General features: G+C 32.9%; 57 protein-coding genes, 5 non-coding genes and 7 pseudogenes across 71 annotated transcripts in view; 40 read left to right on the top strand and 29 right to left on the bottom strand.

Annotated features, from left to right (window-relative positions):
- Nucleotides 1-24,698: 24,698 nt before the first annotated feature.
- On the top strand, nucleotides 24,699-25,804 carry LOC125833852 (protein SET DOMAIN GROUP 41-like). Its single transcript, XM_049513012.1, has one exon. It carries the CDS (start codon nucleotides 24,699-24,701, stop codon nucleotides 25,662-25,664), a length of 966 nt encoding a protein of 321 aa, XP_049368969.1. The 3' UTR covers nucleotides 25,665-25,804.
- Nucleotides 25,805-26,836: 1,032 nt separating this feature from the next.
- On the top strand, nucleotides 26,837-27,494 carry LOC125833992 (abscisic stress-ripening protein 2). The gene is made up of 2 exons (XM_049513166.1): nucleotides 26,837-27,027; nucleotides 27,144-27,494. The coding sequence occupies exons 1-2, from the start codon at nucleotides 26,875-26,877 to the stop codon at nucleotides 27,315-27,317; spliced, it is 327 nt and encodes a 108-aa protein (XP_049369123.1). The 5' UTR covers nucleotides 26,837-26,874; the 3' UTR covers nucleotides 27,318-27,494.
- Nucleotides 27,495-31,796: 4,302 nt separating this feature from the next.
- Nucleotides 31,797-32,853, top strand: LOC125833993 (abscisic stress-ripening protein 3). Its single transcript, XM_049513167.1, has 2 exons — nucleotides 31,797-32,054; nucleotides 32,545-32,853. Exons 1-2 carry the CDS (start codon nucleotides 31,902-31,904, stop codon nucleotides 32,716-32,718), a joined length of 327 nt encoding a protein of 108 aa, XP_049369124.1. The 5' UTR covers nucleotides 31,797-31,901; the 3' UTR covers nucleotides 32,719-32,853.
- A 4,527-nt stretch (nucleotides 32,854-37,380) lies between these two features.
- LOC125833850 (uncharacterized) lies at nucleotides 37,381-37,959 on the top strand. The gene has a single exon (XM_049513011.1). It carries the CDS (start codon nucleotides 37,381-37,383, stop codon nucleotides 37,957-37,959), a length of 579 nt encoding a protein of 192 aa, XP_049368968.1.
- A 4,052-nt stretch (nucleotides 37,960-42,011) lies between these two features.
- On the top strand, nucleotides 42,012-43,652 carry LOC125833991 (abscisic stress-ripening protein 1). The gene is made up of 2 exons (XM_049513165.1): nucleotides 42,012-42,222; nucleotides 43,154-43,652. The coding sequence occupies exons 1-2, from the start codon at nucleotides 42,073-42,075 to the stop codon at nucleotides 43,331-43,333; spliced, it is 330 nt and encodes a 109-aa protein (XP_049369122.1). The 5' UTR covers nucleotides 42,012-42,072; the 3' UTR covers nucleotides 43,334-43,652.
- Nucleotides 43,653-49,664: 6,012 nt separating this feature from the next.
- Nucleotides 49,665-51,012, top strand: LOC125833977 (stress protein DDR48-like). The gene is made up of 2 exons (XM_049513152.1): nucleotides 49,665-50,344; nucleotides 50,611-51,012. Exons 1-2 carry the CDS (start codon nucleotides 49,682-49,684, stop codon nucleotides 50,794-50,796), a joined length of 849 nt encoding a protein of 282 aa, XP_049369109.1. The 5' UTR covers nucleotides 49,665-49,681; the 3' UTR covers nucleotides 50,797-51,012.
- A 6,222-nt stretch (nucleotides 51,013-57,234) lies between these two features.
- On the bottom strand, nucleotides 57,235-63,206 carry LOC125834003 (uncharacterized protein At4g08330, chloroplastic-like). The gene is made up of 2 exons (XM_049513179.1): nucleotides 62,869-63,206; nucleotides 57,235-57,935 (listed from the first exon to the last, which is right to left on the bottom strand). Exons 1-2 carry the CDS (start codon nucleotides 62,943-62,945, stop codon nucleotides 57,539-57,541), a joined length of 474 nt encoding a protein of 157 aa, XP_049369136.1. The 5' UTR covers nucleotides 62,946-63,206; the 3' UTR covers nucleotides 57,235-57,538.
- Nucleotides 63,207-65,255: 2,049 nt separating this feature from the next.
- Nucleotides 65,256-65,648, bottom strand: LOC125834137 (egg cell-secreted protein 1.2-like). Its single transcript, XM_049513324.1, has one exon. The coding sequence runs from the start codon at nucleotides 65,646-65,648 to the stop codon at nucleotides 65,256-65,258; it is 393 nt and encodes a 130-aa protein (XP_049369281.1).
- A 5,031-nt stretch (nucleotides 65,649-70,679) lies between these two features.
- On the top strand, nucleotides 70,680-70,771 carry TRNAY-GUA (transfer RNA tyrosine (anticodon GUA)). The gene is given in 2 exon segments: nucleotides 70,680-70,716; nucleotides 70,736-70,771. It is a non-coding gene; the product is annotated as a tRNA-Tyr (tRNA).
- Nucleotides 70,772-87,540: 16,769 nt separating this feature from the next.
- On the top strand, nucleotides 87,541-91,053 carry LOC125834087 (uncharacterized; annotated as a pseudogene).
- A 518-nt stretch (nucleotides 91,054-91,571) lies between these two features.
- Nucleotides 91,572-92,589, bottom strand: LOC125833849 (uncharacterized; annotated as a pseudogene).
- An 11,496-nt stretch (nucleotides 92,590-104,085) lies between these two features.
- Nucleotides 104,086-111,098, top strand: LOC125834149 (cellulose synthase A catalytic subunit 2 [UDP-forming]-like). The gene is made up of 13 exons (XM_049513341.1): nucleotides 104,086-104,413; nucleotides 104,931-105,344; nucleotides 105,419-105,521; nucleotides 105,615-105,795; nucleotides 107,088-107,354; nucleotides 107,480-107,825; nucleotides 107,929-108,066; nucleotides 108,165-108,290; nucleotides 108,394-108,606; nucleotides 108,742-109,018; nucleotides 109,311-109,507; nucleotides 109,591-109,941; nucleotides 110,089-111,098. Exons 1-13 carry the CDS (start codon nucleotides 104,333-104,335, stop codon nucleotides 110,668-110,670), a joined length of 3,276 nt encoding a protein of 1,091 aa, XP_049369298.1. The 5' UTR covers nucleotides 104,086-104,332; the 3' UTR covers nucleotides 110,671-111,098.
- A 91,984-nt stretch (nucleotides 111,099-203,082) lies between these two features.
- LOC125833848 (uncharacterized) lies at nucleotides 203,083-205,636 on the top strand. Its single transcript, XM_049513010.1, has 3 exons — nucleotides 203,083-203,536; nucleotides 204,849-204,973; nucleotides 205,349-205,636. Exons 1-3 carry the CDS (start codon nucleotides 203,083-203,085, stop codon nucleotides 205,634-205,636), a joined length of 867 nt encoding a protein of 288 aa, XP_049368967.1.
- A 67,125-nt stretch (nucleotides 205,637-272,761) lies between these two features.
- On the bottom strand, nucleotides 272,762-282,842 carry LOC125834035 (uncharacterized). Its single transcript, XM_049513214.1, has 15 exons — nucleotides 282,701-282,842; nucleotides 282,502-282,617; nucleotides 280,071-282,414; nucleotides 279,602-279,994; nucleotides 278,451-279,524; nucleotides 278,306-278,383; nucleotides 278,118-278,234; nucleotides 277,949-278,020; nucleotides 277,735-277,863; nucleotides 277,276-277,455; nucleotides 276,976-277,122; nucleotides 275,086-275,757; nucleotides 274,182-274,451; nucleotides 273,366-273,926; nucleotides 272,762-273,275 (listed from the first exon to the last, which is right to left on the bottom strand). The coding sequence occupies exons 2-15, from the start codon at nucleotides 282,613-282,615 to the stop codon at nucleotides 272,986-272,988; spliced, it is 6,441 nt and encodes a 2,146-aa protein (XP_049369171.1). The 5' UTR covers nucleotides 282,616-282,617; nucleotides 282,701-282,842; the 3' UTR covers nucleotides 272,762-272,985.
- An 11,455-nt stretch (nucleotides 282,843-294,297) lies between these two features.
- LOC125833847 (MDIS1-interacting receptor like kinase 2-like) lies at nucleotides 294,298-296,809 on the bottom strand. Its single transcript, XM_049513009.1, has 2 exons — nucleotides 294,820-296,809; nucleotides 294,298-294,674 (listed from the first exon to the last, which is right to left on the bottom strand). The coding sequence occupies exons 1-2, from the start codon at nucleotides 296,807-296,809 to the stop codon at nucleotides 294,298-294,300; spliced, it is 2,367 nt and encodes a 788-aa protein (XP_049368966.1).
- Nucleotides 296,810-298,260: 1,451 nt separating this feature from the next.
- Nucleotides 298,261-301,223, bottom strand: LOC125834030 (uncharacterized). The gene is made up of 7 exons (XM_049513208.1): nucleotides 300,971-301,223; nucleotides 300,208-300,288; nucleotides 299,984-300,072; nucleotides 299,829-299,903; nucleotides 299,095-299,156; nucleotides 298,521-298,673; nucleotides 298,261-298,390 (listed from the first exon to the last, which is right to left on the bottom strand). Exons 1-7 carry the CDS (start codon nucleotides 301,094-301,096, stop codon nucleotides 298,284-298,286), a joined length of 693 nt encoding a protein of 230 aa, XP_049369165.1. The 5' UTR covers nucleotides 301,097-301,223; the 3' UTR covers nucleotides 298,261-298,283.
- A 3,137-nt stretch (nucleotides 301,224-304,360) lies between these two features.
- On the top strand, nucleotides 304,361-307,247 carry LOC125834022 (5-formyltetrahydrofolate cyclo-ligase-like protein COG0212). The gene is made up of 6 exons (XM_049513200.1): nucleotides 304,361-304,859; nucleotides 304,959-305,049; nucleotides 305,321-305,547; nucleotides 306,338-306,413; nucleotides 306,634-306,759; nucleotides 306,991-307,247. The coding sequence occupies exons 1-6, from the start codon at nucleotides 304,455-304,457 to the stop codon at nucleotides 307,137-307,139; spliced, it is 1,074 nt and encodes a 357-aa protein (XP_049369157.1). The 5' UTR covers nucleotides 304,361-304,454; the 3' UTR covers nucleotides 307,140-307,247.
- A 98-nt stretch (nucleotides 307,248-307,345) lies between these two features.
- TRNAN-GUU (transfer RNA asparagine (anticodon GUU)) lies at nucleotides 307,346-307,419 on the bottom strand. The gene has a single exon. It is a non-coding gene; the product is annotated as a tRNA-Asn (tRNA).
- A 468-nt stretch (nucleotides 307,420-307,887) lies between these two features.
- On the bottom strand, nucleotides 307,888-315,237 carry LOC125834029 (protein LIKE COV 2-like). The gene is made up of 7 exons (XM_049513207.1): nucleotides 315,059-315,237; nucleotides 312,776-312,828; nucleotides 312,418-312,527; nucleotides 312,066-312,233; nucleotides 310,971-311,068; nucleotides 309,430-309,556; nucleotides 307,888-308,306 (listed from the first exon to the last, which is right to left on the bottom strand). The coding sequence occupies exons 1-7, from the start codon at nucleotides 315,176-315,178 to the stop codon at nucleotides 308,203-308,205; spliced, it is 780 nt and encodes a 259-aa protein (XP_049369164.1). The 5' UTR covers nucleotides 315,179-315,237; the 3' UTR covers nucleotides 307,888-308,202.
- Nucleotides 315,238-316,545: 1,308 nt separating this feature from the next.
- On the top strand, nucleotides 316,546-323,418 carry LOC125834025 (syntaxin-81-like). Of its 2 annotated transcripts, none has more exons than XM_049513202.1 (8): nucleotides 316,546-317,048; nucleotides 317,980-318,163; nucleotides 318,581-318,664; nucleotides 318,789-318,893; nucleotides 320,976-321,119; nucleotides 321,974-322,240; nucleotides 322,354-322,485; nucleotides 323,056-323,418. In XM_049513202.1, the coding sequence occupies exons 2-8, from the start codon at nucleotides 318,086-318,088 to the stop codon at nucleotides 323,197-323,199; spliced, it is 954 nt and encodes a 317-aa protein (XP_049369159.1). In that variant the 5' UTR covers nucleotides 316,546-317,048; nucleotides 317,980-318,085; the 3' UTR covers nucleotides 323,200-323,418. The 2 variants fall into 2 exon arrangements, with proteins under 2 accessions (XP_049369159.1, XP_049369160.1); XM_049513203.1 differs by having other exon boundaries at nucleotides 316,728-317,048; nucleotides 318,084-318,163.
- Nucleotides 323,419-326,404: 2,986 nt separating this feature from the next.
- Nucleotides 326,405-361,512, top strand: LOC125833846 (dihydroflavonol 4-reductase-like; annotated as a pseudogene).
- Nucleotides 361,513-363,601: 2,089 nt separating this feature from the next.
- On the top strand, nucleotides 363,602-367,632 carry LOC125834017 (tubby-like F-box protein 5). Of its 2 annotated transcripts, none has more exons than XM_049513194.1 (5): nucleotides 363,602-363,972; nucleotides 365,381-365,760; nucleotides 365,864-365,951; nucleotides 366,617-366,746; nucleotides 366,873-367,632. In XM_049513194.1, exons 2-5 carry the CDS (start codon nucleotides 365,410-365,412, stop codon nucleotides 367,507-367,509), a joined length of 1,206 nt encoding a protein of 401 aa, XP_049369151.1. In that variant the 5' UTR covers nucleotides 363,602-363,972; nucleotides 365,381-365,409; the 3' UTR covers nucleotides 367,510-367,632. The 2 variants fall into 2 exon arrangements, with proteins under 2 accessions (XP_049369151.1, XP_049369152.1); XM_049513195.1 differs by lacking the exon at nucleotides 363,602-363,972 and adding an exon at nucleotides 364,303-364,422.
- Nucleotides 367,633-369,431: 1,799 nt separating this feature from the next.
- On the top strand, nucleotides 369,432-372,033 carry LOC125834028 (protein LIKE COV 3-like). The gene is made up of 6 exons (XM_049513206.1): nucleotides 369,432-369,578; nucleotides 370,197-370,249; nucleotides 370,516-370,625; nucleotides 371,221-371,388; nucleotides 371,489-371,713; nucleotides 371,927-372,033. Exons 1-6 carry the CDS (start codon nucleotides 369,432-369,434, stop codon nucleotides 372,031-372,033), a joined length of 810 nt encoding a protein of 269 aa, XP_049369163.1.
- Nucleotides 369,548-879,448, bottom strand: LOC125834031 (uncharacterized). Of its 3 annotated transcripts, none has more exons than XM_049513210.1 (4): nucleotides 879,236-879,437; nucleotides 876,951-877,580; nucleotides 874,736-874,828; nucleotides 369,548-369,558 (listed from the first exon to the last, which is right to left on the bottom strand). In XM_049513210.1, exons 2-3 carry the CDS (start codon nucleotides 877,502-877,504, stop codon nucleotides 874,759-874,761), a joined length of 624 nt encoding a protein of 207 aa, XP_049369167.1. In that variant the 5' UTR covers nucleotides 877,505-877,580; nucleotides 879,236-879,437; the 3' UTR covers nucleotides 369,548-369,558; nucleotides 874,736-874,758. The 3 variants fall into 3 exon arrangements, with proteins under 3 accessions (XP_049369167.1, XP_049369168.1, XP_049369166.1); XM_049513211.1 differs by lacking the exon at nucleotides 369,548-369,558 and adding an exon at nucleotides 650,303-650,313; XM_049513209.1 differs by lacking the exon at nucleotides 369,548-369,558 and having other exon boundaries at nucleotides 874,466-874,828; nucleotides 879,236-879,448.
- LOC125833845 (ARS-binding protein 1-like) lies at nucleotides 378,134-381,135 on the bottom strand (annotated as a pseudogene).
- On the top strand, nucleotides 398,850-400,831 carry LOC125834015 (ethylene-responsive transcription factor ABR1-like). The gene is made up of 2 exons (XM_049513192.1): nucleotides 398,850-399,566; nucleotides 399,900-400,831. Exons 1-2 carry the CDS (start codon nucleotides 399,056-399,058, stop codon nucleotides 400,745-400,747), a joined length of 1,359 nt encoding a protein of 452 aa, XP_049369149.1. The 5' UTR covers nucleotides 398,850-399,055; the 3' UTR covers nucleotides 400,748-400,831.
- LOC125833844 (uncharacterized) lies at nucleotides 458,336-459,202 on the top strand. The gene is made up of 2 exons (XM_049513008.1): nucleotides 458,336-458,791; nucleotides 458,840-459,202. Exons 1-2 carry the CDS (start codon nucleotides 458,336-458,338, stop codon nucleotides 459,200-459,202), a joined length of 819 nt encoding a protein of 272 aa, XP_049368965.1.
- On the top strand, nucleotides 463,921-465,613 carry LOC125834013 (trimethyltridecatetraene synthase-like). Its single transcript, XM_049513190.1, has 2 exons — nucleotides 463,921-464,818; nucleotides 464,900-465,613. Exons 1-2 carry the CDS (start codon nucleotides 463,922-463,924, stop codon nucleotides 465,521-465,523), a joined length of 1,521 nt encoding a protein of 506 aa, XP_049369147.1. The 5' UTR covers nucleotide 463,921; the 3' UTR covers nucleotides 465,524-465,613.
- On the top strand, nucleotides 484,694-486,338 carry LOC125834011 (trimethyltridecatetraene synthase-like). The gene is made up of 2 exons (XM_049513187.1): nucleotides 484,694-485,602; nucleotides 485,715-486,338. Exons 1-2 carry the CDS (start codon nucleotides 484,694-484,696, stop codon nucleotides 486,336-486,338), a joined length of 1,533 nt encoding a protein of 510 aa, XP_049369144.1.
- LOC125834012 (trimethyltridecatetraene synthase-like) lies at nucleotides 547,494-549,114 on the top strand. Its single transcript, XM_049513189.1, has 2 exons — nucleotides 547,494-548,399; nucleotides 548,491-549,114. The coding sequence occupies exons 1-2, from the start codon at nucleotides 547,494-547,496 to the stop codon at nucleotides 549,112-549,114; spliced, it is 1,530 nt and encodes a 509-aa protein (XP_049369146.1).
- On the top strand, nucleotides 549,445-578,336 carry LOC125833843 (cytochrome P450 71A1-like; annotated as a pseudogene).
- Nucleotides 606,935-611,006, top strand: LOC125833842 (uncharacterized). Its single transcript, XM_049513006.1, has 2 exons — nucleotides 606,935-607,097; nucleotides 610,741-611,006. Exons 1-2 carry the CDS (start codon nucleotides 606,935-606,937, stop codon nucleotides 611,004-611,006), a joined length of 429 nt encoding a protein of 142 aa, XP_049368963.1.
- Nucleotides 618,377-633,047, bottom strand: LOC125833840 (uncharacterized; annotated as a pseudogene).
- Nucleotides 641,705-643,325, top strand: LOC125834014 (trimethyltridecatetraene synthase-like). The gene is made up of 2 exons (XM_049513191.1): nucleotides 641,705-642,610; nucleotides 642,702-643,325. Exons 1-2 carry the CDS (start codon nucleotides 641,705-641,707, stop codon nucleotides 643,323-643,325), a joined length of 1,530 nt encoding a protein of 509 aa, XP_049369148.1.
- LOC125834036 (cytochrome P450 71A1-like) lies at nucleotides 664,503-666,125 on the top strand. The gene is made up of 2 exons (XM_049513215.1): nucleotides 664,503-665,411; nucleotides 665,502-666,125. The coding sequence occupies exons 1-2, from the start codon at nucleotides 664,503-664,505 to the stop codon at nucleotides 666,123-666,125; spliced, it is 1,533 nt and encodes a 510-aa protein (XP_049369172.1).
- LOC125833839 (uncharacterized) lies at nucleotides 697,600-698,223 on the bottom strand. Its single transcript, XM_049513005.1, has one exon. The coding sequence runs from the start codon at nucleotides 698,221-698,223 to the stop codon at nucleotides 697,600-697,602; it is 624 nt and encodes a 207-aa protein (XP_049368962.1).
- Nucleotides 715,655-731,465, bottom strand: LOC125834016 (protein S-acyltransferase 8-like). Its single transcript, XM_049513193.1, has 5 exons — nucleotides 731,077-731,465; nucleotides 721,058-721,243; nucleotides 717,589-717,891; nucleotides 717,261-717,494; nucleotides 715,655-716,408 (listed from the first exon to the last, which is right to left on the bottom strand). The coding sequence occupies exons 1-5, from the start codon at nucleotides 731,113-731,115 to the stop codon at nucleotides 715,902-715,904; spliced, it is 1,269 nt and encodes a 422-aa protein (XP_049369150.1). The 5' UTR covers nucleotides 731,116-731,465; the 3' UTR covers nucleotides 715,655-715,901.
- Nucleotides 748,949-750,546, top strand: LOC125834019 (leucine-rich repeat receptor protein kinase EMS1). The gene has a single exon (XM_049513196.1). It carries the CDS (start codon nucleotides 749,147-749,149, stop codon nucleotides 750,290-750,292), a length of 1,146 nt encoding a protein of 381 aa, XP_049369153.1. The 5' UTR covers nucleotides 748,949-749,146; the 3' UTR covers nucleotides 750,293-750,546.
- On the top strand, nucleotides 754,377-764,374 carry LOC125834010 (pyrophosphate-energized membrane proton pump 3). Of its 2 annotated transcripts, XM_049513185.1 has the most exons (15): nucleotides 754,377-754,523; nucleotides 755,117-755,409; nucleotides 756,855-757,058; nucleotides 757,831-757,982; nucleotides 758,069-758,216; nucleotides 758,308-758,440; nucleotides 758,555-758,727; nucleotides 759,268-759,388; nucleotides 760,460-760,647; nucleotides 760,764-761,201; nucleotides 761,301-761,465; nucleotides 761,560-761,715; nucleotides 761,808-761,919; nucleotides 763,552-763,771; nucleotides 764,071-764,374. In XM_049513185.1, the coding sequence occupies exons 2-15, from the start codon at nucleotides 755,317-755,319 to the stop codon at nucleotides 764,168-764,170; spliced, it is 2,403 nt and encodes an 800-aa protein (XP_049369142.1). In that variant the 5' UTR covers nucleotides 754,377-754,523; nucleotides 755,117-755,316; the 3' UTR covers nucleotides 764,171-764,374. The 2 variants fall into 2 exon arrangements, with proteins under 2 accessions (XP_049369142.1, XP_049369143.1); XM_049513186.1 differs by lacking the exons at nucleotides 754,377-754,523; nucleotides 755,117-755,409 and having other exon boundaries at nucleotides 757,838-757,982.
- Nucleotides 769,574-771,807, top strand: LOC125834023 (peroxidase 12-like; annotated as a pseudogene).
- LOC125834024 (peroxidase 12-like) lies at nucleotides 778,328-780,324 on the top strand. Its single transcript, XM_049513201.1, has 3 exons — nucleotides 778,328-778,585; nucleotides 778,764-778,958; nucleotides 779,385-780,324. Exons 1-3 carry the CDS (start codon nucleotides 778,358-778,360, stop codon nucleotides 780,006-780,008), a joined length of 1,047 nt encoding a protein of 348 aa, XP_049369158.1. The 5' UTR covers nucleotides 778,328-778,357; the 3' UTR covers nucleotides 780,009-780,324.
- LOC125834021 (peroxidase 12-like) lies at nucleotides 792,552-795,620 on the top strand. 2 transcript variants are annotated; one of them, XM_049513199.1, is made up of 4 exons: nucleotides 792,566-792,830; nucleotides 793,592-793,786; nucleotides 794,807-795,383; nucleotides 795,414-795,620. In XM_049513199.1, exons 1-4 carry the CDS (start codon nucleotides 792,576-792,578, stop codon nucleotides 795,434-795,436), a joined length of 1,050 nt encoding a protein of 349 aa, XP_049369156.1. In that variant the 5' UTR covers nucleotides 792,566-792,575; the 3' UTR covers nucleotides 795,437-795,620. The 2 variants fall into 2 exon arrangements, with proteins under 2 accessions (XP_049369155.1, XP_049369156.1); XM_049513198.1 differs by having other exon boundaries at nucleotides 792,552-792,830; nucleotides 794,807-795,620.
- LOC125833838 (probable serine/threonine-protein kinase At1g54610) lies at nucleotides 813,671-817,150 on the bottom strand. Its single transcript, XM_049513004.1, has 7 exons — nucleotides 816,740-817,150; nucleotides 815,820-816,104; nucleotides 815,414-815,731; nucleotides 814,849-815,070; nucleotides 814,632-814,726; nucleotides 814,089-814,185; nucleotides 813,671-814,015 (listed from the first exon to the last, which is right to left on the bottom strand). Exons 1-7 carry the CDS (start codon nucleotides 817,148-817,150, stop codon nucleotides 813,671-813,673), a joined length of 1,773 nt encoding a protein of 590 aa, XP_049368961.1.
- On the bottom strand, nucleotides 820,020-822,167 carry LOC125834032 (light-harvesting complex-like protein OHP2, chloroplastic). The gene is made up of 2 exons (XM_049513212.1): nucleotides 821,693-822,167; nucleotides 820,020-820,222 (listed from the first exon to the last, which is right to left on the bottom strand). The coding sequence occupies exons 1-2, from the start codon at nucleotides 822,061-822,063 to the stop codon at nucleotides 820,108-820,110; spliced, it is 486 nt and encodes a 161-aa protein (XP_049369169.1). The 5' UTR covers nucleotides 822,064-822,167; the 3' UTR covers nucleotides 820,020-820,107.
- Nucleotides 822,973-828,967, bottom strand: LOC125834027 (xanthoxin dehydrogenase). Its single transcript, XM_049513205.1, has 2 exons — nucleotides 828,871-828,967; nucleotides 822,973-824,104 (listed from the first exon to the last, which is right to left on the bottom strand). Exons 1-2 carry the CDS (start codon nucleotides 828,897-828,899, stop codon nucleotides 823,306-823,308), a joined length of 828 nt encoding a protein of 275 aa, XP_049369162.1. The 5' UTR covers nucleotides 828,900-828,967; the 3' UTR covers nucleotides 822,973-823,305.
- Nucleotides 846,032-850,869, top strand: LOC125834020 (uncharacterized). The gene is made up of 2 exons (XM_049513197.1): nucleotides 846,032-846,735; nucleotides 849,965-850,869. The coding sequence occupies exons 1-2, from the start codon at nucleotides 846,293-846,295 to the stop codon at nucleotides 850,608-850,610; spliced, it is 1,089 nt and encodes a 362-aa protein (XP_049369154.1). The 5' UTR covers nucleotides 846,032-846,292; the 3' UTR covers nucleotides 850,611-850,869.
- LOC125834034 (alanine--tRNA ligase-like) lies at nucleotides 852,054-853,308 on the bottom strand. The gene is made up of 4 exons (XM_049513213.1): nucleotides 853,180-853,308; nucleotides 852,918-853,100; nucleotides 852,644-852,823; nucleotides 852,054-852,416 (listed from the first exon to the last, which is right to left on the bottom strand). The coding sequence occupies exons 1-4, from the start codon at nucleotides 853,216-853,218 to the stop codon at nucleotides 852,345-852,347; spliced, it is 474 nt and encodes a 157-aa protein (XP_049369170.1). The 5' UTR covers nucleotides 853,219-853,308; the 3' UTR covers nucleotides 852,054-852,344.
- LOC125834026 (xanthoxin dehydrogenase-like) lies at nucleotides 869,888-872,087 on the bottom strand. The gene is made up of 2 exons (XM_049513204.1): nucleotides 871,997-872,087; nucleotides 869,888-870,811 (listed from the first exon to the last, which is right to left on the bottom strand). The coding sequence occupies exons 1-2, from the start codon at nucleotides 872,038-872,040 to the stop codon at nucleotides 870,013-870,015; spliced, it is 843 nt and encodes a 280-aa protein (XP_049369161.1). The 5' UTR covers nucleotides 872,041-872,087; the 3' UTR covers nucleotides 869,888-870,012.
- Nucleotides 879,449-893,649: 14,201 nt separating the features above from the next.
- On the bottom strand, nucleotides 893,650-900,011 carry LOC125834144 (uncharacterized). Its single transcript, XM_049513336.1, has 3 exons — nucleotides 899,680-900,011; nucleotides 896,097-896,177; nucleotides 893,650-894,399 (listed from the first exon to the last, which is right to left on the bottom strand). The coding sequence occupies exons 1-3, from the start codon at nucleotides 899,836-899,838 to the stop codon at nucleotides 894,004-894,006; spliced, it is 636 nt and encodes a 211-aa protein (XP_049369293.1). The 5' UTR covers nucleotides 899,839-900,011; the 3' UTR covers nucleotides 893,650-894,003.
- Nucleotides 900,012-906,525: 6,514 nt separating this feature from the next.
- On the bottom strand, nucleotides 906,526-946,674 carry LOC125834154 (protein GIGANTEA-like). Of its 2 annotated transcripts, XM_049513349.1 has the most exons (15): nucleotides 946,542-946,674; nucleotides 944,688-945,032; nucleotides 930,186-930,257; nucleotides 930,011-930,065; nucleotides 929,744-929,886; nucleotides 929,345-929,616; nucleotides 924,285-924,340; nucleotides 916,704-916,944; nucleotides 916,478-916,628; nucleotides 912,579-912,788; nucleotides 910,921-912,453; nucleotides 908,103-908,171; nucleotides 907,486-907,704; nucleotides 907,206-907,298; nucleotides 906,526-907,109 (listed from the first exon to the last, which is right to left on the bottom strand). In XM_049513349.1, exons 2-15 carry the CDS (start codon nucleotides 944,772-944,774, stop codon nucleotides 906,810-906,812), a joined length of 3,501 nt encoding a protein of 1,166 aa, XP_049369306.1. In that variant the 5' UTR covers nucleotides 944,775-945,032; nucleotides 946,542-946,674; the 3' UTR covers nucleotides 906,526-906,809. The 2 variants fall into 2 exon arrangements, with proteins under 2 accessions (XP_049369306.1, XP_049369305.1); XM_049513348.1 differs by lacking the exon at nucleotides 946,542-946,674 and having other exon boundaries at nucleotides 944,688-945,075.
- Nucleotides 946,675-960,003: 13,329 nt separating this feature from the next.
- LOC125834145 (endochitinase EP3) lies at nucleotides 960,004-961,674 on the bottom strand. The gene is made up of 2 exons (XM_049513337.1): nucleotides 961,248-961,674; nucleotides 960,004-960,512 (listed from the first exon to the last, which is right to left on the bottom strand). Exons 1-2 carry the CDS (start codon nucleotides 961,663-961,665, stop codon nucleotides 960,100-960,102), a joined length of 831 nt encoding a protein of 276 aa, XP_049369294.1. The 5' UTR covers nucleotides 961,666-961,674; the 3' UTR covers nucleotides 960,004-960,099.
- Nucleotides 961,675-966,417: 4,743 nt separating this feature from the next.
- Nucleotides 966,418-989,319, top strand: LOC125834109 (carboxypeptidase SOL1). The gene is made up of 15 exons (XM_049513291.1): nucleotides 966,418-966,650; nucleotides 966,884-966,974; nucleotides 967,065-967,160; nucleotides 969,016-969,046; nucleotides 969,166-969,222; nucleotides 970,869-970,964; nucleotides 973,615-973,737; nucleotides 984,244-984,348; nucleotides 984,995-985,041; nucleotides 985,253-985,378; nucleotides 985,512-985,614; nucleotides 986,206-986,268; nucleotides 987,150-987,233; nucleotides 987,829-987,892; nucleotides 988,943-989,319. The coding sequence occupies exons 1-15, from the start codon at nucleotides 966,554-966,556 to the stop codon at nucleotides 989,218-989,220; spliced, it is 1,461 nt and encodes a 486-aa protein (XP_049369248.1). The 5' UTR covers nucleotides 966,418-966,553; the 3' UTR covers nucleotides 989,221-989,319.
- A 7,563-nt stretch (nucleotides 989,320-996,882) lies between these two features.
- LOC125834120 (probable choline kinase 1) lies at nucleotides 996,883-1,000,464 on the top strand. The gene is made up of 8 exons (XM_049513307.1): nucleotides 996,883-996,978; nucleotides 997,457-997,838; nucleotides 998,424-998,545; nucleotides 998,625-998,820; nucleotides 999,178-999,295; nucleotides 999,419-999,466; nucleotides 999,938-1,000,038; nucleotides 1,000,129-1,000,464. The coding sequence occupies exons 2-8, from the start codon at nucleotides 997,491-997,493 to the stop codon at nucleotides 1,000,279-1,000,281; spliced, it is 1,086 nt and encodes a 361-aa protein (XP_049369264.1). The 5' UTR covers nucleotides 996,883-996,978; nucleotides 997,457-997,490; the 3' UTR covers nucleotides 1,000,282-1,000,464.
- A 2,200-nt stretch (nucleotides 1,000,465-1,002,664) lies between these two features.
- TRNAG-GCC (transfer RNA glycine (anticodon GCC)) lies at nucleotides 1,002,665-1,002,735 on the bottom strand. The gene has a single exon. It is a non-coding gene; the product is annotated as a tRNA-Gly (tRNA).
- A 4,231-nt stretch (nucleotides 1,002,736-1,006,966) lies between these two features.
- Nucleotides 1,006,967-1,009,259, top strand: LOC125834114 (dynamin-related protein 4C-like). Its single transcript, XM_049513299.1, has one exon. The coding sequence runs from the start codon at nucleotides 1,007,032-1,007,034 to the stop codon at nucleotides 1,009,057-1,009,059; it is 2,028 nt and encodes a 675-aa protein (XP_049369256.1). The 5' UTR covers nucleotides 1,006,967-1,007,031; the 3' UTR covers nucleotides 1,009,060-1,009,259.
- Nucleotides 1,009,260-1,009,807: 548 nt separating this feature from the next.
- LOC125834122 (NAC domain-containing protein 78-like) lies at nucleotides 1,009,808-1,010,581 on the bottom strand. The gene has a single exon (XM_049513310.1). The coding sequence runs from the start codon at nucleotides 1,010,579-1,010,581 to the stop codon at nucleotides 1,009,808-1,009,810; it is 774 nt and encodes a 257-aa protein (XP_049369267.1).
- A 3,317-nt stretch (nucleotides 1,010,582-1,013,898) lies between these two features.
- LOC125834123 (NAC domain-containing protein 78-like) lies at nucleotides 1,013,899-1,014,666 on the bottom strand. The gene has a single exon (XM_049513311.1). The coding sequence runs from the start codon at nucleotides 1,014,664-1,014,666 to the stop codon at nucleotides 1,013,899-1,013,901; it is 768 nt and encodes a 255-aa protein (XP_049369268.1).
- A 38,724-nt stretch (nucleotides 1,014,667-1,053,390) lies between these two features.
- Nucleotides 1,053,391-1,057,276, top strand: LOC125834129 (signal peptidase complex subunit 2). Its single transcript, XM_049513317.1, has 5 exons — nucleotides 1,053,391-1,053,607; nucleotides 1,053,696-1,053,847; nucleotides 1,054,514-1,054,595; nucleotides 1,056,792-1,056,934; nucleotides 1,057,041-1,057,276. The coding sequence occupies exons 1-5, from the start codon at nucleotides 1,053,506-1,053,508 to the stop codon at nucleotides 1,057,135-1,057,137; spliced, it is 576 nt and encodes a 191-aa protein (XP_049369274.1). The 5' UTR covers nucleotides 1,053,391-1,053,505; the 3' UTR covers nucleotides 1,057,138-1,057,276.
- A 1,403-nt stretch (nucleotides 1,057,277-1,058,679) lies between these two features.
- Nucleotides 1,058,680-1,060,710, bottom strand: LOC125833837 (dynamin-related protein 4C-like). The gene has a single exon (XM_049513003.1). It carries the CDS (start codon nucleotides 1,060,708-1,060,710, stop codon nucleotides 1,058,683-1,058,685), a length of 2,028 nt encoding a protein of 675 aa, XP_049368960.1. The 3' UTR covers nucleotides 1,058,680-1,058,682.
- A 496-nt stretch (nucleotides 1,060,711-1,061,206) lies between these two features.
- On the top strand, nucleotides 1,061,207-1,067,018 carry LOC125833836 (protein FAR1-RELATED SEQUENCE 4-like). The gene is made up of 3 exons (XM_049513002.1): nucleotides 1,061,207-1,061,426; nucleotides 1,061,479-1,062,333; nucleotides 1,065,733-1,067,018. The coding sequence occupies exons 1-3, from the start codon at nucleotides 1,061,207-1,061,209 to the stop codon at nucleotides 1,067,016-1,067,018; spliced, it is 2,361 nt and encodes a 786-aa protein (XP_049368959.1).
- A 10,595-nt stretch (nucleotides 1,067,019-1,077,613) lies between these two features.
- On the top strand, nucleotides 1,077,614-1,077,684 carry TRNAG-GCC (transfer RNA glycine (anticodon GCC)). Its single transcript has one exon. It is a non-coding gene; the product is annotated as a tRNA-Gly (tRNA).
- A 455-nt stretch (nucleotides 1,077,685-1,078,139) lies between these two features.
- The window catches only part of LOC125834121 (uncharacterized), a 209,438-nt gene continuing 134,144 nt past the window's right edge, over nucleotides 1,078,140-1,153,433 (bottom strand). For both annotated transcript variants that reach the window (XM_049513308.1, XM_049513309.1), the window contains exons 2-11: nucleotides 1,082,727-1,082,748; nucleotides 1,082,588-1,082,649; nucleotides 1,081,244-1,081,363; nucleotides 1,081,029-1,081,128; nucleotides 1,080,862-1,080,942; nucleotides 1,080,699-1,080,748; nucleotides 1,080,447-1,080,597; nucleotides 1,080,316-1,080,372; nucleotides 1,078,562-1,078,683; nucleotides 1,078,140-1,078,489 (exon numbers count right to left, since the gene is read on the bottom strand). In XM_049513308.1, the coding sequence (XP_049369265.1) occupies nucleotides 1,078,285-1,078,489; nucleotides 1,078,562-1,078,683; nucleotides 1,080,316-1,080,372; nucleotides 1,080,447-1,080,597; nucleotides 1,080,699-1,080,748; nucleotides 1,080,862-1,080,942; nucleotides 1,081,029-1,081,128; nucleotides 1,081,244-1,081,363; nucleotides 1,082,588-1,082,649; nucleotides 1,082,727-1,082,741 (963 nt within the window). In that variant the 5' untranslated portion in view covers nucleotides 1,082,742-1,082,748 and the 3' untranslated portion in view covers nucleotides 1,078,140-1,078,284. The remainder of the gene's footprint in view (nucleotides 1,078,490-1,078,561; nucleotides 1,078,684-1,080,315; nucleotides 1,080,373-1,080,446; nucleotides 1,080,598-1,080,698; nucleotides 1,080,749-1,080,861; nucleotides 1,080,943-1,081,028; nucleotides 1,081,129-1,081,243; nucleotides 1,081,364-1,082,587; nucleotides 1,082,650-1,082,726; nucleotides 1,082,749-1,153,433) is intronic.
- On the top strand, nucleotides 1,083,945-1,084,015 carry TRNAG-GCC (transfer RNA glycine (anticodon GCC)). Its single transcript has one exon. It is a non-coding gene; the product is annotated as a tRNA-Gly (tRNA).
- On the bottom strand, nucleotides 1,085,876-1,095,402 carry LOC125834115 (type IV inositol polyphosphate 5-phosphatase 3). Of its 2 annotated transcripts, none has more exons than XM_049513301.1 (11): nucleotides 1,095,220-1,095,402; nucleotides 1,094,976-1,095,093; nucleotides 1,094,681-1,094,746; nucleotides 1,093,991-1,094,063; nucleotides 1,093,776-1,093,880; nucleotides 1,092,405-1,093,269; nucleotides 1,090,775-1,090,959; nucleotides 1,089,696-1,089,804; nucleotides 1,088,928-1,089,070; nucleotides 1,087,246-1,087,480; nucleotides 1,085,876-1,086,213 (listed from the first exon to the last, which is right to left on the bottom strand). In XM_049513301.1, the coding sequence occupies exons 1-11, from the start codon at nucleotides 1,095,253-1,095,255 to the stop codon at nucleotides 1,086,190-1,086,192; spliced, it is 1,959 nt and encodes a 652-aa protein (XP_049369258.1). In that variant the 5' UTR covers nucleotides 1,095,256-1,095,402; the 3' UTR covers nucleotides 1,085,876-1,086,189. The 2 variants fall into 2 exon arrangements, with proteins under 2 accessions (XP_049369258.1, XP_049369257.1); XM_049513300.1 differs by having other exon boundaries at nucleotides 1,094,976-1,095,138; nucleotides 1,095,220-1,095,400.
- Nucleotides 1,117,715-1,124,617, top strand: LOC125834116 (protein PIGMENT DEFECTIVE 338, chloroplastic). Its single transcript, XM_049513302.1, has 8 exons — nucleotides 1,117,715-1,118,641; nucleotides 1,119,830-1,119,904; nucleotides 1,119,986-1,120,057; nucleotides 1,120,574-1,120,654; nucleotides 1,120,885-1,120,982; nucleotides 1,122,164-1,122,289; nucleotides 1,124,106-1,124,154; nucleotides 1,124,312-1,124,617. The coding sequence occupies exons 1-8, from the start codon at nucleotides 1,117,781-1,117,783 to the stop codon at nucleotides 1,124,489-1,124,491; spliced, it is 1,542 nt and encodes a 513-aa protein (XP_049369259.1). The 5' UTR covers nucleotides 1,117,715-1,117,780; the 3' UTR covers nucleotides 1,124,492-1,124,617.
- Nucleotides 1,139,528-1,143,101, top strand: LOC125833835 (LRR receptor-like serine/threonine-protein kinase RGI5). The gene is made up of 2 exons (XM_049513000.1): nucleotides 1,139,528-1,142,408; nucleotides 1,142,549-1,143,101. The coding sequence occupies exons 1-2, from the start codon at nucleotides 1,139,528-1,139,530 to the stop codon at nucleotides 1,142,932-1,142,934; spliced, it is 3,267 nt and encodes a 1,088-aa protein (XP_049368957.1). The 3' UTR covers nucleotides 1,142,935-1,143,101.
- LOC125834131 (embryogenesis-like protein) lies at nucleotides 1,146,174-1,148,954 on the bottom strand. The gene is made up of 2 exons (XM_049513319.1): nucleotides 1,148,379-1,148,954; nucleotides 1,146,174-1,146,456 (listed from the first exon to the last, which is right to left on the bottom strand). Exon 1 carries the CDS (start codon nucleotides 1,148,857-1,148,859, stop codon nucleotides 1,148,386-1,148,388), a length of 474 nt encoding a protein of 157 aa, XP_049369276.1. The 5' UTR covers nucleotides 1,148,860-1,148,954; the 3' UTR covers nucleotides 1,146,174-1,146,456; nucleotides 1,148,379-1,148,385.
- On the top strand, nucleotides 1,151,198-1,151,593 carry LOC125833834 (uncharacterized). Its single transcript, XM_049512999.1, has one exon. It carries the CDS (start codon nucleotides 1,151,198-1,151,200, stop codon nucleotides 1,151,591-1,151,593), a length of 396 nt encoding a protein of 131 aa, XP_049368956.1.
- LOC125834128 (uncharacterized) overlaps nucleotides 1,152,199-1,153,433 on the bottom strand; it is a 2,852-nt gene continuing 1,617 nt past the window's right edge. Inside the window, exons 2-3 of the mRNA XM_049513316.1 lie at nucleotides 1,153,379-1,153,433; nucleotides 1,152,199-1,152,395 (exon numbers count right to left, since the gene is read on the bottom strand). The exon at nucleotides 1,153,379-1,153,433 is cut by the window's right edge and continues 110 nt beyond it. Of these exons, the coding sequence (XP_049369273.1) occupies nucleotides 1,152,297-1,152,395; nucleotides 1,153,379-1,153,433 (154 nt within the window). The 3' untranslated portion in view covers nucleotides 1,152,199-1,152,296. The remainder of the gene's footprint in view (nucleotides 1,152,396-1,153,378) is intronic.

The raw sequence follows: 1,153,433 nt of genomic DNA, 5'->3' as shown, positions 1-1,153,433 counted from the left end.
TTTAGTTTCTAATATTTCTAGATATAAACTTAAACCCTCTTTAATCTTAAGCCAGTCAGCTTTAGTCTGTAATTCTCTATATAGATACCAATAATATATATATATAGATTAAAACTATAATCTCGTTAACACTTATTCTAGCAAAATCACTAATCACATCCATTATTAATGATTGATCATCCATTATTAATGATTGATCATTAAGGCGTATTACAATATTTATATATCGATAGGTGTGACAATAGGGAGTGATTTGGATTCTTCATTCCCATATGGATTAACAAGCTTTTTATATATTATCAAATCCTTTTATAAAAACATTTTACTCTAACAGTTAAGTTTTCTTTGAAAGCGATCAACCTGATTTGATATATTACATACTTTTTGTAAGCGAAAATTACAAAAATAATGAAATAAGTTGCGAACTAACGAACTAGGAAAAACAATCTTCAAGGATCGTTTGATACATTGGATATGTTAATATCTTAAATCAAACATGAATAGAGTTAATCATCAATTTAATGTTGAAACTATTATCCTTATGTCATGTACCAGACGACAAAGTCGAGATTGCTTAATTGAAGAATTGAAAGATGTTAAATAAGGAAAAAGTTGACGTTGACAAAGCAGTATGTGAGTGGTAACCAAACATATACTAATCGATGACTTGACTGGGCCAACCTACCACGTTAGTCTTAGCCAATTTGAAAGAAATGGTCAAGTCCATCATTCAATGGTAGTTGGGACCATCATGCTTCAATTCAATCAACTTGTTCTTTCATTATTCAATTTTTGGCTATCAACTTGCTTGTTTTCCGGATTTTGCTTTTGGAATCTACAAGCAAGTGTTACATATATATATATATATAAACATGATTTTTAACTTGATCTTAACTAAAGTCGTTTATGTTAATCTCTAACTTTTGAGAGTGTACAAGTAGACACTTAAATTTGTATAAAGTTGAATAAGTAGAAACACGTGTCTTACGTGATTATTTGCGTGAGATCCACTAGAACTAATTTGTAATATGTCACGTAAGACTAGTGGTGTAGCCACAGCCACCCAAGGGTGTCCAATTGGACACCCTTCGTCGGAAAATTACATTGTGTATATATATATATGTCAAATTCTACATTTAAATGATATATTTTTAAAATTGGACACCCTTAACAAAAGTTATGCTTTTCGCGCAATAGTAATGGGTGTCCATTTGAATAAAAGAATTTCGGATTTAAACTCAAAATATCACAATATTTTTTTATTTTTTTTGACAACCACACACCCTCTTTCTTGGACACATGTATCCTGAATGTCATGATTCTAATTCACCCATGAACTTTAATGCTATATTGATGTGCCAAAAAATGAACTTTGATGCTATACCATTGGTGACAACAATAACAGTAACGACATTTCAGTGCAATATCTCACAAGTTGAGTTTGTTAAAAGTAAGTTATATACAGATTTTATTTTTCCCTCACAAAGGCAGAAAGACTATCAACAATGCTAAGACCATCTCCAATTTAACACCAAATTTTATGCCAATTTCTAAATTTGATGTAAAATTTGGTGTTTTGAGCTCCAACTCACGCCAATTTTTACACCAAGTTTGGTGTGTGAATAATGTTACACTAAATTTGGTGTAATACTATTCATCACACCAATTCACTTTTTGAATATTTTAATATTATTTCATCATACAATTTTTTAATTAAACATTATATAAATTGTATGTTTTAATTAAATCTCTTGTATATTTAATTATTTTGTATGTAATATTTTTACAATGTTAATTTTAGATATAAAATTTAGCTTTTTTATAAATTAATTTTTCTATATATGACTTTTTTTTAAAATTAAATTTATGTTAATTCTACTATAAATTATAATTGGATATAACTACAATTAACCTTCACAAAAATTAAAAATGCAAACATATAAATTTTTAAACAAATAATACAATGTACTTAAAAATAACCGAAAATAATAAACATCCAACAAAGTAGTAATTGACATTCTCCATGAATTATATATGGTGAATGTTTTAGAAAGAATTTGTTTTATGAAATAAGAAAATATAAATGAAATAAGAAATAATAATATAATAATGAAGAGAGAGAGAAATATTTTTTTTGGTATAAAATTTAATGCAGTGGGTTGAAGTTGATTACACAAAATTTAGTGTTGACACCAAAAATATGTCAAATTTTTGGTGTAAAATTTGGTGTTTGGGTTGGAGATGCCCTAACGTGCAGGAGCGGATCTATGGGTACCTGGGAGGTGCTACGGCACCCACTGATCTCGGAAAAAACTTTGTATATATATATGTATATATGTATAAAAAAATTAATATATATTTCTTTGCCATCCACTAAAAAATATGGTTAACAGTCCAATTGGCAAACCAGACAATTTGCCCCGCGGGGGAGCGGCGCAGGTTCGTACCTCGTTTGTAGCATTAATTTTTGAAAGGTTTTTTTTTTCCCTTCCATTAATTCTTATTTATTTACTAATATTTTTTATTAATTCAAATGAATCATATTCACCATAATTAATTCTTAAGTTCTTTTACTTCTCTTTCACTAATTATTAATCTCTTGATATGAGTATCGCGTGTTTATTCTTTATCAATTAATGAGTACTGAATTATGAGCGTGACATAAATATTTTAAAATATATTTAAATAATAGTTTTAAAAAAATAAGAGTTTAAAAAATGATGAATATTATTATTAGAGATCTTTTAATTTGAAGGTTCTTTCGATCTTCACCAACATTCTTGCTAAGTAGGATGACTAGATTGAAACTAAAATTTGTATTCTCTTGTTATACATTTGCAACAACACATAAAGTTAATGGAATATAAATCTGTTAAGTTAACACTAATAGATAGTTTATACAAGCTCAAATTTTAGTGTGAAAAAACTCTTTTTTTCCTCAGAGTTTCAGCGATTAAGGCCATTAATTCCTTAAAAAAATAAAATTTGAATTGTTTAGTTAGCTCTAATCTCATAATATCCAAAAGAAAATATTCCTAGCATGAATGTTTAATCGGTTGTTTATAAAAATTGAAAAAGATAAATAACTCGATTGTAACCCAAAGTTAAAGCAACCGATTCGCTTTTCTTACTTGAACAATGCAGCACAGGACTTCCAAATCCTAGATCCGCCTCTGATCTAGACCTAAGTTATAGTTTGTAATTAATACCAAGAAATGTGTTGTAATGGATCGGAGCCATGAGAACGATAAATAGGCCCTTCCTATACTAGGAAAATTCAAATTAATCGAGACAATAAATTTCGTAACTCAAAGGATTACGTAAAAATAAGGTTTCAGTGGGAACATAGGTTCGTGACCATTGTCATTATAAGGCCATATTTATGGCCCTTTAAAAATTAGCATTGTCGCCACCTGCAGATTTATTAATTAGATTGATTTTATCCAATTAAGTACAAAAGGCTAATGTTGGTAAATAAAGAAAATAATATATATTCTTCATTCAAGAAAAAATATTAATATTTTTATAAAAAAAAGTACTAATATTTTTATTCAACTAGTATTAGTTAATCACATACTAGTAGTATATTTGGATTATATGCTGACCTTTTAGGGGTGTGTACTATTCGGATTAAACCGAATAATCAAACCGAATTTTTATTTGGATTGATTTTTTGATTTTTCGGATTGATTTTGGATTAATAAATTACTTTGTTTGGTTTTTTTTGGTTTAGTTTCGTATTTTAAAAAATAAAAACCGAAAAAACCGAATTATATAAATATAATGTTTAGGTTTAGAATTAAGTTGGAGTTAACCACTTTTGTCCCTTTTTGGTTATTGTCTTTCATGATGATTACATTTATATTTTATGTTTGAATTACATCTATAATAGGTATACTTATAATTATTGTGTTTTAAGTTTTACTTATGATTTATATTAGAAAGAATATTTAAGGGATTAAATATTATTACTTTGGTTATATATGTTATTAATTATTGACATGCATAACCGAATAACCAAACCGAAAAAAGCCGAACCGAATAGAGGAAAACCAAACCAAATTTATTTTGGATCGGATTGAATTACACTTTTACAAAACCAAAAACCAAAAATTCATACCGAATAACGTAAAACCAAACCAAAAAATCGAATGCACACCCCTACTTACCTTCACTACAAAAACGTCCCCTAATGAAAATCCGAAATCTCTAGACCGCTTAATCCAAAAATTAGTGTGAAAATTTTTAGATTGTTCAGTAATGATATAGTCTTAACCTTAATAAGACACTTAACATCAGCCAAATTTTAATTAATTAACTACTGTTGATTCAATTAGCATAATACTTTCTAATTACTTTCAATTAGAGGTTTTTTTTAATTAATACTACCAGCTTACAAGTACTACACACATATTTCTTTTTAAGGGAAAAACAAGGTACGGATTAGAGGTAATAAAAAACATGACAACTGAGAACATGATTAATTAATTAATTAATGAAAAGTTGATCTAATTAAAAGGGATTATTTTTTACTAAAAGAATTAGAAAAGGCCTACCAACTATTTTGAAATTTTACAACTACGGCCAAAATGTATTGAGACTTTTTTTCTGAGGGTGTATTTTTTTAAGAAAATAAACAATTTAAAAATAATTTAGTAATTATTTTGTACTGGTAATATGGCAATTAATTTCCCAGACATTTATGCATATAAAAAACCTGACAAGGTAAACCCCCTATCATTTTTTGTGCAGACACAAACGTGATCAAATAGTCAGAGAAAGATAGCTATTTCGTTCGTTTTATATTAGTTATTCACTTTTTTTATTATATGCTTTTTAAAAAAAATTTAAAAAAAAAGAAGAAGATAATTTTATTAGTTATCTCTTAAGAAACTTTTGGAAATTATATAATTTTGTTTGCATTTTAAAAGAAAAGAAAGAATTGTAAGGGTAAAATAAAAAAATATTTAATTAATTCTCTATTGTTTTTGTAAATTGACATGTAATTGCAAACAAATATTTATAGTAAGGTGGACAATTAATGTGGAATGAAGAAATTTAAAATTCAGAAGAAAAAGAAAAGAGTTGATAAATACTAATTATGTTTCATATTACTTGTCCACTTTTTTTCTTTTAGACGCTCTGTAAAAATATTATAAATAAAAAGGATAAGTATTTAATTTATCCTTTAATCTCTTTTAATTCACATTTGCTAAAAATGGATATTGGAACATCTTTTAATTTCCAAGAAAAATTATTCAGTTTCAAATCATTTCAATAAGCAAAACTTTTTGAATCATAGCTTTAAGATAGAGTGGGCAAATCTATTCATGGTTACGTCTGGTAAAAATAGCAATTATATTGACTTGTTATACCAAATTAAACTAGGTTAATTATGCAATGCATTTTTTTTGTACTATCCATATATATATATGTAACTTTTTTTTCCTTTTTGTAATTATAATTTTTCTGATGTTAATTTACTTATTTTACCCTTGATAGATGGACAGAACTTCAATACTTGGGGATACTATAGACTACATGAAGGAGCTACCAGAGAAAAATCAATAATTTGCAAGAAGAAATGGAACTTGGACCAAATCAACTAAGCTTGATGAGCATTTTCAAAGATGTAAAACCAAATGAAATGCTTGTGAGAAATTCACCTAAGGTGAGTGACAACAACAATATTTATTCATTATTTAAAAAATTGCAACAATTAAAGGTCGACTATATAGATTTTCACTATCAGTATCAATATCAATATAGCTCTATTTAAATCCGTCTCGATCTAATTATTTTAATATTTTTTTTGGCAGTTTGATGTGGAAAGGAGATGCGTATACAAAAGTTGAGATATGTTGTGCAGGGAAGCCTGGTCTATTATTATCAACAGTGACCACACTAGAGAGGCTTTAGGCCTAGAGATTCAACAGTGTCTAAGTAGGTGCTTCAGGTGTCGTTTGTAGAGTATATTAGAAAATATAATGTATGCATGTATTACGTGCGTGTATTAATAATACCTTGTTTGATACACTTTTTCTTGTCATGTATAACTAATGTTTGCATTAATAGACTTTATGGCCTTTTAAGTATTTTTTTTGTTAAAAAAGAATCTAATTTCAACATAATTTAATAATTTTTTTTACTATTGTGGTGATAAATCTGATGAAAAAATGCTTTGCCAACTATTCATAAAAATATTTTGACTCAAATAGTACAACTATTTAACATTATTTTTGAAAAAAGAAGAAGAAGAGGAGTTAATGATGTTTAGAAAAGATTCAACGGTGTGTAATAAGCTCATTTATATTAATTAGTGATTTTGCAATGCAAGATTCTTGTTATGAGGTACAAAATTCAATGCACTTATTTATTTTTTTTAAAATTGAGTCAGGAGCGTTGCTACCGTATTAGATATGTTTAGTTCATGTATTTGTATTGAATAATTCATTAAATACGTATAAATATATTATTGTGAACTGAATAACTAAAATGAATTATGAGTTGAATGACAAATTCGTTTATGCTCAGTAAAGCGAGGGGTAGACTTGCATTTATGGTAATGTGTTATACATCGATCGAACCAATGTTAACCTTGAAAAGAAGTATGTATACATTTGTTATATTCCCAATTCTCAATATAATCTATTTAATGAGATATGTTAAATAGATTATGGGTTATGAATTTGTAAGTTAAAATGATGCAAAATTGGTAAATAAATTGTAAATTACTACGATTTTTTTTAATAGGTTAATAAAGTAAAATGGATTTCCTACACATGAGTTTTTGAGAAGTCCATGGAATTAAAGGTGTGACTTTTTTTTCTTTGTACAAAAATAAAACAATTGGGGCGGGAAAAAAATGGAAATGAGATTTCACAAATACTCAATAGATAAGATCCACCGATGGAAGAATTCAATAAATAAATGAATTAGGATGTCATATAAAACAAGTGTCTAAGAATTCTTACTCCTAAACATACTAAGCATCATTCTTTTGTCCCTATAAATAAATATCCCATCACCTTCCACTTTATTTTTCTGATAACCACAATAATATACTACTACTTACCAAAATATGAAGAATTTTTCTACAACTGCAGGCCTACTCTTCTTAGTGCTTCTTCTCTCAACAAATGGTATGCTATAGCTATAGCAATTTTATTAAAGTCAAATCTTTATTTGTTATAATGATAATAATATTTATCTGAAATTTTTATAATTATTATAATGAAATATTGTTATATATATGTATTGATGTTTTGATCTTATTAAGCTTTACCAGTACTATTATATATAGTGAAAGTGTTCTTATATATATCTCATTTAACTTTATGCTTATTAAAGTGAAGTGTTGTTACGTTACTTTTTTTTTTTTTTTTAAATATATATATTTTCCACCCAAAATTTTGAAATTTCCAATTTACCGCTGAAACAATCTAAGTATATTTCACACTTTATTGAATTTGCCGCCTAAAAATTCAAAATTTCAATTTTCAATCCACAATTTAAATTTTCAAATTGCCGTCATAACTATCAATATATTTCATACTTTATTCCAATTCATGCCTAATTCAATTTTACACCCAAAATTTCAAAATTGCTTCTTCTCTCAACAAATGGTATGCTATAGCTATATCAATTTTATTAAAGTCAAATCTTTATTCGTTATAATGAAAATAATATTTATCTGAAAAATTTATAATTATTATAATGAAATATTGTTATATATATGTATTGATGTTTTGATCTTATCCAAGCTTTACCAATACTATTAGGGCCCGTTTGGCCATAGATTTTCCAAATAATATTTGGGGGAAAATTTGGCAAATAGTGTTTGTCCATACAATTTGCCATTATTTGGCAAATATCTCAAATTTCCAAATACTAGTTTTTTCTAGTATTTGGGAAAAATCTCATTATTTGGGATCTGTTCAAAATTGAAATTTTATACCAAACTTTTATCTTTTACAAAAACACCCTCTATAGTAGTTGTTTGCGTTGTATTACATAATTTTTTACGTAAACACCAAAGTAGTGATGAAATATTTAGTGAATATGAAAGTGATGATATGGTTGTTGATGAAAATGATGAACAATCGGCTCAGGGTAACAAAATCATGTGCTTTGTCTACTTTACGATGTATGGAATGATGCTTGTTGCACTCGCTTCAAACTACCACATTGCTCTAGTGTCATGGAACTACTTGTTATTTGTTGCAACAAAGATCCAATTGACTTGTAATACAAATTTATGGTTAATTTTGATAGTTTTTAAAACTTATGGGTATAAATCATATTTTTCTAAAAAAGTGAAATATATTTCCTAAATACTATGGCTAAACACATGGTGAAATTTCACCCAAATTTTCATCCAAATAATATTTGCCAAGAATATTTGGAAATCTATCGTCAAACGCTAGCTATATATAGTGGAAGTGTTCTTACATATATCACATTTAACTTTATGCTTATTAAAGTGAGAGAAAAGACGTAAATTCACCACTAAAGTTGTCCTGTATTTGCATAAAGATACCTTAACTTTGGAAGTGTCCTATCATCCCACAAAACTATTTAATATCTTTGTAAATGGGTCATTTTGACCCATTTCCTCGTCTTGGTTGTTACCACGCACATGAGGCGCGTGACCCAATCTTTTCACTGCCATTAACCAGTTTTAAAGTTCCATGCGTTGTTTTATTTCTTTATTATTAATTATTTAATTAATTTACATCATCTTTCCCATTATCTTCTTCACCCAAATTCAAAATCCAACTATCTTTTCTTCATCTTCTTCAACTTAGAAGGTCATTTACTTCATCCATTTTTATCACTTTTTTTCTTGTCTCTTGCTTTTCTTTGTTTCTTTTTCTTCTTTTATCCTCTTTATTTTTTTAAAAAGAAAAAAATAAATGTGAACTCAATTGATTAGAGAGTACTATGAAACTCCATTTTTTTTTGTCTCATTACCTTGCTTTAGTAACTTGAGAGTTGAATTGATTTTTTTTAGTGATGTTTTAGTGGCAGAAATAGTGTTGTAACAGGGAGGCATCATGGAGGCTACGTTGAAGGCGACAATGGTTGCTACTTTTGAAGGATTTACAACAAAGAACAAAGGATTTGAGTTATGAAGATTTAAGAAGAAAGAGGGAAAAAATAAAAATGAAAATGAAACTAAAAATTAAAAGAATTTAATACGTGTCAAACAACAACAGGTGTGTGATTGCATCTATTTTCATGCAATTGAGGTTGGGTGAAAAGTGAGATATTTATAACACTCTTAAATTGTTCAATGGGGAAATAGGACACCACAAAGTTAAAGTGTCTTTTTGAAAATTCGAGACAACTTTAGTGGTGACTTTATGTCTTTTCTCTTAAAGTGAAGTGTTGTTAGGTTACTTTTTTTTAAAAAAAAAAATAAATATATTACACCCAATTTTTTGAAATTTCCAATTTATCGCCGAAACAATCTAAGTATTAGAGCCGTCAATATGGGCTAGGCCTGTTGGGCCAGCCTGGCTTAACCTGGGATTTAATAGGACTGAGCTAAGATTTTTGGAGCCCATTTAAGAAAAGGGCTTTTTAGCCCAACCTGAATAAGTCTGCTGATTTGTGGAGCTTGAGAAATATAGGTAGGGCCGGCTCGTGGGCTAAATAAAAATAATTAAAAAATAATAATATAATATTAAAATTTAAAATTAAAGAGAATCCAAACTCAAAATCTATTTAATATTTAACTAATTGAAACCGCATATAAATTGCAGATGAAAATGAAGATGTTAAGACAACATTGCCACAAGCTGATTCAGATATGCTTGATGAAGATGATCATGAAGTGTTGGATACGTCATAGATTTCATGATGTGTTAGATACGCCATAAGTTTCATGATTTTTTTAAGGAGTTTATTTTTAACTTTTTTATGGTTGGAATATTGTCACATTTTTTGTGTTTTAATGTGACAAAACAATTATGTTAATATTTTTATTTATATATTTATACTTTTATTTGAAAAATCCTTAATATATATTATAAAGATAATTTTATTTGTGGATTTGATTAACAAGTAGTAACATTAACATGATGTAATATTGTTTTGTCGATATTTATAATAATATTTTTAAATTATAATTTATAATTTATTTTAATAATTATTAAAAAAATATAATTTTTAAAAAAGTGGGCTGGCCCGGCAAGCCTGTAGCCCACATACATGTGGGTTGGGCCGACCGTTTTCTTGCCCACACCAAAAATGGGCTAGCCCGGCCTGACCCGTAAAATGTCAAAGCATGTATTGGGTTAGCCCGGATGGGGTGGGCTAGCCCAAATTGACAACTCTACTAAGTATACTTCATATTTTATTGAATTGACGCTTAAAATTCAAATTTTCAACTTTCAAATTGCCGCCAAAACTATCAATAGATTTCAAAATTTATTCCAATTCCCACCCAATTCAGTTTACACCCAAAATTTCAAATTGCCACCAAAACGATCAATATATTTCAAAATATATTCTAGTTCCTGCCCAGTTCAGCTTATACCCAAAGTTTCAAATTGCCGTCAAAACAATCAATATATTTCAAAATTTATTTCAATTCCCGCCCAATTCAGTTTACGCCCAAAATTTCAAATTGCCGTCAAAACTATTAATATATTTCAAAATTTATTTCAATTCCTGCCCAATTCTGTTACACCCAAAATTTCAAATTGCCGTCAAAACTATTAATATATTTCAAAATTTATTTCAATTCCTGCCCAATTCTGTTACACCCAAAATTTCAAATTGCTGTCAAAATTATTAATATATTTCAAAATTTATTTCAAATCCTACCCAATTCTATTTAAACCCAAATTTTCAAATTGCCGCCAAAACTATCAATATATTTCAAGCTTTATTCCAATTTCCGCCCAATTCAATTTACGCCCAAAATTTCAAATTGCCGTCAAAACTATTAATATATTTCAAAATTTATTTCAATTTCTGCCCAATTCTGTTACACCCAAAATTTCAAATTGCCGTCAAAAATATTAATATATTTCAAAATTTATTTCAATTCCTGCCCAATTCTGTTACACCCAAAATTTCAAATTATCGTCAAAACTATCAATATATTTCAAAATTTATTCTAATTCCCGCCCAATTCAGTTTACACCCAAAATTTCAAATTGCCGCCAAAACTATCAATATATTTCAAATTCTGCCCAATTCAGTTTACACCCGAAATTTTAAATTGCCGTCAAAACTATCAATATATTTCAAAATTTATTCCAATTTCCGCCCAATTCAATTTACACCGAAAATTTCAAATTGCCACAAAAACTATCAATATATTTCAAAATTTATTCCAATTTCCGTCAATTCTGTTTACACCCAAAAATTCAAAATTATAAAGTTGCACTCGTAACAATCTACATCCCTCTATATATATATGTATCCTTCTCTCTTTGTTGATTCAGATTCAAATATTTTTTGATGGCGAGCAATACGGTTATGAAGCGTTGTTATGCAAAGTTAAGGAGATATCTGGAGTTGAATGCTGAACTTGTGGAGTTGAAGACAGAATTTGAGGGCTTTGTGGAAGATCCAAACCTTAGGAGATTTGTTAAGCTAAAAGATACAAGCTTATGTAATTATAGTTAGTTAACTATAGTAAGGTAGTTAGGAAAGTGGTTAGAAGTTAGTTAGACTGTTGATGTGGCAGAAAAGATCTAGAAGGATACAATGTCAATAGATCAATCTTATAAATATCTCATGTATTAGACCTGTAATGTAACTGTGACTGTGATGAAATAATAAAATTATGTTTTCTTTTTCTTTTTAGCTAAACGTTCTTCTCTTCACGTTGTTTCTAATTGCTCTAGCTATGGAGTTTAACAAAATTGAAGCGAGGACTGAGGAGATACATGTGGAGATGAACATAATTGAAGATGTGATTTTGGATAGAAAGAAAGTTTTTGTTAGTCATATAGTAGACATAGATGCTCTGATACTAATATCAAAGAAGATGTATTCTTATGATGGTACTGTGATTGCACGTCCAGTTAATCCCCTGGCAAAAACACACATCCGTTGGAAAATCATTGAAAAATGTTTCAAATTTGATACCAACAATTAAGTCCAAAAGATTCGCATACCACAATTTATACGAAATTTCATTATGTTTACATTGTAATTCATTTCTGAATTTTTGTTGTTTAAGCTAGTAATGAATAGAGGATGAATGACTTTCTCTACTAAGTATTGTTTTGATGTTTAGTAATTCAGTTTCTGATTTGTAGTTGCTTTTGAGCTAGTAATAAATAGAGGACGGTCTCTACTAGGTATTGTTCTGATGCTTAGTAGTTCAATTTCGGATTTGTAGTTACTTTTAAGCTAGTAATGAAAATAAGATGCAAGACTGTTTCTACTAGGTATTGTTATGATATTTTTTGTGGATGAAATTTTTGCATTTGGAGCGAGTGTCCTTAGCTTTTTTGCATTATTATTTCTTTTTGTTGCTTACATGCTTTCATTTATCATTCTTTCATTTTTCGTTGATGAATTTGATCGAGCATACAATAAAGAATGGAACATGGAAAAGGGACACCGTTAATAAACGATGAGACTACCAGCTGTTGACACCCAATTTTGATTCTCTCTGATAATAATTAATTTCTGAACTTCTTAAGTTTCCAACGATTTGAAATCATTGACTTTATCAAAATTTAAAATATTTTCCAAATCATTTTAAAGTAATTCCGTCATTTTTATGATCTTTTAAACTAATGTATATATTTTTACAATTATGTGTATAATTAAGTCATCTTGCGAATATTCGAGAATCATCTCAAAAGATTTTATTTTTAATTAAATATTTTACTTGAATTAGTTTGGTTTAAATTATAATTTTTATTTTGAGTCATTTAAGTTTAATTGAGTTTATTATTTTATTTCGTTGCAATAGCGAAGATTGTTAGTTGATTATATTAATTCGTCTTATTTAAATTTTAGCCAAATTCACAAGTTAAACTTAATTTGGTAATAAGTTGGCTAATTTTGTAATTCATTTGACCGATTCTTAATTCTAAATCTAGCATTTTATTATTTACCTTCACTTTTAAACCCACCTAAAAGACCAAATTTTGGGCCCTTCTTCTGAAATTTCAGCAGCCCAAACTTTCAGCCCAACACCATATTCGTATAAATACAACACAATACGCACAACAACAATTCAAAAAGAAACCCACCAGCTATACACCAATAACACATATGCCAATCCATTTCTAAATAAAACAACAGCAAATGCATACACGCATAACAGTACCATCGACCCCATTCCTTTCTTCTTCCTTTTCACGCAGCAACCCATAGATGCAACCCAACACTTAAGTTTTTCTTTTCTTCAATCAATCCCGTGACCCAGCAGCCTACTCCAAATACCCGACCCATTTTCCTCTCTTTCCAACGCTAAAAAGAAACCCAGAACTCCAGTGTATAGGTCCCAGCAACGTGACAAAACAACATCAACCAAATGGCGATACACGACAAGATCAAGCGGTGTCAACACTGTGAGTAGTACGCTGTGTTTTTCTGGTCCTCATCCTCGATGTTCCTTTCAGCTTGTACAAATCACAGCAGGCAGCAGACACGCGTTTTCACCCCTTTCCTCTTCCGGAATGGGTTGAAATCGCAAGGCAAATGTGTCTCCCCCAAATGGTGAAAGGAATTTTGAAGTTTGAATTATTGGGCCCTTGATTCCTATTTATTTTTTACGCTATTTCCCCCCAAAATTTGCCCTAGAAATTCTCTATTTAAGTCTTCTTCTCCCTCACTTTTGGGTCTGGTGGGCATTTGCTTATGTCTGAGTTTATGCATATTTGAATGACCAATCTCTCATTTAACTTACTGTTCTCCTTCTAAAGGGTGTTAATACAAGATATACTTGTGTATTGCATATGTTGTTAATTGTTAGTCTTCTATGATTTGAAATGTTCTCCGGTATAGACTTTGCTTGAATTGATGAAGGTTCATATTTCTTTGGAATCTACTGTTGGTTATTATTATTGAATATATAATCTCATCTTATTGTCTATGGTTTATGGTTTAGTCTGAAATTCTAAATTTAGCTCTTTAAAACGACTTTGTTGTTCTTAAATTTCTTGTGCTTTGATTACTTTATTAGCACCTTAATTGACTCAAAGAGTTGAATATGGTAGTTGACTGTTTTACTCTTGTATTTATTGGCTACTGACTGAAATCTTTTGTCTTAGTTAAAATTACTATTTGCCTTTTTCTGGTCATTCTAGGTTGTTCAATTTAAAATCTCGTGATCATAATTATAATCTCTTCCCACCCCTCAAGTCCTGTTTGTTTTGATTCAAAATGAATGAATTTTTTATTTATTTATTTATTTATTTATTTATTATAGTCGTTATCTTTGAGTGTAGCCAACATTGATGTTTATTTGTTGATGTTTGTTGTCTTTTGAATGAGCTTTGTTCTCATTCTTTATAAATGATATCATTGCCTACATTATTTGTTCCTTGTCATAATTAAGAGTTGGCTGAGAATTTCTTACTGTTCTAGTACTCTATCAAATTTAGGCGGCATCATAAGCACATTTTATGTCATTGTTCTTTGTTTATATAAACTCTCATCCCCCTTGCATTTCAGGAGCTAATACATGATTGTATACACTAGGTGGAAAATGGGCCAAAAGACCCCAAATTCAATTTTATATTTTGTTATTTTGGCCATAAGTCCCTCACATTTTAATTATTAATGTCTTGTTAGTTTAGGACAAGTGGCAAGAAATGCCCAAGACGAAAATAGGCTCGAATATTGGTCCAAGCGGACAGGAAAACCCGATTTGGGCCCAAGTATCTTTTCCTCTTTGTTATATTGTGTTTATTTACTTGTCAATATGTGTTATTTAACCTTAAAGTTTTTAAAAATTTAAATCCACGAAAGACACCAATTTCAAATTAATCACTTAACTAAATTTGTCATTCTTTACTTGGCTTAAAAATAAATAAATAAATAAATTTACAAAATATTTCAGTTAAATAATATTTCAATACTTTTCTCTTTTAAAATGGTCCTAACTACAAAAATCGTTCAATTCAAATTAACTAAAAAAAATTAGTCAAATAATTAATTGCCGGATAATCACATTGTAGCGGGCATTTTGAGTGCTTTCAAATCTTTCCTAAAATGCTAATAAGAACCCCGAACCCCTTAATATTTTTCAATTGATTTTTTATTTTAATTTTTTGAAAAAGTGATTTTCTAAAGTGACGACTCTGCTGGGGAGGAAGTAGTTCTAATCTTAAGATTAATTATTTGGCTATGTGTTTAACCGTTAAATAGTTTGCGATAGAAAAAAAGGTGGTTACTTGATTTATCACGACTGTCTTTCAGAAAAAAACAGAAGTTGAATTCTTTGGAAGTGATAAACGAATAGTTGACTTGTGGTCATTCAACGTCGTTTATTAAACTTCACTTCGTTATTTTCTGACTCTGGTAACTGTCATTTCTAAATCAATTCTAGTTAACCTAGAGTAGAGCGAAATCAAATCCATATCTAAGCATTAGCCTAAGATGACTTAATACCAATGCGTATTAAGTCTATTAGTAAAATCACCAAAAATCATGTCCAAGGTCCACGACCTAACGATAGATCAGAGTATTTGACATTTGAAAGATGTATGTGTGGAACCTGATTGTTACTTATTTGGGAGGGGGTGGGCGAATCTTAATCGGGTTTTATTTTGTTGGTATGGATCGATTTCTCAAATTCGACATGGTAGTGGAAGCCCAGTTCTGCTCAAGTTGTGGTATAACGACCTCAGTATGATTTACAAAAGGGCCCTCAACAAATATGTGGAGGCCTAACAGAACTCTTCAATATGGTCGGGTGGCCCGAGTTGATTGAAGTTCTCACAGGTTATTGGGATAACGTGAAAATGGTGTTCTGATTTGGAGCCATGGAAATCACCCCAATAATTGAGGAAATTCGTGATCGAATAGACATAGTCGACATAGGCTTGAAAGAAGGGCGAGAAAACAGGAAATCATCCTAATCTGTAACAAGCCTACCCTCGAGGATATTATAAACTGGCTCAGATTAAAAAATAATTGCGCCTACTGGGCCGAAGTTTCTAGCGTTTTTTTTGGGATCTCTATGTCACATTCGGGCATGCGAGCTTTTATGCGAATTACAACCAATTGTTCAGGGTCACTTTCAGAGAATGGAACGGGATCAAACCTTTGACATTTAATATTGCACTATTAGGCACCATGGCTTTCCCACACGCCCCGAGCCTCGGTATCAACACCCAGGTGGTAATGCTGGCGCACACTCTGTTCCACGGGCGTCTGAACCAAGGGCAAATGAAGTATTACCCTATCGCGCCTGTCATCCTTTCCGACATGTACCGTGCTCTCGGTAGGTGTAAGGAAGCACATCGTTACTTTCAAGGCTGTAATCTCCTCTTCCAATGGTGGATAATGAGTCACTTGGTGAAGAGACACGAAATTCAAAAACTTCATAGCCTCGATGAGCATAATGCTCTTAAGAGTTTGAATGACATATTGTTCTGGGCAGACTTATAAAAAAGGAGAACCAGAGAAAGATTGGCTCAAATTTTGTCTGAGTCGAGAGAAGAAGATATCCAGTGGATGTTCGACCATTTCATCTAGAAAGATGTCTTAGTATGGGGCAACATGCAACTTGTGCTTCCTCTACCAGGTATCCGAGGTATCCTCTCATATGCTCTCATCCGGGTCCTGAAGCAATTCGAAAGAAGACATACTACACCTCCAAACACACACTACCGTATCTATGTGTTCGACATCGGGGATGATAGAGTGCATGAGGCTTCAGAGATGCTGAGAGAATGGAAGAAAGCAGTGCGAATGAAAGAAGGCACCAACCTCGCGGGCCGATTTAATGCTGGGTACGATGAAACCTATAAAACTTGGTTAAAAGAGAATATACAATGTATCTCCTTATCAGTTCCGAACATTTACCGCAGTGTGGAGGACAAAGAGTCCAACGCTTTGATAAAACTAGGAAAGTTAAGAAGAGAAGCCCATGATATGCACGAGGTATATCTTCGAAAGCAATAGGAGGATAAGTACGCCTTCGAGAGCGTAACTCAAGAATTAGAATGCTTGAGAAGCAATTTGGGAGAGCTCAACTTATGGATTGGAGATAAGAAAAGCGGAATGTGTCTCGAAGACTGGGAAGAGAAAGGCCACTGGAGCTAAGAATACTTGTTAATGATTCAATATAGGCTTCAGCATCTCATGACACAAAACAAGATAAGCAGATCAGAGGTGGGGCCATCGGGAACATCTTAGCTGATTTCACCCATGCGTGGGTTTTTCTATGTGTATTTATTGTTGTTTGCCCCTGCGTGGGCTTGCCTTTCTTGTATTTTGGTACTTTTTTCAAATGACCCCTGCGTGGGCCTTTTTTTTGTGTTTCTCGTTTAGTCCCGACTTCCCCTGCTTATTTTTGCTTTTTCGAAAATAATTTTATATGCGAAATTTGCTTTATGGGTAACAAAATGGTTCAATTCTACACATACATTTTTCAAATACGCTAGGTCTACCCTTGGCACAAAAGGACCCCTTACTTGTTTAGGACGTACGATATATGCTTGTGTGCTTTAAACTGTTTATGTGATATGTTGCTTTGAATGAGGACATTTTTAGCCCACTCATTTTCGAAAATTCTCTAAAAATCTCCACAATGCGAAATACAAGTCACTACCAAAATGTCCGACCAAATTCCAGGAGTCTTGAGTTTCTCAATTAGAAATAAAATCCTACTACCAAATCCTAAAACATTACTTTATCATCTCAGGAAAGGTAAAATTGCTGCTAAGATGGAAAAAGGCAAGAATGTCGAGGTGGAGACGACTCAGGAGAATTTAAGGATGAAACTGCACTGATTCAAATAAGAGATTTGAAAGATGGGAGAAAAAAGAATAGAAGTAGAGCTAGCCACCGCAGCTGCACGAGCCAAAAGTGCAACACTAGATGCAAAGTTAGTAGCTAGGATGACAAGATATGCTATCATGAACGAGGAGACGGTTGCTATGTGAAAGGAACATGATGTCTTCAACAATGATATAACTATGAGGCTTCAGAAGATAAGCAGAAAATGCTTTTATTTCAATCAAGAAGCCAATAGTGGTCCGGAAGACACTCACCCTGGGGCTACTGAAGAAGATACCGATGAGGAAATCATCTATATGCCTCTCTTTCTAGGACGTATGAAAGGAGGAGATAAAACGATCACTCTCTCAGCTTATGAACGGACACATAATGTGGGGGTAAGAGTCGTACCATGTGCTCTCATTTACGAGCACCTTAAGGCTTGACGCATGCTGAGGCCTCTTAAAGGAACCACTTTTGGGTTTGGGCATGAAAACTCTCAAAAGACATGTGCCTACCACCCGAACCAAAGAGGACACACTATAGAAGAATGTGTGGAGCTTAAGGCAGCAATCCACAACCTGATCAACGTTGGGGAGATTTCGTATATATGGGGAGAGAACACCGTCCTTACCTTTGACCAACCGAAGCCTAGTATGCCAGTTACTGAGCACACTTTGTTCTATTGTCACTACTTCACGCCTTTTAAGAAAACATTATTGGATATCTACAGTCAGTTGGTTCAAAAAGGGGTATTGGCCTTTATCAGAACGGATGGCGAATCAATCAATCTCATTGGAATTGAATTCTGGAAACCCTGCCCTTATCATGACGCTATAGATCACAACATTGGAAGGTGCCTCAGGTTTCGCTATGACATGGAATCCCTCATGAACATGAGAAAGATTCAAGTTGAGTATACTCCCTGTGATTAATGCAGCAGTCAAAAGAAAAAACTTTGATGAAGAGCACCATCTATCTTTTGGGAGCTTTATTGCATGTTTTTTTACTTTCCTTGTAATCGCCAGTAATGAATGAATGAAAATGAAAATTTCCTTTGTATTCGAACTATGTAGGGGCTGAATTCTTCTTGGGAGATATGTAAGCAGCCTTTCAAGGCCTGTCCCCTATCTTTTTAAAATTTTCTTTTCCCCCTTTCATTCTACAAGGAAACATTGAATTCACATCAACAATTGTGGACAGATATAGCAAAAAGACCTTAGCTCAACGCAATTTAACCTTTCTGAGTCACTAGCCTCAAAATAAAACAAGCAAATTCTTGCTTATATGTCCTCTATGTGATATTTTGCATTATTTGTCCTGAATCAGTCCCTATTAGTCGTGGGTTAACATGTTCTCAAACGAAGCAACTCTTATTTATTTATATGCCCTCTATGTGATATTTTGCATTATTTGTCCTGAATCAAAACTAACAGATTTGCCTTTGAGTTGTTTTCTTCTACGGGTAGTTAGAATTGATATGTATTGATAAGCTGGCAGAACACCCCTATTTTACAAAATCAAAAGGCCCTACAGATTCCTTCCCAAGTCAAAGTTCTTGAAAGGGAAAAACAGCAATGAGTGATAACAATGAAGAGATTGGCCTTACCGATGTTGTCGTGGCTCAGTCCGTCATTGATGATGAGAACGAACTAATTATGCAGTTAATGCAACAGATCACCGAGATGAGGGTCGAAATGCAGAGAAGACAAGATTTGCCTAATCCGAGTTTTACTTTCAATGCTCCAGCAGACGGAAGACCTCCATTTCACTTTTCTCTTTCAAAAGCAGAACGGGCTCAAAACCCACCCTCCGGCCCTTCTCAGAATCCTTCAATCATCGACTTAACCAACGAAAATCCCCATTATGCCTCCGCCTCTTACCAAACACCACCCCCTAAAAAATGTCAACATCCAAGTGCCACTTCCTCCCTAAAATGCCAACCTCCAAACTGGTCCACCCCCTCAAAACCAAAACGTTAACCACCCGTACACTTCCCTCCATCACCAAAATAAGTACACCAGCCCCCAGACTTTCCCTCAAAACTATCAAACCCCTCAAAATGCCCAGAGTCCCTTAATTGCTCCATCCCTACGTCAAAAAGCCACTTTCCAAATCCCGGTCCCTAATGAGCATGACGCCAATGGTTCTGAGCTTGACCACTATGAAGAGCGAGAGAGAAAGAGAGTGGAGGTCAAAGGAAGAGGCCGTCAAACTGGATATGAAAGAAGAGATCTGAAGGGCCATGAAAGAGTTGCAGTGTATTCCTGAAGTTGACGATTTGAGTTATGAAGATCTATGCATTCATCCGAATTTGGACCTCTTGGAAGGATTTAAGGTGCCATAATTTGACGTTTTCGAAGGAATAGAGAACCCCTTAGCGCACCTGAAGGCCTACTGTGACCATCTCATGGGAGTTGGATGATATGAAACTTTATTAATTCAGCTTTTTAATCGAAGTTTGAGTGGAGAGGTTCTGGAATGGTTTACATCTCATGAAACCAGACAATAGCCTAGCTGGAATGCTCTAGCCAAGGACTTTATTGAGTGATTCGCCTACAATGTGGAGATCATTCTTGATCGCTATTCCTTGGAAAAAATGAAGCAAAAATCAAATGAAAGTTATCGAGAATTTGCATATAGGTGGAGAAAGGAGGCAGCTCGTTGGAGCAAAGTTTGTTGAGATAGTCAAAGTAGGTGAGACTATCGAAAATGGATTAAGAACCGAGAAGATTTCCCGTGTTGCTGCCTCACCCGGATCCTCGGGTTTGTTGAAGAAGAAAAGAGAAGATGTGTGTTCTATCTCTTATGAGGGGAAGAAGACCCCAATGAAAGTTTCATCATACCAAGGTCGTTCTCGACCTTCACAGAGTTCGTACCTGGCTTGCTATGCATAGGCTGATTACCAAAATACCCCTCATCCGAGTTATCAAAACACTACCCCTCCAGTTTACCAAACTCCACCTCATCACTATCGAAATGTCGTCCCCAACTGTGCGAACGTTCAAGCAAACTATCAAACTCCTTCCCCAATGTACCAAACCCCAGCTCCACTTTACCAAAATACCCCCTCGAACTACCTAGCTCCACATCCGAATTACCAAACCAACTCGTATCCCAGATATCAATCCCTTCGTTCAAACGACCCAAATTATCGTCAAATGCCTCCTCCGCAACAAGGCAATTACGATCCCCCCCGTCCTAGATTTGAGAAAAAGCCTACCATAAATTTTACTTCGTTCATCGAAAGCCGAACAAAGCTATTCGAGCGATTAACTACGACATGATATATTTATTCAGTGGGGCTCAAGCCAATTGACACTAGCTCAAAGTCTTATAGACCTAATTAGAGGTGCATATATCACTCTAATAGTGTTAGACATGATACCGAGGACTGTATCAACCCGAAACATAAGATCCAAGACCTGATTGACTAGAACGTGGTCTCTCTTCAGACAGCCGCGCCCAAAATCAATAGTAATCCTTTGCCAAATCATGGAAACGTCACTATCAATATGATAGAGGCAAATGATGATTGGTGTGTGACAAAGTCAATAGTTTCGATCGCTCCTAATGAACTGGAAAGAGATGTAGCTTTGTTGAGCATTAGAGAGAAGAAGGAGTTTGTGATTCTGACACCCAAAGAGGTTGTTGCTTTGGTGCCACGAGAAACTCTTACCCGACCAAAGTTTGTGATTGAAATGGATGTTACCCATAGTATGACCAGATCTGGCAGGTGCTACACGTCAGAAAAGTAGACCCAGGTTGTGCAGATGAAGGACCAAACAAAAGGTCGATCAGTGAAGCCGAGGCCGATGAGTTCTGGAGAAAAATGCAACCGAAAGATTATTCAGTTGTGAAGCATTTGGAGAAGACGTCGGCTCAGATCTCTGTGTGGTCTTTATTGATGAGTTCGATGTTGCATAGGTAGGCTCTAATGAAGGCTTTAGATGATACTTATATGTCTGTGGGTATTAACAGTGATAATCTAGCAACCATGATAAACCATGTCATCCGAGGACACTGAAACAGTTTTTGTGACGAAGAGTTGCCCTTTGAAGGCATGATGCACAACAAAGCTCTGCACGTCACCACTATGTGTCGAGATAAGATAATAAATTGCGTCTTGGTCGATAACGGATCGTATCTTAATGTTTGCCCACTTGCGAATTTGAGGCAACTGAAATTTGACCTGGGAAAGCTTCACCAGAACCAAGTCAATGTGAGGGCTTTTGATGGAGTGCAAAGAAACACATTGGGTGTAGTAAACTTGGATATTCAGGTGGGTCCTGCGTAATTCAACGTGGAGTTCCAGGTGTCGGATATCAACACCAGTTACAATTTACTTCTTGGACGACCAATTATTCCATGGCTGGGGCTGTGCCTTCTACCCTTCACCAACTAATGAAATTTGTTTGGAAGGACAAAAAATTGGTCATTTATGGTGAAGGGAGTCATTTCAATGGGTATTCACCGATCGTTGATGATATCTCTCAAGGTTGTGATTTCTACACGGTGGAGCTGGTAAATGCCACCGGTGATGACTTGGCTCCACAGCCTTATATGCCTTATGTGTACAAGATGATTGCTATTGTTATGCTCCAGAACGGCTTCGAACTAGGTTTCGGATTGGGGAAACACTTTGAAAGAATTGTCGAGCCTGTCCAAATTTCTGCCAAATGAGTAAAGTTTGGTTTGGGTATCTCCCAATAGATGGCGAAACAGAGATGAAGAACAAGAGTATTGATCAAGCATTGGCCAGACCAATTCCTCATCAGTACCAGTCATTCCCGGTGCGGGGACATGTCAATGATGTTATTTTTGGGGAAGGAATTTGGGGCCTTTTTTAGGAGATTGATGCGGTCATTGAGTGTACCAGAATTTGAGTTGTTGCTTAGATTGTTTACCAGAATTGTTGTTCATTTTCAAATCCAGTATATATTGATGATGACAGCTACGTTCTGCAAGTTATTTTTAATGATGTCCTATGTTAAACAAGTTAAATTTCAAAAGAAAAAAAAAGTTCTAACTCAATCAGTTCCAGTTCATGTGAAATCTAATTCCTTTCTCATGTAACTTAACTTGTCTTCCAGGTGATGGGGCAATCAGAGTTGGGGTCGAAGTACGGGTTCAGTTGCTGCTGTAAACGATGTAGAGCAATGCCTACGACTTATATAGATCATCGTCTGCAGGTAACAGCATATGGGTTGAGAACATTGGTTAGAAGGTATGCATAAGTGATGTACAGTCAAATTGTAAAACCATCATGTTCGTCCAACTGTAGGCTCTTACTTAAAATGATTCCAATTTCACCCCTTTGATTATTTATACCTTATAAATTTTATGTTCAGTAATTACAGCATATTCCTTTTAATTCGAGTTGTAGTGGGTAATCTAGTAATTGGAGCATTTTTTCTTTTATTATGATCTATTTTTGGTAATTGACAATGAAATAGTTGTAATTTGGAGGTTTATTTCATTCATTACTTTGACTTTACTGCCATTGCTGTTTCAGCATATTGTCTTTTAATCTCCTTAAATTTGGTCTGACATCAAATTGTGATGGCAATCAGAATGCAGTTAGATTGTGAAAGGATTAGCCCACAGTTGATAGACAGATGAAAGTTTGATGATCATGCAGATGAGAGGTGACTTATAAATGTTGTTTCAAAGAAACTAAGGTGTTAAACCCTGGTAGGTCGAGACTTGAATGGAGTAACTGTTGAAATAACTTGCAAAAACAGCAATTTATATTCAGCTCTAAAATTTGTTAAGGTTTTTAAAATTCCCAATATCTGCTAAGACATGAAGATACATCTAGGATTGGACCAACCGACTAAGAACCTATCAAGGTGTTTATCATCAATAGCAACAACAACATACCTGGTGTAATCCCATAGGTGGGTTCTGGAGAGGGTAAAGTGTATGCATACCTTTACCCTACCTCGTGGAGGTAGAGACACTGTTTCTGAAAGACCCTCGACTCGAGAAACGCACATCAAAGCAGTCAAAAAAAGAAAAAAATACAGAAGTAATAGGACATATCAAATAATAGGAAAAATATTACAAAGTTTCAGAAAACAAGGAGCAATAACAATAGAAGAATGTGATAACCGAAGCACAAAAAATAGCAGGACCACAACATATCCAGTGTAATCCCATTAGTGGGGTCTGGTCACAAGAAATAACAAGGAGTAACAGAAATAGTAGGACAAGAGACTGCGAGAAAAAAAATCCTACTTTCTGGTGCAACCTCATCACGACTGGGAAATGCTCCGAATCTCCCCCCATTGTCCTTACTCAGGTCTTGTCTGTATCGTACATGTCCTTAATCTCCCTAGCGTATGCCATAGGAACACCTCTATCCACCAAGCATCTCCATAGAACCTCCCCTGGAACTTTGTCATATGCCTTATGCCTTTTCTAGGTCAATGAACATTATGTATATCATCAATTTCAATAGCAATAAGAAAATTAAAAATAGCCCAAAAACTTCCAGGCTGATGTTTAACAATCTGCTAAGAAATCTGGTTTATATATTTTCTCTTGTAATTTTCCATCATATTGTTCATTTGTTCTTTTATTTTTTGGGAGTTTTTGTGTTCTTTTATGCCGAATACTGTTTTGAACTAATCAAGCTGAGTTAAGATCATTGTTCTTCTTGTTTCTTCTCCTAAGAATTATGGCGTATCTAAGTCTTAAGATCATTAACATCTATTGTGAATGTTCTTGTGTAGGAAACCTTAATTTTAAATTTTGATTGTTCAAATATGGCTTCTGGTGACGACTTTTATGAGGACCATGTAATGGAGAAGCTGATGGATTGCTTGAATGACGCTATAGATGTCTTCCTGTCATGTAATGACCCCAAGAGTTGTTGTGAAAAACTCGAGATCCTGCTTACTCTAGATCATGTTTACGTATTTCTAATGCCTAATGGAGAAAAATTACATCAGCTCTTCAGATTACACCCTCTTCACCATGTCTCTTTGCATGCCTACATGACACTTGTTTCTGCATATAAAGTCTCTGTAAGTGAACTGCTGGCCCTAGACCCCGAAGGTGATGAACATCAAACTGAAGCTTTTAATATGAGTAGAGCGAGTGCAGCATATGCCTTGTTGCTTGCAGGTGCCACCCAGCATTTATTAGAATCTGAGTCTTCTCTCATTGTGCCTGTGTCAAATTTTTGGACGACTGCTGGTGAGACTCTACTAAGTCTTGTCAGAAGCTCCGTGTGGAAGTTACTTTCAATGGGAAGACACATTGAGGAATTTTCATTTTCGTCGTATCAAATTTGTGGCAAATGCTCACTGCTTGATAGGTTTAGATATAAATTTGCAGATTGTCATGATGAAAATGCAGAATTTGTTGATGTAACTAGCCAATTTTTGAGTTGTGTTACCGATACAACACCAAAAATCTGGTATTTCCTCACAGAGGAAGGTGGTTACTTGAAAGTAGTTGAAGATCCCATTAACTTTAGATGGCTTGGGAGTAGGATGCCATCTTTTAGTCACTTTGCAACTCATGCAACAAGTCCTAGTGCAGACAAAACAGATTCTGGATTGGAAGCAGAAGATAATCACAACGAGATACGGGTAAAATTGTTCCTGCTTTGTATTCACTGCTTAATCTATGGAGCTTTTCTGTCAAATGTATGTTTTGGTCCTAATTCGCCACTCATGTCTAAAGTTGAAAGTCTTCTTAGTGTCGAAGGTATTCTAAACAGTTAACTTAAGCCATTGGTTGCCTACAAATCCCAATTGTGTGTCTAACAGTCTTTAAGTTGTTGGCTACATGATAAATAGAATGAAATCTAAACTCATTTTCTGGGCATTCCATGCCACTTAACTTTGCATAGTAGTACCTTTTTTGACATATTGAACTGAATAAATGCAATGACACAATTCATTTTTGGCCATTGATTTGAGATGCCAGGGGTTCATTCTGTCATTTAATAGGTTAAGTGGAATTTAATCTTTAATTAGATGAGAAGATTAGTCCCTGCTAAATAAATCAGTTATGAGTGTGATCACAAATGTTAATTCTATTTTTAGTAGTAGTTTAGTGAAGAACGCAAATCCCCAATGCTTAACAATGAAGTAAAGTCAAGAACTCACGTTTATCTAGGGTATGTTGGGTTAGGTCTAAGTATTAATTTTTATTAAAGAAAACGTATGTCATGTCAAGATATTAATTGTAGAGAGGGATAGAGAGCATAGCGAGAAAGGGAGAGGGAAAGAGAGACGAGCGATCAAAGGAAGAGAGAGGAAAAATTTGCTATAAAATCCTAAGTATAGCTATGTTAGACAATTTTTTAAAAGTATGTCAGATTATATATGTATATTTACATTGTAGCTATGTTTATGTTTGCTTAGTTACCTAGTTTTTCTTAATTTTTTTCTTTTATCATATATGTTTATATTAGGCGTTAGTCATTAGAAAATGCACTTTTCTTTTCCTTTTTCCCTTATTTTTTTTCTTTCTAAATTCCAGCTCTTCTTCTACACGTACACAAAAAAAAAAAAATTTGAAAAAGAAATGCCGAACCACATGTTATCTGTTTTCTGATTTAGGTAAACGCAAGGAAATTTTCAAACTAACATTTAACAGATATAACATCCACCAGTCAAAACCTCACTTAGTTCGAAATAAACTATTAATAATTGTTTGAAATTTCTAACGCTCACACAAGTAAGTAATTAATTAATAATATTTACATCCAGATGAAATCAAACTATACTATAAAAAAATATCATAATTGAAGGCTCCACCTAATATATAGAAATCCCTTTCACAACATTTTCTCATCACTCACGTTAGCTAATATTTTTGGACATTGTCTATACAACTAATCAGCTATAAATAATGGACATTTTGGTGATCAAAATATCAATTATCAACCATTTGTAAATTGACATTAATTTAGAGAAGCAATATAATATGGCTGAAGAGAAACACCATCACCATTTGTTCCACCACAAGAACAAGGAGGAAGAGGGTGGACCAGTTGATTATGAAAAAGAAGTGAAGCACCACAGCCATCTCGAGAAAATCGGTGAACTTGGTGCTGTTGCTGCTGGTGCTTTCGCCTTGGTACGAAAATAATAACATATATTCTATAGTCAATATACTATGATATTTTTTTTATACGTTACAAGTCTTGTTTAATTTCTTACTCTGTTTGTGGTTGAATAAATATATATATATAGCATGAGAAGCACAAGGCAAAGAAGGACCCAGAGAATGCACACAAACACAAGATAGAGGAAGAGATTGCAGCAGTAGCTGCAGTTGGTGCTGGTGGATTTGCATTCCATGAACATCATCAGAAAAAAGATTCCAAGAAAGAGAAAAAAGAAGCTGAGGGAGGACACCACTACTAATCAAATTTAACTATTTTAGGCACCCATGGACTCCATGTTGTCTAATATAAATAAAAGATATTACTATGTGTATTTGTTTCCCTTCAGAGTGTTTGATTTTGTGTTTCTATGTTAATCTCACCATGTAATACTTCGTCTATGGATTAATTTGCTTTTTGAGTGTAAATTTTTATATTTCGTCTGGTGTATTATTTTATTACGTTTCTTTTTTTGTTATTATTTGTTGATTCTTATACTTTCATTACTGTTTTTTGTTTTTTATTGAGTCAAGGTCTATCAGATCAACATCTTTACCTCTGAGGTATGGATATAATCTGCATACATTTTATTGTCTTCAAATTTTACTTTTTTGGATTACATTGAATATATTATTATTATTCATTTGTTCAATATTTATATTGACATTTTGGCTAATTCGAATTCATACGCGCAGTGGCGAATCTAAAGGTAAAAATAAGGGCATCGGAACCCTTGGCCTCTTCGTTAAACTAATATTTTATGTATATATTTTCTAAAATTTGTATATTATTATATTTTGACACCCGTACTATAAGAAGTCTATCTGATCCACATGGTTAAATGTTGGGCTTTTGACCTTGAAGATTAAGAATCAATTCTCACTCAATACATTTTTTTTGGTGCATCCATATTTGGATTAATTCCAACTTAATACATTTTCCTGGATGTACCCATATTTGAAAAAAATCCTAAATTCGCCTATGATAAGATTGATTTGAATGACAGTTACGTATACATGACATTTTCATCTTGTAGTAGGGTCATTATGTTTGTTTTTCTCTTTTGCCACGTGCTGTTAGCCTTAATAGCTAAGTAATTCCATATTTTGGTGGATGATTAACAATTTTTGCCATCTAATTATGTAGCTCCCACTTAATAGAGGAAAAATGCGATGGTGATTGAAAACTGGATAAGAAAATCATTTTTTTAATAACCCCAAATTAACTTATTGATGATATACGCGTGTATAACGAATTTATCATAAATTTATGGTAAAATATATATTAATGTGTGACAGTTTGTGATGATATGACAATTCTATTCTCCTGTTACAAAATTTTACGATGATCAAATTTGTAACGAAATGATGACATATCTTCAGTTCAAATCTAATTTCTAAAGTGATATTTGAAGAAAACAAATGTCCAAAAACATTGGGTTGGAGAGCAACCACAAACCAAAGGCCAAAGTCACAACTATTGTCAATGGGCCTTTTTAAAGATAAGAACTTTAACCAATAAGACGATTATGGTAGGATAGTAAGTAATTTTTTTAAGGAAAAACTACAGAATATGGCAAACATCAATATATATTTAAAACAAATAGCTATAGTTTATTATATTTATGTTATATGGATATAACTATACAATAAATAGCAAAGTTAATTATATACAAATAATCAGGAAAGTTATTAAATATTAAATAGGAAAATTATTATCACAAGGATAATTAATTATGTCTAGGCACATTTTATGTGGTCAGTTTTTCAATTTTATCCTCATTAATACTTTCTCTTTCATCAATATTCCTATATCACATATTCTCAATATTTTCCTCCCATATTCCTTCCAATTTAAGATCTTTTTGATGATTCTAGGAGCAATTTTTGTGATTTGAATTCATCGAGTATCTTTTAATTGATTTTTTTTCTCTTTTTTATGAAGATTGAATTGGTATCCATCTATATTTTCATCTATTTTTATAGGGGTTCAATTGAAGAATTATTTTATTTTCTCCATTGCAATGGTTATAGTTATAAAAAAAAAGTAGTAAAGGAATAACATGAGCAAAAAGAGATTGAGGTTTGTGTGATTGTGATTTGAATTTTCATCAAGTATCTTTTAATTGATTTTTTCTCTTTTTTTTATGAAGATTATATTTGTATCCATCTATATTTTCATCTATTTTTATATATAGGGGTTCGATTGAAGAATTGTTTTGCTTTCTCCATTACAATAGCTATAGTTATACAAAAAAAATAGTAAAGGAAGAACACGAGCAAAAAGAAATTGGGATTTGTGTGATTGTCAAATTTGTATATAGTAGAATACTTATATACATAGATACTTGTATTGTAATATTAACACAAGTTGAAATGGTGATTTGTACATACAAGTATATCTGGATACATAAGTAATCTATCCAATTTAAAAGATTGATTAGGCAATACAAGTATAATTGAATACATTAATTCTATATTTTTTATAAACAAATACATGAGTTAACACCAAATCTCAAGTATTACAGAAAAAACTTGACCAAAAAGAGATTGACGTTTGTTGGATTTATCAATTTTTTTATACAAGCGAATACTTACACACTTTGATACCTACACATTTTATTATTTTCCATTTTTCTTGTTTCTATGTTGTCCATTGTATCCATCTTTTATTCAACAACAATGTATTCATATATATATATATATATATACTATATTGTATTCATTTTTTTAATAACAACAATGTATTCATTTTTCAAATTGTCATGTTCATATGTTAATTGTCATACTTTACCTTGTTTGATCTATTAATACATTAAGTTTTTATAAATACTTGTATCCTTGATATATTAATACTTTAAGTCTTATAAATAGAGATATCAATTTGAATTCAAAGTATTCATATGCTACACAATTAATACATGTTCCTTATTTAGTTCATTGTAATTAAAACTGTATTAGCGTATAAATAGAAAAATAAAAATATATAAAGAAATACAGCTAGAAAAAGATATAAATTGTAGTCATTTTTTATAAATAACATACTTATAGCTATTGAACTTCAATAATTTTTAATTCTTAATTAGAGATTTTAAATTTAAATTTTAATAATAGATTAATCTTTAATAGGAAATGCTAGTTTTACTCCTCCAAAGTGGAATTTCCTGCGCAAATTCGAATTAATATCATGTTTGTAATTATCCTTTTAAGTGATAATAATCTGTTGGTGAATATATTATAATTACCGTTGAAAATAAAATGAACAAAAATGAATAAATAAATATTTCCACTGAGCCGCAGATATCTCACAATCTTTAAGGAAATTCAAATTCACTGCAGTATAATTTTCACCGATCTAGCAGTATAACTTTTTACTTGTCCCCTTTAAAATATAATAACTCAATTCGGACAAGCTCATTCTCATAGAAAGCGATCAACTTTTACAGTCATATCAGTGAAATTTGACAATGATGCTCCTATAATTTTGACACTCCACTCATACAATATATAAATTTCATCACGAATTTTTAAACTCAACCTTCATAGATCATTACAGGATAAATACACTCACATCAGAGGAAGAGAATAATAAAAGTCCATACATAACTAGTTATCATATAAGTCATTTTCCATTAAAGGTAATTATAGGATCTCTAGAACCCAGATTGAGTTTCTTCATATATGACTCAAAAAAAATTGAGTTTTAAATTTATCCCCCTCGATGTGGTTTAAACTCTTTATCTTCTTATGAACTTAGTTAGTGAATCTGTAAGATTATCACAAGATTTGACATAATTAAAATTAATGATATCACATGTCAAATATGATCTCACAATGTTATTTTTCCCTCATAGATCTTAATTCACTATTATAATAACAGTTTTAAGCCATACCAATAACACTAGTGATATCACAATAAATCAAAATTAAAGAAAGTAATTTTTCGCTTGCACCACTTGTAAAAAATGATTATTGTTATTGAATCGGTGAAGATTATATTACAATATATCAAAATATCTACGTCTCAGAAGAACTTTTACTTTTTCTTCATTTATTTTTCAATAGTACTTGTATTTAGAGTAAATAGCTTTAACTTTAAAAATTATTACTTTGATAATCTATAGTAATACAAATGTCTAAGACTTGTTCTAAAATTTAGATCACAAATTTCAAAAAAAATCTTTCTTTCTTTCATTTAACACCTAGTTAATCAATATCACATGATTAATTAAAACGAAGAAAATGATAAAAATATTATTACTTTCTTTAAAAGAAATGTCGATCGATGAATATTCTGCCCAGAAATGTCGATCGATGAATATTCTGCCCCACACGCAGACAGAAAAAAAAAAGTTTGGAAAGGGAAATGCCCAACCATGTACGCGTTATCTGTTTTCTTAGTTTAATAAACAACAAAAGGAAATTTTCAAACTAATATTTTCCTTTGATAATTATATCCACTTGTTTGATTAGGTCCTAAAATCTCAGAAGCACCTATCTTAATAATAATAGCATCCACCAGTCAAAATTAAGCCCCCACTTAGTTCGAAATAATTCTTCAAATTTTTAACGTTCACACAAGTAATTAATTAATTAATAATAGTGTATACTTCCAGAAGAAGTCAAATTTAATTTTCTATGACAAGATGATATATAAAAAATTAAATTGAACGCGTGCCACCTAATTCATGGACGAATTTTTACATCCTTCATGCCAACTACGTAATATTTTTGGACATTACAATTCATCAGCCTATAAATAATGGACTAGCTAGAAAAACAAAATATCAAAGCACAAATTGTCTATCGACGTTTTATCAACAATTAATTTAGTGAAGCAATATAATATGGCTGAAGAGAAACAACATCACCGTTTGTTCCACCACAAGAACAAGGAGGAAGAAAGTGGTCCAGTTGATCATGAAAAAAAAGTGAAGCACCATAGCCATCTCCAGAAAATTGGTGAACTTGGTGCTGTTGCTGCCGGTGCTTACGCCTTGGTACGTAAATATATGTTCATCGATATACAATATTTCATTAACATGTCATAAGTTTTCTTTAATTTCTTAAATTATGTGTCCAGTTATTTAAAATAGGATATGTAGGGGGTACTATTATATGTGGGATATATATGCTTGGACTAATGATTTTGCTCCAAGTCTAAAGTGATCATATAACTTTTTTAATGTCATATACTCCCTTTGTTTTAAATAATCGTTACTTTTTCTTTTCAAGTTTGAATCTCGAAAAGTAGTAAAAAAATGACAGATAATTTGAGGCGGAGACGTACGTATATATGTTAGTAAAAATGCATGTACAATACCTTGGATGACACTGCACTTTATATATATATATATATATATATATATATATATATATATATATATATATATATATATATATATATATATAAATAAGAAGTGTATTTTATCTCTTTTATTTTTCTTCAATTTTTAACTCATTTGTTGTTGAATAAATATAAATATATAGCATGAGAAGCACAAGGCAAAGAAAGACCCAGAGAATGCACACAAACACAAGATAAAACAAGAAATAGCAGCAGTAACTGCAGTTGGGGCAGGTGGATTTGCATTCCATGAACATCATCAGAAAAAAGATGCCAAGAAAGAAAAAAAGGCTGCTGAGGGAGGACACCACCACTAATTAAATTTATCTACTATTTTAGGTAGCTATCTTTCTATGGACTGCCTAAAATAAATAAAAGTTACTACTATGTGTTTTTGTATTCAGTTTTAAATTTTTTCCAGTGTGGATGTTTCTATGTTAATCTCACCTTGTAATACTTTTTCTATAATTCTATTGATTAATTTGGTTTTTGAGTGTTAATCTTTTTTTCTTCCTTGTTTTTTTTTTTTTTATAAAATGTAAATTTTATGCTTTTGATGGTGTAAACCTTTTATTTAATCTAAGATATATATACATAGAAAACAAATAGAGGGAGACGATAGCCTAAACCTCCGGAAATATAATAAGGTGTTTTAAAATTTATGTTCCATACGTGCTTAAGTGATCTAATTTACAATTGTCTATAAAAGGAAAGTCCAACTAACATCAATCTAATTTATTTATGGATAATTAGTCACACAATTTGGCAACTTCGCATTTATGCATGTTCTCATTTTGTGGATTATTTAGGGTGAAAATTTCATATATGACATATATTAGACTAATATTTTCAAGTTATAGCAGTAGAATTAAATTTTCAAGTTGTAACAATAAAATATTTCAGGTTGTAACAGTTTCTTAAAAAAAAGCTTTTTTTAAATAATTGTAAAATAAAAAATTTGAAAAAAATAAAAAGATAAAAAAATAAAATAATTCGTTTCTGAAAAAAAAAAGTAAAAAAACGGAAATAAATGTGTTAATTAAATTTGAATTGATTGAAGATAATTACTAATTAGCATAAATTAAGGAAATTCAAACTAATTAAGAATATTTAGTTTCCTTATTTCACTCTAATTTGTTAAAATTAATTAAAAATTCTGATTTCATCCATTTTCTTTCAGTTTCTCTCTCTTCGATTTTTTCTAGAAATCTTGTCACTCTCATCTAATTCATATTCGTTTTTATTCAATAATCTTTATTTTCTGAACGGCATCTTATTAGTATTAATAAAACATAGTGGTAGATGGGATCCTTCAGGTTAGTGTTTCTTTGCGGTTTTTTATTTGTATTGTAATACAAATCAAACGTTCAAAAAAAATATGAACAGTGATTCTGGAAAAAAAATTATTCAGATTTTGTTTGTGAATAATAGTTTTAATTATGGCATTTTTGGTATGAATATTCACTTTTGAAATTACATAAAATTTGTTTGAAATTGGTATAGATTTTTATTTGAACATTCATTTTTTATATGTTTCTGGTTAAAAAATTACATAAAATTTATTTGAATTTGGTATATTGGTTATACCAAGTTGGTACGATTTTAGAATTATATTTGAATGAATTTCGTATACTATTTGTCTAATAAATGACAATTAATAGTTAAAAGTGGTATTATTTTGGTATTATAGTGGCATGATTCTGCTGTGAAAAAGTGACGACTTATTTAATGAAATAGGTATAGTTTTGGCATGAAATAGGTATGAAAAATGTGCATAATAATTATATGAAATTTGTATACTGATTTCAGATTTTTTGTTGTGTATAATAATTTGAATTATGGCGTTTTTTTAAAAATGTATAATGTTATATTTTGGTATGAACATTGAATTTGTTCATTATTTGTCTGACGCATTTTTTTTTTGGTATATTTTATGGTTAAAAAAATAGATAATTTTTTCTTTGGAATTTGTATACTTATACTACCAAGCATGTATGACAATCGATAATGTTTTCGTACGATTTTTGGTTTGATTGGATTTTTTTTTGGCATTATATTGTAATGAATATTGAGAATAATAATGTAATGAATTTGGTATACTGTTTATTAAAGAAATGAAAATTAATATTTCTAAGTTGGAATTATTTTGGTATTCTAGTGGCATGATCCTAATATGAATAATTGATAACGTTTGGCATGAAATATGTAAGAAATGTGTGAATAAGAATTGTATGAAATTTGTATACTGATATAACATATGTGTTTTTACTTTTGTATTCTGTAATAACACATGAAATTGTTTTAAAATAACATATGTATTTTTAAGTTTTGTATGAATTTTGTAAGCATAAAAATGGGATGAAATTTGTATATTGATATAACATATGTATAAAAGTTATTTGTACTTTTGTATGATATAATATTGACACAATAATTTATGATGAAACAGAAAAATATGCAATTCAAAAAGTGTCGGAGCAGAAATTATTGTCGCATGGTTCAAAAAGAACTATACGGAGATCACAACTTGTAAATGATTTGCTGATGTGAAATTCAAGAGGTTTAAGATTACGAGCAGTATATGTCGTCGGGAGGAACACAATAGGAAGACATGTTCAAATTACCCTTCTGAAAAAAAGACATAATTTATTTTTATTTTTATTTGGTTGTTTTATGGTGGCAAACTCATGTTTTGATTTATTTTGTCTTTTAAGTTAATGAATTATAATTTCAGAATATTTATTATGTGTGGTAGTTAATCATTTGTGTATTCAGTGTTTCTCAAATGTATACTCAAAAAATAGGTAATGTTTGTATGCGATTGATATTGACTGAAAAAATTAAGTCAAATCTTAGTATGAAATTGGTATACATTTGGTATCCAACTAACGTCACCAGTGGTAAAATTGAAAAAAAAAACATGTAATTGAGATTTCAACTGAAATAGGCAACGTAAAACTAGTTAATATTGTATCCAATTTGTATAAATTTAGTATTGAATTGATATCCCATTGGAAAATTGAAAAATCAACTTGTGGTTCAGATTTCAATCAAATTAGATAACCTAAACAAGTTAATGTTGTATTCAATTGGTATCCAACAAATATCCCAATTGAAAATGAAAAAAACAAAATGTAACTGATATTTCAATCAAATTAGACAATCTAAAACAAGTTAATATTTTATCCAATTTATATACACTTGGTATCCAACTTAAAATTTTAGAACAAAGACAAAATATAAAAATGTATAAAATTAGTATCCAACGGGTATAAATTCGGGAAGAATAAATCTGATTGTAAAACAATGCATATTATATATTGTTGTCAAAAATTGTAGCAAAAGAAATATACATCACCCAAAAATCAAAACATGTAATTAAAAGTCTAAACTGCAATAATTAATACCAGTTCTATATTTTCCTCTCTCTTCAATTTATATTCCGTATTCAAGTGTGTTTTTTTAAAATCATATTTAAGCTAAACTTAAGAAATCCTTATTAAAGATTTTATGATCTCATATTATCCATATATATCAACAAATTTCAGAATTGAATATACTTATTTCACCAACAAAACAATATTTTAGATATAGAAAAACACACCAAAAACAAGTTCAAAATTTACGTAAAACGGTTTTTTTCTCAAGAAATCAAGTTTTAGATTAATTAAAATAAAAAACGAAATCAAATTTTCAAAATATAGAATTCTTCAAATTCTAAAAAATCAGATTAAAAAAAAAACAATATCAAAATTTAAAATAAAATAAAAATCAAGAAAAGCAAAAAGATAAGATTAAAGAGAGAGAAAATTACATGTTAAAATATACGGTCATAAATTTATTTATTTTTTTAAAATTAAAGGCCCCAATAGTCATTAATAAATAAAAGTTATTTGAATAAGTTAAAAAATTCCTTAAAAGGTGTAATAGATAATTACAAATTGATTCTCTCTCATTAATATTATTTCTCTCACCTATTAATTATATAAAAGGAACTGCAATCAATATAATTAAATAATTAATAATATAAAATATAAAAAGATTAATCATTTAATAAAGTAAATTTTAATTGATTTTTAAATAAAGTTAAATTTAATTGATATGTTATAACCCGTAATTAAACTGTTATAAGTAAGAATTTTTTAAGAGTAGGTTTAAAACTCGTAATATTGTCTCTTAAATGTGTATATGGTGTGATTTTTCCTTATTTAGGACTCTTCATCTTGACTAATTCCATATTGTTCTACTTTTTAAAAATAATATAATTCACTATTTAATTGATCGAACTAAATATAAACTTATAAGATATAATAGGTTATTACTCTGTTTTATTTTTCTACGGTGTTCGATATTTACATAAGCACTCTAATCATTTCGGATTTGTATTGTGTAAGCCTATTTGAGAGGGAAACATTCTCTAATATAATTAATTTACGTTTCAGAACTTGAACCCGAGACATCTGATCAAGGATGGAGAGATTTTTTTGTAAAAAAATATAAAAAACATTTGTATATTGTTGTATATCAAAGCTATGTTATTGTATACCGGATTGAACTTTGGGCCAAAGATTTGTAATGTAAAAGTTTTGGACTAGCAAGTTAAGTTATGTTATTGTATATCAAGATGCTATTGTTGTGAAAATTCTAAAATAGAAGACACTGCTCATGTATTCCTACACTCCCCCATAGCTCAAATGGTATGGGAGCACTTCTGTGGGCCAGTGGGAATTAACATGAAGAACATGCAGCTATCCCAAATTATTAATCGATGGTGGGAGATCGATGCACATCACCAGATTAAGTATATATTTCAGGCTGTCCCTTCTATCATAGTGTGGGAATTGTGGAAAAGGAGAAACACACTAAAAAATGGGAAGAAAATCTCCAGTAACAAGGTGATCTATCAAATTATGCATACATTGATTCTATTCATGAAAACTAGGAGGAGAAATTGCACGTACATCCCATACAAATGGACAATGGTGGTAGAGGCTATTCACAACTATAATCCAACAGTAAAGGTAACTAAAGTTATTTGGGGACCACCAAATACTAGTTGGGTTAAAGTCAACACTGATGGAGCATCAAAAGGAAATCCAGGAAGAAGTTCCTGGGGTTTTTGTGTGAGAAATAATAAAGGGGATGTCATACAAGCTCAGGCTAAGGAGATTGATGAACCTTTAATTACTAATACACAGGCAGAAACAATGGCACTCTTACATGCTTTGAAGTACATAGATACAACACAACTAGACAAGGTGATTATAGAAACTGATTCTCTATTACTTAAAAACATTGTGGAAAGAGTGTGGAAAGTACCATGGAAGGTAGTGAATATTCTGGAGGAAATATGGAGGCTAATGCAAGGAAAAACAGTGGTTATATCACACATTTTCAGAGAAGGGAACAAACTAGCCGATTACCTAGCTAACCTAGCTCTAGAGAAAGGGACTGTTCAGGTGAATTGTTTTCAAGAATTAGAATCTCAAGGCAAGAGAATAGTGAACAGTGATAAACTAGTGGTACCATATCTAAGAATCCGACAATGCAGAAAATAAACACATATCAGAAGCAGGAGGAGGTGCATCAAAGGAAATTTGTTCCTCAGTTTCAAATCCTCAGAGAGGCAAATTATGAGGAACTGATTTTTTCTAATAATTGGCTCAATTTTGCAGTACCAAGGAAAAATAATAATATGAAAATGGGCAAAAGCACAACAATAAGATAGGGGCATACACACAAGTACAAACAGTGAGCCACAGTGGTAAACACAAAAAGCAAGCAACTCAAATAGAAGTGGTGGTTCATGCTACTACTGAAAAATCAATGAAACACAGGAAAACCCCAACAGACAGAGCTCATCCAATAGTCACAGGATCTCGACATAAAGTATCCAATGAATATGGATCACTGATCGTACCAAACGATGGATCCCAACATCAATCTTGCAATTAACACACAAAAATGGAAAATGAGAATCACAACAAAAAGAAGAAGAGAAAGAAGGGGACTGAACAAAGAGGCAAACATTCACTCAAAAGAGAAATGGTCCTTACCAGGACAAAAATCGAAAAGGAAATGGCTGACCATGGAGTTCTGGAGAGTTCCAAGAGTCATTTCAATTTTCACTTTAGTGCTTTTAGATATAGAATTTATTTGCTTTGTTTTTATTTTATTTATGTTGGGTCAATTTTGGTCCATCTTTTGAACATAGCCCAATGGGCATTTCTTTAATAAAAATGGCCTGATGGCCAAAAAGTGTTTAAAAAAAAAAAAAAAGTCCCTCCGTTCGCTTTCATTTATGCACTATACTAAAAATAATTTCTCATTTTTACTTGTTCACTTTATTAGATCAAATAAGAAAAAAATAATTTCTTCTCATGCAAAAATGTATGTTCTTGATTGATGCAATGATGAATAGGTTCACTTATTCGACATCCAATTTGCTGACTTATGCTCCAAGGGTTCATCTGATTAAGTCTTTATGTTTGTCGGTGTTTTAATGTCATTTCTCTTACAAGAGAGTTCTGCTCTTCCCGTAGGGGCTTTGAGTTTGAGCTCTACTTCCCTGAGTGGAGTGTCTGTTGAAATTTTTTTTTGAGAACCTTACAAGGAGTTTCTTGCGCTCTATTCAAACTTTTGGGCTCAAAATCTTGTTTTGCCAAAGAAACTTCTTAAAGCTATTGAGTCCATCGGTAGAACTTGTTCAAATTCCAGTTTTAAAACTTCTAAAATATTTTTCAAGTTTATTAAAGACTAAACATCAACCAATATGTGTATAATGATAAAAATGTGTACTTCATTTATTACTTATTAACAGTGATGCTCAAGTTCATTAGTGGCCTAAAGCCAAAAATAAATCAGTCATAACTTTTAAATTTTTATAATTTTTTATTTTTGAAATGCAAAGTTATTTTTGGAAAAAAAAATTATATTTTATGGTCTTAACGTAAAGATATGTGTGTGTGTATATATATATATATATATATAATATAATATACCAAATATTTTTTAATCTTGTGATCTTAAGCATGTCATGTGTCAATTAAACTTAAAAATTGACAAAAAAAAAAAAAAACAATCTTTAATTTCCTAAATGAATTAAAAGAAAGACACAATATAATTCTTTTTGTTAAAAAAAAAAACATAATAATTTTATTATTACTAAAAAATGGGGCCCTCAAATTTGGGACCTAAGACGGATGCCTCATTTTTAAAGGCATTAAGTCACTCCAACTTCTTAAATGCGTGCAATTATAAATAAGTAAAAATGAACAGAAAGATAAAACTGTGGGAGTACTAAGAATCGTATACGTATATATATTTTTTGTATATCATTTAACTTAGTGGTACAAGCTGTCTGTACATTTTTGGTGCACATAATTCCGCCCATTATATAGAATGAGTAAGCGCCATTTGTTGCAAGATATCTTTATTATAACAAAATATAAGTCCATTTTCAGATTGAAAAGATAATTAAGAAGTTTTTGAAATGGGAGTTACATAAATCTCATTATTTTAGAAGTCAATTACTTAGATACAATTTAATTTACGATATTACGCATCTTACCAAACTTTGGTGTCTCCAGATAAGTCCAAATACATGTATCTGATGCATGAGGTCAAATTTAGGTGTAATTTGTTCTAAATACATTATATTCAAGTGTATTAATTAACATATATATAGAATACATAGCAAATCTCGCTCGCCACTCTCTCATGTATCTGATATCCCAAATACATGCGAATCATTCCAGATACACATGTATCTAGTGTGATTCACATGTATTTAGGATACATATAAATATCGCTCGCTTCTCTTCCTATTTTTGTGTATCTGGTAACAAAAATATATGTATCTAAGTGTAAGATACGTAGAAAATTCTTAATAAGTGGTAAGATATATAATATTTTAAAAATATAGATAATAATAGTATATATGGTAGTGAAATATGTTTAATTAGGTAGTTTTTCCTTTTTTTGAAAACTGAAATGAGAAAAGCAAAACATAAAATTGACTTGAATGACAGCTACATGACATCTCCATCTTGTAGTAGGGACATCGTGTTTGTTTTTCTCCTATGCCACATGTGTTCTGTTATTCTTAATCTCTAAGTAATCCCATATTTTGGTTGATGATTCACAATCTAATCTATCTAATTATGCACCTCCTCCTACTTAAGGAGGAAAAACGTGATGGCGATTGGCAATTGGGAAAGATAATTAATATCGAATTAATGAAAAGGAAAAATATAGTTTAAAGGTAACTAAGCAATTAAAATCTGTTGAGTACTCTTTCATCTGCAATGGCATTCAGCCAATGGAACAATAGTGAAAGAGTTGTTAAAAAAATTATTTACACTTAAAATGAACTTTGGACCTAACTCAACCCTAAAAATTAGATTATAGAAAAAAGATTGTTCAAGATCACGTAAGGGCCCAAGTTACTTCATCCACCTCTGATGTGAGATTCTTTCTATATTCATCACGCTCCCCATCCCCCACCCCCAAGACATTGTACTCCATGACGTGGATAAATTATAACATCAGTAGTCTGACTCTAATATCATACTAAATAATTGAACTTAATTTAATTCTAAAAGTTAGCTCAATAATTTAATAATTTCACTCATTTTTTATATTGTTGTCTTGTCATTATCTTTAGGTAATAATGTTAGTGAAAAATTACAAAATAATAAAATTACAAGATTACAATTGAAAAATAAAATAAGAAACAAAAATCTCTTCAGGTTGAGGCGTGGATATCTCGCTCTCTTTAAGGAGATTCAAGCCCACTGTAGCAAATGTTTTTCACTGGTCCAGCAATAGTCCTCTTTGACTTGTCCCCTCTAGGATACAACAACATTCACAAAGTATAACTCAACAACTCTGGACAAGAGTTGAGTCCAAAGCTCTACAAAAAAGAACATCTTCCTTCAACTAATAAAAACTCTCTTTTTGACAAACTTTATGCACTCTATATTTTTCTCTTGTATGTTGTGTATCCCAAACCAAATGAAGACCACCACGATTTATACTAGAAGAAGTCTTCCTAGCAATGAATAAGAAGATAAATGGTGTAGTAAATAGTGAAGATAATGGTCTTAAAAGTTACATAGGTTACAAGGTATAATAATGGATGATAATGGAGATTGAATGAAAAAGAATTAGTGGTCATGGTTGACCACCTTCTGCCACTAACAGTAACTTCCAACATTTTGTAACCATCAAATAAAGGGTAATAGTGCCTAAGGGAATTGATTCACAAGTGAGTAATTAGGCAGTAATACCTAAGGTTGCAGCAATCAAAAGGGATAGTCCTCCAACGGCAACAATTGTAATGCCACAACTCCCATTTCCTCTAATGAATATTTACTGTGGCAGAATGGCTATTAAGCCTATGGCAAAATTATGAGACAATTTTAATAATAAAAAAATATTAAAATGCTCAAAAAACCAACAAATAATAGTGTAAAAAATATTTTACACGATTAAACTATATAAATTATACAATAGTTGATATGACTACCAAAGTGCCACCTCATGGCACAATAATTTATTTTGGACTATGAGTGAATGAATGAGTTTTAATTATAAATAGAGCACTTGACAAGATCATATTTGTATCAAACACCATACACTTTCTCTTCATAGTGATAAGAATCGATCTGATGGAGGAGGAGAAACACCACCACCACCTGTTCCACCACAAGGACAAGGCGGAGGAGGGCCCCGTCGACTACGAAAAAGAAACTAAACACCATAAACATCTTGAGCAAATCGGTAAACTTGGCACTGTTGCTGCCGGTGCCTACGCCTTGGTACGTTTATATAATCTTACCTTATATATAAACGTTATTATCGATTATTTATAAAATCATTTTCTTCTATTCAAATTACGATCAGATACATTTGTTTCCTCTAGAGTTTTTCTACCGGGAACCTAGTAGATTGGTCACCATCATGTGCTTAATTATGATCTAAAGAACAATAATTATACCTCACTAATATTTATTTATTTTATTTTATTGGTGTTCATTAGTCAGGATTTTCATCGGGAAGTGGAATAAATCAATCCCTACTAAAATTACTTTATTTCCTCGATTTGATCCAAAAATCGATAATTAAGAACGGAAGAGTAGCTACTCCACCACAAGTTTACATGGTCTAACGTACGTTTGTTGCTTTTATTCCCAAATGATCTTGTCAAAAGTTGTTGGATTACCGGAATAGGAGGATTTTTACTGGCTAATTATTTATTTACTCTAGTACAAAAGAAAAAAAGTCACAAGTAACATATAATTCTAATTCTTTTTTCTGTTTTACATTTTCAGTTTAATTTCTTGATATATGTAATTAAGAAAGGGGTGTGAGAAAATTAAAGAAGATAAACAGAGAAGAGATGATTTTATTTGTGAGTAAAAGAGTTTATTTTCTATTTAAACACTTATACTCTAATTTCACATTAAGTTCACCTAATTACAGTAGCTCTCTATCATCTTTATAAATTGTGTAATAATAAAAATTATTCTACAACTTCAACTCTTTATAAAAAAAAAAAAATTAAAAAAAGAGAATATAGATGTTGAAATTACTTAGTACTCCATTCGTTTCAAAATAAATGTCATTATTTTTATGACCAACTAAAACTGAAAGTACGTCACATGAATTTGAATAGAGGGAGTAATTAGTGTTTGTTATTAATTACTTTTTCCCTCTTTTGTTGGTGATAATAAACATGAATGAAATTAGCATGAGAAACATGAGGCAAAGAAAGATCCAGAACATGCACACAAACACAAGATAGAGGAAGAGATTGCAGCAGCTGCTGCAGTTGGGGCAGGTGGATTTGCATTCCATGAACATCATGAGAAAAAAGATGCCAAGAAAGAACAAAAAAAAGCTGAGGGGGGTCACCACCACCTCTTCTAAATTGTTATTTTAATAAGATTTTAAATACTTGTTGAATTTTCATTTTCTGAGCGTTGTCGTGTTTTTTTATCGTACCGTGTATAATAACAATAAGTTCAGTGTGATATTATAAGTGGATCGAGTTGAAAAAAGTGCGAGGTCTAAACATATTTTATCCTATCTTGTGTGATGTAAGAGGTTATTCTCGCTTGAGTAGATGTATTGTGATTTCCAAAATAATCATGTGTGTTTTTGACTTTCCTCGCAATTTTCTGTTGAATTACCTTGTATAATATTGCCTTTTTAAGTGGTGTAATAAATAAATGACTTTTCTTGTGAATGGATTTGTGTGATTTCCTAAATAATGATGCTTTTTTCTTATTTCCTCGCAATTTTCTATTGAAAAATTGCCATACTATTTCTATATAATTTAATTTACTACAGTGAGTCGATTGCTTTATTTTTTAAATAATTAATTTAATTATTATTTTTAAATTTTTAATTAGTTTCACTTATTATGACAGATACTTAAAATTATATGAAATGATTTGACAGTGTAATATCATCCTACTCATAGTAAAGAAGTTAGATTGAGCCAGTGTCACTTGGTCAGGAAAAAGTATCTCGAAAGTATGATGATGTGATTATATATGAGGATTAAATTATGTAACAAATATACTTTTAAAATTAAATGTAGGATGACATGAATCTTTTTGTAATATATATATATATATATATATATATATATATATATATATATATATTATTTTGATCATCAAGAGCGCCGAGCAATATTTCGCTTTGATTAAGAAAAGAATTCTAAAACTATAATTTTTAAAATTTCAAAAATTGTCATATGATTTTGAAAAAACTATTTCACCTATTTTTTCCCTATCAATCCAACTGAGATCCACCTAACAAAAAAATTTATCCCTTTTTATTTAGATTCGATCCAAACTCATTTTATGATTGAGTAGAAGAGAAATTGAGTTTATTTTTGTGAGTTGGATTTTGAAGGTGTAAAAAAAATGGGTGAGGTAATTTTTTAAACTCAAGTGACAAATTTCAGTAAATAAGTATTTGTTAACGAAAAGAATAAATATAAATTATTTGTTAGATTATGAATTAATATGCACCACTTCATTAAATGAGGATTGTGATCCACTCTAAATTAAATTGGAGGTATATTTATGCCCTTTCCCTTAAGAATATATAATTATTGAAAAGATTCACAGCTAATTAACTTTGAACTTCTAATTCAGATATTTGGGATAGTTGAAATTCAGAAATGCCTACTATATATTTAATTCATCTACCAATAATGACTTGTTCAAAAGAATCACCCAACAACTAATTAACTTCTTCTTTTTTCTTAAAAAGAGACGAATTCAAAGTTATTGATATAGAACGAATTAAGCTAATTAAATTCATTATGGATTTGAGAATTCATTTTCAAGATTATGTCTAAATCATTCAGATTCAGACATCCAATAAATGAAAACAAACAAGGACTAAATAATGATCAAAGGGTCATGTGAGATATTAAACAAAATGACCAGTGGATAATAATTTTCTTAATTATTCTAGATTACTAAGGTTGAGATTAGTTAAGATATTAAGTATGGTGCCATGTATATAATTCATCTACTCTAAACTAAAAACTATTTTTTGTCATTTATTGTTCCAACTTGCCATATGGTGTGCCAAATTCTTCTTAACCAAGATTTTGAATTCAAATATTGAATATATAAAAAAATCAAGATATGAAATAGTTCCCTCTTTGATAGATTTTATATCATATAAATTTAAATTAATTAAATTCCGAGAAAATTAAATTCAGAAGATCACACAAAGAAACTTGATAAATTAAGTCAACTTTGCAATTCAATGAGTTATTTAGCTTGTGTGATGAGAAGAAGTAAATTATGTGGCTTAATCACACGACTTAATGGAAAAGTATTACCCCCTGCCTTTCAATTGTTTCTCTGATTTTGATTCGATATGGAGTTTAAAAAAATAAAAAAGATTGATTGATTTCAAATTACGATATGTTGAATGTAGCAAAATGTCTTTTAGTCTTGTGGTCTTAAACAAGTCACGTAGAAATTACAATTAAAATGTCATCAAAATAAAAAAGTGTTTTTATGTTTTTTTTATAAATGAACTAAAAACTAATGAAAAGTGAAGACAAACAAATTGAAATGAAGTTTAGCCTTTCTCGGTGTGTTTGGTACGGAGAAAAATATTTGTCAATTTTTCCATGTTTGGTTGATTTTTCTAGGAAAACAAACTTCTTAAAAAATAGGAAAATAACTTCCCTAATAAAAGTAAAAAAAAAAACAAGTTACATAAGTGATATTATATATCGTAATTTTTATCGTAATTTCTATTTTTTTTTAAAAAACCTTGCCGACACGTCCTAATATTAATGGGGCCATGATGACAAAAGGTTCAATTAATAATTCAAAAGGATTATTTGACTCATATGCTAAAGAAGTGAATTATTATATTCATATGAGATTCTTGTGATCCATTTCACATCAAAATCCCCACCTCACTAATTGTCGACACCCATAGCTAAAATATCTCCATCCAATTAAACTACTCTTTATGCGGATTCCACACGGGATATTCTTACACTTCTTTATCGTAACAAATATTTTTTCCCCTTAATCTTCGTTTTATATTAGTTGATCATTTTTTAAAATTAATAATTATTTCATATTAGTTGTCTACTTTACTAAATCAAGAAAATATTAATTAATTATTTCCTATATTATCCTTGTAATTAATTCCTTTTAAAAGTGTTCATATTTGTATTGTAAAATTCCCAAAAAGTTTTTTTAAGTGATTAATTAGTAAAATTATCTTCTTATTTATGATAATATGCGTGTAAAAAGGAAAAAGGAGGAAGTAATACATTATTATTATTTTTTGTCTCAAATTATATGATATGATATTTGATACAGAGCTTAAAAAATATGCTTTTTGAAATTTATAATCTAAAATAAGTCATAAATATTTAAAATAATTATAAATTATTTTATTAAATGTAAAATAAATATTTTTAAATTAGTTATTATAAAAGATAAAAATATATCATGTATCTATCACTTTCTCCCGACACCACATATACATGTGCGACTCCGCGACTTGATAATAAATTAATGGTTAATCTACTTAAAATATCATACAAGTTTTTTCTTATATATTGAAAATCGACCTAAAAAAATCTTCTTTTTTAAAGCTTCTTTACTTCCTCTTCCTTTTTCTTTTTCTTTTTTCCTTTTTGTTGTTTTTTGTAAAAGCATGTTTCGAGATTTTATGCATGTAAAAAAAAAAGAGAGATTTTACATGAAATCACTTGTCAAAAAAAGTGTTTTATTTTGACATAAATCCCGTCTGGATTATTTTCTACACCCTAAATATTAAATTCCTTGTTCATTTAAGAAAAAAAAGTATTAAAAAAAAACAAAAGAAAACGCATACGTGTAGAAATCACTACATTAAATAAAGAATTTTTATTTGCGGCAATGCATTAGCGATAATAATATAATTGATATTATATTATATTTAGTGGTAATAATATAATATGAGTATTTAACTATTTATAATCAACAATCTATATAAATATCGTTAGAGACTTTAATAAATTTAAATGCAATGACATATGACACTAACTTAGTTATCATTAAATATTTTTAATAAATATTCACTAAAAAAATTATTGCCATTAAATGTCTCTTTTGTCGCGGTGAAAGGATTATTAGGTAGGTTCCTCTTTTATCTAATTTAGGAAAATGCTATAAAGATATATCACTAAATGACAAGAGACTTGGAGATCGATAGCGAGATACAGTTGGGTCAATTTGGTGTGATGTGATAATTCATGAGTTGTTTTTAGCAAACATTTTCTTCATCGAATCTTACTTCGTGAAATTCTATAAGAAAAAATACACAATCTTGTTAATTTTTGCATGTATGTCTATTTAACAGTTGAAAGTATCATAGAATAGCAAAAGAAAAGTATAATTGAGAAATCTTCTGCTTACCCAAGATTGTTAATTAAGATTAGAAGACTCAATTAAAGAAGAGGAAGCTATGAAAAGAAAAGGATGATATTGGATAGGAGAACTTTGTTGTGGAAGAAGACTCTTTGATTTAGGTTGTTCTTGGGTTACATACAAATAACAATGGTCACCCCTATTCCCTATTTATACTTGTGTAGGGATGCTTCTAGAAATTATTCTAGATACATCTACAAGAAAAATCTCGATATCCTTATCTTCCAACTATCTAACAAGAATCTAGATATTTCTATAATTCACTATAAATATCCACTTCTCTAGAATATCTAAACAATTCTTAGATACATCAAGTACTTAAGGTATATATTACTTTACATATCTCTAGAATGTTCTACTAATTAATAACTAGAATTATTTGTGCCTCCAAAATATCATCTTTAATTTTCACAAGTACAACACGTAGGTCGAAATACATTTTCTCTTTCCATGAACGTTATTCTAAACTTATTAGTTTTTTCATGCCATTTATTGAATTTAGTTTTACTTTTAATTAGAAATTTTGTGTTCAAACTATCAAAATATGCCTAATATTAAAGTGTTTAATTATTTTATTTTTATTTTTTTGGGATAGGGGGGCTAGCTTTGGTTTATCAATATGGATTATGGTGAGATGATTGAGATTCTTCCATCCTTAATTAAAGGTCTCTGGTTGACCTTTAGGTATGAAATAAACCCTATTAAAAGTGTCGCCCCAAAAAATGAGCCTTGAAAATATACAAATTTAAATTAGCCAAATTCCAATATAAATATCAGACATCGAACGAAATTTTTTTTAAAATTTGGATGGGGAGGAGGAGGGGAGGCTAGGGCTTTTCCCTTTAGAATGGCAGTTAGACGGACAAAGACAATAAACCAACAAATTAAAGACTAGCATACAAATAAACTATTCGACGAAAAAGCTTTTGCCGACACTCCTCAAAATAATCATAATGCCGACGCTATCAATACATTAATGAGCCATCTGGCTTGGAGTATAGGATAAAATAATTTTAGGGATAAAATATAAGATTATTTAATTTTGTATTTGGTTGGAGATATTAGACAGTTCTAAAATTGTTTATTTCATCATTTATACTTTAGTATTAAACGATAGGATAAGTTAATCTCATATACATGGTGAAGTAACTTATCTAGAAATAATTAATTTGACATAACTTATTTCCAACCAATCGATCACAATTTCTTTGTATAGTTAAAAGAAATTACTATATATCAAGCATTTCATGTGGGGAGGGGTTGGGGATTAATTAGGTTCAAAATATTCAACATGTCCAAGTGTGATATCCAACTTTTTCTTGTGCTTTTAATAGGATCTTAAATATACAGATAACGTGACATTGTTGAAAGATTAACAAATTCTATAAAAACGAGTTATGGTTCTCTTTTTTTTTTCTTTTAGTAACAGTAATGTTTAATTAACGTTATGACAAAGACTATCTGAAATCTGAATAAAAAAAGTAACTAATAAACTCACAGTTGATCAAAGCGTATAGCAAACGCGTATTGATCTGATAATTTGCGGCCAAACATCTCGTTGTCATCCTCAAAATATCTTGTGATTTTAAAATAAGGAGGTTTGTCTTTCAGTTGAATCTCGATACATTAGTCAGAAAAATTTGAATTTTTTAGGAATTTCAAAAAAATAATTATTTTTTATTTCAAATTATTCACAAAAATTCAAAAATTACTCTAAAATCATTTTCCACTCTGAAACAATACTCACAATTTTATAACCTGGCACACAATTTAAGAAATAAATAATCAAGACTTTTGAAATTTTTAGTTTATAACACTCATTGAATCAATGGTTTTATTCAACAAGTAATAATTGAACAAATAATTTTTTAAAACAGATTAAAGAACTAATGAAACAAACAAATTAAAATGAACAGGCACATCATAATATATACGTAGTTAGAGACGTTAATTACGGGGAAAAAACAAAAGTAAAGTTTTTTCCCCCATAAACAAACAAAATGAATAAAGCAAGTTATACATCATATCAGCTGCGCTGATTTTAACAATAGAATTAAGCTTACTTCAATTATTTTCTCCACTTGGATTGAAAAAATCCACGTAACAAACTTCCATCATAAAAATAAATCATGAATATTGGATAAGAACTTGTACACGTTCATTGGACAAACTAATTAATTAGCCCCCACTTCACCTCCACTTATAAATACCACTTAATATTAACAAGAAAAAAACATCCCAAAGTATATATTTTGTTCTACTAATACTACATTTTTTTCATATAAAATTATCACCAAAAAACATCATGGCTGAAGAGAAGAAACACCACTTTGGTGGTCTCTTCCACCACCACAAGAACGAGGAGGAAGACACCCCCGTTGAGAAAACTACATATGAAGAAACAACCTATGGAGAGAGTGAAAAAACTAGCACCTATGGTGAGAAAACTACCACATTCGGAGATGACAACAAATATGGTGAGAAAACTAGTTATGGTGATGATACATATGGTGAAAAACCTACCTCCTACGGAGGAGATAATACATATGGTGAGAAAACAAGTTATGGTAAGGGAGATGACAACAAGTATGGAGAGAAAACTAGTTATGGTGAGGGAGATGACAACAAGTATGGAGAGAAAACTAGTTATGGAGATAGCGGATACGGAGAGAAACCTAGTTATGGTGGGGAAGATGACAACAAATATGGAGAGAAAACTAGTTATGGAGATAGCGGATACGGAGAGAAACCTAGTTATGGTGGGGGAGATGACAACAAATATGGTGAGAAAACAAGTTATGGTAATGAGGAAGGTGGCTATGGTGGAGGAGTTGGTGAGACTACTAATTTTGAAGAGAATGAAAGTGAGACCAAAACTTCTGAAGATTATAAGGAAGAGAAGAAACACCACAAGCATCTTGAAGAAATTGGGGGACTCGGAGCTGTTGCTGCTGGTGCCTTTGCTTTGGTAAATATTTTTCATACAGACTCTTTAATTCTAACTTTCCACGTAACATGTTTAAGACTACAAGATTAAAGGACATTTTGGTACATCCTGCGTATCTTTAGTTTAAGATAAAACATTCAAATGTCTTCTCTTTACTTTTTGAAATTCCGTGTCAAGTGATTAAAACCAGACAAACAAATTGAAACAAAGGGAGCAACTACGTACGCTGCTCCATTTTTATGATAATTTCTTCTTCCATTAATTATTTTATGGTATGAAAATTTCAGCATGAGAAGCACAAGGCAGAGAAAGACCCAGAGAATGCACACAAGCACAAGATAGAGGAAGGAATAGCAGCAGCTGCTGCAATTGGTGCTGGTGGATTTGCATTCCATGAACATCATGAGAAGAAGGAAGCAAAAGAAGAAGAGGAGGAAGCTGAGGGAAAGAAGAAGCATCATTTCTTCAATTAATTCTCCTATCATAATATATTTACCTCTCTTTGTTGTGTGCTGATCGATCTATCCTTTAATTAATACTCAGCACCTAAATAATTTGTATGTGTGTTACAGTACTCTTGTGTTTGATGTAAGCGTTACTTGGTCAATTTGGCGTTTTAAGTCACCTACATGTTGTAGTACTTTGCATGAGTGTGAATAATACTATTACGTATATTGTTTTTCTTAAAATTATTTCAATTAGCATACTAGTTGACTCTCAAGTATATGTCCGTTCGGTACAAAAGGAAAATATTAGATTTTTTTCTTTGTGTTCTATATTTAAGCGAAAATATTATCTTAAAAAAATTTGTATATATTTAATCTAAATAAATATTATGAAAGGTTGTGGTGGGGAATGGGGATAGGGATGGGCGCTACAGCCTACATGGGGTAGGGATGACGTGTGTTGGAGGGTAGAGAGGGTACGATCAATATGGAATGTCACTAGTAAAACTTGTTTTCCTATTCCAATGCGAAATCATTTTCCTCATTTTCAAAAATCTTAACCAATGAAATAAATATGAAAAAATTAGAAGAAAATGTTTTCCTCCCTACCTAACACTCTCAGTTTCTCAGTCAACAGAATATAAGACCAAGAAAAAGGGGAAGAGATTTAAAAGAAGAAATGTTTTCCTCTCTACCTAACACTCTCAGTGTCTCAGTCAACAGAATATAAGACCAAGAAAAAGGGCAAGAGATTTAAAAGAAGAAATTGTTGGACCTGAAAGCAAGAGTGGCAAATATGAAATATATCTATAATTACTAAAATATAATTAGTAGATTGAAGGTAGATTCAAAAAAATTAATCAATTTTTACTAATATTTGAATAGCTTATTAATGAAATTATGAAAACCTATTGTTTGAAATGAAGTATGCGAGTTTAACTATTAAATGAACAGAATTATCAAAAGACAAAGGATTTTGTTATATAATCAAAATATAAGCAATTACGGGAATTTTCTCCATCATTAATTAAATATTCCGAGTTTGAGTCTTAAACATAAAATATATATAATAAAATCTCACTAAATTAATATGGGTGGGATCATAAAATATTATTAATTTATAGAGGTATCATTTAATCGATAAATTAATATTTATTAACTTCAAAGAGTGTTTCGATATCGCAAAATTCGTTCGGGATGAAATCTCAAAGATTTTAAATGAACCCACTTGTGAAAAAATCATTCATGAACTTGATGTCATGATTAATAATCTCAGCTATAGCAATAAAATGGATGTTAATAACTCGTTGGATGGGTGAAAATGATACATGTTTAGGGGTTCAAAATTTAGAAAAAATTGTGGATACTATTGAAAAAAAAATGTTGATGATAAAGTTGAAGATGATGCAATACATTCGGAATTAACCAATTACGCGTAAGGAAGCACTTATCACATTTACAACTCTTCATAATTTTATGGTGCAGTTTGAAAAGACAGCACCAAAACCTTTTGATGCAATTAGAAAAGTTAGAGATGAGTTTCAACTAAATTTAAATTTTAACAAAAAACAGACCACAATAGAATCATATTTCACTAAATTTTCTTAGATATATTTGTACTTTTAAGGAATTATTAATTTATCATATTAATGAGACCATATATTTATATAGGGGTCTTCTGAAAATATATTATTTTATCGAAATGAGTGCTTTTTTTCATTGGCTCAAGTTGGGACCGGAAAAAAATATTATCTTAGAGAAGTTATTAATTAACTAAGTATTAATTTAGTGAGTTTAATATATATATATATATATATATAGTGGAGAACCTTCCCTCGGTAAGGGAATCAATATGAATTAGTTGGAACTTCAAAATTGATATCAAATATTGTGTGGAAAATTAATCCAACAAGTACTCTCTTGATTTGGGCAAGAAATGAATAATATCCAAATCTTTGTGGTTGTGAAATTTCCATGGCTTTCCAAATAGTGAATTTGAATATAATGTACATGAAAACTAAGTCATATCAATTAATGTAAAGTGGAAAATTGTGTGTGCCACCAGTGATGGAGATTGAAATTAATCCCAAGTGCCCCATATTAAAAATCTACTTTAACATTATTGCACTACTGACCACCACATATCTTTTACTTGAAAGAAATCTTGATAATTGTCATGAGTTGTCCATTTATCGCAATATATGGTTCTAGTACAACTAATTAGATGGTTCTAGTGCAAGTGTACAATTATAGTTTATAAATGATCTTAGAAATTATTAATTTATAATTACGAGTTTATATATTATTACTTACAACTTGAACCTCTTCTTTGTTCTCTTAGTTAAGGATTTTTTTTTTTTACTTTTTTGTTATTATAGTACTGTTTGAATTTGAAGCTCGATGGGTGGATTTTACAGTCAAGCTCCCTTCTATCACTGCATTCAATTTTCCGTCCAGCCCCGATACAAGTTTTATGATAGCATCCAACTTTCAATTTGATATGATTTATCATTCATGAACGTTCATAAAATCCATCTATTTAGCAACATGTTTATTGATAGCGCCTTGACACTGCAAGCAACACAACATGTAGCAAGAAATCCAATTTAAAGAAAGAACCAAATATAAATTTGATGTCAATTGTTGATTTGTTAATTTTAAACCTTTTAAAAGCCTTAATATTTTAATTTCCTGCCTTCTTAGTATCAATATAATTAGCTACTAATAATTTTACAAAAAATTTACCCAGAAACAAGCATGGTAAGACAAGCATGGTTGTCGTCAGCTCATATCATAAGGTGTTGGATTAAGTCCCACAAAGAGCACAACTCAGCTATTGCCTCACTAACTAGCTAATCAGACGCGAGCCCCTCCTTCAACGGATTACTCCTTCAGAAAAAATATGCGATATTTTATTTTGTAGCTTTGTTCTTTTCATGTAAATTGATCAATTAGCTTAGTTAGTTAAGAGTTAGTTAGGTGGTTGAGATGTTTTTCTTAATGAGTACACGTGTTTTACACAATTGTGTTGAAGGTATTTAAGCTGATATATAACAATGACACTTTACATTGTGTGTGACTTGTGTGTCTTTTATCTCCTATTTCTTTTGGGATTCTTATATCAAAATCATCAAAATAATAATCAATAAATAAGAAAATAATATATATATATATATATATATCTTTTGTATATTAATTAACGATTGTAATTATTTTTGACAAATGGTCAAATTTTAACAATTCCTTTTTTTGTAGTTTTTCTATTAGTTCCGTGTGTGCAAAAATTTGAGTCTGCCGACAGGCAACTTAGTCGATGAGGCAAATTGATAAATCAAAGTCAAGATCAAGTCATGTGTTTGATTATGATTAATTTTACACATTTGTCACCATTAATCATTCAACACCTATAGTTTGTTCTTCTCATTTTAGACGGTAAATAGAGATAAAGATTTTTAAAATTAATTATTGGCACTTTAAACATCATTATATCGAAATCGTGATCTTGATGATTGTGACCCAGATATCGAGTTAATTGTATGAGTGACAGTTTTGTTAATTGTACACCTAAGTATATCAACATATATAGAAGAGTAAATAAGCAATATTAATTAGTATATATATCTTTTGTTCTAAATATAATTGATTGTTTTGACAAAATGAAATTATTATTATTTTTAAAAAAAATATGAAGTCAATTTTTTTTTCATGTCTAATCATATAGCTCCAATTAGTGTATTAATTGGGCGAGACATTTAAGGAAAGAGATTAAAAAATGATTTCTTAAATAAGTATTCTTTTTTATGTATCAACAATGTATCGTTCTTAAAGAGTATACAAAATCTTTATAATGATAGATAATATACTCTTCTCGTTCTTTAATCAAGTGTTTATTTTTAGGGAAAATTGTATATAATAGCAAACTATTAATTCAAATTAAATGATATAAACATAGTTTGATTTAATTGTACTCCATAGCAAACTGTTGCTATTTCGCCTCTCTCCTAGTGAATCTCACTTGCCACTCTCGTTCTCTCCCTCGCCTCTCTCGCTTTTATACAAACGCAAATGTATAAAATGTGTTTGTGTTTGTATAAAGCGAGAGAAAATTGTATATATACATATATTTTCGTTCCCCTCTCCCAAATCTCGCTCGCCACTCTCCCAGATCTCGCTCGCCAGTCTCTCCCTCGCCTCTCCCGCTTATACAAACAGAAATATATAAATTGTGTTTCTATTTGTATAAAGCGAGAGAAAATTGTATATACACATGCAATACATATATCTTCATCCTATACACTTATAATTATACAATACAAATATTCCTGCCCAGTTCTCTTTTGCCTTTCTCTCTTTCTCGCTTTATACAAACACGGATTATACAATTGATCTTTTGTATATGTATACCGAAACAGAAACAGATTATATACAACTACTTTCTTTTGTATATGTATAGCGAAATATACATATTTATGTTTGCTATGGAGCGCAATTATGCAAACTATAGCTATAGCATACATATATGATTTTTGTGTCTGCTATATGTGAAAGTTGTTCTTTCTAAAAATACAATTTATTCTTATAACTTGAGCTAAAGCGGATAATTATTTTTAATAAACGGGACACGTAAACGAAAGGGAGAAAGCATTATGTATGATGAACTATGAAGAACCAAATACTAGCTAGTCACCATGCACGTCCAAATTAAAGCTGTCAAAATCAAAGTTCTTTTTAAGTGAAGTTTAATTTTTCTTCCTACTAGAATATGCTTGAGCTTAAAATATGTGTAATCAAATGCACTATTGCAAAGTGCCTTCTTCCAATTGGCAATATGGCATTAAATGGAACTAGCTAGCTAAGGGTCCTTTCAACATCAATAGGTATTAAGAAGATGAACCACTTTGCCACCTACTTTGTTTCAATTTTTCTACACCTAATTTCTGTGGTAAAGGAGGGGGCCCCTTGTCAAGCAAATTGATAACCACTTACCTGCGCTACAAGACATTTAGTGGCAATAATTTTTCGCAAATATATTTAGCGTTATCGATATTTATATAGAATGTTGATTATAAATTATTCTCAAAGTTTGTGATCAAACAATCTAACATGGAGAATGGACCTACATGGGTTTGATTGTAGTGTAATAATTGTGAATTGTGATCACTCCATGGAGAAAGGACCAACATCAAATTCAAACCTATGAGAATGAAAAAAATTGTTGAGACTTGAGAGTGTCGCCTCTAAAAATGAGCTCTGTGATGCTTAAATTTAAATTTAATCAAACTCCAATACAGATATCGAATATTGGATATGGGAAATTTGAAAGAAAAAAAAAATATGGAGAAGGGAGCTCTATTTCTCCTTTATGGATCGATTTTAGAACTTACTATGGGAAAGTCTCAATTGTACGAGTCACATATTGAAGCAGTCTATATAGTATATAGTATTAACCAGCATTGACTAAATGGTAAAACTAATAAATGTTGCTTGAAATAATTGAACCATATTGATTGTTCTTTGTTGATTGAATGATGTCCATTGTAGTATATAATAGTGCAAATTGTACAATAGACGGGGTCAAACAATTATGTGAACACTAAAATAACAACATACTAACGTAATCCCACAAATAAATTATGAAGGTAGAAAAGTGATTTTCAATAGACTCTCGACTCAAAACTATCTGAATGAACTCCAAATTTCATGCTAGAATTTGTGTACGATCTTGTTGCACTATTTGTAGGGTGTGGACTGGGCTTTTATGGTCCATAATGGCTGAAAAGTCCAATTAGTAGTCTTTTCTTGGGTACCTATGAATACTAATATTTTAAAAGGATGACTTGAGAAAGGAAAACTAAAGGAGCTATAAGGTAACAAGAACAGCTTATATGAATTTTTATATGATCAACTTATGTAAGAGATAAATACTGATAAATGTGTGTGCACAATAAGTATTAGTAGCACAAACAAGTTAAACATCAGACACCAACGAGAAGAGGGAGGTACAGTTTCACTTGTTTTGTAATCTCTTTCTCGATCAGAATCCAAAGCTTGTAAGGATGTTTAGCACGGTTGGGGGAAGAGAGACTACTCGTACAGTTCATAGAAGGATGTGTACTGAAGAGGAACATGCATTCATGAACCAGAACATCTAATGTTCTCTTATTTGCTTCCACCATCCCCCAAACCCGATTATGTTCTATTGATTGTTGTCAAGACCTATTTCTTCAACTACAAGATCTCTCACAGCCAACGATCAACTAAATTTTCAATTAGAATGTGTTGACAAATAAGACACAAACTAGAAAAGCCCGTAAAATACACAAGAGTAACAGCTAAGACCACCCTCCTCTGTGTGTGTGTGCGAGAGAGAGAGAGAGCACTGATCCAAGCAGCCATGAATTTATAGACGTAAGTTGTGACAGCTTGAAGATTGACTGATAGGTATTCAAAACACACAATCAAAAATGACAAATGCTAAACTTAGCTGCTTCAAATCCACACCTCATTGACAGTCCTGTTTCTTATGTACAAAATACAAACTACATCCCCCAAAAGAGCGCTTGCCCACCTCTTGAGAGATGGATAGCAAGAAAATTATACATATCCTCCAACCAAGCCTGTAATCTGATCAGTCTTATTTACTTGATAAGTAATATAACGGGAAACTAAAAAGCACCTCGAATTTTAAAATTTCAGCAAAGTGCTATTGCATGATCATAAATACATGCCAAACTTTCCTCACAGAAGAATTATTCACAGGCATTATATATCACTCAGGGAGAGGAGTACCCGATGCTGACGAAGACGGTTGCAACGAGCGGATTTTGATATTGTATTTCCTATGAGTGGTTATTTCACTACCAGAGGCTGTATCTGATGCATCGGCTACAAGTGGGTAAGAAGAAGCACTATCATCATAAGCAATTCCAATATCGTTACCACATTTTCTGCACTGAAGTTTTGTTCGCCGCTGGAACAAGCCCCAAGAACGTTTGGAGAAAAAGAACGGTACACACTTGAATTCATCAACCTGGGTAAATCTGCTCTCATCAATGGACAAGAAGGAGATCATCCCTTTCTTAATGGACTTCCCATACTTGGATCCAATGGAAGCAGTATTGCGACTTGATGAGTTAAGGTTTAACTCATACCCACAACTGCCACAGCTGCATCAAAAACAAATCAGATAGATGATTGTGTTGCTAAAGAAGCAGTTAGACATAATAAGTAAAGACAATATCTACGAAGGTAAAAGAAAGAATGGCACAATCCACGGTAGAACCAATACGTTAATCCAAATAACTGGATTAAATGATTTATTTTTTTTTCACTTTTCGCTCACATACCATTTCTCTATGTTTGGGACAGTTAGCAAATACACACCTCATATATTTACAAAGCATACAACATTAGAATGACCCATGTCCATTAGAGGTTCATTCTGATTCACACACAGGCATCATTCTCTTTAATAAAACTAAGCAGACAAGAGGAACTCTATGTATGCCAACCTGCCCCTACCAGCACACTAGCCGGGGAGCACTTTGTGACTGGTTAACGCCTCTTTAAGAAGACGGAGTTAGTAAAAAATCAAAAAAGCACCCGCATTTCTCAGAAGTGTAGACTAAAAACTGTATCTCAATTTTCTTTATGATTTAGATGCTTCAGGTTCCTAGTGGCTAGTTCTGCACAAAATGTGAAGCTTACCTCAGAATTACTTTACCTTTATATAATAGGAAGTAGTTATGCTACTAATCAGCCTTAAATAGGAATTCAAAACAACAGATACATCTTAAGTTCTCAGACATTCTAGCGTAAACCATAAGTAGGTATAAATATAGTCTCTGCTAAGTTTCATATAGAACCATAACCAGGGAGATGAGTTTTTGTTTGGCATCAAATCAACTTTTGCTAAGCCATGACTGGTGTCCATTCCCTTTTTCCTTTTTTTGCTACTTGGTGCAAATTCAATTTTACTTTTACTTTTTTGGAGTTCAAAAAAACATTATGAAAAGCACAAACTCCAAAATGATGGTTTTCGCAGATCTAATTGACAAAAAAAGGTAATGACAGTTATTTAACTGAAAATCCAAAAGAACAATAGTAATCATGATGGCTTTTTCCTCTAAAACCCAAGCTTTAAATGTGCTTTGTGCTTCAACCTCAAACCGACTTTAGTGCCTTTTTGCACTGTTCGCTTTTGACTAGGTAAAATTTTTTAGCTCACTGAAAGAAATTATATCAGACATTGTTGCCCTCTCTTCCAAGAAAAATAAAGAAAGAAAAAGAACCCCTAACGTGTTCTATCAGTGACAAAATCTACGGCAGATACTTTTGCCCAAAATACAGTGCTGGTTGAGTAATTAGATTTACTAGAAAACACTTTCCAGAAAATGGCTAAATCCTAAGCAACACCATCAAATCTTCAAAGTCAATATGGAGCCATTTCTTTGCACTATAAGATACTGAGACTAATATCCAACATGTAGAATCACACCCATGAGCCCTAAAGTTCAAGATCTTCAATGATTCAGCGATAGCCAAACTTTTCATCCAACATTGACAAATGTGAATAACTTCATCATTCCCGATAATAGAGCACTACATTGTGAAAGGCTAATATCAATTCATCTATTCACTACTTTTCAAAACTACCTTATATTACTGACAACCTGTTATTAGAAGTAGTACAGTATATGGAACTATTTAGAGATAATTGGTGTACTTATCAATAATCGAAACCTAAAATATGAACCTCACGATTCAATGAGAACAAAATTGTCAATATATTAATCTATAACCAAAATATCCCCTCGATAAGCAGTTCATATAACATCATTCTAATTGCAAACCATAGCCTCATCTTCAATGGTGAAATCTGAACAAGTGGCTATAACATCTCCAACTAAGATGAAGTGATGAACCACAAAGGTACCAACTTTCATCCATGAAACAGATGTTTCAAGTCAATAACTCAATTAGATGTAAACCGAATGAACAATACATGCATTAAACCCCTTGACCAACATGCCAAAGATACAGCAAGAAACGAAAACCATGCTGGGATGTAAAGAAGGAAAATTCAGAAGGCAGGAGAAAATGAGAGAAGAGAAAACTTAATTCGTTGGTGATATTTTATTTAAGAGACAATTCCTTTGTCACCTTCCTCGCTCTTCTTGTCCATTTTCATATGTGAAAAATCAAACTGCAATTTTCAACCCATAGACAGAGAAGCTTCTAAAGGATTTCTATTTGATTATTAAAGCTCAAACATGTCCACAAAACCCCTTGTTTTCTTTACAGATTTAATAGGTTTCTCAATTTTAAGGCCTTACTTATGGTCGTGTGAACATTAGTTTGAACTTAAGAATTTAGCTGTCCAGTATCTATCAAAAGTGGTCGGAGCCCTCATTTCCCCCCCTTTATTTTAGCTGTGATCTTCACAAGACCAAGAAAATGACTTGAATGTAAGACATATTACAACTTTAGGGTGATTGTCAAGGATTGAGAATGCAATGTCGATAACCGAATCAGATTTTAGTCAAACTTTAAACTTTAAGAAATTATCTGTCCACTATCTATACATGGTGTTTATTTACCTTGAGAAAGCATACGATAGAGCATCACAAGAAGTCTTTTGGTGGTTGTTGGAGAAAAAATCAATTCATATTAACATATACATGTCATAAAGGACATGTAGGAAGGAGCTAACACTAGTGTAAGATAGTGGTAGTAAAAATAAATGAGTTTTCCATAATCGGGGGTCTATACCACAGATCAGCATTCAGGCTGTACTTGTTTATCCTAATTATAGATGAACTAATTAAGCATATGTCACATGGTAGTATGCTCTTTATAAGCGATATTGTGTTAATTGACGAATCTAGCAAAGACGTCAACCAAAAGCTCGAACCATGGAGAAATACTCTATAGGTGAAAAAACCACAGTGATTTAAGGAGTTAAAAGCGATCAGATGGAAAAAAAATCATATGGAATGAAGTATCAAAATACCTAGAAGTAATTATACCACAGATCAGCATTCAGGCTGTACTTGTTTATTCTAATTATAGATGAACTAACTAAACATATGTCACATGGTAGTATGCTCTTTATAAGCGGTATTGTGTTAATTGACGAATCTAGCAAAGACGTCAACCAAATGCTCGAACCATGGAGAAATACTCTATAGGTGAAAAAACCACAGTGATTTAAGGAGTTAATAGCGATGAGATAGAATGAAAAAAATCATATGGAATGAAGTATCAAAATACCTAGAATCTCTTGGAGCCCATGAGACCCAGTGAAATAGGACACAATAGAATAAAAGAAATAATATCGGGGATACCAATTAGTTGGATTAAGTTTTTTCATCAAAACAACAAGTTGGATAAACCATAAAGTTTAATCATGTTGATAAATTTACTATAAGTCTTTTTTAGATAGGATTTTTTTAGCCTTGTTAAAGATTTGTATATCAATAGAAAAAGTAAAAAATTTACTAGTGTTAAAGAAACTAAATTTTTAAATATTGAATCGAGATAGCTTTAAATGAGGCGACATGAACAATGAGGATTCATATAGCTAACAGTCAAGTGTCAACTAGTTTAAGAATGAGACATAGTTGTTGCCTAAATGCTGTATCTAAAATTTCATTTTAAAGGAATAAAGGAACAAGACATGGTTTACCTTTTCTCTCTCTTCTTTTTTTATGAATTAAAAAGGAACGATACAATGAGATCTTTAACCAAAGCAGAATGAAAAGATTCTAGAAAACTTCGTAACTTGAAATAAGTAGAAGATCAAAAGATAGCAGTGTAGCACCAAATGAAATGCAAACAAGTAGCTGAAATCCTTCAAGAGAAAGAGTGAGACTACAACATTGTAACAGGTACAGTTTGTCTCATATCAAATATGAATTCCTATAAAAGATATAATATTTACCTTATAATTCAGTTAAATTTCTTATAGTATAATCTCTCTCTTTTTTTGCAACAAAAATAAGGACAATATAATCTAATCTTTTTAGCTAAAGAAACTTGACTCCTCAACTAAGTAAGAAAAAACAACAAGTTCTTGTCCAATGTGCTCAAACTCTCGCTTCTCCATATCCGAGCAGCAATGCCAACAATAGGGAGGTAGATTAAAATGCATGTACACTTAACTTCACTCACTTCATTACCTAATACAACACTAATTCTTTTTTCCCCAAGAACAGCAAAAGTGCAGGTATTAACACTCTATAAATAAACATCTAAATTACACAACATGTGTTCTCACTAACATGGAAATTAAACTTAAAACAGAGGAACTCAATTAGTATTTTCATACTTTCATGAATCTTCTGATCGAATTAATTGCTATTCCAAACGACCAAGTCATAATGAGATCAAAACCGATGCTTCCTTGGCCGTGTGGAATATGGATTAGCATTATGTCATGATGACATACTCAATATTTCTATCATCTATGCACGAACTTAGAGATCAAATATAATATGTTTCTTTCCATTCCTCGTGAGTCATTTATTTCTCCGAAACCAAACAAGAGATTGAAGTCATCTTCCTCCTCTTTCCTAAAAAGTCGACAATGTAACACCATTGAGATACTTCGAATAAACTTGAGTCCGATTTGACCTAAATAATTGCAGCTCAAGATGAGCATATTATTTCCCCCTAAAATTGATATGATTATTCCAACAGCAAAATCCAACCAACCCACACAGCAAATGATTCCACAAAAATTAATTAGTGCACCTACCAAAACATGGCCAGACTCAATACTTACCACCCACAAATTCCAATTCCCAATGACAATTTTTCCCTTTTGGATATTAAAGTATGTGTTATTACTTAAGAAATTAAAAATGGAACCACAAAACAGAAACCTAGTTCTAAAAATAAAAAGTTCAAGTCACCATCATAAGATTCCTCTTAAATTAATACTTTGAGAACCATGAAACACCAATTATAGCACCTAATAGCACACTTAAACTCAAAATCAAAGACTTCAAATAGAAACTCTAATTTGAATCACAATTATTTTAATCAGATATTAAATTAAGACTCTTCACTTCAAAAAAGGTGCAGAAGTAAGCGAACCTGTAATAGACATCTCTTCTAGAAGAACCAAAAGAGGAATTTTGATGATAATTCAGATACCCACTTGAAGTTTCCATTAATGCACCGAAAAAATACAAGCGATTAGCAATGGCGGAGAAACTAAGAAAGGTGGTGTTGGTGCTTATTCACTACTCAACGGCTAAGTGTTTTCGAGTTAATTAAAGTAAAGTCGGACGTCACGCCGGAGTTAGAGCCTTCCGCCGGAAGTTTAGCCGGAGAAAAGAGGAGGAGGGACGGAGAAAATGATGGGAAAATAGGAGAGGAGAAGGGTTTAAGCGTTAGAGTAATTTGATTGAATCCGACATCATGTTGTTGAACATGGGGAGGTGGGGGGTGGCTCCCACAAATTAATAATTTATACTTAGCTATGTTGAATTACTGGCAAATTAAAAAAAAAAAAATTGAGGAAATTTTTTTGTATTATTTCTTTCTTTTATAATATGACCATTTGATATTTTGAATTCACCTGCTCGACTAATAAGATTTGTATCGCATAGAATTGAAATTGAATAAATAACATATGATCCTTATTTCCAAGTAATTAGTCAGCGTCTTTGTATATATATTATTCGAATTTCTTGACTCACAATATTAGATATTTACACTTTAAATTTCATAACTAAATTGTGATATCGCTGCCTTTGATGATATTATCTTTTCTAATTTCTTATTCACTTGTGTTAGTGACAAAGAGGTTGGTGTCTGTGTTCTGGCTTTGGGAGCACGTGTTTTGTTTGCCTTTGTCAATTATAGCATACTCAGTTAGCTCTGGGAGCACGTGTTTTGATCCGGGGCAATTTGCAAGATATGTTTCATTTTTTCCTTTTATATTGATTTAAGATCATTACATTTGAATTAATTTTCAAACTTGTAATAGAAAAATGTTTTTTACCAAAAATACCTCCATTTTAAAGTTCAAATTCATAAATTGAGACATTTAACTAAAGGTACGAAAATTTTAGTTGTCCTACTCGCTTTTGGAGGTGAATACTTCAAAAATAAAGAAGAAAGATCAATCTCTTCTCTTTTATTTTTTCAAAAAAGAAAAAGAAGCAAGATTGTAAAATATAAAGAAAATAAATATGGTGAATACTTATCTGGTTATCTGAATACCTACATCAAATTAATTTAAATTAATATGAATGTATGATTAAGATGCTAAGTAATTAATAAGTGAAAAAGTATATATTAACTAGATATAATTAAGTAATTACTATTAAACATGCAGCATTTATATTAATAATTTAATATAAATATCATATGCATATAAGCTTTTATGAATGAAAGTTATGAATAAAAGGAAAATAATTAATAGTTAATGGTCATGACTTGGTCAGAACTCAGAACTCATTCTCAAGATTTTACTCTCTACATATATATATTTAGTGTTGGTTGTCAATTTGATTTGGTATAGTATGTCGTATTAGTTCTAGAAAACAAATAAAGTAGTCTTTTATTGAATTATTCTTTTTAGTTTATAGTGAAAAGCAAATATAGAAGAATAGTCTTATAGGTCGATGTCAACGTATATAATACGATTACAAGTTAGAAGAGGAAAAAAGTCTTTTTTTTCTCCAATAATTATTTTTCAGCTGTTACAACTTTTTATATTCATATTTTGCTTGCAAGTTTTATGGTTAACAATCATTAGATGCATTAGTAGGTCTGATTATAATAAATTAATACTTATTTATATTGAGGGATCATTATACTATACTCTATTAATATAAGACATGCATCTTTCACATAAAAGTTTATAACTTAATTATGATTAAGTAATAGTACATATTCTTGGTATCCATTTTAAATCACGAGTAATTTAATTTCGTATTAGAAAATTTCCTTTTTAAGGATAAAAATGTTTACTACAAAGACAATTTCTTTGCCTTTTGCGAGATGAATGTCTTGTAAGGGTAATGCAAACACGTAATTAAATACACACAAAAAATCATAAATATGAAATATATATTTTATCAATCCATCACAATCTCTCTGATGATAAGTATATCTATTGTATCACTTATACTATATATTATAATTAAGTCCTCACAAGCTATAATTGGTGTGTGATTTATGATTGCTCAAATATTTACATATATTCCTTTTTCTGATTTTGCTCATTATATATCCCCCACCATAAAATCATCATAACTTTCTCTTATATAACATCATCATGCAAAACTTTAATGAAGAATATTCGGGTGAAAAAAAAAAGTGATAAAAGACAAATATCATTGGAATCCAATAAAAGCTAGCGCTGTTCATCATATATATTATAACCAAATTTAGCACATTCCAAAATTATTACTATTAAATCCAAAAGTACTTTCGAAATCCTAATTTCACCTTTGCAAAAATTATCTTAATTAGACATTAAACTCTACAGCAGATTCAGGTGAAGGGGTGCCACAATAACCACGAAGAATATCAACTTCTTCAGCAGTAAAACCAACGGAACTTAGCATAGAAGGCCAACAATTATAAGTTATAGTTCTTATAGCTCTACAACAATCTTTCCCTAAATAAGATTCACCATTGAAGAAGAAGAGTATGATCTCATTCGTGCACGATTTCAACTCAAATAACGCGTTCCAACATACTGGCATGCTAGCTTCTCCTCCTCCGTCTTCGCCTTCTAGTACTTGAAGTCTAGCAGCAATACCTTGGCCAGGTTTAATTTTGGACATGTTGGTTGCTATAGCAGTAGTTGTTAGAAGCCATGAAACAAGTAGTATTAGTGAAAGTTTGAAAGGTACCATATTGAAATGGGAAATATGAAAATATAGTATATAGTACGTGGAATATAATGGAAAATATGATTTTTTGGGGGATGGTTATTTATAGGTGTACATAGAGTAGTCATAGAGACTAACGTAACGGATGTAAAAGTTGAAGAGGCAGAATATTAATTAAGATCAATTAATTTGGTAAATTAACTTTAATCATAGTAATTAGTTTAAAGTTTATGATTTCAGTTAATAATATATGTGTATGGAATGTGAAAAGTTGTAAACCTAATCAAAGTATTTTATTTTTATTTCGTTTGGTAGAAATATTAATTAATTAAGGATGGATTACTTTGTAAAGGAATCGGCTTAATCATACAACTATGACGAAAAATATTTATGAATTTTTCATCACCTATAAAAGCTACCTAATCAAATACCTAACGTACTTATTTTAGACTGATGAATATCTCCGATTATATATATAATTAGAATACACGGAACCTAACGAGTTAATGTTTCGATAAAATTTAATAATTTTAACTTCATTTTTTGTATTTCTTGTTTTTAAAAGGATATTATTAATATAACAAAATAATTTAATTGTGAAACCAGTCGTTATATTATCTTGAAATTCAGAATCATAAATCAAGAAACTATAAAACCATTTGGTGCATTTATTGAAATTTATTTCAATTCATGGCCTATGTGTTATTTGATTCTTTTCACCTTTCCCTCGCTATATTACTTCACTAATCGATCAACCATAAGTATTTAGCCTTGCTTTGTGCTCTTTATATCCAACCTGAGTATTTAGTTAATTTGAATCAACAATATGCGCTATAACAAAAATATTTTTTAACGGTAATAAATAAGTACATTAACAAAGAGTGTTAAAGTCTTTACCGACATTACTTAATTGTCATTAGATCCAATATCGTTATAGGCTTTAGTAGCATTTATAAAGATAGCTAAAAATATACTATTTGTGTCACTAAATAAACGTATTTAGCGGCAATTAAATTATTACGTTAATTAATTATCACTAAAGATCATTTTTGGTGTAATGATGTCTTGAATTGGCCCAATGTGTAGATTGGATTTTGATCGTTAAGGCCCAATAAAGCATCAAGACCAATGCCACAATGCCAAAGAAACCAATAGAATCTGTAATAACTAAAAGGGAGTTAGGTTTGACTTTTGTTGATAAACCACATGAAAGAAGGTGGATTTACAATTTCTTAACTATATATATAGTGATGATATAGATAATTTGGGATTAAATCTTAATCATGTTAGTATATATGTTAAGGTTCAACATTTATTTACAAGTCTTTAGTCACGCAGAGCCAATCGAAAATGTATAGAACTTCTAGTGTTAGAAAAAATTAGTTTAAATTGAGCGACATGAATACAGTCGATAAGGACCCGATAGTGTATTTGTGGACCCAAAAGATGAGCCTAAAACCCAACTCATAGTAGAGGAGCCCAGCCCACACCTTTGTCTGGTCATATAGAACCCACCTACCTAGGTTATGTACAGTTAGTACAAGAATGGAGCATGTGGGCCTAAAACTTAATTCCATTTCTAAATGTGGGCTCAAATGCCCTACCTAGTTCCTACTTCATAAGTTAGCCCAACTAATGAATATCCCATTTGTCTGACACACCAAACGACCCATTAATTAAGGTGCATTCTTTTCTTGGTAAAGGTGTATATGGCTTGAAAGAAAGAACGAAGGTTAGATAGGTGGAAAAGAATTGATGGTGGGGGAAGGGGAAGGGGAAATCGGGGAGGAGATTACAATGTAGGGAATCGAATTCTCACCAACAAAATGAAAGTTTAAATATTTAACTAACTAAGCTACTTAGTTTCCTCAAGACTTGCTCTCGTTTTGATTTTTTCACTCGTTTCTTTGCTAAAAAAAAATCCAAATATTTTAAAGGAAGAATTTAAGGAGGTGAATTATATCCTGGCTGAATCTCGAAATATTAATTCCTAAATAGTCTTTGTAGAATTGAAAAGGCGTAAAAAGGGGTGAATTCAAAAACATAGTATTATTTGTCTTCACTAAGCTACAAAAAAAAGAACTTTTTTCTCATAAAAAAGTAAAAGAATTCACTATTTTATTTGTCCCCAATAAATATGACGTACTTAGGTTCGATTCATGGCGTCAAGTAAAAACTTGCAATCATTCGACATGTAAAAATGAAAACATCTTGTACAATAAAAATATACTATTAATCAACTCAGATCACCTTTATAAATCTATATAATTAGAGTAAGGAGTGCAACAAAATCGAGTAAAGCACATTAACTAGTTGTTATTTCTTTTTCTCCGTGGTCCATATATAGAGACAAGATAGTGCCTACAATTTCATCACGAAACTTAAGACCTTTTTTGGGTCGAGATCACCAACTAGTATGATACAATAGTTTAGTACATAACAAATACTACTATTAAAAGTACATTTTTTTTCATTGTGATCCTAACAAACAAGAAATGAATGTGATTGAAACTCAAGTTGAAAGCTAGAGTTGATTAGGTCATATTGAGAAGTTATTTACACCTTCTCGTTCTTGGTATCGAGCTAATTCAATTAATTTCGCTACAAGAAATTACATCCAAAATTATTATTATTTTAAAATAGAATTTAGCTATGATCAATGGGCTATTGCTTCTCGGAGCATCTATCCGTCGCTAATTTGCTCGTAGCTAAAAAAAATATCATCGTCAATCACGAAATAGAATTAGCGACAAATTTTAATATTTAGCTACAAAATTATCTATCGCTAAATAACCATGTTTTTTAATAGTGCAATTCTTTTGACCTCTGGTTGCCTCGTGGAAAACCTTCAAGGTGAAATGCAAAACATGTTAACAAATGAGGTTAAAAGTTTAAGATCACACACTACCAACGTCATATGTCGCTCTTATGCTAGTACTCAAGATTTATTATTTGAGCAAAAAAACATAAATTCAATTAGTTTAGGACCTAATTACGTGCCTTTACTTTACTTTTTGAAATTAGCTTCTATATTATTTCTCCAAATATTTAGATACATGAATCTTGGATATATAGGGGTCAAATCAAGTGTAATTTTTTTAAAATACATTGTATCAAGCGTGATTCACATGTATCTAGGATACACCAACTTTCTCACTCGCCTCTATCCTATCTCGCTCTCTCCTCTCCTTATGTACACAAAATGTATCTAGTATCAAAGATACATGTATCTAGCAAGTATCGTTGATATATATACCTGATTTGAAATCTGATACAAAGTTATTAATTAGTGAGACAATAAATAAACACTATATAGAATAGATTAATATTTTTAATATAAATATTTGTGTAATTAGACAGTTATATATTCCTTATTACTCCATTTAGCTTGTATGAAAAGGAAAAAGTTGTTCATGAATCAATTTAAGCCCAAAGATAGTGTTTACAAAGTTAAGAAGCCCATTAAGCACCTCAATAACAATGTTTTCTTTTGAGAGAAAAGAGGTTAATTATATTAGGATTAGGAATAGGAATAGAAACAAAAAAGTAGCTCCACTTGGAGAAGCAGGATAGATATTGTAAGGTTTGTGTTGATTTGGAGGAAAAACAAAGAATGATAGGAGTAGATCAAAATAAACATGACATGTGATATAAAGGACAGGCAAAGAGTTGCTGGCATAAGAGGACACAACAACATTTACTAATAACTCAACCATTCTCTTGGAATTCGAGACATCGGTGCAAAGAAACCCTGCTTATCAAAATGCCTCACAAGCATATATATCCTTGACCAAAACAAATAATTAGTAAAATATAGGATGTGTATCCGATATTTTTTTCAATTTTTTCATGTTTGATTGTTATTGAAAAATATGAATTTCTTGAGAATGAATGAAAATGATATTAATAGTAAAAGTATAAAAAATAAGTTCTTACAAATGACGTTCTAGCGCACCTTATTTTCATGCATACTTCACCCCACTTCTTATAGTATTTGTTCTCATCAAAACACACTTTAATTTGCAAATGTTATTACTATTAATTTTGACTATATATTTTTTAAAGAAAATAATTTTCACCCACCAATCAAAGCTTTGGGAAATACTCTTCTTGAATAATGTAATATTCATTCATTATAAATTATTTTTATGTATAAAATCAATACCGTCATCTACATCCATATTCTCCAGTGACATTGTTCAGCTTTTTCAGTAAAAATTCTTTGGTTGTATTAGAGGAATAAATGGAGACTAAAATCGAGAATTTTGGTAATGGAATATTACCTAATTAAACAGATGGCCATCAACCGTCTATTATAAATTTATATAAATAATCAATTACATTTATGCCTTCTTATAATTGTTTATTTGTTAAAGAGGATACATACTATATAAAAAAAAATAGCGGTAATTAATTAACTAATAAAAGCTTAATTATGATAAAATTTGTATTTTTAGGGCAACTAACACTTTTTGTAAATGTCCTTAAAATCTATAGTGACATTGAATCAAATGACAATTATTTAATGCTGGTAAAAGTTTTAGCACTCTTTGTTAATAAATATATTTATTGCCTCTAAAAGATGTTATCGTACTATTAAAATGTGTTCTTTGCCTTGATAGAGTATCTTTTTCTTCTTTTTTATTCTTTTTTTAAAAGGGGATCTTTCTCAAGTTGAAGCAACCAAAAATAATCATTGGAACATAACATTTACCAAGAAAACTAAGTTACCTTGATTTCTACAAAATTTACCATAATATTTCTTAAAGGATACTCATCATCATCACTAGTGTAGTTACCTTGATTTCTACAAAGTGTTAAAAAGGCTACATATACCAAATATCATACTTCTAGCCCTATGAGTATTTTATTAGCCTTAGTCATGTTGTTGTTTAGGTTGATCTCAATCCTCTACAATACCAGTCTTTTGATGATTACCACATAAAACCTTTTTTTCTATTTGTATTGGAACTTGTGGACACTCATTAATAAAGGGTGCATCTTATGTGAACCACAATTATATAGTTATTTATTTATGCAAGAAATAAATATCATCCGACCTTAGCTCAGTTGGTAGAGCGGAGGACTGTAGTGGGAAAATCCCTCAGATAATCCTTAGGTCACTGGTTCGAATCCGGTAGGTCGGATTTTTTAATTAATTTATTTTTACTCTTTTAAAATTCGTTTTCTGGTCTTCACAGACTTCCTTCATTCACTTTTACTTATCGATTTTATATTTTACACGCTTCTTATGATACAATAATAAAGTAAAAGTGAACCGAGGGAATAGAACTAACCCATAAATATCTCAACATCAAGAGGTTATGTCTTGGTTTTGAGTTATAATTAATGAGATATCATTTGCACACATAAATTATTTTCATGTTACAGTATAAAAAAAAAACTTTTTGGCAAAAATAGTTTGCTTCTTAGAAATCGAACATGAACCCTAGCATATCATCAAAAGTTTAGATAAACGAGTAAAAACTTATATTATAATAATTTATTAATTTGGTGTACTGATTGTGGGGCTATTAGTATTTTTAGGTGGCCAACCAAAATCTTACATTAACTTTTAGATTTTATAATTAATAATAAATTATACTAATACAATGAATCAAAGGACTTTTGATTTTTAATCAGATGACAGATGGAAATGAAGAAATTGGAAAGTGATAAAGTTTGATGAGAAAAGTAACAAATGAGCTGTTTTTTACTAGTACTAGTAGTATTGTAGTACCCCTTTGGCTTGAAGGTGACCCTATGCCAACTGTCGGTGGCACATAATATAATACAAATACATTTAATAACAATTATATTATTTATAGAGAAAAAAAAATGCACATTGTCCACATGACTCACCTGGAGTGTCGGCAGATTCCTACTAATACTAATCAGTATTTCCTCCGTTTAAATTTATTTTTTTCGTTTTAATTTTATACATAGCTTAAAGGCTAGAGACTTTTTTTTAACCGAATAAAAAGAAAAGTAAGACAAATAAATTAAAACGAGGGAGGAGCGAGACATATTTACTATTACCACAAAATAGGTTCCCCCACCAAATATATCTTTCATTTTTGCAAAGAAAGATTCACAATCTTGTTTTCCATATTTTTCATTTCTAATCTTAGAAACTATCATCATCAAGTAAGACAATTTGTTATTACTTTGAATGAGATCTTCTAAATTTCTCTCCACACATAAGATTATCGTACAAAAACAAGAGGCCAAGAACAGAATATAAAAGTCTTTGTAGCAAAAAAAGGATAAAGAAAAAAAGAAAAATAAGAAAATGACTTGGAAATTAAACTAATGTCTTGTACTCTTGTATCATTCAATTGATAGTCAATTAATGTCTGCATCAACTTTTTTTTGTTTTAGTTATTTTGTAGTCAGAAATTACTTGATACTAAAGAAATAAACGTTTTCTATCCAAAAGTTTTTTATAGAGCTTGAACTATATATGCGATTTATAATAAAAGTTAGAGGATCTCAATTATTTTGTCACAATTTATGTTAGCATATGCATTAATTTGGTACTTCAATATTTGCATGTATGATATATGTCATCATATTTTTTTATTTTATTAATTATTATTCCTTCGATCTCATTTTACTTGACTCTTATATTCAAAATATTTTCTTTCTTTATTCATTTTAACAAATAAAGAGGTTTTATATATTATTATTTTTCATACTAACTTTAATATTAAGTAACTATGTTGTCAAATTTAGAATTCCATAAACATCATTGATAAGATTAGTTTAATAAAGTACATCCTTATAAAAGCTTCATAAAGAACAACATTAAGTTAATATGGATCGAATAAAATAAAACGAAGGGAGTGTGCAAAGAAATTTCTCACTTTTTTTTTTTTTTAAATAGTGTATATGTAGTGCCTATTCGTACAAAGAAAATATGATTAGGTATCTGAGAACATCTCACTTTGATATAAGTTTTTTTTTTTGTTTTATTAAAGTTGTCCCATCTTCAGCTAGCTTTCTGCTCTTTTATTATTTACGGACTCCTAAATAAATGTACCAATTGATGGTGTAACAAACTTCTTACTTGAAAAACCAATGGACTTAATATATTAGAAAAATTGAATATGTCATCTACATTTTTTTGGAATTAATATAATTGATTTGTTATTTGTACCTTTCATGAAAACCAAGAGTAGTTGTGAAGTGATCAGTGGTCAAAAATAATTGATTCAAGCTAATTAAATTTCAAAAATAAATAACGAAATCTGGCCCTCACAAAGATTTATCATTTATGTTAAGATCGTTTAATTCTTGGACGGTACTGTATTTAGTGGAATTTAATTTGATACCCTTGAGAAATAATTTTCCTTATACGTATTGAAATTAGAAAGCAACATTTAATTATCAGTTTTTAGTAATTTTTAATATTCTTTGGTCGTTTAGTTAATTTGCTTATTAATTGTTGTGGTTGAAGGACATTATAGTAACTCCAGGCCAACTAACTTGTTCTTCTCTCTTGAATGCGTTTGTACCATGCACTTGCTTTTTTTCTTTAATCAATTGATACGTGTAATTGTTATATGAAAATAAAAATTATGTTTTGCATTGATTAACGAGTAGAATCTATAACAGAAATATTAACTATAGAATTAATGTCTTTTAATTTGTAATCAAAACTTTATGTTCGAGTTTCTATTATTATGGATTATAAGAATTATATCAAATTATCTTGAACATTCTTCTTTTGAAGTGTTTCCTTAATTTGGAAATAAAAATTTGAAAAGCTTGGAGATAAATATATTTCTAAGACATCTGTGTAGTAGTGGTTTTTGGATAGTGAGTAATTTTCATGAAATTGGAATAACTAAAAGTTGAAAATGCAGCACTTTAGATTTTTAATTCTCCCAAAGAGAATCTTTTTAAAGTAGAAACTCAACTTATTTCTTTAAACAATCTTTCAGTAACCATTTAATAGCATTTTCAATTTTAAAAAAATAATTGAAAAAAGCTTCTCTGTTAGTGTTTGTTTTAAAAAATGTTTTTGATTATTTTAGCTAAAGAAAAACTAACCGACAATTTATCATTTTGTATCTTTTTTACTCTAGTTATCAAATACTATTTATTCCCCAACATTTAGATAACAAGAGTAAAAAATATATTGTTAAAAAAAAAAAAATTCTTTTTTTTTGAAAGCGTATTAGTAAAAATAAACGAAGGTGAGATAATTTTTAACGTGTCTTGTTACCATCTTCTCTACTTTTCAAATTTCTCAAAATTGTATAAGTAGCCGCCAATATTTTCCCGCTATTCATTCAAGTCTAACAACTTTCTTTGACCTCGTCATTCTAACACACTTGTGTGTTTCATGGTAAAAAGCAACCAAAAATAATGTAAATTATTATATTAGTTCACATAAGTACATTACTCTAAAGTAGGGGTGTGCATTATTCGGATTAAACCGAATTTTTATTCGGATTGGTTTTTTTATTTTTTGGATTGGTTTTGGATTAATAAATTATTTTATTTGGTTTTTTGGTTTGGTTTCGGATTTTAAAAAATAAAAAATCGAAAAACAAAAAAAATTTGAATTATATATATATATATATATACTAGATAATGGTGCCCGTGCTATGCACGAGCCCAATAATATAAATGGTATGTTTTGGGGTTAATAACGGAGTTTTTGAAGCGATTGTTTGCGTGGATAAAGGAATAAGTTTTTTTTATCACAAACATGTACTTTCTTTGACACTATTTAAGGCATAATAAGACTACCCACATACAACATTTTTGAAATATTTTATGTTGTCAATTATTATAATTTATAGTATTTTTATGATAGATTCACTTCAAGAATGAGTGGAATTTTTTGTATTTTTTTCAAAACATATTTTATGTTGTCAATTATCATGATTTATGGTATTTTTACGCAATTTTTAAAAATAAAAAAACACAAAAAAAAATAAGACAAATAAATTAAAATGGACCCAATATATGTTATTTTTGTTGTCTCAATTTATGTGACACAAATAAAATTTGGAGAGTCATCCAAATTTTCATATTTTTTTTAAAAATGTTTTAAGTTATTAATTATTGTGATTTATAATATTTTATGTAACTTTCAAATAACCTACATTACTGGTCACTTTGTCCTAATTTATGTGATATGGATAAAATTATAAAATTAACCCTTTTAAAATTTCTTTTAGATATTTTAAGTTGTTAATTATTATTATTTATAATACTTTTTTGATAATTTTAAAATGATGTGTTGTTTTTTATGTCCCAATATATGTGAGTCTGATAGAATTTTGAGAGTGAACCTATTTTATTATATAGCTTTTAAATATTTTAATTTGGTAATTATTGTAATTTTTAATGCTTTATAAGTCATTTGTAAATGATATATGTTGTTTCCTTTGTCCCATTTTATATAGTATAAATAAAATTTCCAAAACCAACTCAATTTTTAATAATTTTTTAAAAATATTTTAAATTATTAATTATTGCGATTTATAATATTAAAAAAAAATAGAAAATGTACAAAATTTGTATCAGCCAAAAAAATGACCACGATAATTCAAATCCTACAGAAAGCAATAAGGTTGTACGTAAATTTAAAACTTAATATATATTACTCCGTTTGTCTCAATGTATGTAGCATATATAAAATTTCAAGAGTCAATCAAATGTTGTTAATTGTTAAGATTTACAATACATTTTACGTAGTTTTCAATAATTTCACATTAAATAATACATATTACTACTTTTGTCTCATTTTATGTGACATTGATAGATTAATTTTAAGAATCAGTCAATTTCTTTTTTTGTGTTTTTTTAATAAATATTTTAAGTTGTCAATTATCACGATTTATTATATTTTATACATAATTTGTAACGATAGATTAATTTCAAGAATCAATAGAATTTTTTTATATGTATTTATATTTGAAATATTTTATGTTGTCAATTATCATGATTTATAGTATTTTTATGATAGATTCACTTCAAGAATCAGTGGAATTTTTTGTATTTTTTTCAAAACATATTTTATGTTGTCAATTATCATGATTTATAGTATTTGTACGCAATTTTTAAATATAAAAAACACAAAAAAAAGACAAATAAATTAAAATGGACCCAATATATGTTATTTTTGTTGTCTCAATTTATGTGACACAAATAAAATTTGGAGAGTCATCCAAATTTTCATATTTTTTTTAAAAAATGTTTTAAGTTATTAATTATTGTGATTAATGGTGTTAAATTGTCCAATATTATAAATTTTAAAGGTACAACCATAAAAGAAGAATGTACAACACTATCTAAGCACATGTAACACTTGTCATGTGCTAAGTAGTAGATATTCCACTTATTATATATAGTAATTTATGTTGTCAATTATCATGATTTATAGTATTTATACGCAATTTTTAAATATAAAAAACACAAAAAAAAGACAAATAAATTAAAATGGACCCAATATATGTTATTGTTGTTGTCTCAATTTATGTGACACAAATAAAATTTGGAGAGTCATCCAAATTTTCATATTTAAAAAAATAATGTTTTAACTTATTAATTATTGTGATTAATGGTGTTAAATTGTCCAATAATATAAATTTTAAAGGTACAACCATAAAAGAAGAATGTACAACACTATCTAAGCACATGTAACACTTGTCATGTGCTAAGTAGTAGATATTCCCACTTATTATATATAGTAATATATGTTTAGGTTTAGAATTAAATTACAGTTAACCACTTTTTGTCCCTTTTTAGTTATTGCCTTTCATGATGATTACGTCTATATTTTATGTTTGAACATCTTTAATAGGTATACTTATACGTATTGTGTTTTAAGTTTTACTTATGATTTATATTAGAAAATATATTTAAGGGATTCAATATTGTTACTTTGGTTATGTTATTAATTATTGACATAACCGAATAATCAAATAAAAAAAAATCGAATCAAATAGAGGAAAATCAAACCAAACCAAATTTATTTTGGATCGAATTGGGTTATACTTTTACAAAACCAAAACCGAAAAACCGAATGCACACCCCTACTCTAAAAAAGGCAAAAATAAAAATCAGTGAAATCCCAAAATTCCATCTTTATGACGTCATAATTAAAAAACCGGGCCCCATAAAAGGACAAATTTAGCAGCTGTTTTTGCTTCACAGCTAATGAAAACGACACACCAACATCACTCAAAAAGGTTTATGGGACCCACAAGATATGACACGTGGAGCTCTACAAACCGTCAGATCATTCTGTCGGCGATGTGGAGTGGGTGGACGGTATATTCGGACTCCATGTTCATGGGCTGCCACTTGTGGGACCTACACTATGACCCTTTTTTTATTATTTATCTATTTTCTTACCTTCCACCGACAAAAAATATACACGTAGGATTATGCCAGCTGTCCAAGTTTACGTGGACCTACTTTGCAAAAAAAAAACTCGTGTATCTTAATATTTGAGTAATTTACACGTGGTTAGATATGATTGGTTTGTTTAATATTATTGTCCTAATCTAGTGTCTTAATCATTCTCTAAATGTGTCTTACTTTTGCTTAATTAATTACTCAAATCATGATTATTTTTTTGCTTTTAATCTTTAATCAGAGCTGGGTTTTCCACTTTACTAACTCATTTATCTACTTTATTTTTCTTTTCTGTTTGTCGTTTTCGAAATTATCAGGGTCTACTTTGATAAGCTTTCAATTATGAAATTTAATCAAAAGAACTTGTAGAGTACTTACCTTTTAACAAGTACGACTATTTATTATGTAGCCTCTTTATTTTGATTCAAGCTTATTTAGCAATAATTAATGAATAAAATTGGAGTTTTACTTTTTACTTAGTAGCTGATTATTTTTAAGAAAAAGATAAAAATAAGTGGGTACTTAGTGAGCTAGCCGACTAGGTGACAATTTGAACAAGTCAAAATAAATTGAAATAATAAAGAAATATATGAATCATTTATCTGTCTGAATATTACTTGAGTTAGATGAATTTAATTGAAATAAGCTAATAAAATAGGTTATTGCTATATCCGCTTTATTAAGTTTTGAATTCTTTATTTGTTCTTTTATATATTTTTAGTATTTAATAATTTTTAATTATTATGACTATATATAACTTAATATAACATATCAAATAAAAATACATTTTTCTCTTTCATCAATTTGGACAATAAAACTACTCATTTTATGAGATGAAATAGACATAATAACTAATAAATGAATGATAGTCAATAACTAAATCAAACTTAAGCGAGTTGGACTAGTCATATTTATGCGCTAATTTTACCAGCATACAATTTTAGGACCAAGACAAAATACGTCCAAACCAATTTTGATTATGAAACATACGAATACAAAATTAATGCAAGCTATGGTGCTACATTCGAATTAATATAACAATACATCACATGTATATCTATGAAATACATGTGGACAATAATGTTTTACAACTAGGATATCGTTTTGCACGATGTAAACTACAAAAAGAAGTTCATGAAAATATGCCTGACATGGCTCTATTTAGAGTAGCTAATGGTTACAATTAGTTTTGTGGCCCTCTACAATATGATTTTTAGTTTTATATTTTTTTTACACATAAAATACTAAATTAATATATGAAATGTTACTATATGATTTAAATTGTAAGAGGTTAAGCTGACCCATATATATAGAGAAAAAAGTTTATGATGTTGAAAAATAATTTATCAAACAAGAGTTTTATTGAAAAATAATTTATGGTAGATTAAATAATCCAAAAATGACATTTATTTTTTCTCTGGCCTTTATTCTTGTTGAAAAGGCAAAATTTGTTTCATATTTTTTTTAAATTTAAAACTTGAACCATAATTTTAAATTTTGCAAAATACAATCCATATTATTGCAAAACTAATGACCCAAGCCTACTTTGTCTTAAAAAAAAAAAAACCTAACTCCTTCTCTAAACTGATGCACATGTTCAATCCAATCAAAATGAGTTCTTTTATTGCTCTAAACCAGCTATATGACTCAGATAACTTGTCTTTAAAACCTCCACGCATCAAGAAAAAAATTAGGGGTGGGATGTGCAAAGAAGTAGTTTTAGAAAAAGACTAATTAAGTAGTAAATGCTAATTGTAATTAATTAAGTTTACAAATATAAATATATAATACTTTATAAACATTCATGATTACTTTGCTACACGTGACACACAAGGAATCTTCGATTAAGTTATACGTATTATTTATATGATTTTTCTAACTAATTATATAACATTTTCGTAGTGTTGATCATTAGGTCTAATTAAGTGGACAATTTAATTTTCCCTGTGAAATTACGTTGAGCCAATGAGTAAAGACAAATGTAAAACAATGAATGGGCAATTAATAGATTATCACACTCTAATTAGGTAATGATTATTGTCAACAATCATTGAGAAAATTAAAGCATCCAATATTGTACAAGTGAAAAAAGGAAACTATATATTATTATAGGTATAGAGTATCTAATTTCCTTGGGAGTTGGCAATCAATTTTGACTTCCTAGTAACTTCTATAATTAAGTGGTAACATATTAAAAAGGGAAAACTATATATACTTATGAGTTGCCAAGAGATAAATCATTCCTTTCTATTTGTGTTTAGAATCAAATAGAGATTAATTTTGGACAAAAAAAATTCCGGTTTCACATCCGGTGTTTGGTACCTATATTGGAGCTCGACTAAATTTGTAGTCACGCCAAAAAAATTCATATTGGGGTAAAACGCTTCCTTACAAAGACGACTCCATACCCAAAGAAACTCAAACCCAAAACCTCTTAGTTAAGGATGAAGAAATACTTACCACTCCACTATTGGTATTATGGACATCAAACTAGAGATGCCTTCCATAGTTATTTTCTTGCAATAATGTACATTTACAAAGCATACGTTAATTAACTTGGGTTATGAATGATGTTTTAAAACTTATTTTCTTATCAATAATAATACATATTCAGCGTGATTTTATAAATGAACTCTGTAAAGGATAATTGTACACAAACTTTATTCCTATTTATGTTCTTTTATCAAAGCTCAATTACCTTCTACTACTATACTAAGGAAAATGTACTGTTTTCATCAAATCATTTGAGATAATACCAAATGATTACACAGATGAATAAATTGCACAAATTATTTGTCTTGGTAATCTTACTCTTATGTTTCCCTTTAATAATTTCCTAACAGATTGTGTCGTCTTAAACGGATTATGACTATCTTAATAATTAAATAATACACTTAAACAGTTTTAAGAATATATTTATACGATTAAGTTATTTATAAAATATCTACAGATAAATCTAGAGATATGATAAATACAAATTAACAACTTATTAGGAATTCCAACTAATACGTTATCACATGTTAAATTAACTTGATAATATATAATTCTTTACGCTATCCATGTATATAATTTGAACCCATAAAATATGAAAATGATGAATTCCAGCAGGTAGACCAGTGATTACCACCTGGTTCTTCTAAATCTTCTCCATGTGCCATAAAAAAAATTGTGTTTAGTTAATTAAGTAATTAATTCCTTTACATATGGTCCCCACATTTCTCTACTGACTTCATTAATAGGAAAAATTACTTGTTCCTGGGAGACCATAATTTTAATTACTTATGTCAGTTAGTTTTATTTAGTGTTGCATGCAAATGCACCCATACATAATTGAGTATTTTTTTTTTCCTATTAGCAATGTTTACAGTGTGGTTAGAACGTGCTTTCGATGTCACATTCTAGATTATCTGAAAGTTTCGACGATAATTAAATTTCACCGTATTGTAAAATTTGTCATTACTTTAACTAGTTCGTCTCAAAATAAATGTGAAAATTGTCAATTTTAATAATATACTTTTTCAAAACAAAAAATAGTATGCTTTTTTCAACTATATTCTAGATTCCATTTTTTTTTTATCATATTCAATTCTCAAGAAACATTTATTTAACAGGAATAATTTAGTAAACTACATATTATATTTATTTATTTTTTAATGAGAGTAATTTTCACTAAGATAACATTTTATTAATTATGAGATGGAATAGTATTGAATTAATCATGACATGAGATCGAGATGACATATTGTTTTTTTAAAACCTGGAATTTTGTTTTTAAAACTCAAGAAAATTTTTGCTTGCTATGTTTATTTTTATTGTTCTTCACTGAAATGCAACATATTTAATATTTAAATTTTTTGTATCAATTAATTATTATTTTTTACAGTTTATTTTTTATCTTATGAAAAGATAGACCTAGCTAGTGGGTTGTTTGGTGGGAAGAAATTAAAGAAGAAATTGGATGCTAGTGACATGTGAAAGAATAATTTTCCATTGGGAAAGAGGAAACAAAACCCATTAATTTGTTCTGTTGATTTGCTTTCTTAAATTGTTTTTTTTTCTTTCAGTATGATTTCCACTATTACCATTGTTTAATATGAGTCAACTACAAATAAATATCATATTCTAAAATTTAAGACCTGACACAGTAAAAAAGTCAGGATTTTATTATCAAAGAGATTATATTACCTAACCCTCAGGGTAGCTCAGCTGGTAAAGGCCTGGGACAAAGTCCTTCAGGTCGTCGGTTCGAGCCCCAGCAGGGCCACTGGAGGCATTACAAACCGGCCGCGTCTCCAGGGCCCCGTGGAACTAACCGTGGTGGACCCGCCTTGAAACAGCGGGACCCGGTGGGTACAGCTAGTCGGGTTCGCAAAGCGACGCCCGGAAACCACGGTAAAAAAAAAAAAAAAGAGATTATATTACCTCGCAAAAGTGATTGTATTTTACGAAATTTTTTAATATGGTTGAGGTCCAACCAACAATAGTTGTGTGAGGCTCCATTCAATTTTTGACACTTGGATTTGTGGGCCCCATTTTAACACCACACACTCTCTCACCTTCATTTTTTCAAATTCCTCCCTTTTCCTCATAATAAGTATTTTACATCTTCTTTTTTTTAAGGTATAACTTACATAAATCCCATAGTGTAAGATCTAAAATACATCATATCTCTACTTTTCTAATTTACAAAAATCCCTTAAAGAATCATCCATCCGGATACATAAGATTTATCCGGATACATCACCCATGATACATTACAAACCTAGTCAGTTGCACTTAATATGAACCTAAACGTAAAATTAATTCTAATCCCCAAAATCACGCTACAGATTGATATCAATCTATTCAAACTGTAACAACTTCAAAGAATTGAAACTTCAAACTTTCATCTCCTTCATTTATCAAGAATCGTAATAGAACCAAAGTATTCGACCAAAGTGGTTGATACCAGATTTTTATCTCCTCCATCTATTAGAAATCGTAACAGATCCAAATTATTCGATCAAAGTGACTGATACAAGATTTTCATCTTCTTCATCTATCAGAAATCGTAATAGATCTAAAGTGTTCGACCAAATTGATTGATACAAGATTTTCATCTCCTCCATCTATTAGAAATCGTAACAGATCCAAAATATTCGATCAAAGTGGCTAACACAAGATGAATATATCGATTTTGTTAAGACATTCAAGAATTTGAGTAGCGAAGTGAGTTATGAAGGATACAAAACTGATGGAATTGTTGTTGGACAAACGATTTTATTTGTGAATATTTCAGTTCATCGAAGATTCTTTCAATTTTGATTCAAAATTGTTGAAAATTTTGAGATTCAAAATTCTTCTCTTAGTTCAATGAAGATACTTTCATTTTTTATTCAAAATTATCAAAAAAATTGAGAAGATGTATCATGAATATCTTCGTTAGTCTTGTTATTATCCTTTGTTAGGGGTTTGAAGAAGTTCCAAGTATTGTAATCCTATTTGATACATTAAAGTAAAGGTTGTCCATAAGGTTTTGGTGTTAGATCGATACATTACTGTGTGGTAGTAATTAACTATTAAGTATCAAATACTTGTAGTTAATTTAATTTTTATTTGTGTTTTTGAGATGACTATATCAATCGTGATACATTAGTATTTATAAATCTTGTATAAATTGATAAGTATTGTATTCCTATTAATTAGATACATTAAATAAGTAAATTTTGCACGTAAAGTGTTTGCTTAGAGTTTGACACATTACTGTGTGATAATTATTATATATCATATACATGTAGTATTAATTTAAATTATTATATCATGACCAAATGTCTAGCATGATACATTACTATTTTTGTATCTTGTTGTGTTTGTGAAATACTATACTTTATAGAGGATACATTATACATTTAATTTGTTATAAAAGCATCAAAATGTTCAAGAATGAGGGTATGTATCAGATTATATTTATATTTTGTATCTTATATTAAGTATAAGTTGTTTGATTGTTTGTGATTGATACATAGAAATATAATTATAAGAAGCATCAGAAAACAGAGGAAAATATTAGACGGTATGAAACTTTGGTAAAATTGAAACTAATATTATTATGAGACAATGAAAAAATTAAATAATAATACAAAAATCCTATTCAGTTTCAATGAGGAATTAGTTGTTAGAGTCCATAACCAACTCAAATTATGAAAAATTTACAAAAAGTATTATCAAATTTTTATTTTTATTTTAACAATGGACAAAATCTTTGTAACTCAAGAAAACATCCTTTTATGATACGACATTACCAAAATCAAACTTGTGAGTTATTACCAAATAATAATTACTACTATAACATTTTTTTCTAATATATGTTGTAGTGTATAAATTTGGAAGTTCACTTATTTTATTTAATTGTAAATTTTGGAATATTTTTAAAAACATGTAAAAGACTCATAAATATTTTTATTTTTATTTTTTTGTGTAAAAATATCCTTAATCTAGTTGAAAAGAGACTGATTTTGAATTTCAAACGTGAATGAGAAACAAACTACTAAGATTGTGTGACTAAAAGTAAGGAGAGATTTATGGAGTGAAATAAGGAAGGAATAACGTTGATTTTGGGAGTTAGAATTAATGTATCCAACTTTTGGAGGTTTGGGAATAAAATAAGGGATTTTGGAGAATTTTAGAACTAATAGGAAATAATGGGAATTATGGAAACAAAAGGTGTGTATATAGGTAATTTATCCTTTTTTTAATAGTCTTAAATTTTTATTTTCCAAAAGTCAAATAGAAATATGTAAATTAATATCAATTCAAGTTTTAGCCTTTTTCCCCGTGATTGCTAATATGATTAAAAAATTGAACTCCATTATAATTATAGTCTTCTTTTCTTGATTTATATATTTTTTTGGTTATTTTTTTTTAGACTTTTAACTTAAATTTCAATAATAAGTGCAACACCAAGTACAAAATATTTCTAAAAAAAATTGAAGAACGAGTTATTTTAGAATACTTATAGGTATGCTTTCACTTACTCATTGGTGAACTTTTTTTCGGTATAATTTTTTTAAAATTTTTTAGTTCTGATTGATGACAGTTGAATTAACTAATAATGAATAATTAAAGGACTTAAAACAAGTGATTTTGAACATAAAATCAATTTTTAAAATCATCATAATAAATTACAAATCAAACTAGAGAGTGAAAAAATAGAATTAAATTTATAAAAATGTAACTAGATTACAAATAAAAAGAGTAAATATATATATATATATATATATATATATAAAGAGGGAGATATTTTTATAATCAGTTTGGTGGTTTTTTGATTTATTTTTACTTTGAAATCAAAACTGATTATGTCAAATTTTTTAAAAATAAAAAGAAAATAAATCGAAGTAAAAGAAATATTCAATTTGACTAAATTTTTATTTAGTTCGATTTTTGATATTCAGTGAATACTTCTTAATACAAATATAAAGTGTGTGTGAATTTCTCATTCAAAATTTATCTTTTAAAGGCATCCGAGAAATTTGATTCAATTTTTTGAGATGTAAAATAAAATTTTTAAAAGATTGTTTTTCCTAAGGCTACGAGGAATAATTATATTTTAGTTGAATTGGTTGAGAGGTGGCAATTTTTTAAATTGATTTAGTTGAGGGACATAAATGATTAATGGGAAAGAAAGAGCTAATCAAGTTACTAATTAATAAAGAGCACAAAGAATTAAAAAAAAAACTGTGAAAAAGAGAGGAATATTGAACAAGGAGCTGAAATATTTTGAACGGAAAAGGGGGAATTTGGGAAAAAATAAGGTGAGAGAGTGTGCGGTGTTAAAATGAGGCCCACAAATCCAAGTGTCAAAAATTGAATGGATCCTCACACAACTATTATTAGTTGGGCCTCAACCATATTAAATTTTGGAAAAATTACATAAGTGAAGGTCTTTTATTTAATAATTACCACTTTTAAGTATACTTTTAATTTATTACCATTTTTGTCAACTTTTAGCAATAGTTACTAAAAACAATTTAAAAACAAATTTGTTCCTTTTCATGTAATTTTTAAACTAAGCAAAAAAGTGTTGCCCATTCGCTCATATCCTCTCTCTCTTTTCTTTATACTCTTCTGTCCGAAAATTTTAGGGTATTGTTGTTCTTTCTTCCCCATTTTTCAGCACAAAATTCTAATGAAAGAAGGTAAACATAAATTGCCTAGAAGAAGTCCGCAGATACTTAGTGATGTTGGTACTTCGAATCAGAAAGTTTATAGAAGAAGTCGAATGAGGGGTCAAGTTTCATCTCCTACTGCTACGGATGAAGTTAATGACGGTCCCAATTTTCGTTTGGGAATCTCACAAGTATCGGGTGAGCAGAACAAGGAGGAGCAGAACAAGAAGCAGAATAAAGGTATAAAATGAGTTAAAGAGGTGAACAATATGAAGAAATCAAAAAAAAGATGTGTTGATTTGGTATCTACGTCGAAGAAAATTGTGGACTGTGATGACGATTTTGAGGATTTACCTCCTCAATTTTAGTCAAAAAAATTGAAAAATAAAGATGGATTGGAGAAGAAGAAGCCAGTGAAGGATGCAAAAACATGAAATTGATTGCCCAAAAATGTCATTCTACCAGAGAGTAGATATCCGATGTGTGGTAGTATTTTGAATCTATTTCTATGTGTTTTTCTTAGTTAGTTGTTGTTTAGGAATGATTGTATACTGATTACTGCCTTGTTTTTGAGACATAGTATGTGGAATTCATCTTTAATTCAACTTTAGTATGTAGTAATACAATTTTTTTTAAACACTCAAATATGAATGTGAGATATCAAATTAGGAAGCATAGTGTTACAATGCTAGCTAGTTTGAGATTTCGTCATGGTGTCTTGAATCTATTAGTAGCTTTATATCTTAGGCTTAAGGATTGTCCTCTGAAGAAATGACAGGAAGTGAATAGAGCAGGTTTTGCATTTGTTTGATTAATAGGGTCACCCAAATAAAGGGGAGGGATAAGTAGGATTCCGAGTGCTGACCCTAACTAGTTTGGGATTGAGTGTCATAGCGTCTTGAATATATTAGGAGGTTATATATCGGGCTCATAATGTTCTTCTTAAAAAGTGGCAGGAAGCAATATGAGCAAATGTTTCGTCATATAGTTGAAGGAGGCGGGGTGTGTGGGAATCATGTACATGACTATTTCAATACTTTTCCAATGAAGAGCAGTGCTATAGCAGGAAGTAACAGTCACTTTGAATTTGACATTTCTGTTTTACTTAATTGCAAAATATCTCCGCTTTGTCCATTGTTTTGTCTAGAATTAGTGGGAGCTTGTCAAATAGCTGGTAACACTTGTTTGTGTTAATTTGGAGAACAGATGAAAAAGTTGTGTAAATGAGAGGACACGTCATATATTTGGAGTAACATTGTTCCATGTTCTATCTGATCTTTTCTCCCGCACTCGAATGTTTTGTTCCAATGGATAAAGTGGAAATGTAGGTTTAAATTACTTTGGAAGTTGGTTTTTCGATAGAAAATAGAGTTTTAAGTGTATGATGACTAGACCATTGTTTAGGCTGCTTGTGTTGAAGTTGATAAGTTTTGGGTCTGGATTTGGAACCAGAAGTGGTCATTGGTGTAATTCATCTTTAATTCAACTGATTACTACCTTGCTTAGATACATAGTATGTGAAATTCATCTTTAATTCAACTTTAGTATGTAGTAACACATTTTTAATTCTTGTTTAATACATATGCAGGATCGTAAATTCCGAAAACATCCGAATGTTGTGTATATTGCGAGTAGGTGGTCATCTTACACTAATCATAGTGTCATCGACCAAATCAAACTATCTTTATCTGATAAATAACTTGAGTTGTTCAGGAATACATGTTTTGGTTACTTTCTTGACCTTCCAAAAGTGAGCACACAACTACAAGTTATTCATTGCCTTATAAATAGAGAGTTAAAACACACACCGGATGATGTGTTTGCTATTGAAATAAATAACAAAAAGTTGTTTTTTGATCTTAGAGAATTTGGAATAGTTATCGGCTTATTGTGTTAGTGATGACACTCCTATAAATGTTCCCGATTCTAAATGTAGTTTGTTGAGTAGTTATTTTTCGAAAAAAATCACTATACCAAAGAGTCATCTACGTGCGTTGTTTCTAGCTAAAAAATTCATAGATGATGACTCAGCTGTTTCATTGGTTGTTCTCTTCTTCATTAATGATTTTTTATTTTCATATGAGGACAACGAATACCAAATTAGTAATAGAGATTTTTACCTTGTGGAAAGTGGACAATTCAATTCATATCCGTGGGGTTTAGATGTCTACAAAAAGTTGTCTGATTCTGTGAGACATGAGCTTAAGTCAACCCATAAATACTATAGATTGGGTGGCTTGCCTCTTGCTCTTCAAATTTGGATATTTGAGTGTTGTTCAAAAGTTGATGAAGATATAGCTATTCGGGTTGCTGACTCAATTTCAAGAATCTTGAATTGGAAGACAATTGCTGAAAGTCTATGGCAAAAATATATTGAGAAATGTCTCTTCATGCCTACAAAAAATAAGGTATTTGTACAAAGTTAATACATTTTATGACATTGTTTAGTTCAACTCAAGTTACTATATCTATTTTTATTTTGTTTATTTGGTTTTTCAGTTTGAGAACATAATGGCTAGTGAAGATGAAGTATCTAAATTCAGGCTTTCTGAACCTCGTGATTACAATGCTGAAATTTTGAAATTGGAGCCTAAAGGATCAAGTCATGGCCTAGACATGTTGACTAATGAAGTTATAGAATTGAGAAAAGAACTTGTAAAGGTATATACAAACTTGACTTTTGGCTTTTTTTTTTCAAAACTTTTATATTTTAATTTTTGTGTTATGGTTTAATATCTACTAGGTGAATGAAAATAACAAAGCACCTGAAGAGAAGATTGATTTAGGATTTAATCAAATCAAAGAATTTGTGGTGAATTCTAACAAACAATTATTGGAGGATATTTCTTTGTTGTTTGTTAAGAGTGGTGGTAGCAGCTCTGTTATCCGAGAAGTCAGGGAACCATCTAAGAAGCAGGCTGGCGAGACATTTTCGGGTGGATTAGATTTCAATGGAGGTTTGTTTATATATTCAATACATTTCTGTTATAGTCATAATATACTTTTAATAAATAGTGTATTATATTCTTGTTTTCTTGTCTAGTAACTTCTTCCAGTTCATGAAGAAGTGATAGGAACTCGATATTTCATTTTCTAGTTTATCTTTCTAATCTCTCGGTGGATTACAAAATTGATGTCATGTCACAATTTTAATATGTTTTTCTTATAATGTGTTAATTACATATACAACATTCTCTCCCTATGTTAATGCATCTGTAAATGAATCAAGAGGGCACGATGCTCATGTTATGAGATCAAATCAAAATGAAGAATCTCAAGTGCTTAAATCTTCAGTTAGATTTGCTGACGTTGAAAATTTTGAAAAAGTATCAAGTAAAATAGGTAATGAAGGGTTTTATACAAATATATTACATATTTCATATATTTTAATTCAACTCTCTTATTTTAAATGTTTTTGTTATGTACAAAGGAAAATGTTGCAGGAATTGCTATTGAAAAAGTTTTGTCAGAGGTTGTTGCTGATATAAATGGTATTAATTTTCTTAATTCAAATAAACTTCTTTCATTTTATTTTAATAACATTATTAAAATATTTATTTTGCTTACAGTCCAAGAGGTTGCTGATGTGAATACAGTTGGGGCGCAACCTGATGGTAATGTAGTCAACATAGTCAACATAAATAAGTGTTGCATCTGTTGATTGTAAATTAATCAATATGTCTATTGTATGCAGATGCAACAGAGGATTGTCAAAAACCTTTGCATACTCTTGATGATTTTATTTTTCTTGATGAAGATCTTTCTCAGATCAATAGGACTGAAGAATCTTATATAAAGAAAAGATCCCATGTTGATCAAAACAAAAAGAAAGTGACACCGAAGAAACGTGGCAGAAAGAAAAATCCAGGAAAGTTAATAACATCTCCCTACACACAACATTTCGAATGTGGAGGAACTTTATGTGTAACATGTTAGTTTTTTTGAGACAAAACATCCCTTTTCATATGCAACTGGAGGAGATAATGAATCGGATTTGATCGATTCATTCACTAAGTGGCTTTATATGGGTACAAAGAAGAGGTAATTCATTTTGAAGTTTGTTGGTTAATTTGTTACTATTGAATAACTTACATAATTCATAATAGATACAAGTTTCTTAATTCACTCTTCTTTAGTTTCCTTAGTTACCTCTTTTTTATTTGTTGTTGTCCCGTTTCCAAGTATTTATGTTTTAATTTTTTTATGTTTTGATAGGGGAAAGAAACCTTATACAGATGCTCTTAATGTTATCAGTACAACATTTAAATTAGGTATATGTAATGTAGCAGAAAGACACTGGTTCAAATTGGCACATTCTGGACAAGAATGATGTGATGAGGTTAGTTGTATAAAGTTTAGTTGGACGTCAATATTTGTTATTCATAACACTTGCCATTCTAGGAGTCATACTACCTCTGCTGTTGAATTTCCTGAATGATTTGTCTAGTGAGCACCTTTGTGTTCCTTTCCTTGAGTTGAAAAATTCTGTAATTTCTCTCTTGCCATATGAAGTAGATTATTGTTACTGCTTGTGTCATTTTATACACTTAAGTTTCTATTGCTTTACTTGTAGCATGCATTGTAACCCACTCCAGCTCTTCAGTTCATCATGTGCTAGCTGCTCCTATTGATGGATAACTAGTTCAATAATTTATGCCAAATCACATTAGACTGAATAGGTGCTGATGTGTTTCAGATTCTGTATTGCATAGTGAGCAAATTGAATCACTATGAATTCCCCATTGTTCCGACCTGTCCTTGTTTTCCAACACTTCTTTAGGTAATTAAGAGAAATATTTGTGACCAGAATGCTTGGATAGAGGTTATAACACATTACACCAACTGTAGTCTCCTTACTGTCCATGTATTTATCGTTCCCAACATTTTATCTATAAGTGGTTGACACTGACTGACTGACAACTTCTTGGAGACTAAAGTAACTCCAAGATACTTGAATGGTAGTGACACTTTTATGAATCTTATGTGTTGCAATATCACCTACTGAGTTTCTTGAGGTTAATTGAATGTTTGTTTCTTGAGACTATTTCTTTTTTACATTTGAATTCTAATTTTTTGCAGCATATTGATGTCATTTTCTATTATCTAAGAAAGAAAGGAAAATATGAAGCCAACAGTAATATTCAATTTACGACTATTGATTGTGTGTTCAAGACAAAGATTACTACTTCTTTCTTTCAACTTTGTGATGCTCATGAGAATAGGAAAAACTATAAAGTAAAAGATTCTAATGATATTGCCCGGTATATATATGGACGTCGTTTGTTGGCAAGTACTTCGTGGGATAAAGTGAATTATATTATTTTTCCACTAAACATTAAGGGGGTTGTCATTGGATTTTTGTTGTGTTTGATATTGGGCAAAGGTCTTTGGAGGTATATGATTCATTTTCGACAAGGGATGGAGTGAATTTTGAGGTTAAAAATATTGTTGAGATGCTTTCAATTGTTTTACCATATTACTTGAGCGTGGTCAAGTTCTATGATAAGCGTCCTGAATTGAAGGCAACACCGAAATACAGTGGGATAGATCAGCTCGAGAAAATTGAGTTTCATTTCATAACTAAAGGTGTTCCCAGACAACAAGATGACTCGTTGTAAGTATTTCAAATAGGTATTCTTTTTGTATTAAGTAGATATTTTGATAATAATTTTATATTGAATTTTTTAGGGACTGTGGAGTTTTCGTTGCTGCATTTGCAGAGTTTGTAAGTAATGGCCAACATATTCTAAATCAACAAGTAAAGGCAGACATTCTCCGAAAGAGATTTAGAGCTATATTATGGGAATATGCAAGAAGGAAGCAAGCGAGTGACCTTCAAAGTGAAGACGAAAGACCGGATAGATAAATAAATATAGTTATATTAGTTAGTATGACTATGAAAACTATATGGTGTAAAAACAGTTTGTAGTTAGTACGGCTATGAAAAACTATATTGGTCTATTCTTAACTTTTTGATTAATTAGCTTTCATTGAGCAAATGTGTGCTGGCATGCGATGGTACTTGCTTGCACGAAAGATGTTTCTTTTTTTCGTATTTGGATATTTGCAGATCTAGTAATTAGGTGTAGATTGTACCCATTCGTATTTGGGTGTTTCAACAAAGATTCAACAACAATAAGAAAACTAAGCATTGAGGTAATCAATAGTTAAAATAAGAGATGCAGTTCCAACTAAACATTCAATGGAAATTTTAAACAATTACTAAGTTGCATTTTATCGAATATCATTTCAACTATATCATATCACATCTAACTACAAACATGGAAAAATTCGACTAAACTGAATAACACGAGATTGCGGAACTAAGGGAATCAACCATATAAACAGACATGATCCAAATTCGTATAGTAAACCAAGGAGCTTCTAAAACAAAATGCTAAAACAAATTTATTTCTTATTCTTATTCTTGATCATAAGGCCTAACTTTGCAAGTCTTCCTGTTGTGATCTTGTTGTCCAAAGTTGTTGCATATAATTTTCACCTTCTTAAATCCATCCTCTCTCGGTGATCTTTTATTTTTTGGCCTTCCCGGAGGTCTCTTTCCATGAGATGGAAGTACAACCTCTTCAAGAACATGTGTTGGTGTGTTCCATGTGCTTTCATCTGGCAAGGGATCCATTTGAAACTGATATATCAGCAATAAATTTTTTCTTGTATAGTAATCAGAGCAATATTTCTCATAACCAGTGTGTTTATTATTAAAACAACCAAAGCATGCGGACATGGCAACTCATCCAATTGAAATCTCCCACATGTGCATGTACGTTGGTGAAGACATACTGTGAATTGTGTAATACCATTAAGTACCGTATACACATATTTATTTGTCTCTACAACCTATGAAAAGAAAAAAATATAATCAAATTAGAAGAAAAAATATTAGCAAAAATAATTTACAGATCAAGCATACCCTTAATTTATGTGATGTAGTTTTATTGTGCCGCAATATATTTTCATACTTTTTCCTAAGGTGAAAAACCTGAAAATGTCGCCTTTGATCGGTTATTGTTATTCCATTTCTGGACAAGCTGTCTCATGAATTCCAAGAGGTGCAAGACTGTAAGAACTTTGGCATGTCTTGTTCTTGAATTGACTGATTCTGCTATATTTGATGTTATCATCCAAGTTCTGTTTACTTCAGTATGCACACGCGACCATTTGTTGTATTCAATGTTCAGCAAGTAATCTTTGATCCTCTTATCTATCTTCTCAACTATTGTCATACATTAATTAAATTCTGTCATGGTGTATGTTTTTGTCATAGAGTAGAACAACTCAGTTACCCTTTGCTGACTTTTCCTGAAGTTTTTCATTATGTTTTGAAGTAAGTGCCACATATACGCAAAATGAGGTACTTCATCATAGACTCTCGAAGTTGCCTTAATAATGCTTGCATGCCTATCGAAAACGATACACATCTCTAATCTTTTACCGAATGTGTCTCTGAATTGCTCAAATGGCATAAGCAAGTGGCAGTATACTCCCTGCACCATGTACAATTTGTTTAATACAATTTTAATACATTTTTACTGCAATTATAATTCATTTTTAATTCATAGTTCAGAAATTCATTATAGAAAATACTAGTATCATATTCGAAAGTCTCACCTGCTGTATCTAAGGTATTATCAGTTAGTAGTGTCCCTTTGTATGCTCCTTTTAAGAAAGTTCCATCAACAACTACAATTGGTCTACAATATTCCCATCCTTTTATCGAGGTGAAGAAAGCTACAAACGCATATAGAAAATGGTCATCCTCTGATTTGTGCAATCTTATATGAGAACCAGGGTAAGTTGCTATGTGAAAGTAGCTTGGCAACTTTGCATATGATTGAATTGGATCACCCCAGACTAATTCAAGAGCTGCTTCTTTAGCTCTCCAAGTTTGCATATATGTGAGTCGCACACCATATTCAGCTAACATGTCACGTAGTATATCTTTTGGTGTGTAAATAACATCTGGTTCAGCACCCACAATAATACTCCCAACAACACACTTAGTTGCTTGCCTTTTCGCTAAAGAATTATGTAGCAACAAACATGTGTGTTCGCTTTCAAATTCTCTAATCTTGAACATTTGAGATTTGTTCAAGCTTGAAGCTTGTAAACTCCAACTACAGTTTTCTCCTAGGCACTGTATCGAATAGTTGTTGAAAAAAATTAATATACAATCAATAATTTGAAGTGACTTGAATTTAGGTCTTACCTGATTGAGCTTGATCTTGTTGTCTTGAATTGAAAATGCTCAAGAATGGAATGTCTTTTTAGTGCCCTGGTGAGGACATATTTATTCTTATACACTTGATCTTTCTCAAATAAAGAGTGATTGAGATTAACAATGATGCATGGTGCTAATTCTTCTAGCTCATCAACTTCCTCACATGATCTAAAGCCAATTAACCCTATTGCTTCACCAATACCATTAAATGTATTAGAGAAGTATGCATTGTGTATAACCCTTATATCTTCTGAAGTGTCTGAACATAATAGTGGAATAAGTGCAGAATTAGTCTCCAAGTTGACTGGTTCAGTTGTTGTGACACACAAAGGGTATCTTGTCATATCTCGATGTTCCTTTTTGGTTTCAACATATACTTTTACCCCCATATCATTATGAATTTGAATTGGAGGAGATCTTTCATCAATTTTATATCTGATTTCAACTTTACTTGTTGATGTGTCTATTGACAATTGAGTAGCAATTATAGAAACGAGGGTGGCAAATGTTGATTCCGTATTTATCAACACATCATCTGCCAAGTAATTAATATATTTGTTGCTAGGATCCCATCATTCGTTGAAGTAAAGCAGCACAACCAGATTAGTCATATTTTTTTTTCTTCACATTATTAAAAAGTGTATTACACAACACTAAAGTTGAATTAGTAAAAAGAGAATTAAGCATGAATTAAACAAGTAATTACTTGAAAAGACTAGTGTATATACATCCTTCCAACACACAAAACTCAAACTGGTGTGATAAACAAAAAGAAAATGGAAGCCACAAAGATGAGCAACAAGAAAACAAAAGATAGATGCGCATTTTTATTGGGGTGTGAAAAGATCTAGAACTGAGGAAGTACATACCAGATAGCCATACCCATAAGAGTCCTTACCAGTTGGATCATTGCAAAACATAAGCATTTGGATTAAAAGCTAAAAATACACTTGTGGAATGAGTTATCGTAGTTGAAAACATCCATGTAACAACACTTTTGACAACAAAGTAAGGGACTCTTTCTATCCAGGGGAGAAAACTGAATCGAAGAGCTAGATACTAATACAAAGCCTGAGCTAAGAAACTTCAACACTACGACAAACAAGGCTACTCCATGAAAGGGAGACTTCACTGATCTTGAAAGACCCAACAACAACAAGCACACAAAGAAGTTAATAGTTAAAGTGCCAGAAGCCAAACCCATACCACATAGAACAGATGACTAGAGATGCCAAACTCAACAACTCCCCTGCCAGTGCCTGGTGATATCCAAATTGCAGTGCAAGCACAAATACCAAACTGGCAAAAGAATAGTGTGCACAAAGGAAGGACGAGAGAGTGTTGTATAGATTGAATTAAACTTGGATCTATTATGAATTAAGCAAGTAAATCAATCAGAAGAGTGAATTAAGAAAGAATTTAAACAAGTAATCAAATCATACAAATCAGCCAACAAACTGCAAAAATGAATTAAACTTGTATTAAAAGTGTATTACACTGTATTAAGGTTGAATTAGAAGAGTGAATTAAGAAAGAATTTAAACAAATAACTAAGGAAATGACGAGAGAGTGTTGTATAGATTGAATTAAACTTGAATCTATTATGAATTAAGCAAGTAAATCAATCAGAAGAGTGAATTAAGAAAGAATTTAAACAAGTCATCAAATCATAACAAATCAACTAACAAACTGCAAAAATGAATTAAACTTGTATTAAAAGTGTATTACACTGTATTAAAGTTGAATTAGAAGAGTGAATTAAGAAAAAATTTAAACAAATATCTAAGGAAATGACAAGAGAGTGTTCTATCGATTGAATTAAACTTGAATCTATTATGAATTAAGCAAGAAAATCAATCAGAAGAGTGAATTAAGAAAGAATTTAAACAAATCATCAAATCATTAAAAATCAACCAACAACAACAGAGTACTTGACCTCACACACCTATAATCAGAACTCTTCTCCAAAACCTCCTCGTTCATAAATTCAACATATCTTATCAAACACTCCCACAACTTCTCCACAAAAGATCTAGCACACTCAAAAATGAATTTAACTTGTATTAAAAGTGTGTTACACTATATTAAAATTGAATCAGAAAATTGAATTAAAGTTGTATTACACAAATACTAACAAGTGAATTAAACTTGTATCTATTGTGAATTAAGCAAGTAATTCAATACACATCATTGCTCGAAATTCATTCATCTTGAAATTGATCACGTATAGTCGAAAAGAGAATTAAGCTTGAACTAAGCAAGTAACTAATGACATGCAATCGAATTTAAAACTTCTAACCTTTCAAACTTCAAAAAACTTCAAAGTCAACTCTCTGCCCGAACTTGATTCATCTCGAAATTGATCACTGAATACACATCGCTGAAGGTGAGTATAGCCGATAAAGAGAATTAAACTTGAATTAAGCAAGTAACTAATGACATGCAATCGAATTTAAACCTTCTAACCTTTCAAACTTCAAAAAACTTCAAACTCAACTCTCTGCCCGAACTTGATTCATCTCGAAATTGATCACTGAATACACATCACTGAAGGTTAGTATAGCCGAGATAGAGAATTAAGCATGAATTAAACAAGTAACTAAGACATGCAATCAAAATTAAAGCTTCTAACCTTTCAAACTTCAAAAAACTTCAAACTCAACTCTCTGCTCGACTTGATTCGTCTCAAAACTGATCACTGAATACACATCTCTGAAGGTAGTATAGCCGTATTTGTGAAGAAAATTGTGAGTAAGAAGTGACGAGAGAAAATTGCAGCGGCGAGAGAAAATTAGGAGCGAAAGATGGAAAGGATGAAATGAATTTAATTTAATTTAGCCAAATTGTCATATATGGTTAAAAAAATAATATTGAAAAATATAGTAAATATTTTTTAAAAAATATACGCGTAAGTGATTTTCCCTTAAATTTTTTCGTATTTTACTACATAATTGTTTAGTGCTCATCACAAAATCACATACAATGGCTGATAGGGGTGGATCTACGTGGACTTTAGGGTTCATTCAAATTCCTTAAATAAAAAAATTATATGGGATAATAGAACTTTAGTTTAATTAAGTTATGTCTATGATATTTTGATCGTGGTCTAGGGAGTACTTGTGCCTTATCCCCTCGAAATCTAGTACTCAACACTATTTAGCATATTTTTTTGAACATCCTCAACAGAAATCCTAGCTTCATCACTGATGACAAATAATTTAAAGTACATGTGTAAGTAGTTTGTGAGCTAGCTTTATGTGTTATGTTAGACCCAAAATCCTTGAAAAGTCGTTGTTTTGTGAGTAACTCGTGAGCTAGATTTTAGAGTTGAGTTAAACCTAAAATTCCTCAAAAGTCATTATGTAAGTAGCTAATGAGCTAACTTTTAGAGTTGAGTTAAACTAAAACTCCTCGACTATCATTGTTGTGTCAAAATGGCTGGGCGGAACCCTAGTGTTAATTACGGATTCCAATAATGTAACTCTAGCTCTTTTTTTTATCTCTCCCCGAAACTCCCATTCTTTGTGCTCTCTCAATAATTTGAACTCATAACTTTAGGATTGGAGGATTACTATCATCTGATTGGCTCCCTCTAGGGCATCTCCAACCCCTTCCTGTATTTTACTCTTCAAATATAGAGTTCTCTATTTTTCTAGACAACCAACTCCAATCCAATTCTTTATTTTACTCCCTAAAAAAGAATATTTTTCTCTCTCCTCAATATTATATTATTATTTCTATTTCATTTTTACTTTCTTATTTCATAATATAAATCATTTCTTCTTTTTGCAAATAATCACTCTATAATCTTTATGTAATACAAAATTTTATTTTTTTCAAATTCTTCATTTAAATATAAAATTATATTTTAATCCAAATTTCTAAATAACATAAATTGCAATAAATATTATATATAATACATATTAACGAACAATTCAAATAAAAGTGAAAACATCATAAATATTGTATCATCGTCAAGTTTATTTTAAATTTTACATAAATACTCAACTTTCAAGACTATTACGTTACTCTCATAAATGTTCTATTAATGTATTACAGAGTTCAAAATGAGCATTTTTTGTCCTTATTTTATTTTAGGTGTAGCTAAAAATTGTTTAAATTAACAATTTCATCTTGTATCCAATTATTTCGTACTAATTTACTTCCCCTATTCTATTTGAACTATAACATCAAATATTTTCATGCTCAATAAAAAATGTAGTTTAATAATTTATCACTATAACATAAAAGTAGATTGTTTGAATTATCATGTAAATTTTGTGCGTACTTCATAATGAAAAATAATTATAATTTAAAAAATTACATATTTTAAATGACAAAAATAAAATTAAACATTAAATTAGAAAAATTGTTAATTCGGGATAGAAATAGTATGCTTATCAATAGTATGTTTTAGATGTTATATTACTTAGAAAATAATTATAAATATTAGAGACTTAATTAATAATCTTATATAATATAAATAATATTAAAATAAATTTAAATTGCATATTTAAAGTGACAATTTTTTTTTAAAAATAAAATAAAAAAATATTAATTTGGGTGGAAGTAGTAACTTGTTAATAATATATTTTTAGATGTTATATTACATTAGAAAATAATAACAAATGATAAAGACTTAATTAGTAACATAATATAAATAATATTAGTAAAATAGAGAGGTGAATAATTTGGAGAACTACTATTCACCTCTCTATAATTGAAGAATAGAGAGTGAAATAGAGAGTGCTTGGAGAACCATTCTCTATTTTACTCTCCAAATATAGAAAATAGAGAGTAAAATAGAGATGGGTTGGAGATGGTCTCAATTTAACTTAACCCCAAATTTTATATTTGAGTTAATTTTTTAAATATATATAAATAATTTATTCAAAATCTAGTGGATACAAAAATAACTTTTAGACAATCTTAGATAAAAGTTCATAGTTAAGTCGTGACTTTCTGAGAAAAAAGTTCAAAATTGAGTGACCATATGAGATATTATCTTTATAAACTAAAAATTCACGCGATAACAAAAATAATTTTTAGCGACAATTAATATATACATTAATAAAGAGTCCTAAAGTCTTTACCGACATTAGTTAATTGTCATTGGATTCAAAGTTGCTATAGGTTTTAAGGACATTTACAAACAGTGTTAATATATTGTTGTTAAAAATACATTTTTAATGATGATTAAGCTATTATTGTTGATTAAATACCGTTAAAGATCACTTTCGATGCACGGATCGTGCGTAGCACATGTGTAGTGTAAATTTTACCGTCATTTTCCAAATAACTGATCAGAGAAAGAATACATCATCTTTCTTTGCTTCCAAAGCAAACAATATATGAACTTTTGGGTCACTCCCCTTTTCCCACTCACACATAATTACTCTGAATCCTCCAACAAGAAGCAAACTTAGGGGTTCTGTCAGAACTCAAAAATTCATATTATACAAATTTTTTATCCTCAAATTTTCATGACATTCAAAACAGAGTTATTACACACTCATGTGGAACCAATTAAATATCATTACACATTTGAGCTTCAAAGACTTCAATTTTTAATTTTGTATACATCACCAATTAATTTTACGTGACATGTGTTCGTAACACATGTTTGGATTAATCGAATTTTAACGTGGATAGCGGATGATGAAAATAAAAAATGAAAGACTTAAATATAGGTCACAGTCGTCAGATAGGACAGGGAACATTAAATACGGTGTAATGTAAAGTTTTAGAAAGGGGCCAAACCTGTTGTAGAAGCATCCATATGGTCCACTTTTTTGCAGAATGTGATTTTATGAGTTTTTTTGAGTAAATAAAAGCAAAGTAAGAATAGTTGTTCCACATGGTTACTCTTACAATATCTTTTCTTTAATATTTGCCTTTGAGATTCTCATATCCTTTGTTTTTTCTACTGATATTCCATCACTCAATTCAATTATTTTTTTATGTATATTAACTATATTAGGAATGTTCAAGTGGTCTACTAGTAATATGCCTACTCCCCTTTCCTCTTTCAAGTGGGTTAGACTTTTTGTTAGATAAAGAGCAAAGTGTATGCCACAATCCTCATTGCATATTTCAAGGCTGTGCAAAGTGTTATATGTAACCATTCGTAGTAGCATTTTGGTTATATGCACGATATAATTTCCAATGAAGGGTGTTCAGGTTACCCATAACCCCTCGCCTTCGCGATGCATATACTGTCAAGGATTCTTAATACATTATCCTTGTTTAGGTTATTATATTTTTTATTTTTGAATCATCCTTGATCAAATTGATTCTTTCTTAGCTTTTGAGGATTTAATTTTTCAATGAGTAGGATCATATCCTCGATGGATTTGTTTCCCTTCATTACTAACCGTTCATAGCTTGTCATTAGTTATTAAATTGCAAACTGCTTGTCTTGAATTCACCAAAAACAACGTTCAATTTAAAATTACAAACTCGATAACCTACTAAGAGACTAAATTCTTGCTGAATACTAATTTATCTCATAAAATATCTCACAATAATGCTTTTGAAATAATCGAGTAAGATTTTAGTTCAAAACACCTATTAATAATGGAAGTAGGAACTCACTCACTATAGCTTTTCATAAATTAATCTTCAATTATGTGACTCTACTTTACATTGATTATTAAGATCCACCAAGCTAAGATTTTATATTATTTGCGTAGTAGCTAGGTTATATAACACGTAAGAATTAATAAAATATCTCACACCAAAATTACTCCTACATCCCTAGAATTAGGTGCTAAACATTCTAAAGAATATCACACATATATTTATATCAAGATCGATAGTCAATCAATAATAATAATCCCAATATCGTGTCACATTTATTACTCATCGTAATTCAACACATATAATGAAGTATTGTAATCTCTATATGTTTTTTTATAAACTAAACTATCAATTATCATAATTTGGCTTGAAAAGATAAAGTGGACAATCAAACTCACAATTGATAGCTTGATACACCATATTAGTTGTAATCTCTATTTTAATGAAAACTTTGTAACATAAATTATATAAAATCTCCTATTTAAAAATAAAATAAAATATTAATTGTTCTTCATTTTGATTTTTGAGCTCATTAATTTCAATTTCAATTACTTGTGTTGGTAGTTCTTTTCCCCCTACCAATTGTACAAAATTTGTCCTCGGTAGAGAAATAATGTCATAGATGAATAATTGGTAATATAGACAAAAAAAAGTCACTTTTCTTTAGTCTTTTCTACCAATTAAATCACGGTTTATAAAATAAGCATATTATTCATGAAATTGGCTGTCGGTGATGCATGATATAGACAATGTGGGGACTTTTTACAAGAAAAAAAGAAGGAATAATTTATAAAAAATAATAAAAAAAATGGTTGAATCCTTTTGCTTTCTCCAATTATTGAAGTCACTTGCACTATTTGTTGCTCTTCCTTTTTTGGCCGAAATAACTCATATATCATATATCATTCCTCCTCCTTAATTTATACTGCATATAGGAGAAGTTACACGTTTGACTATTCAATCAAAAATATTTATATTAATTAGTCAATATATATAATATATATCTATATTATAAAAATTACTATATATTTTGTCGGTTATTGTTTTGCCTCTACCAATAACAGTAACAATAATAATAATAGTGTCAATGGTAACTTAAAATAAATAAATTATTTTCCACTTTTGATTTACTTTTTGGTTTTTTAAGGCATGTTTAGAAAACCATGTGAAAATTAAATTTGAGTGTAATTTGATATAATTATATAATTTGACTTGTTTATTTGATCAAAGGTTTGTCTGAAGAGTCACATATGACTTAGTTTTGAAAGTAATTTGGTGTAATTACACAGTTTGATTTGTTTATTTGACCAATAATTTATTTGAAAAATCATATGTATAATGAATAATTTAATATAATTACATAATTATACTTATTTACATCCAAATTTAATTAGCACATGACTTTCCAAGCATGTTAGTGAATGGGTCGAAGTGCTTTTAGGATTAAAGAATGGGTAATCTATAGTTTTATTGTTGTTAATTTAACTACTTTTTATTAGCTATTAATTAGAGAAGGGTCATAAAATATGTAACAATAATAATAATATATAGGGAAAAATGTTTGAAATATATTCGAACTTTGACCAAAATTGATGTAACAATACCGAACTTTGGAAATGACCTTTTACCCCTGTACTATTTAATAGTGTATTTTAAAGATATATATGTGCCCACGTGGACATCATAAATATTGCATCATTATAAATAACGTGTCCACGTGGACACATATATACCTTTAAAATACACTATTAAATAGTGTAGGGTAAAAGGTCATCTATAAAGTTTGGTATCGTAACAACAATTTCAAACAAAATTAAAGTATTTTTCAAACCATTTTTCCTAATATATATATAACAGTAACTTTCCAGACATGTGAGCAAACATAAAACCTCTTCTTTTCTTTTATGTGTCGGCAAATTGATGTGATATCAATCAAATAAAATTGTGAAATGCTAGATATTTATTATGCAAAAACTCTATAGCCACCAGTTTTTTTTTGCTGGCCCTTATTGTACCAAAAAATAAACTTATAACAATTAATATACTAGCAAATAATTGTAAAGAAAACAAAGTTATTGCGTCTTCTATCTAATATCATTGTCAATTTACTATTCTCTCCTTATTGAATCCTAGAAAAAGATTGATATTCTTAAACAAAATAAAAAAGATCGATATCGCTTGGAAATGGGGTTGAAGACAAAAGAATGAATTACAAATAGAAATAATATATTTAGTGTACTTTTACGAGTAAATCTCACTATATTTTGTTGTAATAGTATAAATTGAGAGTGAAATTTAGACTCTGAAATATTCACTAGTTAAAAAAAAAAAGAAGAGTGATCTCCACGTTTCTTTTTTCGTTTCACCCATTAATTCACAACTTTTCCACTTTAATAATTAAAGTTCTAATTACCACAATTGAAACTTCATAAATTATATTAATTTCATTTGCCCACACGTTGTTAATTATATCAATATTTAGTTAAGAAGCACGTCAGTGACTAAGTAGAGTCAATTTTAATAAATTGATTTTTGACTAATTAAATTTCTTAATCATGACAAGCTATACGTTAACTAACGATTAGCATGCAACAAGATAACGAAAGTTTAACCTTTGTGAAAATTTTAATAAATTTTGATATTTGGTACAACAACTAACAGAAACAATTTGAAAATTCATTTATTTTTCATGTGAGGTTTGCATGGTTGAAAATAGGGTATTTCCTTGATTATTTAACATGGATCATAAATCATAAACGGGTGACTTTTAATAACCATTAATTACCATATATTATAAAACATATTCATATTGGGTATTTATTTTATTTCCATGCGAGGTTTAATTTGCATGGTTAAATATTTGGTGTTGTAGTATATGCTAGTATACCATATATAAAAAAATTGGAACTTTATAATTAAAGCGACATTTATTGCATATATTTTTCTTATTTATATAAATAAACTATGTATGAGCTATATATTTTTCACGAATTCATATAAACTTTATCTAATTAGTTCACAATAAATTAAAGCAAGCCTTGACACTTTATAAAATTGTTGTGTTTACTAGGTTTTACCTTAATTATTCTACGTATTTAAAATTCCTAAATAGTGTGTACATTAACAAAGTTTTTACTTTACGTAAATTGCACTTTGTCCGGTGGAATATAAATTAGTATTAATAATAAATAAAAACTTTGGATCAACCCTCACATGAAGAGCATTTGACTCAACTATTTCCTCACTTTCCTTTTAATCAAGAATGAATAGTTTGACCAAAAAAATTGAATGAATAGTTACTAGTACTAATACATGTAATTATAACAATGTATACAAACATGTATTTATAATATTACTATAACCCATCATTTTCTCTTTCATTTGACTCTTTTAACCCTAACCAACCTATGTACAACTGTAATAGACAGCCATAAAGAGGAAAAAAAAACCACTAGCTACTTCAACTATAACTAACAATTAAGAGACTGTTTAGATTGATTTTAGATTTATTTTTGTTCGTTTTATTTGAAATTGAGTGCTTATGAGAATTTTTAAAATTTTGCTCAAATATTAAAAAAATAATAATCCAAACAAACTAATTAACGACTCATTAACCCTAAAAGCACCAATTAACTATTCAATTTACTAATATACCCCTCAACCCCACCACCAAGTACACCCCCTTGGTGGGGCCACTTCAACCACTACCAATTGGACCCCACTGTTCTCACAGCCCATTTCTTTTGATCATCAAATCAAACAAAAAATCTGTTGTACCTTGTGCTTTACTGGTTGTACTTTCCAGTAGGTGGATCCCTTCTTCTTTCATTTATATTCTCTGCTCCACAGCTCAGCAAATAAGAAACAAAAAATTACCAAGAAAAGAGAGTGAAGCCCAATTATTACATGGGGTTTCTCATAAGTAACAAGAAAAGAATCCAAAAAACTTTTCTTCACATTACCCATTATTCTTTTTTAAAAATTAAATAATAAAAATCAAAACTTTTTACATTTTCCAGTTGTATTATTATAATAATATAGCCAACCCCACACACAAAATTTCATACACCTAATTTTCATTACTATAATACTGATGTGTTTGTTTGTGTATGTTTATACATCATTTTCATTCATTATTATTTATTTCTCTAATTGAGGGAAGAGGGGGTTGTTGTTACTTGTAATGGGTGTTTAAAAGCAGTGTCCTAAAGAGAGGAGGAGAAGGAGAGTTAAATGGTAGTGCTTTTCTTTAATGTGTTATGGTTTGAGGGGATTTCACTTTGAGTGGTCTCTAATGTGCTGAAAGTGAAGAGGGTTTGTTTTACTTCTCCATTCTTGATTGTTTTGAGTTGGGTTGACTCAAAATGGATACTAAAGGGAGGCTTATTGCTGGTTCACATAATAGAAATGAATTTGTTCTCATCAATGCTGATGAAGTTGGAAGAGTAAGTGCTTTCAAAATCTTATCTTTTTGCTCTTTTCTTGCTCCATTTGAGTAAATTTCAAGAAAAATTCAGTCTTTCTAAAGTTTGCCTCCTTTGTTTTTGGTGTCGGTGGGGGTGTTAATTGACCATATTTTGCTCTTTCTGAAGTTACCATCTGCTCATTTCCAGTTTCTGTGCTAAAAAGGTGCCAGTTTGGAGGATAAAGTTTCAAACTTTTTCTTCCGTTTTGAGGGATTCTAAGATTTTTACTCGCACAGATTTGGGGGGTGTTGTCTTCTAGTTCTTCAATTCAGGAGTAAAGAACATCCCTAATTCATTGCTTTTGTTTGTGAAATATCTAGATTTAATAACTTGCCAAAATTGGCTCTTTCTGCCTACCACTTTTAAGCTCAATTGATTCCTTATCTCTTGCATTCTTTTTAGGCAAGTTTGTTACTTACATGTCCAAGTGTGAATTAGTGTTGAGGAGGATTCCAATTCTTGATCTAAGGAGGTTTTAATTGTTTATTGGTTACAGGTAACTTCTGTGAAAGAATTAAGTGGACAGATTTGCCAGATTTGTGGAGATGAGATTGAAGTTACAGTAGATGGGGAGACATTTGTTGCTTGCAATGAGTGTGCATTTCCTGTTTGCAGACCTTGTTATGAGTATGAAAGGAGAGAAGGGAATCAAGCTTGCCCTCAATGTAAAACTAGGTACAAGCGTATTAAAGGGAGCCAAAGAGTTGATGGAGATGATGAAGAAGATGAATTTGATGATTTAGATCATGAATTTGATTATGATGGTACACCTAGACATCTTTCTGAGGCTGCACTTGCTGCTCGCCTTAGCCGCGGTACCAATTATAATGCTTCTGGGCTTAATACACCAGCAGAAGTAGATCCTGCTGCCCTTAACTCAGAGATCCCTCTTCTTACTTATGGTCAAGAGGTATGCCTCAAGATTGTCATGTTTTTTGTTCTCACTATGTTGAATTTTAGCTAAAAAGTTGTAATTTTGCGTAGGATGATACAATTTCAGCTGATAAACATGCACTTATCATACCACCTTTTATGGGTCGTGGGAAGAAAATTCATCATGTGCCTTATACTGATTCATCCATGTCTTGTAAGTTAATCTGGTTGATGCAAATTTTTAATTCTTTGACCAAATTTCTAGTGGTAGAGGGCTTAATGTGTTTGATATGCTTGATCTTTGCAGTGCCGCCTCGCCCCATGGATCCTAAGAAAGATTTGGCAGTTTATGGATATGGTACTGTTGCATGGAAGGAAAGAATGGAGGACTGGAAGAAAAAGCAGAATGATAAACTACAGGTGGTTAAGCATGGAGGCAAAGGTGGTGATAACGATGGAGATGAGCTGGATGATCCCGATCTCCCCAAGTAGGTGTATGCATTCATTTGTTTTTTTTCTTTCTAAATTTAACCCAAGACTGATCTGTGATGTGATTTGCACTTTACTTGTGGGATGGTGACTTGCAGTTGTTGCAAGCTGTATATATTATGGATACTGAACTACGTGCTGAATAAAAGTACTGTGCTTTTCTTACTGTAGTACAAGGCCTGGAAAGTTGGTCATGTCACATGTGTTTTGAGTTTTTGTGAGGTCCTTTTAGTTGAGACTGCGTTCAGAAGGTTGACGATACCAGACGGCAGCTTAGTGTAGTGCTGGTTACTGTACCTTTCAGAAACTAATATCGGTTATCACTTTGTTTCAATAAGCATGTTAAAGAAAAATCTTCATAATGGAAATAGTATCTACACCAAGCCGTTAGTCAAAAGGGATACATTTTAAAATTAACCATAGATAGATACATACATCCCCTTTTTGCTGCAGCAGCCGGCCAGCTGCATTGACATAGTTTTGGGGCCTGGGATAGATTTGTTTGTGACTTGGATGTACTTGCTTATTGATCAAACTTGAGTATCTGCACTGTCTAATTGGCTTTGCAATTATTCTCCTTCTGGAAAAATCTTAACAATAAGGAACCTCTTCAATGAGATAACTTGCTTTTATTTCTTAATCAAGAATAAAACAAATGTAAGTTGTATTTTCCTAAAAAAGAAACGAAAACAACTGGGAGATGTGTTGCAGATTAGTCACTTGAACTAAGACATTTTTTTTGCAGCATATCCATCTCTTTGGACAAATTATGGTTCTGGAGTCTTTTGTTCAACTTTATTCACTAGTCAGATTACCCAAATAAACAAAGAAGAAATAGTAAACAATTGTATTGGTATAATGCTGATTCTACAACTTATTGTACATGCATAGCTTAGTATTGTGTTTTCTTTTTTCTGTTGAAGTTCCCTTTTGGACAGCTCAGATGTGGGATGGGGGAAGGTTTGCAACTGGAAGAGTGAGAAGGGTTCAGGGATTGATTTTACCCTCTGGACTCTGTCAATATATATTGACTGAGGAGTTAGGGTGTTCCGATTGCCACAATTTCTTCATCTCGTTAGCATGATTATAAATTCACTACATGCTCTTTTATTAGAGCAATTTGGAATGTGCAAATGTTATGCTTTATGTGCTCGATTTCCACTTCTCTCTTTTGTTGATGTGGATATAACATGTTGCATGCATTAGAGGACCTTCCTAAACTGCAATCATTTTGTTTGAACATTCTCTGGATCAGTAAGATTTATCGTTCTTACTATATTTCTGTTTGCAGGATGGATGAAGGAAGACAACCACTTTCGAGAAAGATGCCTATTGCCTCTAGCAGGCTAAGCCCATACAGACTATCCATTTTAGTTCGTCTTGCTGTTGTTGGGCTCTTTTTCCACTATCGAATAACGCACCCTGTCAATGATGCATATGTATTATGGCTGCTATCTATTATATGTGAAATATGGTTTGCTGTGTCATGGATATTTGATCAGTTCCCTAAATGGTGTCCAATTCGTCGAGAGACATACTTGGATAGGCTATCTCTGAGGTATGCATAAACAATGCATTTGTATATAATAATGTTTGTGTACATTGGTTGTTACCCTTATTAAAAAATCTGTGTACATGCCTCTCTGGTCATGTCCTTACCTTTTAGTTTAATGTTTTTCTCAGGTATGAGAAAGAAGGGAAGCCTTCTGGGTTAGCCCCTGTAGATATATTTGTTAGTACGGTGGATCCCCTAAAAGAACCTCCACTTATTACTGCAAATACTGTTCTCTCCATTCTCGCTTGTGACTATCCAGTGGACAAGGTTTCGTGCTATGTCTCTGATGATGGTGCTGCCATGCTTACTTTTGAGGCTCTCTCTGAAACATCTGAGTTCGCAAGGAAATGGGTCCCATTCTGCAAAAAGTTCAACATAGAGCCTCGAGCGCCGGAGTGGTATTTTTCTCTGAAGGTTGATTATCTGAAAAATAAAGTACACCCATCATTTGTGAGGGAACGTCGTGCTATGAAGGTGTGCAAATTATCAAATTTATGTTCTTCTCGACATTTCCTTTGATGGTATGACTATAAAGACCTGTTGCTAAGACAACTTGGGACTATTCTTTTTTGTGCAGAGAGATTATGAAGAATTCAAGGTTCGGATAAATGGGCTGGTTGCCACAGCACAAAAGGTTCCTGAAGATGGCTGGACCATGCAAGATGGAACGCCTTGGCCAGGAAATCTTGTCAGGGATCATCCTGGAATGATTCAGGTATAAGTCTGATCTCTTTTATATCCCAACTTTAATGGTGATATTTTAAGATTTAACTATTGTGAACTAACCAGATTTTCATTCTTGTAATTGAAAAGGTCTTCCTGGGTAATGATGGTGTCCGTGATAGTGAAGGGAATGTATTGCCTCGCCTTATCTATGTTTCTCGTGAAAAACGTCCTGGATTTGACCACCACAAGAAGGCTGGTGCCATGAATGCTTTGGTAAGTTGTCTTCCATTTCTCCTCATTCTTCCTCCCCCCTTCCTTCCTTTTAAAAAAAATTGCACTGGATAGGCTTTTGACCCTTTATAAAATGTGATTCTAGATGCGTGTATCAGCAGTCATATCAAATGCTCCTTACATGCTCAATGTGGATTGTGATCACTATATAAATAACAGTAAGGCACTGAGAGAAGCTATGTGCTTTATGATGGACCCCACTTCAGGAAAGAAAATATGCTACGTACAATTTCCTCAAAGATTTGATGGTATTGACAGGCATGACAGATACTCCAACCGCAATGTGGTCTTCTTTGATGTACGTAAAATGCCTTCTTCTGGGGTTTTTGTTATGGAATGTTGCACCTACGCACTGTTTATGTTATTGCATAAGTTTACGATATGCACCATTTTGCCTGACAGTAAGCTAATTTTATTCCATTGGTGGTAACAGATCAATATGAAAGGACTTGATGGGATCCAGGGTCCAATTTATGTGGGCACTGGATGTGTCTTCAGGAGGCAAGCCCTTTATGGTTATGATGCTCCAAAGAAGACAAAACCTCCAGGAAAAACATGCAACTGCTGGCCGAAATGGTGTTGCTGTTGTTTCGGTTCTCGAAAGAAGCATAAGAAAGCGAAAACAACCAAGGATAACAAAAAAAAGCCAAAGAGCAAAGAGGCTTCACCACAAATTCATGCCCTTGAAAATATTGAGGAAGGAATTGAAGGTATGCAAAGGAACTTTGAGAAGCCACTCCTAATGGCTAATTTGTAGACTCAAGTCTTTAGATTAATAAATTTGGATGCCTTTTCAACTTGCCTCTTTTGCAAGGAAACATCCTAATGGAACTACTTTCGAAGTTCCTCTATCCCAACTCTTTTATGTTTTATTTTTTTGTCATCCCTCTTTTTTGATTAAATCAGATTTACAATCTCTAGAGCATGTTCTTCCTCCCTTACTCATAGTGAAACTTCAGATTACTGTATGCATAATTGTTGTTAACTTGCCTTTTTCTGCAGGAATTGATAGTGAAAAAGCAGCCCTCATGCCTCAGATAAAACTTGAGAAGAAATTTGGCCAATCACCGGTATTTGTTGCTTCAACACTTCTAGAAGATGGTGGCATTCCTCCAGGAGCAACATCAGCATCTCTCTTGAAAGAAGCAATACATGTTATTAGTTGTGGTTATGAAGACAAAACAGAATGGGGCAAAGAGGTAAAAAAATGCTGAAATTCTATAACCTATTTGAATTTTCTGGAATGCACTCTGCATTTGGTCTAACTTGTCATATGCACCAGATTGGATGGATTTATGGATCTGTTACTGAGGATATCCTTACTGGATTTAAGATGCACTGCCATGGTTGGAGATCCGTCTACTGCATGCCCAATAGGCCTGCATTTAAAGGGTCAGCTCCTATCAATCTTTCAGATCGTCTTCACCAGGTTCTGCGATGGGCTTTGGGATCTGTTGAAATTTTCTTCAGTAGACATTGTCCAATTTGGTATGGATATGGGTGTGGTCTGAAGCCTCTGGAGCGGTTTTCATACATAAACTCAGTGGTCTACCCATTGACTTCTATTCCTTTGATCATATATTGTACATTGCCGGCCGTCTGTTTGCTTACAGGGAAATTTATTGTTCCAGAGGTAAGTCTGCCCATTCAGCATTCCTTGCTTCGAGGTTTTTGTTATTTGCTCATATTACATGCACTCTATATCTTCAGTTCTGAGGCATGGAGGCCTTTGTTGAATCACTGCTTTCAACTAATCACATGATATTTTACTGAAATGCAGATTAGCAACTATGCTAGCATTCTTTTCATGGGACTTTTCATAATGATTGCTGTGACGAGTGTTATTGAGATGCAATGGGGAGGTGTTTCTATTGATGACTGGTGGAGAAACGAGCAGTTTTGGGTGATTGGTGGTGCCTCATCTCACCTATTTGCTCTTGTCCAAGGTCTTCTTAAAGTTTTGGCTGGTGTCAACACTAGCTTCACTGTTACTTCCAAAGCAGCAGACGATGGGGATTTTTCTGAGCTTTATCTGTTCAAGTGGACATCTTTGTTGATTCCTCCTATGACTTTGTTAATTCTTAACATCATTGGAGTTGTAGTCGGTGTCTCAGATGCAATCAACAATGGTTATGATTCTTGGGGTCCTCTATTCGGTAGACTTTTCTTCGCCTTATGGGTCATTGTTCATCTGTATCCCTTCCTGAAGGGTTGCATGGGTAGACAAAACAACGTTCCAACCATCATTATTGTCTGGTCCATCCTTCTCGCATCTATCTGCTCCTTATTGTGGGTCCGACTCAACCCATTCACCGCCAAAGGTGGACTCAGTTTAGAGGTATGTGGCTTGGACTGTGATTAAGTAAGCAGCATTGTAGAACATGTTGTATGATATCAAAATAGAGCTCAAACTCAGGGAGAAGGAACAAGGGGTATGTTTTTTATCTCCCGACAATTTGGTCATCGACGAAAAGTTTTGAGTTGGACAAGCAGAGAATGAGCTCTGTTGATTGTTGTATAAAGGGCAGAATAGCAGATACATTGATATTTGTTTTGCAAAGTTTTTTCTTGATTCTTTTGATAAATTTTGGGATTTGTTGCTTGGAGTGCAGTGGAGTTCCCATTATTTGTAATATAACCAAACATAAAAATTGTTTGTGTTAAGCCACAACACCCCCTCCCCTTCTTAATAAGGGACTTCACACAGAAAAATGTTGTCAAAAATTTCATCAGTAATTATGAACTATATTACACTGTTGTAATTTCAAGAAAGTGAAACTCCAAGACTTTTTATTTTTATTTTTATTCTGGTATTCTTTGCAGTAAATTAGTTTTATTGAAATTTTCATCAGTAATTAAGAAGTTTATTCAATGGTTGTACTAGTATTTGCATAGTACAGTACATACTGCTTCAATGCTATTAGCTTGTTGGACATTATTGAAAGGAAGTCTCTGGTTTATTCTTTTATTTGCTTCGGTTATTGTACTATTGGTTGTTGCTAATATTCTTTTCCTCATTATTTTCTATATGGTTCTTCACTACCGTATCTCCTTTTTATTGATTTTGTTATGCTTGATTTGAGTCAAGAGTCTATTGGAAATAGCCCTTTTACAACACTATCCTTCCTAAACCCTATTTGTGGGAGTACACTAAATATGTTATTATTATTGTTGTTGGTTTATTCTGAACTGTCAACCTTTGTCAATTCCTCTTTTGCATTTTTCTTAAATTTTCTCTCCTAATTCACAATATAAGCATATGGTGTCCTGGTAATTTGATTATTTTCATGAAGCTATTGTGCATTTATTTGAGTTGAAATTCTTTTATTAATTCTTAAAAATACTTAATACGAAGTATAACTGAATAAAAACAATCTAATGAAAAAATAATACTAGGCTTATAAAGATGAGGCTTATTGTGGGGTCATGACAAGTGACGTTTCACTTGCTTACCTTATAAAACTGGACCAACTTACTACATGATTAATATGTAAGGTCTCCTTTCATTCTATCTAGAAAAATTCAGTAAGATATTTTAATTGGAATATACCTCTGATTATTTAGATATTGTCTTTAAACTTTGAACATTATATAATCAGTGGCGTAGCCAGAAAATTTCACGAAGGGTGTCCAGGAATTGTACACAAATACATTTTTTCTTTTAGATGAATGAGTGCACTAGAAATTTTAAAAATTAAACTACGTAATATACATGAAAAATTTTGGAAAAAAGAGGAAAAAGATAAAAGAGTGCACTAGAAAATTGAAAATTAAACTACGTAATATACATGAATTTTTTGGAAAAAAGAACGTAATATACATGAAAAAATAATGAAAAAAGGCATAAAGCTGCTACTAGCGAGAATTGAACTCACAAACGCTTAAAGACTTGGCTCTTTCAAGGCAGCTTAAACCACTAGGCTACAACACCTTGATGTGTTAAGAGTGTCTGAAATACGTTATGTAACATCTCGCAACTAGAAAGAACTAGAAGGAAGTTTAAAATCTGGAAAAAGTTAATTTTGGAAAGTATAAGGAAAATTGGAAAATTTTAAGTAAGATAAAGTGAGTTTTTGGTCAACTTCAAACTACCATAACTCCTAGCTCAGGATGAGTTAGGTGTAGTTCCAGACATGGTTGGAAAACTGTTGGAATGATCTTTCCAACGCCGCTAAGTTTGCGCGATCATATGAATGAGTTATGCCTTTGGAAGTTGGGCTGTTGGATTAAGGAAATGTCCAATCCAGATTTTTGAAGGGTAGTTTGGTCTTTTCCTTACCCGATTAATTAAATCCGTTTTTAGTAAATTAAGTGGGGTCAAAACTGAGTTAGTTCAGTTTACAATTTTGAGAAATAGAGTTAGGGCTTTTGGAGAAAGAACGCAAGAGAATGGAGAAGAGGAAAAACAAGATTCGCCAAGAACGATCGATTTTGGTTGTGGATTCGCCAAGGAATTGATCCTACAAGGTATGTGAGTCTTTCATAGCATCGGGTTTATTCACCCACGCGCCAAACATGTTTCGTTCAGCAGAATTCGTTCTTAAAGAGTTTGAAAGTTGATGTTCTTGACATAAATTCTTGAATTTGAATGTTGTTCTTGAATTGGGTTGAATTGAGGAATTTCTGAGATCGTTACGTTGAGTTTTAGAGTTGTTTGAGTTAGGTTCTTGAGTACTTATGCTGGGTATCGGGATCTAAAATGAATTTGAGATAAATAGTCGAGCTTAGGCGAATTGGGGTTGGAAAACGAAGAAGGAAAAAGTCGAGGGGGTTTTGGCACGCAAGTCCGCATCGCGGAGTTGCTCCCTCTATGTACAAAAAGTTTCTCCGCGTCGCGGTTAAGACGCGGACTCCTCTGTCTCAAAATTTAATTTCGCGAGTAATTATTTAAAACACCTCCGCGTCATGGACTTGTTCCAAGACGGTGATTTCATTTTTCTCATGTTTAGCTATTTAAGATTATTCCTAAACATCATATGATCCTTCCTATCACAAATCAAAATCCTTGAATCCATAATTCAATTCAAGGACTAGTTAAGAGTCAAGTCAAGAGTAGTTAGGATCAAAGTCAAGAGAAGTTAAGAGTCAAGTCTAGAAGTTAAGAAATAAGTCAAGCAAAGTTTTTTCTTAAAAAGTTTTCAAAAGTCTTTAACAAACATTTTAACTTTGTAAAGAGTTAAGTTTCAAGTTAAGCAAAGAGTAAAGAGTTGAGTTCATTTCTCAAAAAGCTATTAGGGAACTAAGTATTCCCAAAGACTTTATAAATGTTTTCGCATTTGAGCAAGAAAAGGGAACATCGATTCCAAGAGAGCTTTCATGCTAAGTTTTGAGTAATTATCTCAAACCAAAGAAAGAAGTTATTTTAAAACATATGAGCTAAGTATATTTTTGGGAGTAGTATTAAGCACCGATATGTGGATGCGAGTTCATATTAACTCAAGTCTCCATAAACGATGTAGCCATCATGGGTTTTAATGGGTCATACTTTTTAGATGATCACATAAGTTAAGCTAGTGGATCCACTAAGTTAAGCGTTCTAAGTGAAGGCAAAGTATATGATAGTTCTGGCAGTGTGGGCAAGACGCTGTATCACCACTTAGGCTCATAGTGGTGGTTGTCGGTTAGAGAATCTCCTACAGAAAACCATATTATTTTCTTATATGAGTAAAGTTGAGTTTGTTATTGCTTATCTTTAACGAACTAAGTTGGTTGCAATTGTTTTATAAGCTTTATATATATTGCATGTGTTTCATTTCCTTATATTTGAGTTAAGTTATTCATAAGTTGAGAATAGCCAGGTAAGTGTTTCCTTTCAGAATCCTTTCAAACCTATATCTTGTTTTAGCATTCCAACTCGCACACTTGTACATTCAATGTACTGATGCCAGTTGGCCTTCATCATTTTATGATGCAGACGTAATCAGCATCCAGCGCCTCGTTGATCCAACTTGAGCATTCAGAGTCTATTGGTGAGCCTCCCTGCATTCCGGAGAACTCCTTTATTTGCTTTCTAGTTTTTCAAATGTTAGGATGATCGGGGGTCCTGTCCCGACATCCCTATTTGTTTTAGAGGCTTCATAGACAATTAGTAGTTCAGTAGTCTTTGCATTATCATTCTTATGTTAAAGACTTGGGTTGCCACTTTTGGCCAAGTTGAATGTTTAATCTTTAAAACATTCTAAGTTATTTTATTATTCAGTTCAGTTAAGTTCATTGATCACTATAGATATGAATATTGTCTTCCGCTGAGTTAAGTAAGCCAGGCCAAGGGTTCGCTTGGGGCCAACAATGGTCTTCAAATGCCAGTCCCGCCCAGGGTGTAGGCACGAGACGTGACAAACTTGGTATCAGAGACCAGAGTTCAAGAGTCCTAGAGAGTCTATGAAGTCGTGTCTGTAGAGTCCTAGTTGTCGGTGTGAAACGCTCCATATCTATAATTAGGAGGCTGCAACATTTAGGAACTATCTCACTTCTTCACACTCATTTCGTGCGTTAAAGTTTATCTCTAAAAAGTTTCCTTCTAATTTGTGCTTGTGCGTGTTTTCAGATAATCATGCCTCCACGAAGAACTGTCAGAGGTCGTCCTGCTAGACGCAATGTTGAGGAACAAGAGTTACAAAATTCATTTGAAGTGCAACCTCAAGGAAAAGTTACCAATGCTGAATTCAGGGAAGCAATCAGGATGCTAAGTCAGGCTGTGACTAACCAGGTTGGGCAGCAAGGAGGAGCTAGACATAATAAGGCTGACACTTCAAAGATTCGTGAGTTCTTGAGGATGAATCCTCCAAGTTTCACTGGTTCAAGCACTACTGAGGATCCAAAGAACTTTATTGAGGAACTGAAAAAGGTATTCGATGTGATGCATGTTGCTGATACTGGAGAGTTGAGCTAGTTGCATATCAATTGAAGAATGTTTGTAGGACTTGGTTTGATCAGTGGAAAGAGGGTAGAGCTAAGGATGCACCACCTATGAGCTAGGCCTGTTTTGAGAAAGCTTTCTTGGGACATTTCTTTCCCCGAGAATTAAAAGAGGCTAAGGTACGAGAATTTCTTACACTTAAGCATGATTCTCTAAGTGTGCATGAGTATGGGTTGAAGTTCACCCAACTATCTCGTTATGCTCCGAAAATGGTTAAGGACATGAGGAGTATAATGAGTTTGTTTGTTGCTGGGTTGGCCCATCTATCAAGCAAAGAGGCAGGGTAGCGATGCTGATAGGTGACATGGACATATCAAGGTTGATAGTTTATGTGCAGCAGGTTGAGGAAGAGAAAGAGAGGGACAGGGAAGAGTTCAGAAGTAAAAAAGCGAAGACAAAGAATGAGTCTGGGCAGCAGAGAGGTAATGTGAACCGTTTGTCTTTTCAGCAAAAGTAAAAGGGACCTGCTCCATCATCTGCTAGTGCACCTACACCCCAAAGGTGAGTATAGTGGACAAAACTCGCAGAACTTCAGAGCTAGACCTTTACAGTCTCAAGGTAGTGTGGCACAATGAGGTAACTGGGCTCCTGCATGTACCAACTGTGGTAGGATCCACCCAGGTAAGTGTCATGATGGCCAGACAAGTTGTTTCAAGTGTGGGCAAGCAAAAGGGTCATTTCCTGAAGGAGCGTCCTAAAAATAGGCAAGGTGGTGGAAATTAGGGAAATAGAGCCCAATCTTCATCAGTTGCCCCACCAGACAGGGCTGCACCTAGAGGAGCTACTTCTGGTACTGGCGGAGGAGCAAACCGCCTCTATGCGATCACGAGTCACCAAGAGCAAGGGAACTCTCTAGATGTTGTCACTGGTATGATCAAAGTCTTTACTTTTGATGTTTATTCTTTTCTAGACCCGGGATCAAGTTTATCTTTTGTAACCCCTTATGTTGCAAATAAGTTTGATGTTCTTCCTGAGAAACTTTGTGAACCCTTCTGTGTTTCTACACCTGTTGGGGAGTCTATTCTAGCGGAAATAGTCTATCATGATTGTCCCATTTCCATCAATCATAAGAGCACCATGGCCGATTTAGTTGAGTTAGACATGGCGGATTTCGATGTCATCTAGGTATGGACTGGCTCCATGCCTGTTATGCATCAATAGATTGTAGAACTCGAGTTGTCAAGTTTCAGATTCCTAATGAGCCAGTCATAGAGTGGAGTAGTAGTTCAACAATGGCTAAGGGTCGTTTCATTTTGTACCTTAAGGCGAGAAAGTTAGTTTCGAAGGGTTGTATCTATCATTTAGTCCGAGTTAATGACTCAAGTGTTGAGGTACCAACCATTCAATCAGTTCCTATAGTAAAAGAGTTTCCAGAAGTTTTTTCTGATGACCTACCCGGAGTCCCTCCTGAGAGAGAAATAAACTTCGGTATAGACATCATTCCAGATACTCGTCCTATCTCTATTCCGCCATACAGAATGGCACCAACAGAGTTGAAAGAGTTGAAAGAGCAGTTAAAGGATCTATTAGATAATGGCTTCATTCGACCAAGTGTATCACCTTGGGGAGCTCTGGTCTTGTTTGTGAGAAAGAAAGATGGTTCCCTTAGGATGTGTATAGATTGCCGTCAGTTGAACAAGGTTACCATCAAGAATAAGTATTCTCTACCAAGAATTGATGATCTTTTCGATCAATTTCAGGGTGCTTCTTGTTTCTCGAAAATTGACCTTAGATCAAGCTATCATCAATTAAGGGTAAGGGAATGTGATATTCCAAAGACAACTTTCAGAACCAGATATGGTCATTATGAGTTTTTGGTCATGTTCTTTGGTTTGACCAATGCACCAGCAATGTTCATGGATCTTATGAATAAAGTCTTCAAACCTTATTTAGATATGTTTGTTATCATCTTCATTGATGACATATTAATCTATTCAAGGAATGAAGAAGATCATGCTAGTCATCTCAGAATAGTTCTTCAGACTTTGAAAGATAGAGAGTTGTATGCCAAGTTCTCTAAGTGTGAGTTTTGGCTTGAATCTGTGGCATTCTTAGGCCACATTGTGTCTGGAGAGGAAATTAAAGTTGATACTCAGAAAATTGAGGCAGTGCAGAATTGGCCTAGACACACATCTCCAATTGATATTAAGAGTTTCTTGGGTTTGGCTGGCTATTATATAAGGTTTGTAGAAGGTTTTCATCCATTTCGCCCCCTTTGATGAAGTTGACTCAGAAAATAGTGAAGTTTCAATGGTCTGAAGCTTGTGAGAAAAACTTTCAGGAATTGAAGAAAAAGTTGACTACTGCCTTAGTTTTAACTTCATCGGAAGGTACTCAAGGTTTTTTGGTGTATTGTAATGCATTTAGAGTTGGCTTGGGTTGTGTTTTAATGCAGAATGGAAAAGTTATAGCTTATGCCTCCAGACAGTTGAAAGTTCATGAGAAGAACTACCCAACCCATGACTTAGAATTGGTTGCTGTAGTATTTGCTTTGAAGATATGTCGTCATTATTTGTATGGTGTTCATGTTGATATATTCACTGATTATAAGAGCCTTCAGTATGTGTTCACCCAGAAAAAGCTTAATCTCAGACAGAGGTGGTGGTTATAATTACTCAAGGATTATGACTTGAGTATTCTTCACCACCCAGGTAAGGCTAATGTTGTTGCTGATGCTTTAAGCGGGTTGTCTATGGGTAGTACCGCCCATGTTGAGGAAGAAAAGAGAGAGTTAGCAAAAGATGTGCATAGACTTGCACGGCTGGGAGTATGACTCATGGATTCCACAGAAGGAGGAATAGTAGTGATGAATGGGGCTGAATCATCATTAGTGCCAGAAGTAAAAGGCAAGCAAAACCAAGACCCTATTTTGCTTGAATTGAAGGCAAATGTTCATAAGAAAAAAAGTATTAGCTTTTGAACAAGGGGGTGATGGTGTACTGAGATATCAATGTATATTATGTGTACCAATGGTGGATGGACTCCAAGAGAGGATCATGGAAGAGGCTTATAGCTCCAGGTATTCCATTCATCCGGGTTCCACAAAGATGTATCGTGATTTGAAAAAAGTGTATTGGTGGAATAGTATGAAGAAGAGCATTGCAGAATTTGTTGCTAAGTGTCCAAATTGCCAACAGGTTAAAGTAGAGCACCAAAGGCTCGATGGTTTGGCGCATAATATATAACTTCCGAAATGGAAGTGGGAGATGATTAATATGGATTTCATCACAGGCTTGCCAAGGTCTCGCAGACAACATGATTCTATTTGGGTGATCGTCGAAAGAATGACAAAATTAGCCCATTTTCTGTCGGTAAAGACTACCCATTCAACATAATATTATGCCAGGTTATATATTCAGGAGGTGGTAAGACTTCATGGAGTTCCAGTCTCCATTATTTCAGATAGAGGTGCACAATTTAAGGCACAATTTTGGAAATCTTTTCAGAAAGGTTTGGGTTCAAAGGTGAACTTAAGTACTGCCTTTCATTCTCAGATTGTCGGGCAAGCAGAGTGCACTATTCAGACATTATAAGATATGTTGAGGGCTTGTGTGATTGATTTCAAAGGGAATTGGGATGATCACCTACCTCTCATCGAGTTTGCTTACAACAACAGTTATCACTCGAGCATCCAAATGGCTCCTTATGAAGCTCTTTATGGGTGAAGATACAAATCTCCTATTGGATGGTTTGAAGTTAGTGAAGCAGGGTTGATATGACCAGATTTAGTTCACCAAGTTATGGAGAAGGTGAAAGTAATTCAAGAGAGATTGAAAACAACACAGAGTCGTCAGAAATCCTACATTGATGTTAGGAGAAGGGCATTAAAGTTCGAGGTAGATGATTGGGTATATTTAAAAGTTTCACCCATGAAAGGGGTTATTAGGTTTGGTAAGAAGGGGAATCTTCGTCCCCGGTATATTGGACCTTATAGAATTGCCAATAGGATTGGCGATGTAGCTTATGAGTTGGAGCTACCATAGGAATTAGCAGCGGTTCATCCAGTGTTTCACATCTCTATGTTGAAGAAGTGCATATGAGATCCTTCATTGATCATATCAACCGAAAATATTGAGATCAATGATAGCTTATCTTATGAGGAGATTCCAGTTCAGATTCTAGATCGCCAAGTTCGCAAGTTGAGAACAAAGGAGGTTGTGTCAGTCAAAGTCCTTTGAGGGAACCAATTTGTTGAAGAAGCTACTTGGGAAGCTGAAGAGGATATGATGAAGAGATATCCACATCTCTTTGAAACCGAAGAAAATGCAGACCAAGGTACTAATTTTCTTCTTAGTACTATCTAAATTATGAGTGAGCATGTTCTTTGTTTGAAATTGCTTTTGGGATGTTTGAACTTGATGTTAACCTTAGCTTAGTAAGAGTAAATCTCATTTGAGGAAGAATGTTCCCAAGGGGGAGATATTGTAACATCTCGCAACTAGAAAGAACTAGAAGGAAGTTTAAAATCTGGAAATAGTTAATTTTGGAAAGTATAAGGAAATCTGGAAAATTTTAAGTAAGATAAAGTGTGTTTTTGGTCAACTTCAAACTACCATAACTCCTAGATCAGTATGAGTTAGATGTAGTTCCAGATATGGTTGGAAAGCTGTTGGAATGATCTTTCCAACGCCGCTAAGTTTGCGTGATTCGGATTTCATATGAGTGAGTTATGCCTTTGGAAGTTGGGCTGTTGGATTAAGGAAATGTCCAAGCCAGATTTTTGAAGGGTAGTTTGGTGTAACATCTCGCAATTTGAAATAGCTAGGAAGAAGCTAAGAATTGGAAATAGTGATTTTTGGAAAGAATTGAAATCTGGAAATTTGTTTAAGTTAAAAGTGAGTTTTGGGTCAAATTCAAACGGCCATAACTCCTAGCTCACTATGAGTTAGGTGTACTTACAGATATGGTTGGAAATCTCTTGGAATGATCTTTCCAACGCCGCTGAGTTTGCGTGATTCCGAGTTTGTATGAGTGAGTTATACTCTTTGGAAGTTGGGCTGTTCGAATAAGGAGAGTCTAAAACCGGATTTTTGGAAGGGTGAACTAGTCATTTCTCTAATTAATTTCCTAATTTTTAAGAGTTGATTGGGGTAAAAATCAGATTTTATTCAGTTTAGAAAAAAAGAAGATGTTGAGTTCACGCTAGGGCTTGGAGAAAAGAGAAAAGAGAAAAGAGAAAAGAGAAAAGAGAAGGAAGTTCAAGATTCGTCAAGAACGTTCAAGAATTGCTTGTGAATTTCGTTGGGGGTGATCCCTACAAGGTATGTGAGATATTTTAGTGATGGGTTAGTTCACCCACACACCAACTTGTTTCAATTCAGCGATTTTGAGTTGTTTACATGTTAAGAAGTGAAGTTCTTGAAGAACATTGTTGAATTCTTGTTGGTTGGTTGATTGTTGATTGCCTAGTGTTGATTTGATTCGTGTTTCCGGGTTGTTTTTCAAGTTGAATCTATTGGGTATTGAGGGTACTAATGATCCTAAGTTTTTGGGGAAAGAACCATAAAATTTTAGAGATGAAAAATGAATGAGAAAAGTCGGAGTTTGCTGGGCAAGGGGTTGGGGAGCCGCGCCTCTCAGAGCGCCCCACTTCAGAGTCTAAAGTTTGGCCTCTGGGGCGACGCACCAGCCAGAGCGCCACAACTTCATCTCTGAAGTTTGTGCTCTGGCACCCCACACCTCTCAGAGCGCCAAGGACGCCAATTTACCCCATTCTTCCCCCATCTTTTCGTACTAGTTTCTAAGTGATGTACCAATGTTTCCTAGTCAATTCCAACACTCTAAAGTATATCTAAACATCATGAAATCATCCATAAACATGAGATCATGAAACTTGAATCCATAATTCAATTCAGGGAAAGTTAAGATCAAAGTCAAAGAAGTTAATAGTCAAGTCAAGAAGTTAAGAAGCAAGTCAAAGCAAAGTTTCTTAAAGTTTTCAAAAGTCTTTAACAAACGTTTTAACTTTGTAAAGAGTTAAGTTTCAAGTTAAGCAAAGAGTAAAGAGTTGAGTTCAGTTCTCAAAAAGCTATTAGGGAACTAAGTATTCCCAAAGAGTTTGTAAATGTTTTCACATTTGAGCAAGAAAAGGGAACATCGATTCCAAGAGAGCTTTCATGCTAAGTTTTGAGTAATTATCTCAAACCAAAGAAATAAGTTGTTTTAAAACATATGAGTTAAGTATATTTTTGGGAGTAGTATTGAGCACCGATACGGGGATGCGAGTTCATATTAACTCAAGTCTCCATAAACCATGTACCCATCATTGGTAGTAAATGATCATACTTTTTAGATGACTCCTTAAAATGCTTTTAGCATAGACCAGTGGATCCACTAAGTTAAGTAGTTCTATATGACGGCAAAGTATAGGACAGTCTGGCAGCATGATGGTAAAAATGCTGTATCACCACTTAGGCTCATAGTGGTGGTTGTCGGTTAGAGAAACTCCCACAGTAGTAATTGCATGGTTCCTCAAGGGGTTCTGCTTAGTATGAATGGGGGTATGGGACTTCATTCATGCATTGCACAAATAAACTTTGAGAGGGAGCATGGTATGCCTTTTATGATATTATGATTTTGAGTTGACATAATGTTTTAAACAGTTTTCCGTTTTCTTTATATTGCACTTGTTTTAAACTGCTTTATAATGAAATGAGTTCAGTTAAGTTTATTCATGAATTGAGAAGAGCCAAGGTAAGTGTTTCTTTCAGAATCTTTTCAAGCCTATGTTATGTTTAGCATTCCAACTCGCATACTCGTGCATTCAATGTACAGATGCTAGTTGGCCTGCATCGTATTATGATGCAGACACAGGTAACCAGGATCAACATCCAACGCCTCTTGATCAGGTTCAGCACTCTGAGTCAGTTGGTGAGCCTCCTTGCATTCTGGAGGACTCTTTTATCATTTGCTTTCTAGTTTTCAGTTGTTAGGATGATCGGGGGTCCTGTCCCGACATCGCTCTTGTTTTAGAGGCTTCATAGACAGATAATATTAGTTCTTTAATCTTATTCATTTCAGTTGTACACGTTTAAGACTTGAGATGCCATTTTTGGCTAAGTTATTATCTTTTAAGTTATTGCATGAGCTATATCTCTTATGTTTAAGTCTTCCGCTGAGTAAGTAAGCCAGGCCAAGGGTTCGCTTAGGGCCAACAATGGTTCTCGAGTGCCAGTCCCGCCCAGGGTGTAGGCTCGGGGAATGACATTTGGTCTTTTCCTTACCCGATTAATTAAATCCATTTTTAGTAAATTAAGTGGGGTCAAAACTGAGTTAGTTCAGTTTATTCTTTTGAGAAATAGAGTTAGGGCTTTTGGAGAAAGAACGCAAGAGAAAGGAGAAGAGGAAAAACAAGATTCGCTAAGAACGATCGATTTTGGTTGTGGATTTTCCAAGGAATTGATCCTACAAGGTATGTGATTCTTTCATAGCGTTGGGTTCATTCACCCACGCGCCAAACATGTTTCGTTCAGCAGAATTCGTTCTTATAGAGTTTGAAAGTTGATGTTCTTGATATAAATTCTTGAATTTGAATGTTGTTCTTGAATTGGGTTGAATTGAGGAATTTTTGAGATCGTTACGTTGAGTTTTAGAGTTGTTTGAGTTAGGTTCTTGACTACTTATGTTAGGTACCAGGATCTAAAATGAATTTGAGATAAATAGTAGAGCTTAGGCGAATTGGGGCTGGAAAACGATGAAGGAAAATGTCGAGGGTGTTTTGGCATGCAAGTCCGCGTCGCGGACTTGCTCCCTCTGTGTACAAAATGTTTCTCCACATCGCGGTTATGACACAGATTCCTCTGTCTCAAAATTTAATTTCGCGAGTAATTATTGAAAACACCTCCGCGTCGCGGACTTGTTCCAAGACGGTGATTTCATTTTTCTCATGTTTAGCTATTTAAGATCATTCCTAAACATCATGTGATCCTTCCTATCATAAATCAAAATCCTTAAATCTATAATTCAATTCAAGGATCAGTTAAGAGTCAAGTCAAGAGCAGTTAGGATCAAAGTCAAGAGAAGTTAAAAGTCAGGTCTAGAAGTTAAGAAACAAGTCAAGCAAAGTTTTTTTTTTTTTTTTTTAAATTTTCAAAAGTCTTTAACAAACGTTTTAACTTTGTAAAGAGTTAAGTTTCAAGTTAAGCAAAGAGTAAAGAGTTGAGTTCAGTTCTCAAAAAGCTATTAGGGAACTAAGTATTCCCAAAGAGTTTGTAAATGTTTTCACATTTGAGCAAGAAAAGGGAACATCGATTCCAAGAGAGCTTTCATGCTAAGTTTTGAGTAATTATCTCAAACCAAAGAAAGAAGTTGTTTTAAAACATATGAGCTAAGTATATTTTTGGGAGTAGTATTGAGCACCGATACGGGGATGCGAGTTCATATTAACTCAAGTCTCCATAAAACATGTAACCATCATGGAGTTTAATGGGTCATACTTTTTAGATGATCACATAAGTTAAACTAGTGAATCCACTAAGTTAAGCGTTTTATGTGAAGGCAAAGTATATGATAGTTCTGGCAGCATGGGCAAGACGCTGTGTCACCACTTAGGCTCATAGTGGTGGTTGTCGGTTAGAGAATCTCCTACAGAAAACCATATTATTTTCTTATATGACTAAAGTTGAGTTTGTTATTGCTTATTTTTAACGAACTAAGTTGGTTACAACTGTTTTATAAGCTTTATATAAATTTCACGTGTTTCGTTTCTTTATATTTGAGTTAAGTTATTTAGAAGTTGAGAAGAGCCAGGTAAGTGTTTCCTTTCAGAATCCTTTCAAGCCTATATCTTGTTTTAGCATTCCAATTCGCATACTCGTACATTCAATGTACTGATGCCAGTTGGCCTGCATCGTTTTATGATGCAGATGCAGGTAACAAGGATCAACATCCAACGCTTCGTTGATCCAACTTGAGCATTCAAAAGTCTATTGGTGAGCGTCCTTGCATTCTGGAGGACTCCTTTATTTGCTTTGTAGTCTTTCAAATGTTAGGATGATCGGGGGTCCTGTCCCGACATCCCTCTTTGTTTTAGAGACTTCATAGACAGGTAGTAGTTCAGTAGTCTTTGCATTATCATTCTTAAGTTAAAGACTTGGGTTGCCACTTTTGGCCAAGTTGAATGTTTAATCTTTAAAACATTCTTAGTTATTACATTTATTCAGTTCAGGTAAGTTCATTAATCACTATAGAAATGAATATTGTCTTCCGTTGAGTTAAGTAAGCCAGACCAAGGGTTTGCTTGGGGCCAACAATGGTCTTTGAGTGCCAGTCCCGCCCAGGGTGTAGGCTCGGGGTGTACACGTTATTTATTCACTTTTTTTTATATTATTTTACTTGTATATACAGAATAATTTCACGATGAAGGGTGTCCAATTGGACACCGTAAAGAGTATGTAGCAACGCCCATGTATATAACCATTTCTTTTCTATATCTGAGTATGTATAATTATATTTATCTTGATAGAATATACCAAGCTAAATATTTTTAGAATTATTACTCAGTGAAGTAGGAGATGTTGGGATCGAAAGATTAAGGGCGCCATGCGGAAGTTTACAATTGCAAATTATTGAGGTGGTAAAACAGATGAAAAAGAAAAGCATATTAAAAACATATTATTAATCAAGTTTTTGACCATTTGGCTTATGTATGAAAAACTAATATAACAGAAAATATTGAAACGGGTTAGAGAAAATCTCCCCCTATACAAAACTCTTAAACGACTACTATGTGGATGCTCTTGTGTTGGTATGAGAAGAGAGGTTTTCAATATATAGAGTTCCAAACTTTTCCTCCCAGGAAAGAATAACCAAATATGAAAAAGAATTTTATTTTTCTTTCAGTAAAAGTAAAAACAATTATAATTATACTTTATCTTTCCTTCAAGAGAAAGGTAAATTAGGGCATAACCCTAACAAGCGACAACTGCTATTAGGGTCTATCTTAAGACATCAACTAAATAAACATCAAATTCAAGTCTAACACTAATTAAACATTATATTAGCAAAAAACCAAAGAATCTTAATTTTATATGGTATTATAATAACTGCTCACCTTTTGCAAAATATCAAAGAATTTTAATTGTAGAGTATTTATATTCTAAAGCATGCATGGTCACCGGGATCATCTCAACAAGTGGCCTACAACAAAATTTCATAAATAGATCTTATTTTTTTTAGTTGTCATATATAAATTAAATAAATATAACATATTCAATGTAATCCTACAAGTGGAGTCTCGAGAAGGTAGCATGTACGCAGACATTATGAAGTAAAAATGTAAATAATTAAAATTTTCATTTAAAAAATATAATATAAAGTTAGAATAATAAAGTCTGTAGTAATGTGGGTTCATTATAATCGCCATGATATAAATAAGTCAACAAAATAGGTAGCTACCTAAGAAAGGATGCTGCAACTAACTAAACACTATTCCATTTCTCTATTATTACAACGACCTCCACATTAAATAAAGTAAACAAGATGGTTTGGTAGACTTTAGAATATTCAATAATAAGAGAATAAAAATACAAAAAGGATCGAATAAAAAGGTAAATGTATAAATAGTAATGTGGGTTCATGATAATCGCCAAGATATAAATAAGTCAACAAAGTAAGTAGATACGTAAGAAAGGATGCTATAATTAACTAAACACTATTTTATTTCTCAATTATTATAACGATTTTCACATTAAATAAAGTAAACGTTACGATCATATTTTCTACCCAAAAAAAATATTTTCAAATATATATATATATATATATATATATATATATATATATATATATATATATATATATATATAAAGAAGCTTAAAAAATGAAGCCCATTTTTTTGAAATCCCACTATAGTAATGCCAATAAAAATCGAAAATGAGATACCCAAAGTAATGAGAAAATGAGTTGTAACTGTGAAGCTAGGAGCCCTAAAATATCACCAACATAATTGGGTAAAGAGAGTAAGGGATGTTCTTAAAATGATAAACATTTTGATTGTCACTTAGTTTTGTTAGATATAAGTTTTTATATATTTAATTTAGTAAATATATGCCTGTTAATAAAAAGAGTAAACATACATCATTTGCTAGACGACGAGCTATATATATGCATCACTTTTTAAACGAGGGTATAACTACTTTAACACAAAGTAGAGGGATATATTTCCCCATTTTTCCTGGTTCAAAAAGGGATTTTTTTTGGGGTGTATATGTGTGTTTAAGAGTATTTCTTATTTTTTTTTGTCAAAGAGAACAAATGGACTCATTCAACAAGCTAAAAAGTTTGCTGTTTTATGTGACGTTGAAGTTGGTCTAATTTTGTTTACTCCAACATTACAAAATTCTTTGAATTTACCTTCAACAGATTACTTATTGAAAATTAATAATTAATCTGTTGTTGATAAATTTATAGAGTTTCCGTTGTGGAGAATATAATGAGTAAACTTCAGCATCACATAAGATAGCAAGTTTTTTAGCCTCTAATCATATAAAAAAACAGAATGGATGAAGCTTTTACTATATTTTGTACAAAGAGATGTCTCTTTTGTGTGTGTTTAGAATGCTTCTTATTAATACAGTATATATAGTACTTATTCATTAAGAACATATCAAATATAAATTTTTGTTTCAATCTTGAATTCTAAAGAGTGAGTCAAACAAAATATTTTATTTATGGAAAGTTGGTTAATGAGTCAAAGAAGATCTTTTATTTAAGAAAAATTGGTCAATGTAAAATGTCTTTGGTATAAATAATCTACCTTATATAGAGATTTACTATCATATTCGTGTGAATAATATCCTGAATACATCCACCTACATATGTCATTTATGACTTAGACTAATATTTTCTATGCAAATATTATAATTACTATTCAAGATGTTAAGGTGTGTTTGATATGAAAGAAAATGTTTTTCACAAAAAAAAAAACTTATAAGTGGAAAATTATATGAAGATTTTCTTAGTTGATAAAATATCTTATTATTTTGATGTCATATAGTCAGACATTTTGATTGCTTCACAATATTGTATAATGTAAAAATAATAGGACCTAATATATTTTAGCGTTGATCGTTGAACGTATAAAGTTCTCCTTTTCTCCTAATTGTCATGCCATATTATCACATTGAACTTTAAGAATTTTCAAACTCATTTAACTCGACTCATGCCTTCTATGCGTTTAAAAAAAGTTCTCATATGTCTAGATTTTAATTTTAATATTTTTTAACTATAATTTTTTTTTATATATAAAAAAGGTTGCACACCATACTTCAACTGTTGAAGCAACACGGTAGTATAACAAAATTATTCCTTAATTAGGCAGTACTTAATCGTAGATTATATATACCTTGTACAAAACGTCACACATTTGTAATTAAATAAATAAATAAATAATCGTGACAGGGCGGAGCCAAAATATTATTAGGTCCACGAAATATATTATTATTTGTATATGGTTAAAATGATTTTTTATGTATATATAGTAGATGTTGAAATCTTTCGGCTAGTTCATGTATTTACTTTTTCAGATTTTGAACCCCTCATTGAATATCCTAACTCCGTCAGCGGTGACAAGACCCTCTTCATTGAAGTTTTCATATGTTCAGATTAATGCTTCCCTAAATCATAAATTTATATCTTTCATTATTGGTTTTCTGCTCATACATTTTTTATTATTTTTCTAAAAGGACTTATTATGAAATTTATGATGATATAATGTTGTTGATAGGATTGTTATTTTCTTTGCAGTAACTATTGATAATTAAGAGTTGTAAGTTAAATTTTGTAATTAATAAATTAAATGATAACTAACTTGTTATACTATGCTAAACTGTATAAAGAGTTAAGAGAGAATACATAAATAAGAAATTTTAATCTTTAGAGATAAAATCTTATGAATAATTGGATTACATTCTTATTTCATTAGAATTATGCAATCGAATCCTAAATGAGTTTTTATAAGTTAAATAATACACTTATAAATAATAGAGTTTTAATATGACATGACATGCCATAGGAAGTAGAGAAGGAGTGTCTTTTGATGTTTAATATATTGTGAGGAAAATGACAGTAGTTGAATAATATTCTAGTCCAAACAGAAATAAAAGATATTTAAACTTGAGTAATCATTTCGAAAATTAACTCTAAATTTCGTCAAATCTATCTGCATATTTGTTCAATCCAAGTTCAAGATTTTGCATGGGTAGTAAAAATGATATTATTGTGTTGAAATGAATACTTCTCCATCTTAAATTATTTATCGTATTTTTTTTACACACTTCTTAATAAAACATTTATTGGGAGAAACATCAAATTCAAGTAAACTAAAACTAATTAAACATTATATTAACAAAATATCAAAGAATCTTAATTTTATATGGTATTGTAATAACTGCTCACCTTTGCAAAATATCAAAGAATCTAAATTGTAGAGTATTTATATTCTAAAGTATGCGCGGTCACTAGGTCGTCTCAATAAGTTTGGGGCCTAAAGCTAAATTTCATAAAGAGGTCTTATCTCTTTTAGTTGTTAGATATAAATTAAACAACCATAACATATTCAATGTAATCCTACAAGAGAAGGTAGGATTTACGCAAACCTTATGTAAAAATGTAAACAATGAAATTTTTCAATAAAAAACTATAATATAAAGTTAGAATAATCAAGTTTGTAGTAATGTGTGTTTATTATAATCGCCAAGATATAAATAAGTCAACATAATAGGTAGCTATGTAAGAAAGGATGTTACAACTAACTAAACACTATTCCATTTCTTAATTATTACAACGACCTCCACATTAAATAAAGTGAACAAGATATTTTGGTAGAATTAAGAATATTCAATAATTAGTGAATAAAAATAGAAAAAGGATTGAATAATAAAGGTAAATGTAAGCATAGTAATGTGGGTTCATGATAATCACAAGATATAAATAAGTCAACAAAGTAAGTAGCTACGTAAGAAAGCATGCTATAATTAACTAAACACTATTTTATTTCTCAATTATTATAATTTATAACAATCTCCACATTAAATAAATAAACAGTTCCTATTATATTTTCTACAAAAAATATATTTTCAAATACATATATATATGTAACAACCTGTTTCCGTCGTTATAGAAAAATCAATGAGGAAAGAATTTGGGCTAGAAAACATCTGAGTAGCGACTTGGAAATTTCTAGCCTAGGCCAGACTTGGACGAAATGTGAGTCAGGTAAGGTCTAGAGAAATCTAGTAATGAATGGGAGATTTAATTATGAGATTGATCACATGAGTGGATAGCCAAGACGTTAAGGAGCCTGTACGGCTTTACAAAATTGAATTAGGGCCAATAGAACTCCCGAAACTGATCTTGGCGTGAAGGGTAGTTTTAGAATGTCCAAGTTTGAAGGTGTGTTGTGAAATGGGAGATTGAAACTCAAATTTTGAGTTTCTGTCTCCGTGCAAGCTGCCGGCGTGAGATTAATCCTGCCAAGTTGGGGCCGTTGTGGCAGGATGGGTTCCGCCGTGGTGGGCCAGTCGCGACTTAGGTTGTGAAAAACCCCAATTTTGTTATTTTCTGCAAAACTTCGTTCTTAAGAGCTAAGGGACAACCCATGGCATTTTCTTGCCAGATTTCCACAAGTTCTAGTGCTAAAGGTAAGGAAATTACTCCCTTGATCCGTATTTCAATTCTTAGAGCTTAGAATCTTGTGTAATTATCGTTGGGGCAGGGTTTTGGCTTGATGTTAATGGTGAAAAAAGCCCTAGTTGAACATTAGAATCATGGGTTAATAAGTTTGTTATTATCCGGGTAAATTAGACCTTGTTTAGTGATCCTTGCATTAATTGTTTGTTTTAGATCAAGAACGAGCTGAAAGACTTCGGAAAGGGAAGACTCACGTGTCTTAGGAGTATTCAGGCTTGATTTCGAGGTAGGTGATGGTTCGGTTTCCAGTTGTGTTATATATGCCGGTTAATTGCTTCATTGTATGCATGCGTGTGAATAGGGAAATGTGAATCAATCTAATGAATGGATTATGTGTGAACAATTACATGCCATGAATATATTACTTTATTGTATGACTATGAGCACTGTTCTTTATGGGTGTGATTGTGATTATGGTTGTGCTAATTGGATCGAATGTCACGTTCCGACACATATAATGGATCGGGTGTCACGTCCGGACATATATATTGGATCGGGTGTCACGTCCTGACATATATATTGGATCGGGTGACACGTTTCAACACACGTATATTGGATCGAGTGTCACATTCCTACACACTAACATTTTGGATGTAGTTTCCATGAGAGGACCACATGTGATGATTATGTTCATATCTAGTTGTCATTGAAATTGGGAAATTGTATGTTGCTCCTAAAATGATAACTGAATTATGCATTATGTATAAGTGTGCTTACTGTGTTGTAATTGCTTGCGTATATTGTTTTACGGGAATAGCCATGTTATCCTACCAGTACATCGTGGGTTGTGTACTGATACTACACTTTCTCTTTCTTTGTTGAGTACATGACATCTTCAGGCGGCTCTTGACAGACTTCAATTAGGAGATCATTGACCGAGATCAAATTCAAGGGTGAGCCAGTTCTTTCAGGCTGCCATGGATTCTTCATTTGTTTAGTCCATTCTTTTCGGACTCAGACTATATATTTAAACTTTGTTGATGTTTAGTTTCCGTATCTTTAAATGATGTAGTTTCTTAAAATTGCTTAGTTGGGTTGTATTAGTGGTTCTCCCACCGGAGGATTGGTGTGGGTGTCAATCACGGTGGTCTGGGTCGTGACGATATATATATACTAGTTTTAACGCGGGTGCGTTGCACGTGAATATAAAATCATGTACTACACAATGTTTAAAAATAATTTGAATATTATTAAATAAAAAAATTAAGTAAACAATTATAAAATGAATGATACAGTATAAGTTCCTATTAATAGTGGATACAAATTTTCTTATGATTACTATTGAAAGTTAGTCACTCTTAAAATCACTTAGCTACACCTTTTAAATGTAACATCTCGCAATTTGAAATAGCTAGGAAGAAACTAAGAACTGAAAATAGTCATTTTTGAAAGAAGGAAAATCTGGAAATTTACTTAAGTTAGGAAATAGTCAGTTTTTGGTCAATTTGAAATGGAGATAACTCCTAGCTCAGGATGAGTTAGGTGTACTTCTAGGTATGGTTAGAAATATCTTGGAACGATCTTTCCAGCGCCGCCAAGATTATGCGAATCCAAGTTCGTATGAGTGAGATACTCCCATTTGAAGTTGGGCTGTTCAAATAAGGAAATGTCGAATTTGGATTTTTGAAGGGTATTTCAGTCTTCTCCTTATTCAATTAATTAAATTCGTTTTAGTGAATTAATTAAGGGTCTAAACTGAACTAGGTTAGTTTTACGCATTTGGAAAAGATTTCGGGTTTTAGAGAAGGGGAAAGAAGAGGAGAAAAGAGAAGGAGGAGCAAGGAAATCGTCAAGTTGAGCTTGTAAAAATTTGGGGGTGATCCCTACAAGATATGTGAGATCGCATAGCGTTGGGTTAGTTCACCCACGCGCCAATCATGATTAAATTTCAGCGAAGTTATTAGATTTGAAATTAAATCCTTGAGTTCTTCATAAATTTCGTTTGAATTCTTTTGGGGTGTGTTGATTGGAGTTTCTTGAGATTGATTCACGTTTTTAGTCGTGTTTTCTAGCGGAATCTGATGTACTTTGAACATATAATAGATTCTAAGTGCTTGGGGAAAGAACCTATGGAGTTTAGAGGGTTTAGAGCTGTAAAACGAAGAAGAAATTTTGTTGGACGAAATCTGGTAATGGTGGCGCATCGTGGAGCTTGAAATGACCCCAAAAAAATGCCCAAAAATGTGCTTCGAAAACACCTATAATTGTAATTTTCATATATCTCAAAATCCGTGCATGATTTTGGAAATTCGACTTCATATTCTTATTCAGGGGATCAAATTGAGTGGGAAATGGGTCTAACCCGAATTTTAGAGCAACCGTATCAAAATTCGAAAATCGCAAAAAATTCGATTTGGAAGGTCAACTTTAAAGGGTCATATATCTTAGCACACAATGAACTGGAAGGGCCACAACCTATTAAATTAAATCCCTTTGAGTTAGCTTTCCAACGCACCTGGTTTCACCTCATTCCGAGTTAGGATGAGGGAGTTATGACCATTTTCGTAAAACCTGTCTGTGCAGATTTGCAATTTCCAGTAAGCTGTTTTTTTTTTAAGCCTCATTTTTGAGGCTAAGTGTTGGGGCGTTTTTTTTTATAAAAAGGGGATAGGTCCCATACTTAGTCATATTTTTTTTCTAACTTCAAAGCACTCAAAAACACTCTCTAAGCCCTCTCCAAAATTCCACCAAGATCTTCAACCAAATTCAAAGATCTCAAACTCTAATTCCGGCTTCAAGACTCAATCTCAAGCTTCAATTCTCCATTCCAATCTTCATCAAGGATTCTCCAAAGTTGAGGTATGTGGGTTTGATTGTGGAAACCTTCCTTTCCACAAGTCCAACCATTTATCCTCTATTTTTACTTCAAGTTTATGGGTCCTTATGGTTATTTATGAACTCTTGAAGTATGAAATTACTACTACACACCCCATTATGGTCTATTTTGCATATTATCATGAAATGGAATTATTATGTGATGTTTATGGTTTTCATGCTTCCATGATCAAATTATGAAGGTTGATATATATATATATATATATATATATATATATATATATATATATATATATGTTGTTGGTGGGCTGATTTATATGGATTTTGGAATTGGTTGGACTTAGTACTCTTGAAATGCATGATTTTATTTACATGAACAATAGCCCACCATGTGTTTGATAAAATGCCCACTTATAGAATTCTTAGGAAATGGAAGGTCCAATGTACGTCCTATGAGTCGGATGGTCATATAATCATTGAAATGATGATGAAATTGATACATGTATATGATTTTCTCTATATAAGTGTTGTGAGTCGACCAAGCCTAGCTCGGGGGGTTGTAGGCCCGGGTAACAGTATCGAGGGGTTGGTACCTTGGTTGCCTAGTACGGGGGGTAGTAGGCCCGTATAACCACATCGAGGGGTTTGTACCTTGGTCCCTAGCTCGGGGGGTGGTAGGCCCGGGTAACCACATTGAGGGGTTTGTACCTCTTTCGCCTCTCCAAGGGGGTGGTAGGCCTTGGAAATACTATATTGATGGTCACTCGCCACACATGTACTACGTCCCACTAAATATGATTTTTATGTAAGCATCATTATACATATTATCTCATCAATATGCTATCTATCGGGTATGATTATGCATTTTGCCTATGATGTCCATCTATTATTGCATTGCATTGCATCCCATATACTTGGTACATTCAAACGTACTAATGCATACTTTATGCCTACATGATGTCACCATGTAGGGACCGGAGCACCGCGTGACCATCCTCCCCCGCGTGGCTAATACGATTTTCTATCGAGGTTATTGGTGAGTCCTCCATTCCGGGGACGTTGCTTATGATCTTTTGCTATGTATAAGACGTTTCCTTTTTAGTTATGTTTTGACTATGAGGGTGAGCCCGGTAGTTTGTCTTGGCCCCCGCTAAGTACCCATGTTTAGAGGTGGTGTTGGACAAGTTGTGTATTATGCTTGAGCTTGATTCATCTATGGTATTTATGTATCATTTCTTTTTTTCTCTTGTTCCCTTAGTCCCGATTTCCCCCTTGATTATGCTTATCGCTTATGGTCATTTTAATTGCTTCCGCGACCAAGGATGTGTAATGATACGCTATGAGGCTTGTTTGGGGTTCCTTCGGGTTTCCCATTCGCCGGTCACGTCTAGGCCCTAGGCTTGGGTCGTGACATAGCTAGTCCCTAGAACTGGGAAAATTCGTTTCACATAGCGGAACTGTCATGGAACGTTCTACCTTAAAAGTCATTTTTGAAATCAAAAATTAAATACCCCTCCGCATCGCGGACCCACCTTCAAATATTTATTTTTCGGTCTTTTCTCATGTTTAGCTATCTAAAATCATTCCTAAACATCATGAGATCTTTACTATCATAAATCTCAATCCTTGAATCCATAATTCAATTCAAGGATCAGTTAAGAGTCAAGTCAAGATTAGTTAAGAGTCAAGTCAAGATCAGTAAAGAGTCAAGTAAAGAGAAGTTAAGAGTCAAGTCAAGAGAAGTGCATAAAGTTTTCAAAAGTCTTTTACAAATGTTTTAACTTTGTTGTAAGGCTTGAGTTTTGAGTTCAGTAAAGAGTAAAGTTGAAGTTCATTTCTTCAAAAGTATATGGGGACTCTTTATTCCCAGAGAGTTTAAATTGTTTTCACATTTAAACAAGAAAGGAAACCTCGATTTTCAAAGAGTCTTGGGGCTAGTTTTCAGAAAAGAGTAACTGCTTTCATAATTAAGCAAGATGGGAAAATTTGATTTCCAAGATAGCCTTTAAGCTATGTTTTTGAGCAATTCTCTCAAATCACAGAAAGAAATATGTTTTTAAACATAAAGAGCTAGTATCATATTTTGGGAGTAGTATTGAGCACCAATATGGGGAGCATTCAGAAAACCCACAGCCCCCATAAACCATGTAGCCATCATGGGTAGAAAAGGGTCATACTTTTTAGATGAATCCTTTAATGCTTTTTAGCATAGACTAGTGGATCCACTTAGTGAGTTAGGTCCTATACCCCCGGCAAGGTATAGAATGGTCCTTAGCAGCGTGAGGTAAAGTGTTGTATCATCACTATAGTTATTAAGTGATGGTTGTCGGTTAGAGAAACTCCCACAGCAGTATTTTGTATTTTTATATACATCAGAAATCATGTATCTTTGCATACACACAGAGTTGACATCATGTTTTAAATAATTTTTCTTTATATTGCACTTGTTTTTAAACTGCTTTATATTAAATGAGTTCAGTTATGTTGAGTTGAGTTGAGCCAGATAAGTTCTTCAGTTCCTTTTAGACTATTTTCAAGCTTAAGTTGTGTTTAGCATTCCAACTCGCATACTCGTACATTCAATATACTGATGCCAGTTAGCCTGCCTCGTCTTATGATGCAGACGCAGGTAACCAGGATCAGCATCCAGCGCATCATTGATCCAGTTGAGCTTCAAAGTTGTTGGTGAGCCTCCTTGCTTCCGGAGGATTCCCCTTTTTCATTACTTTATCATTTTTGTTCATTAGGATGTCGTGGGGCTGTCCCGACATCCATCTCAGTTGTATTAGAGGCTTCATAGATAGTCAGTCAGATGTTAGTTCATTCGTCATCATTTTGTTATTGGCTTATGTTCAGATTTGAGTTGCCATTTTGGCTGAGTTATATGTTTATTTTAAAAACATTATGAGTTCAGTTTGAGACAGTTGAGTTATTTATCATATGAATCCTTTTCTTAATGCTTAAAGTCTTCTGCTGAGTAAGTAATCCAGACCAAGGGTTCGCTTGGGGCCAACAATGGTTCTCGAGTTCCAGTTTCGCCCAGGGTGAAGGCTCAGGGCGTGACATTAACTATTGTCACGCCCCGAGCCTACACCCTGGGCGGGACTGGCACTCGGAGACCATTTCTGGCCCCAAGCAAACCCTTGGCTTGACTTACTTAACTCAGCGGAAGACTTAACTCAATGAGACAGTTTCAAATAATAACTTAAAAAATAATAAGTTGGCCAAAATGACACTTAAGTCTTAAAACAACATCTGAAAGATAAAGAAAGACATCTGAACTAATAACTATCTGACTGTCTATGAAGCCTCTAAAATACTGAGATGGATGTTGGGACAAACCCCAGAACATCCTAATAAATGAAAGACTGAAAGCGAATAAAAGAGTCCTCAAGAATGCAAAGAGTCTCACCACTGGCTCTAAGCTGCTCGACTGGATCAACGAGGTGCTGGATGCTGATCCTGGTTACCTGCGTCTGCATCATAATAAGATGCATGCCAACTGACATCAGTACATTGAATGTACGAGTATGCGAGTTGGAATGCTAAACCACACATAGGCTAGAAGGAATCTGAAAGAAACTGAATAACTTACCTGACTCACTCAACTCAACCTGACTGACTCATTTCAATATAAAGCAATTTAAAGCAAGTGCACTATAAAGAAAAGGCTGTTTAAAACATGCTATAAACTCTGTGTGTATGCAAAGATACAATAAATTTGAGATGTATGTAGAAATACAAATGAACAGATGTATATAGAAATACAATAACTGTTATGGGAGTTTCTCTAACCGACAACCATTACATAAGAGCTATAGTGATGATACATCGATCAACCTCACGCTGCCAGAGCATTCTATACCCGACCAAAGGTACATAATCTGAACTGCCTAATGGATCCACTAGTCTAATTTGAAAAGGATTCATCTAAAAAGTATGAACTTCTTCTACCCATGATGGCTACATGGTTCTATGGGGGCTGTGGGTTCTTTGAACGCTCCCCCAATTCGGTGCTCAATACTACTCCCAAAAATGTACTGGCTCTTATGTTTTTAAAACATATTTCCTCTATGATTTGAGATTAGTGCTCAAAAGAACTTAGCTCAAAGGCTATCTTGGAAATCAAAGTTTCCCTTCTTGCTTCATTTAGAAAGCGATTACTCTTTTCTAAAAACTAGTTCGAAGGCTCTTTGGAAATCTCAGTTTCTGTTCTTATTTAAATGTGAAAACATTTTAAATATCTTTGGGAATACTTAGTCCCCATATACTTTTGAAGAAATGAACTTCAAACTTTACTCTTTACTCTTTACTCAACTTGAACTTTAAGTCTTAAAACAAAGTTAAAACATTTGGAAAAGACTTTTGGAAAACTCTAAGGACTCATCTTGACTTGACTCTTACTTCTCTTGACTTTGATCTTAACTTTTCTTGAATTGGATTATGGATTCAAGGTTCATGATCTCATGTTTATGGATGATTTCATGATGTTTAGATGTTTTTTTGAATGTTAGAATCGACTAGGAAACATAGGTACATCACTTAGGAACATGTACGAGAAGGTGGGGAACGAATGGGGAGAACTGGTGTCCCTGGCGCTCTGAGAGGCGTGGGGCGCCAGGCCCCAAACTTCAGAGAAGTCTGTGGGGCGCTCTGGCTGGCGTGGCGCCCCAAGGCCAAAACTTCAGAGGATGCTTTGGGGCGTGCTGGCTGGCGCGACGCCCCAGCCCCGTTGCCCAGATTTTCTCGATTTTTCTTCTCTGTTTTTCATCTCTAAACCCTCCAACCTTCCCTAGTTCTTTCCCCAAACACTTAGGATCATTAGTGCCCTCAATACCCAATAGATTTAAATCGATAAACAACCGAGAAACACGAATTAAATCAACACTGGGCATTCAACAATCAACCAACAAGAATTCAACAATGTTCTTCAAGAACTTGACTTCTTAACATGTAAACAACTCCAAATCGCTGAAATGAAACAAATTGGTGTGTGGGTGAACTAGCCCATCACTAAAAGATCTCACATACCTTAATAGGGATCACCCCCGACGAATTCCACTTCAAACGCTTGACGTTCTTGGCGAAATCTTGACTTTTCTCCTTTCTTTCTTCTTTTCTCTTTTCTCCAAGCCCTAAGCGTATTCTAATTTTTAAAAACTGAATTAAGTTATGTTTTTACCCCAATAAATCCCTAAAAACGAATTAGGAAATTAATTAGAGAAAAGACTACTTTGCCCTTCCCTAAATCCGGATTGGGACTTTCCTCAATCCAACAACCCAACTTCCGAAAGGCATATCTCACTCCTACGATGTCGAAATTGCGCAAACTTGGTGGCGTTGGAAAGATCTCTCCAAGGGCTTTCCAACTATATCAACAACTGCTCCTAAATCATCCTGAACTAGAAGTTATGGCCATTTGAAAATGGCCAAAATTCACTTTCTTAACTCAGACAAAATTTCCAGATTTCCTTATTCTTTCCAAAAATCATTATTTTCAGATTTTAAACTCTTTCTAGTCGTTTCTAGGTGCGAGATGTTACAAATATACTTTCTCCTCCCTCCCCATGTTCATTACTTAGTTATTACTGTATTATTGGAGCTCTTACATTTAATATATTATAATATAAATAATTATTGATGCAAAATATAGAAGATATATGAAATAAGATGTTTTTAGTTGGAGTATTATTTTAATTTCAGTCATGTTAGGGAGTGTTCAAATTTTAGTGAACTTTGACATTGTCAACGTTTGTAAATCAAACTTGAGATTTTAAGAAGAGAAGAATAGAAAACATTAGAAAATCGTTGTTTTAAATTGTGAGGAAACCCCTCCATTTATAGTAATCAAAGGGTAGGATGAGCATGTGCATATTAGTTATCATAAAAGGCACAACCCTTCGGAAAGGTAAAAGATCATCGGAAAAGGGATAACTTTTTGAAATAGTCGTAACCATTCAATGTGAAAAGGTGTCATCTTTAAATTTAAGTGTCTTAAGAAGAAGAAGAAGAAGAAGAATCATAAACTTTAAAAAATTGTAGTTTAAAAATTTGAAGAAACTTCTCTTTTTATAACCAACTAAGGGTAGTGTATGAAAAAATATTTATTGTGCCTTATAAAAAAAAGTCACAACCTTTCAAAAAGGTCACAACTCATCAGAAAAGTCATAACTCTTTAAAAAAATAACAACCCTTTGGAAAATTTGTAACCATGTAGAAAAGACACAACCCTTCGTAAAGGTTACAACTCATCAAATTTAGTTGGAGTATTATTTTAATTTCAGTCATGTTAGGGAGTGTTCAAATTTTAGTGAACTTTGAGATTGTCAACGTTTGTAAATCAAACTTGAGATTTTAAGAAGAGAAGAATAGAAAACATAATAAAATCGTTGTTTTAAATTGTGAGGAAACCCCTCCATTTATAGTAATCAAAGGGTAGTATGAGCATGTGCATATTAGTTATCATAAAAGGCACAACCCTTCGGGAAGGTAAAAAATCATCGGAAAAGTGATAACTTTTTGAAATAGTTGTAATCATTCAATGTCAAAAGGTGTCATCTTTAAATATAACTACAACAAATTCGATTATCAGGGACAAATAATTTCGTCATTTATAAATCATATTTCGTCACTAAAATTCTTGTGAGACGAAAAATAATTTGTCACTCAGTCGTCACTAAATGTGTGTCTCTAAAAGTATACAAAGACGATTTTGTGCTTCGTCGCTAAAAGTATTATATTAACTACAAAAAGAAAAATCATCCCCAAATGCTTAAACATTAGTGACAAATTCATTTGTCGTAAAAAGTATATTTTTGTAGATAATAGTATGTTTTGTCACTAAAAAGGTTATTACTACCGACAAAATTATATCATCCGCTAATGACTATATTTTATATACCAAAAATTATTTTGTTATTAAATGTATTAATTAGGGACAATTTTATTATTATAAAAAAGATTAATTTTCTTATTATCCTCCCCCCACCCATCTCAAATTTATTTTAAACTCCTCCCTAGGAGCTCCCACATCATGCTTTCTTGGGGATTCGAACTCACAACCTTAAGGTTGGAAGTGAGGAGTGCTTACCATCAGATCAACTCTCCCTTGTCTCTCATTTTTAAGTTATTTTCTACTTCATTCACTTCTTTCAAATTTAACTTTTGTAGATATAATATATTATATGATTATTTATACACATACACAAGTGCATGAAATTTACCACCCACAATTCATTCAAATGTAGATTATATTTTAATTAAACTGTATATTTTTTAACATATCTTTAAATATATTCAGTACGATTCTGTTATTTTATTCAGTTATTTTTATAAATTTTAAAAATTATATAGTATAATTATAAATTTAAATAAAGTTAAACTTTCGATTTTATTTAAAAAATTGAATAATCGGTTCAATTCGGTTAGTAAATCAATTGTTTTGTAAAAAAAATAATCGATACCCATAACTATAGTACTTCATCATAATATATTTAAAATCCTAGGTTGTTCGTTTCTTTCATTTGTGCTTTCATTTTTTTAGTTTATTTCGATTTTCATACTGATGGAAAAGTTGATAGAAATTCATGAAATATTTCGCACCTTTGCAAAGTCTAAGTTTGTAAGTCGATGTTATCTCTGTATAGTTGATCTACATGCATTTGTGAAATTACTATTAAATAACTACATATTTTTAGACAAAAGCAAATAGATCGACTTAGTCTATGCAGTTTAACAATCACAAATCAATAGACACGCACAAAAATTAGCACCAAGACTTGAGAAATTATTTTTCTATCGTGTTTATCGATGAAAGTGTATCAAATAAAAAAAAAAGTGTTAAACCAACAAATATTAGTGATCTAGTGGCAGAATCGTACCCCACTCACGATACTTATAACCTGGATTGTATTTTTGAAATGATGCATAATTGTGTAATTTAAGAAAATTCATGAATTGAGCTTTTTCATTTTTACAAAATGGACCGAATTCGTTGGTTTTAATATTTTTCCTCGCCAATTAACGAAATGACTCTGTCTATTTCTTATGACGCACTTATATTATTCTTTTTGTAGGTTGTCACTTGTAATTATGAACAATTGTAGCAAAGAAAATTGTATTTAGCTATGAATTTTTTCGTAGCAAATAGTTGAATTATTCACTACAAATTTTAAGTCGTCGCTATTTAACACCTTACATATTTCATGACAATTTTTTATTGTCACTGAATCACAGATTGTTTAGAGACAATAAAATCTTTGTCACCAATTATTTATACTATTAGCGACGAAAATAAATATCATAATTAAAGTTAAATTCTTATAGCTAAAACTTATAATATTTAACTACGAATTCTAATTTGTCGATATTGTAACAACATATTTTTTTAGATGAAATTTTTTTGGGTAAAAAAATCAATAAATTTTAAGACAAAAAATAATTTGTCATGAATTAGATACATTATTAGTGACGAAATAATGTGTCGCCGATAACTTTAAATTCGTGACTAACACTACTTAACAAATGGCGCCAATTAATTTTTTGGTGGGAAGCTTTAGTTGACGAAACTTTGCTACGGTTTTTTTATTTCGTCACTAAAAGTATGTGTCTCATATATTTAAGCACGAAAAGTAAATTTTGTCACTAAAAGCGAACAATTAGTGACGAATTTGATGTCGTAGCTATATATCATAATTGTTGTAGTATAAGAAGAAGAAGAAGAAGAATCAAAAACTTCAAAAAATTGTAGTTTAAAAATTTGAAGAAACTTCTCTTTTTATAACTAACAAAGGGTAGTGTATGAAAAAATATTTATTGTGCCTTATAAAATATAAGTCACAACCCTTCAAAAAGGTCACAACTCATCGGAAAAGTCATAACTCTTTAAAAAAGTAACAACTCTTTGGAAAATTGGTAACCATGTAGAAAAGTCACAACCCTTCGTAAAGGTTACAACTCATCAAAAAAGTTATAACTCTTTGGAAATGTCACAACCATTCAAAGTGAAAAGGTGTCTGCTTTTATATAATATAATATAAATAAATAAATATAATACAATATTAAATTTGGTGTTTTAAGTTGGGGTGTTATAATAATTTAACATTTAAGGTAGGTATTTCATTATTTTAAGGTAGTATAGATTAAAAACAAAGATATAGATTTGTCTAATTTTAATTTTATATGAATTTTTTTAAAAATACAGAAGACTTTTAATTTAAGGATATGTAGAATATATAAAAATGTATTTTAACTTTGTGGTCTTAAAGATGATCCCCCACCACCTTGAAAAAAGAACATTTTATATTAAACTGAATAAAAATAAAAGTATAGCAAATAAATTGGAAACGGAGGTGTACTTATTACTTATAGTTTGGACTCTTCAAAAATGTTTTTGATCAAATCCTTTTTCGCCAACAATTTCAGACTATTCATAGTTTGAACACCAAGTTGTAGTTTGTGCAACAGAAAATCATTGAACTTCTTGTCATGTAGAACTTCCTGCAAAAGTATATTTTTGGCAATGAAAATGAGTACATTTTAATTAACTAGATAGTCTCCTCATTTGAAGTTGAGTTATTCAATTCTCCTTGTTGAATCAATTTTTGTTGATCTATCTAATTTACTCACAACAAATATTGTAATTGCATAATTGAACAACTCTCACAATCTTCCCATTTATGAAAAGAAGAATACAAAACTTACAAAATTTGTAGTTTAAAAGTGTGGGTAAAACCCTTCTATTTATAGAAAATAAATGATAGTATGAAGAAGGTTCTTATTGTACCTTATCGGATAAGTCGCAACCAATCAAAAAAAAATAGGACTTTTAGAAAATATCATAACTCATTGAAAAAGTCACAACTGTGTAAAAAAATCACTACTCAACAATGTGAAAAGGTGTCAGCTTTTAATATAATTTAGAACAAATAAATAAATATATTATAAAATATAGAATATATACTAAATTGGGTGTTTTAAGTTGGGGGTATTATATTAATTTAACATTCAAGTTAGGGAGTTTATGCTTTTAATGTAGTATATATATATATATATATATAGTGAGGACATTAAAAAATTTAAGGTCCCAAGCTATTGCTTTAGTAACCTTATGGTCGAGACGACAGTCCTAATGATCACCAACACAACTGGGTAAATAGAGTAAGGGATGCATTCTTAGAAACATTTTGATTGTCATTTAGGTTCGTTAGATATAAGTTTTAAAAACTTTTGTTTTTCTCTAAAATAAATTTTATATATATATATATATATATATATATATATATATAATTTTTAATTTAGTAAATATATGTCCGTTAACAAAAAGAGTAAACATGCATCATTTGCTAGACGATAAACTATATATATATACACCACTTTTTAAACGAGGGTATATCTACTTTAGCACAAAGTAGAGTGACATATTTACCCATTTTTCCTTGTTTAAAAAGGGAATTTTTTTAGTGTATATGTGTGTTTAAGAGTGTTTCTTATTTTCTGTCAAAGAGAAGAAATGGACTCCTTCAAAAAGCTAAAAAGTTAGCAATCTTATGTGACGTTGAAGTTGGGCTAAATTTTTCTTACTCTAACAGTACAAACTCTATGAATTTACGTGCAACCGATTCCTTATTGGAAATTAATAATTAATCTATTGCTGGCAAATTCATAGAGTTACTGTTGTGGAGAATATATCAGTTCAATTTTAGCATCACATAAGATAGCATGTTTTTTTAGCCTTTACTCATATTTTTTTAAAAAAAAATAGAATGGTTGAAGCTTTAGCTATATTTTGTATAAGGAGAAGTGTTTTTTTTGTGTGTTTAGAATGCTTCTTATTATTACAATTACCTAATTCATTAAGAACTTACTAAATATAAACTATTTATTTTAATCTTGAATTATGAAGAGTGAGTCAAAGAAAATCTTTTATTTATAGAAAGTTGGTTAATGAGTCAAAGAAGACCTTTCATTTATGAAAAGTTGGTCAATGTAAAATATCTTTGGTATAAATAATCTACCTTATATAAAGATTTACTATCATATTCTTGTGAATAATATCCTGAATACATCCACCTGCATATATCATTTATGACTCAGATTTATATCTTCTATGTAAATATTATAATTAGTATTGAAGATGTTAATGTGTGTTCGATATGAAAGAAAATGTTTTTCACAAAACATATTTATAAGTTGAAAATTATATGAAAATTTTCTTAGTTGATGAAATATCTTATAATTATGGTGCCATATAGTAAGACATTTTGATTGCTTCTCAATATTGTATAATGTAAAATTAATATGACCTAATATCTTTTAGCATGGATCGTTGAATGTATAAATTTTTTATTTTCTCCTAATTGTCATGTCATATCACATTAAAATTTTAATTTTAATTTAATAATAAATTTGTCAAACTCATTTAACTCGACTCATGCAATAAAAAAAACGTTCTCATATATTTAGATTTTAATTTGTTATTTTTAACTATAATCTTTTTTATATATAAAAAAAGTTGCACAGCCTACTTCACTGTTGAAGCAACACGGTAGTATAACAGAATTATTCCTTACTTAATTAGGCAGTACTTATTAGTCGTAGATTATATATAACTTGAATAGATAAAATCTTATGAATAATTGGATTACATTCTTATTTCATTAGAAAAATGCAATCAAATCCTAAATGAGTTTTTATAAGTTAAATAAATAATTATAAAAAATAGAGTTTGAATATGACATGGCATGTCACAGAAGATAAGAAGTGTTTTGTCAAATCTCATTGTTCGTAGTATAGAAATGAATACTTTTCCACCTTAAATTATTTATCGTATTCTTCTTTTACATGTCTCTTAATGAAATACTAATTAGGAAGAATTTATTATTATTTATCCTTATTTATGTTTTAAGATATGATAATAGTTACTCTATTTATGTGTCATAATTGAAATGATTATAGTCTATAAAATATGATAATAGTTACTCTATTTATGACTACTATTAGGGTCTGACTTTAGTCATTGGCTAAATAAACATCAAATTCAAGCAAACTAACACTAATTAAAAATTATATCAACAAAATATCAAAGAATCTTGATTTTATATGATATTGTAATAATTGCTCACCTTTTGCAAAATATCAAAGAATCTTAATTGTAGAGTATTTATATTCTAAAGCATGCATGGTCATCTGGGTTGTCTCAACAAGTTTGGGGACTAAAGTAAAATTTCATAAAAAAGGTCTTGTCTTTTTTAGTTGTTATATATAAACTAAACAACTATAACATATTCAATATATATGAAGTCTCGAGAAGGTAGGAAGTACGCAGACCTAATAAAGTAAAAATGTAAACAATGAAATTTCTCAATAAAAAAATATAATATAAAGTTAGAATAATAAAGTCTATAGTAATTTGGGTTCATTATAATCGCTAACATATAAATAAGTCAACAAAATAGCTATGTAAGAAAGGATGCTACAACTAACAAATATTCCATTTTTCAATTATTACAACAACCTCCACACTAAATAAAGTAAACAAGATCGTTCGGTAGAATTTAGAATATTCAATAATGAGAGAATAAAAATAGAAAGTGAATCGACTAAAAAAAAGGTAAATGTATAAATAGTAATGTGAGTTCATGATATTTGCCAAGATATAAATAAGTCAACATAGTAAGTAGCTACGTAAGAAGGAATGTTATAATTAACTAAACACTATTTATTTCTCAATTATTATCACGATCTCCACATTAAATAAAGTAAACATTACGATTACATTTTCTACCCAAAAAAAGTGGGGGCCTAAAAAAATTGGGATCTCTAGTGATTGCTTTAATGATGTTATGGTCGAGACGGGCCTCGGTCACCAACACAATTGGGTAAAGAGAGTAAGGGATGTATTCTTAAAAACATTTTGATTGTTATTTAGTTTTGTTAGATATAAGTTTAAAAAACTTTTATTTTTCTCTAACATAAATTTTATAGAAATTAACTTGACTCATGTCTTATACCAGGTTAAACAATGTTCACATTTATATATTTTTTAATTTAGTAAATATATGTATGTTAACAAAAAGATTAAACATGCATCATTTGCTAGACGACGAGCTATATATATGCATCACTTTTTAAACAAGGATATATCTACTTTAACACAAAGTAGAGGGATATATTTGCCCATTTTTCCTTGTTCAAAAAGGGATTTTCTTTTTTGGGGTGTATATGTGTGTTTAAGAGTGTTTCTTATTTTCTTTTTTTGTCAAAGAGAAGAAATGGACTCATTCAAAAAGCTAAAAAGTTTGCTGTTTTATGTGATGTTGAAGTTGGTCTAATTTTTTTCATTCCAATATTAAAAAACTCTATGAATTTACCTGAAACAGATTACTTATTGGAAATTAATAATTAATCCGTTGTTGACAAATTCATAGAGTTTATGTTGTGGAGAATATAATGAGTCCAACTTCAGCATCACATACGATAGCAAGTTTTTTAGCCTCTAATCATATAAAAAAAAACAGAATGGTTGAAACTTTAGCTATATTTTGTTCAAAGAGAAGTCTTTTTTTGTGTGTTTAGAATGCTTCTTATTATTACAATATATATAGTACTTATTCATTAAGAACTTATCAAATATAAATTTTTATTTCAATCTTGAATTTTAAACGGTGAGTCAAACAAAATCTTTTATTTATGGAAAGTTGATTAATGAGTCAAAGAAAATCTTTTATTTATGAAAAAATGGTCAATGTAAAATGTCTTTGGTATAAATAATCTACCTTATATAGAGATTTACTATCATATTCTCGTGAATAATATCCTGAATACATCCACCTACATAAGTCATTTATGACTCGGACTAATATTTTCTATGCAAATATTATAATTACTATTCAAGATGTTAAGGTGCGTTTGATATGAAAGAAAATGTTTTTCACAAAAAAAAATACTTATAAGTGAAAAATTATATGAAAATTTTCTTATTTGAATTATCTTATAATTTTGATGTCATATAGTTAGACATTTTGATTGCTTCACAATATTGTATAATGTAAAAATAATACGACATAATATCTTGTAGCATTGATCGTTGAATGTATAAAATTCTACTTTTCTCCTAATTGTCATGCCATATTATCACATTGAACTTTTAGATTTTCCAAACTCATTTAACTCGACTCATGCCTTTTACGCGATTAAAAAATGTTCTCATGATATGTCTAGAGTTTAATTTTAATATTTTTTAACTATAAATTGTTGTGTTAAGCCATTATTTGTAATATCAACCAAACATAAAAATTGTTGTGTTAAGCCACAACACCCCCTCCCCTTCTTAATAAGGGACTTCACACAGAAAAATGTTGTCAAAAATTTCATCAGTAATTATGAACTATATTACACTGTTGTAATTTCAAGAAAGTGAAACTCCAAGACTTTTTATTTTTATTTTTATTCTGGTATTCTTTGCAGTAAATTAGTTTTATTGAAATTTTCATCAGTAATTATGAAGTTTATTCAATGGTTGTACTAGTATTTGCATAGTACAGTACATACTGCTTCAATGCTATTAGCTTGTTGGACATTATTGAAAGGAAATCTCTGGTTTATTTATTTATTTGCTTCGGTTATTGTACTATTGGTTGTTGCTAATGTTCTTTTCCTCGTTATTTTCTATATGGTTCTTCACTACTGTATTTTCTATTATGCTTCATTTTATTATGCTTGATTTGAGTCGAGAGTCTATCGAAAATAACCCTTTTACACACTGTCCTTCCTAATCCCTACTTGTGGGAGTACATTGAATATGTTATTATTATTGTTGGTTTATTCTCAACTGTCAACCATTGTCAATTCCTCTTTTGCATTTTGCTTAAATTTAGGAGACCTGGTAATTTGATTATTTTCATGAAGCTATATGTGCATATATTTGAGTTGAAATTCTTTTATTAAGTTCTTAAAAATACTTAATACGAAGTATAAGTCAATAAAAATAATCTAATGAAAAAATAATACTAGGATTATAAAGATGAGGCTTATTGTGGGGTCATGACAATTGACGTTTCACTTGCTTACCTTATAAACTGGACCAACTTACTACATGATTAATATGTAAGGTCTCCTTTCATTTTATCTAGAAAAATTCAGTAAGATATTTTAATTGGAATATACCTCTTATTGTTTAGATATTTTCTTTAAATTTTGAACATTATATAACCAGTGGCGTAGCCAGAAATTTCATGAAGGTTGTTCAGGAATTGAACACGAGTACATTTTTCTTTTTGATGAATGAGTGCACTAGAAATTTTAAAAACTAAACTACGTAATATACATGAAAAAATTTGAAAAAAAGAGGAAAGAGATAAAAGAGTGCACTAGAAATTTTAAAAATTAAACTACGTAATATACATGATTTTTTTTTTGGAAAAAAGAACGCAATTTACATGAAAAAAGGCTTAAAAGCTGCTGCTAGCGAGAATTGAACTCACAAACGCTTAAAGACTTGGCTCTTTCAAGGCAGCTTAAATCACTAGGCTACAACACCTTGTTGTGTTAAGGGTGTCCAGAATACGTTATTTAACCACTTTTTATATTATTTTACTTGTATATACGGAATAATTTCACGATGAAGGGTGTCCAATGAGAATGTAGCTGCGCCCATGTATATAACCATTTCTTTTCAATATCTGAGTATGTATAATTATATTTCTCTTGATAGAATATACCAAGCTAAATCTTTTTAGAATTATAACTCAGTGAAGTAGGAGATGTTGGGATCGAAAGATTAAGGGCATCATGTTGAAGCTTACAATTGCAAATTATAGAGGTGGTAAACCACATGAAAAGGAAAAGCATATTAAAAACATATTATTAATCAGGGTTTTGACCAATTAGCCTACGTATGAAAAACTAATATAAAAGAAAATATTGAAACTAGTTGGAAAAAATCTGTCCCTAAACAAAACTCTTAAACGACTACTATGTGGATGCTCTTGTGTTGGTATGAGAAGAGGGGTTTTCAATTTATAGAGTTCCAAACTTTTCCTCCTAGGAAAGAATAACCAAATATGAAAGATAACTTTATTTTTCTTTCCGTAAAAGTAAAAACAATTATAATAATACTTTAACTTTCCTCAAGAGAAAGGTAAATCAGGACATAACCCTAACAAGTGACAACTGCTATTAGGGTCTGTCTTAAGGCACCAGCTAAATAAACATCAAATTCAAGTCTAACACTAATTAAACATTATATTAGCAAAAAATCAAAGAATCTTAATTTTATATGGTATTACAATAACTGCTCACCTTTTGCAAAATATCAAAGAATCTTAATTGTAGAGTATTTATATTCTAAAGCATGCATGGTCACCAAGGATCATCTCAACAAGTTTGGAGGCCTAAAGCAAAATTTCATAAATAGATCTTATCTTTTTTAGTTGTCATATATAAATTAAATAACTATACCATATTCAATGTAATCCTACAAGTGGAGTCTCGAGAAGGTAGCATGTCGCAGACCTTATGCAGTAAAAATGTAAATAATGAAAATTTTCAATAAAAAAATATAATATAAAGTTAGAATAATAAAGTTGTAGTAATGTGGGTTCATTATAATCTCCATGATATAAATAAGTCAACAAAATAGGTAGCTACATAAGAAAGGATGCTACAACTTATAACTAAACACTATTCCATTTCTCAATTATTACAACGACCTCCACATTAAATAAAGTAAACATGATGGTTTAGTAGACTTTAGAATATTCAATAATGAGAGAATAAAAATAGAAAAAGGATCGAATAAAAAGGTAAATGTATAAATAGTAATGTGGGTTCACGGTAATCGCCAAGATATAAATAAGTCAACAAAGTAAGTAGCTACGTAAGAAAGGATGCTATAATTAACTAAACACTATTTTATTTCTCAATTATTATAACGATATCCACATTAATTAATTAAAGTAAACGTTACGATCATATTTTCTACCCAAAAAAAATATTTTAATTTAAAAGCGACGGACAGTGTGGCTAATGGCGTCGCTTTTTGGAGCGACGCCGTCCATCGCTTTTACTTCCGTCGTTTTTTAACAGTTTTTTAGTAGTGTGTGTTGGTATGAGAAGAGAGGTTTTCAATTTATAGAGTTCCAAACTTTTCCTCCCAGGAAAGAATAACCAAGTATGAAAGAGAACTTTGTTTTTCTTTCCGTAAAAGTAAAAATAATTATAATAATACTTTAACTTTCCTTCGAGAGAAAGGTAAATCGAGGCATAACCCTAACAATCAACAACTGCTATTAGGGTTTGTCTTAAGGCATCGGCTATATAAACATCAAATTCAAGTCTAACACTAATTAAACATTATATTAGCAAAAAATCAAAGAATCTTAATTTTATATGGTATTACAATAATTGCTCACCTTTTGCAAAGTATCAAAGAATCTTAATCGTAGGGTATTTATATTCTAAAACATGCATGGTCATGAGGATCGTCTCAACAAGTTTGGAGACCTAAACAAAAATTTCATAAACAAATCTTATCTTTTTTAGTTGTCATATATAAATTAAATAACTATAACATATTCAATGTAATCCTACAAGTGGAGTCTCGAGAAGGTAGCATGTCGCAGACCTTATGAAGTAAAAATGTAAATAATGAAATTTTTTAATAAAAAAATATAATATAAAATTAGAATAATAAAGTCGTAGTAATGTGGGTTCATTATAATCGTCATGATATAAATAAGTCAACAAAATAGGTAGCTACATAAGAAAGGATGCTACAACTTATAACTAAACACTATTCCATTTCTCAATTATTACAACGACCTCCACATTAAATAAAGTAAACAAGATGGTTTGGTAGACTTTAGAATATTCAATAATGAGAGAATAAAAATAGAAAAAGGATCGAATTAAAAAGTAAATGTATAAATAGTAATGTGGGTTCATGATAATCGCCAAGATATAAATAAGTCAACAAAGTAAGTAGCTACGTAAGAAAGGATGCTATAATTAACTAAACACTATATTACTTCTCAATTATTATAACGATATCCACATTAAATAATTAAAGTAAACGTTATGATCATATTTTCTACCAAATTTTTTTTTTTTCAAATTTATCAATATATATATATAGAGTGGGAGCTCTAAAAAATTTGAAATCTCAAGTGATTGCTTTAATGACCTTATGATCGAGACGGCCCACAATCACCAACATAATTTGGTAAAGAGAGTAAGGGATGTTTTTAAAATGTTAAACATTTTGATTGTCACTTAGTTTTGTTAGATATAAGTTTTTATATATTTAATTCAGTAAATATATGCCTATTAATAAAAAGAGTAAACATACATCATTTGCTAGACGACGAGCTATATAAATGCATCACTTTTTAAACGAGGGTATATCTACTTTAATACAAAGTAGAGGGATATATTTCCCCATTTTTCCTGGTTCAAAAAGGGATTTTTTTTGGGGTGTATATGTGTGTTTTAAGAGTATTTCTTATTTTTTTTTGTCAAAGAGAAGAAATGGATTCATTCAAAAAGCTAAAAAGTTTGCTGTTTTATGTGATGTTGAAGTTGGTCTAATTTTTTTTACTCCAACATTACAAAACTCTATGAATTTACCTGCAACAGATTTCTTATTGGAAATTAATAATTAATCTGTTGTTGACAAATTTATAGAATTTCCGTTGTGGAGAATATAATGAGTAAACTTCAGCATCACATAAGATAGCAAGTTTTTTAGCCTCTAATCATATAAAAAAACAGAATGGCCGAAGCTTTGACTATATTTTGTACAAAGAGAAGTCTCTTTTGTGTGTGTGTTTAGAATGCTTCTTATTATTACAGTATATATAGTACTTATTCATTAAGAACTTATCAAATCTAAATTTTTATTTCAATCTTGAATTTTAAAGAGTGAGTCAAACAAAATATTTTATTTATGGAAAGTTGGTTAATGAGTCAAAGAAGATCTTTTATTTAAGAAAAATTGGTCAATGTAAAATGTCTTTGGTATAAATAATCTACCTTATAGAGAAATTTACTATCATATTCTTGTGAATAATATCCTGAATACATCCACCTACATATGTCATTTATGACTCAGACTAATATTTTCTATGCAAATATTATAATAATTACTATTCAAGATGTTATGGTGTGTTTGATATGAAAGAAAATGTTTTTCACAAAAAAAAATACTTATAAGTGGAAAATTATTTGAAAATTTTCTTAGTTGATGCAATATCTTATAATTTTGATGTCATATGGTTAGACATTTTGATTGCTTCACAATATTGTATAATGTCAAAATAACACGATCTAATATATTTTAGCGTTGATCGTTGAACGTATAAAATTCTCCTTTTCTCTTAATTGTCATGCCATATTATCTCATTGAACTTTTAGATTTTTCAAACTCATTTAACTCGACTCATGCCTTCTACACGATTAAAAAACGTTCTCATATGTCTAGATTTTAATTTTAATATTTTTTAACTATATTTTTTTATATATATAAAAAAGGTTGCACACCATACTTCAACTGTTGAAGCAACACGGTAGTATAACAAAATTATTCGTTAATTAGGCAGTACTTTATCGTAGATTATATATAACTTGTACAAAACACGTCACACATTTGTAAATAAATAATCGTGACAGGGCGGAGCCAACATATTGTTAGGTCCACGAAATATATTATTATTTATATATGATTAAAATGATTTTTTATGTATATATAGTAGATGTTGAAATCCTTCGGCTAGTTCATATATTTACTTCTTCAGATTTTGAACCCCTTATTGAAAATCCTAACTCCGTCAGCGGTGATAAGACCCTCTTCATTGAAGTTTTCATATGTTCAGATTAATGCTTCCCTAAATCATAAATTTATATCTTTCATTATTGGTTTTCTGCTCATACATTTTTTATTATTTTTCTAAAAGGACTTATTATGAAATTTATGATGATATAATGTAGTCGATAGGGTTGTTATTTTCTTTGCAGTAACCATTGATAATTAAGAGTTGTAAGTTAAATTTTGTAATTAATAAATTAAATGATAACTAACTTGTTATACTATATGCTAAACTGTATAAAGAGTTAAGAGAGAATATATAAATAAGAAATTTTAATCTTTATAGATAAAATCTTATGAATAATTGGATTACATTCTTATTTCATTAGAAAAATGCAATCAAATCCTTAATGAGTTTTTATAAGTTAAATAAATCACTTATAAATAATAGAGTTTTAATATGACATGACATGCCATAGGAAATAGAGAAGGAGTGTCTTTTGATGTTTAATATATTGTGAGGAAAATGACGGTAGTTGAATAATATTTTAGTCCAAACAGAAATAAAAGTTATTTAAACTTGAGTAATCATTTCGAAAATTAACCCTAAATTTCGTCAAATCTATCTGCATATTTGTTCAATCTGTTGGGTTAAGAAGGGTGATTGGGCGTCATGCAGAAATTTATAATTTGCAAATCATATGGTTGACAAATCAGACGACAAATAAAAACATACTAAAGATATATTATTAATATGGTTTGGTCAAACGACCTACATATTATAAAACTAATATAATATTGAAAAAAAACATAAATATGTTTAAGAGAAAATCTCCCCATAAACAAGACTCTGAACTGACTACATTGTGGATTCTCTTGTGTTTTTGATATGAGAAGAGGGGTCTTCAATTTATAGAGTTCCAAACTTTTCTTCCAAGGAAAGAATAACTCAAATATGGAAGAATATTATATTTTCCTTTTAAGAAAAGTAAAAACATTTATGGTTAGTAAAAATGTCATTATTGTGTTGAAATGAATACTTTTCCATCTTAAATTATTTATCGCATTTTTTTACACACTTCTTAATAAAACATTTATTGGGAGAAACATCAAATTCAAGTAAACTAAAACTAATTAAACATTATATTAACAAAATATCAAAGAATTTTAATTTTATATGGTATTGTAATAACTGCTCACCTTTGCAAAATATCAAAGAATCTTAATTGTAGAGTATCTATATTCTAAAGCATGCGTGATCACCAGGTTGTCTCAATAAGTTTGGGGCCTAAAGCTAAATTTCATAAAGATGTCTTATCTCTTTTAGTTTTTATATATAAATTAAACAGCCATAACATATTCAATGTAATCCTACAAGTGAAGTCTCGAGAAGGTAGGATTTACGCAAACCTTGTGAAGTAAAAATGTAAACAATGAAATTTTTCAATAAAAAACTATAATATAAAGTTAGAATAATCAAGTTTGTAGTAATGTGTGTTTATTATAATCGCCAAGATATAAATAAGTCAACATAATAGGTAGCTATGTAAGAAAGGATGTTACAACTAACTAAAGACTATTCCATTTCTCAATTATTACAACGACCTCCACATTAAATAAAGTGAACAAGATCTTTTGGTAGAATTAAGAATATTCAATAATTAGTGAATAAAAATAGAAAAAGGATCGAATAATAAAGGTAAATGTAAGAATAGTAATGTGGGTTCATGATAATCAACAAGATATAAATAAGTCAACAAAGTAAGTAGCTACGTAAGAAAGGATGCTATAATTAACTAAACACTATTTCATTTCTCAATTATTATAATTTATAACAATCTCCACATTAAATAAAATAAACCGTTCCTATTATATTTTCTACCAAAAACATATTCTCAAATATATATATATATATATATATATATATATTTAACGACCTGTTTCAGTCGTTATAGAAAAATCAATGAGGAAATAATTTGGGCCAGAAAACATCTGAGTAGCGACTTGGAAATTTCTAGCCTAGGCCAGACTTGGACGAAATCTGAGTCAGGTGAGGTCTAGAGAAATCTGGTAATGAATGAGGGATTTAATTATGAAATTGATCACATGAGTGGATAGCCAAGACGTTAAGGAGCCAATACGGGTTGACGAAATCGAATTAGGGCTAGTAGAACTCACGAAACTGATCTTGGAGTGAAATGGTAGTTTTAGAACGTCCAAGTTTGAAGGTGTGTAGTGAAATTGGAGCTTGGAACTCAAATTTTGAGCTTTTGTCTCCGTGCAAGTTGCCGGCGTGGGATTAATCCCGCTAGGTTGGGGGGGCCGTTGTGGCGGGATAGGGTCCACCGTGGCGGGCCAGTCGCGACTTAAGTTGTGAAAAACCCCAAATTTGTTATTTTCTGTAAAACTTCGTTCTTAAGAGCTAAGGGACGACCCAAGGCATTATTTTGCCAGATTTCCACAAGTTCTAGTGCTAAAGGTAAGGAAATTACTCCATTGATCCGTATTTCGATTCTTAGAGCTTAGAATCTTGGGTAATTAACGTTGGGGGGAGGGTTTTGGCCTGATGTTAATGGTAGAAAAAGCCCTAGTTGAACATTAGGATCATGGGTTAATAAGTTTTTTATTATCCGAGTAAATTAGACCTTGTTTAGTGATCCTTACATTAATTGCTTGTTTTAGATTAAGAACGAGCTGAAAGACTCCGGAAAGGGAAGACTCACGTGTCTTAGGAGTATTCAGGCTTGATTTCGAGGTAGGCGATGGTTCAATTTCCTGTTGTGTGATATATGACGGTTAATTGCTTCATTGTATGCATGCATGTGTGTGAATAGGGAAATGTGAATCAATCTAATGAATGGATTGTGTGTGAAAAATTACATGCCATGAACATATTACTTGATTGTATGACTATGAGCACTGTTCATTATGGGTGTGATTGTGATTGTGGTTGTGCTATCTGGATCAGATATCACGTTTCGACACATGTAATGGATCATGTGTCATGTACCGACACATATATTGGACTGGGTTATACGTTTTAACACATATATATTGGATCAGGTGTCACGTTCTGACACACTAACATTTTGGATGTAGTTTCCATGAGAGGACCACTTGTGATGATTACGTTCATATCTAGTTGTCATTGAAATTGGGAAATTGTATGTTGCTCCTAAAATGATAATTGAATTATGCATTATGTATATGTGTGCTTACTGTGTTGTAATTGCTTGCGTATATTGTGCTTACATGAGTAGCCGTGTGATCCTACCAGTACACCATGGGTTGTGTACTGATACTGGACTTGCTCTTTCTTTGTTGAGTACAGGGCATCTTCAGGAGGCTCTTGACAAACCTCAGTTAGGAGATCATTGACCGAGACCAGATTCAAGGGTGAACCAGTTCTTTCAGGCTGCCATGGATTGTTCATTTGTTTAGTCCATTCTTTTCGGACTCAGACTATATGTTTAAACTTTGTTGATGTTTAGTTTTCGGGGTCGCACCCCCATTTTCTTAGACTTGTTGATTAGTAGAGTTTTGGTACAATGACTTTCAATTCTGGGGGTTGAACTTCCGCGATGATTATGTTAATTGTTTTGTTCAAACCTTTGGAGTTTATGGTAACTCCATTTTTAGTTAGTCATTTAAACCCGCTTTTGTATCTTTAAATGATGTAGTTTCTTAAAATTGCTTAGTTGGGTTGTATTAGTGGTTCTCCCACCAGAGGATTGGTGTGGGTGCCAATCACGGTGGTCTGGGTCTTGATAATATATATACTAGTTTTAATGCAGGTGTGTTGCACGTGAATATAAAATCATGTACTACACAATGTTTAAAAATAATGTGAATATTATTAAATTAAAAAATTAAGTAAACAATTATAAAATGAATGACAAAGTATAACTTCCTATTAATAGTGGATACAAATTTTCTTATGATTACTATTGAAAGTCAGTCACTCTTAAAATCTCTTAGTTACACCTTTTAAATGTAACATCTCGCAATTTGAAATAGCTAGGAAGAAGCTAAGAACTGGAAATAGTCATTTTTGAAAGAAGGAAAATCTGGAAATTTACTTAAGTTAGGAAATAGTGAGTTTTTGGTCAACTTCAAATGGACATAACTCCTAGCTCAGGATGAGTTAGGTGTACTTCTAGGTATGGTTGGAAAGCTCTTGGAACGATCTTTCTAGCGCTGCCAAGATTGTGCAAATCTGACTTTGTATGAGTGAGATAAACCCATTGGAAGTTGTGCTGTTCAAATAGGGAAATGTCCATTCCGGATTTTTGAAGGGTATTTCAGTCTTTTCCTTATCCAATTAATGAAATTCATTTTAGTGAATTAATTAAGGGTCTAAACTGAACTTGGTCAATTTTATGCTTTTGGAAAAGATTTAGGGTTTTAGAGAAGAGGAAAGAAGAGGAGAAAAGAGAAGGAGGAGCAAGGAAATCGTCAAGTTCGTCGGGTTTAGCTTGTGGATTTCGTCGGGGGTGATCCCTACAAGGTATGTGAGATCACATAGAGTTGGGTTAGTTCACCCACACGCCAATCATGATTAAATTTCAGCGAAGTTATTAGATTTGAAAGTAAATCCTTGAGTTCTTTATAAATTTCGTTTGAATTCTTGTGGGTTGTGTTGATTTGGAGTTTCTTGAGATTTATTCACGTTTTTAGTCGTGTTTTCGAGTAGAATCTGATGTACATTGAACATATAATCAATTTTAAGTGTTTGGGGAAAGAGCCTATGGAGTTTAGAGGGTTTAGAGCTGTAAAACGAAGAAGAAATTTCGTCGGACGAAATCTGGTAGTGGTGGCGCGTCGCGGCGCTAGTCCCCAGAACTGGGAAAATTCATTTCGCGTCGCGGAACTGTCACAGACCGTTCTTCCTTAAAAGTCATTTTCAAAACCAAAAATTAAATACCCTTCCGCGTCGCGGACCCACCCTCAACCATTGATTTTTCGGTCTTTTCTCATGTTTAGCTATCTCAAATCATTCCTAAACATCATGAGATCTTTCCTATCATAAATCTCAATCCTTGAATCCATAATTCAATTCAAGGATCAGTTAAGAGTCAAGTCAAGATCAGTTAAGAGTCAAGTCAAGATCAGTAAAGAGTCAAGTCAAGAGAAGTGCATAAAGTTTTCAAAAGTCTTTTACAAATATTTTAACTTTCTTGTAAGGCTTGATTTTTGAGTTCAGTAAAGAGTAAAGTTGAAGTTTATTTCTTCAAAAGTATATGGGTGCTTGTATTCCAGAGAGTTTAAAATGTTTTCACATTTAAATAAGAAAGGAAACCTCGATTTCCAAATCTCTTGTCATGCCCCGAGCCTACACCCTGGGCGGGACTAGCACTCAAAGACCATTGCTGGCCTCAAGCGAACCCTTGGCCTGGCTTACTGACTCAGTGGAAGACTCTAAACATGCTTACTATGATCAAAGTGAACTTACTCAAATAATTTTAATGAAATAACTCAGAATGTTTAATAGTCAACATTCAACTTGGCCAAAATGGCAACTCAAGTCTCAACATATGAAATAATAATGTGAAGACATCTAACTACTAACTGACTATGAAGCCTCTAAAACAAAGAGGGATGTCAGGACAGGACCCCCGATCATCGTAACATCTGAAAGACTAGAAAGCAAATAAAGGAGTCCTTTGAAATGCAAGGAGGCTCACCAACAGACTCTAAGTGCTCAAGCTGGATCAACGAGGAACTCGATGCTGATCCTGGTTACCTGCGTCTGCTTCATAAAATGATGCAGGTCAATTGGCATCAATACATTGAGTGTACGAGTATGCGGGTTGTAATGCTAAAACAAGATATAGTCTTGAAAGGATTCTGAAAGGAAACACTTACCTAGCTCTTCTCAACTTTTGAATAACTTAACTCAACTATTAAGAAATGAAACACATGCAATATATGTAAAGCTTATAAAACAGTTGCAACCAACTTAGTTCGTTAGAGATAAGCAATAATAAACTCAACTTTACTCATATAAGAAAATAATATGGTTTTCTGTGGGAGATTCTCTAACCTACAACCACCACTATAAGCCTAAGTGGTGATGCAACGTCTTGCCCACGCTGCCAGAACTGTCCTATACCTTGCCGTCATATAGAACACTTAACTTAGTGGATCCACTAGCTTAACTTATGTGATCATCTAAAAATTATGACCCATTAAAACCCATGATGGCTACATGGTTTATGGAGACTTGAGTTAATATGAACTCGCATCCCCATATCGGTGCTCAATACTACTCCCAAAAATATACTTAGCTCATATGTTTTAAAACAACTTCTTTCTTTGGTTTGAAATAATTACTCAAAACTTAGCTTGAAATCTCTCTTGGAATTGATGTTCCCTTTTTCGCTCAAATGTGAAAACATTTATAAACTCTTTGGGAATACTTAGTTTCCTAATAGCTTTTTGAGAAATGAACTCAACTCTTTACTCTTCGCTTAACTTGAAACTTAAGTCTTAAAACAAAGTTAAAACGTTTGTTAAAGACTTTTGAAAACTTTTAAAAAAAAACTTTGCTTGACTTGCTTCTTAACTTCTAGACTTGACTCTTAACTTCTCTTGACTTTGATCCTAATTGCTCTTGACTTGACTCTTAACTGGTCCTTGAATTGAATTATGGATTCAAGGATTTTGATTTATGATAGGAAGGATCACATGATGCTTAGGAATGATCCTAAATAGCTAAACATGAGTAAAGTCATGAAATCACCGTTTGGGAACAAGTTTGCAATGCGAAGATTTTTAAATAATTACTCGCGAAATTAAATTTGAGACAGAGGAGTCCGCGTCTTAACCGTGACGCGGAGAAATTTTTTGTACACAGAGGGAACAAATCCGCGACGCGGACTTGCGTGCCAAAACGCCCTCGACTTTTTCCTTCTTTGTTTTCCATCCCCAATTCGCCTAAGCTCGACTATTGATCTTAAATTCATTTTAGATCTCGATACCCAGCAAAAGTACTCAAGAACCTAACTCAAACAACTCTAAAACTCAACGTAACGATCTCAAAAATTCCTCAATTCAACCCAATTCAAGAACAACATTCAAATTCAAGAATTTATGTCAAGAACATCAACTTTCAAACTCTTTAAGAACGAATTCTGCTGAACGAAACATATTTGGCGCGTGGGTGAATGAACCCAATGCTATGAAAGACTCACAATACCTTGTAGGATCAATTCCTTGGTGAATCAACAACCAAAATCAATCGTTCTTGGCGAATCTTGCTTTTCCTCTTCTCATTTCTCTTGCATTCTTTCTCTAAAAGCCCTAACTCTATTTCTCAAAAGCGTAAACGGAACTAATTCAGTTTTGACCCCACTTAATTTATTCAAAACGGATTTTAATTAATTGGATAAGGAAAAGACTAAACTACCCTTCAAAAATCCGGATTGGACATTTCCTTAATCCAACTGCCCAACTTCCAAAGAGCATAACTCACTCATATGAAATCGGAATCGTGCAAACTTAACGGCGTTGGAAAGATCATTCCAAGATTTTTCCAACCATATCTGGAAATTCACCTAACTCATCCTGATCTAGGAATTATGATCGTTTGAAGTTGACCAAAAACTCACTTTAACTTACTTAAACAAATTGCCAGATTGGCCACTATTTCCAAAAATGACTATTTCAAATTCTTAGCTTCTTCCTAGCTATTTCAAATTGTGAGATGTTACATCTCCTTTGGTCTAGTTTTCAGAAAAGAGTAAATGCTTTCTTAATTAATCAAGAGGGGAAACTTTGATTTCCAAGATAGCTTTTGAGCTAAGTTTTTGAGCAATTATCTCAAATCACAGAAAGAAATATGTTTTTAAACATAAAGAGCTAGTATCATATTTTGGGAGTAGTATTGAGCACCGATATAGGGGAGCGTTCAGAGAACCCACAACCCCCATAAACCATGTAGCCATCTTGGGTAGAAAAGGGTCATACTTTTTAGATGAATCATTTAATGCTTTTAAGCATAGACTAGTGAATCCACTTAGTGAGTTAGGTCCTACACCCTCGGCAAGGTATAGGATGGCCCTTGGCAGTGTGAGGTAACGTGTTGTATCATCACTATAGCTCTTAAGTGATGGTTGTCGCTTAGAGAAACTCCCACAACAGTATTTTGTATTTTTATATACATTAGAAATATTTGTATTTATACATACATCTCAGAGTTATATGTATCTTTGCATACACACAGAGTTGACATCTTATTTTAAACAATTTTTCTTTATATTGCACTTGTTTTTAAACTGCTTTATATTGAAATAAGTTCAGTTATGTTGAGTTGAGTTGAGCCAGGTAAGTTCTTCAGTTCCTTTCAGATTCTTTTCAAGCTTAAGTTGTGTTTAGCATTCCAACTCGCATATTCGTACATTCAATGTACTGATGTCAGTTGGCCTGCATCGTCTTATGATGCAGACGCAAGTAACCAGGATCAACATCCAGTGCATCGTTGATCCAGTTGAGCTTCAGAGTTGTTGGTGAGCCTCCTTGTTTCCGGAGGATTCCCCTTTTTCATTACTTTATCATTTTACTTCATTAGGATGTTGTGGGGCTGTCCCAACATCCATCTCAGTTGTTTTAGAGGCATCATAGATAGTCAGTCAGATGCTAGTTCATTCGTCATCATTTTGTTATTGGCTTATGTTCAAATTTGAGTTGCCATTTTGGCTGAGTTAAATGTTTATTTTTAAAATATTATGAGTTCAGTTTGAGACAGTTGAGCTATTTAACATATGAATCCTTTTCTTAATGCTTAAAGTCTTTCGCTGAGTAAGTATGCCAGGCAAAGGGTTCGCTTGGGGACAATAATGGTTCTCGAGTGTCAGTCTCGCCCAGGGTGAAGGCTCGGGGCGTGACATTAAATATACTTTCTCCTCCCTCCCCATGTTCATTACTTAGTTATTACTGTATTGTTGGAGCTCTTACATTTAATATAATATAATATAAATAAATATTGATGTAAAATATAGAAGATATATGAAATAAGATGTTTTTAGTTGGAGTATTATTTTAATTTCAATCATGTTAGGGAGTGTTCAAATTTTAGTGACCTTTGAGATTGACAACGTTTGTAAATCAAACTTGAGATTTTAAGAAGAGAAGAATAGAAAACATAAGAAAATCATTGTTTTAAATTGTGAGGAAACCCCTCCATTTATAGTAATCAAAGGGTAGTATGAGCATGTGCATATTAGTTATAATAAAAGGCACAACCCTTCGGTAAGGTAAAAAATCATCGGAAAAGTGATAACTTTTTGAAATAGTCGTAACCATTCAATGTGAAAAGGTGTCATCTTTAAATATAAGTGTCTTAAGAAGAAGAAGAAGAACAATCAAAAACTTTTAAAAATTGTAGTTTAAAAATTTGAAGAAACTTCTCTTTTTATAACCAACAAAGGGTAGTGTATGAAAAAATGTTTATTGTGCCTTATCAAAAAAAGTCACAACCCTTCAAAAAGGTCACAACTCATCAGAAAAGTCATAACTCTTTAAAAAAGTAACAACTCTTCGGAAAATTTGTAACCATGTAGAAAAGTCACAACCCTTCGTAAAGGTTACAACTCATCAAAAAAGTTATAACTCTTTAGAAATGTCACAACCCTTCAAAGTGAAAAGGTGTCTGCTTTTATATAATATAATATAAATAAATAAATATAATACAATATTAAATTTGGTGTTTTAAGTTGGGGTGTTATAATAATTTAACATTTAAGGTAGGTATTTCATTCTTTTAAGGTAATATAGATCAAAAAGAAAGATATAGATTTGTCTAATTTAAATTTGATATGAAATTTTTAAAAAATACAAAAGACTTTTAATTTAAGGATATGTAGAATATAAAAATTTCTTTTAACTTTGTGGTGTTAAGGATGATCCCCCACCCCCTTGAAAAAAGAACATTTTATATTAAACTGAACAAAAATAAAAGTATAGCAAATAAAGTGAAAACGGAGGAGTACTTATTACTTCTAGTTTGGACTCTTCAAAAATGTTTTTGATCAAATCCTTTTTCGCCAACAATTTCAGACTTTTCATAGTTTGAACACCAAGTTGTAGTTTGTGCAACAGAAAATTATTGAACTTCTTTTCATGTAGAACTTCCTACAAAAGTATATTTTTGGCTATGAAAATGAGTACATATTAATTAACTAGATAGTCTCCTCATTTGAAGTTGAGTTATTCAATTCTCCTTGTTGAATCAATTTTTGTTGATCTATCTAATTTACTCACAACAAATATTGTAATTGCATAATTGAACAACTCTCACAATCTTCCCATTTACGAAAAGAAGAATACAAACCTTACAAAATTTGTAGTTTAAAAGTGTGAGTAAAACCCTTCTACTTATAGAAAACAAATGATAGTATGAAAAAGGTTCTTATTGTACCTTATCGGATAAGTCGCAACCATTAAAAAAAAATTAGGACTTTTCGAAAATGTCATAACTCATTGAAAAAGTCACTACTCATCAAGTGTCAGCTTTTAATATAATTTAGAATAAATAAATAAATATATTATAAAATATAAAATATAGAATATATGCTAAATTGGGTGTTTTAAGTTGGGGGTATTATAGTAATTTAACATTCAAGTTAGGGAGGTCATGCTTTTAATATATATATAGTGAGGACGTTAAAAAATTTAGGGTCCCAAGCAATTGTTTTAGTAACCTTATGATCGAGACAGTCCTAATGATCACCAACACAACTGGGTAAATAGAGTAAGGGATGCATTCTTAGAAACATTTTGATTGTCATTTAGGTTCGTTAGATATAAGTTTTAAAAACTTTTGTTTTTCTCTAAAATAAATTGTATAGAAATTAAAATTGACTCATGTATTATACCAGGTTAACAAATGTTTTCATATATATATATAAAAATTTTAATTTAGTAAATATATGTCCGTTAACAAAAAGAGTAAACATGCATCATTTGCTAGACGATAAACTATATCTATACACTACTTTTTAAACGAGGGTATATCTTCTTTAACACAAAGTAGAGTGACATATTTGTTGGGTTCTGAAGGTTATTAGGGTGTCATGCGGATGCTTACAATTGCAAATTATAGAGACGGTAAATCAGATGACAAACAAAACTATTCTAAAAGATATAATATTACTATATGATATGACCAATTGACCTACATAATTAAAAACTAATAAAAAGAAAATACTGTTGAGAGAAAAATCTCTCGATAAACAAAACTCTCTAAACGACTACATTGTGGATTATGTTGTGTTATGATATGAGAATAGGAATCTTCAATTTATAGATTTCCAAACTTTTCCTCTAAGGAAAAAATAAACCAAATATGGAAGAAAATTATATTTTCCTTTAAGAAAAAGTTCAAGCATTTATGGTAATACTTTGACTTTTCTTTAAGGAAAAAATATACTTCAATTAAGGTAAGAAAATCAGGGAAAAACCCTAACAAATCTCCCCTTTTGGCTGAATTTTTTTGACAAAACTTGATCCGTCTTCTTCAAATGCATGATAATCTTCGTTCTTCACATAGTCTTCATTACTGTTGTTTGTCATGGTTAATAATAAAGTTTAAAATATATGGTTAAAAATGGTTTTAAAATATTTTATTTTTCTTTTCAAAGATGCAGCAATAGGAATGTTGAAAATATGGGTTTAATCTCTTATACACATGTAGTTGGACAATAATCTTCTTTATCATCAAATTGGTTGCAAATTGATTTGAAACCGCCTTGAACCTGTCTTCAACCTCAATGAACCTGGGTTATTGAACCATTGGATCATTGAACCATGTGCTCTGATACCACTTTTTGGGTTATGAAGGGTGATTAGGGTGTCATGTGAAAGCTTACAATTGCAAATTATAGAGACGGTAAATCAGATGACAAACAAAACTATTCTAAAAGATATACTATTATTATATGATATGACCAATTGGCATACATAATTAAAAACTAATAAAAAGAAAATATTAATACTGTTGAGAGAAAAATCTCCCCATAAACAAAACTCTCTAAACGACTACATTGTGGATTTTCTATTGTGTTATGCTATGAGAATAGGGATCTTCAATTTATATATCTCCAAACTTTTCCTCTAAAGAAAGAATAAGCCAAATATGGAAAAAAAAAATATTTTCCTTTCAGAAAAAGTTCAAGCATTTATAGTAATACTTTGACTTTTCTTTAAGGAAAAAATATAAACTTCAAATAAGGTAAGAAAATCAGGAGAAAACCCTAACAATATTTACCCATTTTTCCTTGTTTAAAAAGGAATTTTTTTTTGAGTGTATATGTGTGTTTAAGAGTGTTTCTTATTTTCTGACAAAGAGAAGAAATGGACTCCTTCAAAAAGCTAAAAAGTTTGCTGTTTTATGTCACATTGAAGTTGGATTAATTTTTTCTTACTCCAACAGTACAAACTCTATGAATTTACGTGCAACCGATTACTTATTGGAAATTAATAATTAATCTATTGTTGGCAAATTCATAGAGTTCCTGTTGTGGAGAATATATTCAGTTCAATTTTAGCATCACATAAGATAACAAGTTTTTTAGCCTTTAATCAGATTAAAAAAAAACCAGAATGGTTGAAGCTTTAGCTATATTTTGTATAAAGAGAAGTGTTTTTTTTTTTGTGTTTAGAATGCTTCTTATTATTACAATTACCCAATTCATTAAGAACTTACTAAATATAAACTTTTATTTTAATCTTGAATTTTGAAGAGTGAGTCAAAGAAAATCTTTTATTTATGGAAAGTTGGTTAATGAGTCAAAGAAGTCCTTTCATTTATGAAAAGTTGGTCAATGTAAAATATCTTTGGTATAAATAATCTACCTTATATAGAGATTTACTATCATATTCTTGAGAATAATATCCTGAATACATCCACCTACATATATCATTTATGACTCAAATTTATATTGTCTATGCAAATATTATAATTAGTAATCAAGATGTTAATGTGTGTTTTATATGAAAGAAAATGTTTTTCACAAAAAATATTTATAAGTTGAAAATTATATGAAAATTTTCTTAGTTGATGAAATATCTTATAATTATGGTACCATATAGTAAGACATTTTTGAATGATTCTCAATATTGTATAATGTAAAAGTAATACGACCTAATATATTTTAGCATGGATCGTTGAACGTATAAAATTCTCATTTTCTCCTAATTGTCATGTCATATCACATTAAAATTTTAATTTTTATTTAATAATAAATTTATCAAACTCATTTAACTCGACTCATGCAATAAAAAAAGCGTTCTAATATATTTTGATTTTAATTTGTTTTTCTTTTAACTATAATCTTTTTTATATATATAAAAAAAGTTGCACAGCATACTTCACTGTTGAAGCAACACGGTAGTATAACATAATTATTCCTTACTTAATTAGGCAGTACTTATTAGTCGTAGATGATATATAACTTGAATAGATAAAATCTTATGAATAATTGGATTACATTCTTATTTCACTAGAAAAATGCAATCAAATCCTAAATGAGTTTTTATAAGTTAAATAAATAATTATAAAAAATAAAGTTTTAATATGACATGGCATGTCACAGAAGATAAGAAGTGTTTTGTCAAATCTCATTGTTTGTAGTACAGAAATGAATACTTCTCCACCTTAAATTATTTATCGTATTCTTCTTTTACACGTCTCTTAATGAAATACTAATTAGGAGGAATTTATTATTATTTATCCTTATTTATGTTTTAAGATATGATAATAGTTACCATATTTATGTGTCATAACTGAAATGTTTATAGTCTTTAAGAAATGATAATAGTTACTCTATTTATGACTACTATTAGGGTCTGACTTGAGTCATTGGCTAAATAAACATCAAATTCAAGCAAACTAACACTAATTAAACATTATATCAACAAAATATCAAAGAATCTTAATTTTATATGGTATTGTAATAACTGCTCACCTTTTGCAAAATATCAAAGAATCTTAATTAATTGTAGAGTATTTATATTCTAAAGCATGCATGGTCATCTGGGTTGTCTCAACAAGTTTGGGGACTAAAGTAAAATTTCATAAAAAAGGTCTTGTCTTTTTTAGTTGTTATATATAAACTAAACAACTATAACATATTCAATATATATGAAGTCTCGAGAAGGTAGGAGGTACGCAGACCTAATAAAGTAAAAATGTAAACAATGAAATTTCTCAATAATTAAATATAATATAAAGTTAGAATAATAAAGTTGTAGTAATGTGGGTTCATTATAATCTCCATGATATAAATAAGTCAACAAAATAGGTAGCTACATAAGAAAGGATGCTACAACTTATAACTAAACACTATTCCATTTCTCAATTATTACAACGACCTCCACATTAAATAAAGTAAACATGATGGTTTAGTAGACTTTAGAATATTCAATAATGAGAGAATAAAAATAGAAAAAGGATCGAATAAAAAGGTAAATGTATAAATAGTTATGTGAGTTCATGATATTCACCAAGATATAAATAAGTCAACTGTCACGCCCCGAGCCTACACCCTGGGAGGGACTGACACTCGAAGACCATTGCTGGCCCCAAGCGAACCCTTGGCCTGGCTTATTTAACTTAGCGGAAGACAATATTCGTATCTATAATTATCAATGAACTTAACTGAGCTGAATAATAAAATAACTGAGAATGTTTTAAAGGCTAAACATTCAACTTGGCAAAAGTGGCAACCCAAGTCTTAACAATAAAAAAATGATAATGAAAAGACTCAAAAGACTAACATATGACTGTCTATAAATTCTCTAAAACAACTGAGATGGATGTTGGGACAAACATCACAACATCCTAATGAACTAACTAGAAAGCAATGAAAATAGATCCTCCGAAATGCAATGAGGTTCACCGACTGACTCTGAACTGCTCACTGGGTCAACGGTGCGCTGGAATGCCGATCCTAATTTCATGTGTCTGCATCATAAGACGATGCAGGCCAACTGGCATCAGTACACTGAATGTACGAATATGCGAGTTGGAATGCTAAAACAACATAGGCTAGAAAGAATCTGAGAGAAACTGAAGAACTTACCTGGCTTAACTCAATTCAACATGACTGAACTCATTTCAATATAAAGCAGTTTAAAACAAGTGTAATATAAAGAAAAGTTGTTTAAAAACATTATATTAACTCTGTGTGTATGCAAAGATACAATTAACTCTGAGATATATGTAAAAATACAAATAAACTGATATATATAAAAAATACAATACTTATGTGGAAGTTTTTCTAACCGACAACCATCACATAAAAGTTATAGTGATGATACAACGATCTACCTCACGCTGCCAGCGCATCCTATACCCGACCAAAGGTATAGGACCTGAACTGCCTAATGGATCCACTAGTCTATTTAGAAAAGGATTCATCTAAAAAGTGTGACCCTTTTCTACCCATGGTGGCTATATGTTTTTATGGTGACGTAAGTTATCTGAACTCATGCTCGTCCCCAATTCGGTGCTCAATACTATTCCCAAAATATACTAGCTCTTATGTTTTAAAAACATACTTTTTCTCTGATTTGAGATTAGTGCTCAAAAACATAGCCCAAAGGCTATCTTGGAAATCAAAGTTTCCCCTCTTGCTTCATTTAGAAAGCGAATACTCTTTTCTGAAAACTAGCCCGAAGGCTCCTTGGAAATCTCGGTTTCCGTTTTTTATTTAAATGTGAAAACATTTTAAATATCTTTGGGAATACTTAGTCCCCATTTACTTTTGAAGAAATGAACTTCAACTTTACTCTTTGCTAAACTCAAAACTTAAGTCTTAAAACAAAGTTAAAACATTTGCGAAAGACTTTTGGAAAACTCTAAGAACTTCTCTTGACTTGACCCTTCTTTTTCTTGACTTGACTCTTAACTTTCCTTGAATTGGATTATGGATTCAAGGTTCATGATCTCATATTTATGGATGATTTCATGATGTTTAGCTATCACAACCCGAGCCTACACCCTGGACGTGACCGACACTCGAGAACCATTGCTGGTCCTCAAGCGAACCCTCATCCTGGCGAACTACAAGATGAAAACTGATTCAAGCATACAAAGCTTAAAAACTGAATCAAATTCATGAAACTGAAATACAAAACTTTAACTCAAATGAAAAACTCTGACTATAAAAATAATATTCAACTCGCCATAAAATAGGCAACTTAAGTCTTTAAAACATTTAATAAAATGAATAATACAGACATCTCAACTATATTGACTATCTATGAAGCCTCTAACTGATAAAGATGGAAGTCGGGACAAGACCCACGGCATCCTAACAACTGATATATATGAAAGGTAAATGAAATCCTCTGAAAGCAAGAAGGCTCACCATAGCTAACTCGAACTCTCGGATATATCAACGAAGCTCCTGTTGATGATCCTGAATACCTGTGTCTGCATCATGAGAAGATGCATGCCAAATGGCTCAGTACGTGGAATGTACGAGCATGCAAGAGGAATTCTAAAACATAAACATAAGCTTGAAACTTGATAAAAAGGAAACATACTTACCTCTTCTCAAACTTACTCAACTCAAGGAATACTCAAGGATACTCAAAACTACTTAAACTTACTCAACTCAGAAGTACTCAAAGATAAGATACTCAACTCAAAGATATTAATTCGACTTTGGGTACTCAACTCAATATGACTGAACTCATTTGAATATACTGTTTAAAAACATGTTGAAAACTCTATGTGTATGCAAGGATACATCATAACTCTGAAATGTATGTAAAAATACAATAAACTGATATACATAAAAATACAATAACTTATGTCGGAGTTTCTCTAACCGACAACCATCACATAAGAGCTATAGCGATGATACAATGATCTACCTCATGCTGCCAGCGCATCCTATATTCGGCCAAAGGTATAGGACTTGAACTACAAAGTGGATCCAATAGTCTATGCGAAAATGATTCATCTAAAAAGTATGACTGTTTTCTACCCATGATGGCTACATGGTTTATGGGGGCTGTGAGTTATCTGAACTCTCCCCCATATTGGTGCTCAATAATACTCCCAAAATATACTAGCTCTTTATACTTTAAAAACATACTTCTTTCTGTGATTTGAGATTAGTGCTAAAAAAACTTAGCTCAAAAGCTATCTTGGAAATCTCAGTTTCCTCTCTTGCTTCATTTAGAAAACGATTATTCTTTTCTGAAAACTAACTCGAAGGCTCTTTGGAAATCTCAGTTTCCGTTCTTATTTAAATGTGAAAACATTTTAAATTTCTTTGGGAATACTTAGTCCCCATATACTTTTGAAGAAACGAACTTCAACTCTTTACCCTTTACTCTTTACTCTTTGCTTAACTCAAAACTTAAGTCTTAAAAGAAAGTTAAAACATTTGTAAAAGACATCTTAAAATATGGTTCATGCCGAATTATGGACATGAACGACTCAATGCAAGGTTTTCAATAACCATAGATGGTCCTCAAATACTTGGAACTCCATAACTTCAATGATACTAATCATTTCAAGAATGCTCAACTCAGAGTTCATCTGGAATTATGAGAATGAACTACTCAACTCAAGGACCCAAAGATACTTCTCATCTCAAAATTGTTCGACTTATAATGTTCATGCGAAATTATGGGCATGAAATATTGAACTCAAGGACTCAAAGATATTTCTCAAAAGGGATTAGGAACTCAACACTTAAAGGCTTAGAACTTGGAGATATTACTCCTCTCATAGATACTCAACTTCGAGAGATCATGCGGAATTTATTGGCATGAACGACTTGACTCGCAGGTCTACATAACATTATGGAACTTATGATACAACTCTTCTCATTCTCGTACTTACTTCCTCAAAATTTAGTTCAAATCAATAGTTGATATCAAAGGATTCATTATTGAACTCAAAGACTTTCTTTAACTCTACTCTTAACTCTTTATTGAATGTGAATTATGAATTCAAGAGTTATGTTTCATGATTTGAAGGATTTCGTGATGACAAAGTAGACTCATGAATACATTTTCACCATTCTCATACTCACTTGCTCGAGTCTTGAAACAAGTTACTAGAAGTTGTAGAAGACTCCACAAAAAAACTCAAAGGGACTTTCTTAGAATGTTGGAAAGAATTCTCAAAACTTAACTCTTAACTTTACCTTTAATTTAAATTATAAATTCAAGGTTATGATCATGTTAGGAATGAATTTAGGTGTTTAGAAGTAGTAGTTTAAATTGTTTAGAATCAAAGGGGAGTAAAGGTACCCTTTGAAAGAACTCAAACGGATGAAACGATGAACAACGGTTGGGGGCAGGCGACCCTGGCGCTCTGAGTGGCATGGGGAGCCAGCCTTTAAAGTTCAGAGAGGTGGTTGGGGAGCTCTGGCTGGCGTGACACGCCAGTCCCCAACCCAGAAAACTTCGACGACTTTCTTTACTCGTTTTCTCACCCTAACTCGCCTAAAATCAAACGGTTTCTTCCCCAATCACTTGGATTCGATTACCTAACATTATTACACTCTCATATACTCAAAACAAAACTCAAATTACTAAATTTCATCTGAAGAAATCATCAAAACCCCAACACAACAAGATTTAGAATGAACTTCAAGAACACCTATCAAGAACTCATCAAGAACTCTAATCTTTCAACTTTAAGAATGAAATTGCGCTGAAAATAACATGATTGGCGTGTGGGTGAACTAACCCAACACTATGGAAGCTTACATACCTCTTAGGGATCAAACCCACGGTGAAAATCTGCTACAACACGCAAGAATCTCGACGAACGCTTGATCCTCTCCTCTTTTCTCCTCTTCTCTCTTCTTTTCTCTTATTGAACTCTCAACTAAAACCCTAGGCTAATTTTAGGATTATAAAACTGAACCTAATAGGATTAGACCCTTAAAATACTACTAAAAACGAATTAAATCTGATTGGATAAGGAAAAGACCAAAATACCCCTCTCTATTTTCGGCTAACTTTCCTTAACTGGGCAGCCTATCTTCAAAAGGTCATATCTCACTCATTGGACCTCGAAACTTAGCAAACTCGGTGGCGTTGGAAAGATAATTCAATTATCTTTCCTACGGTATCTAGTAGAACACCTAAATCATCTTGATCTAGGAGTTATGATCATTTGAAGTCGACCCAAAACTCATACTTAGCTTAATTTGCAAAATTTCAGATTTTGCTATTTCCAATTTAATTCTTTTTGATACTCAAGGTGCTACATCTAGTGACCTTAACACTTAAGGAAATTTAATTCCTTGGTAAAATTCTATTCACAACGAAGGATGGTTCAAGTCTTAGTTCGAAAATTTTCTGGGGTATTACAATATCTCCCCCTTGGGATCATTCGTCCTCGAATGACGACTTGACTGGGTATGGAACGGGTTACTCTTACTAAGGTCTGCGTCTAATGGTACAATCTCACTATATTCAAGCTTAACCCAAATTCTTAGGTTCAGGTTCTATACCTCTGTAATGACCCTAAAGGTCATTTTTGGAAATTTTCATAAAATGACCGTTTTACCCCTCCCGATAGTTGCCCCGATTCCTAATTGTTGTATTTTCGAAGTTGGTTTGAAGGAAAATTGATGAAAAGTTGAGTTTTTAAGAGTTAAAGTTTGGTTAAAAGTGCTATTTCTAGTCATTTGGAGTTTCGAGACTCGAATCGGATTTCCGTCGATTCCAGCAGTTTTAGAATGTCGAAACGGGTCTATGAGAATTTACGGAGTCGAATTTGGAGTTAAAACGAAGATTTGAGGTCCTAAGTTGCAAAAATTGTGAAATTTTGATCAAGAGTTGACTTTGGTCAACAAACGAGGTTCCGGTGCTCGAAATGGAATTCTGAGGGCACCGTTGGATTCAGGGGGTGATTCTAAGTCTAGAATGAGTCTTGGTTGAATTTTTAGAGGCCCCGAGTGCGTTTCGAGTTTTTGAGCCTAAAGTTAGTTTCTTGACGCCTTATCGGATACCGGGACAAGGAGACCTCGAATTCAAATTCCGACTATTTCATTGAGTCCGAAATGTCATTTTCAAGCTAGTAGCATATTTGGTTTGTGTTCGGGAAGTGCCAAATGAGTTTTGGGTGAGCTTTTAAGCTTCTTGGATGCTTTGACACTATTTCAGCAAATTGTGGCAACTAAAGGGTTCATTATTAGTTTTAAAGGTCGAAAAAATTTTCCGAAGGTTCTGAAATTTTGAGCATGAATTATAAGACTTATCTGCAAATTTTGGTGCATTTTCGCTAACCCGAGATTGGACTTTTATCGCAAATAAGAAATAATTGTTTACCGAGTAAAAATGATATTTAACTGGGCAAACGAGCATGAAATTGAGCTCCGATTGAATGAGTAGGTCCGTATCATTATTTAAGACATTTACAAAAAAGAATCGGGTCATTTCACTATCGTATGAGGAAATTACGGCCTTTTTAGTGAAAGATTAACTGCTGTTTTTCTGGTGCATAACAGCCATGTACTGTTATAAAAATCTCAATCTGTGTTCATTTGGTATTTTGAGCATATCGGGAGTTCTAGAGATCAGAATGGAGTAATTCTTACGGGTTTCTTCTTGAATTAATATGAGGGTTAGTATTCAATCTTCAATTCGACATTTTCTCATAATTTCTTTATCTGGTTTTTTTTCCTATCCGTAAATCTCTTGGGAAAAATTGGGGTTTTATCAATTTGGACTCCCTTTTTGATGAAAAAGGTATATTTACGATCCTTATGTTATGGGTAAACTAATTTTAACATAAAATTATTGAGCATCGATTATTTTCATCATATTAACCGCGTACAATTTGGACTTTCCCGGTAAAGTTAAAGTTTGATAAATTGAGAATTTCAAGGTCGATCTTAACTCCGTTTTTGATGAAATTTCATATTTGAACTTATCTAAGCATGGGTAAGATGTTTTTCCAGAGATATTTCATTTTCGAGTCGGGGTTTCGGATCCAAAAATTTTAGGCTTCTTCAAGAACGTGAATTTTCCTTTAAATTGAGTTTGTGAATTGATTTCAACTTCGTTTTCAAATTGGTTTTCACCATTAGCTTCCAAATACTTTTAGGATCATTTTACATCAAAAATTTCCAGATTTGGGTATCATTTTCCGGTATGAGACTTTTGGACCCTTTTTCCCTAAATTTCTTGATTTTGGTGTCATTGGACTCGAATTGTGATTGTGAATAATTGTTTGAATAGATTATCGTGATCCGGATTATACTCGGAAAGGAAAGGCTCTAGTCAAGTAACTTTTGGAGTTCGTTTTAAGGCAAGTGGCTTCCAAACTTTGTAAAACTCTTAGACTACGCTTGACTACTTTCCTAATTGTGTTGGGGAGTAATGGGGATTGAGGATGAGTTTTATTTGTTGATTGAAATTGTTGTAAATGAAAGATGGGGAATAAAACGAGTTAAATGTGTTATATGTGACTTGAATTTGTTGAATAAGTCATGTGATAACTGATATTGAGGGGATAGAAGAGCATGAGTAGGTTATGATTGATACATACATTGATGTTGAGACAGATGATGTGTAATACTATGATGTGGTCGTGATATGGTTGTGATTGAGACATGTGATGTGTAATACTATGATGTGGTCGTGATATGGCTGTGATTGAGACAGATGATGTGTAATACTATGATGTGGTCGTGATATGGTTGTGATTGAGACAAATAATGTGTAATACTATGATGTGATCGTGATATGATTGTGATTGATGACATGTGCATATTCATTATTCATCACATGTGTGAACTATCTGTTGCATGAGTTCTGAGACACTGATATGAGGATGGATGGATATGAGACACAGTTGAGACTAGCTCCGGCTAGAGATATATGAGATGGACTAGCTCCGGCTAGCGATTTGGATGCCGATGGGATCTGGTTCCGGCGGTGATACATGGTCCATGTGTGGCCCCCATGGGTTCTGATTTGAGTATTCAGCGCGGACTGATTACGTCAACAGATGTGTATCATAGGACAGACATGCATCACGACTACATGACATCATTATTGCATTTTGCATCGCATTTGGCTTATCTTTGTCTGTGATGTGTGGATTGTATCGGTTTACCCTTCTTATGTGGAATTTGATCTACTTGCTCTTATTTGTTGATCTGAGGTTGATGAGGATATACTGTTGGTTTTGGCTGTTGAATATGATCTGTTTAGTGTAGGTTGGTTGATTTGCTGCTAGATTGAAGTTTCGGTAGTTCGGTTGGGATTGAAAGGAGTTGTTTGTAGCTGCTAGTTTTGCTTAGTTTAGACTTACTTGCGAGTACCTGTGGTTTTCAGTACTCACCCTTGCTTCTACACAATTGTGTAGGTTGACAACTCTCTCTCAGATTCGGCTTAGTAGTTTCTTTAGCAGATTGAGCTTCGGGACATACTGAGAGGTAGCGGTTCATTCCAGACGTGCCCTTGAGTTATCTTTACTTTCAGTTTTGTTCTATTCGAGAACTATACTCTGAGACTTGTATATTTTTATTCGAATTCTGTATTTAGAGGTTTGTACATGTGACAACCAAATTCTGGGTAGTGTTGAGTCTTAATTAAAGTCTTCCGCTTATTTATTATCTTTTATTCTCGTATTTCTACTTCTCTATCGTTGTGGTTGGGTTAGGCTGACGTGTCCGGTGGGAAATGGACACATGCCATCACATCCGGATTTGGGGTGTGACAACCTTTCTCTAGGGAATCTCATCCCAAGACCATTACTCCTTACCACCACATTCAAACTTAGTAGTCTAACAACTCTATGAACTCCTACTAACCAACTCCTTCATATCCAACTAAGGGCTCTCATTTAACTATTTCTCTTAGTAAAACCTCATTCTAATCTTCCTCCTTATTTACAACCTTAGATGGAACTATCACACCATCACTAGCACAATAAGAACATCAACCTTCTCTTTTTAACATCATTCCAATACTAAAAGGACCTCTAAAAAGATATCCCCCAAACTCTTTGAATTCATTACCATCTTAATCTCACACACTTGACTCAATTTCTCATCTTGTCATCTCCCTCTTAGGTCTAAAGCTAACACTTGAAAGCTATGGAAATATTTCATCATCTCTAAATGGTCTACCTTTTCTTTTAATCTAACACTTGGGAGAAGTTTATCTCATGCCTACCAAAATCTCTATAAGCGGTTCTAAGACCTCTTTCTAAGGTGCTCCTCTTAACATCTTCTGATTACATACCCTCTCGGTACACTTCTTAATGCTCTTGTGACTTAGCCACACTTCACTGCCCTTATCTAAAGGTTAGGGTCTCTCACTTGTACCACTCATATCTATTGCAGCTAATCACCTCGATTTCTTCAAGTCTTCTAGATCAAATCTTAAGACTAACATTATCACCCTCATGTTGTCATTCTTTTGATCATGACACTCATCTCGAATTCAAGCTTAATATTTATTACCAAACCCGAATATCAATATGATTGCCCGCTTACTTTACTAACTTACAACTACTTAATCAGTTCTATAACCTTATGATCATCACGACTCTCTCAAACAAATCATAAGCCTAGTTTATATCTATCCCGTCATGAATACTCTGTGCTTCTATTCAACACATACACTTGGTCATTACCTACACAATGACACTTTATCACAAACTCCTTTCTAGCTAAAACACACTCTACCTTCTATGATGCAATCTTCACAACTCATCACTTCTTAGTCTACCCATAAGGGAAAACTCTTCATTAATAACTTACTAGGTGCATGACTATAATAACATAGCTTGCCTCATCACTATCTCCCTTTCTAGGATATTAAACCTCTGCATATTTGCCTCTAACTCTGGGCTCTTTCACTACTACTGTTCATGATCTCGTAACTCATGTTACCTTTTCGGGGGAAGATATTACCCAAGCTCTAATCATATTTCTTAAAAAGGATCTCAGTTGAAACAAGGCTTAAGGAAAAGAGTACCAACTCACGTTTAGCTCAAATGCACGATTCATATGAATATAAGGGCATTACTCTGAAACTGAACACTTAACTTACTCTTGGACTTCTCTTAAGCCCCTGTGGAGTCTCATGACTTCCTCAAAACTCTTGCTAAGAACAACTCATCGATAAAGAACTGACTCTGCTTTTCAACCACCTCTAGTATGACGGGTAGTCGAATGAATCTGAGAAATGCACGAGTAAGAATAAGTCTCTATGACATAGCTCTATTGCACGATTTAGAGTATGAATGAAGGGAAGCTTTTCTTAAATGTCTGTAGTCCCTCGTTTATAGAAGTGGGGCCCTCACAACCATAAACAAGACCTACTTGACACGGCTTTATAACCACCCTAGGACTCTTGAACTCTGTGCTCTGATACAAGGTTTATCACGACCCGAGCCTACACCCTGGACGTGGCCGACACTCGAGAACCATTGCTGGTCCCCAAGCGAACCCTCATCCTGGCTGACTACAAGAGGAAAACTGATTCAAGCATACAAAGCTTAAAAACTAAATAAAATTCATGAAACTAAAATACAAAACTTTAACTCAAATGAAAAACTTTGAATATAAAAATAATATTCAACTCGCCATAAAATAGGCAACTTAAGTCTTTAAAACATTTAATAAAATGAATAATACAGACATCTCAACTATACTGACTATCTGTGAAGCCTCTAACTGATAAAGATGGAAGTCGCGACAAGACCCACGACATCCTAACAACTGATATAACTGAAAGGTAAATGAAATCCTCTGAAAGCAAGGAGGCTCACCATAGCTAACTCGAACTCTCGGATGTATCAACGAAACTCCTGTTGATGATCCTGAATACATGTGTCTGCATCATGAGAAGATGCATGCCAAATAGCTCAGTACGTGGAATATACAAGCATGCAAGAGGAATTCTAAAACATAAACATAAGCTTAAAACTTGATAAAAAGGAAACATACTAAACTAACTCAACTCAAGGAATACTCAAGGATACTCAAAACTACTCAAACTTACTCAACTCAGAAGTACTCAAAGATAAGATACTGAACTCAAAGATATATTATACGACTCTGGGTACTCAACTCAATATGAAGTCATTTCAATATAAAGCAATTTAAAATAAGTGCAATATAAAGAAACAAACTATTTAAAAACATGTTGAAAACTCTGTGTGTATGCAAAGATACAATATAACTCTGAAATGTATGTAAAAATACAATAAACTGATGTATATAAAAATACAATGACTTCTGTGGGAGTTTCTCTAACCGACAACCATCACATAAGAGTTATAGCGATGATACAACGATCTACCTCATGCTGCCAGCGTATCCTATATCCGGCCAAAGGTATAGGACTTGAACTACTAAGTAGATCCACTAGTCTATGCGAAAAGGATTCATCAAAAAAGTATGACCGTTTTCTACCCATGATGGCTACATGGTTTATGGGGTCTGTGAGTTATCTGAACTCTCCCCCATATCGGTGCTCAATAATACTCCCAAAATATACTAGCTCTTTATATTTTAAAAACATACTTCTTTCTGTGATTTGAGATTAGTGCTAAAAAAACTTAGCTCAAAAGCTATCTTGGAAATCTCAGTTTCCTCTCTTGCTTCATTTAGAAAACGATTATTCTTTTCTGAAAACTAACCCGAAGGCTCTTTGGAAATCTCAGTTTCCGTTCTTATTTAAATGTGAAAACATTTTAAATCACTTTGGGAATACTTAGTCCCCATATACTTTTGAAGAAATGAACTTCAACTCTTTACTCTTTACTCTTTACTCTTTGCTTAACTCAAAACGTAAGTCTTAAAACAAAGTTAAAACATTTGTAAAAGACTTCTTAAAATATGGTTCATGCCAAATTATGCATATGAATGACTCAATGCAAGGTTTTCAATAACCATAGATAGACCTCAAATACTTGGATCTCCATAACTTCAATGATACTACTCATTTCAAGAATGCTCAACTCAGAGTTCATCTGGAATTATAAGCATGAACTACTCAATTCAAGGACCCAAAGATACTTCTCATCTCAAGATTGTTCGACTTATAATGTTCATGCGAAATTATGAGCATGAAATATTGAACTCAAGGAGTCAAAGATATTTCTCAAAAGGGATTAGGAACTCAACACTTAAAAGCTTAGAACTTGGAGATATTACTCCTCTCATAGATACTCAACTTCTAGAGTTCATGCGGAATTTAATGGCATGAACGACTTGACTCGTAGGTCTACATAATATTATGGAACTCATGATACAACTCTTCTCATTCTCATACTTACTTCCTCAATACTTAGTTCAAATCAATAGTTGATCTCAAAGGATTCACAATTGAACTTAAAGACTTTCTTTAACTCTACTCTTAACTTTCTCTTGAATGTGTATTATGAATTATGAATTCAAGAGTTATGTTTCATGATTTGAAGGATTTCGTGATGACAAAATAGACTCATGAATACATTCTCATCATTCTCATACTAACTTGCTCGAGTCTTGAAACAAGTTACTAGAAGTTGTAGAAGACTCCACAAAAAAACTCAAAGGGACTTTCTTAGAATGTTCGAAAGAATTCTCAAAACTTAACTCTTAACTTTACCTTGAATTTGAATTATTAATTCAAGGTTATGATCATGTTAGGACTGATTTTAGGTGTTTAGAAGTAGTTTAAAGTGTTTAGAATCAAAGGGGAGTAAAGGTACCCTTTGAAAGAACTCAAACGGACGAAACGATAAACAACGGGTGGGGGCAGGGACCCTGGCACTCTGAGTGGCATGGGGCGCCAGCCCCTAAAGTTCAGAGAGGTGGTTGCGGAGCTCTGGCTGGCGTGACACGCCAGGCCCCAACCCAGAAAACTTCGACGACTTTCGTTGCTTGTTTTCTCACCCTAACTCACCTAAAATCGAACGGTTTCTTCCTTAATCACTTGGATTTGATTACTTAACATTAATACACTCTCATATACTTAAAACAACACTCAAATTACTAAATTTCATTTGAAGAAATCATCAAAACCCCAACACAACAAGATTTAGAATGAACTTCAAGAACACCTATCAAGAACTCTAATCTTTCAACTTTAAGAATGAAATTGCGCTGAAAATAACATGATTGGCATTTGGGTGATTTAACCCAACACTATGGAAGCTTACATACCTCTTAGGGATCAAACCCATGGCGAAAATCCGCTACAACACGCAAGAATCTCGACGAACGCTTGATCCTCTCCTCTTTTCTCCTCTTCTCTCTTCTTTGCTCTTCTTGAACTCTCAACTAAAACCCTAGGCTAATTTTAGGATTATAAAACTGAACCTAATAAAATTAGACCCTTAAAATACTACTAAAATGAATTAAATCTGATTGGATAAGGAAAAGACCAAAATACCTCTCTCTATTTTCGGCTAACTTTCCTTAACTCGACAGTCTATCTTCAAGAGGTCATATCTCACTCATCCGACCTCGAAACTTAGCAAACTTGGCGGCGTTGGAAAGATAATTCAAAGACCTTTCCTATGGTATCTGGTAGAACATCTAACTCATTATGATCTAAGAGTTATGATCGTTTGAAGTCGACCCAAAACTCATACTTAGCTTAACTTGAAATTTTGCTATTTCCAATTCAATTATTTTTGGAACTCAAGGTGCTACATCTAGTGACCTTAACACTTAAGAAATTTTAATTCCTCGGTAAAATCCTACTCACAAATTTTAATTCAAGTCTTAGTTCGAAAAAATTTCTGGGGTATTACATTAGGTGTACCTTAGAGTGTTGGAATCAACTAGAAAACATAGGTACATTGCTAAGGAACAAGTATGAAAAGGTGGGGAATGAATGGGGAGAATTGGCGTCCCTGACACTCTGAGAGGCGGGGCGCCTCCAGCCCTCAAACTTCAGAGGACCTTCTGGGGCGGCTGGCTGGAGCGTCACCCCAAGGGGTAAACTTCAGAGCCCCTTTTGGGGCTCGCAGGCTGGCGCGACGCCCCACCCCCTCCCCAGGTGTTTTGACGACTTTTCTTCTCCGTTTTTCAACTCTAAACCCTCTTAACTTCAATGGTTATTTTCCCAAACACTTAGGATCATTTATATTCTAAATATATGATAGATTCAAACCGAAACTTCACACAGAAACACGAATCAAATTGCAAGAACCATCAACAATGCAACCCACAAGAATTCAAACGAAACTTCAACAATGTTCATCAAGAACTCAATTTCTAAACTTTCAAAGACTTTGATTCGCTGAATTAAATTATGGTTGGCGCGTGGGTGAACTGACCCAACGCTATGTGATCTCACATACCTTGTAGGGATCACCCCCGATGAAATCCACACGCAAAGCTCGAACGTTTCTTGGCGATTCTTGATTTCTCTTCTCTTTTCTCCTCCTTTCTCTTTTCTCCAAGCCCTAGCGTGAACTCTAACTTTTCTAAACTGACTAAAAATCTTGTTTTACCCCAATTAACTCCTAAAAATGAATTAGAATAATTAGATATGGAAAAGACTAATTTACCCTTCCAAAACCCGGATTGGACATTTCCTTAATCAAACAACCCAACTTCCAAAGGGCATAACTCACTCATCTAAACTCAGAATCACGCAAACTTGGTGGCGTTGGAAAGATCATTCCAAGAGCTTTCCAACCATATCTGAAACTACTCCTAACTCATATTGAGCTAGGAGTTCTGGTCATTTGAAGCTGACCAAAAACTCACTTTAACTTAACATTTTCCAGATTTCCTTATGCTTTCCAAAAATGACTATTTCCAGATTTAAAACTTCCTTCTAGTTCTTTCTAGTTGCGAGATGTTACATCAACAGAGTAAGTAGCTACGTAAGAAAGAATGTTATAATTAACTAAACACTATTTTATTTCTCAATTATTATCACTATCTCCACATTAAATAAAGTAAACGTTACTATTATATTTTCTACCCAAAAAAAGTGGGGGCCTAAAAAAATTGGGATCTCAAGTGATTGCTTTAATGATGTAATGGTCGAGACGGGCCTCGGTCACCAACACAATTGGGTAAAGAGAGTAAGGGATGTATTCTTAAAAACATTTTAATTGTCATTTAGTTTTGTTAGGTATAAGTTTAAAAAACTTTTGTTTTTCTCTAACATAAATTCTATAGAAATTAACTTGATTCATGTCTTATACCAGGTTAAAAAAATGTTCACATACATATATTTTTTAATTTAGTATATATATGTATGTTAACAAAAAGAGTAAACATGCATCTTTTGCTAGACGATATATGTGCATCACTTTTTAAACGAGGATATATCTACTTTAACACAAAATAGAGGGATATATTTGCCCATTTTTCCTTGTTCAAAAAGGGATTTTCTTTTTTGGGGTGTATATGTGTGTTTAAGAGTGTTTCTTATTTTCTTTTTTTTGTCAAAGAGAAGAAATGGACTCATTCAAAAAGCTAAAAAGTTTGTTGTTTTATGTGATGTTGAAGTTGATCTAATTTTTTTTTACTCCAATATTACGTACGAAACTCTATGAATTTACCTGCAACAGATTACTTATTGGAAATTAATAATTAATCCGTTGTTGACAAATTTATAGAGTTTCTGTTGTGGAGAATATAATGAGTCCAACCTCAGCATCACATAAGATAGCAAGTTTTTTAGCCTCTAATCATATAAAAAAAACAGAATGGTTGAAACTTTAGCTATATTTTGTACAAAGAGAAGTCTTTTTTTGTGTGTGTTTAGAATGCTTCTTATTATTACAATATATATAGTACTTATTCATTAAGAACTTATCAAATATAAATTTTTATTTCAATCTTGAATTTTAAACGGTGAGTCAAACAAAATCTTTTATTTATGGAAAGTTGATTAATGAGTCAAAGAAGATCTTTTATTTATGAAAAATTGGTCAATGTAAAATGTCTTTGGTATAGATAATCTACCTTATATAGAGATTTACTATCATATTCTTGTGAATAATATCATGAATACATCCACCTACATATGTCATTTATGACTCAGACTAATATTTTCTATGCAAATATTATAATTCCTATTCAAGATGTTAAGGTGTGTTTGATATGAAAGAAAATGTTTTTCCCAAAAAAAAAATACTTATAAGTGGAAAATTATATGAAAATTTTCTTATTTGATGAATTATCTTATAATTTTGATGTCATATTTGATGTCATATAGTTAGACATTTTGATTGCTTCACAATATTGTATAATGTAAAAATAATACGACCTAATATCTTTTAGCGTTGATTGTTGAATTTATAAATTTCTACTTTTCTCCTAATTGTCATGCCATATTATCACATTGAACTTTTAGATTTTTCAAACTCATTTAACTCGACTCATGCCTTTTATGTGATTAAAAAAATGTTCTCATATGTCTAGATTTTAATTTTAATATTTTCTAACTATAAATTGTTGTGTTAAGACATTATTTGTAATATCAACCAAACATAAAAAATGTTGTGTTAAGCCACAACACCCCCTCCCCTTCTTAATAAGGGACTTCACACAGAAAATGTTGTCAAAAATTTTACCAGTAATTATGAACTATATTACACTGTTGTAATTTCAAGAAAGTGAAACTCCAAGACTTTCCCTGTCTCAGACTTTTTTTTATTTATTATTCTGGTATTCTTTGCAGTAAATTAGTTTTATTGAAATTTTCATCAGTAATTAAGAAGTTTATTCAATGGTTGTACTAGTATTTAAATAGTACAGTACATACCGCGTCAATGCTATTAGCTTGTTGGACATTATTGAAAGGAAATCTCTGGTTTATTCTTTTATTTGCTTCGGTTATTGTACTATTGGTTGTTGCTAATGTTTTTTTCCTCGTTATTTTCTATATGGTTCTTCACTACCGTATCTCTTTTTTATTGATTTTGTTATGCTTGATTTGAGTCGAGAGTCTATTGGAAATAACCCTTTTACACACTGTCCTTCCTAATCCCTACTTGTGGGAGTACAGTGAATATGTTATTATTATTGTTGTTGGTTTATTCTCAACTGTCAACCTTTGTCAATTCCTCTTTTGCATTTTTCTTAAATTTTCTCTCCTAATTCACAATATAAGCATATGGTGTCCTGGTAATTTGATTATTTTCATGAAGCTATATGTGCATATATTTGAGTTGAAATTCTTTTATTAATTCTTAAAAATACTTAATACGAAGTAGAAGTCAATAAAAATGATCTAATGAAAAAATAATACTAGGCTTATAAAGATGAGGCTTATTGTGGGGTCATGACAATTGACGTTTCACTTGCTTACCTTATAAACTGGACCAACTTACTACATGATTAATATGTAAGGTCTCCTTTCATTCTATGTAGAAAAATTCAGTAACATATTTTAATTGGAATATACCTCTGATTGTTTAGATATTGTCTTTGAACTTTGAACATTATATAACCAGTGGCGTAACCAGAAATTTCACGACGGGTGTCCATGAATTGTATACGAGTACATTTTTTCTTTTTGATGAATGAGTGCACTAGAAATTTTAAAAACTAAACTACGTAATATACATGAAAAAATTTGAAAAAAAAAAGAGGAAAGAGATAAAAGAGTGCACTAGAAATTTTAAAACTTAAACTACGTAATATACATGATTTTTTTTTTTTGGAAAAAAGAACGTAATATACCTGAAAAAAATTGAATTTTTTTTTTGGAAAAGAGAACGTAATATACATGAAAATATTTGAATTTTTTTGAAAAAAGGGCTTAAGGTTGCTGCTAGCGAGAATTGAACTCACAAACGCTTAAACCACTAGGCTAGAACACCTTGTTGTGTAAAGGGTGTCCAGAATACGTTATTTAACCACTTTTTATATTATTTTACTTCTATATACGGAATAATTTCACGATGAAGGGTGTCCAATTGGACACCCTAAAGAGTATGTAGCTACGCCCATGTATATAACAATTTCTTTTCAATATCTGAGTATGCATAATTATATTTCTCTTGATAGAATATACCAAGCTAAATCTTTTTAGAATTATAACTCAGTGAAGTAGGAGATGTTGGGATCGAAAGATTAAGGGCGCCATGTTGAAGCTTACAATTGCAAATTATAGAGGTGGTAAAACAAATGAAAAAGAAAATCATATTAAAAACATATTATTAATCAGGTTTTTGACCAATTAGCCTACGTATGAAAAACTAATATAAAAGAAAATATTGAAACGGGTTGGAGAAAATCTCCTCCTAAACAAAACTCTTAAACGACTACTATGTTGATGCTCTTGTCACTACTAAAAAAATGTCAAAAAACGACGGCCAAAAGCGACGGACTGCGTCGTTTTTTTGGTCAAAATCGACGGAAAAGCGACGCACCCACCTCTGTCGCTTTTTAGCCCGACGCTTTTCAAAAAGCGACGGACTGCGTCGCTAATTTATTTTAACAAAAGCGACGGACTCTGTCGCTTTTCTAGAAATTTTATTTTTGAAAATCCCATAAATGCGACGGATAAATGGACCCTGTCCGTCGCTTTTCTGGAAATTTTATTTTTGAAAATCCCTGAAAAGCGACGGACAAAACCACACTGTCCGTCGCTTTTCTGAGATTTTAAAAAAAATAAAACCCAGAAAAGCGACGGATAAAACCACGCTGTCCGTCGCTTTTCTGGGATTTAAAAAAAAATAAAACCTAGAAAAGCGACGGACAATACCACGCTGTCCGTCGCTTTTCCTGCAATATTTTTGAAAGCAGAAACTAGCAGTTTTTGCTGCCCACCTGCAAATGCAATTCAATTCAATTCTACACTATTCAGCCCAATCAAACACACAATTATAAACAATCTAAACAAAACATAAAACAACAAACTTAAAACAACATTAAAAAGTATTTAAATCACAAATTAAAGACTTATAAAGTCTTTCAAAATTCGTTTCAAAATTACAAAAAGTTTATAAATGTCTAGAGATCTAAACTAGGGAGTGGGTTCTACATAATCATCATCATCACTCTCGTCATCGGTGTCATCAAGGGCCGAAGTAGTAGGTCGACGAGCGAGGTTCATCACTTGTTCTTTGATTTGCTGAACGGTCTCACTCATGCTTTCTTGTTCAGCTACTCTTCTCCGCTCCGACTCTGCCAGTGCCGCTGTAAGTTTAGTTATTTGAGCCGACATAGCAGCAATTTGAACACCGTCAAGTACCTCGGCTTAACGTGACGATCCAATTCCTTCTAAGCCTGACTGGAGTCATCTTACATCGTTTCGAGAGCCTAGACCATAGACTCAACCCTTGTGTGTCCCCCCTACCACCTTTTCTTTTCAAATCTGAGTGGAAAGTTCAGGTGTTAATTGGACCGAACTATCTAGATTCTCAGCGACGTACTAATGAAAGCCATTCTGCATATTAAATATAAAAATTGACATCATTATATATACATATCATAAATATATTCACTATTAATATATATTATTCATATTAAATAACTTACAAAAGTTCGTTCGGCCCTTTCCTCCACCCAGACATCCGGATCCGACTCATTTTCTTTCTTCCTGACATGAGTCTTCTTGAAAACCTCTGGTTCAATGGGAGTGCATCCCAATTATTTTTCCTATAAATAAAAACTAAAATTTATAATGATATATATGAATCAACTAATTATTTATTTAAAAGTTTGAATAAGATCTTACCACCAACTAAACCACATTATTTATTTTAACTTATTTAAAAACTTAACAACTTTTTAACTTGAACTAGTTTAGTTTTGAATTAATTCCAACAACCAGATCCATCAACAAAACCACATTATTTAATTTAACTTATTTAAACAACTTAACAACTTTATAACTTTAACTAGTTTAGTATTGACTTAATTCCAACAACTAAATCACATTATTTATTTTAAACTTATTTAAACAACATAACAACTTTAACTAGTTTAGTTTTGACTTAATACAACAACTAAATCCACCAACAAAATCACATTATTTATTTTAACTTATTTAAACAACTTAACAACTTTTTAACTTGAACTAGTTTAGTTTTGAATTAATTCCAACAACTAAATCCATCAACAAAACCACATTATTTAATTTAACTTATTTAAACGACTTAACAACTTTATAACTTTAACTAGTTTAGTATTGACTTAATTCCAACAACTAAATCACATTATTTATTTTAACTTATTTAAACAACATAACAACTTTAACTAGTCTAGGTTTGACTTAATACAACAACTAAATCCACCAACAAAATCACATTATTTATTTTAACTTATTTAAACAACTTAACAACTTTTTAACTTGAACTAGTTTAGTTTTGAATTAATTCCAACAACTAAATCCATCAACAAAACCACATTATTTAATTTAACTTATTTAAACAACTTAACAACTTTATAACTTTAACTAGTTTAGTATTGACTTAATTCCAACAACTAAATCCACCAACTAAATCACATTATTTATTTTAACTTATTTAAACAACATAACAACATAACAACTTTAACTAGTTTAGTTTTGACTTAATACAACAACTAAATCCACCAACTAAACCACATTATTTATTTTAACTTATTTAAACAACTTTTTAACTTGAACTAGTTTAGTTTTGAATTAATTCCAACAACTAAATCCATCAACAAAACCACATTGTTTAATTTAACTTATTTAAACAACTTAACAACTTTATAACTTTAACAACTTAACAACTTTTTAAAGCTAAGTGTCAACACTAGATGGACACAAATCGATCTTGCAAGAAAATCAATTTTGTCATTAATAGGATCAACTAGTGTTGGTACTTATGCTTAACAAATATATTATTTCTAAATTTAAAGCTAAGTGTCAACACTAGATGTACACAAATCGAGCTTGCAAGAAAATCAATTTTGTCATCAATAGGATCAACTAGTGTTGGTACTTATGCTTAACAAACACTTTATTCCTAAATTAAAGCTTAATATCAACACTAGATGGACACAAATCGATATTGCAAGAAAATCAATTTTGTCATCAATAGGATCAAATAGTGTTGGTACTTATGCTTAACAAATATATTATTTCTAAATTTAAAGCTAAGTGTCAACACTAAATGGACACAAATTGATCTTGCAAGAAAATCAATTTTATCATCAATAGGATCAACTAGTGTTGATACTTATGCTTGACAAACACTCGATGGACACAAAAAAAATTTCACAAAATTAAAGCGAAGTATTAATACTAGATGGACACAAACACATCATTGAAAACAATTGTACTTGAACTTAAGAAATTTAGAAGCACCAACCTTATTTCCAACTTTGATGAAAGAAACAATATAGTCTTGTATCAACTTTTTTAGATGTTGAGCTTCCTCAGTTGCCTAGCACGAAAAGTTCTTAAATTAGTTAAATATAAACTTCAAATCCAAGAATATTAGTTTTATATATATATTCAAGTTTCAATTCAAGTTCATATCTAATTTCTAAACTTAATGAGTTATATATGCAAGCTAATTAGTTCCAAGTTCAAGTTCTAATTTCAAGTTCATATTCCTAATTAAGTTCAATTTATAGTAAATTCAAGTTATAATTAATTATAAGTTCATATAAGTTGTAATTCAAATCCCTAAAATTCCAAATTGAAACAAGCTAGCTAGTGTCCAAAATTCAAACTATTAATTAGTCCTAAAATATCAAATATAATTCAAACTATTAGTCCTAAATTTTAAATTCAAACTAGTCTTAAAATCACAAATTGAAAGTACTCCTAGAATTCAAAAATCAAACTATAGTGCTAAAATTCCAATTTCAAACTATTAATAGTCCTAAAATCTTAATAATAATTCAAACTAGTCTTAAAATCACAAATTCAAACTACTCCTAAAATCCCAAAATCTAACTAGTGCTAAAATCCTAAATTCAAACAACTCCTTAAATACCCTAATTCAACACACCACACGTAGAGGATTATTGGAACATCATTTAAACAAAACAAAGGATCGAATATGCAATAATGATGAAACGAGATCAAACAGAACATAAAGCTCAAATTCTCAAAATATTCATCTCATAATTGCCAGAGATGTAATGAAAAGCTAAAAATAACTTTTAGATTAAAACTTACTAGGATGGATCTGTTGAGATCCGTCTTTGAACTAAAATTTCGTCAGAGATGAGAGGAATGGAGATGTGAGGATCTCGTTGGTTCGTTGTTGTCGTTGCTGTTGTTTCGCCGGTAGCTCATCGGAGTTGGCTCTCGCGCTGGTTGCTGTTCGCCGGAGATGTTGTTGCTCTCCTCACCGACTGCTGATGTTGATTGCTTGGAGCTCGCTAGTCGGATAAGTTGAGGGAGAGAGAGAGCAACGAGCTTTCGCTGATTGGAGAGACGAGAGGGAGGCGGCGATTTGTCTCGCCATTCTCGCTGGAGTGAAGAGACGGGAGGGAGCAAGGAGAGAATAGATGAGAAGAGGAAAGCGAAGGGAGGAAGGCAACGGGAGGAGCGAGAGGGAGAGCTCACCGGCATTAGTGGACCTCTCGTCGGTTCTCACTAATGGAGGGGGTTGCGGCACTGCTAGAGAGAAGAAAAGAATGAGTTTTCAAAAAAGGGTTTGGTCTCTTTTTAGGTCAAAAAATAGGAAGGTTAGGTAGATTTAATCTGAGCCATTGGATTAGTTAAGATGAGCGTCTAGGATTTGATCTAGGATTCACTTAAAGGATAGACGGTTCGGATTTAAACTAATGTTTCAAGATTTGGACAAAAAGGGTTATAATTGCAAGGAATGAATGGCTAAAATTGCAACTAAAATTGATATAAGAGGCTATAATTGAAAAACGAAATTGGATTGAGGTGACTAGAATTGCAATGAATTGGATAAGGAAAAAGCTAGAATTGAAAGGAATTAGATCAGAATGGGCTAAAAATTAAATGATTTCGAGAAAAATTAAAGAAATGCTATCCAATTAAAATACTACAAATATTATAACATTTTATATAATAAAAATCACTTAAATTTTAAAACATTTGAATAAAATAATTATTTCGAGTTTTACTTATAATTTTAAAAATATTTACGATAATTTTATAAAGCATGCATACTAAAATATATAATTTTTAGACAAAATCAATTAAAAATTTAAACTCAGAATATTTTTTAAAAAATACGTATTTAACCGAATAGCACTTCCGAAAGGGTTATAGGTCGGTAAAAATTGAGTGTCAACATACCGACATCGTGAAGTCGATATTATTTAAATAAAACAATTATTTAAATATACCAACCTCTTTAGGTCGGTATTTATTAATTTATTTTAATATAAACTCACCTCTTGAGGTTGATTTTATTAATTAAAATTAGATACATACATACATATATATATATATATAATTTAACTACACATCAACGGAAGTTTAATTTAATAAATTTAATTTATCGATCAAGTTAATTTTATAAATTTAAATTATATACCTTCTAATTATATAAATTTAATTTTATTTATCAACAAAAGTTTATCAATATCAAATTTAATATATAAATCTCCTTGAATTGATCATCGGTATTTCTTTAATTGATAATGTATTTCATATCTGAAGCACTAGCATATAAGACTTCATATCCGATGAAGTATCCTTTACATGTCATCATAATTAGGAGGTGATCACTACACGTGACATTCATTCAAGATCAAACGTATATAATAATACTATCTCGCATTTCATACTCGAATGGATTATATGTTAGCTCTTCACCTTTACTACATCATGACATGAGATATTAAGTTCATGATTAGACGACAGACTGATAGAATTTGTACATTACTCTATAAATATAAGTATAATTATCTCCTAATTCATATCAACGTAGTTTCATACTCAAAATATGGATTATAGATATTTTTTTATTTATTCCACGAATTCTAACTTTGTATTTATAAAAGTATACAAAATTGTTACACTTATTGAACAATTAATTGTAGATGTAAAATGAAATTTTAATATTATGCACAATAGCAAAATTATGATTAATAGGAATATTTCAAACAAATCGATCTCCGGATGTCGCTTTTATTAAAAGTAATTAGATATAATAAAAAATAAATACCGACCTCATGAGGTCGGTATCACATTAAATTTTAAGATAAATAAAAAGTAATCATATTAATTAAATAATATTGACATCGGGAGGTCAGTATTTTATATTAAATTATTTTTAACTTATATAAAACCGTCATTCGGAGGATGATTTATTTAAAGTTAATTGAAAATATTAATTTATTACATACTATTTAATTTTACCGACATCCGGAAGACGATTTAAATAAATTAAATCAAAATATTTCTCAATTTTGTTTTTATATGGAGAAATTGGGAAAATCGCTTCTGCTAGTGCAGATATTTTAAAAAAAGCGACGGACAAAGTCTCTATGTCCGTCGCTTTTTAAAAAAAATGTTTGACCAACATTTTGACCAAAAAGTGACGGACTAAGAGACATTGTCTGTCGCTTTCTTAAAATATTTGACCAGATAATTTGACCAAGAAGCGACGGACATAAAGATGATGTTCGTCGCTAATTTAAAAAATAATTAAACAATTAAAATTAATAAAAAGCAACGGACGGCATGGATTTTTTTTAATTAATAAATAATTATTTTTAATTAAAAGCAAAAGCGACGAACTGCGTCGCTATCTATATAAAATAATTAATTAGCGAAAATCCGCGAAAAAAAAGCGACGGACTAAGAGATGCCGTCCGTTACTTTTTAAAAAATAATATTTTAATTAAAAAGCGAAGGACAGTGTGGCTAATGTCGTCATTTTTTGGAGCGACGCCGTCCATCGCTTTTACTTCCGTCGTTTTTTAGCAATTTTTTAGTAGTGTGTGTTGGTATGAGAAGATGGGTTTTCAATTTATAGAGTTCCAAATTTTTCCTCCCAGGAAAGAATAACCAAATATGAAAGAGAACTTTATTTTTCTTTCCGTAAAAGTAAAAACAATTATAATAATACTTTAACTTTCGTTCGAGAGAAAGATAAATCAAGGCATAACCCTAACAAGCAACAACTGCTATTAGGGTCTGTCTTAAGGCATTGGCTAAATAAACATCAAATTCAAGTCTAACACTAATTAAACATTATATTAGCAAAAGATCAAAGAATCTTAATTTTATATGGTATTACAATAACTGCTCACCTTTTGCAAAATATCAAAGTATCTTAATTGTAGAGTATTTATATTCTAAAGCATGCATGGTCACCAGGATCATCTCAACAAGTTTGGAGGCCTAAAGCAAAATTTCATAAATAGATCTTATCTTTTTTAGTTGTCATATATAAATTAAACAACTATAACATATTCAATGTAATCCTACAAGTGGAGTCTCGAGAAGGTAGCATGTCGTAGACCTTATGAAGTAAAAGTGTAAATAATGAAATTTTTTAATAAAAAAATATAATATAAAGTTAGAATAATAAAGTCGTAGTAATGTGGGTTCATTATAATCGTCATGATATAAATAAGTCAACAAAATAGGTAGGTACATAAGAAAAGATGCTACAACTAACTAAACACTATTCCATTTCTCAATTATTACAACGACCTCCACATTAAATAAAGTAAACAAGATGGTTTGGTAGACTTTAGAATATTCAATAATGAGAGAATAAAAATAGAAAAAGGATCGAATAAAAAGGTAAATGTATAAATAGTAATGTGGGTTCATGATAATCGCCAAGATATAAATGCAACACCCCGTATCCGAAACAGACCAAAAATGCAGATTTTGAGAAGTTGCAGGTGCAACCCACGGTTGCCATCCACGGACCGTAGGTCAAACCATGGCCTGTGCTGGTGGTCCGCGGTTCACCACTGCAACCCCTCCTCAAACCAGCTCAGAAAATTGGCTAAGTCCCGACTCACGGACAGACCCACGGTTCGTAGATCAGACCACGGACACGGTCCGTGGTCTGTGTCCGTGGATCGAGACTCCCTTACCCAGCCTCTGACACAAACTACGGTCAACCAGCACGGACCGTCATTCGATGCACGGTCCATAGGTCTGACCGTAGATGAGGGTCAGCAACCAGTTAGCTGAAAATTGTTAATGGATCAACTTCAGATGGTCATAAATTTTAGCACAAAAGGAATTACGTGTCCCATGACCTATGATATGATAGATAATTGAATCCTCTTTCCAACGCTACTAAGTTTGCTAAAATCCGACATCCGTGTAAAATGTTATGCTTGTTTTAGTGAATCCCTGTCGGGCAGACTCGACCGACGACTCCAATCGACGGACCGTCGATTGACCTACGGCCCGTCAATCCAATCCGTCGGTCACTCCGACAGCAGTTAAGTCAGGGGTCTTTTGGTCTTTTCCTATTTCGTTTAACCCCTAAGATACGTCGTTTAAACCATAAATCATGAGGTTTTAGTCAGTTTAAGCCTAGAAACATAACTAGAACTTATCCAAGTCAAATCATTAATCAAAACTTAGAAAATTAGAAGCAAGAGAGGAGAAAAAGGTCAAGAGCCCTAGTTCAAGAACGCAGCAAGTTTTCTTCAGTTCCAGCCCTGAAATCAAAGGATTTCTCCGTGAAATTCGTCATCAGGTATGTGGGATTTCACTAGTGGTTTCCTTTCGCCCATTGGGTCCCTAGAATTCAGTCAGTTTCTTGATTCCCTTATTATGAACAGACCTAAGGTTTCTAAAATTTCAACAGATCATCATGAATTATTTATTTAAATGTTCCAAATCAGATTATCATGTTATTACTTCGTCTCGCATGAATTTCAGAACCCTAGCTATGTATTTCTTTAGTTCTTGAATTACACATGCTAGGTCAGATATCTCAGTTATTCAGTTATACATGCATCATTATCAGATTAATTGTTGCATTCTCAGTTTGCATGTTCAGTTTCGAGCTATCCAGTATTTATAGAAATTCAGTCATAACCAGTTAACCACTTAATTTATTAGGAGTAGCATAATACCGAGTTGGACTAGGGTTCAGCGTACCCATATATTCCCAGAACTACGAGCCACGTAGGTGTAAGTCCCATATGTGGGCAACATCAGTTTAGTCATCACGCCAGCATGCCTCTATACCTCTGGCAAGGTATATTGGGTCCTCTCGATTGGGCGTATACATCGGACTCCACATTTAGCTCATGTGGTTTTATGTCGGTTATTAGTAGCTCCCACAGTTCAGTCAGACTCTATTGCATTGACCATATTTCAGTACAGTCAATATTCAGTCTCAGCATGTTATAAATTTGGTCATTGCATTAGTTAGCTCAGTATTCAGTATTTTCAGTATCTATATCATGTTCAGATTATATCATTGCCTATTTGCTTTGTTCAGTTATATATTAATTTCAGCTTTACTCTATCCTGCATGCTCAGTACCTTTCAAGTACTGACGCATACGTGCGCTACATCTTCTCATGGTGTAGGTTCAGGTTCTCATCATCCAGGTCACGCTTAGATCGATTCCCGATCTCCAGTTCAGCAGAATCAGTGGTGAGTCCTCATTCTCCGAGAACAATAGTCATGAGTTTCTTTTCAGTATTTTTAGTCTTTAGTTTCAGATTTTCTAGACTTAGCTGGGGCATGTCCCAGCACTTCTAGTCAGTTTAGAGGCTTATTTCAAACATAGTTAGATTCAGCTTAGAATTGAGTTAATATCTTCTTTGTATTAAACTCATCAGTTTTCATATATCTCAGTTATAGTATATATATATATATATATATATATATATATATATAGTGGGAGCCCTAAAAAATTTGAAATCTCAATTGATTGCTTTAATGACCTTATGATCGAGACGGCCCACAATCACCAACATAATTGGGTAAAGAGAGTAAGGGATGTTCTTAAAATGTTAAACATTTTGATTGTCACTTAGTTTTGTTAGATATAAGTTTTTATATATTTAATTTAGTAAATATATGCCTATTAATAAAAAGAGTAAACATACATCATTTGCTTGACGACGAGCTATATATATGCATCACTTTTTAAACGAGGGTATATCTACTTTTACACAAAGTAGAGGGATATATTTGCCCATTTTTCCTCGTTCAAAAAGAGATTTTTTTTGGGGTGTATATGTGTGTTTAAGAGTATTTTTTTTATTTTATTTTTTTTGTCAAAGAGAAGAAATGGATTCATTCAAAAAGCTAAAAAGTTTGCTGTTTTATGTGATGTTGAAGTTAGTCTAATTTTTTTTACTCCAACATTACAAAACTCTATGAATTTACCTGCAACAGATTATATATTGGAAATTAATAATTAATCTGTTGTTGACAAATTTATAGAATTTCCGTTGTGGAGAATATAATGAGTAAACTTCAGCATCACATAAGATAGCAAGTTTTTTAGCCTCTAATCATATAAAAAAATAGAATGGTTGAAGCTTTGACTAAATTTTGTACAAAGAGAAGTCTCTTTTGTGTGTGTGTTTAGAATGCTTCTTATTATTACAGTATATATAGTACTTATTCATTAAAAACTTATCAAATATAATTTTTTATTTCAATCTTGAATTTTAAAGAGTGAGTCAAACAAAATATTTTATTTATGGAAAGTTGGTTAATGAGTCAAAGAAGATCCTTTATTTATGAAAAATTGGTCAATATAAAATGTCTTTGGTATAAATAATCTACCTTATATAGAGATTTACTATCATATTCTTGTGAATAATATCCTGAATACATCCACCTACATATGTCATTTATGACTCAGACTAATATTTTCTATGCAAATATTATAATTACTATTCAAGATGTTAAGGTGTGTTTGATATGAAAGAAAATGCTTTTCACAAAAAAAAATACTTATAAGTGGAAAATTATTTGAAAATTTTCTTAGTTGATGAAATATCTTATAATTTTGATGTCATATAGTTAGACATTTTGATTGCTTCACAATATTGTTTCATGTAAAAATAATATGACCTAATATCTTTTAGTGTTGATCGTTGAATGTACAAAATTCTCCTTTTCTCCTAATTGTCATGCCATATTATCACATTGAACTTTTAGATTTTTCAAACTCATTTAACTCGACTCATGCCTTTTACGCGATTAAAAAACGTTCTCATATATCTAGATTTTAATTTTAATATATTTTCACTATAAATTGTTGTGTTAAGCCATTATTTGTAATATCAACCTAACATAAAAATTGTTGTGTTAAGCCACAACACCCCCTCCCCTTCTTAATAAGGGACTTCACACAGAAAAATGTTGTCAAAAATTTTATCAGTAATTATGAACTATATTACACTGTTGTAATTTCAAGAAAGTGAAACTCCAAGATTTCCCCTGTCTCAGACTTTTGTTTTGTATTTTTTATGTTGGTATTCTTTGCAGTAAATTAGTTTTATTGAAATTTTATTTATCAATAATTAAGAAGTTTATTCCATGGCTGCCAATTGAAGAAAGTGATAGTATTTGCATAGTACAGTACATACTGCTGCAATGCTATTAGCTTGTTGGGCATTGTTAAAAGAAAGTCCCTGGTTTATATATTCTTTTCTTTACTTCGGTTATTGTATTATTGGTTGTTGCTACTATTCTTTTCCTCGTTATTATCTATATGGTTCTTCACGATTGTATCTCCTTTTCTTATGGATTTTGTTATGCTTGATTTGAGTCAAGGGTCTATCGGAAATAGCCTTTCTACACACGCTATCCTTCCTAGACCCTACTTGTGAGAGTACACTGAATATCATGTTATTATTATTGTTGTTGGTTTATTCTCAACTGTTAACCTTTGTCAATTCCATTTTTGCATTTTTCTTAAATTCTCACTCCTATTCACAATATGCTTGTATTGTGAATTAGGATCTTGGTAATTTGATTGTTTTCATGAAGGTATATGTGCTACATTTGAGTTGAAATTCTTTAAAATAGTTAATACAAAGTATAAGTTGATAAAAACAATCTGACGTATATAAACTCAAAAAAAATAATACTGATCAAATAGAATAAGCTTATAAAGATGAGGCTTATTGTGGGGTCATAACAATTGACGTTTCACTTGCTTACCTTATAAACTGGACCAACTCACTACATGATTAATATGTAAGGTCTCCATTCATTCGAGTAAGATATTTTAATTGGAATATACCTCTGATTGTTAGATATTGTCTTTAAACTTTGAACATTATATAACCATTTTTTTTCAATATCTGAATATGTATAACTATATTTCTCTTGACAGAATATACCAAGTTAAATCTTTTTTTTAGGATCATAACTCAGTGAAGTAGGCGATGTTGGGATCGAAAGATTAAGGGCGTCATGCAGAAGCTTACAATTGCAAATTATAGAGGTGGTAAAGCAGATGAAAAAGAAAAGCATATTAAAAACATATTATTATTGACCAATTTTATTTTATTTTTTACACCCTCCCCCTAGGAGCTCCCACCCCTTTTGCTACCTGGGTGACTCGAACTCGCAACCTACGGGTTGGAAGTGAGGGATGCTTACCATCCGAGCAACTCCCTCTCGTCATTGACCAATTGACCTACATATGAAAAACTAATATAAAATAAAATATTGAAATATGTTGGAGAAAATCTCCCCCTAAATAAAACTCTTAAACGACTACAATATGGACGCTCTTGTGTTGTAGGTGTGAGAAGAGGGACTTTCAATTTATAGAGTTTCAAACTTTCCTTCTCAAAAAAGTATAACCAAATATGAAAAAGAACTTTATTTTCTTTCAGCAAAAGTAAAAACAATTATAATACTGCTTTAACTTCCCTTCCAGAGAAAGGTAAATCAGGGCATAACCTAACAGGCAACAACGACTATAAGGGTCTATCTTAAGGCATTGGCTAAATAAACATCAAATTCAAGTAAACTAACACTAATTAAACATTATATTAACAAAATATCAAAGAATCTTAATTTTATATGGTATTGTAATAACTTGTCATGACCCAAAACAAGTCATGAGTGACACCCACACTTAACCTCCTAGGTGGGAGAACCAAGGAATCCAAACCCCAACATACATTAATTGTTAAATTACGAAATACAAACCATAATGCGGAAGCTCAATCTTATTAATGTAAGAAACGCAAACCCACTAAAGTCTACTATATGTCATTCCCAAAACTTGAAAGTCATCACATCAAGGACATCTAACCTCCAAATACTAAGTCTAAGAGTATCAAATACACCAAAATAAAAGAATAAAGTAGTCTGTGTCCAAAAACTTAGGACATCATGCCCTGGCCGAGAGAATCCAACACGTGCTAGAATGAATAGCTCACCCTGGAACTTGAGGTGCTGAAGATTGGCTAGAGTTGAGGGCTAGTCGAACTCGTTGGTACACGCTACACTCCACAAAAGGAAAATAAAGAAAAAAACACAAGTAGAGCTCAATACAAGGCAACATGTATTGAGTAGATATCATCGGCCGACTCAAAATAGTAACTAATATGCATAAAGTAATAGTATGAAATCAACTATAGCACTTAGCTGGTGGTAAGCAACAACAACATGAACAAGTGACAACCACACTAAAACAAATATGAAGTCAATCAATAATATCAAAACACACATGAGGACTAAGGCCTCCACACCACGCTCTTTTGGGAAATAGGTTCCTTGAGATTGAGTACATTAAGTTACTTTAATATGTTTTCCTTTAATGTTACTGTGTCGGAACGTGACACTCATCCAATAATATCGTGTCGGAACTGACACCCGATCCAATAATATTGTGTCGAAACGTGACATCCGATCCAATAATACCGTGTCGGAACGTGACACTCGATCCAATAATACCATGTCGGAACGTGACACTCGATCCAATAATATTATGTCGGAACGTGACACCCAATCCAATAATACTGTATCGAAACGTGACACTCGATCCAATAATATCATATCGGAACGTGACATCCAATCCAATAATATCGTGTCGAAACGTGACACTCGATCCAATAATACCATGTCGAAACGTGACACTCGATCCAATAATAAAATGTCGGAACGTGACACCCGATCCAATAATACCGTGTCGGAACGTGATACAAGATCCAATGATACCGTTAATCTATCATTTTTATCACCACTTTTCACTTTATTAACAATATTTCATCAAGCCTTCTTTATTCAAGGCATCACTTCAATAGAAAAGGTTCAAGATTATAAATTTCATAGTCTTAGGATTTCATACCAATCACAAACAACAATTAAATTATTCAGACCACACAATCAAGTACATAGAGAAATTCACAATATCACTCAATGACTATCAATCACTAATAAGAGTAGAAGGTTCAAGATTATGATTTTACGGTCTCGGGATTTCACACCAATCACAAACAACAAATAGATTATCCAGACCACACAATCAAGTACATAGAGAAATTCACAATATCACTCAATGACTATCAATCACTATTAGAGTCTATCTATCACATAAAATAAACCATAACACACCTCCACTGAAGAACCGAAGTCAAGCAAGCTAACTCCCCAATGTTTTTCCTTCCATCAATGCCTTAGAACATTTTCAATCTATCAAATATGCATAATTCACAAGTAAACAAGTCTATAGACACCCATATTACTATACGTCTAGCCTAGACCCAAAAATTCACCCAAATCTATAGTCAATTTCCTAAATTTCAAGCTTAGGTTTAAGTCCTCATTTCTCCAAATACTCCCATACATATACCTAATATAAATAAATAAATTTAGACCATCAAAACAATTTTAAACCTCATTCAACGTTATAAGAAAAAAAAGAATTGCCGAACTAGTGACTTTGAAAGTTAAAAATTATAAAATATGCACAACCCATAATTTCTCCAATTCCCTGCCTATGATGATAACGACTTTAAGGGAAAGATAATACAATATCCCAATTAAAATAAGGCATAAATTTACTGACGGAATGAGAAAATTAAAGTACAAATCAAACTTCCAATTTTCCCATTAAGAATACCACCCCTAATGATTTAGCAATCATTATCTACGATAGGGTGTTCACGGTTTGGATAAAAATTGATCCAAACCGAAAAACTGAATCAAACCAATTAAATGAACCGATTTTATTTAGGGTTTGGTTTGGTTTGGTTTCAGATTTTAAAAAAACCGATAGTATTTGGTTTGGTTATGATTTTGTTCGAAAAAAATCGAAGAAATAACCGAACCAAACCGATAAATAATATACATCAATTTTATTATTATACATACATAATATACTATTTTATAAACAATTTTAAAAATCTTATATATGTATTCATCAAAATTTTATTTATAATTTACTTATGAAAGTAAAAATGACCAAGGTAAGAACATTTATCTTATTGGTTTCATGTATATGAATATCTATGACAATTCTTTGTGGGACTGAAAATGTCAATGTCTCTTCCTTCTAGGGCAAAAGTAGTGAACTTTGAAGCTTTATTCATAGTAAATTCAATAATCGAAAGTTTCATAATGTCAGTCATTCTAACTATTTTTCGTTTTGAATGGATTATTGTCACTTTTTTTTCACGTTTTGAATGAATTATTTCTTTTAATTTTATGTATATGGTTAATAACCGAAGAACCAAACCAAACCGAACCGAAACCGATAAATGTATATTAGGTTTGATTTGGTTTGGTTTTGATAATTTTAAAACCGATTAAGTTGGTTTGGTTTTGATTTTGACCAATAACCGACCCAAACCAACCCGTGAACACCCCTATCTACGATGATTGGCTAATCATCGAATTTGTACCCATTAATACACCACTATTGATGGCTAAATAATGAGAATATATAGCTATTTGGTACCTGAAACACTCGTCGACCCTCTCTGGTAATCGGCCACCCAGGTAAGTCTTCTCACCTAATCTGTTTTCCCTAAATTAATTATGTACCAAAATTGCTAAATTTTATTAATTTTATTTCTAACTATGGACCAAGTGACCTAGGGTATTAAATAAATTTCAGACTTGACCCATTTACACTCAACTAAAACTAATTATTTAATAAATACCCACCAATTAAATAACCATTGTTAAATAACTAGTTCACAATTATCATTTAAAATATACAGAAAGAGTCAATATAGTTCTAGTACTCAAAACGACCTAACGGGTCGTTACATAACTGCTCACCTTTTTGCAAAATATCAAAGAATCTTAATTGTAGAGTATTTATATTCTAAAGTATGCATGGTCATGACCGGGGTCGTCTCAACAAGTTTGGAGGACTGAAGCAAAATTTCATAAAGAGGTCTTATCTTTTTTTAGTTGTCATATATAAATTAAACAGCTATAACATATTCAGTATAATCCTACAAGTGAAGTCTCGAGAAGGTAGGATTATGAAGTAAAAATATAAACAATGAAAATTTTCAATAAAAAAATATAATATAAAGTTAGAATAATAAAGTCTGTAGTAATGTGAGTTCATTATAATCGTCATGATATAAATAAGTCAACAAAATAGGTAGCTACGTACGAAAGGATGCTACAACTAACTAAACACTATTCCATTTCTCAATTACTACAACGACCTCCACATTAAATAAAGTAAACAAGATCGTTTGGTAAAATTTAGAATATTCAATAATGAGAGAATAAAAATAGAAAAAAGATCGAATAAAAAAGGTAAATGTATGAATAGTAATGTGGGTTTCGTTGGGTTTAGCAAGGTGTGAATGGGAAATAAAAAAGAGAAAATGGAAAGAGGAAGAACCAATGAAAGTGGGGGAACCAATTTTGGAGGGAAAATGAAAAGTCATTGCAAAGTGCAAATGAAAAGTCATTTTTACCATATTGGTAGAAGAAAGGAAATTGTTGTCCTTATATTAGGAAACACTTCCTTTAGTTCTTAAAGGGTTAAGAAAAAGGTGCCCCCTCGCACCGTCGTCATCGCTTGCTCGGCCTCAGATTTGGATTTGGATTTGGCAAATGATTTGATTGATAATATTTTTGGACAAAATTTATTTAATCAATCTTGTTAATTCATTTCTTTTCTCTTATTAATTAATTCATAATGTTAGTTAAATAACAGAATTAATTTGGCGCAACAGAATTTATTTGAAATTCATATGCAACGGTAATAACGTAGAGATGGTCTGAACAGATGCATTCCTTGCTGTAAATGGCTATAAATAGAGATGTTTTTTCCGGTTTTAAACACTGAAAATTTTTCCTCTCTGCATACATTTTCTTACATAAACAAAATTGTTGATCGACTGAGTCTGTGTGTGCTCTTGTTGCTGTTCTTGCATTTGCTGAAGTTATTGAAGTTTGAGGTACCGCTACTTCTTTAACAGGTTAATCCATTTTATCTTGGAAGGAATTAATCTGCAACCTCGGGTACAATGATGGGATTAAATTTCTTAAAGAAACACAGTGGTTTCTGTGGACTCGGATTAAAATCATTCTGTCTATTTCATCTACTTTTTGTTTCTGTATTTTTGGACTAACCTGAATACAGGAGATAACAATCTTAAGAAATTTATATAGTTTCTGTATTTGAGGTTTCTGGAGATTAAAATCTTTATGGTTTTCTACTCTGTTTGAATTTTTAAAATTCATTCGATTAACAATTAAAAGATTATAACAACTTTATCGTTAAATTAGAAACAGTTTGTGTAAGGATTTATTCTTTACTGGTAGTATTTCACATACTAAATTGTCTGTCATTTGTGATAGAAAAATGACTAATTCAAGTCAAGTAAATACTGGAACTGTTAGTGCTGCAACAACATCGGTTGCACACAATCGTTCAAATGCTGCCCTAGCACCAGTTGAGAAACCTGCAAAGTTTTCTGGAGTACGACTTCAAGAGATGGCAGCAAAAGATGTTCTTCTATCTGACTACGTTGAGTCTGCAGAGGTTCATTAATGAGAACGTTCCTGTTATGTCGGATGAAACTCCGCCTGAAGAATGATTCTTGGTAACAGAAGCATGGACACATTTTGATTTTTTGTGTAAAATTTATATTCTAAGTGGCCTGCAGGATGATCTGTACAATGTGTACAGTAATGTGAAAACCTCAAAAGAACTTTGGGATGCTTTAGAAAAGAAGTACAAAACAGAAGATGCCGAAATGAAGAAGTTTATTGTATCAAAGTTTCTGGACTATAAGATGATAGACAGTAAGACCGTCGTCACCCAAGTTCAAGAATTGCAGGTCATAATCCATGATCTCTTTGCTGAAGGTATAAATTTACTTAATAACTATGTTGGAAATATTAAGTTTATTCTCAATACTCACATAATCTTTAATGTAGGATTGGTTGTGAATGATGCTTTTCAAGTGGCTGCAATTATTGAGAAGTTACCTCCATTGTGGAAGGACTTCAAAAACTACTTGAAACATAAACGCATGGAGATTAATGTTGAAGCTCTCATGGTAAGGTTGAAAATCGAAGAGGACAACAAGGCCGCAGAAAAGAGGTCACGTGGTAATTCAGCAATATCTTGAGTAAATATTGTTGAAGAAGATTCCACAAAATCAAAGAAAAGAAAGAAAGCATCTGGTCCAAAGAGCAATCCTCCTAAGAAGAAATTCAATGGAAGCTGCTTCAACTGTGGCAAATGTGGTCATAAGGCTATTGAATGTAGGGGTCCCAAGAAGGACAAGAAGAAGGATCAAACAAATTTGGCTGAATCCAAAGGAGAGATGGACGATTTTTGTATAATGCTTTCAGAATGCAACTTGGTTGGAAATCCAAAAGAATGGTGGATAGATTCTGGTGCCTCATGTCATGTTTGTGCCAACAAAGAATTATTTTCATCATATACTCCAGCACCTACAGACGAGAAGTTGTTTATGGCAAATTCCGTTGTTGCAAAGGTGGAAGGAACTAGCAAGATCCTCCTAAAGATGACATCAGGCAAGGTGGTGACTTTGAACAGGGTCTCGTATGTTCCGGAATTGCGAAAGAACCTAGTTTCTATACCAGTTCTGACTAAGAATGGATTCAAATATGTATTTGTTTCTGATAAAGTTGTAGTAAGTAAGAATGAGATGTATGTAGGAAAAGGTTACCTCACTGAGGGCCTTTTTAAACTCAGTGTAATTGCAGTTGATATGAATAAAGATTTTGCTTCTTCTTACTTGCTTGAGTCTAAATGTTTATGGCATGAACGTTTGGGACACGTTAATAACAAAACCTTGCGAAAACTGATTAACTTAAATGTTTTGCCTAAATTTGAGTGCAATAAATCAAAATGTCAAGTTTACGTTGAATCTAAGTATGCTAAGCATCCTTATAAATCTGTTGCAAGGAATTCATATCCCTTAGAATTGATTCACACTGACATTTGTGACATGAAGTCAACACCAACACGTGGTGGGAAAAAGTATTTCATAACTTTTATTGACGATTGCACTAGATATTGTTATGTCTATTTGCTAAATGGTAAGGATGAAGCAATTGGTGCATTTAGGCAATATAAAACTGAAGTTAAAAATCAGTTGGATAGAAAGATCAAAATGATTAGAAGTGATAGAGGTGGAGAATATGAATCTCCATTTGTAGAAATATGTTTGGAAAATGGAATAATCCATTAAACTACTGTTCCTTACTCTCCACAATCTAATGGAATTGCAGAAAGAAAAAACCGAACTTTAAAGGAAATGATGAATGCCTTACTTATAAGTTCAGGTTTACCACAAAACTTGTGGGAGGAGGCTATCCTTACAGCAAATCGAATACTCAATAGAGTGCCTCATACGAAGACATGTGTTATTCCATATGAGAAATGGAAAGGTAGAAAACCCAACTTGAAATATTTCAAAGTGTGGGGGTGTCTTGCTAAGGTCAAGGTTCCTATACCTAAGAGGGTGAAAATAGGGCCTAAGACTGTGGATTGTGTATTCATTGGATATGCCACAAATAGTAAGGCATGTCAATTTTTGGTTCATAAGTCCGAACATCTGGATATTCATGATAATATGGTAATGGAATCAGATAATGCTGAATTTTTTGAACATATCTATCTGTATAAAACTAGACTTGAGTCATCTAGTGGGGGGTCTAAACAACCTCGAGAAGAACCAAAAGAGAATGAAACCAATGAAGAGAGTCCAAGGCGCAGTAAACGTCAAAGCACAGCTACTTCATTTGGATATGATTTTGTAACATCCCTTCATTCAAGGAAGCGATGTTGTCTAGCAACTCAACCTCTTGGAAGGAGGCTGTCAATAGTGAGGTTGAATCAATCTTAACAATCATACTTGGGAGTTGGTTGATCTTCCTCCAGGGAACAAACCCTTGGGTTCAAAATGGATCTTCAAAAAGAAGATGAAAGATGATGGAACTATTGACAAATATAAAGCAAGACTTGTTGTCAAAGGCTTGAGACAGAAAGAAGGTCTTGATTATTTTGACACATACTCGCCAGTGACTAGGATTACATCAATTCGGATGTTAATTGCCCTAGTTGCAGTATACGGTCTTGAAATCCATCAAATGGATGTGAAAACCGCCTTCTTAAATGGAGAGCTGGAGGAAGAGATCTACATGGAACAGCCTGAGGGCTTCGTAGTTCCCGACAAACAAAAGAAAGTATGCAAACTTGTTAAGTCACTTTATGGACTAAAACAAGCACCGAAACAATGGCATGCAAAGTTTGATCAAACCATGTTGTCAAATGGATTTAAGATCAATAAGTGTGATAAATGTGTTTACATTAAAGACACTACGGATCAGGAAGTCATTGTATGCCTATATGTGGATGGCATGCTGATAATGAGCAAGGACATTTCCAATATAAAAGCTACTAAGCGTATGCTTGCTAGTAAATTTAATATGAAAGATCTAAGAGTAGCCGATTTGATATTGGGAATAAAGATTCACAAAACTCCTAACGGTCTAGCATTGTCTCAATCTCATTATATTCAAAAGGTACTTGAAAAGTTGAAGTATTTGAATTTGAAAAAGGCAAAGACCCCAATTGATGTGAACCTTAATCTTGCTAAGAATAAAGGTGAAAGTCAGTCTCAATTGGCTTATGCCAGAGTATTGGGAAGTTTGATGTATGTCATGAATTGTACACGACCAGACATAGCCTGCGCTATAAGCAAACTGAGTCGATACACAAGTAATCCCAATCAAAATCATTGGTTGGCAATGAAGAGAGTTTTGGGGTACTTAAAAAGCACTCAAAACTATGATTTGCATTACAACAAATATCCAGCAGTTCTTAAAGGATATAGTGATGCAAATTGAATTACTAGGTCAACTGAAACGAAATCCACAAGTGGATATGTTTTCACTATTGGTGGAGGAGCTATATCTTGGAAATCATCCAAATAAACATGTATAACTCACTCTACAATAGAGTCAGAATTCATCGTCGTAGACAAGGCAGGTGAAGAAGCTGAATGGCTCCGAAATTTCTTAGAAAATATTCTGTATTGGCCCAAACCAATGGCCCCTATATGCATACATTGTGATAGCCAAGCTGCAATAGAAAGGGCTGGAAGCGTTATGTATAACGAGAAGTCTCGTCACATAAGACGAAGACATAACTGACAACTACTCTCTAGTGGAATTATCACAATTGACTATGTAAAGTCAAAGGATAATGTGTCGGATCCACTTACAAAAGGCCTAACTAGAGAGGGAGTTGAGAGATCATTGACGGGAATAGGACTATGGCCGAGAACAAGTCATCGTGGCGGTAACTCTACCTAGAAGACTGGAGATCCCAAGATCTAGATTCAAGGAGATCAAACAAAGTCATAGATGACGGTTCAACATTGTCAAAACATATTTGATGGTCCATTCTCATGATGAGACAATGTTCAGTAACCAGGATAAAGGCATAAAGACTTTTTAATGGTTTCTATGTTTGATACAGGGTATAACAAATGGTGTATCTACGGGATAACACAGTTAGAAACCACCTGATGAATTTTATCACTACTAAAGCCAGAAGAACAACCTACGACACGAGCACTAAAAGAAGGATTTATTTCAGCAGAATTATTAACCAGCTATTGCAAGCTAATTGGTCATAAATACCCGGACCATATATGTTCAAAGTGCAACGGAGAAGATAATATAATTCCAGACGTCCAGCTGGAATAATCAACGAGGAAGAAAACAAAAAGGAGAAAGAGATATGAACGGAAAAAGTTAATAATGTAAATGTAAAAGTCATAATAGTTGTCATAAAGTAGGTATGGGTCTTTTGTACAAAATATGAAAAAGACCAAATACAAATACAAAAGGTAAAATTATTATGTAAAAACTTACCTAAACTATACTTTCCAGATGAAAACAAAAAATTTACTTATATAATAGAATCAGATGCGAGTGAAAAAAGTTATGGAGGAATATTTAAATACAGGTATGATGACACTACGATAGAACATCATTGCAGGTATTATTCAGGAACATTTAATAATACAGAAATAAAATGGGAAATAAATAGAAAAGAATTATATTCAGTATATAAGTGTTTATTATCATTTGAACCATATATTGTATATAACAAATTTATTATAAGAACAGATAATACACAAGTAAAATGGTGGCTAACAAGAAAAATACAAGATTCGGTAACAACAAAAGAAATAAGGAGATTGGTATTAAATATATTAAATTTTACATTTACAATTGAAGTAATAAAAACTGATAAGAATGTTATTGCAGATTACCTATCACGACAAAACTACTCAGACTGAGACTGAGGAAGAAGATACAATCGAAAAATACTCAAAGCTATTACTACACTTTGTACAAAAGTGGATAGTATGGACAACGAGATACAAAAGCTAAAGACTAATGAAGATAATCTGAAGTCTAAAGCTAGTCAGCAGCATGACTATAAAAATGCGGAGCTACGTCGAGCAAAAGACGAAAAAAACCCAGAGCTAAAAGGAGACGATGGGAAACTCCTTAAAACCCATAATGTTTGTTTAAATACAGCTGCAGATACAAGCAAACAAGTTAGCGATAAACAACATAAAAATGTGAACTTAAACCAGCTATTTGCAAAACCATTTAACCAAAGGACACCTAGACATGTGTCCATAGAACCACAAACATCTACATTCGCAGATAGTTTGCAAAACCAAAATGAGAAAAAGACATATAACTACATTACACGAACCTATATTGAAAATATCCACAAAATCCAAACCTATTTAAACCACAACCCCAGATCAACTACAAAAGAACCAAACCAAGATTATTTGACACAAAAGTTACAAGGATATAACAAGTTAATTGCACAACCAAAAACTAACGCTAATTTAGTAAGAACATGTTACAACTACGGACTGTTAAATACCGTATACACATATGACGGAGAAGAAGTTAGTGGAATACCAGAACTACACAAAGCATTCATCACATACAAAAGAGTTACGAAAGGAAATTTATTTTATATAAAATTCTATACAGCACCAGCAGAGATATTAATCGAGGAAATAAAACCTCCAATACAGGTTATCAAGATAGGATTAACTAAATATATGATTATACCCGAGGATATCGGACAACAAGAAGAGATATGCAAAATAGAGATACCAAGTTTTTATGCCAACAAAAGGATAATTGGTATATCAATAATTATACAAGAGTTAGCAAATAATTATTTAAACGGAAACGCTATATGGAGCTACTATGCAAGAGACCAGCTAATGATTTATTCCAATTCAAGGGAGCTAAGGAAAGCAGCTATGGATGAAGTCCAAAGATGGATTTTATCACTACTAAAGCCAGAAGAACGACCTACGACACGAGCACTAAAAGAAGGATTTATTTCAGCAGAATTATTAACCAGATATTGCAAGCTAATTGGTCATAAATACCCGGACCATATATGTTCAAAGTGCAACGGAGAAGATAATATAATTCCAGACGTCCAGCTGGAATAATCAACGAGGAAGAAAATAAGAAGGAGAAAGAGATATGAACGGAAAAAGTTAATAATGTAAATGTAAAAGTCATAATAGTTGTCATAAAGTAGGTATGGGTCTTTTGTACAAAATATGACAAGTGTATGTGGTAGATAGTGTACACTATTAATATGTGCAAATAAGTCGTAAAGAGGATAGTGGTAGACAAAATAAGAACTATTCATGAATAGTAGTCATGAATAGTAGTAAATAGTAGTGGACATGTGTAAAAAATGTGTTAGGATAAGTATTTAGAATAGTAAATTTGTATGTCTATATATAGACTTAGTAGTAAACATTGTAAAGGCATGCAACGCCTAAATAAAAACTCTCTTCTCAAAAAACTCTCTTAAGATACTAATTACTTAAAAATTAATGGATAAATCTGAAATCCAGTCAGATATTTCAGATAGCATGGCTAAGCAAGAGGCAAAGGTATATTGTTCAAAAAATATGCGGAACTAATTTCATATATTCCTGAATATCATATATATGATTGAATAAATTTATGTTAGTTATTATGTATTAGAATTATTTGAATCATGATTTCTATTTTATTAGCACACTGGAAACAGGGAGAAAACTTCTATACTATGCCATCTTAATGTTGAAACCGGTAGGCGAGGAAGCCGTTTAGGGGAGTAAACAAGGTTGAGGCGCTGATAAGAAGGAAGTATCCGCTAAAGTACGATACTAGTAGTGACAGGAAAACATGATAAAGATAATCTAGTTTATAATGATCTAATATGAATTTAATCAATTATGAATATGATAGGAAGGAATAATTTGAAATAAAAAATCTGCATAATAAAGAACATGACTACATACATGCATGATAAAATGATAAAAAACTACGAAACTTTAATCTTATATGTACTTAAAAATATAGAAATAATCGAATTAAGAAGAATAATATGGGAAAAAATATTTAATGATTACGAATCAGAAGATATATTAAATCAAGAATGGTATGAAATAGACCTACATGATTTAGACTTCGAAAGAATAGAATGGTATGACTTAGAAATAAATTCAGATTAAAATGAACTACGAATATTTACAATATTGGATAAAATCTATGGAAGATATAAAACTATTAGAACAAATAATGGAGGAAAATTTATATATGTACCAAAGAACCGAAGATATGTTATATCTAGAATATATCATAAATAATATTAAAGAAATATTCAGATTAAAACAACTATCGGAAGAATATTACGATAAATCTTATTACATATTACCATGAATTTAGCACTACCAAAAAATAATATTAAAGAGATATCAAGATTAAGACACTTAGTAAAAAGATATTATAAGAAAATCTTAAAAATAAGTTAATCACCTACCACACTACCATCTACCACACTACCACTTTCATGAATCTCCCAACAACCAGTTCCGCTACGAAAAATGGTACCAATTGACCGAGTATATCCGATATATGTTCACTATGGAAAGTTTAAATGGAAACCTACTTATCCAGATGCGATTAACTCTTACTTACAAGACACACAAGTTTTTCATGCATATGTTTTAACTATAGTCATTCCCCATTCATGTGGGGGATTGTTGGGTTTAGCAAGGTGCGAATGGGAAATAAAAAAGAGAAAATGGAAAGAGGAAGAACCAATGAAAGTGGGGGAACCAATTTTGGAGGAAAAATGAAAAGTCATTGCAAAGTGCAAATGAAAATTCATTTTTACCATATTGGTAGAAGAAAGGAAATTGTTGTCTTTATATTAGGAAACACTTCCTTTATTTCTTAAAGGGTTAAGAAGAAGGTGCCCCCTTGCGTCGTCGTCGTCGCTCGCTGGGCCTCGGATTTGGATTTGGAAGCAAATGATTTGATTGATAATATTTTTGGACAAAATTTATTTAATCAATCTTGTTAATTCATTTATTTTCTCTTATAAATTAATTCAGAATGTTAGTTAAATAACATAATTAATTGGGCGCAATGGAATTTATTTGAAATTCATATGCAACGATAATAACGTTCCGAAAAGTCGTTATTTTTCCCAAAAGACACAACCTTTTGGAAAAAACGGGTCTGAACAGAATTGTCTGAACAGACTCATTCCTTACTGTAAATGGCTATAAATAGAGATGTTTTTTCCGGTTTTAAACACTGAAAATTTTTCCTCTCTGCATACATTTTCTTACATAAACAAAATTGTCGATCGGCTGAGTCTGTGTGTGCTCTTGTTGTTGTTCTTGCATTCGCTGAAGTTATTGAAGTTTGAGGTACCGCTACTTCTTTAACAGGTTAATCCGTTTTATCTTGGGAGGAATAAATCTGCAACCTCGGGTACGGTGAAGGGATTAAATTTCTTAAGGAAACACAGTGATTTATGTGGACTCGGATTAAAATCATTCTGTCTATTTCATCTACTTTATGTTTCTGTATTTTTGGACTAACCAGAATACAAGAGATAACAAGTCCATGATAATCGCCAAATACAAATAAGTCAACAAAGTAAGTATCTACATAAGAAAGGATTCTATAATTAACTAAACACTATTTTATTTCTCAATTATTATAACGATCTCCACATTAAATAAAGTATACAGTAACTATTATATTTTCTATCCAAATAAATCTTTATATATATATATATATATATATATATATGTGTGTGTGTGTGTGTGGGAGGGAGGGGGGAGGTAATTTGAGGTTCCAAGTGATTGCTTTAATGACCTTATTATCGAGATGGCCGATGGTCACCAACACAATTGGGTAAAGCGAGTAAGAGATAGGTAATTTGAGGTTCCAAGTGATTGCTTTAATGACCTTATAATCGAGATGGTCGATGGTCACCAACACAATTGGGTAAATCGAGTAAGAGATGTATTCTTAAAAACATTTTGATTGTCATTTAGTTTTGTTAGATATAAGTTTTAAAAACTTTTGTTTTTCTCTAACATAAATTCTATAGAAATTAACTTGACTCATGTCTTATACCAGGTTAAAAAATGTCCATATATATATATATATATATATATATATATATATATATATATATATATATATATATTATTTTTTTTAATTTAGTAAATATATGCATGTTAACGAAAAGAGTAAACATACATCATTTGCTAGACGACGAATAGAGCAAACATGCATCATTTACGAGACGATGAACTATATATATGCATCACTTTTGAAACGGAGAGTATATCTACTTTAACACAAAGTAGAGGGATATATTTGCCCATTTTTCCTTGTTTAAAAAAGGATTTTTTTTTTTGGGGGGGGGGGGGTGTATATGTGTGTTCAAGAGTGTTTCTTATTTTCCCTTTTTGTCAAAGAGAAGAAATGAATTCCTTCAAAAAGCTAAAAAGTTTGTTATTTTATGTGATGTTGAAGTTGGACTAATTTTTTTTTACTCCAACATTACAAAACTCTATGAATTTACATGTGGCAGATTACTTATTGAAAATTACTAATAATGAATCTGTCGTTGGCAAATTTATAGAGTTTATGTTGTGGAGAATATAACGAGTGATGAGTCCAACTTTAGCATCACATAAGATAGCAAGTTTTTAAGCCTCTAATCATTTTTTTTTAAAAGACAAAATGTTAGAAAAAACAAAATGGTTGAAGCTTTAGTTATATTTTGTATAAAGAAAAGTCTTTTTTGTGTGTGTTTAGAATGCTTCTTATTATTACACTTTATATAGTACCTAATTTATTAAGAGCTTACTAAATATAAACTTTTATTTCAATCTTGAATTTTGAAGAGTGAGTCAAAGAAAATCTTTTATTCATGGAAAGTTGATTAATGAGTCAAAGAAGATTTTTTATTTATGAAACATTGGTCAATGTAGAATGTCTTTGGTATAAATAATCTACCTTATATAGAGATTTACTATCATATTCTTGTGAATATTATCCTGAATACATCCACCTACATATGTCATTTATGACTCAGACTGATATTTTCTACGCAAATATTATAATTAATATTCAAGATGTTAAGGTGTGTTTGATATGAAAGAAAATGTTAATATTTATAAGTAGAAAATTATATGAAAATTTTCTTAGTTGATGAAATTATCTTATAATTATGGTGTCATATAGTTAGACATTTTGATTGCTTCACAATATTGTATAATGTAAAAATAATACGACCTAATATCTTTTAGCATGGATCGTTGAATGTATAAAATTCTCCTTTTCTCCTAATTGTCATGTCATTTAACTTGACTCATGCCTTATACGCAATTAAAAAAAACGTCCTCATATGTTTAGATTTTAATTTATTTTTTAAATATAACTTTTTATATACATATATAAAAAAAGTTGCATACCATACTTCAACTGTTGAAGCAACACGGTAGTATAACAAAATTATTCCTTAATTAGGTAGTACTTAGTCGTAGATTATATCTAACTTGGTTAGATATAATCTTATGAATAATTGGATTACATTCTTATTTCATTAGAAAAATGCAATCAAATCCTAAATGAGTTTTTATAAGTTAAACAAATAATTATAAAACTAGAATTTTAATATTACATGGCATGCCATAGAAGAGAAGGTGTTTTGTGATGTTTAATGAAATTGTGAGGAAAATGACGGTGGTTGAATAATATTCTAGTCTAAATAGAAATAAAAGTGATTTAAACTTGAGTGATTATTTCGGAAATTAACTCTAAATTTCGTCAAACCTACCTACATATTTGTTCAAATCAGATTTTATAGGTTCAAGATTTTGCATGGGTATCGAATAAAAATCTCATTGTTTGTAGTGTAGAAATAAATATTTCTTCACCTTAAATTATTTATCGTACTAGTGTACTTGTCCGCACTTCGCGTGGTTGTTGTCACACTCCAAGCCTACACCCTGGACGTGGCCGGCACTCGAGAACCATTGCTGGCCCCAAGCGAATCCTTGGCCTGGCTTACTTACTCAGCGGAAGACTTTAATCAAGATAAAATGTACTTTTTTATAACAAGTAAATTGAACTTCTCAAAACATAACTTAGAATGCTTTATAAATAACATTCACTGCCAAAGTGGCAACTCAAGTCTCAACTTAACTGAAAAGGGAAAGTAAAGACTCATGAACTAACATCACTAACTCTGTCTATGAAGCCTCTAAACAACTGAGATGGACGTCGGGACAAGACCCACGACATCCTAATGAACTAAAATACTGAAAGCAATAAAAAAGATCCTCGGGAAAGCTAGGAGGCTCACCAACTGACTCTGAGTGCTCAACTGGATCAACGAGGCGCTAGATGTTGATCCTGATTACCTGCGTCTGCATCATAAGACAATGCAGGCCAACTGACATCAGTACATTGAATGTACGAGTATGCGAGTTGGAATGCTAAACATAACTTAAGCTTGAAAAGAATCTGGAAGAAACACTTACCTTGGCTTTACTCAACTCTTGAATAACTCAACTCAAAATGCAGTGTAAAACAACAATAATAGTGCAATTTATACAAAGCATTTAAAACAGTAGAAAACAACTTAGTTCGTTAAAGAAAATGCAATAACAAACTCAACTTTCATATAATAAAGTAATATAGTTTATGTGGGAGTTTCTCTAACCGACAACCATCACTCTGAGCCTAAGTGGTGATACAACGTCTTGCCCACGCTGCCAGAACTGTCCTATACTTTGCCGTCATATAGAACGCTTAACTAAGTGGATCCACTAGTCTATGCTAAAAAGCACACTTAAGGATTCATCTAAAAAGTATGATCCTTTACTACCCATGATGACTACATGGTTTATGGGGCCGTGAGTTATCTGAACTCTCCCCCATATCGGTGCTCAATACTACTTCCAAAATATACTAGCTCATATGTTTAAAAATATAACTTATTTCTTTGGTTTGAGATAATTACTCAAAACTTAGCTTAAAAGCTCTCTTGGAAATCTCAATTTCCTTTCTTGCTCAAATGTGAAAACATTTACTCTTTAACTGAAAACTATAGCTCAAAGGCTCTTTTGGAAATCAAAGTTTCCTTTCTTCTTTAAATATGAAAACATTTACTCTTTAACTGAAAACTAGCTCAAAGACTCTTTTGGAAATCTCAGTTTCCTTTCTTGTTCAAATGTGAAAACATTTTTAAACTCTGGGGGAAAACATAGTCCCCATTTACTCTTTTGAAGACATGAACTTCAAACCTTGCTCTTTACTCTTTACTCTTTACTCAACTCAAAACTCAAGTCTTAAAACAAAGTTAAAACGTTTGTAAAAGACTTTTGGAAAACTTTATGAACTTCTCTTAACTTGACTCTTGACTTATCTTGACTTGACTCTTAACTTCTCTTGACTTGACTCTTAAATTCTCTAGTCTTGACTCTTAACTTTCCTTGAATTGAATTATAGATTCAAGGATTATGATTTGTGATAGGAAAGATCTGATGTTTAGGAATGATTTTAGATAGCTAAACATGAGAAAATATCAAAAACTCACTGTTTGAGGATGGGTCCACGACGCGGAGGTGTATTTAAATTTTGGTCACGAAAATAATTTTTGAGGCAGAGAGGTCCGTGTCCTCTCCGCGACGTGAAGGGAAAAATTTCACTTCTGAGGAATAGGTCCGCGACGCGGACCTAGTACCCATTTTCTGCCCGACTTGTTCCTTCTTTGTTTTCTAACCCCAATTCGCCTAAACTCAGTTCCTTTTCTTAAATTCCTTTTAGATTCAGATACCCAGTATGTTTACACAAGAATCTAACTCAAACAACTCAATTAAACAACATTTTAAGCTCAAGGAATTCCTCAATCTCAACCAAACTCAAGAACGAAGGCCAATTTAAAGAACACCATTCAAGATTCATCAACTCTCAACTTTCTAGAACAAACTTCACTGAAATAAACATGCTTGGCACGTGGGTGAACGAACCCAACGCTATGAAAGACTCACATACCTCTTTAGGGATCAACCCTTGTCGAAATCCACAAGCTAAACCTTCAAGAACGACGAACTTTGCTCTTTCTCCTCTTTTCTCCTCTTGTGTTCTTTCTCCAAAAACCCTAGCGTAAATTTTCCAATTGTCTAAACTGAACCAATTCAGTTTAGACCCCAATTTAATTGTTAAAAACGAATTAACTTAATTGGGTGGTGAAAAGACCATAATGCCCTTCAAAAATTCGGATTGGACTTTCCTTATTTGAACAGCCCACTTCCAATGGGAATAACACACTCATACGAACTCGGAATCACGCAAACTCAATGGCGTTGGAAAGATTATTCCAAGATCTTTCCTACGATATCTGAAAACGCACCTAACTCATCCTGAGCTAGGAGTAATGGTCGTTTGAAGTTGACCAAAAGCTCAACTTAACACACTTAACAAATTTTCTAGATTTTATATTTTTTCCAAAAATGACTATTTCCAAATTTTAACTTCTTTCTAGTTCTTTCAATTTGCGAGATGTTACAGTTATAATAAAAACTTAAATATATTTTTAAATAATTAATTTACTATTTGATAAATGTTTTAATAAATAATATAATAAAAGAGAGAAATACAAATTAAAATACGACTTTAATATTACTTATTCAGAAAAAATTGCTAAAAAGAAATTTTCATACTAATAAAAAAGTTAAAAATTTAAACATTGATATGAAAAACTTCAGCTAATTGACAATCTAATTATTATAGTTTCATACTAAATTCAATGATTCTTATAGCTATATTATTGGTTCAATCAACAATATTAAATCTATTCGATCATATATTATGTGACTTTCTTTTTGTATAAATGACACAATAATAAAAATAAATAAATAAATAAAGATACATTTGTGGTAAATCATGGTGAGAAAGAAATACTTGTATTATATTCTAACATAGTTATGCACGAAATTCAGAAGTTAGAGATATATAGTTTTTTTGATATTCGATGTTCGTACCGACACTCATCTAATGCAAATTGTGTCTCATAAAATCTATTAATATTAATTTTTTTTGTATGTTAACTCTCATTCTTGTAGAGGCATTGCGAGAAGAGAGAATTAAGTTGCGATATTGCAACATTACAGTTGAGATTATATTTTTACAATAAAATATAAAAAAATTAAACACATAACGTAAAATGAGATATAAAAGATAAATCATGATATCATTTAGTGACTTGGTGTGCTTACCTAATCCAATTGTATAGAGATTATCAAAGAGCGACAAAGAGATGATTTTTTTAAAATAATATGTATATGCAAATGTTGAAGATAGGACAATAAAAAGTTTGACAACGTAGATACAATTATTTTTATTATTAAAACATTATTGTGGTAGTTATTATAAATAAATTGGAGTAATAACTATCCAAATGATAACTCCTTCTTTAATGTAGAAAAAATAAAAGAAACTTTTATTTGCTTTCAATAATAATAAATTTAATACACATTAATCATATATTCACATTTATTATGGTAAAAAGAAAAAAAATATGACTCTTATTATCCTTATTTACACTCCATTTATGTTGTTAAGAAGAAAGTTAAATGATGAAATTTAAAGTTTTTCAAAAAAAAAAAAAAGAGAGCTAATGGAAATTATTTTTTAGTGTATATATATCCTAATTTTACTATACATATAAATTTGATCATTTTTAATAAAAAAAAAATTATAATGCCGTTATTTATAGGACAATAATATGATAGGTCAAATGATATTATGATAATCTTAAAAACTTGAAAACTTCTAATATTGATAATAATAAAAAAACTAAAAATATGAAGACTACAAAGTTTCATCTCAATAAATATCTTTTTATAAATTATACAATATTTTAAAAAATTATGAATTAACTTTACATTCTCATGTTCTATCATAATAGTTATTAAAAGTTGATTTACATGACTACAAAAGTGTAACAACATGTTCCCGTCATTATAGAAAAGCCAATGGGGGAACATTGGAGGCCGAAAACTTTTTCGTAGTATTTGGATTTTTCCTAACCTAGTCCAGATTTGGATGAAAACGGAGTCTTTAAGGTGTAGAGAAATCTGGTAATAATCGGGTGAAGTATTTATGTTTTTGTCGAAGGCGAACTCTAGAGCCAGCATCTCTTTCTCAGTCATTGTGTAATTAGCTTGTGTAGAGTCAAGGGTCTTTCTTGCATAATAGATCGACTGGAACACTTTATTCTTTCTTTGTCCCAACACTGCACCCACTGCTACGTCACTTGCATCACACATGAGTTCAAATGGTAATTCTCAATCAGGAGCAATTAAGATGGGAGCTTCAATTAAGTTCCTCTTCAACATCTCAAAAGCTTTGAAGCTGTCACGACCCGAGAGTACCCCCTAGTCGTAACATGGCGTATTCGACCCCGAAGGGGTCTTATACGAGCCACATAGTCATTCATTGCATTCAATAATGAAAATAGTGCGGAATAATAAAAAAAAACTTATTTACATCCACACATTTAAACTTCATTAAAACAACTTTAAAAACACACAGCGGAAGTCTAAGTCTCACATGGCCATCTTAGACACAGTCACAAAACATAAGTAGGGATACGGCCCTTTACAATCAAAAGAAGTCTATTAAGTCTATTACATGAACAAAAGAACTTAAAAGTCTTATCCTCGAATCCATGAGGACATACCAAGTCTTGGAGGAAAGCAATCCAACACTTCAAACTAGCTAGGAGGGATCACTTGCCGGAACCTACACTTATAGTAAAAATATGAAGAATATGGGTTAGTACACAAAATGTACTAAGTATGATGACCATGCAAGACATGCTTTAAAAGGGACATTTTGGTTAGAAACCATGCATTATGCCACTTTTTGAAGTACCATGAATAGTTGCATAAAAGACATACAATACAAGCATAAACATCAAGTAAGTCATAATATTACCTTTAAACAATTTCAACATGAAAACCTTTACCTTGGACCTTCACCTCAAGAAACTCTTATGTTATACCTCGTGCAATGTATGGATGGCGTCCCATACCACCATCCATACTAAGGCACCACATTAAGGTCACTTAAGGTAACTTATCATTCCTTTCTTTCACCTTTGCACAATATTCATACATAAGAGGTATATCATCACTTAAGACATGACAAGGGAAAATAACTCGTAATATAACCCAAGTATAGCATGCATCTCATATTAAGCATTTGAGAGCCAACATTCTTTAATAACCTCATTTAGGCCACAATTGTATCACATACATTAGGATTTAGAGAAACTCACTATGACCCTCTCCAAGCCTACTCGTGCAATGTATAGGTAGCATCTCATACTACTACCTACACTTTGTAGAACCTATCAAGAAACCATAATGAAATCTCGCATGATGGGAAGTAAGCGTTTAACCGACATAGGCCATGAGAGCTTGTCATGGAATCCGGTGTCATAAGTCCCCACACCGTAAAGAGGTGGTCTACTTGCCTAAGGAAGACCGGTATATAGCTTAATGGATCCACTAGCTACCTATGCGGGCACATAGTTTATGGGATAAGGTAGACGATCATTGAAACTCATGCCTAACCATTGGGGGAGTTTCCATCTAACCAAATCCACTCGGTGCTTAGCCTACATTCCCATAGAATAGTTCGTTACCTTGACATTATCACATATGAGAGGTGTCATTGGCCTTCCAACTCCAAATTACATTCATTAACACGTGAAAGGGTGTTTTAAACCTACCGTTTCAAGGTTCATTTAGGAAAGCTCATTAACTCCTCTTGAAAGGGTGCCATGGGCCTACCGGTTCAAGTCTCATCATTAACCTTCATGGAAAGGTGCCATAGGCCTACCGACTCCAAGGTTTATTACTATCATTAATGGAAGGGTGCGATAAGCCTACCGATTCCAAGGTTCATTATTATCATGAGTGGAAGGGTGCTACTAGCCTACCGATCCGAGGATTCAACAACCAATAATATAATCATTTAAACAAGAAAATGATGCACAAGCTCTACCAATTCGAGATATGCAATAAATTGGAGAATCCTTCATATTCTATCATCAACATTCATGAGTGTCAAATTGAGAAAAATCCTTTCAATAATAACACATTTACGTTCATAACATGATCACATTAGCTCCATTGAATGTCCATTCATAAAAATGTCATGTAACACTTATATTTCTCATACTATGCCTTCAAGGCCATGGTGACAATACATTCCATAATTAAACACCTCCACCATAAGTGGATCAAACCAACCAAGAACAATTTTTTTATCCATAATATGAGATTAAGCCAACTTACCATCCTCCAAAGCCATAATCAACAACACTCAAGTCCCAACCATTTTTCTTACCACAAGAGAATTCTTCCATAACTTGCCCATAAGGCCACAATCCTCAATTATCCATATACCAACAATTCATCATAAATAGGTCTAGAAAACCATATAAATCAACAATACAATTCAATCTAAACACAATTTCATCAACATTAAATCATAGGCATTAAACCCACTTCATTAGCAAATTCTCGGCTTTTAATGAAAACATGGGTTCTTGAAGAAGTTTCATATAAAAATCATCTTAAAATCATAAATAGAACTTCAATTCACCAATATAATGACTTTGAAAACATTTTACCCATGAACCCATACCTAGAATAGAAAATAGAAGTTTTGTTCTTTGAAGACTTTTGAAACCCTTTTTAATGGACTCCTTGAAGGAAAGATAATCAAGGATCAAGGGTCACCATACCTTTGCTATGATCTCCCACGAAATTTGATGAAGAAAGCCTTGAATCCAAAGCCCTAGCTCCCATTTCTTCTTCTTCTTAATGGAGGATTGTAGAGAGGGAAATGTTTTAGGGATGGGAATTGAACTAATGGTATCTAGGAAATAATATATGTCCTTTGGAAGAATGGTCCAACACTTAGAAAAAAAATGAGGCGGGTGAACAGTAACCACGCCTACTGGAAATTGCCTTTTCCTGCCGAACAGATTTTACGAAAATGGGCATAACTTCTTCGTCCGAACTCCGAATGAGATGAAACGAAGTGCGTTAGGTAGCTAACTCAAAGGGCTTTCCATGGATATATTATTGGCCACCCAAATAATTTGTGTGCTAGGAGATATGACCCTCCAAAGTAGACCCTCGAAAAAGGCTTCACTTGAAAATTTCGGATTTTGATACGGTTGCTCTAAAATTTGGGTTAGACCCATTTCCCACTCAATTTGACCCCCTAAACAAGAATATGAAGTCGGATTTTCGAAAAACAAAACGGATCTTTTTATATACAGCTAAACAAGTTTCCGGTAACTTCCGAAGCACATTTTTAAGAACTTTTTTTGGGTCAAATTCAAATATAATCATTTCATTAAGTTCTCGACTCCAAACTCACATGTGAGGCTCTAGTTTCACTCTATCATTTTTCGGGTCGTTACAGAAGCACATCTCAGCAAAGTCAAACTTCACCTATTTCTCTAAGAGACTGCACATAGGTCTTGCAATCTTGGAAAAATCCTTGATGAATCGCCTGTAAAAACCTGCATGACCCAGAAAACTACTCACACCTTTTACAGAAATGGGAGGGGGCAATTTCTCAATAACTTCTACCTTAGCCTTATCAACCTCCAAATCAGATTTCGACACCTTGTGTCCCAATACTATCCCCTCTCTTACCAAAAAATGACACTTTTCCAAGTTTAGAACTAAGTTAGTGTCCTCACATCTAGCAAGTACTTTATCAAGATTCCGGAGACATGCCTCAAAAGACATCCCAAAGACGGAAAAATCGTCCATGAACACCTCTACAAAGTCTTCCACCATATCATGAAAAATGGCCATCATACACCTTTGAAAAGTTGCTGGTGCATTGCAAAGTCCGAATGGCATGTGTTTGAAAGCATAGGTACCATAAGGATAAGTGAACATGGTATTTTCTTGATCCTCGGGTGCAATCAAGATCTGGTTGTAACCGGAATATCCATCTAAGAAACAATAGTACTTCTGCCCTGCTAGTCGGTCAAGCATTTGATAAATGAAGGGAACAGGGTAATGATCTTTTCAGGTAGCATCATTTAGTTTCCGGTAATCCATGCAAATTCTCCACCCGGTCACTGTTCTAGTAGGAATCAACTCATTCTTTTCGTTCCTTACCACTGTCATACCTCTTTTCTTGGGAACACATTGTACCGGACTTACCCACTTACTATCAGAGATTGGGTACACAATTCCAGCATCTAGCCACTTTATTACCTATTTTCTCACCACTTCTTTCATCAAAGGATTTAGTCGACGTTGATGTTGTGCACTTGGTTTGTGATCCTCTTTCATGTAGATTCTGTGCATATATAACGCTGGACTAATCCCATAGAAGTCAGCCATCTGCCATCCAATAGCTTTCTTTCTCCGCTTTAGAATCCGCAATGTTGCTCCAATCTGAATTTCAGACAACTCTGCAGAAAATATAACAGACAGTTTCATTAGTACCCAAAAATGCATACCTGAGGTGAGCCGGCAGTGTTTTCAGTTCCAGCTTTGGGGCTTCCTCAATTGAGGGTTTGGGTGGTGGCCCTAACTCACGCTCTAATGGTTCCACTCTCCGCTTGTGAGGCTCCACAAGTGCCAGATTCAGACATGTTTCTAACTCATGAGCCTCAATATTTTCATCTCTCTTATGACCTATTAACACTCTTTCTAAGGGGTCTTCGAGCACAACTAAATGTGACTCTACTATACGATCAACCACAGTAATAGCACATAACTCTTCATAAATAGAAGGCAATTTTAGAGCGCGGTAAACATCAAATACCTCTACCTTATCATGTGCCCTCATGGTTAATTGACCAACTGCTACATCAATCAATGCCCTACCAGTGGCCAAAAAAGGATGTCCCAAAATGAATGGAACTTCAGGGTCGGGTTCAAAGTCTAAGACCATAAAATCTACCGGAAAAATCAATGAACCTACTTGCACTAACACATCTTCTACCACCCCATCTGGCCTAGAAATGGATATATCAGCAAGTTGAAGAATAACAGTGGTTCGTTTTGGACTACCCAACCCAAGCTTTAGATACAAAGATGAAGGCATCAAATTTATACTTGCCCCCAAATAACACAACCCCCGGGCATGAACAGCCCAATTGTAATCTGCACAGTAAAACTACCCGGATCTTTTAACTTTTTAGGCAGTCTGTTTTGAATCTGTGAGCTACACTCCTCAGTAAGTGCCATAGTTTCATATTTTGTGAGCCTCATCTTGCTAGCCACAATGTCCTTCACGTATTTAGCATACTTCGGGATACCCTGCAAAATGTCAACCAGAGGTAGGTTAATGTGAACCTGTTTAAAGACAGAGAGAAACTTACCGAAGCATTCATCCTCATTCTTCTTTTTGAGCCTTTGTGGAAATGGAAGTGGTAATTTCTTTTAAGGAACGGGTACCTCAACATTAGAGCTTTTTACTACCTCTTTTCCACCTTCTTTTCATTGTTACTTACCTCAGTATCTCTCTTCTAATTCTTCTAATTACAGCCCACTTCTAGTACTTACCGCATGCAATTGCTTTGGATTGGGCTCAGTATCACCGGGCAGCCCACCTTGGGGGCGTAAGTTCAAAGAATTAGCCATTTGCGCAACTTGTTTCTCTAAACTCATTTGGGACATCTGGATGTTTCTGATGTTCTCATCTTGCTTATCTATTCTAGCATTTAATTTGGTCCATATTTCAGTCATGAGCTTTTGGAGTAGCTCTTCATTGGTCATCCCCCCTTTTGGTGCACTAGAATTTGAGCTTTGGTTAGGATTGTAGTATTGTTGCCCAGCCCTTTGAGAACGGTATTGGTTAACCCCTTGTGCCTGATTTTGGTTTTGGTTCCCACCCCATGAGAAGTTAGGATGGTTCTTCCAACTAGGGTTGTAAGTATTACCATAATTTTGTTGCACTCCGCCCTTTTGCGCATTACCCACATAGTTTACAGAATCCGGGTTTGCCTCACATTGCTCGGTTTCATGAGTTCCACTACCACATACCTCACTTGTTGCTCCCCAGTATACACGCAAGTGTACGTGGTCACGCAAGTAATATAGATTCTTTAAAAAACGAGTTATCGTTCCCAAGGGACTTATGATCAATTTATATTTAACACTTAATTCTCCAAATAAAAGTAAAAGTAACCTTTTCAAAAATTGATGATTTATTGTTGATTACTACTAATTATGAACTAAATGAAAGTAACTAATTGTGAACACCTTTAATATTATGTTTCAAGCAAGTTAAAAGCAATTCCAGGGCTGCAACATATACTGAATATCATGTATCTTATTATTGACCTAGAACTACTTTCAGTTGTTAAGTTACTAGTTTATAGGGTTAATTCTATGAGTCGGGCTATACACCTCTCGTCGCCTACCCCAATTAGCTACCTAACTACATCATTGAGCGAGGATAAATAGACTAATTGGCGAGCATTTATATTTCATCTTATTTTGTAACCAAGCGAGTTGTTCGTCCGGGCATCACTCCTGAACACAAATCACCTCGACTTAACGAGTCGATCAAGCTCTCTATATCCTCTGGTCTATTTGACCTCTCCTCTCCCGATTTTAAGGTTAAACAATAGATTTATCTCTAGATGGCCAGTCGAGAAATACTAAAACAAGAATATAAAAGTAACTTATAATGACAACCAAGAATTAATTCATAAAGCCTTAAATAATCAACAATTTATTCGTAGCTACAGCCCCAGAACTAGGGCGTTTAGCTACTCATGCTATTAGAAAACAAGAAAATACAACAGTTAATGCAATTTCCAGAAATTAGAAGAGTTAAAGGATTAAAACCTATTACAAACTTGAATTCTTTCTCTTGCACACTAAATCAAAAGTCGAACGCTTACTTAGGGGTGTTCACGGTTTGGTTTAGGTCAGTTATTGGTCAAAACCAAAACCAAATCAACTTAATCGGTTTTAAAATTATCAAAACCAAACCAAATCAAATATAATATACATTTATCGGTTTGGTTGTTTTCAGTTTTGGTTCGGTTTGGTTCGGTTTTCAGTTATTAACCATACATAAAAATAAAAGAAACAATTCATTCAAAACGTGAAAAAAGTGACAACAATCCATTCAAACAAAAAAATAGTTAGAATGACTGGCATTACAGAACTTTCGATCATTGAATTTACTGAATAAAACTTCAAAATTCACTATTTTGGCATAGAAGGAAGAGACACTGACACTTTCAGTCCCACAAAGAATTTCCATAGACACTCATATACATGAAACCAATAAGAAAAATGTTCTCACCTTAGACATTTTTTCTTTCATAAGTAAATTATAAATAAATTTTGATGAAACATATATAAAATCTTTAAAATTGTTTATGAATATAATATATTATGTATGTATAATAATAAAATATATGTATATAACTAGTTGGTTCGGTTCGGTTATTTCTTCGATTTTTTTCGAACAAAACCATAACCAAACCAAATACTATCGGTTCTTAACAATCTAAAACCAAACCAAACCAAAACCCAAATTAAATCGGTTCATTTAATCGGTTTGGGTTGGTTTTTCGGTTTGGATCGGTTTTTATCCAAACCATGAACACCCCTACGCTTACTAATGAACCCTATGGGTCTATTTATAATAATTAGAAAAACTAAAATTCAATCCTCAACCAACAAGGAGTCCTATTTAGTTGTATTTTCGCGGGAAAAGTCGGCATCATGGTGGGGCGCCGCGCCTAGCATCGCGCCTGAAACTGGCCTCTGACATTTCCTCCTTGGCGCGCCGCGCCTCTCAACACGCCTGAGAGACGTCTCTGAATGTTGGCCCTTGGCGCCTCGCGCCTAGCAGTGCGCCTGGCCCTGGGGTCTTCATCCTTGGCCGCTTTTCATGCTCTTTTACATCTCTTGTCTTCAAGTTGACTCTAATTCCCTTGAGAGTTCCTGAAACAACTAATCATGTGTGTAAGTGTACAATCATTCCAATTTATACCAAAAATTAAGCTAATGACTAGAGATCATCTTTCAATCTAATTGACTTATGGGCAATTATTGACAACTTAGGCATATAAATATGCCTAAGATCAACATGAAAACAAAATAAGTTAATTAACCATACAACAATAACAACAAAATATAAAAATGAAGTTAACTAATCAAATAAAAACTTTATAGAATATTTAATTATGAGTTAAAGACAAATGAATGATCTTATCATCAACATAACATTAATCTAATGATCCAAAAACTATAAAAATAAGAAAAAGAATTCCTTGTTTAAAAAAGGATTATTTTTATATGGCTGTAGATGTGTGTTTAAGAGTGGTTCTTATTTTATTTTTTTTATTTTGTCAAAAGAGAAGAAATGGACAACTTCAAAAAGCTAAAAAGTTTGCAATCTTATGTGATGTGAAAGTTGGACTAATTTTTTTTTACTCCAACATTACAGAACTCTATGAATTTACTTGCAACAGATTACATATTGGAAATTTATAGAATTTCCATTGTGGAAAATATAAGTCCAACTTTAACATCACATAAGATAGCAAGTTTTTTAGCCTCTAATCATATAAAAAAAAGACAAATAAAATGCTAGAAAAAACAGAATGGTTGAAGCTTTAGCTATATTTTGTATAAAGAAAAGGTTTATTTGTGTGTGTTTAGAATGCTTCTTATTATTACAATATATATAATACCTAATTCATTAAGAACTTACTAAATATAAACTTTTATTTCAAAGTTGAATTTTACCGAGTGAGTCAAAGAAAATCTTTTATTTATGGAAAGTTGGTTAAAGAGTCAGTCAAAGAAGATCTTTTATTTATGAAAAAAATGGTCAATGTAAAATGTCTTTGGTATAAATAATCTACCTTACATAGAGATTTGCTATCATATTCTTGTGAATAATATCTTGAATACATCCACCTACATATATCATTTATGACTCAGACGGATATTTTCTATACAAATATTATAATTAGTAGTCAATATGTTAAGGTGTGTTTGATATGAAAGAAAATGTTTTTTCACAAAAAATATTTATAATTAGAAAATCATATGAAAATTTTCTTAGTTGATGAAATGTCTTATAATTATGGTGTCATATAGTAAGACATTTTGATTGCTTCACAACATTGTATAATGTAAAAATAATACGACCTAATATCTTTTAGAGAAAATACATAAAATCTCCCATGAACTTGGCTGTAAAATTTACTTTAACATTTTAACTTTACGGGTAATTATTTACCTTCTTAATCTCTTTTCAAGTGAATTAAAATACACCCTAATATGATACTACCAGTCTCACAATGGTAAGTGCATTCCACACGCGGCATATCATTGATACGTCAGCGCCACATTAAGCATTATTTAAATTTTGATTTTAATTCTTTTTTGTTTCTTTTTATTTATTCACAATTTCAGAATGTAAAAAAAAACTCAAAAAATAAGAATTAATCCATGATTATAAGAAAAATAATCTCAATAAGAACAAATTTTCAGTTGAAAGAGATTCAAAATCTCAAAATCATTCTCTCAAAAACACATTCAATTTTTAAGACACATAATCAAAACAAATAACTAATAACAACTAAAAATTTAATTTGAGATGAAAAATTTGTAGGTTTTCGTTAAAAAGAGCTTCAAGTTCATCACATTTAAACCTTGCCATAAATACTAATTTTAATTTGAAGCAATGAGGGTAGGATGAAGGAGCCTTGTAGAAGAAGAAGAAGAAAAGTGTGAGGCGCCGAGGTTCGAAGAGAAAGAAAGAGTGTAACGACTCGCTAGGTCGTTTTGAGAACTAGGACTATTTTGACTCTTCCCAAAAAAAAATTAAAGGGATATTTTAAATTATTTGGTAACTGCGAGTATCTAGTTGATGAATTTTTATTTAATGAGTATTACAGTTATTAATTAGTGGGCCAAGTCCATAATTCATTTAAGGTTTAATACCCAAGTAATTTGGCCCATGTAAATAGATGAATTAAGAATAATTGAGGGTTAATAATTCTTTGTCACCCCACAACCCACTAAAACTTCTATCTACACATGACGAGGAGAATCATTGCATAACCAAAACCATCACGAAATCTACTAGGTAAAAGAAAAATAAATAATTTAAGCTGATATTGTCGTGTGTGTATGTGTTGTCTGGGTAGGAATTTTATTTGGTTTAATGGGTTAGAAATGTGTTGTAAGTTATTGCTGCCAACGAATCAGTGCTAGCAAGATTTCGGTTAGAATTTGTCGTTAATGGATATAGAATTGTGTTGATAAGATTTCGGCTGGAACATAAATAATAAATAAATTTAAGGAAAGCAAACTTTTGAAACTTGACACTATACCGTAGGATGGTTTTATTGGTAGGATAAATTAATTGTTAATTAGGAGAGAGTGATCATTACGGTACTGATTGACTCATGATTTTAAGTGGTAATTCCTTTAAAAAGGAACTGAAGTATAGTAATTATGAAGGCTTGGAGCTTTTGTTAAATTTTTGTTAGTTTCTATTGCTACTTTTGTCACTATTAATTATTAAGCATAATGGATATATATGAACACTATTAAAGTATGTTATTTAGTGGAATCAAGATGTAACACCCCGTATCCGAAAAAAGACCAGATTGCAGATTTTTGGTGTTGTAGGTGGCACTCACGGTACCATCCACGGACCGTAGGAGGACCTACGGTCCGTCCTACAGCTCCGTGGTTCGTGTCAGCAAAGTCCCCCAGAACTCAGCCAGAAATTCGGCCAAGTGTCGACCCACGGCCGGACCTACGGTCCATAGGTCAGGTCACGAACCGTGGTTCGTGTCCGTGGATCGATGCCCCTAATGCCCAGCTTCAGTCCCAATTGACGGTTGACCAGCACGGATGCTTATTCGATGCATGGTCCATAGGTCTGACCGTAGGTGAGGGTAGCAGCTAGTTAGATAAAAATTGTGATTGGGTCAACTTTAGATGGTTATAACTCTTAACACAAAAGGAATTATGTGTCCCACGACCTATGATCAGATAGATAATTGAATCCTCTTTCCAGTGCCACCGAGTTTGCTAAAATCTGACCTCCGAGTATAAAGTTATGCACATTTTAGTGAAGCCCTGTCAGGCATACTCGACTGACGACTCCAATCGACGGACCGTCGATTGACCTACGGCCCGTCAGTCCCGTCCGTTGGTCACTTCAACAGCAATTAAGTCAGGGGTCTTTTGGTCTTTTCCTATTTCGTTGGACCCCTAATATACGTCGTTTAGACCCTAAATCATGAGGTTTTAGTCAGATTAAGCCTAGAAACATAACTAGAACTTACCTAAGTCAAATCATTAATCAAAACTTAGAAAAATTAGAGCGTAAGAGGAGAAGAGAAGTCAAGAACCCTAGTTCAAGAACGTAGCAAGTTTTCTTCAGTTCCAGTCCAGATATCAAAGGATTACTTCGTGGAATTCATCACAAGGTATGTGGGATTTCACTTGTGGTTCCTTTCGCCCATTAGGTCCCTAGAATTCAGTCAGATTCTTGATTCCATGATTATGAACAGACCTAGGATTTCTAGAATTTCAACAGATCATCATGAATTAGTTATTTAAATGTTCCAAATTAGATTATCATGTTATTTCTCAGTTTATTGCATGAATTTCAGAACCCTAGCTATGTATTTCTTTAGTTCTTGAATTACACATGTTAGGTCAAATATTTCAGTCATTCAGTTATACATGCCTCAGTTATTAATGCATCAATATCAGATTAATTGTTGCATTCTCAGTTTGCATGTTCAGTCTTAAGCTATCCAGTATTTACAAAAATTCAGTCATAACCAATTAACCACTTAATTCATTGGGAGTAGCATAATATCGAGTTGGACTAGGATTCAGCGTACCCATATAGTCCCAGAACTACGAGCCACGTAGGTGTAAGTCCCCTCGGTGGGCAACATCAATTCAGTGATCACGCCAGCATGCCTCTATACCTTTGGTCGGGTATATCGGGTCCTCTCGATGGGGCGTATACATCGGACTCCATATTTAGCTCATGTGGTTTTATTGTCGGTTATTAGTAGCTTCCACAGTTCAGTCAGACTCTATTGCATTGACCACATTTGCAGTTCATTCAGTATTCAGTCAGCATGTTATAAATTGGTCATTGCATTCAATTAGCTCAGTATTCAGTATCTATATCATGTTCGGATTATTTCATTGCTTTATTGTTTTGTTCAGTTATATGTTCTTTCAGCTTTACTCTATCTTGCATGCTCAATACCTTTCAAGTACTGACGCATACGTGCACTACATATTCTCGTGATTTAAGTTCAGGTTCTCAGCATTCAGATCACGCTAAGATCAGTTCCCGATCTCCAGTTCAGCAGAATCAGTGGTGAGTCCTCATTCTCCGATGACAATAGTCATGAGTTTCTTTTCAGTATTTTTAGTCTTTTAATTCAGTTTTGCTAGACCTAGTTGGGGCATGTCCCAACATCTCTAGTCAGTTTAGAGGCTTATTTCAGACATAGATAGATTCAGTTTAGTATTAAGTTAATATCTTCCTTGTATTAAACTCATTAGTTTTCATTTATCTCAGTTATAGTATATGGGTATTCCTCATTTTTTCATCTTATTTATGATTCAGCTTCCGCACAATTTCTATTATTCAGATTATATTTAGTATGCTCATGATCATGCCAGCAGGGTTTGCTTGGGATCACTTGTGGTCCTAGGTCTCGTGTCCGCGTCTCAGGGGTAGCTCGGGGCGTGACAAAGTTGGTATCAGAGCATTAGGATTAAGTGTCCTAGGATGTCTGAAAAGCCGCACTAGGTAGAGTCCTTTTCATTTATGTGTAGTGCACACAACATCTAATGAGGGGGAGGCTACAAAGTGTTTAAGGAAATCTTCATCTTCTTGTTACTTTTATCGTGCGTAAGGTATGATCTAAATTCCATTCTAACTCGACGTTCTACGTTTCAATGATCATGCCTCATTGTAGAGCTTATGCCAGGAATGTGAATGCTTGGAACGCAAACGCAGCTCCTCCAGTTCCAGATCAGGAAGTCTCAAATGCTGAATTCAGGAATGTCATTCAGATGTTGGCTCAGAGTGTCGCTAACCAGAACAATCAGCGGGTTCAAGCTCCTGTGAATGCAAATGGTGGATTAGCAGCAGCAAGGGTCCGTGACTTTGTTAGGATTAATCCGCCTGAGTTCATAGGATCGCAGACTGGTGAAGATCCCCAGAATTTCTTGGATGAGATCAAGAAGATCTTTGAGGTGATGTAGGTCACTGGGAATGATCGGGTTGAGTTAGCATCTTACCAACTGAAAGATGTAGCTCATATCTGGTATACTCAGTAGAAAGAGAACAGGGGTACAGATGCAGCTCCTATTACGTGGGATTGTTTCAGCAAAACCTTTCTGGACAGGTTTTTCCCCATAGGGTTGAGAGAAGCAAGGGCCCAGGAATTTATGAACTTAAGGCAGGGTAACATGACTGTCCAAGAGTATGGGCTCAAGTTTAACCAACTCCCCAGGTATGCTCCTCACATAGTTGCTGATTCCAGTGCTCAGATGAATAAGTTTCTATGTGGAGTGTCAGACTTAGTGAAAACAGAGTGCAGGAATGCTATGTTGTTGGGAGACATGAACATCTCTAGGCTCATGACTCATGCTCAACAGGTTGAGGGTGATAAGCTTAGGGAATAGGCTAAGGAGACTAAGAAAGCAAGAACAGGTAACTACGAGTATTCCCAACAGAAATCGGGTGGTCGAAATCGCTTGCAGTTTTAGCAGAAGTCTTCGATCCAGCACCTTCATCAGCTAGTGTTCCATCCCCCAGGTTTCGTAATGATCAGAAAAGTAGGGCGTCAAGCTCTAAGTCTCAAGGTAGTGTTTCAGGCACCAAAACTTACCCAACTTGCCCGAATGTAGTAAGAACCATTCGGGCGAGTGCCTTGCAGGTAAGGAAAGATGTTTTAGGTGTGGTCAGTCTGGTCATAGATTGAAGGATTGTCCTTCTAAAATGGGTCAAAGAGAAAATAATGGTAGAGCTCAGTCTACAACTTCAGCAGCACCAACAGGTCGCCCAACTCAGCAGGGTAACTCTTCTGGTACAGGTGGTGGACAGCGCCAAAATAGGCTCTATGCTCTTCACAGTCTATCTCTATTCCTCCTTACAGAATGGCTCCAGCTGAGCTTAAGGAATTAAAAGAGTTGTTGAAAGACCTTCTAGATAAGGGTTTCATCAGACCTAGTATTTCGCCATGGGGTGCACCAGTGTTGTTCCTGATGAAGAAAGATGCTTCTCTCAGAACGTGCATTGACTATAGGCAGTTGAACAAGGTCACAATCAAGAATAAGTACCTTATCCCTAAGATTAATGACTTGTTCGACCAACTTCAGGGTGCTAGTCATTTCTCAAAGATAGACCTCAGATCAGGTTATCATCAGCTTAGAGTCAGAGATAGTGACATTTTGAAGACAGCCTTCAAAACTCGGTATGGTCATTACGAATTTGTAGTTATGTCATTTGGACTAACCAATACTCTTGCAGCTTTCATGGATTTGATGAACAGAGTGTTCAAGCAGTACTTAGACTTATTCGTTATTGTCTTTATTGATGATATCCTCATTTACTCTAGAAATGAGGAAAAACATGTGAGTCATTTGAGAGTTGTTCCGCAAACTCTCAAAGATCGCCAGTTATTTGAAAATTTTAACAAGTACGAGTTTTGGTTACAATCAGTTGCCTTCATTGGGCATATTGTGTCTAGTGAAGGAATTCGAGTAGATTCCCAGAAGATAGAACCAGTGAAACAATTACCCAGACCTACCTCTGCTACAGATATCAGAAGTTTCTTGGGTTTAGCGCGCTATTACAGACGGTTTGTGGAAGGATTTTCATCCATAGCCTCACCATTGACTAGGTTGACTCAAAAAAAGGCTAAGTTCTAGTGGTCAGATGATTGTGAGAAAAGCTTCGTAGAATTGAAAACTAGGTTGACTACAGCTCATGTCTTGACTCTACCAGAGGGTTCAGATGGTTATGTGATCTATTGTGATGCATCCAGGGCCGGCCTAGGTTGTGTGTTGATGCAGTGAGGTAAGGTTATAGCTTATACTTCTAGACAGCTTAAGGTGCATGAGAAGAATTATCTGACTCATGACCTCGAGCTTGCAGCAATGGTGTTTCCACTCAAGATTTGGAGACACTACTTGTATGGTGTTCATGTAGATGTGTTCACAGACCATAAGAGCCTCTGGTATGTATTCACCCAGAAAGAGTATCTTCGCCAGAGAAGGTGGTTTGAGTTCCTCAAAGATTATGATATGAGCGTGCATTACCATCCGGGTAAGGTGAATGTAATAGCAGATGCTCTTAGCAGATTATCTATGGGTAGTGTAGCACATGTTGAGGAAGAAAGGAAAGAGCTAGCAAAGGATGTTCACAGACTTGCTCGCCTAGGAGTTCGTCTTATGAGCATATCAGATGGTGGTATAACGGTTCAGAATGGGGCAGAATCTTCTTTGGTAGTAGAGGTTAAGGAAAAGCAAGACAGTGATCCAATCTTGCTTGAACTTAAGGGTGCAGTCCACAATCAGAGAGTGGAGGTTTTCTCCCAAGGGGAAGATGGTGTACTTCGCTATCAGGGTATATTGTGTGTTCCTGATGTGGGTGAATTGAGACAGCATATTCTCGCAGAAGCCCACAATTCCAGATATTCTATTCATCCAGGTGCCACTAAGATGTACCGCGATCTGCGGGAAGTCTATTGGTGGAATGGTATGAAAAGAGATATAGCAGATTTTGTGGCTAAGTGCCCCAATTGCCAGCAAGTCAAGGTAGAACATCAGAAACTAGGAGGTATGACTCAAGAGATTGACACTCCTACTTGGAAGTGGGAAGTGATCAACATGGACTTCATCACAGGTTTACCTCGTACTCACAAACAGCATGACTCTATTTGGGTGATTGTTGATAGGGTTACTAAGTCTTCTCGCTTTTAGGCGGTCAAGACTACAGATTCGGCGGAGGATTACACCAAGCCTTACATTAATGAGATTGTGAGGCTGCATGGGGTTCCTTTGTCTATCATCTCAAATAGAGGTCCTAAGTTTACCTCTCATTTCTGGAAGTCATTTCAGAAAGGTCTTGGTACTCAGGTTAATCTTAGCACATCATTTCATCCCCAGACGGATGGTCAGGCAGAGCGTACCATTCATACCTTAGAGGACATGTTGAGAGCTTGTGTGATCGACTTCAAGGGTAGTTGGGATGATCACCTTCTTTTTATTGAGTTCGCCTACAACGATAGTTACCATTCCAGCATTCAGATGGCCCCTTATGAGGCATTGTATAGGCGTAGATGTAGATCTCCAGTTGGTTGGTTTAAAGTAGGTGAAGCAGCCTTGATAAGACCAGATTCAGTCCTTGATGCTATGGAGAAAGTGCAACTCATTAGAGATAGACTTAAGAGTGCCCAGAGTCACCAGAAATCTGATACAGATGAGAGAAGAAGGGAACTAGAATTCCAAGTTGATGATTGGGTTTTCCTAAAAGTGTCACCTATGAAGGGGTGATGAGATTTGGCAAGAAAGGGAAGCTCAGTCCCATATATGTAGGCCCTTACCGGATCTTGAAAAGGATTGGTAAAGTGGCTTATGAGTTAGAGTTGCAAGCAGACCTAGCAGCAGTGCATCCAGTCTTTCACTTTTCTCTTGTGAAGAAGTGTGTGGGTGATCCAGCATCCATAGTGCCATTAGAGAGTGTGGTCGTGAAAGATAGTCTTTTATATGAGGATGTACCAGTTGAGATTCTCGATCGTCAGGTTAGAACGTTAAGAAATAAAGAAGTCGCTTCAGTCAAGGTTTTGTGGAAGAGTCAGTCCGTAGAGGGAGCTACTTGGGAAGCAGAAGCAGCCATGAAGTCCAAGTATCCTTACCTCTATCCTTCCGATTCCATTCCAACTTGAGGTAATAGTTCCTCATCAGTTTTTCAGTCATTCATGCATAAATTCAGTCTTAGAATCATGTTCCTTCAGTTTGCACTTGCATTTTCAGCATATTTGCATATCCTTGGAACTTAGTTCAGTCAGAAGTTCAATTATCAGTGTTTAGTGGTAGGGATTTCAGCCCTCTCCCTCCATTTCAGCTAGTTTAGTCTTCATTCGAGGATGAATGGTCCTAAGTGGGAGATAATGTAACACCCCGTATCCAAAAATAGACCAGACAATAGATTTTTGGTGTTGTAGGTAGCACTCACGGAACCATCCATGGACCGTAGGAAGACCCACGGTCCGTCCTGCAGGTCCATGGTTTGTGTCAGAAAACTCCCCTAGAACTCAGCCAGAAATTCGTCCAAGTGTCGACCCACGGCCGGACCTATGGTCCGTAGCTCGTGTCCATGGATCGATGCCCCTAAAGCCCAGCTTCAGTCCCGATTGATGGTTGACCAGCACGGACCGTCATTCGATGCACGGTCCGTAGGTCTAACCGTAGGTGAGGGTAGTAGCCAGTTAGATGAAAATTGTGATTGGTCAACTTCAGATGGTCATAACTCTTAGAACAAAAAAAATTATGTGTTCCATGACATATTATATGATAGATAATTGAATCATCTTTCCAACGCCACCAAGTTTGCTAAAATCTGACCTCCGAGTAAAAAGTTATGCTCATTTTAGTGAAGCCTTGTCAGGCATACTCGACCGACGACTCCAATCGACGGATCGTCGATTGACCTACGGCCCGTCAGTCCCGTCCGTCGGTCACTCCGATAGCAATTAAGTCAGGGGTCTTTTGGTCTTTTCCTATTTCGTTGGACCCCTAAGATACGTCGTTTAGACCCTAAATCATGAGGTTTTAGTCAGTTTAAGCCTAGAAACATAACTAGAATTTACCTAAGTCAAATCATTAATCAAAACTTAGAAAAATTAGAGCGTAAGAGGAGAAGAGAAGTCAAGAACCCTAGTTCAAGAACGCAATAAGGTTTCTTCAGTTCCAACCCAGAAATCAAAGGATTTCTCCGTGGAACACCAGGTATGTGGGATTTCACTTGTGGGTTTCTTTCGCCCATAAGGTCCCTAGAATTCAGTCAAATTCTTGATTCCATGATTATGAACAGACCTAGGGTTTCTAGAATTTCAACAGATCATCATGAATTAATTATTTAAATGTTCCATTTCAGATTATCATGTTATTTCTCAGTTTATTGCATGAATTCCAGAACCCTAGCTATGTATTTCTTTAGTTCTTGAATTACACATGCTAGGTCAGATATTTCAGTCATTCAGTTATACATGCCTCAGTTATTAATGCATCAATATCAGATTAATTGTTGCATTCTCAGTATGCATGTTCAGTCTTAAGCTATCCAGTATTTACAAAAATTCAGTCATAACTAGTTAACCACTTAATTCATCGGGAGTAGCATAATATCAAGTTGGACTAGGGTTCAGCTTACCCATATAGTCCCAGAACTACGAGCCACGTAGGTGTAAGTCCCCTCTATGGGTAACATCAGTTCAGTGATCACGCCAGCATGCCTCTATACCTCTGGCTGGGTATATTGGGTCCTCTCAATGCGGCATATACATCAGACTCCACATTTAGATCATGTGGTTTTATTGTCAGTTATTAGTAGCTTCCACAGTTCAATCAGACTATGTTGCATTGACCACATTTACAGTTCATTCAGTATTCAGTCAGCATGTTATAAATTGGTCATTGCATTCAGTTAGCTCAGTATTCAGTATCTATATCATGTTCAGATTATTTCATTGCTTTATTGCTATGTTCAGTTATATGTTCTTTCAGTTTTACTCTATCTTGCATGCTCAGTACCTTTCAAGTACTGACGCATACGTGCGCTACATCTTCTCGTGATGTAGGTTCAGGTTCTCAGCATCCAGATCACGCTTAGATCGGTTCCCGATCTCTAGTTCAGCAGAATCAGTGGTCAATCCTCATTCTCCGAGGACAATAGTCATGAGTTTCTTTTCAGTATTTTTAGTCTTTACATTCAGTTTTGCTAGACCTAGTTGGGGCATGTCCCAACATCTCTAGTCAGTTTAGAGGCTTATTTTAGACATAGATAGATTCAGCTTAGTATTGAGTTAATATCTTCCTTGTATTAAACTCATCAATTTTCATTTATCTCAATTATAGTATATGGGTATTCCCCATCTGTTCATCTTATTTATGATTTAGCTTCCGCACAGTTTCTATTATTCAGATTATATTTAGTATGCTCATGATCATGCCAGTAGGGTTATCTTGGGATCACTTGTGGTCCTAGGTCCCGTGTCCTCATCTCGGGGGTAGCTCGGGGCGTGACATCATTTAACTCTAGGCTTAAAATTTAGGAATATGAGACTTGACATATTAGATGGCACCAAAATTTGGGAATTTCATTATATATCATGGGTGTTAGTATGGTGTCATTAGGTTGGATGAGATTTATATATCATTTTGAATTAATGATAGATTAGTGGATGTAAGGTGTTGCGTAGTGGATAGTACAAATGTTGTTTGTTGCTTTGGTTCAGGATCACTGTATCACTTAGTTAAATTCGTAGCATATTTTATGTCTTGAAATATTCTGGCAGTGTTCACAATTGTTTACCAATAGTGGTTAATTGGTCCAAGAGTGGCCATCACAGTTAAGTTGATAATATATTTAAAAAGTGCAAAATTTAAAGGGGAATAAGATGGTAACATTCGTGAAGTTTGAATGAGTTTTGGGGTTCGGGATAGAGGTATAACTCGACGGATGTCTATAGATTCGTTTACTTAAGAACATTGCATAATTGGTGGATTGGGTACGTTCTAAAGCTTTACGAAAGGGAAAGGCGAAATCTTGAGGATTCGTGGCACGTGTTCGGCACTCAAGGTATGTTAAGACTTTCAGACTTCTTGGAAGGATGTTTTTCTAATTAAAAGACTAAAAAATGAAATAGACCATGGGTAAGGGCGAAAGATGGGGGTCTCGTACCAATGGTGTGACGGGCATTGATACGAGTACCGGTGTTTTAAAGAGAAAGTTTAATACTATAGTAGGCGGATTGTAATCCGAGAATGCCAAAGAATATGGGCATTAGTTGATATATTATTGACTTAAATTTGTGTGTGATTGTGTTTCATTATTGAACCCGTATATTTGTGATAGTTGAGGTGGTTATGTATTACGCTGATATTTGAGTGGTTGAGATACATCATCGTCCCCTTTATTTGAAATTATATTGTACACATGCATTGTCATTAGATTGAGTATAAGTTGGGCGCATGGAGATTGTCCGTGTTGGGGATGGTGAGATGTTAAGATTATAATTTGGGCACGTGGAGATCGTCCGTGCGGAAATTATTTGATTTTATGATAGTGCGTTGAGATCGTCCGCACAGACACGTGGAGATCGTCTATGTCGGTATATGGACCTCGCGAGTCCCCATGGGTCATGAACTCTCGATGTATTTCCAAGGAGTATCATGTATATACAGTTGAGAGAGTACTTGGCATCTAAGGCATATCATTTATGGTGTCGCATTGCATTGCATCTCATTACATCCCTCATTCTAATTGATATGTGTGTTATTGGTGGTTTAACAGTTCGTGACATTTAATTATCTCTATTGATGAAAACTTGGTTGATAAGTATAATGTGGACTTGTAAAAAATTAAAGGATTATTTTCTTATATACTCCTATCACTACTTCTTCGTTGTCGGTCTATGAGATATACTGGGTACACGTGGTTTTGTACTCATACTACACTTGTTGCACCCTTTTGTGGTGCAGATTGTATTTCAAATTCGAGCATATTTCTTGGAGCTTGAGTCTGAGTTTGGTTTATCTTGGAGTTGTGGTGAGTTGCTTGGACGTTCTGCGGCCCATACCTTTATCTATCTCTATTAAGTTGTTTTGGTATTCTGATAGGATATTTCTTATGTTTAGACTTGTTATATAATTAGAGACTTGTATTGACTTTTAGAAGCTCTTGTACTTATGACACTAAAATTTTGGGGTGGCATTTCAGTTTTCCGCATTATATTTAGAAGACTTAGAATTTAAGATATTCACTTGCTACTTACTTTCCATATTTTAAGTGGAATTGGTTAACTTATTGGGTTGGCTTACCTATCGGTTGGGAACATAGGTGCCATCACGACTTGTGATTTTGGATCGTGACAAAGAGGGTGGGAGTGGGAGTTCGAAGAAGAAGAAAGGGGTGATGCAAGTGGTGGTCGATGGCGGGACGGGTGGATTGGGTGTGAGAAAGATGAAGGGGACGGAGGTTGGGCTGGGGTTGGTGGTACTAAGGGATGGGGGTGGTAGAGTATGAAGAAGATGAAGAAAAGAAAGATTATTGGCTGAAAAGAAAATAATTGGGGCCCACTTATTTTTCTCTTTAACTTTTTACATAAATGCGTTGTTACTTTTTTGACTTGCCACGTCAGCGATTTGGGTGTATTTTAATACACTTGAAAAAAAAATTAGGCGGGTAAATAATTATCCATAAAATTAAAGTGCCAAAGTAAGTTTTGTTGCCAAGTTCAGGGGGGAGTTTATGTATTTTCTCTATCTTTTAGCAGGGATCGTTGAATGTATAAAATTCTCATTTTCTCCTAATTGATGTCATATCACATTAAAATTTTTATTTTTATTTAACAATAAATTTGTCAAACTCATTTAACTCGACTCATGCAGTCAAAAAAGACGTTCTCATATGTTTAGATTTTAATTTGCTTTTTTTAACTATAATCGTTTTTATATATAAAACAAGTTGCACACCATACTTCCCTGTTGAAGCAACACGGTAGTATAACAAAATTATTCCTAACTTAATTAGGCAGTACTTATTAGTCGTAGATTTTATATAACTTGAATAGATAAAATCTTATGAATAATTGAATTACTTTCTTATTTCATTAGAAAAATGCAATCATATCCTAAATGAGCTTTTATAAGTTAAATAAATAATTATAAAAAATAGAGTTTTAATATGACATGGCATGTCACAGAAGAGAAGTGTTTTGTCAAATCTCATTGTTCGTAGTATAGATATGAATACTTCTCCACCTTAAATTATTTATCGTATTCTTTTTTGCACGCCTCTTAATGAACTACTAATTAGAAGGAATTTATTTTTATTTATCCTTATTTATGTTTTAAGATATGATAATAGTTACTCTATTTATGTGTCATAATTGAAAGGCTTATAGTCTTTAAGATATGATAATAGTTGCTCTATGTATGACTACTATTAGGGTCTGACTTGAGGCATTGGCTAAATAAATATCAAATTCAAGCAAACTAACACTAATTAAACATTATCTTAACAAAATATCAAAGAATCTTAATTTTATATGGTATTGTAATAACTGCTCAACTTTGCAAAATATCAAAGAATCTTAATTGTAGAGTATTTATATTCTAAAGCATGCATGGTCATCTGGGTTGTCTCGACAAGTTTGGGGCCTACAGTAAAATTCCATAAAAAGGTCTTATCTTTTTTAGTTGTCATATATAAACTAAACAACTATAACATATTCAATATATATGAAGTCTCGAGAAGGTAGGATGTACGCAGACCTAATGAAGTAAAATTGTAAACATGAAATTTCTCAATAAAAAAATATAATATAAAGTTAGAATAATAAAGTCTATAGTAATTTGGGTTCATTATAATCACTAAGATATAAATAAGTCAACAAAATAGGTAGCTACGTAAGAAAGGATGCTACAACAAACTAAACACTATTCCATTTTTCAATTATTACAACAACCTCCACACTAAATAAAGTAAACAAGATCGTTCGGTAGAATTTAGAAATAAAAATATAAAGTGAATAGACTAAAAAAAGGTAAATGCATAAATAGTGATGTGAGTTCATGATATTCTCCTAGATATAAATAAGTAAACAGAGTAAGTAGCTACATAAGAAAGAATGTTATAATTAACTAAACACTATTTTATATCTCAATTATTATAACGATCTCCACATTAAAGAAAGTAAACAGTTACGATTACATTTTCCACCCCAAAAAAAAAGTGGGGGCCTAAAAAATTTGAGAACTCAAGTGATTGCTTTAATGATGTTATGGTCGAGACGGGCCACGGTCACCAACACAATTGGGTTAAGAGAGTAATGGATGTATTCTTAAAAACATTTTGATTGTCATTTAGTTTTGTTAGATATAAGTTTAAAAAACATTTGTTTTTCTTTAACATAAATTCTATAGAACCTTTACCTTCACTTAAGCCTTCACCTCAAGTAACCCTCAAGCTATACCTTGTGCAATGTATGGGTAGCGTCACATACCACCACCCACACTAAGGTACAACCTTAAGGTCACCAAGAGTGAACTTACCATTCATCCTTTCCGTCTTTACACAACAAAGCATATAAGAAGCATAAACATCACATAAGTCACATCATCACATTAAGACCAACATCTAAGACAACTCTAAGTCATACTTGTGCAATGTCCAAGTAGCAAACAATACTACTACTCAAGCTAAGTACTCCTTTGAAGTTACCCTAGACAAGGCACATACATATACCATAAGCCATGACAAAGAAGTAACTCATAATACAATCCAAGTATAGCATACATCATTTACATTTAAGCATATAAGCATTTAAGAGTCAACATTCTTCAATAACTTCATTTAGGATACATTCATTCAATAGACACTAGATCATCATTCTCATTAACTTTATCTTAAGAGGACATTCATACACTAACCATTAAGGCTTAAAGAACTCACTATGACCCTCTCAAAGCCTACTCGTGCAATGCATGGATAGCATCTCATACTATCACCCACACTTCATAGAACTCATCCAGAAACCATAATGCACATCTCACATAATGGGAATAAGCGTTTAACCGACATAGACCATGCATGCTAAACATGGAATTCGGTGTCATATAGCCCCACACCGTAAAGAGGTGTTCTACTTGCCTAAGGTAGAGCGATAACATTAGCTTGGATGGAATCCGCTAGCTAATATCCTATGTGGGGACATAGTTATGGGATAGGAAGATGTTCCTTGGAACTCTAGCCTAACATTGGGAGAGTTTTCATCTTACCATATCCACTCGGTGCTTAGCCTCCATTCCCATAGAGTAGTTCATTCACACTAATATCATTGTACATGAGAGGGCTACCAACACTAGGTCTACCGACCCAAAGTACATTACACAAGAAAGGACCACCAACACTAGGTCTACCGATTCAAGGTACATAAGGGATAGCTCATTGACTTTCCAAGAAGGGTGCCATAAACATTGGGTCTACCGATACGAGGTCATCATTTCACACATGAAAGGGCTACCAACACTAGGCCTACCGATTCAAGGTTCATCACTTTAGTTCCTAGACTCATCATGAAGGGCTACCAACACTAGATCTACCGGTTCATGTTATAGCCTAGAATACTTCATCATTCATTTCCGAAAAAAATGTCATCGGCCTATTGATTCATATTCATCGAGTCAAGACACATTCATTAGTCATTTATGAAAGGAATGTCATAAGCTTATCGATTCATATTCATCATACAAGAGAGGATGCCTAAGCCTACCAACACAAGGTTCAACAATCAACTATACTTTCAGTCATTCAAGAAGATGATGCATGAGCCTACCAATTCAAGATACCTTATCACATTACTTTCATCTATACAAGAAAAGAATGCATAAGCCTACCAATTCAAGATATACAATACATTATAGGAACCCTTCACATTCTATCTTCATCATTCATGAGTGTCAAATTGACAAATAGCCTTTCAATAATAACACATTTACATTCACAACATGATTACCTTAACTTCATTTAGATTCTCATTCATATTCTTAGTAAGTAAACACCTCCACCTTTCAAGTGGATTAATAGGTCAGCACAATTCTACTTCAATATGAAATTAAGTCATATCTTGCCTTCAAGGCCATGAATCTCAAATCATCACCACACCAAAATATTACCATAATAAAGGCATAGATAATGATACAATTCAATAACCCAAAGCAATTTAGACATATTACCATCATAAGCTTTCATAATTAACAAACTCACTTCATAAAGGTACAATTTATGAACGGAGAGAAATCATGGGTTCATAGAGTATTTCATCATAAATCATCAATTAAACACTAATACAATCATAATTTGTCATTAAAAACCATTTTAAAACGTTTGATTAAAGAACCTATGAGATTAAGTAAAACCCTAGATTTTCATGATTTGAAATCACCTTTGAATTGGCTCCTTGAATGGAAAATTAGACAAGGATAAAGATCACCATACCTTTACTAAGAATCCCCAAGCAATTTGAGGAAGAATCACCTTGGAATCATCAAACCCTAGCTTCAAAGGCTCCCTTTTTCTTCTTCTCTAATGGAGGATTTCTAGGGAGAGAAATATTTGAGAGGAGGTGGGTCTTCTTTTAATTCTATTTGGAATGACTAAATTGAAGGGATTCAAGTCTAAAAAAGGGTTATATAACTGCTAGTAAAGGAATAGAATAAGGAGGACTCAACTTTGGAAAAGAACTAAGGACCTTTAAAGTTGTAACTTAAAATTTCCCCTCCTTCACGACTTACCTCGCCCATCAATATGAATGCGTAATCATAGGAGAAAACATCAACTCCACATCAATAAGCTCAATGCAACATAAGTAAGTAGGAACTACATCTACGAACTCATTAAGCATCATAACCTCAACACTTCTCATTTCATTGGAGGAACTTCCTTCTCCAAATCACATCATGCTCATCATAACATCATTAGACACATTACGCAATTCTTCATAAAAGCACATTTAGGCATGTTCAATATTTAACCTCATGAAGCATGTAAGTAACTCATACTAAATGTACATTAACATGAGGAACATAATTCATGAAAACACATTTTCTCATTCAAACAAGAATTCAACTAGAACTAGCATAACATAAGAAAACCATAGAAACACAATATCACACATGACTCCACAATATGAACAAGCCAAAAAAGAAACTCTTTGTCTTAGGCTTGAATAGGCACATGAAGAAAGAGGTAAGGATATCGGAATTCTCAACAACCTTACTACTCAACATACCATCCCCCACTTAAGAGAAGACCCAACTAAGGCTTATCATGAACCAAAAAAGGGAACCTTAACAAGACATTCACAACCATAAGGAACTATCAACAAACCCGTGTTTTTAAACTAGGAAGGTCCTCATTAAACAGCTCTGCTCACAAACAACCTTACTAACATCACTCAAGGTCTCATATGAGTCTACCACATCGGGTCTAAACTCCTCAAGCTCACTACACCTCATAAGGTGAGAACATCAAGCAAGCCTAACTCATGCACATCAAGGACACTCAAAGACCTTACCATCTAGGCACATTATCCCCCACTTGGGAGAAAGCTTATACTAGCTTTCTAAAGTCGAAGTAAAACATCACTAAACCTTCATACTCATCACATCTAGGCATTTCTAAAACACCTCATTTCATCAACTCTTTCAATATACCTCAAAACGCATCTTGACTAAGTCAAATTCCACCAACAACACACATAACCAATAAGCAACCTATTCATACAAAAGTCATACCATAAACTATCATCTCAACTCTATCAAGTCACATAGCCATAGTTGGCATCACAACCAATATTTCCTCTCCCTCAACCCTTGTAACATAAACCTTTCAAGGGGTCATACTCTAAAGACCATCACATGAGGAATAAGGGAAAGACATTAAATAGCTAAAATTTATGGCACGACTTGAAGAATGAAGAAGTGAAACTTTCTTAACACCCAATAGCCTCATATTCATAATGTGTAGTGCTTCACATTATGAACAAGGCTCTATTAGACGTGATTTGAGACATCCTAAGACCATTCCAAAATCTTGTGCTCTTATACCATATTTGTCATGACCCGGGGGTACACCCCGGATGCAACACAGCGTACTCGACTCCGAAGGGGTCTAATACAAGTCTCATATCATTCTTGAACATAAGAACATAAGAAAATAGAGAAGAATTAAAACTTTGTTTTATAATCGAAAACATCTTTCATTAAAAGCAAGCTGAAGACTTTCTAGACTTTGTATACTATGTCTCAAACCATCTAATACTTTGAATACAACATAGGGACTTAGCCCACACAAAAGCTTTAACATAACTAAAAGACATAAAGGAACAAAGTGGGTATTGTCCTTGAAACTATGAGGACTCACCAAGTCTTCATCTTCAAGCACCTTAGAAACCTACTCCTCAAGCATAGGACACCAATATCTCCAAACCCACTTTGGTAAAAAGGGAGAAGAAATATGGGTTAACACATTAGATGTACTAAGTATGGAAGTCATGCAAAAACATGCTTAAAATGGACATTTATTTGGAAGTCATGCCATATGCCATTTTTGGTAAAACTTCATGAACATTGATAAAAGAGGCATAATATAAGTCACAACCAACATTTAAGTCATATTTTACATTAGAATATAATCCACATATTAACCTTTACCTTCACTTAAGCCTTCACCTCAAGTAACCCTCAAGCTATACCTTGTGCAATGTATGGGTAGTGTCCCATACCACCACTCACACTAAGGTACCACCTTAAGGTCACCAAGAGTGAACTTACCATTCATCATTTCTGCCTTTACACAACAAAGCATATAAGAAGCATAAACATTACATAAGTCACATCATCACATTAAGACAAACATCTAAGACAACTCTAAGTCATACTTGTGCAATGTGCAAGTAGCATCTCATACTACTACTCAGACTAAGTACTCCTTTGAAGTTACCCTAGACAAGGCACATACATATACCAAAATCCATGACAACGAAGTAACTCATAATACAATCCAAGTATAGCATGCATCATTTACATTTAAGCATATAAGCATTTAAGAGTCAACATTCTTCAATAACTTCATTTAGGATACATTCATTCAATAGACACTAGATCATCATTCTCATTAACTTTATCTTAAGTGGGCATTCATACATTAGCCATTAAGGCTTAGAGAACTCATTATGACCCTCTCAAAGCCTACTCGTGCAATGCATGGATAGCATCTCATACTATCACCCACACTTCATAGAACTCATCCAGAAACCATAATGCACATCTCACATAATGGGAATAAGCGTTTAACCGACATAGACCATGCATGCTAAACATGGAATTCGGTGTCATATAGCCCCACACCGTAAAGAGGTGTTCTACTTGCCTAAGGTAGAATGGTAATATTAGCTCGGATGGAATCCGCTAGTTAATATCCTATGTGGGCACATAGTTATGGGATAGGAAGATGTTCCTTGGAACTCTAGCCTAACATTGGGAGAGTTTCCATCTTACCATATCCACTCGGTGCTTAGCCTCTATTCCCATAGAGTAGTTCATTCACATTAACATCATTATACTTGAAAGGGCTACCAACACTAGGTCTACCGACCCAAAGTACATTACACAAGTAGGGGCTACCAACACTAGGTTTACCGATTCAAGGTACATAATGTCACGACCCAAGTCCACACCCTGGACTTGACCGGCACTCAAGAACCATTGATGGTCCCCAAGCGAACCCTCATCTTGGCTTACTACAAGCGGAAGACTAACTTAAGCATGCAAAAGCTTAAAACCGAATAAAATTCAATAAACTCAACTTTTCAAAATTTAACTCAAATGGACAACTTAGAATAAAAATAATATATTCAACTCGCCATAAAATAGGCAACTTAAGTCTTTAAAAAATTTAATAAAATAAATGAATAATACAGACGTCTCAACTATACTGACTATCTATGAATCCTCTAACTGATAAAGATGGAAGTCGGGACAAGACCCATGACATCCTGACCAAACTGAAAAGTAAATGAAATCCTCCGGAAACAAGGAGGCTCACCATAGCTAACTCGAACTCCCGAATTTATTAACGAATATCTTGTTGATGATCCCAAATACATGTGTCTGCATCATGAAAAGATGCAGGCCAAATGGCTTAGTACGTGGAATGTACAAGCATGTACGGGGAATTCTAAAACATAAACATAAGCTTGCAACTTGATAAAAAGGGAAACATACTTACCTCTTTTCAAACTTACTCAACTCAAGGAATACTCAAAAATACTCAAACTTACTCAACTTAGAAGATTAGGTACTCAACTCAAAGATATGATATTCGACTCTGGGTACTCAACTCTGGATAATCAACTCAATATAAAGAAACAATACACATGCAATATATGGAAAGCTTTATAAAACAGTAAAAGCAACTTAGTTCGTTAAAGAAAATGCAATAACAAACTCAACTTTACTTATACAATAAAGTAATATAGTTTATGTGGGAGTTTCTCTAACCGACAACCATCACTATGAGCCTAAGTGGTGATACAACGTCTTGCACACACTGCCAGAACTATCATATACTTTGCCATCATATAGAACGCTTAACTTATGTGATCATCTAAAAAGTATGACCCATTAATACCCATGATAGCTACATGGTTTATGGAGACTTGAGTTAATATGAACTCGCATCCCTATATCGATGCTCAATACTACTCCTAAAAATATACCTAGCTCATATGTTTTAATATAACTTCTTTCTATGGTTTGAGATAATTACTCAAAGCTTAGCTTACAAGCTCTCTTGGAATCGATGCTCCCTTTCTTGCTCAAAACTCTTTTGAAAATCTCAGTTTCCTCTCATCTTAAATGTGAAAACATTTACTCTTGGGAATACTTAGTTCCCATATATCATTTTAAAGAAAATGAACTTTACTCTTACTCTTTACTCAACTTCAAAGCTTAAGTCTTAAAACAAAGTTTAAACATTTGTAAAAGACTTCTTAAAATATGGTTCACGCCGAATTATGGACTTGAACGACTCAATGCAAGGTTTTCAATAACCATAGATAGAACTCAAATACTTGGAACTCAATAACTTCAATGATGCTACTAATTTCAAGAATTCTCAACTTAGAGGGTTCATACGGAATTATGAGCATAAACTACTCAACTCATGGACTCAAACTTCTCATCTCAAGATTGTTCGACTTATAATGTTCATGCGGAATTATGGGCATGAACAACTCAACTCAATGACTTCATGGTTAATAGGTAATGGTCTCATGATTAGGAATATAAGCTCAAAAGGGATTAGGAACTCAATACTCAAGATTTAGAACATGAAGATACTACTCATTTCAAAGATACTAAACTGATGGAGTTCATGCGGAAGTTATGAGCATGAACGACTTCACTCAAGGGTCAAAATACCAATATGGAACTCGCGTATACGACTTTTCTCATTCTCTTACTTTCTCAAAACTTAGTTCAATTTGATAGTTGGTCTCAAAGGATTCACAATTGAACTCAAAGGCTTTCTTGAACTCTATTCTTAACTCTCTCTTGAATGTGAATTATGAATTCAAGAGTTATGCTTCATGGTATTAAGGATCTTGTAATGATAAAGTAGACTCATGAATACATTCTCCTCACTCGTACTCACTTGCTCGAGTCTTGAAACATGTTATTAGAAATTGTAGAAGACTCATCAAAAGGACTTAAAGGACTTTTTCAGAATGTTCAAAAGAACTCTTAAGACTTAACTTTTAACTCTACCTTGAAGTTGAATTACGGATTCAAGAGTTGTGATTTGTGATAGGAAATATCTCATTATGTTTAGGATTTATTTTAGATAGCTAAACATGATAAAAGATCAAAAATTCACTGCTTGGAAGCTAGTCTCTGACGCAGAGACGCATTAAAATATTTGGTTGTGAAATAACTTTTGAGGCAGAGAGATCTGTGACTTCTCCGCGACGCGAAGACAAACTTTATGAAATTGAGAGGCAGGTCCGCGATGCGGAGCCAAGTGCCAAATTTTCCTAACTTTTCTCTTCTTCATTTTCTAACCCCAAATCGCCTAAATTCGATTCTTTTGCTCAACTTTTCTTTAGATTCAGATAACCATCACATGTACATATAAATCGAAACAATAATCTAAAGAACTCCTAAATCTCAGCCCAATTCAAGTATGAAAACAAATTCAAGAACACAAATCAATAACCAGATTTTCAACTTTCTAGAATGAACTTAACACTGAAATTTACATGATTGGCGTGTGGGTGAACAAACCCAACACTATGGAAGCTTACATACCTGAAGGAGCCATCTTCTTGAAGCAACTTGAAGGAAAAATCTTGAAAGATGAACCCTAGCCTTAGCGTTTCTTGAATTTCTTGAGCGTAGAATCTTTGGAGTGGATGAGAGGGTTTAGATTTAAGAAAACTGATCTTCTACACATTTAGGGCAATTTAGATGACCTCCTAAAGGTTTTTAGGACTAAAATACCCCTAAAGAGATAAATAAAACGACCTAGGAGTTGGAATGATTTTCACCAGGCAGTGAGGTCCGTATTGGCTCCAAGTCGCGAAACTGTTGCCAGGTTTGCACGACATTAGTAAATCAGTCATAATTTTTTACTCAGAGCTCAGAATTGAGCAAACTCGGTGGCGTTGGAAAGAGGAATCGAAGGAATTTAATTTTCTATATTGTAGCTCACCTAAATTATCCTGTACTAGGAGTTATAGTTGTTTGAAGTTGACCTAAAAGTTAAGGAAAACTAGGAATGACTTGAATGCTTTTCTCTTAAGTTCTTCTTGAAACTTAAGGTGCTACCTCTAGTGACCTTAATACTCAAGAACTTTTAAATTCCTTGTAAAAATCTCTCTCACTACAAAGAACGGTTCAAGTCTTAGCTCAAAAAATTTCTAGGGTGTTACACATAAGGGATAGCTCATTGACTTTTCAAGAAGGGTGCAATAAACATTGGGTCCACCGATACAAGGTCATCATTTCACACATGAAAGGGCTACCAACACTAGGCCTACCAATTCAAGGTTCATCACTTTAGTTCTTAGACTCATCATGAAGGGCTACCAACACTAGGTCCACCGGTTCATGTTATAGCCTAGAATATTTCATCATTCATTTATGAAAGGAATGTCATCGGCCTATCGATACAAATTCATCGAGTCAAGACACATTCATTAGTCATTTATGAAAGGAATGCCATAAGCCTATCTGTCACGACCCGATTTCTCAAATCATGATGGCACCTATTATACCCTACCAGTAGGTAAGCCAACCCGAAACCCTAAACATCAAGCAATGAGTGTAATAGTAGAAACTAGCGGAAACAATAAACTAAACAAGGACAACAAGGCGGAAGCAAACCAAAATAAATATATACAGAAATCCCTCCCAGAACCTGGAAGTCACTAGTACAGAGTTATCTAATAAAGAGTACAAGTCCCAAAAGTGGACCACAACAGAGCGTGTCTCAAAAGCAACAAGAGTAGCTAAACCAAAAGAATGAGGCAGAACAAACCCAAAATGCCAAGTGCTCGCCCTCGTCTCCGAGTCACAACAGCAAAAGAAGGCTGGAACTACTCACCGCTGATAATTGGTACTGGGACCTGTATCACGAAATAGATGCAGAGCGTAGAATGAGTACCAACACAACAGGTACTCAGTAGGCATCATAGGCCGACTGAGCAAAAAGGGTAAAAACAATATGAAAGGATAGAATCTAGACACAGAGAGGTCAAAGCGGATACGAAAAGAAAGCACACGAGCATACCAGAAATAAACTAAGTACAACTAAACTAAACCTAATTGGACCCCATAAGCCCAGAAGGTACACTCATGCGCAAGTTCAAATAAAACCTGAACGGACCCCCATAAGCCCGACAGGTACACAGAAAAGCTAAGTCTACTGAGAAAGAAGAAAACTGGGCTCCCAGCCCAAAGTAACTAAGATAATCCATCAGACTCCTACCAGCCAGCAGTGCACTCCCAGCCCAGCTAGATAGAGTGACCCCATGGGGCACCCAACCAAACAGTCCACTCTCAGCCCAGCTAGAAAGAGTGACACGTGAGTGAGGTAGATATCGCGAGTCGTCCTACCATGCAGTCAGCTCCCAGCCTAGCTAGAAAGAACGACCCGGGGACACCCAGCTAGCAGCACACTCCCAGCCCTGCTAGAAAGAGAGGCCTAGGGGAAATCACTAATATCACCGAGTCTACCCAGCTAGTGATACGCCCCCAGCCCAGCTAGAAAGAACGACCTCGGGGGTGATGGTATCTCCAATAGGATCCAATCCAACAACAACCACCATGGAACACCGTCTACTCTAATAATCACATAAAAGGCTCCAAGCCTAAACTATCTCAATCTCGCGCCTCTAGTGATGCACCGGACCTTCGAGAATGCGTCGTAACCGCAGAATGAGAGGGAGAAGATACATAAGTACAACAAACAGTGATAACGCCTAATCTAAGGCTCAAACTATAAGACTCAAGTATGCTACTCCAGTCTACAAGGAGCTAAGTCATCCGAACGACATCGGCAGAAAGTCAAGGTTATCCAGCCCACACGAGTCTTAAGTCTAAGGCAATGCTAGCCTAACCTAGACTAAGGACACCATGCTTACAGATAAGGATGAACAAGGCATGCAACACATAGCATACAAGCATACAATAGCATTTAGCACATAAGCATGCAACTCTACTAAACCGGTTAACATTAAAATACACCCGAATATGGCCAATCGATCCTAACATGAGGTATCTAATAAAAGTAAGGTAGGAAACTGGTACCCACCCCCAATTCACTCTAATCGACATGTTTTTACACAATTAAGCTCAATCTAAAAGAAAGGAAGTTGTAGCCTACCTTAAAGCTGACCGCTCGCGCTCCAAATCATTTTACCAGAGCTTTTCCTTCCCGAACGACCCTTGAACACTGTCACTCTATCAAATATAGGATCACAATGTTAGTACGGCTGTTTAGACACCAAAATCACAACAAACGGAGACACGTCAATTTTGGAGTCACAATGGAAATCGTGGGACCCGCACCGAACTGTCTGAAATTCACTTCGTAAAGAGACCCTAAACAGCACCCCGAACTTGCGTTCCAAAATGGAACACAATTCAAGGCTCAAAACACAGCAAAAACTAACAAGGATGAAAACCACACTTTAATCAACTTAAAAGAAAACAACAGCAGTCTAAACTCGAAATTAACAAAAATCAAAAAGTTCCCAGCACTCCTAGAACACTCTACGAGGTAGCCACAATAAGTCCCAACATGTAGGACTTCGAATCACCCAAACCCGAGCTAAAATGAGTGAGATATCACCAAAACAAGAATGCCAAAAATAAAGGCTCGAAAAAGGGTACAGCAGTCAGGTGAATCACGAAATTACCTCAAACTACGTGCACTCGACAACTTCCGAACACTTTACAGCGAATCCATCAATAATACGACGTTCCCGCACTTCGAATCACCAAAATCGGTTGAGAGATGAGAGAGAGATGAGGGTTTTAAGTTCGGAAAAGTTCGCTGATATATCTGCATTTATAGCAGATATTTCCGCAAAAAAATTTCCAAAACATAAAATCTCCGACGGGGTGCTCTCCAAACTCGTTCGGAACCCCGTGCACGCAAACGAGATATGCAACCATACCAAATTCTATATTCTGGACTCAATGGCGCAGTCGAAATTTCCATACGAGGTCATCTTGACAAAAAGTGGGTCACACACCCAAATGTCATGTTAAGTCAAAAACCACAAAAGGGATCGGAAAAATATCGAAAAACTCTGAACACAAAAGAAGGGTCAATCTAGACCAAACTTGACATTCTGGAGCTAACCGCACGATGAAATTCTCATCCGAGCGCGTTTACTCAGAATGTTGACTGAAGTCAAACTTAGGCTTAAACTTAAAGTTAAAACGCCTAATCGCACCGACTCACACTGAAAACCTCGGGAGTCATGCCGACCATGCTACTAGCCTAAAATGACCCTTTCGGAGCTGATAGACTCGTCAGAATTGGATTCTGATGTCATCTTCTTAAACTTTTGATCGAAAATGATCGTTCAAGGTTCATAAGCACCAAAAACACTAAAACTCGCACAAAAGCCAAACGAACGACCAGGTGACCGAACTGTCAGTCCCAGGAAGTCATAAATGACTTGGGGTCGCTAGAGGAACGCTCTAAATGACACACAGAAGCCAAAACACAGAAATGACCAGAAGGGTCATTACACTATCGATTCATATTCATCACACAAGAGAGGATGCCTAAGCCTACCAACTCAAGGTTCAACAATCAACTATACTTTCATTCATTCAAGAAGAGGATGCATGAGCCTACCAATTCAAGAGACCTTATCACATTACTTTCATCTATACAAGAAAAGGATGCATAAACCTACTAATTCAAGATATACAATACATTATAGAATCTTCATCATTCATGAGTATCAAATTGAGAAATAGCCTTTCAATAATAACACATTTACATTCACAACATGATTACCTTAACTTCATTTACATTCTCATTGATATAATTAGTAAGTAAACACTTTCACCTTTCAAGTGGATCAATAGGTCAAGCACAATTCTACTTCAACATGAAATTAAACCATATCTTGCCTTCAAGGCCAAGAATCTCAAATCATCAACACACCAAAATTTACCATAATTAAGGCATAGATAATAATACAATTCAATAACCCAAAGCAATTTAGACATTACCATCATAAGCTTTCATAATTAACAAACCCACTTCATAAAGGTACAATTTAAGAATTGAGAGAAATCATGGGTTCATAGAGTATTTTCATCATAAATCATCAATTACTAATACAATCATAATTTGTCATTAAAAAGCATTTGAAAATGTTTGATGAAAGAACCCATGATATTGAGTAAAACCCTAGATTTTCATGATTTGAAATCACCTTTGAATTGGCTCTTTGAATGGAAAATTAGACAAGGATGAAGACCACCACACCGTTACTAAGAATCCCCAAGCAATTTGAGGAAGAACCACCTTGGAATCACCAAACCCTAGCTTCAAAGGCTTCCATCTTCTTCTTCTCTAATGGAGGATTTCTAGTGAGAGAAATATTTGAGAGGAGGTGGGTCTTCTTTTAATTCTATTTGGAATGACTAAATTGAAGGGATTCAAGTCTAAAAAAGGGTTATATAGTTGCTAGGAAAGGAATAGAATAAGGAGGACTCAACTTTGGAAAAGGACTAAGGACCTTAAAGTTGTAACTTAAAATTTCCCCCTCCTTCACGACGTACCTCACCTATTTTCCCCTCTTGGCTCTCCAAGGGCACTAGGCGACTCGCCAAGTGCACCCTTGGCTCGCCCAATTTTCCAGTGAGCTCCCAAATTGGGTAGTCCACTAGGCGATCTAGAGGGGGAAAAGAGCGACACGCCTAACAAGTTGGCAAGCTAGGAGTTTTCTCGCCCTTTGGTCCAACACCTAGGCCAATGGGGCAACCTAGTTCGCGACCACGAGAGCCCAAGGGTGACTCGCCCAACCCTTTGGGAGATTAAGTACTCCCATCGCCAAACAGCCCCTCAAAGAACAAGGTTTCTTTCACTCAATCTGGCTAATCTAGGCCCTTTCTTGCACCCTAGGCTTCCTACCTTACTCAATTAAGTCTAGAACAACCTAGACATCAACTTACAGTCACACTAACCCAAATGTTAAGGCTCTAGTTCAACCTATCATTTTCCGAGTGGTTACACCTTTAACCAAGTTGACTCAAAAAACAGTGAAGTTTCAATGGTCTGAAGCTTGTAAGAAAAGCTTTCAGGAATTGAAAATGAGGTGGACTACTGCCTCAATTTTGACCTTACCAGAAGTTACACAAGGTTTTGTGGTGTATTGTGATGCATCTAGAGTTGGTTTGGGTGTGTATTAATGCAGAATGGCAAAGTTATAGCTTATGCCACCAGACAGTTGAAAGTTCATGAGAAGAATTACCCAACTCATGACTTAGAGATGTCTGTTGTGGTATTTGCTTTGAAAATATGGCGTCATTATCTTTATGGTGTTCATGTGGATGTGTTCACTGATCACAAAAGTCTCCAATATGTGTTCACTCAGAAAGAGCATAATCTTAGACAAAGGAGGTGGCTAGAATTACTCAAGGATTATGACATGAGTATTCTTTACCACCCAGGTAAGGCTAATGTTGTTGCCGATGTCTTGAACAGGTTTTTTATGGGTAGTACCGCCCATGTTGAGGAAGAAAAGAGAGAGCTAGCGAAAGATGTGCATAGGCTTACATGATTGGGAGTTCGACTAATGGATTCCACAGAAGGAGGAGTAATAGTGATGAATGGGGCTGAATCATCATTTCTGTCAGAAGTGAAAGAAAAGCAAGACCATGATCCTTTATTGCTTGAATTAAAGGCAAGTGTCCATAAGCAAAAAATGATGGCTTTTGAACAAGGGGGAGATAGTGTTTTGAGGTATCAAGGTGGATTGTGTGATTGATTTCAAGGGTCATTGAGATGATCACCTACCTCCCATTGTGTTGCTTACAACAATAGTTACCATTCTAGCACCCAGATGGCTCCTTACGAAGCTCTCTATAGGAGAAGATGCAGATCCCATATTGGATAGTTTAAAGTTGGTGAAACTGGGTTAATAGGACCAGGCTTAGTTCGTCAAGCTATGGAGAAAGTAAAATTTATTCAAGAGAGGTTGAAAACAGCGCAGAGTCGTAAGACATCCTACACTGATGTTAGGAGAAAGGAGTTAGAGTTTAAAGTAAATGATTGGGTATATCTAAAAGTTTCACCCATGAAGGGTGTTATGAGATTTGGTAAGAAGGGGAAACATAGTCCCCGGTATATTGGACCTTATCGAATATCTAAGTGGATTGGCAATGTAGCTTATGAGATGGAGCAACCACAAGAGTTAGCTGTGGTTCATCCGGTGTTTCACTTCTCCATGTTGAAGAAGTGCATGGGCAATCCTTCATTCATCATACCAACTAAAAATATTGAGATCAAGGATAGTTTATCTTATGAAGAGTTTCCGGTTCAAAATCTAGATCGCCAAGTTTGCAAGTTGAGAACAAAAGAGGTAGCATCAGTCAAAGTCCTTTGGAGGAACCAATTTGTTAAAGAAGTGACTTGGGAAGCTGAGGAGGATATGAAGAATATATATCCATATCTCTTTGAATCCGGAGAAGTTCCGAATTAAGGTACTAATCCTTTCTTAGTATTTATCTATAACTTGGCATGTTGTTTTGCATTTGCTTGTGGGTACTTGAACTAAATGTTAAATGTTACACCCTTAGCCTAATAAGAGTAATCTCATTCGAGGACAAACGTTCCCAAGGGGGAGATATTGTAACATCTCACAATTTGAAATAACTAGGAAGAAGCTAATAATTGGAAAGAGTCATTTTCAAAAAGAATGAAAATGTGGAAATTTTGTTAAGTTAGAATAAGTTGAGTTTTAGCCAACTTCAAACGGACATAACTTCTAGTTCAGGATGAATTAGAGGTACTTCCAGATATGGTAGGAAATCTCTTGGAATGATCTTTCCAAAGCCGCTAAGTTTGCGCGATTCCAAGTTTGTATGAGTGAGTTATGCCCTTTGGAAGTTGGGTTGTTGAAATAAGAAAAGTCCAATCCGGATTTTGAAAGGGTAGTTTGGTCTTTTCCTTGACCAATTATTTTATTTCGTTTTTGGTAATTAAGTTAGGGTCTAATCAGAATTAGATAAGTTTAAGATTTTACCAAAATACGGTAAGGCTTGGAGAAAAGAGAAAAGAAGAGGAGAAAAGAGAAAAGAAGAGGACAAAGGAGAAGAGAAACAAGGTTCGTCAAGATCGTCGAAGTTAGCTTGTGGATTTCGTCGGGGGTGATCCCTACAAGGAATGTGAGATCACATAGCATTGGGTTAGTTCACCCACGCGCCCAACTTGATTCAATTTCAGCAAAGTATATTGATTTGAAAGTAAATCCCTTGAATTCTTGATGAAGTTCGTTTGAATCCTTGTGGATTGTGTTGTTGGAGTTATCTTGAGATTGATTCACGTTTTTAGTTGTGTTTTCGAGTAGAATCTGATGTTATTTGAGGGTATAAATGATTCTAAGTGTTTGGGGAAAGAACCAATGGAGTTTAGAGGGTTAGAGATGGAAAACGAAGAAGGAATTTTCGTCGGGCAAATCTGGGCAGTGCCTCCGCGTCGCGGACCTACTCCCCAGATTTGGGAAAAAACGTTTCGCGTTGGGGAGCGTCACGGACCGTTCTGCCTCAAAAGTCATTTTCGAACCAAAATTTTAAATACTTCTCCGCGTCGCGGACCCACCCTCAGACAATGATTTCTTGATTATTTTTTTTTCTCATGTTTAGCTATCTAATATCATTCCTAAACATCATGAGATCTTTCCTATCACAAATCACAATCCTTGAATCCATAATTCAATTCAAGGAAAGTTAAGAGTCAAGTCAAGAGAAGTTAAGAGTCAAGTCAAGAAAAGTTATGAGTCAAGTCAAGAGAAGTCAAGAGTAAAGTTAAGAGAAGTTCATAAAGTTTTCCAAAAGTCTTATACAAATGTTTTAACATTGTTTTAAGACTTGAGTTTTGAGTTGAGTAAAGAGTAAGGTTTGAAGTGCATTTCTTCAAAAGAGTATATCGGGACTATGTATTCTCAAAGAGTAAATGTTTTCACATTTAAACAAGAAAGGAAACCGAAATTTCCAAAAGAGCCTTTGAGCTAGTTTTCAGTAAAGAGTAAAAGTAAAGTTCATTCTTCAAAGATTATTCGGGAACTAAGTATTCCCAAGAGTTAAAATGTTTTTCACATTTGAGCAAGAAAGGGAACATCGATTCCAAAAGAGCTTTTAAGCTAAGTTTTGAGTAATTATTTCAAATCAAAGAAATAAGTCTGTTTAAAAACTTATGAGCTAAGTATATTTTGGGAGTAGTATTAATCACCGATATGGGGATGCGAGTTCATATTAACTCAAGTCTCCATAAACCATGTAGCCATCATGGGTAGTAAAGGATCATACTTTTTATATTACTCCTTACGATGTTTTTAGCATAAGCTAGTGGATCCACTAAGTTAAGCGTTCTATATGACGGCAAAGTATAGGACAATTCTGGCAGCGTGGGCAAGACATTGTATCACAACTTAGGCTCATAGTGGTGGTTGTCGGTTAGAGAAACTCTAACAGAAACTATAGTACTTTATCATATGAGTAAAGTTGAGTTTGTTATTGCATTTTCTTTAACAAACTATGAAATCGCTTTGATTGAAAAGCAAGTCGATGATGCCATAAGTCAAACTAAGTTGTTTTTACTGTTTTATAAAGTTTTTCATATATTGCATGTGTTTCATTGCTTTATATTGAGTTAAGTTATCCAGGAGTTGAGTAAAGCCAAGGTAAATGTTTCTTTCAGATTTTTTTCAAGCTTAAGTTATGTTTAGCATTCCAACTCGCATACTCGTACATTCAATGTATTGATGTCAGTTAGCCTGCATCTTATTATGATGCAGACACAGGTAACCAGGATCAGCATCCAGCGCATCGTTGATCCAGTTGAGCACTCAGAGTCAGCTGGTGAGCCTCCTTGTTTTCCGAAGGATCCCTTTGGTTATGTTTTGTTTTATTGCTTGCTTATTTCAGTTGTTAGGATGATCGGGGGTCTTGTCCCGACATCCCTCAGAGTTTAGAGGCTTCATAGACAGAGTTGGTGATGTTACTTCCTGAGTCTTTACTTTTCCTTTTCAGTTAAGTTGAGACTTGAGTTGTCATTTTGGCCAAGTTGAATGTTGACTTATAATACATTCTAAGTTATATTTTGAGCAGTTCAGTTTACTTGTTTTAAAAGTATTTATCTTGAGTAAAGTATTCCACTGAGTAAGTAAGTCAGGCCAAGGGTTCGCTTAGAGCCAGCAATGGTTCTCGAGTGTCAGCCACCTCCAAGATGTAGACTCGGAGCGTGACTATGAGCATAAAAGATAAGTCATGATATCATTTAGTGACTTGGTGTGATACTTACCTAATCCAATTGTATAGAGATTATCAAAGAGCGACCAAGAAATGATTTTTAAAAAAGTAATATGTATATGCAACGTTGAAGATAGGACAATAAAAAGTTTGCCAACATAATACAATTATTTTTATCATTAAAATATTGTCGTGGTAGTTATTATAAATAAATTGGAGTAATAACTCTCCAAAGGGTAACTCCTTCTTTTAATGTAGAAAAAACAAAATAAACTTTAATTTGGTTTCAATAATAATAATAATAAATTTAATACACATTAATCATATATTCACATTTATTATGGTAAAAAGAAGAAAGAAAAAAATATGACTCTTATTATCCTTCTTTACATTCCATTTATGTTGTTAAGAAGAAAATTAATTTATATATATGATATTTTTTTAACACTTTTAACATAAATTTGTTATTAAGAAAATTAAATGATGGAATTTAAAGTTTTTCTCAAAAAAAAAAGATAGTTAAAGGAAATTATTTTTAAGTTTATATATATAATTCCTAATTTTACAATACATATAAATTTGATCATCATTTTTAATAAATTTGTTTTTATAATGCCTCTATTTATAGGACAATAATATGAAATATCAAATGATATCATGAATATATCAAATGATATCATGAACATGACTATTAATACAACTTAGGAGTTATGATCATCAAAAGTCATTAAAGTACGGAAAGTAAAAATACTTAAATTTTTTTATTAAACAATATGAATCAATGAAGGAGAAGTAATTGATACATTCATTTTTGTACAATAATAAGAAATAAATAAACAGAAAAATTGTCAAAATAATGAGAAAATAAAAAGATAAATAAGATTCTTGGGCAAAGAGATGTGCTACACCACATTCTTGTTATCTCTTGAATTCAGATTAGCAAACCAAAAATAATAAAAGATGAAAAGAAAAACAAAAGAACTATCCGAGTCCACAGAACCCACTGTGTTTCCTTAAGAAATTTAATCAACTCAAGTACCCGAGGTTGCAAATTAATTCCTCCCAAGATAAAACGGATTAACCATTAAAGAAGTAGCGGTACCTCAAACTTTGATAATTTCAACAAACTCAAAATGACAGCAACGAATCACACACAAACACGATCGATCGATTTTGTTTTGTAAGAAATGCATGCAAGAGAAGGAAAGAATTTGATGCAGAAAAATAAGAGAAAGGCACTCTATTTATAGCCAACAAAGGGTAAAGGTCACAACTTTTTGGAAAAAAGACAACCTTCCAGAAAGGTCATAACCCTTTGGAAAAGGCATAACCTTTCAAACGATCACAACCTTTTAGAAAAGACACAACTTTCCATAAAGGTCACAACTCTTCGACAAAGTCACAACCCTTCATTATCTGTTCACACCTTTAAAACCCAACATTTCTTTTATCTAGATAATTCATATGTTGGTAAAGAAAGTAGATTCAGAGATAAATAACTTTACTAAATCATTTTTATCCTAAACAAATACTTTGTATTTCAATTTCTGACCAAACAGATTGTAATAGTGATCTTTGAAAATCATAAAAATTGAGAACTTCTAATATTAATAATAAAAAAAAACTAAAAATACGAAAACTACGAAGTTCCATATCAATAAACATCTTTTTATAAATTATACAATATTTTAAAATTTATGAATTAACTTTACATTCTCATGTTCTATCATAATAGTTATTAAAAGTTGATTTACATGACTACAAAATGATATATACATGTTTATTGAGTAGCATATATGTATGTGTTGGCTTTCTTTTCAGCTTCTATTTTCAAAAATATACAGACATGAAAACAAAAAAAGTCAATTAACCACACAACAACAAAATATATATATATAAAAATGAAGTTAACTAATCAAATAAAAACTTTAAAGAACATTTAATTATGAGTTAAAGATAAATAAAGGATTTTGTTATCAACAAGAAATAATCTAATGCTTCAAAAACTACAAAAGGAAGAAAAGAAACTCCTTATTTAAAAAGGGAAGTTTTTATTTTTATTTTTATTTTTATTTTTATTTTTATTTTTTTTTGGGGGGGGAGGGGGAGGGGGGTAAATGTGTGTTTAAGAGTGTTTCTTATTTTCTCTTTTTGTCAAAGAGGAGAAATGGACTTCTTCAAAAAGCTAAAAAGTTTGCTATTTTATGTGATGTGGAAGTTGGACCAATTTTTTTTAACTCCAACATTACAACAACTCTGAATTTACCTGCAATAGATTACTTATTGGAAATTAATAATTAATCTGTTGCTGGCAAATTTATTGAGTTTCTGTTGAGGAGAATATAAGTCCAACTTTAACATCACATAAGATAAGCAAACTTTTTAGCCTCTAATCATATAAAAAAAAGACGAATAAAATGTTAGAAAAAACATAATGGTTAAAGCTTTAGCTATATTTTGTAAAAAGAGAAGTCCTTTGTGTGTATGTGTTTAGAATGCTTCTTATTATTACAATATATATATATAGTACCTAATTCATTAAGAACTTACTAAATATAAACTTTTATTTCAATCTTGAATTTTAAAGAGTGCGTCAAAGAGAATCTTTTATTTATGGAAAGTTGGTTAATGAGTCAAAGAAGATCTTTTATTTATGAAAAATTGGTCAACGTAAAATGCCTTTGTATAAATAATCTACCTTATATCTGGATTTACTATTACATTCTTATGAATAATATCCAGAATACATGCACCTACATATATCATTTATGACTCAGACTGATATTTTCTATGCAAATATTAAAATTAATATTCAAGATGTTAAGGTGTGTTTGATATGAAAGAAAATGTTTTTCTCACAACCCAACCCACCGGATCGTGCGGGCACCCACTCTAACCCTAAGTAGGAGAACCCTCACATCCCAATAGTAAAAACAGGCAAAAATTTAAAGAAAATAGAAATAAATATAATACTTATGATTTTATAAATAATACCCTAAGACACACTTTTTGGTTTAACTTGTAAGTAATTTAAACAACTCCCATGAATCTAGTCTAAACAGGTACAAGAGCTACTAAGAGTACATCTCGACAAGATAAATAAAGACACAGCTCCCACCATGCGGAAAGAAGAATAGAAGCTGCTGGAGAGTTCTTCGTCTTCACCTAATGAAACGTCACCAATCTTGCATCCAGACTATGTCAAAAGACATAGCAAGAGTAGTATCGTACAAAACACGCGTACTGGTAGGCATCATCGGTCAACCCGACGCCCACCACATAATATAAGAAATCAACTGATAAGATCATGAAATAAACACTTGCCTCTCCACCTTTACCCCCTTTCTTGAAATACCTCCCATATACACTAGTACTCTTACCATCCTTCTCCATCAACCCACCAACCAGGTACAAGATCATAGCCTAACCATTTTAACATGTAGAGAAGTTCCCCAAAGCACAACCACCAAAATTTCAACTAACCGTTCACGTCATACCCCTACTTCCTCGTCACATTTCCCCACCATAGTCACATAATACATTACATCAAGCTCCTTACACTAAGCCCAATCTCTCTTCCCAACGGGGAATCCACTAAACATACTTCATCACCCACGCTACTTTTACTTCTCATCATTACAACACCCGAACATCCTTACTATCCATTACTCGCCCCTCAGACACTTAACCCCTCCACCATACCCAGCAAGTCCAACATGTATAAGTCAATAAACGATATAATCACATGTAGAACGAACATATACAATATCATCAATATTTACAAACAACGATCAGTTTCACTTTCATATCTCATCAATAAGCCACATCATTGGTCCTCTCATGGAACCCAATTCAATACAGTTAGTTATGCCGGAACGTGGCAGCCGATCCAAGTTAGTTATATCGGAACGTGGCAATCGATCCCATAGTTATGCCGAAACATGGCAACCGATCCAAGTTAGTTATGTCGAAACGTGGCAACCGATCCATTCAGCACATCACAATCACAAGTACATTCTCAAGATCATACATTCAAGTCATGATTTCATGTCAAAGATAATTCACCCATCTTATTCACAACAAGTGTGATCAACCATGCAACATTATCAACATATGTAATTTTGTCATACCTAGCCCTAGTTCATCATCTAAGGCTTCTTTCTAGGATTTAATCACAATTCATATTATTCTTCAATCAATCACCCCAATTTAAGGTCTAGCATACGCTCATAAATCTAGTTTCATTTATGATTCCATATCCTTATTCTTGACACAATTCTCTATCCAAGATAGCAATTTTAAAAACCCTAACAAGTCATCAGTTTCTCTTCTCAAGGCATAACCCAATTACTTGATTTCTAGGAATTACCCCTGAAATTCCCTCGGTGCACGAAGGTCTACACATTAACCCTACCATTGATTTACATATATTACGTGGGAAGTACAGATTTAAACTACTCCATTCATAAAACCTAGCCTACCTGAGTGCCAAGCAGTTGCACGGAGTTTTGACTTCAATTCGAGTTTCTCAGGCTTCGTGATAGTGGATTTGTCCAAGAATCCACAAGATTTCACCATCCTCACGCTAGAAGTCTCATTCCCCTTCCTTTCTAAGCTTAGAGCAACTTTTCTAAGGTTTTTAGGGTGTTTTACGACTTATTTAGGTATTTTAGGAAGATGGGAAAATAGGATTTCTCGTAATTTATGTGTTACCTCACCTATCCCACCTTAGCGCCAGCTTGTCCTGATGTGGGGCCGCCGCCCTAGTGGCACCTGGACCGTTCTGGCAAAACAAGGCCTACAAGTTTCACGGAGTTTTGCCTCTCCTAATTAACGACGATTCGGGTCGTTACAAGAGATATTAATTTACCCATCATTCATCCCCGAACGACTAGTGCACGAACATCATACGCCCTAATTTGATTCATTACTAAATCAAATGATTAGTCCACTACGGAGTCACGACGAATGGCGACCTTCTAACTAATTGATACAAGTAAAGTACTATACCCAAACACCAATAGAAATTTGAGGCAGTACCTGAAGAAATGAAGAATTTTAAACTACACAGTCTGGCCCGATAGGGCCGGATCCCCACCACCCCCACCCGCCGATGTGGCGAAGATCTTCTACTGAAGCGGCAGATCGGGAACCAGAAATAGGGGAAAAGATAACATTTTTCCCTATTTCTCCCTAACTTCAAAACTCTCCCATGAATCCTCTCAATTCCCCAGTTCCGAACCTTGAAGTTAAGGTAAACTCTTTTTCCATTACACTCTTTACTTTAATAATTACTAGCATCGATTGCATGTTGATTAATTGATCGAAAAAGACTATTTTCTGGGTAGTTATTTTGAATTTTAACTAGGTTGCTAGACTAATATAATAAATGAAGCATGGGTACTTCCCTTACGTCCCCAACATTTCCACAACGTCCTGGGCGTAATGATTTCGCAAAATTACGAGAAAATTGGTACAAAACGGGCGAGAGAAGTTTGAAGGGTTTCTTGGTGTAAAACTTCAACTTAGACCTTATTTAGGAGTTATTTTGTTGAAATAGTTCCTTTATTTGTGCTCTAGGATAGTTATAATACTCTGATCTGCTGGAATTCTGTCGAAAACGGGACTTTTGGGACAAAGAGACGCCATAACTGCGTCTGTTGTTTGTCCCAGATAAATGCCTTCATCCCGCTAAGGCGGTATTATGGCCGTTGTGGCGGGATGCGTCAGGCAGTGACCTTACCCTTAATACAAAAAATTCTCTTTTCTTAATTCTCAACTTTTAGCCTTTCGCTGATTATACTTTCGCATTCTAACTTATATTCTGCTTATTGTAGGCTTTCTAAATGGCAGGACAAAATGCCGAACACTTACCTTTCATCCAATTTCCCGATGCTGCGAGTCGAGAGAGACATCACGATAACCGCAACACGGGGTTTGTGTTGCACAAGTTAGGGGAGAAGGAGCCTACCTTATATGTTCGTCTAGTAGAGTTCAGGTGCATTCCACTGACTGAGGCTCCCCCAGATGCACACTCTACTTGGGTGAGGGAGTTCTACGCCATCCTGCCTACTATGCGATGGGACGACCCTCACCCTGTCATCCGCATCAGGGGAGTTGACATTCTTTTGAACGTCATTGCTATCAATGAGGCCCTAGAGGTATCAGAGGTCCTGAACCATGAGTACGAGACCAAGCTGAGGGAGCTAGATCTGGGGTGGCTGAGGGATACTCTTGTAGAGCTTACGCGCCGTGATCAGGTTCATTGGGCTACTGCTGAGGGTATTACTAGCACAGATTGGTCACCTGATTCTAAGAGGTGGTTACACTTGGTAACTAGGAGGATCCGTCGGTCAGGCAACCGCACCGACGTGACCTTTCCACGGGCTTTGGTGGTGGCTTGCGTCATACAGGGTATGTTGCGAACGTGGGGGCGCAGATTATCTCAGAATGGAAGATATTCTATTGAGATAACAAGAAGGCATTTTTTCTCCCTAGCCTTATCACTACCCTGTGCAAGCGGGCAGGACTGCCTCTATTTGATGTTGACGAGGTATTTCCCATGGATCCCCCTCTTCACCCTCTTTTGGTTAGGACAGGTTCTACTTCTAGGAGCAAGAGGAGAAGGACGGGCAGGGCTAGTAGCAGTAAAGCAGCCATGGATTCGGACGACGAGGACCCACTCTCAGGTGCACAGGTTGAAGAGGATCTGGAGGCTATCCTAAAGAAGATGGGGAGTGCCTATGCCGACTTCACTCCGATTCCACCCAGCACTGCCCTAGAGGTCTAGATGCTCTGTCGCCAGCTGCACTGGAGAGGCAGAAGGGTCTAGAGAAGGACCGTCTGATGGCTTGAATGTCAAAGACTATTAAGGCCATCTTTTCTTGTGTTGCCCCTGACAGGTAGATCCCCCGACTTGATCCAGAGGACTACAAGGAGTTCCCTATGCTGAATGAAGCTTGGGCCGGCGAGAAGCCCTCAGAGGACCTCGCATATGACACTGACACTTCTCATTCTCAGGGTTCTTGATCTGACTTTTTATTTCGCCTTTTTTGGCTTGTAAATTTATAGACGTGTTGTTTTTATCTTCCAGCTCTCTTAAGTTTTGTAACCACATGGATGCTTGATTTCCTGTTTTTCCGCAGTAAATGGTGAATTTCTAAGTTTTAAATTTATTCTTTGATTTGCTGAAAACTGAAAGAGTTGCAGGGAATTGTTCAGATCCCATTGGGGTTGGAATTTGAAGTTAGGGAAAACAGGGGAGGCTGGGTTGAGGTTCTGCCTCTCCCGGTCCAGCTCTGGCGAAAAAATTTCGCTCTGGCGGTGTCGTTATGGCGAGAATAATCTCTCCCCAGCGGCTCACATGGGACCAGGACCCAGGCTAATAATTTCTGGGTTCTTTTCATTTTTCTAAGGTTTCCCCAAGGTTTACAGCTTAACCAAAGAATCTAAGATAAATCTCCAAGCTAGGAACATCATTAACTAATTTGAATCAACCTTAACGACACGGAACCCCACTAGTTCTCATTAATTCAACGTTACACCCACATATCCCCAGGAAACACCCAGACATTCAAACGATTATTAATTGGTTGTAACGCATGTCCAGATTCCTTTCTACGAATCACCTCGTAAATTAGCTAGACCCTCGCACCAGCTAAGTTCTGGCTTTCTTTTTCTCAACGGTTTTTACGTTACACGAGTAGTTGTACTTAATAATTTCCACAACTCAGCAAACACTTCGCACATATTAAGGTTTAAACACACACATTTATAGCACACAGATTCACCTCATAACATTCAAGCAATTACAACTTCATAACTGCAGTTAATTCAAACAACAAAAATCACACAGTCCCAGTTATATCAGGCAACAAAAAGCACACATTCACAGTTTCTAAAATACAATGCACAGGCGATTTCAATTTATTAGTTAGTTCGTTCCATAGATGATCATTACTGGTCATCGATGCTCGTTATAGCCCCTAAGGCTAGATACCAATTAGAACTTTCCCAATTCCAATTACCTTGTTTGTGCTCCTTCAGTCGTGACCACAATTTTCGATTCACTTTGTTGCGATACCAATTGGAATCGGATGATACCAATTGGACTCAACTCATACCATAAGCAACAGTTCGCACGAAAGGAGAGAATGAGTGGAACAATTTCCTAGAATACTTTCTAGCTTCATTAAGATTAGATGTGGACATTAACACACCAATCCGCATGAGTCTAGTCTATATTTTGCTCTTTTACGGGGAGACCGGTAACCTAGGCTCTGATACCAATTTGTCACAATCCAACCCACCGAATTGTGCGGGCACCCACTCTAACCCTAAGTAGGAGAACCCTCATATCCCAATAGTAAAAACAAGTAGAAATTTAAAGAAAATAGAAATAAATATAATACTTATGATTTTATAAATAATACCCTAAGACACACTTTTTGGTTTAACTTGTAAGTAATTTAAACAACTCCCATGAATCCAGTCTAAACAGGTACAAGAGCTACTAAGAGTACATCTCGACAAGATAAATAAAGACACAGCTCCCACAATGCGGAAGGAAGAATAGAAGCTGCTGGAGAGTTCTTCGTCTTCACCTAATGAAACATCACCAATCCTTCATTCAAACTATGTCAAAAGACATAGCAAGAGTAGTATCAGTACAAAACACGCGTACTGGTAGGCACCATCGGTCAACCCGACGCCCACCACATAATATAAAAAATCAACTGATAAGATCATGAAATAAACACTGACTTCTCCACCTTTACCCTCTTTCTTGAAATACCTCCCATATACACTAGTACTCTGACTCTTAACATCCTTCTCCATCAACCCACCTACCAGGTACTAGATCATAGCCTAACCATTCTAACACGTAGAGAAATTCCCCAAGCATAACCACCAAAATTTCAACTAACCGCTCACGTCATACCCTTACTTCCTCGTCACATTTCCCCACCATAGTCATATAATACATTGCATCAAGCTCCATTACTCTAAGCCCAATCTTTCTTCCCAACGGGGAATCCACTAAACATACTTCATCACCCACGCTACTTTTACTTCTCATTATTACAACACCCAAACAACCTTACTATCCATTACTCGCCCCTCAAACACTTAACCCATTCACCATACCCAGCAAGTCCTATATGTATAAGTCAATAAATGATATAATCACATGTACAACGAACATATACAATATCATCAATATTTACAAACAACAATCAGTTTCGCTTTCATATCTCATCAATAAGCTACATCATTGGTCCTCTCATGGAACCCAATTCAATACAGTTAGTTATGCCAAAACGTGGCAACCGATCTCATAGTTATGCCGAAACGTGGCAACTGATCCAAGTTAGTTATGCCAGAACGTGGCAACCAATTCATTCAGCACATCACAATCACAAGTACATTCTCAAGATCATACATTTAAGTCATGATTTCATGTCAAAGATAATCCACCCATCTTATTCACAACAAGTGTGATCAACCATGCAACATTATCAACATACGTTATTTTGTCATACCTAGCCCTAGTTCATCATCTAAGGCTTCTTTCTAGGATTTAATCACAATTCATATTATTCTTCAATCAATCACCCCAATTTATGGTGTAGCATACGCTCATAAATCTAGTTCCATTTATGATTCCATATTCTTATTCTTGACACAATTATATCCAACATATCAATTCTAGAAACCCTAACAAGTCATCAGTTTCTCTTCTCAAGGCATAACCCAATTACTTGATTTCTAGGAATTACCCCTGGAATTCCCTCGGTGCACGAACGTCTACACATCAACCCTACCATTGATTTACATATATTATGTGGGAAGCACAAATTTAATCTAGTCGATTCATAAAACCTAGCCTACCTAGGCGCCAAGCAGTTGCACAGAGTTTTGACTTCGATTCGTGTTTCCCGTGCTTCGTGACGGTGCATTTATCCAAGAATCCGCAAAATTTCACCATCCTCACGCTAGAAGTCTCCTTCCCCTTCCTTTCCAAGCTTAGACCAGCTTTTCTGAGGTTTTTAGGGTGTTTTACGACTTATTTAGGTATTTTAAGAAGATTGGGAAAATAGGGTTTCTCGTAATTTACGTGCTGCCTCGCCTATCCCGCCCTAGCACTAGCTTACCCCGTTGTGGCGCTGCCGCCCTAGAGGCACCTGGACCGCTCTGGCGGTACAAGGCCCAACAGTTTCCCAAATTTTTGCCTCTCCTAATTAACGACGGTTTTGATCGTTACAGTTTTTCTCAAAAAGTATTTATTAGTATAAAATTATATAAAAAGTTTCTTAGTTGATGAAATATCTTATAATTATGATGTCATAAAGTAAGACATTTTGATTGCTTCACAATATTGTCTAATGTAAAAATAATACGACCTAATATCTTTCAGCATGAATCGTTGAATGTATAAAATTCTCATTTGCTCCTAATTGTCATGTCATATCACATTAAAATTTTGATTTCTTTCAATAATAAATTTGTCAAACTCATTACTCGACTCATGCCTTAAACATAGTTTTAAAAAAATGTTGTCATATGAATAATTGGATTACATTCTTATTTCATTAGAAAAATGAAATCAAATCCTAAATGAGTTTTTATAAGTTAAATAAATAATTATAAAAAATAGAGTTTTAATATGACATGGCATGCCATAGAAGAGGAGCAGTGTTTTATCAAATCTCATTGTTTGTAGGGTAGAAATGAATACATCTTCACCTGAAATTATTTATCGTACTAATTAACCAAATTGTGCTTCGCGCGGCCATATTTTTCTATATTTAGTTGATTTAAAAGAAATTAAAAAAATTTAATATCAAAATATCTCTCTCTCTCTCTCTCTATATATATATATATATATATATATATAACAAAAACCATAAAATTAAATTAGTTTCCAGATAAAAAAAGAGAATTATAATTTTGCCTTGAAGCAATACAAAGATATATTTTCATGCCAATTTTAAATACGTCGGTATCTCATTTTTTGGTGTTTTAAATTATTTATGCGATTGTACTAATAATTTCTTTATATAATATTATTTACGCTTATAAATTTATTTAACTATGTAAATTTAGATTTCCTGATTTCTCTTACTTGTAATTTAACTTTTTCACAATTATTACTTTAAAATATGAGCATATCAATTAGTGCAATTAATAAAATTAATAGCTTAAACTTTTTAATATATCCACACAAACCTTTCATATGAAAAGTATAGAAAGTAATTTTAAATTTAAGAAAGGAAGTAGAAGTTATATTCAATTCACACATCTACTAATTAATTAATATTTCATAAAAAAATTACATTAAAAGTAATAAATACACAAGAAAGCTAAAATATCAATTTTATATAGAAACTAAATAAATTTTGTAACCCAAACACTACATGAATATGAAGAAGTTAAAAGTGAATACCAATACAAAACACTATTCTATTAGGTCACGAACTCGTTCCCCATTCTATCTCATAAATCAATATGTGGATGAGTTTTGATTTTTAGTAAAGAATATGAAAATTTAGGATAATAAATGATAATAATTGTGACTTTTATTCTTATAAACTGATAAAATAAAAGGAAAATAGGGGGAAAAAGTTGGAAAAAAAATGTTTTTTCTCGCTAGTGCAATATTTTCTTATTTCTAACTTTAATCATGGTTCATCATGAAATGTAATAAATATAAATGAATATTGAGAATTCTTTCTGGAGAGTTACAACTTATCTTATTTTTTAATTGACTAATTATGTAAATATTTTTTAGATTTATAAAAATTAAGATAAAAAGAGAAATCTCATAATCAAGAGAGTTAAAGGGGTGGGTTTTTTTAAGCTATTTGAAAAGATATTCCATTAGACTACTCTAATTTAATAATTTCATTCTTTTGGGAGAAAATGAAAGATTTGAGTGATAAATATTTATGTCTTTATATTTACAATAAAGAATAGAAATATGTGGAGTAGTAAAGTTTGAATTCTTACAATAAATAATAGAAATTAATGAAGGGGTATAATTGACACATATTTTAATAGTAATAATAAATAGAAATATAGTGAAAATCATAACAACAACAAAAATGAGAAAAAATAAATAAATAGGATCCTTGGCCAAAGAAGGTATCAAATCACTTTTTAATATCTTGCTTTATATATATATTAGTTTTTCATTCTTTATGGAGAAATGAAAGGTTGGAGTGATATATATTTAGGTCTTTAAATTTACAACAAAGAATAAGAATATGTCGAATAATAAATTTTGAGACATTTAAGTTTTTACAATAAATAATATAAATGAATGGAGAGAGTAATAATTGACACTTTAAATAATATTAATAAATTAAAATATAGTGAAATTTAGAGAAAAAAATAAATAAGATATTTGGTAAAGAGAGGTGCAAATGATAAGTTATTAATAGTGATATTGAGGAACTAATTCTTATATTTTTTCCATTTTTTCTTAATTAATTCTTACGTGCATTGGTTACATAGAAATAGGGAGAAACCAAAAAAAGAGGAGGAAACGAAAAAGATAAGTTAAATATTGCATTAAATGTGAGAGTAAATAAAAAATTCTAAAATTTAAAAAGATGTATTCTAATATAAAGTTAAAAGAGGTGTTGTTTCATTCAAGTTTTATATAAACATAAATTTATGACCTTTATATTGTCTTTTTTCTTTTTTGAAAATGAAAGTATTGATATAATGTTTTTAGTTTCTTTAGTTTTTCTTAAGAATTATATAAATGCTCTAGTTTGTTGTCATTTTTTTAAAATTCATTGTTTGGATAACACTTTTTTAACAAGTTATCAAATTTTCCCTCTTTAAAATACTTCTAATTGTAATATCGAATTTAGGAATGTACTTCAGCATGCAAATAAACAGTAACTTCAAGTATATAATGTTCGTTTTAGGAGGCTGCAAAAAGTTATCATAATAAAATTTCACAAGAACTAATCATAATTTTGCCTAATGAATTATGTATGTACAACGATAGTCATTAAAAAAAAGATTGCTTTATCAAGTTCTCTTTCTCAGTCATCTGATTTGCTTTACTTATCATTTTATTCTCTTCCCTTTACGTTTTTAAAATACAACTTTAAGAAAAAAGAGAAGGTAAGGAACTACAATTAAAAGAATTATAAAATATATTTTAAGTTTTTCAATAAAGTACATAAATGGAAAATAGAGAAGAGGAAAGAAAAATTAAAGAGATAAAATTACTATAACAATAATTTTATTGTAAGACTCTACATCATCTTCTTCTAAAATTCACAATTTTCTCTACTTTCGTATCTTCCTTGGCTTTCTTCTTCATCCCTATAAGTGCAAATTAAGAATATACTTATATGAAATTGTTAGTTACTCCGTGAACTTAGTCAATTTAGTTTCAAAGATTAGTTAAATTGACTTAAAATAAATAAATAAATAATATCACATAAATTAAAGTAAAAAACGTATAATTTAAAAACTTAATAGAAGCATTTTTACTCATAATTTCTTTATGACTTTGTTGAAAGCAACCATATGATGTGATTATTAACATTTTCTTCCTCACCCTAATGTATGATATGATGATGGAGAAGTGAAAGAATAACTTTGAATGAAAATTTTCTTGATACAAAATATGAATTTATATAGACAAAGAGGAGGAATACCATAAGACATAAACTTACAAATTAAATTTTGAGGGTTATGAAGATTAAAGAAAAAAAGAGTTATGAATATTATTAAGAGTATAAGTTGAGGATGTGTGAGTTATTAGTAGTTATTTTTTATTTTATTAAAGATATTAAATATATACTATAGTGATCGCTGAAAAGTTGAGTAATTGAATGTGAAAACCTTTTAAGATATTAAAATAAAATAAATAAATAATGAAGGAAAAATAGTCAACAAAAAATGAGAAAATAGATAAATATAAATAGAGGTCATAGAGAAGTGTCACATCATCTTCTCTATGTTTCTCCTATATATATAGAGAGAGAGAGATTCTTCTTTTACACGTTTCTTTTTTTATATGTCTCTTAATAGAATATTAATTAGGAGGAATTTATTATTATTTATCCTTATTTATGTTTTAAGATATGATAATAGTTACTCTATTTATGTGTCATAATTGAGATGTTTATAGTCTTCATAACAAATAAATACAAATTATAAATTGAGAAAACATAATTAATTTGTATTAAGCTTAAAAAATTACAAATTAATTTGAGCAAACTATTTTTAAAAATCACAACAAATAATTTGATGGAAGACGTCACATTATAACCCATTGGCATTTCAAGACAAGATACCTTTGCTTCATAGCATTTCAAGTTGACATAGTTTTAAACTTAGCCTATGAAGGTACTCCCTCTGTCCCAATTTATGAAACTTACTTTTCTTTTTAGTTAGTCCCAAAAAAAATGACACATTTCTATATTAAGTAACAATTTCACTATAAAATATCTATTTTACCATTAATGAAATAATTTATAACCACACAAATTTCTATTATTCATTTTGGACCACAAGTTTTAAAAGTCTTCCTTTCTTTCTTAAACTCCATGCCGAGTCAAACTACCTCACATAAATGGGACGGAGGGAGTAATTGTTCCAAACTGAAGCTGGGAAATCTGGAAATTATCTGTGAGATTTGGGTAATAAAATCCTTACATTCTTGTCAATCAATCTTTTACCAAAAAAATCAGGACAGTTACAATGTCAATCCCATGGAATAACATAAAAATGACATAATTACACAACCTATTTGTTCTCATGTAACAGAAGTATAGGCCATGAGATATGCAGCAATCATCAAACCAGGACAATCAAAACAGAAAAAAACTCACAAGATTTACACACATGTTTCTTCTATTTCCTTGGGAGGTCTTTCAAAGCAGTTCGTTTATCAGGCCTTAACGCAGTTAAAGTGCCGATATCTCCTTTAACATTTGGAGCATTTTCTTTCATGTCAGCTATCTGAGTTAGTTTGTTAGGGGTTCCATGTATCAGAATGCTTCTGGCATTCTTCTTTTTCACAGTGGAGTTCAAGTGCTTGGCAAAAGATGTTTTAGCCACACCTGCTGCTGGGGTTAAAGCTACTTTCTTTTCAGCCAACTCATCCTTTTTCTCAAATATCAATGTACCTTCACCAGCAATGCCTAAATGACATGACAAATGCATATTAGTATAGTCAAACCTAAATGTTCGAAATATATCAGATAAATCCAGCAGGTATCAGCCCTGTTTACCTTCCTCAATAAAGCTAATGCTTTCATGAGATCTAGAAGAAGGTGATAACACTGCTCCGGTTGATTCATGCTCCTTTTTATCAAAAGAATCCTCATCTTGTTGCTTAGCTGCACTTGACTTCTCTTGATCACTTACACGCTGAGGCTCTTCTGTGAATATTCCAGGCATGTCCATTTGTGTGGTGAGACCTGAATTGTTAACAATCGTAGGCGTGCTCTCATTTGATTCAAATATAACAAGTATGTCCCCCTCAGCAGCAAGATCATCTTCCTTAGTAACATGTTGACATTCATTTGTGAAAGCAGTAAACCCCTCAGTGCTCGAAGCATTTTCTATCGCATAATGTTCTATAAAATGGATCTGCTCATCAGCAGGCAAAACTGTTGAATTGTTTTTTGCATATTCATCATCATTGGGAATATTCTCTAGGAAAGCATTACTGATATTGCTCACTTCTAATCTTTGCACTTCCTCTCCCTTAGTCTCTTCTACTGTGATGATAATCGGTTCCTGACTTCTTAATGCAGTGGATTCAGCATCAAATTCAAGAATTCCACTTTCTGAAATTCATTACTAAGTAAGCAGTTTTAAATTTTGGAGAAAAATATTAATAAAACAAAATAATTCAAGATAATTGAAAGTTAAAGATCACAAAATCTTCATAAAGTTGCCTCTTAGGTTAAGAAATGGATACCCTGAGGTTACTAACCTCTATGTACAAATTTCATGCACAAAGAAAAATATTAATAAAACAAAACAATTCAAGATAACCTGAGGTTGCCACATTGTTGCTCATACAGACTTATTGAACTCACCAGCACTAACGGAAAAGCCATCGGTCTTCCTTGTGCTCTCCTGAGTTATGTTCTCAGTTTTGATGTCAGTTAAAAGAATGTTAGGTTGTTGGCAAACTGCATCACTTACAGCACCACTTTTTGCTGATTCATCAGTGTTAATTAATTCGTCTTCAATAGATTCTTGATATGGTACAGGATGATTGTCTTCCTTGCCCTTAGCCAGAGCATCATCTTCTGTGACTTCCCCTTCCTCATGCAAGGGCTCGAACAGCCAGGCAGAATCAATTTCTGCATCATTGGCAGTCCAAATATCAGGCTTATGCATCTATTTAGGGACCTTGCAAAATAGAAAATGAGAAAAGTGTACTAGTAAAATCTATATTTCCTCAATACTTTTAGGATTAGGAGCCAATCATTCTTAAGAACTACCTGATAATATCCGGTACTTCATTTGGTAATAATAATCCCGATAGCACTGCCACATTTCTTAACCATCAAAACCATATATCAGCAGATAAAGAGGGTGTTTTGATAAGCTTATAAGCCGGTCAAATTGGAATATAAGCAATTTTTGGCTTATCTACGTGCTTGGTAAACATAAATGTGTTTATAAGCCTTGTGCAGTTGTGCTTCTAAACCATAAGCTATTTATCCCCCAGCTTATAAGTTTCATCTTACAAGCACTTTCATTTGATCAAATTTTTTAATATGTTATCCTTAATATTTTTTAATTTCCTCTATATAGTGTTCCAAGAAAACTGATTTCAAATGTTTCAAGCATCTGAAGGCATAGTTTCTTATTCTTCCACCTGCACTTCATTTAACCAATCCAAATTCATAATTGTACCATTCAAGAATTCATTATATTATATACTCAGACTTGCAAATTAATCACACACACAACATCGAAAATGATTATTACCTTTCTGTGTCTCCAGTTCTGTCTGTCTGGGAACATTGTCATCGTTTGTTTGAAACCAATGAAGTGTAGCTTCACCTGTATCATCAGTTATTTCATTTGAAAATTGACGATCTCCGTGCTGTTCAAAATTTTGTTCCCGAGTGTTAAGGAGCTTAACACCATCTAGATACTTGAAGATATCTTCCTCACAACCAGGACTTTCCTCAAACTGTAGTGGACGTGTACCTTTTGATGGTGTAGGAAACAGAGGCCCTCCTTCAAATTGTTCAATCTCTTTGGAGAAATGAGATCTTTTTGTTCTATCAGAACCTCCACTAATAATCTCTACAGTAAGTGGTTCTCCAGAAAATTCAAACCCTTGCTTAGGCTGCTTACCAGCCATTTCAGAAGTCATTGCAATCATTGCTGTCTTCAATTGACAACTAGAAGCTTCACCCAATCTGGAAGGATTTGCTTCTTTGATTGGGGTGGCAAACTGCAGTCTCAAGTGATCTTCAGTACCATCATTAAAAGCATCAGATGTGTTAATGTTCCCGAGACTGCTCTTATCGATCTCTGTCAACATTTGTTGTTCAGAAAATCCAATATCATCATATGTAGGCTCTGAAATAGGAGAAGCACTTTCGTTTGGACTGCTCTGATTGATCTCCGGCACCATTTGCTGTTCAGAAAATCCAATATCATTGCATGTAGGCTCTGAAATAACAGGAGAAGTACTTTCATTTGCAATTCCAACATAAATATCTTCTTCAAGACCTCTAGAGACATCTCCTCTTAGCAACAAATTCCTGTCAGCCACTGTTTCCTCAATTTTGTGTTCCTCTATGTCAACAATTTCATGAAAAGAGATTTCATGTATTGCATTCACCTCTGTGTCTCTAACCATTTCTCCTGACATTGCAACATCTGCTGTCTTAGGTTCTTGAGGAGAAAATAACAACAAATCCCTGTCAGCCACTGTTTCCTCGATTTTTTGTTCCTCTATGTCAACAATTTCCTGAACACAGCTTTCATGTCTTGTAGTCATCTCTGTGTCTCCAACCATTTCTCCTGACATTGCAACATCTGCTGTCTTAGTGTCTTGAGAGAAAAACTCATTATTCCGCAATGGAGTCATGTTTTTAGCTGACATTCCAGACAACATATTACACTGACCTTCATTGTTCTCTTCTTCAAGAGTACTGGATTCTTTCATGCACTCAGCAGTTTCTTTAATCCTAGGTTTTTTAGAAGAAAGCTCATCCTTGCGAAATGGAGTCATGCTTTTAGCTGATGTTGCAGAGAGCATATTACCCTGACCGTCATTGTTCTCTTCTTCAACAGCACTGGATTCTTTCATCCACTCAACAGTTTCTTTGATCTTCTCAACTTTATTCTGTTCTTCAGAATGTTTAGAATCTATGCTCTCAGGCTCTTCCAGATCCATAGCACTTGGATGTGCAACTGGAAAGACTTTGTTACGAGAGAGACCTTGAACATTGCCAGACATAAAAAGTTTCTTGTTTTCTGCCATCCTTGGAATTCCATCCATTTGATCCGTAGACTGGGTAATGTTGGCTGAAGCAAAAGGCATTATCAATTGATCTTCTGCGCATCAGGAAATAACACTATTAATGCACAATAAAGCAGCAAATAGAAGATGAAGTCAGTCAAATTTAGTTTATACAGTCTGGGAGATCGTTCTGGACTAACCTTGTTCATTTTCATCACCAAAGTAGAAAGCAGTGATATGTGAAGTCTCAGGAGCTACAAGAAATAAGGCTTTGATGTTAGTACAAGAAGCTTAAACAGAAACAAACTAATTTCATGTGTGAACACTCAGCTTGTGTAAATCCATTATGGCTAAAATGGATAATTTACTACCTTGGTCGACTCCAATAGACCCGGCTTCAGATTCACTGAGATCTCTTTCCACTCCACTGCAAATATAAGATTGCATTTCATGACTTGGGCTACACTTTCCTTTGGTAGAAGTAGTCTCTTGGTTAGTGCATTTCACAGAGACTGGTGAGGCAAATGAAGTCCTTACTTGTTCCACTGTTACAATAGACATCCCTTAGCAAATCTTAGAAGCCGAAAAGAAAAGAGAGCGGGAAAGAAGAACGAAAGGAACAACTGAAAATCCAGCAGGAAGGCAGAAACTGGTTATTCAAAAGAGACCTTGTCAAAAAAAGGAATTTCAGAACCAACCTTGCTTGTTCTCAATCAAACTCCTGACAGATTCAGTTAAATTTTCTTTTCCGCTTGAGCCAAGTCTTCTAGAGGTCATTGCTTCTCCACTCAATTGATTTTGAAAAAGGTAGTGCAGGTCTCCAACAGATTGTGAAACAACAGAGGGCGTAGCAAACAAACCTTTAAGATCTTCCCCCACTGCATCAAGTTGAAGAGTTGGACATGTTTATTGAGTTTTACAAAACAATTACCATTACCAGCAGATGATGCAGCTGTATGTCAAAAGATACTTACGAAGTGATAAGTGAATATGGTCAAAGTAAGAGAAAATTGATGGTTTAAAACGAAAAAGAGGCAAAAGAGATCTACTGGCTTGTTAATGAACAACCTAAATTTTGAAATCCTACAGCTTCAACTAAGAATATAAACTAAGCAATAAAATGCCTCGGAAATCATAATTAAGGAAGAAAGACTAACTGTTCTCATTTTCATGGAAACTGTGTTGGTATTGACTGCTTGTCTCATTAATCGCAATACTAGTTGCTATATCTACCTTGCTGCTTTTACCACCAAATGGTGTGGCAAACAATCTTTTCAGATACTCTCCTGTAACATAGCACAACAAGCTGTAAGTAACATATACTCTTCGGGGAAGAAGAAGAAGAAGAAGAAGAAGAAGTCTAGAACTAACCTTGGCCATGTTCACCACAATCACGGACAGAATTTTGGAGACTTGATGTATCATTACCACTAATTGGAGAAACTGCAAAAAACACAAGGCAAAATGCCGAACAAAAAATTGATTTACAGCAATAAATTACAAAAAGTAAAAATGTAACATGAAGCACTTTGCAGCTAACCTTGCCCCTCTCTGTTGAGACCCTCGTCCCTTGAATCACCATCCAAAGAAGCTTTCTTTTCTTCTTTAGAATGTGAAACATAACCAGGAGTGGCAAACAAAATTTTTAACTCTTCGCCTGTTGCATCATAAAGGGTATAGAAATGAGCAAAATGCAAAGAACAGGAGGTAAGAAAACCTCAAAACTACCTTGCTTCTCTTCATCACTGTCCTCTAATGGAGTTACATGTAATGTGATGCCATCACCAAGAATACCAGGTTCTGCAACTAAAAGAGATGGTCAATGTATTATGAAATTCATAGGAACGGTAAGTAATGAAAAAACATTGCTTACCTTGAAGATCTAGAACTGCTTTTATGGGACTTGAAACGGTTTTCTCGGAAGCAGCCACCTCCAAGTTTCCACATTCTTCTGCATGAATTTCACCTTGACTTGTGAAGGTGGGTGCATCTAGATCATAATTAGCTTCCACTAGATCAGATTCAGCTTCTGCTTCAGAAATTTTGCCTTCCATCTCATTGCTATGATTGAAAGAACCTAGATTATCCAACAAAACATTACTAGACAACCCCGCATCCAACTCTTTTGCATAGTCCGTTGCAGTTAGCTCTTGTGCACCATAATTCACACCAACAGAAACAATACATCGAGTCTCTGATGGTTCTTTAAAACCAGAATCAAGCTTCTCTTCCATATTATCACTCTGGTTTACTGAACAGTTGTCAAGAACTTCCTTGGATGATCCTGAGTCAAATTCTTCTGCGGTATCTGCTGCAATTGCACCATGCTCCAGTTTGTCAGAAGTTATGTCATTTTGAACTGCATCATCAGCCAAAACAGAACTAGGACATAGGCCTTTGCTTTCAGGCTCCTGTTCACCATAAGTTACCCCCTCCATAACAATACATCCAGTCACTGATTGTTCTTTCAAGCCAGCATCAAAGTGCTGTTCCATATTATCAAGAACTTCATTAAATGAACCCGTGTCAACTTCTTCGGCATTATCTGCCTCAACTGTTTCATGCTCCTGTTTGTTAGAAATTATGTCATTTGGAACTGCATCATCAGCCAAAGAAGAACCAGGACATAGGACTTTGCTTGCAGGCTCCTGTTCACCATGACTTACTCCTTCAGTAACAACACATCCAGTCTCCGATTGTTCTTTAAAGCCAGAATCAAGGTTTTCTTCCATATTTTCACTCTGGATTGGTGAACAATTATCAAGAACTTCATCAGACAATCCTTCTGCATTATGTGCTGCTATTGAACCATGCTCCTGTTTGTCAGAAGTTATTTCATTTGGAACAGCATCATCAGCCAAAATTGGACTAGGACATAGATCTTTGCCTGCAGGCGCCTCATGATCACACTGCAAAAGTTCCTCAACTAGGTTCTCCTTGGGTGTAGCTGCAAATGTGAAATACTGAATTAGCACTCTTCCCAAAAAAAAGGCAAAATGTTAACTTATTACTAGATAGACTAACCATTGGAGTTGAATGAATCACTGAATGGTTCAGATATGGAATTATTTTCAGATGGGGAAGCATTTGCATCAACAAGTGGTCCTTCCTCAATCAATTTGTCAGCTTGGGGGCTTGACTCAGCAGCTGCATCATCCTTAGTTCCAGAATCAAAGATCTCTCCCATATTATTACTCTGGCTTAGTGAACAATTATCAAAAACGTCATTAGATAATCCTGTGACAAATTCTTCTACATTATCTACTACTGTTGCACCAGGCTCCTGTTTGTCAAAAGTTAGGTCATTTGGAACTGCATCATCAGCCAAAACAGAACTAGGACATAGGCCTTTGCTTGCAGGCTGCTCCTCGTGGTCAACCTGCAAAAGGTCCTCAACTAGGTTTTCCTCAGGTCTAGCTGAAAATACGAAATAATGAATTAGCACTCTTCACAAAACAATGCATAATATTAACCTGAGTCCAGATACACTAACCGTCAGAGTTGAATGGATCACTGAATGGAAGAGATTTCGATGCGGATTTATTTGCAGATGGAGAAGAATTTGCATCTACAAGTGGTCCTTCTTCAGTTAATTTGTCAGCTAGGATGCTCGACTCAGCAGTTGCGTCATCCTTGGTGCCAGCGAGAACTATATTGACATCATCTGGGACAGCATCTAGCTCATTCAGAGATGATCTTGAGAAGCTCATTGTACCTCCTGACCCTGAGATATTACAATCTTTATTGTCAGGTTCTCTGACTATTTCCATGTCCTCAGGCATGAGTACTTCTACTTCCACATTTGATCTTTTAAGTCGACCCTGCTGCTTCTTCCCTGCAGTACTTGTCTTTTTAACAACTGATGCCCTGACACTTGCCTTTGAACTACTTATGGACTGTTTCGCCGAGTCTAAATCTTGAAGGGTGAACTTGTTGGTAGAATCTTTATCTTGAACAGTGCAATTTCTCTTTGTCAGCTTATTCCCACCCTTTTCCTTCTTATCATCTGAAACTGCTGCAAGTGTATGTCTAGAAGCACTCCTTCCAGAACGTCTCCTCTCTTCTTTTACCACAGAAGTTTCTTCTTGCACTGATCTGTCCAATATCTTGGTGTCTAGATTTGCATTAGCAACATTCCTTCTTGACAATCTCCTCTCTTCTAATTTATTTTCAGCAATATCATGTTTAGCAAGTACAGGATCTTCCATTTGATTAGTAAGCCTTTTAGACCGCTTTGAAATCTTCTGGGGTTCTTCCTTTGTCCTTTTACTTCCAATCTCACCATCATTAGCATTTAAGGTTTTTTTCTCCTTTACAACCACAACTTCATCACTTCTTACTTTCTCCAAAGAAGGAACAACAGATTTGCGCCTATTACTTCTGATAGGAACTTCTCCAGTTTGAAGAACCACTTCAAGAGTCCCTTGAGATTCAGTTGGTCTATCTATTTTATTTTCAGCAATGTCATCTTTGGCCAATACTGAATCTTCCACTTGTGTAGCAAGCCTTTTTGACCGCTTCAATGCCTTCTGGGGTTCTTCTGGTTCTTCTTCTGTGACTTTTTGCCTTACCTCATCATCATTAGCATTTAAGAAATTTCTTTTCTCCTTCTTGGCCGCAACTTCATCACCTCTCAATTTCTCCAAAGGCAAAACAGATTTGCGCCTATCACATCTTCTAGGAGGAACTTCTACAGGTTCTTCAAGTTGAAGAACCACTTCATGTTTCCCCTTCGATTCAACAATTTTGGTTCCACTTTCCGATGTTGAAGCTACTACAGTCGAGCTAAACTGATTTCTTGTCCTACCCCTAGTAACCATCTTTTCTTTAGTAATATCATCACTCAACCTTGAACCCTTATCCTTATTAGCTATCCTTCCAGACCTCTTCAAAGCCTTTTCGGGTGCCTCCACAACACTATTCTGCCGAGACCCTCTTGTGATTACTCTAACTTCATCTTTGACAGCTTCAACTGAAGATTCAACAAATTCAGTACAAAGCAATTCCTCACTTGTCTCAATGGCTTTCTTACCCCTAGTCCGGTTCCTTTTGTTACTGACATTATCCTCAACTGGTTTCAAGTTCCGAGACCTTGTAACCCGAGCTGGCTTCTCCGCAACCTCCTCCCTTACTTCAGCATCAACCTCAATTTGAACAGGCAAGGTCTGATTATGAGCCATAGATTTTCTTCTCGTTACTCTTTTCAGCTCCTTGGCTTTTGTTTCAGACTTTGTGCACTCATCCATGTGACCACCACTAACGAATGTCACTTTCTTGTCCCTCTTCTCTTCCCTATCAATTACCTTTTCACTTCCATCCATCTTCGGCTCCTCTTGAGAATCCTCTACACTCTCTTTAGCATTTTTTCGACTTCTTACTCTTCTACTAATCCGTACACCATCATTCGTTCCCTCATTTTCTTCCCTCTTTTCCTGTATAATAACTACTTCCTTGTTCTTCAATGTTCTTTTTGTGGTCACTCCAACTTCATCCTTACTCTTATTCACTGAAATTGCACTATCTTTCACCTGCCTTGTCCTTCCCTTTTTCTCAGTAACACCATCTTCTATATTCACTCCCTGCGACCTAGTAACCCTAACTGGACTATCCAAAATGCCTACTTTTAACCCATCACTCCTAACATCCAAATTGTTCTTGTACAACATTATCTTCCGCCTCCCTCCCCTTTTCACTTGAGCCGATCTCGTAAACTCAATAACTTCATTATCAGGACTAAACTTCACTTTCTTTACCTTCCTATTAACAACATCAGACTCATTCACATCCAACATCTTTAAACATGATCGCCCTCGAGTTAAGGGTTTTTCATCATTTACCTAAACATTAACGACAAATTTAACCAAAAAGACAGAAAATTTCTTGAAACTCAGATAATAAATAAAGAAATTAAGATTACCCATTACCTTAAGAAGTGAAGAAAGCTTGTCGGCCATTTCCAAATTGGTTAAATTTGCAGGAATTCCATGTTCTTTGCATAATGCTTGTAGTTGTTTCCTTTTCATATTTTCCAAATCCATCTCTGCAATTTTTCATTCAACAATCAGAAAAAATGGAAAAGAAAGAATCAAAAGTAAAAAGAAAAAATTGGCAGGAAGATCATACCTGAGATAGAGAATTTTGGTTTTCGTTGTGAAAAATTTGAAATTTGGAGCACTGTTTGAATTTAATTGAAGGGATAAGGGTTTGAAATTTGAATTTGAGGGATTTCCCGCTTCTTAACGAACCCGACCCGATCACGTGCAGGAAAGCGTGTTTGGGAATTTTCCGATGGAGCGTACAAAATAAAGGAGCTTTCTTTTATATTTTTAATTTTACTTTTACGTTTTGTTTGGATAGTTGTTACTCGTTGCATTTTATTGTATTGTTAATTTAAATACAATATTTGTTTTGATTGTTACTAGTTTTATTGTGTTAAATTGTTTAAATTCATTGTTAGGTAATGACAAAAAAGATGCACTTTATGTTACGGATTGATTTGGTGTGATCGCGTCTTTACCTTAATATTTTCTTCTCATTTTATCTTTATTTATTATTTAATTATAATTATATTTCATCTTTTACATTACATTTTCATAGTAGCTCTATCACATACCCTATATTTTTTTTAGATTTATCATTAAAATTATGAATGTGTGATATTTTATAATAATGAAAAATGATACAATCTATCCAAATATTATAATTATTAAAAGGCGAAATGGTCGAATGGACCCTCCTACTTGTACGCGTTTGTATTATGAATCTTTTTACTTAACTCTCTATCAACTGAACTCTTAGACTCAATTCAAATAAGATTTTTAAACCCCTCTTATCATATGTGTAGTTCACTCTCCCTTAAATTGATGACATGTCAAATTCATATCACCTATATCAATGACATGTCATAATTATCTTTATTAACTATTTAAAATTTATTAACCAAAATTATTTAATAAAAAGTAAAACAATAAAATTTAAATTTATTCCTTAAAATAAAATTTCGAAACTCCTACATCTTCTCCCCCATTCTCACCTTAACATAGACAAAATCTACCGGAGAAACTCTTGTCGGCGAGACTGCCTATACTCTTTTCCTCACCCGTCTTTCTTCTCCGCCGTACACCCTCGCTATTTTACTTTTCTCCTCCTTCAACCATCACAAAACTACCAACTAAGCAGCCGTTGCTACCGCACCACCAAATCTGGCTGAAATCTCTACGTTGTCATAACTAGATCCTCCAACCCTCACCGTCTCTCTCACTCTACTGCGAACCAATTTTCTCTGACGAGCACCACCACCGTCGACCTCTCCCTCTAGCGGTGAATCAATGGACTCAAGGAGGTTTCAATGCCAAGATCTCTTAAAGATGATGACAAGAGTATGGAAAGAAAAAAAAGGGTCGGGCATATTGGAGATGGCTGCAATTGAAGGTGGAGTGAGTGAAGAAGATGGAGACTTTTTAATTAATTTTATAATTTTTGTATTATTTTATTCTTTTACTAATATTTTTAAAACTGAAATATAGTACTCACTCGCCTTAAGGAGCGTGAAGTCACACACTTTCGTCAACTCAGCCATCTTAAAGACACATAAGCGTGGTCAATGATTAGAGGGGTTGATAAATTGTGTTTTATTGAGTTTAAGGGTCCAAATGACAAAGGGGCAAGTGGAAGGGTTCAAAATATAAACTGATGCAAGTACAAGGGTCCACTAAACTATTTTACCTTATTAAAATAATATAATACAATAAAATACATTATGAGACAATACGTAATAACTATCTAAACGAATACAAACAGACTTGTAGAGTAAAGTTCAGGTTGGTGTGCATTTAATTAAATTTTATAAATTTGGGGATCCAAAGCATTCTTTTCATGACGATCCGAACCTTATGTCTCTTATCCAATCTCATCCGTCTAACTTTCTTTAATCCAACCGCCATACAGTGCTCTAAGCATACGTTACACATTTATTTTGATTTATCACTTAAATTTTATTGCATCGTAATGTTTAAAGTCATTGTTAAATAATAACAAGGACTCATTTTATGTAATGACCTATTTGATGCGAATGCTTCGCTACTTTAATATTTTTTTTCATTTTGTCTTTATTTATTATATTTAATACTCCATTTGTTTAATAATAGTTGTGCATTATTGATTTGACACATTCGTTACTCACTCTTATTAAAAGTAACTCATTTGAAAAATAAAGTATTTAATAGTAAGGATAAAATAGACACAAAATGGTAAATTACTCTTTGATTTTATAAACAGGAAAAGTATTGTTGGACATCCTAAAATAGTATAGTGAATAACTATTGTTGAACAAAGGAAATAATCATATTTCATTTTTTATCCTACTTTTTCATAGTAGTTCTACCATGTACCTTACTTTTCTTGTAGGTTTATCATTCAAATTATAGATATGTGACATTATGTAACGATGGAGAACGATACAATCTATCCAACATTATACTCAATAAAATAATACAATTTAATAAATTGTGAAACAAAATATAATATATATATATCTAACGATACCAAGGCCAAAATATTAGTTGCATCAGCTGAATGATTAAAACAAAAACATTAAAAAAAAAAAAAACTAATGTGAACTTTGAGAGACTCCTTAAAAAAAATCTTCATAAGATGAAAGTTGTGAAAAATGATGATTTTTGAACTAGATGTGTGGTCATACTTAATAGGAGAGATAAAATTAGATATATTTAAAATAAGGTGAGTTAGGTTGAAATAATTTGGATATATGAAAAGGAATGCATAGATAAATCAACTTGGAGATGTGAAAAATTATCCGTAGTGAATTTAAGTAGAAGTAAAAGTAAATTAGAGAAATATTGGGAAGAGGTAATTAAATAAAACAAGGCGTATCTTTTCAATTTACTGATGACATGATATTAGATATGAGGTTATGAAACATATAAATCAAAATAGAAAATTAGCACTAGATAATTAAAAGTTGTCTCTTAGTTTTCGGTACTAGTAATAGTATTCCTTTAGTTTCTTTAGGTAGAAAAAAAAAAGGCAACTAAGTCTGTTATAGATTTTGGCCATGTCCAGTTGATTTTGATGTCTCTGATAATCTCCTAAATTAGTTGAACATTGTTTCGCTATGTTTTTGCCTTTTAACAAAACTTGTTTGAGAAGTTGATATTGGAAGAGGTAGTATCTCAATCAATCTTTCATGCATTACACTAGCCAGTAGCCAAGATATTGTATTAAAATTGTTTAAATTTATCGGCCACATATCAACTTATGAGTATTTTTTTTCCTCTCTACGAAACTTAACATTTCGTACTAAATGTACTCTAAGTATCATACTATTAGGGGAGTGTCCGTGCAAGGATTTAGACCACTATAAAAAAAATGGTAACATAGACCGTAATAGCATAATCAATGTAAGGAAGTATCTGGTTTTTCACTTTGTTTGACACAGAAACGACCAAATTTGATAAAATTGCGAAGACAAGCGTAGGGAAAAAAAAATACTTTCATCAAAATAAGTGTGAGTTAATCGGATGAACCCAAGAAATAGACAGACACAACAAGTGAAGAGAAACAACAGGACGTCATTTTTGCACAAGTAGAGGAACGATTTGTAGATCCACGAGAGGAAAAACGAAGACGCAACTTAGTCGTTCTCACAAGCAACAAGGTCGGGCACAACAAAAGTACTGTGGGTCTTGCATATTAGGGCACGAAGGAAGGGGATTTTTTCCAAGGAACATTAAAGCAACAATCTATTTACGTGGATGTCAAAATACATAGGGAGTAACTAGGGGAATAAAAAGACAGACCTATGGTCAAATATTGTTAGGTCAGTAGAAAAGGTAAATGACGACAAAGAGCTACTCACACTTATTTAATTAGATGGGTGTGATTAAAAATAGCCAAACTATTAACTATTGTATTCAAACATTTAGGAGTATATATAAATTTGACATGATTCAACATGCTTAAATTTTTTTAAATATCGTTACGCATCACTTCTATCTCTCATGAACTAATCACTCATTGCCAAATTATATCAACAAATTTTTTTTGCATCAATTAGAATCTTCACTCTATTACATCCATTGTTGATGGCATATCCAACAACTTTTCTAATAGTAATAATTGATTTGGTCATTTGGCTGTCACAACTATTTTAACATATTGAATTGGAGAACCATGGACATGACAGAGTTTACCAAAGCTATTCAAAGCCACAATATTGATACTTGTACTTCTATCTCATTCAACAATCCTTCATGTGTCAATTATAAAATTCATCATCTTGTAAATTTATTAGTTTAATCACATGATGATTTCTCAACATATGAATTGACAATATCTTGTTTAGGTATTAGTTCTAGTTAAAGGTTGACCCACTCTTAGGGTGTGGGTGCACGTGCACCCGTTCACTTTGAATTTTTGTTATTGTGTATATGTGTGTATATTCGTAAACAAGGATTATATAATTAAATGTGCACCCTAAAACACATAAGTTGAGTTGGTATAGTGGTCCAACACCTCGCCGTTGAGCATCTTAGCAACTTGAGTGTCCCGAGTTCGATTCTTATTGTTTTATTTTCTTTTAGTCAATTTTAATTGTTTTTACAAAAAAGGCCTAATAAAAACCTGAAGCGAGATTCTAATTGACAATCTCAAAGTGTACACTAAGGGTCAAAACCATCAAAAAATAGATTGAATTATGCTAAATTTTGTTTAATTTATATTTATGTATTGCTTCACTAACTCACATTCACTTTTAGCAGTGCCCCGTCGTCTTCTAATCCTGGATTCGCCTTTGGTTCTAATGTCCTTCCACGTTGTTAAGAGACCCATTTGATATGTATGAAAATAATGTTTGAATATTTGTATAATTAATTAAACTGTGATTATTTCTCACATCTCTCATCCCCACCATCCCTCTTATGGGTATGCATTCAATTTTTCAATTTGATTTTATACTATTCGATTTAAATTTTTTGATTTTTGAGTTTGAAAAAGTGTAACCCAAACTGATTCAAAATAAAATTAGTTTAGTTTGATTTTCCTCTATTGGGTTCGGCTTTTTTCAATTTGATTATTCGGTTATATCAATAATTACTATATATATATATAATTTGATTTTTATTTTTTAAAATTCAAAACCAAACTAAAAAACTAAACAAAGTAAATTATAAATTCAAAATCAAACCTAAAAACCAATTCAAATAAAAAAATAATTTAATATGATTTTTCGATTTAATCCAAATAGTGCACAACCCTAATCCCTCTATCTCCTTGCTTTGACCTTTCATAGTAATTCTTTTTTATACGACAAAAGAACAAATAAAATTCACTTAACAAAAGATTATGGTGGAGTGATACTCTTCATACTTTAACCAAAAGATATGAAGTCGGATGCACTTTACCTAATATGAGACATTCTGGCACGAACCCAGAGCTAATCCAATGTGGATACCGGATACCTGCTCGGAATCCAAAAAAATCACTTATTTTCCTTAAAGACCCAAAAAGTAGTCTACTTTTCATCCAAACTTGGAAGATTTCTTAAGAAATCAGTTGTTTCTTTTCATACAACTGAGATATGTAAATGTTGTGATAACATGTTAATATGTTTTGTTTATCTAAATTTTGTTTTGAGCATAATTTGTGGCTTCACCCAAAATCCACCATTAAAATGGAGAACTTTTGTTCCAGTTCCAAACTTAACAGCAAAGCTAAATGTTTCTTTTAATTCGTGTCATTAAAACATTCATAAAAAGTAGTGAGAATGTTAGAAATCACTATTTTCTTGAAGGAAAAAGAAGAAGTGGGAGTCAGAAATCTCGTGTGGAAAGTGCCGCTCACTGCATCGCCTTATTAGGCGATGCTGCGTTTGCACATATGCAAAGATCTCATCATTCTCCACAGTGCAAAATCACATTCACTAACAATTAGAAGAAAAAATATGTAACAGAACTATCTTCTCAGAACCCAAATAAATAAATAAATAAAAACAAATAGGAAAAAAAGAAGAGAGTTTTCCCCATTCAGATGGGTGAAAACTTACTAGCAGCTGCTATGAGAAGCAAGAGGTGAAGAGTTAGGGATTTAATAGAAGACTCTGACGGCGATGCTTTATAATATTTTGCCCTAATGCAACTCATAATTTTCTGCTTTGCGTCTCCACCTAATCTAACTGCATCCCCCTAATTTACGGCTGATATCATCTGTACTATTTTTTGACATGCCATATGATTTTAATAATATAATATCTCAAATGATCACTCAACTATGGATATCTTTTTTAGAAAGTTACTCAACTATTGATAGTTTTTTCAAAAAGTCACTTAACTTTATTTTGTAACTCAAAAGTCACTCTACTATGTGTGTTATCTTAGAAAATCTCTCAACTAAAAATAGTTATCTTAGAAAGTCACTTAATCAATCTAAAAAAAAAAAAAATTCATTAATTTTGTTGACTTGAGATTTTTATTTTATACTAAATTTTTTTTTAAAAAAAAGTATCAATTTTAATCATTTTATTGATTCACCCCACTAAAATTATAGAGAAATATATATTTATCAAGACTTCATTTTGGATGCGTTTAAAATAATATTTAAAGCAATCACTCAATTATGACTACATAATTTGCTACTCCAATTTTTCTCACATAATTAGAAACATTGGAGTCTTCGTTATTTTCTAACTACTGTTCAAACGTTGACATAATCAACTGATTATCCAATTATAAGTTAATTTTCTTATATAAAATACGTAACTGAGTTGTTTATTTTTGTATTTATAATTTATATTGGTACTTTAGTTATAATTTTGTTTTACTAATTATACTATTAAATTTTGTTGTATTATATATATTACTTAATTTTAGTGGGATACGTCAATAAAAAGATTAAAATGAACCTTTTTATTTCTTAAATTTAGCTTAAAGTAAAATTTTCAAGTCACCAAAATTTAATGAAAAAATTATTTAAATTGGTTTGGTGACATTCTATGTGAAATATCAATAGCTGAGTGACTTTCTAAGATAATTATTCCTAGTTGAGTGATTTTCTAAGATAACTACACATAGTTGAGTTACTTTTGATTTACAAAATAAAGTCAAGTGACTTTCTGAGAAAACTATCAATAGTTGAGTGACTTTTTGAGAAAGATATTCATAGTTGAGTGGTCATTTGAGATATTATCTTTGATTTTAATTGACATTTGGATATGTGATTTGAAATAAGTATGATTTTGATTTTATTTATTTTTAAATGTTAAATTTGATCCATAAGTTTTATCTGGTACTCCCTCTATTTCATATTAATTGAATTATTGAGATATTTTTCATTTTTCAAATCAATTTAATTGTTAATTTTCAAGACTACTTTTAGGGCCCGTTTGGCCATGCGATATGGTATCATGATATGGAATCATGATATGATATTATAATATGAAATTATGAGATGAAATTGAAGTTTTGTTTGAACATGCGATATGAAGTTTTTGTGTTGTATATTTCTCATAAACATAGGAATCACACAAGTTGTAAAACTATCAAAATAGATTTTATTCAATCTTACCAAATAAACAAAAATTTATAAAATCGCATAATAAATTATTACAAAGTTATTTGTTCTCCACTTAAGTAACTGTTTCATCTAACTTTAATTCAATAAAAAAAAATGAACATAAATTGTAGTGTACTAGTCTTTAATATAATTCTTCCACATAGTACGAACAATTTCCTCACGTTGAACTTGCATTTCTCGATCATGTGACCGAGAAGTCAAACCAACATTGTTACTTTGAGTTGTAATAAATATAAAACGGCAGAAGTAATAAATTAGGTGTTGGAGTAAATGAAGAGAACAAATTTATTACTCAACAATCGGTTGGTGTGAGTTAAAGTGACTATATGTTGGTGAGAAAAATAAATTTTATGTCGGTGAGAATAATAAATTTTAAAAAGTAATGATGTGATTATAAATTTGATTTACATATGAAATAAATGGCTAGTAGATATGAATGTGAGGTTGTTTTAACAAAATATAAACTTGTGGATCAATTTTTGAATAAAAAATATCTCAAATCATGATATGGAATTCCCATATCATGGTTTTTTGGAGAATATGGAATCACATCTCATGTTATGGAATCAGCGTAAAATTGCATGTCCAAACGCTAATTCCATCTCACGATTCCATATTGTGATATGGTATCGCATGGCCAAACGCCTACTTAGAATGTTTTTCCAATTTTACCCTTCATTAGTTAGTGTTGAAATTAGTTATTAATTAATGTTTAGTTATTTTAATCATAATTTTGATAATAATTAATAAGGGTAAAAATGGAAAGTTAAGCCTAATTTATGTCTTAATCTTCTTTTCTTAAAGGGTGTGAAACACCTCAACAATTCAATTAATATGAAATGGAGGGGGTAAGAAACAGACCTATTATTTCAAATTTTACAAAAAAAATAATAATTTATATTTGGCGTGAGAAGATTATTTGTACGATGTGAAAGAATTTAAAACTAGCTAGCTAGTTACTATTAAATATTAATGTTTACTAGTGAGTCTTTATATGCATACACAAATATTTATTTATAAAAAGAACATAAATATTTATGATTTATCAGTACGATACCTACAAATATTCTAATATCTTATTTATGAACTATAATATATTATTTTTATAAGATTATGTATTCCTTTGTAAGATTGTCTACTCTCAATTATATATGATGAGCATATTTTCTCCTACTCCTTCTGCTACTATATATTAGGATTAAAATCATTTTATTCATATCAATTGCAATTATATTGAGTTTGTGTAACATCTCGCAATTTGAAATAGCTAGGAAGAAGCTAAGAACTGGAAATAGTCATTTTGGAAATAATGAAAATCTGGAAATTTGTTTAAGTTAGGAAAAGTTGAGTTTTGGCCAACTTCAAACGGCCATAACTTCTAGCTTAGGATGAGTTAGAGGTACTTCCAGATATGGTAGGGAAGATCTTGGAATGATCTTTCCAACGCCGCTAAGTTTGCACGATTCTGAGTTCGTATGAGTGAGTTATTATAACCTTTTGGAAGTTGGGCTGTTGGAATTAGGAAAGTCCAAATCCGAATTTTGAAAGGGTAATTTAGTCTTTTCCCTACCTAATTTTTCTAATTCATTTTAGGAGTTTAATTGGGGTAAAGTCTGATTTTAGTCAATTTTAGAAAAGTGAATTTCACGCTAGGGCTTGGAGAAAGGAGAAAAGAGGAGAAAGGAGAAGAACGTTCAAGATTCGTCGAGATTAGCTTGTGGATTTCGTCGGGGGTGATCCCTACAAGGTATGTGAGATCACATAGCGTTGGGTTAGTTCACCCACGCGCCAATCATGATTTATTTCAGCAAATTAAAGTTCTTGAAAGCTTAGAAATTGAGTTCTTCATGGGTTTGTTGAAGTTCTATTAAATTCTTGATTCGTTGAAATCGTTGAGGAGTTGTTTAATCCGAATCCGTGATTTTAGGTTTGATTTTGAGTAGAATCTGATGTACTTTGAGCATATAATTGATTCTAAGTGTTTGGGAAAAGAACCCATGGAGTTTAGAGGGTTTAGAGCTGGAAAAAGAAGAAGAAATTTTGTTGATCGAAATTTGGCAATGCCCCCGCGTCGCGGAGCTAGTCCCTAGTTTTGGGAAGAGTCGTTTCGCGTCGCGGAGCGGTTACAGACCATTCTGTCTCAAAAGTTATTTTCGAAACCAAAAATTAAATGCTTCTCTGCGTCGCGGACCTACCCTCAAAAAGTGAATTCTTAATTTTTCTCATGTTTAGCTATCTAAAATCATTTCTAAACATGAGATCTTTCCAATCACAAATCACAAACCTTGAATCTATAATTCAATTCAAAGACCAGTTAAGAGTCAAGTCAAGGGCAGTTAAGAGTCAAGTCAAGAGAAGTTCATAGAGTCTTCCAAAAGTCTTTTACAAATGATTTAACCTTGTTTTAAGACTTGAGTTTTGAGTTGAGTAAAGAGTAAAGTTGAAGTTCATTTCTTCAAAGTATATGGGGACTATGTATTCCCAAAGAGTTAAAACGTTTTCACATTTAAACAAGAAAAGGAAACTTTGATTTCCAAAGAGTCTTTGAGGTAGTTTTTCAGTAAAGAGCCTTTGAGCTAGTTTTTCAGTAAAGAGCCTTTGGGCGAGTTTTCAGTCAAAGAGTAAATGCTTTCACAATAAAGTAATAGATGAAACTTTGATTTCCAAGATATCCTTTGAGCTAAGTTTTTGAGCAATTATCTCAAATCATAGAAAAAAGTATATTTTGTTTTTAAACATAAGATCTAGTATCATATTTTGGGAGTAGTATTGAGCACCGATATGGGGGAGAGTTCAGACAACTCACAGCCCCCATAAACCATGTAGCCACCATGGGTAGAAAAGGGTCATACTTTTTAGATGATTTCTTTAGTGCTTTTTAGCATAGACTAGTGGATCCACTTAGTAGTTCAGGTTCTATACTCATGCCAAGGTATAGGACGGCCCTGACAGCGTGAGGCAAAACGATGTATCATCACGATAGCTCTTAAGTGATGATTGTCAATTCGAGAAATTCCCACAGCAGTACTTTGTATTTTTATATACATCAGAAATATTTGTATTTTCATATACAAACAGAGTGCATATTGTATCTTTGCATACATACAGAGTTATTATTGTATTTCTAAATACACAGAGTTGAAACCATGTTTTAAAGCTTTTCTTTATACTACATTTATATATACTGCTTTATATTGAAATTAGTTAAGTTGAGTTGAGCAGGTAAGTTCTTCAGTTCCTTTCAAGCTTATGTCTTGTTTTAGATTTCCCCTCGCATACTCGTACATTCAATGTACTGATGCCATTTGACCTGCATTTTATTATTACGGAGACGTAGGTAACCAAGATCAGCATTCAGCGCATCATTGATCCAGTTGAGCACTTAGAGTCAGTTGGTGAGCCTCCTTGCTTTCTGGTGCTTTCCGGAGGATCCCTTTGGTTATGTTTTGTTTTATTGCTTGCTTATTTCAGTTGTTAGGATGATCGGGGGGCTTGTCCTGACATCCCTCAGAGTTTAGAGGCTTCATAGACAGAGTTAGTTGATGTTAGTTCATGAGTCTTTACTTTTCCATTTCAGTTAAGTTGAGACTTGAGCTGCCACTTTGGCAGTGAATGTTATTATCATACATTCTAAGTTATATTTTGAGTAGTTCAGTTTACTTGTTTTAAAAGTATTTATCTTGAGTAAAGTCTTCCGCTGAGTAAGTAAGTCAGGCCAAGGGTTCGCTTGGGGCTAGCAATGGTTCTCGAGTGCCGGCCACGTCTAGGGTGTAGGCTCGGGGTTTGACAGTTTGAAAAGTCTCTCAATACATATTATTTTTGCTAATTACAGTCTTATTATAAACAAAAACATATTTGATGTGGATATCAAATTCTTTTCCATTTCAGGAACATTGTTGAGAGTCACAATCATACCTTCACTAAGTAGATCATGAATAATGACTTGTAGTTCTTGATCTTGATACATGACAATCTATGTTATTGTCAACTATTTTAAATTCTAAAAATTTGTTCAGAAATTTCTTCAATCGAACATCCTCAATCCTGTATTTCTTGTCAAAAATGTTTCACAACACTTCAAATTCATATACTAACAAATACAGTAATGTAAAGGTATGCAAAAAAAATAAAAATCAACATCTTAGTAGTGTTGGTTCAAGCAACTGGCCTAATGTAACAGTGGAGAACAAGCCTTTTGAAGGCCAATTTTCTTTTGATAAAGATGCACAAACTTGCTTCATACTTGGCCGAGCTAGAGGACTCTGATGAAGACACGCGAATGCTAGTTTTGTGATCTTGATCAATTCTTCTGCTTCTTGTTTTCCAGGAGCTAGTGTCCGTTTGTCAATCAATTCCTTTAACAGTGTTCCATTCGCTCCTGATGCTGGCGAAAATGATGATATGGCTTGAGTAATATCACCTGGATGATGACCTATAATAACTTCTAGCGATATCACCCCGAAGCTGTAAACATCACTCTTCTCATTTACCTTCATTGTGTAAGCAAGCTCTGCAAACAAATTAGAAAATTTGTGTGAAAGGGTGAAAGATTTTGAAGTAATGAATTCCTAGTTAAAATATACTCCATTTGTTTCAATTTGTTTGTCTGATTTTGACTTAACACGAAGTTTAAGAAAGTAAAGAAGACTAAATACCTGGAGCTACATAGCCAAGAGTTCCAGCAAACGATGTCCAATTGGTGGAGTTAGGCCTTAAGAGTTTAGCAGTACCAAAATCAGAAACATGGGGATTGCCTTCATCATCTAAGAGAACATTGTTACTTGATATATCTCTATGAACTATAGGAGGTGAACACGCGTGATGCAAGTAACACAATGCGTTTGCTATCCCCTTGACAATATCAACCCTCTTGAGCCAATTTAAATCTCTTGCTCTACCCTCATTGCTAAGGTTTTGTGACAAGTTTCCTCCTTCCAACAACTCATAAACCAAGAATGAATGGCGCGCGTGTGAACAGAACCCATAAAGCTTCACAATATTCCGATGGCGGATGTTTACTAGAGCTTGTATCTCTTTTGAAAAGCTTTTGATCAAGTTGTCATCAGATTCTTCATCTTCTAAAGCATGAACTTTTTTCACTGCAACAACTTGACCACATGGTAACTCAACCTTATAGACACTTCCATGTCCTCCCTTCCCAATGCAATATTTGCTATCAAAGTTTTCTGTTGCTGCAATTATGTTTTCATGTGCTATTTTCCCATCAAAGCCCCTAACTGAAAAAGAATTGCTGGATGGTTCTCTAGGCTGAATACTTCTATTTCTTTTCCTTTTCATTCGAAAAAGTATACAAGTAATCACAAGTAGAAGCAAGGCAACCAAAGTTAGAGACAGAGTTAAGGTCAGTATAAGCTTTCTACTTGTTCTCTCTTTTTTCCTCAATGAAGAGCAAGGTCTCATACCAGTATGATCATTGCTGCATAAATCCTTGTTATCTCTTAATTCTTCACGTGATGCATTTTGAAATGCCACGATCTTGGGAAGGGGACCAACCAATTGATTGCAAGATATATCAATTGACCTCAAACTAACGCGTTCATTGAAACTAGGAGGGATTGAACCAGACAAGTTATTACGCGAAAGATTCATTCTTTCCAAACTTCTCAAACTCCCTATGTGCCACGGTATCTCACCACTGAGCATGTTATAACTGAGATCAAGATACGCTAGAGAGTGCAAGTTACCTAAATTAGAAGGAATAGTTGTGTTCAGCATGTTCTTGCTTAAATTCAAGTACCAAAGCTGCCTACAATCTCCTATTTCTCCTGGAATCGTTCCACTCATATTATTCGCACCTAAGTTAAGTCTTGTAAGTTTAGACAACTTCCCCACTTCTATAGGTATTTTTCCTGAAATTCTATTCTCATGTATATCAAGTACCAGCAAGAGAGTTAGCCTCTCTAAACTTTTAGGAATTTCGCCGGTCAAGTGATTTGAAGAGAGATCAAGCATTTCTAGTTTGATCAAATTTCCTATTTCGACTGGTATGGCACCAAACAAGTTGTTCTTGGAGATCTTCAAACTTGTTAGATTATGAGAAAATCCCCATTGTGACGATAACTCGCCATATAGTTTATTGTGACTCAAATCCATGTAAACTAGACTTGGATAGACACCAAAAGCTTCTGATATATTGCTAGACAATTGGTTACCATCAAGCCTAACTCTTGATAGCGTAGAGCAATTTTTCAAGGTTTTAGGGACATGACCAATAAATTTATTGTCATATGCTATGAATTTAGCAAGTGATCCACCAAGGCACACATTTTGTGGCAAATGACCAGAAAAATTGTTCTCTGCTACTTGAAAAGTTTGCATATGTGTAAGATTTTCAAACTCTTTTGGAAGTGATCCATTGAGTTTATTTCTAAGCAAACACAAATGCACAAGGGATTTTAAGTTACCAAAACTTGAAGGGACAGGGCCATAGAGTTCATTAACTGATAAAAATAACAACTCAAGTTTAATCAAGTTACCAATAGATGAAGGGATAAAGCCAATAAAGCGATTTATCGACAAGTCTAAGTGCTTGAGATTCTTCAATAGCCCTATTTCATGTGGAATCACTCCATCAAAATGATTGTAACTCAAATATAGGAAACTTAATCTTGAAAGATTGAACATGTTTTTTGGAAGTGTACCATTGAGTGAGTTATTAGAAAAATTAATCAATTGGAGATGGGGAAAAGAAGTGAAATTTAGATGGTGAAGGTTACCTCTAATCCCATAATTTGCAAGATACATTTGATTAACTCTTCCAATAGTATCACAAGAAATGCCACACCAATTATGACAAGGATTAGTACTATTGCTAGTAATTAACCAAGAGGAAAGGAGTGTTTGGCTTGTATTTTCAAGACTTGCTTTCCATTTTAAGAGAGAAAATGCTTCAAGTGAAATTGAATGTCTTTCAGAAGCATTTAGATAAGATTTAGCAAGAACATGTTGATCAAAACAAATAGTTATAAAGATCAAAAAATGAGTAATGAAAATTGTGTTGGATAATGAGGATCTCATTTTTTTTTCTTGAAAAAAAAAAACACCAAAGGCCTAATTTTTTTAATTTTTTTTGGCTTTGTTGAAATGCTGGACAGTGGACATAATGATTTATGGGCTGGTATTTATAAAAGAAAAAAAGAGCCTCATGTTTCCAAGTGGGAAACCAAGCCAAAATTAACAGCTCTTGTTTAGTACTACTATTATTATATATTTGCTTTTGGTTTGGGTTAATTAAAATATAAATAACTTATTTCTTAATAGCTATTGCTAGAATATGTAACTTATTTCTTAATAGCTACCGCTAGATTTGGATTTCTTCTTTAATTTAATCCTCATGGAAAGTAAATTATAGAAAAAAGGCTTCAAGTCAACTTAAAAATATTTTAATCAGTAGAGTTGAAATAGTGAAGTACTTTTAGTTTTAGCCATATAGTAGCATGTAAAAGCTTATTTAATTAAAAAAGTGGTATTAGTTTTTCCTCTTTCAGTTTAATTTTTGCCGACCTCGTGGTTTATGCAGCACAACAACTAAGACTAACGTAACATATAATTTATTTTCTTGGAGGTGATAATGTAAAATAATTTTGAGTAGCAGAAAATATTTCTACTGGGAAGAAATTGAATAAAGCTAAAGAAAAACAAAATGTATAATAGCTTATCTCTTATCACATCCAGATAAAAGAAATTTATTAAACTAATTTATGTACTTCTTTTTCTCTAAGTTTAGTTTAATCACTTCACGTGGTATTTTAAAACTAATAAAAATGATATTGCTAGAAATTAAAATAAATGATAGGCTCATAAATTAAATTTCCTAAAAATTGTAAAAGTATATATGTTTCAATTTGTAAAACGACATACAAAGACATATCAAATCCATAAGGAGAGAAGTAGGGGTGTCAAAATCAACTCATTGGAAAAAAAACATGACTAGCTTAACCTGTTCATTTATTAGCTTAGATCATTTTGATCGTTTGCACGATCACAAGTCATATCTTATCCTAAAAGAATGAGAGTATTGGACTTGAGTTTCTGTTAGATTTTGAAGAACACAAGCATGGACACATTGTAAAAACAGCAAGTGAATTGTCCTAAACTTTCAGACATAAGCAACTGATGCCCGAACAGGATCATTTGATTTAGTACCCTGAGCACGACCTCTACCTCGTCCCTGTACTTGTCCCTGTCCTTGGCCTTGGCCCCGACCTGGAAGAGATCCGATCTCATGTTAAAAGATAAGACGTTGGTGTCATATATATAGCAGAATCAATATGTTTTACACGAAAAGTTAGTAGTACTATATATGTATCTTAGGTGAAAAAGGATTGTAGCATACCCTGGCCTTGAATGGGCATTGAACCAGCTACTCCACCATAGTTGTTACCACGTCCACGATTACCACGACCTCTTCCTCCAGTTCGGCCTCTACCATTATATCCACGTCCTCCTTTCCATCCACCATTTCCAGGCACACCGTCATTAAAACACCCTGTACACAGTAAACCAAGATGTGTAGGGAAAGAAACAGACAAAAAAAGGAAGTCAGTGCATTAATTAAGCTCCCACTATGTGCATAGTCCAGGGAAAGGTGGGACCACAAGAGTCTATTGTACGCAGCCTTACCCTGCATTTTTGCAAGAGGCTATTTCCACAGCTCAAACGTAACCTGTGACCTCTTATCACAAGGCAACAACTGTACCAGTTACTCTAAGGCTCCTAGGAAAAGAAGGAGATTCGTAACATAATCACAAAATAAGGGGCTACATATAGATAGAGATAAAATAACCAAAATAAACATTATGTTCAAGCCTCACCAGTCACCACCTTCTTCATGAGAAAATTCAAGAATTTTAAAAAGACAATGAAACAAAAAAACATGGTCCCTAATGAAAAACCAATGTATGGTGTACCTCCTCCATAATCATATTCGGTCAGTGGTCTGACTTGATCTGCTGGAATAGGTGGTTGATACCTGCAAATTTCAACTGCTTATGAGACAATTTATCTGTCTTGAAACCAAAACCTGAAAGAAAGGGGCATAACAAGAAATGCGAGCACAAAGCCATAGTTACATTATCTGCAACTTCATGATATATCCATAGTTGCTACAAGTACCAACCGGGATGTTGAGAAAATTGATTTAAATTATATACACTGACAATGTAAATCATCAACGTATTTTAAGCTGTTGTGGCAAGTAATTTGCCTTATTTTCCAGGTTACCAATTCCACTTTTCATGGACAGAGTTACTTGTAGTTGCCTTTTTGGATAATCAGATAGTGTAAAATTAGTATATACAAGTACTAGATGTTAAAAAAGAAACAGTAGTAGTATCTTATACTAATGAGTCAATATTACTAACACATACTCTAGTACTTCTTATCCAAAGAAGGATTAGAAGTGCATCGTTAGAGGTATTGTTTTGAACTATTAAACCAGATCGCCAAATCTAATAGTATTAATCATCATAAGTAATAATGCCAATTTTACCATATATAGTCCAGATTCTACTAGTATGATATTGAGGTATATATAGTTGATTGACTTATCGCACATTTACTAAACGGTGGTCATGACCAATTGAAGAAAAGGAAGAGCACGAAATGCAGTGTTGATAAACTACTATAAATCATGATTACTAACCCGGCTGATGAGGTATCTAACTCCTCCTTTGAAAGGATAATTGTTATGACTGACACATGACGAGTAGTCTCGAGCCTGCATTTGTTAATAAATAAAGAAACTTATTGAGCAAACATCCCAGACCAGAAAAAAGTTACTTGATGGACTAATCTTACGGAAGAAGTCCTTCTTCTAAAGGTTCCCACGTATCAGTGATATCAGTTGAACCAATCGTTGTGATCTGATGAAGGCCAACCATCTTTCTCTGATGCATAAAGATTACATGCTTTATCGATCGAGTAATTGGAAACAGAAACTAGATACTACATCCTATTGAAAAAAATACTTTCAAAGAGAATTCAGTAAGTGGACATAAATCACATAGATCCGCTACACACACCTTTATTAATTCAGCTATCATTACTGTTTTGCTAATGGCTCTGCCCATAGACTTAAGAGCAATTTCTTTACATCCTTTCTCCTGCAAATCAACAAAATTGTCAAGACGCTAAACTCGCACAAACATGAAAGCTTAAATCCATCACTTTCTATATATGAGTTAACTCACAAACAGAGGGGATATAGCAAACAAATTGTGGCATTGTAGTGTTACTCAAACTAAGGTGCAATTTCATCAGTATTTAAGATCCATTGATATCAATCTGATTCAATTAGAATGCTTGTTACTTCACAATTACACAAATAAACTACTCCTTTCATCCCAATTTTGTGTCCTACTGTCCTTTTTAATCTGTCGCAAAAAAATGTCAATATCCCTTAATTAGTCTGCATTCGCACTACACCTCCCAAACCCCACCTGTGGAAATACAGTGAGTGAGTGAGTATGTTGTTGTTGGAAACAATAAACTTCTTATTTCACTCTTTAACTTGATTATTATTCATAGTCTTGATTTAGGTCACGTGTTTCTAAAGATTTTCGTTCTATCTCAAATTTCGTGTCTGATCAAATGCTTATCACATAAATTGAGACAGAGTGAGTATCAAGCATATAGCACAATCGTGGCAAGGGCACTATACTAGCAAGCAACACAATTTATTGTAGAATTTTTTGCTATTAATTATTAAACATGCAAATTAGAAATGTGGTGCAAAACATTTACAAAAATAGGCAAATTAGTAGAATGAAAAAAGGTATGAGGGACCTGAAGAAGAAGATTAGTAGCATAAGTAATGTAATTCCTTAATCTTCCTTGTGTTGTTATTCTAATCTCATTCTCCTTAATAGGATTATCAATTCTTGGCTTCTGCACTTTCTCATACCTATCCATAACTTCTTTAAAAACACAATTTTCCTTCTATCAATTCCTAAATATTGAAAAAAATTAAGCACTTGTAATTAAAAATCAAATCTTACACTAATGTTAGTTCTTTTGATAGTGTTTCTTTTTTACTTATTTTTTTTTCTTTTGGTCAAAACAGTATTTAGAAAAATACGGTTAATTTGTGGCTAATATAACCGGCTTAATTTTCTCATCTCAGTTTATGACTCTGATTCATGAAATAACCACGTGTTTAAGATTCTTAATTGTAACCCTAAAAGGATGAAGCTATAAATTTTATTTTTTAATGTTTATTTTTAATAGTTGAGATGTGTTGATTAATTTTATTTTTTTTAAGAAATACGTAAATGTTTTTGAGTGGCTGTAGAAATTATTTTTCAGAAGTTATTTTTTTTGTGTCAAGTTAAAATTAGATTAAAAAATATCTCTGTGTTAAGTCAAAATCCACATTAATTACTAAAAATATATATGTTAAATTACTTGTCAATTTATAAAATTAAAATAAAATAAATTATTTTTTTTCATTTTCTCCTTAAAATTAATTCTCTTTGAAGGTATTGTAAAGTTCCACAAAAGTTCCTAACCTTGATATAAATGGATGAGGCATTTAAATAGGTTGTATTAAAAAAATTATAGGATGATTGTGGAGAGAGATTAATATGGTGAAAAATATAATAGTATTAACTAAGATCATAGAATAAATATTAATGATAATAATTTAATAAAATTACTCTTTAGACAAAAATTTCTTAAGGTATGTCTAAGAAAATGTGATAAACTATATGGATCAGAAAAGTAATACGCAATTGCGAAAAAGGAAAGTGAGAAACAGTTTCTTTTATTGAGTGATTGCCATATTCATTGTTTGAATGGCTGCTTTTCGTTCGTTTGGTAGAGTGTATAGTTATATTTGTATTAGTTATGCATAAATTATTTGTTATGCATTGTTTGGTTTGGTGTATTAAAAATAGTATGCATTATATAAAAATATTTATTTACAAAAGTATCATTCACAATTATATATCCATAGCCATCATTTCAATGCTTGCCTTTTCTTTTCCATGCGCAAAACTTGCATTTGTAAAAACAACAATCTCATCTGGTGTAATACTAATATTAGAAAATTACGCAGTTAAACAAACTTATACTACTTAATTAGTCATTACAGTTATAGTTTGCTATAGTTACCACTCGCAAGTAATATTAACCATTAATTGTGTGGGCTAACTTCAAGTATGTATAATTAGTCACGTTTGTATAATTCGCCACATTTGTATAATTCGCAACTAACAATTCTTCGTTTGATTTGTATTTGTATACGATGGTTTGTATTTGTATATGACAATGATTTCCTTTGGTTTTTCAGTTTTATCACCATGCACGTTCAATCTTTTTTTGTATAACTTTTAAAAGTTTGTATAAACGTGTAGTTTTCGGATTTTGTATGATAAAATTTATATAATATAATTTGTATAACTGCTTAAAGTTCATATATTTATGTTTGTATCAATTTGCTATTTCGAGTTTTATCATATTTGTATAATTCCAAATTTTGTATTACTCAATTATACAAAAGCACGCAAATTATACAAAAGTACCTGTAAATTATACAAACGAAATGTGAATTATATAATTTTTACCCTCTCTCGCTCGCCTGTCTCCTCCCTCTCCCAATCTCGCTCGCCTCTCTTCTCCCTTAGTTCTACTAGGCATATCAATCAAAACTGATGGAGTTAGCGCAAAGCATCATTTATTGGTTCAATATATGTATATATTTTGGATGAAAAATCGAAAACAAGACCCAAAGTGTGTGTTTAGAATTTTTTTTTTTTTTTTTAGGAAAGTAAGTCCTGAGTTTCGTAGGCAGGGACGTTTCAACCATAAGGCCACTAAAGCAATCGTTTGGGGCCCTAACTTTTTTGAGGCCCCCATTTTCTCCCAAAGATGTATATATATATTGTTAAAAAAGTTTCATGTATTGATAAATTTGAAAACACATTTTTGTATAGAAAATATAATTGAGAAATTGAATATTGTTTAGTTGATTGTAGTATCTTTTTTAGATTCTCATGTGGCTAGTTAATTGTAGTATCCTATCTAGTTTCGCATGTGACTATCTATTTTGTTGTCTAGCTCATTTATATTTTGACGATTATCATGAACCAACAATATTGTGTTGTTATACTTACTTTTCTTTATTCTCTTTTCACTATTTTTTATTCTTTCATTATTGAATATTCTTAAGTCTCTCAAACGTTCAAACAATCTACATTATGCAATAACTATTGTTGTGTGTTTATAAAAAGATCAAATTTGTTTTTGGTGTCTTATTCAAATTTCAAGCACTAAAACTAATCAACACTATTTTAATATTATTTATTAACTTATCAAATTCATTGCTACACTATTTTAATATCATCATATTTTTAAAATTTTTGAGTCATGTTTTATTTTTCCAACTTTATATTATATAATTTTCATTGAAAATTTACATTATTTGCATTCTTATTTCATAATGTCTACATATATCCTGCCTCTCCAGACCTCATTTGTAGAATTACACTGAGTATATTACAATTATTCAATTTATATTTATCAACTAAAAAAAATAAGGCCTCTTTATAATGTTTGGCTTTAGGCCCCTAAACTTGTTGAGACGGCGTTCGTAGGTAAGCAATTTTTTTTATATATATATTATATAATTTAGATAGATAGTATGGGAAGATGAAGTATATTGAATGATGTGGAAGAAACAACGTAGCAAGTAGAACTTATTTTTCCTACTTTCATAATTACATGGTTAAACAAACATATATTAGTTAATTTGTCATCATAACTACAGTTTTAGTTAATTACCACTCGCGATCAACATTCAGTGATAATTACGTGGCTGGAGTGTTGGATTTGTATAATTCAAAATTTGTAATATAAATTTCGTATAACTTTTGTATAATTGTTTAAAGTTCAGATGTTTATGTTTGTATAAATTTGTTATTTCGAGTTTATACAAAAATAACTCAATTATACGAACGTACCCATGAATTATACAAACTTACCCGCGAATTATACAACGAAACAACCTAAATTGTAGCTATGCCCGAAAATATGCAAACTATATAACTATGAAGCATAGTTAAATTTATTATAGTGGCTATTTACAAAAATTCAAAAAATTATTTTTACTCATAGTTAAGAATGTTGTTTTCTTAAAAAAAAATTATTTCAAAATATTTGATCAATTGAACCTGAAAAAATTGAAATTATATGGTGTCGAACACACCCTTTTATAAAAGAAACAAGGGAAAATCCAAATAGCTGTGAAGAAGTTGTAGAGAGAGCTACTTTCATGGAAGTACACGTAATCCGAATTTCCTCTGCATTTCCATTCGCTTCCATAGCCAAACACAGCCTTAATCCCTCCAAATCCAACTTCGCCATTTCTCTTTCTTCTCTCAATTTTTCTGATAGTCCCAAATTTTCATTTAAAGTGGAATCCCAGAAGAGAAACGACGTCGTTTTTGACGACGCCGCATACGAGGCCGAACGTCACAGACTCGACGCCGAGGCTCGAAAATCCATGGCTGAAACCTCTGAAATGGAGACCCAAAACCAACAAGACCCGAAAGCTTGGAAATGGGTTATTAGAAAACGGGTTTGGGACTTGATGGAAGCCAAAAATATAGCCCAATTTCCAAGACCCGTTCATCATCGGATACCCAATTTTGTTGGAGCTTCACTTGCTGCTGATAAGGTTCAAAGATTACATCTTTATTATTATGTGTTAAGTAAAATAAAGAAAGGTTCATTTAATTATTTTTCTGGGATTTTTTGTTATTGTTGTTATGTTCAGTTGAGTGAACTGGAGGAGTTTAAAATGGCCAAATGTGTGAAGGTGAATCCAGATACACCACAAAAGCAAGTGAGATTTCTCACACTTAATGGTTAGTTTTCATGAACTTATTTTGTTTAAAATTTGAAGTTTGTAGAGCAAGACTTCGGTATTGTAGTAATTATTTTTGGAAAATAGGAAAGAGACATTTTTTTTTGAAGTGGACTAAAAAGGAAAGTAAGACAACAAATTGCAACAGCGTGAGTATGAAATAGGAGGTCGATAAGTGAAAGTTCTTACTGTTTAAAATGATAGTATAATGTTTCCTCTTTGTCCTATAATATGACATGACTTACTCATTTCTCGACCCTATTGTTTTGCAGGAAGGAAGCAGCTATTGACACCACAGCCTCGTCTTAGGACAGGTTTTTTCTCTGTACTTGAAGATAGTATGTTATCTGCTGGTACCATTAAGGAGGCCTGCACTTCTGCTGGAGTTGCTAAGTATGGAAGACCAATTGGATTGGAGGAGAAAATAAAGGTGGACTTGATTGTTCTTGGATCAGTTGCTGTTAACCCAATGACGGGTGCTAGACTCGGCAAGGGAGAGGTAAGCATGTGTGTCAATCTTTGCCTCTCTACTTTTTTATACTGCTAGAAGCTAGCTCTGGGAATTGGGTTGTGTGTGATCAAAAGAAATGAGTGTAAACAATCTCCCTGTAGGCATGGTGACAGATATGTTACACGAGTAGACTGTTCCCGTCATAGATGATGCAGCTAAATTTTATCCATTTTTGTATGATCTGGTACTTTTCCATTGCAATATAATGTCTGATCTTAACTCTTTGTGCTGATGGCTCTGCTTTTGTATTCTATAGAATTTTACATTGAATATTATTGTCTTTAAGCGTATATATCATGCGCCACTAAAACAATTGTATGCACAGGAAGGCTCATATTACTATTAAAAATCATCTATAAGAAGCATTATCTAAGTAGTGTCACTGATGAATTTACTAGTTTCAAATTTTAGAATCTCCATATACTTTTGGATCAACCTTTGCTATGTTTCTTCTCTTTTTTCCCAGTAGTTATTTGGCAAACTTGTTTTGTTGATTTACATGTTCACTTCTGTTGTGTACAAGAGTGTTTCAAGTTTTCCCTTTTAATCTGGCTGGTGATGTCTTTAAAAGCTAAAGTTCAGATGATTGTGTTTGGGGTGGATTGATGAATTTTATGCACGTTCTGTCGTAAATTGTGTGAAAAGTTTCAAGGTGTCTAATAAAATAAATTATGATTATCTTGATTTCATTTACTTGTTCCCATTATGTTACTTTGGTATGCTGCGGACCAAGTGTTATTTGGAAATTTATCTTGAATTCACTGCTCATTGTGTGTAGGGATTTGCTGAACTTGAATATGCCATGCTAAGATACATGGGGGCCATAGATGACTCAACACCAGTTGTCACATCTGGTACGTTCCTTTAAAGTCATCCCCTCTTCATCAAATTTAAGCTTTCACACTCTTAAAATGTAAATCTTGCTTGTTGGTTGATCCAAACCAAGCTTTTCTTTTCCCTGTTACTGTGGACGGAAAAAGAACTAATTTTGCTAGTCAAAACTATGGAAGGATTGTTTCAACAATTCTCACATTTGCTAAATTGATCTTCATTCTCTATGGATGGCTTCCTCAGTGCATGACGAGCAGCTGGTAGATGACATTCCTATTGACAAACTATTGATCCATGATGTGCCGGTTGACATAATATGCACTCCAACTCGGGTCATATTTACAAACACTTCCATCCCAAAGCCTCAAGGTTAGTGTACTCCATATGTATAATCACCATCATCAGTTCCTAAAGTCTCTTCTTGTATGCGTGTGTCCTTGTCCGTTCTTTTTTCTGTTTTTGTTTCTCGTCTTTGCAACTTTTCACTTTCACTTGATCAGCTGGTAACTTGAAAGTAAGAGACTAAGAGGATCCATCAGAGTAGCTCACTCAATACAGTGATCCAGTTGGCTAACCTTTCTTATGATCGATCCGTTGCAGGGATATATTGGGAGAAGCTCTCTCCTGAAAAGCTTAGTCAAATTCGAATACTCAGACAGCTGAAAAGTAAAATTGAACAAGAGACTGGACAAAAGCTTCCAACTGGTCCTTCTGAGAAACTACCACCAACCGCCCAGCGCCGACACTGATATATTTAGCTTCAAATATATGAAGTTTGAGTAAATTATTATGTAGCCTTGTGTAGTAAGAATACAGCAAACTGTAAAGTCATCTAATAGCTAATATTGACATACGTTAAATGGTGATGTAAAAGAAGGTTTATGTAAAGACAAACTTTTATTTTCATATACCAAACCAATTATTAAGGCAAGGGGAAAAGATGAAAAAAATTTAGCGCTAGAAGAAGGGGTTGAACCTTCGACCTTGTGGTTAACAGCCACACGCTCTAACCAACTGAGCTATTCCAGCTGTTTGCTCTTTGAGATTAATTAGAAGTTGTCAATTCTATTTTTTTACTATTCAATAATTTCACGTAGTTAGATGATAACCAGACAAACTGCATTACTTATTGGAACATCCATAGCTCATAGCCCATAGGTACATTTTTGGTTTTAATCCGAGTGTTTGGTATCTGCATTGGAACTCGATTAAATTTGTTTGAGGCAACACTCCTAACGTGATCTTTTCCAATCTCAGAAACTAGAGACCTCTAGTTAAAGAGCAAAAAGACCCGAGTCATCCCATCAAAACTTATATTAGTATAACCAATAGAGGTATACATTACACAAACACAAAAAAACTTTCTTTAGGTGAAACATCTCTCACTATAATTTAATTATTTTTAAATAAGGGAAGAACAGTCTTCCATTTATCCAACGATAAGAAACCACACCATGTCTGTAAAAAAAAAACACAAAACTGGATGACTGAATTGACCGCTTCTTTATAAATACAAAAACTAGAACTCATAAGTTACAATGATATATACGGACCACGATGAATTGTTTAATTAGAGTAAACCAATAACAGCCAAACAATGCCTCCCTACCTATTTGTTTCAAACAAGCAGTATCTCCTCCTCCTAATTCTAAAGAATAAACATACAACAAAGTCACTAATAACTTCAGTTCAGATATGCTGAACCATCGATCAAACACAGAAGACGACGAAAATAATGTGAGACTTCACTCAAAAGTGAAACTGTGGTAGCTTAGTGCAAGCAAATCATAAGCACGGGATAGAGGATTCTGTTTACTTTAACATTCTGTTTAGAGGGATCCGGTCGTTCTGTCTTGTGATCTTTTCTATAGGAGAAATCACCTGTGGCATTGACATTCCCACAGAGACAATGATCTCTGAAAACAAAGGAAGAAAAGTGTGTTACAACTTACAATTCAGGATTCTATCAAGTGCAACGAAGCAAGAAAATAGAAACTTCATGTTGTAGTAAAACACGAGTATAATGTATGCTGTTATAAGTGAAGAGATTGATTCATATTTCTGAGCCAACAAGGATTTTAGCTGGATTACAACGTATGCAGCAGCAAAATGTTAAACAAGTTTGCATTCTTATATGGATTTCTGTTTTGGTTCTCTACTGTTCTCATATCATTCATGCGGTGAATGGATTGGTTTGGAGAATCTAAACACAATATCTTATGTGGTGTCAAATAACCGATAAGCTCGTCCAACCGACGACCAACACATGGACAAAGCAATAGACAATGTAAAGAACTTCAGTCAAGATAATTCTTGTTGTAGGGCCTGCAAAGAAATGGGACCTGAGGTACCTGAGGTAACTTACTCTCAAAACTCAAAAGCTAGCTCATCAGGTGAGTATTGCCCAACCATACAAGGAGACAACCTCATTCTCTCAACCATCGTGGGACAGTCAACCGAGAGAATGTTATCCACAAGACAAGGCATCTCAATAAAGAAACCCTCTTTATATTCCAAACAGATAATTTTACTTTAAAAAATCGCAACCAACAAATTTCAGCAAGTAGATTGAAATGGAAAATAAAACTAGCAACTCCCTCCGTCCCAGTTTATGTGATGGTGTAAGACTGGACATGGAGTTTAAGAAAGAAAGGAAGACTTTTGAAACTTATGATTTAAAACAAGTTATAGATATTTGTGTGGCTATAAATCATCTCATTAAGTGTAAAATGGGGAGTTTATAGTAACATTGTTACCAAGTATAGAAAGATGTCATTCTTTTTGGACTGACCGTAAAGGGAAGGGTCACCTAAAGAGAGTAAAATATAGGAACCAGGCTTGACTGGACACAATTGGTCAATTTGATTGGTGAAATACAAAAATTGCGGAAAAGAGAGTAAACACTGCTCAAAATGACTAAACATCTCAATTGACAACAAAAATAGAAACAATGATATTGATGCCAAGTAAGTGGAACATCTGAACTGCAAAATGTAAATATTCATGATAACAATCACTGAATTGCAATTAGAAAAATACCTATGCCTTCTCGCACGGACAAATTTGGCCTGATGATATCATTGGAATTAACCAAAAATACATCCCCTATATACAAATGATTTGTAGGGACAAAAATGCTGCACAACTCTTCATCCCCGTCATCTCTCTGCAACAAATCAATAGCTTAAGAACATCCTTGAATGATCAGAGAAACAAGAAAAGCAGGGACACTAGAGAGAAGTAAGTAAGAAGGATTACAAAAATAGGACTATGGTAGAGTATCTCCAAGATAAATCCAAATCTAGTCTCCTTTGCTTTCTTTCTCCCCCAGAGAAATGGAATGCTGGGGAGGGAGTGGGTAAGTAGAAATTGTAGTCAAATTGTCTTAATTCAACATATATGATCTATATGTATCTTACACGGTAAGAAATACATTTGAAATCAGTAGGACAATTGACATTCATATGAATCTCTAGCTTAAAGTCCAGACTTTTGTCCCCCATAGCAATTGAAATCAAATCAATGTGATAAGAGCTTCGTCCTTGTAATTCTTAAATGCAATGCACTCCACTATGTTAGTAAAACAGGAGGAAATGCAAAGGGGAATGGAACCTAATTGAAATAATTCCTTTAAACACTCTTTATCATACAACTTATGTTGGTTGGCACGTTTGGAACTGAAGTAAACAAGATATACTTCCTCTTTCTTTGACCAACTGGAAAGGATTGATATAAGCATCCCCTCCCTTTCTTCTCTGTCTTTGAGTTCATAAACCTATGATGGAAAGACCCATACACAGTTCCTATCCTTCGTACCAATCCAACATAATGAACCGTAACAGACATTATCAAATAATTTTAAGTCGAACTATAACTTTGTTGTAGTACGCATCTTGTTTTCCCCTTTTTGTAGTGAAAACATTTAAATGGACAATGATAAACAGTCAAACTCAAACAGGACTAATGACATTTGAAGAACAACTATCAATTCTTTTACTAGAAAAACATGGAAGAGTATATAAAGCTAAATACGAGTGTGTGTAACACTTAGCAAAAAGATAGAACTAAAAGAAAATTGAAACAAAAAATGAAACAATAAGTAAAGGAAAACAAGAAGCTACACATGACAGCACAAGTCTTCCATGAACTCCAGACACCCTGCAATATTTGTATTGCCCCCCATAACGCACTCAGCTAATTTCCCCGTCCCCCAGACCAAAACACAGAACGGGGAGGACCCACATTTTCCCTCCAGATTACCATCTCTATATGAAAAATTGATGATGTTACTTGTATTAACTTTATATAGAACATATCCGGTATTTAATTTTGCTACAAATATTCCAACAACAGGTATTGCACATACTATAAGGTTCAAAAGTGTCAGAAATGGACATGGAACCTAAAAAGGGAAGTTTTTGTGCAACATAGGACTAACGGTTTTTTTTTTGAAACTGGTAACTTTAACATAGGACTAACGTTTTACAAAACAATAGGTTGAGATTATTTAAGTAAAAATAGATACATTTAGCATAGTATGATGGAGGTTATTTTAATATAGGATACTATGATGGAACTACCTGGAGAACAACTGAAGATGTTATGAAACCAATCGCATATTCACCAATTCGGGGATGACGAATTATAGCAACTTCTTTGAAAGCATTGGTATTCTGGTCTGTAGTAAAAAACAGGCAAAGAAATCAAATAAGTCCTATTAACCCAGAGCAAGATACAGACATCTATTAGAACTACATCAATCCAGCAGAATTTCATCTTCACTTATCACACATATAGCCGGACATGGGTAACTTAAGAACTTAGACACCAATCAAATCAAGCTGCATAAATTGTTGCGAGATAAATCAGAAGTCCAAATAAAACCCCATTATCAAAAAGTCCAAAATAAAACCCATGAATAATATGTCCCTAAGAATAGGCTTTGTGATTTGATCCTGATGTGCTTCCATATTCTAATGCATTAAACAATAGTGATGTCATAAGGTGCTTCCATTGTTATTGCAAACATCAATATAAAATGAAAGAACGAACAGCCATGTGCTTCAAACATATTTATGCTTCTATCATTGCCAGTTAAAGTAGCTCACTTGGAATAGTTGGTTGAAACAAAATACTCTATCTATGTCTTGATCTTTTTTTTTTTTTTTTTTTTTTTTGATAACCGAGAAATCCGTCTGTGACCCGCCCTTTGGACCAATCACAACCTTCTAAACTCGGTGGATAATGGGCCCGCCCCTCTACCCTTCTCCACTTAAATACTGGGCTTCGCTTTGCATGGTGTGGGGCTTGAACTTGCGACCTAAGCCACACATCCTCCACCTTTTGCCAATTGAGATAGGCCTTGGGGGCAATCTATGTCTTGATCTTAAAAGGTAAATCAGATTAAAAATGAATCTCAGCTGTTACTTAAGTATACCACCAGTAAAGAATCTTTTCCCCAATCATAGCTAATATGGAAAAAACAATCAATGAACCGAAAACACTACCATTCTTTCATACAAGCATTTTGCCCGAAGGAAGCATTCTGTCATGATGATTGAAAAGGGATTTCAAAGATTATTTTATCAAAGCTAAATCTGCACTCGACATATCTATATCTCATTAATACTCCATCATTAAAAAAATAAAAGTTGCAACCAAACAACAATGATTACCTGGTGAAATAGCGGAACTAATTTGCTTTGATGCAGAGTATAAATGCTTCACAAAGGGCATTCTCTTTATAAACCACTCCCCTAACCAGAAAACTGTTGAACCCAGCCATGATGAAGCAAAAATGCCGACAAAGAATATGAAGGTTATCGATGTGACAAATCCAAGGCCTGTAAGTACAAGGGAAGCACTTATAAATTTACCAGCTACACAGGCTTTTATTGAAGACACAGCTCATGATGATGCTAATAATTTTACCAGAAATATCACAACTACCAACATGATCAATGCATCAAAGATTACTACAGCAAGCAAAATGGGAAATAAAATCCTGCAATGCCAAAAGTAACTTACCAAAAATGTCAATACCAAGTCTTTCATATATGGGGCTGAAGAAACCATCAACAAATTGAATAAACCACCATGTGATGAAAAATGTAACAGCCACAGGAAAGAGGACCACACTGTGAATAAGCAATATCCACCAAAAGTTAGTATGTAGAGATTCACATAAGATAAAGGCATCCAATGAATGGAGATACTGATAGAAAGTAAGGACGGAGGATCATGCATGGCACTTCTCGGTCCTGTCTCCAAGGGACATGACACTGAGAAAGCAAGAGTATCCCACAAGCCAATAAAAGTACATTTTCTTTTCTTATGTAGTTGATAAGGAAAAATCAAAGACTAGGGATTTTGATAAGCTCCCCACCATCCAGTCATGAACTTCTTTGACACCCAACTTTGAAGAACAGCATAGCAAGCCTGATGAAATAAATGTCAGAATTAGTACGATCAATATGTAGATATGGAAATTGAGTTTTTGCACAGTGGAAGAAATAGGAAGGAACAAACATGGTATTTGTTCACAAAACCTCAGAGTTAGTGAATTAATATTTACAGGTACATTTCCAGCAAGAACTATTACTTTTAGAATTCTAAATCACAATTCTTCAACACTTCTCTTTGTGATGCCAAGTCAATTTCCTTGCTTAACACAGCTCTCTCAGTTATCATTTGCTAGAAGATCTAAACAAAGAATATCTCAGTAATTGTGTGTCGTTGTCAAACCAATTAGTTCAACTCTCTCTTGTGATACCTTATCCAATGAAAAAAAGGAACAAAAATTACCTTTTCAATGAAAAATGATCAGTAATTTTAGTTATGAAGAGCTGGCATGAAATTGAAACAAAAATACTTTTGGTCAAACTTTGAAGATCTATGAAGTCACAAAATATAATACTAGAGATTTTGTTGAGTAAGCCACACTAGCCCGTCAATTTGGGATCCAAATTCGAGATGTTCCTTGGAATGGAATAAGCTCTATCGAACTAGTGTTCTTTCCATTGACAGGAAATTAGTTGATTACAGTACCAAAGAACTTTTTTTTTTCTTCATAAGACTGATTTTATTAACTGAGCAGCAACAACAAGATAATGCTGGAGGAGTTACAGCCAAAAGAGGGAGGCCATTAGAAGTCATGTATTGAGCTACAGATATCAATAATGACACCACTATCATTTGATTAAAGTACCAGCAATTTTGACAGTCAAAAACTTGTTAACTTTGAAATTTCCAAGCAATATCCTCCTACTAACTTTGATTTACTGGGTCCTGGATTCATTGGTTTAGTAATTTTGTGTGGATGAACTTTCAAAATCAATCAACTATGCCTCAATCCCAAATCAACCTGAGTTAGCTATATAAGTCCTCTATATCCTTTCCTCTCTAATGAAGTTCATTTTGTTGATAACTAACTAAAGAGTTCTCTATTCTCACACAGCCACTCTCATCTTTGCAGGTATAATCAGTTTAATTTCAACTAACTGGTTGCTTAGCTTCCACTATACTCTGTTCTTCGCTAAATTGCTTGATCCAAGACTTTGACAATTGAGAAAAACTTCCTTCAATCTGATTTTTGGTCTACCAGGTCCACCGAGATTGGACTTTTGATATTCCCCCAAATTTAGAAAGTCATTCGACAGCTACAAGTCCAAGAAAATAGCTCAAAGAATCTGTAACAAAACCAAGGGTGGGGTGCGTACAGTACATGTTTTCAAATTTTTCCGTGTTCGATTGGTCAAACTTATTGAAAAAACATTTACTATAAGAAAACAAGTTCCTTAAAAAATAAGGAAAATGACTTCCCTGGTGAAAGTAGGAAAAACAGGTTCCACAAGTGGCATTTCACATTGATTATGTCCTCCTCCCACCTCCTATTCACCCCCACACTTGTAGCCCCCATCCCCGCCACTCCACACCCCTACCCCCTACACCTCTCATACTATTTGTATCAATAACATACAAATAATTTAGGATAATATTTCTTACTTACGTACCACACAAAACGATAAGTAAGAACCCACTTATTTTCCCATAAAACATTTTCCTTCGTACCAAACATACAACAATTCTGAATTTTCATCATTGATATATCTATAGCTTAGTCGTTAAAACCCATAATTTAGTTCTCATGATTTCAACTCTCAGCTTAAATCATATAAAATAGCTTCTTTTTCTCCCACTGCCTTTTAAGTTAGTGAACATCCTCTATCCTACACCACTAGACACCCCGCCAGCCATAGTTCACTAACATAATAAGAAAATAACCATACCACTCCAAACTTTACTACGATTTTATTTAGCTTAACCAAATGAAAAAGGCAGCCAAAAATATTGAGATTCATATTATTATTTTTTAAATGATCGCATTTCACCTAGTAAATCTCAGTCAGATACATTTCAAAAATTCCTTTCAAGTGGCCTTCAAATAACATTACATTAAATGTACGTATTTTCCTCATTTATCACTAAGAATTTCCATGGCAACCACGCGAGATTTGAGAGTCGATCAATATTAACCTTTTATTCAAATCGACCTACAATATAGTACTGTTTAGAGCAAGTCCGATCTGTTACTGGTGAAATTATACTGTACGTCACAGGTATAACTTTATACAAATTAGAGTATATTTATTTGGGAGGAGGAACGAACCTTGCGAGTAGAGGAATTTGGGGAAGAAGGAGGAGATTTGACGAAATCTTCGGGATCTTCATGGAGGCTTTCGTTTCGAAGCGGCGAACTTGACGTTGACTCTTTCTTATCGTCCGCCATTTTCAAAGTAAAAAAAGGAGAGAATGAGAGATTTTTTCTCAAATATTGGGGTTTGTTGCAAATTTATTGCTTTTACAGGGTGGTGTCGGGGATTCCAAAAAACAAAATTTTAAATTATAAAAATCGCCATCTATATAATCGTCAAAGTAGTTTATTAGTTAGTGTTATATATATATATATATATATATATATATATTGGTTATGAAAAATTTATGTATATTTTATGCATGCCTGATTTAATTATTTGGGTATTATTTATTTATATATTCACCGTTGGAGTAAGAACTTTTATTAAAAGGATTAAAATATAAAGCAAATTAACAAAAAATCCAAGGAGTGTCAATTTTCTAACGGAGGGGTGTCCCCTCAACAACATGTGGCTCCGCGACTGCCTAACATATAAGTTATAACTAAATGCAATAGTTTTAGGTACAATTACGTTCATTGATACAAATCATCCATATCAATTGTATTTATGATACAACAAATATAATATGCATTCAACTTTTGTCTCGCCTCACTCCCAGAGGCAGACCCACCTTTATCAGTGAGGGTGCATGTGCACCTGTCAACTTCGAAAAAAATCATGTGTATATGCGTATAACTATCTTGAGAAACTAGGATATAATTAACAGTGCACTCATGATAAGCATATGAATATTCTTGTGTTGTTGGTACAAGGCTAAGGAGCCACTCGAGAGATTAGAGTTCAAATCTAGCTAGAACACTATTTCATTATTTTTATTTTAAATTTAGCTTAGAGATCATATCTGGTGCACCCGAAGTCTTTAAATCCTGATTTGCATCTACTCACTCCCTTCTCTCTTAGATTTCGCTTGTCTCTCTCCTCCCTTTTCTAGTCTCACTCGCCTCTCTCTTTCCCTAAACATGTAACTATAATTTGTAATTAAACAAACTATAACTATAAATCTCTAATTAAACCCAAGTTATACCCTCTTTCCACAAACATGTAGCTATAAATCATAATTAAATAAACTATAGCTATAAATCTCTAATTAAACCCAAATTATAGTTATTTTTGAAAGTTCCTCTTTTTTAATTTTTTTTTTTTTTTGAGTATCTAGGGTAGCTTTTTGTGTTGTATATTTTAAATCTTAATGCAACTATTTTGAATGTTTTATGATATTTTATTTTTTTATAGCCTCCATCAAATTTAATATGAAAAATATTTTGTCAGAAATTAAAAGAGTTAAATTTTGACAAATTTAAGAAACCAAAACTGTGAAGTGCATAATCAAGGGACCAGTTTTACTGACTGATGGTAAACTTTAGGAATCAAAACTATCAACTGCATACTTAAAGAGACTATCTTGTAATACTTCAAACATAAGGGGACCATTTTTGCCATTTTCTTCATAAAATTACAGGGCTGAGGGGAACAGGATCTGCACAGAAACTTCACACCACCACGAACGTAATCTCGCCACCGATGCCGCCGTGAACCACCAGTTCTTCGCCGGCAAATCAGTTCCGCTCCACCTCTGTTTTAACTCACTTCATCACCACCATTTTCGCCACCTGACACCCTGCCATCACCGCTGAAACACCCAAAACAGCCGCTAAACCCACCACTTGATTCCACCCCCTCACGGACCTGAATTATACGAAAACTACCGTTCCTTCCCATCTCTTCTGTGGAAGCTCCATTGAGATCAGCCGAAAAGAATCCTAATGACCCGCACGTTCTTCCCATTTTTGCAATTCCGGTGTTGTCTTCTATATCGTTAACTTTCCGGGTTTGGGTTGCAGGTCGCGGTTCAATTCTGCCGGCAAGGATTTTCGGTCTGTTTTCAGTTGTTCCGGGCTTGTTGGTCTAAATTCGGAATCTGAAGGATTGTTCTAATTTGAGGTCCATTCTCACTCTCCTTCTCAATTTTTTTTTCTTTTACTCTTGTTTCATCTGATAACTAATGACGGTACTTTGCTTATATGTTCATTTTAGCTTGTGTGTGCTTATAAGTATATCATTTTCGTTTCATGCGTATTTGTGAATTGATTTTGATTGGAATTTTATGTTAGTTAATCATGAAAGGATAACAAGTGAACTAGGATTTGGATTTGGTAAAAGAGAATGGATGAACCTTGGCTTGATTATCACTGAATGAATCAAAGGAATTGGGTTTGAGATAGGATCAACTGCTGTTATTTCAGTCGTTTGGGCTGGTAATGGCATGATTAGGCCGTCAATGTAATAGGCAAAATCTTAGACTTCTTTGGTTGATTATGTGTTTACTACTTTCAAGAATAATTACGTATTTTCCTGGAAATTCCCTGAATATCAAGGAGAATACCCTGAGATGTCGAGTGAAGCTTAATTTAGGATAGTATAGGTAGTGTAGGTTTACTATCAGTACTCTTTTTTATTTTGGACTGTAATAACTTTGGACACTGTTTTACACACTGTGTGTGTGATTGTTATTCAGTGAGTTTGTCCAATTGAGTTTCATTTGAGTCGATACAAGTCAATGAAGTGACCATGCTAGAACAACGGGATCGAGGGGTGCCTCGCACCTTTTCCTCGGTTAACAGAATTCCTTAACAAGAATTGCTGTTGCAAATTGGTTTTGGAGCCAAATGTATTTTTTTAAAGGGATCTTTGTTTTAAACGGTGAGTTGGCACACCAGATTTCGATGCCAACTCCATTTTTATGAATCCATTTGAAAAATTCAATCTTAAAAATCCTTTGATCTTTTAACTACAAATATTTGGTGGAAAAAAGGAGTGTAATATCTCCAAGTATTGGTATGAATTGATAGTTGCTAATATGATTTTCTTGTAGATTTGTGAGCGGGAGGAAGGATATCTTAGGTTTTCTGCTGGGATATACCATACTGCATCATTTGATTGGGAGAAATCTTCTTATTTTTCTTCTGGAATTTGAAGGAATGTCAAAAGTTAGAGACAGAACGGAAGATTTTAAAGATGTTGCACATCGATCAGCATTGTCTTTGGGATATGATGAGGTACATTAACTTATTCAGTTCATTACTTTTCTCTATCCTTTGTCAATAGGATTATGTAGCATGTCGTGAAATGTCTTGAAGAATCTTCATGCTCATATGACCCCTACAGTCCTTTGTCTATTACATTGAGTGTGATTGTGCATATAGCTTCAGGAATTTTCTTATGTATCAATTGTTCATATCGGCCTGTATTAAATGCTCGGTTTTATAATTAAACTGATCAAGAGTTTTTGTGGTTGCAAATTTCTGGCAATTTTGTTTTTCATCGCAGATGATTTATAACTCTCTTGTTAGCTGAGAACTATTCCATATAATTAAACTTCAACATTCTCTTTCCCGCTCCTTATTTTTAGTCTATGTCATATTACCATCAGATCTTAGTTTATATGTCCTCTGAACTTAGATCTTTGCTGACAGTCTAAGACTGCTGCTTTATTGGCATCTTTTATTATGCATAAACCTCGGCAAAGGTCAGGATTCACCAGAGCTGCGCTTAAAACGGTATAATTGTCTACACCTAATGCTTATTTTCTTTTGTTGTGTTGTTTGTGCTTTAGATTTTGTATCCTTAAGTTCATAAATAATCACAAACCAAAAATCCTATTCATAATTTTTCATTTGTCAGCTAGAGAGTATTGGGACTCTGGAACAATTTTTAATGAAACACAAGAAGGATTATGTTGATCTGCACCGTACAACTGAACAAGAGAGGGATAGCATTGAGCATGAAGTAAGCTTGCATATTTTGATATCGGTTTTCTTTCTTTCCTTGCTGTACCTTTTTAAAATTTTTTTTTTTGTGGATTTCAGAACAGGACAGTTATAGCTAGACTATCTTCTTCTTGCTTCTATGGTTGCTGTACATAGAAATATTTATTCTTGGTGCATGATGCTCTCTTATCATGATGAAAACAAAAGGGGTGTTTCAGTTTGCAAATAGGATTAGGCCATATCACAAGGGTGAGGTTGGAATTGCGATTACATATTTGAGAGTTGAGATAGTTTTATTGTTTTACCTCTATTAGGTGGTGATTTGCAATTTTTAAATTTAGGAAAATATCAATCATCTTTCAATTTTAAACTAGTTGGGACGGCTATATGAATCTCTTATATCTATTGGGATATCCCGCTATATTTGGATCCATTTTATTTTAATACTTAAAAGAAATATCCTTTCAAGGCAAATTATCGTCCATATGGTTCCTTCTCTTCCATTGCATTATATGCTAACCTCATGATTCTAAGTGTACCACTTACCTTTTAGAACTTTTAATCACCAGAGTATCACATCTTTGAAGTAGTGCTTTCAGAGGTTTATGCATGCCCTAATCATCTCAAATAATGTTCTCTTAGGTTATCTTCTATGTATTCTACTTACTCTTTCTAAAAATAGAAGAGAAAAGTCATATAAAGTTATATACAAATCACTACCCCTTTTTTTGCATTTCCTAATAGAGTCATTCAGTAACTTTCACAACAATCGGAATTTGACCTCATGTGCCTTTGCTACTTGCTCTTTCTATCTGATGTGGTAAATTATAATCTTATCTAATTGTGTATGGCATGCATCAATCTTAACATCTATATTCATACAACACTCATCTTGTGGACATATTGGCGTTTGGACCCAACAAATACTCCAATATAATGTTATTGGTTTCAATTCGTTCTATAGCACTTACCTTTCTCTTTGTTAATTATCACCTGTATAGACCTCTTGTAGCATTCCTCTATTTCAACCATCAATTTTTCTTTTATGTGATACATTTTCATCTAGATGTCATTTTTTAGAAAACTGGGTCTGTATATCTGAATTGTATGCATTCGGGTACCACAGTTGTGTCCAATCTCACTTCACATGCGTTTTTCTTATGGGGGCTAATGTTGCAGTGCTTGATTTCTCTAAGAATTATTCAAAGCAGTCAATTGGTATGAGAGACAATCTTATGAGAAGGGGCTTCTTTTCCCTTAGTTTTAGGTATGGGTCTGGTAAAAGAGAAAATTTAACATAATAACACTCGAAGAAAGATTTTTTCTGTTTTTGGTCTGGTTGGCAGGGATGACCAAGGGTAGTGGATTGGGAAAGTGAGTCCTGATCTTCAGTTCCCGTTTCATGGAATCATTATCCCAAACTCCTTCTCCTGGACCTTGAATAAGTGTTCAGTAGCTCATTGCTGCTTTAGGGTTAGCCCACATTTGTAATTGTTAAAACCATGAGAGAACTGGGTGAATGATGGAATAAATTAGTCCTGATATACATCTTGAACATTTTTCTGAAGATTGATCTTGTATATAGTAAATGATCTTGTTTTTTTTTTTTTTTTTTTCAGTTTTCATATAGCTTAACTAATATTTAATATTGTATTAAACAATATTAAGTTCAGTCCATGCAATAATGTAAATCCTGGGAAATTGCTCAGAATATTATGGATGAAAGCCAATAGACATTAATTGGTGGTTACAGTACTCTTAACTCCAAGTTTGACTATAAATTATGACCTACGAAATTGGCACTTCTGCACCAAGGTGCTGTGTTTGATTTATTTTCCTGCTGTTTGCTATAATCAATTTTTTATGAAAAGTTGAAAACTACGTCTTTGTTTAATTACCCTTGAAATGTTTGATAAAATTGCGTCTTGTTTTCCTTCTTTGTCAAGTTTGATGTCCTTATTAACTTTTAAGTCTGGAGAAAGAGATCCTTGTCCACCTTTGTGGTTGACTTCTTCTTGTGCAGCTTTGTTTTGAATGCTAATGCACTTAATTGAGATTGTAAAGTTAAGAGTTCAAAAAACTTACTAACAACTTTCTGCAGGTTACTATTTTTGTAAAATCATGCAAAGAGCAGATAGATGTTCTCAGAAATAGTATAAACGAGGAAGATGCAAATTCAAAGGGATGGCTTGGTTTGAAGGGTGACAATCTGAATGCTGATACTATAGCACACAAGCATGGAGTGGTATGGTTGCTACTTGCAATATAGTGATCAAATATTCTCATAATTTGATTAGGACTGCTTCCTGATACATCCCTTCCCACTTTCCGCTGGTATTTGGAATTTTTGAAGTAACTTTATTGGTACTGTTGAATTAAAGATATTTTAGTGCAATTTTCTACAATCAGCAGAACACTGTCGTAATTGTCATATCATAGTTATTTTGTCTCCAGTTTTCTACTGGGGTTTCATACTCTCTACGAATAACCTCTTTTGAAATAGAGAAATTATGTAAATATCTCTGATGTTAGTAGCAGCATTACTTCAAAATTGTTGTCTTCATTATGATTCAATTTGGAAAGTATCCATGTTCCTATTTAAATTTGGATCTCTTACCGCCACAGATTTTCTTCCCAGAATTTTGCTTCTTAGAAAGTGTTTGTGTTGTGTGGTTGTTCTGTGATTTGCATAACATATCACTGAGTCGTATTGCCATACTCCTGCAACTGCATATGGAGTAACAGAAGTCACCAGATCGTTGTGATTGTTAATACCTGTTGATGACATAAATATAGTTTTTCAACCTAAGCTATGGTCTGTAATCAGATGAAAGTAGGTCTAAAGCTGTTTCTTTTACTTGTTTTCAAATTGCCTCTTGCGTACGCTAAGAGTGAGGCTGAGGATGTAAAAGGAAAAAAAAAGAAGATCTTTTGGAATAGAGTGCCAAGGCATTTGAAAGCATATTTCTTCTGGTTTATCATGAGATCCACAGTAGGTGAAAATCCTTTAGTAGTATACACCTAATGGTGCACTGCTGTGCTTTTCATTCTTGGAGTGTGGATGCATACCCATATTCATTGTTTGCTTTTATACTGCAGGTTTTAATTTTAAGTGAAAAGCTTCACTCTGTCACATCACAGTTTGACCAATTGCGGGCAATACGGTTTCAAGATGCTATTAACCGAGTGACACCAAGAAGGAAACGTAAGAACACTACCAAATCAAATGCTGCAGAGACCTCTGCTTCTAGTAGTTTGGACCCCAACATGAAAAGGGACTCTGAGGGTCTCGGGGACCCCGATACACAAGCAGCGCCTATAAGAGTCCAAGAACAACTTTTGGACGATGAAACACGTGCCCTACAGGTAAGTGGGAAGTTTGCTGATAGAGGATTTAATTCTGGCAAACAAGCATTCTTAAAGCTAAAATCACATATACTCTGTTCCTGTAACCTACTATGATCACTTGAATGGTGCAGGTAGAGCTGAACAGTCTCCTGGATTCTGTTCAAGAAACAGAAACAAAGATGGTGGAAATGTCTGCGTTAAACCATCTTATGTCTACTCATGTTTTGCAACAGGCCCAACAGATAGAGCTTTTATATGAGCAGGTTAGTGGTATTGTTGCCTTTTTACTTTCTAGTTGGATAGAGCTTTTATCTTGTTAAACATGCCAAGAAAATCATTTTCTCTCACATTGTTTAACTAATTCACACAATCTCTGCATTTTCTCTATTAACTTTGCCATTTGTAACCATTTACTAGTTAGAACTAACAAACATCACAATTTACAGATCTTTTTTTATTCCATGTCTAATCTTTATACTGTTAATACTTTAATTTGTTCATTAAGCATTCTAAATCCCCTTTTGCCAACTGAGCTTAACAATTGTCAGCAATAGAAATACATGCATGATAAGAAAAGAAGAAAGAAAGATTAGAAAATAATGAAACAATGGAATACATGTTTGTAGATGATCAACCAGGCTACATGATTCTTTGAAGTGCACTGAACAGAGCAGATTTTGTCATTATAAATTGTATCCTGGTCTATTAACAAATTATTCCTCTAGTATGGGTTTTTATAACTGTATACTTTTCGAAAGTTCTGGATGAAGTCTATGCCTTTGGTTATTACTTTCGAGTTTCAGTTGGTGTGAATTTATGGTTTTTCATTTCAGGCAGTTGAAGCTACCCAAAATGTGGAACTTGGTAACAAAGAACTGTCACAAGCCATTCAACGGAACAGCAGCAGCAGAACTTTTCTTTTGCTCTTTCTATTTGTACTTACATTTTCAATCCTCTTCCTAGATTGGTACAGTTAATAATGGGGATTTTCGCGCTATTTTTTGTTTTACAAGTAAGAGTATAGAGAGCATATATTGTCCTACTAAAGTTGCGTAACTTTACTAGAAATTTGGAGGCAATTATCTGTTGTATTTGCTGCTTTATTATTTGTACTGCTATTATTGTTACTTGCCCATGCCACCAAATACCAATATTGAACTAAACTTTGATTCGGCATGGCTTTGGTGTAGTTTTGAAGGGATCTTTTCAACTTGGACCACTATAATAACATAATTTTCAAATAATATAAATTTCAATTGCATATATTATAATTCAAAGAACTATGAAGTAAGATATTATTACTTTTGAGTTTACGTTGTGTGTAAAGAATTTGACCAGGCATTAAGATCTTTTGTCTACTTTTAGAAAAATGAATAGAATAAGATGATTTTTTCAACTTATAAGCTTTGAATTTAACTTTGCAAATATCTACTAATAAAGTTGAAAGACTCATTGAGCCTTTTAAAATTCTTTTCAAATTTGTTTCCACATCAGAAGTTCCATTTTAATTTCATACAATAATACAAATTAAATTTTAAAAAGAACGGCCAGAGACTGTGGTCGGGTCAACCTAATCCCGGATAACTCCCTAACTGGGTAAGGGGCCTTGATCAGAAACTCCTTTCACACTCTCAACCCGCCCCTCTAAGAGAGGCTCGACTAGGTCCAGATCAATACATGGAGGGGCAGGTTGGGACTGACCCGATCCAACCCACTTATCAAACTTAGATTGTGTACATTTTTGTGGTGATTGAAGAGTCAAAATCACACATCCATAGTATGTGTATAAAATCACTCGTTGATTGTATCGGTATACTAATTGAGTATTCATTTTTACCTAATACTAATGCATTTACACATATCTAAGTAGTTAGCAAAACAATAATGATTATATTTTTGCTACTATTTCAGTATAGTGTAAGTAGTACTGCTGGTAACAAATAACCAACACCAGATGAATAAAATTGTGACTAGCTAGTGCCTGTCTTCATTTTATTCCAAAAATGGTTGTACACTTGTACTATTTTGCTTCATGAAACCAAAAATAAAATGCTTTTGGACTTGAGATTTATCTAATATTAATGTAGTTTCTTGTTATTTGAAAATTGAAATGTAAAAACTCTAAATTGTTGTATTACGGTAATAATTGAACTTTGATATGTATACTCAAGTATAAATTTTCCTATTAGCAAAAAAAAATCATCTTATTTTAACATTTAATAGAGGAGTATTTGCGATGAAACAAATAATCAATTAATTAAGATTAAGGGAGCTAGAGTAATGCTAACTAACATATCAAAAAGTATTTCTCCGAATTCGATATGAACGTAAAATATTTTATGCATCAAACTACCATAAACTTTGTCTCTTACGAGTTACCATATACATAAATTTTGTAAAATTAAGTTTAAGGCATAACTCGTTATATCATATAGGTTATAAACATAACGTATGGTATATATTGATACACAAATATGAAACTTTCTCTGATAAAATTATTTGTAATTTCAATATCGATGATTTTTTATACCTATGTTGGAATCCTAAATTGATTATAATTAGGATTTGTTCTTTATGGTATTTACTTATTTATGTTTAATTAGTATTTGTTAGTTAGAGTGGTATCTAATCCTAGTTTAATTTATAGGGACGTTATTAGTTATTTTCAATAGGGGAAAAGGACACATATACCCCGAACTATCGTAAATGGTATACAAATACCCTCCGTCATACTTTTCATTCATTAGTGCCCCTGCCGTCCAAAAAGCAATGCACATTTACCCCTCCCCCCAAAAAAAAATTAAGTTTATTTTTTAAAAATATTTTCAATTTCAATTCAAAATTTATTTTCTACTCTCTAGTAAAAATAAAAGATATTTTCTCAAAAAATACTTTTCATTCATAAATCAAACACTAGAAAATCTTTTTCGAATTTTTTTTTTCTACTCATCAACCAAACACGAGAAAATAAGTAAAAAATCTACTTGTTTTCTAGAAAAACATTTTCTAGGAAAACATTTTCCTTCCTACCAAACACACCCTAAGTGTTACGTATTTTCACTTTAATCCTTAACTACACATATTAGATTATATATTTAGTACTTCCTTCACCTTTACGTGTCCACCTAAGCATATTAAGAGAAAACTCAATCTTTTTATTTTATTTTATCCTTATCATTAACTATCAATTTCTCAAATTATTTCTTAAGATTTTTTGAAATGCTAATACATGGAATCATGGATGTTATAATCAAATATACCCTTCATTTATTATTTTCTTAAAGAAAGTGCAAAATTAATCGTGAACAAATAGAAATGAATAAAAGCACTAAATTTTTTTACCATGCACTTACCTATTAACGCGTTTACCAACTAATTTTGTCATCACCAATATATTTTTACCTTACTTGCACTGAAAATATTGCAAGTAAGAAGACTTGCACTGAAAATATTGCAATTAAAAAAGAGTTATTTTAAAAGAATTATTTATGAAGTTATTTTAAAAATCTTTAAATTATGTTATTAAGAAGCTAAGATGACAAGTGGAAAAATATGTGTCAATTTGCATGAATGGTTAGTGACACATGTCCTTAATACTTTAATGTTTTAAGACATACCCTTCCTCAATAATTACAGTAGCGAAGTCAGAAATTTAATAAAAGATATGTAATTTTTCTTCCTAATTATGTTAAGAGTGAGCAAATTAACTATACACTTATAATATTGAATATTTAACCTACATCCGCCATGTAAGTTTTCAAGATAAGATATGCACCGGATCACCATTCGCCTAAAATGGCTCGTCCATGTCTATAAATACTCTCACTTCTCCATTAGAAATTATGATAGAGAACAACATTCAGCCTTCTTTCACATTCTCACGTTTCCCTCTTTCTTTTCTTGTGATTAATGTTTATTTTAATTATCTTTTATTTCATCCTGGAGAAATATTTTATATGGTTGAAATAGTTTTTTAGGATAGTGTCCAACACGATTTAAGTATCAATTGTGTATTATTTTAAAATATTATAATAGTAATATTCATCTTATTTTCAGTACTACTATTTACTAAATAAATAGTTATATTATTCATCTTATTTTCAGTACTACTATTTACTAAATAAATAGCTATATTATTATTGTGATATTTTTATTATTCTCCAACAAATATAAGCATATTAAATGGCAAATAATACTAGTGCGTCAACAGTCTGTGTAACTGGAGCTGCTGGATTTATTGGTTCTTGGCTTGTCATGAGACTTCTTGAACGTGGCTATAATGTTCATGCTACTGTTCGTAATCTTGGTACACCAAATTTTCCCTTTGTGTAATAAGAAAATTGTGGCTTATACAGTGGGCGGGGAGGAGACAATTAATTTAGAATATCGTCTATGAAACTTATTATTTTTAACTTTCATTAGAAAAGTCATTTTCATCAATATTCGTAAGGAACGTGTTCTAGAAAAAATATTTTTCAAAATATTTTGACCAACCAAACATAGAAAAAAACATAGAAAAATCATAAACTACTTCCTGAAAAATGTTTTCCTCCATTACCAAACACATCCTTTTATACTGATATTTTATAATAAATTTTGAATTGTCAATTAGTAATTAACCTTAAAAATAATTATACATACTTGTTTATAAAAAGTGAGATTAATAACGTGAGGAAACATGCACATTAAGATGCACTATTAGTGTATAAATTACTTGCATTGTGAATATAGGGGAAATGGTGTTTTTAGTCCTTGTGTTATTGCCTAATTCCACTTTTAATCCTTGTGATGTTTGACTGTGCACATTTAACCTTGAATTAATTAGACTGAGCGATTTTGATCTAATTACTACGAAATGTTAACTTGGTTAACAGATTGCTTATTAACGGAAAGGGCAATTCTGGTACTATAAAGTATTAGCTATTTTACTTTATTTATTGTATAATAAAATAATTCTTTTATCATTTAAATTTACTCTGATTCATGTGCTAGCATACTGTCAGAATTACCATGACATACATTGCATTTGTTTACATCCCTACTCTATTCGAATAGGGCGAAACGTCGCGGTGACTCAAAAAATAATCAATTGATTCAATTTTAAAAGAATTTCAAGAAAATAAGAATTTTAAAGGAGTCGCCACCTAATTTTAGGAAAACTAGGAAACCATTAAGTGATCTACGAAACCATTAGATTCTAAGTAAGGGGTTCAAGTTATTTCCAAGGGAAGGGGTTAGGCATCCTTCGAAATCCACAAATGTGGATCCCGATTGAATTCATTTTTTTCAAATTGAGGAGTAGGATAAAATATTGTACCAGTATAATAAACATGCAATATACACAAGTAATATGATAAAACAATAATATAAGAATCGACCTAAATTTGCCTATCGTCAATAATATACAATAATGAATAAGAGTATAATTTGAACCTAGTTCGAATAGCTTCAACGAAAAGCATCTCCGGGATACCTGTAAACACACTTAGTAAAAGTGTTAATAGTAAATAAATATAAATATAAATAAATAAAATAAATAACAACTTAAAATAAAAATCCGTCTTACTAACATGGAAGACCTTGGAAATCGACGATAATTTCTTTATCGGCCATTTTAACTTACAAAAAATATAAACTTAAACTAAATTTCCGTCTTTTATAATGTGGAGGCCTCCAAAATCGACGGAGAGGTTTTTTTCATTGGCCAATTTTTGACAAATAGAATATATAAACCTAAACTAAATTTCCGTCTTTTAAAATGGGAAGGCCTCCAAAACCGACGGAGAGATTTCTTCATTGGCCATTTTAACTTACAAAAAATATAAACTTAAACTAAATTTCCGTCTTTTATAATGTGGAGGCCTCCAAAACCGACGGAGAGGTTTTTTTCATTGGTCAATTTTAACAAATAGAATATATAAACCTAAACTAAATTTCCGTCTTTTAAAATGGAAAGACCTCCAAAACCGACGGAGAGATTTCTTCATTGGCCATTTTAACTTGTTTATAAACATAATTATATGAACTTAACAATAATGAAAAAAAATAATTGGTAAATAACTAAATGATAACAACAACAAAACAATAATAATAACCAAGTATAACAACATGACTGAATTTTAAAATAATATCAATGGAACTGACAACATTTTAGAAAGCATAAAAAAAATCAACAACAATATGACAACAAAAATAACAAAAGGATTAAAAGGGTAACACGATTTACTAGAAATGCATACAATCAATTTCTATAAATTAAAAATAAAAGCAGCCAGATATGAACAATTATAAAACAACAATAGGTAAATAAATAAAACACATAATAATAGTAGAATTAAAAAATAGACGTCAACTTAGAAATGACAACATTAAGTAAAACTAAATAAACTTCACAGAAATAACATATTCAAAAGTTAAAATGCAAAAATAACAATAACAGTTAAAGTTAATAGCAAAACGACAATTATACTAATCAACATTTAAAATAAAATTAATCCAAATAAAACTATCAATTACCAACCCATTGCAAATTATTAATAAAAAATTATAACAAACAAAGAATAAAAGAAGGTAATAATAACATTTAAAACCATAACAATAAATAATTAATTAAACAGAAGAGTCACCGTAACAGAGACAAACACACCCAGAAGATCGGTGAACAACAATAATACCAATATAATGGCATAAAATAGAAATAAGGAGAAGAGAGATTTGTGTTACTAGTCGAGTTTTGGAGTTCGTGTTGTTGTTCGTTGGAGCTGGTTGGATCTGGCGTCCGCTCGGAGTTGTTGGGTCTTGGTGGTTCGCTGGTTGTGGCTTGATGTTCGCCGGAACTCGGGACTGCCAGTGACCTGCAAAAGTATAAGAGAAATGGTGAAGGGGGAAGGGTCTGGTTCGATCTCCAGAAATGAGCTGGTGGAGCTTGTTTGGTCGTGTGAGTTAGGCGCTCGCGTAGGTTTTGCGTTTTCGCCGGAGCCATGGATGGAGCTTTTGTGCTCGTATGAGCTTGAGCTGCTGGTTTATCGGAGAAGCCGAGAAGAGTGTGAGGGGTTTTGGGTCTTTTCGTAGGTGAGTTTGATGGTTTCAGGTGGTTATTGGAGTGGTTGTTGTATTGTGGGTCGCTGGAGAAGAAAGGGTAGCGGCGGCTGGTGGTTTGTTCACTGTAGCAGCGAGAAGTAAAGGGTCTTGGGGTGGTGGAGGCTAAGGGAGAAAAAATGGAAGAGGAAAAAATCAGGGTTTTTACACATTTTGAATTCTTCCTTCCTAAAAATTAATTCACCCCCCCTTGACCTAATAGACAAACTATTCTTTATATAGGGAGTTGGAAACTATAATATCATTATTTTAAAATCGTGGATCAAAATTATCGATCAACAAAATATCTGTGTATGAAATATTATCTGTATTTGAATAAATTTTTAGGTTGTGCAAAATATCAAAATGAATATTAACGAATGTAACAAATAAAATGAATATATATTAAAAAAATATAATGAACGTAACTAATGACATGTAAAAAATGTAATTTTAAAATTAATTGATAAAAAATCTTAAATTTTGATAAATAAGGATAGTTATCAATAAACTTATTTAAAATTATAAAAAATCTTAAAAGTTATGAATTTTGAAAATATTAGGCCAAAATTGGGTGTTAACAGCTGTCCCTTTCGTTGGATATGATTGATGAAAAGAGATCGTGGACAACGAAAATTGACAAACCCATTTTGGCCGAACACATGACCTTTATATAAAAGTGTGGCTGGAATGCGGTGGGAGTCGATACTCAACTTGCTTCCAAAAGGTTCCACGTTGTATTGCCTCCTTGTTGAAGTAGTCTGAACCTGTGGCTTAATTGAGAATGCATCTTCTTGGATGTTCTCGAAAAAAAAAACAAAGATAAAACTCATTAGTAAAGACAGAATGAAAGAAAAAAGTATAAACTCTTACGATACGACGAATAAAGATGGTCTATCGGTATGATATAAATACATGTCCATAAGTAGGACAAATGAAGATGATCCATCGATAGGATATTAATACATGTCCAACGGTAGGACGAATGAAAATGATCCATCGACAGGATGTGAATGTATGCCCATCGGTAGGACAAATAAAAGATCCATCGGTAGGATATGGAGATGATCTATCGGTAGGATTTTGAATGTATGTCCATCGATAGGACGAATGAAAATGATGATCCATCGGTAGGATTTTGAATGTATGTCCATTGGTAGGACGAATGAAAAAAAGATGATCTATCGGTAGGATTTTGAATGTATGTCCATCGGTAGGACGAATGTAAAAGATGATCCATCGGTAAGATTTTGAATGTGTGTCCATCGGTAGGATGAATGAAAAGAAATGATCCATCGGTAGGATTTTGAATGTATATCCATCGATAGGACGAATGAAAATTCTTTCAACGCAAGGCTCCTCCGACTTGAACGTGGAATAGATAGGGTGCACATCTTTCACCTCCAAATAGATGCGACTTAAATGCAAATATCTTTCAACGCAAGTTTTCACTGACTTGAACGTTAAAAAGATAGGGTGCACATCCTTCACCTCCGAATAGATGCGACTTAAATGCAAATATCTTTCAACGCAAGTTTTCACTGACTTGAACGTTTAAAAGATAAGGTGCACATCCTTCACCTCCGAATAGATGCGACTTAAATGCAAATATCCTTCAACGCAAGTTTTCACTAACTTGAACGTTGAAAAAATAGGGTGCACATCCTTCACCTCCGAATAGATGCGACTTAAATGTAAATATCCTTCAACGCAAGTTTTCTTCGACTTGAACGTTGAATAGATATGGTGCGCATCTTTCACCTCCGAATAGATGCGACTTAAATGCAAATATCTTTCAACGCAAGTTTTCACTGACTTGAATGTTTAAAAGATAAGGTGCACATCCTTCACCTCCGAATAGATGCGACTTAAATGCAAATATCCTTCAACGCAAGTTTTCACTGACTTGAACGTTGAAAAGATAGGGTGCACATCCTTCACCTCCGAATAGATGCGACTTAAATGTAAATATCCTTCAACGCAAGTTTTCTTCAACTTGAACGTTGAATAGATATGGTGTGCATCCTTCACCTCCGAATAGATGCGACTTAAATGCAATGGCCTTCTCGGCGAATGAAAATGCAATGACCCTCTTGGCAAAAATGAAAATGCAATGACCCTCTTGGCAAATGAAAATGCAATGGCCCTCTTGGTGAATGAAAATGCAATGACCCTCTTGGCAAAATGAAAATGCGATGACCCTATCGGTAAATGAAAAATGCAATGGCCCTCTCGACAAAATGAAAATGCGATGACCCTCTTGGCAAATGAAAAATGCAATGACCCTCTCGACAAATGAAAAATGCAATGACCCTCTCGGCAAATGAAAATGCAATGGCCCTCTTGGCAAATGAAAATGCAATGGCCCTCTCGGCAAAATGAAAATGCAATGGTCCTCTCGGCAAATGAAAAATGCAATGTCCCTCTCGACAAATGAAAAATGCAATGGCCCTCTCGGCAAATGAAAATGCAATGACCTTCTTGACAAATGAAAAATGCAATGGCCCTCTCGGCAAATGAAAAATGCAATGGCCCTCTCGGCAAATGAAAATGCAATGACCCTCTTGGCAAAATGAAAATGCAATGGCCCTCTTGGCAAAATGAAAATGCAATGGCCCTCTCGGCAAATGAAAAAAACAATGACCTTCTCGACGAATGAAAATGCAATGGCCCTCTTGGCAAAAGTGAAAATGCAATGGCCCTCTTGGCAAATGAAAAATGCAATGGCCCTCTTGACAAATGAAAATGCAATGGCCCTCTTGGCAAAATGAAAATGCAATGACCCTCTCTGCAAATGAAAAATGCAATGGCCCTCTCGGCAAATGAAAAATGCAATGACCCTCTCGGCAAATGAAAAATGCAATGGCCCTCTCGGCAAATGAAAAGTGCAATGGCCCTCTTGGCAAAATGAAAATGCAATGGCCCTTATGGCAAAATGTAAATGCAATGGCCTTTTTGGCAAAATGAAAATGTAATGACCTTCTTGACAAATTAAAAATGCAATGGCCCTCTCAGCAACTAAAAATACTATGAAAAATGCAAATGATAGATGACCCAATGATTTTCCACTGTAACGAGGTGGATGATGGCTCGATGATTGTCCACTGTAACGAGGTGGATGACTCAATGATTGTCCAACTATAACGAGGTGAATGACTCGATGATTTTTCTTGAAAGTGTCATCGCTTCAATGCTTTTACCTGTTCCTGTACTTGGGAAGGAAAAATTAGTAGACATAATGTCGTCTTAGCTAACGACTTAGTCAAGAAACCTTGAGAAAAAAGTTTTTTAAAAGAGAATGTGTACAAAATGTCTGATCACTTTGACACATGTGAGCAACCAACATTTTTACTCTTAACCATTTTGTGTTTATTGTGACTCATGTCTTATTGGAGATTTGTACGAGGCATTGCTGGCTCGTCATGACAATGCTGAAGATTTGCAAGTTGACTTTGAACTTCAAGCGATGATGAATCATTTGAAGTTGACTATCAAGTTTCTGACAGTACTTGTTGGAATTTTTGAGGTCTTTCTCAAAAATTCTGTCCCAGTTAGAACTTTTGGCAAAATCTCAAAATGATCTTCAATATTGACTTGCTGGAGATAGAACCTTTATTGTGAATTTTTGAGATATTCTCAAAAATTCTGTCCCAGTTTTTATTACAAGGAGAAAAGAACATGACACTGGGTATATGACCGAGCCGTCGTGGTGCCTACATATCCTGTTGAGCCCGGAATCAGGTCAAATATAGTTTCAATCATGTAGATGATGAATGATGCAAAGAATCTGAGACAAGATCATCAGTAGAAACTGTACAATATAAACATGATGAAATAGGAAAATAATATTCCCCGCGATATTCAAAGCCTAAAGACAAGATATATCACATTTTTGGGACGGACAACCTAATGAAGTAAAATAGACATCTCACACTGACAGGATTAACCTAATGACACTTTTTACAATAAACAACTTAAAAAGAAAAGGCAAAATCTCTCCTTTTTTTTTTAATGAAAAGGAATAAAAAAAATGTTTTGGAAAATATTAAAGAGTGGGTGCTTGCCCTTTTTTTTTTTTGTTTTGAAGAATAAAGTATGTGAAGAAAACGTCAAGTCTTAACTACAATTGGTACCAGGAGTAATGATCACATGTAAATCTCTTTTTTTTTTCTTTTTCTAACTAAGACTGAACTTAAGGTAACTCTTACAGCTTCAAGTGATACCTCAAACATACTTAAGTATTAACAAGATTTGTTCATCTTACTTCGAACAAGGTTTTGAATTGTACCAATCCTCATGTTCCAAGTGCTCTCACAACAAAGACAGGTCCGATTTCACTCGTATTTGAAGTGTATTATTTGAGGACATATTTCAAAGTGCACTTACACTCGCGAGAATGTTCAACGCATACAACTGTGATACTATATGCTTGGCCTTTATGTAAATCTCCACTAATGTGAGAATATTTGGAATGAGATCATGTAGGGCTTGTCATTGGCTTGTAACGTAGGCTTAGGGACGGGTAGGATATATATTTAGGATAAGAGTGACTTAATTCCTCCTTGAGTGTCACACTGAATTTGTACTTTTGACGATTGATACGCCTTTGGCGTCAGATCCTCTTCAATGTCCTCCCTTTTTTCGACTTCTTTTGAATACTCATTTATTGGAGTTTTTCCTTTTTTCACTCCTTTGTTTCGACTTCTTTTGAGTCCTTATTTCTAGGAGCTTTCTTTTATTTCACCCCTTTCTTTTGAGTTTTTTCTCCTCTTTTGTTGGAGTATTTTCCTTCTCTTCTTTCACTGACCTTGTAGGGGTATTTTTGTCTTTCTTGTTTTCTTTCCACCTTTTTAAAAAAAAAGTCATTTTCTGCTTCCTCGACTTCGGGATACTTTGTATCTTTTGTCTTTGACAACTTCAAACATGGATCTTCTTTTATAATTTGCACACTCTTCGTGTACTCAAAAAGGTTGGGTATAAGAGAAATGGTGAAGGGGGAAGGGTCTGGTTCGATCTCCAGAAATGAGCTGGTGGAGCTTGTTTGGTCGTGTGAGTTAGGCGCTCGCGTAGGTTTTGCGTTTTCGCCGGAGCCATGGATGAAGCTTTTGTGCTCGTATGAGCTTGAGCTGCTGGTTTATCGGAGAAGCCGAGAAGAGTGTGAGGGGTTTTGGGTCTTTTCGTAGGTGAGTTTGATGGTTTCAGGTGGTTATTGGAGTGGTTGTTATATTGTGGGTCGCTGGAGAAGAAAGGGTAGCGGTGGCTTGTGGTTTGTTCACTGTAGCAGCGAGAAGTAAAGGGTCTTGGGGTGGTGGAGGCTAAGGGAGAAAAAATGGAAGAGGAAAAAATTAGGGTTTTTACACATTTGAATTCTTCCTTCCTAAAAATTAATTCACCCCCCTCCCCTTGACCTAATAGACAAACTATTCTTTATATAGGGAGTTGGAAACTATAATATCATTATTTTAAAATCGTGGATCAAAATTATCGATCAACAAAATATCTGTGTATGAAATATTATCTGTATTTGAATAAATTTTTAGGTTGTGCAAAATATCAAAATGATTATTAACGAATGTAACAAATAAAATGAATATATATTAAAAGAGTATAATGAACGTAATTAATGACATGTAAAAAATGTAATTTTAAAATTAATTGATAAAAAATCTTAAATTTTGATAAATAAGGATAGTTATCTATAAACTTATTTAAAATTATAAAAAATCTTAAAAGTTACGAATTTTGAAAATATTAGGCCAAAATTGGGTGTCAACAGCATTTACTTTTACTTTCTCCTTCATTTTAATTCTTTATTTCTTTTTTCTCTTTTAGAATCACATGAAAATATATCTGTGTTCTTGTCTCCTATCTTATCTCTTTCTCTCTCTTAAGAAATCAATGTAGAGCTCCCCAAATATTGACTTAATACTAAAGGAAAATATACGATAGAGCTCATATTGGAGTGATTTTTGTTTCAATTGAATCAATTTTTGAGATTTCTTCTCAGTTCTTCTTCAACTCGAGATATGAGGTAAGTCTTTTTGATTTAGCCTTATCGATTCGGTCAAGCGATTTTGGTTCTTCAACTCTACATTTTCACTGATATTAGCTTAAGCTTTCAAATTCAGGTAATTATACTTACATACTTGAAGGTTTTATTCTCTTTGAAAGTATAAATGGTGTGTGCATGACAACTCTAGTTTAGTTGGTGTGATGAGTATGGTTGTGATGAATTACTTTTTGGGAAATCACTTTTTCTTTTGCCTAAATCTATTTGTATCCCTTTTAAAATTGCAGTTACCCCTTTTGAAGGTGCTGTAAATGAAAGGTCTGAGCCTGCAGGTTTAATAATTGCTTTACCTCTCGGATTTCGACGGAATCCTTGTTGTTTGCGAAGGTATCTTTCACTTTTGTAGCATTGCAGATTGATTAATAGTGAAACTAATAGTTATCAACATTCAAATGTCCTATCTCACTAAAAATAAGTAAAATGTGGTTATTAATTGTGAAGTTTGCACTGTTTTTGTAGTGATCGAGTGAAATTATTTATCTTGATTGTGAAGAGACAATATGCATTTCAAAGTGTTGGTATTATATATTTGACTTGTAAATTGTGATAGTGAAAAAACTGATGTTAGATATTAACTTATTGGATTGTTTGATGTAAGATTGTTATATCGGTTTTGCATTATCTTGAATGGTGTGTAGATGCGGGAAAATAAATTAGGAGATAGAAGGGCCGAGTTTTAGGCTGTGAATCTCCCTTCGGTGCTCTTTCAATACAATTTTTGGATATGTAGAAACATAACAATCTTTTTATTGTAAAAACTGTGGATTGATGGATGTGATCTTACTATAGTCATCTACAAAAAGTTAAAATCAAGAACAAAATCAAATTGTTTAAGTTGCATCTAGTTTTAAGAGGAAACAAAAACGTGTCACCAAAGCATAAACTTCAAAGTCAATAGGAAAGAGAATAATCTAAACTCATGCACCCATTATCATGAGAAAATATTTGGCTTGTATTTAAGGAAAATTTTTCTTCTTAGCATATGCTCTATTTTCGACTCTCTTGCTCGTTTGAGAAAGCGCCTCATATAAGCTTGACAATGGGACATATTGTTTTCCCATTCTCTGGATGAAATATGGCCTTGTACCTTCTCTAGAATGTTCATTAATTTCTTCTAAAATGAATGTAGAACTCCTCAGTGGGATTTGAGGTTGTGCCCTTGGCTGGTTAAGTTGACTGGCCTACAATACATAATAAAATAAAGTAAGTTAGTAAAGTTCAATACAGACAACATAAATAGACAATACGAAAGGTAATTACGATATGTTTAGTCACAAATGAAGAGTTGGATTGTATTGATGCCACACTCTCAGTAAGAATGCTTGAAACCTACATTGAAATAACATATTTAGTATTGCTACTCTTATTAAATATTAAAGGGAATCAACTTATTTTGAAAACTTACTTCCGTTTCATTATTAAGTGTAGATGAACCTTCTTTGATGACTTCCTGGTGAACTTGTTGCTGTTGAACCTCAGATTGATTGGTTCTTATAAGCATAGGACATTTTCTACTATTATGTCCTGTTTTTCCACACAATCCGCATTTCTTTTTTTTTCCCTTTCTTGATGCTTTTAAAATGGTACCATTTCCAGAATCTGATTCTTTTTTAGTTGTCTCATCATTTCCTCTCTTTCTTAGTTTTCTTGGTCTAGTTGGTTGAGCTTTATAGATGGGTGGCAGTGGTGGTTCTACCCCAGTCTTAGACCATTACTCAGAGCTATTAATTGGCAAAATAGATGGATAATAACTCTTCATACACTGCTCAACCGTGTAACATTCATGAACATACTTTTCAGGTTCATCCTTCTTAACCTATATAGTTGCAATAGCATGATTACAAGGTATCCATGTTAAGTCCCATCTCTTACAAGAACATGCCATCTCCTTAAGATCAACAGAGAATAATCTTAGATGAATGTCCTCAATTTGGTAATGAAATTCATCAGATTTAATGGCAATACACTCAGTAGCATTATCCTTATTTTTCTCTAGCTTTAATAAGATCTGTGGGCAGATTATGTGGCTATGATTAATCATTTTATCTCTATTCTTCTGAAGTCTTGACATCATATAGATCCTTATTGATTCAAGCATCGTCAGAATATGTTGGTCTCTTGCTGGTAGAAGTACGCTATTAAATGACTCACACATATTATTCAATAACATGTCACACTTTGTGAATGAAGAGAAAAAATCTCTTGACCAGTGAATGAGAGGCTTATTCATGAACCACTTAGGGGAATCTATATCTATCTTTGACATTTCTTCCATATGCTTGGAAAATTCAGGTTCTGTAGTTGCCCTGGCAGCTTTCCATAGGATTTCTTTCAATGCTTGTCCTCCAAAATCTTCAGTTTTAAAATTATTGTGCAGATGTCTCACGCAAAATCTGTGTGCGACATCTGAAATTATCTCATCAAATGCTGGAATTAAACCTTTTTGTTTATCAGAAATGAACGTCTAAGCAAAAGAATTTTGGGAAATTCCTAGATCCTCGTCAAGAAGTGTACATTTCTGGATATTCATCTATTATCAGAAAAAAGAAAAGATATTTAGTATTGATATAACAAATATCACCAATATAGGAAATACAAAAAGAAACATATAAATCCAACAACAAAATGTAACCAGTCCTTGCAAGTTCAAATATTTGTTGAATTGAATAATTAAGTAATTGTGCAACTGAAGTCCATAAAGAAGGAATTCTCAACTTGTCATTTTTTTTATTACTATACAATTTTTGAAAGTTCTTTTTATATACTTTTTCAGAAAACATGAAGGTGGGACAGTCTTAGGAGTGAGATTAGGCCTTAACCCTTACTTGTGTATTTCATAAAAAAATAACATCACTTGAATATTGACATATATTTTAGCCTCCAATACGAGGGGTGAAATGAATGTTGTAACTATGTAGCAAAAGTTAAGATCAAAATGAGAGAGTTAATAGGACTCCTCTTCCTTTACAAGTTGATCACTGGACATTGTCCAAAGTAACCAGAAGACCAAAAAGAATACGTTCCTACCATAATCTAAAGTAAACTTTTTTGTTTGTGCTTTGAAACACAGAAATATTTTCTAAAAAGTTATAATGCATATTTATCTAGTATGTTATTTATGCTTTGATTTGCCACATCAATATTTAATCTTTTTCTTGATCAATCAATATCAAAGTTATAGTCTAATTAACTAGATAGAGTACTTACATGTTGGTGTGAATTGTAGTCCATTCTTATAATGCAATTTCATTGTCATTCTTTTTTTTTACAGGAGGTATAGTGAGCAAACTTTGAATGCCCTAGAATTGTTCTCACACGAGAAAAACAACTAAAGAGAAGTTATCATCAAGATATACAAGTCTCTCAGTTATTCATGATCAAACCATTAATTTGCATCAAAGTGGAAGAAGAGATGAAGACAACATATGGTTATGAGGCAAAAATGCGACATAAATACTTCTAAATTTTTGTACAATTAGGTTTTTTCAAGTATTTTAGCTAATAGTACCAGAATTGCCCTTTCCGTTAATAAGTGATTTGTTAACAAAGTTAACATTTCTTAGTGATTAGATCAAAATCGCTCAGTCTAGTTAATTCAAGGTTAAATGTGCACAGTCAAATATCACATGGACTAAAAGTGGAATTAGGCAATAGCACAGGGACTAAAAATGCCATTTCCCCGGGAATATATATATATATATATATATATAGGTTAAAATGATTTAAGTTATATATAACATGTAAAAAAAAAATTAAACCTATCTTAATTAACCCATGAATTAATTGTTTGTCAATTGTAGAGAATAATAAGAAGGTGCAACATCTTTTGGAGTTACCAAAATCTGATACAAATTTAACTCTATGGAAAGCAGACTTAAGGGAAGAAGGAAGCTTTGATGAAGCCATAAAAGGGTGTGAAGGAGTATTTCATGTGGCCACTCCTATGGAATTTGAATCCAATTCCCGAGGTACTGAATTCGTCTGATCATCTCATCTAAAAAGTAAAATTTACTTTTTAATTAACGAGATTAATATATAGAAGTAATTAAACCAACGGTGAGGGGAATATTAAGCATCATATAATCATGCGTTAAAGCAAAAACAGTGAAGAGGCTAATATTCACTTCATCTGCTCGAACTGTGGATATTCAACAACAAAAAAAACTTATCTATGATGACAACAATTGGAGTGACTTGGATTTTATATATGCTAACAAGATGATTGGATGGGTAATTTCCTTTTACCTTTTAAGTTATATACATTGATAATATATGTCATGTGCAATTTAACATGTTGCTAAATATTATCAATTAATACTAGTCTGTCTTTTTATTTTATGTGATACTATTATTATTTGGAGAGTCAAATAATTTTTTTATCATATGTTTTTTCAAATATTTTTTTAAACCTTTTTTTTCCCTTTTTCTTTTCCACTATTATTATTTGGAGAGTCAAATAATTTTTTTATCATATGTTTTTTCAAATATTTTTTTAAACCTTTTTTTTCCCTTTTTCTTTTCCACTTTCCATAGAGGCTTTAATTTTTCTGTTCCTTTATTAACTCGAACCCATAATTTTAAGATTGGATGCGAAAGGTGATTACACCCTAAGCAACCCCCTCTTATAAAACATTTTTCTTGAGCCGTCTATCAAAATAACCTCTCTATATCCATAGAGTTAGGGTAAAGTTAGCGCACATCTCACTCTCCCGAACGCTATTTGTAGGATCACACTTATACATGCATGTTGTTATTGTATTTTGAGTTATTTACTATGGTCTATGGTGACTTGTATGATTTTTCTATATAGTTTCTTAATATGTTAAAGAAATAAAAAATAAAAACTGTAGATTCTATATTCAAATTAACACAAAAAAAATAATCAATTATACCCTCGTACATATAGGGGAATGGAAAGGAGGATTATGTAATTACACTTTTAAATAACATGATTTTAATTTACAAATAATTATTTTTACACAAAATATTTTATCTAATAACTATTTTATTTATACTTTGATTGTTCATGTACATCAATTAATGGCTTAAGTCATCGACGACCTCTTAAAGTTGTCTGCATAATTCATTTAGACACCTCAACCAACACTAGTACTTATTGAACACCTAAAATATGAGAAAACGGTCAAATGCCTCCTTATCTTATAGTCGAATTCTCAACTACACACTTATATTTTACGGGTGTCCTATTACCCCCTTGAACTATTTTAAAGCAGAATAAATGCACCCTTAAGTGTTGACATGGCGCAGAGAGCGTGTTCACTCTCTTAAAGGCATGTGAGAGATAAAAAAACTGATCAAAAAAATATTTTAACTTTTTGTTAAATACATTTTCCAACTTTTGCCTTTAATTTTATTTTCTTTACTTTTTTCATTTCTTTTTCCTTTATCATTTTTCCTCCTATCTCTCTCTCATCACTCAACACCCTCCCTACCTATACATCTCCATCACCATTGTTGAACCACTATGCAGCCCCATCTCCTCACCCATCTTCTAATACATTTTCATAATTTGTCTCACAATTACTCACAACCATTAACCATCAAAATCACCAAATAATCATTAAAACTATTATTTATGTAGTAAAAAAAATAAATTAAAGTCATTAATTTTCTTGCTCAGACAAAATTTATCAAGCTTCAAATCTTATTTTTTGTCTTTATTAACATCCGATACGTCCGATGAAGAATCTAAACTACACACAGTAAGAATTTCACGAAGTTGAGCAGCAACAATCAATTGATTCTACTCAATCCCGATAATTCAGTGATTTCTTCTAGTGTAGAAAGCCTAAATCCTCCACTATTTAAAAAGAAATAAAAGGGCGTATTCATCCTCAATCATAAGACGAGTAGCGAGAACTTCAAGCTTAAGATTGGTATTACAATTGTGGAATTTGAGTGGGAGAGGTGAAAATGAAGGTTTAAATAATTAATAAAGTAGTTGTTGTGGTGTTGCTGATGAATATTGATACTTAATTTGTGAGTTATAGAAGGATGTAGTGGGGGTGAGGAGTGATTAGAGAGGAATGGGGCAGAGAGAGATAAAGGTTTTGGGGAGTTACAGGTAAAGAAATTGACATGACTTAGAAAAAGTGAAGAGAGGAGAAAATGAAGAAGAAGAAGAAATATAATTACTCTTTTTATTTTTTTATTTTATTATAAGTGTGATATTTGACAAGTGGCAACGCGTGGTGCACACTACATGGAAAGAATGTGGTTGTGTAGTTTTAGAGTGGTTTATATTCCGCTTTAAAATAGTTTAAGAGGGTAATAGGACCTCCGTAAAATATAAGTGTGTAGTTGAGAATTCAACTATAGGTTAGGGGGTCATTTGGCCATTTTCTCCCTAAAATATACAAAATGTTTACCTATTAAACACAAAATGTGGATGTGGCAATAAATGTGGATCTCACGTATGTTAAGCGCGTGAATAGATCCAAATAATATATTTTTTATTAAAAAACTTGGACCTTTTTCTTTTATTGACACTTGGTAATAATGACTAATTTTTTTAAATTTAAAAATGATTTCTTAATCAGCAAAAGAAAGTAATAGTCTTGTTCTCCATTTTCTTTTTTGGTCAAACTTCTGCACTCCTTTCCTCCATCTTCTTCCTCCATTTTCCGTTCTCAAACTTCTGTATTTATTTTCATTCTTTATATTAAGAAAAACTGAATCTACGGATTAACTTTTTAAGAAGAAAGAAGATTTTGATATTTGAGTTTAAAAAGTTTGCCAACGTCCGTCTGTTTCCTATTTCTGGTCATTTTAAGCAAACATCACCACTAAAATTAAAATATAAACCCATTAAATTTATTAAAGTGATATTAGAGAATTCTACAAAAATAACTTGAGTACTCTCGATTTCTCTTCGCCGTCGTTCACTATGTTAATTTATTTTCCACAAACGTCACTCCGATAAGCTACACATACGTCATAATATTTCACTATTTATATTATGTTTAATCCCATAGTTTCTAATAAGAAGAAAAAAATGGATCTTGCTGGAGGAGTTGAGAATGGGGTGACAGTGGTGAGCCGGGGAAAGAAGAAAGACCAAAGGGTTAGCTGAGCTAATTGAGGTGAAGGTGACAAAAAAGTCTTAAAATTAAAATTGGTGACAAAAAAAAATTGACCAAGTCAAACCTCTTCTTAATTAGTGAATAAGATAATTAGGGATTAAAGTGTAATATTTAAAACTTTTAAACTTTTAAAAATATTCAAACAAACCCATTCCAATTGTCTTTCTTTTTCTTTCTTGCAACAACAGCTTGAAGCCCATTTCCAATTGTATTTATTTTTCTTCCTTGCAACAGCTTGTAGCAGAGAGAGAGACGACATTGTTGCGAAAATATTGTTGGTGACTTCCAATACCTTCGTCTTGGTCTTGTTCGTCATAGCCGTCTTCTACCTCAAGGTAACACTCTTTTCTTTTCTTTCATTGTTAGGGTTTTGAGATGGTAAAGATTGAAATTTCATTGGGTTTTATTAGGCCTTCTTTGTTTTTAGCATATGGAAGTTTGTGGGTTTAACGATTTTGCTTGGTAGGGTTTTCTTGGGGAAAAAATGTGGGTCTTTTACACAAGATTTGTGTGCTTTCATTGATCCTTCTATTGTTTTTTTTTGTTATCTATGTGGGGTTGTTCTTATCTTCTTCTATGTGGTGATTGATGGCTCTTTAATGTTTGCATTTTAATGTTTTGCCCTATTTTAGGTTCTTGTTTCCTGTAGGAAAAAAAGAATTTGGTTGCTTTTGAGGTAAATGTTTGAGACATTAGAGGTGTCTTTCTTGGACCTTTAATTGTTGCTCATCTTATGGAGAATGTTGTTCTTAGAGATCATTTATTTTTATTAGTCTTAAGTTAGTTTGATCATTGGTAGTTAAGCACTGCTATTAGTTGTTATCTTCCAATATTATGATGTTCGTTAACTCTTGGGGGGGGGGGGGGGGGGGGTGTTTCACATAATGTATTATAGTTACTAGTAACATATTCATTTTTTTCAAGCCTATGGTTTTGTTCATGATTTAAGAGGAGAAGTGTAGTATGGTTTTGTCACTTCCTGATGTTGTTGTTACCTTATTTTATAGTATGCTTTGTATACAACAACAATAATTATTATACCTCAATCCCAAACAAAATGGCATATAGATGATTTGCATATATACTTCAAATAACATACATGCATCCAGCCAAATTTTGATGATATATTTATAATTGTTTACCCTATTTCTTTATGTGGTTTTGAAACTAACTTTCAAAATTATCTAAATGATAATGAATTGTCTTTTTTTATTATTACATTTTGATTTTATTGTTTTTATATATAGATTGTGCATCCATGATTCCAAGGAAAAAACGAACAACCACTACAACAAAGATGATATATAGCTACAAAATTATTAGCTACGACATAAAATTTGTCACTAAATGTTCATTTTTAGTGACAAAAATTACTTTCTGTGGTTAAATATATGAGACAAATAGATTTAGTGACGAAACATAAAAGTTCGTAGCAAAGTTTTATCCACTAAAATTTCCCACCAAAAAATAAACTGGCGCCATTTATTGAGTACTATTAGTCACAAATTTAAAGTTACCAATGACACATTATTTAGTCACTAATGATGTATCTAATTCGTGACAAATTATCTTTTGTCTTAAAATAAATTAATTTTTGGGCACAAAATAACTTCGTCTCAAAAATATGTTGTTACAATAGCGACAAATTAGAGTTTGTAGTTAAATATTAAAAGTTTTAGCTATAAAAATTTAGACTTAATTGTTACATTTATTTTCGTCACTAATAATATAAATAATTGGTGACAATCATTTTATTGTCTCTAATATACCTTCGATTTAGTGACAACATAAATTGTGACAAAATCTGTAAGGTGTTAAATAGGGACAAATCAAAATTTGTAGATGAATAATTCAATTATTTGCTACAAAAAAGTTCATAGCTAAATACAAAATTTTCTTTGGCTAGATTGTTCATAATTAGAGGAAATGTCATAAATGATCCCTGAACTATTGAAATGTGTCTAAAATAGTCTCTTAACTATACATTTATCAGATTTAGTCCTTTAACTATTTTAAATGTTATCAAGTTTAGTCTCTTAATTATAAACTAACAACTTTTAATCCCATAACTGTACACTTACTAGTTTTAGTCCTTTAAGTATTCAAATATTTATCACTTTTGGTCTTTGACTATTTTTTTTATTCAAATAGTTTGGTTTATATTAATAAAACTCATGTATCTGTGAAATTAAATCTTTTAACCATTTTCCAGGTGTTTCTCTTTCCCCGCTAACTTTTCTTCAAATTACTCTTAAGAAAAGAACCTTACCTTAACGATTCAAAATAAAATTCACGGAAAAGAAATAAGAAGCCTTGACTTTTATTCAATGGAAGATGAAATGAAATATTATTGTTGTTAATGACTTTATAATATTAAAATTTATTATAAAAAGAAAAATTTATTACCCGTAAGATGTAGAGAGAGATTTATTTTTATATATTTAAAAGAAAAGAATTTCTTGCAATTCGAATAAAATTAATAGTTCTTTACTCACATATTTTGATTCCAAATTTTCTAATCCAACAATTTTATTGAAGGAGATTTGTTTAATTTTTTTAAAGTTGAAACTTATAAAATGGTAGATTTACCGTTATTTAAGATTTGTTTTATTTTGAAATAGATCGATTTTATTATGTTGTTGTAGAGAAATTTGAATAATAAGATCAAATCTTTTATTTATTTTGTATGAATTTTTTTTATAAAAAATCACGATTATTATGCACCGTTAACAACTAAAGAAGGGAACGTTTTATTTTGAATTCTTGTGGTTAAAATTCTTTTCGTAACAACAATTTGAAGAAAAAGTAGCGGGGAGATAGAAACAATTGAAAAGATGGGTTAAACATTTAATTTCATAAAGGCATGAGTTTCGTTGATATAAATATAGGCTATGTGTATAAAAATAATAGACAGAGACCAAATCTGATAAATTTTTAAATACTTAAAAAGTACTAAAATCGGTAAGTGTATAGTTAAGTGACCATACTTGATAACATTTAGGATAATTAAAGGACAAAATCTGGTAAATGTATAGTTAAAAGACTGTTTTAGACCTACTACAATAGTTCAGGGACCATTTATGACATTTTCTCTCCATAATTACAAGTGACAACTGTAAAAAAGAATAATACAAGTGCTTCACAAAAAATAGACAAAGTTTATTCGTTAATTGGCGAGGGGAAAAATTAATACAAACAAATTTGATAGATTTTGTAAAAATATCAAAAATCAATTCATCAATTATATTTTCTTAAATTACGAAATTATAAAATGCATCTTTTGAAAAATACAATTCAGATTATAAGTACCGTGAGTGGGTACTGTTCTACTATCACATCACAAATATTTGTAGGTTTAATACATTTTATTTTTTATTTGATACACTTTCATCGATAAAGACGATAGAAAAAATAATTTATCAAGTCTTGGTGCTAATTTTTGTGCGTGTCTATTGATTTTGTGGTTTGTAAACTGTACAAACTAAGTCGATCTATTTGGTTCTATCTAAAAATGCGTAGTTAGTAGTGATTTCACATATGTAGAGGACCTATACACAGATAATATCGATTTACAAACTTAGATTTTGTAAAGATGTAAAATATTACATGAATTTCTATTAACCTTTTCCATCTGTGTGAAATTTGAAATAATCAAAAAAAAAAATGATAGCACAAATAAAATAAATTAACCAACTAAGATTTCACATATATTATGATAAATTACTATAGTGATGGGTTTCAATATGTTTTTTAAATCGATTTACTGATTGAATCAAACCTATTATTACTTTTCTTTTAATAAAAGTGAAAGTTTAATTTTATATAAATTTATAATTGTACTGAATAATTTTAAAATAAAAAATAATAGAACTGTACTGAATATATTTAGAGATATTTTCAAAAGTATACAATTTAATAAAATAACTACATCTACATAGCCCATATTTTTAAAACTACATTTGTATTGTCTTTTCCACAAGAGATCGTATACAACATTATACTTGTACAAATGTATAGAGTTGCACATTATAACTGTGCACAAATGTATACACTTGTATATACATGTATAATACTGTATAAAAGGTGTTTATATACAATTTTATATTATTATACATAATTAATATTTCTATTATTCATTATTTCCTATTGTGTATGTAAGCATGTAAATTTTTACCGAACTTCAGGTTTTACACCATTTTTAGTGTTTAAATATTTTGATTTTTTTATTAAGTTTATTTTAAATGATGTGAAAGCCACAAAAATTGAATCACATTTAAAGATAAGTTTTATTTTCAATTGTTTAAAAAAGAAATGAAAGGTTACAATATATATATATATATTCTTTTGAATTAAGATTAATAATAAGGTAATATTTCTTAATTATAATTTTAGATCACCTATTTAATTACTTTTTTATTTGTATTAGTTCAAAACAATTAGCTAATATTTTTATTATTATATTTTTTAATTATATTTAATTAAAAATAAAAATAACCTAAACACACTACCTAATTAAATCACCCCCCACTAACCTAAAGCTACCCCACAACTTCCTCATCCTAACTATCTGCTGCCCACAACATAAACCCCCTCACACACACACGACACAACACACCCTTATATCTACAAAGACAAAGCATTTGACATTCCTTTTAAACAATAACATTGCAACATATATACACTTATATATCTACAAAAAGCAGCCCTACAAAAAAAAACCTACACTCCAAAAACAAAGAAAATAGGATCGAAGTCTTGAGGTTTTTGTTCATGATTTTTGTTCGTGGTATTACAAGTAGTGGCAAGGCGCACACTATGCAGGTAAGTTACTCATTTTGAATATCTCCTACTTCTTTTATGAATTTGAGAGAAACATTGTTTATTTTTCTTTAAGTTACTCATATAGAGGAAATACATATGACTATAAATAACACTAATTTATAAAGCAATGTAGTTACATTTACAATGAAAAAATAATGAAACTTTTATGTGTAAGATGCTTGAAAGAAGAGACAACCAATGAAATTATTATTAGATCTATTTTGGTGCTCTTAAGTAGTGAAATGTGTGATTTTAAATCTTGTTAAAATCTATTGTCATGAGTTTCCTACTGTTGTTGGCTTGCATTTGTTAATGATTCTATATTACTTGTTATTATCAACTTCCTACAAATAGGTAATTTAATATATTGTTCATATTTGAAGAATTGAGTTGATTAGTAAATGTATATTCTTTAAATAAATATTAGATATATATAGTTGCTACTATAGGAAGAAAAAGAAGCAACCATTAAATGTCCCCAATTTCTTTAAACTGACAATCGCATAATAGATTAACATGTTACTGCCCTTTTTTATTCTAATTGAAAGTTAGACATGTACAAATGACTGTTTGTGACTTTTTGGATAGATGAAAATAATTTAGTTATTTTGAAGTAGAAATCAAATGGAAAATTAATGAAACCCAACTAAAACTACAAAGTGTTACATCTTAAAGTGAAAAATTTATTGTGTTTTGCTTATATGATGTTTGTATACAAAGAACTAAAAATATCTTCTTTAAATGTCTGAGTTAGACCCTTGAAAAAATGAATGAGAATTACATTGTTGATAACATGCACCTAATTTATATGTCGACTTCAATAAAAAAAAACCCTTTTGGCTACTTCATTTGTGTCATTTCTTAGTCAGATAAATTTGTTTTACAACTTGATGGCTTGTTTCTATTATGTTCTAAAAATTTACTTGAATTTTGTTTTCTAGAACTCTCATCCTTTTTTTTCTTTGCAACGAAATGAATGAGGCTATAAATTATAGTTATATGTAGTTTCTCCTTTAATTCACGTCATGTTTGATTCTAATGTGAGAATTCCTACATAGATTACATTTTATTTTAATATTTAGTAGTTTTCATGAATGATGGAGTTTATGTTGCCATGTAGAGTAGTTTGTGATGATATACTCCGTAAACTTTCACTTATGTTAAACTTATAATGATAAAATTTATACTATAAATTGAAAATTACCAATATATATATATATATATACACGGAATTGTAATACCAAGGACAATCTATCCAATAAGTCTTATAAAACTGGACATTACAACCTATGAAAGACACTCATGGTACATATTTTACTTTTGACTCTAGTATGAACATCTCAATTTAAATCTTACATTTATTTTTTGTCTTTTTTTGTTACAGGTATAAAAGGTGAAAATTGAATCAAGATTGATTGCAAGCTAAGTGTCAGCACATTATTGATACTTTGGAAGGAACTTTTACTTTTATGTCTTTGTTTATGAGTAATATTTAGTATATTTTAGTTAGATTTTTTTTGTTATTGGACATATTTTACTTTTATTTAAGGAGTTTGTAATGAGAATTATCTTAGTATAATTTTAGTTGTTTTATTATATGATCATAGGTGAATTTTATCATTATATAGCATATTTTACTATTTAATTTTCAATATGCAACTCTAATTTAATAAATAATGTCAATATAAAATAATCAAATGTCATCAATTATTAGTGATTAGTGACAAAATATTTTATCATCAAAGGTAACTTGTAGCAACGATAAAAATAATTTTTTTAAGATAAATATTTTGTCATGAAAAAATTATTTCATCACAAGTTGACTACATTTAGTGACAAAAGTATATTGTCCTAGTACCTTTTTTTATGGAATATGAATTATTTTATTATTTTGTGACAATATCATGATAATATTTAATGACAATATATGTTGTCGGTAAAAGCAATCCTTTTAGTGACAAAATGATAGATTTAACCACAAAATTATTAACCTTTTTTATAATAATAAAATTGTACCTAATTTATATATTTTAGGACAAAATATTTTTTGTGTATAAAAAATAGTCATTAGCGACGATATTAGATTTGTTCAACTACGAAATATATATAACTTTAGAGACAATTATTGTCGTCACTGATTGAACTAAATAATTAGCGACGATATAATTTTGTCAGTAGTAATATCCCTTTTAGTGACAAAACATACTATTAACTACAAAAAAGTTACACTTTTTATGACAAATAAATTTGTCACAAATATTTATGCATTTGGAGGCGATTTTTATTTTTGTAGTTAATATAATATTTTTAGCGACGAAACACTAAATCGTCTTTGTATACTTTTAGCGACACACATTTAGTGACGACTGATTGACGAATTTTTTTTTGTCACACAAAATTTTTAGTGACGAAATATGATTTATAGATGACGAAATTATTTGTCCTTGATAATCAAATTTGTTGTAGTGAACTCCTACTAAAACGTATGAAAGGCGAATTAGAACACAAAGACAAAGAGAAGAAGAACTAGAAAACACAAATTTGAAAAAATCTATAGAAGAAGAAGGAGAACATGAAATAGATGTTTCTTCTACAAATGTAGAAAGAGATGATAGAGCAGTTGAGGAGGAACAAAATGATATAGCCATTCCAGAAAAAGGGACATCTCCTATTGTTGAATTATCTCCGCTCAGTCCTTCACCCGATAACTTCATTGTGAAGTCGATTAGGTATGCAAATTACAATTTGGAGTCAATGATTGATAGGTATCCAAACTTAAGAGGTTCTTTAACTGTTAAGTCGGAGTTACGTAAGTTTTCTAAATTTAGAACGATTTTAGAAGAACAAAAATTGGTAAAGTTCTTTCGATCTTCTATTTTCGGAAATTACTTACAACTTGAAGGTACTCGTATAAGATTTCAAATGAGTTTAGTCAATCAACTTCTTCGACGTCAAATTTATAGCCATCGAAAAGAAGAAATTTGGATAAATTATAGTGGCATGCCCATTTGTTTTGGAATGAAGGAGTTTGCTATCATCACCGGCTTAAATTGCCATAATGAAGATGTGTATGATGTTGAAAATATGTCAACTAAGACAAAAATGAGACGAAAAGAAATTCTTGAGGTTGTGGGAAGGAGTTGCAAGAGAAATGAGTTGATTGAACATCTCCAAACCAAAAATCTTAGTAAAGATGTAAAAAAATCATTGTGTTTACTTTATTTTCTTCATAGCTTTCTTTGCCCAAAAGATGTGAATACAAATATTCCAAAGAAGTGGATTTTGCTCTCGGCCGATAGAAAAGCATTTTCTGCTTATCCATGGGGTCGTATTAGCTATGATATTACAATTAAGCATCTATTGAAAGCGGTGAAGACTATTGATGGGAAGACTACCAATCTTTATGGCTTTCCATGGGCCTTTATGGTAAATTTTATTTTAGTTTAGTTCATATATATATTTATTTCATTATTTTTTGGTGCTTCCAATATTTTGATCTCCTTTTGTGATTATTTTATGTAGTGTTGGGCATTTGAGGTTGTTCCTTTCCTCCAAAAGAAATATAAGGTGTTTTCGAAACAAGTGTCTTCACCGAGGATTTTTCGATGGCTTTAGGCGACTAATAACGAATTAGTTGACATTAATGAGTTGTTTGATCCCCCTCAAGACTCGGTAAGCATTATTCTTTAAACATTTTTAGTTAAAGTGAAATTGTTGTTGCTTTTCTGATTTTGCTGTAGCCTTTTCAACAAGTGTTTTCTTTGTTTAATTAGTTGATGTCAATTGTTGAAGTTATTACAACAATTGCTGGAACAATTAGAACAACTGGTATATAATAATCTTTAAATGCAACAATTGCTTTATCACATTTTAATTATTATTATTTTTACATGTAGAACCAAGGATGATAAGATTGAAAAGCTTGAGATAGATTTGAATGGTGTTGTGGCTATAAAAAGAGACATCATAATTGATGAGCATAATCTTGATGTAGGAGGTGGAGGAGCATCTTCTCCAATTTTTGAGGGAGTTTTTAGTGGTGTTGGTGATGGAGGAGGAGGAGAATTTACTCCAAATGTTGATAGATGTACTGATGGTGTTGATTTCGAAAGAGGAGGAGACTTCGGTGATATTAGTGGTGGTTTTGGAGTAGGAACATCTTCTCCGATCGATGAGAATGTTCTTTGTCTTCAAGAAACTCCATCCACTAAGGAGACGATAGATTTATTGAATGTCAGGGTAGAGTCTTTAGAGAAAACTATCGTTACCATGAATGCTAAGATTGAGTCTTTAGAGAAAGCTATCGTCACCATGAAGTCTAAGAGAGGTATTAGGCCATCATCAAAGATTTCTCATCCATATACTCCCGACTATGTTAAAAGAACAAAGAGACAAATTTCGAAGGCATTGTCAAGTGCTAGAAAAAAGAAAAAGGGAAAAGTGAATGAGACCATTATCGAAAAAGAATTGGTGTTCGGAGATAGTAAAGGTAAAATTATATTCTAATCATCTTTCTAAGATTTGCCTTGTGTTATATATATTTCATTTTTACATGTGAAATTCATTTTTTTAATATTACAGATGAAGGGGCTGATATTGCAGATGAAGAGGCTGATTCGAATTCAAAAAGAAGTAAGAAAGAGTGATGAAGAAGGGGCTGCTTGTGAATGTGCATTTTTACCACTATTTTGCTACACTTTTAATTCACTTTTGTTGTACATTAGTGAATATGGTATTTTGAATTTAATGAAGAAGGGGTTGCTTGTGAATATGCATTTTTATCACTATTTTGCTACACTTTTAATTCACTTTTGTTGTACATTAGTGAATATGGTATTTTGAATTTGATGAAGGAGCTGCTTGAGAATATGCATTTTTACCACTATTTTGCTACACTTTTAATGCACTTTTGTTGTACATTAGTGAATATGGTATTTTGAATTTGATGAATTGAAGGGGCTGCTTGTGGGTATGCATTTTTACCACAATTTTGCTACACTTTTTAATTCACTTTTGTTGTACATTAGTAAATATGGTATTTTGAAATTGATGAATTCAAAAAGGAGTTGAAAGAGTGATGAAGAATGGGCTGCTTGTGAAAATGCATTGTTACCACTATTTTGCTACACTTTTAATTCACTTTTGTTGTACATTAGTGAATATGATATTTTGAAATTGATGAATTGAAGGGGCTGCTTGTGGGTATGCATTTTTACCACTATTTTGCTACCCTTTTTAATTCACTTTTGTTGTACATTAGTAAATATGGTATTTTGAAATTGATGAATTGAAGGGGCAGCTTGTGGATATGCATTTTTACCACTATTTTGCTACACTTTTAATTCACTTTTGTTGTACATTAGTGAATGTGGTATTTTAAATTTGATGAATTGATATTTTAATCGGAAAAAAAAATTGTGATGTTAGTGAACTAGTAGAAGGTGAGGATTTGACTCATCCAATTGTTGAAATTCTCTACAGCAATTAAATAAGTTGTTGTATTTTTTACAGCAATTGCTGAAATTCTCTACAACAATTAAGCAAATTGTTGTACTTTTCATAGCAATTGCTGAACTTTTCTATAGCAAGTAAGAAAATTGTTGTACTTTATATAACAATTGCTAAAATTTTATTTAACAAGTAAGCAAATTAATTGGCTAATTGATTGTTTATTGGTTGTAACACTCATATTTAATGATAAATAAAGTAGTGTTGATTTAATTTTAAAATAAAATTTATATTAGATAGTGATCTTGTATAATGAGATAGTTATTTGAGATACCAGACGATCAATTCCATTACAATTTCACATGTTATCGATTTATAATGAGCAATTGATTGTTTATTGGTTGTAACACTCATATTTAATGATAAATAGAATAGTGTTGATTAAATTTAAAAATAAAATTTATATTAGATAGTGATCTTGTATAATAAGATAGTTATCTGAGATACCAGACGATCAATTAAGTAATTTCACATGTAATCAACTTAAATTGATAAATTGATTGTTAATTAGTTATATTAATCATATTCCATGATAAATAGGATAGTATTGACTAATTTTAAAAGAAAATCTAGAATAGGTAGTAATTTTATTTGAATATGCTATAACAAATAAGTAAATTGTTGTACTTTTCATAACAATTGCTACAATTCTTTATAGCAATTAAACGAGTTGTTGTATTGTTTTACAACAATTGCTTAAATTTCTACAATAAGCATGAAAATTATTGTACTTTTCATAGCAATTGTTGAACTTTTCTACAACAAGTAAGAAAGTTGTTGTACTTTATATAACAATTGCTAAAATTTTCTTTAACAAGTAAGCAAATTAATTGGCTAATTGATTGTTTATTGGTTGTAACACTCATATTTAATGATAAATAAAGTAGTGTTGATTTAATTTTAAAATAAAATTTATATTAGATAGTGATCTTGTATAATGAGATAGTTATTTGAATATGCTATAACAAATAAGTAAATTGTTGTACTTTTCAAAGCAATTGCTACAATTCTCTACAACAATTAAACGAGTTGTTATATTGTTTTACAACAATTGTTTAAACTTCTACAACAAGCATGAAAATTATTGTACTTTTCATAGTAGTTGCTGAACTTTTCTACGGAAAAGTAAGAAAGTTGTTGTACTTTATATAGCAATTGCTAAAATTCTCTACAACAACTAATAAAGTAATAATAAGAATAACAATAAAATAAAATATGCTCTTACAATCAAAATAACAACAATTAATACCAAAATAAATAAGATCAAATGTGTTCACAAATAATAACAACAAAAACAACAATTAGTACCAAAAAAGATAAGATCAAATGTGTTCACAAATAATAACAACAAAAACAACAATTAGTACCAAAAAAGATAAGATCAAATATGTTCACAAAAAACAAGAAGAACAAATGTATTTTTATGCAACATTTCGCTCGGAGCATGTAGTTCTCTTGTGACCAATTCTTTTGCATAAAGAACATTTATTTTTCTTCGTTGAAAATGATTCCCCGATTCCTTTATGTCTTTTTGAGGACCTTCTTCCAACCTTGCCTGGCTCAACAAATGGAGAAGATATTTTACTCTCTAAAATCTCAATAGGAACTTCCCAAGTTTCTTCAGATGGCACCGGTTTAATTTCCTCCACATATGCAATAAGGTATACCTCTACATTGTAATACGAAGAGGAGTACTCATAAATGCGTCTCCCATAGTCATCACCATATTGGCATCGAAGCGCTGTCATAGCATGTGGACAAGGTATTTTGTCAATGTCAAAGACTTTACAAGTACAAGATTTGGCTAGCAAATCAACTGTTGCAACTTCATCTTGACCGGTGACAATATACTTGTAGTTGGCAGTTTAATGGACCAATAGCTTGTTCCCCAAATTAATATTTTTTGCAATGTCTTTTTCTATCGAAGGGACGAAGATGGTTGGTGCATTAATGAATTTCATACGTCTCTCATGAAATTTTTCTGCAAATCGCCTGTTTATTGCATCAAATAGAGCAGTAATGGGATATTCTCTTTCATCAAGAAACATTGAGTTAACCGACTCAACAATATTTGTCGTCATAATATTGTACCTGTAACATATAAGTGTCCAATAATATATTATAAGTATGTGTTTATAACTGTTGTACAGTTTTTATAACAATTGTTGCATATTTCTCAGCAGGTGCTGAAATAAGTGCAGCAGTTACTATAAAAAAATTGCAGCAGTAGCTATAAAAAATTGCAGTAGTTATACCAACTATCAATAATAACTATAATAAATTTTACCTATTTCAGGGAAAGAATGCCCTGCTCCATCGGTGAAATCCAACGCGTTCAAGATGTGTGACAGCCTGTGGAACCAAATCTCTTATCCGATTAAAATGATCATTGAACACATCAATATTATATGCTTTTGCCGCCTTATAAAAGTGGTAGACAACACTCGCATTGTGAAAATTATTTCGAATATTTTCTCCTAAGTGCCTCATGCAACAACCATAATGAGCTAAAGGAAATACAATTGAAACCATTTTTCTAATACTTTGATGTCTATCAGAGATTATGCACAATTCAGGAGTATCAAGTACAAAACTTTTCAATTGCTCGAAAAAGTATCGGTAGGAAGCATCACATTTAGAGTCTACTACGCAAAATGCCACCGGAAAAATATGATTCTCCGCATCCTGTGCAACAGTAGACAACAACACACCACCATATTTACTTCTCAAAAATGTCCCATCAACAACTATGACTTTTCTCATTTGTGCGAAACCAAGAATCCAAGCTCCATATGCCACAAAAAAGTACTTGAACCTGCCATTTTCATCAATCTTCAACGTCGTTTTACTTCCCGGATTAGATGTCCTAAGCATATGACTATACGCATCAATCACTCCATATCCATGTTCATGTGTCCCTCTTACCAAAGACTTTGCAATCTCGCTACCCATCCAAACTTTCCAATAACTAACCTTGCATCCCAATTCAATACGGATAGAGTTTTTTAAATCTTTTGTAGATGGACCTTTACCTTCGGGATATCTATCTTTGAAGTATGCTCCAATGACTTTTGTTGTGGCATGTGGATTATGACTCGTAAGATGTTCCGAGCCACATGTATGCATCTTTTCATACTTTTTAATATAAAATCTATCAGAATTTTCAACTTTCACCGCTCTTAGCCACCACTTGCACTCAAGATGCTCACATTTGACACAATACACTGAACACGAATTAATTACCTTCTTCAATCTAAAATCTTTTTTGACACAAGCAATTTTCAATGCAATATCTAATTCTTGTTTATTCTTAAACGACATATCTTTGCAAAAACCTGTTCCATCATCTTGAGCATGACAGCATTAAGTTAATTAATTATCAGCTAAAGCAAAAATTAATTAAGTGTACAAAGAGGATGAACTTTTAGAAATAAGTAAATTTATGAGTTCATAGTACTTGCCTATCATCAACTTCACCAATAATGGGCAATCTATTCCGAACTTCAGAAGAAAGAATATGTTGACCTTCACGCTCTTCATTCGGAATATTCATATTCATTCTACCACATTCATCGTTCAACACTTGTTGGTCATCACATAAATTATGATTCTCCACCAATTTTTCAACCATGTAGATCCTTAAAACACCTCTAGGCTCATCTTCCAAATAAGTACTTAAACTAAGTTGATCATTTATCTTAAAAGGAGCCGTCTTATGCTTCTCACCACAACTATGCAGGTAAGTGATGACAATATCTTCCAACTCACAATTTAATTTACAACAAGTAATGATTTTATTCGGAAAATCATCATATGCAATATCTCGATGCACAATCATCGCAATTGTCGCGGCCAATTCTTTACTCTTCCCACGCCAAATATAACGATTGTTGGACTCGACCCATTCACCATTACAATCAACTGGTACTACTATTCTATCTCCCATTAATGATGTTGAAGATACCTGAAAATATTGTAACTTAGAACTAAAAAATTGATCATAAAAAAAATTATATTAAAATATCACAATTGTTGTAAGTTATTAGCAGCTGCTGAAATAGATATAGCAGTTGCAACAATTTATTCAACAACAACATTCAGCAATTGTTGTAAATTACTGAAATAGTCATATTAGTTGCTGAAAATTATGATACATCAGTGGCAAGAACAATAATACAAAAATCAAATTTTTAAATGAATAATACACACAAACAATACTATTTACTTGTTAAAATGATTAAAAATCATCAGTTAAGAAGTAATTTCTAAAGCTTAGACCTTTTCAAATCACATGTTAAATTAAAATTTGAAATTCTCCCTTCTCAAATTCTTCAAATAAGAAATCTACAATAACCTGCAACACCAATAGAAGAAGAAGAAGAAGAAGTTGGGATGTTGGGAGAGAACAAAAAAAAAACTGATTTGGGGTTTTCCTATTTTAGAAATTAGGGTTTTACTTAAATGTGGGTGAAAGTGTAAAAACAAAAACTTGAAGACTTATTTAATTATTTTTAAAAATTGATTAAAAATTTGTCACCTACACTTAATAATGAAGAAGAAGAAGAAGAGCGGGATGTTGGGAGAGAACAAAAAAAAAACTGATTTGGGGTTTTCCTATTTTAGAAATTAGGGTTTTACTTAAATGTGGGTGAAAGTGTAAAAACAAAAACTTGAGGACTTATTTAATTATTTTTAAAAATTGATTAAAAATTTGTCACCTACACTTAATAATTAAAACTAGAGTCACTCTTTTTACATTTCAACACTTTTTTGTCACCTATAATTCATTCTCCCGGGTTAGCTGGGTTGGGGGACAATTTTTCTTTTTCTTCTTTTAGTTGATTAACATTTTGAATTATTAATGGTTGAAATTGTTTTTTATTTCTTAAAATTGAAAATTCATTTTTTATGATTAGATTGGACCCCCCTATGCCACATGTGATAGTTTTATTTGTGACTTTTTTAAGACACAACGTGTGAATCACACGCACATTATCTTTAAAGTTAGTTTCCATTTTGTATTCAATAGATATATATTTATTAATATTAAAGTGTCTAATAGGTACTAGTCCTAGTTAAGGTGTCTAAATGAATAATGCGGATAACTTTAAGTGGTCGTAGATGACTTAAGCCTAAGTTAATTAATTTCCTGCAGATGTATTTTGCTGCTAAAATACTGGCGGAAAAGGCAGGATGGGAAGCAACAAATAAAAAATCAAAGAATAATATAGATTTCATTATCATTATACCAACACTAGTCGTTGGTCCCTTCATCACCCCAACATTCCCGCCAAGCTTCATTACTGCACTTTCGATAATTACCGGTACGATTTAAGTTATATATATTAATCGTAATGTAACAATTTTTTTGCCCTATTCATATATTTAATTTGTTATCTTTAACTATTAACACAAAGATTCTTTAAGTATTGGTAAAATTAAACGGGACAGATTACAAATTAACAAAAGGGCAAGTTACATACACATTTATAAGTTGGTTGATTAAAAATATTAGACTTACTGGCTATTATTTTGATGAGCGACTATATACAGGGAATGAAGCACACTACTCAATTATAAAACAAGGTAAATATGTGCATTTGGATGATCTTTGTGAGGCTCACATATTCTTATATGAGCATCCAAAGGCACAAGGAAGATACATTTGCTCTTCTCATCATGCTACCATACATGTTGCTAACATGATCAGACAGAAATGGCCAAACTACTATGTTCCTTCTGAGTAAGATCCTCTCACTTTTATAGACTGATATATAGTATAAATTATTTTTTTATTGAAATAATGATATACGCTTGTTGATGTGTTCGACACTTGGACTGACTCTTTTTCATAAATGAAGCACATGATTTTTTCCCCTCATAATGGATAGTGGTTAGACTCTAATCCATAACTTTATCATCTCATGTACATATTAAAGTGTGTAACAATCTCACTTAGAATAACCTCAAAAATGTATAAGGCATATTACCTGTTTAACAAGATAAGATTCATTGATATTATTGAAGTGTATAGTATGACCATCTCATTAATTTAAAATTTTAAGCTTTCATTAAATTTGATGTTCATTTATTCAATATGGTATTAGACGATCCAAAAAATACTGGGATTGAGTCTCACCACCATCCATAATAATAATAAAAATCTCTACATGCTTGGCTCATTACAAAAATCGTGCCTAAGTGCACGTCATGGGCGTAAATTGAGGCACTAAGTAAAAAAATGTACTCTTTCTAACAAGTACTTTTAGATGAGATGCTTCTTAATTACTTCAATAGATATTATAAAAATTCTTTATATTATAAATGTACTAAGCTCAATCCTATATATGTAAACAGGGGCGGACCTACAGTGGTTCAAGTGGGTTCATATGAACCCACTTCATTGAAAAATAACACTGTATATATATATGTATATTTAATCAGTTTTTAAAATTTTATATGTATATATTAAATTTTGAACCCACTAACACAAGTCTGAAGCTTAGCTGAGTGGTTGAGGGGGTTCAATTTTCCCAGCCAACCCGGGATCGAATCCCTATAGCCACATTTTAGTTTTAATTCGTTTTTTTTTATATATAAACTTTCACACACGTTTTGTCCTCTATATAGGTGTAACTTTTGTCCTTTTAGTTATTTAGAAACTATAAAAAGTAGAACAACTTTTTACTTTTACATTTAAAAGTCCAATAGTCAACAACTTTTGTCCTTTTTGTTTTTAGTTTTTTTTTTTTTAAAAAAAAAAAACTCAACAAAAAAGGCACTAATCCCTATTATTCTCAATAAATAAAAAAAAACTAAAAACAAAAAAGGCACTAATCCCTATTATTCTCAATTCTAAAAACTCTTTTATCTTCTTCTTTGTTGAAATCTTCTTGAACCTCTCTTACTTTTCCCCCCAAAATTTTGAGTACTATATTTTTTTGTTGAAGGAAAAAAACTCTCCTCGTCTCTCAAATCTCGCACAAGTATGTTTTTTGCTCTTGATTCTAGTCTTTATATATACATATATGATTATTGTGGTTATTTTTTATTTCTTCAACTAAAAAATCCCTTATCATTCTAAAATCAACAAAAAATTACAAATAGTATTAGGTATATTTCTATGTATTCGATTCTGAAATTAAGGTTATAATTATTTTGTTTAATATTTTGTTTTTATTTGTTAAATGTTGAATGAGGAGAAATCATTCATAATATTCTTTTATCTTCTTAGTTTATATTGAAGCCTAGTTTTTCATCCATCTTGTTATTTACCGTCTCATTCATAAGTCAATGTAATTTTTTTTCGAATGTATTAACATTGTTTAGTATAGTTAGATATGTATGATGTTAGCCTCATAAAAGGGCATTGTCTAAATTGTAGTCTTTTGTTTTATTGATCTAACTTGAGGAGAATGCTTTCGACATAGTAATGTCAAGTTAATAAGATGCTATGGCAATTTATTAAAGTTAAGCAATGCAAATTGCAAGATCATTTAATTGAAATTCCATTTATTTAACAATGCTTTGTTTAGTTACTTTCTAATTAGAATTTTAATTTGGTAATAAAAGTTGAATATCAAATGAAGAGATTTTTCTTTCCTATATCCTCCAAGTTGCCACAATCAAGTTCATCTGCTCAAAATGCTCCTCGGGTGGAAGAAAACTTGAACCAATTAGAAGAAACTCATCATTCCGCTAAAAGATTGAAACAAGGGGTAGATTGCCACAATGATCGTTTTAATGAGGTTAGAACAGATTTGCTTATTGGAGTTGCTTGCTTAAATCCTGTTGACTCATTTTCTAGTTTTGACATCAAGAACATATTGAGAATGACTGAATTATATCCTGATGATTTTGGTGAAAATGTAATGGTTACTCTTAGGAATCAGCTAGAGACTTATATAGTTGATGTCCGTGATGTTGATAAAAGGTTCTCCAACTTAAAATGGCTTGGTGATCTTTCTGAAATGCTAGTTAAGGTAAAGAAGCATTTAAATTATCCTCTTGTGTTTCGCCTTATAAAATTTGCGTTGCTCCTGCCGGTTGCTACTGCTACAGTTGAAAGAGCTTTCTCGGCAATGAAGTTGATCAAGAGTGAATTGCGAAATCGAATGGATGGTGATTTTCTGAGTAGTTGTATGGTGCCTTATGTAGAGAAAAGAATATTTAATACTATTTCTGATGAGAGTATTATGAATAGGTTTCAAGAAATGAAAACTCGTAGAATAGAATTGTAATGATATATTTTAATTAATCAAAATTTGTTTTGTTTGCATTTTTGCTTATTTATTTTTTATGTCTTGAACCCACTTCGTGAAAATCCTGGGTCCGCCACTGTATGTAAACATGTCATGGGAACTTAGTTGAAATCTTTATACAAATACCTAGTCAGATCAATATTATTTATTTTTTGTAATCAATATATATATATATATTAGATTTTTTGTTTTAAGTAATTGGGTAAGTGATTATTTAGATTAAATTTTCAACTTAAATATTTTTGGATAATTGACAGGTTTAAGGGGATTGACAAGGAGTTGGACGTGGCTAGTTTTTCATCAAAGAAACTGATAGATATGGGGTTTAAATTCAAGTACAATTTGGAGGACATGTATAGAGGGGCCATTGAGACTTGCAAACTAAAGGGATTTCTTCCTAATTCTACCCAAAATCCAGCTGATAAAGGAAATATAAATGAGAATTCATAATTCAATAACTAAAAGTTACATGTATAAAAAAGTAGAGGATAAAAAAATTAAGCTACCTACAAATTTATTGTGTATGTTTGGGACCATAAATACATTTAGCCTTTAAATATCCCCTAAGCATTTTGTTCGTTAAAGCTTTTCTTTGGTCACTCAATACCTTATATAAGTTCCTTTTTCTCTCCCTATAGATTCATTATTGGTGATAGACCCACCCCTCCCATCCTTTTCACCACTATCCTTAATTTCAGAAACTTTCATAGTATGACAGACGAATATTACTCCCTCTGTCCCTATTTAATTGTTCACTTTAGAAATGATACACAGATTAAGGCAACAATGATTAGCACAGTGAAATTATAATTTTATCATTATAGTACAATTTACAATTCCAAAATAAATTAACTCAAGATAACTAATCAATGTTGGGAAGTTCATAAGTTTATTTACTTTATTTATGACTACTTTATTTAAATAAGGGTATAATAGGAAAAAAATTGTTGTCCTTTCTTGATTTGTCAAAATGGACAACTAAATAGGGACAACTAAAAGAGGAAATATGGACAACTAAATAGGGACGGAGGGAGTATCATTTTAATACTTTTTATAATATTAGCAGCTTAGATACTTCCTCTGTCTCTAATTACTTGTCCACTTTTTCTTTTATTGTTGTCCCTAATTACTTGTCCATTTTGACAAATCAAGAAATGACAAAATAATTTTACCTATTATACCCTCAATTAATTACATTAAAAAATGTACAATTTCTTGAAAATCTTAAATTTTAATCCATCTACTTCATAATTAGTAGGAGTAAACGATAAATTCACTATGTCAATAATTGTTTTCTTAATATGTGTGTCAATTCAAAAGTGGACAAGTAATTAGGGACATAGGGAGTATCTTTTACTCCATCTGTCCCATTTTATATGTCACTTTTTTACTTTGCACTTGCATTAAGAAATTATGTAACTTTACCCTTCTACCCTTATTTAATATTTTTTTAAGTCAACTTTATTAATAAATGACAAGATTAATTAACTATTCTATCAAGGGTATAATAGGCAAAATATAGTAATTTATGCATAAATTTTATAAAATGACAAGTATTGTGGTCCAGCTATTTATAAAAAAGGATACATATAAAATGGGACGGAGGGAGTATTAGTTATCGAATAAAATTATGTTAAACCTAAATACATGTCATCATTCGACCATGTTAAATTGTTTTAATACTAATCATTATTGTCATCTTTTTGAAATATCATAATCTAATTAATTATCATTGTGCCTTTTCCAGCGTATTTTCCATTTTCATTCCCATATTTGAAATTTCTTTATTGCTTAAACAAATTGACCCACCACCCACGCGGGAAGAAATAAAAAATAATAATACAAAGATGAATAAATAAATAAATAAATAAAATAACATCCTTTATTAGGACCCACTAACTAACAAGATTGACCATTGCCATCCATGATGCTAGGAAAAGTCATGCCTAATATATATTTTTATTATTATCACTTTAATTTATACGACATTTTTTCTACTCTAAAAATATTTAACATTATTTTGCATTCATATAAATATTATGTGTTTTTTTAAAACAATTTTAATTTGTTAAAGTATTCACAGTTAAACCTTGATACTATGTTTCCCCTCTTTTTAACCATTGTTTAAATATTCTCTTCCGTCATTAACTAATACAATTATGTTTTATTAAGTTTAATCTAATTTATATATATTATATTAGAGATAAGTGAAGAAATATCATTGTAATAGTAATTAAAAATTAGTTAGATAGATAAGCATCTCATGAAAATTAATTTTTAAAAATAATCTGAATGTCAAAAGAGCTGTATAAAAGTAATTTTACTACTTTCATAAAAGAAATGTATATTACAGAAATTAAAATGAAAGAAGTAATAGCATCAATGGAAAAAAAGTTTAAAATATTTTTAAATCATGTGAAATTGAATAAAAATAATCTCTATTAATAGCAATATTTTCGAATAAATATTTTTGAGTGCATCAACATCCACATTAAATTTTCCTAAATATTAATAATAAATTAAATTAAAGAAAATAATAGTGAGGGAGTTCCTACTCCCAAGGTCCAAAATCTAGTAAGCTTTGCGTAAACGTGAAGGGAAAAAACATTTGGTGGAAAGACAACTAATTAAAAAAATAAAAATTGGTTGAAGGAACTTGCAATACATTGAAAATCTGATTTTTTTTTTCTCTCTCTTCAACTTGGTGGTGGCGGCGGCGAAGGATACGGCGGAGTTGGTGGTGCTACTGGTGGTTGCCGGTTATGTAGCAACTCTTTATAAAGGGAAAAATCTAATGTTTACCCACCAGATTTTCTCCGGAGAAGATGGCCGGAGCTAGCTGTGTTGATCTGATCTGATTCTACCGATTTTTTGAAGCAAATATTGTATTTGTTCATACCCAATTTGCAGGTTTATTTCTTCTCTTTCATCTATTTTTGACCCATTTTTTAGTTTTTATTTTTGGGTTTTTCCTGTTTTCTCTATGATTTTTTTCCTAAAGATTTAGAAGTTCCCATTTCTAGCAAACATTAATGTTTAGCTTTGTTTTCTTCACACCCACCCTTAATTTATTCTAATTTTGAACCAATCTATTTTGGGGTTTTCTTGTTTTCCAGATTTAGAAATTCTTATTTTTTTTCCCCGTCAATTTTCTTTTCATATCAAAATCCGAGCTCTATCTTTCTATTCCTTTTTTTGGTCTTAATTTACCTTTTTCTGAAACGGGTATGTTAATTGCGGGTGTATTTTTGTTGCTCAATTTTGGAGCTGACAATTGATTTCTAATAAAGTTATGTTTTTTAAAAATAAATTCTTGAGCTGTGCTAGAAATTGTGCAAATATCAATAGGTCTTTATGAAGGTGGGTATTCTAAGTTGTGGATGTATTATTGTTGCTTAAATTTTGAAATGGGAATAGTGGATTCCTAATAAAGTTTTCATTTTGCAAATATCTATGTTTAGTTTCATCTTTAATGTAATGATTTGGACTCAAATAGCGCGAAATGGTTGCAGAGGATTCATATAGCCGGCCTTGACTTTGTTTGGAATTAAGGCGTAATGGATGATGGCGTGACACAATATAACACATCTCTAGCTTACGAGGGCATGACTCTAAATAGGAAGATTTGGAGGTCGAGTATTAGGATAGGAAGGTAATAGGTAGCCGAGCATTGTAGTATTAGTTAGTATATGTGTACTATCTTATTCTCCTAATCTTCACTAACATTTGTGTTGGGACCGCACGTACCACCACCCTAGCTCCACATTAGTATGATATTGTCCGCTTTGGGTCAAGCCCTCACGGATTTGTTTTTGGGCACATCCCAAAAGGCCTCATACTAATGGAGTTGGGTGAGCACTTATATATTGGTACATTTCTTCTTCTCCATCCAATGTGGGATAGGTTTGTTACCCAACAATCTGTTGTTTTGTTTGTTTGTTTATCTTGCTATTTTGCTGCCGATTTATTTTTCTTTCTGTCATGCCTTGATTACAATATTTTGAGCCGAGGTCTATCGGAAACAACCTCTCTACCCCACAGAGATAGGGGTAAGGTTTGTGTATATCCTAGCCTCCCTAGACCTACTTTGTGGGATTACAGTGGATATGTTGTTGTTTGCTATTGATGATTGCTTGACACAGACTAAACTATGTAGTGTTAGAGCTGCTTGTTAAAAACAGTGTATGTAGTCACCAAAAATGGAAAATTCTTGAAAGTTCTTTTTCATAGACAGAAATTTGATCTTTGAACTATGGCTCTTCGTATTTACTTTCAAATGTCTTTTAATTCTTCTAAATTCCTTGCCATCTCATTGTAGGAAAGGTCTTGTTGATGTGATCAATAGAGATGTCATTCAAGAGCATTGTCCGCGAGCTGAAGGAAATGAAAAATGGGATAGGGAGTATATCAAGGAGAAGAGAAGTAGAAGGAAGGCATTGGCGAAACAGAACTCGGTCACATATAGCTCCTGATGTGGTTCCTTTTGATTCCAATCAACAAGGGCAATGGGCAAATATACCACCAGAACTGCTTTTGGATATTATCCACAGGGTTGAAGAGAGTGAGACATCATTTCCTGCTCGGACAGCGGTAGTCTATTGTGCATCTGTTTGCAAGTCGTGGAGGGAAGTTACGAAAGAGATTGTCAAAACTCCTGAAGAATGTGGTAGGCTTACATTCCCTATTTCACTAAAACAGGTATTCTCCTTTATCTGTTTGATTATTATCTTATACTTCGTTATCACCAATAAAGAAGAAAAAACTGAGAGACCATTGTTTTTTCCTTTGTGCTTTGGACCAGCCGGGTCCCCGTGAATCCCCAATTCATTGCTTTATCAAACGGGACAGAGCTAATTCAGTTTTCCGCCTCTACTTTGGTTTGACTCCATGTAAGTCACACTTTGCTGCTGAGCTTGCTCTTTTTCTTCTCGATACTTGAATTGTTTCATATAAAATTGTTGTGCACCTTGGAATCAGCTTTAAGATGTATATTACATATTTGATCATGGGTGAAGTTCATTTTCTAAATTTATACGGTTGTTCTTTTCATTGTTTGACACTTCAATTATAGAATGGAGATGATTTTACACAATTTTGTTTCGTTTGGTATCAACTTCAAGATCTACCTTGTTTGTTTGGTCGGATGCCGCACCCATGTCAAATTCTCCAAAAAACACACTACTTTTGGAGAATTTGACATGCACCTGCATCAGAGCAACATAGCTTCAAGTTATATATACTGGACCACACCAGAACTGCAAAACTTTGTATTGCTTCTTAGTGTTGTGGTTTAGAAGGGGAGTCTTGGCGATGTTGGCGTAACTGGTGAAGTTTCTTCCATGTGATCAGGAGGTCACTAGTTCGAGCTGTGGAAACAGTCTCTTGCAAAAACGCAGGGTAAGACTGCGTATAATAGACCATTGTGGTTCGGCCCTTCACCGGACCTCACACATAGCGATAGCTTAGTGCACCGGGCTGCCCCTTTTTCTTAAGGTGTTGTAGTTTAATTTTTTGTCACTGAAAAGTACAAATCTGATTTGCTACCTCATGACAGCTGAGGATGTGAGTGATAAACTATTGCTGGCTGCCAAAAGGATCAGAAGGGCAACAAGCACAGACTTCGTAATTTCATTGGTTTCAGATGATTTTTCTCGAGCTAGCAGTACATATGTCGGCAAACTGAGGCAAGTTCCCGCGAACTACTTATTTTTCTATAGCTAAACCATCATCAATGTCCTTCGTGATGTCAAAAAATGGAAAGGTTCTATTACCTTACATTCTGTTTCAATAACTTTATAAACTTTGATCAGATCCAACTTTCTTGGAACCAAGTTCACTATATATGATAGCCAACCTCCAAGTGATGCAGCGATTCAACATCGTGGTAGACTTAGTCGACGATTCAGTGCTAAGCAAGTATCCCCAACAGTATCTGCATGCAACTACAGTATAGCCACCGTTTCCTATGAACTCAATGTTCTCCGTACAAGGGGACCTCGGAGAATGCATTGTGCCATGCATTCCATCCCTTTCTCCTCTATCCAAGAGGGAGGCAGTGCTCCAACGCCTACATCATTCCCACAATCTTTCGATGAGAGGCCTTCAAAAGCAAAAGAGCCAGCTGTAAATATCAGCTCATCGGTGTCAGTGCCCTCTCGAGAGCCACTTGTGCTTAAAAACAAGGCCCCTCGATGGCATGAACAATTGCAGTGCTGGTGCCTAAATTTCAAAGGCCGCGTTACTGTGGCATCCGTGAAAAACTTTCAACTAGCGGCAGCAGTTGATCCATCTCACAATATACCCGCTGCAGTACAAGAAACAACAATTTTGCAATTTGGGAAAATTGGAAAAGATATCTTCACCATGGATTACTGCTACCCGCTCTCCGCCTTCCAAGCTTTTGCAATCTGCTTGAGCAGCTTCGACACGAAACCAGCGTGTGAATGATTTCGTGCTCAGATTGTAAATCATGATGTTATGAATTAATGTTTAGTCGAAGTTCTAAATGCAAGGCAATATTTATCAATGAGAATATCAGTATGTAACTAATATTAACTGCTGCTAAGATAGAAGCATCTGTTTTATAAGTTCTATGATTCAATACTAAATATCTATTTAGATGGGAAATGATCTAAATTCAGGTCAAACCACTCAACATCGATTGGGTTGACCCAGGAAGTGATCCGAATAAACCACAGAATAGAAGTTGACCATAAGGACATAAATTTTTTTCTAAATGATAGATGCACTATTCTGTTGTATAAATCACCCTAGAGAAAGTCAAAAGCTATACGATGATAAATTAAAAATACTGAAAAGAGACAAAGTTAAATAGTGCGGCAATACATATAAACGGTAAGAATTTTTTCAATATGACTTCTCCATTAGAAAAATATCAGATACATAAAACTCTCTTAATATATAGATTTAAACAAAATAACAACTCCGCCCCCCAAAAAACCCATACGCTTATTGCGTGAAAATTTCATACTATTTCACTACTAGACTGTAAGTCTTGATGATTATTGAGCGTCTCCATTATATCATCGATTCGAGCATATGGCAATGGCGATTCGCGAACACTCGAACGACACATGGGACATGTATTATTTTCCTTTAACCAAGGCCTAACACAAGCATAATGAAACCTATGGCAACAAACAGGAAGAATCAAAACCATCTCCCCATGTTTAATTTCTTCTATACAAATAGAACAATCACTATTTTTTCCTTTAATTGCTGGAGTCGTTATTGCTTCCTCTGAAATATCGATCACTACTTCAATAATTGTTTCTCCTTTTGTTGTCACTACTTCTGGCACCAATTCCTCAACATTATGCAAACGTTGTTGTTGTGTTACTCTATAACACAACAACATTTTCGTCCATTTGTAGAAAAATATCAAAAGAAAAAATATGAGTATTGCAATCAGTACGTAATTATTAGTAGTCTTTGAGGAAAACAACATTTTTTTTTGTGTGTGTTGGTGATGACTTGAAGGTTATAGATCAATGAGTTTATTAAAGGCAATCACATGTTTAGATGTATTTATAATAATATAAGTTGTGTGATTTAGAATCCATATAGGAATCAGTGATTAATTATGGAAACCTTATAGGAGTATAATTAACCTATTATGGAAATAATCCATGTCCTAATTAATTAAATCCTAAATCATTTCGGAATAAACTACCTATTATTTTCTTTTGATTTAAGTAATTACTAAATTAGGTATACGTGAAGAATCCGAAAATTTGATCAAGACCGCCATTATTACCAATCACCGGGTTTTTTTAATTACTAATTATTAATCCCTTCATTCCAAAATAAATAAATTTTTAGGAGTGTGACGTACTTTTTAAGATCATTAGTTAATGATATTAATTACTAAAAGATAATTTATCAACATTACCCTTTTGTTTTTTTTCCCAAACTTCTATTAAAACTAGACAGCATATTCCATTAAAAGAGAAGGACAATTTTGGAAAAAAATTAATTAACATATTTTTGGACTTCAAAATTTTCATTTATTTTGGAACATAAAAAAAGTTGGGAAAAATATTTTTCTAGTCCCTTTATTACACGTAAAAAATCTAAAAATATCATTTCATATATTCAAATGGTGTGTTGACAAAAAATCTCATTTCTTCGGAAAAAAAAATGTCAAAAATTCATTTATTTTGCACATCACATTAAAGTTGAAATTTTTCCAATTTCCCATATGGGATGGAGTATAAGATAATTAGTACTATTTATTTTCTTTATTTTTTCATTAGGAGGAAATATTCAATAACTGCATTTTGCTTATGATCAGCATTTGTATTACCAGTTCTAATTAATTAATTACTGTTCATTAGAGGTGATCAGAGATGGGAAGATCAGATAAGGATAGAGATCTGGAACGTCTGATGCCGGTGGGAACCTTAGCCGTTGATGTAACGAAGATCAACGGCTCCAAATCTTCAGATCAATCTCCCTCGCCTTCTTCGCCTTCCTCTCATCACTCCGCCAAAGAGGTCTTTTCTCTATATGACGGATTTAAGATTGAAATTCTATGGATTCAAATATATTACCTATTGCAATTTTAATAAGCTTTTACGCAAATTTAAATTCTTCATCGAAAGTACCCAGTTTAAATATGTAACTCTAGCTACATCCATCCTATCTATCGCATTATACACGTGGCATGTGGGAAGCTTAGGTTGCATGAGAAATTATAGGGTTCAAAGGTGAATTCAATATTTAAATATTAGTAAAAAAAAGTTGGTTCAATTTTGTGCTCTTTAGCACTAAATTGATTGTATAATTTAGATTATGGATTCAGAATTTAATATGAAATTTTAGTAGTAATTTTTCACATATAGACTTATATTACAAGAACAAAAATTATTTATACCTTATCTAACATGTTAAAATATTGAATTCAGTTGAACCTGTAGTTAAAGCTATCACTATAGAGCTTGAGATTTGGGAAGAATAAAAAAAAGGAGCACTTGAATTAACACATCATGATAAATAGGATTTAACTTATAGACAGTCGTAGTTTAACCTGTTATAATTTTCTTGTTTTACAGGCTACTAATTTCAGTTAAAGTGAGTTCAGCTAATTTTTTGTTTAGTTTTCACCTTTATAGGCATTTGGCAAACATATTCATAGCTGGCTTTCAAAAAAATTTGTGAGCGGATGGTTAGTTTCCTTCTTATCTATATTCTTTTTTAAAATTTTATAATCTGTTGTATTAAACTGTGTTCAAGTAAATAAGACAATAGAAATAAACTGAAAAACAGAAATAGAAATTTTTATTAAGAAAAGTATCTAAGCCCACAGAATTCATAATGTATTTTTAAATTTAATCCCCTTAAGAGATGATTTACTCTATCTTATGATTTTATTTTACTCAAAGAGAAAGAAAACATCTTTGTTATTGATGTGATTCTTACATTGTTTTGCAGTGTCATATTATTTCCCATAGCCATAACTTTCTACCTCACTTGGAAACTCATTAATTTTGTGGATGGCTTCTTTTCTCCAATCTATAATCATCTTGGGATCGATGTATTTGGTCAGTATATTAATTTCCTATTTTTTGATACTTTACTTCATTCAAATTTATGTCACCTAGTTTGATTTAACATGAACTTTTAAGTAAAAATTAGGAAGTCCTTTTGAAATGTGTAGTCTTAATTAATCTTGTCATAATATTTGTGTGGCTATAAAAACTTCACAAGTATAAAATGAGGAGTTTAAAGTTAAATTTCTTTGGAATATAACTTTTTTCCCTGTACTAATAATCATAAGAAAATAACGACACATAGCACCCCAAGGTGTGACCTAGTGGTCAATGAATTAGTGATCAATTAAGAACCATGAGGTCTCTGGTTCAGCTCCTCATTGAGACAACAACACTAGGTGATTTCTTCCCATCTATCCTAATATTGGTAGACTAAATTATCGGATATATGTTGTTGGTGGAAGGTGACAGATATCTCGTTGATTAGTTAATGTGCTACTTGGTGCCTATTGGTGGGAGGTGAGATGACAATTATTTTATGGAACTGCTTGTTTTGAGGAGAGAGAAAGTTATGTTAATAGTTTTGTTTATGTTTTTATGAACAAGTATTTGTGTCACTCATAACTATATCTCTAACAATTCACAGGTCTTGGATTTGTGACATCCTTAATTTTCATATTCTTGGTTGGGGTGTCCATGTCCTCATGGTTAGGTGCTTCTCTTCTTAGTTTAGGAGAATGGATCATCAAAAAAATGCCCCTCATGAGTTATATCTATACTGCCTCCAAACAAATTAGTAGTGCAATTTCACCAGGTAACAAATTACACCTTTTCTATAATTCAAAATTGATTCTCATCATTACAACACACAGTCTTGACCTCCTATCGAGCTACGTTATTATTATTTTTTTCAGATGAGGATTCACATGCCTTTAAAGAAGTGGCAATTATTAGGCATCCACGCCTTGGTGAATACGCGTTTGGTTTCATTACTTCAACCATTATTCTTCGTAAAAGCACAGGTGCCGAGGAACTCTGCTGTGTTTATGTGCCTACTAATCATCTTTACCTTGGAGATGTTTTCCTTATCAATTCTAAGGACATTATGAGGCCCAATCTCTCTGTTAGAGAAGGAATAGGTAAGAGTTTAAACTTCAACTTCCACACGTATATATTTGCGTTTGTTTGAAGTATGGACATACCTTTATGAAAGAAGAAAAAACATATGTTAAATATTAATAATAATAATATTATAGAAAATGACTTCAATCGTACCAAAACAATTATGATTTTCTCTTCTCGCGAGGATGATATAGTTATAAAGTGTCTGATTTTTCGTCTAAATGTTGCAGAAATTGTCATCTCAGGAGGCATGTCTGTACCCCAAATATTGACTATAGTAGATAAGCAATCTATTCTATCTCCTAGAGTTGGAAAATTTGCTGTTCCTAAGGTTTAATGATCATAATTTTTTATCTTCATTATTCATTTCAAATATTGGAATTGGGGAAAATGCACTTTACTGTTAATATTAGGGGAAGACAGAATTTGAAGTTTGTCACTTCGTATTTTTATTTCATTTACGTTATTGGGTTCTAAATCAATAATTTGTACATATTAACTCAATGGATTACGTAAGGCAATACAAGGTTTGAATCAAAGTTACTGTGTTCGCGGATTTGCTACCGAGTGGATAATTCTTGTAGCTCTGCTTTCCTTGACACCCTTGTGAACAATGGTAAATGTGGGAGAAAAAAAATATTTTGTAATACTAACTAGCCTATTGAATGAGTTAGAAATTTAACAACTGGTTAGGATTTTAGTTTGCTAAATCTTGTCCCTTTCTTCAAATTAATATATAATTATATTCCTTTAATAATATTTAACGGTACTGAGTCTGTGACGGGCTTAAACATAGTGTATTGAACAATGATGATTCATATAGTCGGTTTTAATTTATACTTGGATTGACGAAAGTCTGAAAATCAAACCCATCGAACAAACATGTTCTATTCATGACTTCGACTCGACCAATCCTATCTCATCGCGATTGAAATAGTAGAACGTCGTATGAAAGCTAATAATTACGAATTATGATAATGATATATAAATCAGACGAAAAAGAAAATGAAGGGGTCAGTCATTTCACATACATTTTTCTGACCCCAAAAAATTATGAACTTTTTTGGACCATGTTAATTATATGCTTTAATTATACGCTCCTATCTCGAGTGCAACAAGAGCTATATCCTTGGAATATTTGAAATTTGGAAGCTAAGGGATATATATAAATCTTCAAACTTGAAATCATATCTCCCAAGTTGATTTAGATTTGACATGGAAAGGCCCCTTTTGGGCCAAAATTTTCCACTATTTTTTACTTTGTATTTTCTTGACATTCCTTTGGATACTTCCCCACAGGATCCATATGATCATTGGATGGCATAAATCTTTATCCAAAATTAAAGATGTGATATTTCCTCCCAAGTTGATCAATATGCTTGTTTTTCTTTTCTCTTCATATTACTATATAATGAGTGTACACTATCTAATTAATCTTTAAACATCGTCAATAATTTTGTCTTCTCCACATTACTATAGTGAATATACGATACAATATCTAAGTCATTTTTAAATATCATCGTATAATTATGTCTTCTCCATATATATTATTACTACAGTGTAATATACATTATCTTATTGTGGAATTGGCAATCAAGATATAATTGACTGCTCCCCCACCCCACCCACACACAAATTATATTCTCACAAATTGCTGGAACACGGTTTGTGTGTGGACGAAATGTGTAAATACAGAATATTGTGCTGATTGTTGAGGACAAAAAATAATTATATTGAGCTAGTAATTAGATTTGTAGACCCACTCACTAATATCTCATGGAGTTTCATTTGTCACACCACCAATTTAAGTTCTTCAACTTTATAATCTATGTGAAAACAAAATAAAATTGTGGCGATTAGAGTTTAAGCTATATATATCATCAACAAAAATAAATATAATTTTTTGGCTTAGATTTATTTGAATTCATAATTTTTTTATATGAAATTTATATATAAGTAAATATTTTAAGAAATATTATCTATTTAGCTTTGAACTCATAATTTTAATATTAGAGCGAATTCAATACTGAAAATCTTAAAAGTTTGAACTCATTCTGCTTAGATCATTAGTATGATTTTTCTTACACCATATATCAAGGCATCTTGTACTTGTCATTGTAGGTAAGTTGTCTATTTGCAAGATTATAAATCTATTGTTTTAAAAAGACTGGCTTGTAAATATTTTTTAAATAATTTGATAATATTTTTTTTATTATATACTGATAAGTGATAACATATACTATAATTTAAGTTCGACCACACTTTTATTGGCATCTAATATGATGAAAAGATTTCATTTCACATCATTGAATAATTTTTTTTCCAATGAAAACGTATAATAAAAATCACTAATATTGCATCATTTGCATGCCTGAATATTTTTCGATGTTACTTCATTGGTTTTGCCTCTCTTTTTATGGGCCTTTTATTAGTTCTTAAATTAGAAATTGAGTGAATATAGTGCTACCAACACTGCTGGTCTAGTTTTAGGTAGTTTCAACCTAAGTTGTTTTGATTCTTTATTTTTGGTGACGCATCCTGTTGATGGCTGTGGTATGAGATTCGTATAGAACTTGGTCAATTGGAATTTAAATACTTGATCATAATCGACAGAGACATTCGGAAATAATACAATGATTTTTGTAATTAAAAATAAAAGTTAAGGTCAAATTCCTCATGATATTTTATCCTTACAAATTTGAAGATTTAATTTGAGGATCACCCCAAAGTAGGTTCATCTAAAGGAAAACTAAATGCTATCTCGATTTGCTCAGATAAAAAGAAGATAATAAGGATTGGACTTTTTATCCTAAGTTTCCATAGAAAAAGTATTAGTACAAGCTTTATTCAAAATACAAGTGGCTAGCTCTATAGATAAGATCGAATATAGAGTATGTTATCTTGTGTATTGTCAAGGTAGCCTTATAAGGCAATATATAACAAAGTTCATATGATACGTGTGTTTTTAAATTCAATGATGATGTAGCTCAAAAATAAATATGTGAGGTCTATTAAGCCAAAACAGATAATACGTACGTATTATAATGAACTTGGATCATGATCATACAAAGTACAAATCAAATAAGACAAGTAGGTCTTATTTATTTGAGCAACTTTCACATATAGCAATCATAAAAATCATATTTGTATGTTATAGCTATAGTTTGCATAATTGCACTCCATAACAAATTTTCTATTTGCTATGGAGTTTTTGATTTGTATAATTCGCTACAAACATCCAATTTTATACAAATTGTTCAATTTTGTATAAATTCATTTATACATTGTAATTTGTATAATAAGTTATGTATTTGTATAATTATAAGTGTATAAGACGAAAATATATGTATTTGTATTTGTATAAACACTTTTCTCTCGCTTTATACAAACAAAAATGCATTTTATACCGAAATGTATAAAATCGTTAATTGTTTACTGAAAATGACTAATTGTATATCAAATCAGATAGCAAAAGAAGGGGATGTTTGCTGCGAATTACAATTAAAATAAACTATGGTTATAGCATTTAATTTGAATTACTAGTTTGCTATTTCATACAATTTTCCCTATTTTATTTAGTTTGATATATTAGATGTAATAATCATGATATAAATATGGTCTATCTAGTTTTAAATTTTTATTATTTTGAATAATGCATAGCTAATTCTAGTATAATTAATTTAGTATGTAATTGATGTGTTATTTTATACCTAATATAACATGAAATAACAACACATTAATACAAGAATTAAATACCAAAAAACAAAACAATTTATTATATTTTCCCCAAATTCATCATCACCACCCTTTTAATTTTATTAATATTGAAATTAATGTGAATATAGAATATGCTGATTGTGATAGTAGGAGGCAAAAAAGTTTCAAGCCGTAATTAGATATTTTAGACCCACCACTAACATCTTTTCTCGAAGTACTTAATTAAGACACTCGAAGTGAAAAGCAAAACAAAAATGTACGACGATTAGTAGGAAACTAAACTTTATGTGAAGAATAATGATTATTATATCTCCCTTTTCCTTTTTAATTCGAAACAAAAAGAATAAAGTTTCAGATATTCTTGTGTGAAGTCAGAATTTTCATTAAGAATTTAAAAAATCTGAAGAAAATATACTAAGAAGTCAAAGTGATTCAACGTCAATAAATTAAAAAAATAATTTTAGTCTTATACATATACGTAACTACAATTTTTCATATCGAGCAACATCAGATAAATCCCCTCGCACACACTCGGCTACACCTCTACCGATTTCTCTCCACTTTTTTTTTATGGAATCTAGCATCCATGATGTCAATATTTCAATTAACATCATTGAATTCATTGAATCAATCCACGATCGTAAAAACATTAAATTGCTTTCGACTAATGCATGCTTAATTATTTTTAATGTCATTTCATTGCTTTTGCCTTTAATTTTCTTTATTCCTTAATTTGAGTTTGAGTCTATAACTATATTCTCAGATTACTGCTACTTTAGGTTAATTGTCTTCTTTATCGAAAGAATCTAATTCTACTAATGAAAACACCCCTAATATATAGAGTTTTAGTGAGAACAATTTTAATCATATTTTATCACTCTATTAGAAAGTAAAACAAGAAATTGTTTCCACAGCAAATTAATAAAAAAAAATTGTATTGTAAAATATAAATTTTTTTCATTTATTTTTTATCGAATAAGCTCACTAAAAAAACATTTGCGGAAGACAAATTCTCTCTTAAATATTGAAAAACTTTCTTGTTTTTCATGCAAAAATATTAAGTACTTCCTCGGTTCCTATTTATATGTCAGCAATTGAGATTTCACGTCGCTTAAGAAATTAGGTAAGTTTACTATTGTACTCTTATTTAGTGTTCTCTTGAAGTCAACTTTTCAATAAATGAATATAAATTAATTTATTTTGATTAATTAAATTAACTAAACATAAATTGATCATTTTGTTTACTATGTTGGTCAAATTCATACTTTCAAGGTTAATAATTTTCAAGGGTAAAATATGAAGAATAATATTATTTATGTATTGATTTTGTGAAATGACAAGTATTAATGATCATCTATTTTTAATAAAGACGATATATATTTGGAACGGAGGGGTAATATTTTTTCAATAAATTTTTTCATGAAATGCATAAACCTTCTAAAATTATCATTAATTAATACACAATATTCTTCCTTTGTCATGATTCTCTTTTAACTTGCATTAGTGTGCAGAGCATGTTGCCTTTTTTTACTTTAATCACTTCCAAGCCAATCAATTAAACTTTAGAACCCATAAATCAAAGACGGCATGATTATTATAACATCGCTTAATTAAATCATTACTGTGGCCTCAATTATTTATTATTGATATATATATATATATATATATATATATATATATATACACGTTCATTACTTCATTCTGTTCATCTTTATTATTTACGGCTTCTAGAAGGCATACAAAATTAAGATGGTTAATTATTATAAAATTTCTACGGCTTAAGTTAAATCTTCATATTGATTAATCATTTACTTTATACTAATTGTTTAATTTGTCTATTATATGAGCTTCATGTCTGCTCATTAGATTTCGAAAAGTCTTGGGTCATTCATTTTTGGGTGGTATTAATTTTTGTTCAATGTATTTTAAATAAATAATTAAAAATATCTCTGGTATTTTAAAAAAACAAATAATTTTATTCGGTAAATTTTTATATTTGTGTTTTAATGTACAACAAGTTATGTCTTATAATACAGAGTGAGTTATGCCTTGACTTATTGATTCCTACAAAATTTATTTAATTTCAAAAGAGAAAAGACATAAAGTCATCACGAAAATTATCTCGTATTTTTATAAAAATATCTTAACTTTGGAAGTGTCTCGTCACCCCACAAAACTTTTTAATATCTTTGTAAATGAGTCATTTTGACCCATTTCCTCCCCTGGGTTGTGACCACGCACATGAGGCGCGTGATGCAGTGTTTTCACTGTCATTAACCAGTTTAAAATTGTCATGTGTTGCTTTATTTCTTTATTATATTAATTATTTAATTAATTTACATCATCTTCCCCAAATTTAAACTCAAAATAGCCATTGGTAGCCCTCTCTTCATGATTTCATCTTTTTTTTTTCCAAAGCAAAATCAACGTTGGTACTCTCTTTTTTACAAATACATCATCTTCCCCAAACACAATAAGGTAGGAATTCATTTTCTCTTTTAATTTTCAGTAGAAAGGTTTTTTATTTGTGTATCACTAAAAGCATCAGATTCGATATCATTACCAAAAACAATGAAGGATAAAAGTCAAAGAGTCTTCTCAAACAATGCTAAACTGAAAATACACCACTCAGGAGGACAATGTAACTAAGAAAAAAGTCGAGATTAAGACGATTTATCGATCTTCAATAAAATTGTACTTCGAAATAACTATATCCCAATTCAATTCTTGATTGGAGCGAGTTGAGGCCCAAGCTTCTCCTTAGCAGCTTTCTGAGCCTTAACTTTAAGTTTTGCCAACTGCTTTCTCCTCTCGTATGCTACCTGCGCTCTCTCCTTGCTCTTGTTCTCGAGTTCCTTGACAGAGAGACAAGAAAATGTGAAGAATTTGGAAAGTTGAGAAATAACAAAGAAAAAAAGACTTTTCTACTTTAGTAAATAATCGGGTCGGGCTAAACGGGTTGAAAAGAGTGAGCATCACGCGCGACAATCCAAACGAGGGAGTGAGTCAAAATGGCCCATTTACAAAGATATGAAAAAGTTTTGTGGGGTGATAGGACACTTTCAAAGTTCAGGTGTCTTTATGAAAATATGAGACAACTTTAGTGGTGACTTTATGTCTATTCTCAATTTCAAAATCCACAAGTTATATCTTAATATTCATAACTTAATTCCTACAAAATTTATAACGTAAGAGATTAATATTTAATTTCAGAATCCATAAATTATCAAGAAGCATAACTTAATTCCTACCAAAAAAAAAAAAATCAAGCAAATTAGGTAACAGAAATAGTGCACAACTAAGACAAACTATATATTTTGGCGTCAGGGCACACTTTTGATAGCACTTAACTTCATTTTGCTTCATTTTTAATTCGTTTTGTGTGATTTTCCGCCTAACACATTAAAATTTAGAAAAATCATTAGAAGACATTATTATCGTTTAAAAGCATCAAATGTACCATTTAATGTCGGCACATCACTAATCTACTTGTCAATACAGTAAAACCTCTATAAATTAATAATCTCTCTAAAATAATATTTTTCTCCGGTTCCAACTTGAATCAATGGAAAAAATCACCAATTTCGATAAGATAATAAGATAATATATTTTTAGAAGGCCCTTATATAAATATATGGTCCCATTAATATCATAAATTAATAATTCTTTAAAAGTACAAATATATCTAAGACAATTTAGTAAAATATGATTCTATAATTCTATTGTGTTCTGTTTTTTCTTAAAATTTGAATCTAGTTGAAGCTCATCTCTAGTTTTTCTTATTGCATCCAAGAGCTCCGGTGTTGTCTTTTCGAACTGCACCGTAAAATTGTGAAGAGTTCTAGATGCGATAAGTGTTTTCTTACGCGTAACTGATTCCAAAGGTATAGTATCATCTTCAACTTCATCATCAACGTTGCTTTTTCCGATCGTATCCACAATTTCTTCTAAGCTCTGGACCTCTGAACATGTATCACTTTCACCCGGATAATCCAACAAGTTATTGACATCCATTTTATTGTGGTAACCGAGATCATTAATTATGAACTCAAGTTCATGCATGACATTTTCACAAGTGGGTTCATTCAAATTCTCTGAGATTGCAATCCCCCAAACGAATTTTGTAGTGTCGAAAATAATTAGCTATTGTCTCTTGCTGAAGATTTGTTGTCCAAGCAGGGATTGCAAAATTGATAGCATCCAAAACATTAATCTTTGTTGGATCAGTTTATCCCACTTCATAGCCTTCTAATATCCTATGATAAAATCTGTTACGATAATACATCTTGAAAGCTCTTATTATCCCAGCATCACAAGGTTGAATTTTGGATGTCATGTTAGGTGGCAATAAAAACAATTCAACATTTTGTAGTCGTTCAATATTTCTATTATTGGGCTGGACAATTATCTACCATAAGCAAAACTAGTCTACCATGCATTTTGTGGTCAAACCAACAAACATATTCATCAAAAAACACATTTGTCATCCATGCTCTTTTGTTTGCAGGATAGTGACTATTCAAGTTGTTCATGTTGACATTTTTGAAGCAACGCGACTTTGCATATTTTTCAATAATCCATAAAGAATTTTTTTTCAGATCCATTTTCATTGCAACAAATAACAATTGTGAGTCTTTCTTTGTCTTGCTTTCTTCCTTCAAGTTGTTTCGTAGCAAGAGAATGACCAGCTTGTAACCTGTAAAATAAACCAGTTTCATCCATATTAATTTGTGTTCAAAATCTTGCTGAGGATATAAAAGTTTCATTGCATCTATTGTCTTCTCCAAAATTAACTCTCTTGTTATATTCACACGGTCTTGATATTGGAGAAACCACTCATAAACAACCTTCTCCATGTCTGTATATTTTGCTGGCTTGTGTCGCTTGATATCCTTTCTTTTTTCTAAGTCAGCCGAAAGATATTTAGCTGATCGTTTGAGTGTGTTTGATATTGTACTTTGACTAACTTTCAAATGAAAGTTTTCATTAAGCCACAACTGTAGTGGAATGATCTCTTTCGTACTCACATAATGATTTACGCATTTGATCTGTCATTGTTGATTTTGTGACACCTTTTAAATGAGAAGCCAATTTTGGATATGGTTTAAAGAAATTTCCTATGTTGCTTATATAGTTTTTTTCTCACCATCATACATCGAATGTTTTTAATAAAAAATACAATGAATAATAATTGATTATTAAGAAACAATGAATATTACGTATAATTTTACAATGAATGACTGAATTCTTGAATTTCTTTACAATGAATCATTTAACAAAAAAATATATTACAATGAATCATACACATACACTATACTTTATGTATGATAAATTTAATATTTATATGAAATCAATAAATATGATACATAAATTAGTAAGATACAATGATTTTGATGTATTCATTGTACTTTATGTATAATATTTTTTTTTATGTGAAATCAATAAATATGATGCATAAATTAGTAAGATACAATGATTTTGATATAATAAAAAATAACCTTCATTAAATCTCAAACCATTCTTTAAATTAATAAATATTAATTTATCGATTAAATAGTATCTCTATAAAATAATAAAATTTCATGATCCCACCTATATTAATTTATAGAGATTTTACTGTAGTGTGAAAAATATTAACAAAAAAGAAAAATATAATTTAGGTTTCCGAAATTTAGTATTTACTGATACGATTAATTTTAATCTCTATCAGCATTTTCACCATTCCTAATACTCAGATTCTAGTCTCTCTTTATTTAATGTCAAATAACTCATCCACTCCATCACATCCTTAATTATTATATTTAGATTTGCGCAGCAAGCCACTATTATAAATTATAATAATAGTAGTTGGATAATGACAAGTCCTCATACTTCTTTTTTAGTTTGTTCTTCTTTGAAATGACGTAAAGTGGAGTTTTAGAGTAAAATAATTTGAAATATAAAAGGACTAAATGAGACAAACTTCATAGATTAAATAAAAACAAAATACATAAATATGACCCTTAATTTAGATTCAGTTGGTAACTATGACCTTTAACTTTGGGTATACACAAGTAGACACTTAATCTTATATAAAATTGAACAAATAAACATATTCATCCTACATGATACTCTACATGTCAATTTTGTGTCCTACGTGGCGTCCTACATGTATTATGCCACGTAGGACATGTGTGTCTACTTGTTCAATTTTATATAAGTTTAGGTGCATATTTGTGCACTCCCAAAGTTGGAGGGCATAATTGTCCGTTGAAACCAAGTTAAAGATCATATTTATGTATTATGCCTTAAATAAATGACAGTTCGATGCCACAAAATAATTTGTGTTCTCATAGGATTCGGAGAGATATCACACCTCAAGGAATATGATAAGATAAATACTTTTTGATTTAAATGTACATAATCAAAGAGATATCACATCTTAAGAGATATGATAAGACAAATGATTTTTGATCTGTTAATTGATATCACTGTAGCTCCCTTAATTTTAATTGATTATTTGTTTGGTCACAATTACTCCTATATTGAATTTTAAAATAAGATAATTTATTTTCTAATAGGGAAATTTATACATTAATATACCTATCGAAGTTCAATTATCTCAAGTCCAAAAGCATTTTGTTTTTAATTTCATGAAGCAAAATAGTACAAACCATTTTGGAATTAAATGAACTCTTCAAAGACTTCATTAATATTTTAAAATGCAATGTAATAAAGACCTCAAGTAGAAACTTAGATCAACAAACTGACAAAGGTTATTGGTTGTTAACTAACATTTTCAACATTTTTGTTTGTTTGAAAGTTCCCTTGTAGGATTGTAGAATTATTTTAAAGATTCATGTGGACCAGTACCACGAAGCAACTTGGTCTTTTAATGAAAATAATTGTCACATGATTATAGCAGCTTGTTCACTATATTTATTGTTGATTTTGGCCAAGTTGAGATGAGAGTCACACTGAACTACTCCAACTATGGATTGTTGTGACATTGAGATCTATCCAAGCTAATTTATTTGGAAATCTTTGATCGAGTCTTAAAAAATGAAAAAAATATTATGTGTGTTACTCTTAAAAATGAGTTACACACCGTGTGAATTCAAATTAATCAAACTTAGTATGAATATCAAACTGAGAGATAGAAAAAAGGTTGTCAAACTTAGTATTAATTCATTGAGTATATTTACTAGCACTACTACTTACATTGTACTGAAATAGTGGCAAAAATATAATCATTTATAGCGCGTTTTGGTAACTACTTAGATAAGTGAAAATTGGTATACACTCCCTCCATTTCATATTAATTGAATTGTTTAGATATTTTTCATTTTTCAAATTAACTTAATTGTTCAATTTTCAAGACTACTTTTAAAATGTTTTTTCCAATTTTACACTTCATTAGTTAGTATTAGAATTAGTTATTAATTAATGTTTAGTTATTTTAATCATAATTTTGATAATAATTAATAAGGGTAAAAATGGAAAGTTAAGCCTAATTTATGTCTTGATCTTTTTTTTAAAAGGATGTGAAACACCTCAACAATTCAATTAATATGAAATGGAGGGAGTAGTAGTTATGCAATTATGATAGAGTCCCAATATTTTAAAATCTTTTTTCTTATTAAATATTTTAAATTAAGAGTTTACTTAAAAATCAATATACTTTAATTAACCCCTCATAGTTCTTATATGAAGAATCTCATGCTTGTCTTCATTTCACATTACTTTCTAGACTAGAAAACGTGGCATAGCAAAGTCCCTTCAAACAAAAAAGTTCAAAAAGAAAATAGATATTTACTAAGTCAAATTCAAAGCTTACAAATTACAATAAGATCTTTTAAATTTCATAAGCTTAAAATAGAGAGAGAAAATATCAACTTTACAAGTCTATAAACTTTAAAGGTCGTCAACTATTTTCGTTGATTCATCCACGGAGGCGGACAAACATGTATAGGCGGGTGCATGTATAGGCGACTATACGTGTACCCATTAACTTTGAAAAAAATTATGTATATATACATATATATCTCAAGAAACTAATAGGAATAGAGAATATAATAAAGAGTGCACCCATAAAAAAGCATAAAATTGCTTTGGTCTGCTAATAGAAGCAACCTGGGTTCGATCCTGGTCAATATCCTATTTTTTACTCTTTTTATTATAAACTTAAGTGTTTATTTATAACACCGAATTGCTAAATAGGGGGATTTTGAACTCATGATCATCCAATAGCTATTAATGACTAATCAAATACGACATTATTCATTAATCGTCATTAAATTTTTTGAAAAATTCACTAATGCTTAAATTAAGATATTATTGGTGCACCCAGACTCTTCAAATCCTGGATTCGCTTCTGTTCATCCATATTGACGTTAGTAGGAATTGACTCAAAATTTTCATAATTCCTATTCTAAAATTTGGAGTGGATTATCTAGATGCAACTCTAAGTGACGTTATCTCATCAAAATTTTGGTTTTTTGGGCGATTTTCTACTACTCCACTTTGATATAATCCAATATCTCAAATAAACTTTGTTTCGTTTTATTACGTACTTTGTTTCGTATTTGTTATTTAAGATCAAACAACGTATAGAACTAAATAATTTTAAGTGAAGTTGACACACCTTATGTAGGGGTGTACAAAATCGAACCGAAAATCGAATCAAACCGCAAACCGAGTCAACCCGGTAAAAAACCCGACTAGTGGTTTAGTTTGACTTGGTTTGGTATTGGAAAAAAAACCCCCGACTATATTTGGGTTGGTTTCGTTTTAACTAAAAAAAACCAACCCGAGACCAAACCAACCCAACATTATATATGTAATTTTAAATTTTATTTTACACATAAAAATATTTACTTTGATATAATTTTAAAATATTTCTTTTACTATTTCATAGTTTTTATCTTTTAATATATTATTTCAAGTTTAAAACTTAGAATTCGGAATGGTCCAATAAAGATTATAGTTCATAGATGTTGATAATTATAATAAAACTTAAATCAAAATCAAATTAATACTAATGCAAAAAGAAAATCAATTCACCACTAAGAATGACAATAATATTGAATATTTGTTCTTTAGTTTTACATTGGTTTAGACAATTAAAATACATAATCTAATTTTAATTTTCCTTAAATATTTAGTAATGTAACTAATACTTATTAAACTTATTTTAGCATGATTTAGTAGTTTTAAATTATGATCATTTTCATTATGACTTTGCAATATTTATTTTATATGATGATTTCATTATTATTTTTTATTGAATATTTTTGTGTCATCAGTACTAATATCATATTTTGTGTTATTTTTTTAGAAACACCTTAGATAATTGTATTTTGGTTGGACTAAAGAAATATTTGGAGCACAAGTTAATTATATGTTTGTATGCAAACTTTACCGAAAAAATCCAAAAATCTGAAAAAATCTGAGGTTTATTAGTTTGGTTTGATTTATAAATTTAAAAATTCAACACAATGGTTTGGTTTGGTATTTGAAAAATCCAAACCAACCCGAGGTTGAAAAACCCGAAAAAATTCGAATTTTATTAGTTTGGTTTATAAATTTAATTTTTTTACACAAATGGTTTAGTTTAATATTTAAAAAATTCAAACCAACCCGGTTATGTACACCCCTAACCTTATGCATGTCGCGGTTTAGAAGAAGAAATTATTCATTAGAAGTACTACATGACAAGAGTTTGTGTAGCACTATCAAATATACATAATATAAATTATAATTAGGGGCGGACAAGCTTCCGGGTGCACGAGCACCCATTAATCATATATGGAAATATATATATATATATATATATATATACAAAATCTAATAGAAAAAATTGATAAAAAGGTAAGTCAAAAATACATAAATAAGAAATGCCCAAAGAAACATCCTTTAGGGTATCAGTCTCATAGAAATAACCTTCTATGACACCAAATTAACAACCTGTTGTCAAATTGACAATGAATCAGAAGCTAGTTTAGCAAAATCTTTTTTACTAAAAGACTGGGATACCAACAAATATAACATATCAATGATTGGTATTACAGGTAACAAAGAACGACTATCACAATCAAAAGAAAAGAGGAGGAACAGTGGGGAAGTAGTTGTGAGACTGCGGTCGTGAAGGCGAAAAATTGTTCATAGCCTGAAGGAGAACTATTGTGGTAGTGATAAGGACTATTCTCCGAACAAAAAGGAGGAAGGCATACACGCAAAACTCTGTATTTCATAGTTATTATTTTCAAAGACAAATTATATTCATATTTTATGATATCCTCAGACATAAAAAGAATATTTAGTACCTATAGGAAAATCAAAATAATTGATTAATCTCAAGAGTAACATGTTTAAACAGTACCTATTTTATCACATGCTTATAGCATAAAAGTGTATATATATATATAACGAATGATATAAAACTAAACAGTGAGCACCCAGACAACAATTAGTTGATTGGTGCCGTGGTTGTTTGTGGGTGCTCAAAGTTATATATTACATCTGCCGTGTCGAGGTTTGATATCCAATATGAAATTTTTAAAAATTTAAAAGACTAACTCTTCTTGGAGCACACACAAACTTAAAAATCTGAATTCGCCACAGATTATAATAACGATTATATATTGTTGCATGGAATCATTTATTTTACACATTTTCATGCGCTTAAAGTATAGATGGTTAATTCATTCTTTCAATTCTAAAGAGGTATACAAAATGAGGGTGAATTCTTGTGCATAACTTAATTTAATACAAGGATTTAACATAACATCATTTAGATAAATATGAGGGATGATTAAAAAAAAAACTCCTTGCATTTCAGTAACATCAGCTGTGTAACCTTCATTACTCTTATATTGTTAAAGAAAAAAAAATATCAGTTATATAAGCTAAAACATTAAAAAAAAAAAAAAACTAGAATAATAATCATATGTTTAATTTTATTCAATTCTAAGCTCAATAAAATTAAGACCATCTTTAACGATTAAATTACATATATAAGCATGCACATTTGACATGTAAATTAAGACCATCTTGTGTTCGTGGTTTATTTCAAAATCTTCAGTAACAAAAAAATTCATACTAATTTTATTTAGGAATGTCAAAATGGCAAACAATTCGAAGTATTAAAAGTTATACTTCAAGGAATTTAATTTGATATCTAGCTTGTAGCTTACAACTCAATTCTTCACACAGTGGGAGATTTATTATATGAAACTAAATCATGTGCATTTATTATCGATTTAAATATTTTAAACTTGTTTGAAACTATCTTTCCCATCTCGAAAACATACAATCATTCAAACGTACATATAAGACGGACAGTTTGAAATAGAGATATATTTAAGACGCACAATGTTGACGAGTTTGACATTTCAATTTTATTTTAAGTCCATTCACGTTGTTATTTCTTGGAGGAGGGGATTTACAAGGTCTATAAGTCGTAATATTTGAACTGCCTCAATTAATATTATTTTAATCATTATTTCTTCCGTCTCATTTTATGTGACACTGTTTGACTTAGCACAATATTTTTAAAAAATGAAGATTTTTGAAAATTATGGTCTAAAACATCCTTATATATTTGAATTGTTGTAAATCATTTCATTGAGGGTACAGAGAAAATTTTGAAGTTAAATCTTTCTAGTTATAGTAATGTGACATTCTTTTTGAGACGGACTAAAAAAGAAAAGATGTCTCATAAAATGTGACGGAAAACGTATTTTACATATCATAGAGTACATATACATAAATTCTTTTTGTCTGTCAAAATTTCACCGTATATATCGTGATTTTTTCCAAAAATAGATGAAATAGTCAAAATAATCTAAACATAATTCTCATTTCGTCCATTCTTTTGTTCGATATTAATTTGACACATTTCCTAAGAAATAATAATCAAAATATTGAGTTTACTATATCATTTTTGGATATAATAAATTTGATATTTTGAAAAGATACTTTTAATTAATAATAAAAGTAAACTAAGAACTATTAATTTTTCAAATTACTAAATAAATGAAAATAGATGTTTTTAATATAACGAGCAAATAAAAATTGACGTAGGAATTAATTTTATTCTAACTCATACTTACTATTTAAGGACTTTAGTGATGACATTTGGTTTTTGCCACGACATTCCCTTTTGGCCCTATATATTATTTTCTATAGATAGAAGTCTTTATTTTTGCTTCTTATATGCGACTTTGAATTTAATTTTTGTTTCTGTCATTTAGTGCAGACACATCTTACAAGTAAAATTCATGTTACCTTTTTCTTAAGCAATTATATTTTAAAATATTTAAATTGTCAAAATGTTTGTTCTATATGCTTCACTATTTCATTACAAACCTCCTATGTAAAATAATATAATTGAACGAACCATTCAAATGGTCAACTAAAAGTTCTACTTTCACATGAGATTACAAGTTACAACACTAATTAATTTAATTAAATGGTGGAAGTATAATAGAGTTAAATTCCTTCTTTTCGACTAATAGGTGTTGTTAGAGATAATAATTAACATTTTTTATTCCGCAGTTATTAATAAATTTTACTTTCAATTTAAATTATTTTTGAAGTAATACAAATTTTTATATAATATATGATTAATTAAGTGATGAAACAATTAATAATTTATTTATTTTTATAGATATTCACAAGCAAATGAGATCAAAAATGCAATTTCAAGTAATTAATGGTTAAAAACATATATATAATAAACTATTAAAATTTATCAATAATTAAGGGACTAAACTGATTGTAGGGGAAGGGGTGGATCCCGTGGATGATAGATATTTTCTCATCGTTTATTAGTTACTTTTGCTACATTATTTACGAATGTAGTACGTATTTTATAATTTCTTTTATTGATTTAAGTATTTTGAATATGCAAATTTAATTTCTAGATGAAAGTAAAATTTGCGAACAAATTTATAAAGCCGCTTATAATTTTAGCCTTTTATATTTATATTGCATGACGAAGAGAATTTGGAAACGATCGAAAACATTAAGAAGAGAGGTGTCTCACTATATGCATACATAAAGACATATACACGTCACATCTCTTCAAATAAAATGGATTTATATGCCCTATACATAGTATCATCATTTTATTTTTTATAAAATAAATAGTTCACATTTTCTGCCTAATATGGTACGTGAGGGAATGCATCTTCCTCTATATGATAGTGAAGTTTAATAAACTTCATCACAAAGAAAATCCTTAGAACTATAGTAATATTTTTTATTGATTTGCATTGTCTTTATATTATTGTTGTCGTACCATTGACAATTTTTTATTATTTTATTTCATCTAGGTGACCAAAAAACACATGACACGCCAAGGAGAAAGATTCAAAGGAATACATCATGTGGTTCTTAGCATATACTAGAATCTTATTGTATGTTTTTTATTACTTAATTAATGATTAATCAAAGTAATTAGCTTCATTAATTAGCATGCTGCAGTTACAGGCTTACAGCTCACGCATGACACAGTAGTTCAATACCAATTCAATCGATTTTAAAATTATTAAAATAAAATATAATACACATTTATTGATTTGATTATTAATCATACACCAAAAAAAAAATGATCCATTCAAAAAGTAAGATAGTTCGAACTGATGGCGTTACAAAACTTTCGATTACTGAATTCACTGTGAATAAAGCTTTAAAACTCACCACTTTGGCCTAGACAAAGAAGAGACAGTGACATTTATAGTCCCACCAAAAACTATGATAGACACTCATATATATGAAACAAGTAAGATAAATGTTCTCGTCTTGGACGTCTTTGCTTTCATAAATAAATTGTAAATAAATTTTAATGAAAATACCTATAAGATATTTAAAATTGTTCTTAAAAATAATATATAGTATATATGAATATAATTTGTCAATTTAGTTGAGTTATTTCTTCGCTTTTCTTGAAAATAACAAAACCAAATAAAATATAATTGATTTTTAAAAACGTAAAATCAAACAAAACTCAAATAAAACCGATTTATTTAATGGACAAACTACATGAGTAGACATGCTCCATTACCATATATATATATATTATTTATGCTTTCAAAAATATTACGTATATTACCACTAATTAAGAGTTTCATATCATATATTGAGGAAGATACACCTAGATGCATGTACTTTTGCTACCAGATACACTAAAATAGGGAGAGAGGCGAGCGAAATTTGTTATGTATCACAAATATATGTGTGAATCACACTAGATACATGTCCAGGAGAGTGACGATTATGTATCTCAAATACATGTGAATTCACTTGGATACAATGTATCTAGAATAAATTATACCTAATTTTGACTATGTATCTTGAAATACATGTATTTGAACGTATCGGAACGAACTAAAATATGATAAAATTCGTAATTTTGCAAACTAAAATGTACTAAGTAATTAGCTTCTAAACTAATGAAATTTATGTAAATCTCCCTTATTTGTTCATTTTTTTTGTTTGAATCAATTTTTATTTGAACCGTGAACACCAGTACCAATACATTAATGAATGTAATTAGCTTCATTGACTGGTATTCTGCAGTTATAGCTCACGCACTATCCATCACAGTAGTTGAACATTTAATGTGAGTAGTTCAATGCCATATGTGTCTTTTTACTTGTTACGTTTGTTTTTCGCCGCGTATTCATTACGAAAAGGAAAAAACTTACCGCATCGGGGTTTACATCAAGCCAATGCAATTTTTATTATTACGTGATTTAAAGAAGTAAAATGAACTATAAAATTAAACACATGGCATGCATGTATTGGCTTGGTGTAAACACCCGATGCCGGTAAATTTTAGCCAGAAAAGGAAAAAACTTGATCAAAAGAATAATTTGATTTCGACTCAATTTGCTTTTTGAGATTAAATTAGGAAAATTTTGATTAATATTTGCATTTTTTTATATTAATATGAGAAGAATTGTATTTATCTTAATTCTTATACTTTATTCCTTCTAAATTAATTGTCATGTTTCATTTTTTTAAAATCAAACTGCTTAAGTTGTCCTGTTTCAATTTTCAAGAGTTAAACTATGCAAATTTGAGGAATATTTTGATAGTTATTCTTTTTCATCAAATTGATATGATAAAAATTGTAACTTATAGTACTTCTATGATTTTTATATATTTAAATTCTAATTATGATTAGATATTGAGTGAATCTAATCTAGCTTAATTTCAAATACTAGTCAAATTGATCTCAAAAATAAAACATGACAATTTCGAAGAAGTAATACTTTTCACTTAGTTCTAAAAATTCTAAACGTAAATTTTATAATATTTAGTCATTCTTGGATACAAATATTAGATACTAATTATTTTTAAAAAAAAAGTGTGTTGTGGTGGGTGGGGCGTGGTTGGGTTGGTACTTGGTCATAAGGTATGACCAAGAAAGTAGATACATACACAAAGGATAAAAGAAGTTCAGTATAGAAGTGCTCAATTTTGGTTGAGAAGATAAGGCATGCTATTGCTATTCACACTACACCTTGTGGAAAACATGTGATCATATTACCTTTCTTTTCTTTTTTCTTTGGATTTTCTTTCAATTAATTAATAGTACATCTTATTTGTCTTTGTCAGAAAATCCTTTGAGATCTATAAAATGTTAAACTATGTCACACATGCTACAATTCCTTTTTGTGTATTTGCAATTTCAACCTCATTACAATGTAATAGCGCAATTAGGATTTAAAAATCGAATTTGTTATTAGGTTATTGAGTTAAAGGATTTTTAATGGTTTTTTTTTTAAAAAAAATATCGGGTTATCGATTTGATATTGGTTTTTAATATTGGTTATTGAGCAAACCGATAATCCATTAAAACTAGTAATTTACTACTTTTACTCGTACATAAAAAATATATATTAATCTCAATACTTTACTAGTTACTGTCTTTGTCCTTTAACCTTCAATTCACACTTCACATTGACTTTGAGTTCACAACTTGACATTATACTAAGTGTCAAAATCTAAGTAAGAACCTTATTCCTCTTAATTTCTCTTTGTGTAACACTTGCATAGATCTATTCATGTTTGTTATTATTGTTTCTATTGTATGAACATTTGTAAAGTTACATTATTGTGTTGTCGTATCAAATTTATTAGAGAAGTCATATATTTATTTTATAAGTATTTTCTTATTGGTTAAACGAAAAATCGAACCATTAAGACAAAAATCGATAAATCAAAAACAATAAAAATATTTTATTGGCTTTGTTATTGTTTTGACGTATTTAAAAACTGAAAATTGATAAATCACGAATATCGATAAATCAAACTAATAATACATAAAATTGAACCAAGTCAAACCAACCGATGCACCTTAAGCCCAAATGCATGAATAATGAGAAAAATTAGTTATTTTTAATCTATAACTTTAATTAAACATGATCATGTGAACCACTTTACTTCTCTAGGAAGAAAAGGTAACCGTTTAGGCTTTGTGTTCTTTTACCAAAAGGAAGAAAATTGACAGTAAAAGAGAAAAAGGGCAATATCAAAAGGCTTTTGCATTAATATCCACGTCTTTTGTAGTATAATTTTGAAAATATAAAAAAGTTTCAGATTCTTTATAATTTTGTAAATTGATACATATATAATTTTATTTTGGCTAGGCAATTACTATGTAAAAAGTCTCATTTCAAAATGGAGGAAATAATATAGGTACTATTCTGTCAACCATTAATTCCTTTTACATACTTTTTCCCCTTCCTTTTACATACTGTAGTACTCCTTTTCTCAATTTATTTGACTTTTTTTTTATGTTAATTAAAGTGATATTTAACTATATTATTATAATTAAAAATAATTTAAATTTAAAATTCTATTTTTACTTTTAGTGAAATAATTTTCAGTCATATAAATATTGGAAATTTATTTGAGATCACGAATTTCAAAACTTTCTTTCTTCAACTTCTTCTTCTGATGTAATAGGTATATTTTCTTTCTTAAAATTTTGGGTGTGTTTTTTGGTATAAAGGAAAATATTTTCTAAAAAATGTGTTTCAATTTTTCCTTATGTTGAGTAAAATATTTGAAAAACATTTTCTAAAATATAAGTTTCTAAAAATTATAAAAAATTAAATGACTTCCGTAATAGAAACGTGAAAAACAAGTTATATTATAAGTTAATTGTCTCCACCCTACCAATTCATTTCCCCCCACCCCGCCTTGACTATTCTCCACCTCATTCCGCTTTCATAATGTTTTACTAAATAACTTATTTCTTCATATCAGATATATCTTTTATGTCAAATTAAATAGTGCCACGAAAATTGAAACGAAATAAATAAAAGTTATTTTCTTGATTTTATAATGGGTTATGGGTGTGAAGAGGGAATAAATTAAGAAAGAGTGGGCTATATTTGGTCCTACCTAAACAAGTAAAACGACATAGTATTGGAACCCACCTAAGTTTACCTACTAAGCCCACGTGTGGCATTGACTCGAGTCCACGTGGACATTAAATTATCGTTCTTATCACTTTATCCATTATATTTTTGAGTTAATCCAATTCTTCAATTTCCTATTCGACCTTAATCAACCATATTTTAACTTTTAAAATTTAAAAATAGAGATAAAGACTAGTTCAAATTCAACTAAAATTGGGTTAAAAGTAGAACTAAGTTAGGCTAAATATTTCTAGTTACTCCAAACTAGTTTTTTTTTTTTTTTTTAGTTAATAAATGTGACACGACGCACATTCGTCTTTTGGACGTGTTCAATTTGAAATAAAAATAGTAATCACATTTTATGCAAGAGACGTGCTTTGACTCAATCCTTAACAAGACTACAAAATACAAAAGATGAAACAATTTTGCATCGAGGATGTTTCGAGCTATGTTCGTGCGAAATATATATATTAATAAATTGTATTATGCTATGCATGACATTTACTCGAATTTTGATAAAGAAAAATATTTTAATTTTATTTAAATTTAAAAAGTTAGTTGATGATTTGATAATTATTCGGAATCATGTAGAAAGATAACATGTTATTTGTCAAATTAACATATTAATAATCAACAAAGATGGCTCAACGAGGTTAGCGGTCTAATAATAATACATTGAAAGATTCTTAAGCTAATTTTGTAAAATTAATTATACAATTATGAGACAAAAGAAGCTTCTAGTGCTTTGATCTTCTGGTAAAATTGCATCGAATGATGTGTGCAAAATATTATATTTAGGTGAAGAAAAATATAATGAATTTATCGCGTCTTGAACTTTAGGCCACTTAGGTATCTCAGCCTTAGGAATTTCTCAATTGAAAAGGATAAGACATATGCAAACTTGCTTTCTGATGCAGACGTGACCAAAAAAAATTCTAATGCAGAAAGATTAAATTGCAATTTAAAAGTGACTTATTTTAGAAATATGAACAAGAAATGAGTATACATACAAAAGAAAGAAAAACTAGAAGTTAATTAATGAGAAGGTATTAAATATAGCAGTATTTAGTTTAAAGAGAGAGGAAAATATAAGTTATTTACTCACTATTTACAATCTCACCAAAAAAAAGTTATTAAAATTTAAATCTCTATCAATAAATAATAATTACATAGATTATATGTTACTATATTATATAAGAATAATAATAATATATGACATTATTATTATTATTCTTATATAATATAGCCTTGATAACATTACGTGAGATGTAACACTGAATAACATAAAAACACGACTAACTTAGTAACTTCAAATACTATACGATGAAAAATGAATATTTTGTTTAACTTAACGTTAAAAATCAATTCATTAGATATCAGATTATTCAATATCATATATGGAGATAACAACTCGATCTCGTAATCAATATTGGCAATGTAATAATCCTTTTTTTTTCTTTCTTCTTATACAAAAGGTGGTTATTAACTTATTACCATGTTAAGATATTTTCCTACCAATAAAGATGAGTCAACCAACTTTAACAATCCCACAGCACGAATAAGTTTTTTTTCCTTTTTTCTTAAAGATATATAAATAGGGGCAGGTAAAATCTTTTATCAGTATAGTGAAAATTCACATAGCTAATCAATTGATCTATTAAAATTACTCGACCCATACGTTACTACCAAGAAGTGATGTATTTCTCAATTTACAAAATGCAAGTAGAAGACTTCGACGAAAACATGGAGGAGAAGAGTTTATTATCGATTAAAATTATTTTAGATATACATTTTCAAAATTATAAGATTTGCTGGTTATATCGCCTTGTAATTGTGTATAACTAGTATAGTAAATCCTCAAATATTCATTAACCAATACTTATGAAATTCTTTATAATTAGTAACTTTTTATCTTAACGTTCCACCTAACATATTAATTAAAATCACAAAAATTTTAAAATAATTAACACATTATACATATTTTTTTACTCAAAATCACAAAATTAAAAAATCTTTTTAATTTTCTTAGATTTCATGTCGGATAGAACTAAATACATAAATTGAAATTGAGGAAAATAATAAATTACATTATGAATAAAAGATTTATATAAGATAGACATTTAGATATATATCGAATTAAATAGTCTAATCATTTGGTGTAAGAAAAGTCTTTATCATTTTTATTGCCACACACTCATCATAAATCGTATAAAATCCAAAAAAAAAAATGCATCTAAATTCTAATCCTCAAAAATATAGATTTGCTATTGAATTTTACTGTGATATTTAAGTCACTATATATACCAAAATAGAGGATAACCGTGGAGAAATATTATTCTCAACGTCTACATCATTAAAATATACTATCTTCTAATCATATATATCTCCTTTTAATTTATTTTGTCTTTTTCCTAGAAAATTATGAGATATAGCTTCAATTTGTTACTCAAAAGTGTTTGTTGAAGTACAGTTCCAAAATACAAACTAAAGAATCAAGCATTTAAATAACTACCAATTATTTGATTTGACTGGAGATAATTATCTTTTGTTTTAGGGATAAGGGTCTGAAAAATATTCAACTTTGATCGAATTTGTTGTTGCGATACTAAACTTTCATGAAGACCTATTACCTCCTTAAGACTATTTAATACCTATTTTTTACCCCCTAAACTATTTAATAATGTATTTTAAAGGTATCTATATGCCCACATGGACACATTACTATTTATAATTTTGCATTATTTTTTATGTCCATGTGGGCAAATATATATGTTTGTTTAAACTACGATATTAAATAGTCTAGGGAGATAATAGGTCCTCATGAAAGTTTAGTATCGCAACAACAAATTCGACCAAAGTTAGGATATTTTTCAGACCCTTATCCCTTTGTTTTATTGCTAACAATAACAATATTTAATTTGTAATTTTTGCAAACCTAATATTTATTCAATTTTTTAACAATATAAAGAATAATTGATGTATTATTTTTTCAAGATCGAACTTGGACCCAAAGCTGAAGTCAAAGCAAACAATGCTAATTATCAATGATGTAGGGACTAGGGAAACTATAGTTATTTAGTTCAATTCATATTTTCAAAAAAAAAATCAATAAATATTATATTTGGAACACAATTTTCAAAAGTGTAAAGATTCGTACTTGTATCCACTTATCGGGTTTGGATGGTTTGGTTTGAAAATAAGTTATAATCTTATGTAGAAATTAATTATTTTGAGATTAACTATTGCGATTATTTAACTTATTAGTTATTATTTAAAAATCGCATGTTATATAATTTTTAGGTAGAAGTTATTTATTATAAAAATCTCCGCGGTATTCTAATATAGAAAAGGAGAGCTTAGGGATATTTTTGTCATCTTTATTATTTTATATTGAGATAGCTAATTTAATACTATTATTTCTCCTTGTATTATGACAAGTACAAGTGCTACAATAGAGAATAAGACATTACTACTGCTTGGACATAATTCCAAATAATGATTAAAAATTAAGTTGAGCTAAAGTTGAAATTTTATTTGGATCTGTAATTTGAATTTTTTAAATTGTACTTATTTTAAGAAACCTTATAATTTGAAAAAATTATCGAATTTCACAACTATTACTCGATTTTACCAAATGAGTAAATTGTAGATCATAAATAGGATATCGAAATATCGTAAAATGTCAAATTAATAAATCACATATTTCTATATATATTTTTATAAAATAGCATTTGTGATTATATTTTATTACAGATTTCGAATACATATAATTTTATAAAAACTCACTAGTTGTACAACTTAACAATTGTAGTAACTAGATATTCTATAATATAAATATTCCCCGTCATATGGACGATCTCTTTATATCAAGCATGAGTCTTTTTCTTTAGTAAGATATAAAATTATGAATTTACTTTTTTGTAAAATATAAACTTATGCGTCAAGTTTTATATTTAAAAGGAATTGAAACCACAATTTATATTTCCAAATCCCACCTTTTGAAGATTTTTTAGATTTAAAATCTTAATATGAAATTGAAATATTATACAAATTTCATAAAACAAATACTGATTTAAAATCATGTTCCTAATTTCTATAATCAAACATCAATCAAATTTTCATCTCAAGTCTATATAGACTTGTCCAACATACCAAACAACCACTAGATATCTATGAATTATATATGTATAATCTCATTTCAAATTATGTGTATGGATAAAGAATAATTCGAGCTATCGAATATTAATTTGAAAGATTTTGTATAAAAGGAATTTTCTTTATTATTTATTTTCCATTTAGTGTCCAAAGTTTGTATTGGAACTTCGATTAAATCTGAATAGTTCAGTGTAGGATCCATTTATTCATGATGCTTCAAACAAAAAATTTTCTAAACAGAAAATTCAAATCGAAACATTTAGTTAAGAATGAAATAATTTCATCAGTATACTATTGCCATGTTAATAGTATAAAAGAAATTCAATGAACCTAATTAATATTGGGTAAGAAGCACCAAATAAATAATGAAAAGGAAAAGAAGTAAAGTCGAAGATAAACTCTTACTATAAACCGACAATTCGAAAGATGCATATAATGTCACCATTATTATCAGTCAAACTGTGTGAACATAACTTCATGCTAGCCTACTCCATGTTTTTCTTTCTGAGCAAGCATCAAAATATTTTTTAAAATTATTTATGGTGTACTTTTAAAATAGATTTAAAATGGAATAAATGAATACTCTTTTCTTTTCAATGGGAAATATAAAATAATAAATTTGGTCCCTCATTTATTCACAATTTGTAATTTATGGGTATTATGGTCCTTTTAAAATGTGTTATATTTAGATATTTAAAGAACAATTACATTCTTGTTAAAAAATTATGAAGTAAACAGTAAAATTTTAATGTAATTTATCGATAATTAAATAAAGAAATAATAAATTTAAAATGTTCTAAATAAGAGCTTATCAATAGTTGAGGAAGTAGTGCTGTTAATTACATTTAATTTATATGCCTTAATTTTTGTATTAATCTACTTTTAAAAAATAAAAAGAGATCATATTTATATAGAATTTTATCTTTATCGTAGCATATTACTTGTTTAAAATTATTTTAAAAAATTAATATTTTTAATCTAAAATTCAAAAGTCTCACTGACACTACATAAAACTTAGTACCCAAGACTCATCAAATAAAATGGAGGATATGTATTTATGCATGTTCTTAGTTACTATTCTATTCATTTTAACTTATCATTATTATACTTTATCCATTTTAAAAAGATTTTTTGTAATTCTTTAATTTTAATTTTAATTTTAATTTTTTACGATGACATATTTAAAAAGTTTAAAAACATCTAATACATTCTATATAGTTTAAAATTAAAATCACATAATTCATTTTTTTTCTTTTTTTTAGTTTAGTTGAATCGAAATGAGATAAAAAAAAAAATTTTAAAAAAGAGAAGTACTTCCTCTATTTCATCTTATTTGAAGCATGTAGATCTACATCTTTAATTTTTTTTACTTAGAAGTTTATTTTACTAAATTATCAAAAAAAAATTAAATTAAATTTATATTATTTTATAAAATAATTTAATATTAAAACAAACAAGTACTCCTTCTGTCTTTATTAATTGATAATTATATTAAAAATAGTTATACCTTATATTTTTTATATTACTCTTGCAATTAATTTTTTTTAAAGTATTCATATTTGTTTGTAAAATTGTCAAAAGATATTTTAAAGGTAAATTAATAAATGGTCATTTTATTTATATTTTCTTAGATATGATGCAAAATAAAAAGTGATCACCTAATATAGAAGGAAGTAAATGAAATGTAAATTGGGAAGTGATTAACATTAAAAATTTGTGCAAATCTATAAGAAGAAAAGTAACTCGAAAATTAGATACTCCATCAACTGTAGTTCTGACGGCTGTTCAAGTATAAACTTTCCTCCTCCTTATAAATCCCCCGTCTCTGTATTGTCAGCTGGAAAGTGAAATTTTTGTCCGATCACAAGATCTTCTCTTTAACACACATCTTGAGAAATAGCTGATGAATTGAGTACTCAATTAATTAACCTATCAATTCACTAAGATTTTCAAAGTCGGTGATTTTGGATTCGTTATTATTATAAAGTGTTTTTCATTTTCTTTTTCAATGAAAAGGTGAAAAGGGTGTCCATATTTCTTGAAAAAATTGAGGTGTGTTAGTAGTAGTATATGTGGTTATTAAAGGTGGCGAATCAAGGAGATTCCGGCGAGCATGACAGAATTCTGTCGACAGCAGGTGATTCAGAAACTACAACCAATGAAGGAATTCCTCAACCGTATGAACAATCGCAATCTTTTGAAGAAATGTTACAGCAACAAATACAGCAAGAAACAGAGTATTTGATGTCGGAATCGGCTAATCCGATGTATACAGGGTATAGTCAGTCGAGGGATATGTCGGCAATGGTGACAGCGTTAACACACGTGGTTTCGGGTCGGAGAGAGGGAGAGTGGGGTTACAGGCCGGATATTAGCGGTGTTACGACTTCGTTTGTTGGTGGTGGTGGTTCGGGGAGTATTTATTCGGCTAATTCACCGTCTTCTTCGAGTTCAGGATCATGGGCTGGACAGAAAAGAAGACGCGATCAAGAAGAAAGTGTTACTGGAGAACAAGCTCAAAGGGGTTATGGAGGTATTAGAGAATTTAAAAATGGAGAACCATCTTCCTCTGTTAAGCTCGGTTCGTATCAATACTTTCCACTTATTAAACTCTCTTCCATTCTTTTTTGTTGGAAATATTGGGAAATCACGGGAACGCTTGAGGCGTGCCTATGACACCGTTTTCACCCGATATAAGTGTATCCAACGAGCTAATATTTTGGGTTCATTTCAAGAATCTTTCTCTTTTTTTTTTCTCTCAAATTTCAAATTGTTTTCTAGTTCGGTTTGTTGTTCTCTGTTTTGGACCCATAGAAGGGATTTATGCCCTGCTTTCTTTATTTTGTATTTGATTGATTTTGAATCTGTAAAACTTGATTTTGATTCAATATCATCTTCTAATTGTTGCTTCCAGAAGAAGATACAAGCCTGGCAGCACCACAAACGAGCAGCGTATCAACCACTGCAGCGCAGACACCAGCGGAAGTAACAGGTGAAGAAACAGGGGAGAGGAAGAGGAGATACAGAGGAGTAAGACAGAGACCATGGGGGAAATGGGCAGCAGAGATAAGAGATCCACACAAAGCAGCAAGAGTTTGGTTAGGCACATTTGATACAGCAGAAGCAGCCGCTAAAGCTTATGATGACGCCGCTCTTAGATTCAGAGGAAACAAAGCTAAACTCAATTTCCCTGAAAACGTCCGATTATTACCACAACAACAACAACAGCCCACAACAAGATTAGCCATTTCAACCTCATCATCAACCGCAGCACCAGCACCAGCACCAGCACCAGCAGCTTCGCGGTTCCAATTAATGTCTGCAGCATCAATGCGATCACCATCACCATTTTTTCAATCATATAATCAACCTCCGCATCAACCTCAGCAGCAACAGCTTTTTCAGAGCTCAGATATGGCTAGAGATTATTGGGAATACTCACAATTACTTCAAAATCCAATAGATTTCCATGGAGGACAACAATCATCATCTTTGTTAGAACAAATGTTATTAGCTTCATCATTGGGAGTGTTGCATTCACATACATTTCCTTCTTCATCATCTTCTTCATTAGCAACTTCTGCAGCTTCTTCCACTACTTCCCCTGCATATCCCCTGTTTTACTCTGCTCAACAATCACGCTTCTATCAGCCACAAACTCATCAAAATCAAGGCAATAACAGTAGCAATAGCAGCAGCAGCTCCAATTTTCCTCCACCTTTTTGGACTAGCTCCGGCCACTACCCACCTTCTTCTAGCTAATTTTCATACTTCTTCCCTTTTTTACTTTTGTTTTTTATTTTACATATTTTTTTGAAAAAAATTAAAGAAGAATCGTATTATTTTTTGTTTTCTTTTCTTTTTGGGATTTTGGTTTTTGATTTTCTTGTATTTTTTGCATTTAGAAGAGATAAGATGGATATGATTTCTTTATCCTTAATCATAATTAGAAATTTCAGGTTTGAGTTTTGAATATAGAATATTTTGTTAGAAAGTAGGTATTAATACATAAACATATTATTTAACTTGGCCTTAACTGATATTTATGTCATTCAACTTTGGGTGTGCATAGGTTACACTTAAATTTGTATATTATCATTATCAAACGAGTAGACATATGTGTTTTATGTGGCGTTTATGTCACATAGATGGTGTGTGTTTATTTATTTAATTTTATGCTAAATTTAAATGTGTATTATGTACGTTGAATTGAAGGATATAGATATCATAGAGGTTAAATTAAATGATATGCTTGTGTATTATGAAGGGAAAAAAAAAAGGAGGACATATGCATAGGTTTTGTCCTGAAGGATAAATGGTTTATTTTCATTATTCATGGTTTGATACCCTACAAATCAGAAATGTTTTTGTCATTTTTTTGATTACATACAAAAGAATATTGTAGAAATCATCCAACTTGTGGTGTTGTCTATTCTTCTTTATTTTTTAGCTTTGCAAGTTACCATCACATTCAATTACCTCTGACAATTTTAATAGTGTTGATTATCTTTGTGACTCTTAACTACTTTTATTTTTTGTGAATACTTGTTCCTTTATGTGGACCAATGCTTTTATCTTATAGTGAATCCATCTGTTACGTTATCCTAGTAGATCCAAAATGGTCAACTTTTGTTGTATTAATAATTTTAAAAAATGAAGTTTTGGTTTAAATTAATAGAGAATTGTGTTAGTCTTAATCCTAACATAGTTTAGGTTTTATCCACATTTTGGTGGATTATAAGTGTACGTGATGGTTTGATATGTTGGACAGACATAGATAGTTTTGAAATAAAAATTAATATTGTCCTATTTCTTGTTTGACTACTAATTTGAGATAAATTATGTTATGATTAGAAATTTGTATTGGAATTAATTAGTTCTATCAAAAGGTGAAACAATAATATTGAGATAATACAATGAAATGATAAAAATATTTCTTTTTTTAATTAATAGAAGTGTCTCTAAAGTCTCTCAAATTTCTTTTTTGCTAAATAAGTTAGAGAGTATTTTTATAAATGATCTTCTTTTAAGAAATTATTATGTTTTAATATAATAAACTAAACCATTAATGAAAAATAATATCAGCATAGCTAATCTCGATATATTTAATCCCAACAAATCAAATGACTCCTTAGCTAATGTATTTGATTAGATAGAGTTGAGATGACGTAAACATCCCTTAGGTTGCTGCTATCTATTGATGTTTACTAGTACCTCGTAAACAAAGCGTGAAAGGATGAGATTCTTGTGTCACCATTAATTATCATCTCAATCTTCTATTATTTTGTATTCATTCTTTTTGTATCTTTGTGTTTCTTTTTTGGATGACCTAATCACATGATAATTGAAGTTAATTACGCTTGCATATATTGCTAATCAAGACTCCAAATGACATCTTGTCACATAGTTCTTGGATAGGAACTCGGGGGTGGTCTTCCAACGTTTCTTGTGATTTGTGAATACCCGTAAAAAAAAGGTATTTTGGTGCATTAAAGCTTCCGATGTGCATAGGGTTCGGGGAGGGGTCCAACCACAAGGGCCTATTCTAGATATCCTTATCTTATATTTTAGCAAGAGACTGTTTCCAAGACTTGAACTCGTGATTTTTTGGTCACATGACAACAACTTTTGAATGCACGTAGGAATGTCAAAATCAGCTCATAAAATTATAATATGTTCAATTTGTTTTGTTCGAGCTAGGGCTGTCCATGGTTATGGTTAAAATGCCAAACCGAACCGCAATTCGAACCAAACAAATTAAAAAAATCGATATTTGATTGGGTTTGGTTTTAAATTCTGAAAATCGATATTATTTGGTTTGGTTTTTGGTTTACTAAAAAAAACCGCAAAAATAATCAAACCGAACCGATAAATTAGATATATAACTTTTATAATTATTTATTTATTATTCACAAATAAAATATAAATATTTTATTAAATTTTAATTAACTTAAGTTTTTAACTTTACAATTTTTCTCAAGCCCAACTATAACAATCCTAAGTCCAAGTCCATTAAAATTCATTTTAGTCTTTACCTACCCTACTTCACATAAAATAATCACACTTTCTCTTAATTGAAACACTTTGTTCGTGTAATGATAACTCTAGTATTGCTTAATTGCTTAATAACCGACAATAGCTTTTCTGTGGATTGTTCATGTGCTAGATGTTTGTGTCTACCAACTTAAGTCCTCAAAAAAATTACTATTATTTTCAAACCGGATAACCAGAAAAATTAAACCAAACCGACGATTATTTTTTTCATTTGGTTTGATTTTAAAAATTGACTAAATTGATTTGATGTTGATTTTAATCAGTAACCGATCCAAATCGAACCACGAACACCACTAATTCAAGGGAGTTAATAATTCACTTATTTTTATATTGAGCTTATTTTTATCTGCTTAGTTTAGTCCATTTTAAAATTGGACTGATATGTCGTTCAGATTGACAGATGAAAAAAATTTGTCTAAATATTTTAAAGAAACTTTTTATTATTTGATATGTTTTTAGTCATAATACAAGGAAAAATGTTCTATTAGGTAGTCAAACAAACTTTGAATAAAAACTTAGTAAAAATTGACCAGGTTAGGAACTTATGACTCAAATTTTAGCTCATTTCAATTTGATCTGCTTTAGACCAATTAACATTTTAAGTCGGTCAGTGACCCACTCATTTATTAACTCAATTCATTTTGACATTCTCAAATTCAGCTCATTTCATTCATTTGATACTCTAAATATATGTATTATTGTTTTCTTTTCTCTAACTATACGGGGTGCGATAAACTATTGCTCTTGACTCATTCAAATTCGCGTGATAAAATATCTATTGTGAGAAATTTTAGCATTTCTTACCAATGAAAACGTCATTTCCATTGACAAGAAGAGGATAAAATATCTATTATAAGAAATTTTAGCACTTCTTACTAATGAAAACGTCATTTCTAAAGACAAGAACAAGTTGTTCATGTGATATATAAACTTCTTCCACCTTTGTTAAAACAAAATTGTGCTAAAAACAATCACGATACGCATTCTAATTTATATTCATCACTTGAATATGATTGATCAGTACGTATTCTTACCTTGATTGATCACTTAATCCTAATAAATTAACATGATTTAGACATATTATACAGGTTCAGATAATTAATTTTTTAGTCCTGCAGTACGTCACACACATATTAGAAGATTACTAACACAGAATTGACACAATTTTTACTTTTTTGATAATGCCCAATGTTATTTTAGCTATCCAGAGAAATATTAGTGCTTATGTATTGTAGGGTGTGTTTGGTATGACTTAATTCTTTTTATCTATTTATTTTTTGCTCATCTCATCTTTAATTTGTTCTGAGTTTTTTCATCAAGCAGTAAATATTGTCAACGATAATACTCAAATTAATTTATTAGCAAGTACCAAGATTTACTGTTAATTAATATAAGTCACCTATTTTAATTTCATACTTAAGCAACAAAAAATTATTTAAAATATTATTTTTAAATAGCAAAATAATTTGGACAAAAGATTTTTCTCACACAAAACTTATATATAAATCATACTTGCTTTCCATTAATATATTGTAACTTGTAACTGTATTTCTCTGTGTCAATATTATTATTATTGATCATATTTACTCTCTTTCTTTTTGTGCTTGTTTCAAATTGGAAGTAATTATACTAGTGTTAAGTTATGCACTAAACAATGTATTTATTTTGTACACTATTGGTTACTTAAGTATTAAGTAATACTAGGTAATTCAACAACAGTAATTAGTCTCTATAAAAATAATAGGTTAAATATATGCAGACACAATTTTTATTCAGACACCTAAATTTAAGGGTGTTTCTAACATACTAGAAACAAAGTCTTTTTCCAACACGAATAGATGAGAAGTTTATGTTATATATGAAAAAAAAAAATCATCCTATTTTCATCCAATCAATTCAGTAAGAAAAATTATGGTGGAAATTAAAATAAATTCTCACTAAAATGTTGAAAGACTTCCTTTTTTTTTTTTGTGGGAAACTAGTATTTTTATTTTTCAATAATTCAATTAAAATATTATGAGAAAAACGAACATTTTTTCCGAAAAAGTTCAATGAAAAAAATAAGTAATTTTTTAGTAGTGCTATTAAGCACTTACACTATTCGAAAGTTGTAGTACAAATTAGGTTGACCTTTGGAGACGTGTGATAAAATTAGAATTATATGTACTATATATCTACGTTTAATATTAGACAGACACCTAGCCTTAATAATTACATCTATTTACATCAATATAACTTTATGAGACATCCGTATAATGATTTTGGTACTCTAAAAAAAATGATCACATAGATGCACTGGCTTTTACACCTAATTAGATGGTGAATTTATCTATGTTATTTATTGAAATGTCTATATACATTTTAAATTATGAAGCTAAACAAAAATTCATCACACGTCATTTTCTTTCCACTTTTGAAGTAAGGTACACACGATTAATTCAAGTCTTGAAGGAGTGTATCAATACCTAAAATTAAAAAGTGACAAAATTGATAGTGAAATGCGAAAATTTAGCCAAGATATTTGGAGAGTTGATTACTTGAAGAAATGGTTCCATTGTTGCCATCACAAAATCTCTTTTTTATCCTTCAAAAGTTAAAATTTATGAATTCTTATAATAATTTTAAGTTAATATAAAATAATAAATAGGTGGACAGTCAAATATTTATTACTCTCTGTTTCAATTTATGTGATGTTTTTTATTTTTCGAGAGTCAAACAGTTTAAGTTTGATCGAAAATTTGCGCATGTAATTTTTTTGAAATGAAATTTATATATTTGTAAAGTACGTAAAACGTACTATAAGTCTCAATAATTGATAATTCAAAATGTTTAAAAGATCTATGAAAAATTTACGATAAAAAATAGACTTATTTGAATCTTGAAATCCGAAAAGTGTCACATAAAATGAGACGGAAAGAGTAATATTTAATTAATATTTTGATGCATATATAAGATCTGGATAAAAATTATTGAATTCAGATTAATTCGTACGCTACACTCTTGATCCGCTCCTATGCTTAGTACAATTCCAAGTGTCGCACATTCGTGTAATTAATTAATTAATTATTTTTAAAAAAAAATTATAGAATAAAAAATATAATAAAGTCATCTTTAATGTACGACATGTTTCTCTAGAAACTAGTAGTAATAGTTTTTTTTTTTTTTAAAAAAAACGTGTTAAGAGCTCAATTAATAACTGTTTTATTCTCTCTATTTAGCCGTTCAAATAAATATTTTTAATTATAACACAATAGTGGGTAAGCACTCCAAATCTAAAGTTAATTAATTCAATACTTTATATTTCTTTTTAATTTTTGCTTTTATGATTTTTTTAAAATAAAGTTAATTTTCATTCTGATGATTATTCTCTTTTGGTCTCCAATCTTCATCACATAAAAGTGAAAAAAGCAATGCATTGTAATCCTCTTGCACTTTTATGTAACTTACTTTTTTCCTTTTTTTTTTTTTTTTTTGTAATGCTTTGAATGTGATATTTTGTTCATATTACTTGACCTTATTTTTGCTTGACAAGTACAATAATTACAATTTCCTTGAACTTGATTATCTTAACATTAATTGATCTTTGGAGAACCTTATAAATATTTATTATAGATTATTCCTGTATATATTCATTTGTATAAAAAAAGTTTTTAAAATGGATTTGATAATTCACGGGAGAAAATTATATAAATATGAACAATTTTTAACAAAAAATATTATCAGGAATTAAGAGAATAAAATGAGTATACATTTTGATTTTTTTTTCTTTTCTGATGTATACATTTTGATGTATTCGATTTTTTCTTTTTCGAACTAAAATTCAGGCAAGGGACCGATGCAACATTGCAGTAGTACTCCTTAGTTCATCTGTATATAGTACTTTCGATACAAAATATAAGTTTATCGGAAAAAGTTTACTAAAATCATAATTAATAATAAGATAAATTTGATATATAATTTTTAAAATATGATAAATATCTATACAGATGCCACAATAAAGAGGTGTGAGAGATTAATTGGCTATGGTAAATTTTAGGAGAGGTAGAGGTATGTCGAAAAAATATTGAAGAGTGATGATTAGGTATGATATGACACACACATATACTTTATTAAGGACAAAATCCTAGACAGGAGGAGATGTAGATCGAGAATTAGGGTAGAAGGTTAGTAGGTAGTCGAGCGTTCTTTAGTTTTCCTTTTCAGTAGTATTATTAGTTTATATCTTACTATCGTATTGTTTGATTTTACTATCATTTGTTGGTTGTTTCCTTCGTTTATTATACTTGTTATTGTTTTTTTCTTCATTATTTAATTTTATATGTTTCACTTGTATTGAGGGTCTATTAGAAAATAATCTTCGACCTTCATCCTAGCTTTCCAGACTTTACTTATAATAAAATTTTATTAGATATATTATTATTATTATTATTATATAACTACTACTATTACGTTGCAAAAATTTAAATTTTGAACTCTATCTCTATGCTACTTGAGATAGAAGGTTACGCCTGAAACAAGTATTTGCTTGTCACTTTCTCCCCCCTGCTAGAATGTTTTTTCATTCTTAAAGGGGAAAACTTTTCCCTTTTTTTCTTCTTTTTTGTTCCTTTTTATTTTAATATTTCTATTTGTATATACCTATATTGTTAAATTTGATGATTTAAGCACCCACGCGTAGAACACGTGACCTATATTGGATGGGTATGCTGTTAAATTTAATGCTAACCTAACCACCACATATGGTATAGGGTGTGTTTTCGTTTTTTTGGTTTGGTTTTATATTATTCGGTTTGAGTTTTTCGATTTTTGGTTTTGACGAAGTGTAACCCAATTTGAATCAAAATAAATTTGGTTTGGTTTGGTTTTTCTCTTTTTGGTTTGGATTTTTTCGGTTCAGTTAACCGGTTATGTCAATAATTAGAAACATATATATTGAATTTCTTAAATATACTTTTTAATATAAATCACAAGTAAAACATAAAACACAATACTTAAAAGTATACTAATTATAGATGTCCAAACATAAAAAATAAACTAAACTATAATGAAAATAACTAAAAAGGACAAAAGTGGTTAACTCCAACTTAATTCTAAACACACATATATATAAAATTCAATTTTTTCGATTTTTTGGTTTTCATTTGTCTAAATCCGAAACCAAACCAAATAAAATAAATTATAAATTCAATATCAAACCAAAAATCCAAAAAATCAATTAAAATTAAAATTTAATTTGATTTGATTTAATTTTTTGATTTAATCCAAATAGTGTAGTATAGTGCAAGTGCAATGAATGTTAATTCAAAAAAGAACCTTATATTTGTCCCACACATATGCATATAATAAAAATATTTTTTTTTTCTTTTCATGCCCCTATTCTAAAGACACATTGACGTGTATAGGTTGGTGACAATGAACTACTAGGGGAAAAAACAAATTGGCAAGAATTTTCCACGTGGTTTTAAACCATATAATATAAAAGGAAAAAGGTTACTTAAATAATGAAATAAAATAATGAGGGTATTTCTCTGTGAGTTGGTTGTTTACCTACCTATTTTGGGAAGGATGAGAGTAGGAACTATCAACTTGTTCATGTCTAAAGAAACGTTCTACTCGATATTTATTCGTGATCAATATTTATATCAAATAATTTAATTTTAATAGTTTAAAATTAAAGGTAGGAATACATGACATTTAATAATGAATATGTGTATGATAAAAATAGTTATAATTATTTATTGAGATATAAACCTTAAATGTGAATAAATTATCATGATACGTATCCATTTTCATGTGGAACATTAATTTGTTGAGATAATGTTGGAATACTAGAAGAAAATGTAGAAGAGGCTAGTATTTTGGTGAAGGACAACGGGAGATATGATTGAAATGCCTTCATCTTTGATTAAAGATTTTGATATTTAATTAAGAAAATAGAAAATTCCTTGATAAGAAGTAATTTTATTTCATCTAGAAAAGTTCATTGTGCTTAAATCTCGATTAGTTAAACAAGTAGATTATGTAGAAAACCTAAAGCAAAAACAGAAATGACAGCATTTTAAATATTTCTTTGAGTATCCAATAAGTTATTCCATTTCGGACTTTGGAATATCACATACTTTAGGTATAAAAATAAATCTAACAAAAAAAGTCAAAAAAGTACTTGCTTAGAGCCCTACTAGATATGAGATATGAAATTGTGATTTGAAATTAGATTAATTTGAAATTGAAGTTTGTGTAATTTGGATTTGTAAACTTATATTTTCATAAATAAGCTACAAGAATATCCTAAGACGTTGCATCGATAAATCACATATCTGCATGTTCCTTTTATAAATAAATATTTGTAATTACAAACTTTCAATTACACATAATTTTATAAAGATTCACTTGTCAACAATAGTAAAAACAAACTATTCTTTAATATAATCCTTTTACATATTACAGACAATCTCTTCACGTCGAAAATGAATTTTTTTGTTAAATCTAAAATGACGAGTCTTTTTTTACCAAATATACACTTATGAATCAAAGTTTATGTTCTTTAAAAATAATTAAATCATGATTTGAAATCCTAAAATGCATGTTCAAACGTTAATTTAAAATCAAACTTTATATCATATATCTATATTCAAGCTTTAGTATATTTTCTAATACTTTATGTTAAAGAGATTGTACATGCATGCATCATATTTTAGTATAATGAAAGAAAATTTTTGGGAAAGAAATGCATATCGACTTGCTACTTTTCACCAAATTATAATGCTTGTAACTTGTCACGGATTTTGCTAATAAGGTGATAAAAACTCATATCAATTATCATGGAATTATTCAATGAACTTGAATGAAAAATATCTTTACTCGAAATGACTTGCACCAAGCTTGACAAATAATGTTGTATCATATTAATTGGATTCGATCCACCCTAGCCGCTAATTACATCCTATACTAATTTTTTTTCTAAATTATAATAATTTCGGATCTTTCAAAACTTGCGGATATATTGCTCTTTCACCCTAGAGTCTAGACATAGCAAAGGATACATAAGTTATGTCTCAGATATATAAGTTATGTATCAGATGCAACTATAAACCAGATTCATACTGATTTATGTTTGAAATAATTGGGGTTATGTATCAATAATAACATTTGTATAGATACATTGTATACAAACAAAGTTATAATGTATTTGATAGAGGTGAAGTGATGTATCCGAATGTTAAGAGAGAGAAAAGAAAAAGGAAATTTTTGTAATTCTTTCAAATGATAGAGATTTTAGAGATTATGTTATCTTAAATTACATAATTTTCCTGTCTAGAAAATCTGGCACACTAATGTATCAATTATGTGTCCAATTTGGCAGGTTGTAGCCCAATATTCAGAAGTTGGCAACAAATAGTATATTTTAGCTTTTGGGCCAAAATGAGTAGTCCATTAACATTGTCTCTCTCTCTTTCTGAAAAATATATTTCAATTTATTCTTTTCTTTTCTTAAAATATATCTGTATTGTTATAAATATATTTGTGTTTTAGTGAATGTGGATTCCTTTGGAGAAAAATTAGGAATCCTAGGGACCAATACAGTTTTCCTTATAAATAAATCAGTTTTTCCTTCATTGTAATTAATCTATGAATATCCCTCAATCTCTAATCTTTCGGGAGAAATACAATGACTTCTCTCTGCTTTATTCTTCTTATTGTTTTATATAGTTTCATAACAGGTATAGGTTATATAAAATCTAAAATTATGTTGCCATATAGAATAATTTGAGATTAAATTTTATTGTGTTTATTAAGTTAAAATCTATTATTTTATTACGAGGACCAATATCGAAGACCGTTTATAACATTAGACATGAGAAATATGTGTTTTAATTTTCAAATGTAGGTCTCATAAATTAGAAGCAGAATATATGATAAAGGTTAGGGTTCCATGTTAGCCGGTTCGGCTCGAATTTAAAGCTTATCGACTTGACTTATTATTTATCATTTTGTAGATATGTTAAATTGTAAGATATTGGCATATCAGTTATCGGTCTATCAATTATTGATCGTTATTGGTTTAACGTAAAATTTGTCACAAAAAAATATTGAATGACATCACTTAGAAATAAGGTGAAAAACCAAATGAACCATATACATGAGTTGACATATTATTTCTCGTTCTAAAGCAAACACCTTCCCTATTAGAATAACCAAGAGTTTGAGACAGTTAGAAATAAATGTATGAAACTAAACCCTAAGTCAAGAACTTTATATAACGAATGATATAAGTATATTTTATTATCCGATTATGGATTGATTTGTTAATTAAAAACCTCAAACCACTAAGAACCAATAATCCGAAAAGTAAAAAATCCAAATCGTTACCCAAATCGCTAAATCAATAACTTATTATCAATATATTAATAACTTTTTTTTATTTGAATTATTGATCTTGATTCGATTTTTAAACATCCCTAATAAAAGGTCGACATAATACACCATGTAACATAGTCCACCTTACAACAAAAGATGACTTTTTCACACCATGATTTGTAGGAGTGGACATGGATCGGGTTTGTACAAATTCTATAAATAACAAATCAAATTATTTATGTCGCATTTTTAAATTTATAAACCAAGCTTAATCAATAAAAGTTGATTTTTCAACGTCATTATTTTTGATAAATTCGTCATACAAACACATACATAATAAAAGATTTTGATTTTTTAATTAAACATTATAGATTTGCCCAATCATTACTAATTATAAAGATCAAGAGGAGGTTAAGTTACTGAACTTGTTAGTGAAATGAAGAGAAGAAGAAGAATCAGAAAGAGAGAGTTCTCATTGATTATTCTTCAAAGTGTGTATCTACTAGTTTGTGTACAGAAGTATATATAATGAGAGCTAACAAGGAATCTTAGTGTAACTAACTTCTTGATTGGAAGTTATAACTAACTTAACCACTAAGATGACTAACTAACTAGTTTAGTGTTGTTACTATTTTGTCCTTCAACACTCCCCTTCAAGCTAGGTAGTGAGAAAATGTTACAAGTCCCTAGCTTGGAATTAAGATATAAATGTTGCACAATATTGAGGCCGTTGGTAAGAAAATCAGCTGGTTGATCCCTCGTTGATATGTACCTTGTTGCCACCAATCCTTTGTCTATTTTTTCCCTTATAAAGTGACAATCTATTTCAACGTGTTTGGTTCTTTCGTTAAAGATTGGATTAGCTGCAATTTGTATAACAACCTTTCTATCTGAGTAGATATTTGCAGGTAGTTTCAAGTTCACTCTCAACTCTTTTAGCATACCTATAAGCCATATTAACTCTGACACCGTGGTAGCCGTACTCCTGTATTCTACTTTTGGAGAGCTCCTTGATATTGTAGTTTGTTTCTTAGACTTCCAAGCTATCATAGATTCACCAAACTTGACGATGTAGCCTGTTACTGACCTTCTAGTATATGGACATGAAGCCCAATCTAAATCACAGTAAGTTGTTAGTGTAGTGTTCTTGTTGTTGGACATTAGAATGCGCTGGTTCTTCACATACCTCACAATCCTTAGACCAGCAACCATGTGGGACATTTTTGGTTGTTGAAGAAACTGACTTAAAGTATTGACCCCAAATGCTATATCAGGTCTTGTCAGATACAACAATTTCCCTATCAGTCTTTGGTATGCTCCTTGATCTACTAGTGGATCATTTGTGTTGGAATTTTCTGAGCTTCCTGATCTGATTCAATTATCAAACTGCTTGGTTGTTAACTTGACATTCGTATCCAATGGGGTTGAAGCTGGTTTGGAACTGCTGAGTCCTGCCTCTGATATAAGTTCCAATGTATACTTCCTCTGATGTATAAGTATACCTTGGTCAGACCTGACAAACTCAATGCCTAAGAAGTACCTCAGTTCTCTAAGGTCTTTCATTTTGAAAGCCTGTTTTAACTTTCCTTTTGTTTCTTCCACAACTTTTAGACTATCTCCTATAACTAGCATGTCATCCACATATACAAGAATAATCACTATTCTAGATTCATCTTTCTTGATGAACATAGACTGATCATAATCACTTTGTCTAAACTTTAGCTGCAATAGTGCCTCAGAAAATTTAATATTCCACTGCTTAGGGGCTTGTTTCAACCCATATAGTGACTTCACAAGTCTGTATACTTTCTTCTCCCCATGGCTTGTGAATCCCTGTGGCATTTCCATACATATTTAATTAAACAAGTCCCCTTGAAAGAATGCATTAAATACATCCATTTGATGCACATGCCAGTGATTTTGTGCAGCTAATGCCAACACACACCTAACAATCTTCATCTTTACTACAGGAGAAAATGTCTCATGATAGTCAATTCCTTCTTGTTGGCTGTAACCTTTAGCCACCAACCTGGCTTTAAACCTTTCTATCTCTCCTATTGATTTATATTTTACTTTGAATATCCACTTGCACCCTATTGGAGTTTTTACTTCAGGAAGAGTTACTATGTCCCAAGTATGATTGCTTTGCAATGCTTCAATTCCAGACTTCATAGCTTCTATCCATCTTGGATCTTTTGCAACTTCTGCATAAGATCTTGGTTCTACATTGTTTGAAAATGCAGCTATGTAGGCACTATACTTGTTTGCTATGTTATCATAACTCATGTAGTTTTGAATACCATAGCCTGAACCCTTATGAATGTTGAGAGATACAAAATTTTTCATCCAAATAGGTGGTTTACTGCTTTTTGCAGATTTTCTATTTGGTTGATTGTCATCAGTAGTGTCATGACCTAAGGGTATACCCTAAGTGTAACATGGTGTACTTGACCCCGAAGGGGTCTCATACAAGCCCTTAGCATAATTATAACATAAGATAATAGAAAAGTATGGAAAATTTAAGACTTCTTTAAATTCATACAATTGAAACCATTTTCATAAGCAAGCGAAAGTCTTTACTATGACTTTGTCTCAAACCATCTATTAAACTCTTGAATAAAAGACGTGGGACGCAACCCATACAATGTCTAAAACATAAAGAAATGACATAAAGGAATAATGGGTTTGTCCTGGAAGCTATGGGGACTCACTAAATCTTCAATTTTCTTCTTGCTTCTTAGAAACCTTGCCTTCAAAGGAACTCAATCTCCAATACCCTACATTTGATTAAAATGTAGGCAAAGTATGCGTTAGTACAAAATGTATCAAGTATGAAAGCTAGCACAACATCATAAGAGCATATCGAAATGGTTAGTCAACATAAGACATAAGCATAAGAGACAATAACATAATCATAGCATAATCTCCAACATTAGCATCATATAATCACAAGTCAACATAAGACATAGTTAATGAGCATAGGAGATAAACCATATTCATGGCATAGTCTTTACTTAAACCTTCATATTTACATACTTCAACCTTTAGCCTTTCATATTACAAGAGAACTACTTCACAAGCCACCTCAAAGAATACTTGTGCGAGGCAAGAATAGCATCCCATAATACCATCCAAGCTAAGTACCTCTTTTTGGTCACTCTTGGGCATAGTCCACATTCATAAGCAACCTCAAGACCTAGGTTTTCATGTCATAAGAACACTACACTCCTAAGAAATCTCAAGGCACACTTGTGCAATGCATGAATGACATCCCATAATACTACTCACACTAAGCGTATCTTGACATCACCCTATTCATGCTTACTAGTCATAGGTGTCATTCTTGACCTACTTCATAAAGACAAGGAACTATCATATTAAGTCAATAATATCATGAAAGGCAACTATAACAACAATCCAAGCTAAGCATACATCACATAAGAGAACACTTCATAAGTAGCTTCAAGTCATACTTGTACCATGTATGAATGACATCCCATACTACCACTCACACTAAGTACTTCTTTAGGCTAGGTTACTCAATGCTTACAATTTATCATTTTAGACTACCAAAGAATAGCACACTACAAGGCTAGACCTAACTACCATGGAAAAACACACTAATATGTAAACCAAACTATACAAGGAAGAATACAAGTATTCCAACCTAGATACCATGCAAACATTCAATATTATGCATGCTATCCTTAGGGGAGGATGAATACTCAACCCTAGGCAATCCTTAAGAGAGTATGAATCCTCAATCCTAAGCTACCATGAAATGGTCTTGGCTTAACCAAGTCATGCTACCATGAAGGCATTCTTACAATGGTAGTTCAAGCTACCCATATGAGAGTTTAGGTCCTCAATCCTAGGCTACCATGCCTATACTAATGCCAGCTACCATGAAGAACATCCCACAAATGCTCATTCAAGCTACCATGAAGAGCATCCCACAAATGTTAATTCAAGCTTACCTTAGGTGTATGGTTCCTCAATCCCAAGCTACCATGAGACCTTCTAGCCCATGCTACTAAGTCAACTATACATGAAGGGATCACATGTCACACTTCAAGCTATTCTATTCTAATATGCTTTGATTCATTTTAGGTGATTAACCTTTCAATCTAGAATCATTCTATGTGAGAAGACCTTTCACATTCTACATAAAACCATTCATATAGTTCTAAGTAGGTCATGTGGGTAAAAGCCTTCCACCATAACTCTATCTACTTGTGTACCAATTCATGCAAGCTATCTCATAATATTAGACTTACTCTATAACCCTTGTTATAAACATTATGACTTCAAGCCCTACTATAAAGCTTTACTCCACAAACATCATACTAGACTAGATCACAAGACATATTAGTTACAAGCCTTAGTCATAGGCAATTCTAAGCATAATTCATCATAAGTCCCAATTCCAACCACTACAATTCATGGTCTATCATACATTCATAGATCTAGTTCAATTAATGATTTCATATTTGTATTCTTGACTAAGTTCTATACATGATAACAATTCTAGAGAATCTATCAAGAATCGTCAATTTCACTTCACAAGACATAACTCCACATACTTTGATTTCTAGGGTTAATCATGGAGTTCACATAGATTCATCATAATATCATGAATCAACACTAAATTAATCATATATAAGTATTATCCAACCAATTGGAATCATACCCATCTAAAACCCATACATTGGAAGTAATCCTAGCTTAGATTGGGGTTCTTCTTCACAAATTAGGGAAAATTCTAGTGGACTTTATGGGTGGAAGAACCCATTTATGAAAAGTTAAGCATACCTTAATCAAAGCCCTAGCACAAGCCTTTAGCAATGGAGCCTTTGTTCTTGACCTTAGCTTCAACCTCTAGCTTCTTCAATGGAGGTTTCTAGAGAGAAATATTTGAGAGGGGAGAACTTTTGGGATCTTTTGGTGTTTTGATTCTAAATGACTTAGTTGGAGTGGGTAATGACTTAAAATACTTTATATAGGTGAATAAAACCAATATAAAATGACCCCCACCTAATACTAATTAAAAACAAATTTACTAATTTAACCCTCATTTGGCTGCCCTTTGCCAGGGGGCACGCCCCTCTTCACGAGCTGCCAAGGGTCACCACGGCCCATGGTGGTGCTCGTGGTCCCTTGACCAGTGGCTCCCCTCAACTTTCCAAGCTCCCAAATGTCAAGGCTTGACCAAGGGCCTTCCCACGAGCCGTGGTCATGACCACATGTCGTGAAGTGGCTCGTGGTCCCTAGGCAGTAGCTAGGCCTTAAGGCTGGACTTCCCACAAGACGAAGGGGTCTTCATGGACCCCTTCACGGACTGTAGTCATGACCACTGGTCGTGAACCCTAGGCAGTACATGGCTAATATTGGGCAGCCTTGGCCTTTTGCTTAGGCTTTGCCCCATTGCCTTGGCACTTGCCCTTGTTACCCTTACCCAAACCTTAGGTGGTGTTCCATAATCTGAGGTCTAACACGTACCTTGACGTTTAACCTCTAAACCTCTTATTCTAAGTGTGAAAAGTCTCATCTACGACTATATTCCTTATATACCAAACTCTAGAACCCTAGCTTGAGGCTCTAGTTTGGTCTACTAGTTTCTGGGGTGTTACAAGTAGGTGGTTGTAAAGATACCTGCAATGGATCTTTATTCAACCCAACCCTTAGCTCATGCAATGGCTCTTCATTCAACCCAACCCTTAACTCACCATCATGTTGATCTTCTTCTCTAGTTCCATCATTTGTTGTCCTTGACCTTCCTTCAACACTTGTACATTGTTTAGACTGGTGAGTATGTTTCACAATAGGAATGCTGGACCATTGAGTTGAATGATCTAAAGTTAAATGAGTGTTTTGAACACATGATCTGATATCTTTTCTTTGATAAATGGAAATACTATTTCATTGAATATTATATCCCTGTTAACAAAAAATACTTTATCAGTTAAATCATATAGAATATAGCTTTACTGTACCTATGAATATCCCATATGTACAAAAATTCTAGATCTTGATACAAGTTTAGCATGTTGATTTGGCACTCTAGCAAAGCATAGACACCCTAATACTTTTAGATGAGAAAATGAAGGTTCTTTGTCATAGAGTTTGCCAAAAGGTGTTTTACCTTTTAACACTTAATTAGGTAGCTTGTTTGTTAAATATGCTGCAGCCAGAACACAATGTCCCCAAAATTTTATAGGTATATTAGCCTGCAACCTGATGACCCTAGTTACTTTCAAGATATGTCTATGTTTCCTCTCAGCCACTCTATTCTGTTGGGATGTGTACACACATGTAGTTTGATGAATAATTACTAGTTGCTTAAACAAATGATCACATATTAAGTTAATGAAATCAGTTCTAACTATCTTTACTGTTTTATCAAACTAATTTCTAGTATAATTCATAAAGTATTGAAGTGACACACAAACATCAGGCTTATGTCTCAAAAGAAACAACTATGTATATCTTGAGTAATCATCTAAAATTGTTAAGAAATATTTGTGTCCATCATATGTATTTGTTTTGTAAGGACCCCAAAGGTCTACATGAATCAATTCAAAACAACTATTACTTTTTCTATTACTAGTTTGGAATGGTAATCTACACTACTTAGCACATGAACAAACTACACAATCTCCTATTTGACTTCTAATAGTAGTAAGATCAATAGCAAACAATTTGTGTAATATTGAAGTAGATGTGTGTCCTAGTATTTTGTGCCAAAGACTCATATCTACTTTGATATTTGATACACCATTAGACTCTTGAGCAGCTAAGCTGATAGGTCTTCTTGCATCTTTACTCAGTAGCCAATATAACCCATTATCTTCTTTACCAATCTCTTTTACCTTCCCAGTGAAGAGATCCTGCAAGACAAAAAAGTTAGGAAAGAAAGAAGCAAAACATTGTAGCTCTCTTGTTAGTTTTGAAACTGAAAGCAAATTGAACTTAAACTGTGGTACATACAACACATTAGAAACAATACTCTCATTAGATATAACACTTAATTAACCCAGTGTGTGTAACTTGTTTTTCATCCCCATTAGGGAGTTGTACAGTTCTATGATTGCCTATTTTATTAATTGACAATTTACTTAACAACTCTAAGTTTGAAGTCATATGATTAGTTGCTCCTGTATCTATAATCCAAGTAGGATTGTGGGATACTGTCATAGCCATTGAGTCAGCCATAATACCTGCAGTATTTGCAGTTGTGCTAGATACAAGATCATTTCTGACTTGAGGACTGTGTTGAGTTAGCAATTGCACTATGTGATTATATTGCTCTTGTGTGAAATGACTAGCATCAACATGACTTAGCTTGGACTGAATTTGATCCATGCTACCTGCACTTTGACTTTGACTATGCACATTTGTATTGGTACCATATGTGAACCATGGTTGTGACTTATATGTACCTTCAACATGTGTTACATCATTTCTTGGGCTCTCTTTTGCAATCACATTGTAAACTGTACTCCCACCTTCAGAAGGTTTTTTCTTCTTATACTTGAACTCTATTGGATATCCCACTATTTTCCAACATTTTTCCTTGTTCTGTCCTCTTATTTCACACACCTCACAATATAGATGAGAGTACCTTGTGAATCTTTGACCTCCACCTGTCCTGCTGTACATGGAAACTTCATAGTTGCTCTAGTGTGCCATTGGGTTTGGACCCAACACTCCAGCTGTAACTGACACAAACCTCTGGGTTTCATCACCCACTACCATGGCATAAGCCTGATTGATTGAGGGTAATGAAGTCATGAGCAAAATTTGACTGCTTGCTTGATTATAAGAGTCATTTATCTCCATCAAGAACTGAAACAGTTTCAACTTTTGTAGGTGTATTATGAATTCTTTCGACTTCTCACAGTCATGGCCTGATGGTGGTACCAAGGCCTCAAAATCCTCCCAAAGTGTCTTGAGTTTGGAGAAAGAGACAGATACAAAATTAGTGCCTTGAGTTAGTGTGACTATTTCCTTATGCAAATTAAAAGTTCTTGAACCATCTATCTTGGTGAACCTTTCTTGTAGATCTTGCCACACTGCTCTTGCAGTGGAAGCATACATTATGCCCCCAAGTAAATTCTTAGAAACAGAGTTCATCAACCAAGATTGCACAATGGCATCAAATCGTTCCCAATGATTCCTCAGATTTTCACTATACACTTCTTTATTACACGAACCATCTATCATTCCCAGTTTATTTCTACCTAACAGAGCAATACACATAGATCAAAACCAGATTGCATAATTCTCCATACCTGTCAGCTGGAAGGAAATGATTTGATTTCTACTAACATCTTTGGTGATAGGAACAATGGGTGATTGTAGTCAATTCTTGAATGGGAACAACTCGATTTCCATTCATTATTGGTTCATCTTGAACTCTATCGTCTCCAACCATTTTTCCAGAGATTTACTTAATTCTTTTACTTCTACACTTGAATGAATCAACACTTGATTAACGGAAGCAATTAGTACTAACTTTGAATTGAAATTAGCCTTCAGCAGAGTAAGATCTTCTGCTCTGATACCATGAACTTGTTAGTGAAATGAAGAGAAGAAGAAGAAGAAAGCGAGAATTCTCATTGATTATCATTCAAGTGTGTATCAAGTAGTTTGTGTACAAAAGTATATACAATGAGAGCTTAAAGGGAATCTTAGTGTAACTAACTTCTTGATTGAAAGTTATAACTAACCTAACACTAAGATGACTTACGAACTAGCTTAGTGCTGTTATTATTTGTCCTTCAACAGTTACAAGTTCATCGATAGCCTTGTTAGAAGATTGACAAATATTTCTAATATTATCATTACTTATTGAAACTTTATCATCTAATTTGATACCTACTGATCGACAAATCTCTTGAAATTTATTAGCTGTATAAACATCATTTATGACATTTTTTATTTTTTTTTCCTTAACATCTGATATAGATTTGTTAAATGATTTGTCTGATTTGATTTGGGATGACAAAAACAAGAAAAAGTGACCAAACTTGAAATGTTTTTTAAAAGTCATTTTTGTTGACGATTTCAAGAATGTGACTCTATATATAGGCACTTTTGTTACAAGAGGTTGACTGGTTGAGGCTTTGCATTTATAATAATATCTGTCATTTAATTTAATGTTCAATAAGTATATTAGGCCTGTTTATGAAAAAGAAAAAATAAACCAATAATATTATGGGTAAACAACACAAATCCACTCGTTTTGAAACAAATTATCTCTTTTCCCATGAGTTTACAATATTACTGATTCTATCATATTTTGCACCGTGGATACATGTATATGGTGTATTTAGATATATATATCTCGGATACATATTAATTAAATATATATAATTAGTGTATTTGAAAGAATGTAACTGAAAGACATTAATTAAAGAAAAAATATGTGTTTATAAACTTTAGAAAATTTCAAAAAATTAATTTTTTGTGTATCTGATATGTTTATACTACGTATCTGAATTGTTCTTCCATATATTTAATGTATAACTTTAGTGATTAGATGTATCTAATTTGTTCATTCTATGTATCCAAACTCTTCTTCTATGAATCTGATATAATTTCTTTTACGTGTCTCATACTTCGTACTTTTTTGCTTTTGTTCACAATCGAGTGTTGGATCGAACGATGAGAAAATAGCCAAATACCCCCTTAATCTATTACCAAATTACCAACTACACACTTATCGTTCACGAGAAATCTATTACCTTCCTGGACTATTTTAAAATATAATTATTTGCTCCTTGAATGCTGAGGTGGCCAAAGAAGGTGTAGTTAGAGAGTGAGAGGCAACAAAAATAATTAAAAGTATTTATAAGTATTTCTTTTATTTCATATTTTTTTTTGAATTTTTATGTTTACTTTTATTCTTATTTATTTTTCCATTTTTACCTTCTTCCTCTTCTTTCTTTTCCTCTTTAACAGGGCAATATCAGCTCACCTCCACCACCAAGCCCGCATCATCCATTTATCACTAAGCCAACTCTCATCTTTAAATCACATTTTTGTCACCGTAGCTTCACTTCTCACCGATTTGAAAATTTGACGGTAACTCAAAATTAAAATCGAAAGTCAAGAGGATTGAACTATTGTGTAAAAATGGAGAAGAATTCATTGATAACAAACCCATTAACTTAGAAGAATTTAATTACAAAATCATTGGGTAACAATCTAATTAATGGAGAAAACCCATTTATTGAAATGGTTGCAAGAATCCATCAAACTTCTTAGGTTAACATTGTTAAATTGAAATCAATAGTAGTCTCTTCGCTAGGCAACACCGATATCGTCATTTCAGCTAACTAGTGTTGCTTACTAGTAATTTTTCAAAGCATTGTTTTAAGTTCAATACTAGTAGTGGAAGAAGAAGTGATTCCGACGATGTAGTTTCCCATTCTCCTAAAGCTTCAATAAAGATCATCGAGATTTTGTTGATATCAGGCCTCCTCTAAAGGTCTAAGCATATGTAGTAGTCATGGAATGTATCCTATCTAAAAACGCATTTTTTAAGGGAAAATGCATAAGTACCGCCCCAACCTATGCCGGAAATCTCAGAGACACACTTATATTATACTAAGGTACTATTACCCCCTGAACTTATTTTATAAATAATTTTCTACCCTTTTTCGGCCTACGTGGCACTATCTTCTGGGCTCAACGCGTGTTGATAATTTTTTCAAGCTATCTGGTTGATAGTGCCAGCCGGCCAGATAGGCCGAAAAGGGGTAGAAAATTATTAATAAAATAAGTTTGGGGGGGGGGTTAATAGGACCTTAGTATAGTATAAGCGTGTCTTTGGGATTTCGGGCACAGGTTGGGGGAGTAGTTATGCATTTTCCCTTTTTTTTAAAAATAATCTGAAAAGCATTGTTGAAGACAAAGAAAAAGAGGAATGGAAAATGAAAAGAAAAATAGAAAAGGAAAAAGCATAATAGAGAATATAATTATTTGTTTATATAAAAAAATGTAATATTACGTGGCAAGGCGCATACATATCACTACTTAGTGCGTATCTGGGTGTTCGATTTTAAGGGGATATATATTTCATTTTGAAAATGTCCAGGGGTAATAAGGCCCATGTAAAGTATAGGTGTGTAGTTGGTAATCTGGTTATAAGTTGAGGGGTGATTTGACTATTTTCTCATCGAAAGATCACTCAACCGCATCATCATGGTAGTGATGGATATCGATTTGTACTTAACGATTAAATGTATCTGATCTATTCATTATGTGTATCTAAACTATTTTCTATGTATCTGATTTGTTTATTATGTGTATCTAAACTGTTTTTCTATGTATCTGATATCTAATCACAAAAATATCTACGTTTAGTGGCTATGAAATGACTTCCTTCTTCAGCTCCTCGGTGCTACTGTCACCTTAGTATTCTCTTATATGAGACTTGCTTAAGTTTTATGTGATGTATACATTAATTAGTTGGTTATATTTTACACAATTTCATTTGGTTCCAACATTGTTTGGAGCCTCAAAATCAACTTTAGAAAATGTCAAATCTTGTTGGATAAAGTGGACAGTATTGAGAATTTGATACAAATGCTCAATTTCACAATTTCAAAATTGATGTTCTCTCTACCAGTTTTCTCAGTTTTAGATATACCTTAATCATGGGTAAATTGAGAACCCTCCCTTAACTTTTCTCCAATATTGCTAGCTTTTTTGCTCGTACGACCATTGAAATCGGTGACGCCGCTAGCCTTTTTGCTCGTGGAGGACGTGAGGGTGGGGGGAGGAGAGATCTTGTTGCCTTAGGTGATTGACAGATGGGACTGTTGATGAGAGAGAAAGAAACTGATGTAAATGGATAGATAATTAATTAATCCTAATTTTAATGGATATGTGTTTCTAATTGTATTTTTAAAATATATGATATAAAATATTAAAAGTGGTAATATATGTAATTGTTTAAAAGTAGAGGTAATATTAGGATATATGATAGTAATGTATGTCTAGTTAGGTAGTTTTTCCTAATATTAATTAAAAGAGCATAATTTTAGGAAAAGTAAATCAGTCCAGATACACTATTTTTCATTACTACTAGATAAAATAAAATAATCTTAACAAAAAAGTTAAAATATAAAATTATAAACGTGAAGGAAAATCAATAAAACGAAGCAATTCATAAGAGAAGATCACTGAAATTCCCACTTCTTTTTAACATGATGACATTTGGAGTGATTTTCAACCTATAAATATGGTTGTTGTTTCACCATTGTATCACATTGGAAGACATTTGAATAAGATTATCCATACATTCTACTCTCCATATCTCTTGTCTATATATCTTGTAGTAGATTATTCATATTTTACAACACATTATCAATACGAGACTCTAACCAATAGAGATTGAGTCTTAGTTTTTCTTCAGCTCATGTTTTGGTTGATCTCGTTGTGAGAATCAAGAAGGGAAAATGCTAACTATTGCAATCAAGAATATTCTATGCATAAAATCATGTATATATTTTCTAGAATTTTTTTATAATTTAGAAATTAATTTCAATCTAACATTGATCAGGATTCAAAGGCATATATACTTCTAATAGTTGAAATTCTCTCCGCTCCACAAAATTTCTTCAACGGAAGAAAGATATAAAATTTTGGTAGTATGAGTTTGAGTATTATTTTGATTACGCTAATGTTGAGGGTAAGACGGTGTATTCAAGACCTATCCAACCAAAAGGGTAAGACAAAAGGTTGAAGTCCAGATGCACCGTAATAAAAAATGTTTGAAGGTTAGACGGTATAATCAAGTTCGATCACACCAAGAGGACAAGACATCAAGAGTTCGAGTCCCATAGAATTAAGGCCTAACGTGCCTTATATGAGTAAGACATTGAGTTTGAGTCTCAATGCACCATAATAATAATAAAATGATGACTAAGGCAAAAATAACATATTTTTGATGAAAAGTCATGAAATTCGTCTCATTGAATTTGCTCCATTCCCTAAAGTGAATGTGGTACCAGTACATGATAAGTTTGAAATCTGCTCAATTGCTTCATTCTATCGTATCAGAACCCGTTTGGATTGGCTTGAAAAATAGCTTTTAAGTCAAAAATAAAAAGTCAAACTAAAATAAATTTTAAGTCAAAAAAAAAAAGTAGGGGAAGACCTACTTTTGATTTTTGACTTATTTTAAGTCATTTTTTACTTTGCCAAACACTTCCTAACTTATTTTAAGTAATTTTTTCTACTTATTTTAAGTTATTTTTTATATTTGCCAAACACCTCCAAAAGTCAAAAACTGACTTAAAAGTAGGTTTGACCAACTTTTAAGTCAATCCAAACACTCTCAGAATGTGGGAATAATAAGTCTAAAAGAAAACAAGTGATTGAATCTATGAATAAGGGCATGGAGGGACAAAATTAAAATAAACATAATTGTGGTAATTAGTAAAGGAAGAACTCCTTGAGTTCTCCAAATAGTCCTTCAAAAATGTGAAGATAATTTTTATCATCAAAATGGTAAGAAAGGTCATTGGACACGAGGTTGTCGTGCGATCTAATTTAATAAGTTTGTAAATTCTTCATCGAAAGAAAGGAAGATAAAGTGGTGGTACACTTAGAACTTTCAAAGTGATGTTAAGGTGTGTCATGGTTCATGTGATAGTACACAAAATTAACTGTGAGCTCCGAAAGAGTTATTGTGTTATTATAGGAGGAATAATATTCGGGTTGTTGTAAGTCTCAAAAAAAACTTTTTTAATTTCAGAGAAATTGAAAAGAAAAATTATTATATTGAGACTATACAGTATGAGAAAATTTAATATCTTCAGGTTACAACAACCAAAGCTGGTTATAAATACTTATATAAAAGATTCCCCGCCTTTTATCTTGTTTGTTGTATTCAAACATGGACATGATGATAGAGTCACATGCAAAAGTAAACTAAAAGTTTACTGAAAAAAAGATCAGGTCGCATGCCTGAGTGGCCATTTTGATTCAAATGTAATGCAAAAGTAATTGAGAATTCATGTGGCTATATGTTGAAGAAATAAAAGATTCTTCAAAAATTCTCTTGTGTTGCTTGTTCTCATTATAAAATAATCATTGTAGCGACTAAGATTGAGATTGTATTCCCTGAAATTTAAGAACGTATAAAAAGGTGAATATGGACCCTTTCACCTGCCTTGTGGACCGTTTGCTATTATATGACAGTTACATTAATTATGGGATGGTCACATGTGTTTTTGTTGTCAACTTACAAATTGATTTATTGGTTATGCTAATGTTAGAAGATTATTACATAACGAAAGTTATGAGCTCGATTGAAGGTGATACACCAAAGGAGACCAGACAAAATATATTTCAGCAAATTTCATTCTAACACATGATCTTTCACAAAATAGTAAGATTGAAATTCAAAAGATCTGTTCAAGTGATAATCTTACAGTGACAATCAGTGAGGCATTGCCAACATCATTTAAGAAGTTAAGATATAAGATTGAAATTCATTGTCTCCGAGATATTAAGTAAAGCTTTCATTAGGGGGAGTGAATTAAAGATTTAGTAGCCTACTCCTAGTGTGAATCTAACTTAATAATAGTGAACACATCGGTTGCACATGTTCCTTGGACTTGTTCCTATTATCAATTTCCTTCATCCTGAACAAACTACACGCAATACTCTTTTCTTAACCATGGTTTTGTCCCAATTGGATTTTGCTGATAAACTTTTTAATGAAGCAACACATTATCTATGGACATTCAAGAGGGAATGTTATAAATCCATTAAATTAATTGATTGTCCATTTACTTAACACATGAACTTCTTACATTCATGTATGTATATTACCTAGGTTCTATGAATCATTTTGGATAAAAATGTATCTATTTATTATGACATTTAACATGATAACCTTTGCAGTGATTTATCAACCAAGAAATAGGATTGTTCTTTCACCATTGTATGACACTGAAATACATTTGAGTAAGATAATCTCTACATTCTTACTCTCCATATCTCTTGTCTATATTTCTTCTAGTATATTACTCATATTTTATAACAAATTATATAAATATTTTTAATTTTACTTCACTAGTTTGTCGGGAGAGATTTGAGATTCCTAAGTACTCAATGATGCTTGTTGACACCCAATTTTTTCCATTCACTATTAAATTAATTTTCAAGCTTCTTAAATTTCAAACAATTTGAAGTAATTATTTTGAAAAATCAAAAATGCTTTTTGAAATCATTTTCAATGCAATTTTCCATTTTTTAATATAAAATATATCTCTATATACTTAGAATATATAGATTTATATAATTTTCAATTTTTGAATAAATATTTGGAAAATCATTTTTACCAAAAAATAGAGTTTTAATTAAGTATGCATCTTAGTTTCTATAAAACTGATTAGTTCACAATTTAACTTATAAGATCTTTCTTTTCGAAATAATTATTTTGTGTTGTTAAAAGTTAAGAAGCTTAGTAGTTAATTAAATACGTAATTTATTTCGCTTACGATTTATTTAGGATATGGTCAAAGGACCAAGTCCTTCGACTTTCAATTGAGTAATCAATTAGCTCAAATTTTGGCCCAAAGCCTCAAGCAAGCCAACCTTTAATCCGAAGACCCGACCCATTTTCATCTTAAAGTTCCCATACCTTTATCGTTCTCCTTCATTCCAGCAGCACACACAACTCCAGCAACATTCACCCAGAAATTAAAGAACGAACCATTCCCAAATTTCCTGCCTCAAATTTCCCCTTTTCTACTTTAATTCGTACAATACGCGTGCTTAGCACGAGCCTAAAGACACACGTCCATTCCAATTTCCTTTTTCTTTTCAATTTCGTTGCAAATTCGTACACTCTCCAGCTCATACACTTTATTCACTTTGAAAATTGGAGATTTCGCTCTCTCCCACATCGTTTCTCAAACTATTTTCAATTTGCAACAATGCCACATCGATATTTTGTCCATTTTTGGGATTTTTGGGTTTCTATATAAACCCAGCTCATTCACTGTTCAGGGGGACGATTTTTGCGACCTGAGAGCACCCCTAAAAGGTTTGGGAATTCTCAGTTTAATAGTTTAAAATTTTGTGGTTGTTTGAATTGAAGAGGTAGAATTGGCTCTGTCAAACTCGTTGTTCGGTTCGCTGCCCGGAAGAGGTAAATTCTCTCTTAGTTTTGTTTAATTCCCATCTCTTCTATGTTTTCTATTTATAAGTGCTTAACTTTGTTTTAGTTTTCATGTGTTGGAATTTGGTTGATATTAAGTAGCTAATAATGTTTCTTTCGTTCTTGTTGTTAATATTTTTATAGTCATAAATCTCCTTATCTTCTTTGGCGTTCTATTCATGTTTGTCATCTGAATCTATTCGTAGAGATTACTGTCTATCTTGATGTTAGTCGTTACATTTGTTTCTGTCGTTATAAATTGTCTTACTCGAAAAATAAAAAAGAAAGGGACTTGTTTTGAAAAATTGACTTATGACTTGAAGAAAAATCAATTTTCCAAAATAGAATCGCAACTTAATTTTTTTAGAAATTAAGAAAACTTACGGTTTTCAAAAGTTTTAAACAGACAAGATCAATTGAAAATAAAAGGGTTGGAGTTCAATGTACATTCCGAAAAGGTGTTAGGCCCTTGAAATGCCTTCTAACTTGCGGTTGATCGACGATTTGACTAAAATGACTTTTCAACTAACTTATTTTAAAAAATAATAATAATTAAGTTTAAAAATAAAGATAGTTTTAAATTGCTACTTTTAAAGGAAAGACTTGGCATAATTTCTAATAGGACAAAATAATCATGCATAATTAAATATATAAATAAGTAAAATAATAGACACAAAAATAAAAATGGTTATCTTTGGGAACTTAATTAAATTAAACCATAGATCAAACAAAGTTAGTTAATCAACAACAAGTAAATTTAAGAGAAGGAAAATCAAATTTGGGCCTTTGGTCCCATTTGCTGCATGGACCTGTTGAACATTTCCTTGGGCTTTAGGCCCATTTTCATTCTTATTTGTCATGATATACACGAAGTGTATATTTGATGTATACACAATGTATACCGATGATTCCTGAACTCCCAAACCTGTAATTTTATTTTAACTCTGTATTTCTGCATTTTCCACCTGTATTTATACGCTTTGAGGAGGATGTGGTGTCTGGTAGGAGACAGAGGCATAATGGAGATTTTGCGTTGTTAGGTCGATGGTTGAGGGATTCTGAGCAGAACTGGAGGGTGGTTTTTAAGCCTGTTCTGTGTTTGAATGAGGAAAGTATAATGGAGGTCTTCCATCTCTTGGAGTGTTGAAAGCGAAAGTCGGATTAGGCAAATCTTGCCTTCTCTGCATTTCGACCCTCATTTTGGCGATCTGCTGCATCAACTGCATAATTAATTCATTCTGATCAGCGACAACGGGTTGAGCCATGACAACATCAGTTAGGCCAACATTATCACTGTTATCGCCTATTGTTGACTTTCCTTTCTGAGAATTCTGACCGGGGAAGGATTCTTTGAGAGCTTTCGATCTTTAAAATAAGGATGATCATCAACCTTATCGATACAGATCAGTTCTAAGTACCTGACAAAGAAAAATAACTCAAAAGTTAAACGTGTTCGTCCGTGTAAATGATAAAAAATACAAAACATCACACATATGACCACAAACACATAAGAGTTGCTCCACTTGAAGATAAACTATCCCACGTATATAGAGAAATGACTAAGTAAATAGGAATTTGTCTATTTAATTTTGGGATTAGTGAATCAAAGAAGTCGACTTTCGTGGAGCCAAGGTCCTTTTCATACTTCTGATTTTCGATTGATATGAAACTCTAGTCTCTTTGCAAGAGTTGGAAAAGAAAAAAAATTCTCAAAAATGAGGACCAAGCCTTGAAAGGCTCCCTACGTATCTCACGAAGGAGAATTCAAGTCCTACATCGTTCGACCTGTTTGAATCTCTTTTTGAGTTGAGATAGAGGGTTAGCTTTTTTCTTAGATGAGAAAGTAATGATTTAAAAGATGAAGTTCAAATTTTTCAGGGAAACTAAAGACTCGAAGGGTATTTGGCCGCACTTTCGATAGTGACTCGATATTTGCTTAGGGGTTCTAAAAACAATTTGAAGAGGAGTGAGCTAGAATATCTCCAAATAAAACATCATATTCACACAAGCAGTTGTAACACATAAACAAGTATTGCGCGTTCTAAACATATATGTGACCTTTTTGTGCTAAGGGTAGGCCTAACGATTTTAAGAATGTATAACGTCATTTGAAAAATTCTATTGCCCCAAAACCCAAATTTAGACAAGTTTTACGAATAAATTGAATGGGGATACACAAAAGGGGAAATTGGATACAAAATATTCAGTTCCGCGCATGGGTACAGTCCTGAATTAAGCTTCCATGAAAGGTCCTTCATACTTGGTTTCTTATCATCTCCGGATGTCCACGTGTTTGGATGCAATGGTAACTTGATCCTTTTTCGACTCGAACAAACTATTAAACGCCTAACCCCAAGAGACAATGTTTTGCCAAATGACGTATACATCCTTCACCTCTAAACACATAAGCATGATTGTCTTTTATTGACCAATGAGCCAAATAGGCACAAGGTGAACTTCTAATAGGCCCAACACGCCTTTGGTGTTGAGTCAACTTAGTTCAAATGTGCTAAATTTGGGATTTAGTTTCGCTCTACACTAGTTGACTAAGAGTGGCTTTTGAAAGACCAGAAACCCAAGCAGATAACTTAGGCTGGTACTTACGACAACCATTGGACGCATGACTAACTAATAAATTGCCGTTGATTTCGAAAAATGATTGAGTATAAAAAATCTCGACTGCGGTTTCGTCTTTAATATACTATACTTACAAAGAAGATGTCATGAATGTAATGACAGTAATAACAATTTAAACACATTAAGCGCAGATAAACAATTCAACAATTAATAGGAATTAGTCAAATAGTCAAATCTTATAGTTCTAACTTAATTAAATCTCCAGCGGAGTCGTAATTTTTGTTTAAGTCGAAAAATAAAAAAAGAAATGGACTTGTTTTGAAAAATTGACTTATGACTTGAAGAAAAATAAATTTTCCAAAATATAGTCGCCACTTAATTTTTTTAAAGAAATTAAGAAAACTTAAGGTTTTTCAAAAGATTTAAACAGATAAAATCAATTGAAAATAAAAGGGTTCGAGTTCAATGTACATTCCGAGAAGATGTTAGACTCTCGAAATGCCCGCTAACTTGTGGTTGACCAACGATTGACCAAAATGACTTTTCAACCAACTTTTTTTAAAAAAAAAATAATAATTAAGTTTAGAAATAAAGATAGTTTTAAATTTCTACTTTTAAAGGAATGACTTGGTATAATTTCTATCAGGACAAAATAATCATGCGTAATTAAATATATTAATAAGTAAAATAATAGACACAAAAATAAAAATGGTTATCTCTGGAAACTTAATTAAATTAAACATAGATCAAACAAAGTTAGTTAATCAATAACAAATAAATATAAGAGAGAACAAAAATCAAATTTGGGTCTTTGGGCCCATTTGCTGCTTGGAGCTATTGAACATTTTCTTGGGCTTTTGACCCATTTTCATCCTTATTTGTCATGATATACACCAAGTGTATATTTGATGTATACACCATGTATACCGCTGATTCCTGAGCTCCCAGACATGTAATTTTATTTTAGCTCTATATTTCTGCCTTTTCTACCTATATTTCTATGCTTTGAACCTGTATACTGTATTTTCTGACTGTATACTAGTGTATACAACATGTATATCAGCCCCTTTTCGGGCTTTCTAGACTTGAAAATTCAAATTCCAACCCCTGTATTGCTCTCAGCCCTGTATGTTTGATAATCTGTCTATGAAGAAGAATCGAGCCTTTATGGCTCTACCCGAGCATGCAAGAAAGAAGTCCACAGGGGACTTGGATGCAATTCACATGCCATAGAAACAAGAACAAAGAAGAGTTAATAAATAGAGCAACTAACTTAAAATAAAGGGAAAGTTTAGACAAAATGCACTAGCTAGCAGACTTCATTTATAAGTCATGAGGAAATTACCATGTTTGATTAACATTTTGATAAGATGGATGCAGATTCTATGTCATGTTAATTAGCCCTCTATGGTATATAAAAATGGTGTCAATCTTATGCTATCATTAAAGGAGAAAACTAAACCTATTCATAATAAGAACTCATGCAAACATAATAAGAAATGCTAACAGAAAATAACAAATTTGCATCTCATTTACCAATTAAACATTAATCAATACTAGAACACAAGCCCAATCATAGAAGATCAGAAACACGGAAATCTGAAAATAGAAATAGGCAGCAAAACGGAACGAAATTGAGATGATAATCGGCCTCATAATACTAAAAAAAATAATCTTGGAAAAGACTCTTTCACGCTCACTTGAGCCATTCAAACAACCTAGATAACTGAACTCAAGAGGAGTACTGTGTAAAAATTTAAGACGAGATAAACATATGCAAATCAATTCTTAAGTAGACATAAAGTTTTACTAAACCGGATATACACTGCAAATAAGAACATATTGTCATGTCCCGCCACTAACTGGGCTAAATTCTGCAGCCAAATAGGCGTGGAGGTTTCTAGAGTCCAAGAGAGAACTCTAGAATGCCTTAGATATTTCAAGAAGGCCTTGGAGAATTCTAGACTATGTAGAATTCTCTAGAAAGGGGGCCAAGGTGTAAATATCTTAGGGACTTCTGATGTAAATATTAATTGCACTTTAGTCCTTAAGAAGTAGTATAAATAGAGGTGCCACTCATTTGCAAAGGCATCACTCAAGTGTAAAGCATTCTCCAAAGCAATACAAAAAGCCTTCTTCCAAAACTCTCTCTTTGTTCTTTCTAAGTCTCTCCTTAAAGCATTCTCTTAGCGATCTAAGTCTTAAAGACTTCCTTGAGTTTACAAGATCTTGAAAGAGTAGTGAGTAAATGCTAGCAAACAAATTATTGACAAAGTATAAACATGCTTTATTTTGACAAAATAGATCAAACTATCAAGTGAAAGGGATCAAAACGAGCAGTAAAGATAATGAATAAAATCGAAATTTTGTGTCACGCCCCGAGCCTACACCCTGGGCGGGACTAGCACTCGGAGACCATTTCTGACCCTAAGCGAACCCTTGGCCTGACTTACTTAACTCAGCGGAAGACTTAACTCAATGAAACAATCTCAAATAATAACTTAAAGAATATTAAGTTGGCCAAAATGGCACTTAAGTCTTAAACAACATCTGAAAGATAAAAAAAGACATCTGAACTAATAACTATCTGACTGTCTATAAAGCCTCTAAAATACTGAAATGGATGTTGGGACAAACCTCACAACATCCTAATAAATGAAAGACTGAAAGCGAATAAAACAGTCATCCGGAATGTAATGAGGCTCACCTCTGACTCTGGGCTGCTCAACTGGATCAACGAGGTGCTGGATGCTGATCCTGGTTACCTGCGTCTGCATCATAATAAGATGCAGGCCAACTGGCATCAGTGCATTGAATGTACGAGCATGCGAGTTGGAATGCTAAACCACACATAGGCTAGAAGGAATCTGAAAGAAGCTGAATAACTTACCTGGCTCAACTCAACTCAACCTGACTGACTCATTTCAATATAAAGTAATTTAAAGTAAGTGCAAATAAAGAAGAGTTGTTTAAAACATGGTATAAACTCTGTGTGTATGTAAAGATACAATAAATCTGAGATGTATGTAGAAATACAAATGAACTGATGTATATAAAAATACAGTAATTATTGTGGAGTTTCTCTAACCGACAACCATCACACAAGAGCTATAGTGATGATATATCGATTGACTTCACGCTGCCAGAGCATTCTATACCCGGCCAAAGGTACAGAACCTGAACTGCCTAATGGATCCACTAGTCTAATTTGAAAAGGATTCATCTAAAGAGGATGAACCTCTTCTATCCATGATGGCTACATGCTTCTATGGGGATTGTGGGTTCTTTGAACACTCCCCCAATTCGGTGCTCAATACTACTCCCAAAAATGTACTTACTCTTATGTTTTTAAAACATATTTCCTCTGTGATTTGAGATTAGTGCTCAAAAGAACTTAGCTTAAAGGCTATCTCGGAAATCAAAGTTTCCCTTCTTGCTTCATTTAGAAAGCGATTACTCTTTTCTAAAAACTAGCTCGAAGGCTCTTTGGAAATCTCAGTTTCCGTTCTTATTTAAATGTAAAAACATTTTAAATCTCTTTGGGAATACTTAGTCCTATATACTTTTGAAGAAATGAACTTCAAACTTTACTCTTTACTCAACTTGAACTTTAAGTCTTAAAACAAAGTTAAAGCATTTGGAAAAGACTTTTGGAAAACTCTAAGGACTCATCTTGACTTGACTCTTACTTCTCTTGACTTTGATCTTAACTTTCCTTGAATTGGATTATGGATTCAAGGTTGATGATCTCATGTTTATGGATGATTTCATGATATTTAGATGTATTTTAGAATGTTAGAATCGACTAGGAAACATAGGTACATCACTTAGGAACATGTACGAGAAGGTGGGGAACGAATGGGGAGAACTCGCGTCCCTAGCGCTCTGAGAGGCGTGGGGCGCCAGGCCCCAAACCTCAGAGAGCTAGGTGGGGCACTCTGGTTGGGGCGACGCGCCAGAGGCCAAACCTCAGGGAACATTTTGGGGCGCGCTGAGAGGCGCGACGCCCCAACCCCTGTACCCAGGTGTTCTTGACTTTTCTCCTTCGTGTTTCATCTCTAAACCCTCCAAACTTCCATGGTAATTTCCCGAAACCCCTAGGATCAATTGTACCCTCAATATACAACCAATATAACTCGCAAAACAACCCGGAAACATGAATCAATTCATCCCCCCAAGCATCAACAATTCAACCAACAAGAATTCTACAATTTGTTCTTCAAGAACCTCACTTTTCAATATGTAAACAACCCCAAACCAAAGGATTGAAACAAGTTGGTGTGTGGGTGAACTAACCCAACACAAAAATATCTCACATACCTTAATAGGGATCACTCCCGACGAATTCCACTCGCAAAACTTGAATGTTCTTGGCGATTTCTTGATTTTTCTCCTCTTTTCTCTTTTGTCTTCTCCTCTCCAAGCCCTAGCGTAAATTCTAATTTATTTTAAACTGAATAAAGTCTTGTTTTACCCCAATTAATTCCTAAAATCAAATTAGGAAATTAATTAGAGAAAAGACTACTTTGCCCTTCCTTAAATCCGGATTGGGACTTTCCTCAATCCAACAACCCAACTTCCGCAAGTCATATCTCACTCATACGATGTCGAAATCGTGCAATCTTGGCGGCGTTGGAAAGATCTCTCCAAGGGATTTCCAAAAATATCAAGAGCTGCTCCGAAGTCCCCCTGAGCTAGGAGTTATGGTTGTTTGAAAATGGCCAAAACTCACTTTCTTAACTAAGACAAAATTTCCAGATTTCCTTATTCTTTCCAAAAATCAATATTTTCATATTTTAAACTCTTTATAGTCGTTTCTTGGTGCGAGATGTTACATTTTGACGTCTTGACTCATTCATCCAACTAGAGGTGGAAGAAGGAAGAATATTGTTTTATTGGAAAAATATAATTTGACTGGTTTTAAGAGTCGCCATTTAATTTTTAAGAAAAATCAAGAAAACTACTTTTCAAAAGATCAAAACAGAAATCAATTGAAAAATATTTAAAGGGGGTTTGGGGTTCTTATTAGCATTTCGGGAAGAGTTTGAAAGCACCCGAAATGCCCGCTAAAATGCGGTTATACGGCAATTAATTATTTGGCTAAATATAATCTTAACTAGCTTGAATTGCAAAATTGAACTATTTTTAGTTAGGACCATTTTAAGGGAAAAATGTTGAAATATATCTAAGTGAAATATTTTGTAAACTTATTTATTTGTTTATTTTTTTATTATTTTTTAAGTCGAGTAAAAGATGAATAATTTAGTTAAGTAATTAATTCAAAATGAGTGTCTTTCGGGGATTTGGATTTTTAAAACCTTAAGGTTAAATAATAGATATTGACAAGTAAACAAACACAATAAAACAAAGAGGGAAAGAGACTTGGGCCCAAATCTGGTTTTTTTGTTCGCCTGGGCCATTATTTGGGCTCATTTTCATTTTGGGCCTTTGGCCCATTCGAGTCACCTGCACATGTCCTAAACTAACATAAAAGAAAATTATATTTTTAAACTTTGGACCTTAGGCCCAATTATTTCACCTGTCCTAAACTTCTAACAGAAATAATAATAATGACTAAATGGGCTTAAACCCAATAAATAACAAAATACAAAGCTGAATTTGGGGGCTTTAGGCCCATTCTCCATCTTCGTATACACTAGGTGTATATTAGTGTATACAATCTTGTATTAGCTCCAAACACCTGTACGCTAACGTCAAGGACATGTTCTTTGATTTTCAAGGTTGGACGACTCGAAAAGAAGGAATTGGAGCCTTCATGGCTTTCTCGAAATGCAAGGTAAATGTGGTAGGAGTTCTTGTAGAACTTGGACAGAATTCACATGCAAGAAAAATGAAATATTAACACATAATTCAGCCAAAATGAACAGAGGAAATGAACGATAATACAAAAAAGAAGAAAAGCAAATACACATGTAACGATTCCCACAAATGAGCATACAATTCAAAATAGAGGATATTATAAAGATTTAAAAGGATCCACAGGAAATCCCACAGATTATCACTAATAAGCATAAACTAGACAAGACTATGTAATACATAAAAAAAAGAAAACCAATGATACACAGTAACTGATTCCTAGATATTATTGAAAAGTAGGAATAATAAAACAAAGGTAGAGGGACCAAGGAGATGCTGCCAGTGAGCATATGTAAAATACGAATTGACCCAATGTTAAACGATGATTCTCAATCCATGGGGCTAAAATAAAGATACAAAGGTGAAATAGTATATTTTCTAATGAATCTCAAACTAACAACTTCTTAACAGAAAGCAACCAAACCAAGGTGAAATTTTTTTAGAGATAAATCCACACTTAAGTCACAAACACACACACATTTGCAAAGAATTTAACTTGCATACACTGACAAATTTTTTTATAGATAACATGGATTAGTTGATCATTAAGTAATATGTAACTACATGTGGTTCCAAATTTTAAATAGTAGGTGGGGGATTTTATACTACCCACTAATCATGTATGATAATGTGTACTTACCAGCGGAACAATGTATACAAAAACATAAAATTTGAAATTGGAATGTAAATAACAGTAAAACAAAATATTTGAAATGAATTGCTTAAAAAATATATAATAGATAGGAAGGAATATTAGCATGACCAGCTGTGAAAGCCATAAGTCATAAACACACATGCATGAACACTACTGTAGACACATCGAAAGCAAATATACGATGCACATTAATTAGTTCTAAGACTCCGACTTTATTAATTTTTTTTGAAAAGGAAATGACATTCACAGCAGTAAGGAAAAGGAACTTCATATACCAATAGACAGTGAGGGCATAAATATGAGTATTCGAGCAAATGGACTCGAGATGAAGGATAGCGAAATTACTTTAAGATAAGCACATAGAAACAGTGAAGTCATACATGAGACGAGCAATAGCATCACAGACAGACATGCTAGAAATTTCATCAACCTTGAACCCAAATGAGTTTTAGACTATCCTAGGCCGACCAAGACATAAAATTAGCTATTGTCAGAACAAGATAGAATCACATCGTAGACAAGGATATTATTCCAACAATGTTTCACTATTTAACATACGGCAGCCCACCATTCTCTATTCGAAAGAGACGAGGAAAGAGAGAAATAATAAAGGAGAATGTACCTCTTTTGAAGCAGCGAACTTGGACGGGACGAGCTAGGACGAGCAACGACTTTCTCCACACAAACACAAACAACGAACAACAGATTCAAGCAAAATCTCGACCCAGCTAAACTTAGAGGAAGCGCTGGTGACGAAAGAATAGAGGAACTTAGACTAGAATCAACTATCCTTCCTCCTTTCTTAGTCTATTTAGTATGTATTTGTTATCGTTCATTACTGTGCTATCCTCTTTTTCGGATAATTTCCCAACTAAAAAATCTCCCTCCCCCTCCCCCAACAGTGAACAAGAACAAATATATATAGAAGGGAATCATTAGGGTTCCGAGTTTGGGAAGGAAGAGGCTGAAATTCGGATAGCAACAAGGACCAATTCAAAACTCAAACACCATAAATTCTTTTACCAATTTAGGGAAACACCTTTTTATGAGGTTTTCTCCCCATTCCAAAAGAGGAAACAAGAGAAAATGCGTGCCTGTTGCAGGTACGAATTGGAAAGAGACGTCGAGGAAGAGGACAAGGAAGAGCAGAGTAATCTGCATTTTTCGCTGCTTTTCCATCTATCTCCGTGTATTTTGACGGAATCTCAAGGTTGTGACAACGCTGTGAATGACTTGTTGTCGTTTTGCTACTGTCGTTTTGATATGGTGTAAATAAGCGTGGCAACGGGACCGGAACCGGAACGGAACTGGCCACCATGGGCCGAAATTGTATCGGAACCGGTAATTCCGGGAAAAAATATCAAGACCCGTCTCGGACCGGTAATGGACCGGACCGGAGACCGGCTCCCAACGGCTATATTTAATTTTTTTTAATTAAAATTAAAATATAAGGAACATTACTCAAAATGGGCGAAATTAGGAGAGTTGATGCCTAACAAGAGTGCCCAAGAAGTTCTAAAAGCGGCCGAAGTTCTACATGGCGAAAGGAACGATTAAAACTTTTATAATTTTAAAGTTAAAAATTTATACTTTTAAAGTTTTAAAAACAAACTTTCAAACTTTAAAAGTATAAAATTTGAAATTTTACACTTTAAAAGTTTGAAAATTTAAATTCAAGCTTTAAAACTATAAAACTATAAAAGTTTAAATTTCACACTTAAAACTTTGAAAATTTAAATTCAAACTTTAAAATTATAAAACTATAGAAGTTTAAATTTCACACTTAAAAGTTTGAAAAGTTAAATTCAAACTTTAAAACTATAAAAGTTTTAATTTCACCCTTTAAAAGTTTGAAAATTTAAAATTCAAACTTTAAAACTATAAAAGTCTTTTTCACCCTTTAAAAGTTTGAAAATTTAAATTCAAACTTTAAAACTATAAAAGTTTAAATTTCACCATTTAAAAGTTTGAAAATTTAAATAATTAAATTCAAATTTTAAAATTTAAAAGTTTGAAAATTTAAATTCAAACTTGAAAACTATAAAACTATAAAAGTTTAAATTTCACCATTTAAAAGTTTGAAAATTTAAATAATTAAATTCAAATTTTAAAATTTAAAAGTTTGAAAATTTAAATTCAAACTTGAAAACTATAAAACTATAAAAGTTTAAATTTTTCACTTTAAAACTTTGAAATTTTAAATTCAAGACAATAATAAAAAAAATTAAGGCGAATAGCCTATACTTTTATTAATATTAATTAAATAGTACAAGTTGAATTACAAAATATTAGTAGAGTATTAAAAATCTAATCTACACAGCCACCATTTAGGAAGGGTTCTGCTTGAATTAGACCTCGAATTATTATACTCATACTAATAGACATTTAAATTTAATAGTTCATGCTACCTAGGAAATCTTTTTTTAAATCATTTAACATTTCTCTAGTAACATGATCTGGAATTGGTTGATTAGCTAGTTCCTCCATTGCATCAATGCCGTCGTCACTAAAATCTTGCATTATTTCATCAACGTCATTTTCAAATTTGGTCGGTAAAGGTGGACGACCATAACTCCTTCTCTCGCCATTAATCCAATCTCTAAATAGTACCGATATCTCCAAGCTATCTGCTGATAATGAATATCTATGCCCTCCAATTTGAAATTTTGCTGCACTAAAAGCGCCTTCCGAAGCTACTGAAGATGCTTGATTATCTAACATATCTCGAGCAACCAGTTGAAGTTTTGGAAATCCTGGCAGCGATTGCTCCACCATTCTAGAAGATCAATAGTAGTAGCTTCTGTATTTTGATTAATATATGCATCAAAATCATTTCTATCATTATGAGAAAGTTCAATATAAGAATCTATCATATCATCAATATCATCTTCATTATTATATCTACTCCTAGAACTTTGAGGCTCTTCATTACGTACTACATTCATTATATTAGAATTATATAAGTCATACAATTTTCTAGCTTCAATTTTTATACTATCTTTAACATCTTGACAACTAGGTGTTTCATCATCTTCACTATCAATACACAAGATAAAATATATTTTATCAACCATTCGTGATGCACCTTCATCTTTGTAATGTGGGTTTAACAAACAAGCGGTCAAATAAATTTGAGGGATAGGAATAAAATATTTTAAAATTTTTTCAATCATTTTCTTAACAGATTCTTCAAATATTGGTTTATTTTTGAATTTATAAAATTTACTAGACATAACACAAATATTAGGTAAAACAGAGAAAATAGTTGGATAATAAAGTGCAGATATTTTTTTTGTAGTTAAATAAAAAACTTTTAAGAATTCTATAAATTCTTTTATGTCATTCCAATCATTATCATTAAATCTATATGTCATATTTGAATTATGAGCATTCCAAACCATTTGTAAAGGTTTCCTATATTTATAAGCGACTTCAAGAATTTCATATAAAGAATTACATCTAGTACACACTGATTTGGAATTTTTCTAGGTGGAAGATTAAATTTACGACAACGATTTTCAAAATCTCTACGTCTAGACTTAGCTTGACATTTAAAAATAAAATGACATGCAGTTTCAACTTTTATGCAACCATCATTATACATTGATATACCATCTCTAACAATCAAATTATATATGTGTGCAACACACCTAATATGAAAATCATCAATATAAATAGGGCAAAGAGACGGTTTTAGTATTTCAACAACAGTTCTATTATTAGAAGCATTATCTAATGTGACACTACTTATTTTATCACAAATTCCATAGTTTTGTAAAATATCTATAATTATTTGAGCTATATAACTACCGGTTTATGCATTTCACAACATTTATAACCTAAAATTCTTTCTTGCAAAGTCTAATTTTTATCAATCCAATGCGCAGTAATGGTGAAATAATCATTACCATTTACACTACGGCCCATATTACAAGTAATAGCTATTTTACAATTATTATAATAAAATAAACAATGAAGATATTGAAAATGTTGAGCTTGATAATCAAAGATAGCCTTTTTAATTGCATTTCTAGTAAAACCTTTAAAATGTGAATTATACACAATTTGAATATAATGATTAAGATCGAAATTTTCAACAAAACTAAATGGCAAACCCATAACAACAATCATTTTAGCTAATTCTTCAAGATCTTTTTCTCTACTATATGACCGTTGTATATTAGAAATAGAAACATTAGAAGGATTTAATTGTGTTTGGACCATATTAGAGCCCTCTACTCCTCCATTTTCAGGAACGGTGGTACCTTTTTTTTTTAGCTTCGGCTATAACTTTAGCATGCAAAAATTCATTTTTACAACATGACATTAAATGATTACTCAAATGTCCCGTCCCACCCTGTTTTCCTACAGTTTTATGATTCATTCTATGTTTACATTTATTACAAATCACTTGTGTTTTATCTTCATTTTGAGTCATAAATTGTCACACAACTGATTTTTTAGCGCGTTGTACCTTAGTCCTAGGATGCACGGGGGGAATGGGAGCAGGACAATGAAAGGGAGCGAGAGCCGGGGAAGAGGGATTGGGAGTGAAACTAGTAGCCGACGGTGGCTCAGTTTCATCATCATCATATTCATCAACATTATTATCAAAACTATCAACATAAGCATTAACATCATCATGTTCATCATCTTCAGGTAATTCCTCACCAAAATTATCAAACCTTCTGTGTAAATGTTCATGATAAGGATCTAATACTATTACTATCAATATTAAAAACAATTTCATCAACATGCGTATAATCATCCGTATTTATTCTTAATTGAGAAGTTTTTTTAGTTTTAGATTGAGAAGTACTACCAGTTTTTTTTATTTTTCTTGGATTTTGAGCTCCATAAATTAGTGCTCGAATCAACTATGGTTATTTTACCCTTGTCACCATTGTTTTTACCGGAATTCATATTCAAATATAAAAAAGTGAGTAAATTATATATAATACAAAAATGTAATGCAAAGTTTTAAACAAATAAATAACTAAATAAGTAGAGACTAGAGACTAGAGACTAGAGACTAATTACTCACAAAATAAATAATTAATGCAAACAAATAAATAACTTAATGAAAAGTGAGTTGGAACGAATGGACCAAACGTCTATTTAAAAAAGTAGACATGTATGACCGTAAGCTGAAAATTGAAAGTTGAATTTTGAAGCTGCAATTTCCAAAGACCAAATTCGTAATTTAAACGAGAATAAAAGATTAGAGAGTAGAGAGAGTAGAAGATAATATTTTTGTGGCTTGTGAGTGAAAAAAATGAAAGATTGAGGGTATTTATAATTTAAAAAAAAGGATGAAAATGTATTTTTTAGAAGGTTGGGGTATTAAAAAAGTTTGGGGGGTAGGGAAGTGTAAAAGGGGAGTTATCGGGGTGAAAGAGTCGTTGGTGGGGAACCCAAAATTCGTTGCCCAACGGCTCTCAACGACTATAATTTTAATTAAGATTTAAAAAAGAATAAAAAAATTTAACGAACCGGACCGGGACTAACCGGTAAATCCCGGTTTTCGTCCTGTTACCCCTCCTGAACCCGCTACGTTCCGAACCAAACCGAGACGGAACCAGTAACGGACCGGGACGGACCGGAACTGGAATCGGCACCTTCCAGTTCCGTTGCTAGGCTTAGGTGTGAACGATCTGCTTCTGTGATGCTATTGTGAAGACAACGATGAAGGCTGCTGGACATCGCTGTCGTTTCTGGGTCTCTATGTGGACTGGGAATGGGTCAGGTCGGAGGGGAAATTAAGAGGTGGGCTGGGAAATTTAGAGATAGGTTGGCTGCTGGACAAAGGAAATGCGTTGGAAAATTGAGTGGGCTGCTGCTGTTAAGGGAACGTAATGTGTAGAATGTGCTAGAAATTTGCTTTGGATCAAACTTTCTCTTGAAAATTAATCCAAGAAATGGACAAAGGGTGGCTATATTTGAATTAGAATAATAACCAAATGAATTGCAAATTTAGTTCATTTAACTTTAAAATTTAGCCAATTTCACTCCATTAGTGAATCCGACTAAAGATTAAATACAACGAATTAATATTAATTAATTAACGAGCTTCTTAATTTTAACGAAATAAAATAATTAACTTAATTATAAAATAATTAAACTAATTGTCTTAAGAGTATAACTATAATTAAGACTAAATTATATTAATAAAATATTCAACTCATAAACATAAAAAATATTTTTGTGATGCATCTCAACTACAAAAAAAAAAAACTAATTGAATATATGTACCTATATAAAGCACATTAATTATTTTAAAAATCACATAAATAAGTAAAAATCATTTTAAAGCTTGAGAAATATTTTGAGTTATTTCACAAAACCAATTATTTCAAATTGTTTGAAAATTAAGAAAGCTCGAAAATTGATTCCTATCGTGGTGGATCAAAATTGGATGTCAACAAATATGACGTCGAATACTAAGCAATAACATAGATTCATGACAAATGAAAATAGACTAAGACGAGCAAAACAGTTTGAAAACTAAATAAAATGCAGCCATGAAAACTTTAAAAAAATAAACGAGAAGAGAACCAATATTTTAAGTTAGAAAATAGTTTCGAATTACTCATTAACCACACATACATATTTAGATCATATTCTCAAATAACTAGTTCTAAAAGATTACAACATGACCATACTCGAAATACTTCATGAACAAACCCAACAGTAAACAAATAACATTTTAACCTCGTAAAACAAAATCAACAAATGCATTGATCCACTCACAATCTCCATAAAAATGTTTAAAGACGATTATCTCACATAAAGGACGTACTTTATACATTAATCAACTAAGATGTCTCCATTCGAAACCAAACAAGCTTTTATCAAACTATCAGTAGTAAATCAAGAAGAACAAAGACAATCGAAAAAGAAGAAGAAAACAACAGTCCACTTCACTTCGCAAAACGAAAACACCGATCAAAATGATTTAAAAATTAGAAAGGAGTTTCACCTTTTTCAGGGCAGCAAACGGGACTCAACGAGCAGAGATGAAACTTCTTCCAACCACATAAGAGAGAGACTCCAACGGAAAACTTGAATAGCCCAAGCGAACAAACCATAATTTTATCTGAACACTATCGTCCTAAACGTAAAATAACAACTCTTTCTTTAGTTTCTTTCTCACTGTTGCTCCGTTCAATCTTTCCAACTTTTTTCTCCCCCAACCCTAACAATGGAGAAAGAGGAGTTAAGATTCATAAAAAACCCTACCGATTCTGCCTATCTTTTTCGGTGGCATGACTGCCATGCCTGCCGGACAGCCTACAGTGGGGAGGTTGCACCACAAAATGCCAACCTTTCCAAGCCAAATACTTCGCTAAATTTTCTTGGGGCCTTGCGCCCGGATATGATAAGTACTGCGCCAGCAATCCATTTAACCCTTAAACCTGTTACTCCCTTCGTCCCATTTCATGTGGCAATATTTGACCGGGCATGTAGTTTAAGAAATAAATGAAGACTTTGAATTGTTTACCAAATTGTCCTTTAAAAAGTAGACTCATTTTTCTCTCTCCTCATAAATGTATTGGAGTATTATTTTAAGATTAAGTGGGACCAACAAGGGTAAAAAAGAATTATACCTTTAAATACTTACCATATAAGGAAATGTGACATTCTTTTTGGGACTGACCAAAAAGGAAATAGTGCCACATAAAATGGGACGGAGGAAGTACTTATTTGCATGGAGAACCAAGAGTGATTTGGGAGGAGGAGGAAGTGGATCAAATGATTATTAAGGAAAACCTGCAATACGCCATACTTGGAAAATTTTCCTATGGATGGCCGGAGATTCAAGAACTCAGAACGTTAATCCCCAAACAATGTGACTTGAAAGGAGAGTGTAATATTGGTTTGCTGCGAAATCGATATGTGCTTATAAGAACTTCTTTAATGGAGGACTATGTTAATCTACTGTCAAAGCCAGTTTTCTACATTACTCATAAATGGTGGTCTTACCCAATGAGAACACTCAAGTGGGACCCACTTTTTGATCCGGAGGAAGAAACTACAACAGCTATAGCATAGATTTCATTACCAGAGTTACCCCCAAATTTTTTAGGCAAAGAAGCAGTTTTCTCATTGGTATCAGCTGTGGGTAAACCTCTACAGATAGATATGGCCACTAAGAACCAATCAAGACCTAGTTGTGCAAGAGTGAAGGTAAAGTGGATTTACTAGGTGAATTTCCTAAGCGGATTAAAATAGGGGTCAGGAAACAAAGTACATGAGAAGTAGTTGAAAAATGGATTAGAATGAAATATGATTACGTTCCTAAATATTGTAAAACATGCAAGTTACAAGGACATGATGAAAAAGCATGTTATGTAATGCACCTAAAATTATATCCCAAAGAGGAGAAGGAGAAGGAGAAGGAGAAGGAGAAGGAGAAGAAGAACACAATTGAGGTGGGGGAGGTAAAGAAGCAAGACCAGTTGGTCGCCAAAAAAGATACCAAGGGAGAGAACCAGCAAGTTGATAAACATATATTTCAGGAACAAAGGCAGAAAAATGGGTTTGGTAGAGGACAACAACATAAAAGAGTGTGGGTAACCCAACAGTGGAATAAAAGAGTGATGCCACAAGAAGAAGGTGGAGTGAAGACTTTGAAAAAATTCAATGCACTAGAGTGGGATGAGGGACAACCAGAATCAAGGCCACATGGAGAAAAGGTTGAAGTTAATACAAGTTTAACACAAGGAACATGGGAGAAAGAGGAGAAGCAACAAGACATGCAAACACATGCTGAAGTACATGGTACCAATAATGATACACCACAACAGAATCAGGATGCACATATGAGCTCACTAGAGAGAAGTCCAGGGCATCTAAGCAGCAAGAGCAATGGGAAGCAATTTTACAAACACACTGAACAAGAAGTAGGGGAAAGTGTACAGAGCAATAATAAAACAGGGAATTTCCAAGAACTGGTGGAGGTGTAGGAAAATATAAACATAATCTCAATTCTGTCCAAAGGTGTTCACTCAGAGGCAGCCTCAGATGATATGATAGAAGATACCAGTGGGGTGGACATTAATGAAATTAGGAACAAGGAAGAGGACGAAGAAATGGAGGAGAATATTAAAAGCATTGGCAAAGAGGGTGATTTATCACCTAGACAAATAGACAGACTGAGAAATGGTCTAAGCAAGGCTAAAACAGGGACTGCAGTACCGTTACAGGTGCAAACAAGGAGTAGGAGGGAGAGGCAAACAACAGGTGATCTATGATAGACAACATCATTTTTTGGAATATAAGATCAGTTAATACTCATAATGCTTTTGAGAGATTACTGGATCTTAACAGAAGATATCACTTTCCATATATTGCTCTTTTTGAGCCATTTTAAAATCCATCAGAATTAGACAAATTCAAGAGTAGATTAGGGTTGAAAAATGCAGCAGTTAATTGTTCTTCAAAAACATGGATATTTTGGCATGAAGAATGGGATGGATACATCATTTCTAACACTATGCAACAACTCACGATAAGATTCACACATACGGGCAGTCAAAAACAGATGTTAATGACTCCAGTTTATGCCAGGTGCAATACATTAGAAAGACTTGAGTTATGAGATGATTTGGAGAATGTTGCTGAAGACAATCAGTTGCCTTGGGTGGTGGGTGGAGATTTTAATGTGATTAGAAATGAGGAAGAAAAGCTTGGAGGACTACCAGTGTCAAATTCAGAGACTATTGATTTTGAACAGTGTCTTAACAGTTGTGCCTTGGATGAGATAAAATTCACGGGAAGTAAATATACATGGTGGAATGGAAGAATAGGGGAAGATTGCATTTTTAAAAGATTGGACAAAATTGTGGGCAATCAGAAGTTTTTTGAGTTACTTCCAGCTTCAGAAGTAACACACATGCTGAGACAAGGTTCAGATCATGCCCATTTACTTGTTAAATGCAGCACAGACAATGAACCAGTGATCAAACCTTTCAAATTCTTGAACTTCTGGACAATGCATAAAGATTTCAAGAAAACAGTAGAGGATAACTGGCAGATTGATTTTGTTGGGTCTCCATTTATAGAGGTACAAACAAAGATGAAAAAAGTAAAAGCTGCTCTGGCAGAATGGAGTAAGAAGGAATATAGTAATATTTTCCAACATATTGCCACATTAGAGAATACCATTAAGGCCAAAGAGGCTCAAATGGAAATTAGGCCTGATGAAATAGCAAGGACAGAACTAAAGAAGGCAGAGGCAAAGCTGATTTAATTCCTCAAACTTGAGGAAGAATACTGGAAACAGAAGTCAGGTATGAGCTGGTTCAAGGAGGGGGATAGAAATACAAAATTCTTCCACTCTTATGTGAAAGGGAGAAGGAAGAGGATGAGTATTGATGAGATTCAGAACAATCACGGAGATAGAATAAGTGGTACACTAAACATTGGGGAAAAAGCAATCAATGTTTTTAAAGAGCAATTCAATGAAGAAATGGTAGATAGAGATTACAGAATGCTGGAGGTGATCCGCTCTTTGATCACACATGATGATAATGACAGAATTAGTAAGCCACCAACAGAAGATGAAGTGAAGGTAGTGGTCTTTGGTTTAAATGGAGATAGCACAAGTGGACCTGATGGCTTTTCAGGGTTGTTCTTCCAGAAAAGTTGGGACATTATAGGGAAGGACATCACTAGAATGGTGCAAGCCTTCTTTGCTGGACAAGACCTACCAAGGTACATTACTCACACTAATTTGGTTCTTATTCCCAAAAAAGAAAAAGTTGTGACTTTTTTAGATTTGAGACCAATCAGCTTAAGTACGTTTTCTAATAAAATAATCTCTAGAATGATCCATGAAAGAATGGTCTCAGGCTGGCTTTGTGAAAGGAAGAAGTATCACTGAGAATGTGTTGTTAGCTCAGGAGATCATAAGGGACATTAACAGAAGAAACAAATTGCATAATGTTGTGGTACAGTTAGATATGACTAAGGCATATGATAGGGTGTCATGGGTGTTTCTAACAAAAGTTTTGAGGAAATTTGGATTTGGAGAGAGATTGATTGATATGGTATGGAGGCTAATATCTAATAATTGGTATTCTATACTGATTAATGGGCATAAACAAGGTTTTTTCAAATCATCCAGGGGATTGAAACAAGGAGACCCTTTGTCCCCTACTCTATTCATAATTGTTGTTGAAGTCCTATCAAGGGGTTTAAATAGATTGCATGAGGATCACAATTACAGGGGATATGGTATGCCCAAGTAGAGCCAAGATATAAATCATTTGTCATATGCAGATGACACAATTTTATTTTGTTCTGGACATCAGAGTTCTATAAAGAAGAGGTGCTAAGAGAATATGAAATTGTTTCTGGGCAACTAATCAATCTATCTAAGAGTTTCCTGTATCTTCATGAGAAGGTTCCTAGTGCAGATTGCTCAAGAATAAGAAAAGTTGCAGGCATTGGTCAAAGATCTTTTCCTTTCACTTATTTGGGATGTCCTCTCTTCTTCTATGGGAGAAGAAGAAAAGATCATTTTGAGGAGCTATTAAAGAAAGTGAGAAAGAGAATCTTAATGTGGCAGAATAAACTTCTATCTTCTGGGGGAAGATACATCTTGATAGCTCATGTGCTCCAATCTATGCCTGTATATATGTTAACTACAATGAATCCACCAAAATGGATTACTAAACAGTTACATATGATATTTGCAAAGTTTTTTGGAGCAACACTGCAGGTACAAGGCGTAAGCATTGGGTAGCATGGGAGGATTTATGTTATCCCAAAGAAGAAGGTGGCTTGGGCTTCAGATCACTACAGGAATTATCCAATGCACTTTTTGCAAAGCTATGGTGGAAGTTCAGGGTTTCAACAGACTCACTATGGAGTGCATTCATGTGGAACAAATATTGTAAGAAAATCCATCCTGTGACAGCCAAAAGCTTAGGGGGATCTCATATTTGGAGGAAAATGGTGCAGATTAGGGAGGAGGTTGAACATAATATTTGGTGGCAAACCAAGGATGGATCCTCAAGTTTTTGGTATGATAATTGGACAAAGCAAGAGGCCTTATACTATATAGAGGGGGACAATGCTGAGGAAGAAGAAATTGAGGTCAAAAAGTTCATTAACAATGGAGAGTGGGATAAACAGATGTTGTTGTATCACTTATCAGAGGAAATGACAGAATGTATAATAGAAAATGTCTCACCAAAGCTAACAGATGGGATGAATGATAAAGCTTGGTGGATGTTGGAAAATAATGGTGAATTCAGTGTTAAATCTGCCTGGGAGGGTTTAAGGAAGAAAAAGCAGAAAAGAAGAGACTTTGAGCTTATTTGGGAACATAAAATGCCTTTTAAATTATGTTTCTTTTTGTGGAGGGTTTGGAAGAGAAGAATAGCAACAGATGATAACTTGAAAAGGATGAACATTCAGATAGTCTCAAGATGTTGGTGCTGTAATGACAGCAAACAAGAGACTATGACTCACCTTTTTCTAACAGCTTCTATAGCCAATAGGTTATGGAAACAATTTGCTTCTTGTGCAGGTATAAATATTGAAGGCATGCACCTGCAACAACTAATAACCAAATGGTGGACCAAAGAGGCTAACACAAAACTAATGGGAATTCAGAGAGCAATTCCAACAATGATAATGTGGGCTCTGTGGAAGAGGAGGAATACATTCAAGCATGGATGAAGTTGCAGTTTTAATCAGATGAAGAAGCACATAAGCATTCAGATACATCAATTGATTCAAGTTAAATATCCTTGGATAAAAAGAATTCCTAGAGATTTGGAAAATATAATCAGGTCTCTAAATGAGTACAAACCCAAGCTGCATGTCAAAAGCATAACATGGATACCACCACCAAGAAATAAGGTTAAAGTTAACACAGATGGAGCATGTAAAGGGAACCCTGGACAAAGTTCTTATGGATTTTGTATTAGGGAGGAAACAGGGAATCTGATATATGCACAAGGAGAGGATATTAGTATAAGAACTAATATGGAAGCAGAAATCATTGCAATGTTGGAGGCACTAAGATACTGTAAGAGGGTTGGATTAGAGGACATTTGGCTGGAGTCTGACTCACTCAGTCTTGTTAAATATCTAACAAACTCTTGGAAAGTTCCATGGGACATAATAGAGCTGGTGGAAGAATGTAGAAGCTTAATGGTGATCACCAAAGCAAAGATTCAACATACATTAAGGGAGGGGAACAAATTAACAGATTTCATAGCAAACACAGTATTAGGATCAGAGGGAGTGGTTCATTTCGACACATTCTCAAATCTGCCTAATAAAGGAAAATGCATTATCAATTTGGACAAGGTGCAAATACCGACATTGAGAATCCGAACCAGGCCAATCAAGAATCAGTTAACACAACATATAGAGTGATACATGACATAAAATTACTGTATAGTTGCAACAACATCTAAAGGAACGGAAGACAAGATACATGACATGGTGGAGTACAACAAAATAAAGAATTACCTGATTGCAGAGATCTTAGCTGGATCTGCTGGAGTTGTTGGTACGCCGGACAATCGAGTCAAAGAGGAGAATACTCCATTACAAAGAGAGGAACCAATGAGGGAGCTCCTGCTGCAAGCTTGTGGAGATGACAAAAATGGAGGAAGCTAAAGTAGAGGAGAGGAAGTGTAAGCAGAGGTTTCCTAAAATCATCATAGTGGTAGATTTGGACCGACACATTTGGGGAAGGTTCATTTGTATTTTCTTTTATTTTGGATGGTGACAGTCACATTTGTGGCTGGGAATAAATAAAGGGTCCACAGGACCACAATTCTTATAAAAAAATGGAGAAAGATGAGGCATATAGAAGAAAACTAGGGTTCGGAATTTTGGGGGGAAACAGATGAAATCGGATAAGACAATGGACCAATTTGAAATTCAAACTCCCAATTTCTTTCGCAATTCAGGGGATACACCCTTTTTTTTGAAATTTCAACCCATTTCGGAAGAGGAAATGGGAGATGGACATCTCAGATCGGTTCAATTGTCCTTAGGCGCAACGTGGAGCGATCTCACTTCCCCAAGGACGATCCAGCGCTGCTACATCAGATGATTTTTGCCGAAAATCACGGCTGGAACAGTACTATCGGAGAGGTACGCGAAGAAGATGACAATAAAATTGGTACCAAGCACGCGTCTTGCTCACACCGTGTATTTGCCATGTGGTTTTCGTCCCCTTACGAACGTTAGCGTCGTTTGGAATTGTCGTTTGGTTGCTACTATTTCCGCATTTTGCTAGGCGTTGTTGATGTCTCCTCGTATCGTGAAGATGGCGTGATATCGCTGTCCAACGTTTGGAATCGTCGTTTTCTGGGTCTCTTTTGTGAAGGAAAAAAAAGTGGACGGGTCAGGTCGGTTGATGGAGTTGGGTCGCGAAATTTGGAGTGGGCTGCGCTGAATTGGAAAAGGGAATAAGAGTTGGGAGAAATGGGCTACTGAAAGAAGTGAATGAGGATTGGGCCTGCTGAATTTGGTCAAATAAGCCCAAAATCCTATCTTTGATGGGTTGAATGAAATTGATTAGGTTTTGAATTGAGGATTTGGCCAATGGATTGCAATTTTGGCCAATTAAATTTTATTACTTAGCCAAATTGAGTTAGTTAGCAAATTCGGCTACAATTCAAATAATGTGAATTAATTTACGAGCTTCTTAATTTTAACGGAATAAAATAATTAACTTAGGTATAAATTAATAACTCAAAATATAAGTATTAATTAAGTAAACCATTTAACCAACTATTTAAGTGAAATTAAAATCTTTTTGAGGCAATTTTAGAATATTCATAGAATATACTAATTATATTCATAATTACATAAAACATATATATTATTTAGAAATTATAAAAAAAAAAGTGACAACTATTTAAAATAACTCAAAAAAAATTAATTTGGATTTTATAAAGTCAATTATTTCAAATCGTTTGGAATTTAAGAAACTCGAAAATTAATCAATCGGGAAGGGTCAAAATTGGGTGTCAACATAGATAAGAAGCATTTGAGTTATGTTTATGCATCTGATTTGCGAGAATATCAATTGGATTACTCAAGTATGTTATTGATTCGATTTCTTTATTTAAGGACGGCAAATTTCTTGTCGTTGTCGTTCTTCTCCTTCAAACTGCTTAGTTGAAAGATTTTTGAATCTGTTTTGTTCATTTTTCTGCCTTCACTTATAATGTTGTTTCAAGTTTGAGATATAGCAGCTCACCCTTTAGTTGGTTGCCGCTCGTTTTAAATATGATTCATATCTTGAGCATTCTATTGCCCTAGCAAGGTGTAAGCAAGCTAAATGATTCTTTAAGAGTTGTCAATTCTTTTTATGTTGTAGCTAGTATTAGTTCTTTGTAAACTGTCAAAATATTACTTCTCTGTTTTCAGTTAATTATGGTGTTAATATTGTAGTAGCCTTCTCTTTAAGCTCATCAGTGATTTTTTTTAAAAATTATTGTGAATATATGTATCCATATGGCTGGTCTCTTCTAGGCATTAGCTTATTGTCACTTGATTTTGTTTCCCTTAAGTGATAAATTGTTTTTCGATAGCGTCTCTTAGTATTTTTTTTATGCATGTTTGTCTACTTAATAGAATGAGGCATTCACTGTAATATTAGCCACCTATCTTGTTTTTCCTAAATCAGTTAAATGTCAAAGTTTTGGGGTTTATAGTCTTTCTAAGTGATAAACCATTAAAATGATATTTGTTTGTTTATTTATTTGTCTTGTGTAAGTTAAGCTTAATTCCTTTTCTTGGTTAAAATATTCAGTAGTTAAGCTTGACCATATATTAGTATATAATTAAGTTCTCCTTTCCGATTTACATTTATTGTATTTTGAGAGGAGGTTTCTCTTTTTGAACTTTTAATCTATTTTATTCCTTTTATCATATGCTACCAAAGTGCTGATTGTTGTTTAAATGGTCCTTATGACGGGATTGGATACTATGATTTCTTTATCCACTATGAGAAGTGCATCTTGGTTGTTAAATATTTTTAATTCTCATTGGCTTTTAGTTATAATTTTATTTTTCTTATGATTAATTCCAACATGTTAAGGCAGTAACTCTTTGGCAATAATGGGTTTGTTGGTTAAATTGTGGTGAAGGACAATTTGTTGAATTGATTATTCTTGAGCTTTATATCTTAGTTTATTAAAGAATTTGTTCGTTTACTAATCCTTTTTTTCCTCATTTCCTTTGCATGAACTCACCCGTTTGAGTTCATTCGGACTTTTCATTCCCTTGCATTCTCTTATTTTCGAGTCAAACCTCCGCCAAGTTACTAAAGAGAAGCTGATATATTGGGTTGAGACCCAAAAAACCAGCAGCAGCAGTAGCTCCAAAGAGCTAAAATGAGGAGCAAAAATTGGGTTAAAACCCATAATTAACGAAGCAGCAACAGTAGCCTTGAAAAGGCCGAAAATTGATAATTTTTGGACTCTCAAAGGTCCAATTGAAACAGCAGCAGCAACATCAACCAGAAAGGCGAAATAAATTTCAGCAGCCCCCTCGTTTTCCTTATTTCCCTTATTTTTGCCTTATCATTGCTATATTTTCTTTATTATATTTGATTGTGAAAGCTAACAACTTTAAGATCCTTTTCTTAACCTAGATGAATCCTTTGGCGGTTTTTTAATGGCTCTTCTATTTCGTCATTTGTTTATTTAAGTATTTTAATTTTCAAAACCTCTTTTAAGTTAGACAATCTAAACTTCAAGACTAACTTGAGAATTATTCATATTCTTTCATAGTTAGTATTTAGCTTTCAAATCCATGCCTAAGCGATTATGTTGATTATTCGACTCAAAAACTTGATTCGGATAAATTGTTAAGTTAAAATTTTATTTTGGCACTTTAACATTTGAATTATTTCTTTATTTGGGCTAATACGAATGCACAAGTATCTTAGCGGATTCTCTAAGATGCCTAAACCTTCCTTAGAGAATTATTTGAACCCTTACCCGACTCTGGTTTTATTTAAAATGTTCTCTTAAAAAATTTCCTTTCTAAACAATTTCTTAATTTTTCCTAAAAATTAAGTGACGACTTTCAAATTGTAATTTTTCCAAAAATCAACAATAAATTTGTCAAAGTTGCGAAAATGGTTTCGAAACCTTAGTTTTCGAAATTGGGTCGTAACAATGCTTTCTTAAAAAGGCTTGGAAGAAGAAAATTGATCATCTTTCATACTAGTTCTTATTCCAGCATGGAAATTTCATTTGATTATTGAATAGAAATGATGATACAGTTAATTATTTGGGAATTCAAAGTTTTATATTAAGCTTTCTGGGAGGTTTAAGCCCCTCAAGAATGGTGTCTGCAGCTCCTACAGCCATCTGCGCATTGTTTAATCCTTTTTCTATTTCAAGATCTTGAATTTGTGCGTTGCACAACTTGTGGCATTGTCGAGAGTCACCTTAAGATCATAATCTGATGTATCACTAGCATAGCCTTTATCCTTTTTAATAACCTTAAGATTCCCTTCCAATCCACTAGCCACTGCAAAGAGCATAAGCCTCAGTAGCTTGTTGTGGACTGAGTTTTCCTCTCTTGTGTTTCGATAGATATGTATGTGTATTTTTTGATTGGTCCACTGCTGACTGAAGAATGACAAGTGCAAATTCTAAGGGTTTTGATGTTGCTGCAGCTGCCATTACCTTAGGATTGCTTTTGAGGTAATTTATGCATGACGATTTGTCTTTCATGTCTGAGCAAACTTTGTTAACAAGTGCTATCGCATTATTGGGTTTTGAAAGTGGAGCAGCAGTTGAATATAGAGGAGATACTAAGAGGACAGAGCAGAACAGGGGAAATTGAAATTGGATCAATTTGTGCAAAGAAGCCATATTTGTAGCTAGATGCTTTGAGTCTTAACCATTTACTGTTTTCTTTTTATAGACGCCCCAACTAACAAGTCACCTCAAGAATCAACAAATTAAATTGAAATGTATATATGATTTAACCCTGGTTAAATCTTAAAAAGTCTATATTGTTTTTAATTAGAGACCTTGGTTTCTAATTTTGGACATGAGTCATTTCTATTAGAGAGTATTTTGTTCGGTTTGAGTAACGTGTGAATTGGAAAAATGAGAATTTCTAAGTGAAGGGAAAATGAAAAGTCATTTCTCCTCATTGGTAAATTAAAGAAAGCAAAATTTTTGTCCTTATATTAGGGAACACTTTATTTACCTCTTAAGGAATTAAGTAGAGTATGCCCCTCGCACTGTTGTCGTTGCTCGGCTTTGGCTTTGACAAATGATTTGCTTAACGTTCGGAATAGAGAGCAACCCAAGACTTGACTTTGACTTTGGCAAATGATTTGATTGACGTTCAGAATAGAGAGCAAACGTACCCAAGGTCTTGAGCGTCATTCACACCTCAAAAATTAGTTCAAAGAGAAAAATATTATCAAACCGTATAGGAAGACCACCCATCTCATTTACTACTAATATGAGACTCTCTTCTTTTTTTTTTCATTTTTCAATAAAGATATGTTTAGATCCTATGAATAGTGCTTATATAAATACAATGAATCCCAATTTAATTACCTAACTCTACCTTATTTCTTACATTCATGTGTGGTGTCTGATTTTATCTTGTAACATTCATGCGTTGTGTATTATTTATCATCCTTCTATTTTAAATGATTACGATGGCTTAATATTTGATGGTAATAATATCACGCTTGTGTTTCATGGTTGAATGATAATTTATATGTTTTTGTTAGGATTTTAAGGTGAGAATGAGAATTGAGAAAATGAATCTAAATTGCATTTTTCCATCTTGCTCTTTTATTGTCTATAAATTTATAGGCCTTGCCTTGGAATTGAGACACCGGAACACTAAAATCGAATTCTTTCTCTCCTCTCAACTGTTCTTTGCATTTGTTTTCAAAACAAAATATCATAGAGTCGTGTGATTTGCTCCGCTATTTAAGTTTACGAATATCCTCTATAATTTTTTTGATGCCTTTTGAACTCTTTAATCAATTGGTTGTAGGAGTGATTCAACAAGTGTAACTTGATTTAGCCAAAGTGCTTATCAAGGCGAGTTGATTGCCTTATTGGTCACTCAATTTGTGGTAATTGACCATCAAGAATGACTTTATTTTGTCTTTCAAAATTATCTTACTTCTCTAACTCAGAGCCGGTTTGACATTGCTGTTGGAAGTCAAATTTTTTTTTTTTTTTGAAAAATCAGGTGTGTGGCAAACCATCAAAAGTGCTATAGGAGCAGAAAGAATTTTTCTATTGTTGGGATGAAGCGAAAAATTTATGCTTCTTAAAAAAAGCAGAAAATTATTTTTTTGAAGACTGAAATATCTCACATATTTACATATTTACTAATATATTTCTTATTAATTAATTAACATATTTCATAAGTTTTGTTAAGTTTCATTCAAGAATTTTATTTTTTATTTTTATATGATAAATTTTTTATTTTATTTATGTTTATATATTATTATTTATATTTTATGTATTATTTTACGTATTATTAGAAATAAGCAATAATAATAATTTTAAATTTAATTTGCTTGATATTTTTAATTATATTTAATTCTTCATGTTAACATTATATTGATATTTTATTTATTTAATTATCTATGTATAATATTGATTAATAATTTGAATATGTACATTTTAATTTAATTAAAATAAAAATTTAATTAAAGATATGTATTAGATATTTAAAATAGTTTTTCTCTATAAAATAATCTTAAAAGCACATTGATACTTGTCCTTTTTCGTAATTTAACTCTTAAACATACTTTTTTTATAAAAATTGTCAAACACCAATTGCTTATCAAAAATATTTTAAAAATGAATTAGCCAAACACACACTATTTGTTTTTAAAGAAAAACCACTTTTCAGAAAAACTATTTTTAAAAAGTATTTCTAGAAATGAGCAGTTTTTAGCAGGCTCTCAATTCAATGATAAGCTGATTTTTTTATTTTTCAAAGAGAAGTGACAAATCTGATTTAAGAAAATAATCAAAAATACTAATTTAGAACATAGAATCATATTAAGAACACATCATCCCACTGATCAATATATTTTTTATTCCAAAATTAAAAGAAGCTCAAGCGTTCAAATCATTCCATTTTAACAGGATGAATCTTAAAATTAGAGTATTTATTAATTGTCGGTTAGAAAAAGTTATTTTTAGGTGCTTGTCAGGACTTATTGAACTCTTCAAGAAATTGATTATAGGAAGATTTTAGCAAATAACTTAATCTAGCCACAGTTTTTCTTCCGTTAATGACCACTCAGACTTTATCTTATAATTTACTTTAGAGGTAATCTTAATTAGCGGAATTTTGTATTTTTCAAAAAGAACTATTGAGGTGACGAAGTTTAATTTTTTAAAAATGGTCCAAATACTATTTTAGAACATGGATCAAATATAAACACAAGCCACCCTAAATTTGATGCACCGACCCATTCATCTTTTTTTTTTTCACTTTATTGATCAATTTAGCAGGATTTTGTATTTTTTGTAAAGATTATTAATGAAAAATGTCATTTTAAAAAAAAAAAAGTAAAACGTCAATCTAAAATCTGAATCAAATTAAAACATAAGTCACCCTATTATCGATACACCGATCCATTTTTAAGAGGATAAGTCTTGAAATTAAATTAGAGTGTTTATTGCTTGTCTGCAAGTAAAAGTTTTTTTTTAATTACTTGTCGGGACTTGTTAACTCTTTAAGCAATTGATTATAAGAGAAAGTTAACAAATAATTTAGGCAAATCTAGCCAAAGTTTTTTTCTCCTATTGCTTGTCAAGGTGAGTTTTGCCTTAATAGTCATTCAATTAGTAGCAATTGACCATCAAGGATAACTTTAATTATTTTATTTTTAAAAAGTTTTATTTGACTTTTCTTAATTCATTTTAATTATCACCTTAGGTGAATTTTCTACTTTTCAAAGTGAATTAATAATGTGGCAAATTTGATTTCAAATTCTCTTTATTTTACAATTTAAAGCAAATACTATTCAAACCCCTGCTAGAAGCATGAAGTGGTAAGATGCTAAGCTAACATCTCTCATGATTTATTAACAATTTAATTATGCATTGTAATTAGTTGTAATTAGTATTAATTACCGTTAGCTAGTCAATTAGTTAGATTGTTAGTTAGGCTGTCACATCAAGTTGGTTAGGGAATCAGAAAGTTAGTTAGGATATTTTCTTATCTTCTACTTTTGCTTAGTTGGATACAGCTGTCAACATTACATTCTTGTGTATAAATACTTGTATCGATCAATACACAAAGTGTGAGTTCACATTTTCTCAAATCTCAGATTCTGCAAACTGCTTCTCTCAATTGCCAATTATGGCTTCTCTGTTGTTCTTTGATTAGATGCTCACCATTGTTGTGTAGTTTGATATGGTATCAGAGCCTAGCTTGCTCTCGTCTCTTTCGACCTGAATTTTTCGTTCATCTTCCTAGTTGATCCTTTACCATGACAAGTGCTGAAAATATTCCTTCAACAGAGGGAACTTCTACTGGTGGTGATGCGAGCAGTGCTCTCTATGTGTATCCCTCCGATAGCCCTGGAATGGTACTAGTTCCAGTTCAATTCGATGGCACAGGATATTGATCCTGGAGAAGAGGAGTCATGCGAGCTTTGTCAGTGAAGAACAAGCTCGGGTTCATCAATGGTAGCTGTGTTAAACCAACTGTGAATTCACCTCAGTCACGTCAATGGCAACTATGTGATGATATGGTAACTTCCTGGATCTTAAATTCCCTCACTAAGGAGATTTCAGATAGTGTGGAATATGTTAATGATTCAGTGGAACTTTGGAAAGAACTTGAAGATAGGTATGATCAGACTAATGGAGCAAAGTTATATCAGATACAGAGGGAAATTAATGATCTCACACAAGGTAATTTGGACATCACTGTCTATTACACTAGAATCAAAAAGCTTTGGGAAGAATTGAATACTCTGAATATGAGAAATCAGTGCTCTTGCACTTACACTTGTGGAGCCAAGGATGGGCTACACAGAGCAGAACATGATAGACGTTTGGTACAGTTTTTGATGGGGATGAATGAGGCATACACTGTGGTAAGAGGAAACATTCTTATGATGAATCCTCTTCCATCCATGGCGTAGGCTTTCTCTTTACTGATCCAAGAGGAGAAACAGAGAGAATTTAGACCTTCTAGTCTAATTCCTATGGAGTCAGCTTCTTTGAGTGTAAATACTTCCAATTGTAATGAAAAGGGACCAGCAGGAAGGAACTACAAGACATCATTCTCCAACAACAACTATTCTGGAAGTAACAGTACCTCAGGAAATAACAATAACTATGGAGGATCCAATTATTACTCAGGCAGCAGTAGTAATAGGAATGCTATGTTTTGTGATTTCTGCAAAAAGACGGGATATATCAGGGAGAAATGCTACAAGTTAAATGGATATCCACAAGGACACAACAACCAGGCTAACAGGAACAATGGATTTCATGCTAGATAGAACAACAATCATGAATATAAGGGAAAAAGAGTTGTGGCTAATGTGCATGGATCTCCTGATGACATGATGCCTACTCAGGGAGAAGACTGTCCACAGGGCAATCACAATCAAAATGCCACACTTACTAAGGATCAATATGCTCATATCATGAATCTTCTGCAGCATTTTCGAGTCGAGGGAGAGGACTCAACTAACTCGAATACAGCTGCTGGTTCTGTGAACTTTGCAGGTATTGTAGTATGTTCTTCCTCTGTAGATTTTGGCAAATCTTCATGTGAATGTTTTAAATCAAGTGCTGACTTGTGGATCATTGACTCGGGGGCATCAAACCATATAACCTTTAACAGATCCTCAAACCAACATCCAAACCATGCCTTACCCTATGCTTGTTTCTTTGCCTAATGGATATAAAGTTAGATTGACAGAATTTGGTGATGCAGTGATCACATCTGAAATTTCAGATTGTTTTACACAAAGTATTATATGTGCCTTCTTTTAAATACAATCTAATTTCAGTTCATTCCTTGACTTTTTTCATGAATTGCATAGTTTTGTTCACTAGTGCATCTTGTTTGTTACAGGCCTCTTCAGTGAAGAGGCCTCAGGTGCTTGGTAATAGCAGAGAAGGGCTTTATTTCCTTTGTTCAGGATGTTTGAATAACAATGTTAAATCCTCCACCTGTTGCTATATACCCCACAACAGCCACAGTCCTTCTTTTTCTAGTCTTAGTAGTAAAGTTTCAAATGATAAGAACATTTCTGTTGAATGTTATCCTTGCTTTGCAAATAAATGTACTGATACTTTTATATGTTCTTCCACTTCTGATAATGATCAAAATGTGTTTAAAGACAATAACTCTTCCACTACTTCTACTAAACATACTGTAGACTTGTTGTGGCACAATAGACTTGGCCATATGCCTTTTGCAAAGATGAAAAACATACTTACAATTCCAGCTAGTTTTTCTGCTAAACAGCCCTTTATGTGTACCATTTGCCCCATGGCAAGACAAGAAAGACTACCTTTTAGTCAAAGTACCACACATTCTAATACCATTTTTGAACTTCTCCATGTTGACCTCTGGGGTCCTTACCACATACCCACACATGACAATTACAAATATTTCATCACCATGGTAGATGACTATAGTAGGTCTACTTGGACTCACTTATTGAGCACCAAAAGTAATGCCTTACAGGTTCCTAAAAACTTTGTAAGTATGGCAGAAAATCAGTTCCAAACCACAATTAAAAGTGTCAGGACAGACAATGGGCTGGAGTTTAATAACACTGAAACAATTTTTTTTTTCAAACCAAAGGTATAATACATCAAAGGAGTTGTCCCTATACACCCCAGCAAAATAACATAGTGGAAAGGAAGCATAAGTACTTGCTGGAAACAGCAAGAGCTCTCCTATTTCAATCAAAACTTCCCATGAAATACTGGGGTGAATGCATACTTACATCAACACATCTCATAAACAGACTCCCTTCAACCTACCTAAAAAATAAATGCCCTTATGAAGTCCTATATAAGAAAAAGGCAACATACAGTCAGCTACGATCATTTGGGTGTTTATGCTATCCCACATTACCCAAAGTTCAGAGGGACAAACTTCAACCCAGAACCACTCCTCACATATTTGTAGGTTACCCCTTCTGAACAAAAGGATATAACGTGATGAATCTTTCAATAAAAAGAATACATGTGTCTAGGGATGTAGTATTTCATGAGAATATATTTCCTTTTACTTTGACTTTAGAAAAATGCATTTTTCCTTTCGTTCTTAGAACAATTTCTTCAACTGATTTCTCTGATTGTATTGAATCAATACCTGATAATACTTTGTTAAATCAACACACAGATATGATTACTACTAACTCAAATGTGTCACACCATCCTCATTCCCCCTCTCACAATCAGCCTACTCCCACACTGCCCTCTCCTCCTGCAGTACTGCAGAGGAGATCACAAAGAGAGAATAAGCTCCCTTCACACTTGAAGGATTACATTTTTTCTATCCCTACTTTAAAGACCCCTGCTCCCACACAATCTCTTTCCAGTGCTCTTTCTCTCACTAACTTGTTCACTAAACACCACCACATTCCTCCTAATGTCATTGCCTCCACTAGTCAAGCAGTGGTTGAAAACATTTGTCATGATAGTGAACCTTCATCTTATGAGGAGGCAACATTAAGTCCTGCTTGGAAAAAGGCCATGATACAAGAATTTGATGCACTCTATGCGAATAATACTTGGGATCTTGTGAGATTACCTGCAGGAAAGCAAGCAATTGATTGTAGGTGGGTGTACAAAGTGAAGCACAAATCCGATGGCAGTATTGAAAGGGTTAAGGCCAGACTAGTGGTTAAGGGGTACACTCAACAAGCTGGTGTAGATTACACAGAAACTTACTCCCCAGTAGTCAAGATGACCACTGTGAGGACTCTGATTGCATGTGCTGTCAAGAAAGGTTGGGATATGTTTCAACTTGATATGAATAATGCATTCCTTCATGGTGATCTCCATGAAGAAGTCTACATGAAACTACCACAAGGGCTTGCTGTAGATGACTTAGGGTTGGTATGCAAGCTCAATAAGTCTCTTTATGGACTTAAACAAGCTAGTCGATAGTGGTATGCCAAGTTGACTGAAGCTTTATCACTCAGAGGATATGTCCATTCACATCATGATTATTCTTTTTTCTGCAAAAAGTCTGGTTCCTTAGTAGTTTTTGTTGCAGTCTATGTTGATGATGTTATCTTCATTGGTACAGACATCACTGAAATCACACATCTCAAGGCCTACTTGGACAGTACATTTAAAATCAAAGATCTTGGTCGATTACATTACTTTCTGGGGTTAGAAATACTTGACATACCAGGAGGGGTTCTTGTCTCTCAAAGGAAATTTGTGTTGGATCTATTAAAGGAATATGACTGTTTCAATTATAGCTCACTTTCTTCTCCTCTTGATCCAACTGTCAAGCTCAGAGCCAAAGAGGGAACTCCACTCCCTGATCCCACATATTATAGAAAACTAGTGGGAAAATTGAATTTTCTTACCAACACTAGATTGGACATAGCCTTTAGTGTTCAACACTTGAGCCAATTCATGCAGGACCCCAGAACTCCACACCTTCAAGCAATTTTTCATCTTCTTAGATACTTGAAACAAGATCCAACCTTGGGTCTTCATCTATCCAGAGATCCTGATTGCTCAATTAAGGCATACTGTGACTCAGACTGGGCATCCTGCCCAGATTCAAGAAGATCAGTCAGTGGCTACTTGGTTCTACTTGGAAATAGCCCAATCAGCTGGAAATCAAAGAAACAAGAAACCATCTCTCTATCCTTTGTAGAAGCAGAATACAAATCACTCAAAAAAGTTGTAGGTGAATTGGTTTGGCTTCACAGGTTGATTACTGAGTTGACTATATCTGATCCTTCTCCAATCCCTGTCTTTTGTGATAGCCAGTCTGCTATTCATATAGCTCACAACCCTGTCTTTCATGAAAGGACCAAACACATCGAAGTTGATTGTCATTTTGTACGCAATAAACTTCAGGAGGGGCTCATCTCCCTTCATCACATTTCCACTACTGAGCAGCTAGCAGACATCCTTACAAAGGCACTTACTGGTGTCAAACATTCAGCAGTCCTTGGCAAGTTGGCTGTGAGATCATCACTACCAACTTGAGGAGGGGTATTAACAATCTAATTATGCATTGTAATTAGTTGTAATTAGTGTTAATTACCGTTAGCTAGTCAATTAGTTAGATTGTTAGTTAGGCTTTCACATCAAGTTGGTTAGGGAATCAGAAAGTTAGTTAGGATATTTTCTTTTCTTATCTTCTACTTTTGCTTAGTTGGATACAGCTGTCAACATTACATTCTTGTGTATAAATACTTGTATCGATCAATACACAAAGTGTGAGTTCACATTTTCTCAAATCTCAGATTCTGCAAACTGCTTCTCTCAATTGCCAATTATGGCTTCTCTGTTGTTCTTTGATTAGATGCTCACCATTGTTGTGTAGTTTGATAATTTTTATATCAATATTTTAATTTATCAGATTTATTCTTCCATTTTCATATCAGAATATTAATTTAATTATATTTTATGAATATATATTGAGTTGTTTATGTTTTATTACCAAAATGGCGGAGAAAGTGATTTATTATTTGATACAACTAATCATTTTTGTTTTGGATCGTTTTAAAGGCTATTCTAGTTTGATGCACCACAACACGTCTCGTGGATGCTTACCTATGCTACGAAACATGTGGCCCCGCTTCCATGGAAAAGTTTAAAGGTGACTTATTAAATTCATAGAGATAAGATTAAGCATTGGTGCTTATCTTACAATTGAAAGCAAGGCAAAACAAAATTGAATTTGTAATCGTCCAAATATTATCTTCCACAAAGAAAAAAGGGACTTACTATTTAGGACTATCAATTCCAAAATGGCAAAAACAAAAAAAAAGAATCATAATTCATGAAAACTATCAATTTTTCTCCAATTCATATCATTTCTTCTCTAATGAGCAACTCATAGTTAATAGTACTTATTAGCCTTTAGAAAAAAAATTTACTTTTCAAAGTGACTTAAAAGAGTTTTACACAATGTAAACTCTTTATTTTTATATAATACTTAATTAATATATAGTGGTAGGCTGCCCTATAAATATTTCTCTAGTGTTCTTGAATTATCAGATATGGAGATCTCTTGGGTTTTCATAGTGTTTGGGTCATGGCTACTGGCATTAGCTTTTGTCTTAAAAATATTCAACCATCCGAAAAGGAAAGTACCACCAGGTCCAAACCCATGGCCAATTATTGGCAATTTGAACCTCCTTGGTTCACTCCCACATGTGTCTTTTCACCATCTTTCTCAAAAATATGGAGATTTAATGCTACTAAAATTCGGTTCGAAGCCTATTTTGGTAGCATCATCTCCAGAAATGGCTAAAGAGATATTGAAAACACATGATGCTATATTTGCATCTCGTCCTGAATTAGCTGCTGGTAAATACACTAGTTATAACTACTCAGACATGACATGGGCACCTTACGGTGCATATTGGCGTCAAGCTAGAAAAATTTACCTAACCGAGATATTTAGTCCCAAGAGGCTTGATTCATTTGAATATATCCGTGTTGAGGAAGGGCGAACTTTAATTTCTCGTCTTTTTCCTCTCTCAGGAAAATCAGTTTTGCTTAAAGACCATTTACCTCGATTTACACTTCGCACTATAAGTAGGTTGGTTATGAGTGACAAATATTATAGTAGTGATGCTTCATCAATAATAACACTTGAAACATTACAACAGATGCTCGATGAGTGGTTTATTCTTGGTGGGGTGATTAATATTGGGGATTGGATACCTTGGCTTAGTTGGTTCGACTTGCAAGGATACGTAAAGCAAATGAAGACTTTAGGGAAAAATTTCAAAGAATTTTTCAAATATGTAATTGAAGATCACAAGGCAATAAAGAGACAAATAGAAGAGGATTATGTTCCTAAGGACATGTTTGATACTTTGTTGCACCTTGCTGATGACCCTAATCTTGAAGTTAAGCTTACATCTGATAGGCTAATGGGATTAATACATGTAAGTTTAATTATTTTCTTTACAACTACAATAACATTACATGACCATAAGTTGATTTTTTTTTTTTGCTATCAATGTTAGGATTTGATAGCTGGTGGAACAGATACTTCAGCAGCAACAATAGAATGGGCATTTCAAGAACTTTTGAGGCGACCAAACATCATGGACAAGGCACACCAAGAACTTGACAGAGCCATTGGAAAAGAACGATGGGTAGAAGAAGAGGACTTCTCTAAGCTACCTTATATAGATGCCATAATTAAAGAGACATTTAGACTTCACCCTTTATGTGCATTGCTTCCTCCTCATTACTCCATTGAGGATTGTAATGTTGCTGGTTATGACATACCAAAAGGGACAATTGTTTATGTAAACGCGTGGTCTTTAGGAAGAAATTCAAAGTATTGGGACAGGGCAGAAGAGTTCATTCCAGAAAGATTCATAGAAAATAACATAGACATAAAAGGACAAAATTTCGCATTGTTGCCATTTGGTTCAGGAAGGAGAAAGTGCCCGGGGTATAGCCTTGGTATGAAGGTTGTTCGAACAACAATGGCTAACTTGTTACATGGATTCAATTGGAAATTAGCAGGAGATATGAGGCCAGTAGATATAAGCATGGAGGAGATTTATGGATTAACTACACACCCAAATAAGCCTATATCTGTGATTATGGAACCTAGACTTCCCTTCCATCTTTATTAGAACTAGCTATAGTACTTTGTTTTGGTCTTGCCAATATAAGTTTTATGTTAGCATTAAGTTAAAATAAAATTCCACTTTTTGACGAAGCAACACTTCTTGTTCCATCCTAGAAAAATCTACTACATGCATAATAATCCCTTTTTGCAACCAAGGCAAGAAAATAATAGAAAAAAGGAAAAAATATTTATTTTATTTTCTTAAAAAAGTAATATTACATAACAGGGCATGTACACATCACTTTTTTGATACAAATCCGATTGCTTGTCAAGGCGAGTTGATTGTTTTAAGGGAAAATTGTATATAATAGTAAACTATTAATTCAAATTAAATACTATAAATATAGTTTGATTTAATTGTACCTCATAGCAAATTGTTGCTATTTCACCTCTCTCCTGGTGAATCTCGCTCGCCACTCTCGTTCTCTCCCTCGCCTCTCTCGTTTTTTTTACAAACGCAAGTGTATAAAGTGTGTTTGTGTTTGTATAAAGCGAGAGAAAATTGTATATATACATATATTTTTGTTCCCCTCTCTCAGATCTCGCTCGCCACTCTCCCAGATCTCGCTCTCTCACTTGTCTCTCTCACTTTATACAAAAAACGCAAAATGTATAAAATGCGTTTGTGTTTGTATAAAGCAAGAGAAAATTGTATATATACATATATTTTCGTTCCCCTCTCCCAGATCTCGCTCGCCACTCTCCCAAATCTCGCTCTCTCAGTCGTCTCTCTCACTTTATACAAAATCGCAAATGTATAAAATGCGTGAAAATTGTATATATGCATATATTTTCGTTCCCCTCTCAACCCTCTCCCAAATCTCGCTCGCCACTCTCCCAGATCTCGCTCGCTCACTTTATACAATTGATCTTTTTGTATATGTATACCAAAGCAGATTATACAACTGTTTTTTTTTGTATATGTATATTGAATTATACATATATATGTTTGCTATGGAGCGCAGTTATGCAAACTTTGCTATAGCATACAAATATGAATTTTGTGTTTGCTATATGTGAAAGTTGCTCTTGTTTTAATGGTCACTTTCTTTCTTCTTTTATTGTTTTTTTTAATTGAAAAATGGGGATGAGGAAAAGAAAAAGGGAAAATCACTTGCGTGTACACTTTTAAAAAAATATTTACGACATATGTCAACATTATTCTTTTAACCATATATAACAATTTAGCTGAATGACAGTATTGCTAAAAGTTGCGAATGACAACACTTTTTGCTAAGTTTAAAGGAACAAAATTGTTTTAAATCAGTATTGCTAAAAGTTGACAAAAATGGTAATAAATTAAGAGAATACTTAAAAGTGGTAATTATTAAATAAAAGACCTTCACTTATGTAATTTCTCCAAAGAAGGGAAAAACGTGAGAGAGAATACAAAGTGAAAAAGCCTTCGTTCCATTCGATTTTAAAAGGATGAGTCATGAAATTAGAATATTTAAAGATAGTCGGATGCTGGATAATAATTATTAAATAATTCTTTAAGCAATTGATTGTTAGGAGAGATTTGGGAAGAGTAATGCTAAATGGTCAAAAAATTTAAAAAAGTCTATAATATTTTTTAAATTTTAAATTAACTAATCTTTTTTTCATTTTTTAATTAAAAGGTATTAAAGTTAAAAGAGTAAAAATGTTCAAAAAGGTAAAATAACACAGTGCGAATTATGTTAGTTTACCATTTTCGCCAAATTCTAACAAAATTTAAAATAAATGTTATAACCATAGTTTCATTTAATTCTAATTCGTAGCAAACACTTTGTCATTCGCCTCTCTCCCCAGAAATCTCGCTCGCCACTCTCCAGACATCTCGCTCGCTACTCTCCCTCGCCTCTCTCACTTTATACAAACTCAAATGTATAAATTGCGTTTGTGTTTGTATAAAGTGAGACAAAAATGAATATACAAATACAAATACATATCTCTTCGTCCTATACACTTATAATTATACAATACAAATTTTCCCCTTCCCAGTTCTCTATTGCCTTTCTCTCTTTCTCGCTTTATACAAACACAAATTATACAAAATACAATGTATCTATCTGTATACAAAAATACAGTTACATATACATATATAAATTTATATTTAAATACATATAATACACATATACATATACGATTGAAAATCACAACAAAAAGAATATACTTATACAACTTATAGCCAAATCACTTTTTTTTTTTGTATAATTTGTGTTTGTATAAAGCGATAGAGAGATTTGTATATATAAATCTATTTTTATACAAAATACAGTTACATATACATATTTATATTCAAATACATATAATACACATATGCATATACGACTGAAAATCACAACAAAATACATATACTTATACAATTTACAGCCAAGTCAGCTCCTTATTTGTATACAAATTCCAAATATATACTTATACAACTGGAATGAATATCAAAATATACAGATTAATAGGTCCATAACAAACATAAAATTTGTTATGGAGCGCAATTATACAAACTATACCTATAACATACAAATATGTTTTTTATCTTTGCTAAACCTATAATTTACTTAAAATTATTTGGGACACAAAACAAATACCCCATAAAAGCAAAATAATTACAACATATATCCCTTTACATTCATACCGCACTAAATAATTACACTATATACCCCTACTAATTTCGCTTAACCGATACTAAATTAGTATCATATACTGTATTGGTATCATTAAGTTTGATAATTTTGCTTAATTAATACTAAATCAATATCATATATTGTATTAGTATCATTAAGACTAATAATTTTGCTTAACTGATACTAAATCAATATATATATACTGCATTTGTATCATTAAAATTTCTTGTTAAAAAATTACTCATTAGTCAATGATACTATAAGAGTTTATATATATACTCTTATAGTATCATTGACTAATGAGTAATTTCTGAACAAGAAACCTTAACGATACCACAACAATATACATATACTCTCTTATAGTATCATTGACTAATGAGTAATTTCTGAACAAGAAACCTTAATGATACAAGCACAGTATATATATACTGATTTAGTATCAAGTTAAGCGAAATTATCAGCCTTAATGATATCAATACAATATATGATACTGATTTAGTATCAGTTAAGCGAAAATTATCAGCCTTAATGATACCAATACAGTATATGATACTGATTTAGTATCAGTTAAGCGAAAATTACCAGCGTTAATGAATGGGGGGTATGGGCTTTAATTATTTATGAAAAAATAAGTATTTCAGGAATTATTTTAAATTTGAGTATAAACTTGTACTCCCTCCGTTTCACAAAGAATGACCTCATTTCCTTTTTAGTCAGTTTAAAAAAAAATGACCTCTTTCCTTTTTTGGTAACATTTTACTTTTAGCTTTCCACGTGGCATGTTTAAGACCACAAGATTAAGGGCATTTTTGTACATTTGACATAACTTTAATTTAGGACCACAAGATTCAAAAGTCTTCTTTAATTTCTTAAACTCCGTGCCAAGTCAAACCAGACCATTCTTTTTGAAACGGAGGGAGTAATTATTTTAAATTTTATGACCCATTTATGTAGTTTCCCCAAATTATTTTTGGGTGCTTATTGAACTCTTTAATCAATTGGCTGTAGGTAGGGGTGTACAAGTCAAACCGAAAAGTCAAACCAAATCAAATAAAAAAAAACGATTTGTGATTTAGTTTGGTTGGTTTGACGGTTGAAAAAAAAAACCGACCACTCTTGATTTGGTTTGGTATTAAAAGAAAAAACGTCAAATCGAACCCAAACTAAACCGACATAATATATATATATATATATATATAATATTTTATTTATAGATAAAAAATATTATTTATAATCTACTATGTTAATATATTTTTAGTTAGTTTATAGGTTTCAATGTTTATATATTTTATTTTAAATTTGGGTTGTAAAATTTGTAAATATTTTATTTTGTATTTAGATCCGAAATTACAATTATATTGTTATAGTTTTTCAAATTCAAAGTTAACAATTTACTTTGTAAATATTTTGTTTTGTATTCAGTTTTCATGTAGCCTTTAATCTTATTAATTTAACATAATGAGTGTTGATATTTCAAAAAAAAATATTTTGTACTCATGTGAATTTTACCGTCTTTTCAAAAATTTCTATTCATTTAACATTTTTTAAGTTTAGCTTATCACACAAGTAAGTGAAACTATATTTGATCTCTTTTTCAAACACCGTATAGTTATAAAACACCAAAAAAATCAAAAAACCGAAAAAACCGACTAAAGCCGAAATCGAAAAACCGACTTTATGTGGTTTGATTTGGTTTTTAAATTTAATAAATCGACATAATTAATTTAGATTTTTTTAAATGAAAAATCAAACCAAACTGACTTATGTACATCCCTAGCTGTAGGAGTGATTCAACAAGTAACTTGATTTAGCTAAAGTTATAATCTGGTGCTTGTCAAGGCGAGTTGATTGCCTCAGTGGTACTCACTCTTTGTGGTAATTGACCATCAAGAATAATTTTATTTTATCTTTTAAAGTTATCTTACTTAGGGTGTGCATCGGTCTGTTTGGTTCGATTTTATGTATTATTAATTTGATTTCTCGACTTTTGGTTTCTAAATATGCTAACCCAATAACAAATCAATAATATATTTTTATCAATTTTCGGTTATCGATTTTTTATCTTTATCGGTTCGATTTACCCAATAAGAAAATGTCCATAAAATAATATACGCCTTCTCACTTCTCTAAATGCTTTGATATAGTGAAACAAGAAAGATAATGAAAAATTGCATCCATAAGAACATATGTAGTACGAAAGCTACAATTACATGTCACCCGTCACCGCCAAAACATAGTATGAAATTTCTAATGTTAATCAAATTACAGACCTTTACAAACTTGCAAAAGCTATTACCTACTATTACAAACTAAAACTAAAATCAAATGGTCCAACAAGACTAAAACTAAAACTAAAATCAAATAGCTACAATTGCAAATCATTACTTTAGTCTTTAGGTTTTGAGTCAACAGTAAAGACCAAAGCGGCCTAGTGTGAAGTGAATAGAATACTAATAATTTGATTAGTTATAGTGTCTAGTTATATATATTAAATTATTAATATTTAATATTTAGAAAGGGTAAAGTAGCAAAATTATTACCATCTTATTGGGTAAAAATCGAAACTGAACCAATAACCTAATAACTTTTTTTATAAACTCATTAAAAACCCAATAATCCAATAACTATAACCCAATAACATGTTTTCAATTCGATTTATTGGTCGATTCAGTTTTTGCACACTCCTAAATCTTACTTATCTTACTCAATTTAATGATAGATTGAATTTTGTATTCTTCAAGAGAAGGGACAGGTAATCTGATTATAGAAAATAGTCAAAAAATTAATAATAAAAAATTTAGAACATGGAATCAAATAAGAACACGACACCCTAAATTAACGCACCGATCAATACTTTTTTTTATTCAAAAACTAAAAGAAGTCTAGCATTCAAATCACTTCATTTTAAGAGGATGAGTCTTAAAATTAGAGTATTTATTTTTAAGGTGCTTGCCAGGACTTGTTGAACTCTTTAAGAAATTGATTGTAGAAAGATTTAGCAAGTAATTTAAACTAGCCTAAGTTTTTCTACCATTACATATCACGACAATCTGATTACTTTAATGACCTCTCATACTTTCTCTATTTACTTTAGAGGTGATCTTAATTAGCTAAGTTTTGTATTTTTCAAAAAGTAGTAGTGATGTGACAAATTTTAATTTTTAAAAATAGTATAAATACTATTTTAGAACTTGGATCAAATTAAAACACAAGCCACCCTAAATTTGATGCACCTACCCATTAATCTTTTTATTCCAAAAACTAAAGAATGTTAAGCGTTCATACCATTCCATTTTAAGAGGATAAGCTTGAAATCGAGAATTGACCTATTCATAGAGTGATCCTATGATCGATACAGGATATAGACTATCTCATTCTTTATTCTATTCTATTTCTGATTTTTTTTAGAGTATTTGTAGTTCTGTTGTCTAAGTAAAAAAATATGTTTGATGCTTGTCGGATATTGTTGAACTCTATAAGCAAACAGAGAAAATGATCAAAATGGTTCTTAGTGTATGGATAATGCTTTATTTTGATCCTTAATGTATTTTATTTGATTGAAATAGTTCTTAGTGTATAACAAATGTGTTCATTTTAATCCTTAATATATTTCACTTTGATTGAAATAGTTCTTAATGTATGACCAAAAGTGTTCATTTTGGTCTTTTTCCAAAAACCTAACAATTCTTTTTAAAAAAAGTGTTAAATTTCGCTATAGATCCTACGTGGCAAACAAAATTTACCATCGTCGTCTTTTTGTTAGCTTCAAAGAAAGAACTCCATAAAATTTAACACAATTTCTCTAGTTTCTCCAACAAAATTTACTATTTTTTCTTTTCTAAAATATTATTCTACTGAGTAATACCCATTTCTAATTTAATCAAAAGAAAATAATAAATTTTGTTAGAGAAAGTAAAGAAAATAGTGTTAGATTTCATGGAATTTTTCTTTGGAGCTAACAAAGAAGACATCAAAGGTGAATTTTGTTAGCCACGTGGATCCATAATTAAATTTAATATTTTTTTTGATAAATCTGTAAAGTTTAGGATAAAGGACCAAAATTGGCACCTTTTGTTATACAGTAATGATCATTTCAATCAAGTGAAATATATTAAGAACCAAAATGATCACATTTATTATATATTAAGGATCATTTCAATCAAGTGAAATATATTAAAGACCAAAATAAAGCATTACCCATATATTAAAGACTATTTTGATCATTTTCTAAAAAAATTAGCAAGTAACTTAATCTAGCCAAAGTTGTTATCCCATGCTTGTTAAAGCGAATTGATTGTCTTAATGGTCACTCAATTTGTGGTAATAATTGGCCACGAAAATGACTTTATTATTTTTTTCCAAAAAATTAAGATATCTTACTCTATCTAAAATCCAACTACACAACTTAACAAAAACCAAAACATTTAAAGATATGGAGGCATGTTTAAATGTCTAAGAAATATAGGGTTTCTATAAACTCCAAAAGTTAAACAAAAATACTACCAAACATTTGCGGAAAACAACTCCTAGAACCTTAAAGTCAATGTACCAAAACTCTACTAAAGACAAGTCAAAGAATAAGGGGTACAGCCCCGAAAACTAAAACATAACACCCTAATAGATAGTCTGAGTCCGAAAGAATGGACTAAACAAAAGAGAACCCATGACAGCCTGGAAAAAGTGACTCACCCTTGAATTCAGCCTCGATCAGTGATCTCCTAAATGAGGTCTGTCAGTAGCCGCCTGAAGATGCCCTGTACTCAATAAAGAAAGAGCAAATGCAGTATCAATACACAACCACAGTGTACTAGTAGGATCACGAGTTTACTCACATAAGCACAATATACAACAATCAATCACAACATAGTAAGCACACATATACAAAATACAGTTCAGTTATCAATTCAGAGAAACATACAATCTTCCATTATCAATGACAAGTAGACATAAGTATAAGAATCACAATAGTTCTCTCAAACTGTTAGTGTGTCGGAACGTGACACCCGATCCAATGCATGTGTCGGAACGTGACACCTGATTCAATATGTTTGTCAAAATGTGACACCCGATCCAATATATGTGTCGGAACGTGACACCTGATCCAGTCAGCAAAACCACAAGCACAATCACACCCATAATGAACAATGCTCATAGTCATACAATCAAGAAATGGTTTCATGGCATGTAATTATACACATACATATACTCATTTGCATTAGATTCAATTTACATTCCTTATTCTCATACATGCATGCATACAACGAAGCAATTAACTGGCATATACCACACAAACAAGAAATCAAACCATCACCTACCTTGAAATCAAGCTTGAATCCTCCTAAGACACTTAAGCCTTCCCTTTCTAAATTCTTTTCGCTTGTTCTAGGTTTACAAACGATTAATACAACGCAAGGATCAATAATTAAGATCTAATTTACTCGGATTATAACAAACCCAATAACCCAAGACCAAACCCATGATCCTAAAGTGAAGCTAAGGCTTTTCCCACCATTACCTTCAGGCCAAAACCTTCTCCCAATGATAATTACCTAAGAATCTAAGTTCTACAGATCAAAAAATGGATAAGGGGAGTAAAATCCTTACCTTTAGCCCCAAAAGTAATGGAAAACTGTCAAGAAATCACCCTGGGTCATCTCCTAACTCTTAAGAATGAAGTTTGCAGAAAAATAACGAAATTGGGGTTTTTCCCGACTTAGGTCGCGACTGGCCCGCTATGGAAGCCCCCAACTCACCACAGCGACCTCGCCCTGGCGGCTTACACGGAGACAGAAGATTGAAATTTGAGTTCCAAGCCCCCATTTCACCATACACCTTCAACCCTTAATGCTCAGAAACTACCCTTTCACGCCAAGATCAGTTTCGGGAGTTCTACTCGCCCGAATTCAATTCTGAAAAATCGTACGGGCTCCTTAACGTCTTAGCTATCTACTCATGTGATCAAAATTAAAATTATATCCCCGTTCATTACCTTATTTCTCTAGATCATACCTGACTCAAATTTCATCCAAATTTGGGCTATGCTATAATTTTCCAAGTACTACAATAAAAAATAATTCTGGCCCAAATTTCTTCCCCATTGGCTATTCCATAATGACTGAAATAGGTCGTTACAATAGATACCAATTTACCCATCACTCGTCCCCGAGTGATAAACTAGGAAAAATGGGCTAAAGTAAGATTCGAGTAGTACCTGAATCGTCAAACAACTGGGATACTTGTCCGCATATCCTTCTCAATTTTCCAAGTAGCTTCCTCAACCGAACGATGCTTTCATTGAACTTTCACGGACATAATCTTCTTAGTCCTCAGCTTCCGGATATCATGATCAAAAATTGCAATCGGTTCCTCCTTATACTTAAGGTCCTTATATAACAACACCGAGTCCCATTTTATGATGTAATCTCTGTCCCCATGATACTTCTTCAACATGGACAAATGAAACACTGGATGAACTCCATATAAGCTATGGGGTAAGGCCAATATATAAGCCACTGGCCCTACACAGTTAAAAATCTCAAATGGTCCAATGTATCGAGGACTAAGCTTGCCCGTCTTACCGAATCTCACTACCCCCTTTATGGGTGAAACCTTTAAAAGAACTTGTTCACCAGCCTAAAATGACATGTCTCTTACCTTATGGTCCGCATATTGTTTCTCTCTACTTTGGGTTACTAGAAGTTTAGCTTGAAGCCTCTTACCTTATCCTGAACATCTTTCACCAAATCAACCCCTAAAAGTTTTATATCTCTAGCCTCAAGCCATCCTATGGGTGATCTATATCCCCTCCCATAAAGTGCCTCGAACGGTGCCATGTCAATACTGGAGTGGTAACTATTATTACAGGAGAACTCACACAACGGTAGGAACTTATCCCAATGGCCTCCAAAGTCAATCACACATTCCCTCAACATGTCCTCTAACACCTGAATAGTCCTCTTTGACTGCCCATCCGTTTGTGGATGGAAAGTTATACTAAAAGTGAGTTGAGTACCCAACTCATCATGCAATTTTATCCAACACTTGGATATGAATTGGGTACCACGGTCAGAGATGATAGAACTGGGAACCCCGTGCAACCTGATGAGTCCACAAATTGAACTCATTTAGGGCTATATTTTGATGAAATTAGTGTCTTCAAATGCATGTTTTATCCCGATATCTAATGAAAGCCTTTAAGTTTCAGGTATTTGAAGTTTGAGGCAAAGCATGGACACTATTTGGCAAAAAGAAGCCGAAAGAATGAAGAAACGAAGGTCTGCGAATCGTCAAACACATTCGGCAAATCGCCAACAAATCGCATATTTGTCTTTTGTTCCAGTGTGTTGTGCCCTGAAGAAAAGGAGAAAATCAGCGATAAAAATGAGCAGTCGGTGTATCGCCGAACGACTCCGCGAAGCAATGCTACACCGCCCAATTACCCAGGATACAAAGATGCTGAAGGCAACTGACGAAAGGAGACGAAGTAGACTAAATGGTGGGTCGCCAAATGCATCGACGATTCTCACTAACGTCACTGAAAGAGCCCTCAGAGCACATTTTCCGAAAAATATAAATACTAGTTCCATTTTTATTTTTAGTAGCGATTGTTACATCATTTTACCTAGTTTTTAGATTGAAAAGTTGAGAGAGAGTTTTGCAAATATTCTCTAAGTTTTGGAGAGGGTTTTGAAACTTGAAGAAGAAGAGAGTTTCATCTTCAATTTGGAAGCGGGTCTCTTGGATTCTTCACTCTTTGCCTAAATTGAGACTTAAATCTTCATACTCATTTGATTTCGACATCATTAAAGGTATAAATTTCTATTTCTTGATGTGTGGCTAAAACACCCCCACTCTTAGGGTGTGATTTAGTAAATATGTGTTGAGATTATTGTTGGGTTTTCTTGCTGATATGTTAGATCTATTTTAATGGTGATTTCACCTAGCGGTTGTGGTTTAATTTAATGGGTTTGTAGTTGCAAATACAAAACCACCCATGTGTTTTCGGCTTGCTCGAGAGAGAGGTCGCGAAACCAAGATCGCTAGGTTAATGGCCTAAGGAGTGGGTCAACATGAGGTTCAGCCCGAGAGGGTGAGCCCTAGTCCCATATCCTAACACTCAGCTTGAGAGAGTGAGTGGGGTAAGACATATGCTGGTCTTCATGCGGCAAATAGATGTCTGAGAGGAACCCATTTGAAACGGGGTAAGTTGTCCGAGATGGAACTTATTTCCATCTAAAGTTTAGCCTAGTCACTATTATCTTGCAAATTTCTTATCGAAAGCATGTACCCAACGATTTATACGAATATATATTGCGGTCACATCCCAAGAATCCCCTCTCATTCATAGATTTCTTTGTTATTTATGCTACTTTTGCTATAACTGTGACAAAACCCCCATTGTTTATTGACACTCTTGTGTCCCCCTTTAATTTGCTATGTATTCACTCGTAAATATCTTTAGCTACGATTAGCTTTAGCACATTTGCGCTTAACCACTAATTTTCACGCTCACTCCCTTGGGACTCAACCCATTGTCTTATTTTGGTTATTATACTGTTGCATGATCGTAGACACTTGCATCGGAAGTTGTGTCGTTGATTACACAAACATCAAAAGGGCGCCGCTGTCGGGAAGTGGTGTTACGTGAAAAATTTAAGTCAAATTTTGCTTTTAATAATCGTAGTTTACTAACCTTATTTTTAGTTTTGTTTTTCTTTAAATTTGTTGGTGTAGGTAGGTTCCTTGAGTATGGCTGAGGGAAATGGTGGCAACTCGGTTGAGATGAAGCAAAAAGTCGAAAGGGACTTCACATTACCCGCACGGGTAACTCAACTGCACGAGTTGGCCACCAAAATAACAGAGGTGGAAAACCAGTGCAAGAGTCAATGGAGGTACATACCTCCTCACGAGAGAAATCAGTCTAGAGGCAGGGAGAACAACCGTGTCGAGGACACACTCCAAATCATTCTCCAAAAGATTACCGATCAAGATCAAATGTTGGAAGAGATGAATGAGAGTATTGAAGTGTTGAATCAAATGGTTGGCTTTCATTCTAGATTGATCCAGCTGATCAGGACACTTCTGAATTATGCGGTGCCTTCTCTTCACTCAAATGAACTATTGGGGTTGCCTAGTAACACTAGGGCCAACCCAACCAATGGGGAGTGAGTAAGGACTCGCGTCGAGCCACGACGTTAAATAAGGCGCTTCTTGGGAGGCAACCCAAGGTTTTAATTGCTTAAATTTGCTTTTATAAATAATAGTGTGTTAGTGGTGCATGTTTGAATGAGGAAAGTGGTGAAAAATACAAATTGGTGAGCAAATGGTCAGTCGGTATACCACCGAACAGGTCGGCGTGCTCGACCTGATTCGCCGTTTGTCTTAACTCAAGTTTAAATTAGAGCCTGTAAAACTCGGCGACCTTGAGAAGCAGTTTGGCGCATCGCCAACTTGGTCATCGATCTCGACTTAGACCACCATCTTGATCCCAAGAAATTGACAAGTCTGTAACAATCGGCGGTATAAGTGACCACTCGGCGATTCGCCGAGTGGATCGGTGATTGCAACTAACGTCGCCGAACGAGCGTAAACTGGATGATTTATAAAGGCCAAAAGATTAAAAACTTCAACTTCTTCACTTTCCCTCGCTCATAAATCTCCTAAACTCGCACTAAAGTAGCATATTCTTCAATTTAGCATTACTCTAGCATTTTAGTTTGGGACTTGTGCTCGGAATTGGAACCCTTTGCTGCCTAGCTTTTCAAATCGATTTAATAGACATTGAAGGTTAGTTTTCTTTTCTCATATTTACATTCGAAAGTTTTGTACTCATTTGCAATAATTGTCTTTTAGTGATGTGTTCTGGGCCTTTCTACTAGGATTAAAATGCCTATTTCAATTTGAAAACATGCCCGTAATGTTTTGATCTTCAGATGCTCGTATTTGTTGTGATGGTAATTGAATGAAATCTCGTTGGGTTGTGCTTGCATATTGTTTTGATTGTTTGGGTGAAGTCTGAGTAGCCCACGTTTGTGCTAAAGGTCGAAAACTTGCTCAATGATAGAGAGGGTGACACCGCTCTTAAGAGTAAATATCGTCAAATGGCCAAATGCGGCAAGTCCATGAGAAATCTGAGTGTTTCGGAGTGATGGGTAGTATGGGTCTTGCTCAAATTTCGTTAGTGCATGCTTTGATTTTGCTTTCGGGGTTTGCGAGATTGAATTCAAAATGATGGATTGAAAATGGGCACGTTGAACCATTTGGCGAGCTAGGTCGAGCTCGCCAAATTGTTCGATGGGTCGCCCAATTTCTCTGTCTCGCCCTTAGTAGCCGGTCAAATTGGATGAGACTGTAACTTTTGATTAGAAGCCATGGTTTGCCGAGCTCACTCGGCGACACGCCAAAAGTACTCTTGACCGCCCTCCGTATGCTATGCATTGTAACTTTCAGCGGATAAACCTTTGTTCGCCAAAAGTAATCGGTGATTCATCGAAAGGACTCTCTTATCGCCAACTTGCCTTAATTGTTTAGCCAACCCATCGGCGAGCCCGATTTAGTTCGCCGAATTGGTTTGGCGACTCGTCGACTTGATCGGCCTGTCTATCTGCAGAGAGAGTCACTGTGCCTGATGTTAAGTTGTTTTCTTATCCTTTCTCGATCTTTTGCAGATATGGACGCACCAATTTAACCGAGCAACCACAGAAAAAGGCTAAAGGTATTACGATCAATGAATGAGGATTAAACTCTCCAAAGAGAAAAATGGATGACCTTCAACTGGGAGATAAAGGCAAACGAGAAAGCACATAGCTAGGAAGGGCACAAATGTTGAACCAGCTTTTTCTGAGCCGGAGGATGAGCAACCTTTGATAAATCGAAGGAATGAACTCAGGGCTAGAGCTTAACTGCCACTACCACGACTACTGAATCAGTGCCAACTCTAGCACCACCTCCAGTGGCCCCTACATTTCCTGTAGCTCCACCTCTACCCAGATTGCTGAACAGGTTAAAAGGCGATGGTTTATGAACCATTCTAGAAAAAAAGTTACTATCTGTGGAGGGTTTGGAAGACAAACACGCTGAGGTGCTTGACACGCTCAGATATCATAAGCTGGAATAGTTCACTAGGCCACGGGGAAATTACATTCCTTCCTAGGTCCGGGAATTCTACCTAGCCTGTGGAGAGTTGGTCCTAAAGAATAAGAAGAAGGCTAGTGAGTTTCGACCGGTGAAGTCGGTTATGGTTAGAGGTAAAGATGTGAAGTGTCATAGCGATCATATTAATGTTGTATTGGGTCGACCGTTGCACTCGGTATTGCCCTACTAGGGTTTGCCTATTGTTCCATCCCTAGATGATTTGAAGGGTTGGCTAGCTCCGATAATCTCTAACACCACCCCGAGGTGGATGGATGCAGGAGCTCTGATTGAGAAGAAGGATATGAATATTGCCTCCCGGTATTGGTTTGGTTTCATCAACAACACTATCATGCCATCCCAGAACGAATCCATTTTGCGTCATCCTAAGACGGCTTGCCTTGGGTCTATCATGGCTAGGAGGTGGATCGACTTGGAACTTCTGGTTTCACAGGAGATGGCTATGAGAGCCAAAACAGACGCATACGTCTCTGCCTTTTCCTATTCTGATCACCGAGTTATGCCGTCATGCCGGAGTACCCCGGGATCCTGCTAGCGATATAGAGGTCACTCCGTCTTCCTCCATCAATATCCGGTGTATAGAGGCCGAGGTCACGCGAGATGAGGTTGACATGAGGAAAACAACTCCAGCATATACTTCTCCAGAGGTCGATGTTGACTCATTACCAGCAGAGGCACCTCTGTCTACTCCGACTTCGGAGCCTTCTGGTATACCCGCTCCTTCTTCTTCTTCACAGAATCCAGGTGCCTCATCTTCCTCCCAGCCTACCAGGATCACTCATGTCATGATCCTGAAGATGGGGCAGCTGGCCTATTCAACAAATGTGAGGGCGACGCGATTAGAGAGATTCATCCCAGGGATAATTGACAGTGCCATCTTGACTGCACTGACCCCCTTAGGACCACTGTTGATGATCTGACTGCCAGAGTCACTGCTTGTGAGAGCAGACATGGGGAAACACCCAAGGTTTCAACATTAAAAGCTGAAATAGCAGGGTTGAAAAAGGACGTAGCCTATTTGAAGGCTACTGACTTCACCACACTAATGCAGGGATCAAATGACGAGGATGCTCTTGAGACCTCGGGGGTTCCTCCGGCTACTACCAAAGATGTGCAAAGGGATGATGCAGGGCATTTAGAGTCAGAGACAGAGATCGATGAGGAGCGGATAGCAATGCGCGATGGGGTATTGAGCGAGAGCCAAGATGACAACATATTCAGAGACTTGGCGAATCTTGTGGAGATGGTTGTGCGGTCGGCAACTCAGACAGTGCCGACTGAGACGTCCACAACAACTCCTAGTGGATCTGGCATTGTTAGTTCGTTTGAGGCTAATTCGGGTACTAAGATCCATGTTTAGATAGATGCACCGAGCACTGATGCTCATATTCAGACCCCGATAGATAGAGAGACTGCATACACAAGACTTCTTTTTACCTCTCTCTCTGCCTTATTTACTTTAATTTTAGACACTTTTATTTGCATTTGAGGACAAACGCTTTTTATTGTGGTGAGGTGAGGCCCACACCTTTTGTGTTGATAGTTACGTTCTGTGTATATATTTGGGTTGTGCTACTTTAAAATTGTGTTTTATCTGTTTCGATGGATGATTGAGTTTACGGCTCCTTTTGACCCCTTCCGAAATTTTTTGAATTTTTCGCACATTTTCGCCACCCCTTATATGCTCTTGAATGTGGCTGTTCTTTGCAAAATTTAAGTCTCGGTTCCGATCAATATCGATGACTTGAATAGTGCTCTCAATCGAACGAACATGAATGCGTGGCTATGACGAGGCCAAATGAAGTTGCATAGACAATATGTGAACTCTTTGCATCTCGTTGTGATTATTCATTTATCAAATCGAGTCTCTTGTAATGACCGTCGCACACTAGCGAAAATGTGGAGTCTTGTTTGACTTTAGTGTCAATGCCTTGTGTGATGAGCTTACTTTGAACCATGCATGATAGATCCTAGAATTTGCCCCATTGGTCTGGTCATCTAAGTGATGCTATCTCTTGATATTATCTTAGGCAACTTCTAAGAGTGTGAACCAATTTGACATATACCTCTTTTGTGACCTACCCCGTGAGCGTGTGAAGCTCTTTTGAACACCCCTTAAGCCTTACCTTTCTTTGGAAGAAACTTAATGAACCCTAGACCTTACTTGATCCACTACCTATAATCCTCTTGATTTGTGGTTTAGTGAATAGCCAACTAAAAACCTAAGTTGGGGGTGTGGTGAAAAGGAAATGGAGAAGACAAGAAGTGCAAGAAAAAGTCTCTTTAACCCATGGTATTGCAAAACAAAATGGAAACCCTCCAAAAAAAAATTGTGGAATAAAAAGTGCAAAAGGAATTGGGTTTCCAAACAATACATGGAGAGTAAATTAAAGGATGACTTATGAGCATTAAAGAGAATGATGAAGGAAAAGGAAAGGAGTGTTGTAAGCACCACATTTCATGAGGATGGAAGTCACTGAGCCTAAATGACAATACCTTTGCACTCAGCCCCATTACAAGCCTTAAAAAGACCTTTTTGATCTTGAGTGAGCTGAAACAAATGTTGATCGAAAAATATGGGCAAACCTATGGATGAAAGCATGCATTGTGTTCTTCCTTGTGAAAGTGAGCGTTGCATCTGATTCTGAAGCTTTTAACTGTGAGCCATTGTGTGAATATGGAATCATTCTTTCTGTGAGGGCGTTTGAACACTATAATTGAGCTTGAACTTGCATTTGAAGCAAGTATTGTGAACATGAGACTCTTTGATATTGGTGAGTCACAACTTGAATCTTTAAGTGCACATTTGATCTTTGCATAAGTAAATTGAATCTTGTTGTGTGCATTCATGATTGAGTCTTATGTAGCACTGTTTGAGACACCATTTTTGAACAGTTAAACTTGATCAGGTTGCTTGAGGACAAACAACAGTTTAAGTTGGGGGTGTTGATGAGTCCACAAATTGGACTCATTTAGGGCTATATTTTGATGAAATTAGTGTCCTCAAATGCATGTTTTATCCCGATATCTGATGAAAACCTTTAAGTTTCAGGTATTTGAAGTTTGAGGCAAAGCATGGACACTACTTGGCAAAAAAGAAGAAACAGAAGCCGAAAGAATGAAGAAACGAAGGTTTGCGAATTGCTGAACACATTCGGTGAATCGCCAACAGATTGCATATTCGCCTTTTGTTCCAGTGTGTTGAGCCCCGAAGAAAAGGAGAAAATCGACGATGAAAAGGAGCAGTCGGCGTATCGCCGAATGACTCTATGAAGCAGTGCTACACCGCCCAATTACCCAGGATACAAAGATGCTGAAGGCAACTGACGAAAGGAGACGAAGTAGATCAAAGGGCGGATCGCCGAATGCATTGGCAATTCTCACTAACGTCGCCTAAAGAGCACTCAGAGCATATTTTCTGAAAACTATAAATACTAATTCAGTTTTTATTTTTAGTAGAGATTGTTACATCATTTTACCTAGTTTTTAGATTGAAAAGTTGAGAGAGAGTTTTGCAAATATTCTCTAAGTTTTGGAGAGGGTTTTGAAACTTGAAGAAGAAGAGAGTTTCATCTTCAATTTGGAAGTGGGTCTCTTGGATTCTTCACTCTTTGCCTAAATTGAGACTTAAATCTTCATACCCATTTGATTTCAACATCATTGAAGGTATAAATTTCTATTTCTTGATGTGTGGCTAAAAAAACCCCATTCTTGTGGTGTGATTTAGCAAATATGTGTTGAGATTATTGTTGGGTATTGCTTGCTGATAGGTTAGATCTATTTTAATGGTGATTTCACCTAGCGATTGTGGTTTAATTTAATGGATTTGTAGTTGCAAATACAAAATCACCCATGTGTTTTCGGCTTGCGAGAGAGAGAGGTCGCGAAACCAAGATCGCTAGACTGATGGCCTAAGGAGTGGGTCGACATGAGATTCAGCCCGAAAGGGTGAGCCCTAGTCCCATATTCATAGTAGTATTGACATTTAATTATTCTTCAGATTTATTCTATATAAATAAACATAAATTAAAGGTCACAAATCATAGAGATAAGATTACGCATTGAAAGTAAGGCAAGCCAAAGTTGGAAGTGTAATCGTCCAAAAATTATTTTCCGCAAGGAAAAAAGGGACTGGCAAAAATAAAATAAAATCATAATATATGAAAACCATCAAAAATTTCTTCAATTCTTAAATAGTCTTTTCTCTAATGAGTAAATCATAGTTAACACTTAATAGCCTAAACACATGCTTACTTTCCAAAGTGACATAAAAGAGTTGTGCACAAATTAAACTCTACATTGACAAATTAATTTCTTAGCTCTTTTCTCAAAATGAATTTGTGAATCAATGCACATTTATTGAGAAAAATATTTAAGGACATAATTTAAGTCATATTTTTTATTATTGCTCTTTCTGAAATCATAAATATAACGTTGTAAGTAGTGCAATTTATCTCCTAAAAAAATACTCTCCCCATCTCAAATTAGTTGATAATTTTCCTTTTTATACACGCATATTCAGAAATCATAAATAAGAAGATAATTTTACTAATTCACCCCTTAAAAAACTCATTGAAAATTTTACAAACAAATTTGAACACTTTTAAAAAGAATTAGTTGTAAAAGACAACTATTTTTAGTAAGATGATCAACTAATATAAGACATATGAAATATAAATTGAGTTTATATGCAATAGAGGGAGTAATAATATGTGGTGGCAGAATTGTCCTATAAATATTTCTGAAGCATTCTTGAATTATTACATCTATTCAACTTCAGTCACTTATTATCAAAGATGGAGATCTCTTGGGTTTTCATAGTGTTTGGCTCATGGCTACTGGCATTAGCTTTTTTCTTAAAAATATTCAACCATCCGAAAAGGAAACTACCACCAGGTCCAAAGCCATGGCCAATTATTGGCAATTTGAACCTCCTTGGTTCACTCCCACATGAGTCTCGTGAATGCTTACCTATGCTACGAAACATGTGGCCCCGCTTCCATGGAAAAGTTTAAAGGTGACTTATTAAATTCATAGAGATAAGATTAAGCATTGGTGCTTATCTTACAATTGAAAGCAAGGCAAAACAAAATTGAATTTGTAATCGTCCAAATATTATCTTCCACAAAGAAAAAAGGGACTTACTATTTAGGACTATCAATTCCAAAATGGCAAAAAGAAAAAAAAGAATCATAATTCATGAAAACTATCAATTTTTTCTCCAATTCATATCATTTCTTCTCTAATGAGCAACTCATAGTTAATAGTACTTATTAGCCTTTAGAAAAAAAATTTACTTTCCAAAGTGACTTAAAAGAGTTTTACACAATTTAAACTCTTTATTTTTATATTATACTTAATTAATATATAGTGGTAGGCTACCCTATAAATATTTCTCTAGTGTTCTTGAATTATCAGATATGGAGATCTCTTGGGTTTTCATAGTGTTTGGGTCATGGCTACTGGCATTAGCTTTTGTCTTAAAAATATTCAACCATCCGAAAAGGAAACTACCACCAGGTCCAAAGCCATGGCCAATTATTGGCAATTTGAACCTCCTTGGTTCACTCCCACATGTGTCTTTTCACCATCTTTCTCAAAAATATGGAGATTTAATGCTACTAAAATTCGGTTCGAAGCCTGTTTTGGTAGCATCATCTCCAGAAATGGCTAAAGAGATATTGAAAACACATGATGCTATCTTTGCATCTCGTCCCGCATTAGCTGCTGGTAAGTACACTAGTTTTAACAACTCAGACATGACATGGGCACCTTACGGTGCACACTGGCGTCAGGCTAGAAAAATCTTCATGACCCACATATTTAGTCCCAGGAGGCTTGATTCATTTGAGTATATTCGTGTTGAGGAAGGGCGAACTTTAATTTCTCGTCTTTTTCCTCTCTCAGGAAAACCAATTTTGCTTAGAGACCATTTACGTCGATTTACACTTCGCACTATAAGTAGGTTGGTTATGAGTGACAAATATTATAGTGACGATCAGTCAAACTCAGATGCTTTAATAATAACACTTGAAACGTTACAACGGATGCTTGATGAGTGGTTTCTTTTTGGTGGGGTGATTAATATTGGGGATTGGGTACCTTGGCTTAGTTGGTTCGACTTGCAAGGATACGTAAAGCGAATGAAGGCGTTAGGAAAGAATATGACGGAATTTTACAAATATGTAATTGAAGATCACAAGGCAATAAAGAGCCAAATAGAGAAGGAATATGTTCCTAAGGACATGGTTGATACTTTGTTGCACCTTGCTGATGACCCTAATCTTAAAGTTAAGCTTACTTCCGATAGTCTGATGGGATTAATACATGTAAGTTTACTTAATTTCTCTACAACTAGCTAGAACAACTTTTCATGAACAAAATAGGCATATTCATCCTTGTAGTTGATACTTGAATTTTTTTTCTACCAATATATACCAGGATTTGATAGCTGGTGGAACAGATACTTCAGCAACAACAATAGAATGGGCATTTCAAGAACTTTTGAGGAGACCAAACATCATGGACAAGGCACACCAAGAACTTGACAGAGCCATTGGAAAAGAACGATGGGTAGAAGAAGAAGACTTCTCTAAGCTACCTTATATAGATGCCATAATCAAAGAGACATTAAGACTTCACCCTTTAGGTGCATTGCTTCCTCCTCGTTACTCCATTGAGGATTGTAATGTTGCTGGTTATGACATACCAAAAGGGACAAATGTTTTTGTAAACGCATGGTCTTTAGGAAGAAATTCAAAGTATTGGGATAGGGCAGAAGAGTTCATTCCTGAAAGATTCATAGAAAATAACATAGACATAAAAGGACAAAATTTCGCATTGTTGCCATTTGGTTCAGGAAGGAGGAGGTGCCCGGGGTATAGCCTTGGTATGAGGCTTGTTCGAACAACAATGGCTAACTTGTTGCATGGATTCAATTGGAAATTAACAGGAGATATGAGGCCAGAAGATATAAGCATGGAGGAGATTTATGGATTAACTACACACCCAAAAAAGCCTATATCTGTGATTATGGAACCTAAACTTCCCCTCCATCTTTATTAAGACTAGTTCTTTGTTTTAGTGTTATCAATAAAAGTTTATTGCTAGCATTAAGTTAAAATAAAAATCTGCTGCATGTATAATATAATCTCTTTTTGAAAGCAAGTCAAGAAAATAAAAGAAAAAAGGAATTTTTTTTTTAATTTTCTTAAAAAAGTAATAGTAGTTGTTTTTAATGCTGGCTAATAACGTGACAAGTTTCATTTTTAAAAATAATTAAGCACTATCTTAGAATGCGGATCAATTAAAATTGACTAACAGGCCCATTCCTTTTTTAATTTCGAAAAAAAAAAAGAAACTCAAGAGCGTCCATATCAGTCCATTTTAAGAGGACTCTTTAATCAGTTGGTTGTAACTTGATTTAACCAAAGTTATACTCTGGTGCTTGTCAAGGCGAGTTGATTGCCTCAGTGGTACTCACTCAGTTTGTGGTAATTGACCATCATGAATAATTTTATTTTATCTTTCAAACTTATCTTACTCAATTTAATGATAAACTGAATTTTGTATTCTCGAAGAAGTGACAAGTAATCTGATTTAAGAAAATAGTCACACAAAAAAAAGTTATACTAAGTTAGAACATGGCATCAAATCAAGAACACGACACCCTAAATTAACACTACTAAAAAACGACGGAAGAAAAAGCGACGGATAGCGTCGCTCCAAAAAAGCGATAGACTAAGAGATGCCGTCCGTTGCTTTTTAATTAAAATATTTATTTTTAAAATTATTTTACAAAAAGCGACGGACTGCATCTCTTAGTCCGTCGCTTTTTATCAAAAATAATTATTTATAAATTAAACAATAACCACGCTGTCCGTCGTTTTAATTTATTTTATTTTATTAATTAGTTTTAAAAAAAAGCGACGGATGGCATCTCTTAGTCCATCGCTTTTTGGTCAAAATATCTAGTCAAACATTTTAAAAAAGCGACGGACAGCGTCTCTTAGTCCGCCGCTTTTTAATTAATTTTTTTTTTTTAATTTTTGTTAAAAGCGACGGACAGCATCGCTTAGTCCGTCGCTTTTTTCGCGTGTTTTTGCTAATTAATTATTTTATATAGATAGTGACGCAATTCGTCGCTTTTTATTAAAAATAATTATTTATTATTTTAAAAAAAGTCACGCCGTCCGTCGCTTTTTATTAATTTTAATTGTTTAATTATTTTTTAAATTAGTGACGGACAACATCTTTATGTCCATCGCTTCTTGGTCAAAATATCTGGTCAAATATTTTAAGAAAGCGACGGACAATGTCTCTTAGTCTGTCGCTTTTTGGTCAAAATGTTGGCCAAACATTTTTTTTTATAAAGCAACGGACATAGAGACGTTGTCCGTCGCTTTTTTAAAAATATCTACACTAGCAGACGCGATTTTCCCCATTTCTCCTTATAAAAAAACAAAATTGAGAAATATTTTGATTTAATTTTATTTAAATCGTCTTCCGGAGAATGGTTTTGTGTAAAATAAAAAACAAAAAAAATTATAATACCGACTTTCAGATGTCGGTAAAATTAAATAGCATGTAATAAATTAATATTAACTTTAAATAAATCGTCCTCCGAATGACGGTTTTATATAAGTTAAAAAATAATTTAATATAAAATACGGACCTCCCGATGTCAATATTATTTAATTAACATGATTACTTTTTATTTATCTTAAAATTTAATGTGATACCGACCTCATGAGGTCGGTATTTTTTATTATATCTAATTACTTTTAATAAAAGCGACATCCGGAGGTCGGTATGTTTAAAATATTTCTATTAATCACAATTTTGCTATTGTGCATAATATTAAAATTTCATTTTACACCTACGATTAATTGTTCAAAAAGTGTAACAATTTTGTATACTTTTACAAATAAAATGTTAGAATTCGTGAAATAAAAAAAAAATATCTATAATTCATATTTAGAGTATGAAACTACGTTGATATGAATTAGGAGATAATTATACTTATATTTATAGAGTAATGTACAAATCCTATCAGTCCTTCGTCTAATCATAAACTTAATATCTCATGTCATGATGTAGTCCGTCATCTAATCATAAACCTAACATATAATCCATTCCAGTATGAAATGCGAGATAGTATTATTATATACGTTCGATCTTGAATGGATGTCAAGTGTAGTGATCACCTCCTAATTATGATGACATGTAAAGGATACTTCATCGGAGTATGAAATACGTTGATTAATTATATATATATATATTCCTCGAGTAGTTTAACAAATCAAGTCTTATATACTAGTGGTTCAGATATGAAATACATTATCAATTATATATTAAATTTGATATTGATAAACTTTTGTTGATCAATAAAATTAAATTTATATAATTAGAAGGTATATAATTTAAATTTATAAAATTAACTTGATCGATATATATATATAATTTAACTACACATCAACAAAAGTTTAATTTAATAAATTTAATTTATCGATCAAGTTAATTTTATAAATTTAAATTATATACCTTCTAATTATATATATGGCCAAACACATATACAACCCCTCTAACTTGTCCACATTTTTCATTTTGGCACTTTATCTTAGTCTTGTTCCATTTTAACCCTTGAACTCCATTTTTTATGTTCCATTTTAACACGAAATACTATTTTTATGATTTATTTATTTTTATATATATTCTTCAATTGCAACTTCTTATTTTAAATCGACATGTGTCATTTAATTTTAGTTATAAAATTAAAAATTAACAAAAAATAATTCTTTTTAAAAAATAATAATTTCTTTTTAAGAGTGTTATGTACTTCTGTGTGAAAAATAACCGACGAAATTGTGTTGGTTTTCTATCTTTAAAATCACTGACAACCTTATAACAAAGTCAGTCGAGTTGTAACATTGTTTTGTAGTGTTATTAGCAATGAACAAGAGTCTTTTTTTAGTAGTGTTATTAACTAAGTCAGTCGAGTCTTTTTGAAGATGGGTTTTTTTATTCGTATTGATTTATATTAAAAATTAAAAGTGAGTATTTGCATTAAATTTAGTGTCACGACCCGAGCCTACACCCTGAACGTGGCCGGCACTTGAAGACCATTGCTGGTCCCCAAGCGAACCCTCATCCTGGCTGACTACAAGCGGAAAACTGATTCAAGCATACAAAGCTTAAAAAACTGAAATAAAAGTTCATAAAACTTAAATATAAACTTTAAGTCCAGAGAAAACTCTTTATAATAAAATATATACAACTCGCCATAAAAAGGCAACTTTAGTCTTTAAAACATTTAATAAAATAAATGATACAGACTTCTCAACTGTACTGACTATCTATGAAGCCTCTAACTGATAAAGATGGAAGTCGGGACAAGACCCACGACATCTTAACAACTGATATAACTGAAAGGTAAATGAAATCCTCCGAAAGCAAGGAGGCTCACCATAGCTAACTCGAACTCTCGGATGTATCAACGAAGCTCTTGTTGATGATCCTGAATACCTGTGTCTGCATCATGAAAAGATGCAGGCCAAATGGCTCAGTACGTGGAATGTACGAGCATGTAAGGGGAATTCTAAAACATAAACATAAGCTTGAAACTTGATAAAAAGGAAACATACTTGCCTGTTTTCAATCTTACTCAACTCAAGGAATACTCCAAACTACTCAAACTTACTCAACTCAGAAGTACTCAATGATAAGATACTCAACTCAGAGATTAGATACTCAACTCAAGGATATGATATTCGACTCAAAGATATGATATTCGACTCTGGATACTCAACTCTGGATACTCAACTAAATATGACTGAACTCATTTCAATATAAAGCAATTTAAAACAAGTGCAATATAAAGAAACAAACTGTTTAAAAACATGCTGTCAAATCTGTGTGTATGCAAGGATACACCATAACTCTGAAATGTATATAAAAATACAATAAACTGATGTATATAAAAATACAATAACTTCTGTGGGAGTTTCTCTAACCGACAACCATCACATAAGAGCTATAGTGATGATACATCGATCTACCTCACGCTGCCAGCGCATCCTATACCCGACCAAAGGTATAGGACCTGAACTACTAATGGATCCACTAGTCTATGTGAAAAGGATTCATCTAAAAAGTATGACCCTTTTCTACCCATGATGGCTACATGGTTTATGGGGGCTGTGAGTTGTCTGAACTCTCCCCCATATCGGTGCTCAATACTACTCCCAAAATATACTAGCTCTTATGTTTTAAAAACATACTTTTTTTCTGCTGATTTGAGATAATTGCTCAAAAACTTTGCTCAAATGCTATCTTGGAAATCTCAGTTTCCCTGCTTGCTTCATTTAGAAAGCTATTACTCTTTTCTGAAAACTAGCCCGAAGGCCCTTTGGAAATCTCAGTTTCCGTTCTTACTTAAATGTGAAAACATTTATAAACTCTTTGGGAATACTTAGTCCCCATATACTTTTGAAGAAAAGGACTTCAATCTTTACTCTTCACTCTTTACTGAACTCAAAACTTAAGTCTTAAAACAAAGGTAAAACATTTGCAAAAGACTTCTTAAAATGTGGTTCGTGTCGAATGATGGACATGAACGACTCAATGCAAGGTTTTCAATAACCACAGATAGAGCTCAAATACTTGGAACTCAAGAACTTCAATAATACTACTCATTTCAAGAATGTTCAACTCAGAGGGTTCATGCGGAATTATGACCATGAACGACTCAACTCAAGGACTCAAAGATACTTCTCTTCTCAAGACTGCTCGACTTATAGGATTCATGCGGAATTATGGGCATGAACAATTCAACTCAAAGACTTTATGGGTAACATGTAATAGTCCCATGCTTAGAAATATAATCTCAAAGGGGATTAGGAACTCAATACTCAAGACTTAGGACTTGAAGATACTACTCCTCTCAAAGACACTCAGCTTACGAAGTTCATGCGGAAATTATGGGCATGAAACAACTCCACTCGATGGTCTAAATAACATTATGAAACTTATGTATGTGACTCTTCTCATTCTCTGACTTACTTCCTCAAAACTTAGTTCAAATCGATAGTTGATCTCAAAGGATTCACAATTGAACTCAAAGGCTTTCTTGAACTCTACTCTTAACTCTCTCTTGAATTTGAATTATGAATTTAAGAGTTATGATTCATGATATGAAGGATCTCAGTAACAATATAGCTATTCGATAATTAGGAATAGAACTTTTAAAAGAAACATGAATTCAAGAACTCAAAATCAACTTATCTCAAGAATACTCAAATCTAGGGAAAGTATCCTAGATTACTCTTTTTTTGATCTGAAAGTAGATGTAGGGCGTGAGGACGAACTAGTCCAACACTATGATAGCCTTACATACCTAGAAGAACAAGATTCTTGAAGAATCTTGAAGAATCTTTAAGAATCTTGAAGAAGAACTTGATTAGAAGCCTTGAAACCCTAGCTTGAAGGTAAACAATCAAGAAGACCTTTCTTGAGATTCTCGAGTTAGTTTCTTAAAATCTCTATAGCCAAAAAATATGATTTTCATGAGTGAAGATGAAAATCTGATTGTTTTGAGCTTTTTATTAGTCAAGAATTTCGTTGATGGTTTTCTTGGAGGTAAAAAGACAAAAACCGATTATTTTCAATATTTTCCCGTCGGCTAATTCGTAACAGCACTGTATAGGTTACTAAAATAGTCATAACTTTTTACTCAGATATTGGATTGACGTGAAATTGGTGGGGTTGGAAAGTAGATTCAATTACCTTTAATTGGATAGGTTATGGCTCACGTAACTCTTAATATTCTAAGATATATGGTCGTTTAAAGTTGACCTAAGCAGAATCTTACTTCAAAACTTAACAAACTTCAAGAACACTTATCAAGAACTCATCAAGAACTTAAATCCATAAATTTCAAGAACGAAATTACGCTGAATAAATCATGATTGGCGCGTGGGTGAAAGAACCCAACACTATGGAAACTTACATACCTCTTAGGGATTAAACCCATGGCGAAAATCCGCAACAAGATGCAAGAATCTCGACGAACGCTTTCATCCTTTCTCTTTTCTCCTCTTTTCTCTTCTTCTTGAACTCTCAACTAAAACCCTAGGTGTATTTTAGAATTATAAAACTGAACCTAATCAGATTAGACCCCTAAAATATTACTAAAAACGAATTAAATCTGATTGGGTAAGGAAAAGACCAAAATACCCTTCTCTATTTTCGGCTAACCTTCCTTAACTGGTCAGCCTGTCTTCAAAAGGACATATCTCACTCATCCGACCTCGAAAAATAGCAAACTCCACGGCGTTGGAAAGATAATTCAAAGATCTTCGCTACGGTATCTGGTAGCACACCTAATTCATCCTGAGCTAGGAGTTATGGTTGTTTGAAGTCGACCCAAAACTCATACTTAAGCATAACTTGCAAAATTTCAGATTTTGCTATTTCCAATTTAATTCTTTTTGAAACTCAAGGTGCTACATCTAGTGACCTTAACACTTAAGAAATTTTAAATTCCTTGGTAAAATCTCACTCACTACGAAGAACGGTTCGGGTCTTAGCTCAAAAAATTTCTGGGGTGTTACATTTAGATAGCCTAGATGATAAGAAAAAATAAATAAGTAGTGTTATTTAATTTGATTGAATGTTTAAGAAAGAAAATCAAAGAACTTTCGTCAATTTATTTTCATGCAAAAATACAGAGAAATATCAAAAAATAATATTATTGTTTGAAAATTTTTATGTTCGTTCGCGAATGTTTAATTTTTTTAATTAACAGGCACACGTCAATTTTAATTTTTTAATTAAAATTACATATACATACATACATACACACACACACACACACATATATATATGTATGTATGTATATATGTATGTATGTATATGTAATTTTAATTAATAAAATCAACCTCAAAAGGTGAGTTTATATTAAAATAAATTAATAAATACCGACCTAAAGAGGTCAGTATATTTAAATAATTATTTTATTTAGATAATATCGACTTCACGATGTCGGTATGTTGACACCCAATTTTGGACAGACCTATAACCCTTTCGGAAGTGCTATTTGGTTAAATACGTGTTTTTATAAAAACATTCCGAGTTTAAATTTTTAATCGATTTTGTCTAAAAATTATATATTTTAGTTTGCATGCTTTATAAAATTATCGTAAATATTTTTAAATTATAAGTAAAACTCGGAATAATTATTTTATTCAAATGTTTTAAAATTTAAGTGATTTTTATTATATAAAATATTATAATATTTGTAGTATTTTAATTGGATAGCATTTCTTTAATTTTTCTCGAAATCATTTAATTTTTAGCCCATTCTAATCTAATTCCTTTCAATTTTAGCTTTTCCCTTATTCAATTCATTGCAATTCTAGCCACCTCAATCCAATTTCGTTTTCAATTATAGCCTCTTATATCAATTTTAGTTGCAATTTTAGCCATTCATTCATTGAAATTATAACCCTTTTTGTCCAAATTTTGAAACATTAGTTTAAATCTTAACCGTCCATCCTTTAAGTGAATCCTAGATCAAATCCTAGCCGCTCATCTTAACTAATCCAATGGATCAAATTAAATCTACCTAACCTTCCTATTTTTGACCTAAAAAAAGACCATACCCTCTAATCTCTTCTCTCTCAAGCAGCCCTAGCTCCTCCTCCGGTAGCCCTACCCCGCCGCCCTCCTCCTGCCGCTCTCCTCCTGCCGCTCTCCTCCCGCCGCCCTCCTCTTCTCATCTCTTCTCTCCTTGCTCCCTCCCGTCTCTTCTCACTGGCGAGACAAGTCGCCGCCTATCTCTCGTCTCTCCAATCAACATCAACAGCCGGCGAGGAGAGCAACATCTCCGGCCAACTGACCCCGACCTCGATCCACTGCCCTTCTTCTTTAATTGAAGGTTAGGGTTTCATAATATTATTTTTAATTCTTGAAATTTGAGTATTGAATTTGTTAATTAGTGTATTGAATTAGTTTTTTTATTGATTGTTAGTTTGAGTGATTGTTAGTTAGTAAGTGAATGATTTAGGGGTTTTTGATGGTTAGTTTGAATTAGGGATTATTTGGTTGTTAGTTTGTGTTTGTTGATTGTGAAATGAAAATTTTAATGTTGGGGTTTGTTTGAATTAGGGTATCTTAGGATTTGTTTGAAATTCGGTATTTGTTGAGTTAATTAATTCGATTTTGGAATTGTAAGATTAGATTGAATTAGGGTATTTAAGGAGTTGTTTGAATTTAGGATTTTAATTAGCACTAGTTTGATTTTGGGATTTTAGGACTAGTTTGAATTTGTGATTTCAAGACTAGTTTGAATTTTGAATTTAGGACTAGTTTGAATTATTATTGAAGTTGAACTTAGAATTTGAACATGAACTTGAACTTGAACTTAGAATTTGAAGTTAAACTTAGAACTTTAACTTGAAATTAGAACTTGAACTTAGAACTTGAACTTGAACTTGAACTTAGAATTTGAACTTGAAATTAGAACTTGATCTTGAACTGGAACTTGAACTTAGAACTTGAACTTAAACTTAGAACTTGAACTTGAAATTAGAACTTGAACTTAGAACTTGAACTTAGAACTTGAACTTGAACTTGAACTTAGAATTAGAAGTTGAACTTGAAATTAGAAATTGAACTGGAACTTAGAACTTGAAATTAGAACTCGAACTTTGTCACGACCGAAAAATGGACGTGATGGCACTCGTCTTAACCCACCAAGACAAGTCAGCCTAAAACTCAACCATTACAATAAAATGCAGAAATTTTTATAATAAACTCAAATATACCCCCAAAATCTGGTTGTCACGTGTACAAACCTCTAAAGTATTACAATTGAATCAAAAGAAAAATTACAAGTCTCATATGACATTGTTTCTAGAGTAGAACAAGATCATAAACAGGAGTAAGAAGGATCGCTGAGAAGATAAACAACTACCTCACAAATCTCCCAGAAGCCTCGGAAAAGAAGAGAATAACAAGTACCACAAAAATCCAGGCTCGTAACCTACAAAAATTTGTAGAAGCAAGGGGTGAGTACCAAACCACACGGTACTCAACAAGTAAACCTCTAAACACGAGCTAAGGGATAGAATACAAGTACTCCTTACACCCCAACCGAACCTTCACAACTACAATCTGTATAAAAATCAGCCCAACCTAACAGTTCAAAGTTTACAAAGCACATAGCTCAACACAACACTCTAACAATTTCATATCCTCAACAACAACACTCTAACAATTGCATATCTTCAACAACAAGCTCAATAATTCATCAGTCACAAGTTCCATAGAAAGGCACTCACAAGATCAGCAACACACAAGATCAAGTTCACCAATAATAAAGAAGTGCAATGCAATGAAATGCAATGTCAAGTATAGTGATGCATGTCTGACCTAATGATACACACCCGCTGTCTCTCAGTCCGGGACTCATGGGGGACATATCTGTCCATGCATCCATCGCGGCGCGTGATACGACCCTCGATAATAGTAACCATCGCGGCGCGCGATACGTCTCTCGAAATATAGTATCCATCGCGGCGCGCGACACGTCCCTCGAAATATAGTATCCATCGCGGCGCGCGATATGTCCCTCAAAATGGTACATCTTCTTTATTTTCTTATTCTTTCTCAATGAACATAACACTTGTCACAACTAAGTCTCAGAACAATGCAAATGACATGTTCACACAAATAATGAAGAGATGACCATTTTCATAACATTGCACAATTCACAACAAGACAATCATGATACAACATCAACAATAATTCCACAAGCCTTTCAAACAATTCTCAACACATCACACAAACAATTGATCACATTGCCTTTTATTATCCCTTTTTCATCATTAGAATTAATCAATGTGGACAAGTCAACCCATCACCAAACCTCATTACCCTAAACACATATTACAAGGAAATACATAAATTCCATACACTTAACAAGGGTTTAGAAATCCACTTGCCTCAAGTTATCGAACAATCACTCCGGGACTTGAGCCTTTCCTTTTTGCTGAGCTTCCAAATCAATGCAAATCTAATCAAGTACATAATCACAATAAGATTTTGAAACTAGCAACACCCATTTTACTATAGGTTTGCCTAGACCCTAAAACTCACTCAATTTATAATCAAGTTCCTAAATCTTGATTCCAACCAATAGGTCAAATCTCATATTTCCTAAATTTCAAGTCTAAGGTTAAGTCATAATTTCTCCAAACACTACAACCCTGAGAGTTTTCATATAATATAATATACCCAATATTCAATTTCACATCTTAATATATCAAAACTTGAATCATAATGTGATAACTAGCTATTAACTAATGTCAAATATTAGTGATGTGCCTCAAAACAATTTGCAGATTAACATATTTCTAATGTTCAACTATAAACATTAATTCACTAAACTATTAGCTCCACAATCACGTCCAATGATTATGCCATCATTGTCCAATGATTAGGTCTCATTGGACAATGATTAGGCATTAGAAATCAACCATATTCTTACCCCAACTTCAATACATACGCCACTGACTTTGGTTCAACTTTTCCTATTCAATCTTCTTACTTTCTTTCACAACCAACATTGCAGTAATAATCATTAAAACACGACATAAGCCAATAGAAATGTCAAACCTATATTCGTTCATCAATTGGTATCAATATATAATAACTTGCCACTCACATTTTGTCCCCTTCTAATAGCATACACAATTAAGTGTTCACTCTTTTTCCTTCGACCATTAAGAAGACTGTCGCACTGACGCCACATGCATGTTATTATTAGTGGGAAATATTAGTTAACTAATGGGACAATTTAGCGTAAACTCTTTCACTGGAAATTATGTATAAAACAACAATCATAAAATCTCAGCCAAAATACTTACGTGAAGGAAGAGCACTCGCTGCTCATTGATGTCGCTTAGGGTTTCTCCCTATTCTCTTTATTTTTCTTTTCTAAAATAATTAAAAAGGTTAAATCTCACTAATTTTATTTATATACATGGGTCAAGTGATAAAGGGTACCAAGTAAATTATGGACTTGACCCATTAACCCCCAACTAAATAAATAAATTATTTAACAAATATCCATCAACTAAATAATCGTAGTTAAACAAATAGTTTAAAATTCCCAACCAACTTCACAAACTGATCAAAAGTGACTTAGGGCAACTACCGAGATGGGTAAAACGATAATTTTTGTAAAAATTTCTAAAAATGACTTTCCGGGTCATTACAAACTTAGAATTAGAACTTGAACTTAAAATTAGAAATTGAACTTGAAATTAGAACTTGAACTTAGAACTTGAACTTGAAATTAGAATTTGAACTTGAATTTAGAACTTGAAATTTGAGTATAGAATTTGTTAATTAGTGTATTGAATTAGTTTTTTTATTGATTGTTAGTTTGAGTGATTGTTAGTTAGTAAGTGAATGATTTAGGGGTTTTTGATGGTTAGTTTGAATTAGGGATTATTTGATTGTTAGTTTGTGTTTGTTGATTGTGAAATGAAAATTTTAATGTTGGGGTTTGTTTGAATTAGGGTATCTTAGGATTTGTTTGAAATTCGGTATTTCTTGAGTTAATTAGTTCGATTTTGGAATTGTAAGATTATATTGAATTAGGGTATTTTAGGAGTTGTTTGAATTTAGGATTTTAATTAGCACTAGTTAGATTTTGGGATTTTAGGACTAGTTTGAATTTGTGATTTCAAGACTAGTTTGAATTTAGAATTTAGGACTAGTTTGAACTATTATTGAAGTTGAACTTAGAATTTGAACATGAACTTGAACTTGAACTTAGAATTTGAAGTTAAACTTAGAATTTGAACTTGAAATTAGAACTTGAACTTAGAATTTGAACTTGGAATTAGAACTTGAACTTGAACTAGAACTTGAACTTAGAACTTGAACTTAGAACTTGAACTTAAACTTAGAACTTGAACTTGAAATTAGAACTTGAACTTGAACTTAGAATTTGAAGTTAATTTTATGATAATATGTTTGTGTCCATCTAGTATTGATATTTAGCTTTAATTTTATGATAATATTTTTGTGTCCATCGATTGTTTGTTAAGCATAAGTACCAACACTAGTTGATCCTATTGATGACAAAATTGATTTTTTTGCAAGATCGATTTGTGTCCATCTAGTGTTGACACTTAGCTTTAAATTTAGAAATAATATATTTGTTAAGCATGAGTACCAACACTAGTTGATCCTATTGATGACAAAATTGATTTTCTTGCAAGATCGATTTGTGTCCATCTAGTGTTGACACTTAGCTTTAAAAATTAAATAATGTGGTTTTGTTGATGGATTTAGTTGTTGGAATTAAGTCAAAAGTAAACTAGTTAAAGTTATAAAGTTGTTAAGTTGTTTAAATAAGTTAAATTAATTAATGTGATTTAGTTGGTGAATTTAGTGTTGTATTAAGTCAAAACTAAACTAGTTAAAGTTGTTAAGTTGTTTAAATAAGTTACATTAAAAAATGTGGTTTTGTTGATGGATTTAGTTGTTGGAATTAAGTCAAAATTAAACTAGTTAAAGTTATAAAGTTGTTAAGTTGTTTAAATAAGTTAAATTAATTAATGGGGTTTAGTTGGTGGATTTAGTGTTGTATTAAGTCAAAACTAAACTAGTTAAAGTTGTTTAAATAAGTTGAATTAAAAAATGTGGTTTTGTTGATGGATTTAGTTGTTGGAATTAAGTCAAAGCTAAACTAGTTAAAGTTGTTAAGTTGTTTAAATAAGTTAAATTAAATAATGTGGTTTTGTTGATGGATTTAGTTGTTGGAATCAAGTCAAAACTAAACTAGTTAAAGTTGTTAAGTTGTTTAAATAAGTTAAATTAAATAATGTGGTTTTGTTGATGGATTTAGTTGTTGGAATTAAGTCAAAACTAAACTAGTTCAAGTTATAAAGTTGTTTAAATAAGTTAAATTAAAAAATGTGGTTTTGTTGATGGATTTAGTTGTTGGAATTAAGTCAAAACTAAACTAGTTAAAGTTATTATGTTATTTTAATAAGTTAAATTAAATAATGTGGTTTTGTCAATACTAAACTAGTTTTAGGACTACTACTAGTAAAATTATTATTAAATTTTATTTATAATATAATTGAATATCTATATTTTTGTAGATGGATCATCGTTTGTGGATGTATAATATGCATTATGAAACTGGTGCTGGTTTGAAACCTGAGTTTATTGACGGTGTTAGAAATTTTATTGAACATACAATTATATATATCAATAGTGAATATATTTATGATATGTATATATATTGATGTCAATATTTATATTTAATATGCAGAATGACTTTCATAAGTACGTCGCTGAGAATCTATATAGTTCGGTTCAATTGACACATGAACTATCCACTCAGATTTGGAAAGAAAAAGTGGTAGGGGGGACACACAAGGGTAGATGATATGGTCTAGGCTCTCGCAACGATGTTAGACGCCTTCAGTCAGGCTTAGAAGGTATTGGATCGTCACGTCAAGCCGAGGCACTTGACGGTGTTCAGATTGCTGCTATGTCGGATCAAATAATAAACTTACATCGGCACTAGCAGAGTCGGAGCGAAAAAGAGTAGCTGAACAACAAAGCATGAGTGAGACCGTTCAGCAAATCAAAGAACAAGTGATGAACCTCGCTCGTCAACCTACTACTTCGGCTCCCGATGACACCGACGACGAGAGTGATGGGGATGATTATGTAGATCTCACTCCCTAGTTTAGATCTCTGGACATTTATGAACTTTTTGAAATTTTAAAACGAAATTTAAAAGACTTTATAAGTCTTTAATTTATGATTTAGATACTTTTGAATGTTATTTTAAGTTTGTGGTTTTATGTTTTGTTTAGATTGTTTATAATTGTGTGTGTTTGATTGGGCTGAATAGTGTAGAATTGAATTGAATTGAATTGCATTTGCAGGTGGGCAGCAGAAGCTGCGAGTTGCTACTGTCAAAAATATTGCAGAAAAAGCGACGAACAACGTGGTTTAGTCCGTCCCTTTTTTGGGTTTTAAAAAATAAAATTTCCAGAAAAGCGACGAACTGCGTCGCCCTTTAGAAATTTAAAAAAATGAAAATTAAAATAAAGCGACGCAGTCCGTCGCTTTTTTTAAAAAAATTCAAAAAAAAGAAAGTAAAAAAGCGACTCAGTTCGTCGCTAAAAGAGACGCAGTCCGTCGCTTTTTTAAAAATGACGTTGTCCGTCGCTTTTTGAAAAGCGTCGAGCTAAAAAGCGACGGAAGTGACTGCGTCGCTTTTCCGTCGATTTTGACCAAAAAAGCGACACAGTCCGTTGCTTTTGTCCGTCGTTTTTTGACAATTTTTTAGTAGTGTAATTGTCACTACCCGAGCCTACCCTGGACGTGGCCGGCACTCGAGAACCATTGCTGGTCCCCAAGCAAATCCTCATCCTGGCTGATTACAAGCGAAAAACTTACTCAAGCAAAAATGGGAACTCCAAATGTCAAAATATAAACTTTAAAAACTCAATTTGAACTTGACTCCAATAAATGTCTGAAAGTAATTAACAAGTCATAGTAAACTGCCTCATGACCTCAAAAGAAATAATGAGAGACTCCTCGACTTTTAAACTATCTATGAAGCCTCTAAGTATTACGATAGATGTCGGGATAAGACCCACGACAACTGAACCAAAAGCTGGAAATAAGTGTGAAGTCCTCCGGAAAGCAAGGAGGCTCACCAAAACTAGCTGGAGTGCAAATGGTATCAACGAAGAGCCTGTTGATGAACCTGAAGACCTGTATCATCATCATAAAAAGATGCATGTCGAATGACATCAGTACATTGAATGTACGAGCATGCAAGGGGAAAACTGAAACATAGATAAATGAACTAACAACATAGGAAGACATACTCACCTCAACTCAACTCAATTCCAATATGAAAAAATAATATTAAGAGATACAATGTTTAAAACATTATAAAATAGGAGATATAAACTCAATGATGTATAAAAATACAATAAAATACTCTTTACTCTTATTTGGGAGATTATCTAACCGACAACCATCACTATGATCTATGTGATGATACAACGTCTCGCCCACACTGCCAGAACTATCCTATACCTTGTCGGGGTATAGAACACTTCAACTAACTGGATCTACTAAGCTCTGCCCGAAGGCACTTAGAATTCATCTAAAAAATATGATCTTATACCCATGTTGGCATACTCATTGGTGCTTATCTTATAATTGAAAGCAAAGCAAGACAAAGTTGAATTTGTAATCATCCAGAAATTATTTTCCACAAAGAAAAAAGGGACTTACTATTTAGGATGATCAATTCCGAAATGGCAAATTTAAAATAAAATCATAATATAGAAGTCATCAAAATTTTCTCCAAATTCTTAGATCATCTCTTCTCTAATGAGCAAAATGACAATTAATACTTGATACTTGATAGCCTAAATAAATGCTTACTTTTCAAAGTGACTTAAAGAGTTGTGCACAATTTAAATTCTATATCGCCAAATTATTTTTTTAGCTCTTTTTTCAAAGTGAATTTGTGAGTAAATGCACACTTATTAAGAAAATAATTTAAGTCATATTTCTCACTATTGCTCTTTGTGAAATCATAAATATAACTTTGTAAGTAATGCAATTTAAGCCTAATCTTGAAGTTAAGCTTACTTCCTATAGTCTGATGGGATTAATACATGTAAGTTTACTTATTTTCTCTACAACTAGTATAACATTTTATGACAATAGATAGATAGATCATTTTCTTAAATTTGCTACCTTTGTCCTTAAAAGAACAAAGAAGTTATTTTCTCTACAACTAGCTAGAACAACATTTCATGACAATAGATAGATAGATCATTTTCTTAAATTTGCAACCTTGGTCCTTAAAAGAACAAATGAGTTTACTTATTTTTTCTACAACTAGCTAGAACAACATTTCATGACAATATATAGGTAGATCATTTTCTTAAATTTGCTACCTTTTTCCTTAAAAGAACAAAGAAGTTTACTTATTTTCTCTACAACTAGCTAGAACAACATTTCATGACAATAGATAGATCTATCACTTTCTTAAATTTGTTACCTTCTCCTTAAAAGAAAAAAGAAGTTTACTTATTTTCTCTACACCTAGCTTGAACAACATTTCATGACAATAGATAGATAGATCACTTTCTTAAATTTTCTACCTTTCTCCTTAAAAGAACAAAGAAGTTAACTTATTTTCTCTACAACTAGCTTGAACAACATTTCATGACAATAGATAGATAGATCACTTTCTTAAATTTGCTATCTTTGTCCTCAAAAGAAGAAAGGGCCTAAAATGCCTCTCAACTATTTCAATTGATATGAAATTATCTTCCATCCCCCCCTCCCTTCCCTCCCAAATACACGTGATATCAATCTTTTAGCTAAAAATTATCCTTATATCTAAAAATCACAGTCATAAGGTGGATGGAGGATAAATTTATACCAAATCTCATATATAACCCTACTGTTATACAAATGGCTCACATATATCATTTTCTCTAACGGAAGTGAATAAATTGATTTTAATTACTACTTTTTTGAAAAAAAATATAATCCATATGGGGTATATTTTATTCTCCTCACACATATATGTTTTTTACTTTTTTGTTTCAACTATTAATTTAAATTTATAATTTAAGAAAAAAAATAAGAAACTCGAATAATGATAATCAAAGAAGTAAAAAATAATTTTTGTATGATAATCAAAGTAGATTTAAAATTCGTAATATTATCTCTTAAATATATATGTGGGGTGATTTTCCTTTTGAAATTAGAATATTTACCGTTTGTGGACTAGTCAAATTTATTTGGAAAAACTAAGCAAATACCCCATAAAAGCAAAATAATTACAAACATATACCCCTTTACATTCATATCCCACCAAATAATTACACTATATACCTCCAACTATTTTCGCTTAACTATACTACATAAGTATCATATATTGTATTGGTATCATTAAGGCCGGTAATTTCGCTTATACTGATTTAGAAATTCGTAATATTATCTCTTAAATATATATGTGGAGTGATTTTTCCTTTTGAAATTAGAATACTTACCGTTTGTGGGCTAGTAAAATTTATTTGGAAAAATTAAGCAAATACCCCATAAAAGCAAAATAATTACAAACATATACCCCTTTACATTCATCTCCCACTAGATAATTACACTATATACCTCCAACTAATTTCGCTTAACTATACTAAATAAGTATCATATACTGTATTGGTATCATTAAGGCTGATAATTTAGCTTAAATGATACTAAATCATATATATATTGTATTGGTATCAATAAAGTTTCTTGTTAAAAAATTACTCATTAGTCAAATATATATATATATATATATATATATATATATATCATTAACTAATGAGTCATTTCTGAACAAGAAACCTCAATGATACCAGTATAGTATATTTATATGCTGATTTAATATCAAGTTAAGCGCAATTATCAGCCATAATGATATCAATACAGTATATGATACTGATTTAGTATTAGTTAAGTAAAATTATCAGTATTAATGATACAAATACAATATATGATACCGATTTAGAATCAGTTAAGCGAAAATTATCAGCCTTAATGAATGGAGGGTATGAACTGTAATTATTTATGAGAGAATGAATATTTCAGAAATTACTTTGAATTTGAGTATGAACTTGTAATTATTTTGAATTTTATGGCCTTTTGTGTAGTTTCTCCAAATTATTTTTTTGGTGCTTATTGAACTCTTTAATCAATTGGTTGTAGGAGTGATTCAACAAGTAACTTGATTTAGCCAAAAAGTTATACTCCGGTCCGGTGCTTGCCAAGGCGAGTTGATTGCCTCAGTAATTGACCATCAAGAATAATTTTGTTTTATCTTTCAAAGTTATTTTACTTATCTTACTCAATGTAATGATAGATTGAATTTTGTACTCTTCAAGAGAAGTGACAAGTAATCTGATTAAAGAAAATAGTCAAAAAAAAATTCTTTTACTAATTTAGAACATGGAATCAAATCAAGAACACGACACCCTAAATTAACGCACCGATCAATACTTTAGCAAGTAATTTAAACTAGCCTAAATTTTTCTATCATTACATGTCAATACATATTGATTAATTAGCTAAATTTTGTATTTTTCAAAAAAAAAAAAAAACAAAAAAACTAGTGTTGTGACAAATTTAAATTTTAAAAAATAGTTCAAATACTATTTTAGAACCCGGATCAAATTAAAAAACAAGCCACCCTAAATTTGATGCACCTACCCATTTATCCTTTTATTCCAAAAACTAAAGAAGTTTAAGTGTTCATTGTAACACCCCAGAAAATTTTCGAACTAAGACTCGAACCATCCTTCATTGTGAGTAGGATTTTACCGAGGAAATTAAAATTTCTTTAGTGTTAAGGTCACTAGATGTAGAACCTTGAGTTCCAAGAAGAACTAAAGAGAGTTCATTCAAGTCATTCCTAAGTTCCTTTAAGTTTTGGGTCAACTTCAAATGACCATAACTCTCAATACAAGATGAGTTAGGTGGGCTACAAATTTAACGACCTGTTTTCGTCATTATAGAAATGCCAACGGGGGAAATTTGGGACCGAAAAAACTTTTTCATAGTATTTGGATTTTCCCAACCTAGTCCAGTGTCACGACCCAGACCGTCGTGATTGGCACCCACACTAACCCTCTGGTGGGAGAACCACTACTACAACTCAAACCAAACAACTAAACCAAAACAAAGGCATTTAAGTACACGAAAGTAGGTAAATACTAAGGAAAGAAATAGAGTTTCCATAAACTCTAACAAAAGTCTAACATTAATAAAGTAACAATGCGGATATTCAACCCCTAGAACCTGAAAGTCAATATACCAAAACTCTACTAGCGACAAGTCTAAGAACAAGGGGTACAACCCCGAAACTAAGCAACAACTTAAACCAATAGTCTGTGTCTAAAAATAATGGACTTAAACAAGAGAGATCCATGGCAGCCTGAAAGAACTGGCTAACCCTTGAATCCAGTCACACTCAATAGTCACCTAGCTGAGGTCTATCAATAGCCACCTGAAGATGCCCTGTACTCAACAAAGAAAGAGCAAGTGCAGTATCAGTATACAACCATAATGTACTGGTAGGATCACACAGCTATCCCATTAAGTGTAACATACATTAGTCAATACAACAATATAATCACATGCACATATCAAACATATAGAATATCATCAACATATACAAACAATGAACAACTTCACGATTCTCACATATCACAGTTATATCAATTTAGAGCAACATACCATTTTCCAATATCAATTATCATTAGATATGAACGAACTTATCACAAGTATATACACAACACAATCCAATGGTCCTCTCACGGAACCCAATTTAATGGTCCTCTCATAGAACCCACACCCAAACTGTTAGCATACCGGTTCGTGGTATCCGATCCAAGTTAGTGTGCCGGAATGTGACATCCGCCCATTCAACAAACTATAATCACAATGTATATTCTCACAATCATACAATAAAAGGTGATTCATGACATATAATTATTCAACTATCCTCATTTACAACAAGTGTGATCAATAATGCAGCATTTGCATGCATACATATATCATAATGAAGCAAGAACAAACATACATCACACAATCATAGAATCACAACCATCACCTACCTCGAAACAAACTTGAAACCCTAAGAAACTTGATCCTTCCCTTTCCGGATTCGTTCCGCTTGTTCTTGGTCTACAAACAATCAATATAATATGAGAATCAATAAACAATTATTAATTACCCGAATTACTAACAATTCTATGAACCCTAGATCAAACCCATGATTCCAACTATCCAAATTAGGGTTGTTTCCACCATAGAATCTATAACAAAACCCTCCCCTATCAATATTCACCCATTCTATTACGTTCTATGGATCGAAAAATGGATCCGAGGAGTGAAAAGCTTACCTTTAGCTTCAAAAATGGTGAAAAATGAGTAGAAGTCGTCTGGGGTTCGTTCCTTAGCTCTAAAAGTCAAAAAGTGCATAATGAGGTTGTTTAGGGGTTTTTTAATGACTTTAATTCACGTCGAATGCGCCACAGCGGCTGTCATCCCGCTGTAATGGCCTCGCTAAAGCAGCAAAACTCAGCGCCAAAGCGGCATTCTCGAGACAGAGAGTTATTTTAAGAATTCCAAACTTTTCATTTCACAACACACCTCTAACCAACGACGCTCAGAAAAATACAGTTCACATTAAGAATGGTTTCGGGAGTTATACTCACCCGAGTTCAATTCCGTAAAGTCGTACGGATTCCTTGACGACCTATCTAACTACTCATGAAAATCATAAATAAGTCACTCGATTGTTACCAAATTTTCCTACACCTCAAAGACTCTGATTTCATCCAAATCTGGACTAGGCTAGGAAATCTCAAGTTACTACAAAAAAGTTTTCTGGACCAAATTTTTTCTCCATTGATTTTCTCTAACGACGGAATCAGGTCGTTACATCCAGATTTGGACGAAATAAGAGTCTTTAAGGTATAGGGAAATCTGGTTACAATCGGGTGAGTTAATTTTGATTTAATTATATGAGTAGTTAGATAACTCATCAAGGAATCTGTACGACTTTACAGAATTGAATTCGGGCGAGTATAACTCCCGAAATCAATTTTAGTGTGAAGGGTATTTTCTGAACATCGTTGGCTAGAGATGTGTTGTGAAATGGGGGTCTTGGATTTATTAAAATAGTTCACTGGTTCATGCAAGCCGCATTGGCGGGGGGTTTTGCCGCTCTAGCGGGGCCGCTGCAGCGGGGTGAGGGCCGCTCTGGTGGGTTCGACATGACTTAAGATCATAAATAAACCCCTAAATGACCTTATTTTGCACTTTTTGATTTTAGAGCTACGGAACAGACCCCAGACGACTCTTAACAGTATTCCACCATTCTTGAGGCTAAAGGTAAGTTTTTCACTCCCCAAATCCATTTTTCGATCCGTAGAACGTAATAGAATGAGTAATTATTGATAGGGGATGGTTTTGATCTAAATTCAATGATGGAAACAACCCTATTTTGGATACTTGGGATCATGTGTCTGAAATAGGGTTCATAGAATTGTTAGAAATTTGGGTAATTAGTGATTGTTTATTGATTCCCGTATTATATTGATTGTTTGTAGACCAAGAACAAGCGAAACGAATCCGGAAAGGGAAAGATCAAGTTTCTTAGGGTTTCAAGCTTATTTCAATGTAGGTGATGGTTGTGATTCTATGATTGTGTGATGTATGTTTGTTCTTGCTTCATTATGATACTTGCATGTATGCGAATGTTGCATTATTGATCACACTTGTTGTAAATGAGATAGATGAATAATGAATGTCATAAATCATGACTTATTTGTATAAACTTGAGAAGATACTTGTCATAGTGATTGTGCTCGTGGTGTGTGTTGAATGGATTGGTTTCCACGTTCCGACATAACTAATTATGGGATCGGTTGCCACGTTCCGGCATAAACATTGGATCGGGTACCACGTTTCGGTATGCTAACTGTTTAGGTTTGGGTTCCATGAGAGGACCAATGACTTGTCATAATTGTGTATATTATTGAGCATGTGATAATCGATATTGTATATGTTCGGTATTTTGCATGTTGATAATGTTGTATTGACTTGCTAACGTTACACTTAGTGGGATAGCTGTGTGATCCTACTAGTACACTATGATTGTGTACTGATATTGCACTTGCTCTTTTTTTTGTTGAGTACAGGGCATCTTCCGGAGGCTATTGACAGACCTCACTTAGAAGATCAGTGATCGTTCGAATTCAAAGGCGAGCTAACTCTTCCGGGCTGCCATGGGTTCTCTTTCGTCTATGTCCACCATTTCAGACTTAGACATATCTATTAGTTATTAGTACATGGGTTGGGGTTGTATCCCTTCTTGTTTAGAGTTGGTTCATTGTTAGATGTTTTGGTATATTGACTTTCAGGTTCTAGGCATTACTTCCGCAATGTTAGTTTATTATTGTTAGATTTTTGTTAAAATTTATGGGAACTCTATTTCTTTCCTTAGTATTTTTCCTACTTTCGTATACTTAAATGTCTTAGTTTTGGTTTAGTTGCTGGGTTGGGTTGTAGTAATGGTTCTCCCACCGGAGAGTTAGGGTGGGTGTCAATCACGATGGTCTGGGTCGTGACAAAGTTGATATCAGAGCCTAGGTTCATTCATCTCGATGTACCAAAACGAGTCTAGTAGAGTCTTGCGGAACGGTACGGGGACGCCTTTACTTTTCTTCGAGAGTCTATAGGACTTTAGGAAATCTCTTTGTTTTCTCTTGTCTCCTTTCGTGCTATGACTTGATTCCAATTGGAATCTGGCGATTCAAATTGGTATCTAACCTCCTTCACTCTTCTGTCCGCAAATGGTTAACACTAGATTCAACGGCGTTAGGCCCGTAGATCCCGTCAACGCTCCAACTAAGGAATCTGCAACGAGAGGTCGCAGTCGAGGCAGGAGTAGAGGAAGAGCTAGGGGAAGAGACCATGAAAGAGTAGTGTTCCATCTTCTGGCAATTATTGACTCGGGAATGAACGGAGTCGCTTCACTTCAAAGTGCCTGCTGGGAATAGAGTTGTTGTTGAGAATGATCCTGTGAATGAGAACCCTCCTGCGCATCATGAAAAGATAGAGGAGAATGTTGATGTTGAGAATGTTGAGGATGTGGGACAGGAAGAAGAGGTGTAGGATGAGACTACCGATGTTCCTCCCATGGAATGCAGATCTTCTACTTTACCTCCACTTACCTAGACCAGATTTCATGCTCTGTTTTGGAGAAATATGTGCCTAGGACTTTGAGGGATCGCAAGAAGGTTGAGTTCATGGCTTTGGAGCAAGGTGGTATGACAGTGGCTGCTTATGAGGCCAAGTTTCATGTTTTGTGTAGATATGCTACTCAATTGGTGACTACTAAGGAAGAGAGAATCCGGTTATTTATTAGGGATTAAATTCTGAGTTGCAATTATTATTTGTTCACATGACTTATGTAGGGAGGAGCTTTATTGAGGTAACTGACTATGTTAAGAAAGTGGAGGGGTGATGCGAGACGGTCAGGCTAAGACATTGGCAAAAAGGGCCAAGAATTCAGGCAACTTATTTTCTCTACAACTAGTATAACATTTTATGACAATAGATAGATAGATCATTTTCTTAAATTTGCTACCTTTGTCCTTAAAAGAACAAAGAAGTTTATTTATTTTCTCTACAACTAACTAGAACAACATTTCATGACAATAGATAGATAGATCATTTTCTTAAATTTGCTACCTTACTCCTTAAAAGAACAAAGAAGTTTACTTATGTTCTCTACAACTAGCTAGAACAACATTTCATGACAATAGATAGATAGATCACTTTCTTAAATTTGCTACCTTTCTCCTTAAAAGAAAAAAAGAAGTTTACTTATTTTCTCTACAACTACCTTGAACATGACAATAGATAGATAGTTCACTTTCTTAAATTTGCTACCTTTCTCCTTAAAAGAACAAAGAAGTTTATTTATTTTCTCTACAACTAGCTAGAACAACATTTCATGACAATAGGTAGATATATCACTTTCTTAAATTTGCTACCTTTGTCCTTAAAAGAACAAAGAAGTTTACTTATTTTCTCTATAACTAGCTTGAACAACATTTCATGACAATAGATAGATAGATAGATCACTTTCTTAAATTTGCTACCTTTCTCCTTAAAAGAAAAAATAAATTTACTTATTTTCTCTACAACTACCTTGAACAACATTTCATGCATGACAATAAATAGATAGATCACTTTCTTAAATTTGCTACCTTTCTCCTTAAAAGAACAAAGAAGTTTACTTATTTTCTCTACAACTAGCTAGAACAACATTTCATGACAATAGATAGATAGATCACTTTATTAAATTTGCCACCTTTCTCCTTAAAATAACAAAGAAGTTAACTTATTTTCTCTACAACTAGCTTGAACAACATTTCATGACAATAGATAGATAGATCACTTTCTTAAATTGCTACCTTTCTCCTTAAAATAACAAAGAAGTTAACTTATTTTTCTCTACAGCTAGCTTGAACAACATTTCATGACAATAGATAGATAGATCACTTTCTTAAATTTGCGACCTTTGTCCTCAAAAGAAAGAAAGGGCCTAAAATGCCTCTCAACTATTTCAGTTGATATAAAATTATCTTCCATCCCCCCCCCCCCCCCCCTCCCAAATACACTTAACGTCAATCTTTTGGCTAAAAAATATTCCTATTTCTAACAATCACAGTTATAAGGCGGATGGAGGATAAATTTATACCAAATCTCATATATACCCCTACTGTTATACAAATGGCTCACATATATCATTTTCTCTAACGGAAGTGAATAAATTAATTTTAATTTAATCTTTTAATTACTACTTTTTTTGAAAAAAAAATATAATCCGTATGGGGTATATTTGATTCTCCTCCCACACATATTTTTTTACTTTTTTGTTTCAATTATTAATTTAAATTTATTATTTTGATGGTCAAATTTATTTGTGTTTCACTAATTTTCTTGTAAAATTTATTATAGATGCCTCATTTTTTATTTTATTTTTACAAATACAAAAACTAAATTACAATATAGCCGCAAAAAAAATTAGTTTAAATTTTTTCTTTACACTAAAGAATGATTTTTAAAAAAAATAATAAGAAACTCGAATAATGATAATCAAAGAAGTAAAAAATAATTTTTGTATGAAAAGATTAAAATATACCTTGAACTTTGTTAGAAGGATCATATATATACCCCTACATGATTTTTTTCTAAAATTTAAAGTAAAAAATAATTTTAAACTATTTTTTTCACTTCCGTTAGATGAAGGGTATATGTGAGTTCCTTTTGTAACGGTAAGGGTATATGTAATCATTTGTATAAAGATAAGGGTATATATGAACCACTTTTATAACGAGGGGTATAATTAGTTTTAAATGGAAAAGTTGAGGGGTATATCAAACCTTTTTCTCATTTAACAATACCTATTTATATCATTTCTTAGTCACTTTGACTAAACAGGGTAAATTTGAAAGAAAATAATTATTGTAATATATTATTGATCATGTGGCACACCACTTATTTTGAACAACAATCAAAAGTTAAAACTTATCGCTCAATATGGACCGAGTGTATTAAATTCTAGCAAGTTGCACTAGTATTGTTCAAAACCGAACCGAAACCAATAATCCGAATTGATAATTTGGTTATTAGGTCAATGGTTCGGGTAAATGGTTTAACGGTTCGAGTCTCGGTTTACTATAAACTTCTTATCGGCTTATCGGTTGGGGTCTCAGTTTGGCCATATTTCTAATCGGGTGTCCCATAACCCGATAAGAAGTTCAATTAATTACATTTATATCATTTATGGTCTTAGGCGCTTTTAGCCTTTAGGGTTTACACTTCAATCTTCAGACTCTTTACAATGACTTTATAGTTGACACTCAAATTTCATAATAATATTCCAAAGTTGTGGCATCACTGACTGATTCACTGTCACTTCTCCCACGCCAGTGAGTTATATTGAATATCATTCTCTAAGTGTCTAAATTGAGGTTCAAATGGTTGGTTTCCTTACTTTAAGTCTTTGTTTTTATCTTCCCATTACAACGAGTGAGTCAGTGAGATATGCTTGCAATTTGCAATACTACAATCTGTAATGAATTTTTTTTATTAGTAATGGTCTCATGATCATTAATGATTTTCGTTAGTAGTGTTGTAATGTTTTATCCTTATAGTTCATATCAAAATTGGCTTGGTTGTAATGAGGAATCCTTTTGAGTTTACCAGTTTGGGCAATATTGACATCTCTGTCCAGGTTAATATGAAGTTTTATCAAGTGTTTTTTATGTAGGAATGGACTAAGAGGGAAAACTTCATCAATGACTACTGGCTATTGCGTACTATTAATTAGTGATTAGTCCATTAGTAATTATCAATGAAAATTATTTGAACTGTTAACCGAGATATTTATTCCCAAGATGCTTGATTCATTAGAGTATATTCATATTGAGGAAAGACAAACTTTGATTTCTCGTCTCTTTCCCTCACTCAGGAAAACCAATTTTGCTTAAAGACCATTTACCTAGATTTACTCTTCACACTATAAGCAGAATGGTTATGAGTGACAAATATTATAGTGATCAGTCAAACTCAGATACTTCAATAGCAACACTTGAAAGACTGCAATGGATGTTGGATGAGTGGTTTGTTCTAGGTGGGGTAATTAATCTTGGAGATTGGATACCTTTGTTTAGTTGGAATGACTTGCAAGGATACGTAAGGCGAATGAAGGCATTAAGGAAGAATTTCACTCAATTTTACAAATATGTAATTGACGATCACAACGCAACTAAGATGCAAACAACATGGGATTTTGTTCCAAAGGACATGGTTGATGTTCATGTTACTTAAGTGAATATATATGTCTTGAATTAATTCATGTTCAATAGTCATATTTAGGTTTAAATGGCACAAGTGTTCGTATATGCATATTCTTTGCCTTGGCCAATTCAAGTGATTGAATGATAGCTTCATTTATTTTATTTTAGTTTCTTTCACTAGTTTATTATTTGTTTCATGACACTTTCCTTTGACTAATTTGTTTCCCTTTTGTTTTTTTGGTATCATGTGAATTCGCATGGAGTCCAGTTGAACTCAAATCCTTTCTCCTCCGCGTTATTGAATGGGCCACTTAGGCCCGAAGCCTCTTCCGAGTCACCCTCTTCATTATCGAGTTCAAAAAATAAAAAAATGGCAGGCGAACATGTGAATTTCAAATTGAAACCAATATTCAGGGTGGAAAATTAAATTACAGGCCTCCAAGAAGCCCAAAAGTGGGTTGTATACATTGATATTGAGGTTGAGTGCAACAAATACAAAGAATTAAAACAGGTTGCACAGGTTGAAGTGGGTTGTATACACTTAGTATACACAGTGGGCTGATATTCAGGTTGAGTGCAGCAAATACAAAGGATTAAAACAGGTTGCAGGGGCTATATACACTTAGTATACAGAAAGTGGGCCAATATACAACCTATATACAACAATATGCATTCAGTGTATATAGGAACTTTCAGGAACAAAAATGGACCAGAGCCCAATTGTTTTAAGACAGCAGGTCCAAGCAGCCAAATGGGCCCAAAGGACCCCCCCCCCCCCCGCCCCCCCCCCCCCCCCCCACAAAAAAAAAGATAGGGAAAACTACATAAATGAACCATAAAATTCAAAATAATTACAAACTCATACCCAAATTCAAAGTAATTACAGCTCATACCTTCCATTTATTAAGGCTGATAATTTTCGTTTAACTGATATTAAATCAGCATCATATATACTGTATTGGTATCATTAAGGTTTCTTGTTCAGAAATTATTTATTAGTCATTGATATTATAAGAGTATATGTATATTGTTGTGGTATCATTAAGGTTTCTTGTACATAAATTACTCATTAGTCAATGATACTATACGAGTATATATATATTATGGTATCATTAAGGTTTCTCGTTCAGAATTATAGTATCATTGACTGATGAGTAATTTTTGGCTTAATGATACTACAACATGAGAGGCCCCTATACTTGACTTCGTTTGTCAGTGGAACCCTTCTACTCATCACTTTACCAAATGAACCCTTAAACTCGATAAAACGCTATTTTCTAAACCCCTCTGATCATTAATCGAGCTTATGTGGCATTAAAATGACTGAGTTGAACAAATGTGTGACCACACGCGTTTTTAAAGCGAATGCAATATTTTTATTTAAAAATTAACAATTTTCTAAGACAAAATAATAATAATAATAATAATAATAATAATAAATAAATAAATAAAAAATCTCAACGCCTTTCTTCTTCAGCCCACCCCACCCACACCCCTTCTCTCTTCTTCTTCAGCCTCACCCCACCCTTTTCTCCTCTTCTTTTGCCCCAACCCCACCCTTTTCTCCTCTTCTTCAGCCCCAACCCCACCCTTTTTCTCTTCTTCTTTAGCCCCATACCCCCCTCCCCTACCCCTTTTCTATTCTTCTTCTTTGACGTACACCCCATCGCCATAATCATCAAATATAAAATTAAAAAAAAGCTTTTGCAAGAAAACATATCATTCACTATTTTCATAAATTTAAGATCTATTGCTTGAATTTACTCATAAATATACTTTTCCTAGCTTGAAGTTTTTTTTATCTTTTTAATCAAATTAAAATAAATAGAATCTAAAGCATGTGCAAGAGCTAATTACAATCTATCATATTTTATGATTGAGAAAACTTTTGAGTGTGAACTGTGAAGAAAGATGAAAATGACGATTTTTTTATTTTTTTTTTGGGGTGAGGCGTAGAGGGTGGGAGGGAATGAAGAAGATGAAGTAGGAAGGGGGAAAGAGAGAGAGAAAATTGCACTTTTTATTTTTTAATATTATTTAGTTTTAAAATTTAATTTCTGATGTGTCATTGAAAAATAATAATAATAATAATGACGTGTTATTAAAAAATGACATGGTATTTCATGTGTAAAATGAGTGTATTACACGCACACATATCAAATGAGAAAAGGGTTTAAAATATTATGTTTGAATGAATATAAGGGTCTATTTGGTAAAGTCACAAGTACAAGGATCCAATTATGCCGGAATGTGGCAACCGATCCATTCAACAAGCCACAATCACAATCACAATAAACATTCTCATAATCATACAATCAAGTGTTGATTAATGGCATACAATCATTCGTTTATACTCAATTACATCAGGTATGATCAATAGGTTTAATTCACATACATACATGCATTACAATGAAGAAATTACAAACATATATCACACCAACATGAAATAACAACCATCACCTACCTCGAATCCCAGGCACTTGAATTTTCCCTTTCCGGATTCTTTCCGCTTGTTCTAGGTCTACAAACAACAATTTATAAGCAAGGATCAACAATAAAAGGTATAATTATCTGGATTATAACTAACTCAATAACCCTAGACCAACCCTTGATACCCATACCCAGATTAGGGCTTTTTCCACCATAAATCCAGATCAAAACCCTCCCCCATCGATAATTACCCAAGAAACTAAGTTTTATGGATCGAAAAATAGACTCAGGGAGTGAAAACCTTACATTTATAGCCTCAAGAATGATGCAAAATGGTCAAGAACTCGTCTGGGGTCGTTTCCTAACTCTCAAAGTCGAAAAGTGCAGAATAAAACATTTTTGGGGTTTTATTTCTGACTTAAGTCGCGTCTGTCCCGCTACAGCGTCCCCGCCCTGGTGGGAATAATTCTGCCACATCGGTTTGCACGGAAACAATAAGTAAATTTAGGAATTCCAAACCCCTATTTCACTACACACCTTCATCCCATGAGACTCAGAAAATACCCGTTCACGCTAAGATTAATTTTGGGAGTTCTACTCACCCGAATTCAATTTCGTAAAGTCATAATACAGTATTAAATTTTCTAGGGAGGTAATAGGTCCTTATGAAAGTTTAGTATCACAACAACAAATCCGACCAAAGTTGGTGTATTTTTTAGACCCTTATCCCAAAACTTAACTTATCCACTTATATTTCGCTTAGTGAAATTTGCTTTGTTTTTGTCAGTTGCTACTGCAACCGTTGAAAGAGGTTTCTCAACAATGAAGTATATTAAAAATGACTTGTGAAATCAAATGGATGATGAGTTTTAGATGGTTGTATAGTGCCTTATGTAGAAAATAAAGTATTTCGTACTATTTCTAATCAGTCTATTATAAAAATGTTTCGGGATATGAAACCTCGTCAAGTACAATTATAATAATATATTTAAATTATGTTTTCAATAGTAGTTTATTTTGTCTTTATGTTAGTTTTGAATTATACACTTATAATTCTATCAAAAATATTCTTATATTTAATTAAATATTGCTTAACTTGATTATTTGTTTTGGTAATTTAAATCGTCGTTTTTTTTAATAAAATTACTATTCAAAGTTTGGACACCCTTCATGAATTTTCTGGCTACGCTCATAACCCTAATGTTGAAATTAAGCTTACTGTAGATAAACTTCAAAATCAAATCCAACGAACCAATAAGCATCCATATCGGCCATCAAATCTTATGATTAAAACGTGATTTAAGCTATGTAATGTTTTGACTAGAAAACAAAGTAGGGAGGGGATGATAAAGTCCGTTAACATGACTTTGTAAGAGTGTACAAATTGAATACTTTTTTTTCTAAAATATTGAGATTAATAACATCTTCCTCCTAACCTTATCGTCCTTCTTATTTATAGATGAATCCAAAATAGTACTTGTTAAAGTTCAAAAAAACTACTACTACTACTTGCCAATGTGCTTATTATATTAATTAGAGGACTTGGAAACAATAAGGGAAAATGCATAAGTACCCCCAGCCTAAGTCCAAAATTCCTGAGACACACCTAACCTTTACTAAGGTCATATTACCCCCATGAACTTATTTTTTTAATTAATTTTCTACCCCTTTTCGGTCTACGTGGCACTATCCTTGAAAAAATTGTCAACACGCGCTGGGCCCACAAGATAGTGCTACGTAGGCCGAAAAGGGGTAGAAAATTATATATAAAATAAGTTCGGGGGGTAATATGACCTTAGTAAAGGTTAGGTGTGTCTCAGGAATTTTGGGCATAGGCTGGAGGGGTACTTATGCATTTTCCCAAACAATAATCAATACTGCCAACTTTGGACTTACACAAGTGTCTTTGATCAAGATTCCAATTAGTGAAAAGATATTGCTCGGATGGTAAGCACCCCTCTCTTCCAACTCGAAGGTTGTGAGTTCGAGTCACCAAGGAAGCAAAAGGGGTGGAACCTAGAGAGGATAAAAAAAAAAGTGAAAAAATATTAGGTCAGTTTTTTGTGTGCCTAAGAAATTGTCATACAAACTGATTTTTTTCACAATCTTCTAGCTAGAGATGGGGTACTAATTGTGTAAAACAATTGATGTTCCTCACTTAATTCTGGTATGATAAATTACATAAATACTAAGCAAATAAGCCAAAAAAAATAAAAATTATCTAGAACAATTTTTTGATATTTTCCCCTATAAATAAAGTAACTAGTTATATTTCTTCCTTAATTTAAGTAGACTAAATATTTAATAAAATCAATCCCTACAAATTCTTCATTTCTACCTTTTAATTCGAAAAATATCCTAATATATTATATATATATTACATATAATTTTAAGTATGAATTATGCTTATATACGTTAATCATACAATATTTTAAATATATTTATTATTTTGAAAAACAATTTATATTGAAAATCAAGTGTTTAAATAAGTGGCTTTGATCAGGACTAGGGGTGTGCACTATTCGGATTAAACCGAATAACCAAACCAAACTAAATCGAAATTTTATTTGGATTGGTTTTTTGGTTTTTCGGATTGGTTTTGGATTAATAAATTACTTTGTTTGGTTTTTTGGTTTGGTTTTGGATTTTAAAAGATAAAAACCGAAAACCGAAAAAAACCGAATTATATAAATATATATATATATATATATATATATATATATATATATATATATACTGCGTGGAGTTGCGTGGTGTGCCACATAAGTCAAAAGATGTACAAAATTACAAAAAAAATGAGTTCAAGGGGGTAATAGGACCTTGATTTAGTTAAGGTGTGTCTCTGAGATTTCGGTCATAGTCTAGGGGGTACTTGTGTCTTCTCCCTTTTATGTTTGAATTACATCTACAATAGGTATACTTATAAGTATTGTGTTTTAAGTTTTACTTATGATTTATATTAGAAAGTATATTTAAGGGGTTAAATATTATTACTTTGGTTATATATGTTATTAATTATTGACATAACCGAATAATCAAACCGAATAGAGAAAAACCAAACCAAACCAAATTTATTTTGGAACGGATTGGGTTACACTTTTACAAAACTAAAAACCGAAAATCCAAACCGAATAGTGTAAAACCAAACCAAAAAACCAAATGCACACCCCTAATCAGGACCCTTCTAATATATGACATGGTTAATTTTGGTTTGAAGACTAACAAGCCAAAACTAGTACAATAAAATGTCCTAGTTTACAAGTGTAATATACGAGACAAGAGGGGGAGAAAATATCATAAGAATAACTATTATTACTTATTTTTTTGGATAATTTCATAAAAGTAAAATTACCTAATTTATATTATAAAAATACAGCTCAAAACTATACTATAAATTTTTAGCTCAAAACACATTCTCACGTACATATTTTACATCCGGTATAAAATAATATACAAAACTCTTATATTATATTTTTACAAAAATATTAAAAAGCTTGACATACAATATTATACAACCAATATATAATATTATACAAAATTACAAGAGACATTTATATATTCATATATAATAATATATAATATTACATAAAAAATTGAATTCGTCTTCTCCCTTGAAATCAAGAACCAGATTCATCCAAAACACTTCAAAAACTACATCAAATCACTCAAAATTTCATATTAGGCCCCTTTATACATAATCAATTTTTTTGCAATAATGGCCACTCAAAATTGAGCTTATTTGTTGAAATTCAATTTTCAAATTTTAAAGCTCTACAATAATGACTACCTATGAAGCTATTGTACAAATTGAAAACTTTTGGAGTCTTAAATTTTTAAGATATTTAGAAATTGATATAGATTAAAAATCTTCCATTTTCCCTTTTTCAAATGACATAATTTACGCTAATCATTCTACTAGGATTGACTTTCATCGTTCACCCAAAAATATAGATATCTCAAACCAAGACTCTATATCAATTTGTTGAAAAATGAGGAATAACAACAAAAATAATGGTGATAAAATAAAAATGATAATGACATCAAGAAATTTATGTGAAAATCGTTTTAAATAAGAAAAAAAATCATGGGACAAAAACAATAATTAATATCATTATAGTAAACAAATTTACATTGTACGTGTAGGCCTAGATAAAATATTACAAAAATTAATTCACACTCAAAATATATAATACTCTTTTATTTCCACATTATTAAAGTACCACTTACCCTGTATATATTCTTTTCACAAGTTATCTTATATAGGTATGGTATAACTCATTCTACTCTCTAATATTTTTGTCTCTATAGAGATAAAATAAAATGTGTCTATTTCCACTTTTGAATTGACACACCTATTAAGAAAGCAATTATTGACATAGTAAGTTCACTATTTTATCTCTATTAACTATGAAGTAGATGAATTAAAAATTTAAGATTTTCAAGAAATTCTACATTTTTCAAAGTAATTAATTGAGGGTATAATAGGTAGAATTGTTTTGTCTTTTCTTGATTTGTCAAAATGGACAAGTAATTAGAAACAACTATAGAAGGAAAAATAGACAAGTAATTAGGGACATATGGAGTATTGATTAACCTATACCGAATTTCAATAAAGATATGCCAAAAATCATAATGCAAACAGAAAAGGAAGACTTTCTTCCTTAACACATGGGTTATAGGTTGGCCCCACAAAACAAAATTAGGATGTACTTATACTGGAACTCCTATTAAAATCGGACCGATACATTGCAAGTTCTCAGAGATGACACTCCCAATAATTTTTTTTATTATGTTCAGGACTTTAAATTAATATTTCTAACTAATGATGAAAAAGTCTTATCACTACATCAAAACCTGAAACCTGATGTACTTGTCCAAATCTAGTATACAAGAAGTGTAAATGACATTTCTTTATGTAGTAAAATAAAATAAGCCTAAACCCTAAACCCTAAATGCAAGGATACATAAAACGAATGAAGGCGTTAGGAAAGAGTATGATGGAATTTTATAAATATGTACTTGAAGATCACAAGGCAAAGAGGCAAACAAAGGAGAATTATATACCAAAGGATATGGTTGATATTTGGTGTTGGGTGACAGAGAAGAGAAGAAGAAGAATTGAAGGTGATATAGTGGTGGTGAAAGGACAAAATCAATAGTGAAGGTAGTCGGTTATGATTTTTCCGATGAAATGAGAATTGAAATGGGTGGGATTTAGTGATGAAGAAGATATAATTATTAAAGAATTAAAATAATTAATTAGGGATTAATTAGAGTAATGTTGTTTCCTTGAGTTGTTTGAGTTAGATTCTTGTGTATACATACTGCGTATCTGAATCTAAAGAGAATTTGAGAAAAAGAACCGAGTTTAGGTGAATTTGAGTCAGAAAACGAAGAAGGAACAAGTCGGAAAAATCTGGGTACCAGGTCCGCGAGTTCCTCAGGATTGACAAAAAAAATTCCGCATTGCGGAGTGGTCACAGACCGTTCTGCCTCAAAATTTATTTCGCGACCAAATAATTAAATGCATCTCTACATCGCGGACTTTATTCAAGATAGAGATTTCTTGATCTTTTCTCATGTTTAGTTATCTAAAACCACTCATACACATCAAGAGATCTTTTATATCACAAATCACAATCCTTGAATCCATAATTCAATTCAAAGAACGTTAAGAGTCAAGTCAAGAGAAGTTAAGAGTCAAGTCAAGAGAAGTTCATAGATCCTTCCAAAAGTCTTTTACAAATGTTTTAACTTTGTTTTAAAAATTGTGTTTTGAATTGAGTAAAGAGTAAAGTTTGAAGTTCATTTCTTCAATAGTGTATATCGGGACTATGTATTCCCAAAGAGTAAAATGTTTTCACATTTAAAGTAGAAAGCAAACCTTGGTTTCCAAAAGAGCCTCTGAGCTAGTTTTCAGTTAAAGAGTAAATGCTTTCACGATTAAGCAACAGAGGAAACTTTTGATTTTCAAGAGGAGCTTATGAGCTAAGTTTTGAGCAATTATCTCAAACAACAGAAAGAAGTATGTTTTTAACATAAGAGCTAGTATCATATTTTGGGAGTAGTATTGAGCACCGATATGGGAGAGAGTTCAGACAACTCCCAGCCCCCATAAACCATGTAGCCATCATTGGTAGAAAAGGGTCATACTTTTTAGATGATTCCTTAGTGATTTTTAGCATAGACTATTGGATCCACTTAATAGTCAAGTTCTATACCTCGGTAAGGTATAGCACGGCCCTGGCAGCGTGAGGCAAAGTGTTGTATCATCACAATAGCTCTTAAGTAATGGTTGTCGTTTAAAGAAACTCCCATTGCAATATATTTGTATTTTTAGATACATTTCAGAATTTATATTGTATCTTTACATACACACCGAGTCTTATGGTATTTCAAAATACACAAAGTTGATATCCATGATTTAAAAGCTTTTCTTTATATTGCATTTATGTTATTGCTTTATATTGAAATGAGTTCAGTTCAGTTCAGTTGAGTTAAGTTAAGACTAGGTTTGTTCTTTCAGTTCCTTTCAAGCTTATGCCTTGTTTAGTATTCCCCTCGCATACTCGTACATTCAATGTACTGATGCCATTTGGCTGGTATCTTTTTATGATGCAGATACAGATAACTAGGATCAGCATCTAGCACATCGTTGATTCTAGTTGAGCTCTAGAGTTGTTGGTGAGCCTCCTTGCTTTCGAAAGATCAATTTTATTGCTTTCAGTCTTTTAGTTCATTAGGATGTCTTGGATCTTGTCCCGACATACATCTCAGTTTTAGAGACTTCATAGATAGACAGTCAATTAGTCATTTGTCTTTACCTTATTAATGGCTTATGTTCAGATTTGAGTTGCCAACTTGGCTAAGTTAAATATTTATTTCTAATACATTATGAGTTTAGTTTGAGACAGTTGATTTATCTTGCATTTGAGTTATTTTATTAATGCTTAACGGAAAGGACTCATGGACCGTAGATCCATTGACAGTCTGTGAGTCAGTCTCGTGGAATGAAGACGCGTGTATGAACAAACTTTCCTTATTTGTTTCTCTTTTAATTTAGGACTTGTTATCTATAAATAGGGTATGTAAACCTCATTTTTGGAGGGTTAGACATTATTATTTTTATTCTAGTTTTTGGCTTAGGAGATTAACTTGCAAACCTAGCAATTCTTGATTTCCTAAGTTGGTTTTGAAGATTTTGGTATTGAAATTTAAGTTGAAATTCTGGATTTGTTATTCTTAATTACGTAAGTTCATAATTCTTTCATCTAAAACAATGAATTGTGTTCATATGATTAAGGGTAAAACTCTACCACTAGGGTTGTGGGAACCATGAGTGATTACAAAGTATGAATAGTAAATAAGCAATTCTTGAATAGTGTTTTGAATGCATTGATAATTATTTCGTTTAAAAGTCTTTTTAACAGTGCGCAATGTTAGAACTCGCCTTGTTGCTACTTGCCGGACCAAGGAGGTAATCAACAAGAAAAGAATTATCAACATAGATTTAGTGTGATACTATCTAATAGTCTAGTGTAGATTAGTGCGAAGTAATAACTAAGCCAAACATTGATGTGATGTCTAATATGAGGTAAAGGTAAGGGTTAGTAAATTATACACACGTAGCCGGACCAAGGTGCGGGGTGAAATTCTCTAGATGTCGGACCAAGGATTTAGAGATACCTAGCTTATCACTTTGCATGTAGTACACTAGGAAAGGATTGCTATTACTAGGATTTATGCGTTATGAGCTTGTGGGGAACACGTATACCCTAGTTAATTCTCTCATCTTGATAAACAACCAAAATTGACTTTTGTTTACTGATTACTTACTGAATTCTTACAATTTGTTTCACAAATTCGCCCCCTCCCCCCCCCCCCCTTCCCTTAAATACTTGTTTCTGGAAGTAATTTGACTAAACTAATATAATTATTGGTTAAAGTTAAGTCTAGACCATTTTCCTCATGGGATCGACCCCAACCTATAAGTTGGGTTTTGTACTTGATAACGATCGCTTATACTTCTTTAGGGAGGTGTAATTTGAGCGTATAAAAGTGAAGGAGAAAAGATACCAATTTGTATCACCCAGATACCAATTAAATTCAAGTCATAGCACGAAGGAGTAGAAAGAACTGAGTTTTTTTTCTAAAGTCCTATAGCCTCTCGAAGAAAAGTACGGACATCATCGTACCTTTTTGCAAGACTCTACTAGACTCATTTTGGTACAATGAGATCAACAAACCTAGGGCTCTGATACCAACTTTGTCACGACCCAGACCGTTGTAAGTGGCACCCACACTAACCCTCCGGTGGGAGAACCAAAATTACAGCCCAACTAATCAACATAACCCAAGTAATAAACATTTAAAGCTACAGAAGCAGGTTTAAATAATAATAAAAATGAAGTTCCCATAAACTCCAAAGGCTCAAACAATTAACTAACCAAACTAATACGGAAGACCAACCCCTAGAACCTGAAAGACATTGTACCAAAACTCTACTAACGTCAAGTCTAAGAACAAGGGGTACAACCTCGAAACTAAACAACAACTTAAACAAATAGTTTAAGTCTGAAAAGAGTGGACTTAAACAAGAAAGATTCATGGCAGCCCAAAAGAACTGGCTCGCCCTTGAATTCAGCCACCCTCAAAAGTCACCTAGCTGAGGTCTATCAATAGGCGCCTGAAGATGCCCGTACTCAACAAAGAACAAGCAAGTGCAGTATCAGTACACAACCACAGTGTACTGGTAGGATCACGCGGCTATCCCAAAGGTGAAATATATATATAAGCAGTCACGACAAAGTAAAACACACGTATACAATATTAGTCATCACTTACAAATAACGCACAATTTCATAAGTCTCAAGAGATACAATTATCCTTTTAGAGCAACATATAGTCTTCCAATATCAATCATCATTAGATATGAATGTAATCATCACAAGTATATACACAACACAATTCAATGATCCTCTCATGGAACCCAAACCGAAACTATTAGCATACTGGTTCGTGGTACCCAATCCAAGTTAGTGTGGCAGAACGTTGCATCCGATCCCATGTTTATGCCGGAACGTGGCAACCGATCTCATTTTATGCCGGAACGTGGCAACCGATCCATTCAACAAGCCACAATCACAATCACAATGAACATTCTCATAATCATACAATCAAGTGTTGATTAATGGCATACAATCATTCGTTTATACTCAATTACATTAGGTGTGATCAATAGGTTTCATTCACATACATACATGCATTACAATGAAGCAATTACAAACATATATCACACTAACATGAAATCACAACCATCACCTACCTCGAATACAAGGCACTTGAATCTTCCCTTTTCGGATTCTTTCCACTTGTTCTAGGTCTACAAACAACAATTTATAAGCAAGGATAAACAATCAAAAGTATAATTATCCGGATTATAACGAACTCAATAACCCTAGACCAACCCTTGATCCCCATACCCAAATTAGGTCTTTTTCCACCGTAAATTCCAGATCAAAACCCTCCTCTATCGATAATTACCCAAGAAACTAAGTTCTATAGATCGAAAAATAGATTCAGGGAGTGAAAACCTTACCTTTATAGCCTCAAGAATGGTGAAAAATGGTCAAGAACTCGTCTGGGGTCGTTTCCTAACTCTCAAAGTCGAAAAGTGCAGAATAAAACATTTTTGGGGTTTTATTTCTGACTTAAGTCGCGTCTGTCCCGCTACAGCATCCACACCCTGGCGGAAATAATTCTGCCACAGCAGTTTGCACGAAAACAGTAAGCAAATTTAAGAGTTCCAAACCCCCATTTCACAATACACCTTCATCCCATGAGACTCAGAAAATACCGATTCACGCTAAGATCAATTTTGGGAGTTCTACTCACCCGAATTCAATTCCGTAGTCATAATACGGTATTAAATAGTCTAGGGAGGTAATAGGTCCTTAGGAAAGTTTAGTATCGCAACAGCAAATCCGACCAAAGTTGGGGTATTTTTTAGTCCCTTATCCCAAAACTTAACTTATCCACTTATATTTCACTTAGTGAAATTTTCTTTGTTTTTGTCTGTTGCTACTGCAACCGTTGAAAGAGCTTTCTCAACAATGAAGTATATTAAAAATGACTTGTGAAATCAAATGGATGATGAGTGTTTAGACGGTTGTATAGTGCCTTATGTAGAAAATAAAGTATTTTGTACTATATCTAATGAGTCTATTATAAAAACGTTTCAGGATATGAAACCTTGTCAAGTACAATTATAATAATATATTTAAATTATGTTCTCAATAGTAGTTTATTTTGTCTTTATGTTAGTTTTGAATTATACACTTGTAATTCTATCAAAAATATTCTTATATTTAATTAAATATTGCTTAACTTGATTATTTGTTTTGGTAATTCAAATCGTCGTTTAATTAAATAAAATTACTATTCAAAGTTTGTACACCCTTCATGAATTTTCTGGCTACACTCATAACCCTAATGCTGAAATTAAGCTTACTGTAGATAAACTTCAAAATCAAATCCAACGAACCAATAAGCATCCATATCGGCCATCAAATCTTATGATTAAAACGTGATTTAAGCTATGTAATGTTTTGACTAGAAAACAAAGTAGGGAGGAGATGATAAAGTCCGTTAACATGACTTTGTAAGAGTGTACAAATGGAATACTTTTTTTTCTAAAATATTGTGATTAATAACATCTTCCTCCTAACCTTATCGTCCTTATTATTTATAGATGAATCCAAAATAGTACTTGTTAAAGTTCAAAAAACTACTACTACTACTACTTGACAATGTGCTTATTATATTAATTAGAGGACTTGGAAACAATAATCAAAACTGCCAAATTTGGACTTACACAAGTGTCTTTGATCAAGATTCCAATTAGTGAAAAGATATTGCTCGGATGGTAAGCACCTCTCACTTCCAACTCGAAGGTTGTGAGTTCGAGTCACCAAGGAAGCAAAAGGGGTGGGACCTAGAGAGGATAAAAAAAAAAAATAGTGAAAAAATATTAGGTCAGTTTTTCGTGTGCCTAAGAAATTGTTATACAAACTGATTTTTTTCACAAGCTTCTAGCTAGAGATGGGGTACTAATTGTGTAAAACAATTGATGTTCCTCACTTAATTCTGGTATGATAAATTACATAAATACTAAGCAAATAAGCCAAAAATAAATAAATTATCTAGAACAATTTTTTGATATTTTCCCCTATAAATAAAGTAACTAGTTATATTTCTTCCTTAATTTAAGTAGACTAAATATTTAATAAAATCAATCCCTACAAATTCTTCATTTATACCTTTTAATTCGAAAAATATCCTAATATATTATATATATTTTACATATAATTTTAAGTATGAATTATGCTTATATACGTTAATCATACAATATTTTAAATATATTTATTATTTTGAAAAACAATTTATATTGAAAATCAAGTGTTTAAATAAGTGGCTTTGATCAGGACCCTTCTAATATATGACATGGTTAATTTTGGTTTGAAGACTAACAAGCCAAAACTAGTACAATAAAATGTCCTAGTTTACAAGTGTAATATACGAGACAAGAGGGTGAGAAAATATCATAAGAATAACTATTATTACTTATTTTTTTGGATGATTTCAGAAAAGTAAAATTACCTAATTTATATTACAAAAATACAGCTCAAAACTTATACTATAAATTTTTGGGAAAACCACATAAATCCCACTAGTTTAGGTCTTAATTATTAAGATTCCCAATAGTTTCAAATATTACTTCATGTACCATATTTTATGCTTGGGATACATAAGTCTGAATCCATGAGATACATGTATCTGCCGAATTTTAAAATTGAGATACAAAATTTATTTATTTAAATTAATTGTTTGGAACTAATTTCCTTAATTAGAGGAGTAATTGAGGATTTTCAAAATACATAGATAATTAATTTCATTTTATAATTCTTTAAAATAGTAAATTCATTAATATTATTAATATAAGATAAAAACATGTATATCTTGGTAATGCAATTTGATTAATTTCAAATTATTACTCTTAAAATAATAAATTCATTAATTTGATGTATCTATTATCAATATATGTTGTATCCAACAAACTAAACACTTAGATACATGAGTGTCCTGCAAGTACATTTATATGTATCATAGAAGTATCTAGCATTAATTTCATGTATTTGTTATAGGTATCTAGTATTGATTTTATGTATATATATATATATATATAATGTTAATTTGATATATCTTTTATATGTATCTAGTATTAATTTGATGTATCAAGTATCAATTGCATATGTTATATCCAAAAACATGTATCTCGAATACATAGTAAGCATATACATCTAATTATGTGTATCTAAATATGAAATGTAGCTGAAACACATGAATTGAGGAACAAATCACGACTGTAGAGTATCGGTCGTATCATTAATATCATCGTATTGTTAAAAATCATGTATCCAAAATTTATGGTGGATACATATACATGGTCAGACACCCCATTACAAAAAATACAACTCAGATCTTAATTAAGATTACTATTTATTGGATACACATGTTTCAAGGGCTATATCAAAGTAATATTGGTACTACCAAATCCATGTCACGGTAACCAAAGAAAGCCTTAGAAGAACACCAACAAACAAAAACTCTCTACAATACTCCCTTTGATCCTTTTGCGTTGTGGTATAACATAATCAAAACTAAGATCCATTTCTTCCGGAGACAAACAATCAAGACACACTCTAAATTAAAGTTTTCTCTGTAGCAGTTACTTTGATTTGATCTAGTTATAAATGAACAATACAAAATAATATTTAAGTTCAGGAGAATTTGTCGGCCATGGTGATGATATCTTGAGAAGAAGAGAGTAAATTAGCTATTGTTGGAATGAAATTGTACGATGAAATTCTTGAATCATAAAGGAGGAGACATAATTGAGTGATAAATATGGGAGGGGAGAATTAAGAGATAGTGGTTGATTTGGAGTGAAAGAGTTAATTAAGCAGATAATTAATCAATCCTAGTTTTAAGATATGTGGGTATCTAATAATCTAATTGTATCTTTAAATAATATATTAATATATGGTATAAACTATTAAAAGTGGTAATATATGTAATTGTTTGAAAGTAAAGATAATATTAGTATATATAGTAGTGATGTATATCTAATAAGGTAGTTTATCCTAAATTTTTAGCTCAAAACACAATCTCACGTACATATTTTATATCCGGTATAAAATAATATACAAAACTCTTATATTATATTTTTACAAAAATATTAAAAAGCTTGACATACAATATTATACAACCAATATATAATATTATACAAAATTAGAAGAGACATTTATATATTCATATATAATAATATATAATATTACATAAAAAATTGAATTCGTCTTCTCCCTTGAAATCAAGAACCAGATTCATCCAAAACACTTCAAAAACTACATCAAATCACTCAAAATTTCATATTAGGCCCCTTTATACATAATCAATTTTTTTGCAATAATGGCCACTCAAAATTGGGCTTATTTGTTGAAATTCAATTTTCAAATTTTAAAGCTCTACAATAATGACTGCCTATGAAGCCATTGTACAGATTGAAAACTTTCGGAGTCTTAAATTTTTAAGATATTCAGAAATTGATATAAATTAAAAATCTTCCATTTTTCCTTTTCAAATGACATAATTTACGCTAATCATTCTACTAGGATTGACTTTCATCGTTCACCCAAAAATATAGATATCTCAAACCAAGACTCTATATCAATTTGTTGAAAAATGAGGAATAACAACAAAAAAACTGATGATAAAATAAAAATGATAATGACATCAAGAAATTTATGTGAAAATCGTTTTAAATAAGAAAAAGAACCATGGGACAAAAACAATAATCGTTTTAAATAAGAAAAAGAATCATGGGACAAAAACAATAATTAATATCATTATAGTAAACAAATTTACATTGTACGTGTAGGCCTAGATAAAATATTACAAAAATTAATTCACACTCAAAATAAATAATACTCTTTTATTTCCACATTATTAAAGTACCACTTACCCGGTATATATTTTTTTCACAAGTTATCTTATATAGGTATGGTATAACTCATTCTACTCTCTAATATTTTTGTCTCTATAGAGATAAAATAAAATGTGTCTATTTTCACCTTATACTCCCTCTTTCCCTAATTACTTGTCCACTTTTGAATTGACACACCTATTAAGAAAGCAATTATTGACATAGTAAGTTTACCATTTTACCCCTATTAATTATGAAGTGGATGAATTAAAAAATTAAGATTTTCAAAATATTCTACCTTTTTCAAAGTAATTAATTGAGGGTATAATTGGTAAAAAATATTTTGTCTTTTCTTGATTTGTCAAAATGGACAAGTAATTAAGAACAACTATAGAAGGAAAAATGGACAGGTAATTAGGGACATATGGAGTATTAATTAACCTATACCGAATTTCAATAAAGATATGCCAAAAATCATAATGCAAACAGAAAAGGAAGACTTTCTTCCTTAACACATGGGTTATAGGTTGGCCCCACAAAACAAAATTAGGATGTACTTATATTGGAACTTCGATTAAAATCGGACTGATACATTGCAAGTTCTCAGAGATGACACTCCCAATAATTTTTATTATTATTTTCAAGACTTTAAATTAATATTTCTAACTAATGATGAAAAAATCTTATCACTACATCACAACCTGCACCCTGATGTACTTGTTCAAATCTAGTATACAAGAAATGTAAATGACATTTCTTTATGTAATAAAATAAAATAAGCCTAAACCCTAAACCCTAAACCCTAAACCCTAAATGCAAGGATACATAAAACGAATGAAGGCGTTAGGAAAGAGTATGATAGAATTTTATAAATATGTACTTGAAGATCACAAGGCAAAGAGGCAAACAGAGGAGAATTATATTCCAAAGGATATGGTTGATATTTTGTGTAGGGTGACAGAGAAGAGAAGAAGAAGAATTGAAGGTGATATAATGGTGGTGAAAGGACAAAATCAATAGTGAAGGTGGTCGGATATGATTTTTCCGATGAAATGAGAATTGAAATGGGTGGGATTTAGTGATGAAGAAGATATAATTATTAAAGAGTTAAAATAATTAATTAGGGATTAATTAGAGTAAAATATAATTAACAAAAGAAAAGTTAATTAATAAAGAAAAAAAATATTACAATTTATGACATGGTACTGATGTAGCGTTGATGTGGCAGCTAGTGTAATATACCACATAATGTGAGAGTGGTATTACACGTCTCAGGGTGGTAATAAATTCACTTTTGAGTATTAAAGGTGTGTAATAGGTCACTGTAATAGTTTAAGCGTGTAACTGACTTTTCGAGACAAGTTCAGGGGAGAATCTATGTATTTTCCCTTCTTTTTATACATATTTTTGTAATGTACATTCTCATGTTGAAGGGATGAGTTACTGTCTATTTTATATCTTCTAGTATTTATTTATTTATTTGTAAATTCTAACTTAAATTGTGATTATAATAGTTAAGTTGTGATATGATAAAATTATTGAGATTAAGCTGGTCAAATTTTGTAGATCATGACCCAACCCGATTTTTAGCTCATTTGAGCCTAAATAGACGGATCATCACTCAATCCGATTTCTATTCAACCCAGCCCGATTATTTGATAATTAAATCCCAAAGATTTGATATTCATCTCTGCCCGTATGTATGTACAGAATATGATAAATTGCATAACAGATAGGTCAATTTAACTGATCATATTATGAATTTCTATGCTTTTAAGTGAAATCCTTTTTAAACTCAATTCAGTCGTCAATAGAAAATTAGTAAGTCCTATGAGTTTTCAATTTCACTAAGTGGGTGGTTCAGAATCGAACTGAAATCGATAATTTGAATTGGAAAAAAGTTATTGTTTCATTAATAATGGGTTATTGGTTTAGTATTTTCAATAATAATATTGATGTTTTTTTATTATCAGGTTATTGGTTCTAAGTTTGAGATTTTTTCTTAACAGGTTAACCGATAACCCGATAGTTAATTAATAAAGTAATTTTTTTAGAAACAGCAAACATAAATTATATTTATGTCATTATGTATATAAAGTCTTTGACTTAGATTTTGGTTTCATACTTTTATTTCTGGTTGTCTTAAACTCTCGGTTAGTCTACAATGTGTCAGTATTTATTTTTGAGCAAAATGCAATTTGTCAGCTCATGATGGTTCATTAAGTATGTCACCTTGTTTCTAAGTGTTGAGTGATTATTTTGTGTCAAATCTTATCAGTTAAACCAATAAGTCAATATCTTAATGGTTTTATAATGAGTTAGCATGTCTAGAAATCAAAAACCAATAACTTGAATCGATAAACTTCAAAACCAAACCGAACCAACCAATAAGCATCCATGCCGGCCACCAAATCCTATGATTAAAACCATGGAGGTTGCCAGTGCTGTTGGGGAAGCCTCTCAAGACCTCCGGCTGGATTTGAAATGGATCAGGTAGGGCATCCGTTTACGACGTGGGTGGAATTAGCAGCGTGATTTGTGAGATTGTACAAATATAGTACTTTTTTAAAAAAAATATTGAGATTAACAACTTGCTCCTAACCTTATCGTCCTTATTATTAGTTATAGATGAATCAAAGTAGTACTTGTTGAAGTTCGAAACAACTACTACTACTACTTTCCAATGTGCCTATTAATTAGAGGTCTTGGAAACAAAAATCTAAACAACCAACTTTTGACTTACACAAGTGGGCTATCCAAGTCCGTCCACATTTTTATCATTTTATGCCTAATCTTTTTATTAGACGTTTGTCTTTTACGGTATTTAGGCCTGATCTTTTTATGAGACGTGTGACTTATGCAATACTCATACCTTAACTTCTTATTAGAAGTGTGATTTTTGCAGTACTTATGCTTAAGGCTGGCAAGGGGACGGGGACGGGGACTGGGGGACGGGACGAAGGGGGACGGGACGGGACGGGGGACGGATCTGGGGGGACCGGGATTGGGGGGACCGGGATTGGGGGGACAAAAATAAGTCCCATCCCGTCCCACTATATATACGGGATGGGACGGGTTTTGGGGGGACGGGACGGAACGGGACGGGGGATTTTTTATTTTTTATATACTTATTTATTTGTATTGAAATTATATGTTATTGAATAACATTTTTAGTTTATTTGATGTTTTTTCAATAACATTTTTAGCTAATAAATAATGCTTAAGTTTTCAAATTTCAAAATTCAAATTTCAACTTCAAATTTCAAACTTCAAATTTCAAACTTCAAATTTCAAATTTCAAATTTCAAATTCAACTTTCAAATTTCAAATTTCAAATTCAACTTTCAAATTTCAAACTTCAATTTTCAATTTTCAATTTTGAAATTACAAATTTGAGAAGTTCAAATTTGTCTTTTATTATGTTCAACTATTTTCAAACAAATTAGTATATATGTAAATATGTATGAATATATTAAAATTAAAATGCAAGACAATAGTTATATAAAAAAGACTTAATAAAGCCTTCAAATTTATTCATTAAAATCTAATTGCAACTTAGAACTTAGAAGTTACAATTTACAAATATTAGTGGAGTAACTAATCTACGCAGCCACCTTCTAGGAAGGGTTCTGTTTCAATAAGTTCTCATATGTAAAACTAATATTTGTTACAAATATTAGATGAGTAACTAATTTACGCAGCCACCTTCTAGGAAGGGTTCTGTTTCAATTAGTTCTCTGATGTAATCTAATATTTGTATTTTCCTTTAAAATTCAATTCTAATTGTCGCATCATATCGACGGTAACATCCTCCGGTGTTGGCAAACTTGCTAGAAACTCTTGTGACTCTAATTCATCATCACTAGATCCAAGTACCGCATTAATCCAAGCTTCTTGTTTGGAACTTAACTTTGGCAAATTATCATTTCTCCTTTCGGCGTTGACCCAATCTCTAAATAAAACTGATATTTCCAAACTGTCTTCCGCCAATGAATGTCTATGATCGCCAAGTTGAAACCTTGCCGCACTAAAAGCAGCCTCTGATGCAACTGATGAAGCTTGAATAGCTAGAACATCACGAACCATTTTGCTTAAAATTGGAAATGCAACGCTCCGCCTCCTCCACCATGCTAATAAATCTTCATTGCCATCTTCGTCTTCCACTGTTTCTAAAGATTGATTAAGATATTCTTCAAAATCATCACGGTTAGTAGAATTAAGACCAAGAAAATCTCGCATATAACTTGAAATTCGAGCTTTACTCTGAGGATTAGAAGTTTGACCAACTTCTTGAATATTTCCTGTAGTTCTATATTTTTCATACAAAATTTTTGCTTCTACTTTTATGCTACACTTACACATTTGACTAGTTGGATTTATTTCCAGTGAAATTTCTAAGGTATTATAAAAAGTGTCAACAAGTCCCTGCACACCTTGTAATTTATAGTCAGGATGAAGTAAAGTAGCAGTTAAAAAAATTTGAGGAATAGGAAAAAAATATTTTTTAAATTTTTCAATCATACCTTCAATTGCAACTCTAAATTTTTCAATATTTTTGTATTTAGAAAATTGAATTGAAATAGCACAAATATTTATTAATACTGATGAAATAGTAGGATAATAAATTCCAGAAAACATGGTTGTTGCATCATAAAAAAGTCTTAAAAATTCTAATAGTTCATTACTTTCTTCCCAATCTTCTTCACAAATTCTGTCTAATGGGTCAGCATTATGAGCATTAAACACCATTTGTATGGGTCCTCTATATTCGTAAGCAACTGAAAGCATTTCGTAAAAAGAATTCCACCTTGTTTTAATATGTCTTGGAATTTTTCTTGGTGGCAAATCACATAGTACACAACGCTCATTAAATTCCCTAATTCTAGCAGGTCTATTAGCATAAAAAATCCAGGCAACAGCATATTCAATTTTCATACAACCACATTCAAATAATGAAATACCATCTTGTACAACTAAATTTAATACATGTGCAACACATCTAACATGAAAAGAATTATCATCAATTGGACATAATCTAATTTTTAACATACTAGCAGCGTTTACATTATTAGATGCATTATCTAATGCGACAGACAATACTTTATCTATAAGCATGTAATAATCTATAACACTCAAAATATTTGAAGCTAAATATGCACCAGTTTTTTTCTCTACACATTCTTTATAACTTAAGATTCTTTTTTGTAAATTCCAGTTATGATCAATCCAATGTGCTGTAACAGTTAAATAATAACGTCCATTAACACTACGACCCATGTCCGAAGTTATAGACACTCTACAATCTAATATGCTAAACACACAACGAAGATATTGACAATGTTTACCTTAATATACAAAACATCAGATTTAACAGTATTTCTTGAAAAACCTCTATAATTAGGATTATAAGTTTGTTGAATATATTCAATAAAACCGGGATGTGAAGGAAAACTATAAGGTAAACCACAAACAGAAACCATTTTAGCTAAATTTTCACGATCTCTTTCCTTATTATATTTACGTTGTGTTAGTGGACCACCGGGGTTAGAAGGATCTAATGTTCCTTGAACCATGTTAGAAGCCCCTACCGATTCATTAACATTAATATCAAAATCATTAACTGGAATTCCTTTTTTTCTATTGGCTAATGATTTAGCTTCTTTATATTGAATCGGCACACAAGATAACAAATGTCTATTTAAGCCCCCCGTCCCACCTTGACCTCCACCTTGTTTATGTTTAAAAGGTTGCTTACATTTATTACAAATAGCAATAGAATTTTCCTTATCTAAAGTCATAAATTGCCACACAACAGAAGTTTTAGGGCGTTGATACTTCACCTTCTCCCTTGTAGGAGGTATAAGGGGTGGGCGTCCATAATTTTGCTCCGTTGAATTTGTAGTTTCATTTGGAACATTTGTCACCGGACTAGTAGGTGTATCTTCTAATTCATCTTCTCCCGAACCAACTTCTACTTCTTCACCTGAATTTTCATCAAGATAAGGATTATCACCATAAATTTGTTGTAAAAGTTCATGATCGAGTTGAGCATTTGAATCAATATCATAAGAAGTATTATCAACATAAGTAGAATCATTTGTATTAAATCTAACTCTAGAAGTACCATCACATTTACTCTTATTTTTTTCCTTACTACTTTTTTTAGTAAAATTAAATAATCTACTAATGGCACTTGGTTCCTTCTCTTTTCCTTTACCGGTATCTTTTTTGTTAGAACTCATATTTAATTATATGTAAAGTATAATATAAAAATAATAATAACACAAAAATTAATGACGAAAAATAAAATATAAATATTATGAAACGAATGTACCAAACGTCTGCGTTAATAGCAGACGTTATAACCGATTCTTGAAGCTTGTAGTTTGTTGTAACTTGTAACTTGTAATTTGGAACTCCAATATTTGATAGCAAATATAATATGAAAACTTAGATATATATATATTATGATATATAATATGAAAATTTAGAATTGAAATATATGTATTATGATATAATATGAGACTTAAATGAAATAAAATATTGAGATTTGAGACTTAAGATTGAGAGTTGAGAGTTGAGACTTGAAAGAATATAAAAAATAGATGAGAGAATATATAATTTTGTAAGAAATAATAAGGGATAGAGGGGTATTTATAATATTAAAAGTGGGTTAAAGTGTATTTATAATAACTTGAGGGTTTAAAGTAAATTATTAAAAGTAGGGGTGGTAGGGGGTGGTAGGGGGTGTTGGTTGGGGGAAAAAACTGCCAAAATATCCGTTGGGGGGGCCCACTAGCCGTTGCCCAACGGATAGAATTTTAAAAAAATAAAAATAAAAAAAAATTGTTAGGGGATCCCGCGAACCGGCCGGTTCATCCGGGCCGGGACCGGGCCGGGTCGACCGGGACCAATGGATGAACCGGACCGGTACCGGTCCCTATCCCGAAAATCCCCCATCCCCCTTCTTCAAACGGGACCGGGTCCGGCGGGCCGGTTCTCGGACCGGTCGCGGGCCGACTCGGTCCCCCTGCCACCCCTACTTATGCCTAATCTTCATATTAGATATGTGGTTTTTGTGGTACTCTTGTTCAATCTTCTTATTAGACGGGTGACCTCAATCGTAAATTTATCATTTTTCTTCATTAAGAATCGTTAGTTTGCAGACAAACTTATAATAACGGGATTATAATGCAAGAATTGTCATACCAAAATTAATAATTCTGAAATATTATTATCTCATATATTATAAGAGAAGTACAAAATATTACTCTCCACGATAACGACTTCACCACGAGAACTACTCAATATTTCAGTATAACGTTTGAATTATTATTTTTTCTTTGCCTTAAGTTAACCTAGCTGCATCCATCGTTATGGTAGTTTTAGCCAATAAAGATATTAGGTCAAGTTTCTACTGTGCCTAAGAGAAATATTAACATAGTCTATATATCTAATACTAAACTAAATATAAATATTAGGGAAAAGGGTTCGAAATATATTCAAACTTTGACTGAATTGATGTAATAATCCAAAACTTTAGGCAGGACCTACCACCCCTACACTATTTAATAGTGTATTTTAAAGATATATAAGTTCTCACGTGGACATCATAAATATTGCATCTTTATAAATAGTAACTTTTCCATGTGGGCACTAATATATCTTTAAAATACACTATTAAAGAGTGCAGGGGGTCATAGGTCCTGCCCAAAGTTTGGGATTGTTACAGCAATTTCGGTCAAAGTTCAAATATATTTCAGACATTTTTCTATAAATATTATATACTATTGTCTTATAAAAATTTCTTATGGCCACGCAAAGTGCGGACAATTTCACTAATTAATCTAAAACGTGAATCAAATTAAAACACAATCCACCCTATAATTGATGTTGTTATTGAAAAATTACAAAATAACAAAATTACAAGATTATAATTGAAAATAAAATGAAGAAATAAAATCTCTTCGCTGAGGCGCAAATATCTCAGTCTCTTTAAGGAGATTCAAGCTCACTGCAATAAATATTTTTCACCGGTCCAGCAGTAGTCCTTCTTGACTTGTCCCTACCAGGATACAATAACCTAATCACAAAATATAACACAACAACTCTGGACAAGAGTTGAGTCCAAAGCTCCACACCTAGTGTAATGTCAAGGAGGGCAAAAAAGTCACTAAGAAGTACCCAAATGTACCACATCTGACCCTGAGCCTACGTTACAAGCCAAGAAAGTTCTATAGTGATCCTAGAATCTAGTTTGGAGAGTCTAAGTAGTGAAAATAAGGGGAAACCTATGGTATTGAGCACTAACTGTATTTGAAGTTACTTCTGAGTGTGAGTGTTGAATGAATCCTTGTACTCAAATTCATATTCATTGCGTGAAAACTGGATTTCGTTTGAAGTAAGGGCACTAGTTACATTGTCGGAAAGTTGGTACATTGGTGATAGTGAAACAGTGCATGTTGTGTGTTGGTTGGTCGATCTTTGTCATATGTTGATCCGCATGAATTAGCTTGTCGAGTCTAAGAGAACAGATATTGCACCCAAAACGAGAGTTGGGGTAGAGAGCCATGCAATTGCTTGTTCTTGAAATGCTTGCTTCTATACAAGTGTCGTTTAAAGTCTTAGTGCATCGCTTAAGGACAAACAACGAATTTAAGTTGAGGGTGTTGATATACCGTGAGTTTACGATATTTTTGATACATTTCACTTAAGAGTTGTCTGTGTCTAGGGCCTTTTTAGATTGTTTTTTTAATGTATTTTTATCATGTTTTGCGGGAAGAATGTTTATGCGCAAAAGTAAAGAGACAGATGAAAGAAATGCAGAAAAGGGCATCTACGGAAGTGATCTATGGACCATAGGTCCATTAATGCTCCGTAGATGGTGATCGTAGATCAGCAGGGCAAGGCATGGAAGGAGAATCAGGGAATCAGACCAAGTGTAGAACCACGGTACCCATTGATTGATCTACGAACCGTACTGCTGAACCGTAGAATGTGACTGCGAGGGTTCCAGTACCTAATTTTTGGAAAATTCCAAGTATCGAGCTACGGAGAAGGATTGATCTACGGTCCGTATTGGTGTTCCGTCGTTTACTGTAATGACCCGGAAGGTCATTTTTGGAAATTTTGGACTATTTGTTTAACTATGGTTATTAATTTATGAGAAATTTTAAATAATTTATTTTAATTAGTAATTAATGGGCCAAGAATATAATTTTATTAATATCATATACCCATTTGGCCCATGTATGAGAATGAATTAAAGTAGATTGGGGTTTAGTTTTTATTAACTACAAAGAAAAGAAAAATATTTATGATAGAAGCAGAGGCATAATTCGGCACCACAGGAAAGCATTCTCGCTCCAGGTAAAACAAGAATTCGCCTAACTAATCTTCATCTCTAATTCGTATGTTCTAGTTTTAGGAGTAAGAGTTTAATTAATTATTAAATTGGTAGGTTGGAATAGTCGAATATTTACAGAATATTGGAGATATTGTAATGTAAATTATTTTTGATTAGGTGTATGTATTTATGGCAGTGGATTGATGTTTCATGATGAGTAATGATGAGGAAATTAATGATGAGATAATAATGAGTGGAATATAAAGGTTGTAGCTAGTTTAGGTTCTGCGTATTATCTTCCGTAACAAGTTGGTTTCTATGTTTATTTTTGGTTAGCATATTGTGATCAAGATTTTAATATATTGAGATACCTAATTACATATTAGGTGTATTGTAGTATGTGGATACCATTAAAATTATGCTATTTGAGGGAATCAAAACTTAACCCTAGACTTGAAATTTGGAAATATGAGAATTTACATGTTAACTTGATTATAGAATGGGGATGAGTTTTTGGGTCTAGGTTAGACCTATAGTAACATGTATATTGTTAGTTTTGAAATCTTATTGTGGTTAATTATTTGACTAGATTGCTTTGAGTTAGAAGTTCAACGAAAAGGGAAGGCTCCCGGAGTGATTGTTCGATTATTTGAGGCAAGTGGATTTCTAAACCCTTGTTAAGTGTATGGAATTCATGTATTTCCTTGTAATATGTGTTTAGGGTAACGAGGCTTGGTGATGGGTTGACTTGTCCACATTGATTAATTCTAATGATGAAAAAGGGATAATAAAAGGCAATGTGATCAATTGTTTGTGTGATGTGTTGAGAATTGTTTGAAAGGCTTGTTGAATCATTGTTGATGTTGTATCCTGATTGTCTTGTTGTGAATTGTGCAATGTTATAAAAATGGCCATCTCCTCATTATTTGTGTGAACATGTCATTTGTATTGTTCTGAGACATGGTTGTGACAAGTGTTATGTGCATTGAGAAAGAATAAGAAAATAAAGAAGATGTACCATTTCGAGGGACGTATCGCACGCCGCGATGGATACTATATTTCGAGGGACGTGTCGCGCGCCGCGACGGATACTATATTTCGAGGGACGTATCGCGCGCCGCGATGGTTACTATTATCGAGGGTCGTATCGCGCGCCGCGATGGATGCATGGACAGATATGTCCCCCATGGGTCCCGGACTGAGAGACAGCGGGTGTGTATCACTAGGTCAGACATGCATCACTATACTTGACATTGCATTGCATTTTTTTATTATTGGTGAACTTGATCTTGTGTGTTGCTGATCTTGCGAGTGCCTTTCTATGAAACTTGTGACTGATGAATATTGGGCTTATTATTGAAGATATGCAATTGTTAGAGTGTTGTTGTTGAGGATATGAAATTATTGTTGTTGTTGAGGATATGAAATTGTTAGAGTGTTGTGTTGAGCTATGTGCTTTGTAAACTGTGAACTGTTATGTTGGGCTGGTACTAAGCAGATTGTAGTTGTGAAGGTTCGGTTGGGGGTGTAAGGAGTACTTGTGTTCTATCCCCTTAGCTCGTGTTTAGAGGTTTACTTGCTGAGTACCGTGTGGTTTGGTACTCACCCCTTGCTTCTACAAATTTTTGTAGGTTACGAGCCTGGATTTTTGTGGTACTTGTCATTCTCTTCTTTTCCACGGCTTCTGGGAGATTTGTGAGGTAGTTGTTTGTCTTCTCAGCGATCCTTCTTACTCCTGTTTATGATCTTGTTCTACTCTAGCAACAATGTCATATGAGACTTGTAGTTTTCTTTTGATTCAATTGTAATACTTTAGAGGCTTGTACACGTGACAACCAGATTTTGGGGGGTATATTTGAGTTTATTATAAAAAATTCCGCATTTTATTGTAATGGTTGAGTTTTAGGCTGACTTGTCTTGGTGGGTTAAGACGAGTGCCATCACGTCCATTTTTGGGTCGTGACATTTACTTTAGAGAAGTTGATTTTTGGAAGCTGAAATATTTTCCAAGTCCTAGCTGACGGAAGGGACTCACGGACCGTAGATCCATTGACGGTCCGTGAGTCAGTCTCGTAGAATGAAGACGCGTGCCTGAACAAACTTTCCTTATTTTGTTTCTCTTTTAATGTAAGACTTGTTTTCTATAAATAGGGTATGTAAACCTCATTTTTGGAGGGTTAGACATTATTATTTTTATTCTAGTTTTTGTCTTAGGAGATTAACTTGCAAACCTAGAAATTCTTGATTTCCTAAGTTGGTTTTGAAGATTTTGGTATTGAAATTTAAGTTGAAATTCCGGGTTTGTTATTCTTAATTACGTAAGTTCATAATTCTTTCATCTAAAACAATGAATTGTGTTCATATGATTAAGGGTAAAACTCCACAACTAGGGTTGTGGGAACGATGAGCGATTAACAAAGTATGAATAGTAAATAAGCAATTCTTGAATAGTGTTTTGAATGCATTGATAATTATTTCGTTTAAAAGTCTTTTTAACAGTGCGCAATGTTAGAACTCACCTTGTTGCTACTTGCCGGACCAAGGAGGTAATCAACAAGAAAAGAATTATCAACATAGATTTAGTGTGATACTATCTAATAGTCTAGTGTAGATTAGTGCGAAGTAATAACTAAGCCAAACATTGATGTGATGTCTAATATGAGGTAAAGGTAAGGGTTAGTAAATTATACACACGTAGCCGGACCAAGGTGCGGGGTGAAATTCTCTAGATGTCGGACCAAGAATTTAGATATACCTAGCGATTCACTTAGCATATAGTACACTAGGAAAGGATTGTTATTACTAGGATTTCTGTGTTATAAGCTTGTGGGGAACATGTATACCCTAGTTAATTCTCTCATCTTGATAAACAACCAAAATTGACTTTTGTTTACTAATTACTTACTGAATTCTTACAATTTGTTTCACAAATTCGCCCCCTCCCCCCCCCCCCTTCCCTTAAATACTTGTTTCTGGAAGTAATTTGACTAAACTAATATAATTATTGGTTAAAGTTAAGTCTAGACCATTTTCCTCATGGGATCGACCCCAACCTATAAGTTGGATTTTGTACTTGATAACGATCGCTTATACTTCTTTAGGGAGGTGTAATTTGAGCGTATAAAAGTGAAGGAGAAAAGATACCAATTTGTATCACCCAGATACCAATTAAATTCAAGTCATAGCACGAAGGAGTAGAAAGAACTGAGTTTTTTTTCTAAAGTCCTATAGCCTCTCGAAGAAAAGTACGGACATCATCGTACCTTTTTGCAAGACTCTACTAGACTCATTTTGGTACAATGAGATCAACAAACCTAGGGCTCTGATACCAACTTTGTCACGACCCAGACCGTTGTAAGTGGCACCCACACTAACCCTCCGGTGGGAGAACCAAAATTACAGCCCAACTAATCAACATAACCCAAGTAATAAACATTTAAAGCTACAGAAGCAGGTTTAAATAACAATAAAAATGGAATTCCCATAAACTCCAAGGGCTCAAACAATTAACTAACCAAACTAATACGGAAGACCAACCCCTAGAACCTGAAAGACATTGTACCAAAACTCTACTAACGTCAAGTCTAAGAACAAAGGGTATAACCCCAAACTAAACAACAACTTAAACAAATAGTTTGAGTCTGAAAAGAGTGGACTTAAACAAGAAAGATTCATGGCAGCCCAAAAGAACTGGCTCGCCCTTGAATTCGGTCACGCTCAATAGTCACCTAGCTAAGGTCTATCTATAGCCGCCTGAAGATGCCCGTACTTAACAAAGAACAAGCAAGTGCAGTATCAGTACACAACCACAATGTAATAGTAGGATCACGCGGCTATCCCAAAGGTGAAATATATATAAGCAGTCACGACAAAGTAAAACACACATATACAATATTAGTCATCACTTACAAATAACGCACAATTTCACAACTCTCAAGAAATACAATTATCCTTTTAGAGCAACACACAGTCTTCCAATATCAATCATCATTAGATATGAACGTAATCATCACAAGTATATACAAAACACAATTCAATGGTCCTCTCATGGAACCCAAACCCAAACGGTTAGCATACTGGTTCGTGGTACCTGATCTAAGTTAGTGTGCCAAAACGTGGCCGTCGATCCCATATTTATGCCGAAACATGGCAACCGATCTTATGTTTATGCCGGAACGTGGCAACCGATCTCATGTTTATGCCGAAACGTGGCAACCGATCCATTCCTTAAGCCACAATCACAATCACAATCACAATGAACATTCTCATAATCATACAATCAAGTGTTAATTCATGGCATACCATCATTTGTTTATACTCAATTACATTAGGGATGATCAATAGGTTTCATTCACATACATACATGCATTACAATGAAGCAATTACAAACATATATCACACCAACATGAAATCACAACCATCACCTGCCTCGAATCCAAGGCACTTGAATCTTCCCTTTCCGGATTCTTTCGCTTGTTCTAGGTCTACAAACAACAATTTGTAAGCAAGGATCAACAAACAAAGGTATAATTATCCAGATTATAACGAACTCAATAACCCTAGACCAACCCTTGATCCCCATACCCAGATTAGGGTTTTTTCCACCATAAATTCCAGATCAAAACCCTCCTCTATCGATAATTACCCAAGAAACTAAGTTCTACGGATCGAAAAATAGATTCAGGGAGTGAAAACTTTACCTTTAGCCTCAAGAATAGTGAAAAATGGTCAAGAACTCATCTGGGGATGTTTCCTAACTCTCAAAGTCGAAAAGTGCAGAATAAAACATTTTTGGGGTTTTATTTTTGACTTAAGTCACGTCTGTCCCGTTACATATTGTAATATATTGTTGATCATGTGGCACACCACTTATTTTGAACAACAATCAAAAGGTAAAAATTATCGCTCAATATGGACCGTGTGTATTAAATTCTAGCAAGTTGCACTATAAATATTTCTCAAACTTTGTTGAATTATTATATCTATTCAACTTCAGTCATTTCTATCAAAAATGGAGATCCCTTGGGTTTTCATAGTGTTTGGCTCATGGCTACTGGCGTTAGCTTTTGTCTTAAAATTATTCAACCATCCGAAAAGGAAACTATCACCAGGTCCAAAGCCATGGCCAATTATTGGCAATTTGAACCTCCTTGGTTCACTCCCACATGTGTCTTTTCACCATCTTTCTCAAAAATATGGAGATTTAATGCTACTAAAATTTGGTTCGAAGCTTGTTTTGGGCCAAGTGCCGCTGAGGCGCCGCCGCCAGAGAGGGATAAGTTGGCGCCAAAGCGGGATAAGCGAGGCAGAATGTAAATTTCTAGAAATTCTATTTTCTCCATCTTCCTAAAATACCTAAATAAGTCGTAAAACATCCTAGAACCCCAAAAAAGCTGCTTTAAGCTTGGGAAGGAAGGAGAAGGATAACTCTAGCGTGGGGATGGTGAAATCTTGCGGATTCTTGGACAAATTCACCATGACAAACTCAAAAAACTCGAATCAAAGTCAAAAACTCCGTACAACTGTTTGGCGCCCAGGTAGACTAGGTTTTTACGATTGAGTAGTTTTAAATTTGTGCTTACTATGTGATATATGTAAATCAATGGTAGGGTTGTGTGTAGACCTTCGTGCACCGGGTAAATACATGAATAATCCTTAGAATTTAAAGTATGCGGCTTATGCCTTGTGAGGAGGAATTGATGAAGTGTTAGAGAAACCTAGAATTACTATCATGGATAGAATTGGGTCAAGAATGAGGACATGAAATCAAGAGTGGACTAGATTTATGAATGTATGCTACACCCGATAGTTGAAGGGATGAAATCGAGGAATTATGATGAATTATGATTAAACCCTAATAAGAAATCCTAATGATGAACTAGGGTTGAGTATGGCCAATTAGTATATATGTGATGGGGACTGAGCGGTAATTCGTAGGTGATGGTTGTGGTTCTATGTTGGTGTGATGTATGCTTGTTCTTGTTTCATTATGATACTTGTATATGTATGAATGTTGCAATGTTGATCACACTTGTTGTAAACGAGATAGATGAATATCATTGCCGTGAAATCATGACTTAAATGTATGATCTTGACGATGTACTTGTGTTTTGTGATTGTGATATGTGAATGAGATTGGATTGCCACGTCCCGACATAACTAACTTGGATCGTATTGCCACGTTCTGGCATAATCTTGGATCGAATTGCCACGTTTCGGCATAATATGGGATCGTCTACCACGTTCCGGCATGCTAACTGTTTGAGTATGGGTTCCGTGAGAGGACCAATAATGTGCTATTAGATGTGAGTTGTTTGTTGTTTGTGTGCTTGTTGATAACATAGTATATGCTTGATATACGTTTGTGAAGTATAGTGTTGTATTAGTTGTATAAGTTGTACTTAGAGGGAACGTGTTATGACGATTTATAATTGGTCGTTCTTGGGTGTAATTGTGAGAGTAGCGATAGTGTATATGATGGAATAAACTTAGGTGGATTTCACATCGGGGGAAAGAGATTGGGTTTAATGTTAAGAAAACTTGAATTAATTTATTATGTGACTGTGTTTAGTAATGTGATGAGGAAGCAAGGGTATGACGTGAGCGGGTAGTTGCATGGGCGGTGGTTGTACTTGGGCATTTTCTATGTGTTTTTAGAATGGTTAAGCTATGATCAGGGATTTGGTAAGTGGGTTGAGTCAAAAAGGGGGTTAGTAATCAGGGTGCTAAGGTATATTGGAGGTGTTTCCAAGAGAGAGTAAAGGTGGAGAAGCAAGTAGTTTATTTCATGATCTTACTAGTTGGTTTCTTATGTTATGTGGTGGGCGTCGGGTTGATCGATGATGCCTACCAGTACGTGTGTTTTGTACTGATACTACTCTTACTATGTCTTTTTGACATAGTCTGGATGCAGGATTGGTGACGTTTCATTAGGTGAAGACAAAGAAAATCTCCAGCAACTTCTGTTCTTCCTTCCGCATGGTGGGAGCTGTGTCTCTTATTTATTTTGTTCAGTTGTACTTTAGTAGCTCGTGTACCTTTTTAGACTAGATCCATGGGAGTTGTTAAATTACTCGTCAAGTTTGACTACAATTATGTCTAAGGGTATTATTTATAAAATCAATTGTTATATTTATTTCTGGTTTTCTTAAAATTTTCTCATGTTTTACTATTAGGATATGAGGGTTCTCCTACTTAGGTGTTAGAGTGGGTGCCTGCACGGCCCGATGGGTTGGGTTGTGACAATTTTTTTTAATTTTTTTTTTTTATATGTTGAAACAAAGATAAGAAAATATTCCTATCGCATATGAAGAGAAATATCAACATTGTCGGTATATCTAAATACTAAACTAAATATAAATATTATATAATATTGTCTTATAAATATTTCTTATAGCCGCGCATAGCGCAGACAATTTCACTAATTAATCTAAAACCTGAATCAAATTAAAACACAATCCACCCTATAATTGATGCACTGATCCCATCCTTTTCTTATTCCGAAACTAGAAGAAGCCCAAACGTTCAAACCATTCCATTTTAAGAGAACAAATCTTGAAATTAAAGTGTTTTTAAGTGCTTGTTGAGACGTGATGATTCTAGGCAATTAATTATAATAAAGATTTAAAAAATAATTTAATCTAGCCAAAAATAAATAAATCTAACGGTGCTTATCAAGGTGAACTGATTGCCTTAATAGTCATTCAATTAGTAATAATGACCATTAAGGATAATTTTATTTTATTTTAAAAAAATATTCGACTTTTCTTAAAAAAATTATTTGTAAAAGATGATTTTATTTTATATCAAAAAAAAAATTATTTGACTTTGCTTAATTCATTTTAACGGTCATCTTATGTGAAATTTATATTTTTTAATGAGAAATAATGATGTTGCAAATTTGTTTTCAATTTCCAATTCTCTTTATTTTACAATTTAAAGCAAATACTATTCAAACCCCTGTTAGAAGCATGAAGTTGTAAGATGTCAAGCTAGAATCACTCGTGATTTGTATATCAATATTTTAATTTATCAGATTTATTCTATCATAATTTTCATAGTAGTATTGACATTTAATTATTCTTCAGATTTATTCTATATAAATAAACATAAATTAAAGGTCACAAATCATAGAGATAAGATTAGGCATTGAAAGTAAGGCAAGCCAAAGTTGAAAGTGTAACCGTCCAAAAATTATTTTCCGCAAAGAAAAAAGGGACTTACAATTTAGGATTATCAATTCCAAAATGGCAAAAATAAAATAAAATCATAATATATGAAAACCATCAAAATTCTCTTCAATTCTTAAATAGTCTTTTCTCTAATGAGTAAATCATAGTTAACACTTAATAGCCTAAACAAATGCTTACTTTCCAAAGTGACGTAAAAGAGTTGTGCACAAATTAAACTCTATATTGACAAATTAATTTCTTAGCTCTTTTCTCAAAATGAATTTGTGAATCAATGCACATTTATTAAGAAAAATATTTAAGGACATAATTTAAGTCATATTTTTTACTATTGTTCTTTGTGACATCATAAATATAATTTTATAAGTAGTGCAATTTATCTCTAAAATACTCTTCCCATCTCAAATTAGTTGATCATTTTCCTTTTTATACGCATATTTAGAAATCATAAATAAGAAGATAATTTTACTAATTCACCCCTTAAAAAACTCATTGAAAATTTTACAAAGAAATGTGAACACTTTTAAAAAGAATTAGTTGTAAAGGACAATTATTTTTAGTAAGATGATCAACTAATATAAGACATGAAATATAAATTGAGTTTATATGCACTAGAGGGAGTAATAATATATGGTGGCAGAATTGTCCTATAAATATTTCTGAAGCATTCTTGAATTATTATATCTATTCAACTACTTCAGTCACTTCTTATCAAAGATGGAGATCTCTTGGGTTTTCATAGTGTTTGGCTCATGGCTATTGGCATTAGCTTTTGTCTTAAAAATATTCAGCCATCCGAAAAGGAAACTACCACCAGGTCCAATGCCATGGCCAATTATTGGCAATTTGAACCTCCTTGGTTCACTCCCACATGTGTCTTTTCACCATCTTTCTCAAAAATATGGAGATTTAATGCTACTAAAATTCGGTTCGAAGCCTGTTTTGGTAGCATCATCTCCAGAAATGGCTAAAGAGATATTGAAAACACATGATACTATCTTTGCTTCTCGCCCTCCATTAGCCGCTGGTAAGTACACTAGTTTTAACTACTCAGACATGCTATGGGCACCTTACGGTGCATATTGGCGTCAAGCTAGAAAAATTTACCTAACTGAGATATTTAGTCCTAAGAGGCTTGATTCATTAGAGTATATCCGTGTCGAGGAAGGGCGAACTTTGATTTCTCGTCTTTTTCCTCACTCAGGAAAACCAATTTTGCTTAAAGACCATTTACCTAGATTTACACTTCGCACTATAAGCAGAATTGCTATGAGTGACAAATATTGTAGTGATCAGTCAAACTCAGATACTTCAATAGCAACACTCGAAAGACTGCAATGGATGTTGGATGAGTGGCTTGTTCTAGGTGGGGTGATGAATCTTGGAGATTGGATACCTTTGTTTAGTTGGTTTGACTTGCAAGGATACGTAAGGCAAATGAAGGCATTAGGGAAGAATTTCACTCAATTTTACAAATATGTAATTGACGATCACAATGCAACAAAGATGCAAACAACAGGGGATTTTGTTCCAAAGGACATGGTTGATGCTCTGTTGCACCTTTCTAATGACCCTAATCTTGAAGTTAAACTTACTTCTGATCACATGATGGGGCTAATAAATGTAAGTTCACTTATTTTCGATTCAAGTAGATAGACTATTTTCTTAATTTGTTGTTGATACTTGGTATTTTTCGCTATATATCAAATGGCAGAATTTGCTAGCTGGTGGAACAGATACTGCAGCAGCAACAATAGAATGGACATTTCAAGAACTTTTGAGGCGACCAAACATCATCGACAAGGCACGCCAAGAACTTGACAGAGCCATTGGAAAAGAACGATGGGTAGAAGAAGAAGACTTCTCTAAGCTACCTTATATAGATGCCATAATTAAAGAGTCATTTAGACTTCATCCTTTATGTGCATTGCTTCCTCCTCATTACTCCATTGAGGATTGTAAAACTGCTGGTTATGACATACCAAAAGGGACAATTGTTTATGTAAACGCGTGGTCTTTAGGAAGAAATTCAAAGTATTGGGATAGGGCAGAAGAGTTCATTCCTGAAAGATTCATAGAAAATAACATAGACGTGAAAGGACAAAATTTCGCATTGTTACCATTTGGTTCAGGAAGGAGGAGGTGCCCGGGGTATAGCCTTGGTATGAAGGTTGTTCGAACAACAATGGCTAACTTGTTGCATGGATTCAATTGGAATTTAACAGGAGATATGAGGCCAGAAGATATAAGCATGGAGGAGATGTATGGATTGTCTACACACCCAAAAAAGCCTATAACTGTGATTATGGAACCTAGACTTCCCCTCCATCTTTATTAGAGCTAGCTACAGAAGATATAAGCATTAAGTTAAAATAAAAATCCACTTTTTGATGAAGCAACACTTCTTGCTCCATCCTATAAAAATGTAGTGCATGTATAATATAATCTCTTTTTGAAAGCAACGATCAAATATCCTAGCTAGCTTTATATGGACAAGAGGAGGAAAATGCCATAACAATTACGTACATAGAAGTCCTCTCCCATTAAATAAGACTTCTTTTCATTTTTTTTCATCTTGTAATATTATGTTTAACAATTGTCCTATAAATATTTCTGAAGCATTCTTGAATTATTACATCTATTCAACTTCAGTCACTTATTATCAAAGATGGAGATCTCTTGGGTTTTCATAGTGTTTGGCTCATGGCTACTGGCATTAGCTTTTTTCTAAAAAATATTCAACCATCCGAAAAGGAAACTACCACCAGGTCCAATGCCATGGCCAATTATTGGCAATTTGAACCTCCTTGGTTCACTCCCACATGTGTCTTTTCACCATCTTTCTCAAAAATATGGAGATTTAATGCTACTAAAATTCGATTCGAAGCCTGTTTTGGTAGCATCATCTCCAGAAATGGCTAAAGAGATATTGAAAACACATGATGCTATCTTTGCATCTCGTCCTGAATTAGCTGCTGGTAAATACACTAGTTTTAACTACTCAGACATAACCACGCTGTCCGTCGTTTTAATTTATTTTATTTTATTAATTAGTTTTAAAAAAAAGCGACGGACGGCATCTCTTAGTCCGTCGCTTTTTGGTCAAAATATCTAGTCAAACATTTTTAAAAAGCGACGGACAGCGTCTCTTAGTCCGCCGCTTTTTAATTAATTTTTTTTTTAAAATTTTTGTTAAAAGCGACGGACAACATCGCTTAGTCCGTCGCTTTTTTCGCGTGTTTTTGCTAATTAATTATTTTATATAGATAGTGACGCAATTCGTTGCTTTTTATTAAAAATAATTATTTATTATTTTAAAAAAAGTCACGCCGTCCGTCGCTTTTTATTAATTTTAATTGTTTAATTATTTTTTAAATTAGTGACGGACAACATCTTTATGTCCATCGCTTCTTGGTCAAAATATCTGGTCAAATATTTTAAGAAAGCGACGGACAATGTCTCTTAGTCTGTCGCTTTTTGGTCAAAATGTTGGCCAAACATTTTTTTTTATAAAGCAACGGACATAGAGACGTTGTCCGTCGCTTTTTTAAAAATATCTACACTAGCAGACGCGATTTTCCCCATTTCTCCATATAAAAAAACAAAATTGAGAAATATTTTGATTTAATGTTATTTAAATCGTCTTCCGGAGAATGGTTTTGTGTAAAATAAAAAACAAAAAAAATTATAATACCGACTTTCAGATGTCGGTAAAATTAAATAGCATGTAATAAATTAATATTAACTTTAAATAAATCGTCCTCCGAATGACGGTTTTATATAAGTTAAAAAATAATTTAATATAAAATACGGACCTCCCGATGTCAATATTATTTAATTAACATGATTACTTTTTATTTATCTTAAAATTTAATGTGATACCGACCTCATGAGGTCGGTATTTTTTATTATATCTAATTACTTTTAATAAAAGCGACATCCGGAGGTCGGTATGTTTAAAATATTTCTATTAATCACAATTTTGCTATTGTGCATAATATTAAAATTTCATTTTACACCTACGATTAATTGTTCAAAAAGTGTAACAATTTTGTATACTTTTACAAATAAAATGTTAGAATTCGTGAAATAAATAAATAAATATATATAATTCATATTTAGAGTATGAAACTACGTTGATATGAATTAGGAGATAATTATACTTATATTTATAGAGTAATGTACAAATCCTATCAGTCCTTCGTCTAATCATAAACTTAATATCTCATGTCATGATGTAGTCCGTCGTCTAATCATAAACCTAACATATAATCCATTCCAGTATGAAATGCGAGATAGTATTATTATATACGTTCGATCTTGAATGGATGTCAAGTGTAGTGATCACCTCCTAATTATGATGACATGTAAAGGATACTTCATCGGAGTATGAAATACGTTGATTAATTATATATATATTCCTCGAGTAGTTTAACAAATCAAGTCTTATATACTAGTGGTTCAGATATGAAATACATTATCAATTATATATTAAATTTGATATTGATAAACTTTTGTTGATCAATAAAATTAAATTTATATAATTAGAAGGTATATAATTTAAATTTATAAAATTAACTTGATCGATATATATAATTTAACTACACATCAACAAAAGTTTAATTTAATAAATTTAATTTATCGATCAAGTTAATTTTATAAATTTAAATTATATACCTTCTAATTATATATATGGCCAAACACATATACAACCCCTCTAACTTGTCCACATTTTTCATTTTGGCACTTTATCTTAGTCTTGTTCCATTTTAACCCTTGAACTCCATTTTTTATGTTCCATTTTAACACGAAATACTATTTTTATGATTTATTTATTTTTATATATATTCTTCAATTGCAACTTCTTATTTTAAATCGACATGTGTCATTTAATTTTAGTTAAAAAATTAAAAATTAACAAAAAATAATTCTTTTTAAAAAATAATAATTTCTTTTTAAGAGTGTTATGTACTTCTGTGTGAAAAATAACCGACGAAATTGTGTTGGTTTTCTATCTTTAAAATCACTGACAACCTTATAACAAAGTCAGTCGAGTTGTAACATTGTTTTGTAGTGTTATTAGCAATGAACAAGAGCCTTTTTTTAGTAGTGTTATTAACTAAGTCAGTCAAGTCTTTTTGAAGATGGGTTTTTTTATTCGTATTGATTTATATTAAAAATTAAAAGTGAGTATTTGCGTTTAATTTAGATAGCCTAGATGATAAGAAAAAATAAATAAGTAGTGTTATTTAATTTGATTGAATGTTTAAGAAAGAAAATCAAAGAACTTTCGTCAATTTATTTTCATGCAAAAATACAGAGAAATATCAAAAAATAATATTATTGTTTGAAAATTTTTATGTTCGTTCGCGAATGTTTAATTTTTTTAATTAACAGGCACACGTCAATTTTAATTTTTTAATTAAAATTACATATACATACATACATACATATATACATATATATATATATATATATATATATGTATATATATGTAGATATGTATGTATGTATGTATATGTAATTTTAATTAATAAAATCAACCTCAAAAGGTGAGTTTATATTAAAATAAATTAATAAATACCGACCTAAAGAGGTCAGTATATTTAAATAATTATTTTATTTAGATAATATCGACTTCACGATGTCGGTATGTTGACACCCAATTTTGACAGACCTATAACCCTTTCGGAAGTGCTATTTGGTTAAATACGTGTTTTTATAAAAACATTCCGAGTTTAAATTTTTAATCGATTTTGTCTAAAAATTATATATTTTAGTTTGCATGCTTTATAAAATTATCGTAAATATTTTTAAAATTATAAGTAAAACTCGGAATAATTATTTTATTCAAATGTTTTAAAATTTAAGTGATTTTTATTATATAAAATGTTATAATATTTGTAGTATTTTAATTGGATAGCATTTCTTTAATTTTTCTCGAAATCATTTAATTTTTAGCCCATTCTAATTTAATTCCTTTCAATTTTAGCTTTTCCCTTATTCAATTCATTGCAATTCTAGCCACCTCAATCCAATTTCGTTTTCAATTATAGCCTCTTATATCAATTTTAGTTGCAATTTTAGCCATTCATTCATTGAAATTATAACCCTTTTTGTCCAAATTTTGAAACATTAGTTTAAATCTTAACCGTCCATCCTTTAAGTGAATCCTAGATCAAATCCTAGCCGCTCATCTTAACTAATCCAATGGATCAAATTAAATCTACCTAACCTTCCTATTTTTGACCTAAAAAAAGACCATACCCTCTAATCTCTTCTCTCTCAAGCAGCCCTAGCTCCTCCTCCGGTTGCCCTACCCCCGCCGCCCTCCTCCTGCCGCTCTCCTCCCGCCGCCCTCCTCTTCTCATCTCTTCTCTCCTTGCTCCCTCCCGTCTCTTCTCACCGGCGAGACAAGTCGCCGCCTATCTCTTGTCTCTCCAATCAACATCAACAGCCGGCGAGGAGAGCAACATCTCCGGCCAACTGACCCCGACCTCGATCCACTGCCCTTCTTCTTTAATTGAAGGTTAGGGTTTCATAATATTATTTTTAATTCTTGAAATTTGAGTATTGAATTTGTTAATTAGTGTATTGAATTAGTTTTTTTATTGATTGTTAGTTTGAGTGATTGTTAGTTAGTAAGTGAATGATTTAGGGGTTTTTGATGGTTAGTTTGAATTAGGGATTATTTGATTGTTAGTTTGTGTTTGTTGATTGTGAAATGAAAATTTTAATGTTGGGGTTTGTTTGAATTAGGGTATCTTAGGATTTGTTTGAAATTCGGTATTTCTTGAGTTAATTAATTCGATTTTGGAATTGTAAGATTAGATCGAATTAGGGTATTTAAGGAGTTGTTTGAATTTAGGATTTTAATTAGCACTAGTTTGATTTTGGGATTTTAGGACTAGTTTGAATTTGTGATTTCAAGACTAGTTTGAATTTTGAATTTAGGACTAGTTTGAATTATTATTGAAGTTGAACTTAGAATTTGAACATGAACTTGAACTTAGAATTTGAAGTTAATCTTAGAACTTTAACTTGAAATTAGAACTTGAACTTAGAACTTGAACTTGAACTTAGAATTTGAACTTGAAATTAGAACTTGATCTTGAATTGGAACTTGAACTTAGAACTTGAACTTAAACTTAGAACTTGAACTTGAAATTAGAACTTGAACTTAGAACTTGAACTTGAACTTAGAATTAGAAGTTGAACTTAGAATTAGAAGTTGAACTTGAAATTAGAAATTGAACTTGAAATTAGAACTTGAACTTAGAATTAGAACTTGAACTTAAAATTAGAAATTGAACTTGAAATTAGAACTTGAACTTGAAATTAGAATTTGAACTTGAACTTAGAACTTGAAATTTGAGTATAGAATTTGTTAATTAGTGTATTGAATTAGTTTTTTTATTGATTGTTAGTTTGAGTGATTGTTAGTTAGTAAGTGAATGATTTAGGGGTTTTTGATGGTTAGTTTGAATTAGGGATTTTTTGATTGTTAGTTTGTGTTTGTTGATTGTGAAATGAAAATTTTAATGTTGGGGTTTGTTTGAATTAGGGTATCTTAGGATTTGTTTGAAATTCGGTATTTCTTGAGTTAATTAGTTCGATTTTGGAATTGTAAGATTCGATTGAATTAGGGTATTTAAGGAGTTATTTGAAATTAAGATTTTAATTAGCACTAGTTAGATTTTGGGATTTTAGGACTAGTTTGAATTTGTGATTTCAAGACTAGTTTGAATTTTGAATTTAGGACTAGTTTGAATTATTATTGAAGTTGAACTTAGAATTTGAACATGAACTTGAACTTGAACTTAGAATTTGAAGTTAAACTTAGAACTTGAACTTGAAATTAGAACTTGAACTTGAACTTAGAATTTGAACTTGGAATTAGAATTAGAACTTGATCTTGAACTAGAACTTGAACTTAGAACTTGAACTTAAACTTAGAACTTGAACTTGAACTTATAACTTGAACTTAGAACTTGAACTTGAACTTGAACTTAGAATTAGAAGTTGAACTTGAAATTAGAAATTGAACTTGAACTTAGAACTTGAACTTAGAATTAGAACTTGAACTTGAAATTAGAAATTGAACTTGAAATTAGAACTTGAACTTAGAACTTGAACTGGAAATTAGAAATTGAACTTGAAATTAGAAATTGAACTTAGAACTTGAACTTGAACTTGAAATTAGACTTTGAACTTGAACTTAGAACTTGAAATTTGAGTATAGAATTTGTTAATTAGTGTATTGAATTAGTTTTTTTATTGATTGTTAGTTTGAGTGATTGTTAGTTAGTAAGTGAATGATTTAGGGGTTTTTGATGGTTAGTTTGAATTAGGGATTATTTGATTGTTAGTTTGTGTTTGTTGATTGTGAAATGAAAATTTTAATGTTGGGGTTTGTTTGAATTAGGGTATCTTAGGATTTGTTTGAAATTCGGTATTTCTTGAGTTAATTAGTTCGATTTTGGAATTGTAAGATTATATTGAATTAGGGTATTTAAGGAGTTGTTTGAATTTAGGATTTTAATTAGCACTAGTTAGATTTTGGGATTTTAGGACTAGTTTGAATTTGTGATTTCAAGACTAGTTTGAATTTTGAATTTAGGACTAGTTTGAATTATTATTGAAGTTGAACTTAGAATTTGAACATGAACTTGAACTTGAACTTAGAATTTGAAGTTAAACTTAGAATTTGAACTTGAAATTAGAACTTGAACTTAGAACTTGAACTTGAACTTAGAATTTGAACTTGGAATTAGAATTTGAACTTGAACTTAGAACTTGAACTTAAACTTAGAACTTGAACTTGAAATTAGAACTTGAACTTGAACTTAGAATTTGAAGTTAATTTTATGATAATATGTTTGTGTCCATCTAGTATTGATATTTAGCTTTAATTTTATGATAATATTTTTGTGTCCATCGATTGTTTGTTAAGCATAAGTACCAACACTAGTTGATCCTATTGATGACAAAATTGATTTTCTTGCAAGATCGATTTGTGTTCATCTAGTGTTGACACTTAGCTTTAAATTTAGAAATAATATATTTGTTAAGCATGAGTACCAACACTAGTTGATCCTATTGATGACAAAATTGATTTTCTTGCAAGATCGATTTGTGTCCATCTAGTGTTGACACTTAGCTTTAAAAATTAAATAATGTGGTTTTGTTGATGGATTTAGTTGTTGGAATTAAGTCAAAAGTAAACTAGTTCAAGTTATAAAGTTGTTAAGTTGTTTAAATAAGTTAAATTAATTAATGTGATTTAGTTGGTGAATTTAGTGTTGTATTAAGTCAAAACTAAACTAGTTAAAGTTGTTAAGTTGTTTAAATAAGTTACATTAAAAAATGTGGTTTTGTTGATGGATTTAGTTGTTGGAATTAAGTCAAAATTAAACTAGTTAAAGTTATAAAGTTGTTAAGTTGTTTAAATAAGTTAAATGAATTAATGGGGTTTAGTTGGTGGATTTAGTGTTGTATTAAGTCAAAACTAAACTAGTTAAAGTTGTTAAGTTGTTTAAATAAGTTGAATTAAAAAATGTGGTTTTGTTGATGGATTTAGTTGTTGGAATTAAGTCAAAGCTAAACTAGTTAAAGTTGTTAAGTTGTTTAAATAAGTTAAATTAAATAATGTGGTTTTGTTGATGGATTTAGTTGTTGGAATCAAGTCAAAACTAAACTAGTTAAAGTTGTTAAGTTGTTTAAATAAGTTAAATTAAATAATGTGGTTTTGTTGATGGATTTAGTTGTTGGAATTAAGTCAAAACTAAACTAGTTCAAGTTATAAAGTTGTTAAGTTGTTTAAATAAGTTAAATTAAAAAATGTGGTTTTGTTGATGGATTTAGTTGTTGGAATTAAGTCAAAACTAAACTAGTTAAAGTTATTAAGTTATTTTAATAAGTTAAATTAAATAATGTGGTTTTGTCAATACTAAACTAGTTTTAGGACTACTACTAGTAAAATTATTATTAAATTTTATTTATAATATAATTGAATATCTATATTTTTGTAGATGGATCATCGTTTGTGGATGTATAATATGCATTATGAAACTGGTGCTGGTTTGAAACCTGAGTTTATTGACGGTGTTAGAAATTTTATTGAACATACAATTATATATATCAATAGTGAATATATTTATGATATGTATATATATTGATGTCAATATTTATATTTAATATGCAAAATGACTTTCATAAGTACGTCGCTGAGAATCTATATAGTTCGGTTCAATTGACACATGAACTATCCACTCAAATTTGGAAAGAAAAAGTGGTAGGGGGGACACACAAGGGTAGATGATATGGTCTAGGCTCTCGCAATGATGTTAGACGCCTTCAGTCAGGCTTAGAAGGTATTGGATCATCACGTCAAGCTGAGGCACTTGACGGTGTTCAGATTGCTGCTATGTCGGATCAAATAACTAAACTTACAGCGGCACTAGTAGAGTCGGAGCGGAAAAGAGTAGCTGAACAACAAAGCATGAGTGAGACCGTTCAGCAAATCAAAGAACAAGTGATGAACCTCGCTCGTCAACCTACTACTTCGGCTCCCGATGACACCGACGACGAGAGTGATGGGGATGATTATGTAGATCTCACTCCCTAGTTTAGATCTCTGGACATTTATGAACTTTTTGAAATTTTAAAACGAAATTTAAAAGACTTTATAAGTCTTTAATTTATGATTTAGATACTTTTGAATGTTATTTTAAGTTTGTTGTTTTATGTTTTGTTTAGATTGTTTATAATTGTGTGTTTGATTGGGCTGAATAGTGTAGAATTGAATTGAATTGCATTTGCAGGTGGGCAGCAGAAGCTGCGAGTTGCTACTGTCAAAAATATTGCAGAAAAAGCGACGGACTGCGTGGTTTAGTCCGTCACTTTTTTGGGTTTTAATTTTTTTTAAAACCCAGAAAAGCGACCGACAGCGTGGTTTAGTCCGTCCCTTTTTTGGGTTTTAAAAAATAAAATTTCCAGAAAAGCGACGAACTGCGTCGCCCTTTAGAAATTTAAAAAAATGAAAATTAAAATAAAGCGACGCAGTCCGTCGCTTTTTAAAAAAATTCAAAAAAAAGAAAGTAAAAAAGCGACTCAGTTCGTCGCTAAAAGAGACGCAGTCTGTCGCTTTTTTGAAAATGACGTTGTCCGTCACTTTTTGAAAAGCGTCGAGCTAAAAAGCGACGGAAGTGACTGCCTTGCTTTTCCGTCGTTTTTTGACAATTTTTTAGTAGTGTAACTGTCACTACCCGAGCCTACCCTGGACGTGGCCGGCACTCGAGAACCATTGCTGGTCCCCAAGCAAATCCTCATCCTGGCTGATTACAAGCGAAAAACTTACTCAAGCAAAAATGGGAACTCCAAATGTCAAAATATAAACTTTAAAAACTCAATTTGAACTTGACTCCAATAAATGTCTGAAAGTAATTAACAAGTCATAGTAAACTGCCTCATGACCTCAAAAGAAATAATGAGAGACTCCTCGACTTTTAAACTATCTATGAAGCCTCTAAGTATTACGATAGATGTCGGGATAAGACCCACGACAACTGAACCAAAAGCTGGAAATAAGTGTGAAGTCCTCCGGAAAGCAAGGAGGCTCACCAAAACTAGCTGGAGTGCAAATGGTATCAACGAAGAGCCTGATGATGAACCTGAAGACCTGTATCATCATCATAAAAAGATGCATGTTGAATGACGTCAGTACATTGAATGTACGAGCATGCAAGGGGAAAACTGAAACATAGATAAATGAACTAACAACATAGGAAGACATACTCACCTCAACTCAACTCAATTCCAATATGAAAAAATAATATTAAGAGATGCAATGTTTAAAACATTATAAAATAGGAGATATAAACTCAATGATGTATAAAAATACAATAAAATACTCTTTACTCTTATTTGGGAGATTATCTAACCGACAACCATCACTATGATCTATGTGATGATACAACGTCTCGCCCACACTGCCAGAACTATCCTATACCTTGCCGGGGTATAGAACACTTCAACTAACTGGATCTACTAAGCTCTGCCCGAAGGCACTTAGAATTCATCTAAAAAATATGATCTTATACCCATGTTGGAATACTCATTGGTGCTTATCTTATAATTGAAAGCAAGGCAAGACAAAGTTGAATTTGTAATCATCCAGAAATTATTTTCCACAAAGAAAAAAGGGAATTACTATTTAGGATGATCAATTCCGAAATGGCAAATTTAAAATAAAATCATAATATAGAAGTCATCAAAATTTTCTCCAAATTCTTAGATCATCTCTTCTCTAATGAGCAAAATGACAATTAATACTTGATACTTGATAGCCTAAATAAATGCTTACTTTTCAAAGTGACTTAAAGAGTTGTGCACAATTTAAATTCTATATCGCCAAATTATTTTTTTAGCTCTTTTTTCAAAGTGAATTTGTGAGTAAATGCACACTTATTAAGAAAAACATTTAAGAAAATAATTTAAGTCATATTTCTCACTATTGCTCTTTGTGAAATCATAAATATAACTTTGTAAGTAATGCAATTTAAGCCTAATCTTGAAGTTAAGCTTACTTCCTATAGTCTGATGGGATTAATACATGTAAGTTTACTTATTTTCTCTACAACTAGTATAACATTTTATGACAATAGATAAATAGATCATTTTCTTAAATTTGCTACCTTTGTCCTTAAAAGAACAAAGAAGTTTACTTATTTTCTCTACAACTAGCTAGATCAACATTTCATGACAATAGATAGATAGATCATTTTCTTAAATTTGCAACCTTGGTCCTTAAAAGAACAAATGAGTTTACTTATTTTCTCTACAACTAGCTAGAACAACATTTCATGACAATAGATAGGTAGATCATTTTCTTAAATTTGCTACCTTTTTCCTTAAAAGAACAAAGAAGTTTACTTATTTTCTCTACAACTAGCTAGAACAACATTTCATGACAATAGATAGATCTATCACTTTCTTAAATTTGTTACCTTCTCCTTAAAAGAAAAAAGAAGTTTACTTATTTTCTCTACAACTAGCTTGAACAACATTTCATGACAATAGATAGATAGATCACTTTCTTAAATTTTCTACCTTTCTCCTTAAAAGAACAAAGAAGTTAACTTATTTTCTCTACAACTAGCTTGAACAACATTTCATGACAATAGATAGATAGATCACTTTCTTAAATTTGCTATCTTTGTCCTCAAAAGAAGAAAGGGCCTAAAATGCCTCTCAACTATTTCAATTGATATAAAATTATCTTCCATCCCCCCCCCCCCCTCCCTTCCCTCCCAAATACACGTGATATCAATCTTTTGGCTAAAAATTATCCTTATATCTAAAAATCACAGTCATAAGGTGGATGGAGGATAAATTTATACCAAATCTCATATATAACCCTATTGTTATACAAATGGCTCACATATATCATTTTCTCTAACGGAAATGAATAAATTGATTTTAATTTAATTTTTTAATTACTACTTTTTTTGAAAAAAAATATAATCCATATGGGGTATATTTTATTCTCCTCACACATATATTTTTTTTACTTTTTTGTTTCAACTATTAATTTAAATTTATAATTTAAGAAAAAAAATAAGAAACTCGAATAATGATAATCAAAGAAGTAAAAAATAATTTTTGTATGATAATCAAAGTAGATTTAAAATTCGTAATATTATCTCTTAAATATATATGTGGGGTGATTTTCCTTTTGAAATTAGAATATTTACCGTTTGTGGACTAGTAAAATTTATTTGGAAAAACTAAGCAAATACCCCATAAAAGCAAAATAATTACAACATATACCCCTTTACATTCATATCCCACCAAATAATTACACTATATACCTCCAACTATTTTCGCTTAACTATACTACATAAGTATCATATATTGTATTGGTATCATTAAGGCTGGTAATTTCGCTTATACTGATTTAGAAATTCGTAATATTATCTCTTAAATATATATGTGGAGTGATTTTTCCTTTTGAAATTAGAATACTTACCGTTTGTGGGCTAGTAAAATTTATTTGGAAAAATTAAGCAAATACCCCATAAAAGCAAAATAATTACAAACATATACCCCTTTACATTCATCTCCCACTAGATAATTACACTATATACCTCCAACTAATTTCGCTTAACTATACTAAATAAGTATCATATACTGTATTGGTATCATTAAGGCTGATAATTTAGCTTAAATGATACTAAATCATATATATATTGTATTGGTATCAATAAAGTTTCTTGTTAAAAAATTACTCATTAGTCAAATATATATATATATATATATATATATATCATTAACTAATGAGTCATTTCTGAACAAGAAACCTCAATGATACCAGTATAGTATATTTATATGCTGATTTAATATCAAGTTAAGCGCAATTATCAGCCATAATGATATCAATACAGTATATGATACTGATTTAGTATTAGTTAAGTAAAATTATCAGTATTAATGATACAAATACAATATATGATACCGATTTAGAATCAGTTAAGCGAAAATTATCAGCCTTAATGAATGGAGGGTATGAACTGTAATTATTTATGAGAGAATGAATATTTCAGAAATTACTTTGAATTTGAGTATGAACTTGTAATTATTTTGAATTTTATGGCCTTTTGTGTAGTTTCTCCAAATTATTTTTTTGGTGCTTATTGAACTCTTTAATCAATTGGTTGTAGGAGTGATTCAACAAGTAACTTGATTTAGCCAAAAAGTTATACTCCGGTCCGGTGCTTGCCAAGGCGAGTTGATTGCCTCAGTAATTGACCATCAAGAATAATTTTGTTTTATCTTTCAAAGTTATTTTACTTATCTTACTCAATGTAATGATAGATTGAATTTTGTACTCTTCAAGAGAAGTGACAAGTAATCTGATTAAAGAAAATAGTCAAAAAAAAATTCTTTTACTAATTTAGAACATGGAATCAAATCAAGAACACGACACCCTAAATTAACGCACCGATCAATACTTTAGCAAGTAATTTAAACTAGCCTAAATTTTTCTATCATTACATGTCAATACATATTGATTAATTAGCTAAATTTTGTATTTTTCAAAAAAAAAAAAAAAACAAAAAAACTAGTGTTGTGACAAATTTAAATTTTAAAAAATAGTTCAAATACTATTTTAGAACCCGGATCAAATTAAAAAACAAGCCACCCTAAATTTGATGCACCTACCCATTTATCCTTTTATTCCAAAAACTAAAGAAGTTTAAGTGTTCATTGTAACACCCCAAAAAATTTTCGAACTAAGACTCGAACCATCCTTCATTGTGAGTAGGATTTTACCGAGGAAATTAAAATTTCTTTAGTGTTAAGGTCACTAGATGTAGAACCTTGAGTTCCAAGAAGAACTAAAGAGAGTTCATTCAAGTCATTCCTAAGTTCCTTTAAGTTTTGGGTCAACTTCAAATGACCATAACTCTCAATACAAGATGAGTTAGGTGGGCTACAAATTTAACGACCTGTTTTCATCATTATAGAAATGCCAACGGGGGAAATTTGGGACCGAAAAAACTTTTTCATAGTATTTGGATTTTCCCAACCTAGTCCAGTGTCACGACCCAGACCGTCGTGATTGACACCCACACTAACCCTCTGGTGGGAGAACCACTACTACAACTCAAACCAAACAACTAAACCAAAACAAAGGCATTTAAGTACACGAAAGTAGGTAAATACTAAGGAAAGAAATAGAGTTTCCATAAACTCTAACAAAAGTCTAACATTAATAAAGTAACAATGCGGATATTCAACCCCTAGAACCTGAAAGTCAATATACCAAAACTCTACTAGCGACAAGTCTAAGAACAAGGGGTACAACCCCGAAACTAAGCAACAACTTAAACCAATAGTCTGTGTTTGAAAATAATAGAATATCATCAACATATACAAACAATGAACAACTTCGCGATTCTCACATATCACAGTTATATCAATTTAGAGCAACATACCATTTTCCAATATCAATTATCATTAGATATGAACGAACTTATCACAAGTATGTACACAACACAATCCAATGGTCCTCTCACGGAACCCAATTCAATGGTCCTCTCATAGAACCCACACCCAAACTGTTAGCATACCGGTTCGTGGTATCCGATCCAAGTTAGTGTGCCGGAATGTGACATCCGCCCATTCAACAAACCATAATCACAATGTATATTCTCACAATCATACAATAAGATGTGATTCATGACATATAATTATTCAACTATCCTCATTTACAACAAGTGTGATCAATAATGCAGCATTTGCATGCATACATGTATCATAATGAAGCAAGAACAAACATACATCACACAATCATAGAATCACAACCATCACCTACCTCGAAACAAACTTGAAACCCTAAGAAACTTGATCTTTCCCTTTCCGGATTCGTTCCGCTTGTTCTTGGTCTACAAACAATCAATATAATATGAGAATCAATAAACAATTATTAATTACCCGAATTACTAACAATTCTATGAACCCTAGATCAAACTCATGATTCCAACTATCCAAATTAGGGTTGTTTCCACCATAGAATCTATAGCAAAACCCTCCCCTATCAATATTCACCCATTCTATTACGTTCTATGGATCGAAAAATGGATCCGGGGAGTGAAAAGCTTACCTTTAGCCTCAAGAATGGTGAAAAATGAGTAGAAGTCGTCTGGGGTTCGTTCCTTAGCTCTAAAAGTCAAAAAGTGCATAATGAGGTTGTTTAGGGGTTTTTTTAATGACTTTAATTCACGTCGAATGCGCCACAGCGGCTGTCATCCCGCTGTAGTGGCCTCGCTAAAGCAGCAAAACTCAGCGCCAAAGCGGCATTCTCGAGACAGAGAGTTATTTTAAGAATTCCAAACTTTTCATTTCACAACACACCTCTAACCAACGACGCTCAGAAAAATACCGTTCACATTAAGAACGATTTCGGGAGTTATACTCACCCGAATTCAATTTCATAAAGTCGTACGAATTCCTTAACGACCTATCTAACTACTCATGAAAATCATAAATAAGTCACCCGATTGTTCCTACACCTCAAAAACTCTGATTTCATCCAAATCTGGACTAGGCTAGGAAATCTCAAGTTACTACAAAAAAGTTTTCTGGCCCAAATTTTTTCTCCATTGATTTTCTCTAATGACGGAATCAGGTCGTTACATCCAGATTTGGACGAAATCAGAGTCTTTAAGGTATAGGGAAATCTGGTAACAATCGGGTGAGTTAATTTTGATTTAATTATATGAGTAGTTAGATAACTCATGAAGGAATCTGTACGACTTTACAGAATTGAATTCGGGCGAGTATAACTCCCGAAATCAATTTTAGTGTGAAGGGTATTTTCTGAACATCGTTGGCTAGAGATGTGTTGTGAAATGGGGGTCTTGGATTTATTAAAATAGTTCACTGGTTCATGCAAGCCGCATTGGCGGGGGTTTTTGCCGCTCTAGCGGGGCCGCTGCAGCGGGGTGAGGGCCGCTCTGGTGGGTTCGACATGACTTAAGGTCGTAAATAAACCCCTAAATGACCTTATTCTGCACTTTTTGATTTTAGAGCTACGGAACAGACCCCAGACGACTCTTAACAGTTTTCCACCATTCTTGAGGCTAAATGTAAGTTTTTCACTCCCCAAATCCATTTTTCGATCCGTAGAACGTAATAGAATGAGTAATTATCGATGGGGGATGGTTTTGATCTAAATTCAATGATGGAAACAACCTTATTTTGGATACTTGGGATCATGTGTCTGATATAGGGTTCATAGAATTGTTAAAAATTTGGGTAATTAGTGATTGTTTATTGATTTCCGTATTATATTGATTGTTTGTAGACCAAGAACAAGCGAAACGAATCCGGAAAGGGAAAGATCAAGTTTCTTAGGGTTTCAAGCTTATTTCAATGTAGGTGATGGTTGTGATTCTATGATTGTGTGATGTATGTTTGTTCTTGCTTCATTATGATACTTGCATGTATGCGAATGTTGCATTATTGATCACACTTGTTGTAAATGAGATAGATGAATAATGAATGTCATAAATCATGACTTATTTGTATAAACTTGAGAAGATACTTGTGATTGTGATTGTGCTCGTGGTGTGTGTTGAATGGATCGGTTTCCACGTTCCGACATAACTAATTATGGGATCGGTTGCCACGTTTCGGCATAAACATTGGATCGGGTACCACGTTTCGGTATGCTAACTGTTTGGGTTTGGGTTCCATGAGAGGACCAATGACTTGTCATAATTGTGTATATTATTGAGCATGTGATAATCGATATTGTATATGTTCGGTATTTTGCATGTTGATAATGTTGTATTGACTTGCTTACATTACACTTAATGGGATAGCTGTGTGATCCTACTAGTACACTGTGATTGTGTACTGATATTGCACTTGCTCTTTTTTTTGTTGAGTACAGGGCATCTTCCGGAGGCTATTGACAGACCTCACTTAGAAGATCAGTGATCGTTCGAATTCAAAGGCGAGCTAACTTTTCCGGGCTGCCATGGGTTCTCTTTCGTCTATGTCCACCATTTCAGACTTAGACATATCTATTAGTTATTAGTACATTGGTTGGGGTTGTATCCCTTCTTGTTTAGAGTTGGTTCATTGTTAGATGTTTTGGTATATTGACTTTCAGGTTCTAGGCATTACTTCCGCAATGTTAGTTTATTATTGTTAGATTTTTGTTAAAATTTATGGGAACTCTATTTCTTTCCTTAGTATTTTTCCTACTTTCGTATACTTAAATGTCTTAGTTTTGGTTTAGTTGCTGGGTTGGGTTGTAGTAATGGTTCTCCCACCGGAGAGTTAGGGTGGGTGTCAATCACGATGGTCTGGGTCGTGACAAAGTTGATATCAGAGCCTAGGTTCATTCATCTCGATGTACCAAAACGAGTCTAGTAGAGTCTTGCGGAACGGTACGGGGACGCCTTTAATTTTCTTCGAGAGGCTATAGGACTTTAGGAAATCTCTTTGTTTTCTCTTGTCTCCTTTCGTGCTATGACTTGATTCCAATTGGAATCTGGCGATTCAAATTGGTATCTAACCTCCTTCACTCTTCTGTCCGCAAATGGTTAACACTAGATTCAACGGCGTTAGGCCCGTAGATCCCGTCAACGCTCCAACTAAGGAATCTGCAACTAGAGGTCGCAGTCGAGGCAGGAGTAGAGGAAGAGCTAGGGGAAGAGATCGTGAAAGAGTAGTGTTCCATCTTCTGGCAATTATTGACTCGGGAATGAACAGAGTCGCTTCACTTCAAAGTGTCTGCTGGGAATGGAGTTGTTGTTGAGAATGATCCTGTGAATGAGAACCCTCCTGCGCATCATGAAAAGATAGAGGAGAATGTTGATGTTGAGAATGTTGAGGATGTGGGACAAGAAGAAGAGGTGCAGACTGAGACTACCGATGTTCCTCCCATGGAATGCAGATCTTCTACTTTACCTCCACTTACCTAGACCCGATTTCATGCTCTGTTTTGGAGAAATATGTGCCTAGGACTTTGAGGGATCGCAAGAAGGTTGAGTTCATGGCTTTGGAGCAAGGTGGTATGACAGTGGCTGCTTATGAGGCCAAGTTTCATGTTTTGTGTAGATATGCTACTCAATTGGTGACTACTAAGGAAGAGAGAATCCGGTTATTTATTAGGGATTAAATTATGAGTTGCAAGTATTATCTGTTCATATGACTTATGTAGGGAGGAGCTTTATTGAGGTAACTGACTATGTTAAGAAAGTGGAGGGGTGATGCGAGACGGACAGGCTAAGACATTGGCAAAAAGGGCCAAGAATTCAGGCAACTTATTTTCTCTACAACTAGTATAACATTTTATGACAATAGATAGATAGATCATTTTCTTAAATTTGCTACCTTTGTCCTTAAAAGAACAAAGAAGTTTATTTATTTTCTCTACAACTAACTAGAACAACATTTCATGACAATAGATAGATAGATCATTTTCTTAAATTTGCTACCTTTCTCCTTAAAAGAACAAAGAAGTTTACTTATGTTCTCTACAACTAGCTAGAACAACATTTCATGACAATAGATAGATAGATCACTTTCTTAAATTTGCTACCTTTCTCCTTAAAAGAAAAAAGAAGTTTACTTATTTTCTCTACAACTACCTTGAACATGACAATAGATAGATAGTTCACTTTCTTAAATTTGCTACCTTTCTCCTTAAAAGAACAAAGAAGTTTATTTATTTTATCTACAACTAGCTAGAACAACATTTCATGACAATAGGTAGATATATATCACTTTCTTAAATTTGCTACCTTTGTCCTTAAAAGAACAAAGAAGTTTACTTATTTTCTCTATAACTAGCTTGAACAACATTTCATGACAATAGATAGATAGATAGATCACTTTCTTAAATTTGCTACCTTTCTCCTAAAAAGAAAAAAGAAGTTTACTTATTTTCTCTACAACTAGCTTGAACAGCATTTCATGACAATAAATAGATAGATCACTTTCTTAAAGAACAAAGAGGTTTACTTAAATTTGCTACCTTTCTCCTTAAAAGAACAAAGAGGTTTACTTATTTTCTCTACAACTAGCTTGAACAACATTTCATGACAATAGATAGACAGATTACTTTCTTAAATTTGCTACCTTTCTCCTTAAAAGAAAAAAAGAAGTTTACTTATTTTCTCTACAACTAGCTTGAACAACATTTCATGACAATAGATAGATAGATCACTTTCTTAAATTTGCTACCTTTCTCCTTAAAAGAACATAAAAGTTTACTTATTTTCTCTACAAGTAGCTTGAACAACATTTCATGACTATAGATAGATAGATAGATCACTTTCTTAAATTTGCTACCTTTCTCCTTAAAAGAAAAAATAAATTTACTTATTTTCTCTACAACTAGCTTGAACAACATTTCATGCATGACAATAAATAGATAGATCACTTTCTTAAATTTGCTACCTTTCTCCTTAAAAGAACAAAGAAGTTTACTTATTTTCTCTACAACTAGCTAGAACAACATTTCATGACAATAGATAGATAGATCACTTTATTAAATTTGCCACCTTTCTCCTTAAAATAACAAAGAAGTTAACTTATTTTCTCTACAACTAGCTTGAACAACATTTCATGACAATAGATAGATAGATCACTTTCTTAAATTTGCTACCTTTCTCCTTAAAATAACAAAGAAGTTAACTTATTTTTCTCTACAGCTAGCTTGAACAACATTTCATGACAATAGATAGATAGATCACTTTCTTAAATTTGCGACCTTTGTCCTCAAAAGAAAGAAACGGCCTAAAATGCCTCTCAACTATTTCAGTTGATATAAAATTATCTTCCATCCCCCCCCCCCCCCCTCCCTCCCAAATACACTTAACGTCAATCTTTTGGCTAAAAAATATTCTTATTTCTAACAATCACAGTTATAAGGCGGATGGAGGATAAATTTATACCAAATCTCATATATACCCCTACTGTTATACAAATGGCTCACATATATCATTTTCTCTAACGGAAGTGAATAAATTAATTTTAATTTAATCTTTTAATTACTACTTTTTTTGAAAAAAAATAATAATCCGTATGGGGTATATTTGATTCTCCTCCCACACATTTTTTTTACTTTTTTGTTTCAATTATTAATTTAAATTTATTATTTTGATGGTCAAATTTATTTGTGTTTCACTAATTTTCTTGTAAAATTTATTATAGATGCCTCATTTTTATTTTATTTTTTACAAATACAAAAACTAAATTACAATATAGCCGCAAAAAAAATTAGTTTAAATTTTTTCTTTACACTAAAGAATGATTTTGAAAAAAATAAATAAGAAACTCGAATAATGATAATCAAAGAAGTAAAAAATAATTTTTGTATGAAAAGATTAAAATATACCTTGAACTTTGTTAGAAGGATCATATATATACCCCTACATGATTTTTTCTAAAATTTAAAGTAAAAAATAATTTTAAACTATTTTTTTCACTTCCGTTAGATGAAGGGTATATGTGAGCTCCTTTTGTAACGGTAAGGGTATATGTAATCATTTGTATAAAGATAAGGGTATATATGAACCACTTTTATAACGAGGGGTATAATTAGTTTTAAATGGAAAAGTTGAGGGGTATATCAAACCTTTTTCTCATTTAACAATACCTATTTATATCATTTCTTAGTCACTTTGACTAAACAGGGTAAATTTGAAAGAAAATAATTATTGTAATATATTATTGATCATGTGGCACACCACTTATTTTGAACAACAATCAAAAGTTAAAACTTATCGCTCAATATGGACCGAGTGTATTAAATTCTAGCAAGTTGCACTAGTATTGTTCAAAACCGAACCGAAACCAATAATCCGAATTGATAATTTGGTTATTAGGTCAATGGTTCGGGTAAATGGTTTAACGGTTCGAGTCTCGGTTTACTATAAACTTCTTATCGGCTTATCGGTTGGGGTCTCAGTTTGGCCATATTTCTAATCGGGTGTCCCATAACCCGATAAGAAGTTCAATTAATTACATTTATATCATTTATGGTCTTAGGCACTTTTAGCCTTTAGGGTTTACACTTCAATCTTCAGACTCTTTACAATGACTTTATAGTTGACACTCAAATTTCATAATAATATTCCAAAGTTGTGGCATCACTGACTGATTCACTGTCACTTCTCCCACGCCAGTGAGTTATATTGAATATCATTCTCTAAGTGTCTAAATTGAGGTTCAAATGGTTGGTTTCCTTACTTTAAGTCTTTGTTTTTATCTTCCCATTACAACGAGTGAGTCAGTGAGATATGCTTGCAATTTGCAATACTACAATCTGTAATGAATTTTTTTTATTAGTAATGGTCTCATGATCATTAATGATTTTCGTTAGTAGTGTTGTAATGTTTTATCCTTATAGTTCATATCAAAATTGGCTTGGTTGTAATGAGGAATCCTTTTGAGTTTACCAGTTTGGGCAATATTGACATCTCTGTCCAGGTTAATATGAAGTTTTATTAAGTGTTTTTTATGTAGGAATGGACTAAGAGGGAAAACTTCATCAATGACTACTGGCTATTGCGTACTATTAATTAGTGATTAGTCCATTAGTAATTATCAATGAAAATTATTTGAACTGTTAACCGAGATATTTATTCCCAAGATGCTTGATTCATTAGAGTATATTCGTATTGAGGAAAGCCAAACTTTGATTTCTCGTCTCTTTCCCTCACTCAGGAAAACCAATTTTGCTTAAAGACCATTTACCTAGATTTACTCTTCACACTATAAGCAGAATGGTTATGAGTGACAAATATTATAGTGATCAGTCAAACTCAGATACTTCAATAGCAACACTTGAAAGACTGCAATGGATGTTGGATGAGTGGTTTGTTCTAGGTGGGGTAATTAATCTTGGAGATTGGATACCTTTGTTTAGTTGGAATGACTTGCAAGGATACGTAAGGCGAATGAAGGCATTAAGGAAGAATTTCACTCAATTTTACAAATATGTAATTGACGATCACAACACAACTAAGATGCAAACAACATGGGATTTTGTTCCAAAGGACATGGTTGATGTTCATGTTACTTAAGTGAATATATATGTCTTGAATTAATTCATGTTCAATAGTCATATTTAGGTTTAAATGGCACAAGTGTTCGTATATGCATATTCTTTGCCTTGGCCAATTCAAGTGGTTGAATGATAGCTTCATTTATTTTATTTTAGTTTCTTTCACTAGTTTATTATTTGTTTCATATTACGTTCCTTTGACTAATTTGTTTCCCTTTTGTTTTTTTGGTATCATGTGAATTCGCATGGAGTCCAGTTGAACTCAAATCCTTTCTCCTCCGCGTTATTGAATGGGCCACTTAGGCCCGAAGCCTCTTCCGAGTCACCCTCTTCATTATCGAGTTCAAAAAATAAAAAAATGGCAGGCGAACATGTGAATTTCAAATTGAAACCAATATTCAGGGTGGAAAATTAAATTACAGGCCTCCAAGAAGCCCAAAAGTGGGTTGTATACATTGATATTCAGGTTGAGTGCAACAAATAAGAATTAAAACAAGTTGCACAGGTTGAAGTGGGTTGTATACACTTAGTATACAGTGGGCTGATATTCAGGTTGAGTGCAGCAAATACAAAGGATTAAAACAGGTTGCAGGGGCTATATACACTTAGTATACAGAAAGTGGGCCAATATACAACCTATATACAACAATATGCATTCAGTGTATATAGGAACTTTCAGGAACAAAAATGGACCAGAGCCCAATTGTTTTAAGACAGCAGGTCCAAGCAGCCAAATGGCCCCAAAGGACCCCCCCCCCCCCCCCCCCCCGCCCCCACAAAAAAAAAGAAAGGGAAAACTACATAAATGAACCATAAAATTCAAAATAATTACAAACTCATACCCAAATTCAAAGTAATTACAGCCCATACCTTCCATTTATTAAGGCTGATAATTTTCGTTTAACTGATATTAAATCAGTATCATATATACTGTATTGGTATCATTAAGGTTTCTTGTTCAGAAATTATTTATTAGTCATTGATATTATAAGAGTATATGTATATTGTTGTGGTATCATTAAGGTTTCTTGTACATAAATTACTCATTAGTCAATGATACTATACGAGTATATATATATTATGGTATCATTAAGGTTTCTCGTTCAGAATTATAGTATCATTGACTGATGAGTAATTTTTGGCTTAATGATACTACAACATGAGAGGCCCCTATACTTGACTTCGTTTGTCAGTGGAACCCTTCTACTCATCACTTTACCAAATGAACCCTTAAACTCGATAAAACGCTATTTTCTAAACCCCTCTGATCATTAATCGAGCTTATGTGGCATTAAAATGACTGAGTTGAACAAATGTGTGACCACACGCGTTTTTAAAGCGAATGCAATATTTTTATTTAAAAATTAACAATTTTCTAAGACAAAATAATAATAATAATAATAATAATAATAATAAATAAATAAAAAATCTCAACGCCTTTCTTCTTCAGCCCACCCCACCCACACCCCTTCTCTCTTCTTCTTCAGCCTCACCCCACCCTTTTCTCCTCTTCTTTTGCCCCAACCCCACCCTTTTCTCCTCTTCTTCAGCCCCAACCCCACCCTTTTTCTCTTCTTCTTTAGCCCCATACCCCCCTCCCCTACCCCTTTTCTATTCTTCTTCTTTGACGTACACCCCATCGCCATAATCATCAAATATAAAATTAAAAAAAAGCTTTTGCAAGAAAACATATCATTCACTATTTTCATAAATTTAAGATCTATTGCTTGAATTTACTCATAAATATACTTTTCCTAGCTTGAAGTTTTTTTTTATCTTTTTAATCAAATTAAAATAAATAGAATCTAAAGCATGTGCAAGAGCTAATTACAATCTATCATATTTTATGATTGAGAAAACTTTTGAGTGTGAACTGTGAAGAAAGATGAAAATGACGATTTTTTTTTAATTTTTGGGGTGAGGCGTAGAGGGTGGGAGGGAATGAAGAAGATGAAGTAGGAAGGGGGAAAGAGAGAGAGAAAATTGCACTTTTTATTTTTTAATATTATTTAGTTTTAAAATTTAATTTCTGATGTGTCATTGAAAAAAATAAAATAATAATAATAATGACGTGTTATTAAAAAATGACATGGTATTTCATGTGTAAAATGAGTGTATTACACGCACACATATCAAATGAGAAAAGGGTTTAAAATATTATGTTTGAATGAATATAAGGGTCTATTTGGTAAAGTCACAAGTACAAGGATCCAACTTACAAATAGAGTCAAGTACAAGGATCTCTCAGGTCATTCCCTCTTTTGTATGTTTGATCATGAATTTTATTTTTATATTTTTTTGAAGTTGAAATTCGAATAGTATGTGGTCATAAAATTTGGAAAATTTTATTTTCATTTTTAAAAAATAATAATCAGAATTTCAAAAATAATATTAATTCTGTTTTCACCTTTTCCACTCCAAAAGAAGACTAATAATTGGAGCAGATCTTCTAAGATAATTCTTATGACATTTCCTTAACAGGTCATACGAACTCGATCAAACTTTATAAATTATTTTGAATATTTGCACTTTATTCTAAATCACATACAGTACATATCCTATTTTACTTGGTTAAAATTCTTACATTAACGTTAATGAATACTTCCATAATTGAATGACGATAAGAAGCTCTTCAGCACAAAATATCTGTCCAAAATGGAATTAAAAATATATAGGTCTGACCTACCCATTTAAATTTTTCAATTTGCCATGTCCTGTCTCACTCCACCTTGTTGAAATGTTCCTCTGCCCCATTGTCATATTGTACTAAATATCCTATGTATGGTCCAAATCATATTACAATTGGACATCAACTTCGAAAGCTAATTGTGTGGAGAGAACACGACAGTAGTCTATAATTTATGTTCCTTAATATTTGTCAAAGGGATATGACAAATCATAACAATTCACGTAGGATCCGTTTGAAAAGTTACCATGGTAAATTAAATTTGGTGTTTGTCCTGTTTTGTTAGCCATGTCATTATCTGGTCAGCATGTAATTGAGTGACCAATTAGTCATGTAGTATTTGTTCACAATTGTGCTAATTAATTAAGGGAAAAAGGATAAATTTACCCCCGAATTTTAATTAATGGTACGTCTATGTCCTCCGTTATACTTTGTGTCCATCTCAGTCCCTGCCGTCCAATTATCGATACACACATGCCCCTCTCACTAACGACCCCCTCATTCTGTACACGTATGTAAATACCCACCCGATTCCCTTTAAAATATCATAAGTCAATTAAAAGACTCAAAAGGTACAAACCAATTCAAATTTAGACAAACTACTTTTATTACACTACATATCTTATAGTAAAACAGAACTAAATTAATATGCATCATAACCAAATCAACCCAAAATTTAAACATAAATAAGAACCAAAATGCTAGAATTTTGAATTTTGTAAACGAAACATTTACTGATCAAGTGCATTTGGTCCACTGCAATAATTCAGAATATGATTCCACACCCACTGAACCAAAAATATCCTTCTCACTCCATTTAGGGATGGCAATGGAGCAGGGCGGATGGGGAGCGGAGCGGGGCGGGTAGGGCTTTATACGGGTGTGGGACGTTGTGAGGAGGGTTGAAACTTCTTTTAAGGAATGTAAGGTGGGTGCGGGTTGTGGAAATTGCAACTCTCTCTCAATATATACTCGCCACTTTCTTTTGCTTCAAGTTTTTGGTGGAGTTCACTTTACAAAACTTAACATTGTTTTATATTTTCATTGATATCAATCATTTATTTAGTTCTCAATGAAATGTTCTACAAGATTTCAACTACTGAATTTCACTTAATTAGTTTCTAATATTGAGAAAAATATGTATAAGTTAGTCCATGCTTCTCTCTTTAGCTACTTTGTTATTGCTTTTTTTCAAAATATTTTGACACTCTACACTATAATATTCTAGAAACACTTTTGCTACACTATAATGAAGCCTTATAATTTTCTTGAAATTGTATTATTTTGTGTTGACAAAAAAAATAATTAGAAACCAAATGAAACATAAGTTTGACCCATAGATTCACTAACCCCTTCTATTAAACAAGAAAAAATATTTATATCCCCAACTACATGATTGAGGCAGTGATCTCTCTATATATGTATATGTTAGTAGGAAATAGTATAACAGTTACGCGTTTATTTTTTTACCAAAAAAATAAAACTCAATTAAGAAAGAAAAAAAACTATGCGGGGTGGAGCGGAGCGGAGCGGGGCGGATTGAAAACACAATTTTTTGCTATGTGGGGCGGGTTAGTATGTTTGCGGGTCTATGCGGGTTTGCCCCACAACCGCCCCGCCTCATTGTCATCCCTAACCCCATTCATATTATACGTAGCACCATCTTCTTCATTCAACATTTGCCCTGTATACGACCCACCGCCGCCGGTATCGTAAATCCCTTCACAAAGATCGGCAATCTCTATCGGAAAACTCGGGTCCTGACCCGCATACCAAGCATTAACTAATGGGTTCGTTGATACCTCTGCAATTTCATGAGCAATCACGCTTATCATTCCGTCAACACCCACGTCGTTGATCGGGGATTCATAGCTTTGAAACCCGACTTGTAACTGGGTACGGAAAACAGGTATGCGCAAGTACCCGGACAGAGTTTAGTGGAGTTACCCACCCAAGCGTACGATAAAGTGTAACAAACAAATGACTATTATCATCTACAATCTTAGCTAGCTTGTCTTCTTGAAAATGGTTTCTGGCAAATTAGTAGCTTCTCATCACTGCTTTCTACCTCTATAACTCTCGCGTCCCATTTCGACGAAGTGTTCTACCTTTTGGGTCTTTTAATTGACTTAGGATATTTGTTAGGGAATCAAGTGGGTATTGGGTTTATGGGGCAGGTTATTAGTTTATGGGTTAAAAACAATGGTCAAATGAGTAGTTGCTTAGGATTTAGACACGTGTACAGAATGAGGGGGCAGTTAATGAGAGGGGTATGTGTGTACCGATAATTGGACGGCAGGGACTAAGATGGACGCAAAGTATAACGGAGGGCATAAACGTACCATTTATCAAAGTTTGGGGGTAAATTTGTCCTTTTTCCCATTAATTAATGATATTGAGGTCAATTTTTTTATTAGTTTCTTGTGGCTTTTATAAATTGTTCTTTTATATACTTAAATTAAACAATTGCCAATATATTGGTGAGCTATAAATTGAAGTGAATGCAAAAAACTAAAAAAATAAAAAATAAAGGAGAGGCGCCGGTCACCTTTTGCCTGTATGGCGCATGGACCTTGCGCCTTCTTCTTTAAAGAATTTACTTTCACGAAAAAACTAAAAAGACATCAGCTTGCGCCTTGTAAGGCGCATAGGGAGCTGCACCTTGCTACCCTAATTTACATGATAGGGGCGTTTACCCTACCGTTTAAATGTTGCCCTTTTGGTTACAAAATTATTTTTGTTGCCCTTTTGAAAATTTTGGTCAATTTTTTTTCCCTTTAGGCTCTGGACTCGTGAATTGCTGATAATTACATGGTGTAATTACAAGTTAATTACTTTTTAATTTCTTCTTTTTATCTCTATTTTTTCGTTTTAATGTATTTTTTGATTTTTTTTTATTTCAAAATTCTTTTTGATTTTTATTATTCTAATATTTTCTATTTTTTTTTTTATATTATTTATATTTCATTTCCTTCTTATTCTCCACCTTTACTTTATGTGATTCCATGCAATTTCTCGTAATATCTAAAAAAAATCATTAGTATAATTTTGTTAGTATTTTAATTTTTAATTAAAGTAGAATTCATTATTGAATAAAGTTATGGACTTACGTTTTCCTTTTCTTGTAAATCATATTTATGTATGTTATGTTGAAATTTGACATAGGAGTATATTATGTTAAATTTTTTGTCTTTGAATTTAAAACTTATGATATATTTTCAATTTCGTTTGGTTTAGGAATATTGACTCGATATTTTACATTGAAAGCTATTTTTTAAAAATTAGACTTGATAGATCTTCTTTTTGTCAAATGTTTTATAATTGGGATAAGGGTCTGAAAAATACCCCAACTTTGGTCGGATTTACTGTTGTGATTCTAAACTTTCATGATGACCTATTACCTCCCTACACTATTTAATACCGTATTTTAAATATATATATTTGCCCATGTGGACATAAAAAATAACGCAAAATTATAAATAATAATGTATCCACATGGGCACATATATACCTTTAAAATACACTATTAAATAGTTCAGGGGGTAAAAAATACGGTATTAAATAGTCTAAGGAGGTAATAGGTCCTTATTAAAGTTTAGTATCGCAACAACAAATCCGACCAAAGTTGAGGTATTTTTCAGAACTTAATCCCTTAAAAATTTTATGACATTATATTTATAATATTAATTTTTTTTTATCAAACATGCATTTCATGATGTTCATAGAGATTCTGTATTTTTAGTTTTTATGATTATTTTAATAAAAAAATATACTAAATTAAAAAATATAAATCATTTTTTTATAATATTAGTTAAGAACATATGTTTACTAATTAATATATTTTTAAAAGACAATATATATCTTAAATATTCAATTTAATATCCTTTATAAAGACTCTTATTTGTCTAATATAAATTTCTAATTTTAAATAATTAATTTTTAAAAAATCAATATAACCTTATGATTACACTTGTTCAATCAAACAACACATGTGTAATTACAGTGTAATTCACTGCGACAAATAAACATGTCTATGTAATTACTAGGCTAATAATTACTACTCTAGTATTTACATTAATTCCAATTAGCAGATGACTTTCCAAACATGCCCTTAATATGAACAAGAGAGGATATTATTTAGTAAAAGATAAGTTAGAAAAAATAATTATTTTGAATTTTTAGGAATCGTTTGGTGTTAGGGATAAAAATAAATAGTCGTGAGATAAGAACATAGTGTGGTTGGATAAGTTATTTCAGAATAACTAATCCTGGGATAATTTGTTCCCAACCAAACAACCCCTAATTTAGTCTAAATCACAGACAAACATTATCAATGTAGAATATTTTCTTAATCTTGTAGATTGGATACCTTGGCTTAGTTGGTTTGACTTGCAAGGATACGTAAAGCGAATGAAGGCCTTAGGGAAGAATTTCACAGAATTTTACAAATATGTACTTGACGATCACAACACAATAAAGATGCAAAAAGCAGGGGATTTTGTTCCCAAGGATATGGTTGATGCTCTGTTGCACCTTGCTGATGACCCTAATCTTGAAGTTCAGCTTACTTCTGATCGCATGATGGGACTAATGCATGTAAGTTCAGTTATTTCCGATACAAGTAGAATATTTTCTTAATTTGTTGTTGATACTTGGTAATTTTGCTATATATCAATGTTAGGATTTGATAGCTGGTGGAACAGATACTTCAGCAGCAACAATAGAATGGGCATTTCAAGAACTTTTGACGCAACCAAACATCATGGACAAGGCACACCAAGAACTTGACAGAGCCATTGGGAAAGAACGATGGGTAGAAGAAGAGGACTTCTCTAAGCTACCTTATATAGATGCCATAATTAAAGAGACATTTAGACTTCACCCTTTATGTGCATTGCTTGCTCCTCATTACTCCATTGAGGATTGTAATGTTGCTGGTTATGACATACCAAAAGGGACAACTGTTTTTGTAAACGCGTGGTCTTTAGGAAGAAATCCGAAGTATTGGGATAGGGCAGAAGCGTTCATTCCAGAAAGATTCATAGAAAATAACATAGATATAAAAGGGCAAAATTTCGCATTGTTGCCATTTAGTTCTGGAAGGAGAAGGTGCCCGGGGTATAGCCTTGGTATGAAGGTTGTTCGAACAACAATGGCTAATTTGTTGCATGGGTTCAATTGGAAATTAACAGGAGATACGAAGCCAGAAGATATAAGCATGGAGGAGATTTATGGAATGACTGTACACCCAAAAAAGCCAATATCTTTGATCATGCTTTTCTAGACATGCACTGCGTTGTCGAATCATTCATGACTATTAGTGACATGCTAAAGTTGCAACATTGATTGAAACTTCAGAAAACAGTAAAAGGTTGAAGGTTATTCCAATGATAAGTTATTTTAACTTGTTGGAGTCTCACACAATGAAGAAGTAGGGAACCATTCTTTCACTAACCCATTGATCGCTTAACACATATGGTATATGAAACATGTGTTACAATGTTTTAACCTTATACTGCGCATGTGTCTCATTCTTTTGATTATTCAACACCGTATAGATCATGGCTTAAACACCTCTAGATGTTTAATCCAAGTTTTATTTCTTTAATGATCCTCAATATCATCTTCTTAGATAGACTCTTGTTTGGCTTATAAATAAGTCATAACATGATAGTGAAAATCATCTTTTCACATTCTCCGACGTAAGAGGCGATTGCTCGCACTCGTGCTGTGACTTGTTTGACACTCTTTATTTTTAAAATTATCATCACATGCATATGAGATATGGATATAAATTCAAAATAGTCAGATATTGATGAGAATTTTGATTCTAGTGAGAAAGACAAAAGAGAATGAATTCTGCCGTTAAAATTTTCCATTTGAAGGATTTGAAATTTGTTAACAACCTCTGTCTGCTTTAATGGATGAGTACCGTCAATATCTTATTTGATATTTATTTTCAAGATAGATAAATAGTAATATATTATGTCATTTTCTTGATCACGATTTTCACATTCAAATTAATACAACATGTACATGATACATTCTAATTGATACTCTTTGCTACATGCATCAGATACACATTATTAGTATGATATGTTTCATAAAAATCAGTACCCATTCGTATATACTGATACATTTATACAAAAAAAAGTACATCGCATGACCACACGATAATGTACAGATAAAAAACAAATACGTTACGTGCAATAACATTTACTATTAATGTATCGTGACTTATATATCCATATCAAAAACACAAATCTAAAAAACATTTAGCCATGATACTTTTATAAAAATAAAAAAAAAACAGGTAGCATTACAACAAGTCAACAACTAATAAATCACTAAAAATTTTAGAAGTGACAATGTATCATGACTTATGTATCAAAAATTTTAAAAAAATCTAATACACGTCACAAAACAACTAATTCCATACCTTTTATTATCATATATCTTTACCCTGAAATTGAAGTTATGCTCTATTTTTTATTTCGCCATTACAAAGACGAGCGTTGTTTTATCCTTATACAATTGCCTCTCCTTCACCTCTGTATTGTTTGAATCAGTTATGTAATTTGTTACTTCTAATTCCGATATATAATACAAATCACCTATTTTTTATTCAACCACAACAAGATCTTGTGCAACCTTTTCTGAACCTTCGACACAAACAATTTCACCGGGTGTAGCATCAAAGCAATTTATCGCTCCAATCATCATGTTCGTTGTATCAATACATAGTGGATATATTGCAAATTAAGGCTCATTTTTTTTATCTCTTAGTACAATTTTACTCCCATGTCATTCCTAATTATCATTGGAAATCATTTACCTTCTACGATGTATCAAATTTTCAGATTTTTCCTCAAATCATCGAACTCTAATTTAGCAGTAATAGCGGATTTGAGATTCACATAATAAATCATTTCTCCAACAATTATTCAATCACTTTTGTATCGTTCATAACTCACCTCGCTTTACCATATTCTTGAATGTCTCAACAAAATAGATATATTCATCATATATCAGCTAATGATTTCAACGATTTTAATTTTGTTACGATTTGTGAGAGATTAGAGAGCAGAAAATTTGAAATTTGAAATGTTTGAAGTTGTTACAATTTGGAAGAGATTGACATCAACTTGATTTTACGTGATCTATGGATTTGATATTTAATTTTACATTTTATTTCTTTTTTAATCTCAACAGACAAGTTATTTGATGGATCAACTGCTATGTATCCGAATGACACAAATTTGAAGAATTTTATGTAAATTCAAAAAGGATAGGGATAAGATGTAATTTGCTTCATACACGATAGGATTCCTTGAATTTTTTTCTTATTTTTTATTTTTCCCACATATTGCTCAAGCCCCCACAGACCTGTGGGTTTATTCGGGCCGGACTAAAAAGTTTTTTTCTTAAACGAGCTCTAAAAATCTTAGCTTACCCTGGTTAAATCACAGATAAGACTAGTCTGACGCAATGAACCTAGCACATATTAACGGCTCTATATATAAGGAAATCATACAATATTTTAAATATATTTATTAATTTGAAATCAATTTATTATTGAAAACCAAGTCTTTAAATAAGTGATTTTGATCAGGATTCCTCTTATACGACATGGTTAATTTTGATTTGAAGACTAACAAGTAAGCTTCCCCAGCCAAAACTACAATAAAATGTCCTAGTTAACAAGTGTAATACGGTATAAACCAATATACAAAACTCTTAGATTATATATTTACAAAAAATATTTAAAAGCTTGACATACAAGTGTAATACGGTGTAAATCAATTAACAAGCTTATTAATCTTAACAAAATCAAATAATTAACTTAATTATAAACTAATTAACTCAAAAAATTAAACTATTTATTAAATATTAAACAGGATTATAAACTAATTAACTCATGAAAAATTGTAATGGATGTTTGATGAGTGGTTTCTTCTTAATGGGGTGATTAATCTTGGGGATTGGATACCTTGGGCTTAATTGGTTGGACTTGCAAGGATATGTAAAACGAATGAAGGCTTTAGGAAATAATATGACAGAATTTTATAAATATGTACTTGAAGATCACAAGGCAAAGAGGCAAACAGAGGAAGATTACATTCCAAAGGATATGGTTGATGACTCCGGGGGCGGAGCCACATAGGCTCCAGGGTGTCCAATCGGACACGCTTCATCGGAAAATTATATTATATATACACGTAAAGTTTTGACTTTCTATTGGTATATATAGAATTTGGACACCTTGAAACAAAGTAATGCGTGGTGGAATTGGCAAGAGCCATCGCAAACCTACTCTTTGTCCTAGTTCGATTCTCCGCTGTCATGATTGGCTTCAGGGACCCAAGTTCGAATCTAACCTCCACTAGCTATTTTTTTTCCAATTAAAATTGAATTATTTCCTTAAATTTTAATACATTTTCCTCGTGGAATAAGATTTCCTTAAATTTGATACTTTTTCCTTGCGAATTTTTTCAATTAAAATTGAATTATTTCCTTAAATTTTAATACCTTTTCCTTATGGAATAAGGTTTTCTTTCTCAATAAATAGGAGACTCATTTACCCAATTACATTATCTATGTACGTGATCTTATAAAAGATTCTCTGATTTAGGTGGACTTGGTGAACTTTCAAGAAAATTGGTAGAGACAAAGAAAAACTTAACTTATCCACTTATATTTCGCTTAGTGAAATTTGCTTTGTTTTTGTCAGCTGCTATTGCAACCGTTGAAAGAGCTTTCTCAACAATGAAGTATATTAAAAATGACTTGTGAAATCAAATGGATGATGAGTTTTTAGACGGTTGTATAGTGCCTTATGTAAAAAATAAAGTATTTCGTACTATTTCTAACGAGTCTATTATAAAAACATTTCAGGATATGAAACCTCGTCAAGTACAATTATAATAATATATTTAAATTATGTTTTCAATAGTAGTTTATTTTGTCTTTATGTTAGTTTTGAATTATACACTTGTAATTCTATCAAAAATATTCTTATATTTAATTAAATATTGCTTAACGTGATTATTTGTTTTGGTAATTTAAATCATCGTTTTTTAAATAAAATTACTATTCAAAGTTTGGACACCCTTCATGAATTTTCTGGCTACACTCATAACCCTAATCTTGAAATTAAGCTTACTGTAGATAAACTTCAAAATCAAATCGAACGAACCAATTAGCATCCATGACGGCCATCAAATCTTATGATTAAAACGTGATTTAAGCTATGCAATGTTTTGACTAGAAAACAACGTAGAGAGGGGATGATAAAGTCCATTAACATGACTTTGTAAGAGTGTACAAATTGAATACCTTTTTTTATAAAATATTGAGATTAATAACATCTTCCTCCTAACCTTATCGTCCTTATTATTTATAGATGAATCCAAAATAGTACTTGTTAAAGTTCAAAAAAACTACTATTACTACTTGCCAATGTGCTTATTATATTAATTAGAGGACTTGGAAACAATAATCAAAACTGCCAACTTTGGACTTACACAAGTGTCTTTGATCAAGATTCCAATTAGTGAAAAGATATTGCTCGGATGGTAAGCACCCTTCACTTCCAACTCGAAGGTTGTGAGTTCGAGTCACCAAGGGAGCAAAAGGGGTGGGACCTAGGGAGGGTAAAAAAAATAAAAATAGTGAAAAGATATTTGATCAGTTTTTTGTGTGCCTAAGAAATTGTTATACAAACTGATTTTTTTCACAAGCTTCTAGGTAGAGATGGGGTACTAATTGTGTAAAACAATTGATGTTCCTCACTTAATTCTGCTATGATAAATTACATAAATACTAAGCAAATAAGCCAAAAAAAAAAAAAATCATTATCTAGAACAATTTTTTGATATTTTCCCCTATAAATAAGGTAACTAGTTATATTTCTTCCTTAATTTAAGTAGACTAAATATTTAATAAAATCAATCCCTACAAATTCTTCATTTCTACCTTTTAATTCCAAAAATATCCTAATATATTATATATATTTTTCATATAATTTTAAGTATGAATTATGCTTATATACGTTAATCATACAATATTTTAAATATATTTATTATTTTGAAAAACAATTTATATTGAAAATCAAGTGTTTAAATAAATGGCTTTGATCAGGACCCTTCTAATATATGACATGGTTAATTTTGGTTTGAAGACTAACAAGCCAAAACTAGTACAATAAAATGTCCTAGTTTACAAGTGTAATATACGAGACAAGAGGGGGAGAAAATATCATAAGAATAACTATTATTACTTATTTTTTTGGATGATTTCATAAAAGTAAAATTACCTAATTTATATTATAAAAATACAGCTCAAAACTTATACTATAAATTTTTAGCTCAAAACACAATCTCACGTACATATTTTACATCCGGTATAAAATAATATACAAAACTCTTATATTATATTTTTACAAAAATATTAAAAAGCTTGACATACAATATTATACAACCAATATATAATATTATACAAAATTAGAAGAGACATTTATATATTCATATATAATAATATATAATATTACATAAAAAATTGAATTCGTCTTCTCCCTTGAAATCAAGAACCAGATTCATCCAAAACACTTCAAAAACTACATCAAATCACTCAAAATTTCAGACTAGGCCCCTTTATACGTAATCATTTTTTTTGCAATAATGGCCAGTCAAAATTGAGCTTATTTGTTGAAATTCAATTTTCAAATTTTAAAGCTCTACAATAATGACTGCGTATGAAGCTATTGTACAAATTGAAAACTTTCAGAGTCTTAAATTTTTAAGATATTTAGAAATTGATATAGATTAAAAATCTTCCATTTTTCTTTTCAAATGGCATAATTTACGCTAATCGTTCTACTAGGATTGACTTTCATCGTTCACCAAAAATATAGATATCTCAAACCAAGACTCTATATCAATTTGTTGAAAAATGAGGAATAACAACAAAAATAATGGTGATAAAATAAAAATAATAATGACATCAAGAAATATGTGAAAATCGTTTTAAATAAGAAAAAGAATCATGGGACAAAAACAATAATTAATATCATTATAGTAAACAAATTTACATTGTGTAGGCCTAGATAAAATATTACAAAAATTAATTCACACTCAAAATAAATAATACTCTTTTATTTCCACATTATTAAAGTACCACTTACCCTGTATATATATTTTTCACAAGTTATCTTATATAGGTATGGTATAACTCATTCTACTCTCTAATATTTTTGTCTCTATAGAGATAAAATAAAATGTGTATATTTTCACCTTATACTCTCTATGTCCTTAATTACTTGTCCACTTTTGAATTGACATACCTATTAAGAAAGCAATTATTGACATAGTAAGTTTACCATTTTACCCCTATTAATTATGAAGTGGATGAATTAAAAATTTAAGATTTTCAAGAAATTCTACCTTTTTCAAAGTAATTAATTGAGTGTATAATAGGTAAAATTATTTTGTCTTTTCTTGATTTGTCAAAATGGACAAGTAATTAGGAACAACTATAGAAGGAAAAATGGACAAGTAATTAGGGACATATGGAGTATTAATTAACCTATACTGAATTTCAATAACGATATGCCAAAAATCATAATGCAAACAGAAAAGGAAGACTTTCTTCCTTAACACATGGGTTATAGGTTGTCCCCACAAAACAAAATTAGGATGTACTTATATTGGAACTTCGATTAAAATCGGACCGACACATTGCAAGTTCTTAGAGATGACGCTCCAAATAATTTTTTTTATTATTTTCAAGACTTTAAATTAATATTTCTAACTAATGATGAAAAAGTCTTATCACTACATCACAACCTGCCACCTGATGTACTTGTCCAAATCTAGTATACAAGAAGTGTAAATGACGTTTTTTTATGTAATAAAATAAAATAAGCCTAAATCCTAAACCTTAAATGCAAGGATACATAAAACGAATGAAGGCGTTAGGAAAGAGTATGATAGAATTTTATAAATATGTACTTGAAGATCACAAGGCAAGGAGGCAAACATAGGAGAATTATATTCCAAAGGATATGGTTGATATTTGGTGTTGGGTGACAAAGAAGAGAAGAAGAAGAATTGAAGGTGATATAGTGATGGTGAAAGAACAAAATCAATAGTGAAGGTGGTCGGATATGATTTTTCCAATGAAATGAGAATTGAAATGGGTGGTATTTAGTGATGAAGAAGATATAATTATTAAAGAATTAAAATAATTAATTAGGGATTAATTAGAGTAAAATATAATTAACAAAAGAAAAGTTAATTAATAAAGAAAAGAAAACAAAAAGTTATAATTTATGACATGGTACAAATGTAACGCTGATGTGGCAGCGATTGTAATACACCACATAATGTGAGAGTGGTATTACACGTCTCAGGGTGGTAATAAATTCACTTTTGAGTATTAAAGGTGTGCAATAGGTCACTGTAATAGTTTAAGCGTGTAACTAACTTTTCGAGACAAGTTCGGGGGGGAATCCCTTCTTTTTATACATATTTTTGTAACGTACGTTCTTATGTTGAAGGGACGAGTTACTATCTATTTTATATCTTCTAGTATTTATTTATCTATTTGTAAATTCTAACTTAAATTGTGGTTATAATAGTTAAGTTGTGATATGATAAAATTATTGAGATTAAGCTGGTCAAATTTTGTGGAGCATGACCCAACCTGATTTTTAGCTCATTTGAGCCTAAATAGACGGATCATGACTCAATCCGATTTCTATTTCAACCCAGCCCGATTATTTGATAATTAAATCCCAAAGATTTGATATTCATCTCCGCCCGTATGTATGTACATAATATGATAAATTGCATAACAGATAGGTCAATTTAACTGATCATATTATGAATTTCTATGCTTTTATGTGAAATCCTTTTTAAACTCAATTCAGTCGTCAATAGAAAATTAGTAACTCCTATGAATTTTCAATTTCACTAAGTGGGGCGGTTCAAAATCGAACTGAAATCGATAATTTGAATTGAAAAAAAAGTTACTGTTTCATTAATAATGGGTTATTGGTTTAGTATTTTCGATAATAGTTTTGATTTTTTTTATTATCAGGTTATTGGTTCTAAGTTTGAGATTTTTTCTTAACAGGTTAACCGATAACCCGATAGTTAATTAATAAAGAATTTTTTTTAGAAACAGCAAACATAAATTATATTTATGTCAAGATGTATATAAAGTCTTTGACTTAGATTTTAGTTTCATACTTTTATTTCTGGTTGTCTCAAACTCTCGGTTATTCTACAATGTGTCAGTATTTATTTTTGAGCAAGATGCAATCTGTCAGCTCATGATGGTTCATTTAGTATGTCACCTTGTTTCTAAGTGTTGAGTGATTATTTTGTGTCAAATCTTATCAGTTAAACCAATAAGTCAATATCTTAATGGTTTTATAATGAGTTAGCATGTCTAGAAATCAAAAACCAATAACTTGAATCTATAAACTTCAACACCAAACTGAACCAACCAATAAGCATCCATGCCGGCCACCAAATCTTATGATTAAAACGTGATTTGTGAGAGTGTACAAATAGAGTACTTTTTTAAAAAAAATATTGAGATTAACAACTTGCTCCTAACCTTATCGTCCTTATTATTAGTTATAGATGAATCAAAGTAGTACTTGTTGAAGTTCGAAACAACTACTACTACTACGTTCCAATGTGCCTATTAATTAGAGGTCTTGGAAACAAAAATCTAAACACCCAACTTTTGACTTACACAAGTGGGCTATCTAAGTCCGTCCACATTTTTATCATTTTATGCCTAATCTTTTTATTAGACGTTTGTCTTTTACGGTATTTAGGCCTGATCTTTTTATGAGACGTGTGACTTATGCGATACTCATACCTTATCTTCTTATTAGACATGTGATTTTTGCAGTACTTATGCCTAATCTTCATATTAGATATGTGATTTTTGTGGTACTCTTGTTCAATCTTCTTATTAGACGGGTGACCTCAATCGTAAATTTATCATTTTTCTTTATTAAGAATCATTGGTTCGCAGACAAACTTATAATAACAGGATTATAATGCAAGAATTGTCATACCAAAATTAATAATTCTGAAATATTATTATCTCATATATTATAAGAGACGTACAAAATATTACTCTCCACGATAACGACTTCACCAAGAGAACTACTCAATATTTCAGTATAACATATGAATTATTATTTTTTCTTTGCCTTAAGTTAACCTAGCTGCATCCATCGTTATGGTAGTTTTAGCCAAAAAAGATATTAGGTCAAGTTTCTAGTGTGCCTAAGAGAAATATTAACATTGTCTATATATCTAATACTAAACTAAATATAAATATTAGGGAAAAGGGTTCGAAATATATCCGAACTTTGACTGAATTGCTGTAATAATCCAAAACTTTAGGTAGGACCTACTACCCCCTACACTATTTAATAGTGTATTTTAAAGATATATAAGTTCTCACGTGAACATCATAAATATTGCATCATTATATATAGTAACTTGTCCACATGGGCACTAATATATCTTTAAAATACACTATTAAAGAGTGCAGGGGGTCATAGGTCCTGCCCAAAGTTTGGGATTGTTACAGCAATTTCGGTCAAAGTTCAGATATATTTCAGACATTTTTCTATAAATATTATATACTATTGTCTTATAAATATTTCTTATAGCCACGCAAAGTGCGGACAATTTCACTAATTAATCTAAAATGTGAATCAAATTAAAACACAATCCACCCTATAATTGATGTTGTTATTGAAAAATAACAAAATTACAAGATTATAATTGAAAATAAAATGAAGAAATAAAATCTCTTCGCTGAGGCGCAGATATCTCGCTCTCTTTAAGGAGATTCAAGCTCACTGCAATAAATATTTTTCACCGGTCTAGCAGTAGTCCTTCTTGACTTGTCCCCTCCAGGATACAATAACCTAATCACAAAATATAACACAACAACTCTGGACAAGAGTTGAGTCCAAAGCTCCACAAAAAAGAAAACCTCCCTTCAACTAACAAGAACTCTCTTTTGACAAACTTTATGCACTCTATTGTTTTCTTGTATATCTAAACCAAATGAAGACCACCACCATTTATAGTTGAGAAAGTCTTCCTAGCAATGAATAGGAAGATAATGAGGTTGTAAATAGTGAAGATAAATTGTAACATCTCGCTAATTGAAGGAACTAGAAAGGACTAGAATTAGAAAGAGTCATTTTTCGAAAGAATGAAAAATCTGGAAAATTGGTTAAGTTATTTTAAGTTTGAGTTTTTGGTCAACTTCAAACGAACATAACTCGTAGCTCAGGATGAGTTAGGTGTGTTTCCAGATACCGTAGGAAAGATCTTTGAATTATCTTTCCAACGTTGTGGAGTTTGCTAAATTCCAAGTTCGTATGAGTGAGATATGCCTATTCGAAGTTGGGCTATTTGGATAAGGAAAGTCCAATTCGAATTTTAGAAGGGCATTATGGTCTTTTCCATACTCTATTATTTTAATTTCATTTTTGGTAATTAAGATGGGGTCTAAACTGATAGGATTCAGCTTACGCTTTTCAAAAAAAGAGTTAGGCTTTTGGGAGAAGAGAAAAGAAAAGGAAAAAGAGGATAAGAAGCAAGGATTCGTCGATTTCTTGGAGATTTTCATGTGGATTTCACCAAGGGTTAATCCCTACGAGGTATGTGAGTCTTTCATAGTGTTGGGTTCGTTCACCCACGCGCCAATCATGTTTATTTCAGCGAAATTCGTTCTAGAAAGTTGAAAGTTGATGAATCTTGAATGGTGTTCTTGAAATTGGCCTTCATTCTTGAGTTAGGTTGAGATTGAGGAGTTCCTTGAGGTTATAATGTTGTTTCCTTGAGTTTTTTGAGTTAGATTCTTGTGTATACATACTGGGTATCTAAATCTAAAGAGAATTTGAAAAAAAGAACCGAGTTTAGGTGAATTCGAGTCAGAAAACAAAGAAGGAACAAGTCGGGAAAATCTGGGTACCAGGTCCGCGAGTTCCTCAGGATTGACAAAATTTTCTCCGCGTCGCGGAGTGGTGACAGACCGTTCTGCCTCAAAATTTATTTCGCAACTAAATAATTAAATACATCTCTGCGTCGCGGACTTACTTCAAGACAGTGATTTCCTGATCTTTTCTCATGTTTAGCTATCTAAAACCACTCCTAAACATCATGAGATCTTTCATATCACAAATCACAATCCTTGAATCCATAATTCAATTCAAATAACGTTAAGAGTCAAGTCAAGAGAGGTTAAGAGTTAGGTCAAGAGAAGTTAAGAGCCAAGTCAAGAGAAGTTCATAGATCCTTCCAAAAATCTTTTACAAATATTTTAACTTTGTTTTAAGACTTGTGTTTTGAATTGAGTAAAGAGTAAAATTTGAAGTTCATTTCTTCAAAAGTGTATATCGGGACTATGTATTCTCAAAGACTAAAATATTTTCACATTTAAAGTAGAAAGGAAACCTTGATTTCCAAAAGAGCCTCTGAGCTAGTTTTCAGTTAAAGAGTAAATGCTTTCATGATTAAGCAAGAGAGAAAACTTTGATTTCCAAGAGGAGCTTATGAGCTAAGTTTTGAGCAATTTTCTCAAACAACAGAAAGAAGTATGTTTCTAAACATAAGAGCTAGTATCATATTTTGGGAGTAGTATTGAGCACCGATATGGGGGAGAGTTCAAACAACTCCCATCCCCCATAAACCATGTTGCCACTATGGGTAGAAAAGGGTCATACTTTTTAGATGATTCCTTAGTGCTTTTTAGTATAGACTATTGGATCCACTTAGTAGTCAGGTTCTATACCTCGGCAAGGTATAACACGGCCCTCGCAGCATGAGGCAAAGTGTTATATCATCACAATAGCTCTTAAGTAATGGTTGTCGTTTAGAGAAACTCCTATAAAAAATATTTTTGTATTTTTATATACATTTCAGAATTTATATTGTATCTTTATATACACACAAATTCTTATGGTATTTCGAAATACACAAAGTTGATATCCATGATTTAAAAGCTTTTCTTTATATTAGATTTATGTTATTGCTTTATATTGAAATGAGTTCAGTTCAGTTCAGTTGAGTTAAGTTAAGACCAGGTTTGTTATTTCAGTTCCTTTCAAGCTTATGCCTTGCTTAGTATTCCCCTCGCATACTCGTACATTCAATGTACCGATCCCATTTGGCTGGTATCTTTTTATGATGCAGATACAGGTAACCAGGATCAACATCTAGCACATCGTTGATTCTAGTTGAGCTCCAGAGTTGTTGGTGAGCCTCATTGCTTCCGAAACATCTATTTTATTGCTTTCAGTATTTTAGTTCATTAGGATGTCTTGGATCATATCCCGACATCCATCTCAGTTTTAGAGGCTTCATAGATAGACAGTCAGTTAGTCATTTGTCTTCACCTTGTCATTGGCTTATGTTCAGATTTGAGTTGCCACTTTGGCTAAGTTAAATATTTATTTCTAATACATTATGAGTTTAGTTTGAGACAGTTGATTTATCTTGCATTTGAGTTATGTTATTGATGCTTAAAGTCTTTCACTGAGTAAGTAAGCCAGGCCAAGGGTTCGCTTTGGGCCAACAATGGTTCTCGAGTGCCAGTTCCGCCCAAGATGTAGGCTCGGGGAGTGACAAACTTGGTATCAGAGCATAAAGTTCAAGAGTCCTAGGGAGTCTATGAAGCCGTGTCTATAGAGTCTTAGTTATCGGTGTAAAGTGCGCCACATCTGTAATTAGGAGGCTGCAACATTTAGAAACTATCTCACTTCTTTGGTACTCATTTTGTGCGATAAAGTTCATCTTTATACAATTTATTTCTAACTCGTGCTTGCACGTAACTGATTGGGAGCTGGGCTTTGTTTGAGGAAGCCTTCTTGGGGCGTTTCTTTCCCCCAAAACTAATAGATGCAAAGGTACGAGAGTCCCTCACTCTTAAGCAGGATTCTTTGAGCGTTCTTGAGTATAGTCTGAAGTTCACACAACTTTCTCGGTATGCTTCGGAGATGGTCGCTGACATGAAGAGCAGGATGAGTTTTTTCGTTGCTAGGTTGTCTCGTTTATCAACAAAGAAACGCAAGGCAGCTATGGTGATATGTGATATGGACATAGCAATGCTAACGATCCATGTGCAACAAGTTGAGGAGGACAAGTTGAGGGATAGGGAAGAGTTTAAGAATAAGTGGGCAAAGACATCAGGGAATGAGTCCAGGCAGCAGAAGAATAATGCGAACCAGTCATGCTTCCAACAGAAACAAAAGGGACTTGCTTCATTATCTGCTAGTGTACCTGCACCAAAGAACAAAAGTGAGTACAATAGTCAGAATTTCAGAGCTAAACCAGCCTATTCTCAGGGTAGTATGACACAAGGGGGTAGTAAGCCTCCTACATGTGCTAAGTGTGGTAGGAACCACTCAGGGATGTGTCGTGATGGCTCCACTAGTTGTTTCAAGTGTGGCTAGAATGGTCATTTTATGCGAGAGTATCTAAAGAACAATTAGGGTAATGATAATGGGGGCAATATAGCCCAGTCTTCTTCAGTTGCTCTACCAGATAGAGTTGCATCTAGATGAGCTGCATCTAGAGGAGCTGCTTCAGGGGCAAGTGGATGAGGAAACCATCTGTATGCTATCACTAGTTGCCAAGAGCAAGAGGATTCGCCATATGTTGTCACTGGTATGATCCAAGTTTTTAACTTTATTGTTTATGCTTTGCTAGATCCAGGAGCGAGTTTATCCTTTGTAACCTTGTATGTTGCGATGAATTTTAATGTTCTTCCTGAGCAACTTAGTGAGCCCTTCAGTGTTTCTACACATGTTGGTGACTCCATTCTAGCAGAACGAGTCTATCGTGATTGTCCCGTTTCCGCCAATCACCAGAGTACCATGGCTGATTTAGTTTAGTTAGACATGGTAGATTTTGATGTTATTTTTGGTATGGACTGGCTTCATGCCTGTTATGCCTCAGTTGATTGTAGAACTCGAGTTATCAAGTTCCAGTTTCCTAATGAGCCAGTTATAGAGTGTAAGAGTAGTTCAGCGGTGCCTAAGGGTCATTTTATTTCGTACCTTAAGGTAAGAAAGTTAGTTTCCAAGGGGTGTGTCTATCACTTAGTCTGAGTTATTGACTCTAGTGTTGAGATACCTCTTATTCAGTCAGTTCCAGTAGTAATAGAGTTTCCAAAAGCCTTTCCAGATGATTTCCCGGGGTATCTCCTGAGAGAGAAATAGACTTCGATATAGACCTTTTTCCAAATAATTATCCTATATCTATTCTGCCATACAGAATGGCTTCAACAGAGTTAAAATAGTTGAATAAGCAGTTGAAAGAACTCCTAGAGAAGAGTTTTATTCGACCAAATGTCTCACCTTGGGGCGCTCCGATCTTGTTTGTGGGGGAAGGAAGATGGTTCCCTTAGAATGTGTATAGATTACCATCAGTTGAACAAGGTTACCATCAAGAATAAGTATTCTCTCCTGAAAATTGATGATCTCTTCGATCAATTTCAGGGTGCTACTTGTTTTTCTAAGATAGACCTCAGATCAGGCTACCATCAGTTGAGGGTAAGGGAATGTGACATTCCAAAGACAACATTCAGAACCCGTTATGGTCATTATGAGTTCTTAGTTATGTCCTTTGGTTTGACCAATGCACCTGCAACATTCATGGACCTTATGAATAGAGTATTCAAGCCTTATTTAGATATGTTTATTATCGTGTTCATTGATGACATTCTAATCTAGTCGAGGAATGAGGAAGATCATGCTAGCCATCTCAGAATAGTTCTCCAAACTCTAAATGATAAGGAGTAGTATGCTAAGTTCTCGAAATGTGAGTTTTGGCTTGAGTCCATGGCATTCTTAGGCCACACTATTTCCGTTAATGGGATTATAGTTGATACCCAAAAAATTGAGGTAGTGCAGAATTGTCCTAGACCCACATCTCCAACTGATATTATGAGTTTCTTGGGATTGGTTGGATATTATAGAAGGTTTGTAAAAGGGTTCTTGTTTATTTAGTCTCCTTTGAACAAGTTGACTCAGAAAAGAATTAAGTTTCAATGGTCTGAAGCTTGTGAGAAAAGCTTTCAGGAATTGAAAAAGAGGCTAACTACTGCCCAGTATTGATCTTACCAGAAGGTACTCAAGGTTTTGTGGTGTATTGTGATGCGTCTATAGTTTGTTTGGGTTGTCTATTGATACAGAAAGGCAACGTGATAGCTTATGCCTCCAGACAGTTGAAAGTTCATTAGAAAAATTACCCAACCCATGATCTAGAATTAGTTGTCGTAGTATTTGCTTTAAAAATATGGTGTCATTATCTTTATGGTGTTCATGTGGATGTGTTCACCGATCACAATAGTCTTCAGTATGTGTTTAGTAAGAAATAACTTAATTTCAGACAAGGTAGGTGGTTAGAGTTACTCAAGGATTATGATATGAGTATTCTCTATCACCCAGGTAAGGCTAATGTTGTTGTTGATGCCTTAAGCAAGTTGTCTATGGGTACTACTGCCCATGTTGAGGAAGAAAAAAAAGAGTTGACAAAAGATGTGCACAGACTTACACGATTAGGAGTTCGACTAATGGATTCCATAGAAGGAGGAGTGGTGATGATGAATGGGGCTGAATCATCATTAGTGTCAAAAGTGAAAGAAAAACAAGACCCAGATCCTATTTTGCTTGAATTGAAGGCAAATGTTCATAAGCAAAAGTAATGATTGTTGAATAAGGGGGAGATGGTGTATTGAGGTATCAAGGTAGGTTATGTGTACCAAGGGTGGATGAACTCCAAGAGAGGATCATGGAGGAAGCGCATAGCTCCAAATATTCAATTCATCCGGGTTCTATAAAGATGTATCGCGATTTGAGAGAATTTTATTGGTGGAGTAGTATAAAGAAAGGCATTGCAGAGTTTGTTGCTAAATGTTCGAATTGCCAACAAGTTAAGGTAGGGCATCAAAGGCCCGGTGGTATGGCTCAGAATATAGAGATTCCAGAATGGAAGTGGGAGATGATCAATAAGGACTTCATCACAGGTTTACCAAGGTTTCGCAGGCAGCATGATTCTATTTGGGTGATTGTTGATAGAATGAAAAAATCAGCCCATTTTTTATCGGTAAAGACTACTCACTCAGCAGAGGATTACGCCAAGTTGTATCTTCAAGAGGTAGTTAGACTTCATGGAGTTACGATTTCAATTATTTCAGATAGAAGTACCTAATTTACTGCACAGTTTTGGAAGTCATTCTTAGAAGGCTTGGGTTCAAAGGTGAACTTAAGTACTGCTTTTCATCCTCAAACAAATAGTCAGGCAGGGGACACTATTCAGACTTTGGAAGATATGTTGAAGTCATGTGTGATTGATTTCAAGGGTAATTGGGATGATCACATACCTCTCATTGAGTTTGCTTATAATAATAGCTACCACTCTAGCATCCATATGGCTCCGAATGAAACTCTTTATGGGAGAAGATGCAGTTCTCCCATTGGATGATTTGAGGTTGGTGAAGTTGGGTCGATAGGACCAGACCTAGTTCATCAAGCTATGGAGAAGGTTAAAATGATTCAAGAGAGGTTGAAAACAGTGCAGAGTCGTCAAAAATCCTACATTGATGTTAGGAAAAAAGAGTTAGAGTTTGAAGTAGATGATTGGGTATACTTGAAAGTTTCACTCATGAAAAGTGTTATGAGATTTGGTAAGAAGGGGAAGCTTAGTCCCCGGTATATTGGCCCTTACCGAATATCTGAAAGGGTTGGAAATGTAGCTTATGAGTTAGATCTACCACAGGAGTTAGCAGTGGTCCATCCGGTATTTCATATTTCCATGTTGAAGAAGTGCATGAGAGATCCTTCACTTATCATACCAACTGAAGATATTGGTAACAAGAATAGCTAATCTTATGAGGAGATTCATGTTTAGATTCTAGATCACCAAGTTCATAGGTTGAGAACAAAAAAGGTAGCATCAGTCAAAGTTCTTTGGAGGAATCAATTTGTTGAGTAAGCTACTTGGGAAGTTTAGGAAGATATGAAGAAGATATATCCGCATCTCTTCGAATCCGGAGAAGTTCCAAATCAGGGTACTAATCCTTTTCTTGGTATTTATTTATAAGTAGGCATGTTGTTTTTGCATTTTGCTTGTTGGGTATTTGAACTGAATGATAGATGTTACACCCTTAGCCTAATAATAGTAATCTCATTCAAGGACGAATGTTCCCAAGGGAGAGATATTGTAACATCTCGCTAATTGAAAGAATTAGAATTAGAAAGAGTCATTTTTGGAAAGAATAAAAAATCTGGAAAATTGATTAAGTTATGTTAAGTTTGAGTTTTAGGTCAACTTCAAATGACAATAAATACTAGCTCAGGATGAGTTAGAAGTGTTTCCAGATACCGGAGGAAAGATTTATGAATTATCTTTCCAACGCCACCGAGTTTGAAAAATTCTGAGTTTGTATGAGTGAGATATGTCCATTCAAAGTTGGGTTGTTTGGATAAGGAAAGTCCAATCCGAATTTTAGAAGGGCATTATGGTCTTTTTCATACTCCTTTATTTTAATTTCATTTTTGGTAATTAATATGGGGTCTAAACTGATAGGATTCGGTTTACGCTTTTCAAAAAAAGAGTTAGAGTTTTGAGAAAAGAGAAAAGAAGGGGAAAAATAGGAGAAGAAGTAGGAATTCGTCGATTTCTTGGAGATTTTCGTGTGGATTTCGCCAAGGGTTATTCCCTACGAGGTATGTGAGTCTTTCATAGAATTGGGTTTGTTCACCCATGCGATAATTATGTTTATTTCAGCAAAATTCGTTCTAGAAAGTTGAAAGTTGATGAATCTTGATTGGTGTTCTTGAAATGGGCCTTCGTTCTTGAGTTAGGTTGAGATTGAGGTGTTCCTTGAGGTTATAATGTTGTTTACTTGAGTTGTTTGTGTTAGATTCTTGTGTATAGATACTGGTATCTGAATCTAAAGAGAATTTGAGAAAAAGAACTGAGTTTAGGTGAATTGGGGTAAAAAACGGAGAAGGAACAAGTCGGGCAAATTTGGGTACCAGGTCCGCGTCGCGGACCTGTTGCTCAGGATTGAAAATTTTTTCTCCGCATCACAGAGTGGTCACAGACTATTATGCCTCAAAACTTATTTCGTGACCAAATAATTAAATGCATCTTAGCATCGCGGACTTGCTTACAGACAGTGATTTCTTGATATTTTCTCATGTTTAACTATCTAAAACCATTCCTAAACATCATGAGATTTTTCCTATCAGAAATCACAATCCTTGAATTCATAATTTAATTCAAAGAAAGTTAAGAGTTAAGTCAAGAGAGGTTAAGAATCAAGTCAAGAGAAGTTAAGATCCAAGTCAAGAGAAGTTCATAGAGTCTTCCAAAAGTCTTTTACAAATGTTTTAACTTTGTTTTAAGACTTGACTTTTGAGTTGAGTAAAGAGTAAAGTTTGAAGTTCAGTTCTTCAAAAGTGTATATCGAGACTATGTATTCCCAAAGAGTTAAATGTTTTCACATTTAAAGAAGAAAGGACACCTTGATTTTCAAAAGAGTCCTTGAGCTAGTTTTCAGTTAAAGAGTAAATGTTTTCACGATTAAGCAAGAGAGGAAACTTTGATTTCCAAGAGGAGCATATGAGCTATGTTTTGAGCAAATATCTCAAACCACAGAAAGAAGTACTCCCTCCGTCCCATTTTATGTGGCACCATTTCCTTTTAGATCAGTCCCAAAAATAATGTCATATTTCCTTATATGGTAGGTTTCTAAAGGTACAATTCCTGTTTTATCCTTGTTGGTCCCACTTAATCTTAAAATAATACTCCAATACATTTATGAGGAGAGAGAAAAAAGAGTGTACTTTTTAAAGGGAAATTTGGTAAACATTTCAAAGTCTTCATTTATTTCTTAAACTCAGTGACCGGTCAAATGTTGCCACATAAAATGGGACGAAGGGAGTATGTTTTTAAACATAAGAGCTAGTACCATATTTTGGGAGTAGTATTGAGTACCGATATGGGGGAGAATTCAAACAACTCCCAGCCCCCATAAACCATGTCGCCACCATGGGTAGAAAGGGGTCATACTTTTTAGATGATTCCTTAGTGCTTTTTAGCATAGACTCGTGGATCCACTTAGTAGTCAGGTTCTATACCCTCGACAAGGTATATGACGGTCGTGGCAGCGTGAGGCAAAACATTGTATCATCACAATAGCTCTTAAGTGATGGTTATCGGTTAGAGAAACTCACATAACAATATTTTGTATTTTTATATACATTTCAAAATTTATATTGTATTTTTGCATACACACAAAGTTTTATGGTATTTTTAAATACACAGAGTTGATATCCATGATTTAAAAGCTTTCTTTATATTGCATTTATGTTATTTCTTTATATTGAAATAAGTTCAGTTCAGTTGAGTTAAGTTAAGACCATGTTTGTTCTTTCAGTTCCTTTCAAGCTTATGTCTTGTTTAGTATTCCCCTCGCATACTCGTACATGCAATGTACTTATGCCATTTGGCCTGCATCTTTTTATGATGCAGATACAGGTAACCAGGATTAACATCCAGCGAATTGTTGATTCTAGTTGAGCTCCAGAGTTGTTGTTGAGCCTCCTTGCCTTCGGAGGATCCCTTTTATTGCTTTAGTATTTTAGTTCATTAGGATGTCGTGGGTCTTGTCCCGACATCCATCTCTGTTTTAGAGGCTTCATAGACAGACCGTTAGTTAGTCATTTATCTTTACCTTATTATTGGCTTATGTTCAGATTTGAGTTACCACTTTGGCTAAGTTAGATATTTATTTCTAAAACATTATGAGTTTAGTTTGAGACAGTTGATTTATCTTGCATTTAAGTTATGTTCTTAATGATTAAAGTCTTTCGCTGAGTAAGTAAGCCAGGCCAAGGGTTCACTTGGGGCCAACAATGGTTCTCAAGTGCCAGTCCCGCCCTGGGTGTAGGCTCAAGGCGTGACATAAATGACCTAAAGGTTCATAGTTTACAAGGTATAATGGAGGCGTAAAAGAATGAAATAAAGGTGAAGGCAACAAATGCACTAGCGTGCAGATGTTACTATATGACCATTGCCAACGTACAGAGCAATATGCCATAATGCTTCTGGTCATTAATTGACCATTGAATAATTAGGAACAAATGCCATACATTTCAGCAAAGACTTAGACTAATTGTCAATGTGAATATGTAACAATTTGTATAATATCAAAATGGTCACACCAATAGATGCACTGATCCATCCCTTTCTTATTCCGAAACTAGAAGAAGCCCAAACGTTTAATCCATTCCATTTTAAGAGAACAAATCTTGAAATTAAAGTGTGAAATCATAAATATAACTTTGTACGTAATGCAATTTAAGCATATCTTGAAGTTAAGCTTACTTCGATAGTCTGATGGGTTTAACACATGTAAGTTTACTTATTTTCTTATCACGATTCAGACCGTCGTGAGTGGCACCATACTAACCCTCCGGTGGGAGAACTAAAACTATAGCCCAACTAATCAACTTAACCCAAGCAATATACATTTAAAGCTACGAAAGTAGGTTTAAATAACAATAAAATTGGAGTCCCCTTAAATTCCAAGGGATTAAACAATTAACTAACCAAACTAATGCAGAAGAACAACCCCAAGAACCTGAAAGTCATTGTACCAAAAATCTACTAACGACAAGTCTAAGAACAAGGAGTACAACCCCGAAACTTAACAACACCTTAAACAAATAGTCTGAGTCCAAAAAGAGTGGACTTAAATAAGAAAGATCCATGGCAGCCCGAAAGAACTGGCTCGCCCTTGAATCCAGTCACGCTCAATAGTCACCTAGTTGAGGTCTATCAATAGCCGCCTGAAGATACCCTGTACTCAACAAAGAACAAGCAAGGGCAGTATCATTACACAACCACAGTGTACTGGTAGGATCACGCGGCTATCCTAAATGTGAAATATACATAAGTTGTCACGACAAAGTAAAACACGCATATACAATATTAGTCATCACTTACAAATAATGCACAATTTCACATGTCTCAAAAGATGCAATTATCCTTTTAGAGCAACATACAATCTTCCAATATCAATCATCATTAGATATGAACGTAATCATCACAAGCATATACACAACACAATTCAATGGTCCTCTCAAGGAACCCAATTCAATAGTTCTCTCATGGAACCCAAACCCAAACTGATAGCATACCAAAGTTGATCGTACACATGTCTACAACTTGTTATCAATGACTTTGACACAAACATCAGGACGAATCCTTTCTTACATAACCATGATAAAATCCTAAATCAAAACTCGTCATAATTAGAGGTGAACTTGAACCAACCAACACATAATCATAATACCTAACCAATCATAGTTCTTATCAACACCTCCATCTCACAACCCAATTTTCTATGTGTTTAAGGTATAAAAGTTTGGTCTTTAGAAATCAGATACTCATCGAGTGATATGTCTAAGCATACAAAACCTCCAACAACACTATCGAAATGCTAGATTTAGCAATTGTAGATTACCTCTTAAGAACAGTAGAATTGGACCCAATGATCCCTACATTCAACCACACACAATCAATACATGACCTCGACGACTAGATGAATGTTAAGATTGTCGAACAACCATAATTACACATGGTATCTCTTCTATGAACTCTCATAAGCAAGTGGTATATGTCGAACCCCTAAAATAATTTAACAATTCCAAGACAACACCAATTATGTCATTCGAAATAACCAATTCTTCCAAATCTTCCCAATCAACCAAAAGAACATCGCAAGATTTGGTACCCCTGATCCGCCACTAAGGATCCACCCACAAAAGTGAAAACAAACGAGAGCATAGCTAGTGAATCATACTCACAATACTAACAACCATCATAACACTCCGACCATTTACCTTTATTATAACCCAATATTTTTTTAAATGAAACCTTTCTTAGGTACTTAATAATCAATAGTAATAGACTTTACGACTCAACTCAGGTGTAAGTCCTTTCAAATGCTCACTACCGGGTACAATTGATCATTTCTCACCTTGCCAATTCATACCTTGACAACATATCTCACCACGAATGTTGACTTACAATGAAAAACATGAATTGTAAATTCAACTGTATAACACCATTCCCTTATCTATCAACATTATCTTGTACCTTGAAGATTTTTATGAATTCATGGATCTTCGCTTATCATTGATCGCATCTCCATCGATCTTACAATATCCTTCGCTAAAATTTCATCGTACTCATTACTAAACTCAAAAATAAAGCCAAAACACTTATCATCACACTTGAGCTAATGTCTGTACACTCTTTTCTCAAGTCCTTTCCAATAGTTTTTAACCAAATCCAACGGACTTGTGACATTATTACCATAGCCACAACAAAATGAATGAAATCACGCATCTCTGAACCCAATTATCTACCCCTCTGAAGATATCTCTTTAGCTTTTGCAATCAAATAAAATATTCTTGCTCTCGACTCTCTCTAAAGGTTGTACTACATCCCACTATTTTTCTTCATTATGACTCTAGCTCTTTAATTTCTATTCGAATGGTGTCCCACCATCTCTTAAAAATTTCCATACAACCACTTTACTAACCAAATATTAGAAAACCACAACCTTAGATACTTGAAAGTCGTAATTACTATGCAAAAATTCCCTTAAACAATAATTTTATTATATAGTTGCATCCCGTCACAATCCATCACGAACTCTTATTACCATTACGCTCAGTCAGCCTTGACTATCACTACGAAGCCAACATTTCATCAACACGACACCTCAAACTCAGGTAAACTCATCAAATTCAAAGGACTCACGTAATCTTGGTACACACTTTCTTACTAAAATACTTAATTTCTTTCATCTAAGTATACTCAATGGAACTTTCTTTATCCATAAGCTTGTCATTACGGTATTAATCCAGTCCCTTATGGATTAAGATAAAATTATCAGTCCTCATACTACCCTCCTTCATCTTATCAAACAAGACATGGGCACCCCATTTGAAAACACTAGGATGGATAAACCCGTTATCAAGAAGCTCTTGGATTTGAGCATTAAGCTCTCTTAATTCCACTGGAGCCATACAATACGGAGGGATGGAAATGGGGCGAGTGTCAGTTTTGAAGTCAATACGGAAATCTATATCTCTATATGGAGGCATACCAGACAAATCTGTAGGAAACTTTTCCTTAAAATTCAGACACCACAAGAATAGTCTCAATAGAGGGAGATTTGACCTCAACATCCCGAATATGAGCCAAATAAGCCAAACAACCCTGCCATACCAGTTTTCTATCCCGAATGGAGGATATAATCTTAGCTAGTTTAGGCTTGTACACCCCTTCCCACTCTAATCTTTTCCTACCGCTTTTCCTACCGAGGATCTCTAGAGTTACCGACTTAGTATTACAATTAATCCCGATATATTATGGGGACAACCAAGTCATGCCTAATATTATATCAAGTCAGTCATATCCATCATAATCAAATCAACCCAAATCTGAAAATCCATAAACACAACAGGACAACACGATATACATGGATGACTATGACTGACTCTTCAACTGGGTAGAAACATGGATCGGGACATAAAGTATAACACAAACCTCATCAAATCCCAAGGTAATTGAACTAATACATACGAATAAGTAGCCATTCGGGCACACACAAAAGTAGCTCTTGAGCCCTGTCCTCTTGACGGGCAACTTCTTTGCTTGGTTGCACTACTTCTCTACTTGAATTACCATTTCCCGGCCTCCACGACCTCGCTGATTTCGTCCTCATATGCCCAGGTTCTCCACAATTTTAACACACCTAATAACTTATATTCGATTGTTGAACACTGAATTAGATTACGGGGGTTAGTTCGGGTACGATTTGGGGTCCTTAGTTGTGACTAGGGGAAGACAGAGGAGACAGGGCTGAGATTATATCTCGCCTTGTAACAATTTTTCTGGGTTCTTTTCTTTCCCAATTTCCCCCAAAGGTTCCTAGCTATAGCACCGACATTTTTAGAGTACTCAATCCCCTTAGATAGGACAATCGTTGTATACCCCCTCCCCCGATCAACCCAAAAAAGTACACACTTTAGAATTATTTTACATCGTTTCAACACTACCACACACATATCCTCGGGATATACCAGGACTCTCACACGATTATCAGTTGGTCGCAACGCATGGCCAGATTCTCGCTTACGAACCACATCGTAATTTATCTAGACCCTTGCACCTAATCTCGTGATGACTTTTTTTCACAACAAGTTTCACGACACACAAGCAGTTACAACTTGCAGATAAGTCCAAATTCTTCAATTAGTTCATTCTATAGACAACCGTTACTGAACATCTATGCCTTACACCTCCCCTAGGGCTAGATACCAATTGGAACCTTCTCAGTTCCCATTAACTTGCTTGTGTCCCTTCAGTCGGGACTACGACGTCTAGATTACTTCGTTGAGATTCCAAGTTTCATGACACTCAAGCAGTTACAACTTGCAGATAAGTCCAAATTCTTTAATTAGTTTGTTCCATAGACGACCGTTACTAATCATCTATGCTTTACACCTCTTTTAGGGCCAGATACCAATTGGAACCTTCTCAGTTCCCATTAACTTGCTTGTGTCTCTTAAACTGGGACTACGACGTCTAGTTCACTTCGTTGAGATACCAATTGGAATCGGGAGATACCAATTGGAATCGGGAGATACCAATTGGAATCGGGAGATACCAATTGGACTCAACTCATACCACAAGCAACGATAGTAGCTAGTGAGCCCCATAAATCTGCTAATTTCAATCATAGAACTTCGTCCAACCCAATTCTTAACCACCTCAATCTTTAACTGATGGTAATTTGACCTTAAATCAATCTTAGATAAAATCGATACACCTTGCAATTGGTCAAAAAGGTCATCTATCCGAGGCAATGGATACTTGTTCTTAATGGTGACCCTATTCAACTATCGGTAGTCTACACATCCTCTCTTGCTAGTGATGGTGTTACCAATTTCGTTGCTCTAGTTCGGACCATAGAGTGTGATATACCGTGAGTTTACGGTATTTTTAATATATTTCACTTAAGAGTTGTGTGTGTCTAGGGCCTTTTTAGATTGTTTTTTTATGTGTTTTTATCATGTTTTGCAGGAAAGATGTTTAGGCGCGGAAGTAAAGAGACAGATGAAAAAAATGCTGAAAAGGGCATCTATGGAAGTGATTTATGGACCGTAGGTCCATTGAAGCTCCGTAGATGGCGATCTTACATCAGCATAGTAAGGCATAGAAGGAGAATCAGGGAATTTGACCAAGTGTGGAAATCTATGGACCGTCCTGCTAAACCGTAGAATGTGACTGCGAGGGTTCTAGTACCTGATTTTTGGAAAATTCCAAGTATGGAGCTACGTAGAGGGATCGATGGACCGTAGATTAACCTATGGTCCATACTGGTGTTCCGTCGTTTGCTTAAGATAAGTTGATTTTTTGAAGCTGAAATATTTTCCAAGTCCTGGCTAACGGAAGGGACTCACGGATCGTAGATCCATTGACGGTCCGTGAGTCAGTCTCATGGAATAAAGACGCGTGCCTGAGCAAACTTTCTTTATTTTGTTTCTCTTTTAATTTAGAACTTGTTTTCTATAAATAGGGTATGTAAACCTCATTTTTGGAGGGTTAGACATTATTATTTTTATTCTAGTTTTTGGCTTGGGAGATTAACTTGCAAACCTAGCAATTCTTGATTTCCTAAGTTGGTTTTGAAGATTTTGGTATTGAAATTTAAGTTGAAATTCCGGGTTTGTTATTCTTAATTACGTAAGTTCATAATTCTTTGAGCTAAAACAATGAATTGTGTTCATATGATTATGGGTAACTAAACTCCACAACTAGGGTTGTGGGAACCACAAGCTCATAACGCAGAAATCCTAGTAATAGCAATCATTTCCTAGTGTACTACATGCAAAGTGATAAGCTATGTATCTCTAAATCCTTGGTCTGGCATCTAGAGAATTTCACCCCGCACCTTGATCCGTCTACGTGTGTATAATTTATTAACCCTTAAATTTACCTCATATTAGACATCACAACTAGGTTCTAGCTGAAAATCAATTGGAAGATGCAGTGACGGTGCATGGTCCACCAGGCCCACGACTGCATGACAACTATAGGGGCAACATCAATATTGTTGACTCTGATCGACCTCTTGTCCTACCCCCTTTTCCTCCGGGGCACACATTTTTAGTGACCAGTAGCTTGATGTAGATGCTTACCACGAGGGTCTTATTCTCGGGGTTACCATCAGAGGACCCACATGCTTACATAGCTAAGCTAAGAGTGGTCTGCAAGAGCTGTGTAGGTCGACCAGACTTAGATATGGATGTCATCGGATTGTGAGTGTTCCCTCTATCACTGACGGGCGATGCTATTGTATGGTTCACTGAGCTTTCTTATAACTCAATCATTACATGGGACCAACTGAAGGATGTGTTCTTAGCAAAATATTATCCAGTGTCCAAGAAGCTCAATCACAAATATAAGGTTAACAATTTTGTGGCACTACCTGGAGAATCTGTGAGTAGCTCTTGGGACAGATTCACTGCGTTCATAAGAGGTGTTTCGAATCACCGTATTGATGATGAGTCGTTGAAGGAATCAGGATGACAACAATAAAGCAGTGCTTGATACTATTGCTGGAGGTTCATATGGTGAGTGCACATACACACAGATTGTAGAAAAACTAAAAACAATAAAGCATGGAGCACTAGGAGGTCGGATACTAGTAGAAACACATTTGTCGTTCATGCTACAAACAACCAGTTTGCGGATGAGATTCGTGAGGCATCGCTCAGATGAGGACCGAGTTGGGATTGGTATTGAAGTATGTGAGCGGAGGCGCGGAAAAGGTAAATGTTGTGAACTACTTGACTAGAACTCCACCACCAGTTGAAGAGTGTTACTATGAAAATGATGTTTTTGCGGTGAATGATCAGACGGATGGTTTCCAACCAAATGCCCAAGGATCCAACACGGAAAATTGGTGCCACGGTCAAGGAAACCAAGGTCGGAACTATGGTAATTATAACCAAGAGGGTCAATATGTCCGGGATGGGAACTTCAATCGCGACAACAATTATAACCGAAACAACTATGGCAACAGAAACGATCAGGTTGGACCTTATGTTCCCCTTCATAATCAAGAATCTGGTACTAGGGAAGCTGGAGGCAATATGACGCGTATGGAAGATATGATGCAGAATATGATGAGAAGGTTTGACGCAATTGATGAGAATGTAAAGGAGATGAGAAACGACTTGTCTGGTATTGGTCCAAAGGTTGATGCCCATGCAGTGTCAATAAAACATCTAGAGCAACAGATGACTTAGTTGTCTACTACAGTGAACCCACGTCAACTTGACACTCTTTCTAGCAACACCATCCAGAGTCCAAAAAATAATGGTCATTGTATGGCAGTTACTACTCAAGGGGGTAAGCAAACCATTGATCCACTTATGTCGTCTATGGTGGATGTTGAGATTAGAAAAGAAGATGAAGTGGTAGAGGTTAGAGAAGAGTTTGAGAATGCGACAGAGAAAGAAGCAGATATATCTCAGAAAGTGGTCCCCATACCTAGACCTCCACCACCTTTTCCACAGAGGTTATTGAAGAAGACTGAATATGGTAAATATAGCAAGTTTATTACTATGTTGAAGCAGCTTTCCATCAGCATTCCGTTGATAAAATCTTTGGAGCAAATGTCTGGGTATGCGAAATTTATGAAAGATATGGTGACAAAGAAAATGTCTGTGAGTTTTGAAGATGATGATAGATTGCAACATTGTAGCGCTATTGCTACAAGGTCTCTTGTGCAGAAGAAAGAAGATCCTGGTGCTTTCACGATTCCATGTGCTAAAGGGTTGTTACACTTTACTAAGGAAATTGTGTGATCTTGGTGCTAGCATCAACCTCATGCCATTGTCTATTTATAAGAAGTTGGGTCTAAAGGATCCAAAGCCTACTACGATGTGGTTACTTATGGCCATTCGAACCGTGAAAAGGCCCATTGGTGTACTCCATGATGTGCTAGTGAAAGTGGAGTCGTTCATCTTTTCGATGGATTTTGTGATTCTTGACTGTGAGGTTGATTTTGAGGTTCCTATCATCCTTGGGAGACCATTCCTTGCCACAGGGCGTGCGTTGGTTGATATGGAGAAGGGGCAGATGAAGTTTAGACTGAACAATGAAAAAACAACTTTCAACATTTGTAGGTCCATGAAGCAAAATGGTGAGCTCCAATCGGTATCTGTTATAACTTACAGAGTTGAATGTGAAACAAAAGTGCAAATTGAAGAGCGACTAGGTGTTAAAGCACTAGCAACAGTTATGATGAATTTCGATAGTGATGGTATTGAAGAGTACGATGAGTTGGTAGTTGCACTCGATAGGTGCGAATATCGGTCAAAACCAAAGAGGTATGAGCTAGACATAAAGAATCGTGAGTCCCCACCCGCGAAACCATCAATTGTAGAGGCATCAAAATTGGAGCTTAAGGCTCTACCACCGCATTTGAGGTATGCATTCTTGGGTAGAGATAATACTTTGCCGCTCAACATTGCGGCAGATTTAAATGCGAGACATGTAGAGTGATTAGTGACTGTGTTAAAGAGGTTCAAGCGAGCTATTGAGTGGACTATTGCGGATATTATTGGGATTCCTCCTGGTATTTGTTCTCACAAAATCCAACTCATGCCAGATCACAAGCCTAGTATCGAGAACCAGAGAAGATTAAGTCCACCTATGCAATAGGTAGTTAAAATGGAGATCATCATGTGGTTGGATGCCGGAGTTATTTATCCTATTGCAGATAGTAATTGGGTGTATCTTGTGCAGTGTGTGCCTAAAAAAGGTGGTATTACTGTGGTTCCAAATGAGATAAACGAGCTTGTTCCAATGTGGCCTGTGACCGGATGGAGAGTCTGTATGGATTACCGGAAGTTGAATGCGTGGACAGAGAATGACCACTTTCCTATGTCATTCATGGACCAGATGTTGGATAGACTTGCAGGCAAGGATTGGTATTGTTTTCTTGATGGGTATTCGGGCTACAATCAAATTTCTATAGCTCCGAAAGACCAAGAGAAGACCACCTTCACTTGCCCTTATGGGACTTTTGCTTTTAAACGGATGTCATTTGGGTTGTGCAATGCTCCAACGACCTTCCAGCGTTGTATGATGTCGATATTTTCTGATATGGTGGAAGACACTATTAAAGTGTTCATGTATGATTTCTCTGTAGTAGGTGACTCTTTTGATCGATGTCTGGATCATCTGGCTAAGGTTCTTAAAAGGTGTGAAGACTGCAATCTGGTGCTAAATTGAGAGAAGTGCCACTTTATGGTGAAAGATAAGGGATAGTTTTAGGTCATCGTATTTCTAAGAAGGGCATTGAGGTTGATAGAGCAAAAGTAGAGGTAATAGAAAAGCTTTCACCACCTATCTCTGTAAAAGGTGTTAGAAGTTTTCTTGGGCATACATGTTTCTATCGGAGGTTCATCAAGGACTTCTCTAAAATTGCACATCCATTGTGTAAACTGCTTGAAAAAGAGTATAAGTTTCATTTTGATGATGTTTGTCTGAGAGCATTTGGAGAGTTGAAGGAGAAGTTGGTTACTGCACCTATCATTATTTCAGCGGATTGGGGACAACCGTTTGAGGTAATGTGCGATGCGAGTGGAATGGAGCTTGGTGTAGCATTAGGACAGAGGAGAGAGAAAATTCTTCACCCTATTTACTATGCTAGCAAAGCTCTAAATGTGGCCAAGAAGAATTATACTGTGACGGAACAAGAACTTCTCGCGGTCATTTTCGCATTCGAGAAATTTTGGTCCTACTTGCTCGGTACTAAGGTCATAGTGCATACTGACCATTCTGCATTGAGGTATTTGATGGAGAAAAATGATGCAAAACTAAGGTTGATTAGATGGGTATTGTTGCTGTAAGAGTTTGATTTTGTGGTAAAAGATAGAAATGGGATCGAAAATCAAGTTGCTGATCACTTGTCTAGATTAGAGAAAAAGGCTATGCTAAAGCTTGGAGATAGGGCTGAAATTAATGATGCTCTTCCAGATGAACATGTATTGGCTGCTTCTCATGATCTAATTCCTTGGTTCGGAGACTTTGCTAATTATTTGTCAAACGATTTGGTGCCCCCGAATTTGTTTTTTCACCAAAGGAAAAAGTTTATGTATGATGTGAAGAAATTCTTTTGGGATGAGCCTTACTTGTATCGTAGTTGTGCTGATGGGATTATTTGTCGCTGAGTGCCCTAGGTTGAGATGTTGAGTGTACTTGAAGCATGTCATTCATCGCCTATTGATGGTCATCATAGTGGTATTCGGACTGCGCATAAGATTTTGCAGTGTGGGTAATACTGGCCTACCATCCACCAAGATGCTCATGATTTCGCCAAGTCTTGTGATCATTGCCAAAGAGAAGGAGGGATTTCAAAAAGGCAAGAGCTTCCTATGAATCCTATATTGGTGATAGATTTGTTTGATGTATAGGGCATTGATTTTATGGGTCCATTTGTGAGTTCACATGGGATGAAGTATATTCTTGTTGCGGTTGATTATGTATCGAAGTGGGTGAAAGCAGTTGTGCTCCCCAACAATGAAGGTAAACGTGTCACCGCATTTTTTGAAAAAGAATATCTTCTCCAGATTTGGTACACCGAGGGCAATCATCAGTGATGGAGGTTCCCACTTTTGTAATAAATTGTTCAAGGCGCTACTTGAGAAATATGGTGTCCGCCACAATGTAGCCTCTCCTTACCATCTGCAGACTAGTGGGCAAGTTGAAGTGTCCAACAAAGGGATCAAACAGATATTGGCGGAGACTGTGAATGCTAATAGAACGGATTGGTCAAGGAATTTATATGATGCTCTATGGGCCTATCGCATTGCATACAAGACTCCCATAGGTATGTCTTCGTACCAACTTGTATTTGGGAAGTCTTGCCATTTACCGGTAGAGCTAGAGCATAAGGCTTTATGGACGATGAAGAAGCTAAATTTGGATTAGGGCGCCACATCTAATCAAAGAATGAATGACTTGAATATGCTTGATGAGTTTCGCCTGAAAGCTTATGAAAGTTCAGCCTTGTACAAGGAGAAGATGAAGAGGTATCATGATCAAAGAATTGAAAAGCGAGGATTTGTTGTGGGTGATCTTGTGCTTCTATTCAACTCTAGGTTGCGCTTGTTTCCGGGCAAACTCAAATCCAAATGAACTGGGCCATTTTTACTCACAAAAGTGCTCCCCCATGGAGCGGTCGAGCTTGAGAACAGTGAAGGAACAAGGTTCATGGTTAACGGGCAAAAGTTCAAGATCTATTTGGGAAACGCAGAAAGTGTGCAAGAAGTTGTTGATGCCTATCATCTTGATGAAGTCTGAGTAATCAAGAGGCCTTCGTCGTGCTGCAACGTTAACTCAAGCGCTGCTTGGGAGGCAATCCAAGATGTAAAATCTAGCCAACAATAGGTTTTTGTTTTTCGTTCAGTAGTTTTCTTTGTTTAGTTTCTTCTCTGTACTCATTTAGATAGTTGTTTTATTTTTGTTTTAGTGTTGGCTAGACATAGCATAGCGTCAGTGTCTAAAAAGTGTCCAGAAAATGTAAAAAGAAAGTGCTAATGGTTGCTACATGTGCATGAGCGGAAATCAGAATCTACAGAAAAAGGTCTGGTGCAGCAATCTACGAACCCCATCGACGGTTTGTGGTTCATTCCACGAACCGTCAATAGTGTCCGTAGATCCTAGGTAAGGTTTCTAAATTTTTAAGTGAAAATGTGATCTAGGGTACCCATCTACGGACCGTAGATCGACCCACGGACCGTTGACGGGGTTTCGTGGGTTCGAAACCCTAAATGCTGCCTGACTCGACTCGGACTAATCCTATTTAAAATCCCCTAATTTTAAACCATTCCCACTTCCCTCCATTTACCCCCAAACCATTTCTAAACTCCTCAAAATCCCCTAAATCACGTCTTAAATCACCCATTACTGCTCCATATACAATTCTCACCCCTTCATCCAAGAAATTCCCCAATCTCTCTCAACTGCCTTATTCAAAACTTCGGTGTTCGGGTTCGGTGCAACTAGGCGATTAGTGTGGTATTGCAAAGCTTAGTGTCATCACACAATCACCCCATTCCTCATTTCTTGTAAAGTACTATGGCACCCACGCTAGTCACCTATACAAAACAGGGTAAGTCAAAATCTGTTGCCCCTAGCTTCAGGCTAATCGACAAATATAATGATGTGGAGACAGATCCGGCATACGTTCCTCCCAACATAAGGACCTCTCCTACTGCACCCCGAGTCACCAGAGGCACCCACCGGAAGGTGATTCCCGACGTAGTCACTGTCTCCCAGTCTAATGAGGAGCACACACTGATCAGGTCACCAACTGGGGTTGCTTCCAATTCAGAGAATGGGTCTACGTCCAACTCCGAGTCTGCCCATGCTTTGGGATCTGAGTATAGCCATGCTTCAGGGTTCGAGTCTGCCAAAGGAAGGGTCCATTGCTAAATCAACCACAGATTTCGGTGAAAATGAATAAGCAGCCTCATCTGATGAGGCCACTAGCTCAGAGACAGTAACAGTACCACAGAATGAAGACCCTACCCCAGTGGCCGGCGAGCCAAATAGATGGTTTGTTGAGGGCCAACGACAGATTTATCGGGATGCCAAGATGAAAAATGACAAAGAGAAGATGGCCCGACTTATTACAGATGAGCGTAGAGTCCTCACGGGGAGCTTGCACACTGTCCCCGACATCCACCGGCTTTTAAACTTCACAAGTGTGACTGGATGGCTCGAGATCGAATGACTTATAACGAGGAGATTGTGCGGGAGTTCTACGCCTTCTATGCTGCCACTCTCCGAGGTTTGATCTTCAAGCGGTCCAAGCCCACAGCCTAGGACCCTTTCACTTCCACTATTGTCCGATGGACATATCACATGCCACCATCAACTGATTTATCTATGGCCCTGCCACCGGTCAATCTTGGCCACAGAACACAGCAGAGTTGAATTACCGATGGGACATTGTGAGGGTGGCGCTTTTCAGAGATATCCTGAGCAGCGGGAGGCTATTACACTATGGTTGGCTAAACACATTGCTGCAGATGGCGAGCGTGCAGAGTGGGTCACCGCACCATTATTGGGTATCCGAAATGCCATATTAAATTTCATGGCCAAGTTCTTCTGTCTGTTGGTGCGCAACAGAGTGTCGCCTACAAAAGCTGACAACCAACTCACATGGGACAGATCCGTCATAGTTGCTGCATTAGTAGCAGGATGTGAGATTGACTTTGCCAGCATGCTGCTGACAAAGATACATGAGAGAGCGTTCAAGACCTCCACTACTTCTCCCTTTCCATGTTTGATTTTTCAGTTGTGCAGGGATTCTGGAGTGCCGATCTGGCATTGTGATAGGTTGATCCACCCTACTGGGACTTTGGATATAGGCCTTATTCGAAATGAGGCAAATATGCGGCACCACGCCGAGAGCCCCAGGTTGAGGTACCTCCCTTAGGCACAGATCTTGCAGACACGGTGGAGTAGGCACAGGGCGATGATCCCAGTATACCAAGCCACACCGATACTATACCGGCCTCCTCTTCTAAGACAGCTAGTAAGGCTCTTAGCTTATCCAGGTCCACACCACCATCAAGAGTTGTTGTTGTCCCGATGGCCAGAGTATAGAAATTAGAGGCTCAGATGGCCACACTGCTCCACCACATCCAGCCTTGGATGCAAAAGTCGATAGAAGAGTCTGAGGCCAAAATTGAGAAAAGGGTGGCAAAGTAGACAGAGCAGCAGATCTAGGCAGTTCATAAACGCCTGGATGCATTTGAGTTAAGAGTTCTGGCCCGATCAGCCCCCCACACCGATCTTTCCTCCATTCAGGCGAAGTTGGCTAGTCTCCGAGCTAGTGTGGATGTCATTCTTGACATTCCTGTGAATGAGCCAGAGCATGCACCGATGGTATTGTCTAAGGATACTATTTTTGATGCCTTATTCAGGGTGGACGAAGAGACACATCCCGATCCCACCCGTGCTCGTGGTAAGAGGCACCATCTTGTCACCCTTCTGAGATCGTTGATGATGCTTGAACTAGAAAACAGGGAGCGTAAGGAAGAGGAGCAGGCTAGGAGAGCATCAATATTAGATGAGGAGTTATGCCAGAAAAGGGCGCTTGAGGCTGCTACTGGGGCATCGAGTTAGGTGCCCGTGAGGATTGATGTGAGCACCACTGATGGTGCAATTAGAGTTGCGGATATCACTATTGATGGTATTGTCTTTGTTGATGCGGGCACTACTGAAGGTGACCCAAGTGTGGATTTAGCGGGCTCCGGGAAACCGGACTTGTAACACCCCAGAAATTCTATGACTTAAGTTAGAGCCTCACCTCATGAATAATGACTTAAAAATAGTTAAAATGATGTTTATAAACCTAAACTAATGTAATTGACTTGGTTTGGAAGAGTAAAAGTCTAAACGTCAAGAAACGACCACGACGTCCGGAAACTAGAGAAGAATGTGTTCTAGTGTGTCCTTAGGTTTTGGGCATGTTTGGGAGTGTCGTGTGATGGTATAATCTTGTAAAAAGAGTTAAAATAGGTAAATATATGTTTATAGGGTCAAAACATTAGAATACGACACCCCGGGACCACCCTAAGGGGCTCCAAGGGAGAACCCCAACCTTGGACAAGCAAGCTGCCAAGGCAGCTTGCAAATTGCTCTTGGAGGGAACAAGGGCGCGTCGCGGACTTGCTCCCCCAAGGAGAAAAAAGTTTGTTCGCGACGCGGTCGTGTCGCGGACTCTACTGTCTCGAAATTCAATTCCAAATATCTTCAGCGAACAGTCCGCGACGAAAATGCAGAAATTCAGAAATCTATTTTTACTTCATTAAAGAGTCCATTTAAGTAAGGGGTATTGAGGGTACTTTAGGGGACGTGTATATAATGATTTTTAAGTCAATTTACCTCACTTTTATCACTCAAACACAAAACCCAAAAGATCTAAACCTATAGTTCCTCCTTCTCTCTACTCTCTCTCTCTTCTCAAGAACTCCATTGAAGAAGATCGGAGCTTCAAAAGAAGACCAACTCTCCAAGGTTTCAAATATGATTTTTGTGGTTAATTCGTTAATAAGGTATGGTTTGCTTATCACTCTTAGGATTCCTTTCCCCAAGAGGCCCCTTCAAGATGAATTTCAAAATCTCCAATTTCTAGGTTTCAATCCAAAAATGTGGGTCTTCTTTCTAAGTGAAATTGATGTTATAGACTGACTTGGATTGGTGTTAGATGAACAATTATGGATGAATTTATATCGTATTGGTGGTTTCGTGAAGAATTCCCCATGAGATCCATGTTTCTCCTTCTTTTCCTAATTATAACCCTAGTTTGTGTTGGATATCAATTGAAGGCTATGAATTGAATGTGATGTTATGTAATTCATGTTTGTATGATTATTATACCATATGTTATGTATAATTTCTATGAAATTAGGGTTGAGTCTTTGAATGAAGCCTTGAAGGCTATGAAGGGAATATGTCAATTGCTTATATTGATGATTGATTATGTTATTACTTCATGAATTACCTTGTATTATGTATTGGTTATGAATTGCTTGGTAATTGAAGTATGGATGTCCCACGAAGGGCAAGAAGGTATGCAGGTTGGTTCTTCTTTGAACTCAAGTATGAAAGGGGAATAACTTAGATTGTAATAATGTTATACCTAATGTGTTATTGTGGTGTTGATGACCTAGTTTCCTCATCCTTAACCCTATACACTTGAATTAGCTATGAAGTATGTATGTATATTATGGTATTATTGCTATATGATTGAAATGTAGTTCTTATGATTGTAGTGTAATGTAAAGTGAAAGGTTTACTCACTTGCTAAATGTCTCTAAAGTGAAAGGATTGCTACTCACTTATGAACACATATCAGTTATCATGATAATATGTCTACATAAGAGTTTAGTAAAGGCTAATGTAAACTTATGTGATGACTAAAGATGATTACTAAAGGGAATTAGATGCTTAGCACCGAAAGGGCATGTAAATGAGATGAGGGTCTCACGTTTAGTAAATACGGCTCCCCACATGGGTTTCCTCACGTTTAGCAAGTCCAGATTACCTACGGTATGTGTTGTCTCATGAGATGGAAACCCCCACGTTTAGTAAGTTAGGGTTTCTAGAAGCAATTTCTTTGACCCTTAACTATGTGACCACATAGGACTTTAGCTTAGTGGATCCACCTAGATAGCTATGTACGAATGGTTACACCTTAGGCAAGTGTTAACCCTTTCTTTTCGGTGTGGGAGTAGAACACCAGATTCCATGTAACTCTCATGGTCTATGTCGGTTATTGCAATATTTCCCTAATGTAAAATTAGATGAAGCTATGAAAGGTGTGAACTCTTACTAGGGCTTTCTTAAGGGTTTCTACATAGTGTAAGGGAGGGTATGGGACTTCTCTTGCACATTGCACTTGTGGGATCCTAAGGGATGGTTGTAGTAGTGTTCTCTTATGATTATGATGATTACGACTTATGTAAGTTGAAGCTATGTTATGTATGATCATTATGAATATGGTAAGTTATGATGAAATATGATCTTATGCATGTATGCATGAAGTAGGTTGCTTAATGTGATACTTGACTTTGAATAGGGTTATGGGGTTCTATTCTTTGCATTGCACTAGTATTGCTTGGGCTGTCTACATGTTGGGATGATATTATGTTGGTTTGGACTATGATACTTAATTTATGTGCATATTGGATTTACTTGGGGAAAAAAAGTGTTTTGAATAAAATGTCCCTTTATGCATGTTTCAATGTTTTTTATGCATAGTAGCCATACTTAGTACGTGTGTTGTACTAACCCATATTTTCTCCCTTTTCCCCAAACATTTAGGTTCGGGCCATTGAGGATTCAAGTTTACTTCTCAAGACACTTGAAGTTGCTTCCCCAAGTTGGTGAGTCCTCAAGTCCAAGGACAAGACCCTATGATCTAGCTTCTATGTTTAGTTCTTTGCTTATGTTGAAAGACATTGTTGTACTTCCTATTTGCAAGACTTCTTATTGATGTAAGGGCTAAGTCCCATTTTCGATACTTCTATGTTTAGATGGTGCATTCTGACGAAGTTAGATTCTATTTTTCATATATGAAGTGAAGTTGAACTTCCAAAGTAAAAGTTTTAAATTTTCTGTGATTTTATTCTATGATACATGTTATGATGAATGCTAAGGGCTTGTATAAGACCTCTTCGAGGTCGAATACGCCGGTAACGACTAGGGGGTGCTCTCGGGTCGTTACAGGACCCACCCGCTTGTTGATGGTTCGTCGGCGCTATGCGCCACATGTTTGCTTCACCCAAATCCAATGCTTTTTACTATTTTTTTGTGTGCTTTAGGGAGAAGTGCACCTATTTTTTGTCGGGGGTGGGGTAAATGGATTGTGAGTAATAGGGTGAAGTCTGAGTAACCTAACTCATAATCCTCTCTTGGGCTTTTCTTGCCTGTGTTCTTTTCCCCCAAGAGACTGTTTAATTTATGTTGAACCGGTATGTGTTAGGATCGTATGTGTAGAAGGATGAAAAAGAATGAAGCATGATGTCTTATGAAAAATGGCACCCGTCCAAATTTTGTAATGTATGCTAGAATTTGTAGGCTAAGATAAGTTGAATGTGTTGGCTCTGAGTATGACATGATAATGAACCAACTTGATGGCATGACTTAAGCTAAAATATGAACTGGGTAATTTGATAATCTGATAATGAAACTATGTGCCAAGAGTGTGTGAGAATAGATGATTGTTCAAACAGTTTTTGTGCCAATCTAGAACTTGCCTAGTTAGTCCTGCTAAGACAATCTACTCTAGAGGCTAGGAAGTGATCATAGGCCCTTGTTCTGATAAGTCTATAAATTGCCTAAAAGAATAATCCAACCAAATGAAATAAATGCTCCCTTTGATCCAAATGCTTTGAGCCTAAATTAGACCATTTCTTTCTAAACCCCTAACTCACCGTCCCATAATCTACTATGTTGGCCCACGTCCCTCCTTGGACATGTGCACCTCGACTTAGGCCAAAAGCCTAATTTGAGAGTGGCTAATGAAAAAAGTAACCTCAATCTTGGCCCTGATCCGACATTGGGTATTGTCCACCTTAACCAATGGAAAATCCATAAGTTGAGGGTGGCTATGAAAGAGGAAACCGAAAGAGAAATGGGTATGAAAAGGGTTTGATATTAAAAAAAAAAAAAAAAAAAAAAGGAGAGGAAAGGATGTGACTGGTTGAAAACTAAAGAAAAGAATAAAATGCAAGAAAAAGATGAAAGTGAAAAATAAAGAGCTACAAAGTCTAAAGTCACATCCGTGGGTGAAGAAAATCAAGAGAAAGAAGGTAAAACGGTAGGATGTCAAAAATAGGGCAAAACGAGGTTGAAAACCTAGTGTAATGTCAATGAGGGTAGAAAGTCACTAAGAAGTACCCAAATGTACCACATCTAACCCTGAGCCTATGTTATAAGCCAAGAAAGTCCTATAGTGATCCTAGAATCAAGTTTGGAGAGTCTAAGCAGTGAAAATAAGGGCAAGCCTATGGTATTGAGCACTAACTGTATTTGAAGTTACTTCTGAGTGTGAGTGTTTAATGAATCCTTGTACTCAAATTCATATTCATTGTGTGAAAAGGGATTTCGTTTGAAGTAAGGGCACTAGTTACATTGTCGGAAAGTTGGTACCTTGGTGATAGTGAAACAGTGTATGTTGTGTGTTGGTTGGTCGATCTTTGTCATATGTTGATCCGCATGAATTAGCTTGTCGAGTCTAAGAGAACAGATTTTGCACCCGAAACGAGAGTTGGGGTAGAGATCCATGTAATTGCTTGTGCTTGAAATTTTTGCTTCTATACAAGTGTCATGTAGAGTCTTAGTGCATCGCTTGAGGATAAACAACAAATTTAAGTTGAGGGTGTTGATTTACCGTGAGTTTACGGTATTTTTGATACATTTCACTTAAGAGTTGTGTGTGTCTAGGGCCTTTTTAGATTGTTTTTTAATGTATTTTTATCATGTTTTGCAGGAAATATGTTTAGGCGCGAAAGTAAAGAAACAGATGAAAGAAATGCAGAAAAGGGCATCTACGAAAGTGATCTACGGACCGTAAGTCTAGTGACACTCTGTAAATGATGATCTTAGATCAGCAGGGCAAGGCATGGAAGGAGAATTAGGGAATCTGACTAAGTGTGGAACCACGGTACCCATTGATGGTCCGTAGATTGATCTACTGTCACGATCCGATTTCTCGAGTCATGATGGCACCTACTATACCCTACCAGAAGGTAAGCCAACCCGTAACCCAGAACATCAAGCAATGAGCAAAAGGGCAAAAACTAGCGAAAACAATAATCTAAACAAGGATAACAAAGTGGAAGCAACCCAAAATAAATATATACAGAAATCCCTCTCAGAACCTGGAAGTCACTAGTACAGAGCTATATAATAAAGAGTACAAGTCCCAAAAGAGGACCACAATAGAGCGTGTCTCAAAGACAACAAGACTAGCTTAAACAAAAGAAGGAGACAGAACAAACCCCAAAACGCCAAGTGCTCGCCCTCGTCTCCGAATCACAACTGCAAAAGAAGGCTGGAACTAATCACCGCTGGTAACTGGTACTGGGACCTGCATCACGAAATAGATGCAGAGCGTAGCATGAGTACCAACACAACAGGTACTCAGTAGGCATCATAGGCCGACTGAGCAAAAAGGGTAAAAACAATAAGAAAGGATAGAATCTAGACACAGAGAGGTCAAAACGAATAAGAAAAGAAAGAACACGAGCATACCAGAAACAAACTAAGTACAACTAGACTAAACCTAACTGGACCCCATAAGCCCAGAAGGTACACTCGTGCACAAGCCCAAATAAAACCTGAACGAACCCCCATAAGCTCGATAGGTACACGGAAAAGCTAAGTCTACTGAGAAAGAAGAAAATCGGGCTCTCAGCCCAAAGTAACTAAGATAATCCATCAGACTCCACCCAGCCAACAGTGCACTCCCAGCCCAGCTAGAAAGAGTGACCCTAGGGGGCACCCAAACAACCAGTCCACTCCCAGCCCAACTAGAAAGAGGGACCCGTGAGTGAGGTAGATATCGCGAGTCGTCCTACCATGCAGTCAACTCTCAGCCCAGCTAGAAAGAGCGACCCGGGGACACCCAGCCAGCAGCACACTCCCAGCCCAGCTAGAAAGAGAGGCCCGGGGGTGATCGCCGATATCACCGAGTCTACCCAGCCAGCGATACGTTCCCAGCCCAGCTAGAAAGAACGACCTCGGGGGTGATGGTATCTCCAATAGGATCCAATCCCACAATAACCACCGTGGAACTCCGTCCACTCTAAGAAATCACAGAAAAGGCTCCAAGCCTATACTATCTCAATCCCACGCCTCTAGTGATGCACCAAACCTTCGAGAATGCGCCGGAATCGCAGAATGCGAGGGAGAAGATACAGAAGTGCAGCAAGCAGCGATAACGCCTAATCTAAGGCTCAAACTATCAGACTCAAGTGTGCTACTCCGGTCTACAAGGAGCTAAGTCATCCGAACGACGTCGGCAGAAAGTCAAGGCTATCCAGCCCACACGGGTCATAAGTCTAAGGCAATGCTAGCCTAACCTAGACTAAGGACATCATGCTTACGGTTAAGGATGAACAAGGCATACAAGCATACAATAGCATTTAGCACATAGACATGCAACTCTACTAAACCGGATAACATGATATTATACCCGAAATATGGCCAATCGATCCTAACATGAGGTATCTAATCAAAGTAAGGTAGTAAACTGGTACCCACCCCCAATTCACTCCAATCAACGTGTTTTTACACAATTAAGCTCAATCTAAAAGAAGGAAAGCCGTAGCCTACCTTAAGGCCAACCGTGCGCTCTCCAATCACTTTACCGGAGCTTTCCCTTTCCGAACAATCTCGAAATACTTCCCCGCTATCAAAAATAGAGTCACAACGTTACTACGGTCATTTAGACACCAAAATCACAACAAACGGAGACGAGTCAATTTTGGAGTCAAAACGGGAATCGTGGGACCCACACCGAACTGTTCGAAATTGAATCCGTCAAGAGACCCTAAACAGCACTACAAACTTGTGTTCCAAAATGGAGCACAATCCGAGGCTCAAAACACAGCAAAAACCAACAAGCAAGAAACCACACTTTAATAAACTAAAAGAAACCCTACTGCAGCAGTCAAAACTCAGAATAAACGAGAATCGAAAGGTGCTCAGCACTCCTTGAACACTCTACGATGAAGCCACGACAATTCTCAACAGGTGGGACTTCGAATCACCCAAAACCGAGCTAAAATGAGTGAGATATGACCAAAACAAAAATTCCAAAAACAAGGACTCGAAAAAGGCACTGCAGTCAGGTTTTATCGCGAAATTACCTCAAACGGGAACCCCAAACCACTATCCGAGCTCACCAACGCGTTGCCCTCGAAAAATCTCACAACTTTTCCTTTTGAATCGCCCAAATCGGTTGAGAGATGAGAGAGTTATGAGGGTTTAAGTTTGGGAATATGTTGCTGATTTTCTGCAATAATTCCAAAATTTAAAACTCCGACGGGGTGCTCCGAACTCGTTCGGAACCCCGTGCACGCAAATGAGATATGCAACCATACCAAATTCGATATTCCAGACTCAACGGCACAGTCAAATTTCCATCAGAGGTCATTTCGATAAAAAGTGGGTCCCACTTCCAAAGGCCATTTTAAGTCAAAACCCACAAAAGGGCTCGAAAAGATATCGAAAACCTCGGGACACAAAAGAAGGGTCAATCTAGACCAAACTCGACATTTCGGAGGGAACTGCACTGACAGAATTCTCATCCGAGCGCGTTTACTAAGAATGTTGACCAAAGTCAAACTTAAGCCAAAATTCAAAGGCTAAAACGCCTAATCACACCGACTCATATTGAAAACCTCGGGAGTCATGTCTACCATGCTACTAGCTTAAAATGACCCTTCCGGAGCTGATGAAATCGTCAGAATTGGATTCCGATGTCATCTTCTTGAACTTTTGATCGAAAATGATCATTCAAGGTTCATAAGCTCCAAAACACAAAAACTCACACCAAGACCAAACGAACGACCAGGTGACCGAACTGTCAGTCCCAGCAAGTCATAAATGACTTGGGGTCGCTATAGGAACGCTCTAAACGACACACAGAAAGCAAGACACAGAAATGACCAAGAGGGTCATTACAATATCCACTACTAAAAAGGACTTTCGTCCGCGAAAGTAAGGGTCAAGAAGTACCTGAAGGCTCAAACAAGCTGGGAAACTGCTCTCGCATTTCCTGCTCGGTCTCCCAGGTAGCCTCCTCGACTGGGCGATGCCTCCAACGGACCTTAACAACAGGAATGGCTCTCGAGCGCAATCTCCTCACATCTGTGGCTAAAATAGCAACTGACTCCTCTACAAATGTCAAACGATCATCCAACTCGACTGCATCATACTGGAGAACATGGGACTCATCAGGAACATATCGCCGCAACATCGAGACATGGAAAACCGGGTGGATGGCTGAAAATGCTGGAGGTAGGGCCAACTCATAAGCAACCTCCCCAACTGTCCGGAGTATCTCAAAAGGCCCAATGTACCTGGGGCTAAGCTTGCCCCACCTCCCAAACCTCATCACGCTCTTCATGGGCGACACACGGAGGAATACCCGATCACCAACAGAGAATCTCAAAGGTCGGCACCTTCGATCCGCATAACTCTGGTGCCTACTCTGAGCCGTCCTGAGCCTATCCTGAATCACCCTCACCTGATCCAGGGCCTCCTGAAGCAAATCTGTACCACGTGGCCTAGGCTCTGTAGACTCAAACCAACCAACTGGAGAGCGACAACTCCTACCATATAATGCCTCGAATGGGGCCATCTAAATACTAGAGTGGTAGCTGTTGTTGTATGCAAACTCCGCCAAAGGTAAAAACTGGTCCCACTGACCTCCAAAATCAATAACACAGGCCCGCAACATATCCTCAAGGACCTGAATAGTATGCTCTGACTGGCCATCCGTCTGCGGGTGGAAAGCTGTGCTAAGGTCAACCCGAGTGCCCAACTCATCCTGAAAGGTCCTCCAAAAGCTGGACGTGAACTGAGAGCCCTTATCTGATATAATAGAAACTGGCACCCCATGAAGTCGAACCACCTCCCGAATGTAGATACGAGCCAACCTCTCGGCGCTAAATGAACACTGAACAGGAAGGAAATGTGCTGACTTGGTCAATCGATCAACGATGACCCAAATGCTGTCAACACCTCTAGGAGTCCGAGGCAACCCCACAATGAAGTCCATAGTGATACGCTCCCACTTCCACTCCGGAATGGGTAATCTCTGAAACACACCACCAGGCCTCAAATGCTCGGTCTTTACCTGCTGGCAGCACAAGCAACGGGAAACAAAGTCAGCAATATCTCTCCTCATGCCACTCCACCAGTAATGCTGCCTCAAATCACGATACATCTTCGCTGTGCCCGGATGGATAGAGTATCTAGACTCATGGCCCTCAGAAAGTATCAACTGTATCAAATCCCCAACTCTCGGAACACAGATGCGGCCGGCGAATCTCAACACTCCATCAGGATCTAAGGTAGCCTGACCACCATCACCCGCTAACACTCGATCTCTAAGGGCCACCAAGGCCTCATCCTCAAACTGACAACCACGGATCCTATCAAGCAAGGAAGACTGAACTCCCATATGGGCCAAGACACGTCTAGAATCTGAGATATCCAACCGAATCATACTATTGGCTAAGAACTAAATGTCCATAGCCAAGGGTCGCTCCTCAACAGATAAGAAGGCTAGACTACTCATACTCACTGCCTTTCGGCTCAAAGCGTCCGCTACCACATTCGCCTTGCCCGGATGATAGAGAATAGATAGGTCATAGTCTTTCAGGAGCTCAATCCAACGACGCTGCCTCGAATTAAGGTCCCTCTGGCTCATAATGTACTGAAGACTCCTGTGATCGGTATAGATCTCACATCGAACTCCATACAAGTAGTGCCTCCAAATCTTAAGTGCGAAAACTACCGCCGCCAACTCTAAGTCATGGGTGGGGTAGTTGCGCTCATGAATCTTAAGCTGCCTCGACGCATAAGCAATAACCCGGCCCTGCTGCATCAATACACAACCCAAACCAACGCCGGATGCGTCACAATATACCGTGAAGCCCTCGCCCTCAACTGGAAGAGTCAATATAGGAGCGGTGGTCAATAACTCCTTGAGCCTCAAAAAGCTCGCCTCACACTCCTCTGACCAAACAAAGGGAACATCAACACGAGTCAATCGGGTCAGAGGTGCTGCCAAGGTAGAGAAACCCTCCACAAATCGTCTGTAGTAGCCTGCTAGTCCGACGAAACTCCGAATCTCAGTAACTGAGGTGGGCCTAGCCCAATCACAAATCGCCTCAATCTTCATCGGATCTACCATAATGCCCTCCTTAGATACAACATGCCCCAAGAACGCCACAGAGTCTAACCAAAATGGCACTTTGAGAACTTGGCATAAAGCCGCTGATCTCTCAAAGTCTGGAGCACAACTCTCAAATGATGCTCATGATCACCCTACTCCGCGAGTATATCAAAATGTCATCAATGAAGACTATGACGAATGAATCAAGATAAGGCCTGAACACGCGCGTCATCAAGTCCATAAAGGCAGCAGGGGCATTAGTCAACCCAATTGACATCACCAAGAACTCATAATGACCATAACGGGTCCTAAATGCAGTCTTAGGGATGTCCGCTGCCCTAATCCTCAACTGGTGGTAACCGGACCTCAAATCAATCTTAGAGAACACTGAAGCTCCCTGTAGCTGGTCAAATAGGTCATCAATCCTAGGCAGAGGATATCGATTCTTCACTGTCACCTTATTCAACTGTCTATAGTCAATGCACATGCGCATAGTACCGTCTTTCTTCTTAACAAAAAGAACGGGAGCGCCCTAAAGTGATACACTAGGTCTGATAAATCCCTTACCCAAGAGATCCTGAAGCTGAACACTGAGCTCCTTGAGCTCTGCAGGAGCCATCCGATATGGCAAAATAGAAATAGGCCGAGTACCTGGCTCAAGCTCAATCGGAAAATCAACATCACGCTCTGGGGGTAGGCCAGGTAGATCAGTAGGAAACACATCTATGAAGTCACGAACAACAGGAACTGACTCAAGCGGAGGAACCTCCCTACTCACATCACGTACATAGGCCAAATATGATAAGCATCCGCTAGCCACTAGCCTCCTAGCACGAATAAAAGAGATAACCCCAACTGGTGTGCTACCACGAGATCCCTGTCACACTACCGGAGGAATACCGGGAATGGCTAAGGTAACGGTCTTAGAAAAGCAATCTAAAACAGCGCGATAAGGGGATAACCAATCCATGCCCAGAATCACATCGAAATCAACCATGTCAAGCAATATAAGGTCAGCCCGGGTGTCACGCCCCTGGATAGTAACTAAGCAAGATCGAAATACCTGATCCACTACTAAAGACTCACCCACGGGGGTCGACACACGCAACGGCGCTACCAGAGGCTCAGACATCATACTCAACCGAGAGGCATAGTAAACAGAAACGTACGAAAAAGTAGAGCCTGGATCAAATAAAGCCAAGGCGGGCTGCTGGCATAAAAGAATAGTACATGTGATCACATCGTCTGATGCCTCAGCCTCCGCCCTCGCTGGAGCTGCATAGAAGTGGCTATGTCTGCCTCTGCCCTGACCATCAGACCTACCACCTGACCTGCCTCCTCAGGGACCACCCCGTATACCCTGCTGACCACCTCTACGGTCCTGACCCTGACCACGGCCTCTAACTGGAGGTGCTGGTAAAGCTGGGGGAGCTGCAAGAGGAGCGGGAGCAATCCGACTATGCTGAGGGCAGTCCCTGGCCCAATGACCCATCTCACCACACTCATAGCAACCCTGTCGAGGGCGACTCCCAGAAAAACAACTACCATGGCCTGAAGAACCCGACTGAAACACCTCGCGCCCTGACTCGAACTAGCCTCACCCGACCACCATCTGATGCCTGAAGAGAGGCCTGTGTAGGTCTACTAGACTGACCCTGTCGAAACCGTCGTCCGGCCCTGTCATGATAATCCCTAGACCTAGGGCGGGAGTCACTGTAGTTGCCCTCATGCCTAGCCCTCTTCTCGCTGCCCCATGGGCCTCGCGACGAAGATGCTCCATAGTACTAGCATGGTCAACTACGTCTAAAAAAGATCGACACGCAGAAACTAAGGACTGGGTCTCAAGCCGAAGCTGCAATCTCAACCTACGAACAAAGCACCTAACTCGCTCCTCCTCTGTAGGTAATATCATCTCGGCATGACGGGAGAGCTCGTGGAACCTAGTCTCGTACTCTGCCACCGACATGGAACCCTGCTCCAACCTGCAGAACTGATCCCTGAGGCGGTCTCTGACGCTACGAGGGATAAACTTGGCCAAGAAAGCCTCAGAAAATTCATCCCATGATACCGGTGGAGATCCAACTGGCCTGGTCTGAATGAATGTGCGCCACCACTGCCTGGATGGCCCATCTAGCTGGTAAGCAATGAAGTCGGCCCCTCTAGACTCCACAAGGCCCAAAGTGCGAAGCCTCTCATGGCAAGTAGTAAGAAACTCGTGGGCATCCTCACCCACAGCCCCAGAAAACCTTGGTGGTGTCAACCTGAGAAACACACCAAGCATCTTCTGGTCCTCAAGCGGCATAGGTCTATCCGCTGCCAAGGGCTGTACTCCCTCAGGTGGTACCTGGACCTGAGGTACCCTCACTGAAGGCTGATCCTGCGGTACTAGTGCTGGTGTAGCTGGGGCAGGTAGCTGCTGCATCACCCCAAGCACACCTAAGAGCTGAGCAATAGCGGCCTGGAGATCTGGAGTCAAAACTAGTCCGGGTGGCAGCTGGGATGGCCCTGTCCCCACCGGCTGATCTGGTATACGAAGTGATGAAGGGTCTGCTACTGGCTCTGTATCCTCATCTCTCTCTTAGACTGATGTTGCGGCCCTCTCTCGACCTCGGGGTCGGCGTCTACCCAAGCTGGGGCTCTGTCTGCAGGCCTGGGTGCATCACCCCCGGCCGCGCCACATTGCGAGCGAGCCATCCTGCGAAAGAGTGAAACAAGTGAGATCTTAAGGAACCAATAAGACACATGCTGCACGAAAGTGAAACAAAAGAGGAAATCTTTCTAAGGACATCCTGTAGCCTCCCGAAGATAAGTTACGGACGTCTCCGCACCAATCCGCAAGACTCTACTAAACGTTAGCTCTGTACAAGTGAGACCGGTGAACCTGAGACTCTGATACCAATTTGTCACGACCCGATTTCTCGAGTCATGATGGCACCTACTATACCCTACCAGTAGGTAAGTCAACCCGTAACCCAGAACATCAAGCAATGAGCAAAAGGGCAGAAACTAGCGAAAACAATAATCAAAACAAGGATAACAAAGCGGAAGCAACCCAAAATAAATATATACAGAAATCCCTCCCAGAACCTGGAAGTCACTAGTACAGAGCTATATAATAAAGAGTACAAGTCCCAAAAGAGGACCACAACAGAGCGTGTCTCAAAGACAACAAGACTAGCTAAAACAAAAGAAGGAGACAGAACAAACCCCAAAACGCCAAGTGCTCGCCCTCGTCTCCGAATCACAACTGCAAAAGAAGGCTGGAACTAATCACCGCTGGTAACTGGTACTGGGACCTGCATCACGAAATAGATGCAGAGCGTAGCATGAGTACCAACACAACAGGTACTCAGTAGGCATCATAGGCCGACTGAGCAAAAAGGGTAAAAACAATAAGAAAGGATAGAATCTAGACACAGAAAGGTCAAAGCGGATAAGAAAAGAAAGCACACGAGCGTACCAGAAACAAACTAAGTACAACTAGACTAAACCTAACTGGACCCCATAAGCCCAGAAGGTACACTCGTGCACAAGCTCAAATAAAACCTGAACGAACCCCATAAGCTCGACAGGTACACGGAAAAGCTAAGTCTACTGAGAAAGAAGAAAATCGGGCTCTCAGCCCAAAGTAACTAAGATAATCGATCAGACTCCACCCATCCAGCAGTGCACTCCCAGCCCAGCTAGAAAGAGTGACCCTAGGGGGCACCTAAACAACCAGTCCACTCCCAGCCCAACTAGAAAGAGGGACCCGTGAGTGAGGTAGATATCGCGAGTCGTCCTACCATGCAGTCAGCTCTCAGCCCAGCTAGAAAGAGCGACCCGGGGACACCCAGCCAGCAGCACACTCCCAGCCCAGCTAGAAAGAGAGGCTCGGGGGTGATCGCCGATATCACCGAGTCTACCCAGCCAGCGATACGTTCCCAGCCCAGCCTAGAAAAACGACCCCGGGGGTGATGGTATCTCCAATAGGATCCAATCCCACAATAACCACCGTGGAACGCCGTCCACTCTAAGAAATCACAGAAAAAGCTCCAAGCCTATACTATCTCAATCCCACGCCACTAGTGATGCACCAAACCTTCGAGAATGCGCCGGAACCGCAGAATGCGAGGGAGAAGATACAAAAGTGCAGCAAGCAGCGATAACGCCTAATCTAAGGCTCAAACTATCAGACTCAAGTCTGCTACTTCGGTCTACAAGGAGCTAAGTCATCCGAACGACGTCGGCAGAAAGTCAAGGCTATCCAGCCCACACGGGTCATAAGTCTAAGGCAATGCTAGCCTAACCTAGACTAAGGACATCATGATTACGGTTAAGGATGAACAAGGCATACAATACAAAGCATACAAGCATACAATAACATTTAGCACATAGACATGCAACTCTACTAAACCGGATAACATGATACTATACCCGAAATATGGCCAATCGATCCTAACATGAGGTATCTAATCAAAGTAAGATAGTAAACTGATACCCACCCCCAATTCACTCCAATCAACGTGTTTTTACATAATTAAGCTCAATCTAAAAGAAGGAAAGTCGTAGCCTACCTTAAGGCCAACCGTGCGCTCTCCAATCACTTTACCGGAGCTTTCCCTTTCCGAACAATCTCGAAATACTTCCCCGCTATCAAAAATAGAGTCACAACGTTACTACGGTCATTTAGACACCAAAATCACAACAAACGGAGACGAGTCAATTTTGGAGTCAAAACGGGAATCGTGGGACCCACACCGAACTGTTCGAAATTGACTCCGTCAAGAGACCCTAAACAGCACTACAAACTTGTGTTCCAAAATGGAGCACAATCCGAGGCTCAAAACACAGCAAAAACCAACAAGCAAGAAACCACACTTTAATAAACTAAAAGAAACCCTACTGCAGCAGTCAAAACTCAGAATAAACGAGAATCGAAAGGTGCTCAGCACTCCTTGAACACTCTACGATGAAGCCACGACAATTCTCAACAGGTGGGACTTCGAATCACCCAAAACCGAGCTAAAATGAGTGAGATATGACCAAAACAAAAATTCCAAAAACAAGGACTCGAAAAAGGCACTGCAGTCAGGTTTTATCGCGAAATTACCTCAAACGGGAACCCCAAACCACTATCCGAGCTCACCAACACGTTGCCCTCGAAAAATCTCACAACTTTTCATTTTGAATCGCCCAAATCGGTTGAGAGATGAGAGAGTTATGAGGGTTTAAGTTTGGGAATATGTTGCTGATTTTCTGCAATAATTCCAAAATTTAAAACCCCCAGCCTAAGCCCAAAATTCCTGAGAAACGCCTAACCTTTACTTAGGTCATATTACCCCCCTGAACTTATTTTTTTAACTAATTTTCTACCCCTTTTCGGTCTACGTGGCACTATCCTTGAAAAAATTGTCAACACGCACTCGGCCCACAAGATAGTGCTACGTAGGCCGAAAAGGGGTAGAAAATTATATATAAAATAAGTTCGGGGGGTAATATGACCTTAGTAAAGGTTAGGTGTGTCTCAGGAATTTTGGGCATAGGCTGGAGGGGTACTTATGCATTTTCCCAAACAATAATCAATACTGCCAACTTTGGACTTACACAAGTGTCTTTGATCAAGATTCCAATTAGTGAAAAGATATTGCTCGGATGGTAAGCACCCCTCTCTTCCAACTCGAAGGTTGTGAGTTCGAGTCACCAAGGGAGCAAAAGGGGTGGAACCTAGAGAGGATAAAAAAAAAGTGAAAAAATATTAGGTCAGTTTTTTGTGTGCCTAAGAAATTGTCATACAAACTGATTTTTTTCACAAGCTTCTAGCTAGAGATGGGGTACTAATTGTGTAAAACAATTGATGTTCCTCACTTAATTCTGGTATGATAAATTACATAAATACTAAGCAAATAAGCCAAAAAAAATAAAAATTATCTAGAACAATTTTTTGATATTTTCCCCTATAAATAAAGGAACTAGTTATATTTCTTCCTTAATTTAAGTAGACTAAATATTTAATAAAATCAATCCCTACAAATTCTTCATTTCTACCTTTTAATTCGAAAAATATCCTAATATATTATATATATATTAAATATAATTTTAAGTATGAATTATGCTTATATACGTTAATCATACAATATTTTAAATATATTTATTATTTTGAAAAACAATTTATATTGAAAATCAAGTGATTAAATAAGTGGCTTTGATCAGGATTCAGGACCCTTCTAATATATGACATGGTTAATTTTGGTTTGAAGACTAACAAGCCAAAACTAGTACAATAAAATGTCCTAGTTTACAAGTGTAATATACGAGACAAGAGGGGGAGAAAATATCATAAGAATAACTATTATTACTTATTTTTTTGGATGATTTCATAAAAGTAAAATTACCTAATTTATATTATAAAAATACAGCTCAAAACTTATACTATAAATTTTTAGCTCAAAACACATTCTCACGTACATATTTTACATCCGGTATAAAATAATATACAAAACTCTTATATTATATTTTTACAAAAATATTAAAAAGCTTGACATACAATATTATACAACCAATATATAATATTATACAAAATTACAAGAGACATTTATATATTCATATATAATAATATATAATATTACATAAAAAATTGAATTCGTCTTCTCCCTTGAAATCAAGAACCAGATTCATCCAAAACACTTCAAAAACTACATCAAATCACTCAAAATTTCATATTAGGCCCCTTTATACATAATCAATTTTTTTGCAATAATGGCCACTCAAAATTGGGCTTATTTGTTGAAATTCAATTTTCAAATTTTAAAGCTCTACAATAATGACTGCCTATGAAGCCATTGTACAGATTGAAAACTTTCGGAGTCTTAAATTTTTAAGATATTCAAAAATTGATATAAATTAAAAATCTTCCATTTTTCCTTTTCAAATGACATAATTTACGCTAATCATTCTACTAGGATTGACTTTCATCGTTCACCCAAAAATATAGATATCTCAAACCAAGACTCTATATCAATTTGTTGAAAAATGAGGAATAACAACAAAAAAACTGGTGATAAAATAAAAATGATAATGACATCAAGAAATTTATGTGAAAATCGTTTTAAATAAGAAAAAGAACCATGGGACAAAAACAATAATCGTTTTAAATAAGAAAAAGAATCATGGGACAAAAACAATAATTAATATCATTATAGTAAACAAATTTACATTGTACGTGTAGGCCTAGATAAAATATTACAAAAATTAATTCACACTCAAAATAAATAATACTCTTTTATTTCCACATTATTAAAGTACCACTTACCCGGTATATATTTTTTTCACAAGTTATCTTATATAGGTATGGTATATCTCATTCTACTCTCTAATATTTTTGTCTCTATAGAGATAAAATAAAATGTGCCTATTTTCACCTTATACTCCCTCTTTCCCTAATTACTTTTCCACTTTTGAATTGACACACCTATTAAGAAAGCAATTATTGACATAGTAAGTTTACCATTTTACCCCTATTAATTATGAAGTGGATGAATTAAAAAATTAAGATTTTCAAAATATTCTACCTTTTTCAAAGTAATTAATTGAGGGTATAATTGGTAAAATTATTTTGTCTTTTCTTGATTTGTCAAAATGGACAAGTAATTAAGAACAACTATAGAAGGAAAAATGGACAGGTAATTAGGGACATATGGAGTATTAATTAACCTATACCGAATTTCAATAAAGATATGCCAAAAATCATAATGCAAACAGAAAAGGAAGACTTTCTTCCTTAACACATGGGTTATAGGTTGGCCCCACAAAACAAAATTAGGATGTACTTATATTGGAACTCCGATTAAAATCGGACCGATACATTGCAAGTTCTCAGAGATGACACTCCCAATAATTTTTATTATTATTTTCAAGACTTTAAATTAATATTTCTAACTAATGATGAAAAAATCTTATCACTACATCACAACCTGCACCCTGATGTACTTGTTCAAATCTAGTATACAAGAAATGTAAATGACATTTCTTTATGTAATAAAATAAAATAAGCCTAAACCCTAAACCCTAAATGTAAGGATACATAAAACGAATGAAGGCATTAGGAAAGAGTATGATAGAATTTTATAAATATGTACTTGAAGATCACAAGGCAAAGAGGCAAACAGAGGAGAATTATATTCCAAAGGATATGGTTGATATTTTGTGTTGGGTGACAGAGAAGAGAAGAAGAAGAATTGAAGGTGATATAATGGTGGTGAAAGGACAAAATCAATAGTGAAGGTGGTCGGATATGATTTTTCCGATGAAATGAGAATTGAAATGGGTGGGATTTAGTGATGAAGAAGATATAATTATTAAAGAGTTAAAATAATTAATTAGGGATTAATTAGAGTAAAATATAATTAACAAAAGAAAAGTTAATTAATAAAGAAAAAAACAAAAAATTACAATTTATGACATGGTACTGATGTAGCGTTGATGTGGCAGCGAGTGTAATATACCACATAATGTGAGAGTGGTATTACACGTCTCAGGGTGGTAATAAATTCACTTTTGAGTACTAAAGGTGTGTAATAGGTCACTGTAATAGTTTAAGCGTGTAACTGACTTTTCGAGACAAGTTCAGGGGAGAATCTATGTATTTTCCCTTCTTTTTATACATATTTTTGTAATGTACATTCTCATGTTGAAGGGATGAGTTACTATCTATTTTATATCTTCTAGTATTTATTTATTTATTTGTAAATTCTAACTTAAATTGTGATTATAATAGTTAAGTTGTGATATGATAAAATTATTGAGATTAAGCTGGTCAAATTTTGTAGATCATGACCCAACCCGATTTTTAGCTCATTTGAGCCTAAATAGACGGATCATCACTCAATCCGATTTCTATTCAACCCAGCCCGATTATTTGATAATTAAATCCCAAAGATTTGATATTCATCTCCGCCCGTATGTATGTACAGAATATGATAAATTGCATAACAGATAGGTCAATTTAACTGATCATATTATGAATTTCTATGCTTTTAAGTGAAATCCTTTTTAAACTCAATTCAGTCGTCAATAGAAAATTAGTAAGTCCTATGAGTTTTCAATTTCACTAAGTGGGCGGTTCAGAATCGAACTGAAATCGATAATTTGAATTGAAAAAAAGTTATTGTTTCATTAATAATGGGTTATTGGTTTAGTATTTTCAATAATAATATTGATGTTTTTTTATTATCAGATTATTGGTTCTAAGTTTGAGATTTTTTCTTAACAGGTTAACCGATAACCCGATAGTTAATTAATAAAGAAATTTTTTTAGAAACAGCAAACATAAATTATATTTATGTCATTATGTATATAAAGTCTTTGACTTAGATTTTGGTTTCATACTTTTATTTCTGGTTGTCTTAAACATTTATTTTTGAGCAAAATGCAATTTGTCAGCTCATGATGGTTCATTAAGTATGTCACCTTGTTTCTAAGTGTTGAGTGATTATTTTGTGTCAAATCTTATCAGTTAAACCAATAAGTCAATATCTTAATGGTTTTATAATGAGTTAGCAGTCTAGAAATCAAAAACCAATAACTTGAATCGATAAACTTCAAAACCAAACCGAACCAACCAATAAGCATCCATGCCGGCCACCAAATCCTATGATTAAAACGTGATTTGTGAGATTGTACAAATAGAGTACTTTTTTTAAAAAAATATTGAGATTAACAACTTGCTCCTAACCTTATCGTCCTTATTATTAGTTATAGATGAATCAAAGTAGTACTTGTTGAAGTTCGAAACAACTACTACTACTACTTTCCAATGTGCCTATTAATTAGAGGTCTTGGAAACAAAAATCTAAACAACCAACTTTTGACTTACACAAGTGGGCTATCCAAGTCCGTCCACATTTTTATCATTTTATGCCTAATCTTTTTATTAGACGTTTGTCTTTTACGGTATTTAGGCCTGATCTTTTTATGAGACGTGTGACTTATGCAATACTCATACCTTAACTTCTTATTAGAAGTGTGATTTTTGCAGTACTTATGCCTAATCTTCATATTAGATATGTGATTTTTGTGGTACTCTTGTTCAATCTTCTTATTAGACGGGTGACCTCAATCGTAAATTTATCATTTTTCTTCATTAAGAATCGTTGGTTTGCAGACAAACTTATAATAACGGGATTATAATGCAAGAATTGTCATACCAAAATTAATAATTCTGAAATATTATTATCTCATATATTATAAGAGACGTACAAAATATTACTCTCCACGATAACGACTTCACCACGAGAACTACTCAATATTTCAGTATAACGTTTGAATTATTATTTTTTCTTTGCCTTAAGTTAACCTAGCTGCATCCATCGTTATGGTAGTTTTAGCCAATAAAGATATTAGGTCAAGTTTCTACTGTGCCTAAGAGAAATATTAACATAGTCTATATATCTAATACTAAACTAAATATAAATATTAGGGAAAAGGGTTCGAAATATATTCGAACTTTGACTGAATTGATGTAATAATCCAAAACTTTAGGCAGGACCTACCACCCCTACACTATTTAATAGTGTATTTTAAAGATATATAAGTTCCCACGTGGACATCATAAATATTGCATCTTTATAAATAGTAACTTTTCCATGTGGGCACTAATATATCTTTAAAATACACTATTAAAGAGTGCAGGGGGTCATAGGTCCTGCCCAAAGTTTGGGATTGTTACAGTAATTTCGGTCAAAGTTCAAATATATTTCAGACATTTTTCTATAAATATTATATACTATTGTCTTATAAAAATTTCTTATGGCCACGCAAAGTGCGGACAATTTCACTAATTAATCTAAAACGTGAATCAAATTAAAACACAATCCACCCTATAATTGATGTTGTTATTGAAAAATTACAAAATAACAAAATTACAAGATTATAATTGAAAATAAAATGAAGAAATAAAATCTCTTCGCTGAGGCGCAGATATCTCAGTCTCTTTAAGGAGATTCAAGCTCACTGCAATAAATATTTTTCACCGGTCCAGCAGTAGTCCTTCTTGACTTGTCCCTACCAGGATACAATAACCTAATCACAAAATATAACACAACAACTCTGGACAAGAGTTGAGTCCAAAGCTCCACACCTAGTGTAATGTCAAGGAGGGCAAAAAAGTCACTAAGAAGTACCCAAATGTACCACACCTGACCCTGAGCCTACGTTACAAGCCAAGAAAGTTCTAAAGTGATCCTAGAATCTAGTTTGGAGAGTCTAAGTAGTGAAAATAAGGGGAAACCTATGGTATTGAGCACTAACTGTATTTGAAGTTACTTTTGAGTGTGAGTGTTGAATGAATCCTTGTACTCAAATTCATATTCATTGTGTGAAAAATGGATTTCGTTTGAAGTAAGGGCACTAGTTACATTGTCGGAAAGTTGGTACATTGGTGATAGTGAAACAGTGCATGTTGTGTGTTGGTTGGTCGATCTTTGTCATATGTTGATCAGCATGAATTAGCTTGTCGAGTCTAAGAGAACAGATATTGCACCCAAAACGAGAGTTGGGGTAGAGAGCCATGCAATTGTTTGTGCTTGAAATGCTTGCTTCTATACAAGTGTCGTTTAAAGTCTTAGTGCATAGCTTAAGGACAAACAACGAATTTAAGTTGAGGGTGTTGATATACCGTGAGTTTACGATATTTTTGATACATTTCACTTAAGAGTTGTCTGTGTCTAGGGCCTTTTTAGATTGTTTTTTTTATGTATTTTTATCATGTTTTGCGAGAAGAATGTTTATGCGCGAAAGTAAAGAGACAGATGAAAGAAATGCAGAAAAGGGCATCTACGGAAGTGATCTATGGACCATAGGTCCATTAATGCTCTGTAGATGGTGATCGTAGATCAGCAGGGCAAGGCATGGAAGGAGAATCAGGGAATCTGACCAAGTGTAGAACCACGGTACCCATTAATTGATCTACGAACCGTACTGCTGAACCGTAGAATGTGACTGCGAGGGTTCCAGTACCTAAATTTTGGAAAATTCCAAGTATCGAGCTACGGAGAAGGATTGATCTACGGTCCGTATTGGTGTTCCGTCGTTTACTTCAGAGAAGTTGATTTTTGGAAGCTGAAATATTTTCCAAGTCCTAGCTGACGGAAGGGACTCACGGACCGTAGATCCATTGACGGTCCGTGAGTCAGTCTCGTAGAATGAAGACGCGTGCCTGAACAAACTTTCCTTATTTTGTTTCTCTTTTAATGTAAGACTTGTTTTCCATAAATAGGGTATGTAAACCTCATTTTTGGAGGGTTAGACATTATTATTTTTATTCTAGTTTTTGTCTTGGGAGATTAACTTGCAAACCTAGAAATCTTGATTTCCTAAGTTGGTTTTGAAGATTTTGGTATTGAAATTTAAGTTGAAATTCCGGGTTTGTTATTCTTAATTACGTAAGTTCATAATTCTTTCATCTAAAACAATGAATTGTGTTCATATGATTAAGGGTAAAACTCCACAACTAGGGTTGTGGGAACCATGAGCGATTAACAAAGTATGAATAGTAAATAAGCAATTCTTGAATAGTGTTTTGAATGCATTGATAATTATTTCGTTTAAAAGTCTTTTTAACAGTGCGCAATGTTAGAACTCACCTTGTTGCTACTTGCCGGACCAAGGAGGTAATCAACAAGAAAAGAATTATCAACATAGATTTAGTGTGATACTATCTAATAGTCTAGTGTAGATTAGTGCGAAGTAATAACTAAGCCAAACATTGATGTGATGTCTAATATGAGGTAAAGGTAAGGGTTAGTAAATTATACACACGTAGCCGGACCAAGGTGCGGGGTGAAATTCTCTAGATGTCGGACCAAGAATTTAGATATACCTAGCGATTCACTTAGCATATAGTACACTAGGAAAGGATTGTTATTACTAGGATTTCTGCGTTATAAGCTTGTGGGGAACATGTATACCCTAGTTAATTCTCTCATCTTGATAAACAACCAAAATTGACTTTTGTTTACTAATTACTTACTGAATTCTTACAATTTGTTTCACAAATTCGCCCCCCCCCCCCCCCCTTTAATTACTTTTTTCTGGAAGTAATTTGACTAAACTAATATAATTATTGGTTAAAGTTAAGTCTAGACCATTTTCCTCATGGGATCGACCCCAACCTATAAGTTGGGTTTTGTACTTGATAACGATCGCTTATGCTTCTTTAGGGAGGTGTAATTTGAGCGTATAAGAGTGAAGGAGAAAAGATACTAATTTGTATCACCCAGATACCAATTGAATTCAAGTCATAGCACGAAAGAGTAGAAAGAACTGAGTTTTTTTTCTAAAGTCCTATAGCCTCTCGAAGAAAAGTACGGACATCATCGTACCTTTCTGCAAGACTCTACTAGACTCATTTTGGTACAATGAGATCAACAAACCTAGGGCTCTGATACCAACTTTGTCACGACCCAGACCGTCCTAAGTGGCACCCACACTAACCCTCCGGTGGGAGAACCAAAATTACAGCCCAACTAATCAACATAACCCAAGTAATAAACATTTAAAGCTACAGAAGCAGGTTTAAATAACAATAAAAATGGAATTCCCATAAACTCCAAGGGCTCAAACAATTAACTAACCAAACTAATACGGAAGACCAACCCGTAGAACCTGAAAGACATTGTACCAAAACTCTACTAACGTCAAGTCTAAGAACAAGGGGTACAACCCCAAACTAAACAACAACTTAAACAAATAGTTTGAGTCTGAAAAGAGTGGACTTAAACAAGAAAGATTCATGGCAGCCCAAAAGAACTGGCTCGCCCTTGAATTCGGTCACGCTCAATAGTCACTAGCTGAGGTCTATCTATAGCCGCCTGAAGATGCCCGTACTTAACAAAGAACAAGCAAGTGCAGTATCAGTACACAACCGCAGTGTAATAGTAGGATCACGCGGCTATCCCAAAGGTGAAATATATATAAGCAGTCACGACAAAGTAAAACACACATATACAATATTACTCATCACTTACAAATAACGCACAATTTCACAAGTCTCAAGAAATACAATTATCCTTTTAAAGCAACACACAGTCTTCCAATATCAATCATCATTAGATATGAACGTAATCATCACAAGTATATACAAAACACAATTCAATGGTCCTCTCATGGAACCCAAACCCAAACTGTTAGCATACTAGTTCGTGGTACCTGATCCAAGTTAGTGTGCCAAAACGTGGCCGTCGATCCCATGTTTATGCCAAAACATGGCAACCGATCTTATGTTTATGCCGGAACGTGGCAACCAATCTCATGTTTATGCCGAAACGTGGCAACCGATCCATTCTTTAAGCCACAATCACAATCACAATCACAATGAACATTCTCATAATCATACAATCAAGTGTTGATTCATGGCATACAATCATTTGTTTATACTCAATTACATTAGGGGTGATCAATAGGTTTCATTCACATACATACATGCATTACAATGAAGCAATTACAAACATATATCACACCAACATGAAATCACAACTATCACCTGCCTCGAATCCAAGGCACTTGAATCTTCCCTTTCCGGATTCTTTCCGCTTGTTCTAGGTCTACAAACAACAATTTGTAAGCAAGGATCAACAAACAAAGGTCTAATTATCCGGATTATAACGAACTCAATAACCCTAGACCAACCCTTGATCCCCATACCCAGATTAGGGTTTTTTCCACCATAAATTCCAGATCAAAACCCTCCTCTATCGATAATTACCCAAGAAACTAAGTTCTACGGATCGAAAAATAGATTCGGGGAGTGAAAACTTTACCTTTAGCCTCAAGAATCGTGAAAAATGGTCAAGAACTCATCTGGGGATGTTTCCTAACTCTCAAAGTCGAAAAGTGCAGAATAAAACATTTTTGGGGTTTTATTTTTTACTTAAGTCACGTCTGTCCCGTTACATATTGTAATATATTGTTGATCATGTGGCACACCACTTATTTTGAACAACAATCAAAAGGTAAAAATTATCGCTCAATATGGACCGTGTGTATTAAATTCTAGCAAGTTGAACTATAAATATTTCTCAAACTTTGTTGAATTATTATATCTATTCAACTTCAGTCATTTCTATCAAAAATGGAGATCCCTTGGGTTTTCATAGTGTTTGGCTCATGGCTACTGGCGTTAGCTTTTGTCTTAAAATTATTCAACCATCCGAAAAGGAAACTATCACCAGGTCCAAAGCCATGGCCAATTATTGGCAATTTGAACCTCCTTGGTTCACTCCCACATGTGTCTTTTCACCATCTTTCTCAAAAATATGGAGATTTAATGCTACTAAAATTTGGTTTGAAGCTTGTTTTGGGCCAAGTGCCGCTGAGGCGCTGCCGCCAGGGAGGGATAAGTTGGCGCCAAAGCGGGATAAGCGAGGCAGAATGTAAATTTCTAGAAATTCTATTTTCTCCATCTTCCTAAAATACCTAAATAAGTCGTAAAACATCCTAGAACCCTAAAAAAGCTGTTTTAAGCTTGGGAAGGAAGGAGAAGGATAACTCTAGCGTGGGGATGGTGAAATCTTGCGGATTCTTGGACAAATTCACCATGACAAACTCAAAAAACTCGAATCGAAGTCAAAAACTCCGTACAACTGTTTGGCGCCCAGGTAGACTAGGTTTTTACGATTAAGTAGTTTTAAATTTGTGCTTACTATGTGATATATGTAAATCAATGGTAGGGTTGTGTGTAGACCTTCGTGCACCGGGTAAATACATGAATAATCCTTAGAATTTAAAGTATGCAGGCTTATGCCTTATGAGGAGGAATTGATGAAATGTTAGAGAAACCTAGAATTACTATCATGGATAGAATTGGGTCAAGAATGAGGACATGAAATCAAGAGTGGACTAGATTTATGAATGTATGCTACACCCGATAGTTGAAGGGAGGAAATCGAGGAATTATGATGAATTATGATTAAACCCTAATAAGAAATCCTAATGATGAACTAGGGTTGAGTATGGCCAATTAGTATATATGTGATGGGGACTGAGAGGTAATTCGTAGGTGATGGTTGTGGTTCTATGTTGGTGTGATGTATGTTTGTTCTTGTTTCATTATGATACTTGTATATGTATGAATGTTGCAATGTTGATCACACTTGTTGTAAACAAGATAGATGAATATCATTGCCGTGAAATCATGACTTAAATGTATGATCTTGACAATGTACTTGTGTTTTGTGATTGTGATGTGTGAATGAGATTGGATTGCCACGTCCCGACATAACTAACTTGGATCGGATTGCCACGTTCTGGCATAATCTTGGATCGAATTGCCACGTTTCGGCATAATATGGGATCGTCTACCACGTTCCGGCATGCTAACTGTTTGAGTATGGGTTCCGTGAGAGGACCAATAATGTGCTATTAGATGTGAGTTGTTTGTTGTTTGTGTGCTTGTTGATAACATAGTATATGCTTGATATACGTTTGTGAAGTATAGTGTTGTATTAGTTGTATAAGTTGTACTTAGAGGGAACGTGTTATGACGATTTATAATTGGTCGTTCTTGGGTGTAATTGTGAGAGTAGCGATAGTGTATATGATGGAATAGACTTAGGTGGATTTCACATCGGGGGAAAGAGATTGGGTTTAATGTTAAGAAAACTTGAATTAATTTATTATGTGACTGTGTTTAGTAATGTGATGAGGAAGCAAGGGTATGACGTGAGCGGGTAGTTGCATGGGCGGTGGTTGTACTTGGGCATTTTCTATGTGTTTTTAGAATGGTTAAGCTATGATCAGGGATTTGGTAAGTGGGTTGAGTCAAAAAGGGGGTTAGTAATCAGGGTGCTAAGGTATATTGGAGGTGTTTCCAAGAGAGAGTAAAGGTGGAGAAGCAAGTAGTTTATTTCATGATCTTACTAGTTGGTTTCTTATGTTATGTGGTGGGCGTCGGGTTGATCGATGATGCCTACCAATACGTGTGTTTTGTACTGATACTACTCTTACTATGTCTTTTTGACATAGTCTGGATGCAGGATTGGTGACGTTTCATTAGGTGAAGACGAAGAAAATCTCCAGCAACTTCTGTTCTTCCTTCCGCATGGTGGGAGCTGTGTCTCTTATTTATTTTGTTCAGTTGTACTTTAGTAGCTCGTGTACCTTTTTAGACTAGATCCATGGGAGTTGTTAAATTACTCGTCAAGTTTGACTACAATTATGTCTAAGGGTATTATTTATAAAATCACATTGTTATATTTATTTCTGGTTTTCTTAAAATTTTCGCATGTTTTACTATTAGGATATGAGGGTTCTCCTACTTAGGTGTTAGAGTGGGTGCCTGCACGGCCCGATGGGTTGGGTTGTGACAAATTTTTTTTAATTTTTTTTTTTTATATGTTGAAACAAAGATAAGAAAATATTCCTATCGCATATGAAGAGAAATATCAACATTGTCGGTATATCTAAATACTAAACTAAATATAAATATTATATAATATTGTCTTATAAATATTTCTTATAGCCGCGCATAGCGCAGACAATTTCACTAATTAATCTAAAACCTGAATCAAATTAAAACACAATCCACCCTATAATTGATGCACTGATCCCATCCTTTTCTTATTCCGAAACTAGAAGAAGCCCAAACGTTCAAACCATTCCATTTTAAGAGAACAAATCTTGAAATTAAAGTGTTTTTAAGTGCTTGTTGAGACGTGATGATTCTAGGCAATTAATTATAATAAAGATTTAAAAAATAATTTAATCTAGCCAAAAATAAATAAATCTAACGGTGCTTATCAAGGTGAACTGATTGCCTTAATAGTCATTCAATTAGTAATAATGACCATTAAGGATAATTTTATTTTATTTTAAAAAAATATTCGACTTTTCTTAAAAAAATTATTTGTAAAAGATGATTTTATTTTATATCAAAAAAAAAATTATTTGACTTTGCTTAATTCATTTTAACGGTCATCTTATGTGAAATTTATATTTTTTAATGAGAAATAATGATGTTGCAAATTTGTTTTCAATTTCCAATTCTCTTTATTTTACAATTTAAAGCAAATACTATTCAAACCCCTGTTAGAAGCATGAAGTTGTAAGATGTCAAGCTAGAATCACTCGTGATTTGTATATCAATATTTTAATTTATCAGATTTATTCTATCATAATTTTCATAGTAGTATTGACATTTAATTATTCTTCAGATTTATTCTATATAAATAAACATAAATTAAAGGTCACAAATCATAGAGATAAGATTAGGCATTGAAAGTAAGGCAAGCCAAAGTTGAAAGTGTAACCGTCCAAAAATTATTTTCCGCAAAGAAAAAAGGGACTTACAATTTAGGATTATCAATTCCAAAATGGCAAAAATAAAATAAAATCATAATATATGAAAACCATCAAAATTCTCTTCAATTCTTAAATAGTCTTTTCTCTAATGAGTAAATCATAGTTAACACTTAATAGCCTAAACAAATGCTTACTTTCCAAAGTGACGTAAAAGAGTTGTGCACAAATTAAACTCTATATTGACAAATTAATTTCTTAGCTCTTTTCTCAAAATGAATTTGTGAATCAATGCACATTTATTAAGAAAAATATTTAAGGACATAATTTAAGTCATATTTTTTACTATTGTTCTTTGTGACATCATAAATATAATTTTATAAGTAGTGCAATTTATCTCTAAAATACTCTTCCCATCTCAAATTAGTTGATCATTTTCCTTTTTATACGCATATTTAGAAATCATAAATAAGAAGATAATTTTACTAATTCACCCCTTAAAAAACTCATTGAAAATTTTACAAAGAAATGTGAACACTTTTAAAAAGAATTAGTTGTAAAGGACAATTATTTTTAGTAAGATGATCAACTAATATAAGACATGAAATATAAATTGAGTTTATATGCACTAGAGGGAGTAATAATATATGGTGGCAGAATTGTCCTATAAATATTTCTGAAGCATTCTTGAATTATTATATCTATTCAACTACTTCAGTCACTTCTTATCAAAGATGGAGATCTCTTGGGTTTTCATAGTGTTTGGCTCATGGCTATTGGCATTAGCTTTTGTCTTAAAAATATTCAGCCATCCGAAAAGGAAACTACCACCAGGTCCAATGCCATGGCCAATTATTGGCAATTTGAACCTCCTTGGTTCACTCCCACATGTGTCTTTTCACCATCTTTCTCAAAAATATGGAGATTTAATGCTACTAAAATTCGGTTCGAAGCCTGTTTTGGTAGCATCATCTCCAGAAATGGCTAAAGAGATATTGAAAACACATGATACTATCTTTGCTTCTCGCCCTCCATTAGCCGCTGGTAAGTACACTAGTTTTAACTACTCAGACATGCTATGGGCACCTTACGGTGCATATTGGCGTCAAGCTAGAAAAATTTACCTAACTGAGATATTTAGTCCTAAGAGGCTTGATTCATTAGAGTATATCCGTGTCGAGGAAGGGCGAACTTTGATTTCTCGTCTTTTTCCTCACTCAGGAAAACCAATTTTGCTTAAAGACCATTTACCTAGATTTACACTTCGCACTATAAGCAGAATTGCTATGAGTGACAAATATTGTAGTGATCAGTCAAACTCAGATACTTCAATAGCAACACTCGAAAGACTGCAATGGATGTTGGATGAGTGGCTTGTTCTAGGTGGGGTGATGAATCTTGGAGATTGGATACCTTTGTTTAGTTGGTTTGACTTGCAAGGATACGTAAGGCAAATGAAGGCATTAGGGAAGAATTTCACTCAATTTTACAAATATGTAATTGACGATCACAATGCAACAAAGATGCAAACAACAGGGGATTTTGTTCCAAAGGACATGGTTGATGCTCTGTTGCACCTTTCTAATGACCCTAATCTTGAAGTTAAACTTACTTCTGATCACATGATGGGGCTAATAAATGTAAGTTCACTTATTTTCGATTCAAGTAGATAGACTATTTTCTTAATTTGTTGTTGATACTTGGTATTTTTCGCTATATATCAAATGGCAGAATTTGCTAGCTGGTGGAACAGATACTGCAGCAGCAACAATAGAATGGACATTTCAAGAACTTTTGAGGCGACCAAACATCATCGACAAGGCACGCCAAGAACTTGACAGAGCCATTGGAAAAGAACGATGGGTAGAAGAAGAAGACTTCTCTAAGCTACCTTATATAGATGCCATAATTAAAGAGTCATTTAGACTTCATCCTTTATGTGCATTGCTTCCTCCTCATTACTCCATTGAGGATTGTAAAACTGCTGGTTATGACATACCAAAAGGGACAATTGTTTATGTAAACGCGTGGTCTTTAGGAAGAAATTCAAAGTATTGGGATAGGGCAGAAGAGTTCATTCCTGAAAGATTCATAGAAAATAACATAGACGTGAAAGGACAAAATTTCGCATTGTTACCATTTGGTTCAGGAAAGAGGAGGTGCCCGGGGTATAGCCTTGGTATGAAGGTTGTTCGAACAACAATGGCTAACTTGTTGCATGGATTCAATTGGAATTTAACAGGAGATATGAGGCCAGAAGATATAAGCATGGAGGAGATGTATGGATTGTCTACACACCCAAAAAAGCCTATAACTGTGATTATGGAACCTAGACTTCCCCTCCATCTTTATTAGAGCTAGCTACAGAAGATATAAGCATTAAGTTAAAATAAAAATCCACTTTTTGATGAAGCAACACTTCTTGCTCCATCCTATAAAAATGTAGTGCATGTATAATATAATCTCTTTTTGAAAGCAACGATCAAATATCCTAGCTAGCTTTATATGGACAAGAGGAGGAAAATGCCATAACAATTACGTACATAGAAGTCCTCTCCCGTTAAATAAGACTTCTTTTCATTTTTTTTCATCTTGTAATATTATGTTTAATTTTTAAAGTGATTAAGTTAGAGGTGCAAAAGAGTATAGTTAGATTTTACATTTCTTCCTGATGATCAAGAGAATTGATGAAATGACAATTTGAAATTTTCAATAGTAGGTAAAACACTAATCTAAAACCTGAATGAAATCAAAACACAAGCCACCTTATATAATCAATGCACCGACCAATTCCTTTTTTATACTAAGACTAGAAGAACTCAAGCATTTAAACTATTTCATTTTAAGAGGATGAGTCTTGAAATTAGAATGTTTGTTTCCTCTCGACTAGTTAAAGTTATTTTTAGGTGTTTGTTGGGACTTGTTGGACTCTTTAAGCAATTAATTCTAAGAGAGAATTCACAAGTGTAACACTTGGTAACTCTACTCTTAGAATCTGAATTGATTGTCGTAAGTGTATCAATTTGGATCAGGTGATATATATACTACTTGTTCATACTCCTTCTGTTCAACAATAGTTGTCCACTATACTAAAAATAGATGTCCAACAATACTTGTCAAATTTAGAAAATCAAGAGATAATTTACCTTTTGTATCTATTTTACCCTTGGTATTAAATATTATTTATCATCTAACATATTTTTCAAAGCATAAAATTTAAAAAATTCAAAGGAGAATATAGTAATATTATCCCTATTATTTATTGTTTCTTAAGGGGTGTGCCAAGTAAATAGTGGACAACTTTTGTTGGACAGAGGGAGTATATGTTAAGCTTCATTCTTAAGTATTGGAAACGCTTTGGATGTGAGTTCAGGTCATAATGAACCTTTAGCACAAAGTCAAGTCGAGAGGTTCTCTAACAATTAAGTTTTTTCATGCAAGTTCATTCAAGGGTCAACTACAATCAATCATATCTTCTAACATATAAAGAGTTTTGTGGCTTGATATAACCAAATGAAAGACCTTGAAGTCTTCTTTCAACCGTTCGTCAATCCAAGTAATGTGCTAAAACTGATGCCCATTTTTTCTGAGCACTATGTAGTTTGCGAGAACCGGTGCGCGAAGTGGACGCGCGGCCAGTGGGCAAGGTCAGGATATGGCGTATTAGTTAACTCGAAATCTAGTTTGTTAGGAACATAGTAGTCGGGTCTCATACTCTACAATTATGGGTTGTTTTGTGTACTCGATCTTCCTCTTTAAAGCTTTTTTTTTTTTTTTGGAAGTTAAATACATGTTGGTGTCCAATTGATATAGCATAAATGATATGTGTGGTTATGTATAAGTTTTTCGTGATCAACTTTGATTGCTGCTTTGATTTAATTGTTCAAATCTTATCTATGTGAAGAGATTTTTAGTCATTTTATTTATTTGCTTATGAAGGTCTTTTTCCAGTTATTTTAGTTACTGTGGTGGGCTTAGCTAGCAAATTAAGTTTTGTATTGTCTATGTAGGAAAAGAACTAAAGTGCTTTGATTGTATAAGTATCTCTCTTGATGTTACTTAAGTTTAGATGATTTCAGCATGTTCTCATGTTACTTAAGTGAATATATATGTCTTGAATTAATTGTTCAATAGTCATATTTAGGTTTAAATGGCACAAGTGTTCACTGCCTCTTTTGAACTTCACCATTTTAATTCTTGCTTTTGCTATCATAAGGACATAACGATTGTCTTACTTTCATCGTTTTAAATGTTTTGAGTGAAGCTTATTGTGAGTGTTATCTTGTTCGTATATGCATATTCTTTGCCTTGGCCAATTCAAGTGGTTGAATGACAGCTTCATTTATTTTATTTTAGTTTCTTTCTCTATTTTATTATTTGTTTCATGTCACTTTCCTTTGACTAATTTGTTTCCCTTTTGTTTTTTGGGTATCATGTGAAATCGCATGGAGTCCAAGTTGAACTCAAATCCTTTTTCCTCCGCATTATCGAATGGGCCACTTAGGCCCGAAGCTTCTTCCGAGTCACCCTCTTCATTATCGAGTTCAAAAAATAAAAAAAATGGAAGGCGAACATGTGAATTTCAAATTGAAACCAATATTCAGGGCTGGAAATTAAATTACAGGCCTCCAAGAAGCCCAAAAGTGGGTTGTATACATTGATACAGAAATTCAAAGAATTAAAACAGGTTGCAGGGGCTATATACACTTAGTATACAGAAATTCAGCGTATACAGGAATTTTCAGGAACAAAAATGGACCAGAGCCCAATTTTTTTAAGACAGCAGGTCCAAGTAGCCAAATGGGCCCAAAGGACCACCCCCCCCCCCCCCTCCCCCAAAAAAAAAAGAAAGGGAAAACTACATAAATGGACCATAAAATTCAAAATAATTACAAATTCATACCCAAATTCAAAGTAATTACAGCCCATACCTTTCATTTATTAAAGCTGATAATTTTCGTTTAACTGATACTAAATCAGTATCATATACTATATTGATATCATTAAAGATGGTAATTTTCGCTTAACTGATACTAAATCAGTATCATATATACTGTATTGGTATCATTAAGATTTCTAGTTCAGAAATTTCTTATTAGTCATTGATATTATAAGAGTATATTTGTATTGTTGTGGTATCATTAAGGTTTCTTGTACATAAATTACTCATTAGTCAATGATACTATAAGAGTATATATATATATATATATATATATATATATATATTATGGTATCATTAAGGTTTCTCATTCAGAATTATAGTAACATTGACTGATGAGTAATTTCTGGCTTAATGATACCACAACATGAGAGGCCCATATACTTGGCTTCGTTTGTCAGTGGAACCCTTGATCTACTCATCCCTTTGCCAAATGAACCCTTAAATTCGATGAAACTCTATTTTCTAAACCCCTCTGATCATTAATCGAGCTTATGTGGCATTAAAATGGCTAAGTTGGACAAATGTGTGACCACACGCGTTTTAAAGCGAATGCAATATTTTTATTTAAAAGTTAACAATTTTCTAAGACAAAATAATAATAATAATAATAAATAAATAAATAAAAAATCTCAAAACCTTTCTTCTTCAGCCCATCCCACCCCACCCACACCTCTTCTCTCTTCTTCTTCGGCCCCACCCCATCTTTTTTCTCTTCTTCTTCAGCCCCAACCCCACCCTTTTCTCCTCTTCTTCAGCCCCATACCCCCCCGCACCTACCCCTTTTCTATTCTTCTTCTTTGACGTACACTCTTTCACCTAATATAAAATTAAAAACAACTTTTACAAAAAAACATATCATTCACCATTTTCATAAATTTAAGATCTATTGCTTAAATTTACTTATAAATATATTTTTGGGAAAATGCATAAGTACCCCCCAGCCTATGCCCGAAATCCCAGAGACACGCCTAACCTTTACTAAGGTCCTATTACCCCCCCCCCCCCGAACTTATTTTATATGTAATATTCTACCCCTTTTTGGCCTACGTGGCACTATCTTGTGGGCCCAATTCATGTTGACAAAATTTTCAAGGATAGTGCCACGTAGGCCAAAAAGGGGTAGAATATTATAGATAAATTAAGTTCGGGGGGTAATAGGACCTTAGTAAAGGTTAGGTGTGTCTCTGGGATTTCGGGTATAGGCTGGGGGGGTACTTATGCATTTTCCCTATATTTTTCCCAACTTGAAGTTTTTTTTGTTATTTTTATCAAATTTAAATAAATAGAATCTAAAGCATGGCAAGAGCTAATTACAATCTATCATATTTTATGATTGAGAAAACTTTTGAGTGTGAACTGTGAAGAAAGATGAAAATGACGATTTATTTTTTTGGGGTGAGGCGTAGAGGGTGGGAGGGAATGAAGAAGATGAAGTAGTAAGGGGGAAAGAGAGAGAGAAAATTGCACTTTTATTAGTTAAGAACATATGTTTACTAATTAATATATTTTTAAAAGACAATATATATGTTAAATATTCAATTTAATGTCCTTTATAAAGACTCTTATTTGTCTGCCCCATTGCCATCCCTAACCCCATTCATATTATATGTAGCACTATCTTCTTCGTTCAACATTCGCCCTGTATACGATCCACCGCCGCGGCTACTGTAAATCCTTTCACAAAGATCCGCAATCTCTCCCGAAAAACTCGGGTCCTGACCCGCATACCAAGCGTTAACTAATGGGTTCGTTGATACCTCTGCAATTTCATGAGCAATCACACTTATCATTCCGTCAACACCCACGTCGTTGTTCGGGGATTTCATAGCTTTGAAACCGGCATGTAACTGGGTACGGAAAACGGGTATGCGCAAGTACCCGGATAGAGTTTAGCGGAGTTACCCATCCAAGCGTACGGTAAAGTGTAACAAACAAATGACTATTATCATCTACAATCTTAGCTAGCTTGTCTTCTTCTACCTTTTGGGTCTTTTAATTGACTTAGGATATTTTAGAGGGAATCGAGTGGGTATTGGATTTATGGGGCGGGTTATTAGCTTATGGGTTAAAAGCAATGGTCAAATGGGTAGTTGCTTAGGATTTAGACACGTGTACAGAATGAGGGGGCCGTTAGTGAGAGGGGTATGTGTGTACCGATAATTGGACGGTAGGGACTGAGATGGATGCAAAGTATAACGGAGGGCACAGACGTACCATTTATCAAAGTTCGAGGGTAAATTTGTCCTTTTTTCCATTAATTAATGATATTGAGGCTTAATTGATTAATCAATTTTTTTATTAGTTTCTTGTGGCTTTTATAAATTATCCTTTTATATACTTAAATTAAACATGTGCCAATATATTAGTGTGCTATAAATTGAAGTGAATACAAAAAACTTTTAAAAAAAAAGAAAAAGGAGAGGCGCAGGTCACCTTTAGACTTCTAAGGGGCATGGACCTTGCGCCTTCTTTTTTAAGAATTTATTTTCACGAAAAAACTAAAAAGACGTCAGCTTGCGCCTTGTAAGGCGCATAAGGAGTTGCACCTTGGTTCCTTAATTTACACGGTAGGGGCGTTTACCCTACCGTTTAAATGTTCCCCTTTTGGTTACAAATTTATTTTTGTTGCCCTTTTGAAATTATTGGTCAATTTTTTTACCCTTTGGGCTCTAGACTCGTGAATTGATGATAATTACATGGTGTAATTACAAGTTAATTACTTTTTAATTTCTTCTTTTTATTTCTATTTTTTCGTTTTAATGTATTTTTTATTTTTTTATTTCAAAATTCTTTTTGATATTTAATATTCTAATATTTTCTAAAAATATTTTTTATATTATTTATATTCATTTCCTTCTTATTCTCAACCTTTACTTTATGTGATTCCATGCAATTTCTCATAATATCTAAAAAAAATCATTGGTATAATTTTGTTAGTATTTTAATTTTTAATCAAGGTAGAATTCATTATTGAATAAAGTTATGGAGTTACGTTTTCCTTTTCTTTTAAATCATATTTATGTATGTTATGTTGAAATTTGACATAAGAGTATTATGTTAAATTTTTTGTGTTTGAATTTAGAACTTATGATATATTTTCAATTTCGTTTGTTTTAGGAATATTGACTCGATATTTTACATTGAAAGCTATTTTTTTAAAGTTAGACTTGATATATTTTCTTTTTGTCAAATGTTTTATAATTTTATGACATTATATTTATAATATTAATTTCATTTTATCAAACATGCATTTCATGATGTTCATAGAAATTATGTATTTTTAGTTCTGATGATTATTTAAATAAAAAACTATACTAAATTTAAAAATATAAATTATTTTTTAATAATATTAGTTAAGAACATATGTTTACTAATTAATATATTTTTAAAAGACAATATATATGTTAAATATTCAATTTAATATCCTTTATAAAGACTTTTATTTGTCTAATATAAATTTCTAATTTTAAATAATTAATTTTTATTTTAAAAATCAATATAACCTGCCCCATTGCCATCCCTAACCCCATTCATAGTATATGTAGCACTATCTTCTCCGTTCAACATTCTCCCTGTATACGATCCACCGCCGCCGCTACTGTATATCCCTTCACAAAGATCCGCAATCTCTCCCGAAAAACTTGGGTCCTGACCCGCATAGCAAGCGTTAACTAATGGGTTCGTTGATACCTTTGCAATTTCATGAGCAATCACGCTTATCATTTCGTCAACACCCATATCGTTGTTCGGGGATTTCATAGCTTTGAAACTCGGCATGTAACTGGGTACGAAAAACGGGTATGCGCAAGTACCCGGATAGAGTTTAGCGGAGTTACCCACCCAAGCGTACGGTAAAATGTAACAAACAAATGACTATTATCATCTACAATATTAGCTAGCTTGTCTTCTTCTACCTTTTGGGTCTTTTAATTGACTTAGGATATTTTAGAGGGAATCGGGTGGGTATTGAATTTATGGGGCGGGTTATTAGCTTATGAGTTAAAAGCAATGGTCAAATGAGTAGTTGCTTAAGATTTAGACACGTGTACAGAATGAGGGGGCCGTTAGTGAGAGGGGTATGTGTGTACCGATAATTGGACGGTAGGGACTGAGATGGACGCAAAGTATAACGGAGGGTACAGACGTACCATTTATCAAAGTTCGAGGGTAAATTTGTCCTTTTTTCCATTAATCAATGATATTGAGGCTTAATTGATTAATCAATTTTTTTATTAGTTTCTTGTGGCTTTTATAAATTGTCCTTTTATATACTTAAATTAAACATGTGCCAATATATTGGTGTGCTATAAATTGAAGTGAATGCAAAAAACTAAAAAAAAAAAAAAGGAAAGGTGCAGGTCAACTTTAGACTTGTAAGGCGCATGAACCTTGCGCCTTCCTTTTTTAAAGAATTTACTTTCACGAAAAAACTAAAAAGACGTCAGCTTGCGCCTTGTAAGGCGCATAGGGAGTTGCACCTTGCTACCCTAATTTACACAGTAGGGGCGTTTACCCTACCGTTTAAATGTTCCCCTTTTGGTTACAAATTTATTTTTGTTGCCCTTTAGAAATTTTTGATCAATTTTTTTGCCCTTTAGGCTCCAGACTCGTGAATTGTTGATAATTACATGGTGTAATTACAAGCTAATTACTTTTTAATTTCATCTTTTTATTTCTATTTTTCCGTTTTAATGTATTTTTTTATTTCAACATTCTTTTTTATTTTTATTAATCTAATATTTTCTAAAAATATTTTTTATATTATTTATCTTTCATTTCCTTCTTATTCTCAACCTTTACTTCATGTGATTCCATGCAATTTCTCGTAATATCTAAAAAAAATCATTAGTATAATTTTGTTAATATTTTAATTTTTAAGTAAAGTAGAATTCATTATTGAATAAAGTTATGGAGTTACGATTTCCTTTTCTTTTAAATCATATTTATGTATGTTATGTTGAAATTTGACATAAGAGTATTATGTTAAATTTTTTGTGTTTGAATTTAGAACTTATGATATATTTTCAATTTCGTTTGTTTTAGGAATATTGACTCGATATTTTACATTGAAAGTTATTTTTTTAAAGTTAGACTTGATATTTTTTTTTTTGTCAAATGTTTTATAATTTTATGACATTATATTTATAATATTAATTTTTTTTTATCAAACATGCATTTCATGATGTTCATAGAAATTATGTATTTTTAGTTTTTATGATTATTTAAATAAAAAACTATACTAAATTAAAAAATATAAATCATTTTTTTTTTATAATATTAGTTAAGAACATATGTTTACTAATTAATATATTTTTAAAAGACAACATATATCTTAAATATTCAATTTAATATCCTTTATAAAGACTCTTATTTGTCTAATATAAATTTCTAATTTTAAATAATTAATTTTTATTTTAAAAATCAATACAACCTTATTATTACACTTGTTCAACCAAACAACACATGTGTTATTAGTAATTACATTGTGGCAAATAAACATGTATGTGTAATTACTAGGCTAGTAATTACTACTCTAGTATTCACATTAATTCCAATTAGCAAATGGCTTTCCAAACATGCCCTCATTATGAACCAGAGAGGATATTATTTAATTAAAGATAAGTTAGAAAAAATAATTATTTTGAATTTTTAGGGGTCGTTTGGTGTTAGGGATAAAAATAAATAGTCGTGAGATAAGAAAATAGTGTGGTTGGATAAGTTATTCCAAAATAACTAAGCCTATCATCCCGTGTCTCAACCAACTTTTTTCTTGTCTCCAAACTTCGATCCATTGTGATTCGCTTTCTTGGTATGGAGGGAAGGGATTCGTGTACTGATTGCTTGCCTTAGCTTCTATATCCCTCACTCGATAGATCTTATTTGTTAGAACGAATCCTTGCCTTCCCCACAGAGGAGATAGACTGGTCTATAAAATCCAAGTCAGCACCAGCAAAGATCTCTTGATTCCTGCAGTTATCTTCCCTGGCCTGACAGTAGTCAAGGGAAAATCACTTGAGCTTTTTCGCCTTTGCTCCTTCTTTCCGGAGCGCACTAACGGAAAACCTGAGATAATTCTTAGCTGCTGTGGAAGTTAGCGTCTTAAAGAAAGTAAGTGCGCGGTCTAACCTAACCCCCAGGGCGGACCCCAACCGAAAGGCGGCTCGGGTCGATAGTAGCCGTGGTAGTAATGCCCCGGAGCCCTACTTGTCGGCTACCCGCACTCTATAACCAGAATAGGGCTCTGGACTTAAAACCACCCGCTTTTAGAAGTCTGGAAGGCTGCATTTTCTGTAAGGATGGTAAATCATTAGGACAATCTGTATGTCCAATTTGAATCGACCTCAATGGATCCGACACTTTTCCGCCCTCTCTTCGCTCTGTACAGGAGGTTTAATTGAGGAAGCCACTTTCTTTAATGTATACTAGCTGGTCTACAAAAGCATGACGCATGACGCTTCTCCCGAGAACTGCGGAGAGGTTCTAACCGGCCTAGCCTAACCAACCGTCAATTGAATAGACAGAGAAGCCCGGTAAGCCTATCGATTCAAGCAAGTCCGACTAGTTTAGGCGCCGCCTTCCAGACTTCTAAAAGCTCTCAATTAAAAGGGAAGGTACCCCTGCGAAGGGGTTGGGTTATCATCATCAGAACAAAGATCAGTCTAGGATTTGGATCCATCCTTGTCAACAGGAGAAGGGAATAGGCCTTGAGGGTAATGTCGGAGCCTCTGCCTAGCCCACACCAAGGCGAGGCACGTCTTTTCCCCATAAAAAAAAAGTACATAGACCTGCTCACAAAGAGCTACAAGACAGCCAAAAACATTACTGCTAATAAAATGAAAGTGAACAAAGCCAAACCAATATGATATTCAATAAGCCCACTTTTTTGAGAGAAAAAACCTGAATTTGCTTTTTCGAAGGAAAAGGCATCTCACTTCTTACCCGGAATCAAGTGGCTTTCAACTCCTTTTGCCCAGGGGACATCGTCGAAGAACAATGTCGGGGACAGGGTGAGAGCCTCCCGTTGGGCTACTGACTTTATACTTCATGTTCTATTGGAAGAGAGATGAGATTCCTTCGGGACAGACTCCATTCCGAATGCCAATAAGACCACTTCCTCAATCCTGAGCATCATTTAACTCAAGAGCCTTGCGGCACTCCCACTTCTACTGGATCTCAATCTATACACTTAGTGGAGCGCGAGCTTTATAATTATTTTTTGTGAGATGGGTGCCTTCACCCGCCAATAAAAGAGAGTTTTCGCATGGGCTCATCATCTGATGCAGAATCGATGCGAGAGTGAGAAGCGAGGATTGATAGCTTTCAAGAACCAGTGGAAAGGAAAGACGCGCAGACTAAAAGTGCTCTCCGAACCGTGCTGGATAGTCACCCATCACACGGCTCTCAAACCCAACCTGTGGTGGATCCCGGGAGACAAAGCTTGGTAACCTCTTTCCCGGTCAGAGATAGGAAAGCCCCAAAAGCGGAGACCGAAGAACCGCCAGGTTGTCGAGGACACGTCTGAAGAGGAGGCGGGCGCCCTCTAAGTTGACCACCCTACCCACTAATGGACTATGAGGGGGGGGGAAGGCGAACGGGAACCGACCGAAAACCCGAACCGCTTGACTGACCCCTTCATAGTCCATTCATTAAGGTTGGGGATGGCTGGAACCAATCAGAAGTGCAAATCGCGCAAGCGAAGCCGCTTTCTTCCTGTAATAGAAGTCAAACTCAACAGCTACTTAGCCCGTAGGTTGTGCCACTGGTGACAGTGATCGAGCGATGACAACCAGGAGGTGGGCTTGGAAGCAGCCATCCTTTGAAGAAAGCGTAATAGCTCACTGGTCTAGCTCCATGGCACCGAAAATGTATCAGGGCTCAAGTGATTCACCGAAGCGATTTCTGATGTGAATTCGGCGGGTCGTCCCCCCTTTCTACGGGTTCCCCCACCGACCCAGTGACACACCAACCACGCCCCTTCTCTTTCTCCGATCATAAAGGCCCCTAATCCCTTTATTTGTCTTTCATCCCCCCTGAATAAGTAAGACCCCGCTCTTTCGAATTAAAAAAAAAAAGAGGGGCGAAGCGCCTGTTTGAAGTGGCGAAGGCCTATGCTACAGTAAGCAAAAAAGTAGGTTGAGGTTACGAAGTCACTTAGTCGTTGTAGATGACTCTATCTAAAATACAATAGGGACAGCCGTTTTCGGCTGCTCGTTTCGTTGCATAATTCAGATAGATAGAAGGGATAATGCCGCTGTTAGAACACCACACGATCTATCAGAATAGATCAGACTATCTATCAATCGATTTGAAAATAGCACGCTCATCTCGTTTTTCGTTCATTTTCGCCTTAATTTGCCTTCGTTGAACGTTGACTCTTTAGAAAACATAAAACATTAAATATCCTCATTTATTCCACATCGTGATTGAGACAGCTAGCTCTAAGATCTTTTTCATAGTTTCCCTTTAATAAGTTGTACTCATTGGTTTTGCTGAGAAATGATTGGGAGAAGGATAGTGCACCATCCATGGGAAAGAGAAAGAGGGTTTTATGGAGGGAGGGGGGGAGGGAAAAGGCTTGGGCCTACCTATCCCGAGGTTTTTCACTTTTCATTCATTGAATGACTTGATTCCCAAAGGATGAAAGAAAACTTCTAATGTACCCAGTTGCAGGTCATACACTATATCTTGCACACGAGATAGAAAAGTAAGAGTTCGGAGAGTTGTCTGACACCTATACCCCGAAATGCTCCCAGCATAGGAGCCTATGGTTCCATTCTTGTTGTTGCTGGAGGTACACATCCCTCTTCTCGGTGTGGAACGATATACGAGAAATAGATGCTCAGCCTGCAATGTCCGAGCTCTAATAAGGTATCGAGAGGGCTATCACAGTCAGGTGCCATCTTCACATTGCCTTCCCTCCAAATATGTCTCAATTCACACCTCCAATCCCTTCTCATTAGCTCTCTGATTCTCAGGATAATATTGGAAATTCCTATCCTTCTTCTTTCGCTCGTCGCTTTGGTAGGGCTACGAACACGAGTAGATAGGCGGTTAGGGGGGGAGAGGGTCGGTTGGGCCTGCCTTTTCAATCAATCTCCGGCCGGGCAGTGAAGGCTCATTTAGTAAACAGCGAGCGAGCTGCAAGCACCTACTCCTATCAAAATGAAAAGCAGCAAGCGGAGCCCTTATAGCAATAGCAAACGGCCTACTTATAGCCGAAGTAAGGAGATTAAACTCTCGGATGAGACTAAGCAGCTACCGACCGTTCCGACGGACAGAGACCTAAATTTCCATTAGATTCATTCCTAAGCTTGCTTTGTTGCAGCAAGATGATCAGTCCGAGAGTGCTGGAGAGAAGAGAAGAGTGCATAACCGCATGGATAAGCTCACACTAACCCGTCAATTTGGGATCCAAATTAGAGATTTTCCTTGGGAGGTATCGGGAAGGATTTGGAATGGAATAATATCGGTTCACCAACGGAATGGGAGAAAGGAGAAAGTTTTTAAGCTCGCTGAGTTGGATGAGAGTGAGAATAGAAAGGAAGCCGGGAGGAAGAATGGAGTATAGCATTACCTCTAGAGTACAACCCTACTCCTGCGCCAGATCTAGAGAAAATAGGGCAATGAGTTGTTAGAATGAATGATGGGCGAAAGGTAGTTGTAGAGGAGCGGAAAGCCACTTGACTGTAAGGAGAGGAGCACCCCCTGTTTTTTTCTTTCCCTCATAAGCCTCTGCTACTTCCATAACATGGGCCTTTGACGTGTTCCCCCATATAGGTTTTTGAGACCCTTTCTGATTCCTTCACCCAATCTCATGAGAAACAAGCCCAGCAGGCCCTGCCTTAACCTGTCATCAAACAGCCAGCCTTCACCAGGCTGCTGGCATTGCTAAATGCTCCGCCACGAAGCAAGCTCCCGAACTGGAAGATCATTTCGAGATCTTCGAACATATTCGAGGGTTCAATGTTACTATTGTAACTTCGGCCAACACACAAGATGAGACCTTCGCCGTAGACTTAAAATGATGGGAATCCTATCGAGAAAAGAGAGGATTTGCAAGAAAAAGTCGAATAGACTGGGACCTGCACTATGAGCAAGCTGTGCGAAAAACCGCTTCTTTTTTCCGGTTCCGAAACAACTTGGGCGAAATAGGGTTCGCCAAGTTAGCGAGTGTGAGAACAAAAATTCGAGCATTCACTTTATTTTTCGGTTCCAGCCTCTCCTTCGAATACATAGGGTAGGTAGGGCTGGGTGAGAAATGGTTCCCTCTTGCCAATAAACTTTCCCCGGCCTTCGATTAACCTTACTCATAAAGGGTCTTACGGTCGGGAGAACGAGACGCCATAGCCCCTACTTTCGGGAAATCCAAACGAGCAGTCCGCCCTTACAGCCTTTGATCAGTAAATTATTTAGAACTTCAGAAGATGGGGGGGCTGTCGCCGCTTGATAGAGGCAGAAGCGGGGGCCACCGGAGCTATCTGCATCGAGTCTTTCGATTGAAAGAGGAAGGGAAACAACTTCAATATGATATATGGGCGAAATTAGGAGAGTTGATGCCTAACAAGAGTGCCCAAGAAGATCGGAATCGATTCTATGATTGAATAGCAGAAGTGCTACTTAGTAGTGCTCCGAGAAATCCTTTCTTTCTCGTCCACTCAGGGGGGTGCGGACACACCTGCGCGGATTACAGGTGACAGTTACAAGTTTTCTAAGGGAGAGTGGACTAAAAAAAGGAGAAGGACACTGATCTCGTAGATGCGGTGGTTTTGCACTAGAGGTCTGCATGATTAGACCTTCTTATCACTTTTTCGACTAGCTATAAACTTCAACCTCCCTTCTCTTACTTAGATGGAGAAATAAGTAAGCAAGACGCCGCCCGACTAAACATACCAATAGTCACCAGATTCATATGAGCTACTGAGGAGTAAGCAATGATCTTCTTAAGATCGATCTGCCTTAAAGATCATTTTGGGATTGATGTCCTCTTGGAATCATGGGAAAAATCTACGGAAACGGGCACGTCGGTGGATCAGCATTGGTTTTCATTTCGCACTATCTGGTCACTGGTTTGAAGTTAGTGCTCCGTGAGTGTATAACGAACCTAATGTTCTTATTTACTTGTTGGAGATAAGAGGAAAGCCCTCTCTCGAATTCGAAGATGTAACTCAGTCTGAAATAAATAGGTAATTTATATTTAGGAAGAAGCCTGGTGAAAACTTCAATCTTGAAGCATGGGAGCTTCTTAAGATGTGCATGAACAACTGCAGGCACGACTTGTCGTCGAGACTTCTGGAAAGCACTCTTTGAACATGCTGACAGAATGCCCTCTATTTGACTAACATACTCTCTTTTGATCTCCCCCATACCTTCATATCAAAGTTGGGAATGATTGACTTTTGGATGCCTTGGGACGACTGCACGTTAGATCATAGCAGTACGACCAAATGGAGGTGGAAAGCCCTTGTATAGGTTGGGGCACCTAAAAATAGCTTTAGAAGCCAGATTAGGAAAGTCTTTCCCGAGTTTGAGCAAATGCAATGCGACATCCAGGCAAAAAAGGGCTGGGGTCCCTTTCAGCTAAGTATCCCGTTTTTTCCTTAAGGGGAGCCGAGATTCTAAATATGTGGGCCTTCATAAAAAGAATCGTAGTGAGTCATTTATTCTCAAAGCTGGTTGAGAATCGATAAGAAATCGAATGGGCATTCAAGCGCACATGAGGTGGCGGGTTTGGCTAGGTAACATAATGGAAATGTATCGGACTGCAAATCCTGGAATGACGGTTCGACCCCGTCCTTGGCCTCGAGGAGGAGCAAAGAAGTCTCAACTCCCCAATCCCGCTTGTTAAGGAAGGCGGCAAGGGCCGACGAAGGATGGAAAACGAAAGGTAGCGACTGTTTATTAAAAACACAGGACTCTGCTAAGTGGTAACACGATGTATAGAGTCTGACACCTGCCCGGTGCTGGAAGGTCGGAAGCAAAGCAGTATACAGAAAACCTCAACATCGTTTCAGTTTCACAACTGTTTTTATGAAATCGCAGCCCGCTAGGGCGGAAAATTGTAATTTTAGATCCCTTGTTCCCTTAGGTGTCACGACCCGGGAGCACCCCAAGTCGTAACAAGGCGTACTCGACCCCGAAGGGGTCTTATACGAGCCACATAGTCATTCATTGCATTCAATAATGAAAATAGTGCGGAAATAAATAAAAAACTTATTTACATCCACACATTTAAACTTCTTAAAACAACTTTAAAAACACACAGCAGAAGTCTAAGTCTCACATGGCCATCTTAGACACAGTCGCAAAACATAAGTAGGGACACGGCCCTTTACAATCAAAAGAAGTCTATTACATGAACAAAAGAACTTAAAAGTCTTGTCCTCGAATCCATGAGGACATACCAAGTCTTGGAGGAAAACAATCCAACACTTCAAACTAGCTAGGAGGGATCACTTGCCGGAACCTACACTTATAGTAAAAATATGAAGAATATGGGTTAGTACACAAAATGTACTAAGTATGATGACCATGCAAAACATGCTTAAAAAGGGACATTTTAGTTAGAAACCATGCATTATGCCACCTTTTTGAAATATCATGAACAATAGCATAAAAGACATACAAGACAAGCATAACATCAAGTAAGTCATAATATCACATTTAAACAATATCAACATGAAAACCTTTACCTTGGACTTTCACCTCAAGAAACCCTTATGCTATACCTCGTGCAATGTATGGATGGCGTCCCATACCACCATCCATACTAAGGCACCACATTTAGGTCATTTAAAGTAACTTATCATTCCTTTCTTTCACCTTTGCACAATATTCATACATAAGAGGTATATCATTAATTAAGACATGACAAGGGAAAATAACTCGTAATATAACCCAAGTATAACATGCATAACATATTAAGCATTTAAGAGCCAACATTCTTTAATAACCTCATTTAGGGTACATTCATGTCATAGTCATTAGGATTTAGAGAAACTCACTATGACCCTCTCCAAGCCTACTCGTGCAATGTATAGGTAGCATCCCATACTACTACCTACACTTTGTAGAACCTGTCAAGAAACCATAATGAAATCTCACATGATGGGAAGTAAGTGTTTAACCGACATAGACCATGAGAGCTTGTCATGGAATCCGGTGTCATGAATCCCCACACCGAAAAGAGGTGGTCTACTTGCCTAAGGAAGACCGGTATATATAGCTTAATGGATCCACTAGCTTCCTATGCGGGGCACATAGTTTATGGGATAAGGTAGACGATCATTGAAACTCATGCCTAACTGTCGGGGGAGTTTCCATCTAACCAAATCCGCTCGGTGCTTAGCCTACATTCCCATAGAATAGTTCATTACTCTGACATCATCACACATGAAAGGGTACCATAAGCCTACCGATTCAAGGTACATTATTTAACACATGAAAGGGTGCCATAAGCCTACCGATTCAAGGTACATTTAGGAAAGCTCATTAACTCCTCTTGAAAGGGTGCCATGGGCCTACCGATTCAAGTCTCATCATTAACCTTTATGGAAAGGTGCCATAGGCCTACCGAATCCAAGGTTCATTACTTATCATTAATGGAAGGGTGCCATTAGCCTACCGATCCAAGGTTCATTATAAGCATGTGTGGAAGGGTGCCATAAGCCTACCGATCCAAGGATTCAACAATCAACAATATAATCATTTATACAAGAAAATGATGCATAAGCCCTACCAATTCAAGGTATACTTTATATTGAAGAATCCTTCATATTATATCATCAACATTCATGAGTGTCATCAACACATCTCTGGATTTCCATACATCTCATAACTCAAACTTTAAAGCATCGATTCATCAATTCTCCATAGTTGGACATTTTGTCAAACACCTTGAAGGCATGTAATGGAATCAAAGAGCATGGAAAATAGGGTAGTAATTATGCAACCAAACCAGTGAACAACCTACAACAACACCTTTACATTCATAACATGATCACATTATCTCCATTGAATTCTCATTCGTATAATGTCATGATAACACTCCAATTTCTCATACTATGCCTTTAAGGCCATAAGCCTCACATACCAATACACCAACAATACACCATAAAATAAGCATGGGTAATGACATACTTCAACAATCTAAAGACCTTTAAACAAGTTTGATTCATATACATTCATTATCTAGCAACCCACTTCATAAAGGCATAAACTAGGAATAGAGAGAAATCATGGGTTCATGGAGTATTTTCATCTTAAATCGTCAATACAACAACAATATAACCATAAAGTGCCATTAGAAACCTTTTAAAACCATTTGGTGGAAGAACCCATGAGATTGAGTGAAAACCTAGATTTTTCATACTTTGAAATAACTTTGGATTTGGCTCCTTGAATGGAAAATTAGACAAGGATCAAGACCACCATACCTTTGCTATGATCTCCCACGAAATTTGATGAAGAAAGCCTTGAATCCAAAGCCCTAGCTCCCACTTCTTCTTCTTCTTAAATGGAGGATTGTAGAGAGGGAAATGTTTTTAGGGATGGGAATGAACTAATGGTATATAGGAAATAACATAAGTCTTTTAAAAAAAATGGTCCAACACTTAGAAAAAAATCAGGCGGGTGAACAATAAATGAACAGTAAAATTAGCTACTGGAATTTGCATTTTCTGCCGGACAGACTTTACGAAAATGGGCATAACTTCTTCGTCCGAACTCCGAATGAGGTGAAACGAAGTGAGTTAGGTAGCTAACTCAAAGGGCTTTCCATGGATATATTATTGGCCACCCAAATAATTTGTGTGCTAGGAGATATGACCCTCCAAAGTAGACCCTCGAAAAAGGCTTCACTTTGAAATTTCGGATTTTGATACGGTTGCTCTAAAATTTGGGTTAGACCCATTTCCCACTCAATTTGACCCCCTAAACAAGAATATGAAGTCGGATTTTCGAAAAACGAAATGGATCTTTTTATATACAGCTAAACAAGTTTCCGGTAACTTTCGAAGCACATTTTTAAGAACTTTTTGGGTCAAATTCAAATATAATCATTTCATTAAGTTCTCGACTCCAAACTCACATGTGAGGCTCTAGTTTCACTCTATCATTTTCCGAGTCGTTACATTAGGATTAGGAAACCGCTTGTGAAGAAGCAAGCTTATCCCCGCCCCGACCGGCAGCTGCTAGGTTTCCCCATCTCTTCTAAACTTCCCCCGGTCTTCGGCCTGAGCTATATGAGGCAAAAACTCATCCCACGTACGGTTCGGAGGCCGAGCCCCACCCGGTAAGCAAGCAATCTGTTATGTGGGCGCCGCAACGCACGCTGTTGGTGTGCTTCCTGCTCGCGAGGAAAGCGTTTATTCAAACAAAGGGAGCCGAAGGTTTCCCTTTCTATTTCTGTGCTGGCATTTGAGTTGTCTCCCTTTCTCTTTCAATCGAAAGACTCGACGCAGATAGCTCCGGTGGCCCCCGCTTCTGCCTCTATCAGGTGGCGACAGCCCCCCCTCTACACCCACAGATGACTATCAGTTCTGACTCTTTTTCCAAAGGAAGCGAGTGGAATATAAGACAGCGAGTAAGGGAGTGAGTCTGTGTATTGACGCAATTGGAAGATCAGGATTTCTCCCTGCCGCTCAAGCGGGATCAGATCGGGCTTTAGCGAGAACAGTTGTAATTGAATCGGGAACTAGAATAGGAATTTGGTCGGGAGCTAAGAGAGATTGGAAAGGACAACTGGAGTGCTTTCATCAAATGATGTATGTGGGCTGAGGCACTCGACGAAAGAGCTTTACAAGCGGCATTGCCCTTCTTCACTCACGCGATATTGCTGGCTCGGGCTTTCGCCCATGTGTGGTCTTCGTGTACCTCCACCTACAGGGCTGGCTGTGCCCACCATCCCCCCCGAACCGTACAAGAAATAGAAACACGTGAAATATTAGCAGAAATAGAGTTGAGATGCATATAGAATAGATGGTAGGGTTCTAAATCTCGGGAGTCGAACCAATCTATCGTTCAAGGTAACAGGGTAAGAACGAAAAGCCAAAAGTCAAGGTGCATAGCGGTCTTTTCAAGAATAGGGGAGTACAGAATAAGGGGTTTGCAAGACAAAAGAGAGGTTTTTAAGTGGAATGTTCATTATCATAATAAGTAGTCGGCTGTAGGACGGCCACCTATAGGTGGTAGGGTAGGGTGGGTGGTACCGCTCTGCGGCCAATCGCTCGCTCTAAAAAATAGACTATCCACAGTATAAATAGAGAATCCTGAGATAATTTGTTCACAACCAAACGACCCCTAATTTAGTCTAAATCACAGACTAAACATATCGTATGTTACTTGGTTAGCTTTTTACATTAGTGTTATTGAACAGTACTTGATGAAAACTACTCTCTTTGTCCATTTTTAATTGTCATGTTGTACTTTTCAAAAGTCAACTTGACTAATTTTCAAAGTTAAATTAGCTTACATTAATTTGATATTTTAAACAAAAAATTTAGATATTCAAACACTATACGAAAAATACTATAAATTTCATTTTTTTACAAATCAATATGATAAAAAAATATATTATAAAATGTTAATCAAAACCTAAATGAACTATATTATTTATTTATGAGTTTTATATCTAAATTATATATCAGACGGTTTTTATTTTCTTAATTGAACCATCACCATTTATGTATTAAAAAAATACACTTAGTTGAGTAAATGATGATAGTTTTGATGAAAATGGAAACAACAGATAGTTGGCCTAAGTGATGCTCATCAGTGTCGGGACAACGCCAAAAAAGGAATAAATAGGTGGTTCAGTATAGTTTTAAGTAAAAAAAAAAAAAAGAGTTTGTTAATTATATACTATATTTTGATGGTTGAGTGACGAAGGAGAAGAGAGATAGCATCCCGACTGGCTAGCGATGAGGGGAAAAGAATCCCAATGTATGGTCCTAATTTAAACACGCCACCTACTAAAAAAGAAAATTATTATAATTAAAAATGGACGGAGATAATATAATGGAAGGACGAAATTAGAAAGTTCTTCAGAATAAAATATCTGTCCAAAATAAAATAAAACATAGGTCTGAATTATAGGTCAGCGTCAGACCCCCTAACCTCGTCTACCTTATTTAAAATTTTCGAAATTAAAGTTTTTCCTTCACATGTTCTCTCTCACTCTATCTCATTGGAATTTTCCTTTGTCCTATTGATTGTCATTCCTAGTAAGGGCTCGTTTGGTCATGCGATATAAAATTATGAAATAAAATTATAATATGAAATTCGGAGATAAAATCGAAGCTTAATTTAGATATGTAATTTGGAATTTTCTTTTTGTATATTTTCATAGTAACATACGAATCTCATAATTTGTAAGACTAAAAATTGTCCCAAACTATACGAATTTATTCAATCTTACCAAATAAACAAAAAGATTTAAAATCGCATAATAAATTATTCCACAGTCATTGTGGTCAGTCTTATTCACTCAATATAGATGAAAAACTATTTTTTTATTAAACATTAAAGTAGTAGTAATAAATTTGGTGATAAATAAATTTAATAAAACATAATGAATTTGATGAATATAAATGATAAAATAGGAATTGATTTAAAGTAATAATAAATTTTATATTGGTGAGAATAATAAATTTTAAAAAGTAATGATATGATTATTAATTTTATTTACATATGAAATAAATGGCTAGCAAATATAATTATGGGTTTTTTTAACAAAATATAAACTTATGGATCAATTTTTATATTTGAAAAATCTCAAATCATGATTTTTGGAGAATATGAAATTTCATCTACTGATATGAAATCAGCATATCCAAACATTAATTTCATATCGTGATATGATACCTGCAATAGTCGAACGCCTACTAAATATCTCATGTATGTACATACAATTGGGCATCATCTATGAAAGTTGATTTGTGTGGAGAGAACGCAGCGAATTTAGAGGAGGACAGTGATAAGACTTATGCTACGTCGTACTATTTTGTGATTGAATTTACAACCATTCAAATATTATTTTTCACCGAAAAAAAATAACGAGACTTATTATTTAGGATAATCATTAATCTGGAAAATGACAAAATAAAGATACTTTATATAATTTCTAAGAATTTTAATCTATACGCACGTAACATTAACTTGACAAAATAAATAAATTTTATATTATCTATGCATAGAAGTTCAATTTAATATTTAGTAGTTTTTCAAAATGATGCTTAAACTCTATTATGCCATTCTTGTCTTAACTTTTACCCCTTAGATCCATATTAAGTGGTATTTTTTGCTTGAACTCACCCTTTAATAAAATGTCTATATGCTTATAATAAAATAGTAAGGAGTAGTTTTACTAATTAAACCATACCTATATATATCTTTTCTTAGTCACTTTAACAAAATAGGGTAAATTTGAAAGAAAATAATTACCGTAATATATTATTGATAATGTGAAACACCGTTTATTTTGAATAACATTCCGAAGGTAAAAACTTACCACTTAAAGCAAATTGCCTTATAAATATTCCTCAAACTTTCTTGAATTATTATATCTATTCAACTTCAGTCACTTAATATCAAAGATGGAGATCTCTTGGGTTTTCATAGTGTTTGGGTCATGGCTACTAGCATTAGCTTTTGTCTTAAAAATATTCAACCATCCCAAAAGGAAAGTACCACCAGGTCCAAAGCCATGGCCAATTATTGGCAATTTGAACCTCCTTGGTTCACTCCCACATGAGTCTTTGCACCATCTTTCACAAAAATATGGAGATTTAATGCTACTAAAGTTCGGTTCGAAGCCTGTTTTGGTAGCATCATCTCCAGAAATGGCTAAAGAGATATTGAAAACACATGATGCTATCTTTGCATCTCGTCCCGCATTAGCTGCTGGTAAGTACACTAGTTATAACTACTCAGACATGACATGGGCACCTTACGGTGCATATTGGCGTCAAGCTAGAAAAATTTACCTAACTGAGATATTTAGTCCCAAGAGGCTTGATTCATTAGAGTATATTCGTATTGAGGAAAGACAAACTTTAATTTCTCGTCTTTTTCCTCACTCAGGAAAGCCAATTTTTCTTAGAGACCATTTACCTCGATTTACTCTTCGTACTATAAGTAGGTTGGTTATGAGTGACAAATATTGTAGTGATCAGTCAAACTCAGATACTTCATCAATAGTAACACTTGAAAGATTGCAATGGATGTTGGATGAGTGGTTTGTTCTAGGTGGGGTGATTAATCTTGGAGATTGGATACCTTTGTTTAGTTGGTTTGACTTGCAAGGATACGTAAAGCGAATGAAGGCCTTAGGGAAGAATTTCACAGAATTTTACAAATATGTACTTGACGATCACAACGCAACAAAGATGCAAACAACAGGGGATTTTGTTCCAAAGGACATGGTTGATGCTCTGTTGCACCTTTCTAATGACCCTAATCTTGAAGTTAAACTTACTTCTGATCACATGATGGGGCTAATAAATGTAAGTTCACTTATTTTTTATTCAAGTAGATAGACTATTTTCTTAATTTGTTGTTGATACTTGGTATTTTTCGCTATATATCAATGGCAGAATTTGCTAGCTGGTGGAACAGATACTGCAGCAGCAACAATAGAATGGACATTTCAAGAACTTTTGAGGCGACCAAACATCATCGACAAGGCACGCCAAGAACTTGACAGAGCCATTGGAAAAGAACGATGGGTAGAAGAAGAAGACTTTTCTAAGCTACCTTATATAGATGCCATAATCAAAGAGTCATTTAGACTTCATCCTTTATGTACATTGCTTCCTCCCCATTACTCCATTGAGGATTGTAATGTTGCTGGTTATGACATACCAAAAGGGACAACTGTTTTTGTAAACGCATGGTCTTTAGGAAGAAATCCAGAGTATTGGGATAGGGCAGAAGAGTTCATTCCAGAAAGATTCATAGAAAATAACATAGACATGAAAGGACAAAATTTCGCATTGTTACCATTTGGTTCAGGAAGGAGGAGGTGCCCGGGGTATAGCCTTGGTATGAAGGTTGTTCGAACAACAATGGCTAACTTGTTGCATGGATTCAATTGGAAATTAGCAGGAGATATGAGGCCAGTAGATATAAGCATGGAGGAGATTTATGGATTGACTACACACCCAAAAAAGCCGATATCTTTGATCATGGAACCAAGACTTCCCCTACCTCTTTATTAGTCCTTGACTTAAATTTTAGTTTTATACTTTTATTTCTAGTTATCTCAAACTCTCAGTTATTCTACAATGTGTCAGTATTTGTTTTTGAGCAAGAAGCAATGGTTCATTTAGTGTTTCACCTTGTTTTCAAGTATTCAGTGATTTCTTTGTGTCAAATCTTATCAGTTAAACCAATAAGCCAATATCTTAATGATTTTATAACGATTTAGCATGTCTAGAAATCGATAGCCAATATCTTGAATCGATAAACTTCAAGACCAAACCGAACCAACCAAGCATCTATGCCGGCAACCAAATCGTATGATTAAAACGTGATTTGTAAGAGTGTACAAATAGAGTGCTTTTTTCCTAAAATATTGAGATTAACAACAACTTCCTCTTATTGTCCTTATTAGTTATAGATGAATCAAAGTAGTACTTGTTGAAGTTGAAAAAAACTACTACTACTACTTGCCAATGTGCCTATTAATTAGAGGACTTGGAAACAATAATCTAAACAGCCAACTTTTGACTTACACAAGTGGGCTATCCAAGTCGGTCCACATTTTTATGTCTAATCTTTTTTAGGGAGAATTGTATGAAGTAGCAAATTATTAACTTAAATTAAATGTTATAGCCATAGTTTATTTTAATTGTAATTCGCAGCAAACGTCCCTTTTTTTGTCATCTGATTTGATATACAATTAGCTATTTTTGGTATACAATTAACCATTTTATACATTTCGGTATAAAATATATATAATGCGTTTTTGTTTGTATAAAGCGAGAGAAAACTGTATATACAAATACAAATACATATATTTTCGTCATATACACTTATAATTATACAAATACAGATCTTATTATACAAATTACAATGTAAAAATGAATTTATACAAAACTGAACAATTTGTATAAAATTGGATGTTTGTAGCGAATTATACAAATCAAAGCTCCATAACAAACATAAAATTTGATATGGTGCGCAATTATGCAAACTATATCTATAACATACAAATATGATTTTTATGTTTGATATATGTGAAAGTTGATCATCTTTTTATTAGACGTTTGTTTGTCTTTCACGGTATTCAGGCCTGATTTTTTTATAAGACATGTGGCTTATGCGATACTCATACCTTATCTTCTTATTAGACGTGTGATATTTGCAATACTTATGCCTAATCTTCTTATTAGATATGTGATTTTTGTGGTACTCTTGTTCAATCTTCTTATTAGACGTGTGACTTCAATCGTAACTTTATCTTTTTTTTCTATTAAGAATCGTTGATTCGCAGACAACTTATAACGGGATTATAATGCAAGAATTGTCATATCAAAATTAATAATTCTGAAATATTATTATCTCATATATTATAAGAGACGTACAAAATATTACTCTCCACGAGAACTACTCAATATTTCAGTATAACGTATGAATTATTATTTTTTCTTTGCCTTAAGTTAACCTAGCTACATCCATCGTTATGGTAGTTTTAGCCAAAAAAGATATTAGGTCAAGTTTCTAGTGTGCCTAGGAAACCGTCATACAAATTGATTTTTTTTCATAAGATTCTAGCTAGAGATGGGGTACTAATTGTGTATAACAATTGAGGTTGTTCACTTAATTTTGCTATGATAAATTACATAAATACTAGCAAAAAATTCATTATCACAGAACAATTTTTTGAATTACATAATTTGATATTTTTCCTATATATGAGGTAGCTAGTTATATTTCTTCCTTAATTTAAGTATGAATTATGCTTATCATTCTAAATAAGTGAGAGTTCCTCAATCCGACGAAAACAATGAAAAACCGCCACGTAGGTCAGCATAAAAGTCCAATGGAAAACCGCCACGTAGGTCAGCTTAAGAGTCCGCCCATCTTTTCCTTTGGCTTTACCTCAAGCCGAAAAATGTGGGCCCTTGTTTCTGCCTATTTCACGTTTTTCAATTTTTCTTTTCGTTATCCAATTGCCCATTAACAATTCACATTTCCTTCTTTATTTGTTCCTCATAGTTGCTTTTTTATTTCTTCCTTGAAAATTTAACATTTTCAAATTTAATTACTTCATTTATTATATTTTAGCTACAAAATATTGTAGAAAGAAATTAAATTTTCTAAAAAGATTTAGTTGATTCTTAAAATTTTATCATTGTCACATGAATTTAAACAAATAGAATAAAATATATTATTAAAATTTACATAAGAAATACTATAAATTACAATAATTAGCAACTGAAAATAATTTTAAATCATATTGGAAATTTGGTTGGCTAATTAAAATAAAAGAAGTATCATATATTATTTGACAATGGCATCAAAAGTTCTAGAATTCACAATAAATTAACAACTAAAAATATTTATGATTATTCACGTGAATTAGAACATGAATAACATATATTATTTAAAAATGATGCGCAAAAAGTACTATAAATCACAACAAATTAATAACCTCAAATATACATAAAAAATACTATAAATTACAATAATTAGGAACTTAAAAAATCTCTCTCTCAACCAATACAAAATATTAATAACCCACATAATTTGCATAAGAAATTCCAAGTTAATTTATTCTTTCTGTAAATTTAAATTTTAAAATCGTTCTCCCCATTAATTAGAGTCTCACTCTTCTCTTAAGTCAGTGGATATGTTCAGAAATGATACATCTCTTTTACATGAAAGTAAATAAATTATAATTACATTTAGCTCTTAATAATTATATATCAAGTATATTATTTGGTGGAAATCAATTAAAATTAAAATTTATATGTACATTTAAATTTTGTGGTATATATCAAATATATTAAAATATTTTTAAATTTTGTGATCTTAAATATGCTATACAAAAAAAATAAAATTCAAAGGTTATTATCTTTTTAAAATGAAATAAAAAACAAGTTCATATAAATCGAAACGGAGGGAATATATTTTTAAAATGAAATATATATATATATATATATATGCAATTGTTAGAAAGAGCTTCCACAAATATATTTTAAAAAATTCTTTTGTCTTCCTTATATTAATTTGTGCGTATATGTGGACTTTTAAAGATTTGAACATTTTAATATAGAAATATAATTATTTGAAAACTTTAGTACTTTTTTTTTATTATTATTTGTCATATATTTGAGAATTGCATTTATTACCAAAAAAAAAAAAAGTTTAAAATCACAATTTAACAATTTAAGATATATTTTTTTTAACAAAAAAAATAGTTAAAAACCATATAGAAAATTTGATTGACTCTCTAATATCATATCGAAACAAAAAAAGTAACATATATTGTTTGAAAATAACGTAAAAAGTACTAGGAATCACAGTAAAATAACAACTAAAAATATGTGAGAATCATATAGGAAATTTAGTTGACTTTCCTAAAATCACTTGTGTCGCGTAAAATGGAACATAAGGAGTAATATGTACTATTTGAAAATGTCATAAAAGGTACTATAAATCACTATAAATTAACAATTTAAAATATTTTAAAAAAATAACACATACAAAAAATTTAGTTGACTCTTCAAATTTCATTTGTGTCACATAAATTGAGACAAAAAAAATATATGTAAAGCCCGCGCTGGCGCGGGCACCTCATATCCTAGTATAAGTAGAACTATTACTCCAGTTGGACAGCCCATACATGCTTTGGAATTTGACAGGTCAAGTTAGCTAGGTTCATTTATTTTTTTGTGGACTAGAAAACAGTCAGCCCAACTCACCAATACATGGGTTGTGAGTGGTGCCGGTCAGCCCATTTTTTAAGACAAAATTTTAGAAATAACAAACATAATAGATATAATAAGGTTCTAAAGCTATAGTTTTGAATGTTGACACCTAATTTTGACCCTCCCCAATAAGAATTAACTTTCGAGCTTCTTAATTTCCAATGATTTGGGATAATTAGTTTTACAAAAGTTTAAAATTTTATTTTTTTTAAGTTTTGAAGCAATTTTAGTCTTTTTTTTTTAGTTTTAAAACAATGTATATATTTTTATATAATTTTTGTATGTAATTATTACATTTTTTACGAACATTCAAAAAAATCATTTCAAGAAGATGTTACTTTTTTTTAATGCTTTGTTAATTAGCTCACTTAATAGTAGTTTATATTTTTGAATCAATTATTTCACAAGTAAGTTAATTATTTTATTTTGTTAAGATTAAGAAGCTTGTAAATTAATTATATTAATTCATCCTATTTAATTATTAGCCGAATTTGTCCAAATTAGCCAAGTTTGGCTATATTTGTAATTTTAAAATGGCTAATTTTGTAACTTATTTGGTCAAGTCTTAAATTACAAATCCAATCCCTTTCTTACAAATTATTTCAACCCTTTCAGGCCAGCTTTGGGCCTTAATTTCAGCAAAAAATTGGCCCAACTCCACTCCATATTTCCCAACGTTCCTTTTCAACTTTCAACAATTCCTTTTGTTTTCCTTCCAACCGCCCATCCAATTTCCCCTGACCCGGCCCACTCCCCAATCCCTCAAGAGATTAGCACGTCAACAATAGCTATACGCAACAGTCCAACACGCAAAACAGCAGTTTCCCCATCTTCTCCAATGCGCGAACAACTCCAATAGGATCTGTATGCGCCCATCTTCCGCACGCGACTCAGGTGTCTTCCAGCAGTTCACAAAAGGAAATATCCAAACGGCGTGAAAACACGGAGATACATGCGAGCAGTGAAGAACACGTACATCAGGAGGCATCAATGTTCCTTGTCTTCTTCCTTAGACGTCCCTCTTAAATTTATACCCGTAGCAGCAAAAGCGACGCAAAATTCATCCTGGCATCGTGAGATCGCTCCACGTCGTGCCCCAAGGACGTTGAATCGATCCTAACCGTTCGTCCCACCCTTTCCTCTTCTGGAATGGGTTGAAATTTCAGAAAAGGGTGTTTGTCCAAAAGGGTTAAAGATTTTCGATTTTGAAATTGGGAATGGGATTTGAACATGAATTTTCGTCCTTTTTCCCTCCCTTTTTCGGAACCCTAATGATTTCCCTTCTATATAATTTCTTTATTCACTGTTGAAGGAGGGGAGAATTTTTTTTTGCCAAAAATTTTGAGTTAGAGAAAACTATTGGAGGAAAAGTTGGAGATTTTTTGGGCGAAATACAAAGAATAGTTTTAAGCAAAAATAGCTTAGATATACTTGAAATACTTTTCGGGATAGAGAACTTGCTCGGAGTTCTGCTTAAGCTCCATGTTCATTGTTCGTGTTCCGGTTCTCACGATGGTAAAGTCGTTCTTAGCTCGTTTGTCTTTGGTTCGTTGTCCCCAAAAAGGTAATACTCCGTTTCTGATTTTGATTTCTTTCATCGTGAACTAATAGTTGCATAGTTCCATGGTTTGATGTTGTAATGTTTCTGTTTAACTTATTTGAGAACTATATACTTTTTTACCGTGGCGAGTTATTCGAATGTTAGGATTTTGAGAACATCTTGACTTGGCGTCAGCTTTAATCAATGTTGTAACTTGTTTGTGATTCAAAATGTTGTTGTTCCGTTTGTCTGAAGTTTTGATGTTTCCGTCTGATGTTGAGTTATTTGCTCCATGTTAAGGTCTTTTTATCACTGATATCATTTATGGTTGGCTTTGAGATGTATTTCAATCTGAAAGTTAAATAAATTATTGGTGGTAGTTAAGTTAGTGAGAAGTTTGAGCCTCTTACCATTCCTTTGCCTCCCTAATTTCTAGCCTATTTCAAGTTGCAAATTATTGCCTACTCTTTAGCTAATTATATATTTTGTCTTGTTTTCTCTAAATTTGACGTGTAGACTTATTATCTAATTAAGTATTCTAGGATCAGAATGAGGCATTGGTTATGTTTCATCTTAATTAGTTCGGGTTGATCCTTGTTATGTGATATTTTAAGTTTGAATAAATAAATTGCTCTCAATATATATTTTGTCCATTTTGATACTACCATGTGTTAGTCTTATTCTTGCCCTCATGGCATATTGACAACATAAAAAATGTTTATTGATTTTCTTTTATTCTATTGCAATAGCTTGCTAGCTTGTTCTAGTGTTACTATTTAATGAAAACTTTCAGTGTTTTGATTAAAGGTTGTCGGCTTAAATATCGTTTAAAAAAAAAAACTAATAGCATGCATTTATTATCTCTTACTTATTTCATGGTTTAGTCATTTGGGTGTGACTGTCTCTTTTCCCTATTTATTAGTATGTTACCAAGCAGTCACACTGATTTGTTTATTGCCTCACTTATTCACTTCTTCAAAATTTGTTGTTTTCCAATATACCTCTTTATGATCTCCTTTATTGAATTATTTGTTAGTTTTCTCGAGTCAAAGTGTATATATATGCCATAATTTGACGCTTTTCTTTATTTTTATTTCTATTTTCATTAGACTGTGTATTAATCATTTGCCATTTTCTTTCGTTGCATGTGAAATTTGTTCGAGTTCATTGTGAACTCATCCTCCTCCTTTACATTTCAAGAGAGTCATAAAGACTCCAAATTGCTCCTATCGAGTCAGCCGACAAGAAAATTTGAAGAACAGGTTCCACAAAAATTGACGTACAGGTCTCGGAGTTGAAAAAATATTGAAACAGAACGGAGAATTGAAAAGATTGGGCCAAATGCCCACTTAATTCCAAAGAGATGTATTTTGTTATTTTTAGGCAAAGCCTTCGTCATTTTATTTATTATTATTATTGTTAGAATTTAAGACAGGTGGAAAATTGGACCTAGAGCCCAAAGGAAATAATATATTTCTTTCATGTTAGTTTAGGACATGTGCATGTGACGTAAATGGACGAAAGGCCCAAAATGAAAATGGGCCCAAATACTGGCCTAGGTGGACAGGAAAACCAGATTTGGGCCCAAGTCTCTTTTCCTCTTTGCTTTAATGTGTTTGTTTATTTGTCGATATCTGTTACTTAGTTTTAAGGTTTTAAAAAAATTCAAATCTCCAAAAGACACCAATTTTGAATTAATTACTTAACTAAACTATTCATCTATTACTTGGCCTAATAAATAAATAAATAAGTTTACAAATACTTCACTTAGATAATATTTCAATATTTTTCTCCCTGAAAATGGTTCTAACTATAAAAATTGTTCAATTCAAATTAAGTCAGATTATTTTAGCCAAATAATGAATTGCCGGATAACCACGTATTAGTGGGCATTTCGGGTGTTTTCAAACCCTTCCTGAAATGATAATATGAATCTCGAACCCCTTTGAATATTTTCATTAGATTTCTGTTTTGATCTTTTGAAAAAATAGTTTTCTTGATTTTTCTTAAAAATGAAGTGGCGACTCTTAAAACCAGTCGAACCATATTTTCCTAATAAAATAGAATGACGACTCTGTTGGGGACTTGAATGGTTCTAACCTTAAGATTAATTTATTTGGCTATGTGTTTTAACTGTCTACTTGTTTTATTTATCGTATATATTGAACTGTTGTATTCATGCCATGACATACTCATTCAAATGACATTTATTTTAATTTTCCATTTAATGGCCGATTATGCGGGCCGCAGTCGTTCATTAACTAAATTATTCTCTGGAAGCCCTAACGAATGTAGTTGGCTACTGGATAGTCAACGATCGTTAACTGTTCCAGCCCAAGTAGTCTGTTTGGGTCACCAATACACTATAAAGAAAACTCACTCTTAGTCAAACTAGGATAGAGCAAAACCAAATCCTTGAAATTTAGCGCATTGGCCTAAGATGGCCCAATACTCAAGGCGTGTCGGGTCCATTAGAAAGACCACCTTGAGTCCAAAGAGCCCACGGCCCGAATTGACGTTCATACTTACGTGTTTGAAGGATGTATATGTTGTTTGACAAATTATTGTGTCTTGGGTTTAGGGGTATCTAATTCTTTGTATGTTTTTGTAGATGGCCAAGCAACACTTGAGTTTCAAAATGGTCACCGAGACGCCAAACCTCCTTCGTGTATGGTGGTACAATCTCAATGCATATCACAAAAGAGAACTTTCCATTCATTTGGGTCATCTCCCGTCAATAATGAATCTCAAAGTTTGACCTAAGTTCATTGAGGTGGTCACTCGATTTTGGGATGATGAGATGATGGTGTTTCGCTTCAGAGATGTTGAAATGACACCTACTGTTGAAGAAATCAAAGATTGTCTAGACAACGTCGAATTGTGCCAGAAGAGAAAAAATCATCCAGATCATCACAGTTTGCTACCAGATAAGCTGACAATAAAGAACTGAAGAACATGTTGTTACTAGTAAATGCAGACTGGCTAGACACCCCGAGTATTCCGTTTGTGAAATTCTACGAACGATGGGGACACGAGAACTATTATAAGAATTTTCCAAATGAGTTTCTCAGTCGCAATAGTTGGAGTCAAACTCGAACCTTAGCATTTGCCGTATGCCTTTTAGGGACAATGGTATTCCCTCAGGACGAAGGGAACGAAATTGATACTCGAATTGTCATGGTAACTCACGCCATCTTTGAGGGTGTCGGTAAAAAGGGACAATTCAAGAAATAATTCAACTTGGCCCCAATCATTTTGGCCGACATCTACTGATCTTTGGGTCAATGCAAAAATGGATTTCCATTTTTTCAAGGGTGTAATATCTTGCTGCAGTGGTGGATGTCTAAACATCTAGTGAAGACATACGAGACTCAGGAGCAGAAATTAGCCGCCGAACCACCAAAAGAAACCACCTCAACCACTACGAGTTCCATTTGAGCATCAACAAATTCAAGATCCACAACACGAGGAAAGCATGGGATAAAGTCTTCCACGACATAAAAGATGGAAACGTACAATGGATGTTTCAAGATTTCATGTCACAAAAGATAGTTGTTCAGGGGGCTAAGTATCATTTCCTAATCCTTCTTGGCATTAGAGAGGTACGACCCTAGCAGGGTAATGCGACAATTCGGCAAAAGACAAATTCTACCTTTCAAAGGAGACACTAGCTGCTACGTCTTTGACTACAACGGGTGCGACAAGATACCTTATGCCAAGGAAATTCTCGTTGAATGGGCCGGGCGGGTCAATCTAAAGGAGCGCATGACCGAAGACAAATATGAAGTTGGGTATGTTGACGAATACAAAAAATGGTTGTAGGATGATCTATGTGGTACACTTGACCTGACGCCACGCACGGGCCGACATATTGAAGATATCCAAGTAAGGCTCCAAATCCAAGCCTACCACTTTCAACAGGAATGAGACCGAAAAGAGTAAGAGTTTCAACGTAGGGAGCAAGAATACATGCGTAGGGAACAATAGTTCCAGCATCAAGAATATGAAAGCCAAAGGGCCTTAGCCTATGCCACACAAGAGTTAGCTAACGCAAGAGCCTGCCTGATACGTTTGGACTCGAACTTGGATGATCAGCTTAACACACTCCAGGGCGTATCGATGTCTTCCAAAGTTGTGTTCGTAGAGCCGCATGTGATAACTAGCAAGTTCCTCATCCGTGAAGAAGTGGAAAAAGCAAGATGAGGAGCAGGTCCTTCAGCCTTTCAATTATCTTATTCCCCTCCGTGGGATTGATGTCATTATATTTGCAGTTTATCCCTTCCCTAAAAGATGTATCCTTTTTGTTAACTTTGTAATGAATTCTCTAATTATGTATGAATCTTGTTTTGGGGGGTGCAACAATTTGTTTTGAATGGCGCAATACATCCTTCAAAATCGCTAGGCCTACCTTTGGCACAGAAGGGTCACATATCTGTTTAGGACGCGATTTATATTTGTGTGCTTTAACTGTTTATATGATTTTTTTGCTTTGAATGAGGATATTTTAGCCCACTCCTTTTCAAAATTTTCTGGAAAAAAAATCTCTACAATGCCAAATACAAGTCACTATCAAAAGTCCGACCAAAATTCCCCGAGTCTTGAGTTTCTTAGTTAGAATCAAATCCCACCACCAAATCTCAAACATTACTCTGTCATCTCAGGAAAGGCAAAATTGCTGCTAAGATGGAAAAAGGTAATAATGTCGAAGTGAAGACGACTGAGGAGGATTTAAGGATGAAATTGTGTCGATTCAAATAAGAGATTCAACAGATGGGAGAAAGAAGAATAGAAGTGGAACTAGCCACCGCAGCTACGCAAGCAAAAAATGTAGCACTAGACGCGGAGTTAGTAGCTAAGATGGCAAAATATGTTATCATGAACGAGGAGACGGTTGCTATGCGGAAGGAACATGATGTCTTCAACAATGATATAACCATGAGGCTTCAGAAAATACACAGAAAATACACGGAAAATGCTCTTTCTTCAGTCAAGAAGCCAATAGTGGCACCGAAGACACTCACCTTGGAGCTACTGAAGAAGATACTGATGAGGAAATTGTTTATAGGCCTCCTCTACAGGGACGGTGGAAAGAAGGGAATGAGAAAATCACCCCCGAAGCATATGAGTTTAACCCCCGTGATTAATGCGACAATCAGAAGAAAAATGGATTGGATGGAGGCACATTTTATCTTTTAGGAGCTTTATTGTCTGTTTTTCACTTTCCTTGCAATCACCAGAAATGAATGAATGAAATTGAAAATTTCCTTTGTATTTGAACTACGTAGAGCCTGAATTCTCCTTGCGAGATACGTAGGCAGCCTTTCAAGGCCCGACCTCTATCTTTTTAAAATTTTCTTTTCCCTCTTTCATTCTACAAGGAAACATTGAATTCAGATCAACAGATGTCAGAAGATGCAGCAAGAAAACCTTATATTAATGTGATTCAACCTTTCTGAGTCACTAGCCTCAAAATGATACGAGCAAATTCCTGCTTGTTCAAAAATCAGTCCCCATTATTCGTGGGTTAACATGTTCTCAAACAAAGCAACTCTTATATGTTTATATGCCCTCTATGTGATATTCTGCATTATTTGTCATGAATCAAAACTAACAGATTTGCCTTTGAGTTGTTTTCCTCTACAGGTAGTTAGAACTGATATGTGTTGATAAGCTGGCTAAACACCCCTATTTTACAAGATCAAAAGGCCCTATAAATCCTTCCCAGTCAGAGTTCTCGAAAGGGCAAGTCAACAATGGGCGATAACGTTGAGGATATCGGCTTAACAGATGTTGTTGTGGCTCAGTCTGTCATCGCCGATCAGAACGAGTTAATCGTGTAGTTGATGCAACAGTTCGCTGAGATGCGGGTCGAAATGCAGAGAAGGCAAGATTTGTCTAATTCAACTTCTGCTTTCAATGCTCCAGTAGATGGAAGGCCTCCACTTCACTTTCCTCTTTCAATTGTGGAACAGGCTCAAAACCCACCCTCTAGTCCTGCTTATAACCCCTCAATCATCGACCTAACCTCTCAAAATCCCTATTATGCCTCCGTCTTTTTATCAGACACCACCCCTCAAAATGCCAACCTCCAAGTGCCATTCCTCCCCAAAATGCCAACCTCCAAACTGGTCCACCCCCTCAAAACCAAAACGTTAACTACCCGCAAGCTTCCCTCCATCACCAAAATCAACATACCAACCCTCAGACTTTCCCTCAAAACTACCAAGCTACTCAAAATGCCCAAAGTCCCTTCATTGTTCCACCCCTATCTCAGAAACCACTTTCCAAATCTCGGTCCACAATAAGAATGATGCCAATGGTTCTGAGCTCGACCATTACGAAGAGCGAGAGAGAAAGAGTAGAGATCGAAGGAAGAGGCCACCAAGTTGGATATGAAGGAAGAGATCTGAAAGGCCATGAAAGAGTTGCAGTGTATTCCTGAAGTCGTCGGTTTGAGTTATGAGGATTTATGCATTCATCCAAATTTAGACCTCCCAGAAGGGTTCAAGGTGCCAAAATTCGACGTTTTCGGAGGAATAGGGAACTCCTTAGCGCACCTGAGGGCCTACTGTAATCAACTCGTGGGAGTTGGAAGAGACGAAGCTTTACTAATGTGGCTTTTTAGCCGAAGTCTGAATGGAGAGGCTCTGGAATGGTTTACATCTCATGAAACGAGACAGTGGCCTAGCTGGAATGCTCTGGCTAAGGACTTTATCGAATGATTTGCCTACAATGTGGAGATCGTTCCTGATCGTTATTCCTTCGAAAAATTGAAGCAGAAATCAAATAAAAGGTATAGAGAATTTGCATACAGATGGAGAAAAGAAGCGACTAGAGTTCGTCCTCCTATGTTTGAGAAAGAGATTGTCGAAGTATTTATGTGGGTTCAAGAGCCCGAATATTATGATAGAATCATGTTGCTCGTTAGAGCAAAGTTTGCTAAGATAGTCAAAGTAGGTGAGACTATCGAAGATGGATTGAGAACCGGGAAGATCGCCCGTGTTGTTGCCTCGCCCAGATCCTCAAGTTTGTTGAAGAAGAAAAAAGAAGATGTGTCTTTTATCTCTTATAAGGGGAGGAAGACCCCAAGGAAATCCTCATCATACCAAGGTCGTTCTCGACCTTCACAGAGTTCGTACCCGGTTTGCTATGCATAGGCTGATTACCAACATACCCCTGCCCCCTAGTTACCAAAATATCAATCCCCCCTAGTTATTAAAATACTCCCCCTCATAACTACAAACTCCCCATCCAGTTTACCAGACTCCACATCATCATTGTCGGAACATCACCACCAATTGTGCTAACATTCAGGCAAATTACCAAACTTCTCCCCCAACATACCAAACCCCAACTCCACTTTACCAAAATACTCCCTCGAACTACCAAGCTCCCCAACCATATTACCAAACCAACTCATACCCCAAATATCAAGCCCCCCGTCCAAACGCTCCAAATTATCGTCAAATGCCTCATCCGCAACAAGGCAAGTACGATCCCCCATCCTAGATTTGAGAAGAAGTCTGCTAGAATCTTCACTCCGCTCATTGAAAGCCGAACAAAGTTGTTCGAGCAATTAACGCGGCAGGATATATTCATCTAGTGGAGCCCAAGTCGGTTGACACTCGCTTAAAGTTTTACAGACCTGATCAAAGGTGTGCATATCACTCCAACAGTGTTGGACATGATACCGAGGACTGTATCAACCTGAAGCATAAGATCCAAGACCTGATTGACCAGAACGTGGTCCCTCTTCAGACAGTTGCGCCCAATGTCAATAGTAATCCTTTGCCAAATCATGGAGGCATCACTATCGATATGATAGAGACAGATGATGATTGGTGTGTGACAAATGCAATAGTTTCGATTACTACTGATGAACTGGAAAAAGCTGGAGCTTCATTGAGCATTAGAGAGAAGAAAGAGTTTGTGATTCTGACACCCAAGAAGGTTGTTGCCTTAGTGCTGAGAGAAACTCTTGCCCGACCGAAGTTTGTGAATGAAACCGCTGTTACCCAGGGTATGACCAGATCCGGCAGGTACTACCTACCAGAAGAGCTGACCCAGGGTGTGCAAAAAAATAATCAGTCTAAAAGGCCAATTAGTGAAGCCGAAGCATAGGAGTTTTGGACAAAAATACAGCTAAAAGATTATTCGATTGTGAAGCATCTAGAAAAGACGCCGGCTCAAATTTTTGTGTGGGCCTTATTGATGAGTTCGTAGTTGCATAGGCAGGCTCTGATAAAGGCTCTGGATGACACTTATGTGCCCGTGGGCACCAACAGTGGCAATCTAGCAGCCATGATAAACCAGGTCATTCGAGGACACCAAATAAGTTTTTTGTGATGAAAAGTTGCCCTTTGAAGGCAGGATGCACAATAAATCTCTACACGTCACCACTCTGTGTCGAGACAAGATAATAAATCGTGTCTTGGTCGATGACGGATCCAGTCTTAATATTTTCCCACTTTCAACTCTGAGGCAGCTGAAATTCGACTTGGGAAAGCTTCATCAGAACCAAGTCTATGTGAGGGCTTTTGATGGAGTGCAAAGAGACACATTGATTGCGGTAAACTTGGATATTCAGGTGGGTCCTGCATAATTCACCATGGAGTTCCAGGTGTTGGATATCAACACCAGTTACAATTTGCTTCTAAGAAGATCGTTTATCCATATGGCTGGAGTTGTGCCGTCTACCCTTCATCAATTAATGAAATTTGTTTGGAATGACCAAGAATTGGCCATTTATGGTGAAGGGAGTCATTCCAATGAGTTTGCACCGATCGTTGATGATGTCTCTCGAGGTTGTGATTTCTACACGGTGGAGCTGGTAAATGCCACTGGTAATGACTTGGCTCCACAGGCTCCTATGCCTTCTGTGTACAAGATGATTGTTATTGTCATGCTACAAAATGGTTTCGAACCAGTTTTTGGGTTGGGGAAGCATTTCCAAGGAATTGTCGAGCCCATCAAAATCCCCGCCAAAGGAGCAAAATTTGGTTTGGGGTATGCCCTCATAGATGATGAAGCAAAGATGAAGAATAAGAGTGTTGATCAAGCATTGGCCAAGCCTATTCCTCATCTGTACCAGTCATTCCCGGTGTGAGAATATGTCAATGATGATGGTCTCGGGGAAGGAATTTGGGGCCTTTTTGAGGAGATTGATACGGTCATCGAGGAAGAAGTTGGGACATCAGGCATTCGTGATGTAGAACTTGAGGAGCAATTGCAACATTGGACCTCCACACCACTATTGATTTCCCGCTCATCTGGGCAGAAAGGACAGGTGTTTTATTTGTTTTTAAAATTGGTGGTAGTCCGAAAGAGGCCCGAGACCGACCCTTTATGCAATTTTTATTTGTTTAAAATTTTTAAATTCCCTTGTGATGTTTTAAAAGGCAAAACGGCCCTTGGCCGTGGCCAAAGTTTGTTCTGGTTTTTCAATTTAAATGAAAGCCTCTGTTATCAAAATATATTTACTTATATGTTTATATTTTACTTTCTTAACTTTGTTTGTTTATGATTTCAGTAATATTAATTTAAAACCTGCCAATTTCATGTCATGTCATGAACCGAGTGAACGAAATGAGGCAAGTGATGACAAATGCAAAGAATATGAAGAAGATAATGAGGTACTCGAACATGTTGCCGAAGAGTTTCGACAATTTGAGAATCAACACAAGCCAAATTTGGAAGAAACTGAGACTGTGAATCTCGGAGATGAAGAATATGTCAAAGAACTAAGAATCAGCGTCCATCTGATGAAGCTCAAAGAAGGGACCTGATTCGTTTGCTTAGAGAATACATTGATGTATTTGCATGGTCTTACAGAGATATTCCAGGGATGAGTACGAATATGGTGTCCCATAAGTTGCCGCTCAATCCAGATTTCAGTCCAGTAAAACAAAAGACTCAGAAATTCAAGTCCGAGTTGAGTTTAAAGATCAAAGAGGAGATTACCAAACAGATCAAGTATCAAGTAGTGGAAGTGAAGCAATATACGACTTGGTTAGCCAACGATGTTCTGGTTGCCAAGAAAGATGGAAAGATCAGAATTTATGTTGACTATAGAAATCTCAACAAAGCAAGTTCGAAAGATAATTTTCCATTGCCAAACATTCATGTTTTCATTGATAACTGTGCTAAGCATGAAATGCAGTCATTTGTGGATTGTTATACGGCTTACCACCAGATCCTGATGGATGAAGAAAATATAAAAAATACAACTTTCATTACGCCTTGGGGTGTATATCATTAACGGGTGATGCCTTTTGGTCTCAAAAATGTCGGTGCTACTTACATAAGGGCTATGACGACCACCTTTCACGATATGATTCATAAGAAGATCGAGGTGTACGTAGATGATGTCATAATTAAGTCCCGCGAGAGTTCAGATCACTTGACTCACTTGAGGAAATTCTTTGATCGTCTATGCCGATACAATCTGAAGCTAAATCCCACTAAATGTCCTTTTGGAGTGCCAGCTGGAAAATTGTTAGGATTCATAGTTAGCAGAAGAGGCATTGAACTTGATCCTTCCAAGATCAAAGTGATTCAAGAGTTACCTCATCCGAAGACCAAGAAAGAGGTGATGAGTTTTCTGGGAAGGTTGAACTACATCAGTCGATTTATAGCTCAGTTCACCGTGGTGTGTGAGCCAATCTTTAAGTTGTTGAAAAAAGATGTCTTGACCAAGTAAACCATAGAATGTCAAACTGCTTTTAATGTCATCAAGAACTATTTGTCCAATCCACCGGTATTGGTTTCTCCACGCAAAGGAAGTCCACTATTGTTGTATCTATTTGTCTCGAATAACGCATTTGGATGTGTGCTTGGTCAACACAATGAAACTGGGAAGAAGGAGCGAGCCATTTATTATTTGAGCAAGAAATTCACTCCATATGAGGCTCGTTACACTTTTTTGGAGAAGACATGTTGTGCTTTGACCTGGATTGCTCAGAAGTTGAGACATTATTTGTCTTCTTATACCACATACCTTATTTCCATGATGGACCCGTTGAAGCATATTTTCCAGAAGGTAATACCGACCGGGAAGTTGGCTAAATGGCAAATGTTTTTGAGTGAGTTTGACATTGTTTTTATGACCTAGAAGGCAATAAAAGCACAAACCTTGGCTGATCATCTTGCGGAGAATCCAGTTGATGAGGAGTATGAACCACTCAAGACTTATTTTCCCGACGAGGAAGTTTCATTTGTGGGTGAAGATATTTCTAAAGCATACCTTGGTTGGAGAGTGTTCTTTGATGGAGCAGCAAATCACTAAGGGAAAGGTATCAGAGCAGTTTTAGTGTCAGAATTTGGTTAGCACTATCCTATGGAGGCTAAACTCTGATTTGATTACACGAACAACATGGCTGAGTATGAAGCTTGTATCCTCGATTTGAAGATGGCCATCGACATGAATGTTCATGAGCTTCTGGTCATTGGAGATTCAGACTTGCTGATTCACCAAGTTCAATGGATGTGAAAAACTTGAAGATCACACCGTATGTTCATTATATACAGAAGTTGTGTAAAAGGTTCCGTAAGATTGAGTTCAAACACACTCCCAGGACACAGAATGAGTTGGCCGATGCTCTTGCCACCATTGCCTCAATGATTAAACATCCATATACAAGTTATATAGATCATTTGGATATAGTGGTAAAAGTGCAGCATGTTCATTGTTCACATGTTGAAGCGGAACCAGATGGTTTGCCTTGGTATTTAACATCAAGAAGTATTTAGAGATCGAGACTTATCCTAAAAATGCAACGTTCAACCAGAAGAAGTCGATACGCCATATGGCCCTTAATTTCTTTGAAAGCGGAGAAATCCTGTATAGGAGGACTCCAGATTTAGGTCTTCTCAGATGCGTTGATGCTAGTGAAGCTGCGAACCTTCTGGAATAGATACATGCTGGAGTTTGTGGAACGCACATGAATGGGATCACTTTGGAGAGGAAGATCCTTCAGGCCGGCTACTTTTGGATGACTATGGAGCATGATTGTTGCATGTTTGTGCAAAAAGGCCATAAATGTCAAGTGCATGGTGATTTGATTTGAGTGTCGCCTCACGAACTTAATGTTATGAGTTCACCTTGGCCGTTTGTAGCTTGGGGCATGGATGTCATTGGCCTAATAGAGTCAGTCGCCTCTAACGGACACAGATTCATTTTAGTTGCTATTGACTACTTCACCATGTGGGTGGAAACAACTTCATATAAGTCGGTGACCAAGAAGGTTCTACCTGATTTTGTTCACAACAATTTGATATGTAGGTTTCGAGTGCCAGAATCCATAATTATTGATAATGGACCGAACCTCAACAGTCACTTGATGAGAGAAATATGTGAACAATTCAAGATTACTCACCGGAACTCAACCGCCTATCGTCCCCAAATGAATGGACCTGTAGAAGCCGCCAATAAGATCATAAAGAAGATTTTGAGGAAAGTGATTGATAATCGCTAAGGTTGGCATGAGATGCTGTCGGATGCTTTGTTGGGTTACAGAACGATTGTCAGAACGTCAATTGGAACTACTCCATACTAGTTAGTCTATGGAACAGAAGCAGTTATAAGAAGTTATATCTGCCGAAGTTGAAATACCTTCATTAAGAATCATCCAAGAAGCTGAATTGAGTAATGCTGAATGGGTTCGCAAGCGGATTGACCAGCTAACATTGATTGATGAGAAGAAAATGGTTGTGGTTTGTCATGGTCAACTGTATCGACAGAGAATGATTCGTGCTTTCCACAAGAAAGTAAGAGCCAGGATATTCGAAATTGGCCAGTTGGTTCTCAAACGTATTTTCCCTCACCAGGATAAGTACAAAGGGAAATTAGCGCCAAACTGGCAAGGACCCTACATGGTTCGCAAAGTGTTAACTGGAGGTTCCTTGGTCCTGTCGGAGATGGATGGCACCGAATGGCCAAAACCGATCAACTCAGATGCTGTCAAGAGATACTATGTGTGAGGTTCCAGTTTGTATTTCTACCATTTTCTTGTAATCGTCCTATTTGCTTGTAATCGATTTGTTTAGAATTGTATCCCTCTTGTAATGAACTACGTCTGACTTGAATTCTCAAGAATGAGATACGTAGGCGGCCTATGTCGGCCTTGGTCACCCCTTTATCCCCTTTTATTTTTCCTTGTATTTGAACTACGTTCGACCTAAATTCTCAAGAATGAGATACGGTGGCGGCCTACGTCGGCCTCGGTCAGTTTCTTTGTAAATTTAATATTTTTATTAATCCTAGAGAAGCGGAACTACGTTTGACCTGATTCCTGCCTCAACGGGATACGTATGCGTCACAAGGACTCGGTCATATCTCCCATAAGATTTCTATTTTTCTGTATAATAGAAATCAGGACAGAATTTTTGAGAGGGACTCAAAAATTCTCAAAAAGAAGATCTTTTCAACAAACCAAGACTAAAGTTACTTCGAGATTTACAACTGGGACAATTTTTGAGAAGATCTCAAAAATTCCATGATTTGCTCACCAACGGTTAAAAATAAGCCAAGACAATTAACTGGGATAGATATTTTGAGGATGGACTCCAAATTTCCACAGGGTTTATCGGCAGTTCAGAGCAACTTTGAATACTGACCAACGAGTAATCAGATAGACCTTGAGGCATCGATTTCAAAGACGTTCACTAAGCTTGACGTGACATGACACTTATGAGTGACCTTTTCCAAATATTATTTTTGAAAATTTATTTTTCTTAAAACTTTTCTTTCGTGTTTCAATTATTTTTGCATAAAATTTTTTTTATCTTCTCTATCAAGAGGCGGGGGATCGGATAAATCAACCAGAGATAGAAAGACAAGGAGCAGACTATCGAAGAGATCGACACAGATCAGTTCTTTCTTTTAAACTAACAATTTTTATGTGGATGTAGGTCTATAGGTTTGCCTCAAGATTAACATATTCTTCAATTTAATGAATATGGAAAAGTCAAAAGGGCGAGGAAGTCCCCAAAAATTGACAATTTTTTTTGTAGATGCAGGAAATATTTTATGCTTTAATATCAAAGATTTGGGAGTATGAATAACATCATTTCATCTAATTCTCAACAAGGCGAAATCCATAATGAATATGCAATTATATTCGGAGATGGAACAAACGAAAACAACGAAGAGAGCAATATTATTATTTTTTCAACAACTACAGATACTTGGAGGACGTTTATCTACATCACATTATCATATATGATAATATTACTGCTGTGAGGGCCAATTATATTGTATTGTCAATTAAGATAATACCACTACCCATAGAGTCATTCGTATCATATTGTCAAATGAGATAATATCACTACTCCGAGGATCATTTTTTAGTGTATTGTCAACTGAGACGATACCGCCACCCAAAAGATCACATATGTTGCTCGGTAAAACATTATCTTCGTTCGGTACCGGAGATGGCATCATCAAAGATTCATGGATTACAAGAGAAAGAAATCATGCATAGCAAGAGAAAGAAATCATGCATAGAAAGAGAAAGAAGTCACACATAGCAAGAGAAAGAAGGCATGCGTCGCAAGAGAAGGAAATCATGGCATAGCAAGAGAAAGAAGTCCTGCATTGCAAGAAAAGGAAACCATGCATAGCAAGAGAAAGAAGTCATGCATTACAAGAGAAGGAAACCATGCATAACAAGAGAAAGAAGTCATGCATTGCAAGAGAAAGGCATGAAAATCATTTTTTTTATTAATTGACTAACCTTTTTGAGAAAACGACTAAGTATGTATATTATAATAATAATTAACATTATTAGATTAACTTTGAGAAAATAGTTAAACAAAGAGCAATTTTTATTTTTTTAAGAAAATGGGACCCTATTTAAAATATTTGAATTAGAGACAAGTAACTTAGAATTTTAACAAAAAACAAAATGAGTTGGTTTTTATTTGAGTCATTTTTGGTTTATGAATAAAAAAAAAAACTATTTCAAACTAATAAAAGAAAAAAAAAGAAAGTTGTGACTAAAGATTATAAATGACAATACAAAAGTTGATAAAATGAGATTTTGTTAGAAACAAAACCACACAAAGAAATAGCTCGTCTTTTGGGGGTCTAATTAAGTTAATTAAAAATTATAAAGTTAGAGTTAGATAAGATTAGTCAACACATAATCAAACAATTAAAAGAGTAAACGAGATAATGAAATTGGGCCTCTTCTTGGGCCAATTTCGCTATATTTTTAAGCTCCAATCTCATTCCCGTTTTGCGTATACAGCTGATGTATATCAGTGTATATCGGCATGTATATCAGCCCTTTTTATGTATTTCTTGCTTCCAAATACATGTATTTTGCATCAGCCCTGTATCCCTGCGTTTTAGACCTGTAGATCGATGTATATTGACGTATACATCTTGTATATGACCCCTTTGGGCTTTCCGGGATCTGAAAATTTTGGCTTCCCAGGTCTTACACTGCCTGTGACCTGTTCACCGGCTATTTTGGACTCGATAAAGAGAAGCACAATCCCCGAAATGCGAGGATAGGAAGTGGAGTCTCCATGGACTCAAAAGGGATTCACATACGCACAAAAGAAAGAAGAGAATTAGAAAACAAATAAAAATAAGAGCCCTCAACGAACACATGATCAAATGATTAACTTGTGACGAAGATAACATGTTATTCTATGAAATAAGAACATAATTACGAACAAATATGCTTCTAGACAAAAGGTGTTGACATTGTATCTAAAAGGAGAGATAATTGCGACAATTAATTAGGAATAGGATAGGCCATTACAGAGAGCTTCTCAACTAGATGAATATATATAATATAGTATTAACTTAATGATGTAAAGAAAGGTCAACGGTGAACTAAATGGATGGATTACTAGACAAAAGTGCACAAAGGCATGAAAGCTATGGTGGAAAAACTATCATTTTGAACACATCTAGATATAACTCCTACTATTAAACTTTAAGAACTTAACAACTATAAGGAACCTTTCTAAGTTAATGGGCAAAATAAATAAAAATAATCCAACTTGCCGCAAAACTAAACCAACTGCACGTTTTAAAGGCTCATGGCATCAAAGCATTTCAAACAGGGAACGAAAGTATATGACAACTAACTTAAGGGACACATGAGAGGGTATAGAACACATTAAGGGAAGCAATAACGACTAATCTAATTTGAACTTGAGAGCCTATTTATTTATTGATTATTAGCAACATATCAAGACTTCATTGAACGTTAATAAACAAACCAACAAATTTGGGGCACTCACTAAACATGATCAATGCTACAGAATTGAAGTTGGATAACTTTAAAGGCTAGTAATCATCTACTCTTGCACAATAATAAAACCAGCAAAATCTGAAAGTACACTACTTAACAGAGAAAAACAAGGTGGTAAAATCTTACACTTCAACTATTGAGCCCTTTTAACCACATCAAACAAATAGTCAAGACTTATCATGAAAATAGACTTTATTTAACATGATCGAATGGAATGTAGATGCTTGTTACACGGTTAGGAAACAAAGTTTTCAAGGAAAGGATTAGAGACTTTAGCGTCGAGGCTGTGGATCATGGAAACAAGCAGGTTATAATAATACTACGCCTTGAAGCCAAAAAAAAGAACAAAACAATAGCAGGACATGGACAACATTCTAGTATGTAAAAGCAGCAGTTGGATTTAAATAGCATGAGATTGAGCTATTATTGATAAGAGTTTATTATAATGAATAAAAAGCGACAAAGGGGACAACCAAGGCTACGATTAAGCAGTGAAGAACTAGAACTTATACATTTAGCGCACTCAAAGTTGAAAACAATCGAACAGTGGATCATCTCGAGCAAACTAAACAAGTTCAGCTGGCTTTTTATAGATACAAAATCGAGCCAACAAGTCTAAGGATTAACATACAACACTAAAGTGACTTCATCGATGCTTGAATCATGTTTACTGCTCAAAAAACTCACAGGAGAACAGTATTAAAGCAAAGATTTACAGCGAAGGAACCAAACATTATTGATAACAAACTCCATACCAAGTATAGAACACATAGCACACCGTATCGAAAACAGGACGTAAGAAAAGGCAAAATTACCTTATTCGAGGCAGCAAACTGAGAACAAACGAGCCAAAGAGAGCGACGACTTCTTACACCGGTTTAGACTCGAGCAATAGACAAGGAAATTTGAACCAACCTTTGATCAAAGCTTTTCTTGGAACTTAGAATGAGAAAATCGTTTTGGAATTTCTCAAGTGTAAAACGACTATTGTCAAAAAATCGAACTCCCGAACCACCTCCTTACTCGCCCCCTTACAGTGAATAATATATATAGCCAAGAAATTAAGGCAGATTTAGGGGGAAGAAAACGGATAGGAACTTGGGGCAAAATCGGAATTTCCCAATCAAATCAATTCAAATTTTTTTCCAAGGGTAAGGAAAGGCTGTTGTTATATGGAAATTCAACCAAAATCCCCTAAAATCCGGATGGAAAAGATCAAAATGGGCGGTTGTTGCAGAGCAGGGTGTGGGAGCTGCTGGAATGGTTTGGTGAGGGCAACTATTGTTGACGTTTGCAAGCTGCTATTGACGTTTCTGATTTATTTATTTTTCAGTGTATTCACGTGATGGTGAAGAAGATAGATAACGCAGGGGTCATTTGTTTTTTTGTTGCTGGAGAGGCTTTGCTGCTGCTGCTAGTGTGAAATAGGAGCAAGGAATTGCTGGGTTTATTTTGCTGATCGAAATTGGGCCGGGTCGGGGAATTGGGCCTGGTTTGGGTTGGCTGAAAGTTGGAATACAAAAAGGGAAATGGGTTTGGCAGTTGGTGGGCTGCTGAAAATTAGAAATGGCCCAAAATTTTGGTCCTTTAAAATTGAATAAGCTAGAATTAAACTTGGCCATATGAATCTAGATCATAGCTAAATGTAGTCGAACATATTGATTAGAATAAGTTCAACTAGCAATTAAACAAGACGAATTAATACAGTTAACTAACGAGCTTCTTAATCTTAACAAGATAAAAAATAATTAACTTAATTATAAACTAATTAATTCAATTACAAAACTAATTAACTCAAAATTATAGCTATAACTTAAAGCAAATTGATAAAATATTTAACTAAAATGTAAAATCTTTTGTGATAATTTTTAAATATTTATAAAATAGCGTGATTGCAAATTACACATACTTATTATTAAAAAGTGATAAAATTACTTTAAAAAATAACTTGAAAGTATTTTGAATTTCATAAAACTATAACCATCCCTAATATTTAAAATATAATTATTATTTTTTGACGATTTTCGAATAATCATAAAATATACTAATCATATACATACTTATGTAAAACATATACACCATCTAAAATTTATGAAAAGTGACAAACTATTTAAAAGTCTTGCAAACTATATTATTATTATTACTTTTATAAAACTAATTATTTTAAAACTATGGCCATAACTAAAATAACGTAACTTAAATAAAATGTGCTTTTCAAATCAACAAAATTAAATAAAACAAAATAATATAAAATAAGAATAATTAAACTAATAAAATAAATAACTTGTACTTTAAACCAAATTAATTTATTTGAATATAAAACAAACTCTTTTTGAGGCGATTTTTGAATATTCATAAAATATAATAATTATATACATAATCATGTAAAACATATATATTATCTAAAAATTATAAAATAAGTGACAAAACTATTTAAAATAACTTGCAAACTATTTTTTAATTTGATTTAATTGTAAAACTAATTGTTTTAAAACGTTTAAAATTGAAGAAACTCGATGATTAATCTATATTGTGGATGTCCAAAATTGGGTGTCAACAACGGGTGAAACACCAAATTGTGCCTGAAGAGTCTATTAGGACTACTTCAATGGACTTCAGGATGGAAAATTTGAATTATCCAAAGAATGAGGAACCACAAAATACTCATATTGGACCAGCAGTTGAGTTATCAAGAAATGTTGAAACATCAAATGGAACTAAGGAAGCAAGTGATCCTCCTGGTGACAAACTTGTGTTAGGCTATCAATTACCATCACAGCAAGAAGAGGCAGAAAGCGGCAATTTTGATTATTCAGCAAAACTTCAAACTCAGAATCGACCCTATTAACTTAACAATGATAATTTACATCAAAACATGCTTAACTTAACACACCAACTCATCAAAAATAATTAACAATGATAATTTACATCAAAACACGCTTAACTTAACACACAAACTCATCAATTTCATAAATTAAAACAAGAAAATGTACCTACATAAAATAGACATATTGGTGTTACACCCAAGAAAGTTGCATTTTAAGCATGATTTGTTAGTAGTAGTAACATTATTTAACAACCAGCTATTATGATAGCATCATAAATATCCCATCCATTCTTAACCAAAGATTTCAAACAAATGATTTTTTAAGAAAAAAGGAATTAAATGCTTAAATTATATCGATTTAACATATTGGAAACTACTCCAATTGTGATCGATTTAACATATGCATGAAACTATATCCATAATTATTTTAGAGAAACACACAAGAACTCAAAGCATTGTCGAACTCACTATCATAATTCCATAAACAATGTATCAACCCTATCAGATTCCAGCTCTTCCTCTATTTCACGAGGAATGGAGAGAAATAGTGATTGAGGATAATATGTGATTGTGATGCCCTGATGGATCAGGAGCTCTTCTTGAAACAAGAAGAGAAACTTGTCACGGTTAGGAAACGAAATAGACACCACCCATTAGCAATGGATGGACATTGCAATGTTTTCCTACACCAAAGAATCAGTTGAGTATGGAAGGCTAGACTTAAAAAAATGAACTTTTTTAAAAGTACCGTCCTATTCGCAATGTCTAAGCCCACAGTTCTCATTTTAACATAATAACAAAAAAAAACTAGCACAATAATTCCCTAGTATCTGGAAGATATAGGTTTACACACAGTGAAACTTGTTAGGCCAGCCTAATAATTCAATAGGTTTTGGTCATGGAACATGGCTAGTTTAGCTACAAGTACTGGGCTGAGTAGTTCTATCCACCAAGGCTTGAACAAATGAGAAGAAGATATCACCAAACAGTGTCTTTGGAAGAGTTACAGTAGTAAATGGTTCAATTTTGCTGATTCTGGTAATTTTTTTAATTAGTGGTTTTGTTCAAATAAGAGAAAAAAAAGAAATGATTTTGAATGATGGGGTTGTTAGTTTGGTACAGATGGAGATGGGCGTCTTACTAGTGGATGTCATCAAGTTCTTTGCCATGTCCAATTTGCCTCGATCAGAACTCAAGCATGTTCTTTTCTATCTTTTCATGTTTGTCAATGCTTGAACCATTAGAAAATTTTGATCAGTCTTGCTTCAAAAACATCAAAAAATGATATTTCATTTAATGTATCATTGACTTATTTAATCTTTTTAGATTGTTGCATCGTCTTAATTTATTCTTTTAGCTTATGAATCTAAAAGAAGATACATTGTTAGCCTTGAAAAATTTGTAATTGTGGGAGATTTCAACTAGATGAAATACCTTGTGCACACACAATTACTGTTTTGAAGAGCAAGATATTACATATATGCATCCCCACTGTTCTGATTACTACATTGCAGTAAATATGTATCAGATACATTAATACATAAATCTCAATACTTTAGATCCTAATTACTAAGATTCACGATAGCTTGTAATATTACTTTCTATACCATATTTTGGCCGCGAGATACATGTATCTAACTGTTTTAAAAGTCGAGATACACGAGTTGTTGTGGACACGAATGTCACAACCGTAGGACTTGTACATTTTTTCCCAAAGAAAAGTGAATCATTGAATTTATATAAGATATTCATGTTCATGTTGAATAATTTTTCAATTATATGAATTTTGCACTGTTATATTTCAATAAAGTAGCTTGAATTGTTAACAATGTGAAGTATCGATACAATATATGTGACTTTTTCTATTTTGAATAAAAATTAGTTCAATTTTGTGTGTGAGTGATTTATTTGATACATAATTAACTTATGTGAATCTATAAGCATTGATAAAACTCATATCTAAGTTATCTAATAATAACTTATATGAATCTGATACATAATTGTTTAATTTATATGCATAGATAAGACTCATATCTAATGTATCATATACATTAAGTGAAATATTAATTATGTGTTTCTGAACTTTCCTTTTTGTATCATGTTCAACTGGTGGAAAACACCTTATACACGTAATATATCAAACAAACACCATTTTCATTTATATACAATTGATTAAAATTAGTTATGAATCTGATACTTATGTTTTTGAACTTTAAATAAATAATGTGAAAGATTTAGGTATTAGATGATATGTTATGTATCAACAACACTATAATTAAAACACAAAATATAAGATTTACATGATATAATCAGTAACAAAAATATTCAAATTCAAAAAATGACATGAAACCGTTTTTAGAGTAACACTCTCAAGCCTAAGTGAAATTGTCTTAAAAAAGAAACAAAACATCAAAGGGTGTCTATTTGTTGATATATAATCGCTATTCGACAAGAACCAAATCATCTTGTTGCGGTGGAGTGAAGCGACCCTTGGGCTTTAGAGGATCATCTTTATCGCTGACATAGTCTGACTTTGCCTTTTCAGTACCGTATCTCCATAATAATGCTTCATATCTTGTGCGAAGATAATCAGCTCGAAAATCATTTGATGGGATGTTGATTTCGTCACTAAGGAACTCAGCAAAGGCATCTACAAAAAGTAAATCATCATGAGAAACATGTCAAGTTAATCTTATGATACATAATTGTAACTACAAAGTATCTTAATGTTTAGTTGATACATAATGATAAAAAAAAAAGAGTAACTGATACTCAATACCAATTGATGATCTATACAAGCTAACAGATATTTGTATCTGATACTAAATGCCCACTAGTTGAACATTATACAAAAATTACCCAACGCTTAAACATGATACAAAATAATTGATTACAATTAAATTAGTAACTTGTAATGTATCTAATGTGTGTACCTAATGCATTTTAGTAAACTTTGTGTATATGATACACACTGAATAGTACATGTTTTGAATGATACATTAATGAACATTATTTTTATATCAGTAATTTCACATAATTACAACAACTCCACACATGATACAAAAATGCCCACCAATTGAACATGATACAAAAATTGTCCAACCCTTAAACATGATAGAAACAAAGAAGTATGGTTAAATTAGTAACTTGTCATTTATCTCATGTTTGTATCTGATACATTTTAGCAAACTTTTGTATCTGATGCATACTAAAAAAATACATGTTTTGAATGATATACTATTGAACATCATCTTTTTATCAATAATTTCAGAAAATTACAACAACTCCTTAAATAATGAACAAAATTAGGATTTAGTGTATCAACTAATTAAGCTCAAATATTGATAAATTACTATATGAAACATTATATTTTCATTAATGTATCATTATTTGATTAACTAATCGAAATACATTCAACAATCAATAAAAGAAGATTGACATACTAACTGATTACACTTAAATCATGATACATTATAATATGAAACATGAATTTCGTCGTTTATGCATGATTTGTGATAAAAATTGATAGAATTTTTTAAAAAACATCTAATATATAAGTTCTACTGAGCTTATCTTTCTAGTAGTGATGAACTTTTTACAGATTCGGCAAACTCGCACCTCACCACTTTTCGGGAATTTCTTCAACATAAAACCTATCAATCTCCGACTGAGAAAGAACCATATGATATTACCATCTCATCTCGTCCTCCATTGTTGTTCACAGATAATACCAGTGCTCTCCATCTCACGGCAAATCCGGTACTACATGCTCCTTCTTCAACTTCTCAATGTTTACTTTCGCCATTATTAATGGATTGTGCAGTTTTTTTATTTGTTTTCAACCCAAGAAATATCTTCGGAATCAAAAACATGACGAGTGTTATTTGAGTTTAATTGTGTAAAATCAAGACTGAAAGATGGTGCATCATCCATATGATTCAACGTTTTGAAGAAGAAGAAAAATGAAAAATAAAGGATGAACAGATAGTTTAAAGAGATGGACAGATTACCTATTTCACGTTGGATTAGTTTTGACAAGATAGAGACTTCATTTTGAATTTCAAAAGTAATGGAAAAATTAACTGATAAGAAACTGGGGAGAGATTTGTGGAGTGAAATTAGGAAGTGATAAACTTTGATTTTTGGAATTGTGAGTTATGTATCCGACAAATTAGTTTTAGGAGGAAAATAAGGGATTTTGGAAAATTTTAGAAAAGGTAGAGATTAATGGAAATTATGAAGAAAAAAAAGGTGTGTATATAGGTAATTTTTCCAATGTAAATTGGGTTGGGTCCTGACCGACTCAAGTTTACTTTGGGCTCAAATGGACTTAAATTGCATGGTTAGACTCTCAAGGGTAAAATAAGAAAAATAATGTTATTTATGTATTAATTTTGTGAAATAAAAAATATTCCCTCTGTCCCTAATTACTTGTCTACTTTTGAATTGACACACCTATTAAAAAACAATAATTGACATAGTGATTTTACCATTTTACCCCTATAACAAAATTTGTCTTTTTTTTATTTGTCAAAATGGACAAGTAATTAGGGATAATTAAAAAAAAAAAAATGGACAGGTAATTAAGAACAGAAGGAGTATTAAGGAACATTTATTTTTAGTAAGGACAACATATAATATAAATGGAAGAAACCTTTTGTTTATGGAGTTTAGCAGTCAAGTATCAAAATTTTATTATATGTCAGGCAACAAAGTTTGAGAGAGCAGTAAATCCTATCCTATTTTATTTTTATTTTCTATATACATTGTTCAATACTTATATTAGAATTCGGTTATTGACCTTTTGGAACAAAATACAAAGTTAATTAACGGAAGGGGAAAAAAGAGTGAAATTAAGGCTTTAAGTCATCTATGGAGGTGGGGTGTGTTTGGCGAGCACATGTGGAGTCCATGTGGCATTTTAGCACACATATGGATGCTTCCGTTAAACAGAAGGGCAAGTGTGGTCTAATAGTTGACGGGAAGGGCATTTTTGAGCCGAAATATATAGTTTAGGGTATATTTAAGCTATTTCAAATAGTGTAAGGATAATTTTGACCCTTTTCCGTAGTCGTCTATGTGGATGTGGGGTCTGTTTGGATTGCACATGTGGCAACCATGTGGAATTTAACACACACATGGATACTTCAGTTAACTAGAATGGTAGGTGTGGCCCAATAGTTTGACGGGAAGGGTATTTTTGAGTCGAAATATAGTTTTAAGGGTATATTTAAGTTATTTCGAATAGTTTAAGGGTAGTTTTGACCCTTTTCCGTATATTTTATTCTCTTTAGACTTCACTTGTGGAATTTCACTGAATATTTTATTGTTGTACTAATATATTACGATGAAGGCAAAGTGGACGGCAAATTTTGAAATAATCGTTATTTATAAGGTACATTTTAAGTAAAGGTTAAACTCTTGGGATAAAATATGGATATTACTAAATGATCATATGTAAGCTTAATAAAATAGTTCAATCCCACGATTAAGTTACCTAGTTTTTTAAAAATTTAACAAAAAAATGCATCAGCTTTCTTAAAATGAGTTCTTCCTAAGTTCTTTTTATGCTATCCACAAACAGTAATATCTACTTTACACTCTTTCTTCATAATGCAGAGTTTTTTTTATTTGAAGTATTTCATTGGTGATAAAGATTCTTTTTATTTTATTCAATATTTTGTTCGTTCGGGTTTGATTGTGTCCTAGCTCTATAATTCAGATGTTGTTTATTGTTAGATCAACTGCTTATATCGATCCTCGAAATAAGATGGTAGGTATAACGGTATAGCCAGGGTGTAAACAACTAATTAACCAACATACTGTAAAAATTGGGTTGGTTCGATCTATAGTCATTAGGACCTTTTTCATGCAACAGTTTAACTTCACTGGAAATCAAGGCAAGTCATTTCCCTTTTTGTGTTTCCTTTGCTTAGAGAATTCCACCGTGCTTTCTCAAATTCTTCAATGGAGAGATTTTTGGGCTATTTGTGCTTGAAGGTCCCTCGGGGAGATCTTGGCAAGTTGTTGTGGAACAGATTGAGCGCGATTTCTTTTTCAAAAGAGGTTGGCCAAACTTTATGGAGGAGAACAATTTAGAATATGGAGATTTTCTAACATTTTGGTATGTTGGAAACTCGAAATTGTATGTTAAGATACATGGATGGACAACGAAAATGTGCATGTTAAGTTTCTTCAATTTTAGCTATTTCGATCCAAAATGTCAATCTCCATGCTTTATATTTTAGATACAAATTTGTACTAGTCCACTTATAAAAAGCAACTGGTGCAACTATATGTGCAGCTCCACCTCCCGCTGATCAAACAGTTAACTCAACCGGGTCAGGAAACTTTACTGTCCCGATGATCACTTCATTTGAACTTGTCATGAAGGAAATTTACTTGAGGCATTTGGTAAGTTTGTTAGTTGCTAAGACTTTTGCATTTGTAGATAAATGCTTAAATTGCCACTTCTTTGGAAGATGGAATTGTATGAAATGTAGTGGTTTAAGTACCTTGCACTTTAGAGTTTAGAGGAGTGTAATGTTTGAGTTCCCCGACACTTATATTGGTCGGAGGTAGCAAGTATTCTGAGTAATTGGTCGAGGTATGTGCAAGTTGGCTGAACATCACCGATTATCAAAATCTATATCTGAAAATTTTGAAGACTTGCAATTTTATTTGAATTTTGAAGAATCAATCACATTTTCATATCTATTTGTGGAAAAGACGTATGTTGAGGATTAAAAAAATGGAACACTCACTAATCTATAGTATGCTCAACTGCTCATTTACTCCATACTCTGTTTGTGAGATGTATGTTGTTATTGTCTACCAAAATTACTTTTCCTCTCAACAGAGTATTTTAAACGCAATATACATCAACTTACCTTTTAACTTAGTCTTAGCTGACATCTATGCCCGCCAACTTTCAGTGTACATAAGTAAAACACACATTCTACGTGGCATTATACCATATAAGACACCACACAATATTTTTGAATTTAACTTTCACTTAAACAAATTCGAACTATTCATCAATTTCAATAATAGAAGATAACATAAGAAGTTGTCATTCAATTTTCAACAAACATCACAAATTCTTATTCTTTTATAAAATTACTAATCCAGTTTTTTGGGAGGCTTAACTCCAACCAGAATAGCATCTGCTCCCATTACAGCGAGTGATACTTTTTTCACCCCTTGTGCGATAACAGGATCTTGAATCTTTGCAGATTCTAACGCATTTCCGCACCAATTAGCTTTGTCAAGATTCACTTTAAGATCATAATCTGTTGTGTCATAACCATACCCTTGTTCTTCTTTAATAAACTTCACACTCCTTTCCAATCCACTAGCCAGATTTTCCCAATTTGTTTTGCAATCTTTATAAGCCTGAATTGCTTGTGGGCTCTGTTTTCCTTTGGGTTTGGACAAATAGGCGTGTATATTTTTGGCATCGTCAGCTCCTGACTGAATAATTGCAAGTGCAAACTCTAACGGATTTGATTTTGATATAACCTTTGGATTACTTTTGAGGTAGTTTAAGCAGAAGGGTTTGTCAGGTATATATGTACAAGCCTTTTCGACAAGTGCATTATTGTTGTTATTGGGTTTTGGAAGTGGAGCAACAGCAGCATTTGAATACAGAGGAGATAGCAAGAGGAAAAAACAGAACAGGGGAAATTGAAATGTGATTACTTTGTGCAAAGAATGCATTTTCACAAAAAGAAGATGCTTAACCATTTTGACTTGGCCTTGCCCGTTTATGTTTCTTCTTATAGACGGATGGACTGATAAGTTACCACTAATAAAAACGCGGAAGTGATTTCTTATGACCACTTACAAATGAATAAAAGAAAATAACATTCAAAAGGACGTAAAACTAGAAAAAAAGTTTGTAAAGAGCTACAAAGAAGACAATTAGGAAAGTCAAGCTAATTAAGTGAGAGACTCGAGAGCAAGTAAAAGAGTCGAGTCGATTAGGCTTGACGATCAAGAGAAGCAAAATAAAATTAGGATTTAATTGAAAAGAAGCAAGGCTATGGACATTATGACAAATCATCATCGATTAAAAAAAATATTCTAAATCAATTTGTGTAAATGAAATTTTCAGACATCGTAAATACACCGAAATTAAAAATGGCATGGCGTGCATTAGGAATAAAGTTAGATAGATAGACTTGTTTGATCTCGAAACTACTATGTTTAATTTAAGTTTGACTCCTTTCCATTTTTCCCAAGTTCCCATTTGGAGGTGGTGACACATGGCATATATTTAATTTAATGGTTAAGATTTAGTTATTTAAAACAAAACCCTAATTATGGTTCTTATAATAATTAATTAATTCCATATATTTTCTACCAAAAGATTTTTACTATCCCACGATTCTAAATCTACATTATATTTTTCTTAGATGTATATGAAAAACGATTTCTTGTCTAGTGTAAATTTCTTAAATATATGATTGCGAGTAACTTATAAACATTTAATTGCTTCGTCTTATTTACTTAAGAGTAATATAATAAGAGAAGTGTTGAAAACACCATAAACTTGACGAGAATTTAGGGTTGTATTTGTAGAATTCTCACGTCTAGGATTAGAGAAATCAAGGATTGTATTGATAAAAATAATGTTGAGTTACAACCTCCTTATATAGGAGAGAATTGTAGAGTCCTAAGTTAATTATACTTAGAGTCCTTCTACAATACCTATTACTACTATATAATAATAATAATAATAATAATAATAATAATAATAATAATAATAATAATAATAATAATGCAAATATAAATAATCTAATCCTAGTCGTAGTATAATCCTAATTAATATAAGTAGTCTAATCCTAGTGCGACTCTGATTCTACAGCAGTGATGTAAACTCGTCAGTCAGCTTCGTTGGACCTATTCCTTTGACATGTTCCAATCGTCAGCTTCCTTCTTCATCAACGCGACTCTGATTCTACAGCAATGATGTAAACTCGTCAGTCAGCTTCGTTGGACCTGTTCCTTTGACATGTTCCAATCGTCAGCTTCCTTCTTCATCAACACTTGATGTAGACACGTCAGTCAGCTTCGTTGGACCTGTTCCTTTGACATGTTCCAACCGTCAGCTTCCTTCTTCTTCAACAGTATTTCACTCATATTGCAAGATCGGGGTGTATTTAAGATCAGTTAGTCAAGTAAAATGGTGTTTTTAAAGTTGTCAATAGTTCAAGATAAACTAATAATTTGCGTCAAGTTTATGAGTGTTATCGATACTTCTCTCCTTCTCCTTCTGCATATATATTCAGAAATCTGTATGCCTGGAAATAAAATTATTTTGTCTTATTAACATAGTTTAAATTTTGATAAGTGAAAGATCTCACATAATTGAGATGAAAGGAGTATCTACGTACCTAGCATATTAACTTCTCGAGTATACATAAATTTTATAAATTATAATAGGGTTAATTTTAAAATTATTATTTAACCACATACATCTTTCATGTCTTAAATAAATTTCCTAAATATATAAATGCGAGTAAATATATATCTAATCGTTTTGCCTCCTTTTATTAATTATAAATTCGAATTAATTTGATGAGAGAGTATCAAATATAGAAAGATTAAAAAAATAGTAGTACTATAATTTTAATAAATTCTCTGAAAGAGATTTTAGACCAGATTATTATTTTGTAATTAATTAGCTTTGTTCAGATTTTTTTTTTAAAACGTAATAATTAAATACATGCATCCTAATTATGTCCCACTTTGATTACCTAACTCTAACTTCTTGTTTAATATTCATGTGTGTTGTCTAATCATATCTTGTGACATTCATGTGTTGTGTATGAATTCATTCTTCAATTTGGAAGAATCAATATGATGGTAAGAATTATCATGCATGGTTGAATAATATTATTTTGGAGTATATGTTTTTAGAATCAAGATATATACCTGCTTGTATGCTAAAAATATTTGATCTCGGATATTTGCTTATTACATTTGAACTTTTTGTTTTCTTTGTTATTTTTGAATCATGCTTATATTCTTGTTGAATACAGTAATATTTTAAAAAAATATACAACTTACTCTTGAACAATAAACAAAAGCATACAGATAAAACCAAAATTTAAACTACAAAAATTAAGATTGTTACTCATTAATATTAGCAGACAAACATAATTGAAAATAAAATATCCTTCTTTTTCTTGTTCAACAATTTAGTCCTCCTAAAACGACACAAAGCCATTTTTGCACTTTTGAATTTGAGCAAACAACTTCCACTTTGATTTCTAAAACATCATACGTCTGCTTTGTTTCATCCAGTGTATTTGTTTGTTTTAAATTCTTAATTACTATTGGTGTAGGCATGATGAGAAATTGTTACATTCTAGGTGTTTTGATGATCCTCACAAATGCAGGGACCCGGTCCCTGGCAGAGTGCTCTCCTCCAAATTCAAATGGGGTACAACTATAAAGTTGTTATGTCAGGTGGTAGGTGAAAAGTGCAGTGTACTGCACAAATAGGAAGAGCGGATGAGACTATCTATTTCAGTGGCTCACAAATGCAGGGACCCAGCCCCTGACAGAGTTCTCTTGTCCAGATTTATAATGGTGTAAAGTTGTCCTATCAGTGGGTTGGTGAAGTCGTCAGCGTACTTCACCAATAGAAACGGACGAGGTTGTTTGTCCAATGGTCAATAACTCTTTCTGGTCGATATAATCAAAATGACAAACAACAAAAAGATTCATTCAGTCAAAAAGGGAAAGAGAGTTAGCAAGTCTTCTCAAGAACTCACAAAGAACATTGCAAGGGACCTGGTCCCTGCAAGACTGCGAATGTGAAAAAGACGACAAGATAGCTATCAGAAAAGCTGTCACCTCTGATGTGGCAGGTGCACGTCTTTTTAAGAGAAGCAGGCTCTCAGCCAATGAGCGGTCTCAAGTAGTTTGTGTTCATTCAATATGATCTCTTAACATAAACACAAACCAAGATTTGGCAAAACAAAAAACTCGTAAGCTTAAAAAGAGAAGGTCATCTTCAAGGAAGAACTCAAGCACAAGAACACATACAGCAAGGACATGATCAACTGAAGAAGTGCTTTCCGTACCTGCTGCTGTTCTTGAATGTTTGTATTGAGCTAAACTTGTAGGATTCGTTTCACTCTTGTTAGAAATGTTTCAATTTTTTGTGTAATCATTGTAAGAACATTGTTAGAGTTAACTTTGTGACTTACAGTCAAAGTCTATATTAATCAGTGAGAGTATAGTGGGCAATGGATGCATTGCTTAGGCTCAGTAAGTAATAGGCGTATTACTTAGTGTGAGATTAAGAGTTTAATCTCAGTGTTGTGGTTGTAATCTGTGTTTCACTTTTGCTTGAGAAGATTAGTGAAAACAGTTGAAAATCATGTGTGACTGGTCGTGATTTTACTCCCTTGAGCGAGGTTTCCACGTAAAACTCTTGTGCCTGTTTTACATTGTGCTATTTATTTTCTACACTTTTATTCTGTTGGAGGACCTGATCTTGTGATCACTGATGGACGCAGAGGCGAATCTAGGATTTTTTGAATATGGGTGCACCAAGAAAAATGTATTAAGGGGGAATTGATCCTCAGTCCTCAAAGTCAAAAGCTTAACATTTAACCATGTGGACCAACTAGAGTTTTTATAGTACGGGTGCAAGAATATAATATTATATAAATGTTAGAAAATATTTACATAAAATATCTAATTTTACGAGGAGATCACGGGTTCGGGTGCCCTATTTTTTGCACCTAAATTTGCCACTGGATGGACGCATACATTCCAACAAAAACTAAACGTCATCACTTACTAAAGGAAACTGACCTTGCGGCCAGAGCACTTTGTTTGAATTATCTTTCTTTTAAGTCCATCTAAAAAAATTGACTCTTCTTTTTTCTTAATAATTCTTCAATTTTAATTTTTGATATAACATGTTTAAAACAACAAGATCAAGAGTAAAGAACATTTGATATCTTTAGTTTAGTACTCACAAGATTTAAAAAAATCTTCATTACTTTTTAAAATTTCATGTCAAACTAAAATAGCTCAAACAAATTGAAAGTAACATCCAAATATTCTACAAATTGTTTCCTATTTCCTATCCTTTTGTTCTAATTTTTTTTGGTTGATCGATGGATTTGGTATTTTAAAATGACAAGATTAGATAGATTTTTATACATTATATTTTTTCGTCTTTTTTCTAAATTTTTTTTTTAAGACAATAGATTCACAACAAGAGATAAGTCCAGGTTGAGTAATAAGTGTTTTTCAGAATGCTTTCTTACATATATTTGACTCTTACAATATGAACTAGGCATCTAGAGGTGCAACTTCAGTTTTATTTTAAACGTGTGTCTCAATTATTTTTATTCTTTTCACATGAACCGAAAAAGCTTTAGCTGTTGAATGTACTTAGTTTTTATGAGAAATAGGTCATCACTCTTACCTTCTTCACGTAGAGATTTTGATTTCCATAAATGTCCAATAGTTCAATAAGATATACTATTCCTGAGACTGTTCCATCTCTAATTGTGGCTGCCTCTCGAACACCATCATCTTTGTTTGTGATCAAAACATTATTTTCTACCATTGCATGCTTGTCAATGATACAATTCCTTATTTTTATATTTTCCCCAATCCCAATTGGCACTTTCCTCTCTGCTAGTATGATAGTAGGGAGGCCATCTCAAATTTATTTTGGTAATGGTGTGCTCCCATCATCATGAAAGTTTTCTTCAATTCAACACTACAATCTAAGCGCTATATATTTCACCCACTATGAAATGTTCCACAGAACAATCTCGTAAGAAACATCATTATGGCATACTTAATCTTGCAATTTTTTATATTGGTAGAGGGAACTAGGAGATATCTAAAACGTGTATTTGGATCGTAAATTTGAACTCTCAAAACTTTTCTGTGAGAGTCAAACTAATATTATAAAAAGATTTAATTGTCCCAATGTATTCGCAATAGACTTCGAAGATATATGATTTCAAGAGCTTCAACAGTACATCTATTTTTTTGTTATGATATTTTCCAGTTTTTTTGTTATTACTCCGTTAAAAAATAAAAAAAATGATCGCATTTAATAAAAAGAGCGCTTACAACACGGGCAAAAACTTTGATTTGCTTAATATTCTCTTATATAACGTATAATTGATTAACTGATGTTTCAAATTTAATGTTGGTTCATTAGAACCATATAAAGCAAAACCCAAAATTCATTTTATTTTTTTTTGGCAACTCTTTAGTTTCAACTTTCCACATAATATATTTTGATACATTTGATAAATATTTAGTTTAAAATTATAAAATCTTCTTTATTTTGCCAAACTTTGTATTAAATTAAAATAGATCAAATAAATTAAAACAAAAAAAATAACATCTAAATATTTTTCAATCTCATATTCTTTTGTCCACCCCACCGTGAAAAATAAACAAAATTAAATGACTGAATTTATCGTTTACTAGTTTCACGCGGATTGGTACTTTTGATACTAGTTAAATCGAAAAATGGACCCTATCTTACTAATTGAAAGAAAATACCTTTCATTCATTATTTGATTAAAAAGTAACCCTAATTTATTTTTTGGTCTAGAAATACCCTACAAGTAATTTAAAAACTTTGCACCTTTGTACGGTCATCGAAAATAACTAGTAAATTGGCAAAACAAATCCATGGTCATATAAAAAACTCGTAAATTGACGGAATAAATTTGTTCTTTAATTTATTCGAGATAAAATAGATAATTTGTTACTCATATGCATGCAAAATTATATGGATTATAAATATGAATATTATCAATTATTAGGGGCAAATAGATGAGTTCAATTTTTAAATTAAGTAATATATGTAGTCAATCATAATAAGTCATTTAGCCTTTTTAAATTAGAAAAGTTCATCCAGGTTGGGATGTTAATTTTAAAGATATTTTTTAGCTTAAAAAAATTAGATTAGAGGTGTTTTTAGACCAAAAGGTGGATTGAGGATATCTATGAGTAATTTTCTATAGAATCAAGGTATTTTTAGCTCTTTTATGTAAATTTGATTATACGACTTTACTAAAAGAATTTCTTGAATCTTTGGTAAGAGTATAATTTTCCGCTTCAGCAGCAATCCATGTGAGTTCGAATTTCAATCAAGCAAGTTTTCGACTTCGTTTTGACATTTTGTTTTAAGCACCTCTTTTTTTTGCATATTCGACTTTCGATTCCTTTTTGAGTTCGGATAAAATAAACCATGCTACTTGGACAGAATAGTGATCAATCAGTGATCTTTTAGGATTTACTAGGACAGATCTTTAATGATTTCACATTTTTTTAAGTTCGAAATTAATTTTATTATCTTTATCTCTTTTCACTTATTCATCAACATTTTTGGATTCAATCGCGTCTATTAATCCACACATCTGAAACACGATAAATTTTACAAGATTGAGCTCAAAAACCTACTAAAATAACTACAAAAGTGTAAGTAAACAACACTATCCAAGTGGTAAAATCACCTCTTATCACTTTTGTTATATTCTAGGTGTTTCGATGATCCTCACAAATGCAGGGATCTGGTCCTTGGCAGAGTGTTCTCGTCCATATACAAATGGAGTACAGTTGTAAAGCTGTCATGTCAGGTGGTAGGTGAAAAGTGCAATGTCCTAGACCAATAGGAAGAGTGGACGAGATTGTATTCTTCAGTGTCTCACAAATGCAGGGACCTGGTCCTAGGCAAAGTTCTCTCGTCCAAATCTATAATTGGGTACAACTGTAAAGTTGTCGTGTCAGATTGGTAAGGCGTCAGCGTACTACACCAATCAAAATGGACGAGGGTGTTTGTCCAACGGGTAATAACTCTTTATGGTTGATATTTTTTACATGACAAACACCATATTAAATTCATTCATCCTAAGAAGGAAGTCAGCCAGTAAGCCTTTTCAAGAACCCACAAAGAAGTTTGCAAGGGACCTGGTCCCTGCAAGACTGCGACGTGAAAAGGTGACAAGACAGCTGTCAGAAAAGTTGCCACCTCTGATGTGGTAGGTGCACAACTTTTCTAAACAGCAGGCCTTCAGCCAATAGGAGTGTTTCAACGAGTTTGTGTTGATTTATATCATCTCTGTCCAAAATACACAAACTCAAGATTTGGCAAGCAAAAACTCACAAGCTAAAAAAAGAAAGCCATCTTCAAAGAAGAACTCAAGCACAAGAACACATACAGCAAGACCTAATCAACAGAAGAAGTGCTTTCCGTACCTGTTGTTGTTCTTGATTGTTTGTATTGAGCTTAACTTGTAGGATTCGTTTCACTCTTGTTAGAAACGTTTCAAAGTGTTGTTTGAATCTTTGTAAGAACATTGTTAGAGTTAACTTTGTGTCTTATGGTTAAAGTCTATATTAATCAGTGAGGGTTAGTATAGTGGGCAATGGATGCATTGCTTTGTTGAAGTCTAAGTTATCTAGAGTTAGGTAGCTTAGTGGGCAGTGTGGTATCTGCTCTGGCTCATCTAAGTAATAGGAAGTATTGCTTAGAGTGGGGATTAACAGGCTAATCTCAGTTTGTAAACTTGCTTTTGCTTTTGCTTGAAGAAGATTAGTGAAAGAAGTTTGAAAAGTCCTGGCAGGTCAGGTCGTGGTTTTACTCCCTTGAGCAAGGAGGTTTCCACGTAAAGTTGTTTGTTGACACTTTACTTTCAGCACTTATTTTATTGTATGTTATTGTAACTTTGCTGAGGACCTGATCCCATCGAAACAAGTGGACGCTTACTTTTAGTTACTGTTCTTGCTGAGTCAAGGGACGTGGTCCTTGACTGATAAGTGGACGCATACATTCCAACAACTTTTAAATTCGAAAAAAGATGCAATAAGAAGAGCATATATATTAAAAATGGTCCTTTTCAGGAATTTCAACTTTCCTCTAACAATTTTTATGGTCAATTGTGTTGTTTAAATATGATATTGCTAAAGAAGGATCCCATGTATATTATTATGAATCAACCCCTTTCAAAAACGTCCCTATACATATAAAATATTGCTCAAGTGATTGATATAGAAAGAGTAAATGTTTTTTTACAAATGTATATGTTACATAACGGCTGTCTTCGGTCCTGTAGGTTGGTCGCCTTCAGTGACTAGCCCAGTTATCAAGCTAGGTGTACACCGCCACGTCGAGATTCTTTTTCGAAAGTGAGATACCGGCTTTCATAAGAGGGAAAGATCACTCGGTCATGCAGCAGAGTGTTCATCTAACTAGAAATTTCATAAGAGAGAAGAATCTTAGCAAAGGGTCAACATAAATAATAGGTTAAAATAGTCCAATAAGAAAGCATTTGTTCACATTCGTAGTTGCAATAAGTTTTCTTTTTTGTTTCGATATTGGCTTGGTCTTCAGTCTACCCTAATAAAACCTAAAATCTCACTCCCTTGCTTTCTCCCTCTGATAGACTAGCTAGCTTGCGCATCTTTTATATAGACTGTATCTAAGATTCAACCCGAAACAAATGCTGTTGGCTTGACATCTCCATCCAAATAGAACTACAATAGTTTTTTCGCTGTCCTAATAATACTACAATAATTTCTTCCCCTAATCATTGCAGTTACATAAGTGTATATATAAGAAGAATGTATGTATACTGTATATCTATATATATATATAGATATATATATTATTTTACTTTTATATAAGTGGGAATAACAAAGCACCACACCTCAACATGTGTTCCAATAAGAATCACTACTAATATCCAATATATTTATAAAATATATAAGTGGGCCCCACCACCTTCCACTTAAATACTACATATTATATATTAATTACTATACTATAAATGACTTAAATACTCCATATTATATATTACAATAATTAACAATTATTTGACACTTTAAATTCTATCAATGCCATATAAATTAAGATAAAAAAGGTACTCCCTCTGTCCCAATTTATATGACTCACTTTCCTTTTTAGTCAGTCCCAAAAAGAATGACACATTTCTATATTTAGTAACAATTTAACTATAAAATGTCTATTTTACCCTTAATGAAATGATTTACAGCCACACAAATTTCTATCATTCATTTTGGACCACAAGTTTTAAAAGTCTTCCTTTCTTTCTTAAACTCCGTGCCGAGTCAAACTACATCACATAAAATGGGACGGAGGGAGTAACATATAGTATTTATATTATTTATAATAATAATAAATATATATAACTTAAATACTCCATATTATATATATTACAATAATTAACAATTATTTGACACTTTAAATTCTATCAATGCCATATAAATTAGGATAAAAAGGGAACATATAATATTTAAATATATTTAAAAATAATATAAGTAATACTATACATTACAATAATTAACAACTTAAATATTTAAAAGTTATATAAAAAATTTAATTGACTCTCTAAATTCTATTGGTACCACATAAAATGGATTATATGATAAACATATATTGTTTGAAATTGACGAAAAAGAAACAATAAATTACAATAATTAATAAAAAAAATAGTCGACTCCAAAAAATCTATCAATTAACAACATATATTGTTTGAAATTGACGAAAAAGAAACTATAAATTACAATAATTAACAAAATAAATCTCTCGACTCCAACAAATCTATCAATTAATGCCACATAAATTGGGACATGGCAAATAACATATATTATTAAAAAAATAGGTTCAAAATGTACTATAAAATACAATAATTAACAACTTAATATATTAAAGAGACATATAAAAGAGGGTAAATAATTGAAATTCTGCATGTGCCACATAATTAGAACAAAGAGAATAATAAATATTATTTTCAAAATTATGTTAAAAAAAGTACTACAAATCACAATAGCTAACAATTTAATGTATTTTAAAAATCATATAAAATTTTCAATAACTTCTCAAATTCCATAATATGACATAAATTAAATATATATATATATACCAGCACGGGGACCTATATCTAGTATATATATATTTGGGACTGATGCCTCTTATGGGCTAGGCCCAACTACACCTGAACAAAATCGATTGCCTTTACGGCGGTCAAATTCTTCTTCTTCTTCTTTTTTCTTTTTTTTTTATGTCCCACCCTTTTTTTCCTTATTAAATTTTTGGAGATTTCTCAACCAAAATCATACTCTGGGGTTTTGATATTGTTGAAAATACTTTTTATCCTAAAAGTTTTTTTTAGGAAAAATTACGTAGGTAAGTAAATTTATACTATTTAACTATCTACCATAGCTAATGTTTGTTTGTATTATCATTCGCAGCCATCTAATCTCGATAATTATGTTTTTCAATTCTTCTTATTTGTATAACCGTGTATAGCACTATTTTTATTATATACAAATGGGTCCATTCTCTCTCTTCAATCACTTTCCCTTATTTTCTCCTTTATTCTCTCAATCAAAATTGATTTCAAATTTTGAAATTTTCATTCATTCCCTCTCAATTGTGATTCCTGATTATAAATAATTGTTTTACAATTAAATTCTCTTTACATTTTTATTTTTTTTGCGATTTCATCATTTTTCGATTTGTATTTGTATATCACTGAGATTTCTTTTGATTTTTTAGATTTTCAGATTTATATATCTAAAAATGAAGATGGTGAAACAGTTGAGGTAATTTGTATAAAATTGTTTGTATAAACTTTTTAAGTTTAGATCTACAATATTTGTATATACGAATTCAATTGTATATTTATGAGGTAAAAGGAAATCTCATTTTAGTTTTTCAAATAAATTACATTTTACTATATTTCTTTGTATTTGGGTTTGGTTTGGGTCAAATTTGTACCCATAGTTGTATAATAATATAATTGTATAATTGTTATTCAAATTGTATAATATTATTTGTATAAACTCTTCAAGCTCGGATCTATTGTTGTATATTTGTTGTTTTCACATCTACTCTTGAGGTTTGTTGTTTGTATAAATTCATATATTTGTAAACGCATTTTCTCTAAAACTATTCCCCCGATAAAGTAGTCAATGTAACATTTTGCATCATTTCATTTTTCAGAATGTATTATCAAAATATCGTTGGAAGACATTCCTGTGCAGACAAATATAACTCATATATACATATACAAACATGAATTCAAAAATATACAAATACACATTCAACAGACAATTTTTCTACAAAATAAATAATGTAAAATTATACATAAACAAAATATACAAGTCAACAATCAAATTATACAAGTCCACAAATCAAATTTATATCAATTATACACATACAAACACTAATCCCATCAAGTCTAATTATACACATACAAACACTAACTTATACGATTCTACAAACAATGTAAAATTATACATATATAAAACATACAAGTCTATAAACAATCATTAATGAATATATTTATACAATTACGGACGTATACAATTTGACATAAACTACAGTAGATTATACAATTGATTTCTACTTTTATATATTTACATACTCAAATTGCAGATTCAAGTCGTCTCTCTCGATCAATTCAAATACAATTGAAAACAAATTCTTCAACCAAAACTTCAATTATCAATGGAGTAATTATATAATCACGGATAAAAATTAGTCAATTCTCGATCTATTAGAATACAATTGCAAACAACTGTTAGAATGAAACTCCAATTATTAATGGAGAATTTATACAATTACATATACAAATCAGTTCAATTGCTCTGTTTTTTCAAGTTCCTCATCTACATGAATGCAAATCAAAAATACAAATCAATATACGTTTCTAGCCGAGAAAAATAAGTTACCGCCGAAATTGGATCGGATGTACGAAGATGAAATCAATTGGGTTGTACGAAGAAGATATAACTGGTAGGAAAGTCTAATGAGCTAATATTTCGTAAATTAAGGAATGTTATACATTTTCCTAACCGAGATTTCCTCCATTAGCTTTCAAAAAATTTGAATTCAATTTTGTATAAAACTTTGAAAAAAAAAGAGAATTATACCGTCGATCAACGCTGTAGCAATATAAAAATATAGCTACGGTCAGTAATTATAGAAACTTTAGCTAAGAAGAATAATTAATTTGATTATAATAGCTATATGCGAGAGTTGCTTTTTTTTATTAGCCAATTTGTTACTTTGGCCCAAAGTATTGCATCCAGTGACTTGCCGCCAAAGTCACCTTGGCTCTTCTTCTTTTTTTTTTATCAGACACCTTGGGCTCTTCATTGGTTAGAGCATCTCCAACATTATTATTTATTTTACTCTTTAAATTTAAATATAGAACTCTCTATTTTTGGACAGAATCAATTTCAATTCAAATTTCTATTTTACTATAATATAATACTCATATTTTTTATAGTAGAGTGAAGATTATCTGTTTTAATGTTCGAAAAAAATAAAGGATGAAGTGAAAAGATCTAGTACTAGAAAAATGGTTTTAGATTCAAGTTCTTGATTTTGATTTTGATTGATTCACCTAATGAAAAAAATAAAAATTATATGAATTAATTTCAATCAATATTGATATGGACGGAGTCCATCTCACCATCAAATAGAATAAATTTGACGGATGAGATTAACTCTACAAAGTTTACGAAACAATTCTCTTTTTTTATATTTTTACCCTTCAATAAAAATGGATGTTTTTCATTTTTTTAAGAAATGATTTAATTTTAAGTCTAGTGATAGTAAGAATCCTAACATATTTTATTATGAGGCTTAAAATACCGACCTTTCATTTGTTGGGCATCAAACTACACAAATTCCACTAGTTTAGGTCATAATTACTAAGATCCCAATAGTTTTAAATATTACTTCCTCTACCATATTTCATGCATATGATACATGAGATTGAATCTAAGAGATACATGTATCTGTCAAATTTTAAAATCGAGATACACATTATATTTGTTTGAATTAATTGGTTGTAACTGATTTCCTTTATATAAGGCGGAAATCAAGGAATGTATCTATGTTTACTTAATTTCATTTTTTATTATTCTTTGAAATAATTAATTTGTTAATATTATTAATAAAAGACAAAAACATGTATATCTTGGTCACATAATTTGATTGCTTTCATTATATTACTCTTAAAATAATAAATTCATTAATTTGATGTATCTATTATCAATATATGATGTATCCAACAAACTAAACACTTAGATACATGAGTACCATATAAGTACATTCATATGTATTATACAAGTATCTAGTATTAATTTTGTGTACGTGTTATATGTGTCTGGTATTAATTTCATGTATCTATTTATATGATCTAATATAAATTTCATGTATCTATTTATATGATTTAATTTTAATTTCATGTATCTTTTATATATATGATTTAATTTTAATTTCATGTATCTTTTATATGTATCTAGTATTAATTTGATGTATCAAGTATCAATTTCATATATTATATTCAAAAACTTGTATCTCTGATACATAGTAAGCACATATATATAATTATGTGTATCTAAATATGAAATGTAATTGAAACGCTTGAATTTAGGAACAAATCATGACGGTAGAGTATTTGTCTTATCATTAATCCAAAAAAGTAAAAAAAAAATTAGAATTCTTCCTTTTTTAAGGATTTGAAATTTTTTCTCATAGATTAAATACATATAATCTTAACTCGGATACATGAACTCTTAACTAGATACATGTACACTTGATGTGTATCCAATATTTGTTGCACCGAATGTGCATCTAATAATGGTGTATTTATTATGTTAATTAAAGCTTGATGTAATTCTTTCATCTTGATTGGGGAGTTCCTATACTTAGATTTATTCTCGACTTGAATGTTGGCGGATGAAGAATCAGTCCCTACAATGAGAAATTCATGAGTGAAAATGAACAAATAAAAGTTGTTTGATTTAGAATAATATTGTTAATGTGTAGTACCTTTAACAAGAATCATCCGATTTTGGGAATGTTTAACCATTAAAGTGTTTGAGAAACAACAAAATCAAAAAATATAAAACTTAATTTGTAAAACTCCTTAAAATTGAACTTCATAACATTATGAACTCTAACTCAGATACAAAATCAAAATACGTGAGAATAATAAAATAATAGAAACAAACCTATAAGTATAATGTTGATTTGAACATACAACACATGCATTAAGAGGATGAACGAAGAAAGAGGGAGAAGATGAAGGAAGAAAGGGGGTTGATGGACGTGGGGATATGGAGGAAACGGCACATGTGAAAAGAAGGGAATTTGACTTGTTAATGAACACCATTAATTAAGGAGTTTAAATTTAAGATAATTATTCAATATCATATTTAAGGGATTTGTGTATCTAATTAAATCTTTTAAAATATATAAATGGTATAAATATTAAAAGTGGTAATATGTGTAATTGTTTTAAACTAGAGGTAAATATAGTATATATGGTAGTGATGTATGTGTAGTTATGTAGTTTATCCTTTTTTAATTCAATTCGTTTGGCCTTTTTTTTTTAAAGTCTGCTTTAACTCTTTTTTTTTAGCAATTTTTTAATTCTAATTTTCCACCTAACGTGTTTAAGATCACATGATTAAGATTAAAGAATGTTTTAATACATTTGATATATTTTAGTTTAAAACTACAAAATTCAAAAATCTTCTTTACTTTTTCAAAAATAAATAGGAGAAAAAATTCAATCTACAGCCAATTGAAGTAGAAAAAAAATGGAAATAATTACTCTCCTCCAAAATAGGTGATTTATAAAGGAAGTGAATTGTTCGTGGATGTGGATATGTGTATGTGTAACTCGAGACGAATCTAAAATTTTTAAAACATAGTTATATTATCTAAAAAAATATTGAAAAAATGTGTTAAGTGAGAATAAAGCTAAATAACTCAACATTCAATTAAGTACATCACTTAACAATATTCTTATAGCAAAGGTGTAGTATTAAACCAACTTTTAAAAATATACGCTTAAAATATTTAATTTTATGAAGAGACTATAGATTCACGTGTTCTATTATTTTCTGTAAATTCACCGTTGTGGTAAGCCTGACATCATCACCAATTGAATTAGTTTATTTAATAAATCAGATAACTATATTAACCCAATCTTTATACGTTACGTGTGCACCGTATGATCTTGAAAAGCAACACAAAAATGCTAGTAAATATTACATTTATTAATATACTACTTTTTTCTTTAAGGAAGTTAATCGTTATTGCATACCTCAAATATGTGAATTAACTATTAAGTACTTTTGATGGCTTAATTTGTCATCGAAATAAAATTAAATAAACGTAAAAAAAAATTAAAAAAATGTGACATGATAAATTTGATAAAACTAGTAATTAATTTCTTTTCGGGAAAGGTAAATATGAAGAGGGACAAAGAAGAATACCTAGCTACATCCCAGAGGCGGAGCTACACTCGTGTTCAATTGGATACCCTTCATCGGAAAATTATATTGTATATATAAGTAAAATAATAAACGAAGTGCTTAAATAACATATTTTGGACACCCACCCTTGACACAATCACACAACAATGTGGTGTAGCCTAGTGGTTTCACACGAACTCTAAGGTGTTTGTGTGTTTGAATCTCACTAGCATCAACTCTTTTTTCACTTTTTAAGAATAGCGTAATTTCTGGCTCCGTCATTGCTACATTCTCTTGGTAATCCAATCTGCGATCATAAGATCATTGACCGCATTATATCCGGACAAACTAAGATACTTGATAATTTGGTTACCACTTGAAATGTCAGCGTCAATAGTATCATAAATATTTAGCCAATTTTCACAATATTCAGCGTTATTAGCTGCCATTGAAAATTCAGCACCTGCAATGTCATATAACTTTTGTTTTTTAACATGAATCAAAGCACCATTATACACACCTATTATATGATCATACAAATTGTGACATTGATCAAGAGCTCGTCTCGATTCTTGAATATTTTCCTTACGATTTTCTTCTATATATATTTGTGTTTTTATTGCGTTTATAAGTCCTGTCTCGATGATTGATAATGTTAGGTGCAACAAATCCTTTGCTAATACGATTTGAGGATTTGATTTCATAATTTCCCAACAAAATGAAGAATTCCAACCTTCTGTATAACCAATACAAGCATTGTTGAGCAATTTTGGAGAATTTGGCTCTAGTGTAGCAATAATTGTTCGTGGTAGAAAGAATAACAAGGACGGCAAAATGAATGTTGCAAGAATCGAAATATTAATCGATGAAGACATAATATTCTTGTTATGAGAGTGTATACTGCTTGAAAATCTATGCATATTTTCAAAAATTTAGACGAAAGAAATGATATGTAAATTTATGTAGTTGCAAGATTTAAAATGATGAAATGTCTCTATGATTATATGAAATTGTATCATGAGCAATATTTGAGATATATACATAATGAATTGTTTCAATAATTTAATCAATTAATTGGTGCAGCTCATTTAGTACAACTTATTGATATCATGATTTAATTGTGACAAATTATCAAGAAGGTAAAAAAATTAATTATAGGTATTCAACTATAAGAAGAACATTGTATTTGGATGGATCAGTGGATTTGGATTATATTTTTCTTCCTAATGGAAAAAAGGAAATGTTGGATCGTTATCCCTGCAGAAGGATTGATCATGGTGTAAACATATTGTATCTTCAATAATATATGAGTTTTTTTTTTAATACTATTTGGCTCATACGTATGATGACACATCGGAAAAATTTTGAATATCTCATTTATTTTTATGTATTGGGATCAACGTATTCTTCTTTCGGTAGATTAGTCATCCTTCCACAAGAAAAACACTTCCGCAGATTAGAGAGGTTGTTTTCAATAGACCCTTGCGTCAAGAAAAACATATTTTCAAAGCAAATTTGAAGCTAACAGTGAGAATATTGTATCCAAATCCCAATCCTGCAACAAATGATGCACTTCTCATATAGTGTAATCAAGCTAAGAGGTGATTTCACTGCAATGTTCTACCAGTAAACTTTCCAACAGTCTGTTGATGTCCAACCAATTACTTTTTATTTCCACAATTGTCTTGTCGTATAATATCTATATAGAAGATGAGAAAAATATTTTAAAAGAAACTAACTGATAGGCACAAAATATTGTGAAGAAAATGTGCAAGAGTCATCACTACTTCAACTTTCAGAGGCATCAAGTCTGGACAAAACAAACCAACTAATTGGAACTTACGAAGTAGCAGCAAGCCAAAACAGGGAGTTTCCTTGTCATTCAAAAAAATACACACATCTATTCACTAATTTTCCCAAAAGAATATTTATATTAGGCTAATATCCACTGGTGAATGAGAAAGGGAAAAGAACATAATGTAGTACAGATTTAACCTTACAGTAGTAAGTTACATTTTGCTCCATATTACCATCAATGGCACCTTTTCTAACCAGAAAGCAAAAGCAACTGCAGCCAAAGGTTAGGCCCATCGCCGTCAACTGTACAACATCCTTAATCATTGATATTGCTCTTTTGGAGAAACATGGCTCCTGCTTTCGGTGACATTGGATTTCATGCCAACGACCTCTGATGCAATTTCCCAGCTCCCACTTCTCCTTCCCCAGCTCGAGTTTCGTATATCTGCTTGCACATTGAGGGCTCGCCTATCTGACCCAAGAACCGAATCAGCCTCAGACGAATTATGGTGGTGCCCATCACTCCCTCGGCTCCGTATCTCTGCTTCAATGTCTTCAATATTATGACGCTGTGAGATCTTTAGAAGGTCTCCACCAAATTCAAGATCATCTTCTACTTTCGCTCGATGATCCTCACCCATTTCGACTTCAGCTTCCCTGGTAGTGGGCAAAGGAGGTCGTGGTTCTTCCTCTTGTACATTAGCTCGGAAGTTGTTCCGTGATGGTTTTACTTTTGTGCAAAATACTTCCATGAAGTTGTTCACACAACCAAGGTCATAGACATTGATCCTGTTTTCTGCTTTATAGCGGAAATTTTCATAGGTTGTCTGAAAAAGAAGAGGTTAAACACAAGTGTGAATGCTCAGACTGCTGCATATTTAAACAGCACAAGAGGAAAATTTCTAGTTGACATGATAGTAAAACTAGACTCTCTATCGTGCAACTACAAATGCATCTACAGAAACAAACAGAAAAACAATTACAAATATTCAGGTATATCTACATTTACTGAATCGGACTCTGCTTTTACAGAAACCAGAAGGGCATTCATTAAACAAGCTTCTCGAGGTATCTCACAGCAAGATACCTTGTCTAGAAGTTATTTATTTTAACAACTATACAGACAATACTTGACTATAAGATAATAATATGCATGAATACCAGCCAAAAAGGATTAGTTGGTTTGAAGGAATAGAAGAAAAGAGAAGCAATTTAGAAAACAGAGTGCATTTAATCCGAAACAAGACCTGCCCAAAACCTTTACAAGAACTGCCTGCAACTATTAAACACAAATGCAAAGGAACAACTTGTAATAATAAAGAAAACATAAAACACCAACCTAAACCTACCCTTGTGCAACAGTACACTAAAATGCAGAAGCAATTATAAGTAAATACATTAGGCTCCTCATCTTTTCCTTGCATCACGAGGTCAGTAAAAAGGCATCAAAAACTTCCTACCATTTTCTGCTAAAGAAAACAACAGCAGCACATTCATAGGCCCAAGTCCCAACAAAGGTATAAAAGCAGCCAGAGGCAAATCACGAAAGGCCTGCCTTTGGAATGCACCACATATGACAGGTTCATTCCGTATCTTAAAGCACAATTACTATCAAATTTCCCTAATCTCTTTCACACCCAATCCTATCGCCATTATGAATACAAGATAAAGCAGCTGACCTGATTGGTGCTTATTAGATACAAGTGAAAGCCAGTGAGTCCACCAACAAACCACAGGGAAATAAAACAATAAGCCATTAGAACCACGGATGCTGGTGACTCTTTCAGTGCCTTCAAGACTGTGCTTTGATTATTATCCATTAGCACCTTGATGTACAGAGCACATATTGCAAACACATAGATGCACAGCAGCATAGCAGAAGAGACAAAGCAAAAGAAAAAACGGTAGTTACGCTGCATAATAAAATGAGAATTGTCAAGAATAAACCAATAGATCCAAACACTACGGAAAATTCTCAAAACCAACGTGAATAGTATAATACCCTACCAATCCAATGCATTGGCCCACCCATGGGCAGTGGTGATCAAATCGCTCCACACAATTGTTACAGATGGAGCAGTGCGAACAACGTGGAGGGCGATATAGCATGCACGTATCACAATATTTCACTCTGACTGGCATCCCATTAACAATTACTTCTTTTGTTCGGGGAAATTGAAGGCTGGGCGTTTGTCTTCCACCCTCTACCGATGCAGAAAATTCATGACGGAACTCTTCCTCTGGTGGATGAGAATTACGTGGAACAATACCTGGATCTCGAGCTGATGTAAGAAGAAGCAGCACCAGTACCTGCCAAAATCAATTCATGGAACCTCTAAGCCACAGCTTGTAGTTTATTCATTATTCCTCTACACTGTTTCGGATTATCAAAAAGTGATTCAAGGAGAGAGGCAATAACAGTACATAGTTCAACATAAAAAGAAACTATCAGAACAAATTATAAGGCAACTATTTTCAGAAGTACTGCATTCAGCTAAATCTATCTGAAACACAATGATAAAACAAGTAACCCCAATCACATTCTGAAGTTTCACTAACAAAATCTGAGAGCTGACAAAACATATCCATATGTGCTTAACATTTCCACATGTTCAGCAGGGTCTACTAGCAAAATAGTGCAACCTCCAACAGTCCAAACAAAGAAGAAATTAAGGTCTCATTTGTTTTTATTAAGATTAAGACGTCTGAATCTCAATGCATATCTGGATACCAAGATGTAGTGTCTAGATTTCAACATCTGAATGTGCACAATTCAAACATACAATTCAAATTATTTTTTTTAAAATGATCAAACTTTATATCAATTAAATAATTGTTGTAACATATGTATTCAAAGAAGAGCCAACATAAATTTAATCTTTTAATAAAAAAATATCCAATATGCATTTTCTTTACAAAATTTTATTTAGTGACAAGAGTTGAAGCCTATCAATTAAATGCAGCTACAGAATCTGGCATCTACTACAATTGTCAGAAAACATACTTAGGAATAGTTTATTAGAAATTCAAAAGGTGCAAGTACAAATTTATCTACATCACTTCTACAAGTAAAGATTCCACTTCTCATCAGTTCAAAAAACTTAATTGTCCCAATAGAACAGAAAAGAGAGGTAAAACAAGAAAATGGAATGAGCCATGGCCAAAATTTCTCAATTTTTTTATGTTTATGATATTGAAGGACGTGCAAGCATCCTTGTTCATTGTTCTAATGGAGTTTACCCATCCCATCCAAACCCATCATCTTTATCAATGCATCCTTCTAGCCATGCGTTAAATTATATCTGAAATGGGTCTTTTTAAACCCTTAATTTCGAAACTACAAATCACCATTGTAAAAGTGGAATCAAGATATATAATTTCAAATAAAAAATTGGGAATCTTATCGATGAAAAATTTGGCAGACTGGTTGATAGTTGGTGAAAGATAACCAGGGAGTGGTGAAATTGTTTTTGCCGAAAGAGACAAGGTGATATGGAGAGAAAAGAAGAAGTGTATTTTTAAGGTCAAAATGGTGTAGACTGGATTTCCGACCTCTATTAAATGCAATTAAGTGCAAACAAATGAGGCCTAACCAAGAAAATAAAATCATCTATACTATCAGATATAGAACTGTTGGGTAACGGCTATTTAGGTTAATTCTTCTTAGTTTTGTTTTTTAAGATGATCTTTTTAGTTATTTACCTTCTTCATCTTCAGTAATTAGGTCTGAGACGAAGTCTTGAAACGATGTAACTAAAAGATCTAAGAAAACAGAAAGGGAAAATTATGCAAAATGTCTGCCCATAAGGTCTACTTACCATCATACTAGCCCCATTTATTTAAATTACCTAAAATGGCCATTCAGCCCTATTTTTTCCAAAAAAAATAATAGCCACGTGTTTCTTCTGCTACATCCTTCGGCCTCCTTGTTTTTCTTCTTCATGTGTCATTTTCTTCTTCGTAGTTGCTCCAATCAGCCATTAAAGCATCTTCTTCTTCAAGAACCTATGGCTCTTAAGAACAAGATAAAAAAGCGAAAGTCCGTCAAAAAGACAGTAGATTCAATCGCTACTAACTCTAAAATCAATAGGAATCAGCTGAAGATTAATAAGTTTATATCTTCTTCTTATTATTATTATTCTTCTTCCTCCTTCCTTCCTTCCTTCCTTCCTTCCTCCTCCAAGATCAATCAGCCATTAAAGTTTCATAGCTTGCTTGATTTAAAAATTTAACGTACCACAAACGTGAATTGTTTCGAGCGAATTTATATCGAATACTCGAAACATTGAGAGGGTTTCTTATCTAAAATTTGAGACTGTTTAGAGGTGATTTTGAGTTGATCGAGAATGAATAGTCAATGTATACTTCATGTATAGTTATACTCTATTCAGCTTTTTGAGTGTATCATAAAGTATAGTCAGTCTATAGCTCATGTATAAGTAAACTATATTGTATAGTCAGTGTATATTTATTACTTTGTATGGCGTATGACTTTTTGCAAGCTATATTGTATAATCAATGATACTTTCTATGACTTGTGGCACTATAGATTGTATGTATACTTCCTATGACTTTTGAAAAACATGACTATATTTATTGTAAACTAATAACTTTATTGTATATATTCAAATTAGCCCTTTATATAATGTATTGTATAAACAATGCATATGGTTAGCCCTTTATATAATGTATTGTACAAACAATGCATATGGATGTATGTATATTTTTATACATAGATATACATCATATATGCATGATTATACACTATATCCAATATCAATACATTGCATTACTATTTATGCAATATTGATACATTACATGTACAACAATTATTTTTGTTGAAATTTTTGTCACGTGTACGGAAGAGTTGGAATTTGCTCCATCATGTTGTTTTCATTATTTAATGTGAGAAATATCTTGAGATACAAAAAATGCAGTTTACCCACAGTTTTTCTCCCATTTAGCCACGGTTCCCGCATGGCTAAACCTAGCGTTTTTTTTTTGTTTTTGGGCTATATTTTATGTGAAAAAACTATGTATGTATCTGTCGTGAAGTAATTTCTTTGTTGTGTATATATTAAATTGTCCCAAAATAGAAAATCCATGATCACGGAGTAAAATGAAATAAAAAACATACTCTAACCAGAAATCTTACTGCCCTTGGCACTACAGATAATATACCCACTCACAAAAAAAAACAACCAGAAATCATAATAGCAAAATCTAATCACAAAATTCTTACAATTATTTGTAAAAAAAGAAAACGTAAAAGCAAAGAAATAATCAGAAGAATGAAAATACAGTCACACACACATAGGGACAAATAAATCCTAGATGCAAATGTTTCAATATCCATGGACAAATGAAATGCAGCAAGGCAGCAACTAGCCACTAGCTAAAAACCAGAAGAATTCAAAGCAAAACAAACTTTCACACTTTTTATCCCTACTGGTGAAAAAAGTACTGCACAGCTTACATGGATGGTGAAAACAATTGCTACTACCAAAATAGCATATCCTGCATTGTACGATGGGAACTCATGGCGCAAATGCCTTGCAACGAACACACAGAAAACAGTGACGGGCACTATGATAAGCAATAAGCTGATAAGCAACGACTTTGCATCCGGCCCAAAAATCAACCTTCCACCTAGAAAAAAATACTGCAAGAGACAGGAAATGAGTTCAAAAAAAGAAAGCAGATGAAACCCCAAGCAAAAAGTATAGCATGGCATGCGACTACTGATTTGTTACAGACGCAACAGATGAATAGCTCCACTGTTGTTGCTGCAAATGAAAATATTAAAAAATGATTTATCTTTTCCATCCTTGATTAACAGGAACAGATGGAAGATCAAGAGACAATTTCAAGGCAAAAAAATGAAGAATTTGTTTTCATTGCAATCATCAGTGCAAATGATCTCACCTATATTATATTATTTTCTGCTCGGTGGTCTTAACCAGTACTCAAAAACTGGTCTAAATTTAAAATATTTTCTACAGGGCTTGAGCGCAGACAGATTTACACATGGTAGCTGTTAGAATATGAATAGGTTTATACAATTCTATAAGAATAGGAATAGGTTTATACAATCCTATTAGAATAGGAATAGAAATAGAAATAGGAATACTAAATAGTATCCTACTTGGTAAAGGATTGTATTTTAGGGTCTATAAATAGGGTCTCAATGTAATAATGTAAACACAACAATTCAATAATATTCTTTTCCTATATTTCTCACATGGTATCAGAGCCTCTACGAACTTGGTAGAGAATTAAAGAGTTTCCGCTGCCGGCGGGTGGCACCCATATATGTTGCCCGTCTGGCCAATGATTATGTTAGCAAAAGTTGGGTCACCATGCATCATTCTAGTGACTACTTTCTTATATCTAATTTGTGTAGCACCGTCCCATCATTCCGGTGACTGCTTTTTCATATTTAATTTGTGTAGCACCGTGCCATCATTCTGGTGACTACTTGTTCATATCTAGTTTGTGTAGCACTGTGCCATCATTCCAATGACTCCTTTTTCATATATATTTTGTGTAGCACCGTGCCATCCTTCCGGTGACTACCTTTTTTTGCATATCTGATTTGCGTAGCACCGTGCATCTCTCCGGACTACTTTTCATATTTAATTTGTGTAGTACCGTGGATTTTTCCGAACTATTTCTCATATCTGAGTAGCATAGCATCATGTGTCTTTTCAGTGACTCCTCAGATTTGATTTGCATAGTTCCATTCGTCTTTCCGGTGACTCCTTAAATTTGATTTGCATAGGGTTGTGCCATCATTCCAACCCTACCCGTATAATTTTTCTTTTTCAGTAGGGTCGTGCCATCATTCCGACCCTACCCATATTATTTTTCTTTTTCAGTAGGGTCGTGCCATCATTCCGACCCTACCCATATTATTTCTCTTTTTCAATGGGGTCGTTCCATCAATTCGAACTATCCTATATAATTTCTATTTTCTAGTTGGGTCGTGACATCATTCCGACCCTACCCATATAATTTTATTTCTTAGATTGTGACCACTTTTACCCATCAAATCTAATACTCCGGCATATGAGCATGTTTCGGGCAGTTTTTCGATGACTTGTTTAATATCGACTATCTATTGATTCCAACATGAACCATGTACTTTATACTAGATTTTGAGCACTTACAATGTTCACTGCATTGTGAAGAAGTCTATATGGAGCAGCCACCTAATTTTGTTGCTCAGGGGGAGTTTAGTAGCCTTGTATGTTGATTACGTAAGTCACTCTATAGTCTGAAACAGTCTTTGCAAGCTTGGTTTGGGAAGTTCCAACACTGTAATTTTATCACTCTGTGTTTTATCGGCATTATGCATCAAATTCAGTATTTCATGAGAAGATCAAGCACATTGAAATTTATTGTCAATTTTGTGAAGTCGAGTGATCAACTCGCAGATGTCTCACCAAGCCCCTCATCGGTCCTCGTGTTAATTACATTTGTAACAAGCTAGGTACATGAATTGTATGCACTAGCTTGAGGGGGAGTGTTAGAATATGAATAGGTTTATACAATTCTATAAGAATAGGAATAGGTTTATACAATTCTATAAGAATAAGAATAGGTTTATACAATTCTATAAGAATAGGAATAGGTTTATACAATCCTATTAGAATAGGAATAGGAATAGAAATAGAAATAAGAATACTAAATAGTATCCTACTTGGTAAAGGATTGTATTTTAGGGTCTATAAATAGGGTCTCAATGTAATAATGTAAACACAACAATTCAATAATATTTTTTTCCTATATTTCTCATAGTAGCAACAACTATTGGGTGGTCATGAGAATGAGGATGAGTGGAAGCAAGCAGTGTGAGTGGCGTAAGCAAAAGGGAAAATGTACGTAGCAGGTATACTGATTCCTTCTATTGGTATTGTTAATCTTCGATGGCAATCTTCTCCAATTTCTTTTTCAAGACTTCTCTCTGTTCAGAACAAATCTACTTGTGGCTATGATCATGATTTTATAATCAATGATTTTTGAATTATACATATATTACCTCAAGATTAACGGACCTCTAATTGTTAACCTCAGGGGGATGTTACTAACAAAAAGCCAATACAAAAGGAATTTAGGCGCCAAAAGTCAATGTTCCAGGCATCCAGCGTAGAGGGGTCCCCGCACAAAGAAGATATTTATGAGAAAAACAACCTGATAAACTACATTAATATTTACAAATGTGACTTTCATACAGGGTTTTCTCTTCTCTATGAGGGGCTTCCCCTTCTTTCTACCCGGTCATCCCTACTGTTGCACTGTCAAGCATAAGCTTAGCACTTGAATTCTAATACGACCAATATTTGCTTATCAAAATAGGAAAATAATGAAATCAATGGGCCAAGGGCCCATGATGAGCCGATTGTGATATCAAACATTCGACTTGAAGTTCTTTTTATTTTTTGATAAGTAGACTTGAGGTTAATTTTATGAATAAGCAACCTTTCAGTATAGGAATTCAAGTGCTACTAAATCCAAGAAAGTCTAGCAAGACTGCTAGAAAGGAAGATAGCTACATCTTTTCTTATTCTAATCACGAATAACTACCGAGGAAAGCACACATTAGCGGAACCTTAAGAAGCATGTCAGTGTACATATGTACCATGTTGAGATCACCTTCAGTGCAGGGGCAAGAGTGTTAAAACAATTCTATTCCAACTATACTTCTTCAGGTAAAGGCCAACTAGCCATAGTTCATCAAGAAGAGGATAAAATCAACTCTGGATTGACTAACGAATAGTATTTCATTTGGCCAGGCCCCCAAAGTAACACCTAATTCCCTTCCTAACCCTTCTATTGTTGCTAGCAACTATCTAATCATTTTGAGATAGCCGTGAATGCACACAACAATCACAAGATTACACATCTTCAAGATGTTGATGACACCTTGATCTTCTGTGATGCAGAAGTGGAATAATGGAGTATTTTGAGAATTATACAGGTTTTCTTTGAAGGAATTTATGGGTTGCATATTAATTGGAGAAAGAGTCATCTTTTCCGAATTAATGGAGTATCAAACATGGAGGATTTGGAACTAATCCGGGGGGAGAAGTGGGAACTCTTCCCACTACTTGTCTAGGCATGCCACTGGGGGACAAGTCAAGATCTACGGAATATGAATCGATGTCCTGGAGAATGTGAGAAAAAACTTTCAAGATGGAAGTGCCAATTTTTGTCAATGGGAGGAAGGCTCACTCTGATCAACTCTGTATTAGACTCACTACCAACCTATATGATGTCCCTTTTTCCCATTACTGTGGGGGTCGTTCAAAGACTGGAGAGAATAAGAAGGAACTTTCTGTTACAGGGTAAAAACAAAAAACAAAAAGGTCCATCACCTAGACAATTGGAAATAGGTAATTCTCAGCAAGGCTCAAGGAGGATTGGGATTTAGAAATTTGAAGATTCACAGCAAAGCCCTCAAATTTTCGATTCACCTGATCTTACCACTTTTGAAAAGAGCCAATAAAAAAGTAAAAATATGAAGTGGTTATAGAGGTACTCTCAAGACCCTTAGGGGTCGTTTGGTAATGTATAAGAATAATGTTAAATAGAGTGTATTAGTAATGCATGTATTAATTATGCTTTCATTAATTATACATAGATTATTTTTATGCATTGTTTGGTTTGATGCATTAAAAATAGCATGCATAGCATAAACAAAAATTATTTACAAAGATACCATCCACAAATTATGGTGGAAAAGATGTAATAAGGTTTTAAGGGGCAATTGGGTCATTAATCATGCTAATGCATGCATTAAAACCATTGCATTACTAATACCAAAAAATCCATGGTATTAGACTATTAGTAATCAGTGTTACCAAAGGCGCGCTTAAGCCCTAAAGAGAGGCTCAAAACGTGTTGAGCGCTTCGCCTCGCTTTATGTGCTCTTCAGTGTCGTCATCAAAGTTCTAAGACAAACTTTTCCTTGTCAATGAGTCTCTTATGAAGAGGTGACACTAAACAATTGATATTTAACTTTATCATATTTTTTTTTCAATTTCTTTTGTCATATATTTGTCATTTATGGTTATAATTATTAGTCTTGGACTAAACAAACACATTTTATGTTTTTCTCCCTTTGCGCCTTTTTTCATTAAAGCCCACGCTTTATTTGCGCTTTGTGCTTAAAGCCCCCATGGACCTTAGAGCTTTTTTGCGCTTTTCGCTTTTAATACCACTGTTAGTAATACACATCTTATTACACAATAGAGTGTATAGCATTAGCTATACATAGGTTGAAAAAGAGTACCAAACAAGGTATTAGTAACACACAAAGCTAATGCACAATTTCCCTAATACACTATACCAAACAACCCTTTAGAGTTTATCAAGCAAGGTGATTAAAGCCAAATATGAAGTAGAAGACAGTTGGATGACTAAACCAGTCAACTCAAAACCTGGAGATAGTCTTAGGAGGTCTATAAGGGTATTATGGCCAGCTAACTTGGGTGCAGATGTCCGATACGGGTGCGGATCTAAAGATCGGATCCTTCATGATCTAATTTTTAAGATTCGAGGATATGAATCCATGTATGGATATGGGTGCCGAGATTAGCCTAAAAATAATTAGAACATCTAAAAATAGAGCTATAAAATCTAAACTATGAGATATTATGTGGAAAACTTGAGGAGAATCCTGGAAGGATATCAAAGGAAAAGGAGTGATTACAGAAATCATTAAAATTGTCTAGACTTTCCCATTGATTTTGGTCAAAGTACCCAAAATTGGTTGGACCAAATCGGACACGGATCGCACGACCCACACCCAAGTCATGTCGACACGGGTGCGGCACCAAAAGTGAAGAGTCCGAGCAACTTAGGTGGATAGCTCTAAAAACAAAGTCTCTATCACAGTGATAAATGGTAGAAGGACATCCTTCTGAATGATAATTGGCTAATTGGCTGGGGAATGGAGCTCTGAAAGATTTATTCACTGACATAGATACTCTAGCTCATCACCAATAGAGATCCATAGCTGAAATGTGGTCACCTCAAGGTTGGGAATTGATACTCTGAAGAGACTTGAATGACTGGGAGATGAATAGAATGATTTGAGTTCTACAAACAACCGGATAATTTCATAGGAACTCAGAATGGAGATGACACTCTGAGATGTCAGGGACATAGCAGTGGAAGATTCAGTGTTAATGCACCCTACAAAATGATAAACCAACCAAGAACTCAAGCCACCAACTAGCCCTGGAAACATACTTGGAAGACCAAGATACTGTACAAAGCTGCATGCTTCTCATGGTTACTGGCAAAAGAAGTTATGCTCACACATGAAAATTTAAACAAGAGGAAGTGGACTCTCTGCTCAAGATGTTTTCTTTGAGAAAAGGAGGTAGAGACAGTTGGCCACCTATTCTTGCACTGTAGGATAACTGATCAGTTATGGAAGATCATTAATCTCAGAGGCAGAGCCTGGACAATGCCTAGCAAGATTACTGAAGCTCTTTTTAGTTGGGAAATAGCTAGAGCTGGAGTAGTTGACAGAAACAGATGGAGGATGGTCCTTGCTTGCATTTGGTGGACAATTTGGAAATGAAGGAACTCTAGATGCTTTGAGAACAACAACCACACCGTGGAGAAGATCAAACTTAACTGTAAGCTCTTTTGTTTTTGGTGCAACCAGATCTACCCTGAGGACCTTTTATTATTTGCTAGGGGAGATCTCAGATCAGTATCTACTCTGCATCAGACTTTCAAGCAGTTCACAGACGCATCAGGATTGCAAGCAGATTTACAAAAAAAGGCTTTATATACTTTGGTGGAGTTGCTCAGAAGGAAAGGGATAGAATTGTGCATATGATTGGAATACCTGCTGGTGAGTTAACTTTTAAGTATCTTGAAGTTCCACTATCCACCAAGAAAATATCTTTTATCCAATGCAACCTCTAATAGGAAATATAGTGACCAGAATTAGATCTTGGACATCAAAAAACCTCTCATATGCCGGAATAGCTCAGCTAGTTCAATCTGGAGTATTTTGAATACAATCTTATTGGTTTCAACTATTTCAAATACACGTTAAGGTTCTCAAATTGATAGAAGAATACTGCAGGAGTTTTATTTGGTCTGGAACTTACACGGTCACTAAGAAGGGTCTTGTCGCATGGGAGAAGGTATGTAAACCCAGGGTTTTTGGAGGTCTAAATATCACTAACATTATGCTGTGGAATAAAGATGCCTTAGCAAAAAACTACTGGGATCTAGCTCACAAGATAGACAAGTTATGGATCAAGTGGATTCATGAGTTTTATCTCAAAGGCCAACTGATTGATAATGTCAGAGTACCACAATAGGCCTGCTGGATCATCCGGAAAATTTGGGAAGCAAGATATACTTTGTCACAAGTGTAGATTTGAATAGGTATTGAAAACTTAACTAAACAAATCTACTCCCTAAAGTTCCCTGGAGATGTGTGATGTACAAGAATGATGCCAGACCCAAAGCATAATTCATCATGCGGTTGCAATTACAAGGGAAACTTTTAACCATTGATAGGCTTATCAAAATGGGGTATGGCAGTTGACCTTGAATGTTTATGCCATGCTCAACTGGAGACCAGAGACCACTTGTTTATGAGTTGTACATTCATTAAGCAAGTGTGGGACGAGATCCTGAGATGGATTCAACAACAGGGATGCTTAACAAATGATTGGGAGTAACATCTGACATGGGTAATCCAGAATGAAAAAGGAAGAACCATGAGCACACATCTTCTTCTTTTTTATGACTGTGGTGTCTGGGCCACGCACCTCGACTAATTTCAAGCAACGGGTACCAGGTAATTCTTTCCACCAAGGGTAGGCTAGATGGAAAGAATCACCTAGTGTTTTTTCTCCACTGAGTTTTGAACCTGAGACCTCAGGGTTCTCAACCACTTCATTGACCACTAACCCACACCCTTGGGTGCTATGAGAGCCCACATCTTCAAAGCAATGTACGCTGAATGTAGTTATGTCATATGGATGGAGCGCAATCAAAGGGTGTTTGAGAAGCTATGCACACTGTTAACTACACAGTGACCAGCCAGAAAGAAGAAGAAGAAAATGAAGCAAAAAAAAAAAAGTTGATTATTGTTACCGTCTCAAAAAAAAAAGTTGATTGTGGCTGAAGAGAAGCCGCGAAGTAGAGGAGAAGAAAGAAGAAGATGACGTACCTGAAGGCTGAAGCTGAGGAGAAGAGAGTCGCGTGCTGAAGAGAAAATTGGAGAAGAGAGTCGCAAGTATGTCTGTTTTTAAAAACCCTAATATTGCCTTTTAATTATTAAGTCATGTCTGTTATTGAAAAATTAAAAAGAAGGCGGCAATGGTGTCACCTCCCCTTGCCGCATCGCCATGCCTCACTAGGAATAGGCGCCAAGCCTTCGCTTCACCTCGCCTCTCACCAAAGGTGCAAAGGCAATCGCCTTTGAGAACACAGTAACTTAAACACATTAGGTTCCTATCAGAACAAGAGGATGGTTTTGCTCTCTTTCGCTCACTTGTATATATGGTTTCAGCACAACCCATGTATCGTTTTGTGTTTAATACATACAACATGTTACCTTCTCAAAAAAAAGTCATGAACATTTCTGTGATTATAAATATCTCTTCAAGGGTAAAATTTTAAGTTTAAAGTTAAATTATTTCTAAATAAGAACATATGTCATTCTTTTTGAGACATGCTAAAAAGGAAAAAATGACACAAAAATTGGGGAAAAGGGGGTATTTTAATTGAAATTTAATCAGTATTCTACTAAATTCATATAAATCTACTTTGCATTGCACTTCAAGGAAGTGTGCAGCTCACTTATTGCTTTTCCCCTTCAAGCCTCGTGAATCTTGTTGCTTTTATGTGCTTTTCACTTTAAAAAGCATTGCCACATGGTCCAACAAGATAGAATGTTTCCTCAGGACTTTAACTTTAATCAAGTGTCCCTACATCCTTGTCGTTCTATCCTACTAATATCACACACTTAAAAGTGTACTTTTCACAAATCTCACCCCCGCTTGACTTCTATAAAAACAATGCACCTTGATTTTAAGAGAAATGTCATTTTGCTACTCAACTCAATTCTAATAGTTGTTTGAAAATCGCAGAAAATGTTTTCCATGGGAAATAAATGATTCTTCGTATGTTTTTTTGGTGCTTGATAAGTAAGAAAACTATATATTCCAAAGACAATAACGTGAAAAATTAACCAACTTTTCAGGGTGGAGTTGGGGTGGGAGAGGTATGGAAACATATGTTGGAAATAGTATGGGAGAGTTTCGGAAATGACTTCCCTCCTCTTGGCAAGGAAGTTATTATCCAGAAATTAAAGAAAAGTGTATTATTAAGAGAGAAAAAATTAAAAACATTTAAGCCAAACATGAAAAAACTGGAAAACATTTTCTGCCTACCAAGAAGATGAAAGTAGCGTAAGTGAGTATGATGAGATGGATGGAGAGATACGATTATGAATGAAGATACTAGGTTTGTTGTCGTTGTTTTGTTTCTACATACCAAACAAACCCTTAAAAAACAAAAAAGCTTTGAAATCCTTCTCAATTTTAGGGTTGCCTACTGTGTCTTTAGAGAGATATACATTTGCACTATTCATGCTCAACGTGTCTCAAAATAAAGAAAGACAGTTAGCAGCAATACCTTCTATATGTCAAACAAGAATTTGAAAGTCCATGTGAAACGATCAGATACCTAAGTAACTAGCAGCCATATTCACCAAAAAAATCCTTTCTTGGAATATGACATTTCAAGTATTATTGAAGATAAAGCTCTTCTGTTTTTCCTCATTGGGTAGAATCTTTTATTATACATAACTGTGTGCAGGTGTATCTATTGAATGTGCACATATGTAAGCTATGTCTTAACCTCAAAGAAGAGTTTCAACAATTTTCTTCAGATTTTTATGAACGTTAAGAACTTGCAGACACTTGTCTGGAAAACATCTTCTCAATCAGCAGTAGCTCCAGCATGCGGGATAAGATGCTTAACTGATGCAAATCCCAAGAGTTCCAAAATAAAAAGAATGCCGAGGAGTAACATTCTTTACAGTTCAGATCAAACCTTAACATTTTAAAGGCAATTAGAATAACTCAAAGCTGCAAATATATCATACTAGGCAATTAAAATTTGATCTTTATGCAGAACTTAAGAAAGTAACTGATACACACACCAAAAAACTTATTATTCTCCTCACTCATACAGCTCATTTCTAAAATAATGATATTAACACATTGTTACTGACCAAAAAAATGAAATTAAATGTTCATCAATAACCCTAGATACTGGAAAGTTGCTTAAAAAAAACAAAAAATCGCCTGAATCCCACTACATCAAACAATACCCTAACTAAAAATTCAAGCAAAACCCAGAAAAATTCAAACCATAACAAACGAAAAAACATCAGAAAAAAAAAAAATTGAAACAATCACAAGCAAGAAAGTAAGAGAAATTTCTCACATTGCTTCCTTTCCAGACTTGGTACACGCGCTTTGCCATGGGGCACGCCTCAACCCCACGTACTACGACCTTTCAAACCTTAGGCTGGAACAGAGTCAAAGACTTGAAACTTAAGAAGATTCATTTTCTCCTCCTCCTCCTCCTCCCTCAAAACCTATCCAACACCAAAAACACAAAGAACGAAAATTCTCAGTAAATTCTCAACAAATTCATGCGATTTGTGAACCAAATGCTCAAATAAATAGCATTCCTTAAAGGGTTTTTCTGGGATTTTGATTTGGAATATGGGGAAGAAGAGAATTTGAGGGGGTGGGTATAAGGACGGAAGAAGGTGGTGGGTGGTGGTGGCGGTTTTGGAGTTTTTGGTTAAAAAAAAAAAAAAATCCCCTTTTTTATGTTTTTGGGAATTGTTATTTTTAGAAAACAATTGAAATGGTTTCGAAAAAGGCTAAACACTTTTTAAAGTTAAGAAAATTTAATTTATTACATTAATTTTGTCTTTCTTAGGTCACTATTTTTAGTAGTGACATGATTTTCAGAATAGTTTTAGACTGTCATTTTTGGCCATTTAGATTTGTTTAAGATTTTGGACAGCCTAGATGTATGAATACTTCTTGTCATATCGAAAATGTTAGAAGGGAAAAAAACCATACTCTAATAAAGAAAGAAAAATATATAAACAAAGATGTTGAATGTTTTCTCAAGGATGACAAGGAATATTCATGGCAAAAGGAGCTAAAAAAACAATCAAAAGAAAAGTGATCCCTGCTCAGATCAAAGGTCTTCTCATCTTTTGGGGAAAAAGTCAAGTTAATTACGTTAGTAAATCAACCTCGCATTATATCGATAGTGATTTAGATCATCTTCTCAAGTCTACCTAATCTAATTGTGTGTAAGCAATTACAAAATTGCTTGTGAATGGACTCATCCTCAATGTCGTTTAGCCTCTCTTGTTAAGTCGGTTGTCATCCGCCTTTCTTTCCCATGTCCGAGATGGCTTTATGGGTAGCGGCCTCCCACATAAATGGCCTTGTGGTTAACTTTTATTCTGCTTGTTGGAAGGTTTGTTTGGATCTCTTCTCGGGTCAACCCACTCAATATCCGATAGAGGGTAGACTTTTGTCGGCCGTAGGGACGGTGAATAACACAGCAAATGATACGTAATATAAATGTTTTGCGCCTTTGAGCCTGCACAGAGCCTTCAATTATACCTCGCCAAAAATCTGATAGTTACGAATAACTTATTAAAGTCGTTTCCTCCTCATGGTCGTTGGTGTAACATCCGACAATTTGAAATAGCTTTGAAGAGGCTTAGGATTGGAAATTTTCTTTTTTGGAAAGAATTTTAAAGTTTTGGAAATTTGGCTAAGTATGGAAAAGGTGAGTTTTTGGCCAACTTTGATCAGTCGTAACTTCTAGCTCATGATGAGTTAGAAGTATTTCCAGTTATGGTTGCATAGCCCTCGGAACGATCTTTCCAACGCCACCGAGTTTGCTCAATTCCGAGTCCGTATGAGCGAGTTATGACCTTTGAAAGTTGGGCAGTTGACAAGGAAATTCGTCCGGGAATCATTAAGGGCATTTTGGTCTTTTCCCTAGCCTTTTATTTTGGTTTTATAAATGTGTTAGGCTGATCATTTTGATCAGTTTTACCATTTTAAAAGAAGTGAGAGTGAGGGTTTTGAGAGAAGAAGAAGAGAAGAAGAAAAGAAGAGGAGATCAAGCAAGGAGATCATCGTGGATTTTCGTCGGGGGTGATCCCTACCAGGTATGTGAGCTTTTAGTGTTGGGTGATCCTTTCCCCCACACACACCTAACCCCTTTTATTCATTAAGAAAGGTTTGGTTATGTTGTTAAAGTTGTTTGTTGTTGTTGTTGGAATTATTGGGGGTTGTGGAACATGATTGGATTGTGTTTTGAGTGGTATTATATTGAATGTTGAGGGATATTATGTTTCTAAGTGATTGGGGCTGGAACCCTTGAGGTTAGAGGATTTAGAGTTGGAGACGTGAAGGAGAAAGTCGGGCAGCTTGCGAGGAGCACGTCCGCGTCGCGGACTTGTTTCCTCTGTGAACAAAAATCTTCTCCGCGTTGCGGACAGGACGCGGACTCCACTGTTTTCAGAATTTATGTTCGAAGATTTTCTTTAGTTTGGCTGTCCCAAATCATTCCTAAACCATTCCTAAACACCCTGGGGTCCTTCCAAATACCAATCAAGTCCTTGAATCCATAATTAAATTCAAGAAAGTTAGAAGTCAAGTAAAGTTAGAAGTCAAGTGGAGTTAGGACCAAGCTTAGAAGTTAAGCAAGTCAAGACAAGTCTTTAAAGCTTTTCAAGAGTCGTTATTGAACGTCTTAACGTCGTTTCAAGTCTCAAGTTGAGTAAAGAGTTTAAGTAAAGTAAGGAGTAAAGAGTCGAGTCCATTTCTCCAAAGTTATTAGGGAACTATGTACTTCCCAAAGAAGTTCTAAATGTTTTTACATTTAAGTAAGAAAGGAACCATGTTTTCCAAAAGAGCCTTTGGGCTAAGTTTTGAGTAATCGTCTCAATCAAAGAAAGAAGTTATTTTAAAAGCATGAGCCAAAGTATTTTTGGGAGTAGTATTGAGCACCGAATTGGGGACACGAGTTCATATTAACTCAACTCTCCATAAGAACCATGCGCCAACATGGGACTTGACGTATCATTCTTTTTAGATGATCACGTAAGATTAGGCTAGTGGATCCACTAAGCAAAAGTAAGGTCCTATATCGATGGCAAGGTATAGGATGGTCCTTTGGCAACGTGAGGTAAAACGTTGTATCATCACTAAGGCTCGTAGTGGTGGTTGTCGGTTAAAGAACCTCCCACAAAAGCTGTATTATGTTTATAAAAGAAAAGTTGAGTTTGTTATCATTTTATCCTTAACGATCTAAGTTGTTTACAAGCTTATTATGTATGGCTCGTGTCTTATTGCTTTACTTTGAGTCCAGTTACGTATATGAGTCGTGCAGAGTCAAGGTAAGTGATCTCTTGTTCTCCATTCAAGCTTAAGTTGTGGTTCAGCTTTTCCAGCTCACATATTCGTACATTCCATGTACTGATGCCAGTTGGCCTGCATCGTCTTATGATGCAGATACAGGTACCCCGGATCAGCATCCTGCACGTCGTTGATCCAGCTAAGCACTCCAGAGTCAGTAGTGAGCCTCCTTGCATTCCGGAGGACTCAATTATTTTGTGTACTTAGTTTTGTTCTATTAGGATGTGCGGGGTCTGTCCCCACATCCATCTCAGTATATTAGAGGCTTCAATAGACAGTCAGTCAGTCAGTCAGTCAGTTAGTTTTGAGTCTCTCATCTTTGTATATATATAAACATCCTATTTTGAGATTCGAGTTGCCTTTATGGCCATATTTTATAAGTTAAGTTGTTTTGTAATATTGCATTGCATTGAGTTATTCTGTTGAGGTTTCTGCTAAGTTAAGAAAGTCAGGCCAAGGGTTCGCTTGGGGCCAGAAATGGTCTCCGGGTGCCGGTCCCGCCTAGGGTGTAGGCTCGGGGCGTGACAGTTGGTTGCATTGTTGTCAGAAAAAATAAATACACGTTTGACTTTTCTTGAACGAAGTTGATGATTAATTGATGTGCAATCTTGAAATTCACTTATTTGTTGACCCAATTTGGTGATTAATCTATGGGATCAACAAGGTACTTTACTGATTTTTTTTATTTCAATTAATTTTTTTCTTGATTTTGTCTCATTAGGGTTAATTGCATTGAATACAAATTTCGTTCTTTACCATTGGCATCATCGTTATTTGCATCAAATTCATTCCCAAATATTCTTCGATTTCTTTTGGTTATATAATTAGATTTGTTTTAGCTTGTACTAATTACCTTAAAGAAAGTAATTCTTTTTTTATAATTAAAAGGTCAAGATTTTCATTCAATTAAAAGTGTAAATTTTATAAAGTCATTAACTTTTTTGGGTTCAGAGTTAGCATTCAGTCTATCTATAGCTATATATTATAATAAGTCACTTAAAACAAATATAAATGGCTAAATAGAATAGGTTATTAGTTATAATCAGACACATGAAATTATACAAATAGCTACGTAGGATAGGCTATTAGTTGATCTACTTAGCCTTTTTATTTTTCATACCTTTGTTTTTCGATATGCAACTGAATGGTAATATTTCAAGTTTTTGCAAGCTTCTTGTAATTTGATTAGAAAATCTTCTATCACTACGTTCAGACCAAGTATAGTAAGTAGTTTCAACATGATGGAAACCTAGTACAAGCTCTTGATCTATTATTGCTAATTCTTTGTGCCTAATTTATCATTCATAAGATTACTTGGAATCTATTGACATGTAGCATTCAAGTTATTTCAATAGAGAAAATCATGCATATATTGAGAATGAACAAGTAATGAATAAATGTTAAGAGTCATTTACAGTTTAGTATCACATAAAACACATTCAAATTGCACTAAAAGCTTGAATGTACACTATGCTTTAAGCTTTATTAAAGAAGACTATATGTACCGACTGTTTTTATGCGTGAAAATTACAAAAGTATACTAGTTAAGACTTTAATTAACAAAATATCAATGTACTTCTATTTAATTACAAACATAGTTTTTAAATTACATACATAACAAAATAATTAATTTTTGTATTTGAGTTTATTTATTTTTTCAGATTTTCATCTCTCATGCCTTTTGATTACGTGCATTTAATGTGGAGATTAATTAGGGATATTAATTTTTTCCAATATTATCTCTCCTATTACCGTTTCATATTTACACGTTTCAATGTTCCATATTTACACATTTCATTGATTATTATAGGGATCATATTTATCTTTTTCCTTTTTTGATATAACTTTTTATTTTACCAATAAAATTGGTGTTGTTATCAATAGGAGAGTTATAGTTCCTAGGAAAGTTTTACCATTTTTCTTTTCTGCCAAACGTCTAAGTCCTTCCATATTCTTTTGTTCAAAAATTTTAACCCTTCCATCTTCTTCTTTCCACATTCTTTGTTGAACAATTTTCACTACAGTTCATATCTATACCATTCGATTCACCATAGTTTCGCCATGAATAGGACTCCGAGTTTGATTTATAATAGAACATTTCAACAGAATTTGTGTGTGATTGATATAGATTGTATAACAATGTGTGAGATTGATATGTAATACCAACATGTCAGACACTATATACCAGCATTATTACATATTATATCTTAAATAGTTGTTAAAAGATTCGATGTATGTTGTTGGTATATAATACCAAGATTTCATTCAAACCAAAAACTTTTACTTTAAGTAGTGGTTTTCAGATTTAATGTTTTAGGTTGGTATATGTTACCAGAATATCAGCCAGTATATTTACCCATTTTTATCATTATTTGTGTTTGAACAACTATACCAATTGTGTATGTTCTGGGTATTATATAGTACAACCAATCATTATTTTTAACATTTTTTAGCATTTTCAATGTTTTGGTAGATATTACCAGAATATCAACCAATATATTTATCCTTATTTATCATTATTTGTGTTTAAACAACAATACCAATTGTGTACGTTCTGGGTATTATATAGTACAACCAACCAGTATTTTAAACATTTTTAGCATTATTCAAATATCATATCAAATTATTACGTTAATGATGTCTATTATAAATCAAACACTCACTTTGACTAGCTTTAATTGTTATTCAATGTTATTTTTTTACAATAAGTACACCAATTGTGCTAGATTTATTTGTATGTTACACTAATATTCACTCATGAGTTAAAGCATATTTTTTTAACATGTTGTCAATTATCTAAGTCACCCAGAATGCAACATTGTATGACAAACACAAGAATACCAAACATGTATATCAAACAAGAGAATACCAAAGAAATGTCAATTCAAGAGTAACCAAAGTTGGACAAAAGAGCATTTATCAATTTTTAAAAATTCTGAACTGTTGGAAGAAAACATCAACAATAATAATTGAAAATAAATACAGCAATGTTAATTCTGATAAGCAAATTTGAGGCAAGTCTTTTTGTTAAGCCCTGATGTACCATATATACAACAAGTGACTTTACTCCTCTTGTTTTTTCCTTCGTTGAATCCCTTCTTACGGTCGTTACTTGGTGGTCTGCCTAGTTGTTTCTTGCAATTGGTGGTAGCATTACCTCTTCCAAAATATGCGATGGAATATTCCAAGTGCTTTCGCAAGGCAATGGTTCTATTCGAATTGCATAAAGTATCTTGAAAATTCTTATTACTATAATAGGAGGATCAATAATCTTCGCGATGTTTGTTTTTGTATCTGATAGTTGCAACTGCATATGTACACCATCATTATGTACTAAAAAAAAACACCATTATGAATGACATCAAAAAAATCAAAATCACACCGAATAAAAATGATACATTACACCAAGTAACTTACCAATCTAAAATATTCAACCAACATAGAATTAATTTGCAAACCATCTTTATGTACTAAAAGGCATCACTCTGAATGACACCAATAATACCCAAATTACACCAAATTAACAGACCACTACGTTCACCAATTAAAAACTATCATTTTCACCAAATAACTTAACAATCCAGATTATCTACCAAAATTACTATCAATATGCACACCATCATTATTTTCTAAAATGCACCATTTTGAATGATACAAAAAAAAACATAATTACACCACACTGTAAGACTAACATGTTCACTATTAAAAAAACGATCATTTTTACCAATTAACTTACCAAAAAACATAATCAATAAAACTGGTTTCATAGAATTTATTTGCACACCATCATTATGTACTAAAAATACACCACTATGAATGACACCAAAAAAATCAGAATCACACCAAATAATAACAATACATTACACCAAATACCTTACCAATCTAAAACATTCAACCAACATAGAATTAATTTGCAAACCATCATTATGTACCAAAAAACACCACTCTGAATAACACCAATAATATCCGAATTACACCAAACTGGCAGACCATTATGTTCACAAATTAAAAACTATCATTTTAACCAAATAACTTAACGATAATTTTTACCAATTAACTTACCAAAAATCATAATCAATAAAACTGATTTCTACTCCTAACTTACAAACCATATAAAACAAACCAAAGAAAAAATACCCCAGAAACAAAAAAAAAAGCTCTGAATTGTTGAATAACAACAACAACCTATTTTGAAATTATGGTATTATATATTAGACCAATAAATATACCAACTCATATATCAGAGTATTATTTTGGTGTCATTTACCACATCACATACTTAAACTAATTTGTAGTAATTCACACAATCAGTTAAACCATACAATGTATTACACCAATCGACGTACCAAAAGTAATCTGACATTTAATCCAAAAATACACCAACACATTGATCAGAGTATTAATTTACCACCAATTTATAGAAACAAATATACCAGATTAAGTACCAAATCACATATGACCAATTTTCAAATTATTATCTACACCAATTCAGATAAATAAAATACACCAAAACACTAGCCATTTTTCTTTTTTTGAAGTTATATTTTATATACCAAATAATTCAACTAAATACACAAAAATATGTACCTGAAATTTAACTTTAAGTTGGTATGTGTACACCATATCACATACCAAAAGAAACTATTGATAAAATTTGTCAACATTCGACATGCAACATACCAATTAACCTAAAAAAAATTGTAAAAAACTTATTCGACGCATCATATTACAACCAAAATCATATGATGTTGTTGTATTACACCAAAAACGTTAATATAAAACAACGAATAAATACCAAAAAGAATTAAAACGCAGATTATGTGAAAATCCTAATAATATTCCACAAACAATTGCTAAATCTTAATATCTATTTAATAATTAAACCTTTTACAGTTGCACCAAAACATTAACCAAAATCTTATGAACGTATATTCCACCAAATTCGACAAAATCAAAGGAATTACTACCAAAAAGATTACCTGATGAGTCCCAATGCCCGCTGTGATGAATTAAAATTGAAAAATTATTGGTCTGCATATTTGATCGTTGATCTTTGTTTGAAAGAGAAGTTTTATTTTTGTAGGAAACCTTTCTTTATGGGATATGATATATAACAAATTGAAGTAAATCAGGAAAGGTAAAATAATTGGAGAAATTTAAGGGCTATGGATAATTGTGGCTGAAAACGTTTTTTTATTTATTTTTAATAAGAATTCGAGTTTTGAAAAAAAAAATATTGCTATTCAATTTGAAAAAAAAAGGTATTGCTTTATTCGTGTAATTAAAGTTATTAAGTTGTATACTTAAGTTTTTTGCTCCAATAATATTGTGAATTTGTGCTTGAAATTTGAGCTTGATTGATACATATATGGTGAAGTTCTTTTTAAAGTTCGAACTCTTGAAAAATGGGTGATAAAATGAGAATGAAGAGTTGTATTTGAACAAAGAGTTCTCGAGAGTTACAAGACAGACACATAGCCATTTTATATTGATTAGAGTCCTTTTTTAAGGTTCTCATGCTTGAGGGAGATATTCTCACATTTAGCTCCACATCAGCAAGGTGCAACAAAATAAGAAAAATGTTGGAAAATAATAAAACCCTCATATTGCTTGTAACCCTAAAACTTCAATAGACTTTTAAAGATTACATATATTTTTTTCCTTATTTATGTTATACCACAAAATTTGATCACTTTATTGATCCTAAAAGATAGAACTCTAACTTAATTTCTCCTAGTGGAGTGTTTGGTCATTAATTCATTAGGTTTCCAACTTAAACTTCAAATGCTCCTTACTAATTATGTTATCATTGCTTAACCTTTCAAATTTTATGCTTATTGATATTTCTTTTCTATTTTTAGTGTAAGAGAAAAAAATTTGGGAAGGAAGAAAAAAGATTTATCTATCAACTATAAGAGAAGATTGCTCAGACAAATAGTATATTTATCTCTAATTTTAAAATTGTATATTCAAATCACTGAGGGAATAATTAATAGAAACTTATAGCAAAGGATTAAAAAAAGAATTTTATATTATTCTTATTTGACTACTAATATATATATATATATATAGAGAGAGAGAGAGAGAGAGAGAGAGAGTAGGACTCAACTTAAATTAAGATACTTCTTTTTACTTATGACAATTAATCGAGTAAATACATCAAATTCCCTCTGAACTTGACAGCAAAATTTACTTTAGTAGTTTAATTATACGGATGTTTAAATATCCCCTTAACAATTTTGAAGTGATTAAATAGCACCCTAAGAGTTGACGTGGCAAAGTGAGTGTACTCACTCTCCAAAAAGTGCGTGAAATAATAAAAATAAAATAAACTGAAGGGTAAAATCATAAACATGACATATTTTTATTGGCCAATATATAACTAATAGTTTTTTTTTTATATAAGTTAATTTTTTTAAAAAAAAAGTGAAATTTCTTGTTTAGAAGTAAATGAAATTTGTGGGTTCGATTTTAAAAAATAAATATTTAATCTTTTTGTTCTCTCTTTATTTTGTTGTCTTCCCCAAATGTCTTCTTCCACTCCTTATACCTTTCTTCTTCCATACTAATCATTTTTTCTTCATCTTCATCCCTCACCTCACCAGCCCTTCATTAATCCACAAAATTCAACACCTAATTCATATTATTGAATGTAAACTTTCTTGAATTTTAAGTGATCCATTTTTAATTTCTATTAGTTGTGATGCAAAAAATGTGAATCTACCAACTTTCTTATACCACCTTCACTTTTCGTTTGAGCTGTTAAGATAAAATTAACTTTAAAAATATATCATTCTCTGAGGGGCAGATTTGTGGGAGAGGGAGAGGGTTCGAAGAAGAAAAAGTGAGTATGCTAATTTTTTTTAAAAAAAAATTGATCAATGTTGAAGAAGAAAACAACTATTGAAGGATGGAAATGGTCGGGAAAAAAAGAAGTCAGTGAAGGCTGAAAATGGTGAAAATTAAGAAAGAAGAAAGAGGGGAGGGGCGGGGGGGGATACATTTTTAATTAATTGATTAATTGATTAATGATTAGTGTACTGAATTTAAAAAAGTGTATAAGAAAAAAGTGAATAAGCAAAAAAAGATTGAAAATTAATGACGTGGTGCTTACATGACTATGATGTGGCGGGTGAGAGTGGTATTCTACCCTCAGGGTTGTATTGAATTCACTTCAAAGATGTTAAGGGGTATATAAACACCCGTATAGTTGAAGTGTTAATGTAAGTTGTGCTGCCAAATTTAAGGGGAGGGGTTATGTGTTTTCTCCCCTTAATCGGCTAAAGGTCTATACTAAACTTTTCATATTAACATGAGAAGTAGGATTGAGAAAACACATAAAACTCCCCTAAACTTGGTCGGATAACTTACTTTAACACTTAAACTACACTGGTGTTTAAATATCCCTTTAACATTTTTGAAGAAAATCACCCTGAGATTATTATACCACTCTCACTTATCACATCATAGCCATGCAAGTACCACAACATAGTCATGTCAGCACCATGTCATTAATTAATTTTTTTAATTAATTATTTACACAATTTTTTCTTTAACACTTCTTAGAATTAATTTACACTAAGTAATTAATTACAAATGCATTTTCTAAAATTAAAATTTAAAATGTGGTTCATTTTTATTCTCCCCATACCCATCCCCCACCCACCCTTTTTTTATTCCCACCCACCCCTTCACTTCTTTCTTATTCCTTTTTCTTCACAATTTCTAGCTCTTAACTGTTCATTTTTTTCCTCTTCATATTTTCAATGAGCTCCACCACACCTCTTTTTATCTTCCTTTCTTCGTCATATTCGGTGAATCAACAAGTTTTTTTAGCTCTGATGAAAATTGATAAAATTTATATGTGTGAAATTGACGTCAATAATAAGATGTTGGTGTTGGATTTTGTGGATTACTAAAGAGATGGTGAAATTGAAGTAGTTGATAGAGTTGAAGATGAAGATGGAGGAAAAAAAGATGCTTCAATGGAGAAGAAGCTTATTGGGAAGACAATAAAATGAAGAGAAAAAAAAAATAAAAAGTTTTGTGGGCCAACAAGAAAATTCATATAGTTTAATAAAAGTAATTAATATATTAAGAAAATAATATTTAAAATATTAATTATATATTGACCTATAAAAAATGACATGTGTATGATTTTATATTTTTTTCCTTTTTTAACTCTTTCACACGTTATTAGGTGAGTGAACTCACTCTCTTTGCCACATCATCCCTTAGGGTTGCATTTAATTCACTTCAAATATGTTAAGGGGGGTATTTAAACGCCCGTATAGTTTACGTGCTAAAGTAAGTTATCCGACCAAGTTCAGGGGTGGTTTTTATGTGTTTTCTCCCCTTAAGCGGCTAAAGGTCTATGCTAAACTTTTCATATTAACATGAGAAGTAGGATTTGAAAAAATTAACAATGGTTTGAAAGTCATAATAATCAGTGGCGTAGGCAGAAAATTTGTGAAGGGTGTCCAAAGTAATGCCAAAATAGAAAAAAAATGTAACCTTGGGGAATTGAGCCTCAATGGGAAACAAACTTTTGCATACTATTGCCACTAAGCTACATTTACCAGTGAGCTACGTCTCATTACTATTTTTGAGGGTGTCCAAAATACTTAATATATCAATATGAATGTCACGACCGAAGGGTACTCCCTAGACGTAACATGGCGTACTTGACCCCGAAGGTGTCTCATACAAACCCTTGCATATCATGACATAAAGTATTAGAACAATAAAAGTAAAAACACATTTAAGTCCAAATGTCTTTATAAAAGAAAAGCGAAAGTCTAATTTGTTTCATTTAGCCATCTATTACAATTCATGAGCCAAAATAGGGTCACAGCCCCAACAACATAATCCGAAATAGAAAGTACAAAAAATGAAACTCAAAATGAAATGTCCCATCCTCGAATCATGAGGACTCACCACAAGCAAAGAGAATAGTCAATCCTAGCTTGAAACAAAGGATCACTGCCTTAAGAATCAGAACCTACACTTTTGAGAAAATATAGAATATGTGGATTAGTACAAAAATGCACTAAGTATGATACCCATGCAAGAAATCATTGAAAACATGCTAAAAGGACATTTTGGTTGAAAACCATGCACTTTGCCAAGTTTAAACTCATCACGAATACATTGGAAAAGCATAAGTCATAAACCATATTATAATGCATAAATCATCATCTCATAATGGCATGTCATAAGTACCCTCAAAGTCTACTTATGCAATGCATGAGTAAGATCTCATACTCCTACCCATACTAAGTAAAGCTTCTTGAGTAGTTGTGGTTCATAAATCATATTCTTGTCCATATTAACATATTAGGGAATAAGCCTCAACCGACATAGACCATGTGAGCTAAACGTAGAATTCGGTGACTACCCCACACCGTACTGCCTTAAGGTAGAACCATACTCTTAGCTTAGGTGGATCCACTAGCTAAAGACCTATGTGGGCACATAGTTACGGGATAGGGAGATTGCTACTGGAAACCCGAACTCAACTAAGGTAAAAGGTTTTCATCCCATGAGATATACTTTGAAAAGCCGGACTCAACTATCGTATGAGCTTCCATCTCATATTCAAATTTACTCGGTGCTAAGCATTGATTCCCACATTTTACATATTAAGTCTTGACTTAAGTTCATAATCATGGAAGAATGTCTTGACACTCAATCCAACATAATCATACTATAACTCCTAGATTCATTAGGTGAAACTAGTCTTCCAACCTTAGAATCATTGCATCTGACCAACCTTTCACATAATATCATATTCATGCATAAGTGTGTACAAGAGAACAACCTCCAACAACACAACAATTAGATCATAATCATAATCACTTCACCCTCAAAGTGTGCATAAATCACATACATAACTATCATAAGCATGCATAATTCCATACTTTGTCCTTCAAGGATCATAAACCATATTTCCATCAACACATCTAGAACTACTACATTAGACACGAATTATAGCATAATTCAAGTAACCCAACTATAACAAGCATAATCTCATATATAATCATCAAACCCACATCATAGTTCATAATTGGGGAAATTAGGGATTTCATAGGTTCTTGGGGGATTTCATCATAAATCATCAATTCAATCATAATTCATCATAAATCAACCACTGAAAACGTTTTTGGAAAGAACCCATAAGATTGAAGTCAAACCCTAACTTTGGGAAAATCATAAGTTTGAAATTGAATTTGAAGGGACTCCTTGGATGGAAATTGTCCAAGGATGGAGGATTACCATACCTTAGTTATAATTCTCCAAAAAAATTGAGTAAAAACACCTTGATTCTTCAAGCCCTAGCTCCAAATCTACTCTTCTTCTTCCTTGAGTTTGAGAGAGAGAATTTTTTAGGGAAGATGAACTTTTGGAATTTGATTTGGGTGTTTGAAAAATATGAAGTCATTGGGTGTATTTTGACTTAAAAAGACTTATATAGTACCCCTAAATTCACCCAAAATGACTCCACTTCAATTGGACTTAAACGTGAAAATCCCAAAATAACCCTCACTTTAAGTGAGTGCCCAGGTGCCACGAGGGCCCCACGAGCCGTGGTCCCTCTCGTGGTCTTGAGGCAGTAGTTAGGCAGTTTGTGCCTTAAACTCACACGCCCAAGGCAACTCCACGAAGGGCTCCACGAGCCGTGGTCAAGGCCACGAGTCGTGGCCCCTCTCATGGACCTTGAGGCAGCGGCTAGGCCACTTGCTTGCCACCTTCACTCACCTAACTTTTCTCCACGAGCCATGAAGTGGCTCGTGAAGAAAAGTCTATTTTGGGCAGACTTTAAGGGGATCACTGCCTAAGCTACCACACCACGATCTGTGGTCCCCTCCACGAGTCGTGGGGGTGGTCATGGTTATTAGGCAATGTCTATGGGAAGGTAGACTGCCTAGGTCCCCTCCATTAGCCCTTGTCCACCTCCTTGACTCCAACCCTCTCAATAAGCTCTAGTTTAGCCTAAGAACTTTCCGGGATGTTACAATGAAGTAAGATTTGGCCTATATATATAACAAAAAAATTTGACCAAGGGTGTCCAATTGGACACCCTTGGAGCAACCATAGCTCCGCCCCTGATAATAATGTAAACAAAGTAGTAATCTAATAATTAAATAAAAGGATATATATTGATCTTTATTTTATTTTATACAATATTATTTCTCTTTTTATGTTATTTAAAAGGAATGACGTTTTCTATATTTGAAATTTAACTTTTTATTTAGGGTGTATTTGGTATGTCAGAAAATTATGTTTTTCTTTTCATATATAATAGATCAATTGTCAAAAATACTTTGCCATGTCCCAAATTGGAATGAAACATGATTGACACTCAATTACTGATTGAACCCTATATCATCTAGCTGAAAGTAGGGGTGTCAATGGTACAGTTCGATCGATTATTTTTTTAAAATTATACCATCTCAATTTTTTGGATATTTTATAATATATAATTAAAATTAGACTTTTTTTAAAACAATCCCAATCATATCGGTTTCTCTTCGGTATCGGTGAGGTTCGGTTAGGTTAATTTTTGATTATTTTACTTTTAAAAGTATCACCTCAAAATATACTACCACTAATATATTTCTTTCACAAATATGTTCTTGAAGAAACACTTTAATTCTTCACTAAAAAGACAAGAATGTAAAACCTTATTGCCGTATTGTTTGACCTTAAATATTTAATAAGTGTGTTTGGATAGGTTTTGTTGTATTGTTTGATAGAGTATCTATTACAATATCTTTTAATTTTAAACCTAATTAAGTAAAGGCTAATTAAAGAATAAAGACCCAAAGTCATCTAGTCACCAGAGGCCTAGGACCTTAAGTTATATTTATATTTTTGAAATGTTATAAAATATATTTGTATATTAAATTTAACATATTGTTGATATATATATATAATATTTACATACATGTAAGGTTATTCGATTTAGTTCGGAAAATTTTCAGTTTTTTTCATAAATTAAAAAAAACTATCTCAATTGTTCAGGACGGTTATACACTTAAATAAAAGTCTACAATTTTATTTAAAAATAGCATAAATCGGTTCAATTTGATTAGATTCGATCAGTTTTTCATATTCTTTTGGCACCCCTTTGTGAAAGTATGAACTAGACATGGTAAAATGAGCCTATAAAATCATGACCCATTTAATCAATTTAAATTTGGACAAATTAATGATTCACTTATATTATGAACTCAGGTTATTTTAATTCATTTTAATTAATTTATTTTAAAATTGGATTAATATGTGTCTAAATTGATTCATTAGAAGCTTTAAACAAATATTTTTTTATTTGATATATTATATAAATCATATATAAGGAAAAAAAATTATTAGGTATTGGCCAAATTATAAAAATGGATAAAGAATTAAAATATAATAAGAATTAAATTAGTTGAATGATGACTATGCTTTTAGTTTATTTGAGTTTTAACCTAAATAACTTTTAGACTGGTCAATGACCAATTCATTTATTAACATAATCTATTTTAACATATAAATTCAATCGAACGTGTTCATTTTCTGTCATTTCAATAATTATGCACCTGTCGAGTAATTAAATCACATCATAAAAATTAATCATTTTCTGTCATTTCGAGTGATGAACAAACACTTAATATGCACATTTCATTCTAATTTTTTATTTAGAAAAAATAATCTCATTTTAATTTGATTTAGTTGTTCTAAGTCTTGTTTCAACAAGCTCACACAGTCAATCCTCCAAAATCAACAATTTAAGCGAGTAAAATCATTAGCTAAATTAATTCATTCAACTCAACTCCTCCGTCAAAGTTTCCTTTAGCTATTTAGGGCTTATAATTAATTTCACTATCAAACTTCATTGATTGTTATATTCTATATAGTCATTAAATAAAAGATTCTAACTTTAACATTACGAAATATCATTACTATCTTTAACGAAGTTTTCACAAAAAAATTAAATTAATTTCCTTCTTCAATTGTTGAAGATTTTCTTTGAAAGTTAAAATTTTGTCAAATAAATTGATATTAAGTCATGAATAAATATTAATTATTTTTATTTTTTGTATCAACTCTTGAATTACTCACTCTTAATGTGGTAACCCAATTATATTACTTTATGAAAAAGGATTCAATGCCCAAACTTTTCAAATAATTTACAATTGAACTTTTTATCTGCATTTGATCAAATCACATATTATGTAACAATCTTGTATTAAAGTGAAATTGACATATTCTTTATAATTAACTAAATTTCAAATATCAAGACAATCACGAATTATATACAAAGATTATGATAAGTTTGAAATTATAAATTTCAAAATTTTCATAATCACATAAAAAAATGATAAGCTTAAAACAAAAAAACAACATTTTTTCTTTCTTAATTTTCAATTCAATTCAATAGATTTAAATAAAATATAAAAACCGAACTTGAAAAAATGAAGAGAGGGCCAAATTTCGTTCCATCCGAAAGTCTTCAGTCAAGTATAGCTAGGCTCTAGAAGCAATGAACCTCCCAACAAAAATAAGAAAAACAAGTATTACTACTATTCCCAGTGAGACCTGAGACCATTTTTCTCCTATACCTTTTAGTCGATTTCGTCGTATCAAACTTACCTAGTAATTTATATCTTTTATGATTACTTTTTAGTTGATTTTCGTTGTATCAAACTTATTTGTCTGTTTGGCCAATCATGATATGATATCATAATATAAAATAATGAGATAAAATTAAAGTTTTGTTTAGACATGCGATGTTAAATTTTTGTATCGTATATTTTCTCATAAATATAAGAATCTCATAAGTTGTAAAACTATTAAAATAACCCTAATTGTTTATTCAATTTTACCAAATAAATAAAAAATTATAACATCACATAATAAATTATTACAAAGTTATTTGTTCTCCACTTAAGTAATTGTTTAATCTAACTTTAATAGATCAAACTTTAATTCAATAAAACACATTGAACATAAATTATAGTGTACTATTTTTTAATATAATTTTTTCACATAGTACAAACAATCTCCTATGACCAAGAAGACGAACCAACATTGTTACTTTGAGTCATTTATTGGTCAATATCATCCGCAACTAATTTTCATACTCATAAACCATAAATATTTCATTATTCATTTGGCATTCTCGCAAATAATTATGTAACACTGCACAAACTATGACAATTTTTACTTGTGTGTCAATATCATAATGAAATAAATGGTTAGTACATATAAATGTATGTTGTTTTAACAAAATATAAACTTGTGGGTCAATTTTTGTATTTAAAAATCCCAAATCATGATATGGAATTCCCATATTATGGTTTTTGGAGAATATGGTATTTCATCTCATTATATGAAATTATGAGATGGAATCATCATGAATCTGCATGTCCAAACACTGATTCCATATCGTATATCCAAACAAAACTTCAATTTCATCTCATGATTACATATTATAGTTTTATATCGCATGACCAAACGGGCCTTAGTGATTTGTGAGCTATCACACTAGAGAGAATTTTTAGAGCCCGTTTGGAATGACTTAAAAAAATAACTTTTAAGTCAAAAAATAAAAAGTAGGAGAGACCTACTTTTGATTTCTGACTTATTTTAAGTCATTTTTTATATTGTCAAACACTTCGTAGCTTATTTTAAATCATTTTTAACTTATTTCAAGTTATTTTTTATATTTATCAAATATTTTTAAAAAGTCAAAAATTAATTTAAAAGTAAATTTGATCAACTTTTAAGCCAATTCAAACGGAATCTTACTGACACTACTGTTGTTACTAGAAGTATAATGAAATTCTACTGTATGGACCGTTGACCCCCAAGCCCAGTCCGCGCTTTCAGACAACCCAACATCTTCTCTTTCATTCAAAACCCCATCTTCTTCACCCGTTAATGGCGGCTTCTCCTTTTCCTCCTCTCTCTCTTCCACCTATTTCCATCTTCAATTTCATTCTCATCAACCAATCGGATAAAGAAAAACTCAGTTTTACTTTTAATTTCACTTTATTATTTCCATGGATCCTCCACTTCAAGCTTTTATAGCTGCGGCTTCCAGTTTCGTTGCAGTCCTCTTGATCTTTGCTTCTCTCTATGTTTTCTGCAGAGACCCCATCAAACGTCGTCAAATTGAAGAGGAGACCCGGAATAATCCCCGGACCCGGAATCGGAACATTCGGGCTATAGCTAGTAGCAATACAGAGCTTTCATCCATCACCGTTACTGAAAGTGCAACATTTGACCCGAATCTGGATCAACTGTCCATGAAGCAGCTCGCCGACGCGACCCGAGATTTCTCACCGGAACTCATCATCGGCGACGGGAGTTTCGGGATGGTATACAAGGCAACGCTCACCTGCGGTAAGACCGTCGCCGTGAAGAAGCTCTCCGCCGATGCTTTTCAAGGGTTCCGAGAATATCGAGCGGAGATGGAAACCCTAGGTAATATCAAACACAAGAATATAGTCAAAATGCTCGGGTATTGCTCCACGGGTTGTGACCGGGTACTAATTTACGAGTTCATCGAAAAAGGTAGTCTTGACCAATGGCTTTACGACACGTCATCGACTTCCGATATGTTGGAATCAATGCCATGGATGCCACTAAATTGGGAAACAAGGATAAAAATTGTTAAAGGAGTAGCTGAAGGACTTGCTTATATGCATAATTTGGTTACTGCAATTATTCATAGAGATATCAAAGCCAGTAACATCTTATTAGATGCAAATTTCGATGCTTATATTGCTGATTTTGGATTAGCTAGAAGAATTCAAGGATCACATTTACATGTATCAACACAAGTAGCAGGAACAATGGGGTACATGCCACCAGAGTACATTAATGGTGCACCAATGGCAAAAACAAATGGAGATGTTTATAGTTTTGGTGTGTTAATGTTAGAGATTGTCACCGGGAGGCGCCCTAATTTCCCATTTACAGGAGAAGATGGTCGTGAAATTAGGCTTGTCAATTGGATTAGTGGTATGGTAGAGCAAGAAAGGTACATGGAAATGGTTGATGCCAATCTTTCAAAGGATGAGTTGAAGGAAAGTGCAATTGTTGAGTATTTTAGGATTGCTATGATGTGTGCTAATGAAAATTATCACGCTAGGCCGCCCATGAATGAAGTCGTTAAGATTCTGGATGGAATTTCAACATGTTAAAGGATCGACATTCATTTCTTCGCAAGTATTCCTAAATGATTCTATAAAAAAAATGAGCGTTGTCTTTGTAATTTGAAGAGGCCTTTGGTTGTTCATCTCTAATGTACCCAATTACTATAAGGTAATATGCATTATTTTAAGTTTGTACTTAGTACTAGTTTATATATAAATTGTAAAAAGTAGGGCAAATTGTTGTTTTTAATTGATTGAGAAATGAGATAAAGGTATCGGACATTATGTAAATATTTCATGTAACAATTGCACGAATTAAGATTCTTATGTCCTAATAAAGTTTTAAGCAAGCTTGTGGATATAGCTCATTGACCTTCAATTCTGCCTTATCATGTCTTCCCATTTCATCTTATTTAAGTACTTGCATTAATCCAAGTTTTGTATACAGTACTGTGTATAGTCTTATATCTTATCTAGTGGATAACCTTATTTGATACTTATGCTGGTGAAGATAATATTATGTACTTAACCTAACGATCAAGTCGATTCAAATACCAATTGTTATTGAAAAAATGTAAGTGCACACCTTGATTAGTCCTTTTAGCAAGAATGACATATGAGTAGAGGCATATCATATATGAGCATTATTAACGGTCAAAGTTCCTTTAAGTTGGCCGGTCAAGATATTATTTTATTGTTATTTATAAATCATATGTAACAAGTGCATAAACGCCTTAATTTGTATTTTTTTTCAAGACCGACATATGGGTAATGGGCCAATGGCATATGGGCGTGTTTAGTTAGAGAATACTTTGGTGGTTGAAAAGTTGCCGTGTTTTTTGGCTGAATATGGCAATATTGTTGCATCATGATTCATGGCAACATAGTTCGGAGTTTGGACTATCAAATTGTTTGACCTCTTTTTGCATCACATGGCCTTGTTGTGTCAAATGTACTCTCATTAATCATTGATCATCGATCAAACGTACAAATGTATTAAGCTAGTAGGTACTTGTTTTAAATGTTTGAGAAATTAAAATACATTTGCACCAAAGCAAATGTACTTTCAATAAGAGATTATTGCATATAACTTCGAAAAACTTTGGTTTTGTGATCTGTGTTGATGAAAGGTAAATGAGGTAAATTAGTTAAGGTGTGCGAAAATTGGTTCGGTCGCTACGATTTTTCTAGAAAAACGTAGAAAAGTTTGGAACATGAAAAATTGGAGAGAAAACGTTGAAAACTTGTTTATACCGTTATGTGTATCCGACGCAAAGATTTGAGGCACATGAAAAGAAACATATTTGACCATATAACTCGTTGCTTGAACTATCAACAAGTCAAGCGTGAACATGAAATCTAGTGGATTAGCTCTGATTTTTGTTATTCCCAAGTGGAAATGAGAAGTTATCACTATAAACTTCATGGAGGGCTTGCAATATATTGCAAGGAAGCATGAGCCAGTTTGGATATTATGGACCGACTCGCAAAGCCTGCACGTTTTAGACCGGTACAAACTACAACAAATAGTTAGTATAAATCTACACTTGTGAGATAGTTCGACTGCACATGGTACCTGTTTCCATAATTTCTGAGAGAGGGTCGCAATTCTCGCTCAATTTTGATAGTTTTTCATAAGGCATTGGGTAGTTGGGTTGAACTCAACACAACGTCTTACTTGTAGATCGATAATTAGTCTGAGCGGTTATACTCTTAGAGAGCATGTACCATGGTCTTTCGGGGTTATTGGGATGACCAATTTGATGAGTTCGTGTATAACAATTAGCAATCCAACATTCGATTCAAAGGACACTATGTGAGGCCTTATACAGTAGATTGGTCTTGAAAAAGGATTAGAACATTGACTTACAAATTGGCCTTACCATTGATTTTATTACAACTATGCTTGAAAAACAATGTATAATTACTAAGTTATGGTAATTACAATCAAGTAACTATACTATACAATAATTAAAATGGTATGTTTATTCACTAATTATAATGTAATTATTTGTGTCATGTTACGTTGTTATATTTACTAAAATTAATAATGATTCTGACATATGAAGAATGCAAAGATGATGTGTGGAAGAACGACTCTAATTAGATCTATCCCAATTAAGGCAATTTCAGTCAAAATATTAGATTATGATTGGATAACATCCTTTAAGCATGTTTTCAGTTCGTTCCAAGCTCAATATATTAGTGACAAGTGGCCTTAATCAAGAGTAAAGTGACTAATATGTCATTAGTGTCTGATTACAATAAGCTTCAAAGATCAATTATTTCTGAAAAATTTGGAATTCACAACCGCGATTACATATTAACATATATAACTGACTCAACAATGTACAAATAGTGCTCACAACATATTGTTTAATACACAAAAAAAAAAAAAAAAACTTTAGCGTTAAGTTATAAACACATCCTTATCCTCACTTGTACCCCATATAATTTGTATAATTACAATTGCATAAATTTTCAAAATAATAAACAAGCGAGCGATATTTTTCTTGATTACACTACCTAAAAATTCCACTTAGAACAAAATACACTTACTCTTTACTCTATTGTTTTTTTAAAAAAAAAAATTGTCTTTATAAGCATGCTCTTAGTAGTATTAAGAGAGGTTGAACAACAAGTATGATGTAGTTTGATACTTTTTAATTTTTTAAAAATAAAAATTCATTATAAAAAATGCATAAACATTTTTTTCAATTAAACTTACAAATAAGTTTTAATGTGTGACACATATATTACAAAATACTAAAATGAAAAAAAACATAAAGTATTGAAAAATCGTCTACCACCAAGTTTTCTCCCCTCTTGAGTATTATAGTGTAATTGAATATTTCCCTTTAATTACATCGAATTCCATACTGGCAAAATAATTATCTGACTAAATAATTATGCCAATAATGTAATAACCCCTTGTTCGATTACAAAGATGATGTTCCAAACGTGCCTTAAATTATTTTACAATAATATATCTAGTGTAATCTACAGAATTTATTCATATCTCAGAGATAGAGAGATTGTTTCTGATAAACCGTAATCGATAAATTGTGATAAAAAAACAATTCAAACCAGTTAAAGCTAAAAAAAATAACATAAATACAAAAAAACAACTAATAAAAAAGAACACGTAGTAACCGAACACAAACTATAAAAAAAAATACAATAATCAAGTACTACAAATCAATAGATAATAAAAGAGATCAAAGAACAAGAAACTATAGAAGCAATACTACAACTACTAATATGAATTGACAACAAGACAACACAATACAACCTATTAACCTTTTGCCTTAATTCGTGTCTTCTATACTCTTCTATCTAAGATCATATCATCGGTAAGCTAAAACTGTGTCATATCCTGTCTAATCACCTCTCCTCAATACTTCTCCAGTATACCTCTACCTCTTCTAAAACCGGTCATAGTCAATCTCTCACACCTCCGCACTCGACATTTGTATATCTCTTTTTCCCATGCCAAAATTATCTCAATCTTGCTTTTTGGTTTATGTATCTTGTTTCCATCAAAAGTACTCCCATCTTCTCCCAAATATCTTCATTATTACCCTACCTTTCCTAGTAAATTCGTCATTCTTATTTCCGCAACCTTATGAGAGATTTTGACTGATCAACACTAACTTCGTTCCCTTTTATTTTATTTCCTTAATAATAAGTTCTAATCTTAGCAAAGCTTTTTTGGATCTAAATAATCTAAACTATTATCCAAAAAGAGAAAAAAAATAGAATTTAAATGAAAAGATTAGCGATTAGTGTTAATTTTCCAATTAGGCATATGTTTTACCAAGGGAAAATAGAAATTAAAAAAACTGTAAAAATCTTTATTATATTTTTTTTTCTTATCATAAAGTAGCAGCATATCCGAAATTCTGTCAGTTTTAGGGAGAAAGCCCACATAATGACACGCAAGCAACAACACGTTGGATTGCGCATGTGGCAATCAGTTATTGGATTATGCACATAAGTCAACAATTTGCTACGTATTTCATTTTCACCTAATCTTAATTACTTCACAAGAACACACAGAGAGAAAAATAGCTTTTCCAGTTTCACTCTTTTTCGGCAGTTGCAGCCCAAGTTCCGTTTCAACATTTCGCTTCGAATCTTTAGTCTTCGCATCTGTCAATTGAGATCTGCAAGGATTTAGGAAGTTCTCGACTCCGATCGGGTTGTGGAGGTGGATATATCCTTTTCTCCGGCGGAGTTGATCGTCAGTGTATCGGATCCCGATCTGCGATTGCTGTTCGTAAGAATTTCTGCATTCTTTGATTTATTTGGGATTTTACAGTTTAATTATCAGTTTTATTGGATTTAAAGTAGTTGTAACTGCTTGTACTGGTATTTTAGGATGAGCAATTGTGTTACGTGATTTATTTTTAAATTGTAAGTGCTATAACATTGATCAGTTTCAAATGTGTTTAATTGCAAATTCGTTGATTTTATTTGGTAGGTTTATAGTTTGAAATGGTTCATTTTGATCTCTTCTGTTCAGTTGTTTCGTTTTGTCTTCTTCTGTTCAACTTGGCTGTTTTTTTAGCTCTATTTTGTTTGATTATTCGTGTTTCTGTTAGTCTATAATAAGTTTGGACATTACATTTGATTTTCAACTTATATACACTTGAGAATTAGCTGTAAGTTGTAACTGCTCTACGGGCATTTCTAGGTTTAGATTGTGTTTCACGAGTTTTTCTATGTAGACTAGATGCTTCAGCTTTGATCAGTTTCAAATGGGCTTTCTTTGCAAGTTTATTGATTTATGGACATGTAATGTCTCCTTTCTCTGTCTTATGAACATGTAATTATCTGATAGAATTTTTTTGGTTTCTTTTTCCCCCCAAGACCTGAAGAATTTATGTGAGTGGATTTAATTGTGGAGAAGTAAACGTCACAGCTGCTTCAACACGAGCGAAGGAATTAGTGGAAGTGATTAACAAAAGAAATTCAAAATACAGCGACCAGGTTCAGGGGGCGATTTGCCCCAAAGTGAGTTCAGTTCTTTCCCAGTAGCACGGAGGGTAAATTCTTTTCAAACCGTTGCAATGGATGATGATATGGAAGGAGGGAACTTGGGCCCTTACCAAGATAGACCAAGGACATTTCCTAGCATGAAGAGCAAGGCTTATGCACCATGGGTAGGTTACATTATTTAGGTGCACTTGTTTCTCTATTTTGTTCATGTTTCTCTATTTTGCTCATGTTTCTCTAATTTGCTCTTTTTAATCTATCCTCCTAGACTATGCAAGGACTAACAATATAAACATGGAGATTATACTAGGCTTATTTCCTAACCAGATAGTTTTCAGAGATTAGCCAGTGCACTATGTTCCACTTAGAGATATCTGAAGGAATTATGGTTTTTCAACTCTTTAAAAATAGACTAAATTTTCTTCATTCCCATATTCTCCCAAAATGTAAACTAAATTTTATGACTATTGTTTAGGATGATTTGTTAGTTTGACTCGAGTATTTTGCTATGATTGTCTTCGTTTCTATTATTTCTTTCTCTACTATTTTGGACTTTTTTTCTTGAGCAGAGAGTCTAGAGGAAACAACCTCTCTACCTCTTAAGGTAGTGGTAAGGTTTTGGTAAACTCTACCTTCCCATACCCTACACTGGGTATATTGTTGTTGTTGTTGCGTGTATTTACCCAAAATGAAGAAGGGGTTGTCTTCCAAATCACCTTATAATTATATCACCCAAGTTTCTCGTTCTCCTACTTACTGGTGATTCAGCATAGATACATTCACTCTTTCTTGCTTTGGGGATGAATAAGGTGGGCTATTTCATTTTTTATGCTATTTGAATGCTTTTCTTTCTTTGTTTAATTTCTCGAAAACCTCTATTACAATTTACATGTTTGTTAAAAGAATCAATTATTGTCAGGCGTTTGCCTCACAATGTTGTACATTCTACATACCCTGGCCTCCTCTGAAGAGAAATATGTTCCGTTAAATTTTGTCTGCGGAAGAATGAATGATCTTTATTGTTAGTCGCAGAAGAACCAAGTTCCTAGTTCTCTTGAAATTCATGGATATAGTTGTTAATTTTCCTAAAATTTATTCACCATTCATTTACTCCTGTCTGTACTTCTAAATTAGTAGATAAACATAAATGAAGTGCCTGTTTTGAATCTCTTTGGTATCTATTATCTATGAGTAATAAACATCTCTGCTTTTGAATCTTGCCCAAGAAGTTGTGCCACATCAAGTCAGAATATGATGAAAATTAAAGATGATTGTAGTTTTATGCAGGAAAGCTCGTTACAATTTTGTAATGCAAAGTGAATGAAGAGGACCAACATTCTGAAAGTATGCAAAACTTGATTTTTCTTCTAGCACCAATATTGTGTGTGCCTCTCTCTATCTGTATAGAAATCAATTATTCATTCAGTTGCTTGTTTATAATAATACCCTCTGATTAAAAAACAGTTAGATGTTCTAGTTGTTCACTTTTGCTCTAATAAAATTGTTGAATGAAAGCTGTTTTTAGCAGCATTATTTAATTTTCTTTCTTTCGTGGTTTGCGTTATTACTTTCTAAGTATTTGTTTTAATGTTGTCACAACTGTTTCATGCAGATATTTCGTGTTCTCATGAGGATAAACTCGCGCGTTCTTTTGGCGCTCCTGCTTGTTTGTTTTGGAGCTATCTTTTACATTGGTGCAAGTACCTCGCCCATCCTTGTGTTTGTGTTTTCAGTTTGTATCATCAGCTTTTTCGTGTCGATTTATCTTACTAAGTGGGTGCTGGCAAAGGATGAGGGACCACCTGAGATGTCCGAGGTACAATCTTCTTGATCAGTTTTTAAGTTGTCTTTCAAAGTTTTCCTGGTCCTTCTGTTCTTGTCTGTGTTTATAACTTGTGGATCAGAGAGTTTGGACAACGTTTTCTCATACTAGATCATATATTTTTCTTTTGATATGGGTCTCAAGGTCTATGCAGTAAACTACATGAGTCTAGATCTTATTATTCTTATAGTTCTTTTCTATTTTTTTCATTTATTAATTTATTGGTGGAAGATAGAGGTGGATGTTGGAATTGGGTTAGGTCGTAAGGGAGGCAGGAATGGCATTGTATCCAAAACCTTTGTCTTGGTTAAGGGGCTCCTATTGTTTGAGCTAACTCTTGATCATCATGTATGAGTGGTTGTTCCAAGGGTTAAAGTTGTATGCTAGAGTTTCATCTGCAGAAGATGCTATGGAGATTCAGCATGGGATGGCCTCTGCTTTTGCTTCTGCCACCTTCACCTGCCAACCACAAAAATGATCTGTTCCTTCCATTTTCATTTCTCTCCTCCATGCTCCTAGTTTACATGCCACCTGACCTTAGTGCCCTTCATAGACATAAGATTTTCAGAGAGAAGTCGATTGAAAGGAAAAATTATCTTTTTCCATTATGAGAAATTTAATGTAAAGAAATTGGTTAAAAAGCTTGATGATATTCATGGCAGCCCCTAATCTACAGAAACTTGGATTTGCAGTCATGATTTTGCTCCTGTTTCATTGGAACATGTATATTGTCTTAAAGTCTTGAGCTCATTATTTAACTTGCTAGATATCAGATGCAATACGTGATGGAGCTGAAGGTTTCTTCAGAACTCAGTATGGGACCATCTCCAAGATGGCACTATTGCTTGGACTGGTTATACTAGGCATCTATTTATTTCGTAATATAACTCCTCAGCAAGAATTGTCTGGCTTAGGCAGGTGATGACAGGTTTTGAGTTGGATAATTGCTCTTCTTTCAGAGAAGTTTGAGTTCACTTTATGATACTTCCCATGCTGTGATATAGGGTAACATCTGCTTATATTACGGTCGCTGCATTTCTTTTTGGGGCTCTATGTTCTGGTGTTGCTGGGTATGTTGGCATGTGGGTGTCAGTACGTGCAAATGTTCGAGTATCTAGTGCAGCAAGACGGTCAGCTCGCGAGGCATTGCAGGTTCTTTTTATTACTCTTCATAAGAATTTTCGACAAGAACAATGCTAAGGTCCTTTCTTGTGGAAATTGACTTGAGATCTTTCTGATGTAGATAGCTGTTCGTGCTGGTGGATTTTCAGCATTGGTGGTTGTTGGTATGGCTGTAATGGGTGTTGCTATCCTGTATGCAACTTTGTATGTGTGGTTTGGTGTGGATTCAACCGGTACAATGAAGGCAACCGATTGTGAGTAAAATCTGCTAATTTTTCACATTGTTTTATTTCATTTAGATGCACTTTTGACTTTTGAATGTCTGTTTTCTAGTTCACAATTATGACTTCTACTTCATCTTTGCACAGTGCCTCTTCTACTAGTTGGGTATGGTTTTGGAGCTTCATTTGTTGCCCTTTTTGCTCAGTTGGGTGGTGGAATATTCACGAAGGCTGCTGATGTTGGAGCTGATCTTGTTGGAAAAGTAGAGCAGGGTATACCTGAAGATGACCCACGAAACCCTGCTGTAATTGCAGATCTGGTATTTATCTACTCTTTTTTATTTGTCTTCTTTCATTTTTCTTCTGTGACTTCTGTGTTCAATCATGCATTTTAGTCATGTATTCTAGCTGGATGTGTTATGAATGATCTCATTAAGTTTTACTTTTTGCCCCATACACCTTGCTTAGTGCAGTGGAATTTCAAGTTTCTGTTTCAATTGTACTTTAACTTTGAGATTAGAAACATTTTTTGGTGCTTGAGTAGCACCAATGATTCTCATTTTTCTAGATGAAAGTTACCTCCTTTGATAAATTCTTGGAGTTTAAAGAAGTACTTTGTCTTCACTGAGGTCGGTATGATCAACTGTTTCACATCCTAGCTTTAGTGCTTGCTTATATTTAGCAACAAATAAAAACAAATATAACATAAAAGAAAGTAAAGTTTGCTATTTTAAATTAAACATAGAAAAGGAATTATAGAGTATTGACATCTGCTCCGTCAATTATTTGACCGTAACTGCGACTACCTATACGTTGTGTTGATGTGCCTAATGCTAACCTTATAAATTCCCAAATTTAAGGTAGGAGACAATGTTGGCGACTGTGCTGCTCGAGGTGCAGATCTTTTCGAAAGTATAGCTGCGGAGATTATTAGTGCAATGATACTTGGAGGAACCATGGCTCAACGCTGCAAAATTGAAGGTAGGATGACACTCACACTTGAGTTGACTAAATTATAATTTAGGTCGTAATCTTGGTGGAAGTGTATCAAAAAGGCCACTTTAATTGTTCTATACCAACCGATGCATTTGAATCCAAGTATTACAGAAAAGGGAATTGTTCAACATATGTATATGTACTGTCAACTGTGAGGATGGAACTGCATATCTGCAAATGAAGGACAGCAAGTGTTTGTAGACCAGTGTTGTCAAAGTTGAAAATGCCCAACAAAACGCTGAAGTCAGTGGAGTTGTAAGTGTTTGAGCAAATACAATTAAAACACGTGATTTAGTGAGCACAGAGCTGTTGGTTGTCTTGTGTTTTGTAAGATGGGGACATTTCATCAACTTAGTTCCTTCACTGAAGCAGTGGTTAAGCTGGGCAAAAGCATGCCTTTGGCAAAGCTGTTTTAGATGCTGCTGTTTATAATGCGAGGGGGAAGAGGTCTCGTAATGATATTTGTCTTACATTTTGTTCATCCCATACTTAAGTTGTCATCTTAAATTTGGATAACAGTTGCAGCTTAGCCTAATAGTCTGTTATTACTCGTGTGTGTTGTGGATTGAAACTACCCTGATGCCATAAAACGAGCTCTTAGTATTTGTTTAGCTATAATAAACAGTGAGGGTTTGTGTCCAAATGGAGGGAGAAGGTTGATGAGAATTCATGAAGGCGACATGAACTAGCTCGGGGTTGAGGCTTTGTCACTCTAGTTGTATGGTATACACTAGATAGAATGAAACTGTAACAATTTCTCACCTCTAAAGCCCTACTTTAGATATTTCTCAATGAAATAATTAACTTATTAATGTGCTACGCAAGACCTTTACAGAAAGTAGAGAATTTTACCCAAAACGTGATTCTTAGCTATGCTTTTCATATATTTGCTTAATTAGTTACTAGAAATAAATGTGTACAGAATGATCACCCTTCCTATAATGTGGCTAAATACTGAACTTTTGTTCCTAGAAATTATTTCAAATTCCTCCCATGCGATCTGCTGTTTCCTTAAAGTTATATGTTTTATCTAATTTAGATTGATTTCTTCTGCAGATCCATCCGGCTTTATTCTGTTTCCTCTAGTTGTTCATTCATTTGACCTGGTTATATCATCAGTTGGCATATTCTCTATTCGGAACAAAAGGGATTCTGGAGTAATTGGAACTATAGAGGATCCCATGAAAACTCTTGAAAAGGGTTACTCAGTGACAATATTTTTAGCTGTTCTGACATTTGGTTTGGTAAGTTTTATTTGCCTTGAAGTTAGAAAATTATCCACCATTTCTACCCTTATTGGTTATTTGACTTCCTGTCTCTGTTCTCTCTGCTGATTGTTTGCATTGCATTCCATTTGCAGTCAACACGGTGGTTACTATATACTGAACAGGCTCCTACTGCTTGGTTGAATTTTGCTTTATGTGGTCTGGTTGGAATTGTTACTGCCTATGTCTTTGTTTGGATATCAAAGTACTACACTGACTACAAATACGAGCCTGTGCGTACCTTAGCCCTTGCTAGCTCTACTGGTCACGGAACAAACATAATTGCGGGTGTTAGTTTGGGTCTGGAATCCACAGCTCTACCTGTCCTTGTCATAAGCTTGGCTATTGTTTCTGCTTTCTGGCTTGGTCGCACATCAGGATTGACAGACGAAGCTGGAAATCCAACGGGGGGGTTGTTTGGCACTGCTGTAGCAACTATGGGAATGCTTAGTACGGCTGCGTATGTTCTCACCATGGATATGTTTGGTCCAATAGCTGATAATGCTGGTGGGATTGTTGAGATGAGCCAACAGGTGAGGCTAATGTTTCTGAGCAAAAGCATGAGGTCGTGACTTCTTTTTCTTGTAAATTTTTGTTAGCTTGGTTAGCTCAATAAGCCTTTTCATGTACAGCCTGAAAGTGTTCGTGAGATAACTGATGTTCTTGATGCTGTTGGAAATACTACCAAAGCTACAACCAAGGGATTTGCAATTGGATCTGCAGCACTTGCATCATTTCTTCTGTTCAGTGCCTATATGGATGAGGTAGCTGCATTTGCTCAAGAACCCTTCAAGCAGGTATGGAATTGCTATGACTTTCTATTTGGCCTTTTTAAATTTTAACTACGTTAACTATACAGTTGCAGTACCAAGACTTTTTATTAATATGCAGGTTGACATAGCGATACCTGAAGTATTTGTTGGTGGTTTACTGGGTTCTATGCTCATCTTTCTGTTCAGTGCCTGGGCGTGTGCAGCTGTTGGTCGAACTGCTCAGGAAGTAGTCAATGAAGTAAGAAGACAGTTTATTGAGAGGCCTGGTATCATGGTTAGTAGGATTACCTTTCAGAAGGTTGCCTTGTGTTGCAAAATGCTCATGGCAAGGCTGAAGTTAATGCATGTTACTTTTACTGGTGGCAGGATTATAAGGAGAAGCCAGATTATGGTCGATGTGTGTCCATTGTTGCGTCTGCGTCTTTGAAGGAGATGATTAAACCTGGAGCCCTAGCTATCATATCCCCCACAGTTGTTGGTGAGTCTTGCACTTAGAACGATTTTCCTTCTACAAAATCCCATAGAACTGACCTGCAAGGGTGACCGAGCTTGTTGAGCAGGGGATCTCCCAAATGGCGGGGGGTCTCAGGTTTGAACCTTGCGTGCTTTCTCAATCGAGCTCGTCACACAGGACTTGCCTAGTGCGATTTACCTTTTCTGTATGGTTTGCGAGCTATTAGACTAGAGTGAGGTTTACCTTGTGCGCATCCAAAAGGGTAGCAACTGCGGGTTCCTATGTCATAAAAAATAAAATTAACTGCATGTTTTCTGTAATCTGGAAGCATAAATCTGTAGCTATCACTGGTGTTCAGGCGATATGTATCGCTACCAGGTCAACTTAGTTTGGGTCCTTGAGAACTCTTCTTTGAACTTTGTAGTCTTGTATAATATTTAGTTATAATACACATGTTCCTCCCTGGATTGTCCAGTTTTTCAGATGCACACCCAAACTTTGCAGGGGGTCCTATTATCCCCTTGGACACCTTCTGAAATGGAATAAATATCCCCGTCAGTGATGATGTGGCACAAAAAGTGAGCCTCACACTGTGAGAGGTTTGAGGCAAAAAAGAAGTTAAGATTAACTTATGTGTACAAGTGTCGATTTTAATTCAATACTTATATAATTAATTATACTTAATTGATTAATAAATGATTTTCTCTTGCCCCTTTTGCCCTTCCCTTCTTTTTCCAAATTTCATCTCTAAAACTCAGCCATAGTGCCAGCCAACCATTCGCGCTCCTGCCATCTCTTTTTATTTTATTTTTTTATTTTTTATTTCAAGTGACATGGAACATATGACCCCCACCCCGGCAAAGTTTAAGTGTGCCACTGAAAAATCCGGAAAAGTCGGGGTTAAATGTGTATTATCCCTAATATCTATCTTCCTGAAATAATCTTTGTTGTGGATTTATTCAATGAGTTTGTTGATCTTGTCACATATTTGCTCTCATCTGCATCTGCTTGCATTTTCTGTGTAATGTCTCGGTAATTTATATCTACTTTAACTCATAAGAACCTAACATATCAGGTCTATCTTTTCTTTTTTCTACCTTTTTAAATATTTTGTTCGTGGTTTAAATAGATTCCACATGGTCCTTTGTTTTAAAGTTTAGCACTTGATATTGCAAAGTAACAACTTGCTTAGAATTGCAAACTGTGTCGTGAGGTGAGGTATCACTTAGACTACATCTGTGCAAATCCACCCATCTTTTTCTGCTGAACCATGAAACATCTGACACTCATCCAAATTCTATCCATTCACCACGTTGCGTGATTTTCTGTTTGATTATTTACCGCAGCAGTGTTTGTACTGTATGTTCGTCTGAATATAGTACACGTCAATTATTTTGTCATCCTTCCTGTTAGTTTACTTGGTATTGTCTGTGTGTGCACACTCTGTAGTTTATCTCTTTGGTGAGTGGTGATCTCTTCTTCACCAAACATTACAAGTAAATCTGAGGAGAATACTTTGCAATCTGTTTATTTCCATCAGTTCAGTTGTGCGGGAAAATTCTAATTCTTAATAGATGTCTTTAAGTCTCTGTTTCATATCTTCTTGATCTCAGTTTTGAATATTGAGTTTATTATATCATCTTGATCTCCGTATAGGTGTTCTTTTCCGCATTTTGGGCTACTACACGGGGCATCCTCTTCTTGGGGCTAAAGTTGTAGCTTCCATGTTGATGTTTGCCACGGTTTCTGGTATCCTTATGGCTCTTTTCCTCAACACTGCTGGTGGAGCCTGGGATAATGCAAAGAAATACATAGAAACAGGTGCTCTTGGAGGCAAGGGGAGTGAAACCCACAAAGCAGCAATTACTGGAGACACGTAAGTGTTCTTAAATGATTCACATGTTCTCAAGCTATGTTGCTTGTATTCTTCAAAAATGTGACCGTATCTTCCAGTGGCGGCATTTTTGAAGGATCTTAGCAAAAATAGTTCTCAAGTGTTGGTAGAATCGTGTTACTCATAGGTCATTTCATGCAAGCTTTGCCAAGTGCATTCATTGTTTTACTAGTGCCTGCTTGATTGTTCTAAATACTCATCTAGTCATAACAATAGATCTTCTTAGAAAGCAAAACTACACGTATCGCGTTGCAGATTTCTTACAATTTCTTCTGTTTCAGGGTAGGAGATCCATTCAAAGATACAGCCGGACCTTCTCTCCATGTACTAATCAAAATGCTTGCAACAATAACTCTTGTGATGGCTCCTATCTTTCTGTGAGAGTTAAATTTAAGCGATTTTTAAATATACGGCACAAGTCTCTAGGAGCTTTTCTGTGTTCACTGGATATATGAGGAGAGATGTACTTTCTGGTTTACATAACGGAAACCACATTTTTTGGGTACATGAATTTCTAACTATACAGGCAACTCTCTTTTTAGTTATAGATTTCTGAATTCTCAATTTAGAGCTTTCTTTAGCTTCCCATACTTGTACTTGGTTGCTATGTTCTTTCATGGGTTGTTTTTCGTTTCCTTTTACATATTTTTTCCTAATGGTACTAGAGTAAGGTCTTTGAATATGATACAACTATAGTGTTTGGTTGGGAATAAGTTATCTTAGGATTAAACTATCCTAGGATAAGTTACCCTGATTTGATCTTGAATGCCCTGCACTTCTGAACCTAATTGCCACACACCACCCGTAGCTCTGCTCCTGTTCATTTGGGGTAAGCTCTTTCTCCTAAGGATTTTTTTTTTTCATATTCAGTGTTTGAATTTGAAATTTCTTGTTAAGGGAGGACAATTCTAGGTCTTTTGATATAGCGGCTATTGTAATAGTTAAATTACATTAAGTAATTTTAATTTCATATAATAAATATTAAGTGACCATATATAAAGTAACACATACAAAGAAAAGTATGCTTTATAAAGATTTACATGACTGCAAAAGTTAAAGAAAAACTTTGGGTCTAATGATGACCCATTACATATTTTAAATGTGGAGCTAGCGCATAATAAATTGATGGATGCACTGATATAATTATTTCCTAGGTTGAAGGAATCCAATTAGATTAAGCTTTATGAACAAAAAAAATAAATAACAAAAGTTAAAGTGGCATATAGGATTAGGTGAGGAAGACCTTTAATTGTGGTCGTTGGCTTCATTCATTCCCTCGTTTTCTATTACTCCCTCCATCCCATTTTATATGTCATCCCTTTCTATAAATAGCTGGATTACAATACTTTTCATTTTATAAAATTTATGCATATTTTGCCTATTATATCCTTGATAGAGTAGTTAATTAATCTTGAAAATATATTCATCATTCATTATAGAGTTATTTAAGAAAACATTAAATAAGGGTAGAAGGTTAAGTCACATAATTTCTTAATGCAAGTGAAAAGTAGAAATGTGACATATAAAATGGGACGAAGGGAATACCTGTCTATTTAATATTTATGCGGTTCTCAAAGAAATTATAAATTAATTACTTATTTATCTTTTAAAGATTTTAGTACACTTTATTTATGTGTCTTATTCATCAGTATCTTAATAATGGTATTACTTTTTTAAAAGATAACAATAACAATATTTATTCCAACAAGAATTAATTTTAAGAGCAAAATAAAAATAATTAATTAATTATTTTGATTTTATAAATTAATAAGTAATTTTAAATAAATAATTTAAGAACGTGAACAAATAATATAAGACCAAGAAAGTACATATTTTTATTGTCAATCGCACGCGGGCGGCCAAAATATTTACTCCTAGACAGCTAGACAAGTTGTCTAAAAAGAAATCAACACGATTAATACTATTGCATTCATACTAATTCCATCATTCCATGGACCATCATTATATTGCATGGAAGTATAATATATGAATGAGGTGGCAGGTGAGGCCTTCGTGTGGCGGACAAAGAGGTAAGATTGAGATGATTTAGATATGTGAAGAGAAGATGTACGGATTTCTCAGTGAGAAAGTGTGTGAGGTTGATTATATATAGTGGATAATGGGTATAAGAAGAGGTAGAAGTAGACTGAAGCAGAGAGGTCTTTGAGAGAGATGATTAGACATGATATGACATACCTGCAACTTATCAAAGACATGACTTTAGATAGAAAAACTTGGAGGTCGAAGATTAGGCTAGAAGATATTACTAGAAGAGTTTTTGGCTAAAAACATTCTTAAACTATACCCCCAATTTAAACTACATCCTTAAATTATTCTTCTTAACAAAAAACATCCTCCAAGTATTTAAAACTTAACAACTTTCATCCCTCTATTTAAATTTATCAAAAATTTAGCGAATTCCACACAAAAACATATTCAATTCATACTATTCTCATAAAAAAAATCTACAATATTATTACCGGTCAGAAAAAGTATCCAAAAAAATTAAAAAAGATTGAGACTCATGTTTGCTGTTAAAATAACAATGTTAGGACGGTGTAAGTCTATGAGGAGATATGATCTTTACTTCTCCTTTACCAACTAAATGAAGTTGAAGCTTAATTTCACACCATCTTCACCTTGCAAAGTCAAAATGTCATTAGATCAATAATTTTTTGGGGCAAATTAATAATTGAAGTGATCAAGATTCAGCTAATTTTGATCTCTAGTACTCAAGTTTTGTTTTCCATTATTAGAAGTAAAAGTCTTCGATCAACACCACTTTTTGCAGATTAAATGAAAAAAAACATTTCCATTGATAATTCTTTGATATCAAATCAAATGAAAAATAAATAAAAACAAAATTGCTAATTAAAAGGAAGACAATGCAAAACGTTGTTACTAAATAAAATTATAATATTATTTTAGATGTATGTCGAATGAACAAAATTGATTTATTGGGGTGATTTAGGGAGTTTAAGTTGTTGAGAGTAGTGTGCACCGTACATGTTGTGAAGAATTTGTTAGTTTTTGACAAATTTTAACAAAAGGATGAAAGTTGTCAAATTTTAAATAATTGAGGGATGTTTTCTGTTAAGAAAAATAATTTAAGGATGTAGTTTAAGTTGAGGGTATAGTTTAAGGATGTTTTTAGCCAAAAACTCTTAATAGGTAGTCGAATGTTGTCTAGTTCTCTTATTAGTATATTTGCAGGAATTAACAAATTATTTGTTATTGCTATTTGTTCTCTTCTTACTGGTTTACAAATGTAACATGACCTCTTCGCTATTATATTTACTTCACATACTTGATTTATAATATACTTACTCTAGTCGAAGTTCTATTGAAAACATCATATCTATCCTTTCAAGATACAAGTAAAGCTGCATACAATACATAATGATGAATTATAACACTTACCCAACTGACCAAAGTCTCAATTATTTATTCTCAAAATTTTAAATATAATTTCTGAACTTTAGTTCTTAGAGCCCGTTTGAATTGACTTAAAAAGAATAACTTTTTAAAGTGCTGAAACTTATTTTTAAAATAAGTAGTTATTTGTTTGGATAAAAGTGTTGCAGTTGAAAAAAAAGTTGTTGATGTGTTTGACAAATAAGTGTAGATAAAAACTTTTTTTTTATCAAAATGTCTGAAATACCCTTAAAACTGTTAAACATGATCCAAAAAAAAAAAACACAAAACAGGATCAGCGACATAAGACAAAAAAAAAACATAAAAATAAAAAAAACAAAAATCGAAAGATAATCAAGAAAAAACTTAAAACTGTTCATTATTTTCCTACATCTGATACCATTGCTATCAATCGAGAGAAAAGGAAGAAAGCTAATAGAAAAATAACTTACTTCACGCTTTAGATCTTCACCCTTCAAATCGAGAGAAAAGGAAGAACGCTTCCCGCTTCCAGCCGCACAAACGTGAAAAAGAAAATTGAGGTAAAGAAATGTTAGGGTTTTAAGGGCAATTTGGGAATTGTGTAAAAGAATTAAGGGCAAAAAGGTAATATACTTGGTCAACATAAAATGGTTTTTAAGTTTTTTAAAAAAAAAGTAGCCCTCACCCTACTTTTAACTTTTGACTTAAAATAAGCCAAAAGTGACTTATTTTAAGTCACTTTGATAATTGCCAAACAGTCTAATAAGTCAAAAACTGACTTTTAAGTCAGTTTGACCAACTTAAAAGCCCATCCAAACGGGCACTTATTTTCTTTTGGAGAGATTAAATATGTTAGGAAGTAGGGGTGTACAAAACCGAATCAAACCGCAAATCGAGTCAAACCGGAAAAAAAAACCGACTAGTGGTTGGTTTGACTTGGTTTGGTGTTGAAAAAAAAAGGCGACTATATTTGGGTTGGTTTGGTTTTAACTAAAAAAAAGCCAACCCGAGACCAAACCAACCTGACATTATATATATAATTTTAAAATTTTATTTTATACATAAAAATATTTACTTTGATATAATTTTTAAATATTTCTTATACTTTTTCATAGTTTTTATCTTTTAATATATTATTTCAAGTTTGAAACTTAGAATTTTGAGTGGATCCATAAAGATTATAGTCCATAGATGTTGGTAATTATAATAAAACTTAAATCAAATTAATATTAATGCAAAAAGAAAATCAATTTAACACTAAGAATGACAATAATATTGAATATTTGTTCTTTGGTTTTTCATTGGTTTAGACAATTAAAGTACATTCTTTAATTTTAATTTCCTTTAATATTTAGTCATGTAACTAATACCTATTAAACTTATTTTAGCATGATTTAGTACTTTTAAATTATGATCATTTTCATTATGACTTGTTAATTTGCAATATTTGTTTTATGCGATTTCATTATTATTATTATTTTTGGATATTTTAGTGTCATTAATCATATCATTGTTTGTGTTGTATTCTTAAGAAACACCTTAGATAGTTGTATTTTGGTAGGACTGAAGAAATATTTGAAGTACAAGTAAATTATATGTTTGTATGAATACTTTAGCGGAAAAACCCGAAAAAACTCGAAAACCCGAAAAAATCCGAAAAAACCCGAGGTTGAAAAACCCAAGTTTTATTGGTTTGGTTTGGTTTATAGATTTAAAAATCCAACACAAATAATTTGATTTGATATTTGAAAAACCCGAATCAACCCGACTATGTACACCCCTATTAGGAAGTGTCTGAGAGGGAAATGAACATAACAAGCCAAGAAGCGAAGGATTTTTTATATTTGGTTTTTTACAAAGTTTCCTTCTATGCGATGGGTTGGGCTTGGTTACATCGATGATGTTCACGTCTACTATTTATATTATACAGTTGGTATACACTGCATATATATAGATGATGTTCACATATACTTTTTTTTCATTAGTGTTCGATGCTCGTATTGAAGCCCCGACTGAATATGGTCATATGCACTGCAGAATCCAGCATGGATTGACGCTCCCAACATAATTTTCTCTATCCAAAACTTGAATTCGAGACCACTGGTTGAGAGTGGAGCAGTCATTCCAAACATGTAAAAGCAGCCTGTTGGAATTAATCATTGCACCTCCAAATATATTAATCTTAATTTAGAAAATGGAAGATGGCAGCTTGTGATGGCCACATGCACTAATGACCTTTTTCTAGGATATCCAATGGCTCTTATCAAGTCTAAAAAATCTCACACTTGGCTATTAGAAAAATAATTACTTTAAAGAACTAGTACTACATGGCTATAAATTTGACCAATTTTTGCTATGGTTTTGCATCAAGACAAAGTGACAATACTCATGGCTTCTACTAGTGTTTCATCAAGCTTTAAACTCTTGTTTGTCTATTCTCTTTTATTTTTTTCTCAATATTTCATTGTCTCATCAAAAGGTCAAGGTCTTCCTCCTATAGTGAAAGGGCTTTCATGGACATTCTTTGATTCAAGTTGTCCAAAATTACAATCAATTGTTAGAAAGAGACTTGAGAAAGTTTTTAAGGATGATATTGGTCAAGCTGCTGGCTTGCTTCGCCTTCATTTCCATGATTGTTTTGTTCAGGTAAACTAGTACAACCTAATTTGACACAAAATTTAAGAATCAAGTAAAAATAACTTTTGAATCTTGTAATCTTAAATTAAAGATACTAAAATATTCTTTAATCTTATAATACTAAATATGTCGCGTGAAAAGTTAGAATTAAAGAATCATCAAAAAAAATGAAAGAGACATTCTTTTTTAAACGGATTACTTGACTTATCCACAATGTAACTTTTACTATGATCTTTTTATAAGAGGGAGACATGTATCTAGCTACAACAATGATATATCGAGCGAAATTTCATAAGTATGATGAAGATGGTGTGTACGTAGTCTTACCTCTAACTTACGAGGGCGGGACGTGTGTACAATCTAACATTTTATTTATTTATTTGTGAATATTGTACAAATGATGGATGTAGGGATGTGATGGATCAGTAATGCTAGATGGATCAGCAGGGGGTCCAAGTGAGAAGACTGCAATACCAAATCAGATACTAAGAAAAGAGTCATTTAAGATCATTGAAGATCTTAGAGAAAGAGTTCACAAGGAGTGTGGAAGAATTGTTTCTTGCTCTGATATTGCTGCTCTTGCTGCTAGGGATGCTGTTGTCTTGGTAAATATACCTCCTTATAATTATTAATATAGTATAGTAGTGCTTAATTGAAATACTAGTAATTAAATATTTTATTTTACATGTCAATTACTAATTATAGACCTATATACTATCACGGCCAACTAATTAATTAAACATTCTTTTGTCCCTTTTTAGTTGTCATGTTGCATTTTTCGAGAGTCAATTTGACTAATTTTCAAAGTTAAATTAGATTACGTACATTAATTTGATATTTTTAAAATAAAACTGTGACAACTAAAAAGGGACGAAGGAGTAATAAAAAAATTACTTTATCTTGGATCTTGGGCGGATAGCGGAATCGAACCCGTTGTGCCAAGATCGTTACGCTATCGTGCTAGTTGGAACTTACCCGATAAAGGAATTTCTCTACTTATGACCTTTATAGTTACGGCCGCCGTTCATTAGGGCTTCAGTAGCCGGCTCCCCTGTCATTAGGTCACCAACTTCCTTGACCTTCCGGCACTGGGAAGGCATCAGCCCCCATATTTTAACCCAAAAATACGATCATAATTACAACAAGAAAAAGTAGCTCCTTTTGTTTTAATTTATTCGAAAGTGTTTGACACAAAGTTTAATTAAGAATAAAAAAGATTTTTAACTTGTGGTCTATACCAAATCTTAAATATTTGTATGATGATAACTCATTTCAATAAGTATAATATACAAAAGTTTACAGTTGCATTATTACAAAGTATAGAAATGCGTTATTATTTTTCGTTATTTCAGACTGGTGGACCAAATTATGTTGTACCTTTGGGAAGAAGAGATGGACTTAACTTTGCAACAGAAACCGCAACCATAGACAACCTCGTTGCACCAACCGCCAACACCACAACCCTCCTCACTCGTCTCGAAACTAAAGGGTTTGATGCCACGGACGTGGTCGCGCTGTCCGGGGCCCACACCATCGGTATCAGCCACTGTGGTTCCTTCACGGAACGTCTCTACCGGAACCAAGACTCCACTATGGACCAAACATTTGCCAACAACCTCAAAGTAGTTGCCCTAAAGCTGACTCGAACAATACAGTCAACATGGACGTTCGCACCCCTAATATTTTCGACAACAAGTACTACGTTGATCTAATGAATAGGCAAGGGCTTTTTACGTCCGATCGAGATTTGTTCACGGATCAAAGAACTCGAGGGATCGTTACGAGTTTTGGTACGGACCAAAAGGTTTTCTTTGACAAGTTTGTGATAGCCATGATTAAAATGGGACAATTGAACGTGTCTACTGGTGGACAAGGTGAAATTAGGGCTAAGTGTTCTGTGAGGAATAAGAATAAGTTGTTGGTTGATGTTGTTGAAGGATTGGAGAAAACATTGGCTGCTGCATTTTAAGTTTAACTTAACTTATTGGGAGTACAATATATAATAATTTGTTTAATGTAAGTCTTTTGTTAACTATATGTGTTTGTTGTAATAATCAGAGGCCAAATGTGGCATGACTGTTGGTTTTCTATGTTTTTTTTTTTCGTCAAGTAAATCATCGCACCTACGGTCCAACTAATTGGGAGAGGATCAATAGATTTCTCTTCGGAAGTGATTAATATTAGTACGGTCTACAGGCATGTATGTTTTAATGTCTACTTTCTCTAAGGATAATTTTTTTTTATACATAGTGCTGTTAGATTTGCAAGTTCAAGAACACATGTTGTATGACAAATTAAATTACCAAATACATATAGACAGGGTAGGGCAAATAATTAAACGGGGAGGGGCGGGCCAGGGCAGGTGGTAAGACAGATCTTAGCTCAAGTCTTTTTATTGTTTTAGTTGTAAACATAATAAAAAAAATTAGGATGTTGTAAATATAATAATAAATAAATAATATATATAAAATTATTGTGCTTTATTTCTTTAATTTTGATAGAATTAATTTGACTAAACTATAGTTAACTAGAAATTATTTTGATTAAAAATCACGCGATAGTCCTTTTCAAAGTTAATGTAGCTATTCTCACGACCTACCACTTGTGCTTTAAAAATGTCTTTATTAATTCTGACAACATATTAAATAAATAAAAATTAGAAAAAATTGAATTTTCTTGTTTGTTCTTGATTAAAAGGAACTAGTGTCTTTGCACCATATAAGAAAAGAAACAAAATCGAATAAAAAGAATATTAATGATTGTGACTACGTGATTTTTTTTTTTACAATATTTGTCATAATCATTGGAGTAACATTAAATTTTGATAACGAAAACAGAATTATATAATAGAAGCTAAACAGTGCAGGGTTAAACATGACATGATTGAATTCAAATAATTAGATAAACTTTGGCTGAAAAATACTTATTCCACCTACTATATTGTCATCCCTATTTATAACTAAAAAGGAGTGAGTTAGGTATCTTACTCTTACAGTCTTACAAATCTATTTTGCATATTTAATATGTTTAAAACATAAAAAGAATTGAGGACACGCCCTTTTTTTTTCTCTACTTTGATTATTAAATTTTACTATTTTAGTCATATTAAATCATATAAACTTATATTATTATGACCAAGTAATTTAGCAAAGTGAGAATACATGTTAATTATCAAAATTAGTAATTCAAAGCTTGTACAAATACATGTATTCGCTAGGTATAAATGAATAAATTTTTACTTTGAGTTAATCCTCATCCACACTTTGTATTTTTATTTATAAATTTTATATTTGGAGAAAAATAAATCTGAAAGTCAGCTTAGAAAAAAAGTGAAAGTATAAAGGGAATGTGAGAAAGCATCTTCTTAGTTTAATATTCGACTTCCCTCTTTATTAATTTTTTTATTTGAATGATAAGTATTCCAGGATTAACTATTTCGGGGATTAGTTATTTCAGAATGTTGTTCCAACTTAATGCGAAATAAAAATAACACTATAATTCCGAGATATAACTAATTTCAAGATAAATTATTCTGCAATTTTATTCCAATCAAATATGAGATAAATTCATTTTAAAGTTAATTCTGAAATTAATTAATCTATTTATTATCCCTCGTATCAAATGAGTCCTAACATAATTATATTCTACTACATTTCATCAAATTGCGACTGTTGAAAAATCAAAGATGCTCAATAGTACATCTAAATTTTGAACAAATGAAAAGACTTTTGTTTCTTCTTTCAAACATAATATAATGATTCATTGAATAATATATAGAACGTACCACGAGCAAGTAGCTAGGAAAATATTAGGTGAACTAAAAGTTTCTTGGTCATATACATAGACTTTTATGTGTATTTACTTTATTACTGAGGCGTGTGTCTTTCTTTTTTTTGTTTTTTTTTAGTATTTGATATATGTTTTGAGATTTGATTATTTTAAATTTGTACTATGAAATTCTATTTTATGAGTGAAATATTCTTTATCAATAACAATAACATTCTCAAAAATCTTGAATACAAAAATTTCAATCTTATTAAAAATGAAGGAATATTTATCGTTTATCGTAACCTTGTGATGATATCTTTGTTGTAGGCTGCTTTTGTCCTTTGGAAAACCTCCAAAGTCTTGATGCTATCCTGCACGTGGGCGGCCTCTATTAAAAACAAGAGAAATAAAATGTAAGTATCAACAACTAAAAATCGCTTTATAAGTCACCAAAAGAAAAAGAAAAAAAGGTGGAATATATATATATATTATATAAAGAGAATAATTGAAAGGAAGTTAGAGTATGAACGTAGATTTTCTTTTGAATATTATTTTACAACATGCATTTTAAAGTTAAATTAACCAAAGAGGTATATGTTAGAAGAGATCGACAATGTAGACTTGAAAATGATACTCCTTCTACACCAATTTAATTCACTCTTTTTTAGTTGACCCTTATAAATATCTATTGTTGATAAAATGATTTATAATCATATAGATATATATGATTTATTTAGATCATAAACTTAATCGTCTTTATTTTTTATAATTTTTATGTCAAATTAAATTACGTCACATAAATTGAGATGAGAGGAGTATATTATACAGTAGTACATTCTAGGGGCCAAAACCACAGGTTTAGGCAAATATTCAGTCAACTCTTTGAAGCTCCTCTTTTCTTTTTTTGGGAAAATAAATGACTTCACCTAATTTGCTCTTAAATAACTTACCAGATTTTCTGCATTACAAACATGACTCATACTAGCTTTTAAATAAAATAAAATAAAATTATCATACAAGTTTTTCTTTGTTTTAATTAATTGCAAATTTCTTGTGTTAATTTTTACGATTTCTTAATAAAAAAGGTCATATAACTAATTAAAATAACATTTGCACTAGAGTTGGAATAATACAAGAAAAAAGAATTTACAAAAGTAAAAATCACAGCTCCAATGGACAAATCCATAAGCTCATATTAGAGTTAAAAAAATAATAATCAGCGCCGCTGTTAAGTTGGCGTAGTACCCCGCTCCACTTATTATAAGATTAATCTAAATGTGATGATTAATACTATGTTATTAAATGTTAATGGTGTTGTTTGTTAACCAGGAGTATTTTACACTTTTTTTTAATTAAACGTACAAAGATGGTCGGTGTTAAATTAGATTTTGAATCTAACTTATATTTAAAAAGATAATTAAAAAAAAATAAAAATTGCTTAAGCCTTACAATAATTTCACACATCTCATTAAGTATTAATGTGAAACTTTTATTATTTTTTAACAGTACGCATATCAAACTCTGCACGTATGATTTGCGTACATAATGCTAGGGGTCGTTTGGTTGGAAACAAGTTATCTCAGGATTAATTATCCTGAGATAACTTATTCACCATGTATATGAGATAACTTATTTCATCATTATGATATAAATAATGGGATAAGTTATTCTAAATATGATAATCAAACAAGACATCAAATTTTTATTCCTGAACTATTTTTTTATTCAAAACTATTTATTCTCCTCACGCCAAATAACCCCTTAAAGGATTGGTAATGCCTTTTTCTTTTGGAGTAATAACTTTTCATGGTTTCTTGGTGTAATAAATAATTAGTAGTACTATATATAATACTCTACTCTACAATTTGAACTACTAAAATCAAAAGGCCCAGAGACCAGAGCAGTGTGACAACCACGCGGCTCTTTAATAGAAAAGTCCATGATGCCCCGTACTTTCTCTATTTAATAATAGTTGTTCACTTTATTATTTTAGAATATTCAATAATGAAATCAATAAATAATTTTACACTTAGTTCCTAATTAGTAATTATAATCTTTTTGCCTATTACATTTTTCAAAACAATGTATTTATTATATTCAAAAAGTGATATAATAAAATTACCATGTTATTTATAGTTTCTTAAGAAATTTGCAAAATTAGTAGACAAATATTATTGAACAGATGAAGTAATATCTAAAACATTTTCTAAAAATAATAATAATGGTCTCTCTACCTTCACGATAGAGTAATAAAGTCCGTGCATATTTTATCTTCTTTAAAATCTACTTAGTAAAATTTTAGTGATTATATTATTATTTTTATCGTTACGATAATTTTAAATAAGAAAATGTAAAAGATACCAAAATATCTTTTAATTTTATGATTAAAATATATCATATGAAAAATTAAACTTTAAAAATTATCAAAAATAAATAAATTAAAGCAATCTAAAATTAACCCTCACGGCTTTCTCTTCATCAAGCATAGCTTTATCTAGAAAGAGGCAAAAATGTTAACCAAGTGCGACGACTACGTGGCTCTTTCTCCATTGTTAGACGAAAATGATAAATACACTTTCTATTTTTTTATTTGTTATTTTTAGTATATTAAGAGAAAAATATAAAGATAGTATTTATTATTTTAATACTAATTACTTATTCCTAAATTATTTTTCAAATTTAACATCAATTAATATGTATATAAATAGAAAGTACTCATGTCAAACACTTATTAAGAAAAATATTCAAGGACATAATTTAAATCATACTTTTCATTATTAACTTTTGTAAAATCATAAATAGAGTATAACTTTGTAAATAATGTAATTTATCTGTTAAGAAATATCAAACTTCACTAAAGGAAAGAGCAAATACAGATCGAGGAATTAATTTTAAGAAAATAATTCCCCTAAAACTTTATGGATATTTTTTTGGCTGGTGTTCAATAATATCAAGATTAGAGAGTGTAAATTGTAACAACATAATTAGAGAAATATCTTATACTTATATTGTGAAGGAACCTGACAAATCTAAAGTCAAACTGCATTCATTAAAGTTTTGACTAGAGTAATTTTGGTTTTGATATAGAAATTAGTGTATAGATATAATCGAGATAGTCGGCTAAGCTATGAATTTTTACCGATTACTTGATAATTACTGGAAATGTTTGGTAAAAAAAAAGTTAATACTTATCCACATAAGATATTTATATCTACTTATATAAAAAATATATACTATATTGATGTAGTTTAATAAGATAAAGTTCTTTAAATTTAGAACAAATAAAGCGCTGTCCTTTGAATGAATCTTATGCGGTGAAACTTTAATACGAATATTGAACATTAAATTTTATGCGGAAAACTTTAATGCAAATACGGAACATAAACATCAAGATTCATGCATCGAGTAAATATGGAGTAGGAGTGAAAAATAAGCATTCTTTATTGGCGGCTAGTATATTTTGCTTTTTCTATTGGATGTTAATAATTGGAAAGGTAAATTACACTATGCACGAAATTTTGCACGTTGCACAAAAGAACATAGATATGTGTCTTTCTTGGATTCATTATTCTATGTAATATAAATTAATCGGGTAATGCTAAATGATAAAAAAATTTGGCCGGATGTCAGAAATTTTAAAAGTCTATTATATCTTTTTTATTTTAAAATAAATTGATCTTTTTTCTATTTTTCATTAAAAGGTATTAAAGTTAAAAGAGTAAAAATATCCAAAAAGATAAATTAACATAATGTGAAATATGTTATTTTACCTTTCTGGCCAAAATGATTTTTCCAATTACTCACTCGGTGTTCGTTTTATTAAAAAATATTTTTATTTTTAGTATATTAAAAAAATAGTTGATATATTCATTTTAATATCTTATTTTTATTAATTATTTATTTTTAAAAAATTAATATTAAACATTAATTAGTATGAATATAACAATAAATTATTCTTTTTAAAGTGTGTAAAATTTAAATTAGAAAAGTAAAAATTAAATGAAGAAAGTTCACTCTTTGGTTCCGGATAAATAAATTTTTGACACCTTTTATGGTAAAAAAATGAATGAATTTCTCAAAAGTTCAAAAATATGTTAGTAAATTGTTTTCTTTAAAATTATCTAGCTATAATTCAACTATCTCTAGTTTTTTTAAGATAAGTTCGAGAAGAAACAAAAGGACAATATTGTCAAACTATCTTTTAATTAATGAAATTAGCTAATTTTTCTAAGGGTCGTGTGCCACATTCCAAAAAATATATTTTTATTTTAGACAAGGGAGAGAACTGAGAAGAATACTCCATCAGTTCCTTTTTTATTGTTATGTTTCATTTTTTAAAATCAATTTGATTAATCTTTAAAATTAAATTAGATTGTATTAATTTGATATTTTAAAATAAAAATTTAGATATTTAAAAAATATATAAAAATATGATTAACTGCAATTTTTATACATTAATATAATAAAAATACAAAATATTAATTAAATTCTTATCGATTGACTCTAAACAAATTATAACAATTAAAAAAGAACGGAAATAGTACATAAAACTATCAACATCAAAAGATGGATAGCAGTGTGACGACCACACGGCTATTTCTTAGAAAAAACCCGAGATGCCTCATTTTTAAAATGTCTAAACAAATATAGTAGAAGAAAAATTTAAAATATCCAAGTGGATAACTTTATATGCCTATAAATTTAACCCATTCTTCTTACTATCGTTGTACCAATTAATTAGCTAAATCAAACTATCTAGCTATAGCCATGGTGTCAACTACTCTATCAAGTTTTCTACTTGTTCTTCTTGTTTCTTTCTTTGTCACAGAAGCTCAAAGGCCTGCTTTAACCAAAGGTCTTTCATGGTCATTTTATCAATCTAGTTGTCCTCAACTTGAATCAATTATTAGAAAGAGGCTTCAAAAACAAATTAAGGATGATGTTGGCCAAGCTGCTGGCTTACTTCGTCTTCATTTCCACGATTGCTTTGTTCAGGTTATTATTTTTTGTGTACTCACATTACTAGAAACAAAGGTTTTTTTCTATGGCGAACTATAGAATATGATTTTTCACTGAATCAGCTGACTAGGAAAATGCATGGTGGGAACAGATTGGAACATTTTTCAAGGGAAAATCAAATGAAAAAAAAATAATGTTTTTTTTTATGATGCAGGGGTGTGATGGTTCTGTGTTGCTAGATGGATCAGCAGGAGGGCCAAGTGAGCAAACTGCAGTTCCAAATTTGACCCTAAGAAAGAGGTCATTCAAGATAATTGATGATCTTAGAAAAAGGATCCAAGATGAGTGTGGTCAAGTTGTGTCTTGCTCTGATATTACTGCCATTGCTGCTAGGGACTCTGTTGTCTTGGTAAGTAAGACCACAAAGTTCTATTTCTGTCTTAATTTATATGACATATTTTATTTTTTTAGTCGGATTAAAAAAAATAACACATCTCTGTTGTCAGAATATATTATAATAGGATATTTTGATAGATCATTATTATATAGTTCAACTATTTATAGGAAAAAGGACTTTCATGGTGGGAAAATGTCATACTAGTAAATATTAAAGACTGAAGTGTAGTTGGTTTATGTCATTACTTTTCACACCACTTAGGCCCCACCTCGTGACTGATATGTCTGCCAATTTGCTTTGGTTAGGTAAAATTAAATTAAATTTCTCTACCTTCATCGTATATATAGTAATACATATTAATATTATACTGTCAGTATATATAAGTTAAACGTAATATATAAATAAGTTAAACGTAATATATGCTTATGGTAATTTCAGACAGGTGGGCCCAACTACGATGTACCCTTAGGAAGAAAGGACGGAGTCAACTTTGCAACGGAGCAAGCGACGATAGACAACCTAGTCGCACCCTTTGCCAACACCACAACTGTCCTCTCTCTCCTTGCAACCAAAGGCCTCGACGCGACCGATGCGGTCGCGTTGTCCGGGGCCCACACTATCGGTATCAGCCACTGTCCTTCCTTCACCGACCGTCTCTACCCGAACCAAGATTCCACTATGGACCAGACATTTGCTAACAACCTCAAAGGTAGTTGTCCCACAGCTGACTCGAACAACACGGTCGACATGGACATTCGCAGCCCTAATGTTTTCGACAACAAGTACTACGTTGATCTCATGAATAGACAAGGGCTTTTTACGTCCGATCAAGATTTGTATACGGATCGAAGAACTCGAGGGATTGTTACGAGCTTTGCGGTGAATCAATCGTTGTTTTATGAGAAATTTGTTATTGGTATGATTAAAATGGGACAAATGAACGTGTTGACTGGTGGAAATGGTGAAATTAGGAATAGGTGTGATAGGAGGAATAAGGATAAAAAGGTTGATATTGCTACTGTTGTTGAAGAATTGGAGGAAACCTTCTCTGCTTTGTTCTAAGTTTTAATTAATTAGTGTTTTTGTTTTGGTTTTGTTGTAATAATAATGAGTGTTTTAATTAGCTTATAGTATAATAATCACATTTTGCTTTGTGATGTAATGTAATGTAAGAAGATGGTGTTTTGGATCTCTTCTCAAAATGTTTTCTAGCTCCATGATGATATGAAAATTGTGTTACTAGTATAACCTCTCTCTCTCTGTATGTTTCTAAATTAGTCTTATTATTAATTAATGATACTTTAGAGATTTAAATTTAAATTACTTGTAATGATTTGGTAACTTGACAAATGAATAAGTACTACAGTCATTTTTTCTTTATTTTCAAAAGTAAACAGTTGTCATGTTTTTTTTTTTTTCGAGATTCAATTTGAATAATTATCAAATTTAAATTAGATTAGATCAATTTGAATTTTTAAGATTATAATTTAGATATAAAAAATTATTTGAAAAATATTACCCCGCTATTCCATTTTATATGACACTATTTGACTTAATATGATATTTAAGAAAAATATGAAGACTTTTGAAACTTGTGTCTAAAATAATCATTAGATATTTGTGTGATTGAAAATCTTTTCCTTAAAGGTTAAAATAAATATTTTAAAGTTAAATTGTTTCTAATTATAGTAAGTTAATATTCTTTTTGGGACGAACTAAAAAAAAAGGGTGCAACATAAATTAAAAAAAAAAAAGGAGTAGAGATTACAATTTTTTTTATATCAATACGAAGTAAAGGATAAATCCTAAAAAACTTGTCAAAATTCATATTATTTGACGTGTCAAAAAGAAAATTATGAGAAATATTTTGAAATAGACTGTGTTTCCTTTTGCTTATAGTACATAAGCACCACTAGATGTCATTATTGTTAACTAGATTTGCTTGGCTGTGGAACTTTAGACTTTAGTTCTGATCATAGTGTTGATATAATTAATTAATTTGCAAGTTGCTAATTTATTTAAGGTCTGAGATTGATTGATGCTCTTTTTTCTACTTTTCTTTGAGCTAATGAAAGATTATATTAAGATTGATGATCATGTTCACAATTGGACAAAGCATAAAAAGAAAAACGTTTTATTCCCACTCAACTATAATATAATATATTAATAAAAGAAAGACTTTCAGGAATAGAATACACGAATATTTAATTGTGCAGAAGAAGAATAAGAAGTTCAAATGTTTGTTGTGCCTTATCGGAAATGCCACAACTATTTGAAAAATTTGCAATTCTTCAGAGAGATCACAACCTTTCATAAAAATCATAACTTTTCATAAAAATCGCAACTGTTCATAAAAAATATAATTTTTCATAAAAGTCACAATTTTTCATAAAAGTCACAACCTTTCATGAAAGGAAAAAACTATTTTTGGAAATAAATAAATTAAAAGGGAATCTGGATTTGTGGTGGCGCCACATAGGCGGTCTTATGGTTCTCTTCTATATATATATACTAGATATGGGACCCCGTGCCAGCACGGGGCCCAATATATGTTACTGTTTCTGTTTTAATTTATGTGGTACATATGAAATTTGAAGTTAATCAATTTTTTAGTATGTTTTTATATATTTTAAGTTGCTAATTATTTTTATTTAGAGTATGTTTTACGTAAATATATTATAAATCACAATAATTAACAATTAATATAAAAAAAAACTTATAAAAAATTCATTGGCTTTTGAAATTTCATTTGTATCACATAAATCAGGACAAAACGAGTAATATATATATGAAAATTACATAAAACGTACTATAACTTACAATAATTAGCAACTTAAAATATCTATATATCTATATTTCTCCCAATTTATGCGGTATAGATGAAATTTTGAAAGTTAACAAAAACTTTTTATATGTTTTCAAATATTTTAAGCTATTAACTATTATGATTTATAATACTTTTTACATAAAAAAATTATTTATATAAAGTATAAAAGAAAATTTTTTTAAAAAGGAAACATAAATGTTAGCAGGAGTCCAATCTATGTTAATTTCTATGTTTTTAATTATTGTAATACCGATTGAATTTAGAGAGCCAACTAAATTTTTTTAAAGGATTTTTTTTTATAAATTTTAAGTTGTTAATTATTATAATTTATAATATTTTTATTAATTTTAAACCAATATATGTTTTTCTCTGTCTCAATTACATGAGACATATGGAATTTGGAGAGTCAACTAAAATTTTAAAATATGTTAAGTTGTTAATTATTATACCTTATAGTACTATTACGTGATTTTCAAATAAAATATGTAATTTTTTTATTTCAATTTATATGTCATTGATATAATTACATATATTAAGTAATGAAGAATTAATGTGTAAATTATGTGACACCTTTGAATTTTGGAGTGTAAATCAAATTAGTTATATGATTTAAAAAAATTAAAGCGGTTAATTATTACAATTTATAATACTTTTTATATATTTTTTAAATGATATATATATATATATATATATATATATATATATATATATATATATATCTTTATGATATTGATATTAGTATTATAATAAATTAAATTTTATTATTTTTAAATTTATGATCTCAATTGTCAGCCTATGCCACATTATAAAATGTTTCAAAGTAGATATCAGATTTACAAAAATGTCGATGCCAGCTAAAGTAATAAAATAACAACTAAGGGCATGAACCTATATATGTATATATAAAGCTGAATATAGACAAATTGATGTGACATCTCTCTATGACCAGTATATCTATTCATCTTTTTTCTCCTTTTTTTGACATTTTATCTTTGTTTTGTATTTTAAAAAAAAAAGTATTTATGCCATACCCGATTAATTATGCCCTTTATAACATCCATTACACTAATATAGATTTAAGTAAATGAAAATGGAAGATGAAAAGATAAAAACTATTCATTTTTTATAACTGTTTATAATTATTTAGCCTATAAAATAAAAAAAAATAGTTGAGCATTTGTAACAAATAAGAACAAATTTCTTCACTTTGGCTCTTCTTCTTCTTTTGACGATGATGATCAATATATGGTATCAACTTCTGTCGCTAAGATGTCCATCAAATTTCTAGGTCATGTGACTTTTTTAACAAAAGAGAAAGAGAGAATATCTTATGATTCTTGTGATGATATTGATGTAAAGAAAGAGATTATGTAACAAAAAATTCTTTTCAAAATAAAAGACTTTTTGAAAAAATGTTTATTCCTCCTACAAGGAGAGAAAATTTATTGTGGTTGAGAAATTTATATGAAGGCTGATTAGTGTTTCAAAGGTTAAGAAAAATTATTTGGAGAAAAAATCATTCTATTTATGAAATTCGTATCAAATTAGGAGGAGAACAAGCAAAAATTTATTTTGTCATTTGAAAAGAGAGAAAATTAGATATTATGTCTTTCAACCTCATTATTCTTCTAATTTCTTTCTTCTTTTATTTTGTCTTGATTTTTTGTATCTTTAATTAATTTTTTTTCTTATTTATCTTTAATTAAAGTTTATATATATTTTCTTAAAAAAGAATTTAAAAAGATGATCATATTTAGTTCCTTTCCTCATCAATGCTATTAATCTCATAATTAGTGTTATTTATATTATTTTCTTAATTACTTTTTTTTCTTTTAGTTAATTATTTAATTGAAGAAATTAGTTATTATAACTTTATAAGAATTACACATGTATTTTTACATAATTGATTTGTTCTTTTTAAAATTTTTGGATCATTCTTCATCTTAAAGTTTCTATCTATATGTAATAATAAAGCTAAAATAGAAAATGTGGGGTGACACCTTCTTAGCAATAGATACTTATTTATTCTTATCAATGTTTCTGACATTTTTTGTTATTTTTTTCTTAAAATAATTGTTGCCTCGATTTTTAGTTTTAGTTTTATTTTTTTAGCATTTTCTAATTTTAAAAGACTGAAAAATTTATATTGAAAATTTACAAAATATAAAAAATGATTTATTTAACTCCTATCATCATCAATATTATTATTAATTTGTTTTACTTCTTTTCTTAATCTTCATTTCATCATTAATGTAATTTATTACATTTTCTTAGATATATATATATATATATATATATTTGTGACATTTCTTAGAAGTTAGGATTACAATTTATTTAATTTTTTAAAATTTTGAATTCTTTTGTCATACTAAATACAACATGTTTTATGATAATTACATTTAATATATTAATCAATATGTTGTACGAATGAAAAGAAAATTATCATTTCACAAAAACACAGGTTAAAATATAATTTATTATGATTAAGGAAAGATAAAATTATTATTCCAATATCCATAACCATATACAATACATTAAAAATTAATTGAAAAGCTGTAAATGGAAAAGGAATCACCATTTAAGGAATCATTATTTTTAAATTTTTGGATCATTTCTTCTTCTAAAAGTTTATATCCATATGTAACAATAAAGTTAAAATAGAAAATGTAGTGACACCATTCTTAGTAATAGATACTTATTTATTTTTATCAATTTTTTCTGACAATTTTGGTTATATTTTTCTTTAAAATAATTATTGCCTCGATTTTTTTTTTTAACATTTATTTTTAATTTTAAAAGATTTGAAATTTTATGTTAAAAATTTTAATAATAGAAAAAATGATTTATTTAACTTTTATTATCATCAATACTACTAATTTATTTGACGTTTTTTCTTAATCTTCATCTCATCATTAATGTTATTTCTATAATTTTCTTAAATCACTTATTTTTTCTTTTTTAACTCTTTTATATATATAAAGTTGGATATGTAAATGATGATGTGACATTTCTTAGAAGCTAAGATAACTATTTATCTAATTTCTCCAATTTTTGAGTTCTTTTGTCATACTAAATACAATCTGTTTTATTATAATTACATTCAATATAGTATACAATATGTTCTAGGAATTAAAACAAAATTATCATTTCAGAAAAATAAATGTTAAATTATAATTTTATTATGATTAAGGAAAGATAAAGATATTATTTCAATATCCCATAACCACATTCAATACATTAGAAATCAATTGGATATAACTGTAAATGGAAAATGTATCACCATTTAAGGAAAATAAATGTTTGCAATACCATAATAATTAAGAAGAGAGTAAGATATTATTTTAATATCCTATTTCGGAACTTTTAATCTACTACTCAATTAAAAAGAAAATGCATTTAATAACATAAAAAAGTTAATAGTTTAATATTTTTTTCTCATTGTACTAATTCAATTCAATCAAACTTAATTTTAAAGATAAAATAACAGCTTCATTTTAATTGTTATCAATATATTTCAAAAAATTATCGTGAAAAGGCTTTTCTTGCATCTTATTTTAATTTTCATATACTATTATTATTTTTTCTGTCATTTTTCAATGATTTTTTATTTGGATTTAAAATTTAATGTTTATTCTTAAAACTCTGATGGTACAAATTAAGGTGGAGTAGAATATAATAAATGATGATTCTTCTACTAAATAAGAAGATATAACGAAATTGAAAAGGTGGAGGTTTTTTTTTAAAATGGATAGGAAATTCTATTAACGTATCATTACGTCATTATTCAATATATTTTTAATATAATTTCATTTGCTGATGCATTTGTTTAGTACTCCCTCTGTTCCTAATTACTTGTTCACTTTTACTTTTATAGTTGTCTCTAATTACTTGTCCATTTTGACAAATCAAGAAAGAACATTTTTTTTAACCTATTATACCCTCAATTAAATGACTAATTACTTTGAAAATTGCATAACTTTTCATCTACTTCATAATTAATAGGGGTAAAATGATAAACTCACTATGTCATTAATTGATTTCTTAATAAATGTGTCAATTTAAATGTGGACAAGTAATTAGGGACAGAGGAAGTATTACAGTGTTATTTGACATTACGAGATATTTCTTAGACATTTAAGGAGAATAGTACACCGGAATATATATTATATATTAAAGGATCAACTTTATGCAATGGAAGAATTTGTTATTAGCAAATATATTTTTAACTTATTTGATAAAAAATATATTCTTCCTCATTTAATAGATGTAAAATTTGTGAAGCTTTATTTTTTTCACAATCTTCATATTATTAAAACAAATAATAATATTACGATTAAACAACAGAGTAAATATAAAATTAATCAAAATTATTTAATTTAAATGATCGCGCGAAGTGCGGCCAAGTTCTCTAATTCAAAACAAAAAAGTAAAATTTAAATGGATTTACTATAGAATTCCTAGAAATCCAACTTGAAAAATTATGTTAAAAATGGAAAATAAAAAGTGAAATAAATTTAATTGAGAGATATCCTTCGTCTGTCCCATTTTATGTGACACTTTTTATTTCTCGAGAATCAAATAGTTTAAGTTTGACCATAAATTTGCGTATGATATCTTCAATTTTTTAAAAAAATTTGGAGAAATTAGATAAATAGTAATCTTAGTTTCTAAGAAATATCACATCATCATTTACATATCCAACTTTTATATATATAAAAGAGTTAAAAAAGAAAAAATAAGTGATTTAAGAAAATTATATAAATAACATTAATGATGAGATAAAGATTAAGAAAAAACATCAAATAAATTAGTAGTATTGATGATGATAAAAGTTAAATAAATCATTTTTTCTATTATTTAAATTTTTAACATAAAATTTCCAATCTTTTAAAATTATAAATAAATGTTATAAATAAAAATAAAAATGGAGGCAATAATTATTTTAAAGAAAAATATAACCAAAATTGTCAGAAAAACATGTGTACAGAAAGCAGTACACATTCCAATGTATAGAAAAAGTAGAAGTAGATGAAGTTACTTTAGTTCATCTTTTTGGTGGGCCTCAATGTACAATTTCTATAGCTTTTAGTCCAACTCTTTAGTGCAATGTTGATCCTCCCAAACTCCCATTTCTAAATAGGAGTAATCAGTGGCGGATCTATGCAGAGGTTTGGGGGTGCCACACCACCCCCGAACTTCGACGGAAACTCTATATATACATAGGTATATATATATAATATTTATATAAATATAAAGCGTGCCACCCACAGAACAAAATTGTCTTGTGGTGCCATGGTAGGAGGGCAACTTTAGAAGACTGATGTTGCGGGTTCGAATCCCATTTGTACCTATTTTTTTGAGAAATTTGATGCAGACGTTTTTTAAGAAAAAAAAAAAGGCTCCAAGCATTGGCACAATTTTTATTTTTATTTTTTTATAATTGTTATTGACTTAAATTAAATTAATTACATTATTACTCCTTTGATTCTTTTATTTGATTAAATACTCAATAAAAGTGTAATATCTTATTATTTACATTTTATTGATTGATTTATGATATATATTGAAAAGACAAATAATTTAATCAAATATAAAATTAATTTAATCGATAAGTCTATTTGACACCCACGGACTCTAAATCCTGGATCCGCCACTGGGAGTAATAAATATATATATGGTTTATAATATATCTATGATGATATTATAAATGAGTATGCTTAAATAATGTAAGAATATAAAAGTTCTCAAAATAAATATATGAACTAAAAAGGATAGACTATTCGTCCAAATTAACTCGAAGTAATTTTCTCCTGTTTTCTTTTTCAAATTTATTCAATATTGTTTCATAGGTGATAGATCATCAGTTCTTTTTAAATATATTGAATTTTAAATTGTTAACGCTATCATATATATGATTTTGTTTGTGTTGTATTGCCTAGAAAAAATATTAACATTTCCGAACCACGTTAGCAAAATAATGATCCTAATTCCTATATATAGCCTCCTCCTCACCTTTCTCAAAGATGTTCTCATCTAGATGTCTGATTTCTAATATATAAATGTTCTTAAAATTAGTTTTTTTTAGTTGCTTACTAAATACCAAAATAATTAAGAAAATGATATTTTCCTTTATAGCACCAGACACACTTGTAATAACGTCTCAGTTTCTTTATCATTTTTTTTATTTTTATTTTAAAAACAGAATAAAATAATAAAAAAATAAAATTGGTGTTGTCTTTATCACCTTAGCTTGGGCAGAGGGGGATGCACACCACCTATAAATGGGGTCAGGGGCGGCTCTTGCATACAGCAAAATTGGGGCCTCATAAATTTTTTGTTAACTTTTTTACATAAAATTATATTATTTTGTTCTCCTTAAACCCCATTCAAATAAAAAAAATAATTATTCTTCGCTAACACTCATATTATTTATCTGTTTGAACTCTTTTTCTTCAAATCTTTAATAAGGTAGAGTAATAGTCTGTCAAAAATATGAATCAATAGTCGAAAAATGTTGAACAAAGTAAGTTACAAATTCTTTTTTTTATTTCTTCTTAATTTTTCAAGCAATACAACAAATATATTAAAGTAGGATATACCAAGTTATCAACTTCTTGAATCAAATTCTATGATTTAACTCTTGTTTTATTTAAAGTTTGTCAACTTATTACTAAGAATTATGTTAACAATTCATATAGTAATGCCCCCAGTAAAAGAGTGTTTTCTAATGTTGAATTGATAAAATCAATGCCCCCAGTAAAAGAGTGTTTTCTAATGTTGAATTGATAAATTCTTACCTAAAACTAATAATAATAAAAAATATATTTGAAGAAATCATATATAAATAAATTTTAAGCAAAATTTACATCTAAAAAGTTAGAAAAATAATTTTTAAATAAATACATATGAAGTTTATTTAGATTTTAGGCTTCTAATTGAAATCTAAAAGTTAGAAAAATAATTTTTAAATAAATATATATGAAGTTTATTTAGATTTTAGGTCTCTAATTGAAATTTTGTTTTAGGCCTCTAATTACTTTGAGCTGCCCCTGAATGGGGTGCACATGCATCTTTAGAAAAAATTACACACACATATATATATTGAATAATTGATAAAAACTAGAATATAATTAATCGTGTATTTATGAATAGCATATAAGTGTCCTAGAAATCATGGTACTTTTTTATGTAATATTTTTTATGGAGTTGTTGGGGTATAAGATTTTTTGTCTCACTAATTTCATATCGTTTTTTCTTTTTCTTTCTTGTCTTTACATGTCTTGGTAAATTGCTACGAAAGAATAAATGAGGGGAATATAATATAATTTCCCCTTTTTGGTAAAAGTTTTACCCTCAGTTTTGTTTAATATTTTTTTCTACTTTCCTCGTATTACTTTGTTGTCGGCTTCTTTAATTTGCTCATTGTTTTCTAACCTAATACTTGGAATATTTGGCTCCTAGATCTATCAACATAATACTTTATTTTATTTTTTATGACAAGATTTGATCAAATTTTTTTTTTTAAAAAGGTCATCAAGTGAGGGAAGAAAGATGGTGAAAAGGACATAGATTTTACTATGAGTTAGTGCGATCCATACTGAAAAAGCTTACCTAAATGTTATCTAATCACTTAATTAGTATAATTATAAATAATTAATATTACTCATAAAAATAAATTAATTAAACATTACAATATGTTAAAAGACGCTCATGATATACGTACAAATTAATTACTTATAGTGTTATTTTATGTAAGTCAATATTAATTAATTAACTCGATCGTAGTCTTTTAATTGCAAGTATTTGTCTTGAAAATTAAAAAATGAGCAAAATTAATTAAAAATAGCAGAGGCAGGAAGTTCAAACTAGCATTAATTTTGCTATCACACCATTGATTAATTCGTAGATTCTATAGAAGAAAATAAGAAGTGTTTGTTGAAGAGTTGGGTCTCCACACGACATTATGATAGTCAAATAATTAATTAGTTAATTATATCTTCGTTATATTTAAGAAGGTATAGCTATCAAGTTATCATTATTTTAAATAATTTGTATCAGTACCATACGTAGCCTTTATGGATATTTATAATGCGTTGAATTCATAACTTTCGATGTGAATTATAAATTTATATGTAAGAATTTATTAAAGTTATTATAAGAATAAATATGAAGGCTGAAGCCATAACTTTTAGTATATAAGTAATAAATTCAATACTAAAAATTACAAGTTAAACCTTAATTCCGTCCACATGCATTACGAAAACACAAAATACAACATTTACTCTATATTAAATTCAAATTAAACACAAGATAATAAGTCTATTATGTTTTTTTTTTTTTAAGTCTATTATGTTGTTTGGTTCATATTAGTAATACTTAATTTGTTCATATACAATATCCTTCACTAACATGCAAGTGTAAATACTACTAGATTACAACTTGAAATCGATGACCTTTAGGAATACGTAAAATTAATTAAATTAATCAAAGACAACAAAGATGTGGTTGGTGTAATATAGTTGCTAATTTTCTAAAGAGTTGTTCCTTCTTTCACGATCTTTAACTTTGACATATCCTCCCCTCCTCCCAAATACTCTGTCGTGCTTATTTTTATATTTTCTTAAGATTTCTTAAAAAAATATTTATTAAGAAGTTCTTTTTAATTATCTTCATTAATATTTTAAAATGTAATTTCTCATAGTTAAATATTTACTTTATTTATGTGTTTATAGTCTTTAAAAAATAATTATTACTAAAGAAAAATAAGAAACTATTAGTTAATTTTATTTTGAACTTTTAAAATAATAAATAATTTGATATACTATTTTTAGAAATCACAATTCATGACGGTTCTCTGTTGAGATCATGCGAGCATTAATTAATACTATTTTCTTTGATATTTTTGTTATTATTTCTCTAATTGAAGTAAAAAATGGGCGTCTCTAGATTGTAAATTAAATTATTTGTGTGAATTTTAAACGGCTAAGTTCTTAGCCAAAATTGACGAAATAAAATGAAAAAGATTACAATTCATTCGTTAGCTTGTTCTTCTTCGAATATGTTTCTCAATATTTTTTTTTGAAAACGAGGTATGTGGATCAAAATACTTTAAATTATCATTATTAAGTAAGACGGTTAAAAATGTTTTTTTTCCACCTATGAATCAAATTGCCTCTAACATTATTTTAGGCTTAAACTTGCCCTTTACTAATGATACAATTATATGACATTTAATTAAATACGTACGCGACCTTTATTTATTAATTCACATAAAATTTTAACTCAACCAAATGAGACCCCTCCCATATATGACTCAAAATACATTATAAATTAACGAAAATGAAATGAAATTATTTTTTCAACTGGTTCTGGTAGAATTAGCTAACCTACTCCAGAATAAATGAAAAATGAAATTATTATTAAGGAGAAAAGTAATTTTATGAGCCATCTTTTTCATAGCCTCTTGTACTTAAAAGGGACAAAGTAATTAAAGGATTTTGTAGTTAATCCGTTTTTGTGTTATCATTCGGTAATTGGCAGGCTTTATTTATAGTGTATGAATTTGTCTCCATTTTAACTGCACAATTTACCCTTTAAATTGATTGAATTTTTAAATTTTATTTTTCTTAAAAATATGAAATTTAACTTATGAAATATTATGATGCAAAAATATATATTATGTCTTATAATTTCTTTTATTTATTTCGAGGAAGAAAAATTAAAGACCAACACTAAGAATAAAAGTGCAATGACTCATTTGTCTCTTTCGTGAGGCCCATTTGAGAAATAAAGGCCACTTGTCAGAAGGTAGAACTTAGACGCCTCCATTTAAGGGTGATGAACTATCTCAACACATCTTTGACCGATTGTTTGATGGGATGTATTAGAGAAAATAATAATATATATTAATTTGATATTATTTAATATTTTTTTTGATAATATTTTCAATTTACCTATAACTAATCTGTATATTAATTGCTTAATAAGTAGAGTGTGTACATCCTATTAGGTATCACAGAGTGTATAATTGATACACAATAATTCATGATATTAGTAATATCATAGTTATTATTACTAATATACCATTGAATAACTATGGCTAAAATTAAACAAAATTATCCTTAACTACATAAAATCATATAGTGAATAATAAATAAATTCAACATTATCAATTTGAACATTACTAATGCATCTGATTCAGTATTATGAATTCTTATATATATACCCCTGCCAAATCATCCCTTAGTGTTGTAGTTATCAATTACTTCTTCATCTGTTTACTTCTACTTGTCTATTATCTCAAAAAATGAATTTTCATTTTTAACATTTTAAGAGAAGAATTTTTTTTTACATATTTACCATTAGTATATTCATTGCTTAGTCCCTAAATCATTAATACTCCCTTTGTCTCATATTAGTTGATCACTTTTCATTTTAGTCAGTGCTTAAAAAATCATAAATAAAAAGATGATTTTACTAATTCATCCCTTAAAAAATCTTTTTGAAAACTTTACAAACAAATCTGAACACTTGAAAAAAGAATTAATTATAATGATAATATAGGAAAATTAATTAACACTTTTTTTGATTTAGTAAGGTGATAAACTAATATATGACAACTATATTTAATATACTAATCAACTAATATAAGGCGGAGAAAAGGTAGTTGAAGCCATTATGATCGACTAATATGTACGAAATTTAAAATGAACAAATAAAAGTGAACGGATGGAACAATTATTACATCCTTCCCGCTATAAATGTAGAGGCAAGTTAATGTGAACCTTCATCAATTAATCATAATGGCTTCAACTAGCCTTTATACTTTGGCTTCTTCACTTGTACTAATCCTTTCTATTTTTGTTTCAATCCATTTTCAAGTAACAAAAGCTCAAGGTACTCAACCAATTGTGAAAGGTCTTTCATGGACTTTTTATGACTCCATTTGTCCCAATGCTGAATCCATCATCAGGAGCCGACTCCAGAATGTTTTCCGGCAGGATATCGGTCAGGCCGCCGGCCTTCTTCGTCTTCACTTCCATGATTGCTTTGTTCAGGTATCGACCTGAGTTTAAGGCCTTATTTATTTTCGTTAAAATTTAGATATCTGAATTTGAAAAAACATAAATGAATGATCAAGATATTATCGCTAGATCTGAACATCAAATGATTACGTTACTGAGAAATAATACTAGGTACCATATATAATACTAATTACAAGTATATTCATCCGTTTCATATCAATTATCCACTTTCTCCTTTACAGACTTCCTTAAGAATCATACATAAAATGGATAGTTTTACTAATTTACCCTTTATTTGACTCTTTTGAAAAAGAAAATATATGGAACTTATAAACTTTCAAAAAATATATGTTGCAGGGGTAAAATGAAAAGAAATAATAACTAATGTTATAACCTATAAGTAACTATAAGATACAATTCCTATCCTTCACTGTCCTGTCTTCTTTGTCTACTTCACGATGTATGAAATGATGTTTGTTGCACTCACTTTAAATTATCACATTGCTCTAATATCGTGGACACTACTTGTTATTTGCTACAACGAAGATAGTGGAAGTCATGAATCTTGTTACGTCGATATTTCTATCTTGCTATGTATTAGAAACATATGGTTAAGTTTGATAGTTTTTAAAACTTATAGGTATAAATTATAGTTAATAAAAAAGTGAAATATATTTCTCCAACATTATGACCAAACACATGGTGAAATTTCATTCAAATAATATTTATCAAAAATATTTATAAATTTATGATTAAATGCTAATTTAATATATGTGACACTATTTTATACACAGGGTTGTGATGGATCAGTACTATTAGATGGTTCAGCCAGTGGACCAAGTGAGAAAGATGCACCCCCCAACTTGAGTTTAAGACAGCAGGCTTTTCGGATCATCGAAGACCTTCGCCGCCGTGTCCACCGGGACTGCGGTAGAGTCGTTTCTTGTGCTGATATTACTGCTATTGCTGCTCGTGACTCTGTTTTCTTTGTAAGTTTATGTTTATTAGTATATCATGCATTTATTGATTTAATTTAACATATAATAACGTTTTTATTTTGGAGAAAAACTTTCAAGTCAAATTTATGACAAATAGTTCAATGCGCAATAATACAAAAGCCTCAAATAATTGAACAAGTTTTCACTTCTCAATAATGTTCGCATTCAAGTGTACCACGTCCACAAGTTTTAGCTAAACTGTCACACCATAATTAATAGCATGTCCTTTCTTATTACATTCGTTTTAATTTATTTTTCTAAATTTATCTTGACATTAAAAAAAATTAAAAGTAAGGAATTTTTCAAAAAATTGTATTTTTAAATTTAATTTATATAAAATATGTTAAAATGTTCTTTAATCTTTCGGTGATAAATATGTCATATGAAAGTTAGAATTAATGAGTTGCGGAAAAAGGAAATATATATATATATATATATACACACACACACATACATACTCCTTTCGTCCTATTTTATATGAGTTAGTTTGACTTGATACATAATTTTTTTTTTAAAAAACTTTTTAAACTTGTGGTCTAAAATAAGTAATAGATGTTGTGTGACTATAAATTATTTCATTTAGGGTAAAAACAAGTATTTTAAAGTTAAATTGTTATTGAATATAGAAATGTGTTACTCTTTTTGGGACGGACTAAAAAAAAGTGTTACTGAATATAAAAATGTGTCATTTTTTTTTGTACCAATTAAAAAGAAAAGTGAGTCATATAAATTGGGATAGATGGGAGGGAGTAATCGTTTTCTTGTCAAACCATTTGGTCAAATATAATAACATCAATGGTTTCCCTAAAAAATGTAGTGAAGCAAAGTTTTGAATATTATCAACAAGTTAGAACCCATATATATATTAAGTACTTATACATAAATTCAATACATCATAATTTCTCTCTATGTCAATGTAGTTTAACCTTATCATAGAGGATTAGTTATTATTTTTATTAGGTTACTAATAAATTATACAAGTGATCTGATTATGTAAATAATTAAATGCAGTCGGGTGGCCCGGACTATGATCTACCATTAGGAAGAAGAGATGGACTCAATTTTGCAACATTAAATGAAACCCTAGCCAATCTTCCACCACCTTCATTCAATACAAGTTTAATTCTAGCTTCACTTGCTACTAAAAACTTCACCCCAACAGATGTTGTTACACTTTCTGGTGGTCACACCATTGGTATTAGTCATTGTACTTCTTTCACAGAGAGACTTTACCCTAATCAAGATTCATCCATGGATAAAACCTTTGCCAAAAACCTTAAAATAACATGTCCCACTACAAACTCCACGAACACTACTGTCCTAGACATACGATCACCTAACAAGTTCGATAACAAGTACTACGTTGATCTCATGAATCGACAAGGGCTTTTCACATCGGATCAAGATTTGTATACGGATAGAAGGACTCGAGGGATTGTTACGAGTTTTGCTATCAATGAGTCTCTTTTCTTTCAGGAATTTGTGAATTCCATGATCAAGATGGGACAATTGAATGTGTTGACTGGAACACAAGGTCAAATTAGGGCAAATTGTTCGGTCAGGAATTCAAATAATTATAATTTGATACTTCCTTCTTCTCTTGGAGATCAAGAGAAACAAGGAACTTGGTCAGAAATATAGCCCTTTTGTGGTTATTTCTACATATGTTTGTTGTGTTTTTGGAGCAAAATATAAGGGTGGTGGGCCGTTGTAGTTATCGTAGCTTATGGCTATAGCAATAGAAAGGCCCCATCGAAAAGCTAATAATTTTATGTGTACGTCTTCTTGTTTAAGTATGTGTGGACACATAAGTGTTTTGTTTGAAATGTGTTTGTTAGTGAATAATAAATAAACCTATGTTATTCCTCTATTAATCTTAAGCTTTATTTGTTTACTTTGATGAAGATTTTAATTTTAATCCTTGAGGCCTCAATAATTAAGGAATTTATTTTCGGTTTGAATTTTAATTATTCAAATGGTCACATTTGAAGTGTGTATTTTTTTTTACAATTTGTATACGAATGATTAATACCTTTAACAAGAAAATTTAATATCATAAGATGTTATCGATTCAAGAATTTTCTAAAAAATGATATTTCACCACATCTATATCTACGGCTAAGCACCACCATCACCGACGACTACTATCATCCTCAATCACAAGTCACAACCAATAGACATGTCAATCCTTATAACACTATCAGTAGCCATCAATTATAATTATCACCACAATTTTTATTAACAATATTTACCGCCTTCAATCATAATTATATGTCAATAACCATTATTATCAATCACGATCACTTATCAGCAATCACTATCATCCTTCACAATTATCAGTTATCACTACTAACTACTACTATCAATCATCAACACAAGCTACGTATTACCCATAACCACTACCATCAGTCACCACCAACCATCGTCATAGTAGAAACCTATAGACACCCCCACTAACCATCACACGCATCACCATTCATCATATAATTAAATCCATAATAGATCTTAAAAACAAAAAAAAAACATTCATTTCATTCTCGATAATTTTCGTTCCCTTTATTAATTTGTTTTCCATTATAAAGTAAACTTTTGATTTGATTTCTTTCTAGTTTCGGTATTGTAATAATTATTTTTCAAATGATTAATTAACTCGGTTGCAAATTTGTCAACCCACTTAGTTAAATTTCAGAAATGAAGTTAAACATGTGACCTTTGGTTACCATATATAGTTGAATGCTAATTGATATAGAATGAACTTAAAAAATTATATACTTCTTTTTAATATAGTAAGGAAAGTTGTTGAAAATTACATAATATGCAATTTTATAGCAAGTAGTTCAATGTAGCAAAGACACTAATAGTCTATCTTAGTCAAACAATATTATACTCTTACCATAGTTGAATGCCAATTGATGTAAAATGAATTTAAATCTAGATCCTTTTTTGAAAGAGGTTTGGAAAGTTGTTGAAAAATACATTACACAAAATCTTAAGTAAAGTAGTCAAATGTAGCAAAGATACTAATAATCTTAGTCAAACAACATTATAATTAATACTCTTACCAGATTTAAATCTATCTAGATCCATTTTTGAAAGAAGTTTGGTAAGTTGATGTAAACTTGGCAAGTGAGTAAATGTAGCAAGATACTAATAATCTATCTTAGGTAAGCAAAATTATTTTCCTACCATTGTTGAATGCCTTTGTCTACCTATAAATAATGCTATTTTGGAGATGTCAAATTGTGAAATATTATTGAGTACTAAGTCTACAACAATAAGAGAATGACTACAAAACTTGAGCTTTTGAAACGTATTTTAGCTAGTGTTGCCAATAACAAAGAAGAATTGACAAAGATGGGGTTGGAGAACAAAGTCACAAAGATGGAGTCTCTCATAATGGAACTTTGGGAGGATCCTGAATTTTGTGTAGACAAAGAGAGTGAGGTGGATTTTGAGAATTATTTGAGCTTGGTAATAAAGGATATTTTCACCTAAGAGTCCCCATGAGTTCAACTTCATCAAATGCAAAGTAGAGTGTGATTAATAATGGGATAAAGCTTATGTTTCTTTAAGATGATGAAATCTATTTAAGTTATCACCTTGTATCGTCTTAATGTGAAATATTAATAGTTTTACTTTTCGTGAAAAAATTAAATCTCTTTGATTAGTAAGGTAAGACCTAGCCCCCTTACCTGTGTACTTTTCTCTTTGAGATCCTTTATTATTTATTAATAAAAATCTAGTTCTAAACGCCTTGCCTTGTAGATTTGCTTTGAAAGAATGAAAAATCTGCATTCAATATGTTTCTTTTCCTTAATATTTTCATCATATATAGCTTCTTTACTCTTATATATACTTTCAAACTGTTTTTTTTAATGTGTATCATAACTTCTGTCTCTAATGAATAATTTAGTCTTTTTGTTATACTAGACATGTATATACTCCCACCAGAAGCGGCTTAACACATCAGTTGTCTATACCAAATTCAAATGGAGACCTTTATTTTCAATTATTTTATTTATTAAAGATTATTATAACCAATTCATTTGATATTTCTTGAGATATAGTTTTTTAGATTTGTCAAACTTCTAAGTTCTAATAATTCTTTCCTCTTATATGAAAAATTTATATTTTCTACAAATAATATTCAAGATTTTTGTACAAAAAAAATACTTATAACTTCAAAGTAAACGGATGCACGTGCACCCCGCTAATAAATTAGGTGGGTTCATCTCTACACTTGGGCCTAACTCAACTCCAAAAAGTTAGCTCTTGAGGAGAGGATTGCACAAGTCCATATAAGTAGACAACCAATTTATTCTCCAACCAACGTGAGACTTTTTAACCCATTGTAATAGACGGGTTTAAGAATTAATATGGAAAAACTTTCCAAACTTTCAAAATTACTCTTAAATTAAAATAAATATTTTTTTATATAAAAAGTACACTTTATGGTTTTTTGCCAATAAGTGGGAACCAACATAAAATATTGATAGCGTCATTAGATATTTATCCAATAAAAATATATGTCCTTTTTTTTTACAACTAACTAAAAAAATATATAAGTCATATAAATTAACATAAAAAAATATTTTACGATTTAATACAACATGAATTATCCCCAATTTCTCTCAACTTCTACCATTGAGCAATTTTCACAACTAAATTTGTTGAGAATTAGTGATTGCTTCACATTGGCAAATCTACATATTTTCAACAGTTTTTTAACGGAAAAGGGTCAAAATTACATTAAAACTATGCGAAATAGACTAGTTATACCTTCCATTATATTTTGGGATAAAAAAAATACCCCCGTTATCCCAAGAGACCACAAATACCCTCAAGAGTTAACTATCAAATTTTTTAATGATGTGGCAAGCCACATGAGACTAATCCCTCCACCTAAGCGTTGCCAACTAGGATTTAGAAAAGAAAAAAAGCTAGACGTTTAGCGGTGACAAAAGCCGCCACAAAATCCCAAAACGTTGCCACTAAAGATTTTGAGTGATTTTTAGCGGCGATTAAGGTTGCAATAGTCATTCGCTAGTAAAACATATTTTTTTCTCAAAAGAAAATATGATAATTAATTTTTGGTTTCAACCTAATTTTCTAAAATTAATAATATGTACTATCAATATTAAGAACATCCAATATTATTACGAAAATCATCAACATTACTTCTCGGTTCAAATCTCCAACTACATAATGAGTTATTGTACATTTTACGTATTTACATATGACATAAAAATAAAAGATATAGTTTATTCAAACTTGCCTTGATCGATGTCATTTGTAATTTTTTTTTAAAACAATGAAGAAAAAAACATAAAATCATAATTTAATGCTAAAAAACTGTGAAAACTTTTATTGGCGATATTCTAGCTAGGCTTTTGTGGCGACTTTAATCGCCGCTAAAGGTCTAAATTTTTTAAGTGAATTCTAGTTAGCAACGCTTAGGTGGAGGGTTAGTCCCATGTGGCTTGCCACATCACTAAAAATTTGGGTTTTTACGCTAACTCTTGAGGGAATTTGTGGTCTCTTAGGATAACGACGAGGGCATTTTTTATCCTAAAATGTAACAAAGGGTATAAATGATCTATTTCGCATAGTTTAGGAGCAATTTTGACCCTATTCCCTTTTTTTAATAACAAGCACGAATGATTTTATAATTCATGCATTATTTTACCATGTGAACTGGACAAAGTAGAAATAAGTTGTCCATCTTTTATTCAAATAATTAGCAAGACAAGAAATCAAATGTGAATTTTATCCATATTAAAGTAATTCTTGTGGCAATGATCGATGATTTGCCTAATTAAGAAGCAAATAAAGTGAATTTTAGCAAGTAGTTAAATGTAGCAAAGACATTAATAATCTATCTTAGCTAAACAATACTATACTCTCATCATAGTTGAATGCCAATTGATGAAAAATGAATTTAAATTTAGATTCTTTTATGAAAGTGGTTTGGAAAGTTGTTCAAAATTACAAAAATATGAAATCTTAGCAAGTAGTTAAATATAGCAAAGATACTAATAATCTATATTAGCCAAACATTATTGTACTCTTACCATAATTGAATACCAATTGATGTAAAGTGCATTTAAGTTTACATCCCTTTTTGAAAGAGGTTTGGAAAGTTGTTGAAAATTACATATTATGAAATTTTAGCAAGTAAACGGATGCACGTTAGCTTTTGAGGGGAGGATTGCACAAGTTCATATAAGTAGACAACCAATTTATTCTCCAACCAACGTGAGACTTTTTAACCCATTGTAATAGACGGGGTTTAAGAATTAATATGGAAAAACTTTGCAAACTTTCAAAATTACCCTTTAATTAAAATAAATATTTTTCTTATATAAAAAGTACACTTACGGATTTTTGCCGATAAGTGGGAACCAACATAAAATATTGATAGTGTCATCAGATATTTATCCAATAAAAATATTTGTCCTTTTTTTTACAATTAACTAAAAAAATAAGTCATATAAATTAACATAAAAAAAATATTTTACGATTTAATACAACATGAATTATCCCCAATTTCTCTCAACTTCTGCCATCGAGCAATTTTCACAACTAGATTTGTTGAGAATTAGTGATTTCTTTCACATTGGCAAATCTACATATTTTCTAACAGTTTTTTTAATGTAAAAGGTCAAAATTACACTAAAACTATGCGAAATAGATCACTTATACCCTTCATTATATTTTGGTCCGACTGAATCAATATCGCGTTCTCCTTTGCTGCTATGAAAATAGTAACAGGTGTCCCTGACGCTATTCCTGTAATAGGATCACCTTTGGTCGAATTATTGCGCGGAAGCGCTAGTGTGGGACAATCTACTTTGACTCGTTTTTATAGTTTACACACTTTTGTATTGCCGCTTCTTACTGCCGTATTTATGTTAATGCACTTTCCAATGATACGTAAACAAGGTATTTCTGGGCCTTTATAGATAGAGAAAATCATCCCAGCCTAGTCTATAGGAGGTTTTGAAAGAAAGGAGCAATAATCATTTTCTTGTTCTGTCAAGAGGGTGCTATTGCTCCTTTTTTTTTTTTTTCTTTATTAATTTCCTAGTATTTTACTGACATAGACTTTTTTGTTTACATTATCGAAAAAGAAAGAGAGGGTATTTGCTTGCATTTATTCATGATTGAGTATTCAATTTTTATTTTCTATTTATTTAAAATTGTAGATAGAAAAATACCTCTGTTGTTATCCCAAGAGACCAGAAATACGCCTCAAGAGTTAACTACCAAAATTTCTAGTGATATGGCAAGCCACATGAGCCTAATCCTTCTACCTAAGCGTTGCCAACTAGGATTCACAAAAAAAAAACATGACGTTTAGCGGCGACAAAAGTTGCCACAAAATCCTAAAATATTGCCTCTAAAGATTTTGAGTGATTTTTAGCGGCGACTAAGGCTGCAATAGCCATTCTCTAGTAAAACCTATTTTTTCAACAAAAAAATATGATAATTAATTACTATCAATATTAAGAACATCCAATATTATTACGAAAATCATCAAAATTACTTCTCGATTCAAATCTCCTACTACATAATGTGTTATTGTACATTTTACGTATTTACATATGACATAGAAATAAAACATATAGTGTATTCAAACTCCTCCTTGATCGATATCATTTGTGATTTTTTTCAAAAACAATGAAGAAAAAAAACACAAAATCATAATTTAATGCTAAAAAATTGTATGAAAACTTTTATTGGCGATATTCTAGGCTTTTGTGGCGACTTTTATCTCAAACTAAAGGTCTAAATTTTTTAAGCGAATCCTAGTTAGCAATGTTTAGGTGGAGGGATTAGCCCCACGTGGCTTGCCACGTCACTAAAAATTTGGGTTATTAACTCTTGAGGGAATTTATGGTCTCTTAGGATAACGGCGAGGACATTTTTTATCCTAAAATATAACGAAGGGTATCAATGATCTATTTCGCATAGTTTAGAAGCAATTTTGACCCTTTTCCTTTTTTTTAATAATAAGCATGAATGATTTTATAATTCATGTGTTATTTTACCATGTGAACTGGACAAAGTAGAAATAAGTTGTCCATCTTTTATTCAAATAATTAGCAAGACAAGAAATCAAATGTGAATTTTATCCATATTGAAGTAATTCTTGTGGCAATGATCGATGATTTGCTTAATTAAGAAGCAAATAAAGTGAATTTTAGCAAGTAGTTAAATGTAGCAAAGACACTAATAATCTATCTTAGCTAAACAATACTATACTCTTATCATAGTTGAATGCCAATTGATGAAAAATGAATTTAAATTTAGATTCTTTTCTGAAAGAGGTTTGGAAAGATGTTCAAATTTACATAAATATGGCATCTTAGCCACTAGTTTAGTATAGAAAAGATACTAGTAATAATCTATATTAGCCAAACATTATTGTACTCTTACCATAATTGAATGCCAATTGATGTAAAATGCATTTAAGTCTACATCCTTTTTTGAAAGAGGTTTGGAAAGTTGTTGAAAATTACATAGTATGAAATTTTAGCCAGTAATAAATGTAGCAAAGATACTAATAATCTATCTTAGTCAAAGCAATATTGTACTCTCTTACCATAGTTGAATGCCAATTGGTGCAAAATGCATTTAAATCTAGATCATTTGTTGAATTGAGGTTTGGAATGTAGTTGAAAATTACATAAATATTAAAATTTTAGCAAGTAGTCAAATGTGGCAAAGATCCTTATAATCTATCTTACCATTATTAAATGCCATTTTTTACCTATAAATAATGCTATTTTGGAGGAGTCAAATTGTGAAATATTATTGAGTGCTAAGTCTACAAAAAAATGGCAATGAGTAATGTTGGGCTTTTGAAAGTGACTTTAGCTAGTGTTGCCAATAACAAAGAAGAATTGAAAAAATTGGGGTTGGAGGACAAAGTCACAAAGATGGAGTCTCTTGTTTTGAAACTTTGGGAGGATCCTAAATTTTGTGTTGACAAAGAGAGTGAAGTGGATTGTAATAAGTTTTTAGACTTGGTATTGAAGGAAGTTGAAAAGAAGATTGAAGTTGTAAAAGCTGGTGTGAGTTCAGCATCATCAAATGCAAATTAGAGTGGGATTAATAACTGAATATTTCAAATCTATTTAAGTTTAAGTATCGTACTTGTATCGTCTTGTAAGACGAAATAATAATAGTTTTACTTTATGTCAAATGAAATATCTCTTTGATTAGTAAGATAAGGTCTAGCCCCCCTTGCTTGTACTTTTCTCTTTGAGATTCTTTATTATTTATGAATAAAACGTAGCCCCAGGTACCTAGCTTGCCTAGCGTATTTGGTTAAGGAAAAATGAAAAATCTCTATTCAATATATTTTTTTCTTTTTATATTGTCACCATATATAACTTATTTTCTCTTATATATACTTGAGAAAAGACATAAATTCCCCCCTAAACTTGTGTCGAAAAGTCAGTTACACGTTCAAACTATTGTGACGATCTATTACACACCTAATCTTGTTCAAAGTGATATTAAATCCCCTTCGAACGTGACATGACAAAGAACGTGTCTTCACCTTCCTTAAGGTGCGTGAGAAGAAAAAATTATATGTTAAAATGACGAATTTCAACACTTGACACTATTTTATTGGTCATATAATTATGTATTATAATTTTTAATATATTAATTCACTACAACAAATATGATATATAGCTACAAAATTATTAGCGACGACATCAAATTCGTCACTAATTGTTCGCTTTTAGTGACAAAATTTACTTTTCGTGCTTAAATATATGAGACACATACTTTTAGTGACAAAACAAAAAAACCGTAGCAAAGTTTCGTCTACTAAAGTTTCCCACCAAAAAATTAATTGGCGCCATTTGTTAAGTAGTGTTAGTCACGAATTTAAAGTTATCGGTGACACATTATTTCGTCACTAATAATGTATCTAATTCATGACAAATTATTTTTTGTCTTAAAATTTATTGATTTTTTTACCCAAAAAAATTTCATCTAAAAAAATATGTTGTTACAATATCGACAAATTAGAATTCATAGTTAAATATTATAAGTTTTAGCTATAAGAATTTAACTTTAATTATGATATTTATTTTCGTCACTAATAGTATAAATAATTGGTGACAAAGATTTTATTGTCTCTAAACAATCTGTGATTCAGTGACAACAAAAAAATTGTCACGAAATATGTAAGGTGTTAAATAGCGACGACTTAAAATTTGTAGTGAATAATTCAACTATTTGCTATGAAAAAAATTCATAGCTAAATACAATTTTTTTTGCTACAATTGTTCATAATTACAAGTGACAACTTACAAAAAGAATAATATAAGTGCTTCATAAGAAATAGACAGAGTCCTTTCGTTAATTGGCGAGGGAAAATATTAAAACCAACGAATTCGGTCCATTTTGTAAAAATGAAAAAGTTCAATTCATGAATTTTCTTAAATTACACAATTATGCATCATTTCAAAAATACAATCCAGGTTATAAGTATCGTGAGTGGGGTACGATTCTGCCACTAGATCACTAATATTTGTTGGTTTAATACTTTTGTTTTTTATTTGATATACTTTCATCGATAAAGACGATAGAAAAAATAATTTCTCTAGTCTTGGTGCTAATTTTTGTGCGTGTCTATTGATTTGTGATTGGTAAACTGCATAGACTAAGTCGATCTATTTGCTTCTGTCTAAAAATATGTAGTTATTTAATAGTAATTTCACAAATGCATGTAGATCAACTATACAAAGATAACATCGACTTACAAACTTAGACTTTGCAAAGGTGCGAAATATTTCATGAATTTCTATTAACTTTTCCATCAGTGTGAAAATCGAAATAAACTAAAAAAATGAAAGCACAAATGAAAGAAACGAACAACCTAGGATTTCAAATATATTATGATGAAGTACTATAGTTATGGGTATCAATGTTTTTTTTTTTACAAAGCAATTGATTTACTAACCGAATTGAACCGATTATTCAATTGTTTAAATAAAATCGAAAGTTCAATTTTATTTAAATTTATAATTGGACTATATAATTTTTAAAATTTATAAAAATAACTGAATAAAATAACAGAATCGTACTGAATATATTTAAAGATATGTTAAAAAATAGACAGTTTAATTAAAATATAATCTACATTTGAATGAATTGTGGGTGGTAAATTTCATGCACTTGTGTATGTGTATAAATAATCATATAATATACTATATCTACAAAAGTTAAATTTGAAAGAAGTGAATGAAGTAGAAAATAAATTAAAAATGAGAGACAAGAGAGAGTTGATCTGATGGTAAGCACTCGTCACTTTCAACCTTAAGGTTGTGAGTTCGAATCCCCAAGAAAGCATGATGTGGGAGCTCCTAGGGAGGAGTTTAAAATAAATTTGAGATGGGTGGGGGGTGGGGGGAGGATAATAAGAAAATTAATCTTTTTTATAATAATAAAATTGTCCCTAATTAATACATTTAATAACAAAATAATTTTTGGTATATAAAATATAGTCATTAGCGACGATATAATTTGTCGGTAGTAATAACCTTTTTAGTGACAAAATATACTATTATCTACAAAAAATATACTTTTTACGACAAATGAATTTGTCACAAATGTTTAAGCATTTGGGGACGATTTTTCTTTTTGTAGTAAATATAATACTTTTAGCGACGAAGCACTAAATCGTCTTTGTATACTTTTAGAGACACATTTAGTGACGACTGAGTGACAAATTATTTTTCGTCTCACAAGAATTTTAGTGACGAAATATGATTTATAAATGACGAAATTATTTGTCCCTGATAATCGAATTTGTTGTAGTGATTATTTCATTTTTCTTTCTTTTTTAATCTTTTTATTGGTGGCCCCAATTTCTTTAAAGCTTTTACATTTTTCTTTATTTTGAGTTCTTCTTCTTCTTCTTCTTCTTAAGGAATCACTATATTTGTCGTCATTGATTATTTGATGGAAGCACATCCAACACTCTACCTATAAAAAGGAACTCTTAAAAATAGAAAGGGGTAGAGAAGATGATGACTTTCATCGAAAAGTCAATAATTTTCAACTTAAAGTTCATGATTTTTCCGTTTGAACTCGCCAGAGGATTCACCGGAGAAGATCACCGAAAAAGAATCATGAGAAAGACAATGATTTATGTTGAAAATTCTATGACATTTATGCATAAAATTCATGATTATATTGTCTAAATTTTTCAAAAGTTCACCGAAAAAAATAATTTCTCAATCTTTGTCTTCTCTATTCTCGCCGGAGAACTACCAACAACCACCACAATGTTATTTTTATGTTTGATCATATCATCAATAACATATTTGATAATCAATTACACACAAAAAATACTAATGAAATACTTGATTTACATATATACTTATCAAGATTTTTTAAAGAATTCTACAGATCTGAAAATTTTTATTTGTTCCATCGGTCATAATGGTGTTGCCCCACCGCCTATCACCTTTGCCAATATCTCTATACGTCATAATCGACTAACTAACTCTTATTTTCTCTTCAAATTTTTATTTTTTTCCTTCAATTTATGAACAATGGAGAAGAAAGAAGAAATAAATTTTAAAAAGAAATATGTATGGTGAAAGAAGGAAAATGCCTAGATTTTTAATTTTTTGTAAAAGTTAAAGAAAATATCAAGGGTTTTTAATTTTATTTTTTTAAAATAACATTATTTATTTGTGAAAACGCGTGTACAACACTTTTTTACACAAAACAGAGATTGTCTTCGGAAGGGGGTATTAATATCACTTTGAACAAGATTAGGTGTGTAATCGATCGCCACAATAATTTGAGCGTATAACTGACTTTTTGGCATAAATTCAGGAGGAAATTTATGCCTTTTCCCTATATACTTTGAAGCTTGTTTTTTTTTTTTTTAAAAAGTATGTACCATTAATTCGGTTTCAAATAGCTAAGATATGTAATTATTTTTTTATGAGTTAAGTATGTGATTTTATTTTATTTATGTTGATAGTGGCCAAATTTAAACACGAACTTCAACTTGATTTTGATTCAGAGTTTTTGAAATGATCTAGAATTTTTAGAATATAGGTGTATCAAAAAGAAAGAGGAAAAAATGTGTCAAGTAGAAATCAATCCATATTCTTTAAGATAACTAACTCAACATTCAGTCAAATGCATTATTCAACTTTCTTAAAATATGAAATTAATAATATTTGATCAATCCTAAAATTGATCATAAATTCAGATGGACCATAAATTAAGCAATAAATCTTCCCCTGTCACAACATTGTGTGGAACATAAAAACTAAGAAATTTAAGAAAACATACTTTTATTAATTGCTTAGTTATTTACTTTGCACCTTACATAGGTGGCAAACCGAAAATGTACTGCATAACAATATATATATATATATATATATACTAGATAATGTTGCCCGTGCATAATATAAATGGTATATTTTGGGGCTAATAACCGAGTTTTTGAAGCGATTGTTTGCGTGGATAAAGGAATACGTTTTTTTATCACAAATCTGTACTTTTTTTGACGCTATTTAAGGCATAATAAGACTACCCACATACAACATTTTTGAAATATTTTATGTTGTCAATTATCATCATTTATAGTATTTTTACGATAGATTCACTTCAAGAATCAGTGGAATTTTTTGTATTTTTTTTTCAAAACATATTTTATGTTGTCAATTATCATGATTTATAGTATTTTTACGCAATTTTTAAATATAAAAAAAATAAGACAAATAAATTAAAATGGACCCAATATATGTTATTTTTGTTGTCTCAATTTATGTGACACAAATGAAATTTGGAGGGTCATCCAAATTTTCATATTTTTTAAAAAAATGTTTGAAGTTATTAATTATTGTGATTTATAATATTTTTATGTAACTTTGAAATAATGTACATTACTGGTCACTTTGTCCTAATTTATGTGATATGGATAAAATTACAAAATTAACCCTTTTAAAATGTCTTTCAGATATTTTAAGTTGTTAATTATTATTATTTATAATACTTTTTTGGTAATATTAAAATGATATGTGTTATTTTTTCTGTCCCAATATATGTGAGTCTGATAGAATTCTGAGAGTCAATCTATTTTATTATATAGCTTTAAAATATTTTAAAGCTTTTTAAGTCATTTGTAAATGATATATGTTGCTTCCTTGATTGAGACTTTTCCATTTGTGATATATATATATATATATATATATATATATATATATATATACATATTCTATATTATTTTAAACGGGAGTTTATGCCCAAGTTGTACTATATAATAAATATAATATATAATTTTCAAGAAAGTCCCATTCTTGAATATTATATATTATAGTTGGGTATAAACTTCCTTTTAAAAGTCCCACAAGGATAATATATAATATTCAAGATTGGGAAAAGTCCCAATTTTAAATATTATATATTATATTTGGGCCTAAACTCTCTTTTATAATATAGTAGAATTTGGGCCTAAACTCTCTTTTATAATATAGTACAAAATAGAAAATATATATTATTTTTTAAATTAGAACACAATCAATGTAACTTGAACATTGAACTGTTTGATTTTTTTATTTTATTTTTTATTATTATTATGATTTATTTCTTGACTAAAGGACAATTTGAAATTTCTTATTTCTCCTCTACTAAACCCTTGAAAATAGCTCGAGTCGAGTTCATCCTTAAAGGGTGTTAATTAGCCCATTAATTTATTAGTGTATCCGTCTTATATCAAATAAATATAAAAGTATTATGAGTTGGAAAAAGAATGGATAGGGGTCTATGTGACCGTTTTTTAATTTTTGCATCTCTTAGAGAATATCGTGACTGTGAAAACTCAAAATCAAAGGATTTATCTGCTTCATGATAGTTTATGTTGCACATTTACTCTCACAAAATTTATCTCAATTTATATGATGTAGTTTGATTTGATACGAAATTTAAGAAATGTGAGAAGAGTTGCAAAGTCTCAAAATTATCCTTAGAAATAAATTATTTTATAAATAGAAAAATACACTCTTGTGGATTTTCTGTCAAATAAATGCCAACCCAATATGAATAAAATATTAATAGTATTATTAGATAGTTACCGAACTATTTACGATCAGAGGCAGATCTAGGATTTGGAGGTCGTGGGTGTCACATCGTCCAAGTAAGATAAACGGGTCGGTTCCTCCATTTTTAGATTATAATTCGGGTTATTTATCTTTTTCGATTTTTATAAACAAATTGATCAAACATGCATGTTAGTAATATTTTCTTTTAGATATTCTGAGGTTAGAGATAACTAAACAATTCAATTTTTTATTTTAAGGAATTAGAGGCCTTATTCTCTAAAACTTTGTGGTAAAAAGGATTTTCCACATTAAAAAATCGAACTTTTATAAGTTGTTGAAATATAGTAGAGAAAGAATAAAAATTATAGTTTCAACCCCGTCATCTTACTTGGTAAGAAAGTCGATGAAGATCGAAAGAACCTTTAAATTAAAAGAACTCTAACATAATAATATTCATCATTTTTAAAACTTAAAAAAGATACTATTTAAATATATTCTTAATAATATTTATGTGACGTTCATAATTCAGTTGTCATTAATTGATAAAGAATACACATGTAATACTCAAATTAAGAGATTATTAATTAGTGAAAGAGAAAGTACAAAAATTAAGAATTAGTTAGAAGCAAAAATGAGTCGATTTGAATTATTAAAGAATAGCATATAAATAAGAACCAATGGAAGAAAATAAATAAATACTAAAACCCTTCCCACATTAATAGGAAAAAAAAGATTTGAGAAGCTCTTTGAGAAAGGCAAAAAATTATTGCCCAAAGCAAGGTTCGAAACCGCATTGTGAGTGTGACAAATAACATCTTCTGCCAATTGCACGTTTCACAACTTTGTTTATTGAGTGGCAAAGTTAATATATATTGATATCTTATACGTATATACATATATATACAAAGTTTTAACCGAAATCACTAGGTGCCGTGGCACCCCATCGTTACACATAGATCCGCCCTGTTTACGACTGACTGAAAAGAAAGTGTATTGTAAAATTGACCTAGAAAAATTAAGTGCTCTATGATTCAATACAACTTGAACTATCCCCAATTTCTCTCAACTTTTGCAATTTTCACAATAACGTATGTATAGAAATACACTCTATTTAGTATTATTCTTATACACCCTATCAAATAAACCCTTTAACGATTTGTTGAGAATTATTTATTGCTTCACATTGGCAAATCAACATGTTTTCAACATTAATTATAAGCATGAGTGATATCATAATTCATGCAATATTTTACCATGTGAACTAGACAAAGTAGAAATAAAGTTGTCCATCTTTTGTTAAAATATTTAGCAAGAAATCAAATGTGAATTTCTATCCATGTTAAAGTAATTCTTGTGACAATGATGATTAGCCTAATTAAGAAACAAATAAAGTGAATTTAATCTCTTAAATGAAGGCTTTTCACACAACCAAAAGCTTAAAAGCAAAAAAAAATTAATTAAACAAGTTGGTCATTAACAAAATGTTACTTTCAACTATATAGTAACCCTACAAACAAACCAAAATGTGGACTATATACACTTTACTAATTGGAATTGCATTATTGTTGCCTTTATTCTAAATAAAAACTATCATTTTATTGCAAGGCATAGTTGTGAATTTGGCCCCCACATGATATGTTGAATTGCCCACCACCATGTGAATCCATTAGAGCAAAGCCCCTCAATGTTAAATGTCACTTCCCCTGTCCAACTTTTATATGTGATATATTATGGATTTTTACGTAATTTTTAAATATATAAATTTTATTTCAAATAATGTATTAATTTACTGTTATTAAAAATTAAAAAAAATACAAACTCTTGAAATTCTAATGATACCACGTGAATTGAGGGGGATGAAGCAATACACAACACCTCTTTTTTTTTTCTTCCTAAAACATTAAGTCCCCACCACTATCATCTTTCACTTAGGAGTGGAGTCAGATAGGATTGAAGGAGTTCATTCAAATCTTTTTAAATTTAAAAATTATATTATTTATATATGATTAAAAAATATTTTTAATATATGTATAGTAGATAATGAATCTCTAACTTCTTCGTGTGTTTACTTCTCCATATTTTAAACCTTCTTAGCAAAAATTCTGATTCCACCGATACTTTCTATCACTCTCATCATTTTCAGCGTGGGCAACAAAGCTCCCCTCCAACTTCCCAACATCATCACATGGCCTTCACACTCCATTTATAGTTTCTTTCTTACATACATCATCTTCTAAGAATTTTTTTGCCTAACGTTAGGAAACATATTTGGGAAACTAAGGCAAGTCTTTAATATTACATGCCCCTCGATTCAACTTACGATAAATTTGAGCAAGTTATTCAACGATAAGGATCGCATATTCGAGACTAAATTTAAATATTAGAGATCAAATTTATTAGTCTATTTTTCATAGTCGAAGGGTAAATTTGAGTTAGTCTATTAATGATAAGGGCATATTTAGATTAATCAAATTCAAACAAAGTGAAGAATTATTCTATTTTTCACAATTGAGGGACATTTTTGGCGCATTTTCTTATTTATAAGATGGATACTAATTTAATTACAATTTCAAGAAATATGAGAGTCAGCTATTAAAAGTTGAATCTATCAAATATTTAAATCCTGAATTCACATCAATTTTTTATCCAAAGTGGTAGATAATATTGGTAACATTACAAAGAATTGTAATAAGGAGTTGGAAACAAATGAAAAGGAAAGAAAGATGTTACATTACATCAAATATATACATGCACCACTCCCACACCACAAAAAAAAGTGTTGGAATGACATACAAAAAAGATAGATCACATTCATTGATAAATGCATGCCTAGCTATAAAGTATGTACTTTCCAACAAAGCCAACTTTTATTTTCCTCTCTTTATTGAGACATAAAATTTACAATAAATCTAAACTAAGGATTATACATGTGCCATATATTTTATAATATGCATTATTATTATATATGTCAGCATGCATGCCCTACTAGCTACTTTACTCTATATATATAACTATATTTATGAAGAAAAACTCCAACAAGAAGAAAAAAAGAAGATCAAATCAATTACTCCCCTCCCAAAATAACTAAATGCAAGAAAAGCAAGAAAAAAGTGTTATGGAAAAGAGTAGATCTTATCCACAATATTCATCTTCAAATAATTCAGGTGAATTTGGGAATTTTCAAGATGATCAAACAAATGTATACACATTTAATGGTCCAACAACAAAAGGATTTGCACCATCAAATGATCCAGAAATAAAGAGGAAGAAAAGAATTGCAGCTTATAATATGTTTACTACTGAAGGTAAAGTAAAAGCTACTGTAAGAGAGAGCTTCAAGTGGATCAAGACTAAAATTAGTGATATTCGTTATAATGTTTGAATTAATATAAAGTTTTTTCTTCAAATATGGTATTTGTTCATTTTGATGGAAATTGGTGATGGGATTTGATCAATTGTGGGCAAGTGTCATGCATGAATTGAATGATCATGTATATGAAATAATTTTAAAGCTAATTAGATGAGATTGTTAGTTTTCGATTTCTCAGATGATCAGTCAACTAATAATTATTATCTCAGAAAATGATATTTCTCCTTGATTCTAATTTTTTTCAACAAAATAATGTCTTTTTATTTATGAGATTGTGTTTTCTTTAATTTGTTAAAACATTTCATTTGGTGAGTTTCAACTGTTCCATTTTACTTTTACCTCTCACCAACATAAGAATCGAGTAAATTCGTGTCCACCTAAACTTGCTTAGGCTGATAGAAAGAAATTATCAATCTAGTATTTTATTTTATTTTTCATGTTATAACTTCATTAATTGTTTTACGATACGAGTGCCTTAAAAAGTAAATCAAATGTTAATCACCATTTAGTAAGGATTTCACTTTTCTAAAAAAAATATTATTTTTTGAGAATAATTCAATTGTACACATGTATTGTACACCCAATCGATTTCTCTGGATAGATGGGGTGTAAAATATCAAAAAACATTTAGCAGCCGTTTGGCCATAAAAATCATATATATATTATTTATTTATTTTAAATTTTTTGAAGTTGAATTATAATTTCTTTGGCTATATTTTTGTAAAGGAAAGAAGAGAACATTGTTGAAAAATATGTTACGAACTATTTTTCAAATTTGAAATTCAACTTCAAGTTTGATCTAACACTAATTTTCATGTAAAGTGAATAATTATTTCGAAAAAAAAAGGAATAATTTTGATTTGTCAAACAGGTTCATAAGATGACGATAAAGTAAAAAGAAAAAAAATGTTCATAAGATGACGATAAAGTAAAAAGAATAAACAATCTCTTGTCCCAAAAAAGAAAAAGGGCTCGATCAATGTATGGGTTGATTTCCCTTTTCTTTTTTTCAACAAATATCAATCTGGATTTATTTCTGAGATTTTTGTTTCAAGGAATTAGATGCTATAATGATAATAACAAGTTGCTTGCTTTTAGTGTTAAAAAAAAATAGTGTTTCTTGATTTTTAAATGAAAATTTGATTATACCAAATCATGAGCCAAATTTTCTTTTTTAATCTATTCCAAAAAGAATGTCATTTTCACAATTCACCAATGTAATGTATAACTTTTAATATAGGCTTTCACAATTCCACAATGTAATGTATAACTTTTAATATAGGCCTCAAGTTATTTACCCCACCTATATAAGTTGCAAACCAAACCTTAGAAGAAAATAATTAAACGATTTAACTTATGTACACCGATAGTGTGAAGATTTTTTGCACTATCAGCATAATTTAGCGTGTTGTGACTTTAGTCAGCAATGTCGTGAAGCTTATGGAATTTTTGATGATCAAGATCTCGAAAAACTTTGCTTGATTGAGACCTTTGGGCTCGACTCAATCTGTTCATCGCGTCCTTGTTGTTGTTAGTTCGGTTTCTTCTAGCATTTGGCAACGGAGGTTTATTCTTGATGTTTGTAGTGGAATTAGGATGAGATTCAGTACTTGTCGGAGAACTCTGAGGACTCTGAGATTTTTCAGTTGGCTTTGAAGTACTTGAAGATGTGCTTGTAGTAGTTGTAGTAGTAATAGTAGTACTGCTACTTCCTGGCTCTAGTAGTCTAAAGACTGTTGAAAGTCTACTCTTTATTGGCTCCTGCAACATACAATTCTTGGCATTGAAGTGTTTGATCTTAGTGTTTGATAGGAGCAAAAACTGAAAAATGTACCTCATTAGAGCCAACGTCGTCTGGTTTTGTTTCCTCTTCGTCTATTACTTTCTTTTTTCGTTCCTTTTGTGATTGAGAGCGTTGTCGAGTCTTGTGCCTGCATGAAAGGGAAACAGAATAATGAGAACATGAATGTCAAATCACTTCAATAGAGACTTAAGTTTGGGATTAGATGATTTGGGCAATGTAACAGGACATGAAACTTTATTTGCAAAGTCATTATTATTGTTTTGTTAGTGTAGTGTGTTTTGCTGCAATTTTGTATTTTTCTTCTTGTCTCCAAAAACAAGGCAGTCTTTGGGGTATCCGATTATCAGTGAAAACAAATGAAGAACTTAGCAAAACAGATTAAACTAAGCTCAAGCTTGACATATTCTTCGAAAATGGACTTGGGACCTAATTCAAACGCAAAAGCTAACTTTTGAGGTGTGGATTAAGGATTACAGTCCATAACCTCGACTTATATCTGGCTCTAACAACGCTAAACACTGAATTCTGATGTTTCAAGAAAACAATTTTGGACGTATAGACGAGCTCACTTACCTTCTCTTCTCAAGCTTTAATGCTGCCACAGGATCCTCCTTATAGACTACAGGCAGCTCAGAGAGTTCACATGCCAACGGGCTCGTACTAAAGAACTGTATTGAAACATTTTCCGAAATCAAGAGACAAAAGAACGTCATTTAACCAATCACCTCTAAATAGGATCACAAACTTGTAGTTAGGATGACATTGAATTGATATGTCAATTAACATTTACCTCATCTTGGAGAGCTGAACCTGCAGAACCGCGATTTGCAGGATTTAGCGCAAGAAGAACGCTTAAGAGCCTCCAAGAAGATGCAGGGAAGTGCCTGAAAGCTTCCTTCTTGTTAGACCTGTAGGTATATGGTGGCCTGAAGGTAGTCGAAAGTTTCGTTTTCCTCCAGTAATCCTCTGTAGGTGTACCACAGAGCTTGAATATCTTGTGCAGCTGTTCCACCTACAGCATTTTTCAACAATTATAGTATTGTAAACATTATTTAGAACATGCTGAATTAAACAGCGATTGCTAAAAATTACTTCCACCGTTTCAATTTGTCCGTCTTACTTTCCTTTTTAATCTGTTTCAAAAAGAATTCCTCTTCCTTTTTTGACAACTTCTTAATTTCAACTTTACATGACATGTGTAAGATCACAACATTCAAAAGTCTTGTTTACTTTCTTAAAACTCCTTATCAAGTCAAAACCAAACAATCAAATTGAAACAAAGGGAGTAATAGCTATTAGCTTCTTGATGATCTACTCAATCAAACATTGGAAAATTTTCAAAGTTAAGCTAGTACCTCGGTGCGACCTGGGAGAATGGGCCTGCCTGCAAACATTTCAGCCATGAGGCAGCCTGCACTCCAAAGATCAATACCTATTCCATAATCTGTAGCACCTAATAGTAGTTCTGGAGCTCTGTACCAAAGTGTGACAACTCGACTTGTAAGAGGACGTTTCTTTTCAGGATTAAAGTGATTTGCAAGTCCAAAATCAGCAATTTTTAGCATCCCATTTTTGTCAATCAACAAATTGGATCCCTTAATATCTCGGTGCAAAATACCCCTCTCGTGGCAATGCTTCAGCCCCGAGAGCAGTTGCTGCATGTAACACTTAATCTGAAAGAGGGCAAATGCTTTGAAAATCAGCAAATGCAATGGCAAACATCAAATGTTGAAAAGAATGGTGTGAAAATGTACTGCTGACCTGTGCTTCACTGAGCCTCATATCAGGCCGAGATATTATGCTAGTAAGATCAGACTGCATGTATTCGAAAACTATATAAAGACTATAATGCATTCTGGAAGTGGCCAATCCTTCAAGCTTTATGATATTTGGATGGTCCAATTTCTGCAAGATCATAATCTCTCGAGCCATGAACTTTATACTCTCTGGTTCTGAGGTATCAAAACGAACTTTCTTTAAGGCAACAATCATCCCAGTATCCCTGTCCCGCGCTCTATATACATTGCTATAAGTCCCTGAACCTACCTAAAATATCAAAAACTAACATTAAATTCAATTTAACCACTCAGCTTTGCATCCAATACACTCACAAAAAATGCAAAAAAAAAACACAAAACTCAATCTAATTTAAGCCTGATGTTTCTTAATTAAACAAGAGTATTTACTGGAAACTTCTAGTACAACAACATACCCAATGAAATTCTACAAAGTGGGGTCTAAAGAGGGTACAATGTACGTAGTCCTTACCACTATCTCTCAGAGGTAGAGAGGCTGTTTTCGAAAGACCCTCAGCTCAAGCAAATCACAGCAGTAATAAAACGGAAAAAGATAGTGGGGAGAAACATGACAACTAATAGCACAGCAGTGCGGTGCATATATGCAAAGGAACCGTAACAAGAAGTCAATAACAACAAAGTGCGATCACCTAAACATTGTTAAACAACAGATTATATCAAATACCAAAAGCAAAAGGCTAGAGTTTAAGTTATATATTACTGAAACTTGACTAGTTATATCAGGTCATAACTCATTTTTCAGGTTAACATAACCTGACAGTGTAAAAATTCTTTCTTTATACCGTTAGTGCATAGAACATAAACTCGAAGGTTAATTCCAGCATTCCACTGTTCAAATAGATGGGAAATTATGAAGAGACATACCTTGTCAATTTTTTCATAAGAATCAGCACTTTTTGGGACTAAACCAGACAAAACTTCTCTTGGAATATTATCAACTAACCATTTTGGCCAACCATCTATTAACTCTTCCTCCTCATGTGTTGTTGTTGTTGTCTTGGTGACTTTCCTATCAACATCATTGTTCTCATTAGTTTGTTTGTTTTCTCCCTCATTTGTGATCACCAAATTGATCCTTTCATTGATAGTATCTCTGTTTGCATCACTTAATCTCCTACCAGCAGCATTTTTCTCCCTTAGTTCATGAGGCCTCTGTCCAGTAGACCTCCTTGGCCTAACATGTTCTCCTCTACCAACATATCCACTCTCTAATTTCAACTTCTCTAGTCCCCGAGGCGGCGAATGCATTGAAGGCTTTGCTTGAACACACCCCATAAGATGGAATATCTTTTCAAGTTTCTTAAATAGTTGTAATTATATTGACGACTATTAGCCTGTCTGGCCAAGCTTTGGAAATCTAAAAGTTTGAGTTGAGGCGTTTGGTCAAGTTTTTATGAATAAAATAAGTGTTTTTGAGCGATAGCAGAAGCTGAACAACATAGTGATTCCCACAAGCACTTATGGAACTTGACCACGTGCTATTGGCAAAAGTGTTTTTCAAATTGATTAGTCATACATAAACGGTTAGTTTCTAAAAGTACCACTTCAAAAAATATTTCTGACAAAAAGTAACTTTTCAAAATAAGCAGATTTTAAAAACTTAACCGAACAGACTATAAATTGTGACATAGTCAAGAAAAGGTCATGAATTGTTGATCAAATCCAGCAAAAAGAAGACATATGGAGAACAGAGAAGGAACTGGAAAAAAACTGCAGGCTGAGCTAAAAATATGAGAGTATATATAGAAAATTAGAGTAATTTTTTTTTTTATGAAAGTGACAAAAATTTAGCCGGCACTGCCGGCCATTTTCAGCACAACATTAAAATTGTCTTCATGCTGTTGTAGTCTACTCCATTAGATGGCATATTAATTTAGTTTATTAAAATAAAATGAGTTAAACACGTGTTAAATAGGTTATAAATGCTTCGAATTTAACTTATATACATTACGTCACTAATTAATAACATGAGAAATAAAATAAATCAAACTTCATGTTGAGAAAATAAAAATATTGCGACTTCACTTAACATTTCATGAGTGGTGATAAATCCTTGTTTTTTTTTCTGAATATACATTGCTTTTCTTTTTACTTTCTCCGCTTCTCCCTTTCCAATTTTAATAACTTAAATTGCAGTAAGTTTCATCACATTGTAAAAAATTTAATATTCTTTTTATTTGGCTTATTTATTACTACCATTTTTTCAAGTTACAATAATAATATATTCAGTATAATTTCACAAAAGTGTGGCTGGAAGAAGATAAAGTGTATGCAAACGACTTTAGCTTATCACTACTTTGGAGGTAGAGAGGTGTTTCCTATATTTAAACTCCAAAATCAAAGAAAATGCAGACTGAAGCAATATAGAGAAAGAAATATGCAAATGGAGAAAGTTCTGGTAAAATACTATAGATAACCTATTAAATCATCCTAATTCCTAATAATAATCATAATAAGACAAAACAATAATAGAAATGTAAAAAATCATAGATAATAACCAAACTCAATGGACAAAATAACTACGAGAGTATAACCACTACTAATAATACGGCTAATAGTATAGAAGAATAAGTGAGTCGATGCTCAACTATTTAACTAATTAACCTCCTACCTTCTTTTTTGTGTTAGCAGTGCACCAAGAGGCGGAAATCAATCTTAGTAAATTATGATACGACGCTACAGCTATTTTACTGCTGTGAGCTGTGGAAAACGATTTTTTAGCTTGTTTGGATATATATGGTTATGTTACACCTAGTCTCGTAATATATTGTATCCTATATTACTCCATATTATTTTAATATTTAGATAGATTGTATCATTTCATGTCATTATATAATATTACATATCAGTCATATAAGAATAAACTTACAAAAGAAAAACAGAATATGAAATAGATTTATAATAAAAATGTTGAGTAAAGATTAAAATAAGATAAAGGGAAAATGCATAAGTACCCCCCAACCTATGCCCGAAATTCCAGAGACACACTTATACTATATTAAGGTCCTATTACCCTCTGAACTTATTTTATAAATAATTTTCTACCCCTTTTCGGCCTATGTGGCACTATCAACCAGATAGCTTGAAAAAATTGTCAACACGCGCTGAGCCCAAAAGATAGTGCCACGTAGGCTGAAAAAGGGTAGAAAATTATTTATACAATAAGTTCGGGGATAATAGGACATTAGTATAGAATAAGTGTGTCTCTGAGATTTCGGACATAGATTGGGGATATTATGCATTTTTTCTAAGATAAATAATAAACAAAGTCAAAATAAAAAATAAGAAAAGGTAACAATGCGACTATAGCAAATAAGTCGTTATACAAAATAATTTTTTTTGTTATCAGTAATAAATTTAATGATATGCATTATAATTTAAGTAACAATTTAAATAAATATTATATTTAAAATAATGTACTTACAATCATCCAAACATAGTGATTTGAGCTAATGATGGCTACTGCCAAAAATGTGTTGTCTTTTTTCGTTCTTCCTTGCGATATAAAAAGTGTTGTCTTGAACAAGAAAAGAATTTGGTATATACTCCCCGTCTCCGCCACATTTTAGATTTTAAAACTCAAATAAGTCTATTTTTAACAGTAAGTTTTCATACTTCTAAATATTTTAAATTGTCAATTATTGTGACTTATAGTACTTTTTATGTAGTTTATAAATATATAAATTTTATTTTAAATAAATTGAAAATTTCATGCGTAAATTCTCAATCAAACTTAAACGATTTGACTATCGAAAAACGAATGCATGTCGATATTTACTCATGTCGCCAAATTGAAAAACATCTCCGAAATATTTTTTAAATTATTTTATAAAAAATAGAAAAACTTTAAATAAAGGGGAAAAGGTCCAAATTAGCCTCTAAATTTAATTTGTGAAATAATTTGGGATAAAATATTTCGAGATTGATCTTTAAGGCTACACACAAGCAAGCACGAGAGAACCGCTTCCTCTAACCAACTAAACTACAACAATTACGAGTTACTTTTTATAAGATAATAGTCAAAAACATAATGAACGGTCACTTTTTTCACATCAAAACTATCTGTTGTTCCATTTTCTTACGTGAATTATCACTCAACTAGGACTATACTGTATATAGTGCAAAGACTGGGCTCAAACAAATAAAATTTGAAAGGAAGCAATTGTATTTGTTTTACAGAAAATTACAAAGGAGAGTATCTTATGGCAGGATTTAGTGGATATGGAGGAACCTCATTCCAAGTCTAGTATCCCAAAATTTGAGAGAAGGATCTTAACTTGATCCACAAAGTCAGAACCAGTTGCATATTCTGTTAACATCCCAACAGCAAAACCAAACATTGCCCATCTGTTCAACAGACATATATAATCAGTACAATATCAAAGTAAAAAAACAGTTAACTAGTCGAATTATCAAATAAGAAACTATGTTCAAAAGCGATACACGATTATCAGTTCATAATGCTCACCCGTTTATACGTCTCTTAACAGTAAATGGAAGTGTTACTGTGCTACCACAAATCTGTTTAGTAATGTCACCAACATACTCTCGAATTTTTGTTCTTCATTCCTTGTTTTAACATAAGGAGGAGAGAGAGCCACATAAACCAACATTTCTTTTCCAACTTCTAAGCTACATTGCTTGGACTCTCAAAAGATGTTGCACATGAACTACTTTTGGAAGATTTCAAATGCATCTGGCAGTATTTTTGAAAAGTCCGAGCAACATATATAGCTTCAGAAGTATCTACGTCTCTAAAACTGTTAAGGATATGAGAGTTATTGTTGATTGATCATCATACAACTCAAAGTCTTTTTGGTATTGGAGCTGCTATTTCCTAATTCGAATTTGCAAATTATTACTATTTTTTTGGTTACTATAATTCTAACTCCAACCAGCTTGGCTGCATACCGCGTGGTTGTACATTCTATTTAGAAAAAATACACACTTCTTTACTCAATTCAGCTATCCATTCTCTTAAATTGGTTAAGAAAACAAACCCGCCTTTAAGAAATTTAAATCTCAAAGACAAAGAGCAAGGGAATACATTATACGCCACTTAGAAAGTACATCAACTACATGTATATTATGATCCTAACAAGCCAGCCAAAATGAGTTGTGTCAATTATGTCAAGGTTTTGCACTTGTCCTTAGGCAATCATCCAACGCAGCGGGCAACTTAAATCACTCGTGGAAATAGTGAAATCTTAGAAGCTTTTTTTTCGACAGGAGGACTTAAGAAGATTCAGTTGCAGGTGTTTCTGTTAGGGCTACCACAAGTATATTCTACGACAAAAAAATGTCTCTTCGATGGATTTAATGATAATCAAGTTTTAAGTCTCTCGAAAAACAAAACTTTAACTTAGACCACATAGAATGGAAACATAAATCTTTGGTTTGAGACATCTCCATCTAATAGAACTTAAACCAAATTAAAGCACCAAACTCTGCTTGTTTCGCCAACTACCATTCTAGAACAACTTAGATCAATGCTAAAATTAGTCATATAGCCAAGATTACTAAATTGTCGTAAAAACAACTTCTTATGGTTTCCGACCCAGTGTCCGGAGCCCCGACTAAATCCAGATCGCCCACTCCAGGGACTACTAGGGGTGTCACTCCCAACAAAATTCTCTCGAAACCTCTGATTAAGGGCAGATGAGTCAATCACTGCACCACAACCCATGTTGGTATCATAAAAACCTCTTAACACAGTATAAACTGGATCATTGATATTCATTAAACTGAAAAAAAGCAATTAAGGATATTACTTAAAATTAAATTAATCCGAATTCTCTCAAATTGTTAATTAATTACCTGCCATTAGAAATTTCATTCTTTCCAATAAAACCAAAGAAGGGCCCTTGATTAGCTTCTTCAAGCTTCTTCTGCTTGAAATACTCCTGAAGCTCCTTAGCCTTTTGCCTCTGGAATTCCATTGTAATTACATTTTTGCCCTCCACTGCAACCTGCTTAGGCGGAGGCGAAGAAGATGAAGGTGAAGGTGGTGATGGTGGGGTAGGTTTCACAGGGGTAGGGGGTTGTACCATAGGTCTTCTTAAAGGGCCATCAGCTTGAGAACTCCTAATGGTAAGTGTAGTAGAAAATCTGTAATTATAGGAAGTAGAAGAAGAAGATGGGTTTTGAATTTTGATGCAGGGGAAGGAAGAAGATGATGCTACTGACATTTTTTCTGTCAATTTTTTTGTGGATTGTTGAAGAAGGGGAGGGAAAGTTTTGTGGAAGAATATGGTTCAACTGTTAATCAGAAACTGGATAGTGAAAGCTGTTTTGTGGATAGTATGTGGCCAAGTTTCATACTACAAACTTTACAAGACATTGTCAATACCAACTTGTACTTTGTATACAAACTCACTTGTTTCCTATTAGATTTGAAACTTGTAAAAAATATAATGAGATTTTGAAGTTGTAACTTTTGAAAATTGAAATTATATTTGAACATGTATTTACTTGAAAAATAGATGCAAATTTTGTGAGTAAAAATCTAAAAATTGATATGAGTAAATATTTGGAAACATAAAAATATTTGAAGATCGGAACCTTCCTAATTTATTGCCAAATGCTAGCAACATTCATTAGCCCTTCTTAATTGGTTAAGAAGCGTGGTGAGATGATTGTCATTCTTAATTAAATTCCTCAAAATTTAAATTTTGAAAATGAATTTTTATTACAAAATTTTTTTGACTACTCGACATGAACTTGGATTAATCAAAGGCATAATACGTAAATATGTCTTTTAACTTTAACTCATTTCATATTTATACCCTCTAATTTTAGGTGTGCACAAGTAGTACATAAATTTGTATAAACTTGAACAAATACACATATTATGGCCAAATAGAGCTCATTTGTCTATTCAACTTTATATACTTTTTAGTGTTTACTTATTAACATTCAAAGTTAGAGAACATAAATGTGAAATAAGACCAAGTAAATAGCACATTTATGTATTATGTCAATACCAAATTGATTAAAAGAAAAAGAGCAATTCTTTTTTTTTTTTCTTAACCCAAGGATTTAGAAATTAGGAAATGAAAAGTCCATGAGGAAAAAAGGTATTGCCTTTGCTCCACAAATTTCCAAAGCAAATCATAAAAAGGAAATCACTAATCAGTTGGAGTTTACATTATAATGTACTGTATATTGTCAACACACATGCTTATACAGCAAATTGCAAAGCAACTCTATTTGAACTTGGCAATCTCACCCTTTAACTTCAGGAGAAGGGAATTGGGGGGGGGGATCCTCACAAAGGGGGTCGCAGTGACCAGGCCCGGGTGATTGTATAAGTTTTGTTTTTTCTTTTAGCATAGTGCTTTGGAAGACATAAGCAGGGTTGTTTGAATGGAAAAATCACAAACAGTATGACAATCTCTTGAAAGTTCCCTATAAGATCGATCAACATGCAGCTATCTGAAGACCCGAAGGGAGTGATTAACACACGAGAAACCACCATCGACCATCAGATTATGCCCACTTATATACCTTGATTCATCACTGGCTAAGAAAAGCACGGCATTAGCAACATCATTAGCCATCAACTCCACGCCCTGCAAGTTAGCATTCCTGGCAACAAAATCACGAAAACCTTCCATTGCATCATCAGTCTTTTCATCCTCAGGCAAGTGAGCCAGAGCTAATCCAGTTGCAACAGCATAAGGAGAAACACAATTCACACGTACACCATGTTTTCCCATCTCAGCTGCAACGTTCTGCGTAAGTCCCAAAACAGCATACTTGGAAGCTGCATAACCATGAGGTCCGATTCCACCAATGGCACTTGCGACACTGCACAGAGATACTATTGCTCCCTTCTTTAGTGGTATCATTATGCGAGCAGCATGCTTCATTCCAAGGAAAGCACCTTTCAAGTTCACGTCAAGCACATTCTCAAACACAGAAAGTTCATAGTCACGGATATCTCGAATAGGGGGCCCAGACAACCCGGCATTATTAACCATTATGTCAAGTGTACCAAACTTTTGAACAGTAAAATCAACTGCATTACTAATATCAGCTTCTACAGTCACATCACAGTGGATAAAACACACATTCTGGTCATTACCAAGGGTCTCACAAACATGCTGTCCAACTTCATCTCGAATATCAGCAATGCATACTTTTGCACCATGCTTATGAAATAGACGTACTATGCTCTCTCCTATGCCAGTTGCCCCTCCAGTGACTAAAGCAACTTTTCCCAATAACCTGATATATCAGATGAATGGTCAAGTGAATTTCCGGGAAAAAAAGATAACTTTAAGTGCATGGTGATAGCTTCATCGAAAGAGAGTTCTCTTATAGTGAAAAAAGAAAAACACTTCCCTGTCAAAGGAAGGATTTAAATCTTCAACATTCCTAACAAGAGACTGAGAGAAGAGTGAGAACACTTAAGTTCCAGTCAGCATCTTAATGGTTGAGCAGGAAATAATTTATAACTTAAAACACATTATTCACATTTGGGGGAGAAGGGGAGGAATGATCGGAATTAGAGCAAAAAATGTGGGGAGAGGGAAAAGGGTGACACCTCTTATACTCAGTGTTGTTTACGACCAAAAGGATAAAATAATGAGAGACAAAAGTTGTGCTTGAGCTAATAGTACAACTTTTGCAAGTAGCTTGATTACTGAAGTACAATAATAGGATATAAAACCACATCCAAGGTGTGATCTAGTGATCAGTAGAAAGGCTGAATATCTCATGGAGAACAGTAAGAGATTTAGACCTTGAGAGTAGATATGCTAAAGGTTGTGTAAAACAATAATAAATAATCAATTTGGAGAGTTTTAAGTACTGTAAAAGGATTAGAGTATGTCTAGAATCTTATTGAGATAAATATCTTTTGAAACTTGAAAATTTTAAACATTTAAACTATGTATTTCCATGTCATCAAAGTTATTGCCATATCATTAAGATACCTAGAGTATCTATTTTCTTTCCTCTGTGATAGCAAATTCAGCCTTCAGGTAACTTTATCTCTAACCAGCAATAGTGAAATAGAACAAATCAGATAGGATATTTCTCCAAACATCATTGTTCGACAAAATCTGTTAATATCTGACTTATCAGAGGAAGTACTTTGGGTTCTCCATGTGCTATCGTGATTCCCAAGTTCATTTACATTTGATCAGCCATTGAATCATTTTTTTTCTCCTGAGACGTAGTCTGTTCCCAAGCCATAGTCGAAGAACAAGTAATGAAGAAGTTGAAGAATTTCATTTCATGGGATTTCGGAGAAAAACAAGAGAGGGAAATATGATATAGATACAAAACCAGTGGCGAGTACCTTACACAAATCTAGACCAGCTTGAGATTATATAAATGCAATTTGCTATCCGTTTGTATCAAAATATTGGTAAAGCGAATGCATAACTTAGTAATTTCATTCGAGAATATGCTATTCCAACCAATGGTAAGAATTGACTAAAAAATGAGAATGACACACCTACCCCATGGATTTTCTAGTCCAGAAACTCAGATGCTAGAAAGAAAGGAAAACTGCATTGAAAGGTCAAAACTAATCTTGTTTCTAAGTCTATCTTTTTAGCACCATACCACTAGAAGAAACAGAGGAAAAGTATAGCAATTTGTTTCACAGTTACATCATAAAAGGTGCATTAAACAGTGTATCCATGGTGGATAGCTAAATTTATTAAAAATATAACCACCCAGGCAATGTGCATGCAGGCTTTTCTTGATACTAGAAAACCTCAAAAGGAGTGTACAAGTAAGAAGGATCAGACCTTACCTAATTGGGTTTGAGCTAAAGAGAGGAGCAAGGGACGATGTGTCGATAGCACACCTCTTCTTTTTTTTTGAAACATTAAGGTAAGTGTCCATATCACACCTCTTGATTGCACATATCACATTGATCTTCTGTGAACTGCAGACAAGATAATACATGGTGGCTTGTACAAAACCTTGGTGTGCTTTAAGGCAGCTTTTGGTTACACATAAATACGAAAAAGTCTGAGTTAATTCCAGATGGGAAGGTGCAAATCTTTGTTGTTATGTATCTGGAATTAACTCAGACTAGAAGATGGAGTATCTCATTATGCATCAGTACGAGAATCATTGTCGCTGCTGCAGCTTCTCGTACAACACGTACCTCATAGGTACAGGATGGAGTATCTCCCAACTAAATAATTGTACTTGCTTTTAGAAGAAAGTTTAAAGATGTAGAATATAGGACCTTGGTGGCGAAAATAGAAGGAAGACTGAGCGGTCTACGATCCAGTATTAGTGAAGAAAAGGATAAATCATCCTAATTAGATTATTATGTCTGAGTATACAGACTAAATTTACATTTTTATTCATTATACCTACCTTATACACTTAGAGAATTAAGAAAATATTGTGAGGATTCTTATGGGAAGGGTAGAGGGGGAAGGAGATACCATCTCGTGGAATGGAATAACGAAAGCTCTAGCCAAGGGGAGAGGCTGGAACATTAGCACATTTCTCATCTGCAATAAGTTCATCTTGGGGAGGTCTGGTTGCAAAGAGAATTCTCTATGGAAGATGGTGGTCCTCGCCAGATATGTATATCAGCAATAGGAATGCTTCTGCAAGTACGTCGTGACCATTAAAGGACGACCTTTACAGAAAGGAATCATGAAGCGATGGAATGAGCTCTCAAGAAATGCTGGTCTTGCAATGCTAATGGAATTGGTACACATCTGTTGTTGAATATGTGGTGTTGACGATCAAGCCTGAAATATGAGCTTCCTTGCTTGCTGCAGATTACAATGCATAAGGAGGCCCAAGTAGCTGAACTTCTTCGACAAGATGATGTCATATTAAGATATCCATTAGATGACCTATCTTAGACAGGAGATGGGACCATATTGATGAATATTGCGAAGATACTTTAAACTAGTTATGGAACAGAGTGTTTGGAGAGGTTCATCCAATTAGGAGGTTATCGGCTAAGCCACACTCTGATTGTTCGATTGATATCAGTGATTCTAGGCCCACGTGTAGGTCCATATTTTAGATAAAAGCACCTAATGTCTTCATGAGATATGCATGTAGGAGTTCTATGCTAATGGCACACAATTTGAGAAAGAGAAGACAGACAGGTAGTCAGTTTGTGCTGTATGTGAACCACAACTGGTGAGGACATGGATCATACACCGCTTTGAAGTTCCGCCAATCCTTAGTGTACTCTATGTCTGAAATGGCATGGGTGCTACCTAGAAAGTTTCAGAACACTGGTCGACTTGTACTGTGAAGAAGTGGACGCTGAAGAAATGGATTTGTATAATACTTCTTCTCTGTGCAGTTTTTGGATGATTTAGAAAGAAATGATAGGAATAATCTTTAAAGAGGTAGAAAGTCCAGTATGGAAAATTAGAGTCTCCTTTTTATCTCATTTGTAAGTTTAACATAAAAAAAAATAATACCACATTCCATAGACAACATGCTGTATGTTTTTGGAGAGTGCACTATGGAGAATCATCTTTTTCTTCATTGCAAGTTTACTTCTCAAATTTGGGACATGGTCTTCAACATCCTGGGTAATATAAAAGGGTGCATATTTAAGTTTACTCTTCGGTTCCTTCTAGGATGGCACAGGAAGAATCTAAACACAGCTTCATACCCATGTTGGTGCACAACTCTAGCTACAATCTGGTGGTCCACTCGGAAGGAGAGGAACAACAGATTATTTTAGAGCAAAGAAGATTATACATCTTTCAGGATGTTTTGATGATCCTAATCAGAGCCAACAAGCAGATCGAGCTGACATTAGGGGGATTAATCTTAAGCACAATTACACACTAGGATTTGGTGCAACAAGGCCCCTAGAGATGTAATGATGGTTTGGCCATTGTTGATTTCCTTAGAGAACAACATGTTTACTCTTTTGACTGCAATTTTTCCCGGCATTCACTACTTGTTGATACTTCAAAAAAAGTTATCACATTTTTTAGTTTACCCATCAAAGAGGAAGTCCACTATGGAGAATCAGTTGCTCCTGTTTATGGCATTCGTATTAGGCATACTACATAAACAGACACTCAAACTTGGTCTCAAACCTTTTGGGGTGGCTCGGATGGTTGGCTTGGGACTTCCATAATGGAGGTCACAAGTTCGAAACTCCTTACCTGCGACAAAAGGAATTGCACAGGAGCGAGGCTTACTCTGTCTGCACCTAAAGGATAGCCATTTCCCTTGTCATCATAAAGCTTGGCCTCAACTGGCAAATAAGTACTCCAACTTTCAAAATTGTACATCTAGACACCTCAACTCATCTCTACTGTGCCAGTTGAACACTCCAACTTACAAACGTCAACATCAAGTGTCCAAGTTGGGATATAGTTGAGACAAAGTTGAGGTGTCTATACATGCACTCTCCAAGTTAGAATGCTTACTTCACAACTGAAACCAAATTTAAGTGTTCGTTTATATATATTATGCCTTTGTATTATTGATACAAAATTATATGGTCACAACTAGGTGGATTCTTTGGAAGTTTTGATGTAAATCCACAATGTTTGCAATGACATCAAATTGGTGTATTTTCGAACAAATCATTCCAAACTTATTAAAAAAAGAATCATTTACAAAAGGTAAACATAGGGTTATCAAATTAAATCTTAAAAAATGAAAGGATTAAGAAACACTCAGAAAAAAGAAAATATATATATATGAAAAAACTTTACACTCTGAGTAATCAGTTTCTAGGTTTGGCAATTTTTCAATCAAAATTCATTCTCAATTAAAAACCTTACTAAGGAAAACATAACTTTAAAGACAAAAGTAAAGGCTCACAAATGCCAATGCCAATAAAACCTATCCTACCAATTTTTTCCCTAAAATAAGAAAATATAAATCTTAATAGCTCTTTTACTGTATTAGTTAAGCTCTATTTGCCACCTTATAATTCCCCTAACCCCAATTTTTATTTTTTACAAAAAAAATACACATAAAAACAAGAAGCAAAATTGAATTATAAGTAATTGCAGCAATACCTTTGGATAGGAAGAGAAGTATCAGCCATGGCAGTGAAGTTCCTTTTTTTCTATCAGAATAAAAAAATAAAGGAGTGGAGATGTCCAGTGTTTAAATACTACTCCCCTTGTCAAATTGTGTGACGTATTTTAATTTGGAGTTTAAAAAGAGTAAAAATGAATTTTAGAAGTTTATTATTCAATTAAATATATTAAAGTATTTTTTAATTTTATAATCTTAACCATGTTATAAAATCAAATTAAAAATTATATTTTAAAAAAAATGAACTAAAAATAATAAAATAAATTATTCAAATGAAATATTTTATATTCACTAATTCACATAAAAACGAGAAGAACACAATTATCCAGCTACAGTCACATGGATGTTGATAAAAAAGAATTTAATCACAAGGGTATTGGTTATGGGATTGCCCCAAAATGGACGGCTTTTGAAAATGACTGGGATATATATAAATAAAAATGTAATTTAATATATTGGTTAAGTTATTGTGATAGTTTGATTGTAACGACCCGCTTCGTAATTATGAATGAGCTATTAGTGGAAAAAAAATGAGTAAGAAATTTTTTTATTTGAAGAGTTGAAATAAACTAGATTTGAATAAAATATGAGAAAGGTGAGGTGTAGGGCAAAAGGTGAGTTCTCGACAATTCAGGGGATTGGGTGGATCGTCTGAGAGAGAGTTTGTTAACCTTATTCCTGAGATGTTAAAGAGTTCGTATGACTTTTCGAAAGTGAATTTGGGTGACTAGAATTTTCAATATCGAACTTGGCGTGAAGGATTTTATTTGAAACGTCAAGATTTGAAAGTGTGTTATGACTAGGCTATTTTGAGAGGATTTCCGAGATTATGTCCTTTGCAAACCATTATAGCATGTGAAACGCCTCTACTGTGGTGGAATTAATTACTGCTATAGCAGCGACACTATAGTGAGATTGGGCCGCTATAGCGCGGTTAGTCATTGTAAATACAGAAAATTCTCCATAACCGTTCATTATTATCCAATAACATTTTGGAGAAATGCAAAGGCGACCTAGGAAGATTTTCACCTATTTTTCATTGTAATCACCAATAAAAGTAAGTAAATTACTCAACTAACTTAGAGATTCGATTCTGGAGCCTTAAAATCTGTAGCGGTGATCTTAAGGGAGAGTTTTGTTTAATTTAATGGTGAAAAAAACCCCGATTTGAGTGAGATAATCATGAGAATGGCATGTGATTGGGATAAGGATATAATCCGGATGTACTTGGGTGATTTTTGTGTTATATTGATTGTTTATAGATCAAGAACAAGTTAGGAATCATAACAAGAGGAAAAATCAGGTTTAAGAAAACATTCCGACCTTGATTCGGGTAGGTGATGGTTATTTTGTTTCATGTTATGTTTTATGTGCTTGCTAACTGCTTCAATATTAGTGTCACTTATATAATGTACGGTCAGGAAAATGGAAGGAGTATAAATTGAAATGTTAGTTTGTTGTCATGCGATGGATGTATTTATGTGGTTATATAAGTGTGAATTTATTTGTTATAAATGTAATGTGTGATTGATATCTTTTGATTAGATCGAGCACCACGTCTGATACATACTTGGTTAGCTCGGATATCAAGTCTGATACGGAATATCTATATATTAGCTCGATTACCACGCTAGTACAAATCACTAACGATTGGCTCTAGTACCATGCATGGTATATATGTGTTTGTTTATGTGTGGGTTCCAAAGTAAATTGTAACTTTAAAAGATTATCAAATATAATTGTAATTAGTGTCCCTTATCAATCCCCTCAATCCCCCCCCCCCCCCCCACCTCCCGCCTCTCTCTTCCTCTTCATAGGTTATATGTATTGTGACAAATACAAAAAATATATACATATTTTTCAGAGGTTTGATACTAGTTTTGTTTTACAAATTAATACACTATTAGTTTGATACGTTTTGAAGGAATATATAGTATGAAAATATTTTCCTTTTGACTTGATTAGAAACATATTCATGAAGCTTGTAAGAAATAACTTGAGAGAAGATAATAGATACATAAACGACTTGTATCTAACAACTTTACTTATTCTTTCTCTAAAATCTCGTTCATCTATTTGATTTCTCAAACTATTGTTATGAATCATAATTGAATAAATTATAGCTATTAATGATAATCATAATCCAAACTATAGTTATTTCTGAAAAAATCTCAGCAACAAAATTTCCACAATATACTCTAGTGCGGATCCGAGACACCTCATGGTTCACCTTATACCATTATTTAAGCTCAAAAAAATGCAAACATTTACCGAACTTGTAATTGGTAAATAACCTCTTGATCAAGTGCAATACAAATAATGACCTTATTCTTTCTAGTTCACCTAGTATAAACAATTTGATTTCTATATTTTCAATTCAATATAATCAACAACCATCGATGTTGTCGAAAGTGCCAAGAAAATCCTTTTTAATGTATACATTTGTATATGAAGCTTTGGATGTTTCCGCTATCGATTTTAACTTTCATCATGTATTCTTCGATACCATCACTTAATGAGAATTCAACAAGGATAGAAATCTATAATCAAGAATCAATTATCCTAATTTTTATTTTTATTCTATAATGGATAACTACTTCACTATTATCATTAGTGATAATTGCAACTTTTTACTAATGACATGTTAGTTAATCAAATAGTTATCTCAACCATTAAATATGAAGAACAATCCTAATATACTGATAATGATATTAGAAATTATTGGTTTTTTCAAGATTACAAGAGTCCATATTATTTACATCGTCTTTCTCGCTATCTATTAAACAACATTACATATTATAATTCACGAGAGTATTAATATATAGCCTTCAAAGTTTAAATTTAATATGTAAGGTATATACCTTAATTTGAAATATTACGTTGACTTATTTTCTATAATTTCTTTACTTCTTTTGAAATACATATGTATTTTCTTTTTCTAAATTTATAGGTTTAATTTTTATTTCATATTATAATTCTTTTATTTAACTTATTTTCTTTAAATATATATATTATTACTATATAAGAAGAGTGAATAAACACACCCTTTTCCACCGACACGTGGCAAAAGAAAAAGGAGAGGGTTGAACTCCCCCCATCAAAAAGCTACAAAAATTGGCTGAATTAAAATAGGAATAAAAAAGTGGAAGTTGCCTAGGTTCAATCTGCTAATTATGAGAGGAAGCACACAGCCTGACATGATTATGTATTAGATATACTAATATCCTACCCCGTTCATCTGGAAATCTTGGTTCAAACTCTTCGCTATTGGGTAAAAGATGCCTCTTCTTTACATTTATTACGATTCTTTCTCCACGAATATTGTAATTTGAATAGTCTTATTACTTCAAAGAAGCCCGGTTACTCCTTTTCAAAAAAAATAAATCAAAGATTCTTCTTCTTCTTATATAATTCTTATGTATATGAATGTGAATCCACTTTCGTCTTTCTACGGAACCAATCTTCTCATTTACGATCAACATCTTTTGGAGCCCTTCTTGAACGAATATATTTCTATGGAAAAATAGAACGTCTTGTAGAAGTCTTTGCTAAGGATTTTCAGGTTACCCTATGGTTATTCAAGGATCCTTTCATGCATTATGTTAGGTATGAAGGAAAATCAATTCTGGCTTCAAAAGGGACGTTTCCTTTGATGAATAAATGGAAACTTTACCTTGTCAATTTTTGGCAGATTGGGACACCGGTGCATTGATAGATGCCAAGGAGTCACAACTGTTCTTGAATGTACGAAGGTAAGCCGCCATAAACGAATTTCCTTTCTTCTCTCTTTCACTATCATCTTCCTCTCCTAGCCGCTTCAAATATTCCTCATATTTAACACTTCGTGCAAAAAAAAAATAGACGAAACAATATAAATAGTTTATTAATGAATGAATGAATTAATAAATAATATTAAAAGATCCTTGGAGGATAGAAATTGGAAATAGTAAAATATAAGAACAATGCAAGGAAAAATGAAATGGTGTACAAAAGTAATAATAGGGCCCACACAATTAAAGCTAGCCGTAAAAGAGGAAAAAAAGCAAATGGTTTTTGTGTCCAACAAAAAGGAAGTACATTTATGAAGCAGACAAGTACAATCATTTTTCAAGTTTGAAAAGTACGAAATACCATAAAACAATTATTTGAAAATTTTAGTACTTTCTTCATTTAAATTTTTCCTTATTTTTCTTTTAATTTGTTCTATATTTCAAAATTACATAATAAGTACTTAAAATCACAATGTAATAATATAAGATATTAAAAAAAACATAATTAAAAATCATAAAAGAAATTTTATTGACTCTTTAATTCCATATTGAAACAAAAGAAGTTTGTTTGAAAATAACATAAAAAGTACTGTAAATTAAAGTAAAATAACAACTAAAAATATTTAAGAATCATATAAGAAATTTAGTTGACTTTCGTAAAAGTACCTACATCACATAAAATGGAACAGAAAGAGTACTATATATTATTTGAAAATGATATAAGAAGTGCTATAAATCACAATAAATTAACAACTTCAAAATATATTTAACAAAATCACATACAAAAAATTATATAACTCTCCAAATTTCATCGGTGTCACATAAATTGAAACAAAGAACTGCTCCCAATTTATGTGACTTACTTTCCTTTTTAGTCAGTCTCAAAAGAATGTCACATTTCTATATTAAGTAAAATAATTTACAGTCATACAAATTTATATAATTCATTTTGGACCACAAGTTTTAAAAGTCTTCGTTTCTTTTTTAAACTCTATGGCGAATCAAACTACCTCACATAAAATGAGACGGAGGAAGTAATATATCTTGGGCCACGCTGGCGCGAGAACCTAATATCTAGTATATATATGTGTGTGAGTGATTTGAAATTATGTAAGAAGTTGACCAAAAAAAATAATAGATTACCTCAATCTATTAAATTAAAATTATTTCTCCTTATTTTTTTCTTCTTGCCATAAAATAATTGGTAAGAAAATTTTAATTTTATGGATAGCATTTTGTATATCATAATCTATATTATTTACATCATTTTTTCATTACTTATTAAACTATGTTATATAGTATAATTCACAAGAGTGTTAATATATGCCTTTGAAGTTTAAGTTTAGTGTATATACCATAATTTCAAACATTATATCGATTTGTCTTCTATAATTTCTTTACTTTATTTGAAATACTTTTGTATTTTTTTTCTCAAAATTTATAGGGTTATTCTTTATTTCATATTATAATTCGTTTATTTAACTTTTTTTCTTTATATATCTGTGAGTGATTTGTAATAATTATAAAGAAGTTGACCAAAAAAATTAGATTACCTTAAACTATTAATTAAATTAAATTTATTTCTCCTTATTCTTTTCTTCTCTTGCCATAATATAATTGGTAAGAGAATTTCAATTTTATGAATAGTATTTCATATATCATGATCTATATTATTTATATCGTCTTTTCTGTTACTTATTAAACTACGTTATATATTATAATTTCCGAGAGTGTTAATATATAGCCTTCAAAGCTTAAGTTCAATACAATGTAGTGTATATAGCATAATCATAAATATTATATTGATTTGTCTTCTATAAATTTTTTTCTTTATTTGAAATACTTATGTATTTTCTTTTTTCTAAATTTAGGGTTATTTTTGTTTAATAGTATAATTCTTTTATTTAACTTATTTTCCTTATATATCTGTGAGTGATTTGAAATTATGTAAGAAGTTGACCAAGAAAAAAAATTGGACTACTTCAATATATTACATTAAATTTATTTCCCCTTATTCTTTTCTTCTTTCCATAATATAATTGGCAAGAGAAATTTAATTTTATGGATAGTATTTTGTATATCATTTTTCACACTATAAATATAGACATATTTTCTCCTCATTTCTTCATCATATTTCAAGATTCAAGGGTACTTTCTCAAGTTTCTTTTTACTATACATATATACTCTAGCAAAAAAAAAAAAAACATTCTCTTTTCATTTTTCATTTTTTTTTTATAGTTCACTCTTAGATCTCATAGAAAAACTATCTTGTTTATTTGTAAATTCTATAAAGAAGTACATAAAGAATTTCAATTTTGCGCGCATATATATATATCATTGTCTTGAAAATCAATTTTTTAATGATCTTTGTATGGATAAAACTTTTTCACAAAATAAATTAATACTATATCCTAATTTTTTAGTTTTTGTTATTCTTTGTTTTGATTCATCTTAATACTCCCTCTGTCCCAATTTATATGACTCACTTTCCTTTTTTAGGAAGTCCCAAAAAGAATGACACATTTCTATATAAAGTAACAATCTAACTATAAAATATCTATTTTACCCTTAATGAAATGATTTACAGTCACACAAATTTCTATCATTCATTTTGGACCACAAGTTTTAAAAGTCTTTCTTTCTTTCTTAAACTTCGTGCCGAGTCAAAATACCTCATATAAAATGGGACGGAGGGAGTATATATTTTCTAACATTCTTTTTTTTCTTTATGTAGATTGCATTGGAATTGATTGATACTTGGAGGTATTTGACCTGTTCAACTTAAAATTATATATAGATTATAAATCTTTAATTCATGTAAATGCATTTTTTTAATTATTTATTAAAATTTATGTTTCGAACATACTTTTCTCCTTTCACTTTTTTTCGATATCTGTTACAATTTATAATGCGAGCTCTAAGAAGTCTATTCGTTTCTATTTTCTTTTATTTTTTTGATATACAATTTGAAATGTTATATCACAACATATAAACTATTTGAAAAAAGAAAAAAAATGTTAGTGCTTAATTCTATGATAGTTTAAATTTATAATTCTAGATTACTTGCTTTAGTTTATCTCTTGTATCACAGATCTGTTAAGATTTAAAATATCATAAAGTAAGAAATTTTTTAAATTTTTATAAAGTTAATCACTTTCAAAGAGAGCCTATAAAGAAATTACAGTGATTCTCTTTGTTTTGTTTCATAAAATTTTATTTATTTGTTTTAGATTGTTTATAAAAGTATATATATATATATATATATCAATTATGTTTTTAAAATGTAGATCATTTTTATTTGGACACATCATATTTTATTAAGTCCTTAAATATACAAATTTTTATTAAAAAAAAAAAAACAGAAATGTTGGGACAGATCTTAATGTGATCTAAGATTGTTGTGAAGAAAAAAGGCATTAATTGTTTTTATTAGGTCTAAAAATCGACAAATTTATCGTTTTTTCTATATCAATTTTTCATTTATCTTTCTATTCTTTTCCTTTTTATGTATTAAAATAATTTTTTATTCAAATTGAATAATATTAATATTAATTGAAAAAATTTAGATCATAATAGTATTTTTTTAATTAATTATAATTTAAATAATTAAATGACTCAAGTAGAAGTAATGATTTTTTCGTTTGGAACAATTATATATATGTCCAAATATTATCTGCAGGAAACATAAAGATAAAATTGAGTGATTATTTTAATTTTTTCGATTTATGGAAATAATCTAACCTAGATTTCAAGGCACAAATTTTAGTAATATCACCAACATAATAAATACTTTAAGTACTCAATCTTCTACATTAATATCTTGTGTTGAATATAAAAACTTTCATATCTGTGTGATTTTTAAAAAAATTCCTTGATTATTTTTTTATTAGCTAGACCCTAACATATTTTTTAAATTAGCATATTTCTTGAGGCTTAAGGTAAGACTTTAACTCCCTGAATCCATTTTTCGATCTATAGAACGTAATCTAATGGGTAATTATCGATGGGGGAGGGTTTTGATCTAGAAACTATGGTGAAAAAATCCCTAATTTGGATACTTGGGGTCATGGGTATGATCTAGATTGTTAGAATTGTTAGTAATCCGGGTAATTAGTGATTGTTTATTGATTCTCGTATTATATTGATTGCTTGTAGACCAAGAACAAGCGAAATCTGGAAAGGGAAGGATCAAGTTTCTTAGGGTTTCAAGCTTGTTTCGAGGTAGGTGATGGTTGTGATTATATGATTGTGTGGTATAAGTTCGTCTTTGCTTCATTATGATGCATGTATTATGCGAATGTTGCATTATTAATCACACTTATTGTAAATGAGGATATATGACTATGAATGCCACGAATCATGACTTGATTGTATGCTTATGAGAATATACTTGTGAGTGTGGTTGTGGCTTGTTGAATTGACCGGGTGTTGCATTTCAACACACTAACTTGGATCGGTTGCCACATTCCAACATAATTATGGGATCGGTTGTCACGCTCCGGCATAATCATTGGATCGGGTACGTTCCGGTATGCTAACTGTTTGGGTTTGGGTTCCATGAAAGAACCAATGACTTATCATAATAATGTATCTTGAGAAATGCAAAAATGTATATTGTTCGTAAATGTTAATAATATTGTATATATTCGATATATGCATGTGATTATATTATTGTATTGACTTACTTATGTTACACTTAGTGGGATAGCCGTGTGATCCTACCAGTACACTATGGTTGTGTACTGATACTATACTTGTTCTTTTTTTGTTCAGTACAGAGAATCTCCAAGCAGTTATTGACAGACCTCGCTTAGAAGATTAATGATCTTTCGAATTCAAGGGTGAGCCAATTCTTCCAGGCTACCATGAGTTCTCCTTTCGTATATGTCCACATTCCGGACTTAGACTTTCTAGTTAGTTATTAGTTCATTAGTTTGGGGTTATATCCCTTCTTGTTTAGATTTGTTGAACTTTAGATGTTTTGGTACATTGACTTTCAGGTTCTAGGTGTAATTTCTGCATTGTTAGTTGTTAGATCTTTTGGAAGTTTATGGGAACTTCAATTTTTAGCTATTATTCATGTTTTTGTATCCTTAAATGATTTAGTCTTTGGGTTAGTTGCTTGGTTTGAGTTGTAGTAGTGGTTATCCCACCGAAAGGTTAGTATGGGTGTCAATCACGATGGTTTGGATCGTGACAAAGTTGGTATCAGAGCCTAGGTTCATTGATCTCGATGTACCAAAACAAGTCTAGTAGAGTCTTGCGGAACGGTACAGGGACACCTTTACTTTTCTTCAACAGGCTATATGACTTTAGGAAATCTCTCTATTTTCTCTCGTCTCCTTTCGTGCTATAACTTGATTCCAATTGGTATCTGGCGATTCAAATTGGTATCTAACTTCCTTTACTCTTTTGTCCGCAGATGGTTAACACTAAATTCAACGGTGTCAGGCTCGTAGATCCCGTCAATGCTCCAGCTGAGGAATTTGCAGCGAAAAGTTATGGTCGAGGCAAGGGTAAATGAAGAGCTAGGGGTAGAGCCCGAGGAAGAGTGGCGTTTACTAGAGATGGGGTACCGGTCGAAGTTGCTCCCCAAAATGAAGGAGGATGAGACCCCTCCCGTACATCATGAAGAGATAGAGGAGAATGTTGAGGTTGAAAACATCGAGTAAGTGGGATAAGATAAAGAGGTGCAGGCTGAGACTACCAGTGTTCCTCCCATAAACCCAACGTTAGCTCGACATATCATATCATTTTTGAAAGGGTTGGTTGGTCCTGGAGTGCTTCCTTCTGTTCAAACAACTCAAGTTCCCGCTAATCCCCCTGCTACCAGCACTGCACCCAAGATGGGTGGAACAAGAGGTAATGATGCTTTCTTCCGTCCTTTGTTGGGTTCTGTTATGACTGGTAATGAGCATGAAATGTTGACTAAGTTTTTGAAGCTAAAGCTTCTTGTATTTCTTGGTTCTGAGAATGAGGATGCTTATGAGTTTATCTTAGATTGCTATGAGAGACTTCATAAGTTGGGAATTGCCCATCAGCATGGGGTTGAGTTCGTGACCTTTCAGCTTCAAGGTGAGGCTAAGCAGTGGTGGAGAGCTTATAAGGAATATAGATCTTCAACTTTACCTTCCCTTACTTGGACCCAGTTTCATGCTCTATTTTTGGAGAAATATATGCCTAGAACTTGGAGAGATCGCAAAAAGGATGAGTTCATGGCTTTGGAGCAATGTGGTATGTCTTTGACTTCTTATGAAGCCAAGTTCCATACTTTGTCTAGATATGCTACTCAATTGGTGACTACTGAGTAGCAGAGAATCCGTTTATTTATTAGGGGATTAAACTCTGAGTTGCAGGTATTAGCTTTTCATATGACCTCTGCAAGGATAAACTTTAATGAGGTAACAGACTTTGTGAAGAAAGTGAAGGGGGTGAGGCGAGACGGTAAGGTTAAGGCATTGGCTAAAAGGGCCAAGAACTCGAGTAACTTTCAAGGTTCTTACTCCAGGGGGCCCGGAAGGCCAATGCTTGCAGCCAAGCCAATTCAGTCCGCTATGCTCGCCTCTATAGGTAACTACTCAGGAACTCCATCTCATAATTTAATTCAGTATAGCCAGGGAGTCGCCACTTCAGTGGGCAGTAGGCTGTATTTTGATCGTACATGTTACACCCGTGGAGAGCCTGGGCATATGAGGAGAGATTGTCCCCACCCACGTGTGTTGGATTCCGTGCAACAACTGACTAGAGTAGTGGTATCCCACGAGAAATGATAATAATGGTCGAGGACATCCACAAGGTGGGCGAGAAGGTATTCAACGAGGCCGTAGAGGTATAAGAAATGGTAATGCAGGCAGAGGTAACATGCAACCAGACATGGAAGTGGTTCGTCAAGATGATAGGGCTCAGTGTTATGCCTTTTCTGGCAAGAATGAGGCAGAGGCGTCTGACACAGTAATCACATATACTATTCTTGTCTGTGACCGGATGACTAATGTGTTATTTGATCCGGGTTATACTTATTCATATGTATCTGTGCAATTTGCCTCAGAATTTGCTATGATTTGTGATATACTTGATGCCCCTATCCATGTTTCTAACCAGTTGGAGAGTCAGTCATAGTCACCCATGTCTATCATGTTTGTCCTATTTTGTTTATGGGTTTTCAGACTTGGGATAATTTGGTGATTTTAGATATGACTGATTTTGATATAATATTAGACATGACTTGGTTGTCCCCCTATTATGTTGTGCTTAATTGTAATACTAAGTCGGTAACTTTAGAAATTCCGAGAAGGGAAAAATTAGAATGGGATGGGGTGTACAAACATAAGCAAGCTAAGATCATATCCTCCATTCGAGCTAGAAAGTTGGTAGATCAGGGTTGTTTGGCTTATTTAGTTCATGTTAGGGATGTTGAGGTTGAAACTCCAACTATTTAGTCTATTCATGTGGTGTTGGAATTTAGAGAAGTGATTCCTAATGACTTGCCAGGTATGCCTCCGGATAGAGATATAGACTTCTGCATTAATTTAGAACCTGGTACTCGTCCCATTTCTATCCCTCCATATCGCATAGCTCCGGTGGAATTAAGAGAGCTTAAGGCTTAAATCCAATAGCTTCTTGATAAGGGATTTATTCGACCTAGTGTGTCCCCATGGGGTGCTCCAATTTCGTTTGTTAAGAAAAATGATGGTAGTATGAGGATGTGTATAGATTACCGACAATTAAATAGGGTCGCTATTCAGAACAAGTATCATTTGCCTCGAATATATGATCTTTTTTACCGAATGCAAGGTGCATCAATGTTTTCTAAGATTGATATTAGGTCTGGCTACCATCAGTTAAAAATTAGGCATGAGGATATGCCCAAGACGCGTTTAGAACCTGCTATGGGCACTATGCGCTTTTGGTTATGTCTTTTGGTTTAACTAATGCGCCCGCAACTTTCATGAGTTTAATGAATATGGTGTTCAAGCCATTTCTTAATTCTTTCTTCATAGTCTCTATTGATGATATTTTGGTCTATTCGAAGAGTGAGGAAGAGCATGCCGACCATCTTCGTATTGTTTTAGGTGTTCTTGGGAAACAAAGGTTGTATGCTAAATTCTCTAAGTGTGAATTTTGGTTGACTTCAGTTGCATTTTTGGGGCATGTAGTTTCAAAAGAAGAGGTAACGGTAGATCCTCAAAAGATTCAGGCGGTTAAGAATTTGGTTCGGCCTAGCTTTGTGACGGAAGTTAGGAGTTTTGTGGGGCTCGCTAGCTATTATCGTCGATTTGTGAAGAACTTTGCTTCTATTGCCACTCACTTAACTAATTTGACCAAAAAGGATATACCATTTGAATGGACTGAAAAATGTGAGGAGAGCTTTCAAAAGCTTAAGACTCTCTTGACCACCGTAACTCTCTTAACCACCGCACCCATCCTAGCATTACCGGTTGAAGGTAAATATTTTATTATCTATTGTGATGCTTCACATTTTTGTTTGGGTGCTGTGTTGATGCAGGATAAGAATGTTATAACTTATGCATTGCGCCAATTGAAGGTGCATGAGAGGAATTACCCAACACATGATTTGAAGTTGGCAGTGGTAGTGTTTGCTCTTAAGATCTGGCGACATTATTTGTATGGTGTTAAGTGTGAGGTATTTATTGATCATCGTAGTTTGCATCATGTGTTTACTCAAAATGATTTAAATTTTAGACAGTGAAAGTGGATGGAGTTACTTAAAGATTATGATGTCACCATTCAATACCATCCGGGTAAGGCTAACGTAGTGATATACGCTTTGAGTCTAAGAGCGGTGAGTATGGTTAGTTTAGCTTGCTTAAGTGTAGCCAAGCGACCTTTGGCTAAGGAAATTCAGACTTTTGAGTTTAAATTCATGCAATTGGGTATCTCAGATAGGGGTGTTAACTAGCATTGAAACAAGAGTCATGTTCATTGAAGAGATAAAGGCCAACCAATTTAAGGATGAAAATTTGAATGAACTTAAGAAGAAGAATGTGATTGGTAAGGCACAAGAGACCACTCTTGATACAGAAGGTGTGCTCAGTTTTAGAGGAAAAATTTGTGTTCCTAGAGTTGATGACTTGATTCAAAAATTGTTGATAGAGTCCCATGGTTCGCGATATTCTATTCATCCGAGTGTGACCAAGATGTATCGAGATTTGAAACAAATTTATTGGTGGCTAGACATGAAGTGGATATAGCGGAAATTGTGGCTAAGTGTCAAAATTGCCAACAAGTGAAGTATGAACATCAACGGCCTGCAGGTTTACTTCAAAGAATGTCAATTTCGGAATGGAAGTGGGAAATGATAGTCATGGATTTTGTGGTTGGTCTTCCCAAAACCTTGAGGAAGTTTGATTCTATTTGGGTAGTGGTTAATAGATTGACTAAGTCAGCCCATTTTATTCCCGTAAGAATAGATTACAATGCAAAACAATTGGCTAAAGTTTATGTGAAAGAGATAGTGAGGTTGCATGGGATGCCCCTCTCTATCATCTCAGACCGTGGTACCCAATTCACATCCAAGTTTTGGAGGAAATTACATGATGAATTGGGCACACAACTCACTTTTAGTACAACCTTCCATCCACAGACAGACGGACAGTCAGAGAGGACTATTCAAGTGTTAGAAGACATGTGTGATTGATTTTGGAGGGCATTGGGATAAGTTCTTACCTTTGTGTGAATTCTCTTATAATAATAGTTAGCACTCCAGCATTGACATGGCACTATTTAAGGCACTTTATGAGATGGGATGTAGATCACCCATATATTGGTTCGAGGCTGCAGATGTGAAACCTTTGGGGGTTGATGAAGAAGTATGCAAATCATAAGGTAAGAGACATGACATTTCAAACCGGTGAGAATGTTCTTCTTAAGGTATCACTCATGAAAGGGGTGATAAGATTTGGCAAAAAAGGTAAGCTAAGTCTGCGATACATTGGTCCCTTTGACGTTCTGGAATGTGTAGGACCGGTGGCATATAGATTGACTTTACCTCCTAATTTATTGGGAGTTCATCCAGTATTTCATGTGTCTATATTGAAGAGGTATTATGGTGACGGGGATTATATCATTAAGTGGGACTCAATTGTGTTAGACAAAGACCTCCAATATGAGGAGGAACCGATTACAATTCTTAATCGTGATGTGCGTAAGTTGAGGACCAAGGAGATTAAGTCCGTGAAAGTTCAATGGAAGCATCGTCCAGTTAAGGAAGCTACTTGGGAAATCGAGAGGGACATGCGAGACAAGTATCCCCAATTGTTCGTCGATTCAAGTACTACTTCATCTCTTCTTTAGCCCCTTTTCCCTAAGTTTGTCACTCGGGGACGAGTGATGGGTAAATTTGTATCTATTGTAACGACCGGGTTCCTTTGTTACAAAAAATCCAACGGGGAAAAAATTTGGGTCGTAAAACTTTTTCGTAGTAACTTGGAATTTCCCAATCTAGTCCAGATTTGGATGAAATCAGAGTCATTAAGGTGTAGGGAAATCTGGTAGCAATTGGGTGATCTAATTATGATTTTGATTACATGAGTAGTTAAATAAGTCGCTAAGGAATCCGTACGACTTTACAGAATTGAATTCGGGTGAAAAGAACTCTCGAAATTGATCTTAGCGTGAACGGTATTTTCTGAGCGTCGTTGGTTAAAAGTGTGTTGTGAAATGGGGATCTTGGAATTATTAAAATAGCTCTCTGTTTCGTGCAAGCCGCTTTGGCGGTGGTTTTGGTCGCTCTGGTGGGGCCGCTGTAGTGGGGTGAGGGCCGTTATGGCGGGCTAGACGCGACTTAAAGTAGTAAATAAACCCCAAAAATGTTTTATTCTGCAATTTTTGAATTTGAGAGATAAGGAACGAACCCAGGTCTCTTCTTGACAGTTTTCCACCATTCTTGAGGCTAAAGGTAAGACTTTAACTCCCCGAATCCATTTTTCGATCCGTATAACATAATCTAATGGGTAATTATCGATGAGGGAGGGTTTTGATCTAGAAACTATGGTGAAAAAGCCCTAATTTGGATACTTGGGATCATGGGTATGATATAGGGTTGTTAGAATTGTTAGTAATCTGGGTAATTAGTGATTGTTTATTGATTCCCGTATTATATTGGTTGTTTGTAGACCAAGAACAAGCGGAACAAATTCGAAAAGGGAAGGATCAAGTTTCTTAAGGTTTCAAGCTTGTTTCAAGGTATGTGATGGTTGCGATTCTATTATTGTGTGGTGTATGTTTGTCTTTGCTTTCATTATGATACATGTATGTATGCGAATGTTGCATTATTGATGACACTTATTGTAAATGAGGATATATGACTATGAATGCCACGAATCATGACTTGATCTTATGATTATGAGAATATACTTGTGATTGTGGTTGTGGCTTGTTGAATTGACCGGGTGTTGTGTTTCAACACACTAACTTGGATCGGTTGCCACGTTTTGACATAATTATGGGATCGGTTGCCACGTTCCGGCATAATCATTGGATCGGGTACATTCCGGTATGCTAACTGTTTGGATTTGGGTTCTATGAGAGGACCAATGACTTATCATAATTGTGTATCTTGAGAAATACGAAACTGTATATTCTTCGTAAATGTTGATAATATTGTATATGTTTGATATATGTATGTGATTATATTGTTGTATTGACTTACTTATGTTACACTTAATGGGATAGCCGCGTGATCCTACCAGTACACTGTGGTTGTGTACTGATACTACATTTGTTCTTTCTTTGTTGAGTACAGGGCATCTTCAAACGGCTATTGACAGACCTCACTTAGAAGATCAATAATCTTTCGAATTCAAGGGTGAGCCAGTTCTTCCAGTCATCCAGGCTACCATGAGTTCTCCTTTCGTCTATGTCCACATTCCGGATTTAGACTTTCTAATTAGTTATTAGTTCATTAGTTTGGGGTTGTATCCCTTCTTGTTTAGACTTGTTGAACTTTAGATGTTTTGGTACATTGACTTTCAGGTTCTATGTGTATTTTCCGCATTGTTAGTTGTTAGATCTTTTGGAAGTTTATAGGAACTTCAGTTTTTAGCTATTATTCATGTTTTCGTATCCTTAAATGATTTAGTTTTTGGGTTAGTTGCTTGGTTTGAGTTGCAGTAGTGGTTCTCCCACCGGAGGGTTAGCGTGGGTGCCAATCTTGATGGTCTGGGTCGTGACAGAAATCAGACCTTATAAAGCTAAACCGACATAGGAGCTAGGGGACCACCTTCATGTTCATGCTTATGCAGTCTCACTAAAATCTGAATATCTCTCAATTTTGAAGTCGTATGGACAAATGGTTTAGTGCGTTGGAAAGTAGACTCGTAGACCTTCGATTTAGTATATTAAGGTTCTTCTAAAGTTGTATAAATTTGGGAGAAAAACTCTAAGACATTTAACCCAAATTTCAACAAATTTATCAAAGAAACTTACTCTAACTTTTGCCGAATTTTTATTTCCCAACTTGCTTGACTTCAAAGCTTAACTTACGATCATTGGCCGACTATATCACCTTATAAAACATCCTTCTTAGCATATAAGACACTTTTTGCCTTACCCCAAAGGTACTGGATAACTTGGTCCTTCCGAAGGGGCGGGGTGTTAGAAGAGACATTCTTTAACTCGAACCTGTTTAAGGGCATCCTTTACCCATGCCGTTAGTCTAATTTTTTGATTTTTTTACCTCCCATTTGCAACCTTATTCTCCTGAAATGATATACCAAGTCAAGCCTCATACGCTCATGCAATGATACACATATTATGCGAAAGAACTACGGGTCTCACATAAATAAAATAATTTCTTGTTATAAAATAAGTCTAATAGTAAATGTGATTGATACTTGTTATTTTTTAGTAATTTAACATTCGAAAAACACTTTCTAAAATGAAGACAAATACAATATGCTAATCAAATATTGAGAAAAACATTTTATGAATGAATTACCCTAACACAACTTATTTTTTCTCGAAAATATATTTTTTTTGAAAAATTGTATGTAAAAAGTGCTTATCAAAATAAGCTTTTTTTTATCGCTTTGCCAAACAATGCCCTAACAAAATTTACAATTTAACTAAACTGTTCTTATTTATTATTCAATCACTCAATTTAATATTCTTTTTTCTTTTACCCCGTTAACCTTTTAGTGATACTTGTTATTTTTTATTCAAAAAAGTAAAATAAAAATAAAAATTATTTTATCTTAATTTTTTAAAATGATAAAATATTCTAAATCATTATCTATACGATTAAATTCTTTTCGAAATATAGTAGAAAAAAGTGTTTCAAATTATGCTATTTGAGTCTAATCTATTTTAAAAGTATAGAGATATTTGAATTGTTTGTAGACAACTAACAAAATCAACAAAAATCTCTGAATTTATTTGAATATTGAACCTTCGATTCCGAATTAAATGTCCTTGTATAGCAATCTTTTGTATCGTGGTTGATAATATTAATATTATAATACTCTACTAGTGTTAGCCAGGAATAATTAGCGAACCGTTACATGTAAATTGAATCCTCCTCCGACCCTGGTGCTATTAAGCAGCGCCATTGATGAAGAATTCAGGTATTTGCAAGAAGATTAGGGTTTGATCCGACTGATAATTTAAAAAATGGATGAAGCGAAGGCCTTGGCGCAACAGCAGCAGCTAATGATGCAACAGCAACAACAACAACAGCAGCAGCAGCAGCTACTCTTATTGCAGCAGTTTCAGCGCCAGAAACAGCAACAACAGCAGGATGCTATGGCTCGATTCCCTTCGAACATTGATGTTCATCTCCGTCCTCAGCAGCTCCTTCATCGCCCCCTTACCCCTCTTCAATCACAGAACCCGAATCCAAACCCTAACCCTAGCTCTAGCAATAACCCGTCAAGCCAGATCCCCAATCAACAAAACCCGGGTACTACCCAACAACAACATCAGCAGCAGAAGTTGACACGGGTTGCGCCGGAATCGAACCGGGTGGAGCTCCAGATGGCTTACCACGACGCTTGGCGAGTCTGCCATCCTGACTTTAAGCGACCTTTCACTTCTCTTGAAGACGCTTGCGAAAGGTGCTTTCTTCTGGCCTCTTACGATTAATTTTCGTAGATTAGAAATGACTTTTGAGTAGATGAAAAAGTAGGTTTTGTTTTCAAAGTGAAAAATGATATAGTTATGTTTGGCGTGAATACAAATTGGAGTTGTTGATTTTTTTGGGTAGTTTGGAGTGAAAAACAGCTTTTTTTGGTAGAAAAAAACATGGTTTTACTGCATTTTTGGACATCTATGTTTTTCTGTTCTCAGTGGGATACGCTGGGTATGTTGTTGTAGTATTTTTTTCTTTTCTCGTGTTATTCAAAACGTCTATTTGTACAACTTCTGTATTTTTAGCTGATCTATGGGAAGTTGAAGGCTTCCATATTCATCCTCATGCTTATAAATATTGAGAAAAAAATATTATAGGGGTACAACAAGGCAAAGATGTGAGTTCATATTCCATTTTCATGTACTTGTACCATTTGAACTTTAATATGCAATTAGATATTGGTTCTAAAACAACAGTGCATGCTTCCATCTTTGCTAGAGTCCTTGTTCTTCATATGAACAAATATCCAACTGCGGAGCAGGTATGCTTTTGTTTAGGAATATATTGCAGTTACATTGTAAAGAATTTGTTGTATCTGTATATCCGTTTATGGTTATGTCTTGTTATATTGTAGCAGATGTAATTTATATGTCGTGTATGTTACTATTGGTATGCTCACTATGCTAAATAAGTGATTTGTACTGTTTAGTATGAAGATCCAAGAAGAGTAGCTTCCATTGCTCTTTGAAGTGCCCTAGTATTTTTATTAGTCACAAGTTGAAAAAGGGCATATGTTTTGATCTATTTATGAACCCCCCAAAAAAGAGATAATAATGTGAGAAGTTGGAGCCCGTGGTTCCAAAAAAATAATCACGACTCACTCCCAGATTAGTTATTGGCTATATCAATCCCTACATTAATATTCAGAGGATTCATTATAGTTAGACTATGAGCCTGTTTGGATTGACTTAAAAAAAGTAGCTTTTAAGTTAAAAATACAAAGTCAAACTTAAATGACTTTTAAGTCCAAAAAATAAAAAGAAGGGGAGGCCTACTTTTGGTTTTTAAGTTATTTTTAACCTTGCCAAACACTTCCTAACTTATTTTAAGTCATTTTTGACTTATTTTAAGTTTTTTTTTTATAATTGCCAAACACTTCTAGAAGTCAAAAACTGCCTTAAAAGTAGGTTTGACTAACCAATCCAAACACCCTCTATGTCACCTCATCAAGTGGAGTATGGCACTTGACAAACCTGCCTGTTGGCTGTGTTCATTTGTGGTATTTTTAACAAGGTCAAGTGATTTTTTAAAAATGGAATTGTTTTTTTTGTTGCATTTTTGGTGTAAAGAGGCCCTTTGCGGAAGATGTAGATTCTGCAATTGACATTATTGGGTCACTGTAACCTGTCCAGGAATAGGCTTCTTTATCTTTTGGGGGTTCCTGTGACTATGTTTCACTTAGCATAGTCTTTGTGCTGAGGGGTACTCTTTTTATATAAAATATATTACTTCTTCCGGGAAAAAAAATCATCAACTAGAGTCATTGAGAACGACGAGAAGAACCCTTTAAATACTCCTAAATATTCACTATGTAGCAGAAGAATCTCTGAACTCCCTTTGATGAATGTATAATATACAACATCTTTGCACCTATTTATAGTAGTTTCAAGCTTTAATTGGCATAAAAGGATGTATTTAACATACTTTCGTGTAGTGCTCTTTTTCTTTGTTCATGAGCTGTCCAGATGAAATATAAATAGGTCAATTATTTCTTACTTCTATACAAGCCATGGAAATACACAAGTTTTTGTCACTTCTTAAAAGTATGTAAATTGCTTGAAAGCCTGTTTTTAACTTTGAACATTCTCAGCTGTGTTTCTCTTCATACATGATGTAATTGCAATAATGAAGCAGAGCTCTTACTCTTCTTTTTGTTATTCTATCCTCCGTTCTCTATCTCCTTCTTTTAGGGGAGATAGTGTAGACAACTGTTTAAAAGGACTCTTTTATTTGATGGAACGATGGGCTTCAAGGGTTTTGACAAAGGTTGAGGGACTTATGACTTAGGTCACCAATATGAGTCTTGTGCTATGCGAACTAAGCCTAGTATTTAAGTGGAAAAGGGAGGTGGTGGCCATTACCCCTGAGTTTGGAAGGCTGCAGTTGGTCCTAAGGGTTGGTTCAAACGGATTTCACGGTCATAAAAATAAAGATTTGACAGAAAGATGTCTTAATTTTTTTATAATTTGAATTTTTAGTGTTTCAGTGTTGTTTTTTTCCTTTTCAATATAAGTTCACGATAGAATGGTTTGTCTAATGCTTGCCATTCACAGCTTTATCTCCCAATGATAAACATTGCAATGACTCAACAATGATTATTGAATCAAAGAACACCGACTCCTCTTTTTCTTGTTAGCAAGTCTAGTTATATTTTTGTGAAAGGTAAAAGTATATTAATCATCAGCACAACCTTTGTGCGGGAGACATATTTATTAATTGCAACAACAAAAGTGTGGCCTTTTCCTTCTTACAGGCTTGTAAGAATTTTAATAGAGTTTCAGCTTCCTCTATTTTTTTATTTTTTATTTTTTATTTTATGACAAGGGAACCACATAGGAGAGGTAACCCGCACTAGGCAAGCCCGGTGCGACGAGCTCGACCCAGAAGGCAAACCCCTTGCTTTCGTTGGCAAGGGGTTTCGAACTTGAGACCTCCAACATGGAAGTCTCAAGCCCAAACCACTGGGCCACCCCAAAGGGTCCTCTATATGGTTTTCTTTACACTAAAAATGAAGTAACAATACACAATTAGAAAGTCTAGTATTTCTAGCTGAGACGTACACTTCTGAGGCGTGGTATCATGAAAAAGGAACTCCAAAGTCCGAACTTTTGTTTCATGAGAGATGGTTTTGTGACTTATAAAAAGAACATCTGCATATAGTTCCATTTTCTTGGCTCCAGTTCATAGAAGTTGGCAGGGCCATGAGAATCTCTCTCTATAGCCAGCTTTATTGGTTGCCAAAAGCTACTCTTGACTGACTAGATCCCATGTTGCACATTGTAGTATAAATGTATATTCTGTTGATGTTTATACTTTATACCATTCTTTTTATTTTGCTGGAATTAGTATGTGGGTACCTATCAGAAAAGTTAATATAGAAGGCAGCTCGCCGATGGTATCAACTTCAGACTTTTTCCTTGTGTCATTTTTTTTAGGCTTTTGCCTTACCATGTGGTGGCAGACTATGAAGCAGAGGAGGATGATAAGATCCTTGATTCAGACACTAGTGGCCAAATGCTTTCTCGTTCACAGCAGTGGGATCACAACATTGCTGTGAAAGTTGCAGAGTTTACTGCAACATTTGAGAAACAAGTGCTTGCGTTTAATATAATTTCCCACAAGAGAGATGTTGGAGAATTCCGGACTGAGGAGAAACTCATGTTAGAGCAGTCACTGTTGCAAGAAGAGAGGAGAATCGTGCTTGAACTGAAAACAGAGATGGAGGCCAGGCAAAAGATGGGTCGAGAGACTCATGATCCTAATTTGCAAATGGCAGCTCTTGTTCATGCAGAACAAGCCCGTGCTGAATCACAAGCTCGTGCTGAGATGATGAACCGAGCGCCAATACGAGCCAGTGCACTTGGGCCTAGGGGGAGCAATATTCAAATGGGTAATGATGTTGGTGAGCACGGACAGGAAGTTAGCCCTGATGAAATGATCAATGGTTGGGGCAACAATGGACATAAAGACGAAAAGGAACCATCGGAGGACTTTTTGAATGATGAAGAAACTGATAATGGAGATGTAGGTACTCAGAGTGAGTGGCGTGGAGGTGGGGAGTTGGATCTGAACACAAGATGAATCATATAAGACCTATCAGTGTTTGGCATTTTCCATGTGAAAAGTGAATATTTGTGTCAAAGTTTAGCCCACCATATACTTTGGTACATTCTGTTACTGATTCTACACTTGAAAGTTGGTAGAAGCTCACCTATTAAGATTAGGACGACTGAAGATAGTTTTATTGTGCGTACACTGGAAATGAGTTGCGTCTTTCTGTGATCTACAGGAAAAATGATATCACTCCTGATATCCAGTTATGCCAAAGCTGCATTTCTGGTGAAAATGGCATGCCAATGCCGTATCTGGTCATATCAGTTACGAAGACTCTGTTCTACTGTAAAGATTTGGCACATCCGATGAAGAACCCGCATGCTTCCCCCCCTTCCTTGACAGTCATTACTTTGTCAATAACGTAATTAACCAGTTTGACATCCGTGGTGCAAAGAATGATTTGACCTGCATGGAGTTTTCTTTTTTTTAGAATCTAAGTGAATGAAACACATCTTTTTTTGGAGTGGGTCGTTGGTGTTTGTCTCTTTCTTCTTTATGGAAATTGAACCACTGTTTCTTTTTTATCCGTACACCTGCACAGACAAAAGCTCTTTTTGCAGATTCTTTTGTATAATTACCTGAATTGTTGTTTTGCTGTTCAGCCAGTGAAATAGTCATGTCCCTGAAAACACGGTTTACTATTCAAGAACACAAGCTTAAAAGATGAATGAATATGAGCAGCAAGGAAACATTCCTCTCCATGTCTCTTGACAACAGCTTCATGGGTTTCAGCAGTGCAATGTCTTTCTGCCCGGAGCTGCAGCTCTAGCTGGCTGTTCTCTGGTTGTAGCCATCTGCAGATTCTCTCTCCACTATATATTACTTGACCATGAAGTGAATTATCATGACGTATCATTGATTGTGTAATCAAGTAGATAGGATGGAGAATTATGTACGACTCTAATCAATCTGGCTTTTGGGTTGGATGGAGAACCATTATTTTGTTAGATTAATTGATTTTCTACGCTACAATAACCTAAACCTGCCAAGTAGTGAAACTGTTTTTTCGCGTTTCATTCACCATAGTATGCCTTGCAGTGTATACAATATGCAAGGAAACTAATTTGCATCCATTCCACTTTTTGTTCTCTAAAATGACCAAATTGGAAGTGTTGAAGAACATAACTTCAGATTGCATTTTTTTTGAGGTCACTTTGTCCGTCACTCATCTTGTTAATTCAAGTTCAGGTGGAATCGGAAGCATCAATCAGAGTTAAAACTGTAAAAGTTCAACTTGCTCATTGCATCTGAATTCACGTACTTGAGCCACAATTTCCTTTGCGTAATTTCTCTTTCACAAGAAGTTTCATGTTCACACCATGTCCTTTTCTTTTTACATCTACGAAATGCCATTACCCCAATTCAATGGAATACTAGTTGTAATCAGAAAACACAAGCTAACAGACGCACTATCACAACAGGAAAATCTTTCTATTTTCATCGTTCTCGTGTATAACAATTATGCAGTATGCAATAAGCAGGTAAGTTCAATATAAATCTTCTCTAATTTTCCTTTACTTTCTGCATGTAAAAAGTTAGCTCACAGAAAGCAACATAAATGACCACACAGTTGTATATGATGGAAGTTAGCTCTGAGACAGCCTCCACGACCCATTGAAAATCTTGATCAATCAATATTGCTTAGAATAGTTGCATCAGCCTCGGCCATTGAACACTGCAATGACATACTGGCCTTACTCATCAATTTAATTTCATAGCTGCAAATGTTGCTGCAACATCCATTGCCTCGTCAACTTTTGATATATCAGTTGCCTGAAAGGAAAGAAATTTAACCATCATGAATAGAATAGTAACAAGCAACGTATAAGCAACGCAAGCCATTAAGGCAAAAGATGAATGTCAAGTTTGACAAAAAACTTGAGATGTATGCAACGCAACCATCACAAGTAGTAACATATCAGTTGTTAAATGAAACCTGCTTTGTGCAGTGTGCATGAAGTTAAGCAGAGTATGAAGATAAGTCAAAATTGAGTACAAACCTGGCCTTGGGAGAGACCACCTTTTCCACCTCCACCCTTACCTCCTAAGGGCTTCAAAGCTGCATTCAACCAATCTTTAACATTCAACTGCTGGCACTTGTCACCTTTCTCAGGTACACCAGCACAGACCAAAACTTTGTTTGCAGCTTCATCTTTGCTGAATACCAGAACTGCCATACCCTGTTCAGACAATTAAACAGTCAGTGACTTTTATAAAAATTACAAATTTTAGAGGAGAATACGAGCACTAGTTTAGCAGGTATGAGCAAATAACCTTCTGCTCCATGACTTTGACAACTGCTTCACGGACTGCAGCAGTGTCCAAACCCACGCCAATCTGCAAGATGCAGTATGCTTTTCCACCATCAGCTGCAGCTTCAGCCATTTCTGAGGCAGCTTTAACGGCTTTTTGTATATTCTCTGCAGCTATCTTCTTTTTGGCCTTTATAACTTGATTCTGAAGAAATCATCAGCATATTAGTTTTCTTTCCTAAGCAATTTCCTTCAACTTCGGCCACAACAGAAACAATACATACCTGGAGGACTGAGAGCTTGGCCTTGAGATCAGTTTTCATAACAGTGGGAATTTGTGCCCTCTCCACGGTAGCATTCAAAGAAGTTACTTTCTGAAATTAAGAAGTTGATGTATGAATTCATCAGATAAGGACACAATAGTAGCAGTAAGAAAAGGATCAGCCAAGATTGAAAGAGCCTTGGATCAAGTTGATTGACCAAGATTAAAGAACAAAACGATGCTTGGCTGGAATAGATTAGCAAGAAACTATCCAGCTCCACCACATCCTAACAAGGAAGATACAGCGCAGGGGAGAAATTAAAAGAAATATATGACTGGAATAAAGTAAATCTTACCAACAGCTTGCCACATTAAGTTCTATACATCAGTGTTCAATGAAACAAAGAAGACATGCAGTTCTATAACTAGATTTCTTTTAGTTCGATATGAGTGGTTAATTAAAGAAGATACATAACTATGTCGCATAACTGCTGAATGAATGAATCATTTAATAGGGAGAACAATAAGCAGTCCAGTTCCATGACAGCCCAAGCAGGAAGTTACAGTGCAGGGGATCAAATTTAAGAAGTAAATGACAGAATAAAAGATTGTGGAAGGAAGTGTTCTACATAAATATTGAGGCTCATGATATTGTCTTCTACTTAATATTTGATGATGATTCAATGTATTCGTAGATTTTCTAAAATTTAATTTTGTATTGTTAGACATATATGTGTATTGTTCTTTAGAGCATTTCTCAATTCATTCAAGTATATGTAATTAATTGGGTCTCAACAGTGGCGGAGCCAGGATTTTCAGTAAGGGGGTTCAAAATCTAAAAAAATAGACACACGAAGTAGCCGAAGGGGGTTCGACATCTACTATATATACCTAAAAAATTATTTTAACCATGTATAAATCATATAATTTTCCGCCGAAGGGGGGTCGGATGACCACCCTCATTGTAAGGTGGCTCCGCCACTGGGTCTCAAGCTGGTATCAGATTTGGGATGAAAAAACAAAACTAAAAAAATTGGATACATTAATGAGGTTTAATTGTTGCTTATGTCAATTTTTATGGTCAGGATTTTGTAGGAAAGTCGGAGACTGGTCTTGATGGGTCTGTCAATTCGATGGTCTGACTCTGGTAAATTTGGAGTAAGTTTCTTTCATTGTTTCTTTTGTGAATTTTTCTAAGTAATTATCAGGTGTCAGTGTTAATGTGATAACTTTTCATGTATGTATTCTTGTTTGTTATGGGCCCAAAATATATACTTGCTAATGTTGTAGTTAGGTAAGTACCCCGAAGTCTCGAGTTTGAGCTTGAGAGCTCGAATCTGAACAAGTTGGCCATTATGTTGATACTCAACATCGGATAAAAGGTAGAAAAGCCAAAAAAAACCCAAAATATATTTGTGAGTTCCCTGTGAGTTATATATTTGGAAATCAATTCTCTCCTCACCTGGGCTCTATTCCCCCTTCTTCTAATTCTCTGAAAATGCTCTCCTCTCTATAATCATACCTTTGTTTCTCTAGCTCTGTTCATTCCTCTAAGATTTCCCCTCTCAATCCTTTTATCTTCTCAATCTATGCTTCAACTATTGGCAATGGATGCAGAATAACTCATGGCAGATGCAACTGTTTGGTATATCTACTTTGGTCTATCCTTAATAAATAGAATCAGTTAATTTCTGCATTTGTTCGTTAAATTGCACTGGATATTTACTTACCTACTCGATAGGTTTCAATTTGTTTGTATTAGTTTAATTTGGAACCAATTTTTAGAAAATAAAAAACTTGTAGTCTTAAACTTTGGAGATAAGTAATGTACCAAATGTCATTTAATCCTATGATCTTAAACATGTCATATGAGATATTGAAATTAAAGAGTTAAAAATTAGAAGAAAAAAAATTCTTTTTTAAACTGACTAAAATAATTAGTGGAGATATACTATCAATTTGACATTCAACAAAATTACTAATATAATTACTATTAGGTGCTACAATACTACTTGAGAAAATCCTGTTTGAAAGAATTATCTTCAATAAAGCTGGACATATATGTATTTATAAATTCATCCAAATATATGCCTTAACAAGAGAATGAGGATATACCCTCAAATAGTCATTGAACAATATCACTAATATAATTACTATAAAGTGCTACTGTACTACTTGAGAAGTATATATATCTTTTCAAATCCCTTAAGAGTAAGAAACTGATATAAACAAAAACTCAATTTTGGTTGGATTTTATCTTTGGAGTAGTTGTGTTTCTTACTAACATATAAGTATTCCTGCTTTGAGATAGATTATAGTTAACAAAATCGAGTTATTAGAGCCAGCACAAGGCAATTTCTTTCAAATTAGATGAGTTAACAGCAAACAAGAAATAATTGGACTTGTCGAGATAACGAGCTTTTGGACAAATTTACTTGATGGAAATTGGTAATTAGTTCATATTTGTATTAGTGGATGAAATGATATAATAAGGAAAAAAGTGTATAAATTAAAAAAAGGTAAGTTATACACATAATAGAATTTTTGACATATCTTAGAAATGTATAGGACTTCTTTTATTGAAAAGTCAAATGATCATTTTTAATATCCATGTAGGATATGAGTTGTACAACTAACATGATCATCTTCTTTTGTTATTTTTGACATATTAGCATTTATAAGTTAGAGGAGCTTGCATAATTTAAGTAACTCTTCTGTATTGCTAATTATACATTCTTAGTTAGAAATATTTAAATGTGAGATGAAAATAGATGGAAGAGATTAAATAATAACATTCAAGTTGATTGGAGGCGAAGAAGAAGAAGAAAAGGAAATGTAGAATGTGCTACGCATTACAAATTTGTAAACATTACCGTCATTGAGTCGTGAAAATTATCATATTTGATCCAGAAATTCAGGGTCAGAGAAGGCAGTGTCTTTCATATATACTTATATCATTGTTATTTAATTCTAAAACGTAAATATTATATATGTAATTAATAAAATATATATTGTTGGTATATATATCTTGTTGGTGTGACATTTTAATATTAATAAAAATATATTATATGTCACATTATGTATCATGTTATGTCCATTGGTGGACATTACATTTGTGCCTCTTTACTCTCATCAATTGTAGAAGAAAGTAGTCATTAGTTGTTTGTAACTTATGTAACCACCAACTCTTTATGTCACTCATTATTCTATCTTTATGTCTTGTAACATTTGGATCAATCATTTGGCAAATTTACTACCCACAATCTTCATATTTATTGCAAGGAAGAATTCATCACCTATAAATAGTGTGGTTTTCCTTTGTGTTGAGAAGAAGAAACAACAAGAGATGTACAAGAAGAGATAGAGTGAAAAAAATGAGTGGTATTATATTGAGGTTAGTGTAGTAAAGGAGAGAGTTGAGACATAGAAAATATTATAAGTCTTCAACTATATTCACTATACAAAAGAGAATATTTATATGTTGAAGAAGGTGTTCTTTTTGTGGAGTTTTGAACTCTTCAACTAATCTGGAGTTGCTTGAGTTGTACACGTTGTTGGGATGTTGTATCCCGGAGGGGACAAGTCAAGAGATATATTGCTGGATCGGTGTAGATTATGCCGCAATGAGCTTGAATCTCCTTAAAGAGAGCGAGATATCCGCGCCTCAACCTAAAGATTTTTTCATTTTTGTCATTTTATTTTCAACTGTAATATTTTATATTTGTGGTATATTACACCAACTTTTATTTATATATATATATATATATATATATATATATATATATATTATAATTTCAATTATTCAATTTTATTTTTCTAAATTCAAAACCAAACAAAGACAATCCTTAATCTAAATCAAATCAAAAAACTAATCCAAATAAAAATTCAATTTGATTTAAATTTCGATTTAAGTGCACATCTCTACGTGCTACTAGTACTTGTTTGGACATTGTTGCAATAGAGTATATGTTTCGCACTATATCTATATTATTTTGTGAACATAATTTTGAACCAACTATTATGGGAAAAATAGCTCAAATAACACTTAAACTATGACCGAATTTGTAACAACACTCATTTTTTGATGTGACACAAGCCAAAACTCTAACTATAAAATAATACAGTAATTAACAAAATTAAAGTTCAAGAGATATACCACATCAATCTAAAAAATAATTACTATCCTCTTCTTTTAACTATAATTGTATCACGTTCGACTTTATTCATATGTATTAAAAGCTTAAATATATACTTAAGAGCATAATTTACTTTATACCAAGTGAGTAGTGTATATTCAAGACAAAAGGTTGAACATTACAACTGTGATACAAGAAAGAACATTACAAAGATGCAACAGATCCAAGAATCCTCCACCTGAGGGGACATCATGGATCAAAGCACTCCACTAGATGAAGCCAACTTTAGATCAACAAAATTAAGGAGTACAAGTATTGTGCTGGTTACATGCTTATTAATTATACTTGAAACAGATTTATGTATCCCATAGCTTATGTATTTACTGAGTAATACCTTGAACGTGGACTTCGAAGTAGGTGAACAAATTATTGTCTTTTCAAATACTTAACTGAGTCATATATATTTTATCTGAATTAATTATATAGTTATAAGTTATTATTTTGAACATTCATGTGTGTAGGTTATAAATCCACCAGAAAATCATTCGAGGAATATGTCCATCAATATCCTGCATGTACCAAGGTGGATATACACTTTACTTATTTCATTTATGATGTCAAATAATTACTATAAAAAGAATAGTAGATAACGCTAAACAGTATCTAACAAGATAATTTATTGCTAAATTAAATTAGCAACAAATCTATATTGTTGGCATAATTTCATTGTTAATGTTTTTTTTATTATTTATTATAAACTCATATTCATTTAATTGACAGACCTATAATTAATCAACCATCTCAACTCAATTTTGCTCAAAGCCAAAATTTATCTACAGAGGTATGTTTTTTTTTCTTTTTTCGTAACACTATTTCTTTTATTATTTATACATTTATTTTAAATGATTGTCTTGCTTGAGTGATGCTCTTAATTATGAATTTGATTTTTCTTATTTATTTAAATTTAATTAGATTAAAACTTTAACGTATATCAATTTAAATTTTTTGGTATATATAACTATATGGATAAATTGCCAATATTATTATTTTATTTTTTCTATCCTGAAATGTTATTTTTCAAGACAAATTCTTTAAAATAGTAATATGATTTGTTACTTTTTAGAAAAAAAAAAGTTTATGTTAAAAAATGAGCGCAGGCCTACTATCCACGTGGGCAAAGGCCAAGACTTTCTTATGGATCATCTTCTCGTGCTGAAGTATGTGCTTTGTCTTTATTTTATTTTTAATTATTTTTATTTCATTTGCTTATATATACTTCATCAAAAAAAAATTTCAAAAGATTTGTATGTATACTAAGTTACTGTATTAGTGATATATTTTCATTTTTTTTAATGAATGAATGCAGGAAATTGCTCAGGGAGATGCAAATTTGGGTACCCAACCAAACCAAGACTCTCCACAGATTCCTAGGTAATATTCTTTTTATAATGTGATAAACTAAAAAAAAAAGTATTTTTCTAAGTATAATTTTTGAAAAACATAAAATAATGTAATTACACATTAAAAAAAATGTTGTTCTTTCCTTTTCTTCTTCTGATATTCTTTTTTACAATTCATAGATCTTTTACGCGATAATTGAAAAATTCTAATATTCTAATAAAAACTCTTATTAAAAATGATAGATAATGATTTAAAATTTTGTAAATGATATGTTTTATTAGTTTCAAGAATAATATTTGCACAAATTCAAAAATAGCAAATGTAGTATTCAACTGAAAACATAAAAAGGGACACTTGTTAAATCATACTCATAAATTACATTCTTAGGCATGAAAAACAATTTGAATATAAAAATAATTATTTTTTGGTGACTTGAAACACAGGCTTATTACAAATAACTTGTATGATCCATCCTATGCTGCTAGAGGTCTACCAATGGATCCCCACTTGCGTGCGATCTTAACTAATCTAGACTTTTGTAAGTTATTTTTTATTTTATTCTTATTCTATTTTCGAAGGAGTAATATTTTATAATTTTAATATTTATGCTAATTGCACTTTTTATGTGTACTTGTAGTTATCATCCCGAGGCCTAATCAAAGCAAACGTTGAATGGTTAGCAGGAAGGCCAGGGTCATTTGTGGAATGTTTTATGGCTTTTGTTGCTTGTTTTGAATTTCATAATATTTAATTAAACTTTTATGATTTTTATTGCTTGTTTTGAATTATTTATGGACCATGTTTTCTCATTCAAACTCTTTTAAGTGTGCAAAATTGTGTTTCGTAATATATTTATCATTGTTATATGATATAGAAATTATCTCATATAGTGATTGTTTACTATCAAATCCATCACAATTCACAACTATAAGGAAAAATATATGTGGGTTGATATGCAAGTATATGTGTAAAAATAAAATTATGTGTTTATATATAATTGCTCGTCTTTGTTATTATAAATAGATTAATTTCATCATAATTTTTTTTAAAAAAACTTTTTATTTTTATGATTTTAAATATGTAATGACTCATGATATTATAAGAACACATCAGGAGGGGTATATGAGATTTAGGAGAAAGTTCCATTTGGTGCATCTTCTTTATCTCACAAGACTATATTTTCTTTATTGTTCCCTTTTTGTACCTGAATTTGCTGAACTTGAATCGATGGTTTGAAAATAATCTCTCTATCTTCATAAAGTAGTAATAAAGTATGCATGTATTCTACCCTCTCTAAACCCATATGAAATTTAAGTGAATATGTTATTATTGTTATTGTTGTCGTTCTCCTAAATAAGTAGCTACAAGAATATAGTATTGAACTAATAGGAAATATTAGATTCATTTTGAATTGAGTAAGGACATAAGTCATACATTTACAATCTGAGGGTAAGAAACAAACTTGCGATCGAGCAATTCCATATATACTTTCTTTGTTACTTTTTGATATAATGAGTTTATCATTTTATTTCTATTATAGTCTTAAACATATTTTTTAATTACATTTTTTATTTTTCAAAGACAATAACTCAATGTCAATAAATTGAGGATATTATCGGAAGAAAAGAATTGTCCCTCCATTTGTCAAAAATGACAAGTAAAAAGGGACATCAAATTAGGAAATACTCGCTCTGTCCAACAATATTTGTCCGAGAAAATGGTCAAATGACCCCCTAGCCTATTACCGGATTTCCAACTACATACTTATACTCTACGGGAATCTTATTACCCCCTGAACTACTTTGAAATGAAATAAATAACCCCTTATGTACTGAGTTGGCATACAGAGTCTATTTCACTCTCTTTTAGAGAGTGAGTTGCATATTTTTTTTTATTTCTGTTTTTTTTCTCTTTTCTTTTTTCTTTCTCTTTCTTTCTTTTTATTTTAGCTATACAACTATATCTTCTTCACCATTATTATCATTGTTGAAGCTTTATCAATGGATGTTTGTTATAAAAATTATCAACAACTAATGTATTTTATGAATAAATAATTTTACAATAGACTTATTTAGAACATATCTAACAAATTTAATTTATTTTTTAAAAAAAGGGAAAATGCATAAGTACCCCCAAACTTATGCCCAAAATCCATGAGACACACCTAACTTTTACTAAGGTTCTATTACCCCCCCGAACTTATTTTATATATAATTTTCTACCCCTTTTCGGCTTACGTGGCACTATCTTGTGGGTCCAGCGCGTGTTGACAATTTTTTCAAAGATAGTGCCATGTAGGCCAAAAAGGGATAGAAAATTAATTAAAAAATAAGTTTGAAGGGTAATAGGACCTTAGTAAATGTTAGGTGTGTCTCAGGGATTTTGGGCATAGGCTAGGGGGGGGGGGGGGTACTTATGCATTTTCCCAAAAAAAAAAACATACCCGTTAATTGATTTTTTTTAAAGTCATGGAGTCAAAAGTAACAAAATCAAAGTGAAGTAATTGTATATTTAAAAGATATTATCAAACTCATTAGAAGTAACTGACACAAAACAATTTCTTCTACATTTTAAAAAAAGGATACTACATATTCTCATAAAACCCATGAAGAATCAAAATCAAAAACTCAAATTATAAAGAGAAAGAATGGGGAAGAGAGAGAGAGGAATCGCCAGAGGTTGAATTTGATCTCGAATATTCATGACCCATTCAATATGTATATGAAATTGTCTAATGAAGAAATTGAACGAAATGTAAAAAAATGAAAGATTGTTGAATTGGTTGAATGAAAGATTTGATTAGGATCGCTATCTTCTATGCTCTAGAGATTCGGAATGGATAAAAAAATGACTTCATTTTTTGTTTTTATAAATTGTTAGAGATATAAAAATTTATTGAGGTAAAAAATGGTGTTTTTTATAGTTAGGGATGAAGAAATGATTGGGGAAGAAAAGAGGAGGAAAGAGGGGATTTTTTTTAAAAAAAAAAATAAATATTAAAAGGTGTAATAGATTGGACAAATAGTTTGGCAATTTTCTCATATTTGTCCACTATTTATTTTGCACACTTCTTAAAAAACTATAAATAGAAAGGTAATTTTACTACATCACCCTTTATATCTAATAAATATAATATCTTGAAAAATATAATAGATAAATGATAATAATTAATGATAACGGTAGATTAGGCCTAAGTGTAAAATTAATGATTGATGTCATAAAGTGGACAAATGTTGTTGGACATTCCAAAATAGTATAGTGGATAACTATTATTGAACATGGGGAGTATTTGACAAATAAATAGAGACGGAGGAAGTATATATTTACGTTTATAAGTACGGAATTTAATTTTCAACCTGAATCAGTATACGTACATGTAATAAATTAAAGTCATATCAAGAAATTTAATTTAATTCCAAGTGTTATTTTATGTTATTATGTATGTATATATACGAGAAAAGACATAAAGTCATCGTTGAAGTTGTCTCGTATTTTCAAAAAGACACCTTAACTTTGCAATCGTCCTATTACCCCCACTAAACAATTTTGAACATATATTATTATATAATTTTTCGATCAGCTCCAGATTTTAAGAGGCAAGTGTGTTCACACACCAATCATTACATGACACGTGTTAATTTAATTAATAATGTATTTTTTTTCATTTTAAGTTTTTTCTTTATCTTTCTCTTTCTCTCTCTCTCTCTCTCTCTCACACACACACACACACAAACACTTTTTGACTTATTTTAATTTTGATTTCATCTTAAATTTCACCATCTTCCACCTCCCACTTTCAAGTGATTATTCCCTCCATTTTCTTTCTTTTTCTTCACCTCCCACCCTCACCTCATCCACCACGTCAAGTTGAACTCCACTCTCATTTTTTTTCTTTTCTTTTTCTTCTTGTTCTCCGGTCAAATTCTTTATAGAATTCATACTATTTTTTAGACTTTATTGAATTATAGATAACAAAATTAATTATATTTCTAAGAAAATTTAAAATTTTGAAGGTATCATCAACTAATCATTTTCATATAACTTCAAAATTAGAAATGATAATTTTAAAAGAATCAATGAATTCCCCAAAAATTGAAAGAACTTAATTGAAATCGGATTAAAAAAACTATATGAAACTCCTAATCATCTTGAAATCTAATGGGTTTATCAAATTGTTCGAAATGTAAGAAAATATTTAGATAAAGTTTAAAATTAAAGAGAGGAAAATATTTAGATAAAGTTTAAAATTAAAGAGAGTAAAACTAATAGTAGTAAAAAAGGAAGGTCAAGTTGTGGTAAAAATGGTGACATTGAAAGTGAGAAGCTTCAATGAAGATGACAATAAATTTTTGAAGAAGAAAAAAGAAAGAAAGAAAGAAAAAAAAAAGGAAAAAAAGTTAAAATAATAAGAAAAATGAGAAAATATATTTTATAATAAAATACTTGTAAAAATAAAATTATATTAGTTATTTTAGGTTGCTCACTCTCTTTGACAGAGTGCACCCCACTCTCTATGTCAGATGGATGAAAAAGGATATAATAATATATGTTCAAAATTGTTTAGTGGGGTAATGAGACAGTTGCAAAATTAATGTGTCTTTTAGAAAATTCGGGACAACTTCAGTGGTGACTTTATGTCTTTTCTCAATATTTATACATGAACAACGATATTTATGCATGACAATTTTTTTACCTCACTACGTACCAAACACATTAATATATTGTACTTGTAGACATGCATGAACTTGCACTTATTAATGTAACACATCTAAAGTTGTAGAAACTTAAAAATTAAAATTACTAAGACAAGCTGGATTTGCTTCCTTTTAAACACGGTGAAGTTATTACTTGTTGAATCTTATACGATGTAAATTTGATATAATTGAATTCTAATATGGATACGCGGCACGAAACAAAAAAAAAATTATCACTGTGGGAAGGATATTAATCTGTCGGGGGGTGGGGGGGGCGGGGGGGAGGGGAATCCTTTTGTCATATTGTGAGACCAGGGAAAAAAAAAGAAGATAAAAAACAAATGTCAACTGTGGGTCAATATTGTCAAACGTAAAAACAAATTCAAATTTGAATTATCCATAACCTCATTAATCAAAGTATATGCTTAGATTTTCATTTGCAGTTTAATTTGCCAATCAATTTGATTGAATCAAATCTTTAATCTAATAGACTTCAAAAAAGTACTCTAGAAATAAAAATTACGAAACCATTTATAGTATTAAATTTAAGAATTGGACCAAAAATATTATATTCGTACTATTTTTAATCTACAGGAAATAATACAAATATATCATTGTAACATCTTACCTATTTAAACATCTCATATAAATTAAAAGATGGAGTGATAATTATTACTCCCTCTGTTTCCTTTGTACGTATCTCTTATACTAAAAGATATTTTTTTGTTTCAAGTCATCTATTTTAGCAAATCAAGATAGATTTATTTCATTTTTTAATTTTAATTTGTTTTATTTGAACTTAACACATTCGTTAAGAAAAATAATAATTGACATGACTATTTTACCACACTATCCCTATTAGTTGATATGATGTTTAAAGTCTTAAAAATAATTTGAAATACAAGTAGTTAATGGTGATTTTACGTACGTAAGCATTTGGAATATACACTGGACTGCCAAAGTTATTGTGAAGTCTCTGATTAAAATCTAATACTAAACATCAATTAATAAGGACAACAAAATCTAAGCTACTCGATGGTTTTAATTTAAGCAAGTTCGGTCTCTCTAAGTACGTTAGTGAAACATCTGATTATACTCACTCAGGCTCAACCCATATAAAGGGTCATCGAGTATCTCAATCGAGATTTTATTTATTTATTTGGTGTTAGGAGTCTGTATTGGAGCTCCGACTAAATTTGAATCGTGTATTGCAAGACCCATTCGGAAATGACGCGCCAATAGAATTTTCTCCATACTCAGGCTCAAATTTGAGACCTCTGATTAAGGGTGAAACAGTCACACTATTGCACCATGACCCATCTAACCGTGTTAACACTTGCAAGTACAAAGTAGCTATCCCTAGCCACTATGGCACTTAACTTGGCTTCAACGGATAATTATGCTCTCTAACTTTGAGTGTGCACAACTAGACACTTAAATTTGTATAATTGAACAAGTAGACACACTTGTTCTATATGGCATAATACACATAAGACGCCATGTGGGACACAAAATTGTCATGTAGGGTGCCATGTAGGACGAATGTGTCTATTTGTTCAATTTTATATAAGTTTAAGTGTCTACTTATACATATCCAAAGTTAAAGGTCATAATTGCCAACTAACGTCAAGTTAAGGGTCATGTTTATGTATCATGACCAAAGTAATATTGGTACTTCTCTCTACTGTTCTGAATGTGATCATATTTGAAATACATCTGTATTTTTTTCTTCTAAATTTATATGGTTATTTTTTATTTCCTATTATAATTCTTTTATTTAACTTATTTTTCTTTATATATATGTGAGTGATTTGAAATTATGTAAGAAGTTGACCAAAAAAAAAAAAATTAGATTGCCTCAATCTATTAAATTAAATTTATTTCTTCTTATTCTTTTCTTCTTGTCATAATACAATTGGTAAGAAAATTTTAATTTCATGGATAGTAATTTGTATATCATGATTTATATCATTTACATTGTTTTTTTTGTTACTTGTTAAACTACGTTATATATTATAATTCACGAGAGCGTTAATATATAGCCTTCGAAGTTTAAGTTCAATATGTAGTGTATATACCATAATTATAAATATTATATTGATTTGTCTTCTATAGATTTTTTTACTTTAATTGAAATACTTATGTATTTTCTTTTTTTTCTAAATTGGTAATTTTTTATTTAATATTATAATTCTTTTATTTAACTTATTTTCCTTATGTATCAGTGAGTGGTTTGAAATTATGTAAGAAGTTGACCAAGAAAAAATTTGGATAACTTTAATCTATTACATTAAATTTATTTCCCCTTATTCTTTCTTCTTTCCATAAAATATAATTGGTAAGAGAATTTTAATTTTATGGATAGTATTTTGTATATCATTTTTCACACTATAAATATAGACATATTTTCTCCTCATTTCTTCATCATATTTCAGAGTTCAAAGGTACTTTCTCTAGTGATCTTTTTATTGTACATATATATTCTACCAAAAAAAATATTTTCTTTTCATTCTTCATTTTATTTGTATAGTTCACTTTCAGATTTTATAGAAGAATTATCTTGTATATTTGTGAGTTCTATAAAGAAGTAGAGAATGAATTTCAATTTTACACGCGCGCGCGTATATATATATATATATATATAAATATTGTCTTGAAAATCAAATTTTAATGATCTTTGTATGGATAAAACTTCTTTATAAAATAAATTAGCACTTGTGTCCAATTTTTAGATTTTGTTATAATTCTTTGTTTTGATTCATCTTAGTATAGTTTCTAAAGAAACATTCTATTTTATTTTTCTTTATGTAGATTTGCATTCGAATTGATTGTTACTTGAGGTATTTGACCTGGTTCAACTTAAAATTATATATAGATTATAACTCTTTAATTTATGTAAATACATTGTTATTTTTTAATTATTTATTAAAATTTATGATATGGACATATTTTTCTCCTTTTATTTTTTTTCGATATCTATTACAATTATAATGTGAGCTCTAAGAAGTCTATTCGTATCTATTTTATTTTATTTATTTGATTATACAATCTAAAATGTTATATCAGAACATATAAACTATTTGAAAAAAGAAAAAATGTTAGTACTTAATTCTATTATAGATAAAGTTAATCACTTCAGAAGAGAGACTGTAAACAAATTAAGGCGATTCTCTTTATTTTGTTTCATTAATTTTTATTTATTTATTTTGGATTGTTTACAAAAGTTTTTATACATATCAATTATGTTTTTAAAACGTAGATAAATTTTATTAGGACATCATACATTCTTAAGTCCTTATAGCTACAATTTTATTAAGAATAAAAATGTTGGGACAGTTCTATTTGTGATCTAAGATCGTTGTGAAAAAAATCATTAATTATTTTTATTAGACCTAAAAATTTACGAATTTACCCTTTTTTTTATATCATCTTTTCTTTTATCTTTCTATTCTTTTCCCTTTTTTATATTCAAATAATTTTATATTAATTAGCAAAAGTTAGATCACGACAGTATTTTTAAATTTATTATAATTTAAGTATTTAAATGACTCAAGTAGAGAAGTAATGATTTTTTTGTTTGGAACAATTATATTTATGTCCAAATATTATCTGCAAGAAACATAAATCTAAATTTTAATTGAATGATTATTTTAATTTATTCGATCTATTGAAATAATCCAACATAGATTTTTAAGGCACAAAATTTTAGTAATATCACCAACATAATAAATACTTAAAGTACTGAATTTTCTACATTAATACCTTGTGTTGAATATAAAAACTTGCATGTTTGTGTGATTTTAAAAAAATTTCCTTGATTATTTTTTTAATTATCTAGACCCTCTAATACATTTTTTTAAAATTAGCATATTACTAGAACAATCTTAGTTTATTGATGTAAGATATGTTAATCATAAGTTGTACTATGTATTGTAACATTTGTAGGTTTCTATAAATACGATAATCAAATTGCATGATATTATAACTATTATTATTTTTAATTTCTTAAATTTTTTTGTTTATTATACAGATTATTTTCTTGAAAAAATGTCGTCAAGTGAATCTTCTGGAATCACAGTAGATGATAATGTTGACTTAACTATTGGTGAAGTTGAGTCATCAACTGCAATTGTGTTTGCTAATCGTCGTATGCAACAACAACAACCACTTTATTAGTAGATACGCTAAACAGTTTGTATCTAACAAGATAATTTAATAATTTGTTGTTAAATTAAATTAATAACACATTTATATTGTTTAGTGGCAAAATTTCATTGTTGATATTTTTCTTTAGTGAATACACAAATAATAATTTCATAAACTCGTATTCATTTAATTGACAGGCCTATAATTAATCAACCATCTCAACTCAATTTTGTCCAAAGCCAAAATTTATCCGCAGAGGTATGTTTATTTTATTTTTGGAACACTATTTCTTTTATTATGTATACATATATTTTATATATTTGTATTGCTTGAATGATGCTTGTAATTATGAATTAGTTTTTCTTATATGTTTAAATTTAATTGGATTAAAACTTTAATGTATATCAATTTAAAGTTTTTGGTACAATAGCGATAAACTGTAAACACTATTTTTGTGGTACAAATCGTAAGAATTTTTTTACGAAGCTATATATATATAGATATTATTATTTTTCTGTCCTAGAATGTTATATTTTAAGACAATTTTTTAAATAATAATATATATTTTTATTATTATTATTATTTTTTATGTTAAAAAATGAACACAGGCTTACTATCCACCTGGGCAAAGGCCAAGACTTTCTTATGGGTCATCTTCTCGTGCTGAAGTAAGTGTTTTGTTTTTATTTTATTTCACTTGTTTTTATATATTTCATCAAACTTTAATTTTCAAAAGATTTGTATGTATAATAACTAATAAGTCATAATTTATTAGTGACATTTTTATTTTTGTATGAATGAATGCAGCAAGAAATTGCTCAGGGAGATACAAGTTTGGGTACCCAACTAAGACAGGATTCCCCACAGATTCCAAGGTAATATTCTTTTTGTAATATGTTAAACTACAAAAAAATAAAAAAATAGCAAGGGTAATATTTAACTGATAACAAAAAAAAGGACATAAATTAAATCATCCACAGAAAATTACATTCTTATGCATGAAAAAAAAATCTAAATATAAAAATAATTATTTTTTGGTGACTTGAAACACAGGCTTATTACAAATAACTTGTATGATCCATCCTATGCTGCTAGAGGTCTACCAATGGATCCTCACTTGCGTATGTTCTTAACTAATCCAGACGTTTGTAAGTTATTTTTTTTTATTATTCTTATTCTAATTTCAAAATAAAAAAAATGTTAATATAGTAGTATTTTATAATTTAAATATTTATGCTAATTGCACTTTTTATGTGTCCTTGTAGCTATCATCCCGAAGCCTAATCAAAGCAGATGTTGAATTTTGTGGAAGCTAATGTTGCTTGTGGAATGTTTTATGACTTTTGTTGCTTGTTTTGAATTACTTATGGACCATGTTTTCTCATTCAACTCTTTAAGTTAAATGCAAAATTATGTTTCGTTATTCTTTTTTGTATTTGGATTAATTTGTTGATATTAAGTTGTGGGTCTTTTGAAAACAGTTTCTCTACCTTCACGAGATAGTGACAAGGTCTGCATACATTTTATTCCCCTCCAAACCCCACTAGTGAAATTTGATGTTATTCAGACTCATGGTTTGGTTTGATTGTGATATGTACAAAGAGTCGAACTGCTCGATACTGACAAGTGCAACCTTTGATGGTAAGCAATTGATATCATACATCAATGTTTTTAGCTATGCAAGAAGGAATAAGCCAATGGACTTGATTGTTTTATCCTCTAAGCACCCCCAATGCACTTCCTTTCTTGAATTTGTGCTATCCCACATAGTTGAGACTTATAAACAAGAAGCAAGCTGAAACAGGTGTTGCAAATGAAGCTCTGAAATGGTTGTTGGAAGTCAACAGTTTTAGCATTATTTTTGCATATATTGTAAAGAAAAAGTTGCATTGTGTGTGTGTGTGGCGTTGGCTTATTAAGTTTTGTATTTGGGTTAAAAAATTTACTTAATATATGTGTAAATGTATTATATATATAGAATTCATGATGAATTACTTTTTTTAAAATGTAGAATTCATACGCTCAAAATTCTAACTCCCTCGATTTGTAATGTTAATTAACTTTAATCGTAGCATTGGCTTTCAAATGGACGTATCCTTTCACGAAAAATCACTAACATATTTTTACACACTTTCATGAAAGAAGACAATCATTTCGAGACTAACATTGACATGAAATTTACTAATTGTGACACGACACCAACAAAAGATAAACATAAATAGATGAACCTTAATTTTTGGGTGTAAGATTGTACGCTAGCTTTGCCTGTCTTGTATTTTCGGATCATCATTGTGAGTCGTCCATGTGGACTAACCCGACCCATTTAAAAGAGATAGAAACGAGAGACGTTACATGATGAACAAATACATCAGTTTTATTTGAATGGATGAAAGTCACAAACATAATAGTTCAAAAGTTTTTGCAAGATTACAATCTCATAGACTTATTCTAATTATAAAATTCTGATAAATATAGTACTTATGTAAACACCTTAAGAGAGTGATTTACACTTGAGAAACCACCATCAACTTTAAGATTGTGCCCACTTATGTACCTTGCTTCATCGCTGGCTAAGAACAACACAGCATTAGCAACATCCTGAGCCATCAAATCCACGCCATGCAGGTTCGCGAACTTCCCAAAATAAGAGTTAAAATCCGCGATAGCATCATCATTCCTTTGTTCAGGGGGTAAGTGACTCAGTCCCAATCCAGTTGCAACTGCGTAAGGTGAAACACAATTCACACGTATACCATGTTTCCCCATCTCAGCTGCAACGTTTTGCGTTAGTCCCAAAACAGCAAACTTAGAAGCTGTATAAGCATGAGGTCCGAGGCCACCAATAGACCCTGCTACACTGCTCAAAGACACAATTGATCCTCTTTTTCGTGGAATCATTATACGAGCAGCATGTTTCATTCCTAGGAAAACACCTCTTACGTTCACATCAAGCACATTATCGAAAACAGAGAGATCATAATCGAGGATATTTGAACATGGCGTCCCTGTTAATCCAGCATTGTTAACCATTATATCAAGTGTGCCAAATTTCTCTACAGCAAAATCAACAGCATTACTAACATCAGTTTCTGAAGTAACATCACAATGGATGAAACACGCGCTCTCTTCATCACCAAGGGATTCACAAACGCGTTGTCCAAGTTCATCTTGAATATCAACAATGCATACTTTCGCGCCATGTTTGTGAAACAAGCGTACAATGCTCTCTCCTATACCACTTGCACCTCCAGTAACTAAGGCAACTCTTCCCAACAGCCTGTGATATATATATATCAAGTTAAAACTTTTCCAACACATACAAAAATTTGAGTCTGAAGTGTCAATAACATTTCATCGTGAGTTCAGATGCTCAATCAGGACAAATAATCATGAGTGTCTTAAATGATATTTACCAACAAGTTTAAGTGATTATCGATATATTCTGCCTTTATTTTCTCTATGATGTTGAATTCAGCTTTCGATTAACTTGATCTCTTGAGTGATCAAACTTCTATAATTATATCACCTAAAAGATAACTACACTTTACAAGCAATTGCCATAAAAAGTGAGATCAACAAATCTAAAATAAATAAGAAAAATTATTTGTTACTTCAACAAGTTAAAATACACTGTATTTAAAAAATTATTTACATTGTTTTAGTGTACAAATAAAATCTTATATTGTAGTAGTAGATAATTGGTTGAACTTGTTGATGTAAACGATAATGTACGGACACACGTGGTTTATTTTAAATCTAAGTTTTGCCCGACTATTCCGGATTGGCACCGTGTAGGCTCCGTTCGGAGGAGCACTCATACCAAGGATTTGTCTATATCGGGCTCGAACCCGAGAGACCGAAATCTCTGATTAAGAAAAAAGTAGCCTCATCCTCGATCCCACATCCAAAAGAATATATATATTTAAAATGAAAAAGAAAGAGTTATCAAATCTAATTCTAGAAAAGCCAGAAAGAAAAACTCTCAAATTCCACCACACAATATAACAATGGCTCCTAAGTTTTGCAATATTTCACTCAAACTCACTTCTCCAAAATAAATTTTAGTAAGAGAATGCATTTAATTTTACTAATTAACCAACCTAATACTCAAATATATAACAACTAAACCAAAATCATTCGTTCAAAAGAAAAGACATCAACAACTCTAACATGAAGACAAAGAGATTGCATTTTATAAAACCAACCTAATATTGAATAGCAATCTCCATATAACAAATGAACCAAAATATGAGTAAGAATAATAACATATTTAGTATATTACCACAAATAAAGTTTGAAGAGATCAGAGTATATGTAGATCTTACCCGATCTTTTAAGAGATGAGGTGCACTCAAGAAAAAATAAAAGTAAAACACAATCGTTTTTTCAAAATTAAGAAAAAAGAAGTAAATGCATCAACCAATGATGTACTATAGTAATGTTAAGAATTTTGAAGTAGAACCTTTGGTTGGAAAGAGAACTGTCAGAGCTTCCTTTCACTTCCATGGCAGCAAAAGTTTCCTTTTTTTTCCTAACAAGAAAAAGATGTGACCAAGAATAAATAAAACAGATTTTTTACTAGTAATCATATAATATGGTTTTTCCCTTTTTTAGACAAAAATAAAAATACCGACATATATTGTTGGTGCGCTACTATGCTATTCCTCCCGTCCCATTTTATGCAAGATAGTTTGATTCAACACAGAGTTTAAAAAAGAAATGAAGATTTTTAAAATTATGATCTAAAATGAATGATAGAAATTTATATGACTAGAAATCATTTTATTAAGGATAAAATAGGTATTTTAAAGTAAAATTGTTACTTAATATTAAAATATATCATTCTTTTTTGAACAGACTAAAAAAAAGTAAGTTATATAAATTGAGACCGAGGGAAACGGAGTACAATAATTATTGGCTATTGCAAATTGGAGATGGATATTGGAATAGACCACGTGGAAGCTATACTCCCCAACAGAAATCTTGGAAAAAATAATATTTTTTTAAACTTATCTTTCAATGTTTAGTAGCTCTGTTATAATCGGATTACGTGTTACAGGCTTAAAATCCACTTTGAGAACACTTTTAACTTGATTTTCTCTATTTCTAGGCTCAAACTCAAACGTTTTGATTAAAAATGGAGAAACTTCAATCATCTCACCACACTCTAAAAATAAATTAAAAACTAAAATTAGGAAAAATGAGAGGTTTGCTTAAAAAGAAAATAAACAATAATTTGCCTGGCAATTGGACACGGGAGGAGGCTCAATGCTTAAGCATCGTGACTATTTGATTTTAAATATTTTATTAATTAATAAAATAAGCATATAAATCACAGAAACATACTTTCATAAAAACTATAGAAAATGTACAATTAATGCGAGAATGGATGCAATTAAGGATGTGTACGGTATGGAGCAAAATATTTTTTGGAAAATGTTATCCAATTTTCTCATGTTTGATTATGTTTGATTGGCTTAAAATGTTTGGAAAACATTTTTCAAATCAACTCATTTTCCTCAAATTTAAATTTTTTTTTATTTTTACGCCACCTCCTACCCTCCTCCCCCTCCAATTTTAAAAGTTTGTTTTTGAAAAATATTTTAAATTTAAAAAAAATTATTTTTTATACCACCCCCACCCCCGCGACCCCGTCAATTTTTTTTTTTGAAAAAAAATATTTTTGAATTTTTTTTTTTTGGGTTCGATTTTGGAACAATCATCGGGGTCTTGTCCTAATTGGGTGTGGGGGTCGGGTCCTAGATCAGTTATCGGGATTGATTTTCATATCAGAAATTATTTTCATAAAGAGTATTTTTTTGTCTCAAGCCAAAAATAAAAGACATTTTTTGAAAAATATTTTTCATTCACCAACCAAACATTAGATAATATTTTCTACTCACCAACTAAACATGAGAAAATAAGTTAAAAATTCACTTGTTTTCCAAGAAACATTTTCTAAGAAAATATTTTCAATGGAAAACATTTTCCTTCATACTAAACACACCCTAAGTATATACTCCATTTGTGCTTAATTACTTGTCCACTTTTAAATTAGCACACATATTTTTTTTTTAAATTGACACAGTGAGTTTACCATTTTACCACTATTAATTATGAAGTGGCTGAATTAAAAATTTAAGATTTTCAAGAAGTTTCATCTTTTTCAAAATAATTAATTGAGGATATAATAGATTAAAAAAAATTGTCCTTTCTTGATTTATCAAAATGGACAAGTAATTAGGGACAATTATAAAAAAAAAAAAGTAGACAAATAATTTGGAATAGAAGGAGCATAATACCAAGTGACAACACATATATTTTATAAAAGAAGATTTCTTTTTTCATACAAGACAAAATGAAAGATGCATTACAACAGATACAAAAAAATAGCCATAAAAAACACTTATATTTTAAATAATCATCTTCTTTGGTATCAAACACACCTTAGATTACAATGATGCAATTGAATTGATCAAAAGTACCTTCATTGGCAAATTTTTTTATTGTTAGTATGACGAGTAACATTTTTCGACAAATATAAGTGATGATTAAAAAAAATGTCTGAAGAGAACAAAGAAGGCAAGTGCCACGAAATACTTCACAAAGGGCTAAATTGTCCATAAGTAGAATTTCTTGTGTTTTTCAGTACTTGCCTATGATGAACACCAATGATTGATAAAAATTATGTCTCCGCCACTAATTGATAATGAATGTTATTGCTCACTAAAGATTAGGCATCCTGCTTTTACAGCTGATATACATGAATATACAAGTTCTAGCAAGCTTCAGTGCTTAAACATTTACTGCATACATCTATAATACTATATGAAGATGCACAAGCTTCCTACAAATTTATATGTCCATATTTGATTCATTCTGTCTGGGAGGAAAAGAAGACGACAAATCTTTTAAACAAGAAGATTTTGAAAAAAAAAGATGAAATATGTAATTATGAAAACAATGGACAAGCAGACCCCAGCGAAACAAAAATGTCATCCAAGAATTTGAATATAGACAATAGATTAGTCAGCCAAAACCAGAAAAGCCCATGATCAATGTGGCCACACTACCTAATACAGCCTCAAATTTCAATTGCCCCGACTGATAGTTGAGCAAGGCATGTCACAAAACCAACTTTCCCCATAAAAATATCTGCAGCACCTTGACTGTCGCCTTCCTAAATGACAATCAGCCCACAAAACCTTCTACAAGGAGCTAAAATTACATTATCTTGCAAGAACATGTTCTTTCATTCCCACTCTCAAACTCATCATCTGATTCACCATCATCGCTGCAATCACAAGTACATGAAAGTAAGCAAAAAAGACTTGCATGCTTGGAACAACGAAAGAATCAGTATAAAGGGTCACTTGGCTGATGACTGATGTAAATGTATAATGCAAAATTAAGAAGCTGGCAACCTAAATATAGGAAAGCAAGTGACTTTTCACCAGACAAGGGATCAACATATAACACACAATATTTCAGGGAAAATTACACAGGCATGCTTGTACAAAGATGTAGAAGTGTTTGATAGGAAAATTACAGGCCTCAGACCAAAGTTTCTACTCTTTATGAATTTGTAGGTACAATGAACTCATTGAATATGTGCAAATTCAGATGATCCCAATATTTATAGGCTAATATTCTATTTAGCTTTACCATGTCTTGAAAATTTATAAACTAATATTCTCTTTAGCTTTACCTTGTCTTGAAAATTTGCAAGCAACTGTACTAATCAAAAGAAGAAGAAAAATGTTGAAATCAATTCAGACGTCCTAAAGAGATTCAAGATGCTAGGGGAGAATCAAACAATATTCTAATTCACGAAATATTTTTGTCAAACTGATAATACTATATGCTCCCCCTAATATGTTTGGGCTATTTACACACCACTTTTGACTTTTGACATGTAATTGGAACAGCAAGAGTCAAGCCCGTTGGAGTTGTTTCACACTGCATATTTGAGGGCATCAGCATAGTTCTTAATGGAACAAAAACACCAGATAGTTAACCCAAAACTGTGAGGATAAGGAGGAAAAGTAGTCTTCACCCCCAACCAAATAAGATATAAAATACCTAAAAATCTGACAAACCCAGACACTTGGAGTCTGGAGATACTACAATATATAGTAGTACAAATGAATAACTCTGATCTTATGCTTCAAATGAAGAAACCAGCTTGAAACTCCTTTTCTAACCACCTCACCTTCTGTTGAATACATCCCAACTTTTTTACTGTTCCAACTGAAAACTACATGTTTACCTCTTTCAGTATCTCCCCTTAATCTCAGGTTTTTCACATAGTTGACGACTAGATACAATTTTTTATCTCTAGCCAAAATCTCCTCTGTTCCATCACTTTGCTTTCAGAGGAATTTGAGTATCCATGGAAATAACAGAAACCAAGTCGATATCATGAAGGAATCTGTTTTCTTCTCTAAAAGTTTCTCGCATATGTGAAATCTTAGATGATTAAAGGCAGCTTCATAACCCAATCAATCAACAGCACCTCAATCTCAAATGAGGAACTCCCAACTAATAATAAATTACAAAACAAAATACTAACAAAAATGTCTTGCAAAAAAAAAAAAAAACAATTCAGGTGCTATCCTAAGCATTGTTATGGTTACACCCTAAGGAAACATTGTTTTTCTGATGGAACACTCCTTAGACTTTTAAGATACTAGCTTGAAAAGATGCAATAATCACAATTAGCAAAGGATATGGAAATTGCAGAAAAGCAATTTTGAGTTGCTAAACTGCAAATATTACATCTAGATATTTAAGGGCATATACTCTGCATGTTCACATAAAAATTATTATCTCTAGCACCTCATGTTTCTACCACAAACTGTTTAGAAAAATTTTAAGCATGGAAATAGATAATGTAAGGACAAGAAGAAGACTTCTGGAAAATGATAAGCAGTTTGCAGCAACATGGGCTATTATACTTCATAAAGCAACAAATGGAAGGACCTACAACAGTCTTATCAAATGTATCTTGTGCCTTGAAGCTGTGGTTTACAAGAACAATACAAAGACATGTTGCCACCTGCGGAAGATGTCAGAGACATTAACGAAAACCTTTGATTCTACCATCAAAGTACATGCCTATCAGTCAAGGCACACAACATTAAGTTGAAAAACCATGGAACTAAGCATGCAAGCCTTAATCAAGACATTTCGAGAATTTTTTAAGGGAGCTATTTGTTTCAGGATATGACTAAATCCCCATCTAACATGAATAGTCTAGTTCTTTTAACAGACACAACGATATTATTTTGAACTGAAATCACTAAAACCATTTAAGTTGGATGTAATTAGTAATTGGTAAAAAAGTTTACAATGCCTAGAATGCGAAACAGCAAGAAACAAACACCAGATTAAAGATGAAGAAATGGAGCTCATACCTAGGCTCAAATTCCCGTATCTCAAAAAGTTCTCCTCCGGTTGTGTCGGTCCACTGCACTTTCCTTTTCTCCACAGGGTTGGGGGCATCATCAACCTTTTCAGAAATTGTATCATGTTCATTACCACCAGAAATGGAAACACTATTTACTGGTTTTTTTAGGCTACTCTTAAGAGCAAGCTTTGGTGAAATATAACTGTCTTCAACAATATTAACACATTGCAGCTGATCGTTGCCCTTGTCTGAAGCGGGACAGCTGGGCAAGACTTCTGGCAGTTGGGTAGGACCGACTTTAAGGGGAGCTGGGCTCTCAAGTCCAGCGGCAGCGCGACCAAAGCATACAAAGGAGCCGCACCCGCGGACAAGCCTGTTCTTCCCGGAAGCCAGCTGGAGATCAGAATCAGTTTCTTGGTCCACCAACTGGTACTGGTTCCACGGTGCAACTCTCATGGGCTTCTCTTCGTTCTTCTGACCCAAGAGTAGAAGGGTCAGGCCCTTGCTATATCCAGAAGCTGAAGACGAGAAGAAACCTCCTCCTTCTACTGCAAATAACATCAGTTCTGCTCATCTGGTCGACATGCAAATGCTTTTGTCTAGAGCTACTTCAACCTTTAGGGGGAACTTCAAGCACCTGCCTCACATTGCCGATAACCGCTTGTCAGACTAGCAGCATATGAAATATTACAAACATGGAAAAAAGGAAAACAGAGAACACAATTATTTTATTACAAAAACTCATTTCTGTAACACATATAAGGATCTAGTACTCCTTTTTCAGTTCATTTCACACTAGTTCCATTTTTGCAATGACTCAAAATGTTTGACGTCATACCATTTCTATACAACTTCTATAGCCATCAAGAATTCGTTTAGACCAAGAAATATGTCCACAGCCAACCCTTGCCAATTACAGCCTTCGAAACTCGGACAAAAAAGGATACATCCTTCTCCACTTAAATACCAGCCTTAGATCACATGATGCAGAGCTAGAATGTGCAAACTAATAGCATGTTTAGCCAAGCTTCTAAAATCGACTTATTTTTTAAAAGAGTTTATTTTAAATGTGCTTTTCAAAAAAATACTTTTGGTGAGAAGCATTTTGTGTTTGACCAATAAATTTAAAAAGCACTTTCGAGCAACAATTAGTATTTGACGAAACTTTTTAAAAGTGCTTCTCGAGTGCATTTTTCAAAAAAAGTGTTTTTGGGGAAAAACTACTTTTTAGCTAGCTTCTGAAAAACAGCTTGTGCTACTCCTCAGAAACACTTATTTTCTCCTGAAAGTTTGGCCAAACACCTTACTTTTAAAAAATAAACACTTTTGACAAAAAAATAAGCTTGGCCAAACAGGTGACAACTCATAAGTCCCTCAGCCTCTGCTACTTGAACTAAGCCCTGGGCAAGAATTCATGTCCATACTATTTTATACTTTGAGGTGATATTTGACTTTTAAACTATCTTTCTTAACAATTACTTTATTTCTTCAAGATTCACTAATACAACACATGAGTCAAATTAACTTCTTAAGCTCCCTACTCAGTCAAATAGAATCATATAAAAGAAACAGGGCAGTAATTTTTTACTGCCAAATCACCAAAGAAAAAATATATGCACAATAGACAAAAGGCTCTAGAGACTAGAATGAGTGCTCCTGGTTGTACGTACTACTTTTTTCTTTGACTAGTTTCCTTAATTAATTATTCCAGCCCCTATTCCACGCAGTAAGAATGCAGAATACTAGATAACTGTCAAAAGGATTATAATTAACTATTTCCAATCAAGTTAATTAATTTACATATGCTACAACCCATGTCAAATCGAAGTCAAATAGGCGGACTCTATAGTCAACACTGCATTGAACACTATAGATCACTGGCAGAACACTCTAAAAAAGATCAACAATTAAAAAAAAAAGTAAAAGGATTAACAAAAACATGAAACTAAACTCTGACCAAATGAAAACAGATTCAAACCGTCAATGAACCACCTATTTTGTGCTTCAATATGAATTTTAAAAAAACAAATAAAAATAAAAATACACCAGTTATGCTTTAACAAAAATCTTCAATGCAAAACAAATCTATACAAAAACAAGTAACATTAAAGACTAGCACTGTAAACCTCTCAGTCACATACTCAAAGATCTAAAAAAAAAAAACTCTGAAATCACCACAGAGCAAAGCAAATACAACATTAACACTAATAAGTAAGAAATCAACTAAACGAAATGCAAAACCGAATACAAAAATCGCTCCGCAGCAGCATAGGAAAAGGTAGAAATACTCACAGATCTGAGAGCGATAACAAGGCAACGATAAGTTCACCGGACCGGCGAATGCATCGACGATCACTACTGATAGATTATACAAGAGTGTAAAACAGTACGGGAAGAGGAGAACGTCGGAATCGTGTGGCTGAGCAGAAAATCGCCGAGAAAATGAAGAGCTGAAAGAAGAAGAAACGGATTTATGCGGATATATATATATTGGGAGTACTTTTTGTATTGAAGATTAGTGAATAGTACTGGATTTATATTAGGAAAATAAAATTGTATTACTAATATAGTATTTTAAGTAAAAAAAATTAATGGTAAATAAGAAAACAAATGGAGATTGGGGATAGTGACTCTGTGGCGCATGATAGCGATGGGTCCCTTTTTGATTGCCTTCTATTTGTTTATTTTTTATTATTTTATTTTACTTCTTTTTGTTGACAAAGGAATTTGTGGCTACGCCATTATCCTTTTTGATAAATCTAGTTTTAATGTAATAGTCGCAAATTCTAAAAGTAAAATAAGAATAAAATTGGTATATATTTTATTCTTTTCATTAAATTGTTATTGTTGTTAATAATTAAATGGGTAGATAATACAAATTTCATTAGTTTAGGATTTAATTATATGCTTTTTCTTGAGTTTTTTTAAATTATCTTGAATTTTTAGGATCAAAATTAGTTATAATTTATTTCAAATATATTATATCCAAATGAATTCGCATGTGGCTACCGTGGCTCTCCTCTCTCCTCTCTTATTCACTCACCTATATTTCAAAATGTATTTGATTTCCTAATTAATGTGTTATACCACTTAATATGACTTACTTTCCTATATCTACTATGAAATTCATTTTTCTCGATTTTACAACTAAAAGAATATTTTCAAAATTTACCAACCAAATAATTGGAAAACATTTTTTTTCCTCCTTAGTAAAAGGAAATGAAATCCCATAATTTGGAATATAATTTTTTCTCTCTATTAATTTTTACTTGTTAATTTTGAATCTTACGTCCCCCTTAAAAAAATATGATTGATATTTTATTATAATACTTATATTAATTAGTATTTAGCTTTTGATCTTTAAAAATTATTTAATTAATACTAAAAAAAATCATTAATATACTAAAATTGGCAAGTAAAATAAATGGAAATATTTTCTTTTTGAATGGAAGAGGACTTAAAGAAGTTAACTAGAATATGTCAAATAAGTAGTGCCATCTCCCATTAATGAGGAATTAATTTTCACATTGACCTAACTCCCAATTGAGACTGAACCTGCCCTTGTTTTGATCAAATGTGGCATACCAAAAAATATATATATATTGGTGTGCACAAAATATACGACCAAAAAAATGGCATACTTTATATTGATTGACCATAAAAAACAATCAAATAAACTATATAATAAAGTCAATTTGTTAATGAAATTTCACGAATTTGATTACTTTAAGCTCCTGTTCGTCTATTAAAAAGACTGTGATTTTTTAAATTTGAAATTGAGTTTGTTTAAGCATTTTTTTTTATTGAGTAGGTAATTAAGAATTCAAGAGGTTTTTACGAGTAATATTAATTTTGTTAATAAATAAACTAGATAAATCAATTAGTTAATTCAATTGAAGAATACAGATTGAATGGCAGATAACCCATCGCCCTCTAAATCGATTTCAATCTTATTAATCTCTTTTTTTCTTGGTAAAAGTTCCTTTATTTATTTTCTTTTCATTTTAATAATTAGTTTATAATTATTATAACTTTGCATTTTATTTCTTATCTAGATAGTTAGGGTAGTTAAATTTTATTAATGATTAATACAAGTCTTTATGTATTCCGACAATATTTTAATCTTATCATTTTTTAAAAATTATTTGTACAACCATATATATTTGTGTATGCGTGGAAGAAAATAGAATGTATTCAAAAACTATATTATATATGAGATGAATTATTTCAGTGGTGTTTTAATTATTTAGAGGGAGGGGGGGGAGTACCTTACACTTAAAAGTTGGAAGGGGATAATTTTAACTCATTAATCTACATTAACAATAATATCTCCAAGTAACAACTTGAAATATAATAAATTTATGTTATAATATAGTATGAACATGTAACTAAAACAGAATATATACTTGTTGACTCTAAATATAAACTGTATTTGTATATAAGCAACTTCCAATTTTCTTTAAAATTATTACCTAAACTAAGTTATTTTAATCCGTTGTCTTTTTTATTTTTAAATTTAGTTACTTAAAGCCATTGACTTTTAAAAGTACTTTCGTCGTTCACTTTTACTTGTCCATTATTTCAAAAATAAATTCTCATTTGACTTATCACTTTTAACATATTTTTTTCGTACTTTACCCTCAAGATGAATTAATATTCTCCAAATCATTTTTTCAAGACCTAAGACTATATATTATAATTAATATCAATTTTGAGAAAATATTTATATTAATTATTATTTCTTAAGTGTTTTGTAAAATTTTAAATGGAACGGCTTTTTTATTCGGTGTCCAATATTTACATTGAAGTTCGATCATTTTGAATTCACACAACGTAAGATCTCATTCGAGAAAAATATTTTTTCATATTCAAAACTCAAATTCGAAACTTCTGATCAAGAGACAACAACCATATGCACCACATTGTTTTGGTGGTTGGTATTGCTGACTAGGTCACTAGGATATGTAGAAAGTAAGCTCAATGACAAAGACAAGAGAAGGTTAATACTATGGGTGGAGTTGGGAAGGTGGATATTATCTACCATTTCCTTTAGAATTAATTCATATGTACTTATAAGATTAAAAAAATATTTTAATTAGAAAAAATGTGATTCATTAGAATTCAGAAGACCCTATCATAATTAAAGGGGGAAATGAGTTATAACTTTATGTACTTTTAAGTTACAATGTATATAGCTTTTTTACATCATTATGACAATGATGTCTTTTAATCAAAATTACTAATTTTCAATGGGTTTACAATCAATAGTAAGTAAAATTTAATAACTTATAATAATAACAATAAACTACGTGTAATTTCGAAATTTAAAAAGAATAGTGAAATTTACTATGATACATTCAAGAGCCATCATAATAGCAATATCTAAATCTGTTGAGAACAATATTTTTTATCATTAGAGTATATATGTAGTGTAGTAGATGAGGTTATTCTTCTCTTAATCAGAGATTTCGGTTTCAAGCTCTGGATATAGAAAAATCTTTGGTAGAGAGTGTTACCTCTCCAAATAAGGTCCTATCCGACGCGAATCCAAATTAATCGAACTCCAATATAAGAATCAAATATGGGGGCGAAAACCCAAAAAAGGAAAACACTATATTTTGCCTCTTCTTTTGTGGTTTTGCCTTTGTCAAAGTCAACATTATCTTTTCCTTTTTCTCCTAATAAATATGAGAAAATCATCTGTAGCATAAGTTATTCTAGTAGTCTAGTACTAAAGTACCAAACCTAATGGAGTATTAATTAAAATATACTAAAGCATTAAATCTAATTAATTATTATTCTAGTAGTCTATGGTTGCCTTTGCTTCTCTTTTTTTTTTTCTTTTTCTTCTTGAGTCATCTTTAATTAAAGTCCCTTTTATTGCGGGCTATATTATATTATTCATCGATTAGGAATATTTAAAGGTGTTCAAAATTTATATAAAGTAATATTCTTATATATATAGTATAATTTACTAATATTTACTTCCTTCATCCACTTCTAATTGTTATGTTACACTTTTTAAAAGTCAATTTGACTAATTTTCAAAGTTAAATTAGATTACATTAATTTGATATTTTAAACAAAATATTTAGATATTTAAAAACTATACAAAAAGTACTACAAATTGTATTTTTTTACATATTAATAAATAATTGTAAAATGCTAGTCAAAATTCTTATAATTTGACTCTAAAAAAAGAAATCATGACAATTAAAAATAGTTGTAGTAATAATTTGTAGATTGTAACTCTATATCCCTTGTTATTTTTCTGGCCAGAATTCATTTCTCTCGTGTTATAAATTTTACTTGCTAATCGGCAGGACCTTTTTATGTGTTTTTTTAGTAAGAAAATATTTTATAAAATCGTATTAGTTTTTTTTTTTTTTTGAACTCAGGATAACTCGCAGCTGTTATAACTTTGCAACAACCTTTGCTTTTCGAGTGAGCACTTTCTTTGTTATAGTAGGTAGTCTAAACAAAAGAATCATGTATTTGGCTATGTCAGACTCATGAGGCTAAATTAAAAGTGTTTTCTAATATAAATTTTCGTCAGTTATCTCTGAAATAATTATTTTTATGTGCTGATCTTTTTATTTCTCTGAAAAATTATAGACCTCTTAGACTATGATCTAAAGATTTTATTTGAGCAGACTAAAAATCTTAAGATAGTAGATAACGATCTAAGTTACTATAAACGTGAAACAACAATTCAATATGATCTTCTTCTTTTTTTTTGCAATTTTATTATGTATAAATTATAGGAACCACATATTATAAGTACTAAATCATATCCTATCCCTTCTAGTTTTCTATTTACCAAAAATCCCTTAAAAATGATGTTTGTGGGATACATAGCGTTGTGCACAGGATACATTAGGTTTGATACATTTCACATAGCGGGATACATAGCGTTGTGCACGGGATACATTAGGTTTGATACATTCACATAGCGGGATACATAGCATTGTGCACGGGATACATGTGAGATACATAGCGTTGTGCACGGGATACATAGCGTTTGATACATTACACATAGCGTTGTGCACGGGATACATGCGGGATACATAGGTAAATAAGGGATTTTTGAATTTTTTGAAATAAGTAGAGATAAATGGATATTAAGGTAAGTAAAGGAGTGTAGTTAAGTAATTTGTCCTTTTATTATTTGTTGTTTGTTATTTGTGCCGATTCTAATATGGTCTCATTGAATGTCCTAAAAAGACATTACATATCCTTAATTGCAGATTGCATGCAGTACTCCAAGGGCTCTAACTTATAAAAAGATTTAATACACTTAACTTTACTATTATTAATTCACTAAGACATGCTTGTATCATTACGTGCAGCCCAAAAGTGGGTCAAGTAAATTTATTTATCATATAGTAAAGTAATATAAAAGGATAATCAAACACAAACATAATTTTATTCCAAAATTGCACTTTAATGAATAAAAGTAGTAACTAATATAAAGTCTCAATTTAGAATTATTGTCCCTACCCTACTTGAGCCTACTACCTACTTTAGGCTTCAAATAATTCCTCTTTTTTTTAATTACGAGACACGATATTCAATTGAAAAATATTTTATAATACTAAACGGGACTTAACTTTAAGCCACACGACAAAGAGAAGAAACTTTATTTTCTTGGTGCATTTTTTCAGATTATCAAATCATCTTTATATTTGTGATCTTCATTCGCTAAAAAATATTCGTATATTGGCTTGCCCTGTCCAAAATATGTTTGATAATGACATATTTACTTCCCACAAATATTTACAATATTCTAGAAGAGAGTGATATACAATATATCCTCTTATTTGATAAATTTGAAAATAAATAAAAGTAATTTATTTTCATTATTAATTTATGCGTCCCAATTTTTTTGTGCTAATTTAGCCTTTATTAAATGTTTCACAATTCCATAGTTATGCTTATCAGTTACTGAATATTCTAACATTCATTTTTCTTAATCATCTCTAATTCCCCAAAATTATTACAAGAATAATTGTAAAAAAAAAAAAAAAAAAATTAAAAAAACTTTGGATCCTAAAAAGCTTGTTGGCCCACCCCCATTATAAATCACATGTAAGACACTGGTGAGTTCAGATAATTTTGTATTGTAGTATATTTAGATTGGGTTTCTTTAGATGTGTTTTATTCTTAGTTTGTGAATATAATTAAGGGAATTTTACATAAATCACGTATTGTTAGGAGCTAATTATATTTTATTTTTATTCTTTTTCATATTATAAAAATCTCTTAAAATTGATGAAATTCGAATACATCTCAAAACGTCGATACATTGCGTCCCGGTTTTGGATACATCGTTCAATATTCTGATAAATTGCATCTCGATTTCGGATACATCACTCAACGTTTTGATACATCGTGTACATCCTAATACATCGCGTACGTCCCGATACATCACGTAAAAGTGATGTATCGAACCGATATATCGCGTAAAGTGATGTATTCAAGAGAATAGGAGAGGGTAGAGATTTTTATAATTTTTTCAAATGACAAAGAATATTAGAGAATATGGTCAATTATAAGTCTTTGTATTTAAGTTATAATTAACTATCCTTTTTATAGTAGTTTAACAAATTTTAACGTTGGATCTTGAAAGTTTGTCCGTAAAATAAATAAATCCAAAAAATCAAAATTAATCATTTTTAACATCTAAGGTCATTGGATATTGTTATTTCCTGCATTATCAAAAAAAAAAAAGATTAATACGCTTTTGGCCTATGAAAATGAAATCGACATGTAAAAAATCATGTTGAAGATGTAATTAAATAAATAAAAATATATTTTCTAATAATTACATAAATATTAAGCTTTAAGATAAAAGGTCATATAACCAATATGATTGAACTCTATTTGTCACCATTTGAGCATAGTAGGGGGAGTAGAGTTGGATCTACTATTTGAACTTTATGGATGCTAGATCCAAATTCTACTTGATTTACTTGGTTCAAATCAATTTTTATTTCTTTTGGCTAAGTTTTTGATAGATATATAAGATTTAAGCTAAAACTGCTATATTCAAATGAATCCATAACTTGCAAAATACATCCATCTTAGAGGGGAGGTCGGGATGAGAGTTGCTGAAGGAAAAACTTACGGATAAGTATTAATTTACATAAAATTAATAAATATTTAGCATGTGTAGATACAAATTAATTTTACAATCGTGATCAAATATATTAACTAAAATATAGGCTTAAGTCATCGATAATTTTTAAAGTTTTTCGCATAATTTACTTAGACACTTTAACTTAGACATCTTAACTTGGACTTGTACCTATTGAACACCTAAATTATTCAAAACATGTACCTATTAAACATAAAATATACTATATTTTTAATTGAAATATCTAAGTGAATTATGCGGATAATTTTAATAAATAGTTGATGACTTAACCCTAAAAATATATGTTTCAAAGTGATACTAACATAATGGACACGTAGTAGTAATAATTATGACAGTAGTATAGGGAAAATAGAAAGGATAAGGTGAGTTTGAATGAGAGGAACATATTAAATGAGATTGAGTAGGAAGTACGTATAGAAAAACAATTCTTGGATGAAGCAATCAATGTATATATTGTGTGAGTTTTCCCACACACAACCTCTTATGCTTCCTTATAGGTTATAACTTATAGCTATAGCAACTATACTTCCAAAATATTTGTCGTTTTTATATATATAAAAAAATAAATTAAAATAATTATTATTTATCTAGAAAAAATATTATTTGTGGTAGAGGAAGAGAAAATCGGAGAGAGAATTACAAGATGGAGTATTAAATCCTTCACCAATAAGAAAATTTCAGATAGTCCTATTAAGATTTGTATTTTAGAAGTTGAGAGATTAAATTTATTGTATTTTTTTCATTTTACCCGTAGAGTAATTGTTTTTGAAGAGTACAGCCATCTCAATTATCACTTATAAATGAAGTCAATATTCAGAGAAGAAAGATTACTTTTTTTGTTTAATATTAGATAAACATCTTACCAAAAATATCTGTCTCATATTACTTGATCACTTATTAAATTAGGATAAAATAAATTATTTTTTCTCATTTTTACCCCTACAATTAACATGACCTTTGAAGATTCATTTTAAAGATCCAAAATTTATTTTTTCAAGAGGATAATTAATACTCTATCCATTCACTTTTATTTGTCACTTATTCTCAAAATAAATTTTTATTTTTACTTGTCACTTTTGATATATCTAGAAAAAAAACTATTATTTTTTTCATGTTTTACCTTCAATATTAAATATTTATTCTCCAAATCATTTCCTAAGACATAATACTCCCTCTATCCCTAATTACTTGTCCATTTTTGAAATGACATATCTATTACTTCATAATTGATAGGGGTAAAATGACACACCTATTAAGAAAACAAAGAATGACATAGTGAGTTTACCATTTTACCCCTATCAATTATGAAGTTGGTGAATTAAAAACTTAAGATTTTCAAGAAGTTCTACCTTTTTCAAAGTAATTAATTGAGGATATAATAGGTAAAAATATTTTTTCATTTCTTAATTTGTCAAAATGGACAAGTAATTAGGGACAACTAAAAAAGGAAAAGTGGACAAGTAATTAGGGACAGAGGGAGTACTAAACATCATTTAATAGGGATGAACAAGTAAAAATGAATGGGGGAGTATGAACAAAGGACCAAATAGTAAAGTTGATCAATTTATTTATGATTTCTTAATCACCATATAAAATAGAAAGTGTCCATCTAATATAAAACAAACGAAGAATAAAATACTCATTAAATACCCCATAAATTTTTAAGGACATATAAATAAAAAATACGACGTAGAAATTAGTTATATGTTGAAGTGCACGTCTGGGAAATCTCAACAGTAGATTGAGAACAACGTTTTATATGCTTTGGAGTAAACTTGCAGAGAGCAAAAAAGAAAGGTTCAAACAATTGTGGTACCTCTGTCCAATAATAGTTGTCTATTGATTTGACACATTTTTTAAGAAATTTATAAATAGAATGATAATTTTACTATATCATTCTTTGAATATAATAAATATAATGTTTTAAAAAATGTAATTAAAAAAAATAACTATAATTAATAATAAGGGCAAATTAAAAATTAAGTGTGAAATTATTCATTGATTTTTAAAGTGGACAGATATTAATGGACAACTATTACTCCCTATGTCCCTAATTTCTTGTCCATTTTTCCTTTTATAATTGTCCCTAATTACTTGTCCATTTTGACAAATCAAGAAAGGACAAATTCTTTTTACCTATTATACCCTCAATTAAATGACTAATTATTTTGAAAAATATAAAACTTTTCTTTCACTTCATAATTAATAGGAGTAAAATAATAAACTTACTATGTCATTAATTATTTTTTTAATAGATATATTAATTTAAAAGTGGACAAATACAGTATTAAACAGAGAAAATAGTTTTGCAGTAGATTTTGAGGACATTGGAATTAACGAAACAGGAAAAAAGGAATAATTGTGGGGAAAACTTAACAAGTAGGCAACAAGCAAATTGTAGCAAACCTTGAGCATTAAATGTTCTTTTATCGGACAAAATATACAATTCAAAAAAAGGCCTTCGTTTTATTTTTTCGCCTGATACCTATTTTGGGGGTGATTGATTGTGATTTGCATAAAGAAAGTTTCACTTTAAAAATAAAACAAATCCTATTAAAGACGATTATTATTTTTAAAAATTTAAATTCAAAACTTTTAATCAAGAGCGGTTGATACATATGGCTCTGCTGCATTTTGGTGGTAGCAATTTTGGGTCATTAATGCAGTGGAGCATTTCTGTAGTGTTTTATGTTGGTTGAAAAGAGTAATTCATGTATTAAAAAAATAGCATAACTTTATAATATAAATGTAATTTTAGAATTTAATCAGGTAAAATAATTTTTGAGGTTCTCTAAATATTAGAGATCTTATTGGAAATTAAAGTCAAAGTATGAGTCTCGAGAACTAAGCTTTGACCAAAGCTTACTTCTTGACAACATCAATTCTCCAACTTGCAAAATTCAATGCATCACACAAGAATCACTAAATTTTCAAAAGCAATTATTTCCTCCGCTTATTTTTATTTGTTTATTATATTAAAAATAAATTTATTTTTAAGTTTAAAAAATTAAGAGATAACTAATTATCGAGTTTCTAAATTTAGAGCCCTTTTAGATTGATTTTAAAAAATAGCTTTTAATAGAAAAAATATTATAATTTATGCATTGATTTTATGAAATGACAAGTATTATTGATCAACTTTTATCGTAAGGATGACATATAAAAATGAACGAAGGAGTATTGTTGGACATCCCAAAACAGTATAGTGGACAACTATTGTTGGACGGAGGGAGTAGTAATTATCTCTTGATTTTTTAATCTGGACAAGTAAAAATTGTCATTATTTTAATATTTATAGTGAATAAGTAAAAGTGATCAATAGAGGGAGTATTTTCAATCCGTATTTCAATGAGTAAAATAACTTAGTATATTATTTAGGGGTGATATAATAATTTTTTATTATTACTTTTAGAGTGTGTCAAGTCAAGTGGAAGTAATCCTCAATAATCATGCAACAACCATATGAAAAAAAAATATATACTCCCTCCAATCTATTTTAAAGGTCTTTCTAAGGTGTGTGACACATCATTTAAAAATTTGATTAATTACATTAATTAAAGTGGCCATTTGAGTATATATATCATCCTTTTGTCTTTGTTTTCGAGAAGTGTAGTTGAAAGGCTTTTTCATGAAGTTGCTCACACAATTTATTATAGCAAAGTTCAAAACGAGAAAAGAAACATTTTAATTTTAAAAAATGACATAGGAGTATTATTTTGAATTATTTTAAACAGACTAAAAAATCATTTAAAAAAGGGAGGAGGGAGCAATAAATTTTTTTATTATCTTAGAGTAGTTGGTAAGGATGGATGAAGTCCTAGGAAAAAGTTGAAAACAATTTTGGATAAATCAAATCATTAATAATATTGACCATCTAATTAGTAATTTAGATTTTTTTATCAATAACCTAGTACTTGTAGATATTTTTTCTTCTTCTTCTTGACTAATTTGACAATTAGTAGTACAAAGTTTATTAATTAATGAATAACCTGAAGTACATGATACTGTTAACTTTTAGGAGACAAATGTTGTACTCCCTCCGTTTCACAAAGAGTGACCTGGTTTGACTTGACACAGAGTTTAAGAAAATAAAGAAGACTTTTGAATCTTGTTGTCCTAAATTAAAGTTATGTCAAATGTACTAAATTACCCTTCAATCTTGTAGCTTTAAACATGCTACGTAGAAAACTGAAATTAAAATGTTACCAAAAAAGAAATTCTTTTTGAAATTGGCTAAAAAGGAAAAGAGTTCACTCTTTTTTAAACGGAGGAAGTATATCAATAGGTCAAAAGCTAGAGAAAGCCCTACTTTAATTGACAGCTAAATGGGGACACATAAATTCCATATACTAAAGTTGTAAAACATATTTTGTAAAAAATAGAAAAACCATATATATATATAGTGGAATTTCTCTGCAACAAATCTAAATTAGTCAGACTTCAAAGCGAATATCAAACACTGAATGAAAGTAGAAGGAAAAAAAGTTTTTGTAATTTGCCATAGACGAGACAATCTGTTTAATTACTAACCAGAAATCTAGCACGCATGTTACTCAAAATCCATTTTCACAGAATTATCAAACATTATTTGAAATCACATTTGTTTAAACTTATATAAATAGTTGATTGATCAAGCTCACCTTTTCTTCCGTCTCTTAAGATCCGCTATCGTTGTTTAATTCGTATATCTACTTCATACTTCTTTGATCTCCCTTTCTCATAACGTAACAAATAAGTTTTCATAAATTTGATGGTCAAGTTCTCTATTAATTACGTCGTAAATACGTCTTGAATAATTCTAATAATTGTATACTTGGAAGCACTTTATTTTCAATCATCAGATGGTAAAGGAAGGTGGTATTCCTCCTTTCTCTCTCCATCACAAATCACAATAGTCATACAGTTAAATAATTGAGTTAGACGAGAGATAATGGACAAACTATCAAAGAGGTCGGCATGACAAATAATTAGGAGTTAATTATAACATTCATAAAAGAAAGAAAAAAATCAATATAGAAACTTCAACTAAGAAATAATAAGAATTTGGTGGAGTGTGGGTGTCTTCGTCTCTTTACCTAATCATGAGCTAGTTTTTGTGGTTGAATTAAAATCAAAGTTTATTTTTTTTCTAACATATGGTATAGCGTCAGAACCACTCTAATAGTCTAATTCTTATTTACCTATGTCGACGTTTGGGGATGTTGTGTCCCACATCAGTGATGTGGAGTATAATCAAGTGTCTTGACCTTGTTATATGATCTTAGATACTCCTCTCACCACATGAGTTAACTTTCGGCTTTTGAAGTTGAATTAGATTCAAGATCCGTTTCTTTCATAGCAATAATGTGAGTTACAATAGGTTCTATAATCTAACAATTTTAAAGTATATGAATAATAGAACTAAACAAAGACAAATACAAGATTTATATGGTTGATCTCGCCTAACCAAAAACATCATTAATATATATATATATATCTTTTAATATTACGTAGCATAAATATTGTATACTACATATTATGAAATTTTAACATAAGAATAATTAAGAATTAATTTAACATTATAATGGGCATTTATCACTTTCCACTACAAGTATCTTAGGCTTATGCTTCATGTCACATGCCTAATGATCCTATTTGTGAACAACTTTTTAACTCTTAAAATTATCATTTGAACACCAACTCCACTTGAAGTTCATGGATGTTAGAGAAAGGAAAGGCAAAGAGAAGCATATTCTCAAGAAGTATTACAAATATTTTTAGTTGTAATTAAAAAGAGGCTCAATTACCTTTAGAAATGGAAGCAAATTTTATTTGTTTAAAGTGTAAAAAGTTTGTCAAAAAAAAAAAAAGGTTTAGCAGTAAATTAATTGAAAAGCCACATCTCTTCCAGTTTGTCTCCATTTACACTTTTTCAAGATTGAGAATTTTGATCTTTCTAAGCTAAATAGTAGCAGTGGGGCAATACAGCATGTGACAAATGTTATTAAGTAAAAAGGTTCCAAGAAAATTCAACATCAAGAAGACCAAATTGGCATACATCAATCAATTTTTCATGTATAGACTCATAAAAGTGCAAACAAGTTGCATGGGATTCCACCTTGTATATAGCACCAACTTAATTTTTTTTTTGGGTTTTCCACACGGTGTTTGATATCCACACTGAAGTCCAACTAATTCGAATTCCATTTGGGAGGTAGCGCTCCCTATCTAGAATTTTTCATATTCAGGATTCGAGCCTGAAACCCCTGATTAAGAAAGAGGCAGCCTCATCCACCTCATCCACTGATCACCTCCTTTGGTGGTGCACCAACTTGATTATGTGGTTTACTCTTAGACCCTACTTGTTTTTGCAAATAGCACCTATATAGAAATTTGGAATTTGGACCCCCCACTCTTTTATTTCCCTTTTTTATCTTCATTTCTAGCTTTAGCTTTGTATAATTGTGATTTGTGCCGACATGCCCATGTCAAGCCTTGTTCATCGACCAACCATTGTGATAGACTGGCATACTGATAGTGTGGATCAAAATAACAGAACCTCATCCGTAAGCTAATAATTGCAGATATGATAAGAAAATCAAGACAAAACGTCTAACAGATAGTAATTTCTACTCATACCGCTGATGGAAGATTATGTATTTGCGTTGCTGCCGACTTAATAAAAATAATTTTGAATCGTGATGAGAGGAATAAGAGCTCACAACATCTGAATTTGGTGTGTTAAAATCATCCTCTTTCAAAAACTGGATTATTAATATTAAAAAAAAGTCCATCTAAGTAAACATTTTGGTATAAATCATTCTAGTTCCTTTTTTCTTCTTCTATATATGTCATACCATTTGATATGTGAGGAAGAAATTTGTGTACAACCATTCTTTGTCTTCATTTATCACTCGTTCAATTTCCTCTTTAACAAGTGTTTGATTGATAAAAGACATTAAGGGGGGTCATCTATAACAAAAATAGCACACTGTGAGTTGATGGAACTAAAAATTGCTTCATACATTTTAAAATTTTGTATTATACATGGGAAAGATAAATGAGGAGAAAATTACAAGGTGGGGAATCAAGATCCAACCGACTATCAACAAGGTGTGTTGCATTCATTTGCTTGGCGTGAACACCAAGCAAATGACACTGGGGAAGGAATGTGAGAAAACTTGTAGACATTTATATATCATCTAACAAAACACTATGGAGATGGGATAGGGTGGGGATTCGGGGGTGGTGGAGGTGAGATGATCAAGGGGCGAGGATTGGAGGGGCATTGAGTGGGTGGAAATGAGACAATGAACTTGGAATGTTACTCATGCAACTTAATTCACCTACTTCGATAAGGAAAGTCATTTTTCTCATTTTTAGGTTTAGGAACTTGCGTTCTTGAAGAATATTTTTTCTAAAACATATCCACATTCCATACCAAACACACCCTAAATGAGCCTTCAAGCGTGGAAAAGAGTGTAAGGGTCTGAGCTGAGGCAAAGATGCAGAGTATGTCAATTTGAAAAAAAAAGAACATATGCAATCGAACGTCACAAGTCACAACAAATGAGCGCAATCATATATCTATATATATTTATACCCTACTAAAGTTATACTCCATAAACATCATAGAAGATCGAAAAGAACTAACTAATTCAACAGAAACAACAGTGTATTCAGCAAGTATTGTGCCCATCACGTTACATTTTACGCAAGAGCACATGTGCATGTCAACAGAATGATGATTTACGAGCCAACACGAACGCACCTTTTAATCTCTGAATCAAACAGCCAATTCAATAACGGCATTTTCTCCCTGACAACAGCTGCTACACACGACAATCAATCAACCTGAACTTGCTGCTTGAATACCACGGCATGACAAGAAGCAACTCCAGAAACATTCTATTTACAGACTACTTCAGTAAGTAAAATCATGACCAGGGCTATCAGAATGCATATCCATGGACGCATCAGCTGAGTTATAGCTATTGGACTCCCTATTTTGGTGGTGGAGGTTCGTTTCGTTGTTTCTTGCTCCATTTGAAGGCTGAACGTTGTTTGAAAAGTAACCTCCTTGAGCAACTTGATAATTCTGCAGGCTTTGCCGAACAGGGCTTGAAAGAGCATTTGAGAAAACATAATTCTTCGATTGCGGATCATGATCTGATCGTACACCATGTCCTGGAGCTGCTACACCAATTGAGCCTGAAGAGACTGGGAAGCCTGAATTTGCAAAATGCATTGGTTGAGAATGTTGGTTCTGCGGTGGTCTAGGCGACATTGAATGGTCCTCTCCACTATAGTCCAGTTCCGACTGACAAGTTAAATGCACTTTCAGATAAGATCAGTAAATGCACATTCGGACAAACAACATACATATCAAATGTAGAAAAAGTAGGAGGATGTCTCAGATTATTATGACCAATCATTCACTGAAGATAGAAACTAGAAAAGGATGAAAACCGGAAAAATAAGGAAAAAATGTTTGCAACCTCCACATAATTTTCAATTCAGTATCAGCACAGTATGAAATCAGCTTCTCACACACAGAATACAGGAAACTATCATCAACTAGGGTACTATTTTTCCATTATAACAAGGATTCAAAGATGCATGATCTCACGAACTACATTTTTTTAAAACTGGCAACTTATGATCTCCCGAATTACTTGCAAAAAGATTTTAATAGTATTATAAAAAGACCATCTTTTCAGTACCTGATAAATTTTGTGCTAAATTTAAATAAGACATGCACATGTACTCTTCAACTAAAAATAGGCAAATGGAGAGAATTAGAAGGTAAGCACGAGAAGCACTTATACAAATCATTTTTCTTATAAATAACACAAGTCTATAAATCGTAACTGAAGAAAATCAGATTTTAATCATAAGTAGCTTGAATGGTAGCTGTCTCAAATCTTCTTCTGGTCCAAATTTCCATACCATATCAATTACTACATGAATAGTAGAATGCCTGGCATTTGTCATTGGCCGCACGACGCAGGTTTTTCGTAGACAAATGCCTGGTATTTAAGTGATGAATAGTAGAAGGGCGGACTATTTACCTCCGAGTATCTAATTGTGCATCGTGCCCTCGGAGATTTCTCGATTATCAAGAAAAGTGTAATTTCTTTGATAAAGGAAAGCACCATAATGCAAGAGGTATTCTCAATTGAGAACACACAATAGTACAAAACGTAGTGTTGATCATCATTTCGTGGAATTTCACGACGAGGAATGTTGAGTAAGATTAAGAAGAACTACATTCCTTATCAGAAAAGAATTACCACAAAAGAATTCAATTTGGATGCTAAGCATATTATATATGCCCTACTATCTGGTAGGTAAAGGTCACAGAATTGTGAATAAAAGTGTAAGTTGGGAACTTTCCAGTGAATATATGAATTCTGTTACTTCTAGTGGAGGAATAGAAATAACTGGGATAAGGTGGGAGCATAAAACTGATGCATTTCAAGCATACAAACTCTGAAAGGAGGATAGCTAAGAGGCCACACCCTGGTGAGCAACGGTGAAACAGTGAGTCACCAGATTGGCAGATTCTATGAACTGAGTAGTTTGTGCGCCGAATGAAAGTTCAGGTCAGTTTCTATATCTTCTCTATTTCATCAAGAATTTTTCCACCATTCTTATTCCCTTTGGGCGTGGTCCCTCCTGAACCCTGTGTGAACGTGGGATGCTTCATGCATCAGGCCTCCCTTTCTTATTCTAATAATAATCAGTCATTTTAGTTTTGAATCCCCCAAGAAGATCAAATCCTGGGTCTACCCACTTTCCAGTGGAAAAGGGATGAGTTTTCTCTATGAAAGGAAACTGAGCTTAAATAGAGATCGATGGACTAGAACACCTCAAACATCTCGCTATCATGGATCATACTGCTCCTAACCAAAGAACAAATCTCACGAGCTATTTTCTTAGCAGATAAAAGAACTCCACAGCATATAACATGAAAGATAAATCAAAGAAATCAACTTAAAAGTTAGCCAAGAGAACCTGAAGGTAGTTCATCATGTCAGCAGTTGTTACTCTGGATCCTCCCTCTTGTTGCCTCAAGATCCATTGATACATTTTCTCCTATAAAGACATGTTGTATAAGGTCAAAAATAAATCTCACAATTCATTGGAAACTAAACCTCCACAACCTAACTAGATCATTCACTTTAAAACATAACAAAGCAAAATGTCTAACAGCAAAAACATCATAAAACCTTAATAAGCACAAGGCATAATAAAAGCTTAGAAATCAGTTAAAAATAAAATAATAATGAAAGCTTAGAAACAATATGTACTTGCACGTTCGTAGCTAGATTAAAGGCATAACTATATTGTAAATTTGGGAAATAATTATCAGTTATCACCAAGTCCAATCTAAAACAAAAAAAAAAAACTGAGGTATTAATGTTTTGAATCCTAATTTTGTTGATGCATCCTAAGATGCTATTCGACCCAAACAGATTTTCAAACTGAATTTGTTATGATTATATGTATTTCGCTACAATCAAGTTCTATCACTTAAATGAGCTAAAGTTCTGTTCCAGATGATGGGGTTGAAGAAAAATGTACTGGCTAGCACAGCGATTAGCATCCAAGGACCTACACAAGCATCGTTTAACATTTAAAGTTTTCCCCCTTTCTTCTTTCTTCTTCTAACACTCTTTACTCTGTACCATATTTCTTTCCACACTACCCTTTCCTGGGAGCTAAAGATTCCTTTAGCATTTTCGGGTCTTTTGGTTGGAAGTCTTAAGAAAATAATCTCAACATAAAATTTTGCATAAAATAATATTGTGTTTGATTTGAGGGATTATCCCAGCTAAGGGCATCCCATGCATGTTTTTTTGTTTTTTTTTTTGATAAAGCATCCCATGCATGTTTTTCCCTACCATACTCCTCCTCCAACTTCTCTAAGCCTCAGCTTCTTTCAGCACAACACATAACCTTCATGTATATCACATGAATGGATTATCACTTGTTTATCTAAAAGCTATTAAAGTTGATGAATACTCTCTTATGTCAAACTAGCGACAAGGACAATGACATATAACCTTAGCATTTAGGGGCTTTCCCAACTTACACGCTTCCAATCTCCTGTCTCCCATTTGTCAGTGCGTTCAGTAACTAGTCCTAAGTATTTAGTGCTTTTTCATCATTCTTCTTTTCCCTGTTATCCATCCTTATCCTTTACCTTTGCTTCTTAGATGCTTCTATTTGGCTCTTCTCTTCTCTTTCTTTTTTGGGGTGGGGGGTGGGGGGTAAGGACTTATATTTTGGTTCTTCTCTAGCCCTTTCTTTCAAGGGAATCATTCCACTTGAGCGCATAATGTGCATGCTTTCCACTTCTACTCCTCCCCCAACTTCTCTAAAACCTCTGCCTGTTTCTGCACAAACATACCTCTTCATGTATATCAATCACCCACTGCTTCTTTCCTTCTATTAGCTGTCTACCAATTGCCTTCTACCTTTTATCCTTCTCTTGTTGGTTCGCATTCAGAGCTGCCTATCCAAATTCTATAGATGTTCCATTTTTGATCGGTAAAATTCAATTGATGTCTAGTTATTATTTTCATTCTTCACATCAAAACCAATCAATGACCTCTTATTTTATGCTATGGCCAAGGCAATCTGATGTACAAATTTAGCATTTAGGGATTTTCCAACAACCTCTTCCATCTCCAGTCGCCCATTACTTGGTGTCTTCAACAAAAAGCTATCCTTAGCATGTAGAAATTGTTCACCTCCAGCCATCCATTACTTAAGAGTCAACAAAAAGCTATCCTAAGCATTCAGAAATTGTTCACCTTTCTTCTTTTCCCTGCTACCTATAATATCCGGCTTTGCTTCTTCAAGCTACTTTTGTTTTGTTCTTTTTAATCCCTTTCTTGCAAGCATTCCAACTGAGTGCATCAGGTGCATGCTTTTCCCTTCCATACTCCTCCCCACGTGTCTTCACGTATACATTAGCCAGACACTCCTTCCTTCCTCTTGTTTAATCAAGGAATAATTTCATCAATTACAGGGGGAAAACCCCACGTACAAGTAGTTCTTGTGGTTTGGTCTTCTCAAGTACCTATCTAAAAGTACTCACAACAATGATTAGTACTCTCGTTGTTTGCCTTAAGCCAATCAATGAACTCTTACTTCATGCAACTGGCAAAGGCGAGGCTATACAAGCCTGCAATATGGGTTCCGAAAGAGATCAAATCAATAAATATAGTTTTCACAATGTCGAGCTCAATCATTCTAATATTTGGATACAAACTGTAATCACTGAGCGTGACAAACTTCAAAAGTTTGAGAATTTGGTGTTGGAAGAAGAAAAATCTGCAAAGAGAACAACAAACCAATTTGAAAACTCTTGAACCAACGGAAGCAACCAATTTCTTGTCACTTTCTATTCAGTGTTCTATAGATACTCCAGAAAACAGATAACTTTTGGTTGCCAGTAGAAACTGCAAAATTAGACCAAATGTACCTTATAAAGCCCCACAACAAAGACTCAAAGAATCTTTTTTAAGCCAGAGAATGAAGAAGTATGAGTTGGCATAGACATGACACATACAACTCAAGCTAAGAACAAGCATTTGTCTAACCTAACATGACACCATACTTTTTAAGACAACCTTGGACTGGACCAGATGATATTATTGTCCAAAAAATAATAAATATCTAAATGTGACCAAGGGGCATTAGCTATCATCAAGAAATGAGGCTATTAGTCACTGTCTCAAAAAAGGAAGTGAGGCTATTAGTGCAAGATTTTTACATGACAGTTGTCTAATTGTGCTTAACCATATAACAATTGCAGACATCAATAGAATTCCTATAGAGAAGAGAAGACACACTGAAAACAACTAAACAAAGAACTTAGCCCCATCATTCATACCACACATAAGCTCTCCCATATTAGCAAGGGTTCAAAACATTTAGAGCTGAATCATTCAGATACAAACCAGTTCCTACTCTTAAATACCAGAATGAAGAGAAATTGAGTCCCTCTTAGGCTATTATTCACTTATTAACCGCATATTCAAACAACATTACTAAAGTTAATTGAAATGCACATTTCTCGACAAGTGAGGTGTCCTAGGGGCTCCTGTTCAGGGCTAATGACAAGGAGACTAGTATTTAGGTGGGCAGGTAAAGGGGCAGACTCATACTTCCCTGAATTCCAAACCTGTGGGCCGATTGGGGTTAGGCCAGTTCACTCGGATTTATTATCCAAAAATAAACAATCATGACAACTGGGAATAGCATAGTGAATCATCTGATAGGGACCTCCATCTTCAACCATGAGGTTAAGGGTTCGAAAAGCTGAAAACCCCACTGTTACACTCTGGATAGAGATAGATTCGGTATTGAGGTTTACACAATATACATATATCATAAATTCTTCACACTAAACCCTCAAGTCTCAAAAATACACAGAAACAACAATTCCATAATATCAGCATTAATAAAAACAACTCTTTTGCTTAATCAATCAAATGTAAACATAAAGGGTTACAAAAACAAAAAAAAAAATTAACATATATTTACAATTAATTACTTAATTAAACAAAAACATATAAATAAATACCAATCCATGTCGTTCACCGGCCTGAAATGAAAGCTTCTGTTGATTCAAAGCCTGACTATAAAGCTGTGAAAGCGAATTCGCTGCGCTACAAAACGTTGAGTACATAGTTCGATCCACCTCATCGATACTCGATGCCAAAGACTTCCTCTTCTTCGCCATCTAAACCCCCAACCAAAAAAAACAAAAAACAACTGACTCTACGGTTGGATAACTTAAGGTTGGATGAATCTCCGGCGATCGGACGGCGAGTATAAGCGGCGGCGATAGGCCAATGAAGCGAGGAGGCGTGAAAACTGTAATTGGAAGCTAATGTGTATAGCTTTCTTATAACAGCTGCAAAATGTTTTTGTTTTGTTTTGTTTTGATTCCACTTGTGAAAGAGAGAGGGTGCATGCTAAGTTATCTTGTGCTAGCACTTACTTTCTCATTTTCCACGTGGATGCTTATATGTATTAGTATTAATTAAATACATTTTCGTGACAATTGGGCATGTCGGTAATATGGATTTGGCAAATCCCACTTGTTTAAGGTTTAATTACGTGTTTCACTTTAGTTTTCGAAATTATATTCCCTACTATATTTACTTCATCCTATATACTTATATATTTAATGTATTCACTTTAATTTTCGAAATTATCTTCCCTACTATATTTAATCCATCATATACATATATTTAATGTATTCAGATACAGACGAATTATTAATGTAATCTGTTTCATATACATTGTATTCAAACGTGATTCACATGTATATTAGATATACTAATTCTCTCTCACCTTTTTCCTTATGTATTTGTATTTTTAGAATGTATTTGGTACTATATATATATATATATATATATTGAAATCTGAACGAACGGTGAATCTGACTTGAAATTTAATGCAAGATTATTAATTAGTGAGAAAAATATAATTATTTCAACTATATATAGAGTGATTGACATATGTTTGTGTAATTAGATAGATTTTTTTCTTATAAAAATGTCCCTTTTTCTAGGGTATTATTTCAGATTTTATTCTTACTTTAAACTATGATCCTTCCAAAATGACATTAGACTCAGATTTTTAATGTATATTCATGTGTTTCTTAATTTCATAGGAAAAAAATATTAGATTATTTTCTAATATTCAAATTCCTTATAAAAATTTGAGAAAAGATATCAAATACATTTTAAAATTGTTTGAATAAATCAAATACACAGTCCAATTAATCTGGTGATCTTTTAAGCCCTCATCATCATGTATATCATACATATTCAATTATATATATACTAGTAAAATTATTCGCACTTCGCGCGGGAATTTAATATCACGGAATTTATAAAATAATACTTAAAACCTATCAGGCATTAAAACTAAAAAACTATATTATCTTACATACAAGATTATGTAGTAACAAACATTAATAATGTAAAGGAAAATAAAAATCATTACATCTTATCATTTATCCTTAATAACATAAGCATAAATTAATGATTGTAATAATACATATCAGGATCTGTAACATAAGCAATAGTGTCAGTGAGCCACTCAATAGGAGCAAAGTACACAAATATTTAATTATGAAGAAGAAGAGGAGAAGGACGAGGACGAGGACGAGGAAGAAGACGAGGAAGAAGAAGACGAGGAAGAGGAGGAGGAAGAGGAAGAGGAAGAGGAAGAGGAAGAGGAAGAAGACGAAGATGAGAGGAGGAAGAAGACTAGGAATAAAAGGAGGAAGAGGAAGAAGAGGAAGAGGGGGAAGAGGAGGAAGAGGAGGAAGAGGAAGAAGAGGAAGAGGAAGAGGTTCAGAATTTTCGTTGTTTTAAAATGAGAGGAATCCCTCTATTTATAGACAGCAAAAGGCAGTGTGAACAAATATTTATTGAGCCTTATCAGAAATGTTACAACTATTTGAAATAGTTGCAACCCTTCGGAAAGGTCGCAACCACAAATTTTCAAAAAAGTCGCAACTCTTCATTAAAGTCGCAACTTTTCATAATAGTCACAACTTTTCATAAAAGTCGCAACTCTTTATTAAAGTCACAACTTTTCATTAAAACCACAACTTTTCATAAAAGGGGAAGGTTAGTTTTGAAAATAAATAAACTAAAAGGGAATCCTGGTTTGTAATGGCGCCACGAAGGTGGGCCTAAGGTTCTCTTTTATATATATACTAGGTAATTTACCCGCGCTTCGCACGGGCATAAATAATCTTTCTAAGCTTTTGAACAACAATCGACTATTATAAGAAAAAAAGAAGTAAATTTTAGTAGGTTTTTAGAACATTTCAACAGAAATTAAATAATTTGACATTATCACATATCTCAAGAATTGTAAATATAAAATTAATGATTAAAAATATCTTGATATCTAATCATTTTTATCTTTTACATAATTTATCATAATATCTGTTTGCTGATATAATTGTCTTGTTAAAATTGAGTGATGTTTTTATGTAGCGATTAAACATCACTTTTTCTATTTTTTTTTGTACATGAAAAATATAGAATCTAATAATTTTATGGTTAGAATAACTCCTTGTGAAAAAAAAATTATGTGAAAGTTTTCGATAACCAATATTAGTTATAAATAAGTTAAGATCGTTAAAAAAGGTACACCACAAAAACATAGATAAATTTTTTTAGAGACAATCTACTTGTCTGAGGTCAAAAGTTCACCACTTTTCGTTATTGTTACTTTGTTACTCTACCAAAATTTATAGAAGGAGAAAAATAAATTTGAAACAACATCGAAATAATATTGTTGACCCTTTTAGAAATTCATTCTTCATTAAACTGCTTCTCTGAAGACCCTTCTAGATGCTTCATCAATGCAACTTTACAACTTTTTTCAGAAATATGTATGTAGAATTGTTGCATTATGAAAGCACAAGTAGATCAAAATGTTGGATTCTAGACTCATGTTAAAGAAAAATTCTCGAACATTAAAAAATTAAAAATGAGTCTAACCAAGATAACTAAAATGCTCAGCAATGACTTTGGACATGAAGGACAACAAATCTATTTTAATAGACATATCTTTTGTAGTTTAAGATATTACTTTTATTTAAAGTAGGCTTTGTTTCATATTATTCAAATTAAGCTTGCCGAAAATAATCATAACTCACATAAAAAATATTTAGATGAGCCGAATGAGAAGGAAAAAAAGAAAAAAACATTAAAGGACGAAAAACTTTGTCCAAGTGAGATCATATACATACCAAACGAAAAATAATCAATACAATTTTAAGGAAACAACAAAACAACGAGAAAAAACATACATTAAAGGGAGTAAACTATGAGATATCCAATGATGATAACAAATCATTTTAACCAGAAAAGTTCCTATGTTTTGAAATAACATACCTCAAAAAATTGACTAACACTTCAATCAACTTTCAATCCTTAAAGTACTCATAATATCCACTGATAAAATTTAGTAAAAATAGATAACAACAACATAAAAACCAAATTATATGGGCATGCAAAGTTATTAACTCTTAGAGGATTTCCTAAAGAACACAAAATCACATTCTTGTATGTGAAGGAATGACATTGTTGATGAAGAAATTAGAGTTTTGTAAAGGCTTTTTTTATTGTACCTCAACAATCTCAGTAGAGAAAACTTGATTGACTACTCAAATAACGTTTGTTATTTAATCTATACTACCAAATACTTATAACAATAACTTTGCATAAACATAAACAACAAATTTTAAAGCATGTACTCAAAAACAACAATTAATAATATAAGCATAAATTAATGATTGTAAAAAACATACCAGGATCTTCAAAAATAGAATGAAACAGAATGGAAAAAATCGAGCCCATTGAATGCACAGTGTCCCCTTAAGGAAATTATTTCCCTCTAGTACCCGATGTTTAAAGGAATAAATCCTCTCAAGATAAAACGATTTTATTCACCAGTGTATTGATACAAAATCAATAGTGTCAGTGAGTCATTCAACAGGAGCAAAGTACACAAATATTTAATTGTCAAGAAGAAGAAGAAGAAGTTCAAAAATTTCGTTGTTTTAAAATGAGAGGAAAGTCCTCTATTTATAGACAACAAAGGGTAGTGTGAACAAAAAGTATTCCCCTCTGGTACCCGATGTTTAAAAGAATAGATCCTCTCAAGATAGAATGACTATTCACCAGTGTATTGATACAAAAACAATGATGTCAGTGATCCATTCAACATGAACAAAGTACACAAATATTTAATTGTCCAGAAGAAAAAGAAAAAGTTCAAAATATTCGTTGTTTTAAAATGAGGGGAAAGTTCTCTATTTATAGACAACAAAGGATAGTGTGAACAAATGATTGTTGTGTCTCTTCAAAAAAAGTTACAACTCTTTGGAAAAGTTACAACTCTTCATAAAGGTCACAACCTTTCATAAAAACCACAACTTTTCATAAAAGTGACAACTCTTCATAAAAGTCACAACTTTTCATAAAACTCACAACTTTTCATTAAAGAGGGAGACTAGTTTTGGAAATAAAATAAATTCAAAGGGAATCATGGTTTGTGGTGGCGCCACATAGACGGGCCTAGGGTTCTCTTTTATATATATATATATGTGTGTGTGTGTGTGTGATATAAAAAGAGTGGCATTTTCCATGATAATTTCGAATTTTGTGTTTTCTATTTTTGAAACGTTGGTGCCTCTTTTTAGATAATTTTTAGAAAATACTTTCACCATGCACTTTTACTTGTCACTTATTCTTAAAATAGATTTGCACTTTTACTTGTCACTTATTACTAAAGTAGATTTTCATTTTTACATATCAAGAGAAGACAATTGTTTTTTTTCCCATGTTTTACCCTCAACATTAAATACTTATTCTCCAAATCATTTTTCAAGAACTAATACTAAACATTATTTAATAGGGATAGTACGGTAAAATATCTATATCAATAATTATTTTCCTAATAAGTGTGTCAAATCAAACAATGACAAATAAAATGAACGGAGAGAGTAATACTTTTGTGTTGGGTCACAAGCCTTGTTGGCTAATTTGATGTCAATAATTGCTATGATTGAATATACAGAAAAGGGCCAAAAATACCCCTAGACTATTCAAAAAGGTTTACAAATTCTCCTAATTTATCTAGTGGGTTAAAAATATCCTTCAGTCCACCTTTTTGGTCCACAATTACCCTGAAAACTAACAACCTTTTATTTTTTTAATTTTTATTATTATTAACTATTACGTGGCATCTTTCTATTGGATAAATTTAAATTCCAATCCACAAATTTTTTTTCTACCCACCCAACCCATATCCACATTCTTTGACCCAAATCCAATTAATTTTTTTTATCAAAAATAATAGATTTGATCATCTCTTCTCTTCCCCTTAAACCTAATAATCTATTTTCTTTTTTCCGTTGTTCTTATTCAACAATTTCAAGATAAAATTAATGATTGGATCAATTAGTATTTAAATTTGAAATGGACATATTGATATTTGAATTTGGTCATATCAATTAGGACTATAAAGCTCTTCTTGATTGTGTTTGAATTTGGTCTTTCTTGTTTCTTCCTTTTGGTTCACACTCATGTAAAAAGATTCAATTTTTCAAGGGGAAGTTGCACTAAATAGCTCTTCTTGATTGTGTTTTTATGGTGGCATTGAGGTAACCTGACTTGAGTCTTGTTTCTTTCTTCCTTTTGGTTCACACCCTTTTCAAATGATTCAATTTTTCATGGTGGAGTTGCACTAAAAAAACTATTCTTGATTGGATCTTCTTATTTCTTCCTTTTGGTTCACACCATTGTAAAGCGATTCAATTTTTCATAGTGGGGTTACACTAATATGCTTTATTAGACTGTATTTTAATGGTGGTATTGACCAAATTTAAACACAATCAAGAAGAGCTTTTTAGTTCTAATTGATATTAAATTCACTAGTTCTTGCCTGACCACTGATATGAACATATACATTATTTTAATTACCTTTGATTGAGGTTGTATGTGGTGATGAGAAAGAAAATAGGTTATTAGGTTTGAAGGGGAGAGAAGAGATGATCAAATCTTTTAATTTTAACGAATCTTCTAACTAGGTTTGGGTCAAAGAATGTGGATATGGGTAGAAAAAAATTTAGTGGGTTGAAATTTAAATTTATCCAATAGAATGATGCCATGTAATAATTAATAATAATAAAAATTAAAAACAAAAGGTTGTTAGTTTTAAGGGTAATAGTGGACCAAAAAGGTGGACTGAGGGGGAATTTTTAAGGAAAAATTGGTGAATGAAGGGTATTTTTAAACCTTTTCGAATAGTTGAAGGGTATTTTTGGCCCTTTTCCGTTGAATATATGCCTCACAATTCCTCCAAGGAAATAGCATACAGACCAATTTTTAGATTAACTTATTTGTACCACATTTTTAACACATCCTAATCCATCACAAAAACACTTATACTAAAATTCATCAAATGTCTTGTACTAATCTAACCTCAGCCAGTTCATCTGCACTGGCAGATTAACAGCTGTTTCGTTCCAAGTGCTTGGTCATATGAAAACTATCATTTGTTTTGATACTGGCATTTGTAATCAATTTAATCATACAGCAAAGAGTTGATTAAAACTGAAACTAAACCTGGTGCACACATTGAGTAGTTGAAACACCACTTCAGAGAGGTGGAGTGAGGGAAGGAGGCTAACCATCGACTTGGGGGCTTCGTATCAAGTGTCATTGGTTTAGATTCTTTACTGCAAATTGTTTTTTTCTGTTATAGAAATAGACAGGGAGAAGGTTGGAATGAAAAAAAAACCATCAACTTTCTGAAGAAACTGGCAAAGAAATCAGACATGGTTATTACATAAGGAGCCACCCTTTTTGTTGGTCACACTCACTGAATATTAATAAATCATATTTTCACAATCATGTTCATATTCAGGTGTACATCAAACATAAACTGAACCAAAAAAAAAAAAAAAAATACAACCAGAGAAGGACTACCTATATTTCCATGATCATGGATGTGTCAAAAGGACACTAATCTCATTTCCTGACTGTGTAACTAAAGCTCTTTCTCCTTTCTCCATCCTCGTGCCAATAGATGGTCACTTTCTAATCTTGTGAATTTCATGTGGCAAATCATGGGAAGAAAACTAATATACTGCCCCCATTAATTTAAGTTAGATCAAATGGATATAGTACACCCTAATTCCTTAGCAGCCATATCAAGAAACTCTGTACACATTCCATTTTCAATTCGGCTGTTAGCTTCCCACGTCAAACACTTCTCGATATCCCTTTGCCAGTTAATAGTGCCAATGTTTAAGTACTTATAAGCAGGACCATGGATACCATTTACATCAGCTCGTTTAGCTCTAGTTTTTATTGAACCAGTATGCATAATGGCACGGAGAAGTGATATGCTGAGAGCACGTACGATAGCACTTGGATGAGAAATACAACGAACTGTGGCCGGTAAGCGGCACTGCAATGTATTAACAAGAAGTATATATCATCTTAAAGTGATGAAGAAAAATTTTCACTGGCAACAAATCCTTTTACTTCGTTAAAGAGATATTACCTTCAACAAGTTTGACAGACCATCAACGATTGCTGATCCAGATTCTCCCCACTCAAGCACTGGTTGTACAGCTCTAGCTGTCACTTCCAGGAGCTGTTCAGACAATGGTCAATTACAAACAAACAATTTTATTAGAATCGAAAAAGAAATAGAATATGATCAATCAATTGCCATTCAGACACATCATATTACTCAGAACTCCAGAGCATATAGAAAGTCCTAGCTTGCTAAATCAAAGATATACTTCAATGAGAAGTGGTTTAACTGAAGTCGTTATTACCTCCAGCTGTGGTAAGGTGCATGCTTCTCCATCTACAAGCATCCCATCTGTTGCCCGTAAGAGGAGGTCTGGTGCGCTAGCAAGAATAACCAAAGATTCTGGTGTATCATGATTCCTCATTACTTCTGCAATCAATTTCACAATTCGTTGGTTTATCCTCCACATCTTCTGACCAAGATCATCATCTTTGGCAATCCATGGTTGCAATTCCTTGTCCGCCTGACAAGTAAACAAAGCAAGGAAAGTGACTAAACAGATATGGTGATGAAGACCCAAATGACTAGGCGCAAAGTTACAAAATGATCAAAGATGGAAGTCAAAAAAGCTTCATGAGGCAGACAAGTACCCCATACCACAAAAAATCTAAGATGTAATCTTTTATAGATATGCGGCCAGAAATTATTATGGACAAAATTGCATTATTTGAAAGCATGTAAATCTGTGAAAGCTTAATGGATCCACCAACAGAAATTGAACTTAAAATCAGCTGCTTGAAAAAAAATATCATAATTCACTCTTTTTTTCTAGAGAAATGGTGAAGAATATATGTTATCTTTCAAGAAAAAAAAGGGTCCATATTCATGTTATCATCAAATTCCGAAAAGCGAAATCAGGACCTGAAGAACAATGGCTGTAGCAGCTTTTGCAGGCAATGCTGATACGACGTTGCATAGTGCGTCAATGACCTGTAAAACAAGTAAAAGCTAATAAGCATCCAATATTTTAAAAGGTAGTGGTGCAAAAGCAGCTTGTTGGTTGTGAAGAAATGGATTTTGAGACAAACTCAACCCAAAAAGTAAGTTCATACGGTGAGGATTGCCCAAAGACTATAAGGAAATCACAACCTATTTCCTGAACAGGACTTAACACCCCTCCTACGCACATGAAGGTACAACTAGAGCATGGATAACATAACGAGGAGGCCCAACATTTGAGAAACACAAAATAGGAATAAATGGTTTGGCTCTAAAACCATGTGAAGAAATAAACCTAGGGCCTAACTCAACCCCAAAAGCCAACTCATGAGGGGAGGATTTCCCAAGACCATATAACGAGACTACAACTCATTTCCTCACCAATCTGAACACTGGTGAAAGCTAATAGGTATCTCATGTTTTCTACGGTAATCCTGCAAAAGCTTCATGTTAGTAAAAGCTAATTAAGTATTTTATGCTTTTTAAGGTACTATTGACAAGTAGCTGCATGTTGTCTAGGTTGATTAGTCATATTTTTCTAGTAATCATAATGCAAATGATGGTAATCAAAATCATTAATTGCATCTATTTTAACCATTTCACATTCTAGCATGAAGTTGTATTTTACTGATTCCCTTGTTATGCTGTTTGTGCCATGTAAATAATATACTAATGTTGGTTGAGTGGGAATAATATTTGGCCAACTTATCATCGAGGTGTGTTTTAATACAAAGGGTGTGATAGTTTAGGTAGGTAAAGGGAACAACCAATAGTTGAGGTATGAAACTCACAAAAAAATAATAAAATAAGTGTGTTTTTGACCATTAACTCTTTTATATATTTAGATATGAAATCAACTGTCTTAACTATTTAGTATTCAAATCTTAATACAACAAGTTAATAATTAGATCTGTGTTCAGATTCAAATGTATTTGATCTTAATGTACATCTTAATGTTCAGATTCAACGTCTTAATTTTAATAAACAAAAGAGGAGTAAGAGGCCTACAAACTAATACATAGAATAGGTATACTACACCTCAAAGCAAACAGAACCAAACTCTATTGGCTTCATTAGATGCTCGAGGTATACTCGCATACTTTTCTCTGCAAATCAAAGATTGTTAGGAAGGGGAAGTTCAGCCTTAAGGATAGAGAGAACATTAGAAGTCTTGAAACCATTGTTCATTCCTTGAGTATTTCGGAACTCCATATTTTTGTCCTTACTACTTTGCCCTACACTAGAGGTGGAGTTCATGCTCTACTATTCTCCATCTTCCTTGACATGATATTTCTTATGATTGAAAACTAGGGAAAAGGAAAGAAAACTACGAGAGTAAAATAGGTGCAAACAGGGATAAAAAATTGGTGGCCAAGTAAGTTATCTCTCTGCACATTCTTCTTCCTTTTGTCAAACCATAAGAGTGGGAAGAGCTCAAACTGAAATATTTTTCCCGTTTATAAACCCTAGTAATAAACAAAATATGCTTGATTGCTGACTGTTTTGTAGATACTGGAAAGGTATACCTTTAATGATTGGGAGGTTGATAAAATATGTGAACTGAAGAATCTATTGAAGCCATTTACTCTGGATGATAGCAAAAGGGGTAAGCAGATCTGGTTGGCATATGAAAGTGGGGAGTTTTAAATGTGAAAAGCTGCTATAATAAGATGCAGAAGCAGGCTGGAAACTAGGAGACTGATTAGCCATGGAAAGTGATATAGAAAACAAAAGCCTCTCCCGAGGTTGCATTTTTGGATGGACAGCTGCAAATAGGCTTAAAGAACACATGCCACCATATAGAAGAGAGCAATTTCAATGTGCAGCAGATGTTTCTTTTGTGAAAAGGTTGTGAAAACAACTAACAACCTAATACACTGTGTTTGGACCTGGCAGATTTGGAGTTCATTTTTGTGTGTGTTTTGGGGTGCAATGGGTGATGCCAAAGGATATTTGAGCTTAATCTCATGCCAGCAGGGACAAAGGACTGGAAGACCACTCCATTGTGCAACAAGTAGACTATTTGGCGAGAAAGAAATAAGGATTCTTTGAAGAGAAGAAACAACACACTTCTATTGTTAAGTACAAGAGCATACAGAAAGTTATGTATCTGGTGTAAGGAACACAGAATGGAAGATTTGAACCATCTTTTGATGGTATTGCATTCTACGAAGATCTGATGTAATGGAGTCTCTGTAATACCTTTTTATACTTAAGTTCTTGGTACTTGATTTAATAAAATTACCTTAACATCAAAAGAAAGAACTCCTCAAAGCATTAACAAGTTCTAAGGGAGGTAAAGTTGCAATTGCCTGTCAAAATTGTTCAATTTTTCAGCCAATAGAATAGAGTGTTATCAAATATAATCTCTTCATATCAAGAAAGCTCTATGCGGAAAGGGGGTCAGGAGGAGAAAGATGCAGCATTGAAGCGCATGAAAAAGGAAAGTCAAACATATTTTCCGAACTTTAAAGGTTAGTGATCTCCTTAAATTTTAACTGATGGTTGCCTATATTCTAAATGTCACACAGTCTTCAAATCTTTGATGTCAAAACTATGGACCAACCAAAAATTTGAAACTTAAATTGAGAATGGTCATGGGATTGTCAAGTTAAAAAACGTCATATAACAAGCCATAGCATTGCAGTAACCATATATATGCTTTCAGAATTTAGATGTACATTATTTTATTTCAAAATAAACACTCTACAATTAATATCATACGTAATGTGGTGGATACCTGTCTCCATCCCTGCTGAGCGGAAGTGCTTTCTGCACTTGGTTGTATTTCAGGTGATGCAATTAACTTGTGCCACAGCAACGAGACAACAGAAAAACATAATTTCTCATTCTCCGCGAGTACCGACTTTATAAGATTTTCAGCATTGCAATTGAATCCTATGTGCCTGTCCATTGTCAGAAAGTTGGCCAAATCTGAAGCATCTAAAGGGAAACTTGCGATCCCTTTACCACTGGTGTACTGTGCAGCTTCGCTTGAGTGTAAAACTTTCTCACTCATAGTTAAAGTTTTACAATCAGTTGAGTGTTTGCACTCGAGCATTGATGACTGTTCTGCAGTTAAGCAGGTGCAATTGCTATATTTATTATGTTTTTTCCCATTCAGGCACAAGCTTCTTTTCTTAACAGGAACAGGTATTAGGTGTGCTTCCAATGGTTCGGCCTTGTCAACAATTGATGCAACAACTTTACTATGGATATCAATGAGGTTATACAGTGAAGATGCTCTGGAGAGAATTTCATTATCCCACTTACACCGTATTAAGGCCGAAAGAGCATGCATGCAAGCCTTGGAGTGTCTAAACAGATCAGAAATATGAGCAGCTACCATAGCTGCAGCAACTATCTCATTTGAGCTGTAGCTCCATGAAGTTCCTATAGATGATGGTTTCAAAGAGAAAAGAGCCTCCAGAATTGTCAATATCCTCCGAGTGTGACAGACAGCAGAATGAATCCCATTTTTAAACTCCATAGACGAATCATTTGCATGCTTTGCAGCAACCAGGATGGATTTTGGATCCGAATAATTACTCCCTCTTGAAAGCAAAGGAAAGAGTTGAAGTTCACATGAAAGAGCACAGACAGCAGCAAGAACATAAGAATCAAATGCTGAAACAGGTCCTTGTTTTTTCACTTTCTTGGGATTTTTTTCTTTCTGCTTTCCACCAGCTTCCAGCGAGTCTGAACCCATTTCACTAGGATGGTGAGGATCTTCACCTACAGGTCTTCTGCTCCCATTTGTTTTTGCTTCATGGGTGACACATACAGTTAATACAACAAAAAGAAGCCGAGAAGCAAGCTCTACAGAAGCACACGACTCCAAGAACAATGAATGAACCATTGTTCGCAATTCTGCCACAGCAAGGTTTTTGGAGGCAGATCCAAACATGTTGTATCTGTTTCTTCTGATTTCCTCTCTAGAGGACTCAGATGGGAATGTTCTCTGAAGAATTGCTTCTACCGTGGCCACAAATATTTTCATGAGGCAAGTTTCAGATGGACTCCCACGAGGAAGATACTCAAGAACCTTTAGTAGTGGTATATACAGGTTCCATGATAAAACAGGTGGTTGCAGAGGGGTGGCAACTATAATTTCAGGTAGATCAACAGCTGATGAACTCAAAGGAATCAAGCCATAAGCAGCTTCCCATATGGTACATATTCTCCATTCAACCTCAGGGCCATGTGCACAAAGCATTGATGCAATCCCTTGCGCAGTGGCTTCAACTGTGGCTTCTGCTAAAGGCACTTGTCTCTGAAAAAAAATTCATGATTGATAGTCACTATCAAAAACAACTACTTGATAGATTTGGAAGGATTCTGCAGAAAGTCCAGATATACCACAAACATAGCATTCAATTTTCAAACTAATGGATATACCTGCTTTTTATCGCATGAAATATAGCCACCCAGTGGTTCGTGTTGAACTTCAATTCCTTCAACTTGCCTTAATGGAGGAAAGAGCAGAGCAGGCTGTGAAAGTACTCGGAAAAGTAAAGCAGCTGCAGCATCCGCAGCAATGCCTGCTCTCATGGACATGGCAATTCCAATTGCACGCAAGAAATGCAAATGCATCCAATTCCTAGGAAGCTTCAGCAATAATGAAAGGTTAGAAATGCTACATGTAAAATGAAAACAAATACAATTAAGACAAGACAAATACAATTAGTGGAGTATTAAATCAGGTATACTACAATTTGATATGGTCGCATTTCCATACTTAATGAAATACTTCTTGGTGGCGAACATACAAGAGTTCATAATTTCTGCAAAGGATTCATAGAAAGCTGAGAACGAAATTGAGAATCCGGCAATGTGCAAGAAGACCAGCCATTACAGTATGGCTTTATTGAAGGTGGGCAAGATTAATTCAGTTTCTGAAATTGAAATGAAAGCAAAATACAGATCAATTCTCACCTTATGAGCAAGTTACTTATGGTTTATATGATGCATCTAAAGAGCATAGGCATATTATGCAATGACTCGGGGAAACGAAAGCATGGAAACAGTATCATGTAATGTCTACACTTCATCGTACAGCCCACATTATAGATGTAGAGGGATGTGACATAATTTTATGACAAAAGTGGAGTCTGTTTGGTATGATTAGGAGGCAAAGACCATCCTACATGACAAGGACCTTAAGAAATTATGGTAGAAGAAAAGTCTGTCATATGAAGGAGATAAGGCTATGCACCTTGAAAACCGACTTAATATTCGACCAGTAAATAAAACAATAAAATATTTCTGATCCTCCAGGTTCAGCATTCAAATCAAATTGTTCATCACACTATTGAATTTGAGAAAATGACAAAAAATGGCCATTATGTTTGGGAGTAGGTTTAAAATCTTCCCTAACGTTAGCCTCAATCAAATTTTTAACAAACTTGGTCAGTTAGATTTGACAGGAACTGTGGAACAAAAAAAAAAAAGAATTAGGGTATCTAACATTTGGGGGTACAACTTTAGCAGTTTTTGCTATTTTTGATCTCTTTCTAGAGTTTGGTGCATTTTTTTCAATGTAATTTCTGCTATTTTTGGTCCATCTTTTGGTGTCTAATATAGTGTTTTGTGCTGTAGTTTCTAGGATATAATGAGACTTTCTCAGTGCTTTTGATTATATCTTCTTCTTTTCACAGTCCCATCAAATCTAATAGACAGAGTTCGTTAAATATTTCACGGAGACACTTTTGGCAAACTTGAAGGACAAAAACTGTTCAAAGCATACTTTAGGACTATTTTGAACCTACTCCCAAACATAAGAGACCATTTCTGCCATTTTCTCTATTTAATTGTGGATTCTATGTTTTCTCTAGCACCATGTTGACTTCCGATGCATAGAGATTAAATAGTCAGTCAGCTGTTGCTTTCTTTGAAATCAAATACAACGAACGGAGTAGTTTCATGTTCTTTGAGCTTGGTTATTATCCGTTGTTATTTTGTACTTCGTTTATCGTTTCATCCTGTTATGATTATTGTTCATTTGTTAGGTTGTCTATAGTATTTTACCATGACTTCTTTATTTCCGTTATTTCTTTCTCTATACTACATTGTTCAGTTTTTTCCTTGAGCCAAGGGTCTATTAGAAATAGCTTCTCTACCTCCAAAGCAGGGGTAAGGTATGCGTACACTTGACCCTCCTGTGATTACACTGGGTATGTTGTTGCTATTGTTGAATCTTTATTCTTAGGTTATTCTTGGGATACTGAGATCATCCAAAAGTGAAAGATTGTTAAAGGTACATATTGGTCTACAAGAAGAGCCTAATGCCACGAAGTCATCAGATCTTCAGACCCTTTACGAGTTGAACCACAAATTTAAAATTTCATGACACTCCAATTTTACAAAGATGACCTACTAGCTGAAGCTGATATCAATCCAGATATTGCAGATATTCATATCTGACATAGGGCATTACTGGAATAGCGAGAGATGTTGTACACTTGAGAAATAGCCTCTTTTCCTTTTGATGCACCCATGAAGTTACTTTTTGTATAGATGATTGGGTGGCTTTCATAGAAAATCATTTATTATTTTGAAATTGAATAAAAAAATCATTTATTTTTGTAAGATTTTCTACTTTCTGGTGTACCTTTTGTATATGGGCTACTTAATGCTCTTTTGTTTATAATGTTCTTACTTCATCTAAAAACTTATAAGGGGAGCCAAGGAGGTAAGGAACAGAGGATGGGCACTTCAGTGATGCAAGGAGATAAAACAATATTCTGAAAGGTTATGAAAGAAAGATGGAGCGTCATAAAGGATAGATAGGAAACTAGTTCACCCCGCTTATTTTGTTTTTCAGTCCCTACTCCCTACTCCCTACACCACCAGATCATGCATTTTTATGGAGAGAATAAATGAGAATGCTGTAATAACTTTCTCTCGCTGAGTATCCAAACCTGCAGTTCCTTTTTGACCCTTGCCTTTATCTCATCAATTATAGGTTCTTCTCAAGACCAGCTCATACCATCATTAATAAACTTAGGAATCTCCATGTAGAAGCTAAAACACACACAAGTTAGGTGAGCCTAAAGTGTTTACGCTATTGGGAAATAGAATAAAAGATCAACTAGGATGTATTTATGTACTTCTTGCAAACCTAGAAAGTTAAAGAATCCTTCACAGAATCAATTCAACGCTGAAATTGTCTCCACTGTTATTGGAGTTAGCGAAGCTAAGAAAACTCTGGATTTGCTTCAAGTGTATAAACCTCCACTAAAATGGGTAACATGCATATAAGATTAATGATGTTGGTAGAAACATCAGCTAGAACTTATGATGTAAGACCACATGGTGGAGGACTAATCCCTTTCCTAAAAACTAGCTTAAAGGAAAAGAAGAAGGAAAATTTTACTCCCTTCTTGTTCATACTCAACTTAACTCTACCTTCTCTATCTTTTTTTAAAATATTTTTTGGATCAAGTAAGGTTTTCATTGATAATAGCAAGACCAACTTGGTCGTAAAGAAGAGATTTACCAAAAAGGAGAGACCTACAAAATATGGTTCTATCCAAAAGACACCCAGTCCTCTATACAAACAGGAACTACATGGGTGCACCAAAAGAAAATATGGGTTAAGAGACTACCCCTCAATTGAGCAAAGCTCATCTTCACTCCTTCAAAAGCTCTCCTATATCTCTCTTTCCAAATGACCCACATTAGAGCTAGAGGAGTAACATTCCACGTCTAGTACCTTCCTCTCCTAGTTCCACTCTTCCAGCTGAACATCAACTCCTTCACGGATCTTGGGATTACTCAAGTGACGCCAAATCATGTAAACATCAACTCTTCCTTTTCTATCTTTCAGATATCCTGCTTCAGATCGTAATTTAGCTGTGTTTTCCTCCACATGAAGGCCAAAACCAACCAAACTACCTTCTCCACTCCCCCATCCCCTCCGCCCCAAAAGAAAAAGATATAGAAGATAAAGGAAGTTGGGCGAGAATGGATCATTTAATGCCTAGGTAGATGAGACCAAAGGTGTTGAAAACTAGCATTGGACATATACTGATGCTGCAGCCATGGGACTCTCTGTCCAAATATATTATCAGAATCATAGCAAACTAGTTGTGGACAAGCTTTTATGCAAACCATACTGTAAACAATTCAATCATGTCCCCAACTGATTGTGACAGTTCAAAAGTATCAGCATGTTGTATATAGAAACCCCAAAAGAAAAGCTGGGAAAATGACAAAAGATGAGGCATTCAAATATATGTCGTTGGCCTCTACAAGAACTTGTTCAAACTATTTCAATTGAAACTTTTGTAACTTACCCGCAAGCCAGAAGTATAATCTTCAGCTGCTCGAAGAAGTTCCACTAGCTGAACAGCAGCATCAAGTGCATCTGGAGCCCAGGATGGTGGAGCTTCTAGAAGTCCAAGAAGAAGCCTCTGGGTGGCACTTGGAGTAGCAATTGCATAGTATCTAATCCAGAAGCAGATGTCAAAAATCCCTTTCCTTTCTTTAAAGCTCTAAAAATAACCTAACTGATGCTCTTACCGATGAAACAATCGTGCATACGGCTCAAGTGCTGGTAGCCCTGCAACAAGATGCTCATCCATAGGTGTTGTAGGAGGTGGAAGCAGAAGAGCAGGAACGGCAGCTGCAGTCAAGGTAGCAGTCTCATAACGAGCAACTTCTTCATCACAAACACTTAAAATAACACCAGCACCATTGGCAACTGCCCACCTCGGAGTTGAAGGGATTAACTGAGGATGCTTTCCAGAGCCACGAGAAGAAGCTAAGATAAAATGCTGAGTCAATAAAGTATATCACAATTCTAAAGTATGAACATTCTCTCAAAATACTATCTCATACTTCCACACAAAAGAAAATTTATTGGTGTAATAGGAAGGCCATAAAACAAAAGAAGAAATGAAAAGAAAGAACACAGAAGTATTATCAAAGATATAAAACAGCTCTGTACAGCCTCCACTGCAAACTTTCATATATGTGAAGAGCTTAGATTTTCCACCAAGAAATTGGTAGCCCACTTCTCTCTATGAGGTACCTAAAATCTTGTCACAAGGAGAAAGGAAACCAGCATGGTTTCCAGTAAATTGGAAGGAGATAATTTTTTTGTACATGCCCCATTATCGAAGTGAGCTGTTTTAAATAGCTAAAATGTGAACAGTTGCACTCAAGTGTTACGCAGAGTTGTGTGTGTAAGTTTCCCATATCAAACAAATGTAGATCTACAAAATGAAAAATGTGACTATTGAAGAATTCATGCGTAAGACACTTCTGTCATGTATTTTTTCAGTTCTCTCATAATTCTCAAATGGTATCAGAAAAAATCCAGAATCAGGTTCCACCTCTATTTTCTTTTCTATCTCATGTATTTGAGAGTACTTGTTTTGTTCATCACCCTACCCCTGGATGATACAAAATAGTCCCTAGAGCTTTCAAGTGTGTGTTTCTTGATTACTCTTACATTCAAAAGGGATATGGTTGCTATTCCTCCGACCTCCGTCAATACATTAAGTTAGCCGATTTCACCTTATTTGAAACTCAACCTATTCAAACATTTTTCTTCTATCCATGTTGACGCTCTATGTTCTTAATTCTTATCCACTCCTTTTCCACTTCAGGAACCTATCGGCACCTCTACTGCATCTCCTCCATGGCATCACTGCTCTTCTTACCATTGTAACCAACATTTGACACCAGATCAAGATGATTTACACCGTCCACCATGAGCTTTTTTTGTGGAACTGCTTCTTACATAGTCCTCTGATAACTGTTTGATATGGTATTTGTTTTTCTCATACTCATAATTTATCAATACTTTTTTGACTAGTCTTGATAATCATCACGTTTTGTTCTCATATTGTCCTTGTCTTGTGTCTTTGTTCCAGAGTCCATAGGTAAAGCTCTTTCAATTGAAGTTGGCAAACTGTTATGACTGTGAAAATAACTTCTTTACAATTTAGTAGCACTTGAAAACTGGTTCGTTTGCCTCCAGGTAAATTTCAATGTTCATTCTTCGTGCAGTACTCAACGAATGATGGTCCAGACTATCAGTTGACCAGCATAATGCTCGTTTGGTTGCTAAAGGTTATGTACAAACATTTCTAACTTGACTATGGTGATACGTTCTTTCTCTTGGTTAAGACTTAAGATTCCTTCCATCCTCATCATTACTTGGATATCAAGAATATATTTTCTTTGATGAAATAAGTGTTATATTAATAACAAAGCATCCAAAGGATGCAAAGGTTACACGGATATAAAAAAGGATATTTCTTCACATGGATCCTGAGGATGATGAAGATATATCTTTCAGCTTCTTTAACTGTATTACAGACCATCCTAGGTTTCTTCAAATAGTTAAACAAGCTTGGCAAGGACATAGAAAAGGAGACATGAAGACAGTCTGGTGGAAGCTCAAAAAGATGAAAAATGTACTGAAAGGGATTAACAATTCTGAGTTCAGAGGGGTGAAGGACAAAATCCAGCAAATCAGAGAGCAGCTTCACCAAGTACAGACTGATATGCTATACCATAATATAATGCATGCTAATAGGGAGCAAGAAAAGGAACCGAGGAAACAACTGGAGAAGTGGAATTTGGTTGAGGAAAGTGCTATGAGACAAAAGTCCATGGTGCAATGGTTGAACCTAGGTGATGCTAATACATGATACTTCTTTGCTCATATGAAAAATAGAGTGGCCTAGAATACAATCACAAGCCTCACTACTGTTGCAGGTATAATTGTGCATTCTCAAGAAGATATTGAGGAAGAGGCACTGAATTTCTATCAAGGATTACTTGGACAGGCTGCAAATTATTTGCCAAATGTAGATACCACTGTAATGAGGAGGGGAGAAATGCTAAATAGAGCTCAGCGAATTCAGATAGCAGCTCCAGGAACAAGGAAGGAAGTGGAAACAGCTCTGAAGGGTATCAGTGACCGAAAAGCTCCAGGTCAAGATGGATTAAATGCTGAGTTTTTCAAAAGAGCATGGGCAATAGTGGGGGAGGAGATAACACAAGCAGTCCTAAACTTCTTTGACACTGATGAGATGTTCGAATCTATTAATTGTACTGCTGTAACACTTATACCTAAGGTAGAAAACCCAGCTAGAATAAGTGAATACATGCCAATTTCATGTTGCTCAACAATATACAAAGTTATATCTAAAGAAATCACTGCTAGGTTGAAACTAGTCATGGAGAGTCTTGTGGATCCTAATCAATCAGCATTTGTACCAGGAAGGGCTTTGAATGACAATGCGATACTGAGTCATGAAATTGTAAAAGGATATGGGAGATAGGGGATTTCTAAAAGGTGTATGGTGAAAATTGACATGAAAAAAACCTATGATTCTCTGGAATGGACATTTTGGAGCAGAGGAGGAACTCAAAATGCCACCTAGAGTCACTAAGTGGATAATGCAATGTGTTACAACAGTCACATACTCCATTCAGATTAATGGACATAGTACAACACCTTTTAAAGCAAGGAGAGGGGTAAGACAAGGGGATACAAGGGGATCCTCTGTCCCCCTATTTACTCATACAAGCAATGGATTACTTGACAAGAATTCTGAAGAGTTTACAGATGGACCCTAATTTCCACTACCATCCTAGATGCAAAGCTCAAAAGATAGTACAATTGAGTTTTGTTGATGACCTGTTGCTGTTTTGCAGAGGAGATATAAAATCAGTCAAGTGTATGAATCAGTGTTTTATGCAGTTTTCTCAGGCCTCAGGTCTGGTTGCAAACATAAAGAAAAGTAGTGTGTACTTTGGTGGAGTTAAGCAAGAACTACAAAGGGAGATACTGGAAGAACTGCATTTTGTCAAGGAACACTGCCATTCAGATACCTTGGCGTACCTTTGAGCACTAAAAGGGTGACTTTAGTCCAATGCAAACCCCTAATGAAGAAGATGCTAGGTAGAATCACAAACTGGACCACCAAATTCTTGTCATATGCAAGTAGAGCTCAGCCCATCAAGAGTGTACTATATGCTATTCAAATGTTCTGGTCCCAAATTTTTGCCCTTCCTAAGAAGATTATTCAAGAAGTGGAGGCTATGTGTAGAAGATTCTTATGGACTGGAAATTTAGAGACCTCAGAGAAGGCTTTGATTGCATGGGACAAATTGTGCTGGCCCAAGTCAAATGGAGGTTTGCAATTTCTTGATATTTACACATGGAATAAAGCTGCAATTGGGAAGCTGCTATGGAATGTATGTCCGAAAAAAGATAAGCTATGGGTTGCTTGGATACATAGCTATTATGGGCAGAATGGTGTGTGGAACATACCGGAAAAACAAGCTTCTTGGGTGGTACAAAGAATCCTTAAAGCAGCTCAACATCTCCAAGAGGCTGGCAATACTGAGGCATATATAAGAGACATGGAAAAATACTCCATAGGCAAAGTATACCTGCAGATGAGGGGTACAATGGAGAAGGTAGAGTGAAGATCACTGGTCTGGACAAATGTGGGAGCTCCTAAATGGTTGCTCATCATGTACCTAGCAGTAAATGGAAGGCTTGCGACTAAAGATGGGTTGGCTAAATGGGGTATGATACAGTCCCCATTATGCCCTCTATGTCAGCGGATGAATGAGGATCATGACCACCTATTCTTTCAATGCTCATATTCTGCAGAAGTGTGGAGCAAAATACTGAATTGGCAAGGGATCGATAGAGGCACAATGCACTGGACAGCTGAGGTTCAATGGGCAATTAAACATATGAAGGGTAAAGGCAGTACAGCACTTGTGTATAAAATGGCAATGGCAAGTTCCTTATATTACATATGGTTGGAGTGTATATAGCAGGGTGTTTACACAGAAGAAGCAAGTAGCAAGCACAATTATTAGGCATGTTATTCAGGAGACGCATGGAAGAGGGAGTAGATATCCTAAGTTAGCTACTAGATTACATGCTTTAAATATGTATCCATAAAGGGTAGCCAGTTAGATTTGAAGATTGAGTCTTAGCAAGGATGGAGCTGATGTCCATACCTGCTGTTCTTTATGTTTTGTAACGTATCACTTGGTAAATAAAATTTTACTTACCAAAATAAAACATTATACAATAGCATAGACAGTGATCAAGATGGTATTGCTAACTTGAAAGGTCATTACATACCAAGCTGAGAACCAGGTATGATGGAGTACTTCTTAGGTATTGAGGCAGCTCAATCCAATAGAAATTGACATTTCATAGCATAAAAATTATCCCCACATTCTTGAGGAGAAACCATGAATGATTTTAAACCTATGTACACTCTTATGGATCCAAGTGTTAATTTTCTACTAGGTTAGGAGAAGCCTTTTACTGATCCGGAGAAATACAAGAGGTTAGTTGCCAAGTAGATGCTCTCACAAGTGTCCCAACCTGATATTACCTTCCAAATGAATATTGTGAGTCAATTTTAGGATTCACAATGTGATTTGTAATGTAAAATATTTTTATAGGTAATGGGAAGAAAACTCCCTTATACAAGTGATATATCAAAAAGTAGAGAATACAAAACAATATGATTATCTAGGAAAGAAATCCAAACTTTTATAAGAATTAGAATCTCATGGGTACAATAAAAATAAATAATGGACAAGAGGCTATTTCTCAAATATACAAAGTCATTTTCTATCCCTTCAAAAGCTATCCTGAAGATTCGTAATGTGATAATCATTGGGATGCAATGAGTTGTCCTTCATTAAGAAATATGCTTCAGGAAAAGGAATACTCTTTGTGAGGAAGGTAACAATTGTATTTCTATTAAACAAAACTTAGACACCCCAAAAAAAAGTGCTAAGTTGAGATCTTTACAAAAAAGCCAATAGGTACAAAAGACCACGGTCCAAAAACCTTTGTTCTTATACATTGCCAATTAAATCAACTAAGTCATCTACTTCCCCCAATACACTTTGCTTACACCAAAAAAAGAACAGACTAAGAAAGAACTGACTAAGAAAGAACTGCTAGTGCCTTCAGAAAATCTGAAATTCCTTTCTTTCCACACACTCCACCAGATACAAGCAGGGATGATCTTCCACCAATCATCCTCCCCTCCTCTGTAACCTACACTCCACCAGCTGCTCAGAAGCCCCAGAGTAGAGCTAGGTATTACCCATTGTATCCCCGAAATACAAAAGAACATATGCCACAGATTTATAGTTGTCTTGCAGTGAAAAAGAGGTGTTCATTGCTCTCAACCTCCTGTCACATAAAAGACATCTTAAACAAATCTAAAATCCTCTTCTTTGTAAGTTGACTTGAGTTAGGCATGCTTTCCTAATCACCAACCAAACAAAACAAGACACCTTCATTGGAATTTTTACTTTCCAAACTTGTTTCCAAGGTCAATTCACCTTAATAGGACCGCTATGATTCAGATTCCAATGAACAGATTTTACTGAAAAAATCCCTTTGTTATTCATTTCCCATCTAAGTCTTTCAAGGCAATCAGATGTACCACCAAAAGATCCCAATAACTATAATATTCTGATAAAACTCTCAATTTCCCAATCATTTAGAGCTACTCTAAAAATCAGATCCCAACCTTGTAGACTCCACATTGATTGATCATGTCATGTTATTGTAGACTTATTGAATAAAGGACAAGGAAAGTAGACTTCAAATTGTTCTGCCTAATCCAATGGTCAGCCCAAAAGTCTGTCTTTACACCATTGCCCACAATAATCTCCACATTATTCGAGTTAGGAAAGGGTGACATTCTAATAGATGCTTTGCTTCTGGAATGCTTGTTCGAGTTAGAGGCAATTTGGTGTTCCTAGAATAATAACCAAAATATGCTTGCAAGATCTAATATAGAAGCAGAATATCATTACATGACTATGACAACTTGTGAACTCTTATAAAAACTGTTGTATCAATAACCCTATACTGAATCCAAAATGATGGGATATTATTAGAACTTATAAATTTGCCTATAGCTCGCGTTTGGCCATAGATTTTGGAAGTAGATTTTAAAATTTGATCTTCAAACTCTGATCACTTTTTGGGGGTTCCACTCAAAAAACTTCAAACTTTTTCCAAGTAAAATGCATGTCCAAACACAACTTCAAATTCCGAAAATCACAACAAAAACTCAAATTTTCAAATTTGAAGTTTCAACTTCAAAATCTATGGTCAAACGGAAGCATATATTATTTTGGTTCTGTGTTAACCAATGGAGAAGTGCCATGTGTATTTTTATGAAGTCCTAACAAGTCAACCATTAGGTCTTAAGGGTAGTTTTAAGCTAGAAAAGAATGATGGGAATTTTAGGGTCAATAGGTGGGAGGAGGATAATTTTAAGAGAAAGTTAATAGGTTTGGGGTAGTTTTGACCCTTCTCCAAAACAACAATAAAGTTTTCAAAAAATTCTAATGCATGAGCCCCAAAAGAGTATGGAGATGACCTGCCATCTCTGAACCCAATATTGTAAACAATTAAGGGAATTGGAGCGAGCTACTCTTGAAAACCCTACCCCTTATACATAGTTCAAAAACACTCACAGAAAAAGTTATAGTTACTTTACACAATTCAAATAAGTATAGATTCATATAAGTAATCTTACTCAATTTTAAATTCCTAAATATTAGTTCCTATATAGTTCAACCAAGGAAAAATTTAATAACTAAAGCTTTAGTTAGTTTCAAGGTCCTATATGTTAGAAAATTAACTAAATGACAATTTTATCTAGTGTGAAATCTATTTTTAAAGGACAAAAAAGGTGACAAATACTTCGTATTGGGGTTTTATGCTTTATAACAGGAAATACATAGTGGATTTCCTAGGCTCTCTGAAATTAGCTATCTATGTAATCATACTTTTGGAGGTGGCCAGCATACCCTTGCTGATGAATACATATGTTACCAGTTTCAAAAAAAAAATACTAGGCTATGACAATAGATGTGGTAACTAAAAGGATGTCAACAAGCTATCCTCAGATTTTATTAGCAAGGTCTGAGAAGACTTTTAGCATACAACAGATACATTCATTCAAACAAACTCAACAGCAAGAATTTCACGCGAGCAATTTAGTTTTGAAAACTGAATGTGCAGTTCTTGAACCATAAAACAGACACATATTCAACCAATGAAAGTTCACATACCAGTTGATGGTGGCTTTAGTTCTCCAGCAGCATACTTTCCCATAACACCACCACACCTACATACATGAATCACTTTGCTACATCAATAGCATGACAATGTAGTTCTAACTTCCTATTACTCAGCGACCTCTAACTGCCTATGAATTAGAGTAAGAACATAATTTAATGAGAAAAAATTCAGGTCAATAAAATGACATAAAGTTCTTTGACTTGAGAAGCACCAAAAACAGATTAAACAAAGTTAGCATCGGAACAAGGCTAAAAGAAATAGATGGACCAAAGAAGCGAGCCTTGTGTTTGTGGTGCTATACATATGTACTATCCATGAAAGCTTTTTCAGTATGGGCACAAGCATAAAATAGACTTGTATTTCAGTATGACAGGCCCAGCAATAAATGGAAGTATTTGTGAAAGGTATTTAAAAATATGAAAGCTTCAGAAAGCATGTCATGTGGGACTTTGGAGATGATCCTCATGCACTAGTATAGACAAATTAATAGACCAACCTTGGAAAAGTCTCTTTGATTAAAGGGAAGAAAGCAAAGCTCTACCTTCTCTGAGGAAGAGTTATTACGGATGTTTTTCAAATAAATACTGGTCTAAAACTACAATTGGTAGATCGGAAAATTGAAAATATTTTCAAGAACTCAAGACAGAAAATTCTACTGAACAAGAATACCAGTTTTGGACAGGACAGTGCAAAGAGATTTGGGACCAGTGGTTTAAGATTAAGGAGGATATTACAGCAGCCTAACTAAAGCAACTGCGAGTGCGTTACATAACCTGAGTTACTGTTATACTAATGTAGACAGCCAAACTGTATATAATTACTATAGCATGTTGATTTTCTGTAGCAGAATTATTTTAGTTACGGCTTCAGCAACAAGATCGATTAAATGGCCAGATCTGACTCTTGAAGGAGACTACTGCCACATGAAATCAGGTAACTACATTATATTTTTTTGTAAAAGGGCCAAATTACTGTTAAACCATTGCAAATAGAGCACCTTTAACTTCCATTATCGTTTGGAATCAAAAATGTCCTTGACGTTATTTTATTGGCTCACAATTGTCCTCACTAACAGACTTCCAGCTTGGACAACAAACAACTTTAAAAAATAAGTTTTCTTTCTCCTTTCTCAAAGTCAAAGAACTTTATGTCAAGTTCTTTCTCTTAGGTGAACAAACAGACTTCCTTTTGTCTTTCTCTTTAGGTGAACAAACAAATTAAACTTGGCAAGATTTCTCAAAATTTAATTTTCTTTCTCCTTTCTCTCTCTCTCTCTCTCTCTTCTTATTCATTCTTTCTTCTAATCCATTCTTCCTGCTTTCCTACTTCTCTTCCCTGTAAGAGAGTCCAAGCTAGAAATGGCTTCCATCTCTTCACAAGCAAAATTTATATATATATATATATATATATATATAGAGAGAGAGAGAGAGAGAGAGAGAATTCTTCAAATTAAGTATCAATTCAAAATTTCCATTCATTCAACCAACTAACAGCAAAATAGAAAGTGCAAAGATTAAGTTTCAATAGAGGAGTCAGTAATGACGGCTTGCCAGTTATTGTTCAAATGGGTTGTGGTCAGTCAATGGTGTTTGGCTTGTTTTTTTTTTGAAAATGGTAACGATGTATTATATCACAAGAGTACATGGGTTGTACTCAAACCTTATATACAGATGCACTCTAGACACTCCTACTCTATTTCTATATTGAGTCTAAAACATCAACTATAGAGGCAGTGTCATTTGAGTATAATTGATTACACCAAAAACATAACAACAAAATGCAGTTTAGTTTAACATCCTGCACACTATTTTCTATGCCTTCAAAACATCTGGAATTCCTTTCTTTCCAGATTGCCCACCATATTGAAGCAGGGATAATTCTCCATCTAGTTCTGTCTTTTGCAAGGGCACCTGCCTCCTCCCAGCTGTACAATGCCTCAGTAACTCTCCTAGGCATAGTCCAGGATATGCCTTCAAGACTCAAGAAAATCCTCCAAAGCTGCCGAGTGTATTTGCAGTGTAGAAATAGATGGTTTACAGTTTCTAAGGTTTCCCCACATAGGAAACACCTAGAGCATTACACTGCAAAGTAGAAATCTTTTGGTCAATTAATGGTGTTAAGCTCATTTACGTTGCAATGGAGAAGGTTTCTACGACTGTGATATTGATTTTTGTCAAAATAGGCTATTTTTCATGTGGGTCTTAATCAACAAACACCATCAAAAAACCCACTTGCGGCAGAACCCGACAAAGTCGACAAACTTGCTCCATCAACACCACTCCTTCCTCTCTGCCTTTCACGACCAAGAAACCTCAATAGCCACCACTACGCTTGGCGAACTAAATATCTGTTCCCTCGTCACTTTCTCCACCGGCTAACCGAATTTTACTAAAATGGTGAGCTTAATCTCAGCCATGAAATTTTGATGATGATTCTGGACTTCAGTTTGGAGTGTAAAAAAAAGAAGCAAATGGGTTTTTGTTAATGAACTTGGAATGTTTCCCGTATGGTTCTTTTTTAGAAAATTTCATAAATGGCATTATTTGCGCCAGAATTACGAAAGATAGAGAGATTTTGCTTAATTATGAAACGTTACAGCATTTTGGTTTCAAAACATAGCTGAATACATTGTTTTCGTGCACATAATAAAAATGAAATACATTGTATCCGCGCACATAATAAGTGTATCTGCCGTGAACATTATCTCTGTAGCGGAATACACTGTATCTGTGTGTAACAATATTAAAATATATATTGTATCCGCACACTTACTAAGTGTATCCGTGGCAACGTCTCTGCCTAACTGTATCAGCACGGATAATAAGTGTATACGTGCGTATTTGCTATAAAATCCCAAATTATCGCTATATTATGTAAAAAATTTAAACAACCGCTATTTCGGGTAAATATAGGGCCTTAGTTTGTTGTGTCACGTAATTTTTCCTTCTTTTTCTGTGAGAGGATGGGCAGTTTTGAATGGGTTTCTGGTATTTTTCTCAGGTGGATGAGGGATAATTTTATTTCATCCCTTTATTTTAGATGGGTCATGGTTATAAAACGGGGTAAGTGGGACAAGTTAATGGTTTTTTATCCATGTCAAATGCTCAGTTGGACAACTGATATATTTGAGGGCAAATCTGGCCCTTGTTTTAGAAGGTGAAGACATTTTTTATGCCAAAAGTTAATGGAGGGTAAAAGTGCTATATTTTCAATAGTGTAAAGGTTATTTTGGTCCTTTATTCTTTTTTCATGAAACACAACTACAAAATATTCTCAGTTTCATGAAAAGATGTTGAGAGGAGAAGATTCATAATTACACACCTAAGAACTGGTAAATCTGGTAGAACACGAAAAAGTGAGAAAAAACATCTCAAACAACCTTCCCTCATTTTAATCATCTATGTGTACTATTTTGTACTTTTTGTTGAATTAGACAACTTTTTGTGTCCAGGTTAGCTTACGCATTGAATGGGTCATTAATAATCTTGTCTAATCTTATAAGTTATATGAGAACACATTTATCCGAACATCTGCATTTTTGTGGCACTCATCTTGGGGCTAGGCTGGACTTTGGGGGACCAATATTCATTTCCATAAAAATATCACTTCTCATAAAACATCACTGATCTTACAATATCACTTTCTGTTGAATGTAGTCATTTCTTTTGTATGAAAGTAGAGTCTTGGTTGGATTATGCGTTGAATGTGGTCATTTTTAGTCTTGTTTGTTCTTATATGAGTGCACATCACTCCTAACATCTGGTTTTTTGCGGCACTCATCTTTCCCATACAACATCACTTACCATAAAACGTCAGTGGTCTTACAACCGGTCTAGAAACCTTGCCTTTCCCTTTGGTGAGTGTCATTCTATCACTTAACGCTCCAGCAGTAGTTCCATTTCAACCATGCTATCGTGATTCCATGAGTAGCATCTTCATTTATCATACCATTCTCCTAGACGTTATTTTTTATCGGGTAAAGTATTTCAGTAATAATAACAAAACCATCTTGGCTGTATTCAAGAGGTATACCTAGAAAAGGAGAAACCTACAAAATATGGTTCTCTCCAAAAGACACCAATCTTCTATATAAACAGGAACTACATGGGCGCACCAAAAAAAAAAAACTGATCAGAGACTACTCCTCAAATGAGTAAAGCTCATCTCCACCCCTTCAAAAGCTCTCCTATTTCTCTCCTTCCAAAGGACCCACATCAAAGCTAAAGGAATAACATTCGAAGCCTTGTGTCTTCTTTTCCTACCCCTCCCCCCCTCCCTCTTCCATCTGAGCATCAACTCCTTCATGAATCTTGGCCTACATGCCATTCTCCTAGACACTGTGCCTACATTTCTGAATTGTTTGCATTTAGGCATCATAATCCCATCAAATCTCACCTCAACTTCACTTCTCTTATACTGCCTAAATTATTTATTATAATTGTGGTGTTAGGGTCAGCTTGCGCGAATTTCGATTAATTCTACAGGGTGCTGCAACCTCTCACCAGCACAGATATCGGGTAATTTTATCCATCAAAACTTGCACAAATGAGAAGAAATCACCTAGAGTTTCTTCCTCCATTGGGATTTGGACCCAAGACCTCATGATTCTCATTCCAATTCATTGACCACTAGGCCACAACCTTGGGTGCTTTATGCTAGCTAAACTTCCAGTGTGTATATTCAGTCTTCTTCTACAATTCTACTTATCCTAGAACTCTTACTCTAGGGTGCTTCTCTATAGTCATGCTTTTGATTGACAACATTGCTAGTTTCGTCAATTTGGGTAATATCATATGCAAAAGCATAGGCCATGAGACATCATCCTATATAATGTTAGTTAGCTCATCCATAACTTGGGTAAACAAGTACAGGCACAATGTCTTCACAAAAAACTTCTAGAGCAAGTGTCAGGAAGCATGCAACACTAGAAATGATTAGAATGGGAAAGTTATATATGGTTTTAACTATTGTTCACGATTAGTCCTTCATCTTGATGAAATTGAAATATGATGAAAAAGTTAAAGTGTATGTAGACAAACTGCACACTTACCAACGGAAGTAATCACTTCTAATACCTAGAGGTGCGGCGAGCAGTATATCAGTAATCCATGGAGACAACGGCCTCAGCGTTTTCCTCTCATGATGCACTGAAGGCATACTAGGTTCACTATCAGCAGATTTACTTGTTGAAGCATGGATTCCTCGGCTGCTTCTGTCTGCTTCGCCACCCTGTTGCACAACTTTGTAGATCGGACGGTTGTAATGTGTCAAAATTCGTAGAATCTCTCCACATGCAAGAGCCCACTGTTCTGAATATTCCTTCTGCATTTAAGAGCAAAGAATTAGTATGAAAGCCTCTTCTTTTGCAAGAACTAGAAATGTTTGCCAGAAAGATCATTGTATTCACATGGCTCAATTATTCAAATTGATAGTTCAAGATTCTGAATACCTCACTGCTTGGGCAAACCAATGATATAAAAGAAGTGAAAGGTGGACAACTTTTATCATAGTCCAGTGTGCCATCGATGATGCATGAAATAATTGGAAGAATTACAGTATGCCCATGCTCTGGGTGGTGAAGAACAAAAGTCGCTGGAAATCAAAAGCAATCAATCAAAAGACAGATAAAATCAATCAACCTCACAAATAGATGGGAGGAATAATCTTAATGCTGAACTTAAATCAAGGTTATCATCTGGATTAAGGCTTATGATACCTAAAACATCATCAAAAAGTCGGTTTTCCTTGGATGGATACCGGTTCCGTATCAGCTGCCGACAAAATACACATTCTATTACTTTTCCAGAATATTGAAAAAGATTCAATTAAATAGAGAAATTATGAAGAAAGAGAGAGTTGTTGGGAGGATAGTTTCTGATGTAACTACATACCTCAGCTATATCTTCAGGAAATTGTTCTGATGTGAACTGACCAAAGTACTCAACATAGGCAGTAATTTGAGCCTACAAAGAGAATGAAGAAGGTTGATATGACTGAAGATACAAATATCAAAAGATAGAAAACAAAAGGAAAAACAAATATCCTTCTTTAGACATTTAAATGTTCAAGAATATAATGCAATAACCAAATCTATGACCTATTCAAATCTAAACAAAAAAAATGCAAGGTCATAATGCTATGGGAAGGAGAGATAGAATGCTCTGAGGGATTTATCATTAAATCTAACAGTGGTTTAATCCCCTGGCTTTACACCCTTCAGAAGGAAGGACCTGTCAGGTGATGGCCCTTTTTCCATCTGCCATCAGTGAGCGTGTACATTCCTCTTTTTAGACTCACCTTTATTGGTCAGGCAGTGCATATTTACAGAATGTTTTGCTTTTCTTTCATGTTATCCTGGCAGATATTACGCAGCAAAGACATCCTCAAAAAAATGAACAAGAAAATAGACAGAGAGAGATATTTGAATGGTCACATATTCAGAGTGCAATAGAATCCCAAGGCCACAAACATAAGATTAGAGGCCTTCATAGAACAGAAAAGGTAAAGAGATCTGTAAGTCCAAATGCTCCACTTGCCAAACATCTCAGGCTGTAGTAGGAAATATTCAAGCAGCTGCAGTGCTTTTCTAATAGTATTAAATTTATTATTCATAAAAATCAGCAGTAACCATCGACATATATCAAAGATTGTTTTATGGATAAGGTAATAAATTTCATTAAAAGAAGAGCCGAAACAAAGTTACCTTACTCAAAAAAATTAAAGAAGAGCCGAAACATGCCTATGTACAAGTGTACCCAAAAAAAAAAAACCAAAAAGCTTACAAAAAAGACATGGTTTTCTACTGAAGTTACAATGGATTGCTCTTACTTTTAAATACGTACGGGGTCAATGAAGTCCTACAAAGTACCAAATTTATGCACATTGTGAAAAAAGAGCTGTAGACTTTATGTTTTATACCGTGTACAACATCAATTTTTCCTTCAAAAGATGTATAATTCATTTTGGGAAGATGCAGATGCAGGATTGGAAATAGATGGAGTATTGTCCCAGCTTGCATTTGGTGGACAATATGAGAGAAATTCCAGATGTTTTGAAGACATTAGCAGTTCAGTTCAGAGGATTAAGTTGAATTCCTTAAGACTTTTCTGTTTTTTGGTCTAGCCTGAGATACATAGAAGATATTGCTTCTATCATAGACACCCTAGTTTTTTGTTAAGACTTCTGGAGCAGTTTTTCTTCTTTTTTCACTTGTAAATATGGTAAGCACTAAGCACAGCCTAGGTGCTGTTTTGATAAATATATAAAATATGTTACCTTCTCAAAAAAATGATGTATAGTTCATTTCCCTCCAAAAATTGCAAGGATGCAAAAAGGAACTGTCTACCAGATTGACTTCTTTATCCTCCATCCAGCTTTATAAAGTAATTCGGTATAATCAATTGCACATTGGCTCTACAGAACAAGCACTACACTGACAGCTAAATGAGCACAAAAGCAGGTGTTTAAGCCTTTAAGGGCTTCTTTACAGCTTTTGCACTTCGAATATCTGGTGCAAAACCCTTTTTTAAGTAGGTTAACTTGTGTATGACATGCCTTGTAAGTAGTACCTCCAAGTAAAGCAATCAACTTTTGAAGGCATTTTGATTCTCCAGATTATTTTCAACATCTTGCTTCTTCTGTTCTCTATGGACTAGAAAATTTTAGCACAAGTTCACATAAAACTTGCTTTCCTTTCCTGACTCTCAGATCATAGAGCATTCAATTCCTTTAAATAATCAATCTGATCAAAGAACTAGGTAACCATCTCAACTTCCAAATCTTGTAGGTATTTTCAGTGAAACGGAAGAGAAATGAGAGGAACTCGTCTTGATTATTCCCTCAGGCTATTGGGGTATAAATAACTATGTTTACATGTACTAAAAAGAAAAGGAAATCACTACTCAATTAGAATAGGAGGAAAGTAAGCTACCTACTACATTTATATACATTCTAGAATATTCACCAGGATTCTAATAGATTGTTTGGCCAAGCTTTTGGGAGGCCAAAAGTGCTTTTTTTCCAAAAAGTACTTATTTTTTAAATAAAAGTGAGTTTGGCTAAAGCTTTTGAGAGAAAATAAGTGTCTTTGAGGAGTACCGGAACATGTTTTTCAAAAGCTAAAAAGTAGATTTTCTCTAAAAAGCATTTTTATTAAAAGAACTTTTGAGAAAAATACACTTTAGAAGCACTTTCAAAAAGTTTAGCCAAACACTAATTGTTGCTCAAAAATGTTTTTAAAATTTATTGGTCAAACACAAACTGCTTCTCGCCAAAAGTTTAGCTGAGGAATTGTTCATGAAGATAGATGGGAAGAGGCAAAACCCCATTGAAGTAGTGAAGGCTCTGATTCCGTTGACTCCCAAAAGTAATGGATCAAAGGAACTGAAGAGGTTGGAATCTGGAAGCAATTTTCTCAGCTACGGCACGAGAAGCAAGGGGGGACATACCATTGTCCAATTTAATGAAGGTTAACATCATATCTTGGAACGTGAGGGGTCTCAATGATGCCAGGAAGAGACTCCTGATTAAAAGTTTGTTACACAATTGGAAAGCTGATGTTTTCTGCTTTCAGGAGACGAAATTACAAGGGGATATAAGGGAGATCATTAAAGATTTATGGTCGAACAGATGGGTGAAGTACGTGCAACTAGAAGCTAGTGGCACAAGAGGGGGCATAATTCTAATGTGGGATAGCAGACTGTGGGATGGGGAAATATGCGAGACAGGTACATACTGTATAACTTGTAAATTTGTGGGCAAAACTCAGGACCTCAGTTGGCATATGACAGGAGTTTACGCTCCAAATAGTACATTAGAAAGGGAGGAGGTCTGGTGGGAACTAGGGGCTGTAAGAGGACTTTTCACAGGTCATTGGGTGGTGGTGGGAGATTTTAACACCATTAGATTTCCTTCAGAAAAGAAGAACTGTTCAAGATATAATAAAGCCATGAGGGATTTTTCAGAGTTCATCGAGGATATGGAGCTAGTGGACTTACAATTAGCAGGGAACAAGTATACTTGGAAGAAAGGGGAAGGCCATGATGTTGCAGCCAGACTAGACAGATTTTTGATTTCTGAAGCATGGGAAAACTCTTTTAGGAACATCAAACAATCAGTCCTACATAGAGTAACATCGGATCACTATCCCCTAATTCTTGAATGTGGAAAATGGGAGAGATCAAATTCTTTCTTCAAATTCGAGAACTGGTGGCTGCAGACAGAAAATTTCAAGGAGAAAGTAAAGCTATGGTGGGAATCTCACCATTGCAGAGGCAGACCAGATTATATTTTAGCTGACAAACTAAAATATTTGAAAGGCAAGCTAAAAGAGTGGAGTAGGACTAGCCAAGGCAACCTGGGACTACAAAAACAGAGTATCCTAAGTCAGTTGACAGAGCTTGAGGTAATACAAGACCAGAGACAGTTATCTGATGATGAGATCTATCTAAGAACAACTCTCACTGTGGAGTTTGAGGAAAATGCAAAAAAGGAGGAGGTCGCATGGAGACAAAGGTCCAGAGCTATATGGTTGAAAGAAGGTGACAAAAACACAAAGTTTTTTCACAGAACTGCAAACTGTCACAAAAGATATAATAATATAGACAAACTTCTGGTGGATGGTAAGTGTACAGGGGACTCATTAGTGATCAGGGAGGAGATTGCCAAATTTTATCAGAAGTTGTATAAAGTTGTATACAGAAGCAGAGATATGGAGACCTCAATTCAACCATAGATCAGGTGTTGTTATCAGCGAAGAAGATAACTTAATGCTAGAAAGTCAATTTAGTGAGGCTGAGATCAAAGAATGTGTGATGGCATGTGCGAGGGACAAGGCACCTGGGCCGGATGGTTTCACCATGGCATTCTTCACCAATTGCTGGGAAATAGTAAGCAAAGAAGTAGTGGCAGCAGTTCAGAACTTTCATAATCAGAACATTTTTGAAAGAAGCTTCAATGCCACCTTCATAGCCTTGATCCCAACAAAATTGGGGGCCAAAGAACTAAAAGACTTTAGACCTATTAGCTTAATAGGTAGCATATATAAGATCATCTCAAAAGTGTTGACTGAGAGGCTGAAAAAAGTTGTATCAAAACTGGTAGATACACATCAGATGGCATTTATTAAGGGCAGGCAAATCATGGATGCTATTGTGATTGCCAACGAATGTGTAGATGTAAGGCAAATTAGCAAGGTCCCAGGCATTCTCTGTAAGCTGGCTATAGAGAAAGCCTATGACCACTTAAATTGGGGTTTCCTATGGAAGACTTTGGAAAACATGGGTTTTGGGGAAACATGGATAAACTGGATCAAATTTTGCACCACTACAGTGAAATTTTCAGTTTTGATTAATGGCTCTCCCACAGGTTTCTTCTCATCTTCTTCTCATCTGAGAGAGGCTTGAGACAAGGGGATCCATTATCTCCTTTTCTCTTTATCTTGGCAATGGAGGGTCTCAATGATTTGCTAAGAACAGCCCAGACAAACAGCTGGATAAGGGGTTTCAATGCAAACATGGAGGATAGACAGAGTCTAGCCATCTCACATCTCCATTATGCAGATGACACGCTAATATTTTGTGATGCAGACATCAGTCAACTGGAGTTTTTAAGAATAATATTGATATTGTTTGAAGCAACTTCAGGTCTACACATTAATTGGGGCAAAAGTTACATCTATCCAATCAATGAGGTACCTAAAATTGACAGTCTGGCAAATATTCTGGGAGGAAAGATAGGGGAGCTGCCCACAATATATTTGGGAATGCCTCTAGGAGATAAGAGCAAATCAAAAGGCATATGGAACAATGTACTGGAGAAAAGCGAGAAGAAGCTTGCCAATGGAAAAGTCAGTATTTATCCCTGGGTGGCAGAGCTACTCTCATCAACAGTGTTCTTGATGCTTTGCCTACCTACATGATGTCGGTGTACCCTATGCCAGCTAGTGTAAGAGACAGATTAGATGTCATTAGAAGAAACTTTCTTTCGCAAGGAAACTGCGATCCAAATAAGCACAAGTTTCACTTGGTCAAGTGGAATGAAGTTTTAGTCAGCAAGAAAGAAGGGGGACTAAGAGCAAGGAATCTGAAAATACAAAACCACAGCCTGCTAATGAAATGGCTGTGGAGATTTGCATCACAAGAACAGTCGCTGTGGAAAGATACCATTAAGGCTAGATATGGAATGGAGACAAGGTGGATCAGCAACATAGCAACACAGCCATATGGCACCGGAGTGTGGAGGACAATCAGGAATCTATTGCCAAAACTTATAAACAAGTGCACAATTAAGATAGGAGATGGTGGAAAAACTCTATTTTGGGAGGAAGTTTGGGCGGGACAAGCTTCACTTAAAGCTAGTTTCCCTGACCTATTCAGCTTGAGTCTACAGAAAGTGGCCACTGTCAAAGAAATGAGAGATGCTCAAGGTTGGAATTTAAAGTTCAGAAGACCTTTAAATGATTGGGAGGTGAATAGAATGGTTGAATTTCTAAATATCCTGGAACAATACAAGGAACTCAATAACAGAGAAGACATTGTTATGGGCTCCAGATACACAGGGGAGATTCTCAGTTGGAACAGCTTACAGAAACTCACAGAGGACACACACTCAATCAAGCTACTGGCCATGGAAAATGATCTGGAAAGTTAAGGTGCCCTTCAAGGTGGCCTGTTTTACTTGGCTCTTAGCAAAACAGGTTGTTCTCACGCAGGATAACCGTATGAAGAAGGGCCTCGATTTGTGCTCCAGATATTTTTTTTGTGAATGTGAGACAGAGACAATAAATCATCTCTTTTTACACTGTAAGGAGACAGTGAAACTTTGGCAAATTTTCATCAATAAAAGGGGCATCAGTTGGTCTATGCCAGGAAACATAAAGGAAGCTTTGGCATGTTGGAATCGGGATGGAAATCAGTCGGGGCACAGGGAGAGATGGAAGATTGTCCCAGCCTGCATTTGGTCGACTATTTGGCTGGAAAGGAATCAAAGATGTTTTGAGAACAAGAGCTGCTCTATGGAGAAGACGAAGCTGAAATGTTTAACTCTTTTCTATTTTTGGTGTAAACATGAATATCCTCATGAAGATGAGGATATCACTAGTATGTTAGAGTCCTTAAGGAGTTCATAGGACAACAACAACACTTTTGTATTTCTGATTGTAAGTATTACTGGAATGCGTCCAGAGTATTCCTGTGTTTATAATACAAGTTACCTTTTCAAAAAAAAAAAAAAGGTTCATTTTATGAGCTTGGCCAAAAAAGCTATAACACTCCCCCTCAAGTTGGTGCATACAAATTATATGTACAAGGCTTACTACATATACATATAACTTGTTCTTGCACCGGCTAGGAACTTGGTGAAAATGTCCACTAGTTGATCATTTGACCGCAGAAGAACCTTGTGAGAGTGTCGCCTAAGAGTAGCTACTCTAACAGAATAATCAATCTATATGTGTTTGGTCCTCTCGTGAAATACTGGATTAGGTGCAATGTGAAGTGCAGCTTCATCCCACACGAGTTCCATTTTTTAATCTCATCACACTGTCATATCCCGAAATTCTGCTTTTATCCATGATCTAGAAATCATATTTTGTTTCCTACTTTTTCAAGACACCAAATCTTTCCCAACTAGAACACAATATCCAAAAGTGGATTGTCTGTCACAGGGTAACCCCGCCTTGTATACATCTGAATATCCAACAATTTTCTCATGTCATCAATCTTTGTGAAGTAGTCTTTTCCCTGAAACAGCTTTTATGTATCGAAGGATGTGAATAACTACATTACAATGACAGAAAATCCAAGAACTGACTTACAACACTAACCGAAAAGGTAATGTTAAGTCGAGTCACAATGAGATAATTCAACTTTCCTACCAGCATCCTATATCTTCTCGTCTAGGATTACTAAGAGGCTCCCCTTGGCCTGGTGTGAGACATGTGTCATGGGCCAACAACCACATAAAGCAGTTAACTTTGTAAGGGGCTTTAGGCTTCTAGCCATGGAAAAGCCTCCCCTATCCACCCACCCCGCCCCAAACTAAGTATCCTACCAAAATCTTATTTTCATCTCATTTCCTAACTTGATATTTGTATTGGCTTCAAAGGTGGGCCATAAGCTGCAGATATGTTTCCAAACTCATTGTCCATGAGGGAGAGCACATAACCTATGTACCAAGGACTTTGATTCCCATACTTGTAGAAAATTACCCTCATAAACAATTGTCTTCCTTTCGGTACCTCCATAGCCACTTTATAAGAAAACTATTATTGTGCATCCGTAGATTTCTAATGCCAACCCTTTTTTTCTCCATAACTACCTTATCCCACTTCACAAAACATACACCTCCTAACTTTGTTCTTATCCCATTAAAAGTTTCTCCGGGTTGTATCTAGCTTTTTTGTCACACTTATAGATATAGGAAATAGAGATATGAGATCAGTGAGTAGCGAGTTAAGGACACTATTAAAGAGAATCAGTCTACTAGATATTGTCTTGTCCCAAATAGCAAGCCTCATGCGGCACTTCTCCTCTATTTTTTGCCACACTTGTTTTGATTGTATCTCGTTGCTAAAAGGCATACCCAAATAATAGGGAATTTTCCAATTTAACATCCCAGAACCTCCCCTAACCTATCAATGTCCTAAACATCATTGACAACATACCCAAAGCTTTTTCCCCAATTTATCTAGAGTCACAGTCCTACTTCAAACACTACTAAGATAGCCCTTAAGTATCTTATTGGTGATTCTTCAACTCCACAAAACAAAAGAGTGTCATGTTCGAAAAAAAGAGAAATTTCAACTCCAATGTTCCTTGAAGTGCCTAGCCGGAATTTCTAATCCATACTAGAGACATAGGTGGTCATCCAAGTCTCTTGGAATTGCAAAAGATAGTCCCCAGTTTATCTAGTTTATCTTTGCTAGTATGTGAGTCGTGTCAGCTTGGTAAGCACACTCATGCCTCTTTCCCAAAGCACGTCAATAATAGGGCCACCTCTATGCTTAATATCATTCATTTGGATATATGGGGTTCAAGTCGTGTTAGCTCTTCCTTAAGCTTTCATTATTTTGTTAATTGATTACTATTCTCAGTGCACATGGTTATTTTTAATGAAAATTAGATTTGAGCTATTCTCCATTTTTCAAAAATTTCATGCTGAAATTCGCAATCAATTTGGTATTTCCATTAAGAAGTTAATCACTGATAATGCCCGATAATACTTCTCTACTTCTCTCTCTTCTTTTATGTCATCCCAGGGTTTATTGCACTTCTCTTCTTGTGCACATACTCCTCAACAAAACGGAGTTGTTGAGCGAAAGAACTAACATCTTATTGAAACAGCTCAAACATTGCTTATTCATAATCATGTCCCTTTACATTTTTGGGGTGATGTCATTATTACTACTTGTTATTTAATCAATCGCATGCCTTCATCTGTTTTGTAGTACCAGAGTCCTCACTCATTCCTCTATCCGGACCAAAATTTACTCCCCCTTCATCCGTGTGTGTTTGGTTGCCCCTGTTTTGTTCATAACCTTACCCCCCGAAAAGATAACTTCACCATAAGGTTTTTAAATGTGTCTTTCTCGAGTATTCTCATCTACAAAAAGGTTACAAATGTTTTGATCCCTCTACCAATAAGTACTTCATCTCGATAATACTTTTTCCAAAACTTCTTTGTATTTTTCTCCTAGTACGGAAAATCAAAAGGCCATAGCAATCCTTCCCATTCAAACTATTCTAACCTCAACTCCACCTCCAACTCTTAATGTCTATTCCCAACGACCTCAACCTCCTTCTTAACTTGCTATCCAGTTGGTATTTCTAACTCTAAGGGCATCTCCAACCCCATCCTCTATTTTACTCTCCAAATATAGAGTTCTCTATTTTTTCAGACAACCAACTCCAACCCAATTCTCTATTTTACTCTCTAAAAAAGAATATTTTTCTCTCTCCTCAATATTATATTATTATTTTTATTTTATTTTATTTTCTTATTTCATAAAATAATTCATTTCTTCTTTTTGCAAATAATCATTCTATAATCTTTATGTAATACATAATTTTATTTTTTTCAAATTCTTCATTTAATATAAAATTATATTTTAATCTAAATTTCTAAATAACATAAGTTGCAATAAATATTATATATAATACATATTAACGAACAATTCAAATATAAGAGAAATCATTGATGAAATATAATTACATCATAAATATTGTATCATCGTAAAATTTATTTTGTAAAATAAATTTTACATAAATACTCAACTTTCAAGTCTATTACGTTACTCTCATAAATGTTCTATTAATGTATCAGGGAGTTCAAAATGAGCAATTTTTTGTCTTTCTTTTTTTAGGTGTAGCTAAAAATTGTATAAATTAACAATTTCATCTTGTATCCAATTATTTCGTGTACTAATTTACTTCACCTATTCCATTTTGAACTGTTGCATCAAATATTTTCATGCTCATTAAAGTGTAGTTTAATAATTTATCACTATAACATAAAAGTAGATTGTTTGAATTATCATGTAAATTTTGTGCATACTTCATAATGAAAAATAATTATAATTTAAATTACATATTTCAAATGACAAAAAAATTTAAAAAATTAAATTAGAAAAATTGTTAATTCGGGATGGAAGTAGTATACTTATCAATAATATGTTTTAGATGTTATATTACTTAGAAAATAATTACAAATATTAGAGACTTAATTAATAATCTTATATAATATAAATAATATTAAAATAACTTTAAATTACATATTTAAAGTGACAATTTTTTTTTAAAATAAAATAAAAAAATTATTAATTTGGGTGGAAGTAGTAACTTGTTAATAATATATTTTTAAATGTTATATTACATCAGAAAATAATAACAAATGATAAAGACTTAACTAGTAATATAATAGAAATAATATTAAAATAATCAAAAAGTAAAATAGAGAGGTGAATAGTAGTTCTCCAAATTTGGAGAACTACTATTCACCTCTCTATAATTGAATAATAGAGAGTGAAATAGAGAGTGCTTGGAGAACCCATTCTCTATTTTACTTTCCAAATATAGAGAATAGAGAGTAAAATAGAGATGGGTTGGAGATGGTCTAATATAGGTGCACAAAGCAATCTTGGTGACTGCTCCAACAATGCCTTTTGCTTCGGTCGAGAACTTATCAAATGATCTTCCTATTGCTCTTCACAAAGGTACTGGAACTACTGCCAACCAAACTCCCGTTTATACTTATTTAAGTTATCATCATCTATCACCTTCATATCATGCCTTCCTTGCTAGTTTATCATCACTCAAAGTTCCTAAGATTGTGGTAGAAGCACGGGTTCATCCAAGTTGGCATCAAACTATGATTGAGGAGATAAGTGTTTTGCATGATAATGGTACTTGAGAGCTTGTTCCTTTACCTGAAGGTAAAACCATAGTTGGTTGTCGTTGGGTATTCGCCGTTAAGGTAGGTTCGGATGGAGCTACTTATCATCTCAAGCAAGACTGGTTGCTAAGGGATAAACTCAAATTTATGGCATCGATTATGGAGATAATTTCTCCCTAGTTGCCAAGATGGCTTTTGTCTGTCTTCTCATCTCTACGGGAGTAATGATCATAGGCCTTTTTTTCAATTGGACATCAAAAATGCATTCCTACATAGAGAACTTGCTGAAGAGGTATATATGGAGCAACCACCAGGGTTTGTTGCTCAGAGAGAGTCTAGACTAGTTTGTTAACTTTGGCAATCCCTCTATGGTCTTAAGCAATCTCCTAGAGCATGGTTTGGTTGTTTTCGAGTTGTTGTCCAACAGTTTGGAATGATCCGAATAGAAGCTAATCACTTTGTATTCTATAGGCATTCATCCCATGGCAAACATATTTTTTTAATTATTTATGTTGATGATATTGTTATCACTAGAGATGATCATGAAGGTGTTACTAAACTCAATCAACACCTCTCAAGTCACTTTCAGACTAAGAATTTGGGCAATCTAAAAGTAATTTTCTAGACATTGAAGTGGCACAGTCTGGGCATGGTATTGCTATTGCTCAAAGGAAATATGCCTTGGACATTTCGCAAAATGTCGGTATGTTGGATTGAAAACATGTGGACAGTCCAATGGATCCAAATACTAAGCTTATTCCAGGACAGGGGGAGCCTCTAAAAGATCCTAGTAGATATCGGAGACTTGTTCACAAACTCAACTATCTTACGATCACGCGACCAGACATCTCATTTGTTGTTAGTGTAGTTAGTTAGTTTTTGCAATTACCTTGTGATACTCACTGGAATGTAGTGATTCGCATACTGCAACACATCAAAAGCTCTCAAGGACAAGGTTTATTGTACGAAGAAAAGAGACACACCAACATTGTTGGATATTTTGATGCAGATTGGTAAGATCTCCTTCTGACAAGCGGTTCACTTCAGGTTACTGTGTTTTAATTGGAGGCAATCTAATATCTTGGAAAAGTAAAAAGCAAATTGTCGTAGCTAGATCAAGCGTAGAGGCAGAATATCGAGCTATGGCACTAGATACGTGAGAGTTTCTATGGTTGAGACAACTTCTCCGAGAATTGAAGATGGGAGGAGTTGAACTGATAACATTGATTTGTGATAACCAAGTTGCACTACTTATCGCTTCTAATGCAATATTCCATGAAAGAACGAAGCACATTGAGATAGATTGTCACTTCATTTAAGAGAAGATTGAGTTTGTATACATCATCACAAGTTTTGTCAACTCAAAAGATCAACTGGCGGATATTTTCACAAAATCACTCTTGAGGATCCAGAATTGACTATATTTGTGGCAAACTAGGAGATTATGACTTATACTCTCCAGTTTGCGGGGGAGTGTTAATTATGGTATATTTGGATAGTCTAGATATGAGAATATTTTAAAAAGGTATGATTGAATAGTCTAGATATGAGAATATTCTCTGATCCCTTTAATTAGGCATTTAGGAGACTGTGTAATATTTTATTATCTTCTTTCCTTATTTGCATCGTCTCTACCAGCTATTAATCTCATCAACTTGAGGGAATGATCAATCAATTTAATTCACAATATCTCTTCTTCTTCTAATTTCACATGGTATCAGAGTAGGTAGAGGTCCTAGGATCAAATCTCACTGTCACCCATATCAAAAAGAATTACCATTGTTTGGCCCATGAAAAAAAAATCAGATCCGCACATGAGGGGGCGTGTTGAGAATATAATTAACTAATAAAAGTATACTCTCTCTAACAGCTTAAGTTTGTAGATGAAATAGTCACACACTTCAACAGGAAGCATTGAACTTAAATCGTCCATTACCAAGATAAAGAGAAAGGGAGATAGGGTAACCCCTTGTCTTAAACCCTCAAAAGTCGGGAAGAAGCCTTCTACGGACCCATTGATGATGAATGAAAATCTGACAAAAGAAATGCAGCTTTCAGTCCAACCAATCCACTTATTCCCAAACCCCATGTGACAAGAACCAATACAAGAAAAGATTAACATTATGTTTTAGGGTCCTTTTGATCAAGTATGGTCTACATGAAATTAAGGGCATTTATGTCTTTTCTTATCTAGTATAAATAAAATTGAATAGAGATTATTAGGGTAGACAATATTATTAGGCAGAGGCGTATCCAGGATTTCGGCTAGATGGGTGCACGATTACGAAAAAATGTATCTCTAATATAAATTTGATCGATTTGACTTTTAGTTCGTAATATGAATCATTAAAGTTTAAAAATTATAGGTCCAAAATATATAATACTACTAGTTTTAAATTTTAATATACACATTTGATTTAATTATATAAAAAGTTTACAATGCTAAATTTTTTAAGAATTCTCAATGTAACACACTTGAAAATTTTGAAAGAATAAAGGAAAAAAACAAAAGAAAAATTAGTTGAAACGACAAAAGTGTAACTGATAACCACTTGAAAAAGTGTTACTCAAAGAGACAAGATAGATATAAGATTTAAATTTCTGTCTCTCACTTAGAGAAGTGCACCCAATCATCATCGCATTTTTATATGATACTTTGAACATGGGTTCACACATCTATATTTAAATATTTTTTAAAAAAAATATAACACTACTATATATGATCTAGAGAGGGGAGCATGGGTTCACGTGAACCCACGGCACCCCCTCTAGATACGCCTCTGTTATTAGGTGAATACTCTTGGTGAGTTGTGTGGATTTATCTCTTTATCTCTACATTGAATATCTTTTGGTAAGATTATTCATGTATGAGTTCACTCCTCCCTTCCCTTGAATTTAATCTTGTAATTGTTTGTTCAAATTAGAGAATTGCAAATCAACATTTGTTGGGTTTCTAATTTACTTCAATTGTGGATTGCTCTTTCTTTCTTCTCTATCTCCCTTCGATTTCTTAATTATCTCTTGAATCTCTCTATCTTGTATTCATCTTACATCACTTCCCCATGACGCCTTATTATTTGACCCCAACAAGAACGACATCTAGGCATGGCGAAGTGCCCATCTTGTGTTGCAAGTAGGTTTTGACTTGAGCACATGTGAAGTGCATCTTAAATAACACTATACATAGGCAATAGGCAAAATATTTCACGTAAATCCAGTTGGAGTACTAGACATTATTAGAACTAGAAAACAAAGATGTAGTTGAAACATTCAAATCAAACTACACCAATTTCGATTTGGTTATCAATTTGCCTCTTAAAATTCAAAAACTAAAAGCAAGGTCAATTAGCAAAAACCAATCAAACTGAATGAGTGGCCAACTGAAGAGGAATTATTTAGACTTTTACAATTTAAAATCATTAAGCATACAAAAAAGAACTACTACCTAAATTTGTGTAATTCTTGAGACTACTTCACTAATATATGGCATGGGTAGGTCCGTTGTAACTTAAAGCACTCTAAGATATGTTATTTTCAATATATCATGTTTGGGATAGAGTAGTCTTTCTTTCTATGTAGTGCAAAAGCAATAGCACTTTTTATTATCCCTCCAACTCAGGCATTGATATTTGGGCGGAGAAATCCTCTAGTTATTCTTCTACCTAATCATTATATTTTCTTTTCTTAGAACTGAGCAAATAAATCAGTGGTTAAGCAACTCAAACTAAACATAGATGATAAAGTTTTCAAAGATCCCTCCGTTATTCTCTTTTCATTTGTTTTTAATTATGTTCAAGAGGGTGCATCTCTACATGCATTACAGTTGAGAGTAATGACATCAGTAATGCATGGCAAGCCCATAGTGCAGCTACATTCATCCACATGAATAAAAAATAGAAACAATCAAAGAACTGGTCTCCAAAAATATGATAAAATGTACTTAAACCCAACCTAAGCAATGAAAAATAAATAAATTATTTGTAATGTTAAGAAAATGATATCACCTTCCGTTGTTGTGCATCTTGAGGGGGAGGCCAAAATATTGAGGAGTATTGAAGGCCATCAATCCACCTCTCGCATGTAGCGGCCATATAACTGCTGTCAATCCAAGAATTTTATCAATATGAGAGGATGCTACAAATTAGGCCATCAAGTACCACTTCCAATCTAGGATCCACAGATTGTAATTTCAACATCTAGGATCCTAGCAAAGGATGGTCCAGAACTTCTAATGAGCAAAACCACCTCAGAGCTTCAAGGTATCTCTGAAATAATATGCAGGTTACGGGAATGTAAATTCCCTGATTAAATAGTAAGCAGATACTAACTACAACATATGACTATTTGCCCTGCAAAACAGAAAAACACAATGATAGTCAAAACTATTAGACAGATGCATAAAGAAATAAGCATCCTCCAAGAGATAAAAAAAGAAGGTTAATTAGTTTGATCAAACCAAGCACCAAAAGTTGTGTGAAAGAAGTATTGGAGGATTTCCATAGGAAATCTAGAGGGAAAACACGTTGTTTCATATATCAAGTTTTTCATTCAATGACGGCATCCTCGCTGACACAGCGAAATATAAAACCAAAACTCTATGAAAATTAAAACATCAGAGAGAAATGATGATGAAACTGGCAAAATAGGGGAATATGGTAATTCACTTAACAGCCCATTAAATTGGCACAAACAAAAATCATATGACTACAAGGAAAATTGATTTTCAAGCTCAACAAAGAATTATACAACAACTACGCCTCAATCCCAAACTAGTTGGGTTGGATGTATGAATCCTCAATATCATAAATATATTTTGCTTGGGTCCGTATTATTTCAATACTCCATAATTATGGATTATCTAACACTAGGGGTTCCTAATACAGATGCGGAGCCACCATTGTAGCTACAGGCTTTAGCTTAAACCTTGTATTTCATATGTATAAATAATATGTAGAGCTGCAAACCTTTTGTTTTTAGTTAATGTTTGGTGTTCCTACAGATGATTGGTTTCATTCATAGAGAAACATATTTTGTTGTGGGTTCTCTACTTATGGTATACGGCTTTTCCCCCTTTATTTATAAAATCATTTATCTGATCAAAAAAATAATATATCCAAAACCCAGTAAGCAAAATGGATTGTGTATCAAAATCCATAAACTAAAAATCCTCGACTTCGCCTTTGCTCTAATAATACTCTAGTGGTTATATCTTTAACTAATATACTAAGAGTTTTCAAGTAAGCACCAGTCCGTAACGAGTTATATTCAAAGTAAACTTGGACAGTATGAAAATCAATCTAGGAAAACATTAGCAAGTAAAAAAACATATGTATAAATAGGCATAAGGAATACAATGGACAGAATCTATTCAACTGTAAAACTAGCAACATGAATTGAGTGGCATGGTTGAGATCCCTCCACCCTTAATAAGAGTTTTGTATTCGAACCCTTAGAAATAGAAAAAATCCTTTTGGTAGTGTCTCTCCCCAACAAAATGGAACCTACAAATTTAGTCTCCCTCCAATGTGAGTACCAGACACCAAGTGGAAAACCAAAAAAAAAAAAAAAAATTGGTAAAACTCAACAATTCTATAAATTCCAAATTACTGGAATAACATTTTAGTTCCAATAAATATGTGTAACAACCTTATTAACAACATATATTTTCTCTTGATCAACAAAAAGTGAATCTCCACACTTCCTAACCAATTTCATTATGAAATGAGGCAAAAGCAAGAAAGTTATAACAAATCAACAACAGCAGAGATATTAATTACAAATCCCATAGAGAAACGGAGCTTTAAAAAACTAGAAAAAAATTCAGAGTTATAGCAGAAAATTAAAGAAAAAAACGGTACCTGAAATTGGAAGGTGAAATTTGAAGAAGATTGTTTAACAGGTTTTGGTTGGAGGAAAAAAGTAGAGAGAGAAAAGAAATGAATGTGAAGAGAGAGAAGAAGAGAAGAGATCTTTAGCTGAGCTCTCCTTCTTCCTTCAGATTTGCAGACGTGGCATTGAGATATTTTTCTTAGGCACTTAATGGCCATGTGTCATGTGATTCAACACCATCATGAATCATCATGACATGCACCCATGACAAACACCCATACCACTTCATTTTGGCCAAATAGATAAATATAGAAACAATTGAAAAGTTGGATCAAATCAAATTAAAGGAAAATTACGTGAGTTGGCAAAATTTTTAGTTAACTACTCCCTCTGTCCCAATTTATGTGACTTACTTTTCTTTTTAATCAGTTTCAAAAAGAATGACACATTTCTATATTAAGTAACAATGTAACTATAAAATGTCTATTTTACCCTTAATGAAATGATTTACAGTCACACAAGTTTCTATCATTCATTTTGGACCACATGTTTTAAAATTCTTCCTTACTTTCTTAAACTCCGTGCCGAGTCAAATTACCTCACATAAAATGGGACGGAAGGAGTATTATTTAATGAGGGATTCAGCTCCTCTCCATTTCTCTTCTCTCCATTTTTTCCAAGTTCTAGCTTGGATTGGAGACACGTGTCATAGTTTAGAATTAATGGTTGAGATCTAATTGATTAAAGTAGAGTCTTAACCATAGTTATTTACTTTCATATATTTACTTCTTAAATATTTTTGCAATCCATTATATTTTCCCTAAATATATTAAAAACTTTTTTTTACTGCCCTGCATAGATATTTAAAACTTTTACTAAATATTTTTACTTTTTAAAAAAAAATTATAATACAGTTAAATGTTTTTATTATTCTATAGAGTATTAAGAGCTACAGTGTCTATAGAGCAATATGGACTCCATTTAGGAAGTAAGAAAGAATTTAACGTTGAGTGACAAAATTTATTTTACTCCTAAAATTAAAAAAAAGTTAGCTCACAATTTTTAATTTTTAATTTGGCAAATACTATTTGAGAAATGGCAAACGTTAGGGAAGAAAAGTAAAAAATCAGCAAAAAAATTACTCAAGTAATTAAGAAAAGAAATTCTTTTAAATGTATTTAGAAAAAATATAATGTAAATCTAGAATTGTTGGAGCAAAAATATTTAAGCAGCAAATATATGAAAGTAAATAATTATGGTTAGGATTTTGCTTTAATCAATTAGATCTCAACCATTAATTCTAAATTATGGCATGTGTCTCCAATCCAAGCTAGAACTTGGGAAAAATGGAAAGGAGCCGGATCCTTTAATGAGGGTATAGTTTTATTTAATTGTTGTGCGTGATCAAAATTTAATATATTTTTCTATTAAATATGGGATCCACGTCTATTTTGTATACAGAAACAAAAATAGTCTTTCCAGCTTTTGTATACTCATTTGTACGAACAACAATTTTATTACTCCTCTCTCCATTCCCTAATTCACTCCTAAAATCAGTCATACACATCTAATTTGAATTCTAAAATTTACTCTCTCCCTCCTAATTGTGATTTTACTATTGCATGTAGCCTTCCAAATTTTCGCTGGGTTTTAACACAAGATTTTGCAGGCAGCCATCCAAATTTTCATTGGATTTAATACAAGATTTTGGAGTCAATGCATGGTCTATTGCAAAATCTAGAGAAATTGAAGAGAGAAAGTATATTCATGAATTGAAATCCACAAAAAAGAACGACCTAATGGCATTGCAGCAAGTTATCAATAATGCTAAGGCAAGCGACATCAAAATAGTTGAAGGAGAAAACAAGATGTGGTTCATTAGATCTGGAGAGATCTAAAGAATCACAAGTATTTGTATAAACTCAAATTGTATATAACAATTTGTATATTTTTTAGTTATAATATATACACAAACAAAATTGTGATTTAATTCCATATATACATAACTATATTGAGGTGTATTTTATATTTGTATATTTAAGTCATATATTTATATACATATACAATTATAATTACATACAAAATACAAATTGCTCTATATTTATACAAACAGTTATATTTTATACAAATATTTGAATATTTATAGATATGCATATACTTGTATATGGTTTCAATTAATTTGTATAAATATTGGTGTTAGTATCATAGTAGAACTCATTTTGGACAAAATATTTTATTAAAAAGCGATTAGCGTGAATCATGGGATTCCGTAAATTTTCTGTTACCGTATTTAGCGTTCATGTATTCATTTATTGTATAAATTAAAAACAAAAAAATTGAGATATACAAATCTAAGGCTCCATAGCAAACTAAACTATAATCATGGGGCATAATTAGCGAAACTATAGCTATGGAGCATTATTTGCTTAAATATGTTTTTGTCAATGTATGTCATGTAATGTTATTCTTTTTCCTCCTTTTCCTCGAACAGTAGTTGAAGGCGCAATGTTATTGACAAAGAAAAAATATGGTCTTATAAGCACAATAAGTGTTTCATAATGAGATACACCATCACTTAATGTTGTTTTACGTGTCTTATATTTTGATTTTGGCCCTCATTTTATTTTTATTCGCATCGAAAGATCATTTTAAAAGACATCAAATCAAACTGGATCGAAGGTGGAATAACTAAACCAAACCAATTTGGTTCAAAATTCGATGCACACTTTTCAAAATCGAACTAAAATTTGATAAAATCAAACCAAAGAATCGAGCGTGCACCCCTACTCAATTGTCATATTGAAACTCATCTCAACCTTGTTTCATATTAATTTTGCAACCTCATTGTTTATGTACTATTTAAACACAAGAGCATTATTTTGTATAAATTATTCAACGTGTGTTGATAAATATAGAAAGATATAAAATATTCAATTAAAAATACCATATTTTTTTCATACCATCTAGATTTTTATTCAAATATCCGCTTTCTAATTTATAATTCAGCTCAAATGATAAAAAGAACTCATCTTCAATACAGATAAAACAAACTCTTATTTTTTATTACTAATAGCATTACTAATAGCATTACTAAAAATATTTACTCTTATTTATTATTACTAATAGCATTACTAAAAATATTATAACTAGACAGACTTATCTAATGACTATTATCTCAAAATCATGTTCTAGAAAATATACAATTTAATGTATATAGAAAATAATTATTATGGTGAAATATTATTAGAAAAATAGTAATTATTATAAGACGGAATACATTGAAAAGCTCTTAAACTTTTTGTAAAATTTTATCTAGACATGAATTATAACATGTTTCGATTAAACACTTTCTAGCATAATAATGTGATGTGTGAAGCTAGAAAAGCTTATGACAATACCTTGATTATTTTGTGTATAAAGTGAAACTTCATTTTTCTTGAGCAAACATATTTCAAGTCTAATACCATTATTTATTTTGAGTAAAGATTATTATTTTATAAAGTGAGTTCAATGCATAGTATACATTTATTATATATAGTAGTCTTCCTTCAATTAAACTGGTAAAGTATTCTCTTATTTTAATATTAAAATGAGTAAGAAATTGTTGATGTTATTGTGCATTTCAATTGTAACATCCTACCTTAGAAAGTGCTAAATTTAGAAAGCGCTAAATTAGAAATAGCTAAATTGAGAATTTTACAAGTTATGCTTAAGTTGTGAGTTTTGAGTTAACTTCAAACGACCATAACTTTCAGTACAGAATGAGTTAGGTGACCTATAAGATTTCATTCCCTTTCCAACTCCACTGAGTTTTCTAAGTTTCGAGTTCGAATGAGGGAGATATGCCCGTTTGAAGTTAGTCTGTTCAGTTAAGAAAAGTTACCCGAATTAGTGAGGGGTATTTTGATTTTTTCTTTACCCTATTAGCTTTAAACGTTTTTAGTGATATTTTAGGGGTCTAAACTGATTTGGGTCAGTTTTACAATCCTAAATTACGCTTAGGATTTTAGAAGAGAGTTCAAGAAGAGAAAAGAGGAGAAATGGAAGAACGAGCGAGGTTTCTTGCGAATCGAGGTATGTAAGTTCTCATAGTGTTGGGTTCGTTCACCCACACGTCAATCATAATTTACATATTCGAATTTCATCCACAAGATTTAGTATATTTAAAGTGTTCTTGAAGTGTTGCTTTCGTTCTTGAATTATGATGGGTTTGATGAGTTTTGGAGATCATTGTATTGAGTTTGAGAGTTGTTTTTTAGTAGATTCTCGTGTACTTGTATTGAGTAATTGAATCTAAGGAAAATTTGAGGAAAGAAAATGATTCTAGACGAATTAGGGTCAGAAATTGAGAAAGAAAATTCGTCGTAATGTTTTGGGGGTGCTGGGGCGGCGCGCCTTAGATGCACCAGCGCCCTAGCAGTGCGCCAGAATAGAGTCTCTGAAGTTCAAGGTCTGGCGCCCCGCGCTAGCAATGCACCAGGGTCGTCTGCCCCCACCTTTTTTCTGTCGTTTACTCCGTCTAAGTCTTTTTAAAGTGTACATTTACTCCCTATTGATTCTAACTACTCTAAACTACATCTAAACATATAGATACCATTCATAACATGAATCATAACATTGAATTCATAATTTAAATTCAAGGTACAGTCAAGAGTTAAGTCTTGAGATTTCTTTCGAGTCATTTTGAGAAGTCTTTTACAATCTTTTAAAATTTCGTTTAAGACTTGAGTTCTTGAGTATGAGGTTGAGTAAAGTTGAGTTTCATTTTTCAAAATGAATATATGGGAACTAAGTATTCCCAAAAGTAAATGTTTTTACATTTAAAATAAGGAGGAAACTTTGATTTCTAAATGAGCTATGAGGAGTTTTGAGTACTATATATTTTAAGAGAAATATTTTGAGTAATAATCTCAAAGTTGAGGATGAAGAAATGTTTTTAAACATATGAGCTAACTTATATTTTGGGATTAGTATTGAACACTGATATGGGGACGAGTTCAACGTGGGTAGAAATGGTCCGTGGATGAGACGTTGTATCATCACATAGCTCATAGTGATGGTGGTCGATTAGAGAATCTCCCAAATAGAGTTATTTTGTATTTTTACATACAAGATGAGTTATCTTGTATTCTTAAATACACTGAGTTGTTATTTACTGTTTTAAAAGTTTTTCTTTATATCGCACTATTGTCATTGCTTTTATATTGAATTGAGTTGAGGTTGATTTGAGTTGAGACGAGATAAGTTGTTTCTTCAGTTCCAGTTCAAGCTTATATCATGTTTTAGATTTTCCTTTACATGCTTGTACATTCCATGTACTGACGTCATTTGACATGCATCTCTTATGATGTAGAAAAAGGAGATCAAGGTCATCAACAGGCGCTTCGTTGATACCATAGCAGTTCGAGTTAGCTTTGGTGAGCCTCCTTGCTTTTGGAGGATCCCTCATTTACTTCTATCATATTATTTCAGTTTTGTTAGGATGATCGGGGGTCATAGTCTTAGATGCTTCATAGATAGATAGACAATAGTAGTTCATGAGTCTTTTTTATTTCCAGTGTTTAATGTTTAGAGACTTGAGTTGCCTTTTTGGTCAGTTGAATGTTTTATTTCTAAAATATTCTGAGTATTTATTTGAGACAGTTGTGTAAAGTTACTTTTGAGTTCTTATGTTGTTGAATAAGTCTTCCGCTGAAAGTTGAGTCGGTCCAAGAATTCGCTTGAGACCAGAAATGGTTCTTGAGTGTTGTTCACGTCTAGGATATAGGCTCGGGGAGTTACATCAATATTAGATATTAAAATATAAAGTGCATAATAACCAGTGGTCATAAAATAAGAAACATCGGTGTCATTTGAAACTCATGTAACACAATGTTATGTTCTCATCATTATCTTTTACTAATTGCACTACTAATTCTTAAATGACTATTCACATTCTTGACATTTGTTTGTGGAAGAAATCACACACCTATTTAAAGGATGTTTTGTTTCATGCGTTGTAATAGAGAAAAAAAAAAAGACAATAAGTGAATGAGAAGTATTTATTATATTGTGTTTATATTTTGAGGTTAGTGTAGTGAAAAAGAGGATTGAAACAAAAAAAAAGGTCTAATTCTTCAATTTTTTTCACTACTCAAAAGAGATAAATTTTATATTGAAGGATGATGTTCTAATGATGAAACTTTGGACTCTTTAACAAATTTGGAGTTGTTGGCGTTATACAATGTTGTTGGCTATTGTATCCTAGAGGGGGCAAGCCAAAAATTATATAGTTGAACCGATATAGATTATAGGAAAAATTATCTAAATACATAACTCAGTTTACCACATTTTCTAAAATTCCCTACTATTTGAAAAAATTACAAAAATTCCTACTATACTGTTCTCGGGTACATCACTCTTATGTGATATATCAGGACAGATATGTCTTGTATCAATAAAGGTAATGTATCAAGACATTGAACGATCTATGTATTGTGACATGTGTGTCTTGTATCAACAAATGTAATGTATCAGACATTAAGTGATGTGTTCGAAATCGGAACGTGATGTATCAGGACATTGAGTGATGTATCCGAAATCGGGATGCGGTGTATCGGGACGTTGAGTGATATTTTGAAATCCTTAAATTTTAAGAGATTTTTTGTAATTTGAAAAAGAGTAGGAATAAAATGTAATTAACTCTTAACACTATGAAATTTGTGTAAAATATGTTAGATTATATCAAATTAAATTTAAATTTTCTTTCAAAGAGCAAATTATTCATACCTCAACTTAATTTTCTAGAATTATTATTTATTTTAATTTCAATTATAATTTATGATATATTCACCAGTAGGAATAAAATGTAATTAACTCTTAACACTATGAAATTTGTGTAAAATATGTTAGAGCAAATTATTCATACCTCAGCTTAATTTTCTAGAATTATTATTTATTTTAATTTCAATTATAATTTATGATATATTCACCAATAATAAAGGAGCTTTTAGCTCCACCTATTAATTAAAAAAAAATAATAAATCTACATTTCACTTTTTTAGGCAGTTTTCTACCACATGACATCCAATAAAGAAATACATTTTTTTTTGGCTCATTTCCTAATTTATTTCCTTCCCCAAGTCCTAGTTCATAAACAACTAAACAAGGGACAAAAATTCATTGTCGTTTAATTACTGAAAATTGGTCTCCACATGCTGAAATAAAAAAATTCAAATGGGTTGGTGATTGAATTAAAAAAAAAAAGTCCTGTATATTATTTGGAACTCTTGAAGCTGTCAACCTATGCTTAATAAAGAAAGTGATTAAGGGCCCTAAACATGTTTTAGTTTAATACTAATAATAGAGGTTACAATAATAATTTAAATATACAAGGGGAGACATTTCCAATGGGACAACTGTTCACCCTGTTTGCTTTGACAGACAATTTAATAAATATGATTAATTAATTTCACTAAACACCCCTATAATGCTAGTCATTATCATGCTTTTTACTACTAATTCTTTTTTGTTGGTTTGTTTAAACTTTAAAGTTACACTTGCGTTTATTTTAAGGAGGAAAAAAAAGAATATTTTTTATTGCAAATATCTGTTTCATACACCCAGAAAATATGGCAATAATTTAAATGACTGAGGTTGATTGTGATTAATTAATTATTATTTTTTCAATCAGTAGGAGTATATGTTACTTACAATATTAGTCCCGTTACTAGTATAAAGAAATATCTATGAAACATTTATTTATTTTTCGGTTAAAAAAATTGATTCTAATAACTCAACTTCAAAAGTTCATTCATTTTATACGTATTATTGAAAAAAATGGGAAATGTTATAGTAACTATATTTTTTTTAAAAAAGTATTTTGTAAAGTAAAAGTTTAGGTTAGGCTGATCAATTTAAACAATACTTTTGTTAATATTAGAATAACAATCTGTGTTTGTCTAAAGTTTTAATATAAAATTGCTTTCGGCAACGCTGCTACTACTCAAAAGTAATTTTTTTTTAAAAAAAAATTTAACCAAAGATAACAATTTTCTGAAATAAACACTTTTTGAAGAAAAAAATAACATGTTTGCTTCCAAGAATTTTGGCCAAACAATTAGCCACTTAAAACCAAAAGAAAAAAATGTTTTCTTTTATCTTATTTATTTTAATTTTATTTATTTATGGGGTAATAATGTTTTTATCATGATTGAGGTATGAAGTATAGGTCAACTAACACCTCAAATCAAAAGGTATAATAGTATGAAAATTTCATATACTATAATTTGAGTGCAACTAACACCTCAAATCAAAAGGTATATAAAAAAAATAATGCAAGGGTTGAAGCAACGGGCAGGGGAAATATCTACCCGAGTGTCAAGTTATTTAAAGTAGAGGAAGGTGTAAACTAATAGCCCGTTTGGACTGGTTTAAAAAAAATAGTTTTTCTGTTAAAAATAAAAAATCAAATTGAAATAACTTTTAAGTCAAAATAATAAAAAAATAGGAAGAGATATATTTTTGGTTTTTGAGTTATTTTAAGTCATTTTTGTTTTTGTCAAACATTTTTTAACTTATTTTAAGTCATTTTTTATATTTGTTAAATACTTTTACAAGTCACAAAATAACTTGAAAATAAATTTTACCAACTTTTAAGTCAATTGAAATCGGCTATGCGTGTAGCGTGTATAGTGATTCAGTGGCTGACAACAAAGAAAATGGGCAGCAAAGTTTTGAGGGGTAGGGACATAAATATCTTGTGGAGTAGAAGATATTTTGAACAAGGGCCTCATATTATATCCAATGGCTAACAACCATTTGATTTTATTTTCATTTAAATTGTCAAATTTGATTTTAATTGTACACGTGGCGCAATTCCCTGTGAGATTTAAATCTCCTTGTAAGATATACTATATTCTTCTATATATCTTTCACATGGGACCCACCGTTTCAATGGACATCATCATGGCAACATTCATGTCATGCATACATATTAACGTTTCGACTTTTCATTGGTCAACCGGCTAATTGTTGAAATTAATTTTTCTTCTTCATTTTTTGGGTTAAATATTTTTTTATATGCGTCAAGGATCGCTTGGTTTAGATACAAATTATATTCGGATAAATTAGGCTAGAATTAATTACGTTGATTGTTTGGTTTGTCATATTCAAACTTATATTCATTGGATAATTTTTAAGAATAAGTTGTTTGTGTTACAAATAAATCCCTCCACCTTAATTAGTGTTTTTCTTTTTTTTACATTTTCTTTACAAGTTTTAGTTATTCATTTTTAAATATAAAATTTTCATCTTATTAAGCTTAAATATTTTTGTATTTTCTTTGCAAGCTTTAATTATTCATTTTTAAAAATAAAATTTTCATCTTATTTAGCTTAAATATTTTTGTGTGTGCATTTCTATGATTGTGTTTTTAAAATTAAAAGGAGAGCATATAGGAAATACATTGAGGGAAATTATTGACATAAATTAACGCTCATTCAAAAAAAAAAAAAGAGAACATTCAACAAATGTATAATATGCATTATGTATATAATGAACTAATGAATATAAGTATTTTTTATCGTAAAAAGGTCACTTAGGTTAACCAGATTACATAGTAAAATTACTTATTTTTAAAAAAATTATTTCATGAAGCAGTAAATCAAATTCCAACTAGGGGTCGTTTGGCAAATTCCAACTTAGCTTAAATTCCATAATTTGGATTAGATTCTTAAAGAATCTGCCATAGAACAATCTAGAACTACATAATTATTCCAAACAATCATGATTTGTAAAATGTAATTTTATTTTTTTTTGTTTGGAAAAATGTTAAAACAAGGTATTAAACTAAATATGCTAGCTATCATACTTTATGGTTTGTCATTCTTTTTTGGCACAGGTAGTAGTCTCAATTTCAATTTGTGTCCTATTTTAACCGAGTGTAATGTTTTTTTTTTTTTTTTTAGGATAAATGTCCAAAACACATTTAAACTATCTCATTTTTTTGAGTTTCATACCTAAATTATTGAAAGTGTTAGTTTCATACCTAAACTATCATTTTTTTAGTTTGAGAAACACACCTCAGTGGTGTGTGTAATGCACTATCTCTTTTATTTGAAAAAACCTTGACACATGACATTTCACATGGATAAAATATCTACCTTGACAAAAATTAAATAATAAACTATTAATATTAATTAAAAATTAAAGATTGCAGTGTTACAATCCATAAAAAGAAAAAAAAAATTAAATTATTTTTTTACCCCACTCCACCACCTCCTCCATGTACCCCACCCCCCACGACAATCCCCAATCCTTTTTTAAAAAAAAAAGACTTTTATAAAATATTTTAAAAAAAATTCATATGTCACCCTCCCCCTCCCAAAAAAAACACCATGCACTCATCCCCCCCCCCCCCCCCTCCCCTCCCAAAAAAAAAATTAATATTATTTTATTTTTAAAAAAATAAAAAATCTACCCCATCCTATTTAACCCTCCGCTTCTAATTTTTAATTTTTTTTACATTTTTCTCATTTTGTGTTAGATATGTACGTACATATATTTTTAGAATTTTTTTCTACTAGTGTACGAATATAACATAAATAAATAAAAAATTAAAAAAAGTCTTGCGGCGGCAAGAAAAAATATTTTCGATATGTATATATCTAACACTAAATGAGAAAAAAATTTGGAAGCGGACGGTTAGGTGGGGTGGGTAGAATTATTTTCTTTAAAAAATAAAATAATATTTGAGGGCGGAGAGGGGAGGAGATGAAGTAAAAAAAATTAAATACTTTTATAAAAGAAATTTAAACAAAACAAAAACAAAAAAAAATTGGTCGGGGGGCGGTGAGAGGAAGTGATGGAGTGGAGTAAGAAAAATATTTTACATTTTATTTATAAAAGAAATATTATTTTTTTGAATAATAATTTTTTAATTTTTAATTTTAACTAATACAATAATTTATTTAATTTTTGTCAAGGTTGAATGTTTTGTCCATGTGGAGTGTGATGTGATAATTTTTTAAAATAAAAAAGAGAGTGTATTACACACACCATGATGAGAGCGGTATAAAAGAGAGAGGTGTGTTTCTCAAACTAAAAAGTGATAGTTTAGGTATGAAACTCACACTTTCAATAGTTTATGTATGAAACTCAAAAAATGGCACAATTTAGGTGTGTTTTTTACGACAACAACAAATCAGTGAAATCATACAAGTGAAGTATGAAGAGAGTTATAGTGTACGCAGACGTACCTTATCACTACCTCGTGGAGATAGATATGTTGTCTTTGAAAGATCCTCAACGCAAGTATAACAAATTAAATTCAGGTACAAAGAATAAGAAAACATAACAACTAACAAGAGGAACAATGTAAATCTTACGAGAAAGGAACCCACAACACATAATAGTATGATAATCGAAACACTATAAACAATAGAAGATGGTAGACATCACAAGCAAACCTACAATATACAATCCAGCTAGAACAACGACAAATACCAACAAGCCTAAATCCTCGAAAAGTAAGACAATACTCCACTCTTTAGCTACTAATTTTCTATCCTAACACACGTCCTCCAAACCTTCATATCTTAAATTATGATATTCTCGATAACTTAAAATTGTGCGTCCGATTTAATTACCGCTTCCCAACGCCTAATTATTTTTATTTTAACTAGAACAAAATTCAAAGAGAGGAGGGTGGGGGGGTTTAAGAAGCGCTAATAAAATAATCAAAATGTCAATGGAACAATCTAGAACAATGAAGTGAAACTCCTCCTAAGCACTCAAATAAAATACAGAAAAAAGTTAAGAGGACGGTGCCAACTGATAAAGTTGTGATTAAATTAATTGGTTACCTTGTTATAATATTAGTAACTAATTAAATAATGAGTTATTTGTACGAAAGTATCAAATGGGGTATCGTGGCTTCCTATTAGCCGTCCACTTGTTACTCATATATAATCTTGTCTCTATCATACGGACTCTACACTCCATAGGACCAATCAAAGTCACATTAGCTAGTTTATTTGAATGATTATTAAAATATTTATATTTAATATATATAATTTATCATTATTTCATTTACTAATTTTATTGTTAACCGTCACTTTTATCGTCACTTACAATCACCATTGTTATAAATAATCACAATTAGCTATCATTAGCAATCATCATCAATTACTACTAACTATTAAATACAATCATTATCCATCGATATGTATCGCCAATTGTTGTGATCATTCACTATTATCATTAGCTATCATTAACGTCCACCATAACTAATACTGCCTACCACCAACTATCATGATCAACAATTACTATTAATCACTAATGTCAAACACTATTACCACTAGCTACTATCCATAACAATTACTATCACCCAACATATATAATCCTCAATTGACATCCACAAGTAAAAGCGGATCCAAAATTTAAAAGTGAAAAGGGAACTACTAGGCTGAGACTACAGCATATCAAGCCCAGAACGTCTTACAAGCCCAGCCCAGCCCATTGAGGTCAGTTATAACCCAAAGTGACCTATAGCACAAAGTTTTGAAATTTCACTTATAAAATGTGATATAGTAATGTGACCTTAAATAATGCATGGTTTAAAATGTTAAAAATAGCTAACTAGAATATTTTTGTTTTTTTTTTAATTTTAAAAAATGAACAAATATATGTAATAAATCAAACCAAACAAAAAATAATCTCAATTAATCCATACGATATATAGTAATCTTTACAATATGATTAATCTTTGCATAATTATATATCTAACTAGAGCACTAAAGACAAAATAAAAATGGGATTAGATAAAATCCAACAAGAGGTTACCTAATCTAGCTGACGACAAAGATAAGACCTCTTTTAAAAAGATAATAACACAAACTAATAAAATAAATACTAAAACATTCCACTTATAAATCTTTTAGTTAAGATCTACATCAAAATTTAGGAACGATAGAAAACTATATTTAACTAAATTTTCCTCAACAATTTTATCATCAATAAAGTAATATCATCCGTGCGAATAAACTAATCTATCTATATACATCTAAAGCATGTATCTTAAAATACTAAATATCGAACAATAAAAATATTTCTTACAAAAATAAATTGTTTTTACCAAAAAGATTACTCCACTTTTATCGGGTGAAAATGTAATATTTAATGCTTTATCTATAAGTTATGAAATTAAAGTTAATTAGGATTATTTTTTTTTCAAACTCAGAACTTTACTTATCATACATCTTAGAATTCCATGTCTTGCATTTTATATATATTCTCTTCCTTTCAAAATAATTGTCACGTTTTGCTTCTAGAGAGTCCATTAAATTAAATTTGATTAGATTAAATAAAGTATTTTAAAACCAAACTTTAAATTTAAAAACTGCATATAAAAATACTATAAATTGTAATTCTTCTCATATATAATCAATACAGTGCGAAAATACATCAAAGAATATTCTTCAAAGTACAAATAAAAGGAGTACAAGATATACTATGTATATTTATTTTAAACAAAAATCAAGTATAACAATAAACTCTTATTCAATTTTCATAAAATCTATATGATTTAAATTCCAAGTTGTTAATTAACTAACAAGTAAGATTATCCCCAGTATCAACACCAAGTTGTTGACAATATTGAGTATAATACTCAACCCTTCTAGCAACAGTTTGTGGATTACCACCATCACATTCAATTTGTCCATTAATAGCTCTAATTGTTGGGCCAAATCCTTGTCCAGAAGTAATTAAAGAATGACAATTATTCATCCAATACCATAAAGCTGTTTTGAATGAAATAACACCATCTCTTCCTACTATGTCTGGGTCATTTAATCCATCAAATCCAATAGATTGTCCTGCTGGACCATAATTAAAGTTCCATGATAGTTGAATTGGTCCTCTACCATAGTAGTTTTTGCCTGATACACAAGGGTACTCTGTGTTGGTCTCATCACAATAGTCTCCTGATGGACCATTTATCTCATTTATGTAGCACATGTCTGTTGTGTCAAGTTAAAGAAACAAGGAATTAGTTAATTAGTTGTAGTAGTATATATGTACGTATATGATCACTACTAAAAGAAGTGTCGAAGAAACTAACAAGAAATTAATTAGTTGTAGTACATACGTAAAAAGGTTGGTAAAGTTCTCGTCAGTAAAAAGATCGATGAAAAAAGTCTCATAGTGGTGATCTGCTACTCTGCTTATAAGATTTGGGCAATCTTCTTTCCTTCAGAGTTAACTTTTGAGGATGTGAGTTATGTCCAAGATCTAACCGATTTCTGGAGGTTGATACGGCCTTCATGAGGTTGGTTTTTTAAGTTACGTAATCATAAAATGCACCAATTGTTTTGAACCTCTATCTTTTTTACAAGAGTTAGATGCTTTGGATGGTAATTAAGCACTCCTAACCTCTAAGATTGTGAATTCGAGTTCGCAAAGAAATAAAAAAAAGTGGTATCTCCTAGTCCCTATGAAGGTAAATTTTTGTTTTAAAAAAAATAATCATTTTTTGTGTGTAGGATACATTTCTATAACTTCAATACTATATCTTATTTTTGAAAAAACCTGATCTAATGCAAGAAAACCAAGGTTGATTTGCATTTTTCCAATTTTTGACGCAAAAAAACCGATCCTTTTGATAGTTTTCCAGTGTAATGATATGAAAATTAAATTCATAAGACAACTAATAAAGTATATATTTTAATGAAAAAAATAAGTAATAACAAACTTACGTCCAGTTTCATGTGTAACATGAGCGAAGAAAGCAGCAATCTCACGCTTAGAATCATCACTAGAACCAACAGTTCCAAAATTACTATAAGATTGAAGAGCTTCAAAAAATCTCTCTCTTGTATAAAACCCTTTTCCTTCACAACTAGAAGCAGCTTGATCAGCAATTCCATTAAAGAATGCATTAGTTACAACATCAGAAACTGAAACTCCATTATTATTATTGCTTGGAGTAGTACTAAAACAAGGTCCTCCTTGACACCCTTCACCACAATAATCATTCCCCGTTCCACAATAACCCCATCTACTGCAACACAAATCCGATGAACAACCACAATTTTGTGCCAATATTAGTTTTGATGATGCTATAGCTAATGTGAAAAAGAGAAAGAAATATGTTTTTGATGAAGAGAAGTTCATTTTGTTGAGTTGTGTGGAGGGAAGGATGGGGAGGGGGGTATTTATAGATGTATGGGAAATTGAGAATTATTATGCATGAGCCACTATTGTTGAATTGTTCAAAATTTTAATATTAATGGACCAAACTTTTATTTATTCATATTGGTTGACTTTGACATTTTTGCATTTTTATGATTTGTCAAAAAAATTATTCATGTGCTAGGTGTAGCTAGCTTTTTCTCATTTTTCTTTCTCCTTCTAGAATTGAACATACCATGCAAGTTGCATAAATTTGAGTCAAACATATATATATATTAATAATTGTGTAATTAAATATATCCGATCAAATATTAAGTTTATAATTTTATCATAATTATATTATAGCAGATAAATATTTCTTTTTAATTATTATGTATATGTAATTATATTAGAGCGACCTTTTTTTTTACTTCCAAATAGATTGCAGCAGTTTGAAGCATTTTTTATATTTTATTCAATGATAATAGATTCAGATTATAGGATGATAAGAACCTAAAAAAGACACTGTTTTGACCATGAAAGTTCACAATATTAGTCATATTTTAATTAAAATATGAGTATATAATAATCATTCTGATATTGATAGTTTGAATGTACTTTTCAAATTAAGAGTTGAGAAAAATAATATATAGAGAAAATACTCAATACTTTAATGGGAAAATGACATGATATACCCCTTAATTTTGTCATTTGGAGCAGATATGCTCCTCGTTATGAAAGTGACTCATATATATCCTTACAGTTATACAAACGGCTCACATATACCTTTTTATACAAATGACTCGCATATACAAATGGCTCTCGGAAGTGAGAAAAATAATTTTAATAACGAGGGATATTAGGTATATGTGAGCAATTTGTATAACGGTAAGGATATATATGAGTCAATTTCATAATGAGGAATATATTAGCTCTAAATGAGAAAGTTGAGGGGTATATCAAAACCTTTTCCCTACTTCAATTGATATGTAATAAGATAAACACTGCTTTTGTGTTTTGCCCATTGACTCATTCATCGTTAACTAAAAACATTAATACGTAAATGTAATTTTAATAATATTAGGTACGTACAATCATTTACAAGGTTTAATAGGACAAATGCTAGTGGTGACTGGTAAGAATGTTCATACTATATAATATAATAATCACTAAAATATGAAGGATGCGATATTAAAAAAGGTTCTTAATGAACTTTAATTTAACTTATAAACCTTATTTATTAGGATATTATTAATTCATGGACCGATTGAAATAAAAATAAATACTTTATCAACATGGATTTTGAACTTGTGGTGTATCGGTGGTGGGACTGTTTCATCTTTAACGAGAAATTTCACATTTCAGTCCTGGATGTGAAGAAAATTTCGTTGAAAGCATCACCTCCGAATTTGTCTTATAATAAGTGATCCAAATTTAATTGAAGTACTAATACGAACTCCTAGAACGAAAAAAAATACTTTTTGTGTGGACCGTTGTGGGGTTAGTTAATGAGGTGAACAATTTGGACCGTAACATTGTGGGTATCTCTGGGGAAAAAAATATGTATTCTCTTCAACCTAAACTAAAAAAAAAGAAAGTGAACTCCTCGACCAAATCTATATATAATTTATAAAAAATACACAAAAGTATTTGCGGGATGCCTTTTTTTTTTTGATGGCCTTTATAATTTTCTTACTATTATTTATTTAATAAAAATTTGTGAACTGAAATATCTTTAATTATACATTTATCTTGCCGGATAAAAATTTTGTTTGAATAAAATCATAAATTATGTCTTTTCAAGTATAATTTTGTGGATTTTGAAATTAAACTTATGTCTATATCGACATAAATTTCGTAAAAATCAAATTTTGACTTATAAAGTATAATTTGTGCCTCACAAATTTTGCTTTGTAAGACATACTTTGTGCCTTGTAAATTTATTTTATCTTACGATTTTTACTTTTATCTTTTTTGATGTCAAAAACATTTTTGACCACTGTTTTTCTAAAACACTTTTCAAATGGAGAATAAATTATAAATTTAAGAGACAAAAATTAAAAACTAGCGCAAAAAAACCTTGTTAACCTTGTCAGTTTAGCAAAACACAGGGAACATGAACTTTATTTGGTTGAGTAGTCTCATTGGTTTCTTATAATTTGTTGACAAAGTGATAACATAAGAGAAAAGTGTCAAAAATAACTTAAAATATAATTTTTTTTAGTTTTATATCTAAGCTATTAAGAGTGAGAGTTTTATACCTAAATTATCATTTATTAGTTTGATACATACAATTTCTCTTTTATTATACTCTTTTTATGATGTGTCTACTACACTCTGTCTTTTACTATTAAATAAAAAATTGTGACATCACACTTCACATGGACAAAATATTTCACCTTGACAAAAATTAAATAAATTATTAGTATTAGTTAAAATTTTATTCTAACAACAATAACAACAACAACATACCCAGTAAAATCCCACTAGGTGGGGTCTGGGTCGGAGGGTAGGGTGTACGCAGACCTTACCACTACCTCGTGGAGGTAGAGAGGCTAAAATTTTATTCTAAAAAAAAAAAAATGTAAAAAATGTAATATATTTTTCTTACTTTGTTCAAATTTCTTTTATAAAAGTATTTAACATATTTTACTTCATCTACCCCCACCCCCCTTCAAATAATAGTTTAGATATTATTATTTTTAAAAAAAAATCTTCCCACTCCACCAAACCCACCTCTTTCAAAATTTTTTTCCTCATTTTGTGTTAGATATATACATATCTTTTTAAGAAAGTATTTTTAACTTGCCACAAAACTTTTTTAAAAATAAATTTTTTATTTATGTAATATTCAATACACAAGTAGAAACAAATTTTTCCAAGATATATGTACATATCTAACACAAAACGATAAAAATGTAAAAATAATAATAAATAAATTAGGAGCACAGGGTGAGATGGGTGGGGTAGAAAATAATATCATTTTTTTTTTGGAAATGAGTGAGTGTTTTTTTTGGGCGGGGGAGGGGGGGTGGTTGGTGGAGAGGGGTAAGAAAAATAACTAAAATTTTATTTTTAAATTTTTCTTTTGGAGATAGTAATACTTTAATCTTTAATTTTTTTAATACTAATAGTTTATTATTTAATTTTTGTCAAAGAGGAATATTGTATCTTTGTGGAATGTCATGTGTCAAGGTTTTTCCAAATAAAAGAGAGAGTATATTACACACACCACTGATGTGTGTTTTTTAAATTAATAAGTGATAGTTTAAGTATGAAACTCATACTCACAATAATTTAGGTATGAAATTAAAAAAAAAGAGATAGTTTAAATACATTTTTTTATACTTATTTTTTTTAATGGAATCGTTAAAATCATTCTATATTGAATTTCGTAAGGTAATTTAAGTGAAATAAGAGACTTAGCTTAGGGAAAGAGATTCAGCCAAAGGTCAACACTTGGGAATTGGTAGTAAATAAGATTTTTATAAAACTCTTGTATAGTTGCGATTTACGCGTCGAATCGAGTGGAAGATTAGACACACATATTTGTTTCTTGATTAGCCCACTTGGCATGGAGAGTACCTTAGATTTTGTAGACAACATCTCAAATGTATACAACACATATCCCCATTTGATTGAGAGGACGATAAGGTAGTGAGTTATGTATTGCAATTTACCAATCAAGTGAAACTTTAGATAATCAGTGTCTAACCAATTGAGCCATACTAAAGTATTTTAGCCCTTCAACCACCCTCAAAAAAGTGTGACCTAATCTATCAAAAGGTGTAGCCTTTGATCAAAGGCCATACTTTTAGACTTTAGGCAACACTTTAAGGGGATGGCCAAAAGATGCGTAATCTCTGTGATTTTAGGCCATAATTTTCAAACGTCACCTTATATGCACATTTGTCAAATATTTCACAACATGAAAAAGGAAACATTGTTCAACTCTTTGACAACATTAAAAAATCAAAAGTTCTGCCCTTCCTCCCTATCTATCCAAGGGATGGAAGGACAAATGCTTTTGACATCCCCTTTAGTCAAGAATTGGAGCCTCACAATCACTAATCAATATGCTTTTCTCTCATGTTTTTCTTCATTCATCATTCAATATTTTGGTGTCTTAGGTGTAGAGGAAGCACACCAATCCATTCCGAACATAGTGGTTAAACTCTATTATAGGGGAGATCTCGCAAAGAAATAGCTTGACAACATGATGATAAAAAACTTAACACCTCTCATTTTTATTAATGTTTTAATATGAAAAAAAAACCGAAAAGAACAAAAGACTATTTTTTTTCAAAACCCCAATCGTGACATCCATTTTCTCCTACTTCACACCTCGATACACACACTTTCTTATAGACTTGTAAAGATAAACACACTTTCACATCTCCTTAGCCCAACTTAGAACAAAAAAAAATTCTTTGCTCAAGGGTAATCAAAGGAGCAATTACAGTAGGAATAGGGTGGGGCTTATAGCTCATACGATTAAAGTACATGACTATGAATCACAATGTCAAAATTCTAGTTTTTCCACATTCACAGCCAGCCCCAAACGGAAGTACTTAATACCTTTTTCAAAAGATTAAAACTTCAAAAATTTGTACAAGAATATATGTTATTAATTTGATGCATTTTGCATATAAACCAAAAAACACATTAATTTGTTATCATTTTTATCAAGATTCTAACCAATAGATCTCTAAAATTACATGATCTATGATAGTCATTGATCATCACGTGCTAGACACGTGCTCTTTCCCCTTGCCTTTCGGCAACCGCAACAGAGCATTCATCAACTATCAGAAGAAGCAAAATTCAGGAGTAAACAAACAAATATGTTGAATCCTCTCCGATTAACTTAAACTTTAATCAGATTCAAACCATGAATCTCTTCTTCTTCTTCTTCTCTCTTCTTTTTTCTTCTCTTTTCAATCTCTCTGTTGCCAGAGGCGGCTTTCCCAGCTCCATTAACGCTTCAGGTCTCATGATCTATGTATAGAAAAAAAATTGAATCTTTAGAGCTTTAAATGTGTTTTTATTTGTTAATTTTAAGCTTAGCAATAATGGGTATTGATTATTATTTCCAATTTTGAAGAAGAACAAGTATAGTGGGTGTAATCGCTTCATTAATTAAAGAGGGTTGTTACTACTAATGAATTCCTAATTATTTATTGTAAAAAGATTTTAATTAAATGTGATTTTTTTCTTATAGGTGTTGTGAATGGTAGCTTTGCAGCTTCAGCTAGGCATTTGTTTGCAGATACAAAAGTTTCTCTTGCTGAACAAGTGCAATTGAAAAGACTGTACGTTTAAACTCGCCCTATGTTTTGGTCATTTCTCGTGAAGTGCTAAGGAATATCTGAGCAATCTGTTCCAATTTTTTGTATTTGCAGTGAAGAATTAGCGAAAGATTATATGTCAAATTCTGATCTTGAGAATGCTCTCATGTCGTTGAATCGTAGGTGCAGTGGGATATCTAGAGTGTACAGGTAACTTCAGGGGACCAAGAATGTGTATAATCTTCATTTTCATCTTTAAAGCATTTGGAGATTGTTATCCGTGTTTGTTAAGGAATGAATGTAGTCATGTTCCTTGTAATAAAATAAATAGACAACTTAAACATAGGGATTGATAGCAGATTTGTAGGGTTTTCCTTTTTAATTCATTCCATAATTAGGACTCTATGTACATGTATATCATCTTGTTACTTCATGGAATAATATATCGATTATTCTCCCATACTTTGTTTATTATGTGGTATCTGTGCCAAGTCCTTCCAAGTTTAGGCCCCATGTTATGTTGTCCATGCTCCAGTTGGCGGTTTGGGTGTGCAAGGGGTGTTAGAATGGGTTGGAGTCACACATTGATTGAGGAATGATCTGGTGGTCTCTTTATATGGATTTGACAATTCTTTCCTCAAGAGATGACTTTTGGGATTGAGTTAGGTTCAAGTGTCATGTTTTACACTATATCAGTGCGGCCCCCCATGTTACACTACCCATGCTCTAGTTGGTGGTTTGGGCGTAAAAGGGGTGTTAGAGTGGGTTAGAGTTTAATATTGGTTGGGGAATAGACTGGTGGTCTCCTTATATAGACTTGGACAATCCTCCCCTCAAAGAACTAGCTTTTGAGATTGAGTTAGGCCCAAGTATCATATCTTGCATGGTACAAGAGCCCAGTCCTTTCTTGTTTGGTCCCCACGTTATGTTTTCCATGCTTATGTTGTCTATCTAGGCGTCTAGGAGAGTGTTAGAGCGGGTTAGAGTCCCAAATTGGTTAGGGAATAGACGGGTGGTCTCTTGATATGGACTTGGACAATCTTTCCCTCAAGAGCTAGTTTTGGAGGTTGAGTTAGTCACAAGGGCCATATTTTACCTGTGCCTTTCACTATGTGTTTTGTCTTAATAAACTTTCCTCAAATACGACAATATTGCAATGTAAAATTAATGGCTATTGTACTTATATACTTGGATGCCCAAGACAATGCCTTTATTATTCTGAATGATCTCTTGCATTGGATCTTCATTTACCATACCCTGTCAAATGGCTGTATGGGTTATTCAGGTGAATTTCTTTAAACGATAAGAAATAGCAAAAAAGTTACACCCAAGAGCGTGACCTAGTGGTCAATGCTGTAAGGAGGAGAACCATAAGGTCTTAGGTTAAATCCTAGTGTTGAAAAAAAACACTAAGTGATTTGCCTAAGCTAGTTACCTGGTACCTTTGCTGGTGAAGGTGACAGGTACCCGATGGATAGTCGAGGTGCGCGCAAACGCCTGGAATCACCGTCATCGAAAAATGAAGAAGAAGAAGAAATAGCAAAAGGTTCACCTATGAGAGTTAAGTGCTACTTTATCATGTCTAACTTGCATGTGCTCCACAAACAAGAGAAAAACATACAAAAAAAATACTATCGTGGCTCTTGCTGTATCTGTAGGCACGTAATTTTGTAAAATCACCATGGGATTAATTAACACACACACAAAAAAAAAAAAATTTTTTTTTTTTTATGGTATTAATGATAATGGTGCCAGGATTATCATTAAATTACGGGCTTACATGATCATAGAATGTGCTAAGCTGTGATATACTCGTGTAGGCCTCCTGGTGTGTTCAATGTTTGATGTGTATTCTAGTGTAACATAGTTGCATTGTTGCACTCAGATAAGAATTGTTATTTGTGGACGCTTTGATGGATAATCTTTTCTATCATAGGTGGACTACAACTCTCTGTAGATTACTAATTGCTATATACTTATCTGGAGCCTCTGTTCTAACGATGCTGCTTTAACACCTAACTCATGCTTCTTCTCTCTTTGAGGGGTTTTTGGAATGTATTATCAGCATTGGAAAGAGTGTGCAGGGAGTTCCATTGGTAATGCTTTTTCTTCCTGTTTCTTAAATTTATATTCAACATCCTCCTTTTTTACTTGTTCTTGCTCCAAAGTTGTGAAATACCTTTAATATCAATGACTGAGTTGGCATTACTTACAGTGGGTGATGGAAATTTCTGACAAACCAAGCAAGGAAGAGGCTGAGCCTGCCTTTAAGGTATTGATATCTGCAATAATTATATTCCTGATTGTCATATGTCATAAATGAAACTAAATATTCTGAGGTAAAATATTGTTTGTGCTGGTATAGAGTTGAAAGAAATCTATTTCCAGTTTGTTCTAGCTTTGCTTACTGAGAAGGGTTAAACTGGTGAAAACTTGTGGATCCATTTCTAACTTATTGTGATGAATGATGATAATTGTTAAGTTTCCCAAATAGGTAGAGGAAAATGGATTGTTGTTTTTCTTTTATGTTCTTGGGCAATCCTCATCTCACGAGCTAGCTTTGGAGGAGAGAGTGTTAAGTATCTCACTTTGGTGGGCAGAAATGGGTTGCCGTCTTTGTATATGTTTTGGACAATCTTCACCTTTTGAGCTAGCTTTTGATATTGAGTTAGGCCCTAGGTCAGTTTTCTTATCAGTAATGAAATTTTAGCTGGTGAATTTAGCTTGCAGTCTTTGCTCCTCTTCCTGCTTCTTGAGCTAAAAGTACCTTGTGCCTAAACAAATAAAATTCCGCGATGAACGAAGTACAAAAGCTTTGTACTCCCTCCGTCCCAATTTCTGTGACACTCTTTCCTTTTTATTCAGCCCCAAAAAGAATGACACCTTTTTATATTTAGTATCAATTTGTCAAAAAACTTCTCATTTTATCCTTAATGAGATGATTTAGAGCCACACAAGTTTTCTATTGTTTATTTTAGACTACAAGTGTTGAAAGTCTTCCTTTCGTTCGTAAACTCCGTGCCTAGTCAAACACCTTCACATGTATTGGGACAGAGGGAGTAGTTTATTTTTTTATATAAAGCTTAAGGTGGCATGCTGTCAGGCTTCATGTAGATTCTGATATCTTCCATTTTCTCTGAGATATTAGAGCTGAGTAGTACATATCTTGAAAAGTTATTATCAACAGTAATCCTTTTGACCATTTTATTTAGTTATGAAGAAATTGAAAGGGACATGCCTTAGTTTGAGATTTGACATTTGTATTACTTACTAGAAAAAAGGGAAAAGGATATAACTTTAGATGTGCTGAACTAGGGTATCCTTGCAATTCGTTGCTGCTTATATTTTCTGCTAGTTCGAGACCTAATGATTCATGGTAAACTGCTGAAACTCGGAGGTGGAATAACCTCCTCCCCTACTGCACCAAACAAATAAAGAAACAATAGCAAAAGAGGCGTAAAGTAGGGGATACTGAAGCTTGATGTCTTTTTCCCATGGCTTATCATAAAAAGAAAGAAAACTGGGAGAGAGAATTATAAAGGTGCAGCAAGTACTCTTGCCTTCAGTTAGAAGTAAACCCAATATTTGGTGGAAATGGGAAGAGAAAGATGGGATTCTAGCCAGTCATTTTACTATTTTGTCTGGCTGACTGAATGAAGTCAGAAAGAAAGCACCCGATCTGTAACTTTTATGGGTTTCTCAGCCTACATTACCATCGAAATATTGCTTTGATTGAAGATGTTGGAACTTATTTTATGCATGAGCTATAGCTGTTCCTGTGCTGCGAATATTAATTTTTCTTATCTCCTCTCTTTTCATCTTCTTATGTAATGAAATTAAATATTTGCAGTATCTGTTTCAAAGTTGTAGGAGCAATTATATTTGGTGATAAATTACTCAACAAGCTTCATATTGCAGTACATTGGCAATGTGCATGGGGATGAACCTGTGGGTCGTGAGCTTCTAATTCTTCTGGCGAACTGGCTTTGCGATAATTATATGAAGGATCCCTTGGTAATTGACTTCTCTGGCTAAATACATAAGCTTTAGAAGTTCATATAGGAGTATCTTTTTTATTAGATTCTGGACTTATGTTTCCCCTCTTTGTTGTTGATGAAGAATTCGTCATTATATACCTGATCCATGCATAATATCAAGAAAAATGGATACAAATTTTTGACTGCTACTTAGTATTGGCAATAGGTCTGAAAAGTATCTAATAATATCGGGAAATGCAGAAAATTTATGTTTTTAATCTTGAAAATCTTAGTAAACAGCCTCTACCTTCCAAGGTAGGGATAAGGTCTGCGTACACTCTATAGTACCCTCCCCAGACCCCACTTGTGGGATTACACTGGGTATGTTGTTGTCGTAAAATCTTAGGAAATTCTTTGGTGAAAAGATGTCAAGTAATCAAGCATCCGAAGAGTCTTTGTAAAAGTCCATCTTTACAAAGTATTTGAATATCTGAGGTTGAAATGAACAAAGAGAAAGGAAGTTTAAGATGTTCATTGTGTTCCTTGGCTAATACTGAAGCATTGATTGTCAAGAAACCGATTCACTCGCCTTTAATCAAAATCACTACTCCCTCTGTCCCAAAATCCAAAAGTTGATCCCTAAACTTGGAGGCATTCTATGCAATCAAAACTGATTCTGCCTATTACAAGTTCCCTTTAACACCATAAGTCAAAAAATTTCAGCTTGACTTTACCTTTTGAGTAGCATTGGATTTGTCCTCAAAGCAGCTTGAATTTCTTTGCATCCACACTTGTCCACCAAGTACAGACAGGAATTCTATTCCAGCAGCTAGTTATTCCTTTATCCAGCTCTGCTCTATTCCAGCATCTCAAAAGATCAGTCGTAGTTCCTGGTCTAATCCATTGAACCCCACAAGTATCAAGAAAAGTTTTCCAAACTGGTCTGTAATAGGGTGATGCAAGACTGAATGACTGATGCTCTCTGGTTGACCTCAACTAGTTTAGGGCCAGAAACATAGGGTAGGAATACAAAGGTCGACCGCAAGGTTATTCTGATAGACCTCATTATTTCTGTTTCCCTTTTACTTATTCCTTCTTCAAATTACTAATTGAATATTCATAAGGTGCTCTATGCGTAGCTGACTTGTTAGTTGAGAAATATCTCTTTGGGTTTGGTGCTATTGCTTCCTTAATAATATTAAAGACATAAATTCCCCCTGAATTTGTCCCGCAAAGTCAGTTACACGCTTAAACTATTGTGATGACCTATTACACACCTAATCTTATTCAAAGTGATATTAATACTCCCTTAGAAGGTGACATGGCACATAAAGTGTTTTCACCTTCCTTAAAGTGCGTGAGAAGAAGAAAATTTATGTTAAAATGACAAGTTTTTTTTGATGAAGTTTAAACATGTGGCACTATTTTATTGGTCATATAATTAAGTATTATAATTTCTAATATATCAATTATGTCATTTTTTTTTCTTTTTTATCTTTTTATTGGTGACCCCAATTTCTTTAAAGCTTTTACATTTTTTTTTTTTTAAAGTTCTTCTTTACAAATTCTTTGTCACCATTGATGATTTCTTCAAATTTCCATCACTCTATCTGGAAAAGGAACTCTAAATAGAAGTAAAAATAGTGGGGATGATGTTGATTTCCACCGGAAAGTTAATAATTTTAACTTAAGGTTCATGATTTCTATTCGAACTCACCGGGGAATTCACCAGAGAAGAACACCGGAAAAAATTATGAGAAAGATAATGGCTTCTATTGAAAATCCTATGACATTTATGCATAAATTTCATGTTTCATTGCCTACATTTTTCAAAAATTCATGGAAGAAAATAATTTTCTATCTTTGTCTTCTTTGTTCTCGCCGGAGCACCACCCACAACCATCACAATGTTATTTTTGTCTCAAACCATCAATAGCATATTTGATTTTACACACAAAGAATACTAATGAAATGCTTGATTTTCATCCATAATTATCAAGATTTCAAAAGAACTTTTACAGATCTGAAAGTTTTTATTTGTTTCGCCGGCAACAATGGTGTTGCCCACCCGCCTATCATCGCCGCCAACATCACTAAACTTCATAATCGTCTTATTGTCTCATGTTCTCTCTTCAAATTTCTTGTTTTCCCTTTAATTTATGAATAATGAAGAAGAAAGAAGAAATGGATTTTAAGAAGAAAGAAATGTAAGGTGGGAGGAGGAAGAAAGCCTAGGTTTCTACTTTTTGCAAAAGTCTAAGAAAATATTAAGCAAAAATGGTTTAAAAAATTAAAATAATCTTATTTACGTGTCAAAACGCGTGTATAACACATTTTCACACAAAAACTGGTATTGTCTTCGGAAGGGGGTACTAATTTCACTTTAAACAAGATTGAGTGTGTAATAGGTCGTCATGATAGTTTAAGCGCGTAACTGACTTTTCGGAACAAGTTCAGGGGGAATTTATGTCTTTTCTCTTATTTTATTGTCTCAGATACTCATCTTGCTATTCCATGTTGTCTTAGACAAAATTGTGTAATTGGGTGAAATAATACTTCTTTTTGAACTATCTTGGTTCTTAATAAACTTTTTCCTTGTCCTAGGTCCTAGGATGATGCAGAAAAAGTGTTCTTATTTTTTTCTTTTCAGAGTCTCAAAACTCAACTTTCTATGTTGGCTTGTACAGGCTACCCTGATTGTAGATAATGTTCATCTTCACATACTCCCATCTATGAATCCAGATGGGTTTTCATTGAGGAGGCGTGGAAATGCAAACAATATTGATTTGAACCGAGACTTTCCTGACCAGGTATCTCTTGGCATCCTGTACTATTGGATATTGTGTTATCTTTAAGTTTGATCTGAATGTTTTTAACAAGTATAATAGCAATAATCATCATGCTAGCAAGTATATAAGATATATTAAAATACACATCAAAGATCCAAATAGAGTTTCTAAGGGAGGTTCTTTTGGTTTTACAACAGTTCTTATTCCTAGAGTCATCTTAGCTACGGGACCACCATCAACATGTCTAAACGCCCTCCTGGCTACAACGACCTTACAAATTCGGCTGACCAACGTACGAACCGGATATTAATCGGTTACCTCATACTCATAGGAAAGAACGAATACCTCACACCAAGTATAGAAACAATATATAGGAACATGATAAGTATGATAATAAACATATATATACAAACAGCATGATGGAAATTATTAAAATACTACATTAAAATAATTTTGCCATGCCTTAGACAGTATATAGACTTAGTTGCTCATACTAAGTACGTATACTGCCAACATGGCTCTAATACCATAAGAACCTTTCAAAAAGATTTACCACTTAGGTAATTTTAGTTACATCACTCGTCATAATATTAAGGTTTAGTGCAAGTAGCTGTTAAGCCTCTCTTTAGAAAAGGCCTTGATATTCCTGTTTGTGTCATCCTTCGAGATGGCAGGTTTTTAAATTTTGATGATTCTTTGTTAGGAGTTTTGTAGAGTAATCTAGCTGATGGGCCAGTTTACTTTAATTGTTATCCTAACTTTTCTGTTGATATCAGTGATCCTAATGTCATGGATTCCTTAACTCTTAATGTCAAAACCAAAAATTTGAACAGTAAAATCAATACTCGTGAAATAATTATTATTTACCGAGTCTACTATCGTCTTATGAAAACCACTCTTGCTCCTAAAGCACGCATAGAAAGCCTGAAAGGTGAGACTATGCTTATGGAAGCCAACCATGAACATAGTTCTATCTTTGTTCCTCGTCTCCTAAAATGGAAAGATATACTCTCTAGCAATGATTGGCGTTTTGAAAACATAACTCAACCCTTTGCGTCTCATTCTGAAAGATCTCAGATTGAAAGAGTTGTTCAGTTTCCCAATGGGTCAATAGAACTCAAGTTTCTTGATAATTCTATTAGGAGATCTTCTTCGTGTCGAAGGTCATCCTAGTCCCCTTCTACTTCGTGTCCCTTGAGAACTGTTCCCAGGCCACCTTCTTCTTCAAAAACCCCGGAGGAAGCAGACGATGAAACTATTTCTGTTGCTGACAACAGTAAAGGTAAAGTCACAGGAGTAGACTTCTTTTCAGGTAATGTACCTAAAGTGTTCTACCAAGATATTCCTGGCAGTCCCACTGCAAGTGAAATGGAACCTCCCAAAGACAATAAACCATCTTGGTTGCTCAGGATGCTTAAGACAAGAAAAACCTTTGAGCCCAATCCAGCCATATTGCATGAGCAATGGACTCATCCAGATAATCAGGTAAAGAGAAATTGGTATGTTGCTACATTTACTCTTTCTCAAAGAGAATCCTTTAGAGATTTATGGATGACTGATATGAGAAGAATCGGCTGTGAAATCGAATTCTTTAAATGGTTTGAAATGACTGGAAGAATTGAAAATTCAACAGTCTTTGCAGGTTATCATTAATAATTGGTATACTACTTCTAATAAGATTGTTGAATCTATTACTCCTCCTCTTGAAGGAATTAACATCCCTGTTGCAGGAACAGTGATCAAAGCTTCTCCTTTTAAAGAAAAAAGTGATAAGACTAGCACTATTCTCACTGCTGCAGACGTCGACCGAGTAGTAGAACAAAACAACTACTCAAACCAAATTCTTCATGTTATCTTTAGACAAATAGAAGATACAAAACCCACTCTTAGTAGAAGACCAACTCCGGCTTCTACTTCATCCAACCATAATATTGAACCTAACCTAGGATTCAAACTCCCCGAATTTTCCAAAGAAAAATTCCCTAAATTATCTGACACTTTTGAAGTCACCGGAAATATTATTGACAAGATCCATGCCCAACTCAACAATTTCAACATCTCCAAAAAAGATGGAAAAACCCCAGACAAGGTTTCTACTCTTAGAGAGAAATCTGTTTCAGACATTCAGGATAAAAACATCCTTCTACAAAAGCTATCCAATGGTCGTTTTCATAATATAAAAAACTACCATAACAAACCCTCTTTCCCAGACTTGCAGTATGAGGAAAATGCATTCTTGTCCACTTCATCTCATGAAGGAAGAAGCATTACAGAATGGAACATTGATGGTCTTGCAGAGCATCAGATCTACAACAAGCTCCATGAAATGGGAGTTGCCATCACTGCATATAAAATGCGAGGTTCAGCAGATAAAGAAGCTGCTACTATGATTGCTTCAGGTTTCACGGGAATGATAAAACATTGGTGGGACAACTACTGCAATGATGAGACCAAGCATCTCATTATTAATGTCACATCAACGGAGACAGTTGTTAAACTAGAAGGGAGCACTTAATCTACTTCCCAGGTTACAAGAGAAGATGCTTGTGCTACTCTCCTTTATCATATCGCTAAACACTTCATTGGCGAACCAAAACTATTTCAAGATAGGAGTCTCCAAATCCTAAATAATCTCAGCTGTCCAAATCTAGATAGCTTTATTCATTATAAGCATGCCTTTCTCAGCAAAGTTATGATTCGTCCAGACTGCCATTTGGATTTTTGGAAAGAACGCTTCATCAACGGACTTCCCCCACTCTTTGCTGATAAAGTAAGGACGAAGATTCAAGATCGCAATGACGATCGTATTCCTTACAGTAATTTGACGTATGGTGATTTGGTAAGCACCATCAACATTGTAGGGCTTGAACTCTGCACATATATCAAACTTAAGCACCAACTTAAGAAGGAACAGTCATCTTCAAAACGAGAACTTGGCAGTTTTTGTCGAGACTTTGGCTTTATCACTCCTCCTGATAAAGTAAAAAAGGATAAAAGTGAGAAGAAATCTCATAGGAAGAAATCTAGAAGAAGAGATGATTCTACAAGGCCTAGGAAAAAGAAATCTAGGTCCAAAAAATCTAGAGATACCAAAACAGACGTTTGTTGGACATGTGGCAAGACGGGCCATAAAGCTAATGAATGTCGTTCAAAAACCAAAAAGAAGAAAATCAATCTTCTTAACATGGATGAAGAAACCAAGGGTAAACTCCTTGCTATTCTTGACGAACCTTTTTCTGAATCTTCAGGTACATCTGATGAATACTGTGATGATGAAGACATTGATCTAGATTATGAATCAGATGCTAGCCAATCAGGAAAAGATTGCACCTGTACTGAAGCATTTTGTTCTTGCGACAGTACTCCTCAAACTATTAGAGTCCTTTCTGATCATTCGAAAGAAGCTCTTTTTGATGTTATTCAGCATATAGCTAATGATGAGGCAAGGAATTGTTTTCTCCTAGAACTTAAGAATATCATTCTCAACACGGACAAACCAAAATCCCGTCCAGTTGTAGAACCTTTTAGCATGAAACAAATCATGAGTCGTTCAGATAACCATTTTGAACCATCAATATCCGATCTTCGTCATGAAGTATCTAGTCTCAAGGAAGAGATTAGAGATATCAAATCCCGACTAGGAAAAGTCGAAATGGATGTTCTTACAAGTCAAGTCCTCAAGAAGGCAACCTTACAGGAACCAGATTCAGACCATGAATCTACGCAAGATAATGAAGTTGACTTCATCAACAATGATCATCTGGCTGAACCAATAGTCACTAATACCGGTAATAATCCTTCTAGCTCGATAGCTCCAGGAGTAACGGTAATCTCTTTGATTAGACCTCAGAGTCATCACATTCTTGTTAAAATAGTTGTTAATAAACATTTTGTGATTAACAAAATTGCTTTGCTTGATAGTGGTGCAGATCGCAATTGCATTGTAAAAGGTATAGTCCCTACAAAGTATTTGCAAAAAAGTACTTCAAAATTATACTCCGCTACAGGAGAACTTTTGAAAATTAATTATAAGCTTTCTAAAGCTCATATTTGCAATAATGGCATTTGTTTAACAAATGATTTTGTAATTACTGAAGATATCATTCTTGGAATACCTTTTATCACTCAGATAAAACCTTATTTTACTGATTTAAATGGTATTAATACTACTATACTTGGAAATAATTTACATTTTCCTTTTGTTAAAACTCTTTCCCAAGATGAAAGTAACTTCATAAGGGAAAATACAGTTTTACGTATTAATAACCTTTCACAACATATCACCTTTTTAAAGGATGAAATTCGTGTCAAGAAAATCGAACAGATTTTAAAAACCCCGGAGATGGTTACTAAAATAGCCAATCTTCAGAAAAGATTTGAAGAAGAAATATGTTCTGATTTTCCAAATGCTTTTTGGGAACGCAAAAAACATGTTGTTGACTTGCCATGTATTGAAGGATTCAATGAACAGGCTATTACCACCAAGGCAAGGCCCATTCAAATGAATCATGAGATGATGAAATTTTGTAAGAAAGAGATTGACACTCTTTTAAAAAATAAGATTATTAGGATTTCTAAATCTCCTTGGAGTTGTTCTGCTTTCTACGTTAATAAAAACGCGGAGAAAGAAAGAGGAGCACCAAGACTGGTAATCAATTATAAACCTTTAAACTCCGTTTTAAAATGGATCAGGTATCCCATACCTAACAAATGAGACCTTTTAAAAAGGACTTTCAAAGCTAATGTTTATAGCAAGTTTGATATGAAATCGGGGTTTTGGCAAATTCAGATTTAAGAAAAAAGATAAATATAAAACTGCTTTCAATGTCCCGTTTGGACAATATGAATGGAATGTAATGCCTTTTGGTCTAAAGAATGCCCCTTCTGAATTTCAAAATATCATGAATTCCATATTCAATGATTATTCTTATATGTCAATTGTTTATATTGATGATGTGCTAATCGTTTCAGAGAACATTGACTCTCATTTTAAACATCTCCACACCTTCTTCAAGATTGTTAAGAATAATGGATTAGTTGTTAGTGCCAAGAAAATGGTTCTTCTAAACCACCATAAGATTTTTAGGTCATGACCTTTATCAGGGCACTTATAAACCTATTTGCAGGGCCATAGAGTTCTCTTCTAAATTTCCAAATGAAATTCCTGATAAAACCCAACTTCAGAGGATTTTAGGAAGCTTAAATTATGTAGTTGATTTTATTCCAAAAGTCAGACATGTTTGTGAGCCTTTGTATAAAAGACTTGGGAAAAATCCAGTTCCTTGGAGTACTGAACAAACTCAAGCCGTCATCCGTGTCAAAACTTTAGTCCAAACTATTCCATGTCTAGGAATCACAAACCCAGATGCATTTATGATTGTTGATACTGATGCGTCTAATGCAGGTTACGGAGGAATCCTTAAACAAAAAGTAGATCTTGAATCTACAGAGCAACTAGTTCGTTTTACATTCGGAATCTGGAATTCCGCTCAAAAAAATTATTCAACTGTAAAAAAGGAAGTTTTGTCTATAGTGCTATGTATCACTAAGTTCCAAGACGACCTAATCAGTAAAGAATTTTTATTAAGAGTAGATTGTAAATTTGCTAAAGAAATCTTGCAAAAAGATGTTAAAAACCTTTTTTCAAAACAAATATTTGCTAGATGGCAAGCTCTACTATCTAGCTTTGATTTCAAAATTGATTTTATCAAAGAAGAAGATAATTCTCTACCAAATTTTCTAACTCATGAATTCTTGCAGGGAAAACATGAGGCCATTTAGCCCAAACACTCCTTCCAAAGGAGACAACCTCCCAAAAGCAAAAATGGCTAGACCATTTATCCATCCTCCTTTTACCCCAGCAAAAGCTGAAACTTCACAAAGGCCTAAACTAACCTTCCAAAACAAGTTCACAGCTCTAGCCGATTTTCCAAGGCTACCCTCTCCTTCCCAACAGAAGTTTTCGAGACTTCCTTGTCCACCTCAACCAAAGTTGATCAATCTTAGGCCAACAAAGCCCTTTGAACAAGGAACATCTTCCAGCTCCATTCAAACCAAAAAGAGCTATACTATGAAAACACCTGAGTCTTTCGCCCAAGCTGTTAACCCTAAGTTAACCAAAACCATCCCTTCCAAACCAATCCCAAAAGAAGAATCTTTTGAATTTATTGTTTCACAGGTATTGCCTATAATGGCTCTCAACAAAGAATACGGAAATGTAGATACAGGAGTCCTAATCAGACCTTGTTACACTGATTCCAATTATATGGATACTGATAATCCATTTAAGACCAGAAGATTCTATGAAGTCATTCTTACTGATACGGATTCAATAGAAATTGAACATTCTAGAGATGCAAACAATTATATTAATTATTCAAGGTTTACTATCAAGAAAATCTTGGATCCATTCGAATGGTTTGCAGACCATCTACATACTCCCATTGCTTTGACGATGACCCACATGCCACATACTTATAACTGGTATGATTATAAGGTAGCATGGATGAATTTCCTTTATTTGAGACCAAGGCATACTTGGTTTGTAAAATATAGTCCAAGCATTATCAAAGCACCCATCCTCAGATGGTTCTACGAATGGTGGAACTTATTTGGAGGAATTGAGAAAATTCTCCCCCAACAATTTCTCAATAAGTTTGAAGAATTCCAAACCAAAGAAGAAATTACTACCCTACCAGCGCATATTAAATTATGCAAATATTATATTCAAAACAAGATATCTTACATTATTTCTTGAAATTTCTCCAAGAATGATTTTGAAAGAATCCAATATTTGTGTAAACAAATTCAAGTCAAAGGTTGAATTCCCAAACAACCAAATACTAAGGTCCAAGAAAAGACAAAATCTTCTACAAAGAGTTCATCCAAAGTAGCTCTCAAACAAAAATTGAAGGAAGCATTGGATAACATGGAAAAGTATGAAGAACACCAGGTCATGAAAATGATTGAAGATGCAGCTTCCACAGAAAGCAACAGTGAAGACAATGGTGACATGTGTAATCCTAAAGGTTTAGCCTTGGCTTACATGGACCCTAATTATGAATATGAAAAAGACCCTTGTGGAAAAATAGAGGCAAAGCCGAAATTATTTTTCCATATAGTGACATTTTACTATTCTAAATTAGCACCCAATGAGAAGCTACAAGACAAACACTTTTGAGAAAAGATGTTCCATTATATCTCTTTAGTCAAAAAGAGATTCCCAATCAGTCACTTTTGAAAAAGAAGTGAACCCTAATGTTTTCCACTATGAGAAAATTATTCTCCACTATCTTAACAAAAGAAGTAGACCCCTCCTTTTGTTGGTAACATCCAAGCCTTATACTTGTATGCCTAAGAAATAAAGACAACCTCTTCTTCTCCTATATAAGGAGACTTTGATTTACACTTAGAGGCATCAGAAAATTTCCAATATTATTCTGAAAACCTCTCTCTCTATTCCCTCTTGTAAGCTATGTTTGAAGATATTCAATAAACGTCAGTTTCTTGTAAGTTCTTTTTATTTTAATTCCGCATTACTTAAGATCCTTCGTATGGTATCAGAGCCTTAAGAAGGATCTTAAGTAATGCGGAATTAAAATAGAAATAACTTACAAGAAACTGACGTTTATTGAATATCTTCAAACATAGCTTACACATAAGAAAGATCTTAAGTAATGCAGAATTAAAATAGAAATAACTTACAAGAAACTGACGTTTATTGAATATCTTCAAACATAGCTTACAAGAGGGAATAGAGAGAGAGGTTTTCAGAATAATATTGGAAATTTTCTGATGCCTCTAAGTGTAAATCAAAGTCTCCTTATGTAGGAGAAGAAGAGGTTGCCTTTATTTCTTAGGCATACAAGTGTAAGGCTTGGATGTTACCAACAAAAGGAGGGGTCTACTTCTTTTGTTAAGATAGTGGAGAATAATTTTCTCATAGTGGAAAACATTAGGGTTCACTTCTTTTTCAAAAGTGACTGATTGGGAATCTCTTTTTTTTGACTAAAGAGATATAATGGAACATCTTTTCTCAAAAGTGTTTTGTCTTGTAGCTTCTCATTGGGTGCTAATTTAGAATAGTGAAATGCCACTATATGGAAAAATAATTCTAGCTTTGCCTCTATTTTTCCACAAGGGTCTTTTTCCTATTCATAATCAGGGTCCATGTAAGCCAAGGCTAAACCTTTAGGATTACACATGTCACCATTGTCTTCACTTCTGCTTTCTGTGGAAGCTGTATCTTCAATCATTTTCATGACTTGGTGTTCTTCATACTTTTCCATGTTATCCAATGCTTCCTTCAATTTTTGTTTGAGAGCTGCTTTGGATGAACTCTTTGTAGAAGATTTTGTCTTTTCTTGGACCTTAGTATTTGGTTGTTTGGGAATTCAACCTTTGACTTGAATTTGTTTACACAAATATTGGATTCTTTCAAAATCATTCTTGGAGAAATTCCAAGAAATAATATAAGATATCCTGTTTTGAATATAATATTTGCATAATTTAATATGCGCTGGTAGGGTAGTAATATCTTCTTTGGTTTGGAATTCTTCAAACCTATTGAGAAATTGTTGGGGGAGAATTTTCTCAATTCCTCCGAATAAGTTCCACCATTCGTAGAACCATCTGGGGATGGGTACTTTGATAATGCTTGGACTATATTTTACAAACCAAGTATGCCTTGGTCTCAAATAAAGGAAATTCATTCATGCTACCTTATAATCATACCAATTATAAGTTTGTGGCCTGTGGGTCATCGTCAAAGCAATGGGAGTATGTAGATGGTCTGCAAACCATTCGAATGGATCCAAGATTTTCTTGATAGTAAACCTTGAATAATTAATATAATTGTTTGCATCTCTAGAATGCTCAATTTCTATTGAATCCGTATCAGTAAGAATGACTTCATAGAATCTTCTGGTCTTCAATGGATTATCAGTATCCATATAATTAGAATCTGTGTAACAAGGTCTGATTAGGACTCTTGTATCTACATTTCCGTATTCTTTGTTGAGAGCCATTTAGACCAAACACTCCTTCCAAAGGAGACAACCTCCCAAAAGCAAAAATGGCTAGACCATTTATCCATCCTCCTTTAACCCCAACAAAAGCTGAAACTTCACAAAGGCCTGAACTAACCTTCCAAAACAAGTTCACAGCTCTAGCCAATTTTCCAAGGCTACCCTCTCCTTCCCAACAGAAGTTTCCGAGACTTCCTTGTCCACCTCAACCAAAGTTGATCAATCTTAGACCAACAAAGCCCTTTGAACAAGGATTACACCACAACCCCAGATTAGTTGGTGTCAGCTTTATGAATCATCATTCCCACAGTGGTAAACAAAAATATCATCCCAAAATCTGTGAATAATTCAGGCTTTAAGTCTAAAGAACCAGAACAAACAGGAAACTAGTGAAGTACAAAACACTTATACTCATCCCTGACTTGTTTTTCCTTGATGTTGATAAAATGAAGAGTTTAGAAGCTCATGAAAAAGGAACGGAACAAGTTCAAAAGGAGTTCTTCAACTATTAGTAGTCTACTGATTAACTTTAAAAAATTAATAATGAACTAGAATATTCAAAGAAAGGGACTTGGAGTCACTGCAGCATGATCAGTTCTCTGGTGTAGTGAAAAATCGTCAGATGTATGAGCTTCATGATGTAAATTAGACTTGTCATATGTCAAGGGAGAGGAACACGATCATCATTAGTTCCACTGCACTAGTATTAGATTCTTATTTGGCTATAAGCTTAAATTAACTGGAAGCTTAACAAAGGCAAAAGTGAGTAGGATTATTGCAATTTCTATAAAAAAGAAAGTCTTAAGATGTTCTTAGAGGATAATTTGCACTGGTTAGTGGTTAACCTCGTATAATCTTGACAATTTTGATACACGTTCCTTATAAAATAAAAATAATGTAGGCTGTATTCATCAAAAGGAAATGTAGGTTATAATCTTATCTTCAAATAACTGATCCCAGAAAAAAAAAAGAGTAATGTCTCGATTATTGACATTATTTAGCAATCGGTAAGGACTTTGATCATTACTTAGTGCCATAATTTTTTTCCATATAAACTATAGAATTCGTCGTCTTGTCCCGTTTCTTGTTGAAAAGGCAAAGAAAGGGGAGCGGTTGCTGATTCACATCCTTTGGTGAAGTCTAGAAAATGTTGATTCAAATATTCTCTCAACATTCTTTGTAGTAACTTGAGTTCCAAAATGTGGTTCAAATTCCCTTTTATTGATTTTTTCCATATGGTTTATTGTGAGACTTTGGAAGTTGGCCTTTGAGATCAAATTCAACTTAAAATGTAGATCACATGTCCTCTAAGTTTCTTAAGTTTACCTTCAAATTGAAATTAAAAGCTTGTTCGGATTATGTTAACTTCAATGGGCTACTCTTTGTTGTGTCACAAACCCACTTCTTATTGAAATGCTGCTCTTGTTTTTGAATTTGGTTCTTATCCTCTCTTCTATGTATACTAATAATACCAAGGATTAACTGCTATGAGATGACACAGTTCTTTCACATGAATGATGATCCTGGTGCACATCAACCTGAAACAAAAGCCATCATGCGTTGGTTGGAGGAGATACGCTTCACAGCATCTGCTAGTTTGCACGGGGTAAACATTCAGATACTCTTTCATCTAATTATGCATTGCATTAGAATGTCCTTGCTCCTTTGTTTATATCATAGTTAAGTAAGAGTAATGTGGCTTTTGCACGTGTAGCGAAGTAAATTATTTTGCAATTTCTAATCTTTTCATGTGTCACTTTAGCTACATTTTAGTAGTTGTGGTGACTGTTTAACTTATGGTCATTTCTTTTTGGCTGCTGAATGACGTTTGAGTATGAAGTTTCCACTTTCATATAAAGCACGAGTAGTCATGATTATCCTTGTTCCACCTATGCAGCTTCAAATGGCAGAGTTAATGGATTAGTTCAAATAATGAAGCTTCAGCTGATAAGTAACTTATAATGTATAATTATTTTTGGATCATAAGGAATTTCAAAATGGATGATGATATAGGTGTCGAGAGGAATTCTCAGAAGAAAATCTGTGATAAAGTGATAATACTTTATAAAGGAAAAAAGTGAAGAAAATTTGTGATAATAAAACATCTTACTATAAGGGAACTGCTTGTCCAGTCCTTTACAATATTGTTGGTTCTTTAGGGATAATAAAGTTTTTTTTTTCATTGCTTCATTAATATGAAAATGTTGGAGAAGTTGACATCGGGAGTTAGTAATATTGTTCTATTTCAACAGGGAGCACTTGTAGCAAATTATCCATGGGATGGAACAGAGAACAAAAAGTGAGTCTCTGATGGCAGTTTGTTATCCTTCAAATTTTAAGTATTTCGATAAGAGGCTCGATCTGTTTAGAGGACCATGCTTTAGTTATTTGGTTTGCTTTCGTATTTATTGATATCCCGTGTCTCTAGTTGTCTTCAGATACTTTCTAAATTTTCATGCCAACCCTAATTTACTGATAATTTTCAAGACATATGTACACATCATTTTCAGAAAATATTATTATGGCTGTCCAGATGATGAAACATTCAAATACATGGCTAGCATCTACAGTCGTTCCCATCATAACATGTCTCTAAGTGAGGAGTTTCCAGGAGGAATTACAAATGGTGCATATTGGTAAATAATGGAGATAATCCAATTAAATTTATCATGTTAAAATTTCAGGTTTAGAACTCCTTCGAGGCTTTAATTTTTTTGGCTGCTTCTGCTGTTGCTTACAAAACATAGTTTCTTTTGCTTCTTCCTGCAGGTATCCAATCTATGGAGGCATGCAAGACTGGAATTACTTACATGCTGGTTGTTTTGAACTTACTCTAGAGATTAGTGATGACAAATGGCCTAATGCGAGTGAGGTTAGATCTCAGTTTGCATCAATATAACTTTAAGTTGGTGAAAATGCATGACTCTTGAAGGGTCTTCCGCATCCATCTACATGATTTATCTTCGGAATCTATCCTCTTCATTTAAGCATCTGTGTATTGGCAATAGCCTCCTCCTTAATTCTGATCATGTGATTTTGCAATTATTAATTGGATAATTTGATGGAAAACCTTTTCTGCGTTAACTTCTGTGGGTTATTGCTCGAGCATATATGTCGATGGTGAATATGGTAATCTCTAAGTAATCAAATTACTTCTTCCATTTATATCACAAAATGAGAAGTATTTTAGTATGGCAGCGTGTTAGGTGGGGGGAAAATGAACCTTACCTCTGACTTTGGGGTTTAAATTAGTATACCGTGTAACTGGGAACTTCTAGTGAGATGGCTTGCTTTAGTCTGATCATAAAAGAGAAAGACACTTTGGTGAAGAAGAGTATAGTTTCTAAGCGGAGTCCCGTTTGGGTGATACCCTTTCCTGTGTTCTCATCATACTTCATAATCTGTTCTGCATGGCGTCCACAATGCTACACCTGTTTATATCCAAGTATTTGTTTATTTGCAGCTTCCTACTCTTTTTGAGTACAACAAGATGAGTATGCTAAATCTTGTCGCAAGCCTCGTGAAGGTAACTTCATCTCATCTATCATTTTGCACTTCTTGACTTTAGGAAATGTTTTATTTTCTGAAAATCTCTCTTTGATTTACTTTTCTTTACTTAGATCAACTACAATCTCTATTATCATCATCATCATCATAATACTACTACTGCTACTACTTTTGTTTGAGCAAAGTTATTAAGGTAAGAGTTGAAGCTTTTTAATGTGTTCTAACAGAGGTTGTCCCACGTGGAGTCTAAATTGTGCTGGAGAATTTTAACTTTTAAAATATTTAAGTGGGTGCCTTGGTAGCTTTCTTTATTTGATAATGAAGTAGGTCCCTTGGTACTTCTAGTGACATTTTGGTAAAGTATTGAAAAATGAAGAGACATCATTTCTTTTTAAAAAAATGGAAACAATCCTAAAGAATGAAGCAGGACAGGAAACTAGAAAAGAACGAGGTTCTTTAAATATATTGAGATTTTTATTATGTTAATTACTAAACAGAGATATTTGAGATTATTTGTTTCTTTAACTTCCCAGACCCCATTTACGGGATCACAATAGGTATTTTGTTGTTTATGTGACTAGCTGTGTGCCATCATGTCACATTCGGTAACCAGAATTGGGATGAATTTGACTTTGATACCATGTAAAGAAATGAACCTTGGGGCTAATTCAATCCCAAAAGTTAGCTCATAAGTTGAGAATTGCCTAAGACCAAATAACGAAGTCGATCCCACATCCCACAACTGATGTGGGACAACACCCACAAAACATGATATCAATCGCAAATGTACCCTAGAGTTGTAAGAGTCTCTTCTGGCAGATCAAATTGGCATTCTTTCTTTCTGATTGATTTCTTTTGCAGACTTATGCTTCACATTAAACTTGATTTAATCTAATATAGACAGGAATACACGGAAGGATTTTCTCATCAGATGAGGGCAAGCCTTTATCTGCCTCGATAGCTATAAAAGGGCTAAATTCCACGGTGCGTTTTTCATTTTCAAATCCTTTTAGTCGTTGTTTAAAGTTGTGAGATATATTCTCAATTTGATGTGATATCACCATGTGGTTCTGATAGAATTGTGTGTTGATATCAATATCAGGAACTTGATCTTTAGAGTATTTCTGACACTCATCTAGGCCCTTGTAATTACTTCAGCTCTATTCTTTTAGATTATATGGAAAAAGTAATATTGCAGGTTCATCTTATTTTATTCTGCAGAAACCCCATTTTCCTGTTGCCTGTAGTTTTTGTTTTGTTTGTTGATTGGTCTTCTTTTTCTTTTTCCTTTCTCTATTTCCTCTTTTTGGTGGTTTGTTTTTCCTGCTCTTCTCCTTTGTTATTGGGTTGGGGAATAACAGGAAGTTGAAGGCATCAAGGGGGAACTCCAAACTCCTTTGTTTGGAGTTCGGCCGTTTTTTTCCTTTAGCTAACTTTTCACATACTGGCTATTTATTTATTCCATGTCATGTGTGACTCCATCTTTGGTCTAGTTTAAACTCTGGCATTAAATGGGCCTTGTGATGGACAATTCATATCTCTACGACAATTATCTAACTGTTCCTGCCATTTTCTTCAGATACATGCAAGGGAAACATTAGCCGATTACCACCGCTTGCTGGTGCCTGGGGGAAAATATGAAGGTAACCACAGATTAAAGCAATAAAAACTCTTTTTTATTACTTATCAAAAGGGAAAATAATACCTTTCTCTTTCTCATAAATAGGATAAGAAATTTAAACAAATTGTTACTGTTCTTTTTGAAGAGTATAAAAGAGCTCAGAGTGAAGCCAAGTCCGTTTTTTTTGCAAAACCTGAGCTTTAGACGGCTCTTCCCAAAAGCTAGACATGTGAGAAAGGGAGAATGAAATGGATGAACTATCATGAAAAAATAAAGAAAAGGGTGGTAAAAATTTGGTTAAATAAAGTAATGACTATACTCGACAAACTTTGACATAAAATAGGACGATTAAAAGAGGGAGATGTTATTTTGATCAATTGCTCAACTCGTATCATGGCTGCCTTTACAGATCTCCATATATACGTCCAAGGCTTATACCTTAGGTATACTCCGTAAATTAAGTGTGGAGGAGTAAAAATATTTCGATGAAAAAAAGATAGTTATATAAACTTGTGGTCTAAATGGAATATCTGTAGAGGTCTTAAATAGCTGGTCGATGTTTGTACATTTGCATCAGGTCGATATTTCACCAGAGTTTTTTTTAGGCTTGCGTAGTGATTGTATATAAGTATAGGGATATGTTTAAGATTTAGAGAACTTCTAACTTCTCCTAAAAAAGATAAATTATCTGGTATTGGAGGGAGGCGGGTGAACATTCAGTGTGAAATTAGCTCGGGATAACACTCAGCCATCCGCTCATCTCCGATGACATCAAATGGGGGAAAATAGATATTGAAGATTCAATTAGCCAGTCGTTTGAATAGTTTTTTTCGTAAGCTAGAATTTCATGTAAATATTGCTACACTATTTCAGCCTTACTTGTATCAAACTCATCACAGTTATTAACTATAATCTCTATGAGAGGAGTGGTTTTACAAAAATATTGTCAATTAAGTTACTACTAACAATCTGATATGTACATAAAATACGGTAGAAGTTGGATGTTGCTTGTGTCTAATTGCAAAACGCTTCATTCTTTTGCGTGGATTAATCCTGAAACCTCAATTTGCAGTGATCGCGACAATGCCAGGATACAAGTCGAGGAGTACGAGCATTATGTTGGGGGAAGAAGCAATGACAGTGGATTTTGTTATGGATCCAGTTATCACCCCCATAAATAGCTTTTTGCAAAGGGGATGGAGTTGCAGCTTGCCAGGTCCTCATTTAGAAGTTTTTTTCATTTTGGTTTTGGTATTAGTTTCAGTATTCCTTTGCTTTTTATTAAAGAGGAGAGTAGTTTTAAACTATCCAAAACAGAGACAGGCAAAAAGGTCTGTTCTTGGGGTATGAAGTTTAACACACACGTTTTCGCGTTACGATATTTGTAAGACTGAAAAATTATATATTTATGATACTAATAGTGAAAAAGATGATCATCATTTTTCTATAGTTTGTTCCTTAGTGATTTTTCATCGCTTTCTAATGAAGATGGCTTCATTTAGCGAGACCTCTGGTTAAGCTTGGCTCCTCTTTAGTGGTGCCTCCTCCATTACTGGTTTTTCTGCGATATAATAACAGTCGGAAGGCAAGAATAACAAGGTTATTTCTGTCACTAGTGGGAAAATTAAGAGTTGATTTATTAGACGGTCATTCAACTACTTATTATCTTAGAAAGTCATTTATTTTTTATTTCAATTTCTTCAAAAGAAAAAAAAAAACTTTTTTTTGAGATAATAACTAGTAGAGTAGTAGTTGACCAACAAGGGTTGTGTTGTAGTGATAAGTACTCCTTCATCCTTAACCAAAAGTCTTGAGTTCATGTGCCCCTAGATACAGAAACGACTTTGTTAGGGAGCGTTTTACCCTCCAATGTGGGACTTTTTGACGTGAATCTAAATTCAGTCGGACTCCAATATGGATACCGAACATAAAGTGGGAAACAAAAAAGACTATTAGTTTAGTGACGATCTGAAAAATCAACTTGAAAAGTTGAAAGAAATCAAGGAGACAAATTAGTAAAAACCAATTGAAATGCACCATTGAAGTCTTTGATTCAACCTTTTTTTTTTGGTTGGGGGGGTTGGGGGGGGGGGGGGGGGCGTCGTTGTTTAGAAGGAAAAAGAATTGATGAAACTAATTGCACCTCATTTAGTATAAGATTGTGTATATAGTTGGGCTCTACTGTGATTATATAATCACGCATGGAAAATTTAAAAAAAAATTGTTTATTTTAGCAGCACGTTTAATAACTTCCAAATTATTACTAGGATACCATTTAATTAATTAATAGAGTAGTTAGTATGTTCCTATCAACGTGGATTGATTACTAATTAATTCACATAGCTAATTACTTATTTTAAGTCCACATATCTATAATTCAAGATCTTCACTTGTCCTTTTACTTCCTTTTTTTTTTTTCCAATTGGCCATGCATGGTTACCAATTACCATTGTGCACTCAAAAGTCTAACTTGATGGCCCAAATGACATTAATTGCTGCCAAACTTGTGTACTATTTTTTTGTCTTCTTTTTGACATCTTAAACATGCATAAGCATGGGGTGTTCCCATATAATGGCCTCAAAACACACCTACCCATTCACTTTGAGGCGTTAAATAGATGAATTGAGCTAAATTTAGATGGATCAAAAGTTATTTGGGCTTATAGGTTAAAAGGCCGTCATAATCAATTCATCTAATTCTTATTAAGTTAAAATTGCTTTGTTTATTCTATTATATTTTTCTTATTATCATGACAATGTATAATATATCAATTAAAAATTAAATTTGTAGTTTTTCGGCCATAGCAATAAAGGTAAGGAGTCTAAACAAATTGAGATGACTTTTGGTTGCTCTTAAATGGTCAAGAGTCATGATTCTATTCCATCACTTGAGAGAATAAGTACCATTTGAAGAAAAAAAAAAGTGTCTTTTTATAATTGTTTAAAGTAACTTTTTTATTTTATTTTTGGGTACATAATTGTTTAAGTAACTTTTGGAATTTTATATCATCAAAATGAATTTCTCCTTGCCTATTTTTAATTAAAGAATTGCAAGTTCGAACGTATCCATTTATTGTGCCATCACATGACAATTTGGTAACAACTATTGAGATTCACACGACTTTTAATTTGCCCAACTCCATTTGAGACACAGATTTTTTGGAAAAAAATCTTAATAGCTTAGTCGGATGACTATGTAAGCTTTCGTTAGTGAGAGTTGGATTCGCCTTTTTTCTGTAATTTTCTCTCCCAACCCCTTTCGACAAATGTGGCTTTGTTACTATCCAAAACATATTAACACGTGAAATATGTCTTTTATTTGCACTTATTATTAACCATTACAATAATAATTACTAGTATATATTATGTTAATTTAATACTCAATCATGATAAATTAATTAATATGATTAGGTATAAATATTTGATGGGGCTAAATTTTTCCATAAAAAAATAGTCCCTTTCTTAAAGAACAAGTCATAAAGTGAATACTACATAGCTTGAAAAATGAATAGTTATACATCATCAATGACTTTCACCCTTAAAAAATCAATTATTATAGTCAAGTGACAAAAAGATAAGTTTGACAAAATACACACCATCCCTTTATAACAACCTTATAACTACGGCATCGATATTCACTCCGTTTTAAAATAATTGATGTTTTAGATATTAAGAAGAAATTCATTTTACTCTTTCAAAATTTACCTAAATCATAATATATAAATGGAGTTTTACACCTTAACGAATCACTGCTTTCATCAAAATATTTTAATAAAGATAAACTAGTAAGTAATATCTTAAAGAATATAATGCGACTAAATTAAAACATCATTTATTTTGAAACGAGAATATAATATATTATCTTGTCTTTTTATTTGGAATCTTCTTTTGAAAGCAATTAATGGTTGTCAGTGAACATGACAAGAATAGGAATAAATAAAAAAAATGAGGACTGCATGCATAGTTGTTTTTCCCAATTTATGGCATCAATCTTTTTTGAGTCAATCAAACTTTAAACTTTTTGCTTCTCTGGTTAGAGAAAAAGACTTTTATATAATTTAGTAATTTATGGGCTCCACTTTTGGTGTAGGTAGGTCCTATTATATCAGTCAATATCAATTTGTATCATGTATATTATATTGTATGTTTACATCTAAAATAAGGATAAAAATTCAACATATTTTTTTTTTAAAATCAAATATATTAAAGTTGATGCAAAATATTTGATGGTGGAGTAAATGGCACGTAATTAGATGCAAGAGCAGTTAAAATAGAACAAGTCCACCTTTCTATACTAATTTTTGTTCCTATTTTATATTTCGATATTTGTCAACTATTAACTTTGCATATTTCTTAAAAAGCTAAAAATAGAAGGATATTTTACTATATCATCCTTTGAAAATACTATTTTCGTCGATTTTTTAATTGTCATGATTTTTTTTTAGAGTTCAACTATAAGAACTTTGACTAACATTTTATAATGTTATTTTTCATCATATTGATATGCAAAAAAATGCTATTTATAATACTTTTTATATAATTTTTAAATATCTAATTTTTTTGTTTAATATCGAATTAATATACTCTAATTTAACTTTGAAATTTGTCAAATTGACTTTTGAAAAACGCAACATGACAATTAAAAGTGAATGGAGGGAGTAATAAGTACAATGTCTTGGAAAATGTAATTGAGAAGTGACTATATTAATTAATGATAAGGATAAATTAGGAACTAAGTGTAAAATTATCTATTGATTTTATAAAGTGAACAAGTATTGTTGGACATCTCAAAATAGTATAGTGGACAACTATTGTTGAACGGAAAAAATATTTGTCCACTAAGCAAAAACTTTATTATTTTTATTGAATTGTCCTTATCAAAGTCACTTTAATACTTATTTTTAATTGTTTTTTTCTCGTAATAAAGTGTTAGGGTGAAACTCAATAAGGATGAAATAAGGATGATGTCATTAAATAATTATCAAATAAGAAAATCTGATATTTCTTTTGAAATAGATTAAAAAAGAAAAGAGTGATGAGTTATGATTGAGAGAGTATGTCTCAAAATACTAGTCATTTTAAAAATTCAAGACAAATTCATTTATTTTCTATTTTTCCTTTACTAGCAAGTATTCTTTAAGACTATAAATAACTTACATCATCACACAAATAGAGTAAAATATTCAGCAAAGAGAATCATTTCTTAAACATAAAAAAAAGATAAATAGTCAAAATTTCCTCCTAGCAATTATTTTCTCAAGGACATGTAAATAAAAAAAATATGATAAGTATTTTGATATAAAGAAAATATTTGTGAAAAAATTTCGCTATCAATTAAAAATAATAATTTAAAGTAATTTTCAGACTTAGTATGTGTATCTAAATTATATACATCCTAAGCATTACCTAAAAATGTTAAAAAACTGTGAGTGAACACTAAATTCCAACTCTCATCATACAATTAATTAAACATTAAAAAATGAACAATATTTAATAGAAAAGATAAAATAAATACACAATAATAAATTATTTATTGATTTTTTAAATTTGATAAGTATTGTTGAAATTTCAATTATTCCTTAAAATAGTATAGTGAACAAGTAAGATAGATTAAGGAAGTAATTAATTAAAAGGTTATTTGAAAGAAAAGGTCATGGGAAGGATCATTTAAAAAAAAAAAAAAAAAACGAAAATAAGAGAGAGAAACATGAGGTCAGAAATTGAAACATTGAGTGATTAAGTCCTCGCCAACAAAAATAAATTTCAGATAGTCAACTAATTAAACTGTCCTTATTTTTCAAAGTGAGAAGGATCAATTATCTATTGGATATTAATTGCCTTAACTTTCTTATCATAAATAGGTTTTCCTTTTAGGAAAAAGTTTTGGATTGGCTAGTCCTTTTCTTGTAGGAAAAGGTTTAAGATTCTATAAATATAAGCTTGTTCCTTCTAACTTAATTAGCATTCACAATGTAGTCCTAGGGCATTGAGAGTTTCAGTTATGGGGGAGAATTTGTGAACCTACTTGTATTCCGAGTGAATTGGTTGAGGTTATTTCTCTCTATATTTTGTACTCTCGTAATTATAGTGTATTGCTCATCTCCTTTGTGGACGTAGATCGATTGACCGAACCACGTTAAATCTTTGTGTCTTTTGATGTGTTTCTCGTTTGTCTTCTTACTCATGGTCTTTCGAGGTTTGCTTTGCTAGCTTCCGCATTACACCTGCTTTTATTTGCCCTGAGTTTCTTACCATAAATAGGTTTTCCTTTTAGTAAAAGGAAAACATAATATCTCCATATTTGGCTAGTCTTTTTCTTGTAGGAAAATGTTTAGGGCTCTATAAATAGAGACTCTTTCCTTCTAACTTAATTAGCATTCACAATGTAGTAGTCTTAAAGGCTTTGAGAGTTTTGGTTAGGGGGAGAATTTGTGGGACACAAGCTTGATACGTTATCACTTATGTGAACCTCCCATGTATTTTCAGTGAATTGGTTGAAGTTATTTCTCTCTATATTTTGTACTCTCATATTTATAGTGGATTGCTCATCTCCTTTATGGATGTAGGTCGATTGACCAAACCACATTAAATCTTTGTGTCTTTTGGTCTATTTCTCGTTTGTCTTATTACTCGTGGCCTTTTGAGGTTTGCTTTGCTAGCTTCCGTATTACACCTGCTTATTTAGGTCCTATCAAGTGGTATCAGAGTCATGGTTCAAGGATGGAACCATGTTAGAGATGAGTGTTCATCTTGGCGGGTGTAGTTCTCGCCGCAACCTTTTTGACAGTAATGAAGATCTTTGTTGGAGAAATTGTTTCAGAGAGGTTCTCTGTGTTGAGACGTAGATTTGATGGAGGAGATTATGGAGAAGAGATGCAAGATCCTAAAGATTATGTGAAGAAAGTGGACAAACTTATTTTGTCAGAAATTCAGGCCAAAGGGGAGATTTGTTGGCATTTATTTTCCCTAATTTCTTACCATAAATAAGTTTTCCTTTTAGGAAAAAGTTTTAATATTTTACTAGTCCTTTTATTGTAGAAAAAGTTTTAGGACTATATATATATATAGGCTTGTTCCTTCTAACTTAATTAGCATTCACAAATGTAGTCCTAAGGTTTTGAGAGTTTCGGTTATGGGGGAGAATTTGTGAACCTACTTGTAGTCCAAGTGAATTGATTGAGGTTATTTCTCTATATTTTGTACTCTCATAATTATAGTGGATTGCTCATCTCCTTTGTAGACGTAGATCGATTGACCGAACCACTTTTTGTGTCTTTTGGTGTGTTTCTCGTTTGTCTTCTTACTCATGATCTTTTGAGGTTTGCTTTGCTAGCTTCCGCATTACACCTACTTATTTTCGGTCCTAACATTATCTTAGAAGTCTTGATTATTTTTCCAAGTCAAAACTATCTACATTATGTCCTTGTGGATAAGATCGAATTTCACAGAAGTGATATAATTTACAAATAAAGAAACCTAATAAATACTGCAGAGTCCATCCCTTCTAATAAATATAAATGTATTTACGTGTTCTTTTCTTTCTTTTTTTTTCCAATAAAATAATAGATAACATTACGTGGATTATTTTTAGTATTATCTATTGTAAGGATATTTTTATACAATTCTTGATTATCGATATTGACATGCTAAAGCTATACAAATGTAAAATACCGACATATATATTATTAAACATCATATAAAGTTATTCAGGAATTAATAACGTAATTTATATAAAATAATACCGATTTATACAAAACTATTTTTTTTTTATCATCATTTTCAAATACACCACAAATTTTGGATGTAGTTGAAAAAGAAAAAAGGAAAAAAAGAAGAAGGACACGTGTCGTTATCTCAACGGTTGGATGATAAAGTTCCGTACTTTTTTAGTCGTTAGTCGTTTTTCCTATTTTCATTTTGAGTCGTTAGTCGTTTATTTCAACCACTAATCCTTTTTCGCGGCGACTTTTGATTTAGCGGTTCCTACGTGGCGACTTCCTATTGGTTGTCTGTTTTAAATTGTGTGCCGTCCAAATCCCGAAGTCCAATTATTACATACAAAATTATTTTTCTGTTTTCAATATTTTTAATTTAATTTTTTTTGAAGTTTTAAATTAACACAGCTAGTTGAGATAGTCAGTCAACTCATTGTTTTTTTAATTAAATAATTATTTCTTTTAGAGGTTTAATATAAGTATTCAGTTTTTGTCAAATTTTCTTTTGCTGTAAAAGGAGAGTTGATTGTGATAATAGTTTTTGCTTTCATTCTTGAGTTCATTATTTATCGAAAATAATCTTTTTATTCACAAATAAAGGAGTAATATTTGCTTATATTACATTTTTTTTCAAATCTCACTAGTAAAAATATACTGACTTTGGTATTGTAATAGTTGTTTGAAAAAACATAGAAAATAGTAAGGACAAATTAAAAAAAAATTAATTCAAGACCGTAAAAGACTACTTTATATGATAATGGATAAAAGAAAATACAATAAAGTAGAAAATAATTATTTTCATATATCTTTTTAGTTCTTTTTTTTCTCTTTATGTAAAACACATATTAACTCGCTATTAAATGAAACGACCAAAATAAAGTGGAAGGAATATAAAAGATTCATATAGTCAACTCTTGTTTTAAGTCGCGATTATAACAATCAAATAAATTTTGAAAAAAATGATAATTTGAGCTACTTCATATGATAAAATCAGATTGTCGAATCTCAAATGCCTGTCAACAATAATTCATTATCGCAAATAAATATTTTACCAAGAATCGAGGTGTACACAAGCTGACCTACTCACCATATTCATTTATTTCTCAGGAAAAAAAAAACTCCATTAGTCAAAGTTGGAAAACAAAAAATCTTTAGTTTTAACTTTTTTGACATTCTTTAGTTTCCCTTTTTATTTTATATAAAATAATAATAATTAGTATTATAGAAAAAAAGTTGATTCTTGGTGTATATGGTTGTCATAATACACGGAGACAATTTTTCTATATATACATAGAGCGGTTGCCTAAATGTCATATAGTTTTCTTCTCTCTGTAAATCACTCCGTATATTTTTAAAACTTTTGAGGTTTTATTTCTCAGCTCCCCCAAAATCTGTAAGTTCTTTGTTTCTTCATGCAAATCCCTTTATGGGGTTCTTAAATTTATGTTCTTTTTCATGTTTATAGCTATTCTGCATCTGGGGTTTGTTTAATTCTGTCAAAATCTCTATTTTCTTGAATAGATCATGTGTTTGACTTGGGGAAAATTGTAACTTTCTTGAAATTTTGTGTTAGAGTTTTGGATACTTGAGGTTAATACTGGGAAATTTTGTTACTTTCTTGAATTTTTTGTGTTGGGATTTTGGATACTTGGTGACAAGACTGGGAAAGTTTGTTACTTTCTTGAATTTTTGTGTTGGGATTGTGGATACTTGGTGTTAAGACTGGGAAAGTTTGTTACTTTCTTTTATTTTCGTGTTGGGTTTTTGGATACTTGGTGACAAGGCTGGGAAAGTTTGGGACTCTTTTGGATTTTGTGTTGAATTTTTAGATATTTGGTGAGAGGGCTTTCTGATTTTGATTATTTTTTCAGGTGAGGCTTTTTCTCTTGTTGGTTTTATTCTGTGATGGCGGTGAAGACTAATGGAGTTGTTGATGGTATTTTGCCGGAGGAATTGATGAAATTGCTCTTATCATTAGCTACAAAATGGGGGGATGGGTTGGATCTAAAGAACTTGAAAGTTCATCATTTGAGTGGTGCTATGACTAATGAGGTTTATAGGATAAGTTGGCCTACTAAGAACGAAAACATCCTGAGGAGAGTTTTGGTTCGAATGTATGGTGAAGGAGTAGATCGTTTTTTCAATAGGGATGAAGAGATTAGAACTTTTGAATGCTTGTCAAAGAAGGGTCAAGGACCTAAGCTTCTTGGTCAATTTGCAAATGGTAGAGTTGAGGAGTTCATTCATGCAAGGGTATGTCAAATTTCTGACTCGATTTGTTGATTTCTTTACTTTTATCTATTGGATATATGTGGCTTTGTAGGTTTATGTTACTATGAAGTAAATGATTTGAGTGCCATGAAATGAGATTTCTAGGAGTTTCTGTATGTTGATCAAATGATCATAACTTTACAATTTCATTGTTTGTTGTGGATATCGATAAATTGATTGGCGTATATAGAGGGTCAATGGTAGTGTGTTGAGTATAATGAACTATGTGTTTTAGACGAATCCTCTGCAGTATGGCTTTCCCTTCTAAGCCTAGGTAGCTCAATGACTTGTCTTAAGTGAAAACTATTAGATGCAGATTTTGTACAATGCATGGCTTCTGTTCTTTTGAACAGACAGCGGATCTTTGAAATAAGATTAAATCAATTTGATGCACTCCTATTGAATAAACCGAGCAGCAGGTGGTGCTCCTTGCCTTCACAATTCAGCAGAATAAAATTGTGTTGTATAGTCTTTGACCATGTCTAGTATGAAGCAAAGTTGGAGATCATCGTGATGTTTATTGATTGCTGTTTGACTTTGTTCTGTCTGTCTTATTTGCATTCTCAGACACTGTCTGCTGAAGATCTTCGTGACTCGGAGATCTCTTCTTTGATAGCTGCAAAACTGAGGGAGTTTCATAACCTTGACATGCCTGGTTCAAAGAATGTCCTTCTATGGGACCGTCTCAGGTATCAATTTACCTGCCGGAACATAGTTTGATCTTTTATAACTGAAAGTCTGATACAAATTGTTTATGCAAAATTCCAGAAAGTGGCTAAATGAGGCGAAGGGTTTGTGCTCTCCTGAACATCTAAAGGAGTTCTCTTTAGGTAATCTGGACAAGGAAATCAGCTTATTGGAGAAGGAACTGCCAACAGAGTCTCATGACATTGCATTTTGTCACAATGACATGCAGTATGGTAACATAATGATTGACGATAAAACGAAGGCTGTTACTATCATTGTAAGTGTTGTATGATATCAGTCAGAACTTTATACAGCTTCTGTGTGAAGGCGTATACTTGCTCAAACTTACAAATACTCTGATCTGTTTTCTTGAGGTGGAACCGTGTCTTCTTCGTTGAGATAATAGGCTCAGGATGTAATTACTTGTGAAAATCTTTTTTCGTGTTCTCGTGCTGTAGTTTAACTGGTGTTCTAAGATATCTGAGCAAGTTTTAAACTGCATCCTTAATCAGGAATTGGTTATATTGCTTCCTATCTTCCTTTCTGAACTTCTTGTCTTGTTGGCCTTTGATTTGATCACCGGCTTCCAATATATCAGTAATTGCACATTATTTACAATCTGATTGCATTGCAGGACTATGAGTACGGTGGTTATAATCCAATTGCTTATGACTTTGCGAACCACTTCTGTGAAATGACTGCAAATTATCATACTGATACCCCTCATATCATGCACTTCAATACTTACCCTGGTAAGTAAATATAAGTTGCAACAAGAGAACACAGAGATCATGCTTGTTTGCTACTCTGATGTTCCTACTAACCCTGACATGCGCGGTTTATTAACTCTTTTTTGAATTTTAAACTTCCAACAGATTTAGAGGAGCGACAGCGATTTGTACGTGCATATCTCAGTTCTTCAGGTAAGCTTGAAGTTTGAATATCTTTTACTGTTGTCTGCACCTCTCTGTCCAAAGCATACGGTTGATTTCTTGCACAGGATAAATATGTTCTGACCCTTCAGGACCACATAATATTTATTATTCAATTTGGATAGGCATCGAAAAATAAGATAATTGACCTTTAAGGCAGCAGAAAGATCAGTTTTATTTGGTGATGGAACCAATATGCCAAGACTTTAATTACTTTAGATATTTAGAACCTGATTCTCATTTAACTTGGAATTGAAAAATAGTAGTAGTCGTTATTTGTAGGACCCGATGTATTAATAAGTTGTCCTAATAGCCTCAACTAAAACCAAACATGTTCCCTTGTCCAATTAATATGGTCAATGATAGACAGACCTAAGATTTAAGCAGTCGTTGTGTGCCTGCTTTGTGCACCGACACAGCAGAATTATCTTATTGAGCTTGGAATCCCATTGACAAGTGCAGGTAATCAACCAAGTGATGAGGAAGTAAAGAAACTTGTTGACGAAGCAGAGAAATATACGCTTGCAAATCACTTGTTCTGGGGATTGTGGGGAGTCATCTCGGTATGCCTTTTACACACTTCCTCTCTTGATCACTACATTTCACCGCGCATTTTTCTCTTTCTGTGTTATAATTGTTGTTTCTTCTGACAGGCATACGTTAACAACATCGAGTTTGACTACATGGAGTACGCGAGGGGAAGGTTCAAGCAGTACTGGTTGAGAAAACCCGAACTCTTAGGTGCCTCAGACGACTTGTTACATGTTGATGGTTCAGCTGAACCAATTCACATTTCTCCGCAATAGCTTGATGATATAACATGTACATTAACAATGTAGAATGTAAAAGCCTTATCGATAGGCCTATGTCGTATAATGAGTGGAGCATTTAGAGTCTTCAATGTTTCATAGAATATGTTTATAGGCTATTATTGAGGTTTTAAGTATTTGATGTACTGTTTATAAGAGTGAGTGTTGCTGAACCACAAATATATTATCCAGTTTAATAAAATGAAAGTTTCTTTCTCAAGCTGTTGCTTTCATTTTCCATCTCTTTTTTTTTACCTTCATTTGTTACCAGGATTGTACTGAAGTTGGAATAGGACCTTTAAATTTGATGTGTACATGTATGAATATGGCAATGGCAGACTATACACCAAAACAACTCAATTTGTGTAAAGATAAGACAAGACAATATATGTCTAGTGTAGCAAAAATATGTTATCTGAGTAACATATGTATGTAATCTAGCAAAACACTATAGATATGGAAGGGAGTTGGGAGTGGGGCCTGGCGGTAACGGGGGTTGGGATGGTCAAAGTGTAGTGGTTGGGGGAATTGAGTGTGTGAGGAGGATACAATAAACATAGAAATTAGAATATATTATTTATAGAACTTGTTTTCCCTACTTCCGCTAAGGAAGTTGTATTAGCATTTTTAAGGAATTTATTTTTTTAAGGAAAATGTTTTCCAAAAAAATTGTCCATTCAAACATGAACGGAAAAGAAAACAATTTCCAAAAAATGTTTTCCTCCCTAGCAAAAACATTGGTCAGAATGTTTGGAAAACATTTTCTCTAGTAAAATAAATTCTTGAAAAATGAGGAAAATGACTTCTCACCTCATGACCTCACCCTCGAAGCCCCATTGCCCATTCCATTCTACCTTCATAATGTTTTGCTAGATAACATATAAATATTCTTTGAAAATTATTTTCTTGCTTACTTACCAAAAAAACAAGTAAGAAACTCACTTAATTTCACCCCACTGTCCATTCCATTCCACCTTCATAATGTTTTGCTAGATAACATATAAGTTTCCACTGCCCATTCCATTCCACATTCATAATGTTTTGCTAGATAACATATAAATATTCAAGAAATTATTTTCTTGCTTATTTACCAAAAAAACAAGTAGGAAACTCACTTAATTTCATCCCACCCTCGAAACCCAAGTTTCCGTGCCCATTCCATTTCACCGTCATAATGTTTTGCTATATAACATATAAATATTGGCTTAAGTCATCTGCGGCCCCCTAAAGTTGTCCGCATAATTCACTTTAGACACCTCAACTATGGCTAGTACCTATTAGACACTCTAATATTAAGGAATATGTACTTATTGAACACAAAATGATAAGAAAGCTTTTAAAATGTGGTGTGTGTAATTCACGCACATTGTCTTGAAAAAGTAACCAATAAGACTTTAGAATGTGGCACATGGGCCCAATCTAATGAATTTTCATTTATTTTTAATTCCAACCTTTAATAATTCAAAAAATTGATTAACAAAAAGAAAGAAAAAAAGTTTCCTCCCCCCACCCCCACAGGAACCCACCCACCTTTCTTCTTCTTCCCCTAACATCGGCACCTCCTGCGGCAACAACAAAAAAGAAAGAAAAAAGCAAATCTCTCCCCACCCATCTAATTATTTACCCTTTCTTCTTCTTCTTTATCCGTTGTCACCCACTATTTTCTATTCCTCCGAAGATATTAACTTTTGTTTTTCTTCTTATAATAAATTATGAGCTATGGAAATTAAGTCAAATACAAATAATGAAATAAATTATGAAGCATGATAGATTAATGGAGTGATTATTGTGATTTTTGAGAAAAATAAGTTGACTTGATAAATTATTTTGAAATCGATGACGAAGAGAAATCGTGAGGATTCAAATGAATTATATCAAATTTTCTGATGTTATTTTATAACTTTAATGGCTGGTGATGTTTGTTGATCGAAGTGACTAGAAATAGAGATGGACGGAAGTTGCCTTTATAACTTTGATGTCCGATTTGTTTTTTCATTCTTGCAAATTCGATTAGCACTTAGCAGATTCAGTTTTTTTTTTTTTTTTTATAAAAAGAGAAAATTAAAATGAAGAACCAAAACAGAGTTTAAAATGATTAAAATGGGGCGAAGAAGAAGACAGTTGTTGGTATAGCCTACAGGGGTGGGGGTGGGGGTGGGCTTGTTTTCTTTTTGGATATTATAAGACATCATTTTGAATAGAAGTTTATTTTTAGTTATTTTAATTAATGCAATGCCAAGTGTCATAAGAAGGAAAAAAAGTACAAGTTTATTATTAATAAAAAAAAATATAAAAAAGTGAGATGCACACTTAAGCCTATAAATATTCAAGAAATTATTTTCCTTCATACCGAAACACACCTTTTTGATAGAAAAAAGGTTGCACCAGCCGGGAATCGAACCCGGGTCTGTACCGTGGCAGGGTACTATTCTACCACTAGACCACTGGTGCTTGATGAAATAAGTACGTAACCTACTACTTACATATTAATTATCTTCAATCATAAAATACGTGTCTTCAAATTGATACTACCATCAACTTAACATGTAACTTTTAATGTGAAGATTACTCATTAGCCATTCTAGAAAATTTCTTATCATCCACTGATCAGAATTTATTGAAAATGGACATATATGTTGGCTTTACTTTTCTCTCATAAATATGTGTTTCATGCTTTGGTTTAATGTACGGTTAAATCATAAGGGGCCACAAGATTGGAATCGAATCAGAATAGGGGCGGAGTTAGAGTGTTGACCACAAATTTAATCGAATTCTGTAACTTTTAATTCAAACTTTGTATTTGTTCTAAAAATCTATTGAATATTGTACAAATTATTAGTGATTTAGAATTCAAAACTCGTGAAATTCAAATTTTAATTCTGCTTTTGAACAAAACATTCAAAATATCTCCGCACATGAAAACAACAATTTGAGAAGCTTCAAAGGGAAAATAAAAGATTTGTTTTTTACTCTATTTGCACATTGTTCAATTGAACTCAACCACCATTCAATATATAATGACTTGTTTGAGGATAAATAAGTAATTTAGAATTTGTTTACAACAGTAATATATTCAGAATTTGATATAATCTCACATGTGGAATCTGAAAAGTGTGATATGTTAAAAAAAATGCACAATCTATAATTACTGAAATCAATATTTGTGAATACTTATAATAGTCTTCTCTTACAAACTTTTGAATTCTTTTACATTGGAATTTATGCCCAATACATCTCAACTTCTAAACATTCTTACATTAGATTTAAAAAAATGAAAAATTCTTTCAATTGAATTCAAACACCTATTATTGAACTCGAAATACTTGCAACTAAAAAGTGAGTAAAAAACACTGGTGTAGTCAATCTTCCAAAAAGGGGATTTATTATGAAATTTACTTTAGTTTAAAGCACCAACCAGCAGAATAAATTCTCAAATTTTAACTCTTTGGAATAATCTTAGTTATTTTATTATATTATGTCTACATAAAAAATAAAAATAAAAAAATCCACCGGTAAAAAAATTAGTGGTAATACCTTTTGTCTTCTTTTTCAGATTATTATTTTTTCTTTTTGTAATTGTTTCTCTTCCGTGAAGATACCAATATTCAAACAAGAAGATTGATTCTTAGAATTCTATCGTAAACAACCTCTTTATTGATTTTTTTGTGGTAAAATATTGGAATATGCATGAAATATGTACCGTGGCAGGGTACTATTCTACCACTAGACCACTGGTGCCTCATGTGAAATTTTTTATCAAATATTTTATATCTAAATATCCCTATCTTTTGTTTATTGGTGTAACAATGGAAGACTTTTTTTCGTTTAACCATCACGTATCCGATATCCACTATATACTATCCAAATTTGGAAGTGCAGCGGGTTAGATACATTTAGACTCGAGATGTACATCTAATTAGAGTGAATGAATCTTATCCATCTCACCATATATTTCTTCGTGTTATCATAAGAGTCCAAGTTGATACTACAATTAGTACATGAGAATTATATTGAATAAGGTTACCAATTAGTAACTATCTATCACAAGTTTGTAAACATTTATGGAAAACTGTTAACCAATCACTAAAAATTCACAAATTTTGAAGCACTTGATTTAGATAGTGTGAGTTTTTGCACTTTTCCGACACTTTAATTAATTACTTACAAGACCTTACAAGTTACATATCAACATTTAATTTGGTTAAAAAGAAGAAAAAAAACTCTTCTTTAATATATATGTAAATTATGAGTGTTATTACTTATGAGCTAAGTTTGAAAGAAAAGCACCTCTCAACTTTTTTTTTTTTTTCTTCCAATGACTAATTGATGAATTGTTATTGCTTGCCATAAAGCTTTTGTTCGTACTATTTGTCTATTCATCATCAATAAAGGCACCAATAGAAGACCTGAGGAAAAGTTCCTTGTTTCCTTGTATTTTCTCTAAGGTTTCCTTTCACAGTGGTTAAGTTCTCACCAGCATCGCAAAAGTCGTTTGGTAGAAAGTATGAGAATAATATTAGAGTTGGTGAATTATTTTATAGAAATGTTGAGGGTATATATATATATATATATAGTTTGTCTTTTACTCATGTTTATTCACATTTTAATAGGTGAAGTATTGCTAATATCATGATATGTTATGGATTACTCCATTCGTTCCTTTTTAGTTGTTATATTATACTTTTTGAAAGTCAATTTTCAAAGTTAGATTTAATTCAATACTTTAAAGAGAAAAATGTCAAAAACAAACCTAAATCATACATTTTTTTTTGAGTTTCATACCTAAACTATTGAGAGTGTGAGTTTCATACCTAAACTATCACTTTTTAGTTTGAGAAACACACCTCTCTCTTTTATATCACTCTCATCATGGTGTGTGTAATTCACTCTCTTTTATTTTAAAAAATTATCAAATCACATTCAACATAGACAAAACGTTCAACCTTGACAAAAATTAAATAAATTATTAGTATTAGTTAAAATTAAAAATTAAAAAATTATTATCCAAAAAATAATATTTATTTTATAAAATAAAATGTAAAATATTTTTCTTACCCCACTCCATCACTTCCTCTCACCCCCCCTCCCCCCCCCCCCTAAACCCCCAACCATATTTTTGGTTTAAATTTCTTTTATAAAAGTATTTAATTTTTTTACTTCATCTCCTCCCCCTCCCCCTCAAATACTAATTTAGATATTATTTTATTTTTTTAAAAAATAATTCTACCCACCCCACCTAATCCTCCGCTTCCAAATTTTTTCTCATTTTTATGTTAGATATATACATATCAAAAATATTTTTTACTTACCGTCACAAGATTTTTTCTAATTTTATTTATTTATTTATGTTATATTCGGTACATTAATAGATTTTTTTTTTTCCAAAAGTATATGTATGTACATATCTAACACAAAATGAGAAAATGAGAAAATGTAAAAAATAAAGTGAGGGTTAAATATGATGGGGTCAAATTTTTATTTTTAAAAAATAAAATAATATCAATTTTTTTTCGGGGGGGGGGGGGGGATGACTGGGTGGTTTTGCAAGGGGGAGGGTGAAGTATGAATTTTTTTTTAAATATTTTATAAAAGATTTTTTTAAAAAAAAGGATGGGTGATTATCGGGGGGGGGGGGGGTACGTGGAGGAGGTGGTGTAGTGAGGTAAGAAAAATAACTGAATTTTTTTTTTTTAAAAAAATATTTTTTTATGGATATTAATACTTTACTCTTTAATTTTTAATTAATAGTAATAGTTTATTATTTAATTTTTGTCAAGGTGAAATATTTTATTCATGTGGAATGCCATGTGTCAAGGTTTTTTCAAATAAACGAGAGAGTGCATTACACAGAGGTGTGTTTCTCAAACTAAAAAGTGATAGTTTAGGTATGAAACTCACACTCTCAATAGTTTAGGTATGAAACTAAAAAAAAAAGGATAGTTTAGGTGTGTTTTTGACACTTATCTCTATTTTAAATTGAAAACTTAGATATTCAAAAATTTAAACGAAAATTACTATAAATTGCAATTTTTTGCATATTAATATGATGAAAAATATTTTGTAAAATGTTAGTCAAAATTCTTGTTGTTTGACTCTAAAAAGGAAAACTATAACAACTAAAAAGGAATGAAGAGAGTAGTTATAACTTATAAATCCTATAATAAAAGAGGGGTACATACTACATTCATTGGAAAAGAAAAGCCTATTCAGGTCGTAGGTTTTATATAAGCTTTTTCAATCAAATCTCTAAAGTAATATTCTCAGCCACTTTAAGGTACAATAATTAGTCTTACTATTGAACAGTCTAAGCAACACCCTTTATTTTTTATTACATAATTTTATATCCCATGGAATCAAATTCCTGTAAACAGGAAGGGGGCAATCCAAGGTTTAGTGCTAAGGTATCTCATTCGATGTCCGGTAATTTGCATTGGAGTCTGATTTATTTGGATTTACATTTGGTAGGGGCCCATTCGAGGGTAACGCTTCCTACCAAAGGATTTTTTCATACTCAAGGCTCAAGCCAAGACTTTTAATTAAGGAAAAACAGCCCCATAAATTGCACCACATGGACACTCAACTTCATCAACTATAGTAGAAAATTCAGAAAATTATTCATCTTTTATGTCACAATTCAAACAGCCCCTTTTAACTTCTTTATAAACTTCATCATCATCACAACCATTTTCACCTCTCAAACAAACCTTCCAAACCATTTTTTCCTCCTTACTAGAGTATCAAGAAAGTATGGCTTACCAAAACACCAATGGTTGCATTTCTGATTCAATTGAAATTCTCGATCCAAAACCTCTTGCAGTAGTAGCTTCTGGTGTTGTTCATCCTCCTATTGTTGCATCTTTCAATGATAGAATTCGTCCACTTCTCGACTGTATAGACAAGCTCCGTCATCTTAACATAATGCAAGAAGGTATCCAACTCCCAACGATCGTAGTAGTCGGGGATCAATCTTCTGGAAAGTCCAGTGTTCTTGAATCTCTTGCTGGGATCAGTCTTCCTAGAGGACAAGGCATTTGCACCAGGGTACCTCTTGTTATGAGGCTGCAGAATGATCCAAACATCACTGCACCAAATCTTCAGCTGGAGTACAACAACAAGTCACTCCCTGTTGATGAAATTGGCATTGCAGATGCTATCATTCTTGCTACTGATGAAATTGCTGGACATGGTAAAGGTATATCTAACAACCCTTTAACATTAGTAGTTAAAAAAAACGGTGTCCCTGATTTGACCATGGTGGATTTACCTGGTATTACTAGAGTTGCTGTACAAGGACAACCTGAAGACATTTATGAACAAGTTTATGATATTATTATGAAATATATAGTTCCGGAAGAAAGCATAATCTTGAATGTTTTATCAGCTACTGTTGATTTCCCTACTTGTGAGTCTATTAGAATGTCTCAGAAAGTGGACAAAACAGGAGAAAGGACTCTGGCTGTTGTGACAAAAGCTGATAAAGCCCCTGAAGGGCTGCTTGAAAAGGTTACTGCTGATGAAGTGAATATAGGGCTTGGCTATGTTTGTGTGAGGAATAGAATTGGGAATGAGTCTTATGAAGAAGCTAGGAGTGATGAGCAAAGGCTTTTTTCAACTCATCCACTTCTGTCGAAGATTGATAAATCGATGGTTAGCGTTCCTATTTTGGCACAAAAGCTGGTGCGTATTCAAGCAAGCATCATTTCAAAATGCTTGCCTGAAATTGTGAGGAAGATCAATGATAGACTTGCTGTCAATCTTGCTGAACTCAACAGGCTTCCTCAACATCTAACTTCTGTAGCTGAAGCGCTGACGGCATTTATGCGCATTCTGAGTTCATCAAAGGATTCATTGAAGAAAATTCTTTTAAGTGGGGAGTTTGATGAGTATCCTGATGATAAAGAAATGCACTCTGCAGCTAGAATTGTTGAAATTCTTAATCAATACTCTAATGAGCTGCATTCCAAGAATTTTGAGAAAGCGGATGAATTCTTGATGGAAGAGATCATGGTTTTACAGGAAACAAAAGGGATTGGATTGCCAAACTTCCTTCCTCGAGCTGTTTTCCTTAATGTTTTGCAGAGAAAAGTGAAGGAAATTGCCGCCTCTCCAGAGGATTTTGTGGGGAAACTGTGGAATTACTTAGAGCGAGTTGTTATCATAGTTTTAATGTATCATTGTGAGAACTATCCTCAGCTTCAGTCTTCTACTAGAAGAGCAGCCCAAAACTTGATTGCCAAGAAAAAGAATGAATCAGTTGATTGGGTAAGGGAAATCATCGGGATGGAAAAGCTGACTGATTACACTTGTAATCCTGACTATTTAACTACTTATAGTAAGTTCATGGCTCAACAACACACGTTCATGGAGATCATGAATGATCATGGGAAGTACTCCATGATAAACCTTGAAGGAGTAGGAGAAATCGACGTTGGTCATTTGAGGAAGCATCTAGATGTGGTGCAACAGGCTTTCGATTTGAAGATGAGAATGATGGCCTACTGGAAAATTGTGCTAATGAGGCTGGTGGATTCTATGGCCTTGCACATAATGTTCAGCATTCGAAACATGATTAATAAGGAGATGGAAAACGAGATCATTCAGGATCTGATGGCACCACATGGTGGTGGAATTGAAAGAATGCTTGACGAGTCGCCTTTGGTTGCTGAAAAACGCAATAGGCTCAAAAAGAGTGTCAAGCTGCTCAAGGAGTCCAAAGAGGTGGTGGCCAATATCATGGACAGGATTTCACTTTATGATGATCATGAAAGTGACTAAGGTTAATATGTGATACTAATGAGCAGGACACCTATTTCCATTCAGCCAACGTTCCTAATATCTTGTTTATCTCCTAATATCAAACTACCAAGTAGACTAGTACTATGTTTTGGTTTTACAGTATGCCTTTTCCCCTGCTTGTATGTAATTCTCGTATTTCTAGCTATTAGCTAAATGCAAATCAAGTTTATTTGTACGAACTTAAACTTTTTTGTTTTTGTTTTCTGAAGGGTTCTTTCATATATTTAACAATATCCACCCCTTTCACCCTTTCCTATAGAAAATGGAGCTATTTAATTTTGTGAAAGTTTGTAACGAGGACAATAAACCGAAAGCTCTAAGAACAATGAAACTTATTCACTAGTGTTGTTATTGCAGGAAAAACAACAATGAATAACAAAAAGAATCCAGAAGTCCAGAGATTTTGGTTGTTTCAGAAACACAAGGAAGATCAAATCAAACAGAATGTACCAATGGAGTGGAAGACATTTGCAAAAGGGATCACATAAACTACCCAAAGATCCCTAGAGCAAAATTCTAGGCAAATAAAACATCTCAGTGAAACATAAGAATAATGATCATAATTACTATTTCTAATGCATAAAAGGATGTATGAAGTAAGATATAAGCAAATATTGGCCAAACATCATTGAGAAAAGAAAACCAAGACTGTTCAAACACCCAACTTCACTAAAAGTGCAAGAATTCTAATTTATACAGCTTGTTCAAGAATTCTATAATTACAAAATTAAGCAGTAATGCTTCTTAGACAATCAAAGTCAGCAGGTAAATATTGATAATCAAAATCTAGCATGGACGTGGGTTCAAAAGTATAAGGAGCTGATAATGGCTCAACGAAGTTGCTCGTCCCCTCGTGCATATCATTCTGCAACTCTAATTGGGGCATATATTCCACTCCCCATCCTTGTAATCCCTCTGTAAAACTAGTCGATTCAACAGTCGCCGCAGAGCTTTGGTCTTCCAAATCTTGAGGAACAATATTCACCAACTTCAATTTTTCTTTAGTGCGAGTTCTCTTCTTAATTGAACAGAGAACATAATCTCTGCAATCCTTGTCAAATTTATCAAGAAGATACTCAGAGAGAGTGTATTCCTTCATCAGCCAATCACCATTTTTCTTGTTATAATAGCCTTTATTCATATAAGACATGATCTTCTTGTATCCAATCACCGGTCCGCCCTTCTTTCGAACAGGTTTGCTCTTGTCTTGCTGTTTCCAACTGCCCTTGTTTCCCACATCACGACTATATCTTGACTCGCTTTTTTTCTTGAGTTTTGTGATGAAGAAGCGATACTGAATACAGTCATTGTCGTCATCGTCATTACAGCAGGGTACTCCATGAGTGTAAATATCCCATGGTTCTTGTTTACTGTAAGTATCAACATGAGTAGTGATGAATCCAGAATCATCCATGAATTTCCCAGCAATGAATCTCAACAAGAAAGTAACAGCTTCTGCATCAGTCGGACTGAATCGGAAACCCTCTTTCAGATTCCCCATTGTATCCCCAATTTCTCTTCTTTTTTTTTCTCCTCAAAACTACAAGAATGAATGAAAAGAAGAAAACAGGGTAGCAATTTATACAGAGGTTTTCAGAAAGACGCTGCATACAAAAATTTTAGGAAACTTTTTTTACATTTTTATTATTTACACGGTTTCTAATTTCTATAACAAAAAATATTTATGGAAACTTTTTTTAGGAAAGAGTTGTGACTATGTTAATTAGATTAATATTTTCGAATTGTTGAGCAGTTAGTTATTTAATAAGGAAATAATAAATATAAGTCTACTTTCAACTCTAATTTTTCTTGATAAGGTAAGTAACTACTCCCTCCGTCTAAATTTATATGTCATCTCTTTCTATAAATAGTTGGTTCATAATATTTGTCATTTCATAAAATTAATGCATAAATTACCGTATTATTCCTTTTTTACCCTTGTGAGTTATTTGCCTTGAAAATATATATTTGACCATCTTAGAAAAACTAAGTAAATGATGCTTGCTCATTGATTAAATTAATTAATCAAAATAAATCAAGTCATATTCATTGATTGATAACTTGAGTTCCAAAAAGATTAAATAAGGGCAAAAGGATAAAGTTATATCATTTTTTAATGCAAATCAAGTTTGTCTTATGCCCCAAGTGAACGAACTTAATATCGTGCTGCTTTTTGTAGTTTTCTGAAGAGTTCTTACTTCACATCGTTGGCAATGTCTTAGATTTGAAATTATGATATTTTGGAGTTAATATCTCAGATGATCACTCAACTATAAATTATTCTCACAGAAGATCAAGTCTAATATGTGAATTGTGTCTTCAATAGATTTGAAGGGGATAGAGCAAAGGAATTTTACACAATAATTATACATGAAGATACGTGCAACAGGACTTGGCCATAGATTCCTCTTCTTTCCACGACCGTTTTTGATGGCTGGAATAGCTTAGGTTGTACAACTTTTCACATTTCTGATGCCTTCTTGGCTTTTTGTACATGTTGTATATGTGGACTTTGCTGTAGCCAACCCTTCCCCTTTATCCCCGTTGTGGTGAAACTCATAAATATGGTATGTATAATTTGTCACTATTAATTATCCTCCTTCCTTTTGTATCCATGCCTTGAAAATCTGTGCATATGCAATTACCCTTATCGATGGCTCTGTTTGCTAGATAGTCTGCTAATTGGTTTCATTCCCTCATTATATGCTGGAACATATGTTGTTTTCCTTGAAGACATGTCTTTATTTCGTCCACTATGTGAGATATGCTCCATGGTACCGCCCATTCTCCCTGTTAACACTTTGTTTAGAAGCATAGAATCTGTTTGAATGATTACTTGATTAAGATTCATTTGTTTACAATGTTTGCTGGTTGCTAGTATCGCTTTCGCTTCTGCCTCTGTGTTTGTAGCATTCTCAATACTTGCTCCTTCAGCTATTTCATTTTTTAGACAATAGGCATATGAACTCAAACCCGGATTACCTCTAGATGCGTCATCCGTATTGTATTTTATCCATCCTTCTGCAGGGGGATATTCCCATTTAACTTCATGCCTGTACAATACTCCTCTAGATTGTTAACCATTTCATCCCCCCTTCCTGGGTCTTCTTACTTTTATCAGCATATACGTGTCTCTAGTCACATTGTGAATGATTCTAGGCCATGACACGTCCTTTCCTTCGTGCCTTTTCCTATTTCTTTTCCTCCACAACTCCCATATAATAAAGCTTGGGAGTGCTCTATAGTATGGTCTCATATCAGGTTTGCATCTTGCACCCCACCAATTCATGATGACTTCTCTTAGGGATGGTCCTGCTACATTAATACCTGCAAAAGAGGAAAAATAGGACCACGTCCTGTTAGCAAAACCCGACCTCAGGAACACATGAGCTAGTGTCTCCTGATCTGGTTGTACACAACACCAACATCATATAGTCACATAAACATATAGCTTCGCCTTAAGTACATACATATGCATATATCAGAAACAGAAATCCCTCAATATAGTCACATATAGCTTGAACTCTTCAAAAATGTTAATGAGTGTGTGTCAGATTTTCCAAAAATAGTGTATTTTTGGAGAATCCAACACGAGTGCGACATCGAAAGTGAAAATTCTGCACAACTTAGCTGGTGTTCACTCAAGAAATTGTTCAAAACAAATTTCAACTGTCAGTGACTATAACAGATATAGATAAAATTGTTTCAGCAGTAGAAAATCAAAACAGAACGCTTGAATACTATTGTTTCTACTGGAAACACATTTTGAAATTATATTCACAATGTTAATCACAAGGGTTGCTTCAACTGCTATTTCGAAGTCATTATGATGCATTTTTTTTAATTTGATGATAACTTTCTTATGTGTGTGTGCTGAGAATAAGGGTGTTACTGATATCTTAATTATCATGTAGGAGATGTGTATTTTCATCTTTGATAGCTATTGTCGTTTATCCCACACCGTTTGTGGAGGCTCTTTAATCTTAGTTCTAATAATGTTGTCTGCTAGTATAATGAATCTCGACTGCAAGACAACGTGAATGGATCAAGATCCACTCATTGGGTGGGCCAGGAGTCCCCGGGCCATTTCTGCAGAGATGGAGCCTAGGACTCCTGCTCGGTAGTGATATTGGCTAGAGGAGTTTAAGCCTTGATTGGCTTAGGATGAGACGAGGTGGAGCCTAGGACTCCTGCTCGGGAGCGATATTGGCTAGTTTGACAGTTATTCACGTGGCCCATTTTGACCAACTGGGCTAACTGAACGCGAGCAGCCTTCATAGCTTAAGAATATATTTCACGAGAAGCAGTCTTCATAGCTTAAGAATATATGTTTTCTGAAGGGTTCTTTCATATATTTACCAATATCCATCCCCTTTCACCCTTTCCTATAGAAAATGGAGCTACTTTTTGTAATGAGGACAATAAACCGAAAGTTCTAAGAACAATGAAACTTATTCACACGTGTTGTTATTGAAGGAAAAGCAACAATGAATAACAAAAAGAACCCAGAATTCCAAAGATTTTGGTTGTTTCAGAAACACAAGGAAGATCAAATCAAACAGAATGTACCGATGGAATGGAAGACATTTGCAAAGGGGATCACATAAAAGAATGATGATGAATTACTCAGTAATGATCTAGTAAACTACCCAAAGATCCCTAGAGCAGGCAAATAAAACATCTCAATGAAATAGAATTACTATTTCTAATGCATAAAAGGATGTGCCAAACATCATTGAGAAAAGAAAGCCAAGACTGTTCAAACACCCAACTTCACTAAAAGTGCAAGAATTCTAATTTATACAACTTGTTCAAGAATTAAGCAGTAATGCTTCTTAGACAATCAAAGTCAGCAGGTAAATATTGATAATCAAAATCTAGCATGGACATGGGTTCGAAAGTATAAGGAGCTGATAATGGCTCAACGAAGTTGCTCGTTCCCTCGTGCATATCATTCTGCAACTCTAATTGTGGCACATATTCCCCTCCCCCTCCTTGTAATCCCTCAGTAAAACTAGTCGATTCCGCCGAGCTTTGGTCTTCCAACTCCTCTTGAGGAACAATATTCACCAACTTCAATTTTCCTTTAGAGCGAGTTCTCTTCTTAACAGAACAGAGAACATAATCTCTGCAATCCTTGTCAAATTTATCAAGAAGATACTCAGAGAGGGTGTATTCCTTCATCAGCCAATCACCATTTTTCTTGTTATAATAGCCTTTATTCATATAAGTCATGCTCTTCTTGTATCCAATCACTGGTCCACCATTCTTTCGAACGGGTTTGCTCTTGTCTTGCTGTTTCCAATTGCCCTTGTTTCCCACATCACGACTATATCTTGACTTGCTTTTCTTCTTGAGTTTTGTGATGAAGAAGCGATACTGACTACAGTCATTGTCGTCATCGTCATTACAGCAGGGTACTCCGTGACTGTAAATATCCCATGGTTCTTGTTTACTGTAAGTATCAACATGAGTAGTGATGAATCCAGAATCATTCATCAATTTTCCAGCAATGAATCTCAACAAGAAAGTAACAGCTTCTGCATCAGTCGGACTAAATCGAAAACCCTCTTGCAAATTCTCCATTATACACTCAATTTCTCCTCAAAACTATAAGAATGAATGAAAAGAAGAAAACAGGGTAGCAATTTATACAGAGGTTTTCAGAAAGACGCTGCATACAAAATTTTTAGGAAACTTTTTTTACATTTTTATTATTTACACGGTTTCTAATTTCTATAACCAAATATATTTATGGTAACTTTTTTTAGGAAAAAGTTGTGACTATGTTAATTAGAGTAATATTTTCGAATTGTTGAGCAATTAGTTGGTATTTAATAAGGAAATAATAAATATAAGTCTACTTTCAACTCTAATTTTTCTTTATAAGGTAAGTAACTATAATTTAACACATTGTTTGGATCTTTGTTACGGTTGTATTGTATTTTCAATTTAATTATTGTTACTTAAATTTTATTAGATCGTTTTGTTTAAATACATCGTTAGACAAGAGCCGAGTAGGAAAAAACCGGGTGTTTACACCCACTCAATAAGCAAATGACATGTGTAATTTTCTTAACTACAAGTATTTATTCTTAACTAGAGTTAACTAATATTTTATATTTATACATATCATAAATACTAGTGTAGTTTGCCCGCGGCCCAATATTAATTTATTGGTCAATTATACATTATAGAAGGAAGAGTATATGAAAAGGGGAAGTGTAAACATTAGTGGGCAGATAACAAATTATTGTTCTATTATACATTATAGGGGCATGCAGACAGTGGCGAATTTACAGCCAAAAAATAGGGCACCCGCACCAGTGGTCTCTTCGTAAAATTAGATATTTTATATGTAAATTTTTTATGATTTTGTATAATATTATATTTTTGCACCCGTACTACAAGAAGTCTAAATGGTCCACATGATTAAATGTTGAGCTTTTGACCTTGAGGATTAAGGATCAATTCTCACTTCAATACATTTTACTTGGTGCACCCATGTTCGAAAAATTCTAGATTCGCCTCTGCATGCAGATAGTAAAGTAACTGTTGTGTGTACAGTAGTATTTCACTGTCTGAATTTGTGTTGCCTGTCTTTATTTCGTGAGATGGAGTAATGTAGCTGGAGCAATAAACAATCTGGGGTTTTTTATGTTAGCTGAACCAATGATAATGTCTTCATCATCCACTGCAAATAAAATAGAAACATAAATTAACAAGTTAATTAATTTTGGAAATGTATGAATACATATATTTGTAATTGAACTTGCCTATAATCATTTTGGAATGTACGTAAATCATGAAACGTCTAGCTTCTTGAGTTTTATGATAGTTGGAATTAGGTTCTGGTGTTTCAGAAGGAAGGCTCATATTCTCCCGTTCCTATTGCCAATGCAAGGCAAAAGAAACTCAAATATTCCTTTACCTTTAGAGCTTGAATTATATCGGTATACATCATTGCATGGTCCTCTAATGAGATTACAATTTAATTAATCACACAGTTAGCTAATGAATACATAAAATTAGTTAGAGTTCACAAAGTTTTGGTTAAGTTGTTATTCTGACAGATCAAGTTAGTTAGCTGAAATAGTGTATATATACACAATTCTGTATTGCTTATATTTCCTCAGTTTATTCTCAATAAAATTCCTTTACTTCTTTCTCTCTGAATGCTCTTCTTGTGAAGCTTAAACCTCCATTAATGGAGGAAGCTTAATATTTTCCAACTTATGCTGTTGTTTTTGTCATGGTATCAGAGCAAGGGATGATTTCTGTTTTCCGCATCTGCATTACTTCGTGAGTATTGCACATCCAGTTTTTTTTCTCTTCTTAATTCGATTTCACGATCTGTGATATAGGGATTTCGTGATTTCTTGTTCTCCTGCCTTTGTTTTTCTTTCTCACTTCCTTAGATCTCGTTTTCTCTCTTTTGTTTCTCCCTTTGCAAATCTCGAATTGTCCCCAAATTGTTCTTCAATTTTCATCCATGGGTGATGCACCAGTTGTTGCTCCTCAAATAGATTTCAACAGTCCACTCTATTTGCATCTTTCTGAGAATGCAGGTTCAACATTATTACCAGTTGTTTTTGATGGAACTGGGTACAGATCATGGAGACAAGCTGTTCTCAGAGCCCTATCTGTTAAGAGTAAGACTGGTTTCATCACTGGGAAAGTTGTTAAGCCAACTTCTACAGATCCTTCCTTCCCGCAATGGGAGAGGTGCGACGATATGGTGACTTCATGGATTCTCAATTCCCTCTTACCTAATTTGCGCGACAGTTTACAGTATGTTAACAATGCCATGGAACTTTGGAATGAATTAGAAGAGAGATATGACCAGACTAATGGTTGTAAACTCTATCAGTTACAAAAGTAGATCAATGATCTTGGGCAAGGAACATTGGATATCACTGGTTATTACACGAAGATGAAGAAACTGTGGGTGAAGATGAACACTCTTGACGTTCACTCCCAGTGTACTTGTGTATGTGTCTGTGGTGGTAAGGCCAAAATGCACCAAGCTGAACAGGATAGGAGACTTGTACATTTTCTGATGGGTTTAAATGAGATGTACACTATTGTGAGAGGAAGCACTCTCATGATGCCGGCATTACCTAGCATGGCACAAGCTTTTGCTATATTGTTACAGGAGGAAAGACAAAGGGAAGTTAGGCCTCACAATCACACTACTTTGGAATCCACTTCACTAAATGCCTCTGTTTCACCTAATGTTGCTACAGGATCCAGAGTTTTTAGGACTAACTATGCATCCTCAAGAGGAAGTACTAATAGTCCAAATCCCAACACCAACACCAACACTGTCTTCAGAGGTAATTCTAGCACTGGTAATAGATCAAATCTATTTTGTGACTTCTGCAAACGTACCGGTCATACCAAGGATGGGTGCTATAAACTTCATGGTTATCCATCCAATTCCAGACCTCCTAAGGAAAGAAGTTCAGGTTCTGCAGCAAATGCATACAGTTCTGAAGAGGACAAGAATCACAATGAGGAGTCTAATGAGTCAAAAAGACAAATGCCATTGAATCTGTCCAAAGGTCAATATGAGCAATTGCTTAACCTCCTGGGATCTCTGCAAGCTGGAAATGGGATTGATGGCTCAGGAAATATGCTTAGTGGAGCTATGAACCTAGTAGGTATTTTAGCTTGCTATTCTTAAATTACTGAGATAGGTAAACTATCATGTAAATATACTATATTAGTTGTTGATTCTTGGATCATAGACTCAGGAGCATCACATCATATGACTTACACCAAAAATGCCTTAACTAACCTTAGAACACTACCTTATCCTTCCTTGATGTCACGACCCAAGCCTAGGGCCTAGACGTGACCGGCGAATGGGGAACCCGAAGGAACCCCAAACAAGCCTCATAGCGTATCTTACACATCATTGGTCGCGGAAGCAATAAAATGACCATAAGCGATAAGCATAATCAAGGGGGAAATCGGGACTAAGGGAGCAAGAAAAAAAAAAAGAAATGATACATAAATACCATAGATGAATCAAGTTCAAACATAATACACAACTTGTCCAACACCACCTCTAAACATAGGTACTTTAGCGGGGGCCAAGACAAACAACTGGGCTCACCCTCATAGTCAAAACATAACTAAAAGGAAAAGTCTTATACATAGCAAAAGATCATAAGCAACGTCCCCGGAATGGAGGACTCACCAATAACCTTGATAGAAAATCGTATTAGCCACGCGGAGGACGAGGGTCAAGCGGTGCTCCGGTCCCTACATGGTGACATCATGTAGGCATAGAGTATGCGTTAGTACGTTTGAATGTACTAAGTATATGGGATGCAATGCAATGCAACAAGGGATGGACATCATAGGCAAAATGCATAATCGTACCCGATAGATAGCATATTAATGAGATGATATGTATAATGATGCTTATATAAAAATCATATTTAGTAGGACATAGTATATGTGTAGTGAGTGACCATCAATATAGTATTTCCAAGGCCTACCACCCCCTTGGAGAGGCGAAAGAGGTACAAACCCCTCAATATGGTTATACGGGCCTACTACCCCCCGTACTAGGCAACCAAGGTACAAACCCCTCGATACGGTTATACGGGCCTACTACCCCCCGTACTAGGCAATCAAGGTACCAACCCCTTGATTCGGTTATACGGGCCTACTACCCCCCGTACTAGGCAATCAAGGTACCAACCCCTTGATACGGTTACCCGGGCCTACAACCCCCCGAGCTAGGCTTGATCGACTCACACACTATATAGAGAAAATCATATACATGTATCCATTTCATCATCATTTCAATACTTATATAATCATCCGACTCATAGGACGTACATTGGACCTTCCATTTCATAAGAATTCTATAAATGACATTTTATCAAACATATGGTGGGCTACTTGTTCATGTAAATAAAATCATGTGTTTCAAGAGTACTAAGTCCAACCAATTTCAAAATCCATATAAAACAGCCCACCAACAACATACATATATATATACATATATAACAACCTTCATAATTTGATCATTGAGGCATGAAAACCATAAACATCATATAATCATTCCATTTCATGATAATATACAAAAATAGACCATAATAGGATGTGTAGTAATAATTCCATAATTCAAGAGTTCATAAATGATCATAAGGACCCATAAACTTGAAGTAAAATAGAGGATAAATGGTTGGACTTGTGGAAAGGAAGGTTTCCACAATCAACCCACATACCTCAACTTTGGAGAATTCTTGATGAAGATTGGAATGGAGAATTGCTTGAGATTGAATCTTGAATCCGGAATTAAAGCTTGGGATCCTTGAATTTGGTTGATGATCTTGGTGGAATTTTTGGAGAGGGTTTAGAGAGAGTTTTTGGATGTTTTGAAGTTAAATGACTAAGTATGGATATGTCCCCTTTTTATAAAAACGTCCCAACACTTAGAAAAAAAATTGAGGCGGGTGAACAGTGTTTTCGGCTACTGGAATTTGCATTTTCTGCCGGACAGGTTTTACGAAAATGGTCATAACTCCTTCATCCTAACTCGGAATGAGGTGAAACAAATTGAGTTGGAAAGCTAACTCACAGAGCTTTAATTTTGATAGTTTGAGATCCTTCCAGTTCCTTGTGTGCTGAGAGATATGCCCCTTTAAAGTTGACCCTCAAAATCGCATTTTTTGCGATTTTTGAATTTTGATACGGTTGTTTTAAAATTCGGGTTAGACTCATTTCCCACTCAATTTGACCCCCTGAATAAGAATATGAAGTCGAATTTCCGAAATGATGCACGGATTTTGAGATATATGGAAATTACAATTTTAGGTGTTTTCGAAGCACATTTTCGGGCATTTTTGGGGTCGTTTCACTTGATCACCTTACCAAATGGATACAAAGTCAAGGTAACTGAAATTGGTGATGTTTGTTTGAGTTTAACATTGACTCTGTACAAAGTTTTATTCATACCTAGTTTCAAATTTAATTTGATTTCAGTTCATTGTTTGGCACTCCAACTCAAAAGAATAGTCAATTTTAACAGCTCTTCTTGTCTATTGCAGGGCCCTTCTCTGAAGAGCCCTCTGGCACTTGGTAGAGCTAGGAATGGGCTGTATTTTTTCTGTCCAAAATGCCATAACTGTGGTCCAGCTTCTGGTGGTTTATCGCATGTCATCTGTTGTTCTACTGATAGTTTTTTCAATTACCAACATGTTCCTTCCTTAGTTCAAAGTAAACAAGTCTTACCTAGGACTGAGTGTCAAGCTTCACTATCATCTACTGTAAAAGGTTCTCATGTTTCTAATAAAGACGCTTACACTGTTGATTTTTCTTCAAGTTCTGTCAATAATTTTCCTTCCTTTGCTATAAAGTCTGTCCACACCCATGCTCAGGATAGTGAATTTTTGTGGCATACTAGACTAGGACATGTGCTTTTGTAAAGATGAGAGGTATTTCTACCATACCAATACATTTTTCAAACAAACAACCTTTTACTTGCACCATATGTCATATGGCTAGACAAACCAGAATGCCCTTCCTTAACAACCTTACCATAACCACCAAAGTGTTTGAACTACTTCACATTGACTTATGGGGACCATATCATGTGCCTACTCATGATGGTTATCATTATTTCCTAACCATGGTAGATGATCATAGTAGGTCTACTTAGACCCAATTACTCAGATGCAAAAGTAATGCATTACAAACTGTAAAGGCCTTCATAACTCTTATAGAAACCCAATTCCAAACTAAACTAAAGACTATCAGATCTGGTAATGGTTTAGAGTTCACAAGTGCTGAAGCAACTTGTTTTTTTCAAGAAAAAGGCATCATACACCAAAGATCCTGCCCTTATACACCTCAACAGAATGATGTAGTAGAAAGGAAACACAAATACCTCCTTGAAACAGCAAGGGCACTCTTGTTCCAATCAAAACTACCTATCAGATATTGGGGAGAATGTGTCCTCACTGCCACTTATCTCATAAATAGACTACCCATAAAACTGTTGTAGAACAAATCTCCATATGAACTACTGTATCAAAAAAGGCCAACCTATTCCCACCTTAGAAGTTTTGGATGCCTTTGTTTTCCAACCATTTTGAAGAATCACAAGGATAAATTTGAACCAAGAGCCACACCACACATTTTTATTGGATACCCTTATAATACAATAGGTTACAAGGTCCTAGACTTGGCTACCACAAGAATTCATGTATCCAGGGATGTTATTGCTCCTCCTAATTCGAGTTTTAAATCTGTCATACATTCACTTGTTTATCATCCTAATATTTTGTCTAACATACCTGGTACAAATAATATTTTTGTTCATGATGAACTGTTGAACTCTCATGCATCACCATAAATTGTCATTGGTCATGTGCCCATTATTACTACTGAAGCCACACTGAATACATGTACACAACCTAAAACTGCACCTACACTCTCATTTAGTGATGCTCCACCAGAACCTAGAAAGACAACTATGTCCATCCACACTCCCAATTACCTGAAAGAATACAATTACACTTTACCTAAGCTTCATCCTTCCACCTCTAACACTAATATCTCTGCTCCACCACATTCCCTCACCTCATTTATATCCAATTATGACTATGTTTGTTTCACCTCCCTATGCCCCAATAGTCAGCAACTAGTTCATACTATTCCACATGACAGTGAACCTTTCTCTTATGAAGAAGAAATTTTAAATCCTGCTTGGCAACTGGCAATGACACAAGAATTTGAGGCTTTATATGCAAATGACACTTGGGAGTTGGTCCCTTTGCCTAAAGGCAAGCATGTTATTGGGTGCAGATGGGTGTATAAAATTAAGTACAAAGCAGATGGAAGTATAGAGAGGTTCAAGGAAAGATTGGTAGTAAAAGGGTATACACAACAGGCTGGTATAGACTACAATGAGACTTTCTCACCTGTCGTAAAGATGATTACTGTTAGGACCCTCATTTATTTGGCAGTTAAAAAGGGTTGGGACTTGTATCAACTAGATGTTAATAATGCTTTTCTCCATGGTGATTTGAATGAGGAGGTTTTCATGACATTACCACAAGGACTTGCAATGGTTGGTAAGGGCATGGTTTGCAGATTGAAAAAGTCATTATATGGCTTAAAGCAAGCCAGTGGGCAGTGGTATGATAAGCTAGCTAGCAGCCTCTGTTCAAAAGGGTACACTCATTCAAACAGTGACTATTCATTATTTTATAAGAAGCAGGGATGCTCATTAGTGTTTGTTGTTGTATATGTCGATGATATCATTTTGACTGGGACTGACTTGGAGGAAATTACATCTTTGAAAGCCTTCTTGCATGATCAGTTTAGAATAAAGGATCTAGGGAAACTGCACTATTTTCTGGGGTTGGAAATACTATATAGACCTGATGGTGTCCTTATTTCACAAAGGAAGTTCACTCTTGACCTCCTAAAGGAGTTTGATTCTATTGACTGCAAGACCACTACTTCACCACTTGATCCTGTTGAAAAACTGAAGGCCACAGAGGGCAAGTTATTATCAGATCCTACTCACTATAGAAAGTTGGTTGGCAAGCTCAATTTTCTCTCCAACACAAGAATGGATATTGCATATAGTGTCCAACACCTCAGTCAGTTCATGCAATCACTCAGAGAACCTCATTTGAAGGCTGCTTACCATGTCCTAAGATACCTCAAACAATACCCTACATTGGGAATATTTGTCTCTAATAAACCTGACCTCAATATCAGTGCTTTTTGTGATTCAGACTGGGCTACTTGTCCTGATTCAAGAAAGTCAGTCAGTGGTTACCTAGTCCTCATGGGTGATAGTCCCATTATTTGGAAATCTAAGAAACAAGCCACAGTCTCCTTATCTTCTGCAGAGGCTGCGTATATGGCTGTGAGACAAGTAGTTGGTGAATTGGTATGGCTGGAAAGATTACTTGATGAGCTGACTGTGCAGTGCTCCTTGCCTATATCTGTTTTCTGTGATAGCCAGGCAGCAATTCACATAGCTAAGAACCCTGTTTTTCATGAGAGAACTAAGCACATAGAGGTAAACTGTCACTTCGTTAGAACCAAGCTCCAACAAGGCCTGATCACACTCCAACACATTTCCACAGGTTCTCAATTGGCAGATGTTTTCACCAAAGCCTTGACTGGTGTCAAGCATGCTACTCTTTTGGGCAAGTTGTCTGTGTTCAACTCACCTCCAACTTGAGGGGGGGGGGGGTGATGAGATTACAATTTAGTTAATCACACAGTTAGCATTCATTTTACAGTTAGCATTAGAATACACAAAATTAGTTAGAGTTCACAAAGTTAGTTGGTTAAGTTGTTATTTTGACAGATCAAGTTAGTTAGCTGAAATAGTGTATATATACACAATTCTGTATTGCTTATATTTCCTTAGTTTATTCTCAATAAAATTCCTTTACTTCTCTCTCTCTGAATGCTCTTCTCGTGAAGCTTAAACCTCCATTAATGGAGGAAGCTTAATATTTTCCAGCTTATGTTGTTGTTTTTGTCATCCTCCTTTGTCAATCCAGTATTCCCTGTACAGATGCACTCTCTCAGGAAGGCCTTCCTGGTGACATTGGAACCAGAACATCTTGGCTGGCTCTTCGGGAGCATTGGGGAAGCCAAAGGCTGCTCCCCCATTAATGGATTAAAAAACTTGAACATTCCATGTGTCATGATCATTTTGCTTCCTCCATCTCTGTTCAAAATTGTAGAGCACATCCCAAGTAGCCCTTCTATTAGGCAATGGATATCGTGCCAAGGCTCTCTTCGTTTGCCTTTTAGAATTGAGGCACCAGGGAAGCAAACAGTGAGCCACAAAGTAGGGCTCGTTGAGAGAAATGATCAAGGAAGTAAAAATAGCTAAACAACGAACATAAACTATTACATGTTATTCCTGTACATAAATGATTTTACAGGCCAAAATTATATTCGATATATTAGCTAGCTAATGCAGATTAGAAAGCAATGACAACAAATATGGCGAGGGAGGAACTGCTTGTCCAGAACAAAAGGAATAAAGGTTATCTATACCAAGCTTAGATCTTTACCTAATTTCGTAGTAATATAATTGGGCAATTCTCTTTCAAATGTAACATGTATGGGGGTAAACTTGCGGGGTTTAAACTGTGAAGTAGATCTTCAAATTTGTTAAACTAAAGAGCTTTATCAGTGCCAATAAATGTTTTTGACTTTCCATCGAATCGATGGATAAGCATGTCATTGATTTCATCAACAATATCATTCTTTGTTGTCAAGATCACACGGGAATCTGTAGGATATGAATTAGAGTATATGGTGAATGTAAGTTTCCATATGTCGCGGTGAAAAGTTTATCTAGAGATTATTTTTCAATTGTGTAAGGAATAGGCAGAAAATTTGGAATTTCAATCTTGTTTATTGAGCTGATTTTTTCTTGTCAATTTCCAACTCTTAGTAGATAATCACAAAATGTGGGATCTGTTTTTGCTCTCATATTTTTAGATAACTAAATATTTTCAAGTTCATTCCAAATGGTAGAATATAACAAGCTTTCTGCAATAAAATCTTCCTTTTTCCCATATCGTACAACATGAAGAGTTTGTCGGAAATCACCTCCTAAAAGTACCACTTTTCCACCAAATAATGTGTTCGTATCCATCAGATCTTTTAAGAATAGATCCAGAACTTCCAACATTCTTTTTTTTAGCCATGGATACCTCATCCCACACAATCAATTTTGCATCTCAAAGTAAACATGTTAGCGAGCTGTCTTTGCTAATGTTACAACTTGTGTTATCGTCAAGGTCAATAGGAATTTTGAACCGTGAATGTGCAGTACGTCCACTTGGAAGAATAGAAGCAGCAACACCAGAGGTAGCTGTTGTTAAAGCTATATTACCCATAGATCGTACAATTGCTAATAAGCACGATATAAGAAAGTCTTTCCAGTTCCTCCCGGACCATCAACAAAAAATGCGCCTGATTTGTTTGAAAATATCCTATCAGTAATCACATTATTGCAATAATTGTTAGGGTTTTGCCCTAATTTTCTTACGTTATTTGAAGTTTATATTTTCCTTAAAAGAAAAGTTAGAGTATTACCATAAATGCTTAACTTTTTATGAAAGGAAAATATTATATTCTTCCATATTTGGTTTATTCTTTCTTTAGTTGAAAAGTTTGGAGATCTATAAATTGAAGATTCTTATTCTCATAGTAGAACACAATAAGATCCACAATGTAGTCGTTTAGAGTCTTGTTTATGATGAGATTTTCTCCTAAACATATTTCTGATTTTTTTAATATTAGTTTTCATTATGTAGGTCGCTTGACGAAACCATATTAATAATATATCTGTAGTATGTTTTTATTTGTCGTCTAATTTATCAATCATATCATGATTTGCAAATTATAAGCTTCCGCATGACGCCCTAATCACCTTCATAACCCAACAATCGTAATTAACATCAAGCGGCGTAAATGCAAATATGTTTGAAAATGCCTGGACTCTGCATCATTTCTCGTATATAAATTTCTCAGATTAGTTGGCATTCTATGAGAGGTTAGCTTTATCGTACCTTTTCCACAACAGAATCCAGAAGGCTCATACTCGAATCTTTTTTCATTGCAGAACTTACATGGTGGAATGTTCTTCAACTCAACATAGTCAGAGCGTGGTCGTTTAATATTATTGGTAGTTTTCTTGGTCTTTACAACACCTGTATATTGCAAACAACGTGAATGAACACAAACAAAGACTAGTTGTTGTAATTGCCTATCTAAAATGAATAAAGAGTAATGGCGACACTAACCTTTAGCTGTAAGTGTTGGCAAACATGATTCATAAAAGCTATCAATAAATAAATGTGCGTAGGAGCCCGAAAAGGTTTTACATGTTTGTGGACCAATCTTTTTCAAAAACGTGGAATGAATAAGACCTCTCTTTTTCCTTGGGTAGTGGGGGAAAAGATTCACACTGAGTAACTTAACTGCATAGGAAAAAAATATCGGTTAATAAATATGGATTGCAGGCACACACACACCTAAAGAATCACTGTAACTCTAAGGGCCTATCTTTTTTAAAGAGCATGGAAAAGAGGAATAACATTTTTGCCTTTATCATGTAGATTTAATGAGATAGTCGCATAACCGAAGCCATTGAAATAGAAAGGTTATTCTGAATTTGAGGCATTGTTCCACTACTGCAGTTGGTGCGGTTTGAGTTAGAAAGAAGGCGAGTTGTTGTTGCCTGTCTATTCTTTCCAACAACAGTACTTCTTTTGGAGTCATTGCTAAAGAATAATCTTTTTTATCATGATCGTCTGTTGCAAAGTGACGCCCTCTTTTTGATTTTTGAAGATTCATTGATATGATGAAATGACCTTTTTTACCCTGAACTATATATGATTATAATTAATGATGCAGTCAACGTTAGTATTCATAAAACATACAAACTACAACAAGAATTTGCGCTTTTGGTATATAAAGAAAGTTGGTGCCTATTTGGTCGGTGGTTAAAAATGCTTTCAATGGCGGAGTTTGGTTTCTGGCTTTGTACAAATCGTTTGGCATTGGTTTCCACTAAATTAAAGTTACCCTTTAGATGGTGCTACCCGAGTTTAATATCATATGAATCGAATAAGACATAAATTACTATTAGATGCATTTCTTACAATGCGTCCATATTAAAGAATAAGACTAAATTAGCTAGCTTCAAATTAAAATGACCTTTTGTCATACATACAGTTTAGGCTCATCGCAAAGCGAAGAGAAGTTCCAAAAAAGCGAACTATGTCCAAGAATTTGGCATGGAAAGTACACAGATCGGAATCAGCAGCAATAATGGCAAAATGAATTCATAAGATAACACGACGACATGACAATGATTTTTGGTCTATTTGTTTAGCTTCAGGAATGGCTTTCACAAAAACATGGGCTATATATCTTCTTTTTATCTCTTTGCCTACTGCAGTTACGTTGGTCGGAACTCTATATATCAACAACTTTCAGTACTCTAAAAAGCAAAGAATGCAGGGAAAAATTAATCAGCCCTGAAAATTGTGGGAACAATGGGAGAAGCGGTCGAAAAATTAATGTAGCTAGGGAAAGATCCTTTGAATTGATAACACGCGTATGCAGATGGCTAAAATTGCAGGCAAATGAAATGACGAAGAGGGCCCTTTCAACTCAAATTATACATTGAAGAAGCGAGGGCTTTTCCGTCAACGGGAAGCTCCTCTATTCCCACTTATATATAAGAAAAAGACTAGTCCTGGACACTCACGAAAATATTATGTGGTAGGATTTATATTAAAATCACAATTTCACAAATGATTTAACGAAAAAATATAAATGAACAATCAACCTATATAAATGACTTCTTTATTGTAAAATGTAAATATCAAATACTTTAATTAGATATTTTGGTAACTTGCCAAATTTGGACAATAAAATTTAATGTAATAAATAATTTACCTTTTTATGTAATTAGGTCGAAACCTGCAATTTATTAGTTTGTTACTTTTCTAAGAAAGGGACAATACACACATAACATACCTTTTCAATTTGTTCCAAAGTTTGAATTACAATATATGTACGTACTTGTACAAGTATATATGTTATCTCTATATTACATTCACATGACATACTGTGTTTATTCGTAGCATGAACAAAACATTACAATAGTTTGGTCATGGTTATTTTTCATACTTCTTCTCATATTATAGTTTTTTTATCTTTTTTTTTCTCTTACTTTATTATTATTTTCCCCTAACATTACTATTATGTGTCATTTGCCTTAATTCTTGTCTTCCCCTTTCGTTTATGTTCCTTCCATTTTATTTTTATTGTTTTCTTTCTTACTTCCTGTAATAACCCGGACCCGTAAGGTCATTTTTGATAATTTTGAATAGTCATTTATCTATAATTAATTAATTTGCGGGTAATTTATTTATTATTAAAAATAATGGACCAAGTCTGAATTGTTAAAATAGGTTTGTAGAAATTATTACTTTTAATATATAATTAATTTAGAAAAAAAAGAAAGAAAGAGGCGGAAGAAAAAAACTAACCTAGACGTGTGACAGAAAGCAAAGAAGCAGGAAAATTCAAGTGGTTCAGGTTAGTTTTAATCAAGATTCTTTGTAAAATTGTATATATATATCTTAGGGTGATATTATTGTTAAGGGATATGGTTGGAATTTGTGGTTTTTAAAAGAAAAGAGACAAAATATTGTCAGTACATTGTTGGGGTTGAACAAAAGGGAAATTTGAATTGAAACTAAGGTGGGTGTAATTGTTATTAATGAAATTATGTACTCATTGTCATGAATGGATAAGTTGTTGGGTTTGTCGTGTGCTTTTCATGGTTCTGCCATGAATTTGCGTGACCAGTAGATTGTATAGTTAGTTGTTCCTATTTTAAATATTATATTATAAATTAAATATCTAATATATTGAGATAGGTAATTAACTATTGGGTTATCGAATTATATGAATATCATTAGACTTATGATATTGGAGAAGTTGAAGCTTAACCCTAGACTTGAAACTTAGAAACTTGATTATGAATTTGGGTGAATTGTTGGTTCAAGGCTAAACACATAGTAATGTGGGTGTTGTTAATTTCAAAATCTTATTGTGGTAATTTGTTTGGATAGATTGTATTGATTTGGGGCCCAATGAAAGAGGAAGACTCAAGTCTCAGAGTGATTGTTCGACTATTTGAGGCAAGTGGATTTCTAAACCCTTGTTAAGTGTATGGAATTCATGTATTTCCTTGTAATATGTGTTTAGGGTAATGAGGCTTGATGATGGGTTGACTTGTCCACATTGATTAATTCTAATGATGAGAAAGGGATAATAAAAGGCAATGTGATCAATTGTTTGTGTGATGTGTTGAGAATTGTTTGAAAGGCTTGCTGAATCATAGTTGATGTTGTATCCTGATTGTGTTGTTGTGAATTGTGCAATGTTATGAAAATGGTCATCTTCTCATTATTTGTGTGAACATGTCATTTGCATTGTTCTGAGACATGGTTGTGACAAGTGTTATGTGCATTGAGAAAGAATAAGAAAATAAAGAGGATGTACCATTTCGAGGGACGTATCGCGCACCGTGATGGATACTATATTTCGAGGGACGTGTCGCGCGCCGCGACGGATACTATATTTCGAGGGACGTATCGCGCGCCGCGATGGATGCATGGACAGATATGTCCCCCATGGGTCCCGGACTGAGAGACAGCGGGTGTGTATCATTAGGTCAGACATGCATCACTATACTTGACATTGCATTTCATTGCATTGCACTTCTTTATTATTGGTGAACTTGATCTTGTGTGTTGTTGATCTTGTGAGTGCCTTTCTATGGAACTTGTGACTGATGAATATTGAGCTTGTTGTTGAAGATACGCAATTGTTAAAGTGTTGTTGTTGAGGGTATGAAGCTATTGTTGTTGTTGAGGTTATGAAATTGTTAGAGCGTTGTGTTGAGCTATGTGCTTTGTAAATTGTGAATTGTTAGGTTGGGCTGGTTTTATACAGGTTGTAGTTGTGAAGGTTCGGTTGGGGTGTAAGGAGTACTTGTATTTTATCCCCTTAGCTCGTGTTTAGAGGTTTACTTGTTGAGTACCGTGTGGTTTGGTACTCACCCCTTGCTACTACATTTTTTTGTAGGTTACTAGCCCGGACCTTTGTGATATTTTTCTCTTCTCCTTGTCTGAGGCTTCTTGTGGAGGTTTGTGAGGTAGCTGTTTGTTATTTCAGCGGACCTTCTTACTCCTATTTATGATTTTGTTCTATTCTAGAAACAAGATCATTTGAGACCTGTGTTTTTCTTTTGATTCAATTGTAATGCTTTAGAAGCTTGTACGCGTGACAACCAGATTTTAGGGATATTTTTCAGTTGATTATGAAATTTCCGCATTTTATTGTAAAGGTTGAGCTTTAGGCTGACTTGTCTTGGTGGGATAAGACGAGTGCCATCACGTTCATTTTTGGGTCGTGACACTTCCACATTTTCATTCATAAAAAGAAAATAAATAAAAGGATTATCTACAAACACAGAATAATTAAAAGTGAATTTATTCCTTTCACTTTTGATTGTAATTTATAAAGAATTTAAAAATATTTTATTTGAATTCATGAAATGATATAAAATAATTAGACAATTTAACCTTCGTATTCCTAATCATGATTAATAAGTAAACATGCATACACATTTCAAGATAGTGAATACATGTGAAAATGCTTTCTTGTCAAAAATTCAAAAAATAAATATGAAATGTTTATTTAAGGAAATAGAAGTAACATATTATTTTTTATTAAACTTACTGATCAAACAGAGCATGGAATAATAATTCTTGAGTGGCTTGACTCCCTCCTTGCATTCACTGTTTCACAAGCTATGCTTATCAAATAATTCATGAACATCCTCATATATATGCTAACAATTACATTGAAGTTGACAATAATAATGTGAAATAAGTGTCATCAAGATAACTCTTCAGTTTTGAAATGCTTGGACTTCCGCTAACAACTTATTCAAGCTATTTCATCCATTTGAATGACTTTCTATCTTTCAATATCTTTATTACATAATATAATGCACATTTGAATACCTTAAAGTTGCTCCCATTTATATCTAGTTTTGTATTTAGTTATTAGAATATTTTTTTTATTTTGTACATAAAAAAGTAATATTTAAATGAAGGACAAAATGGTAATCCAACTTTGAGGTTAGGAGCTTCCCACTTATAATAATATATATATGATAAGATATATATATATATATATATATAATCTCTTTTTTATTGAACATTTATTTTCTTTATGTATCATCTCCGTATAACTAATATAAGGTGTTTATAATTTTCAACAACAATTACTACTACAAATAAAATTAAAAAAATGTAAATAATTTTATCTTAAATTTTCTAAAGCAACAAAATCACTACCAATAATTTGAGACAGAAAAAGTAATATATATATATATATATATATATATGTATATTTACATAACAAAGTATCCATAATTAACAGTGAGTATAAAACACCTAGAGATGAAATTGGCAAAAATCAAAGACTATAGTCTATGACTTGAAATTTATATTCCCTCCGTCTAATTTTACTGGTTTGTTGTATTTAAAAGAAGTTATTGTTTAATTTAGAACATCAAAAGATAATGTATTTTTTATTTATTAACTTAGTGTTATGATTAACTATATATATATGCGCGATTGCTATAATAAATACTTCCTCGACCACTTTAAGGCAGATTGATCTTTAGAAGATCATTGCTTACTCCTCGGTAGTTCATATGAATATCTTAATTGAACTGCCCCACTCTTAGCTCGGATTCTTGCTAAATGAGGCATCCCTTATTTGCTCTTGGGCTTCAAGTTCTTAGAAAGAGCCGTACGAGACAGCTCACGTACGGTTCAGGGGCTCGGCTCCTGAACCGTATGTGAGCTGTCTCATTTTTAATATATTTTTCAAAACACTAAATTTATCATATTTAATATATGATATAATAAATTAATACCAAACAAGTAAATATACATAGGAAAAACTATGTAATTAAACATACTATACCATTATATATATTATTATTATCTGTACTATCAAAATATGACATATTTTACTACTAATTAAGAGTATCTTACGTATCTTATAATTAGATACACAAATTTTAGATTTCGAATACACAAAAATAGAGAGAGAAGCAAGCAAAATTCATATGTATCTCAAATATATTTGAATCATACTAGATAAACACTATATATATAGGGCAAAAAACTTAAGTATACAACTTAATAACTTTAATTACATGAATATAGCAATACTTTTTTTTTTCAATTGAATAGCAATATTATTATTTTTTCAAAACTGGAATTCTTATTTTTTTTAAAAATTAAAAACTTTTTCAGCCACAATTATCCATATCCCTTAAATTTCTCTAATTATTTTACTTTCCCTGATTTACTCCAATTTGTTATATATCATATCCCATAAAGAAAGGTTTCCTACAAAAATAAAACTTCTCTTCCAAATTAAGATCGACGATCAAATATGCAGACCAATAATAATTTTTCACTTTTAATTCATCACAGTGGGTGTTGGGACTCATCATGTAATCTTTTTGGCAGTAATTCCTTTGGTTTTGTCGAATTTGGTCGAATATACATTCATAAGATTTTGGTTAATGTTCTGGTGCAACTGTAAAAGGTTTAATTATTAAATAGGTTTTAAGATTTAGCAATTGTTTGTGGAATATTATTAGGATTTTCACATAATCTGTGTTTTAATTCTTTTTGGTATTTATTCGTTGTTTTATATTAACGGTTTTGGTGTAATACAACAACATCATATGATTTTTGTTGTAATATGATGAGTCGAATAAGTTTTTTATAATTTTTTTTAGGTTAATTGGTATGTTGCATGCCTAATGTTAACAAATTTTATCAATAGTTTCTTTTGGTATGTGATATGGTGTACACTTACCAACTTAAAGTTAAATTTCAGGTACATATTTTTGTGAATTTAGTTGTATTATTTGATATATAAAATCTAACTTCAAAAAAAAAAATTAGTTTTTTGGTATATTTTATTTATCCGAATTGGTGTAGATAATAATTTAAAAATTGGTCATATGTGATCATTTACTTAATCTGGTATATTTGTTTCTATAAATTGGTGGTAAATTAATACTCTAATCAATGTGTTGGTGTATTTTTGGGTTAAATGTCAGATTAGTTTTGGTACGTCGATTGGTGTAATACATTGTATGGTTTAACTGATTGTGTGAATTACCACAAATTGGTTTACGTATGTGATGTGGTAAATGACACCAAAATAATACTCTGATGTATGAGTTGGTGTATTTATTGGTCTAATATATAATACCATAATTTCAAAATAGGTTGTTGTTGTTATTCAACAATTCAGAGTTTTTTTTTGTTACTGGGGTATTTTTTGTATGGTTTGTAAGTTAGGAGTAGAAACCAGTTTTATTGATTATGGTTTTTGGTAAGTTAATTGGTAAAATATCGTTAAGTTATTTGGTGAATATGATAGTTTTTAATTTGTGAACATAATGGTCTGCCAGTTTGGTGTAATTCAGATATTATTAGTGTCATTCAGAGTGGTGTTTTTTGGTACATAATGATGGTTTGCAAATTAACTGTATGTTGGTTGAATATTTTAGATTGATAAGGTATTTGGTGTGATTCTGATTTTGGTGTCATTCATAGTGGTGTTTTTTTAGTACATAATGATGGTGTACATATGCAGTTGCAGCTATCAGATACAGAAACAAACATCGTGAAGATTATTGTTTCTCCTATTATAGTAATAAGAATTTTCAAGATACTTATGCAATTCGAATAGAACCATTGCCTCGCGAAAGCACTTGGAATATTCCATCGCATATTTTGGAAGAGGTAATGCTACCACCAATTGCAAGAAAACAACCAGGCAGATCACCAAGTAACGACCGGAAGAAGGGATTCAACGATGGAAAATACAAGAGGAGTAAAGTCACTTGTAATAAATGTGGTACATCAGGGCATAACAAAAAGACTTGCCTCAAATTTGCTTATCAGAATTAACATTGTTGTATTATTCTCAATTATTATTGTTGATGTTTTCTTCCAACAGTTCAGAATTTTTTAAAACTGATAAATGCACTTCTATCCAACTTTGGTTACTCTTGAATTGACATTTCTTTGGTATTCTTTTGTTTGGCATTCATGTTTGGTATTCTCGTGTTTGTCATACAATGTTGCATTCTGGGTGACTTAGATAATTGACAACATGTTAAAAAAAAATTCTATAACTTATGAGTAAATATTAGTGTAACATACAAATAAATCTAGCACAATTGGTGTACTTATCGTGAAAAAAGAACATTGAATACAATTAAAGCTAGTTAAAGTGAGTGTTTGATTTATAATAGACATCATTAACATAATAATTTGATATGATATTTGAATAATGCTAAATGATATTTAAAATACTGGTTGGTTGTACTATATAATACCTAGAACATACACAATTGGTATAGTTATTCAAACACAAATAATGGCAAAAATGGGTGAATATATGGGTTGATATTCTAGTAATATATACCAAAACATTGAAAATGCTAAAAAATGTTTAAAATAATGATTGGTTGTACTATATAATACCCAGAACATACACAATTGGTATGGTTGTTTAAACATACACAATTGGTATAGTTGTTTAAATACAAATAATAGTAAAAGTGAATAAATATACTGGTTGATATTTTGGTAATATATACCAACCTAAAATATTGAATCTGAAAACCAGTACTTAAAGTAAAAGATTTTGGTTTGAATGAAATGTTGGTATTATATACCAAGAGCATACATTGAATATTTTAATAACTACTTAAGATATAATATGTAATAATGCTGGTAAATAGTGTCTGACATGTTGGTAGTACATACCAATCTCACACATTGTTATACAATCTATACCAATCACACACAAATTATGTTGAAATGTTCTATTATAAACCAAACTCGGAGTCCTATTCATGACGAAACTATGGTGAATCAAATGGTATAGATATGAACTGTAGTGAAAATTGTTCAACAAAGAATGTGGAAAGAAGAAGATGGAAGGGATAAAAAATTTTAACAGAAGAATATGGAAGGGCTTAGACGTTTGGCAGAAAATCAAAATGGTAAAACTTTCCTAGGAACTATAACTCTCCTATTGATAACAACACCAATTTTCTTGGTAAAATAAAAAGTTATATCAAAAAAGGAAAAAAATAAATATGATCCCTATAATAATCAATGAAATGTGATGGAACATTGAAACGTGTAAATATGGAACGGAGAGATAATATTGAAAAAATTTAATATCCCTAATTCATCTCCACGTTAAATGCACGTAATTCAAAAGGCATGAGAGAGGAAAATCTGAAAAAATAAATAAACTTGAATACAAAAATTAATTATTTTGTTATGTATGTAATTTAAAAACTATGTTTGTAATTAAATTGACGTACATTGATATTTTGTTAGTTAAAGTCTTAAGTAGTATACTTTTGTAATTTTCACTATATATATATATTTGAAGTGATTCATATATATCTAGATACCAGATACATGGACACTAACAGAAATAACTACTCCAAAACAGGATCTAAAGAAAGAATAACTTATACAGCCCACAAGACATAAAACCACTACCTACAAACATATATATATATATATTTATTTTATTTTTTTTAATTTATTTTTTTTAATTCTACTTTTTTTAAAAAAAAATTCTCTCCGTATGGTGTAGGCTTTTAATTTGTGTCACAACCCATACCGTCATGATTGACATCCACACTAACACTTCGGTGGGTCAGAGAACCATTACTACTAACCAACTAACCCCAAAACTAAACATTTAAAGATACAGAAGAAAGTTTAAATGCAGAAATAAAGTGGAGTTCCCATAAACTCGGAAAGTTTAACAAAATCGTTATCAAACATTATGGAAAATACCCCTAGAATCTGAAAGTCAATGTGTCAAGCCCCGAGCCTACACCCAGGACGTGGCTGGCACTCGAGAATCATTGTTGGCCCCAAGTGAACCCTTAGCCTGGCTTACTTACTGATCAACGGAAGAATTAAAACACAAGAAAAAATCTAAATAAAGAACTTGTGAAATAAACTCAGAATGCCTTAAAAGAAACATTCAAACTAGCCAAGGTGACAACTCAAGTGTCACGACCCGATTTCTCGAATCATGATGACACCTACTGTACCCTACCAGTAGGTAAGCCAATCCGTAACCCAGAACATCAAGCAATGAGCGTAAGGGTAGAAACTAGCGAAAACAATAAACTAAACAAGGACAACAAGGCAGAAAAAAATCAAAATAAATATATACAAAAATCTCTCCCATAACCTGAAGGTCACTAGTACAGAGCTATCTAATAAAGAGTACAAGTCCCAAAAGTGGACCACACAAAGTGTGTCTCAAAAGCAACAAGACTAGCTAAAACAAAAGAAGGAGACAGAACAAACCCAAAACGCCAAGTGCTCGCCCTCGTCTTCGAGTCACAACTGCAAAAGAAGGCTGGAACTAATCACCGCTGGTAACTGGTACTGGGACCTGCATCACGAAGTAGATGCAGAGTGTAGTATGAGTACCAAAACAATAGTTCTGTAAATTACTACCATTTGAACGTGGTTAACTAAGAATAATATTTGATCCTAATGTAAGTCTTTTCATCTCCTTAGGAGTTAAAAGGACCTTTGGTTTGCCTTCTAGTCACATCAACAACTTATATAAATGAACTTTTAAAAGAAGAAGCGATACTTCTATAATCACCTTTTGTAAGTTCATGTAGTCATTTTTCGTTTTTTTTCTTCTTAGAGTTCCATTCCTTATATTATGACCCCCCCCCCCCCCCCTTACCCTTCAAGAAGTACATCGTAGATGTCTTCTTCATTAATAAATTGCATTACTTCATAAATAAACAAATAAAATCACAGACTATATGTCGCATTTTTGTATTCAAGTGAAGAGTTAGTAGTCATATTTATCATTTCTGCGAGTTTATTCTTCCTCATATATTGTTAATGATCTAGCCATAGTTGAACCTAATTTTTAATTCTTTGTTTAATAGTACTTCTTAATTGAAATATTTTTCTTATGGAACATCACATGTGAAGAGGCTGTCAAATATCTAGAATTTGTTTATCCAAGATAAGAATTCATGTATTAAGTTTTTTGTATGTATTAAAGTGAAACCTAACAGGTTCTATTTTTTCAGTTATGAGAAGAAAAAAAATCCCTCAAGTGATTTAGCTTTTAATTAAAGTTATCTTTCTGATTAAACTATTTTGTGGTACAAACTTAAAATAAAAATTGAAGATCAACATGCAACGCACATTCACGAAAAATAGCATAATGCAACTGGAACCAGTGCACATAGCTAGCTGAGAAAAGAAACCCCATGTATATTCTACATTGTCTTATTTATAAGTTGTATAGATGAACAAAAACCCTAGAAGGCTCATTGTCTTTAATGTAACATCCGGTAATTTGAAATATCTATGAAGAGGCTTAAAAATCGGAAATAGTCATTTTTGGAAGGAATTTAAAAATGTGGAAAATTTTGGCTAAGTGTGGAAATCAGTGTGTTTTTGGCCAACTTTGAGCAGTCATAAAAATGTGGAAAAATTTGGCGAAGCTTGTGGAATGATCTTTCCAACGCTGTCAATTTTGCTCGATTCCGAGTTTGTATGACTGAGTTATGCCCTTTGAAAGTTGGGCAGTTGGCAGGGAATCCGTCCGGAAATTTAAGGGCATTTTGGTCTTTTCCCTAGCCATTTCTTTTGGGATTATATTGTTGTGTTAGGCTGATCTTTGGATCATTTTGTCCCATTTTAAAAGAGAAAAGAGTTAGGGTTCTTGAGTGAAAAAGAGAAGAAGAAAGAGAAGAAGGAGAAGAAGAAGAGAAGAAAGAGGAGATCAACAAGTTTCCGTCGAAGATCGTCGAGGATATCGTCGGGGGTGATCCCTATCAAGGTATGTGAGTTATTAGTGTGGGTTGATCATTTCCCCCACACACCAAACTCGTTATTATTGAGAAAGATTGGATATGTTGTTAGCTGTTGTTGGTGTTGTTGATTGTGTTGTTGAAATTATTGTTGGTTGTGGGACATGATTTGGTTGTGTGTTTGAGTTGAATCTCTTGTATGTTGAGGGATTTTATGATCCTTAGTGTTTGGGGTTGAATCCATTGAAGTAAGGGTGGTTTAAAGTTGGCAAAACAAGGGAGAAAAGTCGAGTTTTCTGGGATAAGGGTTGGCGCGTCGCGCCTGCCAGCGCGCCCCAAGAGGAGCTCTGAAGCCCAACCCTTGGGGCGGCGCGCCAGCCAGAGTGCCAGCCAGACCCTTCTGAACTTCAAGGGCTGGCGCTCCACGCCTTGCAGAGCGCCAAGGACCCCAACCTACCCCTTTCATCTCCCACTCTTTCATGCATGTTCCTAGGGATTATACCTATGTTTCCTAGTTGTTTTCAACACTCTAGGTACATTTAGACATCCCGAATTCGTCCATAAATGTGTGATCATATACCTTGAATCCATAGTTCAATTCAAGGCAAGTTAGTATCAAGTTAAAGAGAAGTTAGAGTCGAGTCAAGCAAAGTTAAAAAGTTAGTTCAAGTAAGTTTTCAAAGTTGTTCAAGAGTCTTTATTGAATGTTTTCACTTCATTCTAAGGCTCAAGTTGCAAGTCAAGTAAAGAGTTTAAAGTTGAGTTCATTTCTCAAAGTTATTAGGGAACTATGTATTCCCAAAGAAGTTTTAAAGAAATGTTTTTACATTTAAGCAAGGTTGGAAACTGAGATTTCCAAAGAGCCTTCGGGCTAGTTATTTTTGAGTAATTATCTCAAATCAGTAGGAAGACATATGTTTTAAAAACATAAGAGCCAGTACATTTTTTGGAGTAGTATTGAACACCGAATTGGGGGAGCGTTCAAAGAACCCACAGCCCCCATAGAACCATGTTAGCCACCATGGGTAGAAAATGATCATACTTTTTAGATGAATCCTTTTCCAGATAGACTAGTGGATCCATTAGGCAGTTCAGGTCTTATACCTTTGGCCGAGTATAAGATGCTCTGGCAACGTGAGGTCGATCGTTGTATCATCACTATAGCTCTTATGTGATGGTTGTAGGTTAGAGAAACTCACACAACAGTTATTGTATTTTCATACACATACATTATTGTATTTTTACATTAATCAGTTCATTGTATTTCTATATACATCTCAGGCTTATTGTGTCTTTGTATACACAGAGTTTATAGTATGTTTTAAGCAGTCTTTCTCTATATCGCACTTGTTTTAAAATTTGCCTTACATTGAACGAAGTCAGTCAGGTTGAGTTGAGTTGAGCCAGGTAAGCTTTTCAGTTTCTTCCAGATTTTTCCTTCTAGCCTTTGTTGCTTAGTTTCCAGCTCGCATACTCGTACATTCCATGTACTGATGCCAGATGGCCTGCATCTTATGATGATGTAGATACAGGTACCCCGGATCAGCATCCTGCACGTCGTTGATCCAGCTGAGCACTCCAGAGTCAGTGGTGAGCCTCCTTGCTTTTCGGAGGACTCGGATATTTTGTTCTCTTAGTTTTGTTCTATTAGGATGTTGTGGGGCCTGTCCCAACATCCACCTCAGTATTGTAGAGGCTTCATAGACAGTCAGTCAGTTAGTTTTGAGTCTCTTATCTATGTATATATGTAAATATTCTATTTTTGAGACCCGAGGTGCCTTTATGGCCAGATTTGAATCAGTTAAGTTGTCTTATGACTTTGCTTTGTATGAAGTTATTCTGTTGAGTTAGGTTTCCGCTGAGTTAAGAAAGCCAGGCCAAGGGTTCGCTTGGGGCCAGTAATAGTCTCCGGGTGCCGGTCTCGCCCAGGGTGTAGGCTCGGGGTGTGACATTTAATCTATCCACTCATACTGATCAAAACCAACATATTCTACATTACAATTCACATATAGAACAACATTTATGAAAAAAGTGGCCTATCTATGTGAAGACTACATTAAACGAAAAAATCCAAAAAACAAATCACTCTCATTTGCAAGAGAAACTAGTCTTCAAGAGGCATATCAAATCTACTTCAACAGAAAGCAAACCCCTGCACAAACCATGAGATAATTAGATTCAAGAATCATAGCAGGTGGTTTTCAAGGAATAGAACACCAGTAAATCGTCATACCTTGTCACATTATCATCTAGCAAATAAACCTTCCTTCTTTGAATATGTAAAGCATGGGGATTCCAGTGGCAAGCTCCAAACTTATAACCTGATAAGAAGAGTTTCAATTCGTAATGTTTCCTAACAGGACAACAAGACAACAACAACAAAATGCAAGAGATTCCAATAAGTTTGAAATTCCACCTCTTGGGAAATTAGCTTGTCAAGATACATATTGATGGACCTCAATGAGTTCCCATGGGCTGCAATCTTTATATTTTTTCCACTTGCCAGTTGGAGTTCAATCTGCAACATTACAACAACAATGTCATTTCATAAAACCTAAAACAGGATTGATAATATGATGGAACAGAAATATGCTTCTGTGAAGTAGGCAACAACTCTCTCTGCATAGATTTCCAAACTTTCTCCGTTCAGAGGAGGAATATCATAGCTACGACACCACTCATGAACCTGCTCACTTCCATATTTATCAGTTGTTTCCTGCTTATTAAGACCTTGTAATTCCTAACAAATATCTGTGAAAATTTATGTCTTAAACTCCCAACAAAGTTCTGCACAAGCGATCTCTAACGTGTTGATCAATAAGACAATGTGTATCCCTTATCCAGTGCCTTTGAGACATGGACTTAGGATCAGCCCTTTCAGCAAATTGTAATTTGTACTAAACCAGTGATGTTAAGTGATCAGGCAAAAATAAACCATACTCATTGTTAAGAACCGATTTCGAAAACTAAGGTTTCGAAACCATTTCTGCAACTTTGGCAATTTATGTTAATTTTGAAAAATAACAATTTAGAAGTCGCCACTTAATTTTTTTGGAAAAATTAAGAAAACCATTTTAAAAAGGGGATTTTTGAAAGAAAACATTTTAAATAAAACTAGAGTTGAGTAAAGGTTTAATTAATTCTCTAAGGAAGGGTTAGGTATTTTAGAGAATCCGCTAACATGGGATTGACCGGCGGATTTTAATAAATTTGGCTAATTTTTAAATTACTTGTAAAAATCTTATTAAAATAAATATAAATAGAGATCAATTATACTTAACAAATAATGATTTTTTTTTATTTTTTATTTTTTTTAAAAAAAGGTTAGAGTGCCGAAAACATTTGTAACTTGATAATTTATCCGAGTTAAAGATTTTAAACCAAAGAAATAGTTCAAATTCATTAACGTGAATTCAAAGCTTTTTAATAACTATGAAAAAACATGAATGGTTCTCAAGTTATTCTATAAGCTTAAGTTGCCCAAGAACAAACTGTGTTGATACATAATTAGGCAAACCACCCTTTTGAAATAAAAATTGATAAATAGCGTCAACTCTTATGAGGATTCATCCAAGGTAATAAAAAGTTACTAAAAAGGGTTAGATGTCATAATAACAAGGAAGGCAGAGAAGTAATACAAAAAAAAGTCTGGACTTTTGGTCCAAATTCAGTCGTTGCCTCATTTTCTTCTCTGTAGCATCTGTGTTTTCGGACTTATGAGTCCATAAATTCTTCTTTGTATCGCTGTTGTTGCAAGTTCAAATTGGACTTTTTAAGTCCAAAATTCCACCTTCTTAACCCCTTTAGCTGCTGCTTCTGATTTTTGAGTTTTAACCCAATTTCGCTCCTCGTTTTTCAGCCTTTCGAAGCTTCTGGTGCTGCTGGTTTTCAGGCAGCTTTAACCCAATGTATTTACTTCTCTCTCAACTTGGTAGAGGTTGCCTCGAAAATAAGAATATGCAAGTGATGGGAAGTCCAAGTGGACTCAATGAAAGAGTTCATGCGTCTGGTTCTGGGCAGCGAACCGAAAAACGAGTTCAACAGAGACGATTCCACCTCTTCAACTCAAAAAACCACAAAAACTTTAAACTATTAAACTGAGAATTTCCAAACCTTATAGGGTACTCTCATGTCTCAAAACGTCTCCTTTGAACAGTAAGAAGGAGGCTATTTATAGGGGTTGAGAAATCTGAAAAAATACAGCCTAGAATCGATGTGGGACTGTGAGTAATTTGAAAATTCTTGACTGGATAAGGCTTGAGGTGAGCTGGAATCGTACCAATTCAAACGAAATTGAATGAAGGATCGTTTGGTTTCAAGGGAAGGACGAGTGAGGTGCGAGATTTCGATACCTGGTCGATTCTCGATATGATCTGGTAGGAGAGATAAGGGGAACGCGCGACTGGTCGGGTCGCTAGGCTGCTGGATCACTGAAGCTGGGTTTATTTTCTGGTTTGCTGGCTCAGGCGTCTGGACTGCCAGGAAGAAAAAGAACGGGTTAAGGTGTAGTCACGTATGTTGATGTACTGTTTGGGTATTAGGCCGGGTCAGGTGATTTCAGACTAGAGAAAAATTGGGTCTTCTCTTTTATTTGGATTGAAATATTGAGGGTCCAATTCAAATTCAAAGGAAATAGGTCCCCTAAGTCTTGAAAATAGTAAGATGATAATATTTGAAATGAAATAAATTATGTATCTAATCGATTAATAAGCTTCTTGATTTTACAAATGTGAAATAATTAACTAATTATCGAAAATAAGACTAATTGCAACACTAGTTAAAATTTTGATTAGTTTAAGGAAAAATAAGATAACTATTAAGTTAAACATTATTTTTTTAGACGAATTCTTAAAATATTTATAAAACCTCAAAGTCATAAACAAAACTTATATGTATATAAATATAGAAATATATAATTGCTTCTAAAAACAAAACAAAACAAAGCCTGAAAACATTTTTAGATTTTTCAAAAACAATTATTTCCAATTGTTTAAAATTTAAGAAGCTTAAAAATTAATCAAATTGTGGAGGGTCAAAATTGGGTGTCAACAACTGCCCATCGTTTGCTTAGAATCGATGAAAGAGATTCGAGGCAAACGAAATTGACGAATCCAATTTTGTCCGTCCACCAATTCATCTCTTTGAACGGTGAATGGTATGAATTTTAAGGGATTATGGTCGGACCCTGGCATTGGATTTCCTACATATCTCAGGTTACATGAGAACTCGGGTCACTTGTAGTTCAAAAGACGCTTGGTTATAAGCATGATTTAGAAAGAATTGCAAAAGTTATTCCGGTGTCAAAGTATGGGGACATCGAAAAACTCGAGAATTGAAAGGGGAGAGATTCGTTGGACTACAGTCGAGTTTTCAACATCGAATCCTCCTACATATCCCTTAACTTAGGGAATCAGACTGCTTGTAGTTCGACTCAATCAGTTGAAAAAGAAAATCTCGTATTCAGATTTAACCTTTAGCTTAAGGATGAGTGACAAATTAATTGAGCGTGGAAAAGAGACTTGCAAACATCTCAACTATGAATGTGGGGCCCTTCACACCCATATGTAAGAACTTACATGGACATAACTTCCAAAGCTCTAGGTGTATTGTCACTCGAATTTGAAAATTTGCCTTCGGTGAGAGTTGAAATTTTCACTGAAGGCGAAATTGAAACTATTAAACCCAAGAAAATAACCACACGCCTTGGATATGGATGTGGTTTGATTGTGGTGGAAGTCGCTCCTCAACTCGCGTCCTAAGAGTTTGATATTCCTCATTGGACTATGTCCCAGTTCGCTACTAAGAAAAAGTTTCACGTTGTGTTGCGTCCTATTTGGCGTAGTCCACTTCGTGTATTGCAAAATCTGGAGAAAATTGTCATTAGAAAATGTGATATAAATACAAATATAATTTGTGCAAACCTGGTTTAACATGCCATACTGAAGGAGATGACGATCCAATTTCAAGTGTATTGCTCTTGAAAGAAGTAGTGATCCAAAGTGATGTGTCGATTTAAATGAGGCGATGATTCAATAACACAATATAATGTCACTTTTTAGGAAGATGACATCCCAACGTGTCACTTTTTAAAGAGGTGACGTCTTAACGTGTCACTTCTTAGGGAGGTGACGTCCCGACGTGTCATTTTTTAAGGAGGTGATTTCCCAATATAATATAACCTTGTGCTTAAGAGAGGTAATGTCCCAAAAAAATAAATAATGTGTCACTTTGAGGGAAGTGATTGTTCAATATAATATAACGTGTCACGTTGAAGGAAGTGACGCTCCAATAATAATTTAACGTATCACATTGAAGGAAGTGACGCTCCAATAATAATTTAACATGTCACGTTGAAGGAAGTGACAATCCAATAATAATTTAACGTGTCACGTTAAAGGAAGTAACTCTCCAATAATAATTTAACGTACCACGTTGAAGGAAGTGACGCTCCAATAATATAACATGTCACGTTGAAGGAAGTGACGCTCAAATAATAATACCCTATGATAAAGAACAAATCTCAAAATAGGGAATATGGTTATAACATGGTAATTTGATTAGCTTCTCGTAGTTTGTGAAGTCGATAACATCTCTGGTTGTCATTAAAACTTTGTCGACCCTGCGCTCATAAAAAAATTGTTAGTTAAGAACAGAGAGATTAACAAATGTCAAGACTTTTAAACGGGTCAAGACGATCTGGCAACCATGGAGAACGAAAGAATTTGGAAGAACGATTTTGAGAACTTATGATCTCTACTTTAAAAAGATCTCTTGCAAAGAGAAAACTTGCTTGATACAGAATATCTTTGAAACATGAGGTTGAACAGAGATTTTGAGAACTTTGAACTATTTCAAAAAGTTGCTCCTGTTTCCAGTCCAAGAGTACTTAACTGAAATAATTTGCCCCAATTTCCTCTAAGGACTGATTCAAAAACATGCCCCAATTTCCTCTAAGGACTGTAATTTGAAACAATAGGAAGACTGAATCCTTATATAGGATTGCCTACGTATCTTGCTAGAACAAGAAATCAAGTCTGACGTAGTTCGAATATGAAACTTAGAAGAATTCTTGTAGAGAGAAAAAAAAATGTCTTAAAAGGGACAAAATATTTGAAATAACGGAAGACAAATTTCGTCAACGGAAAATAGAGGATAAGATTCAGCTTGCAAGACTCGATCCTTGATGTCGGGAATCCTTCATATTGAAATTTGAAAAAGGTTGGCTCCTGCCATTTTTTTGGTTATCTGATTTGAACATTCAAAACTTCAGAAGATCTTTTGAAATTTTGCCTTCAATTCTGGTAATGATACCTGCAAAACTCAGTCGTGAATTAGTAACAAAATAAAATTATCAAAGTAAATGATATAACAAAAGATAAGTTAAGGATGAAGTTGTTCAGCTTATATTGGTCTGGATAACATCTTATGGCCTTCACCATTGTGCTGAGGTATTCCATCTGTAGAATTAAGAATGTGTGAGTCACAATAGATTGAAAGAAAAAATTTAGAAGATGAGTAAGATTAGAAATCATTTGAGCTATGACGAGGTCACTGTGGGTCCAATGATGCCTTGTAACTTTGTAGTTCCTGCATCCAAAGAAAATTTATTAGTTTTGAGAGACTGATTCATGTTGGCTTTGCCTTGCCATCCTGATGCTCCTTTGCCTTCTGGATTACAAGCTTATCTGGTTTTAAAATGTCGCTTGATGGAATTTTTTAGGACCTTCTCAAAAATTCTGTCCCGGTTTAAAACATAAAATAAACTTTGAACTTCTATAGTTTTTAGTTGAATTTTTTGAGTGAATCTAAAAAAGTCTACCCCAGTTGCAACTTTGAAGTGATTTTTGATTCTGACTTGTTGGAAAAAATTCATCTTCTAACGAATTTTGAGATCCTCTCAAAATTCTTCTCATGTTTTCATTATAAAGGAAAATGAAAAACTTACAAGGAATATGATCGAGCGGTGTGGCGCTTATGTATCCCGTTAAGCAGGAATCAGGTCAAACGTAGTTCCAAGTACAAGGAAACATTAAAAAGGGATAATGCGTGACTGAAGCCGACATAGGTCGCCTAGGTATCTTATTCTTCAGAATTCAGGTCAGACGTAGTTCATTACAAGATGAAAGATGCTTACAATAACAATCAAATCCAAACAAACGATTACAAAGGAAACAAAGCAATGAAAAAGCGATTACAGGAAACGAAAAGATGCCAAAAGCGTTACTTACAGGAAACTTGTTTCTTCTTTGCAACTGGTTATGCCAACAACTACTCCTTATGATTGGGTAGCAGATTGATGTGCACATTCGGTGGAGCTTGAGCAAGTTTTACCACCTCGTTGTCAATCAGATCTTAAATTTTGTGTTTGAGAGTGATACACTTCTTGGTATTATGTCCAACGACTCCTGAATGATAAGCACAACGCTTATTTGGGTCATACCACTCGGATGAAGTATTCACAATCTTGGCTTCCACTGAATGTAGTATCCCTGCCTATTTCAATCTCTCAAAAAGTTGAGTTCGTGTCTCACACAAGGGAGTGAAGACTCGAGAGGCTTTTTCTCAAAATTAGGACGAGGTGCATTGTTTCGATGATTTTGCATTAGCCGTGGAGAACGAAATGTTGCTTGATTGTTGCAAACATAGTATTGTGAACCAGGATAGCCTGGAGGTGGTTGACGGTTATATGAGGTAGCTCCTCGAGTCATTAACAACATAACCTCTTTCTCTTTTTTCTTTCCAAATGAACCAGTTTGATAGGCCCTGTTAGCAAACTGAGATGAGGTGTAACTAGCTATTCGGCCAGTCTTGAGACCGTCTTCAATCATTTCTCCAGCTTTGATAACTTCTGCAAATGTCTTTCCACCTATTGTCACCATTCGCTCATAGTATTCTGAGTCTTAAGCTTGAATGAAGTAGGTGATCATTTTTTATTCTTCCATAGGTGGGTGCACCCTAGCAGCTTCTTCTCTCCAACGAATGGAATATTCTCGAAAGCATTCAGTCGACTTTGATTTTAGCTTGGTAATAGAGATTCTATCAGGAGCGATCTCAACATGAAACTTGTAGTGATCCACAAAAGCATTCGCTAGATCATCCCAAGTACGTCATTTAGTCACATTTTGATTTGAGTACCATTCTAAGGCTTTTCCAGTCAGACTTTAATTGAATAGCTTTATTCTTATCCCTTCGTTGTTTCCAATGCCAATCAACTTTTCACAGTAAAGTTTCAAATAGATGAAAGGATTTCCTGATCTACTGAACTTTTCAAACTTTGGAATCTTGTAATTGGGTGGAAGCTCAATTTCGGGGAATGTGCACAACTCTTGGAGCATTTTCTAAGCGTGTCATCTTCCTATTCATTATTTCAGCATAAATTGATTTTGCATCACTTTCAATTTCAACATAATGATTAATATCTTGACGGTGAAACTCCTGAGCCTTAGTAACAGGTGGAGCAATGACATAATGTACACTGACGGAGCATGATGTGTTACCGTTAGAGCTTTTGGAGGAGCAAATGTGTACACAAGAGGAGTATCCTGAGTTGAATGAGTGAGCGAAACACTTTGAGTTTATTGGTATTGAGTTACCAAGAGATTCAGTTCGCCAATTTGTCTCTCTAGACGAACAATGACTTCTATGGGTGATTTTGTTGCTACCGAGACGCTAAGATTAGCCGCGATAGATGAAGTAGGGATCATTTCGGACAAAGCAACCGTGTTGATAGTTGAATCCATTTTTGACCGAGTCCTCTTAGTAGTCCAAGTAAGAAATGATGAGTCTGTAGAAATTCCTTTGACCTTGGATCGTGTGAAATATGAATGTTCTGTCAGCGGGTACTTTGGTGAAGTGAGCAAGTTTGATTATCAACACAAATCAATCTCTCCTTTTAAAAACAACTTAACAAATAAGAGAGTTACTCTATTAATCATAATAATCAACCAAAATAACATATAAAACAAATAACATTTGTTTTGCTTAAAACAAATTAGTCCAAAATCCGAAAACTTTGATCATTTTGTGAACTAATATTTTAATGAAAGAAATGACTTTTAACAAAGCAAACTATATGATTTGAATAAAGATTCAAATGTACCTTTTGGAAAGTTCAATTGAAAAGTCCTTTCGAGAAACAAAGACGTCTTAAAGTTGACTTGAAACTGACGGAATATTTAGTAACGCCGACTAGGTAGGTGTAAAAAATAATTTTCAAGAAACAACGAGGTCAACGTGAATTTGAATGATGACCTAATATTTTTTTAAAGCTTTATTGAACCTAGAACTTGAGTGATTTAGAACGTATTTTGATAATGGAGTCAAGAGTATTTTGGAAGGCTTGAAAATTGAGTATATATGTTATTAGATGTTCTAAAACTTTAGAATAGAATAATTGACCAATTATGTTTAAAGCAAAACATATGTATTGAACACATAAGTCAAGCAAGCACAAATGAAATAAAATTTGTAACATAACACACAAGCAATGTATAACGCCTCCTAACATACATGTGACCTTTTGAGTCAAAGGTAGGCCACGTTTGAAGGATGTGTATATTGTTTGTTAAACATTCCATTGCCCAAAAATATTTATACAAACCTTATGAAATAAACAAATAGGGATACATATTAGAGGAGAGAGAAATAAATATCAGTCTCACGCAGGGGTATAATGGTAAACTAAATTAAGTTTCCATATGTAATCTTCATTCCCGAACTTTTTGATGCTTTTAAATTTCTTCCGGATGAGGAGGATCTTCCTTAGTCTTAAACAAAAAAAACTACTTATAAAATAAAAATCCAGCCCCAAGGGATAATGGTACGCACAAATCGACATACATATCCTTTAAATTTGACAAATAGTTGAATGATCGTCTTATATTGATCGGAGATCAACTAGACATAAGGTGGTCTTCTAATGGGCCCAAAATGTCTTAGGTGTTGGGTCAACTTAGTTCAAAATGCGCTAAATTCGAGATTTGATTTCGCTCTACGCTAGTTGACTAAGAGTGACTTTTGAAAGACTGGAAACTCAATTAGACAACTTAGGCTGTAACTCACAACAACCATTGGACGCATGACGTACCAATAAATTGTCGATCCTTCCAAAAAAGGGTTGAGTATAAAAAGTTCGGGTGCGAATATGCAGAAATCGTTCTTTAATATACTATATATATCAGAAAATGTCATCAATGGAATGACAGCGAATATTCAAAATTTAAATAGGTAATTGCATAAAGTAACAAGTAATGCAATAATGTTAGTCAAACGATAAAATTCTTTTGGTTAGAACCTAGATAAATCCCCAGCGGAGTCGTCATTCTGATGACACCCCTTTGAGAGAGAGCAACGTCACGGTGACTCACCAAAAAGTAGTAATACAATTTTTAAAAAAGAGTTAAAAGAATTTTAAAAGGAAAAAAAGGGTAAAAAGGTAAAGAGAGTCGCCACCTAATTTTAGAAAAAAATAGGAAACCAATTAATTATTAAATTAAAAGAATGTCTACGAAATCAAAAGATTCTAGATAAAAAATTCAAGTTTTTTCGAAGGATGTCTAACACCTTCCCTTCGAAATAACTTGAACCCCTTACCTAGAATCTTTTGGTTTCGTAGATATTCTTTTAAGTTAAATAATTAATTGGTTTCCTTATGAAAAATTAGGTGGCGACTCTCTTTTCCCTTTTAAAATTCTTTTAACTTTTTTTTTAATTGTATTACTATTTTTTGATGAGTCACCACGACGTTGCGCCCTCTCAAAGGGATGTCATCACTCATAAAGTAATCTGTAAATCACTAGAAACGAATTCATTCAAAACTAAGAGTTCAACAACATATTAAATGAATTACATTATTAAAAAGTCATATCTACTATTAAGAAATTCACATCAGTCTACTAAGAGACAAAAATCAAAGTAGATCAAATCAAATAGTATCATCCGGCCTTCGATCTTCATGAAATTTTATCCACAAGAGTGAAAGTTCCAGCACAAGATCTATTAGAAGCAGGTAAAAGAAGATAGAGATAGGGCATTTATTTACTATAATTGCAAAATCCTACAAAGTAAGCAACATAATAACATCATATGATCAAATCAGATTTGAAGAATTCACGTTTGATGTTAGATCGAAAGTACGATTTGTCAGCAAAATTATGTGCTTTGACTTTTACCACACCAATGTAACCTCTCATCTTCTCTGAAATGAGTATCAGAGCATCCATATCACCTGTTTCATTAATATACACATCACTTTTCATAATTCATTTCGCAATTGTTTGCATTTCAGCAGAAATTCCAGCCATTTTGATCCTTTTCTGGCAGACCTTGAGCAGCATTTTGATCCTCAACCAGACCTTGCTCCAGCAGATCCAGCTGAGTATGGAAATTCCTAAGTTCACCCACTAAAACATTGTACCTCCTTGGTTTACCTAGCAATTTTGCCTAGCTCTTGTTCTCATTTTTCTTTTTAGTGAAAGTAGAGTTTGAATCAATAATACCAATTTGAATGATGATGGATGAATATATAAAGGATTTAAAAAAGAATTGGGCTGGATGATTTCAAATCTAAAATAACAGATTTGGCGGGAAGTTAAAAATTCGAAACGTTTGGGTGGGAAAATATTTTAGGGATGCAAAATGTTTGAGGGTAATATTTAAATTTTTGGTTGCAAATTTAAAAAAAGATTTGAAATGTTGGGCGGAAAATTTAGTGAGATTAAAAATACCTTTATAAAATAATAATATTTGATACGTAATAACCATCCAAATTTAAAAATGAAACTTTCCATTCACAATTGTTATTCACTTAAATGACCCCAAATACATGTCACGTGTAAGTAACATCCCTAAGACCATCTCCAACCCACTTCTATTTTACTCTCTATTGTCACGGACTTAGAGTCTTACTAAAGATCCGTGCGGCACTTGACAACTTACTCACTAGTCTTTTAAGATCTTGTAAGCTCAAATATGCCTTTTATGCTAAGATCGCTAAGAGAATGAAAGGAAAGACTTAGAGAATTTTGGAAGAAAGTTTTATATAGCTTGGAAGATTGCTTACACGTCAGTGATTTCTTTCTTTCTTTCTTGGTGCCTAGCAAATGAGGGGCACCTCTATTTATACTAACACCTAGGGACTAAAGTGTAATTTAAAATTATTTTATAAGTCCCTAGACTATTTACAATTTGGTCCCTTTTCTAGAGAGTTCTACACTTTCTAGGTTTTTCCAAAGACTTTCTTGAAAAGTCTAAGTTATTCTAGAGAATTCTCTAGCCTTCTTGAATATTCTAAAAGGTTCTAGAGTTCTCCGCAAACCTCTCCACAACTCTAGACCCTTCCGCCCCTATCCGAACGCAAAATTTAATTGTGATGTGATGTGGCGGGGCGTGACACTATTCTGTATATTTAGAGAGTAAAATAGAGAATGAGCTCTCCAACAACACTTCATTCACTCTTTAGGGCATCTCCAACCTAATCTTCTATTTTACTCTCCAAATATAAAGTTTTCTATTTTACTCTCTAAAAAGGAATCTTTTCCTATCTCCTCAATATTATATTATTATTTCTATTTCATTCTTATTTTCTTATTTCATAATATAAATCATTTATTTCTTTTTTCCCAAATAATTACTTTATATAATTTTTAATGTGATATGAAATTATATTTTATTATAAATTTTTAAATAACATAAATTGCAAGAAAATATAATATAATACATAAATTAGGGGAAAAATTCAAATAAAAGTGACATATAATTACATAAACACTCAATTTTCAAAATTATTACGTTGCTCCCATAAATGTTCTACTAATGCATTACGGAGTTCAAAATGAGCATTTTTGTCCTTAATTTTTTTATGTCTAGCTAAAAATTGTTCAAACAAGATATTTTCATCTACCGCAATTTCTATAGTTGGAGTTGGAGCCTCTACGGCATCTTGAATTGGTGCATTGAGATCACGTTCATCCTCAATTATCATGTTGTGTAGTATAATACATGTAGTCATTATATCATGTAGCACTTTCTTTCTCAAAAAACGTGACGGTCCTGTAATAATTGCAAAAAGTTCGAGGACAAGGCTCTACTTTGCAATCATCGGAGTCTAAGGCTCCTAGTCCTATATCACCTATAGTATCATCTCCTAACTTATCATCTTTTTCACTTAATTTAAATGAGAATTTTTTAGGTCATTATACTTCATCTGAACGGACTATTGGGGTGAAGAAATCAAAATTAAAGAGATCAAAAGATGAAGGTCTTTCGTCAGCTATGAAACTTTTTGAAATCGAAAATAATCGTCTTGGGAAGATGTTATCAGAGTTTGCTACATCCAAACAATAGGACGACGAAAGGCTAGATATATCAAAGCCAAGGAATTTAGAGACGAAACTAAAATTTTAATGAAAAATTTAGAAACTATTAGTGATCCAAATGTTCGTGATTACCTGCAATGAGAAGAACAACGAATACTTGAAAAAAGAAATCGACAATCACAATCGCAGTCACAACCGCAATCACAACCACAATCGCAATAATTCTCGGAATCATATCCTAATTTTTTTCCGAATAGTGCTAAATCTGGAAACGACCTACCGAATTTCTAAATTATTGTTGTGATCAATTAATTATTATGTAATGTATTATATTTTATCTTGTATTTAAATTATTATGTTATGTATTATATTGTATTGTTATCTTGTATTTAAATTATCATATCATGTATTGTATTTTTAAATTAATTTTTTTCATCTTGCCATTTTAATTTTGCGTATCCTTTATAATGAAAATTAATAATAAAATAAAATTTTGTTATTCACGAAAATTAGAAAAAAAATTAAAATACTATTAATTTGAAATTAAAATAGTATATATTAAACAATATTTATTAAAAATATTATATTACATTTAAAAAATAATTATGAATATTAGATATTTAATTAATGGAATTAGATGTAAAACAATATGTTAATTAGAAAGTAATAGAAATAATAATAAAATAATGAAAAAGTGAAATAGAGAGTGTGAATAGTAGTTCTCCAAATTTGGAGAACTACTGTTCAACTCTATATATTTGAAGAATAGAGGGTGATTTGGAGATGGATTGGAGTGTTTATTCTCTATTTTACTCTCCAAATATAGAGAATGGAGAGTAAAATAGAGGTGGGTTGGAGATGATCTTATTCTCCATTTATAGAGAGTTGAATAGTAGTTTTCCAAATTTGGAGAACTACTATTCATACTCTCTATTTCACTTTTTGATTATTTTATTATTATTTCTATTATATAATATTTGTAATTAACATATTATAAATTATATAAGACCATTAATTAAACCTCTAATATTCGTAATTCTTTTTTAATATAATATAAAATTTTAAAAAATATTATTTAATGTATACTACTTTCAGTCCGAATTAATAATAATTTAAATACAAGAATGCATAAAAATGCTCACTTTAAACTCTATAACAAATTAATAAAATATTTATGGGAGTAACGTAATAATCTTGAAAGTTGAGTATTGTTGTAGTGATATTTGAATTGTCCATTAATATGTATATATAATATTTGCTTGCAATCTATGTTATTTACAAATTTTTATATTTAATAAATAATTTGAAAAAAATAAAATTTTATATTATATGGAAATTATATAGGGTGATTATTTGGAAAAAGAGAAGAAGAAAGAAATGATTTATATTATTGAAATAAGAAAATAAAAATGAAATAAAAATAATAATATAATATTGATAAGATAGAAGAAGTACCTTTTTGTAATTTCATCTATCGTCATTTCTCCCTCCCCTCTGACTAACAATAGCTCTTTTTGTACCAATTTTCAGACAAACCCTAGTGAAAATCTCAGAAGCGAAATCGGAGAAAATGGATTCCACCACTCAAACACCGGTCAAGAAAAACCCTAAGAAGGCCAATCTTTTGGATCATCACTCTATCAAGAGCCTTCTGGATGAGTCTGTCACTGAGGTACCTCAGTTTTTACCTTAGATTTGAATTGAATTTGACTTATCTTTGTGTGTTGATTTGTTGTTTTGTTTGATTATATGGTTTATAGATTGTTACTAGCAAAGGATACCCAGAAGATGTGAGATTGAGTAACATCAGGTTGTTGATTGGTTCAATCATCATCGCAATTGCTCTTGTTGCTCAGTTCTACAAGAAGGAGTTTCCTGCTAATCGCGATTTTCTCATTGGATGCATTGTGTTATATCCTTTTGAAATTTCATTTTTGATTTTTGTTCACCTGTTAATTATGTGTTTTTGTTGGGATGATAACTGCGTATTAGAATGAAACGGATCTGGATGTAGGATATAGGGGTTTATATAATCTGCCATGTTTGATTCGGAATTGAGGCATAACTGTGTATTTTTTATCAGTAAAGATTATCACTGAGGAAGAGTTGGAAATTTGAAATGAAAAAAAATAAAAAATTTCATTATCTGGTTTGACAGCTATTGTGTTTTTCAGGGCCTGCATCTGTTCTATTTTCATTGTAAATACTGTTTGGTTTGTTCAGTAATTGCCTTTTTATTATAAAACTAAACTGAGTTTCGAATCCAGATGAACAAGTCCTTTAGCATTCTTATGAGTAGTCACAATTTCATAGTCATGATTAGAGGGTTGAATTTTGGATGTGAATACTTGATCCCATAAGAGTCTATGGTTGAGAAAATTGCAAGTGATAAATTTTGAAGGCCGCAAGTTTATAGGTTTAGTTGTATTTGATATATGATGGTTGAAAAGGTATGCCTCTGCAATGTTTGTATGTACTGGGAGTTTAATTGATGTATGTTTTATGGCGCTTGAGAGACCTAGTATTTTTAGAATGTGAAACCTTTTCTCCAACTTTGTCATATCCTTGACTATGGCACGTATATCTTGTTTAACGTGATATTACAGCTGATTATCCACACAAAGGAAAAGAATGCGATTTTGTTCACCTATCCTCCGGAGGTAAGTTATCCGTCAACATGTCTTTTTCTGCATCATTATGTTTGTGAAACTCAATATGCTAGCTAATATTTTAAACTCTAATGGATAAGTTATTATCATGAAAATTGATTATCAACTTAAGAGTAATCAACTTCATCAAGATATTGGATAGGTATTTGCTGAAAGTGACATTTTGAATAGAACTGGAACAGTGATTTATCTACAAAGAAAATTTAATAGAAAAACCTGACTGTAATAAGGTTTAAAGATTCGAATCAAAGTGGTGTGGAATCAGTGATAACTATTAACTCTCAACCCCTAGTTTTCTAACTGCACCACATTTTGATGCATACTACAAAAAGACTTATATTTAGAGGTGTAGAAATTTCTCCATACAATAAATAAGAATGTAGTGGATGATAAAGTTGTGGGAACATGTGATCATGGGTTGGTGGATAGTCTTCTAGTGTATTAAGTACAAAAAAGAGGAGTTTATTTGTGGTGGAGCTTTTGGACTCAAGAACTAAATACAATGTTGTGTTGTTGTATTTTGGAGGGGATAAGTCTAGAGTGTTACTTCTGGATTAGTGACGACTGTAGTGAGCTTGAATTTGCTTAATATTATTGTTAAAAACGTCCTAAGGACTTAGCAAGAGAAAGAGTTTGAAGCACATCAAGGGGTGGGCTAAAGCGTATACATTCATATATGAGGAAACCCAGTGGAGATTTTATAACCAAATTCAATTGGGAAAACAAATCATATGATGACTTGTTTTGAAATACTCTATTATACTTATTATTTTACCCCCCTCTATGGTGTGTGTAATCACAAGATTTGTGGAGATTGAGTAGATGAACTCTTAATGAAAACTTGGAGCTAGTATGAGTGGGTGTTGGTTATAAAAAGAATGAGTGGGTTGTTGGAGTTACGGGAGCACTCTTGATATTTGTGTTAGCCAATAAAGTTCCTTTAATGGTTTAGAGTTATTCTAATGAGCATTCTTGGAATTGGGTAACACGAGGTTGTAATGTGCTAACTGATAATGCTTAGTCTACATGTTGATTATTATGTGGAAGCAGTGATACTTTATTTCCCATATGCAATTAGTTAGTGTGAGACCACTATTGTCTCTGGGGGTAAACTTTGTTGTTTTACTAAGTTGTTGTTCAATACAACGTACACCTTCATGATGCATAAAATCTCCTTCAATGGGTGAACTTATTTTTAATATTAAAATTAGTGAGTATGGTGGAGAATATGCATTTTAATATTGAAAATGTTAATATTAATTGCATAAGATGGTAATGTGGCCACAACTTCTATAAAATTACTATTCCATGATCAGCCCACCTATTACCCCTCTAAAGAGCAAATGTCTATCCAACAACTCAGATTTCATCCTATCACAACTTTATTACATCATTGCATATTTATTTATTTATTCTATGGAAGAATTCTTGCACCTATAAATAGGAGTCTGTTTGCCTTGTGATGGTGTCTGAACAAGTGTTACAAATAGGAGTTTGTGTACCTTGTGATGGTGTATGAACAAGTCTCCAATATATTCACTATAAAAATATGTTTTCTTGTAAGAAGGTGGTTTATTGTGGTGTTGTTTTAGACTCAACAACTAGTGACGGGAGTGCCAAGTAACACACACATGAAAATGGGTGAATCTAAACCCAACCCATCAAATACCCATTTTCAGCGGTTATATGGACATGATCAATATTTGACCCATTTTAAATAAATCATTATCCTACTCATTTTTACTTGGACGGGTTGGATAGTTACTTGATTATTTTATCCCTTTCTTCAAGCACTAATTAGAAGTGTGATGAAGGGAGTACCGTCTTATGGCTAGTGTAACTTACCAGAAGGAAAAAATGGGATAAAAAGACTTACAGTAGTAACTACTTCAGATGAAGGACTATATCATTGATGTGTTTAAGAGAAACTTCCATTTGTATTCTTTTGGGTTAAATGACTGGTCATTTGGTGTGCATCTTTTGTTTCTTTTCTTGGTCTTATCTCTCATCTCTCGTGTCTTGTAACTATTGCATCTGGTGGCATATCATGTACAGACCTTAGATCTGGTGGATACCCTTCCGTTCTTGTTTTTGTTTTTTATTTTTTTTCTTTCCTGCTGTAAAGTCATCAGTTTAGTTGCTCTAGATTCACAGAAGACTTAATTAGCTTTGGTTTGTGTATGACAGGGATCTTTTAACAGCACTGGTTTAGTCGTCTCATCAAAGCTGCCTAGATTCTCCGATATGTACACACTTACGGTAGAAAGTGCTGATCCCAAGTCCATTTCTGCGAGGCCAAAAGTTGAATTTACCAAGAGCGTCACAAAATGGTCTGTTTCTCCCTCTCATCCTTTTGAAAGAGGAAAAATATATAGTACATGTGGGATTTCATAAACTGAATGACTTGCTTCTGATGAGATAGATGTGTTTTTGCAGGTTTGCCAAAGATGGAGTTCTTGTGGAGGGTCTATTCTGGAAAGATGTTGAAGCCTTAGTTAACGATTATGCTAAGGAACACAAAAAGAGCAAATAGATGCAATTTCAAACATTTTGATAGGAATGTTGATGACATGGATAACCAATGAGATTGAAAACATCGGTTAATGACTTACTGGATTAATATCATCTATATCATTGTTGAAGCAAAATTGATCCAATTTTCATCATTGATTCATATAGATCCAACTGCAAAGTATTTTAGCCTTGTTGATCATTAATAGTTTATTTTAGAAAAGTAGAGCATTTTTGTGATGCACAGCAGCTGCACTTGGTTTCATACGTCTTGCGCGTTTTCTTCGACAATTCATATAGCTAAGGTAAAAGAAGGCAACATTATAATTGAAGGCTGCTCGAGTATTTTTCTTGGATGTTGTTGGCCTTGTGTAATATTTTCTTAAACTAACTTTGAACCTGTTATTACTTAATTACAAATTATTAGTACAATAAAATCAAGGTTTTGTGGTTAGATAAGTTGATGCATAACTAAAAAAATGGCAACAAATTCAACACGGTGTTTGATGTCTACCTTGGTGCCCGACTAAGTGGAGTTTGCGGCCACTTCACTCAAAAAAAAAAAGAGAAGACTGCAAGAGCATAAGCCCCGTTCAGTTAGCCCAACTGGGCCACGTGAATAACTGTCAAACTGGCCAATATAGCTCCCGAGCAAGAGTCATAGGCTCCACCTCGTCTCAACCCAAGCCCATACGGGCTTTAAACTCCTTAAGCCCGTGAAGCTAATTCGTTACCGAACCTGCATCTCTGCAGAAATGGCCCGGGGACTTTCCTGGGCCCTGGCCCACCCAAAGAGTGGACCTTGACCCATTCACGTCGTCTTGCAGTCATGATACAATATGCTAGCAGACAATACTATTAAAATTAGGATTAAAGAACCTTCACAAACGGTGTGGGACAAACGGAAATAGCTATCATAGAGAAAAATACACATCTCTTACATGATGATTAAGATATCAGTTAGAGCCTTGTTCTCAGCACACTCACAAGAAAGTTTTTGGAGAATCCGACACACACTCATTGACATTTTTGAAGAGTCCAATCTACATGTGACATTTCTGTTTCTGATATATGCATATGCATGTACTTAAGGCCAAGTCCTGTTGCACTAATCTTCATGTATAATTATTATCTAAAATTCCTTAGCTCTATCCTCTTCAAATCTTTTGAAGCCACAATCCACAAATTAGACTCGATCTTCTATATCAAAATACGATAATTTCATATCTAAACATAGCTGGCGGATGTGAATATAGAAAGAACTCATCAGAAAACTATGGAAAGCAGCACGATATTAAGCTCGTTCACTTGCGGCAATAAGACAAATAAACTTGATTTGCATTTAGCTTATAGCTAGTAAGACAAGAACTAAATACAAGCAGGGCACAGACACTTCAATTCCTACTGTAGGCTTTCCACAACTAAACTAATTAGTATTAGGAGCCTACAGACAATTTTGTAAAACCAAAACATAGTACTAATCCACTTCTATAGTCGGATATTTAGAGATAAACTAGATATTAGGAACATTTCCTTAATGGAAACAAAGTGCCCTGCTCATATTGATCTAGTCCCTTTCATGATCATCATGAAGTGAAATCCTGTCCATGATATGGGCTACCACCTCTTTGGACTCCTTGAGCAACTTGACACTCTTTTTGAGCCTATTGCGTTTCTCAGCAACCAAAGGCGACTCAATAAGCATTCTTTCAATTCCACCACCATGAGGTGTCATCAGATCCTGAATGATCTCGTTTTCCATCTCCTTGTTAATCATGTTACGAATGCTGAACATTATGTGCAAGGCCATAGAATCCACCAGCCTCATTAGCACAATTTTCCAATAGGCCATCATTCTCATCTTCAAATCAAAAGCCTGCTGCACCACATCAAGATGCTTCCTCAAATGACCAACGTCGATTTCTCCTACCCCTTCAAGGTTTATCACGGAGCACTTCCCATGATCATTCATAATCTCCATGAACATGTGTTGTTGAGCCATGAACTTACTATAAGTAGTTAAATAGTCAGGATTACAAGTGTAACCAGTCAGCTTTTCCATCCCGATGATTTCCCTTACCCAATCAACTGATTCATTCTTTTTCTTGGCAATCAAGTTTTGGGTTGCTCTTCTAGTTGAAGATTGAAGCTGTGGATAGTTCTCACAATGATACATCAAAACTTTGATAACAACTCGCTCTAAGTAATTCCACAGTTTCCCCACAAAATCCTCTGGAGAGCTAGCAATTTCCTTCACTTTTCTCTGCAAAACATTGAGGAAAACCTCTCGAGGAAGGAAATTTGGCAATCCAATCCCTTTCGTTTCTTGTAAAACCATGACTTCTTCCATCAAGAATCCCTCCACTTTCTCCAAATTCTTGGAATGCAGCTCATTAGAATATTGATCAAGCATTTCAACCAGCCTAGCTGCAGAGTGCATTTCTTTTTCATCAGGATACTCATCAAACTCCCCACTTAGAAGAATTTTCTTCAATGAATCCTTTGATGAGCTTAGAATGTGCATAAATGCCGTCAGAGCTTCAGCTACAGAAGTTAGATGTTGAGGAAGCCTGTTGAGTTCAGCAAGGTTGGAAGCAAGTCTGTCATTGATCTTCCTCACAATTTCAGGCAAGCATTTTGAAATGATGCTTGCTTGAATACGCACCAGCTTTTGTGCCAAAATAGGAACACTAACCATCGATTTATCAATCTTCGACAGAAGTGGATGAGTTAAAAAAAGCCTTTCCTCATCACTCCTAGCTTCTTCATAAGACTCATTCCCAATTCTATTCCTCACACAAACATAGCCAAGCCCTATATTCACTTCATCAGCAGTAACCTTTTCAAGCAGCCCTTCAGGGGCTTTATCAGCTTTTGTCACAACAGCCAGAGTCCTTTCTCCTGTTTTGTCCACTTTCTGAGACATTCTAATAGACTCACAAGTAGGGAAATCAACAGTAGCTGATAAAACATTCAAGATTATGCTTTCTTCAGGAACTATATATTTCATAATAATATCATAAACTTGTTCATAAATGTCTTCAGGTTGTCCTTGTACAGCAACTCTAGTAATACCAGGTAAATCCACCATGGTCAAATCAGGGACACCGTTTTTTTTAACTACTAATGTTAAAGGGTTGTTAGATATACCTTTACCATGTCCAGCAATCTCATCAGTAGCAAGAATGATAGCATCAGCAATGCCAATTTCATCAACAGGGAGTGACTTGTTATTGTACTCCAGCTGAAGATTTGGTGCAGTGATGTTTGGATCATTCTGCAGCCTCCTAACAAGGGGTACCCTGGTGCAAATGCCTTGTCCTCTAGGAAGACTGATCCCAGCAAGGGATTCAAGAACACTGGACTTTCCAGAAGATTGATCCCCGACTACTACGATCGTTGGGAGCTGGATACCTTCTTGCATTATGTTAAGATGGCGGAGCTTGTCTATACAGTCGAGAAGTGGACGGATTCTATCATTGAAAGATGCAACAATAGGAGGATTAATAACACCACAAGCTACTACTGCAAGAGGTTTTGGATCAAGAATTTCAACTGAATCAACAATGCAGCCATTGACATTTTGGTTTGCCATATGTACTTTCTTGATTGAAAAAGAAAATGGTTTTGAAGGTTTGTTTGAGAGGTGAAAATGGTTGTGGTGATGATGAAGTTTATAAAGAAGTTGTTTAAAGACAAATGATGTGTACTTTAAAGTGACTGTGAGAATATTACTTTAGATTTGATTGAAAAAGCTCAGACTGTATAGGCTTTCCTTTCCAATGAATGTATATAGGTTTGTATTTCAGAAAGAGTAATGCTAATTGGCAAGACAAAATTTTGGCATGAACTGACAAGACACGGGTAAATGACGAAAATGCCCCTTTTGCTCCAAAACTACTTGTATTTCCCTCCAAAAGTGAAAATCACCTTTGACATTTTAATAATTATTTACTCTCTCTCTTACTTTACTCTTTATATAACCTTCCACCACCTCTCCTACATCTATCACTCTTCACTCTCATCCCTTCTTATTTTAATTTGTTGATCGAGAATTTATTTTGTTGTTGGATTTATATAATTTTAACAAAATGGAATTGACTAGTCAGAATAGCCAATTAAACGATGTATTGAATAATGCTTTGGGGTTAGATGAGGATGATAGTTTGTTGTCCCAAAATGATGAACATCATGAAGATTCTGATGATGCATACGATGGGCCAGAACATTATTTGCATAGTGATGATGAAGATGTTATTAACAAGCTCTTTTGGAGAAATGAATCAATCGGAGCAAGAGGAATCAATAAGTGTTAGTGACGGAGAGGATTATGAAGCTGAAAAATAATGTGATGAACAAACAGATTCAGCCAATGATGATAATTTTTCAGACCAACAATCTATGGAAGGCCCTCTTGTAGATATGGTCTATTGTAGTGTAGAATCTCTTTTTGCTTTTTATAAAGAACATAGTCGTTTAAATGGATTTGGAGTTCTTAAAAAGACTTCAAAAAAGAGAGGTTGTGAATACGCTATGTATGTCTCATTCGCTTGTGATAAGAGCAGAAAACCAACTGCTAAGAATTATAGTAAAAGGGTTGATTGCAAATGCAAAGTTAATTGTGTTGTCCTGCCTGATAGTTCATGTCGCGTAACAACAGTTACGACGGAGCACAACCATGAGTTGCAACCATATTTGGCACGTTTTTTTGGATGCCACAAGAAAACAAGTAAGGCATTAAAACGAAACCTTGAAGCTTATGACATCGCGGGAATTAGACCTGCCAAAAGCATTAGACTTTTGGAAGTACAAACAAGTGGTCCAGATAGAATGGGATGCACACCTAAAGACTGTCGAAACTACATTCTTCAACAACGCATGATGAGGACATTGTCATGCGATGCTGCGGCAATACAGAAGTTTTTCGCTTTAATGCAAATGAAGGACGATGAATTTTTTTATGTAATTGACACAGATAATGTTGGTAGACTTCGCAACGTAGTGTGGGTTCACACACATTGCAAGTATGCGTATCGGGAGTTTAGTGATGTTGTTTGTTTCGATTCAATGTACTTGGTGAATCAATGGCGCATGCCGTTTGCATCTTTTGTTGGTGTGAATCAACACAAACAATCTATTCTTTTGGGCTGCGCTTTGCTCACAAGTGAGGATATTGAGACATACAAATTTGTTTTCTCTACTAGGCTGACAGCAATGGGCAATGCACCTCCAACGGCTATTGTCACGACCCGGGATCACCCCCTAGTCGTAACCGGCGTACTCGACCTCGAAGAGGTCTAATACAAGCCTCTTAGCATTCATTCATCGCATAGACACTAAAATCATAAGGAATTAAAAACTTTCTTTACCAAGAAAACATTTCATTAAAAAAAACAATAGCAAGCGGAAGACTTTCTAGACTTTATACATGATGTCTCAAAACCATCTAATACTTTAGAGTACAAATTTCGGGACTAATCCCGTACACAACTTAAACAATACTAAAAGACATAAAAGAACGTATTGGGTATTGTCCTCGAATCTATGAGGACTCACCAAGTCTTCATCTTCAACACTTAGAAACCTATCAAAGCCATGACATGTCATCTTCTCCAAATCCCTACACTTTAGTTCAAAAAAGGGAAAGAAAGGGGTTAGCACAATTAAGTACTAAGTATGGAGACCATGCAAAAAACATGTCAAAAAGGACAATTTCAAAGAATAAATGCTTTCATATCAATTTGATAAAACCTTTCCTTTACAAGTATAAGAGACATAATACAAGTCAACATTAACATATAAGACCATAGCCCACCATACATATAATCAACATATGTCCATATACAACTCATGCTTAACTTTAAAAGAACACATGTCATTTCATTACCATAGGACCTCTACCTAATATAATCTTAACACACACTTGAGTAAGACAAGAAGTGACCGCCCATACAACCTCTTCAAGCACACTTAAGTGTTCCTCAAGATTACCTTAGATAAGGACATTTCCTTTACAACATAACATCAATAGGCCAACATTCTTTAAGAAACCATTTTGGAGACATTCAAGCACATAAGGGGACTTTCACATAATAGTCGTTAGACTTAGGGAACTCACTTTAGTATCTTCAAAGCCTACTCGTGCCATGTGTAGATAGCATCCCATACTACTACCTACACGTTGTAGAACCTATCCAATAACTAGAGTGCACATCCCACATGATGGGAATAGGCATAACCGACATAGACCATACTAGCTAGGTATGGAATCCGGAGTCTATCCTACTCCGTGGAGGTTGTTCTACTTGCCAAAGGTAGAACTAGTAAGCAACCCATGTAGGCACATGGTTTAGGAGATGTCCAAGGAAGTTCATTGTGCCTAATCTCAAACTCAACTAGGCCACCTTCCTAAGCACATCCACTCGGTGCTAGCCTTGTTTCCCATAGAGTATTCAATCACATATGTACTTAGAGAAGGTTCCTTTTCTAGTTCAACTAACTCATAGTACCTCTTCCCAAGAAAGGCCCCATTTCTTAGTCATGGCCAATCAAGGTTCATAAGGATAGCTCATTAAATCCCCCTGGAAGGGTGCCTTAGGCCTACCGATTTTTCATTAAGGGTGCCTTAAGCCTGCCGATCCAAGGTTCATCATTTCACACATGAGAAGGGCTACCACCATTAGGTCTACCGATTTCATGATTTTACATTTACTTAGGAAAGCTAGACTTATGAAAGGGCACCATTTCTTAGTTTTGCCGATTCAAGTCTTGGCCTAGAATTCCTCTTTCATTTATAGAAAGGGCACCATTTCTTAGTTCTGCCCATTTCACACATTCATGCATTCAAGACTTTAAGTAACAAGGAGGGACACTTTAGTCTACCAACCAAGTCACAACATTTTCATTTAAGGATACTTCATAATCCAACATCATTTCATATATACATCATAAGAAGTCATACTTTAACTCACAATGCTATCCACTTTACATAGGATCATCACAAGATCACATAAAACTCATTCACATCATACCTTCACATATAGCTTCATATAAAACTCATTCACATCATACCTTCACATATAGCTTCATATAAAACTCATTCACATCATACCTTCACATATAGCTTCATATAAAACTCATTCACATCATACCTTTACATATAGCTTCATATAAAACTCATTCACATCATACCTTCACATATAGCTTCACATCAAACTCTACATATAGCTTCATATAGGACTTTACATATAGCCTCATATGTGTATAATAATACAACAATATAATAACATTCACATAATGCCCTTCATGGCCTCAATTCACAATAATACAACAAATAACCACCTCTACCAAAGGTGGATCAAACCAACCAATAACAATTATATTAATACTAAGAGATCAAGCCATCTTACCACCCTTTTCAAAGGCCATAAGCCACAATACTCAATTTCATGCCAATTATACAATATTTATCAAGTTAGATCAACTTACCCTCTTTCCATGGCAATCTTCATCATCCTCATATTCCAACAATTAACAATACAATAACAATGATAATAACAACATTCAACTATACAAACTAAGCTAAGCATAAGCCCATAATCAACATGAAGACCAATTCACAATTTTGCCCATTCAAGGCTAACATCCCACATCCTTCAATTCAATAACAATTCTTAACAATTCAACATAGATAAATACATACATGAACAGCCCACAACAATTTACACAATAATTGTCCATCAAATTACACAAAATCAATACACCCACTTTAGGCCAAATTTAGAGAATTTGTAAAGGCATGGGTTCATGAAGATTTCTTTCCTAAAATCATCAATAATCATTAATAACAACATAAAACATCATTGGAAATCATTTAATGCAAGGACCCATGCTTAGAATTCGAAATAGGATTTTGGTGTATTTGAAAGACCTTGAAAACCTTTTGATTGGGCTCCTTGAAAGAATGAATGATCAAGGATAAAGGATCCCCATACCTTAAAGATGAATTCCCCACGAAATTTGAAGAAGAAACACCAAGAAATCTTCAACCCTAGCTCCAACTCCTCTTCTTCCTCTCTTCTTCTCTTCTTCACTTCTTCACTCAAGAACCCTAACTCTTATTCTTTTAAAATGGAACAAAAATGATCCACAAACAGCCTAACACAACAATATAACCTCAAAAGAAAAGATTTGTGAAAAGACCGAAATGCCCTTAAATTTCCGGACGGACTCCCTGCCAACTGCCCAACTTTCAAAGGGCATAACTCGCTCATACGAACTAGGAATCGAGCAAACTCGGTGGCGTTGGAAAGATAGTTCCAAGGGCTTTCCAAAAATAACTTGAACTACTCCTGGATCATCCTGAGCTAGGAGTTATGACTACTCAAAGTTGGCCAAAAACTCACTGATTTTCACACTTGGCCGAATTTTCAGATTCTGAATTTTTTTCCAAAAATGACTACTTCCAATTTCAAGCTTCTTCTTATTCATTTTAAATTGTCGGAGTTACACAATTAAAACGAAATTACATATAAACCCCTCATAGAACCTCATTATAAAGTCAACACAAAGTCATAGGCTCTTGCTTAACCTATCATTTTTTTCCAAGTCGTTACAGCTATCCTCACTGATCAATGTGAGAGTATCAAGGCAGCAATTGCAAAGGTACTTCCAGACACCATCCATAGGTACTGTATTTGGCATATTATGACAAAGCTGCCTGCAAAGCTTAAGGGTGTGTGGGACTTTAAGATTGCCAAGTCCGAATTTAAATCAATAATCTATAACAGCATTACTATCAACGAATTTGAGGAAAAATGGGTTGGCTTTATTCAAAAATACGAGCTTCAGCATAGACTATGGTTTCATAATCTATACTTGGAGAAGGAAAAATGGATCTATGTCTTCCTGAAACACTATTTTTGGGCTGACATGATGTCCACCCAAAGAAGTGAGTCAATGCATGCATTTTTTTATGGTTATATATCTGGTCGAAGCTCTCTAAAGCAGTTCGTCGAGCAGTATGAGTTAGCCTTGCGATTTAAATATGAGAAGGAACTTCAAGCAGAAGCTGACTCACGAAAAACACATCCAGCGCCTTGTAGTGATTTTGATTGGGATTTACAACTTCAAACCCATTATACTCGACCTATTTACGATGTCTTTGCAGCAGAGTATTTGAAGCAGTTGTACCACTGTGAAATTGAAAGACACCATGACTTCAATGTCGTGGAAGGAGTTGAGAAGTACAGTGTAACAGATTATTCCATATCTAATGATTTTCATGGAAATCGATTTGTTTACAATGTGGAATATCGGCCACGGAATCAGTATCTGGATTGCAATTGCAAAAAATTTCAAAGTAAAGGTGTTGTCTGCTGCCACATTTTAAAGACTATGTCTCATTGTAGAATTAAAATGTTCCATGACGGCTATATTTTACGCCGGTGGAGAAGGGACGTAATTCGACCACACATAGGTAAATTCTTTCAAGAAGGCTATCCATCTATGACAGACGAGTACAAGAAGTACAATTCTTTGAAGAAATGGTTTGATAGGAATTGTGATGTTGTGTTGGACAACAACGCTAAATATGTGGATTTCAAAAATGTTTTGAAAGGACGTTTCAATGCATATTGTAATTGGAATGACGAAATGGCAGTCCCTAGCGTTGGTGATCCAGACTCGAAAGAAGATGTAACATTCATTAGGAACCCGAGGGAAGTCCGAACACGTGGAAGGCCTCCGACTAATAGATGTAGGAGAGGTGGTGGAAGGTGGAATAGAACATATTATCATGCAGATCAAGTGGGTGAGACTAGTCAAGGTCGGAGGGGTGGTGGGAGACGGGGTGTAGGTCGAAGGGCTGGTAGAAGTGGTCAAGGCGGTGGTATAATGACGTAGATTATTCATCCTTTGATAATGGTTTGCTTGGTGAAATTGTAGGAAAGGTTGTAGTGCTAATGAAGAAATTACATGGTTTTATGGTGGCTAACAGTGCTTATGAATTAATTATGTCTTTTTATCCGTTTTGTAGCTTAGTTTTTTAATGATATATTGGTTTGTCATTGTTTACTTTCACATGGATCTATGTTAAATTTTATTAGTAAATTTAGCAAACACATCTAACACTAGAAGTGGATAATGGTTATTTTCAAAATCATAGATAGAAAACAAAAAAGAATTACATACTAACCCATGCATTATGCAATGGGAGTAAACATAACAAAAAAAAAACTAAAATAAAATACAGCAAAAAGGACCTCATCCAGCGTGCTTGTGCGAAACCTACAACTCCAGGTTCCTTTTGCAAGCCCTCTTTTCCTCGGACCAACCATCAAGTGAAGTTCCCTCTCCAGCTCGTGGAGTAATTTCAGAAACTCCATTGGCGCCAACAGCGAAACCATTTGGTGATTTAGCAATCACCTTCTCGTATATTTCGAAAGTTTGGGTGAAGGGTGGTTCATCCATTAAAAGCATCATTTCGACCCACCTCTTACTCTTCCATTCGATCAGCCGCTTCAGGAACTCTGCTATTTCCTCCTCCATTTTCTTGTATGACTCCCGTTTTATGTAATATAACCTTTCCACAACTTTTGGAGAGGTTGGGAATGACATTGCCATCCTTTTGTTATAAGGAGTTATGTAGTTCTCTTTTTCAAGTAAGTATAAATTTATATTTTGGAATGGTTCTGAGTGTGAGGAATACATTTACCGGGAGTCTCAATTTATAGTGAAAAGATTGGAGCCAAAAGTGACGTGTTTGGCTCCCAAAAATTTACTATTAAATTTGTCACTAGATAATAAAGAACCAAAATGTGAGAATGGATGGAATTATTCACTCTTCTTTTTTAATCCATTTATTGAACAAGTTTTTTAGAAGGTAAGAATATAAAATGTTACGTGTGTTCAAAAATGATTATTTGATACGAGTAAATTTGTCACTAGATAATTGGTCTCTAACAATTGTTAGTCAAAAAATAAAAGAAAAAGAAATAAAATCTGTGAATGGACGAGATTAATGTAGCTGTTCACTCTAATTAAAACTACTTGAGTATGCCTACAACTTGTTGAAAAGACATGATTTGATGAGTTAAATTTTCTTTCACTCTTCTTTTCTAATCCATTTATTAAACAAGTTTTTAGAAGGTAAGAAAGTAAAAAAAGTAACATTTTCATACCAATATAAATGACTAATTTTTATAAGATAAGAAAATATAGTTCGATTAATTAATTTAATCATTAATATTTTCAATGTTACGTAATAATTATTTGAGGCGTTTAAAATACAAATATCATGAAAAATAAATTTTATTCTTATATCAAAATGTAAATAACGTGAAATGACGGAATGAATTAGTTGTTCAAGCCTAAAAGAAGTACTTGAGGTTAGAAAGTTGACAAGATTTGAATTGATTAGTTGAATTTTCTTGCACTCTTCCTTTGTAAGGCAAATCCATTAATTAAGATCTTTTATAAGAAGGTAAGAATATAAAATTTAATTAATTAATTTAATCATCAAAATATTCTATGATATAAATTTTTTTAGACCTTTTGTTATTAATATTATTGAAAATAAACTTATTCTTATATAAAAAAATTGTAGTAGTAAATATAACAAAGGCGAATCGACGGAATAGTTTTATTATTTTTTCAAGTCTAAGATAAGTTCTTGAGTACACCTATAATTTTGACAAGATTTGATTTGATAAGTTGAATTTCTTACACTCTTCTTTTTTAAGATCAATTTTATTGGAAGGTAATAATTTAAAATATAATTAAATTAATGCATTATCAAAATTTATTATGATATAAGTCATTTCAGACCTTTAATTATTAATTTCATAGATAATAAATTTAATCAAAAACTTTGAGTCGAAAATTAAAATAATATGAACAGGAAGCGACACAAAAATAATAACATAAATATGGGGACCTAACCTAGACTTGAACTCATGACTAATTGACTAAACGTTTAATCTTGCTTTAAACATTCGCGCTACAATAGCATTCGTTTATAATTACGAAAGGAACTATATTTACGCTTCTTAATGAATATCAACTCTCTCGTAGAAGGAGTAGCTAGCTGTCTTTGGGAAGTGTGTGGAAACTTTATGTACAAGCTATTAACTTGGGGAAGACAAACACTCAAGTTAGATTTTCGGATTCAAAGAATTTCAAGTTTGAAGAGCTGTGACTTATCAGTTGAGATGAATGGTATTGAGAGTGTTTCGGAAGTTGTTCCATAAATCAGATCATTTAATGAAGGGGATTGTGAGAAGTAGTTGTCTAGGTATTCGTTTCAAAAAGCTACTCTCTTCTATTTTCATTACTTCATATTTTTATTGACCGACATATTACTTCATATTTTTATTGACCGACTCTTTTATTGAAAGATTTATCTTCTAAGTTAATTCAATGACAAATATTTTGTGTGAAGTTGTTTGTATCTAAAATACAAAATAAACATATAAGTATCTCTTTTAACCCTACAAATTATTTTATAGGATGTGCTATCACAAAATCACAATCCACATGGAATGAACATCCATTTTCAATTAATGATAAGGAACTCTTAATGATCATTAAGTTCCAATGTCTGATCTATGGGAAGAATAAAAAAAAGAGATTTTTTTTATCACATTAATAAATGCAAAATAAATACAGTTTGCCACATTTAATGAAAATCATTGAATTCAGAGGAATAATTCGGCTAGAAAACTTAATTAATAAAATCCCTACACTTTTTAATTCATATAATCATGAATGTATCATTTTTTATTTTATAACTTTTATCATTACATATAACTCATTTAATACTATATCCTTTAGGTTTATTTTCATCACAAGGATTCAACTTGGAATACTCAAAAATCTTCAATTTTTGTCAAGAAGATCTAAATATAAACTTTTACAATCTTATTTACCAATTGTCTTTACCCCTTGATCTTCATATACACCGCCTATGAAGATAGATATTATGTCAAAAGAATATTTTGCAGCGCCGTGTCCTCCTTTTGAAGCTTTGTAAATTAGTTTTAGGGCAGCATCTGGATTTATATTTTTTAAATAGTTCTCCTGAAAAAAATAATTAAATTAAACACATCTGTAAATTAAAATGAATTAAGCAGTCGAATACAAACGGAAACAAAATTAAATGTAACACACATCAGTGAAATTTTCGCTCTCTTCATTTTTTTGATTAAAGGCAGATTTTCGGATTCAAAAAAGTTTAATTTCAAAATGAACTATTCGGTGTTTGGCAGTAATAGTGAAATGAAGAGTTTGAAACCCTTTTAAGTAGTGACAAATTGTGACTTTTCATTTCGTGTAGTGATGTACTATTTTGCGGGTAGATTACACTGTATAACAATGAATGGTACTGACAGTGTATTGGAAGTTGTTCCAAAAATCAGATCATTTAATGAAGCGGATTGTGTAATTGTCTAGGCATTCGTTCCAAAAGCTACTACTTGAGAGGAGCCTCATCATCTCCTCTTTTCATTACTTCATCCGTTTTTATAATGAAAGATTTATCTTCTAAGCTAATTTAATGACAAAAAAATACTTGCAATAATATAGTTCGAACAATATATTATGTGTGAAGTTTTAGTTTATTATATTAGTATATTTTAGATTTTATGTTATTTATATATACCATATAAAGAGTTGTTTGAATCTAATTTTCAAATTATAAAATCAACATATAAGTATAGTTTGTAACAACTCCACAATCAACATGCAATGAACATCCATTTTCAAATAATTGATAATCATTGAGTTCCAATAAGCTATGGATAGAATAAATAAATGCATTTTGAATGACATTAATAAATGCATAATAAATACATTTTGACACGTTTTAATGAACATCAATGAGTTCAAAGGTTAAATTGGGGTTGATAGCTTAGAGAATGTAATAAATACCCTACATTTATCAACGGAAAATCATGAATGTATCATTGTTCATTTAATATATGAAATAATAAATTCATCTATAAAGAAAAAAAAAACACTAAAACGTGGCGACAACCTAACCTAGATTCGAACTCGTGACATATAAACTAATCGTACGTATAAGCTTTAACTATTCACGATGCAATAGCATTCGTTCATATTGACGAAAGCAAATATATTTACTCTCTTTCACATCACTAGGGAATTTAAAATGAGATGTTATCAATAAATTAGGTATAAACAATACTATAATTAGCAAAATAAATAGATAAACGGTTGACTTGTACCATAATGAATTGTATTATCAAATTATAATCACATGCAATTGAAATGTATTTGTGAAGGAGCATTACTCATATAATACTCATATTGGCAATACGTGTAAGCTTGAACCATTCGTGCTTCAATAACATTCGTTCATATTCACGAAACGAAATGTATGTACTCTCTTTCTCATCAGTTGTTTAATTAATATCACTATTAAATTTGGTGTAATCAGTAATATAATTAGCAAAATAAATAGATCAACAAGTTTTGTGAAAACTGCCCAAATGTAAACTTCTACAATCTTATTTACCAATAAAATATGAAATTAAAAATTATTTACATCCTAAAAGCCTCAAAAAATAGTTATTAAAAAAATTACAAAAATATTGTGACCTAACCTAGATTAGAAGGAAGGTCCATGGTAATGAACTCAATCATGTTCATTAATTGTGGCTTATATGTGTGCTATTAATAAATTACCAAACGCTTGGTGCTCTATTGCATTGGTATTTGATCAAAAGAAAGAAGTTTTCTCTCTGTTTTGTTACCATAAGTCAGATTTAGTAATATGAACATGATTAATGGAGAAGCTAAAACAGCAAAACAAGCTAAAAGATCATTCAATAATATATATATATGACAAATCAATAATCTATCTATATATATCTATCTATATATAATAAGAGAAGAAAAACTGCCACATGTCAGTACCACAAAATTAGTAGATATTAAATAATAAATAACAATTTAAAAAACAAATACAAAACAGTATTTTTTTTAAAAAAATTAAAATTGTATTTGAAATTCCAAAAAAAAAAACCGTATGATGGCAGTTAAAAATTTGTGGAATCAGTAGTCTTTTTAAAAAATTAAAAATCAAAATTGTATTTGAAATTCCAAAAAGAGAAAAAACCGTATGATGGCAGTTAAAAAATTGTGGAATCGGTAGTCTTTTTAAAAATTTGTCATCACTGCTGATTAAAATATATTAATTGACATCACTACTGATTAAAATAAAAAATGAAAACATACAACAAAAAAAACATATTTAATTATTTTAAAAGTATTAACAAATGTTAAAATCATAATAATTTTTTAAATATCATATAATAAAAAATCCAATTTTAAAATATTAAAAATCTAATTTTAGAAGAAAAATAATCTGTGTAAAAAAAATAAGATTCAAATAGATTTGCTTATGCATAATTATAGATTTTTATTTTACTTTGAAAATTCCCTTTATATATATCTTCAATCTGTATATAATAGGAGTAGTAAGAAGTGACATCTATTAGCACCACATAAATTTTTGAATTTTTATACAATTAAAATTATTAAAATTAATTATATGTAGTTAATTTAAATAATACATTACAATTTGAAAATCAAATTAGAAATTTTGAAGCAGTTTTTTAAATTAACGTGACATATTTAAAAATAATAATAGAAATTAACATTATATAACCTTAAAGCACTATTTAAGTGATATACAAAAATAATCTGAATTTACCTTAAATTAACATGAATTGTAAATAAAATATTATACGAATATAAACATTTCCATAATATAAACAAAAAATGTTAAAATTTTTATGTTGTCATGTTCTTCCTTGAAGTGTTAAAAAACTTTACGTAAGGTTTTATTATAGAAACTTCTATTGTTTATATATTTCCTTTCAATATATAAAAAAATAGTAACCAACTAAAATATGTCATGTACTTTCTTTTAAGAATAAATATATTTACTAATTGCTATTTAAATTTAAATCGACATATTTAAACTGCCCAATACATTATATCAGACTTTAAATACATTTCAAATGAAAAATTTATTTATGGGATAAGCACTTTTTTAAAAAAAACATAAAAGAAAAAGAAAAATAGAAAAAAAAAATAAGTATTAAATAACCAAAACCAATCATAAAATTTGATATTACCAAATTAATTTAATATTATAAATTTCAAACATAAAAGATCACAACAAAACCACAAAAAATAGAATATATAATTTATCAAAATTAATTCAAAATCTGAAGAAAAAAAAAGTGCAAAATTTACAAATATAAAACAAAAATAACAACTCACGGTTCAATTACCTTTTGAATTCCTATAATAAAGGATACTCTAATCAACTTCACTCCCACATTTGCAGATTCCTAAATTTACTCAAAAATGATTTTTTATTTTAAATTTAAAAATTATGAAAGAAAAGAATAAAACTTACAAACCACAAAAAAAGTACTCCCACTTTCCATAACTTTTTCCTCATTGTCAATCATTAACGTTAACCAACTTCATTTCTTATGTAAGAAATTCTAGAACATATACAATCAAATGATGAACGAGAGAAAAGCAATAGGTAAGTATTCTTCATAATTTATATGAAAGAGATGGAGGCAAGTATTTGTCATACGTATGACACTTTTGATTATTTTATAATTTTACTTTTACTGAGTTTTATTTTTAGTGATTCACGATCTGCTTTGCTTTTTCATTTTCTTATTTCTTTCGAAATATTGGAGCAAAAAAAAATTAATCTTATAATTTTAATGTTCTTATTTTCTTTGAATATTAGGTTAAAGTATTATGAAAAACAATATTCATAGAGTGCAACAGATTAACAAGATACATAGAAGGAGATATATATAATTGTGGCACTGGAAAGACTAGCGGATGAAGGCTACATTTATTAATTCTCTAAAATATACTATTATTTATTCTTCATTTTTTTATATGTATCACTATTCATATTGCAAGAGTAAAATCAATATGAATAGTGACAACGATGGTGGAAGACTTGAGATGGTTAAAAAATGGAGATATATTTGTACTTTAGGTAATTATTTCTATTATTTTTTGATTTTTTTTTAAAAAAAAACTTGCATTTCATGTCTTTGTCATTCTTCACCCTTGATTATTTGGACAGTCTTATTTATCACTATGATAGTGGTTAGAAGGCTTAAAATGTGAGTAACAAAGTCCACATAATTTTTTTGGTAAAATATGATACTATAATTGACATACAATTTTTAGAAAAATTAAAAGATATATTTAAAATTTTGAATTCCATGTCTAAAATTTGACATTCAGGTGATTAAAACTTCTTAGTTTTATGCTTGACATTATCATAATAATAGGACTTTTTAATTACATTTTATTTTAATATAAGGATTAAATTTTCTTATATATTTATTATGCTAACAAGAATATAATAATAATTGTGAGAGTTATTTGTGACTTTGAATAATTTTAAAAATAAATAAGTTAAATAATACTAAAAATTATGGTCATCAAATTGAGACAATGAACTAAACTTATATATTGATTTATTTTCATAACTATTCTATTTTAACATGTTAAGGTGTTAAATGCTAACAATCTCCAATGTAAATTTTACAATATCATTTTATAGTAGGTCGAATTTTGATATTGTCATTAAATTAGTGTTTACAATTACATTATAAACTAACCGCGCAACGCGCAGGCACGAATACTAGTAACAATAACAATAATATAGTTCATACTAATCCAATTATCTTGAACATGTAATAATTATGTCGGAGATGTCAAATTTCTTCATCACTGCTACATCCATAGCAATGCTCTTCTTCTTGGATGAATTCAAAGAAATTGAAGATAGTGAAATTAAAAAAATAAATTGAACTCTCACCAATAAAGTAAAAAATCACTCAATTATTTTAATTATTTAAATTTTAGTCAAAAATTTATTTTTTGAGATTTCAATTTTAATCACTCAATTTTTAATTGCCAAATATATTTTTTGTTTTTATTTATTCTAGAACCACTTAATGTTTTTAATGTTTAATATTAATAAATTTTTTCCTTCTTCATTGTATCTTTTTTCAATGCAAAAATCCATTTTTTATTTTATCTTTGCATCTTCTAAAGCTTTTTTTTAGTTCTACCTCTCAGTGTAAAAAATATTTATTTATACTACTATTATTTTGTGCTTTCACAAATTTATTTGGTTAATTTTTTTTATTATTAATTATATCTTTGTAAATAAACAAATAATTTTATATAACTATTTTTAATAATATAAATAATCAATATCGAGATAAAAAATAATATCAAAATGTTAGAAATAGAATGAGTCCGGCAAAATTTTTTGGATTTTATATTTTTCATGAATAAAGTTATTTAAGTGGAAGTATAAAATTTGGAAGAATTGTTAGAAAAGAAACTAAAGTAAAAAAAGTAAGAAAGAGAAAAAGAAAACGTTAAAAGGTAAAGAGAGAAAGATGTTTGGCCATTTTTCTGAAATGGATCCACTTGGCAAAATATAAATGGGCCTCATACAATTTTTGTCTGCCACATCATATTTGTGCCTCATGCATGATAAATTTTTTCAAAAGTTGTGGTTTTAAAAGTATTAAAAGTGGTTTTATTTTTGAGGGTAATTTAGGTACACGAAATAAATGAATTTACCCAAACACCCTTAACTTTTCACCGAAATTACGAAAATACTTTGACTGTTGTTGCTCGTGTCATTTCGTGTCAAAAATTTGTCTTGCCAATTATATTTTCCGTTTCAGAAAAAAGAATAAGCAGAGAGACTGACTATATATAGTGATTAATTATTTTTCTGATTTTCTCTTATTGTACTCAATCTCCTTTGATTGGTTTTCATTTTCTGAGGAACATATAGATATGGATTTGGTTCAGTTCATTGGGTGAATTTGACAATTTATATAACAACTGTACAGTAAAGTTTTAAAACGATATTTGCAACAAAGGTAGTCTTTCAAAAGTGCTAGATTATAATGGAAAACATTATGCTATACTGTTTAATTAATTAATATAGCTATAGTTTATTAATTAATTAAAGAGATTTATTAAGTTTAAGAGATTAACTTCTCTCCACTGACAGTGGACAAGAAAATTACATTGTCAGTTCATTTTTAAAAATACTTATTTATTTGCCTAATTATACTCCATAGCTATTATTTTGTTTGCTATGAGTATTTATGTTTGGCTTGCCAATATACAAAAAGAATAAGTATATACAAAATTTTGTATTTATACATTTCGAAATTTTTCAGAATTTATACAAATAAAATGTATCAACATGATTATTATATACAAGCTAGGGTAAGAATATACAAATTCTGGATCTATACAATTAGGAAAATTCTGGATATATACAATTAGAAATCGAATTATACAACTTTTGGATTTATACAATTAGGAGCCGAATTATACAAATTCTAGACGTGGACTACGTAATTATGATTGTAAGTTAGTGGTGAATGGTAATTTAATCAAACTATAACTATGTTAACTAATTAACTAGTATATATTTGCTTACCTGCCTAATTTTCCCAATATTCAAGTCCAATTTTAGCTTAAGAAGGGTTTTTTTTTCCTTTTAACCAAACTCATTTTTAAATGTGAAAGTATAAGATCTCATAAGTAATTATTTAATGTACTCACACGATCTAAATCAAGTGCTTCGAGAATATGTCAATATATATGATACAGTATAAGTGAGACGGTATTTAAATAATGATATATGTGTTATATATATTTGTTTGAAAAAAATAATGGAGAAAAGCGTACACTAAACTCATGATCTATGTGAAACTAGCACAACACTCACATAAGCATAGAAATTACATTGACTTTATTTTATATTTCTATGTAATAAAGAAGAGAACTATTTTACAATATAAAATGTGGTAAAAGCATGATTTACCCTTTTTCTTTAAAATTTGGCATACCACAAATGTGCATTATTTCGAGAATTAAACATCAAACGACTCAATTAGTAGCTTATTCAAAGTCAATCTAACCGACCAAATAGGCCTATACCCTAGCACTTTTATGTATAATAGGAAAAAATTAGATAATTGTATATTGAATTAGCTACATCATCTCAAGCATGAATGGCTTTCCACATATTTAGAAGAGTTCTCCCTAATCAGGTGCATGTTTAAAGAAGATTTTAAGTTGATTAGGATTGAGGAATCAGTGTATACTTCATGTATAGTTAAACTATATTTAATTTTTTGAATGGATTATAATGTATAGTCACTGTATAGGTAAACTATACCCAATCTTTTTAGTGCATCATAATGTATAGTCAATATATACTTTTTATGAGTTTTGACCATTTTTATATAACTAAAAACATGGTTATATTTGTTGTAAACTAATTACTTTATTTTATATATTTGAACTATTTCTTTATATAAAAACTTAACAAAAATGAATATATCGATTAAATAGCATTACCGGTTACAAAAGCAACAAGTGCACCAGTGGTCTAGTGGTAGAATAGTACCCTGCCACGGTACAGACCCGGGTTCGATTCCCGGCTGGTGCAATTAACTTTTTTATTTTTGCTTTAATTACAAGAATTGCTTATCAAAAGTCAATTTGACTAATTTTTAAAATTAAATTAGCTTATGATAATTCAATATTTCAAACAAAAACTATAAATTACAGTTTTTTTGCATATCAATATGATAAAAAAATACATCATAAAATGTTAGTCAAATGTTTTTATAGTTTGACTCTAAAAAGGAAACTATGACAATTAAAAGTGGATGAATGTAATATTATATTGAGAAGATATTTACCATTTATAACAATAATTTTTTTTTTTCACTTATCACTTTGAATACATATTACAGAGAACAATTTATAAAACACATCTAATACAAGTTTTATCGATGGATAATAATTTATCACACATTTTTAGTACAAAGTGTCGATTTCTTACCAAACAAGCATAGTATATTTTAAAACAGTTATAATGCATATATATTACATACATAATTCACTTTTAATACATGTTGCAGATTTATCATAGTATTGTTATGTATTGCTATAAATAGCAAGTAATAAATAAAAAGTTTAGCTAAAATCAGTAATAATTTATGAGTAAAAGGTATCCATCCGAATAATTTATCCTATATCCTCCTTATAAGCCAGCAAAAGACCTAAGTTTCTCAATTATGGAGTCTATAGCAGAATGAGAGTTCTTGGTGCCTGTTAATGGCAGATGTTTTGGTGCTTCAGCTCTGTCAAAATAAAATGCTCCAGGAACCAACTTCTCTTTTGGTTGTAATGCCAACCAGATAACTGTATCTGCACCTTCCTCACTACTTCTAAGTTTTCCTTCAAATCTATAAAACATAAATTTCAGATATCATGACTATTATTAAACCAAGGATCATGTATCAAGATGATTAACTTACTTTTTGGAAAAATCTGGCAAACTCTTGGCTACTCCAGGCGTCTCGGCCCACCCTGGGTGCATGGAGTAGAAACCAACACCTTTATCCTTGTACTTTTCAGCCCATTTTTCTGTCAGTGCAATCTGAAATGAAAGATATACAATCCATTGAGTTGAAGGCAGCTTTGATGAACATGATATGGTTTCCTTCTAGAGAGTAGAGAGAGTTGTAATTTAGATGGGGAGCAAACAAGCAAGATACATGAACGAAACTTTCCTGATATACATTTGTTGATCGGAGGATCATTACATGTCTGTACATCCTGCTTATCGATACTACACCAGATACGAAGAAAACCACATACAAAATGTAGAGGAAGGGCAAATGTTTTGTCAAAGACCAAGTAGTAAATTTTTTTACTGAGTTCTTGAACATAATGAAAGGGGGAACTCTAAAGCTGTTTCACAGTAGAAAGTTAAAAAGGATTACTCCCTAGTCCCTACTTTATCGACGGTTCTCTTTAAAAAATTAACTCGCGGTGAAGGATTTTAACTGGGATCAACAAATCAAAATTTCAATTTGCTGTAGGATGAGACCGAAAAAAAGTTGTCTAGGAATGAGGGAGACAAAAGACCATAGCTATCAAAGATGAAAATACACATCTCTTAAATGATCATTAAGATATCAGTAGGAGCCTTGTTCTCAGCATATTCATAAGCTAGGTAAATGAAATCAGGATATCACTTCATGAAGAAAAGTCATGCTGCCACACACACACAGAGACACACATTCCAAGAGACTTATTAGTGCTAGTAAACTGGCATGCATATATGAGTCTGTTAAGTCATGTTGTCAATCCAAAGAGAGTTTGCATGAAATGCAGAGAGATTCATAACTTCAGTATCAAAGGCCAAGAAAACACCGGATTGTGTGAAGAGCGGTGCATCACTCAGAAAAAAAAGTACTCAGACCATACCTCAAGCACAGAATTTAAACATAAAAAAGATACTGAAATCACATAGAAGTATCTGGAAAAAGAATGAAGAAAACCTTCCAACCTTTGAATCTGACATTCTAGAGAAAGTTGTTATCTTTTTTTAAAAAAGAAAAGAAGAAGGGACTGAATAACAACACATTTCTTTATAAATAGGAGATTCTGGAGGGAGATTGTTCATGGAACTTCAATAAACTTCTTTGATGAAACTTCAAATATTTTAAAGCAAAATATTCTCTTAAGAGATGCAATAACATTATGCCAATTGTGATGAACCAGTACTTCTAGGTTTTTTACGCCAAGAGTGATATTTATATATCAAGGAGCAAACCTTTATGTTAAAAATAGGGGAGGAATATCACTTGCTTCTGTTGGATCTATAACTCAATAAAAACAGAAAACGACAAGCAGCATTTTGGAATAATGTTTACACAGACCATAGCAAATAGCTTAATGGAGGAAACTTTCAAATATAAGGCAGGTTCGTCATAGTATCATAAGGTAGACAAAGAGGATAGAAGAGGGAGATAGTCATTAAGCTCACGTCTATCATTAAAAACACTTCACTCTAACATAACAACATTACAAGGGAGGTTTTTATAGGTGCCAATAGAGTCTTCTAGACTCGCGCTTACTAAATGCATTGACACTAACATTATGAACTTAACCACAATGATAACTTACTTAAAAGCATGCACTTAGTAATTCTAGAATATTCAAAATTACTTTCCAACAACAATTTTCTTACAAGTACGTTTTTCCAAGACCATTATTATTTTACCTGAATTCTCTTGTTCCGAGCATACTGTACCACTCCATCAAACGTGTCACCACTAAACTGCAATATGGTTTATCAGATAATAAGTTTTCTAGCAAGATCAAGGTATTGAGAAATTGAGAATTTTTTTTTACCTGTAAATCAGTAGTCAATGGAGATGTGTACATTCCACCAGAGGAAACTGTGATAACACGAGCATCAGGTGCAGCCTTCTCTAGGAGTGGTAACAACAACTCAGTCAAGGTGTAAGTTCCAAGAACATTTGTAGCAAAACTCAGCTCATATCTGTTTTTTAGATTATAAAAGGATATCATTAACCATTGAACAGTCGTACAATGAGAGTTTTTATGAAAGCATTCATAAGCATTAAACATAAGCCTGCCTACCCTTCTGGTGTGATGACACGATTAGCTTCAAGCAGGCCAGCATTATTAACCTTTTCATATATATATGAAAAAAATAAACTGATCAAGAAGAATAGCAATCATCTAAGAAGATCATTAGATGGTGTCCAATGAAAATGTTCACAAATGAGAAAAGGTATAATACCAGGACATGTACAGGCACATCTTTTGAACAAAACCTGGAAGTGAAGGATTTGACATCATTGACTGATGAGATATCACAGACCTGCCAATTTTGAAACAGAAGTAACCAATAAACCGAACTTTAGAACATCGTCTCACACCAATTCAGATAATAGAAGCAAGAAGTACCTCCAAGTAGACATTTTTATTCCCCGTGTTTGAGTGAATTTTGGTAAGAGCAGCCTCTCCCCTCTCTTTATTACGGCATACCATGTAAACGGTCGCCCCACTTGAAACATTCAAAAGACATAGCTGTTAGTGATACCTGGAACAAAGTATAGTTCTTGAATTGATCTCTCAATGCCAACTCTCTGAGAAAGAAGAACTTAAGGTAAGATAAGCACCGTGAAGCGAGACCCTCAGCAGTTGCGAAACCTATGCCGGAATTTGCACCTGTGACAATGCAATTCTTTCCTTCCATTTGAACTTGCATATCTTCAGGCTTGAAATTCTTTGCATGTTCCCTAAATTCAATTATTGCCAAAGATTAACTTATCGTATCCTTGAAATTGAACTGGAGACTTGGAGCAACAGTAAAATTCTCTTGGTGGGACCTATATGTCACGGGTTTGAGCAATGGAATCATCCATTGACCTTATGACAAGGTAGGCTGCCTACATCACAACCCCTCTGAGTGAACACGGGATGCTCCATGCACGGGCTACCCTTTTTTTTATACTACCCTCATGACGTAACTAAATTCCTGTACCACTTTTCAAATACTTTCAATAGAAGGGGGGAAAATGTAACTTGATCACAAAAACAAATCAAGATTTTTTGCTAATCTGAGATCCATCCATTCATTTCTTAAACTTGACTCAACCCTCAAATACAGAATTAAATTCCAAGCTCAAAAGATTAAAAAAGCCTTTTTGACATACTTCATTTTTAAGTTATCCAAGAACAAGTTGCTCAAACAAAACCATTAGGCAAATGAAAATTTCCCACTTAAATTTTCACTTCACCAAATGCCAAAAAAAACAGGAATAATCAGCTTGATTTGCCTAGCCAAAAGTCAATATCCAAAGACACAGTAACCAGTAACAAATTAGTCATCATCCTAATGTATAATCAGAAATTCATAGACAGTCAAATCTGCTCATGCTGCAACTCATAAGCAAAATCTAAATGATGATTACTCTTCTATCAACATGTAGCTTTGTAAGCAAGGGAAGAGTAAGAAGCCTCCGAACTCAATAACTTTTGTTCAAATAGTGTCAAGAATATCATTAAATAATAAATTTAAAACTCAATTATTAGGATCGATGAAATAAAAAAATAATACATGTATTAGTCACGCTATTATCTAATCCTCTGTCTGGTAGGATTTTCATAGATCTATTGGTTATACACCCTATTCACTACTCACTAGGTCGTATAACTATTAACTAATGCATAAGCAAACTACTATATTAACAATACAATGGTTATTAATACATGAATAAGCATGATTAAAGACTGAATTATGCTTAATATACCAAATCAAATCGTGAATAAGAAATAATTTCAAAATAACTAATTGCAGCATAACTAATGCACTATGTTCAATACTATTGTTATACACTCTACAATTGTTCTAAAATTAATAATCCATAAAATTAAAATTCAGACTTTATTTTAATTAGGATAAGATCCAGACTTCAAATAAAAAAATAAATTATATATTCCACATAAAATAAGATACTTACGAAAAAGCAGATTTAGTGAAATTCATATATCCATAAAGCCCAAATACCGAAGCTCTCAATGTCTGCATTTGGAACAGTAAAAATAAATCAAACCAAAATGTAAGAGAGAGAAAAAATGAAATGAAAAAAAGGTGTCTACCTTGATAATAAACATGATGAGATCGCAAAATTTGAATTTGAATTTGAATTTTCAGCAATGGATTTTCATCTTTATAGACTTTTCTCTCAGAGTTTACATGTCCCTATTTTGTTACTTGGCTGGTCTTCTTCCACGTAAACAGTGCCGGCTCAGAATATATAAGAAAAATAAGGGAAAATGACCCTGTTTGTCATTCTGGTTCAATAATTATATTTCCTACAAATATTACTAAATTTTTTTAAAAACAAAATGCTTATAAATTACTCCTATTGTTTTAAGAAAAAAAAAACGAGGCCCTTAAATTAGGGGGCCAAACGCAACAGTCTTTTTTGTTAGCCTAGAGAGTCGTTTATGCACGTAAACCTATGTAATTTTATTTAATTCCTTGCACCAAAAATAAATTGTTGTATTTTTTTTTTTAATTTCAGGATAATCCATAATCGTTATAATTTTTGTCATACCCTCCGCTATTTATATGAAACAAATTATATGAAGACTTTATCCACAAAAAAAAATGAAATCCAAAAACTTCAGTCTTACTAATTTTGATATGAGCTATATATTTTTAAAATTTGATACAGTTTGATTTGATGTACACTCCTGACTTAAGTATATCACTTGTCACATTCGATTGTCAATGATAAACAATAATCTTTTTATCTTAATTATGTGACATCATTCAAATTTTGAGATTCAATTAAGTCTATCTTTAATCGTAATATTTTTATATATCTTTATATATATATATATATATATAAAAATGGGGTAAGGAATTACATGGTGGGGAATTGAACCCTTACCAATAAGGTGAAAATTTGGATAGCCAATTAATTGGGTTACTAAGATTTTATCACATATAAAAGAAGTTCACAAACGGTGTGGGACTTTTGCTTATTTAAGATTGTGTATATCATACGTCAAACCAAATAGATAATGTAGAGTAAATTATTGAAGAAAAAACATGCATTAAGCTCACACTATACACAAAATCCGAAAAGGAAATTACATTGAGTGGAGAGCAATTTGTATTCAAAATTTATTTTATAATGTGAAATCTCGTAAAATGTTCATTAGGTTTCATGTCACCATATGATTAAAAGTAACTCTTTTAGCACATATAGTGTTTAAAGTTTTGATGAAATAAGACTTACCTAGCATGTGAACACAAAGATTTTTAACAATTAAATAAAATAATGACCAAATGGTAATCAACAAAGTGCACCAGTGGTCTAGTGGTAGAATAGTACCCTGCCACGGTACAGACCCGGGTTCGATTCCCGGCTGGTGCAATTATCCTATTTTTAGACTAACCGAGTAATCATTATTAATAGCTACTCCCTCCATTTAAAAAAGAATGACCTCCTTTCCTTTTTAGTTTGTTTAAAAAAAAATTACCTCTTTCTTTTTTTGGTAATATTTTAATTTCAGTTTTCCACATGGCATGTTTAAGGTCACAAGATTAAAGGACAATTTTGTACATTTGACATAACTTTAATTTAAGACCACAAGATTCAAAAGTCTCATTTATTTTCTTAAACTCCGTGTCAAGTCAAACTAGGTCATTCTTTGTGAAACGGAGAGAATATTACTTATTTAGAAAAATCTAGCAAACTCTGGCTACTTTTTAGACTAATAGTTATTAAGTACTTATTTAGAAAAATCTGGCAAACTCCTGGCTACTTTGGAAAGGAAGATAGAGTAACCAAAAGATAGTTATTACTCTTATTTAGAAAAATCTGGCAAACTCCTGGCTACTTTAGGAGGGAGGATAAAGACAGTTATTTTAAAAAAAAACTGGCAAACTTTTGGCTAATTTAGGAAGGAGGATAGACCAACCGAAAGATAGTTATTACTCTTATTTAGAAAAATCTGGCAAATTTCTGGCTACTTTAGGAAGGAGGATAGACCAACCGAAAGATAGTTATTACGCTTACTACTCTTATTTAGAAAAATCTGGCAAACTCCTGGCTACTTTAGGAAGGAGGATAGACTAACCGAAAGATAGTTATTACTCTTACTACTCTTATTTAGAAAAATCTGGCAAACTCCTAGCTACTTTAGGAAGGAGGATAAACTAACCGAAAGATAGTTATTACTCTTACTACTCTTATTAGAAAAATCTGGTAAACTCTTAGCTACTTTAGGAAGGTGGATAGACTAATCGAAAGATAGTTATTACTCCCTCCGTCCACTTTTAAGAGAACTTTGACTAATATTTTACGATGTATTTTTTCATCATATTGATATGCAAAAAATTGCAATTTATAGTACTTTTTGTATAGTTTTTGAATATCTAAATTTTTTTGTTTAAAATATCGAATTAATATAATCTAATTTAACTTTGAAATTAATTAAATTGACTGTTGAAAAACACAACATGACAATTAAAAGTGTACAGAGGGAGTACTTACTTAGAAAAATCTTGCAAACTACTCTTGGCTACTCTAGGTGTATCGGCACACCCTGGATGCATGGAATAGAAACCATAAATCCTTGTACATCTCAGCCCATTTTAATGTCAATACAACCTGAAATGAAGATACGCGCGAATCGATTGAGTTGATGGTAGCTTTGATGAAACATGATATAATTGAGGTGAATTTAGAGGCAAAAAATAGAGCATCAGATCCCGTGGTCTATTCGTAAAACTAGATATTATTATGTATATATTTTCTAAAATTTGTATAATATTATGCTCTAGAACTCATACTATAAGAAGGCTATGGTTAAATGTTAAGCTTTTGACCTTGAGGACTAAGGATCAATTCCCACTTAATACATTTTTCTTGGTGCACCAATGTTTGAAAACTCCTAGATTTGTCTTTAGCCTGATATATATACCTTTCTTGATTTGGAGGATCATTACATACATGCCCATATTCTATTTTTATTGATTTGGAGGAAATTCACTTGTTTCTCTTGGATGATCTATATTTAAATCAATAAAAATAGAATAAATTAGCAGCATTTGAGAATAATGTTTACACATTTTTCATAGCAAAACCTAGCTTAATGGAGGAAAAATGGAATATGAGATGAGCTCTTCGTGATATATCAACGCACAAGGTAAAAGAGGATCTGTGCTTCGATTAGCGCATAAGAGTTTACACCAAATCATGTAATGTAATGATGTGAGAATACATAAACAATTCTACTATAAGTATTGTCAAACAATATTGGGGACATTTCTAATTTGCTGTACAAGTGGCTTCATAAATTCATGCTGGAAAAAGCCCAGACTAAGAAGGAAGACTACAAAAATGAGCTCACTCACTTACAAGTCTGAACAACAAACAATATACAGTAAACATGCATCACCTAATTAAACACAATATACAGCCTGCCTCAAGAGTGAAGAATAAAAAAATCAAAACAATATATGCAGAACCGTTACTCATGAAAAATCGTGAGTCCTGGAAAGTCCATCTTTCAGCCTCTTCAACTGTCCCCTAGGAGACATCTTTTACCGCATCCAGTAAGATTCACCCTATTTCAGTAAAAAGATAATTGTCAAAAAGAAATGTTAGAATCTCTAGCTCTCACCATTGACTGGCAATTACTATCAAAAGCAATATACTTGTCAACATTGATATTTCAAACAAAATATAATTATATAAGAGATCGTAGGATGACAGCTCGCTTTCTTGATTGCCATTGAACATGCATATACTTGCATGGCGTTTTCTGTAGTACTGCTAACTTCTTATTCTTTGTACTCGAAGTCAAAGTCTAAAGATGTTCTTTACTTATGATGATAGCTTTCACTTGGAAGACAACTACATCTACAACTAGCTAGTATCTCAATATATAACTGATTCTCAAGGCTGGCTTATTAGATTCATGTAACAACTCCGACAAATTAGAACATGAGAGAAAGTAAGGGAAATTATTTTTTTGAAGACAAAGGGTTTTGACAACTGCAAAGATTTTTTGAGACGTCCGTTATCTTTGGAATTCCAGTCTTTTTTTTTAATACCTAGCATCAATACACTTTTCCAAATATCACAAAAACTTATACCATCATAGGGGTTGTTAACCTTTATGCCAGAAATAATATCAGATAATAGACTGTCAAAATACCAAATTGACAATGCCAGGACTAATGTAGTTTTCTGTGAAATCATTATATTGCATCCAAAACTGTAACATTTTCTTTCCACCATATTCTCTTTCTAGTTTGACAACTCCGGAAATTTTAAATAGCATGGTAACATTGCCTCCCATATATATATTAACTACACCTCTATCCTAAAATAGTTGGCGCAACTTAGATTCCAAATATTTTGTTCAACCAATATGGATGATAGCCATCTCATATAATTTCAAACCCTCGAGCCTGCAAGTTAAATACTTGTACAAAATCACTCGGGAGTTAGGAGACTATTACTAATAGAAATGACTCCCTTGGGTATGATGCTCACTGGCCCTATATCTACTTCAGTGACGAGATTTGTCCAAAATGAATGCACCAAAAGGAATTATGCTTTTGAAAATTAATACATATAATTGGAAAACAAACCTGGTCTGATATGAATCGGCTCATTCCATTCTCCAATCCCATATTTGTGACAATTTCCTCCTTCGCAATTTCCGCATCAGTAAGAGTGAGGGCCCGTTGCAACTTCCTTGGGCTAAATACCTCAACCTCTACCATATATGTGGCAGAGACAGGTCGATGATCTGAAAACTTGAGTTCAGATCTCCCGTAACGCAACTGCCTTATTCCCTTCCCGAATGATAGGATTCGATCACACCTGAGAAACAAGAAATTCAAATGTTGCAACTAAATAGTATTGGTTGTAAAAGGACTGGTAGGCGAAATTCTCAGTGTGCATGAAGATTCAGTGTCAAGGGGGCTTACAAAAAGTTCAACCCTTTCAATACCCAGATTAATGGGTGGCCCTGGAAAATGATTTGGAAAGCCAAAATTCCCTACAAAGTGTCTTGTTTTACTTGGCTACTTGCTAAACAGGCTGTTTTGACTCAGGAAAATCTCATGAAGAGGGGTATCCAATTGAGCCCTAGATGTTTCCTATGTGGGGAAAAGGCTGAGACGGTGACTCACCTGTTTCTTCACTGTAGGATAACCAACTAACTGTGGGACCTCTTCATCAATAAAAAAGAACTGAAGTGGGTGATGCCAAGGAGAGTAACCCAAACCCTAAAGATATGGAGTAGTTATGCCAACATCTCAGGACATAGGGAGAGATCCCAGCTTGTATTTGGTGGTCAACGTGGAAAGAAAGGAACCTTAGATGTCATCAGAACAAGAGCAACACTATTCAGAAGATAAAGATGAATTGTCTTGTGTTGTTTCATTTTTGGTGTAAACAGGAGTATATGGAAGATCTAGAATCAGTTATGAATGTCTTAGGATCCCTGTAATTTTGTAAATTTTGTCATAGGATTGAAGATCTTCTGTCATACTCTCTTTAATCTGTAATTAGGAATCTGTAACATGTTGTGGCAGGTTTTGATTTTTTGGAAATAGAAATACAAATGTTACCTTCTCAAAAAAAAAAATAAGAGTACAGAAAAATTAAACTAGCTCGAGTTTCACTGTGCACGGCATTAAATAAGAGTAGAGAAGAATTTAAATTGCTCGATTAATCTAGAGTTACTGATCATGACATGCAAATTGCCAATCTGATGAGAGAACCTGATGATTGAAGCATGGATGTCACTTAGAGAGAGATAACACTAGATGGACATTAAGATGACAGGCTTATTATGCATAAGCAAGGGAGTGCAGTTGGCATTATGTTACTTCAATTTAGCAGGTACTTTCAGCTAAATATCAAGGTTCTCACCTTTGACTATATTCCTCCCACCCTTCTGGACCAATTTCCGCCCTCTCCAAAAACTTTGGACTCTTCAAACATGTGAAAAATGTTGCCAAGCAGCTAGGCCATAAATTCCATTTAGGCAAGTTATGGTGACAAATGCAACTATATGGTATTTTCATACCACGAGACGTATATTGATGACAGTATAGGATGAATGTGCTAGAGCCACAGGATAATAGATATAAGATGAATTACTCTGTTGTTTCCAAATAGCAGCATAAATATATTGATTTGCTGTATGCGTCATAGATTAGAATTAAACCAAACTTTTAAGATATTGGGCTATACAAACAAAGACTAATCTGAGTGAACAGCCACTAAAGCTCTATAACTAACAATAATAATAGATACATACCATGCTGGATTACGTCTCCCGGCCTTTGGATCCTCTCCACAATACTTTTCTGAGTTTACTTCATATTTATAAGTCGGCGGAAAGTTTAAAGTACCTTCGGACCACCCATCAAATGCACGACCTTTCTTGAACTCTTTGCTGAGCTGCAAAAATAGAAAGATGTATGCTATCATCACACTGTAAAATCTCTTATACTCTCAATTGCAAATCAATTCAACACGTTAAAAGTTCCATCTACTTTGGGCTCAAAGTTATGTTTTCATGAACATTACTACGTCAAAGATGTCTGAAAAGGATTATTAACACTGATAACTAATTAAATTGGCCACAACATGATATTATACAGGCCTTGTTCTTTCTTTATTTTTTATCATTCAGAACAGTCCATCAAATAGCAAATCCTAAGTCACTAGTTGCAACGATTAAAGTAGATGTCTGTTGCACACCACCTTTCTTTCCAGATGCACAAGCACAAAATGAGATAATTTACTTTTTGGGGTGGAATAGGAGACTGGGAGATCATATGCAGTTGTCATGGAAGGTAAAGATAAAAAATAAACAGTTTCTGCAGAAATCTTGAAGTCGTCTACGCAAAAGAAATCAACAGTTTGCGACTTCTCACACTGAGCCTCTAAATGAAGTATCTTAGGGTGAGACTGCAAGTGCTTGTCCAGCATATAAGTCAACCAGGAACACTGACTGATCAGAAATTCAATTTACAATCAGTGAGAAAGTAAGCATTTAGTGTTTAAGAGTATCCACACTTACCTGATCATATTCAATCAACTTACACCAGTCCTTTTTTGATATCAGCTCCCGTGTTCTATCATATGGCAAATTTATACGATAGTTAAGATCTCCCAGCCAGATTATTCGCCTACAACAGTATAAACTTGTCATTAATCTGAATCATTTCAAGAACGAGACAAGACTAAAGTTTATAACATCAGAAGGATTGTATATGGAATATCTTAGTTCTGATAATTAGAGAAGGCCAGTATACGGAAATTTGAATTCAGTTTTAGATGAAAAAAGTTGAGTAAACCCCAAGCACCACCAATAGACAAGCTGAAAGAAGTGTGAAGGCATAGGCCACAAAACATAATCAGTACCAAAGAGTTTATAGTATTGCAGGAGAATTGGAACGGAATATCTGGCTACACATGGATTGAGGAAAAAGTTTCTTTAACATGATGTTCCAAAAGGTATGTTAAAAGTTTTTCTACATGTTAGTTGGGGAAGAAGAGTAAGCCAGCATCCAGTGTAAAGGAGCATAATTGTACATGCATTTTCCAACTTGAACAATGAGTTAGAACAATGAGGATTAGACTGGGTGCATCATATAGCATCAGAGACCCACTGAACCAGAGCCAGTACATGAGATGGAAACAAAAATTATTCCAGGATTATAAATCTTTTCCTTCCACTGCCTCCAATGAACAATGATATTTCTAAATAACCTAGGATCAGTGAGGCCTCTTGTAGCTATTACAAGCTAAATTCTTCGGTACATGGCTTTCAGTGTCTTTTTTGACTTGAGAGTCGGACTACTGTAGCACAGGGGTGTTGGGCATACTTCTATTCTGTTTATTCATGATCCAGTCACCGACTTGACACTTTGATTTATAAAGAGAAGGAGAATTGCAACATCGACAAAGACATTCTTTTTTCTTGAAAACCATCCTAGAATAGTCCCCATGAAAGTGACAAACAGAGAAAAACATGTAAATACATTAACTAAATCAGACTTGGTGGAGGGGGGAAATTCATGGTTGATAAAAGAGAAACAAAGGTTATAATTCTGCAGATTTAACAGAAATGTTTGCTAAATAGGCAAACACACTCACTCATGATCATGGATGCTCTTAGGAAGTCCAATTAAAGAAAATGCATTAAAATGTGTTCTCCGATGAATTTCATGGACATCAGTGTTTCTTTTGACTGCATCTGCCTCCTTCTCACCCGATGTAAGGTGAGTACAGACAAAGCAAAAGAAAGTCTGATATATTGACATGCTCACAGATACTGATCCCTGAAGAAAAAAGTAAGAGATGAGTTACGTACATTTTGTGCACCCCCCTTCCTGCTGGAAATTACTTGGAAATTTTATTACTTATTAGGAAAAAAGAAACAAAAAAATTAGCAACAAATTGTAATAAATTACATGTATGTTTCCATTTAAGAAAATGAATTTCTGAAGTTTTTCAATAGCATCTACTATGTGTCTAATAGTGTCATCAAAAAGCATAAAAGCAAATGTCTAAAGGTTCACATGAAATTATCTAAAATTTATGTAGAAGATGAGTATGCAGGGAAAGCCTGCTAAATACTGCAGTTTCATCACAAAGTTGGAAGTAATCAACTTTCACAGAAGGTCCAGATGATAACTGTCCAATGCAGTTTGTCGCAAGTTGAAGAAAGAGTCGAAGTTCTCTTTCCATCCTTAAAGTTAGACCACACTTTCTATTTCGTCCTCTGGAAAAGTTTGACCTATACATACTAAAAGGGGAACTGCCTTTATGCATGGACAAGCAAAGTTGTGTGCAAAGTTTATCCTAGTTTATGTTGAAGTGTGTGACCATCTCATCTAAAAGCTTAAGCTGTTAGAGAGAGCACACTTTTTATTATTTGATTATATTCTCAACATGCCCCCTCACGTGCGGACCTGATTTTTTTTCATGGGACAAGCACGTGAAAATTCTTTTTTTGATTTGGGTGGCGGTGAGATTCGATCTCAGGACATTTGCCTGCTCTATACAATGTTGAAGTGTGTGACCATCTCATCTAAAAGTTTAAGCTGTTAGAGAGAGCACACTTTTTTTATTATTTGATTATATTCTCAACAGTTTAATGATAAATATTGTCTATTTAGCTCACAAGGTTATAGGAAGTCCATTGCAATCCCAAAATATAAATCACCAGTCAATAGACAGATAAATTATTGACATTTTTAACTTGTTACCATTCTCTAAAGAAAAAAATTATTGACAGCATTTAAATCTGGATTCAAATGGCCAGCGCCTATCTGTTGGTTAACTTTGTGAAATGTAACAGTGTGATCCCAACTATGGGATCTCATTTACTTTTTGGACCTAAATATACTATCCAAGATCATTTTGGTGCAAAGGAAACAAATAATGTAAGAAACTAAGCACAGATTGTACATAGGGCATCATTTTATTTGTATCTACTAGTATCCCTCAAGGATTAATAGATACATCGACGAATCAATAGTATCTATCACATTATGATTATCCTAAGCATCTTCTGAAATTCTAATCCTTTGATAATTTAGATGTGTTTTTTCGTCTACTGATAAATCTATGAAATGCAGTGCAACATAAAAAATAAAAACTGATGGGATATTTCTTCACTTCCAAGTTCCAACTATTAAAATGAAAGTCTGAATTATGTCATTTCTTTCAAATAGCTATCAAAAGCAATCACCAAAAAGCTGAAAGTTATTAAAGAACAAACCTTGTTACCTATGTAGCCCATTACACCAACACCGACTGTAGATACATTCAAATTCTGTATATGCTTTCTTAGGCCCCTACGAACCCATACGCTAAGAAAAACTCCAACCATTTGCTTGCTCACAATCCTCACATAAGATGGTTTCCTTTTCCTATTTATCAAAGCTTCAAGGTCTAGTCCTGCAAGCAGACTTGCATCTGATTGTGTTCTATTCTGACCATTAACAGTCAACTTAAAAGAACTGTAAGTGTTAAAAGATTTAGAAGCTTTGAATGATTTCATTGATTTGAAGGAACCAGGTCTTTCTGAAACATGTCGGCCCAGAAGATCCAATGGTTTCTCTGGCCAGCAAAGACCAATTCTTTCTGTCCCACTAAGCGTTTTTGTCAATTTTTTGGCAAACTGCAAATTTGATTCTCCTGTTTCTTCTTCCTCCTCGTCTGGTCTAAAGCAATTCAGCCTGTCTAACTTCTTTGAAGAAGGAAATTGCTTTTGAAACTCCTCATTGATTGGCTCCAAACCCCAAGTATGGTTCGAAACAGCTACATCATTTTTCACAATAGTATGATCCTCCATCACACATCCATCCTTGATTTCAACAAAGTCACTGCACTCTTCATTTATTGGGACAATTTCCTCCTCACTGCCACTGTCAGATTCAAAAGCGATTTCTTCTTCTATATCAGGGGCATCTTCAGATGGCCTAAACCTTGATGGAGAAGGAGGATCACTAAAGGATTTAAACTTATTCACTGGTGAGACTTTATTCAGACTTTCGCGAATGATGTCCTCCCAAACTGAAATTGGGCGGTTATCTTCAGCACCAAATATGTTGCCAGCATTTAAAGGTATAACTTCCTGAAATCTGTTCATGTAAATAGGAGTAGTTAATATAACTTAGAAGCCTTAATAAATAACACCAAAACATCAAATTAACTTCTGATGTATGTGTGATGCATGGGTGTACATGAGATTGGAGTTTTACCATCTAATGGAACATGCATCCTCAAATAAATCATGAACATGACGGCAGGTAAAAGTGCAAATTTGAAGGAGAGGAATTTAGTTGTAGGATGAACAGATTTAACTTCTACAGAGTAATATCATTAGTAAAATACAGGAACAATGTGACACACTTTAGACCAAATATATACTTGCATCCCTTCAACTTTCGATATTAACAATGATGGGTAGTGACTAACTTATCCCCTGAAAAAGAAAAGATGTGACTGACACTGGTGACTTACCACAGTATCATTCTGCCCAAGCAATTTTCTGCACTACCTATGTTGTGTGAAGAGCAATACAACGCTCTTTTTGCATAATTTGCAGATCTGGACTGCACAAACCAAGAGAGATACAGATACTTACCCAATCACATAGATGTCAGCAGGCTCATTAACATCCAACCAGCTATCAAGTTCAAGATCTTCCGGAGGAAATCTTCCTGCAACATTCCATGTGCCAACACATACTCTGGAAGCACCCAAACTCAGTAAATTTTTCTGGCTAAACAAATATAATGCCACAGGCCAATATGGAAACAATATTTTTGGATCAAAAAGTCAAAAGCAAAAGATGCATACCTAATTTCTTTTGCATCAATATACTGTGCCCTAAATGTTTCTGATTTTCGTCTTCTTATTTTGGGAAGAGCATCTGAGACATAAAAGGTCAACAACAATTTAATCAAGTATAGTAATGAAGTATGATTGAAGTAATTAGGTAAGACAATAATGGTAACGTCAAGAACCAGATTCATGAATAAAAAAGCAATTCAAACAAGTTTAAACCCCGAGTATTTGTATGTAAAATGTTAACATTCAGAAAGCCATTACAACGTATTTCCGGTATCCTTCTGTTTTTGGTTTTCCTTAAACATCAAATACAGAATATCTGCCCCTATATGATCCTTCTTAGACTCTTAACTGATACTCTTTTTATCCCACTTTATGTAAAACTTTTAACATCTGCAAGTCAAATAGTGAGACTTGCACAAGTAAATTTTACTTTTAAAAGTTTAACAAATCCATGTCCCAATCTACACCAAAAATCAATCGTGTTGAGTCTGTGGACTCTGCACTCGTAACCCTTTCCATCATTCATTTGGGATGGTGGATTATTCGAAGAGAATAAAACCTAAAGGAACAAACAATTGAGCAGCAGTCGCAAAATCACCACACAAAGATATATCAAAGAGCAGCAGAAAAACCTACCAAAAAAGAAACATTTTGGTTAACTTTCAAACTAAATTGAGCAACAAACAATTCTATTACCATCAATTCCAACTTTCCCGTCTTTTGCATCGTTCAACCCCGACTGCCTCGGCCAGTCACAGAATTCTACATAGCACAAATTGGAACAGCAAAATCAGCAAATCTGAGAATAGACCAATTCGAACATAATAGAGCACAATAACAATATTTTTAAAAAAAAAATCCAATTAGTGCACTAAGCTCCTGCTATAACATCTTACTTTAAATTTCTCATTTCTGTGAGAGGTTATTTCCACAGCTCAAATAAACGATGCACAATAACAATACAACTTCAAATAAAAATGAGAAAATTAACCTTGGTCGGAATCGGAACCGGAACCCGAGCCGGCATCAGAGTCAGGGTCAGCACTGTAATCGGAATCCTTAGCACTAAAATTGAGCCATTTACGCATCACCAATCGCGGCCAAAAAAGCTGTAGGCACGTGCAACCGAAACACAATTTTTCAGCCCAACTTCTCTGCAATTCCTCATCTATACATAAGGAAAAAAAAATACACCAAAAAAAACCAAAAAAAAATTACGAAGAAATCGTAATTACCTGAGTTTGATGCTGTTGCCTTGAGCTCTCTCTCATATTTTTTTCCTTACTTTTTATCACTTTTTCGTTTGATCAATTCAATGAAAAAATAAATCTATGGAGAACAAAACGATGAAGAAAATTAGTTGAAAAGTTTTACAGTAAGGAAGAAGAAGAAAATGGGTTAACGAGTAACGACCACTATCTATGGCGTCGTGGAAACTGCAACGGTATTTGAGCTGTATAATCTGATTTATTTTTTAAAAAATAAATAAATTATTTTGGCGGTGGGATTAAGGAGAAAGGGATATTCAATTAAGATAATTAAGGAAGGTGGAGGAGATTAATTAATTTAATGACGAATACTGATCGCTAAAAATGGTTGTGACATGGTAATGGGATTTGATTAATAATTAACTCTGAGATCATCACTAATCAGTATGATATTAAAAAAATGTGAGACGTGGGGTTAAAGTAGAAATTTGTATTTTGTTATTTAGTACTTATTACTATATAATATGTGTCATTAATGAAGTGGTCCAATCTAGTTTCAGCTATCTACTATATTGATGAGTGTTGTTAAAAATAGAGAGCATTTACAGATTTTTTGTCGGTTATTTTATTTTAATAAAATGGTTTTATGATTTTTTTGAACAAATTGAAAAGTTTTATGATTTTTTTGTTGGGCTCGATTTAAAATTATATGAACATTAGACGTTGGACTCAATAAGTCAAATATATGCATAGGATGCCAAAATCAATATTGATAAACCAAATTACGTGTTTTCGTATTAAGATAGATCACAAGAAGTTAATTATGTCTTTTTTCTCATAAATATGAGACCACCTTCCGTACTTTTGTGTCCAATAATATTTAACATATTACTAAATTTAGAACACATAAATAATTTTAAAAATCAACCATCTAGATATCTTATGAATTTTTTTTATAAAAAAATTGTTACTTAAATAGAGTTTAAATAAAAATTACAAAAAGAGAAAAAAAAATGGCATGGCATCCCACCAAGAATATAAATTATCTCATATTTACTTATTTTCTATAGGTCACGCCAATGATTATCCCCTCACATGGAGCGTGATAGAAAATAAGTAAAGATGAAATTTAAGTTTTCGATGAAAACCCAAAAACTTATTGTCATCCCTTCTTTCTTTTTTAAAAAAGTTAAATTCTATTTAAACGATTGATTTTTAATTATCTACGTGTTGTAAATTTAATGATGCATTGAATATTAGTGGACAAACAAAGTATTGGAGGTGATCCCCATCCCTTTCTAATATTATTGTATGACAAAAATTGATTCAGGAAAAAATTGGTCGATATCACGGATCATTTTTTAAATCCAAGTAAACTCAATATAATGGAATTGGTCCTTTGACTTCTAGTGCACATGATTAGTCCCACTAGAGTATCATCTTTTCTCTTTGGGTGCGTTTGGTAGGGATAAAATATATTTTTTTAGAAAATAGTTTTCAATTCTTTGATGTTTGGTTAGTTAAAATGTTTTAAAAAGTAAAATGTTTTTAAATTATGTGAAATGAATAAAAATGTCTTGTTTATAATTTGGTCCAACAATGTCCTTGAATGTCATTATTATTAACTGGGTCAAAAATACTTATATTTCAAATAAATATATTAATTATTTTCTTTTTAACACATCCTATTTCAGGAGTAATATTTTTTAAAATTAACAAATGCTTATCTTACTTCAGTTCAGGAAAATTATTTCCTACATTTTTATTTGTTAAAGTGACTTTAAAATAAAGAAACGAATAGGAGTCTTTAATAATATTGTAATTAGAAAAAAGATGTGTTTAAAAAGAAATAAAATAATATATTTATTCGAAAAATGGCATTTTGACCCATTTGGTAACTACAGAGGCATTTCTAGACCAAAACATTGACTGTAAGGGTAATTTTGAACCAAACTATTGACGGCAAGGACATTTTTTAAGCCAAACTATAAACATATGACATTTTAATTCATTTCACATAGTTTAAAAGTATTTCTAACACTTTTTCCTAAAAAATAGTATTATTTTTATAAGAAAATCAACTTGTAGATATATTAATCAAGTCATGAAAAAATAATGTCTTCTAGAACAGATATCTTTATCAAGTTATTATAATAAACGACTTCTTACACTTTGTATTTTCAAACACTCTTTTATGGGTAAACTAATTATTTTCGTTCATGATCAAGCATGTAAAAATTCTTTTCAACACACTCTCATGTGTAAAATTTAATCTCAAAATTTTCTATCTACTTTGATACTATATTAAAATATGTGACCACCTAATCTAAAAACTTAAATTCCAGTGAAAACACTCTTTTATTACCTTACTTATATTCTCAACAATAAATACATCATCAAACTCACTTAAACCCATCAACTTTACGAGTTGTTGTAACAGTAATATATACCCATCTCTCTCTATCTACTGTTACATACAATACATATATTATTCCCCCTAGCTCCCATCATTGGATTTGTTGACTATGGCTAGTATTTATTTTTGTGGAATACATAAGTAGCATTCTAAATTTGTTCGATAGATTTTATTTAGATACTCAAATTATGATACATTCTGATTAAGTATCAAACGAAATCTATTGATAAATTTTGAAAAAACCTCTATGTATATTCTTAAACGCTCTTAACATAGAATGTATACTTTGATCATGCTCTATGTATATTCTACTGTTAGATACAATAATGAACATTTTCAAAAACTTCTATGTATATTTTGATCATGTTCAATCAAAAGTTTAAAACAGATCATAGCTCAAGTATAATTAAATAAAGTTCATTAGCAAATTTAAGAGATTATCGATGTATCTTGAAATTTATTTTATTAAAAAAAGTAATGTTCATTGTTATGTGTGTTCTGGTTTATGTGAACAAAAAGTCACATACCATATGGACATAGACGGTTCAAAAAGGGGACTTAATAACAACTTTATATTATAAAAATATTTCATAAAAAAACCAAATTTAGCTAAAAGACAGACAAGTTCAGTGGTGGTACATTCATCCTACCTATAAAATACGACTACTATTTTGCGGATGTAATGTTACAACTGTGACAAATAATGTGAGCATATAAAACAAAATAGGTCCAAGGATAGCATGATAAAACTCAGCAAAAAATGTTTAATGTCTAGGCAGAGTCAGGCTAGAAGCAAAGATTTTTTTTACCACGAATCAATAACATATGTTATAAAATATATTTTATTTATTTATTTTCCATCGAATTGACTCATCAAAAAAAAAATGAGAAACAAAATCTCATTAAAATACTAAAAAACTTCTTAAATTTTTCATATTTTCTCATTCTTTTTTATACAGTGGAAAATAATGATATATAGATTCTAAATTTTAGAAATGACACTATTGCGTAATTTAAATAAACTATTTATATATACTGAGTGAATATAAATTTTGGGTTGAAGAGGATTCACGTTTGGAAAAATATCCAAACACAACCTAATACCAACAATCAACATGAATTTTTGTGGCTAATAACATATGTAAAATACTCCCTCCATCCCATTTTATATGTCACATTTTTATTTTGCACTTGCATTAAGAAATAATGTAACTTTACTCTTCTACACTTATTTAATATTTTCTTAAGTCAACTTTATTAATAAATGACAAGATTAATTAATTATTCTACCAAGGATATAATAGGCAAAATATAGTAATTTATGCATAAATTTTATAAAATGATAAATATTATGGTCCAGCCATTTATAAAAAGGAATAACATATAAAATAGAACGGAGAAAATAATACCATTCTGATTAAATTCTGGCCAAAAAGAATTTTCCTTATTTTTTAAGCCAATAATTTCTTTCAAAACTTTCGAGGCTAGCTGCCGCCTTTTGCGACTTTAAGGTAAAAAAGAATTCATCACATTTTTGTTTTTGGTTAAACATTTAATGCCATCATTGCTATTGCTTTCGTCCAAATTTAGGTGTAGTATAGAATTTTGAAAGTTAAATAAAAAAATTATTTTTTTCATGAATTCCTTTATAAGTATGATAGATATTTGAAGTCGTGAATTATAATAATTGTTATATAATTTTTAAATATATAAATTTTATTTTTAATTTTTATATTTAAATTGATCAAAATTTGAATCTCAATTTTAATTGTATCCCATAAATTAAAATAAAGATTATGCTCTCTATGTCCAACAATAGTTGTTCACTATTGATTTGGCACACCCCTTAGGAAACTATAAATAGAAGGGTAATTTTACTATATCACCCTTTAAATATAATAAATACAATGTTTTGAAAAATGTAATAAAGAAATAACTATAATTAAAAATAAGGATAAATTAGAAACTAAGTGTAAAATTATCGAGTATTGTTGGACATTTCAAAATAATATAATGGACAATTGTTATTGGGCGGGGAGTAATTTATAAAAACTAAAAGCTCCTTTCATCCCACATCTCCTCATTTCTGATTTAGAGTTTTTGTAAACTATGAGATCTCCTCGTCTCCTCCGTTTCATATTATAAAAAATGTTTATTAATTCACAAAAAAAAAAATAGAATAAATTATTTTTTACATATATAACTCTTAAAAATATTGTAAGGTTTTGAAAAATATTTCTTCATTGTTAATTTTGAAATTGATGGATAAGACACATAAATTTGATTACTAAAAAATGTTTAAAAGGTAAATTGGTGAAAAAAAAAAACCTTTTTGTTTTTGCTTATATGGTAAAGAAAAAAAGTTCTCCACTTTGTAATTCCCTTTGTATTTCCCCTTTCCCCACCTCATTTCATTTTTTTAAAAGTAAATCATAAAGAAAAAAGTGGAGAAGTAATATAAAATTGAAGGATTATTATATTTGTTAAAATATTGATTAAGTGGGGTCCTAGAAATTAGTGCGGAGCAGTTTACAAAATTTAGCGATCAATGTCAAGTACAACTTTATTATAGGTAGAAAGAAAAAGAGACAAGTTTGTGGTGTTTCTTTTTTTATCTTTTATAGAAAAGAAGTGCCTCACTTCTAATAAAAGAGTCTTTTTGTTGAATTATTTTAATATTAAAAAAATCATTTTCTAGCAAATGTAGTTTGACAAAATAGAAAAATATGAAAAAAGAATAGAAGACTATGCAAAGTATACCCAGAATTACCATCAACAGATGTGGTAGAATAATTTTTTTTAATAAGAAGTGTTTTTCTTTTAATAAGTCTTATATTATACTAATTTAAACTAAAAGAAGCCTTAAATCCAAATATCAGATATCGAGCAGGAAAAAGAAATTAGAGGATATACCATAAAGTTGATGATTCATCTAATTAAAGAGCAAATTAGGCTAATAAATTTAGGTGTTGTAATCTTAAAAAAAAATGGATCTTTAGCAGAAAAGAACATTCTAAAGTAAAAAAGAATAATTATCAAACCCAAAATTTAATTAATATTATCTATGATCTTTATATTTTTTACTTTGTAGATGAAGACAGAACATACCTTTTTTTTCTCACACAGAGTTGAAGTGTTTTGGATTTTCTCTCTGTCTCTTTCTTTGTTTCTTCAATGGCTTCTTCGCATCTGGGTTTTAAGCTCTATGAGTGGCTCAAATAAGTTTTAAGAATATTTTGTATGTGATGATATTAAATACTATAGGAAGCTTCCTTTTGAGAAGAAAAAAAAAGGACTAGCTTTTATACATCACATCATCGAACATAATTAAGCCACGTGTCCCCCTTATTTTCCGCGTAAGCAGACACATTTTTTCTTCTTATGTAATTGAAAAATAGTCTGAGTTTCAAAATTCACGAGTAAACTTATCGTGATACATGTTCAAGCTTTTCAGGTTTATTTATGTATTAATTTTTATATAAATTATATAATGTTTGATAGTTAATTATGAAATAAGTTATTTATAAAAATTAATATGATGTTTAATTTATAATTAAAAATCTGTTTAACTAATATTTTTATAAATATGTATAGGTTTTAAGAAAATTTATTGTTTATATTTATGTAAATAAAAGATGGATAACTAATATTTATATAATTAATATCTTTATTATTCTAATTAGTTATAAATAATTTCTTAATACATGAATAAGAAATAATTTGACCTATTCTTTTCTCGGTTTTAGCGCATAAAGGACGGTGGTTATTTATTTGGCACCACTTGATTGAATTAGAGAGATTATAAAATATAGTATGAATATTTCCAATACATAAATTAAATAATACTCTATCTTTTTGGAGACAGAATTAAGTATTATCCTTTATTTTCTGTTAAATAGATATTGTACTCTTAAATTATTAACAAGAAGAAAAAGATAATAGGCATTATCTTTTTTATTTTTGCCTTTTTACTTTAGCGTTGGAACTCTGACTAATATCTACTAACGGTAAGTTTGTTTGTTTTTTATTTTCTACTTGATATTTGGTATTTATATTAAAAATTAATTAAACTTGAAATCACACATTCCGAGATTTATAAAGATAACACTATCGATTGAATTGTCTCAAAATACTTACATAATTTTTTTTTAATTAAAGATAATAATATTTCAGTTGTCCTACCACAACTCATATTAATGCCTGCCTCAAGCTTTTGTATGGAGTAAAAAAAAAAGTTGCATAAAGTCAGAGCTTTGGGTAACCACCATGTTTGGTTGCTAAAGAACATAACACCAAATTAGTACAACTAACTAAAATAGTGGCTGGTAATATTTGTTACAAATTTGGTCCTCATATTATTCAGTAAGCTTCAATCTAATTAAATGAGTATAACAAATTTGGTGTAAAAGTTGTATTTTCCATGGATAAAATTTAGATCCAGGAAATTAAAGTAAGTGGCGAAATCAGAATTAGAAGTTTGAGTAGAGTTTGAACTCACAACACTAGAGTGAGAGATATTTCAACCATCTCTTCTTTACTACTGAGTTTGTTAATCTATTTTGTTAGAGGTTTACAAGTTAATATACATATATAATATTTATTAATTTTATAATACAAATACAACGTCTATAAAAAAATTAGTAAGTTTATTTGAACTCACAAACTCCACCTAGCTCCGCCTCTGTCAGTGCAGGTGGGGTTAGGGATTTGTCATTTGTTGATTCATCGTTATAGTGTTACTTAACAATTTTATGACATTTCATCTTCGATATAATTAATGCTATGTAAATTGTCCTTTTAAGAAGAATTAAAAAGAAATAAATATCCCTCGTTTTCTTCGTTACAAATTAAATGTAGAAAAAGAAAACCTATTGTATCATTAATTTACGCCTAGGTCATCTTTTTCTATTGGGTGAATAAACATAAGGGTTTTTTCACCGCAAATAATAAATTTTTTGTTATAAATTTGGTTTTTACTTATTTTTCACTGAATCAATTCACGAAAAAAAAAATGCTAGGAAATAAATTTTCATTGAAATACTGAAATACTTTTTATTTCTTTTCTCACAATCAAAATATTTTGAAATAGTATTGAACAATTTTCGGTGAAAAAATTCAATGGAAAAAAAGTGATCTTTTAGTAGCAGAAGTGTAGCTCCTCAAATTCTATTATAAGTTTATAAATTTTTAAAATTTATCCAATTTGAAAAACTTTAGCTATTTCCTCTTGAAGTTCATAAAGTTTAGACACATGTGATCAAAGTTCAGGCATTTACACCTAAAGTTTAGTTCGGATGAAAAATTTTTGCTAAAAAAAGATACAATTTGTTATTGGAATTTCAATAATTCAACGCATCATGAACGTCTAAACCTACTTGCTCAAATTGAAAATATGAAATTTTGCAAATAATCACTATGATAAAGTTAATTAAGCTCCTTCACTATAGTTTGCATACGGGTTAATTGTAGCTTTAGTTTAAGCTGCTATGGATTATTAATTCGTTTGTATAATTTGTGTGTATGTTTGTATAGTATATTTATATAATTCGCGTGTATTTATATAATTGAGCTAGTTTCTCGTATGTATTTGTATAAACTTGTTAGTATCAATTGATTTGTATTTATTTTTATATAACCTTGAAATAACGAATTTATGCAAACAAAGACATCTTAACTATAAGCAGTTATACAAATTATATTATACAAATTCTGAAAACTACACATTTATACAATTGAAACCCGACCGCATAATTTTGCTTAGAAATTAGTGGTGAATGGTAATTAATTCAAACAGTAGCTATGTTAACTAATTATCTAGTATATATTTGCATATCCGCGTAATTTCCCCAATTGAAAACTTGTTTTCATACATATTTTTGCGTCAAAATAAATAAATTCAATACTCCCTGATAATATTTTTTTTACACATATTAAGAAATCATATATAAGAAGATAATTTTACTAACTCACCCTTAGAAAACTTCTTGAAATTTTTACAAACAAACGTGAACACTTTTAAAAAGAATTAATTGACACTACAAGAAAATGCACTTAATGCTACAAAACACACTGTAGCTAAATATGAAATTTTTTGTAGCTAAACACTTTAGCCATAAAATATTTTTTCGTAGCATTCATGGCAAGATGTAGGGTGACTAAAAATTAGCCACAGACTTTACATATAGGAAAATTTTAATTTCTTAATTTAGCAAAGTGAACAATTAATACGAGACAAATATTTTTAATAAGATATGAACTAATATGAAATGGAGGGAGTAGCGTGTTATTTATAGACTCTTGTTTTTAGTCATTGTCATCCTTTGTCTCTATCACTGGATTTTTCTATCACCCTATCTTAGTTTCAATGGTGTAGAAATCGTCATCAATAAATTAAATGGAAATTAATTCTAAAAGTCAACAAATTCTCTAGTTCGAAATCTTGAATTTTTTGGTACAATTTCATAATTGCGTCTTTTTTTTTCTCCTTGTTTCCTCACAAAATTAGAAATTAAAAAAGTTGATAGATTACTTTCATAGTTTCATTAATGACACCAAAATTGACAAGTAGGGTATGGTATTGTCGGAATGAAGAAAAATGTTTTACACGTATGATAAATTTGTAGCGTCAAAATGTTTTTCCTAATATAATAGAAAGTCATGTTATTGTGATTAACATTGTGTTATGGTGCAATGAATTAATGAATGAAAACCCCTTTGCAACTTCTTTGAGTTGACGTTACTAAGACATTTATCGCTCGAGTCTTGTCTAGTTAGTCATTGATAAATAAAAAAATATTATTCTAAAAATATTTATATAATATATATATACATGAATATGAGAGGTGGTGTAGTAGCCTGTGGTAGGGGTGTGCAAAAATCAAACCGATCGATAAACCGAACCGAAAAAAGTGTTATTGGTTTATTGTTATTGGGTTATTGGGATAACGGTTATTTAATGGTTTTACAAAAAAAAATTATTGGGTTATTGGGTTAACCGATAACCCATTAAGAATATAATAATTTACTATTTTAATTTTTAGTTATACATATATATATAATATATTTAAAAAATATTAATATAATTAGTAGTCTATTAGACTAAAAATATAAAACCCTACGCAATAATTAACACTACTTAACAAGTAACTCTCCTCTCTACTTTTAGTTATTTAACCTTTAGGTTTTACTTTTTAGTATTACTTATTTACTTTAGTTAGTTTATAATTGACTAATATTAGCTTTTGCACGATTGTAAATATCTGCAATTTGATTAACGTTAGGAATTCAAATTGTGTGTGTTTTTTTTAAAAAAATAACGTAAGAACTTCATTTAGTTACCATAAGCATGACCTCATTTGCTACTGTTTTGACTTTTGCCTATGATTTGGTTTTATTTGATTCTTTTTATTGCATAAAGGGGACCTCGTTTTATATATATTATGGTGATCGAAAATTAATCAAGTCTGTTGTGATGACCAAAATACAACAAGTTGGTCCTTGTTGTCCCGTTTGGAATGATTATTTCGATGTTTGCGTATCGCGTCAAATTATTGGATAAGTCATATATTTGTTTTGAAAGTATTTTCTTATTGGTTAAACCGAACCGTTAAAGACCTAAAATCGATAAACCGAGAACCGATAACAAATATCTTATTGGTTTGGTTATCGTTAAGCATATTTAAAAACCAAAAACCGATAAATCGAACCGAACCGACCGATACACACCCCTAGCCTGTGGGGGTAGGAGGTGGTGGCATGGGAAAAGGGCTATGCAGGTGACCGGTGGGAATGAAGATCGGACAAGATATACTTGAAGTGTGAAACGATACAATCGATATGAAAAAGTGTTACCTAACTTATATAACTTATTTTTCCTAATTTCTAGAAAAAATGTTTTTCAAAAGTTTTACTTAACCAATCATAAGAAAACCAGAAGACATTTAATGTTTTCTTCTATACTAAACACACCGGAGTATTATTAGTGCCCTTTTTGCATTTATTATAAGTGGTGAAGTCAAAAAATCAATAAGATAATTCAAAAAATACAAAACTTAATACACCAAAGATTCAAACTAGCAATTTTTACGTCACTTTTACTACTATACTAGACTAGACACATCTTTAAGTCGAAGGATTTCATCAATTCATATTTACACGCACACAAAAAAAATATTTTTATTTTTATTTTATAAGTAGTAATTGTTCGTCGAAGGGGATTTAATTAAATCTAAACTCGGAGAAGTTTTGATACTCATGACAACCATGTATTTTTAATTGTTTGAAATAAGTCGTTTGGTAGCTGGATAAGAAACAAAGTTATATATGTATTAATTTCGTATGACTTATACGATATTCGGTCGTAGGTAATTAGGAAATAAGTTATTCGTGTATAAAATTAATACGACGTTTGGTTGACAATTTAGAAACCCCCATAACTAATATATGTATAAAATATGAGGAAATTCATATATTATTTTATGCAGGATAGAAAGTGAAATAACTAATATATATATATATACCACCTTTTAAGTTTTAGCGTACATTATATATACAATTTGTTGTTGATATTAATGAATTGCATCATGTCCCCCCTAATTATTTTTAGATTTGGCATTTATCAATGCTAATAAATTAAAATAATCACAAGTACTCAAGGTGGACTTTCCAAGTGATGAAAATTAAATTTAAGAACAAAAATCTATGATATACAGATAATGGCCACATGTTACTCTCAAATATCATTAGATTTATTTTGATGACTCTATCTATCAGAAGAATATATTCTTATTCTTGTTTCCCCATTATTCGAAATTAATTAGTTTATGATAAGTACAAGGAATTAATTTAATTAGTTTATCACATGCTCATGATGATTATCTCAACTAATATCGCCATACGTGTATATAGTATAGTGATTGACTAACTAATTATATTGCACTAATTGTATCAAAGATTAGTTTTGTCCTATCTTAAAATTAGTAATTAATTTAAGGCCGACCGACAAACCGAACCTATGACATGAAATAGGAGGGAAAAAAGGAAGCAATTTAATATATTAATCAATAATATATTTAAGTTCTATATAGTGGCAGCAATTTTTATTTTTTTTTAAAACTACATTATTAGCAGAATTCAACCGGCTATTTATAACCTTCAAGGGCGATTTCAAAATTTAAAGTTGATGAAGGTTTTATAGTAACTTTAAATTATGAACTCTCTCTTGACTCTTGCTATATGTAGTAACTCATCTTGTTTAAGCAAATATCTGTACATGATTAATGGATGTTTTAATATAAATATAAAATTTAAATAAAAGCTATCGATTTCATATGAACCCATACGCATAAGACTAACAACTCGTTATCATTTTATTTTTTGAGTTATCATATTAGTCTTGATTAACATGATATAGAAGTCACAATTTCAACAAAACACCTTAATTTCAACTTGAACATATATTATGTATGTATCTATAAATGTGAAAAATGATTATAAATAAAGGTTAAATATATTTATATTCCAGAACAACTTATATTTTAAACCTAGCACATGTGATGTCTTAAATTTCGAATTTGTCACAACATATCAGACTACAATTAGAAGATGCATGTTATTTTAACAATTGGTGACATCTTTTAATATAAGTGGACTAATTTGATTAGTGGAAATCATAGTAGTAAGTTTGTGAAACACTGCATGTGCTATATAGTCAATGATTGTGAATTTTGTCATATAATTACTTTCAGATCATACCTAAACAGTACCAGTTGGAAGTCTTAATTAATCTTATTCTTCAACTAATTTACTTATGTTTCTACTTTTCATTTATTAAGAAAAATATAGTGATTTTAGTAATTACTGTTAATTAGTGATGACATTAGGATTTTCACTAACAAAATTTAAAATATAGAGTATAGAAATAAATAGATAAAAATAAGTCAAGAAAATTCAATATTAACTGCATAGTATATAAATAATTAATTTTTTAAACTATAGTTTCTCCTATATAATTAGTTTTATTCAATAAGGGTTATCTTTCATCTTTAATCCGATGTTTTGAGCTTGAATAACATTTTATGTAGAATTACTTCTGTGTAGGAGCATTTTAATCTCCAACATAAAAATAAATTTAAATGTGAATTCAAATTTAATCGGATGCGGTTACTAAACGCTTAAGGTGACGAGATGGAAAATCAAAATAGAATAGTAGACCTTTGACAGTGATAATGAACTTTTTTATAATTTTCTCTTGGATAAGCTAATTAAGTATGATGATGAAAACTGTAGACAAAACCACGTTGACGTTTTAATAGGAACTTGTGTTGTTGGGACAAGTGGCCGTTTGGATGAATTTTTTATTTTATTTTATTTATCAAATGCACTTCTAAAATGTTGTCTTACATCTGCATTAATTAAATTGATGGTAGCAAATTGAATAATGGCCAATTAGGTGAATGGAACATAAATTTTCAAAAAAAAAAAGTAATTTAATTAAAATATGAAAAATTAAATTACTAAATTCTTGATTTGGAGCTCGATTTTTGCTTGTTTTTAATGGATTTTTCAAGCACGAACACCTCTTGGCTTGTAGAACTTGATTTTCAATTAAAAATCTCATTTTAACCTTTTGATTTCAGAAATGATTTTTAGACTATTTTACCTTGGATTTCAAACCCTATCAATATGGGTATTATTGGGCTCCTTTTGATGAATTCTTTTCATTCTTGATAGTTGAGGATCGTTCCGGTGATTGTGTGGTTGAGTAAGTGTTTCAATAGAGTTGTTCGAGTGAAGTTTCGGCCTTCAAGGTAGGTTTGACTATCCTTCTTTTAGACTGAGATGAGTAAGTGATTTTTCTAATTAGGGAGTCAACTGTGGAATGAGTTGTAGTATGTGATTTAGAGGTTGTTAAGTGTTGACACTCTTGTTTAGTCTATGTGATGCATATTTGTGATGTTTAGCCTATGTGGAGGCTCGTGTGAAACCGATAATTATTGCTGAAAACTTGTGATATGTGAGTAATTGCCCGAGCAAAGGGAGGTGTGACTTATCCATTATATTTGACATTGAGATACCCGGGTTAGGGGCTTGAGTTAATGTTTGATCATCTTAATTCAGAATCTCATCCTGAGACCTAAGTATGCCATTCTCTTTGTCAAGAAAGATCGGGCAGCATAGAAGCAACTTAGGTCTCTTTTTGTTTTTGAAAAAGGGAACTAAGGCAACTTTTAAGTGCATGGAAAATGAAAGAACTGTTTTTCTAAGTGGTAAAGACCAATTTTAAATGGATTCCTCCACTGTCTCTATCATTTGAGGCGTGTTTCATGACTTGTTGAGTTTGACAACTTTATACTATTTAAAATCCTTGATGAATTGATTATGTCTTTGTGTTATATGTGTTGTGATGCATTCATCCTTGATGAATTGATTTGTATCAAAGTGAATATATATTAAGAGGAGAGAGGCGAGCGAGATCAAGAGAGTAAGGAGAGATGGTTGTATTTTGTATTTATTTTGCATTGTATTATGTGTTTATTTTGTACCAATTGTATTCAAAATACAACAAATTGTATTTTATATTTATTTTGCATTGTGTTCTATATTTATTTTGCATCAATTGTAATCTAAATACAACGAATACAATTGTATTCATCCTCTCTTTGATTGGATATAAAAAAAAATTGTCAGAGAGGATGAATGCATATTCTATTCGTATGAATACAAATACATTGATACAAAATATAAAATATAATTTTTCGAATAGAATTGAAATAAAATGCAAAACTCTCACCTATATTTGATTGAATACAATGATACATAATAAATTTAAGGGTATTTCTTCTTATGAGCAGGAGACAGAAAAATGGAGAAAGAGAGAGAGAAGAGGGAAAGATAGAGGATGAGAGAGAGGGAGGAGAGGCAATAGAGAGAGGAGAGGGCAGGAGAGGGGGAAGAGAAGTATTAGCTATAAAAATAATATATTTCTCTTCTTTATAATATTTTGAAACTACAACTATTTTTTTTCATAAATAAGTTGCTAAGTTTGAATAGTTTCATAATTGACAAAACTACATAAATGGGCCATAAAACTCCAAATAGTTACATGTTCATACCAAATTCAAAGTAATTCAAGAAATACCATCCTCTCAAAAAATATTACAGCCCATACCCCTCATTCATTAAGGCTGATAATTTTCGCTTAACTGATACTAAATCAGTATCATATATTGTATTGGTATCATTAATGCTGATAATTCCGCTTAACTAATACTAAATCAGTATATATATATACACACACATTGATATCATTAAGATTTCTTGTTCAGAAATTACTCATTAGTCAATGATACTATAAGAGTATATGTATATTGTTGTGGTATCATTAAGGTTTCTTGTTCAAAAATTATTCATTAATCAATGATACTATATGGGTCGTTTGATAGAGTGTATAAGGATAATGCTAAATATGTGTATTAGTAATACTTGCATTAGCAATACATGTATTAGTTATACTTGCATTAATTATACATAGATTATTTTAATGTATTGTTGGTTTGATGCATTAAAAATAAAATGTATTACATTAAAAAAATTATTTACAAAGATACCCTTCACTTTTATGGTGGAAAAGATGTAAAAAAGGTTTTGAGGGGCAATTGAATCTTTTATCATGTTAATGCATGCATTAAAACTATTGCATTGCTAATTCCTAGAAATTCATGGTATTAACAATGCACACCTTAATACACAATATAGTGTATAACTAATGCAAGTATTAGTTATACATAGTTTGAAAAAGAGTATCAAACAAGGTACTAGTAATACACAAGGTTAATACATGCATTATTGTTTCTTATACACTCTACCAAACGACCCCTTAAGAGTATATGTATATTGTTGTGGTATCATTAAGGTTTCTTGTTCAAAAATTACTCATTAGTCAAAGATACTATAAAAGTATATATAGAAATTACTCATAAGTCAATGATACTATAAGAGTATATATATACTCTTATAGTATCATTGACTAATGAGTAATTTCTGAGCAAGAAACCTTAATGACAACAATACAATATATATACTGATTTAGTATTAATTAAGCGAAATTACGAGCCTTAATGATACCAATAAAGTATATGATACTGATTTAGTATCAGTTAAGCGAAATTAGTTGGGGGTATATAGTGTAATTATTTAGTGGGGTATGAATATAAAGGGGTATATTTCATAATTATTTTGCTTTTATGGGGTATTTTCTTAGTCTCCCCTCGATAATTTTGGCATAGCATAACACCCTATAGACTAAATTAGCAATAACTAGCCCATTTTTAATTTTTTAGCAAGAAAAAGACTTTGTTTTATTTATTTGGCATTCAATAGTTATTTTTCTTTTTCTTAAAAAATGTATTTTTGTTCTCCTTATTTTTCTCTACACACACGTTTGATTGTTGCTTTTTTTTTCTTGAAAGAAAAAAATTATTGTTTTATTTTCCCTATTTTATCTCTTCTTTTATTTTGTAGACCGTTTTAAAATAGAGTTCTTCTCTTTTTTGTCTTCTTTTTCTCTTTCTAGAATTCTTTTCATACGTATATTCGATTCTCTCCCTAATTTTAATTATTCTCCTTAATTCAATATATTTTTTCATGGATACTTCTAAAAATCATCTTTTATATATAATCTTGTTCTTGTCCAATTAATTGTTGAATTTCATGATTTGTGGAATTGAAGTTTTTTCAATTTTGTTTTTGCAAAAATTTAGGTTATTCAACCTTTTTTGTTTTCATTCTAAAATCCTTGTCATATATACTAGATATAGGACCCCGTGCCAGCACGGGGTCCAATATATTTATATTTTAATTTTAATTTATGTCATATTATGGAATTTGAGAAGTTATTGAAATTTTTATATGATTTTAAAAATATTTTAAATTTTTAGCTATTGTGATTTGTAGTACTTTTTTTTAACATAATTTTGAAAAAAATATTTATTACTCTGTTTGTTCTAATTTATGTGGCACACGCAAAAAATTCAAATATTAAGCATTTTTTATATGTCTCTTTAATATATTAAGTTGTTAATTATTGTATTTTATGGTATATTTTGAACCTAATTTTTTAATAATATATGTTATTTGCCTTGTCCCAATTTATGTGGCATTAATTGATAGATTTGTTGGAGTCGAGAGATTTATTTTGTTAATTATTGTAATGTATAAATTTTTTTCCGTCAATTTCAAACAATATATGTTGTTAACTGATAGCATACTTTTAATGTAATTTTTTTTAAAAAAAATATGTGTGACTCTCCATGTCCCAATTTATGTGGCACATGTAAAGTTTTGGCAATTAACCAAAATTTTAATACATTTAAAAAAATATTTTTAAGTCGTTAAATTTTAAGTAATAAGTAATTTAAATTGTTGTATTATTTATTACAATTTATAATACTTTTAAAGTAGTTAAAATATTGTACTATTTATTATGATTTATAACACTTTTTTTTTAATTTATGTCATATTATGGAATTTGAGAAGTTATTGAAATTTTTATATGATTTTAAAAATATTTTAAATTGTTAGCTATTGTGATTTGTAGTACTTTTTTTAATATAATTTTGAAAATAATATTTATTAATCTATTTGTTCTAATTTATGTGGCAGATGCAGAATTTCAAATATTAACCCTTTTTTATATGTCTCTTTAATATATTAAGTTGTTAATTATTGTATTTTATAGTACCTTTTGAACCTAATTTTTTAATAATATATGTTATTTGCCATGTCCCAATTTATGTGGCATTAATTGATAGATTTGTTGGAGTCGAGAGATTTATTTTGTTAATTATTGTAATTTATAATTTGTTTTTCGTCAATTTCGTCGACTATTTTTTTTTATTAATTATTGTAATTTATTGTTTCTTTTTCGTCAATTTCAAACAATATATGTTTATCATATAATCTAGTTTATGTGGTACCAATAGAATTTAGAGAGTCAATTAAATTTTTTATATAAGTTTTAATTAAGCTGTTAATTATTGTAATGTATAGTATTACTTATAGTATTTTTAAATATGTTTAAATATTATATGTTAGGTTTTTTATCCTAATTTATATGGCATTGATAGAATTTAAAGTGTCAAATAATTGTTAATTATTGTAATAGATAATATGGAGTATTTAAGTCATTTATAGTATAGTATAATTAATATATAATATGTAGTATTTAAGTGTTATATTATGGAATTTGAGAAGTTATTGAAATTTTTATATGATTTTAAAAATATTTTAAATTGTTAGCTATTGTGATTTGTAGTACTTTTTTTTTTACATAATTTTGAAAATAATATTTATTACTCTATTTGTTCTAATTTATGTGGCACATGCAGAATTTCAAATATTAAGCATTTTTTATATGTCTCTTTAATATATTAAGTTGTTAATTATTGTATTTTATAGTACATTTTGAACCTAATTTTTTAATAATATCTGTTATTTGCCATGTCCCAATTTATGTGGCATTAATTGATAGATTTGTTGGAGTCGAGAGATTTATTTTGTTAATTATTGTAATTTATAGTTTCTTTTTCGTCAATTTCAAACAATATATGTTGTTAATTGATAGAATACTTTTAATGTAATTTTTTTAAAAAAATATGTGTGACTGTCCATGTCCCAATTTATGTGGCACATGTAAAGTTTTGACAATTAACCAAAATTTTAATACATTTAAAAAAATATTTTTAAGTCGTTAAATTTTAAGTAATTTGAATTGTTGTATTATTTATTACAATTTATAATGCTTTTAAAGTAGTTTAAATATTGTACTATTTATTATGATTTATAACACTTTTTTTAAAAATTTATGTCATATTATAGAGTTTGAGAAGTTATTGAAATTTTTATATGATTTTAAAAATATTTTAAATTGTTAGCTGTTGTGATTTGTAGTACTTTTTTTTAACATAATTTTGAAAGTAATATTTATTACTCTATTTGTTCTAATTTATGTGGCACATGCAGAATTTTAAATATTAACCCTTTTTTATGTCTCTTTAATATATTAAGTTGTTAATTATTGTATTTTTTAGTACATTTTGAACCTAATTTTTTAATACTATATGTTATTTGCCATATCCCAATTTATGTGGCATTAATTGATAGATTTGTTGGAGTCGAGAGATTTATTTTGTTAATTATTGTAATTTATAGTTTCTTTTTCGTCAATTTCAAACAATATATGTTGTTAATTGATAGATTTTTTGGAGTGGACTATTTTTTATTAATTATTGTAATTTATTGTTTCTTTTTTGTCAATTTCAAACAATATATGTTTATTATATCTATTTTATGTGGTACCAATAGAATTTAGAGAGTCAATTAAATTTTTTATATAAGTTTTAAATAATTAAGTTGTTAATTATTGTAATGTATAGTATTACTTATATTATTTTTAAATATATTTAAATATTATATGTTAGGTTTTTTATCCTAATTTATATGGCATTAATAGAATTTAAAGTGTCAAATAATTGTTAATTATTGTAATAGATAATATGGAGTATTTAAGTCATTTATAGTATAGTACTTAATATATAATATGTAGTATTTAAGTGTTATATTATGGAATTTGAGAAGTTATTGAAATTTTTATATGATTTTAAAAATATTTTAAATTCATAACTATATATTTCAATGTACAAGATTTTGATAAAATAAAATCTTTAAAGTTAAATTATAATGTTTTTGAAATTTAAATTATTAAAACATATATAATGATTTTATAGAAAAAATAATATCATATAAAATTAAATGAAAAGGATAATAAATTCAACTTTTACCATGATAAGGTTGAAAAATATTATTTAAGTGGAAGGAGGTGGGGCCCACTTATATATTTTATATAGTAAGTATTGGACATTTGTAATGATTTAATTGGAACAATGATAGTAAATCCTAGACTCTTCTAATATATAGTAATATTTTCTTCTCTTCTAAATTTTCTCTTATTCTCCTTAATTCACCATGTCTATGCAAATCAGATATAACTTATTTTTATCGATGATCCTTCCAAAAATTTCTTTTAATATATAATTATGTAGCATTTCTTGCCCTGTTAATTTTGAAATTTTGTGATTTGTGGATCTAAAGTTTTTTTTAATTTTTTTTTGGCAAAAATTCAGGTTATAGTATTTTGAAATTTTTGTTCTCAATTTCATGGGTAAGAAAGATTCTCGTAAGATCCTTGTAAAAAATCAGAATGTTGATTTTGATAAATACAACCCAATGTATACCAATGAATTTCAATCTCAATTTAAATTAAAGTATACACGTTTATTATGTTAATACAAATCAATGAATACACAGATGAATACGAACCAATGTATACATGGTGCAGTTACCGTATACATAAATAAAATCACATGTACAATTAATGAATAAAATTTAATTTATATATGTATCATATTAATCTCATTCTTGTATTCATTATAGTAATACGCATAATTGATGGTAATATTCTTATGTATACAATATAAAGTTTATTACCTCAATAAAATTTACACGTCTATTTTTATGAATTTTTTTTTGTGTATACATATATATTTTTTTATGTATACATTATGTAATTGCAACTTTAATTGTTGTATAATTTATGCACATATATTATTACAGTTTCTAATTAAATGTCATTTAACATTATTTGATTAATTATTGTCAATTATGTGATAATTAATACACGTTAGAGCATTAATAATACATTTTCTTACAATAAAAGTAGTCACAATCTTTTAATAAGTTATTAAAAGAATTTTAAAAAATTCATTCCTTAAAAGTTGTGTAACCTTTTTTTAATGGGTTAATTAATATAAATAAATATATATATTTCACTTCTTAAAAGTAGGCAATCGATTTTTTAATAAACTAATTATTGTTGATTGGTAAAAAAAATAATCATAAAATTACAATCAAATATATCTTTATGTTTCTGTAAATTGCGTTAATATTTTTTTTTTTTGAATAGACGGTTAAATAAAGTTGAGTTTGAGAATTTAAAGAAATGAAAAGCTAACTTCCTTAATTATAGGAGTTAAAAACAAGGAAGAAAAAATAATCTCACATCTCCTTAATTAATGCGGGTTCGTTGCACATGATTAAAAGAAAAAAACTATAAAAAGTTGGTTTTATTTCTTTTAGGCTAATATGTGCTAATTTCTTTTTGGGAAAATTAGCAATTAAGTCATAATACCTAACATAATTAGTCAAAACAACAACACTTTAAAATATTTATTTAAAATGTCAGAATGACATATTTTTAGAAAATAATATGTATTCAGATTTTATTATATAAAATTAATTTTATTTATGAAAACAGTCCTATTAGACGAAATTCTAAACCAATAACTGTTTAAAATGAATTTTTTTTTAAAACAATACCCATTAACCTTCCTTCTTCACCTTTCACGTTTCTACCCCCACCTTTCACGTTTCCAGATTCTCTTTCTTCAAGGTGCTCACAAATTGTTCATCAAAATATATATTTTAATTCAAGAATTTTTCTCGATTGTTAAACGAAATCTCTTTATTAATTCAAGAGATTTCTCGATTGGCAAGTTAATTTCCATTATTTAGTTAGATTTATTTTGATTTGCTGTTTAAAATCACCGATTATGGTGTATATTCCATATTCTATATATTACGGATTTCCAGTCAATTTTTAAACTTTTATGTGATTTTGTTTAGATATTCATCAAATATTTATGTATTTCAGATTTTTATTCTTTTAAACAATTTTTTTTTGTGATTTTCTTTTAATTTTTCAGATTTTATAGAATCTAGAAATTCATTTATATGTTTATTTTGTTTGATATTTAATACATATATTTTGATAATATCAAAATTCTCTTTTAGAGTTTTAGATTTTGGGGAAAGCATCTGATTGTCTACAATGACGGAATCAATTAGAAATTTATTGGTATTCATTCTTTCATTTGAAATACAAAATCATACTGAAATACAACTTGATATTTGAAATACAAACTTAGTAAGACATATTTTGTATTTTATTTGGCTAAAGCAATATAATTTTTATGAATACATAATATATAAAATTGCGACGAATACATCACAAGAAGGGCAATACAAAATTATTGGTATTCATTCTGCGTTTGATATACAAAATGATATTGAAATACAACTTCATATTTGAAATAAAAACTGAGCTAGAAATACTTTCTGCAAATTTAAAGTGAAATAATAATATAACAAAATTGGATATTGAAATATAAATACAATTTATTTTGAATACAACTTATTCTATGTATTATGTATTCATCGCAACTGTATTTTTCAATATCATTTCAATTTACAACTAATTTGTATTTATATTTTGGTATATACTTCACATCTGCCTTTATTTGTGTACTTGAACTAGAATGCAAAAGAGTTGTATTCATCATAAATCAATACCAATAAGTTTTGTATTTTAAGTTAGTTATACATATCATTAGGTTTTCGAATACATTTTGGATGAACACATATTCAAAGAAGTTCAAACATTTAAATATCCAAAACAGAGGGCATTAGAAATTTTCCAACACTTCCATATCCTCATATGAGATATAAAATACAAACTACTGTTTTCAATTTTTTTTTTGAAATTCTTAAGAACAAAGGAAAAAAACGCTAGAAGGAAAAATGACAACATATGCTCTTTCAAAAACGTAATTGATGTTAAATTTTAATTTTTTTTAACCTTTTTTGAAATTTTCTGTTCCATGATTTTCTTTATTATGTTATTAATTATTTGTATTCTCTCAAATTAATCAAAATAAAACAAATACATAACTCAGCCCTTAACAAACTAAAATATTGACATTTTAAATTAATAGTGAAACTATTGCTAAGGAATCCCATTAAAAGCTAAAATATTGTTGTTTTGAAAATTTTCCCAATTTTTTTTATAGACTATTAATTGCTAATTAATATTGGGCTATATATTGCCAATTGTATATAATAGTTGTATGTCTGTGTCAATTCCTCCTTTCCGAATATCTTTGTGGCCCTTAGGCCCAACACTTTTTCGGCCCATTTGTTTGTCTGTCGGGTATTCAAAAATATCAAAGGCAACTGTAAACAGATAACGAAACAAGCGGCAATTCGAGCTGATGAGCAGACATGCCACTTCTTCTTCTTCCATGTAAGTCTTTCTCTATTTTCAATCCAATTTTGCCCCTCAACACTTCTGTTATTTACAACACAGCTACCCAATTCTCAGCTTTTCCCCTTTCTCACAAATACCCACTTGCTAGAACCCCAAAATCTTCCAAGAATCTCTTACTCCATTGGAATTATCAAATAAGTTTGCATACCCATGTCTCGTTTTGCTCTAAAAATGAAATCTTTGAAGAATTTACGACTACCCAGTTGGATGAATTGCCTGAAAGTGAAGAGCTTGAATTACATAATAAGCCATATTTAAAGCAAATAGATAATGGGGTTGTCTCAGATGTAGAGGAGGAGCAGAAAAAAGTTAGTAAAGATGAAGTTTTGGAGCCATTTTATAAGTTATTTAAGCCTACAGAGTCTAATGAAGAAGAAAGTGATACAGAACAAGAGGAAGAGGTTCATCCAGTTGTAGAAGAGAGTAAGAAGGTTAGTGTAGAGTATTATGAACCGAAACCGGGTGATTTGGTGGTAGGTGTTGTGGTTTCGGGGAATGAGAATAAGCTTGATGTGAGTGTTGGTGCTGACCTATTGGGTACCATGTTAACTAAGGATGTTTTGCCTTTGTATGACAAAGAGATGGGCTATTTGCTGTGTGATTTAGAGAAGGATGCTGAGGAGTTTTTGGTGAGAGGGAAAATGGGAATTGTGAGCTACGATGATGCAATTAGTGGGGAATCAACGTCAGGGAAGCCCGTTGTGGAACCTGGGACTGTACTTTTTGCTGAGGTTCTTGGAAGAACTCTCAGTGGTCGACCACTACTGTCAACAAGAAGACTCTTTAGACGCATTGCCTGGCATCGAGTGAGGCAGGTTCTTTTCTCACTTTCGTTCTCTTATAATATGCAATGTTGTTTAGATTTTCATCGATAGGGGACTTGATTGTTACCTAGTCCAATCAATTGGCTGCGTAAGTTGGGATTAGCTTTATGTTTTACCTTATTAATGGAACTACTGAAGTACTCTATGTTTTATTAACTGGATCTTACCAAAAATTGTTCTAGATAATTGTTATTTCCATACTATTATTTCTTCACTTGAATTGCTTAAGGTATAATCTTGCCCTGCAATTTCATTTTGGAGATATTAGAAACTTGTTAGAAAATGTACTTAAAGCTTAAAATTAGATCACTCTGTCCATTCTGAGAACGATTATACTTTGATCTGTATTGCTTAGTTGTCCTTTTTGTTAAACTGCTAACTCGAGGAGGCACCTATTATTCGTTCAGGAATTGTTTTTCCTTGACAACTATTACAAAAGGTCATGCATTATTCTCCTAAGTTTTGAGCCTGAGTAGTCATCAATCAGTCAACTTTGCCTCTATTCCAAATTGGTTTAGGTTGATTATGATATAATGCTCTGTATCCATTGCGCTCTATTTAGGTCCATTGCATTCCTATAGTCAATAGAGCCATAGACTCTATGAATGTTCTAAATGTTGTTAAAACTTAAATCTGGTTCTAAACATATGCTATTGATAATATTATTCCTCAGAAGCACTAAATGTCATCATCATATATTCTTTATTTCTAAATTTGGGACCTGAAAATCAGCACATTTTTCCTATTCACCAATCTCTAATAGTTTTTGATTTTAGATTGTGAATTGGGAGAATATTTTTGGATACCGTCGTTTGAACATCTTGAGTTGCTCTATCATTGATCTATTTGCATGTGCAACTTATGCTGATAAATAATATAGCTCTAGGAAAATTGGTTCCAGTTATATTTTGACCAAAAAATGGGGCTGGTGGAAGACCAAACATAAGGAGGGATGATGAGAAAATATGGAAATTGAAGGATGAGTGAGCTCTGAGAGAGAAGATGTAAAAATACGTACTATTGCTATGAATGATTGAGGAAGTTCTGTGTCACAAAGTACTGGCTCAAATTTGATGATACTACTTAGTTCTCAGTTCTTTTAGGTGTTTCTATTCTAGGTCGTTTTTATCCTAGTTTATTAGCACAATAACTTAGCATTTTAACTAATTTATGCCACAGATTAAACAACTAAATGAACCTATTGAGGTGAAGATAACAGAGTGGAATACTGGTGGTCTTCTTACAAGAATAGAGGTAATCCAGTCACCCCTTTCCTCCATGACTCCACTGCAGTTCTACTTCTCTGTGCTAAACAGGTTGAATGTTGTTTTGCAGGGCTTACGGGCCTTTCTTCCAAAGGCTGAATTGATGAACAGAGTTAATAGCTACACCGAGCTGAAGGAGAATGTAAGTTGGAACCTTTAAACGTTCACCAATCGCAATTCTTATGTTCCTCGCATTTAATTTACATCTGTATCTTTGGACTTCATTATGAATTTCTTCTTCTGCATTTAAAACAAGCGACATTCTATCCTCTCTCACAATTTAACTACTAAAATAAAGTGCTTGGAAGTGCTGCCTTTTTTGGTAGCAAATGAAATCACATTTATTAAGTTGTAACAATAGATATGTTGGAAGCACTGCAACTGAATCTGTTGCTGGCCACATTCTTCTAAAGCTCACTGTGTGCATACCAAATGGTAAGTGGCAAAGTGCTGCTTCTTTGGTATCTTTCCCAAAAATATAAGATTGTTATACAAATGAAAATATAAAAGGGAAAGTGCAAAGTTTTGGTGACCAGAATGTGCTCTGCTCTATGTAAACATTTCGTGAAATCTCCACAATGTGCGTCTTTTGCTCCCATATGACATGGATTGCTTTTATATATTGCCTGCTTAATATAGCTTATTTTTGTTATTTCAGGTGGGGCGTCGGATTAATGTGCTTATTACCAGAATAAATGAAGAAACTAATGACTTAATACTTAGTGAGAAGGAAGCTTGGGTTAGTTCTTGTCACCATGACACCCCAGTTTCTTGTGTATAATGATTTCGTGTATTTTTCTATTTATGCTTTTTATCCCATTTTTCTTTTGCTTGGGGAGGGTTCCTTTTTTCTGTTGCCTTTTCTCTATCAAGATTCCCCCCCTCCAATTATTTATGGTTTGAGAACCTCTCTAGATTATTTTCTTTTCTTACTTTATTTCTTTTCATCTTGAATCTTGGATTCCACAGCAAATGTTAAATCTGCAAGAGGGCACCCTTGTAGAAGGAACAGTGAAAAAACTTTTCCCCTTTGGCGCACAGATAAGGCTTGGTGAAACAAATCGAAGGTAATTTGCATTATGCTTCCCACAGAAAGAAGTCGGACTTAGCTGTGGTTAGTACTTCCATGTAAAATTAAGAAACTTAATGACTCTGATCTAGGATAACTTTGAACTTTCGCGGTTGGAGCATGGGAGCAAATTGTGATTGACATTTCTTTTCTCTTTTTTATGCACAAATACGTAAATGCAGTGATGTAGAGTTATAGAGTAATACAAACCACTATAGTTGTTCAATATCATATAGAAATTATATCGTTTCAAGGGAAAAGGTCCAAATATTGCCCCTGTACCACCTGAAGGCTGAAACTGCTCAATTTATCCCTCCATTACACTTTTGGTCCATTCATACCTTATTGTTAGCAAATCGTCTCATACTTATTCTTTCCATTAACAGAAGCTCCAGTGTGAAATTGTTGGACTCCACGTGTCCAATTCTTTGAGAAAAAATGTTCAAATTTACCCTTCAACTATGAGTAAAGTTCAAAATTACCATTAGGTTGTAGCTCCGTTTAAGGTCATGGAAAAAATGAGACTTTTCCTAGCGGTGAGGCAATATTGGGCCAAATGTTTAACAGAGGACAAAGTTTCTTGATTCTAGATAATACAGGAGCACATTTGACCCTTCCCTTGTTTCAATTAAGAGAAACTATCCATTCTATCTTGCAATTAAAAAAAAGAGAACTTTTTTTGTTTGGTGTTTTGAATCTTATATGCTCATTTTACTTTCAATTGATTGAGGTGTGGCCTTGGTTCTTAATGATATATTTGACAAAAATTAGTAGGATAATATCTTCGGTTTGCTTCACTTTCTGTTGAGTTTATCTGTATTTTCTGATAGTAAAATTTGTGGGATTGCCTTATTTTGTCACAGATCTATACTTGTATTGGATTATTATATCTATTTCTGTAGTGCCCTTACGATGGAACTCTGGATGCATCATGCATGCATATGTTTAAGAAGCAGGAGAGGTGACAGTCTAGCTACTGTGCAATTCAATATAAATATCATTTATGATTGTTGCCCGGATACTTTATGGTTCCATTCAGGTGTTTTAGTTATGTTTAGGTAGTAAGAGGAGATAAAGTTTTGTACATTCTTGGACTAATGCGAGCCATGCTCCTTGTTCCACCAGAAAAAGAAACTAACTTGTTCAAATTTTTATACGGTTTTTCTTTTCAATTCTCAGTGGCTTGCTACACATCTCAAATGTCACCCAAGCCAAGGTTACTTCCATGAGTAACTTGTTAGCAGTTGATGAGAAGGTGAAAGTTATGGTTGTGAAGTCAATGTTTCCTGACAAAATATCTCTCAGGTATGTGGTAGAGATAATTTGCTTGATTATGCCCTATTCAATGGTAGGGATAAAATGCACCTATATGCTGATATCAGTTGTGGCTCGAAGGATTACCTTAATACATTTTGTATGCTTGCCCTACTATGATTGTTTATGTTTCAACTTTTTGATATTTTGAAATGGAAAGTTTTCAACTAGTGACGTGTTGCTTGTAATTTCTAAATCTTCAAAAACTCGTTTCAACTACCCAATTTATCCACGCCCTATTCACTTTGAAATAATATATGTTGCAAGCTGTAAGGAAATAGATTTTGGGCCTAACTCAAGTCTCAACCCCAAAATCTAGCTTATGAGGGGAGGATTGTCCAAGTCCATATAAGGAGTCCAACTTTTCCTCAGCCCACCGATGTGGGACTTAACACCCAGCATGAACAATTTAATATGGTGGCCCAACATCAGTAAATCATAAATTGGGATTAACCTGACTCTGATACGATGTGAAGAGATGGATCTTGGGCCTAACTCAACCCCAAATCTAGCTTACGAGGTGATCATTGCTCACGTCCATATAAGGATTCCACTTCACCAAAAAAAAAGTCCATATAATAAGGAGTCCAACTTTTTCCAATATCAGATGAAAGGGCGTACAAGTTAGTTTCCCTTACTTTGTGATTTTTTTTGGAGATCCTAGGATCTTATTTCATTCCTCCCACTTCTAGAGACCAAGCTACTGTCCCTCCCCCCCGACCTACAACAGGCGAAGAAATACAATGCAACAACTGTGCCTTAATTCTAGTTAGTTAGGGTCGGCTATATAAGTATTCAGGGTCCATTTAGCTCCATTTGGTATGACTTATGAGGCACCCCTTGAAGCCCACTACTTGGTGGCCATTATAAATCATAATCACTCTTAGCTCAAACCAGTGCTCATTATGTACATTGGGTCGTTGAACAGCTTTCATTGTTTTTAATGTCCTTTGCCAGGTAATACTCACCTAACTAGAATTAAAATTTGTGACTCAAATTTTGAACTGGGGTAAAAACATTGGTTATAAATCTCATGTGAGTTAGACTGTGAATGGTAATGAATGTGCATGGTAAGCCAGTTCAGGTTAAAAAACAATTTCAGAATTTCCAACTCAAGCTCCATTTTTGTCCCACTGTTAGTTCTTCAATATTGGAATTGCAAGGATGATTAATGATTAATTTCATGACTTTGATGGTCCAAATTGTGATTTTGCAACAAGACAATCATTCTTTTTATAAACTTGGTGTCCGTGTCAGCTTGTGCGCACCTCGACTAATTTCACGGCTTACTTGCTACCCTTCCACCAGTGCAGATAGATGATAATTCTGTCCACCAAGACTCGAACAAATTTAAAAGAAATCATCTAGTGTTTTTGCTTTTGCTGGGATTTGAACCTGAAAAAACCCTCATGGTTCTTGAACTATTTCATTGACCATGAGGCCACCGCCTTTGGTGCTTGGACTAGACAATCTATAACACAATAGATCTCATATGGCTCCAAAGGTTTTACGGCATGGAACATGATATTTTATTGTTTAATTTCCAATTCCTTGTTCACATTCGCATCTCCTTGTAGAAGCCTATCCTACTTAGCATGTTGCTAACAAGAACTGGCTAGATATTTTTGTAGTGGTGACATGCTAAGGCTCCTGCCAATGGATTTACTATTTTCCTGCTTATTCTCAGTTCCGCTCCTCACTTTCCACATTTCTGAACTAAAATCACATCAAGGAATTGTTATCTTGATTTCCTGTAACAAGCAAATTGTTTGTCAATTTGATATCCTCTTGTTTTTGTCAAATGCAGTATTGCAAACCTTGAAAGCGAGCCAGGGTTATTTTTATCGGACAAGGAGGTTTGTCTCCCTTAAATATTGCTCACCTCATAGCTAGTTATAATCAGCCATCTTTGCTTGTATATAACACTACCATCTTATTGGACCAGTTTAGACTCCACGTAACGTTATAACTTACAGATACAATTGCATAACAAGTGAACTTCCTTCTCTGCAGAGAGTATTTTCTGAAGCAAAACAGATGGCGAAGAAGTTCAGACAGAACCTACCAACTGTTTCAGCAACAAAGAAACCAGAACCCCTTCCAACCGACAGGCTACCATTTGAAGATGAAGAAAATATGTATGCTAATTGGAAATGGTTCAAGTTTGAAAGGGATAATATAAACATGGAATAACCCCCAACACTAAAATGTATCGAACTGTATATCCTTTCGGCACGTCTTTAGGTCCTTAGATAGCATCCATGACAAAGTACCATTGTTCAAAATCCCAGTTATATTCTTTACTGAACTGAGTAATAAGTCCCATTGTTACTTTACTTTTCTTTTTGGCACAATTCTGAAGTTTCACATCCCTTTTTGATATATCATGCTTTCATAAATGGACTCTTTGTGTATGAAGTTTAATTGTTGGGCCTTCAATCAGTTGGCTAATTCATTAGCCCCAATATGCTTTAAAGTTTGAAGCAATGTGTAAACCTGCGTATTTTTCTTCAAATTCCTATAGGAGGGGTAAGGCTGCAAAATGTACCCAATTGAATTATGATGGGATTTTTACACTAATAGCCGATTGTATTAACGGTTTATTTTTTTAGTTAGTAAATGTAGATTATATATTAATTATGCACGGTGATACACATAATATACATCTGACAAATTATTTTTAGATTAAGCGATTGAGTGAGTGACTATTTAGGTTAATTATCTCTTGGACAATGAATTGTGAGAACACAAACTTAACCATTAAATCAAATCATTTCCTTTGGCAAAAAGGTGAAATGACACTACTACTAGTACTACATACCGAGTATAATTCTACAAGTAGGATATGAGGGAGGTGAGGTGTACACATGCTTTATCTCTACCTCAAGGTAGAGTATGAGACTATTAGTTGTTTTCGATCAACTCTCGACGAACTGAAAAATGACAGTACCACCCAATTGAATTATTCCAATCTATATATATTATAAAGGAGAAACATAGACAAGATGATGTGACACCTCTCTATGACCTCCATTTGCATTTATCTTTGTTATCCTTTTTTTGACCTTAAAAAAAAATTAAATTAATTATTGTATTTTAAAAGTAATTACTTAATTTATTACAAATAAATATGTTATTAATGGATGAACATTTACAAAAAAAACTCTTCACATTTTTTTTATTTGTTTGTCTCACTTTTAATCATAAAATCATAAAATGATAATATTTTCTTATATTTTAAGTATTTTTTAATTTATTCACAAGGAGTTATTACCCATGACTTACCTCTCTTTAATTTTAACTTTTAATAATATTCATAACTCCCATAATTTTTATGTCCATAGCCTCCAAACTTAAATTTGTAAGTATTTGATGTCTTGTGGTATTCCTCTATTTTGTCTATAAATTCATACTTAGTTTCATGAAGATTCACATTCAAGATTACATTTTCTCTTCTTCATCATATTGGTTTGTGAATGAACTAAAAAAGAACTACATGAAGATAAGAAATATTTCATTCTCAAGTCTTTATTTTTTCATTTGTTCTATTTTGTCTATATAAATTCATATTTAGTTTCATGAAGATTTACATTTAAAATTATCATTTCTCCTCTTCATCATATTTGTTTGTGAATTATCTAACATGTAACAAAAAAAGAAGTACATGAAGGTAAGATATATTTCATTCTCAAGTTTTTATTTTTATTTTTATGTACTTGGACATGCTTTCTTAATATTTTGTTCATATACGTATTATATATCATTCACCAAGCAAATAATTAAAAAAAAATACCTTTGTAATTCTTAACAATGTGTTGTCAGTATGTAATTCTTCTTTCTAATAGCCAGTTTTCGGGATATAATGTAGTTTAATTATAATATTTGTTAGATTTCAAGAAATACAAATTATTTAGTATTGTTAGTACTATTGAAAAAATAATATACAAAATATATTACATATAATTTTTTATTTTTTTCTTTTGGTATAATTATTTTTTAATTGGTACATGACATTTTATTTATTCATATGATATTTTTTTTTATTCAATTGATTGTATATGATGAAGAGTTTGACATATGGAGCAAAATATGGTGACGGATCTACTTGCAAAGGAAGATGTTAGAAAGAAAAAAATGAAGCATAATTAAAAATTATTTTTGCTAGATCTTTTGTTTTTACTCTGACTTGTATTAGTAACTTAAGCTACTTTTCCTATAATTTTTTTTAATTTTGATTTGTATAAATAATTTAGCTACATGTATTGTCAATGTTAATCATTTGGTCTTTTATTATTCTACTTTTTTTTTTTTGTTATGAAGCACAATTAATATAATTAGCTCATTTCAATAACAAAAAAAATATGATTAGGAGTTTTATTTTTATTATACTTGCAAAAAAGTAATTGAAAATAAAATATTAATTTCATGATGCCATTTTTTTGTGCGTGTAACAATTTATTTTTGTCACCATTCTTTTTTGTTTGAAATGAATTTAGGGAAAATGTAGAAGTACCTCCCTAGACTATGACCCAAATCCCCGAGACACAGCTTAACTAAACTAAGGTCTTATTACCCCCTGAACTCATTTTTTAAAAATAATTTTGTACACCTTTTTGGCTTACGTGGCATCCAAATATATCTCACGCTCCACTGCATAGAGTCACGGGGTGTGCCACATAAGACAAAAGGTATACAATATTATATATAAAATGAGTTATGGGGGGTAATATAGGACCTTAGTTTAGTTATGGTGTGTCCCTGAGATTTTGGTCTGTTGAAAGTATTAACCTAGCTATAATGGCTATTGTTACATTGATAACAAGGAAGAAGGAAGAAGAAAGTAAAATGGAGAATTTGTGAAACTGTATTATCCCTTCATACAATCCAACTATCACTATTTATATATGTCATCCACTAACTATATACGTGACTAACTAATTATACTGCCAGCTAATCTTATCTAACATATTATGTTATTCATCTGTGTATACATACTAAGCTAGCTAACAACTTAATACAATTGTCACTAATTTCTACACTCCCCCTCAAGTTGGATGGTGAAAAATGTCCAGCAACCCCAACTTGAACAACATCTCTGCGTGCAATTGTTTCCCCAATGCTTTTGTGAATATATCTGCCAACTGTTCTTTGCTATCAATGTAGGAAGTTGTGATCAGTCTTTCTTGTAATCTTTCCCTAATGAAGTGACAATCAATCTCTATGTGTTTAGTCATCTCATGAAACATAGGATTTGAAGCTATCTGCAATTCTGTTTTATTATCACAATATAACTCCATTGGCAACTCCACATGAGCACATAGTTCCTTGAACAAACTCTGTAGCCAAACTAACACTGCCACTGTGGTTGCCATACTTCTATATTTAGCTTATGCTGAGCTTCTTGACACTGTACTTTGCTTCTTTGACTTCTATGAAATCAGTGAATCTCCATATTTTATTCCGAAACCTATCACTGACCTTTTTGATATCAAACATGATGCCCAGTCTGCATCACAATATGCAATCACCTTACTTGACTTTCTACTGCTCATTAGGAGTCCTAGTGCAGGTTGCTTCTTTATATACCTGACCACATGTAGGGCTGCCTCATAATGTGATTTTTTAGGTGTATGCATAAATTGACTCAAGTGGTGCACTGCATAGGAGATATCTGGTCTTGTCATTGCCAAGTATAATAATCTGCCTATGAGTCTTTGATACACTTTCCTATCTTCTAGTTATGCATCATCACCAGTAGGCTCAAAAACTTCATCATACTCCAGACTTGTCATCTTCTGATTCTGTTCTAGTGGTGTAGTATTGGACTTTCCTCCCCCTAAACCACATTCTGATATTAGCTCTAGTGCATACCTTCTCTGATTCATCATAATTCCTTTGCTGGATCTGACAAACTCTATTCCAAGAAAGTATCTCAACTCTCCAAGGTCCTTCATCTTGAAATTGTAATTCAAGATTTCCTTAGCTTCTTGAATGAGTATTTTGTCACTCCCAGTAATTAATAAGTCATCAACATAAACAAGTATGATGACAATCCCTCCTTTATTCCTTTTTGTAAACAAAGAATAATTCAACCTGCTTTGTGTGAACCCAGATTTAACAAGGGTTGTGGTAAGTTTCATGTTCCATTGTCTACTGGCTTGTTTTAAGCCATACAGGGATTTGAGTAGCCTACAAACCTTATGCTCCCCCTGGCTATCAAAACCTGGTGGCAAAGTCATATAGACCTCCTCCAAGATATCACATTGGAGGAAGGCATTATACACATCCATCTGAAACAAAGGCCAATCAGATTGAGTTATTATGGAAACAACAAGCCTTACAGTGACCATTTTGACAGCTGGAGAAAAATTATCATGATAGTCAAGCCCTTCCTACTGAGTGAACCCTTAGCAACCAACCTAGCCTTATACCTTTCAACAGACCCATCAACCTTATATTTCACCTTATACACCCACTTGCAACCAATAATACATCCACTTGTAACCAATATGAGTTTTACCTACAGGCAGATCCACAATCTCCTAAGTGTGATTATCAGTTAGGGCAGCAATCTCTTGGTCCATAGCAGAAATCCATTAGGTATCCTGAGCAGCTTGGGTGTAAGAGGAAGGCTCAGGAATGGATGAAGAAAAAGCAGTGAGGTATGCTCTATAATATGGTGAGATGGCAGAATAGGAAATACAATTGGAAATAGGATGAGTGGCATCAGAAAGGTTGGATTGTGTAATGTAATCAATATGCCAAAGAGGAGGCTTTGTGACTTTAGAGGATTTCCTGACAAGAGGAGGTGATGGAGCAAGAATAGGTGTGGTAGGAATAATGAGAGTGGGAACTGATGAAGATGTAGATGGAGAGGAATTGGAAAAGGAATGATCATGAGACTCTAAAGGTACATTCAGAGGATGATGAAATGCCGATGTAGAAGGAAATGTATGTGAAGAGGACATAAAATCAGGAGTTAAAAATGTGGACTTGGGATGCTTGAAAGGGAATATATGTTCTCTGAAAGTGACATCCCTGCTGATGAAAAAAGTGTCTGAGGAAATATTGTATAGCATGTACCCCTTTCGAGTGGTGGCATATCCCATGAAAATAGATGGTATAGCCTTAGAAGAGAATTTGTCAGTGTAGAGTGGCTTGGTTGCATAGCAGAGGCAGCCAAATACTTTAATGTAATCAAGCTTATGAGGATGACCATGAAACACCTCATAGGGTGATTTGTTTGATAAGAGTGTGGATGGTAATCTGTTAATGAGAAAGGCTGCAGTAGAAACACACTCACCCCAAAATTTGAGGGGTATATGAGCCTGAAATCTAAGAGCTCTAGCCATTTCAAGAAGGTGTCTGTGCTTTCTTTCAGCAATACCATTTTGCTGAGGTATATGTACACAAGTACTTTGATGAATAATACCAAGAGAATTGAATAGAGAATTGCATTGAGAATTGAAAAACTCTAAACCATTATCAGTTCTTACAATCTTAACAGAAGTTGAAAAATGATTTTTAACAAGAGTAAGAAAGGAAGAAATGTGCATTATTACGTCACTTTTCAATCTTAACAAGTAAATTCAAGTCATTCTAGAATGATCATCTACAATAGTGAGGAAGTATTTATAACCCTTGTAAGTACATTGTTTATAGGCCCCCCACACATACATGTGAATTAGATAAAAAAGCTTTACAAACTTCTTAGTACTATTAAGGAATGGTAATCTAGTTTGTCTAGCAAGGGGACAAATTAAACAGAATGTAGAATCTTTATTCAGAAAGTTGGAGGTCAGTAGAAGAATTTTCTAAAGAACAACAACTGGTGCATCTGAGATGCCAGATGGAGAGGTCAGCTTGGATAGATGATGCACAAGAATGTGGTTTAACAGGAACACTGACAGATGAATGTTGTTGAGTAGATGGAAGTAGGTATAATCCTTCATTTTCTCTACCAATTCCCTTCACCTTGCCAGTGGATAGGTCCTGAAAGATACAAAAAGAAGGATAAAAAGAGACACAACAATGAAGTTCTTTAGTGAGCTTGGAAATGGACAGGAGGTTATACTCAAATTTAGGAATATGCAACACATTGTTCAACACACAATTATCAAATAATGTTATTGTGCCAATATGTTTGACATCTGTTGTTTGACCATTTGGAAGATGTACTTGGTTGTTAGCAGGTGGTGCAGGTGATGAGTTTAGCAAGGATTTCATGTTACAGACCATGCGATTAGTAGCACCAGTGTCAACCACCCAAGGAACTGTGTTTAAACCTGCAGAAAAACACCTTGAAGTAAAGCATGAAGTAATGTTGTGAGGTATACCTGCCATATTAGCCATGGCTCCTTGTGATGTAGAATCAATGCCTAACATCTTCATAATATGATTGTATTGGTCATGAGTGAATGATGGCACCAATATAGATGCTGAAGAACTATTGACAAGCTCTATATTATCCAGATGATCTGTAGTTGATTTTGCTGATGTTTGTTCATATACTCAGAAGAATCACCACACTGTGCATTGTGCGCCTGTTGTCTCCTATTACCACCAACCTTTTCATGACTATCACCTTGAAACCTTTGTCTTTCATCCCCAAACTGTGGCTTCCTCTCATTTCTATCTATAGGGTTCTTCTTGACATATTTATGATAAGATGGATATCCTATCAACTTGTAGCAATACTTGGTATTATGATTCCTCATATGGCAATGTTCACAGTATAGATCATTATGCTTCTTGGACTTGTTATGCTGCATAGATGCTAATGCAGTGGGTTCATTAACATTCAATTGTTGTAATGGCAAAACTGAAGCAAATATTATATTGGATTATACTCTTTGACTTTCATCCTGCATTATCATATTGTAGGCTTGATTCAAGTTAGGACTAGGAACAATCATCAAAATATGACTACGAGATTGAGCAAATGTCTCGTTCAGTCCCATCAAAAATTGTATAAGCTTCTGCTTCTCCATATGATCTGCATACTCTCTATACTTGTCACATTCACAAGCTGGTAGTGGCACTAAAGAAATGTGTTCATCCCATAGATTTCTAAGCTTAGAGTAGTAGTCTGAAACAGTAAGAATGCCCTGACTCATAGTGCATATTTCTCGATGTAATTGATAGATCCTAGTAAGGTTTCTTTTATCAAAATGCTCATTTAGATCCTTCCATACAGTATGAGCACTAGATGAGAACATGAAGCCATTTGCTAGTTCATTCGAAAGAAAATTAGTGATCCATGACAAGACGAATGCATTACACCTCTCCTACTCATGTTATAAATCCCCTAGATATTGCTCTTTTCTACATGATCCATCAACAAAAGCAATTTTGTTTTTAGCTAGCAATGCTACTCTCATAGAATTACTCCAACTAGTATAATTCTCTATGCCAGTTAATTTTTGTGAAATTAGAATGCTACCTGGCGTATCTGATGGATGAAGATACAAAGGACTTCTCGGATGAATGTCAGTGAACTTCTGAATCTGTGTGGAACTCGGTGGTGATGGCGACTGTGTTGACATATCTGCTGTATCTATCATTTTAAGCTAACCTTTCACACAAATTGAACTCGACTACACAGAAGAGAGAAAAAATTGTCAATCGTGATTATGATTCTTCAATTGATGATGAACAGGAAATGGATTGCGAAATCGATCGCAATTCTTCAACTGGTGATTGTATACAGTTGATTCTCCAGATCTCTTCTTAAGTGCATATCTCTGTAACAGGATGTGCTAGGCTTCAGTGGAACTGAGCTCTGATACCATGTTGAAAGTATTAACCCAGCTATAATGGCTATTGTTACATTGATAACAAGGAAGAAGGAAGAAGAAAGTAAGATGGAGAATTTGTGAAACTGTATTATCCCTTCATACAATCCAACTATCACTATTTATACATGTCATCCACTAACTATACACATGACTAACGAATTATACTGCCAGCTAATCTAATCTAACAAATTCTGTTATTCATTTGTGTATACATACTAAGCTAGCTAACAGCTTAATACAATTGTCACTAATTTCTACACGGTCACTAGGGGGGTACTTGAGCTTTCTCCCATGAATTTATAATTTTTATGCAGTCACCGATTATTATATTATTTTGTTAATTTTTTTTATGTTTTCACCCCTTATTTTCATTTATTTATGTTACAAATAAAATTAATGCATAATTATTAATACATTTAATGTAATAAAATTGTACATTTGAATTATTTATAACTCATGTCTCTTCATCTACTTGTAAATTCTTATCTTAAATATTATTCATAACTTTTGTATGTTTCATTTTTCATAATTCTTATAGATATTTAATTGACATTTAAAAAATTATAAAAAACAAATATAATAAAAAAGACATAATAAAAAAATTAAAAGTTTTTTTACGATATTAAAATTTGTATAGAAAATTAGTACTCCTACAAAAGATAGAGGAAATTCAAACATATAAAATATTTTCAACGTAACACAATATATATACTATTATTTTAACATATTACCTCTTATTCAATTTACGTTGCCACGGTGAATATTTTGTTCTACTATATACATATGAATAGTTTGCACTTAAAAAGATGGGGATAAGACACAAGTACCCCCTAGACTATAACCGAAATTTCAGAGACACGCATTAACTAAACCAAGGTCCTATTACCCCTCTGAACTTATTTTTTTTTGTAATTTTGTACACCTTTTGTCTTACATGCACACTCTGTGACTCCACACAATTGAGGCGCGTAGGAGATATTTGAATGCCACGTAAGCCAAAAAGGTGCACAAAATTACAAAAAAATGGATTCAGGGGGTAATAGGACCTTAGTTTAGTTAAGGTGTGTCTCTGGATTTCGGTCATAGTCTAGGGGATACTTGTACCTTTTTCCAAAAAGATGCAAAAAAAAAATTCTATTTTATATGTTTTAAAAAGTGAAAAAATGTATCATGTCGTAGATGAAAAAAATATATTAATATTATCTTATATATCCGATACTAACCTAAATATAAATATTATATATTATTATCTTATAAATATTTTATATATCCATGCGAAGCGCGAATAATTTCACTAGTTAAGAATAATATTGAAAATAATTTGAATCTGGGATCTTGAAGTATCTCATCACAACTTTATTTATTTCCAATCTTTTCTTTGTTTTGCAAGCAAATGCTTTAAAGTTCATAAAGCGTGGAGCCTCAAATGGGATACAGATATCATCTACAATTAATAGATCCCATAATACATGGTGTGTGTATCACTTAAATTTTACTCCATATCAACAAATGTAATGTAATTCACAGCTAACAGCTTGCAAAAAAAGTCATATAATTTTCTTGGCTCAATGCAGATTCCCATAAAAGATGCCTCCATTTAAGTGAACCCTTTTATGTTGTCCTATTTGATTGTAAAATTACGGTAAAATAATAATAATAAGAAGAAAATAAGTTAGTCCTTCGGTATGACTCAGTTCGTTTGGAGGATGGTCATCCATACGGATGACCCAGGATCGGTCCCCCGTCAATGTCTTCTAAGTCAAGCATGTCACATAGGGCTTGCTAGTGCGGTTTACATTTCCTGTGTGGTTTGCAGACTATTACACAATAGGACAAAGACTGTGACAGAAGTTATAGCGGCTGCGAATTATAGGTTAAATAACGAAAACATGATAATTTAATTTATACACCTCATAGCACAAACTACTTTTTTTTTTTTGTAAATATAAGAAATTTTGAGCTTATGGCCAAAATTATATACTAGCTATTTGTCCTTTTCATGTCTGCTTGAATGATTTTGTCTCTGTGTACTTTATACAATTCTGTTTAGAAAATTAATTTGTTGTAGTCTAATAAAATTTAATGAAGTGTAATGAGTTGGGTCAGTAGTGTACCTATTTCCCTAATGAAATTAGGTTTGGGGCTCCATGAATATAACACAAAATTAAATATAGGACTATGGTGACCTAAAGTCAGTGCATAATAATAGATTAGTCTATGTTTTGGCTGCTGGAATTTGGGTTGCCACTATTGCTTCTTTTTCTCTCAATTATTTTGACTTCCTTTTCCATACAATAACTATTTCACATTTATACACGGTTCGAAGAAGAGTTGCACATTTTAAACAGTCTATTCTAATACAAACTCGCACATATACCATTACGTTATAAACCTTAGTGGAGATTTTCCTCCAACTTCAAAAGGAGAGAAGAGAAACATTATTTTTTTCCCTTTTTTTTGAAAAATAAATAAAAATTAAACAATAACTTAAAAGAATTGCTCTCTGTTTCAGAAAAAAAGAAGAAGAGAGAGACCATTTCTAGTTCATTTATAAAATATGAAAAAATGTAGTGCTTTAAGGCTGTATAAAACCAAAAGACATTTGAGAAAATTGAGGTCGAAGCAACAATTGTTTACCTATATATCAATAAGTAACTAGTTGATTAGAAGCAATGAAATTAAACATGGGATCAAGTAGCTAGCTCAGAGTTCCTAATATATATATATATATAGCGCACACCACAAAAGAGAGTACTCTTTTATTATAAGCTAGGCCCTCACGTCCTTTCTTAAGAGATAGAGCAGTCACTCGACAACCCAAAGCTGATTGATATAATCTGTGGGCTTGCTTACTCGTCTTTCACAAGTCAAGCGTATTTCTACCCAATATATTATTCATTTTAAGATAAAGATCATTTTTCATTATTGATTACTTAAGAATTGAAAAAATATTTGCACATTGTTGTTGTTGTTCACCACAAATATTTACGTGAAGCTTGTAAACCAAATTACTCATTAGAACGTGGTCATCATGATTAAGGAGTTACTTAAGACCAAAAATATTTTATTGCTAGTACTTCCTATATACATTCATAATAAAAAAATCAACCCTCAAGGGGAGAAAAAAAAAAGAGACAAAGGAACTTGTTTTGAGAACCCATATAACATATTTTCAATAATAATAATAATAATAATTAATATATATTTTTAAAATATACTACTAATAAACTTGGAATCTAATAAAAGCATGGCCAACATATAAAGTGATCTATTTCCGGTTCATAAGCCTAAAAGTTGAGGTTCTTTGATTTATAGTAGGAAAAATTACTTAACTAGGCCTAAAGGATGGAGCAATTTTATTTATTTTTTGCAAGGAGTGGGGTTGATTAGTTGGTTGTGGTGGGATAATTATTAGGATTCCGTCTTAACAAATCTCAAACTTTGAAATAAAGAATATTTTGATAGAGACTATTTTATTCTTTCTCTTTTTAGCGTAATTCAAATTAATTAGATTAGTAAATTTCAAATGATTTGACTAAAGGAGAATTATGTAATACACAAATATATATTTATTATTAAAAGGGTAGAAAAGAGTAAAAAAAAAATAAAAAAAATCAGAAAAATATGAAATTAACAAGTAGTGGGAGTATATGTAAGTTGGTGCCGTTTTGAACCCATAGTATCCGACTTTTGTACCCTTTTAAGGAACTTGTTGGGCCCTCTAACGCCCATCCAACATAATAATAATAATAATAATAATAATAAAAGACACCAACTATTTAAACCTTTAATTCCTTAGATATGTCTAATAGTTATGAATTTCAAATATATTTTGTTTTTATTATATTTTACCAAATTGAATTGAAATTTACTTTTAATTAGCAAGTCTTGAATATATAGAATCCTCATTATATATTTCAATGATATCATATTTTACTACTATACGTCAACGTTAAGAAATAAGAAATGCATATACATTTTATCTGAATTTTCTAAGATTATCATTTTGTTGACATTCTTTTAGACTTATTTTGACTTATTGATTGAGTCGAATCTACTCAATTTAGCTAGTGCCGGCTAATAAATCATGCTACCAGAACTCATTCTTTTATCTATTTATAAAAAGTTTTAAACTTGAGTACTCTAATTTTACCCTTTTGTGTATACAAGAGCGTGTCAAAAAAATTAGTGATCTAAAGACAAACTATAATAAGAGATCTTAAATATATAAATACATGCACAAAAGTATTACATTAATTTTGGATTCTCTTTTTTTTTTGTTCTTGCATACTACTTGCTTTGGTGTATATTCTTAAAAGACATTAAGCGTACAACTTCACATTATTATTTATAAAATTAAGGATTAGTTCTAGTTAATACGAGGTCAGACATTTATTTGTAATACATCATGTTGGATGTTGATGTAATAACTTTATTTTTTAATATGGAGATTTGAATTGTTTAGTTCAAAGTTCTAAAATATTCTTGATAAAAAGTAGATAATTCTTCTTTTTCTTAAAAATAAATATATATTATAATATTTCAATATTGTTTCATGTGAAATTAAAATGATACAATTCACTATTAAATTTTTTGGAGCCTAAAAATTTATGGGGTCTAAAGCAGATGCTTTACTAGCCTTACCCTTGAGCCATCTCTGCGCGTACAGTGGGTGGGTCGTTCAAAAACTCACACATGTAAAAAATAACAGAAATAAGGATACTAAAAATGGATGTGTGGCATATTAGGAGAAATAAGATTAAGAACAGAGATATTTAAGACAAAGTGGGAGTCATGACTCCCTGGTGGACAAGATGAAGGAGGTAAGACTCATATATATGAAATGGTTCGGATATGTAAAGAGGAGATGTACTAACTAGTAAGGGATATAAAAGGTTAACTAAAGTTTACTCTTCCTTTTTGATGCCCGTGGATTTACTGTCAATGGTTTATTTATTGGGAAGTTAAAAAAAAAGACGTCAATGATTTATTTATTGGAATGTTAAAAAAAAAGATTACTATATGATTTTTTTGAATATGCCTATATCTATCGCTTTTGCTTCATTGATATAATTCTCTTAATAGATATCAAAATTCATATTAGAAAATAAAAAGTACAATAATTAGTGAAGTAAATGAGATACACTACTAGAAAACTGTAAATTAGCAAAGTTCAAAATAATGTATCTTACCTTCAAAGTGTAAATTCATCTATTTTGTATCACTGCATTTTACAGTGTAGTAAATTTTTAGATAGGATGCTGTTACCACAAAGCCATTGTAATTACTGAAACGAATACTAAAAACTATACAAACATTAACTATTATCCCAGTCCTCAAAATATTACTAGTAAAATTAGGTATAAACAATATGTTCAATCATCAAATATATAAAGTATTACATATGTAGTAATTAAACTTTGATTTACAAACCATAATTAATAACGATAATTTAGTAAAATAAACCCCTAATAAATAATGTCTCGAATCAATAAAAGACAAATTATTATGAAAAAACAGGACTGAAGAAGTACTAAAGCTTTATCACAATATCGGTAGATTTAATTTTCACAAATAAGATTTGAGAAGGGTGAAACGTACACAAACCTTATTTTTTATAAGGTAGAAAAGTTTTTTTCGATAATCTTCGAGTCAATATTTAAAAAAAAAGTAAAAAAATCTAGTGTGACTGAAGAGTAAAAAGCAGAACCAAGGCAGTAAAAATAAAAACCCTAATCGTTACTTGTGCCTTAATATATTTATTGTCTGTGTCATGTGATTACATTTTTCTTTATCTCTACTCCCAAAACACACCCACTACAACTTCCTCGATAACAAAATCACTTATCTTTTACTACATATTTTCACCACGTAGACATGTAAAAAACAATAAATTTTTGAACTTACTATCTTAACACACACACACACACACATATATATATATATATATATATATATAAGTAAAAAGGGTATATAGGAAGAAAAGAGCAAAAAAGAAAAAGAGATGCTCTAATTAAATTTTCCTCCATGTAGACGCCCTTTACTTAAATCATAGTCATCATATTAATATTTGAATATTCATTTGACGTGGAAGAAGTACATAGTAATTTTTTTAATGTAAAAAATGTTAGTAGTATATTTTCCTTCGTTTTAATTTATTTATCTGATTTTTAACATAATTGTTGAATTTAAGAAAGTAAATAAAAGAACTTTTGAATCTTATGATTTTCTGAACTAAAGATTTGTAAAATGTACTAAAATATTTTTTAATTTTGTGATTTTAAACATGTCATGTGAAAAGTTACATTACAAAATTGTCAAAAAAAGAAAGATATTTTTAAACAAATTAAAGAAAAAATAAGACAAACAAATTAAAACAAAGCAACTATAATATACTATTTGTGTTTAAGAAAATAGACAATTTGTTGCATAATCGATTCCCTCTCTTTAACCTTTCACCAAGATTTATGTTTGATGTGAAGAAATTGTTTGTATCGTGTGAAAAATATTAAATAAAAAATAACTAGTTACTGTGATTATTGAAAATATATATTATTTAATCATATTAAAATAATATATATATCATATTTATTAATTTAAATATATAAATATTGAATATAAATAAACTTATTTTTATTATTAATTTGAAGGAAATATTGAATATTTCTAGCATGTTAACAAAATAGGATATTTTCCATTTAAAGGGAATTTCAAGAAGTACAAAAAGAGAAACAGGTCCATAATAATATGCCTACAGCAAATGATCTTGAGAATAATTAAGCAACATTAATCAATCTCTAAATCGCAATTTTATAAATAACTTTTATTGTTATCAATTTAGTCCTCTTTGGAATTTAGTCCAAAACCAAAAAATTAAAAAATAAACAAGTACACATTATTTTGTGGTATTCATAAATTATTGTGGCGCTACAAATCACTTTGTTCAATAAAAACTTAAAAAAATAATCTCTTTGCTATATTTAAATGTATAGTTTCATTTGTTTGCTCTTTAGTTTCTCAAGAACTGTCACTCTCACTCAAAATCCTCTCCGCCACCGTCAACCACCGTCCGCCGCCGTCATGAAAAAATGCAAAATGACAAATGTGTTTGGTTCATGCTAGTGACCATTTATCTTCACCACCTTCATTAGTGAGCTACTAGCTAGCGCCGCCGTGTACGGAGGAGCAAAGAGGTGCTGATTTTCTCCAGTAAGAGAACTTTAATAGTAGCAGTTTAGTAAATGTTTCATTAAAGATAAACAAGAACTTTTTAGTTCACATGCATGGTAAGTAAATTTTTTGAGTTAGTGTGAGTTTGAAGCAAACCTCCATTAACACACCACATGTATGTTGTCTTGTTAGAGTGAACTTTCAAACACTATTATCATTTTTTTCAACAACCCCATTTCTTGACTTTGATTTTCACTCAATAATGGAGAAGAAAAGCTACCATTTTTACACTTTCCCTTCATGTTATTTCTTGTTTTTGTTGATTTCTTGGTTAAGTTTGAGTCCAAAGATTGTATTTTTAGTGAGCTCTGTTTCTTCTGATGGACAAGCGTTGCTTTCTCTGCTTAAAGCAGTTGACCCTTATACTAAATCATCATCTTCTGTGCTTTCTTCTTGGAACCCTTCAAGTTTAACTCCATGTTCTTGGCAAGGGATTACTTGCTCTCCTCAAGAAAGGGTTATTTCACTTTCTATCCCAAATACTTTCCTAAATCTCTCTTACTTGCCTTCTGAACTCTCTTCCCTTTCATCTTTGCAGCTTCTTAATCTTTCTTCTACTAATATTTCTGGAACAATCCCTCCATCTTTTGGTTCTTTTTCTCATCTTAGGCTTTTGGACCTTTCTTCTAATTCACTTTCAGGTTCTATTCCATCAGAACTTGGTGGGCTTAGTTCACTTCAGTTCTTGTTCTTGAATTCAAACAGATTGACTGGTAAGATCCCACCAGAGTTAGCTAATCTTTCTTCATTAGAAATCTTTTGTCTTCAAGATAATCTCCTTAATGGGTCAATTCCATCACAGTTAGGGTCCTTAGTGTCACTCCAGCAGTTTAGGATTGGTGGAAATCCATATTTGAGTGGTGAAATTCCTGCACAATTAGGCCTGCTCACCAATCTTACCATGTTTGGTGTTGCGGCGACTGGTCTTTCGGGTGTTATTCCGCCAACATTTGGGAATTTGATCAATCTTCAAACACTGGCAATTTATGATACTGAAGTATTTGGTTCGATACCGCCTGAACTTGGGATGATTTCGGAGCTTAGGTACTTGTATCTGCATATGAATAAGCTCACTGATTCGATACCTCCTCAGTTGGGTAAGTTGCAAAAGCTTACTAGCTTGCTTTTATGGGGAAATTCATTAACTGGACCTATACCAGCTGAGGTTTCGAATTGTTCGTCCCTTGTGATTCTTGATGTTTCTGCGAATGAATTGTCTGGTGAAATTCCTGGTGATTTGGGGAAGCTATTGGTTCTTGAACAGCTTCATTTGTCTGATAATGCACTTACCGGTTCTATACCGTGGCAGTTAAGTAATTGCACTAGCCTGACAGCTCTTCAGCTAGATAAGAACCAATTATCAGGGCAAATTCCCTGGCAAGTTGGTAAGTTGAAGTACTTGCAGAGTTTTTTCTTGTGGGGGAATTTGGTTTCAGGAACCATTCCAGCTGCTTTTGGAAACTGTACTGAGCTATATGCACTTGATCTTTCGAGGAACAAGCTCACTGGATCGATCCCTGAGGAGATTTTTGATTTGAAGCAGCTGAGTAAATTGTTGCTCCTTGGGAACTCGTTAACTGGACGATTGCCTCGAAGTGTTGCGAGATGCCAGTCTCTGGTGAGGTTGAGGCTTGGTGAGAATCAGCTTTCAGGACAGATTCCTAAGGAGATTGGTCAATTGCAGAATCTCGTGTTTCTTGATTTGTACATGAACCATTTCTCTGGAGGCTTGCCTTCTGAAATTGCCAACATTACAGTTCTTGAGCTGTTGGATGTGCACAACAATTACCTTACTGGGGAAATACCACACCAGATGGGGGAGCTTGTGAATTTAGAGCAACTTGATCTTAGCCGGAACAGCTTTACCGGTGAGATCCCTTCAAGTTTTGGCAATCTCAGTTACTTGAACAAATTTATTCTCAGTAACAATCTGCTTACTGGTTCAATTCCAAAGTCTTTTAAGAACTTGCAGAAGTTAACTCTACTTGATTTGAGCTCGAATAGTCTTTCTGGCGAGATTCCATCTGAGCTTGGCTATGTCACAAGCTTAACAATCGGTTTGGATTTGAGCTTGAATCGTTTCACGGGTGAACTTCCTGAAACATTGTCCGGTTTGTCACAGTTGCAATCTCTTGATATTTCTCATAATTTGTTGAGTGGAAGGATCACAATTCTAAGCTCCCTGACCAGCCTTACTTCCCTGAATGTTTCAGACAACAATTTCTCGGGGCCTATTCCTGTCACACCATTCTTTAGAACTCTCACTTCAGATTCTTTTCTGGAGAATTCACTCTGTCAATCAGTTGATGGTTATAGTTGTTCTTCACATATAATGGGAAGGAATGGGTTGAAGTCACCGAAAACCATAGCTCTGGTTGCGGTGATTCTGACATCTGTAGCCATAGCAGTCGTGGCTACATGGATTCTTGTGACGCGAAACCACAGATATGTGTTTCAGAAGTCCCAAGGCATGTCAGCCTCTTCGGTAGGAGCAGAAGATTTTTCCTACCCTTGGACTTTCATCCCCTTTCAAAAGTTCAATTTCACCATAGACAACATCTTGGATTGCTTGAAAGATGAAAACATCATTGGGAAAGGATGTTCCGGTGTTGTATACAAAGCAGAAATGCCTAACGGTGAGGTGATTGCAGTGAAGAAGCTTTGGAAAACAAAGAAAGACGAGGAGCCAGTAGATTCTTTTGCAGCAGAAATTCAAATTCTCGGACATATTAGGCATCGAAACATTCTGAAGTTATTGGGATATTGTTCAAACAAAAGCGTTAAGCTTCTTCTCTACAACTACATTTCAAATGGCAATCTCCATCAGCTCTTGCAAAGTAACAGAAATTTGGACTGGGAAATTAGGTACAAAATTGCCATTGGATCAGCTCAAGGCCTTGCTTATCTTCACCATGACTGTGTTCCAGCCATTCTTCATAGAGATGTCAAGTGCAATAATATACTGATCGACTCCAAGTTTGACGCTTATATTGCAGACTTTGGACTTGCAAAGCTAATGAATTCGCCAAACTATCACCACGCTATGTCCAGTGTAGCAGGATCTTATGGATATATTGCTCCAGGTATGCATGCACTTAGAATATTTTCAATTACTAATATTTCAACATAAAAGCCAAAATCGATCATAACATCTTTCAAATATTTACTTTATGAGTCATAGTTCGTTGAGTGTGACACAAATATTTGTCAACTATGGTTGCAGAATATGGATATACAGCGAATATAACAGAAAAGAGCGATGTCTATAGTTATGGAGTGGTGCTGCTGGAAATACTTAGTGGGCGTAGCGCTGTTGATTCTCAGATAGGTGATGGGCTTCACATCGTTGAGTGGGTAAAGAAGAAAATGGGAAGCTTTGAACCAGCTGTTACAGTTCTCGACACTAAGCTACAAGGTTTACCCGATCAAGTGGTCCAAGAAATGCTGCAAACGCTTGGAATAGCGATGTTCTGTGTCAACTCATCGCCAGTTGAAAGGCCAACAATGAAGGAAGTTGTGGCACTTCTAATGGAAGTAAAGAGTTCACCTGATCAAGAATTTGGGAAAACTTCTCAGCCTCTAATAAAACAGTCCTCAACTCAAAGTTGATTAATTTTGTTATGTTTTTTTTTTTTTTTTTTTGCTTTTGACTAAGAGGAGTAGGAATTAGTTTTCTTTAGTTCCCAATATGATCAACTTATTGTTCCAAGCATTGGATAATGTCTTGGGGTCCATTGTGTACATATTTCAGAAACATTTATGTAGTTTATTTGCTTCTTCATTTCTTCCTATCCATCTCTGTGCTGAGATTTTAGCTTTCAAAATGCTTGCAGTTGCACCATATAATATTTTAGTTTACCATAGTTCCAAAAAAAGAGAAATATAGTTTGACCTATTCAGAAAGATTGTATTGTTGGTGTACGAATGTGGTTTCAAACCTTCCGGTGATGCTAAAAGTAGTTTCAGAAAAGAGAAATATAGAAAGAAAAAATCAAAGGGGAGTCTTGGAGCAACGGTAAAATTATCTCATGGGTTCAAACCATGGAAGCAGGCATTAATGCATTAGGTTAAATTGTCTACATCATATGCTTTGAAGTGTGGCCTTTCTCTGAGCTTTGCTAACACATGATGTTTTGTTCATTGAGTTGTTTGTAGAAAGAAGAAAACAAACAACTCTTAAAACCAAAGATAATACTCATGTAATATCATTAGAGACTATTAGTCTAGTGGTAAGAGTGTAGCGCGTAATTCATGGGCAGTTGTGTCTCATGGGGTTTGCATCTTGTCGTAGACAAAAGTCTGGTATTTAATCGCCGAATGATGGAAAGGAAGGAAAGATAAACTTATATATTGATATAATTTTGGAATGGCTTATTCCTCTACATTTTTTTTTTTTTTTTTTTTACCGTGGTTTCCGGGCGTCGCTTTGCGAACCCGACTAGCTGTACCCACCGGGTCCCGCTGTTTCAAGGCGGGTCCACCACGGTTAGTTCCACGGGGCCCTGGAGACGCGGCCGGTTTGTAATGCCTCCAGTGGCCCTGCTGGGGCTCGAACCGGCGACCTGAAGGACTTTGTCCCAGGCCTTTACCAGCTGAGCTACCCCTCAGGGTTATTATTCCTCTACATGAAAAAGACATTTGCTTGCATACTTATTATTTTTCAAGATTTTTCTCTATACAAGAAATCTTAAAGATAGGGTCACCCATGTTTTGTTTTTGTTGAAATTTTAAGGCAGGATTTATGGCATAGTTCATTGAAAGGTATTCAAAGTCAAGATTCTGTAAACAGAGGAACACTCTATTATTTGGACACATACTAAACTGTCTAATAGTTGCCACTATAGAGACAAAAAAAAAGGGGAACAAAAAAGCCATGTTCTGTGAAGGAAAAAGTGGAGGGAGCATTTAGACCACTCTACCATTTGACCTTGTCATTTCATGAGTCTTTTTCTTTTTGCATATCGCATCGTCACTCCCTTTGATAGTTCCACTAATAGTTTCAATACAAAAATAACTTATTTTATCAATGATTTTTTTGCAAATTCCCAAGAAGTGCTGAAAAATGAATTTTCTGAATCATGCCAAAAATGAAAACATCATAACCTTGATTTCCATCTTTTAGATTTGTCTTTTGAAACTCGTATAACTAGTATGTGAATTAAAAACGTCAATTAATAGAACATGATTGATTAGGGAATCGGTATTGCTATTATGTGGAATCAAAGGACGCTTACTCATAGAACATAATTGAGTTTTAGAGAATCAGTATATCTAGTATGTGAATTAGATGATTCCTAATATAATTGAGTTTTAAGGAATTTAGTATAACTAATATCTGAACCAAATGTCGTCTTCTAGTAGGACATAATTGAGTTTTTGGAGAATCAATATACTACTATGTGAACTAAATGACGCTTGCTAAAAGAACATGACAGAGTTTTAGAGAATCAATGTAACTAGTATGAGAACTAAATTACGCCTACTAATAGATCATAATAGAGGTTTAGAGACTCAGTATAACTAGTATATGAACCAAATGACACCTACTAATAGGACACAATTGAGTTTTAGGGAATCAATATACTAATATGTGAATCAAATGACACCTACTAATTAAACATTTTTAAGTTTTAGGGAATCAGTATAACTAGTATTGAACCAAATAACGCCTACTAATAAAACATTTTTTAAGTTTTAGGAAATCAGTACAACTAGTATGTGGACCAAATAACGCCTACTAACAAAACATAATTGAGTTTTGGGAAACCGGTATAACTAGCATGTGAACCAAATGTCGCCTGCTAATAAAATATTATTGAATTTTGGAAAATCAATATAAATACTAGTATGTAAACCAAATGATGCTTACTAATATAACATTATTAACACAAAAATGATTCTTATAAACAACCACAACTAATTTGCATATGAAGTTTAGTTGATTAATTTAATAGCTCAAATCCATTCCACCCTGCTCATCAATATTTAAGTAGGACCAAGTGATCACAAACAAGGAGGGAACAAACATATGTAGACCATGCCTTCATCTCCATTATCCACATGACTTGAAGGTCCGATATATATGTGTGGTAATTTCTAGTGAAAATATTATTTTTTTTGGTCAAAACCAAATCTATAATAAGATCCTGGAATTCAGTTTTAGCTTCTTCTTTTATTTTGTCATCTTCTCCCCCATCACTTCCATCACCTCTTTCATAATGACATTGTCCATATGCAATGCATATACTTTTGGAAACAAAAATGAGATGACAATAATTAGAAGGAACAAGAAAAAGCTATTCTCACTTTTAAAGATGCCTTAAATTGCACTAAAAATCGAAATATATTAGGGATAATTGCAATCTAATGTCTTTGAGTGATCTAGTTTATAAAATAACCGATAATATACATACATATACGTATGTCACTAATAGCTCTAGGATTGAGAAAGCTCCGCTTAATGGCGCTCAGCCATATGACTGTAGACTAAGCCAGCCAAGAGCACGTCAAAACTTGGCATTCTCATAGAACACACACACCTGAAAGACTTCTGCAGTTCTATATAATTCATGTCAGGTGGTTTTGCTGGTTTTAAATTCCAAGATATCTAATAAGAATCAGCAAATCTAACAAAGGATTCAAGTTAATAGACTCCGGTTACCATTTATAAATGAATATATCAATCCCAACAACCTCAGTACAGCAGTGATTATAAGACTGTCGCTTCCTAAATTGAATATAACAAATCAGCTACTATGTATACAATAATACAAATAGGTGACACTACATTGTTCATACAAATTGAGCACTTGGGAAGCACACTTCAGATGTCGATCACAACTTTGAGATATTCTGAAATGGGAAGAACATACATCTTCATGACTGCATCATTCAGACAAATTTGCTTTGCTCAATTCGGCAAAGAAAGGAAGAAGTTCAAACATCTAGGTCAATGAAAGATATTTCTAGGACTACTTAAAGCATAACTGGCAAGCTGAATGTAATTATTAAGATTTTGACAGACACAGAAGACAACTGCCTTGGCACAAAGTATCTCGTAGACTTGAACAGTTGCAAGCTCATATGGTTATGCTGAAGAATCTTCCCTTATTTAGCACGCTAACATTAATCCTGCAAAGAAAATGATTGCCATTTATCAACTCATCCAAATCACCTTGCAAAATTTGCAGGATCTATGCTTCCTCTGATTTTCCCAGAACGAACAAACCTGACAGGCTTTTGCAGTTCATACTAGAAATAGATAGATAGTTCATGGCCAAGTAGCTTTGCTGGTTTTAATGCCAAGATGCCTACCAAGGACTGGTGAATCAGACACCAATAAGGATACCAATCAAAAGGGCTCAAGTATCCATTTAAAATGAATATATGTCTCAAGGTGCAAGATGCAAGCATAGCTTCTGTCAGAACTAATGAGCTATGGAAGTTCAATGTCAGGAAGAATCTGAATGACAGGGAGATGAGGGAATTTTGCTGAACTTTTATTGATTCTGGAACCCTTCCGAGGTTTGACTCAATGCCCGGATAAGCCATATTGGAAAATCAATAGCAAGTGTCAATTCACTGTTAAATTCTGTAATGTTTACTCTGCGGGGCAGCAGAATTGTTCTTGACCTTAGTGACAGATCTGAAAAACACATGCTCCCTATAGAGTGATTGTAAATGTGTTTACCATGTTTGGTGGCTAAAAGAGCTTTCTTAACATAGGAGAATTTGCAGAGAAGAAAATTTCAATTATGCTCTAGATGTTTTTTATGTGCTTCCAAGCCAGAAAGTGTGAATCATTTGTTTTTTACATTGTTGTAACCAGTGTTATCAAAGGCGCGCTTTAAGCGCGCTTAAGCCCTAAAGTGAGGCTCAAAACGTGTTGAGCGCTTCGCCTCGCTTTATGTGCGCTTCAGTGTCGTCATCAAAGTTCTAAGACAAACTTTTCCTTGTCAATGAGCCTCTTATGAAGAAGTGGCACTTAACAATTGATATTTCACTTTATCATAATTTTTTTTCAATTTCTTTGGTCATATATTCATTCATGTTTATAATTATTAGTCTTGGACTAAACACACATTTTTTTTTCTCCCTTTGCGCCTTTTTTCATTAAATCCCACGCTTTATTTGCGCTTTGCACTTAAAGCCCCCACGGACCTTAGAGCTTTTTTTGCACTTTTCGCTTTTAATAACACTGGTTGTAACAGTGATAAGTTACGGCAATTGTTTCTAAATATGATGAGAAACAACAAGTGTGTGCCAAATGAAACTGGAGACTTAAGGAGCTGGAACATAAGGGGAAGAAATAAGCAGCAAAAGAGATAGTGGCACACCATACCTACCAGTATTTGGTGGAACAATCTGGAGAAGGATTGTGATATGTTTTGAAGGCAATGGAAGCTAGACTACAATATCTATCCAGTACCACATACAGTAAACATCTTCTTACCGGGCCTCTCACAAAACATTAACAGAAGTACAACGAATCAGATGATTCCCTTCCTGTGATTCTACATATTTGATAGGAAACCCCAAAGTTTAAGTTGTCTGTCCATATTATTGTCATTTGTGTTCATTAATGAAATATTTACACATGCGACTAACTAGGTATGAGCTTCACCTGAGAGTACAGCATACTCTTGTCAAAATTGACAACCAAAGAAGAAATGGCATGCGTTCCTCCAGTTTTATGTAGAAACGTTACATACAACCGAGATATAAACGCTACATGAACATCAATCCAGACTTGTACCGGAATTCATAAGAGCATTGCAGAATTACTCCATCAGATTCATATTCTATAGGAACATGGTAGGCAAATTTATCCACCTTGAAAAAATGCTTCAGAAACGCACATCTTACAACAATGTTCATAACAATCAAACAAAATTCATACTGACAAGTCATAGACCATCATCCAGTTACACACGATTTCGATTATAAGCATTTGCATTGTTCATTGCCAACAATTGAAGTTATTGTATTCATACATTGATAAAAAAAACTAAAATTAAGAAAAATAAACCGTAACCAAAATAAAAACTGCTCACCTCTCATTCACTCATTCAATTGCTCAAGCTCAGCCTTCAATTGCTCAATCTTAAGCCCCATAGACCTTTGAATCACCCCCTTTTCACTCTCTGTCACCTTTCCCAACAACCCTTGATACAAATCAAGAACTTCCTTAACAGCATCACGAGCACATTCAGCTTCTTCATTAAAATACACAGTCTCTTTAGATTCCATAGCTGATTCTATCTCCTCTCTTGCCTCTGCAAACTTAAGATTGATTACATCAACTTCCCTGTTAGTGTCAACACTATATCGCCTTAAATTCTGAAAATTTACGAGCTGGGTTGATGAATTTGAACTCGTCGGACCAAGAAAATGTCGGGTTTTCGTGAGGTTTAAGGATGAATTTGAGAGAGATGTAAGAGTTCTTATGGAAAAATAAGATTTGGGTATTGTTGATTTCTCAAAAGGGTGTCTGAGAAGCGATTTACAGAGAGAAATTGATGAACGTCGATGCATTTTGATTGAACAAGCAAGAAAATGGTGCTGGAAGAAAATGCAAAACCCTTCCTTTGCTGTTCTTGGTGGTTAAACCCCCAAATTTGGGACGTGATCCAGAAGCAACACGAGGAAAGCCCAAGACACTTGTAAAGTCAATTTTTTTCTAAAATATACTACTCCCTTGATCCCTGACTTAGTAGGCGTTTGGCCATGAGATATCATATCACGATATGATATCGTGAGATGGAATTAACATTTAGACATGCAATTTTACGCTGATTTTATCTCATAATTTCATATTATGAGATGTGATTCCATATTCTCCAAAAATCATGATATGAAATTATATGGGAATTTCATATCATAATTTGAGATATTTTAATACAAAAATTAATTCATAAGTTTATATTTTGTTAAAACAACCCCACATTTATATCTACCAACCATTTATTTCATATGTAAATAAAATTTATAATCACATCATTACCGACATAAAATTTATTATTCTCACCGACATAAAATTTATTATTGACCAACAAATGGCTCAAAGTAACAATGTTGGTTCGTCTTCTCGATCACATGATCGAGAAATGCAAGTTCAACGTGAGAAAATTATTCGTACTATGTGGGAGGATTATATTAAAGACTAGTACACTACAATTTATGTTCAATTTTTTTTATTAAATTAAAGTTAGATGAAACAATTACTTAATTAAGTGGAGAACAAATAGCTTTGTAATAATTTATTATGCGATTTTATAAATTTTTGTTTATTTGATTAGATTGAATAAACAATTGAGGACTATTTTAATAATTTTACAACTTATGGGATTTTCATGTTTATGAAAAAATATACAACACAAAAATTTCATATCGCATGTCCAAACAAAACTTCAATTTCATCTCATGTTAACATATCATGATTCCATATCACATGGCCAAACGGGCCCTAATAGTTTGAGTATAAGAAAAAAAACACTTTGAAATTTTGATCTAAAATAAGCGATATGTATTTGTGTGGTTATAAACCATTTCATTAATAATAAAATAAACATTTTAAAGTTAATTTGTTACTTAATATAAACATGTGTCATTCTTTTTAGGATCGATTAAAAAGTAAAATGAGTCTTAAATATTGGGACAAAGGAAGTACTTACTATGAAAAATATTTTTTAATGTTTGGAAATATTTTCTAAAAAGTAATCATAAATCAAATAATTATTTTATTCTTTTTAAAAACTTTGGCCAAACAGATTATTATTAGACGTTTGAACCACATTTAGTTAAACTAAAAAAAAATGTATGTGTGTAGGGGGGACATAAAAGCTAAAAAATGTATTTGAGAGTTGAAAACAATGAACTACATTTAAATGAATTTTAAAAAAAAATTATGTGAAAATTATTATTTCAATTAGAATAGTCAACATTTAGCCAATATTACGAATATTAAATTTTGATATGAATATATTGCATATACTGTAGGTCAAACTATCAAATACTTGGGAATTGGGATGTTTTTCGATATAAAGGGAAAAAAAAATCATGAATTTATTTGAAAAAATTACAGAATTATCATATCTTTATTTAGGCACCCTTTATTTATTTACGTTTTTTCTCTTTACATAGGGTTAATTACGGGAAGATGCTTATTCACTTGGATAACTATGTGGGTTTGATTAGCCACATACCAACTTGTATAATGATAAAATTAATTTATCGAATATTTATATCAAATTAATAGAAATATAATATGTGATTGAATATATATATACTCACTTAATCATGATTGGTTAACTTATATATTCTTTTATTTTATTAAACTACTTGATTATAGTAGGTTGAATCAGTCCTCTTCTCATCTTTCTTTTATTTAGTATTTCTGCAGTATCATATTCTTTTATTTTTATTACTACTCATTGCATCATTTTATCCATTTATCTTACTATTTTACCGTCCTTATTTTCTAATCCACAAAAATACCGCTAAAATCTGCGTACATCTTACTATATCCTCAACCGTTTGCATAATATCATGATTTGTAAGATTGGACAAGTTTAACTGAAACCACAAACTAAAAAAATCATAACTAATAAATCTCACCAAAACCACTACACTTAATCAACTATTGCAACAAATTACTCCAAATCTTGGACAAAACTACAGTTGATGCAACTAATCTCCAAATTAGTCAACAACCCCATCTTACCCTGCCATTTATATAAAGCGCACACCATATCCTCTGCAGTTACAATATCCAATTAAACCTGAATTTGTCGTCCATTCAGAGAATATTTGAGAATACCAGTCATTCAGCTAAAAAAAATCCCATTAGGATAGACTTAATTATACTTCTTTCATGGCTCGCGCACTATTACTACTCACACAAAACAAGTTCACTAGCCTATCTCAAGTAGGTTTTGCCACAGGAACGTTGCTCCTGTGTGCACTGGCGCTCTTCATGTGCGCCAGCCATTCGAGGAAATGGAAGCGAAAGTTGAGAGTATGTTATGGCTATGGTGATCGCCATGACCCTATTATTCAGCTCAATCATGAAGAGATTAATGAGAATTACCATTTTGAAGGTGTTGATCCAAGCACATGCAGTGGTGAAGTTGCAATATGGAAGAAGAATATAATCATGGGAGGAAAATGTCAGCTTCCTGAATTTTCTGGTGTCATAATATATGATACTGCTGGGAATTTAGTTGATCCCAAAACTCCACGACCTCTTGCTCTTACATGGAAAGAATAGTGTTGTTTACTTCTGTTAATTGTTCTTATAATATATTGAAAACCAAGTGAGCAATTAATAATGATACATTCTATCAATGTTTTTGGTTTTTCTCCAAGTCATCTGGTATTTAATATTCACTAGTTCAATTAATTCAGATTCATACCAGGAATTTCTTCAATTCTAAAGTTTTAAAACCTGAGACCTATGGTTAAACGAGATCTGACAATGTTACCACAAAATGAACAGGAAGATCTAAGGCAAGAAAGTATGTGTCTCCTTTGCCTACTTTACCTACTTGACCAAAGTAGTGAACAAACTTATATGTTTCATCTGTACTTTATAAGAGGTACATCAAATTCCATATCTTGTTATCTTGCATATTCATAAAGTGTATGTCAGTTAGAATAGACTATAAGAATACAAATTCTAACCATACAGATAAACAAAAACCACAGAGACAGGAAAAATAATGGACAAAATTTAGGAAAACAGTTCAATTCTAAGGAATCTGAGAGTAGCCACGCGCTGAATATGCAGCTGTAAGTATATTACAATAATAGCTGGCGCATGCCACCAGAGGGGCGGGAGGGGGAGGGGGCGGAGCAGGGGGAAGGGTAAAGAAAAAAAAATGCTATCAATTGCCTTGATCAGCTAAAGGTTGATTGTATCCAAGAAAATCAAGAGCTTTCCTTGTATGGAATAATTATTTGCGCCAAAGCAATCAACTGTACATTTCAGGTTTCAAGATCCCCACATAGGGTAAGTTCCTATAAACCTCAGCAAAATCTAACCCATAGCCAACCACAAAATAATCTGGACACTGCAGGCAAATTGAAACAAGAATGAATAAAAGGTTAATTATATGCACCAAGATTCTCAGCGAAATAGAAAATTGTAAGTTAACTTTAAAGAGAAAATAAGACTTTCGATAATCTTTTTCTGCTTGAGGAAAAGGGGAGCCTCCCATGGGAAGGGGAGATGCAGGAGCTTTCGAAATACAAGCTACAACATTTTGCTTTCTCAACATGTTAGTATAAGCTGGCTATACATAAAAACCTGTAATGGACCATCTCTAATCGATTGTAATGCAATATCTCAAAATTGGATTTGCCAATAGTATCTTTCTCTGAAGTTGATTACTGCAAATGCGGAGAAATCTCATATTCTCAATTTAGTTATGGGGCAAGAAAGCTAAAATGTTGCCATCAATTTACAAAAGCCATGCTTGGTTTGCCTTTACTGCATGAATGAACACTAACCAATGTACTAGCGGGACCTGACCTATTTGTCATTTGCAGGTACTGGTTATTATAACAACGAATAACTTCAACTCTTCTCATGCTGAAGGGACAAGTAAAAGAGCACACAATCTAGAAACATATATCAAAATACTTGCCAATTTCACACCATGGACAAGAAATTTTTCTCACTGCAGTGATTATTTCATAGGTAGAGAAATATACTTATTTTCCAAAGTATGCTTTAGCTCTTTAGTTCAGGAGGGAGATTATTATAGTTCTCCCTTTCTCTTTTTTACTTTGTCTATTTTCTGTTGGAGAGTTTGGGCAGCATAAAAGAACTATGACAAAAGAAGTGTCTGTCATTTTTGTTCTTAGTGTCTAGGTGACACGATAAAGTTAACGAAGCTTGACAGAGTAAAAGAAAAACTCAAAAACTGTCGCAATCAAATATGAGGCACTGAATTATATAATTACAATGCTTTGAAATCATTAGATGAATAACACTATCATGATCCAACGTGCAGCCAGAATGAAGGACAGCAAAGAGAATGTTAGACATTACCTCAAAACCACAGTAGAACTTCCCCTCTCCCACAAGTTCGACATTAACCTTCCTC

This window comes from Solanum verrucosum, unplaced genomic scaffold, assembly GCF_900185275.1.
Source record: "Solanum verrucosum unplaced genomic scaffold, falcon-dt-bn FXZP01000108.1, whole genome shotgun sequence".
In the NCBI taxonomy this organism is placed as follows: Eukaryota; Viridiplantae; Streptophyta; class Magnoliopsida; order Solanales; family Solanaceae; genus Solanum; species Solanum verrucosum.
This window is presented reverse-complemented; position numbering and strand designations above follow the sequence as displayed.

What these genes read in the sequence shown, in the direction of transcription:
- LOC125834116 (XM_049513302.1), top strand. Translation starts at nt 1,117,781, where the DNA reads ATGCCACTTCTTCTTCTTCCATGTAAGTCTTTCTCTATTTTCAATCCA. An exon ending in GTCTTCTTACAAGAATAGAG is followed by an intron (nt 1,119,905 to 1,119,985) that starts GTAATCCAGTCA and finishes GTTGTTTTGCAG; the next exon opens with GGCTTACGGGCCTTTCTTCC. An exon ending in CCTGACAAAATATCTCTCAG is followed by an intron (nt 1,122,290 to 1,124,105) that starts GTATGTGGTAGA and finishes TGTCAAATGCAG; the next exon opens with TATTGCAAACCTTGAAAGCG.
- LOC125834026 (XM_049513204.1), bottom strand. Translation starts at nt 872,040, where the DNA reads ATGGAAGTGAAAGGAAGCTCTGACAGTTCTCTTTCCAACCAAAG. An exon ending in AGTTCTCTTTCCAACCAAAG is followed by an intron (nt 870,812 to 871,996) that starts GTTCTACTTCAA and finishes TATATATCACAG; the next exon opens with GCTGTTGGGAAGAGTTGCCT.
- LOC125834120 (XM_049513307.1), top strand. Translation starts at nt 997,491, where the DNA reads ATGGCGGTGAAGACTAATGGAGTTGTTGATGGTATTTTGCCGGAGGAA. An exon ending in CTTCTATGGGACCGTCTCAG is followed by an intron (nt 998,546 to 998,624) that starts GTATCAATTTAC and finishes GCAAAATTCCAG; the next exon opens with AAAGTGGCTAAATGAGGCGA. An exon ending in TGCATATCTCAGTTCTTCAG is followed by an intron (nt 999,467 to 999,937) that starts GTAAGCTTGAAG and finishes TGACAAGTGCAG; the next exon opens with GTAATCAACCAAGTGATGAG.
- LOC125834036 (XM_049513215.1), top strand. Translation starts at nt 664,503, where the DNA reads ATGGAGATCTCTTGGGTTTTCATAGTGTTTGGGTCATGGCTACTAGCA. An exon ending in ACATGATGGGGCTAATAAAT is followed by an intron (nt 665,412 to 665,501) that starts GTAAGTTCACTT and finishes TATCAATGGCAG; the next exon opens with AATTTGCTAGCTGGTGGAAC.
- LOC125834137 (XM_049513324.1), bottom strand. Translation starts at nt 65,648, where the DNA reads ATGGTACCTTTCAAACTTTCACTAATACTACTTGTTTCATGGCTTCTA.
- LOC125834149 (XM_049513341.1), top strand. Translation starts at nt 104,333, where the DNA reads ATGGATACTAAAGGGAGGCTTATTGCTGGTTCACATAATAGAAATGAA. An exon ending in TTCTTACTTATGGTCAAGAG is followed by an intron (nt 105,345 to 105,418) that starts GTATGCCTCAAG and finishes AATTTTGCGTAG; the next exon opens with GATGATACAATTTCAGCTGA. An exon ending in GGGAACGTCGTGCTATGAAG is followed by an intron (nt 107,826 to 107,928) that starts GTGTGCAAATTA and finishes TTTTTTGTGCAG; the next exon opens with AGAGATTATGAAGAATTCAA.
- LOC125833848 (XM_049513010.1), top strand. Translation starts at nt 203,083, where the DNA reads ATGGACGATTTTTGTATAATGCTTTCAGAATGCAACTTGGTTGGAAAT. An exon ending in TTACTTGCTTGAGTCTAAAT is followed by an intron (nt 203,537 to 204,848) that starts GTTTATGGCATG and finishes TAATTGCCCTAG; the next exon opens with TTGCAGTATACGGTCTTGAA. An exon ending in TTCCCGACAAACAAAAGAAA is followed by an intron (nt 204,974 to 205,348) that starts GTATGCAAACTT and finishes AATTTGAAAAAG; the next exon opens with GCAAAGACCCCAATTGATGT.
- LOC125834003 (XM_049513179.1), bottom strand. Translation starts at nt 62,945, where the DNA reads ATGGAAACTTCAAGTGGGTATCTGAATTATCATCAAAATTCCTCTTTT. An exon ending in AGAAGAGATGTCTATTACAG is followed by an intron (nt 57,936 to 62,868) that starts GTTCGCTTACTT and finishes TTTTTGATGCAG; the next exon opens with CTGTGGCAGTTGTGGGTATG.
- LOC125834025 (XM_049513202.1), top strand. Translation starts at nt 318,086, where the DNA reads ATGTCAAAAGTTAGAGACAGAACGGAAGATTTTAAAGATGTTGCACAT. An exon ending in TAGCACACAAGCATGGAGTG is followed by an intron (nt 321,120 to 321,973) that starts GTATGGTTGCTA and finishes TTTATACTGCAG; the next exon opens with GTTTTAATTTTAAGTGAAAA. An exon ending in ATGAAACACGTGCCCTACAG is followed by an intron (nt 322,241 to 322,353) that starts GTAAGTGGGAAG and finishes TGAATGGTGCAG; the next exon opens with GTAGAGCTGAACAGTCTCCT.
- LOC125834035 (XM_049513214.1), bottom strand. Translation starts at nt 282,615, where the DNA reads ATGGATTTGGAAAATATGAAAAGGAAACAACTACAAGCATTATGCAAA. An exon ending in TGATTCATTCAACTCCAATG is followed by an intron (nt 279,525 to 279,601) that starts GTTAGTCTATCT and finishes TCACATTTGCAG; the next exon opens with CTACACCCAAGGAGAACCTA. An exon ending in AGAACTGGAGACACAGAAAG is followed by an intron (nt 274,452 to 275,085) that starts GTAATAATCATT and finishes CCAATGATGCAG; the next exon opens with AAATTGATTCTGCCTGGCTG.
- LOC125833834 (XM_049512999.1), top strand. Translation starts at nt 1,151,198, where the DNA reads ATGGCTCGCGCACTATTACTACTCACACAAAACAAGTTCACTAGCCTA.
- LOC125833991 (XM_049513165.1), top strand. Translation starts at nt 42,073, where the DNA reads ATGGAGGAGGAGAAACACCACCACCACCTGTTCCACCACAAGGACAAG. An exon ending in CTGCCGGTGCCTACGCCTTG is followed by an intron (nt 42,223 to 43,153) that starts GTACGTTTATAT and finishes GAATGAAATTAG; the next exon opens with CATGAGAAACATGAGGCAAA.
- LOC125833977 (XM_049513152.1), top strand. Translation starts at nt 49,682, where the DNA reads ATGGCTGAAGAGAAGAAACACCACTTTGGTGGTCTCTTCCACCACCAC. An exon ending in CTGCTGGTGCCTTTGCTTTG is followed by an intron (nt 50,345 to 50,610) that starts GTAAATATTTTT and finishes TGAAAATTTCAG; the next exon opens with CATGAGAAGCACAAGGCAGA.
- LOC125834154 (XM_049513349.1), bottom strand. Translation starts at nt 944,774, where the DNA reads ATGGCCGCTACATGCGAGAGGTGGATTGATGGCCTTCAATACTCCTCA. An exon ending in ACTTTTTGATGATGTTTTAG is followed by an intron (nt 929,887 to 930,010) that starts GTATCATAAGCC and finishes TTTGATTTCCAG; the next exon opens with CGACTTTTGTTCTTCACCAC. An exon ending in ACTAAAGCCACCATCAACTG is followed by an intron (nt 916,945 to 924,284) that starts GTATGTGAACTT and finishes ATTTTATCTTAG; the next exon opens with CTTCTTCTCGTGGCTCTGGA.
- LOC125834020 (XM_049513197.1), top strand. Translation starts at nt 846,293, where the DNA reads ATGGATGAAGCGAAGGCCTTGGCGCAACAGCAGCAGCTAATGATGCAA. An exon ending in CTTGAAGACGCTTGCGAAAG is followed by an intron (nt 846,736 to 849,964) that starts GTGCTTTCTTCT and finishes CATTTTTTTTAG; the next exon opens with GCTTTTGCCTTACCATGTGG.
- LOC125834011 (XM_049513187.1), top strand. Translation starts at nt 484,694, where the DNA reads ATGGAGATCTCTTGGGTTTTCATAGTGTTTGGGTCATGGCTACTGGCA. An exon ending in GTCTGATGGGATTAATACAT is followed by an intron (nt 485,603 to 485,714) that starts GTAAGTTTACTT and finishes AATATATACCAG; the next exon opens with GATTTGATAGCTGGTGGAAC.
- LOC125833993 (XM_049513167.1), top strand. Translation starts at nt 31,902, where the DNA reads ATGGCTGAAGAGAAACAACATCACCGTTTGTTCCACCACAAGAACAAG. An exon ending in CTGCCGGTGCTTACGCCTTG is followed by an intron (nt 32,055 to 32,544) that starts GTACGTAAATAT and finishes ATAAATATATAG; the next exon opens with CATGAGAAGCACAAGGCAAA.
- LOC125834028 (XM_049513206.1), top strand. Translation starts at nt 369,432, where the DNA reads ATGGGAAGATCAGATAAGGATAGAGATCTGGAACGTCTGATGCCGGTG. An exon ending in AAAAAATTTGTGAGCGGATG is followed by an intron (nt 370,250 to 370,515) that starts GTTAGTTTCCTT and finishes ATTGTTTTGCAG; the next exon opens with TGTCATATTATTTCCCATAG. An exon ending in TAGTAGTGCAATTTCACCAG is followed by an intron (nt 371,389 to 371,488) that starts GTAACAAATTAC and finishes TATTTTTTTCAG; the next exon opens with ATGAGGATTCACATGCCTTT.
- LOC125834029 (XM_049513207.1), bottom strand. Translation starts at nt 315,178, where the DNA reads ATGGCGGACGATAAGAAAGAGTCAACGTCAAGTTCGCCGCTTCGAAAC. An exon ending in ACTTGGTATTGACATTTTTG is followed by an intron (nt 312,234 to 312,417) that starts GTAAGTTACTTT and finishes TTGTACTTACAG; the next exon opens with GCCTTGGATTTGTCACATCG. An exon ending in TAGTTCCGCTATTTCACCAG is followed by an intron (nt 311,069 to 312,065) that starts GTAATCATTGTT and finishes TTTTTACTACAG; the next exon opens with ACCAGAATACCAATGCTTTC.
- LOC125834114 (XM_049513299.1), top strand. Translation starts at nt 1,007,032, where the DNA reads ATGGCTTACCAAAACACCAATGGTTGCATTTCTGATTCAATTGAAATT.
- LOC125834012 (XM_049513189.1), top strand. Translation starts at nt 547,494, where the DNA reads ATGGAGATCTCTTGGGTTTTCATAGTGTTTGGCTCATGGCTATTGGCA. An exon ending in ACATGATGGGGCTAATAAAT is followed by an intron (nt 548,400 to 548,490) that starts GTAAGTTCACTT and finishes ATCAAATGGCAG; the next exon opens with AATTTGCTAGCTGGTGGAAC.
- LOC125834122 (XM_049513310.1), bottom strand. Translation starts at nt 1,010,581, where the DNA reads ATGGGGAATCTGAAAGAGGGTTTCCGATTCAGTCCGACTGATGCAGAA.
- LOC125834017 (XM_049513194.1), top strand. Translation starts at nt 365,410, where the DNA reads ATGTCATTCAAGAGCATTGTCCGCGAGCTGAAGGAAATGAAAAATGGG. An exon ending in CTACTTTGGTTTGACTCCAT is followed by an intron (nt 365,952 to 366,616) that starts GTAAGTCACACT and finishes ACCTCATGACAG; the next exon opens with CTGAGGATGTGAGTGATAAA. An exon ending in ACATATGTCGGCAAACTGAG is followed by an intron (nt 366,747 to 366,872) that starts GCAAGTTCCCGC and finishes AACTTTGATCAG; the next exon opens with ATCCAACTTTCTTGGAACCA.
- LOC125833844 (XM_049513008.1), top strand. Translation starts at nt 458,336, where the DNA reads ATGCGAGCTTTGTCAGTGAAGAACAAGCTCGGGTTCATCAATGGTAGC. An exon ending in TGAATGAGGCATACACTGTG is followed by an intron (nt 458,792 to 458,839) that starts GTAAGAGGAAAC and finishes TCCATGGCGTAG; the next exon opens with GCTTTCTCTTTACTGATCCA.
- LOC125834019 (XM_049513196.1), top strand. Translation starts at nt 749,147, where the DNA reads ATGGATCCTCCACTTCAAGCTTTTATAGCTGCGGCTTCCAGTTTCGTT.
- LOC125834010 (XM_049513185.1), top strand. Translation starts at nt 755,317, where the DNA reads ATGGATGATGATATGGAAGGAGGGAACTTGGGCCCTTACCAAGATAGA. An exon ending in CTGCTGTAATTGCAGATCTG is followed by an intron (nt 758,728 to 759,267) that starts GTATTTATCTAC and finishes CCCAAATTTAAG; the next exon opens with GTAGGAGACAATGTTGGCGA. An exon ending in CATATCCCCCACAGTTGTTG is followed by an intron (nt 761,920 to 763,551) that starts GTGAGTCTTGCA and finishes ATCTCCGTATAG; the next exon opens with GTGTTCTTTTCCGCATTTTG.
- LOC125834030 (XM_049513208.1), bottom strand. Translation starts at nt 301,096, where the DNA reads ATGGATAGGTATGAGAAAGTGCAGAAGCCAAGAATTGATAATCCTATT. An exon ending in CTACTAATCTTCTTCTTCAG is followed by an intron (nt 300,289 to 300,970) that starts GTCCCTCATACC and finishes GTTGATTTGCAG; the next exon opens with GAGAAAGGATGTAAAGAAAT. An exon ending in AATGCCCATTCAAGGCCAGG is followed by an intron (nt 298,391 to 298,520) that starts GTATGCTACAAT and finishes GATCTCTTCCAG; the next exon opens with GTCGGGGCCAAGGCCAAGGA.
- LOC125833836 (XM_049513002.1), top strand. Translation starts at nt 1,061,207, where the DNA reads ATGGAATTGACTAGTCAGAATAGCCAATTAAACGATGTATTGAATAAT. An exon ending in AGCAAGAGGAATCAATAAGT is followed by an intron (nt 1,061,427 to 1,061,478) that starts GTTAGTGACGGA and finishes ATGAACAAACAG; the next exon opens with ATTCAGCCAATGATGATAAT. An exon ending in TACTAGGCTGACAGCAATGG is followed by an intron (nt 1,062,334 to 1,065,732) that starts GCAATGCACCTC and finishes AAGTCGTTACAG; the next exon opens with CTATCCTCACTGATCAATGT.
- LOC125833839 (XM_049513005.1), bottom strand. Translation starts at nt 698,223, where the DNA reads ATGGTTAAGCATCTTCTTTTTGTGAAAATGCATTCTTTGCACAAAGTA.
- LOC125834027 (XM_049513205.1), bottom strand. Translation starts at nt 828,899, where the DNA reads ATGGCTGATACTTCTCTTCCTATCCAAAG. An exon ending in ACTTCTCTTCCTATCCAAAG is followed by an intron (nt 824,105 to 828,870) that starts GTATTGCTGCAA and finishes CTGATATATCAG; the next exon opens with GTTATTGGGAAAAGTTGCTT.
- LOC125834015 (XM_049513192.1), top strand. Translation starts at nt 399,056, where the DNA reads ATGTGGTTATTAAAGGTGGCGAATCAAGGAGATTCCGGCGAGCATGAC. An exon ending in ATCTTCCTCTGTTAAGCTCG is followed by an intron (nt 399,567 to 399,899) that starts GTTCGTATCAAT and finishes TGTTGCTTCCAG; the next exon opens with AAGAAGATACAAGCCTGGCA.
- LOC125834131 (XM_049513319.1), bottom strand. Translation starts at nt 1,148,859, where the DNA reads ATGCATCGACGTTCATCAATTTCTCTCTGTAAATCGCTTCTCAGACAC.
- LOC125834129 (XM_049513317.1), top strand. Translation starts at nt 1,053,506, where the DNA reads ATGGATTCCACCACTCAAACACCGGTCAAGAAAAACCCTAAGAAGGCC. An exon ending in CTCATTGGATGCATTGTGTT is followed by an intron (nt 1,053,848 to 1,054,513) that starts ATATCCTTTTGA and finishes TGACTATGGCAC; the next exon opens with GTATATCTTGTTTAACGTGA. An exon ending in TGTTCACCTATCCTCCGGAG is followed by an intron (nt 1,054,596 to 1,056,791) that starts GTAAGTTATCCG and finishes TGTGTATGACAG; the next exon opens with GGATCTTTTAACAGCACTGG.
- LOC125834145 (XM_049513337.1), bottom strand. Translation starts at nt 961,665, where the DNA reads ATGAACTTCTCTTCATCAAAAACATATTTCTTTCTCTTTTTCACATTA. An exon ending in TGTTACACATGAAACTGGAC is followed by an intron (nt 960,513 to 961,247) that starts GTAAGTTTGTTA and finishes TTGACACAACAG; the next exon opens with ACATGTGCTACATAAATGAG.
- LOC125833838 (XM_049513004.1), bottom strand. Translation starts at nt 817,150, where the DNA reads ATGGGGTGTGTTCAAGCAAAGCCTTCAATGCATTCGCCGCCTCGGGGA. An exon ending in TTCTCCCAGGTCGCACCGAG is followed by an intron (nt 815,071 to 815,413) that starts GTACTAGCTTAA and finishes AAAATGCTGTAG; the next exon opens with GTGGAACAGCTGCACAAGAT. An exon ending in GTTCAGCTCTCCAAGATGAG is followed by an intron (nt 814,727 to 814,848) that starts GTAAATGTTAAT and finishes GTTTCAATACAG; the next exon opens with TTCTTTAGTACGAGCCCGTT.
- LOC125834024 (XM_049513201.1), top strand. Translation starts at nt 778,358, where the DNA reads ATGGTGTCAACTACTCTATCAAGTTTTCTACTTGTTCTTCTTGTTTCT. An exon ending in TCCACGATTGCTTTGTTCAG is followed by an intron (nt 778,586 to 778,763) that starts GTTATTATTTTT and finishes TTTATGATGCAG; the next exon opens with GGGTGTGATGGTTCTGTGTT. An exon ending in CTAGGGACTCTGTTGTCTTG is followed by an intron (nt 778,959 to 779,384) that starts GTAAGTAAGACC and finishes TGGTAATTTCAG; the next exon opens with ACAGGTGGGCCCAACTACGA.
- LOC125834115 (XM_049513300.1), bottom strand. Translation starts at nt 1,095,255, where the DNA reads ATGAGAGAGAGCTCAAGGCAACAGCATCAAACTCAG. An exon ending in CGGTTCCGATTCCGACCAAG is followed by an intron (nt 1,094,747 to 1,094,975) that starts GTTAATTTTCTC and finishes TGTGCTATGTAG; the next exon opens with AATTCTGTGACTGGCCGAGG. An exon ending in TGGGCTACATAGGTAACAAG is followed by an intron (nt 1,090,960 to 1,092,404) that starts GTTTGTTCTTTA and finishes TTTTTTCTTCAG; the next exon opens with GGATCAGTATCTGTGAGCAT.
- LOC125834032 (XM_049513212.1), bottom strand. Translation starts at nt 822,063, where the DNA reads ATGTCAGTAGCATCATCTTCTTCCTTCCCCTGCATCAAAATTCAAAAC. An exon ending in AATGAAATTTCTAATGGCAG is followed by an intron (nt 820,223 to 821,692) that starts GTAATTAATTAA and finishes TCTGTTGAACAG; the next exon opens with ATGGGCAATGTTTGGTTTTG.
- LOC125834022 (XM_049513200.1), top strand. Translation starts at nt 304,455, where the DNA reads ATGGAAGTACACGTAATCCGAATTTCCTCTGCATTTCCATTCGCTTCC. An exon ending in CTAGACTCGGCAAGGGAGAG is followed by an intron (nt 305,548 to 306,337) that starts GTAAGCATGTGT and finishes CATTGTGTGTAG; the next exon opens with GGATTTGCTGAACTTGAATA. An exon ending in TTCCATCCCAAAGCCTCAAG is followed by an intron (nt 306,760 to 306,990) that starts GTTAGTGTACTC and finishes GATCCGTTGCAG; the next exon opens with GGATATATTGGGAGAAGCTC.
- LOC125834016 (XM_049513193.1), bottom strand. Translation starts at nt 731,115, where the DNA reads ATGGCAAAGCGCGTGTACCAAGTCTGGAAAGGAAGCAAT. An exon ending in CAATTGTTTTCACCATCCAT is followed by an intron (nt 717,892 to 721,057) that starts GTAAGCTGTGCA and finishes TGATTTTGGCAG; the next exon opens with GTACTGGTGCTGCTTCTTCT. An exon ending in ATCTAATAAGCACCAATCAG is followed by an intron (nt 716,409 to 717,260) that starts GTCAGCTGCTTT and finishes CTTCTTTTTCAG; the next exon opens with ACAACCTATGAAAATTTCCG.
- LOC125833835 (XM_049513000.1), top strand. Translation starts at nt 1,139,528, where the DNA reads ATGGAGAAGAAAAGCTACCATTTTTACACTTTCCCTTCATGTTATTTC. An exon ending in TTATGGATATATTGCTCCAG is followed by an intron (nt 1,142,409 to 1,142,548) that starts GTATGCATGCAC and finishes CTATGGTTGCAG; the next exon opens with AATATGGATATACAGCGAAT.
- LOC125834123 (XM_049513311.1), bottom strand. Translation starts at nt 1,014,666, where the DNA reads ATGGAGAATTTGCAAGAGGGTTTTCGATTTAGTCCGACTGATGCAGAA.
- LOC125833850 (XM_049513011.1), top strand. Translation starts at nt 37,381, where the DNA reads ATGGTGGTAGAGGCTATTCACAACTATAATCCAACAGTAAAGGTAACT.
- LOC125834021 (XM_049513198.1), top strand. Translation starts at nt 792,576, where the DNA reads ATGGCTTCAACTAGCCTTTATACTTTGGCTTCTTCACTTGTACTAATC. An exon ending in TCCATGATTGCTTTGTTCAG is followed by an intron (nt 792,831 to 793,591) that starts GTATCGACCTGA and finishes TTTTATACACAG; the next exon opens with GGTTGTGATGGATCAGTACT. An exon ending in CTCGTGACTCTGTTTTCTTT is followed by an intron (nt 793,787 to 794,806) that starts GTAAGTTTATGT and finishes AATTAAATGCAG; the next exon opens with TCGGGTGGCCCGGACTATGA.
- LOC125834014 (XM_049513191.1), top strand. Translation starts at nt 641,705, where the DNA reads ATGGAGATCTCTTGGGTTTTCATAGTGTTTGGCTCATGGCTATTGGCA. An exon ending in ACATGATGGGGCTAATAAAT is followed by an intron (nt 642,611 to 642,701) that starts GTAAGTTCACTT and finishes ATCAAATGGCAG; the next exon opens with AATTTGCTAGCTGGTGGAAC.
- LOC125833837 (XM_049513003.1), bottom strand. Translation starts at nt 1,060,710, where the DNA reads ATGGCAAACCAAAATGTCAATGGCTGCATTGTTGATTCAGTTGAAATT.
- LOC125834031 (XM_049513209.1), bottom strand. Translation starts at nt 877,504, where the DNA reads ATGTTATTTGCAGTAGAAGGAGGAGGTTTCTTCTCGTCTTCAGCTTCT. An exon ending in ATACGGGAATTTGAGCCTAG is followed by an intron (nt 874,829 to 876,950) that starts GTATGAGCTCCA and finishes TTGTGATTGCAG; the next exon opens with CGATGATGGTGAATCAGATG.
- LOC125833852 (XM_049513012.1), top strand. Translation starts at nt 24,699, where the DNA reads ATGGCTTCTGGTGACGACTTTTATGAGGACCATGTAATGGAGAAGCTG.
- LOC125834013 (XM_049513190.1), top strand. Translation starts at nt 463,922, where the DNA reads ATGGAGATCTCTTGGGTTTTCATAGTGTTTGGGTCATGGCTACTGGCA. An exon ending in GGCTAATGGGATTAATACAT is followed by an intron (nt 464,819 to 464,899) that starts GTAAGTTTAATT and finishes TATCAATGTTAG; the next exon opens with GATTTGATAGCTGGTGGAAC.
- LOC125833992 (XM_049513166.1), top strand. Translation starts at nt 26,875, where the DNA reads ATGGCTGAAGAGAAACACCATCACCATTTGTTCCACCACAAGAACAAG. An exon ending in CTGCTGGTGCTTTCGCCTTG is followed by an intron (nt 27,028 to 27,143) that starts GTACGAAAATAA and finishes ATATATATATAG; the next exon opens with CATGAGAAGCACAAGGCAAA.
- LOC125834034 (XM_049513213.1), bottom strand. Translation starts at nt 853,218, where the DNA reads ATGAAAACTGATCTCAAGGCCAAGCTCTCAGTCCTCCAG. An exon ending in TCAAAGTCATGGAGCAGAAG is followed by an intron (nt 852,824 to 852,917) that starts GTTATTTGCTCA and finishes TTGTCTGAACAG; the next exon opens with GGTATGGCAGTTCTGGTATT. An exon ending in GTGGTCTCTCCCAAGGCCAG is followed by an intron (nt 852,417 to 852,643) that starts GTTTGTACTCAA and finishes CTTTCCTTTCAG; the next exon opens with GCAACTGATATATCAAAAGT.
- LOC125833842 (XM_049513006.1), top strand. Translation starts at nt 606,935, where the DNA reads ATGGAGATCATCATGTGGTTGGATGCCGGAGTTATTTATCCTATTGCA. An exon ending in TGTGACCGGATGGAGAGTCT is followed by an intron (nt 607,098 to 610,740) that starts GTATGGATTACC and finishes ATGAATAAGCAG; the next exon opens with CCTCATCTGATGAGGCCACT.
- LOC125833847 (XM_049513009.1), bottom strand. Translation starts at nt 296,809, where the DNA reads ATGTTCAATCTTTCAAGATTAAGTTTCCTATATTTGAGTTACAATCAT. An exon ending in TCTTGGCTATGTAGCTCCAG is followed by an intron (nt 294,675 to 294,819) that starts GTATTTAGTCTT and finishes ATTTGTTTGCAG; the next exon opens with AGCTTGCTTACACAATGAAG.
- LOC125834144 (XM_049513336.1), bottom strand. Translation starts at nt 899,838, where the DNA reads ATGGCGAAGAAGAGGAAGTCTTTGGCATCGAGTATCGATGAGGTGGAT. An exon ending in CCGGTGAACGACATGGATTG is followed by an intron (nt 896,178 to 899,679) that starts GTATTTATTTAT and finishes ATGTCTTTATAG; the next exon opens with GAGAAAATGTATCAATGGAT. An exon ending in ACATGATGAACTACCTTCAG is followed by an intron (nt 894,400 to 896,096) that starts GTTCTCTTGGCT and finishes TTAACTTGTCAG; the next exon opens with TCGGAACTGGACTATAGTGG.
- LOC125834109 (XM_049513291.1), top strand. Translation starts at nt 966,554, where the DNA reads ATGAATCTCTTCTTCTTCTTCTTCTCTCTTCTTTTTTCTTCTCTTTTC. An exon ending in AGGCTGAGCCTGCCTTTAAG is followed by an intron (nt 969,223 to 970,868) that starts GTATTGATATCT and finishes TTCATATTGCAG; the next exon opens with TACATTGGCAATGTGCATGG. An exon ending in TAAAAGGGCTAAATTCCACG is followed by an intron (nt 987,234 to 987,828) that starts GTGCGTTTTTCA and finishes CATTTTCTTCAG; the next exon opens with ATACATGCAAGGGAAACATT.